This window comes from Grosmannia clavigera, assembly GCF_000143105.1.
Source record: "Grosmannia clavigera kw1407 unplaced genomic scaffold GCSC_173, whole genome shotgun sequence".
NCBI lineage: Eukaryota > Fungi > Ascomycota > Sordariomycetes > Ophiostomatales > Ophiostomataceae > Leptographium > Leptographium clavigerum.
In genome coordinates this window covers 1,115,304-2,183,657 of record NW_014040765.1, presented here as the reverse complement: position 1 = coordinate 2,183,657, position 1,068,354 = coordinate 1,115,304, and the positions used below count along the sequence as shown (strand labels likewise).

At 55.2% G+C, this 1,068,354-nt stretch overlaps 347 protein-coding genes across 347 annotated transcripts in view; 181 read left to right on the top strand and 166 right to left on the bottom strand.

Annotated features, from left to right (window-relative positions):
• The window catches only part of CMQ_7128 (50S ribosomal protein l14), a gene marked incomplete at both ends in the record, with an annotated part of 459 nt that extends 278 nt beyond the window's left edge, over positions 1-181 (bottom strand). The window contains 2 exons of the mRNA XM_014314133.1: positions 1-100; positions 167-181. The exon at positions 1-100 is cut by the window's left edge and continues 278 nt beyond it. Coding sequence (XP_014169608.1) covers positions 1-100; positions 167-181 — 115 coding nt within the window. The remainder of the gene's footprint in view (positions 101-166) is intronic.
• A 1,235-nt stretch (positions 182-1,416) lies between these two features.
• CMQ_7740 (set domain containing protein) lies at positions 1,417-3,750 on the top strand (the record flags this gene model as incomplete). The annotated part of the gene is made up of 2 exons (XM_014314745.1): positions 1,417-1,521; positions 1,603-3,750. 2 exons carry the CDS (start codon positions 1,417-1,419, stop codon positions 3,748-3,750), a joined length of 2,253 nt encoding a protein of 750 aa, XP_014170220.1.
• Positions 3,751-4,369: 619 nt separating this feature from the next.
• Positions 4,370-6,211, top strand: CMQ_7449 (aspartyl aminopeptidase; the record flags this gene model as incomplete). The annotated part of the gene is made up of 2 exons (XM_014314454.1): positions 4,370-5,180; positions 5,244-6,211. The coding sequence occupies 2 exons, from the start codon at positions 4,370-4,372 to the stop codon at positions 6,209-6,211; spliced, it is 1,779 nt and encodes a 592-aa protein (XP_014169929.1).
• Positions 6,212-6,791: 580 nt separating this feature from the next.
• Positions 6,792-7,821, bottom strand: CMQ_7665 (uncharacterized protein; the record flags this gene model as incomplete). The annotated part of the gene is made up of 2 exons (XM_014314670.1): positions 6,792-7,707; positions 7,778-7,821. The coding sequence occupies 2 exons, from the start codon at positions 7,819-7,821 to the stop codon at positions 6,792-6,794; spliced, it is 960 nt and encodes a 319-aa protein (XP_014170145.1).
• A 1,370-nt stretch (positions 7,822-9,191) lies between these two features.
• CMQ_7558 (carboxylesterase, type b) lies at positions 9,192-10,833 on the top strand (the record flags this gene model as incomplete). Its single annotated transcript, XM_014314563.1, has 3 exons — positions 9,192-9,533; positions 9,593-9,640; positions 9,763-10,833. 3 exons carry the CDS (start codon positions 9,192-9,194, stop codon positions 10,831-10,833), a joined length of 1,461 nt encoding a protein of 486 aa, XP_014170038.1.
• A 364-nt stretch (positions 10,834-11,197) lies between these two features.
• CMQ_7580 (uncharacterized protein) lies at positions 11,198-17,993 on the bottom strand (the record flags this gene model as incomplete). Its single annotated transcript, XM_014314585.1, has 2 exons — positions 11,198-17,103; positions 17,765-17,993. The coding sequence occupies 2 exons, from the start codon at positions 17,991-17,993 to the stop codon at positions 11,198-11,200; spliced, it is 6,135 nt and encodes a 2,044-aa protein (XP_014170060.1).
• Positions 17,994-19,165: 1,172 nt separating this feature from the next.
• Positions 19,166-21,187, bottom strand: CMQ_7680 (bzip transcription factor; the record flags this gene model as incomplete). Its single annotated transcript, XM_014314685.1, has 2 exons — positions 19,166-19,515; positions 19,585-21,187. The coding sequence occupies 2 exons, from the start codon at positions 21,185-21,187 to the stop codon at positions 19,166-19,168; spliced, it is 1,953 nt and encodes a 650-aa protein (XP_014170160.1).
• Positions 21,188-23,567: 2,380 nt separating this feature from the next.
• CMQ_7324 (uncharacterized protein) lies at positions 23,568-24,548 on the top strand (the record flags this gene model as incomplete). Its single annotated transcript, XM_014314329.1, has 1 exon — positions 23,568-24,548. The coding sequence occupies one exon, from the start codon at positions 23,568-23,570 to the stop codon at positions 24,546-24,548; it is 981 nt and encodes a 326-aa protein (XP_014169804.1).
• Positions 24,549-24,770: 222 nt separating this feature from the next.
• CMQ_7601 (mitochondrial large ribosomal subunit) lies at positions 24,771-25,734 on the bottom strand (the record flags this gene model as incomplete). Its single annotated transcript, XM_014314606.1, has 2 exons — positions 24,771-25,460; positions 25,687-25,734. 2 exons carry the CDS (start codon positions 25,732-25,734, stop codon positions 24,771-24,773), a joined length of 738 nt encoding a protein of 245 aa, XP_014170081.1.
• Positions 25,735-25,968: 234 nt separating this feature from the next.
• On the top strand, positions 25,969-28,251 carry CMQ_7301 (glutamyl-tRNA synthetase; the record flags this gene model as incomplete). The annotated part of the gene is made up of 7 exons (XM_014314306.1): positions 25,969-26,357; positions 26,420-26,872; positions 26,929-27,051; positions 27,105-27,210; positions 27,279-27,349; positions 27,421-27,482; positions 27,539-28,251. 7 exons carry the CDS (start codon positions 25,969-25,971, stop codon positions 28,249-28,251), a joined length of 1,917 nt encoding a protein of 638 aa, XP_014169781.1.
• Positions 28,252-29,060: 809 nt separating this feature from the next.
• Positions 29,061-32,229, top strand: CMQ_7264 (duf1665 domain containing protein; the record flags this gene model as incomplete). Its single annotated transcript, XM_014314269.1, has 3 exons — positions 29,061-29,363; positions 29,437-30,867; positions 31,318-32,229. The coding sequence occupies 3 exons, from the start codon at positions 29,061-29,063 to the stop codon at positions 32,227-32,229; spliced, it is 2,646 nt and encodes an 881-aa protein (XP_014169744.1).
• A 317-nt stretch (positions 32,230-32,546) lies between these two features.
• On the bottom strand, positions 32,547-33,227 carry CMQ_7462 (2Fe-2S iron-sulfur cluster-binding domain containing protein; the record flags this gene model as incomplete). The annotated part of the gene is made up of 1 exon (XM_014314467.1): positions 32,547-33,227. The coding sequence occupies one exon, from the start codon at positions 33,225-33,227 to the stop codon at positions 32,547-32,549; it is 681 nt and encodes a 226-aa protein (XP_014169942.1).
• Positions 33,228-33,813: 586 nt separating this feature from the next.
• Positions 33,814-35,314, top strand: CMQ_7329 (mitochondrial fusion protein; the record flags this gene model as incomplete). Its single annotated transcript, XM_014314334.1, has 3 exons — positions 33,814-34,062; positions 34,128-34,594; positions 34,681-35,314. 3 exons carry the CDS (start codon positions 33,814-33,816, stop codon positions 35,312-35,314), a joined length of 1,350 nt encoding a protein of 449 aa, XP_014169809.1.
• A 592-nt stretch (positions 35,315-35,906) lies between these two features.
• CMQ_7559 (60S ribosomal protein) lies at positions 35,907-36,518 on the bottom strand (the record flags this gene model as incomplete). The annotated part of the gene is made up of 3 exons (XM_014314564.1): positions 35,907-36,125; positions 36,223-36,339; positions 36,405-36,518. 3 exons carry the CDS (start codon positions 36,516-36,518, stop codon positions 35,907-35,909), a joined length of 450 nt encoding a protein of 149 aa, XP_014170039.1.
• Positions 36,519-38,100: 1,582 nt separating this feature from the next.
• CMQ_7566 (short chain dehydrogenase reductase) lies at positions 38,101-42,062 on the top strand (the record flags this gene model as incomplete). The annotated part of the gene is made up of 3 exons (XM_014314571.1): positions 38,101-39,133; positions 39,215-40,169; positions 41,291-42,062. The coding sequence occupies 3 exons, from the start codon at positions 38,101-38,103 to the stop codon at positions 42,060-42,062; spliced, it is 2,760 nt and encodes a 919-aa protein (XP_014170046.1).
• Positions 42,063-44,617: 2,555 nt separating this feature from the next.
• CMQ_7326 (uncharacterized protein) lies at positions 44,618-45,464 on the bottom strand (the record flags this gene model as incomplete). Its single annotated transcript, XM_014314331.1, has 2 exons — positions 44,618-45,246; positions 45,326-45,464. The coding sequence occupies 2 exons, from the start codon at positions 45,462-45,464 to the stop codon at positions 44,618-44,620; spliced, it is 768 nt and encodes a 255-aa protein (XP_014169806.1).
• A 2,271-nt stretch (positions 45,465-47,735) lies between these two features.
• On the top strand, positions 47,736-48,713 carry CMQ_7623 (nucleoside-diphosphate-sugar epimerase; the record flags this gene model as incomplete). Its single annotated transcript, XM_014314628.1, has 1 exon — positions 47,736-48,713. One exon carries the CDS (start codon positions 47,736-47,738, stop codon positions 48,711-48,713), a length of 978 nt encoding a protein of 325 aa, XP_014170103.1.
• A 241-nt stretch (positions 48,714-48,954) lies between these two features.
• On the top strand, positions 48,955-50,652 carry CMQ_7354 (signal recognition particle protein srp54; the record flags this gene model as incomplete). Its single annotated transcript, XM_014314359.1, has 2 exons — positions 48,955-49,032; positions 49,138-50,652. The coding sequence occupies 2 exons, from the start codon at positions 48,955-48,957 to the stop codon at positions 50,650-50,652; spliced, it is 1,593 nt and encodes a 530-aa protein (XP_014169834.1).
• A 2,593-nt stretch (positions 50,653-53,245) lies between these two features.
• Positions 53,246-54,010, bottom strand: CMQ_7248 (glycosyl transferase family protein; the record flags this gene model as incomplete). The annotated part of the gene is made up of 1 exon (XM_014314253.1): positions 53,246-54,010. One exon carries the CDS (start codon positions 54,008-54,010, stop codon positions 53,246-53,248), a length of 765 nt encoding a protein of 254 aa, XP_014169728.1.
• A 1,094-nt stretch (positions 54,011-55,104) lies between these two features.
• Positions 55,105-56,848, top strand: CMQ_7524 (set domain containing protein; the record flags this gene model as incomplete). The annotated part of the gene is made up of 4 exons (XM_014314529.1): positions 55,105-55,126; positions 55,189-55,922; positions 56,005-56,238; positions 56,312-56,848. 4 exons carry the CDS (start codon positions 55,105-55,107, stop codon positions 56,846-56,848), a joined length of 1,527 nt encoding a protein of 508 aa, XP_014170004.1.
• A 2,278-nt stretch (positions 56,849-59,126) lies between these two features.
• Positions 59,127-62,463, top strand: CMQ_7184 (vacuolar carboxypeptidase; the record flags this gene model as incomplete). The annotated part of the gene is made up of 8 exons (XM_014314189.1): positions 59,127-59,340; positions 59,414-59,529; positions 59,708-59,847; positions 60,037-60,085; positions 60,663-60,916; positions 60,984-61,761; positions 61,824-62,223; positions 62,309-62,463. The coding sequence occupies 8 exons, from the start codon at positions 59,127-59,129 to the stop codon at positions 62,461-62,463; spliced, it is 2,106 nt and encodes a 701-aa protein (XP_014169664.1).
• Positions 62,464-62,845: 382 nt separating this feature from the next.
• CMQ_7512 (ccg-8-like clock controled protein) lies at positions 62,846-64,701 on the bottom strand (the record flags this gene model as incomplete). Its single annotated transcript, XM_014314517.1, has 2 exons — positions 62,846-64,053; positions 64,251-64,701. The coding sequence occupies 2 exons, from the start codon at positions 64,699-64,701 to the stop codon at positions 62,846-62,848; spliced, it is 1,659 nt and encodes a 552-aa protein (XP_014169992.1).
• Positions 64,702-66,190: 1,489 nt separating this feature from the next.
• Positions 66,191-67,772, top strand: CMQ_7498 (ap-1 adaptor complex subunit; the record flags this gene model as incomplete). The annotated part of the gene is made up of 4 exons (XM_014314503.1): positions 66,191-66,229; positions 66,302-66,430; positions 66,496-67,593; positions 67,692-67,772. The coding sequence occupies 4 exons, from the start codon at positions 66,191-66,193 to the stop codon at positions 67,770-67,772; spliced, it is 1,347 nt and encodes a 448-aa protein (XP_014169978.1).
• Positions 67,773-69,362: 1,590 nt separating this feature from the next.
• CMQ_7439 (s-adenosylmethionine decarboxylase proenzyme) lies at positions 69,363-71,040 on the bottom strand (the record flags this gene model as incomplete). Its single annotated transcript, XM_014314444.1, has 3 exons — positions 69,363-70,479; positions 70,653-70,842; positions 70,926-71,040. 3 exons carry the CDS (start codon positions 71,038-71,040, stop codon positions 69,363-69,365), a joined length of 1,422 nt encoding a protein of 473 aa, XP_014169919.1.
• A 946-nt stretch (positions 71,041-71,986) lies between these two features.
• Positions 71,987-73,021, bottom strand: CMQ_7748 (nucleotide-binding protein; the record flags this gene model as incomplete). The annotated part of the gene is made up of 3 exons (XM_014314753.1): positions 71,987-72,054; positions 72,117-72,912; positions 72,989-73,021. 3 exons carry the CDS (start codon positions 73,019-73,021, stop codon positions 71,987-71,989), a joined length of 897 nt encoding a protein of 298 aa, XP_014170228.1.
• A 1,619-nt stretch (positions 73,022-74,640) lies between these two features.
• CMQ_7331 (uncharacterized protein) lies at positions 74,641-75,525 on the top strand (the record flags this gene model as incomplete). Its single annotated transcript, XM_014314336.1, has 1 exon — positions 74,641-75,525. One exon carries the CDS (start codon positions 74,641-74,643, stop codon positions 75,523-75,525), a length of 885 nt encoding a protein of 294 aa, XP_014169811.1.
• A 469-nt stretch (positions 75,526-75,994) lies between these two features.
• CMQ_7648 (nitrate assimilation regulatory protein) lies at positions 75,995-78,071 on the bottom strand (the record flags this gene model as incomplete). Its single annotated transcript, XM_014314653.1, has 3 exons — positions 75,995-76,039; positions 76,645-76,743; positions 76,836-78,071. 3 exons carry the CDS (start codon positions 78,069-78,071, stop codon positions 75,995-75,997), a joined length of 1,380 nt encoding a protein of 459 aa, XP_014170128.1.
• Positions 78,072-80,791: 2,720 nt separating this feature from the next.
• On the top strand, positions 80,792-82,180 carry CMQ_7639 (f-box domain containing protein; the record flags this gene model as incomplete). The annotated part of the gene is made up of 1 exon (XM_014314644.1): positions 80,792-82,180. The coding sequence occupies one exon, from the start codon at positions 80,792-80,794 to the stop codon at positions 82,178-82,180; it is 1,389 nt and encodes a 462-aa protein (XP_014170119.1).
• An 892-nt stretch (positions 82,181-83,072) lies between these two features.
• CMQ_7543 (50S ribosomal protein) lies at positions 83,073-84,290 on the top strand (the record flags this gene model as incomplete). Its single annotated transcript, XM_014314548.1, has 2 exons — positions 83,073-83,349; positions 83,500-84,290. The coding sequence occupies 2 exons, from the start codon at positions 83,073-83,075 to the stop codon at positions 84,288-84,290; spliced, it is 1,068 nt and encodes a 355-aa protein (XP_014170023.1).
• A 2,866-nt stretch (positions 84,291-87,156) lies between these two features.
• CMQ_7103 (thymidylate kinase) lies at positions 87,157-89,328 on the top strand (the record flags this gene model as incomplete). Its single annotated transcript, XM_014314108.1, has 2 exons — positions 87,157-88,063; positions 88,988-89,328. The coding sequence occupies 2 exons, from the start codon at positions 87,157-87,159 to the stop codon at positions 89,326-89,328; spliced, it is 1,248 nt and encodes a 415-aa protein (XP_014169583.1).
• A 396-nt stretch (positions 89,329-89,724) lies between these two features.
• CMQ_7043 (2-hydroxyacid dehydrogenase) lies at positions 89,725-92,705 on the top strand (the record flags this gene model as incomplete). The annotated part of the gene is made up of 4 exons (XM_014314048.1): positions 89,725-90,276; positions 90,347-90,582; positions 91,331-91,836; positions 91,918-92,705. The coding sequence occupies 4 exons, from the start codon at positions 89,725-89,727 to the stop codon at positions 92,703-92,705; spliced, it is 2,082 nt and encodes a 693-aa protein (XP_014169523.1).
• Positions 92,706-93,057: 352 nt separating this feature from the next.
• CMQ_7138 (poly adp-ribose polymerase) lies at positions 93,058-94,455 on the bottom strand (the record flags this gene model as incomplete). The annotated part of the gene is made up of 2 exons (XM_014314143.1): positions 93,058-93,180; positions 93,256-94,455. 2 exons carry the CDS (start codon positions 94,453-94,455, stop codon positions 93,058-93,060), a joined length of 1,323 nt encoding a protein of 440 aa, XP_014169618.1.
• A 1,095-nt stretch (positions 94,456-95,550) lies between these two features.
• On the bottom strand, positions 95,551-96,379 carry CMQ_7040 (glc8-like protein; the record flags this gene model as incomplete). The annotated part of the gene is made up of 2 exons (XM_014314045.1): positions 95,551-96,248; positions 96,313-96,379. The coding sequence occupies 2 exons, from the start codon at positions 96,377-96,379 to the stop codon at positions 95,551-95,553; spliced, it is 765 nt and encodes a 254-aa protein (XP_014169520.1).
• A 466-nt stretch (positions 96,380-96,845) lies between these two features.
• CMQ_7615 (ankyrin repeat protein) lies at positions 96,846-97,466 on the top strand (the record flags this gene model as incomplete). Its single annotated transcript, XM_014314620.1, has 1 exon — positions 96,846-97,466. One exon carries the CDS (start codon positions 96,846-96,848, stop codon positions 97,464-97,466), a length of 621 nt encoding a protein of 206 aa, XP_014170095.1.
• A 74-nt stretch (positions 97,467-97,540) lies between these two features.
• Positions 97,541-98,867, bottom strand: CMQ_7361 (ribonuclease p protein subunit; the record flags this gene model as incomplete). The annotated part of the gene is made up of 4 exons (XM_014314366.1): positions 97,541-98,061; positions 98,132-98,257; positions 98,312-98,476; positions 98,540-98,867. 4 exons carry the CDS (start codon positions 98,865-98,867, stop codon positions 97,541-97,543), a joined length of 1,140 nt encoding a protein of 379 aa, XP_014169841.1.
• A 284-nt stretch (positions 98,868-99,151) lies between these two features.
• CMQ_7060 (RNA methylase family upf0020 protein) lies at positions 99,152-100,794 on the top strand (the record flags this gene model as incomplete). The annotated part of the gene is made up of 5 exons (XM_014314065.1): positions 99,152-99,268; positions 99,330-100,234; positions 100,299-100,483; positions 100,604-100,714; positions 100,775-100,794. The coding sequence occupies 5 exons, from the start codon at positions 99,152-99,154 to the stop codon at positions 100,792-100,794; spliced, it is 1,338 nt and encodes a 445-aa protein (XP_014169540.1).
• A 514-nt stretch (positions 100,795-101,308) lies between these two features.
• Positions 101,309-102,768, bottom strand: CMQ_7304 (vesicle-mediated transport protein; the record flags this gene model as incomplete). Its single annotated transcript, XM_014314309.1, has 4 exons — positions 101,309-101,375; positions 101,434-101,791; positions 101,910-102,060; positions 102,118-102,768. 4 exons carry the CDS (start codon positions 102,766-102,768, stop codon positions 101,309-101,311), a joined length of 1,227 nt encoding a protein of 408 aa, XP_014169784.1.
• A 2,957-nt stretch (positions 102,769-105,725) lies between these two features.
• CMQ_7403 (coatamer subunit protein) lies at positions 105,726-108,771 on the top strand (the record flags this gene model as incomplete). Its single annotated transcript, XM_014314408.1, has 4 exons — positions 105,726-106,027; positions 106,083-106,503; positions 106,553-108,557; positions 108,623-108,771. 4 exons carry the CDS (start codon positions 105,726-105,728, stop codon positions 108,769-108,771), a joined length of 2,877 nt encoding a protein of 958 aa, XP_014169883.1.
• Positions 108,772-108,850: 79 nt separating this feature from the next.
• On the bottom strand, positions 108,851-111,826 carry CMQ_7122 (histone-lysine n-methyltransferase clr4; the record flags this gene model as incomplete). The annotated part of the gene is made up of 4 exons (XM_014314127.1): positions 108,851-108,910; positions 109,261-109,356; positions 109,426-110,369; positions 111,112-111,826. 4 exons carry the CDS (start codon positions 111,824-111,826, stop codon positions 108,851-108,853), a joined length of 1,815 nt encoding a protein of 604 aa, XP_014169602.1.
• A 1,912-nt stretch (positions 111,827-113,738) lies between these two features.
• CMQ_7205 (duf567 domain containing protein) lies at positions 113,739-114,402 on the bottom strand (the record flags this gene model as incomplete). Its single annotated transcript, XM_014314210.1, has 2 exons — positions 113,739-114,013; positions 114,084-114,402. 2 exons carry the CDS (start codon positions 114,400-114,402, stop codon positions 113,739-113,741), a joined length of 594 nt encoding a protein of 197 aa, XP_014169685.1.
• A 1,661-nt stretch (positions 114,403-116,063) lies between these two features.
• CMQ_7377 (and nb-arc domain containing protein) lies at positions 116,064-118,091 on the top strand (the record flags this gene model as incomplete). Its single annotated transcript, XM_014314382.1, has 1 exon — positions 116,064-118,091. One exon carries the CDS (start codon positions 116,064-116,066, stop codon positions 118,089-118,091), a length of 2,028 nt encoding a protein of 675 aa, XP_014169857.1.
• Positions 118,092-119,731: 1,640 nt separating this feature from the next.
• CMQ_7591 (sulfur metabolite repression control protein) lies at positions 119,732-121,928 on the top strand (the record flags this gene model as incomplete). Its single annotated transcript, XM_014314596.1, has 5 exons — positions 119,732-119,938; positions 120,002-120,178; positions 120,265-120,358; positions 120,432-121,273; positions 121,323-121,928. The coding sequence occupies 5 exons, from the start codon at positions 119,732-119,734 to the stop codon at positions 121,926-121,928; spliced, it is 1,926 nt and encodes a 641-aa protein (XP_014170071.1).
• Positions 121,929-123,609: 1,681 nt separating this feature from the next.
• CMQ_7562 (succinate:fumarate antiporter) lies at positions 123,610-124,690 on the top strand (the record flags this gene model as incomplete). The annotated part of the gene is made up of 3 exons (XM_014314567.1): positions 123,610-123,664; positions 123,727-123,774; positions 123,828-124,690. 3 exons carry the CDS (start codon positions 123,610-123,612, stop codon positions 124,688-124,690), a joined length of 966 nt encoding a protein of 321 aa, XP_014170042.1.
• Positions 124,691-124,866: 176 nt separating this feature from the next.
• Positions 124,867-127,653, bottom strand: CMQ_7657 (40S ribosomal protein; the record flags this gene model as incomplete). Its single annotated transcript, XM_014314662.1, has 7 exons — positions 124,867-125,265; positions 125,347-125,933; positions 126,103-126,146; positions 126,676-126,706; positions 126,781-127,478; positions 127,549-127,589; positions 127,645-127,653. 7 exons carry the CDS (start codon positions 127,651-127,653, stop codon positions 124,867-124,869), a joined length of 1,809 nt encoding a protein of 602 aa, XP_014170137.1.
• Positions 127,654-127,926: 273 nt separating this feature from the next.
• Positions 127,927-135,860, bottom strand: CMQ_7711 (acetyl-carboxylase; the record flags this gene model as incomplete). The annotated part of the gene is made up of 6 exons (XM_014314716.1): positions 127,927-128,214; positions 128,248-129,503; positions 129,556-134,432; positions 134,499-134,764; positions 134,823-135,193; positions 135,689-135,860. 6 exons carry the CDS (start codon positions 135,858-135,860, stop codon positions 127,927-127,929), a joined length of 7,230 nt encoding a protein of 2,409 aa, XP_014170191.1.
• A 1,041-nt stretch (positions 135,861-136,901) lies between these two features.
• Positions 136,902-138,924, bottom strand: CMQ_7084 (nuclear distribution protein; the record flags this gene model as incomplete). The annotated part of the gene is made up of 2 exons (XM_014314089.1): positions 136,902-138,626; positions 138,697-138,924. 2 exons carry the CDS (start codon positions 138,922-138,924, stop codon positions 136,902-136,904), a joined length of 1,953 nt encoding a protein of 650 aa, XP_014169564.1.
• Positions 138,925-141,247: 2,323 nt separating this feature from the next.
• On the top strand, positions 141,248-141,863 carry CMQ_7261 (O-methyltransferase; the record flags this gene model as incomplete). The annotated part of the gene is made up of 2 exons (XM_014314266.1): positions 141,248-141,511; positions 141,558-141,863. 2 exons carry the CDS (start codon positions 141,248-141,250, stop codon positions 141,861-141,863), a joined length of 570 nt encoding a protein of 189 aa, XP_014169741.1.
• Positions 141,864-141,923: 60 nt separating this feature from the next.
• Positions 141,924-142,650, top strand: CMQ_7313 (O-methyltransferase; the record flags this gene model as incomplete). The annotated part of the gene is made up of 2 exons (XM_014314318.1): positions 141,924-142,070; positions 142,183-142,650. The coding sequence occupies 2 exons, from the start codon at positions 141,924-141,926 to the stop codon at positions 142,648-142,650; spliced, it is 615 nt and encodes a 204-aa protein (XP_014169793.1).
• A 476-nt stretch (positions 142,651-143,126) lies between these two features.
• On the bottom strand, positions 143,127-144,026 carry CMQ_7209 (glyoxalase family protein; the record flags this gene model as incomplete). Its single annotated transcript, XM_014314214.1, has 1 exon — positions 143,127-144,026. The coding sequence occupies one exon, from the start codon at positions 144,024-144,026 to the stop codon at positions 143,127-143,129; it is 900 nt and encodes a 299-aa protein (XP_014169689.1).
• Positions 144,027-146,600: 2,574 nt separating this feature from the next.
• CMQ_7231 (uncharacterized protein) lies at positions 146,601-148,784 on the bottom strand (the record flags this gene model as incomplete). The annotated part of the gene is made up of 2 exons (XM_014314236.1): positions 146,601-147,275; positions 148,389-148,784. The coding sequence occupies 2 exons, from the start codon at positions 148,782-148,784 to the stop codon at positions 146,601-146,603; spliced, it is 1,071 nt and encodes a 356-aa protein (XP_014169711.1).
• Positions 148,785-151,554: 2,770 nt separating this feature from the next.
• CMQ_7697 (uncharacterized protein) lies at positions 151,555-153,120 on the top strand (the record flags this gene model as incomplete). Its single annotated transcript, XM_014314702.1, has 1 exon — positions 151,555-153,120. The coding sequence occupies one exon, from the start codon at positions 151,555-151,557 to the stop codon at positions 153,118-153,120; it is 1,566 nt and encodes a 521-aa protein (XP_014170177.1).
• Positions 153,121-153,412: 292 nt separating this feature from the next.
• Positions 153,413-154,963, top strand: CMQ_7038 (ATP-dependent exoDNAse beta subunit; the record flags this gene model as incomplete). The annotated part of the gene is made up of 1 exon (XM_014314043.1): positions 153,413-154,963. The coding sequence occupies one exon, from the start codon at positions 153,413-153,415 to the stop codon at positions 154,961-154,963; it is 1,551 nt and encodes a 516-aa protein (XP_014169518.1).
• A 1,676-nt stretch (positions 154,964-156,639) lies between these two features.
• On the bottom strand, positions 156,640-157,973 carry CMQ_7382 (uncharacterized protein; the record flags this gene model as incomplete). Its single annotated transcript, XM_014314387.1, has 7 exons — positions 156,640-156,934; positions 156,993-157,109; positions 157,174-157,214; positions 157,326-157,395; positions 157,531-157,628; positions 157,679-157,780; positions 157,836-157,973. 7 exons carry the CDS (start codon positions 157,971-157,973, stop codon positions 156,640-156,642), a joined length of 861 nt encoding a protein of 286 aa, XP_014169862.1.
• A 1,050-nt stretch (positions 157,974-159,023) lies between these two features.
• Positions 159,024-160,145, top strand: CMQ_7571 (duf227 domain containing protein; the record flags this gene model as incomplete). The annotated part of the gene is made up of 1 exon (XM_014314576.1): positions 159,024-160,145. One exon carries the CDS (start codon positions 159,024-159,026, stop codon positions 160,143-160,145), a length of 1,122 nt encoding a protein of 373 aa, XP_014170051.1.
• Positions 160,146-162,917: 2,772 nt separating this feature from the next.
• Positions 162,918-165,167, top strand: CMQ_7650 (high affinity methionine permease; the record flags this gene model as incomplete). Its single annotated transcript, XM_014314655.1, has 6 exons — positions 162,918-163,170; positions 163,262-163,597; positions 163,662-163,918; positions 163,980-164,073; positions 164,149-164,323; positions 164,903-165,167. 6 exons carry the CDS (start codon positions 162,918-162,920, stop codon positions 165,165-165,167), a joined length of 1,380 nt encoding a protein of 459 aa, XP_014170130.1.
• Positions 165,168-165,414: 247 nt separating this feature from the next.
• On the bottom strand, positions 165,415-166,977 carry CMQ_7481 (benzoate 4-monooxygenase cytochrome p450; the record flags this gene model as incomplete). Its single annotated transcript, XM_014314486.1, has 2 exons — positions 165,415-166,691; positions 166,785-166,977. 2 exons carry the CDS (start codon positions 166,975-166,977, stop codon positions 165,415-165,417), a joined length of 1,470 nt encoding a protein of 489 aa, XP_014169961.1.
• A 1,997-nt stretch (positions 166,978-168,974) lies between these two features.
• CMQ_7616 (methyltransferase domain containing protein) lies at positions 168,975-171,782 on the top strand (the record flags this gene model as incomplete). The annotated part of the gene is made up of 12 exons (XM_014314621.1): positions 168,975-169,070; positions 169,513-169,554; positions 169,852-169,942; positions 170,059-170,081; positions 170,149-170,167; positions 170,288-170,410; positions 170,480-170,502; positions 170,561-170,598; positions 170,698-170,722; positions 170,776-170,888; positions 170,957-171,376; positions 171,473-171,782. 12 exons carry the CDS (start codon positions 168,975-168,977, stop codon positions 171,780-171,782), a joined length of 1,323 nt encoding a protein of 440 aa, XP_014170096.1.
• Positions 170,305-171,380, top strand: CMQ_7212 (uncharacterized protein; the record flags this gene model as incomplete). Its single annotated transcript, XM_014314217.1, has 3 exons — positions 170,305-170,410; positions 170,698-170,722; positions 170,957-171,380. The coding sequence occupies 3 exons, from the start codon at positions 170,305-170,307 to the stop codon at positions 171,378-171,380; spliced, it is 555 nt and encodes a 184-aa protein (XP_014169692.1).
• Positions 171,783-172,087: 305 nt separating the features above from the next.
• On the bottom strand, positions 172,088-173,029 carry CMQ_7086 (putative thymidylate synthase; the record flags this gene model as incomplete). The annotated part of the gene is made up of 2 exons (XM_014314091.1): positions 172,088-172,806; positions 172,915-173,029. The coding sequence occupies 2 exons, from the start codon at positions 173,027-173,029 to the stop codon at positions 172,088-172,090; spliced, it is 834 nt and encodes a 277-aa protein (XP_014169566.1).
• Positions 173,030-174,350: 1,321 nt separating this feature from the next.
• Positions 174,351-175,071, top strand: CMQ_7586 (guanine-specific ribonuclease n1/t1; the record flags this gene model as incomplete). The annotated part of the gene is made up of 4 exons (XM_014314591.1): positions 174,351-174,372; positions 174,444-174,584; positions 174,652-174,758; positions 174,835-175,071. The coding sequence occupies 4 exons, from the start codon at positions 174,351-174,353 to the stop codon at positions 175,069-175,071; spliced, it is 507 nt and encodes a 168-aa protein (XP_014170066.1).
• A 380-nt stretch (positions 175,072-175,451) lies between these two features.
• On the bottom strand, positions 175,452-176,615 carry CMQ_7575 (rossmann fold protein; the record flags this gene model as incomplete). The annotated part of the gene is made up of 2 exons (XM_014314580.1): positions 175,452-176,195; positions 176,253-176,615. 2 exons carry the CDS (start codon positions 176,613-176,615, stop codon positions 175,452-175,454), a joined length of 1,107 nt encoding a protein of 368 aa, XP_014170055.1.
• An 812-nt stretch (positions 176,616-177,427) lies between these two features.
• CMQ_7744 (ARCA-like protein) lies at positions 177,428-179,687 on the bottom strand (the record flags this gene model as incomplete). The annotated part of the gene is made up of 5 exons (XM_014314749.1): positions 177,428-178,275; positions 178,344-179,230; positions 179,288-179,338; positions 179,536-179,549; positions 179,613-179,687. The coding sequence occupies 5 exons, from the start codon at positions 179,685-179,687 to the stop codon at positions 177,428-177,430; spliced, it is 1,875 nt and encodes a 624-aa protein (XP_014170224.1).
• Positions 179,688-180,271: 584 nt separating this feature from the next.
• On the bottom strand, positions 180,272-182,601 carry CMQ_7655 (uncharacterized protein; the record flags this gene model as incomplete). The annotated part of the gene is made up of 4 exons (XM_014314660.1): positions 180,272-180,426; positions 180,479-181,034; positions 181,084-181,335; positions 181,762-182,601. 4 exons carry the CDS (start codon positions 182,599-182,601, stop codon positions 180,272-180,274), a joined length of 1,803 nt encoding a protein of 600 aa, XP_014170135.1.
• Positions 182,602-182,927: 326 nt separating this feature from the next.
• CMQ_7692 (uncharacterized protein) lies at positions 182,928-184,724 on the top strand (the record flags this gene model as incomplete). The annotated part of the gene is made up of 1 exon (XM_014314697.1): positions 182,928-184,724. One exon carries the CDS (start codon positions 182,928-182,930, stop codon positions 184,722-184,724), a length of 1,797 nt encoding a protein of 598 aa, XP_014170172.1.
• A 462-nt stretch (positions 184,725-185,186) lies between these two features.
• Positions 185,187-186,811, top strand: CMQ_7435 (taurine catabolism dioxygenase family protein; the record flags this gene model as incomplete). The annotated part of the gene is made up of 5 exons (XM_014314440.1): positions 185,187-185,520; positions 185,582-185,800; positions 185,873-185,928; positions 185,991-186,160; positions 186,238-186,811. 5 exons carry the CDS (start codon positions 185,187-185,189, stop codon positions 186,809-186,811), a joined length of 1,353 nt encoding a protein of 450 aa, XP_014169915.1.
• A 2,029-nt stretch (positions 186,812-188,840) lies between these two features.
• CMQ_7557 (uncharacterized protein) lies at positions 188,841-189,634 on the bottom strand (the record flags this gene model as incomplete). Its single annotated transcript, XM_014314562.1, has 2 exons — positions 188,841-188,966; positions 189,182-189,634. 2 exons carry the CDS (start codon positions 189,632-189,634, stop codon positions 188,841-188,843), a joined length of 579 nt encoding a protein of 192 aa, XP_014170037.1.
• Positions 189,635-190,543: 909 nt separating this feature from the next.
• Positions 190,544-190,762, bottom strand: CMQ_7271 (uncharacterized protein; the record flags this gene model as incomplete). Its single annotated transcript, XM_014314276.1, has 1 exon — positions 190,544-190,762. The coding sequence occupies one exon, from the start codon at positions 190,760-190,762 to the stop codon at positions 190,544-190,546; it is 219 nt and encodes a 72-aa protein (XP_014169751.1).
• A 3,721-nt stretch (positions 190,763-194,483) lies between these two features.
• Positions 194,484-198,187, top strand: CMQ_7604 (conserved leucine-rich repeat protein; the record flags this gene model as incomplete). The annotated part of the gene is made up of 2 exons (XM_014314609.1): positions 194,484-196,361; positions 196,433-198,187. 2 exons carry the CDS (start codon positions 194,484-194,486, stop codon positions 198,185-198,187), a joined length of 3,633 nt encoding a protein of 1,210 aa, XP_014170084.1.
• Positions 198,188-198,990: 803 nt separating this feature from the next.
• CMQ_7547 (uncharacterized protein) lies at positions 198,991-199,671 on the top strand (the record flags this gene model as incomplete). Its single annotated transcript, XM_014314552.1, has 1 exon — positions 198,991-199,671. One exon carries the CDS (start codon positions 198,991-198,993, stop codon positions 199,669-199,671), a length of 681 nt encoding a protein of 226 aa, XP_014170027.1.
• A 262-nt stretch (positions 199,672-199,933) lies between these two features.
• CMQ_7074 (3-ketoacyl-thiolase) lies at positions 199,934-201,253 on the bottom strand (the record flags this gene model as incomplete). Its single annotated transcript, XM_014314079.1, has 1 exon — positions 199,934-201,253. The coding sequence occupies one exon, from the start codon at positions 201,251-201,253 to the stop codon at positions 199,934-199,936; it is 1,320 nt and encodes a 439-aa protein (XP_014169554.1).
• Positions 201,254-202,024: 771 nt separating this feature from the next.
• CMQ_7497 (flavin-binding monooxygenase-like protein) lies at positions 202,025-204,722 on the top strand (the record flags this gene model as incomplete). Its single annotated transcript, XM_014314502.1, has 7 exons — positions 202,025-202,273; positions 202,324-202,661; positions 202,721-203,314; positions 203,389-203,754; positions 203,885-203,991; positions 204,042-204,314; positions 204,373-204,722. 7 exons carry the CDS (start codon positions 202,025-202,027, stop codon positions 204,720-204,722), a joined length of 2,277 nt encoding a protein of 758 aa, XP_014169977.1.
• Positions 204,723-205,122: 400 nt separating this feature from the next.
• Positions 205,123-207,195, bottom strand: CMQ_7528 (FAD-dependent oxidoreductase-like enzyme; the record flags this gene model as incomplete). Its single annotated transcript, XM_014314533.1, has 1 exon — positions 205,123-207,195. One exon carries the CDS (start codon positions 207,193-207,195, stop codon positions 205,123-205,125), a length of 2,073 nt encoding a protein of 690 aa, XP_014170008.1.
• A 527-nt stretch (positions 207,196-207,722) lies between these two features.
• On the bottom strand, positions 207,723-208,415 carry CMQ_7063 (uncharacterized protein; the record flags this gene model as incomplete). Its single annotated transcript, XM_014314068.1, has 2 exons — positions 207,723-208,325; positions 208,392-208,415. 2 exons carry the CDS (start codon positions 208,413-208,415, stop codon positions 207,723-207,725), a joined length of 627 nt encoding a protein of 208 aa, XP_014169543.1.
• Positions 208,416-209,659: 1,244 nt separating this feature from the next.
• On the bottom strand, positions 209,660-213,176 carry CMQ_7232 (uncharacterized protein; the record flags this gene model as incomplete). The annotated part of the gene is made up of 6 exons (XM_014314237.1): positions 209,660-210,237; positions 210,300-210,637; positions 210,703-210,962; positions 211,021-211,559; positions 211,623-212,519; positions 212,876-213,176. 6 exons carry the CDS (start codon positions 213,174-213,176, stop codon positions 209,660-209,662), a joined length of 2,913 nt encoding a protein of 970 aa, XP_014169712.1.
• Positions 213,177-214,517: 1,341 nt separating this feature from the next.
• Positions 214,518-215,664, bottom strand: CMQ_7124 (uncharacterized protein; the record flags this gene model as incomplete). Its single annotated transcript, XM_014314129.1, has 4 exons — positions 214,518-214,909; positions 214,984-215,092; positions 215,186-215,480; positions 215,582-215,664. The coding sequence occupies 4 exons, from the start codon at positions 215,662-215,664 to the stop codon at positions 214,518-214,520; spliced, it is 879 nt and encodes a 292-aa protein (XP_014169604.1).
• Positions 215,665-216,417: 753 nt separating this feature from the next.
• CMQ_7317 (FAD-binding domain containing protein) lies at positions 216,418-218,163 on the top strand (the record flags this gene model as incomplete). Its single annotated transcript, XM_014314322.1, has 2 exons — positions 216,418-216,662; positions 216,726-218,163. The coding sequence occupies 2 exons, from the start codon at positions 216,418-216,420 to the stop codon at positions 218,161-218,163; spliced, it is 1,683 nt and encodes a 560-aa protein (XP_014169797.1).
• A 2,672-nt stretch (positions 218,164-220,835) lies between these two features.
• Positions 220,836-222,828, bottom strand: CMQ_7213 (major facilitator superfamily transporter multidrug resistance; the record flags this gene model as incomplete). Its single annotated transcript, XM_014314218.1, has 3 exons — positions 220,836-221,390; positions 221,452-222,082; positions 222,140-222,828. 3 exons carry the CDS (start codon positions 222,826-222,828, stop codon positions 220,836-220,838), a joined length of 1,875 nt encoding a protein of 624 aa, XP_014169693.1.
• A 3,117-nt stretch (positions 222,829-225,945) lies between these two features.
• On the top strand, positions 225,946-226,344 carry CMQ_7250 (dolichyl-phosphate mannosyltransferase polypeptide 3; the record flags this gene model as incomplete). The annotated part of the gene is made up of 3 exons (XM_014314255.1): positions 225,946-225,993; positions 226,055-226,123; positions 226,183-226,344. 3 exons carry the CDS (start codon positions 225,946-225,948, stop codon positions 226,342-226,344), a joined length of 279 nt encoding a protein of 92 aa, XP_014169730.1.
• Positions 226,345-226,780: 436 nt separating this feature from the next.
• Positions 226,781-228,997, bottom strand: CMQ_7659 (uncharacterized protein; the record flags this gene model as incomplete). The annotated part of the gene is made up of 2 exons (XM_014314664.1): positions 226,781-226,917; positions 226,978-228,997. 2 exons carry the CDS (start codon positions 228,995-228,997, stop codon positions 226,781-226,783), a joined length of 2,157 nt encoding a protein of 718 aa, XP_014170139.1.
• A 357-nt stretch (positions 228,998-229,354) lies between these two features.
• On the top strand, positions 229,355-230,197 carry CMQ_7467 (uncharacterized protein; the record flags this gene model as incomplete). The annotated part of the gene is made up of 1 exon (XM_014314472.1): positions 229,355-230,197. One exon carries the CDS (start codon positions 229,355-229,357, stop codon positions 230,195-230,197), a length of 843 nt encoding a protein of 280 aa, XP_014169947.1.
• A 314-nt stretch (positions 230,198-230,511) lies between these two features.
• CMQ_7628 (xanthine-guanine phosphoribosyl transferase) lies at positions 230,512-231,453 on the bottom strand (the record flags this gene model as incomplete). Its single annotated transcript, XM_014314633.1, has 3 exons — positions 230,512-230,682; positions 230,755-231,177; positions 231,421-231,453. 3 exons carry the CDS (start codon positions 231,451-231,453, stop codon positions 230,512-230,514), a joined length of 627 nt encoding a protein of 208 aa, XP_014170108.1.
• Positions 231,454-232,812: 1,359 nt separating this feature from the next.
• CMQ_7517 (short chain dehydrogenase reductase) lies at positions 232,813-233,802 on the top strand (the record flags this gene model as incomplete). Its single annotated transcript, XM_014314522.1, has 1 exon — positions 232,813-233,802. One exon carries the CDS (start codon positions 232,813-232,815, stop codon positions 233,800-233,802), a length of 990 nt encoding a protein of 329 aa, XP_014169997.1.
• Positions 233,803-234,557: 755 nt separating this feature from the next.
• On the bottom strand, positions 234,558-235,035 carry CMQ_7739 (glycoprotein; the record flags this gene model as incomplete). The annotated part of the gene is made up of 2 exons (XM_014314744.1): positions 234,558-234,864; positions 234,926-235,035. The coding sequence occupies 2 exons, from the start codon at positions 235,033-235,035 to the stop codon at positions 234,558-234,560; spliced, it is 417 nt and encodes a 138-aa protein (XP_014170219.1).
• A 2,583-nt stretch (positions 235,036-237,618) lies between these two features.
• On the top strand, positions 237,619-238,742 carry CMQ_7541 (uncharacterized protein; the record flags this gene model as incomplete). Its single annotated transcript, XM_014314546.1, has 3 exons — positions 237,619-237,655; positions 237,712-238,139; positions 238,206-238,742. The coding sequence occupies 3 exons, from the start codon at positions 237,619-237,621 to the stop codon at positions 238,740-238,742; spliced, it is 1,002 nt and encodes a 333-aa protein (XP_014170021.1).
• Positions 238,743-243,486: 4,744 nt separating this feature from the next.
• Positions 243,487-245,009, top strand: CMQ_7451 (hydroxyindole O-methyltransferase; the record flags this gene model as incomplete). Its single annotated transcript, XM_014314456.1, has 5 exons — positions 243,487-243,711; positions 243,768-243,894; positions 243,969-244,092; positions 244,169-244,626; positions 244,687-245,009. 5 exons carry the CDS (start codon positions 243,487-243,489, stop codon positions 245,007-245,009), a joined length of 1,257 nt encoding a protein of 418 aa, XP_014169931.1.
• A 762-nt stretch (positions 245,010-245,771) lies between these two features.
• CMQ_7607 (fungal specific transcription factor domain containing protein) lies at positions 245,772-248,548 on the top strand (the record flags this gene model as incomplete). The annotated part of the gene is made up of 3 exons (XM_014314612.1): positions 245,772-247,759; positions 247,847-248,211; positions 248,277-248,548. The coding sequence occupies 3 exons, from the start codon at positions 245,772-245,774 to the stop codon at positions 248,546-248,548; spliced, it is 2,625 nt and encodes an 874-aa protein (XP_014170087.1).
• A 140-nt stretch (positions 248,549-248,688) lies between these two features.
• Positions 248,689-250,179, bottom strand: CMQ_7140 (metallopeptidase; the record flags this gene model as incomplete). Its single annotated transcript, XM_014314145.1, has 3 exons — positions 248,689-249,610; positions 249,672-249,986; positions 250,040-250,179. The coding sequence occupies 3 exons, from the start codon at positions 250,177-250,179 to the stop codon at positions 248,689-248,691; spliced, it is 1,377 nt and encodes a 458-aa protein (XP_014169620.1).
• A 1,290-nt stretch (positions 250,180-251,469) lies between these two features.
• CMQ_7159 (pentachlorophenol 4-monooxygenase) lies at positions 251,470-253,352 on the top strand (the record flags this gene model as incomplete). The annotated part of the gene is made up of 3 exons (XM_014314164.1): positions 251,470-251,765; positions 251,824-252,213; positions 252,284-253,352. The coding sequence occupies 3 exons, from the start codon at positions 251,470-251,472 to the stop codon at positions 253,350-253,352; spliced, it is 1,755 nt and encodes a 584-aa protein (XP_014169639.1).
• A 1,319-nt stretch (positions 253,353-254,671) lies between these two features.
• On the bottom strand, positions 254,672-254,976 carry CMQ_7375 (uncharacterized protein; the record flags this gene model as incomplete). Its single annotated transcript, XM_014314380.1, has 2 exons — positions 254,672-254,712; positions 254,784-254,976. 2 exons carry the CDS (start codon positions 254,974-254,976, stop codon positions 254,672-254,674), a joined length of 234 nt encoding a protein of 77 aa, XP_014169855.1.
• A 506-nt stretch (positions 254,977-255,482) lies between these two features.
• CMQ_7356 (uncharacterized protein) lies at positions 255,483-256,082 on the bottom strand (the record flags this gene model as incomplete). The annotated part of the gene is made up of 1 exon (XM_014314361.1): positions 255,483-256,082. One exon carries the CDS (start codon positions 256,080-256,082, stop codon positions 255,483-255,485), a length of 600 nt encoding a protein of 199 aa, XP_014169836.1.
• A 1,538-nt stretch (positions 256,083-257,620) lies between these two features.
• CMQ_7286 (fibronectin, type 3) lies at positions 257,621-261,223 on the bottom strand (the record flags this gene model as incomplete). The annotated part of the gene is made up of 1 exon (XM_014314291.1): positions 257,621-261,223. The coding sequence occupies one exon, from the start codon at positions 261,221-261,223 to the stop codon at positions 257,621-257,623; it is 3,603 nt and encodes a 1,200-aa protein (XP_014169766.1).
• Positions 261,224-261,911: 688 nt separating this feature from the next.
• On the bottom strand, positions 261,912-263,010 carry CMQ_7176 (uncharacterized protein; the record flags this gene model as incomplete). The annotated part of the gene is made up of 3 exons (XM_014314181.1): positions 261,912-262,113; positions 262,726-262,823; positions 262,897-263,010. 3 exons carry the CDS (start codon positions 263,008-263,010, stop codon positions 261,912-261,914), a joined length of 414 nt encoding a protein of 137 aa, XP_014169656.1.
• A 1,492-nt stretch (positions 263,011-264,502) lies between these two features.
• CMQ_7162 (udp-glucosyl transferase family protein) lies at positions 264,503-266,450 on the top strand (the record flags this gene model as incomplete). The annotated part of the gene is made up of 4 exons (XM_014314167.1): positions 264,503-264,614; positions 264,937-265,046; positions 265,693-266,257; positions 266,392-266,450. 4 exons carry the CDS (start codon positions 264,503-264,505, stop codon positions 266,448-266,450), a joined length of 846 nt encoding a protein of 281 aa, XP_014169642.1.
• Positions 266,451-269,756: 3,306 nt separating this feature from the next.
• Positions 269,757-271,701, top strand: CMQ_7066 (mitochondrial fmn-dependent dehydrogenase; the record flags this gene model as incomplete). Its single annotated transcript, XM_014314071.1, has 8 exons — positions 269,757-269,858; positions 269,929-270,014; positions 270,080-270,339; positions 270,423-270,634; positions 270,694-271,038; positions 271,096-271,188; positions 271,253-271,493; positions 271,547-271,701. The coding sequence occupies 8 exons, from the start codon at positions 269,757-269,759 to the stop codon at positions 271,699-271,701; spliced, it is 1,494 nt and encodes a 497-aa protein (XP_014169546.1).
• A 118-nt stretch (positions 271,702-271,819) lies between these two features.
• Positions 271,820-273,615, bottom strand: CMQ_7110 (uncharacterized protein; the record flags this gene model as incomplete). The annotated part of the gene is made up of 6 exons (XM_014314115.1): positions 271,820-272,044; positions 272,137-272,895; positions 272,950-273,009; positions 273,070-273,082; positions 273,134-273,479; positions 273,543-273,615. 6 exons carry the CDS (start codon positions 273,613-273,615, stop codon positions 271,820-271,822), a joined length of 1,476 nt encoding a protein of 491 aa, XP_014169590.1.
• A 586-nt stretch (positions 273,616-274,201) lies between these two features.
• On the bottom strand, positions 274,202-276,055 carry CMQ_7605 (flavin-binding monooxygenase; the record flags this gene model as incomplete). Its single annotated transcript, XM_014314610.1, has 2 exons — positions 274,202-275,788; positions 275,849-276,055. 2 exons carry the CDS (start codon positions 276,053-276,055, stop codon positions 274,202-274,204), a joined length of 1,794 nt encoding a protein of 597 aa, XP_014170085.1.
• Positions 276,056-278,055: 2,000 nt separating this feature from the next.
• CMQ_7494 (uncharacterized protein) lies at positions 278,056-278,738 on the bottom strand (the record flags this gene model as incomplete). The annotated part of the gene is made up of 3 exons (XM_014314499.1): positions 278,056-278,228; positions 278,290-278,544; positions 278,597-278,738. 3 exons carry the CDS (start codon positions 278,736-278,738, stop codon positions 278,056-278,058), a joined length of 570 nt encoding a protein of 189 aa, XP_014169974.1.
• A 5,433-nt stretch (positions 278,739-284,171) lies between these two features.
• CMQ_7334 (uncharacterized protein) lies at positions 284,172-285,127 on the top strand (the record flags this gene model as incomplete). The annotated part of the gene is made up of 2 exons (XM_014314339.1): positions 284,172-284,601; positions 284,784-285,127. 2 exons carry the CDS (start codon positions 284,172-284,174, stop codon positions 285,125-285,127), a joined length of 774 nt encoding a protein of 257 aa, XP_014169814.1.
• Positions 285,128-286,663: 1,536 nt separating this feature from the next.
• Positions 286,664-288,295, bottom strand: CMQ_7408 (major facilitator superfamily transporter; the record flags this gene model as incomplete). Its single annotated transcript, XM_014314413.1, has 1 exon — positions 286,664-288,295. One exon carries the CDS (start codon positions 288,293-288,295, stop codon positions 286,664-286,666), a length of 1,632 nt encoding a protein of 543 aa, XP_014169888.1.
• Positions 288,296-289,102: 807 nt separating this feature from the next.
• On the bottom strand, positions 289,103-290,622 carry CMQ_7376 (uncharacterized protein; the record flags this gene model as incomplete). The annotated part of the gene is made up of 8 exons (XM_014314381.1): positions 289,103-289,339; positions 289,393-289,741; positions 289,803-289,892; positions 289,947-289,987; positions 290,051-290,117; positions 290,172-290,213; positions 290,282-290,409; positions 290,476-290,622. 8 exons carry the CDS (start codon positions 290,620-290,622, stop codon positions 289,103-289,105), a joined length of 1,101 nt encoding a protein of 366 aa, XP_014169856.1.
• Positions 290,623-293,863: 3,241 nt separating this feature from the next.
• On the top strand, positions 293,864-295,732 carry CMQ_7493 (flavin-binding monooxygenase; the record flags this gene model as incomplete). Its single annotated transcript, XM_014314498.1, has 4 exons — positions 293,864-294,084; positions 294,150-295,111; positions 295,175-295,411; positions 295,464-295,732. The coding sequence occupies 4 exons, from the start codon at positions 293,864-293,866 to the stop codon at positions 295,730-295,732; spliced, it is 1,689 nt and encodes a 562-aa protein (XP_014169973.1).
• Positions 295,733-296,035: 303 nt separating this feature from the next.
• Positions 296,036-297,923, top strand: CMQ_7679 (heavy metal translocating p-type ATPase; the record flags this gene model as incomplete). The annotated part of the gene is made up of 2 exons (XM_014314684.1): positions 296,036-297,046; positions 297,150-297,923. The coding sequence occupies 2 exons, from the start codon at positions 296,036-296,038 to the stop codon at positions 297,921-297,923; spliced, it is 1,785 nt and encodes a 594-aa protein (XP_014170159.1).
• A 634-nt stretch (positions 297,924-298,557) lies between these two features.
• CMQ_7415 (haloacid dehalogenase-like hydrolase) lies at positions 298,558-301,123 on the top strand (the record flags this gene model as incomplete). The annotated part of the gene is made up of 2 exons (XM_014314420.1): positions 298,558-299,986; positions 300,039-301,123. The coding sequence occupies 2 exons, from the start codon at positions 298,558-298,560 to the stop codon at positions 301,121-301,123; spliced, it is 2,514 nt and encodes an 837-aa protein (XP_014169895.1).
• Positions 301,124-301,324: 201 nt separating this feature from the next.
• On the bottom strand, positions 301,325-302,474 carry CMQ_7669 (short chain dehydrogenase reductase; the record flags this gene model as incomplete). Its single annotated transcript, XM_014314674.1, has 4 exons — positions 301,325-301,820; positions 301,875-301,964; positions 302,022-302,097; positions 302,156-302,474. 4 exons carry the CDS (start codon positions 302,472-302,474, stop codon positions 301,325-301,327), a joined length of 981 nt encoding a protein of 326 aa, XP_014170149.1.
• A 212-nt stretch (positions 302,475-302,686) lies between these two features.
• Positions 302,687-304,195, top strand: CMQ_7186 (aldehyde dehydrogenase; the record flags this gene model as incomplete). Its single annotated transcript, XM_014314191.1, has 3 exons — positions 302,687-303,707; positions 303,761-303,904; positions 303,957-304,195. The coding sequence occupies 3 exons, from the start codon at positions 302,687-302,689 to the stop codon at positions 304,193-304,195; spliced, it is 1,404 nt and encodes a 467-aa protein (XP_014169666.1).
• Positions 304,196-305,140: 945 nt separating this feature from the next.
• On the top strand, positions 305,141-306,826 carry CMQ_7342 (uncharacterized protein; the record flags this gene model as incomplete). The annotated part of the gene is made up of 1 exon (XM_014314347.1): positions 305,141-306,826. One exon carries the CDS (start codon positions 305,141-305,143, stop codon positions 306,824-306,826), a length of 1,686 nt encoding a protein of 561 aa, XP_014169822.1.
• Positions 306,827-306,882: 56 nt separating this feature from the next.
• CMQ_7419 (caib baif family enzyme) lies at positions 306,883-308,103 on the bottom strand (the record flags this gene model as incomplete). Its single annotated transcript, XM_014314424.1, has 1 exon — positions 306,883-308,103. One exon carries the CDS (start codon positions 308,101-308,103, stop codon positions 306,883-306,885), a length of 1,221 nt encoding a protein of 406 aa, XP_014169899.1.
• A 734-nt stretch (positions 308,104-308,837) lies between these two features.
• Positions 308,838-310,936, top strand: CMQ_7548 (duf1446 domain containing protein; the record flags this gene model as incomplete). Its single annotated transcript, XM_014314553.1, has 6 exons — positions 308,838-308,976; positions 309,029-309,523; positions 309,574-309,767; positions 309,835-309,908; positions 309,976-310,820; positions 310,884-310,936. The coding sequence occupies 6 exons, from the start codon at positions 308,838-308,840 to the stop codon at positions 310,934-310,936; spliced, it is 1,800 nt and encodes a 599-aa protein (XP_014170028.1).
• Positions 310,937-311,660: 724 nt separating this feature from the next.
• On the bottom strand, positions 311,661-313,232 carry CMQ_7114 (aldehyde dehydrogenase; the record flags this gene model as incomplete). Its single annotated transcript, XM_014314119.1, has 4 exons — positions 311,661-311,759; positions 311,823-312,763; positions 312,825-313,122; positions 313,173-313,232. The coding sequence occupies 4 exons, from the start codon at positions 313,230-313,232 to the stop codon at positions 311,661-311,663; spliced, it is 1,398 nt and encodes a 465-aa protein (XP_014169594.1).
• A 372-nt stretch (positions 313,233-313,604) lies between these two features.
• Positions 313,605-314,754, top strand: CMQ_7624 (alcohol dehydrogenase; the record flags this gene model as incomplete). The annotated part of the gene is made up of 3 exons (XM_014314629.1): positions 313,605-313,619; positions 313,716-314,493; positions 314,552-314,754. The coding sequence occupies 3 exons, from the start codon at positions 313,605-313,607 to the stop codon at positions 314,752-314,754; spliced, it is 996 nt and encodes a 331-aa protein (XP_014170104.1).
• Positions 314,755-314,933: 179 nt separating this feature from the next.
• Positions 314,934-316,159, bottom strand: CMQ_7099 (alpha beta hydrolase fold protein; the record flags this gene model as incomplete). Its single annotated transcript, XM_014314104.1, has 2 exons — positions 314,934-315,909; positions 315,972-316,159. 2 exons carry the CDS (start codon positions 316,157-316,159, stop codon positions 314,934-314,936), a joined length of 1,164 nt encoding a protein of 387 aa, XP_014169579.1.
• A 627-nt stretch (positions 316,160-316,786) lies between these two features.
• Positions 316,787-318,632, top strand: CMQ_7506 (trichothecene efflux pump; the record flags this gene model as incomplete). Its single annotated transcript, XM_014314511.1, has 2 exons — positions 316,787-317,390; positions 317,467-318,632. The coding sequence occupies 2 exons, from the start codon at positions 316,787-316,789 to the stop codon at positions 318,630-318,632; spliced, it is 1,770 nt and encodes a 589-aa protein (XP_014169986.1).
• A 480-nt stretch (positions 318,633-319,112) lies between these two features.
• Positions 319,113-319,439, bottom strand: CMQ_7073 (uncharacterized protein; the record flags this gene model as incomplete). Its single annotated transcript, XM_014314078.1, has 1 exon — positions 319,113-319,439. The coding sequence occupies one exon, from the start codon at positions 319,437-319,439 to the stop codon at positions 319,113-319,115; it is 327 nt and encodes a 108-aa protein (XP_014169553.1).
• A 1,549-nt stretch (positions 319,440-320,988) lies between these two features.
• On the bottom strand, positions 320,989-323,055 carry CMQ_7196 (uncharacterized protein; the record flags this gene model as incomplete). The annotated part of the gene is made up of 2 exons (XM_014314201.1): positions 320,989-322,737; positions 322,807-323,055. 2 exons carry the CDS (start codon positions 323,053-323,055, stop codon positions 320,989-320,991), a joined length of 1,998 nt encoding a protein of 665 aa, XP_014169676.1.
• Positions 323,056-326,548: 3,493 nt separating this feature from the next.
• Positions 326,549-327,020, top strand: CMQ_7407 (glycoprotein; the record flags this gene model as incomplete). The annotated part of the gene is made up of 2 exons (XM_014314412.1): positions 326,549-326,658; positions 326,720-327,020. The coding sequence occupies 2 exons, from the start codon at positions 326,549-326,551 to the stop codon at positions 327,018-327,020; spliced, it is 411 nt and encodes a 136-aa protein (XP_014169887.1).
• Positions 327,021-327,705: 685 nt separating this feature from the next.
• On the bottom strand, positions 327,706-329,511 carry CMQ_7156 (thioredoxin protein; the record flags this gene model as incomplete). Its single annotated transcript, XM_014314161.1, has 2 exons — positions 327,706-329,172; positions 329,239-329,511. 2 exons carry the CDS (start codon positions 329,509-329,511, stop codon positions 327,706-327,708), a joined length of 1,740 nt encoding a protein of 579 aa, XP_014169636.1.
• An 851-nt stretch (positions 329,512-330,362) lies between these two features.
• On the top strand, positions 330,363-332,187 carry CMQ_7466 (uncharacterized protein; the record flags this gene model as incomplete). Its single annotated transcript, XM_014314471.1, has 7 exons — positions 330,363-330,452; positions 330,513-330,584; positions 330,653-330,714; positions 330,780-330,955; positions 331,017-331,624; positions 331,687-331,876; positions 331,931-332,187. The coding sequence occupies 7 exons, from the start codon at positions 330,363-330,365 to the stop codon at positions 332,185-332,187; spliced, it is 1,455 nt and encodes a 484-aa protein (XP_014169946.1).
• A 2,904-nt stretch (positions 332,188-335,091) lies between these two features.
• CMQ_7339 (ABC transporter) lies at positions 335,092-337,031 on the top strand (the record flags this gene model as incomplete). Its single annotated transcript, XM_014314344.1, has 3 exons — positions 335,092-335,435; positions 335,505-335,763; positions 335,817-337,031. 3 exons carry the CDS (start codon positions 335,092-335,094, stop codon positions 337,029-337,031), a joined length of 1,818 nt encoding a protein of 605 aa, XP_014169819.1.
• A 582-nt stretch (positions 337,032-337,613) lies between these two features.
• Positions 337,614-339,278, bottom strand: CMQ_7387 (uncharacterized protein; the record flags this gene model as incomplete). Its single annotated transcript, XM_014314392.1, has 1 exon — positions 337,614-339,278. One exon carries the CDS (start codon positions 339,276-339,278, stop codon positions 337,614-337,616), a length of 1,665 nt encoding a protein of 554 aa, XP_014169867.1.
• A 644-nt stretch (positions 339,279-339,922) lies between these two features.
• CMQ_7258 (beta-ig-h3 fasciclin) lies at positions 339,923-341,103 on the top strand (the record flags this gene model as incomplete). The annotated part of the gene is made up of 2 exons (XM_014314263.1): positions 339,923-340,930; positions 340,990-341,103. The coding sequence occupies 2 exons, from the start codon at positions 339,923-339,925 to the stop codon at positions 341,101-341,103; spliced, it is 1,122 nt and encodes a 373-aa protein (XP_014169738.1).
• A 2,603-nt stretch (positions 341,104-343,706) lies between these two features.
• On the top strand, positions 343,707-345,288 carry CMQ_7626 (uncharacterized protein; the record flags this gene model as incomplete). The annotated part of the gene is made up of 7 exons (XM_014314631.1): positions 343,707-343,904; positions 343,963-344,090; positions 344,152-344,193; positions 344,248-344,314; positions 344,366-344,406; positions 344,647-344,923; positions 345,052-345,288. 7 exons carry the CDS (start codon positions 343,707-343,709, stop codon positions 345,286-345,288), a joined length of 990 nt encoding a protein of 329 aa, XP_014170106.1.
• Positions 345,289-345,534: 246 nt separating this feature from the next.
• On the top strand, positions 345,535-349,151 carry CMQ_7067 (kinase activator protein; the record flags this gene model as incomplete). The annotated part of the gene is made up of 3 exons (XM_014314072.1): positions 345,535-347,289; positions 347,661-347,759; positions 348,054-349,151. The coding sequence occupies 3 exons, from the start codon at positions 345,535-345,537 to the stop codon at positions 349,149-349,151; spliced, it is 2,952 nt and encodes a 983-aa protein (XP_014169547.1).
• A 639-nt stretch (positions 349,152-349,790) lies between these two features.
• Positions 349,791-352,371, bottom strand: CMQ_7298 (protein phosphatase regulatory subunit; the record flags this gene model as incomplete). Its single annotated transcript, XM_014314303.1, has 2 exons — positions 349,791-350,204; positions 350,347-352,371. 2 exons carry the CDS (start codon positions 352,369-352,371, stop codon positions 349,791-349,793), a joined length of 2,439 nt encoding a protein of 812 aa, XP_014169778.1.
• An 8,241-nt stretch (positions 352,372-360,612) lies between these two features.
• On the bottom strand, positions 360,613-361,329 carry CMQ_7551 (prenyl cysteine carboxyl methyltransferase ste14; the record flags this gene model as incomplete). Its single annotated transcript, XM_014314556.1, has 1 exon — positions 360,613-361,329. The coding sequence occupies one exon, from the start codon at positions 361,327-361,329 to the stop codon at positions 360,613-360,615; it is 717 nt and encodes a 238-aa protein (XP_014170031.1).
• Positions 361,330-366,280: 4,951 nt separating this feature from the next.
• CMQ_7319 (gas1-like protein) lies at positions 366,281-367,170 on the bottom strand (the record flags this gene model as incomplete). The annotated part of the gene is made up of 3 exons (XM_014314324.1): positions 366,281-366,439; positions 366,497-366,999; positions 367,056-367,170. The coding sequence occupies 3 exons, from the start codon at positions 367,168-367,170 to the stop codon at positions 366,281-366,283; spliced, it is 777 nt and encodes a 258-aa protein (XP_014169799.1).
• A 2,176-nt stretch (positions 367,171-369,346) lies between these two features.
• CMQ_7058 (ribosomal large subunit biogenesis protein) lies at positions 369,347-370,874 on the bottom strand (the record flags this gene model as incomplete). Its single annotated transcript, XM_014314063.1, has 6 exons — positions 369,347-369,679; positions 369,791-370,257; positions 370,331-370,408; positions 370,480-370,517; positions 370,591-370,691; positions 370,857-370,874. 6 exons carry the CDS (start codon positions 370,872-370,874, stop codon positions 369,347-369,349), a joined length of 1,035 nt encoding a protein of 344 aa, XP_014169538.1.
• Positions 370,875-371,765: 891 nt separating this feature from the next.
• CMQ_7433 (serine/threonine-protein kinase rio1) lies at positions 371,766-373,283 on the top strand (the record flags this gene model as incomplete). The annotated part of the gene is made up of 1 exon (XM_014314438.1): positions 371,766-373,283. One exon carries the CDS (start codon positions 371,766-371,768, stop codon positions 373,281-373,283), a length of 1,518 nt encoding a protein of 505 aa, XP_014169913.1.
• An 816-nt stretch (positions 373,284-374,099) lies between these two features.
• Positions 374,100-376,182, top strand: CMQ_7314 (metacaspase; the record flags this gene model as incomplete). Its single annotated transcript, XM_014314319.1, has 7 exons — positions 374,100-374,379; positions 374,453-374,550; positions 374,623-375,198; positions 375,389-375,444; positions 375,522-375,580; positions 375,657-375,799; positions 375,862-376,182. The coding sequence occupies 7 exons, from the start codon at positions 374,100-374,102 to the stop codon at positions 376,180-376,182; spliced, it is 1,533 nt and encodes a 510-aa protein (XP_014169794.1).
• Positions 376,183-376,299: 117 nt separating this feature from the next.
• On the bottom strand, positions 376,300-379,700 carry CMQ_7502 (tRNA pseudouridine synthase; the record flags this gene model as incomplete). The annotated part of the gene is made up of 5 exons (XM_014314507.1): positions 376,300-376,480; positions 376,546-378,072; positions 378,151-378,453; positions 378,939-379,452; positions 379,526-379,700. The coding sequence occupies 5 exons, from the start codon at positions 379,698-379,700 to the stop codon at positions 376,300-376,302; spliced, it is 2,700 nt and encodes an 899-aa protein (XP_014169982.1).
• Positions 379,701-380,930: 1,230 nt separating this feature from the next.
• CMQ_7233 (uncharacterized protein) lies at positions 380,931-381,622 on the bottom strand (the record flags this gene model as incomplete). Its single annotated transcript, XM_014314238.1, has 2 exons — positions 380,931-381,495; positions 381,537-381,622. 2 exons carry the CDS (start codon positions 381,620-381,622, stop codon positions 380,931-380,933), a joined length of 651 nt encoding a protein of 216 aa, XP_014169713.1.
• A 1,791-nt stretch (positions 381,623-383,413) lies between these two features.
• CMQ_7719 (ubiquitin c-terminal hydrolase) lies at positions 383,414-391,814 on the top strand (the record flags this gene model as incomplete). Its single annotated transcript, XM_014314724.1, has 7 exons — positions 383,414-384,206; positions 384,267-388,120; positions 388,216-388,325; positions 388,378-389,190; positions 389,356-391,523; positions 391,583-391,639; positions 391,717-391,814. 7 exons carry the CDS (start codon positions 383,414-383,416, stop codon positions 391,812-391,814), a joined length of 7,893 nt encoding a protein of 2,630 aa, XP_014170199.1.
• Positions 391,815-393,199: 1,385 nt separating this feature from the next.
• Positions 393,200-395,391, top strand: CMQ_7733 (uncharacterized protein; the record flags this gene model as incomplete). Its single annotated transcript, XM_014314738.1, has 2 exons — positions 393,200-393,954; positions 394,029-395,391. 2 exons carry the CDS (start codon positions 393,200-393,202, stop codon positions 395,389-395,391), a joined length of 2,118 nt encoding a protein of 705 aa, XP_014170213.1.
• Positions 395,392-395,593: 202 nt separating this feature from the next.
• On the top strand, positions 395,594-400,306 carry CMQ_7646 (stress activated map kinase interacting; the record flags this gene model as incomplete). The annotated part of the gene is made up of 3 exons (XM_014314651.1): positions 395,594-396,774; positions 397,209-397,301; positions 397,363-400,306. The coding sequence occupies 3 exons, from the start codon at positions 395,594-395,596 to the stop codon at positions 400,304-400,306; spliced, it is 4,218 nt and encodes a 1,405-aa protein (XP_014170126.1).
• A 137-nt stretch (positions 400,307-400,443) lies between these two features.
• CMQ_7221 (uncharacterized protein) lies at positions 400,444-401,637 on the bottom strand (the record flags this gene model as incomplete). Its single annotated transcript, XM_014314226.1, has 1 exon — positions 400,444-401,637. The coding sequence occupies one exon, from the start codon at positions 401,635-401,637 to the stop codon at positions 400,444-400,446; it is 1,194 nt and encodes a 397-aa protein (XP_014169701.1).
• A 584-nt stretch (positions 401,638-402,221) lies between these two features.
• On the bottom strand, positions 402,222-405,010 carry CMQ_7087 (heat shock protein hsp98 hsp104; the record flags this gene model as incomplete). Its single annotated transcript, XM_014314092.1, has 2 exons — positions 402,222-404,336; positions 404,393-405,010. The coding sequence occupies 2 exons, from the start codon at positions 405,008-405,010 to the stop codon at positions 402,222-402,224; spliced, it is 2,733 nt and encodes a 910-aa protein (XP_014169567.1).
• Positions 405,011-405,587: 577 nt separating this feature from the next.
• Positions 405,588-406,374, top strand: CMQ_7150 (uncharacterized protein; the record flags this gene model as incomplete). Its single annotated transcript, XM_014314155.1, has 2 exons — positions 405,588-405,824; positions 405,886-406,374. The coding sequence occupies 2 exons, from the start codon at positions 405,588-405,590 to the stop codon at positions 406,372-406,374; spliced, it is 726 nt and encodes a 241-aa protein (XP_014169630.1).
• Positions 406,375-406,556: 182 nt separating this feature from the next.
• CMQ_7693 (uncharacterized protein) lies at positions 406,557-407,615 on the bottom strand (the record flags this gene model as incomplete). Its single annotated transcript, XM_014314698.1, has 3 exons — positions 406,557-406,694; positions 406,762-407,493; positions 407,553-407,615. The coding sequence occupies 3 exons, from the start codon at positions 407,613-407,615 to the stop codon at positions 406,557-406,559; spliced, it is 933 nt and encodes a 310-aa protein (XP_014170173.1).
• A 392-nt stretch (positions 407,616-408,007) lies between these two features.
• CMQ_7632 (sam domain containing protein) lies at positions 408,008-414,227 on the bottom strand (the record flags this gene model as incomplete). The annotated part of the gene is made up of 5 exons (XM_014314637.1): positions 408,008-409,059; positions 409,127-411,690; positions 412,278-412,305; positions 412,365-413,669; positions 413,729-414,227. 5 exons carry the CDS (start codon positions 414,225-414,227, stop codon positions 408,008-408,010), a joined length of 5,448 nt encoding a protein of 1,815 aa, XP_014170112.1.
• Positions 414,228-416,642: 2,415 nt separating this feature from the next.
• Positions 416,643-418,762, bottom strand: CMQ_7348 (peroxisomal carrier; the record flags this gene model as incomplete). The annotated part of the gene is made up of 7 exons (XM_014314353.1): positions 416,643-416,678; positions 416,766-416,868; positions 416,985-417,036; positions 417,098-417,126; positions 417,715-417,952; positions 418,020-418,591; positions 418,659-418,762. 7 exons carry the CDS (start codon positions 418,760-418,762, stop codon positions 416,643-416,645), a joined length of 1,134 nt encoding a protein of 377 aa, XP_014169828.1.
• Positions 418,763-419,166: 404 nt separating this feature from the next.
• CMQ_7053 (calpain-like protease) lies at positions 419,167-422,607 on the top strand (the record flags this gene model as incomplete). The annotated part of the gene is made up of 4 exons (XM_014314058.1): positions 419,167-419,197; positions 419,661-420,063; positions 420,145-421,450; positions 421,525-422,607. 4 exons carry the CDS (start codon positions 419,167-419,169, stop codon positions 422,605-422,607), a joined length of 2,823 nt encoding a protein of 940 aa, XP_014169533.1.
• A 522-nt stretch (positions 422,608-423,129) lies between these two features.
• On the bottom strand, positions 423,130-425,297 carry CMQ_7531 (c2h2 type zinc finger domain containing protein; the record flags this gene model as incomplete). The annotated part of the gene is made up of 2 exons (XM_014314536.1): positions 423,130-423,241; positions 423,295-425,297. 2 exons carry the CDS (start codon positions 425,295-425,297, stop codon positions 423,130-423,132), a joined length of 2,115 nt encoding a protein of 704 aa, XP_014170011.1.
• A 3,847-nt stretch (positions 425,298-429,144) lies between these two features.
• On the top strand, positions 429,145-430,669 carry CMQ_7303 (alcohol dehydrogenase; the record flags this gene model as incomplete). The annotated part of the gene is made up of 7 exons (XM_014314308.1): positions 429,145-429,223; positions 429,311-429,365; positions 429,449-429,595; positions 429,662-430,244; positions 430,298-430,326; positions 430,413-430,505; positions 430,573-430,669. The coding sequence occupies 7 exons, from the start codon at positions 429,145-429,147 to the stop codon at positions 430,667-430,669; spliced, it is 1,083 nt and encodes a 360-aa protein (XP_014169783.1).
• Positions 430,670-430,805: 136 nt separating this feature from the next.
• On the bottom strand, positions 430,806-431,372 carry CMQ_7450 (tRNA-intron endonuclease; the record flags this gene model as incomplete). Its single annotated transcript, XM_014314455.1, has 1 exon — positions 430,806-431,372. One exon carries the CDS (start codon positions 431,370-431,372, stop codon positions 430,806-430,808), a length of 567 nt encoding a protein of 188 aa, XP_014169930.1.
• A 705-nt stretch (positions 431,373-432,077) lies between these two features.
• On the top strand, positions 432,078-433,544 carry CMQ_7596 (uncharacterized protein; the record flags this gene model as incomplete). Its single annotated transcript, XM_014314601.1, has 1 exon — positions 432,078-433,544. One exon carries the CDS (start codon positions 432,078-432,080, stop codon positions 433,542-433,544), a length of 1,467 nt encoding a protein of 488 aa, XP_014170076.1.
• A 1,147-nt stretch (positions 433,545-434,691) lies between these two features.
• On the top strand, positions 434,692-436,037 carry CMQ_7694 (uncharacterized protein; the record flags this gene model as incomplete). Its single annotated transcript, XM_014314699.1, has 2 exons — positions 434,692-434,775; positions 434,859-436,037. The coding sequence occupies 2 exons, from the start codon at positions 434,692-434,694 to the stop codon at positions 436,035-436,037; spliced, it is 1,263 nt and encodes a 420-aa protein (XP_014170174.1).
• Positions 436,038-437,942: 1,905 nt separating this feature from the next.
• CMQ_7687 (wsc domain containing protein) lies at positions 437,943-439,715 on the top strand (the record flags this gene model as incomplete). The annotated part of the gene is made up of 1 exon (XM_014314692.1): positions 437,943-439,715. One exon carries the CDS (start codon positions 437,943-437,945, stop codon positions 439,713-439,715), a length of 1,773 nt encoding a protein of 590 aa, XP_014170167.1.
• A 345-nt stretch (positions 439,716-440,060) lies between these two features.
• CMQ_7370 (nol1 nop2 sun domain containing protein) lies at positions 440,061-441,848 on the bottom strand (the record flags this gene model as incomplete). Its single annotated transcript, XM_014314375.1, has 1 exon — positions 440,061-441,848. One exon carries the CDS (start codon positions 441,846-441,848, stop codon positions 440,061-440,063), a length of 1,788 nt encoding a protein of 595 aa, XP_014169850.1.
• A 574-nt stretch (positions 441,849-442,422) lies between these two features.
• On the bottom strand, positions 442,423-444,336 carry CMQ_7412 (major facilitator superfamily transporter multidrug resistance; the record flags this gene model as incomplete). The annotated part of the gene is made up of 3 exons (XM_014314417.1): positions 442,423-442,760; positions 442,813-443,560; positions 443,614-444,336. 3 exons carry the CDS (start codon positions 444,334-444,336, stop codon positions 442,423-442,425), a joined length of 1,809 nt encoding a protein of 602 aa, XP_014169892.1.
• A 2,580-nt stretch (positions 444,337-446,916) lies between these two features.
• Positions 446,917-448,433, bottom strand: CMQ_7328 (uncharacterized protein; the record flags this gene model as incomplete). The annotated part of the gene is made up of 2 exons (XM_014314333.1): positions 446,917-447,043; positions 448,015-448,433. The coding sequence occupies 2 exons, from the start codon at positions 448,431-448,433 to the stop codon at positions 446,917-446,919; spliced, it is 546 nt and encodes a 181-aa protein (XP_014169808.1).
• On the top strand, positions 447,377-448,460 carry CMQ_7520 (uncharacterized protein; the record flags this gene model as incomplete). The annotated part of the gene is made up of 2 exons (XM_014314525.1): positions 447,377-447,972; positions 448,022-448,460. 2 exons carry the CDS (start codon positions 447,377-447,379, stop codon positions 448,458-448,460), a joined length of 1,035 nt encoding a protein of 344 aa, XP_014170000.1.
• A 293-nt stretch (positions 448,461-448,753) lies between these two features.
• On the bottom strand, positions 448,754-451,346 carry CMQ_7364 (phosphoenolpyruvate carboxykinase; the record flags this gene model as incomplete). The annotated part of the gene is made up of 9 exons (XM_014314369.1): positions 448,754-449,390; positions 449,461-449,612; positions 449,675-450,229; positions 450,605-450,638; positions 450,696-450,862; positions 450,928-450,977; positions 451,044-451,069; positions 451,134-451,179; positions 451,241-451,346. 9 exons carry the CDS (start codon positions 451,344-451,346, stop codon positions 448,754-448,756), a joined length of 1,773 nt encoding a protein of 590 aa, XP_014169844.1.
• Positions 451,347-454,129: 2,783 nt separating this feature from the next.
• Positions 454,130-454,804, bottom strand: CMQ_7157 (cell division control protein; the record flags this gene model as incomplete). The annotated part of the gene is made up of 3 exons (XM_014314162.1): positions 454,130-454,184; positions 454,240-454,631; positions 454,700-454,804. 3 exons carry the CDS (start codon positions 454,802-454,804, stop codon positions 454,130-454,132), a joined length of 552 nt encoding a protein of 183 aa, XP_014169637.1.
• Positions 454,805-455,270: 466 nt separating this feature from the next.
• CMQ_7563 (cellular morphogenesis protein) lies at positions 455,271-456,995 on the top strand (the record flags this gene model as incomplete). Its single annotated transcript, XM_014314568.1, has 1 exon — positions 455,271-456,995. The coding sequence occupies one exon, from the start codon at positions 455,271-455,273 to the stop codon at positions 456,993-456,995; it is 1,725 nt and encodes a 574-aa protein (XP_014170043.1).
• Positions 456,996-457,237: 242 nt separating this feature from the next.
• CMQ_7686 (actin cytoskeleton protein) lies at positions 457,238-458,166 on the bottom strand (the record flags this gene model as incomplete). The annotated part of the gene is made up of 2 exons (XM_014314691.1): positions 457,238-458,024; positions 458,084-458,166. 2 exons carry the CDS (start codon positions 458,164-458,166, stop codon positions 457,238-457,240), a joined length of 870 nt encoding a protein of 289 aa, XP_014170166.1.
• A 483-nt stretch (positions 458,167-458,649) lies between these two features.
• CMQ_7636 (uncharacterized protein) lies at positions 458,650-458,934 on the bottom strand (the record flags this gene model as incomplete). The annotated part of the gene is made up of 2 exons (XM_014314641.1): positions 458,650-458,724; positions 458,800-458,934. The coding sequence occupies 2 exons, from the start codon at positions 458,932-458,934 to the stop codon at positions 458,650-458,652; spliced, it is 210 nt and encodes a 69-aa protein (XP_014170116.1).
• A 595-nt stretch (positions 458,935-459,529) lies between these two features.
• On the top strand, positions 459,530-461,065 carry CMQ_7677 (uncharacterized protein; the record flags this gene model as incomplete). The annotated part of the gene is made up of 1 exon (XM_014314682.1): positions 459,530-461,065. The coding sequence occupies one exon, from the start codon at positions 459,530-459,532 to the stop codon at positions 461,063-461,065; it is 1,536 nt and encodes a 511-aa protein (XP_014170157.1).
• A 498-nt stretch (positions 461,066-461,563) lies between these two features.
• Positions 461,564-461,865, bottom strand: CMQ_7499 (copper resistance protein; the record flags this gene model as incomplete). The annotated part of the gene is made up of 2 exons (XM_014314504.1): positions 461,564-461,748; positions 461,817-461,865. The coding sequence occupies 2 exons, from the start codon at positions 461,863-461,865 to the stop codon at positions 461,564-461,566; spliced, it is 234 nt and encodes a 77-aa protein (XP_014169979.1).
• Positions 461,866-462,829: 964 nt separating this feature from the next.
• On the bottom strand, positions 462,830-463,309 carry CMQ_7444 (oligopeptidase family protein; the record flags this gene model as incomplete). The annotated part of the gene is made up of 1 exon (XM_014314449.1): positions 462,830-463,309. One exon carries the CDS (start codon positions 463,307-463,309, stop codon positions 462,830-462,832), a length of 480 nt encoding a protein of 159 aa, XP_014169924.1.
• A 4,482-nt stretch (positions 463,310-467,791) lies between these two features.
• Positions 467,792-469,328, top strand: CMQ_7613 (methyltransferase type 12; the record flags this gene model as incomplete). Its single annotated transcript, XM_014314618.1, has 8 exons — positions 467,792-467,863; positions 467,927-467,958; positions 468,148-468,154; positions 468,209-468,253; positions 468,315-468,472; positions 468,548-468,604; positions 468,670-469,024; positions 469,098-469,328. 8 exons carry the CDS (start codon positions 467,792-467,794, stop codon positions 469,326-469,328), a joined length of 957 nt encoding a protein of 318 aa, XP_014170093.1.
• A 1,318-nt stretch (positions 469,329-470,646) lies between these two features.
• CMQ_7153 (nacht domain containing protein) lies at positions 470,647-473,700 on the top strand (the record flags this gene model as incomplete). The annotated part of the gene is made up of 1 exon (XM_014314158.1): positions 470,647-473,700. The coding sequence occupies one exon, from the start codon at positions 470,647-470,649 to the stop codon at positions 473,698-473,700; it is 3,054 nt and encodes a 1,017-aa protein (XP_014169633.1).
• Positions 473,701-475,271: 1,571 nt separating this feature from the next.
• On the top strand, positions 475,272-476,230 carry CMQ_7112 (uncharacterized protein; the record flags this gene model as incomplete). Its single annotated transcript, XM_014314117.1, has 5 exons — positions 475,272-475,457; positions 475,515-475,596; positions 475,659-475,749; positions 475,967-476,046; positions 476,100-476,230. 5 exons carry the CDS (start codon positions 475,272-475,274, stop codon positions 476,228-476,230), a joined length of 570 nt encoding a protein of 189 aa, XP_014169592.1.
• Positions 476,231-476,645: 415 nt separating this feature from the next.
• Positions 476,646-476,867, bottom strand: CMQ_7663 (uncharacterized protein; the record flags this gene model as incomplete). Its single annotated transcript, XM_014314668.1, has 1 exon — positions 476,646-476,867. The coding sequence occupies one exon, from the start codon at positions 476,865-476,867 to the stop codon at positions 476,646-476,648; it is 222 nt and encodes a 73-aa protein (XP_014170143.1).
• A 564-nt stretch (positions 476,868-477,431) lies between these two features.
• Positions 477,432-485,967, top strand: CMQ_7358 (beta-glucosidase; the record flags this gene model as incomplete). The annotated part of the gene is made up of 14 exons (XM_014314363.1): positions 477,432-477,471; positions 477,551-477,590; positions 478,072-478,414; positions 478,675-480,167; positions 480,345-480,833; positions 480,908-481,141; positions 481,381-481,444; positions 482,105-482,197; positions 482,523-482,835; positions 482,996-483,042; positions 483,294-483,979; positions 484,070-484,385; positions 484,442-485,608; positions 485,692-485,967. 14 exons carry the CDS (start codon positions 477,432-477,434, stop codon positions 485,965-485,967), a joined length of 5,601 nt encoding a protein of 1,866 aa, XP_014169838.1.
• Positions 485,968-486,008: 41 nt separating this feature from the next.
• Positions 486,009-487,385, bottom strand: CMQ_7714 (uncharacterized protein; the record flags this gene model as incomplete). The annotated part of the gene is made up of 1 exon (XM_014314719.1): positions 486,009-487,385. The coding sequence occupies one exon, from the start codon at positions 487,383-487,385 to the stop codon at positions 486,009-486,011; it is 1,377 nt and encodes a 458-aa protein (XP_014170194.1).
• Positions 487,386-487,724: 339 nt separating this feature from the next.
• On the top strand, positions 487,725-488,378 carry CMQ_7316 (cytidine deoxycytidylate deaminase family protein; the record flags this gene model as incomplete). The annotated part of the gene is made up of 1 exon (XM_014314321.1): positions 487,725-488,378. One exon carries the CDS (start codon positions 487,725-487,727, stop codon positions 488,376-488,378), a length of 654 nt encoding a protein of 217 aa, XP_014169796.1.
• Positions 488,379-489,483: 1,105 nt separating this feature from the next.
• CMQ_7570 (uncharacterized protein) lies at positions 489,484-492,211 on the top strand (the record flags this gene model as incomplete). The annotated part of the gene is made up of 5 exons (XM_014314575.1): positions 489,484-489,525; positions 489,591-490,016; positions 490,092-490,166; positions 491,356-491,798; positions 491,977-492,211. 5 exons carry the CDS (start codon positions 489,484-489,486, stop codon positions 492,209-492,211), a joined length of 1,221 nt encoding a protein of 406 aa, XP_014170050.1.
• Positions 492,212-494,256: 2,045 nt separating this feature from the next.
• CMQ_7422 (uncharacterized protein) lies at positions 494,257-495,582 on the bottom strand (the record flags this gene model as incomplete). Its single annotated transcript, XM_014314427.1, has 1 exon — positions 494,257-495,582. One exon carries the CDS (start codon positions 495,580-495,582, stop codon positions 494,257-494,259), a length of 1,326 nt encoding a protein of 441 aa, XP_014169902.1.
• Positions 495,583-499,442: 3,860 nt separating this feature from the next.
• On the top strand, positions 499,443-499,835 carry CMQ_7537 (uncharacterized protein; the record flags this gene model as incomplete). Its single annotated transcript, XM_014314542.1, has 1 exon — positions 499,443-499,835. One exon carries the CDS (start codon positions 499,443-499,445, stop codon positions 499,833-499,835), a length of 393 nt encoding a protein of 130 aa, XP_014170017.1.
• A 6,731-nt stretch (positions 499,836-506,566) lies between these two features.
• On the top strand, positions 506,567-509,255 carry CMQ_7691 (FAD dependent oxidoreductase superfamily; the record flags this gene model as incomplete). The annotated part of the gene is made up of 4 exons (XM_014314696.1): positions 506,567-508,053; positions 508,277-508,557; positions 508,729-508,933; positions 509,207-509,255. 4 exons carry the CDS (start codon positions 506,567-506,569, stop codon positions 509,253-509,255), a joined length of 2,022 nt encoding a protein of 673 aa, XP_014170171.1.
• A 2,539-nt stretch (positions 509,256-511,794) lies between these two features.
• CMQ_7235 (tam domain protein) lies at positions 511,795-513,433 on the top strand (the record flags this gene model as incomplete). Its single annotated transcript, XM_014314240.1, has 3 exons — positions 511,795-512,443; positions 512,504-512,533; positions 512,676-513,433. The coding sequence occupies 3 exons, from the start codon at positions 511,795-511,797 to the stop codon at positions 513,431-513,433; spliced, it is 1,437 nt and encodes a 478-aa protein (XP_014169715.1).
• Positions 513,434-513,581: 148 nt separating this feature from the next.
• On the bottom strand, positions 513,582-514,646 carry CMQ_7523 (2og-Fe oxygenase family protein; the record flags this gene model as incomplete). The annotated part of the gene is made up of 1 exon (XM_014314528.1): positions 513,582-514,646. The coding sequence occupies one exon, from the start codon at positions 514,644-514,646 to the stop codon at positions 513,582-513,584; it is 1,065 nt and encodes a 354-aa protein (XP_014170003.1).
• Positions 514,647-514,913: 267 nt separating this feature from the next.
• Positions 514,914-516,135, top strand: CMQ_7380 (2og-Fe oxygenase family protein; the record flags this gene model as incomplete). The annotated part of the gene is made up of 2 exons (XM_014314385.1): positions 514,914-515,676; positions 515,729-516,135. 2 exons carry the CDS (start codon positions 514,914-514,916, stop codon positions 516,133-516,135), a joined length of 1,170 nt encoding a protein of 389 aa, XP_014169860.1.
• Positions 516,136-516,584: 449 nt separating this feature from the next.
• CMQ_7079 (hva22 domain protein membrane protein) lies at positions 516,585-517,640 on the top strand (the record flags this gene model as incomplete). The annotated part of the gene is made up of 2 exons (XM_014314084.1): positions 516,585-516,613; positions 516,704-517,640. The coding sequence occupies 2 exons, from the start codon at positions 516,585-516,587 to the stop codon at positions 517,638-517,640; spliced, it is 966 nt and encodes a 321-aa protein (XP_014169559.1).
• A 286-nt stretch (positions 517,641-517,926) lies between these two features.
• Positions 517,927-519,569, bottom strand: CMQ_7070 (mitochondrial genome maintenance protein mgm101; the record flags this gene model as incomplete). Its single annotated transcript, XM_014314075.1, has 4 exons — positions 517,927-518,502; positions 519,267-519,331; positions 519,380-519,411; positions 519,502-519,569. The coding sequence occupies 4 exons, from the start codon at positions 519,567-519,569 to the stop codon at positions 517,927-517,929; spliced, it is 741 nt and encodes a 246-aa protein (XP_014169550.1).
• A 210-nt stretch (positions 519,570-519,779) lies between these two features.
• CMQ_7083 (biotin apo-protein) lies at positions 519,780-522,338 on the top strand (the record flags this gene model as incomplete). Its single annotated transcript, XM_014314088.1, has 3 exons — positions 519,780-519,816; positions 519,882-520,524; positions 520,577-522,338. 3 exons carry the CDS (start codon positions 519,780-519,782, stop codon positions 522,336-522,338), a joined length of 2,442 nt encoding a protein of 813 aa, XP_014169563.1.
• Positions 522,339-523,657: 1,319 nt separating this feature from the next.
• Positions 523,658-525,172, bottom strand: CMQ_7160 (FAD-binding domain containing protein; the record flags this gene model as incomplete). Its single annotated transcript, XM_014314165.1, has 1 exon — positions 523,658-525,172. The coding sequence occupies one exon, from the start codon at positions 525,170-525,172 to the stop codon at positions 523,658-523,660; it is 1,515 nt and encodes a 504-aa protein (XP_014169640.1).
• A 1,986-nt stretch (positions 525,173-527,158) lies between these two features.
• On the top strand, positions 527,159-528,606 carry CMQ_7409 (uncharacterized protein; the record flags this gene model as incomplete). Its single annotated transcript, XM_014314414.1, has 4 exons — positions 527,159-527,484; positions 527,546-527,787; positions 527,844-528,052; positions 528,178-528,606. The coding sequence occupies 4 exons, from the start codon at positions 527,159-527,161 to the stop codon at positions 528,604-528,606; spliced, it is 1,206 nt and encodes a 401-aa protein (XP_014169889.1).
• Positions 528,607-529,070: 464 nt separating this feature from the next.
• Positions 529,071-529,591, bottom strand: CMQ_7585 (cochaperone pam16; the record flags this gene model as incomplete). Its single annotated transcript, XM_014314590.1, has 2 exons — positions 529,071-529,517; positions 529,589-529,591. 2 exons carry the CDS (start codon positions 529,589-529,591, stop codon positions 529,071-529,073), a joined length of 450 nt encoding a protein of 149 aa, XP_014170065.1.
• Positions 529,592-530,221: 630 nt separating this feature from the next.
• On the top strand, positions 530,222-531,408 carry CMQ_7683 (golgi membrane protein; the record flags this gene model as incomplete). Its single annotated transcript, XM_014314688.1, has 2 exons — positions 530,222-530,563; positions 530,659-531,408. The coding sequence occupies 2 exons, from the start codon at positions 530,222-530,224 to the stop codon at positions 531,406-531,408; spliced, it is 1,092 nt and encodes a 363-aa protein (XP_014170163.1).
• A 386-nt stretch (positions 531,409-531,794) lies between these two features.
• CMQ_7745 (ran exchange factor prp20) lies at positions 531,795-533,896 on the bottom strand (the record flags this gene model as incomplete). Its single annotated transcript, XM_014314750.1, has 2 exons — positions 531,795-532,021; positions 532,165-533,896. 2 exons carry the CDS (start codon positions 533,894-533,896, stop codon positions 531,795-531,797), a joined length of 1,959 nt encoding a protein of 652 aa, XP_014170225.1.
• A 998-nt stretch (positions 533,897-534,894) lies between these two features.
• Positions 534,895-537,591, top strand: CMQ_7305 (aaa family ATPase; the record flags this gene model as incomplete). Its single annotated transcript, XM_014314310.1, has 5 exons — positions 534,895-536,035; positions 536,104-536,295; positions 536,359-536,514; positions 536,581-537,310; positions 537,528-537,591. The coding sequence occupies 5 exons, from the start codon at positions 534,895-534,897 to the stop codon at positions 537,589-537,591; spliced, it is 2,283 nt and encodes a 760-aa protein (XP_014169785.1).
• An 892-nt stretch (positions 537,592-538,483) lies between these two features.
• CMQ_7578 (uncharacterized protein) lies at positions 538,484-538,940 on the top strand (the record flags this gene model as incomplete). The annotated part of the gene is made up of 2 exons (XM_014314583.1): positions 538,484-538,723; positions 538,893-538,940. 2 exons carry the CDS (start codon positions 538,484-538,486, stop codon positions 538,938-538,940), a joined length of 288 nt encoding a protein of 95 aa, XP_014170058.1.
• A 543-nt stretch (positions 538,941-539,483) lies between these two features.
• On the top strand, positions 539,484-540,203 carry CMQ_7137 (uncharacterized protein; the record flags this gene model as incomplete). The annotated part of the gene is made up of 4 exons (XM_014314142.1): positions 539,484-539,628; positions 539,696-539,747; positions 539,805-539,988; positions 540,051-540,203. The coding sequence occupies 4 exons, from the start codon at positions 539,484-539,486 to the stop codon at positions 540,201-540,203; spliced, it is 534 nt and encodes a 177-aa protein (XP_014169617.1).
• A 629-nt stretch (positions 540,204-540,832) lies between these two features.
• CMQ_7717 (homogentisate-dioxygenase) lies at positions 540,833-542,365 on the top strand (the record flags this gene model as incomplete). Its single annotated transcript, XM_014314722.1, has 2 exons — positions 540,833-540,900; positions 540,961-542,365. The coding sequence occupies 2 exons, from the start codon at positions 540,833-540,835 to the stop codon at positions 542,363-542,365; spliced, it is 1,473 nt and encodes a 490-aa protein (XP_014170197.1).
• A 272-nt stretch (positions 542,366-542,637) lies between these two features.
• On the top strand, positions 542,638-542,919 carry CMQ_7353 (uncharacterized protein; the record flags this gene model as incomplete). Its single annotated transcript, XM_014314358.1, has 1 exon — positions 542,638-542,919. The coding sequence occupies one exon, from the start codon at positions 542,638-542,640 to the stop codon at positions 542,917-542,919; it is 282 nt and encodes a 93-aa protein (XP_014169833.1).
• A 99-nt stretch (positions 542,920-543,018) lies between these two features.
• On the top strand, positions 543,019-544,152 carry CMQ_7234 (duf833 domain containing protein; the record flags this gene model as incomplete). Its single annotated transcript, XM_014314239.1, has 1 exon — positions 543,019-544,152. The coding sequence occupies one exon, from the start codon at positions 543,019-543,021 to the stop codon at positions 544,150-544,152; it is 1,134 nt and encodes a 377-aa protein (XP_014169714.1).
• A 288-nt stretch (positions 544,153-544,440) lies between these two features.
• Positions 544,441-545,466, bottom strand: CMQ_7721 (uncharacterized protein; the record flags this gene model as incomplete). Its single annotated transcript, XM_014314726.1, has 2 exons — positions 544,441-544,574; positions 544,728-545,466. The coding sequence occupies 2 exons, from the start codon at positions 545,464-545,466 to the stop codon at positions 544,441-544,443; spliced, it is 873 nt and encodes a 290-aa protein (XP_014170201.1).
• A 574-nt stretch (positions 545,467-546,040) lies between these two features.
• CMQ_7437 (tfiih and nucleotide excision repair factor 3 complexes subunit) lies at positions 546,041-547,597 on the bottom strand (the record flags this gene model as incomplete). Its single annotated transcript, XM_014314442.1, has 1 exon — positions 546,041-547,597. The coding sequence occupies one exon, from the start codon at positions 547,595-547,597 to the stop codon at positions 546,041-546,043; it is 1,557 nt and encodes a 518-aa protein (XP_014169917.1).
• A 1,137-nt stretch (positions 547,598-548,734) lies between these two features.
• On the top strand, positions 548,735-553,951 carry CMQ_7598 (fungal specific transcription factor domain containing protein; the record flags this gene model as incomplete). The annotated part of the gene is made up of 11 exons (XM_014314603.1): positions 548,735-548,791; positions 548,958-548,998; positions 549,066-549,081; positions 549,146-549,211; positions 549,294-549,389; positions 549,559-549,665; positions 549,751-549,837; positions 550,601-551,033; positions 551,253-551,269; positions 551,377-552,703; positions 552,770-553,951. 11 exons carry the CDS (start codon positions 548,735-548,737, stop codon positions 553,949-553,951), a joined length of 3,429 nt encoding a protein of 1,142 aa, XP_014170078.1.
• Positions 553,952-555,482: 1,531 nt separating this feature from the next.
• On the top strand, positions 555,483-557,439 carry CMQ_7478 (5-carboxymethyl-2-hydroxymuconate delta-isomerase; the record flags this gene model as incomplete). Its single annotated transcript, XM_014314483.1, has 3 exons — positions 555,483-556,073; positions 556,131-556,310; positions 556,369-557,439. The coding sequence occupies 3 exons, from the start codon at positions 555,483-555,485 to the stop codon at positions 557,437-557,439; spliced, it is 1,842 nt and encodes a 613-aa protein (XP_014169958.1).
• A 128-nt stretch (positions 557,440-557,567) lies between these two features.
• CMQ_7082 (taurine catabolism dioxygenase family protein) lies at positions 557,568-559,180 on the bottom strand (the record flags this gene model as incomplete). The annotated part of the gene is made up of 7 exons (XM_014314087.1): positions 557,568-557,856; positions 557,927-558,051; positions 558,106-558,202; positions 558,260-558,498; positions 558,553-558,801; positions 558,865-558,926; positions 558,997-559,180. The coding sequence occupies 7 exons, from the start codon at positions 559,178-559,180 to the stop codon at positions 557,568-557,570; spliced, it is 1,245 nt and encodes a 414-aa protein (XP_014169562.1).
• Positions 559,181-559,813: 633 nt separating this feature from the next.
• CMQ_7072 (major facilitator superfamily transporter) lies at positions 559,814-561,645 on the top strand (the record flags this gene model as incomplete). The annotated part of the gene is made up of 7 exons (XM_014314077.1): positions 559,814-559,980; positions 560,034-560,115; positions 560,176-560,452; positions 560,519-560,873; positions 560,958-561,014; positions 561,132-561,279; positions 561,337-561,645. The coding sequence occupies 7 exons, from the start codon at positions 559,814-559,816 to the stop codon at positions 561,643-561,645; spliced, it is 1,395 nt and encodes a 464-aa protein (XP_014169552.1).
• Positions 561,646-563,430: 1,785 nt separating this feature from the next.
• On the bottom strand, positions 563,431-565,844 carry CMQ_7216 (uncharacterized protein; the record flags this gene model as incomplete). Its single annotated transcript, XM_014314221.1, has 2 exons — positions 563,431-565,319; positions 565,394-565,844. 2 exons carry the CDS (start codon positions 565,842-565,844, stop codon positions 563,431-563,433), a joined length of 2,340 nt encoding a protein of 779 aa, XP_014169696.1.
• A 1,126-nt stretch (positions 565,845-566,970) lies between these two features.
• Positions 566,971-567,618, top strand: CMQ_7133 (uncharacterized protein; the record flags this gene model as incomplete). Its single annotated transcript, XM_014314138.1, has 1 exon — positions 566,971-567,618. The coding sequence occupies one exon, from the start codon at positions 566,971-566,973 to the stop codon at positions 567,616-567,618; it is 648 nt and encodes a 215-aa protein (XP_014169613.1).
• Positions 567,619-569,431: 1,813 nt separating this feature from the next.
• On the bottom strand, positions 569,432-570,692 carry CMQ_7222 (uncharacterized protein; the record flags this gene model as incomplete). The annotated part of the gene is made up of 2 exons (XM_014314227.1): positions 569,432-569,625; positions 569,690-570,692. The coding sequence occupies 2 exons, from the start codon at positions 570,690-570,692 to the stop codon at positions 569,432-569,434; spliced, it is 1,197 nt and encodes a 398-aa protein (XP_014169702.1).
• A 4,452-nt stretch (positions 570,693-575,144) lies between these two features.
• Positions 575,145-577,334, top strand: CMQ_7273 (uncharacterized protein; the record flags this gene model as incomplete). Its single annotated transcript, XM_014314278.1, has 3 exons — positions 575,145-575,303; positions 575,559-575,577; positions 575,962-577,334. The coding sequence occupies 3 exons, from the start codon at positions 575,145-575,147 to the stop codon at positions 577,332-577,334; spliced, it is 1,551 nt and encodes a 516-aa protein (XP_014169753.1).
• Positions 577,335-578,119: 785 nt separating this feature from the next.
• On the bottom strand, positions 578,120-579,569 carry CMQ_7300 (methyltransferase type 12; the record flags this gene model as incomplete). Its single annotated transcript, XM_014314305.1, has 4 exons — positions 578,120-578,699; positions 578,764-578,853; positions 578,909-578,949; positions 579,444-579,569. The coding sequence occupies 4 exons, from the start codon at positions 579,567-579,569 to the stop codon at positions 578,120-578,122; spliced, it is 837 nt and encodes a 278-aa protein (XP_014169780.1).
• Positions 579,570-581,500: 1,931 nt separating this feature from the next.
• CMQ_7394 (ankyrin repeat protein) lies at positions 581,501-581,914 on the bottom strand (the record flags this gene model as incomplete). Its single annotated transcript, XM_014314399.1, has 1 exon — positions 581,501-581,914. One exon carries the CDS (start codon positions 581,912-581,914, stop codon positions 581,501-581,503), a length of 414 nt encoding a protein of 137 aa, XP_014169874.1.
• A 1,325-nt stretch (positions 581,915-583,239) lies between these two features.
• CMQ_7484 (uncharacterized protein) lies at positions 583,240-584,133 on the bottom strand (the record flags this gene model as incomplete). The annotated part of the gene is made up of 3 exons (XM_014314489.1): positions 583,240-583,269; positions 583,482-583,881; positions 584,078-584,133. 3 exons carry the CDS (start codon positions 584,131-584,133, stop codon positions 583,240-583,242), a joined length of 486 nt encoding a protein of 161 aa, XP_014169964.1.
• Positions 584,134-585,931: 1,798 nt separating this feature from the next.
• On the top strand, positions 585,932-587,758 carry CMQ_7207 (RNA interference and gene silencing protein; the record flags this gene model as incomplete). Its single annotated transcript, XM_014314212.1, has 1 exon — positions 585,932-587,758. One exon carries the CDS (start codon positions 585,932-585,934, stop codon positions 587,756-587,758), a length of 1,827 nt encoding a protein of 608 aa, XP_014169687.1.
• Positions 587,759-587,917: 159 nt separating this feature from the next.
• On the top strand, positions 587,918-590,171 carry CMQ_7527 (metalloprotease m41; the record flags this gene model as incomplete). The annotated part of the gene is made up of 2 exons (XM_014314532.1): positions 587,918-588,659; positions 588,724-590,171. 2 exons carry the CDS (start codon positions 587,918-587,920, stop codon positions 590,169-590,171), a joined length of 2,190 nt encoding a protein of 729 aa, XP_014170007.1.
• Positions 590,172-593,115: 2,944 nt separating this feature from the next.
• Positions 593,116-594,491, bottom strand: CMQ_7539 (uncharacterized protein; the record flags this gene model as incomplete). Its single annotated transcript, XM_014314544.1, has 4 exons — positions 593,116-593,614; positions 593,677-594,167; positions 594,221-594,351; positions 594,422-594,491. The coding sequence occupies 4 exons, from the start codon at positions 594,489-594,491 to the stop codon at positions 593,116-593,118; spliced, it is 1,191 nt and encodes a 396-aa protein (XP_014170019.1).
• Positions 594,492-596,395: 1,904 nt separating this feature from the next.
• On the top strand, positions 596,396-597,491 carry CMQ_7256 (uncharacterized protein; the record flags this gene model as incomplete). The annotated part of the gene is made up of 2 exons (XM_014314261.1): positions 596,396-597,365; positions 597,418-597,491. 2 exons carry the CDS (start codon positions 596,396-596,398, stop codon positions 597,489-597,491), a joined length of 1,044 nt encoding a protein of 347 aa, XP_014169736.1.
• A 1,804-nt stretch (positions 597,492-599,295) lies between these two features.
• Positions 599,296-600,294, bottom strand: CMQ_7627 (extradiol ring-cleavage class 3 subunit b; the record flags this gene model as incomplete). The annotated part of the gene is made up of 1 exon (XM_014314632.1): positions 599,296-600,294. One exon carries the CDS (start codon positions 600,292-600,294, stop codon positions 599,296-599,298), a length of 999 nt encoding a protein of 332 aa, XP_014170107.1.
• Positions 600,295-601,693: 1,399 nt separating this feature from the next.
• On the top strand, positions 601,694-602,779 carry CMQ_7734 (uncharacterized protein; the record flags this gene model as incomplete). The annotated part of the gene is made up of 2 exons (XM_014314739.1): positions 601,694-602,052; positions 602,128-602,779. The coding sequence occupies 2 exons, from the start codon at positions 601,694-601,696 to the stop codon at positions 602,777-602,779; spliced, it is 1,011 nt and encodes a 336-aa protein (XP_014170214.1).
• Positions 602,780-606,452: 3,673 nt separating this feature from the next.
• Positions 606,453-607,056, bottom strand: CMQ_7689 (uncharacterized protein; the record flags this gene model as incomplete). The annotated part of the gene is made up of 2 exons (XM_014314694.1): positions 606,453-606,995; positions 607,051-607,056. The coding sequence occupies 2 exons, from the start codon at positions 607,054-607,056 to the stop codon at positions 606,453-606,455; spliced, it is 549 nt and encodes a 182-aa protein (XP_014170169.1).
• Positions 607,057-610,520: 3,464 nt separating this feature from the next.
• CMQ_7062 (polyketide synthase) lies at positions 610,521-617,493 on the bottom strand (the record flags this gene model as incomplete). The annotated part of the gene is made up of 4 exons (XM_014314067.1): positions 610,521-611,363; positions 611,432-616,419; positions 616,469-617,032; positions 617,196-617,493. The coding sequence occupies 4 exons, from the start codon at positions 617,491-617,493 to the stop codon at positions 610,521-610,523; spliced, it is 6,693 nt and encodes a 2,230-aa protein (XP_014169542.1).
• Positions 617,494-618,311: 818 nt separating this feature from the next.
• On the top strand, positions 618,312-619,333 carry CMQ_7522 (duf341 domain containing protein; the record flags this gene model as incomplete). The annotated part of the gene is made up of 4 exons (XM_014314527.1): positions 618,312-618,353; positions 618,408-618,734; positions 618,793-618,891; positions 618,950-619,333. 4 exons carry the CDS (start codon positions 618,312-618,314, stop codon positions 619,331-619,333), a joined length of 852 nt encoding a protein of 283 aa, XP_014170002.1.
• Positions 619,334-621,236: 1,903 nt separating this feature from the next.
• CMQ_7226 (uncharacterized protein) lies at positions 621,237-622,474 on the top strand (the record flags this gene model as incomplete). Its single annotated transcript, XM_014314231.1, has 2 exons — positions 621,237-621,607; positions 621,661-622,474. The coding sequence occupies 2 exons, from the start codon at positions 621,237-621,239 to the stop codon at positions 622,472-622,474; spliced, it is 1,185 nt and encodes a 394-aa protein (XP_014169706.1).
• A 388-nt stretch (positions 622,475-622,862) lies between these two features.
• CMQ_7491 (umta methyltransferase family protein) lies at positions 622,863-624,427 on the bottom strand (the record flags this gene model as incomplete). The annotated part of the gene is made up of 6 exons (XM_014314496.1): positions 622,863-623,499; positions 623,560-623,616; positions 623,688-623,808; positions 624,017-624,042; positions 624,215-624,252; positions 624,317-624,427. The coding sequence occupies 6 exons, from the start codon at positions 624,425-624,427 to the stop codon at positions 622,863-622,865; spliced, it is 990 nt and encodes a 329-aa protein (XP_014169971.1).
• A 1,480-nt stretch (positions 624,428-625,907) lies between these two features.
• Positions 625,908-626,519, bottom strand: CMQ_7459 (uncharacterized protein; the record flags this gene model as incomplete). Its single annotated transcript, XM_014314464.1, has 1 exon — positions 625,908-626,519. The coding sequence occupies one exon, from the start codon at positions 626,517-626,519 to the stop codon at positions 625,908-625,910; it is 612 nt and encodes a 203-aa protein (XP_014169939.1).
• A 144-nt stretch (positions 626,520-626,663) lies between these two features.
• Positions 626,664-627,038, bottom strand: CMQ_7685 (uncharacterized protein; the record flags this gene model as incomplete). The annotated part of the gene is made up of 1 exon (XM_014314690.1): positions 626,664-627,038. The coding sequence occupies one exon, from the start codon at positions 627,036-627,038 to the stop codon at positions 626,664-626,666; it is 375 nt and encodes a 124-aa protein (XP_014170165.1).
• Positions 627,039-627,681: 643 nt separating this feature from the next.
• On the bottom strand, positions 627,682-629,478 carry CMQ_7588 (uncharacterized protein; the record flags this gene model as incomplete). The annotated part of the gene is made up of 1 exon (XM_014314593.1): positions 627,682-629,478. One exon carries the CDS (start codon positions 629,476-629,478, stop codon positions 627,682-627,684), a length of 1,797 nt encoding a protein of 598 aa, XP_014170068.1.
• A 2,559-nt stretch (positions 629,479-632,037) lies between these two features.
• CMQ_7097 (acetolactate synthase) lies at positions 632,038-638,902 on the bottom strand (the record flags this gene model as incomplete). Its single annotated transcript, XM_014314102.1, has 9 exons — positions 632,038-632,319; positions 632,577-632,654; positions 632,988-633,584; positions 633,646-634,241; positions 634,362-635,694; positions 636,270-636,302; positions 637,052-637,293; positions 637,354-638,671; positions 638,738-638,902. 9 exons carry the CDS (start codon positions 638,900-638,902, stop codon positions 632,038-632,040), a joined length of 4,644 nt encoding a protein of 1,547 aa, XP_014169577.1.
• Positions 638,903-640,722: 1,820 nt separating this feature from the next.
• Positions 640,723-641,273, bottom strand: CMQ_7751 (L-psp endoribonuclease family protein; the record flags this gene model as incomplete). The annotated part of the gene is made up of 3 exons (XM_014314756.1): positions 640,723-640,815; positions 640,879-641,034; positions 641,118-641,273. The coding sequence occupies 3 exons, from the start codon at positions 641,271-641,273 to the stop codon at positions 640,723-640,725; spliced, it is 405 nt and encodes a 134-aa protein (XP_014170231.1).
• A 458-nt stretch (positions 641,274-641,731) lies between these two features.
• CMQ_7681 (major facilitator superfamily transporter) lies at positions 641,732-643,409 on the top strand (the record flags this gene model as incomplete). Its single annotated transcript, XM_014314686.1, has 3 exons — positions 641,732-642,286; positions 642,361-643,326; positions 643,383-643,409. The coding sequence occupies 3 exons, from the start codon at positions 641,732-641,734 to the stop codon at positions 643,407-643,409; spliced, it is 1,548 nt and encodes a 515-aa protein (XP_014170161.1).
• Positions 643,410-645,431: 2,022 nt separating this feature from the next.
• CMQ_7472 (cyclin-dependent protein kinase complex component) lies at positions 645,432-646,460 on the top strand (the record flags this gene model as incomplete). Its single annotated transcript, XM_014314477.1, has 1 exon — positions 645,432-646,460. One exon carries the CDS (start codon positions 645,432-645,434, stop codon positions 646,458-646,460), a length of 1,029 nt encoding a protein of 342 aa, XP_014169952.1.
• A 542-nt stretch (positions 646,461-647,002) lies between these two features.
• Positions 647,003-648,519, top strand: CMQ_7438 (prolidase; the record flags this gene model as incomplete). Its single annotated transcript, XM_014314443.1, has 3 exons — positions 647,003-648,187; positions 648,247-648,353; positions 648,417-648,519. The coding sequence occupies 3 exons, from the start codon at positions 647,003-647,005 to the stop codon at positions 648,517-648,519; spliced, it is 1,395 nt and encodes a 464-aa protein (XP_014169918.1).
• A 1,147-nt stretch (positions 648,520-649,666) lies between these two features.
• Positions 649,667-650,002, top strand: CMQ_7707 (uncharacterized protein; the record flags this gene model as incomplete). The annotated part of the gene is made up of 1 exon (XM_014314712.1): positions 649,667-650,002. The coding sequence occupies one exon, from the start codon at positions 649,667-649,669 to the stop codon at positions 650,000-650,002; it is 336 nt and encodes a 111-aa protein (XP_014170187.1).
• Positions 650,003-650,799: 797 nt separating this feature from the next.
• On the bottom strand, positions 650,800-651,780 carry CMQ_7362 (microtubule associated protein; the record flags this gene model as incomplete). Its single annotated transcript, XM_014314367.1, has 4 exons — positions 650,800-651,335; positions 651,415-651,527; positions 651,635-651,706; positions 651,767-651,780. The coding sequence occupies 4 exons, from the start codon at positions 651,778-651,780 to the stop codon at positions 650,800-650,802; spliced, it is 735 nt and encodes a 244-aa protein (XP_014169842.1).
• A 1,120-nt stretch (positions 651,781-652,900) lies between these two features.
• On the bottom strand, positions 652,901-654,145 carry CMQ_7179 (snare complex subunit; the record flags this gene model as incomplete). Its single annotated transcript, XM_014314184.1, has 2 exons — positions 652,901-653,214; positions 653,413-654,145. 2 exons carry the CDS (start codon positions 654,143-654,145, stop codon positions 652,901-652,903), a joined length of 1,047 nt encoding a protein of 348 aa, XP_014169659.1.
• Positions 654,146-657,787: 3,642 nt separating this feature from the next.
• CMQ_7622 (uncharacterized protein) lies at positions 657,788-658,743 on the top strand (the record flags this gene model as incomplete). Its single annotated transcript, XM_014314627.1, has 2 exons — positions 657,788-658,250; positions 658,736-658,743. The coding sequence occupies 2 exons, from the start codon at positions 657,788-657,790 to the stop codon at positions 658,741-658,743; spliced, it is 471 nt and encodes a 156-aa protein (XP_014170102.1).
• Positions 658,744-661,684: 2,941 nt separating this feature from the next.
• On the top strand, positions 661,685-666,933 carry CMQ_7651 (ATP-dependent RNA helicase; the record flags this gene model as incomplete). Its single annotated transcript, XM_014314656.1, has 2 exons — positions 661,685-664,141; positions 664,537-666,933. 2 exons carry the CDS (start codon positions 661,685-661,687, stop codon positions 666,931-666,933), a joined length of 4,854 nt encoding a protein of 1,617 aa, XP_014170131.1.
• A 273-nt stretch (positions 666,934-667,206) lies between these two features.
• On the bottom strand, positions 667,207-673,047 carry CMQ_7146 (AMP-binding domain protein; the record flags this gene model as incomplete). The annotated part of the gene is made up of 4 exons (XM_014314151.1): positions 667,207-668,062; positions 668,119-672,804; positions 672,888-672,910; positions 672,982-673,047. 4 exons carry the CDS (start codon positions 673,045-673,047, stop codon positions 667,207-667,209), a joined length of 5,631 nt encoding a protein of 1,876 aa, XP_014169626.1.
• Positions 673,048-674,442: 1,395 nt separating this feature from the next.
• Positions 674,443-675,984, top strand: CMQ_7173 (uncharacterized protein; the record flags this gene model as incomplete). The annotated part of the gene is made up of 1 exon (XM_014314178.1): positions 674,443-675,984. One exon carries the CDS (start codon positions 674,443-674,445, stop codon positions 675,982-675,984), a length of 1,542 nt encoding a protein of 513 aa, XP_014169653.1.
• A 1,491-nt stretch (positions 675,985-677,475) lies between these two features.
• Positions 677,476-679,395, top strand: CMQ_7336 (cyclic-AMP phosphodiesterase; the record flags this gene model as incomplete). The annotated part of the gene is made up of 2 exons (XM_014314341.1): positions 677,476-677,544; positions 677,620-679,395. The coding sequence occupies 2 exons, from the start codon at positions 677,476-677,478 to the stop codon at positions 679,393-679,395; spliced, it is 1,845 nt and encodes a 614-aa protein (XP_014169816.1).
• Positions 679,396-679,796: 401 nt separating this feature from the next.
• On the top strand, positions 679,797-682,772 carry CMQ_7155 (tRNA processing endoribonuclease; the record flags this gene model as incomplete). Its single annotated transcript, XM_014314160.1, has 1 exon — positions 679,797-682,772. One exon carries the CDS (start codon positions 679,797-679,799, stop codon positions 682,770-682,772), a length of 2,976 nt encoding a protein of 991 aa, XP_014169635.1.
• Positions 682,773-682,951: 179 nt separating this feature from the next.
• CMQ_7046 (uncharacterized protein) lies at positions 682,952-685,132 on the bottom strand (the record flags this gene model as incomplete). The annotated part of the gene is made up of 2 exons (XM_014314051.1): positions 682,952-684,262; positions 684,431-685,132. 2 exons carry the CDS (start codon positions 685,130-685,132, stop codon positions 682,952-682,954), a joined length of 2,013 nt encoding a protein of 670 aa, XP_014169526.1.
• Positions 685,133-686,159: 1,027 nt separating this feature from the next.
• Positions 686,160-688,755, bottom strand: CMQ_7295 (protein kinase; the record flags this gene model as incomplete). Its single annotated transcript, XM_014314300.1, has 7 exons — positions 686,160-686,354; positions 686,416-686,503; positions 686,559-687,018; positions 687,085-687,432; positions 687,499-687,580; positions 687,697-688,116; positions 688,342-688,755. The coding sequence occupies 7 exons, from the start codon at positions 688,753-688,755 to the stop codon at positions 686,160-686,162; spliced, it is 2,007 nt and encodes a 668-aa protein (XP_014169775.1).
• Positions 688,756-691,402: 2,647 nt separating this feature from the next.
• CMQ_7345 (mitochondrial cation transporter) lies at positions 691,403-692,573 on the bottom strand (the record flags this gene model as incomplete). Its single annotated transcript, XM_014314350.1, has 3 exons — positions 691,403-692,062; positions 692,191-692,285; positions 692,336-692,573. 3 exons carry the CDS (start codon positions 692,571-692,573, stop codon positions 691,403-691,405), a joined length of 993 nt encoding a protein of 330 aa, XP_014169825.1.
• Positions 692,574-693,242: 669 nt separating this feature from the next.
• CMQ_7197 (major facilitator superfamily transporter) lies at positions 693,243-695,152 on the top strand (the record flags this gene model as incomplete). The annotated part of the gene is made up of 2 exons (XM_014314202.1): positions 693,243-693,628; positions 693,688-695,152. 2 exons carry the CDS (start codon positions 693,243-693,245, stop codon positions 695,150-695,152), a joined length of 1,851 nt encoding a protein of 616 aa, XP_014169677.1.
• Positions 695,153-695,906: 754 nt separating this feature from the next.
• Positions 695,907-697,484, bottom strand: CMQ_7149 (telomere and ribosome associated protein; the record flags this gene model as incomplete). The annotated part of the gene is made up of 5 exons (XM_014314154.1): positions 695,907-696,600; positions 696,651-696,819; positions 696,873-696,980; positions 697,217-697,235; positions 697,281-697,484. 5 exons carry the CDS (start codon positions 697,482-697,484, stop codon positions 695,907-695,909), a joined length of 1,194 nt encoding a protein of 397 aa, XP_014169629.1.
• Positions 697,485-698,725: 1,241 nt separating this feature from the next.
• Positions 698,726-699,640, bottom strand: CMQ_7057 (uncharacterized protein; the record flags this gene model as incomplete). Its single annotated transcript, XM_014314062.1, has 2 exons — positions 698,726-698,885; positions 699,081-699,640. The coding sequence occupies 2 exons, from the start codon at positions 699,638-699,640 to the stop codon at positions 698,726-698,728; spliced, it is 720 nt and encodes a 239-aa protein (XP_014169537.1).
• Positions 699,641-702,331: 2,691 nt separating this feature from the next.
• Positions 702,332-703,963, bottom strand: CMQ_7725 (bzip transcription factor; the record flags this gene model as incomplete). Its single annotated transcript, XM_014314730.1, has 4 exons — positions 702,332-702,619; positions 703,050-703,447; positions 703,510-703,726; positions 703,799-703,963. The coding sequence occupies 4 exons, from the start codon at positions 703,961-703,963 to the stop codon at positions 702,332-702,334; spliced, it is 1,068 nt and encodes a 355-aa protein (XP_014170205.1).
• Positions 703,964-707,553: 3,590 nt separating this feature from the next.
• On the top strand, positions 707,554-710,028 carry CMQ_7456 (uncharacterized protein; the record flags this gene model as incomplete). Its single annotated transcript, XM_014314461.1, has 2 exons — positions 707,554-707,604; positions 707,665-710,028. 2 exons carry the CDS (start codon positions 707,554-707,556, stop codon positions 710,026-710,028), a joined length of 2,415 nt encoding a protein of 804 aa, XP_014169936.1.
• Positions 710,029-710,634: 606 nt separating this feature from the next.
• CMQ_7743 (RNA polymerase 2 mediator complex protein) lies at positions 710,635-711,611 on the top strand (the record flags this gene model as incomplete). Its single annotated transcript, XM_014314748.1, has 2 exons — positions 710,635-710,674; positions 710,749-711,611. 2 exons carry the CDS (start codon positions 710,635-710,637, stop codon positions 711,609-711,611), a joined length of 903 nt encoding a protein of 300 aa, XP_014170223.1.
• A 579-nt stretch (positions 711,612-712,190) lies between these two features.
• On the bottom strand, positions 712,191-717,016 carry CMQ_7664 (gelsolin domain containing protein; the record flags this gene model as incomplete). Its single annotated transcript, XM_014314669.1, has 4 exons — positions 712,191-712,571; positions 712,629-713,117; positions 713,201-716,604; positions 716,878-717,016. 4 exons carry the CDS (start codon positions 717,014-717,016, stop codon positions 712,191-712,193), a joined length of 4,413 nt encoding a protein of 1,470 aa, XP_014170144.1.
• A 2,552-nt stretch (positions 717,017-719,568) lies between these two features.
• Positions 719,569-721,449, top strand: CMQ_7388 (uncharacterized protein; the record flags this gene model as incomplete). Its single annotated transcript, XM_014314393.1, has 1 exon — positions 719,569-721,449. One exon carries the CDS (start codon positions 719,569-719,571, stop codon positions 721,447-721,449), a length of 1,881 nt encoding a protein of 626 aa, XP_014169868.1.
• A 2,050-nt stretch (positions 721,450-723,499) lies between these two features.
• CMQ_7402 (uncharacterized protein) lies at positions 723,500-723,924 on the top strand (the record flags this gene model as incomplete). The annotated part of the gene is made up of 2 exons (XM_014314407.1): positions 723,500-723,571; positions 723,634-723,924. The coding sequence occupies 2 exons, from the start codon at positions 723,500-723,502 to the stop codon at positions 723,922-723,924; spliced, it is 363 nt and encodes a 120-aa protein (XP_014169882.1).
• A 520-nt stretch (positions 723,925-724,444) lies between these two features.
• On the top strand, positions 724,445-725,484 carry CMQ_7198 (esterase d; the record flags this gene model as incomplete). The annotated part of the gene is made up of 3 exons (XM_014314203.1): positions 724,445-725,170; positions 725,233-725,337; positions 725,404-725,484. 3 exons carry the CDS (start codon positions 724,445-724,447, stop codon positions 725,482-725,484), a joined length of 912 nt encoding a protein of 303 aa, XP_014169678.1.
• A 384-nt stretch (positions 725,485-725,868) lies between these two features.
• On the bottom strand, positions 725,869-728,832 carry CMQ_7255 (protein MesA; the record flags this gene model as incomplete). Its single annotated transcript, XM_014314260.1, has 3 exons — positions 725,869-726,372; positions 726,425-727,768; positions 727,822-728,832. 3 exons carry the CDS (start codon positions 728,830-728,832, stop codon positions 725,869-725,871), a joined length of 2,859 nt encoding a protein of 952 aa, XP_014169735.1.
• An 871-nt stretch (positions 728,833-729,703) lies between these two features.
• On the top strand, positions 729,704-730,905 carry CMQ_7069 (calcium-binding ef-hand protein; the record flags this gene model as incomplete). Its single annotated transcript, XM_014314074.1, has 3 exons — positions 729,704-729,904; positions 729,971-730,388; positions 730,484-730,905. 3 exons carry the CDS (start codon positions 729,704-729,706, stop codon positions 730,903-730,905), a joined length of 1,041 nt encoding a protein of 346 aa, XP_014169549.1.
• A 145-nt stretch (positions 730,906-731,050) lies between these two features.
• On the bottom strand, positions 731,051-732,254 carry CMQ_7448 (uncharacterized protein; the record flags this gene model as incomplete). The annotated part of the gene is made up of 3 exons (XM_014314453.1): positions 731,051-731,219; positions 731,539-731,911; positions 732,089-732,254. 3 exons carry the CDS (start codon positions 732,252-732,254, stop codon positions 731,051-731,053), a joined length of 708 nt encoding a protein of 235 aa, XP_014169928.1.
• Positions 732,255-732,435: 181 nt separating this feature from the next.
• Positions 732,436-734,899, top strand: CMQ_7479 (and tpr domain containing protein; the record flags this gene model as incomplete). The annotated part of the gene is made up of 3 exons (XM_014314484.1): positions 732,436-733,357; positions 733,427-734,588; positions 734,641-734,899. 3 exons carry the CDS (start codon positions 732,436-732,438, stop codon positions 734,897-734,899), a joined length of 2,343 nt encoding a protein of 780 aa, XP_014169959.1.
• Positions 734,900-735,129: 230 nt separating this feature from the next.
• CMQ_7041 (uncharacterized protein) lies at positions 735,130-735,366 on the bottom strand (the record flags this gene model as incomplete). The annotated part of the gene is made up of 1 exon (XM_014314046.1): positions 735,130-735,366. The coding sequence occupies one exon, from the start codon at positions 735,364-735,366 to the stop codon at positions 735,130-735,132; it is 237 nt and encodes a 78-aa protein (XP_014169521.1).
• A 725-nt stretch (positions 735,367-736,091) lies between these two features.
• Positions 736,092-738,486, top strand: CMQ_7371 (protein translocation complex component; the record flags this gene model as incomplete). Its single annotated transcript, XM_014314376.1, has 3 exons — positions 736,092-736,436; positions 736,494-738,162; positions 738,329-738,486. 3 exons carry the CDS (start codon positions 736,092-736,094, stop codon positions 738,484-738,486), a joined length of 2,172 nt encoding a protein of 723 aa, XP_014169851.1.
• Positions 738,487-738,798: 312 nt separating this feature from the next.
• Positions 738,799-739,425, bottom strand: CMQ_7383 (DNA-directed RNA polymerase and 3 subunit rpb6; the record flags this gene model as incomplete). The annotated part of the gene is made up of 3 exons (XM_014314388.1): positions 738,799-738,955; positions 739,024-739,323; positions 739,388-739,425. The coding sequence occupies 3 exons, from the start codon at positions 739,423-739,425 to the stop codon at positions 738,799-738,801; spliced, it is 495 nt and encodes a 164-aa protein (XP_014169863.1).
• A 338-nt stretch (positions 739,426-739,763) lies between these two features.
• Positions 739,764-741,478, top strand: CMQ_7729 (c2h2 transcription factor; the record flags this gene model as incomplete). Its single annotated transcript, XM_014314734.1, has 2 exons — positions 739,764-739,848; positions 739,920-741,478. 2 exons carry the CDS (start codon positions 739,764-739,766, stop codon positions 741,476-741,478), a joined length of 1,644 nt encoding a protein of 547 aa, XP_014170209.1.
• A 314-nt stretch (positions 741,479-741,792) lies between these two features.
• CMQ_7246 (zip metal ion transporter) lies at positions 741,793-743,483 on the bottom strand (the record flags this gene model as incomplete). Its single annotated transcript, XM_014314251.1, has 3 exons — positions 741,793-743,166; positions 743,230-743,360; positions 743,414-743,483. 3 exons carry the CDS (start codon positions 743,481-743,483, stop codon positions 741,793-741,795), a joined length of 1,575 nt encoding a protein of 524 aa, XP_014169726.1.
• A 971-nt stretch (positions 743,484-744,454) lies between these two features.
• Positions 744,455-746,463, top strand: CMQ_7661 (cytochrome p450 monooxygenase; the record flags this gene model as incomplete). Its single annotated transcript, XM_014314666.1, has 6 exons — positions 744,455-744,929; positions 745,012-745,529; positions 745,583-745,707; positions 745,769-746,064; positions 746,122-746,223; positions 746,276-746,463. 6 exons carry the CDS (start codon positions 744,455-744,457, stop codon positions 746,461-746,463), a joined length of 1,704 nt encoding a protein of 567 aa, XP_014170141.1.
• A 2,843-nt stretch (positions 746,464-749,306) lies between these two features.
• On the top strand, positions 749,307-750,347 carry CMQ_7166 (mitochondrial nuclease; the record flags this gene model as incomplete). The annotated part of the gene is made up of 1 exon (XM_014314171.1): positions 749,307-750,347. The coding sequence occupies one exon, from the start codon at positions 749,307-749,309 to the stop codon at positions 750,345-750,347; it is 1,041 nt and encodes a 346-aa protein (XP_014169646.1).
• Positions 750,348-750,596: 249 nt separating this feature from the next.
• CMQ_7129 (WD repeat protein) lies at positions 750,597-752,724 on the bottom strand (the record flags this gene model as incomplete). Its single annotated transcript, XM_014314134.1, has 4 exons — positions 750,597-750,997; positions 751,259-752,354; positions 752,407-752,522; positions 752,592-752,724. The coding sequence occupies 4 exons, from the start codon at positions 752,722-752,724 to the stop codon at positions 750,597-750,599; spliced, it is 1,746 nt and encodes a 581-aa protein (XP_014169609.1).
• Positions 752,725-754,312: 1,588 nt separating this feature from the next.
• Positions 754,313-756,220, top strand: CMQ_7708 (membrane bound O-acyltransferase; the record flags this gene model as incomplete). The annotated part of the gene is made up of 3 exons (XM_014314713.1): positions 754,313-754,745; positions 754,822-754,862; positions 754,964-756,220. 3 exons carry the CDS (start codon positions 754,313-754,315, stop codon positions 756,218-756,220), a joined length of 1,731 nt encoding a protein of 576 aa, XP_014170188.1.
• A 202-nt stretch (positions 756,221-756,422) lies between these two features.
• On the bottom strand, positions 756,423-757,456 carry CMQ_7081 (prenyl cysteine carboxyl methyltransferase ste14; the record flags this gene model as incomplete). The annotated part of the gene is made up of 2 exons (XM_014314086.1): positions 756,423-757,278; positions 757,398-757,456. The coding sequence occupies 2 exons, from the start codon at positions 757,454-757,456 to the stop codon at positions 756,423-756,425; spliced, it is 915 nt and encodes a 304-aa protein (XP_014169561.1).
• Positions 757,457-757,894: 438 nt separating this feature from the next.
• On the top strand, positions 757,895-761,715 carry CMQ_7349 (peroxisomal membrane protein; the record flags this gene model as incomplete). Its single annotated transcript, XM_014314354.1, has 5 exons — positions 757,895-758,079; positions 758,147-758,602; positions 758,651-759,056; positions 759,124-759,340; positions 759,440-761,715. The coding sequence occupies 5 exons, from the start codon at positions 757,895-757,897 to the stop codon at positions 761,713-761,715; spliced, it is 3,540 nt and encodes a 1,179-aa protein (XP_014169829.1).
• On the bottom strand, positions 758,631-759,299 carry CMQ_7724 (uncharacterized protein; the record flags this gene model as incomplete). Its single annotated transcript, XM_014314729.1, has 2 exons — positions 758,631-759,066; positions 759,139-759,299. 2 exons carry the CDS (start codon positions 759,297-759,299, stop codon positions 758,631-758,633), a joined length of 597 nt encoding a protein of 198 aa, XP_014170204.1.
• Positions 761,716-761,988: 273 nt separating the features above from the next.
• CMQ_7177 (uncharacterized protein) lies at positions 761,989-762,285 on the top strand (the record flags this gene model as incomplete). Its single annotated transcript, XM_014314182.1, has 1 exon — positions 761,989-762,285. One exon carries the CDS (start codon positions 761,989-761,991, stop codon positions 762,283-762,285), a length of 297 nt encoding a protein of 98 aa, XP_014169657.1.
• A 1,866-nt stretch (positions 762,286-764,151) lies between these two features.
• On the bottom strand, positions 764,152-766,571 carry CMQ_7504 (uncharacterized protein; the record flags this gene model as incomplete). Its single annotated transcript, XM_014314509.1, has 4 exons — positions 764,152-765,169; positions 765,217-765,640; positions 765,692-766,053; positions 766,114-766,571. 4 exons carry the CDS (start codon positions 766,569-766,571, stop codon positions 764,152-764,154), a joined length of 2,262 nt encoding a protein of 753 aa, XP_014169984.1.
• Positions 766,572-767,770: 1,199 nt separating this feature from the next.
• CMQ_7372 (1-acylglycerol-3-phosphate acyltransferase) lies at positions 767,771-768,844 on the top strand (the record flags this gene model as incomplete). The annotated part of the gene is made up of 2 exons (XM_014314377.1): positions 767,771-768,509; positions 768,645-768,844. The coding sequence occupies 2 exons, from the start codon at positions 767,771-767,773 to the stop codon at positions 768,842-768,844; spliced, it is 939 nt and encodes a 312-aa protein (XP_014169852.1).
• A 692-nt stretch (positions 768,845-769,536) lies between these two features.
• CMQ_7259 (uncharacterized protein) lies at positions 769,537-771,027 on the bottom strand (the record flags this gene model as incomplete). The annotated part of the gene is made up of 5 exons (XM_014314264.1): positions 769,537-769,833; positions 769,891-770,014; positions 770,072-770,524; positions 770,575-770,745; positions 770,804-771,027. 5 exons carry the CDS (start codon positions 771,025-771,027, stop codon positions 769,537-769,539), a joined length of 1,269 nt encoding a protein of 422 aa, XP_014169739.1.
• Positions 771,028-775,422: 4,395 nt separating this feature from the next.
• CMQ_7468 (phospholipase c) lies at positions 775,423-777,856 on the top strand (the record flags this gene model as incomplete). The annotated part of the gene is made up of 3 exons (XM_014314473.1): positions 775,423-777,037; positions 777,092-777,133; positions 777,189-777,856. The coding sequence occupies 3 exons, from the start codon at positions 775,423-775,425 to the stop codon at positions 777,854-777,856; spliced, it is 2,325 nt and encodes a 774-aa protein (XP_014169948.1).
• A 189-nt stretch (positions 777,857-778,045) lies between these two features.
• On the bottom strand, positions 778,046-780,613 carry CMQ_7119 (chromatin remodeling complex subunit; the record flags this gene model as incomplete). The annotated part of the gene is made up of 4 exons (XM_014314124.1): positions 778,046-780,240; positions 780,291-780,349; positions 780,425-780,503; positions 780,574-780,613. The coding sequence occupies 4 exons, from the start codon at positions 780,611-780,613 to the stop codon at positions 778,046-778,048; spliced, it is 2,373 nt and encodes a 790-aa protein (XP_014169599.1).
• An 810-nt stretch (positions 780,614-781,423) lies between these two features.
• Positions 781,424-782,200, top strand: CMQ_7327 (uncharacterized protein; the record flags this gene model as incomplete). Its single annotated transcript, XM_014314332.1, has 1 exon — positions 781,424-782,200. One exon carries the CDS (start codon positions 781,424-781,426, stop codon positions 782,198-782,200), a length of 777 nt encoding a protein of 258 aa, XP_014169807.1.
• Positions 782,201-787,180: 4,980 nt separating this feature from the next.
• Positions 787,181-789,922, top strand: CMQ_7068 (uncharacterized protein; the record flags this gene model as incomplete). Its single annotated transcript, XM_014314073.1, has 4 exons — positions 787,181-787,203; positions 787,279-787,655; positions 787,717-789,239; positions 789,422-789,922. The coding sequence occupies 4 exons, from the start codon at positions 787,181-787,183 to the stop codon at positions 789,920-789,922; spliced, it is 2,424 nt and encodes an 807-aa protein (XP_014169548.1).
• A 1,035-nt stretch (positions 789,923-790,957) lies between these two features.
• CMQ_7217 (uncharacterized protein) lies at positions 790,958-791,221 on the bottom strand (the record flags this gene model as incomplete). The annotated part of the gene is made up of 1 exon (XM_014314222.1): positions 790,958-791,221. The coding sequence occupies one exon, from the start codon at positions 791,219-791,221 to the stop codon at positions 790,958-790,960; it is 264 nt and encodes an 87-aa protein (XP_014169697.1).
• A 3,910-nt stretch (positions 791,222-795,131) lies between these two features.
• CMQ_7118 (3-isopropylmalate dehydrogenase leu2a) lies at positions 795,132-800,205 on the top strand (the record flags this gene model as incomplete). Its single annotated transcript, XM_014314123.1, has 11 exons — positions 795,132-795,181; positions 795,413-796,360; positions 796,604-797,170; positions 797,453-798,121; positions 798,175-798,348; positions 798,613-798,707; positions 798,804-798,904; positions 798,971-798,991; positions 799,056-799,127; positions 799,182-799,914; positions 799,970-800,205. 11 exons carry the CDS (start codon positions 795,132-795,134, stop codon positions 800,203-800,205), a joined length of 3,666 nt encoding a protein of 1,221 aa, XP_014169598.1.
• Positions 800,206-800,468: 263 nt separating this feature from the next.
• Positions 800,469-802,177, bottom strand: CMQ_7645 (uncharacterized protein; the record flags this gene model as incomplete). The annotated part of the gene is made up of 5 exons (XM_014314650.1): positions 800,469-800,909; positions 800,971-801,787; positions 801,845-801,906; positions 801,962-802,030; positions 802,091-802,177. 5 exons carry the CDS (start codon positions 802,175-802,177, stop codon positions 800,469-800,471), a joined length of 1,476 nt encoding a protein of 491 aa, XP_014170125.1.
• Positions 802,178-803,399: 1,222 nt separating this feature from the next.
• Positions 803,400-804,811, bottom strand: CMQ_7676 (cyclic-AMP-dependent protein kinase catalytic subunit; the record flags this gene model as incomplete). The annotated part of the gene is made up of 3 exons (XM_014314681.1): positions 803,400-803,778; positions 803,835-804,088; positions 804,155-804,811. 3 exons carry the CDS (start codon positions 804,809-804,811, stop codon positions 803,400-803,402), a joined length of 1,290 nt encoding a protein of 429 aa, XP_014170156.1.
• A 2,558-nt stretch (positions 804,812-807,369) lies between these two features.
• CMQ_7477 (lectin family integral membrane) lies at positions 807,370-808,527 on the bottom strand (the record flags this gene model as incomplete). The annotated part of the gene is made up of 4 exons (XM_014314482.1): positions 807,370-808,144; positions 808,215-808,285; positions 808,358-808,381; positions 808,444-808,527. 4 exons carry the CDS (start codon positions 808,525-808,527, stop codon positions 807,370-807,372), a joined length of 954 nt encoding a protein of 317 aa, XP_014169957.1.
• Positions 808,528-809,163: 636 nt separating this feature from the next.
• Positions 809,164-809,583, top strand: CMQ_7175 (mitochondrial intermembrane space translocase subunit; the record flags this gene model as incomplete). The annotated part of the gene is made up of 2 exons (XM_014314180.1): positions 809,164-809,343; positions 809,410-809,583. 2 exons carry the CDS (start codon positions 809,164-809,166, stop codon positions 809,581-809,583), a joined length of 354 nt encoding a protein of 117 aa, XP_014169655.1.
• A 323-nt stretch (positions 809,584-809,906) lies between these two features.
• Positions 809,907-811,277, bottom strand: CMQ_7397 (coiled-coil domain containing protein; the record flags this gene model as incomplete). The annotated part of the gene is made up of 1 exon (XM_014314402.1): positions 809,907-811,277. One exon carries the CDS (start codon positions 811,275-811,277, stop codon positions 809,907-809,909), a length of 1,371 nt encoding a protein of 456 aa, XP_014169877.1.
• A 262-nt stretch (positions 811,278-811,539) lies between these two features.
• CMQ_7307 (uncharacterized protein) lies at positions 811,540-813,036 on the bottom strand (the record flags this gene model as incomplete). The annotated part of the gene is made up of 2 exons (XM_014314312.1): positions 811,540-812,683; positions 812,822-813,036. The coding sequence occupies 2 exons, from the start codon at positions 813,034-813,036 to the stop codon at positions 811,540-811,542; spliced, it is 1,359 nt and encodes a 452-aa protein (XP_014169787.1).
• A 978-nt stretch (positions 813,037-814,014) lies between these two features.
• Positions 814,015-815,874, top strand: CMQ_7609 (ATP-dependent RNA helicase; the record flags this gene model as incomplete). The annotated part of the gene is made up of 1 exon (XM_014314614.1): positions 814,015-815,874. One exon carries the CDS (start codon positions 814,015-814,017, stop codon positions 815,872-815,874), a length of 1,860 nt encoding a protein of 619 aa, XP_014170089.1.
• Positions 815,875-816,270: 396 nt separating this feature from the next.
• Positions 816,271-817,149, top strand: CMQ_7700 (dienelactone hydrolase family protein; the record flags this gene model as incomplete). The annotated part of the gene is made up of 3 exons (XM_014314705.1): positions 816,271-816,361; positions 816,425-816,836; positions 816,894-817,149. 3 exons carry the CDS (start codon positions 816,271-816,273, stop codon positions 817,147-817,149), a joined length of 759 nt encoding a protein of 252 aa, XP_014170180.1.
• Positions 817,150-817,692: 543 nt separating this feature from the next.
• On the top strand, positions 817,693-819,359 carry CMQ_7553 (uncharacterized protein; the record flags this gene model as incomplete). Its single annotated transcript, XM_014314558.1, has 3 exons — positions 817,693-817,765; positions 817,815-819,080; positions 819,151-819,359. The coding sequence occupies 3 exons, from the start codon at positions 817,693-817,695 to the stop codon at positions 819,357-819,359; spliced, it is 1,548 nt and encodes a 515-aa protein (XP_014170033.1).
• Positions 819,360-819,647: 288 nt separating this feature from the next.
• On the top strand, positions 819,648-821,158 carry CMQ_7335 (phosphoglycerate mutase family protein; the record flags this gene model as incomplete). The annotated part of the gene is made up of 3 exons (XM_014314340.1): positions 819,648-819,683; positions 819,744-820,699; positions 821,092-821,158. The coding sequence occupies 3 exons, from the start codon at positions 819,648-819,650 to the stop codon at positions 821,156-821,158; spliced, it is 1,059 nt and encodes a 352-aa protein (XP_014169815.1).
• A 2,978-nt stretch (positions 821,159-824,136) lies between these two features.
• CMQ_7218 (uncharacterized protein) lies at positions 824,137-824,781 on the bottom strand (the record flags this gene model as incomplete). The annotated part of the gene is made up of 1 exon (XM_014314223.1): positions 824,137-824,781. The coding sequence occupies one exon, from the start codon at positions 824,779-824,781 to the stop codon at positions 824,137-824,139; it is 645 nt and encodes a 214-aa protein (XP_014169698.1).
• Positions 824,782-827,665: 2,884 nt separating this feature from the next.
• On the top strand, positions 827,666-830,050 carry CMQ_7275 (uncharacterized protein; the record flags this gene model as incomplete). The annotated part of the gene is made up of 3 exons (XM_014314280.1): positions 827,666-828,155; positions 828,216-829,883; positions 829,950-830,050. The coding sequence occupies 3 exons, from the start codon at positions 827,666-827,668 to the stop codon at positions 830,048-830,050; spliced, it is 2,259 nt and encodes a 752-aa protein (XP_014169755.1).
• Positions 830,051-831,033: 983 nt separating this feature from the next.
• Positions 831,034-835,320, bottom strand: CMQ_7125 (serine/threonine-protein kinase ppk6; the record flags this gene model as incomplete). Its single annotated transcript, XM_014314130.1, has 3 exons — positions 831,034-831,299; positions 831,353-835,231; positions 835,287-835,320. 3 exons carry the CDS (start codon positions 835,318-835,320, stop codon positions 831,034-831,036), a joined length of 4,179 nt encoding a protein of 1,392 aa, XP_014169605.1.
• Positions 835,321-837,603: 2,283 nt separating this feature from the next.
• Positions 837,604-839,808, top strand: CMQ_7171 (f-box domain containing protein; the record flags this gene model as incomplete). The annotated part of the gene is made up of 1 exon (XM_014314176.1): positions 837,604-839,808. The coding sequence occupies one exon, from the start codon at positions 837,604-837,606 to the stop codon at positions 839,806-839,808; it is 2,205 nt and encodes a 734-aa protein (XP_014169651.1).
• Positions 839,809-840,178: 370 nt separating this feature from the next.
• CMQ_7753 (tbc domain protein) lies at positions 840,179-842,943 on the bottom strand (the record flags this gene model as incomplete). Its single annotated transcript, XM_014314758.1, has 5 exons — positions 840,179-840,604; positions 840,815-841,680; positions 841,737-841,879; positions 841,935-842,746; positions 842,794-842,943. 5 exons carry the CDS (start codon positions 842,941-842,943, stop codon positions 840,179-840,181), a joined length of 2,397 nt encoding a protein of 798 aa, XP_014170233.1.
• Positions 842,944-843,537: 594 nt separating this feature from the next.
• Positions 843,538-845,472, top strand: CMQ_7429 (serine/threonine-protein kinase ppk6; the record flags this gene model as incomplete). The annotated part of the gene is made up of 1 exon (XM_014314434.1): positions 843,538-845,472. The coding sequence occupies one exon, from the start codon at positions 843,538-843,540 to the stop codon at positions 845,470-845,472; it is 1,935 nt and encodes a 644-aa protein (XP_014169909.1).
• A 964-nt stretch (positions 845,473-846,436) lies between these two features.
• On the top strand, positions 846,437-847,702 carry CMQ_7545 (kh domain protein RNA-binding protein; the record flags this gene model as incomplete). The annotated part of the gene is made up of 3 exons (XM_014314550.1): positions 846,437-846,836; positions 846,915-847,504; positions 847,565-847,702. The coding sequence occupies 3 exons, from the start codon at positions 846,437-846,439 to the stop codon at positions 847,700-847,702; spliced, it is 1,128 nt and encodes a 375-aa protein (XP_014170025.1).
• A 1,645-nt stretch (positions 847,703-849,347) lies between these two features.
• CMQ_7634 (udp-glc gal endoplasmic reticulum nucleotide sugar transporter) lies at positions 849,348-850,752 on the top strand (the record flags this gene model as incomplete). The annotated part of the gene is made up of 3 exons (XM_014314639.1): positions 849,348-849,553; positions 849,628-850,475; positions 850,532-850,752. The coding sequence occupies 3 exons, from the start codon at positions 849,348-849,350 to the stop codon at positions 850,750-850,752; spliced, it is 1,275 nt and encodes a 424-aa protein (XP_014170114.1).
• Positions 850,753-851,904: 1,152 nt separating this feature from the next.
• On the bottom strand, positions 851,905-854,793 carry CMQ_7594 (protein-tyrosine phosphatase; the record flags this gene model as incomplete). The annotated part of the gene is made up of 1 exon (XM_014314599.1): positions 851,905-854,793. One exon carries the CDS (start codon positions 854,791-854,793, stop codon positions 851,905-851,907), a length of 2,889 nt encoding a protein of 962 aa, XP_014170074.1.
• Positions 854,794-860,994: 6,201 nt separating this feature from the next.
• Positions 860,995-865,289, top strand: CMQ_7752 (lpxtg-motif cell wall anchor domain containing protein; the record flags this gene model as incomplete). Its single annotated transcript, XM_014314757.1, has 3 exons — positions 860,995-861,785; positions 861,969-862,902; positions 863,163-865,289. 3 exons carry the CDS (start codon positions 860,995-860,997, stop codon positions 865,287-865,289), a joined length of 3,852 nt encoding a protein of 1,283 aa, XP_014170232.1.
• Positions 865,290-865,855: 566 nt separating this feature from the next.
• CMQ_7144 (tRNA splicing 2 phosphotransferase 1) lies at positions 865,856-866,923 on the top strand (the record flags this gene model as incomplete). Its single annotated transcript, XM_014314149.1, has 1 exon — positions 865,856-866,923. The coding sequence occupies one exon, from the start codon at positions 865,856-865,858 to the stop codon at positions 866,921-866,923; it is 1,068 nt and encodes a 355-aa protein (XP_014169624.1).
• A 203-nt stretch (positions 866,924-867,126) lies between these two features.
• On the bottom strand, positions 867,127-870,666 carry CMQ_7151 (uncharacterized protein; the record flags this gene model as incomplete). The annotated part of the gene is made up of 3 exons (XM_014314156.1): positions 867,127-868,625; positions 868,687-869,382; positions 869,454-870,666. 3 exons carry the CDS (start codon positions 870,664-870,666, stop codon positions 867,127-867,129), a joined length of 3,408 nt encoding a protein of 1,135 aa, XP_014169631.1.
• Positions 870,667-871,052: 386 nt separating this feature from the next.
• Positions 871,053-873,479, top strand: CMQ_7045 (rRNA-processing protein efg1; the record flags this gene model as incomplete). The annotated part of the gene is made up of 3 exons (XM_014314050.1): positions 871,053-871,362; positions 871,416-871,986; positions 872,369-873,479. 3 exons carry the CDS (start codon positions 871,053-871,055, stop codon positions 873,477-873,479), a joined length of 1,992 nt encoding a protein of 663 aa, XP_014169525.1.
• A 135-nt stretch (positions 873,480-873,614) lies between these two features.
• Positions 873,615-879,387, bottom strand: CMQ_7049 (uncharacterized protein; the record flags this gene model as incomplete). The annotated part of the gene is made up of 5 exons (XM_014314054.1): positions 873,615-874,105; positions 874,301-874,664; positions 874,738-875,547; positions 875,996-876,077; positions 876,350-879,387. 5 exons carry the CDS (start codon positions 879,385-879,387, stop codon positions 873,615-873,617), a joined length of 4,785 nt encoding a protein of 1,594 aa, XP_014169529.1.
• A 2,377-nt stretch (positions 879,388-881,764) lies between these two features.
• On the bottom strand, positions 881,765-882,625 carry CMQ_7311 (6-phosphogluconolactonase; the record flags this gene model as incomplete). The annotated part of the gene is made up of 1 exon (XM_014314316.1): positions 881,765-882,625. The coding sequence occupies one exon, from the start codon at positions 882,623-882,625 to the stop codon at positions 881,765-881,767; it is 861 nt and encodes a 286-aa protein (XP_014169791.1).
• A 1,303-nt stretch (positions 882,626-883,928) lies between these two features.
• Positions 883,929-885,079, top strand: CMQ_7670 (4-nitrophenylphosphatase; the record flags this gene model as incomplete). Its single annotated transcript, XM_014314675.1, has 4 exons — positions 883,929-883,994; positions 884,053-884,074; positions 884,142-884,210; positions 884,277-885,079. The coding sequence occupies 4 exons, from the start codon at positions 883,929-883,931 to the stop codon at positions 885,077-885,079; spliced, it is 960 nt and encodes a 319-aa protein (XP_014170150.1).
• Positions 885,080-885,419: 340 nt separating this feature from the next.
• Positions 885,420-887,144, top strand: CMQ_7237 (mynd domain containing protein; the record flags this gene model as incomplete). Its single annotated transcript, XM_014314242.1, has 1 exon — positions 885,420-887,144. One exon carries the CDS (start codon positions 885,420-885,422, stop codon positions 887,142-887,144), a length of 1,725 nt encoding a protein of 574 aa, XP_014169717.1.
• A 287-nt stretch (positions 887,145-887,431) lies between these two features.
• On the bottom strand, positions 887,432-889,408 carry CMQ_7385 (zinc finger protein pac1; the record flags this gene model as incomplete). The annotated part of the gene is made up of 3 exons (XM_014314390.1): positions 887,432-888,774; positions 888,837-889,125; positions 889,193-889,408. The coding sequence occupies 3 exons, from the start codon at positions 889,406-889,408 to the stop codon at positions 887,432-887,434; spliced, it is 1,848 nt and encodes a 615-aa protein (XP_014169865.1).
• Positions 889,409-891,566: 2,158 nt separating this feature from the next.
• Positions 891,567-892,847, bottom strand: CMQ_7702 (uncharacterized protein; the record flags this gene model as incomplete). Its single annotated transcript, XM_014314707.1, has 1 exon — positions 891,567-892,847. The coding sequence occupies one exon, from the start codon at positions 892,845-892,847 to the stop codon at positions 891,567-891,569; it is 1,281 nt and encodes a 426-aa protein (XP_014170182.1).
• Positions 892,848-895,154: 2,307 nt separating this feature from the next.
• On the bottom strand, positions 895,155-897,451 carry CMQ_7431 (DNA topoisomerase; the record flags this gene model as incomplete). The annotated part of the gene is made up of 6 exons (XM_014314436.1): positions 895,155-895,202; positions 895,271-896,520; positions 896,664-896,833; positions 896,890-897,068; positions 897,120-897,299; positions 897,368-897,451. The coding sequence occupies 6 exons, from the start codon at positions 897,449-897,451 to the stop codon at positions 895,155-895,157; spliced, it is 1,911 nt and encodes a 636-aa protein (XP_014169911.1).
• A 440-nt stretch (positions 897,452-897,891) lies between these two features.
• On the top strand, positions 897,892-899,132 carry CMQ_7505 (duf1295 domain containing protein; the record flags this gene model as incomplete). The annotated part of the gene is made up of 3 exons (XM_014314510.1): positions 897,892-898,269; positions 898,331-898,395; positions 898,451-899,132. The coding sequence occupies 3 exons, from the start codon at positions 897,892-897,894 to the stop codon at positions 899,130-899,132; spliced, it is 1,125 nt and encodes a 374-aa protein (XP_014169985.1).
• A 770-nt stretch (positions 899,133-899,902) lies between these two features.
• On the top strand, positions 899,903-900,337 carry CMQ_7384 (uncharacterized protein; the record flags this gene model as incomplete). The annotated part of the gene is made up of 1 exon (XM_014314389.1): positions 899,903-900,337. One exon carries the CDS (start codon positions 899,903-899,905, stop codon positions 900,335-900,337), a length of 435 nt encoding a protein of 144 aa, XP_014169864.1.
• Positions 900,338-901,934: 1,597 nt separating this feature from the next.
• On the top strand, positions 901,935-904,471 carry CMQ_7482 (ku family DNA-binding protein; the record flags this gene model as incomplete). The annotated part of the gene is made up of 6 exons (XM_014314487.1): positions 901,935-902,425; positions 902,496-902,556; positions 902,627-903,151; positions 903,206-903,597; positions 903,664-904,366; positions 904,439-904,471. The coding sequence occupies 6 exons, from the start codon at positions 901,935-901,937 to the stop codon at positions 904,469-904,471; spliced, it is 2,205 nt and encodes a 734-aa protein (XP_014169962.1).
• A 1,096-nt stretch (positions 904,472-905,567) lies between these two features.
• Positions 905,568-907,517, top strand: CMQ_7436 (qde-2-interacting protein; the record flags this gene model as incomplete). Its single annotated transcript, XM_014314441.1, has 3 exons — positions 905,568-906,291; positions 906,841-906,995; positions 907,224-907,517. 3 exons carry the CDS (start codon positions 905,568-905,570, stop codon positions 907,515-907,517), a joined length of 1,173 nt encoding a protein of 390 aa, XP_014169916.1.
• Positions 907,518-907,863: 346 nt separating this feature from the next.
• On the bottom strand, positions 907,864-908,313 carry CMQ_7486 (mitochondrial chaperone; the record flags this gene model as incomplete). Its single annotated transcript, XM_014314491.1, has 3 exons — positions 907,864-908,005; positions 908,068-908,195; positions 908,263-908,313. The coding sequence occupies 3 exons, from the start codon at positions 908,311-908,313 to the stop codon at positions 907,864-907,866; spliced, it is 321 nt and encodes a 106-aa protein (XP_014169966.1).
• Positions 908,314-908,649: 336 nt separating this feature from the next.
• CMQ_7741 (ribosome biogenesis protein rlp24) lies at positions 908,650-909,585 on the top strand (the record flags this gene model as incomplete). Its single annotated transcript, XM_014314746.1, has 4 exons — positions 908,650-908,654; positions 908,730-908,756; positions 908,828-908,912; positions 909,040-909,585. 4 exons carry the CDS (start codon positions 908,650-908,652, stop codon positions 909,583-909,585), a joined length of 663 nt encoding a protein of 220 aa, XP_014170221.1.
• Positions 909,586-910,059: 474 nt separating this feature from the next.
• On the bottom strand, positions 910,060-910,638 carry CMQ_7742 (uncharacterized protein; the record flags this gene model as incomplete). The annotated part of the gene is made up of 2 exons (XM_014314747.1): positions 910,060-910,479; positions 910,552-910,638. 2 exons carry the CDS (start codon positions 910,636-910,638, stop codon positions 910,060-910,062), a joined length of 507 nt encoding a protein of 168 aa, XP_014170222.1.
• Positions 910,639-914,056: 3,418 nt separating this feature from the next.
• Positions 914,057-916,121, top strand: CMQ_7461 (c2h2 finger domain containing protein; the record flags this gene model as incomplete). The annotated part of the gene is made up of 4 exons (XM_014314466.1): positions 914,057-914,071; positions 914,297-914,979; positions 915,060-915,183; positions 915,288-916,121. The coding sequence occupies 4 exons, from the start codon at positions 914,057-914,059 to the stop codon at positions 916,119-916,121; spliced, it is 1,656 nt and encodes a 551-aa protein (XP_014169941.1).
• A 1,080-nt stretch (positions 916,122-917,201) lies between these two features.
• On the top strand, positions 917,202-918,712 carry CMQ_7055 (uncharacterized protein; the record flags this gene model as incomplete). The annotated part of the gene is made up of 3 exons (XM_014314060.1): positions 917,202-917,794; positions 917,882-917,954; positions 918,032-918,712. 3 exons carry the CDS (start codon positions 917,202-917,204, stop codon positions 918,710-918,712), a joined length of 1,347 nt encoding a protein of 448 aa, XP_014169535.1.
• A 1,809-nt stretch (positions 918,713-920,521) lies between these two features.
• On the top strand, positions 920,522-921,413 carry CMQ_7629 (uncharacterized protein; the record flags this gene model as incomplete). Its single annotated transcript, XM_014314634.1, has 4 exons — positions 920,522-920,892; positions 920,969-921,022; positions 921,076-921,174; positions 921,248-921,413. The coding sequence occupies 4 exons, from the start codon at positions 920,522-920,524 to the stop codon at positions 921,411-921,413; spliced, it is 690 nt and encodes a 229-aa protein (XP_014170109.1).
• An 803-nt stretch (positions 921,414-922,216) lies between these two features.
• CMQ_7688 (phd finger domain protein) lies at positions 922,217-925,408 on the top strand (the record flags this gene model as incomplete). The annotated part of the gene is made up of 4 exons (XM_014314693.1): positions 922,217-924,173; positions 924,238-924,474; positions 924,635-925,206; positions 925,274-925,408. The coding sequence occupies 4 exons, from the start codon at positions 922,217-922,219 to the stop codon at positions 925,406-925,408; spliced, it is 2,901 nt and encodes a 966-aa protein (XP_014170168.1).
• A 1,193-nt stretch (positions 925,409-926,601) lies between these two features.
• On the top strand, positions 926,602-930,416 carry CMQ_7720 (uncharacterized protein; the record flags this gene model as incomplete). Its single annotated transcript, XM_014314725.1, has 3 exons — positions 926,602-926,608; positions 926,675-926,756; positions 926,828-930,416. 3 exons carry the CDS (start codon positions 926,602-926,604, stop codon positions 930,414-930,416), a joined length of 3,678 nt encoding a protein of 1,225 aa, XP_014170200.1.
• Positions 930,417-930,731: 315 nt separating this feature from the next.
• CMQ_7141 (dolichol phosphate-mannose biosynthesis regulatory protein) lies at positions 930,732-931,146 on the bottom strand (the record flags this gene model as incomplete). The annotated part of the gene is made up of 3 exons (XM_014314146.1): positions 930,732-930,920; positions 930,991-931,071; positions 931,144-931,146. The coding sequence occupies 3 exons, from the start codon at positions 931,144-931,146 to the stop codon at positions 930,732-930,734; spliced, it is 273 nt and encodes a 90-aa protein (XP_014169621.1).
• Positions 931,147-931,555: 409 nt separating this feature from the next.
• On the top strand, positions 931,556-933,979 carry CMQ_7302 (cell cycle control protein; the record flags this gene model as incomplete). The annotated part of the gene is made up of 1 exon (XM_014314307.1): positions 931,556-933,979. One exon carries the CDS (start codon positions 931,556-931,558, stop codon positions 933,977-933,979), a length of 2,424 nt encoding a protein of 807 aa, XP_014169782.1.
• Positions 933,980-934,155: 176 nt separating this feature from the next.
• On the bottom strand, positions 934,156-935,883 carry CMQ_7051 (dihydrouridine synthase family; the record flags this gene model as incomplete). Its single annotated transcript, XM_014314056.1, has 2 exons — positions 934,156-935,700; positions 935,758-935,883. The coding sequence occupies 2 exons, from the start codon at positions 935,881-935,883 to the stop codon at positions 934,156-934,158; spliced, it is 1,671 nt and encodes a 556-aa protein (XP_014169531.1).
• A 1,534-nt stretch (positions 935,884-937,417) lies between these two features.
• On the bottom strand, positions 937,418-940,201 carry CMQ_7054 (uncharacterized protein; the record flags this gene model as incomplete). The annotated part of the gene is made up of 4 exons (XM_014314059.1): positions 937,418-937,465; positions 937,536-937,930; positions 937,998-938,943; positions 939,206-940,201. The coding sequence occupies 4 exons, from the start codon at positions 940,199-940,201 to the stop codon at positions 937,418-937,420; spliced, it is 2,385 nt and encodes a 794-aa protein (XP_014169534.1).
• A 7,171-nt stretch (positions 940,202-947,372) lies between these two features.
• On the top strand, positions 947,373-948,278 carry CMQ_7075 (ww domain containing protein; the record flags this gene model as incomplete). Its single annotated transcript, XM_014314080.1, has 1 exon — positions 947,373-948,278. One exon carries the CDS (start codon positions 947,373-947,375, stop codon positions 948,276-948,278), a length of 906 nt encoding a protein of 301 aa, XP_014169555.1.
• A 330-nt stretch (positions 948,279-948,608) lies between these two features.
• On the bottom strand, positions 948,609-950,989 carry CMQ_7341 (uncharacterized protein; the record flags this gene model as incomplete). Its single annotated transcript, XM_014314346.1, has 2 exons — positions 948,609-950,588; positions 950,654-950,989. The coding sequence occupies 2 exons, from the start codon at positions 950,987-950,989 to the stop codon at positions 948,609-948,611; spliced, it is 2,316 nt and encodes a 771-aa protein (XP_014169821.1).
• A 638-nt stretch (positions 950,990-951,627) lies between these two features.
• CMQ_7306 (filamentation protein) lies at positions 951,628-957,341 on the top strand (the record flags this gene model as incomplete). The annotated part of the gene is made up of 4 exons (XM_014314311.1): positions 951,628-951,814; positions 951,895-954,749; positions 954,837-955,443; positions 956,074-957,341. 4 exons carry the CDS (start codon positions 951,628-951,630, stop codon positions 957,339-957,341), a joined length of 4,917 nt encoding a protein of 1,638 aa, XP_014169786.1.
• Positions 957,342-960,647: 3,306 nt separating this feature from the next.
• On the top strand, positions 960,648-963,406 carry CMQ_7391 (uncharacterized protein; the record flags this gene model as incomplete). Its single annotated transcript, XM_014314396.1, has 6 exons — positions 960,648-960,708; positions 960,882-960,991; positions 961,153-961,507; positions 961,752-961,870; positions 961,941-962,308; positions 962,398-963,406. The coding sequence occupies 6 exons, from the start codon at positions 960,648-960,650 to the stop codon at positions 963,404-963,406; spliced, it is 2,022 nt and encodes a 673-aa protein (XP_014169871.1).
• Positions 963,407-964,021: 615 nt separating this feature from the next.
• Positions 964,022-966,688, bottom strand: CMQ_7270 (small oligopeptide transporter; the record flags this gene model as incomplete). Its single annotated transcript, XM_014314275.1, has 4 exons — positions 964,022-964,509; positions 964,568-965,015; positions 965,086-965,840; positions 965,893-966,688. 4 exons carry the CDS (start codon positions 966,686-966,688, stop codon positions 964,022-964,024), a joined length of 2,487 nt encoding a protein of 828 aa, XP_014169750.1.
• A 500-nt stretch (positions 966,689-967,188) lies between these two features.
• CMQ_7050 (beta-ketoacyl synthase) lies at positions 967,189-969,830 on the top strand (the record flags this gene model as incomplete). The annotated part of the gene is made up of 4 exons (XM_014314055.1): positions 967,189-968,468; positions 968,616-968,836; positions 968,895-969,116; positions 969,265-969,830. The coding sequence occupies 4 exons, from the start codon at positions 967,189-967,191 to the stop codon at positions 969,828-969,830; spliced, it is 2,289 nt and encodes a 762-aa protein (XP_014169530.1).
• Positions 969,831-969,890: 60 nt separating this feature from the next.
• On the bottom strand, positions 969,891-970,557 carry CMQ_7530 (dihydrofolate reductase; the record flags this gene model as incomplete). The annotated part of the gene is made up of 2 exons (XM_014314535.1): positions 969,891-970,367; positions 970,417-970,557. 2 exons carry the CDS (start codon positions 970,555-970,557, stop codon positions 969,891-969,893), a joined length of 618 nt encoding a protein of 205 aa, XP_014170010.1.
• Positions 970,558-971,056: 499 nt separating this feature from the next.
• On the top strand, positions 971,057-972,190 carry CMQ_7163 (uncharacterized protein; the record flags this gene model as incomplete). The annotated part of the gene is made up of 1 exon (XM_014314168.1): positions 971,057-972,190. One exon carries the CDS (start codon positions 971,057-971,059, stop codon positions 972,188-972,190), a length of 1,134 nt encoding a protein of 377 aa, XP_014169643.1.
• Positions 972,191-981,083: 8,893 nt separating this feature from the next.
• On the top strand, positions 981,084-983,960 carry CMQ_7606 (leucine rich repeat domain containing protein; the record flags this gene model as incomplete). The annotated part of the gene is made up of 2 exons (XM_014314611.1): positions 981,084-981,116; positions 981,204-983,960. The coding sequence occupies 2 exons, from the start codon at positions 981,084-981,086 to the stop codon at positions 983,958-983,960; spliced, it is 2,790 nt and encodes a 929-aa protein (XP_014170086.1).
• A 2,027-nt stretch (positions 983,961-985,987) lies between these two features.
• On the top strand, positions 985,988-989,824 carry CMQ_7672 (phd finger domain protein; the record flags this gene model as incomplete). Its single annotated transcript, XM_014314677.1, has 2 exons — positions 985,988-987,511; positions 987,587-989,824. 2 exons carry the CDS (start codon positions 985,988-985,990, stop codon positions 989,822-989,824), a joined length of 3,762 nt encoding a protein of 1,253 aa, XP_014170152.1.
• A 3,180-nt stretch (positions 989,825-993,004) lies between these two features.
• CMQ_7350 (serine/threonine-protein phosphatase) lies at positions 993,005-994,172 on the top strand (the record flags this gene model as incomplete). Its single annotated transcript, XM_014314355.1, has 4 exons — positions 993,005-993,187; positions 993,253-993,654; positions 993,711-994,010; positions 994,080-994,172. The coding sequence occupies 4 exons, from the start codon at positions 993,005-993,007 to the stop codon at positions 994,170-994,172; spliced, it is 978 nt and encodes a 325-aa protein (XP_014169830.1).
• Positions 994,173-995,057: 885 nt separating this feature from the next.
• Positions 995,058-995,717, bottom strand: CMQ_7550 (selenoprotein domain containing protein; the record flags this gene model as incomplete). The annotated part of the gene is made up of 3 exons (XM_014314555.1): positions 995,058-995,432; positions 995,508-995,534; positions 995,604-995,717. The coding sequence occupies 3 exons, from the start codon at positions 995,715-995,717 to the stop codon at positions 995,058-995,060; spliced, it is 516 nt and encodes a 171-aa protein (XP_014170030.1).
• A 1,154-nt stretch (positions 995,718-996,871) lies between these two features.
• On the bottom strand, positions 996,872-997,225 carry CMQ_7453 (g-protein gamma subunit; the record flags this gene model as incomplete). The annotated part of the gene is made up of 2 exons (XM_014314458.1): positions 996,872-996,992; positions 997,065-997,225. The coding sequence occupies 2 exons, from the start codon at positions 997,223-997,225 to the stop codon at positions 996,872-996,874; spliced, it is 282 nt and encodes a 93-aa protein (XP_014169933.1).
• Positions 997,226-999,546: 2,321 nt separating this feature from the next.
• CMQ_7417 (eukaryotic translation initiation factor 3 subunit) lies at positions 999,547-1,003,081 on the top strand (the record flags this gene model as incomplete). Its single annotated transcript, XM_014314422.1, has 2 exons — positions 999,547-999,549; positions 999,779-1,003,081. The coding sequence occupies 2 exons, from the start codon at positions 999,547-999,549 to the stop codon at positions 1,003,079-1,003,081; spliced, it is 3,306 nt and encodes a 1,101-aa protein (XP_014169897.1).
• Positions 1,003,082-1,003,825: 744 nt separating this feature from the next.
• On the bottom strand, positions 1,003,826-1,005,370 carry CMQ_7704 (aspartate/glutamate/uridylate kinase; the record flags this gene model as incomplete). Its single annotated transcript, XM_014314709.1, has 4 exons — positions 1,003,826-1,004,562; positions 1,004,651-1,004,921; positions 1,004,980-1,005,278; positions 1,005,331-1,005,370. The coding sequence occupies 4 exons, from the start codon at positions 1,005,368-1,005,370 to the stop codon at positions 1,003,826-1,003,828; spliced, it is 1,347 nt and encodes a 448-aa protein (XP_014170184.1).
• Positions 1,005,371-1,005,884: 514 nt separating this feature from the next.
• CMQ_7726 (mitochondrial inner membrane protease) lies at positions 1,005,885-1,006,821 on the top strand (the record flags this gene model as incomplete). The annotated part of the gene is made up of 2 exons (XM_014314731.1): positions 1,005,885-1,006,535; positions 1,006,594-1,006,821. 2 exons carry the CDS (start codon positions 1,005,885-1,005,887, stop codon positions 1,006,819-1,006,821), a joined length of 879 nt encoding a protein of 292 aa, XP_014170206.1.
• Positions 1,006,822-1,007,041: 220 nt separating this feature from the next.
• On the bottom strand, positions 1,007,042-1,008,418 carry CMQ_7168 (serine/threonine-protein kinase; the record flags this gene model as incomplete). Its single annotated transcript, XM_014314173.1, has 3 exons — positions 1,007,042-1,007,173; positions 1,007,237-1,008,268; positions 1,008,329-1,008,418. The coding sequence occupies 3 exons, from the start codon at positions 1,008,416-1,008,418 to the stop codon at positions 1,007,042-1,007,044; spliced, it is 1,254 nt and encodes a 417-aa protein (XP_014169648.1).
• A 481-nt stretch (positions 1,008,419-1,008,899) lies between these two features.
• On the top strand, positions 1,008,900-1,009,832 carry CMQ_7095 (tor signaling pathway protein; the record flags this gene model as incomplete). The annotated part of the gene is made up of 1 exon (XM_014314100.1): positions 1,008,900-1,009,832. The coding sequence occupies one exon, from the start codon at positions 1,008,900-1,008,902 to the stop codon at positions 1,009,830-1,009,832; it is 933 nt and encodes a 310-aa protein (XP_014169575.1).
• Positions 1,009,833-1,010,054: 222 nt separating this feature from the next.
• Positions 1,010,055-1,012,094, bottom strand: CMQ_7463 (uncharacterized protein; the record flags this gene model as incomplete). The annotated part of the gene is made up of 1 exon (XM_014314468.1): positions 1,010,055-1,012,094. The coding sequence occupies one exon, from the start codon at positions 1,012,092-1,012,094 to the stop codon at positions 1,010,055-1,010,057; it is 2,040 nt and encodes a 679-aa protein (XP_014169943.1).
• Positions 1,012,095-1,012,833: 739 nt separating this feature from the next.
• On the top strand, positions 1,012,834-1,013,482 carry CMQ_7496 (uncharacterized protein; the record flags this gene model as incomplete). The annotated part of the gene is made up of 2 exons (XM_014314501.1): positions 1,012,834-1,013,265; positions 1,013,327-1,013,482. 2 exons carry the CDS (start codon positions 1,012,834-1,012,836, stop codon positions 1,013,480-1,013,482), a joined length of 588 nt encoding a protein of 195 aa, XP_014169976.1.
• A 301-nt stretch (positions 1,013,483-1,013,783) lies between these two features.
• CMQ_7738 (xaa-pro aminopeptidase) lies at positions 1,013,784-1,016,114 on the bottom strand (the record flags this gene model as incomplete). Its single annotated transcript, XM_014314743.1, has 4 exons — positions 1,013,784-1,014,209; positions 1,014,282-1,014,543; positions 1,014,604-1,015,699; positions 1,015,760-1,016,114. 4 exons carry the CDS (start codon positions 1,016,112-1,016,114, stop codon positions 1,013,784-1,013,786), a joined length of 2,139 nt encoding a protein of 712 aa, XP_014170218.1.
• A 1,085-nt stretch (positions 1,016,115-1,017,199) lies between these two features.
• On the top strand, positions 1,017,200-1,020,717 carry CMQ_7421 (importin; the record flags this gene model as incomplete). Its single annotated transcript, XM_014314426.1, has 7 exons — positions 1,017,200-1,017,247; positions 1,017,460-1,017,602; positions 1,017,994-1,018,017; positions 1,018,091-1,018,223; positions 1,018,279-1,020,106; positions 1,020,175-1,020,359; positions 1,020,433-1,020,717. The coding sequence occupies 7 exons, from the start codon at positions 1,017,200-1,017,202 to the stop codon at positions 1,020,715-1,020,717; spliced, it is 2,646 nt and encodes an 881-aa protein (XP_014169901.1).
• A 450-nt stretch (positions 1,020,718-1,021,167) lies between these two features.
• CMQ_7614 (tryptophanyl-tRNA synthetase) lies at positions 1,021,168-1,025,325 on the bottom strand (the record flags this gene model as incomplete). The annotated part of the gene is made up of 9 exons (XM_014314619.1): positions 1,021,168-1,021,664; positions 1,021,764-1,021,965; positions 1,022,022-1,022,447; positions 1,023,037-1,023,218; positions 1,023,296-1,023,720; positions 1,023,798-1,023,833; positions 1,024,436-1,024,544; positions 1,024,655-1,025,014; positions 1,025,160-1,025,325. 9 exons carry the CDS (start codon positions 1,025,323-1,025,325, stop codon positions 1,021,168-1,021,170), a joined length of 2,403 nt encoding a protein of 800 aa, XP_014170094.1.
• Positions 1,025,326-1,026,042: 717 nt separating this feature from the next.
• On the bottom strand, positions 1,026,043-1,026,892 carry CMQ_7165 (nucleolus protein required for cell; the record flags this gene model as incomplete). Its single annotated transcript, XM_014314170.1, has 2 exons — positions 1,026,043-1,026,417; positions 1,026,650-1,026,892. The coding sequence occupies 2 exons, from the start codon at positions 1,026,890-1,026,892 to the stop codon at positions 1,026,043-1,026,045; spliced, it is 618 nt and encodes a 205-aa protein (XP_014169645.1).
• Positions 1,026,893-1,028,427: 1,535 nt separating this feature from the next.
• On the top strand, positions 1,028,428-1,029,522 carry CMQ_7396 (ccaat-binding factor complex subunit; the record flags this gene model as incomplete). The annotated part of the gene is made up of 4 exons (XM_014314401.1): positions 1,028,428-1,028,515; positions 1,028,592-1,028,605; positions 1,028,675-1,028,728; positions 1,028,806-1,029,522. 4 exons carry the CDS (start codon positions 1,028,428-1,028,430, stop codon positions 1,029,520-1,029,522), a joined length of 873 nt encoding a protein of 290 aa, XP_014169876.1.
• Positions 1,029,523-1,030,303: 781 nt separating this feature from the next.
• Positions 1,030,304-1,032,905, bottom strand: CMQ_7145 (exocyst complex component; the record flags this gene model as incomplete). The annotated part of the gene is made up of 5 exons (XM_014314150.1): positions 1,030,304-1,030,391; positions 1,030,459-1,030,869; positions 1,030,935-1,031,227; positions 1,031,281-1,032,774; positions 1,032,855-1,032,905. 5 exons carry the CDS (start codon positions 1,032,903-1,032,905, stop codon positions 1,030,304-1,030,306), a joined length of 2,337 nt encoding a protein of 778 aa, XP_014169625.1.
• Positions 1,032,906-1,034,615: 1,710 nt separating this feature from the next.
• Positions 1,034,616-1,037,378, top strand: CMQ_7573 (meiosis protein; the record flags this gene model as incomplete). The annotated part of the gene is made up of 11 exons (XM_014314578.1): positions 1,034,616-1,035,143; positions 1,035,424-1,035,681; positions 1,035,738-1,036,295; positions 1,036,360-1,036,481; positions 1,036,547-1,036,577; positions 1,036,644-1,036,661; positions 1,036,734-1,036,762; positions 1,036,830-1,036,858; positions 1,036,923-1,036,993; positions 1,037,055-1,037,169; positions 1,037,236-1,037,378. 11 exons carry the CDS (start codon positions 1,034,616-1,034,618, stop codon positions 1,037,376-1,037,378), a joined length of 1,902 nt encoding a protein of 633 aa, XP_014170053.1.
• Positions 1,037,379-1,038,152: 774 nt separating this feature from the next.
• CMQ_7440 (sad1 unc domain containing protein) lies at positions 1,038,153-1,041,395 on the bottom strand (the record flags this gene model as incomplete). The annotated part of the gene is made up of 2 exons (XM_014314445.1): positions 1,038,153-1,039,699; positions 1,040,612-1,041,395. The coding sequence occupies 2 exons, from the start codon at positions 1,041,393-1,041,395 to the stop codon at positions 1,038,153-1,038,155; spliced, it is 2,331 nt and encodes a 776-aa protein (XP_014169920.1).
• Positions 1,041,396-1,042,210: 815 nt separating this feature from the next.
• Positions 1,042,211-1,045,128, bottom strand: CMQ_7500 (voltage-gated chloride channel protein; the record flags this gene model as incomplete). The annotated part of the gene is made up of 5 exons (XM_014314505.1): positions 1,042,211-1,042,273; positions 1,042,332-1,042,442; positions 1,042,502-1,043,218; positions 1,043,285-1,044,451; positions 1,044,520-1,045,128. The coding sequence occupies 5 exons, from the start codon at positions 1,045,126-1,045,128 to the stop codon at positions 1,042,211-1,042,213; spliced, it is 2,667 nt and encodes an 888-aa protein (XP_014169980.1).
• An 845-nt stretch (positions 1,045,129-1,045,973) lies between these two features.
• CMQ_7621 (duf1740 domain containing protein) lies at positions 1,045,974-1,049,586 on the top strand (the record flags this gene model as incomplete). The annotated part of the gene is made up of 3 exons (XM_014314626.1): positions 1,045,974-1,048,822; positions 1,048,891-1,049,299; positions 1,049,362-1,049,586. 3 exons carry the CDS (start codon positions 1,045,974-1,045,976, stop codon positions 1,049,584-1,049,586), a joined length of 3,483 nt encoding a protein of 1,160 aa, XP_014170101.1.
• Positions 1,049,587-1,049,846: 260 nt separating this feature from the next.
• CMQ_7267 (uncharacterized protein) lies at positions 1,049,847-1,050,395 on the bottom strand (the record flags this gene model as incomplete). The annotated part of the gene is made up of 1 exon (XM_014314272.1): positions 1,049,847-1,050,395. One exon carries the CDS (start codon positions 1,050,393-1,050,395, stop codon positions 1,049,847-1,049,849), a length of 549 nt encoding a protein of 182 aa, XP_014169747.1.
• Positions 1,050,396-1,050,905: 510 nt separating this feature from the next.
• Positions 1,050,906-1,052,423, bottom strand: CMQ_7351 (aspartyl aminopeptidase; the record flags this gene model as incomplete). Its single annotated transcript, XM_014314356.1, has 2 exons — positions 1,050,906-1,052,314; positions 1,052,366-1,052,423. The coding sequence occupies 2 exons, from the start codon at positions 1,052,421-1,052,423 to the stop codon at positions 1,050,906-1,050,908; spliced, it is 1,467 nt and encodes a 488-aa protein (XP_014169831.1).
• Positions 1,052,424-1,057,294: 4,871 nt separating this feature from the next.
• CMQ_7100 (uncharacterized protein) lies at positions 1,057,295-1,057,567 on the bottom strand (the record flags this gene model as incomplete). Its single annotated transcript, XM_014314105.1, has 1 exon — positions 1,057,295-1,057,567. The coding sequence occupies one exon, from the start codon at positions 1,057,565-1,057,567 to the stop codon at positions 1,057,295-1,057,297; it is 273 nt and encodes a 90-aa protein (XP_014169580.1).
• A 1,624-nt stretch (positions 1,057,568-1,059,191) lies between these two features.
• CMQ_7715 (uncharacterized protein) lies at positions 1,059,192-1,064,536 on the top strand (the record flags this gene model as incomplete). The annotated part of the gene is made up of 6 exons (XM_014314720.1): positions 1,059,192-1,059,373; positions 1,059,547-1,059,649; positions 1,059,845-1,061,810; positions 1,062,360-1,062,581; positions 1,062,780-1,062,904; positions 1,062,974-1,064,536. The coding sequence occupies 6 exons, from the start codon at positions 1,059,192-1,059,194 to the stop codon at positions 1,064,534-1,064,536; spliced, it is 4,161 nt and encodes a 1,386-aa protein (XP_014170195.1).
• A 1,344-nt stretch (positions 1,064,537-1,065,880) lies between these two features.
• CMQ_7113 (Nrm2) lies at positions 1,065,881-1,067,124 on the top strand (the record flags this gene model as incomplete). Its single annotated transcript, XM_014314118.1, has 2 exons — positions 1,065,881-1,066,387; positions 1,066,468-1,067,124. The coding sequence occupies 2 exons, from the start codon at positions 1,065,881-1,065,883 to the stop codon at positions 1,067,122-1,067,124; spliced, it is 1,164 nt and encodes a 387-aa protein (XP_014169593.1).
• Between the last annotated feature and the right edge of the window lie 1,230 nt (positions 1,067,125-1,068,354).

Sequence of the window (1,068,354 nt, the reverse complement as noted above, 5' to 3'; positions counted from 1 at the left end):
CCACGATTCGGTCACCAATGGCTGCGTGACGTTTCTGTCCGACAATCTGAACACACTCTACCAGTGCCGCGCCAGAGTTGTCAATACAGTTGAGCATCGACTGCACTGTCGTTAGCATTCTTTTCTCTATGACGACCATATTTGTATCCCGATATCGGCCTCTCACCTTTAATTGGAGCATTTTTGCGGCCTTCCGACAAGCGGAATATACCACCACAGAAACGGACGTGCAAATGTCACGCTGAATTGACGAATGATGCGGATACCGCCGGCTGTCCTTTCTCCCGTCGGATATCGTGAAGTTCGTAGTAGATTTTTCATGCGAGGATCCCTGGATTAGTCATTTCGATCTATTTGCCAGCCAATCATATGCTGCGTGGCGTGCTGTCCACAATCACTAGCTGCATGGCAGCTATCTTGTTTAACTCCGTATGTACTTCGTACTTCGGACATATCTTACATACACTGGCCAGGTTCAGTCCTCCGGGTAATATTAATATTTCTCCGGCATATTTCGAAACGAGGAGCGCTGTTCTAAAGATGCTCGTGCCATTTTTATCGGTTATTGCCAATTTGCGGTGTCGTTTTCCTTTCTTGTCTATTTCTTTGTGCCTAGAAATCCCTCTTTTCTACAGTTACTTCCGTAGCGTGCGAACTAACGTAGCTTTGACGTATTGGCACGCGGAAAGTGCGACTGCTGGACTTCGTTAAAATACATGTTCACTTCTGAGTCAATATCTTCTCCCCCATGGCCTTGCGTTAATGACACTTTGCGCCTAGCTCTTTGGCTCCACAATCTTCGCTCTACAGTTCTCCCGGTCAACGCAGATAATCCACCATCTTCTATTTTCCAACGGCAGTTCGTCTCACCCCCTTCGACATAGCCAATGGAGTCGGAATAGTAATACCCCTGCGGTCGAACGACAGCTGGTCTTACAGACAATACCACCCACCCGTCCTCAGACGCATACGGTATCTATCCCCCATTATTTCTGGTGGCCCTGCTGCGCCGCTGTCCCTCTTGGAGCATCTCCTTTCTTTCTACTCCGTACTCTCAGCCTCTCTTTCAGCTCCAACTGCCCTCCCTCGTCACCGCTCGGCGTTTGTTTCTTACAACAGTACTCGCCGCCACATTTTGCACTGACATTCGTTTCCTGCTATACCCTAACAGGACTGACATGGGGGAAGAAGCGGGAGCACTTTCACTAATTTGCTGCCGTTGAACACTTCCCTTTTCGCTCATTTGGATCTGTATCCCTTTGTTTCCTCGTACTGGAGATCATCGTGAGACGACTGACCGCCTCTGCTATCTTTTCTATCTCTGCCTCATCACTCTTCCTTGCCGAGTTTTGTTCTCTCTTCTCTGCCTCGTCTTTCCCGGCTGTCCTTCCTCCACAACATTTTGCAAAAGGTGTAATGCCTCCTGCGAAATCGCGGTCGCTGCCGACCAAAAAACATGCATTGACACTTGCCCAACTGGCATCGTACGATGACATCTTAACCGACGCGCTCGTCGACCATGTAGGTTAATGGCGCAAGACCCGCGCAGGACTCTTCCTAACAACCGAATTCCCCTACTGGACATCTGACATGCCCTTCCAGGCTTACTACTGGACATCAATTCCAAAAAACCGTCCCTCCTATCTCCCTTCTCGCGGAGTGAAGGAGGATGAGATTACAAAGATCATACAGACACATCTTGCCGTTAACCCGGACATCCAAATTGCAGAAGAGAAGCTTCTGGCTACAACTGGACTGGCCAAGTTTTACCGGGCCTTGAAAACGGACAGAGAAAAACAGGACTTTCGATGCCATATGCGCAGGTATATGCAAATTTACTTGCCCGACTGCCCCTACGAAGTAGCATCAACAAACCGGTATACCATTTTCCAGCAGGAGGCCAGTATATCCGCCCGCCGGTTCATCAAATCGCACGAAACCATCAAATACCTATCGGGTATTCAGGTTGTTATCACGCCAGAGGAGGAGGCCCAGCTTTCCGAACGCAAGAAAGATTTCAGCATCGTCATTAGCTCCCGAAAGAAGGAGGTGAACCTATTCATGGGCCCAGCTCGTTTTGCGAATCACGATTGCGATGCGAATGCGCGGCTTGTAACAACTGGTCAGTCTGGCATCGAGATCATCGCGACCAAGCCAATTGGTGTCGGCGATGAGATAACGGTCACCTACGGAGAGAACTATTTTGGTGAGGACAACTGCGAATGCCTGTGCAAGACATGCGAGGGCAGGCTGGTCAACGGCTGGGCACCGGGCGAGGGCACTGCACCTGTCAAGCGAAGCATCGAAGTTGGTGCTTCCACACCAACTCGTGGCTACTCCTTCCGGAGGAGAGATGAAAACCCCGCTAACCGCGGCCGTTCCGAAACGCCTTCTCTTACCCCCATTGCGCGACCGAAAGTTCGCAGGACAAAGCTTCGGATTTCAGAGCGTGCAGCAGAGTCGACACCTGCATCCGACAGCGAGCATACCGGTAAAGAGGCTGCTGTCGCCAGCCGTCGCCGTGGACACAAGAGGGACGCAAACAGCTTGGCCACACCCCCTATCACCCCAGCCAAGCGGCAAAATATTGCTCGGACAGATGCCGGAATGGCCTGTCCAGCTGCACTCAGTACGAGTTCAAGGGAAGGATCGACTACCGACAACAACGACGATGGCTCCGGTGCTAAATATCTTCCGACACGTTCTGCTCCGACACGTTCTGCGGATTTCGGTTCTATTGCGCAGAGCATTGAAGTCGCCCAAGACGGTGTAAATAGCCTTTGTGCACATGACCGCATCCCAACGTCTGACCCACCAGCGCAGCTGCTGGGTTGTAGGTCCAAAGCATGTGTTCCAATATCAGCCAGGGTTTTGTCTCCCTCGGTTGCCGGAACCGATGAAGTTGCGATTGTCGAGGAGGATGACGCTATGCTTCAGACAATCGTGGTGGCATCGATAAACACCCTTTCCCTTCCCCCGCCAGAATCGACTGTGGACAGTAGCGAGGATGATCGCCTATCAGCCAGTGCTCCAGACGAGACAACTGCGGACAGCGTTTCAAGTCCTTCAACTGTTAACGAAGAAGAAAGTACGGGATACGACAAAGAAGCCGCCTCGGCCTCGGTGGATGCAGAGGACGAGGCCGGTGCACTAACCCAGCCAAGCCGCCGTGTACCTGGAGATTACACTTTGACTCCACTCCTATTATCGGAACCAGAGACTGCGTGGGTGTTCTGCACAGTCTGCTCAAAAGCCTTTGTACAACGGGATGCATATTACACACGTATGTCCTGCCCAAGATGTGAACGTCACTCTAAACTTTACGGATACTTGTGGCCAAAGACAGAGCCAGAGGGGAAGTGGGATAAAGAGGAACGCATCCTGGACCACCGATTGGTACACCGCTTTCTCGACGCGAACGATGAAGCCAAGGCTCGCGGGAGGAAACGGCCGATTTGGCAAGCGGAGCCTGCAGAAGACGCGGAACCCAGCCGCAGAAAGCGGTCATCTAGCACACAGGCAGAAGGCCTTGGATCGGGAATCTGGCGGAAGTTGAAGTACATGATGCCCAAGGAGGAAACTCCAAGCAGAGTGTCCAAACGAGGGACCGGGGCCGGATCGGCGAGAGGATTGAAGATGGTCCAGTCTGTCGGAGTGGCTACAAAGAAAGCAGACGCTAGTGATGCTGTTGATGGAATGCGCTGTAGTCGGCGTTTTCGCAAGGCCGGCAGTACAGTGTCAGACATGTGACGATGAGCAGGCCTCGAATTTGTCGACCTAAGATGCGGCTGCCCGATTTTGCTATTGTAATTATCATCTGTGAGGTGGTGTAGGTAAGCGGGAGTCTTGGATCATTTGTAGCTGGGGCGCCTGGGATGGTGATACTGTATCACGAATGAACTGTTGTATGGGTACTCCGTAATTAGGTATGTAAATAGCGTATCGATTTAGAGATGATCGTGGTCATCCGTATATCTGTTCTGTACACTGTAGACCTTGAACTGATGCCAGAGAGTGAGACAACGTTTGTGTGATGTAGGCCAAAGACGAGCTCGGCTCAGCGGCTTTTGATGGAGGGAAGTCGACGGGTGACATAAAGTGTCCTACTTCGTCTCCGCAGTGTCGGTAATAAGTGTAAGATGCAGCAGTTGTTAGCTAGTGCCTGAAGCTGTGGCTGCGATTCCCTCTTGCCTACATTGGGCTAAGCTCTGCCACAGTGGGGACTGTACTGTCCCATAAATATAGCAGAGGTGTCCGTTGCTATGGCCGCAAGATAAGCTTCGTCTTACGTCTTACCTTCTCCGTTGCCCATTACCGCTTGGCCTTTGCTTTGCTCTCCGTTTTGCTCCTTCGTGTCTGCGGTGTCATAATGGCCAAGATTACATCAACGAAGCTACCTATCCACTACGGCTTGCCGCCGTCGAAGCAAGCAAATGAACCGCCACAAGCCAGGTCGACGGCTTCGTCGGGCATCAGCTGCCACGATGAAGTAGCCTCGGAGCAGGGCAGCGATGCTTCTCAACCAAGTCAGGCCTTGCGATCGATCGAGTCGCAGTGCTTCGCTATCACGGACATGTCGCAGCGACCGGCGGCTAAGAACACAATATGTGCGGATTGTGCTTACCGTATGAGTCTGGACGAGGTGAAGCAGTGCCGTGTATTCTTCGGTGGTGAAAAGGCGGTGATGGACAGCCAAGAGTGCGTGATTTGCAGTTGGAAGACAGGGAATCCGGCGGCGTTCACATGGCCGTACCTGAACTTCATGACGGAGAATCCGACCATCTTCCATGCGGTGGACTACTTTAAGCAGATTCTCAGAGTGGCAGGCTTCGAGGAGCTGACCGCGCGGGAGGACTGGTCGGCCAGGCTGAGGCCCGGTGGAAAATACTATGTGACCCGCAACGGAAGCACGCTGGCGGCATTCACGATCGGTGGCGCCTACAGGCCGGGCAACGGAGTGGCGATCGTGGCCGGCCACATCGACGCGCTGACGGCCAAGCTGAAGCCTGTCAGCAACAAGCCAGACAGGGCGGGCTATGTACAGCTGGGTGTGGCGCCGTATGCAGGCGCGCTCAACGAGACCTGGTGGGATCGGGACCTGGGCATCGGCGGCCGGGTAGTTGTGCGCGATCCAGAGACAGGCTGGACAACCACGCGGCTTGTCAAGCTGGACTGGCCAAGTAAGTTCCAGCCGTGGGTGTGCTTGAGTGGGTGAGAGATGCAGGTGCTGACGGTCGGTGCAGTTGCCAAGATTCCTACACTGGCGCCACACTTTGGCGTGTCGATGACGGGCCAGGGCAACAAGGAGACGCAGCTAGTACCGGTGATCGGACTGGACAGCGGCAGCAAGACGGGGTCGATGGCGGAACAGGCCAGGACCGTCGAGCCGGCGCTGGGCCCGGCTGGCTCGTTTATCGCCTCACAGCCGCCCAAGCTGGTGAAGCTGATCGCGGCCGAGCTGGGTGTCAAGTCGTACGCGTCGATTGTCAACTGGGAGCTGGAGCTATTCGACACGCAGCCAGCGACGGTGTTCGGCCTGGACAAGGAGATGATCTCGGCTGGGCGGATTGACGACAAGATCTGTTCGTGGGCGGCCTTGGTGGCCCTGTTGCGTGCCCGGGACAACGACTCGTCGGGGGTGGTCCGGCTTGTCGCCCTCTTTGACGACGAGGAGATTGGCAGCCTGTTGCGACAGGGGGCCAAGAGCAACTTCCTGCCGCTAACGGTTGAGCGGATTGTGGAGGCCCTGTCGCCGCCGATAGTGGGCAGCTTCGGTCCGGGCGTGATTGGGCGCACATATGCATCCAGCTTCCTAATCTCGTCGGACGTGACGCACGCGATACATCCCAACTTTGTGGCCAACTACCTGGACGACCACGCACCCAAGCTCAACGTCGGCGTGGCCATCACGCACGACAGCAACGGCCACATGACGACGGACAGCGTCTCGACAGCGCAGCTGCAGCGCGTGGCCGAGCTCAGCGGCTCGACCCTGCAGCGGTTCATGATCCGCAACGACTCGCGCAGTGGTGGCACCATCGGCCCCAGCCTCAGCTCGGCCATGGGTGTCAAGAGTGCCGACGCAGGCATCCCGCAGCTGAGCATGCACAGCATCCGTGCCTCGACCGGAGCACTGGACCCAGGTCTAGGCGTCCGCTTTTTCCAGGGGTTTCTGGAGAACTGGGAAACTGTTGACGCAGAGTGGCAGTAGATGAGGATAGGAGATGCATGACGGACGAAAGATAAAGGATGAAAGAAGTTGGGCATACAAACAATTTGACTTGCACGAGCATCAGAGCAGAATATAGTACTTGAATCGGACCCGGATCACTCACGGTGCAAGTCCCTCATGGATGGCCTCCGTTTGCTCACCAAGCATCGCCGATGATGTAATCGGATCGGCCACTCGCACCGGATGGCATGAGTGGCAAGCGTAGGGCTGAGAGCAGAGAAATTCTTACATGGACAGTGCAACCAACAAGCCGTACGAATAATGGTCGGTCTGTAAGGTTTTAAAGCGATCCTTGGAAGCCTGTGCATGTCATTACTCGAGATGTGGAAGGAGGCTGGCCCGGCTGTCCCCGTTTTGTCGGTCAGAGTTTTTCCCCCAGGTTCGTTTGGTAATTTGCCTAGTTGTCACTGTATTGTGTGAAAGCTATAGACGTATATCGTAGTCGGTATAGCTTCTATGCGGCACTTGCAAAGTTTAAAGACAACACGTACACGCTTGCTTCATACACAATGTGCACAGCTGTCCACAATTCAGTCAGCAGACGCATGTACAAGATAGGTCACATCACATTCCCGGCCAAAAGAATCTCCAGGTATGCCCAGAAGCGAGTCTTCATTTCCTGATACATCTCTCTGGTGAATGCGGGAAGGGGATTTTGCGAGGTTCGCAGAACTGGCATGAAGTTTCTCTTGTCCAGGCGGAGAACCTGCTTGATCTCGTGCATGCCACTTTGAATAAACATAGGCCTCAGCCAGTGGGCGCAGTCACGGTAAATCTTGCTTGCAATCATGTCTGTAGGATGGTGGTATCTGGGTATCGGCTCCGTTTTCCGCGGCGGGAAGACGTTGACCCAGGCCCAGTCTTGGGGCACTCCGATCGAACAGCAAACGTGAAGTCTCCTCAAGTTCACCACGTCTTTCAACACTGAAAAGGCAGGAATTGGCCCACTTGTTATAGACCGTTTATCCTCCCAGCCCAAAATCTGAATGTCACCCAGGATTTCTCGTGCTGCTGGTCCCAGCAACATGACAAAGTTGTGTAGAGTGCCAGTATCGGCGAATGTGAATCTCTGTCTGTAGACAAAGTGTACCGCCTCGGCATATACGTCTTTACACATTGCCAAGATACTTAACCAGATCTTATATTGTATGCCCGGGCCTTGCTCGTTTTTCAGTATCATAAGCATTTTGCGCATTCCAGCGACGTTTTTGATTGGCCCTGTTTCGCTCTGAGCCGTGATGCCGAGCTTTTCTTGTATAACAAACTTGGACAAGCTTTCTAGTGTCGGTGGCCTGAATCTTGCATGTCTCTTTCGTGGTTGGACATTTGCTAGAGACCAATCTCGCTTGCACAGCGCCGGGTGGCACTGGAAAACACCGGTACGGTAAATGCCCGGAAGCTCCTTGATGTAAATTCCCTTTCGTACAACTAACAGGTTCTCATATATCATAATACGGATTTCTGTCGGTAGGGACCTGATGTTATTAGCTTGTCAGTAACACGATTGCGCATGTCGTGGAAACATTTTCTAACATGAAGGGAAACACGGCCGTCTCGCCGCTGTTGGGAGTATGAAGAGCATAAGGCATGGTAATGTATATTGTTTGAGCTTTGCTGTGAAGTTCGGGATGCTATGGGCTTGAAGAAGAGCAATTTCTGTGCATCCAGCGAACTCGTGGCATGCGAAATACGAAGAGAGGAAGCATTATACCCCAAGGCATGTACATAAACAGCGCGTAGTACCAAGTAGGAATTGTGGTGAGCGGCTGGGTAGCAAGGTGAGCCGCACGTCACAATATCACAGGCGGCGTTTGATGAACAAGAACTGAAGCTGATGGTGAGTCCGATGAGAGCGGGTTAATGGAAATGGAGCTGCTGAAAAAAAAACGCCCCGATATGCAGACGCTTTCTAGCACAACTGTAACTTGCACCAGATGGTGTGCTATATGCAACTAATAAAGATGTGAGCCCAACCTTGGGCTCCCGCCGCTTCACCATAGGCAGTGGTGGCGGTCATCGCCTGGGCATATTCTTTGCGTTTCTCGTGTCGACGCACAATGCACGATGCATACGATCTGCTCACCACGGACTCCCTATTCGGCAACTTTAGCGGCACATGGCTGCCCTACTGCTCCGCTCGCTGTTTTCACTCTCCAGAGAGTATATCTGTGATTTCGGCGGATCTGCGGTTCAGGAATTTATTTGCTTCCATTAGCCACAATATCAGGGTCTGTAAATACAACATATTATGTATCCGACAAGAGCTTCGGCGAAGGTGGGCCTAAGTACGTCTTGACGATTCAATGCTAGTATCACAGTATTTGATTAGGAAGTAAGCAAGTCTATTGGTGGCCGTTTGGAAAATACTGAAGGCTTTGACCTAACGCGCGCTCTTTCCTGTTTGGTGAAGTCAATTCGCTCTTCCTTCTTAGTAGACTTGTTTAGATTATGATTTGCCGCTGCAGTGCACTTTCTCTCTTTGACAAGCTGTTTTTGGAAGATACCTCTGTGTCGGCAATTCCACATTAATGTTGTCATAGTCTTCGTTGTTCCGTCACCTATTATCCTCCTTGTCTTTCTATCATCTCTAAAATTGCCTCTGTTTCTTCTCCTAAATTATCAATATTATTATCTTGAACCCCTTATTCCCCTCACTGCCCATCTCCTCCTCGCATATTGCTTCCACTTCCTAGCTATAGCCATTTACAAATACCGCATCGCCCTTCCTACAACTCCGTCATATGCCATGAAAGCAACCGTTCTCATTTCTGTCTTGGTAGCTCTAGCTGGCTCTGCTCTGGTGTACTTGAATCTTCGGTACCCGCTACAAATCTTGTTGGAAAGCTCAGCTTTGCCTCTTCGGGCTCAACAGCCCCGATCGACTCTGAATCTAGACAAAAACAAGACTGTGAACGTCGTTTATCCAGAAGGTGAAGCTACAGGCCTGTCAAAGTCTTTTATGGAGAGCTTCCGTGGCATACCTTTTGCTCAGCCACCCATCGGCAACCTGCGGCTGCGTCCGCCCCGTCGCCTTGTCCAAAATATCGGCAAGCTAGATGCAACGATTCTAGGATCCAGCTGTCCGCAGCTGATCCTGTCTTCTGGAAGCAACAGCATAGCCACGAAGTATCTTGGCAAACTCGCCAACAATCAAATGTTCCAGAAAGCTGCCAACGTCAAGGAGGATTGTCTGACCCTCAATATCCAGCGACCTGCTGGTACAAGTAGCAGCTCCAAATTACCGGTGATTTACTGGTTCTTTGGGGGTGCTTTTGAGGTGCCGCCCTCAGACTCTCTCAAGGTGACTGTCACTTATTTTGGAGTATAGCTAACATTACTTTGCAAACCCCCTTTCTTTAGTTCGGCACAAACAACGTCTACGACGCTACAGGCATCATCAATCTCAGTGTACGCTTAGGAGAGCCTGTCATGTATGTTAGTGCGAACTACCGTGTAGGTGGTTTTGGCTTCCTTGCCGGAAAGGAGGCGCTTGCCCCCAGGGCGTTACCAATCTTGGCCTTCTGGATCAGCGTCTCGGCCTGGAGTGGGTTGCCGACAACATCCAAGCCTTTGGTGGAGACCCGAGCCGTGTCACTCTTTGGGGCGAATCATCCGGGTCCGTGTCTGTCTTTGACCAGATGCTGCTCTACGAAGGAAACAACACATACAAGGGGAAACCGCTATTCCGCGGAGCAATTATGGACTCGGGCAGTCTTGTACCTGCGCAGCCCGTAGACTCGCCCAAAGCCCAGGCTATCTACGATTCTGTTGTTTCTGCTAGCGGCTGTGAGGATTCCGACAACACGCTGGACTGCCTGCGCAACTTGCCATACGACCAGTTTCTAAACGCCGCAAATGCTGTCACGGGCATCTTTACCTACAGCTCACTAGCACTATCGTATTTGCCACGACCAGATGGCATAACCTTGACACAGAGTCCCGAGGTCCTGGTACGCAACAACTCGTATGCAGCAATTCCTATGATTATTGGGGACCAGGAGGACGAGGGTACCGTCTTCTCTCTCATGCAGACAAATTTGACATCTACCGCAGCGGTTGCTCAATACCTCAAGGATTTCTATTTCGAAGAAGCTACTCTGGAGAAGTTGATACAGTTTGTTGACACCTATCCGGACGATCCGACCGTTGGCTCACCGTTCCGCACCGGCAATGCCAACGAGCTATACCCGGGCTTCAAGCGCCTGTCTGCCATTCTGGGTGATATTGTGTTTACACTGGCACGCCGCATGTTTCTGGCCAATGCAAAGACCACGAACCCAAATGTGCCTGCGTGGTCATATCTGAGCTCCTACAATCACGGCTTGCCATTTCTAGGCACTTTCCACTCGTCCGACATCGTCCAGGTTTTCTACGGTATCCCGTCAAACTTTGCTGGTCGCGCCATTCAAACTTACTACATCAATTTCATCAACAGCCAAAATCCCAATGTTGGCACCGATGTATACATGAACTGGCCAAAGTGGGGAGATGATCTTCAGCTTGTAAATTTCTTCTGTCGTCATGCGAGCTTATTGAAAGACGATTTTCGCCAAGAAAGCTACGAATTTATCGCCCGGAACGTCGCTTCTCTTCATTTTTAAAGGATCACTGAAATAATGTGTCAACATGGGGACTGCTCTCCGCCACGCCAGCATGGCCACAGCAGAATACTACGATCAGCCGGGGTTCATTTGCTTGAATGTACTTCTCCTTCACGGCTTTGGAACGCAAAGAGCTATGGAGGCAAATATTGTCAAAAAAAGTCCAGCTAGTTGATAGTTCTGTATTGCCATCCCCCAGCTCTATGTGGGACATGCGGGTATAGTAATGAGATGGTACATGACACTTCCAACGCAAAAGAAATTGCATAAACAAAACAAAAACCGTGCTGCAAGACGATGAGGGAAAAACGAATCCAGACCTTGTGGAATGTAGGTGAGGACGGACTGCTGTGCCATCCTACAATCAAGATGTTTTCATCATCTCGTTGCTTTGATTGAGGAATGTACGAGCGAGCTCATCGCCACCCTGCTCGGCGGCTTCCATCCAGTGGATGGCAACACACATTAGAGCAGGGTCGTTGCGCACGTCAGACACACCCGCAGCGATGCCGCTTGACCCACTTCCACCAGAGGCTCCATGATTGCCGCCACTGGCAGACGAAGACGTGCCTCGGGTCGAGATGCCGCTTGCCTGGTGTTGATGATACCGACTGCCTCCGCCCGAGCCGCCATATTTTTCCATCACAGCCTTCTTAAACACTTCATGTGGCTTGGACAGGGGCAGAGTCGTCCGCTCGACCAGCTCCGGGTTGGACAGATAGAAAATGGCTAGTTCCCGCTGCGACGTCGGGTCGCCCTCTTTTGCCGTGATCGTCCACATCCGGGCGGCATCTGCGAGGGAATAGATGGTGGGACTGCGCGCATGCGAGCTTGTCGAAGAGCCGTCCTTGGAAGAGTCGGCAGACCCTCCCGAGGCAGAAGCAGAACCCTTGCGCGTCTTCGTATAGACGCCAACAATCTCGTCGGCCACCTCGACCATGGTGCTGCATACTTCTTTCTTCAGCAGCAGGGCTGCCAGACCGGCATTCCAAAAGGCCTTTCCAGACTCTGTCTGATCCAACACGTCGGGAGGGACGAACGAGGCGATGAACTGGAGGTCCCGAAATAGCGTCTTCGGCCGCATGGACGCTTCTCGGAAAAGCGACACGAGAATCGTCAGAATGGCGTCTTTGTTGGCTGAACCGCTCGCAGCTATCCCCGGTCGCGACTCGACCGCACCTCCATATGGTCCTCCACGGCGGGGAGACATGGGCGAAGCCGAGAAGAGAGACGGGCTGAACGTACTGGAACGCCTCCCCTTCACGTTGTCTATCGTGTCCTCCAGCGGCTTTGCACGGGATATCGGAGGCGTCACGGCAGGATCCTCTCCCGGTTGCGTCCCTGCTGGCGAGCTGTTGCTGCTTATCACGGGTCGTAAGCCTGATCGCGTAAGAAGGGCCAGCCGTCGCCGGGTGCTGCGGGACGACAGAGAAGCCACAATAAGATTCTCGAGCTCCAGCAGGGCGCTCAGTTTGGCATAAGGGTTTGGATGTACGCAGAACAATCGCAAGAGACGATGGTAGGACTTTGTGTACGGAAAGTCCTTCATTTCTCTTCTGGTGCGAGAAGCCGAGTTGGCCAGGCTGTTTTTTGTCTGTAAGCTCTCTGTTTCTTGGCCTGTTCCCAGTGTCTCTGCTGGCCGTCCGCGCATATCATCGGTTGATGGACTGTAGCTGCTGTGGTTGCTGCTTGTGCTTCTGCTGCCGTCGCTTCCAGCCAGGGATCCCGAGTTAGTTAAGGGGGCAGCCATTCCAGATGTGTCAATTACGACTTGCTTTGGCGAGTATCGTGTCGACTTGGGCTTCTGTTCCGAGTCCTTTTCCTGGCGCTGTCTCTTTGCCATCGTTTCGCGTCGGTTGATGCATTCCTGTCCAAGGTTCTCGAACCAAGCGTCAGTCTCGGAGCCCCGAGAAAAGACCAAAGTTCCCAAGTCGGAGAGAAGGAGACTGGTCAGTGTCTGGCGAAGCTCATCCAAAAAGAGTGCCTTGTCATCCGAGATGCGTCGTTGCAAGACCGTATCGACCGAAGATACCGATGAGCCAGGACGGCCGGCAGAATGATGGGAAGAGCGGCTATGCAGGTTTCCCTGGTCAAAGTTGTATGGCCGCCTGTTCAGTTGAGAGAACGAAGATGAAAGATTGCTGACACTTGTGGTTGGAGACTGTGTGCGAGAGGTTGCCACGCTCGGCGAGATGGACGCTTGGAAAGGAGACCAATACGTCGTCGCGGTGTCAATAGCAGACACTGGCGACATGGAGCGTCCGGAGAACTGCACTTCGGTGTCCAGGATGTCTGATAGCGATGTGCTGGCCCTTGAAAAGCCGTACTGACCAGAGTCGTAAGACTGTAGACTGGGATTGCGTTGGCTCGGTCTGGCCCTCGGATCGCCTCGCACGGCCGAGCTGGATCGGCTAGATAGGCTGTGACGCCGGCTGTCAAGTTCGCCGAAGCTCATCACACTAGACCCATCGTCCCAGACAAGGCTACTGTTGCCGTCGCAGTCGCGTTGTGTCCGGTTGTTCCGCTCCAGATACTGTCGGTCTCGAGTGTAGAGGTCGCTCGCCCATAGCACAGGAGCATCCATGAGACTGCCACCAATCAGCTTGTCCACACAGCTCCCGATTTCGCAACAGAACCGATGGATACGCTCCTCGCCCCGACAAAAATTCTCAATGCCGAACTGGTCGAGCCACCGAATCGTCTTCTCTGCCTGGTCGTCCGAGAGCTTGTTCGGCCCCCCTTCCTCCTCCACAGCAGCCAGAAGCTCCACAATTTCGCTTTCGGTACGGTACAGGTATGAAGCAGCTGGACCCCGCGGCAGGCTCTGTCGCACCCGTCTGTATGCATCCCATTTTCGGCTCGTGCCCATCGTCTTCAAAGCCACGGCAATATTGCGGCTAAACTCGTAAGGCCCCGAATTGCGCACATCGGTGACATACCACATCTTGTCTCGCAGAGCCCGGAGACGTCTCATCATCGTCTCGATCAGCCCTTCAACCCGCTCCTGTGACTGTCTCAGCCATATGAGCCAGGCGTCGTACTCCTCCACGGCCGCATCGGATTTACGAATGGTGTCGCGTGGCCCTCGCGAGAAGATGTTCAATAGCGCAGCAAAGCCATTGCGCCGCAGGGATTCCACCGTCAAGGAATTCAGTTGCTGAATCGTTCTCCAATATAGATGCGCAGACAGGAAGTCAGACTGGGCCCGAGACTGTGACGACGCAGCAGTGAGCATTGCAATCAGAACAGACTGCCTCGTCTCCATGTCATCAGACGATGCTGATTTGGAGGGTTTGCCACTATTCTCATTATGCGCAGACTGCGGACCGTTGTGTAGAGGTTGCGGTGGTGCAGCTTGCCGCCAGTATGGGTTACGGCTTTGCAATCTTGGCGCACTTCCGGGGAAAATCACCTGGCTATTCTTCAAACGGTACTTTTTCCGGCGGTTGGCCCGGTTGCTGTATGTAGATCCATGGCTTCCTTCGAGCTCCAGTCCAGGCGGGATTTCGTAGTCCTCTACTAGCTTCAGTATGGAGTCGCGCAACTGATGGTAGTCCTTGTCAAGCTCAGCTATCTCCAGGTCGGACTCCGCATCATCTGTGTCCTCGTCTGTCTCTATTGAAGAAGAGGCAGCATCCTCCTCAGGGTCATCGTCACCGTCAAAAGTCGTCTGCAGTGACAGCCGGTTGCCATCGGCTGAGATGAATATGACCGCCCAGCGCTCAGCACAGGGGTGGCAAAAGCCGGCGACGACATCACGGCCAAGGGTGTGCACCATTTCATTCACAGCTAGATGTAACCGGTAGCCGTCATCTTCATAGCTATTCAAAGGCCGTCGATCTTGCCCAGAGAGTACAGACGACGGCGGTGACAGACGGGAGGCCGAGATGCCGGGGCGCTGGTCGTCGAGAAGCGGTTCCACGGACGTAGTAGCATCGCTGGTCGTGGACGAGACGCTGGCGCTAAGAGAAGTATAGTTGTCCGTACCCGTCCTCTGCAAGTTCGTGACAACAGGCTGAGACATGCACGAAAATCCGGAAACGGAGCCAGGTCCGGACCGGTTGCTGCTGGATTGGCCCGATCGGGGCCTGCGATCTGGGAAGAGGGCATTGACGAGAGTGACGAGATCGGCCGGGCTCAAAACGAGATACGGATGAACCTCGGCTGTCTCTCGCAGGGACGTAATGGACCGAGCGGGAAGAAGCCTGGTTGGAGGACTGCGCGTATTGAGACCATGGAACTTGTTCATGATATTCTCAATGTGAATTCTGATAGTCGGGTGTGTCGAGGCCAGGTTGACGGCTTTGGAGTTGCCAATGGACGTGGTCCTTTCGATAAGAAGACTCTGTGCGCGAAGCGCCACCTCCTTCAGAATCTTCTGCCGTCCATACTCGGTAATATGGTATTCATTCATGAGGCCATGTGTTTCTGGGTGAACGATGACGCCGAGAAGCCAGACACCAAACAGCCATTTGCAGACAAACCAGTTGCGAGTGCTGTCAGCAAGCTGAGGATCAAGTTTACCAAGGATTTGGTTTCCGAGCTCAATCAGCCCCTCAGGGACACCCGTGGCATCCTCGTCATCTATAACATCGAAGAGGTCATTTATAGCCCGGTCGTAAAACTCCTCCGCAGCAATGTGATCCTTCGACGTCCACTCGTACAGATTGAAGCGTGTTCCATTCTGGTCTTCTGCGCGGTCGAGAAGAAAGGCCCCGTCTTGTAGTATTTTCATCAGAAACCATTCCATATTAGACCGGCCGGCCCATCCACGCATTGAGGACCAGGCATTCATGACCGCTGTCAGAACTGGTTCTCCGGCCGCACCCTTTTCGGAGATCAGGCGTGCACAGGCAGATGCCCATGTGCTCGTCCGGCGCTTGTCCTCGGTGCTGTCAGGGCCAGCGGAATTTGCAAAGCAGGTGTGAAGGAGGGCAGATAGGGGATCGTGTCTCTGGAAGGAGAGCAGCTTCTGCACATAGTCGGGGTCCCGTGCACTTGTGTTAGTAGCAGCATATCTATGAGCCTGGGGCTTGCCAGATGCACCGCCGCGGAGAGAAGAATGTCGATGGTGAAATGGCAGAACAGAATCCACAGGCTCCGTTCCCTGATAAAATCTGGCCAATGCAGCCAGCTCGGATGCCGTCAAGGTGCACAGCCGAGTGGCCAAATAGTCCGGGTTATTCCTGATCGTGGTAAGAAAGCTAATAAACGTATCGCTGGCATCGGCTGGAATATCATTGAGAAAATGCGACATGGATGCAGAGCCGGGGCCAGAGCGGCCAGGACCGAAAGAGTCTCCAGTGGGACCTGCACCTCCGATTGATGCAGACGAGCGGAACGAGTCAATTTCTGGCTCTAAAAGAGCGTATTTGCGCAGCTCATCGCAGCTCTTGCGCACATTATGCAGAGCGTTATACAGGTTAGCAAACCCGCTCCTGTCATCAGCTTGAAAGCACTCAGCCAGGTTGCGTTGGGCCATCTCGCCACAGCGCACCAATCGGGCAGATAGAGCGGTTGATATCAGGGTCAGCTGGAGCCGCAGACGCGTCTGGGCACGTTTGCGCTCCTGGTACTTAGCCAGACGCACTAGATGGGCCAGTTCGTCTAGTGACGTGCCCTCCGATTCGGCTTCTCGATGCCCAGTGACATACAGCGAAGGATCCTGCAACAGCGGTGCTGAGGGAAACGAATAAGTCACAGAGGGTATTTCAGCAGAGCTAGCCAACAATCTTGCACCGCGAGTGGGTTCCGAGTATGTCTGCTCCATGGCCTCGCGAGACGAGGATGGCGGCTCCAGCGACTGAGGCTCGGAGACGGGCGGCTGCTCCGAGATTGGCAGATGTGGTCCGGAAGCAGATGGAGCGAAGGGCGGCAGATCATTACTTTCAGTGCCGAGAGGAGCACCTGGCGACAAGGAAGTGGTGCTCGCCGTGGCCGTGGTAGTAGTGGTTGTCGTCGTTGTCGTTGTGGCCGTAGCAGTGATAGGAGCAGTCGTGGGTACAGCGGCACTGGTCTTGGCATGAATTATAAACCCAGTCAGGGTTTGAGGCACGGCAAGCGGAGGGGCGGATGGCCGTCGAGCAGTACCGTCAATGTGACGGGCCTGCAGAGACGTGCCACGATCCATGCCGTCGGCGCTGCCGGCACTTGTGGTGCTTTCGATGCTATGTAGGACACGGTACAGTCGCGATTGTCCGTCATTGTTGGGTGGGAGCTGGAGCGGTGGTGTCGGCGGCCTGTAGACGTCAATCACGGCCGGCGGCGGAGCTGTGCAAAAGCATTGAAAGTCAGTACCGGTGCAGCTGCAGGTGATGGGCATAGTATAGGAAAAGGGAGCACGTGAAGACGGACCGGACGAGGAGTGCACACAAACAGGCGACGAAGAGGATCGTTCCATGAAGACCATAACGAGTCCCGAGGGCCCTCAAGGCGGGAAGAGTGAGGTGGTAAAGAAGGCGGCAGAGAATGGCGCATTCAGATCCGCATGTTTGACCGTCGTCTCTCTGTGTCTTTTGGCTCGGCGCTGCCCCTGATGATCTAGCGACTAGCTTCGAGAAGAGGGCCCGGGAGTGTCGGTCGTGAGGATAGTCCGCAGTCGTAGGCGTTGGCGTAGTCGTCTCCAGCGGCGGGTCGTCCCCATCGAGGGGGGAGGGGGATTGGGGGCCAGGAGAATGCGGCGGTGCGGCGAATTAGTAGTGGAGGAGCGAAGGGCCAAGGGCAAAAGTGAGGCAAACGATAGAATAGGGAGGGACCCCCGAAAACAGAGCGAAACAGGTGATCGTGAGGAATTCTAGGTTTTGCTGTAGTACTCGGAGCTGATGTGTTGGGCAGGCAAGTGCCATCCGCATTTTCGGCTGGCTAGGAAGGAGCGTTGTAACGTGCGCCAGCTGGGGCTGCTTTGCCACGCTACCATGTATGAGTATCTTACAGTCGTTGTGCACTAGTTTCGGCGCCGTTTTTAGGGCCTGGCGGCTACGGAGTAGGGGAAGCGGGCCCGTCGAGGCCTGCCAGGCCTGCCAGGTCTTTCCTGGCCCCCAGGCCTCCAGGCCTCTAGGCCTCCAGGCCGTCAGGCCTCCGGTCCCCCAGACCTGCCCAAGTTTGCCAGCAGGCAGGGCAGTGCTGCTCTGCTGGCACAAGCACGGCCCCACCAATCGCATCTAGCGTCTCTGTGGCACAGCAGGGCTCGTGGCTCGACTGGTCACAAAGCACCGATGCGCTGGTCACCGCCTTCCTCTGCCACGGTGTTCTGGTGTTCTACAGGGTACATAGTAGTCTTTTGGTGTCTGGTTCAGTCGCTCGGCTGTTCAGGTGGTCCTGCAGACACATCATCGCCACGATATGGATCTTGTTAGCTAACCATACAAATGCATCCTATCTTACCGCTCTGTCCAGCTGAACAGACAGGTCAAGGTCACTTTCTGTATATTTAGCCACCACTTGAGCCGCTCGTTGCGCCTTCTTGTAGCCAGCCCAGATACGAGGAAAAAGGAAAAAGATCGCCATCTTCGATTTCGTCCCCCCTTTCATCTCAGCTTGCATATCCTACATACATTATGCGCCGGTTCCCGTCTGTCGTCTTCTTGCTACCAACCCCTCCTTGCATGCCCCGCCTTGCATAGCCAGCCAATCCACGCGCTCCACGCGTGCCAGAGCCCGCATTTTGCCAACACACAGCGGAGCCCAATCAATACGTCGTACTCTGTACATAGCAGCTGCCTGTCTGTCTGCTCTTGCTTGCGAGCTGGCCAAGTCTAACCCCTTCGAACTTTAAATCATACCTCGCCTCCCTTTGCCGCTACTGAATCTGTCAGACTCGCCGACTGGCGGCTACAAGCTTGCACATTGCTTTTGCTTATGTTCCCTGTCTCGTATTATTTGGAAAGACTGTTGCTGTACGGAGTAATTTGCCTGTATGTCCCGTAACTAATGGAAACCCTTTCCGCACTTCATCTCTTCTGTGTTGCTCATATGACGGTCTATGCAACGTATGCTACAATCAGGCAGAATCGAATAAGAGAACGACATGAAATTAACCTTGGCCGTCATAGAGCCAGTAAACGTGTCAATCGTACGAGTACGAGTAAGAATATGGATAGCATATCGAACCCGGTAAAGTTTGACCACCCGCTTTTCATTTCGCAGTTCGCATCATGATATCAGAACTAAATATCGAAAACCCACCCACAAACTCCGATGCAAGATAATATAGAAACAGCCTTTCCAACCCTAACAGACATGGCAGTTGCCATATTATGACGCGCGAACGAAACGATAAAAAATTGGTACAGCATACACATACAATCGTGATCCGCCACTTTTTAGGGCTCATTCATTTTCCAAAACGTACGTCGAATCCCTTCAAGACGCTCATTATACTTGCCGCCTCGACCTCCATCGGATGGCGTTCGGCCGGCTGAGCCGAACTGTCGTTGCGCGGCACGGCTTTCAGCATAGGTAGCCACGTACCAATCTCATCTGTCGCCTCGTCAAAGTGACGATGGCTGGACAAGGTTTTGTATGCATCGGCGCACGACAGGCTGATGCGCGAGTTCGGCTTCTTCTCGTCCTGCACATCTCCACTAGCAACCCCGTCTGCGCCTTTGTTTTTGCAGCAGCCACCAGGACCGCCGCCACCACAGCATCCTCCAGCCTTTTCGCCACCGCTCCGCTCGAAACTTGCTGCGAGGGAGCGGCAGAAAAGACCAGATACGGGGTCGGACAGACATTGCGCACACGTGCCTGGCCCACGGGGGCCGCACGAAGACAAAGGCGGCAGCGGGCCCGCTTGAGAGGTCACGGCCTGCTTGTTCTGCCGGCGAAGCGAGCTCATACTCGATAACTTGATGGCCCCTGTGGCGGTCACTTCCATCGGTGACGGTGCGCCGTCGTTCTCAGAAGGAGGCGGCGTCTTTTGTTGTGCGATGACAGTACCGGTTGTCAGCGCAAGACTGCCCGTCATAGTGACCCCAGGCATGGTGTCAGCACAGACGCAGTATGTCCCATCCGAACAGAAGCCACACTTGTCCTTTAGCGGTATTTCCATGCGCATTACCTGATGCTGCGGCTGCTGTCGTACTAGCTGGCCGGGCATCGAGGGCAGTGGTGTGCGAGCCGTAATTTGCTTTGACTGAGAAAACATGTTTGTGAAATCAATCTCAGTGCTGCCTGCACTCTGGCTGTTGTGACGGAACTTTTTCTCGTCCGGTGCCAAAGCGGAGGGAGACGTGGGTGGATGTGGCCGCTTCAGGTCAGTTTCCGGGTTGTTGCAGTCCTCGCCACTAAGAGCCTGCAGGCTCTCCTCAAGGCAAGCACATTTGGTTCCGATGCTGCACTTTCCGCAGCCCATGGCGGAGGTAGCAGCAATGACTTCATCAGCACAGGCGCACGAGCCACTGCCGTTGTTGTTACAGGATCCACACGTGAGATCGTCCGCCTCTTCTGGCGGCGATGTAATTTGAGAGATTGAAAAGGGCTGCACCGAGGCGCGACGACCCGAGGCCGAAGAAGTTGAGCTGGACGAGCTTCCCCGTGGCTGGCTATGGAGACGCTTCTGTGGGATTGGGGAAAGGATGTGGATATGGGTTTGCTGCTGGTGATTCGAGCTGTGAGGTGTGGCGGATAGGCTCGGAGAACTACCCCTTCGATCCTCTGCAATCGCACTCGAACCTGCCCACGCCGGAACTGCCTTTTCCTTCTCCAGGAGGCTTTCTAGCATCTGGCAGCGGCTCCGAAGCACTTGCACTTCGGTTTCGAGACTCCGGATCTGATCTTGGTACTCCTGCTGAGCTCTATCGTGCTCGATCTTTTGCTCGTCAAGCTGATCCTCTAGTTCACCCACGCGAGCTGCCCGTCGTTCACGGAAAGCCCTCTGCGCAGCACGATTTTGTGCCTTGCGTTTTGTTGGCGGCGTGTCAGTAGCCGGCTTCCGGCCGGGCTTCGGCCGGGGCGGAATAACCCACTCCTTGCTGGTAATAGACATTGGCGGCTTTCCAGAAGATGTCGGGCTTTGAGCAGCAGGCGAGGACGGCATTGGTGACACGACTGAATTCATAGACATAACGTTTACTGCTAGCTTGCCAGCTGCAATAGCTTTTTGTTGGAGTGGCCGTACACCCAGGGCCGGTCCCGGCGACGATCCCGTCAGTTTGATGGCAAGCTGAGGTTTAGCAGACACGCCCGGTGACCATATTCTTGACTGCGGAGATTCCTGGGCGGACTGGGGTGATGCTGGTGACAACGGGGCGTTGTTTTTGTTGCCGTATGTCGACGTCCTAGATATCGGAGCAAAGGATGCATCCACTGGTGGCTTCACGGAATGTGACGCTGGTGTTGATGCCATGGCCGCGAGCATCCCTGGCGACAGCACTACAACACAACGTGTAGCAGAATGATGGGATAAAAAGCTATTTTGTCTGTACTCTGTGGCGAAAGAAGGTGCGGGACACGACGTTCTGCTGTGCTGAGTGTCGAAGAAGCGAGATAATATGCAGGAAGATCGCTTTGGCGGTTGTGGTCGGGTTAGCGTAATTATTAAGTATTTTTTTTGCCTGCTTCCTGGCCGGAATCGCCCTTAGCCTTTAGGGCGCAGTTACCGAGTTGGTGCGCGGATTTTTCGCAGACAGTTAGGAAACCTCGTTGGTGCCCCGCCAAGGCGAAGTGGGGGTGCTGAAGTCGAATTATTCGAGCTTCTCCAACATCCAACGGGATGTAGGAGGGAATTGGCAAGCCGAAGATAAGATTAGATTTTCCTCTTGTCAGGTGTGGGTGTCTAAACCCAGGTCAGCTACAAAAAGGAGGAGTCATGTGCAAAGGAAGCCTAAATGGAGATGGGAGCGAGAAGGGTGTTCGTGGCGACGGCAAGCTCGGCAAGAGCGCCCCACACAACGATCTGAGTATGTCCGTACAGATACTTCGTGAAAATTGTTCGATGGCTTGAATCGAAGGTTGTTTGGCAAAACGACTAGAAACACGGTGCCTAAATCGGGTAATTGAAGGCAGGCTTTAAGACACCTGCAACGAAGAGAGTTATTTTCCGAATAAAATTAAAGAAAACGAGTTCTTCACTTTCTCATCACACAATACTTCGAAATAGCGCGGTATCAAAGACCTTCCACTATCCACCGAGTACAGTAAGATACGTAAGAACGTACGGAGTACGGAGTATGTAACTGGTCTATAAAAACCTCCAGTGGGGCGATGACGACTATTCGATATAGCTAGCTCCTTTGATTCGCTCACAAAGGCGACAAAAAACGAGCACTTCTTACAATACCCCACTGATGCGATTGATAAGATAATTGTACGTGTTTGTCGCCTCCTCGCTAGGTTTTGGCTGGTTTTACGACATCGCGCCATTTCACTTGCTAAGAAAGCCACACCTCCTTGATCAAAAGATGCAGACCATGCCGATGATTGGCCGATGATATCCACAATACTGGTAGCCACAAGGGGCATGTTCGATTTCATCTGACCAGAAACAGTGTCAGCGCAATTAACAGCGTAATGTGGTAGTCATAAGTATTAGAGCATCCTGACCCCGCTAAGCAATTCGGTTCTGCATTTACGTATGGGCCCCACTCGAGTATTGCTTGCAGCTTGTGCTTTCGGAAGCATGCGCCGATATCGGATGCGCGATGAACCTAACTACGATGTACGTCGTATGTACGCAAGCCGTCTGCAAGGCTCATAGATCCCACATGACATTAGAGTTAATTGGAACACTTTCGACGTGGGAGTCAGGCGTCACGGTGAAAACCCCGCGATTCTATTCAATTCCTGAAGTACATTTTCGTACTCTTTTCAGGACAGGCGTTTGACCAATTCGTCGCAAGGGCTTAATTTCGGATTAGATACAGTTAGTACGCGGCCATAGCTCGGTATACGACAAATAGCAAAAGGGACCTTGCATTATCCATTGAAATGCATCTAGCGATATATGTACCGAGTAAGCAAACAACGTAACCCCTTCCCCTCCGACCCGAGTGCAGTAAAGGAAAGAGAGATTTGTTGGGCCATGGGAGCAGTACAGTATGCTTTTAAGAACAAGCGCATTCCATATTTTATTGCGTATCCGTACAGAACTATGAGCTTTGCAGACAATATAGCGGAGGGTTTGCTTTGGCAAATTGAGTCGCGGGTTAACATTTTTGACTGGCTATGCGGTAATATGTATTTTAGGAAGGTAAGATATATGCAAGATTATCAAACCTCCGGAAGTGTGCATGGGCTGGCCAGTCCGGTAATCAGACAGAATGTGACATCTCCTACAAAGTACATACTGCTTTTCCACCGAGGACCAGTTTTTTAGAGCACTGTAAATGTGTTTTGTCATTTGCCACACAAACAGCCGAGGATCTTTGAATTGTCCCCGCTGCCCGGTTATTTATCTGTGAACACAGCCTGGGGCACAGCTCTGATCTAAAACGGTATTAACATGAAACCAAAAAAAACCTTTGGACATAGTATATTGAGATGCGCATATTATAGCTATGGATGATTTGAGGGACTACACATTCATGATTAATTTTTCGAAAATATTAACTGCAAGAAAGCCGCTATGGCATAACGGTAGATAGATAGTACACGAGCATTGAGTATGTAAGATATCTTGAAAATATGAGTGTGGAGAAATGCCTTCAAATCCACGTGACCTGATGCCCCACGCTTAGAATGAAGGCCTCCAATTATTGCCCTTTGCTGTCAGTTTGCTCGGAACATCTTCAGTCGTCAATATGGCACCTCAACTACCTCCAATTTCAACTGGCCGGGCCTCGTCTCTTTACTCACCGTACTCTCCCTACTCGAACTTTCATCTACCCTCTTCGTCTGATAGCAGCGATAATGGCGATGACGGTACACTCCCGTTTCCGGCTGCACTCCTACGAAACGACTTCCTTACTCCGGACTTTGAGCCTACTGCATATCTCTCTTCCCTATTTCCATCTGAAGAGGGCACTACTTCCGAACAGCGCCACCAAACTTTAGAAGATTTGCGAACCGAACTTCGGGAGCGCAGCAGTGCTATCAGTGCTGAGCTCCTTGAGCTCGTAAACGCAAACTACACAAGTTTTCTGAGTCTGGGAGATGAGCTTCGCGGTGGTGATGAACGAGTAGAAGACGTGCGTGTTGCACTCTTCGGCTTTCGTCGATCTATGGAGGACGTTCAAGGTCGTGTTAAAGAACGCAGGAGAGCCGTCAGTGACGCCTCCCGTGATTTGGGCGAGATTCAGGCAACAATCAGTGCCGGCCGGAAGCTTCTGGAGATTGACGACCGCATCACTCTTCTTGAGGAACGCCTCGCTATAGCTGCCGATACGGGTACGACCACTGATGAGAAGCTGGCCGGTATGGACGTCGGCATCTGGGACACAGACGAAACGGATGACGAACATATCGACGAAGACGCCCTAAGCGGACGCGCCAAATTCTATGTGGGAAATAGTCCGTCGAAGTTAGCAATGCTCGCAAACAATCTGATTTTGTCATGTCGTGCTTTGAAGTATTTAGGGCCAAACCTGGTATTTGCAAAGTTGGCAGACGAGAGATTAGCAAAGTGTCGGGAGACATTATTGCTTGACCTCAACGCTGCTCTTAAAGAGGCCCGAAAGTCCAGCAGCGGCGGCACTGGACAGGCAAGGCTTCTGAAGATTCTTGCGGTATATCGCAAGATTGATGGCGAAGACGAGGCTGTTCGAGTACTAAAAGAAAGATAACGAGTTTCAGTGGGAAGACATGATAGAACGGGGCTGACTATTTGCATGTGTGCGATACGCAATGGATAAAATTGAAATCAACAATGCCGTGAACAGTGACCGGGTGATTCCTTTTGATTGATACTTCCGTAACTACAAGATACAGGAGACATGCATGCGCACAATATATTACAACAGCATAAGGCTGGTTTTCAAGCTGTCTGCTAGGTACAAGCTGCCCCCCTACATCGCTGTGGAAAGGTGAGCAGGTGTTAACTTTTCGTCTGTTGGGTTGAAACCCCCACTGAGGCTGATTCCAGGACCATTCGTAGTGCTTAGAACTACCTCGTCGACAGTCTTGGGTGTCGTGAGCTCAACCTTGCGCATATCCTCTTTGATCTTGGCCATGAACGCCTTGATGTTGTCTGCGATCATCTGTGGTGTGAATCCCAACTGGCCTATTGCCATGCGCACCACGCCGGCACGTTCTCGGTAATTTTCGGTGCCTGCCATCTCGCGCATCTGAGAGCGAACATCATTTGTGATCGTCTTGTTCTTGATGTTCGGCATGAGGCCGTGAGGCCCCAATATGGGGCCCAGACCGGCTTTCATAAGTACCGGCGCGGAGTCAATGTGGCAAATGAGACGGTTGAAATTGATTTCTCCAGCCTTAATCGTAGCAATGAGCGTCTCCTCGCCCACAGCTACTGCGCCATCTGCTCGCGCTTCCGCTGCGACCTTGCTTCCTTCTTTGCAAACAACGGCAATACGAAAGTCGGAGTTACAGGGGTGTGGTAGCCTGATGCGATCACGCAGGACGGCGCCGTCTTTGTTCGTTTGTAGTTTTAGTGCAACATCGTAAGTCACACTGGCAGGCGGGCGGCCAACTTCCACGGCGCGAAGATATCTGAAGCACCACCATACGATCAGCCTCTGTATTTGGTATCCCAGTTAGAGAAACGTATTGAGCCCACCTGATAGCATCACACAAGGAGTACTGGACGAGCTTTGTTTTTTCGTGGACTCGGAAAGCCTTGTGCTTTGTCTTCTTCTTCTCAGATTTTTTTGAGGCTTGGCGCGTTTGAAAGGCGTAGGAAATGAATAGCTTCGGGATGGAACTGCCATGGGGCCGTGTTGAAGTCAAGATTGTCGGGTTTACAAAAAAGGCGAGGCACCGACCATTTGACGCCATCTTGCCCGTTGACATTGTGGTAAACTTGGTGACTGTTCGACGTTGTCGAGGCTCTAAATTTCTTCCACTGTTATGCCTAAATTTCCAGGCTTTATTCCCGTTATCTTATCGAGGCAAAAGTTTTGTAAATAGGGCCTGTTAACCGTAAGATACCCCGCTCAAATGTCTTCAACAAACCCCTCTATTGCATGAGCTTTGACTGCACACCATACAATCTGCAATCCGCCGTTCATACTCAAATCGAGCAAAATGAAGGCTGAGGACGTATCTTCTCTTCCGGAGAAGCTTTCCGGCGATTTTCGGACCATTGAGCCCTACCTGGTAGCGTTGGACAAGCATCTCACACTTCGTACATACATCTCGGGTTATACCCTCAGCGATGTCGACGCAAAGATTTGGGTAGCTCTGGCCGACAACCGTGTCTCCATCTCCTTCATACGCCGTGGGACTCTTTCCAACCTGAAGCGCTGGTTTGTCTTTGTCGAGGAATGCCACCCTGAGATCCAGGCTGGCATAAAGGCGGCCAAAGCAGCCCAGCACGCCAAGGTGGCCGCTGCCAGCAAAGCTGGTGGTAGCTACAACCTTGCGTTGAAGGATGCTGACAAAGGTGTCGTCACACGCTTTCTCCCCGAACCATCGTAAGCAACAAGACCGCGTTACTTTTAGGTACAAAACATAATCTTACCGTGTTGCCTACAAGTGGCTACCTTCACATCGGGCATGCCAAAGCTGCCCTCCTGAGCGACTACTTTGCCCGTCAATACAACGGAACTCTTCGGCTGCGCCTCGATGATACCAACCCTTCAAAAGAAAAGGGGGAATACCAGGATTCCATTTGCGAGGACCTCGAATTGATGGGAATCAAGGCCGACAAGCTGTCATATACATCGGACTACTTTGACTACCTTTATGATATGGCTTTGAGAATCATCAAAGAAGGTGGTGCTTATGCAGACGATACAGACCAAGAGACTATGCGAGACGAGCGGTTCAAGGGAATCGCATCGAAGAGACGGGAGCGAAGTGTGGAGGAGACATTGCGCATATTTGAGGAGATGAAGAACGCGACCCCTGAAGGCGTTAAAAACTGCATCAGGGCAAAGATCTCATATGATGACAACAACAAAACCATGCGAGACCCAGTCATCTACAGGTCCGATATATAAATACCACCATGGCCCGCAGTTGAATTTGCTGACGACTTGATAGAGTGAACATTGAAACAGCTCATCATCGAACCGGCACGACATGGAAAATCTACCCGACATACGACTTCGCCTGTCCTGTTACCGACAGCCTTGAGGGAATCACCCATGCCATGCGCTCCACTGAGTAATAATTTACCAATGCCGTGTTTGTTTGCTGTGCCGACTGACATGACATAGATACACCGATCGCAACGCACAATATCAGTGGTTCTTGACAACCCTGAACCTGCGCCAAGTACACATGTTTGATTTTGCCCGCATGAATTTCATCAGGACATTTCTTGTATGTCTATTTTTTTACACAATATTGCAGGGATCATGATCATCTTACTAGAAGCTAATCGTACGCAGTCCAAGCGCAAGCTGGCGAAGCTGGTTGATACCGGCCGTGTCTGGGGCTGGGACGATCCTAGGATGCCGACGTAAGTTGCATATTTCGGACTAAATATTTTCAAACTGGAGTCAAGAATATGCTAAGAGAATCTCGCTACAGGATTCGTGGCGTTCGCAGGCGAGGCATGACCATCCCGGCGTTACGCGATTTCATCCTCAAACGTGAGTTCAGTGTGGCCATCACGTTATACTGGTACATCAGACTGACGCCTGTAAAGAGGGTCCGAGCCGCAGCGTGACCACGATGGAATGGGGCGCATTTTGGGCGACGAACAAGAAGGAAATTGATCCCATCGCACCACGGCATACTATTGTCGCGGCAAAAGATGCGGTCAAAGTTCGCCTTACTGGATCTGACGCCCCTGCTGAGTCCTTCACGGCCGAAAAGCCTTTACACCCAAAAAACAAGGATGTCGGAACGAAGGCGGTGGTGTTTTCTTCGGAGATCATCCTAGACCAGACGGATGTGAAGCTAATGAAGGTCGGCGAGGAAGTCACGTTGATGGCTTGGGGTAATGCGTTTGTTCGCTCGATTGAAGGAGGCGATGGCGACAGCCCCATCACAAGCGCCACGTTCGAGCTAAACCTCTCCGGGGATGTGAAGAAGACAGACAAGAAGGTGACGTGGCTTTCTTCAAAGGGCCAGAATTTCGTCAGCGGCGAAGCATGGGACTTTGACTACCTTCTCACCAAGAATACCCTGGAAGAGAATGACAATTTGGAGGACTGTCTGACTCCTGTTACTGCGACAGAGGAGGCCGTCCTCGGGGGAGAAAACATGTCAGAGCTTAAGAAAGACGATATTATCCAGCTCGAGCGTAGAGGGTTTTACCGCGTCGATAAAGGGCTCAATGACTGGAAAGAGGGCGAGGCCGGGTTGAAGGGTCCGAGAATTGTCTTGTTCGCCATCCCCAGCGGCAAGTCTAACTAGAATTGATGTGCGGGATGGCAAGTCATATGCATCTTGAATGTCTGCTATACATACATAGAAGCTCAAAAAACTTGAGTTTGGCAGTGTCTTTTTAGCGCCATGCGAGCCATTGTCAAAAGGTAAGATATATAAAGTGCATACAGGTCTAGGCAACATGGCGCAGCAGTTCATTTAAGATAAGCCATGATAATCTAAGCAAGTCAATTGATCATAGCAGACTCGTATTTTGGCAAAATTTCCACATTTAGTGTGGTTCGCGACCGGGTTTCTAGTCTTTGCGCCTCCGGGCGTGTATTGTCATTGGCCAGCATGATGCAGCTCACCGCCTCTGAAACCATGATCTGTAATGCGTACCAGACCGATTGTCAGGAGTTGGAGTTGGGACAGCATCAGTGATCGCTCAGAGTATATCTGAACGTATAGATCACCTCGACGTACAGTTGCTGCTGCTGCAAAAAAAAGGGAGTAGTAACATCAAACTCCCATTGCCTATATGACCACCAGGCTACTATTACATACGTATGGGACAGGTTTATGCATAGTATGATCCCAACAATACTTACTAGAGTACTACGTAGGTGTCGAAACTCCGTAGTCCGTACTCCATATGTGTATCTGTTAATACATTGCTGCATTGGGGGCAGAATTGCCCCATGGGAGTGCCTCGCAAAGTGGAGAGAAACCCCTGTTGCCTAATCGAAACTGTCTCAGATAGGGCGACCGTTGGGGGCAACCGAAGCTTATTTAACCTCCGGACTGGCCTCTTCAGCTACTCACAATGAGCAATAGACAAGCTTTCGTTCCTCAAAATGGCGGACCAGAAGCAAGAGTCGCCTGTGAAATTGCCGAGCTTTGGTCGGCCTCGGCGTTATGGCCTTAACAAGTGTTTTCCCCAAGTGGACCTTTTTGAATATGGGCGTGGAATGCTAAGCAAGGGCGTTACGCTGCGTGAGCGACGTATGCTTGACTTCATAGGCACCATCACTGACAAGCCCGATTGGCACCGCAAAGTGTTTGACGAGGCCATTGTGGAAAAATGGCGAAATGAAGCCAGGGATATGCCTCGGGTGGCTGATAACGACGTTTACATGTCTGAAATCATGTTCGACAATGTAAGGCACCTTCCTCCTTTCCAGCCCAGTTGCAATAGTGACAAAGTGAAACGAAACCTAATGTCTGCTGCAGTGTATTTCCGAAATTCGTGATAAAGCTACTCGGTTCGATGTCACGGGGCTCGTAGGTACGCTTGATGCTGAGCTTGCGGTGGTGAAGTCAGACGTGGCTGTGTCAGAACACCTGGCGGCGCAACTACGCCAGCTTGCCGAGGTTCTAGAGAATGCCCCGGACACCCAAAAAGACTGGCATCCTGGTTCGGACAATCAAGTTCTCGACCTTCTTCACCCATCCTTATTCCCTGTTGTCTTCGGTAGAACACGCGCGCTGCGAACGGGAAAGGTCGGCCTGGATGACGCTGCATCGTTTTCGGGAAAAGGAGAACTAACTTCCGACGTCGAAGAAGGGGAAAGGCTCAGGTGCGGTGAAGACTCATATCAATGGCTTCCCTCAGATGTTGTGCTCAGCGACTCTGGAGCGTCCATCACAAGCTACATAAACAACCTCCGTTATGAGCATCACAGAGAGCTTTACAAAGTTTTGGAACAATTCGTTGTCGCAGCTGTACCTCTCTGGGAAGAATGCCTCTCGTGGTGGAACGACCGCCGACGTTTTACAATCACGGATACCAGCGACGAGGATGACTTCTTTATCCCTGAGGGTATCGAATACACCATTCCGGACCAATTCAAAAACAGTGACGGTACCATAAATGACGAGTACAGGTTCGAACCAGAGTACGAAGACTGGGAGATTCGACATGGAGTACTCAAGTTTCGCGAGCCAGACTTGCCATACGAGCCATTTGAAAAGAAGGTGGACCTTGGCAGCCGTTGTAACTTGAAGGAGAACTTTCCCAAAGGGTTGCAGATAATTTTTAAACTGGCCAATATTCATCTCACCCCCGACAAGCCGTCGTATGCAGGTGGCACTTGGCATGTCGAGGGAACGGCATCAGAATGCATCTGTGCAACAGCCATCTACTATTATGACGAAGAAAACATCACCGAGAGTCGGCTATCTTTCCGCCAGGAAGTGGACGAGGAGAACATGAGTTACATTCCGGCACAAGGCGCCTATCGAAGCCTTGAGAAATATTTTGGTGTGGTCGCGGATGGCAATACGGTCCAAGAACTGGGTAGCGTGGTAACGCGAGAGGGGAGGCTGCTTGCTTTCCCGAATGTGCTGCAGCACAAGGTTGGCTCATTCAGGCTGAAGGACCCAGAGAAGCCTGGACATCGCAAGATTTTAGCCATGTTTCTTATCGATCCCCACCGAAGAATTTTGTCTACCGCCAATGTCCCACCACAACAAAAAGACTGGTGGGCAGATCACGTCAGGCAAACACCTGCGTTCCAGAAACTGCCTCCGGAGTTGTTCAGTGAAATTATTAACTCGGTGGATACGTGCCCTATCAGTCTGGACGAGGCCAAGGAGATCCGTAAGGACTTGATGTTTAGTCGGAGCGTCCTCCGTGAGGAGCAAGATGAGTTGCTGAACGAGGTACGTAAACCCCCCCACGACTCTTATTGGGTTACAATACCGACTATTTCAAAGACTACATATTCGTTTTGTGAGCATTAGCTTTAGTGCTTGTCACCGTTCTCACTCTCCATCTGTTGAAGAGTACCATGAAACATAAAAAAACAGTTCTCAGTAGTCGTTTCCTTGTTCTTTAAAGGAACGATTAAGGTAGTTGTAAATATAAGCACAAATACGGTGTAAATAAGCAGCATAAAGCAAACAGTACGGAGTACTCCATATTCCGTATCTTATCTTACTTTCGTTTTAGCTATCTCACCGCTTTTAAAGTATCTTATAAGAATTCTGCCGCATTTTCCACTAAAAAAACATTCTTCAGTTAGTAGACATCGGCAGAAAGCAATTAGAATACTAAAGACGACATCTTTAAGCAGCATACAAACACTCAGTATGGAAAACACTGCGACAAAGAGGCGACGCGGGGAAGAGCCCTCAAGGCAAAAGAGTGACCGTTTCACGAAGAAGGCCAAGAACCTGCCAAATGCACAATACATCGACTCGGAAGCAGATGCCGGAAGCAATAGCCAAGATTTTCAAGCTGTCAGCCTGCTTGACTCTGACGATGACTTGGACAATGCAGAGGTCGACGACGGCATGTCCACAGATGAAGGCGAAGACTCGGAAGATTCTCTAGATTCCTTGGCCCATGTTCCATTGCGGACATCCTCTCGAAAGCGTCGCCAGTCTCCCAACAAGGGCATGAAGGATGCTCCGTCTGACGACGACGACATGGGAGACATGTCCTCTATAGACGACAGCAGCGACGAGGGATCGAACCGGGCTGGCCCCAGATCCAAGCGCAACGACCCTAGCACATTCTCGACCTCTTTGCAGAAAATTCTCGGGACAAAGCTGTCTACATCCCGCCGATCGGATCCAGTCCTTGCCCGCAGCGCTGCCGCACGAGAGGCCAGTCGGCGAATTGTTGATGCGGCGCTTGAGGAGAAGGCAAAAAGGCAGCTGCGGCTAGAAAAGCGAGTGGCACTGGAGAAGGGCCGTGTGAAAGATGTATTGATTGCATCGAACGCGAGCGGTGCTGAGTTTGGTGATGCGACAAATGGGGACTCCGAAACAACGGCAACAATATTGGAAACAGAGCGCAAGCTACGCAAGGTGGCACAGAGAGGTGTTGTCAAACTCTTCAACGCGGTGCGCGCCGCGCAGGTCAAAGCTGCTGAGGCCGAGAGGACAGCCAAGAAAGAGGGCGTCTTGGGTATAGACAAGAGGGACGCAAAGATTACGGAAATGAGCCGCAAAGGATTTTTGGATTTGATTGCATCCGGCGGTGGTGGCTTGAAAAAGGGGGGGCTAGAGGAGGCTTAGATTTGATCAGTTCAATGTACTTTTGTCTGTCATCCGCTGTTCTACAAGCATCTGCACCTGCTATTGTTCCGTGTTCGCCGAACCTACTTCCTGAGTTGCGTGTTTGCTATAGCCACCCTGAACATTGGGGTATTCCATACCATACATGCTTCAGCCAGCCAAAAATGGCCGTGTCTCCATTAAACATAAAAAAATGGTTCAATGCCGTTATTTCTAGGACGCCATTGTTCCGCAATCCATGTGATAGCCGCTGTCCAGTTCCCATGCCATAACCGTTTATCGTCAACAGAATATGTCTGTACGCCCCCACCTAACCTCTATACACTACTACTGCCTGCGGTCGCTTTCGACTGGAAATCGCTGGCCTGCAAGTTTCTTGTCATCGATGGTAGCCGGACAACTAAACCATCTAGGTCCTTAGACATATGGACCTGGCACCCTAACCGACTCGTCTCGGTGAGCCCAAAAGCTAGGTCAAGCATGTCGTTCTCGTCATCGTCTGGCTCTGTCATCTTATCGTAATAATCCTCCCCCTCCACGACGACGTGACATGTGGAACAAGCACACGAACCGCCGCATGCACCCTCCATCTCGAGATCATTTGCCTGGGCAATATCTAGTAAATTATCACCCTCGGCGACGGCAATCTTGTGGCTGTCGCCATCTTTGTCAATGTAGGTAATCCACAGCCTAAGAAGCGTCAGTATGAAAGCTTCAGGGGTTTCACTAGCCGACCCAGCATACTCTTCCCCGGGTCTCGGCTTGTGTACGTGGCCATGCGATCTACTCGAAGTTGACGTAAAGGTGCGCGAATAGACAGATGGAATCACTGCGGCCCTCTGCGGTACTGCACATAATGGGTGGTCAGCTTGAGGACAAGAGCAGGATTGGCAAGTCTTCCTACAAATTAGTGCCGCACGCCGAAACGGTGCATGGAACAGACCGCATTGGCGAGTGGTGCGCAATAATCCTTCTGTGAGAAATTTCGCTGCAGTCATAGCTGTAGCGGAATACAATAATTTGGGGGGGATCTTGTATAAGAGGGCAACGGTTGCTGCAGGGAATGTTCGGGTTTCCCACAGCATATGTCGCAGCGATAGGGCCCAAAGTTTCCGCCAACTTGCCTTTTATTCCTGCAAGAACGGACTTCAATTCAAAACCCACGCTTTTTTTGCTTTCGCCTTTTTTTGCTTTCAACGGACACCTTCATCAGCCAATAAGACGTAAGATACAGCAGCCTCACGCAGCTGGCTTGCACGTTAATCCGTCCCCGAGTCTTATCTCCGAACCACCCCAGAGTGGGTTGGCCGTTGATATCAATGCCTTTTTTTTTTTTCGTTTTTGTAGCGGTGGCTGGATTAGCATGAAACAGCACGTCCCGAACATACGCCAGAATACTAGACAGAATCGTCGTCTACCATACGAGGAATGGCTCTACCAAAAGAAGGGGTAAACCCTCTCCGCCCTTACTATATACCTCCCTCTATCGGCGATACATCAGACCCGGCCACCCATAGCCGCCCTCTCCCAAATGGCCTTACACGAGGAAATACAGTGGGGGGTTACACGCATAAAGCGCGGGACATGTTTGCAGATATCGACTACAAGGAATATCTGGCAGATCCGTCGCCATCTGCTATGCAGTCGGTTCGGGATGTTGTTGATGACCTCATCTGGCGGTACACGTCGGTCCTGATGGCACAACCCTTCGAAGTGGCCAGGACCATACTTCAAGTTCGCAGCCATGACGACGTTCTCGCTGTTGCGGTCCCTGACTTGGAGCTCGCAAAACAAGAGATAACACCTTCTTATGAAAGCGTTATGCCAAACTCTGTTAGCATTGTCTCCAACCGTGCCGTGAAGGAGCGTTGTGCAGCTTTGCTAATGTTGTATGCTAGTTCGCCGGCTATGATTCCGATTTAGACGAGCCCAACTATTTTGCACCGAACGTGCCGAATCCCTCGTCCACCTTGTATCCGGCTCAAAGGCAAAGGAGTTCACCTTCATTGCCGCCGTCACAAGTTGCCAACCCAACGGTGCCGCTCCCCTCTTACAGACTCGAACTTCAAAAGGCGAATTCTATTGTCGAGGTCATATCGCAGTTGTGGCAGAAAGAGGCTGCTTGGGGTGTCTGGAAAGGGACCAATGCATCCTTCCTCTACACTGTTGTGCAGTCCCTCCTTGAAAATTGGTCAAGGAGTCTACTCAGCGCTTTGTTTAACGTCCCAGACCTAGGTCTGAAGGATGACGTCGACCGCTTGATCGATATTGCGTCTCCATACCCTTGGGCGTCTCTATTTGTTGCAGCGGCAGCAGCTGTAACCACAGGCCTGGTTTTGTCGCCTCTGGACCTTGTCCGAACAAGGTAGGTAACGACTTCTTTGCTATTTGCCAACGCATCGTACACGGGATTCTTGAGCATGGCGCTGTCGTACTAACAAGTGTGGAAAGGCTCATTTGCACACCAACATATCGCCAACCGCGACGAGCACTCTCTCTTCTCCGCAACTTGCCCTCCCTCGTGTGCTCGCCGGCACTGGCCATTCCCACTATTCTTCACTCTCTTATCCACCCCCTTCTGACACTTTCTACACCTCTCATACTGCGATCGCAGTTCTCGATTGATAGGGTTGCATATCCTTTTACGTTCTCAGTTGCAAAATTTTGCTCATCATCTTTTGCGCTGTTCGTCAAGCTGCCCCTGGAGACCGTGCTGCGGCGAGGACAGGCTGCCATTTTGAACTCGCCAGAGTATGTGCAGGCCCTTGAACCGGCACCGACAACTGCTGGCAGCGAAATGGCGCAGTCGACGGGCATGGAAACTATTGTGCCACTAGGCAAGTACATGGGCATTTTCGGAACCATGTACCACATTGTTTCTGAGGAGGGCCGCGTGCCTGTCTTGGACCCGCTTCAAAAGATTAAGCCCCATTCGAGGAAAGCGAAGACAAAAGTCGCCCAGGCTGTGTACCGACAGGGCCAAGGCATGGAGGGCTTATGGAGAGGCTGGAAAGTAAGCTGGTGGGGATTGGTCGGGCTGTGGACAGCGGCTACAATCGGCCATGGTGGCGACGGCGAGTTCTGATGACAATGTATGCATACCTGGCGTGGTATCTTCTACTCACCAAGACTCAGAAGATGGAGCTTGGGCTGACCAGCGGGAGTTCATTGCGGCCATCAGATTACGATACCATGACAAGGCAACGGAGTTACGAAATCTCACCTCTTGGAAGATTTTGAGTGGTTCGTAAACATTCTTGCTGCTTATATCAAAAAAGGGTTACGTTACCATACTTTCATCTTGTTTTTCGCCAATGCGAGAACAATTGTGCAATAGCGTTTATGTCAGCCAATTGACTTTGCAAGCTTGGATATTGAGGCCCTATAGTTCCTCCCCCCTTCTAGTGGTAGTGCAGCCACGCAACATAGACGGTGCAAGCTCGGAGTTTTGCAGTTTTTTTATTTATTGTTAATCGTGCTCTCACGTAACGCCAAATCAAATACCCAGTGATCCCCGAATGTGATGCGCCCGTAGGACAGGGGTTTTCTTTTGCAACCGAGTCGACTCCGGGGCACTCCTCAAAGAACACTATGTACCCCGACTTTACAGGATACCAGTGTAATCACTACGGCCCTTTTTTGACGGCTCGTAAAGTGGAATATGCCGTTCCTCTGCTCTATGCGACCAACTCAACAACAGCACCGGCCTCCTTCAGCTTGCGCTCGGCAAGCTTGCTGACGTAGCGAGCGCGAACAACCAGTGGTATCTCGGGGAGACGGCCCTTTCCGAGGAGCTTCGAGTAGCCGAAAGGGAGCAGGTCGATGACGGGGGCGGTGTCCTTCTTCTCGCCAGACAGGTACTTCTCACGGACCTCAGCAGGAACAAGCGTCCAGAGCTAGGTAAAGTGTCAGGAAAACCAGTCTCGATGGGGCAGTGGTGGTGCTAGAATATGATGGCTGTTGAATATTGCTCATGCATGCTGTCAAACGTACCTTGTCCAAGTTGATGACCGGGTTCCATTGGTGATTTCTCAGCAGGTGGAATCGGCGCATGCCCACCTTACCGAAGTAACCGGGATGGTATTTGTCGAGGTTCGTGCGGTGGTGGTGCTGGTGTAATGGACCGTGTCAGTTATGCCGGCCTTCGAGTTGATCGAATTGTGATTGATACATACCATACCACCGGCCATACCACGACCACCCGGATGCTTCCTGTGCTTTCCAACGCGACCCTTACCGGCACTGACGTGGCCGCGGTGCTTGCGTGTCTTCGTAAACCGGGTCGGCATCTTGGTGGTTGTCGAGATGTCGTGGTGATTTGGGGTGTGTATGTTTCGAAATTGACTATTAATTTTCGTTTTCTGTTTTTTTTTTCTGCTGATGGGAGGGGATGCTGCCAAAAAAGTATGGGTCAGGGCACAAGCACGTGATAGGGCAAAGCTAGAATTTACTGGGTTGCTGTGCATTCGTACGGAGTGCGGTAGTACAGCTTAAGTAATGCACATCCGATTTTTAAAAAAAATCACCCTATCGTCCGCGTTGGTTTATCCACAATTGCTCTGTACGGAGTAGGCGGCTAAAACAATTAAGGTGGCTCATCGCCCTGGCATACGGAGTACGGAAACAAACATTCATAATAGTTTCTTGACTCACCAACTACAACAGCCGTGTCAATGACAAGTGCGACACTGGACTGATGATCAAGAAATGCATTGCGATGTACCGGATATGCGACTGTTCTTACTTGCCAATGGAATTGTAAGTTATAATACTCCGTAAGGTATGCTCATCCAGGCTGGTAACGATCCTCGATCCAATTGTTGTTGCATTGCCATCAGTGTACGGAGTAAAAAGCGGTATCTCCACCTTGTCTCGCAATGCCAACCTGCTTACTCCGTACTATGGAGTATGCACCTTGCCTACTTACGTCGTATGTAGTACTCCCTAGCTCGAGTGAGTGCTACGTGTATGCCTATGGAGTACGGAGTAATTGAAGACGCAATCCACCCAAGCCCGACAACGATTGGGGTTGCAGCAATAACAAAAGAATCTCTGGCCAGGTCACCGTATTTTAAGCGCATATTATCCTCCTTCCAGGACTGGAAAGCGCTAAACGATTGTATGATGGCTCTCGTAAAGATATACACCCGTTGCACTGCCGACCTCCGGGGTAGTTAGCGCCTACTTTCAAACCCGGAATATTGCCTAGGCAGACCGGAACGGAGCCTGGATAATAGAGGTAGCTGGCGAGAATCTGGTTATTGACTGCATACGAGCTAGTGCCTTACAAGCTAGATGCTGCGTGTAGTTGTTTGCAAGCATATAGCCACAACGACAGGCATTTTTGCCGTTACTTTCAGACGCACTTCGGTGTCGTAAGGGTTGTGCTGGCGTAGTTCGATCTCCTGTCGTACTCTGTACTCTGTAGACGATTCTTGCTCCCAAGCTGGGCTAACTCAGTCAAGTGGGTCAGCAAGGCTGAGGATTTGCTTATTGGGCTCCGCCACGACACAGCAAACAATGCCCAACTGTGCCAGGCTATGTCGCTACTAAAATGAAAGGCGCAGGCGACTTGCACGTCCGTGGAAGCACAGTGGATCTAGAGTCGCCTACGTTGTAAGGTTGTACCCGTGTTATTCAGTGTGGCCGACATGCGGCTGAAGGGTAAAGGTATAGCCCCTGCCTCTGCTGCAGCCAATTGTTTACGAGTGGAGGCTGCAATAGGCGCCTACCCTCTATCTAAAAAGCTATCATTTGAGACTCTTTAAACCCCTGCTTTGCTTTTCTTCCGCTGCTGTCTCTAATCTGTTAATCTCAAACTCTTCATACTGCCTCAATATTCCGGATAGCTCCCAGAAGTCTTATCCTAAGATGGCGTCAAATTCCTCTTTTAGCCAGAGCTCCAGCCAGGGCTCCGGCTCAGGCTCGAACTCGGCGGACGACCGCATTAATCTCATCATAGCTGCTATTGCACTAGTCATTTCCGTTTTAGCCATGTTTATCACGACTTTCCAGGCCCTGCAGCAATACTTTTCCTCAGCCGCCGGCCAGTCCTCATGCAGCAAAAAGGTCATCGGCTTGTGGTCCGACTATACCAAGCTGCACTTCACGGCGTTTCGCCTTGAGGTCAGGTTCCGAGCGCCAGTTCTTTTTGTAGCACCACCGAAAAATGACAAAGGGCCGCTCGGAAAATCTGGCATCTTGCAATTAGACGGTTCCAATGAAAGCTACACTGCGACTCATACAATGCAGCCTGTTGAATATGCCGAATGGAAACCGCAAGAGAAGGAAAGCATCCGTACTGCCGACAACGAGCAGGCGACGTGGATATCTCTCATGATGGCCATCCAGAAGATGGAAAGCGACTCTCGCAAGTGGCAGCAAGATATTTACAAGAACTACAAAGTAAAATTCGAGCCCACTATGACTGTGGCAATGCAGGAGAAGACCCGCTCGTGGGATACCATGCCGGACGGCCTCTTGAAGCCATACGCCACCAGCACAATTGCGCACTTTGTCGAGATGATGGCCATGTTGGGTGTCCACTGGAAGGAGTTTGATCGCAACAATGACAAATACCGTGCACAGGGCAACGGTTTCAGTGTGTCCGGATCGCTGGTGCCCAATCTGGGCATTGGTTTCACTTTCCAGAAAGTGGGAACAGCTACGTACAAGGTGTCCCGCATCGTTCCGAATGACTCTGTCAAGGAGCTCTGCTTTGGTTTCTGCCCTACAATCTTCCGGGACCAAACAACATACGCTGATGAACCGGATAAGGGTGTGCTGCAGCTGGGCACAAGCGCCGAGGTAGCTGCAACTTTGAGCTCCTTCGGCTGCAATACAAATACAGTCAACTATTTCCGCGTTGGGAACGATCAAACACGTTACTCGCATCTGTTTCCTCGTATGTTATTTTTCCTCTGTTCCTGGCTATATGGCGATGACGCTTCATGCTAACAATACCAAGTCCCCTTTGAAATGGTAGGCATGGTGGGCCACGTTCTACAGATAAAGGACACGGCATTTACCATGCTACCCAATCCCACATTCCTCACGTGGGACAAGTCCTCGTTTTCTTTACCCAAACTCCTCGCGTGTTTCCGGGACGCTCTGGACAAGATATCAACAGCCAAGGGCTCGTCTAAGCAATTCATACTTGTCTTAGAAATGATTGAAGGCGTGCAGGAGGCTGAGAGGCGGGAGTCTGCTACTAGACGGAAGGCAAAATTACAGGCCACGAAGGACAAAAACAAAGCGGCCGGTCCCCCAGCTTTGGACGTGCAAAGATCAAATGGGGTAGATGGTCCATCTCTAGCGGCCCATAGGACAGTTCCAGTCTGGGCCCAGCTGAAAAAAAGGAGCACTCTGCGGCCAGATCGTGCAACGACTCGGAGACCAGAATCACCAGTGCCACAGGCGGAAAATGGCCCCTTGGATACGGCTTTGGCAAATTCAGACGATTTGGAGAACCCTCCCCGGAAGTTCCGGAACCTTGCTAACTTCGCCAAAGCCGCTTTAATTTTCAGGCAAACAGCGGCTGGAAATGGAAGACCAGCGCCGAAGGCACAACCAGTAGAGAACGACCCCGACGACGCTACGTTTCCATCATATATCAGATCCTTGCACTCTGCAATCGAGGTGTGCGACCAATTTTTGAAACGGCCCAAATTGTTTCCTGTGGTCTCACAGGTCTTCTGCTTGCATTTCCAGGAGGTTCTCAAGTACCTGAACTCTCAAGAGAACGCCAGAGAAGGCGCATCCAGCACTCATGCTGCAGACGACAAAAAGCTACAAGGCGCCCGTACTGACACCGTGACCGGTCCGAGAGCTTCCCAACCTGCTGATTCCGTATTCTCGACCAGCAGCCACGATGGCTACATTCCTCTGGAAGACCTCAACTCGGCACCATCGGCTGACCGGCACCGCTTGCTTGCAAATGTGTATGTGAATTACATACGCAATCGCATTATAAAGATCAAAATGCCACCAACGGAGTACAACCCACGAGAGAGCCAAGATGATGCAGACATGCGAGACAGACCTCCGACACCTGTCAGGCTTTCCAAATACCAGCCCACAAGTGATGACGTTGACGATATATGGTGTAGCCTCATGTTCCGCATGCTCTGTTGGCTCATGCTCCATGATTTCGATAAGAAGGACATTCAGATTAGCAAAAGCGACGTATTTGACTCGCGGTTGCCGGTTTATATATTATAACATTAGCTAGTGAGCGTGGCTTTTTGGACAACACGAAGTCTGCAGTAGTACATTTTGTCTTCGATCTCAGTCTGTTTTTTCAAAAACTCCTAGAACGCTATCTTATTTACGATCATCCGATTGTGCCTCAAGCTTTAATATTCCTTGTCACAGTAACAATATAGAAATTAGCAGGGTTATGTTCAAAGATGAAGAAGCGTACGGAAATTCTTTTGTTCCTTGGAGAAAGTACGTGTCTCACAGGCATGTTAATTGCACGGAATACTCCGTACTACTTGGTTATGTGGTCGTGCAAGATTAGCCGCGACGACGAATATGGCCACCGGAACGACCCATTTAGCCTTCATTTCTACGCCGGTCTACACCCTATGTGAGGAATGCGTTGCAGAACCTGTTTGGTATCTCTGATAGTACTCCGTAGTGTCGTAGTTTCAGTCCCGTCAAAAAATGTGGCTAGTACAGGTCCAGGTCGCTTTAGTTCTAAAACCCTTTTAGGACGTCGGGCACTCCCGATCGTACTGCGTATGAACGTTTTTGTCTGAACCGCACGTGACTTCAGGCACCGGCTGGGAGCGATGTCAGCCTTTTATGGCCAGCATCTTGGGTCTCTTGTTATTACTGAAAAGCACCAATAGCTGCGAATCGGAGATTATGTAAATGACAACTGAACATATCTTACAAATTTAACGCCGTTCATTTTCCCCAGCTGGAGACAAAGAACCAGCACTAGTCGTATCTCGGTGGCCGATAGCACAACTAAATGGTGGAATACTTATCCCTGATCAACTCATCCCACTTGACATCACCAGCCGAACCATTGTAACTAACGCCAATAGCATAGACGCAAACAAGGACACAAAATACAACACCACGTCGCCCCGAGAACGCCCTTCATGCCTACATATTGTATAATTGGAACAAACCGTGGCATGGGGCTCGAGTTTGTGCGGCAGCTCTCCTTGTCCCCCGAAAATACCATACTTGCCACCACACGCCCGGGTGCCGATCTCAGTGATGTCCGGGCCGTAGCCTCGGCCACCACTCGCTTCTTGGATTGTGATGTTTCCAGTGTCCCCTCAATCCACTTATTTGCGAACAAGGCTGCCCGAGTTCTTGATGGCAAGCAGATCGATTTTCTGGTGAATAACGCAGGCATCAACAACACACCGTCCAGCGAGACCAGTCTGTCGCTAGACCACACCAATTTTGCTCAGCAGATGAGCGCCAACGTTGTGGGTCCTGCAAAGGTAGTCGAGTTTTTGCTGGACCATAAACTACTCGCCCCAGCCGTCCGCATACTCAACATGTCTTCTGGTTGGGCAAGTCTGGACTCGAGCAGCAAGCTAAATCAACGCGCTTGTACCGGTTACAGCATCTCGAAGGCTGCCCTCAACATGCTCACAGTCCACCAGGGAGGGGATATTCGCAATCGCCTACCGGAAGCTGTCGTAATTGCCATGGATCCGGGCTGGGTGAAAACAAGGATGGGTGGCGATGGTGCCCCGTTGGAGGCGTCGTTTTCTGTTTCAGGCATGCTGAAAACCTTACAGTCGCTCAAGGACGAGGACAACTGTCTTTTTTTTGCATACGATGGAAAAAGGCGCCCGTGGTGATACTGTGCATGGGTGGTGTCAGGGGCAGACGCTGTCTGCCTGGGATTCATCAGTAATATGACGCTGGCAGAATCCATACAAGATTATAGGACCCGTCGTTCTCCCCGGAACGCTCGTAATTCTTTGTTAGATCAGGAGAGTCATGCTACTGCAATCCCAAAAGACCATGATAGTTTTGCCAGTACCGCAATGGCATTGAAACAAGTCTGGCCCATAGATGTCTGCGAAGTCCTGCGAGTTCGGGTCAGCCGTTGTACATTCCAAGAGCAGACGAAATGACTAAAGAATGGGGAAAGCATTAATAACCGGACAGACATCGTATGCAACTTTTCCATCCGGCTCGGCTGTGCCTTCCATTTCGGTTTCGTGGCAGTGTAGAAGTATCGTTATATTGGCCTATACAAGGAAGGTACGTAAGGCAAGGTTAATCTCTTACAGAAAGCATCTTACTTCGCCTGTCTAAAATTCTGCTGCATACTCTCGCAAGCTCCGGTTACCAAACATCACAATAGCTAAATCCTAGAGATCCCAACAGCACTTCCTTTTGAGCAGTTTTATCCCTTCCTATTAGAAGAATTACAACCATGAGTCACCGATACGAGCAGCCCGAAGTGAACAAGCTGTCATCTTCCAGATGTCCCGCTCAGGCAGTGAAGCCGGGCCTGTCAGCAATTTCTGGACTGGTATCGTTCGCTTGGCTTTAGTTCAGACACTCGACGGTTGATATCTTGACCATTTTAGCTACTACAACATTAGCTTTGATCGTGCGTAGCAATTTACCCTGTCCCTTCACTCCTACAGCATCTCAATATATTTCCCTCACGATGATCACAGGCTGCTTTAAATAAAAACTCTAACAAGACTACAGATTTATTTGGCCCCGCCTCTCCCATCTCGGTCCTTTGCAGTAACGACAACAAATGGGGCCATTGTGTACCCCGAGTTTGCCTATCCTCTTCGCAAAGAAATTCTTCCCGCTTGCCTATATATTATTTTAGGGCCTGTTCTCCCCGTTGCTACCCTTCTAGGGCTACAGCTGTGGGTTAGGTCGTTCTGGGATGCGAACAATGCTATATTCGGGGTTTTATACTCTCTCAGCTCTTCAATTCTCTTTCAAGTTATCATAAAATGGCTCATCGGTGGACTGCGCCCTCATTTTTTAGATGTCTGCAAACCCGATATCTCACGAGCCAACAAGTCGGCTTTAACGCCTTATAATGCAGCAGGCTTTCAGGCTATCTATTACACTCGCGAAGTATGCACTGGTGATCCCCGGAAGATAAACGACTCCCTCACCAGTTTCCCATCAGGCCACACTACAGCTGCTTTCGCCGGGTTTGTGTATATTTATCTATACATCAATGGAAAATTCAAAGTTTTCGCTAATCAACACACGCCTATGTGGAAATTGCTGCTGATCCATGCACCGATTCTCCTCGCTGTGCTTATTGGTGGGGCTTTGACCATTGATGAGTTTCACAATTGGTATGACATCGTTGCCGGTGGCATCATCGGAACCGTTATGGCTGTCAGCTCATATCGCATGACATATGCTTCTATTGCTGATTGGAGATGGAACCACATCCCGCTCAATCGATCGGTGCCATTTGAATATGATTTTCCCTCATCGGAAAAAGGACCCAATTATGCTCTTGCCGACGGAAATCCATCACGAGTATTGTGAGGGTGAGCCCGTATATCGGTGGAATTTTTTTCAGCAAGAACCAATCAATGGTCTGCTACATTGACTTGAGGCTGCCATGGACTAAAAGACTCTCGTTGCAGGATTCGAAATTCAGGGGTCTACCTTAGATACCTCCTCTTTCGAGTTGTTTAGATCGTGACCTATAAACTCATTGTTCTCCCTTCGCCCGCCCAAAACTGGTAACTGTAAACGGTACCATAAGAGTAAAACATTCCAGACTATTACGAGCGGAAATGCAGGACTATTGCCAACGGGACTAGGCTATGTTCTTGAGGCAGCTGACATAATTCTGTAGATGGCTAATGGGAAGAGTTTCTTGAGTTGAAGTTGAGTGTAGAGCTCTGACTTCCCGGCAGTTTTCAGCGACAGGTCTGCCCATTGTCAGATAGTCTTTGCAAAAATGTACAAGCAAAACACTGTTTTCCGCCTTCGTCAACACAGCAATAATTTTCAATCCAAGTCGTTAGCTAAATGCTTCCTCGGCCTTGAAAAGCCAACATGACCAATCGCGCCACATGTATACCCTTTATGAACAGACCTGAAAGGAACGCGGACAATCACTGTCCTAGTAAGTTATTGATGGCATCATCAAACAAAATTCAGTTAGTTGTTGCGCTGTGGGACATAAATGGCAAATACAAACAGCGCACTCCTATTTGCTGCATACGTGATGTTCTAAGGCGTTGTTGATATATTTTACCACTAGCATCTAATATTATCTTAGTACGGAGCACGAACGACATTGTTTTATTGGGGCTGAAACTTGGCATAGCTAGCCTTCCGGGAATATTAGACACAAACCGTGAATTTCGTGGCGGCTGTGGATGTAAGTCATCGACAATCGCTGTTCCTATGCCAGCATGGCACTTGCATCAAAACCTTTATTATTTACAAGAACGCCAGCTTTTCGAAGAACTTCAATGCATCCATCGACAGTTTTCAAGTTCACGCCGCGGGTTGCTGTTGGAAACCTGACCGTTTTTAACCATGCCCGAGCATCCTCCTCGGAGTAGTCGAGCGATGTGCTGATGTAATGCACAGCTTCCTCTGGATTTGTTATGAAGTAAGAAATGCCGGCATCGAGCTTCGAAAAGAAATCCTCTAGGCGGGAGTCAATAACACCGTTGGCGACAAGAGGAGTTGAAGCAACAATTTTCCAGCTGCTCCATGGGGTGTAGATCTCGCCAATCTTTCTAATTTCATTGCTGTCATAGTATTTCTTGGACGTGAAATGCTCCCACATGAAGAAGTCGGCACTTCCCGAGTTCACGGCATTTCTCAGGTTTTCAAACGTGTTGAGTACGACTGTGTCAGAAAATGGCTCGCTGTTGGAGCCATTCAGCCAACCCTGTTTATCGGCGAGCACGGTGCCCATGACGAAGCTTCCTGAGCCCATGCGAGAAACACCGATTTTTTTCCCATGTAGAGAGGTGACGGAAGTTATGTCGGCACGGTCATATCCCGTCGAAACAGCCCAGCCTAGTTATAAACCAATGCAGTCAGCAATAGATACAACCAGGTTGAAGTTGGACGCTCGTTAAAAAAAGGAGCCACGAACAAAGGGGTGTCTCCACATATGTCCCGACAATGCGGTAGCCGCCGTCGCCTTCGACATTGGGATTCCCTAGACCAGCAATCCAAGCTTCAGTGAGGCCTATTCCCACGTCAATATCCCCAGATCGGAGAGCAGCAATCATGTGTCCGGTGCCAGAGCGATACGGGACTGTCTCGGCGTCCAGACCGAAGTGTTTTTTTGCAAAATAGAGAGGGGTCGAAAAATGCTCTGGCACATAGCCCACACGGAGTGGTGCGGACGTCATGATGATTGTCCGAGCAGAATGCAAATGGCTGCTTACGCTCTTAAAAGTGCGACAGAAGAGACGTTTGAACTGATGCAAAGACGTTCTGTGCTTTTATTATTAGCGCCGCTTGTAAGCTTTTCGCGGGGTAAACGCCTGCTGGTGGAGCCGGCCTTTTTTCGCGCTGCCTCAATCTCGGATACAGAGTGCCTCCCTCAAGCTTCTGTCAAGTGCACCGTGATGCTGGCGTAGTAGGCATGAAAGTGCTTTCTGAGACATAGTGAGAAAAAAGAGAGAATTTCATAGGCTAAACTTACATAGTTGCTCTTTCCGCTAAGAACATTGACGAGCCATGTGCTACAGGAAAAGGTGCTGGAACTGGCGTGAGTGATAAGTGTAAGTCGCAACGTCTGCAAGTGGAAGGCGCGAGCAGGCGCGAGCGGTTTTTATCCTTACATACTCTCGTCTGTGTTTGTCTAGATTTCTACATCTGCATTCTCCTCTTCCCACAACAACTCTCCTTCAATGCGAACAATATTGATATCATAGCTATCACAATAGAACGGTATCATATCTCATACATCAAATTCCTGAGAGGCAGAGAAGTAAGAGATCCTCTCCGGCCCCTTGAGAAAACAGTAATAACTTACCAACTCCAAAAAAAACCACAGGAGATATTCCCAGGCACACAACATATCACCATCCGTGTTGCCTTCATCGAAGTTGCTTTCATCGACAATTAATTTCTCATCTCCCGATCTCCACGTGCTTTCCGATCTCCTTCCTTCACTGTGACCAAAATGCAGCCTTGGCCAGTTACAGATGTGGCCACTCTCGCTGGCCTTTATACAGTAACATTCTTTATGGTTTCTCTATGCTACATCATGTGTGATCCTATCGGCGGGACTTCACCCGAGAAGCGTCCAGGCGCATCCAGACCAGATGTGACCCCTCTAGCTGCTGGCTACAGGTCTTGAAGACGTACTATATGCAATCATCATTGGCCTGCAAAAACAACGGTGTCGGCCGCAAGTGGTTCACAGTGTACGCTTGTGTCAAGTACCGCAATACAGGTGGCGGTGGGCGTACGGGCAAGGCGAATAAATTTGCATGGTGCTTCCGTAACATTCAATAATTCTGTGGCTTGAGACAAGGAACTTGATAGTTTTACAGAAAGCAGACAGGGCATTGAGAGTGATCTTCGCATATAACACAGTGACTATGTAGAAAAAAAGACAATAAAAAAGAACCAGCATCTCTGCGTGAGAAATAAAAAGATATCGGACGTCCTTAAACATCCAAATTAAACCGATCGAGAGGGGATTCGAACCCCCAATCTCTAGAGCCGAAATCTAGCGCCTTACCATTAGGCCACCCGACCACTGAATTGTAAAGCTGACTATCACTATCAGCTATAGCCTTAGCCTCTGTGACAATTTTCGGCTGAAGAATTGAGAAGCCCGCTTGCTCCCTATACCTCTCCATTATTACCGTTCTGACATCCTCTATTTGCGGAGTATTGTTGCGTGTTATTCTAGGAAAGACAAGATAATTAAATGATTGGTCAGTCTGCACTCCATACTGACATACGGAGCAAGCTAAATTACTCTTAGATACAATTTGCGGTTACCGGGGCTTCGCTAGCATCGCCGAATAAGCACATCACTGTTTTGAAGGCTCTGTGTGTCACTGTGTGATTCGGCAAGACTCAGGTACGGTTTAATAGCCTAGCCGTTGGTGTTTCCCTTTTACATTGGCGGCACCGCCCGCCCTCTATATCGAAGTTGCTGATGTCCAACCAAGGCGGAATGTTGCGAAGGACGCATACATAATGTCTGTCTTATGTCTATGGCAGTAGTAAAATACAATTAGAGCGTTGTTAAGATACAGTAGACCAAACGTGTGCGTCAATGAGCTTTCATATCGACTTCGTACTCCGTATATCGAGTGTTCGGTGGGGAGATATGATGCGGGGAAATGAGAAATGACACGCTCAGGTAGTTGGAGAAGATGCATTGGTCAGCCCGACTTCGGCCTTGCCCGTTATTACCGGCCGGTGGCACGCAGAGCACCCGAGGCTTTAAGCAGCAAGAACGGCCCATGTGAGGGAACAGGCTGCACATAGTTGTATATTGCTCATCACACTCATAATCGACCCGCTTCACAATCATGTCCTTGTTGCAGAAGAAGTACCTGATCACGGGTGCCGCTGGCATGGTTGGGTCCAACCTTGCAGCCCGCCTGCTACAAGACCCTGAGAACATTGTCACCCTTACCGACATCATCGAGCCACCCATCCCAGTAAGGGCACGATATCCCGAAAACGCACGGGCTTTGGCGGCCGACCTTAGCGACGGCGATGCGTTGGTTAGAGTCGTGGCGATGTCCGTACCGCTGACAGCCGTCTTCGTTTTCCATGGCATCATGTCAGGCGCCTCAGAGGCCAATCCATCACTGGCATATCGGGTAAACTTCGACGCCACGCGGGCGCTGCTCCTGCACCTTGTCGATGTCCAGCGCGGCGTACGCATCATCTTTGCTTCCTCGAATGCCGTTTATGGCCCGCCACTGCCTGCGATCGTGAGCGAGGCTACTATGCCTACACCGACAGGTGTTTACGGCACATGCAAGTTTATGGTTGAGCTGCTTATTAATGATATGCACCGCAGGGGCTGTATCGACGCCTTCTCAGTACGCTTTCCAACAATATCTGTGCGCCCAGGAAAGCCGGCGCCCGCTGCCAGTGCGTTTCTCTCTAGCATCATTCGAGAACCTTTAAATGGTCAACTCTCTGCCTTGCCGCTACGAGACCGCAGCTTCAAAGCCACACTCTGCAGCCCCCATACGTGTATAGAGAATCTGATCCGCGTAGCATCGTGGAAGTCAGATGTCTTGCCCCGACATCAAAGAGCCATAAATTTTCCCGGTATCATCGCAAGTGTGCAGGATCTTCTGGACGCGCTCGCAAATGTGGCTGGGGAAGACAAGCTAGCTCTTGTTACCGACGAACCACACGAAGCATACGAGGCGCTGCTTCGAAGTTGGGCCTGGAACCTGGATTACTCATTGCCACTGTCACTGGGACTGAAGAAGGATGAAAGCGCGGAGGGCCTAGTGCGGGAGTATGTCGAGTCCATGGGAAGTTGAAATTATCAGTTTGGGGGACGCCTTTCACAATGTATCTCATTGTTCTGTGGTCGATTAGTAAATTATGAACGCGCTATAACAAAAGGCGGGGTATTGGAATGCATGGTTTTGCCCAGCTTCACCGCCCGATGCGCACGAAAAGGCGACATAGAGAAAACAGCTGGGACGACTAGCTATCATCAGCAATTAGCACTGTTAACCTTTCTAAGATTATCCTGTGTGTCCAACCCATAGCAAAGCCATGGTTTTGCAGGATCTTGGTCGCCGCATCAACGCGGCCGTGTCGGACCTGACACGGGCCCCGAACATCGACGAAAAGGCGAGTCCTTCCCCAAGAGATGATAGGAAAAGCCAACTACTTTGTAGGGTTGCAATATGTGGCGCGCGATGCAAAACAACTAACATGGTATCCGTGTGCCTATAGGCGTTTGACTCGATGCTCAAGGAGATAGGAAATGCGCTTGTCGAAGCTGACGTCAACGTCAAGCTGGTCGCCCAGCTGCGAAAGTCGATCAAGGGCACAGTCAACTTTAAAGACCTGCCTCCCGCCGTGAACAAGAAGCGTCTCATCCAAAAAGCCGTGTTCGATGAGCTGGTGCAATTGGTAGATCCACACTCTGAACCTTTCAAGCCGAAGAAGGGAAAGACAAACGTGATCATGTTTGTGGGCTTGCAGGGAGCCGGCAAGACCACATCGTGCACGAAGCTCGCCCGGCATTACCAAAGTCGCGGATTCCAGGCTTGCCTTGTGTGTGCAGATACGTTTCGAGCAGGTGCCTTTGACCAGCTGAAACAGAATGCGACAAAGGCCAAGATTCCCTACTACGGCTCGCTCACGGAGACGGACCCTGCCGTCGTGGCGCGTGACGGTGTCGAGAAATTCAAAAAGGAACGATTCGACATCATTATTGTTGACACGTCGGGTCGCCATCGCCAAGAATCCGCGTTGTTTCAAGAGATGATTGACATTCAGGAGGCCGTCAAGCCGGACGAGACTATTATGGTGCTTGACGCCACGATTGGCCAGCAAGCTGAAGCACAAGCAAAGGCGTTCAAGGAAGCCGCCGACTTCGGCGCTATCATCATCACTAAGACAGATGGCCATGCCAAAGGTGGCGGTGCTATATCTGCCGTAGCAGCAACTCGGACGCCCATTGTATTCCTGGGCACTGGCGAGCACATGCTAGACCTCGAGCGCTTTGCACCACAGCAATTCATTCAAAAGCTACTGGGCATGGGTGACATGACAGGCTTGATTGAGCACGTACAGTCGCTCAAGCTGGATCAGAAGGACACGATCAAGCATATAACGGAGGGTATCTTCACCGTACGAGATTTGCGCGATCAGCTGCAGAACATTATGAAGATGGGCCCCCTGTCCAAGATGGCGGGCATGATTCCAGGCATGAGCAATATGATGTCTGGTATGGACGACGAAGAAGGGAGCCTCAAGCTCAAGCGTATGATCTATATCTGCGATTCGATGACCGACAAAGAGCTTGACTCAGATGGTCGCCTCTTCCTGGACCAACCGAGCCGCATGACACGCGTGGCCAAGGGTTCTGGAACATTTGTCCGGGAAGTTGAGGATCTGCTTACCCAGCAACGGATGATGGCCGGTATGGCCAAAAAGATGGGTGGTAATATGAAGAATATGCAACGTGCCCAGTCGGCAATGACCGGACCAAACAAGCAACAGCAGATAGCCGCTATGCAAAAGCGACTACAGAGCATGGGCGGTGGTGCTGGGGGAGGCATGGGTGGACTTGGGGGTATGATGCCGGACATAGGAAACCTCATGAAAATGTTTGGCGGTGGTGGTGGTGGTGGCGGTATGCCAGATGCAAACGAGCTGCAAAACATGATGCAACAGATGGGAATGGGAAAGATGATGCCACCTGGCGGTGCTGGTGGTGGCCGAGGGGGGCGGAAGAAATGAGAGAGGATCACGGTCGCGTTCATGATGTGCTGCTACGAAGCATTGGGTTGGGTATGAAAATTATATTCTTTCGACGGAAAGTTCATCAGTCAAGGCGTTCGGGAACACTTAACAATCACTTCACGTCCATAATTAATCAGTCTGGAAATCTCGAGAGCGAGTGAGGACAATAAGCTAATAGAATTGAAAAAATAACAGCTCGACAGCTTCTGCTCGTAGAACGACAACTGTATTATAGTAGCCATTCTCCATGAAACCTGGCTTTTGTAGTATTCACATCTCTCCGAGTTATGTTTGATAGTGCACTTGAGATAGATAGCAAACTAACCATGGCTGTTGCTATCAACACTTTTGAAACCCTATTCCGTAACTCACTTAGCTAACAGCTGTAGCTCAGGGGCACAATCGCTTGCATCTCGCAACTTTGGTAACTGGAGTCAGACACACGTCTTTCAGGTTGCGTAAAAAACTCAAAGCATGTCATAATAATGAGAGAAATCATAAAAGTTTTTGCAAGTACAGTCAAATAGCGAGAGCTTGGTTCGTGGCACTTTGACATCTTGCCGTCCTTCGATAGCCCCTGAACTAGTACGGTGCTTTTGTCGCAGACCCGACGTTAGAAAAGCAAGCCAAGGCACCACTGTCCGTCACATAGACACCGCCATCTAGTAGGTTTAGAGTCAGTCTAGACAATTGTATCAGGAGTGGGGGAGGCTGTACATACTAAGATCAATGCTGCCACATGAGCAGTCGAGATATCGTGTTTCACGCCAGCGACTTTCACAGCCACGGCATGAGGCAAAGGCACTACCCCTATAGCAAATTCAAATATCAGAGCTTTAGCCATACTAACGAAGAGAAAGGAGAAAAATATACAAGGAGTGAAATAGTGCTTACATATTTGCCCATGCTAGAGTGTTGTCGTAGTTGGCGAGGCACTGATTGAGATCGAGAGTACTCTTGACTGCCGTGCTAGGATCGGCCGGATTCGGATTACACGTGGCCTGCAGATATCCGTAGGCCTCCCCGTGATTCGTCACCTCGTAGAGGATACAACTGTCAATGAAACCACCATACAAAGAAGCTCGGCGAGCAACTTCGGGCAAGGCACTGCACGTGGGAGTGAGAGTTAGGCACATGGCCAGTAATAGTGCGGGTTTGAGTGTAATGAACATTCTAAGTGGACGGGATATGCTTTCAAAGTGGAGTTGCGGTTGTGTTATTTGATAAAATGAGAGGTCGAAGTCGGTTTTGTTTAAGTGCCACGATTTGAAGACAAGGTTTGGGGAACTGTCATGGGATACCGGACTTTTATCTTTTGATTGTGAATGTGATATATTTGTGGCATCTTATATGAGACCGGAAGCTTCTCGGCCTTTTCTATCAAACGTGGCGTGGCAGAAGAGTAAAGAAAGCAAACTCGAGCGGAGTTGTCGACACTTCTGTATATATCTTTAAGACGACAAAGAGTAGAACCTCCAAATTGAAAGGGGAAAACGAATTTGTCCACGAGCTGTCTAACTGTTCTTTTTTTCGACTAACAAAGGAGAACCTTGCTTCTTTTTTTTGTGACAAAGACCCATATAAGACAAAGCTTTGAGTTGCAAGACATCCCACATTTATCGAAATAAAGACAGACAAATTCTATCATATGTTATTTGTGCCATATAAGTAGCAAAGACAATAAAACCCCAAAATTGGCTTCACAAAGGGTTCAATAAAGGCGAGCATCACGCATACATTGTTCGGCTCAAAGCACCTACTTCGTGGGCTACAAGCTGGTCGATTCAGGCCTGGAACTTTCCTGTCTTTCTTTTTTTAAGTTGGTCATGAAGATGCTTTAGTCTTCCACCTTGGACCAATCCCCACAATCCCAACCACGGCCGCTTCCCACAGAGGCAGGATTGAGAGGCCAAGAGACAACATCATAAGGACTTACTCGAAAGCCGTGGAAGCTCACACTGGTCCACTTTTTTCTCGGTGTCCTAACTCATGGCCAGGAAGAAGGCAGTTAGAGTGTTGAGTGACTTGTCGTTGTTGCAGACAGTACCAAGGGTCAGCACTGCATCCAATCTGGGTGTTTGATGGTTTATTTAGAAACTGGTAAGAGATCCACGGGTCAATACGGGTCAGTTCAAGCGAATGCAGTAAATGGCATCAAGCAGAGCTACTGCCAAGGCAAAGATCCACCGACATGGTATCATAGGTATGGTGGATACAGTTCTTCAGGAGTAGGCTGTGTAATCATATAAGAAACCCAAACCCTGGAAAGATATTATATACCGTACTAGCAGCATAAGTGGCAACCTCAAAAACTTTGTAGATCTCTCCTTGCAGTCCCTCTTTCAGTACGAAAGAAGCTAGGACTGCTCCGGGAACTATTCCTGCTTTCATGTGCACATACGCAAGTGCCATGCACTCGATCTGACAGCTTCGCATTATAGAAGTCTGCGACCTACACACTTTCACACGGGTAAGAAACAATAAAAAATCATACTGACATCTTTTTTAAGGGTGGTCTCTCTCGTACAATGGACAGACCCCTTGATTTTGCGCATATGAAGCATTGCTCTATTAGGCACGCACTATCTTGTCAGGCACTGCATGCTATCTCGTTGTTTATGATCTCTTCTATGTTCGTAAAACAGTCCATTTGTCGAAATGTTCGCTGCATAGATCTCGCCACTTTGGAAAACGCTTCCCCTGAAAGGACAGCATTGATGGCTATACCCAGTTGCTCTGCATTCGGATGTGCAGTAGCTAGATCAATGCCAAGGCCACTGTACTGAACCCTTTTGCCGTTTTCTGGTTTGTCCTGCCCGTCACCTGCTATCACCATGGGTACTCCGTGTGCTATGCCATGCATCGTAGCGCCATACCCACCATTATGAACCCACAGATCTGCAAGCGGCAGGACGGCGTCATACGGAAGATAGTTTGCTATACAGGCGTTGTGTGGCAGTTTGATTCCCTCTGGTAGACGTGCGCTTCGCGAGCCAAGGATGGCGACTGTCAACACATCTTGTCTGTTGGCGAGCAAACGCAGCGTCGGCAATATAAGTTGAGCCGGATCCATCTCCACGGTTCCCTGGGCAACCACCACCACTCGAGCCCTCTCCTCAAGGCGTCTCTGACTGTTTAGTATCAGTTTGTTCCACCATGGAAACTCGGGAACAGCCGTAGGTATTGAGGGTGGTACGATGCCGGCAAAACGGAAGCCGCGTGGAAAGTCGCTGCGCGGAAACTCAAACTCCGGGATCCCGATCTGGGCAATGGCATCATGACACGTATAGTTTGAGCCGCCCAGATAGATGGCATCATCCAATCCGCTGTCAATAGCTGCCCCAGCCTCATACATCTTCTGTCGTAAGAGCGCTGTCAAAGGTGAAGCCCACACCATCCACTTCTCCCACAACTTTGCATTTCGCTGTTGTCCAGCGGCAGAAGAGTCAAATGGTTCACGTACTCCAAATGGGGGTATATCAACGCTCCGGATATATGGCGCCGTTATGGATATACAAACAGTATTGGAAAGCAGTGCTGCAGACACAGAAGGAGGTAAAATAGCGCCAAATTTGAGTGGCATCGACCCGTAAAAGAACGCCTCGCTCACCAGCATTAATCGTTTTTCTGGGCATTGGTTGACTAAAGCGCTCATGGCCGCTTTTAAGCTTTCCCATTCTGCTGGTAGTGCGTCCAACGTTTGGTGTCGTAGATCGGTAATAGACTGTGGGAGATCCTCTACATCGATAGAGCCAAGTCCCCCTACCTGTTCCGAGCCTTCGTTTCGATCGAAAAGTTTGGTATCATCCAGGTCAGCAGCGCCTAGCAGTGGCAGAAACTGCAAGCCGGCGGCTTCAATTCGAGGTTTGAAGAACTCCGAGCTAAGAAATGCAACGTGCCAACCACGCTGGCGCAGGGCACCAGCAATACGCAGGACTGGAGTGATATGTCCCGTCAATGGGTGGCAAACAAACAGAAGGACGGGTTGCATATTAGCATTTGGCATCGGCTGTTTGTACTGAGCACAACACGCAAATCTCATCGATTTTCGGGCTTGACGTGATATGTAGCCCCACTGTATGCGATTGAAGGGGCACTTCCATGAGAGCCTCGTAAGTAATATGCATCTAGTAATTCATTATCCGTAAAAGCAGTACAGAGTTCTTCGCGCATTGTTAGGTTTTCTTAATACGGAGAACTTCGTACTCGACGTTTGAGCAAGGCGCTAGCAGCTGATAGTGCAGTAATGATTCAGGAACGAGAAAACTGCCACAATAAATTGACTACAACCCAGTTTGTGTTTAGCTGCGATAAGTTTGAACTTCAGCATACACATAATGGCGGACAACGCTTTTCTTAAACCTATGAGTGCATTTCTGCATTGGTTTAAAGAATGGCCAGGCACTACATTTCACCAAGACATTGAAATCGCTGATCTGCGTGGGCGAGATGCTGGCAGAGGAATTGGTGGGTAAATGGTCGCAAACCAGACATGGTGACAAATTTCGAACAGAGGCTTACTGTCTGTGATAGTTGCCAAGGCAGACATTGAGCCAGACACGGTTCTCTTTACGATTCCTCGCAGTGCCGTTCTCTGCTGGGCTACCTCGGAACTTTCTTCGTTGATCCCTGCCGTAGTGCAGAGCAACGGAGCTGATGATGAGCACGGCAGCGAGAGCGGTGAAGAGGGCGGCCGCACTTCCCAGGACCCATGGACCTCTCTCATTCTCATCATGATCTTCGAGTTCCTCCGCGGCGATAAATCACCATGGAAGTCGTACCTGGACGTGCTACCAGCTACGTTTGATACGCCCATGTTCTGGACGGAAAACGAGCTACGCGAACTGCAGGCCAGCCCAGTAGTTGAACGCATTGGGAAAGTCGAAGCAGATGAAATGATCACAAAAAAAGTACTACCGGTGATCAGGGCGCACAGCGGCGTATTTTTTCCTAAAGGGTCTCAAGAAATATCAGACGAAGACTTGTTTGGGCTTGCCCATCGTATGGGAAGCACAATATTGGCATACTCGTTCAGCTTGGAAAATGACGATAGCGATGACGAAGAGAAAGGCGATGGTTGCAAAGACGGGTCTGGATGTGCATGTCATGGAGGCGACAAGATGGTACTTGAAGACGAAAACGGGGATGCCGATGCCGATGCCATTGAAAGTGAAGATGATGATGGATGGGTCGAAGACAGAGAAGACCAGCTTCCTTTGGGAATGGTGCCCATGGCCGACATGCTGAATGCAGATGCCGAGTTCAACGTATGTTTACGCGATTGCTCAAAAAGACGAGGACACCAAGCTAACAAGCCACCGCTTCTTGACAATATATTTTATCAAACAGGCACACATTAATCATGGTACTGATGTTCTGACTGCTACATCTGTGCGGCATATCAAAGCCGGAGAAGAGATCCTCAACTTTTACGGACCTTTATCGAACGGCGAGCTTATGCGACGATATGGTTATACGACTGAAAAGCATGAGCATTTTGATGCCATCGATATTCCATGGAAGCTTGTCTTGGATGCCATCGTGTCAAAGATCGGAATGAGCCAAGCTGGCGTTGATAAAACGGTAAGTTGTCCGATTCTTGTTTAACAGTGCTGAACTCCCCATCTATAACTGCCGTTCTAACCCTTCCTCCTAGCTTGAGTCGTTCGACCCAGATGATTTGGAAGATCCCCTGATGATTGACCGGGAATTTGACGAGGACGAGGAGGCTGGACGTCTGGCTACACTGAAATCCGGCAAGATTCTTTCAAAGCTGCCGCCTGTCCTACGGAGGCAAGCACGCGCTTTCACTAAAAGAGCACTTCGAGAGCAGAAAAAGGAAAGACAGAAAAACAACCAGGTTCGCGATGCCCGCGAAGGACAAAATGATGAAAATGGAATTGCTATGGCTGCAGTCACAGATGCTATTACAGCCAGGCTATCGGCATATCCAACGACATTAGAGGCAGACTTGGCATTGTTGAGAAGTCTAGAAGAGAATGGGCCGACGCCAACATCCAGCCGGCTGCGCATGGCCTTGAGAGTCCGGATCGGCGAAAAGCGCCTGCTCAACGAAGCGGCAGTTTTAGCACACGAGGCGATCCAGGCCGGGAGTAATAAAGCAAAAAAGGGTCACGAAGGGTCTGGGCTTGATGAACAAAGAGGCGCAAAAAGGCAAAGAACACGATATTGAAAAGTCGCAGATTTGGGCAGTGGAAAGCCTTTAGCAGTAAAGATGACCCGATCTACCCACTGGATCTGCACTAAATTAACATTCTGCACAGAAAAGGTGCAACTGAAACCCTAGCCCTTCTCGACAAATGTCCCTGTTCAGAAGCAGAAGCCGCTATAAATCCTAACCAACATGCCTCAGGCTGTTTACAGAATCGTGGATTGCTTTCGTGTTAGACCGGTATCGAAATTTGTCACTGGGTTCGCACACAGCACGTTGTTACTGCTTTTTTTTCTTTCTCCGAACGAGGTCGCTTCCCAGTGCATTAACCTCTCTTGGAAAGTCCGCAGATGCCACATCGCTTGGCATCCTCTTTCTTTTCGGGATGTCACCGGGATCAATGACTCCAATAGCCTGTGATGGCTCGCCTTGTAAAAGGCTTGGATCAGCCTCCCTTTGGCCAATTACTTCAAGCCTCCAATCGGATCCCGTGCCCGCCTCCCTAATCCACCTCGAGGTGCTTATGATGGCTTTCTCCAGAGTTGAAAAATCTAGCTGTAAAAGAAGTTCTACGGTGCGCTTGTAATCGGTTTCTTCAACAATGCAGCTTCCTCGCCCCTCCGGAGGCCAGAAAAAGTATGCGGTTGATTGTGGTCGGTTACCAAGAAAACTGCGTTGCCCTGTCTTAATTCGTGGCAGGCGTGCAATGATGCGTCCCTCCAAGGCCTTCCTTTTCTTCTTGGCTTTCTTCTTTGTGTTCACAGGTTTCGGTTTCCCTTGTGAAAGTTGGTCTTCTGTCAGTGGCTCTGCAGACGTTGGGTCAAAAACTACCCAGATGAAGCCAGTCAACCGCCCGCTGGAGCACTCCTGACGGAAAGCCATCATCTCCCAGAACTGTTCCAGCGTTTTCACACTTTTCCATGCCCCACCCCCTTGATCTGATCTTTCCGCCTCTTCATCTAGCTCGTCTCGAAATCGCGATTTGGGATCGTCAGGATACTGGGGAATCAGACAGCGTGGTGGAACATCCCCCAACTCACGGACGTAGTGGGAAATTTCCTGCAGAGGATGGCCCACTGTCCACCTTGTAGCAGCAGGGGTCCGAGGAATGTAGGCTTGCGTCTCGTAGCGATCGAGACCTGGGACGATCAGATATCCTTTGACATCTCGCCACTCCTGTTCTAGCGCCCTGCTCTGCCCTAGTAGAGGATTGAGCACACGACACCACCATTTTACAAGGCCACGGTCGTCCAAAACATGCTTCCCGGGGTTCTCCACACTCCGGGGGAATAGGTATTGCGACTGTGCCCTTGCAAACAGTGTGACAACAGACTGTACATTATTGCGCCGCCGTTGCTCAACGAGGTAGGCAACAAAGGTTGAACAAATTTCGCGGATGGGCGAAGGTGTGCCTTTGGGAGGCCTTCGGAGATGAAGATAACCCGAAGAATCGGCCTTCGATACGAAGAAAGTGCTAGAGTAGGCCGTTGTATATATAAAGATCTCGAGGGCGAAAACGATAACCTGTCGGCTTCCTTCCGATAGCGTGTCTGGTTTAGAGCTGGCTTCAATAGTGATGGACAGAAATTGGCTTTCGCGATAAGTGCGGTCAAGTCGACCACCTATTGGGTTTTGAAAGAGAGCATCTGATTTTGTTGGCGGCGTTGATAGATGGTAGATGCCAAACTTGTGGCTTTTCGGCAAGACAGCCGCGAGCTGTTCTAACAACACAGTACTGCTCTGAAAGCGGCCGTGCTCGGCCTGTGGAGGAACAGGCATTGTGTCCCGATGTAGTCAGACTAGGTCCATCAGTTGATCACTTCATAACAGCCTGGATGGCGAAGGGTGCTGCATCGTCGCGATACAGGGAGAAATGTCCCTGTTCTTTGGAGAAGCCCAGCTGTTATCTTATCGCACGTGATCGCAACGCGAAGAAGCGGCGGAAAAAAAGTTTTGTATCATAATTGCGGCGGCTGTGCTGCACAAACTTTAGTGCCTGAGCATCGACCTAGACAACAACCGATCTCAGCTGTGTGCCGTTTTCGAACATTGCCGCAGTGCTTTCGGATACGTAAACAGATCCGCAATGCACATCCAAAGACAGATGCTACGAAGCAGTCGAGGCGGTCGTGCATGGCGGACATTTTTGGGCTGCAGGCCATTCGCATCGTCTTTCCCACGGAATATTGATAGTGCGACGAATGAGGTGCTGAGCACATCACAAGCCCAGGATACTTCGTCGTCGTTGGAGGATGGTGCGGCAGCCGGACGCCCGAGATGGTCCTATACACCCCACCGCATGAAGGCGCCTTTTTCCTTGCAACAACCAAAGGACCCGAGGCGGTCGATATGGCAGGTCAACGAGGATCCAGAAAAACTCGACCGCATGTACGAGAAGCTGGTCGGTCGCGACCTGACGCGGACTCTACCGGACGAACTCAAGTGGCTGGCGGTGACGCATAAGAGCTTCGACAACGGCCGGCGTGGATTTAACACGCGGCTGGCTTTCTATGGTAAATAGCACTGTGCTTCGCCTGGCCTTTTTTCTGTCGTCTAGGAGCCGCGGTTAACAGATGGGGAGTGAAGGGCGAATGATTGTGGCATTGGAGGCGACACGAGCAATCATGGGATCGCCGGCAGAAGGCATCGAAGCACCCGACCCATACGGCAGACAGCCGTTTGAGAATGCTGCCCTTAGCAACGTGGATAAGCTCAATGTCTTGCAGCCCCATCATTATGCCAGTCCAGACAAAGTAGCCCAGCTAGCCAAAGAAGTTGGCTTGCCAGGGGTTGTTCGGTGGAAACCGAGATTGGTACCGCTCTACCCCTGTTCCTTCTCTACTACCCTCGACTTCAATCGATATACTGACGTGCTACCAGCCGGAAAATCTCGAGAGCTCCGGTATCACAGTGGTCCTAACGTCCACCGTTTTCTCGATCATTGGCGCGGTATCGTTGCACCATGGCGCCGACGTCGCCAGCCGGGTAGTTGGTGAGAGGATCTTCAAACGCATAAGCGTGTAAGTAGCTAGATGTCTATGGAAGATGAGCAATCAGCGGGCCTGCTGTTCTGTATAAAATGAGGAGATAGAGTGGCAGAAACACACATGACGGAGGAAAATGAACTTGTACATTATGCATCGGCCGGCGTCATACGTTGCAACAAGACAAAATACAAAAACAGGGCCGTGACTTCGCTCACAATGCAGCTTTCACATGGAACTCGTCGGCACCGGCAACATATTTTTCGTCCTCGAGGTTATATGCTTTCGGACGCATACGATATTACCCACAACGAACAGGCACATACAGACATCTATCCATGGCGCTTGCTATAGTCAAGCCCGTCACCATGTCTGACGACGATACAGGCTAAGAGGATCCTCGCTGCCCATTCGCAGAAAATCTCACAGGAAGAGCGGCTGAAACGGCCTTTAAGCAGACGGACAAGGGCCACTGGGCAAGGACGTCGACGTAGTGGAAGTTGTGAGGCAGGAAGGTCATGTGCCAAATGTATAATCGCAGCTCTGGCGGCCCAGAACGGCAGAAAACTGAGCGCTCTGTGGACAGAGTGGAAATCGCAAAGGCTGTGATCTCAACCTGCTCAGCTCTGCCGATCGTTCCGCTCTCAGCTGGCAAACTGACGCTTATCTCCGGCATCTCGACTCATGCAAGTCGCCTTTAGTCTTTGGTCCCCTTGCACGTCTTCTTTCCATTGTTAATCTTCAGTTTTCCATTTGGTCATTATCCCGAAAGAATGAAGTCCCGAATTGCCCATCTTTTAGCTCTGGCCAGTTCTGGCTTTGCTGCCGCAATTGCTGCTACCAATGGCCAGCATGTTCTCACCAGCGGACAGGTTCCGTTCAGATGCGAGCTCCCGCCAGTGGTAGCACCAAACGGCGATGGCTTAGCATCTGCCGATGAGCTTTTCTCTGGGCCAGAGGCTCTGAAGCTTCAGGTCCAGAGGCATTCGGCCATCGTCCGCGTTCCGTCCGTCAGCTACGACGACTTGGGAGAGGTGGACGAGGATCCGCGCTGGTTGGTGTTCCATGAGCTTCACCGCCTCCTCGAAGAGCTATTTCCAGCAGTGTGCGTCCAGAGTGTTGCAGCTCCCTTTCCTTATGCTCTTTTAAGTTCCCTATTAATATATGTCTAGCCATGCAAAGATGTCACTGGTCAAAGTAAATCGGTTCGGGCTAGTCTACACACTGGAGGGCAGTGACCCGTCGCTGAAACGGCTTATGTTGGCAGCCCACCAGGACGTCGTGCCTGTTGCTGATGCCTCCACGTGGACGTATCCCCCCTTTTCCGGCCACTTTGACGGCAGGTGGCTCTGGGGTCGTGGCGCCTCTGACGACAAAAATAGCCTAACCGGTCTGATGTCTGTCATGGAGACGCTGCTGAGCAACGAGACCTGGGTGCCGCGCCGTGGAATTGTCCTTGCCTTTGGCTTCGACGAGGAATGCTCTGGTAGACGAGGAGCCGGGATCATTGCCTCCTACCTGGAAGAGCGCTTTGGCCGCAACTCGATGGCCCTTATTCTCGATGAAGGCGGCATGGGCATTTCTGCTGGCGGCAACAATACCCTCTATGCACTCCCAGCCGTCATGGAGAAGGGTCACGTCGACGTTATCTACGCGCTGCATGTTCAGGGCGGGCACTCGTCCATGCCGTTTCCACACACGGGAATCGGCATCATCGCAGAGATCGTCAGCACGCTGGAAGCGCATCCGTATAGTCCTAAGCTGATCTCCGGTTCGCCTGTCCACAACCACCTCATCTGTCGAGCACGGTACTCGCCTGCTGACGATCCGGAGCTTACGCATCTGATCGCTAAAGGCGACCTTGCCGCGATCGCCAAGCGGCTGGCAACCAGCGATCTGGCGACAAACTTTCGTCTGCAGACGTCACAGTCTGTCGACCTGATTGCCGGGGTACTTCTCCTGTTACCTGTGCGAACGTTCTGTCTCTGTCCTTGTCGTTAACAGGGTTGCAGGGTGTGAAAATCAACGCAATGCCCGAGCTGATCACCCTTGGTGTCAACTATCGAGTGTCGCCTCATAATTCGATTGACGAGATCAAGAAGACTACGGTCAAGCTGATCCAGCCAATCGCGAGCAAGTACGGCCTCAGTCTCAAGGCTTTTGAAGATACTGCCTCGAAACCGGCGGCAGGCTCGTCCGACAGCATGCTAGACCCAGGCTATACTAAGACAGTTCATCCTCTGTATGAGGTTGATTACAGCGGAACCCTCATCCTTACAACACAGCAAGCCACCCCCGTAGCGCCTGTTTCGCCCACAACTGGCCCTGTCTGGGATCTGTTTTCCGGCACTATACAGCACACATTTTCCTTTGAAAACGGCACAGTTGTTCCCGTGGGCGAGATCATGACCGGTAACACTGACACACGACACTATCTAGGTAGCCCCCCAACCATCATCTTTGTGCAAGCCATAAAAGCACTGCTAACGCCAGGAAGACCTCACGCCCAATATATATCGCTGGGTTCCGGTACGGGATGGTTACAGAAAAAACATGCATACCATTGACGAGCGTGTCGACATGTATGCCCATCTAGAAGTTGTCAAGTTTTACTACAACCTCATTCGCAATTTTGATGCATCTGTTGCCTGAGCTGAGGACATATTGCGTATATGATACGGATTGATATACAGGATTAAAACGGGTGTTTTGGTCCCCAGACCCCGTCTATACTTAATACAAATGTGTCCCCCCACGCTGGACCCTAATTTCGCCAAAAGAGAAAGTAGATGTGGCAGTTCGTCGACACATACGATTCTTGGTCACTTGCTGTTGTGAGAATTGATCATCAATAGCAAAAGATTGCCTATGAAGGCATCTGCTGGAAGACCTAAAGGTTTAGGATACACGAACATCACAATATAAACCTCATTTTCTTCAAGTCCCTGGATATTGATAAATGTCTCATGCTCATTCCATCCCAGCCGAACACATCTCCTCCCTCTCGAAATAAGAACTGAGGAGTACGGTTGCTCTACTTCATTACAACATCAACTGCGCCAACAGTTTTGCCACTCATAGGCCCCGAGATCGAATCCTTCGCTATCAAATGACCGCGCTCTTCTCGCTTCTTTTTCCCTAACCGTTCGCACCATTCCTTGGCGCTGACGATAGTCCCATCCAGCACGCCGCTGACTTGTGCCATCATATCCAATCCTTCTCTGGCCAGCACCAGAACTCGTTGGGCGTTCTCTTTGAGCTCATTGTCACTCGCTGCATCCTCTCCCTCGGATGCCATTGCATCTGTATGGTTGGCTAGACGGAAGCGTTGGGGGAGGCTCGTCAGATGGCGACGGACAAGATCTCTTGCGTTGTCTGGAAGTGCACCACCCGCGTACTTTGAGACGGTGTCGATGACCCCCCGGAGAGTTTGAAGAACGTCACCTCTCAGCGCAGTGATTCTTGCAGCCAGTTCGCTTCGCTCCGATTGTCCCGTACCAGCTTCAACTGGGCTCGGTGCATGTGTGTGGTCGTTCGACGCCCGGTCGCCACTCACCCTCTCCAGTCTGCTCGCTTCCTCTGATTCAAACTGCTCCAGCGTCGACTTTAATGTATTTATTGTGTTCCCAATGCGGTCGTTGGCCCATCGCAACCAATGGAGGCAGTATTTCAAACTGCGCAGACTTTCCTCGCTCATAGCGATGCTTAGACCAGACGTCGACATGATCAAACGAGACTGCCAGGCTGCAGGCGGAAATGTACGTTGCCGTTGGCCTGTTCCATCATGATCTGATTCCAACGGCCGTGGGCATTCTGCAAACTCGGTGTATGCTGGCGAAGTTTGCTCGTCGTAGGCTGGTGGTGTTTCAACGGTACTTAAAGAGGGCCTTCGCTCTTTGGTGAAGCCGAATCCATCCACGTCGGTCTTGCCTTCAAACTGAATTAACATGTCTGTGTGCGGGCCCCTCCACGGCGCAGGTATTGTTCTCTTTGCGTTTGAATCCAGGTCTAATCTCCGCCTCTTGTGATGGTTATTACTGCCAGTTTCAAGGTCTGACGGCCCAGAGCGCAGGTGCCGTCGACCACCCTTCAGAAACCACCGGACTCCATTCTCGACGCCAGTCACTCGGCTGACCGAGCCCAGGGTATTTCCAATCGGTGTCAAATAACCTTCGACATACTCAACACTCGATTTAAATCTGGGCGAGAAGTTTTTGGAGCTATTATATGCCGAAGTGGTACCTTCGATCGTTTTTGCCAGAAAGGGATGTGAAGTCGTTAGAAGGGAAAGTATAGGTTCCGAAGTTTGCGATAGCCGCGAGGAGGTCATTGCAGCATGTGGGGGAGAGGATACAAAGTCTAAATCAGTCAGGACCATCAGTCATAAAGACGAAAACTACGGTGAGCAGGGGGGAAAAAGGCAAGCAAAAGCCGTATACCTGCTCGAAGATCTCCCAATGCCTCAGCCGCGAGCCGAACATCCGGGTCGTCGAGGCTCACACTGCTAGCCCTCCCATCGATATGATATTCAGGAGACATTCCACCTGCCGTGCCCGTGCTGGTGCTGCTGGCATCGGCATCTGTCTTCAAGGGATATTCGACCGCCTGGACGTATCCAGGAGTGTAGTAGGCGGCTAGTGGATTGACGCTTGGCCAATGGCTGATTTGCTGATGAGGTGCAGAGTGCAGAGGCGCCTTATTGTCATGTGCTGGAGAAGGCGAAGAAACAGCCGCCGATGCCACCACTGTAGAAATGGGAGGGAAATGCACGTGTTCGACTTCTACCGGACTCGTAGAGCGAGGTAGTGCGTTGCTTGGTTGTTGGCCAGGGCGAAACAGGGCGTCCGACTCTCTTGAAGTCGAGTCGAATGAAGACCTATTCGAAGACATCGGCTTAATTGTCAGAGGGCCACTGGAGATATTGGGTTGCTCAACGGTGCAGTGAGTTCTCTTGGGCAACTTTTTGTCATCGAAAGTGTCGCCAATTTTATAACAGCAATATGTTTTTGCGGGAGCTTTTGGTCCGGGAGAGGATGCTGCCAATCGCACAACCGTGATGGCTACTTCGGGGGCATAGCCATCAAAGGTATGTCCAAGCGGCTGCGTCTGAGTCTGCTATTCAGTCTATGGCGAGGTTATAGAACATGACAGTGGAAAATCCGCCAGCAAACAGATAACGAAGAGGGGCGAAGGTAGCGCCTTCCCCCCTTTTAGGCATTTTTGGCTTTTGACTTTTGCACGTGAAACACGTGGCTGGCCAGGATGCCCAGCACGTTCTGATAATACTCCGTACTCTACTCTAGGCAAGACATAGCAGTTCATGCTCGTTATAAAAGCGCCTCTATTAAGGCCGGTCTGAGCAGGGCTCACCAGCAGTGGTCTTCATATGCAAGAAGTTGCCGAAACCTTATCAATACCGGACCAGAACGCATTTGCATCTGCATCACGACAACGTTCTTACATACAACCAGCCCATCCTCGGCAGGCAGACCCAAGTTGGTGGCAGCCCCGCCGCTAAGCAAACGCCAAAGCACATGCGATGACCGACGCGAAACCTGACTTCTTTCAGTAAAGCGCTTCTGCCTGTCACATGTCAGTATTCGTGCCGCCCGAACAGAGAATTTTATCCTCAGCAAAAATAAATATAAATGTAAAAAGGGAAAAGGAAAATAGAAAGAAGAAAAAAAAAACCCTACGAAGTACGCCTCTTGCCAAATGAAGTACGAGCCCACTTCCTTGTCAGAGGCAATCAGGTAATATACGCTCTAATTGTCTACACCACGGAGTACGTATAATAGTATTAAGATGTCTGGCTCCTCTGACGCCGCCTAAGCAATAGGAGCGATGCCACAAGGACGATCGCATAAAATGCAAGGGCAGCTCTTATGGAACCAGCAGAAATGTTTTCCTTCTTCTTCGCGCCAATGAATCGCAGACTCGTCCACGGCGATGCGGTTTGAATACCTGCAGAATGCTGGTTCCATTTGCTTCGCGAAAGGTCGGTCTGCACTGTCTAAGAAGGCGCGTGAGGAAGAAAGAGGGAAATAGTAAAGATAAAATAATTGTAGTTTCTTTTATGGTGCACAATCGCAGCACGTGCGCTCTGGCTCCGATACGTTATTCCATCCCCGTGCATGGTCCGTGCGAACCCCACTGTAAGCTTGGTTGAATCAACAGTGGACAACAACGTTCAATTCATGGGATGCAAGGACACTGCACGCGGATCTCCACGAGTCGCCGTCTTCCCCTTTCTAGCTCTGAAAGGCTCGCTTGCCCATTATATCGAGCTTCTCACTTCGTGGGAACTTTCTGGACCAATATCACCCACTTGTACTCAGTGCCCCTCCCTGCTACGACTACAGCAACGACGAGAGGCGCAATGGCTTCCGCCGTCTTCTTTCTCGACTTGAAGGGCAAGGTAGGCTCCCCTGCATATTGCTCATGGTTTCCATGCTCGTGTGCCTCTTCTAAGCTTACTTTTCATCTGCAGACCCTTCTTGCCCGAAACTATCGCGGGGACATCCCAATGTCAGCTGTCGAGAAGTTCCCCATCCTTCTTAGTGAGGCCGAAGAAGAGTCGTCCGCTGTGCCACCTTGCTTCTCCCACGAGGGTGTTAATGTTCGCAAGCCACTGCCTGCCGTCTAATCGGCGTCTAGACTGTTAACAGCCTTCTCACAATATAGTACCTCTACATACGACATAACAATCTCTATCTCCTCGCCCTCACAAAGCGGAACACAAACGCCGCTGAGATCCTACTTTTCCTTCATAAAATTGTCGACGTCTTCACCGAATACTTCAAGGCTCTAGAAGAAGAGTCCATTCGTGACAACTTCGTTATCATCTACGAGCTATTAGATGAGATGATGGATTTTGGATATCCGCAGACAACGGAATCCAAAATTCTCCAGGAGTACATCACGCAAGAGTCACACAAGCTTGAAATACAGGCCAGGCCACCCATTGCTGTGACAAATGCTGTTTCCTGGCGCTCTGAAGGCATCAGATATAGGAAAAACGAGGTTTTCCTAGATGTCATTGAGTCGCTTAATCTCCTAGTGTCAGCCAACGGAAATGTCTTGAGATCTGAGATCCTCGGGTCTATCAAGATGAAATGCTATTTGTCCGGCATGCCTGAATTGCGTCTTGGTCTGAATGACAAAGTCATGTTCGAGACTACGGGGAGGACAACTCGCGGCAAGGCCATTGAAATGGAAGACGTCAAGTTTCATCAATGTGTCCGCCTGTCGCGATTCGAAAACGATCGCACAATATCGTTTATACCACCCGATGGCGAATTCGAGCTCATGTCATACCGCCTTAACACACAGGTCAAGCCACTCATCTGGGTAGAGTGTGTTGTGGAATCCCACAGTGGCAGCCGCATAGAGTACATGTTAAAGGCAAAAGCCCAGTTCAAACGGCGAAGCACGGCGAATAACGTGGAAATCATTGTTCCCGTCCCAGACGATGCCGACTCGCCACGGTTCCGAACAAATATTGGCACGGTCCACTACGCTCCGGAACAGAGCGCAATAGTGTGGAAAATCAAACAGTTTGGCGGCAACAAGGAATTTTTGATGCGAGCCGAGCTGGGCTTGCCGAGTGTACGAGGTGACGACGAGCACGGTGGCGGTATGACTGGTGGCTTTGGTGGAAGTATGGGTGGCGTTGGTGCCCCTGGGAAGGGGGCAAAACGGCCTATACAAGTCAAGTTCGAGATACCGTATTTCACAACCAGCGGTATTCAAGTTCGTTATCTCAAAATAACAGAGCCAAAGGTATGTTCAATTCTAGTCCACCCCTTTGTCCCCTTTCATACGCGTTACATCGCTGGAGCATAATTAACTTGAACTCGCAATTTTTCCATCTTCTGTAGCTTCAATACCCGTCCTTGCCTTGGGTTAGATATATCACACAGTCTGGCGATATTGCCGTGCGGCTCCCGGATGTTGCGTGAGATGATTTTCGACAGCGACGGTTCTTTGCAGGGTGGGTGGGAAGAATGGTTTAGACACTGGAGCTTCGTAGTGCTTGAAACGCGTCCAATGCAACTCAGAGGCAGTTACTAATAAGTAAAAACACCATTTTTCACTCTCCGGGTTGGTGCAGCAGACAAGGGACTCCGTTAGATGCAGTATGGAGACCAAAGCAGATTCCTTGGCGGCTTGTATAATTTTTTAGATCGTGGTACTGTACGCAGACCTGCGGACTGAGTCACATCTTGATTCAGCCCTGAGAAGCAGCTGGACTGGTGGGTAAGGCAATAGTAATGAAATGGAGGACTTAGTTACCACTGTTCCTCCTACGCCCCAGTTTACTTCGTTGCTCGACTTTACCATCTCTCTTCCCATCTTTTTTTTTGTTTTGTTCACAGCAGTTCCGTACACACCTGCAGTAGCCATGCCGAGGACTTCCGGGACAAAGACGTGTACACAGGGAGCTGAAGACTTTTAAACCTGTGCAATCTACGACACAAAGTTACCGTCCAGGCTGTCTAATAAGTGAACAGAAATCCCGTCCTACATTTAGCGTATTAGGTCTTTGGCGCATGCTGATAATTACAAAGGATGGGCAACAACGACGCGGCGTATAAATGAAAGGTGCGGCGATTTGTCGTAAGCTTAACCATGACCTTCGGTTGTTTTGTATCTGCACTAACCTCTTTAGAACCTGCTGGGTAGAATAGGTAGATTTATCTCAATCCTGATGTTCTACCCTGTCGTTAAGAGGCGCAGCGAACAGTCACGTGTAAGTTTGTCTAGCTAGACTGTGTAAGTATGGCAAAGGCTGATTTTATATGCAAAACACAAGCGAGAGGGTGACTGTAGGTTCTTACAACAGCTTTTATAAAAGTGATTGACTAAAAAGTTACCAAAGTGGACTGAGCGAGATTTTCATCTCGCAAGAGCAACGGCCGCAGTAAATTTACAACCCCTTTATTTAAAATTTATATCATTTTTGCTAATATTCAACGTTGCATTAGCACCAGCAACTGCTACTCCGAGTACGTTAATTTCAGTATAAGACGACTGAGCCACAAGCTGACCAGCACTCTAAGCAGTACAGCGCGAGCGAGTCGTAACCTACGACTCGTAAGGCATGCTTATAAAAAAGTCTTATTATTACAGTCTGACGTATAAATGAGTTGCTCTTGCTACGAGGCAGGCGGCCTTTCATGCCGCAGAAGTTCAGTATGCAGCCTATTACAACGACGACGACGATGACAACGAGACGACAGCTGCCGCGTTGATTGCACTGAACAGCAGCCATTGATTAAACTTTTAAGCTAATCATGATATGAATGTCTATCGTGCAAATTGCAAATTGGGTGTGTGACAAGAGACACAGAAATATACGACTATGAGTGAAAGTATAGAAGAGAGTAAGACGTGATCTGTAGGTGTTGTACAGTATCGACAGGCAGGTCGGAAACCGACGCTACAGAATCCAGTGATGAAAATGAAGCAAACAGATGGTATGTAGAGACTGACAAAGTAGATAAAAGTTGAAGTGGCAGTCAACTATTCCGTTACCAGGAACAAGGCGTTTAGTTTTCGCCAACTCTCGCCTCACCATCGCCAACCCAATCTTCTCGCTCATAGAACCGGAAAATCAGATCATAGTCTTCAAAGTCGTGCACGATACGGTCAATACGGCGGTAGCCCGGGATGCGCTCCAAGCGAGGTTTGCCGACCGTTGTGCGACCCTGTCGGCTGCTGTCATCGGCCAGGAAGTACTGATCTTTGGCTATGTGTTTAGCTTCGAACAGCGTGACACTGAACCGGCCCGGACGGAAAATATCAACGACGTGCTTGACAATGTCGGCCGTCTGCCTTCCGTTCTGCCCCCCGGGAACATTTGTCTCAAATGAGGCAAAGGAGCAGTTGGGCTCCGGCGTCACATGCACCGTGAAATAATGGTTTGCCCGGCTCGGTGAATTGCCGCCGTTGTCGCTCGCCTGCTTGCTTTGCACTGGTGCAGGTATGACACCGTTCGCGGAAAAGCCGCAGGGTGCGAACATGTACGCATCAATGCGAGCATCTGGGTAGACAGACGAAGGATAGACACCAGACAGACCACAGCTATCGGATACCACAGTACCCAGCGCATGTCCTTCCGTAGTTTCGATATCGACATTCTCCTGCTCGCTCGTAGGCGTGAGCGTGCCACCAGTATCATGAAGATCCTCAACATCAAAAATATCGTCCATTCCAGATGCACTGATAGACCCGTCCGATAGTCTGCGAACACCATCCGCCGAAGACAACCGGGTTTGACAGGGTTTGAAAGAAAAGCTGTCTCGGGCAACAGCACCGGCATGCGAGAGATAAAACTGCTTTGCGTTTTCCGGGTCAAGATCGGTCATCAAAATTTCCAATGTTTCGTCGTCTACTTCGGTGTCTCCGTCGTCAGGATATTCGAAGATGCCGGTAGGAATCTTGTTGGACTGACTCGACCCATTCGCGATATTCTCCCCTTCAGGTGGCTGGGACGAAAGCTTATTCGTTTTCGGTGAGGTGATATAAAGATACCAATGGTCACCGTTCATCTTTCCCACCATGTAGGCACTGCCACCCACGAACATGTCGTCTAGATATTTGACTTCTTGCTTCCAGCTTCGATGAGGCCCCTGCTGCTTGTCGGGAAACAGGAAGTTCTTGCGGCTATAAAAAACACGGTAAGGAGTGGCTGCGGCTCGGATATCGTCGAGAGACGGCGCATTGTGAAATGCAAATCCAGCTTCGACGGCTGCGATGCGAAGCAAGCCCGGTGAAGGCCAAGCAGCAGCGTGGTTGTCCCACACGTTTTGAGAATGATTTTGTGTGGAAAAACGAACATGCTGGACTCGGATAGAAGATATGCATCGACCGTATCGGAATGGATCACAGACAAAATTTTGCAGTTCACCAGGTCCAGCATGCCAACCCAGTTGTCGGACAATATAGACTTGAGCCCATATTCCTTCACGCCATGTGGCAAGGCAGACGGGCTCGGAGCGAACCAGACTTCCAGTAGCTTCTCGGGGCCTGGTTAGAGGAAAACTCCGTGTTAGCATTTTGTCATACATGTTCGATAAACAGAAGGCTTATGACCAAGTATGAGTAAGTACCTTCAAAGGCGTTGCTGGAGTCCAAGTCGTCCACAACATTGTGATTGATAGTTAAATGTGGCGTTGCCAGTGACGGCGAAAACGTGTATTCATTGGGGATCCCGAGGTTCACCATCTCTTGACGGCAACTGAGAAATGCGCTGAATCGTACTCTGGAGGCGGACTGGAGAGTATGCTTCCGCGGAGCGCTAGCTGCCACTCAAACGAACGCTGCAGATGTTCGCTTGAGAGAGTAGGCCCACAGGACGGTGGGTTGGTGTAGCTGCTGGCGGAGCCAGCTACAGTGTTTCAAGGTAGGCAAAACGTCTTCCCAAGGGACGTTATGGAGGTCGAGCGGAGAGGGGAAGAGTGAACACCTGCGAGGAAGGAATGTTGACTGCTTTGAGAGGTACGGTATGATGAAGCGGCCGATACCCGGAGTCAAGTATCGCTTTGGGAGCCGGAGTGGGATGGAAGCTGGGAGTTGGGGATATGCGTCGGATAATCTTAATCAATGTTATCGAGGTCTGTTTGACAAAATACAACGGTTAGTTGCCCGACACAGAAGTTAAGCTGGAGACATCAGTAATAGCTTGCCTTGCGGGCTTGGAAAGAAAGCGTAGCAGATCCGAGAAGCTCATGGATTGATAGGGCGTAAGAATAGAACAACGACACTGTTATGTGGTGGCAAGCATCAAGGAGACCAGAGAAGAGAGGCACAATTCCTTGAAAGTTGTGCGCATATCGCGCGTCGAAGACAGTTTTGATATTGTCCCGTTTGCTGGCTAGCTTTTCGGTAGCCCCCCGTCAGCCCTAGTTTATCTCAATTCATGTGCAAAATTTTGTGGTTGGGGTGTAGTCTGCAGTCAGAACTGGGAGAGTAGATTTTGTCAAACAGTCGAGAGGGGGGGGGGATTATAAGTAAAAAATGCGAATCTTGGTATACACCCACATAGCACTAGGAAAAGGATATACTGTGCGCATAGAGATTTTTCAAGTGGGGGGGGGGGGGGGGGGTGCGGATATTTATTGCCCCTAGGCGGTGAACTTTGGGGGTGGCAGTAGAGCGGGGAAAGGTTCCACTATTGCGCGTTCATCGAGATTGCCTTCTTGCGCCTACTAACGCTGCCGCTACCACTTCTGTCGCGATCTGCTTGAAGATGGGCGACAGAGAACAGGATTGGTAGCTATACACCAATGCTCCGGACTCACTGGCTTGACCACCATTCTCGCTGACGTTTCCGGCCTCATGAGTTTCGCCGGATGAAAAGTCCGTTCCGAGCACTTCTGTCCCTGCTGGGTACTGTGGCACCCGTCCAGACTCTACGAGCATGAGAAACTGCGGATCAATGGGCACGTTTCCGAGAAACGGTACCCGAAAATCATCTGCCATCGTCTTTCCGCCTCCACTCATGAATATGTCGGTACATTCTGAGCAGTTGGGGCAGACAAATCCGCTCATGTTTTCTACCACGCCCAGGATATGCAGGCCCGTCTTTGCGCAAAAGTTCAGCTCCTTCCGCACATCTGCTGTCGCCACGGCCTGAGGCGTTGTGACGACTACAGCTCCGGCCACCTGTCCCGGTGTTGTACTGAGCAAAAGGGTCTCCGCGAGGGAGATATGCTCGTCGCTCGTTCCAGGGGGGGTATCAATCAACAGGTAGTCTGTTTCGCCCCAGAAGACATCACTCAAAAACTGCCGTACCATGGCTGTCTTCTTTGGGCCTCTCCAGACCACTGCATCGCCTCTTTTTGGAAGGAGGAAGCCCAGGCTGATAGCGCGCAATGAACCAACACCCTTGGAAGGATTTGCCTCGTGCACGAGAACCGGCAGCCAGCCTCCAGCAGTTTGGGTAACTTTGGCGCCTTCTATTCCAAACATGCGCGGCATGGAAGGTCCAGTGAGATCGACATCAAGAACGCCAACAGAATAACCAGCAAGAGAAAGAGACAGAGCCAGCTGCGTCGTGACTGACGATTTGCCCACGCCACCTTTGCCTGACAAAATCTATCATGTACGTGAAAGACACCGTCAGTGGGCAGTTCAGAGACATGTGGTCATAGTAGAAGGGCATGTGGCGAACCAAAACAATATGCTTGACTCTAGAGAGAGACATTGTGCATTGCGCCTGTGGCTGTAACTCGACGCCTGATAGCAGTAGGTTGGCTTTAATGTGTTAATATTCTAATTGCAGCGATATTTGGTGGGGGCAGCAATCTTTTTGTATATGCATAATACTCTTCTGCATTATGGCGTAATCGAAGATTCGCATTAATAATACGGATATGACTTGCCGGATTAACAAACCCCGAGCATTCCGGCTAACCGATTTATGACCACGACAATTCAGTTGTGCAGCATTTTCTTTAAGCGATTATGATGTGCAGCTAGCTTCTACTCGAAGTCGCAGCATTGTCGAATTGAAACTCTTTCACAACACTCTAATTTCAAGTATGCTCGCCGCCAATCGTGATGGATGATCCTTGGGGCTCGCCATGGACATCCACCGACCGAAGCACCGAGGGTTCTTTCCTATCGGCGAACGCTCTGTTGCCATTCAAGATTAATCTGCCTTTGAAAGCCGGAGATAGCATACTGTCGCTGCCGGCACAATCCCCCTGGGCCGACGAAGAGGACGGGTTTGGAGACTGGGCAGTTGCTGATGGCTCTGTAGCCACTCCCCTTTCCTCTCCAGTAAACCAAGAGCTTCCACCCGATAATTTGTCTGTTTCAAAGAGCTCTGCACCTGCTACCACAACGATATCTGTGCACTCGAACGCTGAGCTGCGTTCGACTTGTGATACATTCGTCTCAGACCCGGCAACTGATCATCAGGACGGGAACTTAAACTCGGCCAATGATGGGTTTCATCAGACAGTAGAACCTTTATCTGAGTCCGGAGATGCGAGGCTCCCTGAACGACCGGTCGCCAACGATGATGAGCATGTCATAATTGAAGTTCCAACGGATCACTTCACAACAGAAAAAATCCATGATGGGGGGCCTCCAAACGATGGCAACGAGCCTAGCTTGAACCTAGATAATACTGGGGCTGTTGGAGAAAACTCGCTCCCCAAGCATGAAGTCACGGCACGATGCGATACCGAAAGCGGAGAGCAAGGGCGATCAAGGTCTTCTATTGATAACCTTAAGATCGAAAATCAGAGAGGCACAGATGCGGATACAACCCCCTCAAATTTTGAGCAGGTTCTATTGCTGGAAACAAAGGCACTTCCGAATTTCGAAAAGCTCAGTCAGCTGCAGGACGTTTTCCCACCAGAAACAAACAAGCAATATCTTAAGGAAACGACCGATGAGAGGACTGGGGAGGCTGTGACAGCTTCAGGTCAACTGGCTTCAGTTGCACTTGACTCATGCTACAAAGAACGCTTGTTACCGGACGGTGATAGCATCTCTTCTACTGCCGAAAGTGTTCCCGAATGTTATATCTCGGCGACTGCGAATTGCATTACGAGCGCTGAAAGTCCTACAGGGCCTGGTGCTAGTACAGTAGACGATCACGGGTCAATATGCTTCGTTATAGATCAGGAAAAGGTTAATTGTCTGTTTGGTTCCGAACAAGCTAGTCCACGGGAAAGAGAAACTAGCATAAAAGAATCCGACACTTGGGACTGGCGTGTATTCGACCACGTTATCACGGATAGTTTTTCGACCATCGGAGAGCGGAAGACGTGGTATCGGATATCACGTAAGGGAAGTGCTAGAAAAGCTGGAATGGAGGATGAGGGCAATTACCGCACCGTATCGTGGCAGGGATCAGTTGTTCGTTCCGAGACGGTCAAAATTGTACGGAGATGGATGGAAGAGGATTCGTTTACAGGAAAGCCGGTTCTTGGGCTCAGTGGAACAAGAGGCAACTTGTTTGGATGGGACTCGACAACAGAGCCGGTTGCGCTGAACGACGTTTTCAAAAGAGTCTCGCCAACATCTCCGAGATCATCTGTCGCGTTCTCTTCGATCGGTGATCACCTCCATATGTCTCCTGTTGCCGAGTCTAGCAGCCACATGTGCCCCTCAGAAAAGCAAGGAGCAGCTACGGGCTTCCCCACAGTTCACGAGGCTGTTAATCGTGGCGAATCCCCCAAGAATTGCTCGTATATGGCTGACGCTTCGATTAGCGTCATAGCTGGAGCTCCGTCTCAGAACGCCGGGAACGATGTGTCTGAGACTGTGCCAAGCCAATGCAGTGGAAACCAGGATATCCCAAGCGCCAGAGAAGAAGACGAGTGGGGGGAAATGGTCTCCCCTGTTGAAGATACCGGTGAAGCCGTCCTTGAGGGTGCTTTGCCACCAGTTTCAAGCAGAATCGAATACTGGCAAGATGTCGGTGGAGAAAACAGCATGCTATCTACCAGAGGATCAGAAATCAAACGAATTGGATCACCCATCAACGACCCAGCTATTTCTCTCAGCAAGCGAGACAGCTATTTTTTTGGATTTGGCCGGGAGAATGTCTTCGCAAACGCGATTTCCACCGACAAGCCAGCCGGGGTGGCATGTTCGCCACAACTATCAAACGACGAAAGCTTCCGAAGCAACGAGGATCTGATACAACGGATTGTGTACGGCCTGCCCGACTTGTCGTATATGGAAAAATAAGCAACTGTTATTTTGGGCTGGCTGGGCTGTGGAGGACCTTTGACACCGCATAGATATTTGCAGAATAGATTCGAGGTTTCCGTACTATTTCACATGTGCTACTGCATACTTCATAAGCAATACTGGTTCCCATCGCATAATCACACCAACATCATCTAGGCACCTGCGATCTAGGCTTAGAGATGATACACAAAACAATACAGCTGCCAGCGGCGGCGGAGTCCAGCTGCGAAATGCATCTTGGTTCCAGTCAGCGTCACAGCCACAGCGGTATTTAACCATACAGTCGATGTCCCTTCGGTCGCTCCTTGTGTGCCAAACTTGCTCGCCTCGTCTTCGTTCGACTGATTGGCGAGTTATCCTTACAGCTACATTATGGTCTGCAGCTTTCGGGCCTGGGACACGTCCTTGAGTATGATGGTTTCACTGTGAGCAAAAGCCGAGATATGCGTATGAAGCTATACAGAACTTAGTCGCTGCTCAGGCTGACGTCAACGGTGGCGGCGACAGCGTACTAGTAAAGGAAAGAGCCGTGTTGCTTTCCTGACGACAACTTTCCGGAGCATGTATCGTACATATCAGGTAATCGTCTCGATTGTCTCCCGAGCTGACAGGGCTCGCAAGACCTGGAATCCGAATCCGGTTGCCTCGTCTTCCCCCTCCCCCCCTAAAAGGTGCATGCGATCGCTTCGCAGCAGCCATATATTCGACAGATCTCCTTTACCAAGAGCTTGAAAAATCTGCTGTCGGCCAGTCGCCAGAGAACCAATTAGCAAAATCGCATGGTCCAAAGCCATCAATATCTAGGTCGAATGCGTCAAGCGAACCACCTTGCGCGGCTAGAACGGTGTGCAGAGAACCTGTTGCGGGCGCAGTAACGGCAGGGGTCATAGGGCTAGCGGATGCACATGTGGCGGGACCTTCATATGTAGTTTTCGCTCCTATTGCTGGTATGTCATTTTCAACACGCAAAGAAACAGACGAATCTGTCGCAATGAGATCAGATTGTACCTGCGCCATTCGCAGGTACCCTCTTGACTGATTTTGGCAATGTCCTGCTGTTTCGGTTGTCTGAGTTACCACATCACTGGCTAAGGGAGGCTGGAATAGCCCAAGTACCATGCCATCCATTTCGGCATCCGTGATACCGGTGTGCTCCGGTACACTTGGCGCCAACTGCGCAAGTTCCCGGCCGATGAGACTGCCGAGGTTCTCACGCTTTCGAGCCCAATCGTCGTTAGCGGCACTCTTCTATGCTACTTTACAGTAAAAATGGCAATGAATAGCGGAACAGGCAACTTGAGACTTACGATGCGCAGCGTAGCAGGAGCTTTGATGCAGCGGTCAAGAACTCTGACGCATAATTGGATACTGTCGATAACTGGCTCCTGCTGGAGAGCAGTAGCTTCATAGAAGTCTGTCTGGCGGAAGTAATGCAGCATTCGTGCACATTGATGTAGACAGATTGGAAGGTCCAGATCTGTGACTGGAATACCGCTGTCAAGAGCCAACAGCAGCCGAAAAATTCCCACCATGGCCATGGCATGTTTATACGTCTGACGTCGGCAGTACTGAACAAAGTCCGGGCATTGAGCCTCAAGCTGGGCAGCGTAAGGTGCGGGCAAAGCTCCTTCCAAATTTGGAAGTGCAAAGCGATACAAATCAATGAAGCATTGCTCCCACCAAACATGTGTCATCAAAAATACACAAAGCCGCGGTGAATAAGTTCTAAGCCGAACATTCGCTTCCGACCACCGAAAGCTGGCTGGCAGTCTTGCTGCAAATGCTTCCAGCTCCCCAGCCAACACAGCACAGCGCGTCGGGATGGATGCGATATCGTCGACTTGGGGGTTTTGCACTGCATTTTTCGTATACTGCAGGATGCGACCTCGCAGAAAGTGGATGCGGACATGGAGGGCAAGAAATCCGGTGCTGTCGGGTAGCGGAGGTAGGGCTTGGCTCGCTGCTGTTTTTGGTGGCCGTAAGGGCTCCGATAATTCGGGAATATCAAACTCGAAATTTCTCTCATTGCAGGGCAGCTGGATACTGATGGCGTCGGATTTGTACATCCAGAGACTGGAGTCGATCTGCGAGCTGGCCATGCTGACATCAATCATATAGAGAGCCCACATCAGCCGTCTCCGTGACTCTCGGGCAAGAAAGCAGAGCCGGTTGTCTTCGTGCTCCAGTCTCAGAGCTGATGCCAATCTGGAGGCCACTCCATGCAGCATAAAGGCAGAAGAAAACCTGCCAGATAGGATGCGATGGTGCACGACAAACACAAGTGTCTGCAGGGCGAGCGTTGAAGGCCTTTCCAATCCACCCAGTGCCAACGCCTCCGCTTCGGTGATGCATCGCGTGCCAAGATCTCTTGTTCCGGGCCCAAGATCGGTCATAAGCGATGTTACCCCCACGAGAGCGAGGAGAAGAGATTTCTCGACGAGGCCGGCATGGAACCGCTGCATCAGTGAGGCACGGTGCAAAAATGCAAACGTGGGTATGTGATGGACGTAACCGAAGAAGTTATCGAACGTTTTCATAGCCATGGATTCCAAGATATCGACAGACAGAAGACGTGTCTCTTGCCCCGCGCCATCAATGCTTGTAACACCCGGCCGACAAGAGTCTGCCTCTGGTTGACCAGGCGGTCGACATTGGCCACAGTTGGATGCTGCAAGGTCATTTCCGCTCACATCACCACCGGTGGCTGATCCGGACACCGACCTAATCCTTGACCGTTTCCCCATACGATAAACGCAGTTGATTCCGAGAGCTTGGCACCTGTTACATACGGGCGTGCCGCCGCTGCAACGGGCTTTTCTCGAATGGCAGTTCTGGCAAGCCTGCCGTGCTCGCCGCCTCGGGACGACTTGGCCATCGTCGCCGAAATCACCTCCGGGACCGGTTATTGCGCTGGTCAGGTCCTGGGCCACGGCTGCGCCACCATCGTACGAACAGGAAAAGCCGAGCCTCTCGCAGTTGGAACACATCGACCGCCGGCCGTCACAGCGTACCTTCCGGGCGCGACACGTGGCACAGGTTTGGGACGCTTTTTTGATCGGTAGTGGCAGACCAGGCGCGGCATTCTGTGTATGCGCTGATATTGCTGAAGTATCCATTCATGTCAGTGGCTGATGGAGTGGTGAGTGAAGCGGACGGACTGTGGCGGCATCAGATGCTTTTCGGGTGGCTTTAAGAAGACGCCCGAGCAGTTGTGGTGGGTTTACCGACAGCTGGACCGTGTGAAGGGCATCTTGCCATCTTGGAGTGGAGAAGCGAGAATTGATGGGCTTAGTCCGCAAGCCAGCAGTCCACTAATACAGCATCTGGTTGGCCGGAATGTCGGGTTTCCGACTACATGTGCATGCGACAAAATAATATGGAGTCCTGGCCGAAGACTTTCCTTGACATGTTTGATGCGATACATGGCTGACTAGAACAGCAATTATCGCGCCCTCTTTGCAGACGGCTAAATGGGCTTGGGGTGAAGATATTCTTCATTCCAGATGCAGCCATGTGGCGTTGCCCTAGGCAGCGACCGCGGTGATCGGCTCTCTGGAATGTTGCCAATCTCGGTATTTGGTCTCGTACACTTATATATCAATGTAGCCATTGTGCAGCTGCGGACTGTATTTATATGGCGTGTGTATGTACCAAACGATACTACAGCACATCATTATCGTCATACGGCAGCCCGGATGGCAAAACCAGAAGTTACATCTGGCGATGGCCAATCGTCCAAGAAAGACGAGTTTTTGCTACGAGTACTCCCCCATGTGGTGATTGCGGCTTTCGGCTTCATTTTGCTTTTCGTCGTTATTGCAGTCGTGGTATCTGGTCTTGTTATTGGTGGCACAATCCAGGTGGCCGCAAAGGCAATCGGCCTGACACAGAGCCTCGTCCTCTTCTCGGCGAGTGAAAACTATGTGTTATCGCAGTACCATTCATATACTAACAACTGTGCTTCTTAGTCCATATTCGGTGTAATGTACGTGGGCTTGCACACCTACGCGGCAAGGAAGGCACAATTCGAAATAGATCGGCACCACCGAGAACAAATACCACCCTTACATACGACTGCCGTTATTCTGTCCCGAATTACAGTCGGGTTTTGGACAACAGCTTTGGTGGCAGTGGCCATAACGCTGGGAAGTAATTCTACGACAACCAATTACTCGTCAATAGGGGCACTTCGGGCAGACCTCGCGGCCTGTATAGTGAACTGGTAAGCAACTTCGAGCCAGGTCAACTAGATGATCTGCACCACGGTCTAACACCACTGTAGTCTGTGTATGGCCGTGGTAATCCTTGTCATCGAGCGAACAAAAAGGCCGTTTGTCCTACCCTGGATTACACCGCCCACACCCGAAGGTCAGACTTCCTCTGCGAAAGCTTTCATACGAGATATACTTGTTGATGGAGTATCTGGACAACCTTCCTCTGATACCATCGGCAGCATCGGAGAAAGCACAACCCTCGTTACCGAAGGCTCCACTCGCCGAGCCTCTTTAAATAGCCAAGACACTGCAAGAGAACACATTTCGAGCCCTGACGTCACGAACGGAGCAGAACCTGAGAAACCCCCTCGAAGCACACCGACAGAGCGACAGCACCTATGGAACCAGGTAAACGAGGGTGGGAAAAATAGCCCATCACCCATACCACCTATACATTCAGCGGCAAAGATCGGTCCACGGCCAGTGAAACACCAGTCGTACCACAAAGGACAAAGGCATTTCCATCCGCTACCCGTGAATTTTTCTGAAGGGTCATCCTCCCCAAGGGCAACACCCAGAATTAGGGTGAAACCTAAAGTACCTACGAATGGTCTTGCAGAATGTTCCCCGAGCTTTACAGACTCTGGAAAAGAGCGATTGGTTCCAGGCGAGAACGCAGAAGGAAAAAGGTTATTCAACAGAGCTGTCGAGGGACTGAGACTTTCTAGGGCCAAGGGACAATCCGTATACGACGACGGGTCGAACCTGAAAGTGCCGGGGTCGTTTGCTGAATGGTAACTGAAAGGGAGACCACTGAGAAAAGATGTACAATATAAATGTGGAAACGGACGTTTATTAGCGGTTAGCAGTTGGCAATACTAACAGCAATCACCGAATGGGAGCTGTCCCAGACTGCGAGTGCGGCTGTCTGGAATTGCTTTAGTACATATTTTAGGCAGCTAACACCCCTCCCACTTTCTTGTCCCGTCCGACTTGGGAATTATATTTGTCGAAAAAAGCTTCATGCTTTGCGCACGTAACAGGGGAAAATGGAGTCTACAACTTCTAACCCGATGGTTTGTCTGCCTATTGAGATACTGCTTCGGATTACATCCATGCTCAACACCACAGAACTTGGTGCCATGAGGTTGACCTGCAAACACATCGAGAGGTCGCTTTTCAACTCGTTCGGTTACGAATTTTTCCGCAAAAAACAGTTCATGCTCAGTGACGAAAGTCTGCAGACGCTCATAGATATTTCACGTCATGAAGCTTTATCGCCTCTACTAAAGCATCTCATCATCGGCCTTGACCGATTTGACCCCTCGATGTCAACGTTTGACAGTGCCGATGCAGCGTTGTTTTACCTGGTGTCAACAGGCCGACAGCTCAGCCTTGTCAGAACTGGAAGAGCTGTTCGGATGCTCAAAGAGGCCTTTGAAAATTTGAAAAACCTGGAAACGGTCAGCATCCGAGATTTTGATGGACAATACAGGACTCGAGACGGACCAAACGCCCGGTGGGGGAGCTATGGGGCCTCAGAAATTCGTCGAAGGATTGGTCGTTCTCTCCCCATCTCTAATACAATCGCCGACGACCATGCTACGGTGGTTTTTACAATCACTCTGGCGGCATTGGCCGAGGCTGGCTGTCGTCTGAAGAACCTAGAGGTTCTGCTGCGGTCAAGAAACTGGGGGTTGAGAGACTTCGGGTTTGACCTCAGTTCTCAAACCTGTGGGACGACAACAGCTGTTGTATCGAGACTTGAGAAGCTTCACCTTGATGTTTACCTCAACTTCGTACAAACACGGGTAGGAAGTTTGACAGGACACAACGTGGATCCAGCCATACCTGGACTGCTACTTCGCCGATTTCTTGCAGAGGCACATCAGCTGACCTGGCTTCGGCTTAACTTTCAAAACTCTTTGGTTTCGGTGTCTGACGCGTTTATTGAAAACCTCGGCCGAGGTGAGGCCTCAATGTCCTCTTCCCAGCTCCTAAACCTGAAACGGCTTGATCTGGGAAATGCCAAATTTTCTTCCTCGAAGTTGGTCCACGCTCTGGCAAACTTTGCTTATCTGACTGGAATCAGTATCTGGAAAGTGAATCTCCACGATACAACTGCCGATGATTGTTGTCCCAATCTGTGGTGTGACGTTTTGAAGCAGTTTGCAAAGATGCCTGCTCTGAATTTTTTGTCAGTAGGACTTGCCAGCCAACAAAAACCCAGAAGTATTCGCTGTCCTGTAACATTTGCCGGGAAGACAACTTTCAACTATACGGATAATGCAATTGGTCAATTTTTGGAGAGCCTTATAGATGTTACAGAAGTCCTGCGGCCACCAACGCTAGCTCACGTTAATGACGACGAATACGAGGAAGGTGACGGAGCTGATGACGACGAAGAGGGGCCCGAGTCTGACGCGGACGACAGCTGAATGTGGTCAAACAGATAGTTGCGAGCGCATTTGGCGATATGTCTTCCGATACAGCGCGTCAAATCTGATCATTGCATTCGTCTGTGAGTAGAGTGCATCTGGTCCACGTACAACAAAGCCGGTAGCCTTGGACGGCCGCCAGACCACGCAATGACTGTCAACTTCCCCTCCTCCGGATCGTACGAACCCATGCGGATCATTTGGAAGCTTCTAGTATATCGTATGCAAGCAACCTGGTTTCGCTCACGCATTGTTCGTCGGACATCATAGCAATCCCTTCCTGGCTAGCTCCACCTTTCTAGCAGCTTCGCCTTCCTTGAAACCTCCTCGAGAGACGCATATCATGCTGCCATCCGCTAGTTCGAACTTGTCTTCCAGGGCAGGGAATGGACATGGACAATGATGCGGGAAATGAACGCAAGCTATAAAGGTCGTTAGTTCACATTCATCAGTCTAGGGGAAAGTTGCTGCATCTTTGGGATATGGCTACCTAGTGTTCCTGGGCAGAGATATTTGTCGCAATGTGCTTTGTCGACATTACTTTGATACCACGAAGAGTCACTGGGCACGTTTCGTGGCTGCTCTGGCTGTTGCTGTTGCTGGCCGCCTCCAAACATTTGATCGAAGAAACCAAATTGCGCAAAGCCGGAGGAGAAAAGGGCAAAGGAAACCAGATATATGAAAAGCGACGCCCCCATTTTCGTGTTTGATCGGGCCTTACCAAGACACAGAATGGTATAATTGTTGACTCGTGAGATCCTTGGGATTACTTGAAAGAAATGTGGTCTTAATACGGAGCAGCTGTAACGGATTGTAAGGACAAATTGTCTTATCGGTATCGGCCACAATCACGTGCTCGAGCTCACAAAATCTACTCCCCGCGGAAACTTCAATGATCTTCCCTCTATCCCAGGCTTTTGCAACATACGAGCGGCCCAACCCGAAAGCATATGCAATGCGCCTCCCAAAGTTGCAAGTGTCAGCAATGGCATCCCTTTTAAGTTGTGCACTTACGAGGAGAGTTTCCCCGTCAATATGGTCTCGAAACCCGAGTGATGTGCTTTCAATTGTTGGGGGACACCGGTTCGCCGCTGTCAAAGCGCAAGGTGCTTACCGGCTGAAAAACAAAAAGACGCTCCCGAAGAAGTTGGGAGCAAAGAGGGTGGGAGGTATGTGCTTGTTCAATCTGCTTTGCCTGTTTGAAAGCATGTGTATGGCGCTGCCAAATATCAGATTCAGTTATATTGCGCGACGCCGTACAAAAGCAAGCTTGTACGCATGCAATGAATCACCATGACTCTACTAACAGTTGATCTTAGATCAATATGTTCTCCCAGGAACAATCATATACAAGCAGAGAGGCACGCTCTGGCATGCTGGGGAGAATTCAATACTGGGGAGAGATCACACTATACATTCGGCCATCGCAGGATTTGTGAAGTACTACCGCGACCCAGCAAAACACCCAGATCGTCAATACATCGGCGTCACATACGACCGAAACGATACACTACCATACTCCCCACAGGAAGCTCGGAAGAGAAGGTTGGGCATGACTGCTATACCACGCAAATCCAGTGCTGCTTTCGAAGTATTAAGCAAGAGCGGTATCCCGCGAAGGGTTATACGGAAGGAGGGTGTTCTGGAGATGGGTGGCGCAGTTACAGCCGAAGACCCGACAGCCGCAGCCGTTGAAGCGGCTGAGGCTGCTGCAGAAATGGCAGACCCTTCTGCCGACGGAAAGAAAAAGGCAACCTCAAAGGCTAGTCGTGCGGCGCGACGCTGGAACGCATATGTGCGGACCAAGAGGTCGAGCCGGATGCTTTACCTGGGGAAGAATTACAGCTACCAAGAGTCTAATTTCCAAATTGGTCGACTCATGGGTACGCACAAGGGGAAAACGCCAGGCACTCAACGATATGGCAGTCGCCGGAGCATTCTACGCCACAGAAGGAAAAAGAGAGATGAGCAGCTTCGTCAAGTCAGGGGGATGGAGAGGCAGGAAAGGGAATTGGCGCTTGAAAAGGGGCGACCCCGCAACAACACTGGAGCCACAAAGAAATTCGAAGGAGGGAAGAAGCCTAAAAAGGGAAAGAAAATGGCCAAGTGAAGTTTTGGGTCATGCACAACATATGTATAATTTTCTAAGACAGGTAAAATACAACCGTGTTGAAAGCCCAATGCAGTTTACACTATAGCAGCAGTACCGTATATCATCACATGGTACAGGTGGGAGTAGATTTGCCTTGTGCGCGTCAGCGACAGTGGCGAGGATCTGCAGCAGTCGTTTCATACTCCTACACTTAAATGCAACGTGCCTCGTTTTCCCTTGCACAAGCAATTTTCAATAGCAAGCATGTATCGGGAAGAACGAGTCGAGAAGCATAAGCCGCCTTGCATCTTTTGTATTTGTGATTGTACCGAGTGCTGAAAGTTTCTCCTCACAGACAAAACTGGGATCCACGACTTCCTATCGGGCTAGCAGTGAGATATCTGAACTATCTCCGCAGCCAAAGAAATGCATCGCTTTCAATGTTCGAGCATCTTCTCGCTAGCTTTCAGACAAGTTGTTGCTGCTGTGGCATGACCCGTCATGTGCGTAATTCACCGGTTTAATGTCTTTATATGCCTTACGCACCCACCTTCTCAACTATCACTATCTATTATTGAATCTCTGTCTTAAGGTTAGTTATGCAAACAAATCCTGCCGAATACAAATTGCCCAAGTAGGTTTCTGCCCTTGCAGATAGCTATCAAATCCTGCCCGATTCAACTCACTAGAAGCTTCTTGTAACAAAGCTTTCAATAACAGAACAAAACTCGAAAGCTTTCTAGCCTGGTAAAAGGAGGCCTTCATCATGGTTGACAAGTGTGACAATGGACGACTATCTTTATAGGTCTTTGTGCTGTAATTCACAATTTAAAAGGGGGAGGGGTCTAAGTCTTATACTGGTTTATATATCCGTATAATGAAGTAAATGAACGGAGGAAAGAAAAGCAAGGCAAACCTTATTAGACTGGCAACATAAAAAAATATGGGCTATGTATCCTAGGACACATATCGCGATCATCGGATACGAACGGTTCAAGATGAGGTGAAGATAGGCTTTAACGCTTAGTTGAAGCCCACAAGAGTCGGACTATGACTGAAATATCACATTGGCAGCCAACCAGCCGCATGAAGACACGAGACAGTCTTTATCACTAATGTTGCAGACGATGCATACAGCGCTATCGTACTCCGTATATGTAGCTAGTCAGATACAATTTGGCTGATAATAAAACACATGTGATGCTCGGAAACCGTACATGGTACAGAGTGCTCCGTTGAAAAAAAATAGAAAAACAGTCGAAACATCGTTCCTGGCTAGAGTACTCGTGCATAGTACGAAGTACGGAGTAAGTCACATATATCTGTCGATTTACACGGATACAAGTACACAGTACTCGTGCGTCGGGGGCAATAATTGGCAACCATATTAGCTATCGACGAGTTGGTGTGATCTGTTTACTGGCTTTTACGAATACTGTGCAGCTTTCTAGCAAAGACTTGTAGAATGCAAGATGTATGCTGCAACGACGCCATCGCTGAGCGCCTTCCAACTATATAATCGAGTCGGGTTCTATCGTTTATGTCGAGGGACGCGCGAACTCAAGCTGCTCGTAACACGCGCGTATAATGTAGTAGCTACTCCGTACATATGCCGAAGAGACGCGTTGATTGGCCCACTTATAAATATCTAGACCAATGCACTAATGCTTACCCCTTTACTAGAGCGAATAGAAACGCGTTCTGACCCCTCTCATGACACGACCATTCTGTAGACGCAGTGCGAGGATATTCAACGCGACCGACACCAATTATCTGAACCAATCCCACCCATTTCTTCCCGCCCTTGGCTTTGTTGTCTCGGTTCACCCCCCTCGCACGTCGTTGTGCTGCCATCCACCAAACCGCTACTGCAACCTCTTTCCGCGACCTGCGCATCCTCTCAATTCGTGTTTTTTCTCTTGACCCCCGGGTTTCCTGCAGCGTACTCCGTATCCGTATTACGGGTAGAAACAAGCTGCTTCATTGCGGACCGGAACCACTTAATATCTCACACTCGACTGGCTGTCTGTTTTTGGAAAGGGCTGCGTACTTATAACCGTGGCTGCAGGCTGAGATTATAGGTCCCATGCCACCAACCTGCTCATATCCTGGCAGACGCAACTGAGTCTGGAAGGGATAACTCCGTGTCTTAGATTGGACAGATACGACTCGGCTGAAAAGTACCCACTTACGGAGTAAGATACATCCTACGACAACGGGTGACGCCTGACCCAAAATCTAGACCCAGGGATTCTTAAAATCGGCGCGGTCTCCTCGCTAGAGGTCGCTTTCAATTTCGATTTCCCATCTTCCATTCCCATCTACCCCGTCTACTTCTCCTCCTTCTCAATCCCACGAACACAGCGCTTAGTTCTCATACAACGCATTGTCTTAACCACGCAGATAGAATGGCGTCTGTTGTTCGGAAACCATTTGCTCCTCTTGACGGAGGCCGCCTCCAGTGCTTAACGAGCGCAAAAAATAGGCAAAATAGTACGTTGCATATCCATGTGTGCGCAGCTTGCCCCCGACAGTCTGTCGTCAATGTGTAGTCTTTTTGGCTCTTCACCCTCTGTCTTTTTCGAATGATCATGAATTTGCGCTGTCGCGAGATTTGCTTCCATCATTGCTATGTTGCTTTGTCGCATTTCGTACCGATAGCAGCTAATTGGTAGCAGCGATTCTATCTTCTGCCGTAAAGAGAAAAGCTTCGGACTCTATTATCATCGAAGATTTGGAAAATGTCGACCCTTCTTACTCCTCCAAGCGGCCCAAGGGCAGTGATGGCTTCTTCTCCGCCAAGGGCAACTTGAAAAAACAAATATTCATGGCGCCCAAACTTCACCCTACGCAATACCGGCCTGCCTTAAACACATTGCCCACAATGCAATCTAGGACAGTGCTCAAGCCGAAGGCGCCATCTAGCAAGCTCAACCCAGATACAGCACGTCGTTCATTGCCAAGTTTCGCCAGCAGTGATTATTATGTCCGCGGTGTCGGTAGAGGTGGCATCTTACAAACAAAGCGTCGTACCACCACATCCTCTGCTCGGCGAGAACCCTCCTCCAAACTTGCACCCGCCATTCCATTTTCCATTGATGCGGCCCTGAAGGGCACCCTGTCGGCTTACGCATCTTCCTCGCCAGCATCTGCTCCAGCCTCGTCAGCCCTTATTTTGGACGAATCTGAGATGGAAGCATCGTGGTTCTTCAGCATCCATGAAGATACACCTGAACAAGAGATTACCAATCTGCTCCAACACAGTACATGCGTTCTGGATATCAGCAGCGATGAAGAATCAGAACAGAAGGCTCGGCATGCGAAAGCGGAGGGTAGGGATAAAGAGAACATCCCTCCAGCCAATGACGCCAGTCAAACAAGTCGGTCACGGTTGGAAGCAACAGACAGTATGCTTGTGGACAAGACACGCAACCCGCTATCGCAATTGAACGCTGCAGATTTCTACGAAGCGGGTTGCGATGAGACATCCATTGTGCTCGTCTCGTGCGACGACTTGGAAGAGGACGGATCTGGGGACAAGCTGTCGCGACCTGTCAAGTCATCCGCGGAAACTGTGACTACGGAACCTACTTCGATTCCTATAACCGATGAGCCCACGGCCGGATCAGTTGATGCATCGGTAGAAGAACTTATGGCTTGTCGGGGGGGACCAGAAGCAGTCGTCACCGTTGTTAAATCAATTGACGGAACATGCCAGAATTTCGATGTGTGGGAAAGCGGAAGCTCCAGGGAGGAGAATTTGTCGCCTGCACCACCGCTGTTAAGTGAAGGTGGGGTTTTAGAATCTAACTGAACAAGACGATGCCGGGTGGTCATGGTTTTTTTATGTTTAACGCTGTCTGATTACGCTATTTGATGTTTGTGGTTTGTTTGGCGTTGTTTTACAAAGGCGTTGCGGCATTGTGGTTCCGGCTTTGTGTAGGATGTTGGCTAGCTTCCTGAATATAAAAAGGACTGGTGGGACCAGAACAATGTGACACTTGAACCACGTGATTTTTTTTTTTTTTGGGGGGGGGGGTGTTATCTTCAACTTATCATGCCCAGGCAAGATTCTACTGAGTATAACGTATTCCGACTGTTACAAGTATTAGTGTCACTACTGTCAATCGCATAGGCTCGGCTACATTATCGTATCTCAATCATGGATTACCAAGACAAACAGACCGGTGAATTCTCAGCACCAGTGCGGGGAGCGCTGGTTGTTTTAGAAGGATTGGATCGCAGTGGGAAAACAACACAGGTGGAGCTGCTCAAGGAGCGCCTTGAGAAACTCGGGAGAAATGCCCAAGTTCTTCGGTTTCCAGGTAAATACAAAATCCCGACAAGATAAGCACGCTGATCGCTGCTTTTGCTCATAAAACTAGACCGAACAACTCCCATTGGACAGATGATAGACAGCTACTTGAAAAGTCAAAGCGAAATGGATGACCACGTTATACATCTTCTTTTTTCAGCAAACCGGTGGGAGGCTGTGTGCGTTACCACAATTATCTTACTACTAGTCACCTTCACATTCTCAACTGACAAAATTCTGCACGGGCTTAGAAAGACTATCAGTTCTCTGCTTGAAAGGGGGATTACCGTTCTCTGTGATCGGTATTATTACAGTGGCATGGTATATTCGGCAGCTAAGAGAAATCCCACTCTGTCTCTATCTTGGGCACGTGCTCCTGAGGTTGGTCTCCCGCGACCAGACCTCGTACTGTTTCTCGATCTGGACGAAGAGCAAGCCAAGAAGCGAGGTGGCTGGGGAGACGAGCTCTACGAGAAGGCGGAAATGCAGCGTAGGGTGAAAGACCTCTTCTGGGGACTGAGTTTTGGCCGCATAGATGTCAAGGGTGCGGTGAAGGCCGGCGAAGATCACGCAGATTTTGCAGTGGGATTGACATTCAGACAGGAAGAAGAAGATTTATCGGTTGTTGACGCATCGGCAAGTGCCCATGACGTCGCGGACGCGATTTGGAAAATTGTACACCCTCGTATTTCGGCCGTTGATAGAGGCGAAGCTGGTAAAGTCGTTAGACGGGTTTCATGAAACAGGAAGTGATGGCTGCCGTACCTTTAAATGGCTGCATTGCTTCACAGTCAACTATTAGGCCGGCTGATGCTCGATAATACGAAGCAACTACGGAGTGAATGCAGAAAGTTATATAGCTAATTCAGAAGTGCTCAGAAGTACTTTATTATGTCGTACTCCGTACTCCGTATATATCGTAAAAGGCTCCGGACTCCGTATTCCGTAGTCTGCTCACTAACAGCTGCGCTACGGAGTGCGGACTAAGTCACTTTTGGCATACCCTGTCATATGACTAAGCATTGCTTCTATGAACTTTCGTGTTTCCTCAACTCATTATCAGCCAGCTTACAACTTTCACACTCAACGATCCCGTTTCTCGATATAAGCACAGCCTTTTCTACTAGCACTTCTACTATGCCAAATCTGAAGCGCGCTGCTGGTGATGGACCGGCCACCCCAGCACTAAAGCGTCGCAAAGGGTCGATAATGTCCGTCGCATCTGCTACCACGACGCATCCTCTTCGGCAGACATCTTTCCCTCCCGAAGACAACGAAACCCTGTTTACTGCGCGATCACCATCAGCCGACATAGATAACGCGAGTTTTGTCAGTGGCAGTCTGAGCGCTACTGCAGCACCAATTAAGAAACGGCGTGGAAGAAAGCCAAAGGCAGAGAAGTTGCGGGAACAGACCCCGAGCCTTGCGGGTGGCAGAGCGACGACAGCGGTGAGCAGCACCGGCGGCGCCAAAGGCAGTAGTGTTGTACATGGGGATGCTGGTGTTGAAGAAGATGACGGTGATGGCGACGTTCCAGACTCTGGAGCAGCAGCGGCAAAGAGAACAGACGAAGAGCGCAAAGAAGAAAAGCGGTTACGAGCTGCACTTGTCGCATGCATGGATTTTGATCAATACGAGCGAATATCAGCATGGAGGGCGGCAAAATTGCCAGATGCAGTCATTCGAAGAGTATGGCAAATCCGGTCCTTTCCTCAGTGTGTAGCTAACTAACAGATTGCTTGCTGGATTGATCTTATAGCTTGTCAATGCCACCGTATCCCAGTCTGTACCCTCGTCGGTAGTCACCGCTGTTCGGTCGGTCACCAAGTATTTTCTTACAGATCTGATCACGAACGCACAAAGTATACAAAGTGAATGGATTTCAGCCGACAGGGAGGCACAAGCCGACGAGGAATGGCCTGGTATGGTTCTTTCAAGAGGAGAGCCAGGGATAAGGGACATCTACGACAAACAGTCACGGATGGCCATTCCAGAGTGGGAACCGGAGACTGCCGAACACATATTGAAAGAGCAACCGAAGGGCCCACTGCGGCCTGATCACCTTCGGGAGGCATGGCGCCGATATAAATTATCTGTGCAAAGCAGATCAGCAGGAATGATGGACCTTTGGCATTCGCAGCAGCATAACGGCGTTGAAAGGTTTCCAGCACGAACAGGTGGAAGAAGAATCTTCAAGTAGATGTGTAATAACTAGTGTCAGGCTGGCTCGCCACTTGTGTGATGACAGCGCCGTCTGTCAGCGTGACGGGAGCTGTTTGACGACGTGCGCGTGCTTTAATAATGAAATAATGAGCCGGAGGAGCTTGAGATGTAGCCTCGAGGATCACTTTAGCAGTACTCCGGCGTAGCAACAATTCAAAGAAGCGCGAGACAGTAGCCGCTCATTTATTTCTTCGCAGTAAATATCTCGGTAAGATGCTCGCATGTTGTGTATCAAGGTCTTGCTGGCTAGCTGCTTGTGGTATTGAAAATAAAAGTAGTTAGCCTGAATGTTTGCACACGTTCGCCTGCATAATCATACATGCGCCATACTCGTTCTGCTTCCGGTTCCAAGCTGAGCCGATTTTACTACGGAGTGGGCTTTTGTAGTCAGCAGAGGTGCAAGATTGTATCGCGAGTTAACTAATACCATTATTGTTCATTGTCGTTATCTCTGCGCATTTTCCAATCTGTATTTACCTGCCAAATTTCAGCCCACCCATAGCTGCCCAGTTTCTCACAGCCCCCTCTCAAACTTCAAAGTGCCGTCGACCCGTGGCGACTTAGGCATGGCGGAACCATTCAATACTCCCATGCCTTCCACCACACCTGTGCCTGGCGCAACACCACGATCCACATCTCCTTCTCTCCAGCCCCTTGCGATTGGAACTTTGGAAGCAGCCATCGCAGCCATGAAGGCCGGTGTGCCCAGCCCCAGGCCGAAGCCAAGGGTGCTTCACATTGGTGATCCTGTTTGCTACAATGTCGATACATACATTGCTTTTTCTGAACAGTTCGACGTTATCCGTCCCAGCGCACAAGAGCGCGAGCGTCCCGAATTCATGCGTGCCCTGCGTAGCGGCAGGTGGGGGGATTTTTGTGCCATATTTCGGCCCTTCTGGGGTAGTGGTGGTGAGATGGGGTGCTGGGACGCCGAACTTATCGCCCTGCTCCCCAACAGTTGCAGAATTTTTGCAAGTGCAGGCGCTGGGTTTGACTGGGCTGATACGAAAGCCTTGGGCCAGAGAGGTGAGATCTGCAAGCTGGGCAGTTGTCGGATGCGATGCAAGAACCTGGCGCCTAACTGGCTCTGACTGTTTCTGATGATAGGTATTATCTATTGCAATTCTGGGCTAGCGGCTGCCGAGGCAGTTGCCGACTTTGCCGTGGCTATGGTAATATCAACTTTCCGTCATCTATCATGGTGCATGAACGCCGCCACATCCCCGGCCTTGTCTCCTGAGGAAGCCAAACAGGGGTTTCAGCATTGCCATACATTTGCAACTGGAGTATCACACAATCTTCGGAACCATGTGCTCGGTCTTGTCGGGCTTGGGAATATTGGACAGAATATTGCGGCCAAGCTTGGCTGTTCTGCATTTGGTATGAAAATTCACTACTTTGACACCACGCGGAAACAGGCAGACATTGAAAAGGAGCTGGGAGCCACCTTTCACGACACATTGGAGGGCCTTTTGGCTGCTTCAGATTGCGTCGTGATATGTACGCCCGCATCGCCGGATGGCAAGCCTTTAATGACGAAGGAGCGCTTTTCACTGATGAAACCACATTCCCGATTTGTCAATGTTGCACGGGGCTCTCTTGTGGACGAGGAGGCTCTTGCCGATGCCATTGAAAGCGGAGGCCTTCATTCAGCCGCTATTGATGTACACTCAGCGGAGCCATGTATCCATCCTCGGCTCCTGCAGCTGGCCCGTCTCACAACAAGTGGCAGTATGGCCCCCCCTTCGATAATGCTGACTTGCCACAACGCTGGTGGAACGGTAGAAACACATATTGGGTTTGAGGAATTGAGTATGCGAAATATCATGGCAGTTATTAAGGGTGATGGGCCAGTCACTCCTGTGAATATGCACCACATTAGTAGCATCCTCTAAGATTTATGTTTTGCTCTAGAACATACGTCCCGAATACACTTGTTTCTTGCTGCAGTTACAAAACTTGCCAGGGCATTCACTATGAACTGATCTTGTTTGCAGAGTGTGAAAGACTTGAAAATGTTCAGCTTGCGGACCATTACAACACGGTATGTAGTATAACTTCAATACGTTGGTTCTGCGATCCCTTGCAGCCCGGCGTACTTCATTGTACACCTTCATTCGCAGTAAACGTACAAAATGATATGAACAACACAAACTGTAGAAATTATGATTTACATGATGACGCATTCCCCACCCATCGGGCTCTCTCTCAGGGAACAGCATACTGCCATGTATGCAACCCAGCCCTTCAAATGCGAACTCTAAAGAGATACCGCAGTCGTATTTGAGACACATCATATACAATGTACTCGTTGTATAGAAGGTGTGCGTTGGGGTGTCCTGTGGGCCCAGGCGAAATGGCGACGTCCGGCTATTCGAGAATTGGTAAAGTTAGTATTGAGTGTAGGCAAAGTTTGAAACAGCAAAGGAAAGAATGAAAGCGGACCATCTTAACACCAGTCAGATCTTCATGAATACAACCGGCATCCTTCCAGGCCAAAGGGCCTATCTGGCCCTGTCCTAGAGTGGAAAACAGGCCCTTGGCCTTGGCATCATCCCCAGCCGTGTACGAGGCGTTGATGAGCTCTTGTACCGGATTTCCCAAATCCGCCTCGCAAAGCAACAAAAGCGCTGTACCACCGAAAGCGCCCGAGCAGCAATAGTTTGCGGATTTGGATGACATGTCGGCTAAATATATGCCCTTTCCAAACATGTAACCAGAAACCGGAGCTTCTGGTGGTGCTATGCGCAGTCCCTGGTTTAGTATTCCTGCGAAGTTTGTCACTCGCGAACCATGCCATAACAAACGCTTGTTTTTGGTCGAACCAGAAACAACAGAAGCATCGAAGCGAAGCTTCTCGTCTTGTCTTTCGATACGGAATATTTCCTCAACTTCATACTCGATGCTGTGGGTTGATCCTCGTGATGAGAAGAGGTAGTTCGCCAACTCATGAAACTCGGTGCTGCCGTGGTCGAGTGTGGTCATCTCCTTCATGCCTAGTTCTTGGTATAGCTTATCTGTTGGGTGCACATTGGGTTTTTGTTTTGCTTTCTCTACTTTCATGAGTAGTTCTGCGTCTTTCATGTCGCTCAGACTCTCCAGAAGCTCGACTTCTTTCTTGAGGAGAGCGTAGCCGTTGATGATGGGTGGTCGAAATCGGCCGAATGCGTGAGGTATGACAGAATAGTAGAGGTTGGACAGATTCTGTATGGCGAGAGGCAATGCTTCATTGTACAAAGATCCCGCAAGATCTGGATCATCTAGAAGAGCAGATAGGTCCTTTAACGCCTGGAAGCCACGGCTGATAGTAGTCTTGCTAAGTTTCCCCAGCGGAAGCTTGTTTGCGTCGTAATTCAAGGCCGTCATCGTAGCAGCAAAAAATTGACGATTAAATATCAAGTCCATGAGACCCCTGACAGCCTCAGGAAGAGAACATGGAGGCGGTTCGTAATCGTCGACCACCTGGATGTCACGGCCATCGGGCTCCATGTCCTCGTCGGAATCTTCTTGGTAGTTTTTTTCAACAAAAGCATATTTTCCGGGTTTCGGATCCTCGCATCTGTCTTCCCATCGAAGTCCAGACTTGTCTTTGAACTTCTGCTGGAACTTTTTCAGAGCGTCGTCGAGGCTGCCATTGCCTAACATGCTATGCTGCCCGTTCTCTCCAACGCGGCCCCATCTGGTCCAAGTCTGAAATCTATTTCCGACGTCAAGTACCTGGGAAGGCTTAGTTTAAGATAAGAATTCGTATTGAAAACAATTGGGGAGTTACCTGGATACGGTAAAACTTGTTGTTGTTCTGAACGGAGTTTGTCTGGTTGAGGGACGCATCCCATATCACACTATTGTCATCCACGTACACAGCTGCGACCCCAGAAAGAGGGCATAAGTCATCCACTGGAATATCGAAGCTCTGAGCTTTTGCCTTACGGGCCGTAGATTCTTGCTTTGGCTTTTTCCGCGTAGGTTGTTTAGGCTTAGATTCAGAGTCTTTCACATCTAGCGACGAAGCTGGTCTTTTCGTTGGACCAGACGCTAATGCAGTCAATGTAGGGGAAGTAGAAACCGGGGCAGTTTGTGCAGAGGGAAAAATGTACGATGCTTCTGGTTTTCTCGCGTTGTCCGAGGCACAGTCGAGAAGCCACTGTACATTGACAATGTGGATCCCCTGTTGTAGCGCGGCCATAACTTTTACGGACGGTTTATTATAGCTGTCCAATGTAGCAATAAGGTGAGAAGTATCAGGTGTGATTTTGGCAAGTGAGTCTGCCCCGAGCTTTTCGATGTGTTGCTTCAATATGCTATGCGAAGCATTGGGAAAGGTGCCACACAAGACAATTTTGGCGCCGCTCAATGGAGGTGCCGGAGGCACACCCACCTTGGCATTCGCTATTTTTTTGCGAGGAGGCATGATGAAAGTTTTGTTTATGAGTCGACAAGTATTATAAGAACTGGAACATGTAGAAAAGGTGATTGGAAGCAATTAAGTACTTATTTAGACGCGACAGTGCGCTGAACAGCAGGCAGCAGTCCTCCTGTTACACGGAATAGGCAGCATATCACGTGATAAATGATACCCCATAAAGTGGGGCCATTTAGCTCCACCACGATGGAAAGGCTCGCAAAGCAAGCCGTATTGGGAAAACCTGAAGTAGATGGTGTACAATAATAGTACTAGGGTATGAAGAAGTAGTGTCCAGAGTGATACATGAAAAGGGTCCTTAAAATGGAGATCAGCGTTCAAGAACTGTCTGTCTTGGGCAGACGAGGAACAGGGGGGGGTTCGGTAGGGCTGGATGCATCACTGCCTTTGTCTTCGTCGTCTGCAAGCTCATCCAACTCCTCTGGGTGGCCTAGAAACTTCGCAACATTTCTCATCTCATAATGTCTCTTGCGCATCTGCTCAAAGCGAAGATGCTTCTCTCGCTCCTCAGCACTCATGCCAATCATATCATCATCGCCGTGCACACTTCCAGCGTCATCGACATGAACTTTGCTTGGCCGTTTCTCCACATCTTCAGGCACGGCTTCTTCAGGCTCGCCAAGTGACAGCCCTGGGATATCGTCCTCAACGCTTTCAACGACTTCGTCATCGGACGGATCTTCGGACGGATCATAGTGTTTGACATATGGTGTTTTTGGTTCGTCAATCTTCATCGTTGCGGTGCGCTCCTGCTCCGTAAGGTACAAGTTTACTTCATCCCACTTTAGCCGGGGAGAAGAATCGTCGTCGTCGTCGTATATAGAAGGAGTCCGGCTTGATATGCGCCGGGATCCACTGGGCCGTGTGGCCGAAGACGACAACCGGCGCAGTCCAGCATTGAGGTGAGTGTTATGGATGGTCTCTTCCTTTTCGGTCCGCTGCTGTCCGCCATCATCCGGTGTTGCGGTGGTTGGCAATGGTGGTGGCGAACTGCGAGTCGGGTGCTTGAGAATGCCTGACAAGTCAGTTTGGTGGTTAGATACAAACTACAAGGCTAATGAACTGAAATGAAGATATACCTTTTGGCTTTCCCGCATCGGGTTGCAATGGTGCCCGAAGAGCTGGGCTTGGATCAGCAGAAGCCATTTTCGAATAATTTGTTGTATCAACGGAAAGATCTGGAAGTAAAGCGGGGAAATCCTGACGTATATGATTTGGAGGTGGGTGGTGTTTACATAAGCAAAAAAAATACAACACTCGACGTTCAGAGCTTGCGGCCTTTGGTATTTAGTATCTTATATCATAACTTTTTCGATAATAAGCAAATAGTTTTCAATAACTTCTGGGAACAGGCATGTGCATGGGTTTTCTTATACGTGTCCAACTCAGCATCTTACGAGTGAGCGAAGTATGAAGTACAGAGTACTTTGCAGACCGCAAGAGCGCGTAGTAGAATTAAAGAACTAGACACATTAAAATATCGCTAAAACTATGAGCTATTATACTCCGTACATGGGTTTTATTTACCCAAACCCCCACAATTCTATCAAGAACCCTAAAAAAGCAGACATTCACCATTACCGACATATGCTCCAACAGTCAAGCACGAACTATGGCACCCAATCCGTATATCATGGCGGCTGAAAACAGTCCTGATTTACTTCCACTGCTTCGTGAGCGATCGGAGATTGCTTCTGGGCAGGATGAACATGGGTACTCTCTCATCCATGCTGCTGCCAGTTATAATCACCTACACCTTCTGCGAACTCTCGTGCATGAGCTTCACGTGCCTGTTGACTTGCGGGACGAAGATGCCGAGACAGCTTTGTTTGTGGTCGAAACAGTTGAAGCGGCCCGCTGCCTAGTGGAGGAGTTGGGCCTGGATGCCAGCATTCGTGGGGATGAGGGCATGACAGCATACGAAAAGATCGCCGCCGAGGGGGATTTTCCGTTGGTTGCCGAATATCTTCAAGGCCTGGCTGAAAATGTGATTGGGGATAGAGTGCTGGTGGCTGAGGACGTGTTGGCTCCTCCACAGGGCGTTTCGATTGCCGTGGAAAGTTTGACGGCTGCTGAGGTCAATGCTGGCACTATGGCAGGCGCCACCACGGAGCCAGACCCAGAATTTCGGCGGCGGATTGAAGAGCTTGCGTCACGAGAGGACTTTCACACGCAAGAGGGACAGGAGACGTTACGACAGCTCGTGGAAGACGCCCTATCCGGACAGAATTAGACGGAAGATAGCAGTGCGCGAGCCCGGCAAATTCAACCTTTGGTCGAATTTTGGCGGCCTCCCTATCCGCTCGATTATTCATGACCATGGATTGCCCAAAGCAGAAAGTCACCGGAGGCTTTCTGAGGCTTGAACAGTGTACACTCGGCTCCCTCATTTGCGATGTTTTTGGAGCTTGGAATACCTGATGCGGACATAGCAAACCACGACTTGGCTGAAGGAAAGGCGAGCATCGCATCAAGAAGGGTGTGGCAGACCCATGATGGTGAAAAAAAACCGCGCCAGCTGATCGTGCACACATCTCCAGCAGTAGCCTCATCTGCTATGGTGCCGGGTACCTCATAGCGGCTCAGGTACGGGTCAATACTGTCGTTGGCTCGGACACGGGGACTGCCGAGGCGCACAAGGGATATCCATTCATACAGCTCAAAAACAGCCTCTTCGGCCTCAATCGCCGAATTGTGGCTATTTTCGTTGGCGATAAGGCTGGCAGGGCGTTCGAGAGGTGGCAACTTGACATTGGTGTATGTTGCTATGGTGGGTATAACAGTGCACACCGTGGGACAATATGGGGTTAGGGGATCCGGACTCGGGGCTGGAAAGAGGCAGTATCAGCATGTGATTATTGGGAGTGACGAACGGAGAACGAGACGTAAAAAGCCTACAATCTAAAGAGCTGTGGAACAGCCATGTGAGCGGTTTGACGAACACGTGGTTGCAGGCATATATAAGTCGGTCAAATCCGTTCTTGCCGGGCCACATGGACGCGGCCTTGAGATCAAACTCTAGTACTACACGGTGTTAGAGATCAGCGTGTTAACATGCCATGACATGACGGAGCTCACCCCAACGAGACCGCAGTCCTCGGCCACCCTTGGCACCATGTGGCCGGCCCACTAAGCCTGTCCGCTCATAAGATTCTCTATCGAGGAACATGGTCAAGAGTCCATTTCTGAAAGCAAAGACATCGTCCTTGTTGACATAGCCTTGAGATAGAATATGAACGTTCCCTGAAAACAATGGCATTAGATACGTACCATGAAAGGGAAAAGGCTTTGGCAGCACATGCTCACCTGCTTTGATGTAATTCTTGAAAAAATCACCCTCGAGAATTTGGCCAACTGTCATGACCATGCGCATAAAACAATACGAAGGACGGGCGGCTACTAGCCTCTTTTGAGCTTCTTCTGCGCATTCTTTTGGTAGCACCAGATCTACTTCAAAGACGTAATCAAGATCCTGGAAATTTGACCATGGCTTCTTGACCTTGCTGCCAGAGCCTGCTGTGGCTGTGGTCTCGATAGTCGGAGGCCGGTCAAGGTCCAGATGCCCCGTAGTCCCGTAGGAGAACGAACATTTTTCCGTCTGAAAGACAGACGTTGGCTGCGCGAAAGGAAGCATTGCATAGATGGACAAACAAAACCCTACGCAATGCTATTATTGGTGGTGCTGTTTATTTCCAAGCCGCTTTTACTACGAACAAGCTGCCGCCTCTCACCGCCTAACCTTAAGGGCGATGACATTGGCCAGCGGAAAAAGGTCGAGGATGGACGACTGTCTTGGTTCTATTACTTTTTTTGCGCATGCAGTATTTTGAATCACTGTCTTCTTCTATGTTTACTTCTCTCTTCCTGTAAAGAGGTCGTTGAAACCAAGCCGTTCCCGCGCAACAATGCAGACAAACAATGGATCATTACCTAGTTCGCTTCAGCCATTCGCACGAGACCTTTCGGCTCCCCGAGCTGCAGGCGTTGGCAACCCTCGAGGGGCTTGATCTTGAGGTTGTTAAATACAACCCGGAGGTGCGTCCAGCCTCCATATATCTATATTGGACACCGGATCGAGTTGTTAACACTTGAACAGTCTCCATTCTGCGTCATACGCGTTGCTAACGATGCAGCGGCCGGGGCTGCTCTTGTCCGGCGCTCCCTGATCGTTCAGTCTGTGCATTCCCTCTGGGGGATGGCGGATACCCTACCAGACTTACATGCAGATGTGGCTCAGCGCGCTGCTTCTCTGTGGCCACCATTTATCGCCTCCTCCTTCAAGATGGAGATCGACTCGTTCCAGGGCAGACGCACAGCTGCTGCTCGTCTAAGTATCATCGATAGCTTTGGCAAAACGCTTCCTCTTGAAGGGCCTATCGACCTGCATGAACCCGACTGCCTGCTGACTGTTTTTGAGCGCTGGGTTCACGACGCCATGCAAAAGCAGTTGACCGAGCCTGAGGAGTACTATCTGGGCCGTTATATTGCTCGCTCCTCCCGCGATGCCATTCGTACATTCGATCTGAAAAAGCGTCGCTACATTGCAACTACTAGCATGGATGCCGAATTGTCGCTCCTGACTGCCAATCTGGCCTTGGCTGCACCGGGAAAGCTTTTCTACGATCCATTCGTCGGTACCGGTAGCTTTCCGCTGGCTGCCGCGTACTGGGGTGCCGTTACATGGGGCAGTGACATCGATGGCCGCGCTGTGCGCGGCTCGGCTGCAGGTATCAATGGGGCCGGCGGCCTGGGAGGCTCCCGTGAGGGCCGCAATGATGTTCGCGGCAACTTTGAGCAGTATGGTTTACTGTCTGGCTTTGGCGACTTGCTCATTGCCGACTTAACAAATACGCCTCTTCGTCGAAGTGGCGGCAGCAGTCGCTGGATTGATGGGATAGTGTGCGACCCGCCGTATGGCGTACGCGAGGGCCCACGCGTGCTTGGCTGCCGAAACCCGACCAAAACGCCTTGGGTAGTGGAAACTGGGCGTCTGCGATATAGGTAAGGAACTCATTGAACCAAAGTAGTCTGGGCTGTGACCGTCTCTGACGCAGTGTTCCGGCAGAGAGCCAACCTTTCTGGTACCGAAACAGCCATACGGCTTCATGGCGCTGCTCCATGACCTGTTGCAATTTTCTGCCGATACTCTTGTCGATAACGGCAGGCTGAGCTTCTGGATGCCAACGGCCAATGATGAAGTGCAGGAGCTACCTGTGCCTACGCATCCATGCCTGGCTGTAGTGTCTGTCTGTGTGCAAGTTTTTAATAAATGTGCGGAGTGAACACTCTTCTTCATATATCACTTCTGAGCTTTCGGTCATTAATCAGATGCAGGGTCTCGTCGGCTTATAACATATCGCCGAATTCCAGATGCGGAGTTGGGTACAGATGTGCTGGCCACAACGTCAGCATCAGTCGAATCGTCAAAGTCCATAGGACTGACGGCTAACCAACTCAATCCGTTCCGGCGGGGCTACTTCAGTAAGTTTGTCTCTGCAGTTGCAACGACATCGGTACCTTCAGAAGCTCCCTTTCCCTCAGATACGAAGCCGGAAGAGTAGCGCCATCAGCCATAGACATCGAAGGCCGTTGAGTACGGGTATATTCTAGTTGAAGATGTCAGTGTGGGTGACTTAGAGCAGCCGAGCACAAAAAAGCAGTGGGATCAACGTTCACTACAGTATTGTTGCCATACAGCTTTCTGCACTGTGTATTGCAGGTCCTTTTCAAATTATTTTCCCCCGAATAGTACCCTGAACTTGTAATTGTTTATAATTTCCAATCAGCTTTGGGCTAAACAAAAAAGATGAGCATCGATGAAGTGAAATAGCCACCGAAATAAACAAAAAAACACGCTCTGCCAGTTGCGCCACCTTGATACGGAGGCTCAGCAAATACGATAACGCCAATAAAGGATAAGCAAAGATAGAACACATATCCTTAATAACCTTCCCGCCATATGCAAGGTATCTGACCTCCGCGTTCGTAACATTCATTCTTGTACTCTTGATGTGTAGCCGCTGCAAGCTACGGAACTCTCGGTACCCCGGAGACTTCTGCTCAGTTGTAATGGCGTCACCGGAACTCCACGGCGCTCATGCAGCCCCGGTCTTCGACATGTTTGAGCTCTAGTTGCTGGAACCTGTGCAGCTTTGTTAGTGCTTGTTGACACGAGGAAAGATGTCTGACTGAAAACGTACTTTTCACTCTTGGAATGAAAATATATGCCATGCACAACTCCTTCGACTTGGTTGAAGCAAATGTAGTAGAAACCTTCAAAACTTGCACCGTGGATTGTTCGCACCCGATGGTCGGGGACAAGAAAGTGCTCTTTCCAACGCATAAATATGTTTTCCTTTTGCAGATATTCTTTAATGACTAGGTTGCCTTTCTTTGCCTGGCGCACAAACGGATGAAATGCGGCAAATTTGGCCCAGTGCGACATGTCAATGCGATCATTGGCACCCCAAGACTTGTGCTTTGTGGTGAAACCATATTTGGAGCCGATGATCTCGCCTTCAAAATACGTTGTGAGTGTGGGATGATCCTCGGTTAGGCCTGCAACGAAAGCAGGAACTTATTAGCACGAATTTTGATGTCAAGATTTTAAAACGCCTAGCTCCCATATACAAACAAGGTGCCATTGGCGCCTTTGGTAATTGGCAAAGCTCCGTACCTTGTATTCGTAAGTAGCCACACAAAAATGACTCGCGAAGGTCTACGTGCTTGATTTCCACTTGGACATCGTAGACCTGCCGTTCGGACTGCTGGGTACCAACAAATCGGCTGCCTGGACGAAGGTAAGTTGATGGCGGTATTGGTATAATCTGAAACCTTTGTCAGCTCCAGCCGTCACACAGCAATGTCAGAATGCAAATACATACTCTGGAGCTGGTTGGATCAAATCCCATGTAACCCTCCGATATGCTATCCAACGCGCAGTGCTCGCTGATCCCATGCTCCTCCAACTTCTCAATGTCCATGCTAGACGGGGCTAGTGCATCCGGTGCCCGAATGGTGCTTCTCTCACGTGGTCTGTTGATTCCCTGGGTTACGCCATATGGGTCCCAGACGTCTGAGCTCACGGTGCTTGACGGCGTCGTACTTGTGACAGTTCCAGCACGCCGGCTGCTCCTGTTAACAGTGCTATTGCTTTGGGCATACTGAGCACTGCTGCCAGCAGTAACATTGTCAGCCGCCATATCCAGATCCGTTTCAGCCGGTTTCACGTCGTCATCCTGCTCGCCCGTATTGAAGAAATCCGTATCATTTGTTTCGGTTTCGACCGTGAGTTCTCTGCCAGGTCGAGCGATGGGCGACATTGTTGGCAGAGACAGTGGCAAGGCCAGTCCTGCAGCAGCACTTGGCACCTGACCGCTACCGGCAAGCGTATCTTCTCGTCGTGGCCGGTCGATCTGTTCGAATGGTGTCGGAGGTTGGTTCCAGTTGGATTCCGCATGTGGCGCTTGGTCATCTGGACATAACGAAGTAAAAGAGAGCTCCCCGTCGTGCCGATGAGATGATGGCGTGGGCATTCTTCCAGGAAAAGGCCACGGTATGTAGTGTCGAAAATCGCTTGACAGGAAGGAGATGGGCCCAGGTATGATTAAACGGCAGTGACAGCGTGCGTATATCACGCAATGCCCTCGTTGTCTCGTCGTTTGGCAAGGTTCGAGGTGTGGTAGATCTATGACCCCCAATATACGCTCTTCATTGAGCTAAAGTCGCGATGATGGACTAGAAGTGGCGGTGACGTCGAAATCACTCGTTGTTGCATAAGAGGTCTTCAGGAATACAGAAGGACGAACGCGCAATTAAGTCGCGGTGCTAGCGAATGTACTTCGTACGAAGAGAGATAAACTTGATATACCGTGTGTGAGCCGTAAATGCCACAACAGTCGATTTGCGACAAAACGGCCGATGTCTAGATTATCGAGTGTCCTGGCTTTACCGTGCTTTGACGATGCTGTGCTGTATGTGGCAACCGAAGTCGCTGTTGGAATGTAGTGTTGGGTGGGATTCTGAATTATTTAAATAGAAAGGAGATAAGCTAACAGGCTCGGAGCGGATAATGCGCAACCGGCGCAGGGCTCGTTAGCGTCAATGGGTCTAGCTTAGGTGTTAACAGATGAATCAGCGGGGAAAGTGATAAACAGTGCCAGAAGCAAACAGAAAATCGAAGACTGACAATGTATGGCGCCTGATTTTGGCGTATGGCGTATGGGGTAATTAGAGTATTGCAACGGTAGTATTGTAACGATTATAAAAAAATGATCTTAAACTCTGCCTAGAAGGGATAGATGGAGAGCAGAGCAAAGGACGCCAACACCACCAACGAAGGTGATGTGAGGGAAACTGCCAAAATAATAGAACATTTATCGGTGAAAATGGAGCGAAAGCGAAAGGAACAAGAGAAATGAACACTATAGAATATAGACGAACTTGGAATGTGCGACCGATAAGAAGAAAGAAGGCCCGGCACATCGTCACATTAGGTCTTGACCCGTCTTAGTAGCATATCCCTTAGGAGAAGCGGTTGTGACATGCATTCAGAGCACGAGTAACCACTAACTTGTATCGAAAGGGGGTCTCGCATTGGTCCTACTTATCACTGTGAAATACATCTCATGGATTAATCTCACGAAACTGACCACAAACGGCTTCGAACTTGCAGTGAGTGTCAAATTCACTAGCCTGGCAACTGGTAGGTAATACTCAATGTCTTTCAAATTGGCAGGATCTCCGCCAGGAGAATATGCGACGAAACACCAGAGATGGTTCACTCTGTACCCCGTATGTTGCAGCCTTCTGGCGATCTGCAGTCACGGCCGCTTGTGATCTACCGAGCAAAATTGATGTCATCTTCACATCGCGTCACATATGAAACACACAGCATCAACCTGTTTCCAATAAATACCGGCATACTTTGTATCGTGGGATAATACTCTGTAGCGATTGACTCTTCTAGTGGAGCAACATTGGAAGACAGCGATGCGGCACATCTGAGCATAGGCATTGTGCAAGCTCTTGCGGATATTGGCCTAATATCAATTTGCTGTCATTTCAAGAGCAAAACATCACTGCGAGGCAGACGCAAGGAGAACATACCACCAGTCTCATATCCTCCAGTAGATCAGACGGGGTTCCACTCCCTTCATAGTCTCCAATTTTCTGCAAGACACAGATCGAACTTGCCAAATTACCCGTACAAAAAGCTTGTTTCATCAAACATTTTCTTCCATGCAGAGGACTTCTAAATCGGCTTGATTTTGAAGTGCAACGAAATCAGGCTGAAAACAAGGGCCTTCAGGTCCTGCACTAGATAATAGAAAACTCTAAGACCTTCAGGGTCAGCCGACTCTGTCACGTCGACAAGCGAGCCAATTTTAGCTGTCTGCAGGGGCCGTCAGCTTTGAAACCTTTGGAACATGTCCTTCTTCCATACGCATGGCTTTACCTCGAATGAAATGTGATCGTTGCCAATGCGTAGCTCCAGTTCTTGCCGTCCGTCTTTATTCTTCTGCGGCCACTTCGCATCGTCTTCTCTATTAACTTATGTCAGTATGCCCCGCCGATACCTAATTTCACTGATAATGTAGCAGACTAACTTTGCAATTTCGCTGAGTTTGACTATACGCTTGATCTCTTCAATAACCAACGAGCTCACGTACACTGCACGGTCCGTTAGATGATGTTTTATAACTGTGCGTTGGAGGCCAGTAGGGCCGGTAGGAACGAACTCTCTTTGCGGATGAGACTGTCGTTTCGGTAGTTCGAATTGTTGGCATACCGTGCAATTGCACTTCGACCGTCGCCGACCACACGAAAATCGAACTCTAATAAATGGTTGGTAACTGTGACCGACTACGACAGGGAGAACAATGAAGGACTTACCAAGAAACTCATGACCAAAGCGACCCGAATGGCCGGAGCTACATATGATATAGTATTAGTAGGACTGTATTTTCCCTAGCCTCTTCAAAGACATACTAGTATCGTAGATAGAACTGCTCGTTTGGCGCCGCCATGTTGATGGTTACCTATTTCTAATAATACTGTGAAGCTTCTAGGACGCGGATTATCTAGATTTAAACACGTGATACGTATTTGCATTCTGCCACGTAGCCCACCACTCACCGCCCTGCTAGCACAACTAGCAAAGGGGGGCTCATAGCGGGAGTATTTGGCACGCTGTTCTTATTGCAGCTACACAAACATATTCACAACACCAGCAGCAGCATCACCACAGCACTGCATCACCGCAATACTGCAATACCGCAATACCAGAAAGCCGCAAGCTTCTGCTCACCATAATATACGAAATCACTCATCGCGCCGCATCTTTGGTAACAGCTATCCAGGTTGCGGCTCTAGGGTCAAGCGTGTAGCTGAGGTCTCGGCCTACGCATGTTTGAAGCATTTTAGGACCACCTTACAATTCAAGTCTACCGCTACAAAGACACCTGAAGCCGTCTTGCAGCACTCTCTCACCATGTCGTCACTTGAAAATTCTTACAGCTTGGTTCACCAGGACAATGCGGCCGACGTGCCGTCGCTCACGGACCTCAAAAACCAGCTGGAAAAAGGGACGGACGAGTCGAAGCAAGAGACCATGAAGCGCGTCCTGACTATTATGCTCAATGGGGATCCCATGCCGGGACTTCTGATGCACATCATCCGCTTTGTGATGCCTTCTAAGTCGAAACCGTTGAAGAAACTGCTTTACTTCTATTACGAGATATGCCCGAAGCTCGACGCCGGCGGTAAATTGAAGCAGGAGATGATCCTTGTTTGGTGAGTGTGGCTGAAGTGTTTGCGTCGCACTTGGCTGGATCTAATAGAGGAAAAGCAACGGAATTCGAAACGACCTGCAACACCCGAACGAGTACATCCGAGGCAACACCCTCCGATTTCTCGCCAAGCTTCGCGAACCGGAACTAATTGAGCCTCTTCTTTCCTCTGCTCGATCCTGTCTTGAACATCGCCATGCATACGTCCGCAAAAATGCCGTCTTTGCAGTTGCGGCGATCTTCCAACACTCACCTAGCTTGATTCCGGATGCTGCAGATCTTATCGCGACTTTCATCGAGACCGAAAGCGATCCGACTAGCAAGCGGAACGGGTTTGCCTCTCTGGCCTCTATTAACCACGAGCGGGCTCTGGCGTATTTGACGACGGTATTCGATGGGATTCCGAACGCAGAGGAGCTATTGCAGTTATCCGAACTCGAATTCATTCGCAAAGATGCCGTGCAGAACTCACAGAACAAGGTGTGTGTAGGTACCCTCCAGAAGGAGGAAGGTAGACTAACGTATCCAGGCTCGGTACTTGAGGTTAATCTTCGATCTTCTGGAGGCGAATACCTCTACAGTGGTGTATGAAGCTGCTTCATCGCTCACGTCCTTGACAAGCAACCCAGTCGCCGCGAAAGCTGCAGCTGGGAAGTTCATAGAGCTGAGCATCAAAGAAGCGGACAACAATGTCAAGCTTATCGTTCTTGACCGTGTCGACCAGTTGCGGCGGAAGAACCCAGGAATTCTCGACGATCTAGTCATGGAGATTCTTCGCGTGCTCTCAAGCCCTGACATTGATGTGCGGCGCAAGGCTCTGGCGATTGCTCTCGATATGGTCTCGAGCAAGAATGTTGAAGAAGTCGTGCTTCTTTTAAAGAAGGAATTGTCGAAAACCGTCGACCAGGAATATGAGAAGAACACCGAGTATCGTCAACTCTTGATTCACTCCATACATCAGTGCGCCATCAAATTTTCCGAAGTCGCTGCCAGTGTCGTTGATTTGCTTATGGACTTTGTTGCCGACTTCAATAATGCATCCGCTGTGGATGTCATCAACTTCGTGAAAGAGGTTGTGGAGAAATTTCCGCAGTTGCGCCCAACAATCGTGCAAAAGCTTGTTGAGACTCTCGGCGAAGTCCGTGCCGGCAAGGTGTACCGTGGGATTTTGTGGATTGTTGGCGAATACTCGCTGAATGCAGCTGACATTCGCGAGGCCTGGAAACGGATCCGTGCCAGCCTCGGAGAGATTCCGATACTGGCCTCTGAGCAAAGATTGCTTGACCACGCCGATGACGGAGAAGTAAAGGAGCCAGAGCAGTTAAATGGCCACAAACAATCCGCACCCACAGGGTCTAGACGTGTGTTAGCCGATGGAACCTATGCTACAGAGACCGCACTCACAAGCCAAACATCTGCCTCCGCTGCAAAGCTGGAGGCTGTCAAGGCGGCCCAGAAGCCGCCTCTGAGACAGCTTATTCTCGATGGCGACTACTACCTGGCGACTGTTTTGTCTGCTACGTTGACTAAGTTGGTTATGCGCCACTCGGAAATTTCAGCAGATGTTTCCCGGACCAACGCCCTGCGAGCAGAAGCCATGTTGATCATGGTGTCGATCGTGCGTGTCGGCCAGTCGCAATTTGTAAAGGCACCAATCGACGAAGACTCCATTGACCGAATCATGACGTCGGTTCGCAGCCTGGCCGAATTTAGCGAGCACAAGGATCTCGAAACCGTTTTCCTTGACGATACACGGAAAGCGTTTCGCGCCATGGTGGTTGCAGAAGAGAAAAAGCGGGCTGCCAAAGAAGCGGACGAAAAAGCCAAGACAGCAGTGCAGGTTGATGATGTCGTGTCTATCCGCCAACTTAGTCGAAAGAATGCTACCGACGGTATTGATTTGGCCGAGGTGGATTTGGAGCGAGCGACTGGTGGTGATGCTGGCGCGTCCGAAGACCTCTCGAGTAAACTTTCTCGCGTCGTGCAGCTCACAGGATTCTCGGACCCAGTATATGCAGAGGCGTATGTCAAGGTACACCAATTCGATATTGTACTCGATGTTTTATTGGTGAACCAGACAACAGAGACACTGCAGAACCTGTCTGTAGAGTTTGCCACGCTGGGCGACCTCAAGGTGGTGGAGCGACCGACTACTCAGAATCTAGGTCCTCATGACTTCCATAATGTGCAATGCACAATCAAGGTGTCGAGCACGGATACGGGTGTGATCTTTGGCAATGTGGTTTACGACGGCGCCCACTCAACAGACACGAATGTGGTTATTCTCAATGACCTGCATGTGGACATCATGGATTACATTCAGCCAGCAATGTGTACAGAAACCCAGTTCCGGTCTATGTGGACAGAGTTTGAGTGGGAGAACAAAGTCAACATCAACAGCAAGGCGCCGTCCTTGCGCATTTTCCTAGAAGGACTAATGAAGGCGACCAACATGAACTGTCTGACACCCGAGGCAGCGATGAAGGGCGAATGCCAGTTCCTGAGCGCTAATCTCTACGCACGCAGCGTTTTCGGTAAGCACTTTCGCTATGCCTGGCATATTTTCTCTTGATCACTCGTTAATGGAATTCATTACTAGGCGAGGATGCCTTGGCCAACCTCAGCATTGAAAAGGAAGGTGAAGCTGGGCCGATTACGGGCTTTGTGCGGATACGCAGTCGGTCTCAAGGTCTGGCGCTTAGCTTAGGCTCTCTGAAGGGATTGAGCAAGATTGGTATAGCAGCATGAACCAACGATGATAATTATGGTTGTGCAACGATATTCACGGGGGACAATCATGTTCTCCACCTGTCTCTTTATATTACTACTAAATGCCGTTGATAGCGAAGCCAAAGTCTTCGAGGTCAGCAGCAAAATCGAAAACCCCCTATTTTGACATATGAGAATATACTGGCATTGTGTGTTGAGGAGAGATAGTGTTCGCGAGACGGCACAACTACTTCTTTTGCCTCTGGGACACATGGCACCTATTATGGCTTTGGCTATAGCTGGGTAAGCGACAAAGGTGATAGACGCAAGACATATCATTGAGAAGGAATCAAAGACATCAAGATGATAGGCGAAATGTCTTATGAGTCGAATGTTGTGCCAAAGCAGCAATACGAAAGTACAAGATGGGTATTATATAGCAGAAGGTGGCCGTAAAATGAATAAATGCACGAGGCTCCCAAAATAAACCGCTCAGCGTTATCATAGGTCAAAAACCAGAGCATTTACAACATGACCCTCTTGCCAGCCTTGTGCTAATAGTGGAGAGTTGTCCTTGAGGATTTTGCCTAGGTATGCAATCCGGATGCGGGTTTTACGTGGAAGCTGCAGATCAAAAGTGATTAGCGACGGCTCAGGCGGAAGTTCATGAATGATCATCCGGCATCGACATACCTTGGCCTCTTCAGAAATGTGATGCATCAGGCTGCGGACAGTCTCCTCACGTCCAAGGTGAACCACTACATCGCGTGCAGTTGCGCTCAAGCGTGCACGCACAGCAATACGATCAATGGACACGGCCACGGCCTTTCCCTTCTCCATGCGTGAGCGGCGTCGTAGGCTGGGCTGGTGGACATGCTGCTGTCGATTGCGCCTAACGTCACCGGTATCATCGTCGTCTTGGCCGACTTCAGAGGTATAGCTTTCGTCATCCACATTCTCGTCCTCTTCGTCCTCTTCACCCTCCTCGGACTCATCATCACGCAAGTCAATCTGTGAATCGTCCAATTCGTGTGGTAAATCGTTAACGAGGTTTGTCGGATCCGATACGATCCAAGCTGGCAGCGCATAAAAATTGCCCATGGCATCGTATGCGCCCTGTGCCAAGTCACTTGTTGGTAGGGTTATGGCCGCAGCATCTAACATGCTCTGCGCAGTGGCAAGCGCTTCTTCCTCCTCGGCAGTGACAGCAAACTTTGCGGCGGCACCAGATGTGACAGCGCCAGTAGCAGCATGCCCGGTGGCCTTTCTACCGCTCCGTTGTGCAACCTCCCCATCTGCACCTCCTCCCAAATAAGCGTCTTTTTGTCGCGCAATGGCTGCGGAGTCTGCCTCCCACAGTACCTCCAGTGCGGCTCGCAGCGTGTGCCATATCTCCGGGTGTCCAGTAACGCGAGTGTCAAAGAAGTCGATGCGCTCGCGATCGATGGAATGGCGTGTCCACTCGCGGCTGCGTGAAGTCCAACGCCGCCTCCGGAGTGGTTTGTTGATGTGCTGGGCAAGACCAGGCCGCGGCCGATCTTGTGCGCTTCTAGACTGGCTTTGTTGCGAAGCCGGGTGCCTTCTCCGGCCAAAGACGGAGGGCGACGAAGAGTTGGCATCGTTGATAGGAGGTGCCACTGCAGTGGGTTGGAGTGTAGGCGAAGCAATAGTGGCAGGTATAATGATAGCACGAGCCGAACCAGAAGGTCCCCCACCCGGATACGGAGAGTTTGGACCCTCGGAGCGAGAGAAGCAGCAGCCCTGGGACTATGTCAATTAAGGACGGGCAACAAAGAAAGTTAGGCTGACCATTGTATCGCGAGTCTGTTAGGTTAGCAGGTTAATCTGCGCAGCCCTCTTTCCCTAGAGTACCATAATTTTCTAGCAACATATGAGGTCACTGAGGGATTGTCAGAGCTTAGAGCGTTGAGGCCAGATACAGGAGAAAGACAGTCCGCTGAGGGCAAAAAAGCCTAGACAAAACAGCGCCGGTCAGACGAGCAGAAATGCGTCCTCCAAAGAGAAATGTAGTGCTGGACGTGCAGACATCTGAGCGGCGTGGTTGGGTAAATAGCGACAGAGCGTCGTACGCTTAAAGAATAACGGACAAGGGCACATGTGGTCCGAGCTTTTCGGCGAGGGGTGAATCCACGTTATCATGTATCTTAGCAAGAAGCCCCTCTTTTTTTAAGCTAGCACGTATTAAAGAAGGGAGCATCACCAGAACAACTCCACTCGCAAGACATCCGCATTGCGCACACACATGCCAAGATGATATTGAAGTGGACTGCCATTGGGATACTTTCTACCACAGGTATCTCCGGCACTTGTCACTCTTACAGAGACACGGTGTCATGTCGTCTCGCCTTGATTTGTCACGTGCATCTGTGTCCAGATCTTCTAAGCCATCAATGTAGTCAAACGTGATTTCAGCGCCCGCAGGGATATCTCGCACTGCAAACAGAGCCAGATCGTGGATATGCTTGTCCGCATGGTCGCCGACGCGTGCAAATATGCGCATATTAGGGTCGCAAGAGTGGTTGACGAAGCGTGTAGGGCCTGAGAAGAATTCTCCGTCGACTTCCAACGGAGGCCCCGCCAGCCGATGGTCAAGTGAGTCCGGGTCCGAGAACTTGTCCAGGGCGAACAGGTAAACGTCTTTACGACGAGCCATGGTGGCGTTGGCGCGACGCCTATTAGCCTCGGCGGCTGTTATGATCTCGCCCAAGTAGCGGTCGACGAACTGCCCCTTGTCAATGTCAACCAACGTTCGTACGCCCCAGCCACGGTCCTCTGTGCGGAAAATCTGTAGCGGGATACGGCGGCCACGTTCCACCACCCGGTTCGGACATGTCTCGCGCTCACAGCCACAGCCGTCGTGGCATTCGTAAATGGGTGCGCGACTGCCAAGGTAGCGACTACGCAGCAGCCCAGCCCGCGGGCCGTTGCTGTAGTAGGCCAGTTTGGGCTTGTTTTGGCTCTGACGGTCTTTCTTTGGGCGTTGAGAGCGTTGAAGTCGGCGGTCGACTTTGTGGCCACTCTTCGTCTCATGCTCGCCGTCGCTGTCCGATTCTGTCTCGCCCTCTGAACCCATGTCTGAAAGGCATTCACAGCCGCCATACTTGCAATTCTCCCCACTGGCACATGCACAGCCGCTGCGGAAGCTATCCTCAGCGGCCTCAACACCTGGCATCAGCTTGGATTGTGTAATAAACCGAAATTTGTTCGACAGCCCTGCCCCATCTCCTGTCTTGTTCACGATCGTGACAGGATACTGCTCATGCGTCGGAAACTCGCGAAGCTGACACCAATGGCACGAATCGATAATCCGGCGAAGAGGCGGTCCCTGTCACGTCATAAGTATTCGCAATGAGTTTTGGGGGCATCGATCTTACTATTTTCCAGTTGTGATTGAAAAAATGATCTTTCAACGCGTCAACTTGGGCCATGTCTTGGTATATATATTTGTGCGCCGAAGGTAAGTTGACGGCTTCGAATTGTATTAATGGCGGAAATGACGTTTATGTCTACGTCTTTAATATCCCTAAGCTACCATGAATACAGGTCGCAAGGTTGGCGGGACTTCGTCGTAATAAGACATAGAAAAGCTCACGGTACTAGCTCCCCCGCCTGAGTCGCCGTAATTTTAACGGCAGCTACGCCACAGCTTGACAACTATATCGCACGGGCCTTGCTATCACGTAAGCGGCCTTTGGCTTAGTAAAGACACATATAGCGCCTAGCTCCACTTACACAAATCGATGGAACTAAATTGTCCACAGAGTACGGCTACGGTGTACTCCGTAAGGACTTGTCAACCACACTTTCTCCACATTGTATCTTACGTCTATCCTGTTGAAGGTCAGACTTAGGTTTGTATAACCCTGCCTACTACCGAAGCCCAGTGGTCCGACTCTTCGAGGTTGAATTCGCCAAGTCTATTGGGTAGTCAAACCAGGTGGCTCCTACAGATCTCGTCCCTCGGAGTAATCTTCCCGTAGTCCGAGTCTCTCTCAAGCATCTAGCTTTCCGCTTCTACAAACGTAATAAGCGTCTACATCTGGATCTTGATGCGCTCGTTGGGGATGGAGCACACCCAGTCGATTTATCTTTTTTTTTCAAATTACCTGAACTGCTGACACGAAGAAAGCTCGACAGCCAATACCCTTTCTGTCGCGGAGATCGAGGAGCGCCTGGCTATCGCTAGAAGCTTACGACATCCTGTGACGGCTATACGAGCTGCGGTCTTCATGACCATCCCCATTGATCAGCTCCGGAACGCGAAAGAGGACAACTGGGTCTATTCTATCCATGCTGAATCTATCCGACAATTTGTTCGCCTTTTTGAACAAGCTCCCCTTCTCCTCTATTTCTTTTATGTTTTATGTGAAGATCTTGATTAGCAGGTGTCTGTCTTTAAAAACCTTTCCGCTGGGTCTCGGGGAAAAGACGAGCCTGATGACAATGCTTCTGACGTACTAGAGGTATCGCCAAAGAAAGGCAAGCCAAGGCCTTGGTAAGCGATGAGGTTTACACTTCAGGATCGGACGATGAAAAATCAGAGTACTCTCCAGGTCAAGAAATGGTGTCTGGAAAACAGAGAAGCTCTCGTAACGCTGCCGAAAGCAAAGTCGTGCGGTGTTTTTGGCGAAATGGGTTAACTTTTCTGTTGCAGGTTGCTGATATAGAACACCGCAGTGACTGGGCCGCGATGGCTCCAAGTGCGTCCTCCTCCAGACGGCAGATCCGGATGTTTGCCATATCGTTTCATTGAAAATTAACTCGACCAGTGCAACTTTGGAAGAGCTGGAGCGCTACGTGGATCATATTGCCGTTTTTTCTACACCAGCAATTGGACTCCCATTGAAGCGTATAGGCTGCTCCGATCACGCTTGGAATATTTCTCACTTGTATACATTAGCAAAAAAAAGAATCAATGAAGCCGCCGAACCCCGACCCCGCTAGCTGGTATCTTCCCGTTGGTCCCCTTGCCGATAACCTCCACTTCACTTCTGCTCGTTGTCCTTCTCATCTAGGCAGATGCACAGGGCCGCGATCACGGCCAGGTCGACGCCTGGCGCGACCAAGACAGCGTACGTCTGCTGGCCGAACAACAGCTGGCGGCCGTTGCACAGCTTCCGGTCGATGCGGGCGACGGTACAGCCGTTGCTGTCATCGAGAATACTGGCAGACGTGTCGAACCAGTTGCCGCTCATGGTGAGAGACTCAGCCTTGCCGGTGGCAGGGGAGGTAAACGTGGCGGTGGCCTTGGAGCCAAGGACTAGAATGGCGTTAGAGAGTTGGAAGATTGGGAAAGAGAGATGGAGAGAGAGGGAGACGGAAGGACGTACGCTGGAATCGACTGCGTAGCTCAAAGAATTTTTGGCCGCTGGGGTAGAGCAGCACGTAGGTCATGTGCAGATGCATCAGCTCGCGCGCGATGGTGAACAGGTGGCTGCCGGCCATGTCGTAGCCATTCTTGCGGCCGCTCAGCGAGAAGACAGTGCCCTGCACACGCAGCACTGGCTGCCCGCTGGCCAGTGTGATGTCGAAGCTGTCGCCCGAGAGCGACAAGACGTGCTCCTTGAGCACCAGCGTCTCTGTCTTCGTGGCTATGAACTGGTCGAACATGCCGATCGGCCGCGGCACGGGAGCGAGCTGTGCGGCCATGGTTTTCGGGGCTGATTGTGAAGCTCTTTCCTCTCTGGTTTCTTCGATCTCTGCTCGCCCTGACGGGTATCCGGCGTATTTAAGCATGCGGTATCCAATCTAGTAGCACGAGGCAACTGGGGTACATCGCAAGTGTTTCCCAAATCGAGCTTAGTGCTTGCCGTTGCACCGTGGCTATGCCGATCTGCCTGCCAAGCCCTCTATGTGGAGCTCTTTACGGCGTGGTGAAGGAGTCCGGGAAGGCCATTCTTAGAGCCAGCACGGAGTCCTCAAGGCAGACTACTATGTAAGATATAATCCAGCTAACCGTTCTTAGGAAATAAGCACACATGACAAATTGTTGGGCTAGCAAGACGTACTCCGTAGGGTATCTTACTTCCAATAGTGTCAACCTTCGTGTAATTCAGCGGCACGTACTATATATCCACATGTCAAAAAATAGTAGAGGGGGTGATCCTATGAGTGCACATGATCAGGCTTGCTATGAGTTGTAGAACTGTCTTGATTCAGGAGTCCGTTGATGGTTCTTGGTACCAAGTCTGGGCAGATGTGGTACTAGAAAAAATTAGCTGAAGTGGTAGAGTCTAATGTATTCTGGCAGACTTTCATAGTTGAAACACTGATTTAAAGAGCAAAACGTCTGCGAATCTACGGCTATGTCAAGAAATTTTGGGCTCCAACATTCTTACCACACTAGACACATCCACGAACGAGAAAAACAGGTTGTGCATAGCAGGGATGTTCCTTGCCGGAACCGGGCGAGCTTTGCAGTATTTTAGACGGGTGTTTAGCTACTCAATGGACGTCTAGATTCCAAGTTATTGTTCGGGCTGTGATGCCATCATTCTTTGTGATATAATTCGCACACCCAGTCAGTTTTAGGTTATGAAACCGTGGTAACTGATCCGGGGCGCCGACAAAACTGCAGGGACAAGGACAGTAAGGAAGCAAGGCGTTTCGATGAAAAAAAGTAGTCTAAGCAGAGCGGCGTGTACTAGCACCGGACAGAGAGATGCTCGGTGCCTATCTATCTTTCACCTTCCAAATCGCAGAGGAGACTATAGGATGTGAGGTTGAGCAAATGCGACTGGGAGGGTCGTTAATGGGCTTGTGGTCAGGCTGCACTGTTTTCGTTCGGAGGCGAATGTGTAAGTAGTTACGCTCTTAACCGTGCATTATGAGACACACAGTCATGAAATAGTGTATATAGGTGCTACTGCTCGCACTTTCTTTCACGTACGGCCATAGATACTGGAAAGCACGGGATCCCGTCCGCTCTCCCCTAGTTAAACCAGTAATCGGCGGATTAGTAGTTGGGTCGGTGACGACCAGCGAATACCCGCTGCTGTACGTTTTTTTTTCGCGTGTTTTTTTTTCTCTTTGCTCTCTTTCCCCGTGCTTCTGAGAATGGAGGACATGTACTCCGTACTCCGTAACAAGGTCAGACCTCTAAAAGAACGAGAAGAGAGATCAAGTGCACCGTGCGCATTAGAAGAGATTACACCACGTGACGGCCCCTATTGGAACTGCCGGCAACAACGTCATGCGTATTTCCCGGTCTCGACCAGGCCGTCGCATTCGATAGACAGGGGTAGCTCTGTCAACGCGACCTATGTATCTAGGATGAGAACTCGTTGGCAGTTTGAGGCCATCGATTCGTGATGGATTACCAATGGCCGCAGCAGGGCGGGCAAGCGATACAGCGCAAGGCGATATCGAGGCGACCAGTGGCTCAACGGAGCGCAGATGTGCCGGAGAAGTCGCTGTTGCGGACGCCGGATGCGACGAGCGATGCAGGGCCGCGCGTGGACGACAGTGAGCTGGCGGGCCCGAAGCCGTCGCAGTTTCTGACGCAGAGGCGACAGCAGACGACAACGATGACGATGGGTTCGTCTGCCTCCAGCACACCCACATGGGCGACGACAGCGTCGACGATTTCGACAGATTCGACGGCAGCCTCGAGTGTGATGACATCGGGGTCATTATCAGCGCCTGTCCTGGCGGAGCGACCACGAACGGCAACATATGTGGGACAGTACGGGCCAGGGTTTGGGCAGACGGCAGCGAGCAGCCACAGTGGCCATGTATCGGACGACGAGACAGGCAAGGGCAAGGGCAAAGACAAGGACAAGGGACCATCGTTCTGGAAGACGGCACTGGACGAGACACGGTTCTTTGCAGGTGGGCTGGTGCAGAAGCCGTTTGAGTCGACGAAGCACTACACGATCATGCGGCACTCGTCGTGGCTGATCCTGTACCGGGGGCCGGCGACAAGCGTAGCTGTGACAGTGTTCTCGACGGCAAAGCACGCGCTGCCGGCAGACCGGACGGTGTGGCTGCAGCAGCGAGGTTTCTCGGGGGACGCCGGGCTGCGGCTCAAGACGCTGGTGGGAGCGAGTGGCAGCTGGCTGGACGTGACGCCCGAGCGGGAGGCGACGGCGAGCGAATTGCCGGCAGTGGACGAGCGAGGATACGAGCGAGATATCAGCCGGCTGCTGAAGCGGGCAGAGAAGCACGGCGAGAAGGCTCTAGCAAAACGGCAAGTGCGTGAGACACTGGTGGTGCGGATTCCAGCGGCAGCACAGGATGGCTACTTCCGGCTGGTGGTGTGTTCAGGGGGCCCTACGACAGCAGTTGGTGGTGCGGTGACGAAGCGCAAGGTTCTGTGCGGATGTCCGGTGTTTCGAGTCGCGAGCACGTCGACGGATGCGAGCATCTTCCGGGGGGCCAGCCTGCGGACGCTGCCGCTGGAGGCAGGGGTCAAGCTGGTGTCGGTGATTGGCAGCAATGCGGTGGCGGCGTGGACGGAGCCGGTGGTGACGGTGGTGCAAGACAAGGTGCAAAAGTACCAACCGGGCACGGCGAGCACGCTGGCGGCCACGGAAGCATACGACCAGAGCGGGATGCAGCAGCGGTTGGAGCGGGCGGGCGAAATGTACAGCGAGTCACGTGAGACAGCATACAGCGTATGGGGTGCTGACAAAGCCAAAGAGGGTGAAAAAGGAGACGAGGACGAGATGCCGGACATGGTCGGGGCCGATGCAGGACCAGAGAAACCGTTTCCACAATCGATACAGGGTCGTGTGGTGCGCGGGACCGGACGCAGCAGTGGCGAGCTGGGCGTGCCGACGGCGAACCTGGACGGTGTGAGCGACGATGTGCGACTGCGCATGCGCGGGCTCTACTTTGGCTGGGCGACGGTGCGGCTGGGCGACAAGGCGGGCGACGAGGACCAGCGGGTGTCACACGACTGGATCGAGGCGCTGGTAGTCGTGGGCCCGTCACCATGGGCACCAGCCGCAGCGGTGGTACCGCGCAGCGAGGTGGCCGTGCATGTGCTGTATGATTTTGGGGGAGCGAGCCTGCTGGGGCGGCGGCTAGACGTGGTGGTGATGGGGTTTCTGAGGGGCCTGAGCAGTGGTGATGGTGGTGCTGCTGCTGCACTGGGCCATGATGCCCGGGTGGCCGTTACGAGCCTGAGCCGGCCGCGGTGGGGACAGCAGGCAGCGTTGGCACAGATGCAGTCAGAAAAGGCACGCGGTCTGACGGATCGGATGGCCGAGTCGCGTGGCCGATTCCAGAAGCAGGTCGACCGGATCCCAGCACACTGGGTGGGCGTGCGGACAGCCGGGGGCGAGATGCGCGACCAGCTGTACGGGAACGGAGGATTCTTTGTGAAGAGAGGCTGAGGCGAGAGACATGGGTCGACAGGAATAGCAGCGCCTCGTATCTGTAGTGTGGCCAATGCAACGGCCATCTGCCCCTGACAGAAGCAAGGATGGCAGCTCCCCTGCCAACCCACACACACACACCGATCCCCACGAACAGGAACAGATCTGCGACCAACCGCACTGTTGGATTGTTACTCCGTAGATTGAGAGCTGCTTGTTGCTGCGGTTTGTGACCTCAAACATCTGCCCAGCGCTGTTTGGTCCTTTCTTCCCGACCGGATGAGTCGAGCCCTGCGAGCACGAGCAGGCCGGCTGCAGACGTGCTCCATGCCATGGGTGTCGTGCTTGGCTTGGCCGAGACGCCGGCTCGTCTGTGAAGCTGCCAACGTCAGAAGAAGCAAGCGGGGCGCTAGCCAAGGGCACGTGCTTTGAGGTGATACTCCGTACAGGCCGATAGCGTCGATGGCGCCATTGGCCCTGCTGGCTCATTTGCCGCCCGATAACGCCATCGGCCAGCTGTAAGCAAGTTGCGTGTTTTTTTTTTCTCTGCAAGTGCGCTATAGTGCTGTCATGGTCGGCTTTCCGTCAGTAAAGTCCAGTCATTCGGCCTCGACATTCGACCACTTTTTCGCCTTCTGTCTCCATTCGCCGGCTGCCATTCCCCATCGTCAACCGCTTCTCTCGCCGGCCTCGTTCGACATTTTCCTTTGTCGTCTCTTGCGTCTTGCGTCTTGCTTTTTCGCCTTCCGCTATCGCGCCGGCGAGATCGTCTGTCCGGTCTCTCGTCCCCGTCTCAGGCCTCATTTAAAGGAAGACGGATCACCACAGCAGCTTGCTCCCCATCGATCACATCTTACGAGCACTCGCGACCGCCCCTCCCCGACTCTGCCGCCCTTCCCCCCCCCCCTGTCTTCCAGCACGCCATCCCGTGCTTTCTTGACCTCAGCTACCTGTGGCCACGACATCCCCAGCGCTTTTCAATGTCCCAAAGGGCCTGGCCGCGCATATCGTCTTGTTGATCCATTCCACCATTTCTGCGACAGTACTCGCTCGTGCCCTCTCGACATATTGACCGCCTCCCTGCCGTGACGTGCTGCCCTCCCTGCCTGGCTTGCCTGCAGCTACCGCCCGCCGTTGCCAAAACCGTGCTGTGGCCCTGTGTCAGCCTTCAGCTCCCAATGGATGACGCCAGGCCCAGCAGTGGGCTCGTTGCACTGCCTGGAACGGCTCGATATTCGTCTCCGTTGGGCAGTGACAGCAGCCATATTGTCTTGCCCCCTCCCCATACCTGTGTCGCCCCGAAGACGTCCTCTTCTTCTGTCTCTTCTCATGGCCACGGCACTTCTCACGACCATCACGATCACGATCACCACAACCACTCCCACAGCCATAGCCACGGCCCCGACCACACCTTCGACCACTCCCACTCACCACATTCCCACGCCCACTCCCACATCCACACCCCCGTCCACGGCCATTCCCACGCTCACGGCCACTCCCGCCCCCACGATCTGTCCGGACTACCGCACACACATCGCATACCGCCCCCCTCGTCTGACGACGATGAGCGGCCGCCTGTTGTGACAACGACGATCAGCGCTGACTTCGACTGCGACCGGCGCCGGCCCGAGGAAGAATCCACCCAGCGACGTCTCACCATGTCTTCCCAGCTCATGAGCAAGACCGTTACTCCCTTCCTCAAGGACCACATCCCCGGCGTGTACTCCCCCATGGCCAAGCGCAACACCATCGAGTCGCTCCAGCGCCAAAACGCCGACCCTAACAGCCGCTACTGCTACCGCCACCGCCCCGACTCCAAGTGCCATCGCGCCGCCGACGAGGTCAAGATGGCCAAGATTCAGAGTGTATGCTCTCTCTCCATCTACCGTGCGAGATTCTCCTGTGACGTCCGGCTAACCCCCTGCCAGGAGCTCGAGAACCTGAAGCCCGACGACCAGCAGGCTATCACGCACGTCTGGTCGCTCTTCTCGGCCGCCCCGGCCAAGCACCGCGACCTGATGCTGCAGGGCATCATGACCCAGTGCTGCTTTCCCCAGCTCTCCCGCGTGTCGCGCGAGGTCTCTGACCAGCTCAAGATTGACTTTGTCACTGCCCTCCCCCCTGAAGATAAGTCGTCTGGTCTGCATGGTCTTTTGTCTGCCTGCTGACCGTCTCTTTACTGGGCTACAAGATCCTGTGCTACCTCGACCCTGTCTCCCTCTGCAAGGCTGCCGTCGTCAGCAAACAGTGGCGCGAGCTCGCCGACGACGACCAGGTCTGGCTGCGTATGTGTGAGCAGCACAGTATGTTTTTTCTTCTCTGTCCCCTCTCCCCCTCAGTCCGCTAATGGTTGTCTAGTTGATCGCAAGTGCACCAAGTGCGGATTTGGCTTGCCATTGCTGGAGCGCAAGCGCCTGCGCGACTGGACCCGGAGACAGCAGCTCTCGCAGGGCACGCGCGACAAGAGCGCGCGGCCGCGGATTCCGGCACTGCCACCGACGCTGCCGCCGCCCAATTCGCTGCGAGACCTGGGCCTGCTCAAGCGGGAGGCGAGCAGCGAGGCATACGAGGCGCCGCAGATGAAGCGCGCCTGCACGAACCCGGTGTCTGAGAGCAGCGGCCAGGGCAGCGAGTCACCGCAGCGCGCCACCGAGCTGGAGCGTCGCAGCCGGCCATGGAAGGCCGTGTACCGCGACCGCTTTCGGGTGGGCTACAACTGGCGCAACGGCCGCTGCGCCATGAAGATCTTCCGCGGCCACACCAACGGGGTGACCTGCCTGCAGATCGACGACAACATGATGGCCACCGGCTCCTACGACGCCACCATTCGCATCTGGAACCTGGAGACGGGCGAGCAGACGCGCGTGCTGCGCGGCCACAGGCAGGGCATCCGTGCGCTCCAGTTCGACGACCACATCCTCGTCAGCGGCTCGCTCGACGGAACCATGAAGATCTGGAACTGGCGCACGGGCGAGCTGCTCAACACGCTGATGTGCCACAGCGGCGGCGTGTACAGCGTCAGTCTGGACGGCGAGTGGCTCGCGTCCGGCTCGGCCGACAAGACGATCAAGGTGTTCAACCTCATGACCAAGGAGTCCTTCTCGCTCAAGGGCCACGCCGACTGGGTCAACCAGGTGCGCATCGACGGCACGGCCGCACGGACGCTGTTCTCAGCATCAGACGACTGCACAGTCAAGCTGGTGAGTGACCGCGTCTATACTCGTACACCAACTCGGGCTAACCGATCAGTGGGACCTGGAAACGAAACAGTGCATCCGCACGTTTGAGGGCCACGTTGGCCACGTGCAACAGGTGCTGGCGCTGCCGGCCGACTTCGAGCCGGACGACAACCCGGCCGACACGCTCAAGGACCGGGCAGACTCAGGGTCGGTGACGAGCGGACGCGGCACGTCGCCGTTACGGGGCGGCCGAGTTCCATCTCCACAGCCGGTGGTGGACGAATACAACCGGGCAGCTTACGGGCTGGGGTTCCTCAACGATGCCGACCGGCCGCTGCCGCCGCGTTACATTTTGAGCGCGGCGCTGGACAGCACGATCAAGTGCTGGGACACGGCCACGGGTCGCTGTGTGCGGACGTTCTTTGGACACCTGGAGGGCGTGTGGGCGCTCGACGGCGACACGCTGCGGGTGGTGTCAGGAGCCAACGATACAATGGTCAAGGTGTGGGAACCGCGGTCGGGCAAGTGCGAACGCACGTGGACGGGCCATAGAGGGCCAGTAACGTGTGTTGGCCTGAGCGACTCGCGCATGGCCAGCGGCAGCGAGGATGGCGAGGTGCGTCTGTACTCGTTCCAGGACCGGTCTGGCTTGGAGGAATACGGCACGCCGAGCTGATGGTAACAGGTTGATTTGCTTGCTGGTGTTTTTTTTTTTTTTTTTTTTTTTTTTTCATACTCTTTCTCGTCAGCAGGAGCGGGCATTACTGGCGTCGTTGCGGCTCATGTAGACGCGGTGTCTGGGTTTACTGTTTAGATACAAAAGCCGGAAAGAAAACGGGACGAGGGCCTTCGGTGTACGGATGTTTACTACCGGAGAAAATCATAGCATGTGGACAATCACGTGTTGGGATAGAAATTTTTGCAGTGATGAGTCAGCACCTGGCCAGCCGGGTGTTTTCGCGGGCCAGCGCTGGACAACGCGCTTAAGCCGAGGCTGGAGAGAGAGGACAGGTACCGATGCGACGACCCCACAGTGGACGGAAGAGCGTGCAGGCTAAAAACACGGGGGCAGCAAGCAGGAGAATCACAAGCTCGGTTGGCCGTTCGGCTAAACGCGTTTCGGCCACGAGACGGAAAAAGCATAACGTCACTTTCACAAGCTTTTTTCCTGCTGACTGTTCGAGGAGAGGACAGCAGGCAGCCGAGCTTGCACGAGCAGTCGCGTGGTCTCTCTCCAGTGTCCTGTCCGTCCTGTCTTTGGGCCATTTTTTCCTGTCCTCTCTCCTACGAATACCCCATGACGCGGATCCGGTTTCTCTCGTAGACAGGCCCCGCTTTTTTGGGAGGCTCGGGAATCAAGTACCTCGCAGGCAAAAATGGCAGTGATGGTACATGGGTCGGCTGCTAGGCCTGGCTCCCCCCCCAGTTCGGCACCACCCCTGCAGCCCCAATAGAAGGGTAGAGAAGGTCGCCTGGGAGGAGCTCCGCTGCGCCGAGCAGTCGGCTGAGCAGCCGGAAATGGCCACGACAAAAGCAAGCGACACAGAGATCAGGAAGGAGAGAGAGAGAAGAAAGGGAAAAGGGAAAAGGCAAAGGTAGATATAGACTCGGAGAGAGAAATCTGCCGACAACTGCTTGCAGCTGCACTGTCGAAACGGCGAGGCTTTCGGTATAAGACCCTGGCAAGGCGTCGTCTAATTGGGGGGATCCGGCAACGAGGTAAGATACGGAGTACATAGGCACAAGCCGCTTTCCCCCCCTCTCTAGTCTACGGAGCACTGCCCTCCGGTCAGTTGTGTGCTCCCCTCTGCCGGGGCGAGGGATGATGGTGTTGCTGGCACGCTGTAGCCAACGTGCTTGAGTCAGCCGACATGCTCCGTGCAGCCGCGGATCGGCCACCGGGGAAGCCCTCGCTCGCAGCTCAGAAGCATATCGAGAGACCCCCTAGTGAGCTCTCTAATTTCTGGACTGGCCCCTTTCGCCCAAGAGGAACGGCAAATAGCGGAGCAGTCTGGATGCCCGGGAGAGGACAGCTCGAAAAAACGCCATTGCGCTTGTGACTCTTTCCGTGCTTCCCCTTCTGCGGTACCTTGAAATAGCAAGCTTGCCGTACTTTTCGTCTTGTGTCTTCATCTGTTTGGCTTCCTTACTTCCTGTTACCCCCACGCAGCTATCCCGGTGCCTTCATGATCTTCGTGTCGTCAAAACCTCCTAGGATACGGAAGGACGAGTTTCGGATAGCTACACCGCGGCTACGCTGAGAACTGCATCTCGGTCTACCTTGGTCTCCTGTCCTGTCTAGTGACCTCTGTCTATCCTCTCGTCTCTCGTCTCGTCTCTCCCCATCCCCGACAGTCATGGCGTCAAAGGAAGGCCAGAAGAAGCCCACCTCGGCAGCGATCAACCTGGTCGGTGAGTGTCGGACTCTGCCTTTTCACGTGACCGCTGCATGTCCATCCTTGCTAACCTGACAGCTGGCGGTGGTGCTGGCATGATGGAGGCGCTGGTGTGCCATCCTCTAGGTAAGACCCCGTGCCGTGACAGCCGGCCTCTGGCCACTGCTGACAGGTCATAGACACGATCAAGGTGCGGATGCAGCTGTCTCGCCGGGGCAAGGATGCACCACGACGCGGGTTCGTGCGCACGGGCATGGAGATTGTCAAGCGCGAGACGCCGCTGGGCCTGTACAAGGGTCTGGGGGCAGTGCTGACGGGCATCGTGCCCAAGATGGCCATCCGGTTCTCCTCCTTCGAATGGTACAAGACGCTTCTGGTGGGCGACAGCGGCAAGGCGGCGGACAGCAGCAAGATCTTTGTGGCCGGGCTGTCGGCAGGCGTGACGGAGGCCGTCGCCGTCGTCACCCCGATGGAGGTCATCAAGATCCGGCTGCAGGCACAGCACCACAGCATGGCCGATCCGCTGGATGTGCCCAAGTACCGCAACGCCGCACACGCGCTCTACACAGTCGTGCGCGAAGAGGGCTTCGGCGCGCTCTACCGCGGCGTCTCGCTCACGGCCCTGCGCCAGGGCAGCAACCAGGCCGTCAACTTCACGGCCTACTCGTACTTCAAGGACGCCCTGCGCCGCTGGCAGCCCGAGCTCGATGCCAGCCTGCCGCTGCCTGGCTACCAGACCACGCTCATCGGCCTCGTCAGCGGTGCTATGGGCCCTCTCAGCAACGCCCCCATCGACACCATCAAGACCCGTCTGCAGAAGACGCCTGCTCAGGAGGGCGTCAGTGCCTGGCGCCGCGTCTCCCTCATTGCTGCTGACATGTTCAAGCAGGAGGGCTTTCATGCCTTCTACAAGGGCATCACCCCGCGCATCATGCGTGTGGCTCCCGGCCAGGCTGTCACCTTTACCGTGTATGAGTTCCTTAAGAGCAAGCTCGAGAAGAGCGGGCCGCTGTCCGTCAAGGCCGACCATTATGAGGAGTAGGCTTTTGTTTGGCTTTGGACTTGGTATATAGAGCAAGAGGCATTGGGTGTGTGCAGTCATAGCATTGCTTAGTCATGATGTGTCTGCTATGTGCTTTTTCTGGTTTGTCTGTGTGGCCTGTTTTTGTGTGATCTGTTGATCTGGTCGACACAATACCCCAAATCCCGACCCTCCGTTTACCGGCCTGGCCGCTTGGGCCGGCTAAAACCCCGACGCACCTCCACCTGTGGGTGCAGCTCGGCCAGCACGCCAGCCTCGGTGATCTCGGCCGGCTCGTCAATCTCAAACTTCTTCTCAAGCGTGAGACCAGCCTGGCCCTCGGCCACGTCTAGCACGGCCCGCTTCATCAGCGGATACATCATGCGGAACTTGATGGCCCGCGAGCCGGGTGTGGCCGGGTTTGTGTAGAAGAACAACAGCGGGCTGCCCTTGTAGCCACCGTACTCATGGGCGAACCGGAAGAAGGTGAAGCGCGGCTCCGTGGCCGAGATGGCCTGGGCCAGCTGCTCGATCGTCGTCGGTGCGGGCGAAGGGGCTGGTGCGAGCTCGACCACCTCCGTCTCGGGGTTGATTTTCTGTTGGTCAGAAAGAAGAAGAGAGAAAAAAGAAAAAGAAAAAAAGAAAAAAAGAAAGAAAGACCGATAAAGGCCACCCACCAGCATCACCACCGTGGACCCCTCATCGAGGCTGCGCAGCGCCGCCACTGCATCCGGCTCGACCGTCAGCTTCAGGCCCCGGCTCAGATGCACGTCGCGCGATCCGGTGCCGTGGCCAGCTTCCTGCTCGGCCCGCTTGACGTCGCCCAGCGTGCGCTCCTCCTCGGTCAGCGGGGCCTCCATGGCGTTGTGCGCGTCATGGCGCTTGAAGCCCTGTCCGCTCAGCTCCTCCGCCGTTGTGGCAAAGATGGTCTCGCGGAAGTGCTCGCTGCCGAGTTCACGGACCAGCGTCAGCCGCGTCGAGGCAAACAGCATCTTCTGCCGCACCGGCGCCGCGTCCGGCACATATGTTGCTGCCACCAGCCGTGGTGCCGTGTCGTACCGCCGCAACAGGATGTACGCCGCCTCCTTCTCCTTCAGTCGTGGCACGAGGACGGTGTCGACGAGAGACGAAAAGGACGTCGACGACGACGGCGCCGACAGAAAATCGACCGGCGTCAACGACTCGCCCGTGATCGTCACCAGCAGCCCAAAGTGCTCACTCGACTCCAGCAGCGTGCCGAACTGCGCCAGGAGCTCCTTCGATGCTGCACCCCCAAGCCGCGTTAGCAACAGCCACAGCTGCAGAACAATTGGGCCGGCGAGAGCTTGCCTGAAATTCCGGACTGCATCGCGTCGACGTTGCACCGGCAGACTTGTGCAGACGCACGGCAGACAGGGCTGATTCAATAAAAGTATACCAGCTGAAACACAAACCGGTCCAGCCGCAGTCCGTCTTGTCGTTGTACCGGGATAGCTGCCTTTGGTCTTCCAAGGCGCGGTGTGAAGCTACAGAGTACAGAGAACGGAGTACAGAATCATGCGTCGCAACCCCGCTAATCACACAGTCTCCACCTGCAGCAGCTGTCCGAAACCGGCTGCCAGCTGGCATATGCACACTACCGTTTTAGGGAGTCGACCCACTATTACGCTGCCAGGTTGAATGAGCTTCAATGCTTTTTTCTATGTATCTGAACGTGTAATCCGAATTTGCCCTCGCTTGTACTCCGGTAACTAGAAATCGATATAAAGCAGCTGGTGATGCGCCCTTTGAATACAGCGTGCTGCCGGACCACGAGCACGCCAGACCGGCAGCCGCCTCCCAGCCTCCCGGTGGCGCACGCCGTGTTCGTCCAGCAGTCATGGTGGTAGGGGCGTGCGTAGCATCCTGATGATGAGGCGATGTCTGGGGTATTGTATACGCCCTGGCCCTGTGCTTCAGACGAGCAGGATTCTGTGGTCCTTGTTAGCAGTGGACCCGGAGGATCGGGAGGGGGAGCGTGCACGTACGCGTTGACACAGCCGTCGTTCTCGGGGTTGTCTGTGATGCTGTCAGTCAGTCTGTCTTTTGTCTTTTGGCCCGTTCGCCTGTCTTCTGCAGCGGCAACAACGTACTGGTGATCTGCGCCCAGCGGCCCCACACGACCTTGCCGCTCGTCGTCGTCATGCCCAGATCGCTCACGTTGACCTCGATGATGGTGCCCTTGGTCAGGACGCCCAGGCGGGTGTACATGGGATCCTGTGGGTTCTTCTTGACGCTGAGGATCGGCAGCTGCACCGTGACGGCCAGGCCGGGATGCGTCACGTTGGCCCGCTTCTGGCGCAGCGCCATCGGCCGGATGAACCGCTCTAGCTTGACGGGGCCGCGCACAAAGTCGGGACCGACAAACGTCGGCTTCGTGATCATCCGCTTCCACGCCTTCTTCTTCATCTTCTTGCCCGTCTTGACGACCGAGAAGATCTCGGCCTCGGATATGCCCCGCACCTTGGGCAGCGGCACCGCAAACCGCGCCGCCTTCTCGTTGCGCTTCTGCTTGATCGCCGTGCTCAGTGCCTTGGCGTTCCGCTCGCCCGCACGGTCCAGCAGATAGTGCGGCACCGCCTCCCGGTTCTCGTCGTCCTCCGGCGGCGCGTCCGACGACTTCACGTTGCGCGCCTCGTGCGCCCGGATCGTCTTGCGCATCTGGATCTTCTCCTTCCGCCGCACCTCTTGCTGCATCTTGGCCCGCAGGCCCCGCAGGTTCTGTGCATCGCGCGAGTGTCGGTGGCCCTCACGCGCCTGCTTCTTTCGCGCACGCTCCTCGTGGTCGAGGCTGTCGGAGAGAAAAAACAATATCAGCCGAGAGAGCAAACAGAGACACATGTCCATTTTCGTATACATACCGCCTGCCGTTAAGCTTCACGTGTCTCTCAATGTAATCGTTCTGTGTCTGTCAGAAGTCGCCCATCCAGCTCTGGACCGTGTATCGGACTACCCACCTGCGGCATCTTGACTGTCAATGTTGGCCGGTTCGATGCTGTTCTGCAGAACTTGCAAGCGGGCAGAAAATTTACTTGCTTCGAATTTTGCCAGTATCTTATCTGACGTATCTTATCTTATCGATAGCTGGTCACGTGATGTTGTTCTTTGTACTCCATATTGCACGACTTTATTCCGTACGGAGTACTTCGAACAGTACTTCGCACTCCGCCCTAAATCACGCTAATGCTTCCTGTCTATATCATCTTGTGTATTGAATACCAACATTGCTCTACAGTCCCCTAATCCGACAGGAACTTCAGCAGCTTTTCCTTCTCCTCGACCGGCATGACGCGCATCACCTCGCGCACGCCCTTCCAGGCCACCTCGTCCTTCTTGTTCGCGCGGATCAGCTCGCGGATATCGGCCGCAACCGTGTCGGCCTTGAGGGCCTCCAGCTTCTCTTGGATCGTTTTCTTGTGCTCCTCGTACCACAGGGCCACCTCGCGGTCGGCCTTGTCAAAGTCCGCCACGGCCGACCACGACGCCAGCAAGTGCAGGTGGCGTGCCCGCAGCTTCGCCGCCGGGCTGCTGCTGCTGCCGCTGCTGCCTGTCCGGCTGACCGAGAGAACACTGCCGCCGGCCACTGTGGCCATCTTGCGCAGGATGTACTCCTCGTTCAGCCGACGACGCGCCCGCCAGTAGAAGAAACGCCGTGCGTTCGACCACTGCAGCACGTCGCGCACGACACCCTTGGCCTTCATGCGGCCGGCGTGATCGTGCAGGTCGGCAAACTGCGTCGCAATCTGCTGGTAAATCGGCAGCAGCTCTTGCTCACGTGCCGTTAGCTGGTCCCGCAGGCCGTCCAGCACTTCGGTCGTGGCGCCGCTCTTCTGTGCTGCCGCAAGCTGCTTGCGCAGCTCGCCGTACCGGGCGTCCAGCCGTGCCATCGTTTCCAGCTGCTTATCCTTGCGATACTTGATGCCAATCATGCCGTCCGGTTCCAAAACGCCACCACGCGCTTCTTCGTCTGCGTACATCTCCATCGCGGTCGGGTTGATCGTCGGGTCGACCACGACCCACGAGCCGCCACGCAGCTCGCCAAACGGCGGAATGTACACAAAGATGGGCTGCTCGAACTTGACGAGCGCGTCCACGATGAAGCTGCCGTACTTGAGAACCTCGTTGTACATGTCGCGCTGGCCGCCCGAGAAGCCGCGCCAATTGGCCAGAATCATCAGCGGCAGCTGCTCGCCGTAGTTGAAGTCGTTGATCGCCTGCGCCGTCTTAAAGGCCGAGTTGGGGTACCACACTCCACCCGCCTCGTTCGTTACCTGCTCCATCGAGTCTGGGTTGGCTGGATCGGCTGGCGTGGTGTTCTCCACTGCTCGTGTCTCCACGCCGATCACGCCCATCGGAATGCCGCCCAGACGTGCCCGGCCAACCACCACGGTGCGCGCCCAGCCACCGAGCGTCTCGACAAACGAGTCTTTGTCGAACAGACCCGGCTGGTAGTCGTCTCCCTCCTGCCGGCCCGCAATCATCCACCGCACGTCGTACGGCTGTTTCTGTGGCGGCGTGTAGGTTACGTCGCGATTCCACGAATCGGTCGAGATGCTGATCGGGACCGGGTTGTTTCGCTTGTCCGGCACGTACGACATCCACTCGACGATCCGCGACACGCCCTCCATGTCGTCTCTGGCCGTCATGTGTGTCACGCCGTTGCGGTACATGATCTGCGTGCCGCCAAGCTGCAGGTTCGACGTGTACACCTCGCGACCCAGCAGGTTGTTGAGCGCCGGCGCACCCGTCAGGATGATCGGCTGGCCTTCTACCTGCACTGCCCGCTGTCCCAGACGGACGAGATAGGCACCGATACCTGGCTTGTCAGTTGACCGTGAAAAACAAATCGAAAGAAATCAAACACTCACCAACAGAACGGCACGTCACCAGCGTCACCGTAAAGATGTCGTTGTACGCTCGGCTCGTCGCGCCGGCAATCAAACCGGAGCCGCGCAGACATTCGACGCCCAGACCGTCTTCGGCCCCGATGATCGTCACAATCTTGTTGCGCTTCTCGCCATCTTCCGTCACCTCCTCCGTGATCACGTGCTCGCCAAACTGCTTCTTCGCCGCGTCGTCGAGATAGAGGTACTTGAAGCCCTGGTGCTGCCGAGTCGCGTCGTTCCACGCAACCTTGAAGTACGGCATCAGCTCGTTGGCCAGGCCCAGACGCGCACCCGAGTTCGCCGACAGGTAGATGCGCGGAATTCCCAGCTTGCGCGCCAGCTCCGTGCACTTGTTGAAGAAGTTGTCCTCCTTTGGCCCAAACGACCCGATGCTGTACGTGATGTCGTTGGCCACGATGATGAACTGCCGGCCCTTGGCGTACTCGGGCGTGCGCGCCGTGATGATCCAGCCCACCATGCCGCACGTGTTCAGGCCCGGATCGCGCGATACCTCCGTCAGGTTGTCGTGGTCGTCCAGCACCAGCTCCGACAGGTCGATGCACTCACCGGCTGCCGGCTGCCTCTCGCCCAGGGCTGGGTTGTGCTTGACCACTTTGACCCAGCTGTTCTGGAAGGCCTGGCGGAACACCTCCGGGAAGTCGTACACGTACTGCGTGCCCATCAGATGGGCCTTGTACCGCTTCGGTTGCAGCCAGTTCTTCGTCGGGTATGGGATCGACACCGGCAGCAGGTGCATCGAGCCCATCTTGGTCGTTCCGCCGATCGAGTAGAAGAGCCACTCGCCCTTCTCCGACTTGCGCTCCGCGTACATCTCCACCTGGATCACGTAGCCCGACGTGTTCGTGATCAGCACGCGCAGCGGATACGGCATCCCTGTCTCCGGGTCCGTGCAGATGATCCGGATCTCCACCTGTGCCACCCGAAGCCGCCAGCCACGCGGTCCAAATCGGTCCAGGAAGCCCTGCAGAGTCTGCTCCACCTGCTCCGGCAGCAGCGGGAACACGGGCGTGAAGTTGAGGAACATGTGGTTGAGATCGGAGTTGTTGTTGCCGATGATCTCGAGCGCATCAAAAATGTCGTTGACTGTCCGATCTGCCTCCGAGACCAGGTACTCGGCCGTCGGGATCTCGTCGCGAACTCGGCCGGGACGGATTACCACCCGCGTAAAGTACCGCTTGTCCGTCTCCACGCCCTTGCCGATGGCCTCATACACGTGGATGCTCTTGTTCTCCGTAAACACTGGCCGGATCTTGAACTTGGCCAGACGTGCGAGCTCGAGCTGGAATGCAAGCGCGGGCTCGCTGTGGCGAATGCTGTCGTCCTCCTCGTAGTCGGGCCCCCGGAACGTGTAGTAACCCGGGTTCGACCCGTCCTTGTGGCCGCCGATAAAGGTGATTCGCCGAACCCGACGGGAAAACAGCTCGTCCTTGAACTGCTCCACAATCGGCTTGATCACCTTGAGTGCCTCCTGGTCGTCCATGTTCTCCGAGTCTCGGATCGCCACGTTGACCACGGCCGAGAGCTCATCCACCCCCGTGTCTACACGAGCTGGAACTGGCCGCCGCTTGCCCACCAGTCCGGACGCCAGCGTGCTGGAGCTACCGGCGCCTGGGCTCCGCTTGCGAAGCCTCGAGCCGCCAAACGGCAGTGTATCCAGCGCTTTGGAGAGAAGCTCCTCCACGTCGTCCAAGTACCGACACGGCACGATGACACCCCTGCGTGTCGGCTCCTCCTGCGTCTGGCGCGAGAGGTACGACATGTCGCTGATCGAGCTGATGCGCTTGAACCCATAGTCGGTCGGAGTGGCTGGCGTCGCCGGCGACGACGGCACGGCCGAGTGCAGCGGCAGGCCAAACTCGGACTGGCCAATCTTCCGCAGCGCAAAGTCCCAGGTCATGAAGAGCGGTGCCTCCGACTCGTCGCTGTGATACTCGATCTTCTTGAGAATGTATGCGCGGTACGACCGCCGGATGTAGACCTCTAGCGCCGCAATCGACACCCACGTGTCCTCGTTGGCAAAGAACATTGGCAGCACGTCAAACACGTTGAACTTGGAGTCCACCAGGTCCTTGATCACGTCCTGGTTCGGCTCGCGATGCTCCCAGCCCGACTCGCCATACTGCGTCTCCACCACGGACGACCGCAGAATCAGCTCCATCTGCGACCGCCGCTCCTCCAGAGATGGGAGCGCACACTGGATCAGGATCTCGCGCGCCTTCAGCGACACCTTGGATGTCTGCCGCGACTCGAGCTCCGTCAGCTTGCGCAGCACCGGCCGGAGGTACTTGCCCACATTGCCCACGTTCGGCTTGTTCGGCCGGTACTCGTCGATGATGGCCAGCACAAGTCCGTTCTTGGAGCTGACCCGGCTGTGAGACAGCACCGTCTGCACCACCGTGAGTATGTCGTCCTTGTGCTGGTCCCGAAGCTTTAGAATCACCTCCTCGTCCTGCAGCCGCCGCCCGGAGAACAGACGCTCTGTATCTGCGTAGATCGACAACAGCGACGAGATCACCGTCAGCTCCCGCACCTTTTGCCCGTCCATGTACAGGTTCAGCACATCGGTCAGGGGGGCCAGCGTGTCGCGCAGCAGGGCTGCGTCTGCCCGCTCGACGTGGTCGTCCACAAACTTCTGGAACGCCCGGAGCAGACTCTTGGCCGGGAACTCGGCGTCGCGTGTCTTGGCACGCTCCACGATCTGCGTGAACTGTGCATCCAGCTTCGCAGGCATGCGCGCGTGCAGCGCAGAGAACTGCGCGTTCCACTCGCTAAAGGGCAGCGACGGGTCCCGCAGCACCTCGACAAGCTTGGTCAGCGTCTGCACCATGACCATCTGGTTGTCGTATCCGCGCAGGATGTTCTCGAGAATGCTGTACAACACCGCGAACCGCTGCGACGGCTTGGTGCCGACAACAACGGGCGGGCCCAAGTCGGGCAGCTTCTCGACAAAGCTCTGGGCTTGCTTCACACGACTCGGGTCGTCCAGGGCTAGGATGCCGAGGATGTCGCCGGCTTCCAGCGTCGAGCCAGGCTGCTTGATCAGCTGCACAAAGCCATCCTCCTGTGCGACCAGGGGCATGTACATCTTCATCACCTCGACCTCGGCAAACGTCTGGCCAGCCGACACATGGTCGCCGCTCTCCACCGTGTATTTGACCAGCTTGCCCGGGCTCGGCGTCCGCAGCTGTGTCGGGTCGTTCTCCTGCTCCAGCAGACAGGTCTTGCCGTCGACGGAGAGGCGCGTGGCCCCGACTTCCTCCTTCCAGTACACGTTGTGGCTGCGGCCGTCGACGAGAATGAGCAGGCCACCGTCGCTCAGGGCACGGACACCGACCAGACACCGAGAGCCGTTGATAAAGAGGGTATAGCTGTCCAGGCTGGACCGCGTCACGGTGAACTTGTACCGGAAGCCTTCGTAGATGAAGTCGACGGGGAAGACGGTCTTGAGAATGTCCTTGGACGGGACCTGGCCCCTCTCCAGACCGGTGCGGTACTCGGCAATGCAGGCTTCGCTGGCAATATGGGCCTTGGTAGTGGCACCGCACACCACGGCCAAGACGGGGTCAGGCCGCTCGGCCGTGAGCTTCTTAGAGATCAGCTCGTCGAGCCAGCCGGTTGTGATGGTGTTGTCCTCAAAGGCTTCTGTCTCGAGCAGCTTGATCAGGTACTCCACGGTCGTGCGGAAGTCACCGCGAATGCTCAGCTCCTTCAGGGCCACGACCATGTGTTTCCGCGAGGCCGACCGGTTCTCGCCGTACGCAAAGATGTGGCCGAACTGGCTGTCGGAGAAGCTGTGGATGCCGCCAGCCGTGCCGACAGAAAAGTAGCCCCAGACGTTGGAGCTACTGCGGAAGTTCAGGTCGTGCAGCACGCCGTTGGACGGCTTGAAACCCTCGCCCGGGTCCTCGGAAGTGATCCGGCAGGCGGTTGTATGTCCCTTGGGCGTTGGCCGGCGCTGGGTCTTGCCGCTCTCCTCGTTCTTGAATTCAAAGTCGATCTCGGTCGTGGTCTTGGGGTCCACGCCATACAGTAGCCGAATGTCGCTGATCCGGTGCAGTGGGATGCCCATGGCGATCTGGAGCTGGGCGGCAGGCAGGTTCACGCCACTGACCATCTCCGTGGTCGGATGCTCGACCTGCAGACGGGGGTTGAGCTCGAGGAAGTAAAACTTGTTGTCCGAGTGCGAGTATAGGTACTCGACCGTGCCGGCAGAGACGTAGCCGACAAGCTTGCCAAGCCGCACGGCCGCCTCTTCCATGGCACGGAAGGTGGTCTGGTTGGCAATGGTCACGGGTGCCTCCTCGATGATCTTCTGGTGGCGACGCTGGACGGAACAGTCGCGGCCAAAGAGCGAGATATTGTTGCCGTACTGGTCGGCGAGCAGCTGCACCTCCAAATGCCGGGCATTGCCGGCCAGCTTCATGATGAAGATGGGCGAGCCGGGAATCTCGCTGGCCGCGGCCTTGTACAGCTGCTCAAAGCCCTCTTCGCTCGAGGCTTTGCGGATGCCCTTGCCGCCGCCGCCCTCCGAGGCCTTGATCATGACGGGGAAGCCGATCTGGTGGGCCTTCTCCAGGCCCTCCTGCCACGAGTTCACACAGCCCTTCATGTAGACCTCGTCGACCACGGTGACCAGGCCGCCTTCGCCCACTGCGACCTGGTCGACACCAGTGCCGGACCATGGGATGCAGGGCACCTTTGCATGTTGTGCGACAATGGTGGAGGAGATCTTGTCGCCCAGCGAGCGCATGGCAGAGCCTGGTGGCCCAATAAACACGATCTTCTTCGGCGAGGCAGCCAAGGATTCTGGCAGCTTCGGGTTTTCGGAGGCGTGACCCCTGTAACGATGATGTCAGCGTCGCAACGATGGAAAAATCAGAAGATGGGTCACGATCAAGTCTTACCATCCGGCCCACACCGCGTGGACATCCATCCGCTCCGCCACATCGACGATCAGCTCGACATTGGCGTAGTTGTGGTTGTTGGTGCCACCGGGCACCTCGACATAGTGATCGGCCATGCGGATGTAGTCGGCGTTTGCCTGCAGATCCTCAGGAGTAGCCATGACGGTGAACTGGATGGCGCGCTCGTCGCCGAACGCATCGTAGGCCCATTTCCGGACAGAGCGGATCTCCTTGACGGCAGCAATACCGTTGTTGGCAATCAGGACCTGGACTGGGTTAGCTGGGCTGCCGACGGGCTGGAGGGGATGGAAGCGGGCGACGTACGTTTGTGATGACAGTGTGGCCGTCGTGCTTGGCGACAAAGTCCTTAACCTTGGAGTCGGGTGCGCTGTCCAGCTTGTTGCCGCCGATGAAATGGTCGGGCAACTTGCGCGTCGCGGTGTACGATGGCTTGCCGTTGGCATGTGGTGCTGACGAGCCGTTCACGGTGCCGCGCCGGGATTGCGAGGCGGCGCTGCTGCCGCTGATTTCTGTCATGGTGAAGGTGGGAGACTCGAGCAGGATCTGCTCATGGGAGGAGAGAAGGAGGGCCGAGGCCAGGACTTCTGGCAGAGACGACAGCCGGGGATGAGGCGACGGGGTGGTCCTGTCGGTGGGTATCGGAAGCGAGGCTTGACGGGAAGCGACCGGGTCGGCTGCAAGGTATATCGGTCGTCCAGAGATATACAAGCCGAGCTGGTCGAGAAGAGGGGGGGTATTACGAGGGGCAGAGGAAGAGAATGCGGGTTAGAGCTCCCGACAGGGCGGATAGACCCGTTTCGTCTAGTCGGATATGTGGAATAAGAGGAGCGGAAAGATTGGGAAGAACGGGGAGCGTCCAGACAGCAGGGAAGGGCAGTGAAGACGGACAGGTGTTTATGAAGGACGAGAGATGCATTTGGAGCAATTCTTACGGGTGTTATAATGAAAAATAGCACGGAGCAGGAAATGGAGCTTGGAGCAAGAACGAGTCGCAGGCTAGCGCGAATTGGGGGTACATTGGGGTACCTCGGATGCCGAGCCTGGCGTGGACAGGCCGGCGGGCGAGGCGCTGCCAGCTGGGGGAGGGCAGAGGTCCTATTGGCCAGGCTGGCCAGTAGCCCAGCGGACCGTTACGCGTTGAAGGTCAGCTGGAGGTCACGAGCAGGTACCTGTCGATTCCTGGTGGATCCCCCACCAGACCAGCCGACTGCCCGCACTGGCCCAACGAAGAGAGAAATATGGGAGCGTTGGGGAGGTCCCCAAGAAGGCCTGCGTCGTCTCGCTCTCGATCTGGCGAATGCTCACGGCGAGTTGGATTGTCCCAATCAGGGCAAATGCCATCCGGACTTTTGAAAAGCCCATATCCCAATTACAAATCGCATCCTGTCAGACACCCCTCCCCCACCTCGTGGATCTAGGCCGTTTGGCAGCGCCATGCCCTGTATGATTACGCTTCTCGTCGTCCGCAGGCAGAGGCTGACAGAAAAACTTCAGGGCTCGCTATCCGTGTCCACCGTGTGCAGCCTCCTCTACCGACATGCGCAGAACTGGCCGTATACTTTCTCCTTGCAGTACCGACTGTTATGTTTTACTTTCTGTATAATTTAAATTACAGAAGAATTCAATTTTATTCCGTTCTGTCTACTCCGTGGAATTTAGTTCTTTTTCCCCTTCTCTTACTGCTAGCCTAGGGCTTCCCCCAATTGTTGAGAAAAAAGGATCGCCGTTGCCCCGACATGAAAGCGCTAGCACAGTGGAAGTGCCACCTGCAATCTTACCCTTGTTGGTTAGGCTCTGCCTCGATCTTCAAACCTGCCGTCGGTCCAAAATCGTCGCACATCCCCAACAGCTTGTCCGCCGTTCTGCCTTTCCTGCAACAGAGCCGGCAGTGCGACGGCCAGGGCTTCCTTTCTTGCCGGACCTGCTGCGCCTGTATCTTACCCGTGGCGCTAGCGTTCGGATTTCCGCTCACTTGTCCTCTTCAGCGTCAGCTCCGAGCACACGAGCTCGTGAATCCGGCTGACGTGTACATCACTCGGCGCGCGCATCTATACTCGTGCTTCGTCAACACACCCTTGGCTCGCAAAGCATTGTATTGATCTATATACAGCGCGGCGTACTCCACAAGCCTGGATTATGTAATCATACAAACCGTGCACCTCATGACAAAGTAAAAGTAAAGGTTGAAAGCCAGAGTCCATCCCGGTCCCTCCAGTCCACCCGGTCAGCTCGGTCATTCTAGGCAGGGAGGGGCGGCGTAGGGCAATTCTGGCGGTAAATAAGGGGAGGGGGGAGCGCCAACACGATCAAACCAGACTCCGTGATGCGCAGGAACAGTGGTATCTTTGGAACGAAAGAAACGGGAGCGATGGGGTGCGGACATCACTTTGTGCTCATACTGGTCCGCCGGCCCGACGGCATTGGCAGTCCGCTGTTGGGTCCGCCGCTCTGCCGCCGGCTGCCTGGAAGTGGAATGCCGCTGGTGGGCGTGGACAGGTGGGCGTCGAGCCCATGGTCGAGGTCGTAGCGAGAGTAGGTGCCGCGGCGCACAGGCGTGCGATACTCGTTCGTGTCGACCTCGTCCTCGGGCAGGCCGATGCTCATCGAGTGGCCGTGCATGCTGATGCTGCCACCGAGCGACGTGCGTGGTCGCATGGGCGTGCGGGCGCTGGAGAGCGACGTGCGCGACATCGGTCGAGGGGGGGGCATTTCGCGGCCGTCATTACGGCTGGCCGGTCGGGCGTAAGACGAAAAGCTGGTGCGCGAGCTGGGTCGCGAGTCGGTGTCGCGACCGGGCAGCGGTCCAAACGACAGCCGGCCGACGCCCGTGGTCGACATGCGGGATCCCGAGACAGAGTTGCTGGCAGTAGTCCGCGTGGTGCCGGTGACGGAACCGGAGACTGACCCTGTGGGAGTGGAATAGTAAAGATGGTCATCGCCGACAGCACTGCCGGTGACAGACGAGGAGGCCGACCCGACGGTGCGCTTGCGCGACCGCACCGCGGCCGACGACGGGGCCAAGGCTGTGGGGAGGCCGCTGTCCAGCGCAGACGTTCGCGGCGATGCCCGTGGCGGTGTGGTCACGGGAGCCGGCAGCTTGGACCGCACCGAGTGCACGCGGGCCTCGAGGCGCTGCATCTGCGCCGTCAGCGACCGGATGTGCGAGAGCGAGTTGGACGACGGCAGCCGGTGCGCAGTGGCGCGCGTTGTCGTCGTCGAGGGCGGTGGCTTGGCCGCTCTGGTCGGCTTGTAGGGCACGGCAGCCGAGCTGCTGGATCGCGGGCCGGGTGTGCGTGTGGTGGTGTTGGTGGTAATGGTGGAGGGGGTGGTCTTGCCCATGGCTGCGGCAAAGGAGGACGAGGAGCCAGGCGTGAAGCGACTGCCGAACTGGCGCGACGCCGACGACGACGACGGTGACGAGTAGGCCATGGCCGTCTTGGGCCGCGGTGTCGTCAGGTGTAGATCGGCCGAGGGCAGCCGGGACCGACGGGTGACCAAGACGGGGGTCCGGGCCGTGCCCAGTGTCTGAGTGCGTTTGCGTCGCGGCGCTGATGCGTCCGACATGGGCGGAGACGGCGGCTCTTGTAGCTCGGCCAGCGTGGTACCGCCGTCGGCTATGGCCTCGAGCCCCTTGCTGTCGAGAGGTGTTGTGATCAGTGGCGAGCTCGCAGTCGAGTTGGGTGACTGGTCAAACGTCGGCGACGCCGACACCGACAGGTCCTCGGACGAGAGCGTCGATAGGTGGTGCTGGCGCGTCCCGTGCTGCTTCTTCAGCTTGTCCTGCAGGATGTCTGCCTCGATCTTGAGCTCCGACAGCTCTTCGCGCAGCCTCTGCGCATCCACCCGCAACATTTCGCGCTCCAGCTCGCCCATCTTGATCTCCTCCTCCAGTAGCACGCCGCGCTCAATCGCCACATTGTACTTGGACTCCAGGTCCTCCAGCGACGACGTCGTGTTGCGTGCCTGCCGCTCAAAGTCGTCGTTGGCCACCTCGATGTCGCGCAGTCGCAGCTGCAGCGTTCGGTTGGCGTCTCGCAGCGTCGTGATCTCCTTCTCTAGCTGGTTCTGTGCTGCGTTCGCCTCCGTCTTGGACTCCTTGTACTTCCTCTGTCATCGTCCGCCTGCTGTCAGCATCGTGGCCTGGTCTGCACGCTCGCACTCGCCCCCTCATACACACCTTCCACTCGTCCACTTCGTAGCCCAGCGCTTCCGCTTTCTCGCGCAACGTGCGCTCTCGCTTATCCGCCGCATCCAGGTCCTTTTCCAGCTCCGCTTCCAGCTCGCGGCTCGATTCGCGGAACTCGATCAGCTCGTGCTCCAGCTGCTCATACTGCACCTTGTACCACGACAGCGTCTCCTCTGCGCTCGCATCTCCACCCGGTGGGGAAGAAGGTGGTTCGGTCATCGCCGCTTGTGTCTGCGTGTCCCCCTCGTCCGATCAATCGTCTCTGAATGCGGTGCCGCCCCGGGACCCCTAGCGAAGCCCTGGCCGGAAAGAGCCTGTCGAAAATCGAACGGTTGATCGAAGGCGGGCGAAATGCGAAAGAGCGGTGTCGACAAAAAATAGACCGGGCGCACCAGCCCAACCGGAACACAGGCTTCTGCTATGCGAGACGGGGCTGCCTTTCCTTTTGTCCTTCGCCGCTTCTCACCATGTGCTCACGGCCGCACTCGCATCCGATGGATGATGTCCGGCTCAGGCGGAGAGGGGCATCCCCTATTCGACCAAACCGAGACGCGCGTTTGTCCGTGTCGGAAGCGGTGGCCACGTGCAGGCGGTGTCGCTGGAGCTGGAGCTGTCGTCGCTGTCGTCGTCGCTGGGGGACTGTCTCGTCAGTCGCCACACTTACCGCTTCGTGGGGCCGTCAGGACGCCGTTGCCGGGCGTGCGTTGTCGATGACCTGGAATGCCGCTGCTGACCTCTTTTTTGTTTTCGCTTTGATGATGGCTGACAGGCCGGCCACACAGGCCCAGTGAGAACCGAGCTAACCCACAATCGGAAATATTCGCTACCACGGGCAACCGTGCAGGCTAGCCGGCCTGCAGCCAATTACAGGCCCATGCACGGGCCTCTGCTCGAAAGCGTTAAAGAACTACCGGCCTCTTGCCAAAGCCCAGAGCAATGAGATACGAATACCATGGCCGTGCCCCCCGCTGCATAAAGGAGACCACGTCCATGTGCTGTTTCATGTCGCATTTGCTGCCTAATTCCACGGGCTAACATACCCGGTCGCATTAGACCTGCAGCCTGTTGCATCCTGCAGCTTCAGGCGATTGGGCACAGGTGGAGATCGTCACTTCCTGCCAAAGCGTCGTGCCTTTCACTTCCTCTTTAGACAGGCACTGCTCTCCAAACATGCGTCCATGTCCATTGAGCTACGGAAGAAGTGTCCATAAGTTAGAATGCGATATATTTGCCCTTTGTCACAGCGGTAGAAAACGGAACAGCACGAACACTACAATTTCCACAATATGCATAAAAACATATACTCTTTAACATTCAACCCAGATTATCCTTCGTCATACTCAGTCACGCACTCTCGTTTAACATAAGGTAGGTAAGTAATTCTTAACTCAGGCACTGACAACCTTTTCCTAGTCAGGCAACCCTCGATGTATTCCTCGTTGCGGCTCGTCGAGGGCGTGGATATGCTGTTGTGGAATGTTGTCTTGGCCAGTCTCAACGTGGTCGCCCTGCTTGCATTTTGCTTCCCTACCTTTGGCTATCTCTGCTGCCTGGCCGTACTCACACTGCTTATCATCAACGGCCTTTACGTCGTCGGCTTCCTCATGCTATATCACTTAACCGAGGTCTGCCTCAATCCTTTATTCCATATGATTGACGTGATGGTGTCGCATGCATAAGACGACCAAACCAAAGAAGTTTTGTACCCTGATTTCCATGCATTCGAAGCTGTCACGGGCTTCCGTCCAGAGTCAGAAAAATAACTTATTTGCCGTAAACGCCCTAAAATTTCACGCTCTTGGGACTAATTGATGGGTTTCTCGGTACTCCATAGTCCTCTTGCAAAAGCCTTTTTGCTACGTAAATCTTTCTAACAAAATATTTGCTATCCGCCAGACATTAGCCAGCTCATTGATTCTAGCTTACGGAGTAGCCCTGCGTTCTTTCATGACTGATGTTTTGTTTGACGACCCCTAGTAAGTCCAGGCAGGGGTAGAGAATACGAATATTAAAAAAATCAAGATGATGTGACAATGTAAAATTGAACACTGCTGGCCTACCATTTGTTCCGTATCAGAAAAAGATTGATAAACAGGCAAAATCAATATTCAATGGAGCAACTCGGGATCGAACCGAGGACCTCCAGCTCTTCAGGCTGGCGCTCTCCCATCTGAGCTATTACTCCGGATATAAGAATTTTGCGTGTAAGCTGTTTCATGAGACGCCATCTCTTGGGATAAACCGCGTGCTCTCATAGAATCCAGAAATACTAACAATCAATCTATCAAATATTTATAACAAGTTTGACGTGAACCCAGTTGAACCGTATCGTGACAGACTACGTCGCATTACTAAACGGAAGATACAACCCTGAAAATGCAGTTTCGGTAGCATGCGGTAACAGTGCACCAGTAATGGTAGACCATCTGATTTCCCCATATCTAGTCCGAACTCCGTAGTAGCATTTAATAACGAGTTCAACGCTCTACTTCCACTCATCCGGTCCCGTCTCAAGTCAGTATCCTAAAAAAGAATATCCAAGATGAATGCGTGTGCCCGTACACCCTCTTCGCCACTGGAGCTTCTCGTTGGCGATCTCAGCAGACAAGCAAAAACGCTTGCAGACTATTTCCAATCCAACGGGCTTCCCGAGCCCAGCTTTCAGCGCGATGCGCCAATCGATGTTTTATCCCCAGAGGCACCCAAGGAGATACAGGCTGTCCGGGACCAGCTCATGGACCATGCTCTACAGCTTTTCCAGCTCGTTGCTGGCCCCAGGGAGTGCTTGGAAAATGTCCAGACAAACGTGAGTATGTCTTGGTCTGAGGCCGGGATAAATTCTGACAATACAGTACCAATATATGGAAGCTCTCCGCTGGTTGAATTATTTCCATATCTTCGAGCTCGTTCCTCTGGAGGGCAATATCTCGTATGCCGAGCTGGCTGGAAAAGCTGCCGTCTCGGAGCTGCGACTAAAATCAATTGCTCGTATGGCAATGACCAACCATCTCTTTGTCGAGCCGGTACCAGGCTTCCTCGCCCACTCGGCCACCTCTGCGGCATTGACTGTAGACCAACAGCTTGTCGACCAGAGGGAGTGGCAGGGAAGAGTTTTGGCCCCTACGATAGCCTCCATGGTCACGGCGCACAAGAAATGACCCGATAGCACAGCACTCAACCGCACGGCATTTAGTGTCGCATTCGACACGGAACTGGCCATGTACGAGTACATTTCCAAGCAGCCCGACCTGCACACTCTCTTTGGTCGTCTTATGGAAGGCGTCGCCGCCAGCCCAAAGAGCAGCCTTAAGCACCTGGTTGACGGGTTTGCGTGGGGGGACCTTGGGAAGGCCACGGTCGTCGACGTAATGGCAACCATTCCTAGTAAAAGATCTGTTTGATTGAGTTTCTGATTACAACCAGATTGGTGGCAACATTGGACATAGCTGCGTGGCCCTGGCTAAAGCCTTCCCATAGCTGGAGTTCATCGTCCAAGACAGCGCGCATGTCGTCAAACAAGGCGAAGTTGTCATCCAGCAGAACAATGAGGCCGTTTCGAAGCGCATTCGCTTCCAAGAATACGATTTCTTCCAAGAGCAGCCCGTTACGAGCGCCGATGTGTACCTCTTCCGGCAAATCCTCCACAACTGGGACTTTTCGCACTCTGTCCAGATCTTAAAGAGCACCGTGAAGTCTATGAGCGAGGGCTCGCATATGCTTGTCATGGACTTTGATCTCCCTGAACCGGGCTCTGTGCCCTCGGTAAACGAGCGTGTGGGGCGCTCTCGGGACGTTGTCATGATGCAGTTGTTCAACTCATTTGAGCGTGATTTGTCTGACTGGAAACTCCTTTTCGCAGCCGTTGACCCACGGCTTAAAATCAACGCTGTGAATACGCCATTTGGCAGTTTCTGTTCGGTCATTGACTTGATTTTGGAGGGTTGATTCATGAACTGTGGTTACAGGACGATGTATGAAGCTACAGCTCGACCCAGCGGTGCATGCTGATTTATCGACTTCAGTGTCCACAGCAAACGGCTCGTACTGACAGGACTTGGGGTCGATTTTAGTGCTATGGTATACCAAAGCCAGTGTGTTTTCAACGAATGCACTAACGCAAGCTTTCGGTAGAAATGAGGGAAAAACCACTGTGTGGTACGGATCTTGGGAATGCTCTATTGTTTTTGTTCTTCGGGTACTGGATCTGATCGATATGCCGATTTCTTGTTTGTAAGCATATTCTGCTTTCAATCAGGTTGGAACAAAAGCAAGGAGCTTCTCCCTTGCTTTTGTACTTTTACAAAGACGACCATTTGAAGCTCTGAACGTGACTCGACCCGATCAGACTGCCTATCGTCAGCATTAGCTCCAGTGCAAGACGTAAGACACTTCAACACCTGCACTCCTGTCACCTCGGCATATCACGCAATTTCCCCGCCATATTGCGCCTTTTCCAGCCGAACCTCAATATACCACCCGTCCACGAACTGACCACCAACAGTCCGTGACTCGCTCGTCGTGAAGAGCGACAGCTCAATTCGCTGGCCGTATTCAAGATCCTTTTCTGAGACCGTTTCCTTGGCGAGCAGAACAAGCCTAAGCCGCGGCGAGAGCCTGTGCTGTGGCTTATCCGGGATGGCCAAGTCCCACTCGAACTCTGCCGTTTTGTGCAGAATGGCATCGTATACACGACGCAGCCGATCAAGCAGCACAGAATCAGCGACATAGATCGTAACTTCAGCCACACCGATGGCCGCTGAGGGATGCCGGGCCAGGCTGCCGCCGGCAGAGGCGTAGGGGACACGCAGCTTGCGCTCAGTCCGGTCGAGACACCAGAACGGGAGCAGACCGCCGCTCAGGTCAGATTCTGGCCCTTTGGACCCTCTTGAGATGGCCGCAGGCGAGGCAGTGGCCCACTCGAGGACCACGCCGTCGGGGGTGGTACGGCCGCCAGCCACAAGGTCTTGGTACACGAACCCGACATCGGCTGCGCGAACACAATCCTGGATCTGCTTGAACTCTTCGTCGGCTTCTTCAAACGACATAGCGAGGCTCAATGCCCAGTCTATGATGCGGCCCTCGGGCTGTGCGCCCCAGCGGTGCGATCGGCGACCAGAGTCGCCCTCGCCATTGCCTTTGCTGACAAACGCAATTAGCTCAAGGTATATGCCGTCCTGGAGCAGGATCAGCTTGTTCTCCGTCACACCACCGGCATGCTGACCGCCATCGATCACCGTAAAGGAGTCGGTCACCCAAGATGGCAGAGCATGCAGTTGTGGCCGGGGGACCAGTATCACGATGTGGTCGAGAGTGGGACTCATTGCGTATTTGGACAGTGCGGCACAAGTGCGTGGAAAGAAGAGGGGTTATGTACTCCGAAGAAATCAAAATACGGAGTATTCCCTATAAATTGATCTGTACTCCGTATCTGGCCTGCTTCGATTCATAAGATTTCGCCTCGAGACGCTGCGATTTGATGGAATCACGCCATTATCACTAACAGTAGCCCGATAACGGAGTATCTTTAAAATCATGTTGGCTTGATGGACTACGGAGTACTCTGTTAAAAGCTATTTTCATGTGATTTCAACCTTGTTACTTTCCATTGTACGACGTACGAGCACGGAAAGGAGACAGACCCTCGCTGTTTAGGATCATGTAGTAATAGCTGTTTCGCCTGACTCAACACACAGCCTGGGTGCGGACGAATATGCCCAGCGGCGCATGAACCTCCATCCCTTCGACCATCTTCGGCCCAATCTTCAGAACCAGGACTTGTATACGTCTCCAATCTCCATAGTGTCTCGCTACCAGCCGTGCCAGCGAGTGCTATCTGTGTACGTGCGAGTCCACGGAATTTCTGACGGCACTGGCGACTCTCTGGGCACTCTGAGTACAAACTGGAGGCAACTTGGCTGCGGCTCCGTACCTCAATAGCTTAGTTGCGCTTCACTTACCGCTTTTCTAGTTGCTTTTCTCGTTGCGTAACTCTTCTCTACTACTTTTTGCTTTTGTTGTTATTTGCTCTCGCTCTTTTCCAGAGAAAACTGATTCGCGGTGGTGCACGGACCATCTCGTAGACTTTTTAGCCTAGGCTCTCACTTTTAGCTTCCGAAAGCTCCTGAATACGGAGTACATAAGATACAACGATTTTCGCCCGTCATCCGTCCCTCCAACTGGAGGTGATCCCGGTCTGGGTGTGAGAGAGACTGAGAGAATTCATTCGTTGTTTCTGTCTTTGTTGAGGGGTCGGCGATGCTCCCCCTTTTGTTGATTGTGCCTGGTGCTGGGCCTGAAAGAGGGAGGTGTGAAGGAGGAAGATTGGTTATGGTGAGAGGAGAGGTATCCCCCTCTCCCTAACCTACTGAATGCAAGCACCCGTTATTGATCGTCGACATCACCCCCTTCTTTCAGCTTCTTCTTTGTGTGTGTGTGGAGAGGTCATTACAGTCCTGCGAGGGAGGCAAGAGAAGCTAGTAGCTGTCTTCCTAGAACAACGATCTTTGCCTTATTAAATGACACCGTTGAAGATGCGGGTAGAGAAGAGAAACTTCTTTCTCTTGAGAATAACTGAAATTGACAAGCTGTGATTCAGAACCATCGTTGGTGTTTGTTTAGCCTTTGGCTCTCCAATTGCTTTCATCACTGTTTATATTCACGAAAGACATACCACAAGGCGAGAATGACGGAGGCCTTTGCCGCAAGCACAGCCGTGAACAATGGGCACCTGTTGCCCTGGGAATACATTCTACAAATGGACAAGGCTACACAACAGATTCAGAAGCATTGGTGGGCCAGAGTGTTTCGCAATACAATATCAGCCAAAGAGTAGCGAGTCCTACCGATTTGTCACTGTGTCAATCTGTCAAGGCAGTTCTGGGTAGCCCGCCAAAAGCTCATCATTGTCCGTGCTGAATCGAGTGTTGCGCGGCGAGCCAGACAAGATAGTCTATGGAAAAGGCAGTTGCCTACATCTAGCCATGAGTGTGCAATCCATGCTGCATATGCAAAGGTGTTTCATGCGAAAATGGAAGAAGCCGCCATCGATTCCGCTGTAGCCGATAAAAGCAATCTTAGTTGGGGGTAGTAGCAATTATTTTTATAAAGGTACAAAAACTATTGTACATAGTGGTTCATCTCTACAGCTTTCAGATTCTTCTTAGGTTTTCTTTAGATTTGCCTCTTGATTATTCCTAAGACTCCTCTTACATATCTTTGCTATTAACCGCCAACCCTCAAACAAAGTCTTTGCTAATGTCACAACTGATGCTTATGGCAGGGGTAGCGGTGCACTGTATGGGGTCTGAACGGTGTGGCTGATGAAGTGCGTGATGTATCTAGCTAGAAAGGAGTACTCCGTACATGGCGCGCCTTCATTGGTGCAGAGGTTTCACTGGGGCTAGTCCCCAGTTTTATCTGTCTGACCAATGAGAGGCCGCTTTGCTGACATTAGTCAGAACGATCACAGTGCGCTCCATTCTAGAGCTTCACAGCTAACAGCGATAGCCTAGCCTAGCACTATGGTTCTAGATGCAGTTGTAGTCGTTGGGACTTGGCATGTCGGACCAGCGTAAGGACAATAACAGTTGGCGGTGACTTTCCAGAAATGGGTCCCAGCCATCCTGCCACACTGCCTGCACCAGCCCTCGGGATGGCCTACGTAAGGAAGACGTGATTGGATAAACAGCCTTCGCTAATAAACTAAACATAGTCTTTAATCTTATGCATGCCTCTGACTGCTTTACTGGACTCAATGTCTTGAACGAGCTATTAGGAAAGAGTAATTATCTATGTAAAGCAGGCATTCTCCACAAAGACACCCTGTACGTCGTACCAGTGTGCTTCCTCCCTCACCAGCGTGTAAAGAGGTAGTTTCGTTTCTTCCGATTGGCCCTCTAATCGCATGCGGCAACTGGAAGGCTCGGTAAAATCGCGCGACATATGAGCGCTGTCTCAGTGGACCCGTGAACTGGCACCGACATGTAATTGTCCTGGGTTGTTACTGCTATACTCACCAGGGCCGGTCCCTTGTCGCTATCAACACGGACAAATATGCGTCCCCCGGCCATGGCGGTTGTCACAAGCGGCGGCACATCGATAGAGAAACCTTTAGTATCTCTGCATTCGAATAACATTTCGAACGGTCCAGATTTCTCCAGATGCATGCGCGTCTCGTTGCGCATCAAGACGGCAATCAGAATCTGAGGATCGATTTTGGTCACCGACACCACCTCACTTATAGAGTGGCAGACGACTTGACCTTGCATAAAGTCACGCCAGGGCCAATTCTCCACGTGTCGCGACTTGAGATAGACCATGATAAAGCCGGCTGCCGTCCACAGCAGAACCGTCAAATTGGACGGGTCCACGCCTGTGATGCGCTGACCCAACGCCATGAGCCCAAGTCCACCCATAATCAACAAACCAACGAGGCCTAGGACGGCATACGAGTACCAGACGCTAGTGATGGTGTTGCAATTTCGATCAATGGTCCATTCGCCGACCTGCTCAAGTGCCTGCTCGTATTTTTGGTTTGTGTCATCGTAGTTTTGGCGGCGTTTCGTTTTTAGCTGGTCGTCAACTGTCAAGGCTTACGCTCTTTCCTGTGCAAGCATCGTTCCATAGACCCCTTCGATGCGAGATTGGAGACTTTTTCCTGTCTGACTTTCCTTAAGTTTTCTCGATGTGTATTTGCCTGTACAGATGCGCGATGTCGCCAGGAAGACAGATGGTAGGTAGAACGTAGTCGACTGTGTTAATGGTCTGGAACGCATAGAAAGGAAGCAGAAGTCCGAGAGACGAGAGACAAACTGGCCACAAAACATAGCGTGGGGAACCAGAGCGGTAATGACATGCTTCATATCGACCAACGTGCGACTCTGCGTCTGCACCTCCCCCTTTGCATTCTCCGTCCAGCTCCAATCTAGGACTGCGAGACCGGGTTTTGGTACGCTCGTATTTTTCAATTGTGTCCATACGTCCTTGCACACATCAAAGGCCACCCCTGCACATCGGACCGCATGACGGCTTCCTGTTGCCCCAATTCCACCCGTCAGTTTTCGGCAGAGATGGCCCCGGGCAGGACGGAATCCAGTGTGGTATATGATAGCGCTGGCCTCAAAGTCATCGCTGCTTTGATTTCTCTCTGCACCCCATGTAAGCTCGGACAAGATGTGCCAAAACAGCAAAGACGCATTTTGGGCAAAAAACATTTTTGTCATGTAGTAAAACCAGCCTGGCAGATGCCTTCTGTCATTCCAGGCTCGACCGTGAGGATTTTTGACGTCTTGTTGAGTATCATCGTTATGCTTGTGAAGGGTTAAACGTCTTTGCATGGATCTTCGAGTGTTCAAAACATCCGAGATTGCTCCAGGAATGTCATTTCCAACGACTTTTAGCTTTGCTGATAATCTAGCCAGACTACCCAGACAGTTTTCTACCCATGTCAGATTCTCGGCAACCCGGATGTAAGTCCTCGCGAGGATAGCTGTAATGTAATTGACAATTGCGTGGTAGGCTTCCTTGTTGTTCTTTACAAATTCTCCTATACTTTTGTCCCGAATGCTATCCGCATCGGAACCACCGAATATGGAGCTTTTCAGCTGAAGATCACGTATTCTTTCGACAGAAGCCAATGCTGGCCAGTGCTTTAGAAGGAGAATTTCCATGTCAAGTCCACAAACAATATTGGCAAGGTCTAGTGCCCATACTAGCGTATGTAATCGGTTGTATCCACCTTGGTCAGCATGCCCAAAGAGCTTTGGGTCGCCTTCCAAGGTCGGCGCATTGGCTTGCTCCGCTGCCTGAGCCAGCCGTTTCAATTCAATCTGCCACATAACCATTTCGGTGTCTTCATCGATTTCGTAAGGTCCCAAATCGTCAAACTTGGCTAGATCTTTGAGCTCGATGCCATCTTCAGTCCAGAAGCTTTTGTGGTCTCGAAGCTTTTTTAGGCCAGTGGCGATATCAATTTCCATTGGTTTGAAGGGCTTCTTATCAATGTCGTCGTGGTCGTCTTCAGCTTGCTCGACTTTGCTCACTCGTGGCTTTTTGGCTCTTACGTTGTGAAATCCAGTCATTATGGAGAACAAGAAATGACGATAATCTTGCAAGCTGTTGGCTGCTATTAATAACAGTATGGAAAATGTACAAAGGCGAAAGTAGTTACACAGGAGACAGGAGAAGCAAGAGAATACAAAAGCGTAAGCAAGCATTATATAGTAGGAGTTTGCAAGGGAGCCTACGCACAAATGGGGTTTTTTTTTTCATTTAGACTTAAGGCAATAACTCCTAGTTACCCACCAATAATAATACATAAATCCTGCACCATCGGCGCCTATATCTCATCCAAGGCAATGCCAAGGCAAAAAAACAAGGCGATTCCAATATAAGGCGGAAGCTACTAGCCTCCGGCCAATAATACCACATAGTAGCTTAGCCTTGTCTCCCACACTTGCGCCATCTTGTATTTAGTACATGTTAATGCATCTCTTAGGCAGAAATGAGAGGTATTCTATAAGCCTAATTAAGATATAAAGCGAGTCTATTCCTGGGAGTAAGTCCTCTTCTGTTTGCTTTCGTCTATCTTATTTTCGCGCTAAACAGGAACAGAAAATGGAAGAACCTCAAGGTTTTAGCCAATATGCCGAATACTTGTCGCGTCAAGGCCACAACGCAGACAATTTTAATGGCAAGTTCAAGGTTATCAGTCAAACTCATATTGACAACAAAATTATAATCGCTCCCTCCACAGAGAACCGTCCACAAGGGAAACGGCCAGGCAAGAGAAAGTATGGCGAGTTCTCTGTTCTACTCCGCCGAATTGTCATAGTTAGGAAGGACCAAGAACGTGTTCATTCACAGTTGGAGATTCAGTTCAATGTGCTCCGCTTAGAGTTTCGCAAGTTGGCGTCGCATCTAACAAGCATAAACTTGTCTGGCGGTACAATCTTCATAAGTGAGCCATACAAAGAGCTATACTACTGTCGAGATAAAGTGAGACATGCTTTGGAAAACTCTCATAATGAGGCGGTCCGTTGCGAGCTGCAGCTTCTGGAAGATTTTCAGACCAATCACATGCAGGAGACATATCAAATCATCAACATATTCAAGAAAAGTGGAACAATTGACTTTGCCTATCTATGGGCGCTCTTCTTACCCGGAGCTCAGCTTGTCTACGAGAGTCGCACAGTACCGGGCAGTCCAAATCCCGTAATAGAGGAATTGGTCTTTTTTGAAGTACACACCAGAAACGACAATGTATTCTGGTCCATAACAACAACGTTTACCGGATACAACGGTCGAAATTTCGGGAAGATTAAGAAAAACACAACGCATTCGGCATTTGCAGGAACAATAAAGATAATCGACCTTCCAATATATCCTCTAGAGTTCTGCGGACACAAAGACGAAGTCCTTCGGATAGCAGAGGAGCGTGGCCGAAAGTTTGAACAATATTGCATATCTAGTTCAGAGTCAGCTTCGTCTCCAGCTGGGACAATTATGACTTACGATGGCCCAATTTGGACCCCTCGTACTTGTACGTACGGCAACCTGAGTAAATGCACGGTCAATGACCTTCCATCAGACTCGGTAAGCTCGTATTTGCGTCTTTTTTCATTTTCATCCAACAAGCGGGGATTTGCTCTGGTCGATAAATTGGAGACTGTAACATGGAAGACTACCGTCATCGAGCATCTACAATTCGAAGAGAGCACTAAGGTCACACTTGGACAAATTGTCCGAAATCATTCTTCTGGAGTGACTTTGACGATTTCATAAGTGGAAAAGGCCGTGGGTTGGTCATTCTTCTTCACGGACCACCAGGATGTGGCAAGACAATGATGGCAGGTATGTACTTACAGCGTATTTTCATAATGAAGGGGTTTGGCTCCATCTAACATTTTCAAAGAGTGCATTGGAGAAATGAAAGCAGTATACAATGTAGCCGCAGGCGATCTCGGTTCGTCTTCCCAAGAGGTTCAAAAAACCCTCCAATCAGCATTTAGATGGGCAGAGCGTTGGGACGCAATTCTTCTGCTTGACGAAGCCGATGTCTTTATGGAAGAGAGACACTCGCAAACCCCGGAGCGTACTGCTGTGGTTTCTGGTGCGCGAAGGAGCCGTGCCCCTTTCCCTTGCGTCTCTTCAATATCTAACTAAATAAAACGCACAATAGTCCTTCTACGGTTGCTGGAATACCAAAAAGGCGTGGTTTTCCTAACAACTAATCGAATCGAGAATTTTGACAAGGCCATCCTCTCGCGTATTCACGCCACGGTCTCTCATCCAAAGTTATCGCAAGATCTTCGCAAGGTGATCTGGACCGAATTAGCAAAGACGCGAAATTGCGATTTGTCAGATGACGAAGTCCACGAGCTTTCTCAGTTGGAAGTAGATGGCCGGAAGATCAAGAACATACTAAGACTCGCCTCCTTGGTGGCTAAGGACAAAGATGTGCAGTTTGCAGATATCAGGAGTGTATTATCGCTAGCAATTGGTAAGGATTAAGAGATGGATAAAAGCACGGAGCGGGGTTTTATCTTTTTAAATACAACGCCCTCGTTTTTTTATTCGCAGTAAGCGTGCTAGACGTTTTATAGTACACAATGAAAAGGAAGCTGCTTCGAGTGACGACGGTGTCGGTAGGAACTTTGTACTAGAATAGTAACGAAGAATGGGTTGTGTTCAACCTCCCAGTTCGTGCTCCACCCGTCACCTGATTTGACGACCAATCCGAAACACGTGACCATTATCACCCACCCACTTGCCTAAACAGGAGTGCAAGTCTCCGCGATTTCGCACAAAATACCGCCTCTCTTTCGCAACCTCCGGCAATCGGGAAAGCAAATGTTCAAGATGTCACAGCGCCCGGTTATTGCGATTTGCGGTCTTGCCTGCGAGACGTCCATGTTCACGCCGTCCCGCACGGGGGCAGCTGCATTTCACGCCAAGACTGGCGAAGCGGCCGTGGGCCTCTACCGCTTCCTCGATGCAGGAACGCCACTAGCAGCGGCAGCTGATTGGCGGGGAGCTCTGATCGGACGGGCTCTGCCAGGCGGAATGGTGACGCGGGAGGCATACGAGGAGCTGGCGGGCGAGATGGTGTCGCGGCTGGCGGCGATAGTGAGGAGCGTGGCGCTGGACGGGCTCTGGTTCGACATCCACGGGGCGATGGTAGTGAAGGGCCTGGACGACGTGGAGGCCGATCTTCTGGAACGCGTACGTGCGGTGGTGGGTGCGGCGGTGGTGGTGTCTGCATCGATGGACCTGCACGGCAACGTGTCGCGGGCGCTGGCGCACATGGTCGACCTCATTACGTGCTACCGGCTAGCACCGCACGAGGACGAGCTGGAGACGAAGGAGCGGGCGTGCCGCAACCTGGTGAGCTGCCTGTCGAGCTCTGACAAGGGCCGTCCGATCAAGGCGTGGGTGCCGGTGCCGATTTTGCTGCCGGGCGAGCAGACGTCAACGCGAGACGAGCCGGCAAAGCACGTGTACGCGGCCGTGTCCGTGGTGGAGGGGTTGCCGGGGATTCTGGACGCGGCCATCTGGGTGGGCTACGCATGGGCAGACGAGCCGCGCAACCGGGCGGCCGTGGTGGTGACGGGCTGGGACACAGAGGCGGTGGCTGCGGGTGCCGAGCGGCTGGCCCGGTTGTTCTGGGCAGCACGCGCCGATTTCCACTTTGTGGCGCCGACCGGGTCACTGGACGAGTGCCTGGATGTGGCGCTGGCATCGGATGCGGCGCGGCCGTACTTTGTGTCGGACTCGGGCGACAACCCAACAGCCGGCGGATCGGGTGACGTCACCTGGGGCCTCCAGCAGCTGCTGGCACGTCCCGAGTTCAACCCGCAGAGCAGAGCTGATCCGCCGCTGGCACCCCATATCAAAACGGTCATTTACGCCAGCATTCCCGGGCCGGAGGCCGTGCTCGCAGCCGTGGCCGCCGGCGTCGGCAACACAGTCACGGTGACGGCCGGTGCAGCCGTCGACAACCTTCACGCCGGTCCCATCACGCTGACGGGACGCGTGCACGCAATCCGCCACGGCGACCGCTACGCGCAGATCGAGGTGGTCCTGCAGGTGGGCCGGGTGTTTGTCATCCTGACAGAGCTGCGCAAGCCGTACCACTATGAGCATGACTTTACCAACCTGCGGCTGCAGCCACGCGAGGCGGACATTGTGCTCGTGAAGATCGGCTATCTGGAGCCGCAGCTGTACGACATGGCGGCTGACTGGATGCTGGCACTGACGCCAGGCGGCGTCGACCAGGACCTGCGGCGGCTGGGTCATCGCCGGATCCGGCGGCCGTTGTGGCCCTTTGACGACGACACGGCCTTCGGGGTGCCGCCAAAGCTGTCGGCACGCATTATTCCACCGTCGACAGAACCGCTGACCGGACCGGACGAGTAACGGACTCTGGACGCGATGATGCGAAGGACACGTATATACTTACGAGTGACGTACGAAGTTACTGTCGGTTAAGCTGAAGTCAAAATATACTATGCATCGTGCAGGGGACGGATCCACAGTATCGGCCGACTAATGCGTTTATGCTGACACTTCCGGGTGAAAGGCAGAAAAGTTCTCGCGCTGACCCACAGTGGATCGACTATTAGCAGATCTAACCGTGCCAAGTGCCGAACCAAGAATCGAGGCACTGCCACACCCAACGTCAGCAGCAGCAGCGCCAACTAAGATCAAAATGCCTCCCAAAGGTGGTCGAGTGATGAAGCAGGTGCAGGCGGCAACGCGTCGGAGCAACCGCAACAAGAGCCTGGCTGTGCGGCTGCAAAAGCAGCAGGGCGACGATGTCGAAGGACAGCAGCGACAGAAGGAGGAAGGCGAGTTGGTGGACGAAGGTGAGGAGCCACAGGACACGATTCGCGACGAAAAGAATCGAGATGCCATTGCGAAGCTGTCGAACGTGCCCCTGTCTGAGGAGCAACAGAAGCTGCGGGATCACGTGCTGCAGTTCTGCCGCGACAGCCTGCGGTCGTACACAAAGACACAGCGACCGTCAGTGTTTGTGATCCAGGGCGATGCTGGGACGGGAAAGAGTGTGGTGCTCAACGCGCTCTTCAACGAGCTGCAGCGACAAGCTCGCGAGACGGGAGAAGGAGAGAAGGAGAAGGAGGAAAAAACGACAACGACCAAGGCGACCAAGGCCAAAGACGGCAGCACGCTGGTCGGGACGGAAAACTATCTGGTAGTCAACCACCCGGAAATGTTGAAGCTGTACCACCGCATCTCAGCGCAGTTCCCCTTCATCCGCAAGACCGACCTGGAGCGGCCGACATCGCTGATCAACCGGCTGCAGAAGGAACGGCCGCGTGGACGCAGTGCAGCCGATGCGGCAGCCGATGTGATTCTCGTGGACGAGGCGCATCTGCTGCTGTCGAAGAAGAACGCGTACAAGCGGTTCTTTGGCGACAACCAGCTGGAGGAGCTGCTGAAGCTGGGCAAGGTGCTGGTGATTGTGTTTGACGGCAAGCAGTCGCTGCGCTTCGACGCCTTCTGGGATGACGCCAAGCTGGAAGACTTTCTCGGGGGATTGGCTGGGGGAACTGCTCTGACGGTTGAGCGCCATCAGCTGGGTGAGCAGTTCCGTGTGGCTGCCGCGCCCGACATGCAGCGCTGGATCCAGGCGCTGTCAGTTGAGCGCACGGTGCTGCCGCGGCCACGCATCGACGCTGATCGACGAGCGGCCGGTGATCTCGATGCGTTCGACTTCCGCATCTACGACGATGCGGGCGAGCTGTACCGCGCCCTGATGCAGCGCAACGAAGAGCAGGGCGGTGGCTGTCGGCTGCTCTCGACGTACGACTGGCCCTATCGCCTGCCCAAGCCCGGACAGGGTGGTGCTGCCCAGAAGGTCTGGCATGTCGACTGTGGCAGCTTTCGCATTCCCTGGGACAAGTACCTGCCGCAGATCCGCGAGCCCTGGTCCGAGCAGCCCGACAGCTATCGCTACTGCGGCAGCGTCTACACCATCCAGGGCTTTGATCTGACCTATGCTGGTGTCATCCTCGGCCCCAGCGTCGGCTACGATGTTCAGACCGACCGAATCGTCATTCACACCGACCGCTACGAGGACCATGCCGCCTTTATGGGCCGCAAGAACGACGAGTCCGCCCTGGCTGACAAGGAGCGCATCGTCCTCAACTCCGTCAACGTCCTGCTCACCCGCGGCGTCCGCGGCTTGTACGTCTACGCTTTCGACCCCGCCCTGCGGAAGCGTCTGCTCGCCTGCTGAAAGCTAAAAGCCGGATGCGGGATGCGGGAGGCTGAAAGGCCGGTCCCAAGATCCGCTGCGTGTTCTGTTCCTTTACTCTTATCGTGCCCCACTTGCACGGCCAGTATATAATTATGTTACGTAGATAGATTCAGTGCCTAATAAATCAGACTGTTAGACAGGCATTCTTTGTTTCTTCTGCTAGCCTTGAAGAGGTAGCACACGCACTCGAGATTTTCCGAGGATTGAAGATCTGCAGGCGGTTCTATCGCCCCATTTACGCCTCGGCTGTCACATGGCTGCTGTCATGGCTCCGAGATGTTCGCGAATTGCGCATAGAGCAATGGCATCTATGCGACTTTCACAGTATGTTTCCAGCCGTATCTTGCCTGCTGCAGGTGAAGAAAAAGGCCTGTCTTTGGCCTCGACTAAGAATGCTCGCCCTCACGGACAGCTCTCTGGCGCACGATAAGCGTGGAGACGAGATCATTGCGACTGCAGGACGCATGGCCCTAGAGATGCCTAAGCTCGAAAGCTAGGAGTTGTGGTTTACAGAGAACGGGCATGCCTTCTTATTTCGCCATGAGACCAACCCGCCACAAATCACAATGGCGGGAACGTGGGATGTCCGGCCATTCTGGATAGATCCATGCCGCAAATTGTGGACGACAACGGCCCAACAAGACCCCAATCATCAGCTTCAAGTACAAATTGGCCGCTTGCCAATCCAAAGATGTATAAAGGCCTCGATGTATAGCGGCCTATTAAGATATCCAAAGTTGCGTGACAAGATTGTGGTCTAGTTTCCCGCTACCAGATGGAAGCAGAAGGAGGCCGTCAGCATAGAGCCACATGGTACAACACGCTTCCTCTCTCGAAGAGTATTGCTTGTAGTAGTAGACAATACTCTTTTTCTAGGTGCTTTGTGCATTGCTTAATGTTGTATAGGTGGATGATCTCACGGCAAGCTCCAATAGAGGACGATCTTCAATCCTATCGAGTTTAGAGGGGTTCTACATAAGACTCCCCGACTATCGCTATGTGGTTAGACACTACAAAAACGGCGGGTCTGACCCACCAGCCTACCAACAATGGTGTCTTCGGGACGGGAAGATTGTCAAGGTCGGCGACATGGAGATTGCGGGCGACTATATCCACTGTGTTTGTCTTATCTTACGTTCTTAGTATATTTTTGTTTTCGTTTTTTCTTCGTCTCTCCTAACACACGTTCTACAGAGAAGCCCTTACTTGTTTTCCAAGAGACCAACCATCAGCGATGACAAGGGCCCCCCAATCTCGTCCCCATCTAAGGACACGCGATCGTTCTTTCGAACCGTATATAATTCGGAAGTAGGGAAAGCGGTGACGTACTGCGAGAAAGTTGGCAAATTGCACTGCCTCAAGGTCCGTGTTAGATTGCCTCTGTTATTCATACGAAGGCGCATGTTCTATACAGCGCAAAAATACCAAAGAGGACTTGTATTTCATCTAATAAGCTACGATCCCTCACTGTTAATGAAGACACACTTAAAGAACAAGAAAACAGGCATAGGTATGCTTAGTGGAAGAATTATGAAATGAAACTAGTCTACCTATCCAATCAAGTGAGTTAAACGGCCCCGGAAATACCGGCGCGCTTTCCCGGGTTCTCTAATGTCTATAACTGTTACTGTGGAGCTCTCTCTAACGTGATGTAATCACAACTCTTCATGTACTCCGGCACTGGCTAACTTCCTGTCCTCAGTCTCCTGCCCTGGTGTCACAATCCCCCGCTGACTCTCACCGTCAAGACTGCCGTCGTCTAGTTTGATGGCCCCACCAGCGTTGCGGCTGCTTCCTTGGCCAAAAGTGCGGAGGTGGTAGGAGTCAGAGGTCTTGGAGTTTGACTTTCCACCCGTACTTAGGTCAGAAAAGAAGCGAATCTTGCGGAGAAGCGGCCGTAAAGCAGCCATCGCTGCTGCCAAGATGCTGAAGGCGATTTCGAGAATAGAGCTATAAGAGTCAGTGTGGGATGTGCCAGCCAGCCAGGCTCTGAAAAAATAGAACTTACTAAATGGTAGCCTCGAGGTCAGTATTGATAAGGTCAGCCGAAGAGAGGCTGTCGTTCCCCTGCATATGCTGTATGACGATAACGTACTTGAGACGAATGATAGTCGCCACAGAGGTCCTGGAAATAGATGCAGGTTAGATCAAAGGACATGTACTTTCCAGTCCCAGGCAGTGGCACGTACAAGGCTCCCAGTCCAAGAATGACGATGGTAGTGATCTTGACCTTTAAGGGAATGCTTGTCTTCCACAGCGTGTAGACAGGAAGAAATTATGGACGGTTAGCGGATCGAGGGCGGAGGATCGAGGCGAAATAGCAAGAGAAGACGAAACTCACGGCACTGAACCAGCTACTGACGACAGCCTGAGTGGACAACGCCAGTGCAGCCTTGCCGATGGTGGATGTACTGAGGCATGTGCCCGTGCCGACGTCCCAGGCTACGGAAAACGGCCGACACTGCAACGAAAAGACGATAGTGGCGCCGATGGTGAAAACGGCGACGACGACAATGACGACAATTAGGATGACGCGTGCCACGTACATGTCGGAGTGCTTCGTCAGGCGTAACAGCACGACGGCCACGGCCAGCTTGGTGATACCGGAGGACAGAATGTAGAGAATTTGCGCAATGGTAAAGTACTGATCTGTCAGTGACGCGAAACTGTGAGAAGTGACCGATTCGAACCCACCATGGCGGCTTTTAGCATGTCGGAGATCGGCTCCAAGGTGGTGGAGCCAATCCCAAAATGTATGGCCCTCATCTCCATGGCACCGAAGATGACGAAGCCGACCTTGACCATGTCAGAACGAATCTTAGCGACAGCACGACCGTGAACGGAGACATACCAGAGCTACCACGATTAAGGCATCGTCGATGCCGAGCGACTTGGTATCTCTGCGCGTGTACACGCGCAGAGCGACAACGATGGAGTCGAGAACTATGAAGGTGATAATGTGCGGATAGTAGACATCGCGCACAGCCATATCGGGGAATTCGGTGAGTTCGGGGTTTCGAAACTTTCGGGGAGCCGGGGATGGCTGTCGGGAATAAAGGTGCCGAGAAGATGTGCCGGATCAAGCGATAGTTGGTACGGAGTAGAAAGAGTGACTACTCCCAGGGAGACGGGCTGGTATTTCTGTCTGGCCTTCTCAGACTTTTACTACTATGTATGTGTGCTGCCAAGTCCTCCCCTTCTGATAAATGAGTGCTTCTTATTGCCTTCTCACGGTTACTTCCAGGGGCCAATAAGAGCCATTGCTAATCGTACTCTTACAGCCTGACACAACAGAGAAAAACGGCGAGAAGAGATATGCGCATCTCCAGACACAAATTGGGCGCTTCCTGCGCAGAGCGGACTGCATACGACGTACGTTCATATTCCGGTAAACCCTGGCAGACACTCGGTAAGAGACTCGGACTCGTATTTGTTCGTAGTCCATAGTATGGGGTATTGGGGGCAGATTGCCTCGTAGGGACATGGGTCAACCCCACGAGTCTGTCACCGGCTTCCCAATTGGGTCTGGTCGAAGCATCTTAAAACCCCCGAATATATATCAATGCGGCAGCGCAGTGCAGAGAAGGGTCCCTCTGTTGTGGACCAACAGCCCCCTGGGCGTTAATGCCTCCGTGCACAGTAAGGCCTGACTAGTCTGGCCACCGCTGGATACGTCGTACTCCATTGTTCGACGCAAGGACCTAGGCTTTATGGTGTGTTGTCCCCATTCTCCGTGGCCACACGGATGAGGAGCCGTCTGGCTCGACTTTTGTTTCACGGCCAGAAAAGGTGGATCCGGTGAGCATCACTACTACGATGCCGGCGAAGCCATGTAACCCCGGCTTTCTTGTCCGTAGCGAGAGGCCTTCTGCCCAAGAGTGGGGAACTGTGAAACTGACTGCTGCCTGTCCTTTACCTTCTCATATATTCTTGGACACCACACGCCGCAACTGCCGCTGTCTCATTTTCGCTTTCCTGTCCCTTGTCTAGCTTTCTCTACTTAGTCAGCCGGAAAACAGTACCAGGAACAGCTGCCAGCATGGCTTCCAACGACAATTTGGCTCTGGTGATGCCCAACACCCACGAGGAGGTTACGCTCAGCTGGCTGCAGGCCATCCTGGATGACAAGACCATCTCGGCCTTCAACATGACAGACAAGCGCATGTTCGAGACGACCAGCAAGCTCTACATCACGCTCTCGTACGACGGCCAGGATGCAGCCGCAGACGCGCCCGCGGGCAAGCCCAAGCACATCCTGCTCAAGGGCGGCTTCAGCCCGGCCATGTTTGCCACGCCGGGCTACAAGGCCCTCCTCCTGCGCGTCTTCACGCAGGAGGTCGACTTCTTCAACGGCTTTGTCAGCACGCTACCGGCCGACAGCCGTCTGCAGGTGCCCAAGGTCTGGTGGGCAGCCGCCTCACCAGACCAGGCCATCCTGGCCATGGAGGACCTAAGGCAAGCCGGTTTCGTGTTTGGCGACCCGACCCGGACGTACGGCCTGGCCTCGGCTCTGTCCGGTGTCGAGCAGCTCGCCGCACTGCACGCCGCCACCTGGGCCTGGACCGGCAGCGAGCACGCCTGGCTGGCATCGCCCATGTACGATGTCACTATGCGCAGTCTGTTCGCTATGTGGGAAGACCTCATCCTGGCCGACGGCCGGCCGGTGCTGCCTGGCATCATCCGCGACGACCGCGCTCGCACAAATCGTGCCATGGAGACGTACCTTGGCTCACGCAACCCGCGCTTTCGCTGCCTCGTCCACGGCGATCCGCACAGCGGCAACACATACCTGAACGCCCAAGACGAGTCCAAGGTGCGGTTCCTCGACTGGCAGATCGTCCACGTCGGCACCGCCTTCCACGACGTCGCCTACTTTGTCACCAGCATGCTGACCATCGAGGACCGGCGTGCCCACGAGTGGACCATCATCGAGCACTACCTTGCCGCCCTGGCATCCGCTGGCGGTCCTGCCCTCACCGTCGATGACCCCGAGGTGCGGCTCGAGTACCGCAAGGCCCAGTTCACCGGTCTCGGCTGGATGCTGACCCCCTACGCCATGCAGAGCAAGGAACGTGTCGTGGCCATCGTCGCTCGGTACGCCGCCGCAATTGTAGATCACAAAACCATTGAGTTACTGTCAGAAGAGCCGCAGGATGCTTGAGAAGTAGCATCCTATGTCGCGTTAGTGAACCGACTATTGCTCAGATACATTACTGCCTTGTTCGGTCTCCATTATCCATGTCCAATGCCTCCCTCTTACAAAGCGTGGACCTTTTACTGATGGGGAGAGAAGTGAAGATTGGCTGAAACTTCTGCGATAAGGTGGTCCGGGAACCATCGTACTATTTTCTTATTAAGAACCTATGTCAAAGTCCAATAGCATTAGGAGGCTAGATAGTTTGAAACAATTGATAAAACTTTACAAGGGCGCTATAATGTCATGGCCCATGGTATTATTTCGGATTATTCAGCTTACGTACTCCGTAGTGGTAAAGCCACTGCGGAGTTTTCGCGGCTCTGCTTCTTCGCTCGTTATTGGGCATCTGCATCCCTCGTTTACATCGTACTGCGTACAGCTACTACGATGCTTCCTCGGATTTTTTGCCGTAAACTTACCTCGATAGCGAATGAGCGAATGAATCTCCTTCGCAAAGTCTATGCGCCCTTTTGGGACATAGAGAATGGCACGCCTGAGTACATGGAGTTGGCCCGCTCTGGAAAGGTGTGGGAAGATTTTCATCGGCCTCAAGACAGCGATAAAATGGGGTACACGAAACTGAACCGGGTATGCTTTTGTTGGTTTGAGTATGAGCTGCATGTAAAACTAAGAGTGCTGGCTAATGCGTATACTAGGAATGCCAGGATACATTGCTGGAAATCGACAAAATTCGGAAGTCTATGAGACGACCGCCCAGTCTGATCGCCAAACAGCTTGTGGCAGAGTATGCACATCAATCGGTCCGTATTGAAAACAATCACCTTGGTCTAGGAGACAGTCACAAGATCTACGATTTTCTTGCGGCAACAACGTTTCGAGACATAGATATGGCATCTACCTCCTTGCGCAATCTTACGCAGGTCAACTTTCCTAGTCCTGCCCACCTCTTTCCCAAGGCCGACCAAAACGAAGTCCTCGAGTTGCGGAACCATATTGTGGTATCGCAGTGGATCGCAGAGACGGCGCTTCACTCTTCCGGTACCAGCGGACTTGACGAGGAGAATGTCCGTCTGCTTTCCACCCTAACGATGAAGGACTTAGGGCGAGATGGTCTTTACCCGTGGTCCTTTGGGCCGAGAGTTCCTCTAGGCAACTACAGAGAAACACCAATTGGTGTAAAGAGCAACCCACTTCGTATCTTCCCTTACCATATTGAAGTTCCTGCATGCATGCAACGCTTCTTCCAGTGGAAAGAGAATGAGCATGAGAAACAAGAGCTCCATCCTCTTATCCTTGCATGCCAAATCACCGCATATTTCTTGCATATACATCCCTTCCTGGATGGAAACGGCCGGGTTTCCCGGATGATAATGCACGACTACATGGTTCGGCAGGGCTACCTGCCCGTCATTTTTCAGCCGATGGAACGCGAGGACTATCTTTCTATGATCAGTGACGCGCAAGATGGGAAGCCTGAAGAGTTTGTCTGCAGAGTTGTTACAACGCAATTGGAAGCACTGTTCAGCTTATCACTTGATGGGTGTTAGATCTCTTTGTTTTGCCACGTCTCTGTTCTCTACTGTTGGCTTCTCTTCTTTTCTTCTGTCTTCAGATTGTTCTCGGCCCTTCCCACTCCTAATATTTATGGTGGCGATAATTCGTACTATTCCGTAGGGGCGGTGTTTCGAGTGAGTGGTGGAGCAAGAGGTAGTCGTATACTGCTTTTAATATGCATGCTTTCATCAAATGACAGTAACGAAGGCGGCGTTTGCACCCCGCCAAAAGCTCTGTCGTATCTAAAAACTGGCGCAGTAGTCGAGGATCCACAACGCGAAGAACAGATGTAGTTCTGCGGTAGCAGCTAGCTTTTACTCTGGACAATATAACATAATTATATTGACGTTGCCTTTCGGCCAACATAATTAGGACAAGAAGACGGAGCTCGCCGAAAGCAACAACTTCACACAACGTTACAGACGCGAGCACGCCGGTGAGCCAATATACGACGCCGTCAATAGCTCGGAGGAACATTTTCTTGTCACGAGGCCAGAGGGACCTTGCCTGCTCTCGGCCTTGCCGATGACCGCCAAGTTGCCGCCGCTGTGGCGATAGCGGCCGTTCTGAATTTGAACAAATGGAGAGACGCTCTCTCCATAAGACCTTTTTGACTATCTTTGGCAATTCTTAGCGTGCCAATCAAGCTTGGCGCGGCCGTCGATCAGCCGACATTTTGGTATGTAGACCAATAAAGAGCTGCTGTTTTCTCCAGGGACTTGTCTGCGCCTTCGTACGGCTGCATGATTGGCTAGCGGCATCACGTCTTGGCGCCTTTGGTTGACGGAAGGCTTGACTTATAAGCACGCCTCAACCTTGCCACTTTCTAATTCGCTAATCCTGTGACACGAACAGAAGTGGAAGGTACCTTTGTCTGCATAAATTCGCAGCAGTTTGGTGTGCAATTTCCTGCATATGCCATTCTAGTGTCTTTATCGTCATCGTTCCAGTCGCATTCGAAAGCTCGTCTCCTTATGACCTTCCCCTCCATTTGACACCTTACCGGACCCAATTTCTCCTACCATGATTGCAGCAGTAGCCTGTCAAGATATGTACTTAGCATTCTTCTGTGTGGCGGGCTTCATGCTTATAAATGAAAACCGGGGCTGCAGATCTCTTTCCTCGCCGGTTGCTTCAAGTACAAATGTTTCGCTGTCAGGCCTGCTCTGTATCGACGCACTTACAATCAGTATTGGCATTGATGAACCACCTTGTCGCATAATGTCTCTGTTCCGCAAACCTTTCAGCCGCAGGGCAGAGGAAACCAGTGTTGGAGACGAAGGTGCCCGCGTGATCTCAGATGGCGGCCTTCAATATGTCATAGAGAAAGCCGACAATGGCTCTCTTCCCGCCTACCAGGAGGCCACAGGGGCTCCGGTCGAGCACCACTCGCCTCTGGGCTACGGTGTTGGGCCCGTGACCATCATCTTTGTCAATATCAGCATGATGGTCGGGACAGGCGTCTATTCTACGCGTGAGTGCCATCGCGGAGAGTTTGCATGAAAACAAGGCATCGAAGTATAGACAGAAGAGGAGACAGGAAAACAGCTTTCTGACAGCTGCAGCTTCCACCATCTACAAGGGCGCTGGCTCTGTCGGTCTCAGCATGATATTCTGGGCATTGGGCTTCTTTATGTCGCTGGCGTCCATGAGCGTCTATCTCGAGTTTGCTTCGTACTTTCCCAACCGCTCTGGTTCCGAGGTCGTCTATCTCGAGCAGGCATTCCCGCGCCCGCGCTGGCTGTTCCCCACTACATTTGCCTTCCAGTCCGTGGCCTTGTCGTTCAGCAGCGGCAACTCCATCGTGTTGGCCCAGTATCTCTTCAAGACCAGCGGCCACACACCAACCAACTGGCAGCTCAAAGGCGTCGCCGTTGCCGGCTACACGGTCGCGACACTATGTGAGTATTTCATCAGAATGACCATTACGACAAGGCAGGTCACCGACTGACAAGTCGTGCTTAGTTGTCATCTTTCACACGCGAACCTCGTACATCATCTCCAATGTGATCGGTGCCGTGAAGGTCCTCACGCTCGTTTTTATCGCTATCACAGGCCTCGTCGTCCTGGGCGGTCACACTCGTGTTAAGGACCCCCATGCTAACTTCGTGGACTCGTTCACCGGGCACACCTCGGCGTACGGCGCCACCAACGCCATATACAAGATCATCTTCTCCTATGCTGGATACAACAACGCTTTTAACATGATCAACGAAATCAAAGTACGTGTGTCAACCACAGAATCTCTTGCTGTATCGAATTCTGATCGTTTTCGTCTCTTAGAACCCCATCAAGCAGATCCGCCGCAATGGCTTCATCTCTCTTGTAGTCGTGGCCATATTGTATATATTTGCCAACTTAGCCTACTTTGCCGCAGGTGAGTCTCCCACAAAGACTGGTCTCGATCCGCCTAAGCATTGAGCCTTGATTATTATTTACATTGCTCCTGTAGTGCCCAAGGCTGAGCTCGCCGCGGCCAAGCAGACAGCGGCCAGCCTCTTCTTTTCCCATGTTTTCGGCGATAAGCACTCCGTGCGTGGGCTCAACATCCTCATCGCCCTTAGCTCGTTTGGAAACCTCATTGCTGTGCTACTTGGCACTTCGCGACTTCTCCGCGAGTGTGGCAGGTTTGGAAGCCCTCCCTTCAACGTTTTGTTGTCAGTGTCTGACCCTCTTTAGACAAGGTATTCTGCCCTTTCCACGCTTCTGGACATCGACCCGTCCTTTTGGAACGCCCTTGGGCCCTTATATCGTCAAATGGGGCTTAACTATGATCATGATCCTTGCCCCTCCGGCTGGTGATGTTTTCAGCTTCAGTATTCCTGCTACATTGCTAATCGCGTTGATAATGCACACAGAATCTCTAATTTGAACCCTCTTTTTCACTCTAGTCACCGACCTGCAGGTGTATCCTTCGGCTGTCTTCAACCTCCTTCTGGCTTTTGGCCTGTATGCAGTGCGTTGGCGTCGCCGTCGTCTAAACTTGCCAAGACCGGTTTTCCGTGCCTGGGATGTCGTTGTAGGCTTCAGCATTCTCGTCAATGCCTATACCCTGGCAATGCCGTGGTACCCACCTCCAGGCGGTTCTCATGCCGGTGATGTTAGCTTTTGGTATGCTACGTATATTGTGACGGGAATTGGCATGTACGTAACCTATTTTCTCTCCATCATTCATTTCCTTGTCTTGTGCCTGCTGACAATTGCAGTCTTGTCGGCTGCGGTCTTTACTACGCGACCTGGGTATTCATACTTCCGCACTTTCTCGGATATCGCCTGCGTCAGGAGGTCCTGATTCTCGAGAATGGTGCCCAGTCGCATAAGCTTGTCAAAGTGCCTACAGAGGATGTGGCGACTTGGGACCGTGAGCACGACGCTGTTGGGCGACGTCTGAGTGACGGTGACGGGATCGCTGTTCAGCTTGCCGTGGAAGAGAAATTCGACGGAAAAGATGACATAGAGAAGCTCCATTGATCGAAGTTTTGTACTAGAGAAGTGTGCTCAACCAGAACCCAATCTTCTGTTTAATTTCCCGCATGTCTACCTTCCGGCGCACATTCTCTAGCTTAATTCTCGTCGGCAGTCTGTGTGCCTATCTTTCTCCGTGTGGTACAAACATTCATGTCGCTCTGGATGAAGAATGCAGCATTAAATGATTTCCAGGGGTGGGCTGGGTCAACCAGGAGAATATCAAAGCGGCGAAGGAGCTGCACGTTGTTAACTACGCTGGAAATAGCATCGCCTCGTACGCAATAGACAAAAAGAAGCTATGACCCACCTCTACGTAGACCTTGTTTAGCTCGATCAGAGCGACGTTCTTTCCCAAGCATTCGTAACGACTACCACCGGCAAAGTCCAGCATCAGGGTCTGGTCCATGAGTCGGTACTTTTCAGGGGAGATATTCAGCCAGCGTTCGGGACAAAAAATTTCTGCATCTTCACCGAAAATGGAGCGGTCGCGCATGACAGACCACACGGCCCAGGCGACACAAGTGCCGGAAGGAATGTGGTGGCCGCATATGATGTCGTCATGGTCAGAAACTTTGGGAAGCAATCCGGTTGCAGGCGGCCACATGCGTAGACCCTCACGGATAACGGCCTGAAGGTATGGGAAAGCCCGGGCCTCGGCATCGATGATGGGCGAAGAAATGCGACCGGCAATAACGCCTGCATCAATCTCGCGTTGTAAGCGTGTGTATGCATGGGGGCTGGATATCAGGAAGAGAAAAGTAGATCGGATAGCAGTGGCCGAGGTGTCAGAGCCAGCAATGATCTGCACAACAGCCTCGCCCTCAGCGTCAGCCTGAGAGAGCCCATGGGAAATAAATGAGCCGAGCATGTCTCGTTTGACCACAGGCGGGCTCGCGTAGCGTTCGCTGACGGCGTCGTGTGCCAGGTTCATAACAGTTCCAATACCAACCATCTTCCGGATATCAGGCATGATTCTTCGTAGCCATTGCGTCTGCATGAGGTCGACAAGCCCTGGAACCAGCGCAGTCGTCATCAGTATGGGCATAGTAGACTCGGTGGTGTGGATATACCCGAATGTGTCTGCATCAGCCTTAAGGTAGTCGAAGCTGCGTCCAAATGCCAACGACGAGATCACATCCAGAGTAAAGAACTGTATCTTGCGAGCAAGGTCAACTGTGACATAGCGAGACTTCTCCGTCCCACCCTTTTCGATGATAGTTTCGTCTCTCCTTCCATCCACTGACAGGTACTTGCTCTCAAGTAGGCGAACGAGGCCCAGAACCTGCTCATCATTAATATCATGGAGGTTGTCGACGTCTTTCCCGCCGTAGCCGGGCAAAAGCTTCGTACGCAGGTCGTCGTGTACGCATTCGTCCAAGGTAGAAAATGTGCTGTCTCGGTATGGATCCACGCGCAAGCCCCGGTACCAATATGCCCTCTTGTAGTCAGAATGAACGGACCAGATACGGCGAAGTTCGTTGGGGTCGCTACACACGACCCAATTTGGGCCAATACGGGCGAGAGGTCCTAAAGATAGACTTAGTAGGGAATGGAGGGGAGAATGGGCACAGTGGACAAGGGTCAAGAATCGGAATGACCGGAAAACATCAACAGACGTACCATATTTTTTATTAACGTCGTACAGTTCAAAGTTGAGTTCACCACCCAACTGCCGACGAATCAGCCACAAGTCTGTCCACCCTGTCCAGAATGGACCAGGTATGTGTCTGAGGCGAAAGTGGTTCTGAATACGCTTTGATACCAATATGTCAATCAACAACACGGCGCCTAGCGACACTAACGACCAGGTCATATCCCACAATCCCGCCGCGAAATCCTATCACAGCGACGATCTGCTGGTTACAAACTGAAGGGTAGTTCGGTTTGTCTAGACGATAACAGCTGGGTGCTAATACAACGATTAACTGGTTATGCAGAGTCCTTGGTATCGATTGAGGAGAGTTTTTGACGACAGAAGATCGCGAGAAACAGACCCGGCGAAGGTGGCGTAAAGGGGCAAGAAACCCGATCCAATTCGTTTGGCTGGTGCTAGTCTATATCAATAACATAAACTAAAGGATATTTTGCGTTATCAATGCATGTCGCGGATGTTGATGTGAATGTGCCCGAAAGCTATTAGGAACCGGTGAAGAAGAAGGATGGTTGGGTTGCGAAATGTGCGGCAGTATGGAATTACATGTCTTCTTTCAGGCCAATACGATATCTGACTGGGCCGTCGAAACACTATCTATTACACGCGCCACGAGGTAGACAGATGTGACAAGAACACATGCCAGCGAAGTCCCGGAAAGAAAGGTGTAGAAGAAATGCAATAAGACCAGTAATATCATCTTGTCGTTGAAACATGGAAAGCTGGGCCCCCGTCGAAGAGATCCTTTTCGTAGACCAAGGACAGAGAATAGATAAAAGGATGGGCCGAAGATATAGCGAAGGGTAGAACAGATATACGGAATGTGTACTCCGTACGAAGTAGGCCAGTAATGAAAAGGCAGCTGATATATGTTTGGTACCGAGACTGAAAATGGATAGTTTAGACGTACATGAAACTGGACTTTCTCACTCGTGTGACGGCCTGCAGTCATGGTAATCGCAGTGGGGTTTGCTGGACAATCCACAAGAAGTCTGAGCCCGAGATAGGACAAGAACGTGATACTGTGAAGGGGACGGTTTCAATATCGGACAGTTGGTCAGCTGGCCGTGGCAGACTGATGAAATAGCTATGATGTTCCGGCTTCTTCGGTCACGGGCCATGTAGATGTCATAAACGCCTTGATAGGTTGCCGCTCATATTGGCACCGCTTTAATGACGAGCTGGCCATGCGCAGCTGTCCATCTAGCGGGAACGATATGATAGCAGGAACAGAGAAACGCAAGCAAACGAGAACGGAAATAAAACGGGCGGATAGAGAAAAACGCGGCATAGAAGACGTACGATTAGACCGGATTGACGAAAATGAGCCGTGGCCAGTCATAAAAGGGGTGTGCCTGTGTGGTTCAGCTGCGCCAGGTTACGTCGAATACATTTGACGATGCAGAGACGGCGCAGAGCCGACTGGCCATGCAACGGAGGTGGTTGGGGGGCATGTCACGAGAGAGCTGGTAGGAAGCGCAAAAAGAAAACAGAAAGAAAACCGGTAGAAAACAGGTCTGAGAATCGGGCTGACTCAAACAAAAGGCGCCCGTTGGCCAATACGGTAGCTGCGTTGGGCCGTTTGCGAGGGCTGGTCCTGCCGTGGTTAATTGAAATTTGAGACCCTCCCCATTCGCCGACGGTGTGTTACCGCGGAAGCACAGGCTGCGATAATCCGACGCGTCACAAGAAACAGCCAGATGAGGAGAACAGGTAAACAGAGAGTGCTGAAGCGACGATTCACCCTCTACTAGTATGCAGCCCCATGCAGCATTCCGTTGGACGCGCCCTGAAAGCCAGCTGCCGCTTTTCGTGTCTTTCCATGTCTTCTCACCTCTCAGTTACCTCCCGCGCTCTCATATTCTAGCTCTTTTCGTACGCCACATAGCTTCTGAAATACGCGCTCTTGAATTTCACGTACTCACCGTCCTCCTTCCCCATATTTTCCTTTCTTTACGTTGCCATCCTCGTTTATCGTGGCCGAGCATCGTGTCCATCACTTATTCTTACATTTCCATACCTTGGCCAGACCTCGCTTAGATTTGGTGTTCCCACGCTCTTCAACTTCATTCCCAGGCGAATAATCCTCCGTACTCTGTCCCAGACGTTCACTTGCCGTTGCGAAAGTCAAAGCACACCGCTGCGCTTCGCCCTGTCAAATGGCCAGCCTTCCTGCCGAAGCGCATACACTACTACAACCGGTGGCCGGTGAAGAGCTCCTACCTGCTTCCGGTCTCGCTCAAGAAGAGCCAATTGTGAGCTTCCGCCTTCTACCTTTCTTTTAATCATTTCCACAACAGGCACGCCGATCCTGTAGCCTTACCGTCGGAACGAGCCGCGAGAGGGATTGGCAAGACTACAGGTCGACGGTAGATGGGCGTGCTACCTTTGCACGAACCAGATATGCTTACGGGGTTTAACGATGTATGCCGCACGCAATAAGCATGGCTTTAAACAATATGGGCGAAGAGCGCTAATGCAACGGCCCATACCGGAGTAAGGATGTGAAGCGGAGTGGGGGCCGGGAGAGGAAAGAGACAGGCAGTTCAAGAGACAAGCAGAAGATGCAGAGAGAAAGAGAGAGAGAGGGGTGACAGAAAAATGAAGCGAAGCCAGGAGAAAACAACTGGGTCTCACCTCTCCTTGTCTCCCCACCCACTCACAGGCTTGCTCCATTTTGCCGTTTCCATTTCTTAGGTTGCCGATAATGACGATGACGGCGATTCTGCAATCGATGCAGTAAGTGTTGCTGCTGATTCGATGATGATCAGCACCTGGGAGGTTCCTTCAATTCTGCCGTTAATTGCTGGCCGTCGCGCCTTTTCCGTGGGCCGGGGTGCGGGGCTGTAATTTTCCAGATGCCTGAGCTTGAGGGCTCGCCCCTGCTGGAACTCACTCATACACTGACTGGGTCGGACCGTCACGCTGCTCTACAGAATTAGACATAACAAAAACGCGAGACAGGAAACAAGAACGAGGGCAGAAAGTGGAAACAAATGCGGTCAGCATAGATTGCGGGAAAGCTGACATCTGCAGCCATTTCGAGAATCGTTGGCCTCACTGCGGTCCAGCATCTTGGCTTATCAAGAGGAGAATGGCCGCACCTATCACGCGTTGAGTGCAGGCAGTATGTCGCCCCGTCCTTGTCTTTTAAGACCTTTCTCCCGGTCTACCTCTCAGACCTTCGTCTGCCCTTTTCGTCTTGACCGACTGCTGACCGGTGTGAATTCCGTGCGACCGCAGAATACTTCTTGCCCAATGACGAGGTGATACTCTGTCCTTCTTGTTTGGTTTGCATGTGGTTGGCGCTGATTGTGTCTGTGTCTGTCTTAGGCTGAAATCGAGCGTCTTGGTGAGTCTCTCCTACCAAATCAACCTGGCCGTCACACCCCATCAACGACTTGGGCAAATTTTGGCTAATGCGACCTCCCTCAACCTTTTTTTGCCGCTGCTTGCATCGTTGCCCGAACAGACTTGCAACATCATGTCATGCGCCTTACAATCGAGGGCAACTACTGCCTCTGCCCCAAAAACGATGGCGCAAAGCGGGTCCTCGACATGGGCACCGGAACGGGCATATGGGCTATGGAGTACTGTGTGTCTTCCCTTGCCGCTTCGAAGCTGACTCTTTGCTGCCAACTACTTGCAACTAACTCTTCACCAGCCGATGCCCATCCTGATGCGGAGGTGTCTCTCCCTCCCCTTGTTTTTCGTCTCGGTCGCTAACGCAGACTTGTGCTACCAGGTCATTGGAGTCGACCTGAGTCCTTTGCAGCCAGAATTGTGTGATGCGCATTGTTTCTTGCTTTCTTCGCCCCCCCCCCCCCCCGGGGGAAAGTTTCGTCATCAATTTCTAGTGAATTGCTAACTGTTACATTTCAGTGTCCCACCCAACTGCTCCTTCGAAGTGAGCCCAACTTACTCAAATCCTCTGCCGTGTCACTTGATTGACTTTCACAGATCGACGACCTCGAGAAACAATGGACCTGGAACAGACCCTTCGATTTTATTTTTTGTCGAATGATGGCTGGCAGCTTTTCTGATAACAAGAGCATCGTGCAGAAGGCTTTCAAGTACGCCTGGTTACCACACATGTCCGATTTACCACAGAAACTGCAAAACTGACACTTGGTATTTCCAGTCACTTAGAACCCGGGGGATATTTTGAAGCTCAGGATATGAGGCTACCTCTCGAATGTGACGATGGAACCCTCAGAGAGGACTCAGATCTGTGGATCTGGATGAGTCTGGTCATGGAGGCCATGGAAAATCTCGGTCGACCGGTCGTTGCTGCGCAGCAGTGGAAGCCATTTATGGAAGAAGTCGGCTTTGAGGGTGTCGTCGAAGTAAACTACAAATGGCCCATCAACCGCTGGCCTCGCGATAGGAAATACAAGGAGCTTGGCACCTGGAGTCTCGCCAACATGGACCAGGCCCTGGAGTCATCTACTTTGGCTCCGCTGACTCGCGGTCTCGGTTGGTCCCGCGAGGAGGTTCTGGTACTCATCAGCAAGGCCCGTAAGGTCTTACGCGACACCAAAGTGCATGCCTACTGGCCAATGTGAGTGATCTCCCAACCTTGTCTTGTGATCTTCTCGAATTACCCTCTGCTCTCCCCTCCTTTCATGGCCCCATCTTCTGACTTGAATCACAATAGGTGCATTGTCTATGGCCGTAAGCCCATGACTGCTAGTATTGACGAGAACCTTGGCCAATTCGATGTGGTGAACTCACCTACATCTCTACCCCCGTCTCCACTACTCCCCACAAGTCAGGATTACGAACCGATAGTACTCCCGACGTCCTCTTCAACTCACCAAGCGGGGGTGTATCCGTCCACTGCTCGAGAGTTGTCTCCCATGACAGAAGTACCTCTGTCCCCGACAGATGCTATTTTGTCTCTTCCAACCTACTCTAGGCTCCGCTTTACGTCAGCTTTGACAGAGCCTTATGAATCACGTCCGTAAGGATCTACAGGAAGGAGAAAGGTTGTCCAGACTCTCAGAACACACAGGCCCTTTGAATATAATACATAAATATAAGCACTACTTCCAATACATGAGTGCAAATCCGTTAAATTACGACCCAATCTATAATAGCAAAGCTGTTACATGATAAACTGAATCCTAAACAACAAAGGTCCCGCAAATCCATCCCTGATATTTATTTACACGTTGTCGGCCGGGAAGTATGGAATCTAATCTCAAGCCAATTGATACGAATACCGAAAATGGCGTGTCCTGTAAGCTACTTTTGTGGTAGGACCTGGCGCTCATGTAGAATTCTCCTTTTTGCTGGAGGAGAGGCTGAGCCTGTCTCGAATAATTTGTACAATATCTCGCCAGTCGGCCATAGCTCCTTGCCCAACGTCTCCACATGCCAAAGCCTTGCTGTGGTTTTGTTTAGCCGTCGACAGATCGAAGAGGGGGGAGTGGTTGACGCACCTCTGTGGAAGGAGAACTTCGAACCAGCTGGTCACAGAAGCGCTGTTGATGGTGGCCCCGTCTCCAGCCGTAGCAGCAGCCGTAGCAGTGCCCCAAGCGTCTCGCAACGTGGTTAGCTGGCGTGCCGTCAGCGGATGTGTCCACATGAGCGTGTTCATAGACGGTGCCACGAGGATACGTTTTCCGGCGGCCGGATCTGTGTCCCATGCGCGGATGACACTCGTGAGAAGCGAATCACAGAAGCCGTTGGTGACCTTAGCCAGCAAATTGGCCGACATGGGCGCGATGACCAACAGGTCGGCCCAGCGGCGCAGCTCAATGTGCAGGATGTGCGCATCACGCACCCAGGGCGGACTCCACTCGTCAGCGTCCCGGTGCACTGAGGCGACGTGAGGCATGGCTGCTAGCTGTGCCACTGGAGGCTGCTCGGCCGACTGGCCGGCGAGAAAACGCGCCGCATTGTCTGTCAGCAGAATGCGGATGGAGAGATTAGGCACATTGCCGAGCGCCGCTGCAATGAGGGGAAGCTTGATGGTCGCTACCGAGCCTAGGACAGGCTGTCAGAACACGAAACAAAGAGCCATCAGGTGGAAGGCAAACTCAACGGCCGGCCGAAATAGAAATGCGGGCTTAGTCAGCCTGATAGCGCGCTTACCACTGGCTGCAAGCAGGAGGTGTGTCTTGCCGTCGTTGAGAGTGCTTGCAACTTCGGCAGCAGGCGAGAGCTTGGTTAGGGCGGCCGGAGCGTTGATCTGCGATGCAGCGGCCATGATGCAATGGAGTGTCTGTGACGGATGTAGTGGATGCAAAGTGCTGAGATTGCGTAGGGAAGCCTGTAGAAAATGTGAGCCACTAAAAGGCAAAGCATTTGTCAGGTCGTCCCGCCTTCGGCTGCGGTGGCGCTAGCAGCTTAGTTCGCCTGTCGCTCACATGGCGGCTGCCACCTGCATTGGCCGTAATCGCGGGGCTTTCACGGGTATCACGCATTAGTAAGAACGGACGCTGGTATCAAATGGAATGCAGGCACACGGGCAATAGGGAGACCGAAATAAGTCTATATTTCTGTCCAATAGCAGAGCCCTCAGGACAGCTGTCACCACTTGCTGATGCGGTCTTCTGTGAGAGGCGTCGTCATAGACTATTTTGGGGTGAACCAAAGTGCTCTTGCTTGCAAGCTACACTGACTGTTAGTCCAAGCATACGTCAGCCATTCTTTCGGCCTATGGCCACGTCTGTCGATGCAGAATCACACAGATGAGTTAATGATTGAAGGAACAACAAAAAGGAGCTTCCTACGGCTAGAAGCTCTTTCCGTTGTGTCCCTCGGAAGCCAGTCTGATGAGCAGAGGAACACAAGAGAATCACGAGAGATGACGCGTTGACAAGGACATAGGGTCGGGGAGGATGAGCTTCTGTGCGCCAGGGGACATTTTGGATGCGGTTGGATCATCACACCTGGTGTGACCGTACACACAGCTCGATCATGGCCTGTTACCGAGTGGGTGTCATTGGCGCACAAAGTGCTTGCCGGAGACGTGTTCATGTGGTCGCTTGTGCGCATCACAGTCATCCTACGTCTCTGGTTTCATGACATGCCGTACTCTCAATGCTTGCGTGGCATCTGATAGAGCCAAGATTCAGGATTGGGAGGATTTTCTAATTGAACAAAAAAGCACAACAAAGAGCAACAATTGCCTCAGCCTCTTCCCTCTTGGCGAGAGAAGAAAATGACAACGTCATTGTGAGACGGTCAGATGTAGCAGCTGTTAGAGAGCAACCTCTCGATTCAAGGAGAGTTGTTGCACGATGTCGAACGCCGGCTCCTCATTCCCTTCGTGTTCATATTCGCCGTGTCATCACAGCGCGTGTATGTGAGATGCTGTCCGGTAGAAGGAGTCAAGACAAGTAGGAACGCGTGATGTAGGTGGAAGAAAAAAGTATATAAAGCCGGCGTGTCCTCTGCTCTTTCGACAATTTCTTTCCGTCCATCTCAGACTCTTTCTTCTTCTTCCACACACGCGTCTCTAAACTTTCACTTTTCAACATCCACTACAACCATCATCATTTCAGGTCTTCGGAAACTCATTCAACATGTCTGAAGCGCACACTATCTGTAGGAGAATCGTCTACTGCCCAAGCTTTCTGGCTTAACATATGGCCCATTATTAACACAACGTACCGCAGACTATAGCCCGGCCCTTGCCCGCGGCTCCGACGGAACGACGTACGACCAGCAGTCGATCGAGCTGGCCATCTCCACGGCCCTGGAGCTGCTTAAGGCCGGAGCCCAGGTTGGGGAGGGCAAGTATCCGCATGCGTATAAGAGTACGAAACTTCGTGATTCTCCCTTTTCCCGCCTATATAATGAGGCTAACGCTCCTCTTCTGTACAGCGTACCCATACTTCCACGTTGAACATGCCGTGACACCCATTTTTGAGTTCCCCGTTCTCAAGGAGCAAGCCTACGACGGCAAGGCTAGTGCAGGGATTGACCGTGTGGTACGTTGAGACATGCCGCCTTGTTCAGTCTTTATTCTATCAAGCCAAGTATGCGTCTGACTCCAAATACCATCAGGTCTTCGGCTCTGTCTCCAAGGACTACCTTTCGGCCAACTACATTGGCATCGTTGGGTCCAAGGACGGCAGCGTTCGCTACCTCCACAACGACCTGTCGCTCAATGGCAAGACTGGTGTGGGTGAGCCGTTTACGGCGCAGGAACTGGCTGAGTTTGGTGGTAAGCAGGTCCTTTCGCCGCCGGCTGATGCCGATACTATTGGCAGCGGCGACGTGAAGGTCCATTATCATAACTAGGGCCGCAACGAGAATGCCGGCTTGTGCTCATAGAGAGAAAAAGAGCCGCAGGTGTGCATGTCATTGAACTGTCACCGGCCGGAAGATTGTTGGAAGGAATTCAGACAACTTGGTGATTTAGAAAATAAGAGGGAAGCCAGACACAAAAAGAAATACACGCGGCTCATCTTCCTCATACAAGGACCCTCGTGATTGCTTATCAATGTTTTGTTCCAGTAGCGTATTTGCAAAATGTCTATCTTGGCAACAGCCAAGAGAGAATACATGCATCCACATGTAGTCCTTTGCAACCTTCCATATTCTACATATTGGAGCGTGGCCTATCTCTAGTATGCTTTAGTTGGAGTTGCTCTCCTCAAACTATACACTAGGCAGGGTCTCTACAGCCTGACCTGGTCCGCCAGCCTGTGACCGGCCTCGTCAAAGTAGATCTTCTTGCCAGACCGCAGGCTTTCCTGCAGGAGGGAGCCAATTTCCAGCGCAGAGACGGCACACTGGAGCCTGGTGGGCAAAGGAGTGTTGTCGAGGCAGCAAGCGGTGAATTCGTTGGCCTCGGTGATAAAGGCTGGGCGGAAGCGGCCATAATAGTCTGGAGGGATCTCCCGGCGGATACCGCTGGCCTCCCAGAGGTCGACGAGTGTGTTGATGGGGTTCTGGTTAATGGTTATCTTGCCCTCAGTGCCGATGATCTCGGTCATGTCGTGCTGGCCCGAGGCCATCATGCGGCTGCTGTAGAAGTAGGCAATGCGGCCACCCCAAAACTCGACCACGCCGACGCCGTTGTCGACATCGCCGTGCTTCGCCAGCTCTGGCTGCACGGCTGTGATTCCCACGGCTGACACGCTCTTGATCACGGCGTCCTCGCCAAAGAACCAGAGGGCCAGGTCGATGTCGTGGATGTTGCAGTCGACAAAGATGCCACCCGAGAACTCGGCGTAAGCCACAAAGAAGCCCGATGGGTCCAGCTTGTCGCACGTCTGGGACCGTAATATGGCCGGCCTGCCCACGCCACCAGCATCAATCTTCGCTTTGGCATCGCGGTACGATGCATCAAATCGGCGCGAGAAGCCGCAGAGCACCTTCTGACTGGGGTGTTTCGTGGCGACGTCGACAACGTGCTTGGCCTGAGACGGAATGTCAGCATAGGTGAGCATACGGACTCAATTTCTTGCGCTTCTCACCGTATCTAGATCTGTGCTCAGAGGTTTCTCGCAGAGAACGTGCAGGCCAGCTTCAATGGCCTGAATGGTCTCCTCGGCGTGCACCGTGGTGGCGGTAGCAACGACGATAGCGTCAAGGCCACCGGCAACATCAAGGCTTGTCAGTGGCTTTGTCTCTGTCCCCAGAAGATCCTCGTAGTTGCTGTACAGCCGGACGCCAAACGGCTCGAGGTGTTCTTTGGCCCAGGCCAACTCAGAGGGGTCGGGCGAGAATGCGGCCACCAGATGAGCGCGCGGTGTGCTCTCGAGAAAGTGAAGAGCATGTCGCTTTCCCATTCGACCAAGGCCGGCGCAAGCTACACGGAGACGACGAGAGGTGGCCATGCTTGCAACTTGGTCGTGATGCGGTAGAGGCACAATGGCAAAAGGCTTGAAACAGATATGTCGGGGCACAATTTGGCAGCAGGTGGTAGCTTCCGTATTTGTGTTTATAAAGAGAGGAAGAGTAATTCCGAATAGCAAGTTTATGAAGCAATAGGAAATCTGTGTAATACAAGAGATTTGTATAGGGTATAAGAAAGAAAAGCAGTGGCCCGTCCAACGATCATGGGAACAATAGGTGGAGACGGATGCTCACATATGTAACCGGTCACGGATGAGCTATGGCTTTCCGACCAGACTATTGAAACAAGACTCCGAGGCTGTATCCAGGACGGCCGGGTGGTCATGCCTGCGCATGATACATCAGGGCATCAATTCCGCACCGTTTCCGCATTGAAGCATCCAGAAATGGTAACTTGTTCCTATTGGTCGCGGCGACTTGCGGCTTTCGGGGCCTTAGCGTGTCTCCGCAGTATATTTGTGGGTCAGCTCGAAGCTGTACGGAGTACTCTGTACGAGTACAGCACTACTAAAAGAGACGTCTGCAAAAATCATCTCTTCATTCAACATTCATTTCTAGAAAGCTGCGCAAAGTCAATATGTACTAAAGGACTGGGTACATGGGCTGGCACGCAAATTCTAATCACCGATCACTAGGATTAGTCCCTGAGAAGCTTTCTGGTAAAGAGGGCCAATACTCCGTATGGAAATAATTTCCTATTGGGGCAGAGCACAGCTGGTCAGGAACTCAAAATGTACTACTCGTATGTACCGTGTTTCCGATTTTGCACTGTCACTTTGCACTGTTACTTTGCCTAGTTCTTCTCCCCGTCCCTGTTGTCCCAACCCCATGCAGCCGACAGACGTTCTCTGGCCGTGTGTGTGCGCCAAGCACAAAGCGACTCTGTCTCTTCAAGGAATCCCATGATGGACTCCTGCTGCCAGCGTTCCTGGAAACGCTCACCGGCCATGGCAATTCCCATGCAGGCCGACACGAAGTTGGGTCGACAGTGTGGGTTACTTTTTGCAATGCCGACTAAATTGCGCACCTCGGAACGGATTCGGCCATCTTGCTCCCGGGCAAACTGTGCGCGTTCTGGTCCGATCCGCGGTGCTCGCGGATCGAAGGCAGCCAGCAAGATCCGTGAAAGGTGATAGTGCTGCAGCCCAGTGGCTACAGTGTCAGATGTGAGCCATATCTCGGGGAAGAGGATGCTTCCGACATCGTTTAATGTTGTCGAGAAGTCTGCCAGGAGATCTTTGTAATATAGCGGTAAAAAGCTAAGTGGCTTTTTCTCGTACCAACGATGGCTGTAGGCCACAAGCTGGTCATAACGGCAAAGACTGTCATCCAGCGGCACTGGCTGTTCTTTACCGTAACAGAAGCGCAGAACATCAGCTAAATGAAAGACAGCACGGTTGGCCCAGTCGCAATCATTGCCTTCAACATCCAGGGAGGGATCCACAACAAAGGGACTAAATGATGGACAAATCGACCGCTGCGACACGAAGGCGGTGTAAATTTCCTGACGGACGGCTACCAAAAACGCAGCACGTCTCAGACCGGAGAACAGAATCGGCGCAGACAGCCCAGCCGAGTCGTGCAAGGTAGCCGATGCCTTAACAAAGAGACTGTTGCCTAGGAGATGTGTGCTCGGGTGTGCTCCGGCGAGAGGGACTTAATTGTTAGAAGAGATACAACGAGGAAAATAAGCGAAGTGAACTATTCACCTTCTATTTCCTCAAAATTCCGCAAGATCACTGCAGCTGCAAACAAGTTCTCGTCCACGAGGGCGCCCTTATCATTTAGCATCGGCCGCAACGTCGCCAAACAGCGGTCATAGTAGCGGTCTGAGATGCTCCTGTTGAACGAGCTGATAAGGCTAAGGTGTCTGGCGCTGATTGCAAAGATGGCATTCATCAGCGGGGCATGAAGCACCGCCCGGCATGGCACCACGACGGCAAACGTGCGTTCTTGGTCACAGAGATCAAACCACTTGGCCGACAACTCAATAAAATAACGGAAAAGACAGGCTTCCATTTTATTCTCGAGCGGCCATGTGGGCAACTCTGGCGGTACCACTCTCGATGACATCTGATGATGCTGTTCCTGTTCCTGTTCTTCTGGAGGGTGTATGAGGGGGTTGATGCCGATGCCAGCATAGGCTGGTCTTGTAGCAGCATTAGCCGCAGCCGCCGCGGTGACAGAAGCGGTGGTGACGGCCGCAACGGCAGCCGCCGCGGCAATCGAGGCCGTTTCGTCATTATATCTAGCTATCAATGTAGACGATTGTGACGGTGACTGGGAGAGGGAGATGGGAGACAGCCAGTCCAAGTTCGACGGCTCTTTAGCAAGCACGGCCGTATAGCTTCCAGATGCAACATCATTATTTTCTGGGGGACTGAGCAGCCCCGATGGCTCTTCTGTTGTTGTGGTTGCTGCTTCTGCTGCACTTTCTGCTTCGTCGTCTGAGAGACCGTCTTCGTAAAGTGACAGCAACTCACGATTCTCGTTCACGAACGTCAGCGGCCGGCGTGTACGACACCATGGCTGGTCTGGTTTAAAGCTGTACGAGAGGGCATGTGTAGTCGCCTTCCCATTGTGGCCGCTCCGTATTCTGGACAACGGTCAGAGAGGCCAGTCGATGAACGCAATGCAGTTCCTGTCGACTTACGACGGATTCCATCTGTGCCGAAACTGCGTGCGCAGCTTCCGGTTGCATGTTCTGCCCTCAGTCATGCAGGGTTGGCATGAAGGCTTGCGGTCATCGCCTACAGTTCCGCCAAAGTCAGTCAAGAGTCTTTGCACGGAAGCACGAGAGAAACCAACATTTTAGATGCCTGCGCAGTGGACGGGGTAAACACAGAATCAGTTCCACCAGTCAGGATGAGTCCCAACGGTACCCGACATGCGCAATCTCACCTCAGCCGGCAGTTCTGTCGAATTGTTGATGTGTTCAGCGCAGGTTTGATTGAAAGGGTGTCAGGACCTAGACCCACCTCACAGCCATTTATAGCCCGACGTGAGCGTCGCTTCTGCCGCTCTTGCGTAGCCACCATAGGTTTCGCCGACATATGGTATTGAGGTGGCACAGGTGGACGCTTGTCACTCAGCAGGAGACTAGGGGATAGAGGATCGTCGGGCAAACAGCGGGAAGCCCTTCCTAAATGCTTGAAAGGGGATGTTTCGAGCTATCTGTTAAAGGCCAACACACTATTCGCTGCGGGGTAACGCTGAACCCCAGGTTTGCGGGGCAATAGTAGCCTTTGTAGGTGTTGTCGAATGAACCAGACCAGAATGGGAGAAGCGTGCACGATTATGCAGTGTGATGAAAGAATACATGTACTGTGTGGCGCAGGGGGCTATTTAGTACGTGTTTTGATGCACATCGGCATACCTCGGGAGTACCTAAGAATAACAATACATTTACGCTCACTCGGCACCCATAATTTGACTGGTGTGGGTCGGCCTAATTTCCTCCGAACGCTAACCATACTTGGCACCGCCACAGTGCTGTGCAGTGCAAAGTACAATTCTAAATAATTCATTGTGAAGTTACAAGCCATAGCAACCAGATGCACAAGCATTTTGCTTTGGTAATGCCTGAAGTTTCCAGTTAGGAATAGCTGGCAGAGTATATTCTCTGACCGTTCGCTTTTCACTCGGCAGGCCATGGGCCGTGCACAGGCAATGTCGCAGGAGGGGACTTCTCGATCGTGGTAGGTGGTGTCCAATTATCGATAAACATCTGTCCGGTGAACCAGTAATCTTCTTCGTATTTGTCTGTGTTTTCAAGTGCCCTAAACCTCGCACCTTTGGTGAGACTGTTAGGAACACTCCAATCGACTCCTTCAAGAATACTTACTTTGCTGTTTAACCAAGCTTGTGATGTTCTTAAGATGCAGTATCTCTTTCTCAGTCACTTCTCCGAGATATTTGTAGGTCATCGGATTCTGACTACTCCAATCCAAATCAAACGGCTTCTTTCTGCAGCACACTATATGGTAAAAACCTAGAAGTGTCTTGGCGCCCGTAAGAGCGTCTATGATCAACTCCATCATGCTGTAGCGTACTGGGGCCTTCTTCGAAGCCGCATAGGCCCTTTGTTGGCGGAAGAGCAAGCGGTACGTGTCGAGAAGAATATATGTGGCAACAAAGATGACAAGCCAGTTCTTTCTCGCCTTGTTGTGTGCTAATTTATGCAGCTCTTTAAGGATCTGCTCTCTGAGGGGCTGAAGGATAGATTCGGCCATGATGGCAGAAAATTGGTAGTCTATAAAAGGCGCCTTTGTAAATGGCACTCGGTCATACCTACCTGGATCTAGACCGAGAAATTCTTCTCCAGAGAAGTGCCAGTCACCCTCTAGAGTCCGGGCAGCCGTCCACAAGCGCAGGACGCTTGCGATAAACCCGTGGTGATTCTGCCATAGGTCAGCCATTGGTATCAATGTTGGAGACTTAGATGCTCACCCCTTTAGCCCGCACAATATCAGTGGCCAGATTGAAGAAGCTCATTGTAAGCTGGTCTTCTTGGTCGACTTTGAGCTGTATGTACGAGTGTCCATTTCCAATCACGAACTCCCACAGTGTTTTCTTCAATTCGCTGATATCCGCAAGAGCATAGGGGTGGGAAAAGAGCTTTCGCCCAGCCTCTGTCGATTGCTGAAGACTACCTGCGTCAAACCGCCTGGCCCTCAGATCCAAAACGGGGCCTTGTGTGCCCTGCCTGATCGAAAACAGTATAGTAGTACTTCCGGGATCGGAAATTTGGAGTTGTTGTGGATTGCAGATGCAGTTGTTGAGTGTCAGCTCGCCATATGGCTTGTCACTTAATTTGGGATCGGTCATGGTGCGAAATAACACGACTGTGTGAAGGGCGAATTTGAAGCAGGGTTTGTTATTGAGAGTGTCGCAGCCCTGACAATTTATACAGATGTTCGGAATGTCGCTTTGTTCACACTGAAGCGGTTATTTCGAGCAGGACGTATGACAACAATCAGACTTTCTCACCTTTTTATGTTTTATACTGCACCGAATGCAGGTTTTGACCGCCTCTTTCCCCAGTGTCTTTCTTCTTTTCTGGGTATGATGTCCTTGCGGGGGGTCTTTGCAGGGCCTCTTTGTCATCGTCATCGGGTGTAAACTAACGGCTTCCGTCTCTGGTTGCTGAACGTCGAGCGACGTCGCATCATCACAAAAGGGCCCAGACTTTGAACTATCAGGGATAGTTAAGAGATCGTTCAAAACAGGCCAGGTATAATCAAGTTGTGAAAACGAATCAGCTTGAGGGTGATAGGGAAGGTGTTCATGTGATTGGTCAAAGGACAATTGGGGAGCAGACGCAAGAGTCTGGCCTGGTGGTCGCACACCGCCCCATTCGAAATCAGTATCGTCAGCATGATATGTTGTGTCGTATGGGCTTAAAATTAGATCGCCGTTTTCATGAAAACCAATGCTATCTTCAAAGGGGACATGCAATCCCAGGTCACTGTTTGCCGTCCGCATTTCACTCTGGAGCTGTGGAACATGATCCCCAACAGGATTCTGAAGCATCTCGAGCGTCGAAACTTGCGTTGGAAGTTTACCCGTATCTAGCTGGCTAGATACATCTCTATCGGATCCGTTGTCGGCGGTGGATGGACTGTTACTATAGACATCGGTGGGTGGCCTCGGGAACGAGGACATCTGATAGCTCTCGCAAAAGTGCAGCAGGATGTAAAACTCGCAGCCGATGATCCTGGCCGCGTCTATAAGAAGACTAAATTCTTCTTTTGTCCACGTCTTGTTCGATTTTCCATGACAGAGACCGGTGCCCGACGTGTCATATGAGCGAAAATTAGTCCCGAACTCGAGAAACTTCGACGTGTTTATGCTAAACATTTGTGCGGCAGATTGCAGTTGAACGAGATCATCGGGCATCCAATCTCGGAGGGGCGGCAGCTGTGCGAACTGATCGCCAATGGGACCGCAGCTGCCATTGGTGTCCATCTTTCGTGTCTTCCCTGATACCGAAATTTTTCCGATCCTTCTTCCCAGATGACTGAGATGCAACGGTGTCACGGACAGTGTTGATGACACAAACGGTCGAGCTTCTCGGAATTTTGAGTGGGATTGTCTCCGAAATAGTGTGTCTTGCTATAAGAGTTGTCTTTCAGGTTTTCTAATCGAAAGATAGATTCCGCCCTTTACGCCAACCAATGAAAGCAAAGTCGGACTTGAGAGTGGGGCCTTTTCAAAATCCGATATCCTAAGTACTAATAGGCATCTAAGCTATAGTGCCGTTAAATTTCAGAGGTGTTATACCAATATTTAACATGGGCACCGCCGATGTACCAAAGGGGATTAACATCTCTGACAACTTTCGGGCATACTACGTCTTTCCCTCTGCCGCCTACATTTCGTTTCCTGATACAGGTGGGTATATCACGTATGTCAGCACGGACGACAGCACGGACGACGGCACGGCGGCCTCCAGGGAGAGAGGTTGGGTCATCCACTACGCTCGGCTTGGCACATCCTACGCTACCATACCCCACTATTTAGGACCAATCCCGCCTACTCGCCTCGATCTGAACATCCCAGATCAGCTAGACTGGCCGCCACAGCTATGGGACAAGCTTGGCGCCCGTGACAGTGTCCATGTTGTCGGCACACGCATCAACTCTCTGGGCATTTCCAGGCATCTTGTAGAAGGCCTCGAATGTTGGTCTAGCCGTACCAAGGACTTTGATCGAGTTTACCTGGAGCAGCCATTTGGATCGACGCTCTTCTTGCGTTCGCTGACCGTATCTCCCGCCGATATGGAGTTTGAGATCCGCCCAAATAAGACCTTCAGTCTCCCAGGAGTCCTGCTTTCGGCCCAGGAGCTGCAAGTCATGTGGGGCTTCGATGCTAAGACGATGCCACCGACAATATCGTACACGAAGCTGCGCTACGAGAGGCAACTGGCCAATCAGGCCATTCTTGTCTCCCTCCTGCCTGAAGGTGGCTGTGAAGGCGATCGGCAGCAACTGGTCTTCAAATCGTCTCGAGTCTCTCCATGTACCGTCTATCACGAGATCAAGGTACGGCTGTCGATGTGCCCGCTGAGAACCATCGTAGAATCTCCAAAGTTCTTGGTCACCACAGATGTGCCCGGAGCAGAGCCGCAGCAGCGCGTGTGTGGCTTTCTCACGAGATATTACGAAAATGGCACATTGGCCGACGCTCTCACCTCTCTGAGAGATACTGGTCGTCTGGCTCTGAAGCAGCAACTAGGGTGGGCGCGCGACTTGGTTTCGTCGCTCATCCATATCCAGAATTCTCCTGCCCGCTTTTACTCGGACCTACGTCTAGACCAGCTCGTCCTCGATGCGAATCTAGATGGCAGCACGACAGCCGTTCTTCTCGACCTTGAGCAGGGTCGCAATATCTACAACTGGGCTCCACCTGAGATCTACTATCTAGAATGGATAGCCGAGCTGGGTTATTGGGAATTTGCACGCACCGACCAGCTGCCTGGGGATGTCATGACAAAGTATCGCGCCATTCTTGAACACTACTTCGATGCTCGGGGCTATTCGACTCCGCTCCATCGCATGGGCTTGAAGTACGACAATCCTCCACACGGCTGGTACTGGCCTTGGCTACATAGCAGTCCGCAGGAACAAGAGGCCGGGATGGTCTACATGCTGGGAAAGGCGCTCTGGTGCATTTTCGAGGGTATAGGCGACGCCGACATTGTGCTGGGTCTTTCCAGTACCAGTGATGGTGGTCAGCGGTTTCCCGAATTCATCCGCACCCCTCCCGCTCTGCAGGTGCTCATCAGAGCCTGTACTCAGGGTGCCCGCGAGTGGATCGACGGTCCCATCAAAATCTACCGGAGAGGAGGAAGGATTTTTCCGTTGGGCAAAACTGGCCGCAACGGCGAGGAGGAAGGAACAGCGGAAGAAACCGTGGCTACCATAAAGGATTTTTGGCTTAACGAGATGCACAAGGCCGAAGCGTTTGTTGCGGCCCGAATTCGATACGTTAACAAAGAAGCTACCGAGGATGACCTGAAGCTGCTTCCTTATCTGCGACGCCCAACGCTCAAGGATGTCTGGACCACATTGGATGACTTTTTGGCCTAAGCGGGATCACGAATGGCTAATAGAGCGGCCCCGTGAAGTCAGGTGCGTCACTTCGTTCTTCGGTCCCTCAACACATGTTTTCATGTTGCCTGATTTTATTTATAAAGCTTTCTCAATCTTACTCTTGCCCAATCGCAGGTCGCTGATACCCAACCCACACTTCTCTCCAGGATGCAAGTATTGTGTTTCTCGCACAATGGGGGTGGGCCAGTGGCTGACAATTCGCGATAAGGTACCGCCTGTCCTAAAGGAACCAATCTGATACATTACGGGGATTTTGGGCTCGCAACAAGCCGTCTTGATTTCGACCACGGGGTCTCTTGGGGCTCTGGGCGGATCTTCGGTTTTTTGGGGGGGTCCTGCTAGAATAGGTATAAAAATACGGCATATGGACCGGCCATTTGTCTGGATGGTTTTGACAACGCTTCGCTTGTGAATCAACAATTGTGTATACGCAGCAGCATGGTAACCCCGTTTGATCCTAGTGTCGACTACTATCCGCCATCAATCCGTCAGAAGTACGGCCTTGGCGACTTTGACAATGTGAAGTCTCCGCCTGCCGAAGCCGTGCCGTCGGCTGATATAGAGTGGCTCCCGGACTATTTAAAGTTCGTGGAACGAATTGAAGCACATGTCAGGGACGTGGATTCCAATGGCGCCGGGTCCAAGTGCCGGGCCGTCGGTCTAGATTCCCCTTTGGCATGGAGTGGACGAGAGCTGCAGTTGCAAGACAACATAGTCCCGCTGGACGAGGCTGACGTGCAAGAAATTCAGTCTGCTATGGAATTCTTTAAGGGTATGTTTGGCGTCATGGGGAAACACTGCGGGACTAACCCAGCCAGCAAACGAAGATTCAGATCTTTCGTCTGTGAAAAGGGATACATTTCCGCTGCCTAATCTGGGCCCTCGACTTAAGAAGCTATGCTCCGGTGTGTACAACAAGAAGGGTTTCTGTATTCTCCGAGGGTTGTCTCCAAAGTCCTACTCCCGCGAAGACAATGTAATAATCTATCTCGGTATTTCCAGCTACTTTGGAGAGCAGCGTGCAAGGCAGTACCCGGATGGATCCAGCATCGGTACGTCTGTAGACAGAAGAGTTGGGCAAAAGGAGAGAAAATTCTGACAGGAATTTACAGCGCACATCACAGATGTCCGATTCGACGAGGTCGCAGACAATAAGCGCAGGCCTGCGTTCACCAATGCTGTCCAGGCAAGTGAACTTCGTAAGAATCGCAGTTCCTATGCCATCCTGACCGGTGCCTGCAGCCCTTCCACACGGACTTACTTTGTAGCTTGTTGGCCATGTACTTTCTCGATACTGCTGCCAGCGGTGGCGAGATCCGTCTGGCCTCTTCGTTTAGGGTTTACAAGGAGATTGCCGACAGGCTGCCAGATCTCATCAACGTTCTTGCCAGTGATGATTGGGTCCATGACACGTAAGAGAATGCTAAGAGTGCAGCACGTTTCTGTAGCTGATCTTCAGATTTGGACGCAATCCGCCCTTTCTCCGGAGGCCGCTGCTCCATCTTTGGCAGGACAAGCCCGTCCTCATCTTCTCGCGCCGGAACCTCACTGGCTCTAAAGCGACACCGCGCTCCTTGGAGATTCCGCCGATGACGGAAGCACAGGCCGAGGCCCTGGATGCAGTCCATTTTATAGCAGAAGAGCACTGCGTCACCATCACCCCTCAGCCTGGCGATATGGTGTTCATCAACAACTTTGCCGTCATGCACAGCCGCAATTCATTTCAAGACAGCCAAACGTCCAAGCGCTATATCCTGCGGCTTTGGCTGCACAACCCGGAAGTCGGCTGGGATGTACCCCCTGGGCTACGCTTGGCCTGGGACCGTTTATTTGAACGTGTCGACGAGATCGTCAACTACTGGGATATTGACCCGTACTCGGAGCGAGGGCGCTCCCTCTACCGCAAGAATCGGACTTTTGGTGCTACAGACGGCGGCGAAGGCACTGGTGGAGGCATTAGTGGAGGCGGTGGTGGTGGTGGTGGTAGTGGCAGTGGTGGAGGCGGTGGTGGAGGAGGTGGAGGTAAAGGTGGTGGCTACGGCTATTCCTCCTCGTGCGGATGACAATACGGACTACTCACCATAGTTTGTCATTACAATTGGGTTAGCGAATACATCTGTGACTTCCAACCTGTTAGTTGACTAGAGGGTGGTTGAAGAAAATAAGGGCTATCAGGTTGAAGGAGTAGAATTGCGTCATTTTATAAGATCGGGGTTTTTATCATAATATGGCTTTCTATGCGAAGTCAACTGGGCCCTGTAACTTATAGGCTCGAGATGGAAAAACTTAGGCAGCTACGGTCTTACGCTAAGAAGTGGTTGTGTCGAATGAACCAGACCAGAATGGGAGGCGTGCACGATTATGCAGTGTGATGAAAGAATAAATGTACTGTGTGGCGCATGGGGCTATTTAGTACGTGTTTTGAGGACCTAACAACAACAATACACACACGCTCACTGGGCACTGATAATTTGACAGGTTGGCATGTGACAGCATATGTCACCCGTCCTATCATCCGTCTGATTGTGCCCTAGAAGCAGGGGTAAGTGCGAATAAATCCAAGCTCGATGCCCATTTTGCACCTACATCCTTCGTTTAATAAAGGCGAAAGACAGTCCGATTAGTAAAGGATCGCGGGCCGCCGACGGCAACGCCATAAAAGCGGGCGTCATCTCCCCACTCCACATTCCGTTAATATTATGTTGTGAGCTAAAAAGTCGGGGGATGCTACATAATACGACTTTTAGCGAAGCTAGTTAAAGGGAGCCGTCCGAAATGTAAGATTCTATTACGGACGGACAAAGCACGTTTTGGCCAAATGATTCTCCAACGTCCTAGTCATTGCAGCTGCAACCTTCGCTAAATTTAAAAAGCGTATCCATCTAACAGGTGCAAATCTTGGATGCTTTGAGTTTTTTTTAGAATTAAAAGGGGGGAGGGGACATAAGTTAACCGGTCGTCACCGAACATCGTTAAGCTATGACCCGAAGCACGCCCGAATTGAAATCGGAAATCGGAGAGTACCCCCCTCTACGGTAGGTTTGATGCACTCGCTTTAAAATGGACAAACCAGAACCCAACACGCCACATTCTTTCTTGCTACACAATTTATTCTTTCCTTGCAAGAACTGGTAGTACGGGTAGACATGGTCCAGCCTACAAGCACACAATCGATGGGATACAGCACCAGAGAAGAAAATTTCCTCGGTATAGGCTCCCAATTTAAACAAGAAACTTACGACCGCGTTCCTCCACAAAGCGGCGGGGCATCGGCAAGACATGGAATACTGGGACTGCCTGGTGATGCCTTGTTTAAGGACTGCAAGTGACTACATGCCCGCACCCCCACAGAAGATAGCTAACACTTGTCCAGGTATACTTAGTAAAGTACCCGTGACTACTCCGCAGTCGACATCTTCGTCTATGAAGGTCAACGTCGGCAGTGTACAGAGCGGTTGAATTTCGTGATACGTATCTCACGGCTTCTGCTGGTCCGGTTTAGCCTTAAAGCCTGTTCACAAATAAATTATGGGGGCTCAGTATGCCATGAAAGAGTGTTAAGCTAGCATTATAGCTCTCCGTTCTTTGTATTTGGGCGCAAAACCCAGTAATATATTCACTATATTAAACAACGGGTCACGCATAGTTCGTAGACAAACCTTACGAGTCCTTACTAAAGCTGTTACCAAAACTTTAGGCTTACGGCTACTCTATACTAACGGCAGTATGTAGCAAGTATCTTAAAATATACAGATACAAAGAACGTTGTTAGCGTTTGTCTGCTAACATCCCTCAACTCCTTCACCGTCGATTCAAAGAATTTAAAGGCCTGCTACAAAGGGATGCACCCTTACCCAACCCCCCATCCCATTCGGTGGCTCCCTTTCAGTCTAGTCGCTTTCTGACTAGTTGCTATTGTTCACGCAATATCTACTCCGTAGAGCAGACGGCCATTGCGCAATTCCACACCACGTGATAGGCTGGGTTGTTGTGCAGGAGACCAATTGCCAAAAACTAACGATAAGGCATTAGTGTAGAGTGTATCTTACAACGAAGGCGGTGAACACTTTCTTCTGTTTTATTGGTTTCCTCCTACTCGTCGTCCCGTGTCAGCCAATGCTTCAGCACAATCCTATGGCAGCCGCCTTCTCCATCTCCGATCTGGCCGCCAGCGCCTCCTCGCCGACGTCGTCTGCCAATCCGGTCGGCACCCTGACGCTAGTCCCAGCACCACCACCTTAGAAGAATCCCTGAAACCATTGTCTGCATAGCCCAAGCCCAGCGGCGCTGGAGCTGATCAACAACCCAGAGGATGGCGTCAGATAGTCTCACAGAACTAAGCTCTTCGGGAAGTGCTGTACCGCGACATTTTCTGAGCGCTAGGCCAAACAAATCCGGTCCTCCTGCTAAGAGGATCTAGAATCTCTCCTCACTCTCTTGTTGTCCACCCAAAATTGGACATCGTCCCAAGACGTGTCCTCCTCGGACTCGTGCACAAACTCATCAAATTTGTTCAAATAATCGTCATAGTCATCGGCGTAGTCCTCGTCGGATGCCTCCCCCGCGCCAGACATAGCTGCGATGCGCAACAGATTCCACTGGAGTCCGAGGAGTTCTAAACTTGGCAGGTCTTCTTCCTTGTCTGCGGTGATGGTGAATGTCTGGCCTGTTTCGAGGGGCAGGCCACTCTCGCGGAAAGCCATAGGTGAGCCCCAGGCCGGATCACGCACAGCTTCGACGAAGCAGTCGGCATCAATTGGGTCCTTCGGTTTAAAGACTGGCCGCTTTAGCCAGTGAAATTGGACCACGACTTCCTTGTCAGTCTTTGACAGTGGCTTCAGGCCAAAAAGTGCTCGCCCCCACCAGGAGTGGAGTTGATGGTTCATGCATAGAAGATTTTTCGGTGACTCTGTTACCGCAATAGTCGTATACAGTCCTATCAAACGACTAGATTCGGACCTCCAGAAAAGCATCAGGATATGATCCAGCGAAACTGTGTTCGTCTTGCTAAGGGAATTCGGAAAGATGTGCGCAACAGCTGGATGGCTGGTACCCGTGATGATGCACTTTTTAAGATCCCTTTTTTGAGTCTGCGATATTGTTAGCAAAGCACAGGTGATAAGTCTGCCTATTTCAATGTAAAGCTAGCGTTGTATACTTACGCGGTAAACAGCGCTCTGGCTTCTTGTGTTCGATGACAACGATGAAGCAGGCGGCAGGGAAGGCTCAAAATCTGCAGCTTCACTCGCACCAGGCTGATATATTGGGGTATCTGAGATTGCCCGTTCATGTCTCGCAGCGGCCCGTCTTTTGGCTGGGCTAATCACTGCTGAGCTGGACGGGCTGCTTGAGGCTGGACGCTTTCTGATTGGAGTGGATGGCGGATTGCTCGATTCGGTTTCGGAGACCCGCTTATTCCCCCCCCCCTTGTGCTAGAACTGAACGGGGGAAGAGGTGTTAGCATGTATTGGTATCATTTGTGCCAGCAGGGCTAACTGCGGAACCCCCAAACCTCTTTTCTAACATCCTATTCAATGAAAATATGCTGTATACTCACACAACCGAATGGATGCAATGGCATGATCGCCTGCTGTGTACAGCAGGGTGGAATGCTCGCAGTCATTATTCCCGAGAAGTTCCATTTCTGTTTGCAAGACGCTTATGGGAGCGACCATGAAAATGGCCGCAATCGTGGCATTGGGCTTCCGGATTGAGTTCTCCGCACAATGCCGACAAAGAAACCGGAGTAGCTCAGCCCGCACGTCCATTTCGGTAACATAATCAAGCACCGGCTCTCACTGCTGTGGTATGTCGTTACTCATGGTAATAACGGCAGCTGGCTTGAATTCCGCGAGCTGAAGAGCTGCATCAAAAGCTTTGGCGTTCGCGGTTGCGACGCGCGCGGCTCGCCTCGCACGTTTGAGAATGTTTTCGTCCACAGCGGCCGCGTTGATGCCAAGTATTGCGGCAGCTTTGGCAGCATCGTTGTGCCCAGCTTCTTCCGAAGCAGACATGATGTACACGACAAGTCAGCAAACCCGGTGATTTAAGGCAGCTGTTGAGACGGAGAGAAAAATGAGAGAATCGTTCGCTGATGGCAGTGGCAGACCCAATGTGATGTTTGCGCCGAAGTTGGACAGTGTGAAATGTAATGAACGGTAAAATGGCTGACTACTATTTACTGAATTTATTTTAGGCAGACGTTTTAGTAATGCTAACCGCTAACCCACATGAATTGGCTTGTGTAACTGAACCTTCAGCATCTTGTCCACATTAGACAGCAAGACTTATACCACGCACAAATCGTAGAAATAGCAATGAATTCTTGTGTAGAGTATGTACATTATTGATGTGTTTCGTCAATTCTCAAACAATTGCGAAATGAGGTTTCCAAAACGTTCTTGATCAACTTTACGTCAGCAATGCACGTCCTCGTTATTGAAAAAAACTCTTTTAGAAACTAGAAGCTTTCGCCCGCAAACAAAACCAGGACTTGTGCTCATATTTGCAAGAGCGAGGACCTACGTATCGATAGCCGCGGACGCTAGGCCGATCAGGTTGATCTTAAAAGCATGGCGCTGCAAACACTTTTTCCTCTGGTGAGCCGCACGCGCTTCTAACTTGCAACAATTCCCATTGACAACCAACTGTAAAATCTCCGTCATAGACAATCTAAGGGGGGATCGTCCTCGGTCAAAGTTCCTCGAGCAGCACGACCGGGTACTTGGTCAGTTGTTCAAAGTCGTGCTTCTACATTCACACCAATTTCAGCTCGTCAGGCGGTGCATCAATAGCGTCTATATCATACGTGTCCTTTTCGTTCCAGAACATCTCGTTCCATGCAGGGGCTTTAGCAAACTAGACGGTCAAAGTTACCGGCGTGCTCGTACACTGTCGTCGGCAGGCTATATGCCTCTCCAGGTCACTTTGTTTCTGGTGTAGATATCCCACATCATTGCTACCAATCTATAGTTGGATCAGAAGCCCTAATAAGGTGTGTTGTTTCTGAAATTAAAATAAAAAAGCATTGAAGAGAGAAGATGTACACACCCGGGACCACCAGGAATCTTAGCACCACCTTCTTTAGAGCTAGTACATCTTAGGCCAGGGTTGCACGGAATTTTCAATGCTCTTCGCATCAGAAAGAAAGATCCCGGGCGGGCTATTTTATTACCCAAGTGTACTCCGTACGCCCCCTTCGAGGATGCAAAGAAAAAAGGTACCACTCCGAGGCAGCCATATAGTAGAAGCCCCTAGATAAATTTTCATCAGCAAACCAGGCAAGATGGCGGAGTGGTTAACGCGCTGGCCTGCTAAGCCAGTTCCTTCGGGAGCGAGAGTTCGAATCTCTCTCTTGTCGTTTTTTAGCGCTAAGGATTTTTTTTTCCCTCCGTATTTCCACCAATGCTAGACGTCCATAGCAAAAGAAAACACGTGGGTTGCTGCATTGGCACGAAACACACCTTGCTGTCCTTCTTGAACGTAGTGGCGTAATGATGCCCTGGTGTGCCATCGAGGTCCGCGTAGGCGTCTGGTCGAGCTTTTTAGCAATTATAGCGGAGCACCGTCGTAGGGTTCGACATTCCTTTCGAAGTTATTGGTGGAAATGAACGGCTATGGGCAAACTCTTACTTGACGCAACCTTATCTCTGATGCATTGTGACTTTTTGGGGGGAGGGGTCCTCGAGCCGGCAATGCACAGACTACTGAAAAACCAATCCCGGCTTCCATCTATTATTAACGCTAAAATTCCTCGGGATTTGCGCACCTGGCAACTAGATTGTGTTCACTGCTTGTCCTTAGGATAGGTCAAACCGATGGCGCCTGTCGATTCACTGACAAGGGGGTATCAGTCCATCGCATATGTAACACTTACTGTGTGTGGACTACTGACGGCAACAGGCAATATGAAGCGTTTCCGGTAGATTGAAAACGCCGACACAACCAAAAGCACCGGCATCAATCCATAGCCGGTCCTAAGAGCAACGGCCCAGCCAACGTCCATCTTTTTTTTGCGATTGCCCTCAATGAACCACCGAATCATCCCCAGTCCGTGCAAGGGACAACTCTTATGGCTGCATTGTCGAGTGGATACGAGAGGCAGCCAAGAATTTCGTCGGGCGTCTCTAGACTGCTCTGTCTACATACAGAGACCGAGCGACCTGTTGAATCCGGTCCGTCTGAGCTTCATCAATGTTTTGGCTCTGAAAAACGGAACACATTGGGTATTCCGATTGTGGACTTGTGCAGCGACGACATGGTGTCCCCGTTAAATCTTCATGGACCCGCACCTTCTACTTGTAGTCCTACGGAGAACAGGAGCCCTGGTGGCGACGCGCAACAGCCTCCATCCTACCAGTCTGCAGAGGACAATAATCCACCACCCATATCGATCTCCTCCCGATACCCCACCTGCGAGACAACATTCCCCAAAAAGTCGAGGCAGGGACCATTGACGAGGATGCCTTGTGCTACGATCTTCTGGGTAACAATGAGATGGATTGGACCCGGGCGCCCCTCACAGTCTAGGGAGATCGTGGGATGCGTGTGGAATTTTTGAAAATGAGAGGCACAGTTCCAAGACTGCCACGACGCCACCAAGTCAACAAAGCGCTGCAGGACAGCGGGGCAAATTGATCATCAGCTTCCTCGTGGACGAATAGCCGGCATCACTTCCCATCAAATGGAGTACAGCGCAGGTCAAGTCGAGATGAATATTTTTGTCGTGCCAGTAAAACCGAAAAGTCACGCCAACACTAGCTTAAAGTTGGGTCCGGATCCCTAATCGAAATTTGCTGAAGACTCCTGGGATTGCCTGCGGGTACGAGTACGAACAAAACATACCGGTCCCGAGACCCGGGACTGGCTTGTCCAAGACAAGGGCTTTCTATGATACGGTACTCCGTACTCCGTACAGTCCCACGGATACGCCTGACCATATCGTTCCACTTGGTGTCAAAGATGTGCAAATCTTATGATATTGCTACGTACGGAGTACGAAATACTGTAGCCAATTAGTATCTGGGATACAGTGCAGCGTCACGTGGTGTCACTCCAGCGCCCGCGGCAGATCTACAGGGCGCGGTACGCCACGAAGGCCGCTAAAACTAGATTTCAACAGCGCCGAAACAAGCTCTGACTGCGGCAGCCAGGTGCCCTGGCAGTTGGAGGCAGCCCTACTCCGTACTTGAAGGTTGTTGGAAGGTGGGGTAGGGTGACATCCACCATCGTCAGTCCCCTGTCTCGCGTCTGCGTATTTTCCCATTCGCGTCTGGCGTTGGTGCCACCGTCACTCTGTCTTATTTCGATGGTCTTCTGCATATTTCCCGTTTTCCCCATTGGCCCTTGCCCCTTTATTCTGGGGAGATCTGCCCGTTGTTTTTCTCGTTTTTCTTGTTTGTTTTTCTTCCTTTTTTTCTGGTACGTCGTCCGCTTCTCGTACATTCCTTTTTCTACACTGTTTCGGAAAGAAGATGCTCTTTTTGCCATACAGACCGTCTCACCGCCGACGAGTGCCAGGACCCGACAGAGCTGCTCGGTCGCCCCTCCGCTTCCCCTGATTGTGACACGCTCGCCGCGGGAACGCACGGATTCTTTTCCAATCTCGACGAGGGGGTCGTCTCCGTCCCAGAAAAACGAAACAGCGGGAATCTGTCTTGCTACCATCGGACGAACTACGAGAGCCGCCTTTGTTCCTGCTGCTTGACGTGCCACGCAACCGCTCGCACCAGCACGATGGACGATCGCCGCCAGAGCCTCAAACCGTCCGGCCTGCCACGGCCGTCTCGACTGCCCGTTGCCTCCACCCCATCATCCATTTCGACCTCCCACTCAGCGCCCTCGTTTTCCGCAACCACGAACAGAGCCTTGCCTCTGCGGCATACCCCATCCAGAGGATCTCTGTCAGGAGACGCCCTCGGTGGCCAGCTGCGCAACCCGAAGCTCCGAGCCGTTCCGTCGCGAGACCGCCTCAGCCCACAGCTATCCTCAGGCTCGCCTGCCAACTCGGGTCTCCAACACCCATCTCCCCGTACCCGTGCCGTGTCTGGACAGTATGTCAAGGGGGCGAGAACACCGCCGGGCCCCAGCGCGCCGAACTCGCGGCCGACCACGGGTGACACAGCCAAAAAGCTGTTACCAAGACCGCTTACTCGACGTGCCTCCTCACAGCAACTGGCGAACACCCCTTCACCACCGACATCACACTCCGTAAGCCCCGTGGACGACTTGTTTCTCGATACCGTCAGCGAACAGAGTGTAGGCGATGCAGGAGACTCGCTGCATCCTCGACGGCTGCGTCCACGTCCATCCCTGACCGAAAGAACGATGGAGACGCTGTCCCAGATCCCCAACTCGCCCGCCGTCAAGGGGAAGAGCTTTGGCTTTTACGACGATGCCGGACGTCTGGCACAACGCCGCCGCGGCAGCTCAGCCGGGAGTACCTCTCGGCCGGGCTCTAGCTTTCAGTCCGATGGGTCTTCTTCCCGCCCACAAAGCCGGCCAGGTTCGAGTTTGCGGCAGGATGACACCAGCACCCCGAATCCCTACACCGCGGTCAACGCGTTCCGATCTGCCACCTCGTCCTTTGTTCCTATTGATGAACTGTCGAACCCAAGTCGCATCGCCAGCCCACGCACCCTGAGAGCACCGCCTTCCCGAACCTCGCTGAACGCGGCCTTCCGGGCGGCGCCGAGAAAACAGACGGACCTCACGTCACCACCCAGTGACTTCCGCGCGATCAGCCCAGAAAAGTCGCCTGTTGCTTCGCCTGTGCCGGGGAGGTTTGGTTCTAAGACGATCGCAGCTCGACCTCTTATATCCCGCCCGTCCATCAGCCGTCTGTACAGGAAACCGTCCATGTCCAGCCTAGAGTCATCGGTGGCTTCGCCTGCCCCTGTGAAGAAGAGCGTAATTCCACCTCGCGCCTCGTCCACGTCCCGCGAAGGAGCCAAGCCGTCTAGGTCCCGCGACTCAGACTCAGCAGACTCAGCACAGGCTGCAGCCGACAACAGTCGGAAGTCATCTGCGGCTCTGCGGGAGCAGATTGCAAAAGCCAAGGCAGCGAGGCGGGCTGCGGCACAGCCGGTGATAGAGGAGAGCCCGGTATCGACTGCTGCGTCCGATCCAACAGCAACAACCGTATCTACATCGGCGACCAGCTTGAGCGAGGCCGGCGAGGCGCCGGTGATTCCGACAGACAGCACGTTCGACTTTGGCCTGAGCACAGATCCTTTCGGTCAGGGCCGGACCAAACAAGCACACACAAAGGTCATACAAGCCCGTGTTGATGCGGCCCGCACGAGCGGCCGGCTGAATATTGCGGCCATGGGTCTGCGAGAGATTCCGAAGGAGGTCATGGACATGTACAAGTCGAATTCGGGCGGCTCGTGGGCGGAGAACGTGGATTTGACACGGTTTGTGGCGGCGGACAATGAGATCGAAATGATCGAGGACTCGGTGTTCCCCGACGTCGATGTACAGGAGCTGGCCGACAACGAGGAGGGCTATTTCAATATCTTTGGTGGGCTCGAGACTCTGGATCTGCACGGCAACATGCTGATCTGTCTGCCCATGGGACTGCGGAGGCTGCAGATGTTGACGTCTTTAAACTTGGTAAGCAGCGAAGGAGCGTCGTTAACTTTAATGGGCGAAGACACGAAGCTAACATACGGTGACAACTTTAGTCCCAAAACCGGATCACAAACAATGCATTCGAAGTGATCTCGCAGATCACGTCACTACGCGACCTGAAACTTGGTGGAAACCTGTTCTACGGGCCGTTGGACCCCTGTTTTGCGAAACTGGAGAACCTGGAGAGTGCAGACCTGCACGGCAACAACATCTCTGTGCTTCCGGTGACTGTCGGCAACATGGCCAAGCTCCGGATCCTCAACATTAGCGAGAACAACTTCGAGAGCCTGGTGTTCGAGCCGCTGTCGAAGCTGCCGCTTACCGAGCTGATTGTGCGGAAGAACAAGCTGAGCGGGGTACTGATCGAAGACGCGGTCTCGAGCTTGCCACATCTCCAGGTGCTAGATGTGTCGTCTAATCAGATTACGCACATTGTGTCAGGGTCCCGGACAGACAGTCTGGAGATGCCAAAGCTGCACAATCTCTGCGTCTCGATGAACCGGCTGCAGGTATTACCAGATGTCAGCAAGTGGAGCAGCCTGGTGACTTTGGCGGCCGACGAGAACAACATCAGCAGCGTGCCGAGCGGCTTCGAGACGCTCCCCAGCCTGCGCCATGCCGACTTCTCCAGCAACGACATCCGGGTGATCCCGTCAGAGATTGGACGTATGGAGAGCCTGGCGCAGCTGCGTCTCGGCGGCAATCCGCTGCGGGACAAGAAGTTTTGCACAGCGACAACAGACGAGATCAAGAGCGTGCTGGCCGGCCGTCTCGAGCCGGAACCAGAAGCAGATGGAAAACAGATGGCCGGCAAGGGACTGGATCTGACCGCGGATGAGCTGCAGGACGAGCTTCGAGACGCGGTGACGGAGCTGTCCGTAAAGACGTCGTCCCAGAGCCGACGACGAAGCAGCAACGTGGGCCCAGGTATGGACGACAACATGAGCGAAGGACGGTCGGAGGACGTGTTTGCGACGCCGCCGACGTCGGCTCCCCACACGCCAGCGCGGTCACGGTCTCATACGATATCGAACCAGCTGTGGCCGGTCAAGGTGGGCGGCATACTGGACCGGTCGGAGACGGGGTCGGCAGCGCTGAATCCGCTGGTGGCATCACGGGTGGCGCAGGAGCACCAGGTGCGAGAAATGCACCTGCAGCGCAACATGTTCACAGCGCTTCCGGACTCGTTGTCGTTTTTTGCGGAGACGCTGGCGGTGCTGTCGCTGGCACGCAACGCGCTGTCGGGCGAGTCGTACCTGGGCGATGGGGGTGCGAGCGAGGGACTGGACCTACCGGTGCTGCGAGAGCTGAACCTGTCGTCGAACCACATTACGGGGCTGATGCCGCTGGTGCGACAGCTGCGGGCGCCGTCGCTGCGAAAACTGGATGTGAGCGTGAACCGGGTGGCGATGCTTCCGGCAGGCGGCCAATTGCGGGCAGCCTTTCCGGAGCTGTCGGTATTGCTGGCGAGCGACAACCGGCTGTCGGAGCTGGATCCGGAGAGCATTCGGGGCCTGCGCATCGTCGACGTGACCAACAATGACATTGAGCATCTCAATCCGCGGCTCGGTCTCCTGGGTGGTGTTGGCGGGCTGGAGCGGCTCGACGTGCTCGGTAACCGGTTTCGTGTGCCGCGTTTCAATGTGCTCGAGCGTGGCACCGAGGCAACTCTTCGCTGGCTGCGCGGCCGTGTTCCCGTGGCTGAGATGGGCATCTGGCGTGAGGCCAACCGGAGTAGTACGACCGGTGGTGGTGGCGGTGGCAGCAGCGGCAGCGTTGTCGAAGTCGTCGACGATGAAGTGGATTGAAGGGAGAAGGGGAATGGCACGTGGCGACGTGGCGACATATATTACGACTTGTCTTTTCTTCTGCTCTCTGGCCTTGCTCTATCCTCTTTAATACCATATACCACTTTTCCAACTTTTCCAACTTTCGAATTCTTGTTCATGAACCGGTGGTTTCTGCCTGTCTGCTCTCCCCTTTTCCATTTCTTTTCCTTCTCCGGTCTAGCCAGACTGTATTATTATCATCATCATCCAGCGGCAGCACTTAATATTGTAATTCATCCTCCAACAAAATACTGTGTGATAGCCTCGTCACGTGCGCTTGGCTTACACAACCAACTCTCTCGACATCTCTTGTTATCATCGCCCATTGCCCTCACTTCTCAGCATCGTGACTCCACGGCTTCTGCTTCATTCTTATTCTTTCGGGCGATTCTGCCATCCCGTGCCTCTCCTCTGCTCGCCGCCACCTGCTCTCCGCCTGCTCAGAAGCATAAATAGCTGCCCCCCCCCCCTTCTTCATTTCTGTTTTTCGTCCTTCTCCTCCATCACTTCAAAAAATATTTCTCTGGTTCCAACTATCCAGCTTCGGCACTTTTGGATTCTGCCACTCTGTTACTCAGTCCGATTCTTTGCCACTTATTCTCCGCCTGCTGAGAAGCATAAATATCTGGTACTTCCCAGCACATTTCTGGTTCTTCTTCTCTTCTCCATCACTCTTACCACACACTTTTCAGGCTCTGCTGCACAACTGCCGCTCAGTCATCAACAATTTCTGTGAATACCATCAAACTTTCACTTCTACAGCCTTTTTCAAACAACCAAAAATGGCCATCTCTACCAAGACAAAGACAGCCAGCAAAAAAAGCGGCATTCTCTACAAAATCACACAGCAGATGACCATCCGTCTGAAGGGGCATTGCTCCCAAGACAAGAAGTCAATCAAGCCGTCAGAGACAAAAAACATGTCCCAGCTGTACCAACTTCCCTGGATTCCTGAACCTGAGGAGGAGGTTGTGGACATGGCAGAACAGCGTGTCCTGCGCCGCAACGCGGTGCAGGCCGTGACATCATCGCTGCAGCAGTGTCAAGGCACTGAATCGTTTGCTCGTGAGGGCTCCAGTCTGGATCTCTACCCGGTGCAGCCTCACGTGCAGACACGGAGCAGTCGTCCATCTCAGGCGACGCTCCAGGGTCGCCGGCCTCGGTCTTCACACCAGGTCGTGCCTTCCCACAACACATCTTCCACGGCTACCCGCCGGTATTCTTGGTCACCGGCGTGGTCATTCGAGGTGCAGCCACTCTTTGCACCGCCTCAGTCTCATCACGCCCAGTTTTCCTCGCCATACGATGCAGCTGCACAAAGTCTAAGCAGCAGCGTGGCATATGAGGAGACGGCACCAGAGCCTGACAGCGATACTGAGTCAGACTTTGGAGATGACGATAAGGAGGAGGATGAGGATGAGGATGATGACGAGATCTATCTCGCCCATCCAGCTTGGAAATAAAGAGCTTCATGTACCACACTTCTTTTTGTACTGCCATATTTGCTCTTATTGGCCAGATTGCCTGTATCATATGATATCCTGTACTTAGATATACCCAATACAATTTGACACATAAACTCATTGATATCAATTTGAACGTGTAGACTATGTACATTTCATGATTTCTTATTCCCTTTGGTTTCCAGGGTGTTGGTAGTGCTCGTACTCGCATTGTGACCATTGTGTCTTACATAAGCATACACGTGATCGTGTTAGTTGCTGCTTATTCACGGACAAACAGGGCAGCCATGCCCATGCCGGTGCCGATGCACATGCTGGCGACGCCGATCTCGCCACCGTCACGGTGCAGGCCGTGCAGCAGAGTGGTGGCCATGCGAGTGCCGGTAGCACCGAGGGGATGGCCAAGAGCGATGGCACCGCCGTCGGGGTTGACGAGGGCGCGAGGACGGGCATGGGGGCTGGCCTCGTCGTACTCGGACTCGGCCCAGGCAGACTCAAGGCCAAGCTGGCGGAGGCAGTAGAGCGTCTGGCTAGCAAAGGCCTCATTGATCTCCCAGCGGTGGACATCGGCGGTGGAGAGGCCGAGACGATCGAGGAGGGCAGGGATGGCGAGAGCAGGGCCAATGCCCATTTCGTCGGGGCGGCAGCCGACGGTGGCGGAAGCGACGAAGCGACCGAGCACACGGGTGCCAGGCGGGAGGTGCTGGTCGACGGTGCTGCGGCGCATGAGCAGAAGGGCGGCGGCGCCGTCGCTGACCTGAGACGAGTTGCCGGCCGTGCTGGTGCCATCGGCAGCAAAGGCAGGCTTGAGGCGGGCGAGAACCTCGGGCGAGATGTCCGCACGGATGCCGTCGTCAGTGGTGACGGTGATCTGCTGTTCCGGCTCGAGCGGCGTGTCCTTGGGAGCGCCCTTGGGCAGCAGTGGCTGGAAGCGCGTGGCGACGGGGACGATCTCGTCGACGAAGCGGCCAGCAGCCACAGCAGCAGCTGCTCGGCGGTGGCTGTGCAGCGCCACATTGTCCTGGTCTGCACGGTTGATGCCGTAGCGGCTGGCAACGTTCTCGCTCGTCGTGCCCATGGGCATGACGCAATCACGGGCATCGGCCACGGGCGATTCGCGCAGAGCTGGCCAGAGGTCCGTCGGGATCGCACGGCTGCCGTAGTTTCGCGTCATGCTCTCCATGCCGGCCGCAATGCCAGCTTCGATGGCGCCCACGCGAATCTGTGCGGCCACAGCAGCCACAGCCTGCAGGCTGGACGCACAGGCTCGGTTGACGGTATAGAGCGACGTGGCGTGCGTGTCGAAGCCGACGTGGTTCAGCGCCGTGCGTGCCGCCTTGGAACCGCCCAGCTCTGACAGCACCACGCCGACAGCCACGTCCTGGATCCGGCTGCGGTCTAGCCCCATCGCCGTGCCGCGTTCCAGCGTGCGGCGCAGCACCGTCGCCAGCAGCTCTTCGGGGTAGGCGTCCTTGAGATTGCCACGGTTCGCCCGGCAGATGGGCGTCCGCACCGCCGACAGCACCACCGTGTCGGATGGCGCCTTCTTCAGCAGCGCCGACAGACCGCGTGGGTATGGCATCGTCGTCGTGTGGCTTCGGAGAGCTTCGGGAGAGCTTCTGTCAGCTGTGGGCTTCTCTTCTCCGGCTTTTGCTGCGAGCTTCGGGGCTTGAGCTGTTCGTCAAACTGTCAGACTGCAAAACTGTCGAGCTGTTTGGAACTGTGTTAAGATAGCAAACAACTCCCACAACCGCCGCTGCAGTCAAGCCTTTCGGCCGTCGTCTGCTGCAATAGCCGGCTTGCGGGGCCACTTTCGGTAGCTATTGGCGGTAACCACTCCAGCTGTGCTTTCGGGTATTGCAGAAATACCCACCCGTCGGGAAAAGAATCACCCAGTAGCGCCCGTCCTCGGAATTGATCTCATCACGTGATAGCTTAGTAAGCGGCTCTGTCTTTAGTCATGAAGCTGGGTCATTAGTCAGCCGACGGCCTCTTTCTTTGCCCCCAACTCAAAGTGCATCACTCACTGGTATTCCGTACCACAAGTAAATATTGCATCCTTTCCTACAACTTCATGTTGCGTATGGCCTGGCGCTGCACAGGACAGTATCTATCAGTTCTCTCATAAATGTCACAATATTTTGAACAACCTGTTTCAATTATGTTTATCTCAAGATCCACATGCATAAGCGTGTGCATCCATCTGGCTTTCATTTTGGCGAACTGACGTCACAAGCACGCTGACGTCACGTAAATATTGACAGCACTAACTCCAACAAATGTTTTCTTTGTCGTTGTCCCATGTCCTCAACTCTCACGCAGTACCAAGTGATCGAGCCAGGCATTGGCTAGTATGGATTCCAAACGCAGTAGATTGTCGGTGAATCCGATAACATTGGGGTTCCAAATCTGGCAGCGCGCACTCGACTGGACTCTGTCACCCAAAGCTCCTGACCCAAACACGAAGCTTCACCGGCCCAGAGTAGCCGTGATTGGAGCTGGCATCACTGGAATAACATCTGCAGCACACTGCATTGGACACGGATTCGATGTCGCCATTTTCGAAGCTGGGGGGGAGGAGAGCATTGGAGGCATCTGGAGTGTAAGCATCCCGAATCCATTTCATTGAAATCATGGCTGACAAGTGCGCAGAAAGTCAACGATACCTCCGGACTCCAAATCAATGCTGCCATGTATCGCTTCCACCCTTCCGTCAACTGGTCGCGTGGCTATCCGAACCGGCAAGAGATCGTCGAGCAAGTCAACATCCTTTGGAAACGCTATAAGCTGCCTGCACGCACACACTTCCACACGCCCGTCAGCAAGGTGTACCGGAACGAAGCAGGACAATGGATCATCAACGAGCCGGCCAACGGGACCTTTGACGGCGTCATTGCCGCCGTCGGAACATGTGGAGACAAAAAGATGCCACACATTGAGGGCATAGAGAGCTTCAAAGGCTCTGTCTTCCACTCGAGCATGCTGAACGGGTAAGTTCCGAACCCTGACCCAACCGCCCTTCTTGTTCTGAATCTGTACTGCCACACAGGGAGTCTGCAAAGGACAAGAAAGTGGCCATTATCGGCGGTGGTGCGAGTGCGGTAGAAGCCCTCGAATTTGCTAGCAAAACAGGCGCAGCAAAGACGTACATTTTGTCCAGGAGCGAGAAGTGGATCATCCCGCGCAACCTCTTTGCCGACATTCTGTTTTCACTCAACATCTGGGGCCAAGAGACGATTCTCTCCTGGATCCCGGAGACGCTGCTGCGCACGTTCTTCTACGGCGACCTCAAATCCATCGCGCCTCCAGCCGGCTCAGACTCGGGCATCTTCACCAACACGCCCATGGTCAACTCGGACATCATGGAAAAGCTGCGGGACGGCACGGCCGAATGGGTTCGTTGCGACATTGAGCGGATTGTAGAGAACGGCGTCGAGGTCAACCGCCGCGCCCAAGGCGTGCCCAAAGGCGGCCCCGGACGGCAGCAGGTGGTCGATGCCGACATGATCATCATGGCAACCGGCTTCAAGCGGCCACCGCTGTCGTTCTTGCCCGCAGACTGCTTCGAAGAGCCGTATGCGGCGCCCAACTGGTATCTCCAGACCTTTCCGCCGAGCCATCCGTCTGTGTCGGCTATTAATTGGTAAGCCGCCTGTGTGCATCGGCCCCGGGAGACAAGAGTGAGACCGCTGCTCTGTTTGCTGACCACGGTTGCAGCACCTATGTGGCCGCCATCGGGACGGTTGGCAATTGGCACATTGGCATCTACACGCGCATCCTACTCATGTTTCTGGTCGACCCGCTGACACGGCCGAGTCGTTTCTGGATGACGCGCTGGATCGATATGACCTGCTTCCTCAAGGGAAACTCGCCCACTAAGGCTTTCGACTTCTTCACGTACTTGGAGCTACTGTGGTGGTTCCTGTTCTGCGTCGTCATCAACCCCTTTCGCTGGAAGTGGGCAGTCTTTGTCTTTTTCGGCATTGGCCTGGGCCTCCCAAAGGCCATCAATCGAGCGGAAGCGCGCATTCTGGCACGTGCTGGATACAGCAAAGATGAGCGTCGCGACCAAGGGAAGAGCCTGTGAGGCCCGAGCGATGATGGCTGGAGGGGCAGTAAAAATAAAATGGTTATTTACGAGGCTATGATGTAATTAAAGTGTCGCGCATCTCTCGATCCAAGCGTTGTATCAGGCTAAAACCAATGACGTCAGCGTGTTTACTGCCTCTGTACTCCGTAACCTCGCGCCAGAACTGCAGCCGAGCCTTCTCAGACACGACACAACATACGCGCAAACAGAAGCCGAAATGAACAATCCTGGTACGAGACACGGCCGCGCCGTCATTGCGTAGTAGCTGACCATTGCGCAGTCAAGGAGATCCCTGCCGTCATTCTATCTCTTTGCACTCGGCCGCAGGCAGAGCAGGAGGCCACCATCGACCGATACTTTCTGAAAGACGCCTCGTTTGTGCACCCGTTCTGCTACGTCCCCCCGATTGCGACCCTCTACGACATCGTGCCCTGGCCTTTCTCACCAGTCGTCGGGATCACGGGCGATATCAACTCCCGTCGCATCGTTCGGGCCATCTTTCGCTGGTACAAGATTCTTAGCCCGGACATTGATATCGCTATTGACTCCATCGGTTCGTTCGCACACACACACCTGCACGGCCTTCTGCCTGGCTGACTGACCTCCTTTAGCCTGGGACGAGGCACAATGCATCCTGTACGTGAGCATTCACCAGCGCTTCGCTCTCTGGTTCGTCCCGTTCTACGCGGCCAAAGTCCATCTCATCACTGAGCTCCAGCTGGAGCCCGTAGGCGAGAGCGGCACCGAATCCCGGCCGGTCTACTACATCTCCCGCCAAGAGGACCACTATCAGCTCACCGAACTCCTCAAATTTGTCCTGCCCAAAGTCGGTCCTGCTTCTTGGACCATCTGGCAGCTTTTTTCTACCTGGCTCTGCTATGTCGGCGTTTTGTTTGTCGACGCAGTATTGGGTCTGTTCGGCAAAACGAAGCTTTTGCCTTGGCGGAAAAACCATGTATGATAGAGACGAGTTGTGGTCACTATTGGGGAACATCGCTTGAATTCCAAGATCTTTGTAAACTATGGCCTATTCATCGCATTCGTTAGTAATCCAGCGCCCAAAACGGGCCGCATTTTCAAGCCCAGCCCATAATGATCAGACAGAAAGAAAGAGGAAAATAAGGATACATGCTCCAGTTGGCTCCCAGGCCTCGGCCTTTACAAAGATTCATTTCCTGCCACTCTTTCCAGCCGGAAGAAAGAGAAAGAAAACAGATGAAGATAAAAAAGACAACGTTTCCGAACCCAAACTGAGACATAAGACAATCCGAATTGTAAACCAAACATAACCAGTGAACTGAGAGACCCGCTTGCCAAATCACCAAAATGAGCCGAGAACAGCCTTTGATCGCTCGTCATTCCTAGTTGTACTGAATGCCCAGGCCGACACGTGGCAGCTGTTGTTGTTGCTGCTCCTGTTGTCGCTGTTCCTGCTGGTAATGGTGGTGGCGCCGATGGCTGTCGTCGGTATCCCGTAGCGACGGAACCACGCGGACTTTCTTGGCCGGGCTCAACTGGTGACCGTCCAAGCTGCCTGCACCACCGGCACTGCCGACTCCGCCTTGACCGGAGCCGATGGCGCCGCTGAACTTGCGCTTGTCCACAGATGTGGCGCCGACCTTGTTTAGCCCGCCAAAGAGCCTCGCCTGCAGCTTGGCCGACTTCTCCGCGAGCCCCTGCGACGTCGCGGGTGTGCCGTCACGCAAGTCGTCTGCCGAGCTGGCCACCTCGAAGCTCTCGCGCGCGTCTCTCCGCAGCATCGCCAAGGCCGCCTGACTCGCCTGGCTCTCAAACACGTCGTCGTCCGGCCGGCTGTGGAAGAACGACAGAGACTGCGGCTGTGACTGTGTGTGCGCATGCGCATGGGCACGCGGCTGCGAGAGACGGGGAAAGCTGGATGCCGACGACTGCTGGTGGGCCTGAGTTCGCGCGGCCACTAGTTCGAATGCCTGTCTTGCGAGCTCTTCGTTGGCATGTCCACTCCCGGCCTCCTCGTCGGCCGAAATGGTGCTCTCACGGCTCGGGTCTCGCTCTTGCAAGTCCGGGAGCCGGTGACGATGGCGTGTCGGAGTTTCGGGCGGGTTGCGATCGCGGCCGGTGCTGGCTTTAGCACCAACACTGGCGCTCAGGCTGGGCACACCAAAGTGTCCGTTGAAGCGCAGTGTCGCCGGTTCCGTCTGGGGAACAAGGTCAGCCGATGGCAGCAGCCCCGAGTAGCCGGTGCGCGGCCGTCCTGACGGCCCCAACGGTGTAGTGGGAAGCGATGACATGGACTGCACATTGCGCTGGTGCCTTGCCACGTTGCGAGGCGTCGGACGATGGCCGGTGATGGGCGTGTTGGGCGCACTGTTGTTCTCCTGGCTCAGAGCCTGAAGCAGAGCCGCGATCGGCTCGGCGCCGTGGTCCCTGGCCAACCGGCCGCTGTTTGCATTGTTCGTCTTCGCTCGTGGGGTCTGGTTCGGCGTGCCGCGGGTGTGGACAGGCGACGTGTTGGTCTTGGGAGTCATGGCACCATGGAACATGCCGCCAGGGCTGCAGAGCAGGTGGAAGTGCTCGCGGTTCTCACGCAGACGATTGAGCAGCAGCTCCTTCTCGTCTCCCAGGTTGACTGTCTCCTCCTCCTTCTGCTGGATGAGGCGCTTGGCCAGCTTCACCCGCTTCTGTAGGCTCTCGTTCTCCTCGACCAGCTCGTCGTACGCCGCTTTCAGCTGCAGGTATTTGGCCTGCGACGACTCGATGGCGCCACCCAGGTCGCGACGGGCCTGCCGGGCGCTCTCGGCCTGGCGCAGCGCCTCCACCTCCCGCCGGGTCATCTCGTGCTCAACGGCAGCCCGCTTTGCATCCTCGTCAGCCTGCAGGTTCAGCAGGTTAAACTGCAGCTTGTGGTGGGCCGTCTCCATCTTCAGCCGCGTGTGCTCGCCCATGCTGGCCTGCAGCATGGCCCGGAGCTCGTCCGACGAGGCGGCAGCGATCTGAGAGGTTGAAGGGGGCACATACTCCATGGTGAAGGGGGATGCAGCAGATCCGCGTCGGTCTCTGCTTGCCGAGTTCAGGCCTGTGACGGGGGGAGATGGGATAGCCGAGCGCTGCGAAGAGCTGACGTAGCCGCTCGCTGATGTGGACTGGCCGTTCTGGCCTGTGTGGATCAATTGGGGCAGTCGTTGTTGATGGTGGTTTTGTATTTGGGAAGACGGAGGAGGAGTCTGGGAGATGACGGCTGGCAAGTCAACGACGTTGCTCTCGTCGATGAGCTCGGCGCGGAAGCAACGGTCCTCGTCCGTGGGCGAGCCCGGCCCCTCTGTTGACAGGATGGACTCCTGCGACGTAAGGATCACGTCGGCCGGAGGTGGTGTTGACGGCACTTCGACGGTGCTTTTGGCCAGGTCTCTTTCGTCCATTTCGGCCTGGAGAAAGCCGTTCACGCCACAAGACATGTTCACGTGCGGTGACGGTGTGTCGGATGGGGAATGTCGGGCGGTATGCTAGGGATGTTCGGGTCCGACGCCGGCTGGAATTCGCGCGTGGTGCCCAACTGAATACAGGCCTTGAAAAACAAGGGTGAGAAGAGGAAGAAAGACGGGGCAGCGCAGAGGAGAGCTGCACGCGCCAACGAGCACAGTCGTGCAGCGATCGGTGAGAGAGTGGAGGCGGGGGAGCACAAAGGATACGATGTATCGCAAGTATGATGCAGGAGGAAGCACCGTCGCACGTCGGATGGGGGCTGATGATGATGGTTGGCCTTTCTTGGCTTGGGGCGAGAGGGGAACCCTTTTCTGTCGTTGCTGCAGTGAGGAGAGGAAGCGGTCAGGGCACGGACGTGCCCAATAAAAGTGGCTGGCTACGCCTACGCTAGTGTGGATCCGGATTAGAGCTTCGCTGTTCTGCCGTGTCTCACCGCCAGACGATCAGGTACCAAAGTCTGTTTGCAGCTGCAGTTTTTTATCTACTTGCCATTGTTGTCTTATAGCAGAGCCAATCCCGCCACGCCAACGGCCGCCGCCATTCCCACCATTCCAGAGACTTCCATCGCCCTGACTGTATCGGCCGCACCCGTCACTGCCGCGCTAGCCTGCGTGGACTTGCTCGTGGCCGTTCCTGAGCTGCTGGTCACCGTCTTTCCCGGCAGGGTCGACACGTTCGTGGATGTGGTGAGGTCTTTTGTCATAGCAGATGTCTTCTCTTTGGTCGAGACGGTGGTTGATGATGCGGTAGACACTGGCAGCGTGGCCGGTGCAGTTGTCAGGGAGTCTGCCGAAGTCGTGGAGAACGAAGAGGTCTCTGTCAATAAGGACGACGACGACGACGAAACAGCTTCTGTAGCAGAAGGCTGCGACTCTGTCGATGTCACAGATACACTCCCCCCAGCCGTGGCTCCGGTCTCAGCCGCCGCACCGAATCCGGGCAGAAAGCTGGGCGTCACTGTGGCCGTTCCCGTGTAGCCATAGCAGCCAGGCCGTGTCGTGATGGGCGGCGCGCGGCCACCGCCGCAGTCGAGGATCGAGCAGATCTCACCCGTGTCGGGGACGTACCATATCAGACTGGCACCACCGTAAGCCACAGTGGCCTAGGAGATGCAGCCTTTGAAATCGGTGCGGGCCAGGACGGCAGGCAGCAGCAAGCCGGCAGCCACGTCGAGAGGACGGAAAAAGAACATGGTGAACGTTGCCAATAGGATGAGAGATCGTAGACCGAGTCAAACGAGCGTAGACGGAAAAAAGACCGAGAAAATGAAAGAGACCGAGAACTTAACCTCTGCTGAACGAATGCGGAACGGAATGGAGATGGAAACGGCCAGATACTTGTACAGGACAAGAGACAGGGTCCCCTGGCGAGCTCTTCGCCCAATACGGCTCTCTGTGCGGCTGGCCTCAGCTCGTATTCAGCCCCTGGTTGCTGACCCGAGAAACTGTTTTAGCTCCAACACCTTCACCTTAACTGTATTGCGTAATACTTTGTACGGCAGATGGGGCAACAAAAGGGGCCGGGGGCCTTAGGTATGGTGGTATCATTTTTGCCGCCGAACTTCCAAAACACGACCGTGCTGTCTCATTTCCTACAGCCGCACTGATTGGCTGGAGAAGATGAATTTCTCAGATGCTCATTTCTTCCCCGGCGCCCTACTATTGGGTGCCGCGTTAACATCTGATTCAGTCTTTGCGCACTGTCGTAAAAGGATAAGACCTGTCTGGCTGCCGTCGTGGCTAAACAGAGGTTGCAACGGTGTCCTCGATCTGGTAGCCAATTATATCTTGTAGGCTGGTTTTGCCATAGACAGGCGTTTGTCGTCGAAGGTCCTTCAACTTGGACAGTGGTTCGCGAGAGTCGAAGTGAGCACCTTGTAAATAGACGGTGTATAAGTCCTAGGCATGATGCGAGTCCAAGTCTACTGCTCCCGGTGTCGTATACGGGCTCACAAGCCGACATGTCGCTATCGGGTCACGTCTGGCTTTTCGACCATGACTTTCGTCATCGTGATCACAGCGACAGCAGGAGAGATAGCAACGACCACTTCCGGCTGTATTCTGGTAGCCTAACATCGATCCTTGATGCCTCATATCGGATCTTTGTGGAAAACTAGGGAAGCTCAAAATCAGAACGACAAGTTGGGGCAGTTGCAAACTCTCCACACGGATGTATCGACAGTGATGGGGCTCGGGACCCTAGAAACAGATCTGGCCGTAGATAGAAAGGGAGCAAGAGACGTTTTTCTCTCGTTATTACTTTCGTCACCCCAATCCAATGGATTATGGACGATATGAAGAAGTTCACCGAATGTGAGCTGGAAATATTGTAATGCTAATAAGTGACTCAAAAAAGTATCTGCCTCCCGCATGCATGACAGCATGTATCTCTCACCAATGTGTCCGACTATGCGATCTTTAAGCCTCATTCGGTTCTTCAATTGTTCCCCGTCTTCCTCTTTTTCGCCGGTGCCCTCTTCTTGGGTACCACCTTGACCTTTGTGTCCTCTCCTCCCTCGTCCCGAATTCTCTTCTTGTATACGCGCCGCTTCGGTGGCTTCGGCGGCTCCGGTTCATAGGCCCAGTCCTCCCCATCAGAGCTCAGGGGGTCGAAGGTCGCCCCTCTCGGTTCGTCGACGTATGTTTTGGGGATGGCCGCGTCTGCAAGTCCGGCCTGCATTCGACCAATCACGTCGGGAAGCTTCCAGTCCGTTTGCCACTTGATGACCAGTGGTGTTGCGGCCTTTCTAAGCTCTAGACCCGTCGATCTGCCTGTCTCGACGGCTGCATCACTGTCTTGCTCTGCCTGGGCGATCCTCTGGCAAATGGCATCGATCTGGTTATCGATCTTGGCCAGTCCATCATCCCAGATGGCATCCAGAGACTGCCGGAAGTGGTCCATGTTCGCCATGATTTGCTGATCCATCTTCATCATTGCCAATTTGACCAGGGGCGTCGTGTTTTTGTCCGCGAGCTTCTCGAAGTGGTTCTGGCGCAAGCCGAACGAGCCTTTTCCTGTAGCCAAAGTCAGTAACACTAAAGAAAGGCGCGGCACATCCATGCTACCTCTTGCTTACCGATAATCTTCCGTGCGTCAAAGAAGCCACGGCTCCAATTCTTAGATAGAATTTCTCCCACAAGCTTGTGGATTTCGGCAGCCTGCACAGCAATGCGAAACATTGCGTTTTCCACATTATGAGCCACTAACTGACGAAGCTCCATAATGGCAACCAGCTGTCCCGACAGGTACTCAAGCTGCGTCGGAAACAGTGCCGGCAGTGCCCATCGGACCTTGAACATCGACCTGTTCCAGATTTCCTCAATTCTGCCCTTGACCTTCTCTGCCTCCGCAGGAAGCTTGCTGTGAAAGGCTTCGTTCCACATTTCCACAATACCAAGCAGTACCACGTCGGCCCTGGCTCTGTGTCAGTGTGTGGGCATCACAACTACGAGGAGATTGGAAGGTCCAGAACAGCGTACATGTTGTCCATCCATGCGTAAGTAACTCTACCTGCACCGGTGCTGGTGTACCGCTTGCCGTTGCGACGAATGATAGCTAAATGAGTAGCCCAATGCATCTTTGGGCTACGTGGACGGCTGGGCCACAACAAGTTCCAGGTCTTTACTGCCTCTATGACATTTGATCGGCATTGTGGCTTAAACCTCTGTTTGGGAGGAATAGCGAGCGGATTGCACTGCTGAACGCGCGCCGTGAGCTCGTCGCCATACTCGCCGAGGTTCTGTTGTGTTGCCCGGTCTGTTAGCCCAAGTGCCTGCTATTCCAACCATGTAGCTCACCTGGCGAAGTGTGTTCTTGAACTTTGTGCAAAGCTCCTCTAGCCTTTCTTTTGGTGAGACCATGTCGCGGCTGTCGAGGCTTTCTTCCATCGACCACGTCCATAAGACATTCAATACTGCATTGAGACGATGCAGAATCGAGAGCGCGTGATTCTGTCGTGCCGGGATCGTGGCTCTGTTGATCCAGGCGCGCAAGGCTGGAATGCCAGTGTACTCCACCGCAGGAAACCCGGGGCTGGGAGTTGATTCCGAGTTCTGGAGGTTCCAAAACGAGCTAGAACTGACTGGAAGAACATTTATAGCCTCCTCGGTGAATGGCCCTGTCTTGTTCTTGCGAAATCGTGCCTTTTTCCGCCTCATGTCCATGAGGATCTTCTTTTCTACCCTAGCGTTTCTAGCTTTGATGCAGAGAAATGTCATGAGGCCTTTGTAGTAAGTCAGCCGTGCTTCGAGATTGCTGTTCCGCTGTGTCAGCTCGGCAAGCTTAGATCTGGCACTCGATACGCTTCCTTGGACTCGTGCCTGTTCGTGCCCGTCTTCTAAGCATCGGCTTATGTGTTAGTAGTCGGCCCGCGTAGCAAAACGTGTGAAAACATTCTCACCCGCGCATTTGAGTAGAACCTTCCTGTCAGCCCTTGCCTCTTCCAACTCTTTGTTGGCCGCGCCCATTTTGGACTTGATCTCTTTCAGCTGTTGGCAGATCTCCTTGTACGCCTTGTGTGCCGTGTGTATTTCCGTTCCGGCAGCAGGCCGTAGCGTCTTTTTCAGATATTGTTCCCAGGGAATGTCATCCATTTTAGATGGCACAACACAAAAATTGTGACGGGTAAACTTCCCATCGAGCTCCATTCGGAGAGCCTCGTTGTCGCTTATAAGCTGTGATGCCAGCTGCTCGTCGCCTGCCCGAGAGACGGGTGATACAATGATCGCGATTTCCAACGCCGTGAACCTCTCTCTGGCCACATTCGCCCGCATCGTCACTGCATCAGACAAGCCTGGAAGATCCTCGATCACAACTCCATTTTTCAAAATTGGCGACGGGACATAGAGATCGACACGCTGCACGAGTGGCCACACCTGCATTTCTCCTCCATTTATTGTCTCCACGCCTGGAAGTGGAGTGCAGTCGAGAAACGGCTTGATCTCGTCGGCAAAGGTCTCTAGATCTTGGCAGCTGATCGACTTTGTTGTCGAAAGAAACCCTGTTGCAGGATCTGCCTCCGTCAAAATGTCGGCCGTTGTCATACTTCTGAGATCCTCTTCTTCCAACTTCCATACAGCAAAAATTGGATCCGTAAATTCACTGAAATCATGCTCCAAACCTTGGCTCTCATCGTTTGCCTCATCATCCTCGTCTTGGCCAGCACTTCCACTGGCATCCTTGGCACTGCTTCCAGAAACCTGGGTCACCTCGCATATCAGGACGTCATCAATGTCACTATCAACGCCATCAATATCTCTTTCATTATCACATTCTTCCGCGTGCCCTTCGTTCTTGCCTGAGGTATTATGGAAGTCCCGGAAAAACGTGTCCAGCCACTTTTTTATCTCCGACTTATTTTTGAACCTAATCCGGGCGTGAAAACGTGGTCTCTCGTTCTTGTTTTTGTTCTCATGCACGACACAGACGGTTCCTGTAGATGCCCCTTCACTTCCCTGCGGAAGCAAGTCATTATGGCCAAGAAGAGCATTAATGATGGTTGTCTTACCGGCTCCTGTCATTCCGCAAATACCGACTGAGACATGAAACTGGTCATGTTCACCGCAGATATTCTCTGTTTTTATCGGCAAGCTTGGTTAGCTTTTCAATGGAATAAGACTAGACAACAGCATGATAGGTCCAGGATCGACCAACCAATTTCAGACACCACAGATGGGGGGAAGGTCGCTCTGCCCTCCACTTCAAACTCCTTCACCACATTCACTAATTGTTTTCCGCATGTGATGGCATCCATAACGGCGTCTTCGAGAACTCCAATGTGCTCTTCGATGGAAGTACTGCCTTGATTGGCCCAAGGGTATGGCGGAGCTGCTATCAGCGAATTTTCGACTTCACCAGCATCTTCTTGAGCAGCTTCTTGTGAGGATAGGACCTCTTCGTAAGGCTGGAGAAAACTGGCCAGACGGCCAGCGTCCTTCCAATTTGGTGAGTTCATTTTTGTCACGGGAGAGTATGAAAGCTGCAGTGGTATTTTCAGTGTCACCCCCGAACGTCAGATTTAGTTTCTCCTTTGAAATTCTGTATTTCTTATTTGAACGGATGAAGTGTGTAATGGGCAAGCCGATGAGGGAAATGAAGAAGCTGATGTATGTAGAGGGCAAGTAAATGTAGAAAGGCGTGGCTAGTTATGGGTCTAACAAGGCACCTGTTTTTGGTATGGAAGAAGAGGACCGACCCACACTTTAGCTAGTGATGAGAATTTGATCTAGCTATTATCCGACTCACATCAGATAGACATCAGATATTGACATCTGCTGCACTTCTTTAAGCCTCTCTTGTGACTCGGCTCCGTCTTAGCTTTACCTTCATGTCCGGCTCGCTTGTATTGAGTGATGAGGAAAAGTGCACCCCCAGGAACACCTATTCCGGCCGCACGGGATGACAAATCTGGACCCTCGCGGGATGCTATATCGTCACATGACCTGCTCCATTTTTCCTGACCAATCAGATGTGGAACAATTCATGCCTTCTGTCACCACTTACACACTCTATGTATATAAAAACCCTCTCCTCCTCCCTCTCCTTAAAGAGAGGGAGAAAAAAAGAGACACAGACACAGAATCAATCAGTTGCAGAGACATACAGTACACTCGTGAAGCACAGACTACGCCCAAGACTTCGCTGGGCGGGCTCGTCTTGTCATCTCTTTCGGGATCACAAGGTGAGCCCGCATGGCTTTCTTCCTCCTTCCCTTTCGGACCAGCCACATGCTGCCCCTACCTTCTGACGAAGGGAGGTGCTTCATGGCACCTCTCTTCGTGCACAATTACGTCCGTACGTTGGTAGGTGTGTGTGTTGTTGTTGGTTCGAGCTGAGGCCTCACCCTACCTCCGCTCTCAGTATATCAATTTACTCTCTGCGAGTTTTAGAACATGGCACTTCATAAGACCGGGATGTACGGAGTACGAAGCAGTGCTCCGTGCAGACCCGCAAATTGTGGCACATACTCCGCCCTCGTACGGAGTGATGCGCCTTATATTCCGTACCCTGTTCAGCAATCCTTGGGGCCCCATAAAGAGCCTCAATCTCATCTTTTCGAAGAGCCTCCACCGGTAATACTACACCCCGAACATGGATTAACCAAAACCCCGGCTCGAATCAACAAGTAGCGAACTCAGCCACTATTTCAAGTATAGTATGGAATACTAAAAGTATGACTTACACGAACAGTACATGCAAATGCGATCATGTTTCACAATGAAAAAAAAAAATGTCACAATCTGCACAATATTGCGATGGCAATGAAAAACATCAAGCAAGTTCTCACGCCAAGTATCTAGTGCAGCGTGCGGTGGCTATCTAGCTTGGTCGTGTTATCCTCCATAACCTTCTGGGCCTTCTTGAGAATATTGTTGAAGTAGCTCTTCTTTGGCTCTGCACCCTCTTCCGTAGGTACGGGGAGGCTTCCTGCCGCCTCGCCTTCTTCAGCCTCCTCGGCGTCCATAGCGGCAGCGGCATCTTCCTCGTCCTGTGACGGATTATCGATGAAGAGATCGGCGATGGTGCCCTCGCCGGTAGCTCGCTGGTAGATAGAAAAGCTGGACCCGAACTGGCGGTGCTTGCCGATCTGGACGGCGTCTAGCATAAGTAATGCAAAGTTTTGGCAGTTGTTGGTGATGAGGTTGTAGCCAGGGTGTTTCTGGCGCATGTTAAAGATGACCATCTCGCCTGGTAGACTGTTAGAGGACCGTGTCATACGATAAAAGCCAATACGACGGAGGTAATATAGCAAAAAGGCATACCTGCTTGTCGAATGGCTTCGTCGTTAAAGCGCGTCTTTCCGACCTCATATGTGTGCCACTCGTCGTGCTTAAGCTCCTCGTTGATGTAGATGACGTCGAGGCTCTCGTCCTATTGTCTATCAGATCAGCGCCTTTTTCTGGGGGAAAGAAAGTACGAAATCGAGTCAATAAGAAGTCCTCGATTCTACCCTCCTCCACTTACCATCCACAACTGGTGCACATAGCCACCAACAAGCACGGCCCAGTGCTGCGTCGGGTCGGGGTACTTGTTGATCTTCTCCGTGATCAAGCGGCCGAGGCCCGTCTTCTCGGCAAACCATTTGCCGGCAAGTCCGGCGACCGGGTGCCAGCCTATTTCAACCACGCGCTCTTCATTGGAGTGGATTTGCGCTTCGCCCGCCGGGATCACGTTCGGCTTTTGTCCCAAGCCCAACGAGTGCTCCAGCTTCAGCTTGCCTTTCAAGAGTCCATCGCCAGCTTGGTGCAACTCTTCCTTCCTGCACGCCCGCGAACCCCCTTGAAGTCAGCCTTGGACGAGTCGCAGTACAGAGAACAGAGATATTGAAAAGTGGGTGACGGTGCTTGCGGAGCTCCATACAGAAATGTTTTCATCCGCTCGCGCTTTGACAGCGATGACGCGTCCGAGATAACGGAGTCTTGATCGGCCGCTGTGCTTTCCATCGTGCTTTCTCTCTTGCAAGATACGGAGCCCAGACGACGAGAGAAGACGTTCACCATGGAGTCGTGTAGTGCGACAAAGATGACTATAAACAAGAGCAGTGCTACATACGACCTCCTTAGAGGCCTCCACAAGATAGATCTGGCTGCTACAATGCGCGATAATTTCCGAGTTTTCGCGAGACATGGCGCCGTTTTGCCTTTTTTTCAGCTGGCCTGACACGCACGTGACTGTAGTTTTTATACATTGCGATGTCCTGCCACCGGATTGCCTTCACCGTGCGATGATGACCACGTGACGAATGTTTTCACAGTGCCACTTCATAACGAACGAACGGAAGAGGCCTTGGAATCGATCAAGCAGGACGGACGGACGCGCTTGCTGCAGGACGCCATACGGCACAAGACTACGGAGCACTACAGTAGGTATGTCTGGTCTCGCTCTGTCCAACAGTCGTCTCGAGAGCAGTATCGCCGCCACGTCAATTGTATACATTTCTAGACCAAAATCCGTTCCAGTTACACGAGTTTGGAAACCAAAGGCCTTGCAAATATCGGCATTGCTTGATTATACTGGTGAGTTGGGTCGAAACGTGTTGCATGGTCAGGTGACCTAGAAATGCACACGGGATAATCACCGTGCACACAACCCGAAAATAATTGCCTTTTGAAAGACTGTGTCTGTCCTTGATACTTGCTAGTTAAGGCCAGTCCTCCTAAACTCTTTTGTTTAGTTCCGCACCATCCTGACACGCCATGCGTTTCCTGTATAGCTTCGGTCAGCTTGTGGTTGGCCTTGGAACAGCCACTGCCACTAACGATTGCAAATGCTTCCCAGGCGACGGCTGCTGGCCTTCGACAGCCCAATGGACACAGTTAAACAATACTGTCGGTGGTCGTCTGGTTTCCACCGTCCCATTGGGAAAGCCATGCCATGGCGACGACTTCAACAAGACGCAGTGTGACTTGCTGAAGGAGCAGTGGCTTTTACCGCCTATCCAGTGAGTAATCTGTCCTGCGAGCAGAAGCCAATAGCAGCACGAGCCCCTGCTAACGAGACGCAGCTACGAGTCGTCCTCCTCGATGATGGCGCCGCTGTTTGCCAATGCCAGCTGCGATCCGTGGCAGCCCGTCGAGCGGCCATGCATGCTGGGCAACTACGTAGACTATGCCGTCAACGTGACGTGTGCAGGCGACGTCCAGGCCGCTCTGGCATTTGCCCGGACGCACAATGTCCGTTTCGTGATCCGCAACACCGGCCACGACTACCTGGGCCGCTCCACGGGCGCGGGCGCTCTGGCCGTGTGGACGCACCACCTCAAGAGCACCGAGATGGTCGACTGGGCCGACGAGTTCTATACAGGCCCGGCTCTGCGCATGGGTGCCGGGGTCCAGGGCTTTGAGGCCCTCGCCGCAGCCCATGCCGCGGGCTATACTGTGATCACGGGCGAGTGTCCCACTGTCGGTGTCGCCGGAGGTTACGTGCAGGGTGGCGGCCACTCGGCCCTCAGCAGCAGCTTCGGTTTGGCCGCTGACAACGTGCTGGCATTTGAAGTTGTCCTTCCAACTGGCGCACATGTCGTCGCCACGCGCCACCAGAACGCTGACGTCTATTGGGCGCTAGCAGGCGGAGGCACCGGAACTTACGGTGTCGTCTTGGCCGTCGTCACCCGGGCGCTACCAGATGCTGTCATCAGTGGTGCCAAGCTTGCCATCACGACGCCCGCTGACCGTCCCGAGCTCGTTTACGTCGTCGTCGACGCATTCCACGCAGCACTACCCGGCATCGTCGAACACGACACCATGGTCATCTACTACTTTGGCACCGGCTTCCTCAGCATCCCCGCTCTCACAGCCTACAACAAGACGCGCGTCGAGGTCGAGTCTATGCTGCAGCCGCTTCTCGCGGCCTTTGTGGCGCTCAACCTCACCGTCGTGCCGACCTACACCGAGTTCGACAGCTACTACGACCACTACGGCCATTACTGGGGCCCGCTGCCTGCCGGCAACATCGAGGTCGGTGCTAGCCTCTATGGAGGTCGCCTCATCTCGGCCGCGCAGGTCGCCAGCTTCTCGCCCACTAGCCGCGCCTTGATCGACCTCGGCGTGACCCTTATTGGTGTCGGGCTCAACGTCAGCCGCTTCGCCGACGGCAGCACCAACGCCGTGCTGCCCGCCTGGCGTGACGCCCTCGTTTCTGCGTCGCTGACATACAGCTACAACTTTACCGCACCCTTCTCCGACATGCGGGCGCTGCAGGATCATATCACCGCCGTGGTGCAGCCTGTCATCGAGGCTGCCACGCCCGGCTCCGGCGCCTATTTGAATGAGGCTGACTTCCAGCAGCTCGACTTTCAGGACGTGTTCTACGGCAGAAACTACGACCGTCTGCTGGCTATCAAGAACGCGCTTGATCCCGACGGCCTGCTGTACGGACACACGGCCGTCGGTAGCGAGATGTGGGCCTTGGCAGAGGACGGCCACATGTGCAAAACAGTGTAAGAAGGGACGCCTTCATTTCTGGTACTGTCTGCTGGTACCGTAGCAGTTACAGCATTAAATTATTTATCTTTCATCCTAAGATACCAGGCTGTGTTATAGACTAGTCATGCTTTGGACTATAATCACACACCGACCTGCTCATTCAATGGGTTTTCGTCCTGCAACGTACCACTCCTCGACTCTTGAAGTATACTCAATGCCGAAACTGTGTTGGAAAACAATGTCTTTTTTCTTTACATTTTCTGTCCTATTCTGAGTTACTGAGTCGGTACCGTCCCCACCTCCTGCAGGTTGTGTAGTATGTTTGCGGGCTGCATACGGATTTTTATCGTGGTATCGAGTCACCCATACGGTGTGAGAACGGAATACAGAGTGCTTAGCATGATTCGAACGCACAAGCAACAGCTGCGAATATTTCGGTACAAGCTTATAGCCGACCAGCGTCTTGCTAATGAGGCTCGAAACACAATTTGTGAAGATCCTGAAGAGCCGTGCCTTGATAACGTCGGTATCAAGGGTTGTTTTAAATCAACATTGGAATTTGTCGTCGTGTAGCCAATGCCAGCCGGCTTATGGGCCGCGTCTTTAAAGAGAGCGGGTTCCATTCGATAAGCTGTGCAACGCCACCTGATTGGTCCTAAAAGCGCACCCCATTTTACTCTTACTACCAGAGAATTATTCCAATCCAGTTAGCGTCGGTGGTTTAGTGGTAAAATCTGTCGTTGCCATCGACAGGCCCCGGGTTCGATTCCCGGCCGACGCATCTTTTTATACTTCAAATATGTCATACAGGCTATACATCAGCGAGAAGTGGTTGCACTGTCAGGGTCTGGATGCTGTGGCTAAAGCGTGATGTACGGATAATCAAGCTAGAAAGAAGTACTCTGTACATGGCGCGCCTTCTAAGGTGCAAATGCACCGCTAAGGTCCTCTTTTTCAACCGGTGAAATTCAAGCAGACCTCCATCTTTCTGCTTCTACGAGCGTATCAGTAGGAATTTGCGGCTCTTATCGAGCGTCCCAGGAAGCGAGACCAAACAGAACGCCAAATCGCATGTAGAAACATCACGGTAACGACATGAGGTGTGAAAGATATGGAATCCACTTGCCAACAACAACGTCACATCTGCTACGCGCACTTCCGATTGACAGACGGGTGTATTCAGCGACTAAAGTAGCAAAAGGTTTTCGTGCGGGTTTGTTGTCGACTATCATAGACCCTTATTGCCGGTTGGGGGTGCAACAAGCATTTGCGGTCATAGGTTGCGCTGTATATGCGAGGACCGCTCTTAGTACGGAGTACGGAGTTCTCCGTTTTTAGCTTGTATCCAACTTTCCAAAGGAGCTGCATTGCTATTAGATAAGATGGTACGGAGTAGCTTCGAATAGACCCACTAGCTGCCCGACGTGGAACTACATAAACGCGGGAGTCGCGTGTATATGTGTCACACCTACTCGAAATCTCGCCACCTTTTACTCTTAGATACAAACCGAGTACGAGTACTGGCACCAGATCGTTAGGGGTATTAGCAGGTTGGGAAAACACAGAGAACGGGCAGGACGAGATACACGCCTTCCTTTTTTCAAAGTCCACAGCTGTTAAAATTGATCTCTCAACAATGGGTTATGTTTTTACTATGTTTATCATTAGTATCCGATGCACAGATTTTTTGAAAGGTCATATAAAAGGGGTTACCGTGAAATCGAATTTTAAGGTGTACACTTTCATCTATTTCCCTTTTTTCTTGTTCTATAGATTTGGTGCGGTAATTTGTTCTAGCATTTATTGTTTGTTCAAACCCCTACTACTCTTGATACAAAACGTAAACATAATATCTACTCCGTGGGCTGCTATGGAAATTTAAGCATGCGGGTAGCTTCCTCCTGGTACCGTTCCTAATATAGGCTGGTACCGGTCTGGTTAAACATGCGACGAGATCATTTAGTTTGAAGACGCTTTCCTCATTCGTTGTAAGTAGACCTCGATGCTTGGTCGACCAGCTTCAAAAATAGCGTGGCTTTATCATTCCAGACGGCATCCGCTCCTAAATGACAACAGCAGAAGTTCCGATCACAACAATCACCGCAATGCAGCTACTAGGGATTTGGTATCGCACGTCGAAGCTGCGCTTACGGCTTCGTTCGCCTTCTTCAAGTGCGTATTTATTCGCGTTTATTGCCACTTGACTGGCGATGGAACAATGCATGCCTCTTCTTTTTTGTTATACATTTGATTTTGTTTAATAAAATTCTATAATCTGAATCCTCAACCGGCTGTAAAACCCCCCCATTATAAATACGTACAATGAGCGACTATCCGAACTAGGTATAAGTTTAATGGTATTCGTTTTTTTCTTTGGAAATGTCCAGCCGGGGTGGATGCACCCGTCTATGAATGAAAACAACCCTATAATATGCATGATAAAATGGAAAACATTGACAGGTCACACCATGCGGATGGTGCTGATTGTCACAATTCTAGGCAACTCGTGATGTGGAGCGAAGAGGGAAATGATATTAGTGTAAATTCGTTGATGATTCGGATGCAGTCGATTGTGGTATTGGTATCGTCAAGGGAGAGAGAAAGTTTTGTGTTGTCGACTAGTTGGGGCGACTATTTGTCAATTGGTTTTGATGAACGCCATTGCAAATGGAGCCGATGCAATGAAACGCTTAGTGAGCAGGTTCAGCCTTTTCGGGGTCGGAGTCGCTGCCACCAGACTTGGTCGGCTCCTCATCGTCGTCACCGCTGTAGGCATACTTCGACCGCTGCCGAATGCGGGCACCGAAGAACCAGAAGCAGAAGGGGATGGCACAGCATGCAAGACTGATGAAGGCTAGAAGAGATCCGGCCCACTGGTCATTCAGGCGATGGTACATCTGCTCAGTAAACAAGACGACACTGGCACCCCAGAAGGACCGAATGCAGGTCTTGGCTGCTAGTGCAGAAGCAGCCTGGTGCTGGTAAGAGTCGACTAGGTAGTTGTTGGCGGCGTTGTACAGGAAAATGAAGCCGAAGCCGACAGGGAAGCCACCCATAGCGGGACCAGCCCAAGAGATGTCGGTGTACGAAGTCCACGCGAAGATGAAGAGACCGATGGGAATGAACCAGCAGCTCAACATCATGGGAATCAGCCGGATCTCGGCTGGCGGCTTGCCATTGTACTTATGCGACATCTTAATGTAGTGGTTGTTGACGAAAGGGGAGCATGCAGCAGACGCGATGACCTATAATGCTGTTAGCAGCTGAGATTTCACGAGTATAAACACCGCGCAGGAGGCAACTTACACCAACGGCAACCGGGATAAACATCAGGCCAGTCTTGCCAGAGTTGTAGCCCTTGCCCTCTTGGTAAATAATGGGGAAGGCAACGAAGAACATGTACAGAAGACCGTACAGGACAGACATATAGAGAGAGATCAGGAAGACGATCAGCTCCGTGAAGAGAAGCTGGAACGGACGGGCAATGAAGACCATGAGACGTTCCGACATAGGGCGCGTGTCCAGCTCCTGCTCGGTGACAAAGTCAAGCTCGCCAGTCTCCTTGCGCATCTTCTTGGCGCGATCCAGGAGAATCTTGGGCGCATATGTCTCAGGGACGGTGAAGGTAAGCAGACACCAGACAAAGCCAGCAAGGATAAGCTGCAGCCAGTACAGCCAGCGCCATCCCTTGGCGTCAGACAGATAGCCACCGACAAGAGGACCGATGGCAGGGCCAAGGAAGGGCGCGGCAGAGAATGCAGCCATGGGGACACCACGCTCCTCATTCCGCCACATGTCCGCAAGGGTGCCGCCGACGAGTGTCATGGGTGCGGAGAAAGCGATACCGTCGATGAAACGGCAGACAAGCAGTGTACCAATGTTCTTGGAAACTGCGCAGGGAATGATGAAGACGACTGCGACCAGCAAGGTGGAAACGCTTTCGAAGGTTAGCATATAATTGCGCTGATGCAAAGGAGCGATTGATGAGACTTACTAGATGATCTTGCGACCGTAGACCTCGGACAGGGGAGCAAAGGCCATGGGACCAACACCGAAGCCGATAACGAATAGGGTGATAGTCAACAGAACCACTTCCTCAGAAACGTCAAACGTGGCCATCACACCGCTGATGTCAGCAGTGACGACACTGGAAGCGAAAGCCACGACGAAACAGGTAACAGCAACGACCATGGTGATATACCACTTGAAAATCTTGCTCCAGTTCTTCGGGTTTCCCGGGTCATTTGGCTCGAAGGCGACAAGACGGAAACGGCGAGACTGATTGGTGGGCGCACGACCGGCGGCCAACGATGCACGTTCGGCCTCAGCAGCGAACTCTGGGGGCTCTTCGGGACCGACCATCTCACCACCAGGCACCTCGCGGCGGTATTCATCCATGTTTGCGGTGGTGCTCAGGGTGCGGTAGGGCAGGTTGATATCGAGATCGGGATCCCGCCGGGCCTTGGTGGCCTCGTAGCGGGAGCCGGTGCTGGCCTGGCTGCCACGGCGGGCGCGCGATGCATTGGCGAGAGCAGTCATTGGGCGGCTGATCGAGGCAGTCCGAGTCAGATCGCTGTCCCGGCGTGGCTGGGTGGTGGAGGCGTGCACAATGGAGGAGTATTGAGACTCGTCTGGCGCGAAACCGCCATCAGGGGCGGTTTCGGGTGGTAGTCGACTCGACATGTTGTAGAATGGTGTGTGAAAAGATATTAGGTTGAGCAGGAGAGATGAGCAAGTGTATATATTATGAGCTCAGGTAAAGTTGCTGTCCAATAGTGGAAAGGAGTGCGGAGAGGCACTTTGAAGAGGATGTACGGAGTACAGTAAAGTAGAACACAACAAGCAATTTACCATTCGATCACCCTGCAGCAGACACAGGTCCTTATATAGAATCGACCATCCTGCCGAAAACAGGTAAAACAAAGCACGAGCGCGAGGACGAGACGAAAGGGCTAGAAAGCGTCGTGCTGAGAGCTCGTTGTTTCGCTGGTAGTTTTCTAGAGGCGATCTAGAGCCCGTTCTTTTTTTCCCTGTCTAGAGCGGCGAGTAACCAATCAGGGAGTTGTGGATACCCCATGCGGATCCACCCTGTCCGGCCTTTTCCATACCAGGCCTAGGGTGGATACAGCATACTGTTGCTGGGTGGGTGGGCCGTTACAGGGGCGTCATGTCCTCTGCGGCCGAAAAATTGCAGGGATGCGCTGTAAACCGTGTGTGCACGCTGATTGCTCGGCCTACTGGTCGTGGTACGGAAGCCCATTAAAAAAAACGGGGCTCGCTCGCTCTTTCAAACAAACACGAAGACGCGAAGCTGGGCCTGAACACGATCGCGATTTCGATCTGGGTTTCTCTGGTTTTGCTCTTCATTTTCCCTTCTGGGCATTATTGATGCCCAAATGGGCTTTCTGTTTAAAACCTTTGTACTGCAGCAGTATGACGCGTTGCCAAGATAACCTTTTGGTTCTCGTGCTCTTAATCCCTCTTAAGCCAGGACGAGAGTCCCAGACACTTGGAATGTAGGATATCTTATCTCGCTCGTAGAAACAAGGATGCTGCATTGCGTGCTTTGGCTCCTGTTGAATCCTGCTCCTGTGCCGTGTCGCATTTTCAGCCAATCTCCCGCCGAACTCGGAAGAATGTGCCTTGACATGTAAGATACTGCGTGTTGCATACTACGACTTATGTGAATTCTGTCCCGACGTGTGGATAGGCGCTCCGCAGCCTCGACCGTCCTATCTTCGACCGCCAGCTTCCCTCGACGTTCCTGATTGTTTCCACTGTTTCCAGCCTGCCATTTACAAGTAACGCCAGGTCCCAACTGCCTCTTTTCCGAATACGAGAGAGGGACAGCTCTTTGGCCATTACCAGGGCTTAATGGTTGCAATGGGTGTATTGGTGCCCAATTCTATCACTTTGGTCAGTCATATCTCAAAACTTCTCACGAGTACAGCAGGCCCGTGACGAGTCCTACCGCCTTTTGGCTATTTTGATCCCCCCCTGCCGCTCAACCCCCACTGGCTCTGCATGTTTTTTTTTTTTGACTTCTTTCTCCCTCTCTTCTCCCGGTCGCAGTGGCGATATGCGCCCTGAACGGGTCTATCCATGTCCTTGGTTACCTGTCAATATGCCTCCACTCACTACTCTACAACGTAGGTCCATTCCGACTCTACACGTACGTCGTACGACGTATGTAAGGGGCTCACAAATTCAGGCCCCCCTCCCCCATTACCACCACCGCTTGTTGCCTATCTTCACGCCTCTTCTCTTTCTCGCATGGCCCATAAAAACTGGGCGAGGCACTTAGATTCTGTCGTATGCGCTAGTACGAGTACGGCGCGACCTTCGCCATAAACCTCGCCTTTAACTAAACCGTTCCTAGTTCACCCGCTGCCTGACAGTTAATACAAGACGGAACAAGATGGAAGCAAAGGGCCAGGCTGCATGCATTTTGCGCAGAGACAGGCAATTTGCGCTTCCTTGGGCGTGACGAATTGTTTTATGGGGTTGCAAGAAATCTTTTCCTTGCTCTCAGCCCCTCAAATCTCCCGGGTTTTTATCGTTTTACGGACACAAACTACGTGACTCGCATCTTTCCCCTTTCAACGGTCGATGGATCAGTAAGATACCATAGTGTACTAAAGCATGCAAGCTCCCAAAAACCGACCGGCCAGCTGCAGTTATCGCTTTCAAGACTAGGTTCGCGAGCCCGAAGGGCGTATGTAGCCGCCGACATATGAAATGCCAAGTCCGTGCGGGTAAGCGCTTGGAGGCCGAAAAGGTCCATCGAAGGCCCGCCGGCGCCTGTGAGCAATTGCTGTGAGCACTTACCGTGGAGTAAATCCGCAGAGGCCCGGAGGGTACTGCTACGGCCGGACCATGTGCCAAAGGGCTCCATTGCGATAGCTAAATCTATCTGACGTCAGATAGTCCACTCCCTTCCTCGACTTCCGCCCTCTCGCGCATCGTCATCTAGACACATTAAGCATCCGCTGGCATGCGATTGAAGAAGCGGACTAGTCGATGATGATGATTTTTAACCCGGACTAAGATACTGGTTCTGATCCACATCCCCTCAGTAATGACAGAGATGAGGCGATTAGCATGTCGCGTGCCTGATGGACCTGCGATGTTGAGGTATACGGAGCACATGCTCATCGATCCCTACTCCGTAAAAGGCTTTCCAAGGGTCTCGAGCTATGACCTCACCATGCAGTGCGTTGGGGCATTGAGACAAGCGGCTAGCTTCGGGCTCCTCGTGCTGCGAAAATCTGCCATCGATCTGGCCTAGCAGTTGCAGCAACATGACGATGATGCTGTGTGGCTTACTGAGAACAGCCTCTACCGCTCCATATGGCAGTGTAAATATCGTGGCATTTCTGGCATAGAGATAATGGTGGATTATGTTTCTGCAATACACCTTTTCAAGTCAGCAAATCTGCAGCTTACGCGGGTGGGCCGGCAATATGGCCCGTGCGCAACCTGGAAGTCCTTTGTATCTCTGCAAGCTAGTCCAGATCTGGAGATGGAGCTTTGCCCTGTTAGGTTTCTTGCAATCTGGCAAACTACAGTAATCCAAAGGGATCGCGACTTTTCTGGCCAGCCTCAGACCGCGTCGCAGCTAGTCCAAACGTATCTTACCACGCTACCTCCGCCTGTCTCCTGCCTGTCTCTTTCACCAGGCGCGCTTGCACACTCGCTTCTCTGCATTCTCCGTTCTTCCTTTCCCCAGTTGACCGCAGCCGAGCTGTTGCCAGAGACCTCATTGACGTGTCTGACCCCCATTCGAGCTACGCGACCAAAATGACCCGTGCCGTCCAGACCATCTCCGTGGCCTTACTGGCCACGTCTGTACGTGGGCCGATTGGATGGACGCTGCAGACCGTGGATGCCAATGCTGACTGTTGACCAGGTGTACCTTTCGCTGTATCTGCAGCTGATCCCTCTTCCTCTCATCGTCCAGGAGGAAATCGTGCCTGTGGTAGGTCTCCGGACATTTGCCCCTCCCCGGTGCCTCCGCCACCCCCGCTGACAGTTCAGATTCCCTTCTGGTTTATTGTTTCCCTCGGCGCTTTCCTCCTCGGCCGCCTTGGCTGGGGCATCGTCTCGTTCAACGACTGCCCCGACGCGTACCAGGAGATCCTGTCCGAGATCGACTTGGCAAAGGTCGACCTGCGCAAGGCAGGCGTTACCGTGGATTGATTAATATACGAATAGCACGCATTCGCTCCAAAATAGAGGGAGATGGGAATCTAGGACGGTGGCACAAAATCAAGAAAGACCTTATTACGCAGAAGTTGCATCAACCTGCAAAAGACCTGCCTGCAGACAACCGAGCTGGTGGTCTTCAATACAAGAAAAAACGTGAACAGGCCATGCCTACATGTGTCATTGAACAGGTATGTTGCGTTCAGAATGATGCTTGAATCTGACCATGGCTGGCGACGCTCGGGGCCTCCCAATTATGCACAACAGCATTCCACACCCATCGTCTCCTTCCTTGTTTGCTTTCTCCCATCAAATGAGAATTAATACGACCCGGTACTCTTGGAGATGCATCGAACGCCCCCCCATGCGCGCCTAAATAACCCAAACCAACGCCCAAACCTTGCCAATCGAACGGGGGTATCGTTACCGCTCATACACTATCATCATCGCCTGCTAGCAGAGCCACAATTGTCTTCACGGCCGTTTCCGGGTCCTCGCTTCCATGGACAAGCTGGTCGAACAGCTTCGGCAGGCCGGCCAGACGGCCTCTGTCGTCTGCTTTGTGCCCTGTGATTCGCGACATGTTAGTTTTGTGATTGTAGCAGATGATGCAGTGGCTATACGTACACTTCCCCGGCACGCCCAAGAGCAGGCCCAAGTCGCTTTGGGCTTCACCAGTCCAGTCAAAGTCAATGCGCCACTGTATGCGGACGGTGGGTGTAGCATCGTGTCCCTGGCCATTTTGGGGCAGTGGTATGTCTACATCCATAGCTGTTCGGCCCAGATGAGCGTGAAGCTCAGTAGCTGAAAATGTAGAGCTTTTCTGCGGCACATCGCCACCAAGCTCGTCGTCATCGTCAGTATCGCTGTCGTCCCGTCGCCTGTTGTTATACCTTCGCTTCTTGCGTGCGCGGAGGGCCTGAATTGCATTGTGGAGGGCCTCCTTGTCGCGAACCAGCTGGTCCAGAGCACACCATAGCTTAGCTCGGCGGACGGCTACCCGCACCCACTCGCCCATGGCCCACGTTAGCACAGTGACGTTGCGAACCAGTGCACTGCCGGCATCTTTCTGGTGGCAGAGAGCAATGCGGTCGATAAAGGGCCGCAGCTCAGGAGCTGCTGTCGGGTCGATTTTCGGCACGCGGAGCTCTGCTATGCGCAGAGACTTAGTGTTGACGATCATCTCTATACGAGCCAGGAAGACGTCGGGTGGAGATATGGACGTGGCAGTGATGCAGTGCTTTTGCAAGAGGGGTGCATCCGGTTCTGCAGGCGGCAGCACGATCACCTCGGAACGGAAGGAGAGGGAGCTAAACGCCTGTAGATATGGTAGCTCTTCGGCAGCCGTCATGGGTATGGGGTGGTGAGAGATGGGTGGGTTCTCCTCGGCAGTCCCTTCTGTCTGCGGCTGGCCAAATGTGAAGAGTTTGGTCAGTTGCGTCAAAGGCTGGCCAAAGGGCAGAAAGGCAATCGGGTTCGTGGCCGCCTGCAGCCAGTCCGCCGTCGGGTCTGGCGCTTCCTTCTCTGGCGGCAGCACATGGCGACGAAGAAAGCTGACAATGTCTCGGTGATTTTGGGGCGAAGAAGGCTCGAGTCCGAGCACCGTGGCGCTATGTATTCTCTCGTTCTCCGCCGCCACGAACGACAGGTCGGCCTCGAGCTGAGCGATCTCGGCCAGCAGCGAGGCCTTCTCGGCCAGCAGCTCCGCGTCCGGCTGCATAGGCTTTATGCCACGTGCGACATGACCGCTACGCAGTCGTCGTGGGCTGTGCCTGCCAGAGCTCTCCGTGTTGGCTGGCCGTTCCTTGGTCCGCTTGGCGGCGTCTTTCAGCCGTGCCCCTGCTTCTGCTTCTGCAAGCGCTGTTGCCTTGAGGGGCGTCTGCTTCAGCGGCGAGCCGCTGCTCGCCCTGCCCTTCTTGTCGCGGCCCTTTCTCCTTCCCGGGTGTTTGGTGGGCGTGCTGTTGTGGATGCCACTGGGTGGCGTAGCCATTTCGGGGTCTGGGCGTTCTGGCGTCGGCGGCAGCTCCGGCTCGGGCGGCTCATCACCGCCGCGAAACAAGTCCAGCCCCGATCGCCGCCTGTCGAGGGCTATGAGCGGCTGTAGAACATCCTCGCTGCGCTGTGGATCGGGGGGTGGAAGCGGGCGCGGAATTGGCTTCACGGGCGACCGTCGGGGCGGCTCCGACAACGTGCTGCCAAATCTCCGCGTCGGCGACCGTGCCGGCGACCGTATAGGCGAGCGAGCAAGTGGTCGTATGTTCTGTTCGCTCTGCGCCATGCGGATTTCACCGATGTCCCCAACGGCTCCGTTTTTCCTAGCTCCCCTTTGCGCGTCCGAGTCTGTTTCGGCGTGGCTGGATGGAGGAGGCGCTGCAGAAACGACGGTTGGGCCCCCCCTTCGGCCGTTAGCCTCGCTGCGTGCCATCGGTTGCCGCCGGTCGAAAGCGTCCTGGTTGTGTCTGGCGAGACTGGCCTTGGTGGGAGACGCGAACGATGGGGGCCGGGATGGCGACACAGACGGTCGTGGAGGATCGGGCGGGGTGGCGGAAGCAGCCGTGTTCACATCGTACATGAGACTGTCATTTCCAGAGGCACGGTCGGAGAGTCTCGGAGACGTCCTCCGCCGCTTTTTTGGCGGGGAGTCCATGGTGCTTGCTGCCGGTGGCCGTTGTTCACTGCTTGGCGATCGTGCAGAGTCGTTGGCGGATTTGGTCGGCCCAAAAAGGCAAGCCACAGCTGGCAAAAACACGTACCCCGTTGTGGTAACACGCGACGCGTGCTGAAACGTCATGTGATCGCTTCCAGTCCCATCGTCCGAAGTGTGGCGAAAAGTCGGACTGGGGCGCAGCAAGTTCTTGCATGATGACGTAATACACGTGGGTTTAAAATCGGCCGCATTACGGAGTCCAAAGGATCGCAACCGAGAGTAGCCGTAACCGAGTCAATGCAGTCGCTATAACGCATGGAGAAGAGGTGCATGGCGCGGTGTGCAGCGCAACTGAAAATGAGCAGGATTTTGCCAACATCGCGGGCTGCGGCTCGGCGGTTTCCATTACAGGCGTCCAACCGGTGGCAACCACCACCTTCAGTGGCCCTGCTCTCGACGTCACAACCATTGTGCGATAAGATCCGCCAGGCACACCCGCGGGGCGCCTACTACGACCTCCTCCTCACCAGTCCTCCGCCGTACGCTGCTGTCAAGAGTGAAGAGCCTCCTACCACGGCAAAGTCAGCTCCTGCAACTCCAAAGACGCCGGTGCCCGTCTCAGCGTCCTCCTCGTCTTCCACGCCAACGAAGCCCGAAACTGTTTCAGAGCGTGCTCGCATTGTGTTTGGCTCGCGACTCGCAGGCCCGGCCGAGCGTGCCGAACGGCTGGCCCGGATCCGCGACCGCAGCCAGATGATTGCGGGCGTGCTGGTACCGCCGCAACCTGAGGAGCCGGAAAACTGCTGCATGAGCGGCTGTGTCGACTGTGTCTGGGACCGGTACCGGGACGAGATAGAGGGCTGGGCACAAGCGAGTGCGGAGGCCAGCCGAAGACTGCAGGCGCAAGAGAGTGGAGTTGCGGCCAGTGTGGGCACAGGAACGTCGCCTGCAGGCGTTGCTACCACGCAGGGACGTACGCCCCAACCGGGCGCCGTGAGCATGGATGATGACGGTGGCGGATCCAACACCAACTGGGACCTCGGGCCGCCGACCGTATCAACACCGGTGTCAAGCAAGGGCGACAAGGACTTCTGGGACGACGAGCTGTACAAGGGCCTACCGGTGGGGATCCGGGAATTCATGAAGCAGGAGAAGCGCCTGAAGCTGAAACACATACGAGAGGGCACGCTCGGCGGTTGAATGGGTGGTAGACCGGATAGACCACGAGGACGGATCGGCATTCTGGATAAGCGGGATGATACCATGAGAAGCCGGTGGCTCTAGATATATTAGACACAGCATACATTTTCAAGGCAACGTGAACTGGCTCTGTGATCATATATGTGTGTACATGCGAAGAGGCGGTCTCGGTTCGGCTCCTCTGCGTCTATGAAAAGCTGCGTAACGTGGCAATAACAGAAAACAGGACGAAACAAACAATACTGAAAACCCACCCGACGCCTGTGAAAAGGGATGTATCGCTTCCTAGTCTTCTGTTCTCTCCTGGTGTCGCTCTAGTTCTGGCCGTTGGTCAGCTGCTTCCGGGCCGCCGCGTCGTGAGCCTCAATGTCTGTTGCCTCCCACGGGTAGCAGATCCAGACGTCACCAACGGTGCGGGCAGCAATGTAGTGGCCCGAGTCCATCATCTCCTTGGGGAGGGCACCCTTCTTTGCCTTATCCTTATTCTGAAAGGGAGAGGGGAGTGTCAGCCCAGATGATCTGAAAGGTGATACAATACAGGGAAAGAGGACACGCACATGGAGGACAAAGATGCTGAATTCGGTCTTGGCGGCGTTGGGACCAATTGCGAGCCGGGCTGTCTCGACGTCCTTCTCGAGCTCCTTGACGGCGTACTCGAGCGTGGTGCGGGTGTCGTCGACCTCGTCCACGATCAGGATGCGCTTGCCGACCAGATTGCTCATGGAGCCGAGGCTAGACAGGTCGAGCCACTGGGTGCGGGTGACCTTGGTGCCAGGCTCCTCGGCGACGTCGTCAGTCGGCAGGCTTTCGTAGAGCGACAGGCCGATGGCTTGGATCGGGATGTTGGGCGAGCCGGGCTTCTTGAGAAACGAGCGCAGGATTCGTGCCGGCACGTAGCCACCACCGCCAATGGCGATCATGAGCTGCGGCTGGAACCGCTCCAGGATCGGGCCTGCAGCCTCCTGGCAGAGCTGGTGCACCTGTATGCGGAGAAAGGAGGCCAAGGGTCAGCAACATCAGAAGGGTGGGCACTTCTTTGACGGCCAGACACAGCGCAGAAGAGAGAGAGAGGTGCCCTGCAAGCGCTAGCGGCTGCAGCAGCCCTGTGCTGTGTTCCGTGCACTGTGTGCCGTGCGAGACCAACAGCGGCAGGTGTCGTGGCACGCGCAATGCACGACACCTGTGGTGGTGCCATGGCCCGGGTTCGAGTTTTTGTATCTTACCTCATTGTAAGTGACGTAAATTTTCTCCACCATCTTGGCGGCTTTTCTGTGTGTGCGTGTAATAGGCGGGGCAAAGAAAGACGGGGAAGGGACAAGCGATTTGTGCTGTGCACGGCGGTCCTGGGCACAAGCAAGAGCTTATCGAGGGTGGTAAAGAGGCAAAGTTCAGCGAGTTTAGAACGAGTATCGCGACGCGGCCTTTTTAACCTTTTGGGGCCAGTCTTACTCGAGCAGGGCAAAAGAAAAACCTAGGCGGCAGAAAAAAAAAAGTTTCTGCGCCTTCCTCGTCCACTAACCCCCACCACGAAGATCAAAAACTTAAGTGGGCCCGGCGCGAACTAGCAGCACCTGCGAGTCGCTTTTCTTACCGCACAGCCCTTCTATAGCTTAGAGGCATGCTTTTCCTTAATTTGTCGAGGGCGGTCCATCTGGCCCGCACCGGAGTTGGCCGGACTTCATAATCCGAGGTCTCACTGTGACAGCAGACTGTGCCCATTACGACGACTCACTATGTACAGGGTGCAGCAGCCAGTCCAATTATGTGGCTTATACACTAAATGCAGATTACTCACGTGCGGGCGATCAGCAGAAGGGCATCCTCATCAGCGAACAAGGCCAACTTGTGCGGCTCGGCCAATGCCGAAATTTGCATTGCAAGCGCCGGCCTTCTAATATACACTATATGCACTATATACACTATTAGAGCAGGCTACTCGTACGTTACTGGCCCGCAAGCATATCTTGCAGTGGGGGTGCAATGCACGGAGCCTGTGGGGAATCAGGCTGAACAGAGCCAAGCCGGGCTCCAGCGAGTCGAAAGTTGCCGTCCGTTTCAGGAAGGCTCGTCATGCTCGTCATTCTTTGTGGGGGCTTCGAATGCCACCTCAATGCGTGGAATAGACAGGTCATTGGGTGGAAACCTTTTTGCGGCAAAGAAAGTCCCGTACTCGTCTATGAGGCTGCATGAATTAGTGAAGTGAATGTGCCAGTGCGCGCTGAACTACATGGTAAAAGCATTGGGCTGAGTCGTGTCTCAAATCACGCCCGAGGCGCCACTGTTCGTGCGTGGTTTGCTATGGGAGGGGTTAGGTGTTTTTTGCACAAGAAATTGCCTTGCTGATGATTGCCTTGAGGCGAAAGGAAAGTGCAAAGCGCTCCAGGCACCATTACGGAGTGGACTTCTTGTCTAAAAGTAGGATACGACTTTCCAGATTTCAATGAACTCAGCTTTATTCGTCACGTGTACTCCGTACCCGTAAGTCGAAGCTCCTTAAAATGGCATTTGAAACTTTCGTCATTCTTCCTCGCAATCAATGTTCTGCCCTCACGTAGACAACTTTGGCATCTTCAAACTCTCTCTGACTACGTGATCTCTCTACTACCTCGTCGACCATGGTCTCCGACAAAGTGATTCAGGCTTCCAACTCGCTCATCAGCGATACCTCAGTCCCACATGTCGCCGTCTTCATCGGCGGCTTGTCCGGCATCGGAAAGTCTACGGTCCGTGCCTTGATTGCCACGGGCACGAGCATGCGAATCTACCTCGTCGGACGCAACAGTGCTGCAAAGCGAGTGGCAACCTTCATTAAGGAACTGAATGCCATCAACCGAAAGGCAGAAGTTGTCTGGACTGACAGTGAGGTCGCACTCCTCGCGGAGACGAAAAGAATCTGCGAAGTCATCAAAGACAAGGAATCCAGCATCGGCCTGCTGTTCTTTGGCACGGGATATGATCTGCTCAGCTCATACCCGGAAAAGAGCGAGGTCTCGGAGGTCACCCAGAGTCTGGAGTACTTCCAACGGATGCTGTTCCTTCTCCATCTTCTGCCCCTCCTTCGCAAAGCAGAGAGCGCCAGGGTTATCAGCATTCTGGGCGGCAGACCAGGGGCGTCGAAGATCGGCGATGCACCGTTGATCATGTATAAGGGATTGGGCAACTTCAAAGCCATGTTTCGATACTCGGCCATCCACATGACAATGCTAGAGAAGATGGCCGTCGAAGATCCTGCTGTGACCTTCGTTCACTCTTGGCCCGGGTGGGTCCGTACAGAACATACCAGACGAAACATGGACTCGGAGCCATTCGTATATCGGATCCTCCGACTGATCTTCCACTTCATCGTGGGCCTGTTTTCGGTGTGTGCAAAGACGAGCGGGCAGCGACATCTGTTTATCAGCACGAGCGCTGCGTTCGGCGGCCACGGTGTGCCGTGGTTTGGTAAGCCGGGCGTGAACTCGCTGGGAAAGCAGGAGAATGGACTGTTTCTCGTCAATCACCAATGCAACTGCGCTCTGATTGCGAATGCTTTGGATCTGCTTCGAGAGAAGGCACAGAATGCAATTTGGGCTCATACCCAGGAAGTTCTTGAGCCATACATGTAAGCGAGAAAGTAGGTTTTCTTTTTTTTTGACGTTAGCATGGACATAACGTCTGCATGCGGCCGTATCTATTTATTATGGCTATGGCAAGCGACAGGTCATCCATAGATAATCCGATTTTACGATGTGGGACATTGCTCGGTTCGATGAAGCATGTTGCAGCTCACTTCGAAAACCGCTGGGAGGTGGTAGAAGACCGTACAGAGTATATATATATCTCCCTTACAAAGTGCATTTAACGAGAGGAATTCAGAAAAGCCTTGTTATATATGGACGCACCGAAAAAGAGAAAAACCCAAATGAGTAACACTTTCCGTATTCAAATGAACGTAGCGGCATGACAAGTAACTTGGCTTTAACTTCCATTACCACGCAGCAGAAAGAGCTCATACATTAGAGGTGAAGCGAGAACCTGAAGAGGGATTATTGACAATTGCCGGTTGTCATGCATCTCGCCCAGGACGCTCTAATTTAAGCTGTACGCTGATGGAACAAAGCTCTATTTCTGGGGGGACCCAGGTGTCTACAAAATGAATGGCATCCAGTACAGACCCGTTTACTTCACGCCTGTGCTAAGACAGCTTTTATATTTTTGCGATAATTTCAATTTTGCCTTCTAAACGAACATTATAAGGCGGATCGCAGTCTTTGAGGGACCCAAAATCACGAGAACCTTACCAAGTTAATCTATCTAAGAGTCAAGCCATGCCATTCGTCAAAAGGGGTCAAGATGACACCCTACATCTAAGAGGAGGCATTTAATCGCTGAGAGTGAAGCTGGTAGGGCCGTTGTAGCTCTCAACGTTGGCAACCTTGTCGTTCGTGGTAGTAATCTGGGACAGGGGAATAAGGTGCGTGGCCACCTGGTTGCTCGCGGGGGAAACCATCTGGGTCACGGCGAGGGTCAGGCCGGCGGTGTGGTCGCGGGTGACGGTGAAGGTGCGGTAAGAGTTGTTGCATTTGCCGTCCGTAATGGCGGGGAGGGTGTTGGAAGAGACAGCCGAGGCGGAGCAGATGTTCGCGACTGTCTCGCCGGCATTCATCTGCATCACATTGAAGGAGTACCTAAGGAAAGTTTGTAAGAATAAGGAACGGAAGAATGATGCGTGGTTATCGTGATACTTACTTGCATTCGACGCTGTGCGGGACGCAAGCGGCGGCAAAGTTTGTGACTTGGAACACGGCGTCAGCCGAAACGACGGCGGCAGCGAAGAGGGCGGTGGCGAAGAACTGCATCTTGAAGGTTGGTTGGGACTGGTAGAGTCGTTTGAAAGTGAAGAGTTGGAAGGTACTGGTGATTCTGGAGATTGTAGAGGTGATGGGCTGAAGTAAATCTTTTGGCAAGAGAAGACATCAAAGGACTTTATATACTCGAGCTCGAGAGAGAATGCTATGTCTGACTACCATTGCTAAGCTTTTTTTGCGGGTAGGTTAGCCCGTGTATTGTGTCGATCTTGATTTAGGTGGATCTCGTGTTGGGCAGGTGTTGTGGGGAAGACCAACCGCTCTTCTCGTATTGACCAAGTTCCGGACTAGATTGACTCCTCAGTATGTCGTGGTGATCTCACCGCTAGAGACTCCGTCTCTCTCCCACAAGAGTTGGGCGGTGAAAGACCAGATTGTTTCAGAACAATGGATTAAAGATGTCACGACTCAGGACGGCAAACATGCCACGTATTTCGTAGTTCAGACAAGCATACAAGGAAGTGCGCCGTACGAGAAAAAACTGCTTATGTCTATTACCTGATGTTTCTGATCGTAGACTCTGGCGACTGGTACGCCATGCGCACGACAATTGTCCTGTATCTACGATACTTGCCTGATTCTCAAGGTCCTGTACGAATGGGTAAGGGGTCAGAGCTGCATGATGTGGATCAGCCGAAGCAGAGGCCGGCTGTGAGGTGCCGGACCGGGGAGCGATGTTTTGAGACAAGCAAAGGCTACATACCCTTTCTTTGTTTCCAGCAACGATTGCCGACGTCCCGGCCTTACCGACAGGGCCCTATTTACCGACAACTCGTAGTGTGGGGACGAGGTTCTGTGGATAACTAGCCTTGGAAGGAAAAGTATACGGAGTACGGAGTACGGAGTACGAACTTGCCCAAACTATCATCAGTAGAGTGGAGCTGCCAGGTACATTTATGGACGATCGCCAGTAGATCCCTTTTTTGTCCCACAGGGACTACTACGTATGTTTGGCTCAACAAAAAACATACGGAGTGCGGTAAAGTACGAGCTATATCCCTGCTTGCACGGATTATATTCTGGGGATCTACTATGTAATTTCACACAAGGGATCCTACAGGGGAGGCACGAGGATCGAGTATGCGAAAGACTGGTCTTCTCTGAATACGGCCCTGTTTCGCATACGGAGTATACTCCTCTCCATGAAAATGAAAGGTCGTGACAAGAGCGTCCAGCTGCTCACACCGCTACTGCCCAGTGACATTCTTCCATCACAACAAACTTGCGGTGGAGACTGGCCAGCGAACGTACGTCGTAAAGGAGTTGGGCTTGAGTGCAGACTGTGGGAGGGTCGAGCGTACGCGTACAATTTAATGCTAACGCAGTGCTGCTTGATGACATTACTCTACTTGCCCGTGACGAATTGTTATACATGCTGTGGTACTCCGTAGGCTGTTGTCAAACTGAGGACGTCGTATCGGATAATTAAAAATTCCCAAGAACATACGGTTACGAGTAAGGTCTTTGGAAAGTCCCGCTCCAAAGACGATGCCAAAACCCATAACCGAGCTCTGGCCCAAAGACGTCGTACTATGAAAATCATGAGATATGACAGTGGGGGTTGGCGGGGTTGCAAAATTTCTCGACAGACATCCGGATGCCTCGATATCAATGGACAGAGTGACTTCGGCCTCGGTAATTCGAGATTAAGTTCCTCAACTTGCCACCTCATCATCATGCCTTTTGAAGCGAGCAGAGCTTATCGCCGTCGTGGGTACCACGGCCAATCTTGGAAATTTGCCACCGTCGATGCTGATGGACGTTGGGGCTTCTCAAGACGGACGGCCGATGTTCTCAAGGCATGATAGTTCTGCAGCGGCGCGACGGGCCGTGGCGCTGAGCATTGCGAGACAGACCAGTGTGAGACAACGTCAGCCAGACACATCCGACTTACCACTCCTTCGGACAAAAATGCGTTTGAGGAAAAACGCGCAATCCAGGAGGGTTCCCTGCCCCGAAATGCAGCTTGACAAGCCGTACGAACGCGGATGTTGCAGGACGTGGTGCAGTATGTCTGAGAGACCAAGGTAAAGTATGATTTCTGGGTGGGCGACGTGCACGACGTGAAGCTGGTGGCGCACGTGACGCGGACGATTCTGGCGGGCAGCGCACACGGTAGCGCAAAGGGCGGTAGCGTCACGGGACCACATCAGTGGCGGTGGACGTGGCGGTGCACTTGGCCACCGGAAATGTCAGCGAGCGTATGGCGCGCATCTTGATGGCTGGGCCGAGGCTCAGTGGCCAAGAAGGGTGTGAAATGGTGCATTGGCATTTTCGAGACGATGCCGCATTTCTCAGGACCACGTCTGCACCTGTGGCTGTGCGCGGAAGTTCCCCAGTGCCAGTTCCGGGAACACAGTTATACGCTGGTCTTGGCATCAGCAACTAGCTCAGTGATGATGCAGACAGGTCGTTGGGCCGCCTCTATCGCTGCTGTTTCTGTCCAGGAAAGCGTTGCCCGTCTCATTTGGGGTTCATCTTGATATTGCGAGCGTTGCAATCCTCCATCTACAATGTGGGATTCTGCTTCTATCGTTATATTTTCTGTACTCTCACGAAAAAGTACACTGAGAAATGGCGCAATTATCTGGGTTGTCGATGTTGGTCCGAGGTACGAAGACAACTGAACCCAACAGTATCGTGCGGAAGCTGACTTGTGTATTCCAGCCACGGCCATCGTCATCGGCGCCACGGCCGTCGCGGCAGCGGATGTTGACGGGTCCCCGGATACCCTAGCCAAGCGCTACTACGGCCCCTTTGGCAGTGGCAGCTATCCATCTAGTAGCGGAGGAGACAGTAGCGGTAACGGCGACAGTGACAGCTTCTTCGGGAGCAGCAACGGCTTCCCAGGCATTTCTGGCTCCACACTCGAAAAGGCCATACATTACCGCACAGTCCACGGCATCCTGGCATCTCTGGCTATCGTTGTGCTCATGCCCGTAGGCGCCATTCTGATGCGCATTATCCCGGGTCGCTTCGCCATCTGGATCCACGCTATCGCTCAGGTGCTCGCCTACCTGCTCTTTGTTGCTGGTGCCGCCCTCGGCCTCTATCTCGTCAATACTGTCCGGTTTCCCTTTTCGGGAGGCAGTCTGGTGCGTGGTCTCCCCCTTTGTCTCTGCTGTGTATCTCTGTTCCGGTTGCTGACAGTGTCGCTGCAGCTCAGCCTGTCGTCTACGAACGCGCACCCGATCATGGGTATCGTCACGCTCGTCTTACTCTTCTTTCAACCCATTTTGGGCTTTGTCCACCATGCGCGCTTTAAGAAACTTGGCCGCCGCACTGTCTGGTCGTATCTGCACCTCTGGAACGGCCGCATCGGCATCTCTCTTGGCATCGTCACCGGCGGGCTCGGCCTGCGCCTGGCCCATGCCTCGCGCTCCGCCAAGACCGCCTACATCATCGTTGCCGCCATCGTATGGTTTTTCTGGTTCGTCGTCGCCGTCCTCAGCGAGTTCCGTCGCGGCCGCCGGAGCCGACGTGGTGGTCCCACTGCTGGCGTCACTGTCTCGCCGCGACCGTCGTCCCGTCGCCGCGATAGACGTGTCAGTCGGGATGGATACTATGGCCACAGTTCCGACGGCAGTCCCGTGATGTCTGCGGTGGAGCCGTCCCACAGCAGCCGCATCCACCGTCACCACTCTCCCAAGGCCAGCGAGTCACGGAGCCGAGGGTCCAGTGCTCGTCGGTACGTCTGAGAAAGACCAAAGGCTGGAGGACGGCGTGACTGGCTAGTTCCGGCATCAAACTCGAAGCTCATCTGTCGCCTTATCAAGGGGTTCAATTGGACTACCTGCTGATGTTATCTGCTCAAGCAGCATAGCAAAGACCTCGACGTGACCGAGGAGAGCTGTGTAGTAGGACTCACCTATAGCTACTGTACGGAGTATCCTCGCTCAGGGACATACCACAAAGTTGACGCGCATCAAGTTGTGCCTGTATTGTACTTTGGGCTTCTTGTCACATTAAGGGTCGCGCCCAGAGTTCCGAGGCGTAAGAGAACAATCTTGAACCATGAACAGTGTATCTCGTCCTGTTTTGGCCAAGAATCTGCTCGTACGGAATGTTTCTCTGCCTGTTCTAGTATCGTAACGCCGAGTCCCGGAAGCGAAGCACGCCATTGCCTCTGCTCTCGATCATCCAACAGCGTCTGCACAACCTGTTCGGCATACTGCGAAATGAAACCATTTTTTCCGAATATTAGTCGTGTCATCGCCTCGTAGCAGGCTCGACAGACACTGTAGGGTCTGGCCGTATTACAGATTTGCTCTTCCTCAACTTTTTGTGAATGATATCCAGCAGCTGCAAGAATTGTGCGTGTACGAAGTACTACTTCGTTAGATACTATGTAAGATACTTCATAGAATGCCAAGGCAACGTTGAAGACAAGCTGGGTACTCCGTATGGAGCTGGACAATTCAACCATACGGAGTTCAATCCGCTGCCCCACCTGAACATTGCTGACCAGCCCTGGAAGCATCAAATAGCATTCGTCGTACGCGGGCTCTGCGCTGCTGTAGGTTAGAAGGCTGAAAAACTACTCCGTTTTCGTCGTAGTCAGTCACTATGTCCACTTATGACCCCTGTTGTGATCATGTCGAATGACCTACTCCGTACGACGTACGGAGTAGGCCGAAGTGGTTAGAGTGTGCACGATTGTGCCGTGTACTCGTTATGGAGATGTACATATACTGTGTGGCGCAAGGCGCTATTTAGTATGGGCTTCATGCAGGTCGGCATAATTCGGAAGTACCTAACCACAACAATACTTGCTCACTGGGCACCCATAATTTGACAAATCACAGGTTAGCGGGGTATACTCCGCGTTCTCCGTGGTTGAGTTACAACCCTGGCTTGTCACGATACGTCGTATGTGGCCCAGTACTCCGCAACTACCTTCGGGGATGTGTACAGAGTATCTCGTTTTGCAGTCTACCTCTGAGCTATACCAACGCGCATAAAATACTCTACGTGCCCTGCGACGTAGTGTGGCGCAATCTCTTTACTCGTAGGCCTACCTTGAACAAAACCCGGGCTTGCCAGATATGTACGGAGTAACTATACAGCTAATGCTTCATGTAATCCTGCCCGTCTGAAGGTGATAAGGAGCGCCTATATCTGCTACGAAACTCATAGGTAGAACTACTCCGTACGTACGGAGCAGGCTAGAGGAGACCCGCTCTTTACAAAGGATACCGGCTGTTTAGATTGAACTTTTGAAATAAGCATACAAGAAAACACCAGTCATTTCGTAGACAGACGTATCAAGACAGACAATTCGGTGCATTAAGGTGTTGGCTTTCCAATCGAACATTAAAAGACCATAAGAGGTGCGATCGCATACCCAAGGCCTATGCCTATTCTACAGTGTTTCTTTTGCACGTCGATGCCACTCGCAAATGTATCGTATAATAGATTTGTCTAGGAACACAGCTTCCTTATTCTCGCCGCACAGAAATGAAAAACATAGCTCGTGCTTTGTTACAAGAACAAAAAAATCGACGAGACATATGGAGTTTCCCAGTTTGTCTGGCAGGCAAGAAACCTCGAGGCTGGAGTTTTTGGGTATGTTTTTTTTTGTAAACCTCAATAGCAGCTGCAAACCCCACTCCTCGACCCAACCAGTAATAGGACAATACTCCATAAATGAGAGAGAGACTTGCAACTTCCAATTGGTATACTGTCTAGACTTCTCTGTGCCATGTTTTCAATCCGTATATGTCACCAGTGGTGCTTTCTGACTGTGAATAGGAAATCGTCACCACATCTGTACGTACAATGCTGTGGTCTGGCATCTCCGTATGGCCACCGGCGTTAGGCTTGTCCCGATTGCTCTGTTCTTGCGCTGAGCGCAAAATCGTCTCTTCGCTTCCGTCTTTGTCTAAAAAGGTGAGGCCCAGTGGATCCCGGGGCTTGTGGCGGGTACTTGCTAGCTCGATGTCGGAGGTGCCGACACGGCCGTTTGTACGTGATGTGCCATAGTTTTTGTATTGCTTGTGGTCGTCGGAGCTTCCAAAGAAGCTGGAGCCAAGGACACGGTCGGCTAAGGGTTGTAATATTGGAATGCAAGATGCAATGATAATGGTATTGCCTTCGATACTGGCTATGTGTCAGCGATTTGGATGCTTGAATGTTCTGGGACCGAGACATAATGTCCATACCACGTCCACATGAGAAGGTCAGACGTATCGAAGGAGAAGTCAGGGCTCGCGAGACTGGGAAGTCGGGTAGTTTTGTAGATAGAAACAACAGTGGCACTGGCATTGAAGGTTAGTAATTGTTGGTTTGTAAAGGGCAACATTGGCATTGGAAGGTTACTCACACAGATCCGATCCCTAGAGCTACTATGAGCATGATCTTCTTCTTCAGCTTCATTTGTAGCTTGTAGAGGACAACACCAGGATACACGGCCAGGTATAAATCAGTCGTCGCAGATAGAACTAATCCAGAACCATGTCAATCCATAGAAGACCACCAGCAGAGGCAGTACACAAGTATATACCATACCTCCAGCGAACATGGCGAAGCGAACGAGCACCCACTGGCTCCAGCACGTTTTGTTGGCGATTGAAAAGTCCCACTGTGCTCTGCTTGGCGTGCACTGGCCGAACAGAAGGCCGATGCAGATGAATAGGCTGGTCATAGTCAGGCCGGCCAGAAACCAGAGAAAGATGAGATGACGGCGGCTGGGGGCCAGAAGGCGTGTCAACAGCGATACGACTGCTAGCTTGGGTATGCCAAAAGACATGACGCCCGGGCAGAACCCAACCATTGTCCAGAAGATAGCACCGGATTTCTCGCCGGAGCTGAGGGTATCAAAATGTTGACCTTGACCTGAGTGTACGGCCAATATACCAAATGTGACAGAAAGCCATCCGAAGACCTGATAGGTGAGAGAAGGCCCATGTCGGCATATGTCAGACGTCTATGTCTTACCGGAAAAGTATATAGGACGGGGCAAAAGAACAAATGTCCCATACCGTAGATAGAAAAACCAACCAGTCATCCATCTGCAAGTGGCCCAGAATACGTCCACGTGTATACAGCCGGGCCAGACAGAGCAGCGTAGAGATGCTAGTGACTGTGCAGATCACTGCAATAATCGTAGGCCCCTTGTCTTCTGTCGACGACATTCTTGCCGACACGCAATCGAGCTGACTTCAGGAAGCAAGGCAAGGCAAGACAGAATATCGAGGACTTGCGAGACTTGGAACTACAATAATGGCATTGCAGAGTAGGAACCGAGAGAAGGAGAAGGTCACCGCCCCCGTCTCAAGGTAGCTTGAAATCCTCCTGCATCTAGACAGGGTATGGCATAATACGGACAACATTCTAAAGCGGTACTGTGCCGTGAACAGGGAAATGTTCACGAGTGGGCCATCAATGAGAGAAATTTACCTCGGAATGCTCCGGGAATTCAATGCGACAGGAAGCAACACGGTACCGTCTTCCGTAGTTTATGGTACAAAGATAAACAGTGATCATATGCAGTACAAAGGAGCAAGGCAACGAAGTATGCATGTGATAAGAACATGACATTTAGTATGTATGATCCTACTTACGTTTGATGGTTCGATCATACTACAGCGCCAGTGTGCAATGGTGCATTACAAAAGGGTACGAGCAAGAGCCATCTGTGCTTATACTCTCATTTCTTGGAGAGCTTGGTTCGGTCTCCGCTGAAGTATACGGTTGACAGGCCAAATACTGGCAGGCTACTTGGCCAAAAGAAGCACGCGTAGACTACGACGTGTTCCCAAATGAGGATGGCTCCATCCTGTTATGCTTGTATTGATATTAATCGACTATCGCCGGGACTCGTGTATGCAACCAAGACAGAAAGCGCTTAGGGCTCCACTAAGTTGGTAGTTCGTCCAGTCGGATGTTCCGCCATGCAAAAGAGGTCATTTCCCGATCCACACTACATACAACGTAACGGGCCATGAAACCGACTGCCCCCGGATCCGAGAGCTCCAATAAGGCACACTCATATCCCACAGGGAGGATACGAGTCCTGCTTATATGAGCGCCGGCGACTGAAGCAGACGGGCGTTGACTAAAACAGGAAAGTGGCCACGGGAATAAGAGCCCACATTAGCCTGGTATATGTCGTTTTCTTTCAGACACGGCCGAGAGGTTATCGGAGGCGCATATCGTTACATCTCCATTCTACTCCGTACCAGTAGCATGCACTGCGGCGGAGCACGTCGACGATGGGATATCTGTTGTAGCAAGAGTCGTACCACACCGCCAGAAAACAGGACGTGGTGTGGTCCTGTTCCTCTTGGCTTCAATGGCCTACGTACCAAAGTCTGTTTCTCCCAAAAGTACAAGAACTCCACCTGGCGGCCTTTTTGAAAGGACGCAAGCCTTTCTCTTCACAGCAGAGGCCACATAGATTTTGTAAAGTCTACCTACTACCTGATCAGCAAATAACACATCATGGGCTCTGTTCAGCCAGCAAAGGGGGGTGTCGATGTCTCGATCGCTCTGGCTCCCTGCAACATAGACGTCGTTCCGAAGCTGATAGAAGAAATTTCGCGGCGGACTGCCTCGGCAACTTCTGGGGATGAGGCCGCTCGCCTGGAGCTGGCTGAGAAGGCCCGATCGCTTGTCAGGGCCCTTGAGACACCGCGAGAGACGATGATCAAGCATTGCTGGGCTCAGGTGCGCATAATTCGGGGCTCACCTGAAAGGGTTCGCCATGCTGACAAGCCGGAAAGCCTACGGTCTTCACAGCTATAACGTTCGGGGTCGATATCGGCCTCTTCAAGTTGCTGGCAGAAAGTGACGACGTGCACAACGCCTACGACCTGGCAGAAACGCTCGGTGTCGATCCCCCTCTCCTCTGTATGCATTGGACTCCTATTGCTCCATATTGTGATACGCAAGCTGACCGGGGTCGGTCTTCCCCTTTTTCTAAGGCCGACTCCTACGCCATCTCGGCACGATGGGATACCTCACGGAAGTAGGTCCCGACCAGTATCTGGCTACCAATTTTGCAAAGTCTCTCAGCATCCCCATCATCAGCGACGGATACCCCTGCATGTAAGATTGCGCTCTTCCGACAATGATCTAGCCCTTCGTCCGACCCCTAAAGCAGCTGACAACCTGGTAATCTTAGTGGTGGCGGGCTGTCCCAGTGCATCTTCCGTTTCAACGAGTTCGCAAAGCACAACGGCTACAAGACGCCCACAGACGTGTCTAAAGGCGCGCTGCAGTACGCCTACGCCACAGAGAATAACTTTTTTGAGCATCTACATAGCCATCCGCCCTACGGCATACAGTTCAACAACCACATGGGTGGCTACCGTCAAGGCCGTCCTTCATGGATGGATGACGGCTTCTATCCGGTCAAGGAGCGTCTTGTAGACGGAGCTGACACCAGTCCCGAGGCCGCGTTTATCGTGGATATTGGTGGGAGCCTGGGCCACGACATTCGGGAACTACACCGCAAGAATGGCAGCCTTCCTGGACGTCTTATTCTCCAAGATCTGCCTGTTGTGATTGGTCAGATTACGGATTTGGATTCCCGGATTGAGAGGATGGAGCACGACTTTCACCTGGAGCAGCCCGTGAAAGGTAGGTTGTGTCGTATTTCACAGTAGTATTTGCAGACACTAACGATATGCTTCAATACAGGTGCCCGTGCTTATTACATGCACTCGGTCCTGCACGACTGGCCTGATGAGGTTTGCGGGAAGATCCTGGGTCGCATCAAGGAGGCGATGAAGCCGGGCTACAGCCGGCTCCTAGTCAATGAGAATGTGATACCGCCTGTGAAGGCGTCATGGGAGGCGACAGCACTTGATATCATGATGCTGACACTTTTGAGCTCGCGCGAGCGGACGGAGGCTGATTGGCACCACGTTCTCGAAGATATTGGTGGGCTGAAAATCACCAAGATTTGGACGGCAGCCAATGGAGTGGAGAGCATCATCGAATGCGAGCGGCCGAGTGCATAGAGTAGGGCGGATTTGTAGCCGATTATGCATTACCATTTGACCAAAGTTATGACCATGTGCTTACGAAGATGCGTTGAGCTACTGCAAATATGGACACCTGCAGGAGGTCCGTTGGGTTGGAGCGAGCCACGGTCCGAGCCTAAGAGGCGCCAAAGTGTCACTTCACAGGATTGGAGGGTGCATACGAACATCAAGGTACATAAATAAGTAGAGAGGAGGCGCCACGCAAAGTTGACCAGATTTCTGCCGAAGCGGTGAGCTTCGGGATTACTGTTGCTCTCAACTTTTCAGCCCTAGCTTCCACTTTAGTCTCAGATGTCAGCTGTCTTCGCTGAAACCCGATCTTCGGTCATCATGTCAAATCCCGATCCGGTTAGCGTGCGGTCGGCCGGTCCGCTGACTCACGTGGCGATAACGGAACGGCGGATGAAAGAACGGCCGGGACAAAAAAGGACGGCCGATATGGGCAATTTGCCAGTCCCCAGCTGTCATAGCTTCTGCTCAGCACTTACGCGCGCGACCAGGACGTTGCACGGCTTACCGAATGAGACCACTACACGCCTACAGCTTGTGACAGCCGTCCTCACTCTCGGACCCGATCTTTCCCCCCATCGTCTTCGGAAACAACGCCCGATCCGATCTATCCCCCCCCTCTTCTCCCTTCCCCTTTCATTTTTCCTAGACCCACCTGGTGGAAGAGTTTAGCAGACGTGGCCGACCGGAACGTGTGGGGTTGTGGTTTTCTGGGGTGGACGTGCATGCATGGCGTCTGAAGCACGGCCAGACGCGATCGCGTCAGCATCGGTGCCGGCGTCCTTGTCGGCGGCAGCGGCGGCCAGCGGGCGCAAATACCGATCCAAGAAGCAGCGGCCGTGTGACCTGTGTCGATCGCGCAAGATCCACTGCAAGGTGGGCATCAGCGACGCCGTGTGTGAGTGTTGCCGACGGCTGAAGCGCGTATGCACGTTTGAGATGGAGCCGCTGAAGCGACGTCACCGCCCAGAGCAGCCGCAGGGTATCATTCCACAAAACAGCCTCACGAGCGGTAGCCTTGCGGGGTTGCAGGGGCTGTCCAACCTGCCGGGGCTGCCGCCACCACTGCCGGTACACACGTCGATGGCAGCCGATGGCAACAGCAGTGGCGTGGTGATGCTGGACTCTGGGCAGATGGGCGGCGGTGCAGCCGACGCGGCCATGGCGCTGGACATGGGCACGCCTTTCTGGTTGAGCAGCACGGGCAGTGGTGGTGGTAGTAGTGTGGGCAGCGTTGTCGGAGGTGGAGGTGGTGGTCATGGACACGACGGGCCGACGGCATCGGAATTCTTCAGCCCACGTGGACTGTCTGAGATGGAGCAGCTGCTGCTGCAAAGTCCGCTGGCCGTGATGGCGGCAGCAGCAGCAGCAGCCGAGGAGCCGGGCACATCGCCGTGCAGCGGGACCGAGGGGACCAGTCCTCCGGCCCGGAGCAACAGCATCAGCATCAGCGGCAGCAGCAGCATCCGCAACGGTGTGGAGGCCGTGCTGGTGGGCTCCAGCGGAGAAGCGGCAGAGCACGAGACGCTCGGCAGCATCGAATTGCACGCCCTCGGCTCACATCAACGGCCGGCCGACAGCCCGGTGGCGCCGTGGGTGTTGCCGGACTGGCCACAGGAGTTTTCGCTCGAGGGCCGGCAAGGCTACTCGAACCACTACATCGGGCTCTCGGGCGAGGCCGACCCGTTCCTGCTGCGGTTTTACGAGTACAACGGCCACGACCTATACACCATGTTCCGGCTGGACTACCGCCGGATGCTGGACGACGCGACCGTACAGCGGTGGCCAGAGCTCGGCGAGACGCAGCAGCAGCAACAACAATCGCAGACACAGCAGCCACGACAGCCAAATCTCCCGCCAGCCGGCTACATGCCGGTGCAATTTGCCATGACGGACGAGGAGGTGCTGCAGGACGGGGTGCAGGAGGCAGAGCGGCTGTTTGGGCCAAGCGGCACAACCGAGGCCGATGATATTGCGCTGGTTCGACGGCTGGTGCCGGCGGATGTGGGCGAGCGGCTGGTCCGGCTGTACTGTCGCTGTGTACACCCGCGCTTCCCGGTGCTGGCCCTGGAGGATCTGGCGGCGATTCAGGCGGTGGGCCGGCCGGATGACCCCCGAGAGAGCCGTGTTTCCGGGCAGCACGTTCCGGTTGGCCTGCTTAGTGCCGTCTACGCGCTCGCGATGCCCTTCAGCTTCCTCGACGACGAGCTAAGCTTGCTCAAGGGCTACGTGCCCGTACCGACCGACGAGCTCTGGGCCGTGACCCAGCGCAGCCACGCGCGCACGGCCGCGCTGTCGCACCTGTCGCTGCTGCAGCTCAGCTTGCTGCTTCTGCAGCGTCCGCCCTACAACGACGCGGTGGCCTCGACGGCTGACATCTGGTCGCGCTCCTGCGCCGCCGTCGCCGTCGCCGAGACCCTCGGCGTCAACTGCGACCCCTCCGCCTGGCGTCTGCCCCGCCGTGAGGCGGCCCTGCGCCGTCGTCTCTGGTGGCTCACCTACGCTCAGCACGTCTGGCATGCCGTCGGTCTTGCCCGGCCCTGCCATCTACACGCCGACTGCTGGGATGTCGCCGCCCCCGCGGCCGACGACTTGGCCGACGACCTCGCTTTTGCCCCCGACGACACCGTCCGCCAAATTGTCACCGCCGAGATCCCTGTCCTTCTCGCCCACTGGCGTCTCAGCGTCATCGCAGCCGACGTGCTCAAAGAATTTTAGTAAGTCACGTGCATTTGAACGGTGTTAGGCTGTATTCGCACTGTCCTTACATCTCCCTTCTCTCCTCTTCCCTCGCTCACCATTAGCACCTTTCGCTCCGTCCGCGAGTCTGCCTCGCTCAGCGTCCTCCTCAGCCGCGCTCAGCCGCTTCGCTCGCGCATCGAGAGCTGGAGACAGACCCTGCCGCTGCTGTCGCAGCCGGCTCTCCACCTCAGCGAGGACGACCTCGTCGTCGGTGCGTCGCTGCGTCTCGCCCATTTGACCCTCGAGGTCCTCATCTTCCGCGCCCTGCTGCGTCCGCTGCTGCATGACGCCGTGCCTGTCGATGAGGCCGGCGCAGTGGCCGAGCCCATGTCTACCATCTACGACAACTGCTACACCTGCGCCAAAGTCGGCATGGAGATTGTCGCCTCCATGAAGGGCAAACACTTTGCCGTCTTCTGGCCGTGCTGTAGGTTCTCTCTCTCCCTCAGTTCTTTCGTCTCAACCAGCTATCTTCTTTTCTCACACGCACAGACGTCCGCTACCAGCTCTGCTACATCTCCAGCTTCATCTTGCTGAGCCTGGCCCAGTCGCCCACGAGAGACAATGCTGTGCGCAACCGCGATCTCCTCAACCGCTGGCGCGACACTCTGCGCATGCAGGCCCGTGCCTGGCCGCTCGCTCGACTGGCCACCATTCGCCTCGACGCCATCTACTGGAAGGGCTTGCCGGCTGCTGTCTTGGGTGTCGGCTCCGAGAGCCCAGCCGTGCAGCTACTACGCGAGAATGAAGCAAAGCATATGTGAGTAACAGAGTAGAGGAGAGGAGGAGACAAGAAAGGGGAGAGACGAGAGAAACTGATAGACAGAAGATAATCTCGCGCACTTTCATGTAGAATAGAACGTGGCAACTTCACTGATGACGTAATGGTTACACTTGTTTGTATCTACAAACGCCTGCTGGCATCAAACCGCAGAGCCGCCCCGAAGAGCACCTGCGCGCCCAAGATGCAGTCTTCGGGGCTGCAGTACTCGGTGGGCGTGTGGCTGAGGCCGTCGCGCGTGGGCGTAAAGACCATGCCGGTCGGACAGTGCTTGCTGGCATTGCAGCTGTCGTGGCCGGCGCCGCTCCAGATGGACGTCCAGAGCTTGCGATGACCCGAGATGGCGCTGTCGGGCCCGACCTCTTCGTCGGCAGCCTGCTCGATGGCGGCCACGCAGTCAGGGTGGAACACGACCGGCTCGTTCTCGGTCAGACAGGTCCAGCGGACATCGACACCTTGCTCGCAGTCCTCGGCGGCGATGCGCGCAAACTCGGCCTGACAGCGAGCCACCATGGCCGCCAGCGCGTCGGCATCGGGGTGGCGCACGTCGACGGTGAAGCGGGCCACCCGCGCGATCGTGTTGATCGTGGCCGGCTCGACACGCATCACACCCGTCGTCAGCACGCCGCCACCCGACTGCTTCGCCACCGTGTTGCCGGCCACGATCATGCGCGCGGCCGCCAGCAATGCGTCTCGTCGTGCCGCCAACGGCGTCGTGCCTGCGTGGCAGTCTCGTCCCGTCACCTCGACCTCATACCACGAATAGCCCTGTGCTCCGGCCACCACGCCGATCCGCAGACCTTCTCGCTCCAACACCGGCCCTTGCTCGATGTGCAGCTCAAAGTGTGCCGCCATCGGCGTCGCCCGGTGCGACGCCTCTCGCTCGCCCAGAAAGCCGATCCGCTCCAGCTCTGCTCGGAATGTCTGTGGCTCGCTGCCCGCCGGCGCCGTGATCTCCACACACTCCCATGCTGCCGACAGCGGCACCTTGCCTGCCCACACCCCCGACGACATCGTCACCATCGGGAACCGTGCACCCTCCTCGCTGCTGCCTGTCAGTATTGCGTCCAACTACAGCCACATCACTACCACACCTCACAACTCACTTGGTCCAGTTCACCAGTCCCATCGGCCCCTGTGTCTCGTATCCCGTCTCGTGCAGCGTCCGCAATGCTTCTAGCCCGGCCATCACTCCCAGAATTCCGTCGTACCGCCCGCCCGTCATCTGCGTGTCCAAGTGCGAGCCAATGTACACTGGTGCCACGTCCTTTGTCCGTCCTGGTCGCACGATAAACATGTTGCCCATCTGGTCTACCGTCACCGTGCAGTCGATCGCCTCGGCCTGCTCCTTCAGCCACAGCCGAACCGCCTTGTCGTCGTCGTTGAGCGACAGCCGCGCCATGCCCGTTTCTGTGTGGTGACTGTCCTGTTAGCTCAATTCAGCTGCATCGGCACAGGACCGTCTGCTACTCACTCGCCATAGCGATGTGCCTTTCCAAATTCGCATGTCGAATGGAGCGAGTCCATCAATCTTTGCCCGTTGATCCGTGGTGTAGGCCCACCTGCGCCCGAGCTAAACGCTTGCGACGACCCAGCCTGCATTTTTGCTGCCATTGCCAATGTTGCTGCTCTCTGAATGCTGGGCCGTGGGCGAATGAGGCCGAACGCGTTGGACTTTGGGAATGAGTAGAGATGTCGGCCAATTTGCCCGCGGACGACAGCTGCTATTTGATGCATCCTAGGAAGGCGCGACAGATAAGCAGGCGATTTTCAGCCCGGATTGGTAGGTGGATGATGTAAGCACTCGAAACGCCTGAATCGGTACGTCTTCCGGGACAGAACTCGAGGGGTGGGAGCACTTGACGGGAAATGGCCGGCCCTCTTCGACTGTCCCAGCCGGGCATCCCTGTGCGCCCAGCGTTTCTGCCGTCGGCCGCTACGGAGTCTTTACACATAGCCTCACTACGAAGCTATTTTGCATGCACGGCGGCTGATAAGACCTGCTTTCCAAATTAAAATTGTGGGCCGTCGATCTCGGGCAACTTCGCATCGCCCGACTTCGGTCGCTATCGTTGCCTCAGCCTTGTCGAATCCATTAATAAAAAAACTAGAAACTCGTTCGAAGACAATGGTTTTAAGACTTCTACAGCCGTGGGGTAGTAGCAGTTTCAATCAAGACCAGATGTCGTTGGGTATGCCGACATCTCATCTGTACCGGAAGATTGAAAAATGGCTAGAATCGTAGGTTCTGGCAGGAGTTGCTCGTTGGCACATCCGCCTCTTTCGTCTTCTTTCTCTGTAGCATAAGCATACTGGGCTGCCACCCCTCCCACTCTTATGTTAACAAGCACGACCCTGGGGAAATCGTATGACCATCTGCCGGCCGTTCGGGCCGCTACGACTGTGCGTACTGCCCCCGGAAACCTCTTGTGTGCCGCCTAGTACACCATTGGCCAGACATCACGTGCCCGGCTTCTGCCGTAATGCTTCACCAAAAGGCAGGCAAGGTGAAGCCACGAATGAAAATGGGCAAATTTTACACCCACAAAGCTGCCCTCCTTCCACATCCAGCCTAGACGCACTAATACGACTTGGCCGCAAAGCCATGGCCGCTCGTAGCCCACTTCGATACGCCCGTCTTATCGTCACTCTCTTTCCCCGGCTCGTCCACCAAGATGCGATAACACTGTGACCGACTTTTTGGCCCGGGCCAATAGCTAACTTGCAGCCGTCCCGGGCCAACTCTCCAACATCTACGGTCGTCTGGGTTCTTCGACCGAAAGACTGTGTTATAAAACGAAACAAGCAAAATTGGCGAACCAGTTTTGGAAGTTAAGATTGGTCTTGCTCCAAATTACCGGATTGATTACTAATTATCCCCTCCACCACCATACCATCACAACAATGACGCTGACCAACGGCGCCTCCAAGCCGGCAACCGCCATCCAGGCGGAGTACGACGTCGTGATTGTGGGTGGCGGCCCCGTCGGCCTGCTCATGGCCTACCAGCTGAAGCGGTTCGGCATCTCTGCCGCCGTGTTCGAGCAGCACGAGAAAGAGACCCAGGACGCCTATGGTCGAGCAATTGCCTTTTTCCCCCGCACATTGGAGCAGCTGGACCAGTTGGAGCTGGTGGACCCCATGCTGCAGCTCGGCTTTGCTTGCCGCAGTAGCGTGACATACAAGGACGGAAAGCAGATGTAAGTGGTCACGAGAAGCCTTGACGCCGCCCTCTACAAGAGCTAAGTGTCCGTCTAGCATTCCCGGTCGCGTCTGGACATTTATGGAGAACATGTCGGGCACGGCTTTTGACTTTACCCTGGTGCTGCGACAGATGTACAGCGAGGAGATCCTGCGGACGAAGCTGGAGGAGATCAGCGCTCCGTACTTTCAGGGCATTGAGTGCGCAGACTTTGTCATTGACGCCAGCGCGGCCGACAACGACTATGCCGTCACCACGTCGCTGCTCAACCGCAAGACCAAGGAGACGCTGACGGTGAGGAGCAAGTACATCATCGGCACAGACGGAGGCCGCAGCTTTGTGCGCCACCACGCCGGCATCCCCTTTGACGGCGACACGTCCGAGGACAAGTGGGTGCGCATCGACGGCATCATCGAGACGGACATGCCGATCACGCGGGCATACGGGTGAGTGCAGTCGCAGTCGGTGCAGTGTGTGTAGTGTAGTGCAGCAGTCCACCTTCGCTGACACAGCCAGTGCCATCGAGAGCAAGACACACGGCAACGTGCTATGGGCGCCGCTGGACCACGGGGCCACGCGCATTGGCTATGCATACAGTGCCGCCATCGCGGCCAAGTACCCGGGCGGCATCACGCAGGAGATTGCCGAGAAGGAGGCGGCCGAGAGCATGAAGCCGTTCCGGGTGACCTTCAAGGAGACGCACTGGTGGACGCTCTATGCGATCGGCCAGCGGATGGCCCGCGAGTTCTCGACCAAGGCCGACCGCGTCTTCCTCTGCGGCGACGCTGCCCACACCCACAGCAGCGGTGCCGCCCAGGGCCTTAACACGGGCACGCACGACGCTGTCAACCTGGCCTGGAAGCTAGCGCTACGTATCCGCGGCCTGTTGCAGCCGGCTGCCCTGCACACGTACTCGGACGAGCGCAAGACAGTAGTCCAGCAGCTGATCAGCTACGACCGCGACATCGCCACCCTCATGTCCCACAAGTGGCCCGAGTGGTATACTGGCGACCGCGATGCCGACCCTTACGTCATCCTCGGCGAGATCTTTGAGCGCGCCACCTCCTTCAACACCGGCCTCGGCATCTTCTACCCCCCCAACCTGCTGAACAAGAGCCACGACGGTGCCGCGCCCGCCGGCTTGACCGTCCAGCCCGGCCATCGGCCCGCCGACGTGGCTCTCGCCATGCCCGGCACCGGCCAGGTCGTTCGCCTCCAGCAGGCCACGCGCAATTGCGCCTGCTTCTGGGTCGTCGTGCTTGCCGGCCATGTCGCCTCCACCAAGCCCGCGCTCGAGGCCTTCGCCGCCTTTTTGGCTGCCAACCCGGCCTTGACTGCCAACCCGGCCGTGCGCTTCCTCACAATCACACCCCCTGGCGTTGGATCGCCGTTCGAGGTGCTCGGCGACATCAAGCCGTTTGGCACCACGTACTACGATCCCGAAGGTGCCGCACACCAGAAGCTCGGCGTTCCATTGGACACAGGCGCCATTCTCATCGTGCGGCCAGACGGTCTTCTCGGCTCGGGCGGCCCCGTCAAGGGCGAGTTTGTCAAGACATACTTTGCAGATGTTCTGACCAGCTAGAATGTGTATCATGTCATCTGTTTTATTCCTGCGTTGTATATATCGGCATATAGGACTAGTGTATCATACGTACATAACAAGTTAAAGTACAGCTGCCTGAACATATTAATGACTGACTATTGTGTCGCTCTTAATGTATAGTTCAACAACTTCAGAGTCCCCAGAGCAGAATAAACAGCCTAAAAGATTTACAAGAATCTTTTTATTTTGGCACCAATGCAGTTACCTATTCAATTTTGAGACAGTATCTGCCAGAATATGAGATGCAAGTCGGCGGTATTTACGCAGTACTACGGCTGATGGACCCACTTTAGTGTGGTCACGGGACTTTCCCACTGGATTCTACACTAAAAGCAGAAATACACAGCAAAATTTTCAACAATACTCCTGATGGTGTAGTTGGTTCATCACGTTCGGCTGTAATGGTTATCCAATGTTACCGAAAGGTCGCCGATTCGATTTCGGCTCGGGAGATTAAGTCAACCACTTAATTTTTTTTTCGTCCTGCCTGCAAATGCCTATAATCTGTTGTGTCGCTCTGCTGGCCGCAATAATATACTCTTCTGTTTTATGCTGTTGTAACCCTGCCTACTGGTATAACTATTCAATATTTGCCTTAGCTTGCATAAAAAACGGGTAGTTTGCAGAACATGAATCGCCGTGGGAGCTGCACACAATTGTTTTTTCTTGTGTCGCCAAGACATGCATACACGCCCACAGTACACACTGCGCATTCAGCCCTTTATTTTCACTTGTAGCTCACTCTTCTTTCACGTACGGCCATAGATACTGGAAAGCACGGGATCCCGTCCGCTCTCCCCTAGTTAAACCAGTAATCGGCGGATTAGTAGTTGGGTCGGTGACGACCAGCGAATACCCGCTGCTGTACGTTTTTTTTCTTGTGCTGGAATCCGAACAAGGTTCGGTCGACAGACGACTCCTACCACGAGCATTAATTTTCATAATTTCGATTGTTACCTAAATAATTGAAAGAGTAAAGTTTTAGTTCTTTATAGCCAAGGGTGTCCATTTCAGCCAGGCTGTTGAATTTTTTGCCAATTCTACTGGTATATTTCATTCCTTGATATTACCAAGTTCTGAAAATCCTTTTGACTTCTTTTCTGGCAACGACCGTATACGCGTGAGCAAAATAGAGATGGGAAAGATATACTGGAATCAACTCGAAAGTGACTTGTTTGCCCGTCTTATATTAATCTAACTAATTGGTAGCTGTTCGTCATATAGGGGGTGACATCCGTTGCGTCTTACACACGGAAAACAGAGTGCTTGGAGTCACAGCCCTTTGACTCCAGTATTATCTAGTAATGTTTGAAGTCCTCATCCTTGTATCCTTGACCCGCTAGAAGAAAAGCGTTAGTAGGACGTACAGTTTACACCTATACTTAGCCGCGACGACGGAGTGTAGCCTACTGTACGGAGCAAACTTTGCTAGCTCGTCCCATCGCTTGTTCTCTAGGTGGTCGTACGCGGCATGCATAGTGCCCTGGGGGAGGTAAATACTATGCTCGATGCCCTTGTCATCCGTATACCCTAAGCAGTTTGGCTGTGCGCCCCGAATAGGTTTCACGTTGGCCAGATCCTCGGTGATGGGCTGCTTTTCCATTACGCGCGAAGTCTCCGTGGTAGGCGGTGCAATTGCTTGTAATCTGTTCTCAGTGATGACGGTTGGTAATAAAAGCAGTACAGTGGAATTGTGGCGATAGAAACAAATCCAGCTTACATTCAGAGGGAGGAGCCCAATAAATACGTGTTTGACAACGGCTTTCACCCCACCTTTTGGACAATTTGTCACTTGTAGCTGTAACGTTCTACCTACCGGTTATAGTTAGCTGTTGTATTGTGACTAGGCTACATGGGTTTGAAGTTAGGTCCTGTGACGCAGGATAAAAAGATATATACACCCTGTGGCGTACCGCGCCCAGACCCACCTATCTAGTAAGAGTTTAATGCCAAGTACTATGTACAACAATTAACGCTCAAGAGGCACCTATAATTAAACAATAGTCTAACCGATGTCTCTTAGTATATGCACAGCTCTATAACAAACAGTACAACATGACAAGGTAGCCAAACTAGACTTTACTTCATAGTCTCATCCATTCAGAACGTTTACGACGTTGGCGTGCCATCAGTCGCCGGTCCAAGGTAGGCACCTGCCCATTTAACGGCAAACGCATCGCCGTCTGCCATGTTGATAACGTCGTTCATAATGGCTAGCCGGTCCGGGCCCGTAAGGTCGTAATCATGTCCGTTAACTGTGGCCAAAGTCAGCGGCACCGTGCCGTTGCAAGGCTCTTGAATGGCCTCTGAGGCCGGCAGCTTGAGCGAGGTCGCGTCGAGGTCGCGGCGGCGCGAGCGGCGGCACTGCGTGATCGACGCTACCAGAATGGTCTCAAAGGGGCTGTTGAAGTAGCAATTATTGATGGAGCCCGTGCTGTGGCAGAGACCACAGCCGCCGGTGTTGGTAACCTCGGTAAACACCACGATACCGACAGGGCCTGAGCTTGTGACACGTGCGTATGGGAAGCTTGAGGGCGATGGCGGCTGTTCGCAACACTCATACGAGTTGTACCCGAAGCATGCCAGCGAGCGGCCGCTGCAGCTGTAGCCACTAAACCAGGTTATGGTGAAGGGACCAGCCTGCACGAACGGGGCAGAAGCTGCTGCCGCAAGGGCGGCCAGAAGGGTGCGAGTGGTAGAGAATCTCATGATTAGGTAGAGGGAGGATAAAGAGTGGTTTATTCTTGTGAACAGTGGAATGCTGGGATGTAAGCATATAGAAAGAGGCAGGATGCATATTTCAATACTATGTTCTGGCATTGCAGTCTGCGGAGGCCTCTTTTATTATATATTTCATTACGGGCCTGTGTTCCGAGGCTCAGAATCTACCCACAAGGCGAATAAAAAAAATACGTAAATGCAAAGCGTCGACAACATGTACGGCTAGGCACGGGCTATAGGTCGTTAATAAAAGTTGACTTGTCATAAAAACCGGCAAGCCGTGTAGACGCCAAGACGGCATGATAGCCTTATGTAAAAGGTATATATATATTTTAATGCAGTTTTGAATATTGCACGATTCAATGCAGCAGAGAAAACTCTGCACGGTAACTTACGGACACTTGGAAGTGCTTCCCTGCGCCTTTCTGCTTGCACATATATATTTGGGTAACTGGTAGCTTTGTGTGGCTCGGTCAACGTACTGTCTTCCTTGTAAGCAGGGTAAAATAGAAAAAGAAACTGGAAAAGCCTCCCGTGCCTCTGTGCTGCTACCCGGGTTTTGGCATGTGAAAAGTGCGGGTCTCTTGTCCGTCCGCAAGAAAATTTGCAGTACTCGATGAGTTGTAATGGCTACTCGTTTGAATGTATCGTGCACTGCCCTTTGGAAGAGATTCAAGAATGGTGCTTCTGCCACGCGCTGCTGCCTTTCGGCCTGCGCCGAGGCCGTGCCTATATTTTGCGTGTTAGTCAAAGTGGGACGTGGCACGATTAAAGGGACTGTTGTTTGCTTATAGGTGGTCCGATTGTAGCAGATGTGCAATTTATTCTTAGAGAATCCTTCAACTTCAGCTGCATCCACGTTAGCACTTGCACATCTAGGCATTGTGGAGCGTCAGCAACTATACAGTAATATTCTAGGCTTCTGTTTTCCCACCAGTGTTATTGTCCGCCTGTGTTATTTTCTACCAGTCATTTCCTACAGAATTTGATTAGGCAAAACGGCACACCGAGAACTTCCTTTTCTGTCTTAGGTAGCCATGCTTCCTACAGTAGAAGGTCGTCAAATTGATAAACGGTGTATATATGAGCCTCGTCTGCTGGTCACCGACTCTAGAACTAAGTATAGCAAAGACAACTTCTACCAGTACCAGAATCTTTAAAGACCAAGCGCACTATCTTGCACTGTGACGGCCGCATTTGTCATGATTAGTGTCTTTGGTCACTAACAGGAAATTTAGAATGCGAGGCTCTTGGCGACAGCCTTACCTGCATCGCAACGTAAGGAGAGGAGAGAAGATGCAGCAACGGTAGTTTTGCTCAATGTCAAGCTTGAGAATGGTACATACTATGTGTTTTGCGGCCACTGTCTTACGGTCTCGTCCGATCTCAGCTGGCAGAATCTCACGTGGTCGAACGAACATGGGAGGCAACATGACGTCGACGTTCCTCAGTACGTAGATGATGTATTATTGATCAGAAACAAGAAAAACCACAATGCTATATACAGCCCAATGCATGCCCGTGTTCTACTCCTTGTCAAAATGCCGTGTATCTCTGTCTGCCGGATTGCGTATACTGCTATCCTTCAGCATCAAGCGAACCAATTTCCCGACGGCCCGCAGGTTTTCCAGATAAAGAGCGCCACTGGAGAGCAGCGTCTTGGGCTCGAGGGGGTGGGGAGCCTTTTCCTGCACGGCGGGCGGCAACCTGGCGTACAGGTCATTGTAGAGCGAGCATGGCTGTCCGTCCTCACGGCCACGGTCCTGAGACGGCAGGTCCATGCGGCGGGCCAAGTCGTCGCGTAGCATGGTGAGGGCATCGAGCAGGATGCGCGAAGAGGCGGCGGCCTCGCGGCCACGGTCCTTGACCTCGCGGGCGACGACGAGGGCATTGCGCGCAGCAGTCAGCTGCATGAGCTGCTCCGGTGGAGCGCCGCGCAGACGGGCAGCCTGGATGAGCGTCTCGATGTAGCTGATGAGCGCGCTGGGGTCGTGGAGGAGGGCGGTGCTGGAGAGCTCCTCGGTCAGGCTGGCGAGCACATGGATGTCGGTCGGGAGGTCCTGCTGGGTGCGGAGGTAGTCGTCGAGGGCGGCGAGCAGGGTTTGGCGGCCGTTGTCGCTGCTGCTGCCGCTGCTGCTGCCGCTGACAAACGTGTCGAGGCCGAAGAGGACACTCTGAGCAGCGCCGGCCGTCCGGATCAGCTTCTTCTCCACAAAGGCGCACTCGGCCTCGAAAGCGAGGCGGCTGACGGTCACGGACGCGCTCGCGGCCGTGAAGACAGGCGACATGCCCAGCAGCATGCGCATAAGGTCCTGCTGGCCACGCACGGACATGGGCCACCAGTCGCGGATCTTGTCGCGGTTGGCCGAGTCCAGTTCGAGGGCAAAGGCTGCGTTGTTCACCTCGGCCTCGCCGCTGGCCACCGGCCACGGTGGAAGCAGCTCCTGCAGGGCACGGCGGGCAGGCGGCGCACCGGCGTCGCTGAACGTGTAGACGGTCCGCAGACAGCGCTGCACGTTCTTGGCGAAGAGCGAGCCGACGTAGGTGGCGACGGGGCCGAGTACCGATGCGCGGTTCTCGCCGGCCCGCACCGTCAGCAGGACCGCATTGATGTGCTTGACCTCCTTGAAGAGCTCGTACATGGCCGCCGTGACAAAGGCGTCGCGTTCGACGCCACGCGCGTCGCCGTAGCCGGGCGTGTCGACCACCAGCAACGTCTTGCCCTCGAACAGTGGCGAGAGCGGACGAATTCGGTAGCACGTGACTATTTGCGTGACCCACTTTCCATTGTGACTGCTGCCGTTGCTGTTGTCGTCGATGACGAGCACGCGCGCCGCGTCGTCGGGCTCGCCACCCAGCAGATAGGACACAAACGCATTGATCTCGGTGCTCTTGCCGTGGCCGCGGCTGCCGACAAAGACGACCACGATCGTATTGTCAGGATCGTTGATGTCGGCCGCCGGAATCTGGGGCCGGAATTCGGGCGCCACGTCGACGACCGCCAGGGCCGTCTGGTTGCGATACCGCTTGTCAGTACAGGCCAGTCGCCGGGTGGGCGTCTTTCCGAGCACGAGCGTGCTGCGGCCGGTGGCCTCGCTGAGCGCCCAGGGTCCGGCCTCGTTGCGCGGCAGAGTCAGATCGGCCTGGTGTTCCTGGAAAAAGCGGATCATCTCGGGCACAACCGACGTCAGCTTGATCGTGCGACCGACCACGGGTGTACTCCAGGCCGACGGCCCAATGATGGTCTGGCAGCGCAGCTGAATGCTGTAGTCGCAGTCGGCCGCCAGGGGACCCAGGACTGCACTGGTGGCTTCTTTGCTGTCACACGAGATCTCGCAGTATTGCTCCTTCTCGGTCACGTGCACTAGCGGCCCGTCCTTGAGCGGATTGGCCTGCGATCGGTAGCGCACGGTGTAGCCGGTGGTGGGAATGGCGGCCTCGGCGTCTGGACGGCTGCGTGCGGCCCAGGACACGTTGATGGTCTGGCCGGCAATGGCCAGCACTGGAGGCTCGGGCGCGCGCGGGATCATGTCGGTGACGATCATCAGTTTGGCCTTGTAGTCCAGCACGATGGCCCCGACCTTTGTGCGCACGCGCTTCTTGCGGCCAGGCCGATAGGCCTTGTCGATGTCGGCGAGTCCAAAGACGGCCGGTGCTGTCTTCTCGAGCGCGCACTGCTGGCGCTGCTGGCGCAGAAGCTCGCAGGCGTTGCGTAGACTGGCGACCGTCTGCGGGCTGTCGAACCACTCGTCCGCCTCGCCGTCATCGTCGTCGTTGTCGTTGCTGTTGTCGCCATTAGCCGCGTCGTCTACATCGTCTGCGCTGTCGTCGTCCTCATCCGAGCTGTCGTCGGCCGCGCCGATCTTGGTTGACTCGATCTTGGCCTGCAGTGGGTGATGTGTCCGGTTGATCGAAGGGCCCCCGAGCGAAAGCAGCAGTCGCGGAACCTGCGTCTCGGTCAGCGACTGCTTCGACAGCCCGCTGAGATGGTCTTCAAAGCCTTCGGCCAGCAACGACGCGATAGTCGCTCGCAGCACCCCCACCTCGACGTTCTTGCGGTCGATAAACTGCTGTGCCAGTCGTGTTCGCTGCTCATATAGCGTCGCCGCCGTCTCCAGACTTTGGACTGCTGCACTCTCGTCCGTTGTGCCGTCGCGTAGTTGCGGCAGCAGTCGGCGGGCCGCCTGGATAAAGTCGGTGCGCACGCGCGCAAATGCCGTCCGCACGTTGGTGATCTGCTGCTTGATGATCGGGAACCGCTTCTCAAACAGGTCCTGGTTCACGAGGTCCTGCAGCCGCAGCTGCACCATGTCGCCGGCCTTGAGCGCTGCTGCCGTCTTCTCGACCAGGTTCGCGTCCAAGTCCCGGATCAGATGGCTCACCTTACTGTCCACAATCGACAGTGGCAGCAACTTGTACTGGATCGTGTTCAGCTGCCGCTTCAGCTTCTCCGGCATCTCGTGAGCCACCCGCAGTGCGTCGTCCAGCGTCGTCACGCTCTCGGCCATCGCCCCGCTGTATGAGATCTTGACGCCCTCCCATGTCGACGCGTTCTTGCTCTTGTGGTCGATCTGTGCCTCGCCACCGATCGGGATCCCCACGATCTCCGCCTTGAGCTTGCCCGTCACTTCCGTTGCCTCCTCCTTGGACGCGCAGTTGCGCACAAAGCTCAGTGTCGCTGCCCCGCCCTCCACCACCTCACCGACAAAGTGCGTAAACCGTGGGTCGTCCAGGTGCCGCGTGTGCTGCATCGACGACAGCGTCTCCTGTGGGATCCTCCGCGTTCTCCGTGCAATCGCGCATGACGCGTCAATCCGTGTCTCGTACGTGCTCGTCTGCTTCGTGTTCAGGTACTTGGCCGACCCAGACACCTTGACCACTTCGAGCTCCAGGCTCAGCGACGCCTCCACGTCCAGACCCGCGTTCCTGCGCGCCTCCTCGAGCGAGTACGAGTAGATGAACTCGGCGTTCTGCACCTGGTGCTCGTCCAGCGCCTGCTTCTCGTTCACAATCGCATTGTCCCACAGCGACACTCCCCCGTAAAAGTGCGACGTCCGCACATCGTACAGCATCCCCAGTTGGATGTCCTGGCCGAGTGCCGGCTGCGTCAGCACGTCCGAGAGACCCATGGCGGCCGAGCGAAGCTGCGCTGAAAGAGAGAAAAAAGGGCCAAAAAAATGTCCAGCAGTCGGAGAGTCTATCTCATTGGTCAATAAGCAGCTGCTTTATACCTGGTCGCCAATCGCCTGTCCGTCGACATAGTATTCCTCCATCAGGCAGCAAGAGCTCGTCTTTGGCACCCTCTGTCCGTGTGTTGAGAGAGCAGAGGACAGCAGGAATTGCCAATACCCATGAAAACAAATACTCTTCCCCGGTCTGGACTAGCGCTGGAGTCTTGTTGCGTTGCCGCCGACGACGAGTACTCGCCAACAGCCTCTGCTGAAGACAAGGAAAGCCAGGCCCGCATTGGGCGGCGCCGTAGCGCCAAAATATGTGCCCATTGGTGCCCAATGCCACTCGAAAATTCCACTTTGCCGTTGTGGATTCCTGCCAGCCAGGCAACTAGGCGGTCAGGACTCCGACCTGCACAAGTACAAATCACTCCTCCTAACCCATCTTTGGCTGCTGCCGGAAATGACCAGATGGCCGCCCGCTTTGTCTGCTGTGCCGCCAGAGCACTGCCACAAATCGTTGTAAGGCTCCATCCAGGTCGCCTGGGCATCACAGCCTACACCGTCTGGACAGACAGGACGGTGTAGAACTGGCTGCGTCTGCGTACGGAGTCCTCCTGAGGGGTACAGAGTGGGCACCCATGCCCTACTCTACAGGTGGGTCGGGTGGCCTGTGCCACACAACAATGTTTTGCTGCTTCTCGTCCTCTCGCACAAGTCCGGCGGTAACTTCTCTGACAATGGTGTCGCAGGCGGATTTCCTCCGTCTCATTTGCGCCAGCAGGCACAGCTCGTCCCATCCTGTGGCAAAATCACGGGCGATACGCAGACAGCAGCACCGGAACTGGCTAGAAGGACAACAACACGTCCGTGTACAACGCATCAGTCACAGCCGTCGCTCCGCTCTCAGTCTTGTTGCCCTCGGCTTTTAGCGCGCACGCGCCGTAAGTGATCCTTGCTGACAGCGCACATGTTGCCACGGTGAAAGCCAGGTGAACACCTTGTTGCAAACCATGAGTTGGAACTGCCTCCACATATGTCGTTGCAGCCAACTCGTTAGCGAAGCCATGCTCCACAGACTTTAATTTAGTCCTGTTGACCGGCTTATTTTGCCGGCTTCTCCTTACTAGTCCACCGGCATCGTGTCCGACATCCGGTCTGCTAGACCCAATCCAGAGCATTTCCGTCGATCTCCCGCGCGCCATGCGTGCCGCCATTCTTGGAGTGAACAGCTTGTCGCCGGCTCTGAGCAGCCGCCGAACGTGGTCCTGGGTGACGCGCATCTGCTTGGTCGCATGTAGCACGTTATCGGTTGTATGTGTCCGAGGCGAAGCCCTGCTCGGCCGGACACTGCTGAATGTCGAGCTTATGGACCTGCAGCGAGCGCGCCAGCTCGAAAAAGCTGGTTGCTAACGTCGTAGCTGCCGAGCTGGCTGTGCCCACTCTAATCTTCAGCACACGCAGTGTCGGGTGGGTCCTTGTGTGCCAGCTTGTCCATGTAGGCTGCATGTGCTCGTAGCACCGGGCGATATATGTCGTACAGCAAGTCGCTCTTACTCTATGGTGAAGCAGAGCATGATTGGTCGCGTCTGGTGATCTCCGTCGAATGGGGACGACTGATCCGTCAGTACCCTGGGCATCTCGACCGCCGTGCCGGCCGGCGCCAGGGCCAGTAAACTCGTCTGCAGCGCGCAGTCCAGGGTGGCCGGGTGGATCAAGTAAGGGTGCTCGAATCGGTACGGCATACGTCACGTGTGTGGGCAATTTTTAGACGACCAGCCTGGCCCATCGTCCATCTGCGATATGTTCCATCTGCGATATGTGCGGAACGTCTCGTCGTATGAGAGCCTGACGCAATCGTAGGCAATGCAGCCGCGCGAGTACTTGGCTCCGTCGCTGTCGGAAGGTACATCGATACCAGTTCGCGTCCCATGGCGAGCCACTGCGCTCCCAGTCTGCACCCCCCACCTTGCCGAGCTGGATGTAGGCCATCAGCTTTATGCATACCTTGCCCGGCGAATCGTCATTCTCGCTTGACAGAAACACCCGCCTCTGTCCTGTCCCGTTGGCCTGTCTGCAACTTGGTTGTGGTCGGTCTTTAAGATAATTGCATGCCTGGTTACGTCGTCAGTTCTATGAGGACCAGGAAGGAAGGAGGGTCCAGAGAGAGAAGAGCGTATACAGGAAAGAGCAGTGCAGCACTTACATTATCCAAGGTCATGTGGACATTCGTCCTACCTTAGCCAAACGAATTTCGCCGATGCTCGCCAAAGGCATGATTTGGGTCATGGCTGTAGCTGGGGGAGCTCTCACTTCAGCATTGCATTCGCTTCGTGGGTGGTCCTGCCCTCCTTGGGCAGGCTCGTAACGACAATACGTTGATAGTCGCGTGGCAGACCAGACCCGTCTCGTTGTCGTAGTCCCCTGAGACGTTGAGTCCCCTTCCTGCTTCCTTTCTAGAGGATCACAATCAAGGAGCAAATTCCCTACATGGTATGTGGTAAGCCTCCGTTCCTAGTCCGTTCTGCCGGAGGCGGCAACAAGTGGATCCCCTTTATATGCTCGTATGTAAAGAGTAAGGAGTAAGGAGTACTCCGTATTGTCTAGGGCTTGCAGATGCAGTGGGGTCGAAGGATCTAAAAATGTGCAGTCTACGAGTAACTACGGAGTACGGAACATTGTTACTCCGTACTTCTCACCTATTCTCCCCTCAAAATATGGGGTAATACTATGTAATACTATCAATATTAGTACGGTGACGCGCGCCAGAGCATTGTACAACTTCCTGTAATCTCTTCTTAAGCAGTAAAAATGGATGTATTGCTCCGCTAAGCGCCATCAGCTAGATATTGCTAAAGTCCATTTCTGTACTCCGTACGTAAAATGCTTAATACTGTGTACGGCCGATGTTGCATAGCATAGAGCTTTTGGTATTACTCCTCCTTACGCAATTGCTGTGAGTCCGAAAAGTACCATGCCTATGCCGTATCTCTTAACCTAGAGATGCAACTTGTCTAGGTCTAGGTGGCCTGGGCCTGCAAGAAATTCGCCGAGGAGGATGACCAGCAAATCATACGACTGCAGCCGCGAGAAGATCCCTCCGCTAACGCCTCCCGAAGAACTCCGGGAGAGCTTTCTCTTATAGCCGTAGTTCCAGGCCTCTCTTGCATATATTGCGTCGACGGCGCACTTCTCTTATGGACCGTCCTCTGATCTTTTCCATTGCTATAGCAGAAAATGACGCCATCCGACTCGGAACCGACAAATTCGGCCCTGCTGCCCGGACCGGACAGCCTGCCTGCCCGTCGCATCCTGGCCGTTGTCACGACCGGTGGCTTCACGCATGCAGGTAGCCGCTTCCTCGATCTCTTCCCCTGTTCTGTCTTGTACTGATCGGACAACCTCGCAGCCCTGTGCTTGAGGTGTGTCGACTGCTGGCCGCCCGCGGCCACACGGTCGAGTTTGCCACTCTGGGCGGCTAGGAGTCATGGGCTCGCGACTGTCCATTTCTGTCGGCCGTGCACGTCGTTGGCCACTGCCCGATGGACGAGCAGACCGAGGCACACTACAGCCGCATGCTTGGATGGGACCCTAGCCAAGGTCTTGGCCCTATTATGCAGTCCAAGTACCTTTGGGACTCGTTCTGGACGGCCGAGTACGCCGGCCTAAAGCGACTTGTCCGCCCCGATCTGCCAACCCGGCCCCCGACCTTATCCTGGCCGACTTCTTTGCCGAGGCTGCTGCCAAGGACATGATGGTCCAGTTCGGCATCCCGGTCGCCGTTATGTGGCCGCAGATGCCTTTTCTAATAGCCCTGGTGCCTTACATCCCCGGTCAGCCGGGCTTCTAGGTCGACATAACCCTTACGTCCGAACACGCTTCTGTCTGGTCGCGGCTGCGCAACGAGATGGTTGTTGTTGTAGCCTTGCCCGCTATCCTTAAAATGGATGGCCTAGACTAAGCGGATGCGCCGTGCTGCTGGCGTTACTTGGTCTTTGCCCGCCGATCCTAAACCTGCCTACCTTGTCTTGGTTAACCCTTTCTTTAGCCTTAAGGTGCCTAAGGATCTGCCGCCCTTAATCGCCCCTGTTAGCCTTATCCTCGACAATGTCTATCCACCGCTATCGGCTCTCTTTTCCGATTTTTTTCGCGCGCACGATCGCACCCTCTACCTTGCTCTTAGCACCTACATTTTGCTGCCTACTGCCGCCCTACACACTATCCTTTACAACCTTATTATTACCTTTAACGCTGGCTATATTAACGGCGTTATCTAGTCTATCGGCTAGTCCCTGCGCGAAGCCTTTAATCCTACTGCCTCGTTCGTCCGCTTTAGCAAGCATAAAACGTCCTAAATTCTCTGCGTTAAGAGCCTTCTCGATGGAAAGCACGCCGACGAGTTCCTCCTCCCGCTGTTTGCGCCCTAGCGCGCCATCCTTAACCACCCCCACTGCCGCCTCTATCTTACCCACGGCGGCGGGTCGTCGGCCAATGAGGCCTTCTTCCACGGAACGCCCGTCCTTACGCTCGGGTTTTTCTTCGACCAGCTTTGTTATAGCGCCCGTCTGGCAGCCGCCGGCGTTGGTCTCCAGCTAAACAAGACCGACTTTAGTTCCCAGGAGATCTGCGACAAAGTCGGCCTGATTTTTAACGACGTCGTAGACGTGGACGGCAACTCGCATAGTGCTATCACCCGCAATATGGAACGCATGAGGCTCATTGCCCGAGTCGCATCCCACAGGAAGCACCTCGCGGCCGACCTTATTGAAGAGGTGCTTTACGACACAGAACTACGTGTTGATGTCAATGGCCACCAGCTGCGGCCTATGCACCTGCAGATGGCCGACAGCCGCATGTCTGTCTGGCGGGCCAAAAATTGGGATCTCTGGTTACTAGGTGGCTGTGCCGTCGTTTTGCCTCTAGGCCTTGTCTTTGCTATCGATGGTGTCCGCGCCAGAAAAGGTGACGTGCATTCCGGCCTAATGGCTACTTGTAAGTAGGACTCTACATATTTTGTCCATCCTTTTTGTAGTGTAATGCAACCACTGGATTTGTGCCAGGATGCTCTCAAGCTGGTGACGAGCGAGCTGCAACCATATTAGTCACTTGAACAATGACGCCGTCAGGCTTGGGAAGGAGCGACTCTGTCGGCATGACCCTGTTTGCCAGGAAACCTACGGTGTAGCAAATTCCAGCGTGCCTCAATACACCCATTTGTTTTTAGTGTCGCACAAGGCAATACTTAACTCGGCAAAAAAAAAATCTCGTTTTCTCCATCTTTATTTACTTTTCACCTCCTATCCTTGCAATTTTTTGTTAGTCGAGCCGAACAATTTTATCTTCATCGTTCGGCTCCAGCTGCCTTCCTTCTAGATTTTGTCTGAACCTGTTCTGCTCTAACTATCCCTTTTTTCGCTCGCTTTGTTTTCAACAATGGCAAAGAAGGCCAAACACAGGAACCCTCAGGCGGAGGAGGCTGTTGTTGAAATTTGAATCAGTCATATATAACCCTGCTTACCACGATGGAAGGTATGGGATCCCTACTTTGGCACATGGTGCAGGTGGTATGACAATTCAACAACTGTCAAGAAAAAAAATTATTCTTTCCGATACACAGATAGGGAAACAGCCCGAGGAGCGGTAAGAGGAAGAACGAGATATGGAAAAGCACTCGTTTTCTTTCGTACTAATGACTTCCTAGGCCAAGAACCCCCGAGAGAAACCTCCCGCAAAACTTCTTTGCTCTCCTCCGGGATATCACCTCGTCTGAGAAAATCCTTGGATTCGGACGTGCTTGGCAGCTTACCAGCGATGGCGAATTTCACCCCTGCGAAAAACACCGTTTTTTTTTTTTTGAAAGTCGCTTAGGGAAATTGGTTGATGCATACAAATCAATCTGCACCGACTTGTCGCAACTCGAGGCAACGCTCGAGCATGTCACAAATAATATTGCATTTGCAGACGAAAAGTGGAAGAACGGTGCCGTCTCTCTCACCTCTGCTAAATATAAGATGGAACGCACAAGCATGCTACAACATCAACTGCAGTTGATGACACGCGTATCTATCTTACGAACTCAAGGGTCCGAGCTAGTTGGGCGTTGGGGAGACGACCTCGCCTGGGGCACTCGAGCAATTTTCGACGATTGGGCATACATTGATGCTGCTATCCGGTGCTGTCCTGGGATCTCAAGGGCAACAAAGTCTGTCAAGTCGAAGCGAACGCCTCAAAAGAACAACGCATTTCGTAAAGCGCTAATGAGGGCGTATGACCCGGAAGATAACACCACTTGCTTCCTGTGGTGTCCGATTTCCCAAAGCTTTGAGGCGGGCGTCGAATCTGCCCACATAATTAACGCTAATTTGGGAGAAAGGACAGCTCAGGCTTTGTTCGGTGATAACAAAGAACACATTTGGGACACTAAGAACGGAATGCTCTTGTCGAAAGCTGTCAAGCATGGGAATCCGCCACAGTGTAGACCTTCTGCCCCATTTGGCAGTACGGTCCTGTGGTTGGTCAGAAGTCACGAAAGCGGGGCTTGGCACTAGTATTAATACGGACCCCCAGAAGGGTCGCGATGTATCTATTTCTTCCTTAGTACGGAGTACACAACACACATCTGCTTACACTACACCCAATTCAGCCTCATGCTCCTCACAGTGCATATCACCTATATTACTCGTAATTCTGCGCAGAAGCTCTAAGCCTGCACAAAAGCCTACGAATCTCTCCTAGACTCGGCAAAGGCAGACATTCTGCCTATCAGCGACTCCCCGGATGAGACTGAGTTTGAGATTTATCTTTCAACAAAAGACATAGGCCGTCCAAGCGCTCGTGTATGGGGTGTGGAAAACTTACACCGGTGTAGGCTCAAGTTGCGAAACGATTTTCAGCCGTCGAAGAGGTACTTATACTTCAAGTTTGTTATGTCCATTCTTCGCCGACGTCGAGGAGAGGTACCCTGCTATAATGAGGACATCGAAACCCTTCCAATTCCAGGTAAAACATTTTGGGCCTCGCCTGGACCGTATATACGGCAATCGATTCTTTACAAGTTTTCCCGACAACTCGGCTGCTTGTCGGCAAAAGAGGCTAATAGATTTTGGGGCCTTGATGAAACACCTAAAGAGCTTCCGGAAGAGGACGAGGAACTAACAAAGACAATCGGCATATTTGCCAGTACGTCAGTCGCGGTACGCGGCCGGCAGTCCTTGCCGGTTGCCGGTGTTGACAGTGATGGGAACGACGACAGTGATTGTGATGACGATAGTGATGGGAACGACGACGGTGATGATGAAGACGATGCCTATGGGAATGCCGAAGTTGACGAGGATTTTGGCAGTGGTTAAATCGACGGTAATAATGTCGAGGGTGAAAGAGGACACGAAAATACTTACGACAGTATCCTTTAGTGTCCTGCAATTTTACGCTCTCAAGTCTGACCGGGTTGACATACTCTGATTGAGTGATAAGGCAACGTTTGGCCATTGTGGCATTAATACAGTATACTTATAAAATTGAGATTGTTATCAAAACCCTACCGTACAAATGTAAGATACTTCTTACGAGGAAAACAAGAAAAACAAAGAGACAAAGGAAATGGAAACGGAACAATGTCACCCTCCTGAGTAAAACCGCCAGAACGGTGGACCCAAGGTGATAAAAAGGTGGATCCTAGGTTTTGATGTAACGAGGGTTTGGACTGGCCATCTGCCAAAGCGAATCGCGAATATCAAGCGGCATTGATTCTGATTCGTAAATTGTCGCTGGGGTACGGAGTAGATTTGCGTTGCAATGAAAGGCTGTCAGCTTGCTTCCGATGCATTACAGCTGTCAGACGCCTCCGAAAAAAGCGAATTTTTCCGAAGCTTAACGAGTTTTCAGGCACCTCCAGGTCCAGTGGGATCGACCCCGCCAAGGGGCCCGTGCACTTTAAGTGGGTACGGTAGCGCTTGGATGCGAATCACGCACTGTAATTGGTGGTAAAACTCTCTGGACATACTTCCTTGGTTCGTCGCATTTGTGCATTTGCTTGCGAACGAGCTGAGCTTCGTTTTTGGGTCTACTATCCTTTTTCTTCGCTTCTCTTCCCCCCCTTTCTTCTCACTTACTTCGTGCGATACAACTGGATCGTCTCTTACTATGGGCGCTGGAGACTTTCTGTGCGGGCCCATGCCGAAAACCACACGATCTCAGAAGAGCCCCGTTTTCAGCGACCAGAAACATGGCCGTTTGGCTCTCGTCGGTCACATGCAGAGGTGCGGCCAGGCTTCTGCGCCATGAGCCTCCGCACACTATTCTATATACAGGTCTGGCACCATCGAGAGCAGTGAAAGCCACCCGACTCGGTCTGCTGTTAGCAAGACCGTATTCTACCGCACCGGCCTCTGTTTCTGCCTCAAGCAGGGAAGGGTCCGTGTTCGCAGCTTTCTGTACTGCATCGGCCGTGATGACACTCGCATATTATGCCTGTCAACGATCATATATTCGGATGGACAGTGACAGTGAAGCTCTGATTGAGCCTAATGGCTTGATCCCGTACGAAGAGGTCCAGAAGCACGTCACAGCAGATGACTGCTGGGTCATCATAGACGTCAGTGAGCTGCTGTTGCCGCTGCTGTCACAACCATAAAAACGTGCTGACACCTGATCCCACTCTCTAGGGTAATGTCTATGATGTGACATACTTCCTGAAGTCGCACCCGGGTGGCAAGCAGGCCATCCTCTTGCGTGCCGGCAAAGACGTTACGTGAGTCGGAAGGACTGCCTGCTTTCTCTAATAAATCTGCTGACTTGTAACGACAATCGGCACAGAAAGCTCTTTTCGCAGATCCATCCGACCAACGCTCTGGCATCACTCCGCCCAGAGGCCTGCCTCGGCACCGTTAATCCGGACACCCTTCCTGCGCTTGATGCAAAGGATGAAGAGGATGAGATTGAACGACAGGAAGCCCGCAACGAAATGCCACCCCCTGAGGATCTGTTGTTGATAAAGGACTTTGAGGAATGGGCGGAGCGTGTGCTCAGCAAGACGGCTTGGTACTACTACCGCAGTGCGGCAGATGAAGAGACGAGTAGGCAGTACTTCCACTTTGTCTTTCAGCCGTTCGGTTTCTCATGCCAGTCATCTTTCTGACCAAGTGTCCACTCGATACAGCCTTCCACGAGAATAGAGACGCGTTCCGGCGGTACTTCTTCCGTCCGCGCATGCTGCGTGACCTGACAAACGGAAGCGCCGAGACGACGTTTGTGGGTATTCCGACAGCTCTGCCCATTTTCATCTCTCCCGCCGCCATGGCTAAGCTGGGCCACCCGCTCGGGGAGGTGAACATGACCCGCGCTGCGGCAGAGTGTGGCATTGTCCAGAGTGTAAGAAGCACAACATCTAGACCAGTACAATAATATGCTGACTTGACCGACAATGGCAGATCTCGGCAAACGCAAGTTGCAGCCTGGAGGAAATGTTTGCCGCCCGGGAGGACAGCCAGCCGTTGATCTACCAGGTGTACCTCAACAAGGACCGGACACAGTCCGAGTCTATTCTCCGCAAGGTCGAACGCATGGGCGCCAAGGCAGTTATGTTCACAGTCGACACCGCCGGAGACTCGAAGCGCACTCTTGACGAACGGCTCAAAGTTGCGGCGGCCGCCAAGTTACGTGAGGACAACGGCAAGACTACCAAGTCTGAACCACTAGAACCATTAGCCATCGGCCACGCCATCTCAGGATACCAAGACCGCAATCTGACGTGGAAGGACATTGGCTTTATCAGAGTGAGTCGAGGGTGTATTTGTTGGGATGCAGCCGCAGCTGACTAATACACATTCTAGAAAAATACGAAACTGCCCATCATCGTGAAGGGTATCCAGTCAGTGGAAGACGTTCAGCTCTGTGTAGACCACGGTGTGGAAGGCGTTATCCTAGTAAGCTAGCACCAAGGCTGAAGAAGAAGGAAAGAATCAATCACCTGACCTACATCTCTCGTAGTCGAACCACGGCGGTCGCCAGGCAGATTATGCGCCGGCACCCATCGACGTTCTTTACGAGATACGGGTACTCCGGCCGGACCTGTTTGACAAGATCGACATTATGATTGATGGCGGTGTACGGACGGGTGCCGATGTGGTAAAGGCAGTTGCACTGGGTGCCAAGGCCGTCGGCTTGGGCCGGCCGTTCCTGTATGCCAACGGGACTCACGGCCAAGAAGGCGTGCGGCGCGTGATAGAAAGTGAGTGCCGATGGTGACAGGGGATGCAAGAGGAGTAGCCGCTGACATGACAGTTCTCCACGAGGAGATTGTAAACACGATGCGCAACATTGGTGCGGCGACAATTAAGGACCTGAAGCCCGATATGGTAGGCCCAGCAGGGCCTTGGGTTGGACACAACCGACCGATGTATGTCTCTTCTGGGGGCATCGATCAACGGAAGATATAGTGAGAGACGGACAAGTGATGTGCCAAAGAAACGAGGCAAGCTGCAAGATCCCAGACAAGACTTAGACAATGCATACAAAGACATATATTTTTATTGATCTATAACATCCGACTGGACTCTACTTGGGAATTTGGTGCTCGCTAGCAGGCACACCTGCACGCCACTGGAAAGAAGCAGCCACGTGCTCCTTGAGCGGGTGCGCCTGGCCCTTGGTCTCATAGAAGTTCTCACGATAGGTGCCGCCCGGAACAGCATAATCATCCCAAAAGAGGCCGCGACGGCGCAACTCTGGGAGGAGCAGATCGATGATGTCCTTGAAGGATTGGGGGAAGAGTGCGTAGGCCTGTTGGTGTTAGAATGGGATAAGAAGAGACAAATAGCGAAGGAAACGGAGGAACAGAGGTATAGAAAGAAAAAAAAAAAAAAAGCCCCTACAAAATTGAAGCCGTCCACGTCGGCCTCGGCAACCCAGGCCTCGAGGGCATCGGCAACCTGGGCAGCGGTGCCAACGAGGAGGGGCCCATTACCGCCGATGCTGACGTGTTCGGCAACGGTGTGCTTGGTCCAGCGGCCGTTTGTCTTGGCGCCATCAGGGCCGATGGTAGGGGCGAAGCGGGCGTAGCCCTCGACGGTAGAGCGGACGGCGTTGCTGTCGACCTCGCGAAGTTCCTGGTCGTCGCCGTAGCGGTCGAGATCGATGCCAGTCCAGCCGCCGAAGAGGGCGAGAGCGCCGTCGGCGTCGGCATAGCGGCGGTAGTCGGCGAGCTTGGCAGCAGCCTCAGCGGCGGTGTGACCGAGGATAGGAGTGACGAGGGCCAGGACCTTGATGCGGCTGGGATCACGGCCATAGTCGTCGCGGGCGGCACGGCGGACGTCGGCGATGCTGGCAGCCACGACGGCCGGCGCATGTGCCGACACAAAGATGGCCTCGGCGTGCTGGGCGGCAAACTTGCGGCCGGCCGGCGAAGTGCCGGCCTGCAGCAGCAACGGCGTCCGCTGCGGGCTCGGGTGCACAATGTGTGGGCCTGGGACGTTGAACCACTGGCCGGCGTGGTCGATCGGCCGGACAGCGGCCGGATCCGTGTAGATGCCAGCCTTGCGGTCCAGACGCACGGCGTCGTCACGCCACGACGACTGGAACAGCTTGTACATGATCCGGATGTACTCCTCCGCCTGGGAGTAGCGGTCGGCGTGCTGGGGAGAAAGGTCAGCGAGATAGGCCGACGGAAAGGGGGAAGAAGAACGCACAGCAGGCTGTTCGGCTCGGCCTAGATTGCGGGCAGCCGAGTCAAGGTAGCTGGTGACGATCTGCAAGAGTTAGCCGGCCGTTGTAGAGCTCAGACACACACACACACACGCATCACGCACATTCCAGCCGAGCCTGAACAATGTTAGCAACGCACAGCCAAGGCAGACTGGAGGCCATGCTCACCGGCCCTTGGTCAGGTGGTCGACAGTCGACAGGCGACGAGCCAAGTGGTAGGGCTGCTCGTACGTAGTCGAGACGGTCACGCCAAAGCCAATGTTCTTGGTGACGGCAGCCATGGCAGACACGATCGACAGCGGCTCGGTCACGGGCCATTGGGCACCAGACACGATGGCGGGCTCGAGCGAGTGCTTATAGACGTCGTAGCCGCCCAAGACGTCGGCAATGAAGATGCCGTGAAACTTGGCCTCCTCGAGCAGCTTGGCCAGCTCCACCCAGTGGCTGATCTCATCAAAGCGCGACGACTCGTCGTCTGGGTGTCTCCAGAGGCCGGGCGACTGGTGGCCGCTGCCTGTCGTTTGGCATAAAACGTCAGTACCACCTAAGACGAAGGAGGGGAAGAGACCCCACTAACACATCTCGACAAAGGCATTCACAATGAGCCGCTTCTTGGGGATAACGGCAGCGCCGCTCTGCTGTGACGCCATGATTGTGTGATGGGAGATAAGGGACGGAGAGACGGACAAACAGGCGAATAGGACGAATCGAGGGAAATCCGTTAGATGCGATGGCGTGCAAGTACGGTGCCTTTTTCTGGCATTCCGGCCCTTGCAGACATAATGTACTTGGTGCCAAGACCTCCCAATGGCCGGCAGTCGCCGCTCCGAGCGGGTACGTGCAAAAAAGTTGGCTTCGTTGACGTGACATGTCGCCATCGAAGTGCCGATGGCGTTCTCTCTTACACGCACATCGCGCTACATGGCAGGCGGTCTAGAACGGCAGTTTCAAGAGCGGACGAACGGAAAAAGCAAAAAGGCGAAAAAAATGGACTTGCAGGGAATCGAACCCTGGACCACTCCCATGCTAAGGGAGTATTATACCACTAAACCACAAGCCCGTTCATTGGTTGATGAGGTGTTAGGCAGCAGAAAGATATATATGCGCAGATCTGACAGAGCGCCAAATGACACTACTACGGAGTACTGCTTGCGATAACAGTACGCCCAAAATAGTCATTCCAGTCTTGTTATGCTTGAATTGTCTACTGCGTTGTATATTGTCATCAACTCGTCTCTAAGGCAGATCCCACCAGACCTCGTGCAAATCCTTAAGCGCCACCTCGCCTGGCAGCTTGAGGTACGAGACCAGGTCAGCCTCGGGGTTAGACTCGTCGCGCGTCCAGCCATTGCCAAAGTACCAGGCGAAGCGGTTTGCGTCCGCACCTCCGCCACCGAGATAGTCGTACTCCCAATCCTCCCACCGTGGGCTGCGCCGCACGACCGAGAGATGGCCAGCACTGCCAGGCCAAAGGCCGTGGACGAAGCTGCCGGGTCGCCCGCTGTTGTACCAGGAGCTGCAATTGTCCGTCAGGACAGTGCGGTCAAAGAACGAGCGCGCATACACGACAAAATCGTCAGCCGCCCGCGTGCTGGGCATCATGGCCTTGATGCCCTCGCGGCCGATCTTGCGCAGCACCTGGGCCACGTACGTGAGCTGGGTCTCGACTGCATGGGGAACCGTACCGCTGGGACCAGCCGCATGGGGTCCCTGGACAAAGAACAGGTTCGGGAATCCGGGCGTGGCCGCACCGAGGTACGTGTAAGGGAAGCCGTAGCTGCCGGGAGTCCCGTCAGCCCCCCAGACCGTCCGCAGATCCTGGCCGCGTGCTCGCACTGCAAAGGCCGGCACCATGTCGACGTTGGCCCCGGTGGCACAGAAGACGGCGTCGACGTCGCGCTGCACTCCATCAGTCGTCTCGATCCCGCTGGCCGTGAAACGCGCAATGGGCGTGCGCACGTAGTCGACGTTGTCGGCCGTGAGTGCCTCGAGGTAGCCAGGACCTGGCGTCAGGCGCCGGCAGTTGGGAGCAAAGTCGGGCACCAGGTCGGCCAGCAGCTCCGGCTTCCGGTCGCCGATACGTCGTCGCATCACCTCGGAAAACGCTGTACGCAGCGCCTCGTTGTCGCGCCGCCCGCTTTCCGACTCGTCGTCGCGCAGAAACGTGCCAAACCGCCGCCAGTACTTGGCCTCAAGTTCTTTGCGGTACCGCAGATACGTCGCAGCATCGCCGCCCAAAGCCGCCTTGGTGCTCTCTTCAATCGGCTGCGGCCCCGGCGTCCGCTCGTCGCCTGCCCACGACGTCGCAATCCATGTCCGGCTGCGCGCGTAGTGGTCCACCCGGACCGCAATCTTCTGCAGTGCCGGCACCACCTGGATCCCGCTCGCCCCATTCCCAATCACCGCCACCCGCTTGCCTGTCGGGTCAAACGATGGATCCCAGTCTGACGTGTGTCGCAGAAGCCCCTGGAACTCGCTGATGCCCGGGTAGTCTGGCAGCTTCCATGCGTTGAACCGGCCCACCGCCGTCACTACTGCGTCTGCCTGCACCGTCGCCGTCCGTGTGCCCGTCGCCACGTCCTCGATCGTCAGCGTCCACACCCCCGCCTCGTCGTCCCAGTCTGCCGCCTCCACCCGCTTGCCAAACTGCGCGTACTGGTACACGTCGTGCTGCCGCGCCACTCCCTGCCAGTACTCTCGGATCTCTGGCCCGTACGAGAACTGGTCCGTCCAGTCTGTCTTTGGCGCAAACGTCGACTGATAAACATGTGACGGAATGTCGCAACGCACTCCCGGATACTTGTTCTCCAGCCATGTGCCCCCCTGCTTCTGTTAGAGCTGCGTGTGAGCTGCGGGGTCGCAGAGAGATGGCCGACAACTCACAAAATCCTCGTTCTTCTCGTAGATCGTCAATTGGATCCCCGGCACCTTTGCCGGCAGCAGGATGCCCGCCGTGATGCCCGTCAGTCCGCCACCGATCACGGCTACCCGCAGAGGCCGCGGCTCGTCAATGAACCGATCCACCAGCTCAATGCGCCGGTCTAGCAGCGGTACGCTGTCCACCCGTTTTGTATCGCCGACAGAACCCATCTTACTTGTCACTGTCGCTGTTGTGATGTAGTAAGTGTTGACCGGTCAGGATGTTATCGTATTGTAAGTCCCTCCTGGCTTTAAGATGGGCATTCCATGAGCCCACCTCGAGCTCCTCTTCAATCGCCTCATGCCGCACTGATATCATGTAATTCTCCTTTTCCCATCCTCGTCCTATGAGATGCGCCGCCCAGTGTCCATTATCGCCGCCTAGCCTGTCTTAGGGTGTGGATCGTTGAGCACGTCAACGGCGTCCGAGCTGTCGTCAGCCAGCGCTAGTTGAGCTTATTGGCAATCTTGGCAACAATCTGGATCTGGATCGACCAGGTTATGTACGCACAATGGCAGAACGGCATTGTTATTCTTCCGAGGCACAAGATAAAGCGTCGTCTGAAAAGTCCGATTCCGGTTTCGGTAGCTCCAAAACCTTTCCGTCTGCACTCCACGGCATTCCGTCGTCCAGTATCAAAGCCTCGCCGCTTAGCACATCCGACACCTGTACTTTAATTGCGGGAGTGAAAGTCTCAGGATCCTCAGTATCTTGGGAGATAGCATCCTGTCTGCGAGAGCTTCTGCCTGCTCGCGCATGTCTGCCGTCAATTCGGGTAATCCTACGTCAGGAAGACCGCATCGGTTCGAGCGGGCCGCCGCCGTTATACCTAGTATATCCTCAAGTAAACTCAAGCTCACAACCACCTCACTCAATCGTAGATCGTCGGAGTATTGGGGTTTCAATAATCGGGGCAGATTCTGCGCATACGAATATGGAAGTGTTTCGAGAGTTCGAAGCAGGGCACTGAACTTGGGGCAGATGTGGCAGTTGTTCTCGTCCTCTCCCGATGCTATCTGGAAGCCGACAGGTAGTTCTAGAACCAGTGTGCTCATATTGTCGACGGAGAGCAATGTTTGCATTAGGTGCAGTGACAGATAATCGTGGAGACTGTCGAGGGGTTCCAGAGAGCGAGGATGGGAGGCATGTATTCGCATTTCACGCAACTTGCGAGATCGTTAGGCTATAACGCTAGGCTAAGATGTGTCGTGGTCTAATGAAGCTTTCCATGTGTCTAGCTGATTGAATATAGAAACCTCAGTCGGGGCGGGCGTGTTCGATGCATTTAGCTCTGAAGGATGGTCTTGGAGACGGAGTGTGGAGATCTTTGGGTGCAAATTTTCTGCTTTTTTCCTCTGATAATATCAGAATTCGTTGAGATTCTTGAGAAAGCGTAATACATCTGAAGCATATGGGATGAGCAAATTTCAACCACTGCTTGCAAACTGTCAGGCGCCCCAAGTCACCATGGAATATTGACGGGTCAAGATAGCCGAATATTTGAACTAGAGTCTCGAAGGTAATTGCAGAAGGGTCATCTTGTGCTTTTGGAGTCTTCACGATTGTTGTGAACATTGAGCAGGCAACGAAATCTCCACATTTGTCCACGAATCGCCCGCAATACGGAGTACGTTTCACCGCTATGGCAGAATGACCCCGGTTGGCGCACGGCTTTGACACACGCAAGTCAGAAATAAACGTCTTGTGCACCTGCAACTGTAGCGATTGCTAAAACTAAAGGACTATGACTGTTTCGATGAGTACTATAGCGCAGGACATATATCGCAAGTGTCTCCAGGTCATGGTTCTTCGACATGGATACGCATGGATACGGAGGCGCTCTCTGGCTACATTGCTACTTCTATCACATTGATTGAGCTCACAGTGGGCTTCATCAAACACAAGACAAAAAACAGCTCTGCAAACACATTGATCACAATACCAGCATCTTGGCAATCTTTTACCTCCAACGTACACTTTATTAAACTAGGTATGGTTACTACACGTTGTAGTGACTAAGAATTGTAAGTTGGGTTTGAATCTCCAGCCCAATTGCCTGCCGCAGAGATGCATCCTCGCGAAATAGATACAATCTCGCGGCGCAAGTCCAGGCTACGCCTTCCTTTGCTTGTCTTTTCCGTAGATGGTTTTAAAATTGCAATTAAGCAATTTACAGGACGGCAACGACACCGACAAGAACGTGACCGACGATCGGCAGGCAGACGGCCAGCTTCAGGACGGCGCCAAGAGCAACGACAAGGGGCGAAAGGGTGGCGGTGACGGTAGCAACAACCGAGGCGCCAGTGGCAAGAAGACCGGCAACGCTCAGATCTCCGGTGACGTCTGTGAAAGTGTGAGCGAGTGTTGAAGAGATATCACGGTTCAGTAAAGCAAAGGGACTTACCAGCCACAACGGTCAGAGAGTCAACGAGGTTGGTGACGTCAGTCAGGAGCTCAGCCAGCAGACCGACCACAGTCACGCCCACAGCAGAGACCAGAGCGTCGACCTCGGTGTCAACGGTGAGACCGAGGCCCTCGAGGACAGAGACAACCGTGGTGAGGGTGGAGTTCAGGACGACCAGGTCAGACGTGAGAACAGACAGGTTGGCGGCGACATCGACGTTGGCGCCAATGTTGAGAAGACCCTTGACATCGGCGTCTGTTCCGTGTTAGTATGTGAAGCAACGGCAGCTGGAATATGGGAAACTAACGGATGGTGGCAGTCTCGGTGATGGCCGTGTTGAGGGTGGTCTCAAGCTTGGCGATCACGGCAGCCGAGACATCGCGCTTAGCCGGAGCAGCAAAGACGTTGGCAGCAAAGCAAGCCACGGCAGTGAAAACGGAGAACTTCATCTTGAAGGTTGGGTTGGGTTGGGTTGGATTAAAAATTAAAAGAGAGTGGTCAGTTGGAAGTTGTAGAGAGTGACTTGGCAGCGAATGAATTGGAAGGTGAGCCGATGAGGGAAAAAGAAGTTGATTTTGAAGAGGGACAGAGTTCATGGTTATATACCTAGACAAGAGGCAGCATGGATCGTGTCAAGAACAAAAAGGGGTGAGAGATGGAGATGAAAGATGGGGTGCCTTGTGCGGTCAGTCCACACGGCGCAACGCTCCCAAGGATTCAGTGTACATTCGTACGGAGTAAGGAGCGGATTACCGCAACTTTCCCAAAGCAGCACAGCAGCACAAAGCCCAGATGCGGTAGTCAGAAGTGTAAATCGGCCGCTGCCTGCCTTCCGACGGGCCTTCTCTCTGTGGACGCCCGCCTTGTACGGAGTACATGTTAGCGGAGGGAACGTTAGGTTGTAAGATCGCCGTACTAAGCGGAACTGCCGGGCGATACCCACGGTGACATCTGTACATGCCACCATACGGAGTATAGGGGTACTCCTATACTACTCCGTACAGCAGCGGTGTGGCAAATGCACTGTAGCATTGTTTGTAGATCGCTGTAAGAATTACGAGGAATGTGTAAAGTAATAAGAGGCAGACCCTTCGGCAGTGCCTCTAGAACTTTGTAACCAAACTACGATCGGCATCTACTAGCCCACACTTGGTATAGTGTGTCCGGACTGTTGCTCTTCCCATTTATACTTCCCTGTACGTTGTATTCCGTACGGAGTGATCCGTAATACTCCGTACCAGTTCCAAGGTCTCTGCAATCTTACTGGTGGCCCCTCTGAGAAAGTTATTTTCCCGTGTGGCGCAGGCCAACTAGATCAGGGCACCCCTGGCATCCGATTGAGGTATCCCGGTATCCATTACCTCCACATCCGCAAAAAACATCCGCTACCTCCTATAATGCTCCTTTGTGTTGAAAGATCTGCGTAGACCCACAATGCAGCTATTATGTATGGAGTACGGAGCATACAGAGTACATGGTGTACACGGAGTATTATTTATTATTTATGTACGGAGCATACTCCGTATGCTAAGATACATAATACTGTTAGCACCACGCGGGAAAAAACAAGATCAATCAAAGAGCTCTGCTCGCTTACATGCCCTGCCACGACGTGTGAGAATGCGAGAGCGAGACAGCGATAATGAAAATGGTAAAGCATCTCGGAAGTTTACGCGTAAGTTGTATTGCGGTCGTCGTAGGAGGGCAACTGCGAGGCAACACCAAGACTTACACAGGGACTAGCATAAAGACGGGCGTAGACTGGCCGGAATGGCTAGGAGAACTGAAGCTGACTGAAATACCCGTAATCATCAAACGTAGCCAATCACAAGTCGCATTCTACTTCGAATAATCAAAAGCAAAAATTCAGCTGAGTGGATATCCTGCTAGCAAGAGTAGATTCCACCGCTATTTTCGCGTCTCCATCTTGTCCACACGCCAGCACTAATCCGCAAGCCTCGCTGTCCAAGTACGACGTATGTCGAACAATACTCCGTAGAGAACTTCTCCTACTTACGATGGACAGGTTGATTATTCTGTCCTTGTGTCGCGCCGCTTTATCACAATAATGCCGCTGTGGTGCGCAAAGGCAACCCAGAACGCATTCTAATATTGGTACCATAAGTTTTTGTTGAGATAAAAGTCGGACTTCTCCTGTTACGTACAAGATGAGTTGGCCATGCCATTCAGTCTTTCCATTTATTACGAATACGACACTTCCGCACATCCGTTATTTACACAAGTCTTACTCCGTACTTTACAGCCTTTACCGGCCGGTATCGTATAGTCATGTCTTGAAGAAATGGATGCATTTACAAAAACCTTGATAGTACTCTGTAGACATTTTTTTAATTTATTTCAAATCAATCTTGTAGTCTAAGCCAATCAAGCTACACAATAAAGTTGGGGAACTAAACGAGGAGTTGGAGGAACCTTGATCCACAATATCTACAACTTTTCACTGGCTGACTACAAGGCAGAATCAGATGCCTTGCAAATACGCGTACGAAAGTTCTTTTAAAGAAAGAGGTGAGTCTCAACCAACACCCGTAATCTACATTTCCAGAAAGGCGCCCACCGACGAGGCGTCACTGGCGGAGCGGACGGGGACATGTTTGCCGGGTCTGTACGGAGTGTACCGGAACCGCGTCGCCGAGAAAGTCTGGCTGTAGTCACAGACGTGTCCGCGATAAGGTGCAAGGTCATAGTCCATTCCTAATTAGAATCTTGCGGCGCTGTGTCTAGAATGGCACGACAAAAGACGTCGCGCATAGTAGCACTAAGCTGTCCGAGGAGCGTCACGACATCGTAGCCGTTGCGCAATTCCGTCTGGATATGGCAATGCTTGCAGAGGACTTCCTCCTACCCGTCGGCCTGCCGTTAGGTGAGCTGTACTCGCGCGCCAGCAAGCATATTTTCTTCACCAAATTCATGTCAGCTCTCTTTCCAAAGCCCAAGGAAGGTCCCGCTTCCAACACGATTCAAGGCGTATATGTCAGCGGACATCGCCAAGGCCCAGCTTCTTAACGATAGGATGGCTAATGACGTAAAGCGCGCCTCGCTTTACATTGAAGAGACGGCCGGGCTTTGTAGAACGGCGGAGTTGAACGACCTAATAGTGAAGCGTCGTGGGGTTGCTTGGTTTGGAACCTTGAGACAGTAGGCATATCGCAAGATTGACCGTCGTCTGTTAGCAAAGCGCGAGGACATAATCTTTAGTTCGGGGCGATGGGGTCTGGAGGCACTGAGGCGCAGATGGAACTTTCAAATGATCAATCTGGCTTGTCGAGTGTTTTTGTATCTTTAATTGTTATTTTACCAACTAATTATCATACGGTGATAAGGCAAATAACTTGCCATCGAATACAAACTACATAAAACGGCTTTTTCGCAAAGTATTAAGACATAGCACTTTGATTGTAGAAGTTGCTCAGTCCTTACCTACCAAATAATAAAAGCCTTGCTGCAGCTGCAAGAGAAAGCTGGGAACGAGAAGAGAGGTGATAACGATGCGATGAGAGCGTTTCCGTCAGAGCCTGGCGGGGTTGCAAATAGGCATTAGATATGCAGCTCCTACATAAGGCGATGCTTGTACGAACTACTACATAATAGTATGTAGGCAAAAATGGGCGGGTTTGAAGACTGGTGCGCGTGGTGGAGAACTACATGTAGTGTGGCGCAGGGCGCTATTTATGTTAAGTAATCACAAGTCATGTGACATATGGGTGAGCCCTGATTGGTCAATCAGGGCTCCACCCTATGCAGAGTTTTATCCCTCTAGAATAGCTGCATCTTCTCCTCTACTCTACTTTAGTAATACAACCAACTAAGTCCTGATAAGTAACCAACGACTTCATAATTTAGTAGGTGATTTAATGCGCGACGGCTTAGCTCGGAAGTACGGAGTACCCAACACAGCAGTACACGCTCTTTGGGCATAATTCGACAGGTATCTTTTTTACTGCATCTTACAAAGTACTCCGTATTACAGGGGCAATTCTTTCGCCTGTGACCGTCGTAAGGAGCCACTACTTGTACAGGCCTGTACAACCTAGCCTAGCCCTATCCTTGCATTTTAACCATCTGAATGAGGCAGTGGCACGGACTACCGACTCTGACTCTGCCTTATGACTTGCCGGCCTCTTCGCTTACTTAAGGTTTTTTAGATTAGTACTCCGTATTCCCGCGTTATAAACGGTGCACAGAGCCGTACAACTAGCGGTAGTCGTACTATACCAATTTTATACGCAGTACAAACAGCACAAATTATGCCCGATAAGTACTCCTCCGTACCCCGTGTGGCTTCTACTCCGTGCACCACTAGTCTGTCACGCACGTTCTGCGTGATCACCAGTGTAAGACCCGTACGGTAATCCTTGTGGGATATTCGTCCGGACCGGTTGCACGTATCGTAGTAAGCTCTAAGGCCTTCAGAAGATCTAGTGATGGTATTTCGTTCGGTGGTTGACTCATTGAAGACCAGACTGTGCGCAGTATGCGCGCAGATCAGGGCTTCGTCTTATCTAGTAATTTCGGCGGCCGAGGTCAAGTCAGGTGACCTCGGGGAAATCCACACCCTGATCTGAGCGCACACTGCGCACAGTCCGGAGCTCCAGTCAACCACCAAGCGAAATATCATCACTAGATCTTCTGAAGGCCTTAGAGCTTACTACGATACGTGCAACTGGTCCGGACGAATATCCCACAAGGATTAATGTACGGGTCTTACACTGGTATTCGCGCAGAGACTGCGCGTACAGACTAGTGGTGCACGGAGTAGAAGCCACACCCGTATGGAGTACACGGAGAAATTACAAGCTAAGCCGATAGGGCTGTGTTAGCGCCTCGTAACGGTTAATATCCATTTTCTCGTTGTAGGGAATTACACTAATGCTTGCGATTTTCGTCCGTCTTACCACAATCTTAAAAGTTGGAGAGCGGTATATGTTTATAAGCTCGAACAAACTAGAGCAGAGAGCAGAGAACACCATGGGGCTGTATTCGCGTATAGAAGAGCCCGAGGCACTCTAGGCTTTCTCTTTTACAATTGCACACGAAAAGGGTAGCAATGTTGGCACAATTATGTTCCGCCCCCTGGCTGAGTTAGAAATGCTCATTAAACACCTCCTGCCTCCTCCGTTGCATGCCCTTAGGGAGGCGTATTAGTTCTAGGGGCATAGCTCCTTGAATGGCGACGTTAAAACGAATAAATAGGTAAGTAAATATGTTAATAAATAGATAGCTAGAAATGCCCACAGCTGGGCTATGTTCATCCTTCGTGGGCTTCTCGACAAGACTGACAATAATGAGGAGTGCTCCTTCCACGTCAGATATGTTCGCAAAGACGAATTGATAGTACAGTCATCGTACTGTGACCCTGATTTTGAGGATAGATTACGCGACGAGAAGGGCATCAATCCTTCTCTATCTGATACTAGCCCAAGCAGGATATTTCCCCGAAAATTAAACGGCAGATTATCGTTCTATCCCTGTAACTCGCGGCCTTTTGCGGCGTCAGCCCTAGTCAGCCTGAGACACTCTGGATTAGCCTCAGCGGAAGCGATCATTTAGGGCAAGCTGAACTAGGGATAGGAATGCTGATAAGCACTTGATCCTTCAGGATCAAGGACCGGAAAGACGATTGCTGTAGCGCGTGGCGCAAGGCAAACATTATGATGACTTTGGCGAGACTCTTGTCTTATTCGGGAAGTGAGGATGCGAATGACCAAAAAGCTCATCAGGGCCCGTTGCATCGTATATAAATTGACCAGTTGCTTACCGTATTTTCTTTTACGAAGAATAGAGCTGAACTGTATCTGCCCACATCCATAACAAACAAAAAAATCGCCAACTATTATATAGTTGACGACGCAGGGCTCAATATGTCCACGACCAACGACGCGGCGGTGGACTACCCCAACTTCACTGGCTACGATCGGGACGAGCCTGTGGTTGTTTACGGTCACGTCCAAAAAGCGTTGCACGGGAAGGATAGTAACGGCATGCCGATCAGCTTGCTTGTGTTTCGCTGGCACCTGCAACAGCGCGCCCCCAACCGTCGCTTCATATCAGCCTCGATCCGGGTGGTATTCAAGGATACGTCTGGCGATCAGAGTGGGAAGACATCATCTGATGACAACCTTCACGTCAGAACAGTGGCACCAAATGGCACCTACGGAATGGGCCTGACACCCGACACCATCACGCGTACATTGGCCTTGAACGAAAGCCTTGTAGCGGGGGTTACCGAAGCCACTAACACCATGGGAGCCAACTTCACGCTGATTTCGCAGGTAACGGCAACGGAGCAAAGTTTGTGATCAACGGCAATGCGCGAAGCCTATATGGCGACGGACTTTTGAAGAGACTCGACAAAACAAACAGTGATGATAGCGCCTTGTGAAACTGCGGTAAAGACCGCTGCAATGCAGCCGAATGGAATTTGTTCGAGAATACAGCCGTCAAAGGCGGGCTTCCGTCTATGTTCCATACAGTCGTTCTGCTCGAGAGAGGCGAGCTCAAGAAAGGTTCCACAGACAGGACATTCCAGGCCACATTTACGATCCGCACCCGTACAAACGGATGGATGAATAAGTTAGCGGTGTGGAAGCGTTACGGCTTCGTCTCGCCCTGCAAGCCTGTCACCTTCAACACCGGAGTACAGTGGCAGGAGAAAGAGTCGACGGAGGACAAAGACTGGACTGAAAGGCTTGGAAATGCGGATTTATTTCAGCTGTGCAACTTTTATTTGTTCCACTTGGTTCCGGCGAACAAGAAAGACGCAACACCACCGAATCACCCAGTCCAGACCCCGGCAGAGGAAAGACATCCTGTATAGTTCAGAAGTGCGGGAGAAGAGCGTTTCTGCCTATAGGTCCTTATTTTGGAGCCTCGTGGTTTACGGGTAAATCATTGGCTGCATGTATCAAATTTGTATTCGTTGTTCGTCCTATTATATTACTAGCTCTTGATGTGTATTTCCCGTTCATGATTTGTTTCGCTTCCTAGATCATGGGTTCTGAGTCAGTAACCTCCTCTCAGAAAGTTCATATCTTCTCAGCCGCAGCAGATCCAATATCCAGAAGTGATGGTCCCCTCATCCATTCCTTTGTAGCCGCCGAGTGGTTTTCAAATCCATCTATCACTAACTCGGCCTGATTCAGATGCCGAATGGTGCTTCGCATTCGGAGTACTCTGTACGGAGTGCATACTGCAATTAAGAGGGATTCGCATTTACTCCGTAAGATGAGTTTGAACGACTGTGGGGTCCCACCCCTTTTGGGATAATTTAGCAGAAGCATCACGTGCAGATCATCGCGTCTTCGAGCTGCCAAACAACAGCAATTTTGCGACCTCCATCCATTCTTTTTCGCTTGACATCGCGCTCACATGGCGTTAACTCTTCGACGACATACCTGGCCTGGCCGGCAATAGAAGCCTCTGGCCATCTCTAACTCTAATTTTACACGAATCTTGTCGAACGGGAAATCTAAAAAGGGATGTTCCCCGATCACATCGCGTCGCGTTGCTACCTGGTACGCATCGGGTGAGTCCTCAGGGACAGCTGTCAGATTGTCGGCAAGCTGGGGCTTGGAGCCAGCTCAACTGTTTTGTTGGCGCGCGACCTGTAGCGATCGTCGGCACATGATGTTATCGGGCCAGGCGGTCGCTACTGTAGGAGAGCGCCTTGGCTTTCGCAACCTTATACGGAAAGTACCACCGGTAGTTCTCGCCGTAATTCTTCGTCGCCTCTTCCTTACTTTAGGCTTTCTGCGTACGGAATGTTAGAATATCCACACGGTGCGTATCTTGGGTCTTTTAGATCTGGGACCTTTCCGAGGGTGGCCAGCTGTTCACGGGACACATCTAGACCAGATGTGTCGCAGCCGGGTATACCTAGCCGAGATCATCGCGTTGTTTAGGCAGCCTCCGCAGTCGCTACTCCTTCGCGCAAGTCGGGCCACAAGATTTTCACTGACAAAGTTCTGCTTTACATGAATCTTTTGGCCTTTATTCTTTGTTCCGCGTTGCTGCTAAAGCTTGCTGTTATACAGGGGAAATTCGTTCAGAAACCTCGCTCCCAGACAGTGTCTCTCTCAAGGAGGAAGATACTACTTTAGAGGGGGAAGATGCTTCAGTGGGAACCCTCAAAGCGCTCCGCGGCGAAGAAACTGACCGAAGACGAGTAGATCATGGAACACTGGTATTTTAGTACCAGAACATGTCTTCTATGTAGAGTTAGGAGGTCTTCTGTTTCCATAAACTCAGCTCGGTGAGACTGTCTCCCGACGGAGGGACAATCCCCGAGATAAATGGTCTTCCCGACTCCAAAGCGCAGATAGAGGTTCTAACCTCACGGTTCCTTCATAAAGCTTCATTCAGCCATTTTCCAGTAGCGAGGAGCGGACCACCGACGTAACTCCTTGCCTTTCCATATCATCAACAGGAAAGTTAGGGTGCATCCCAGAGACAGGAATCCGGCCATAATGAAGCAGTTCTGGAGGCCCATATTGGTGTACCACGGCGTGATGGCGTAGGATATGCCGAAGCCGAGGGTGTTGCGGACGATGATGATGCCTGTGGTGGACTCGCCGCTGATGTCTTTGAAGCTGTCGACATTGTAAGAGAGCGCGATGCTGCCGCCGGTGACGACGGAAAAGGTTAAGATGCCGAGGGCAATGGCCAGGCCGGACCAATTGACCTGGTGGGCGGCACCAACGCCCCAGGTGATGAGGCCGACGCAGGAGAGGATGGAAGATAGGGCGAGTGGCCAGAGGCGCTGCTCAGGCTCGCGGATGCCGCCGTTGCGGCGGGCCAGCCAGAGAGTGATACGATCGGCGACGACACCGGCCCAAAGGCAACCGACAGCGGCGCCGACGATGGGGCCAATGTAGATGGAACCAACGAGGCCGCTGGACCAGTTGTAGGGAGCGGCGCTGAGGACGGGGCTGGCGGTGCCATTCATCACGTTATACCACGACAGATTGATGCCGTAGATGAAGCCGGCCCAAACGACGGAGGGGAAACGGAGGAGGATCAGCAGTGGCGTGTACATGGCGATGAACATGTCCTCGACGCTGGGACGGCCGGGCAGGTTGACAAACGGCGCCAGCTTCTGGAGGTAGTCCTTTTTGGCAGCGAAGGAGTGGGTGGTCTGGCGAGGCTGAAAGGGGACAGCAGCCAGTTCTGGGTCTTTGCTGGCGGCTACAGCTGCAGACGGGTTCTTCTCGTCGTCGACAAAGAGAGGGCCGTCGGAGAGCGGCTGGTCGTCGGGTTGCTCGAGGCCCTCGAGCGTGGTACGGACGTACATGGTCTCCTCGAGGAAGAAGAAGAGGATGACGAGGGTGAGGGCGACGACCATGGCGCCAAACTTCATGCACCAGCGCCAGCCGTAGGCGAGGCCGAACCAGCCGGCGACGAGGGGTCCGAGGAAGTTGGAGCCGAAGAGGATGAAGACGTAGAGGCCCATCCAGGCGCCGCGATTGTGGGCGAAGAAGACGTCGGGCACGGAGACCTCGGGCAGCGACTCGATGGGCGAGAGGAAGATGCCGATGAGGATGCGGGTGGCGTACCACTCGCCGAGGGAGTGAATGTAGGCAGACCAGACCATCATGGGGATCATAGCCAGGGTGGAGCCGAGATAGACGCCGCGACGGCCAAAGGTCAGGGCAACGGGCTGCCAGAGCAGACAGGCCCAGCCGAGGAAGAGAAAGGTGAGGCCGGAGCCCTGGACGAGCGAAGCGGTGGAGATGCCGGTGTCGATGGTGATGTCGGCCAGCAGGGAGTAGTGGAAGGTGCTGGCGAAGCCGGTGCCGAGTGTATAGACGACCATCATGGCGGCCGAGAGGCGTTTCCGGCGGTCGGACCAATTGAGCGGGTCCTCGGGGTCATCGCTGGGGCGCGGGATAAGCTCAATGTCACCCTTGGCGTGCGCCGACGAGAGCTGGCCGGCGACGTCGACCAGGTGGACAGTGCCAGGAACGACGGGCAAGGGGGTGTCAGCCATGGTGGACAATTCGTGGTTGAGGTCGAGAGGCAGGAGAGGAGGAGGATGTGTTCTAAAAAAGACGAGGAAAGACGGGATGCTTTAAGGAAGAGCGATCTGCAGTCAGTCATCGGCTGAGCTGATAAGGCGGACAGGGTGGCCTGTGATATGTAAAAAGTAACAAAGCTCGGCCGGAGATGTCTCTACATGCGACATGCAGACGACAGCTCAGCCACTTCACCGCAGGTTGTGCGGTCTGAGACCTGTGTCTTATCTGTGCGCTGGGGGATCGGCACAGCTTGTGCAGATGTCATTGGCCGGGCCAACGGGCAGCTGAGGATGTAACGTATTCGCTATCGTCCTGTTGGCAGCGCTTGATAAGGCGGAATTGGACGCAGCCTGACGATTGTTCCGACTATCGGGTGGCAACCGGGTATCTTGTTGTACTTTCTTGCATTTTGTCTCATTTCTGGCTACTCATCTCCACAACCTCAACACTCTACTCGCTGCTATTATGGTCTCTGCGCCCTTAACCATCATCGAGGCCGTGTCGGTGCCGACAAGACCGCTTACCAACCACCGTCAATCGATCAACTCGATTCCGGATGCACTCTACCCCTCGCTGGTCCCATGGCGGCATCGTTGCGCGACCTCGACTTCTTCGTGACGGTCGTTTTGGCCGAGAAGCCGAACTTGCTCGGCCCCAGGCTGATGTCTTCATCTGACTGGCTACCTAGCAACCTAGTTTGGGAACTGCCTCGCCGGCACCACACAGGTGGACACACAAAGTAAACACAGCATCTGGTAATTTCTGTAGACTTCCCACTTCTATGCATCTAACGGCTTCTGCGCGTAGGCCAGACCGCCGTAGATGTAGGCATGCACCTTCAGCCCTCGCATCTCCCGACGGACATGGGCTGCGTACACGCTAATCTGCTCGGGGGTCCATCCAAGCGAGGTGGCCATCATGCCTACAAAGCCCTCGGTATCATTGGCCAGGGTAACATACATGTACCGGCCAACTTCGTGCAGTAGCGGGTCATCTGACCATTCCGAAATGGGGAGCTACACCGGCTTATTAGCAAGATCTCTTTGGTGAGAAGACAATTCCGACGGACCTTGTACGCCTTCTCGGTAATATTGACAAAGCCCGCTTCAACAAGAGCCTTATGCTGCAAGCCTTCCTTTATAGGATTGAAAGAAACGTTCATGCCCAGCTTCCGGGCTCCTCCTTCAAAAATTTGACTCCATTGTGATATCGCCGTCTTTTCTGTTACGGTACCGTCATCCGACGTGATGTGGCCGTCAAAGTCAAAGGTTTCGATGTAGCCACCGGGTTTAAGCACCCTGTAGGCCTGTTTGAAAAGCTCTGTCCAGTTCTTTACGGAGCCGCATAACCAGCGTAAGTGTACGAAGTCGACTGAGCTGTCCTCAAACGTCCACGAATCCGTGAAGTCATCGATTTGGCTGGCATGTTATGAGTTAAATGTACAGAGGGGAGACACGACGCTAGAATGGGAGGAAATACAAGGACAAATTGGGCGGAACCCATTCTGGCTGGATTGGAGACAGATCGGTTCCGATGACGTTCGCCTCAGGGTGCTCGTCTGCAAAGTCGCTTTTCTTTCTTAGTTTATACTCGCGATGGAACAAAAAGAAAGGGGTGACAAACATTGCCCAAATGCCAGTTCCTGTACCAATATCCAGGACTTTCTGTAATAAACCACCGCGTTAGGTATGGCGAGTATTGGCGCTTGTGCTTTGGCAAATCCTTACGTCCATATGGTCTGGCAAAGGTGCGTGGTAGAGTTTGTCACCCATTATCATGGTGAGTGCATGATGTCTATTTCCATGTCAGCTTAGTATTAGGACTGATAGTCTAGACCAAAAATTTTACCCAACGTCAAGCGTATTGTTCTGGCGGTCGTCATTAGGACCCCTTGCGTTCTGCATTAGTGGGGTGCACGCATTGAGACACGATTCTTAGTCTTCCGAATACTAGCATACCAGTAAGTGCCTTCCGTGCGCTCGCGGTGGTATGTGCGCCCGTTAAGTTCGCGGTATTGCAAGATGCTCGATCTGACAGACTCCGTAGAGCTAGCTATGTCTCCGCCAAACGACGAGTCGTTCTCATCCTAAAAAAAAACATTAGGACCAATTTCTTTCTGAGATAATCTCCGCCCTTTAAGCCATTGCAATACCTCTGAAACCTCCAGACTCGCCCAGACCTCTGGGGGTTGCAATTGGCTAGAGAGATCTGCCGCGGGGACAGTAGCTTGTGTTGCTCCAGGGACCGAAGCTACTTCTGCGGTCGGCATCTGTTCTTCAGTATCCCGGGGCTTAGCCATGTCGATGGAAGTAGTGGTGTAGGGTCGACTTTAACAGAACGTGAATGGAAAAGGGTTTGTTTTTCTAAGGGGTTGAACGAAGAGCAAAGGAGAAGGTGGGCGAGCAGACGCGAAGTAAAGGCGGGCACAAGTACTGCATACAACCCCCCCTCTTAATGACTCCTCCGCCACAAGGTCGCATGCGTTATCGTATGCTCATCCATACAAGATGTTTTTGGTTAATAACCCGAGGCCTGTACGGAGTAAACCCCCTCTATAAAGTACTAAGGTGTATCTAGCTAGCTTGGACCCGCCAACGGCCCGTTAGCGTCTTCTTATAGGAAGGCGCTCGCCGGGATGCATTCCCCGTTAGTATCTAGGCGCCGGTGTGTGGGCTAGACTTAGCCTGTTTAGTAGGAAATATCATGCACGTCGGCACAGCGCGAAGGTATACTCATACACGCGCACAGAGAAATCCTTCAAGTACTCCGTACCAGGATGGCTTATATGACAGCGACCAAAGCAACCATGTTGTTATGGGTGTTAGGTTATCTAGACAAGTTATACACTTGGCCATAATGCCGATGCTTCTCGTATGTTCTTCGGTCGTATTATTTTGTATATAAGGCTTATTAGAAAAAGGCCATCAATCCCGTCGAAACTTGGAGTTTGTAATTATCTCGTAGCAAGACACCGGTCCCTAAGCTACGTTATCGTTATGCTTCAGAATGCACGACCTTCAAGCGAGTACGATATGGTATCAATATATCAAGGTTGCGTGTCAAAGCGATTCTTATCCTGATGATAAATTCTGCTCAGTTCTTTGTGGATCACATAGCCTGTATTCCGTAGTAACCATATTTATAGAAATGGTAGTCGCAAATACAGACGGTTTTTATGTTACACCCTACTCCGTACATCGGAAACATTTAGTACAATCAGAAGGAGACCGTAAAGACGAAATATTTAATATATTGTACTTGTTCCTCTTTCACTAATTAGTCCAGCAACTATACATACTCTGCACTTTGCCATGCATTATTCCGTACATACCGTCCTTTGGTCTGTTAGTAATCAATCACCTGCTCTGGTAATTAGTCGAGATCAGAAGCACGTGATGTCGCGTGAACCCCGCTTTGTTTGTCCCAAAACACGTCCCAGGACACTCGTATCCTTTTCAAAGACTGTTCACCTTCCTTGCAACCAATTCAGCGGATCTTCACGTCAGGATGAATGCAATTCGGGAGTCGTTAATGCCACCGTTATCAAGGCAAGAGAACAGACGATCTCAGTCCACTATTTCGCCTATCCTGGACTTTCGCCCCTACTCTCATTTCTAACCTCGGCCGATGGAGGTTTTGCCTACCAGACTGCTTTGGCTGCGTGCTGTATCGTCGCCAACTGTCCCGTGGACAAAAAAGGGGTTCCTATGTCATTGACGGCAATCAGCCAGTCAGAGAGCGTGAATACACACCTATTCGTTTTCTGAAGATGCATGTTACGCGGAAATTGTTATTTTTCCGTGGGAGATAACGGTATTTGTGATTCTATATCGTGCCTATTTTTGTCTTGCATGGGCTAACGGTTTCTCTTGTCGCTATAGACCAGGGATACAACTACCCTATTGTCCCGTCATTCGACCACTGGCGCTTTCCGCACGATAATTTACCAGCTTCGTGGTCTGCTGTCCACACAATCAGTGACCAGACACGAGAGCCAGCTCCTCGAGATGCTGTCGCCTCGCGCGATCGAAAATGCCGAGTTTCGGGCTACTATAACGGAAATGGCTATGCCCACATAGTTTTACGGGCTTCAGCAGCGTGGTTTGAGGCAGACGGAATGCGTTTCCTCTTAGTGCTGCAGCAATCAACGACAGCCGGAACGGCATGCTACTCCGGCGCGACATACATGGCCTAGTCGATAAACGGCGCCTTCTTATCGTATTAAAAAGAAGGCTTGCACTCCATGTTTTGGGAAGTGCCCCAGGAGGTGTTGGTGAGCTGTTTGAACTCTATCACGACAGATACACACAGCCGCTCGAGGGAGTGGCCTTTGAATGGTTTTTTTTTTTCTTCCACGCTTTGCTTGGGCTATACTTTGCAACGAATACCTGGCGTTCTTCCGAATGGGAGTACAGCAGTTCACAGTGCTGCTCTTCGGCCTAACCACAGGCTCGTGCCTCCAGCGCGATGGTGTCTCCGGCCACAAAATCGCTGGCATTGCTAACATTCCACCCTCTGGTTCCAGACTCCACAGTGTAAGCCCCAAGAAGCCTCAGCGCTCAGAAGACTCTCGTCGGCAACAGGATTGGAAAATGCTGTCGAAGTCTAAGCAGCAGACGTAGCGACAGCGATGGCATCAGTCGTGGGTGATGGCCTTGGTTGCGCAGATGACAAGAGGTAAGCCCGAGGACGATCCACTTGTAGGATATCCTCCACGAGGACGGCGCCCGAAACACCACTACAGCATGGACGACGAGTCTCAAACTTGTGGGTGCGACTCCCGCCCTTTCGTCATCGTTCACTTTGGTGGCGGCAGCAGAGGAATTTTCAAATGTTGTGGTCGCGCCAGAGCCTGGTGCTATTACCTTACCTCCACTAGGGAAGAAACCCTGCTTTGAAATGCCCCGTCCTGCCCCCTCTTCCTAAGTATACCCAAGACAAGGGACAGTTGCTTCTTTAGAGTAAGCGAGAGTATAACTGTGACGAGCAAACCCGATGATAAACCGTGCATTTAGTTTCTGAATGACTATTATAAGACAGATTAAGGAGTAAATATTTTCCGGCATAGTTGGACCGGATATACGGAGTACGAATAGGAGAGAAACCGGATATATCAGCGATGCTAAAACCCACACCATGTCGGGCTAATTGGGCTGTGATAATCACCCTCAACACGAACGGAAGTCTAAAGAGGTATGGCTAGTTATGTTGCCTAATATGCTGTCCCAGGCATTCTCATTCAGCCATCCGTAAGGGAAAGAGCGTAGAAGCAGGAAAGCATTTGTGGCAGAATGTAGTGGCTCCATTACTGACAGTCAGAAAAGTATGACGGCCTCGCGCCGATCAATTCGCATGTATCTTTATAGTAAGCTGCCTGCAGGCTAGTCTCATGCACCCAAGAAGCGTATTGATATATGCCGCAAAGTGGAAGATCTCGAATCGAAATATAGGCACGTATTCCATCCGTGTTGGAGGAAAACACCGTCACAGCAGAATCGCGCCATTCAAGGAGGTTGAATTAGAGGAAGCTTTCTCCAACAATGGGTTCCACCAATAAGACAGACCGGACGGACGTGGGCCACTCTCATCTGTCCCCTATCTTTGCCCCCAAGCGCACGCTTTCCGTTATTGTGATCGGGGCTGGTGCGTCGGGCTTGCTTCTCGCCTACAAGCTACAGCGCCACTTTGACGATCTGTCGCTAGAGGTGTATGAAAAGAACGCAGACGTCTCGGGAACGTGGTATGAGAACAGATACCCAGGGTGCGTACACAGATTCCAGTGCTCGGTGTTTTCTTCTTACGACGTACTAACAAGTACGTCATCAGATGCGCGTGTGATGTCCCAAGCCACAACTACACCTGGAGCTTTGAGCCAAAGACAGACTGGAGCGCAAACTATGCCGCATCCAAGGAGATTTTTGCGTATTTCAAGGACTTCAGCGCCAAGCACGGCCTGGAAAAGTATGTAAGATTGCGGCACCAAGTCGTCGGGGCGCGTTGGGACGACGATGAGGCGATGTGGCACGTGCAGATTGACGACCTGGCACACGGCACTCGGGTCGAGAGGACTGCGCAGATCTTGATCAACGCCGGCGGAATATTGAACGCGTGGCGCTTTCCCCCAATTCCGGGCATCCAAACCTTCAAAGGGCCGCTCGTGCATTCGGCAGCGTGGCCCGAGGAGGAGCTTGACCTAGAGGGCAAAACCGTTGGGCTGATCGGCAACGGATCGTCAGGAATCCAGATTTTGCCTGCCATCAAGGATAAGGTGGGCAGCCTGGTGACATTTGTACGCGAGGCAACCTGGGTGGCACCACCTCTAGGCGGGGAATTTCATGCCTACACGGACGAAGACCGACAGCGCTTTTCTACGGACAAGGACTCTCACCTGGCCATGCGTAAGGAGACCGAGAAGTCGGCCAACAGCATGTTTGCCATCTTCCACAGCGGATCACAGCACCAGGCCGGGTTGCGGATGTACATGGAGGATCTGATGCGCAAGAAGCTTGCCAACCCGGAGCTAGAAAACGTCCTGATCCCAGAGTGGTCGGTGGGTTGTCGCCGTCTAACGCCAGGCACAAACTACCTTGAGAGTCTGGGGGACCGAAATGTGCAGACGGTGTATGGTGAAATCACACAGATCACGCCGACCGGCGTAGTTTGTGACGATGGCAAGGGAGAGTATTCAATCGATGTGCTCGTCTGCGCAACCGGATTTGATACGACATTCAAGCCGCGCTTTTCTCTGGAAGGTACCCAGGGTGCGAAGCTAGAGGAAATGTGGAAGGGTAGGCTCTCTCGGCGGCGGCATGTAGTATCCTATCTGTACAGGAATGGACTAACGAGATCAGATGAGCCTCAGGCATATCTAGGCATGTCCGTCGACAGGTTTCCCAACTATCTCTTCACGTTGGGACCCAACTGTCCGATAGGAAATGGCCCCGTGCTCATTAGCATTGAAGCCGAGGTCGAGTACATTGTCAAGATGCTGTCCAAATTCCAAAAGGAAAATCTTCGCTCATTTGAGGTCAAGAGAGAGGCGGTACGCGACTTTAACGAATGGAAGGATGTATGGATGAAAGAATCTAGTACGTGTCCTGTTTTCCCTCCCTGGTTTCGTGCTAGTACTGATGATAGCAGTCTGGGCAGAGGCGTGCCGATCCTGGTACAAAGCTGGTTCGGCCTCAGGCAAGATTCTGGCCCTGTGGCCCGGCTCGACGCTGCACTATCTCGAGGCCATCCATGAGCCCCGTTGGGAGGATTGGGAGTTTAAACAGGCAGCTGGCGGGAATCGGTTCGGGTTTCTGGGAAATGGACACAGCACAGCCGAAGCATTTGGGGGTGACTTGAGCTACTACATCCGCGATCGCGATGATTCGCCGGTTGACCCTGTTTTGAAACGCCTGTAGTGGAACGTACGGCTTAGCCGTAGTAACTAGTGAATGGCTGTTGTCAGCCCTGAACAATTTTGCACTTATGAGATCAGGATTTGGGATAGTTGCAATGCCAGAGTGCAAACCCTTTGCGGGGAAGATGCGGGGAAGAAGGCTGAGTCCTCGGGGAATGTGAAGTGTCCGAGCAGTCCGGCACATGCGTCTTGTACTTCGAGTGGGCAGCCAGATGCCGAGAAAAGGCACTCCTGGAATCCCAAGGAAGCTAATCTGTACCTTAACGTATTGCCTTGTATTCCTGCCATTTCAACGCAGATAGCGATGCCACCAAAGAAGACGAAGAAGAGCAATGGACTCGACACAAAAGCTGTTAGTGGTGGTGGTGTCAAGAAGGCGGATGGTGCGAGGAAGCGGACGCAAAACCGCATCGCGCAGCAGTGTTTGCGGGAGAGACGTGCGGCCAGCAGCCGCCACATGGACACGGTTTTTGAGACGATGCGGTTCGTTGCCGAGACAGACCAGTCGCAGCGTTACGCCATGCTCTTGGACGCGCACATGAAGCTGGCTGCCGAGAATCAGGCGCTGGAAGAAGCCCTCTTTCGGTTGCGTAAAAAGCTGCTAAGCCTGAGCAATTCTGCCGCCATGGCTGCCGACGATGCCGTCTACGACATGATCCTAGGTCGCGAGGGTGGTGACAGCCGTAAGAGTCACCCAGAGGCCTCGCCGACCGTCGAACCAGTCGACTTGACAACGGATGCGCCAAGGACAGTCAGTAACGAGAGTGAGGCCGGGGTTGCCTTGTCTTCGCCAGCTTCTGACAGTAGGATGGCTGAGCACGTCCACACTGATAACATATCCTTGCACGGTGAGGAAGTCGCTCCCAAGCAGCTGCAGCAACAGCAGCAGAGTACAATTTTGTGGGACGATGTGGCATTCCAAGCATCGACCTGCGACCTGTTCTTTGCAGACACAGAAACCCTGGAAATCCCGGAAATGGACCCTGGGACGGACATGCGATTCGACCTGGCTGAGCTGATGAGCGTGGTCCTTCCAACGGAAGAGGTAATGCCGCCAACAGAGCAGCAGGAACAAGTACATGTCGCGTCGCCATGGGATCTCTGCTCGTTTGCGCCACCACAGACGTTGACCGTTCAGTCCGGCAGTGCGTTCAGCAGCAAGGTTCTCCAGGCAGCGACGCAGTGCATCTCGCGGGTCCAGCAGTCGGGCCTGGTGCGCCATCTTGTTACCGACCAGATCATCGAGCAGGTCGCCGTGGCTTCCGTTCACTTGATCTCCAAGGCATCTGGCATGCAGCAGTATCTCTATGGTATGGTGAGTAATGCCCGGGTTTGTCTGGTTTCTTCTTTTCCATTGAGCTCCCCTTCTAGCCTCCTTCTCCCCTTCTTCTACCCCCACCCATACTGACTCTTCACAGAACGGTGCGGCTTACATGGAACGCGTCATGTACTGGCGTCTTGCCACGGGTGCCCGTGACCTGGTGCCCAGTCCGTTTCGGCCCACACCGCTGCAATGCGGCGTCACCGTGCCCAATCTGGCCATTGACTTTGTCAACTGGCCCGAAATCCGCGACCAGCTTCTTCTTGCCGGCAGCACAGTCGATCTTGATGCCCTGTTACGTGACATTGTGCTGAACACCGTCATTGACATTCCCCATCGCGAGATGGCCGTCAATGTCTTTGGTCAATACCATAGCTACCTTCACAGCGACAGCGGTACAAGACACAGGTCCGACGACACAAACAGAAACAAGAAGGACACAACAAACGGCACGCCGATGTGTGCTATCGATCCCGGCTGGGTATTCTATCAGATTACCCGCAATGACAAGGATTTTCGGCCCTGGGCCCCCGATCCCGTTGAAGAGGCACTTGTGCGGGAGCTCTGGCGCTGGGTCCAGGGACTCAATAGTCACTACAGTCGGCGTGGGCTATCGCTTTGCTCTCTGGCGCAAAGCTTGGAAGAACCAGAAGACTGCGTGGTGGCAACAGCGACGACGGCGTCGCCAATCTCGCCACTCGGCCTGCTTAGTGCTAAGTACTGCAAGGAACGGTCGGTAGCCTGCCGTCCATTTGCAAACACAAAGGACTGGAAGTTAAGCAAGGAATTTGCTGCGAAGTATCCATTTTTTGACTGTTCGTCGGGTGCGTATCTTATGTCTCCCGACCCATTTATTTCGGACGTATACTGACTTGACAGCTATCGCTACCTACGAGACCAATAATGCATACCCCGGTGCGTGAGATTGATGGAAGAGTTCAAAGAACACAATCAAGGGTCAAGAGACGTTTTCAAAGTATGAAGGTGTGGGATAGACAAGGACTTGTGAAACTTGGAGAAGAGAAGGACGTAATAATTGGGTCACTGCGCGGAGTGTCAACTGCCGCGGTGCATCGTGCACTAGTTAGTGCATGAATATACGAGTACTCGTACTCGTACAAGCACATTTCAACATTGACAGAGTGTCCACCGCATGCTTTCAGTTCCAAAACAGGGTAGGAGAGCACTCCGTTATCCGAATTATGCCTATATGCATAAAACCATTTGGCGGTGACGTGGGGCTAGCGCGTATCTATACTGCTGCTTGGCTTGTTAAATTTACACAATACTATTCCGTAAATCTGCTGTCATCTTTTTCTGACCATGATCTGCTAGATGCGTCGCGCTTCTCGTAAAGGGGACATACAGCATGAGGACTACGTGAATCCCAAGATCTCCATTTCGGCTAGCAGGCGCCACGCGCGGCGAGCCCGTGTGATTGTTTGAACAACCAGCAACGTTCGTTCCAAGAAAAGTTTCACCGTCCGGGATTCCAGCCTGCAATCATGGCATGCTGTGCAGTGGCTGCGTACATTGTCTGGAGGTTGGTCAGCCTTCATGATCGGCTCTTTCAGATGTACACTAAATCAGAGGAGTATCTGTGCGAGAAGGAGAAGCAAGACAAGAGAAACGACGCTAAAAGGCCTTCACAACAGTACGGAAGATGCATTTTAACAGTCCGGGGCCTAAGCTGCAGTTCATGCGTTCGCCAGATCGAAGCAGCCCTTCAGACCCTCCCAGCTGTGAGATGCGCACAAGTGTCGCTGGTGCTCCTGAGGGCAAGTGTGGAATACGACCCACGACACGCTTCATCGGCGGATCTTGTTGCCGCCATACACAAGGCCGGCTATGAAGCTCAAGAGGACGAGCGAGCGACTGCAGAATATGGCCCCAATGGCCGTCACGGCTGTATCCGGGACATGGTCGATTCTTTCTCTGCGTCCGAGGCCACCTGGGAGCAGAATGTTGCACAACACCGCCACGACTTCAAGGTCAGTGTGACACTGGCTGCTGTGTCTTGGATCGGCAGCAGTGCCTTCGCGTATATGACGCAAGCTTTCCCGTCCTCAACATCGGCTTTGCCAGCCTTGCTTTTGGTCTTGCAAGCAGTGGTGGCTCTGGCGTGTCTGGCTGTGTCTAGACGTGTCCATATGCACGCCCTGCAATCTGTGACTGGTCGCAGACCGCGGACGGTGGAGACACTGGCCTCGGCCGGCATGCTTACGGCTATGGCAGATTATATTCTAGTATGGTGCCGTGAAGCCTGCGGAAACCGAGAACCGCATGTGTTCCCCCGTCTCGGAGGCATAACTATGTTGTGTACCTCCATACTGGGTGTCCAGCTCCTAAAGACGGTGGCATCGCGGCACTCTCTTGGCCAAGTCACCCGCCTGGCCAGCTTATTCCCTCATACAGCGGCCGTCCTTACTGCTTCCAAAATCACTGAATCGACCTATGTCTCTGTGGACCTAGACATGTTAGTGCCTGGGGACACGTGTCGGATTGGTACGGGAGACCGACTTCCAGCCGATGGCCACGTGCTGTCGGGGACGGCCTGGATAGACGAGACCTGGATGACAGGCGACCATCAGCCGAAATCTGTGGACGCGGCCAGCGGAGATGCCGTCTTTGCCGGTTGTACCATTATCCAGGGCGACATCGTGGTGTGCATCGACAGTTGTGGACCCAAGAGCAGACTAGGCCAGCTGCTCGAACGTGTCTTGGCCTCAGAACAGACCACCGGCTCGGTCGAGCACGGAACCGGACTGTTTGTCGATACCATCCTCCTGCTGGTGATCGTTGCAACAGCCACATCGCGACTCGTCCAGGACTTGTCGTGGACAGAGTGCCGCCAGAGCATGACCAGCATGCTGGTGTGTGCTTGTCCTTGCACACTGGAACTCGGCGAGTCCATCTCGCTTATATCCGCTGCCGGTTCGTTCCCGTCTCATTGTTGGCCATCCCTGCACATGATCTGACATGACAGCATCTGCGGCCAAGGCGAACATCCGGCTGCACACGAATCCCCGACGGATAGAAGATGCTGGTCGGGTCAAGACGGTGCTGTTGGACAAGACCGGAACTCTGACAACAGGGGTGCTGAGTGTCAGCTGGTGCGGCCTCGCACCTCACTGGATGGAAACAGAAAAGTCCAGGGCCGAGTGGTGGGCACTGGTCGGTGCCGTTGAGCAGCACGACGATATTGCTGCGAAGCATCCACTGGCTCGAGCCATTCTACGGGAAGCCCAAGTGCAAGCGGCATCAGCCTCGGCAGCCGACAGCCGTCCACGCGTATCGGTAGTACGTGCGGACTACGAACCAGGAAGAGGCGTGCATGGCTGGCTTGTCTTGGGTGATAACACTCCTGCCATTCCAGGCTCTTCCATTAACGCCCGCCATGTTGTCGTGGGCAGCCGCAGCTTCCTCGCAGCTTTGGGTATCGAGCACGACATGTCATCCGTTCCCGAGACAGCACGCGCAGATGTGGCCACGACCGTCTGTGTGGCCATCGACCGGAAGCACGCGGGCACTCTGGTCTGCCGCGACGTTGTGCGGCCTTCTGCGCTAGAGCTCGTGCGCAGGCTCTCACAACAGGGCGTGCGCGTTGGAATGATCACGGGAGATGCTTGGAGTGCCGCGCTGCGAGTCGCTGGTGCCGTCGGCATCTCTGTGGAGAACGTTCATGCAGAGCTGCTTCCGCTGGACAAGGCCGGCGTCGTTCTAGCGGCACGGCGGCGTGGCCCTGTCGTGGTTGTTGGTGACAACCTCAACGACACGGGGGCGTTTGCTGAGTCATCATTTAGTATCTACGTCGGTTCGGATACGGTCTGTGCTGGCGAAACCGATGCGATGCTGCTGTCCGGGCAGACACGAAACGACGCGGCCCATGTGCGTGTTGATCTAGAACAGATACAAGACGTCATTCTGCTGGCCAAGACAACGATGGACCGCATCCGACAAAACCGGTGGGCAAGCCTGGCCTACAATATTGTGGCTCTGGCTTTGGCGTCTGGCCTGCTGCAAAACATCCATCATCGCCTGTATTTCTCGCCGTACGTTGCCCTGCTTTGATTTGTGTTTATAAGACACTTGTTCTAACACTGCCCTCTAGCCCGATGGCCAGCCTGGGAATGGGCCTCAACAGCACACTGGTTTTATGGAATGGTTCGAGAGTGGAATTGGCTTCAGACAAGAGACAAACGAGCGTTTCCCGGGCGATCGGAAAACTTTGTAAGATTCAGTAGGTATCCAGCAAGAGAAACGACCCCCAGTTCACTGCCCCTTCATGGGATCGTGTGGATGCAGATCTGTGAAAACGCCGACACTAGCCGTCTGCATCGCCACCCGTATCCAATCTGGCAGAGCTCGCACGATGGACAAGACAGACGCGGAACGTGGCACGATAGTATGCTTGGACCTACCGCCGTGGAGTATGTCGGCAATCAGGGCGCCCAGGTCTTCCGGTCGCAGGGCTTTCATACCCAACCCCAGCTTGATGCCGCTGAACATCTTCGTGTCGACGGCGCTGGGCGAGACGCACGAGACGCGGACCGAGGGCGCCTTGTAGATATTCTTCACTTCGGCATGGAGACCCTCGTAGATGGCAATGGCGGCCGCCTTGGTGGCCGAATAATCGGTAAGGCCTGGTGTGGCCACATAGCCCGTCTGGGAGGCCACGATCAGCAGGTGGCCATGATTCTTACTGATCATATTGGGCAGAAAGGTCTTGGCCGTCCAGAGCATTGCCAGGTTGTTGACGGAAAAGGTGCTGGAAAGAAGAGTCAGCACCGATGGGAATGTCAGATTTGCGGACGGAACATACAGCTCAATGTCCCTCTGGGAGGCTGCCAAGATCGGCTTGCCGCGACAGATCCCCGCATTCGCTACAACCACAGTAGGATCACCAAGGTCTCTGGGTAGAGAGTATGTTAGCGGCAGCTAAAAGCAGCTGGGAGTAAATATGGCTTACTTTCGGATGCGTGTCGCCATTGCCTGCAACTCGTCGTAGTTGGTCAGGTCGCACTTGTAGTAGTATACGTTGGGGCCTGCATTTTGTCAGCGGTCTCGCTGCCTTGTATTCGTGTTTTGACGTTTCGCGCGCACTCTTCGGGTACGACAGCGGGAGCACGTCGAGGACGACCACTCTGGACCCCCGGGCTGCCAGTGTTTTGACTATTTCGGCACCAATGCCACCAGAACCTCCTGTGACGACGATGATTTCACGCATCCAATCAAACTCTGCCAGTGCATTGCCATTGTTCAGCGCCCTGTCAGTCAGCCAGCGGTTGAAGAGCCAGCCGAGACCCAGAGCCCCGGCCAAGAAGCTGCCTGGAGGGAGCGCATCGGTGAAGTTGCGAGCTGTGGTGCATGCTGCCCGGATAGCCTCGTTGTCCCAAGTGGAAGTGATGTTGAGAGATTCCATGTCGAACAGGCATTGCGGACTGTTGCATATACGGCTGTAGCAGTGAGGAGCTAAGAGAACGTGCCTTTATACTGCATGCATGGCTGCGTGTCAGATTAATCTGACAGACCCCCACTCGATCAAGGATCTGACCCGACATACGCTTGTATTAAAGGACAACCAGAATTCCCCGCTTGCTCTTCCGCTTGTATGAGCAAGAAAACACAAATACAATGGCGATCTCTGAGGAAGCAAAGTCACTGGCGGCATTTGAGCCGTCCGCCTTTGGCGCAATCCATGCAGAGTTGCAGGCGACTTTCAGCTCGGGCAAGACCAAGGCGATTGCCTGGCGGAAGTGGCAGCTCAAGCAGTTCTGGTGGATGGTCGAGGACAACGAGCAGGCCATACTGGATGCTCTGGCGGCCGACCTGGGACGCCACGAGATGGAAGGTCGGGCGGCCGACCTGTTGGGTCTCAAGAGCGACATCCTCGAGCACCTCGGGCATGTGGACGAGTGGGCGGCGACGACGCGTGTGGCCGACGCGGGCCTGCTCTTTGGCGGCCTCGGGCGTGCACGTCTGCGCAAAGAGCCGGTCGGTGTGGTCCTCGTGATCGGGGCATGGAACTTTCCCTTTTTGCTGACGCTGCAGCCGGTGATAGCAGCCATTGCAGCCGGCTGTTGCGTCGTGATGAAGCCGTCCGAGCTGGCGCCGGCATCAGAGCGCGTCATGGCCGACCTGGTGCACCGCTACCTCGACCGATCGGCTGTGCGGCTGGTCCGAGGAGGCCCTGAAGAGACTACTGCCGTCCTGCAGCGGCGGTTCGACCACATCTTCTTTACTGGCTCGTCCACGATCGCCCGCTTCGTCACCGCCGCTGCTGCTCGACACCTCACGCCCACGACGCTCGAGCTTGGCGGCCAGTGTCCGGCCATCGTTGCCCAGACGGCCGACGTCGATCTCGCTGCCCGGCGCATCGCCTACGCCAAGTTCCTCAACGCCGGCCAGATCTGCCTCTCGGTCAACCACGTGCTCGTGCACCCGGCCGTCCATCACGCCTTTCTCGCCCGCCTCGAGCACTGGACCCGCACGTTCGCCGCCTCTGGCCACATGTGCCGCATCATCTCAGACCGACACTACGACCGGCTCGCGCGCATCCTCGACAGCACGCAGGGAACGGTCATCCGCACGGCCGAAAGCTCGAGAGAAGAGCGAAGACTGGCGTCTGCCATCGTCTCCAACGTGACCATGTCTGGTGTGCACATTCGCCACCTCTGCCGGAACTCCTGCTTGCTAACACAATCACAGATCCGGTCATGAGCGAAGAACTGTTTGGCCCTATATGCCCCGTGTTGAAGACCGATACCGTAGATGCGATTGCCGCCGTCAATAGCCTTCCACGACCTCTGGGCCTGTATATTTTCAGCGCGGACAAGGCGGAAATCGAGACAAGTAAGGTGACCGGGAGATCACAGACGTCCACTTGCACTAACACCGAGAAAAGTCCAGAACCAGACGCTTTCCGGTGGTCGACCATCAACGATGCCACTATGCACGCCGGATGTCCAGGGGCTCCCTTTGGCGGTGTTGGGGAATCTGGAATGGGCTATTACCATGGCAAGTACGGCTTTCTGGCCTTTACACACCTACGTACCGTGGTTGAGCTGCCTACCTATCTGGACAGGGTCCTGTCGTTTCGTTATCCGCCCTACAACACACGCAACAAGAGCTATGTTGCCGTGAAAAATACGCTTGGCTTTCGGAGGGGTGAGACAATGCACGACCAGAAGTCCGGGACATCTTGGGACCTTGTCAGCCTTATCCGACGTGGCGTTGTAATGGCGGGCATGGTTGGTTGTGTCCTGTACTGGCTGGATGACATTCAGACCGCTAAGCTGGTCGTACGTAGGAAGGTGTTGGGCCTAGCTTAGTGCTCCCCTGAAGTGGAGCGTAGCACGGTAGAACGGGAATAGCACTCCACTTACGAAGTACATAAGCAAACAAAGGCCACATATGTACATCGCCTTTGTGCCATAGCTGACACTGTGTTTCTGGAGTGTACAAAGTGTCACCTTTTTCTGACAGTGTGTAGTTCCGCTTGGTTCTCCTTTTCCCCCCGGCCCACGGGAAACTTGCAAGTCACGTCAATAGTACCGTGACAGGTCAGAGTAGACATACGGAGAAAATACAACTTTGCTAAGATCTCTTTCTGTGGTTTTCTCATATGGCCTCGTTTTGGCAAATTGACAACGATGCAGAAACAAATTGACGTCTTGCCTAGCAGTTCGACTAAGAGTGTGAGGGGAAAAGAAGGCCTGTAGTAGTCCTAAATCCTTGCTGCAGCTGGCAAAGAGCTAACACTATCGAACCAGATGTCTTTCTGCTGGAACAGATACCGCCTCATGTGGGCATCGGCTCGCATCGCCATCTCGTCCAGGCCCGCACTCTGGTCGTCTGGCTCACACTTGCGGGCATCGGTGTGACGACCTTCTACCAAGGCCATGTGAACCTGGACGTCCGCATCCGAGCAGCCGGTCTGAGTCTGGCTTTCCCTGGGGCAGGCTACATCGCCAGTGCCAACCCGATGGGACTGGTCCTGTTCATCTTGACGTGGGCGCTGGTTCCTTTTACACTTCTTGCGGTATGACGGCATCTCGTTCACGTGGGCTCGTTCTGTTCGCTGACCAGATGCTCGCCCAGTGGTTTGGTGCCGGTGCTCTCTCCGTTCCCCTGCTCCTTTGGGCCGGGTCGATTCCAGGCGCTTATCTTGCGACAGGCGACCGCATCTGGCCGAAGGCTGGTGTGGTGGCAGCAGCCCTTCTCCTGGTCCTATTTCTATATGCCAACCGAACGGCGGCCGCATCCCGGCGCCACGGTATCGAGCAGAGGACCGCTCGCAACGCCATGATCGAGAGCAGCCTCGGCGATATTGATGCACGGTTCACAGCCGCGTCTTCGCGAGGAGGTGGCCGTGAGCTGGACCTCGCCACGCTCCGACATCTGCAGCACAGCTTCGACATGGCCCTGCAGCCGCCCTCAGACTGGTCCTGGTTCACGCGGATCGACCAGTTCCAAACGTCGGCGCTGCGTTACCAGGTCTACGAGATCATGTATGCCTTGGGCACGTACCAGGGCATCTACACGCCCAACGCCCATGCTTACGTCAGCGAGGCTTTTCGCCGCATCATCGCACGGTCGCTGACACCCGACGTGCTCGGGTTCTGGAAGTGGGAGTCGCTGCTCGGCCGCTTCAGCGCCGACTTCGACCCAGTCCTCCACGACAACATCATGGTGACCGGCTTCCTGCTGCAGGGCCTGATGCTGTACACCGCCAACACGGGGGACGAGCGATACTGCCGCAAGAACAGCGTGCGCTTTCAGGTGACGAGCGACAGGACCTATGCCTACGACCTGCACTCGATCCGCGACAGCGTCCTGCATCAGTGGCAGGCGAGCCCATTCTGCCTCTTTGCCTGCGAACCCAACTGGATCTACACGCCCTGCAACTTCCAGGGCCTCACAGGCTCCCGTCTGTACGATCGCTATTTTGGGAGCTCCGGCACAGATGTTCTCATGCCTGTCTTCGAGGAGTCGCTCTGCCGCAACTTTTCCGAGACCAACGGCAGTATCCTGCCGATCCGCTCCGAACTGACCGGCTTCACCATTCCCGGCCTCTGTGGTGCCCTGGGCGATCTCACCGTCGTCATGTTCGCCCGTGGCACCATCAACCACCTCTCCCGCCGGTTCTGGGCCATCTTTCTCGGCGAGAAAGTCGTCTTTGACCGCGAGACCGGCCAGCTGTCCCTTACCGGCCTCGTCGGCGCCGACAAGATGGATGCCGGCAACTATACGCCCTCTGACTACGCCATCTACCCGCATCTGGCGCAAGCCGCTGGCGAGTACGGCGACAAAGACTTGCGGGCAGCAGCCCTGAAGAAATGCTACGACGGCTTCGGCCAGATCACCACGCCCACCGGCGCTACCTGCTTGGATCCTGCCAAGGCATCGACCGCTACGAACCTCTCGGTCCTTCGTGCTGAGCTGATGCAGGGTGGTGACTGGAGAGACCTGATCACAAAGGGCCCGCCGCCGACTGCTCTGTCTGGCCCTATCCTCTCACATGCCCCCTATCCAGGAGTCCTGATTGCAAAGGCATACTCAAACGACTCGGTCGACCTGGACATGGTTCTGTATCCATCTGGAGACAGTGGGACCTTTTCCTTGACTGTCTCGCGTCTTCAACCCGGCAAGACATACAGCTTTCCAACCGAGACAACCGTTGCCGATGAGATGGGCGATGCAACCTTTTCTGTCCTTGTCAATGGCAGGACACACGTACACTTGGTCTTGACCGACGCAGAAGATACAGAATGACTAATTTGTAACAGCTACTAGCAGTATATATGGACTAAATGCATTGTACCACCTATTCAAGGCCACTCTGGCGCATACGCTCCAAGGAAGCAGCTTCCGACATCGTATCCAAGGCGAGTTGCATCGTAGGTGGCAGCGGACAATACATACGTCAGTGTCTCCGGTGTACCGTCGTCGCCACTGAGATTGCTGACTATGTGGCTAAAGTATTCCGGCTTGAACAGCTGCGGCACCGACCCGTACATGCTCCTCAGAACCTTGCCTGTCAGTCGCGTCATGTCGTCAAAGTGGCGCGGCCCGAACTGAGGATGCAGCGCTCGAAGATGCCTCTGCACTGCCGGAGTATGAGCCCCTAGCTGAAGCAGGAACTGATTGTACTGGTTCAGAGACACGTCGACCGTGTAGGAGCCGCCCTCGGTCGCACGCCTGTCGACTGCAGCCATGATGCCGATGAGGCCGGCGAGGCCGGTCTGGTAGTCGGAGTTGGGCAGCGGCGGCACGACGGGCTCATCGAGATCGAGAAACCGGCCCATGGCCCAGGCGACGCCCGTGACGCAGTCAGAGATCTGCTGCCAGCCAGCCCGGTGAGCCCAGGGACCGTGCCAGCCGTAGCAGTTCTCGCGCACGACCACGATGCCACGACCACGCCGTCGTGCCAGCGTGTGCAGATACGCGACGCCAAAGCCGAGCCGCTCCAGTGCTCCTGGCCGGTAGCCATCGAGAACGATGTCGGCGTCAGCGACCAGTCGACGAAGCGTCTCGCGACCGTCATCGCTCTTGAGGTCCAGGCTCACGTCGCGCTTCCCGAGGTTGCCATCCACCAACAGCGGGCCCATGTCGGGCTGAGAGGCGCACGAGACACGTATCACCGTGGCGCCAAAGAGGGCCGCCAGCTTGGCGATCGTCGGCGCCGCAATGACCCGCGAGATGTCCAGCAGCTTGAGGCCGTGTAGCGGTCTAGCCGTCCTGGCCTGCTCGTCCGTTTGAACGAGTGAATACGGCACCGGTGGCAGCGTATCCTTGTCGAACTGCTGCAGCAGGTACAGCCCGTCGTCGGCCGTGGCACGACCCTGCTCGCTGGCGCGGAACTCGGCCTCCGTGTAGCAGATGCTGCCGGCCTGGCGCCAGTACTCATTCGCCTCAGCGTCGAGCCAGTCCGAGTCCAGCTTACGCATTGTGGAGATGTATGCCTGCACGATGCTGTCTTCACCCTTGGCGGTCAGGTCGCTGTCCGTCTTCGGAAGGCCTACCATGGCCAAGGATTTGTCGGCATTCATGCTGCCATGCAGATGAAAGAAGCGTCCGTCTCGAGTGGGATAGATATTGGTACAGAGACGTCGATATGGGTCTGACATCCGGCCCAGATCATACCTTTGACAGCGTGACAGAATGCTCGGATCACTGATGGGCTTTCCGGAAACACGAGCCAGAGCGCAGGACGCGAGAAACAAGCTAGCTTTGTCAGTGTTGATATGTACGTTCTGCGTCATGCCTAGGCGGTCTTTGACAATGGCGCTACCAAACGTGGCCGCGAGAGCCCACAAGGCTGAGCTTGACTCAGTGATTTTGAATGGCACCGGCAAATACGGCGTATCCACGGTGCCCAACGCATCAAAGAATGTATGGTGTGCCAGTTCAGAGACCTTGGGAGGCAGTTGGAGCCGTGCATCCGTGAGAAGGATGTCGCGAAAGATTCGCTCAGATTCCCGTCGTAGGGAGTAGTTTTCTTCAGAAGCCATTTCATACATACGCAACTTGCACAGGCAGCCTGAAGACACCAAACTTCGTCACGAGAAAAACAATTGTGTACTCGTTTATACGTGTTTTCTCCAGCCGAAAGCAGCCCTTCAGCCACACCCCGCAAATGGGGGTAATGTCAGAAAAGCATGACAAGTTGGGGCTGGATTCGGCAGCACGTGTGGAACTGGAAGTCCTTTGGTGGGGAGATCATATATAGCTTGCATGAAGGAACAAAATCACGTTCACTCATCGCAAACACAACTCAGTCAACATGGCCACAGAACAGCGCCCTGTAACGATTGCTAACACTAGCGGAGCCACAGGAGATGGACCCCTTGCACTTCGCCGTGTCGTCCGAGAAGGACCGGTCGATGTCGTGACGGCCGATTACCTGGCCGAGGTCAATATTGGTCAGTAGGTTTTTTTATGCAGTGGCACGTGACTTTAATAACCGAGGAGCAGCCTGGCTTGCCCTAGAAAAAAAGCAGGACCCGAACAAGGGCTACGAGAAAAGTTTCCTCCGGCAGCTAGATCGAGACACAGCCCATATCGTTGCGGAGAAGGGCATCAAGATCATCCACAATGGCGGGGCACTCAACCCCAAAGGTCTCGCCCACGAGGTTGAGAAGCTTCTGCAGTCGTATGACATCACGACGCTGAAAATAGCCTACGTCGAGGGTGACAATGTTATCGGGAAGCTGGAGACCCTTCAAAAGCCGGGCTATGCTCCCCATCTGGACGTCCAAGGCCGCGATCTCTCTCATGTCGAAAAGCCGGTCCTCAGCGCGAACGCTTACGTGGGAATGGGCGGCATTGTTGCTGCCCTCAAGATGGGCGCAGATATCATCATCTCAGGCCGCTGTTGTGACGCCAGTCCCGTCATGGCTGCTGCAGCCTGGTGGCGTGGCTGGAAAGAGACGGACTATGATAGGCTGTCTGGGGCGCTGCTTGCAGGCCGTAAGTTACCCTTCCATCAGCAACTAGCATTTGTGTATGCTGACCTGCAGACTGCATCGAATGCGGTTGCTATGCTACCGGGGGCAACTTTTCCGGCTTCAAGTCCATCCCGCATAACTGGAACCAGGGCTTTCCCATTGCCGATATTGCCGCTGACGGCACGTTTGATATCTCTCTCCAAGAAGGTGCCCATGGTCTCGTCAGCAGAGACACTATCACAGCCCAGCTTGTGTATGAGATTCAGGTAGCCAATCTTGCAAAAAAAAATAAGGTTCAAATTCTGGAGAGCAATTTCTCACATCAATTGATAGGGCCCGTTTTACCTCAACCCGGATGTAGTCGCAGACATTCGTGATGTCCAAATTCACCCCAAGGGGAAAAATAGGTCCGACAATCCACTCTACACTCCCCGTCTTTTCTTTTTATATGCGTACTAACCGGTTACCCCAAAGAGTCTCCGTCTCGGGCATCCATGGCACGCCACCACCGCCCACCACCAAACTGGCCATCTGCACCAGTTCCGGCTTCCAGCTAGAGTACTACATGTTTGCCGCAGGCCTGGATATTGCGGAGAAGCTCTCTGACCTCCGATCGGTTCTTGACGAGGTCGTGCCCAATCGCAAAGACTACACCGTCCTCCGAGTCGACCAGTACGGCACGCCGCAGCCAAATGCGTCTAGCCAGGCCCTGGCGACCTGCATGTTCCGCATTTTTGCCCAGGCAGAGAAGGTAGAGACCCTCAGCACGCTCCGGCAGGCTATTGGAGGCTACGGTCTCGGCGGCTTCTGTGGCCAGCACGGCTGCATGGACTTCCGCATGCTGACACCGCGGCCTTTTGTGAGCTACGAGCCGTTCCGCGTTCCTTACTCTGATGCCGAGATACGGGTGACCATGGGCAGTCGCACAGAGTCGGTCACCGTGCCACACAAGACACAGATCTTTGGTGGACAGGTCAGCTACGACTCACAAGACAATTATGCTCGGGCTTCATTTGGCACCACTGTTCCCGCGCCCTTGGGCTCCAGAGTTCATGCACGATCCGGCGACAAGGGCTCTAATGCTAATGTGGGATTCTGGGTTCTGCAAGACGACGAGTACGCTTGGCTTCGATCGTTTCTCTCTATTGAGCGACTCAAGAATCTGCTTGGCGACGACTATCATGAAAGCTACACGATTGAACGCTTCGAGATCCCCCACCTCCGTTGTGTCCATTTTCTGGTAATCGGGGTGCTGGAAGGCGGTATCAGCTCTTCGTACAAGCTCGACGGGTTGGCTAAAAGCTTTGGCGAGTTCCTCCGTACGTAAACCTACATCCTCCTGCATGACATGGCAGAGTTTCACTGACTCAAGTTGAATATAGGGTTCAGAGAGGTGGACATGCCGAAGAGTTTTCTCAATAGGGGACGGCTCTAAAACACTGGACGGGTGGGAAACGTCCCTGTTGCCACTTTACTTCAAATAGTATCTGAATAAACTTATCAACCTGACTTCACATTGTGGATTTCCCCGAGGTCACCTGACTTGACCTCGGCCGCCGAAATTACTAGATAAGACGAAGCCCTGATCTGCGCGCATACTGCGCACAGTCTGGTCTTCAATGAGTCAACCACCGAACGAAATACCATCACTAGATCTTCTGAAGGCCTTAGAGCTTACTACGATACGTGCAACCGGTCCGGACGAATATCCCACAAGGATTACCGTACGGGTCTTACACTGGTGATCACGCAGAACGTGCGTGACAGACTAGTGGTGCACGGAGTAGAAGCCACAAGGGCTTCGTCTTATCTAGTGATTTCGGCGGCCGAGGTCACCTGACTTGACCTCGGCCGCCGAAATTACTAGATAAGACGAAGCCCTGATCTGCGCGCATACTGCGCACAGTCTGGTCTTCAATGAGTCAACCACCGAACGAAATACCATCACTAGATCTTCTGAAGGCCTTAGAGCTTACTACGATACGTGCAACCGGTCCGGACGAATATCCCACAAGGATTACCGTACGGGTCTTACACTGGTGATCACGCAGAACGTGCGTGACAGACTAGTGGTGCACGGAGTAGAAGCCACAACATCATACTGCGACACAAACTATTAGTGTTGTCACGTGATATACTACTAGACGCCGAATATTGACTTACTTGATCCATATCGACTTTGGCTCCGTGTAGTGTCGCAGTGCATACTCACCTAGCTCCCTGCCGATGCCACTGCTCCCGAAGCCGCCCATGGGGACCTGAGGGCCAACTACAGCGGCACAATTGACCCCGACTGTTCCAGCTCGCAGCCTGGCACTCACTCGGAGGGCACGTTTGGTCGTTTCCGTGTAGACGGACCCTGCAAGGCCGTACTCTGTATCGTTTCCCATCGTGATGGCTTCCTCTTCCGTCTTGAATGTCTTGACGCACAGGACGGGACCAAATACTTCTTCTCGGTAGATGGGATCATCATCCTTGGGGTTCAGGAAGATAGTTGGCGCGACGTAATAGCCCGCCGTGCTCTTCTCGTCCTCGATGCCTCCAGTGATCAGCTGCGATGTATTCTGTCCAGAGCGGATGTATCTCTGAACTTTCTCGTACTGGAGCTTGTCAACCAGCGGCCCATATGTGGTGGACTTGTCCTGCGGGTCAGCGCCCAGGGTTGTCGCGATGGCCTCAAACTGGGATTTGATGCGCTTCAGGAACTCTTCAGCGATGCTTTCCTGCAGCAGCAGCCGCGATGTGGCAGCGCACACCTGCCCTGAATTTGCCGTGATGCTTAAAACACACCAGAAGAGAGCGGTGTCGAGATTGGCGTCGTCAAAGACGATGCCGGGGCTCTTGCCACCAAGTTCCAGCGTAACCCGTTTGAGGTTGCTGCGTGTGGCAGCCTCTTGGATCTTGCGCCCGGTGACGCCGGATCCGGTGAAACTGATCTTCTGGATGTCCATGTGGCTACTCAGATGCGCTCCAATCTCGCCGCCTCCAGCAAGAATCTGGAAGACGCCGGGTGGAAAGCCTGCGGCTTGGATCAGATAGCTGGCAGCCATCGTGCCAAGCGGTGACTTTTCCGACGGCTTGATCAGCACCACATTTCCGCAGGCCAGTGCAGGGGCCGATTTCCACGACAGAAAGTGCAAAGAGCCGTTCCAAGCCGTGATTCCAGCACACACGCCGAGCGGTTCGTGCCGCACAATCTTGTAGAATCCGTCGTCAGCCACGTACGCGTCTCCCTTGATCTTGTCTGCCCATCCTGCATAATCTACATAAATTAGGTTTTAGCGTCGAGAGCATGAGAAAATGAACCGGAGGACCTTTCTCACATCTGTAGACGGCTGAAACCCTGGGTATCTCAGCGACGACCTGTCCAAGCGGTCTTCCGGAGCAGATGCTCTCAAAGTACCCAATGGCTTCTGCGTATTCATCCAGAAGATCTGCAAACTTATTCAGACAAAGAGCTCGCTGTGCTCCAGAGTATGTAGCCCAGTCTCCGTTCATAGCCTTTTGGGCTTCTCCGACGGCCTGGTCAACATCTTCTGTCGAGACTCCATTTAGAGAAACAATAGAGCTGCCGTCTTTGGGATTGGAAAGCGACAGAGTAGGCCCATGGCCTTCGAAGGACTGATAAACGTCAGCCGCGCATCCATGCAGACACGATAAAGTCCCTCTACCTTGTTGCCAACAATGTGACGCGTCGGGAAGTCTCTGATGTTGAGAATTGTTCCTGCCATTGGTATAAAGTAAGACGAAACGCAGTCCGCTTTTAGTTTTGGTTGGAAATGGAAGCTCGTGTGTTTGCTTCTCTTCAAGTTGTGGCTGCTTCATCAAGAAACTTTCATTTCTCGAATCTCTCAGTCTCCACCCGATTATGTTAGTCTCCTGGAATTAGCCAGAAATATGATATGGATGGCTGTCATGTTTTTCTTACTCGGAATATTCTACAAAACCCCTCATCACCAGAATCGACTAGGTGCCATATGTCCGAGGCAAAAATGTCACAGGAACAAGTACAGAGGTAAAATGATGTTTTAAAGTTGATTTTCATGTCGGGACATTCCGCTTTTCAGGTCCAGCTATTTCCATCGAGCATTCAAAAACCAAGCATGACGGACGAAGACGTCACACAGCGGCAGAAGCTGATGAAGGCTGCTATGATACTCGAGGCAAGACGGCTCCTGCACCCCTGATCATCTCCATATTGACGTCTGCTGCAGTACAACTCCCCGTACACAATCGTGGACAACATCCCGGTGCCTGATCCGGGCCCGAACCAGATTCTTGTCCGCATCACGGCCTCGTCGCTCTGCATGAGCGATGTCATGGGCATCCGAGGCTACACGAACAGCCCATTGCCTTACTGCGGAGGCCACGAGCCAGTGGGCCTGGTAGAGCAGGTCGGCCCTGGCGTCTGTGGCTTCAAGTCTGGCGACCGCGTCGGCTTCATGCCGGCATCCCGCACATGTCAGGACTGTGCAGCCTGCCTCTCGGGCAACCACCGGTACTGTGCCGAAAAGGTGTCGGTTGGTTTCAGCGGACGCTACGGCGGGTTCTCGCAGTACTGCCTCTCGGATCCTCTGTCCACGGTCAAGGTCCCAGACGGCCTCTCGGACCAGGACGCAGCACCCTTATTCTGCGCCGGCGTCACCGCGTACGGTGCCGTAAAGAAGGCTGCCCGCAGACAGGTCGGCGGGTCCCTGGTCAACATTGTCGGCTCCGGCGGCGTGGGCCATCTGGCTATTATGTATGCCAAAGCCATGGGCTTCCGTGTGCATGCCTTTGATGTAGCTGCGGACAAGCTCGACCTGGCGCTGCAGTCGGGAGCCGATGCGGCCTTCAACTCGGCTACTACAGACCTGGCAAACGTCGAGAAGGCTGCATCAACGATTGTCATCAGTGGTGCCATCAAGGCTTATAGCTTTGCCATGAAGATCACCAACACGTGTGGTGCCGTGATTGCCGTTGGTGCGCCTCACGAGCCGTTCCCTTGCAATGGTACGGGACACCTCTTCTTATCTTCGTCTTCATAAACACTAATCAGAACAACTTGCAGTCACCGAGATGGTCTTGAGCGAACTCTCTCTCATTGCGACAAACCAAGGTACAAAGCAGGAACTCTCGGAAGCTGTGGCACTCGCTGCAGAGAAGGGAATCAAACCCGTCACCCAGACATGGCATATCGACGACATCAACGCGGCCATGGATGATATGCTGGCTGGAAAGGTGGCCGGAAGGATTGTATTTCGGATGTGGTAGAAATCATTGTGTGAACTGCATATCGTTTCATCCTACAAAGGAGTTGATATTGGAGTAGTGTTGGGGGCGCAAGACTTTATTCAACGAAAAATCGATATTCAAAGAACTTGTTAAAAGTAAACCAAATTACAACGTGACGTAAAACAAAAGAAATTGCACCAAAGCAGCGGTTGTATCCTCTAAAAAGCCCCTGTGGCGACAATGGCCTTGGCAATTCCGTCAGCACCAGCCATCACCCCCGTCCCGAACTCTTGCGCCAGGAATTTCTTCTCAAGCTGCACCGATTCCATCAGCTGCCAATCATGCGCTTCGCCGTCCTTGACGTCAAAATCAACCTTCCGTCCTGCAGCTCTGGCGACGGACACGAATCTCGAGATATTTTCCAGAAACATTTCCCCTCCTCCTGCAGATACCCACGTATACGATGGAAGAATATCTGCCAGGTCTTCCCGTCCACCCGCAAAGTCAAGGTACGTATGTACCTCAGAAATATCCGCTCCTCCTATCTCCATTGATGCCCACTGACGCAGCTTCCCGATTTCAAGAGCATCTGTGGTCGCCTTTGCAGCATAGCCTCGTTCGCTAAGAAGGCTCACCCACGGACTCATAAGGTAAAGACCCCGCCCCGGGTGTGTACGGTCACTCACTGCTGGAACCCTGGCTAGCGGACTCGCCATATGCGCCAAAAAAGAGAGACAAAGAGATCCCCCGGCCGAATCTCCTAATAAGGCCAATTTTGAAGTCGAGATACCCATTTCACCCACCAAGTACTCCCAGCATGCCACCATCTGTCGTAGCTGGCTGGGAAATGGACTCTCTGGGGCAAGAGAGTAGTCCAGAGCAAAGACAGCAACGGTCTGGCCCTCTGCCACGATTCTCTCGGCCACATGGAGAAGAAGGGTGGCGTACAAGCCCGGTTGGCCGATGACGTAACCCCCGCCGTGAGCGAACAATATGACCACATCAGCCGACGACGGCGCATTTGCGCTGTCCACGCTCTCAAACCCGGGCTTACAGAGCCATACACCACTAAGGTCCGGCCTGTCCACTTTTTCCACCAGCCGGGCGACGCGCTGGCCGTAGCGTTTGGAGGCCAGAATATGGTTGATGTCTGTGGGGCGTCGAAGAATCGAATTGGGCAGCCAACCTAGCATCCTAAGAAGTAGAAGATGTCAGAGTTGTACACAGAATTGCATTGCACTGAGAAGGTAGCGTACTTTCGCAAAAGAAAGATCTTGAATTCTTTTAACCGTGGCGTCGGTCTTGAGCGACGAAAAAATTGACCGAGGAGGAAGAAGATAGCCTGAAGCGACACGGCGCCTAGGGCTCCAAGGGTCTTGACGACATCGAGAAGCGAAATTCGTCCGAAACCAGGGTTCGGGTCATGTAGTGAAACGTGGGCCATAGCTATGGTAGTTGCTAAGCGCGGAGTGTAAGGTGATGGACAGCTCAAAACGACTATCACATAGAAGCCCAAATCCCGAGGACGGATGACAGGCGTCTGCCCTCGATCGAAATCTGAAAGGACGGATCCTTTCTTCCCCCATTATTCATCGGCATGGTTCCGCAATTTGCGCAACATGACCGGCACCGTCTGCTGGTCATAAAAGTATGACTGGGAGTAGTATATACAATTAGCTCCACTGTATAAGGTAAGGGGCCCACAACTGTAATCCCCGTGGAGAAGTGGAGAATCACACGCTCTTCGGACTCCGCTCTTATGTACTGCGCCCAAAGAAGGCATATCTGTGCAGTAGCGTACATCGTTACCAGCCAATGCATTACTCTCCAAATGACCAAAAACGGAAGAAGAGGCCCCGGACCAAGGGCTCGTTTAGACGCCCCTCTCCATAGAAGCCTGCAACAGGGCCAAGCCGGTGGCTCATGTTGGGTCTATGATGCGCAGAACGAGCCGATTATAAAGTCGAGTGCCGGCAGCCGGTTGTATGGTAAGTTACTGGATGTTGTGATGTTGTGAGCAGACCGTTCTTCTCAAGTCATTGGTAGTGTCAACCCAATTAGTAATCGAACGATGTCAGGACATAAGGACGGTGTGAATCGGGATGCCATTGGCTCAGCAGACGACAACATGAAGGAACAAACCAGGCCCGAGGCTGAAGAGGTGGAAAAAGCTGGTGCTGTAGATGGCAGCAGCTCCGAGACAGAGGACTCCGAGAACGAAGACTTTCGGATGACCTGGGCCAAGGGACTAGCCATGGCCTCGTTCCAGCTCGGCTATCTGTCCGATGTCTTTGTCCTGACCATGGCTTCCACGTTGCTGCAACAGATCAACCAGGACATTGGCCCCAGCAACGACTATGCGTGGATGGCCACGGCCCAAGTTCTCGGTGCGGCCGTCATGTCGCCGTCAGTCGGTCGGCTGAGCGATATCTTTGGTCGTCGGAACTTTCTCCTCGCCGGCAGCGTGGTCGCTGCCGTTGGCTGTGCCGTTGCAGCCACAGCCAAGCAGGTCAACACGGTCATCGGTGCCGGCGCCATCATCGGCGTCGGCAGCGCTATGCACCAGCTGGCATGGTCCTGCCTTGCCGAGCTCGTGCCCAAGAAGACCCGATTTCTCGCCCTCGGCATCTTCCAGGCCACGTTGGCCCCATCTTCGGCTTTCGCGCCCGTCATCGGTAAGACACGTCTGACTTTCTGTGCATTCTTCCTTGTTGCGTCCTGCAAGATGGAACACTGACCATCTTCTGGCAGCATACAGCTTCGTGGTGCATACAAAAGCCACCTGGCGTGGTGCATACTGGCTGCCCTTTTCTCTTGACGTTGCTGCCCTCGTGCTCGTCTTCATCTTCTACCGGCCGCAGAATCAATACATTCGCGTCCAGGGAAAGACCCAGCTGCAGCAGCTTCTGGGCCTCGACTGGGTCGGAAACTTCCTCCTCGTCTCCGGACTCGTGCTTCTTCTCATGGGCATCTCACTCGGCGGCTCGCGGTTTCCTTGGAAGTCGGCCGGAACCATTGCGCCTATCGTCATCGGCTTCATCTTGCTCATCGCTCTCGGTCTGTGGGAGACTTACGCTTCGCTAGAGTCGCCCATCTTCCCTCGCGCCGTCTTTTCCAACGTCCGCGGTTTCACCGTCATCATCATCGGCGTCTTTCTCATCGGAATGCTATACTATTCCACCGCAGTGCTATGGCCCCAGCAGATCATCTTCCTGTACACGGAGAACCTAATCACCTCCGGCTGGTATGCCTCGGCCATGGGCCTGGCAGGCTGTGTTGTCGGGCCGCTTGCAGGCTGGGCCTTTGCTAGAATAGGACATTCCCGACTGGTTCTCACGGCCACGATTGCTGTTTTGGCCGTCTGCTCTGGCGCACAGGCTATTGTCAGTCCCACATCAAACGTAGCATCCACGGTTCTTGTCGCCCTCGTTGGTATAGCCGTAGCTTCTGCTACCATTGCAACAACTACAATGATCCAAGTGGGCGTCTCTCATGAGTACATTGGCATTGCCACGGGTCTCGCCATCACCGCACGTAGCGTTGGTGGCTCAGTCGCCACGACAATCTATTCAACCGTCCTCAAGTCCCGTTTCACCACCAATCTCATCGATGACGCAGCGACTCCCTTGATACAGGCGGGTGTTGCGCCTTTATCTGTTGGTGGTATTATTGAGGCTTTGCTAGGAGGCTCGCCGGAAGCGCTTGTGGGCCTCTCGCCTGACATTATCGCCGTTGCCGAGACGGGAATCAAAAAGGCATTTGCACATGCTCTGCGAACTGTATACCTTGTTAGCATTGCGTTTGGGGTGGTTGGCGTTATTTGCGTGGCCTTTAGCGAAGATGTGAGCCATCTCATGACCAACGAAGTGGATGTTCGGCTTACGACAGAGCAACATAAAACACACAGCAAGGTTTAAAGAGGGAAATATTTGTCCCAAACTTTGGTAAATGAAACTTTGTCCCTAGTCCCATTACAGATATGTAATATTTTGTATATTGTGGTAAAAACCCATGTTTATGTGCCCGGCAATTGCATGGATTTCCTATTTTGCTTCGCTTTGACAAAATTATACCTTGTGTCTTGATGAGGTTGCGCTGACCTTAATCTAAATGACAGAGCGTCATGTGCAGAACAACCAAACAGTAGCTTAAAACTTGCATTCTGATAAATACCTAGTAAGTAAACTCTCTCACATCATTCCTTCAGAAGCGATAGAGCATGGCTTTGCTATGGAAACTGATGACCTGCCAACTGGCACGTTGTCGAGAGGTAGATGTTTTCGGGGCCTCAATATCTACCCTGGATCCCAGAACCTCTAAGCACGTTAGAATATCGGAAGCTATAGATCTTGTTCCAGTACACCCGTCGCTAACCCATGAACAATCAGAAACGCCTGTCACTGGTAGCCTTGGGCCACATGGCTGGTGCCAGCGAACTGGGTCTGTCTGTCGTATCGGTAGTTTGCGGGCCTCGCCGTTGGTGGAAATCGCGGCATGGGCGCTGTGTTGAGGACAAAATTACCAGCGACCCTGACGTCTGCCGGCGTGAAGTGTCTAGTCCTTGTCTGCGATAGCACTCTCGCCCTAGCCGCTTCCGTGGCAGCTGCCGCAGTTGCCGCAGCTTCCGCTGCTTGGGTTGCCTCCAGTATCGCCTGCTCTCTTTGTGCTGTACGCCGCGCGTCTCTTCGATCACGTCTTCCTCTTCTTCCTCTTCCAGTGTTCATCGTTGGTACTATCTGCTCTAGCGATGCCTCCATGTCACTTTCGTGTGTTGCGTATCGGGCAGAGGTCGCGTAGTGTTGTCGATGGTCATGTCGCCGATAGTGTCGATAGCAGCGGTTGTTTGTGACGCAGAAACAAACGATCATGAATATGACCACAAAAGCAACGACTCCTCCCAGAATAGCCCCGATTTCGGCTTGCGACATGCTCGATCCGCTGCTTGCGACGTGGAAGGAACGATGGAGTGTGGGTGGGCGATGAAAGAAGGACGGCTTGCCTCGTCGCTTCTGTTTGCTGGATGGGATGCAGCATATAACAGCATACAAACAAAAGCCAACATTGGGGTGAGTTGTCAGCAAAAATAATCAAATAAACAGGCATGATTCTGCGCCTAAGGGCGCAAGGCGCAAGAAATGCTGGTCGCCCTTTTGGCAGTTTGTGACCACATGGTGTCAAGAAATTAGTGGAAGAAAAAACCAGGCAATGTAGACATAACTATTTCCGGGGACGATAGGCAGGCTTGTGCACAGCGGCAACTTGCAGAACTAGACAGCAGCGAGCAGAAAGCAGCGAGCAGTGTTGTAGAAAGGCCGGCAGACTTTAGTCACATGCGGCCCATTACGGCGCCTTTGCAGCACAAGACTTCGCGATACCCACTCACACCCCCAAGCATCGTCTCACATGCGTCAACCCTGCCATTCTGCAATCGTATGCCTCAATAAAACCTGGACGCCTTCAATGATTACAGCCTTCCATTTTCAGACTATTCCCGAGCGCATTCTGCATCAGTTTCGCAGGCCTGACTCCGTACACTTTCACCCGCATAATATCTGAACCGAGGACCTTGGGCGGTGAGTGTGGGCAGAAACCGTTGCCTTTAGCGACGCGACCAGTCTACCCCGCAATCGTGGAATTTGCAATGCAGACGCGAATCACAACTACTGTCGCTCATATTTGGTCTTCGAACGGCATTTCTTTTCGAATCACCGATCTCAGGCTGTGTTTTTTTCTACTAAATATAAGACTTACAGGTTCACTCAGGTCCAGGCTGATGGCAGACTGTGTCGATCAGCCAACGCTTTGAAATCTGCTTTGAAGTTCGATGTACACCGTACGCTCTCCATTGATCAAAACCAGTCACGATATCCTTTCGAATCTTACTCGTGCACCGGCATTTTTTGGCGTCCGTCTAGCCACCGACCTATATATACATAAGGGACGTACGGTAGTACTGCCCGAAATGATCAACTACGGCAAAGCTCGCCCCGATGTCAATCATTTTCTCTTTCCTTTACGAAAAATGTTTCACTCCTTAGCAAGGAATACTTCTAACAAAGTCTATTTGCTTCAGGATAGTTCAAGCCCATTCACTGCACTCATCTCCTTCCTCGCCCCACTATCACCGATCTGCTCGCGGCGCAATCGTTCAAGCCATCCATGCCGGCTATCAAGCTGCTCGTCTCACAAAGCCCCGTCGTACTAGGGACTCTTCCGACACGCTTCATCAAGACCCAAGCATTCTCATCATCACATCACGCTGCGAAAGCCCAACTAACGACGGCCATTTTGTCCACCCTTTCGCCTCTCCACATTTGACTCACTGGTGGCGGCGAGGTCGAGAACATGCCCCAGTCCAGACAGGCCACGCGGACGTGTTTGGGTTTCGAGACTGGGGCGGTGCTGACTGCTACTGCTTCCCGGGGAGTCGCTGTCAATGATTTCGCGCATTGACCACCGCTTCTTCTTCGGCGAGAGTGATCTCCGCACATTGCGGCCGACCGACTTTGCCCAATTCCGTCCACGCCTGCGCAAGTTCGGAGACTCTGCGAGAACCTTCGCGGCATACAACATGTTTGCCTTGTGGATGTATGCCCCGACTTGATCCGCCAGGACTTCACAGTCCTCCTTAGACTTATTTGTTGCCACAATGGCAGCCGCCAAATAGTAGGCTGGGCGCCTAAAGGGTGGACCTTGGTCCTCATTGCCTCGTGTGATAAAACCTCGACGCAGCAGAGACATAAACATTTCTCCATGTCGTTCCTGGAAATCCGTTCTGCCGGATTTCCACAGACTTTCAAGAAATTCGAAAGAACGCCACATCAGGCAGGGCTCCCCGCCTGGCATGGGAAGGCGCAGTTGCCGAACTATGTCATCGGTCATCAAGGCAAAATCCCAGCGAAATTGGATCCAGCATATAATTTCTGCTGCCGGTGGGACATTGTCATCGCCACAGATCAGTCCTCTCAACGTGCCAGTAAAAAGCGGACCGTAACCTTTGTCGTCATCACCCGGGCAGGTCTCAAGGAACGCAGCAGCCAAGTCTATTGCCCTTGAATGCAACATGGCGAGTGTCACCCGATCTGTGATGTCTGAGTATGCTCCACCGGTCCGAACAATAACGTCTTCTGTAGCACTGTCCTCTGAAAGCATGGGGTTGTGGGGGTCTTGGTCTAGACGACTCGGAGCTCCCGAATAAGGACAAGATACCAGTTTGTCCCACCGGTCAGAGAAAAAGGCTAGAGGAATACCTGTCCGTTTCATCCATGCAGACTCCCAATCATCATTCTGTGCACTGAATGTCAAATGATGTGCAAAGGAAAAGCGTGTCTTAGTCCTCAGCGTGTCAACAACTTCGTGACAGAATGCATTGTATGAAAGAGTCTGTTCTTCCGTAGGTGTCTCGGGCTGTAGTGAACCAGATGTGGATAGTGACAGACACTTCAAACTCAGATCATCGGGATTCTCTGTGGCGCTGCCAGTTTCGACTAGAGGGCTCGCAACGCTAGTCAGGGTGCCGATCAGACTGCTAGCAAACACAGAGCCACAGTAGCGACCAATGCTTCCTGAGGCATTCCAGGAAATAGACTCGCTTGTTGCATCAGCAGCCGCCATGCTGGTATTGTTCAGGTCTGGGTGGACCACCCACCCGCCTGAATAGCAGGCCGATGTGATCAGAGTAACTCTTGCGCTGGGATTTAAGACGTCTTTTAGATCCTGAACCTCAAGTCCACGATGTTTGCTGTGTAGCATCATCCGGCTTGAGCCGGCTGGCGATTTCATTCTGTCCGCTTCCATACCATGACAAAACAGCATGAGAAGAAGGGGTGCATTGGTTTGGACGGCAAGTTCAGATGCGCGCTTCGCTTCCTTGATGAATTTCTCTTGCAAGTTGTCTTTGACAATAGTGACAGCTGTCAATTCTTTATTGTCCAGCAATTCATTACTCAAGACAACCTTCCGGTCTTTGAAGGGATTGCCGTGCAGATAGTTGCCGAACTTTTTCACGAGTATTCTAGGATCCTGCAGCCTTTATTAGAAAAAAAAACAAAAAAACATTGCGACCTAATTCGGAAGTAGGCCTCTACATACCACCTTAGTCAACCACACCTGGTGCTGTCCTAGGTTCTTGAAAATGTAGTTAAAAGCATAGAAATCACTTATGAACCACCCGTCTTGCTTTTGGTCGGAATCATCCAGAACCGGGCTCGTGGCCGCCACGATGATGGAATTGCTGTAGATGAAAGGGGGGCATAATGTAGCAAATGTTTCTGGAACATTGCCCGAGCGGCGTAGGTGCCCACCGGGCACCAGCTGCTGCTTGTCCAAGGTCCCTGACATTCTTCTTCAATAGCTTCGTTTATGGCAAAATTTCCAGCGATGTGAAGAAAGGCTTAGGGCGATAGATGTAGGAAATTTAAAACAGCCAGAAGACAAGAACGCCCAAGTTTCTGTGAGTCGTAAAGATACAGAAAGGTGAGAATTGAGGAAATATGGCACAGAGACGGGTTTCTTGTGATTTCGAAAAGCGTGACGTACAACGCGAAGAGTGAAAAAAGGTGAAGAGTAAAAAAAGGAAAAGGGAAAAAAAGTATCGAGGGACAAGGGCGAAAAGGGTAAAGAGAATAAGAAGAGTGAATAAGGTGAAAATTTGCAGGGACAAAGGACTCAGAGCAAGGGTAGTAACTGCCTAATAAGGCAATTGAATCACAGGTCATGGTTATTAGTCACTGCCTACCTAGCATCTGACTACTTAGTATTTCGATTCTATTGAAGTATACACAAAATTTATCACCCTTGTTCAAAACCATGTATTACACTGCCTCGACTCCCTTTTTATGTCGTAACCCCAAGAAGGGGCTATGCGATCATGGCCCAGATGCTCGTTGCCTCGTGCCGGTGTGGCTTCTACTCGGTGCACCACTAGTCTGTAAAGATGATACCTTCGCGTGATACCAGTATGAGGCCCGCACAGTAATCTCTGTGAGATATACGTCCTAGTCGTCCGCACGTCTTGTGGTAAGCTCTACCCGTGCCACGCCCCACCTAAAATGGTCACGAAAACGTGCACCACCATAGGTGGTGCTGGACAGATTTTAAATCAGACAGATTCTTAATCACCCCCCTATTTACACCAAAAACAACAAGTTTTTAAAATTCTAGATCTAATTAAATAAAAATGTAGTAACTAAACGGTTTAATATTTTAAGTAAAGTATATTTTTAAGACTGTAACTAAAACTTATTTATAGGCTTACTTATATTATAATATATAAATATAAAAGTTTTACTACTTTTTATTACTTTTATTAATAGCTTTATAAAAATATACCTTTATAATGCTTAAATTATATATATATATACTTTAAATACGTCTATAAAAAAAAATATACTCTTAAAATCAAAGACCTTTTTTATACAGCTATTTTTGTTAATTAATTATAGAATTCTTAAAAATGGTTGTTTTCGGTGTAAATGGGGGGGTGATTTAGAATCTGTCTGATTTAAAATCTGTCCAGCACCACCTATGGTGGTGCACGTTTTCGTGACCATTTTAGGTGGGGCGTGGCACGGGTAAGCCTTCAGAAGATCTAGTGATGATATTTCGTACGTGGGCACTTATAAATCTATTGCTACTCCACCGAGCAGCAATGTTTATGCCAAAAAGAAAACCGCGGATTGCATCTTTGGAGCAACTCGGGATCGAACCGAGGACCTCCAGCTCTTCAGGCTGGCGCTCTCCCATCTGAGCTATTACTCCATTTTATGAAGAAATGGGTACAAGCTAGCACTTATCTGTCCGCCACTCCACTAAGGAGCCGACTGTCTTCGAGAAATCTCAACAAGGGACAGACCTACGATTCAATATAATCGTTCAGTAACCCGTACGCCCGTACGTCTTACCTTTTTCTGTACCATAATCCGTTCTTCTGAATCCGTTCATTTTAGTAATAATTTTAACGTCAGAAGGAGAGTGAGTGCATAACGAGCATTAGCAAGCTGCAACACAGCCAGGTACAAGCTTGTCGGCGTACTCAGCATATCATGGCGCTTTCTGATTCTTGTCGAGCTACCGTCGTCATTTACCTAAGAATAAATCAATTGAGTTTAAGACAAAAATGACTCTCGGCCGGAAATGTGTCAAGCATTGGAATCCGCCACACTATGGCCCTTCCGCCCCATTTGGCCGTACGGGCCTGTAATTGGTCAGAAGGCACAAAAGCGGGGCATAGCACTAGTATTAATACGGATCCCCAGAAGGGTCGCGATGTATCTATTCTTCCTTAGTACTCCGTACACAACACTCTTTCGCCCACACTAGACCCTATTCAGCCTCCTGCTCCTCACAGTGCATCACGTTATATGACCGCTACGTATAGCCTCCTTTAACCTTCACACAAAGTTGTAAGTTTTTCCCATTTCTAGCTAGTGGCCGTCCTCAAACATTCCCTTGCATACTCCGTACTCCGTACGACTTTACGGAGTACATAATAGAATCAATCACACTTCGGGAATATTTCCACGCTACGGCACTTTAGGCTGCTGAGAGCAGCTAGAGAAAGTAAGATATATTCCATCTTTAGCCTTTATACGTCGTATGTATCTTACGTACGTCGTAGGACCATACATAGGAGCTACTTGTCACGTGCCGTAAGGCTAGCCACCTTTTCGAGGGAAATCCTCCCTCTTCGGAAGTTCTTAGACTTCTAAATGTATCGTCGTACCTATTGAAAAGCCCGGCATAGCTCTCCAACTCCTCTAATTTGTTTGCCAAGGCTTTTCTTGAAAATGTCTGCTGGGGTTTGTGCCCTTAGGCTCGTAAAGCTTCAATTCGACTGGTAAGAATCGATCATTCCTAGCCAAAACATAGTCTACCAACCATAAACTCTGTCGTAACGTCAGACCGCTGCACTTGTTTGTATCATGCCTTCTCACGACGACAATGGAGATGGTGATACGAGGCCAGTTTTCACAAGATCCGCTATTATTTTCCCGATCAACAATCGCCGGCCATTTAGGACCAGGGGCTCACCGCCACCTACAGAGTAAAGTCGTATTCGAAACTGGCGGTAAGGCCGAAATGCCGGCAATTGGTCCCCAGTTTTTACTAAAAGTGTCTTAGCGTCTAACGGGGGCAATCTACGGAGTACTCCGTATATGGGAGTGTTTGCTTCTTGCAACAATCGGAGTGTAAGCATGTGCTGTCATGGTAAATAGCTGAGTAAACTTAGCAAGCCAATGTAATATTTTAAAAAAAGGCTGAGAAAGCGTACTGTGTTCACATCGTAGCACATCGTCATCTCTCTTAGTTCCCTGTCTCGCGGTTTACCCAACTGTTTACGTCGTATTCCTACCACTCTTAATTCAGCCTGGACTTCAAACAATACCATACGACGTACGGAGTATACGTCATACCACGTACGAGTACAGCTTGGTATGCCACATCCCTGCCAAATGGCACAGAATCGTGCAGTGGCAACTCTATACGTACTCCGTAATAAATGAACTTGTACGAGGTTGTTATGGAACCAATCTTAATTTAGCAGCCAAAACTTGGTCGATACGAGCGAATGATCCCCACTGCATACGTATCACGAGATCCACTACAATTAAGATCGACACCAGAGGACACGAGCTACTATGTCGTAATCTGTCTGCCCTAAATCTTAACCCGATTAGCCGGGAACGACAATTCGCCTCCACGTCGAGTATATAGATACCATTGATGTCTTCGGTTTTTAGACAAGAAAGCATCTGGCACCGCAACCCATCCTTACAACTACTTCATCTTCCACAATAACCATATCACCCAAAGTCTTCGACTTTCCGTCAAAATGAAGTTCATCGCCGCCGCCCTTTTCTCTGCTGCCGTTGTCTCGGCCGACGCAATCTACAGCGTCACGGACTTCAACGCCGGATGCATCCCCCACAGCGTTGAGTGCAGGTAAGCAGCCTTACAGGAAGGCTTGATTGATTCCTATTCTCTAAGCTAATCTCTTTCACAGCTACTCCTTCAGCGTGGTCCATGTCAACAACGGCGAGTTTGTGCCGGTCAACTGCACGGCCTCGGCCGTCTCCGACAACACTCTGCCGGCGGTCACGGGCACCTGTGAAGAGTCTTCCCGCACCTTTGTCATCGCCCGCAACAGCACCGGCTTGACCCTGACCGTGACGCAGCCGGTTTCCGTGGTCAGCTACGAGAGTGGCTCCCACTTCATCCCCAAGGATGAGATTACCACGAAGAGTGACCAGGTCGCCACGCTCGAGATTTACGATGGCCCGACTGCCTTCACCCTGTTCGACTAAGCGTTCAACTCAAATAAGGGCTGGGTGCTGGAATGAAATGGTTGGACGCGATTCGGTTCGCGAATTATTGAACAAATCTTTGTAATCAGACTCTTGCGGTACTGCAAGGCAGACTTGTATGACAAAAGCATTTCGCCCCATTTGGAAGGCTTTTACTTCGTACCGTATTGTGAAACTGGTTTCCTACCTATCTAGACACATGTGGAGGATGGATCGAGATACGACTAGCCCAGAGTTGTGAAATAAAATGCATGGGGTGTAATTGTCGAATGAGCCAGACCAAAATGGGAGGGGCGTGCACGATTATGCAGTGTGATGAAAGAATACATGTACTGTGTGGCGCAGGGGGCTATTTAGTACGTGTTTTGACGCACGTCGGCATACCTCGGAAGTACCTAACCATAACAATACATTCTCGCTCACTGGGCACACATAATTCGTCAGTAATCGTACATTCTATTGAGTGACTATGTAGTATCTTACAAAACATAATTATGTGAGGTCTTTGTTTGGTCCATCAGTTAGACATTTAGGTACTTAAGTATACGATGATGCCATTCACTGTATTCTGTAGGACCTCTATTCCAACTACAAAATGTTGATCGATCCTGATCCAAACAAAAATGAAATAACAAGACAAAGGCGGCCACCAAAAGCCCTTAAAGCAGAAAGGCAGTCGCCATATCTATTCTCGCCTGAGCCCCTTTCCAAGGAGCTCTGACCCAACCTCTGTAATTAGTTTCTCGTCAGAAAAAGTATTTTTCTTCTGTAGTATTGTGCCTTCCGCATCTAGTGCTCTTAGAAGATCTGCAAGGTCTCCGCCTAGGTCTGCACCATAAACAAGGTGCCCCAATGCCGACAACATCCCCTTTAGCGCATCGACCGATGTCTCTTCTTGACTGATGGCCTCTACAACAGATGCTGCCAACTCAACTTGGTCCTCTTCTGATAAAGATATCCCGGTGTCTTGTCTTCTAGCGAGCTGGTTGGCCAACGCCATATTGAATAAAAGAGATGCAGCAGCAACGCGGACACTGGTGTGACTGTCATCCAAGAAGCTGGATGAAACAAGTTGTACAATCATAGCGCGGAGCTTGGCATCTTTGAATATTTCCTCAGGGAATAAGGGCGTCGAGAAAAAGTTGCATGCCATTTGCAACGTCACGAGACGAAGGGCGTAGGGACAGGCCGCATTTCCATTCACGGTGCCAAGGACACTGCATACTGTCTTATGGTCGGTCTCAGCAAAAATTCCGCTAATTCTGGGATCAGAGAGGCTGCACCGAAACAGGTCAATGACGGTGAACAGCGTTGTTGAGGGCATAGACTGAACGGAACCCTGAACAAAGCTTGACAGATGGCCTAAGTCTGGTATAATAGCAGACTCGAGACCAGACTTTGTGCGCTCTTCCAGATAATCTTTAAGAACTTTTACCTCAGATCTCTTCGAAACATCATCGCCCATCTTGCTGATGAGTTTATCTAGCGGGGGAACCTTGGCATAGATGACCGGCTTGGTGTTTGGATTAACGAAGCTTGGCAGTCGAAGTTTCTCGTGAGGATGGAGGGGATGAGCCATCTCGACGAGTAAGCGCAAGTTTCCTCGCAGCTTAGCTGGATCAGCGCCAGCCCATTCGTTTTCCTTCTGACCCTTTACGAAAGTGATAAAGGTTGGCGTAGCATGAACGGAGTACTGGCTAGCGATAATGCTCGCTTGAGGTAAAGATATGTCGACCTTGATGAGGGTAGCCTTGCCACCAAATTCCTGCGCAAGCTCCTCAAAGACAGGATATAGAACTTTGCACGGTGGACATGTGGCGGACGTAAAGAAAATCACCGCACAGGACCGTCTCGCTGCATCCAGCAACACAGATAAGTCGGCAGGGGTGGCCACATTTTTCACTGCTTGCTTCGGAGCAGGTGTCAGGCTTATCGGGACCTGCGCGCTCTGTTGGAGACCAAGAATTGAGCCGTTCTGCTGCCGGCCAGCATTGACACACTGTGTGAGTTGCGAGACAAGCATCTGCCCCATTGGCGTCTCAAGAACAGCCCGGGGCATATTAGCGATGTGTTCCGGGATGCCTTTGCCAACGAGAAAGTTGGAAAGCGTGTCACTAAAGTTGTTGCAGTTGTGGTGGAAGAGATCGTAGGCCTGATAGCCAGTCAGAATTCAGCCAGAAGTTGCAGTAGAGAATTGCTGCATGGGAGACCTCCTAACCTCAACAGTAAAAATGGGACGTAATGAATCGAGATAATCCTCAATAATATTCATAGGCAGACTCGTTGATCCAAGCCGTATCATCTCCATGGGCTTGCCGAGATGGGAAGATTCCGGCGCGATTGCAATGATGCTGCCATCATACACATATTCCCTGCCGTTGACCTCAATGGATGTGTGGTAGACGGCGTCTAGCTGAAATCCCAGCAGGCCCATAGACATCTGCCGGGCCAAACCTCTGGACAGGTCGTAGACGAGCAGATGAACATCCATGTTTACTTGTCGCCGCACGTGAGACTTTGTCTAAGGTGGTAAGATATATGGTTATACAGACGAAGAGAGAAAGCGAAACTTTCAGTCGCGATTCTCCGTAATTCTGGATGGTTCTGACCAATTAGTAAGGTTAGGTGGACACAGCTGCTACGCGGCTACGTGTACCTTTGTACCGTATGAATACACGCGTGTGAGTAGACTATACGTACTGTATGTTGGAGACCACCGATTTCTTTAAAAGTGGGCCGTGAGCCCAACGTCTCTTTACTTCTTACTAAACCCAATGAAACATTTCCGCCCAATCTAGGGATCAGTCACGAAGTCAGTCGGCAGCCAAGCAATTACCAGGATGACTTCCACAGTTTCAACGAGGCCGTCCAAATCTGTAAGACGAGTATCCAATTGGGAAGTGGCCGGTATGGCTGTATCGCGGTGCTGAAAAGGTCTTCGTAGAAAATACCGAGATGTCATACGTACGATGTGAATGATGAAGCAGTTGTCAACCATTTAGGCCCCAATTGCCCAAATTGCCGATGCTGGCTCTTGACACCATCCTGATACCCCCACACTAATGCAGAAACATTGTTAAAGGTCGCGAACTTTTTTATGGGGCCATTTTCTATGGCTTTTACTTGCGGACCCCTCTTGCGGACCCTATTTTTGCGGCTCTTACTTGCGCACCGTGCTGCGTGAATTACTCAAACAAGGCACTATGCTGCCTGGCTTCCTAGGATGCCAAGAGACGGGAAATGAAATGGGGATGTGCTTATAAGACTGCCGCTCTCCCTCAATGGCATAATATGATGCAATCGACCATCAGCCGTCGTGTTCCAACTTCAAGATCTAAAATTATGGACATCATTTTGTTTTCAGAACTTCTAAAGAAATACGAGACTGTCGAAGAGAAGAAGACAACATGCATTGACATCTTCAACTACTCTGTGAGTTTAGTTCATCCTAAACATTGCGGTGCGGATGCTCATCCCCCCTTGCGATTCCAGGATCCGACCAAAAATCAGTATGACCAACAAAAACTGAGCAAAGATGACTTTCCAAACTACGTGAAGCGAGCGGTATGTTACCTTGGGAAGACCGTGCTGTTTGAGAGTATGGCTGATCATTGTGCTCATCACCGTCACAGGGTGTTTTTGCGCCGCCAGCTCTCAAAGGTGGCCTAGAGTTTAAAAATGGCATACGATTGGTGTATGCTCTTTTGTTCACTACTGCAACAAGAAAAATCCCAACAGAGTAGCTGACTACTTCCAAAGTGTTCAGGACAAGGCAGAATGTCCACACACCTTTGGTTCGGGGCATGTGCCTTTGCAGAAAGATCACTACGAATTGATGGTCCGTGAGATGCGGCTCCCATTCCTTTGGATCGAGACTACAGCAGCAGTGGGCCCGTTTTTCTGGTGGACATATAGCCAAAGCCTCGGAATCATGCGTACGTATTGCCAAGCACTCGACACGAAGTGAAGCCAAAAAATCTGACTATGTGACCTCAGAGCTTATATTTCGAAAATCCGATGTGATGCGCAAAGATAATGTCAGCAGGGGCTGGGAAATGGCGCTGTCTTATTCTTTCGATTCAAAAATCACCTCTGGCTTTGCAAAAGGGACAGAATCGGCGGAATTGGCTGCTGTCCTTGGCCAGATGTCTGCATGTGCATCTCCTACTGCGCACCCCCTTCTCCTTCCCGTTCTAATGCTATGCAATGAAATCTCAACTAGCAACGACTTAAGGCAACGCGACTTAAGGCACGAGCTTCGCGAAGTAGAGACTGGGATAAGCAACCGTTACCCGACAAAGGAGCAACCAGGCCCAGAACAAAAAGCAAACCAAATAAATCTAGACACTCTCCACAGCCGGCTAACGGAGTGCCATTGCAATATTTTGTGGAAAAACCCCAAAGCGTGGAAAGGCGTGGCCACTGAATTAAGGAAGGCAGCGAAGCTGTTTTGGAATACTATTCCTGTTGAACAGAAAGACTTGGGGTTTGCGGCCCTCCACAAAGAGCTTCTAAACAGACTAGATTTCGTGTCAACCAAGCTGGACGGGTTGGATTGCTACAAGGACGTCTCTATCCAGAGGCTTGATCTTCAGCGCGATGTTGTATGTCCTTGTGTACTCAATATCTATAACACTGGTTGTGATGCCATCCTGACTGGTTGCAGATGAGCAGTATCATAAGCCACCGAGAGTCGAGGATCAATCTGTTGATTGCCATCCAACAGCAGCAGCTAGCTAACTCTAGCACGCGGGACAGCCTTTCCATGAAGACGCTGTCGTTTCTGGGAATGTTTTTCCTTCCAAGCACATTCTTATCCTCTTTATTTAGCATGCCGTTTTTCAGCTTCGCTTCTGGTAAGAAACTCATGCTAGCATTTGTGATATCAGATACTAACATCCGTGGCACAGATATGCATGGTTCTGTCTCGGGTAGACTTTGGATTTACTTTGTCGTCGGAATTCCGCTAACTGCCGTTATCGTTGGACTTTGGTATTTCTTTGACAGGCGGTCTCAAGCAAAATTCCAGCATGATTTTGAGATGATTGAAACCGAAATGTACAAGCTAGAGGGACGTGTTGCGGAAGACATATTCAAAAAGCGGAAGGTGAGAGTTCTGACACTAGATTCAAGCTCTTCTACAATGGAAGCAAAGTCTCCTGTCTAGTAAATGGCCTTTTGAATTGAGTATTTATGCGCTTTTTTAAAGAGGAAAACGAGCTGATCCTGTCAGAGTATTGTATTTGTAGCCAAGCGTTCGTTACTGACAGAAACTAATGTCAAGAAGGGACCGGGTTTTTAAGACCGCAAATCTGCTAATTCTATTTTTCGAACAAACGGCATATGCACGTATGAGTGGACGAGTCTTGTTCACAGCTGCAGAATTGAATATGTGAAGATGGGCATCACACGCATACCGACCATGTTATAATTGAACGAGTCGATGCCCAAGCTGCTCGAGGCTCAGCCAGTCAGTGCACGAGATTCCCACCAGATGATGCGGAAGGTGCATAGGCTGCGTAATTTCAACTTTTTCTTCGTCACCTGTCCCGTCATATCGCACACGTCAGGCTATACAGTCCAATGTAGAGAGCAACGCCAGCTGTAATCTGCGGGGAAATAGTTGCAAATAAATCAAGCCACATTAATTCGCACCGTCAGATAGGATTGGGGTCTGCCTCTGCCAACGCGAAGATATGACATGTCATCTGTCTATAATTCGTTTGCAGTGTGGTTCGACCGCAGCCACTGAAAAGTGCTTGTTTGTATGACAGTATTCTGCAGTCTGTTGATGTGTTACTTTTCAAGCCCAGGAATCCCGACTTCAAAGTACGTTCCTTCTTAACAATGCAGGGCTTTTAAATATACAAGGTAGGCACGCGCTACCGCAATCAGAAAAAAACACATGCAAACGCACATTCTACTGGTTGCCTTTGCAGGAATGCCCGTGTGACATTTTTGGCACTATATATAGGTGTCGCTGAAATTGACCAGCTGCCCTTTTTCTGTCCCGTGTTTATTTAAACTCTTTTCTGCATCTCAAAACGCGAGCATTACACATTATCCGGCTTCTAATGTCTTACGGGCAGGAAACTCTTGGTTTCGGGCCTCCGCCTGCAGACGTCCAGAGCAATACCCAGAAGACTGAAAGCCAGCCACCCCTTGTCGACCAGAAGCTAGAACGTGCTAGCAGTCTGATCGTGCCTTATTTGCTAGATAGGGTCGCAGAATACCGAGACCTCAATGTTTTGCGGCAAGCAGTCAGTTCATCAAACCTCAATAGCAGTCATGACACTAATCATCTACTCGAAAGGGATGGAACAATCCACAAGGAGATGCGTTTTTTAAGAGACAGCGACAAACCGCCGACACCTGCGATGACAAAACTGCGCATTATTTTTACGTTTTGATGAAGAATATCGCCGAAGAGCTTCAGAATGACACAAATGCGTTTGGGCTGCACCAAGGTACTGACAACGAACCGCCTCGCGTACTGGACATGTGCATGGCCCCAGGCGGCTTTCTCGAAACGGTACTAAAATATAACCCAACATCGCGCGCCCTGGCATTTAGCTTGCCTGTATCAGCCGGAGGACATGCAGTTCTTTTACCGGCCTGTTTGGGTGTGCGGACACGATTCCTCGACATCACCATGCTTGCTGAAGATATGGGCGTGGGTGGCATACCCCAAGATCATCCGGATGCGGGAAATTTCATGCCCCGACAGTTTGAGTCTACTGATGTTTTCGATCTGGCTATTTGCGATGGCCAAGTCCTTCGGACACATATACGCGCCTCCTATCGGGACAAACGAGAGGCACAAAGATTGGCGTGCTCACAACTGGCTCTCAGCCTCGAGCATCTGAGATCCGGGGGGACGATGGTGGTTCTTCTTCACAAGCTCGAGGGGTGGCACACAGTGAACCTCCTGCGGACATTTCACCAATTTTCCTCCTTGAGGCTTATGAAGCCACAAGCCGGTCATGCCAAGAGGTCATCTTTTTACATGATCGCATCTGGGGTTCAAAGCGACCATCCCGAGGCTACGAGGGCCATTGCGCATTGGAAAACACTTTGGAGAACGGCGACATTTGGCTCCGATGAAGAGTGCTGGGAGGTATTTTCAGACCGTGAACTCAGTGTGGAGCAAGTGCTGGAGCAGTTCGGGGAAGAGCTCATTCGTTTGGGAAGAGGGGTGTGGAAGGTTCAGGCAGATGCGCTGTCTCGCGCACCTTTCATACGTGGAAGAGTAGGTGTTTCTACGCCGCAAAGTCAGTCCTAGAAGCTCTTTTCACCTAGAAAGGCCTAAATTCTCCTCGTTTTGTTTTGTTCACGAGATACAACAAACTGCAGTCCATTTTCCGCTATCAGACTGTCGATATTCTCGGAGATAGGCTGCCAGAGTGCTCGACCAGTAATGTAATCCCGGGTACCGAAACTTGAGGACATAGTGTGAATAAAATATGGATAGCGATCGAGTGGTAGGAAACCGTCAGTGTACAATGCAGACGGGTCAGACTTTCGGGAGCACTGTTTCATTGCGTCGTGGTCGCCGAAAGGCTAGTAAACGGGACGTGGGAACTAGAGCGAATACGGAGCACTAGTACGCTTTTGGGTATACAAATTGCTCGATTAGGACACGTCTGCTTCCTTTTTCTTCTGGTACGCCGACCTCCCTGCATGGAGTATATCAGCAAAGTCCCCGCTCCAGCTGACTCGGTGCACCGTCTTGCTGCTTGGTAATGCGGCCGTTGAGGAAAGCCGATCATTCTAATATCGGCGACGATGACTGACTTTCAATCTGACGCTGATGGCCGCCGAGAGTCGTGTATATAAATGTCTTCCTTCTCTGTTTTCCTCTCCTGTTCTCATACTTGCGGCAACCATCCTTAAATTCAGCTTCAGAGTATTGCATACGCACAATAGGGCCATTCAGTGATCTGTGTGGCAAGCTGTTGACTAAATCCTCTTTTTTGCAATGGAATTGCCATCTACCTCTGCCGAAGCCTCTGGCTCATCCCTTGACATCGAAATGGGCTGCATTGGAAGCAATAATCTTGCAAATACAACCATGGACACGTTCAGTTGGAACAAAATAAATGTCTCGGTCAAGGACCGCACGACCAAGACACCCCTCTCCCTCCTCTCTAATGTGGCTGGTCTGGTGCGCGCGGGAGAAATGCTGGCCATCATGGGGCCCAGCGGCTCCGGAAAGACGACCCTGCTAAACGCTCTGGCCCACCGAGTGGCTGCCGCTGGCGCTACTACCACGGGCGAGATATGCGCAAACGGACAGCAGGTGACGCGCAGCAGTATTCGCGCCTTGTCGTCGTATGTCGAGCAGGAGGATGCCTTGATTGGAAGCTTGACCGTTCGTGAGACGATGATGTTTGCCGCACAGCTCTCACTACCAAGGTAGGAAGATAGACAAACTACGACCAAACCCAAGGCATGATGGAAGGAGCCACTAATTCATTCGTCTAGAAATGTCAGCAGGAAGGAGGCCTTTCACCGGGTGGACGACCTGATCGCTAGTTTTGGTCTTCAGTTGCAGGCCAATACCATTGTAGGCACTCCTTGGAGCAAAGGTCTGAGCGGTGGCCAGAAGAAACGTCTCAGTGTGGCCAGCCGTCTTGTTACCAACCCAAAGATTATGTTTCTCGACGAGCCTACAAGCGGCCTCGACTCTGCCCTCAGCCGAGAGGTGTGCAGCTACATCAAGGCCATTGGAAAGGCCAATAACGTGAGTTAAGCGTGCGTTCACGCGAGCTTCTTCTGGTACTGACCCTTTTGCAGCTCATCATCATTGCCTCTATCCACCAGCCGTCCTCGACCACATACCATCAATTTGACAAACTCTGCTTGCTATCCGGTGGCCGAACGTGCTATTTTGGTGGGACTGCAGAAGCGCCTGCGTATTTCTCGCGCATCGGCTATCCAGTTCCGTTGGACTCTAGCTCTCCAGAGCACTTCCTCGACCTCGTGAACACTGACATCGACACAACCGGAGAGATTCGGCGCCGCACAGATGGCATCTCACGTGCCTGGAACACGTCCGATCTCGCTGCCGGTCTGCAGATGGACGTTGACCACAGGGACAACGACGGTCAGAGTAGCCCTGTTCTCGACAACTACAAGGCAGACGGACCAAGACCGTGGGTGGTGCCGGTTGTGTTGCTGCACCGCTCATGGATCAAATCGTATCGCGACGTCATGGCCTACGGAATTCGCTTGGCCATGTACCTGGGTCTGGCCATACTGATGGGTACCGTCTTCCTACGTCTCCAGCCAGAACAAAAGTACATTCAGCCTTACACCAATGCCATATTCTTTGGCGGGGCCTTTATGTCATTCATGGCGGTCGCTTACGTTCCGGCCTTTCTTGAGGACCTTGGCACTTTCAAGCAGGAGCGTGCCAACGGTCTTGTCACGCCCTTGTCCTTCTTGGTGCCCAATTTTCTAATTGGCTTGCCCTTCCTCTTCTTCTTCGCACTGGTCTTCTCAATCATCGTTTACTGGCTTTCCAACTTTACTCCGAGCGGCTCTGCCTTTTTCAGATGGGTTCTCTGGCTTTTCCTCGACCTGATTGCTGCCGAGTCGCTGGTGGTTCTCGTATCGTCTATTTTCAACGTTTTTGTTCTGGCACTAGCCGTCACGGCTTTTGCCAACGGTCTTTGGATGTGTGTGGACGGATTCCTGGTGCCCATGTCAATACTGAATGTGTTTTGGAAATACGTCTTCCACTATATCGACTACCAAGCCTACGTTTTCCAGGGCATGATGGTCAATGAGTTTGAACACCGCGAGTACTGGTGTGCAAAGACAGATGGCGGCCTGTATCAGTGCAGCTACTCTAGTGATCTCAATAACGTCGGAAAGATTCGAGGCACCGACGTCCTGAAAGAACTCAGCATCCACACGGGACAGGAGGGCACTTGGATTGGTATCATGATTGGAATCATTGCGGGCTATCGGCTGTTGGCCTATCTAGTCCTGGTGATGCGCAAGTAATTGAGCTAGACTTATGTTGTGATGAGGCGAAGAGCGTTGTATTCAAAAGGAAGACAGCTATCTGAGGCTAGAGAGGAAGTCTGGGCTGAAACTCTGCACTAGAGGTGGTCCGTGCACTATCGCGCAGCATGTTGTTCTTCGGATCATTCCATTTGGATGAATATTCGGTCAATCGCAGACAGACCTTGTTGTTGATGCAGTACCGTTGAGACTGCCAGGGTTATATCTTATGTGACTACTTTCTCACACAACTGCTTGTGGTTTGCTACTGGTGTGCTTACTGGAGTGAAATTTATCGCAAAAAATGATAGATGTCTCAAGAACATGAAAATATAAGTAAAGTCTCTCTGTACGGAACATGGTCTTCCTTCCTGGTGGCCTTTCTGCAAACCAACTTCTGATACGATAATAGCACTACAATAACCGCTCTTATTGTGTGCGTATTTCAAGGCGAGATCCTTTTGGCAGTTTCTGCCTTATGCCAGATCTACCTGTTTTGTCCCTTCGATACTCGATACTGGATTCCCTTCGACTTCGCTACTTGTCTGTGAGCTTTTGCCAGACATCGGAGGCCAAAGAAACTCACGGATGGTGCCATTTTGCTTTGTGCTTTTTAGAATCGAAAACGATCTCTGAATTCTGGTGTAATTTGACGAACTCGGAGAACAGTTCGGCCGCGCCGACCGCATTTGCTTTCGCCAATGGAGAGACCCAGAAGAGGATACCATTAGTCAAAAGGAGGACAGTCAACAAGACGGGTATGGTGATGACAACGACCAGATTCAAAGCGGTGATCTCTGGCGTCCAGACAACGAACTCAGCCACGCCGGGATCCACCTGGCCCGAGGTGTTCTGAACTCTGTTGACAACCTTCATGCTGGCACCGTACGGGTATAGAGTCGTAGTGGTCAGAACATTAGTGGTGGCGACATAGGCAGCGACAACGAGCCGTTCGATATCTTGCGCGAAGCTGTTGGCATTGGCATCGATGATGGCCCCGAGGGCTGCGTTGCCGGAGATCAGATTGGAGGATCCGAGGTCTATTCCCAGCGAAACAATCATTGGCCCGGTGAGGTAATGCTCCAGGACTTTTTTCATCCCGTCGGACAGGTGAATGCCTGGAAGGGTTTCGAGATGTTCAATGCTGGCTGATTTCCCCTTGTGCGACCAGACACTGTCTTCCCAACACGACAGCGCAGGCCTTCCCGTCACGACGGCATACGCGGTGCCCGTATCGTTGGTGGGCTGCAGCTCTGTGAGATACCAAGGGTCTGTTCCAGCTGTGTAGCTTGCTTTTCCCACAGACGAGATGATTGCCGCCCAGGTGCTGTTGCTTGTGGGAAAAGAGCCGGACTGGCCGATTAGCCCGGGTAGGAAAAAGGCCATTGGCGATCCGCCAGTTAAAGGGGACGAGAGAATAGTACGGCTAGAGTTGTCGAAGGGGTGGTATATGTCCTGGTAAAAACAATTTTCGTATGCACTGTAGCCTTGATACCAGTTGTACTCGGTGAAACAAGAACCTTTGACCGAAAGGACCAGTTTGGGGTACTTCTGCAGCCCCATGTCGGCACCTGTGACATTGTAGCTATACGCAATCTGATAGACGGGTTCCTGGGTTCCGTTGAAGGTTCCTATGAGGGTTTCTTTGCTCACGCTGACGTATTTGCTCAACGAAGCAATGGAGGCTGTGGCCGTACCAAGTGCACGCAAGGCCCAGGGCACATTCAGGACGTGCGTAGCGGCAATGAGGCTGTTATCTTTCTCAGGAGTTGGGACGTATATGGCTTCCGGATTGACGGGGGCAGCAGTGCCAAGGATGACTTTTGCTGAGACCAGGATGCTCATTGCCTTTTGTCCACAGTATAGTGCAAAGACGATCAACACGATGACCGAGATAATGACGGCGCGGTTTTCTATGCTTCCACCTAACAGCTCTATACTTCGGTTCAAGACAGCGGACATGAGGTCGGACTTTGAATTCCACAGATGTGGCATCAGGGTTTTGAAGACGTCGTTGTTCACCTGATTCTTCTTGCGGTGCAACATTGTGACAATGGCGATGCCGATAAGAAGGCACCAGAACTGTGCGGCCAGCATTTCAACCATCAAGCTGTAGGCAGAGTTGATCTGCTGTGCCGCTTTTGTGGGGACAGAGTAAGCCCATTTTGGGCCAGAGGGATCGGGATAGTAAAACGCCTTCCATGTGAGCCAAGTGCCGTTAAGCTGTGGACCGGTTGTTACAACCATTGTTTTTGCCTGAGAAGGTCTTGTGTTGGGAAAAAATAGTTCTGAAGAGAGAGGACAGCAGAGGAAAATTTGAGAAAGAGAGATGGGTTGAAAAGGAAAGTCAATCCGGTGGAAAAAGGGCGAGACGACAATGCATCACAAATCACTGAGGCTCTGTCCCGTGCTGATGGTCGCATCCCAAAGGAGCAATACGGCACGCGCTGAGCAAGCTGAACGAAACTCCATGGTGATGATCGGCGATGATACATTGCTCCGACGAATAGAGGGTAAAGCATCTCACCGTGATTCGACGACACGAAACTAATAAAACATGCAGAGCCAATCGGGGTTTCAGCTTTGCCATCCAGCGTTGCCTTGTTCGTGTGATTACTATTTGGTTTTAATAATATCACTTCATATGCATGAATATTGCCAATTTCTGCAGCAGCACAGCCTCCGAGGAGACTCCTCTCCAATGAAATGCAGACATATGGATTGAATCGCCGGCTTATGCCAGCTGCGATGAACGGCACAAACAAGACAAAGTACAAACATATCTTCCTGTTAAATACCACAGTCGCTGCATCGTATCTTCCACTCAGCACAACACCAAGAAGTCCTTCTGCCATGTGCTGTTTTCTGCTCCTACACACACTTTGTTCACCATGCGCTACCAGCCGTTCTTTTCTGCCGTTCTTGTGAGCGGCCTCACGTCAGCCACTACAACTTCTCTCCCGTCTCTGTACGATGCTCTCGTGGCAGCCGGTGCTTCCAACTTTGCCGCTCGCATCCAGGCAAGTCCCAATGCGTCAGAGCTGTATAGCTCTGGTGCTATCAAGACTGTGTTCGCTCCGTCCGACCAGGCCATTGGCTCCTCGAGCTTGGCCCGGCGGGCTGACGTTAGTGAAGGAACGCTGGTGTACCAGAGCTGTCTGGTAGAAACGTATCTACAGCAAAAGACCTTGGGCGCCCAGGGTGGTGAAGTGTTGGCCATGGGATACAAATCGTCTGGTTTGGTAGACACGTCGCAAAAAATAGTAGCAGATACGCGACCTGTTAATACCACCGTGTCCAAGCGGCAAGTCTTGGGAGTCCGAGGGCCGTACCGACGCTCTGCCAATGCCACATCGCTGCTGAGAATTGAGTCTGGTCTGGGGACTGTGTCCAATGTCATTCGGGGAGACATTGCCTTTGACGGCGGGCTTATACAAGTCACCGATAGGTACGATTCCATTGTTGAAAACAAGGAATTCAAAAAAGAATACAATGCCGAGGAAGCTCACTCACATTGTTTCAGCTATTTCACTCTCCCCGAGTCGCTTTCGTCCACGGCTGCTCAGACGGGCCAAACAACATTCAATAGCCTTTCCAACAAGACCAATATCACAAGAAGTCTCGAGCAGACGCAGTCCATCACTGTGTTTCTGCCCTCCAATGAGGCCTTTGCCTTGGCTGGAAACAGAACTACGAGCACGTCCACTCTGATCTCAAATCATGCTGTCAGCGGCTTTGTCGGCTACCTTCCAGACCTCACCGACGGGCTGGTTCTGACAACGAAGACTGGCGACACCCTGACCATCAGTATCCGCAACGGCATATGGTACATTAACAACGGAGCAATCACGCAGGCAAACCTCGTATTGCAAAATGGGGTGGCTCACGTCGTTGACCAGGTACATTCCCCAATCCCTCCCACTTACTTTACTGATGGCCTGTCTAACTGTTCCAATAGGTTCTCGTGCCGACCCCTGCCAAAGCTGTAACCTCATTTGGACATCCGTCCGTCAATCTCGGGCTGTCTGCCCTCCTGTGTGTTCCTCTGATTTTACTAAGCCTGCTGTTCTAGACTTCTCCTAGAACGGGTGACGTGTAAAAGGGTGGGTTCAGCCTTTGGGGTGACGGGAGCGAGTTGCGGGATATGATTGGTAGTCTAATAGTCGTGGGGAAATGAGGGATCGTTGTAACTGCTCTTGTTTGTGCATATACGAGTCTTATGACATTCAGGCCAGCTGAATTGTATTGGTGTAATATGACTCGTCACTTGCTTTCACGAAAATTAGAGGAGTGAGTGTGTGATCAGGCTTCCGGCACAATATGATGTCGGGCGTTATTATATTTCAGCCGCATTGCAACGACGGCCTGTGGCAGTGAGACATGGCAACTCTCCACACGGCTGCGGCGAATCAGGTCTTGTAGGCTCTAATTGTGTAAACAGCTCGGTACTGCGTCGCATATGCCAAGCAAACCTTTCTTCAAAGAGGGAAAGTCTGGTTATACACGTCTTGGCAGGCCGGTTTTACCTTCTATTCTTGCAAGACTCGGAGCTGCAGTGCATGGCCTAGAAATCGGGCGTAAAAATTAGTTGACGAGCATTTCCTATTTTGTCTAGCTGTGCCACGCTTTACTTCCCGGTGTATGCATCTGTTACAAGCCAGCTAAGGGGTTCTCTCTTACGACGTTGCTCCTCGAGATGACGTGTGCCGTTATGGTGGGCTTGACTTGTAGGGGGATCTTTGGAGCTTCTGCTTTGACGTAGTAATCTTCAAAAATAGATAAAATAGAAAAACAAAAACCCGACAGCTCTGTCCGCAGCGGAGTCTTGTATCTAGGTACAATCTATCGTATTAAGGGTGCCTAGAAGTGATGTGTATAGCTATTTTACTTCCGAACTACGACGTGCATGAAATCCCCTACTAAATAGCGCTATACGCCACACAGTACGGAGACAGACGCAAGGCAATCTTCACACCCCACCCGGTAAAGTCGGGGAAGGCTGCTGGAGGCTCAGGCCCTAAGCAAAAAGCACGGTGATTTGCACCGGGCAATTATGGGGCCAAATCATTGTTTTCGAGACCCACGAGGCTCCCTTCCAAAGACAGCATGGCAGGTCGACGAAAATCATTAGCTTGCAGCATATGTTTGTATTTTGTGTTTTAGGGTACGAATCATAGCATAAAACCGTTCATGCCCCATCTTGTGCAGTAGTGTACTCAGTTGCCGCCGAGTTTCAAGTGCTGGGGTTGCGTCTTTCTTCATACCCTCCTTTAGATTCGCCAGTAGCTGTCGTGCAATGGTCTCGCCAGTATTGGTCATGACTGCGATTATGTCGGTCATAACAGACGCTATGGCCATTTGATCACTTAGCCGAAAGGTTGGAGCCAAAAGCAGGCTAGGTAGGCTTTCCCATACTGGGCGGGTGACGCGGCCAAGAACCTTCTCGCGCTTCCAACACCTCTCAGTTTACCGTTTTTGCGCGCATGCAGTTTCCCTAATCAATTTGCACATAACGACACATTGTCGAGTTGATGATGTTCCGCCATCGTAATCTAAAGGGAAGGCTACGGTAAAAAACGAATCACTTGCATGGACAATAGGGCATTGTTCCCTCCTCTAGTTCCTGATTAAAATAATGTCCATGCTATCAAGAAGTGTATGTTATCAAAGGTTGTCTGTGTAGGCTTCCCAACAAGCGATGTGAAGTAGCCATCAAAGAAAGTAGCAGGTTGCCTAGACGGTGCGACATTAGTATCGTGGCAGTATCGTGGCGGGGTGTCACTGGCTTTAGGGTATTGACATCTATGCTGTAAACGGACATGTTTCTCCAGGGGGTTAGATAAGGCGGGCTGGTCAATTGCCATATTAGGCATCTGGATAAAACTTTGATCAGGCATACCCTCCACAATTATCTGCCATCCCCGCCTGTACCTTGCGGTCGTCTCGTGCTTACGAATGTTAGCTGCAAGAAGGCTCGCGATTAGGTCTATATAGACATGTTCATCAAAGCTCTTCTCTCGAAAGAAAGTGGCTTCAAACACGCACTCATCATCTTTAGCTACTGCGTACGGAGTACTCTACGAATTTCACATGGAAGCAAATATGCTATCCTTGTACTCGTACGTAAAAGTGTGGATTTCCTGCCAGCCAGATAAGACACAGCCTAGGCCCAGGGCACAAGACAGGGCTGGTAAATAGCCTACGGTTACATTTAGCTGGCCCTTGCCTCTGGTAAGATACTTTCGGGGTAGAGCCGGTATTCCTGTGAATATACGGAGTACCGCTGTGCTAATCTTCTTGAAGGCACTCGGGAATAGACGCCACAGATGGTTAGCTCTATCCCTCACTACTATGTAGCACTTACTCTGTAGCGCGGAAAACGGATGAAAGCCGCTGACTTTGCGCTAGCCAGATGCATCCTAGTGTTTGAATGGTTGTGCAAACTACTACGTCGTATTTACAAGAATGCTTCGGCTATTGTCCAGAGTCGTATGGATGGAGGAATGCATGCCGTATCTTCCGCGTACAAGTAACCGAGAGTTTCGTATCTGTCCCACTTCCCCTCCTCGTACGGAGTACGTTAGGTCGCTATTTCGTAGTAAAATCGCTCTTCGTCGTGGTGTTATATCTTTAATCTGGTCAGGCGATTACTCTTCGCCTTCCACCATTGCCAGTATGACCGAGATGGAGGAGAATGTTAATTCAGCTGCTGAGACATCGGCCGCATTTTCGGCAGCAGCCCTAGCGGCAGTAGAGCCGGCTGCCTCTTCGCCTGCTCCTCCGGCCGCATCTCCGGCTGCTATTTCGCTTACTCCAGATCCGCCGACCCAACTCCAACTCCCACACACCTGGACGGGTCTAGAAACTCTAGAGGTACTACTTTTCTAGATAGATTTAGAAATGAGATTGGATACGATTTGACGCTCTCTAGGACGATGGTGACTCCGCGCTAGGTGAAGATATCGCCAGCTCCACGGCATCCATCACGTCAAGCATCCTGAAGTTTCGCGTACTCAATGGGCGTACGTACCACCACGAGCTTGGCGAGAATCATTACTGGTATGCCGACTGCAAAAAGACTTGATGATCATTGCTAGCACTTGGCTAACGGAAGCTCAAGGGCCCCCAACGATGACCGCCAGAATAACACGCTCGATATTGGGTAAGGCTTGGTTACCTGCTAATCATAAGATTTGAGTTTCTAACTTACCACTAGGCATCACACCTACACGCTGCTTATGGGTGGCAAACTCTTTCTCGCGCCCTTACCAGAGCATATTGATGTAGGTAATTGCAGGTTTCTAATAGAGCATCACTAACAAAGTGTTGTACAGAAAGCCGTTGATATTGGTACAGGATCGGGAATTTGGGCTATGTATGTAACCTCCCCATTTAGCACCGCATTTTATCACGAGGTCTCTTTATCACAAACGACAAACGAAGGCTAAGTAGAGACAGCGATTTCGCAGATGAACGCCCTGACACAGAGGTCGTGGGTACTGATATTTCCCCTACGCAGTCGACTTGGGTGCCTCCAAATGCATATTTGTAATCAACTCTCTCTTTGTCCTGCTGCTTCTAAACTTTTTCTTCGTTCTTACTAATGACCGGTTAGCGAAATCGAAGACTTTAATGAGCCATGGACGTTCGGCGACAACTCGGTCGACTACGTACACCTTAGATGGCTGGTTGGCTGTGTACAGGACTGGACGCAACTGTTCAAGAATGCATACAGGATTCTTAAGCCTGGTGGCTATATTGAATCCCTTGAGGTGGACGGCAGCCTCGACTCAGACGACGGCACCGTGACAAAGAAGACGGCGTTGTCCCAGTGGGGACAAATCTTTCAAGAAGGGGCACGAAAGCTTGGCTCGCTCGCTTCATTCAACCCTGTTATGGAAGGTTTACAGCGCCAAGCTCTCAAAGATGCAGGGTTTATCAACATTACGGAAACGCCATACAAGGCACGCTAACAGCCTTTATCGCCTTGCTGCCACATCTCGCTAACATGGAAATCTAGGTCCCGTTTTCTGAATGGTCGGAAGACCCGGTCCTGCACGAAGTCGGTCAGTTCACTCGTGCCGCCATTTTCAATGACATTGAGGGACTCGTCAGCGTGATGGCTACCCAGCTCGGCTGGACTCCAGAGGAGATTACCGTCTATGCTGCCCATCTGCGCCGGGAAATGCGGGGCCTTAATGTGCATGCGTATATGCACGGCTGTGTAGCTTATGCGCAGAAACCACTGGATGCGTAGTTGGCATGTACTTTCATGGATGTTTGTGTGGGAGACGATGCAAGAATATGGAAGATATCTTTGAGATTGTGCCTGTACACACCTCGTAGAAGGCAGCAGCTCAATTCGATCCATACTGGATCGGCAACACTTCCACGTGACTGCAACTGTTGGCACGTGCGTTTCAAAAAGGCCATAGCTCGTCATTGCAGCTCTTCCGCGTCCATCTCGCGGCTCGACTGCAGCGTTTCCGTCCCATCCGCAGCAATGCCTCGATCTCGGAGCAGCACGGCCACGATGACGTCGTCGTCACATGCCACCTCGCGGCCCAGCTCTCTGTCGCAGGCAGAGGCCAGGTCGCGCAACAACGGCCACGATAGCGACGAAACCCATCCTGACGACAGCCACGACAGCCACGACAGCCTCGACAACGACGATGGCGACGACGGCAGTGCGATATCGGTACCGGTAGAGACGCTGGTGGAGCACCTGCTGGCGGCACGACGGGCGCTCGGGACGATCAGCCAGGTGCTGCGCGGCAACGAGCTGGCGACACAGGCACACCAGCTGCACGCAGAAACAGTAGTGCTAGCAGCACAGACGGCATTTCTGCGACAGGGAATCCGCGACCAGGTGGACGTGCTCGTGCGAATGCGCAGCGGCATGGGGCGGGCATACGAGGTTGGGCGGCGGGAGTTCCGGCGGCTGATCCGGACGCTGGACGCGGCCAACGGACAGCTCGAGCACACAATGGCCATCTTGCGGGCGACAACGGTAGCGGCCATCTTTCGGCCGGAAGGCGAGGATCCGCGGAACCTGCTCGACTTTGTGGACGAGTCGGGCGTGGCGGCGCTGCAGAACGCGATCAAGGAGAGCATCGCCGAGCTGCAGGCTGCCCAGACGTCGTTTGATGGCGACCTCCTCCGGTTCGACACGGATCTGCGAACGCTCAACAAGACCATGGCGGCCGCCCCTACGACGCCTCCACCACTGCCACTGCTGGTCACAGCCGAGGACACAGATGGGCAGCAGGGGTCAGGGCCGACGATGCCGCATCTGCTGGCGTCGCTGACGACACGGTCACACGCCATGGCCGAGAACCTGTCGTCGCTGACGCGGCATTTTGACATGTGTGTGAAGGCAGTGCAGACGACCGAGGGCAAGTCTGCCCTAGAACGATGGCAAGCAGCGCAGTCGCAGGAGGGGGCAGAGGAGACGGAGGAGGGGGATAGCGGCCACGGCAACCACGACAACCACCCGGTCTCGATCTCGGGGGTGATTGCCGAGCAGGAAGCAGCGTCAGGACAGGGCGGCCTGACAAACCTGGAGCCGATCTCAGCACAGGAGCGGGCCGATATTCTGCAGGTGGTGATGCAGGACGCAGGCGAGGTGGATTATGCGGTGGGCGACACGGCAAATGAGCTGCACGCGGCCGAGGCCGAGTTTGCGGCCGTGCGGGCACACCACGAGCAGACGGCAGCGGCCTTTGCGGCGACGGCAGCGACACTGCGTGTGCTGGACGACGTCGGCGGGCGGCTGCCCAGCTATGCGGCAGCCGAGACGGAGTTCTCGGAACGCTGGGCCCACGAGCAGGCGGCCGTGGCCGACCGGCTCGCCGACATGGACGAGCTGCGGGCCTTTTACGAGGGCTATGCCAATGCGTATGACACGCTCATCCTCGAGGCCGAACGACGACGCAACGTCGAGGCCAAGATCCAGGCTGTCTGGCGCAAGGCCCGCGATGCTGTCGACCGTCTCGTCGTCGCCGATGCCGCCGAGCGCGAATCGTTCCGCCATGACGTCGGCGAGTACCTGCCTACCGATCTCTGGGCCGACATGGACCGCCCGCCGCGCGGCCACGACCTGTTTTCCGCTGCGGCTGCTGCTGCAGCTGCTGCTGCTGCTGTTGCTGCCACGACAACCGCGGCTGTCGGTAGCAACAAGACAATGGACGGCACAGACGAGTCCGGTCCCGACCCGTCGACCAGCAGCAACGGCCCAGGCGGAAGCAGCACCAGGACAGTGCTCGGACGCTAGATGCCGTCGCCGTCCCCTCGGCTCTGCCCTCTTCTCCTCTTTCTTCTCTTGTACGGCGCGTGGGACGGATTCGGCATGGCATGGAAACAGGCGTTTGGCACAGGGTCTCGGATCGATTAAATACAGCATGGCCGAAGACGGCCAGACGACCACAGAGCGGCATGGCATACATAGGCAGTGCGCAGGACATACACGTGCACTATGTGGCTTCAACTAGAAGCAGAAGTCCTGGACGGATTTCAGTGTTTCTGGTGTGTAGCCGTTCAATGCCATCGGCGCTTCTGCCGCTTCTCATTTCAGCTCAGTGATTTCTATGCGATGGCTGCTATTGGCTGGGCCCTTGTCTGCGCCGGCAGGACCGACAAGTCGAAGACTGGCTCTCCGTCATGCTCGTCGTCTCGCAGAGCCAGCACGTGGACTCGAGGGCGGCCGCGATTGGGCTGGAGACTACTAGGGTCGGCAGCCAATGAGCGTATCGGCATTAGCTTCGCCACAGCGCTCTCTTGGCGCCTTTTTCAGTGGGGCTCGCCGCTATCGTCGCTCATCCTTCTTGCCCAAAGCGGCCTGGCTTTTCTGTCGGCATGGCCATCAACATCGAGGCAACGCGATAAAGGCCAAGCCTACACTGCACCTCGCCCAATCAGGCCTCTGGCCAGAGACACGCTCGTGCGCAGGCTGCCGGGGTCCTATCTTGTCCAATCTGACCTACGAAAGCTCGTCTGTCATGGCTGTTTTACGCGCGCGATCAGCTTCCCTTCAGAACTGCTCCATCTGCAGGAAAAGACCTGGACGACATCAGCCCGAACATGAACATGCTCCTGGACACGGTCGGCCTTGGCCATGCTGCCTCGGCCTCTTCCTCGTGCGCGCTTCCTCGCTATGTGCCCCTCGACAGCAAGCCGGCCGGTCGACGGCTCTCGATCGACGACGCCGAAAACAACGACGGCAGCTCGGCCTCGCACGCGGTGCGTCACCGTCACAGCTGCCGTCCTCGCCAGCGGGCTGCTTCTGCTGCTGCTGCTGCTGCCGCCGCTCTCCCATCGGCCAGTAAGGCTCGCCTCATCCCGTCCTCGCGCCGCTTTTGGGCCGACTTCACCCTGGGCTTTGCAGACGGCCTGACCGTTCCTTTTGCCCTGACGGCCGGCTTGTCGTCCCTCGGCCAGACGGACACCGTTCTGTCTGCCGGCCTGGCCGAAATCAGTGCCGGCTGCATCAGCATGGGCATTGGCGGCTATCTGTCCGCGAGACAGACGTCGTCCGAGCCGGAGCCTGTTTTCCCCGACGGTGAGGAGACGGATGAGAAGAGCCCAAGGCGCCGGGAAGACGAGCATCTGGCCACTACCGTGGCCCACCGCTACCTCGAGCCTCTCGGCTTGCCGCTCGAGCTGCAGCAGCTGGTCCTCAACCACATCGCCGACCAGCCGCACGTGACCGACAGGTTGGTCGCAACAGCGCTCGACCAGGACGACGATGAGGACGACGACAACGACAACGACGATGGCGATCTCGTCTGGCCAGTGTCTGCCGGTCTGTCCGTGGCTGGCGGCTATCTGGTCGGCGGCATGCTGCCCCTGGGGCCCTACTTTTTTGTCACCAGCGTCGGCGACGGTCTGCGCTGGAGCTTCGCCGTCTGCATCCTCGCCCTCTTTCTCTTTGGCTTCGTCCGCGACTTCTGCCTCTCGGGCACCGGCGAGACTGCCCGCCAGCCGGCCATCCCATGGCGACGGCTCTGGAAGAGCACCTGCGAGGGCCTGCAGATGGTCGTTCTCGGAGGCATCGCCGCCATTGCCGCCGTATTGTGTGTACGCCTGTTGGAAGACGCCAAGAGCGGCCAGGACAGCAGCTGAACGTGTGGTGGAATCCATCCGCAAGGAAGGCCTGTGATAGTAGCGAATCGACGTCAAATACATTTCCCGCGTGCCCTTCTCAATGGTGAGCAGGCCAAGCCCCAGTGACCCATATGCAATCCTACGTATTGATGCTTCCACTGGTGCCAGCTGTACATGTCATAAATTCTTTGCATGGAAACCAATCACATGAAGTGGCACGGCACGTAATTTAAAAGTTCGCATCATTTCTAAGAATACCATGAGATAATAAAACATTAAATGCCACTGAAACTGATCATTAAGTTTCTTTTTTTGCCTGACCTGCGCGCTCCAAAAACGAACAAATAAAAAAAGCGAAAGTCCCATGCTAAGCCTAACACCATCGCCCGAACCCACCAATAATAACCGAACGTGCCCGTGTCGTGTTTGCCTATCGTATACTGCTTTTGCCAAACTGCACTGGAATAAAAAGACTTGCTGATGCAAAACGCCAGACTTTGTTTCCCTCAAGCAGACGAGAAGAACAGTGAAAAATGCGGGAAATCGAATCCCCCGGGAAAAACCCATGGGGTTGAGAAAAGCCAGTCTACAGCAAGACAGTGTTGTTGGTAGGATGTTGTGGAGAAGTTGTGAATATCATGCAAAGACCGCCGCGCATCAACCCCTAATGGCCGTTGCTGAATGGGCATCCGCGCTGTTGAAGGGGAAGCGGTCCTGCATGTGCTGAAATGCGAGATCTGCCGACGGAGAGTCCAGTGGCGAGCATACGCCGATCATCGAGCCAGGAGAGCCTGCGCTGCTGCTGCTTCTCGAGTTGGGCGCAGAAGCCATCAGCCGTGGCTCCAACTGGTACTGCCTCAAATCGGCCGATGTCGGAGGTGGAGAAAACGGCGTCTGTTGTCCCCGAATCATAAGACCACCCCAGCTCCCAGACATACTATGCCTGAGGGCCGTCGCTGGGTGCCGCTGCAGGCCGCCACCCATCAGGATTGGGCTGCCTTCAGAAGATGACGGCGGCGTCGAGTTGGCCAGGCTGGCAACCTCACCGGCAGCGCCATTAATCTGCCCAACCTGTGAGGGTGCGTCCCTTGCTTGAGAGATTTGATTTGGTACATACTGTAACAAGTAAAATGCTTGGTCAGTTTCTTTTTCCTGTTTTTGTTGCATTGGAGAGTTGAGAACGGTGGTGAGATGTTCCGCTCGAGGTACGTACGAAACAATACTTGCTGACAATCTCGTCATACGACTTGGATGCGATGCTACCCTGACCATGCGCCGCAGCTGCAGCAGCGTTGGGCGCTTGTGTAGTCTTCACGTCGCGGACCGTTGGGCCCGCAGGCACCGGCGTCACAAATCGCTCCTTCGAAGCCACCACTGGCTTTGCAGGAAGCGATGGTGGAGCAGCAGCAGAAAAGTCAAAAGTAGTTTTAGGTACCGAGACTTTCAGCTTGCGATTTGGCTTCATCGTCAGCTCACTGGAGCTGGGCAGCGAGTCCTTGGCTGCCTGCATGACAGCGCTGAGCGAAGCGCTGAAGTCGTAGCGGTTGGCGAAGGCCAGCCCGCTGGGCACTGACAAGTTGCTGCCCAGGTTGTCGCTCGGCACGTCTGACGTCGGCGCTGACGACTTTGGCGACTTCAGTCGCAGAGCAGGGAACGGCTCGCCGAGGTAATCCTGAAGAGAGCGGTCGAACATCAGATTGGCGCCGTCATTGAAGTCGTCCAGACTGGCCGGCATGGAGATGGGACGAGGAGCCGCCACGGAGGAGCTCGCCCGCCGTCTGCTGCGGGGCAGCCCGTTGGATGTCTGGAGTCCGGCCTTGCCATTGACAGGGAGCATCTTCTTCTTGAAGTCGACTTGGAAGTTGCTGCCACCGTTGTTGTCCCAGTACTCCTTGCCGCCGACGGTGTACCTAATACAGAAGAACAGCGTCTTGGACTCGAGGTGTGCCATGTCAGACAGCCTGATCGTGAAGTTGAACCTGTCGTGGCCAATGGTGGACACTCGAGGAACAATCTCGGCCGAATACTCGGCTGCAACCTCGGACGTTGTCTTCCAGTAGTCAAGCGTAAATCGGCAAACAACCTGTTTGGAAAAGGCAAGGTTGGCCACAGCCACAGAGCCGTGAAGGCACTTCTGGTCCGCCGACAACCAAACACGCTCCAGTCGAGCAGGCAACTCCATGCGGACAGCCGTCTCGGCGGGGAACTTGGTCAGCGTCATCTCCCACTCATGCACCGGGCCATGGCGCTGGCCCTGTTGCTTCTGCATCCCGATGCTGCTGTTGAAGGGGTATTCCGACTCGCTGTCGTAGGTGTCGACTGGCGAAGAGCCTGCACTGACAGCAAGCGGCCGATCGACTTGGAGGAAGTGGCGAACATGTTCCAGGTGGGAGTCGAAATGAACAGCCTTGGAGAAAGTCGGAGTCCAAGGCACACTAGAAGGTCTGCGGCCAGTGCTAAAGCGAAGGGCCGGCCGTACCAGCTCGCCCGACTTCTTTCGTACCATTGGCGGCTTGTGCATGTCCAGATCGTTCTCATCATCAGAACCGATCACCGAGCCCCCGGCCGGTGTCACTACCACGTTCGGCTCCGTTGCAGAGCGGACATGAGACACACGCCGGCCGCTGCTGCTGCCGCTGCGCTGAATCAAAGCGCTTCTCCGTGCGAGCTGATCTAGTGAGCTGGTGCTGAAGCTGAATGGCGCCAGGTCCCGGCGAGAGACCTGAGCATCGACACTTGATGTATCGCTGGGTGAGCTCTCACGGCGCTGCTTGGGCAGTTGGCTGATAGCTTCATGCAGTTGCTTCAGCTCATAGGTGTTTTCGATCTGGCGGCCACGCACACCTTCCCTCCGGTCTTCGTCATCGCTGCTGCTGTGTGGTGACTCGGGCGGAGAAAGCACGGCACCGGATGGCATACCCTGGCGCTCCCCCGTCACTGGTGGCGGCGACTGGCAGACACTCCTGCCAATGTAGATGTCATCTTGGCCGTCAGGACGGCATACGGAAACCATGCCCTTCAGATCTTCAGAGGTGTCTCGTGGGGTCGGTTGGGCAGCAGCACCAATGGTAGGAGCCGAAAGTGCCCGTTTGTGCCGTGCTAGATAAGAAGAGGAGCGGGGGAGGCTCGGACGGTTTGTGTGAACGGGTCTGCTGTCATTGAAAGAAGATCGGCGGCTCACTGTCGGTGTCGAGGCAGCGGACGAAGCGGGAGAACGTTGAGGAGGCGTGTAAGGCATTCCCGTATAATGGTTACCAAAAGCACTATTGGCTGGTTTGTGGGGATGATGATGGGGGGGGAAAAAAATTGTGCGAGAAGAATACTGCTGAAAATCGGTGTCGGCAGTATTAGAGAAATGCGAAGGTGTGGTTGGGCGTAAAGAGAAAAAGTCTTTGACTGACGTGTCAGTTTATGATGATTCGAAGTGGGAAGGTGCGATGGAGACGCCGGACAGTCGAGTCGGAAACTCACGGATTGTAGGAATGTGGAGAGAGGGGAGACGACGAATGGTACAGGCAGTTGTTCAGGCAATATTCCAGCAACTGAAGCAATGGTTCTGTGGATCACAATGGGGAAGTCGTATGAGTAAGGGGGCCAGAAGCAGACAAACCCCAGTGCGGTTGTCTGTGACAAGACCGGGTATTTGTCGCCAGCGACTGGTCTTCAAAACCCGTCCCCAAAGGAACGAAGGAGGGCGAAACAGGTAGACCGAGAGGCAGTTGGCCTACAGAAGTTGAGGATTGTGAGAGGAAGAATCCAACGCGTGCGTCTCTTATCTCTGTGACAAGAGCAGGGAAGATGGCGAGTGTATAGGTATAGGAAAGAGAAGAAGATAAAGAAGTTCCGGAGTCCTGTGGCTTGGCTTGGCCCGTTTCGACAACTGCGATGTGGGAGGACGGCGGGATGATAGTATCAACAACAAGGTTATGCTGTGAAGAGATAAAAGAGAAAAGGAAGGGGAAGAAGAAGCGGAGGGGACGAGATGGTTTTCAATGTGCAGACAACTAGGCTGTCGGATGGGGGGACCAGGGAAGGTGGTGTAGTTTTTGGTGTAAAAGACGGAAATGGTGGGTAGGAGGTGTGGATTTAGCGTGACGGAAATCGTGCGCTTACCTCTTTGACTTTTTTTTTTACTTTTTTTTGTCATCGCCGATACCGAGTTGCAGGGGGGTGTAGCCATACGCCCTAGCCGCATTTGGCTCCGTTTCAGCGCAGACAGAAACGGTACGACTGCGAGCGGCCTGTGAAAGATGACTGGAATGTAGGCTCGGAAAGCGGTGAATTTTCTCGTTCCCAGTCGTACGGCATCTGCTGAGACATTGCTGGAAAAAAATTCTCGTTCGCAGAAAGACGCCACAAAAAGGAAATAACCACAAATGAGAAGAAGGGAGGGAGAAAATATAAATAAAGAAAAAAAAACTGCGGGGGACGTTGCTGTTGGGGCCAAAACAATAAAGCTCAAAGTGAGCTGACTTGTAATTGAGCGCTATTCGTACACCAAAAGAAAGGATCAGACGTGTAGAGGCCCTCGTAAGATACGAAAAACGGACCAGCAAAGATGAAAGAAGTTCGCCGCACTGGAAACACTTGGCTGATGGAAAGCACGGCAGGCCGTATGTCGTAGCGTACTGTCTGTTGGAACTACGAGAACTCCGTACTAGCACGCTTTGGCTTAAAGCCTAGTGTGGCCCTGTTTCGACATAGCCAAAACCGGGATAGGGCCCCGGAAGAGGCATCTCGACTAAGATACTTGACCGGGCTCGTAAATGGTCGCTGAAATCGGGCGGGCACAGCAGGAAAGGCGGTTCCTCGAGCACAACTGTGCGGGTGGCCGCATGGCAGAACCCTGGCATTTATGAGTGTTATGCACCATTGTGCCGTGTCTGACTATTCTTCTCTGGTTTCATTCTATTGCGTCCCACCAGGTGGCTCTGCTTTACAACAACGTCGCCAGAATATTCGCTCGACTCGCGCCAGCCAATGCGGGAGGTAGGGCTACCATCCACAATTCGCATCCTCTTTGACTGGATGCCCAATGCGGCCCATTGGCCAGGAGTAAACAGCGGTCGCGCCACCCTGGGCCTGCCCTTCCAATGGATCTGCTCAATTACAGAGCTGCATTATCGGACGCTGCGACGCACTTTCTCCGTGGCCAATGACACCCAACAAAATCACCGCCAAAAGGCTGTGCCCAGTGCATTGGTTCACGAAAAAAGCTCATTAACTCGTTATTATTCTCGATGGCTATTTTTGCCCCCGCCAACATGGCGATCCTCTAGGGCGAAATCCTGCTCGGTATTATTTTACTGGATTTGGCAGTTGCCACTATCGGTGTGAGATTTTTCTTGTTCGTCGTGCTGCAGAATACACTCAGAAATTGCCTTGGCGTGTGTACAGCATCCGGGTATACGGATAACCTGTTTACTTGATGACCATTGTGTCAAACCCGTGTGCGTGGACGAAACCTGTCTCGCCGGTGCCAGAAATGTTTTGGCAGCACTCGTATTACGTATTGCCAAAAGAAACCATCCCCATAGTTGAATACGGGCAGTGCAAGAGAAATTACAAGGCCTTCCTTGTGCTGTGACCTGCGCCCTGCGTGCTGTGACCTGCGCATGCAGCAACTAGGGGAAGTCAGCCGGGGGTGGAGAAGGAACGAACGCTTGCAATCCTCATTGTTGCAAGTAAGACAGGTAAATTGGTGGCTCGGCACCCAATGCATATTCGTAGTGCTCCGTACTCCGTACGTTTTGTACGTATTGAGTACGAATGCTCCGTGCCTTGCCAGTATTGCGTCGTACAAATTCTACCGGTCGTGTCTGATCATTTTAGGCGAATGCAACCCCATCTCGTCATCTCAAGAGGAAAATCATTATCTTACCCGTACGGAGTACATACGAGCCATTGCAGAACATGAAACGGAAAGATTCATTACATTGTCACAGCACTAAAGAGATAAGAGCTTTGGCAGAAAAAAAGTAGTGGGGCAGAATTTTCAGCGACTCGGCGGAGGGAGAAGTCGGGGTTGACCGACAGCCCGTCTAATTGGCTTGAACGAGACGCTGCAAAAGCAGTCCAGCGTACATCGTAGAACGGGGGACTTGATTGACAGACAATCTGTGCCACACTGCGCAGCCTTCTCGCGCGTGCGAATGGAAACGCACTACTGCGGACGGAGAAACTCACTTGAATTACGTGTTTGTAACATCAACGAGAACCTCTATGGCGACATCGTCGAGTTAGAACATGATCTTAGCCTCTTCTGTAATCCTCGTATGTCGTGTCGTCTCCAAGGCACCTATGTCCTTCCAGACCTAAGCCGGCCAGTGGAGCCGGGTCTCGCTCTAAAATCTACGAGTAAAATGGGTCAGGCCATGCACGACAGGCGTACGGCACCCACCATTCAGCCGCTATTCGCTCGAGGTCTATACTCCGTACTCCTCTAATGCCGATTGTAACTGCTAAGAGAAAGCATTTGCCCCCTGAGCTTAGAACGTATCCAGTTACCTCGCGCTACTCGTACGCGTACGGAAACAGAGTGCACGAGGCTTTATCGCAAACGAGTACTTTCTGATGCATGTATGGTATTTTACTTGATAGCTTCCTGGCTTCCAACGAGCTTCGTATTGCGTGGGGGGAAACATTGTAGCTCGGTGAGTACTGCCCCCAACATGTACGGAGTATGTTTTTTTTTTTTTTTCGGAATGGCTGGCCGAAGGCGACAGGCTTTATCTGGACCCTCCCAACTTGGAAGCCCAAATAAAAAGTTCGACCTTCCCTGCCAAAAGCTAGCGTGGGTCCAAAATCAAAGCTGATAGGGCACTAGTCGGTGCACAGAGCCCGGTATGAAAAATCCTTTGCGAGTCCGAGCTGTGCCACAGATCATCGCCCCCCTTGCCTTTCCGGCGCACGCTCCCTGTAAGCTAAACGGAAGCCTCCCAACAAGTTGTGACAAGCTCCGTTGCGTCTTATCGCCTCAACAGCGGGAAGGGGGTTCCATTACGACGTCCGAGTGGCGCGGTCTGCTATCCATGGCCGTTTTGTAGAAGCGGGCCTCGTTTTAAGCTATGTACGCCTACGAGCGCGCGTCCTTGGTATATACAGCCATACAGTAATAAAGGATGCGTGGACGCCGTGCCCCTGACTGTCTCCCAGCCTCTCTCGTGGCTACTGTCAGCAAAGGCAAAATGGGAGGGCAACACCATCCATTATGAAAGAAAGAACGCCACGCAGGCTGTGTGCAAAGAAAACAAACCAGGGTTGCTGGTTTTCGTGGCTGTGGCCATACTCGTACGAAGTACCCCGTACGCGAAAATGCAGCAGTGGAGCCATCCCTTACACACACACGAGTGGAGAGGACAGAAGCTGTGCCAGTCTTTCGTTTTCGGTCTCACCCTCTGCCCCCCAAGGGGTAGTGGGCGAACAGGAACCTCGATTTTTAATTCATTAATCACCAACTGGCGTTACCGGCCAGCTGCCATGGAAGCGGTGTGCATGGTACAGCCGTTTAAAATTTGAAGATGTTAAATTCATTTGATGAAAGTACTCGTTAGATCCAAGCCAGTCCGAAGGTCCAGGTTGTCCGAGACCGGACGAGTATCTGTCCACTACGTCTTATCACTAAATATAGCGGAAGATGGAACCGCCAATAAATATTTGGAGTAGCACGCATGGGGAGAAACGCGACGAAAAATCACCGTCGTGTAATCCGTAAAAATTGGAGGCTCGGCATTATTACATACTCCGTAGTAACAGTGGCCCCCAAAATTGACAGTAATCAGATAGCCGGTACGAAGTTCCCAAGGATGGATCTCAACTGTTCCGTTTAAGGTTAACGCCGTTTCGCTGGTGGGGTTTATGATATCATGAACTTTCAACCAACGGGTTTATCAACGAAGCAGATGAGGCCATCTTACTCATTCGTACACAGAGGGACGAGAAAGAAATAGAAGGGGGGCAGAAAGAGTAAGTACTTCGGCTGTCCGGTACGCTTTGGATCGGTGATTCCTAAGAGCCCGGATGGCAGTACGGCCATCCTCTCTCATGCCATCAATGTCCGTCAGCGTTCCGGCCTTTCCGAGCTCGCTCACGAAAAGCCATGGGCAAAAGCATAGGCCACTTCATCCATGGGATCTTTCGTGCACCATGCTGCCAGTTTTTTGTGTGTCCCTCCTGCTCATCGAAGATTGATTTTCGGCTGTGGACGGCCGGTCTCCGGTATGGAACAGGTCGCCATGGCCTGGACTGTATCTTACATAGTATTTAGGAAGGCTGTGCCGATGAGATTCCGAAAACCGGTTGCATTGAAGATCAGCCTAGCATTGCGTAACGTGCGGCGAATTAAACCGTCATCAGACAAGTAGTGTATGCGTTTCATCATACAATTCTCGCGTTATTGTAACCGGCAGCACGGAAGCAAGTGGGGGTGCTGTGAGCCATAGCTGCAGTGGTATGACATGCGTAGGCCTTACTGCATCTCGTTGGCTGCTCATTCGTCTTCCTTCTTCGACGCGGGGAAGTATCTGTTAAAAAGGAGATAAGGGTAGGCCAACAAGCCCCCGCAAAGCCCCGGGTTGCAAGTAGAGCTGAGACATTGAAGGGGGGTGGGGGGCGAAAAGGGAGGGAGGTGCAAGATACGAACAGGATAGTGTGATTCTTGCCCTGACCGAGTATATCCAGACACTCGTTGCACATCCCTTCGGTGCTGCACCACTCAAATATCGCTACTACTTTCCCAACAACTCTCATCCCCGCGCGAGCAGCTCCACTGTGTCCTATTGGATGGTGCGTAGACACCATCTACGAGGTACAGAAGATCCTGTTTAGTTATGAAACTTCTCGTTTATTCTTGCCGTTTCAATGTCGCCACATACGCCGTGCGAGCATCACTGTTTCTACTCGTAGATGATGGTAGAGTGCATATTGTGTATGATATTGATATCCGACAGATAAGCTGCCGAAGGCTGCTGAATCGGCTAATGACGAGAACGGATCCATTGAGCGTCTCCGTTAGCATGCCTTGGTTTCTAGCTAACCTTCCAGCCCACTTGGAAAAAACCGTGTAAGCTGGTAGGCATAAAAATTGCGGAAGATGCACCCCCCTTGCACCCTGCAAGCTGCAGTCAGGAGGCACACCGCAGACAATTGTGCACATTGCATGTATGATACTATGTACGGAGTAGGACGAAGTGCACCGCATAACGCATGTTCCAGCTGCAGACATATTTTAGCTCGGTCTGAGAATTCTGCGCGGCCTCTTCATATGTGCAGGATGAGAAAGTTCTGTAACGATATCTGGGCGGCACAAAATGAATTGCACGACTTCTGTTCATGTCGCCTACTCCGTGCCTCGATCGCCTACCTGCGAAAGCGGTATGCTTCCTTTTTATTGTCTTAGATGCATGCAAGCGATTCCTTCGACGCACACCGATGCTCCCGTAGCAGTTGCATTGTGCTCCGATCCGCATCTCAGGATCACCTCGTATTCTATTTTTTTTTTTGGTGGTGTGTGCGCCAGAGTTGCGTGTTATTGTCGGAACGTCAAGAACGTTGAAACCAGACGGGTGAGATAAACAATGGGGGCAAGATAAGAAACGGGCAAGCAGGGGCCTTGATAAGGTCCGTTCGTGGGATATCTAAAGAGATCGGACCAGGAGCAAAAAGTTTTCGAATTGGCCAATAGAATAGGATTGACAAGCAAGCGCTTCCAGTCAGCCTTGCTACTGTGGCTTACAAATGAGAGCGAGGCTGGAATTGGACGCATCTAGGGAAAGAGGCTTGAGGTCCCACACTTGATACAGCCTTGTGCTGATCTGTCACATTTCAAAGTCTAGGATCCACATGCCCTTCCGTCTTTGTCATGACGATAGGGTAGAAAAACAAGAGACAAAAATGTTTGAAAATGCCACAGCCGGATCAGCTGCGCCACACATTGACAAACGAGGCAATCCTGCGGCACGACCACATAAGCGGTAGTCTGATGTAGGCAAAGAAACCACGCTGCTGGCCTGATCAATGTTCCAGAACCATGTTTGGAAGACTTGCCTGCATTGTGGTGTGGATATCTTTTGAAAAGGCAGGTTTGCACCGCGGCGAGTTTGGAGGAAGGATTTAGTGCGTAAATGTCATGCATTTCGTAGTTTGCGTGCGCTTTGACAACGTACTATTTACATCTATCTGTACAGCATGTAACATATGTATCTGAAAATGATAAAAAATTGGTTGTAAGATCCTGATACAAAAAGCAAGACGTAAAATCGGTATACGTATACGTTCGAGCAAAGTTGGCAAACATTTGATACGAGGTAGAGCTCGTAAAGCCCCTGCTATCTGACGTAAGAATTTCTTTCACGACGTCATGGTTCAGTACGGAGTATCGGAATAGTCAAGAAACGCGATGAAAGGGCATGTGGCAAATCTTAAGCTGGGACAGCTTCCCCGGATCGAAGTGTAATTGGAAGCCAGCAGGAGTCGTCATATGGCCAAACCAAGCCATGATCAGAGCGCCAACGCACAGTGCAAGTGTTCGCCGAGGCGTCCGGGCGGTTAGAGTTCGCGTTCTCGGCTGCTAGTTGTGAGACAAGGCTGTGCAGCGTTTACCTGCAGAAGTGCCCAAAGGACGCGCGACGGTATCGAAATGGCGCGCGATCAAGTGCGGCCACTCGTAAGATGCGCGCATTCATCAGGGCAATGGGCAGGTTTTGGGGGGCGACCGATCGATGTTTTGGCATTCGCATCGGAGTTTCTGGCGACTGAGTCCCATAAATTCGCCCCTGTCAGCCCCGTAGCATTATTTTAGGGGCGCGTACTCGTAAGACAAGACCTACTGTGTACTTGCGTGCTAGGGAAAGGTGCCCGTATAATTTACAGGGGGGTTGCCCTAACGACAGTCTACCATCGGCGGATCGTCGCCCGGGACGAGAACGGCCTACTACTCGTATGTATGAGCATCCCCACTGCCATGGGAAATGCCTGTAACCTGCACATGGAGGAGAATCGCGGCAGCGCGACAGCAAAGAGCGCGAGCACACGGCCGGAAAAATGCCGTCGTTGCCAGCCAGGGGCGAAAGCGACGGTAACTGGAATGGCTCTCCACGCAAGCCCCTATTCAGAAGGGAATAGCACGAAGCCCGCGGAGACCGGCGATACGCAGGGAGGCCGGGGGACAAAGAAGAGGCAGGGGCTATCAAGAGCCCGTCGACTACGGCGCAAAATGGCGCAGTTCGGCGGCCGCGCCTGAAAACGGCCAAGGCGCTACTACGCGTATGTAATTGTGCGAGCACGCTATTACAGGAAGGCTCTTGCTGTTTATGGCTCCGTTTCGCCGCGATCCTTCGAGCAAGTCTGCAGAGTGGATTTGAGAGTCAAGAAACGGTGAGAATGAGGCCTCAGCCCCTGGCCGCCAGTCTGTTTTAAGCCGCCCACGGCTCGTAGGCTACCGAGTACGAGAAACTAAGTACGGAGCGTTTGACCTCCCCCACTAAATGAGGAATGGTATGAAGCGTGCCGTGGCAGCATGCCACTTTTCCCAGTCGGCGCTGAACTTGGCTCGCAGCATCTGCTCTTCCTGCCGGACCCGCAGGCGGCCGGCCCAGGCGAGGGCTGAGACGGCGACGGTGGCCAGGGTCCAGGCGAGCGTGGTGGCGGAGCGATGCCAGGCCGGGGGGATCCAGCAGGCGAGCACGCCGTCGGTACGGCAGAGAAGGGCGGCGTTGCCGACGAGGAGGACCTGGACGCCGACATAACTGGGATGCTGCAGGTAGCGGTAGAGGCCGGTGGTGATCAGACGGTCCGGCTGCGCGAGGACAAAAGTAAAGCTGGTGCCAAGCGAGGCATAGCTGCAGAGACGCAGCGGGATGCCCAGACAGAGGATGAGGGCCAGCGAGAGAGTCGTGGCAGGCGACCAGGTGATGCATCCGGATGCAACAGAAGCAAGCCGGCCGCCAGGATGCCGCAGCACGGCCGGGTAGCAAAGGGCCAAGCCGGCCGTGTGCAGGGAAAGCAGGCCCAGCGGGGCAACGACGGCGTTGGTGGTGTTCTGAGAGGCCAGATGCAGCCGCTGGAGAGCATCGCCAGTTGTTGTCGGCGGTGACGCCTTGCCGACGTGCGGGGGAGAGAGTGCGACGTAGGTCCCCACGGTGGAGGCGAGCACCGTGGCTGCCAGAGCGGCCTGGCTCAGAGACGTGGCAGCCGACATGGTCAGGTCGACTCTGCCAGTCGTTTGACCCGGACAAGACGGAAAAGGGAGGGGTATGGACCGTATGGTTGAGTCAGTAAAATACGTATGACTAATAACAAGTCACGGAACAGGCAGGATGCCCTATCTGACAAATCCGGGTCTCTGCCCTGATTGGCCCGTGCGGCTGCTCAGCATCTTTCTGTCAGTTCGTCCATCTCACCACCCGAGCCTGCGACCACTACGGACAAGACACGACGCAACGGCGTCTTGTCTGGAAAGGCCTCTCCTGTTCGAAGCACAGCCAACAAGCGGTGTGCGAAGCCGCTGTCTGCTGAGTGAAGGTGAAGATGGGGAAGTTGCTTCGTCGATCATACATACGGAGTAGGAGCAGGATTTCTGTGAGGCGGGGGGGGGGGGGGGGAGGGGGGGGTCGTCTTCGCCGCCAATCACCCCCCCTCCTTTCCGCATTGGCGTGCCTTCAGCTACCCTGAAGCCCTGTGTTGCATGCCGGGGAGTCTGAGGGATTATGGGTGTGGTAATTTGAGGGGAATCGTTGGGGAGAGATGCATGGCAGCAATACGAGCCACTACTTGTCCGCTAGCCTGATCGGCCTGTTCTTCTCCGACCTCTTGGTTGTCCGGACAGATATGGATATTTTCTGCCTTCCGTCAGGCGACGGCATGCATGCCTTGCTCGCCTACAGCAGCTCGTACGAGCATCCTCACACACCGCTCGACCCGGACACGCATCCGTTTCCACAGCACATCGCTTGGCCGTCCTGTCCAGTGACCACGCCATTCCTCCGGCGAGGTGCCCTACGAGCATTCCATTCTTCTTCCAGACGCCAGGTATTCTCCCACCTGCCGGGGCTCCCTTGGGATCTCCACAGCCCCGCATACGGTCTCTGAGAAAAGTCTGGGGATCCGCCAGCGAGGCCGCCTCGCTCCAGGAGCAGAATTGGAAGACAGAACGTTCTGCCCCGTCACGGAAGCCTTTCCAACAACGGTGGCAATTCGCCCAACATCTTCGGGGCTTTGGGCAGGAGCCTTGCCGCCCGTGGCGTCTTGGCTTTTTCTTTCTCGCCGGCCAAACGCCGGCCAGGCAGGGCCAACGCCGGCCGTTTCAACCTAGTCGGTGATTGTTTGGCGTTCTGATGGCTCGATTGCGTTGGGCCCAGCCTTTCTTTCATCCCCGCACTGCTGCTCTGTCTCCCTGTCCAACGACCACCACATCCCGCCCGTTCGAGTTTTCATGGCCACCGTGTCGAGGAGGGGGCGTACATATTTGCCCCTCCTTCAACAAACTAGAGCGATCGACATGTAACCTGGCTTGACACGAACAACAGGAGCGGCCGAGCGACGTGGTCCAGATCTGTGCTATCGTATGCCTTTTTCAGCAAAGGGGGCCACTAAGACGTCCCGTAAGAGACGGCGAAAACGGCCCAGCATCGGCATCTGCTGCCAACTTTTCCCGTCTCTTGCTGCTCCTCCTAGCAAATAGCAACATAGTAGGCAGATGACCGCCAGGCGTGCCACCCTGCTAAAACCGGTATCTCAAGCCGCTCGAGTCTAATTGCGCTTTGTTGTATGTTTCTGTGTATGCCCAACCCCGCCCGATAGCTCAACACGCGTACTCTCCAGAACGGCAACGAGGGCCACCCATGAAGCTGGGCCAATGGGCACGGCCTACGCCGCCTTGACGTTGCATCGGGAATCGATACCCAGCTTCTCCCTGTGGAGTGTGGAGGGGTTGGGGCCCAGGAGCTCCCAACCTCACGGCTGCATTCACTCGTCTGATGAGAAAACTCTTCCCTACGAGACTGTGCATGTATTGCAGCCGTTGGCTGCAAATGGAAAAAGTGACACTTCTCATTATCTACCATGTTCCGACTCCGCCGACTGGAAATACGCCGATACGTGGTCTTCGCTGCCATGCTAGCTATGTGTGCCTCACACCCCTCTCGAGAAGCTCTTCCGACCGTCTCCTACCGTAATACACATACCGTCCTGGGCAAATCCTCCGCCGGGGTCGCATCGGCGCAATGCGCCACAACCAGTCTGCTCTTCAGTCGTAGCAGGTCCACTCTTTTCTGGTGGATGCAAGCAAAAAACGGGACGGCCAGGTGTTTTGCAGCCGGAATGTATTCTATATGTAGCTACCTGCTGACGACAGATGCAACTGATGCTTGAGCCAGAATCATGTGGCTTCCTCGCAGCTCTAGCTGCCTGCATGGTAGTCTCCGTCCTGATGTGCGCTTTACGAGTAGGTTGCCCTACAGTGGAATCCCCCGGATTACGCAACCGTCTCCGGGACGGGTTCCGACCGACGATCGTGCTGATGGTGCTACAGGCACGCCATTGCCGGCAATCAGAGTACTCCAACTCGTACGAGCGACGTTGACACAGCCGTTACGCCAAAGTGGCAATAGCTCCAACGTCATGATCTTCACATCGACACCGCCATATCTTGCCGCGATAGTATTGTCAACCAGAGATGTGACTGGAGATCGGCGTGCTCAGATATTCGGAGCTATCCTGATAACACCTGTTCTAGTGGTGCTGTCTGCTCAGATTGTATGACATTGTGTGATGGAGGAGGCAGACGTTGCATAATGCGACGCGGGAAGCCGTATCTATACCTAAGTGGCCAGATTGCGCACGCAAGAAATGACAGCCAAGCAAGCGTCTGGCAGAGCCAATGCGAGCAGAGCATGGATGGGTCGTAGGTGCTACTGCATCAGGTAAGATAGTATACGGGCGTAGGCGTGGAAGCAAACGGTGTCACAGAGCGACGGTAGCTATGTGGCCATGGCTGGATAACTTCATGATGGGAGCAGCTCGGGCGCTAAACGCGAATCCGAATGCCGAAGCTGACATACAGGATGCGCTATTCTGCTTTCACCTTGTTCCGTCGTAAACTGCACTTGACCGTGCACTGTCCGTACCTTGTTCCAGCCTAGCTGTGCTTCGATAGGATTCCGTTAAGAGCCTGGAGCTTTCTCACGTTATGTGTAGAGCGTAGCGTCTATCGTATAGTCTGTGCTGGAGCTAGGGGCAACTTCATGATGTTAAACCCCCCCAAGGCTACATCCTGCCTATTCCAAAATAGTGGCCCAGGACTAGGCAACCTTCGTCTTGCCGGGCTCCCTCTTGAACCCGGCCACGGACACAGGCATTGAGTGCCTGAGAAGAACCGAGCGAGAGCCCGTCGGAGTTCTTTCTCATACGGGACAGCGGATATTATCTCGGTAACCACGTGCTCCAAGATTGACAGAACTGCATGCACACTCGTACGATCACGAGGGCTCGGGACTAAAAGAGGAAAACTGGATGAGGCTGTGCGAGTAGTCACGGTTGACCCACCCGGGCCTTTGGGACATGAAAGCAAACAAGCGCCCTTGATGGCCTCAGGCCAAGCGTCTTTCAAGCAAGCAGACCCAGAGCAAGCGCTTTTTGCTCAAACTGTCGCAATAGTGCATGCCGTTAGATTATAATTCAGTTTACCAGGCCCTGTCCAGCTCAGTCCTGCTTCTCTGCTCCATGGAACAATTTTGTTTTCATGATATGATATCCACCTTGATGATAGATCTAGCCAACAATAATATTACCAACTTCACAAGATGCTCGCCCCAATATATTATTTCCTAAATGTGCTTTCTAGACTACATAGCAACTACGTATAGCTACAGCATGTACGTTGGTTTTTAAAAAGGCAGAAAATTGGCATTCGAGATCAAATTATCATAGCCCGTTTGAACTAAGTATATAGAGATGCGTATAGATGCTAGCGTGGAAAATGCTCGAGAACATGTTTCAGAGAAGACGGCAGTGTGCTTTCCAGCTCCTGGCTGATCCGGTACAGTCTGGTTTTATTGCGAGTCGTGTGCATTTACGAGGTTGGAGCGGTACACCAGATAGACAAACTTGAGGATGGCGGTGTCCAACCTTATGCACGAGGCGCCTCTCTTGCAGTGCAAAGGATCCCATCTTTCTCTAGCCTTGACACTCTACGGACAACTTTGCCATGCTACTATAACTTTTCTGCGTAGGCACATTTACGACAAAGAGTTCGAGGTGCACCATGAAACGATACTTTTGGAATGATGGCTACTAATTCTACGCGTGTGATAGAGTATTTACCGCTGAATATACAAGCTTCCTTAGATTGCAAAGCATATATCGTGAGCAACATCGGAAGCTGTGATATAACGCCGCGACGTCAATCACCCTGCTATGTTCTAATAGTGAAAGTATTGCGTTCCGATATAAGTTTTCAATAAGATGATTGTAGACTATAAGATGAAGCCCAACACTACGACAAGCAATACGAACCAGATGCGAGTGCTACTTCCTCCTTGTCCACGTACAAATAGTGACCACCGAAGCCACCGCGGATATCAATTCAAGTGGCCTACAATCCAATCTCTCGCGTGCGCTGCCCGCAGTGATAACGCTGGTCATGCGGCAGCAATACGGCCAACAGGCGGTCGAGGTGCTGAACAAGGCCGGCGACCGATTTCGGCCAGAGACTCTGGAGCCGGGATGCTTAGTAGATAGCCTCAGCGTTGCCATCCGCTTTGTTTGTCAGCCACCCTATCGGAACAAACGTCTTGCAACGCGTATCCTCACATGTAACACTCGCCAACCTACCGAAACACGGGCTGAAACTGCTGTCAGACACTAACAATGCAAGTTCAAGACTCTTTTTCAATGTACCTTTACGTACAAAATAATATACAGTTGAGTGCAACATATCAATATATTTATAAAAAATCAGCAGCCCCAGCTTAGCTAGGGAGACCCAGTCAAGCAACCCAAGCTCCATCTATCTCCACTCTAATAGTAGTCTGCTGCCCATGCTCGCAAGAAAAACGTACATCCCTCCCAGTGCCACAGCCGGAGCAGGCAGGCCAGCACAGCCGTCAGCCCGCGTCCGACTGCGACCCGGTTCATTTTTATTAGCCGGCTGTTTAGGAGTCGTTCTCCAGAAGAGCACGCTTTGCCCAGCGCATGCTGTTGGACAGAAGGTCCCGTGCGTTGTTGTTCTTGCCCTTCTTGGTGCCCGTGCTGGTCGCCGAGGAGCCCTTTGTCTTGGAAGCCTTGGCAGAAGATGATGTCGTGGTGGCGGCCTTTGGTATGTTAGCAAATGTGTTTGCAGATCTCGGGTTGGGAAAGGGCTATCTTACAGCGGCAGTGGCATCGGTCTGCTGGACGGCGAAGCAGCCGCCAAAGGGACCGGCAGCAGCGTTGTTGCGGCAGCGAACAGTGCACACATTTCCGGTAGAGCCACCGCTGCAGTTCAGCGTCGAGGGCATGGTGACGGTGATGTTGAAATCCTGCTCCTTGGCCAGCGACAGACCGTTTGTGCCGGGGATGTTGTTTGCCACGGTCAGGTTGTGAGACATGACGCCAGAGTCGCTGGCCTCGTCGAGATCGCAGCTGTAGGGGCCAGCGCCGTCGGCGTTGACCTGGTGGATGGTGATGGTGAGCTGAGAGCCGGCAGCGACCGACGTGACAGCACCAGAGCTGATGGCGTCTTCGGTGCTGGTCTTGACGTCAATGTTGCCCGTCAGCTCAGTCCGGCCACACTCGGTGACGGTGCCGGCAGCAATCTCGGCATCGCGGATCAGCGTCGTGTCCTGCTGGCACGGCGAGATGGTCGTGCAGTTGCGCGGGAGGGCGTTGTTGACTGGAAGACCGCGTTAGCATCGATTCGGCCAATTTTATCTGGCATACATCACGTACCCTGGAAGCCAACACTGGCGGGCGAACCCGCATCACCCTGAGCAGCGAGGATAACACCGTGTGCGCTCACGCCAGCCAGGAAGGCGGCAACAGACATAAGAGTAGCGGAGTGCATTTTCGTTTTTGTTGGGGGGGAAATAAAAATAAAAAAGGACCGGCCTAGGATATAGAAAGAGCGAAAAGGGTTAAGAGCTGCTGAGAAGGGAAAAGAAAAGATCGTCAAGACCTGTGAAGAAACGAAAATGAAAGTGATGCAAAAACAAAGAATCAACTTCAAGTGATGATGTGCAATGATCTTTTCGAAATGGACGTAGATGAGACGGCCGGCAGACTATATACCTCCTCGCCCATCCTACTTGTGTCTGTGCACAATCCGACGAAGACCACGGGCATGGCACACGTAATGCCGGCATCCTTGAGACAGGAGCAGCGATGGTGGAGCAGGAGAAAATAGCATATTCTACAATGTACCCCCTCGAGGGATAGGGGAGCTGTTGGAAACATCCTAGCCGGCCGAACTGGCAGAATAGGCAAAATAGAGCTCCGTGTTGTTGCTGAGGCTGGACCCAGTTATGCATGACAGGGCCTTCTGAGTGGCCAGCCTCGATCCGCCGCCCGATACGATGCCAGATAGGAAGGTATCTGACTTAGCAGCGTCTGGCTGCAAACAGAGGGGGTCGGAGATTTTGCCTTTTTCCCCACCAGGGGTGGCCCAGCCTCAGAGGCCGGCCCCCTGTTCTTACTTGGCAGGCAAAACGACGCCAAGGGAGATTTGGCACAGCAATGGATCTGAGGGTACGGAGCACTCCGTACGGTTAAAACCGTAAATGGGAGGGAAGGATTCTGCAGAAACAATGGAGCGCGGCTACGGAGAGTGTCCGCAGCCCGAGAGAGTAAAAATATTGCCTGGCGATGTCACTGCCATGGCGAAGCGAAATTGGGGCGGATGAATGTAGTCAATTGGGAAAGACGACCGATCTGCTTCAGCTTTTCGTGTGCATGGCCAGCTCGGGAGAGAACTGACTGGTGATGCTGTTTTTAGCCCGAGATCTGGCATTTTCTTTTTCATTCATTCATTCTAGCATTCTTCTTTTCTCTTTTCACTCTTCTTTCTCTTACTGCACACTCCTGTCTTCACCTACTTGCACAATGTGAAAGGGTTTGTCCCCTTCATTGCATTCCCTTTTGAGATCGACGAAACCAAACCAGGTGTCAGAGAGCCAGGCTAGCAGGGGTTGTCTCCAGCACTTTGCTGCAATGCGGCAGCTGCAGCGCTATCTCTTTGCTATGTAAAAGACTTACCGGTTCCAGCGTCGCAGCCAGAGCCACTCGGCGTGGGCCGACTTCCTTTCGGCGACATTAGGGCCCGCAGGAGCCGTTGAGGACAAAAACGAGCCAATAATTTTCCACTTTGCGAAACGGCCGGCCAGCCGTTGCTGCTTCAGTCGGGCCTCCTCGCCTCCAGCGCTTCTTTTTGCGTTTCAGTCCGCCAGGCCTGTGCCATGGACGTCTGGGAAAGAAGAAACCCACGGCGTTTCATTCCCCGTCATCTGCCCCGTGCTTTGTAAAGAGATACGAGCGCGCATCGTCGCGAATTTCAGGCCACCGACCTTTTCCCCCTTTTTTCTACCCATCTCAGCGGGCCTTGCAGGCCTTCGACGATGGAGCTTGGATACATCGGACACCTCGCCCGACAGCTCTAATTTCGGCATACGGATTGCCTTCCTATGGCAGCTTTATTTGCTCTCCGCATGTACCGATCTACGGAATAGATGGCAATACGAGTACGGATTTAGCCTTCCCCTATTATGCTTCTCGACAGCGGGATCTACGGAGTAAAGCCAAATGAGATCGTCCAGGCCTGAGCTAAGCAATGATCCCTCGTTTCTGAAGCTATGAAACCCACCCACTTGGCAGCAGCTGAGATCGCGGTCTCGAATATCTTTACTAAGCCATGTATAGCATCTTGCAAATACAACATTTTCTCCAACGGCAAATTGGACTTGCACATAATATCTCCACATCAAACTACTCAACCAAGTCCTCGTTCAGCATGTCGTCTGCATATGTGTTCTGTCAACACATATGGAGTACGAAGAACTCCGTACAGAGTGCAGCCAAAACAAGCAGACGGAAACCACGTGACTACCACTAACAGACGAGCATCTCCAGTCTTATGCATGACAGGTTCAATTACTATGTGCATACCCAAACAACAGCGCCTTCACGCCAATATAACCCTAATCGCCTTTTTTGTATCCCAGCCTTTAGACTTGTCGTCCAGGATGTCCTCAGAAGTCTAGTGCCGCCGTCTTGCTCGGGTACTCAACCATCTGCTTCATCTTCTTCTGCGGCTGCTTGGCCACCTTGAGCGGCTGCCGGACAACGCGGCCACGCTTGCGCTTGTCGCCCGCCTTGGTCTTGCTCTTCTTCTTTGTGGCGCTGTCTTCCGAGTCGTCCTCATCCTCGTCCTCGTCCTCATCGTCCTCATCCTCATCATCGCTGCCGCTGTCGTCGCCGTAGCCGTCGCCGATCCAATCCTCGATATCGCCGAGGTCGTCCTCGCTCTCGTCCACGTCGCTGACGTACTCCACGTCGCCCAGCAGGTCATCTTCGTCTCCATTCTGCACAGCCAGCTTGTTCGTCGCCTTTGACTTTGCCTTGCCCTCCAGCTCGTAGTCAAGCTCCTCTTCCTCTTCGTCCTCGTACTCCTCGTCCTCCTCTTCCGAGTCGACGCCCTTGTCCATGTCCTTGTCCCGGACCGCACCACCTTCCCGCTCCATCGCCACGAGGACCTTCTTCCAGATGGTCTCGCTCACGTTGAGCGGCTGGTGGCCGTAGGTGCCAGACCGCAGCCGCTCCAGCAGCTCGCGCTCAATCGTCTTCTCTAGCTGCGCCGCTGCCTCCGCCTTGCGCTCACGCGCCTTCTCGCGGTGCCGGACCTTGGGCGCCAACTTCGGCACCAGCCGCTCACCCAACCGCTCTTCTTCCTTGGCAATACGGCGCATGCGGATTGCCACCTGTGTCAGCCGCGTCAGACGCTGCTTGCACTTGTGTGTCATGAACTTGGGCCAGTAGATGAGCCGGGTGTCGATCTGCGATAGCGCCTCGGCATAGTTCTGAGACAACCGTATCCGTTCCCACAGCTTCGAAGGCAGATGCGCCCGCTCCACCGTCTTCATGTAGAGGTATATCCGGCCGGCTAGCAAGAAAGAGCGGCTGTTAGATGCTTGATAAGATGGAAGACACCGGGGCTGGAGAGAAAAAAAACACACATTCAGGATCCGCTCGGACGGTGGCATATCGAGAGTTGGCAAGCGGGCAGGACTGCCGCGAGCAGATACCGGTAACATCTGGGAACGGCCTGTTAGTCGGGGAAAAAGCACAGCAGGATCGAAGTTTGATATGTGCAGCGTAGACGTACTGAATTCATTGTGGCAGAAACCCTGACCACTTGGAGCTCTAAAATGGGAAAGGAATATCAATTAGCATTCGGATTTCGTCCATCCGTTTTGCGGCGGAAAGCGAAACGCACTTGAGCTTGTACGAGCAGAACTGCTTGTCAATAATGCCCCAGATGATCTCGTCGGACGCCATGGCTGTGGAGTGCCCCCAATTGTCGGGTGTAGTGCTGTCCTGAAGGTAGAAGCAAAGCGAGATGGCAGATAGATGCCTTGCAAATTTCCACGCAAAAAAAATATGGGCCTGCAGAAAAAATGTTAACAAAAATTGGCGGTAACATATTTTGCCGGGCGGTGACACATGTTAGCGTGGGACATGAGGCCAATCGCGAACACTTACCTGGTAGCAGCTGGGCATTTCCAATATTCTGTTATGTGATTGGCAGGATGATAGAGACGCTCCAACAGACTGAAAGGACCGGGAGAAAAGTCATCATCACAAACCATGAGTATTCAAAGTTCAGCGAGTCTAAGCAAATGAAGACAATCCAATTTATCTACAAGTCCCCAAAATAGCTCAACTCAGTCGGGGTAGCCTGTACTGTTTTGAAAGATATGCATAAATACAATGCGCCTTCGTCTCTCAGAATCTTGGTTCTCGTCTGAACTGTATTGTATGAAGACATACTAATATACCTCACTCTGCACAACGCCTTGAAATGCGTGATTGGCCTTGCGTTGAAGACTCTGTCCCAACATGTTTGATTCTCATATTACTTGTGAACTATTGCAAGTCCTAACTCTCAGACTGTCAACATACTAGCAAGCAAATCCATGATTATCCAAGATTTTTAATGGCCTATAGCATAGGTCTGCAATTGCGTCATGGAACAAAACTAGTCCGAATGCTACTCACAATTCCAGTACGAAGCCAAAGCTCCGTATGATTGAGACAAAACAGGACTGTGCTTGATACTGTATTTGCTCTTGGACAGTTTGATTAAAACATAAAAACCAAAGTCAAGCAACGAAAGATTCAAGCAAAGGTGTACCTCTAAAATTGAGCATAAATGGAGGAGCTTTCCTGTTGTCAGAGAAGACTGAATGCTGTTAACACCGCCTGGGAGGGGCTTCCTTTGGCGCGTTTAGTGGACAGAAGGCGGTGAGTTCAAATGCCGTCAGCGGGGTGCACACTGTAATGGGGGATGGTGGGGTTCGCTTCAAGGCGGTTGCTAAAAAAATGAGTATTGATTTTTCTGCCACACATTTCAGCACAACAATTCACAATCCCCACCGACGACCACCGACGATGGCGACGACGGAGGACGGAATTGCGACGCTCGCATCGAACGTGGCGAACGTACACATACAGGATGGCGGCTCGGGTACGGGCACGAAGGAGGGTGGTCGAGGCCGAGGCAATGGCGGCGGTCGTGAGAAGGCGGACCGGGCGACGCGCGACCAGGTGCTGGACCAGCGGACGGAGATGATCCTGCTGCAGATGATCAATAAGGGACTTGTGAGCGAGCTGGAAGGCGTGATCAGCACGGGAAAGGAGGCCAACGTGTACGCAGCAGTGCTGCGGCCGCTGGGCGACAGCGCGGACGAGCCGGCACCAGCGACGATTTTCCGGGCAGCCAAGGTGTACAAGACGTCAATTCTCAGCTTTGTGGACCGCGAGCGGTACATTGCGGGCGAGCATCGGTTCCGCCACGGCGAGCACAAGGGCAACAACCGCAAGATGGTCAAGAAGTGGGCCGAAAAGGAGTTCCGGAATCTGCAGCGGCTGCACCGAGCTGGTATTCCCTGTCCGTTCCCGATCCAGCTCAAGGTCAACGTGCTGCTGATGAGCTTCCTGGGCAGCGCGCGGGGCGTGGCCTATCCACGGCTGCGCGACGTGGAGCTGCAGCCGGAGGGCGATCTGGGTGTTGCGGGCGGCGACGACGAGGCGGCCTCGGCCAGCGTGGCGCGACAGTGGCGTGCACTCTACCTGCAGCTGGTCAGCCTGATGCGGCGGCTGTACCAGGTCTGCCGGTTGGTGCACGCGGATCTGAGCGAGTACAACATTCTGTACAATGCCGGGACGCTGTACGTGATTGACGTGTCGCAGAGCGTCGGCCACGACCACCCGCAGACGTTTGACTTTCTGCGCATGGACATCCGCAACGTTGGCAGCTTCTTCCGGCGCAAGGGCGTGGACACGCTGCGTGACCGCAGCGTTTTTGACTTTGTCACGGCGGCGACCGGCCCGATCGAGGGTGCCGAGCTCGATGCCGCGCTGGAGCAGCTGATGGCGAGCGAGCCGCCGATCGATGGCTCGGCCGAGGGGCTGGCAGCGCTCGAGGTTGACAACGAGGTGTTCCGCAGCCAATTTATTCCGCAGTCGCTGCAGCAGGTGTATGATGCAGAGATGGAGGCCGGTGCGATTCGGCCGGGTGGTGCTGTCGACCGGCTGGCCGGTGCCGGCACGGACGAGGACGACAACGTGTACAAGAACCTGCTGGCGGACAGCGGTACCCGGCGGAAGGGAGGCCGAAAGACGCAGAAGGCAGATGACAAGGACGCGAACGAGGACGAGGACGAGGACGGGGGAGAGGACCGGGCGGACGATTCGTCGGACTCAGACTCAAGTGGCAGCGGCGTGTCGCTGCACAACTCAGACGAGGAGGAGTTTGGGCGGCCGCAGCCGCGGGGGAAGCGGTTTGAGGACAAGGACGTCAAGCGGGCGCACAAGGCGGCGATCAAGGAGGAGAAGCGACAAAAGCGACAGACCAAGATGCCGAAGAAGATGAAAAAGCGGCTGGTGTCGTCGACGAAGAAGGCATGAGAAGAATTATTCCCGGAATTGGGCTACCGGCAGGAGAAAAGGTTTAGAGAAAAAACGAGAACAAGGAAAGAGACAAGGCGAAGAGAGGCGAGGGAGAGGATGGTTGCCGCGATCGAATGATGAAGGCACAAGGGCCCAGAGACGCGCAAGACGGCCGACGTATCGGTTCTGGCACGACAGCTCTCGGGCGTGGCCAAAGCCTCTGGCGACCGGTTCTGCGCGCTCTCGCACGGGTCATCCGAGGGCAGTCTGTCCCGGTCCATCACGGACGCGGCGGCCTGTCGTGAGGAACAAAGAGAGCCCTGACGATCAGTGGCGGCAGTCCTCTCCTCTAGAGTCCCTTCTAGGGCACTGTACCTTGTATTTTAGTATGATGTGACAGCGCGCTACAGCGAGTCCGACGAATTACAGAAGGGGCTAGCCGAAATGCACAGCGGCTGGCGGGATCTAAATGTCTTGGCGTTCCCTGGACGGTCGCTCCTTTTGGCATTGGAACAGATGACGGAAGAAGTCAAAAGTAGAGACTGTAACAGTTTTTTAGTTTTCTATTCTCTTACGATATGACATGCAACTGTGACAACATCCAGATGCCGCTGGCAGCGACGGCTTGTGTTTCAAGCTGACACAACAGGACCCTGTCTGCGTGCATGGGCCGGCGCGCCCGTTTGGGTAAGCGGATGGGGTGCGAGATGGAGACGGGCAGTGAAAGAGTGTGGAGGATGGAGACGGAGAGCGAGAGAGACGAGAGAGGCCGACACTGAGCATTCTCACGACAAGACACACCACACATCACACACCACACACCACCCGGCAACGATGACGCGCAAAAAGGCCCTCATCATCGGCATCAACTACACGGGCAGTGCCCATCAGCTGAACGGCTGCATCAACGATGCACGCAACGTGCGGGATTTTCTCGTCAGCGACCGTGGCTTCTCGGACTCGCCCCAGGACATGGTGATGCTCACGGACGACGCCGACAACGAAGGCACGCCGTACTGGCCGAGCCACTCGAACGTGATGGCGGCCTTTGGCTGGCTGTCGAGCTGCAACGAACCGGGCGACGCGCTCTGGCTGTCGTACTCGGGACACGGCGGTGGGTTTGGGCTGGGACTCTGGTCTCATCTCTGAAGAGCTGTTTCTGTCTGGCTGACGATGTGGCCATGCAGGCCAGACGAGAAACGCGCAGGGCGAGCGGGCGTCGGGCTACGACGACACCATCTGTCCGGTAGACTTTGAAAAGGCCGGCCAGATCGACAGCACGACGGTGAGTCTTGGACTGGTTCCGCTTGCCGTTTTCTTTCTTCCTTCTCGCTCGTCCTCCCGGCTAACCTCCCAGCTCCATCGCGCCATCGTCTCGCCCATGCACCCCCAGGCCCGCCTGACGATCCTCTTTGACTGCTGCCACTCGGGCTCGGCCTGCGAGCTGCCCTACGTCTTCCGGCCTGACGCCGACGGCAACGTCAGCATTGCCGACACGGTCCAGCGCGGACTCTCGCTCTTTTCCGAGGCCCATGGCCTCATGCGCGGCGGCTTCTCGCTCGACAAGGTCTCGGCGGCCGAGCAGCTCTTCGCCAGCACCTCAGACTTCTTTCACAGCCTGCACGCGCTGCGCAACGGCGACAGCGCCGACGAGAACGACGGCCTGACCACGCAGGATGCCCAGTGGGCATCGGAGCAGAAGGACGTGTGGATGTTCTCGGGCTGCGCCGATGATCAGACGTCGGCCGACGCCACCATTGGCGGCGCCGCCACCGGGGCCATGTCCTGGGCCTTTATTGGGTCCATGCGCGAAAACCCGGACCTGAGCTACGTCGAGATCCTACAGACGACCCGTCACCACCTGGCGAACAATTACGCGCAGGTGCCGCAGCTCAGCTGCGGTGGCCTCTATGACCTCGACCAGCGGCTGGTGGTAAGTGCTTTTATTTATTTTTTTCCTTTTTTTTCTTTTTGCATTCCCCCCCGCTTACCGTGACCAGCTTTGATCGTGTAGTAGAGATGTAGAGATGTAGAGGCGAGAGTACAGTAGACCAAGCTGAGCGTTCTGTATTTGCCCATTTGCACTGATTTTGATCACGTGATGTGCCCGTTGTATCTTACAGTTTCTCGCCGAAGCTAAGCATCGCCGGCTGCAACGTCCAGGCCCGCAACACGATATGTGACGAGCCACTGTCCCGCGCATGCTCGCAAAACGACGTACACCACACGGCCCAGGGCAAAGCTTTTTGAATACAGCACAGCAGCCGTGATGGACACCGGCCCAGCCCTGAAGGGCGACGTGACAAACCTGCTCGGTACGATTTAGCTCGTTTGCTGGTGTGAGAGAGGGGTTCGTTGCTTTGGGCCGTTCTGCTGACACGACGACGGCAGACCACGAGGCCAAGTTGATTGCCAACATGCTGCAGCACTACCGCGAGATTGCGCGGAGCGCCACGGTGCGTGTGTCGAACCGGTCGACGGTCGGCGAGGCTGCAGCGAACCGTCTGCGGATGGAGACGGAGGCAGGCGGACTGGTGCGTTCTGTTCTCCTGTTTTTTTTTGTTTTTTTTCGTTTTCATCAGTCCTGACTCCCCAGATCCAAACGGCCGAGGACCTGCTCAGCCTGACGCGGCGCATCCGCGAGCTGTGGATCATCGGTCCGCTGCGCAAGGCCGGCGAGGGCGACGTCGAGGCCGAGACGCGCATCCGCAGCGAAGTCGTGCCGGTGGTAGATCAGATCGACGGCGAGCGGGCTGCTCGTCGTGCCCGGCTCATGGGCACGCATGGCACATACCAGGCGCGTCCGTGGCAGCCACCGGTACCGACATCGTCGTCTGCGGAAGCAGCAGCAGCAGCAGCAGCAGCAGCAGCAGCAGCACGACCATCTACACAGATATCGGCACAGCCAGCACCATGAGCAGACCCGAGGAATACAGCACGATAGATAGACGACTGAATGTACCTCATTCTGCTTCCTTTCTCCATTTTCTCCCTTTCTCTACCTACATATACACACAATATGCACCCGTTTTGTCTAGCCGTCACCCTCCTCTCCTTCGGCAACCTCGTCGCCTTCGTCCCCGGGAAGAGCAGCCGGCTGTGGTCCAGACAGGCCGTGGCCGAAGCGCTCAAAGGCCGCGTCGAAGCCGCCGGGTATGGCCCACATGTAGTAGCTGGTGTTGTAGTTGTCCAGCTGGTGGAAGAAAGCGTGGAAGCTGGATGGTCAGTGGCGAAAATGGAGACGAATACGCAGACAACAAACACGAAAAACAAAACGTACAGGTTCTGGCTCTCCTCGACATCCCAAATCCGCGCGTAGATCTGCTCGTCTTTGAAGGTGCGGAAAGCAGCGCCGTACGAGTCAAAATCGATGGGCTCCTTGCCAAAGTTGGCCTGGGCCCGCAGGTTGTAGCTGTCAAAGACGGGTCGCTCGAGCAGCAGGCCGAAGCCGGGCGCCCGCGGAATGCTGATGCGCCGCGGCCCATAGCTCAGCTTCATGGCCGGGCCTGGCGCCGTGCCGCAGCGTGTCAGCATCACCGCCATGGCTACCATCTTGCGGATCTGGTGCATCATGAAGCTCTGGCCGTGCACGCGCAGCGAGAGCCACTGCGTGTCGCGCATCTGGATCGGCTCCGGGTTGACCACAAACGACTTGATGTGCCGTTTGGCCGACGCGTCCTTGAACGACTTCTGCACCGTGTAGTTGTGGAAGTTGCTCGTGCCCTCGTACATCGACAGCGCCTCCTGCAGCCGTGCGAGCCGTGTCGGCGTGATCCGATACCGTCGCTTAGCCGCCACATAGGCCGTTTTGATCTCGCGCAGCACCTGGTCCACGGCCGCCTTGGTCGGCGTCTCGGGCGCCGTGGCTGTTAGTTCCGCCGCCGGTTTTGCCGCTTCTTCGACCGTCTTCTCAATGTCGTCTAGGCTGCGGTGTCCAAGCGTGCGGAAGTCGGTCGCGTGCAGCTGCTCGACCACCAGCCGCCGCACTTCGGCGTCTAGGCCGTCCAGGATGGGCGTCACCACATCGCGCTCGACGTCCGACCAGAAGTCGCGCACGTCCTCGAGACGGTGTACCATGTCGTCGTACATGCCGCCGACTGCGCCCTCGGCCGCGTCTGCCCGCCGTGCCGACGCCACCATCTCGCGGCCCAGGAAACTGTCCGGGTGTGGCGGCAGCAGCGCGTAGCTCGGCAGCAGGTACTCGTACCAGCGCGAGTCGCACGCCTGGTAGCAGCTGAAGCTGTTGATCGTCCGCTGGATGCCCCAGACTCGGATCTGCGGCGGCAGGTGGGCGTTGATCCGCTCCACCACGTCGGCATCCTCCACAATCAGCTTGAGCGAGATCACGTTGCCGGCCGCGTGAACCCCCTTGTCTGTGCGCGCACATCGCACCAGGCTCGACTTCTTCGGGTCGTCTGCGTTCGTCTTGGCAATCGCTCCCGCCGCCACAAACGCTGCAAACAGGTCGCCCTCAATCGTCTTCTCGTCGTGGTTGATCTGCATTCCCCGGTACCCTGTCCCGGCATATCCAATCATCACTGCCACCTTGCGCTTTGGACGCCGCTCCTCTGCCGCAATCTCTTCCGCGCTGAACGGAATTCTCATGTTCGAACGTCGCTGCTCGCCTTCACCTCCCTCGCCACCTTGACTGCCGTTGCCGCCGTTGCCCCCCCGGTCCTCCCACTCGAATCGTGGCCGCTTCTTCGGCCGCCCATCTCGGTCGCTCTTGTTCCATGTCCCGTTGCTGTCACGACCTCTCCTCGGCTTCTTGCCTACATTTCCTTGTCCCTGCTTTCTGTCACGTTGTCTGCATACCTCAGAGTCAGCCAACAAACCACAGAACACACAATCGTCCTTCTCCAAGGATTTTCTGCTGCCTACATACTGTCCGTCTCTCCCCCCACTGCTCTGCCGCTCGTTGCCTCCCCGCTGAGTCGAATCGCGCTGCTCGTCATTCTCTGCATTGCACTTGGCTGTTGTCGCTGCTGCTGCCGTGTCTGCAGTCTTGCTCGATGCAGGCACACCAGCGGTGCCTGTGGCACTGAGGCTAATGTTGTCGGCCTCCATGGTACAAGTTTGTGAACCAACCGCATCCCTGGCTTTTGCTGCCGTTGACTCTGTCGCTTTTGTAACCGTTTCGCCGATGTACCGATTCAACTTTTTTGCATTAGCGCTGAAACTGCCATTTCTGCTTAGTCATCCCATTCACATCGACAGCACCTGCTCTGCTTAAAGGGTGAAACTACCACATTATTAAAGATAATGTAAGAATAAACACTTTCAAAAATACGGTTATATATCGATTCTCTGCTAATATCTGTGCGTTTGTGCTAGCTGCCTGCAACTCGAAGTGTCATGTCGAGCCGATCATGTGATAGGAAGACTCCAGCCAATATAAATACAGGTTATCTCGATTATATCACCTGTCTGCTTTCCTCCTATGGTGAATCTCATCCCTTTCCCTTCAATTGGTGCAGAGGCCACTTCCAATAGTATCCGCTCCTCTCTGCTTCCCCAAAACTATGCCGCCGCTTACGAGCGCATTATAGTCTGGAACTGCCCCTACTTATTGTGACGCGAGCCTTGAAGGCCACGATTCCGTACAGGAGCTGGGCGACTATGTACGAATGTCAATGACCATTATACCAATACATTTCTTAGTTGACCACATACCTGTCAATCTCCATAGGCGTTGCCTGACTCCCGTTCGACACTTTGGGTGCGAGCCAAGGCCGGTCCCAACGCTGAACCATGAACTCATCAAAAGCAGGTGTAGGCTGAAGCTCCTCGCATTCTTCCCTTGTGACCTCTCGAACCTGTGGGGGCTCTTCCGACCAGTTCCAGGTTACAGCCTTACCGGCTTTGTTGATTTCGAGGGCTTCCCGCACACCTTCAAGAGCATTGGGAGGGACAAACATACCTCTCTCGTTTGTACTTTCACCTCCGGAGTTGGGAAGCATCGCCTCAAATCCCATCTTACTCCCTGACAGAGACACATCACCGAAGGCGTCAGACAGGAGATCCGCGTTGCCCGACATCGGATGGGCCGTGCCCCTATTGTATTTTTCTTGCACATGCGCCAAGGCAGATGGAGAAAAGTCAATCAAATCTTCCGCCAGCATCCTTGCAGTATCTCCGGGAGTCGTAGTCTGGGCCATGTTCTTGTCACGAGGCTGTAGGTTCTCATCTGAGTTATAAAACACGTCAGTCTCAAAACGGCCTATGTTGGGTGTCACCTCAAGTACGAGGCTCAATCTCACCCGGTTTGACCTGAGTACTATCTACGTTCAAATTGCTGCCACTGCGAGGCTGGGAACTAGCATGTGTATCTTTCGCTTGGGACTCATCGCCGTAATACGTGATCATAGGTTTCCAGGTATCGCTAGACCGCTCGCCAGCGGCCGTCTGTTTCTTCTTAACCGGTGCTGGGCCCATCGTTCCGGACTGCCTGCTTGCAGGTGAATCGATCTTTTGTTTTTTTTCCGGTGTATTGACTTGTGGCTCGTACCTGTGAGTCGTAGCAGTGTTGTTTTGCACACTCGAATTGACCTTGTTGTTCTTGGGAACAGATACACTGTTAGTAACAGCTGTCGGCTTGCTGGAAGCGTATGAAGACTTCGCAGTCTGCATTGGAACCGTTGCAGGAACTGTGCCTGTGGATGTCCCTGGCTTTGGTGCAGACCGAAGCTTAGATGGAGGATGAGGATGCAGGATGGGCCTTCTATCTGACGGAGACGGTGCTTGGTTACGGCTGGTTTGTCTGGCAGAAGAGAGACTCGCAACATGCGAAGCCGCTGCGAGAACGTCTTGGGAGACACCCAAACCTATGTGAAAAAGTTTATGTGAATTCAGTTACAATAAGAAGACTACAAGGGGTTGATGATGAGTTTTTTACTCTTAGAAGGCAGGGGTCGACAAAGTCCGTCTTGCGGACGCCTCACTGGAGTCGTAGGCTGCGTGTAAAGCGAGCCGCTTGAACGGTAACCTGCCTGCAGTTGTTTGGCAAGTTCCAGCTGCTCTTTAGTGAATCCTCCGCCGCTCATGTCGAGCTTCTGTGCTCATGCACGTTTTCGATTTTCGCTGTTGTAAGAGCTTGAGAGAGATACGATAGGTGATGCTTCGCGTTCAGCGGAAAGGTTGCAAGATTATATTGCAGTCTTAGAAACGGGAAAATAAAGGAGGGACGTAGTGCAGATATGGATGTAATAGATTTCAAGGGGAGTCGCCTTGTAAGGAAAGAGCGATGGCTTGCACCTGCAGTTTACACCTGTGTTGCTCGAGAAGCCGACCGACATTATCGTGGGTATAATAATCGGCCACAGGGCAAGTAAAGGACCGAAAGTGAGACAGGCCGATGATTTTTGTGGCCTCTATCAGGACTAAGGAGCATGCTTAGGGTATTTCGCTTTGCGTGTATAAACATGGAGCCCTTTTACATGAGAGTGAACATAGAGGAGTGCAGCTTCGGCATACTTTTGTGAAAACAGCATAGTCATAAGTTGCACTTCCGTCTCTGGGCCCTAACAGTATATTCTATACTATCAAGCGAAACTTATACTGGTACGTGAAACCTATTTATCCCAATATTAAGTGAATATAGCTCTATTATAATGTACCTGCATTACAATGCCTTCGGTCCGTGAAGAGGGATCCTCTCAAATCCCCTCAAACCTTCTTCTTCTTCGGACCAACAGTAACCTCAGCCATGTGAATATGCGTCTTACGGTAATCACCTGCCCGTGCCTCCTGCAACCATTGAATCTCGACTGGCGGCACGCGGCCACGAACAAAGTCAACCAGCCCCTGTGACTGCGTGGCCCCAGCCCGCAAGGCGATACTAGATACATGTGGAATCCCAAGACAGGCGCTTAGTCTGTCCTCACAACCATGCGAGAACCCAACAAGGCGAATCGGGTCCATTATAGAGGACGGCGATCCAACACAGGCATCAAGGGAGTCGGTGCTGGTTCTCTTACGGCTGTGTGAAGCGACGGCCACCATCTGGGGAAAGTGAGAGTAAAACACAGAGGGATGGCCCGACCGGGCAACAAAAATAATTGAATATGGCGACAATTCTGGGGGCTGCGTGCTCGCGCTCTGCGCTGCATGTCCCCCGTCCTTGTCTGTCTGTAAAGATGGACAGGCGTTCTCCGCTAGTACCCGAGTGATCTTGGTCAGTCCAATGTCGACGAATGCAGCCAGCTCTGGAAGTGGCGGCACATTTTCTGGCCTAGTTGGTTGCCCTGAGGGTGCTGCTGGCCTGGCTGTTACATCTGGAGTGTCTCCCGATTCGGCAGCTCCTTGTTGCTTCTGCCGTTGTCGCCGCCGGTTGCGTTTGCCCTTGGACGGCGGGACATGGTTTTGGCGGTGTTGCCCAAGAGGAGCCAACAAACTATATACCCATAAATGGCTATTAGAGCAGATCGGAAAGGCGTCCGATGATCTAAATACTCACGTGCACAGGAGCTCAAGAATAGTATCTTGATCTTCAAGCGATATCGCCGGCCTGTCTGTCAGTTCTCAATTCTTGACAAGACGACAGGACGAAAACATACCATTCTACACTGGAAAATGGCGTGTCGAGCTCGGCTACCCTTTTTTTGCTCATTTTTCTGCTGAACGGGTCTTGCTGTTGAGGCTTAGTTTGCAGAAATCTCTACTATGTACGGAGCTTGCTGCCTGAGGCCGAATATGTATGTGGTCGGTGCACCTCCACTTTACATATGATCTGTCGATTTGCATCTCCCGTTGAATTGACCCGTTCGTGTGAGTTTAATTGCGTTTTTGGATACATATCGAGATGGGTTGTACCCATACAAACTCCTTTCAAACATTTTATCTAGAATCGTCCGTCTTTGGCGGTGCTGACCAATATACAGTGCGCATACGGTGTGCACTGTCACTGACTGTGCTATGGACATTACCGTTTCGCATGGCTCAGACCGGTTTAATGTCTGAGATCTGAGTGGGAGCTATGTAATATACGGTGGAACGTTTAGTGGGCTTAAACGCCGCGCCCGGGACGGACGCGGATCTCTCGCAATTGTGGAAATTCAGGAATAATCACGACAAGGGACGAGTGAAAGTGGGCTGAAAAGAGCGAGCAGTTTATACAAAATATTTACAGAAAAAACTCTAAGATTAAATGAACATCGTGGGACGGATTAGCAAATGCACAGGCTAGAAACAGAGGGCGGGACAAAAGAGCAGTGAATAGCACGTGCTCCAATTTATCGAGAAACTTGAAAAAAGGATGAGATCAGGATTCACTGTCAGCGAAGACCATTTCTTGGCCTTAAAGAAGCCAACAGCCTTGCAGAGCTGGCTGCTGTTGCCTAATAATCGTCTCTTGCCTGTCTGCTGCCCACTCGATGAGGTACCTCTATTTGCTAGCGATGCTGCGCATATGAGAAGTCACTAGAGCCCACTAAACTGTTAAAACTTGCCCCGCATCAGACACACCTTTTTAATTATCCTCTCTTTCCCGCGTCATACCGCACTAAGCTGCTTCCAACACAACATCTGCGAACACCAGCTGTGCTTTCAGTACGTGCTTTGTGGAAAACAGACACCAAGCCAGCTGCGCTTCCATTCTTCCCCGTTCGCCCATTATCTCTGTATTTTCACTCAGACCTTTTATGCTTCTTGGCTTATTTTGTTTCGTCTACTTGCCGCTCCACCTTGTATTGTCTTCCTTGGCGGCCGCCTGCAGCTTTAGTCACCCACGTCTGCTTGACAGCCTTGCTGTACTGCCAATCTGCCCATTGCTTTTCTGACACTCTTGCATTCACCAACAGCCATTCCTATGAATCGCATATCTGCTGTATTCTATACCAGTTGAGAGAGTGGGAGCGCGATCGGGCTTGGGGCAACGACCACAAAAACGATAAGCTGGTGGCTACAGAGCTGCCTCAAACCCAGAGAGACCGAACAGGCCGAGTAGAGCCAGCGCACCAGCTCAACGCACCGTGCGTTGTTCTCGTGCGGAAGAGCGAATGAGTACATAAACAACTGTCCCCTTAACGATGACCACACATGGGTTTACCGAAGCTAACTGCCAACGAGTCTGTTCCAGGATCTGATATATATTGCCCCCAAATTCTTGGTGCTTTTCCGACAGCCCACAGCTTTCAGATCTCGGTATCCCGATGGACCGAGACTCGAGATCCCCCGAGATAGAGACGAGGGAACGAGCTGTCTCGTCTGAGCCTACTGGAACTAGGCCGAACCCGTTCGAGGACGGCGACGAGAGCTCAAGAAAGCGACGTCGAACTTCTACAATAGCAGGCTCTCGCAGTCGCTCAGTAGAAACGGTTCATTCATTAAAGGGCTGCGAAGCTGGCTTGAACACATCCCCTCCAACCACGGCAACCTCCAAGTCTCCACCCACTGCTACTGAGGACGGCACCATGACCATCGATACAAGCTTGGAGAACACCCCTGAGAGCGCTCCTCACACCCCGGACAACACTGCTCCACCAGCCCATGTTACGCTCAGCCTCCGCAACTCGGCACATCGGGTCCTGGACACCATCCCATCCTCTCCTTGCTCCACTCCACAGAGCCCCATACCTGCTCTTCCTGTCTGGCCGTTAGGTGGCGAAGCTACAACTCTTGAGGCCGGGCCGTACGACGCTGCCCCAATGCAGCACCCAGCCATTCTCGGGATATTCGGGGCCCTCGGATCAGATAGGGCTGCAGATTCAGACTCTCTGCGAGTTTCCCGTTCCGACACCACCAGCCCGCCAGTTGAAGTTATTGGTGGCCAGCTAGAGGATGATGCGGACTTTGGCATCGCACAGACGCAAGTGATGTTGCTTCCAGATGAGCAGGACGAACAGGGGGGCATTCCCGCCGATCCATCTAGCGACTTCCCTTACCAGAATGCGACTGAAACGCACGCGGAAATCATGGCAAAGCTGATCAATTACATGTCAACGGGTAGGTTGCAAATATCCTATGTTTCTAGCCAAAAGATATCTCTGACTGATCGGACTTCAGATGTGCACGTGGCTCAAAACATCAGAACATGGATAGACAGTTACCTCCTCTTCGCCAAGGGTGCGCCGTTTGACATGGTTCTTGCATCGTATCGCCAACACCGTGCGCTTTGGTTCGCTCTTCCGGACTTGGTCTGGGGTGTGCCTAATCTGCGCTCCCCCACCTTTGCGATTCTCGACGAAATCTTACGTGAACGGCTCCTCGACTTCTGTGAATCGTTTGCTAACATCACCGCGTATTTCGTCGAGTTTGATTTCGAAATCTTGCAGCAGAGCCGGTCCCCCGATGAGCTCCAGCCAAGGGATTTTATCTCCTCCCACTACCTCATTGCTCTTTCCAGCATCACCAGAAGGGAGGTGTCGCCAAGAGACGACGATAGGATCCGTGTGCCTGAGCGCGATGAAATCACCGACATCATGGACCGATTCCTTTCTTTCCATGATTTTCCCCCCTGTGGCACCCTTCTATTGCTAGATAGGCTCCTACAAGCGCAGATTGCAATGATGCCGACTACCCCGAGAATCATTGAAAACTTTGGCCAAATATGTGTCATGGCTTCTTTTGTCATCCGGGAGGCCGGCCGGAAACTGGTGTTTTCCAACCATCGGCTGCCTGGTGCCACTGTGCTGAACAGCCGCATAGCATTGGGCCACGACATCTTCAAGACAGCATCCGCTGCGCTGTCGACTATCATTGAAAACCACATCACGCATCTCACGTACGATAATGCAAGCCAACAGATCTCGGCTCTTGGAGACATAATTCTCCTGTGTCTTAAGGCAGACAACACGGAGGCTGCAGTGGTTATCGAAGAGTTTCAGTCAGCACATCCGGACATTCGGATTGAGTTCATACCCGATGTCTATGCTATGGAATGGCGCTTCGGCATGTTTTGTCGCCTCATCATGTGCAGCCAAATGCAGCTGCGTGTCATGGCCGTCACAAACCTTTGTCAGGAACTTGTTTTATGTTGGCGCCGGTACGGAGAGCATCTTCCCGAGTCTGCCCGCGGAGCCCCCGTGCTGAAGTTGGTCTCGAACTTTCTTGCTGCCACGGGTGTCGTTGCCTATCTTCTCGGGCCCACGTGTCATCCTGAGATCACTGCCGAGAGTGGTAATATCATTGGTTTCTTGGCCGTGACGCGAACATACACAAATGAACACACCGATCTGTTCTGGCAGACTGTCACCAACACCCAGGACCCGAGAATATCCGAAGCACTGCTGCGCATGACCTGTCGCATCACGCATCTTTTTTCCTACGATGCTGTCATCTACTTATGCCAAAAGATGCTTGAGCTCCCAATCTCGGCCTACAATCAGACGATGCGGGAGTTCTGCGATGCCATCCTTCGTCATGTATCCAGTAAGGCCCCATTGGAAGGCCCCCCACTGGACACGATACCGTTTGCAGTGTGTCTTCACATCCTTCGCGAGTCCTCAGTCCCTGGCCTAAAGACCCCAACGGCATATCCTGAATTGCAGAGCTTTGCTATTGAAAAACTAGGCGAGTTGCTCAAGAGCATTGGAATCGAGCCAGATCAGCGCCAAATTTTGTACCGGAGCTGTCTGTCAGACATCAGAGAAAAATCGCCGACAACCCTGGGCAGCCTCTGTGCCATCAACATCATCAATCGTCATTTTGGAAGCCGGGACCTGGCAGTGTTGACTACCGAAAACAATCTGACAGAGCTTCTTGTCAATGACATTGAACACGCCGTCATCGAAGGCCGACAACTCGGCTCTCCTGCTGTTATAAGTGGCAACACAAATTCTCCACGCCGAGACACAATATTTCAGATTGTTGTATCTCATGCAACAACATTGACGCCTGAACTCAGCGCCCGTCTTTGGAACTTGATGGTTGGACCAGGTGCCGCTTGCGCAGATGACAGGACTGCATCCTGGAAAGTTCTTATTGCTTGCATAAAGCGGAGCCGGCTTGAAAGCAACCCTTTTCTGTCTCTCTGTTTCAGCAAATTTCTTCCTGTTCTGCCGCCGAGCTGCTTCTGCGAGGGCTTGCTGGAATTCATACAGGATAACCTTATGCCATTGGTCAACGACGTTAGCAGCATTGTATTGGACGACGAAGATATGAACGCTGATCGCAGCATCCTGGAGCAACTATGGCGGATCGTCCTGACAGCTCCTCCTGGAACGATTGAACTGGAAGCTATTAGCTTACTGGTGAAGGATGTCTATATCGAAAGCCGATTGATCTTGTCGTTCCCCCATCACAGAGCTCGCAAGGTCCATCTAGCCTTAGTCAACCGCTGTTTAAGGCATCTTTCCTCTGCGGCCAAGAAATTGAAGCTATACAACAACGATGGTATATCAAGCGGAGACGACGATTCGTTGGTTGTGTTGCCCTCTGGTTCACAGATTCAGGAACAAGAGGCTTTGTTTGTGCGATCCCTTTGTGTTCTGAAGGAGTTTCATCGCCTTTACCGCACAAAATCCAATTTCTCCGCTCCTGATCTGGGCTCGTACCTGTCGGAAAGTCCTGAGAACATCAAAGGTGAGCCGGCCCAGCTGAAATACCAATCATTCGATGGTGTCAGCCAAACAGAAGTGAAGCCACTCAACATTGGACGGCGCAATACTGCCGGATCTCTCCTTGCCAGCCTCAGAGAGGCAACAGGTTTTGACAACTACCGTGTCTTCTATCGAGGCCAGGCTTTCATGCCTCGGGAGAGCGATATCTGCAGGCCATTAGAGGAGTTGCGAATTCACGATGGCCTCATTCTTGTGAAAAAGGAGTCCGATCCACAGACACCACCGCCTCAGGTACGGCCTGGCACATCCCCAGTCGACATTGAAATTCTCGGGCACTTCAAAGAGCTGTGGGAGTACCTAAGCATGGAGGAGAAACTGGCTCGAGAAATTCACCGATTTTTGTCTGTTCTTCCCGTTGAGGGCAGCTTTCTGCAGAAGTTTGGCAATCCCGACCTGTCATATAAGGATATTTTTCCGATTGGACAACCCTACAAATCGCTCTACGCAGTCTACGGATTACGGGAATATCTTCAGCTACATCGCCGGGCCGTTGGGCCTATCAAGGGCGTCACCGGAGTTGGCGGAGAGACTGGAAGCAGTGGGTCGCATGAGTTGGCGACGGACGATTCCCGGATAACAGGGACTGTCCCGGTCAGTCTAAATGCTCAGGCTCCAAGCGAAGAGCAAAGTTCCGTGAAGGCCTACAAGGAGGCACTTGCTACGGCAAAACGACTGTCGATTGCGGCGATCTGTGATCCGGACGTCACTCAGTTCTCTACTAGTGTCGATCTGCAGATATCACTTTCTTCAATGCTGATTGATATTTTTGGGTTCATTCTCAACGAAACTCTGAGTTGCCCTCCCCATGCCGACCTCGACGGGACGCTCTCAAATCGCCTGATGAGCATCCTCCGCGTCGCAATAGACGCGCCGTCCACCGAGTCGTCGGTCCGACTGGTGCAGCTTTCTATTGAGGCCATCATTGATTCCTGTGCTGTGAGCAGTTCGTTTTGGGAGGCTTTTAAGCAAAATGAGTCCGTCAGCCAAATCTTCGGCCAACTCCTTCTCGAGGACCAACGGCAGCACATCCGCCAGCTTGTGGCAAAACGGATTGGGGGCCAATTTACTGACCAGCGACACTCCAATGCTGTCAAATCCTCCGAGTTCCGCGACTTTTTCTGGCCAATCATTGAAGATCTCATTCCCAAGGCAATCCATCACCCTGAGAAGTGCGAGGACATCTTCGGATTGACATGCCGACTTTTTCATATGATGCGTGGCAGCAAATCCTCCGTGTTAAATATGCCATCGTTTTCGGCTCAGATCAGCAATCTGGTGCTGTCATATACGACCTTCGAGGTATGTTTCTTCCCTTGATGGTAGCAATCGGCCAAAGAATTGGGGTGGTCCCAGACATGCTGGACGGCATTTCTAATGCGATGCCATAACTACAGGATGTCACGCAGCCCGACATTACAGACAATGCTGCCTCTGGACTACTCCAGGTTCTTTCCGCCATCATTCGCACTTCCAAGAAAACGGATTTTAGGGATTGGTTCCCCGCGTAAGAAACATGCAGGTTATCCTAATCTCTTCTCCGGCTGACTTGTATACAGAAACTTTGTCAACAAACTATTCTGGAAACACCTATTTCCACCTTGGCAATATAAAGCCGAAAATGAAGAGGATGGCGTTTATTCGAGCCAGTCAACGTTTCCTCGCGTGCTGATAAGCCTAGTGTCGAGAACAGAATTGATAAGCATCATTTCTGAGCTCATGGATGCGGATAAGACCCAACTTCCGGCCCTTACTCAGAATCTAGATCAATTGGTCCCGTGTGAAAAGTCGGATGACGATGAACCGTACCACTACGATCTTCCTCAACAGTTCGATCGAACCAAGGCCCTCCGGGCACCATGCGGTTATGTTGGGCTGCGAAATCTGTCAAACACATGCTACCTGAACTCGTTGCTCACACAGCTCTTCATGAACGTCGAGTTTCGGCGGTTCATGATGAATGTTGAGATCCGCGACGAGACTAACTCCCAGAAACTCCTGTTCCAGACCCGTCTACTTTTCAGCTTCATGCAGGATAGTATCCGCCGTTACGCGGACACGCAACAGTGTGTCGCCAACATCAAAACTTATGACGACACGCCCGTAGACATTCACAGCCAAATGGACGTGGACGAATTCTACAACCTCCTGTTCGACCGATGGGAGGGCCAGATGGTTTCGGCTGAAACAAAACGGGCCTTGCGGAACTTTTACGGAGGACAGCTGGTGCAACAGGTGAAATCGAAGGAATGCGAGCATGTTTCTGAACGACTGGAGCCCTTTTCTGCCATTCAGTGTGATATCAAGGGAAAGGCTAGCCTACAGGAGAGTTTGCAGGCATATGTTGATGGAGAGATAATGGAAGGCGGTAGGTTCATCACAACTGTCCCGAATCTTTATCTAGGTTTTTTTTTCAATGGCCACAAGACAACAAGTACAAATGCTCCACATGCGACCGACATGTCGATGCTGTCAAAAGGTGGTCCTAATACATTCCAGTCCGTTTTTGGGCCATCAGAGTGCTAAGAATTAAACAGGGCGTGTCTGAAGGATATTCCGGACAATCTCATTCTTCATCTGAAACGATTCGACTTTAACCTCCGGACTCTGCAGCGCAGCAAGATCAACGACTACTTTTCGTTTCCGCATGAACTCGACATGCGGCCGTACACTATTGATCAGCTGAGCAGTCCATCGGAGAAAAAGTCGGCGGACATTTTTGAGCTGGTCGGCGTTCTCGTACACTCTGGGACAGCTGAGTCGGGACACTACTATTCTTATATCCGCGAGCGTCCGTCATCCGGCCCGGAAGCAGGCTGGGTCGAGTTCAACGATGATGTGGTCAGCGCGTGGGACCCGTCGCTCCTGGAGTTGTCTTGCTTTGGGGGCATCGACCGCAGGCCAAGCCATTTCGGCGGAGACAGCAGCGGAATAGCAATCGACAAGCCGTACAGCGCTTACATGCTCTTCTACCAGCGGGCGTCATCACTCGCCAAAGAACAGGAGGCTCTTGCAGCTTCGAAGCGGTCGAGCCCGGTCCGTATGGAGGTACCGGCTGCGATTGCAGACCACATCCGCTTCGAGAACACGTCTCTTGTGCGGAGACACTGTCTTTATGACCCGCAGCATATTCCGTTTGTGAACAACGTGCTCAACAGCGTCAGCAGGAAGTGCTCGGCCAATCACAGACTGGAAAGTCTATCGATGCAGATGGCTCTCAGCCACCTCGATCAAGTCGCATCGCGCAACCGAGACCTTCCCGACTTCCAGTCGCTGCTCAACAGCATATTGATGGTTTGCCAGAGATGCCAGAACTGCTATTTGGCCGTATTCGAATACTTTGATGAGCGGCACGATGTCCTGAGGCAATTGATCCAGCGCAGCCCGGAAGTGGTTGTACGGCAAGAAGTGAGCAACTTCTTGATACACACTATTCGGGCGATCAAGGAGACCTTCCCTGAACGGTATGGACTCGTGCTCGGAGCGGAGGATATCGCCTTGTCTTCGGAACAAATGGAGCTTGATCAAAACAATAGCATTCTGCGAAGCGCCGCATACATGATGCAGACGCTCTGGGAGCACATCCACGTGTCTCTACGGTCGTGGTATGAGACGTTTGGGTTTATGACTGCGTTTGTGCGAATGGGCCGTCCAGAGCTGGCGGTCTTCCTGGACATTGACGGCCTCCGCCGTGTCGTCATGGCAATTTCGGCAGACAGCAGCTTGTCGATGGAACCGCAGTACGTTCGCATGCTGCAGGCAGTACAACGCCGACTTCCGAACCGCCCTCCCTCGTACGAGAACATGATCGCCCTGGCCGACACCTTACTTGCAGGCATGTACCCTGACCGGGCGGGAACGCGTTCCCGAGAGGAGCTGTTCGTGGACGACAACGTCAGCCGGTTCATTCTGTCGCAGAAAAGTGCTGATGGAGACCTGCCGATGACACGGACGGAACTCATCCTTATGGGTCGAAACTGGACGAACGGATACGGCAATATCTTTGTGGAAAAGCTGATCAGCATCGACCAGAACACGATGGCGGCCGACTCGATCATCATCCGCCTGATGGCGTCGCATCCGCCAATGGAGGGCAAGGTCCTCACAACGCTCATGGCGAACATCTCGTCGGACGCGGCAGCGCATTACCAGGAACCGTTCCTACGTGTTGCCAAGATCTTTCTGCGCCATGCCAAGTCAGCCGATCTGGTGTTCCAGCTGTCAAAGTACATTTCGGAGCAGTGCCGCGGGCTCTCCAACACGGACGGCAGGGCCTTCTTCGAGGTTCTGGGCGAGCTGTTTTACGGTCGTGCAAACAGCACAGATGGGATGGACCAGGCAGCCCTCATACGCGGCCTGCACTTGCTTCCATTGTGGGCTCCCGGACTATTGGGCTACTATGACACGTCCGTTAGTAACGACGTGGAGATCTTCCTGCGAGAAAACCTGTTCCAGTTTGGCACGACGCCGCAGTTTGAGGACAGCCAGGGAGGTGCAGAACGTGCCCTGGCCTTGACGTCGGCAGCGAGGCAGCTTGGTCTGGAATGCCTGAAGTACATGAAAATGTTCTTTGTCGACCGTGGTGTGCAAGTCAGTGCCAACGTGGTGACCGCGTTTCAGCGGGTCGTTGCACAGTGCAGGCCGTACTACCTTGAAGACGATGGAGAAGACGGCGTGGCGGACGAATTCCACACGCTGGACTCCAGTACGTATTTTTCGTTCTGACGATCCGGCATTCTCAAGGGCGACAGCTAACAGATGCAGCCGTGCCCGAGCAGCTGAAACGGCTGGTGGTCGAGGACCTCGAAGAAGATGTTTCCGGTAGGTCGACTCGGCTCAGATGAGCATCAGAAGAAAGACGGACGAGCAGCTGACCGTGTGAGGGCTTGACGATCAAGATTGGAACAGCTCGCACTGCTCGTCGGAGCCGGTTGACAGCCTTGGCGATGTCAGCATGCAGACTGCGGCGGACCTGAACGACATGGACATGCCGTAGTCTGGATCCATACCATTCTCTCTTTTTATTGTTTTCTTTGTGAATTTTTGAACTCCAGTGAGGCTGGCAGCTACAGCTGGTTGGGAAAGCCTGAGGTTAACGACGCTTGTGAGGAATCGGAATAACGGCCGGAAGGGGGCATGAGGCAGGATGTGACCGTTTGGCCCATGTGTTTCTTTGTGTTTTTGTTTCATTTTGCAGTCTTTACGATAAGCGGCGGCGTCTTGGTTCATAGCTCAGCAAAAGAACGGAGGACTGGGAAATGGAGGGAGGCGCAAAAAGAAACCGGCCGGTGCGCTTATTTCTGCTGTGACGACAGGGAATTGTACTGAGATGAGACGTTGACTAAGCCAGAAGTGCCAGTGGCTATTTTTACAGGACTTGCGGTATTTTCCCGTGTTATTTTCAGCCTTGGCTTATGTTGACATGACTTACCGCAGATATATCTTTAGCGAAGTGGTCGTTGATTTTCGAACCCCGCTGATCAGTGCTTTGTTTAACCGCCGGTGTGTTGTTGTCACCCCGCATGACAGGCATCTGGCCAACCAATCAGGGCGAAGGAGCGGTCCCGCCTGTGCGGGTCATAGCTAAAAATAAGATCAGGGCAGAAGTGTTGTCGACCAGGTCAAACGGCGGCTGGGCGAATCAGGCGTGTGGTTGTAAGCGCTGGCCTGTGGCCTCGCAGACGTGTCTGTGCCGTGAGAGGACAGCCATCGATGCGGGATGAAGTTGCTGACTAGACGACCGGCCTCTGGGCGGGTGACCAATTGCAGGCCGGAAACGGGCGCAATCGGACTCCATTTCAGTTGGATGATTGCTGCCAGCAGACGAGATTTGGTCTCTCTCTGCTTTCCCTGTTTCTTTTTTGGGGAGCCCTTTTCGTGGCCGTTCTATTTTCTGCAGCAGTGACGGCGCCAGAAATGATTCGGCCTCGTGGGTTTCAGGACGGCGCGTTTCACGTTTCTTTCCTTCCTCGTGGCTTTTGGTCTTTGGAAACACCGCACGAGCGCCTTTCCCACAGTCGGCCATCACACCCCCGTTCCAGCTTCTATGCATGTATGCCTTGTCTGTGACGGTGTGAAAAGCGGAACGTGCTAGCAGCCTGCCTGACTGCCGGAGATTGTCGTCAGATTGAAAACGGGGGGACAGCCCACTTTCACTGTCGCTTTCACTCTCTCTCTCTCTCTCTCGCGTGTCGGCGTCATCGCTCTACTCCGTACCCAAACCGGAATTTCCCAGGCCAGGCGGAGAAGAAAGGAGAAGCAGACGGAAGAGCACACACACACCACACACTCTCTCTCTTCTCTATTTCGCTCTGCCGCAACGAACCGACGAACAGAAGGACAGACGGACAGACGGACAGAGCACTGGATCAAACATACGCCATGTCGCTCAAGAGTCTCATCTCGTCGCCTCTCGAGGCCGGGCCTTCTGTGCTCGATGCCCACCGGCTACCGTCGCACCTGGACGCGGCCCTGGAGTACGCATCTCGCCGGCTGGCGCGCCGCAATTTGTCCATCGACCTCGTCGTCGTCCGGCGACAGTACCAGCTGCCCCGGGCTTGCAGCACCAGCACCGACGACACGATCATCCGAGATTTGGCCGACGACGACAGCGGCAACGTGCAGGCCGCCCTTCCGTGCTTCCCGCCGCGACCGGCCCAGGCCAAGGCCCTCGGACTCAGACAGCTGCCACCACTGCAGCCACCAGCGGGACGATCCCGCTTCACTTCGGCCATCAAGAGCCTCGTGCGGTCCAGCACGCTGCCGAGCCTCAAGTCGGCACCCCATCCGGCCTATCTGTCGGTCCACACGGTCTCGCCCCATCGCTCTCCCTCGCTCGGCTCGGCCTTCTCGCCAACCAGCTCGGCGCTGCCGTCACCGTCCTCCTGCTCCGAGTCCCTGACGTCCGCCTCAGCATACCCTTCGACGCCGTCGACGCCGGGCACACCGGATACGCCGGCCCTCACGGTGGACTCGTCGTCTGGAACGAGCGCCATGACGTCGGCCGTCGGAGGCTGGCGGCCATCTGGCCACGCCGACACGTTCATCCGGCTCGTCCATGCCGACAACCTGATGCCCAAGGAGGAGAGACAGCTACACCAGGCCTTGGACAAGGCAGCACGCAAGTTCCACCTTTGGTAGGTTTGCGTCTTTTTGTTTTTGTTTTTCTGTCTTTTCGTTCTCCTTGGTTCGGGTCCTCTAACGCGGACAGCCCCCATCAGCTGACCTCTCCGGTGGCTGCCCATACGCTTGGCTTGCCAGATGGTTTCCTGCGCGCGTCGGTCGAGCAGAACGAGATGCTCCTAGCCGGGACAGGGGGACTGCGGCTGCGCTCGGCCGATCACCTGTACACGTTCAAGGCGGCCCTGTGCAGCTATGCCCAGACGGGCGACCGGTTCCGGCTCGAGGACGCCGTGGACGAGCTGCGGCGCTACGTGCTGGCGCGCGGTGGGCAGCGACTGGCCAAGCGCGCGCTGCTGCGCAACTACCCGACGCTGCGCTTTGCCGAGTCCGATCTGGCCGACGTTCGACATATGTACAGCCGCGCGTACGGAGGCGTCGAGCGTGACTGCGGCATTGAGGCTGACGGACTGAGCTCTTGTCCGCTAGACGATGGCAGACCGGTGGCCATGTTCTTGGGTGGATGGCCGGATGGCAGTACAGAGGAAGATGGTGATGGTGGTGGCATTGAAGCGAATGGAGAGAAAAAGGGCGAAAACGGAAATGACGAAAACGACGAAAACGACGAAAACGACGAGGAGCAGACAACACCAACAGCCATGACAGCAGATGGTGCAGCCTCAGCCTGCTCGCCCTCGACGTTGTCGTCGCTGTCGTCGCTGTTCTCGCTATCGCTGGCATCGTCATCCGTCGTCCTCGGCCTGGCAGCACAGCAGCGACGACGACAGCGCAAGCAACAGCTGCCCCTCGACGAGGAAGCGATGGAGGAGAGATGGCAAGCGGTGGCCGAGGAGCACACGTCCTGGTTGGAGATGAACGACGACGACGGATACGCAGAGAGGAGCGAGAGAGAAGACAAGCTGCTGGAGAGCGGCAGTGTCAAATCACGGCTCGTCCTATCGGCCCCGTTGCCTCCACAAAAGTCGCCCCTGCTGCCCGTCCTACGACTACAGACGACCTTTGACAACAAGGGACAGACCGGCCATGGAGCTGGCAGGCGCAGGGTTCCGGATCCTGCTTCGGCAAAGGCAGCGGCTGTCGTCCGAGACAGGACGAGAGACGGCGAAGAGGAGGACGAGGAGGAGCAGCTGACGGCACGGCCTGACAGCCACAGCCACAGGAGTCCTGGCGGCGGTAGCAATAGCGGGAATAACAGCAGCAACGTCTGGTGGGCCGTGGCGAGCATCGGCGAAATGCTGCAGGAGGAATGGAACAGCAGGAGAAGCGGCGGCAGTGGTGGCAGCTTTGGCAGCCCGGGAGGATGCACAGCAGAACTGGTTCCGCCAACGCCAAACCGCTACGACGACATCTCGCCCATCACGCGCAGCGAGTGGGGGTTTCTGATGGGCGGTCAGCAAGGACGTCAGGTCGCGGTGACGACGACGCTATTGTAGAGATTCGGATGGAGTACGGAGTATAATAGACTGGTTGCAGACAAATGAAAAGGGCGGATCGGTTCCACGCCTAGTCACGTGCACACTGGTTTTGATTCTGATTATATAATAATTAAATAAGCATAAGCCCCACTCAAAGTAGCCATTCGTTTCCATCAGATCGAACTGCCAACCATCGCGTTGACGACAAGCACGTACAATCATGGGCCTGGTAGACTACGACTCGGACTCTGGATCCTCAGAGGCCGAACAGACGGCTGCCGCACCCAAGGTGGCTGTGCCATCAACGACCGCGACAGCTGGTGCCAGCGGCAAGAAGCAGCCGTTCCAAAAGCTGGTCGACCGCGCGAATCCCGGAAAGATTGTCGTCAGCCTACCGTCGACGGTGGCTGGCGAAGATGCGGAAGCAGAGGACAACGAACGGCCAGCCAAGCGGGCGCGTGTGGGTGCCGTAGGAAGCAGCCGGTTCAGCAGTTTTGGGTCGTTTCTGCCGCCACCGAAGAAGACGGCAGCGACTACGAAGTCAACGGCAGGAGGAGGAGAGCTGCCCGGGACAGCGCGACAGAGCGTGAATCTCAAGACGAGCTCAGAGGCAGCCTTTAGCCGACAGCGAGCGCAGGCGACAGCGGACGGGTCGGACGGGTCGTCGTCGTGCTCTACGAAAATGACACTCCCACCAGCGAAAGCGCCGTCGATTCCGGAGGGCCAGAAGGCGGCCTCGGATGTGAAGCTGGTGGGCAACCCGCTGATGTTCATGCCGTTGTCGGTGTCGCGCAAGCCGGGTGGCAAGAAGAAGACAGGCGGCAAGGGAAAGGGGGCTGCGGCCGGCGAGGCGGCATCAAAGGCCGGCGCAGCAAGAACCGAAGAGGTGCCGGCGCCGCCCAAGAAAAAGGTCTCGCTCTTCTCGCTGGAAGCGAATGCAGAAGACGAGGCAGCGGCCGATGGAGAGGGCGAAGAGGTGCCAAGCGCAGACGGCACATACCAGCCGCTCTTTGAGACGTATGAGCGGGAGGGACAGGAGGAGCAGCCACTGCAGCTACAACAACAGCAACAACAACAACAACAGCTGAGCGGTTCGCTCGACGCTCTGGCTGACGACCTCCGGCTGACAGCACGCGAGCGGCGCGAGCTCTTTGGGCGGGCCGGAGCCGGAGCCGCGGTGGCGTCGGCGACATTCAACATGGATGAGGAGTACCGGCACAACGAAAAGGTGCGGCTAGCTAGCGAGGCAGACCAGAAACAGCAGGCCCACAACCCGGTGCGCGCGGTGCAGCCAGGCAAGCACAGCCTGCGGCAGCTTGTGACAGCGGTGCAGACGCAGCAGGACGCACTCGAGGAGACGTTTGCCAAGAACCGGGCAGCGCAGCGGGAGTCTGGCAGCCGGTACGGGTGGCGGTAGGGGAGAAGAGAGGGGTGAGGGGAAAGAGGGGGTAAGGCGAGCAGGGCTGAGGAGAGCAGGGACGTTTTGACGGGAGGAAAGCGTGATATCTGGCTGTACAAAATACGGAGTACCCTTCATGTCTGGCTGGAGTTTGGGTGGTTCTGTCCTATGGGAGGGACGAGAAGTAGTATGCAGTACATGATGATACATTAATAGAGTGCATGCAGTTGTACATAGTACGGAGTAGATGCACGGAGTATTCCGTATGCATCGAAGCTGAGACAGTGTCGGTACAGTGCTATCTATTTTCCCACGGTCTTATCGGACACGAGCTGACAGTGGAGCGGCCAGGCACGTCTTCGGCTCTCTTTCCAAGCTTCAGTCGACTCCATGCTTCATTCATCGAGCTGAGGAAGCTTGACGCGGCCCTTCCTAGGGCCCCACACAAGCAATCGACGACTACCTCATTCTCGACTGACGAGCCCCGGCTCGTCTGTGATTCGACCATGTCGGTGCTCCAGATTGAAGAGTACGTTTGAGTTTGGTTTCTGAGGGGCGCATATGCTAACAAGACGTCGGTGTCGGTGCAGTCTCGTGTCGTACCAGCTGCGGGCGTCGTACCTGAGCGAGTTTGCGGATGGCGTGGGCGAGCGGTTGATCACGCTCGACGAGAGCATTGTGCACTCTGCGCCCTTTAAGGCGGCAGGCTGGCGGCCCAACCCGGGGCTGATCAAGCGGACACACTCACCACCGATCCCAACAGCGGTGGCATCGGAATATTTCCGGGCGCCGCGGACGCTGGGGCTGACTCTGGAAGATGAGCCGGACAACAGCAGCGGGCTGCTCGGCGGCGGGCCAGGAGGAGGAGGATTTGGGGGGGGAATCGGGGGGATCGGCAGCGGCGGCGTGAGCGGACAGATTGGAGGGAGCAGCAGCCTGATGCTAGGCGGTGGTGGCGGCAGTGGTGGAGCGGGCGGATCGTCATCGGTGGCGGGCGGGTCGTCGATAACGGCGGCAACGAAGCGACGACGACGACGAGAGCAGATGGAGGAGGAGGAGGACAGCAGCGACCTGAGCGACGAGAGCGACGACGAGGGAACCGCCGAACAGCGGGCAGCACAGCAGATCAAATTTGCCAAGATGCCGACGCGATTTCGGTCGGGATCGTCGCCGTTGCAGTCGTCGAACCTGCGACAGCCGCCGATGGGACCGCCAGACTCGCCGACATCATCGACGACGACGACAGCAGGGGCAGGACCGGGAGCCGGGGCTCGACGCGGATCACAGTCAGCCCTGGAGGCGGTCAAGGAGCGAGCACGACGAGACACGGTGACGAGCAGCGAGATGTCGTCAGAGAACGAGTTTGACGCGTCCGGCTTCCAGCGGCTACGGGAGCAGGGGGACGTGGGAGGAGGCAGCAGCAGCAGTGGGCGATCGGGTCGGACAACGACGACGACGACGACAGCACAAGGCCGATCTCGAGGTGGTAACAACAGCAGCAGTCGAACGGCAGCAGCAGCAATGGTCAAGCGACAGGACAGCGATCTGCTGGAGGAGGAGCAAGAAGACGAAGAGGACGAAGAGGACGAAGAAGGCAGCGAGGACGAGTCAGAGGGCGAAGACGGACTGGACGGACTGGACGGCGACGATGGATCGGACATGTCGTCGACGTTTGCAGGCAGCATCGAGTCAGCGTCGGCATCCATGCTGCACGCCGGGACGACGAACCCGCTGAATGCGCCGCCGCTACGATTACCGATCATCGGGACGCCACCACGCGAGTTTACGCGAACAGCGACGGTGCGACGATCGCAGCGACCGGTGGCGCTGCTGCCGATGGGCGAGCTGCCACCGCCACGGCCATTGAGCACGCTACGGCCGGCGAGCTTGGCGGCACCACCACGGAGTCTGCTGTCGGCGGCACTGCAGGCGAAGAAATCCGGGGCAGCGATGCCGTTTGACCGGTTTGCGACGCTGTCGGGCAAAGGCGACCCAAACCCGATCATGGTGCGGATCTACGCGCCCTTCTCGGCACAGAGCACGCGGCCGTTTGAAGTGCCGATCCGGCGGCTGGTGCAAGAAGGAGGTGGAGGGGCCGAGCGAACGGTCACGGTGGCCGACCTGATCGGACTCAGTCTGTGGCGATACACGGAAGAAAAGCGGGAGCCAGCACTGCCGGCGAACCGGCTGCACGTCAACTGGTGGACGCTCCGGATGGTGGAAGAGGGCGGTGAGGTGGACGACGACTTTCCGCCGCTAGAACGGACACGACCGCTGGCATCGTTCACGACGGCCAACAACAGCAGCAGTGGCGGCGGCAACATGAGCAGTGGCGGCGGTGGTGGTGGTGGCGGACGATTCCGGGCGAACTCCAAGGTGTACGACGACTTTGCGCTGGTGGAGGCGAGCGCGAGCGAATTTAACGAGAATCAGCGGACGACGCCACAGTTTACGGCCGAGAAGGTGGGCGAGATGGGCGAGCAGATCGGAGGAAGACCGAACGAGATCAGTCCGAGAAAGGAGACGGACAAGGAAGCCGACAACGACGGAGACCGGACGCCACGCAACGCGACACCACAGCCGGGCGCCGGGCGCATGCTGATGGGCGGACGGTCTTCGTTCCAGCCGCTGGATCAGCCACGTGCCAACCCGATCATCACGACAATGTTCCGTTTCCACGGGCCACACGCCGACGACCCGGCAGTGCCAGCGGCGACGCCCAACACGGCACGCGGCCGCAAGAAGCTGCTGCGCGTGCACGTGCACGTGGCCAACATGCCGCCCGGCCAGATGGTCGCGCTCGAGGTCGCCACCGACACCTATCTCGAGCAAGTCCTCGACATGGTGTGCAAGAAGCGGCAACTGGACAAGGCGAGTCACGTGCTCAAATTACCCGACAGTGGGGCCGTCGTGCTGATGGACCGCACCGTGGCCTCGATCGGCGCCCTGACCGACCTGGACCTGTACCGCAAGCGGTTTGCCGACGGGAGCGCGACAGGGTCGCTGGCGAGCAGCAGTGCCGCCGCTGGGGCTGTGGGCTCCGTCATGGGCGTCGCGTCGGGAGCGGCAGCGGCTGCAGCGGCTGCAGCCTCGGCAGCGGTGGCAGCAGCAGGTGCCTCGCCCAAGCTGATCCATTCGGGCTATGGATACGGCAGCAGCAGCACGAATGGGCGACACCGCGGCGTCGTCCATCCGCTCGCGCGCGAGCTCATCGAGGCCAGCGACGCCAGCTACAAGAAATACACCGTCTGGCGGCGCCAAGGCCTCAAGCTGATGGGCTCCAGCGAACGCGTCGTCACCATCGACGGCGAGTACGTCCACATTGGCGGCGCCTCCACCGGCAAGGTCACTACCGTCCACTTTAGCAACGTCGTCGGCTGCAAGGTCTCGCATCGCCACCCGACCCACTTCAAGCTGATTGTCTACAAGGCTACCGAGAGCAAGCGGTACGACTTTCTGGCCAAAACGGCCGACGAGGCCGCCGAGATCGTGTTGGAGCTCAAAAAGGCCATGTCGCCGTACAGGGACGTATGATGGACAAGGGACAAGGGACAAAGGACATGGGACATGGGACATGGATGGACCTCTTGTTGCTTGTGCACTGCTTAGTCATGAAATTATGTATGGAACTGCTTACTCATCACACTGCTGAATCCTATCCTACATCGTGCTCACCGACGCGTCCGCGCCTCGGCCCAGAGCTTGTCGACGACCTGGAAGACGGCCGTGACGTCGCGCATGACGGCCGCGTCCACGCTGCCGCCGAGCCGCTGCTGGATCTTATCGGGGTGCCAGCGCACGCGCTCGTCGCGCAGTTGCCGGAGGGCCGCGTCGTCGTCGTCTTGGCTGCAGGAAAAGAAGGCGCCTGCCTCTTTGGCCAGCTCCTCGCCCGTCGGTCTGTTCGTTCCACCATCCAGAACGACCGGCCACGGAATGGTCGTCGCCGACGGGGCCGCCTCCCAGGCGGTCCAAGCCTCGACGTAGCGGCGCTGGCGGTCCTGTATAGCCCGTCGTTGCCGTCGTGCATCGCCACGCCGCAGGCTTTTCTCGACATCGGCCCAGCGACGGCGGTCGGCGTCGGCGTCGGCATCCTGGCGCTGTCGTTGTCGTTGTCGTTCTCGTTCGCGCTCGCGCTCACGGGTCTCGTCGGCCGCCTTCTGGCGCTTCTGGGCCTCGCGGGCCTCGCGACGGCCCTCGTGCGAACGCTCCCACATGCGGCGACGCACATAGTCGACGTACTCGTCGTCCGTCATGGCGGCTAGGCCATCGGTGTCTGGTCCGGCCGTCTTCTGCCTCGCCTCACGCGCATACTCGTGCACCGGCTGTCCGTAGACGGCCTCCCAGTAGGCCGCGCCCTCGTCGTCGGCCATGGCGTCAAAGAGCGACTGGCGAAAGGCCGCGTCCGGGTCCAGCGGCGGGTCCGCGTACGGATCCTCTTCCTCCGCCGCCGCCGTGCTCGGACGCCCGTCCTCGCCGTGTCGACGCTTCCGCCGCCGCGACGGCGACCGTGAACTGCGCCGCTTCGTCCGGTGGTGTCGATGCTCGTGTCGATGTTTGTGTCGATGTTTGTGTCGATGTTCGTGTCGGCTGCTGCGGCTGTCTGTGTCGTTGGGCTGCTGCTCCGCATCTCTGTCTGCTTCGTCCCCTACCCTGCTGCCTTCTCGGCTACCGTCCGCCCTTCCATCCGTCTCGAGTCTGCTTCGACGCTCTCGCTGGCCAGCATCCTCGTTTCTGCCTTCGCTCGGGCCCTGAGAATGTCGGCCGGCTTCGTCCTCCCGTCGTGGCCGGCGTGCACTCGTTTCGACAAACGGATTGATCGATGCCAGGATGTGAGCCCGCATGGGCTCCCGCCGTGTGTCCCCCATTTCGGTGGAAGAAATGGGGTTGGTGGAAGAGAACATGGGAGTTGTGAAAGAAGTGCTGTGGATATGTTCTTATCGTTTATTATCACGGTAACGCTAATCCGGAATAGGATCACCGCCTATTCTGCCAGTCACTTTGATTACTAATCACAATACTCAGTACAGAACCAAAAGCGCTTGACCTTCCAGGCTTTGCAGAAGTGTAGATGTACGCTTCGAGACATACTTTTAAAGCGTCAAGTTCTTGGTAGGATCAAATTCATGGGCATCCTTGTTCTTTCTGTCGGCCTCTCTTGCCATTGCCGCACTGCCAGGAAGAACATAGCCTCTCTGTTGGCTCCGCCGTCTGCTCGAGGTGCTACTACTTGTGATCACATATACTGTACGGATAGAGCATGCAATTTGTTCACCTGCCTCGAAGCTAATTGGTGCAAATTATGTAATCAAAGTCACCTTGAAGCTATTCAAGTACCCGACCATCTACTCGTACACACATCGTCTGCCTTCTTTATCGTTTCTATTGTCACCTCCGTCATGACTCGTTATACATCTCCCAATGCAAGGCGGTCTTAGTGCCACACACCCCCCTAATCAAACAGATCGTCGTCCTCGTCCATGTTCTCGCCCACCACCTCTTCGGCCGCTTCGTCGTCGTCCATCAACATCGAGTCCGCGTCCGACTCCAGCTCGCTGTCCCGGTGGTTGCCCACGACCACAATCTTGTTGTCCGACAGCTCCACGTGTGCCGTCTCGCCGTCGCGGATGCTGCCGCGCAAAATCAGAATGGCCAGCCGGTTGAGCACCTCCTTCTCGATCAGCCGGGCCAGCGGCCGCGCGCCGTACGCTGGCGAGTAGCCGGCGCTGCCGAGGTAATCCTTGGCCTCGTCCGACACCACAATCTCAACGTGCCGGTCGTTGTCGTGCAGCCGCTTCTGGATCTCGCTCACGCGCAGGTCGACAATCTTGCGGATCTCCCGCCGCGTCAGCCGGTTGAAGATCACGGTCGACGAGATCCGGTTGAGGAACTCGGGCAGGAAATAGTTGCGCAGCGCCGTCATGACCAGCTCGCGCGTCGTCGGATCAATCTTGCCATCCTTGCCCGCCGGCCGGGCCAGAAACTCAGCACCCAGGTTCGACGTCATCACCACGATGCAGTTCTTGGCGTCCACCATGCGGCCCTGACCGTCCGTGATGCGCCCGTCGTCCATCAGCTGCAGCAGCACCGTCAACACCTCCTTGGCCGCCTTCTCGACCTCGTCGAACAGCAGGATTGAAAAGGGTCGCCGCCGCAGCGCCTCCGTCAGCTGGCCGCCCGCATCGTGGCCCACGTAACCCGGAGGTGCGCCGATCATGCGGCTCAGCGAGTGTCGTTCCTGGTACTCGCTCATGTCGAACCGGATCATCGCCCGCGCGTCGTCAAACAGAAACTCGGCCAGCGCCTTGGTCAGCAGCGTCTTGCCCGTGCCCGACGGCCCGCAGAACAGGAAGCTCGGCGGCTGGTTCGGGTTTGACAGCCCCGATCGCTGCAGCCGGATCGCGTTCGAGACCGACTGCACTGCCTCACGCTGGCCCACCACGATCTTGCCTAGCGCCCGCTCCATGTGCAGCAGCTTCTCCTTCTCCGACGTCTTAAGTCGTGTGACTGGGATGCCTGTCCACCGAGCCACGATCTCGTTGATCTGGTCGGGTCCGACCACGTCTGTGACCATTGAGCCGCCCGCATCGGCTGACGTGCTGCTGAGTGCTGCGTCGGCAGCTGTCTTTTCCTGCTCCAGCTTCTTGATGATCGCCTCCTGCTCCGGGATGGCGTAGAACTTGAGGTCGGCCGCCCGTCCGGTGTCGCCTACCCGTGCCGCATCTTCCATCTTGACCTTGAGCTGATCCAGCTTCACCTTGGCCTCCTGGATGTCTTTGCCGCGCTTCCGCTCGCTGTCGTACTTTTCGCGCAGCGGCCGCAGCTCTTCCTCCACGTTGCTCGCGTCCTGTTTCGCCAGCACCAGCCGCGACTTGGATGCATCGTCCTTTTCGCGTGACAGCGCGTGAATCTCGATCTTGAGCTGTTGCAGCCGTCGTTCGAGCGAGTCGATAATCTCCGGCTGCGACTCCCGTGCCACCCGCACTGCTGCTGCCGCCTCGTCCACCAAGTCCACGGCCGAGTCGGGCAGCCGTCGCGATGTGAGGTAACGTGCGGCCAGATTCGCCGCCGACACCAGCGCGCTGTCCGTGATGCTGACACCGTGGTGCACCTCGTACTTCTCCTTGAGGCCGCGCAGGATCGATACCGTCTCCGGAATCGTCGGCTCCTTGACAATCACCTGCTGGAACCGTCGCTCGAACGCGGCATCCTTCTCAATGTACTTGCGGTACTCGGCCAGCGTCGTCGCACCGATGCAGTGCAGCTGTCCGCGTGCCAGCATCGGCTTCAGCAGGTTGGCTGCGTCCATGCCGCCCTCGCCCGACGAGCCAGCACCCATCAGCAGGTGAATCTCGTCGACGAACAGCACGATCATTTCCTTAGACTCGGTAATCTCCTTGAGCACGCCCTTCATCCGCTCCTCAAACTCACCGCGATACTTGCTGCCGGCCACCAGCGCGCCCACATCCAACGAGAGCAGCTTGCAGGCTGCCAGGTTGTCCGGCACGTCCGCGTTGACGATGCGCTGTGCCAGGCCCTCCACCACCGTCGTCTTGCCCACGCCTGGCTCGCCGATCAGCACCGGGTTGTTCTTGGGGTGCGCCGTGACAGGATCCGGATCACCCGCCGGATCTCCTCCTCTCGTCCGATCACCGGATCAATCTTGCCCTCGCGCGCCATCGCCGTCATGTCGATGGTGAACTTGGTCAGGTTCTCGTTCTCGGCCTCCGTGTCCGCCGTCTTGGAGTCCACCCGCCGCGTGCCACGGATCGCCTGCACGGCGTCCTGCACCAGCTTCGGCTTCGGGATGTTGGAGTCCTTCAGGCTGACCTGCACCGTCGGGTCTTCCGACAGCGCCGAGATCAGGTGGTCGACCGCCACGTATGTGTCTTTCTGGATCTTCTGCAGCTCCGCCGCCTTGCGCAAAACCGTGCTGAGCGACGGCGAGAACGACACCTGGTCCGGCGGCGGGTCTTGGCTCGGCAGCCGCACCAGATTCTTCTTGAGTGCCCGGTCAAACAGCTGTGGGTCTCCGTGTGCCCGTTCAATCACCTGCCGGAGAAATGTGGTCGTGCCCTTGGGGCCGTTCTGCTGGTCCTTGGACTCGTCTGGAGGTGGGTCCAGCAGCGAGACGGCCAGGTGGATAGGAACGACCTGCGAGTGGCCGTATTGTGTGGCCAGATTGATGGCGTCCTCGACAGCCTTTTGTGCCCGGTCTGTGAATTCCATCTTGGAGTTCATTGTGGGGAAAAGTGGTGGATGTGGATTTGTTTGGAATGCAAAGCAATATGTTCTTGTCGAATGCAATGAAAGAAGAAGCTTCACACGTTTGTCGTGAAGCTAAATGCGATGTGCTCGTCTTGATGTAAGCCCTCTCTGGTTCCGATTATGTTTCAATGGTGTATGATGCAGAATGGAGAGAGAAGAAAAGCGAAAGCGAAGAAGCCGGCAGGAAGTCTGGTTATATGTTTCTGATCGGGTGGAGAGCAAACTCGGTCGTCCACGCTGGCACATTCCTGATGCTCGGAGAAGGAGAAGTGGGATGATGGTTTCGAACCCAATGGGTGCCCGGAGCTCCTTCGCGGAGCTGCTCTACACTAACAGAACCATCGAGAAGACGCAGGAAGCCGTTACTGAAACTGGTTGGGCACCCAATTTTCTGGTGGGGCAAACGATGGTGCTGACTCAGGCCAAGTGGGGGGGGGGAAGTGAATTGAGTGTGGGTGATCACGTGGTGCATCTCAATTTTCCGTGACACCCGACAGAAGGACAACGGCTCCGGGACAACGATTCCGGGACAACGACGCCACACAGCACGATGAACGACCTCCCGATACGCTGCCTGCGCCGATTGGCCATGAGCGGCCGGCCGACGGTGACCATGGCAGCCTCTGCGACGTCGTTCCTGGGCGCCCGGGCGGCGTCCACGTTCAAGCGCTTCCACCGGCCCAACATGGAGCTGACCAAGTTTCCCGACGGCCACGGCGAGCAGATCTGGATCTTTGACAACATTGCGACAAACCAGGTGGTGTACTCGCACACGCCTATCTTGCGGGTGTGTTCTCTCTCTCTCTGCCTCGGACCGTGTACCTGGCCTGTTCGCCCTAACTCCTCAGAACAATCGGGCCCTTCGGCAGCTGCCCTTCAACGGCAAGCAGACCAAGCCGGTCAAGCTTCGCAAAGACTACTGGCGGCCGCTCGCGCTGATCCAGTTTGACGCCGGCGCCGGCGTTGTCGGCCGCTCCGTCTTCCAGAAGCTGCGCGAGTTCCGCCGCCTGCACGAGCTCTCGTGGGGCCACCAGGCCTCCGACCTCTACGCCATGGACCGCAAGGCCCGCGGCGCTGCCCTCTGTGACCAGCGCGCCAACAGCATCGCCGACATGGCTGCCGTCCTCGCCGGCGCTGGCCACGGTAACCGCATCCGGCTGTCGGCCGACAAGGACCAGGCTGCAGCCTCTACGGCGCCGGCCACCCTCACCGAGGCCACCGTTTTCTGGGCCAACGACGCCGACATCCAGACCGCAGAGTCCTGGTCCAAAAACGTCGTCCACGTCGCCGGCATCCCGACGCTGAAGGCGGCACCGGAAACGGTGGAAACAGCTTGAGCCGGGAACGAAGAAAATCCAAAAACAAGAAAAACGAAAGAACAAAGAGCAAAAGAAAGCAGGCATCCAGGAAGATAGCGAGCATGTACAACATTGTATCTAACAAACGTCTTTACGGATTTATTTGACTTGGTCACGGTTTCTATTGCTGGCCAGATACATCCCAATACACCTGTTCCAGGCTAAAACTTGAGTGAAAAGGACTTGAGGTACTCATAGTCTTCCGTATTGGCCGTGACGCACTTGCGGATGAGTTTCTGGCCCTTGTCGCCGTACTTTTGCTTCCACTGCTCGTCCTCCTCCTCCTCCGTAAGCTGTTTCTGCGCGTGGGGTACGGTTAGCTGTGGCAACGAGGACACGGGCGGAACGGGCTGTCGCCCGACATACCCGATGGCTGATCCGAGCCTTGAGCCCAGTGCTAGCGAGCGCGTCGTCGTGGAAGCCAGCCCACTTTTCGAACGCGGTCGCAGCGATCTGCTGGTTCTTGTCGTCCTCCCAGCGCATCATGTCGGGGGTGAAGTCGAGGCCGACGTGGCGACAGAAGGCGTCAATGGCCTCGGTAGGCCGGTCGAGCAGGTCGTCGGCGTCAATGACGACGATGGGGACGTCAGGGCCGCCGACGACGCGCTGGGCGCGCAGGTAATCGAACAGACGGCGCAGCTCGGCGTAGCCAGCCTCGCAGGTGAGAAAGTCGTGGAACTCGGTCGTCTGGACCAGCGGCGGGACGGTGCAGCGGTAGTAGGACGGGATGGAGTGACGGGGATGGCGGATGAGAAAGGCAAAGTGGAAGCGGCGAAGGATGGCCAGCGGGATGACGGACGGATTCTGGTCGTGGGAGCCAACAGAACTGGCAGCCAGTGACGGCACCACCGAGGCTGACTGGCTGTGAGGAGGCATCAGGTAGTAGGCCATGTCCTTGATGAAGACGCGCTTGTGGGCATTGTTGCTGTCGGCAAACCGGTCGAGGACGTCCTTGTAGGTGACGTCGGCAAAGCCGCTGCGGAGGCGCGACTCATCATCCTCGGCGAAGCGATGGCCCAGGCGCTCGGGCCCGTAGTAGAAGGCATCGCCAAAGGGCTCATGGGCACAGGCGATGTCGTCGGAACGGGTCAGAAATACCTGGTCTTGGTCAGCAGAGACAGAGTTCTCGGCAGGTTGGAAGCTGAAGCTGGGCGTACCCGCTCAAAGGCCGTGGAACAGGACCGCGGATGGGTGGCCACGAAGATGGGACGGCCAGACATGGTGGAGGTGATGAGAGAGATGAGACGAGTGGAAGCTGGAAACGAACGGTAGAACGGGCAGAGAAGAAGTAACAGTCGCTAAAGAGGACAGGTAATGGCAGCCGGCCTCGTTCTGGTCGGCCAATCGGGCAGGCACATTCTACTTATGAGACCTGTCTCATCCCCCACGCGAGGGATGGCTACATGGCCTGTTTCGGCAGGTACACCTAGGCAAAGCTCTGCACCAAGTTTTCGTTTTTCTCTTGCAGCAGTGGACCCGCCCATCCAATCCGCGCGCCGCTACGTCACCGGTGGCCGTGACAGAGCGCGACGAGGTGTCCGCTAAGGGACGCTAGCAGTCAGCGAGCAGTTTCTGCTGTTGGATTTCTTGTCCCGATCGCCCTTCATCCTCGCTACATCACCAGATATGTCCGTGCAATCGCCATGGCTGCCTTCTGGTTGCCTGCCAGCAGGTAGTACGTCCGCAGGTTGTAGGCCGCTTCCGTCCGGAGGTCTGGTCTCAGCTCCAGCTCGCCGTCTTTCCCCGTCACAGCCTCATCGTCGCCCGTTTCTGCCAGCACCTTGCCGTAGTACTCGGCCGCCAGGGCGTGCAGCCCCAGCAGGTGGTATGTGCGGGCGACATTGTAGCAGGCCTCGCGGCGGGCGTGGATGGCCGATCGGGGGTTGGACCCAGCCTCGCTGCACGTCCGCCGTCCGACATAGCGGAAGATGAAGCCGAGCCCCTGCATCAACAGGTACTGGCGGTTCTCGGCCTGTCGCTTGAGCGCCCAGTGCACGTACGAGAGCCCGATGCAGAGGCTGATGGCCGGACTGCCCGGGTCGACAGCCAGGGCACGCTGGTAGTAGTTGAGCGCAAAGTGGTAGCTGGCCGACGCGAACAGGATGTGGCCGTAGGTGACGAGAAGACAGACGTCTAGGCCAGCAGCCGCGTCTGCGCCGGTCGGGTCCAGTCCGGCCTCGCGGGCCTGGCGTGCCAGCGTCTCGTCACGCTGCCGGATCTGTCGCAAAATGTACTTTTGTGCCGGACTGGCGCTGAACCAGGCCAGAGACGAGGCCGATGACGAGGTGGAAGACGAGGCCGATGAGGCCGACGGCGTAGACGATCGACACAGCCGACACATGGCGGCAAACAGACGGTAGCAGTCGGTCGTAAACGGCCGGTCGCGCATAAAGTAACGGGCCACAGCCACGCACGTCTGCTCGTCACCAGCCCGTACGGCGCACGAGGCCCAGGTCAGGTGGATCAGAAAGGCGCTGTCGTGCTGTCGATACACCGTCGAGTCGTGGGCTGCCTGGCAGACCGCGTACGCCTCAGCCGCCCGTCCATTGTGTGCCAGGCCCAGGGCATACTCGAGGAAGAGCGCCAGCCAGTCGTCAAACGGAATGCCACGGAAGTCGCGTCGTGCTGCTGGCGTCTTGTCAATGGCGTCGGTTGGGGTGAGATCTGATTAGTCAGCATCATCGTTTTTTTCGGTCCCTTCATTCTTCCTTCACTTTCTCGATCCACTCACTCTGTTTCAGCCTCTCGGCCAAGGCTGTCAGATCACTGCCTGTGTCTGTCCCTGCTGGCATAATTCCTCCCCCCCCTCCTCCCCCTTCCCCTTCTCGGTCCTGCAGAAAGTTGTTGTACCCCAGAAACTGCACGTACTTGTCCCACGTGTAAAACTCGCGAAACGACCGGAAGTCGTCGATGAGCTCCTGTGCTGCCTCCATCCAACGTGCTGTCGCAGCCGCGTCGCCGCCGTCCGCCCGCGCCTTGACCTCGCGGCAGAGCTGGTAGCGTGCCCGCAGCCGTGCCGTCGTCTCGGCCTCAAACTCGGCCTGAGCTGCCGGACTGGCAAAGAAGCGTCGAGCATGACCTCGGACCACACGGCGATGCGCTATCGGGTTGCCGTCCGCGTCAACGCCGCCACCACCGCTGCCACCAGCCGCGTCGTCGCCGTCGCCATCGCCGCCGCGCCGTCGCCGTTTGTTTCCATCGCCTCGTCGGTACTTTCGTCGTCGTCGCACCACTTTGCCATCACCATCCAGAAAGACCCGATAGGCGGCCGTCTCCAGGCTCGCCGCATGGCCACGTGGCCGTCCGCCCGGCTTGCTCGTGTTGGTGTGCAGATGGGCGCTGGCCTGCACGTTCGTGTTGCCGTTGCCGTTGATGTTGATGTTGCTGCCACTCTTCTCTGGACCTCCTCTCTGGGCTTCTAACGACAACGCCTCGTTCACCAAAATAAACGCCTGTTCCTTCTCGTGCACCTTCTCGTACATCTTGGCCAGCTCAAACCGTGCATCCACATTCTCCACGTCCGCCTCGATCGCCGCCAGGAAACACTCCTCGGCTGCTGCCTGGTCGTGCAGCTCTAGGTTGCATTTGCCCTGCACCACCAACGCCTCGGCGTCTTCGTCAAATCCGTCGTCACCGCCAGTCCCCCCACCACTGCCCTCTATCACATCCCCGTACTGGTTGTACTCCACCGCCCCCGACGTCATTGCCGGCCGGTTCAGCATCCGGTACAGGTCCAGGTACTGCAGCGCTAGATCTGATCGTCGTGCTGCGTGTAGCTCCATGCCCAGGTCTTTGAGCAGGTGTGGTGTCGCCCGCATCGTCTCCGTCGTTCCGGCATCCTGAGGGTCCAGCCACAACAGGTGCTCGATCGCCTCCTCCTCGTGTCCCAGCTTGAGTCGATACACCGCCAGCTTCGTCCGCAGGTCCGTCGGCAAACCCTCGCCGTATGTCGACCCCGGATACCGTCCGCGCTGAAATCCGGACAGTCTGACCCGACGTGGCTCGTCCTCTCGGTCCCACTCGCAGTCGTCATCGAGCTGCTGCTGATGCTGTTGCCGCTCCCAAAACGCCGCCTCGTCCGCTGCTCCCCGGCCCAGCATCCAGCGTGCCAGCCCCTTGAGCGCCGTTATCGCCTCGTCGTACCGTCCCATCGCTGCAAACAGCTCCACGTAGATCGTCACGTCCATCCACGAGAACACCTCGCCGTCTTCACCTTGCAGCTCTGGCACCTCTACCAGCTGCCACTGGTACTGCCCCCCTCCTCCTCCTCCCACTCTCCCTTCCGCCCTTCCCTCTTCCGCTTCCGCTGCTGCTGCTGCAGCTGCTGCCGCTCGGCTTCGCCGCTGCAGGTTCCCAATCGCTCGTCGGTATGCCGCAACTGCCGCCCGGATCGTCTCTTCCCCCCGCACTGAGTCGTACGATGCCTCTGCCAGGTTGCGAATCACCTGCAGCGCATACGGCCGTCGCTTTAGCACCCGCACGTACTCCGTCGCCGCGTTTGTCGCCTGCCCAAATTCTAGGCATACGTTTGCCTTTCCCAGTCGCGCTGCAATGTTGTCCTTGTCTGCCCGGATCGCCCCTGAGTAGCAGAGCCGTGCGATCTGCAGGTTCTGCAGCCGCCGCTTCTTTCGCCCCCCTCCTCCTCTCCCACCTTCCCTCTCATCGTCCTCTTCCCCTAACCCTTCCTCTTCTTCTTCGTCTTCTTCCTCGTCTTCCTCGCCGCCCGCCTCTGCCAGCGCGTAGTCCGCTGTGCTCAGCCATCCCGCCACCCGCTTCGGCTCCAGATGTGCTGCAAACACCATCGCCATGATCGCCTCGTCTCGCCGCCCCAAATCCTCGTTGATCGATGCCAGCAGCGTCCACGCCGAGTGCGTCTCCGCATTCACCCGGATGATCTCGTGCAGCGCATCGAGCGCCTCTTCGTACCGGTGGTCCATGAACAATTGGTGCGCCTGCTGTAGCCGCAGCTTGACCTCCCCCGTCGGCTCCGCTGCCTTACGTGGTCCTCGTCGTCGTCGCACCGCGACGCCCCCGACGCCGCCCTTCTCCTCGTCTGACGGTCGGTACGAATGTCCCAGGTGCTCCGACAGAAACGCCTGTCGGCTCGCGTCCAGTCGCGCAATATCCGCCTGCAGCTCTAGGTAGTCCGAGTCCGCGTCCGACACGTCGTCGCCCACCTCTTCCCCCTCGTCGTCATGCATCGTCGAGTCTCCTGCTTCCATGTATGTGGAATCGTCCATCTCCATGTCGTTGTCGTCCATCGTCGCTGCTGTCTCCGTCAACGCTGCGTCTTCGCTAAAATTTGGTCACTGGATACCCAGAGTTTGTCGCTTCTGCCGCCCTTCACATCTTTTGCTTGCCGCAGCTTGTGGCCCCGTCTTGCACTGCCAAGACTGCTGTTAGGACCTGGGAAACAAAGTTGACGTTCAAATGCAAAAAGCGGGCCTTCTATTATGCGTACGGCTAGCTATAATTGCTAGCCTTGTCGCTTACTAACATCATCACTCCGCACTCTCTGCAGCAACTCACTACATTCACTATTGCACTTCTAACTTCTAACCCAGCACGTCAAGACGCCGTCTCTCGCGTTCAGTCTTCGAACTAGGCCTGCGGTGCCTTCTTCCTTCTATACACTGTTTTCATCCTCATCCCTTTCCCATATCCTCCAAGCATGCAAGCATCATCCTGCGACCTTTTCAGCCTAGCTCTCCCACCCTATCCTCTTTTAATATAATAAGTGCATTCGAATCACACGGAAGCGTCAGAGATTCTGAAGAAATTCAACTGAAATAAAATTCAAGCATCGCAGCATGACACCGGCTTTGGTTGGCGTTGCTCTGCAAACTGCCTACGGTCTTGCATTGCCAGGAGAGCTCGCCTACGACGAAATCTTGCCGTCCGCTTTCGCCTCTGCAACCAGTTAGCCAATGGTCAAGTCCAAGTCCACACAACCTGTGCCTACAACGTACCTTTCACCTGCTCAAACACCTTGAGCATCTTTCGCCGCGCCCCGAGCGCGTTCACGCCCCGCTCCTCCAGCTGTGCGTCATCCAGCTCGATCAGGTCCGTCCACTTCATGTCCTTAAGGTTGTCCGTGTACTTGTGCAGACGCAGGCTGCGGAGCCAGCTCGGGATATCCTGCAGCAGCGTCGGGTCTGTCGGATCCTCAGGTGGCTTCGAGCTTCCACGCCGTCCACGCGGCGACCGCCCACGCACCATGTCCGAGTGGTCCGAAAGGTATCCTTCATGGTGTCCTCCCAGTCCGAACTGCGACAGCCCCAGAGCCATCCCACCGGTCAGGAGCGGCGATCCATCGTACGCGCTGAGAAATCCATTGTTTTGTGGCGACGTGAACGGCATCCCACCAAAGCTGCCCTGCATCGCAATGCCCGGTGAACTGGGCCGCGACCGATGGGCACCAAACCCAAGCGGCGACTGCGCCTGGAGCCCAATCAGATTGTCGCCGCGCACAACCTGGCCGTGCTCGTTGACCATAACAAGCGTGTTGCCCGGCAGGTTGAGCATCGGCGCGCCCGGAGACAGCGGGTTCTGCGCCCCGGGCGAGTCGTTGGAGCGCGCACGGCGGTATTTGCGCACGTCGTCCAGTGCAAACCGGTTGTTCACCGTAGACAGCGCTGCAAGCTTCATGGCCGTCGCGTTCGCAACCATGTCGGCCTGGTTGCCGCTCTGCTGCGGTGTGTTGAAGTTGGCCACCATCGGCGTGTTCACCATCGACGCCCAGTTGCCGCCTCCCGTATACGGCGACAGCATCGGCAAGTCCGGCTGCTTGTCGGCCGAAATTGTCGTGCTCTGAATCTGTCCGCCCGACGTCACCGCAGGCCGAGGGGACCGCAGGCTGGCCGACGGCGGTGGCTGCACGAACTGGCCCATCGGCGGCTGGCCGGGCGATGGCGGCGGGATGCTGGGAGCAGCTCCCCACGGCGAAGGCGGCACCTGGCCGTTGGCAGCTCCACCAGCCGCAGCACTAGCAGCTGCCGTCTCGCCGGACGTCGTGATCGTCGGCGCCACGAGCGAGTTTCTCGGATCCACCGTGCTGTTCCGGTTGGACACAGGCGGGTTGCCCGTCTGCTGCGTGAACTTTGCCTTCTCCGTCGCGATCGCAGCAGCCGCATCGGGAAACATGGCATTGATGGTCGAAGGGTCTAGGCCGGACTGCCGTCTCGTCGAGAGGACTGAGTTGCGCGCCATCGAGTTCCTCGTCGAGTCCACACTAAGCCTGTTCATCGCGTCACTTAGCCGGTTCGACATGGGGTCTGTGGGCATCGGTTAGTCATAGATTGCCGGCGGAGGATAAAAAGGGGAAATAACCAACCCCTGTCAAAATTGGACGGCGAGAGAACCCCAGACATCGGGTGGTTCTTACCCATCTGCCGCAAGACTTGGATGAAGAACCGGATCTGCACCTGGGTCGTCTGCTGCAGCAGGGCATACAGCGCAGCCGTACGCTCGGCCTCGCTCAGGACACGAAACCACTGTTCGATGGCGCTCAGCTCGTCCTTGAAGTCCTGGTCGAGTGTGGCCGCAGCCATCTCCTCCAGCGTGGTCTCGTACTGATCGATATCGGCAATCCACTCCTGGGCAAGCTTCTCCTGAGGATCGAAATCCCCGGACTGGCTCTGGCTAGGCTGCGTCTGTCCATAAAAGTCAGACGATGGCCGAATCCGGCTGGTTGCGCTGGTTCCGGTCAGGGCAGCCACATCGGCAGAAGCCCGCAGGTGGGCGTTGCTGCCCACTGCACGTGAGGACGGCGGCCGCAGCGTCGTCTGGCTGGCCTCAGGTGTGCTCATCCGGTTGCTTGCAAGGTTCGACATATTGTTCATATTCGACAGTACCAGGGTCGCCTTTGGCAGGTAAGGGAGTGGAGCGACGGTAAGCTTAGCTTGGCTGCTCCAACAAGAAAGATGAGATGCCAAGGGTATAGGGGCAGAAGAAAGTTGAGATGACGGACGCTGGCAGCGTAGAAGAGATAAAGAACAAAACACGGTATGCAACTCGTAAAAAGAGGAGCCCAGAAAAGAGCTTTGGCCCTTTGGAAACCGACTAAGATAAAGGCCGATTCGCTCGCAGATGAAACAGGACCCAAGGGCTGTTCGCACAAAGAGGAGACGTTGGAGTGATCAGTGGCCTGCGAGAGGCAATGTGCGTTTCGAGATTTTCCAAGGATCAATGCTCAACAAATTACCGGGTGCGCGGACACGATCGCACGGTCTGCGGACACGGGGCTTGGAGATGAAAGAAGCGAAGTTGATGAAGCTCGGATTCCGATCAAGACCGGAAGAAAGGAGTTGATAAAGAGTGTTCGAGACTTAATCCAGCCGACGTTGCGGGAAACGAGGAGGGAATTGGGACGAATGTGTATATGGCAGCAGGCTGCTCTTTTTTTGGTTTGAGTTTTTTTTTCAATATTATGACGACGTCTTGTTTTACTTCGCTCTTCGGTCTTCAGTCTCGTTTTCGAAAGCGTTCTTGCAGCTCAGCTGCCCTGCGCACGAGAAGATGGTTTGGAGGTGTAGAAAGATTCTAGGAAGAAGAAAAGGAAGGCAGAAGGGTCCGAGTTAGCGAGTACGACTTCTCGCTAGGACTGTGGACACCAGATGGCGGCTGAAGCCAACCAAAGCCCAGGCACAGGAGGCCACCAGGGTGGGAAGGAGAAGCGGAGACCGTATTGGAAAGGAGGTAAGGGCTGGTCGGACTAGGGTGGAATCCCGTGGGTGCAGCCGCGCCGGCCAGTTCACAGGGCAAAACGAAAGAGCAACGGGTGATGCACGTTGCGAAGCAGACGACTTACAGGACGATGAGCCAGCAGCCAAGAATAGGCTGATTAGTATCTCGGAAGCTTCAGCGAAACGCAGGGGATGCACGAGACGGCGAGGTGGGGACAACTGCAAGCTGGTGAAAATGAAGATGCCAAAACGGAGAGATGAATCTCTAAAGCCCCGTCCAGGAGGAGGAATGCGGCATATAAGAATCGGGACAAAAAGATAAAGAGGGGGCGAGGGCGGGGAAGCCAATATCCAACAGGACTCGCCGCGTGAACAAGAAGCAGGAGAGGACAGCTGGAGGAGAGAACCCGGAAGATGGATGCAAAAGAGCACGTTGCCTAGTGGAGAGAAGGGGCAGTCGGAGAAAAAAAATAAAGACTCCAAACGGTGGGCTCAACGCCGGTAGACCGCCTATTAGAGCGCCTAGCGCACAGAAGAGGGCCCTGAATTGCTAGGGCGCTCAGCCCGATCGTGGACAGGAGGCAGACACCCCCCGATAACAGGCCATACAGCTCACCACACGAATACGGCGAACAACGTCATGTCTTGTATTGGAATCTTGGAAACAAGCGTGAACAGGGGTCAAGGAAGTGAGGTAGCTTTCTTCCTTCGAATCTGGAAGGTTTCAATACTTTGCCGAGTACTCTGGAATTATAGTTGGGGAGCTTCCGTCGAAGCGAAATATATCTCTACAAAACCCAGTTTGCACCGGGCTCCGAAGTCCTATTTAAAGAGAGGCTTCGTGATCGGCTGCAGGTCGAACCGGCCTGGCTTGAACTACATAGTTTTTGGACGTCGTGGAGCCGGTCTCTGGGCGGGATACTGCACGATAAATAGCCAGACCGCTCGTACACTGACGGCTTAGCCAAAAGCTTTGATTGTCCCCCGTCATTCATGCACCCATTTGCCGATGGGAAAATATAGCAAGGGTGTTTGGTAATAGTCGGGAAGAGTTTCCTCTTAATCTTGGCACGAAGAAAAATCCTTCAGCATTGAGCAAGGGAAATGAAGCTCGCTGCTGTACACACTAATGCCGTATGTTCTCTTCTCACATGAATGAGCTTTCTCCCCGAGCAGAATTGAAGGGTTCTGCGAGAAGAAATGCGTCGGTGAGGTAGATAAGGGACAAGGGAAAGGGGGCTTGGGATCGCCTCGCAACAGCCAGCCAGTCCTCTCAATCCGACACTCGCTTCGAGGGCAAAACGATGCCGCCGCTGAGAGACTGCTGGCCGTTGCTCATGGTCACGGTCTCGTCAACGCTGCTGCAAGGCACGCTGCGAGGAACGGGATGCCACAAAAGGAGGGAGGGCCGCCTTCTGTTGATAATTTGTTTGGATTCTCCCCCTGGGTTCTCATCGGTACCGTTCCCGCGCAAAAGAACTCCCAAAAAAGCAACGAACTTTGAAAAATTTTCCTTATTTTTTGTTATTCACTTCGGTATCCGTGCACAGTCGTCCATCTCGTTTATGCCGACTCCCGCTTGCCCTCCTTAAACTCCTTCTGTGAAAATGGTTAGCAAGACAGCTGTCTTTCCCGACTCGATAACGCTATTGCGGGACATTGTCGAATGAGAGGGTATTCTCGTACCAGAGCGCGGGCAGTGCCGTGCAGAGCATGTCTGTGGTTTCTCCGGAACTTGGGGTCGGTACCGTTCAGCGACGGGTAGCGAGACGTCTTCGGCTTCTTGATGCTGCGAGGTGAAGTCACCGGTCAGTCTTTCATTCTCGTCCCAATGTTCTCTCCATTTCTGTCCATCATATGCTTGTCTTTCGTCCTCCTCGCATCAAAAATCGGCTCCAAACATACCCGTTCCGGTGCGCCTTGCGCGACTGGTTGTGTTGCGACGAGTTCTTGGATTCTAGAGGAGAATGTCAGTAGACTGGCGTATGCAGAAATTCGAGCGTCTTTGATGCACGTACTGGCCATGGCGACTGTCTTTTTCTCGTTCCTTGATCGAGAAGTGTGAAGAGCGTTATGTTGAAAGGAAGTGAAAGACTAGGGCAGAATATGGAGGAGAATTTTGATTTGTGCGAGAAAAGGGCAAACCTCGAAATTCGTGTGGCTTGAAGCGGGACAGCCACATATGTCACGTGACTACACGGCTGGTCGGTTTTAGCCCTGTGTGGGGAACCGACTTTTTGTCATCGCCCTTGCTAATATCCCATCTTCAAGTTATAAGACATAGCTTGCTCGCGTTATTTCTCTACTATGTAAGACTACGGAGTACGGAGTAATGAAACTAACCCACTAACAGATGCCCAATGACCGTGACCGGACAAGCCACGATATTTATACCATCCCAATTCCACAATACGATTCAGCCCCCTCCATGCCGTCGAATCCGTCCTAATGTACATGCGTTTATTTGGTGATGCTAATGGGTGCAATCGTGTTCTTTAGAGCAGCGGCAGCACCAAGTCTAGCGAGCTGATCAGACCGAAGCTTGCGAAGATACCGGACAAACAGAATAAAGAGAAGTTCCACCCTGCAGCAATGTTAGCGACCACGACAATAAAAGCTGCGAAATACTCCATACCTCTCCTTGGCCATCATTAAGAAGCCCTGGACCAAGAGGCCTTTGAGAATTTGGGGGCCGATGCCCTTGAACAGGCCGAGTGGGCCCTCGTTGGCAATGATAAACTGCATCACCTCGACAAAGCTCTTGAACGGCTTGCCATTCCGAGCCGGTGGTGGCTTGGACTGCAGGCCAACCTTTGCCACAATAAGGGGTTGCGTAGCAATAGTGGCCAGGGCCTTGGACATGGCGCCCAGGACTGTGACTGGTCAGCAGGGCGAGGCGAATACGAGCCCGGACGAAGCTAGAAATGGGACCGGACGCACCAAAAGCCTCCCATGGCCGGAGGCTACTCCTGCCAGGAAACAAGACCTGTTTTAACCGCTCGTAGGCGCCGTAGGTAATGGCCGGGTTGACGACGAGGACGAGGCTGGCCTTGAGGCCGCGCCACAGGCCAGAGACGCCATCCTCGCTCTCGATGACCTCCTTGGCGGTGGCGAGCAGGCCCTTTCGCTCCTCCTTGGACTGCGTCTGCTGGCGCGTGGTGACGACGGCCACGGGGATGGTGAAGATCTGCGCAATGGCACCGGCAGTGGCGCCAAGTGACAGCTCGACGGCGGTGGACGGCGACGCGCCGGACTTGGCGGTACGCTCATGCAGCGCCCGCACGATGGAGTACCAGTAAAAGTAGGCAAAGTTGGTCGAGGCGACACCGATCAGGGCGCCGTTGATGCCGGCATACAGGCCGAGGACACCGTCCTGCTGGACGATCTTGGTCATGGCATCCCAGGTGGAGGCGTAATGTGGTGTCACACTGGAGCTGGTGGTGGTGACCTCTTTGCCTTTCTCGTCATCCTCGATGGTCTGCTTCACCTGCACCTGCAGCCGGGTCTTGACACTACACGCGGCGACCTGTCAGCAGAGAGCGGGCAGCAGCATGGCGGACTAGCTAGCTAAGCGCATACATGTCGAGGGGATACACCAAGGCGTTGGCAACAACAGCACCAGCAGCACCGGCCGTCGCCTTTCCCCATGGCCCTATGACCGCCGGCTTGGAGTGGGCAGGCATATGCTCGGATCGTGCTCGTGCGCGTTGGTCATGTAATGTCTTATCCAATGAGATGGCAGGTGAAAGGCCTTGCGTAGATGTGCCGGAAGGGCGGTCCGCAGAAGAATTGTCAACTGCCGGAGAACAGAAAAAGGGATTCTTGAGCAGGACCCCAGAAGGGAGACAACGTAAATAAAATAAATAAAATAAAATAGAAAAAGAAAAAGAAAAAGAAAAAGAAAAAGGAATAAAAGCAGAGGGATACGGGCGGGTAAATCAACCGAGGAGTATTATGGCAAATCGGCCACTAGGAGCATCTGGGAATGGGTGTCATCACTGCCGCGAGACCTCGGCCATATCTCACATGTGGTTGGGGTACATATGGATGGGCGCTGGAGCCCCGACCTCCACACCTACGCCATAGCATGGCACCATTCCGCTTCGAGTTCCAGTGCAGTACGGAATACGTGGGATGACTCAGCCGTGCACGGTTGTGCTTCCCCGCCACAAGCCCCACTGAAGCAGCGTCGCCGTGCCCGGAAACAACGCGTAAACGGCATTGTGCCTCAGTGTGGCTCCGACTTGGCTTGGGAAGGCGCAGTCGTTGATTCTGCCCGGTGGCCATAATCTGCACCCAAGGACACAAGGCTGGAACCTAGCAGTTTAAGACTTTAAATGATTGCAAGCTATACGCCTTTCCCTATCGACGCCAAGAGAACAGGAAGTCTGGTAATGCATCATCCTCTCGAACCTGCCGATGTCATGTCAACAATACCGGCAACTTGAGCTGGTGTCATTTCTCTTCCTCAATGCCACCGGACGTTAATCAACCTCAGAGACGATGTTAACGACACAAATAGAGGCACAAGCCAAAGTACGCCCCCGTTCCTCCGCGACACAGAGCTCTAGCTGACCGTAGAGCAGGAGCGGGAAGCGCTGGCGAGCCAATCTGTGGGACAGACGGCATTGGATCATGTCATTACTGCAGTGGAGCTTTACATGAAAGCCGTGCAAGAAGCCACGAGCCCGGTCGAACGAAGCCGTCTCCGGCGGAAATGCAAGGAGCTCATGGCACATGGAGAGCGCCTCAAGGCGGCGGCAGCTCCGGTAGAAGCGGCCATGTCGTCGTTGTCACTTAAAGGCGCTGCATCGAGCTCGGAGCCCAAAGACCCCAACCCAAGACTGTCTCGGGAGCTGTCAAAAAAAGAGCAAATCATCCTCCTCCGATCATCTCGCCTTCATGGATCTCTGTTTCCGCCTTGGGAGACAGAACCACCGAACGATATGTTCAGCCTCTCTAATTCGAGCAGCGCTCTTTACGAGTATGTTGGCATGAGCCTTGCAGGGCTTATATGGTAGTTGTCTTTCTCTTGGTTCTAACACTCTCTCGGCATTGTTGACAGGGACAATGTGGAATTCTCCATGTCAAAACAGCAATACAAGGTGTTTGCAGGCTGGAGACGGCCAGCTGAACTTTTCCCAGAGCACAGCCAAGCCGACGAACAGCTTGCGCAAGACGCGCAAAGCAACATGTTTATGCTGGCAAACCAAGAACCCGACTTGGTACAGGACATCACAACGGACTGTTCCGTCGTGGCGAGCATATGTGCAATCGTAAGGCATACAACGGGCCACAGCGACCGGCCATCGCTGCTGTCAAAGATTATGTACCCGTACGACCACTCGAATGACTGGCCTCTTCTTTCGGAGAACGGAAAGTACGTCTTCCGCATGTTTTTCAACGGAGCCCCCCGCCGAGTGGTTGTGGACGATAGGCTGCCGTCATCGACATCGCGAACGCTTTTTGTGGTTGACCGGCAAAACCCGACGCTGCTCTGGCCAGCACTACTGGAGAAGGCGTACCTGAAAGTGCATGGCGGTTACGATTTTCCCGGAAGCAACTCAGGAACGGATCTCTGGGTCCTCACGGGGTGGATTCCAGAACAGATCTTCATCCAGAGCAAAGAGGAACAGCCAGATCTTCTCTGGGAACGCATAAAAAAGGCTTACGACAGCGGAGACGTGATGCTGACCTTGGGAACGGGCCGTCTTTCGGCCGAGGAAGAGGGACTCGGCCTCGCCGGCGAGCACGACTATGCGGTCCTGGACATACAGGTGGACATGGCGGGCAACCGCCGGATGCTTGTGAAGAACCCGTGGTGCGACAATCTTGTGTGGCGCGGGATTGGCATCTCCCCAGATGCGGCACTGCCTGAAGCGACCTCCTCGAGCACCGTTCCGACGGCGGCACCGATGACGGGCACGTTCTGGATAGGATATGAAGACATCTTGCAGTACTACGAGACGCTGTATCTGAGCTGGAACCCAAGTCTCTTTTCCCATTGCCAGCACCACCACTTCAGCTGGACGCTTCCGTCCAAGGCGGCGGCACATTCGCTCGCACACAACCCACAGTACGCGTTTCAGCCTGCCGACGACGGGACGGTGTGGATTCTGCTGAACCGGCACTTTCAGGATGCCGATCTCGATTATGCGCGCCAGAAGCGATATTCAGAGCAAGCCGACAAGACGCCAGAGGATGCGGCAGCCGGCCAGCCGGGATACATTGCACTCTACGTGTTCGCAGTCGACGGACAGCGGGTGCAGTTACCGGACCGACCGCGGTGGACGCACCGGGTTCCGCTGGTGGACTCGCCGCAGACGCTGCTGCGGTTTGAGGGCCGCCGGGCCATGCGATACACAGCCGTGGTTTGGCACAGGCACAATTGCCGCTGCCGACGTACGCCTTCAGCCTGTCGTTCTTCTCGACAGTGCCGCTGCAGGTAGAGCCGGCCGTGGATGCGCTGGCCTACTACCAGGAGGTAGCGGACGAATGGTCGATGGAGACGGCCGGCGGCAGCGCAGCATCGCCCGACTTTGTGCGGAACCCGCAGTATGCCCTGACGGTGCCGACGGCGACGCCGCTGTCGCTGCTGCTATGTGCCGAGAGCGACGACGTGCCGCTGCGCGTCGACCTGGTGTGGGCCCGAGGTCGTCGCGTGGCCTCTCTGGCGGTGCGCGATCTGGTCGTCTCGTCGGGCGAGTACCATCGCGGCTCGGCGCTGGCGCTGGTGATGCCGCGAGGCGTGTCTGCCGGCAGCGTCCGTTCTGGTGTCGGCAGTAGCATTGGCAGCAGCGGCAGCGCCGGATTTGGGCCGGGGACCGTCGATGCCGGCACCTATACCGTGGTCGTGTCGACGTTTGAGCGCGGCCAGCAGACACGTCTTGTCCTGCGCGTGGGCTCGGCCGTTCCCGTGACCTTGCAGCCGATCCCAGCAGAAGACTCGGGCAAGCTCCGCACCTCTCTCGAGTCGCTGATGCTGATGCTGGACGGCAGTGATGACAATGGCGATGGTAACGGCAACGACGACGACAACACGCTGCGCTGGAAGGCCGTGATGACAGCGCCACGGCTCAGCACGCGTGTCAGCCTGATCGTGCAGGCCGTCGAGAGGGCAGCAGGTCGCACGTCGGGCACGGCCGCAGCCACGACCACAACAGCAGCTGCGGCGGCCGCGGCCAGCACGACACTCGTGCGAGTGTCGGTGGAGCGGGTGGCGACCAGCAGACGGGCCCGCGGCCACGAAGTGCTGGCATCCACCGGCAACGGACAGCTACTGGCCATTCCGGTGGCCGGACTGCGCATCGGCGAGATTAGCCTCGGAAGAGCCTCCTCGGCGGCATACGAGGAAAGGCTGGGCATCGGCGTGCCGACTGCGACGACCAAGGCAATGCCCGAGTTCCGCATCGTTGTCGAGGCCCGCAGCAGCTGCAGCGGACGGCGGCTGCAGCTACGGAACGTGGGCATCCGGGTAGACGTCCTGAGCACCGATCGGGTGCAGATTCAGCCCTGGACAGCTGCATAGCAGACGAGACAAGCAACAGGAGAGAGAGCGGGACAGAGTGAGACAGAAGTACGTAAGTTGAATCATTATTGTCATTCCTCATGGGTAACAGGATAAAGAGTCGGAGAAAGAAGGAGGGAGAACCTAAAAGAACTCCAAAACGCCGTAACCTACCCGTTCTCAGTGCCGTTTCCAAGGCATGATTGCCGCCTTTTATCTGCGCCATGGCTGTTGAATGGCCCAGACACCAATCCGCATCCCAGAAGAGAATAAAAAAGAAGAGAAAAAGTGAAGTGAAGTGACAGAAAAGAAGTAATAAGACACCAAAGATGTTTGTCACTATATACACCTGAAACATTTGCGATATGGCGAGTCTATATGGGAAAAGAAGAAAGAAGATGGCAACTGGTGAAAAAGCGAGGGTATAGAAGACGCGTATCAATGGCCGCCTGCCAGAGCGGTATAGGCGCATGACCTGAAATCAAAGAAGCATGGGGTGAATGTAAAAATGTACGAGTACAAGAAGGAAGAATGGCAGACGCATCAGGCAAGGCGCCGCCGTCGTCTCTGAGGCGCGCCATCTGGTCGCTGTGCCAGGACATCTCTCAGTTGCGGGTCATCCTTGGGCTTTTCTTGGTGGTGTGCTCGAACATGTCTGCCATTAAGTTAGCTGGGAATCCTCAGGAGGCCGACAGGACAAGAACACACCTCTGCAAGTTGTCCGGACGTGGGTATTTGTGCTCTCGATCCGGACAGAATGGGCAGATGTAGCCAGGTGAGTCGTGCACCAGTCCGTGGCGAATCATCTCATTTTTGCGCTTGAACCCATAGCCTGGTCGGTTGCGTGGGCACCCATTCACAGGGCAGTAATGCGGTCGCGCCGACGAGTGCACGTTTGCGTGGGAGTTGAGCAGGTACTGCGTCTGAAAGGGCGGCGCTAAGCAGCCCGGCTCCCTGCACCGAAAGTTTCCTTGTGCCACATGTGTTGTCGTTTGCACATCGATGGGCATCTTGTCGCCTTCCGAGGTGCCCGGGGCATCTTTGCCTTGTATAGCTACCTGCCTCGCTGCTTGTGCTGGTACTGATGATGATGCTGATGCTGGGACTGGTGCTAGCGTCAGCGCTGCCGTCACCCCTGATGGTGCTGCCATGGCCGGAGCCAAGACCGGATGTGCTTGGCTGGGTGCCGGCCTCACCGAGCCCGTCCTGTATATGGCCGAGTTTCGTCGGTCATAATCCGCTCCTGGTGGTCTGCCAGTGGTGTATGCAGGGGCATAAAACGAGCCGCCGCCGCTGCCCGTAGTGTTGTTTTTCGGCGAAGTCAGGTCACTGTTGCGACGGAATGTGGAGATGGGCGAGATCGGGGGAGAACGACTGTAAACCATTGACGACAGACTTGGTAGGCGCCCGAGAGAGTCGGACAGAGGAGTAGCACCGATCCGGTGGTCGTCGGAAGCCGAGTCCGGTCCGGGTAGGTGTAGGTCGCGAAAAGGCGGAAGGACCGTGGCATTGTCGCTAATGCTGTTGATGTTGGTAGGACTGAGCGGCTTTATGTTGTTCTTCGCGTCGGTGTATTTGTACTCGCACTGCTGTTGGATGGGAGGCAGATGGTTGGGCAGTCTGGGCGTTGTGAATCCGGGAGACGCATGTGGATATGCAGAAGGATGCTCGTTAGGGGAGCTGATGGAAGATGGCGTCGCCCACGGCAGCGGGCCCTTGTTGACCACCGGCCGATCACCCCGTACCGCTGCCATGCTGGTAGTATCTTGGGGCGTTCCTGTCGACGCTGGCGTCCGCAGCTGGGTGTTTGTCTCGGGATACTCGCGAGCATACGGGTGGTTGCCACCATCCAAAAAGTGGCAGCCGGGAGTGTCCGTGTCGCTGACGGGCGAACGTTCTTCAATGCTACCCGGTTTCTTGTTGTCTTCGAGACTCAGCGCACCCAGGGCCATATCTTTCAGTTCGGGCCGAGCTGTCGGGGCCGCAATGGCACAAGGCTCGTCTATGACCATCTCGTCCTCATTATTCATTGCGTCTGGGTCTGGCCTGGCTATCAACTGGCGTGCAGTCAGGGCTAGTGTAGCTGTAGCCACGGCCTGCATGCTGTAGCTTCCAGGAACGCCATTCCCCGTCAAGGCTTGTGGGGACGCCGTCAAAGCAGGCCCGTCCAGGTCGGGCCTGTCGTGCTTGAAACGGGGCTCTTTCTTGATATCCACCGGGCCCATCAACCGCTCGCGTATTAATGTCGGCTCTATCTTCCGGGTCTTCTGTGCTGCATCGTCGCCCTTGTCGGATTCGTCGCTCATGCGGGCATCTTCTTCCAGCTCTTGTTCTTCGTCTTCATCGCCGTCGCCAATCTCCTGTTCGGCACCACTATCCTCATTGTCCTCGTCCACCTCATCTTCCGAGCTATCCGACAAAGGCTGCTCACTAGCCGCGTTACCAATGTCATTGTTCCGGTAGTTGCCCATGTACTGTATCAGCACAGCATCGCCGCGGGACGGTTTGACCTTGCGCCGACGATTAGATGTGCTCTGCCCGGGGCTTGTATGTAAGGAGTCACTGACTTGTGTCGGGTCCGGCGATGGGCTTCTCGACACGAAAAGCTCTAGCTTCCGGGCCTTTAGCAATGGGCTGCGCGGTCCTGCTTCGTCCAGATCGAAGAGGGATCCGAGCGTAGCGGCGCCATTTGGGAAATCCAAAGAGCTCATTGCTTCGCGATTTGTGAGAGTTGTGTGGTGTAGTCTATCTGGCAAAGGCGAGCCGTCGGTGTAAGGTTGGCTCTAACCATCCATGGAGGGTTCAAGAGGGCGAGCGAGCGGGAGATTTGGGTTGGTCGTAGAGGGGGCAGTCTGAAGAGCGGCACGACGCAGCGCATGGGTAGGACGAGAGGCAGGGAGCGTAACAACGGCTGCAGCAGCAGCATCGGGATGCCGCCGGGAAGGTATGAAAGAGCAATAGCTGAGTCGAACAAGGACTAAACAGAGGGTGGGCCAGACGAGCCAGACGGCAAAATTACTGCTCGCGTACGCAGCCCTGTCCTGACCCTCGCCTGGACCGAGGCTGCTCGCAAGAGAATTCCAGTGTTGTTTCTGCACTTTGATCACCAGGGTGTATCCGTGTCTGCGTACGAGACTCGTATGCGGCTCACTTAAAGCGTGTAGTCGGGGCAGCGTGTGGTAGGTGGTGTGTAATGTGGTGTGCAAGGTGGTATGCGTTGTGCGTCGTATGCGCCGTTGCGATTCGTGCTTTGTCGTGTTATGGTCGTCGGCAGATGTTCAGGGTATGGCTGGCAGTACGGAGCGAGACCGCCAAAGAAGCAAACAAAGGTTGGTAATAGGCTGTCCTGTGGTTTCAGGTCACACCAAACGTACGCGGTACGCGAGAGACGGTGCAAGATGGAGCCAGACGGTGCAAGACGGTGCAAGACGGTGCAAAAAGAAACGATCCCTGTCTGGTTGATCCGGGGGTTGCTTTTTCGTATACTATCGCGGATCCGCCGTTAACACAGAGGGGCGGATGGGGGGGTTGTGCTTTACGATTTGCGATTGGGGATCGAAGTCCTTCGGTTGGACCCTTGTGGGATAGAGTAGTGGATGATCCTCAATCTCTGAAGCCGAGAATGGAGAAAAGCACAGGGTCCGTAGCGCCAGACTGTGGTGCAAGGTGGGGACGGATAGCTCTGCAGAGCCCCCAGATGGCAGGTGCGAGCAGTGTATTCGTATACTCGAAGTCGGTGCTGAGGTCGTGCCGGCCAGTATCCGAACAGGAAAGAGCGGAACGTTGGGCAGTGGAGGGGCAAGAGCGGTGGTCGTTGTGGATATTACGGTGAGATTGTCAGATTCTCGGGCTGTCCTGGAGAAGGAGCGTCGTGGACTCGTGGGAGGAGGGGAAGGTGCGGATGCGATACTGGTTACACGTGTTGAGAAAAAGAAAGAGCAGGCAGGAAGGCTTTGACAAAAAAAAGAAAGGAGAAGGAACGCAGAAGCAGGGGATGGGGAACCGCAGAAGAGCCTGTTGGAGGGATTGCGATGTCAAATGACAAGACGGCACAATGCGTAAGACGTAGTCTCGCAAGGGAGGTATACTATGGCAACGCATGATACGTACTCGTACATAGTATCCACGGGGCCCCAGTCTTACGTGGGCGTGCAACGTACTGTACTTGGCACGGCATGGTTAATATTCTTATAATCATTACTCCTACTATGTCTTGACTACGAGTAGACCAGTCGTGTCGTGCGCGGAGAGGCTTAATTACGGCGGTTGGGCATTGCTACTATGTATGCATGGTAGAGAAAGAGGATGATCATTTTCACGCTTGATTCCGTAACCAGGTACGAATCGTTGCTGCAGATGGCACCTATATGACATTGTGCAGCATCAGAGAGAGGCGGCCAGGCGGCAGAGACCAAGGGGTGTGTGTTATACTATGTAGTGTGGAGCTGATATCTACTTCCAGTGGGGCACTGAGCCGCTGTATTCGTACATACAGTAGTAAGATACATAGTACGTCGTAGGGGTTGGGCAGAGCGCAGCAAGAAAGATGGAGTCGTACGCAAGAAAGCACTAACAGTACGTCGTAGGCACTAGCGGCTCTTTCCCCGTTGCGTGTCGGCAGGCGGCCAACTGTCCATCTTGCCCAAAGTGAGTGGCCAAAAACAAGAAAGCCGGCGGCGGCCGCCCGTTTGGTAAGATAAGGGCGCAGGGCTTCGCAGGTACGTATGTATCTTACTCGTACAGCAAAGGATTGGACAGTCTGCCGAGGGAGTAAATTACATAGTAACGAGAGGGGGCGATGGGGGCAGCCAGGGGCCACCATTGGACTTGCTTGCAGGCCGCGAGTCAGCATGTCCTTACTACAAGGAGAGTAGCGGCCAGCTGACACCGAAGACCTCTACGATGTACATAGTAAATATGCAGATTGTAGCTTCAAAACGAGGAGATCGGCAGCACCGGGCGCAAAGCGAAAAAGACACGGCCCCGTGTCCGAAGAAGCTGCGAGCTGCGTTTTACCGACGAATCAACACAGACGTAAGACAATCTCTTGCGGAGTGTTTGTATACGAGCCGTCGTAAGATAACCTGTATGTCCAAAAGGGTCCACACTCAGTATAGAGTACTCCGTGTGTTGCGGCTCATTTGCTCGAATAAATACGGAGCCTGTGCCCTTCCTGCCCAAAGTAAAGCAGCGCGGACTCTTTACCTGTGCGCGTCTGCAACTCCACCGTGACGCTCGGAGCTGAAAACCTGGCATCTGGCAAGAGCAAGTTAATTGATTCTGCGGGAATAACAACGCCGAAACAAGAACGAAAACGAAATAGCATCAGATAAACAGCGCCGCCACAGAATCTTACTATGTACTGTCGCGCGCTGGGCAAACCCTAAAACACGATACTTGGGCCTGTGACCGCCTTTTCAGACGAGTCAGGACAGGGAAAAGAAGGCATCCTGGGATCGGCCTGGCCCCCAGTCTTTCCTCTGTCGATCGGGGCCTCGTGGTAGCGACTAAAGAAACGAGAAAATACGGTCAAGCGAAACAAGGTCGAGCTTTCTTGGTTCGCCATTTTCTTTTGTCCCCCTCCTGCAAAAGGCGATTTAGCTTGCCATGAACAAGAGGGCGTACGAGGCAAATGCACTTTACCTGAAACATCCTAGCGCTGCAATGAGGACATGCCAGTGTTGTGAGAAACAGCACAATGTGGGTGCACATGCAGGTCAACCTTTAAGCCGCAAGCACGACTGCGTATACGATGGCACGTCAATCGACCGACGACCGGAGGATGCCTTGTCTTTGAGGAAATTGCCCGGACGGCGGATTTTCTGCAATTTGAAACATTTTAAACCTTTCCTAGGTGGGGATGGAGACTCGTAAGAGACCAGCAAATACGAATTACGAACTTGGGCTGGGGTTGCTTACGACGCCGTCCCCATACGGAGTAGCAGCGACTTTGCTACGGACAGCGTCCGAGGAAAAGCCCTCAGCCGATAAGAATGAGAAGGAAGGAAGGCGGGCAGGGATGTGGCCGCACTTGTTTCGTTCTTGCACCACGCATACAGGTAGGTACGCCCGGCATCCAGCCACCGCCCGACAGCTGGTGTCCAAATGTGCTTAATACGGAGTTACTATTGCATGAGGTGGACATAAGCCGCACGCCTCGGATATTTCTTGCTGAACAGAACGCGGGCCGGATAGAGCCCCTGTCAGCTATCCGACTGCAGTGCAAAGTGCCCTGTCCGTCCCGAAAGGTTTCCCGTCTGTTCACCGGTCTGCCGGCTACCATGCTTTGTGCCAGTCTCGACCGTCGCAGGATTACAGGCCCAACCTCGGCAGCCAGCTTGGGCGAAAAACAGTTAGACAAATCCAGGGAGACATTTAGCCGCGACTAGTTCCGAAAGCGGAATGGCTACAGCTTCAATTAGAGATATTCCAAGGAGGGGTCATGGGGCAACAGTGATGACATAAGCATCAGGCAAGAGGCTTTTTTGAGCTCTATTTCGTAGATGAGGGAGAAAACAAGGCCAGGAAAACACACAATCCAACTGCCCGCTTCGCACGATGACAGCAAAGACCATGAAGGCAGTCGTCTTTGACGGCCCGCACAAGATTTCTGTGCAGGATCGACCGGTACCGCAGCGTAGGTCCTCCGTCCACGTGCCGCTGCATCGGACAGACAGATGCGCTTTCCAAGTACGGAGTACTAACCGCCTCCCTTCTGCTGCAGTGCAGGCCGACAACGACGTCATCGTCAAAGTCCAAGCCACCGCCCTGTGCGGATCGTATGTCTCACGCCGGAAGCGGCACTTCTGATTGGGACCTTGTAAGACACATTGTGCGGACCGACTGACTCAGCCGTGTCCAGCGAACTGCATGTCTTCCGCGGTCTCGAGAAGGCCACGCCCGGCTTCATCATGGGCCACGAGTTTGTCGGCACTGTCGTCGAGGCCGGCTCGGCCGTCAAGACGGTCCAGGTCGGCGACAAGGTCGTCTCGCCCTTTACGACGTCCTGGTAGGGTTGTGTCTTTCTTTGCACAGCGCCGGCATCACGATCCGAGCATTCTGACACGCCCTCCAGCTTGGAGTGCTTCTACTGCCAGCACGGCTTCTCGTCACGCTGTGAGCACTCCGTCCTGTTCGGCTGTCTGCGACTGGACGGCGGACAGGCCGAATATGTCCGCGTTCCCTGGGCCGATGGAACTTTGCTGCGGGCACCGGCCGAGGTGGACGACCGGACGCTCGTCCTGATGGCCGACATCTTCCCGACCGGCTTCTTCGGCGCCCGCAGCGTGTTCCAGCTGCTGGCGCCCAACGTCGCGCCAGCCGAGGCCGTCGTCGTCGTCGTTGGCTGTGGGCCCGTCGGCCTCTGCGCCGTCATTGCCGCCCTCGAGCACAAGCCTCGACACGTCTTCGCCGTCGACAGCGTTGACAGCCGTCTCGCGCTGGCCCACCAGCTTGGCGCTGAGCCCCTCAACTTTGCCACCGACCGTGACGGCATGGTTCGCCGCGTGCTCGAGGTGTCCGGTGGCCGTGGTGCCGACGCCGTCATCGAGGTCGTCGGCCTTAGTCCGGCTCTGCGCACGGCCTACGACCTGATCCGCCCCTTTGGCGCCATCAGCTCCATCGGCGTCCACAATGCAGAGGCAGGTCCCGTGACAGATGTACAGGTGTAGCTCGATCGGTCCGCTAACATGCCGTCCACCCTCTTGCTCAGGTCCCATGGTCGGCAACTGATGGATACGAGTGGGTTTCTTTCATTGCTTTCTTCTGGCTTCTCTTCTTTTGGTTACAGTCGACACTTTCGCATTCGTTGCTCACACTCTCTCTAGCAAGAACGTGCGTTTCCAGCAGGGACGCTGCCCGGTGCGCTCCATCTTCCCGGACGCGCTAGAGGTGCTGGCAAAAAACCAGGAGAAATTCGGGTATGTCTTCGCTGTCCGCTTGTCGGCCGGAAAATGTGTTGTGCTGACCTGATAACACTAACGCCAGGTTCATGTTCGACAAGATTATGCCGCTGACAAGCGCTGTGGAGGGATATGATCTGTTCGACAACATGAAGGTGCAGAAGGTCGTCTTCACGCCGTGAGCAGGCATCGACAGCAGGCCTCAAGCGGAAAAGACGTCCCTTGTAAAAGGAAAAGAGGGGTCGGAAAGGTGTACTCCGTAGTTGGCTGTAGGATAGGCTGTGTCATCTCTCTCGTGGACCCTCTATGCCCCTCAATTCAGTTCTGTCTCGGCTTCACGATGCCATCCTGCATGACATAATAGACCACCGTCGAGTCGTCCTGAACGATGGCCAGCAAAAGGCGCTTGCTCCGTTTGGCGTTCCGCCACTTCTTCCACTGGGCTGCCGTCTCCTCTTCCTGCCCCTCGTCGGGAGATGCCGCTTCGGCCTCGACTGCTGCGGGTGGAAGTGGGTCGATCGAGTCGAAGATGGCAGCAAACTGGCTGATCGTGGGCGTCTCGGCCAGATGCATGGGCAGCACCCACTCGTGCTCGGGTGGCTGGGCGATGCGGCGGCCGTTGCCAAGAGCTCGCTCCGCACGCATGAGCTCGATCTGCTCGTCTGGGTGGATGTACACTCGCCGTGGCGGCAGACCAGAAAGCAGGATCCGCTTGCCGCCCGTTCCGGTACCACTGCCACTGCCACCACCGTCGTCCTGCTCGTTGTCGGGTTCGTAGTCATCGCCATGGGTCTGCAACTGTGTCCAGTCCTGCTGGTTTTCCAGGTTGTTCCGCACCACGTTTGCCAGCTGCCGAAAATGGCTTCGAGAACGTCCGGCTGTCATTTTAAGAGACGGTGGCAGTGTTGCAATACAGCAAAAGACTGGCCGAACCGACTCAACGATAAGAACCAACTCGAACTTGGTCAGATCTTCTCGCGGGCTAACCGAGATTTCTTAGCAGCATCACGTGGCTGGCCTACTGTAAGAGTAGATACGTACCCGTTGACGTCAGGGCGCATGCGGCGGAGCTCACAGGGGTAAAGGGGCGCCGGCGTACGCCGTGCCCACGTCTGCGGTAGGTTATCTGTTGTTCACGCAGCAAGCAGCGAATCGTTACAGCGCTACGGAAGGTCCCAGCGCAGCATTGTCATGTGCTAAAATTTCTGCATTCCTCGCAAATGGAAAATCGCCTTTGTCCATTGAGGTCGGAAAAGAAACAGGCTGTGAACACAAATCCCGCGGCAACCTAACATCGTATCCGTTCTTTTCGGGGTGCATTTCTTTCGCATCCTGCTGCGTTCCATTTGTCTTCTCCTCTGTTGCTCTGCTCTGGACTCCCCGTTCGCATTGTTGCTCCGCACTCAGATCTCAGATTGCGCCCCTTATTCTTATTTCCTCTGTCAACCCACTTATTTCCCGCCGTATATTACTCGGAACCTTCCAGTGCCATCTCGTCCACAGGCTGCCTCTTTTTTTCCGCTGCACGCCACGCATACGAGTAGTGTCACGGAATTTGACGGCACAGACGAGAAAAGTCGCCACCGCGCCATGGCGACACCACCTGGCTCTGGCTCGGGCTCGGGCTCAGCCTCTCCGGGTCTCGACTCGTTTCCTCAGGTTGCCATTGAGATGACCTCGACGCCTAGTACGGCCAACCCTGTGCGCGAACGACGATTCTCAAACGCCTCTTCCATCCCTCGCCGGCTGTCCAAGAGCTTTCAGGAAGCCGAGCTGCCCACAGGCTTTCTCGGTGCCACAGCAGATATGACATCGTCCGTCTTTGTTGCCGGCCGCACACGATCGAGCAGCGGCCGCACGCGGTCGAGCACCGGCGGCCGCACTCGGTCGTCTGTCTCCAGTGCCAACGACGACAGGACGCGGCCTTTCACACAGCAGCGACTGGGCGCTATCCGGACCGAAGACACGACGTTGGCGATCCTCGAGGAGCCCCAGCGTATGTCCGTGTCGTTCGACCAGGCTCGCAGCCGAGGCGAGGGCGAGAAGTCGATTGCCAAGTCGGATGAGCCGACAATCGTCGCAACAAGCGAGTCGCACGATGCCTGCAGTGGACCGGACGACGGCACTGATGTCAGGCTGGGTGCCAAGATGCCCGCAGCCAACGCTGACGCCGCCGAGGGCAGAGAGTACGACAACGGCTACCACTTCCCGCCGCAGTACTCCAAGAGCGACAACTTTCGCCACGCCGCCATTGCCTTTGGCAAGTACATCCGCACGCCGGTCGGCTTTCTGGTCCTCATCTACGGCCTCAACGTCGTCGCCTGGGGCGCCATGCTGTTCTTTCTGCTGCTGGATGCTAGCCCGGCCATGTGTCATCCGAGCTGCGGCAACATCAACTCGCCGCGGCGCATCTGGGTCGAGATCGACTCGCAGATCCTCAACTCGCTCTTCTGCGTCACCGGCTTCGGCATGGCCCCCTGGCGCCTGCGCGACCTCTTCTTTCTGCTGCGCTTCCGTCTGGCCAAGAACCTGCTCAGTCTGCGCCGTCTCGCCGGCGTTCACCGCGGCTGGATCCGTCTGCCCGGCTCCGAGAACCTGCCGCTCGACGTCGGTCCTACCAACATCCCCGACGACACGCCGCGGAGCGTCCTTCCCTTCCCCGAGTCCAAGATCCCCGACGTGCCGCTGACGGGCGAGCGTGCTCCGCCGACGGCGCTCTGGCGCGTCGACTTTGTCCTCTGGATGAACGCCGGCAACACCTTTTTGCAGTGTGTGCTGTCCGGCTTCATGTGGGGCATGACTCGCCACAACCGGCCGTCCTGGGCGACGGGCCTGTTTGTGGCGCTCGGCTGCATCTCCGGTGCCGTCGGCGGTCTTGGCATGTTTTACGAGGGCAAGCGGGTCAAGGGCATTGAGGGTGTGCCGTTGACGCACGAGGATTACGAAAAGCTGGCACAGGATCGCGCGTTGGGGATCAGCCACTACAATAACCTCGACGGCAAGAAACCCAAGGAGAAGGTGATAGACCTGGAGGCGGTCAAGGAGCCGGTCAAGTAGTTGTTTTTAGTGGCATTTGTCAGAGCGAGGCGTTGGTATCTGCTTGCGGTGGCCTTCTACTTTTTTTTTTTTTTCGTTCGTTCGTATAAGTACAAGCTAGTTTATGAAAAGTTGTCATGTCAATGCTGCATTGAGCAAGGGCGAGTCATCCACAGACAAATGTAATGGCTCTTGGGCCATCATGTCTGTACCGAAATATACTTTAAAGGTGGAGATAGGGTAAACCGTCGCAAATATATGTAAAGGGCAGCTTTGTCAATTTTTCGTTGTTGCAATATGTTAACGCCATACTCGTATGTCTTTTTCATATGATTGCTTTTCTAGAGTGACGTGGTTTAACGTGTTTTTCAAGGGTCGTGATTGCAGGCAGCAGCTTTTGAGTCCAGTCAATATACGGAGTACTCTGGGTATAAATGGTATGGTCTCAAGCCGTGCGAAACATGCGATTCAAAAGTGTCCAAGGTATAAGCATGGCTGGATTTGAAAGTATCTCATTTAACAAGGATATTAATTTAAAAGGACTTCAATTCCTAAAATAACTGTTGCGACTCATAAACATAGAACATTCAGGGAATTTCACTATTCAAGGTGCTCATAAGACGACGGGTACTACCCTTGGATAGATTGGTAGTTCGAGTACTCTAACGAACACGGGACATCCTACGAAACAGAAAAGAAGAAGTCTTAACGATTGCTTGTGACAGCCTGGTGACAATCGATCAAGTCCATCCAGGTTCCCGCCTTATCGCTTAAAGTGGCTCGGTCCCACTTCAGCCACACTACGAGCGCCATGTGACCCGTTTCGGCCATCTTATGCTCCAGCCAGCACCTTTCCCCCAGCTCTCTCCGTCCTGCAACACAGGTCGCCATCAACCGGGGATCTGGTCGAATCTACAAGACAAACAACAACAAAAAACAGACACCGGAAGAAGATAGCGCGACAGTGCCAAGCAGGACTAGGCACTCGCTGCACAAAGAGAAACTGATTGCGGCCGCTCCTGGTCGCTTTGTCGCTTCCGCTCCCTTGACACCCTTATCGAGTCCTATAGAAGCTCGCTTTTGCTTCCACGCGTCATCACTACGTGAAGGAGGATATTTTCCTCCTACTGTCCGTTCATCGTTTCGGGCATCGAACAATCCCGTCATCATGGCGTCCAAGCCGTTTGTGCCCGTCCTCGTGGCGATGATGCTGCTCACGGGTGTGTGCAACACGCTCCTGACCAAGTACCAGGTTGGTAGTTTGGAGAGAGGGATATGTGTACAGCACAGCCATCGAGAAGACTGATTGCTGACAGCCGTGTGCTCGCTATACAGGACAACCAGTGCGTGCGCAACTGCGACGACCCCGACCCGAAGAAGCATGTTCTTTTTGAGCAGCCGGTGCTGCAGACGGCGCAGATGTTTGTGGGTGAGATGGGCTGCTGGCTCGTGATCGGGCTGATCTCGCTGTACCGGCGCTATGTGGACGGCGGGTTGGCGGCGACGGCGGAAGACGGGTACGAGCCAGTGCAGACGGCGGACGAAGGTGCTGCCGACGACAGCGCCAGCATCCACTCGACGACGGCGCTGAATGGCAGCAAGCCGGCAGTACGGACGGTAGGCGAGCTGCGCGGTTTCGCGCTCCTGCTGCTGTCGCTTCCATCGATCTGCGATATCCTAGGCACGACGCTGATGAACGCCGGACTGCTGCTGGTGGCGGCGTCGATCTACCAGATGACACGGGGCGCGCTGGTGCTATTTGTCGGCCTGTTCAGCGTGCTGTTCCTGCAGCGACACCTGCACCTGTACCAGTGGCTTTCGCTGGCGGGCGTGGTGACGGGCGTTGCCGTGGTCGGACTTGCAGGCGCCATCTCGGCCGACACGTCGACCGACGCTGAGAGCGGTTCAACGATGACAACCGCGGCGGTGGCCGACTCCGGCACAGAGGCACTGCGGGTGATCACCGGGGTGCTGCTCATTGCGGGTGCACAGATCTTCACGGCGACGCAGTTTGTGCTGGAGGAGTGGATCTTGGAGCGGTCCACGGTGGCGCCGCTCAGCATGGTCGGCTGGGAGGGCCTTTTTGGACTGTCGGCCACAGTGTTGGGCATGGTGGTCCTGCATCTGACGGTGGGCCGCACCGAGGCCGGCCGGCTGGGCTACTTTGACATGGTGGCGGGCTGGCAGCAGATGACGGCAGACCCGCGGATCCTGATGTCGAGCGTACTGATCATGGTGAGCATTGGCGGCTTCAACTTCTTCGGCCTGTCGGTGACGCAGTCGGTTAGCGCGACGTCGCGGTCGACCATCGACACGTGCCGGACACTGTTCATCTGGCTGGTGTCGCTCAGTCTTGGCTGGGAGACGTTCAAGGGCCTGCAGGTGATGGGCTTCGTGCTGCTAGTTTACTTTACCTTTACGTTCAACGGGATCGTAGAGATGCCGGGACGGATGCTCAAGCCGCCGCGGCCGATCGAGGAACTGCTGCCAGAGGAGCCGGTGGAGCACATGTAGGGGCTGGTGGTAGAGGCAGTACGCGGCGAGGCAGAAGCAGACGGGATCGAAGGAGAACAGATTGACCAATTGGCGGACCGACAGATGTTGGCTAATAGAGACAGACGGGCATTGGCAGAGAAGACGGGGCGGAAAGATGAACAGACATTGTATAGTAAGTAACACATGTGTGTCTAGTTGGGCGTGTTTGGATAGATAGGACTGGTTTACAGTTGGACCCAATCTAGATCTGCGTTAGTACAGCTGTATCTAACATTCGACACTCTTGTGTTTCACCCGGAAGGTGCGCAGGTGGTTATATAAATGCAACAGCTCGCTCCTTCCTCCACGTACGGCCATAGATACTGGAAAGCACGGGATCCCGTCCGCTCTCCCCTAGTTAAACCAGTAATCGGCGGATTAGTAGTTGGGTCGGTGACGACCAGCGAATACCCGCTGCTGTACGTTTTATTTTGCCAGTTGACCCTGCAAATCTTTCCCCAGGTTGTCTTTTTCCTCGCGTTCTCCATTCTTATCCCTCTCAGTCCTCCCTTGGCGTGCTGTCACATTAATTTCGATTATGCGTCTGGGTTTCCCATTTTTGCCCCTATTCTTTCACATTCCTCCTCGTTGGCAAAACTGATAAGAGTACTCTGTACGGAGTAGTCGTATGGTCTGGCCCATGCCTTGACTGTCTCCATAGGTCGGAAATACCAGTCTACCGGGACCGAACGCTCTGAGATGACCGGGCAGATTCCCTTTGCAGGACTAAGCTGGATGCGGGCTTTTAAGGTTAAGCTGTCTCTTCTCTGTCGCTCATTCGAAAAGCCAGGGATGTTTTGGCGCGTTTCACCAGGGGCAAACAGTCAGGGGATGCGCCCCTCTTTTCGGGAAGAAGCTGAAAAGCAAGCTGGACAAGACGGGAATCTTGCCGGACGCCAGGGTTTTCTGGACCGAAACCAAGTCATGCAGCACTTTCTTGGACCTCCCTTTCCAGCCTCAGCTGTCGGACAGGTGTCGATTTTCAGTGCAACCTACTATGTATCCGAGACAATTAGCAACCAGGACAGATATCGAGTGGAGTCATCTCGGGGGTTTATACGCACGATGATACCTCAATCCTGAATGCTGCAGAGCAGGACTACAGAGTACATGCATAGTATGCCGGACATCGGATTACTTGTAAGATACGAGAATACGTGAGGGACCTTTTGTTGCCGTCCGAAAGATTCCCCTGCATAAGAAACACGGCGTGCTTCTGTTGGCTTTCTTATTCTTTCTCGTTATTTTGGCGCCAGCGTCTAGAACGAGCCCCCCACATCGCAAACGACGGACCGTTGTCGATATCCACCCACATGACAAACATAATTTTGCCCTCATTGGCTGCCACGCCGTGTTACCAGCGGGCTGAGAAGGCAGGATGTCTTGTATCCTGCATGTCTGTAGGATGTGAGTAGTCAGGAACCCGCCGCTTCAGCTTAGCCTATCCATCTGCAGGCTGCCAAGTCTTGATGGCTTGCTTGGCCTCCCTTCTTATTAGTCCATTTTCCGTTCTCTCTCGGCGCCCTCGCTCTTCCTCTTCTCGTTCTTCTTCAGGTTTCAACTTCTCGTGGCTGGCCCTTTTCATTCTCTCGTCCCTCCTTTGACATTTGTTCTCTGCACGTCGTCTTCGTCTTCCACTGTGCTCACTCCTTGCCAGCTTGAAGCGAAACTTACTGCCTTTTTTGTTTGTATCTTGATATCTTGTTGGGCATCATCTCCTTTAGCTGAACTGCCAGGCTTGCTTGTCCAACCTTACCTTCTTTCTTTCCGTGGACTCTATATACCAGAGAATTATAAACACACCACCAACACTAGGAGCACTGTAACGATCTAGAGAATCTGACACCCCTTTCACTCGATCTTGATTCCTCCAACATTTTAACAATGCGACTTCCAACCACTCTGGCCCTGCTTATGGCCACATTGGCTCCCATTGTCTCTGCCAAGGACTCACGCACGTTTGCCGTCCTGCACTTCCACGGCGATGGACCACTGACGCAGGGCCGATCCGACCCCATCGTCAACCCGGGGGTGATGGCGTTACACGTGCACACGATCCATGGCGGTAATGCGTTTGGCAACTCGGCGACGGGCGAGTCAATGCTCGAGTCGACGTGCAGCACGGCCGATATTGCGGCGGACAAGAGTGCGTACTGGATGCCGTCGCTGTACTTCCACGACGCCAACAACGGCTCGTTCGAGCCGGTGCCGCTGTTCTACATGAACGTGTACTACTTCTTTGAGGCGACCAACGACAACATTACGGCCTTCCCGGTTGGCCTGCAGATGGTCAGCGGCGACCCAGACAAGAAGACGGCGCCGGTCACGGGCAGCAATGTGTTGGACCCGGCGGATGGCACGATCCAGCCAGCGCAGTTTACGTGTCCGCGGTCCAGCTTCGACCCGCCGTCATATCCGGTCGGCTCCAACGGCTCGATGGCCGGCATCCAGGACACGGGCAACAAGGGATCGGGCGCGGGGTTTCCGTTTGCCGAGTGCGACGGCTACGCCTCGCCGCTGCGAGCAGACCTGCACTTCCCGTCGTGCTACAACCCGGAGGCCGGGCTGACGAGCTTCCGGACGAACATGCAGTTTCCCACAGACACAGGCGATGGCAAGCAGGACTGCCCGACCGGCTGGGTGCACACGCCACATCTCTTCTTTGAGATGTACTGGAACACACCGCTGTTTGTTGGTCGTTGGACGCCCAACGATGGCACACAGCCGTTTGTGCTGTCCAATGGCGATGCGACCGGCTTCTCGCTGCACGGCGACTTTCTCGCTGCGTGGGACACGGACGTGCTGCAGCACATCATTGACACCTGCGATGCTGGCGACTCGGGCATGGACAAGTGCCCTGGAGTTGAGACCGTGCTGAAGGGCGACTGCAGCATCTCCAACCCGACGCCGGAGGAGATTGGCGGCTCGCTCGCTGCTCTGCCGGGAGACAACCCTGTTTTTGGATGGCAGTATGGCACGGGCTCGGATACCAAGGCGAATTCCACAACTGCCAAGTCCACGGCTGTTACGACGGTAGCTGCTATTGTTTCTTCTTCTTCTTCTTCTTCTTCTTCTTCTTCTTCTTCTTCTTCTTCTTCTTCTTCTTCTTCTTCTTCTGCTGCTGCTTCTGCTGCTTCCACTTCTGCTTCCACTTCTGCTGCTTTTGCTACTTTTACATCTTCTGCTTCTTCTTCTTCTGCTACTTTTTCTTCTCCTACATCTACTTCTTCTTCTTCTACCACTCCTACCTCTGCTGCTTCCGCCTCTTCTGCTTCCACCCCAACATCATCAGCTGCCACTTTCTCCGCAAGCCTCTCTTCGTCGATCACATTCTCAAACGCCAGCACCACGTCGACCATTTTCATCGTCGTCGGCCCGGAGACCTCCAGAACGCTGCCCACGTTTGCGACTCACCACCATTTCACCAATACGTCGTCACCTGCGGCTGCTACCAGTAACGAGAAGCACCACAGCCAGAAGAGCAGCGGCTGCCGGTCACAGCCCACAACCACGGTGACTTACACCTTCACGCCGACGACAACGCTGACGACGACGGTTCACCAGACGACAACAACGACCGGGACTCACACGCCGAGTGGCTCGTTGCTGAAGGCACGGCAGGAACACGTGCGCCGCCACAAGCACCTGCACTTCTGAGCAGTGGACCGATTCTCCTTCACTTCTGCTCTGTATTTGCTACTTCTATGTGGCGTTCATGATGTCATGATCTTGGTCGGTGTCTCGCCTTCCAGTAGGAAAGACAAAAATGCTGGTATAAGGGATCCGACGCCCCCCTTCTGGTTTTCTCTTCTCGCGCTCGTTTATACGCATGTTCCATCTAACCCCTTGAGGGGTGTTTCTTCTTCTTTTTCTTCTTCTTTGGCCCCGACTGGAGGCATTATGTTTGGATAGTTCCGTTTGTTGGATTACAATACAAAGCAACACGGCCTTGCCGGAGGTGACAACAGACGTAAATGGACCGTGATTGTTATTGAATGTGTTTCAGTCGTCGAAGCCGCTCCAGTCGCTGTCGCTGTCGTTTGTAGCAGCCACAGCAGCCGCTTCATCGTCCCGGACAAAGGCAGCGACAAAGAAGCCCATGATACCGCGTTCGATGTCGTCTGGGTATGACCGAATACAGGCGTCGGCCACGGCGACGGAATTGATTGTGCTGTCGTCAACGCCGTCAACGTTCTGGGCGGCAGCAGGGTCTCCACGCACCGGCCAGGCACGCATGCCAGCGACCTGCTCGTCCCGGCGCAGCAGACGCCAACCGAAACGGGCGGAGGCGGAAGTCAGGGCGCGCACGACAACCTGCTCGTTCTCCTGGGCGTGGACAGAGCAGGTGGAATAAGTGATGCGACGGGCGGCCGGGAAGCGGAAGGCGTGCAGCAGCAGTGTGAGCTGGAATGCGGCCAGGGCAGTGAGGCGGGCCGATTCTGTTTCGGACTCGGTGACCGCATTTTCAGCAGCAGCAACGATGGTGTCTGCAGTCTTGGCGAAGTCGTGCTTCGCCGTCTTGTCGTCTGGCTGTCGGCCGGCAGGCCGTTTCCGTTTCTTGTTTGTCTTTAGCTGTTGTCCGGCCGTCTTCTCGGTCCCGCCCTTGGGCAAGTGGAGGACAGGCATGGTATCGCGACCAACAATGCCACTGCCGGAGCAGCTGGGGTCGAGCAGCAGTGCGCGGACATTGCGGTAGAGAGCGGCGGCGGGATCGACCTGCAAGAAGTCCTGGGCGGCGCCGATGGTGGTCAGATCGAGGGCTCCGGCAGTCTGCAGCATCGACTGCAACGTCTTTGCGCGGCGAGGGTCTTTTTCAAAGGCAAAGATGCAGGGCCGCGGTCGTTCTAGCAGCAGCGGCCGTGTGAGGGCAGCCAGGTGGCTGGTCTTGTTGCCAGGCGCAGCACAGGCGTCGACGAGGTCGACATCCTGGTCGTCGTCAAAGACAGAAGCCGGGTCGAGTAGATAGGCCGGGAAGCAGGAGGCCTTGTCCTGGAAGATGATGGCGCCAGAGCGGTAGGCATCGGAGCGGGTGGGGTCGACGGTGGGCGAGGCAGCCGAGGACGTCGACACGGGCACGGCGACGAGATCGGGCACGTTGTCGTCGATAAAGATGCGGGCGTTGTTGTCCGACGTCGTGTTCGAGGTGCTGTCGTCATCTTCCCACAGCTCCGGCAGGCTGGCCACACGGCGGTAATCGGCAAACGTGGTGGCCAGCTGGACGGCGAGCGTGGTCTTGAGCGTGTTGATGCGGATCCAGCGCGTGGCCGGAGCGCCAGCGTGGGTGCGGGATGCGCGTGCAGCGACCTGCTCGACCTGGCGGCGCAGATCGTCGAGCGAGGCGGCGTGGCGACGCAGGCGGGCGCGTGTCAGCTCAGCGGTCAGCCGGGCCTTGTGGCGCGCCACGGCTGCGTGAAGGCCGTGCTCGGCCGGCAGCCGCACGCCAGACCGTGACAGCAGCAGATCGTGCACCAGCAAGAGGGCCATCACCGGTGACGGCAGCCGGCGACGCTCGAGGACCAGCAGGCCGGCTGCATCGACGATTTCGCTCAGCACGGCGCTCCACTTGGTCGTCTCAATCGCGAGCGCATAGACCTGTGCGGGCGGTGCTTTCGCGGCGGGCTTGGTCGCGCCGGAGGCAGAAGTGGCTGTTGAGGCCAAAGACGATCGCCCTTTCTCAGCTGCCTTCCGGGGGTCAGGACCGCTGCGGGGCCCGAAAATGCGCGTCTTCAGATTTCCGCCGTCGGCCGCCGGGGCCATCAGGGCAGCTGCCGCCTCATGGTAGAGCGACATTGTCTGTGTGGTGGTGCGGCCAGTTATAAGTGGTGGCAACGAAGACTTGATGGCCGTTTATCGCGAAGATGAACTTTTTTGATCGCAAGATAGCTACTTTCCAAAGACGGACTAGCTCGCAGAGTGAAGTCACGTGGCATAGAAGAAATGCAATAGCAAAGCCTATAATCACGTGTCTTACTAGTATAAGTGTATCAACTCCTGTGGCAGTCTATTATTCGGCTATAGCCCACTCTATGTCTGAATCTATTAAAAGTGTGTATCCACGTACATGAGCTGTCTGATCATCACGGCGCCCTTTCCCCTCCCGAGTCCATGTCGACGCAGGCCCGAGCAGGGTATTGTACTTCAGTTCTTCCATCCAAATAACGCCGGCTGTGCAATACAAGAAACGTCTATGCTGTCCCGTCGCGAATCTCGGCGGATGCTCCAAACCAACAAAGCAAGGATAACATAGCCACCCGACCGTTTCCCGCTGACAAATACAAGACAAAAGAGAGGAGTGAAACGAAAAGGCAGAGGCGGACTGAAAAGAGGAGTAGGGTATGGTTCGAATGAAAGGAGGGATGACCGCTTAGGCGTCCGACTTCTCGTTGCTGTTGATGGCCTGCGAGAGGCGGCGGCTGATGCGGCTGGCTCGGCTGGCGCGGCTGGCGTGGCTGGCACGAGTGAGGCGGCGCTCCAGCTCGTGAGCGTTAACCTCCTGGATGGCGGCATCCTCATCGGGCGGTGTGACAGGAGCGGCGCCCTGGCGCATGCGAGCCAAGATGGCAGCAGCCTCAGCAGCGAACTTGCAGCGCATGCGAATCTGCTCGCCATAGCGCATGAAGAGGAAAGGGAAGGGCAAGCAGGCCAGAGCGAGGAAAGCCGGAATAGACGCAGCCCAGTGAAGACCGAGGTTTTGGTACATGTCTAAAAGGTTAGAACGGGAAACAGATGGGAGATGGAACGGGCTGTAACTCACAAGTGGTAAACAGCGGGAAGGCAGCACCAAAGAGCGAACGCAGGACAGCATTGGCAGCCAGGCAGGAAGCAGCAAAGACGACGTAGGTGTCGACTAAGTAGTTCATCAAGCTGAGGAAGACGAGCACAAGGCCGGCAGCGAAGAAGCCGGAGCCGATGATGGGGACAACCCAGTGGACGGGCGGCCGATTGGTCCATGCGAACCAGAAGAGGCCGACAGGAATGAGGACAGCACCGATGGCACCGCTGAAAAGGCGAGCCTCAGGAGGAGCAGCGCCCTTGTGGGCAAGAGAGATCTTGGCGTAGCGGAAGTGGTTGTCGAGACCGGCATAGAAGACAGCAATGACCATACCGACAGCAATGCCGAGGAAAGCAAGGCCACCGATACCAGCCGACCAGCCACGGACCTCCTCAAAGACGATGGGGAAGGCATCAAACATCATGTACATGGTGCCGTAGATGATAGCCATGTAGAGCGAGATGACGAAGACGATGGGCTCGGTGAAGAGCAAGATCCAGGGCCGGCAGAGAGCAGTGCGGAGCTGGTGGCCGACGGTGGGCTTTGCCGGCGGCGGGCTGCCATCCTTGCCGGGGGTGTAGTAGTGGGCGTCCAAGCGGGAGACGTAAAACTTTCCGGTGCGGCGCGAGAGTTCCTGTGCACGCTTGCGCAGGAGGTAGGGGGCATAAGTCTCAGGCACGATGAGCGTGCCGACGATCCACATGACACCTGTGAAGGCAGCCATGAGGCCCTCGACCCAGCGCCAGCCGGCCGCTTCGCCGAGAAAGCCGGCGCAGATGGGACCGAGCGAAGGGACCCGAGAAAGGGGGCGGCAGCAAAGATAGCAGTGGCCATGCCACGCTCGCTGGCGGAGAACATGTCGGCGATGACGCCACCGGCGTTGGTCAGGGGCGACGAGCCGAAGGCACCGGCGAAGAAGCGCAGGATGATGAGGGTCTCGATGTTCTTGGCGCCAGCACAACCGGCGTTGAAGGCGGTGACGATGGCGTAGGTGCCGAAGAAGAGCATCTGGCGACCAAAGTACTCGCTCATAGGGGCCCAGATGAGTGGGCCGACGGCGAAGCCGAGCACGAAGAGCGACATGCCCAGGATGGCAACCTCGTCCGAGATGTGGAACTCCCGGATGATCTCGGAGATGCCACCGGAAAAGGCTGAGCTGACAAAGGCGATTGCCAGCGTGGCCGTGGCCATGGTGAGGGTGTAGAGCCACTTGCGCCACGACGGCAGCGTCTGCGGGTTGTGGGCGTCGACATCGAGGAAGAAGACAAGGTACGGCGACTCGGCCGTACCCTGGCCAGGGTACTCGTGCGCAAGCACCTCGGGCGTCACGCCTGCCGGTCGGAGCAGCGTCTGAAAGTGGCTGACGATCCGGTGCGCCGGCTTCGACCCGGCTTCCAGGTCCGGCTGCAGCGCCGGTCCGGTGCCCTTCTCTGGCAGTGCGGCCGCCGTGCCCGGCTCGGCCGCCGTCAGCGACGACGCGCTAGACGGCTGTACGGTCGTCGTCATGATGGGCGTGTGGACGTGAGATCGTGAGAGCGTGAGCGTGAGATCGTGAGAACCCGTCTGCTGTCACTGTCTTGTCGGGTGCTCGTGCTACAGGCCGATGATAAGGAACGGATCGTGCGGCGGACAGAAGGGAGGGAAAAAAAAAAGAGACAGACAGACCGGGGAACAGACAGGCAATGTGTGTTATATACACTCTCTCTTCTACCATGTATCTTACTAGTCCAGGCCGCCTAGTCGTGCTTGTGGAAAAGTGGGCCGCCTTCCGTCCCCATTGAATTTTTAATTTCTGCGGACATGGCAATTTCGTTTTGCCAGCCCATCGCCCTTTCCAGAAGGACCAGGGCTACGACACAGCGCGCTGTCCACTGGCGCATAGGCTCTTAGCGCTACCCCCAACAGCGGAGTTCAGGCCGATTCCGAATCCCTACCGCTCTTGCGCCATGAGCTACTCCGTACAGTCGATGCAGCCCACTTCTATCTCCGTGCTGCACGCACCCCTGACGTATAGCGCCACCCCTGGCAAAGTTGCGACGTCGCTCAAGCTTCAGGTCCTACGACATGCCAAGCAAAGCACGTCGCGCATCCCTCGTCCGCCGTGCTCAACCCCCACCGGTACCTATAGCACATGGAATCAATCTGTATCTGACTAGCCGGCCTATCTCGCACCGTTACCATGGCCCTGTCCTTGCTTACCGGCCCTGCTTACGACGTACTATCGTACACATAGTACTCTACACCTCCGATCTCGCCACCACGTTTCCTCTCCTCTGTCCCTTATTTCCATGGCTGCCCTCCTTCGCCCAAACCCGTGTTAACCGGGGTTGACAGAGAGTCAAGCCCCACTTGCGCACAAATCAGCCCCACCAGCATGTGTCGAGCCGAGGTCCAGGCACGACGGGATTCAGAATCGAACGTGTTGGCATCAATAATTCATACTCTGTACGACGTGTACGACGTAGATACGAGTGGTCGCAGACGTCATTGCCCGTGCTTTCTTCTTTCTTCTTCCGTCTCGACCGTGTCGATCGTGTCTCGATAGCGAGACAAGACAACAAAATCAAGAAACAGCCTGCCTGATCGAAGGAAAGCAAAGGAGCCAAGAGATAAGAGCAAGTGGGGCACATGTACGACGTATGCTTCTGCAAAACTCTGGTCCGAAATCCGCCTTCATCTACTCCCATTTCCCCATTCCCCAATGATCTATTCGCGTTTGCCATTGGCCGTGTCGGGCTAGACAAGCTGAACCCGCTGCACACACGGCTCTCGGACCTTCCGTACACTCGCACAGTACTGGATCCCTGCTTCAGATGCCATCCTGACGAACACAATTGTACACCGGATCTGGGACCTCCGAGTGCTGCCTGTCTGCCCTTTGACGGGACCGAGGCATGTACGTCGTAGATACATACGAGCATCAGCTCGAACCATCTCCGTGCCAGGGAGCAGACCCCTCTTGAGGCAGGAGAAAAAAAAAGAAGCACTGCCACTAATTTAATCCTCACCGGGACATCCACATCGTACCATCTCTCGCCCCACTCTTGGCCGGGCGGAGGCCTTCTCCAAAATAAAAGCAGACAAAAAACGTGTCGACCAGCATCAGCACTCGGACAGATTACAAATTCCCGGCTCTCAACCCAAACCCTTTCGGCGTACCAGCAAGAGCCTCCCGGCTTACATACGTACTCGTATTTCAACGGTTCCCTCTTCAATTGATCATACCATGACAACAGGGCGAACGCCTGATATCTCGACCACTTTGCACGCCCTAATCGACCTCTAGACGCCTCAAACGTTCGTCTTCGCCCATGCTCCCCGAAAGCCTGCGGCGACATCCATACGACTAATAACGGACGGATCGGTGGGCCTGTCAGACTTCCGCCTTTTGCCAAGACATATTAGCGCACGCGAACACGATCCTCCGGACGGTGTGCGAGTACGAGCACTCCGTAGTATTCGTAACGACGTGCGGTTGTGCAGAAGGCGCTGGAAGCTGCCGTTCCGTGGTGGGCTTGTGAATGCGTTGCAAGGCCAACCCGCTGTCAGCCCATGATGGCCACCCCTCCACACCCCCCTAATCCTGTTCCCTTGGCGTTCCTTACTCTTCTAGGCAACCGGCCCCGCCATCCTGGGAACGTGAAGCGGCCAGCCAGACAACAGTCATGCTTGATTCCGAAGCGATACGGAGCACGAGTCCTGCCGGTGGAGCAGGGTGGCTCTTGTTTTGTCTTAACGTCCGGCCCGTAGGATTAGTGCAAGTAAGACAGCCGTTCCTACTCAGTATTCAATGGGCTGAAATTCCAGGGGTGGATTCCAAAGGCGACCGAAAGGGACAAAGGAGAAAAACAAACGATAATTACAAAAGGGGGGCGACAAAACAGGAAAAGAGGACAAGAGGAAAAACTGACGTGCTCAAAGCTTAATGCGCGCGCTCTGTTTACTACAAGCATAACGTTGAACTGCTCGCAGATCTCAGTCGGTAAAGCGTCTGCATACATATGTATATACGAGAACTCTGCGTGGGCCCGCGCGTTGATGACTAATACACTTCAGCGCCTGCTCAGTGCTGTATTGCGTCGTCTGTCACAGATCAGATCTGTGGATCGGCAGAATGTTCATCCCACTGGAAGATTGAGATGGCCGCTCGGTGCCGCCCTCGGGCACGAGCAAACGGCTGCCCGTCGTCGGTCTGTGCTGCTCAGCCGCTCGTCTGTCCTGAGCGACTGCTGGCCGTCTTGGCAGCCCGCAAGGCCCGCCGCATTTTGAGGAGTACGGAGTACGGAGCACTCTTATCTTACGTCGTACATAACGTACTGCGCCGCAGTGGCGCATTGACCAAGCGTGCCTTCCATGCCCGGACTCATCTTAGTCAGCCACTGTGTTCAATACAACGGATACATCGACATAAAATCATCCTCATGAGATTCCGATCCCGCCACGCCCTGCAGGATTTCGGAAGTTCCCTTGGCAGAGCAACTCTACAGCATCTCGACATGGCCCCACTCATTCCTCGCATGCACGTCTTTGAGATTGACGACCAGACATGGTAAGCGAGCGAGTGGGAGCAAATGCAAGGGCCGAAACCGTGTCTGATTGCGCCCCAGTTTTCCATCCATGGCTGCGCGGCCGCGTCCAGGCCGCCCTGACTCGCGCCTGGACGACACGCGTACCGGTCCTGCAGTACGCATCCCCGGCCGAGGTGGCGGCTGGTGTTTTGCGGCAGGAGGTGTTGGAGGCTGTTTCGGAGGATGCTGCCATCCCATCGCGACCCTGGATCATCATCGACTTTTGTGCCGGCGGCGGCGGACCGACGCCGAGCATCGAGCGTATCCTCAACAGCAGCAGCAACAAGAGCAAAACCACATCGCCGACGCAGTTTGTCCTCACCGACCTGCACCCCCACATCGACGACTGGGCTGCAGCCGCGGCCCAGAGCCCCAACGTGCGGTATGCAGCCGAGCCAGTGGATGCCAGTGCGGCCGAGCCGGCGGCGATTCTGGCGGCTGCCGGTCTGGGCCCCGAGACGACGGCGGCTCATCCACGGGTCCTGCGGCTCTTCAACCTGGCCTTTCACCACTTTGATGACCCGCTGGCCCGAGCGATCCTGCGCAACACGGTCGAGACCAGCGACGGCTTTGGGTGAGCTGTCGTGCTGTTGTGTAGATGTGTTCCTCTGCTGACTTGCCAGCATCCTCGAGCTCCAGGACCGCTCCGTCTCCGCCTTCTTCACCACGCTCGCCTTCGGGCTCGGCATCCTGCTGACGGCACCCTACTACGCCTGGCGCTGGCGCTCGCCCATGACGCTCGTCTTCACCTACCTGCTGCCCATCCTGCCGTTTGTGCTCGTCTTCGACGGCTGGATGTCCATGCTGCGCACCCGCACGCCCGACGAGGTCGCCGCCCTGCTGCACTCCTGCGGCGCCACCCCGGCCGACGTCGCCCGCTGGGAACTGCACAGCGGCGAGATTCGCCATCTGTGGCCGTGCGGCTACCTCAAGTGGATCGTCTGCGTCAAGAGACAGGAGTGCGAGGCGGTGAAGGCCGTCGAGGCGGTGGGAGCCGTAGGAGCGGTCAAGACCACGGACCAGTCTGTCCGCCATCGAGCCACAATCGATGTAAAGGGGTAGACGAGGAGTATACGCAGTATTACGTACGGAGTACTGTAACTCTCAGTGTCCATTTCGTTTCATTCAGCCTATGACCCTTCGTGGGCTCTACTGCCTCACGATCTTGTAGCTTATCGCCCATATATATATATACCCTTTCCGTAACGGAACAGGAAGGCGACGCCTCCCGGCGAGGTCGTCGGCTTCGTCGCTATTATGATAGGAAGCACACACAAAACAGAAAAAACAAGACCTAAAACAAGACAAACAGACGGGCTCTGGATCCCGGGCGACAGCCGTTGGCGACTGCTGCTCTACAGGATGGGGCCGGCCTTGACGACGTCCTCGGTAGCCTCAGACGCGTACTTCTTGAAGTTGTCAAGGAAGAGGCCACCAAGCTTGCGAACCTCGGCATTGAAGCTGTCGTGGCCGGCGGTCCAGGCGCCCTTGGGGTTGAGCAGCTCGGACGGCACGCCGGGGCAGGTCTTGGGCACCTGCAGGTTGAAGATGTCGTAGGTCTCATACTCGACCTTGGCCAGCTCGCCCGAGTGCACGGCATCCAGGATGGCGCGCGTATACTTGAGCGGGCAGCGCTTGCCGCCCTGCGCGAACCCGGCGCCGACCCAGCCAGTGTTGGGCAGCCAGGCGCTGGCCTGGTGCTCGTCGATCTTGTCGGCCAGCATCTGCGCGTAGCGCATCGGGTGCAGTGCCAGGAACGGCTGCGCGAAGCAGGACGAGAACGTCGCCTCGGGCTCGGTCACGCCGACCTCCGTGCCCGCCATCTTGGACGTGTAGCCGGAGATGAAGTGGAACATGACCTGCGCCCGGTTCAGCTTCGAGATGGGCGGCAGCACACCGCGCGCATCGCACGTCAGCAAGATGATGTTGCTCGGGTGCGACGGCGAGAGGCACGGGATCTTGGCGTTCTGGATGTACTCGATCGGGTAGGCGCTGGAGCATGATGATTAGTAATTGGCCTCGTAGTTATCGTACCGACACAACCCGGCATGCGAGCACTCACCAGCGCGTGTTCTCCGTCAGCGTCACGTCGTCGTAGTCGACCACACGGGTCTCCGGGTCGAATACCACGTTCTCCAGCACCGAGCCGAAGCGGATGGCCCCAAAAATGTCCGGCTCCTTCTCGAGCGTCAGGCCGACACACTTGGCGTAGCACTGTCCTGCTGTCAGCGTCTGAAGATCTGAAAACAAAAATACCCCATCCAGGAAATACTCACGCCTCCCTCAATGTTGAACACGCCCCGGTCGCTCCAGCAGTGCTCGTCGTCGCCGATCAGCAGCCGGTTCGGGTCTGCCGACAGCGTGGTCTTGCCCGTGCCCGACAGGCCGAAGAAGAGGGTGACATCGCCGTCGCGGCCCTCGTTGGCCGATGAGTGCAGCGTCAGCACGTTGTGCTTGATGGGCATCTCGTAGAAAAGCACGGTGAAGACGCCCTTCTTCATCTCGCCGGCGTACTCGGTGCCGAGGATGACCATCTCCTTCTCGGCAAAGTTGATCGACACCGACGTGCCCGAGGTCATGCCCGAGGTGTAGCGGTTGGCCGGGAACGAGCCGGCGTTGTAGATGGTGTAGTCGGGGTGGAAGTGCTCCAGCTCTTCGCGCGGCGGCCGGATCAACATGTTGCGCATGAAGAGCGCGTGGTATGCGCGTGCGCACACCACCCGCACCCGGATACGGTACCGCTCGTCCCAGCCGGCATAACCGTCAATCACGTAGATCCGCTTGCGTGTGTTGAGGTAGTCAATGGCCCGCTCGCGGTTGATCTTCCAAACCTGGACATCCTCGTTAGTCATAGCTCTGAGGTCACGTGTGCAAATGGGGCTTGGTGGATCCGGCGGAGGCATGGAAGCACTAGCTCGGCTGTCGTCGGCGTGGGGTAGCTGCGATCTGCCTGTGGACAAGATGCGCTGCAATCCCGCGGCTCAAATGCGGGGAAAGGGAATTCTCGGAACCTGTCCAGGAACCCAATGACAACCGAGACAATTAAATGGAAACCCAGAGTTTGCCCTGACGTAAGCGCCATTCCGCGGGGATACGGAGAAACAATGCATGTCCCGAAATGTCGGCAATGGCCGAGGTAAAAGGCATGAAAAGAAGAGATGGAATGAAGAAAAGAAGCAAGTGCCGGAAGGACAAGCAATTCTTACCTCAGGCGTCATGGGCTTGTTGACAGGTCCCCACCTGGGAGAGTCAGCAATGAGATCGATGCCAAGAATAAACGAGAGTGAAGCTGCTTACCAGATGTTCTTCTCGGACTCGGGGTCCGTGACAATTCGCTTGTCAGAAGGCGACCGACCGGTCTTCTTGCCAGAGTAGGCAGTCAGAGCACCGGTGGACGAGATGCCAGAGCCCGGCTCGTACACCAGGGCATCCTCGTAGAGAGCGGGGACCGACGGGTTGGGGATCTGACGTCGCATGAGCAGTTGGCTTTACAAAGAGAGATAGAAACAAGGAACGAAACAAGACGTACAATGGCAACACGGTCATAGTCGATGTGGGCCTTCTCGTAGAGTTCCTCCTCTGAAGCAATTGTTAGTACGGATCGTGGCAATGGCTATAAGATGGCACGGTAATGGTCTGTCATACCGAGCTCGGTGTGGTCGTGATGAGGCCTAAATAAACCGGGTTAGCAACATGGACGGGACAGCGACAAGAATAAGATGCTGTTCAACTTACTCAACACCGCTGGGGTGAAGGCTGGTCTTGTTGACGGTGGAAGCCACTATGACGAAGCAATGGTAAGCGGAAAGGTCCAGTGGACAGTCTTTGACGAGATGGCTTACTTTTGTTGATGTTGGGGGGGTGTCCAGAGGTACGGATCTTGGATTGAGGTCCTTGAACGGTTGGGTCGATGTAAGGGGAATCAGTACGCTGAACAGGATCCTTCATGGCTGATATATATAGAGACCAATATCGAGGCAACCGGACTACGATGGAACAAGCGATAAAGAGTCGGCTGCTGGGTATCGTGTTTTGTTTTCGTTTGTCGGCAACGGGTCAACTACGGGACAGAGTACCGGGATGTGTTTTGTCCCCTACACGGTGCAAGGCAGCCGTGTGATCTGTCGCAAGAATGAGCAGCGTCGAACTGCACTTAGCGTATCCTAGTTTCGACGGGGACGCCAGGGATGGGAGAGCGGAGAGGAGCAGAGAAAAGGGGGATCTGGTCCACAATACCGATAGAAGAGCTGGCAGGCGGCTGGTGATTGGAGAGCGAGGCTTGTCCGGCTTCCATCAATCGACGAACGGCAGCTGGGACTTGCAGCAGCCCGCTTTTATAGCAAGGACCTCATCGAGAAAGGGTCATGTCCATGACTAAAGACACGCCCCAAATCGCCCTCTTTGCCCCTCCTCCGGCCGCTCTCTTAGTGAGCCAGAAGACCGCCTCTGGACCGAACCCGAGGATCATACTAATTCCCCAAAGCTGGGGTCTGTCCACAGGGCGATCCCGGGAGCAGACCCGGCTTGTTTTCGGAGACCAAGCAAATGCCATGGGCCAGACGTACGAATACGCCTCTTACATAATCTCCCCGCCTCGTCCACCAGAGTAACGGTTTATGCCGGGTTGGACGTAGCAATATTGCTTTGAGGCTGCGGCTCCTGTGGCCTGTACATTGTACTTTCTCGTGCCGATCAACTCGCTTCCACCGTATCGTATAAAACTTGCCTTTGGCCCGACCGATCAGCTGTTCCCGAGCCTTGCTCGTGTTCGTACTCAAACGCCCACATCGGCCGACGTCTGTACGTCGTATACAAGCCTGACACCTGGTGGAGTTGTCTAGGTTCCGCGCGCAGACTGTCTGAGAAATGCTGCCAATCCTCCGGCTCGTTGGCATCTGCAGGTTGACTTACACGCGATCACAGGCCGGTGCCAATGGACGACTGAAATGAATTGCCGGGCGGTGGGCCGAAGCTGCCCCCAGCGTCGAACAAAAGCACCTTTCCTTACACGGCGACAGACCCTCCATTCCTGCCACCCCCCCATGTCTCCGACCAATGCAGCTAAGGCTGAACGTCATAGCAGTCACCCCCCCTTCTCCCAAGGCGCAGTGCAATGTGCTGCCCAGCAGCACCTTTTTGTGCCAGGACGTCAGATAGGAACATATCGGGACCGATGACGGGAGCGCGTGCCCGTTCGCCGTATTGGGCCTGCATTGCCTGCCTTGCTCCATCACACCTGCAGGCGACAATGTCCTGCCTGCTCGATCGCCAACGGCTGTGAAAGATACTCGGGACGGCCTCCTGCAACTACTTTGAATGTACGGAGTACCGAAGGATGACGCCAAAAAGCACACAGCACGACACACTATTCTGTACCCGTACGCCCCCCCTCTCCGATGATGCCTGATGCACACGAGCTTTTTCCTGTCCAAAAAGGTGGACAAAGGTCCAGAACCAGTTCCCCAGGACGGCAGCGATCCCCACTGTTAATGCTAGCGAGCCCCACTTCTCGGAGCACTGCCCCGCCATTTCAGCTCTTCCGGTCTTTTCCGAGGTACTTCTGAAATGCCATGCTGCCCCGCAAACATCTGTGGTCGGGGAAAGTACCGGCTGCTCGCTTCCGGACAAGAGGCGTGGCTGACGTAATCATTTCCTTCGTGACCTACGCTCCTGCTAAAAGCTACCAAAGGAGCACATGTGATGCTCTTTCAAAGGGGGGAAATTTGCAGAGTTTGCACCCGGAGTGGATAGAGACGGCCAGCTGATCTCCGGCTTTTTGCGCAACAAATTCGGATGTGCCAGAACGAACCAAATGAGCATCTTCATCACCGGTGTCAGAGGTGGCCGTTCTTTCGAGAGCATGTATCTGTATCTGCGGATGCGAAGAACACGAAAACAATCCGGAACCGCGCCTTGTTCTCCCCACGCGGCAACAGTACTGTCCATTTTTCCCTTTTATTTTATTTTATTTTATTTAAATTTTACTTTATTTTCTATGCCGCTATCCCTTTTCCCTTCGGCCGCTAGCAAAACCTCCTAGGAGCAAATGAAAACGGCCACAAAGGTATTATCCGACTGCAGCTCCAAAACCGGTAAAACCTCTCTCCACTCCTCCCACACGCTGCCCACCCTGTCTCCGCCGCTGCATGGCTATGCTGTTTCATTCTGCGACCGCTTCTCCGACTTCAGCCGACAGCTGTGTGCCTTCCGACACCTCGGAACGGCTTCGGGCTGTGCTTCGGCAGATTGCCACACCATTTGCCAGCGTCGGTCTTGGCACGGCGGACATACGGCTGAAGGATGGAGTGATAACCGATAGCAGAATAATAGACGGAACCAAAGCCAGGAATCGCTGCATGAACAAAGATTGTTGCCACGAATATGCAGTAATGGTGCCAAACATGCGAGCCGACTCCTACTCGCGCACCAATAACCTCACGACACTGCAAAAAGGATCATGATTGGAATTGCGTCGCGATCGTCGCGCTCTTTCCCCGGACAGCCAAGGAGCAGACCGGAGCCCGAGCATTGCAGACCGGCACAGCGAAAAGGCAGAGAACCAAAAGTTGCATTTTAGACAAAAAAGGGATTAAAAACATGTTGCGTAGTAGCCTGGTATTGGAAATGAGCCGGGTCCTTCTCTTGGCAATGCAAAGCATCCGGCTGCTCGCGCTCTTGCAGCCGATGACGGCCTGCCTGCTCTCTCCGGTCAGCACAGAGCAGTGTCCCCGTCACAGCTGCCGCTTGGCCATCATGACCTTGACAAATTCCTCTTCGTTGATACCTCTAAAAGTGTGTCAGCATGATGTGACAGCAGAAGGAAGGCATCGCGGCAACTTACCCCTTGCCGTCTGCGTCAAATTCCCTAATCATTGCCGCGAGTTCGCTCTCCTCCATCGACTGCCCGATCTCCTTCATCACCCGCCGCAAGTCCTCCACCGTGATCACGCCTTTGCCCTCGGTGTCAAACAGATGGTAGGCTCGTCGGCACTCGGTATCCGGGTCGCGCTCTGCCATCAGCTTTCCGGCAATGCCCTGAAACACGGGTAGAGTGAATTCGCGCCAGATAGGCGCACATTCCTTTTCGCGCGGCCATGCGGTCGGCGGTATTGCGTACTTTGTCAGATACGAGAACGTCTCCTGCTTGGGTAGGTCGAAACCGAGCGCGCGGAGACTGAAGCGGAACTCGTGGTAGTCGATGCGGCCGTCCTTGTCGGCATCAAAGACAGTAAACTGAAGCAGATGAGTCAGAATTGGAACCGTCCGGTTTGCCGGAGCTTCTGAAGTTTCGAGAAACTCACCGCCTCGGTAATCTGGTTGCGCTGGTCTTCGGACAGGCGGTGGAACTCGTCCCGCGATGGCTGCTGGTGGACCAGCTCCTTGCCGGATACCCTTGATCCCATCATCTTGTCGGATTTGCCAGTGCTGTCGCAGAGCGGAAAGACGAGAGTCGGAGGTCGAAGTAGAGAAGATGAAGGCCAAATTGTATGTCAGCGGGAGCAGCTGACAGCTCTCTGATGGTCGAAACAGTGCGGCTGTGACGCAATGCAAATTTTTGTGCAGTAAAAGACGCCAAAGTATTGGGAGACGGTTGTGCGACTGCGAAGGTATCGCTTGTTGACTTTTGATACCCGTTAGCGATAGTCCTCTTTTGACGCGTTGTCACGCGTTTCTAGCTCTTTTGCGACGCTTGTAATATCTTTCAGTCCTCCCCGCAACGCGTATAGTGCCTGCAGTAGCTCTGACCGGATAATCGCATATGGAGCTCGCGATAAGAGATAACGCGATACTGCGACACCGCGATATAATTTTTTTTTTGAGAAGCTCATTGTTGAAGCAAGGCCATTGCTGTACCGACTACCAGCCGCAATTATGCCGAAAAGAAAACTGACCGTGGCGAAGCAACAGGAGAAGAAGCTGCGAAAGAGGCGAGAGAAGGTGCGAAAACTACCGGTACCACGACCAGAAATTGCCGTGAAGCGGTTCGAGCGAGGACTACAAGATGTCCTCCGAGCGCTGAAGAAGGCCAAGAGCTTCGAGCGGCAACGGCTGGCGAAGCGGATCATAACCGAAACGAAGGCGTCCGAGAAGTGGAAAAAGAAGCAAGCAAAGCGGAAGAGTGGCAGCACGGCAGCTGATGGGAAAGATGGCGACCGTCCCGACGGAGCCGCTCAAAAGATAGAGCGACTGCAGCGAGAGATGCAGGTGCTAAAGATTCTGGATCTCGAAGTGGCGGCCCGGGTCCATCTGGCCAACTGCATGCTGCGGACCAAGGACATTGTCGAGGCACCGGGACCGCTTGCGGCACATCTCCAGGCCATAGCCGAGTTGCCAACAGACAAGAAGCAGCGCGGCGATGCGGCCGATGTCCACAACGTCACAAGTGCGCTGTACAACCGGACGGATGTGCGCGAGAAAGTGTCAAAGGCTGTTACGGGGGTGTGCTTGCTGCTGTGTGTGCCGATTCCGGAGCGGTATCAGCGAGAGGAATGGACAAAGGAGGAGCGGAAGAACATCAAGTCTGGAAAGGCGGATGACGACGACGACGAGTTGGAGATTATTGACGGCACATCAGACGAGGATGAGAGCGATTCTGTTTCTGGCGAGGACGAGGCCGAAGCCGAAAAGGAAGAGAAGGAGGGTGGAGAAGAAGAGGGGGACGATGCCGAGCCAGATACCGATGCAGAAGAGCGGGCATTAGACAGATTTGAAGCACGACTGGGCGGTTTATCCGAGGACGACGACAGTGAGGATGAGGACCTGGAGACGCTGCGGGCCAAGTACAAAAAGGCACTGGCAGAGGGTCCTGTCGAGGCAGACGAGAGCGAAGAAGACGAAGAAGACGAGGAGGACCTTGAGATGAGCGAGGAAGACGAGGAGGGAATTGAAGAGGGAGTGGATTTCTACGTCGACGAGGGACCATCCCGGAAGATTGGGGTTGCCTCGTCCGAATCTGGGTCAGACGAGGACGACTTGGAGTCGGATTCGGATTCGGATTCGGATTCGGACGGCACAGACGACTCGGATGAGGACGCCGTCGAGCCGCCACGCAAGCGCCGCGCCACTGCTGTGCTGCCGGCCAAGGACAACCGGGCCGCGGCAGCCGACTCGCGTTTCCTGCCCACGCTCATGGGCGGCTACGTCTCAGATGGCGGCTCGAGCGACGGCGGCCGCCGGGACGACGATGACGCGGCCGCCACGCGGATGCTGGCGCAGCGCAAAAATCGGCGCGGCCAGCGTGCGCGACAGGCAATCTGGGAAAAGAAGTACAAAGAGCAGGCACGGCACGTCAAGGAGGCCGGGCAAGCTCAAGCTGGCAGCGCTAAGACGGGGTGGGACGCTAAACGCGGTGCTGTCGGCGCAGATGAAGGGCCTCGCTGGCTGCGGCGCAAGCTGGGCAGACAGACTGGAGGCGGCGGTGGTGCCAAAAAGACCGGCGACATGACTGCAGCTGCGGCTGCGACTGGATCCAGAAAAGAGACCAAGAGGAGCAAAGACGATGCCGGCCCACTGCATCCCAGCTGGGAGGCGGCCAAGGCGGCCAAGGAAAAGGCACAGACGGCAACATTTACGGGCAAGAAGATTACGTTTGACTAGAGGGACTTGGTCATGCATGTCGTCACCGACAAGAGCGTTGAAAACGGAAATCCCCATTGGTTCATTATACCACAATAATGCTAGCTATATAGAGCACAATTTCAAAGGCAAAGCAAGCCAAAGTCAATCGCACCAGCCGGTCTCGCTTTGGCCCATTTTCACACAGGAGTCCATCGCAAGCAATAACAATGTGCAGCCGCGGAACAAGAGAGAAGAGAGAACAGACAGACAGACGGACACGCTTACGAGGTCGGGGCCGTCGGCGGGGGGTCGAACTTGGGCGCACTGCTCGGTACGGGAGCGCCGGTGCTGGCAGTGGTGGCAGCCGGGACCGGAGCCTCTGAGGTGACCGGAGCAGCGGACGAGGTGCTGGTGGTTGGTGGAGCGGCAAACTTTTTCTCGTCGCCGAAGAGCTTTTCGAGGCCGGCAGCCTTGTAGGCGCTGCCGCCGTGCTCTTGCTTCTTGATCTCGGCGAGACGGCGGGCCTCCTCGTGGACATCCTTGGCCTGGCGCTGGGTGAGGGTATAAAAGTCGACGACACGCTTGCCGGTCGGCGAGTTGGAAGCCTTTTCAAAGTAGGAGCCGAGGCCGGTGAGCAGGGTGTTGGCCCGCTGGGTGAGGTTGTACGACTGGTCGGCCGTCTTGGCGCGCTCGGTGGCGTGGTACTTGCTGTTGAGGTCGTTCAACTTGCTGACAAAGCGCGAAGTCACGTTGTGGCGGTGGTCCAGATCGATGGCGCGCTCGAGGGCGGCGTCGCCGATGACGTAGCCATGGGCCAGGTACTCGGCAAAGATGCGCGCCCGCGGCTTCTCCTCCTGCGTGAGCTCGCCGCTGTGCTGCTCGACCGAGGCATCGCCCTGGGTTGCCGGCTCCTCGGGCTTGGCCGTGCCCGCCACACCGATGTGGTTGGGGCCCAGCTGCGTGTTGTTCAGGAGCAGCGCCGTCTTGGCGGCCGTGTCCTTCTCGAACTGCACCGTGGCCGACTTGGTCTCGCCCTCGGCCGAGACTTGGATGTCGACGATCTTGCCACTAGACAGGTCAGAAATGAAGCGGAAAGGGGAAAAGAGTTGGATCTCTTAAGCACGCACCAGAAGCTGAAAAAGTCCTGGACCTCCTTGTCGCCAGTCGCAGGAGCAATGTTCGTGACGGTGACGGTGGTGGGGCTCGACATGATGACGGTCGTTTGGCTGGATGGAAAGAAGAGAAAGGGGACAGAAAGACGGGGGAGACTGAGGGACAGAGGACAGAAAGACGACCAGACCACATAAGAGGACAGTTTTTAAAGCAACGGGGGCACGTAATATGTACGCGCCAAAACGGGCAAGCGGCCAGGCCCTTACACATGCAAGCTTGCGGCAAGAGCGATGGAGGGGCAGAGAACAACGTCATCCTCCCCGAGCGAAAGCGGGTCCTGAGACGTGTCGCCAGCAGTTAGTATCAGGCGGGCTGCAGTGGCTGTGCAGCCGGCGTCATGACGCGTGCAGCCCACAGGGCCGTCCACTAAGCGGCAGGGAGTTTCTCTACTTTGGAGCTCTGCATGGCGCCTCCTGTCGACAAGGTCGCACTTTCAACTGGCTACTTGGACCGTGGGCCCAGTTGAGCGTCACTGGGAGCTAATCTTGTTCATTTGCTCTTCCTGTACTCCGTATCTCGTCTACTCGCGCAGTTTCCCGTCAAACTTCTCCTTCACCACGTCCTCCAACGGACCCTTTGGGTTAGATGTCAGGTTCTACATGCGAGCCGAGTTAGCTCTCTTGCCTTGCTTTCTTTTTCGGCGCCTTTCTCCCGTTTGACTTGCCTCCACTCCGGTGCTGCTGCCAGACTGTTCCGAATGCTTGTTCGCGTCATGATCCGACGAAGTCTGGCCGGATCCCATCACGTCGTGCACCTGTGCGCCGGTTTGGCGCTCGGGCTCGGGCGAGTTGCGGCCTTCAGGCATCTTGTCTGCTCTGCTTGTATTATATTACTTTGCGTTTCGCGGACTTGTTTCAGTTGAAGCTATTGTTGGAGACTCAAACTCCAAACCAAGCTCTTATATATGACTACATGTACGACCAGCTTCCTTGAATGTTTCGTCATGGCCAACCATTGCATCATCTGTTCCATCTCTGCCATCCTTTGTCCAATCAAGATGGTACAGTGCGAACACAGTACACATCTGTTACTAACACTCACCACTGTGCCCCTGTAAATAGTGGGGCCTATCGATCTGGCGAAGCCATGTTCCAGGCTTCACACACAGTAGCACCGGTTTACCAACGAATCCATTCGTCCATTCTCTGGCTGCCCGCGGACACAGACAGCATCAACATTCACTCGACGCGCATCCGAGCACTGGTGTTTCATCCGTATGCAGCTCGGAGATGCAGTCTCGTTGCGGTCTGCACTCCCGTGGTCCCTCTCTCCTTTATTCTCCATCGTTGGCTGAAGAACGACATCAGGCCTCTGACAGGATCGCTCTCATCCTCGCCTCACACTCGTTTCACTCCTAATCTCTCGCTCCCACAGCACGTGACCCGCATCCATCGTCCGAGATGCCTGATCTCAACTCGGTTCCGCCGTCGCCTCGCGTGCTCGCCACCAGCCGACAGCCGACCTCTTCGACCATGATACCCTCCTCCTCGACGACAAACCAGGGACACATGCCTCCACCGCCGCTGCCGGCCTCGCCATCGTCCATGCACGTCTTCCCATCGAACCAGATGGCCGTCAGCCAGGGCACCGCCCAAACGGCCGCCCTGCCTTCGCCCTACTTTCCGCCGCCGGCAACATTCATCTTGGCCAGTCCTCCGGCTGATGGACCTGGAGTCGGCCCAGGTCCGGGCCCTCTTCGTCTCCCCCGGCCGCTGACGGCGGCAGAGCTGCACATGCAGCTCGAGAAGGAGCAGGAGGCTGTGGTTAACCGGCTGACGCGCGAGCTGACGCTGCTGCGCGCTCAAAACGCCTCAGTCGTGTCCAACGCCTCGTCCACGTCTAACGGCGCCGTCTCGGATGCATCGATCCCCTCGTCAGCTCCCGTCCAGGACGCTCACTCGCTGCTCTCTGGCACCACCGGCTTCTCCATCCCCTCTTCTGCCGGCCGCCATAGCCGCACCTACTCCAACACCAGCACCCGCAGTCAGACCGCTGCTGCTGGCAGCACGCCGTCTGTCGTGGCCATCACCTCGCCGGCTCCCATTCGTCCGGCCGCTCCGGTGCCCATCCGTCCGGCCGCTGCCCCTGGCCTGAGCCGCCAGAACAGCGCTGCCTCGCGCCGCAGTCACACCAACTCGCCCGGACCCCCGTCGCTGTCGCAGTCTTACAGCCACTCGTACCTCAACGACCCGCTCATGGCCGGAAACTTCCACCAGCACCAGCACCCGCACCAGCACCCCCATCAGCACATTCACACTCACTCGTACTCGCACCAGCAGGTGGCCCACGGCATCCGTGGGGCTACGCCGTCGTCCAATGACCTGTCACCGTCCATCGTGCCTGGGACTGCCCGCTACGAAGAAACGGCCTTTTACCGGGCCGAACTGGAGAACGTGAAGCGCGAGAACGAGGCCCTCAAGCGCCGCATCCGGGAGCTGGAGCGTACCGCAGCAGCTGCTGCAAGTGTGGCAGGAACACCAGCCTCGTCGGCCTCTGCTACGGTTGCTTCCTCTCAGCTGCAGCAGCCACAACAACAACAGCAACAGCCGCTACAGCCACCACAACCACAGCACCACCATCACCAGCCACGGGGACGACACGAGCGCCACTCCAGCGAGATCAGCCGCGGACGAAGCGAGAGCGTCAGCACCACGGGCAGCCTGAGCGCCATGCCGTCTGGGTCGGTGGTCGGCCAGCCCACTGGATCAGCATCCGTCCTGCCGGCAGGCTTTCCCGGACCGCTGGTGGGCGGCGCCGGTATCGCAGGCCGGCGCGAGAGCGTCCGGGAGCGGGTCACCAGCATGCTGAGCATGACCGGCAGCGTGGCTGGCAGCGTTGGCGTTGGTGTGCCTGAGGACGAGCTGCAGGTCGGCGAGAGCGCTGCCAGCGCTGGCCTGAGTGCTCAAGAGGCCGGCAGCAGCGGCCCGCCGGTATAGTGATGCCCTGTCGGTCACCCGGCTTTTATCTTTCTTTTGTCGGTTGTGCTGTGTGGTCGCATCTCTGCCACCAGATGGGGGAGCAAAAAGTATGGCATAGATTCGGATTGTGATTGTCACTCGTTTTATTCTACTTTAATAGCTTGGGAAATTTGATCCGTGGAACGGATATCAAAAAGACTGTTAGTACTTGCAGGATAATAAAAAACTATGGCACTGTGACAGCTACGACCGAATGGCACAACGCTGCAAGACGTATTCTGTTTTTGTGAACTGTTCCGTATTGATAAGAGGTGCATGAAGCTTCTCCCCTGTCAGATAATCTCTTCCCTGTTCCGATCCCGATGGTATTCCCCATTTGTTTTTTGCCCCAGACGATGCAATACTACTGCAGGCCCATTGACTCCCAAGATACAAAATGCATAAACCGGCGTTTGTCGATGAAGATGAAAAGTGCAAAAGTTACGGCTTGTCCTCCGGACATGAGCCGGAACCCCTTTACTTGCGCGTCGTGAAGTCGGTCTCGTTGGACGAAGCGCCGGCGCTGGTCTCGCACGTGCAGGCGCCAGCAGGCCGCTGGCCGCAGCTGCAGCGGTCGCCTGCCGTCGAGTTCTCTGATGCAGCCTTGCTGCAGTCGCACTGGAGCGCGGAGCGCTTGCCGCAAGAGCAGGTCGCCTTCTGGGCTATTGTACGGGTCAGCGGGAGAAGAGAGGGAGGAGAGGTGTTGTCAGAGGGAAGAGTGTAAACGTACCACAGATGCACTCAGAACCGCCCTTGCCGCAGCATGTAGAAGGAGCCATTGGGAAGAGTGGGTGTGGTTGTGGTGGGTGAAGCGAGGCTGAAGTCAAGCAGAATAATTTCCTAATTAGGAGAGTTTAATCGTGTGAGAAGAGGAAGTTAGATTGCAGTCTTGGCCAAAGATGCTGGTGCTGGATGTGAACTGAACGAAAAGTAGTCTCCAGAGAAAGGGACGAGAGCTCTATTTATGCTGTGACAAAATGCTGGGCAATCATGCTGGGTTTTTCTGGGACGTTCGACCACACGACCAGGTCCCAGTCCGGAACAGGCCATTATTCATCTTTGTCATGATTCTAGCCAGGCAAAGTGGTCATCGTCCGCCCTGGGATTGGCTGCAGATAGTTTTGCCGATAATCTCTGCCCAATAAGGTGCTGCATGATTACCACTGCCCACCAACCAGAGCGCTGCTATTGTCATTTTGGTCAGCGTCTGTAATTGCTTTTGTCCCAGTCGGGTTTCCGCCACTGAGCCTCGTTCTGCCAGCCGGCTGCCTGTTCCTGGGCTTACGTGTATCGCACTAATGACCTGGCCTGTTTCTTGATAAAAAAAAAGTGTTGCCTTTTAATTCGTTTCTACTACATCTATCGTCTAGATACATACGATCGCATCTGTATGTACACTTTAAGGCGATACCAATGAACATTTTTCTTTGGTGAATCGCATTATTCGATAGCCAGCGGCTCAGTCACCGGAGGCGCCAGTTTGCTGCCGTGAGTGTCTGTGAACTTATTAATCCATACAATGACTGTTCTGTACCAGTGGAGGGAGTTGGCCGGCTTGACCACGATATGGCCCTCATCAGGGAAATTTGAGAAATCTCGAAGGGATGCCCTTCAGCTGGCAGACGTTGTGGGCAGCAAGTCCATCAGGGATTGGACACCGGTAGTCACAGCTACTATGAATGATGAGTAAGGTGTTGACCAGTTCTGTGTAAAGCGTGTTGGATCATTGCGATCCCAAATCTCCTAGACCTCCCATGGCATGCAACGCATGGTCTTGGCAACATCGCAGCCAATATTGGATCCAAACATGCCATAGCCACTGATTACTCCGTCGTGACAAACGAGCGCGCGAAACTCCTTGGCAAGTGGTTGTCCTGCTATCCAATTGATCAGGTAGCCGCCATAGCTTGCACCGATGGCTGCGGCACGAGACAAGTCGGCATAAGGCATCGTCCTCTTTACATGCTCGAAGCAGTTCACAACATCGCCATACGGACGGCCGCCCCAGGCACCCTGTATGTCGTCTGTGAAGGCCTTGCCGAAACCGGTGGATCCCGTCGGATTCACCGCAACCACGACGTACTCTTGCTCTGCATAAAGCGGCAGATCAGACAGCTGAGAAGAACGCAGTCCGAGAGTCGCACCGCCCTTGGTGGCGCTGAAAAGGGGATGGAGCTGCTTTGTGCTTGGGTCCATAAGGACGAAGATGCTGCTATCCAGCATTGTGCTCTTGTTAATAAAAGATGCGTATCTGTCGCGGCTTTTCCCAGACAATAAATGCTTGAGACTGAACCATCTCGGCTCAAGAGGGTCGGAACAGCACGGATCGATTTCGTCGTTTCCGAAAGATTCAGTGGGATCGAATAGAGACGGATGCGTGCATCATGATCTGCCGTGAAATAGAGCGTACTCGAGTCGTTTGACCAAATGAAGGAACTCGGACAAACATCCCAGACTTCTGCTTGGCTCGCGTCTGCGAAGAGTGTGACTTTGATCGGCTCTTCCAGCTCACTGATCGATCTTATGATGAAGAAGGTATTCCAGACACCGTCTCGGCTGTCCTCTCGCTTGAAAAACGCGGCAGCATTGCCGTCCGGCGAGAAGTACACAGACGACGATGAACCCGCCCAACCAGGAACCCGGATGCGACGCCAGCGTGAAGCAGCTGGTTCGTTGAAGCTCGGGACCGAAAGACAGTACAAATCATCGGCCATATCTCGAATAGGCTCTCGTAGGTTTGGGGCTGTCAGGAGGATGCCTGTGGTAGAGATATCGTAGGAACCGCCAAGAATGAATGGATTCTGAAGAATGGAGGGGAACTCAATACCAGTCCCCTTCGGCGAGTTGATCGGCTGGCGTGCAGACAGTTTGTGTCTCTCAGCCAAAGCGTGCTGCGCTGTAGCATGTAGTACTTGTCGTAGTAGCAAACGAAGGGAGTATCGTACTCTCTGGCTGACGAGGATGGCTTAACGTCAGTTGCAGAATCAAACATAGTGCCGTCAGAGTTTGCAAGAGCAGTGAATGCCAGCGCAGCTGAGCCATCGGGGAGTATTTTGGTCTTTACATTTGCCACGGAGGCAGATGCAATCGACTCAGCGACATATGCCCTTGAAAGTCAGCGTTGGCACCAGCTTGCAAATATCAGTCGACACGAGGCACCCTTTTTGTCGTCCTCCCCGGCGGTGCCAATCCAAATATTGGTCTGATCCCGGCTGGCGACACGTTGCAACTAGAGGACCTTTCTAGCGACCAACCATTGCGGTGCCTCAACTTGGTCGCTGTCCGAAAATAGCGTGCTATGGCCGGTTCTCACGTCCAACACCTTGATTTAGTCAAGTCAGCTCCGGTTTCAATGGAATATGTTGAGACAGTATACAAGGCATACGTGCCCTCGTCATTTGGAGCAGCAGGTGAGTAGCGTGGTGTCGAGATCAACAGCCTGAAGCAAGACAAGGTTATCAGCCAACTCGAACCATAGCACTGCATATTCAACGGCGTAACGATTGACGTACTCGGGGGTGAGGCTGGGGTTAACAGGGACAAGCAGTTTGAGAATTCGCCCGTTTCGGTATATAGAGGTGGTTTAAAAAGTGTCCAGCAGAGTCCCTAATCAGACAAAATACATATACTACTGAGCTTGCAGGTACGAGATTGGTGTAGGATGGCTTTAGGCAGACAGTCCAAAATAGGAAAGGCTTCGGAAGATAGGAAGCTGTCAGAAAGCTTCCAAGAAGCTGCTCGGAAGATAGGAACCTGAAAATAGGGAGCTCCACCCAAAAACAAACTGGGCGACCCGGCCACATCCGTCACAGCTATGACTCGTATGTACGGGGCAGACGGCTGAGATCTGGAGCTATCTTCCGTGGATGAAGCCATATCCCTCTAGTCCACCTACAACTTGATGAATACTTAAGTGTAGGCTAACGCTACAACGAATCCGCATACAAGGCCTACCCTCCTGTATTTGAGTTCTGGGAACGATGGAAGGGCTGATAGCGGACGAAAGTGACATACACACTAAGATGATAGCTAAATATAAAGATATTTCGGCATGGTGGGTAGTGTCATCTCTTCTCCTTCTCCTCCGTTGTCGACAAATTTAGATAGACTCAAGTTCGCAGCACCTGGACGGCCCTGTTCAGGCTTTCCACCTCCCGCATCAGAACCCGGCGCCGGTTTCTCGAAATTGTGCCCTCCCCTGCAATCATGTTCAGCTTTTCAGCACTTAGTTCCAAGAGCCGGTCGGCACATGGCATTTTCAGTGGGCTCTTAGGACCTATAAGAAGATTGCAATAAATAACTTGTTAGCAAATCGTGTTGACAAAGCGCTTCTGAGCTATCTTAAAGTAGCTCTCGACAGTGTCTAGGATATATTCACACACTTGCTGCACATTGTCTATGTCGACAACATGCTTGCCGATCCGGCCTATAAAGAAATATTGTTCCTTCCACTACAACGTTTGCACGCGTAGTCTTGAAGGGACTCAACTATGCGACCACCGCGCTTTTTCTGCAAGTCCGGGCTGAAATAATGATTGAATGTGACGGGCAGGCCACAGCGTTCGATGTCAAGGATAAAGTGTGCACGTTCGATAGCACACTTGTACTTGTTACACAGCTCATCGCGGAGGATGCTGTCCCAGATCTGGTCCCTAACTGCTGAGTCTGAGCAGATTGCAATGAGTTTCCAGGAACATCGATCACAATAAGGTGGATTTGCTGCGAACAAGTTAGGAGACAAAATACAGTACGACCGAGTAGTGCTGCACTTACGTTAATTCCACTGATTTCTATCTTCACTATATCCTCACTAAAGGCTGAGAGGCCTTCAGTCTTGGAATCTATGTCCGTCCGAATCCCCATAGTCTTACTTGCCTGCCACATCGCATTAGTGCTACTCAGATTGGTACATGACACATTTCCTGAAAGATCTTGGCAAGGTTTTCATCTTGCATCTCCCCATCTATCTGCCTGCGGAACGCCAAAAGGCTCTCTTTGAGAGTATCGCCTGCATCTGGTCGCGAAATAATGGAGATGGAGATACGTTCTTGCGTCTCTCGGGCTAGGTGATCTGAGTAGCGTACTGCGTACATAGGCCGGCAGCGCGAGGAAACGAAAGCCCAGTCAAGCTTTCGAAGACGGAGCTATTTCCAGGCAATTGGTCACCTACCATATTATTCTACGGTTTCAGTATTAGTTGTGTATGGTGAGTGGATTCGTGTAGGTATAGTACTATACATGAGGCAGTGGGATAATTGCGCCGACATTCGTCTCTCGGATATTATCAATCTTGGTCAGGATGGCCTGGTTCTCTAGGTTGGCTCGGGCGTCTGCCATTTTGCTAGATGGATAGATGTCTTAGTTAAGGGAAGGCCGGGGAGTACCTTTAGCTTTATAGAGAATTGTTGTATATATATAATTGTTGATATACTGGGTAGAAGCGGTGATCGATTTATTCTGACTTCGGAATCGGTGAATAAGGCCACGGGATGATCAGCGGGGTGATCATCTCCGGCCTAGATCTTACATTTTTGTAAATCATTGCAGGCATGTGCTTCTCCTCCCAATGAGGCCGCTTGATAGAAAAATGTATATTATGCAAGGATAAAAGGTACACTTCTATCGAAGTCTTTCTATGATAAACGAGTCAACGTATGTTGGCATTATAGCTAGCTTCCAATAAAAAAGTAGTTAGATCGGGGGTTCCTGTTTTTCCAAGACGTTCTGTTCTATTCGCACTATATACGGTACAAGATGTCTGCATTCAGATTTGTTTTTCCCAGCTAGTCAAAGCCTTTCTTAGCCGTAACAGATCCCTCTCCCTTCTAATCTTACCGCCTTTTTGCATTATCTGCGCCTCTAAATATATTCTAGCAAAACCCCTTTTTCAAATCGCTGCTTGGTGATCTAAATCTCTACCAAAATTCAAGCAGAAGCTGAGACTGGGCCTGTCGAAAGTTACAACAAAGCACATTCTCTGTACAGGTTAGGGTCTTCCTATTCTGATACTTATCCAGCTATGTTTTTGGGGGGTTCAACGCCTCGCCGGCATGCTCGTTTGCTTGAGCAGAGGCCGTCTCCTGGGCGCAGGGTTTCTTAGCTGTACTCCGTACGGTGTATTAGCTGATCCCACGTATGTTGCTTGTTGAGATAACAGTGGAGTCTATCTGCATGATGACTTAGTCAGCTCGCACCGGAGCACAAAGCATCCCGAATAGTTGTGATCACCGAATAGTTCCAGCTCTGACTGGTATCAGATATCTTATTGATCATCAGAGGCCTTTACACCCAGATTAGCAAGTAGACCATTCTTCAGTTCATTTCAATACATTCAAGCCATATGACAGATGCTTCCTTTAACATCACCAGTCAGCACTCATGGGGCAATCCGTACGGAGTTCAACAGCTAGCACGACCTGCCGATCACCAAGACACGAATTAATCTGTCTCGTACTCCGCACTCCGTAGGCTGTTCATGAAATCCCGAGAGCACCACGGAAAAGAAGGGGACTGGTGATAGGGGCAAACTTCTGTCGTGATCTTGCTAGACCGAACTAAACAGGAAAGGTCTGCCAGCTAGTCAAATGTCGGCCGAAATGAAGTGGGGTTAGAGGGGCTTTAAACTCGGCAACAAACTGTCGCCGTTTTGTCGTTGTGCTTTCTTGTTTTTGGCCCCCGCTCATATTTGACAGAAAATAGGGAAATATGACGGAGCAATCAAGCGCGGTACCAGAGCCGCGTGCATTCCTGACAGAGAATCCTCTGCAGGCTGACGATGTAAGACCCCTCTCTGTGGATTTGATTCGATCCTGTGCACATGCTGACTGGCGGTGAGTCCAGGAGGGTTTTGACGACGGTGCCTCCCTAAATTCGTACGTTTTGGCCGGAGATGGCAGCGGTGCCGGGAAAGGCAGGCTACTGACAATTCTGCCACTTCTTGCTCGATTATAGTGCAAGCTATATAACCTCGCTGAGCTCTAGCATCTACAACTACAAGCAAGTCCGGCCATGCAACCAGTCCGTTCAGAGCGACAGCAACTAACCTGAGTCGTCCAATACAGATACGAGGTTTGATCCCTGTGACCGAGGTCTCTTCGTCGAGTGTTGCTGCTGACTGCCTAGAACGGCCGTCGCTATCATGCATTTCGCGAGGGCAGCTACTTTGTGGTATGTGTCTGGTGGCTGTCAGAGGAGTAGAGACCGAAGACCAAGACTGACATCGGCGTAGCCCAACGACGAGGAAGAGCAGGGCCGTATGGATCTAGTCCACCACATCTACCGGCTCATACTCGGAGGAAAGCTGTACTTGTCGCCTCTGAAGGACCAGGTCGGCCGCGTGCTCGACATGGGCACTGGAACTGGCATCTGGGCCATGGACTTTGCCGAGTGCGTGCAATGCTTTTTCTAATCATTTATTTGCTGTCCGAAGACTGACGCTAGCTTCTTTCATTCGCTCTGCAGTGAGCATCCAGAGGCCGAAGTGCTGGGCACGGATCTGAGTCCTATCCAGCCGAACTGGTAAGGAGTGGCCGATTGCATAAGTAATGCCCTAGCTGGCACACAAAGGCCTAACAGGGCGCTAGGGTCCCGCCTAATTGCATCTTTGAGATCGAAGACTTTGAGTCCGACTGGCTCTATGGCCGTCCGTTTGACTTTGTCTTTGGTCGCGAGCTGGAGGCCTGCATCGCCGACGACCGGGCCTTGTTCCGCCGCGTCTTTGAGAATCTCAAGCCTGGCGGCTACTTTGAGATGCAGGGCGTCAACCCGGAGTTTCTGTCCGACGACGACACGGCGAAGAAGGCCCTCAACGCGAACAAATGGATGCAGCTCATGGTCGACGGCGCCGCCAAGTTTGGCAAGCCCTTTGACACGCCCATCCACTGGAAGGAAAAGTTCATCGAGGCCGGTTTTGTTGATGTGAAGCAGGAGGTTCGCAAGGTAAGTAAAGCCGCATGGATTTACAAAGCAAAAAGGGCAGGCTGACCTTTCGTTAACCTGCCGCATTGTGTAGCTCCCTATAGGCGCCTGGCCGAAAGACCCCAAGCTCAAGGAAATCGGCAGGGCGCAGTCATACCAGGAGCTGCAGGTCATCGACTCGTACACACCGGGCCTGCTGTCACGTGGTCTCGGCTGGTCCGCCATTGAGATCAACGTCTTCATGCCAATGGTTCGCACAGATCTCAAAAATCCCGACATCCATCTCTACCTGCCCGTCTACTTTGTCTGGGGACGGAAGCCCTAAAGCGGAGCGAGAAGCATGTGTCTTTCTTCTACCAAATATTAGTCCATAGTCCAGTTTACAATCTCATCAAAGCCTTACCCAGATTGTTCCCAGAGTCCTGACAAGTTCGAGTGGATACGAAAAACAGTAGTTTTGGCTAGAGGCGTATAAAGTCGACACACTACTATCAAACTTAGGCGCCCCGCGTAGACTAGTTATAAGCTTCCCTCAGGGGCGTAGTTTGTAATAGGCCTCTAAGCCAACTAATTAAGGCCCGCCCCTACTATGTGTCACCCTGTACGGAGTATATATATGGCCTGTATCTATTCAACGACAAAACGCGGCATGGCTTGTTAAATAACGTATACCTAATGTCTAACTGTTGGTTGTATTAGGTACAAAAGGAACAGGGAGAAGGTGCGGCCTTTTCTGTCAAAAGGGGTGGGCCATGATAGGTGTGATGCTCATTGGGCTACTCCGTACTCAGTATAATATTCTGACAATTTCGACCGACAAGGAGAAAATTCTACATGGTGGGTTCCTGAACGGCCAATAAGGTCCAGACTCGTGCTTACTTTACACAGCCATAGGGCTACGCTACTACGCACAGCTTGGACCGAGTATATATCAAACGGCAGTCACCTACTAGCTCATTGAGCTAAAGTCTTAGTTATCGTACAAACAAGACATTGCCATCGATTTATGCATTGCACCATAACCTTTGCACTTACTTAGCATGAGCATAGCACTTAGAACTGCCGCCTTGCTACGGGCTGATATTCGCCTAGCGCAGGCGGTTTCGCTTTTTGAGGCTGAGCTCTCTGCCGAGCAGAAAGCTGCTTTCTGCACCTGCCGTTCGCAGTCGTGCAAAGCGCCCCCGGATGTTAGCGATGTTATGTGCATTACAGCCGAGGTTGATCGTCGCGTCTCTAGAAATGCAGGTGGATCGCGTTGCTTCGGCCCTCGCTTTACTTGCTTCCTTGAATCGGTTCAAAAGTTTGCCGCTCTTGGTGACATCATCGTTGGCGCATCGCAAAACATGATCGCCTGCGGTGTTTGGGCTCTTGTGCGGACAACGTTGCTTGTCAGTCTGTGCCTTCTATTATCTGTCGCCTTAGCTAACGTCCTTGAGCTCATGGTCGGCTACTCTTCTTGCCTTGATCGACTATCGTCTTTTTTTATGGTCGCTGGGCGGTCAGCACCTCGTTACGAGCAACTGGCCTCGCTTTATCCACAATCTAGGAAGCTACAGTCATTCCTCTCAGAGTATTTCATCGTGATTGTCCGTCTTTGCCACCGATTGTTGAGAGCGGCCAAACAGTCAATCCTTGGACGGCTCATGTCGACTCCTAGTGACTCCGAGTTAAAAGGCTACGAATCCGAACTAGCCGACTGGACATATCAAATTCGCGAGGAGGTAAAACTGTTAGAAAACCAAAGCATCAAGGACCAGAGCTCCCACTTGAAAGCTCTTTTTCGGACTTCAGACTCCGAGTCACGCCGTCAGAAGGAGAGGGCGCGCGATCGTGTGCTCAAATTTTGCTCTACATACAAGTACCAGTCAACGTGGCGAGAGATCCGAAAGGTGGGAAGCACAACGCTACTAGATAGCATGCCTAAATACCAGCAGTGGAAAAATCGGTCAGATTCTTGCACACTGCTGTGCACCGGAAAATTAGGATCTGGAAAGTCTGTTTTGCTAGCTAATATGGTCGACGATCTCAACTTGCACGCCAAAGAGGCTAAATGCCCGGTGGTGTATTTCTTTAGCCGCCACGACAATTCAGAGAGTTTAAAGGCGACTACGATAATTGGTTCAATAGCTCGACAATTTCTACACTCTATTGCCGACTTATCAGAGGTGGAAGGAACAATAGACACTTCAGTCTCAGTGCCAGACCTTGAAAGCATCTTTGCGTTGCTTAAACATGCTATCTCCCCCGACTTCAAAGCGTATGTTGTCCTGGATGGATTAGACGAGTGTGATGAATATCAAAGACGGACAACCATCGAACAGCTCCGGAATCTCCAGAAGCACTTTAAGCTCGTCATTTGTGCATCGTTCCGATTAGAGGCCGACAATATTCTAAGGCTAGGTCCGGAAACATTTCTTCATCTGCAAACTATTGCGATTCAAGACGATAACCCCGACATCAAGAGATTCATCAATGCCGAGCTGGTGCGATGTATAAAATCTGGAAGGCTCATAGTTGGCGATCCCACGCTGGTGATTGAAATTGAAGATGCGCTGCTCCAAGGCACGCGGGGCATGTTCCTCTGGGCCACTCTCCAGATCCAGTCTTTGTGCCAGGCGAAGACGGATGAAGCCATTCGCCAGGCTATCACAGACTTGCCCAAGACCTTGGCAGAAACGTTTTCCCGCATTTTATCCACCTCAGCCGCGCTTGGAAAGAACTATCAGATGCAGATCTTACATTTGGTTCTAGCAGCATCCCGGCCCTTGACGACAAAAGAACTTTGTGAAGCCTTGAGCGTGGTTCCCGGCGATGCGGTCTGGAATCCGGCGCGCCTACTGAACAATGTATATACGGCACTAGCCTGCTGTGGGAGTCTGATCACGGTGGAAGAAGAGGATCTCTCGGTGAGATTGGTACACCACAGCGTTAAGCAGTTCCTCTTTGGCGACTTTACCCACTCGTCCGCTTCTCTCTTTACCGTTGAAGACGCAGCGAGGACGATGGGCGATATTGTCGTCACGTACCTCAGCTATAATGTTTTCAACACAACGTTGTCCACGACTGTGACCCCCCAAATTCCTTCGAGGAGCACACCTGCCAGAATCGTCAGCTCAATAGAGTCGGGCTTTGTCCGCAGCATGGCCCTGATGCATTTACAGTCGCGACAACAGCCTAACTACGATATGGGCCAGGTGCTCGCCGAAGCTAGTCGGACAAAACGGCCGCCGTCTGTGAACGAGTTTCACTTTTACGAGTACGCCAAGCTGCACTGGCCGCACCACGTCGGATGCATTTCTGAGGACAACGAGTTGATCTACCGCCAGCTTTCGCTACTTTTGCAAGACAGACTTTCTCAAGACCTGAACGTTGTCAACGACAGGGGCCGGACACCGCTTAGCTGGGCGGCTGAGTACGGCCGAATTAAAGTGGCTAAGCTGCTCCTTTCTCACGGCTCCGACCCTGGGCTACCAGACAATGACGGCCGGACGCCTATGATATGGGCCGCTAAGAGAGGACATGCGAACTGTGTAGATGTGCTTCTGAGGAACGGTGCCGAAGTGGGCAAAGGGGACAAGGACAACCGCACGTCACTTTCGCATGCTGCTGAGCACGGTCACAAGGACACCATAGTACGGCTTCTTGAGGTGCAGAGCAATGTTGACATTGGCACGGCGGTGATTCACAGAGCGGATCCGGTAACATGCCGGGCGACGCTCCACCACGGCGATTCTGTCAGCATCGTGGTCTTCTCACATAACTCGAGACTGGTCGCATCAGGGTCGTATGACGGTACGGTCAAGATCTGGGACGTCCCGTCCCGTCGTACCGTCTGCACACTACGGAAACATGACGGAGCCATCCGAGGTGTGGCCTTTTCCCACGACTCGCTCCTGATGGCATCTGGGTCCTCCGATCAGACTATCAGGCTGTGGGATGCCGCAACGGGCCGATGCATCCAGTCGCTCGTTGGCCACAACCACGACGTCATGTCGGTGGCCTTTATGCGTGAATCAGCGTTTGTGGTGTCGGGGTCACGTGACTGTAGCGTCAGAATCTGGGACCTTGCTACCGGCCAGTGCCATCAAACGCTTGAGGGCCATACTCGGGACGTCCAGTCGGTCGCGGTGTCACATGACTCGCGCATAATCGCATCTGCGTCCCGCGACTACAGCGTCAGATTTTGGGATCCCGTTTCTGGACAGTGTACGCGGACGTTGAAAGCTCACGACGACTACGTCTGGTCGGTTGTTTTCTCCCACGACTCGGGGCGAGTCGCCACGGCATCACGCGACCACAGCATCAAAATTTGGCACGTGGCGACTGGCGAATGCCTGCACACCTTAGAAGGGCACAGCCACGAAGTCGGTCTCTTGGCCTTTTCTCATGACTCGAGGCTGTTGGCATCTCCGTCCAACGACCTTACGGTAAAACTCTGGGATACTGCTATTGGTTATTGTGTTGAAACGCTTCAGGGACACACGGCGATTGTCGAGTCAGTGACCTTCTCGCCCGACTCGAAGCTGTTAGTGTCGGGGTCGCACGATGGCACTATCAAGCTTTGGAAGGCCTCTGTGGGGCTTAATGGGGTGGACATTGACTGTACTGACAACCTTGGTTTGAGCCCATTGCAGTGGGCCATAACAAAGGGACATAAGGTTGTAGAGCAGCTGCTTCTTGAGAATGGCGCAATTTAAAGCGTAATTGAGTATTTCAGTACGCTTCTGAAGTACAGAACGGAGTGAAGGAGCGCTACGAGGGTACGGAGTACAATACACAAAACTATGTATAGCAGTGCTGTAGTTGTCACAATAGGCTAAATCACGAGTTACAGCGAAAGGTGGTGCACTGTATGGATCCGGAGGCTGTAGCGAACGAACCGTATAATGTGCGAATTACAGAGTACGGAGCACGGAGTAAAGAATTGCTAATCATAAGATGCTTTTCTTACTTATTATCCTACAGTATCCTAGGTGGGGACCTCCGTACTTCGTACAATACACCCAATTCAGCCTCCTGCTCCTTACAGTGCAATATTATCTTTATAAACCCTGCGCCTTAGCTATACGCTTGCAAACATACCTGTACTAATAATCGTACACTTTTAGATAAGTGTCAAGCATTGGAATCCGCCACACTGTGGCCCTTCCGCCCCACTTGGCCGTACGGGCCTGTGATTGGTTAGAATGCACAAAAGCGGGTCCTGGCACTAGTATCAATACGGATCCCCAGAAGGGTCGCGATGTATCTATTTCTTCCTTAGTACACAACACTCTTTCGCCCACACTAGACCCTATTCAGCCTCTTGCTCCTCACAGTGCATCACGTTATATGACCGCTACGTGTAGCCTCCTTTAACCCTCACAATAAGGCAGCGTAACATAAACGGCCGAAATACTCTATTTATAACTAGAGTGTTATGGCTTGGACTAGTGCTGACCTCATCTCCTTACCATAATATTAGCGTCGGTCTAAAATATTACAGAAATATTATGTGTGGTCGTGTTGGCAGACTTACGGAGACAATTGTCAAATTATGGGTGCCCAGTGAGCGTGTATTTATTGTTATTGCCAGGTACTTCCGAGGTATGCTAACATGCGTCAAAACACATACTAAATAGCCCCATGCGCCACACAGCATGTATACCACACAGCGTAATTGTGCACGTCCCTCCCATCTGGGCTTGGTCCATTCGACAACAAGGCCTCCGTAGAAGAGTAAGGAGAGCAGTGATGTGTATAAAGGTTGGCCTGTTTGCCCGAACAGCTTCGCAACTATAGCCAGTTTCCCTCATCTCACAAATTAAAAGGCTTTTTGAAAAATGGCCAACTACCAAGGCAAGTAAGAATATTAAAGAAGAGCTAAGGAAACCCCTAGATTACTTCTCTAACATGGCCTTAAACAGGAGCTACAAACTTCTCCATAGCAATCGATCAGCTTTCTAGCCGGTCATGCAAGAACGATAGTTACCCAAGGCCAGATCTCGTAAGCCTGAGCACATACCTAAACAAAGAAAAGCCCTATTCATCGCCAATCGGCTCCTACCACCCCGACCGCTTCCCGCCAGCAGGAATCGACAGAATCAACGCCATTTTTGTCGTCGCGCACGACATACTTACTAGGAGAAATGACGAGTATGAGGCATCACCAACCGGAATAAAAAGGTTTGTGGCGAGGAGTTGCGACTCACAAGCGTCACTCCTTTTCCTGCGCGGCTTCCCCTCGCCACAGTGGTTGACTGCCGTAGGGGACATGCACATCAGAAACATGCGCTTGTGTGTCCCAGCTGCATCCCTGGACATTGAGGGCTTCGCAGTTCATCGCCTGCAGTCAAAGATGCAATATGCCGACTTTTCAAACGAGTCTACAATCGAAACTATCTACTGCAGCGAGCTGGAGGACCACATAGTCAAAATGACGGGGGCTAAGAACGTCCGCGTGTTGGACTATCAGGTGGGCCAATCCATCTCATTCTCTCTCCTTATCTGACACGTCCTACTGCTGTTGCAGCTCAGACGAAAATCTCCTAGCTTCCCCTACTTTCAGGGAAAGCTTCCCCCCCGACCGCAGCCCAGCCTTGTAGCACACGTCGGTATGATGTTTCTTCCTGTGGCAGCTACTTCACCTCGTCATTCGTAACACTGCAATCTCCAGATCTCACGCCTGAGACGGCCGAAAATATTGTTCGAGAGTTGTACAAAGATACAGCCGAGCAGATCCTACGGTCAAGGTATCAAATTATCACGTAAGTCTCTGCCTAGTCTGTCGCCCAGATATCACACACCCGACATTGTTAAATCTATAGAAAGTATTTGGAAGCCATTTCGCTTCCCGGTCCACGACTGGCCTCTAGCACTTTGTGATGCCACCAGCATTGATAGAAACGACTTAATTCCTATGGATATAATGTACCCGAATTATTTGGCTGAGAACTTTATGGTCTGCCATAACCCAAACCAAAGATGGTACTGGTTGCCGGACCACCAGACCGACGAGATACTTGTCTTCAATGCATTTGACTCAGAAGCCCTAAGCTCTTCGCGTGAGTTTTCATATCCTCCAGAAATCGTGCCGATCTCGCACTAAGTCCTTTAGCTTGTGCCCATGGCGCATTTCCGCTTCCCGGGGAGCATGGAGACGCACCGGCCCGGGAGAGCATCGACGCGCGGTTGCTCGTCATGTATGCGGATATCAAATATCCTGCACCTCAGCCGCAGTCAATCTGAGCTTTCTCTCCATTTTCTGTATCTAGTTGAGGATTTCTGATGTAGGCAGCATCTTCCAGGGTGTTTCAGAGTATAAGCGTTCATGTAACAACTCGTCTGATTCATAGCTATATATCCAAAGAAGTGCAAAATAGGCCCCAGACTGATCCAGACAACGCTTTCGCTATATTCAATAATAATGTAAAAGAGCAAGCGAACGTGAACACTGCACACTTGAGACGTCACTATATACGCCAACGTGCAAAGGCAGAAGATAAAAATAGAAGGCACAAAGTATCTGACCATCTATCTAAGCTGCACAGTATTCAAATCCCAGTTTTCCATCAGACTGCCAGCTGCTTGATTCCATGTCGTATAACTGCCAGAGCCGTCCTAAGGGCAGCATGGAGAAGAGAAGCTCATGTTTTCCCCGTCTCTACTCTTCGGGACTTGTGAGATTTTCCGTTGCGCTGCCGTCCTCCTCTGTCTCGTGGGCGGTTTTGCGGTAAATAGGGCGGCTGACTGAGGAGCCAGAGTTGCCCGAAGTGTCATCACCGCTGCGGAATTTTTGCAATTTGTTCAAGTCTGGGTTGGAATCTTCACTGAGAGTCTTCAGCGCCTTCCAAGGCTGGATTTTGGGGACTTGGGCATCAGTCATGATGGTGAGTGTAGTTGTCGCCGTGTTAGGATTGAAAAGGGCAGTTGTTATTTGGGGGCTTAGTTGGATGATGACACTGGGACGAAAAGCTCACTGAGCCCATGCTGAGGGAAATCATGCCACATATATAGGGTCTTGAACACAACAGCCAGATGCCTGACGCCACGAAATTGTGCGGTTCAACAGCCAGCGTCATATTTTCATGCAGATATCTCTTAACCAATGAGGTAAACATTTCGTTCCGTAACCTCACACAAATACTTCGCCTTTCTAACATTTCTGGACCACGAAGTACACTATACAAGATCCATGTACACTACACACGCACCCTAGGGTGCGAATATGTGCACTGTCATTTCTTACTCGTACAGTGCGAACATTTTGGATGCTAAAGGAGGGGCGCCCCGGCTTGCCAATTGCTGGCACTGCACTGAGAATTTAGTACGCCACGCGGCCAAATCTTACTTCAAGCGCCACTTCCTCAACATCTCACAGCACTACATATGGCCCAACCCCCCCGGAAAATCACCGTAAAATTTCCTGGCCGAGGAAGACTTACAAACAATGAACTATCGTAATAGTGGTAATCGGCAGGGAACCCCGGGTACGGAGACTGGGGGAGGTGGAAGTACGGAGACGATTAGCTCCGCTGATCCGCACAAATCTAACCTGATGCTAAGCAGTGAACGTTCACGTCAATGAAAATTCAACTTTGGAGCTCAAGTAAGTCGATTGAAATCTTCTCGTGGTTTATTCTCCGAAATATTCTGAAAATGAGAACGTTTCTGAAAACGATTTCTTGCAGCATAGTTGCCATTCCAGGTTTTGGTACGCCGGACACGTCTACTTGGGGACTAAAGTCTGAGCTATGTGAAGCAGCCGCACAAATAACGTCTCTGTCTCGGATTCACATTTACACATATCCACTGTCGTATGTACCTGTAAAATATTTCTCCTGGAAAGAATTTCTCAAGACTGGGAGTGATCTTGCTGAAGAGCTCGCACGCCTCACAGACAAGGTGAGAAAACAGTGTGGCGGTTTGATTATACCAGTATGTTGGAAAGCTGACCGGGCCACATCCTAGTCTCCAAACCGGCCCATAATCTTTATCGCGCATTCCATTGGTGGTGTCCTTGTCAAGAAGGTACGATAAAACACCCACCTGCAGGGCCCAACAAATATGCCATTATAACCTACTGACAGGCAAACTTACAACCAGGCACTGCTTTTGGCCCGCCAAAATGTCCACGACCACAGGTTCAAGCTAGCCATCCGGCTCTTTTCAGGCATTATATTCATGGGAACGCCGCATTCCAGTGGGTCCGATAAGGACACACTCGTGCGGTACAATCAGGTCCTACATAGCTGCACCAAGACTGTAGCCCCAAAGCAGACCAAGAGGCCATCCGAATATGTGCGGCCGCTAGCAATTCTTGCCATGGAGTTTAAGAACATTGCCGATATTCCCATCCTTTCAGTGTACGAGGATACGGCAGACCAAGATCAGCAAGCCAGAAGGCCGAAATACTTTGGAAGGAAAGCCAAGGTAATTACCACCCGCCCGCATGATTCTAGACAGACCTCCCCAGCTAACACAATTCTTATCAGCCCCAGTCGCTAGTAGACCAGCAGCTTGCCAGGATAGAATCTAGTACGGAGCAGCTGCTGGGGGCAACTCTCCCTCATGCACAGCTGTGCAATCTACCTAAGCTCACGAATGATAAAGGCTCAGTACGAGACTTTATTCAATTATTGCTTAAAGAATTGGAAGGTATTACTGAAGCATGACAAGAACTATAAAAGCAGACAAAAAACCGCTCTTCTGACCCTCCAGAAAAACTGGGACACAAAAACAAAGAAACGACAGTTGAAGCCAGGCCTACTCATCGAAGCTCTACCAGTCATCCTCGCATCACGTCCACTTTGAGCACCTCGGGGACCAGAGTGGCACCATACTCTGGGCTTCCGTTGCATCAGCGTCTCACGTCCAACAATGGCCGCACGAGTCTGCTGGACACTCGGACAGCTAACTTGCCCTGCTTCAAAGTGTCCCAGTTGCCCAACCCCTACTTCGTCGGACAGAACGACATCTTGGAGCTGATGGACAAGCACCTTCTTCCGCCGGTGCAGCCAAGAGGGGGCTTTCAAGACGGTGACGACCGGGGGCACATGCGCCGATTCGCACTTTGTGGTATGGGCGGAATCGGTGAGACTGATCTCGCCATCAAATATGCCTACACTAGGCGGGAAAAGTTTGATGCCATATTCTGGCTTCAAGCCGGGGGGGACTTACAACTGGCGTCTGATTTTGGCAGTGTATCAACGCAACTCGGACTACAGATGCCAGAGGAGGCAGAAAACCTTCAGGCAAACATAGAGGTTGCAAGGGTGTGGCTAAATAGGCCGTGGAACCTCGACAGGCGAGAGAACGACAGCTGGCTGTTAATTTTTGACAATGTCGAAGAGCTTGAGACGATAGGGCCCTACCTTCCTTCCAATGGTAACGGAGCGGTTCTGGTGACGAGCCGTAACCCTGCTGCGAAGGACTTTCAGCCCCTGGACGGACTAGGCGTTGACCTGGAGCCCCTACCTGAGACAGATGCAGCAACCTTGCTATGCAGGCTAACACAGACACCAGACAGCTCGTCACAGAGTACATTGCCGCCGGACGAGCGTGCCGCGTCTGAGGAACTAGCAGCGTACCTGGGAAGCCTACCGCTGGCCATGACACAAATGGCCGGGTTCATCCGCCGTAGGCGCTTGTCGATCCGTGAGTTCATGGACCTATACGCCAAAGACACTCGCTACACTGAGATACACGACGCTGGCAGCCCACTACAGAAGCAATGCTATGGTAACACCCTGGCGACAGCCTACAACTTTAAGGACCTAAGCCGCCAAACTCTCGCCCTCCTCCGCGTCATGGCCTTTATGAATCCGGATAACATCCGGGAAGACATCTTTGCCGGGCCATCAGGGCCACAGCAGATGCAGGCCAATTCCAGAGAGAGTCTACGGTGGACCATCTCGGACTTTGAGAAAGCCCGCCACGAGGCCTCTACGTCGTCCATCATCAAGCGTGACATGACAAAGAGGACGTTGCAGATTCACCGCATCATTCAAGCCGAGATTCGCGCCACTATGAAGGACGAGGAGCAACGCTATTGGGCTTTCCGAGATGCTGTGACACTGCTGGCAGAGTTCTGGCCACCCGGCGACCATAGCAGCCAAAAGATTGTCCGCTGGGACCTTTGCGGAAGTCTGAATGGCCGCATCTGGAACGCTTTTATTATTTTTACGTCGAGTACGAAGAGACCTGGAAAACATTCAGGGTAGACTCAGCCTTTCCCAAACTCCTAAATGAGGCAGCCACGTAAGCGAATAGATACAGACAGCAACGAACGAGGCCAACAAGCCAAAACGTGACGGCGTCTGCAGCTCGTCATACTATGCCATTCTGTTAACTGTCTCAACAGATACTTGCACGAGCGAGGATTCTCGCACGAGGGCAAGCAGTATCTGGAGCTAGGCCTGTCCCTATGCAGTCGAGATGGCATTGTGCTTGAGCCACTCATCAGCGACATGCACCTTTGCATGGGTGCCTTGTGCAACGAGACGAACGACACCGAGGCCTGTCTCGAGCATAACATCAAGTGCCTCAATATTCGCAAGGAGGAAGCCGCCCGAGGTAAGCCACCAGACCTACGGCTCGCATTTGCCCATAGCCAGATGGGTATCGCCTACATGATGGTCCGCAAGTTCGCACTCGCCACAGCCTACTTTCAACAGAGCGTTGATATGCTGAAGTCCATTAACGTGGATCCCGACGAGTTCGGCTTTCCTGCATGTAATCTTGGACTGGCATATTGGGTCCAGGGCGAGATTGACACTACAGATGATATCCTTACAAGGCTCCTGGCTCAACGAGAACAGCTACACGGAAAGCTGGACCGGGTAATTTACAAGTGAGTAAGAAGCGCAAACTCTAACGGATTCGTAGCTGGCATTTGCTGACCATTCCATCAATCCTATGGTAAAGGACTGGACGGGTTCTTCAAGCCCTTGGGAACGTGCGCGCGAGCAAGGCAATGCGACTTGAGGGCGAGGGCAAGCATGAGGATGCAAGAAAATTTTGGGAAGAATCATTCTTAATCCACCAGAACTGTCTCACGCAGTACGAATCCACTCTAGGTGAATTTAGTCACCGCACGGCTGACGCTTTGCACAAGCTTGCGGAGCACCACATCCGACGAAAGGAACACGTAAAGGCTCAGTAAGCCCCCCCCCTCCTCCTCCCCCGCCTGAACAGGAATTCTTAGACAATAAGTATACTTACCTATATCTGTCCAGGAGTTCACTTGAGAGAGCTTTAAACATCTGGGGGGACCGGCAGTGGTACAGGAACGAATATGCTCGTTCCTCCTATCTAAGAGGCATCCATCTTTTGTCGATGGGCGGCGAAGCAAATATCTAAGAAGGAGAGCAGTGGGTAGGTCGGGCTAAGCTGATTAGGCGTGCGATTTTGCCCAACGAGGAGGAGCTGCAAGATCTTGACACTGTTGACTTTGACGATTTGGTTTGTTTCTGGTCTATATAAGAACTTTAGTATACTTATATAACCTTTAAAATTAGACGTTATTATAATTAGAAAGTGTTCAGCGTTTTCTATATAATTTACAAAACATTTATAAAAGCTAGTTATAAATTTTATAACCTTATACATAGTGACGCTAACCTAGGTGCATAGTGCATCTAGATGCGTAGAGCGCGGTGCAAAGTCATCGTAGCGGTGCCTATAGCAACGCATGTCCTAGGTAGCGCTAGATGTACAGGTTACAGGGTACGACAGTCGCTTATAGGGACTTCGATCAGGTTCCTTAGCAAAGAGTAGTTGGAAGAGGAAGGATTACGAAGTCTTGGTAGGTGCTTGATTGCCTCTACCTAAAGGATGCGCTGTGTTGGATTAGAGTTCTCTTATATAGAGTAATGCGCGATACGCCAAGCAGACTGCGGCGCGAGACGTAAAGGATGAAAACATAGAGATAGAAGCGGAGTGCGTAGGTACGATGATACTGTGTTCATAGTAAGTGTAAAGCTAAGGAATAAAGGCACTGTGGTTGGCGAACTTTCCACAGCGACAAGTACAGCGACTCGCAATACTTTATGCCTAATGATGACCGGCAGCAGGAGTGTATTTACATCAGGTGCGACTAACCGCATATTAGTCTTCCAGTAGCTTGCCGACGCCTTTGTGCATACTGGCAACCACTACCTGACGTTGCTGCTGGACGGCGCATTATTTCTAGCTCCCATCTCGGATACTGTTTATGTTAGTAGGGAGCGTGTGCTGCCAGTAAGAAGAACTAAGATACATGTTAGACGCACTGAATCGATTAGAAGGTGGTCGATATTGGCACTGGCACTGGCACCTGGCAATGTAAGGAATCCCCGCCATTACTACATTAAACCATGACTCTGATTGGGGCAGAGACTTTGCCGATCAGTTTCCGAATGCAGAGGTAATCGGCACGGACATCTCGCCCATTCAGCTGAAATGGGTGCCGGCCAACGCCAAATTTGAGGTTGACGAGGCGACAAAGCCGTGGACGTGGACAACAACACGTTTGACTTTGTCCATATGCGCTACATGACAGGCGCCATTATCGACTGGAAAGGGGTGTGCGGAGGCGTACCGCTGCTGCAAGTTGGGCGGCTGGTATGAGTCTGTTGAAGTAGATGTCGAATTCCAGAGCGATGACGATACAGCCAAGCTGGCCCCAGTGCTGCAGACCTTTTGGCAGCTGGTTGTCCAAGGCATCGGAAGGCTAGGCCGGTCGGGCCGTGTAGTTAACGACGGCCTACAGGTTAAGTCGATGGAAACGGCCGGCTTTGTCAATATCCAAGACAGGAGCTTTATGCGGACCATCGGCGGGTGGCCAGCCGACCCGAAGCTGTCCGAGTGGGCCGGTATGTCCTACTAGGGGTTGATAAACGACCTTGAGGGTGTGTCTTGATTCCTTTCTTCGAGTGCCCTGAGACGATGCTAAATACCGGTAGGATATACGTTCTTTTGTGGAGCGAAACCATGAAATGGGGCACGTTGAGTACCAGATGTTCCTGATGGAAGTGCGCAAAGCCCTGAAGGACAAGGGTGCACACGTACTACACGGTACGGTTTGTGTGGGGGCAGAAGTCGGTGGATGGGTAGGCAGCGAATACTTGGAAGAGCAGTTCACTAAGTGGACCACTACTGCAGCTCCGGGCAATGTGACCAAGTTTAAGCGGAGTTTAGCCGGGCGGTCGGGTAAACTTCGGGACAGACGGCGTACTTAAGCGTTGTTGAAGCACCCGGATCTGCCACAACTCCGGGAGCGAGCACGTATTATACACAGTCTGTAGACAAACGGCAGTCCATCCACTAACAGAGCGAGAAGATGGCCGACATTGACGTGGAGCACGTACTGGGGCGGCTGAGCGATGAGGAAAAGGTGTCGCTGCTGGCGGGGATTGATTTCTGGCATACCAAGGCGCTGCCAGCGCACGGAGTGCCATCGCTGCGGCTGTCGGACGGACCAAACGGTGTGCGCGGCACGCGGTTCTTCAACGGGGTGCCAGCGGCGTGTCTGCCGTGCGGGACGGCGCTGGGGGCGACGTTCGACACGGAGCTGCTGACGGCAGCCGGCACTCTGATGGCGGCCGAGGCCAAGGCCAAAGGTGCACACGTGCTGCTGGGCCCGACAATCAACATGCAGCGAAGCCCGCTAGGCGGCCGAGGGTTTGAGTCGTACAGCGAGGACCCGGTGTTGGCCGGACTGGCAGCGGCGGCGGTGGTGCGCGGGATTCAGGCGAGCGGCGTGGTGGCGACGATCAAGCACTTTGTGTGCAACGACCAGGAGCACGAGCGCAACCGGGTCGACGCGCTGGTGACGGAGCGGGCGCTGCGCGAGCTGTATCTGCTGCCGTTCCAGCTGGCGATCCGGGACGGCCGGCCCAAGGCGCTGATGACGGCCTACAACAAGGTCAATGGCGAGCACGTGTCGGAGAGCCGGCGGCTGCTGGCGGACGTGTTGCGCGGCGAGTGGGGATGGAAAGGGCTGGTGATGAGCGATTGGTGAGTGCTGGTGAGGTCAAAAAAAAAGTTTGCAATGCGCGATTCGACTGATGCGATGCGAGCATTCGTCCGTTAGCTAACCCAACCCAGGTTCGGCACGTACTCCACCACCGAGGCCATCAATGCCGGCCTGGACCTCGAGATGCCTGGTCCGTCTCGCTGGCGCGGCGATGCTGCTCTTCTGGCGTCGTCGACGTTCAAGCTGCAGCCCGACGCTCTAGATGAGCGGGCCCGCGCCATGTTGGAGCTGGTGCGCGACTGCCACGCTTCGGGCGTGCCCGAGAATGCGCCGGAGGGCACTAACGACACGCCCGAGACGACGGCGCTGCTGCGACGACTCGCGGCCGAGTCGGTGGTGTTGCTGAAGAACAAAGAGGCCGTGTTGCCGCTGAGCAAAGAGAAGAAGGTGAGTGTGTGGCTGTGCTGTGGCTTGTACTCCGCGCTAACCGGTCCCGACAACAGACGCTCGTGATTGGCCCCAACGCCAAGACGGCGACGTTTTGCGGCGGCGGCTCGGCCTCGCTGCTGCCCTACCGCGCCGTGTCGCCGCTGGAGGGCATCACGGCCAAGGTCGGCGCGGCCAATGTGGCCTACACGGTGGGCGCGTACGCGCACAAGGATCTGCCGGACCTGGGGCCGCAGCTGACGACGACAGCGGACGGATCGAAGCCAGGCTTCACGTTTGTCGTGAGCAACGATCCGTTTGTGGATGACGACCGGACGGAGCGAACGGTGATCGACTCGCTCGCGTTTGCATCGGCCAACATGATGTTTATGGACTACAACAACGCGCGGCTGGCGGCGACGTGGTACGCCGCCATCGACGGCTACCTGACGGCCGATCGGACCGGCGACTTCGTGCTGGGCCTCTGCGTCTACGGGACCGCACAGCTCTTCCTGGACGGCCGCCTGCTGATCGACGTGACCGAGCACCAGACACCCGGCTCGTCTTTTTTTGGCTGCGGCACGGCCGAGGAGACCGCCACGGCGCCGCTGGTTGCCGGTCAGACGTATCACGTGCACGTGCGCTTTGGCAGCGCCAGCACCAGCCGACTGCGCCGGTCCGGCGTCTCGTTTGGCGGCGGCGCCATCAAGCTGGGCGGTGCCTGGCTCATGGATGCCACAGCCGAGATCGTCCGGGCAGCCGGCCTGGCGGCCGAGTACGACCAGGTCGTCGTCTGCGTCGGCCTGAACCAGGATTGGGAAAGCGAGGGCTTCGATCGACCGGATATGCGTCTTCCAGGTCACGTGGACGCCCTCGTGACCGCCGTCACCGCCGCCAACCCGCGCGCCGTCGTTGTTGTGCAGTCGGGCACGCCGGTCGAGATGCCCTGGCGCGACCAGGCTGCCGGCCTGCTGCAGGCCTGGTACGGCGGCAACGAGACCGGCCACGGGCTCGCCGACGTGCTCTTCGGCGACGTCAATCCGGCCGCCAAGCTGCCGCTCTCCTTTCCCGACCGCGTCCAGCACAACCCAGCTTACCTGCACTATCGCTCTGAAGCCGGCCGCGTACTCTACGGCGAAGACATCTACATGGGCTACCGCTACTACGACTCCCTCGGCCTGCCCCTCGCCTTTCCCTTTGGCTTTGGCCTCAGCTACACCACCTTTGCCCTCGGCCCGCTGTCCGTCCAGCTGCAGAACGACTCCCTCCATGCTGCCCTCACTCTCACCAACACTGGCGCCCGTGAAATGGCGCCGAGGTCCTCCAGCTCTACGTCCGCCAGCACGACCCCGCCATCCGTCGTCCCACCAAGGAGCTCAAGGCCTTCCGTAAGGTCGCCGTCGCTGCCGGCCAGCTTGTCGATGTCGCCCTCGACGTGTCGCTCAAGTACGCCTGCAGCTACTTTGACGAGCGTCGCGCCCAGTGGATCTGTGAGGCTGGCCGGTACACTGTCTACGTGTCGACCAGCAGTCGTCTGGACGAGGGCCTCTTTGTCGAGACGTCTTTTGAGGTGCCAACCACGTTCTGGTGGAGTGGTTTGTAGGCCTGTAGATTCTTGTTCCATATACCATTGAATTGCAGACTTCACCTCCCATACAAGTACAGCTCCAGCTCTTCCTTCCCTCCTGGCAGCGCCATCGTGCTGCTCGCACTCAGCTGCCAGCCCTCGCCCGCCAGCAGGCCAAACAACGCCTCCTCGTCCGCGTGCCGCGGCTTTCGCGCCAGCAGCACGCGCACGCCTGTAGATGCCGCCGCTTGCAGTGCCGACAGCGTCTGCACCAGCGCCGGCAGCATGTCCACGTTGTACGTGCAGTCGCTCAGCACCACCAGGTCCCACGGCCGCCCGCCAGCCACCTTGGCGCCGAACCGGCCCTGGCAGCCCTCGTCCCAGTCGAGATTTTCGTAGTCCAGTCGAACCTGTGCCGGCACCGTTGCTCGTTGCATGTTGGCCGTCGCCCGCTCTTCTGCCTCGGGCAGGTCTGTCAGGAGAACGGAAATGCCGTCCTGTTCGTCCTGTTCGTCTGGTCCGCCCCGGCGCACATGTCCCAGAATCGTCGCCAGCCCGATGCCCAGAATGCCGACGCCACTCCCCAGCTCGAGAACATGTAGGCGGCCTGGCTTGGTCGCCAGCAGACGGCGCAGGTACCCGGCCAGACCGTCTTGTTCCTCCTCTGTCCGGCCCCGGCTGCTTCCCATGCACGTGTCGGCCACAAAGGCCACCGTGGCCAGGCCGGCATCCCAGATGTGCCGCGCAATGCTCTCGCCAACTTCCTCTTCCTCTTCGACCCAGATCGGCCTCTTCTCTGGCTGTCTGTCATCGTGTCCGATGCAGAGCCTCCGCACGGCCACATGGCGAAACGCCTCACTGTCCGTCGCCGGCACGTCCACCCACAGAGGCACGACCGAGTACGAGCCTGTCGTGATCACGTCCGTGGCCGACACGATGGACAATCGGCGGTCCAGCATGCTGAAGCAGATCCGCCTCCGCACCACCAGCGGATCCCGCAGCCGCGCCACGGCCTCCTGCGGCACCACCAGACCCATCTTCAGCACCCGCGTCCCGGAGCTCCAGGCCAGCGACTGCGTCTTGCCGCTGCTAGCTTGCTTTGCAGGACAGTCGATCTGAAAGAAATGCTCCTCGGTGCGTGCAGCCGTCGTCTCGACCGCCTCTCCGCTCCCGCTCAGCTCTTCGCTGCCGGCCCTCTTTCTCTTGCGGCTGGGAGGCATGACATCACTGTACTGGTTCGTAGCCGAGTCCGACGGACTACTTCCATCGCTGCTTGCTGCCACTGCCGGCTCGTTCAAGCGCGTCTCGGTCTCCAGCCTGACCGAAATGCCACGAGGTCCATCGGGACTGTAGAACGAGTCGCCCAAGTCGGTCGTGATGGTCAGCACGAAACTCAGCACCGTCTGCTTCCCTTCCACCAGAGATGGTGGCCGCAACAGACGGATGTAGTGCATTCTCTCGCACACTTCTCGATCGAGGCCGCACGTCCTGCTGGCGATAAATTGGCCAATGTCCGAATCGGAAGTCGCCGTAGGCGGAATTGCAAGCGAGCTAAGTCCCTTCAAGTTGCAAGCAAGCGGCTGTCTCCGACGCTGTCATTTCCAGAAGGAGATCGCACATCGATACATCTTAGGAGCAAATCCATTGCAGCCACCAGAGCTTGCAGACGGAACCATTCGATTTTACAGCAGGAAAGTACGATCGCCATCTGCACGTGACTGCCGAGAAGAGCGGATCAATTTACAGGCAGCACATCACATCACAGCACAGACACATACACACACTTCGACGGCATGGCAGCGACGGCAAACACGCCGGCCGACCTGGTGGCGCAGCTGCTCCGGGTCACCGAGGAGCGAATCGTGCCGCTCACGCGCGCCGGGGTCGCGGCCGGCAGCAAGGTCTTTGGTGCTGCCGTGCTGGCCAAGGACGGCCTGGCGCCGCATACGGTGGCTACCAGCGACGAGCGCGCATCACCGCTGCTGCACGGCGAGATCAACTGCATCCAGGCCTTCTTTGCGTCTCCCGCCGACAGCCGGCCGCGGCCGAGCGACTGCGTCTTCTTCTGCACCCACGAGCCCTGCTCGCTCTGCCTCAGCGGCATCACCTGGTCCGGCTTCGACGAGTTCTACTACCTCTTCACCTATCAGGACAGCCGTGACCTCTTTGCCATCCCCTACGACATTGACATTCTCGAGTCCGTCTTCCGCGTCGCCGCCCCTGCTGACACCCCCGACAGCTTGGCTGCCCGCCCACTCTACAACAAGACGAACAAGTTCTTCCGCTCCGCCAGCCTGGCCGACCTTGTCGGCCGCATCGCCGACCCCCAGGACCGCGCCCGCTGGGCTGCCGAGGTCGACCGCGTCAAGGCTCTGTACAATGCCCTCAGCCAGACGTACCAGGACGGCAAGAAGGCCGGCACCGAGACGTCCAGCGTGTGGAAGTAGCTGGACTGTAGGAACGTCGTGTCCGCAGACAGACACTCGACAAGACACGATGACGCTCGAGCCAGCGCTCTCTCATGTCTTTATTATGTCCAGATACTTGTCCAATGCATCTTCTCTTGTTCGTTCTCCAGTGATTCGTTTCGTGCCCTTTAATATGGGTCTTCGTCCCAGCTGCTGTATTGGATCCGCCTGAACAAATGGCTAGACCGGAGTCTGTCGGGAAGCCAATGCTGTAGAGGTGTGTGGTGCGAACATGTCGGCCGGTTTCGCAATGCGAGCGAGAAAAAGGTTCTGCTTGTGGCCAGAGCCCACCTAAAGCTGTCCCGGTCACATGACAGAAGCTAAATCAACAGACCCCGCCTCTTCTCAGTAGACTGTCAGCTCTGTTGACCAACCAAGGTCAGACCCAAAGACCACGTCTCTGAACTATGCAAGAGCCGTCTCTGTAAAGACGAATGCGAGGCACAAGGGCCTTGGAAACAGCCTCTCACTTTGTTCATTATGGCTTTTAAGCCAGATCATAGACTGGACCTCAGGCCGGAGCAGTACCCGCCTCTTTTTCGGCCGCTGCCAGTCCTTTCACAAGCCAACCAATTACTGACTGGCCTTGCTCAGCCTTATCACCACTGGGCCTATCCTCAACATGCAGAGCCGGTCTACTTCTCTCCAGATATACATCGCCAAGGGGTTTCTCCAGGGCTGCCGCTGTCAGGAAACATGGGTGCCTTCCCGCCGATTTATGGCCCAGAAAATGGTGCTCCTGTTTATGTTCACCCGGGACCTTGGAGTTTCGACGAAATGATCCCCCCTCGAGGCAACACATTTATTGATACCGGAAGGTCACTGGTTCCCCAGAATGCTGAATATGCACACTTTCCCAGAGGAGCCTACCCCCCAATCTATCTCCACCATATGGAACCAATGTATCCCCAAGCTTTCCCGAGTGGGAGCCACGCCCTTGAAAATCACAGCATAGATTCCCGAAACCTTTACAACCAACCCAGAGAGCTACGCCACTATCAGGACCAGAATAATAGCCATCATCAGGGACATCCCCACGGGGGCTATCAGTATAGCTTTTATGGCCAGAGTGGCCAGAGTCAATATGGTCGCTATAGTGGTGGCCACGACAGCTAGAGTCATGGTCGTGGCCCCAGTCGTGGAAGACCTTTGGACGGCTACAATGCTGACCAGCCATCAAGATACCTTCAGCATGGACATGTCCCTCTCGACAACCGCCAAAGATACCAAGCAGGCTTGCCGCTCATCGCGACAAACCGCTACCGTAGCAACCAGTGCCTAGGAAATTACCGAATTCGACCCAGGGGGCTGGACGAACCTGAGAGGTGGGCTGAGACAGAGAGATTGTCGAAAACCTATGTCCAGCTACCGCCCGAGCCAGCTGGGCAGACCGAGAAACCTGAGCAGCTCGAGCAGCCCACGCAGACTAGCCAGTTGGGGGAAGTCGAGGAATCCCAGTCTGCCAGTGACGCTGCCCCGGTTACAGCTTCCATTACGGAGGACCCATTCAAGAAGTATCTTGACAAGATCTTGAAGCGAGTGCACGGGAAGAGGCGCCGTGAACTCAGCCCCACCAGTGGAGGAGCAGGGTCGCGGCGGCCGGACGTGTTCTCAGCAGTATGAACCCCTGTTAATCACACCCGCGGAGAAGATATGGACACTTTGAAAGTGCTTGCTAAATTGTAGAAACAGACCATCTGCCAAGAGGACAGCTATATGCACAGCGACACCGATTCTGACTTGGACCACCGGTCGGTCGTCTCGACGGTATGTCTCTTGTTTCGGTCTCCCAAAGTAGAAAGAGAAGTTGACTGATACTGACATGTGTTTAGCCAGCCTCATGGAGCCATGCCGTCATATGATCAAACCGCCCAAGAGAAGGGAGTCGCTCCATCCGACTAACGACGCCTGCAGAGACGTTTGGAAGGCCGTAGTGGCGAACCTTTTTGGGAAACTTTGAAGAAACTCAGACCAAGATATTTGTCCTTCCTACTTCGCAAAGGAAGAAAGAGCGTCGGCGCGAATGGGCATATGAGGGGCTAGAGAGGTTAGTGGGCATAATTATGCGGAAGGGCCGGGCATTGTTCTTCTAGTCATATTCTGTGTTCTTTCTATTCTTGATGTAAATGAGGGATGCCGTCGTTGGTGAGATGCAATACCAGGCCAAAAGAATCAGATTGCACCAGGCTAGATGCAAGTACAGAGTAAGATACAGCCAATGGCTGTTGTGATCAGATACAGGTAGCACTACGCACTGCTGAAAGCCGTTGTGTTTTGCGCACTGGCCACGTTTCCAGCCACGGGGCCAGCACAAACTAGCCCAAAAATAGCCCATCGGAAGAGGAGTGAGAGCAAGGCGATGTGCATGTATGCGTGCCCGGTCCCTTTGTCAGACAGCCTCGACAGCTTAGTGTTTCTAGAAGGGGTACGATTTTTTACGAAGTGCTGTGTATCTTACGAGCAACGGCCGGTCTCCCGTATTCGTCAGCCGGATCAGTGCGACCGTTTAGAATATACATAGCAAGATACATTGCGTCTTAAAACCACGCCCCTCTTCCCCTCCTTCTGTTTGCGGACTCAACCTGCACTGATGGCATGTAGCTCTGATTGGACCGTCGAGGTGTGACGGCGTGGCTGCACGTCTTAAGCGCCGGGCAGGTTCTTCGCTCTTCGTTCTCGTCCGGATGCGCTGGGTCATACATAGTAGCTGTGCCCGATGTGACAGTGACGAGGACGGCGGGTGTGTGAGGCAGAGGATCAGATGGCCAGGCTGAGTCACCTGAAAGAGGCTAATCATCGCACGAGCAGTCGACCATGTAGCAGCCCGACGGATGAAAGCAAATTTGCTTGCAAAGGCCAAAGGCTTGAAGCAGAACGAGGACGGGACATTGCTGGCGATGCTTGGGGAGGGGGAGGGGGAGGGGGGAACCGTTTGTTTTCCTGCATTAGCCGTCAGATTTCTCCACCGTCAGACTGGGAAGATGACGGGCTGATCCAAGCGATTCTGCCTCCCATCCGGCCCGCGGCTCTCAGCTCAGAGGGGAACTGGAACCGATCAGATAGGGCCTCTCCGACCGGCACAGCAATCAGGCCGTTCGATTCGGCGGAAAGACAGCCGAGCGATGCAGGGCGACGAGCCAACGACGGCGGTGCGGCCGAAAGGAGGGATCATGAACATGTCGTGCTCTTTGTTCCCGGCGGAAAGAGACAGCGCTCGAGCACAAGACGAGTCCATGAACAGGCTGCAGCAGAGGACCCGGCTCGCTCAGAGACCGAGGGCCAGACCGAGAACAACTGGACAATGGCAAGAGGCCGCGAATGGTGGCCGCACAGACTGCCGACACTGCACCGGATTGCCTGCTTCGGGGGCGGGGAGGGGTGCTGCAGGTGGCCAGCCCTGTAAGCGAGAGCCCTATTGCGAAGATATGGGTACTGACGTCGCTGCGACCCCTCTCAACCGCTGCTCCACCCGCTGCACTAACACCTCTACTACCACTAACACCACTAACACCACTACAGCCATCACCACACCACCCGCTGTCCACTAACCACACCACACTGTTCCGCACACCCTCAGCTTGCCGGGCGGCTCGGCTGTCACAGCGGTCGGCCAGTGGTATCTTTATGTACGCGCGCAGGCAGCGATGATGCTTTGCGTTCTATACCGAGTCCGAGTTGTGCACATTCCCCAATGCCTCGCCAGAGACACGGAGCCGCATCGCAGCGCATGCGATCTCGACATGGGAGCGGATGGCAAGAGCCGACAGAGGCCTACCCTAGAGAGGCACCCCAGAGCGGCCATTTCGCTGTGATTTTTCCACAGCCATGCCATGTATCCCATGTAGCCGTCCTTGTAGCTCTCGGTGCTGCCCAATGCCTTCTCCTCTTCTCCCATCTGACACCACGGCCCAACTGCCCCTCAACGGCACAAAACCCGCCATTGAGCCGAGCAGTCGTACTCTGTACATTGCTGCATTTAAATTGAGATAGAAAAAAAGGGGGAAAAGAAGGGAAAAGGCCCGGCTTCCCTCATGCCGTCACCTGTTGTCGCGCCAATTCAACGTGACAAGAGGAGCAGCAGACAAATCATGCAGAGGGCGACCACATTGTTCTACCGATCACCATATCGTCTCCCGCTGGGTATTGCTTTTGTTCTTCGGCTGCAATGGCCGCAAGACGACGATCATACTCCGCAGACTCAACTTCGGCATAGCGCGGCATGCAACAAAAGCAAGACGAGGAATACAGGGAGAAAAATTAGCGCGCGCGCACAAGCGTCACATGCACCCGAAACGAGGATACTTACCTGCGCAAAGGCGTGCCTTTATGAACAGGAAGGGGGAAAATAACACGCCAAAGTGCACGAAATGCACTAAAGCAACCCGCCGAGAAAATCAACAGCTGCAGAGCGGTCCGTCTTCCGTCTTCCGCCCCGACGTTAGTGCATTGATACAGCGACGTCCACTGGCCGTGCTATGCAAAAACCACGCCATCACCTTGTCTGCTTTACCTTCAACAGGATAGTCAATGAAGCTGCTGCAGATGCGGCTGGGAGGGGGCCTTGTGCACAGGAGCACGCTTATTTGCCTACAGGCCCGTTGTTGCGACATTTTTCTTTTCTTTCTTTTTCCACGGCTGTGCGTAAACTATGCAGCTCTGCCGCGTTAGGGCTTTGTCTCACCATCCCTGGCAACACCGAGGCTTTTTCTTGGATTTTCTCGCTTCTTCATACTCGTCGTATATTCTTCACATTCTACCGAGCACACATTCCTCGCTCACAAAGTCATACTCCATGCCCATACTCCGTACACAGTAGTCTTCCACTAATAAAAAGATTAAAATCCAATTCCCTCCCGTCCTGTCTAATAAACTAGTATTGAGAACCCGACCTGACAGTGTAAAGGAATGGGGTATATCCGACATCCGACCTGCGACACAAACGAAATGAAAACCGTTCCGAACCAGGGTAGCTAGACTCTTATAGACGAAACGATGAGTGCGCCCTGTATGCCAACCCAAAAAGAGGCTTTTCCAGAACAGAATGAAGAAAGTGCGGAGACGCCCAGCGATGTCCAACATGAAAACATGAAAAAACCAACAATATCCAAAACCAGAACCGAAAAAAAAAAAAAAAAAAAAAAAACTTCAAACCCCGAAGAAAAAAAACTTTCTGTATCCCACACAAACCGGCCCCCGAGAGGGGACCGGCAAGCCTTGTTCGTAAAGACTTTTTCGTCCGCACCTGTATTAAATAACAGACATGAAATCTAACAAATTAAAATAAAACCCATATTCCTTCTACTCTGTGCACGCTCACAATTCAAAATCCAAACTTTTGGAGAATCCGTTATTTCTGCCGCCCGTCCATCCAATGCACAGTAGTCCCACCAATATTACAAAATCTTATCAGCCGTGCGTCGTCAGGCTTGGTCGTATTGCTTCTGGCTCGGCAATTCGGTCCAGTATGTGGAAGACGAGAGAGAAAGGAGAAAGTGGGGAGGCTGACGTGAAAATCCAAATTCGCTTGCCACGGAAACCGGAATGCAGGCATCTCGTTAAAAAGATATAAGCCCGGCAACGTTGCCGTTACCATCAGGCGACGTGGTGTTATACCATCCAGATCTAAGTTTTCCGGGGCATAAAGGGGGGGGAGGGTGGAAAAGAAAACAAGAACTCCTTGGAGTTTTGGTCATCCGTGGCGTGGAAATAATGCCTCTGGAAAATCCAAAATATAATACACTGTGGGTTGTAAATTTCAACCAATGTTGGTCGTAGTTTTCGTTTTTTTTGTTCGGTACCGTCGTTCGATGCCAAGTGGACCGGAGGAGTCCCGGAGAATCCAAATCCAATCCATGTCCTATTTGGTGGGCTGACGGATAATGTCCTCGCAATTTGCATCGAAGCGGAGATTCCAGAGCCGAACGGACTGCATGAAGCGCTCTGTCTTCTCCAGCTCTCGCTCCCGACCGAACAGAGTCTCAACAAATTCAATGCCGGCGTTCTTGCCCAGCTGCGTCTTCTCCCGCTTTCCCGTGCGCAGCATGGGCTGTTCACAGGTCTTGAGCAGCTTGCGGAGCTTGTCCGTTAGACGCTCACCAGAAAGGATGAAATCCTCGAGCATCTCGCGGTTCTCCTTGGTGCGGACACGGCACATGACCTCATCAGCACGCTTGATCTTGCCAGCGAGCTGAATCAGCAGCAGCCACATCTCGCCAGCCACCTCAGCGATTGGCGACGACGGGCCGTGGTGGTAAGTGGTCCAGTCGTAGATCCACTTACCCAGCGAGTTCGCATCGAACACACTCCCCAGCAGCATGATGGGTTCCTCCGAAGGGTCCCAGTTCTTGAGAGAATAGCCTGCTGGGATGTGGTGCTTCTTAGCGTCGGCCTCGGTTGCCTTCTGAGGTGCAGGCGATGCCGAGCCACCCGATTTCTTGGACGACGCCATCGTCGCCGGCGGAGGTGGCTGGTGAGAGCTCGAAGGCCGCGCGGTAGCGGAACGCTGAGGGATTGGCATGGTCGTGGAGGAGCGGCGCGAGTGCCCGGTGGGTGTGGTATGGCGGGTGTCGGAAGTCGGCTCATGATAGCGAGGCGACTCGAACCCGGCGCGAAGGTCCTTTTCCACGAAACCGTAACCGCCCTGTGGGTAGTATTGGTGGTTAGTCCGGTACGGGCCTGAGTAGTTGTAGTCGTCACCGAGATAGTGACTCTTCTGCTTCCTCGGTCTTGAACGCGCAGGCAACACGTAAGTGATGCCGTCGATCTCGATGAGTTCGTCCTCGTCGGATTCCCCAATGGAGTCTGAGGCCCGATAGTAGGAGAATGAAGAGCTGCGTCGCTCACGCCCGGGGGCGTTGGGACTCGACCACGACGTTTGTCTCCGTGTCGGGCGCGAAGAACTCACATTGGCTGTGGCGTAGTGGCCATCGCTTGTGTACCGCGGAGAGAAGGTTGGCGGCCGCGACGATGGACTGGTGTTGAACTCGTGAAAGCCAGTGCCACTGGAGCTCATGTGCCGGAAGTGTGCGCGGGTCGCCGGTCGCTGCTGCTGCTGCTGGGCGTAGTAGTAGGCCGGCCCGCGGGGCGAAGGCGTCGGCGATGGGCTGATATAGTCTTTCTTTTCGTAGTAATAGTCGGCAGTGGCGGCAGGCGTCGCCGCGTAAGGGGAGTAGGAGGCATTCATGATGGGATGTTTATTCGACGAGCGGCTTGCGTAGGCCGGATCGTCTCTGTAAATTGTTTGTTTTTGTGAAGATCTCTGTTTTGGTTTGGGAGACAAGAAAAGTAGAGGAATGATATTTGACAGAGTAGACGTGGAGCGATGCCGTCGTCGTCCAGTCGGAGTAGTCGTGGTGGCGGTTGTAGTCGTGGCCGTGGCCGTCGATGCGGTCACGGTCGCGATCGCAGAATGGGAAGGGCGGCGCCTGTGTCGTGACGCTGCAGGTGTTGGAGATGACGCCAGTCACCTTGGTATGTAGTCGGTAGAGGGGGAGAGAGAGAGCCGACTGCTGTTGGAGTACATGTCAAGGTTTGTGGCGATACAAGGAAGATGCTCCTCTTCGGCGCAAGAGACAAAAATTGGTCATCAAGGTTGACCAGGACGTCGTGCTCTAAGAAGTTCTGGAAGGGACTAGACAGTCCGACTGGTCCAGGACAGTGGAATTGGGTATATTATAAGCGAAGACGAGACGATCGAGCTTGGCCGATGAAGGGTCAGGAAGCGCAGAAAGGTTTTATGCGTTGTTGGCGAAAAGCCAAGTGGTATCAAAAGGGAAAGCCCAAGAAATGCAGAAGGTTGGGTGGGTTAGGCCCGTATGTATACTAATACTTCCAACGTCTGTACGTGTTTTTTTTTTTTTTTTTTCCTCTGTAAACCGACGACAGGGGGTTGAACAGGGGGGGGGGGTCAGAGAAAAACAGGGTGGCATAAGAGCAGGAAAGGTACGGGAAGCATGTATTTGGGCTCAGGCAAAAGTGTCAAAATGGAGGGGGGGGTGGCAATAACGTAGAAGTACCTTTTGGTCCCTCTTTTCTTATTAGTCACACCTTGCAGGCCGTGGGGCGCAATGTGCAGTCTTGGCGCAGCCACACTACTCGTAGTAATTCCTGTGGGAAGGATGGCACTGTCCTTCCGCACAAGTGGTCGGTATTATGGTATTTTATTATTTGGCACCGTATTCGTACTCCGTATTGGTTGCTTCTTCTGTGCAGGTTAAATCCAGTCGAGGCCTAACAGCCTGTCAGGTCGGCCGAGCCGGATGCTCAGCTCGTGTTGGTTGCGGCGTAGGACGATGGAATCGACGAGATTCGTTGGAGTCGATGGGATATGATAGGAGTCCTCACTCGGTCAGAGCGAATGGCCGGCTTAGATTGCGGTCGTCGCACGACAGGCGTACGAACAGGGCGAGCACCGCTGTCTCTTGTGGCTGCTCTTGTTTCTTAGCCTTCGTTCCGAGGGAGCCAACAAGACGTACGACGTAGTCTTCGCTCGTCTTGGTTGCGTCAAGGGAACTGTTCCGGTCTGGCCGAGGTGTCTTGAAAGCGGGTCTCTGTTAGGAATACGATGGCAACACGAATTTCCGCAAGCTGGATTGTGGGTGTTGGCCGAAATTTCGCGACTGGGATACGTGCTTGCGCAGAAGGGAGCACTGGTAGATCGATGGCCATGAGGTACGAATATTCCCTGGAACCAATTTACCAATATCCCTGTAAGCGAGATTGTGGATTTCTGCCGCTCATAGAAATTGGCAGTTGCTTCCGGTGAGAGCTTTCCAGTTCATGCTTCTTCTGCCGTTCTCCAGGACGTCCCGTCCGCTAAAGCCAAAGGTCGAGTGGGCCGCTGGCCTGAAGGAGTAACAGAAGATGCGAGACCACTTGCCGTCTGCAGAGGTCCGCCTCAATATGTAGCGTGCGATGCAATTTTGTGGAAAGATGCGCACGCAAACAAGGTACCGCCGCGGCTCTTCGGTCGGCCGTTGTCTGCTGTTCGGGAATGGTCGGTTCGTGTTTCGTCGTGCAAGCCCCTCGTCGTAAGTAGCTGCCTGGATAGCTGCCTGCGAATGTTGTATTCGCCGGCTGGCCCGTTGACTGCTGCCTGCTGCCTGTTATCTGCCGGTGTGGGAGTGCGACAGGAACCAATTGATGTTTGTAAGTGACAGAAATGATCATCAGGGGTCAGTACAAGCGCAAATATATGTACCTCGTGCTCAGGCGGCGAATGGATGACGAACACTGCGAGGGCAAGGCGTTTGGGTTCGTACGAGTACACATCATGATGGGGTAAGCCAACGACGCGCATTCTCGCGATACATAAAGAAGTCGGAACGATATGAGTCGTGCAGGCCGGGAATTGCAGTCACGAAGCCAATGGCAATAGCCCCGAGGCTGCGAAAGCCGACGTCACGTCTTTCTGCCTGCCTATTACTGCCAATTCGCCACTGCTATCATCTCGTGAAGAGCATGGGGGAGCATTGCTCCTTCCGGTTCTAGACCTTGGCCTACTACGGTACTCGTACTCCGTACAGGCTGCCGTTTACGCCCCCTGTGATTCGGCGAAATCATCTCTGTCCTTCTCTTCTACTCGTACAGCGTATCTCGGTTTGTGCTCAGGCCAGTCACTCCTTAAATTGCCGCTGAGCAAATTCGCGGAGCTCTCTGCTGCCCGTGCAATTGGATCATGCTGTGGCCACACGCCATACACAAGTGTCCCGAACGTGGATAGCGGGTGCAAACGTCTCCTCCCAGATTATCTGTCGTTACACTTTCTCCTTGGGCGGTTCTTATTACATAGTATGCCGACGCAGGTGCAGGGATCGCTGAAGGTCGTCATGCAGCCAGCCAGAGTCGAGGAAGTGATCGATCCGTTCGCAAGGTTCAGTGGAGGTGTTCGACCCACGCACTAAAAAGCGGGAGTGGCAGGCAGGACACTAAAGTAAAGCAATATGCAGCCACCACGAGGCATCAGAGCCCATCTGCTAAGATGCTTGTGACCGTCCCTTTCTGGGGTACTCGTATACGTAAGACGTATATTTTAATTTGGAGACAAGGAAAGAGGTTGACCGAACGAAACAGCCAGTCGCACGTGTGCTGACGAAAGATCGAATGGGATTGGTCAGCAAGTCTTCCAATCAGGTCGCCGAAATGTCTGGCCTCGTTTACAAGATGCCGTGCACGGCGACGGTGCGGCGATGGCATCGGACGGCGATCGTTGAACGCGCCCAGACGAGCACAAACATGAGCACATGAGTGCACAAACGCACGAGTAACGCACGAGTACACGAGCTGACACCATCCACAGCCAGACCAGGTGTTCGTCATCCATCAACCCGCAAAACAAAACAAAAGAATGCACCAAAGGCAGAGCAACAAAAGTACATTGGCAAGCAGGCTTACGGAGTAGGCGCATCCGCTTCCCAATGACAGGCAACAAATGGGAGGGGCTCCATGCTGCTTTGCACGGACTCTTGGGAAGCCCACTCCAAATCGATCTGGGCGCTCTGTCCATCTAAGGCGGTGTGTGATTCGCTGCTGCAAGCACTCACGGGCCGCTCGTTATTACTAGCGCACCATCATTCCGCTGCGGCTGTCCTTACTGGTGGCTTTGACACAGCCTCTGGCTGGCATGCTGGGGCATCAATGTCTTGCATCATGAAGTTCACGACGCATGTGTCCGTGTCCCGTGTATTACAGCCACGCAAATTCGCAAATGGGATTGCCACCAACACAGCAAACAGTAAGCGTTTCCATTGCACAGCAGGTACTCCGTACAGCTCCGGGACCTGAATGTGGCAGCAAGGCGAGCTGCGGCTGGACGCCGGGCCTTTTGGGCCCGGCCAACTTTTCTTGTGGCCGGCCAGCCTCTGTCTAGCATGGGGAGTGCCGTGTTGGCTGGCTGGGCCTGAACGCGCAGTCACGGAGAGACATGCATGACTGATGCGAGACAAAGACACTGCAAGCAAGACACAAGCCGGTGTGCTTTGATTCAGCTTGATCAACATTAGTGTGTTTCTCTTTTTCAGCCTCCCTACGGAGTGATCCCCACTGATGCAACCCGGTGATACTTGTATCTCGTACGATATGGGTCTCGGCTTGCAATATGTACTCATACTCCGTACGTCGTACTTTTCGGACGAGGTCGAGTTGGACGGCTTGCTAGCGCCAACACTGACAGAGTGGGAGAACGAGGAGCCCTTTTGCGCAAGCTACTGCGCGCCGTCTCTTCCTGCCCCGGATCCGTCTGCCGCCGTTCGGACGGGAAAAGGCGCTGTTGCAAGTTATTACGGGACTTTTCATTCATACCGGGTAGTCTCGCGGACCGCTTCTCCCATCGACGCTACAGAGTACGAGCAAGATACAGAATCGGTCTGCAGAGTGTCGGTGAGCGGCAGTGAGACACACGCCCGTCGAAGCCGCCGCAGTAGCACGATGAAGGCGTAGACGACAGTACGGAGTAGGAAATATGGAACAGAAAGCAACAGAGCAAGTATCTTAGCTACATTGTAGCATTTCCTTAATCATTTTTGTTGTTAGCGTGGCGTTGGCTACTCCGTATGTCCAAACCCCTTGGACCCCTAGCTTAGCGGTAATTATAGTGGGTCCCAATCGGTCCTGCGACAGAACCCAACGTTTTTCTAAATTGTTATGCCTTGCGAAATGGAAGGGGTGGGATCGGTAGCTCTGCGGTGGCTCTCGTGAATTGGACTTCTCGTCCTGTATTCCAGAAGCGTAGAAATACAGACACATGGACAGATCTGGCCAAGAAATAGCCGTGTCTTGTGCCATGTTGTCATCGTCTTTATAGGCACATCTCGGATCATTGCTTCTGTCCCGTATTCTTTGCTTTTTTATCCTTGGACAAAACCCTTGTTGGCAAGCATGCGTGCTCCTTTCATTTGGCTCACCGTGAAAATTTTTCTTGCCCTATCCCCCCCCTTTTTTTTTCTTGCAACATCACACACAGGCCGCATGGCACGTCCACACCTCCCCTTTTTCTGTCAAAAACAAAACAGATTGTCCGTTTACGACGTAGTCTTCATTTCCAACCCGTAACGCAAATAAGAGGGGCTGTACCGAGATGGGGGAGGGGTGTGAAGGAAGAAAAAAGAGCCCGTCGCAAAGTACCTATCAAAAGCGGGACCCTCCTTTTGCTCTGGGTATGTACGGAGTATCTTACATAGTATGACGCACGACAACGGTGGCCGGCAGAAGAAAAGACGTACCGTAGTACTCCGTACTCGTACAGTTTAATCGGAGAAAGAGATGGAAGGGGAAGGAAGAGAAAAAGGAAATGGAATGAGCAGAGAATGCGCAAGAGATGGATAGGAAATGGGCGTGGATGACGGGGGGAAAGGCGAATTGTTTTGTCTTCCGCCGGCGTCCCATCCTTCATCTAGGCCAGTGACCGGTCAGCTGATTGGCCGGCCCAGCACATGGAAAAGCAGCCTTGTTATGCTCTGATGCCCTACGGATGACTGCTGCCACTCTATTTTGCTGCGTTGCGGTCCAATGCAAAGGTGAAAAGTGGAGAGGCCGAGCGAAGCAGGGCTGCTCACCGCAACCAGAAGCAAGGGAGAAGCCAGGTCCTGGAAAAGCTAAAAGGTCTCTTACACGGCCTGCTGCTCTGATTGGGTGTCTTTCTGGCCATCGCCACTGCGCGTGGGAGACGAGGGCCGGACGATTTCTCTCCTCCGCTACTCTGCCGCTGTGCTTTGCTGGCATTGCAAGAGACTACGGAGTACTATGTGAGTATATCGTGTGTGTACGGAGCATCACCTCGTAAAGGGAAAAAGAGCAGGGAGCAGTTGCGGCTGCGTCGCATTGCGGGCCCTGCTTTGGCCTTCTCCACCTGGCCTCTGTTTCTTGCACCTCCCGGCGAATACGCAAGAAGCCGAGAGAGCCAAACGCAGAACACGGTTGCGCTCAAGGTGCATATTCCACCCATTCGGACGCATACATACTACTGCTGCATGGACCCATCATGTACACTCCCTGTTGGGGCCGATGCTCGTACGAGCAGGTCCGCGGACTCCTTGCTCACCTTGAACAGTACTCGTCATAGTAGTCTGAAGCCGTCTGGAGCCGATGACGTTGAGGGCGCAGCACACAAAAAAAATACTTCCTTCAAAACCAAAATAGCAACCATGGCCACGCTTCCAGGGCCTTCTTGGCAGCAGTTGCCTTCTTCACCGTCTGTTTGCTTTGATCTTTTTTTCCTCACCGACTCGTCCATGTTCCGACAACGGGGGAGGCAAGAAGCAGAGCTGTGTAGGTCTGATTTTGGGTACTCTGTCTGCCAGCTGGCAGCTCCATGCACGAGCCATGAAGCTTGTAGGCCATTTTGGACACGGCCGCTCGCCTTTATCTTCTTCCCGGGCACGAGAGAGCCCAATTGTGCCTTTGCCGTCTGAATGACCTTGCTTATATTCTCGTTCTGGCATGTCAGGCAGTGAAGAGGCGAGACGCCCGCCGTCTTGCCGGCTCCAATAGCAAGACAGGGCCGCTTCTGAAGCCAGCACTTGTTGATAACGACAGAGACGACAACACCCCCAATTTGCCCACTTCTGGTGGCTCATCCGGCAGGGCGGATGCCAACAGGAATGGTGCCTGGCCCCTGCGCCGAGTGAGAGTGAGAGAGAGAATATAAGAGAATGAGAGAAACGCTGGCCAGCCCATCCGAGCAGGCCGGGAGCTGCATCATGACAGCAGTCGTGCGGCCTCCCGGACCGGATGCGAGTGAGGCCATAGCCGGACGTGCATGCTGCATTGATACGTCGGACCCTCGCTCTCAGGGCCATGTAGCCACCTCTTTTTGTCTGTTCGCAGGAGGCGCGAATAGGGCTCTCGCGCGCGCCGCTGCTGCTGCTGCTGCTGCATACGCCTTACACGAGCCCCGGCCTAGCCGTATCTCCAAGCACACCCCTCTCTGGGCCTGCCTGCCGCCCCCGCCCCGGCTCTCCGTACATCGGAGCTATGCCCCATCTGTTCGACGAGCAGAAGGCGTCACGACCCAACCGGGAAAGGCGAGAGGATAGGCGATGCCCGGTCGCGTGCGCTCTCGACCGGGTGGGCCATTGATCGGCTGGCTCGCGGTGACTGCCCGGCAAAAGAAACAGACCAGGCAGACGGGCGCCTTGTTTCTCGTTTCAGAAATTGCCTCTGTGACTGATGGAAGTTGCGTCGAGAAGAGGACCAGGTTTTCTGCGAGACCTGGCTCCCCAACAAGTCGACTTACACGAAAAGCGAGCTATGCTTGGGCTGCTGTTGTGGCTGAGCTCTCCACGTGATCGTTGGGCTGTCATGCAGCAGCCTCCCCCATCGGATGGGCCCGCCAACCCAACGCAAGGCGTAGCCGCTGGCCGTTATCGCTAACAGCAGCGCTCCAGCTTCCACCGAATTCCAGCCAGCTTTCCACCGACATATTCTGACAAATTTTCGCTGTCGTGCACTCGACACTCTGCCTTTGCCTTCCCCCTGTACTTGTATCGTACATGCATAGCAGCAGAGTTGATGGGTAATTTGAAACCCGAGATGTAAGATACTTGCGGTCAGAGACGTGGGAAGGGTGTCAATCTAGTGACTAAATTTCTCATACTCTTACATACGGAGGATGTTTGTAATCTCTCCCTTCTGGTCGATACCGGCTGACCGACTGCACGTTTGAAGCGGTCGCAACATGCAGTCGGGGCACTACCTTTCAAAGGCAAATTCACCAGCCGCCTGTGGGATACGTCGCGCACGTACCCCTTGCTTATTCTGCCTTGCTTGCTTTTCACGGATGGTAGAGAAGCTTTCCGATCTCTCATCTCGGTACAAGGGGTGTACTTCCTGTCAACGGTGACTCACTCGGCGCACGTCGTCAAATCTGGCACGTCTTCTGTCTAATATTGGCTACGGCGTTAGACTGCAATTCTCTTTCGCTCCAGTCGCCCAATTCTGTCTGGGCTGTGATGTCAATTTTTGCCACGCATCCCCCCCTCTTTCGCTCTACCTAGTATTAGGGGAGACAGGCAGACCAGAGTGCTAACATACATTTCCAAAGAAACTCAATTTGCCCCCACCCCTTGTCGTCTGCGCCATGTACCTTATCTTTTCATTTCTTCTTTCATTGCAACTCGGACATCTTCCGCAGGCAGCAGCCAAAAAAGAGGCAATAAATGTAAAAACGAAGGCGAGTTAAAAGGGGGCGGGACAAGGACTGGTGACTAGTATTCATGGCTGCCGTTCAGGTAGGAATGTATTGGCTGTGAATATTTTATCTGCCCAGCCAGTAGGCGCCTCCATCAGGCGGCTTGATGACTCCTTCTGCACAGCTCCCAGCCACGCGCTGCTTATTGGCTTAAATCGATTCCTGCGCGTGGCGCATCCAGCCTTTGGCATCGCTGTTTCAACCTGAGCCGCGTTCCCTCATGCAATCTCTGACACACTCCTGTATCTACCAGGTGCGAGGCAGCAATCCGTTCTATGTCGTCGATCGGCAGCACGAACAGCGGCTTTGCTGTGACTCCGTCTGACGTGGTAGACTAATTTGCCCAGATTAGGCATTTTCATGTTACGGTCGGCTGACCACTCATCTTATACATGCGCATATCAGAGAAGATATTGTGGCTGTCGCTTCCTAGTGGAACAGAAAATGTGATTTGATGCTACAACCCCTTCTGAGCTACAAGAAAGCGCCGTCGAAAGCCCTTTTTTTTTTTTATTTTTTTTTGTTTTTAAATGGCTTAGCATCAGGTTGGGGTAGTTGGTGACCATGACTGGATAACGAAGATTCACCAACTTGATCCTAAATCTTAGTCCGATGTTCCGCTGGGACAGGGAATTGCTCTAGTTGCGAAGATGACTGAAATCATAGGACTGACACCCGTGAACAGCATGTGGTGGATTTAGAATTATGACGAGGTGTGCCACACTCGGAAAGGCGCAGGAAGTTGTGCTCACGGGATACATAGTAGTAGAAAATCAAAACCTAGCCTCGTAAGATAACACTAGCATTACGTGCAACCTGAAAATATGATATGTAAGATTTGAATTTTATTCAATCCCGAACACAGAAAATGACCGCGTCATTTGGAAGCCGGCTTTGCTTCCATGCTGTTGTTTTTAAGACGCAGGATTGAATAGCTGTTTCTTCTACACTGCCGAAGATCGTTGTGAAAAGAAGTTGGCACAAGTATAATACTTTTTCAAGTAGAAACATCTCCATTCTGAACGCCGAGACCGTACTGCTGATTTTTTGGTTGATTACGGCGGCATTTTCCCGTAACACATGCATCCTCTGTACAATACGGAGTATATCAAAGGCACAACTGCGAAGTAGACATATCATAGCGAGGCATTGGCTGGCTGGGCCGTTGTGGAAATTACTGAGGCAATGTGTAATCACTTAATGAGATCATGCTGCCTGTCTTGTAAAATATGCTTCCGAGCCAATTACTTTCTCATCAACGTGGGCAAGCAGGGAACACACGTACATAGGCTCATACACATTTCACCCCTGGCATGTATCTATAGGTGCGCCAGAAGTATGGGCGTCGATAGGGCCGAACAAAGCCATTGAAGAGTTTTTTGGCATTGGAAGATGTCGAGGTCATGACAACAGCGACAATACCGAATTGAATTTGTGAAATCTTACCTTTGGGAGACAGTCGATCCAAGACACCATAACCTTTCCAAAAACATACTTGCTTAACTTGGAAAGCATGACCGAAGAGTTGCACGGAGACTTTACAGACACAAGTTGGCAGCAGAATGTCTAAAACTTCTCTACCTTTGTTTCCATATAAGACGGATTAGGAAATCAGGACACAAATAGGCAGCAGAGAAGGACTGGAAAATAAGAACATAAACTGAAAGTCACGTCATTTTGCTGGCTTCTCCCCGCAGACATGCACCTAACACATTTTATACAGAACTCTCTCTTTAGTTGTTTTGGATTCTTTTAACCGAATGGTGTGCTTGAAGCGCCGAGGCGCCTTTTGAAAATATATGGGTAGTATTCACCAATTCACCACCGGTTTTGTGAGAAACTTGACCAGCTGCGGGTAACAAGGTAGATTATGACACAATATTGATTCAGTTAAAGCAGAAGCAAAGGGGGTGTGTCAAAGCCCTGTCCAGCGGTCTCTGATTCAATGCTAGATAAATAAAAAGCAGAGACAATTTTCGGGTGGGAAAGTGCACGGCACTGATGCAGAAAATTCCTCTCGGGCAATATTTCAACAAGACGTTACTTACTTCTCGCACACTGAGAGGTTTCAACGCACTGAAGATCTGACAGAAATAGTACTCCTTCAGCACATATCAAACCAGTTGAGGGATAGTTGCCAGAGCCGCTGGTAGTCTTGCTAACCGGCTTGGTTACCAAAAGACGCAGCAGGTACCTCGTTGGATACTGGATTTTAATCAAGCAACAAGAAAACTAGGACTGATGACGGAGGAGATATTCTAAGGGGCTTTAGAGACCAGTACAAGTCAGAACTGGAGGTGGAAGGTGCTTTGTGGGAGCTCTTTCCTTTTAGGGGACGAAATGAGGGGAAGATCTGGGGGTGGGGGGGTTATTCCATAGGACAGTACAGCAATTTGCAACTGGAGATTCCCATTCTCGCAGACGAAAGCTAAAATCACCGACACACAGAAGCACTGGTTTATTAGCCATATTCATAACGCTGAAACAATATACGTTCCTTACGATTGACGCCAACAAGTCTAATAGCATATGCAATTCCGATAACAATTTTCTAGCCTAAGCGAACCAGCGAGTTCGTACTGGCATCCCAAGTTTATTCTAGGAATTTATTACGATACGATTTGCAAATTGCCTGCATGAGAGAAGGCAAGATACCTGCTCGATGACTACGATGTGCAGACGCTATCAACAAACCTGAGTTGTATGTGGACCCTCTGTGAAACGCTTCAAACAGTGGCCTCTACGAAGCGGTCGACTGTTATTAGATACAATTATTGGGGACGCATCGTAGTACGGTCGGAACGATGTTTGCACAGGCGCCAATCAGTTGAGGTTGAGTGTGACACTATGTAGCTTGTGCTGCCGATGTTGCCGACCAGATAAGGGAAGACAAGCGATTGGTCTGACCAAGATAAGCAGGAAACAGAACGTTGGAGTAAGACGCAGAGACTCAACGAAGGGCACAAACGATAAAAGCCTAGCGATGGACGAGAGAGCTCGAATTCCAGTGACGCTGCCGCGTGACGGTCCAACGAAGCCATTCTGGCAGGACCCGCCGGACGCAGCCATTGCGGACCTGCAGTCGACGCCAGAGCTGCCGAAGTCGGTTGACATTGTGATCGTGGGTAGTGGCATCACAGGGACATCGATTGCATGGCACCTGATGGGAGAGAAAGAAGTTGGGACCGGGAAAGGATTCCCCTCGATCCTTATGTTAGAGGCACGACAGGCTTGCTCTGGGGCGACGGGCCGCAACGGCGGGCACACCAAGGCAGCATCGTACCGGTCATTTCTGGACCACGCAGAAAAGCACGGAATGGGGACAGCGGTGCAGATTGCGCAGCTGGAGCTGGACGGGATCAGGGCGGTGCATGCGATGGCAACGGGTGAGGGTGGTATGGCGCCCATTGCGTGCGACGCGTTGGCCTGCGAGACGGTCGACATCATCTATGACCCGGCACAGTGGACGACGGCACAGAAGGCGGTAGCAGCGATGCGGGCAGCGCTGCCAGAGGGCGACGCGGTGGCGGACTACACACTGTACAACCGCGAGGAGGCGCTGGCGGCATTTCCGTGCAGCGACGACGGCGTGGCAACGCCCATCTGCGGTGCTGTTCGCTATGCAGCCGGCAGTGTGTCGGCATACCGGCTGGTGGTGGGCGTGCTGAAGCGCTGTCTGGCCGGCGGGCTGAACCTGCAGACGCACACGCCGGCTCTGAAGCTGGAGCGGACAGAGACTGACCTCTGGAGCGTGCAGACGGCTCGGGGCACTGTCACGGCTCGCCATGTCGTGGTGGCCACCAACGGCTACTCGGCCTTTCTGATGCCGCGGCTGCAGGGCGTGGTGGTACCGCTGCGTGGACAGATCACGATGCATCGGCCAGGGGCTGCGATGCCGGGTGGCGGCAGCCTCGAGACAACGTACAGCTTCATCTACGCGGACGGCTACGAGTACATGATTACGCGACCGCCGGGATCGGTCCATGCGGGCGACATGGTCATCGGCGGCGGTCTCAAGTTTGCGGGAGGCCACAAGGACAAGAGCAGGCTCGGTCTCTGCGAATACGGCACGACCGACGACACGACGCTGAATCCGGCCGTGTCGGCGTACCTGCGCGAGACGCCCGTGCGGTATTTTGGCGGGCGTGACGGCTACTGGGGCGACGACCACGTGGACGGCCGCCTGCGCGCCGAATGGACCGGCATCATGGGCTACACGCCGGACGGGCTTCCGCTGGTGGGCGCCATGCCACCGTCGGAGCAGGGTGCCAGCGACGGGCTCTGGCTGTGCTGTGCATTCCAGGGCCACGGCATGGTGTTCTCGTGGCTGTGTGGCCGGGCGGCTGCGACCATGGTGCAGGGCCGCGACGATGCCGAGCTGCGTCGCTGGTTTCCCGACTGTTTTCGTGTGCGGGAGGAGCGACTGAAGCATGGCTTTGTCGGAAGGTTGCATGTGTCGGCGAAGACGGAGTAGGTGGCAGGACGAGAGGACGACGACGACGACGACGAAGACGAGGGAAGAGGACGGAGATGACTGAAGACAAACACACAAACACACGAGCACACGAACAAGAAGTAAAGATTAGACAAGACAAGAACAACAACGAGAACGACAACAAGACGTGAACAATTACTGAATAAAAATGCACACCGATCCGGAGACTTTCGACTCTGAAAGAGAATACTCTGACAGAGAATCGAAACAGCAAACCTTGGACAGCCGCACCAAATACCCACCAGCATGGGTAGACATAACAGGCGACCGCCGCCGGGGTGGACGATCTGCTGGGATTTTGCGGGACAGCGAGGCGGTGAGCTCTGCCGCCCCAGGCGCCCGGTCCACCCCGTCAGGCAGCCTGCAGGGCGGCGGTTGGTCGTGCTACTCCCTCGGTGAGCGGATGGCCAGGGCAGCAGGCCTCGATGTGAGATATCACCTCGTGTTCTCTGGTAGCGACGGCTGTGCACCTAACTATTGTAAATTAGCCGGCTGGGGCGTTGCACTTCTCTGTACGATTGCATGGCTGCTTTGTGTGATTGTGCAGAGTATGATGGCACGATATGACTGCACGACTGCACGACTGCACGACTGCACCTGCATGTCTGCACGACTTCTCTCTCCACGACTCCGTCCACGACTCCCCATAGACAATAGGCCGACTGCACGACACGATGGCAAAGACAAGTTGCCGGAGCTTCGCATCCGCTCGGCGATGAACCAAAGCAGCAGTGCTAATTTCACGACTTCTCCACAGTGGACCGACGCTATTTTCCAGGCTGCCAGCCCACCGGTAGCGCTCCAGACCCCCGGAACAATTGCCCTAAAACGGCAACCGGCATTGGCGGCTAGCACGTTATGCGCTCGGCCGGCCCCCCTAAAAATAGGTTGAAAGCAAACCTGGACGCGAAGGCTCCTTGGGAGAGGGGGGGGCTCACCCGCCTTTTCTATTGAATGCGAACAGACCCAGCAGACTGGTTTGGAAAGCTGGATGACTTGCAGCCATTGGTGCACGACAGCCAGCAAGCTCGTTGCTTAATCTTGTCCGGGGATTTTTTATATATATATTTTTGCGGTTGCCGCTGGCAAGGGCCAAAACATAACCCTTTCTCGATTTTGCAACGGAAGTCGCGTGTTCCTCTTTGGGAAGGCCGCTGGCGCTCTGAACCGCGGCTGACATTCCTGTAACTACTAAGGTAAACTCCGTACATTTGAGACATAATAGTATGTAGAGTACGGAGTACACTTTGCCCTTTCTCCTGAGCTCATCGGCCGAGCTCTTAACCGAAGGATGCAGGATATACGTATTTCCGGAGCGTTTCTTCCCAAGGGGAGGATCGACCCGCCCGATTTCATGCGAGCCAATGGCAGCAAGAGAGAAATGCATAATAGAAGCAATTAAGGGGGGCAAGAAGGAGACAGACGGGTTTTGCCATTGTGGGATGGGTACGTCCTGACGGCGAGAAGCGATGTGTGCCGCGAGAAGCGAGAGCAATAAACGAGACACAGCTGCACAAAGCAGACGTAACGGGCGTCCTGGCTTTGTGAGAGGGTTACATTCTGTTGGAAAATTTCGATCCCCCCACCCTTTTTCTCTTTTCTCTTTTCTCTTTCCTCCTTTCTCCCTGCTCTCTCTCGTTGTCTTTAGCCTCAGTAAGCCAGGCAGCTGCAGCTACGCCGGGACACTGCAGGCACGGGCAGACATAGTTTGAACGCGCTGCTGGGACACGAATCCGTGGCGCGACGACAGGACGACCCGCCAGCTGGCAGCCGCGGATTTGTTCTTTCCTCTGGCCAGGTTTCATTGGCCGTGCCGGTGAACTGGGTGCTACGGAGAAGTATGTACGCTACAATGTACTTTTGTACACACCTAGTACATGCGACATACAGTCGCAGTGGTGCTAGCATGCCCTGACGACATGTAGGGGAAAAAAGGGTGTTGATTAAGGCTCGGGAAGCCAAAAGGCCATAGCGTCGCATCGGGGCGGAGGGACGAGCGAGGACAAGGAGAGAGTGACAGGGGGGCAGCGCTAACTGTCGTGTTTCGTTTCCTTCTCTGCGCCGGATTCTCGGGTCATCCACCCTGCTGGGACGTGATGTGATATCTCGGTTTCGCTTCTTTCTTTCCTTGTCTCCCTTTTGCTGAGCCATGTATGACTCTGTCTGCTGGTCGCGTTGACTGGCCTTTTCTCATTTCGCCTCGTCTCGCCTCGTTTCCAAACACTCCCCGTTTCCCATCCCGTCGGCCATCTGCTGCTCACCTCCCTTAGCGACACTTCTTTCCCCAGATCCCGGCTGTCCACTGCCGGCTTGGCTCTATTGCCTTAATTTCCAGTCCCAGGTTCCTGGGCCCTTACCTAGGTGGCCTGCTCACGCCCATTGTTTCCCGTTTCGAGTGTCCTCCCCCTCGCTCTGTCTGGCTCTCTCTCGCCCTCGGCCCATTCACCATACGAGCATTACATACACCGCTTCTCCTTTCTTTATTCCTTCCTCGTTCTCTCTCGTCAGGAACCCCCAACCCGAAACGCCTGCTGTGGGGTTTCCCAGAGTACGACGTACGGCGAAACCGTGGAGCTCGCTGAAAGGCCCTCGATCCCGGGTTCACATCCCCCCCCCAAACCTCTCTGCTTTCTGCTCTAGCCTCCTGGCCACCTTTTTCTCTGATACCGTCCACGTCGGCCGTCAGCTGGCTCGGTCCTGCATGCGGCACTGCATAGGCCCCCCTCTGTCCTAGAAACCCCCACCCCCTAGTTATCGGTCTGTCGGACGTGTTGTAGGCTGGATTTTCAACTGAGTTCATCTCCGTGCCGCCTCTGCTGGGCGGCTTTATATTGTTGTCCGTGCGTATTCCTTTTCTTAATTTTCCTTTTTCCGGTGTTTTGTTCTTCTTTCGTTCTACGGCCCCCTTTCTTGCTGGCAATGCTTGCAAGCTCCTTGCACTAGTCCCCCCTTCCCACTACCCCCCCTGGTCTCATAGCGCACTACCCGAGACGGTCTCCGGACGGACACCAGGCGGGCCAGTAGTCGTCTTGGCACCAAGCTGTCGGGTCCCATCGGTCGGACCACCTCAGCACTGCCTTGCTAGAGACAGTCAAGGGCCAACTTTCGCGTCCAGTAATCAGAAGGGAAGGAGAGAGGGGATCGGCTGGTTACTGCTATGTACGGAGTAGAACCGCTCGCATGGGACCGCAATTTCTCGTCGGCTTCTATTACTTGTTTCTCCATTCTGACCACGTGCATACAGCCCACCCCCATCCGGCCTCTCTTCGAGCCTGTTACGTTACAGAGGGACAAGAACGTCAATCTGTCTTTTTAAATGTACCTCTGCCCCCCCTGTCACTTGTATTTCGTACAACGACCCTGTCTCGTCTAGGGCAAACCGGACGCTTACACACACACAGCTGCCAGCACGAGACTAGGACAGAGAAGGTCGGTAAACCGGCCTGGTACCCACCTGTTCTGGCGGGAGGACGTGTGTGTCTCCCAGAGGCGGAACCGAGTTTTGGGTTCGCAAGGGGGGCGGATGCCATGCTCGTTGTGGTAGTATTACCCGTACTTTTCTAGTTCCAGTATTCTTATCGTCTGCGGCCCTGCTATTTATACTGTCCTACTCGCCTCTGAGCAGCAACGATCCTGTCGATTCAGCAGCAGCATCTGAGCGGCATTTCATTCCTCCGCGGCAAAGCAGATTCGAATCTTGTATCCCGACCGACACCATGAGTTCTCCGGGTAGAAACCATCAGCATGAGCGCGGACGATCGTCTGGGTCTGAGCAGCCGGGCTCACCGTCACAGCCGTCGTCGGCAGCCCGACAGCCGCAACAACCACAGTCGATGGCCGAGTACTACGGCGACCTGGTGAACAACAAGTACTACTACAACTACTACCACGGTGCCAGCTTGGAGCAGCAAGAGGACGACCAGGACGAGGACGAGGACGAGCCAGAAGACGGCCACGAGCTGCTGGCGCGACTGGCACCACCGACAGTCGGTGGTGAAGAGGGCGAGGACTATGACGATGACAACAACCAGACGGACTCGGACTCGGACGAGCTGGACGAGGAGGGCGAATACCGGGCGTCGGTGACGAGCAGCGTGCGGGCACACGTATACGAGGGCGGGATGCGCTTTCACGCGTACGAGGGCACGGGCAGCAACGCGCTGGCCGACGGGGAGACAGCCGGCGACGGGACGACGACGAGGCCAACAACACACAGAGGCCGGCTCTACGTGCTGCCCAACGACGAGACGGAACAGAACCGGGACGACATGAAGCACGCGGTGTCGCTGCTGGTGATGCGGGGACAACCGTTTTATGCGCCAGTGCACGAGCGGCTGGTGGAGGGCGGTGATGTGTATGATTTGGGTGAGTGGTGGTGGTGATGGTGATAGAAAGTGGTGATGACGAAAGATGCTAACAAGACAGGAACGGGAACGGGAATCTGGGCGATAGAGCGTGAGTTTGGTTTTCCTCTGTTCCTCACACTCGTCCAATCTCTAGTCCTATATTTTCTTCCTCTCTCCTCTTTCCTCTCTCCTCTCTCCTCTCCTCTCTCCTCCCCTCTCCTATCCTCTCTCTCCACCTGCTAACTCTCTAGTCGCTGACAAATATCCCCGATCAATCGTGAACGGCGTCGACCTCTCGCCGATCCAGCCCAACTACGTGCCCAGCAACGTGTTCTTTGCCGTCGATGACTTTGAAGATGACTGGGCCTCGCCGCCAGATGCCTTTGACTTTGTGCACATGCGCCACAGCCTGTTCGCGGTCGAGGACCGGCCGGCGCTGCTGCGTCGCATCTTCCGGCATCTGCGCCCCGGTGGCTTCGTCGAGTTCCAGGAGCTGCTCACGGCCGCCCAGAGCGACGATGGCTCCCTGACCGAGACCACGCCCTATGCTCTCCGCGACTTTTTCCGCTTTGTCGCTGCTGGCATGCAGCGGTCGCCGCGGCTGGCCGGTGGCGATCTCATGGGGACGCCCTGGTCAGCTGCTGCCTCGGCTGCCTTTTCCGACCGGCTCTGCGCCCAGCTGCGCGCTGCCGGCTTCGTCAATGTCCACGCTGCCGTCCACAAGTGTCCTCTCGGCACGTGGCCGCGCGATCGTCGCCTCCGCGGCTGCGGCCTGCTCATGCGCACCGCCCTCATGGACGGCCTCCGCTCCTGGGCTTGCCGCCCGCTCGGCTCCTCCGCTGGTGGCCTCGGCTGGACCAACACCCAGATCGAGGTCTTTCTCGTCGACGTCCGCAAGGCCGTCATGGACCCCAACATCCACGCCTACTTTCCCCTGCACGTCGTCTATGCCCAGAAACCGGAGCTGGCCGCAGACGGCATGGACAGTACCGCCACAGGACCGCAGTAGATACCCTTACACGACGTCACGACCGGGATTAGACAGGCTTGGGATCGCATGGAGGGACTAGAACTGATGGAATAGCTTCAGATGAGGCAAGGACAGTGCGCGGACAAATACACACAGTATGAGATACAGTATGCCGTACATATGCCAGTCACGTGCTGCTCCCCATGTGCATCGCCCGCACGCGCCGGTCGACCCAGTCGGCACAGCGGATGTCGGGGTACTTTTTGGTCTCGCCAGGGCCGACGCAGGTATCGAGCACGCCGCAGACCTCGTTCCGGTTGAAGCCGAAGAAGAAGGGCATGCTGACGCGCTCGCGTCCGCTGTGGTTCTGGGCACGGTGGACTGTGCTTACGTAACGGTCGTTGGTGATGCGCTGGAAGAAATCACCGATGTTGACGACGAGGGTGTCGGCGAGGGGGGGTGCAGTGAGCCACTGGCCAGAGCGACTGAGGACCTGGAGGCCACCGCAGTCGTCCTGCCAGAGGATGGTGAAGAGCTGGAAGTCAGTATGGGAGCCGATGGAGACATCCGGCGTCGTGGCAGCGATGGGGGGATAATAGTTGAGCGCGAGGGCGGCGTCGGGGTGGGAGAAGCGAGCATCGAGGGCGGTCTCGGGCAGACCGAGCGAGAGGGCAAAGGAATGTAAGAGGGCGCGGGCGAGACCGAGACAGGCCTGCCAGTAGGCGACGATAGCAGTCCGGAAGTGTGGCAGGTTTGCGGTAGCGAGCCAGGGAAAAGCCTCGCCGCGCAGCCAGACGGCAATGGCGGGAGGGATGCTTGTTTCGGTGGTCTGAACGGCCGGATCGTAGGCCGGGTCGTAGACCCAGGAAAAGGTCTCGCGCACGTCGACCGACTCGGCCGCGTTGATGCGCTGTGTCTGCGGCGACTTGTAGCCGTTGAAGAAGCGCGATTTGGTCGCGTCAGCCAGCTGCTTGGTCGCGAGCGGCTGCCGAAAAAAGTCCAGACAGGCCGTCCGGGCTGCCTCGGTCACGGCGGCCGCGATGCCGTGGCCGCGCATGTAGAAGAAGCCTGTGCCGGTGGCGGCGGCGTGGATTTGTGTCGCCACAGCTGCCCGCTCGGCGGCTGAGCTGCTGAAGATGCCGGCGATGTCAATCACGGGAATTTCGGCGGCCGTGGCATCGCGTAGCGGCGTCTGAAGCACGGTGCGGTAGACTGGGCCGTCGCCGGAAGACAGTCGGATGTGTGTGGTCATGGGTAGAAGTGGTTGTCTTGTGTATAGGTTGTTTGCCTTTATAATGCTATCCGACTGCTGAGAGTGAAAGACAGACAAAATGGGTTGCAAGTTCCATCGTACACACCGTTTAGGATCTCTATTGCTCTATCGGGCAAGTGCAAGCGACCGCAATGTACTCTGTAACTTCGTAGATAAGCGTTTCCGAAAACGAGAGACTATCAGCTCCGAATATACAGTCGCCGATCCAGCTCATCAGCTCATCCAACACATCTCTCCAGCGACCCGATGGCTGCCGTTGGTGCAGCTGCCGTGAACAGAGAGGCGAGTGATCTGGAGACGGACCGCATCGCCGTCCCTCCGGCCCAGTATGTTTTTTTCCACGCCGGCACCGAGGCCGCTTTTCGCCGCATCGCCGACCGGCCGACGTCCTTCACGGCCATTCCAACCGTCGACCTAGCCGACCTAGATAGCCAGTCGACGGAGGCGCGCCGCGTCGTGGCCCGGAACGTCGCCGACGCCTGCCGCCGCTGTGGCTTCTTCTATGTGGAGAACCACGGGCTGTCGGCCGGGCTGATCGACGACACGTTCAGCCTACTCGCCCGCTTCTTCGCCCTCGACCCGGCCGTCAAGATGGATGCCCACGTGCACAAGAACCCGGCGATTCGCGGCTACGAGCCCGTGCGGGAGACCCGGCTGGACCCACGCACAGCCGGTGACGTCAAGGAGGCCTTTACCATGGGCGACTGCGCCCTGGAGCCGGAGCAGGCGTATACGGCCAAGACGGGCTGTCCACCGCCCGGCCATCTGTCCCGCCCGCAGAATCTCTGGCCGGCTGCCGCGCCTTGGTGGCGTGCCGGCCTGTATCGCTACTACGGCGCTGTGCTGCCGCTCGCACTCCGGCTGGCACGCGTCTTCACGCTCGCCCTGGGCCTGCCTGAGTCTGCGCTGGACGACCAGTTCCGCTTCCCGATCACGGGCTTGCGCGCGCTGTACTATCCGCCGACAGAAGATGCTGAGGTCGGGCTGGGGGCACATGCTGATTTTTCGTGTGGGTATTGCTCTTGCTTCCTCTTCACTCACCCTCTGCTCACACCGGACAGGGCTCACTCTTGTCCTCCAGGACGACGTCGCCGCCCTCGAGGTGCTCAGCCCCGACGGCGTCTGGGTCCAAGCCCCCCCTCGACCTGGCACGCTCGTCTGCAACGTCGGCCAGTACCTCGAGCGCCAAACCGGCGGCCTCTTCCCCGCTACGGTTCACCGTGTGCGCAACCGCACCGGCCGCGCTCGCTACTCGCTGCCGTTCTTCCTCACCATGGACCCTGACGCGGTGGTGGACGTGCTCGACTGCTGTCGTCGCGACGACGCACCTAAACCGGCAGCCGAGCCGATCAGCGCCGGTGACCTCTACATTGGCCGCGTCCTGCCAGCACGGCCAAAACACCCGACCAGCATCCGTTACGCCGACGTGCCGCAGGAGCAGTGGAGCTACAGCATGCTGCTGTCGTAGGAGAGATGACACGTTCCAATGGCGAATCCGTTTCTGCTTGGATCTTAGGCATCTGTGTTGCCTGTCTAGAATAATTAGGAACGTGTTCTTTGATCAGCCTTTCCTTCTTGCCGTTCCTTCCTCTTTGTCCTCGCCATCCTGCCACCTGGCGTATGACGTCGTTCGGCTCCCCACTCACTGCTGGACCGTTTATAGGCTCCCGCTATCGCTATAATATAGTGGGGCAGCTCGCCCCGGGGGGTCGACCTGCAGCACGATAAGAGCAAGCACTGCGGGGCTGCGACAACTGCTCCTTCCTGCCTCGACTCACTTTCCTCGGACCTCCCATTATTTTTGCAGACGGACTTGACTTTGGCTTCCAGCTGTTCCTCTCTGCTTCAGCTGCTTCTTCTGTCGCTCTGCTCCCCGAGGGCTACGATCTCTCCTCCATCCGTCCAGCATCGACGGCCATGTTTGACATCTTCCCCCGGGCTTTGGCGTAAGTGTTCTTTTTATTCGTTTCCTTCTTCCCATCCCCAAATCTTCACCTCCTCGCCCTCAGACCTCACATCCTCACATCTTCTCGCAGCTCCGTAGCCTCGGTCCTCTTCCCCATCTTCGCCTCCTACAAGGCCCTCCAGACCGCCGACCCCGCCCAGCTGACACCCTGGTTGATGTACTGGGTCGTGCTGGCCTGCATCACCCTGGTCGAGTCCTGGACCGGCTGGCTGCTCGTCTGGATCCCCTTTTACCACTACTTTCGCCTCATCGGCATGCTCTATCTCGTCCTGCCCCAGACTCAGGGTGCCCGCGTTCTGTATCAGACCCAGGTCCACCCCTGGCTGCAGCACCACGAGAGCCGCATCGACGACTTTATCGGCTCAGCCCACGACCGCCTCCGATCGGCCGGCATGGCCTATCTTCGCCAGGCCATCGCCTATGTCCGTGCTGCTCTCGGTCTGCCCGAGGCCGTCGTCCCGTCTGCCGCCTCGTCGTCTCCGTCACCGCCCACGACCTCGCCCTCCTCCTACACACAGGCCCTGCTGTCCCGCTTCAGCCTGCCGAGTGCTCGCTGGCCCGGCGGCGCCACCGTTCCCGACGAGGCCACCGCTGCTGCTGCTGCTGCTGCCAGTCCTGCCGGCCTCTACAGCCTCTTCTCTGGCGCCATCGACCGCGCCCTTCACGCTACAGTCGAGCCCGGTGCTGGCATTCCTGCCACAGACGGCCAGCGCGACGTGCTGCGCGACCGCCTTCGCTCGCTCCTCACCGCACTCGAACGCACCGAAACAGACGACGCCAGCGAGCTGCGCAAGAGCCGCAGCGAGCCCGACTTTGAACGCATCGACGCCGAGAGCGGGGCTGAGGACGAAGGCGGCCATGGTCGTGCCCCCGGCCTGCGCAAGCGGACAGTACCGGCTGCGGAACAGAATCCTACCAGTGGTGGCGGATCGTGGATGTCGTGGGGCTGGGGTGCTGGCGCCGGCGGTCCAGAGGAAACGGGCACCAGCTCCGCCACATACAAGTGATACGTCTGCCTGCGTCTGACCTTGGCTGCGTTTGTTCCTGTTTTGCCTTTTTCACTTCGGCCTGCTTATCATATCATGGTTTTTACAAGAGGGCCACACAATCTACGATAGACAAACGAGCGGAAACAAGGTCACTTCTATGTGTGTGCGTAAAAGACTATGTTGTGATTGGTATCGTGTTGTCGTACATGCTATATTACAGAAGGGCTCCTCTGCCGTGTCCCCCTGTGTTCCAGCTAGAAGACCCTGTTCGGCGTCTCCACCCCATTCAGCCCCATTCGGCCCCTCAGCGTGTGGGTGTCCGCGCCGGGGACGAGGACGGCAGGGCGTATGGATAGGTCGGGGGGCAATCCTTGCGCAGCCAGATCTGGCGGCGCTTCTTGGTGGCGACGTGCTCGACCCAGACCTCGCGGCAGTGTTTCTGCTTGAACTGGCGAATGAAGCGGGGGTCCCAGAGCTCGGAGGCGATGCCGATGTCCTTGCAGCAGCGCATGAGCGCGTTGGACTTGCAGCCCTCACCGGCGGTGGCGACGCCGTCGTCGCCAAAGTACGGGCACTCGCCCCGAGCCTGGCCGACGAACCGGCCCTGCACCACGAGCGCGTACTCACGCGAGACCACCTTCTCGCCCACCGTGAGCTCGCCGCGGGGCGCCAGGCCCCAGCCACCCGGCCCAAACGCCCCGTTGAGGATGCGCCGGTACTTGATCTCGGGCAGATACAGGATCCCGTCCGGCTTGACCTCGACGTCTTCGGGATCGAGCGGCGTCATCAGCTTGGCCGCCACCTCGGGCGCAAACGGCACCATCGAGAGCCCATGGAACGACGCCGACCAGTCAATAGCCGGGCCCGTCGGTGCACCGGTCTCAGGCACGCCGGGCAGAGGCGGCAAAAGTGGTTCTGCAGCAGCAGCAGCAGCAGAAGCAGCTACCGCTTCGGCCTCAGCCTCAGGCGTCCTACCGTTGGCTGCCGCTGCCGTCGGTCGTGTCGGCGCCGGAAAGGCAGCTCGTGCATGTGCGTGAAAGAGGCGGCCAGTCGGCGGCTTCGCTGCCCATGTCGTCGTCGACGGCTGGCGACTCGCCATCAGAGAGAGGCCGGCCAGCGGGAGCCGGCGAGACGAAGCCCGCACCGGCGACAGCACCCGGGTCACTTGCGTGGCGGCCATGGCAGAGTGAAGGGATCGTCGTGTGCGAGGAACAAGGTCGACTGTGAGGGCGGGCGTGCGTGTCTGTTCGTCGCCGTTTGTCTGGTGGGAGGTCGGAAAGAGGGAATGCCCAACGCTGTTTTCATTCGTGCTTGCGGAGTAGAGGAGGAAACCCGTGACGAGCCCCACTTTGGATAAGCTGTGCCAAGCAGGTTTCTGCCGCTGAGTGCAGACTGCTCTTGCCTTGTACTCCGTACAGAAGGAACGACGTGCAAGAACGTCAATTGAGTAAAATCCAATTGCCTGAAACTCCTAAATCTATTCCTACACTCTTGTCTCTCCAACTTCACTTTTCCGGCGCGACATCTTGTGTAAACGTCCTCTCGTCGTTTTTGTGCTGCTTCCAGCACTGTCGAAACCGCTCCATCTGCAACAAAGCTTCGTTAGCAGACGCTGCTTCTCCAGATCTCGTGCTGCGGCCCTACCTCATCTTTGCAGGCTCGCCAATCCTTCTTGTCAAAATAACAGTCGGTCATCTTTGCGTTCTCGTCTGCAACTGTCAGTATTGCAATACATGGCCGCTATGTCTGCCACACACCTGCACAGCCTGTACTGAAGATGCGCTTGTCCCTGTAAAAACGAAATCACGACGTTAGTCAGCAACATGTGCTCCGGATCGTCTCTTTGTTCATGTGTTTTGGTTTTCTTTTGGCTGCCCACCATTCATCCGGCTCGTCATCATCGTCTTCCCTCGCCTGCTCGGCGGCATCGCTCTCGTTTTTCGACATGAGCAGTACTTGTTCGGTCGGTCAGCACGTCGGTGGTTGCAGAGAGAGACAGCTGTTTCACGCCATAGTTGACCAACCGGCAGCTCAGCTCTTTAGCACACCAACCAAGGCGGTGAGGCTGCGGCTTACTGCCAATTGACGGCTGGGAGAAACAACGGCAACAAAGCATGCCGTCTTCCACATTCAAACGCAACGCGCCAGCTCTGCGCCATGGCCGCACGGAAGCTCAACGTGCTCGTCTATTCGGGTGAGTCAGTAACAAAAAGAAGGACTCTGCATAACTGCTGACTAATCAATTGTGTCCCTCTGCAGGTACCGGCACGACATCCGAGTCAGCCCGGCACTGCCTGCTGGCGCTCCGACGGCTGCTGTATCCGAACCACGCGGTGATACCGATCAACGAGGCCGGCTTGACCAAGGAGCCATGGCCGGCGACGTGTGCGCTGCTCGTGATGCCGGGCGGCGCAGATCTGGGCTACTGCCGGGTGCTCAACGGCGCGGCCAACCGCCGGATCAGTCAATATGTCCGCGGCGGCGGGCATTACCTGGGCTTCTGCGCTGGAGGCTACTATGGCAGTGGCGTGTGCGAGTTTGAGGTCGGCAACCCGGCGCTCGAAGTGGTTGGTCGGCGCGAATTGGTCTTCTTTCCGGGAATTTGTCGCGGCGGCGCCTATGAAGGCTTCTCGTACCGCGACGAGTCTGGCGCCCGGGCTGTGCAGCTGGCCATCCATACCGATTCTTTCGGCGCCGTGTCCGACACGTTGCCATCGACCTGCTGCAGCTACTACAACGGCGGCGGCGTCTTCGTGGACGCGGCCATAGCCGCCAACGTGCAGGTGCTGGCCAGCTATCCCGACGACATTGCCGTCGATGGCGGCAGCAACGGTGGCCGGGCAGCCGTGGTTTACTGTGCTGTCGGTGAAGGTGCGGCCCTGTTGACGGGGCCCCATCCAGAGTAAGCAGGCAAAAGGAGCAGTCTGCAAATTTCTCTCGCTCACTCTTGTCAGATTCGAACCCGCCAACCTGTCCGAGCAGCCCGACCTGCCTGGCTACAGTGCCATTCTCGCAGAGCTGCGGCACGATGACGAGCTCCAGGCGCGCTCCCGCTTCCTCCGCGCCTGTCTCGTCAAGCTGGGCCTCGACGTGGGCAGCGGCAATGTTGCGTTGCCGCGTTTGACCTCGCTGCACGTGACCTCGCTTTACCCAGACGAGGCTCAAGAGCTGGTGCAGGCGTGGGACGAGGTGCTGACGCGCGAGGGCAACGACATGTTCTTCCGCGGTGGTGACACGTTCCGCGTACTGCAGCCCGACGTCGGCACGTCGGCGTGGCCGGCAGCCCTGAATACGGCCGTTGGCCCGGGAAAGCACCAGCCGTTCTGCACGGCCATGCTGATGGACCTGGCCGACCGGGCGCTGCGATACCCGAAGCTGGCGGCGCTGATTAAGCGGGTGGCCGCCATCAACAACACATCTGCGCCGGACGAGGACCAGAACACGTTCCGAGCCGTCCTCGGTGCCGTGGCTGCGCACGAAGAAGAGGGAGGAAACCCGTCAGCAGAGCGAGGCGACAGCAGCCAGCGACGCGCGCTGTTTGACGACATGGTCGACGCAATCCGCCGAGCCGTAGCGCAGGTGCTGCCTCGCGATGGAGCCGGGGCCATGGTGACGATCCCGGAGCTGGACCTGGCCGTCCGACAGGAGATTTGGGCCGGTCCGCAGCACTCGGGCACAGCAGAAGATGACGATAACGAAACGGTCCGCCGGCTGATCGTGTACGAGGCTACATGGCCGACGCGCGTGGCCGCCTTCGACTACGGCACCTTCTACCGGGCGCTGGAGCACTACCGACAGACGCTGCCGACATCAGCCACGGACGGGCACGAGTTCCAATGGGGCAACCAGCTGATGTACGGCCGCGTGGTCGGCAGCACCAACACGCTGCTGGAGCGCAACGGGCGACTGACGGCGACGCTGCCGACGGGCTTCACGCTAACGGCGACGACACAGCTAGCAGGCCGTGGCCGCGGCGCCAACGTGTGGCTAGCACCCGACGGCCAGCTAATCCTCTCGACGGTGATCCACCACCCGCTGCGGTTCGCCGCGGGTGCCGACCGGCCGGTCGTCTTCCTGCAGTACCTGGCGGCCATTGCGATCGTGGAGGCGGTCGAGGCATATGGCCCCGGCTTTGACCGTCTGGGCGTGCGGCTCAAGTGGCCCAACGACGTGTACGCGCCCGATCCAGACGCGAAAGGGGGGTCAGACGCGCCGTATGTCAAGATCGGCGGGATCCTGGCTCACTGCTCCTATGCCGACGGTCATTACCAGGTCGTGCTGGGCATCGGGCTCAACGCGACGAACGGACGGCCGACGACGAGCCTAGCAGCACTTGCGGCTCGCCACGGACTCGGACTCGGACGCGAACAGCCCGCCAACGACGCGGTCGTGCTCGAGCGGCTGCTGGCCTGCCTCCTGACCCGGCTCGAGGCCGTGTACAGGCAGTTTTGCCGCGACGGCTTCAGCGGCGACCTCGAGACGCGCTACTACCGCCACTGGCTGCACGCAGACCAGGTAGTCACGCTCGAGGCCGTCGTGGGCCAGCCGCGTGCCCGCGTGCTCGGGATCACACCTGACTGGGGGCTGCTGCGCGTGGCCGAGGTGGTGTCGGACGGGCCGGGCACGACTGAGCGGTCGACCGGACGGGTGTGGAAGCTGCAGAGCGACGAGAACAGCTTCGACTACTGGAAGGGCCTGATCCGGACAAAGACGTAGGGGGGTAGGGGGGTGGAGGCCGGGAAGCCGGCCGCACCTGCATGTGGGACTTGGCGTGGCAGAAAGGCTGATCTGGCCCGAAAGAAGGCCTGATCGACAATTTTCCACCGCAGCAGTCGCCAGGACAGGGGCGAGGCAAGAGGACAGACAGCGGAGACGTGTGCCACCTGCCATGCCTTGAACCCTGCCATTTCCTTGTGTGCATCTGTTTAGTCTCTATGTGCATGGAGCCGTGGCCGTCCGGGTTGTGTCCCTGCTGCTGGTGGGCGTCTTTTGGTGGCCAAGGTTGGAGAAACTCTAAAGTGCTCTAAAGCAGGTACGAAAGTCGACGACGCTGATGAGACCTGCTCGTGGCAAAGACTGCACAATTCGGAAGGCAAAACAGATTCGAGCCTCAGAAATGCAGATCTTTTCGTGTTCCATGGTTCGCCCGAGTCTGGCATCGGGCATTTTGCACAGTCCGGATCTCCTGACTGTCTGGTTTGGCTCGATATCACATTATCCACTTTTGAGTGCGAAATTGGTCGGAATTTCGATAGACAGACAGCTGATCTACATAGTATTGACGGAACATCTGCCCACAATTGGAAGGCGCCAGGATTGTACGAGTTCAGCCTCGTGTCGGAATGTAATCACGAAGCGCGGCAAAGAACAAGGCCTTAAGCGCTCGGCCCCGAAGTAAGATCTACAAGCACGTTGCAGAATCCTGTTTTGGAGTCACGCCATCAAGGTACGAGTACGATGCCGTACGAGAGTGCATTGCGGATACGCCACCTGACTCGGAAGGCTGAGGAGATGCGGGAAAGGACGTGCGGAAAGGTTAGATACAGTACATGCACGACCGAGCGACTGTTGCTCTTGAGCGAAAAGTGGGATCGCCGGACAGGGTTTTTCTTCGCCTCCGCCATCCATCGGCAGCGATGGCCAAGGCAGGCCTACTGCTACATAGTAGGATTAGGCCTGCGCAAGTCAAGCCTCTGAGAAGCTTGTCAGGTTTTCGCCTCTCCGGACTTTGGCTACTTTAACTTTTTGGATTTATTCCACTGCCCGTTTAGTTTGCGTCCCCGAAAGGCGGATCCGCTCAAGTGTAGAAAGGGCGTACGAGTACGGAGTACGAAGTATACGACGCAATGACCGTCATTTTCAGAAAGTGGACCATTAGTCAGCAACGCTAGCAGGGCGGAAATCGGTCGAAGATGAACAAAATAATGGCGCAATGGAAATGAGCGAAGAGAGAAAGAGTCAATTAAGCGTGTAAATTGAGGAGTTACAACTATGTACGAATCACGCTATTGGAACTCTGCAGGTCAGCCACGGACCTAAGCAATGGGAGCATAGAAGCTGAAGCGGCCGTTGGGGTCGTAGGTCTTCTTGAGGGACTGCAACTTGTTCTGGCGCCAGGCGACATCGCCGTACCAGGAGTCGGCAGTCTCGTCACCGTAGGCATAGTTGACGTAGGTGTGGAGGGTGCCGGTCTCACCGACGACGCCGCCGTTGGCACCGGCCCAGAGAGCATCACGAATCTGGGTGCCGAGGTTGTAGGAGCGTTCCTCAATGGCGCTGCCGGTGTCGGCGTAGTTGATCATGGGAGCGCCGAGAATGTTGTCGCTGCGGTAAGCAAAGGCAGTGGCAGAGTCGCCAACACTCTTGACACCCTCCTGGGCGTAGCCCTCGAACATGAAGAGGGAGCCGGTGTAGGGCGAGTCAGCAGCGCTGGTGGCATTGCTGAAGAGGTCGTAGGCCTGGCGAACAGCAGTGGTGTTGAACTGGGTCAGGTAGATGGGGAAGCGCGGGTTGGCCTTGCCGGTCTTCTGGCAGGGGGTGGAGTCCAGGTCGATGCCGGTCCAAGAAGCCAGATCGAGGTAGGTACCATTGGAAGGCGTGGAGATGATGGGGCCAATAGCCTCAAAGGCGGCGACCACGGTAGCGTTGACGGCATCGACGCCCTCCTCGATGAGGTAGAGGGCGATGACAGCGGCGGAAGCATCGATCTCGGACTCGTAGAACCAGTAGGACCACTGGTGGAAGGTGGCCGGTTGGTTGCTTACACCACCAGGCAGCCAGAGCTTGTTGGCGAGGGCATAGACCTGCTCGACCTCGGCGCCGCTGAAGATGATGGTCTGGAGGGCGTAGTTGGGGTGGACGATATCATAGATGCGCGAGGTGACGGAGGTGACGATGCCAAAATTGTGGCCGGCGCCCTGAAGGGCCCAGAAGAGGTCCGGGTTGGAGGAGGCGGTGACGGTGATGAGGGTGCCGTTTGCGAGCACGAGGTTGACAGACAGGAACTGGTCAGAGACGAGGCCGTGATGGCCCTGCAGCCAGCCGTGGCCGCCACCGAGAGCTGGGCCGAGATAGCCGACACACTCGCAGGTGCCGGTGACGGTCTGCTTGTTGGCAGCCCAGAGAGCGTCGGTGACGTTTTTGGAACGCACGCCGCCGCCGACGGTGACGGAGCTGCCGTCGCTGGCGATCTTGATGCTAGCCAGCTTCTCCAGGTAGATCTCGATGCCGGTGGTCATGCGGCCGAGCGTGGTGAGGGCACCATGAGCACCGTTGGTGGCGAGAAAGGGCACGCTGTTGGCGTTGGCAAACAGAACCGTCTGGACCACGTCCTCCTCGACGGCCGGCACCACGATCACGTTGGGCGTGGGTGCGTCCAGCGTCGACCAGCGCAGCGCCGTCTCGTTGAACGAGCTGTCGCTGGGCGAGATGATCTCAGCATCGGCCGACAGCTTGGCCTTGAGGGCGGTCAGATCAAGGCCGCGCGGCCTGCAGGCGGCCAGCGAGCCAGCCACGAGGGTGACCAGCTGGAAGAGCTGGGCGGTGCGCATGGTGACGGGCGGTATGATGATCGAGGGGGAGACGGGATCCAAGGAAAAAGGAGGACAATGGATGGCAGCGTGTAGCTGTCGAAAGAATGTCCAAGGGGCACCGATGGCGTTATATAGGCGGAAGCGGAGGCGAGCGCGTCATTCGCACGTGGCCCGGAGGCCGAGCCGCCGTAGCGCGTGGGCAGAGCGCGTGGAAAGCAAGCGGGCGGGAGCAGGATCTTGTGGACAGTGGCGTGGACAGCAGGCCGGAAAGTGGACAGGTTCGTTGGATGGATCTAGGAGCAGACTATCGATCTGGACTCGCTATGAAGGAGCTTCCTGACAGGCTGGCGGCATGCTACTACGTACTCGAACTCCGCACATGCTCCGTACTCAGTACATGGTAGTACGCACTCCGTAGTCCAGAGTAGAGCGCACGACGACTCCATCGCACGCCATCTCCACCTGTCGCAACAATGCTGTGCAAGGATCCCGGTCTGTCGGAGACAAAACAGCGGCCACAGCTGCTCGATTCGGCTTAGCCCCGACTCTCGGCGCTTTGATCATTTCCGGTTTGGGCCCAGTGGGGGCTGTTTGGGCATGCACGGACGGCAAAGTGGGTCTGCCATTTGGCCCCCATTGCCACACGGCCTTGCGGCTTCTCCGCCCCCAATAATCGCTCAGAGGCCGAAATAAGCACAAGACGCATGCCAGATGCTACCGTCGCACCAGATGCCATTGCTCGCAGCAGGCGGCTCAAGCCAAGAAACAATAGAAAACAGGGGCGAAAAAAAGGCCGCTCGTCTTCGTCTTCCTCTTCGTCCGCCGTCTTCGTCCTGAGCTCCGTGGCGTCAAAGCGGATTTTAGACCGGACATCCCTGCTGGCTGGTCTGTCTGTCCTTTCCTTAATCTCCCATGAACAGCTCCACCGAGCTCTAAAACGGCGTCTCCTATCAGAAAAGCGTTCAGTTGGCCGGGGTTCTCTGGCCACGGTCCACCGACGAGAAGGCAATAGTCCTGCGCACTAAGGCGGCCTCCTCGTACGAGCTTCCACTAACGCTCCGTAGCCTCTCTCGGCAGAGAGCCGAAAGGGGTGCAGGATGGATGAGAGAGCTTGCCTGCAATTTCTACTATGTACCCAGGGCCCGAAGGCCAAGAACTGCCAGCACCGTCTGCGGATCATCATGGGGACTAGCACGTCGTACCGACAGAGCGGACGTACGGACAAGGAAAGTTGAAGAAATCGTGGTGGGAAAAATCCAAGAGGGATTTTAATTGGAATTAAAGATAAAAAGATAAAACGGGAAGAAGATTTTTTTTAAAAAAAAAAAAACCAAGACGGACCGCTCAGACGCCCTGACACCGGCAGATTGCCACGCCGGATGGTAGCGAGCACTCCTTCGTACTTTTCCTCTCCCGCTAAAATGCCAGCTCGTGTCAGACACCTGCATGACATGGACGACGTGCTGAGAAGCTAACAGATCCTGATGCGGTTGGCCGCAGCCCGTCCTCTTCGTTGGGGGCCATTTTTTTTCTATTTTGTCTTTTTCGTCTTTCCCATCACTCTGGCCCGTTACCATCCTCTCCTTCGTCCTGGCGCACTGTAACCTGCCTATCGAGTCCGACCAGGGGGGCCAGTTGCACATGTCAAGGAGCCTCGTTGCATCTCGGCCGCAGATTGGGCAGTCTTGTCCAGACCAGACAATAAAACAAAGTCAAAGCCACCGCGCCTCTCCTTTAGGCCCTCTTGTCGGGATATCGTCCATTCCTTGCATTTCCTTTTTCGTCTGCCAGTCCTTCCCTTTCTCCATATCTCCTTCTCCATTCTTCCCTCTCCATTCCCTCCATTCTTCCCTCTCCATTCCCTCCATTCTTCCCTCTCCATTCCCTCCATTCTTCCCTCTCCATTCCCTCCATTCTGTGCCGTTTTCCCCAACCGTACGATACCTTCGGTTCGGATCCGACCTCTCGTCCGTCTTGATCTCACCTCCAGCAGCCGCTGCTGCCATGTCTGACCCGTCGTCTTCGGCCGCGGCTGAAGCTGCGGCAAAGGCAGCTGCCCATGCCGTCGCCAAATTCAACAAGGAGCTCTGGACGCTTTACGGCTTCGGCATCACCTTCACTCTTCTGCGCACCTATGCCCGCGTCAAGGCCCGCGGCTTTGGCGGCCTCGCCATTGACGACTATACCATCTGGGGCGCCATCGTCTTCTACTCCGCCCAGTACACCCTCGCCTTCTTTGCCGTTAACCATGCTGGCGGCATGGCCAACAATTCCATGACCGATCCCCAGCGCGCTGCCCTGGACGTCAACTCGACCGAGTACAAGCACCGGTATGGTTTTCTGTCTCTGTCTCTGTTTCTCTCTCTCCCTCTCTCTCTCTGACAAGCCTAGTATTCTTGGCTCCAAGATCCAGGTCGCCGGCTGGACCATGTACATCTGCCTCATCTTCCTGCTCAGAATGTCCATGTTGGTGTTCTACACCCGCCTGACGGAAGGCCTGGGCCGCACGTACCGCATGCGCATCAACATTGGCTACCTCATCATGGTCTGCACCTTTATCGTCTCCATTGTCACCATGTACAGCTCCTGTCGTCCTCTGCGTGGCTACTGGCAGATTAGCCCGAACCCAGGCAGTAGGTTTTCTGACTCTCCTGTCTCTGGAGACAGTCATGCTGACAGGCTTGCCCAGAATCGTGCCAGGCTGCCATCTCGATGCCCATCGTCTGGTCCACGTTCTCCTCCAGCATCATTGACGATCTGTACCTGATCATGATTCCCCTGCCGATGCTCTGGAGCACCACCCTGAAGCCCATCAAGAAGATTGCCTCCTCTTTTGTTTTGGGTGCTGGTGTTTTCGTCCTGATCTGTTCTCTGCTCAAGACCGTCTTCGTCATGACTGTAAGTGTTGAGTGGAGAAAAAAAAGAAAGCAAAAGAAAGCAAAAAGAAAAGAAAAGAAGAAAAGAAACGAAGAAAAGAAACGAAACGAAACGAACAAAAAGTAAGCCAATCTAACTCTTCCTAGGACAGCGTGAACGGCGCGACTCTGGCCGGTTCTTGGGGCACCCGCGAGTCCTTTGCCTCGGTCATCATCACGAACCTGCCGATGGTGTTCCCGCTGATACGATCGCTGCTGTCGCCTGTGTTTGGTGGCCTGCTCTCCACCCAGAAACAGCAGTACAAGACCCCCGGCGGCTTCCGCACCATTGGCGGCGGCACGTCCAACATCAGCGGCCACACACGCAACGGTCGCACAATGGCCGCTAGCGCTGGCGGTACCAACCTATCGATGAACGAGAGCGAGGAGCACATTGTGCGCGGCATCCGCATGGACAACATGAACGTCTTCTCCGGGCAGAGCAGTGCCGACACGACCGTGCCGCACAAGGGCATCGTCATGACCAACGAGTTTGAGGTGACGACAGACCAAAGCAGCATCAAGCACGAAGTGTAACAGCCTTCTTTTTCCGATACGAAGAGTTATGTGTATATATGTCCGACTCGTACATGCTTATTGACAGATGGGATTGCAACCCGGTCCTCCAACCGATTGGGCGGCTGGTCAGGAAAAGGGACGCGAGCGTGTTTTGATTACCGAGAGAGAGAGAGAGTGTATGCAGCGGGGTGGCGATCTTGCGAGCGGTTTGTTTTGTTCTTGTATTCGAGAACTGGAAAGCGTATGTGTGTATGCTTTCGCGTTCGGGGCAATGTACATTTTCTATATCCCACGCCCCCTTTTTCATTCATACATGCGTAGCTAGAATAGACATTCAGCTAGATGGGAAGAAGAGAGAGAAAATCCGAAATCCGAAATCCGGAATCCAAAAGACAAACGCCCCAAGCTATGCTACGGCCAGTCGTGCAATAAAACAGTCGAGTGAAGATTCGTTTTCCTTGTTCCGGCGGGCGTCCTGCCGCTCACTGGTCCTTGTACATCTTGGGCTTGAAGCCGGCCTTGACCTCGGCCTCCTGGGCGGCCTGTTCAAGCAGTGGTCCGACCTCGGCCTCGATCCGCTCGCGTGCCCGCAGCACCTTGCTCTGCAGGTAGAAGCTGCCGCCCTTTTGCGGATCGTTGGCGTCAAAGAGCCGCCGAAACCGGCCCATGACCTCTTCCATGTTGTAGTCGCGCGCACCCGCGCTCGCCGGCGGTGGCCGCGGCACGTTGAGGATCTGCACAGCCTCGTCCAGCGTCATGCCCGTCGACAGGTTCGCCCGACCGGTGGCTCCGCCGCCGACAGCACCGCCGGCTTTGGCTTGCGCGCGGGCATACTGGCTCGATGCATTGGCCTGTCGGTAGGCTTCGGTGAAGGCGCGGCCTAGCACGCGCGAGCCGATGAGGACCACCTGCGTGATCAGGCGGTAGGCCTGCGCGAGACGGTCAGCTCCATGTCTCTGGTCTTCTGGTCTCACTGGTCATCCGGTGCGATGCGACAAACCATTTCTGTAGAGTCCTCTCCCGTAGACGGTGTTCGCTCGATCTGGCTGCTCTCTCGGACACTCGGACAGTCAGAGACACAATAGACCTGGACGACGGTCTGGACACCTGGCGGACGGCTGCACGGAGCGAATTGGTATCGTCGTTTTGCACATTCTCCCGTCCAGAAGCGCATCGAAAATTCTCCCGGCTCGTTCGCCCCACTGGCCGATGGCGCAGAACGGCAACATTGTTTTTCCGCTGCGCCACACAGCCACAGCTGCCAAGACAGGAGCGGCCAGCTGTACGGAGTGCACAGCTTGGGGAAGCTCTCGAGAGACACATATCATCGAGAAGGAGGGAGAGAAAGAAAGCAGCATACGCGTCATTCCGTGACCGACGCCCCCCCCTCCTGTCTTCTCTTTATTTTACTTCCGCTCTCTCTTTTGTCTGTCTGACCTGTACCGTCTTTTCTCTTCTCCTGCTCTGGCTCGCCTTTGCCTCTCTTTGCCTCTTCTCGACCACACATTTGCGCCTTCAGCTGCGGTTCGACACCATCTCACTCCAACGTTCCCTACTCCCGCTTCCGGATCTCTCCACGACCGACGGCCGGCTGTCTGATCTGCACTGACCCGCTGCCGATCCTTTCTTCAGAATGGCCCAGTACTATGGCGGTCCGCAGGGCGGCAACCCCGCGTACGGAGCATCTGCACAGAACCTGCAGTTCTACCCGTCAACCTACTCACCCGGCGTGCCGGGACAGGCGAGCTCTCAGCAGGGCGCCTATGGCTACGGTGCCCCCGGAGGCAGCGCGCCCGCCTACGGAGGCTTTGGCGGCAGCGGTGCCCCGGGCGGTGGAGCCGGCGTATCGGGTCGAATGGGCGAACAAGGCGGACTTCGCACCGGTTGGCTCGCAGCCTTCTCGACTGAGGGTTATGATGGCGAGCCGCCGCTGCTGGAAGAGCTTGGCGTGAACTTTTCCCATATTCGAGCCAAGGTATGTCATCTTTCGTCCTTGTCGTCCTCTTTCCTCTTTCCTCTTTCCTCCTCCTCTAACCCTTTTACTTCCCTCCTCTAATCTCAACCTCCCAGACTCTCGCCGTGCTCAACCCCTTCCAGCGCATCGACCAGCATCTCATGGACGACTCCGATCTTGCCGGTCCCATCATCTCCTTCCTCCTCTTCGGCACCTTTCTGCTCTTCTCTGGCAAGGTCCACTTTGGCTACATCTACGGCCTAGCTCTTCTGGGTTCCACGTCGCTGCACATCATCCTATCGCTCATGTCGCCCGACGGCCACGTCGGACCGGCTGCGGCTGCTTACGGCGTGCCCCCGGCGACGCCCTCGACGCCCGCCTATCCAGACACCGGCGGCACCGGCAGTGGCGGCCGCATCGGCAACAGCACGGGCGTCAGCGGCAACATCGGCAGCGGCAGTGGTGGTCGCGGCGGCAACAACAACGGTGGCAGTGGCGGCAACGGCGGCGTCGGCAAGCACGGACGCAGCGCCAGCCTCAGCCACCTGTCGAGCACCCTGACGTTTCCGCGGTCGGCCAGCGTGCTGGGCTACTGCCTGCTGCCGCTCGTGGCCACAAGCCTCGTCGGCATCGTCATGCCCATGGACACGCCGCTGGGCATCGTCATGACCACGGCCGCCATCTGCTGGTGCACCTACAGCGCCTCGAGCATGTTCTGCGCCGTCGGCCGTATGCGTGGTATGCGCGGCTTGGTCGCTTACCCGCTCGCGCTCTTCTACGTCGGCTTCGGCATCATGGGCGTCTTTAGCAGTCGTGGAAGCGGATCCATGGCCAAGGTTATCGGTGGCCGCGTGGGGGGCGCGTGAGAGATGGAGAGCGACCAAGAATGGGAATGGAAATGGAAATGGAAATGGAAACGAGAGCAAGAGCGAGAACGAGAACGAGAGCCCGAGTCACTGCGAGATTTCAGCAAAACGGGCACTGGTTTCTTCTCTGGCACGTCTTGTATGTCTAGCATAATCTATTGTACGAAATACACAAGTTCAGGAATTCAAGCAGCAGTACGGGGTACAGACAACAGACAGGAGACTACCAAACTCCAACAGCGGCCATTCAGCGTTCCCCCTTTCCTTCGCCTCGATCGCCAGCAAAGAAAACCTCCCAGAGCCCAGAAAGAGAGAAGCAGAGGTATACGACGCACACTCTAAAATTACAATTTCGATAGACAAAATAGTAAAACCACAAAATTCCTTCAGGCCTCGCTTGCGAGCAGAGAGAACTGGCCGCCGGCACTGGCATGCACAATCTTCTTCTCCCGCACGGCCGTGTTGTCGATCAGCGTCGGCGTCTCAATATCCTCCGTCGTGCCCTGACCAGTCTGGTATGTGCCCGAAAAGCCCCAGGAGTAGACCTTTCCATCCTCCGTCAGCGCGAAGCTGTTGTCCGTGCCAGCGTTGACGTGAACCACAGGAGGGATTTCTAAGTAGTTAGCGCTGTCTCTTTCTCTCTCTTTTCTTTCTCCCTCTCTCTCTCTCTCTTCCCTCTATCTCACTCACCAGGAACGATAGTCGGCTCCTTCAAAATCCGAGGCTTGCCGTGCTCATCAAAAATGGCATTCTCACTGTTGAACGCCCCGGCATCGAAACCAACCTGATGACCATCGATACGGCCCCAGGTCAGCAACTTGCCGTCGGCCGTGCAGGCCAGCGAGTGGTGTTCGCCACCGTCCACGTCGACAATCTTAAAGGCAGCCAGTCCCTCGACCAGCGTAGCGTCTAGCACGGTCGCGTCCGTGTCACCCGCGCCCTGCTCGACGTTGAGCTGGCCAAAGTTGTTCAGGCCCCAGGCATACACCCGGCCGCCATCGTCGACGGCAAAGCTGTGATACGAGCCGCACGCAATCTTCTCGATCTGCACGCCGCGCCGGAAACCCACACCGCCCGGCCGCAGCGCCGACTCTTTGATGTCCCGCTGCACACAGCGCCGGCCCAGCTGGTTCTGCTCCGGACAGCCCCACGTGTACAGCTTGCCCTTGGTGTCCAGCGCCAGAATGTGGTTCGAGCCCGTCGCCAGTGCCTTGACCTTCCTCGGCTCCGGCAGCAGCGTCGGCGTCCGCTGGATTGACACGTCCTTGGAAAAGCCCAGAACACCGTCGCTGGCCCGGAATGTGCCCCAGCCGTAGATCCGTCCGTCCTCCGTCAGGGCAAACGTCGCGCTGTCGCTAGCCACCACCTGCACAAACTTGGTCCCGTTGATCAAGCCGTCTGTATCGATCTCCGTCGGCGTGCTCTCGAGCGGGTTCAGCCCCGTGTCATCCTCATTGTCGCTTTCCTCCTCCGCGTCCGCATCGCGTAGACCACCCTCCCAGTTCGTCTTGCGGCCCAGTGCGCCCTGGTCGTTGACGCCCCACGTGAGGATCCGATTGTCCTTGGTCAGTGCCACCGCGTGCATCCCACCCGCCGCGATCTGCACCACATCCACTCGGCCGGCCGCCAGGTTGTGGTTCAGCCGTGGCCGCTTGACGTCTATCGGCTTCTTGCCCTCGAACCGGACGCTTCCCAGCCCAAGCTCGCCAGCACCACCCTCGCCAAACACAAACACGTCCAGCGGCTTCGTCGGCGCCTCGTTGATCTTGACTCCGACCTTGCCAGCTGGCTTCTTGACCACTGCAACAGCAGTCGCTGCCGTGGCAGCAGCTGCCTCTGCCTTTGCTGCTGCCTTTGCTGCCGCCTTTTCAGCTGCTGCCGCTGCCTTTGCCTCTGCCGCCTTTGCTTTTGCCTCTGCTACTGCTGCCTTGGCCTCTGCCGCTGCCGCCTTGCCTGTCGTGGCATCCTTTGTCTTGCGGGCTGCCTTGGTCGGCCGAGCTTCTGCCCGCTCTTCCTCTTCTTCCTCCTTCTCCTCCTCCACATCTGAAGCCTTGCGTTTGGTCGTCTTGGCCTTGGCAGGCACTGCAGCCGCCTTGGACACCGCAGGGGCGCGCTTCTTCTTGTTGTCGCCGTTGGCGAGAGACGTCGCGTTCTCTTTGTTGTCCACAACGTCCGCCTTGGCCTTCTTGGCTGCTGCGGCAGTCTTCTTTGCAGCCGCAGCAGGAGCGGCCTTCTTGGGCGCAGCCTTGACGCTTGTGCTCACACCGTTTTCCTTTGGCGCCGCCTCAGCATCGCCGCGCTTGCGCTTGGCCACTGCAGTCGTGCTCTTCTCTGTCTTGTCGGCCTTGTCGGCCTTGGCTGCCGTTGCTGCCGTCTTCTTGACTGCTGCTGTCGCGCCGGTCTTTTTCGCCGCCGCCGCCTTGACAGATGCCGCCGCTTTCGCGTCGGAAGCTGCCTTACTGGCAGCTGAAGCTTTCCTGGGAGGCATTTTGGTCTTTCGATAGGAAAATACACTGAAAAGGGAAAGGGGAAGGCGTCTCGTATGATGCTCGATGCGATGGGGCTGAAAAAGGATAGCTCACGCTCGCGTTACGTCGCGCGACAACAACACTGCCTTTCTTCCCTATCTCAAAAAGAAGTGAGTGAAGCACCTGAAGCACGGTCCGTGCCTTCGATGAATACTCGTGAAAGTGAATAGATTATGTGGGTAGAGAGACCTAAAGCTTTTGGGCTTGGGTTGCGGCAGGTTGGTTGTTTTTTTTCAGGTCAGGACTTTTAGTCTCTGCCGCGATGATTTGTTGTTGTCCAGGAACAAGGCGCTAATCTTGATGCGGTAGACAGTGGACCCTAGTGCCACTTCAATACCGTTGCTCTCAAAGGGGAGCTTCTGACCGCCTGCTTGGAGCTCGGAGCTTGAGCACTGCCGCAACTGCCTATCTTGTACTCCGTACTCCGTCGAACGCCCAACCACCTGCCTTAATATGGCAGTTGCAATTTGGCTTTCTTTTGCTCACATCAATAATTACTATTGTCATCGCATTTCATACAATATCCTAGTTCGGAGGGCGTCTCCTTCGTGAACTTTCTGCTGGCAAGAATTCTATTCGATTGAGTCCTGGACCCCCGTCGGAATGCACTCCACCATGCACAGGACTCACTGATGCGCTGGCCTATCGCAACTGCCTTTGTAGCGTCTAGGCTGAACGCACTCTAGTTGAGTTTCCAGTCAGGCTGAACGCAATCATAGTAGGCTCACAGCCGGGCTGTGTTCTGTGTTGTGTCAGATTCAGATATGGCGGTGGGTGGAATGGTTGGGCCGAGTCTTACTTCGTTCCGTACACAAGATTTGTATATAAGCAATCGTGCTTAGGACTTTTGAAGTCAATGTCCTCTCTCACACCACCATACTTGGATCTGAATACGTGCTTCTGTTTGTTTTTCTTGCTCTTTTTTTTTGGTCGCAATCAATTCCAGTGACTTTCCAAGATGACTTCCAGCTTCAAGAACAAAGCTTGGGGATGGAGATGCAAGGTGCTCGGCTCCAAGGACGAGAAGTCCCTCTCCGATTTCTCCAACAACAGCACCGATTCGGAGAAGAGACCTGCCGCGGTCAAACCCGTCAAAGAGACCAGTGGCGCGGCTCTTGTTGTCAAGACCATGTACGAAAGCGACATGCGGCATGGCATTTACAGCTGGTCGGATTACCCTCCCCGCCAACAGAGCAAGAGGGACCTCAAGAACCTCGACCGCGTCGCAATCAAGGTGTACAAGATCAAGGACATGGATAGGCCTGTTATCGACGGTATGCATTCCCTGAAGCACCACAAGATCAGCATCCACAACCTGGCGCTCGTGGCTGCTCTCGACCCCATCTTGCGTGCCGAGGACTGCCACCTCGACACAAACGAGCCTGCCGAGTTCGAAGCACCCTTCCAGCCTCTCTTCTTCTGCTACGATGCCATAGTGGCCGCAATGCGCAGCAGACCGGATGCCGACCCGCTGAAGCCATTTCTGCAGCTGCTGGTCTGCGTCATGGACGAGGTGTTTGTCCACACGTGGAAAAAGCGCCGCCAGCTGGCCGACAAAGGCCTCATCTCCTTTGAACATGCCTGGACATACTTCCAGCGAGGCACCGTTGTGCGCAGCCACGGCACCAACAGCGACGTCATCAGCCGTGTCGTTAGGACAGCCTATGTGGAGCAGATGTGCGAGCGTGTCCTTGCCGTGACCGTCCAGGCGCTGCGCTTCAATGGCGAGGCTTTTGAATGGGCTGAAAAGGATTTGCACATCGCCAGCTTTCCGGGCAACCGTCCGCTGTCCAAATTTGACCACTGTCCAATGTCACACGTCAAGGACGGCAAGTTAATCATGGAGCACATGGCTCGACGTGGCCGCCGGGTCCTCGACCTGCAGGGGTTGACGTACTGCAACTACGAAGGCGTGGGTATTTTCGATGTGCCCGAGGGCCATACAGAGAAGCATAACGTTGACGGCCGCATCCTTGTCGACGTCGCCGGCTTCAACAGATATAAGCTGGCACAAGGTTCGCGTGAAGGCAAGGACAGCGTGTCAGTGCAGAAAGTCGTCGAAGGCACGGGTCGTATCACAGGCGTGTCTCAATACAGAGGTGATCTCATATTTTCCCGTTCTATTCGTATCTGTTGGTTTTCCACTCGCTCACATAACACATCGCAGGCACAGTCGATCTTACTGAAGACAATCTGACCCCTAAAAAGGACACGCCCCTAAAGTCAGCAACTCTGATGACTGGCCGACTCAGCGAGGAAGAACAGGCCACGAACAAGGCGACGATGCTTACTAAGCCCGAGGACCTCATGTTCATCTCCCCCCTGATCGAAGCGTATTCGCTTAAGATCAAGCTCTGGTGTATGTCGAAACACGCCAGAAAATGAGATTGGGCAACAGCGGCTAACCGTGAGGCTGCCGCAGTGATGGTGTATGTTGAGGACATCCGACCGATCAGATGGAACGACCAGGCCTACGACCACCTCGTCTATGACGAGCAGCAAAAGGATCTCGTCATGTCCTTTGTCGAAAGCCACGGCCACACGAGAAGCAGAGTGGATGATGTCATTCTGGGCAAGGGTAGGTCTTGTCGACTAGGGTGACGTGGTGCTTGTGGGTTGATGTTCTGATGCTGACGAGCTGCAGGCGAGGGCCTCATCGTTCTGCTGAGCGGGCCTCCGGGAACAGGAAAGACGTTGATGGCGGAAGCCGTAGCCGACCGCACACACCGGCCGCTCTTGTACCTGCAGGCAGAGGACCTGGGCATCAGTGCGGCAGTACTCGGGGCCAACGTCAAGAAGTTCTTTGAGATGGCCACCGAGTGGAACGCCATCATCCTGTTGGATGAGGCCGACGTGTTTATGGCAGAGCGCCATCCGCAGGACATTGCGCGCAACGAGCTGGTGTCCATCTTTTTGCGCGAGCTCGAGTACTACCGCGGCATCATCTTCATGACCACCAACCTGTTCAGCTCCATCGACAAGGCCTTTCGCAGCCGCGTCAGCTTGCACCTGTTGTTCAAACCGCTGCTGCCCGAGGCTCGCTTGCTGGTGTGGCAGAAGTTTCTGGTGCGTGCGACGGCAGCCCGGAAGGAGATGCTCGAGATGTCGCGTGTTGTCGAGGTGGGCGCCGTCGAGCATACGGCTCAGGGAGATTGGCTTTCGCGTGGCGTATCGGGATCGTCCATCAGCAACGATGATCTCAAGGAGCTGTCGGCCTGGAGCCTCAACGGGCGTGAAATCAAAACGGCTGTCACCATGGTGACGGCGTGGTGCGAGCACAAGGGCCACGATCTGACGCTAGAGCGGCTGGAGCACGGCATCCAGGCGACGTCGCCTCACGCGTCAAAGGCGGCGATGGCAGAAAGCGACGAGTTGTATGATTGAGGGTATGCTTTTTGTTGGCTTTTGGTGTGAACTTTTTTCCAGCTTCTTGTCGGGCATAAGTCGGGACACGTTGAATCACATTAATGAGAAAAAGCCATGTGTTCGTACCCGTCGATCAGTTCTCGAAAGCTGACGGTGGCATTTCCAGTGCAAAGGCCACCCGCTTACGTGGCCGCCGTGCTCGTACAAACGACTGCAAAACGACAGAAACGGCCCCGATCAGGACGAGCAGGGCCTGGACGCCCAGAAGCACGATCCACACGCGGTTTAACAGGCGCTGCTCGTCTCCAAAGAGGGACGCAATCCGGAGCATGATCAGTCTGGGTATGGAGACGTGGCAAGTGGTTTCGAGGATTTCGGGGTTGCTTCGCAGACTCGAGCCGAGTTGGCAATTTCCCATCCCTTCTTTTAACGGTTCAAGTAATAATTTCCACCACCATAGAGTCGTCGAGGCTTTGTGCGATGGAAAAGGAGGACAATCGTAAGGGAAATTTGACGGATCCGGATCGCCGCTGTCCGTGTATGTCGTACGAGCTTTGATCGATCGTTTTCGTAACCCACCTTTGTTCCTCCGTGCTGTCTTCGTCTGCTGCTTTGAACTGGATTTGAGCCACGATGACTGTCAAGACTGGAAAATTACACTGCAACACCAGAAGAAAAGCAAAGACGACCCTGCACGTTTTCCCAACGGCAGGCCCGCCTTGACGCGTAAGGGCACATCGGCTCATGTCGATTGGACTCGTACACAATAGTCGCGTGATTTTCGTCTCGTTGCATCGCTCCGACACCGGACCTTGTTGCCAGGCATCGCCCGATGGCATCGGATGGCCTTCCGGGATTCTTCCAGGTCCAAGCCAGCGGCCTCAACGCCGACCTTGTGCCCATCCGGTTTAGCAGTCCTGTGTCTCGTCTTGACCAGCCTGCGAAGCGAGACCATGCACCTGCTAAGACTGTGCCAGAAGCTTCCGACCCGCTTTCCCCAGTTTTTCCCCAGAATTTGGCCTGTCCACTGTTCCCGTGACCCGGTGCACGCCAAGCCGTTTGAAGCAAAGCTCACGCCGTTAGGTGGTCTGCCTGGCTGCTGGGGCTGGGGGCCTTACTCGTACATATAGCATGTCACGCCCCGCGGACCGGCGACCGGGTCACGCGATTCCAGCCCAGGGATGGCCAGACAAAGCCAGCCGGACCTGACACGCTCGCGAGCGACACAGCTCCTTCTGTCGTCAGAGCAGGAGCAGACACTCCACCCCCCACTTTGCCGTTTGCCAAATCACCTGCTCGGCCTGCTGCCCGCACCTTCCGCAGCTTGCATGAATGCTGAGGCGACGTACTGCTACCGTATCACGACTCCTCTACACAAATACTCGCGCTGGAACAGCACCGCCTTTCTGGCACGTATACGAGTAAGATACCTCCCGCCCAGCGTCGCATTACGTACAAGTACGATGCAGCCGGGTCGTCGCTTCCACCGGTACGTCAGCGTACAAAGGGAAAGTGCGCTACCAGGTGACCTCGTGCACACCAGCGCGTACGATCGACCGAAAGGGTTCCCCGTTTCCCTCCATTCAGCAGTTAGCTGGTGACCTGCTTCTCTGCGAGCAGCAGCCGGCACTCGTGTGAACCCGGCTAACCGCTCGACTGGTGGTGTGTTGTATTGCCTGGAATACGTCAGAAGAGCTACCACCCTCGCTGCCGAGAGGGCCCCCTCACCTCTTTTCTCACAAGGTCTCGCCTTTCGTGTTCCTGCCTTCTCTGGCCACCCCATCATTCCCCCCTTTCCCGCTCGATCGCTCGCACCTTCCCCCTCTTTATTTGTTCCCTCCCGTCCCCGACCAAACCTCCTCTTCTCTTCCTTCTTTTCTTCTCACCCATCATCTACTTAAGCCCAGCTTTCCCATCATCATCACAACACTCTTGCATACAACCGCCTTAGGCAGGTCGTAGCTACTGCAACATATAACGTGAGTCTACCTTGGTAACCCTTTTATATATCTATCATCGCCTCTCTCCCTCCTACCGGCAATCTTCAGCTACTTATCCGTCCGGTGTCCCTGAGATCCTCACGCCATATCACCTGCTAACTAATATATCTGGTTAGCAACCAACACCAACCATCCATCGAGCTTTTCTCTTTCGAAGAACTCAAAACAATCCCATATCAACATGGCAGAACTCACAAAGGTCGACTCCGCCGTCCAAGGCCTGTCATCATCCCCGCCGAAGCTCTCCTCTTCCCCACCAAAGGAAAAGGGCCACCGGAGACTGAGCTCCCATGGCAACCCTGATGTCCGGAACATCAATGATCTAGGTGTGTTCATCATGACACTGTAGGTTGGAGACGACTAGAACCTCGAAACTAATGCCCTTTCTTATAGAGGCCGAAGGCATTGAGATCAAGCTAGCTCCGGAGACACAGAAGACGGGATGGTAAGTTCTACGTCAGACTACCTGCTTGTCGTTATGAAGCAAAGGCTGACGGTCCAGGAAAATAAACTCATCAACGGCCACCGTTGAGGACAAGGAGATCCTCAAGAAGTACCTGACGACCCCACCAGTAAAGAAGATTGACCTACACTTCCCATTGGGACTGGAGGTTACTGCACGGAACATGCGGGGTGTGACCATCAAGGATGCATTGGACGCGATTCACAAAGCATTCAAGAAGAGGGTGAGTCATCCTACAATAGACGGAAGTACGGGATAGATCGACAAGACTGACACTCGCTACAGGCCGACGATGAGCTGGACAACCCATACCTAAAGGGCTTCGAGTGGGATAAGGAGGAGAGCTGGACTCGGCTGGTTGTTCACCTGCAAAAGCAAAGCACCATCACCAGCGGCCCGTCAAAGAAGAAGAAGAAGAACCACGGCGACGACGAGTAATGAATGAGACTCCTACACGCCGTCGAAGGACGGTATGGCATGTATCTTATTACGCCTCGGCATTTTGGGGGCCTCTGGAAGGCCAGCATCTCCACATGTAACACAATACTACAGGCCGCGTCGGATCGGCTGATTTAGGCAGCGAGACTAATTTTACTCGCTACTAAATCGACGTGGCTATTCGTACCTCTCATATGCGTGTCTCCTATGTCTTGCTATGTGGTGATTGTATTAAGCACTGTACTCTGCAAGAACGTTAAGAGGATCCACAACAGCTTGACTTGGCTGCATCCGGGCTGTTATGCAGGCAGATCTTCGAAAGCTCCGAAGACTTACACCAACTAGCTACCCATGGGGAAGTCGGGGACAATGCGGGATACAGTGTGAAGCAGAGCGGAGCGAATATGCTTTCGGCTATTGTCGGCCACAACGACTGCATCCGCTCAGCCCCAACCCCGCTGTGAGACAGATATCCGCATCATTGCACCAAATGACATGCCTAAGCCGGATTGCCTCTATGAGAGCAGAAGTGAAAAAGAAAGCATGGCGCCCGCTGAGCACGACCTGAGACGGTTTCTTTACTGAAAAAGACAGATCAACAAAGACCAACCGCCACATGACCTTTCACGATGCCTGCGACCGAATTTGACTTTGGGGAGAAGTACTGCTACCAAAACGGCTTCAGCTCATACCTCGAGTGAGCCTCGGCAAACCACAGTGCTTTTGTTTAACTAGTGACTGACAAATTGACTTTCAGAACAGAAGCAATCACCGGGGCGCTTCCGGTGGGCCAGAACTCGCCACTGCAACCGGCGTACGGACTCTACACAGAGAAGCTCTCGGGCACATCTTTCACAGCACCTCGACACGAGAACAAGCAGTCATGGCTGTACCGAATAACACCGGCGAGCGCTTTGGGCCGCTTCAAGGCCGAGGGCGACAGGCCTAGAGGGAACGGTCAGTTTTCGTCGGCAGACCGCCTGCTCTACTTGCCAGATCAGTTCCGCTGGGATCCCTTTCCAGATCCCACGGACCCGACTGACTGTGTTGATGGGCTGCGTCAAGTTGCCGGGAGCGGTGATCCAGCCCAGAAGCAGGGACTGGGCATCTTTGTTTTTGCAGCCAACAAGTCGATGGACGGGCACACGGCCTTCTACTCGGCAGACGGGGATCTGCTCATCGTGCCGCAGTCTGGGGTGTTAGACATCCGCACGGAGCTGGGCTGGCTGCTGGTGCGCCCACTCGAGATCTGCGTGATTCCTCGGGGTATTCGATTCCAGGTGCATCTGCGAGGGAACAGCAGCAGCCCAGTCTTGGCCCGCGGTTATGCCTTGGAGCTGTACCAGGGTCACTTTAGCCTTCCGGAGCTGGGGCCAATTGGGTCGAACGGCCTGGCCAATGCACGTGACTTCCAGGCTCCAGTGGCCTGTTTTGATGACGATGACGATGGGGGTGGCGACATCAGTGGCAAGGCTGTGTCGATGTATACCATCCGCGCCAAGGTGAACCAGCGACTGTATCGCGCAGAGCAGGACCACACGCCCTTTGACGTGGTGGCGTGGCACGGCACATACTTTCCGGTCAAGTACGATCTCGGGCGGTTCAACGTGATTGGCAGCATCAGCTTCGACCACCCGGACCCATCCATTTTCACGGTGTTGACGGCGCCATCAGACCATCCGGGCACGGCAGTAGCCGACTTTGTCATCTTTCCGCCGCGCTGGCTCGTGGGCGAGAACACGTTCCGGCCGCCGTGGTACCACCGCAACACGATGAGCGAGTACATGGGTCTGCTGGCCGGCGCATACGACGCCAAGAAGGCCGGTGCGGGCGGGTTCGTGCCAGGTGGCGCTAGCTTGCACAACATCATGAGCGGACATGGACCTGACCAGGCCAGTCATGATGCAGCGCGGCGCGAGCCACAGCCACAGCAGCCCGCCAAGGTGGGCGTTGGCAGCTGCGCGTTCATGTTTGAGAGCGCGCTGATGCTCGGTGTGACCCCCTGGGCACTACATGCGGTAGCAGCCAGAGAAGGCGGAGGCAGCGACACAGACACGGTGCTGCAGCAGGACTATGTCTCGCACAGCTGGGGCAACCTGACGCGGTACTGGAAGCGGCCGGCTGGCATGGCCAAGGCTGACGGGCACCTTTTGAGAAAGTGATTGGGAGTGACAAGATGGGATGATGCCTATTTGGCTGATCGGAGAGGCTTTTGGGTGGGATAAAGACTGGATGTAGACAGTGAAAGCCAGTTCGCGTAGCTGAAGCATTGAATCCGACATGCACGATGCTGCACATCTGGCCTCCCAAGAGAACAGGGCCGTAGGCGATTGCGGTGTGAAGCTGACCAATGGCTGTGGAGAACCTGAGATGCGGCAGGCGGTGTTGGCAGGTGGAGTGACTGAGCAGGCGCAAAAGCGACACATAAGCGGACATGTGGTGGTGCATTTTGCGCTCGAGAGTCGGTGACACGTGGACGCGCTATGGGGCGTTGTTGTACCTGCAGTGCACGCATCCGAGGAAGGCGCTTCCGGCCAGCGGCAAACCCAAGTGGCAATATACGAGGAAAGAGCGAATCATGCTGGCTTCCACGTACCGCTACTTGGAAGTGAATGTGACCCTGTATCAGCAGAAGCGAGTTTCGCGTTCGCGGCGGCCAGAATCACAGCTGGAGACGAGGCGGCACTACGAGCAATACGAAGTACTCCGTACATAAAGAGCGCGACAGGGGCCACCTCGTCCGTCGCGTGCCGTCGTGAGAGGCGGTCTGCTTCCATCCGACATTTCTTCCACATTCCACCATACTGATTCAACCATGTGCATCGCCCTCTTGACGACAGCCCATCCGGACTATGCGCTCATCGTCATCGACAACCGCGATGAGTTTATCCTGCGGCCGACGTCACGGCCCCACTGGTGGTCACCGACCGGGGACGACCGTTCTGGCTCCCGGCTGATCCTCTCGTCCCGCGACCTGCAGCGCAACGAACACGGCACCTGGTTGGGCATCACGCGCGACGGCAACATGGCGGTGCTGACCAACTTCCGCGAGGAGAACTGCAGCGACCAGGCCCATCCGGTGCACGGCCAGCGCAGCCGAGGCGGCATGGTGACGGCCTGGCTGACGGCCGACGCAGCCTCGACGACGGAGCAGTTTGTGCAGCACATGCTTGAGGGTGAGGGCGTGCGGGGTGTCGGGGGCTTCTCGCTGATCTGTGGCAAGCTGCGGCGGCGGCGGGGAAAGGGAAACGAACACAGACAAGACGGCATCGAGCCGCTGGCCATCATCTCCAATCGGGCCGACGAGTTGGCTCAGGTGCCCTGGATTGCCGGCCGGCGCGGCGAGGTGTACGGGCTGTCCAACGTTTGCTACGATGACCCCGAGGTCTGGCCCAAGGTGCGGGACGGCAAGGAGGCGCTGCGCCGGCTGGTGGAGGCATCCCAGGACGGACACAAGGACAGACCAGAGTGTCAGTCGGCTGACGAGCTGCGCGCGGCCCTTTTTGGCATCCTCGACCGCGACACACTGCCCCAGCGGCCAGACCTCTCGTTCGAGGACCACATCCCGTTGTTGAAACAGTCCATCTTCGTGCCGGCCATCGGCGACGGGGCCCATCGCGCAGCCATGACGGCGGCCATGGCCGGAGGCCCACGTGAGGCGCTCTCGACGGCAGCTGCCATTGCCGGCGCTGACGCCCAGCTGGCACACACCGAGCGGCCAGACGAGCAGGGCGGCATGGGTTTCATGACCGGTCTCTATGGCACGCAGCGCCAGACCGTCCTGCTGGTCGACTGGCACGGTAACGTCTCGTTTACGGAGCGCGCGCTCTGGGATGCCAACGGTCATACGATCCCACGCGGCAAGGGCGATGTGCAGTTTGACTTTCAAATCCAGGGCTGGGACGAGGACGACAAGACAGAGACGACGGAAATTACAAACTTGGCATGACGAACACACGGCGGCTACAGCGAGCTGCAACAAGGAAAGGATATGCGTGAGGCTAGAGATCTGCCATGATCCAATGCCAGGGGATAGTCCTCAAGACAGGAATAGGCACATTTTGTGTATTAGTCATGCAACCGCTTGCTCTCCATACCAGCAGGTTCGGCAGCCGTACTGCGACATTACAACAGAGTGAATGAGAAGAGTGAACGGGAAAAGAAAAAGACAGAGATTGGGAAGAAACGAGAAGAAAACGAGCAGCAGCCGCTTGCTGGTGATTTGCCGCTGTGACCACTAAGTGCCGCTGAACGGTGGCGTGAGGAAACTGTGGTGCTGAGCAAAATGGCACTCGAACTCGTACAGGCTTTCGCGGGCCTCGACGGTGATGCAAAACGTCTCGAGCATGCGAAAGAGGCGGAGGCTGGTGGCTTGACGCCGCTCGAGCGATTTGGTCGAGGTCCCGTCACTGTCGCTGTCGCTGTTGCGGTCATCCACATCACTGGCGCCATCACGGTCCTCGTCGTAGTACTGGCAGCCGTCGTAGAGGCTGTCGTCGCTGTCATCGCTCATGGCGTCCCGACTGGCGTAGTAGTGGTAGTCTGAGGCGCCGTCGTTGCACTCGACTTCGGACTCGGCCTCAGACTCGGCATCGCTATTCTCCTCGTAGTCGCTGTCGGGTGGCGGCGCATACACATAGCAGTCGTAGAGTGCCAGGTAGCGGTTGGTCCAGTAGTGGATCGACTGGGCCGAGTCGACAACGCGATGGTGGCCAGCGATGAACGGCAGTTTTTCTTCCTGCGGGTCGTCGAGGAAGTTGAAGCTTTGAAAAGTCGCCGGCAGATACGCAAATGACTTTTCTTCGAGGTCTTCGTCCTCGTTCCCGTCTCCGTACAGGCGACCATGGTCATTCTCGCTCTCGGCTCCGACCTCATCTTCGTCCTCGTCCCCGGTCGCGCCTCGGCCCTGCTCTCGCACATGCTCCTCCGCGAGGGCTGTGGTCTCGTCGGGCGACGTCGTCGCCGCGGCGGCCTTGCCTAAACAGAGAGCAGCGGCGAGCCGGACCGCCTTGGCCCGCACTGTGGCCAGACGACTTATGCCAGACGGCTCGGCCGCCGGCTCGGCGTGGCGAAAGAGGCGCAGCGGGCTCTTCAATTTGGCGAGCAGGCGTGCGCGTCTGTGACCTGGCGGCGACGCCTTCTCGCCGCCATCGCGACCGCAGCCGAAACAGCTAAAGGCGCCGTCAGGTGTCGTTGTCGCGTTGGGAACATGGGCCGATAGCTGAGCGTATGGCTTGCCGGCCAGTGCGTCTGTGAGAGGCATTTCGACCTTGTAAGACTGGCTTTGTCGCCACTGTAGCTCCGGAGCAGAGAAAGCTGGAGTGCAGCCGGATGGCCTGGGTTTGTGTCTGTGTTTGCCGGGCACAGGCCAGGTCGGGAAGGCGTATCGATGGTGGGAGAACTGAGAGAGCGAAAAGGGAGAGAAGGACGGAGAGAGCACAGGATTGCGACAGGCACTTTGTAGAGAGCATTCTTTTTTTTTCGAGAGTCGATTACTGGGCGAACGCGGTAGAAGTGCGTGTCTTGGCGCCATCACTTAACGGCTCGGCGGGCAGTGCGAACCCTAATGCTGAGTGAGGCCGTGAAGTGATTTGGGTGGCAAAGCCTCGCATCGAAGGAGAGGTCGGTCAAGTCAGCGACCCCTGGGCAGAAGCACATGACTTTCAACGGACCAGCAGAAAAAGACGCACAGCGACACAGTGCCCAAAGCAGGCGTTCGGGAACATCCGAACCAGCAGCGAAACCTGGCGATTTCGCGGCAAAACGCCATGATGCACAATGCGACATGCCAGGATGAACACGGAAGCCGGACAGCACAGGGAAAAGAAAAGGGAATGCTAAGCCTGGTCGGCCTTCTTGCGGGCCTTTAGGTACGTCACCAGCTGCTCGTGCTTGGTGACGAAAAAGTGGCGCTTCTTGTCGTTGCGGTAGACGAGCACGCCGATCTCGTCGGCGTACTGGGCCAGCATGTCGTACTCCTTGGCCGAGTCAAAGTCCTTGAAGAGGAAGCCCTTGTGCGACTTCATCCGCTCGTTCTCAAGCTCCCACAACCGGATCTGGTCCACGACCGTCGGCGGCAGCACCGGCCGGTGGTTGGCTGCCGCGTACTTGTGCATCTGCTCGTGCGCGTTGGCCGCCAGGTAGCTGATGATCTGGTCCGACGTGATGCCGTACGAGATCGCCCGCCGCACGGAGTCACGTGTCAGCTTGCCGGCCACCATGCCGGGAAACCGCTGACTCAGCTTCGAAAACAATGCCAGCACGGCAATCTGCAGTGGCGACGCCGTGTACGCGTACAGCCGGAAATTCGTCTCGAGGATGACGCTGCCGCGGCCCTCGGTGGTGGCCGCGCTATTGGCCGTCGACGCCGCCCCGACATGGTTGTTGTTGGAGCCGGTGCCGGTGCCGGGCAGCCCAGCCGCAGCCGTGCTGTTGGCGCTGGCAGCCGCAAAGCCGGTACTGAGGCTGCGCAGAGCGGCGGCACCGCTGCTGGTCAGCGTGGTGGCTAGCCGGGTCGGAAAATACTGAGAGGCGCGGTCGTGTGGGGGGATGTAGATAAGGCCAAAGTCCATGAGCGACGGCAGCATGTTGCGACGGGCCTCCGTCAGCGCGTTGGTGTCGTAGGCGCGACCCAGTTCCAGCGTCGAGAGCATGAAGAGAAAGCTGAGCATGTCGACGCTGTCGACGGCACCGCCGGCCTGGCGCTGCTGGTCGACGGCCTCGAGCCACTGCAGCAGCAGCGTCCAGACCTGGGCGTTGGCCGCCTGCAGCAAGAACGTGAAGCCGGTCTGTGTGATGCCGACACCGCCTGGCCGTCCCGGCCGCGACTCGACGAGATGGCCGGCCAGCAGAAGCTCCTTGACCGTGTTCTTGGGCCCCTGTGAGTCGTGGCCCGGCCCCGACGGCAGCCCGACGCTGTTGACGACGTAGTGCAAGATGTCCTCCCACTTGCGGCGTGCGAACCGGTCGAGAAAGGCGGTGTCCGTCTCGGCCGACACCGGCTTCTCGCTCGGTACGCCAAAGCTGTTCTGGCTCCCGCCGCCCTCGAGCGCGAGCCGGAACGAGTTCTTGAAGTTGGCCGTCAGCATGATCTCCTGCGGCCGGTCGCGCATCGCCGTCGTGATCTGCACAATGTGCAGCGCCCGCAGGATCGATAGCGCCTGGTCGCGCTCGCGCTTGGCCTCTGGCACCACCATCGTGTCCAGCGTGTCCAGCAGCAGCGGCCCGTCCATGTAGAGCAGCATGCGTACAAAGCTCTTGGCCAGCGACGGCAGCATCCGGCGGAAGATCGCCAGCGTCGTCGACGGTTGCTGGTAGAGCCGCCGGAAGCTCGTGCCCGGCTGCTTCTCGAGGTAGTCTGACAGCGTCAGCGACGGTCCGGTCGGAGACGCCATGACGCGTGGTCGAGAGGACCGATCGTCAACGGCTGGGAATCGAGGTCGAAGAGGGAAGGGTAAGGCGTCGGGGCTGGCAGCTGGCCGTTGAAGCACACGTTCGTCCGCTATACCATGGCAGTGGAAGAAGAAAAACTCAAGACCGAGAGACTCTGCTCTGTCGGTGGTGATCGACGCCGGCTGCCCGTGTCTTTGTGTCGCGTATCCTGTCAAAAGGCTGAACGGAAGCTGATCCAAACCAGAAAAAAGTCAGCCCGCGAAGCTCCCTGATTGGCGCGTTGCTGGCTGCCTTATTTGGCCCAAACCGGTTAGACCGCGATTGGGCGAAAGCTAAACAGGACGAGAAGGAGCGGCTGGATTGGTGACGGAGACGCAGCTTGCTAAAGAGGTCTTTTCGCTCCGATTTGGGGGAGAACGGCTGTTGGGTTGAATTGTGGTTTGGTCTCCTTGGAAGGTCTGGTGCTGCTTGCTATTCTTCTCTTGCTAAACGCTTCAGCCACAGCTGCAGCTCTAATTTTACAGATATTCTGACTAATCATTCTGGAGGTCCTCCTGAAGGAACTAACTCCGACTTGTCCCCAAATTCTAACGTTGCAATACATTTTTTACATCTCAATCGACGTCGTCAAGGCGCTTCCAATGTCAATTCTGATATCCCCTTAGACCCGGCATTGATATTTCCTTATTATATTGCCTTGGCCTTCTTGACCTAGTGCGGAATCCTCTGTTATGCGTACATTGTTTTTGCCAGCTCCAGTTGCAGTGAAAACCCCTGTCTGTCTTCCCTCGTCCTTGTCGGCGATCCCACGTAGTCTGTGTACCTCATGCGTCGTAAAGCGTACAGCCCTATTTGATCTAGGCACGTATTGAAGTCGATGAATAGTATATTGACGGTACAGGCAGCCTTGTTCGTCTACAATATGGGTTTTCTTTCGATTACCAACTCCTTCTGTTTAAGAGCGCCTAGGCTCCACCATTGTAGTTTTGGCAATCTTCCCGCGGCCTTCCGTTGATCTTTTCAGCAACGTTATATCCAATCTTCAAATTTCGGCCATTAGTAATCTGTTCGTATCGGAGACTTGGGACGGAAAAAATGGACGTTCCGGGAGCTGAAGCACTTCGTTCCACTTTTCTTTAATGCCGAGGCAGCCGCCAGACATCGCCGAGGGCCGGAAAGCCGTCTGCAACGTCACCGTACGCATGCATCGCGGCTGTTCTCTTCCTTTTTATTTCCCCCTCCGCTCGGCAATTGATTTGAAATGGCGACAAGGAAGCTGACCCCGACCAGATTTGTGCGGGCAGTGAGTAGACACAGGTAGCACCGAAAATCAAAGTGTCTTTGTTAATCGCAGTCGCACAGGTGCTAAAAGACTTTATGAAGGAGTCTGGTCTGGAGCCTCAGTGCGTAGTCTCTTGAATGCGTTCTGCCCCATTGACCTGCATGCTAACGGCATTTCGGCGCGGCTAGGCTGTTTGGGTCCCATGTTAGTGGTCATGTACACCTCGTCCGAAGCCGGGCAGCCTCAATGACTGACATTGGCGGACCAGCTCCGGGTTTTGCATGCCTCACCGGGAAAGGTTGACTTTGAGCTGGACATCAAACAGCAGCACACGGTACGGCCAGCTCAGCTTGCTACTGACTGTAATCTTGCCTCTGCGAGCGTGCACAACTGACTGCTTTGTCCACAACCAAAAGAACCGGCTAAAGATCATCCACGGCGGCACCATCGCCAGCATGGTCGACCTAGCCGGATCGCTGGCCGTTGCATCCCACGGCCTATTTGCCACCGGCGTATCCACCGACCTGAACGGCAAGCACTCTGAACCTCTCTGATCTGTAGTCACGGCGCTCTGCATCGTTAACACAGAACAGTCACGTATCTCGCCGGTGGCGGCATAGTTGGCGACACGCTTAAAGGAAGCGCTATCTGTGATAGAAGTGAGGACTTCGTTGTTGCTAGTCCTGTGCTACGCTGACAGCAGCTGCAGTTGGAAAAACGCTCGCCTACACCTCCATAACCTTTCACAACCAAAAGGGAGAGCTCGCTGCTCGCGGCAGCCATACGAAGTAAGCCTGATTTTGACTCTTTATTGATGCTTGTCTGCCCCTACCGTAATGCCGTCTCTAATACAGGCTACCTAAACGCACATAGATTCATCGCCAAGGCCTGGGGCAAAAACGAGCCCTACACAACTGACCGTGCATTGGACGAGGACGACGAAGATGCTGCCAAAGGCGAGTGAAGATAGACAAGAGAATTCAAATCAGCTTGGGGCACATTATGCGGCAAAGTATGTGTGCTTTAGATGTAACTCCACGCATTTCATTCGAATAGACGGTAGGCTGCCTCGCGTCGAATTCATTCTTCTCACTGCACGTGCCACCGCTCAATGCATTATTGCTGTGTTTGATGGGTGAGTGGTACGACCTGGAGGTTTTCCTGTAAAAAAACAGGGCATTTTAATTTCACGATACATTAACAGTAGACCAGAGGCATTCTGTTGCGAATTAATAAGCATTGAATAGTTTTGCAAACGTAGGAACGTACTTACGTTGGGAATACACAAAGAAACAAGAGAGGAACCATAATTTCAGCGGAAATCACCGAAAGCAAGGGCGCTAAGAGAGGAGCCAACTTATTTAGAAGAGGAAATGACTAGCACAGAGAGGTACGGTGCGTTGTGTACGGAATACTGTAAAGTAATAGGTTTGAGAAGAAATAGGAATTAGTAAAGCTTAGCGGGAACGCCAAACTCTCTAGGCCGCTGTACGCAGTCTGATAGGGATGAGCCCTTCAAGGCTGTCGTGGCAGGTGCTATAAAATTTAATACACACCACGCCTCTATTTTCACAAGACTGGTTTCTGTCTTCGCCTGGTCTCAATTAACTGATGCGCCACCAAGTGAGTGGTATACTTGGACGATATGTCCGGTTCCCTTGGCACGGGCTGCCATCTTGCGAAGTAGATTATCACGCAGCAATCCACGTGACGAACGTCTTAGGCGCCTTCCCAATGCGGCGCTCATGGGCGGGTCAGCCGTCCCTGCCCCCATTGCCATCGCCGGCGTCCGCCCCAAAACACCCAAATCAACATTTGGCAAGCAGACGCTTCTCGATGGGCGCGTCGCCGCGATGGACCAGCTCGAATCCCAGGCGTCCGACCTGCGCTATCTGAGTGAGGCTCCGACTGCCTCCATGGCAGACGGACTGTCGACCCAGTCAGAATGGCCAAACGCCGACACGTCCCCACGTCAGCTAGATGCCGGTTTTGCCAGGCCAGCGGGTTCCGCACCAGCCGGAGGCAATTCCGCGTTCCCATCCACACGACTGTCCCCCTTCTCACCTGATGACCAGGATGGCAGCAGCAGCACGCCCAAGCGGAAGCCGGACCCAAACGATCTGGGCCCGAAGCAGCAGAGGAGCAAGCGCAATCGGGTGAGTTGGACCGGTCTCTCTCTGTCGTCCCACTCTTCTTTTGGCCGCGGAATTTGGTCGTATTTCCTTCTTCATTTCACGGCGTACCTTTTTTACTTTTTGCATTTGTACCTTCGTCCACTTCCCACCCACATTGCCATTAGCCCCATGTCCATCGGTTCCGCCCTGTTCCGCTCTGGGCAGATCCAATCGTGCTAACAGGTCTGATCCCCGGTCTAGTACATCTCTATTGCCTGGTAAGACAAGCCAAGCCCCTGTTCCTCTTCCAAGCCCTGAGACCCAGGGTGGGCCATGTCGGTTGATGCCGTCTTGGACCAAGACTGACGCTCCCACTCCTATACAGCAACGAGTGTAAGCGGCGGAAGATAAAATGTATGGACCCCCGTTCTGTCCCCTCCCTCTCCCCCTTCCGTGCCACCCTGCCTGTCCAGACTAATTCTGTAGGCAATGGCGAGGCCCCGTGTCAGCGATGCGGCAACCTTAGTCTGGCCTGTCTGTACTCGGCAAACTGCTGTTCCAACAACTTCAGGGAGTCGGACGAGTACAGACAGATGACCGACAAGGTTCGCTTTCTTGAAGGCCAAGTAGGAACGCTCTTTCAGAATGTCGATGTCCTTCGCCTGGAGACTCAGCGGTTGGCTCCGCTGCACGACCGCATCCTGCCCATGCCAACATCGACCGTGTCACCGTCGCCATCGACCTCTATCCTGTCTCTGACCAAGCCGGATCTTGCGCCCCTCCGGCCGCCGCCCATCTATCGAGGGCCGACCAGCAGTGCTTTCACCGTCGACGTTGCCAAAAACACGCTGCATAATATGGGTTACAGCGGTGAGACCTCCGAAGACCATGGCCATGCGGATGGGACGTCCCGCTCGTCGACGGCCGTACCCTCAGGTTCGCATTCGCATTTGCAGCACCAGCAGCAGCAGCAGCAACATCAACACCAACAGGCGTATCAACACCAACGCTATCATCCGCTGCTGCAGCAGCACCAACAGCATCAGCATGAACAAAGCCATCAACAGCAGCAACAACAGCAGGCACAGCTTCCGACGGACCCGCTCTGGGAGCTTGATAGAGACGAGATGGTGCGGCTGTGCCGAGTGCATGAGGACGAGGTCGGTGTCATGTACCCAGTGGTGAAGATTGAGACGGTCATTGCCCATGCGCACAGTCTGTGGTCGTGGATGGAGGCATCCCGCAAGAACGGATACATGCAGCAGCCGGAGAACTACGAGGACACGATGCAAAGCGTGCCGACACTGTTGCTCAAGATCATCATGTGCAGCGCACTGGCCGTCGAGGAGCACGGCCACAGCGAACGGGCCATCCGCCTGTACGACAGCATGCAGACCATCATCAACCGCAAGCTGATGAGCGACCCCAGCGAGATCGGCAACCTGCCGCTGCTGGCTCTGGTTGCCGGCTACCGCTTCCTGGCCAACGACGAGGTGCTGGCCTGGCGCATTATGGGCCAGGTTGCCCGCCACTGTCTGGAGCAGGGCCTGCACCGGCGCGACGGCCTTGCCAAGATTGTCGACGAGCAGGACCGCAAGAACGCCATCAACACGTTCTGGTCCGCCTACGTTCTAGACCGCCGCTGGAGCTTTGGCACGGGCCTGCCTTTCGTCGTGCACGACGACAAAATTGACCCCGAGCTTCCCTTTCCTGTATGCAATTTGTCCCTCTCTAGACCAGCCGTTCCCGTCTGCGTGTGCTAACAAGACGCTCTGTAGGACCAATATCCGTACCTGGTGGCCATGATCACCTACTCGCGACTCGGGGCCAAGATCTGGAAGCTCGTTGACTTCTTCGAGCCCGCCATTGTCCGTGACCTGCAGCGAAACGAGGTCGACGCGCTCGATGATGAGATTCTCCAGTGGTACGACAGCGTGCCGGCGGAGGTCAGGATCAGCGCCTTTGACCGAGACCTGCCACTGCCGTCGACGCCGTCATACAACCTGCAGCGGCTGCAGATTTGGACGCGGCTGCGGCTCAACCAGATCCGCATCTGGTTGCACACGCCGGTTCTGCATAGCGCCAGCAGCATCACCGCCAACATGGAGCTGGCCCAGAAGGCTGTCGACCTGGCCAAGGAGACCATCCGACACCTGTCGCGCCTTAATGACAGCAGCAACCTGTACCGCCGCCTTCAGGTGTTCTACCACCAGTTCTTGACCTCGGCCATTGCCGTGCTCTTCCTTGCGTCCACCCATCAGCCGGTCGTGTTCAGCGGCCAGTGTCGCGGGGAATTTTATATGGCCCTCAACCTCATCAAGGACATGTCGGCTAAAAGTTGGGTTTCCCAGCGCCTCTGGCGTACCGTCAGCTCACTCAAGGCTTATGCGCCGCGCGTCGGCCTTGGCCTCGAGCAGATGGACGAGGAGTCGCAGCTTTCGGGTCGTGGAAGCAGCAGCGACAACAACTATCCCTACCACCATTCTCAACACCACTATCATCCCCACCCCCATGCCCATCATGCCTTCTTGGCAAGCAGCGGCAGCGGTGGTGACGGCACTCCATCGTCGAGCTCGTCTCCATACGAACAGCAGAGCGTGCAGAGCAATCAGAACGTGCACGGCACTCACGGAAACGTCCGGATTGGCGCCTCTGGTGGCCAGTGGACACTCCCGCCACCACCGCCACAGCCACTGTTGTCCTCCTCCTCCCCGTCTTTGTACGGTCGCCCACAGCTGCTACCACCGCCGCCGCCAAGCAGTGCCGGATCGCCGGCGCAGAGCCAACCCCCCGGCCAGAATGGCAGCTCCAACGGCTTGCAGTTGCAGACCGAAATGTCGCGCATGTTTGAGGGCTACATGGGCATGAGCGGTATTCCCCACCCACCCGCAGGCCTGGTTGACAGTAGTCCCAGCCCGTCCGGTGAGGCCCTGTATGAACACATGAAAAACATGTTTTAGACCCTTAGACGGCGGCCGAGGCCGCTTGTCTGTATCTGGCCATGAGATGTTGAAGTAACCAGGAGTTCTCTGTATGATGCATTTAATTAGGACTCGCATGGAACAGGAAGGACAATTAGGTATCAGGGAAAGCAGTTTGAAAGCATGGTTGAAGGACATAATTGAGGTCAAAACACCAATCCTCTGGAAAAGTGAGCAAAAATAATTAAAAGGATAAAAAGTCGAAATTGACATAAAAAAAGGAATCTCCCGAGCCGAAATCGAATCGGCGACCTTTCGGTTACATTGATTACCATTACAGCCGAACGTGATAAACCAACTACACCATCAGGAGTTCGTTGGTGCGTCACCTGTTTATTTTGGACTAAGAGGGAGGAGGGCCAGCTGTCACAGGCAACTGATGTGGGTCTGCCACAAGGAAAGAAAGGACCCACGACTGCACACTTTCCTTTTCTTTCTCTTCCAATACGTGTCTGACTATTACTTCCCCCACTTGCGTTTGGCTGGGTTGAAGCTCTTTAAAGGGTTTTCTAGTAATAGATCAGTAACTCTGCGATTTTGATACTTTTTTTCGTAGTGTTTCCCTTACAAGCTGTATGGTGCTGATCAGAACGGTTGAAAGACTGTCTTGGGGATGCAGCCAGTGGTTTCGGGTCTATCGGATCGTCTGAGTTGATGCTTTCTGAGAAAGGAGGCCTTAGAAAAAAACATGGATAGAATCCAGTCTCACGCACTTATTCAGAATCGCCCTCCTCGGTCCTAGTTTTGTTTAGGACTCCGTACTCCGTAGAACATGGGCTTATGAGAAATTCGGCTTGACACGCTGACGGAGGGAAAATGTTCTGAGAGAAGGTGAACCCTCTCGCAGCTGCCTAATTGGGATAAAGCATACTCTTACCATATCTTGAGACTTGCTAAAATATCGCTCTGTTCATCTTCAAACAGACACAAGACCAAAATTGTGGTCTTTGCTATTGTCGAATGTTGTTGGATCGGGGTAGTTTCAACTACTGTGCATTATCGCGACAATGACATCTGAGAAGTGGCAACGCTTACTGCAACGGTCGAATCCAGACAATACACGCCACAGACACCACAGCAATCGATTCGGAGATTTTACAGAGTGCTCAAAGCATATAACGTCTATCCTTCGCCATGTCATAGAAAACGGACTGCTCAAGCTTGCAATAACTGGTCGCTAGCAAGCATCACCGGCCTTTGCCGTACTTGAGACCTTAACGGGCGGTGTTATCCGCGCGACTTATGGCCTGAGGTGTGTCCAAAAAATACTTTCCAGGCCATTGGAAGCTATATAGTAATACAGCCAGTTGACGCGACAAAGAAGACCAGTACACAGGTGGCGTACATCGAAATATTCTACCTACCGTGCAGCCGGTCTTCGGTAAGTGCAAACGGGGATCCACTGCAAAAATACCCGTTTCTTAATAATTCCGCCGCACCTCTTAGCACAAGGACCCAAGACCTTGCAGCCGCATCTGCACACTGCCTTCTCACATCATCCTCGCCAATAATGAGTCAGCTGGCACCGCGCCTCACCAACTATGCCGCCTACGTCGACCCTGACACAGGCCGGCCGCGCATCGGCCACCTCGACCTGGCCACACGGGCTGTTCAGCCACTGAGCTTTATCTCCGGCACTCCCGTTGGTGACCTGTACCAGGTTATCGCGACCAGTGCCGAGAGCATTGTGGCAGCCGGACGACCGCTTGCGTCTGCCACGATCCTGCCGCCCATCTCCGGGCGCGACGTCCTCGCCGTGGGTAAGAACTACATGGAGCACGCCAGGGAGTTCAACAGCTCGGGCTTCGACAGCTCCGACAAGGTCGATCGGCCCAGCCACCCGGTGATCTTTACCAAGCGGGCGACATCGATCGTGGCGGACGGCGCGGAGATTGAGCCGCATGGGAACTTCACGACCACGCTCGACTACGAGGGCGAGCTCGGTGTCATCGTCGGACGGGCAGGTCTGCACATCGCCCTTGAGGACGCCTGGGACTACGTTTGGGGCTACACCATCATCAACGATGTGACGGCGCGCGAGCGGCAGCGTGATCATAAGCAGTTCTTTCTCGGCAAGTCAGCCGACACGTTCTGTCCAATGGTATGTTCGAAATGAATAGGTAGATGGGAGACAAGAGGTTGCTAATTGGTCCAACAGGGTCCCATTGCCGTCCCTAAAGAGGATCTCGCTGCCACGCTACGCGTACAGACTCATGTCAACGGCGAGCTGCGCCAGAACGCGACTACCGACGATCTGATCTTTTCCATTCCAGAATTGATTAGCACGCTTTCGTCTGGTATGACCCTGCAGCCAGGCGACGTGCTGGCCACAGGAACGGTAAGCCAGTCCATTCTGTGGTCTCACTGCTCCGGTTGTACCCCTTCTAAACAGCCAGCCTGCTGGTGTCGGCCTCGGCCTCAAACCTCCCGTATACTTGCAACCCGGAGATGAGATCTCCGTGTCCATCGATGGTCTCGGGACGCTGCGCAATAAAGTCGCCCAGCCGCAGATCAATGGTGCCAAGACCACATCGCGTGTGCCCCCAGCCGACGCCTTTCCCCTGACCAACGCTAATCGGTCCCTTGGTGGTACCATCGGCCTCACCAGGATCAACGGAAAGCCTCTACACTACCAGCATCGTGGCAGCATAGGCACAGGTGTTGCTGATGGTGATCAGAAGCCCATTATCATCTTTGTACACGGCCTCGGTGGTACCCTCGATGTGTGGACACCTATCATCGACACGCTGGGGTTAGATGAGTCCTCACCGAGCAGAATTGGCCAGACATCAGCATCCTTGCACCTGTTTGACCTCGAGGGCCACGGCCTCAGTCCGACTCATCCCCTTCGGCCTGTCACCATCGCCTCATTGGCGGCCGACATTGCTGGTGTTTTTTCCGAGGCGGGTGTGTCGCCTACCCGCCCTGCCGTCATCGTTGCTCATTCGCTGGGCTGTCTCGCCGCCGTCCGCTTCGCCCTCGATCACCCGGACCACCAGGCTTCCATAAAGAAGCTGGTCCTGCTGGGCCCGCCGTCGTCACCTCTGCCCGCCTTCTCCGCTGCTGGCTTGCGCACGCGTGCTGCCCTGGTGCGCCGTCAAGGCATGGGCTCCATAGTCGATGCTGCCGTGTCAGCGACAATATCGACCCACACGCACACGAAAAATCCTTTGGCTGTCGCTGCAGTCCGTCTCAGCCTGCTCACCCAGGATCCAGAAGCGTACGCCAAGGTATGCCAGGCGCTTGCCGCTTCTGAAGCCGATGCGCTGCCTTTGGAAGACCTGCAGGTGCCGACACTTGTCGTAACTGGCCAAGAAGACGAGGTATCACCGCCGGACGTGGCCAAACAGTACGCCGAACGTCTCCCTCACGGCCGACATGTGGTTCTGCCGCAAACAGGCCACTGGTCCATGTACGAAAACATTGAAGGCGTGGCACAAGCCGTCAAGGCGTTCGTCCTGTACTAGGGAGATACCTCTTACGCCTGCAGTATTTAGCACATGTCACAAATCGACATTAAGGTATTTAAAATATCAGCGACCGCTTCGTGATGTTAGTCTGTGGTAAATCAATCTTTTGCTTGGTATACGGAAAACTATCGGTTTGCAATCATGATGCCCTTCTCCAGTCGCTCGGCAGCGGTGTCCTCATCGCAGGATGCTGTGAATACGCCTGTCTGCTTGCGGCGCTCGTCTTCCTCGATCTCGTCCAATGGATAGAAGTCAGGCGCGATGTTGAACATGGGGTCGAACTTGTTCTTGATGTCGGTCGGCAACACCGGCGAGAGCTCGTTATCACGAAGCCAGACGCGTAGCAAATGTCTTGGCTTCGAGACGTCCTCTGTGAATCCGCGACGGGCGTGCTGGTGATGCAGATTGTTGACCCTTCTTTGTTAGACCGACCCTCCCCAAAATTACACAAATTACACAATTGGGAAGAGGGAAACATGCTTACCATTCGATATCGCCAATCTGCAGCGCTGTTTCGAGCGAGTACTGCTCGGCAATCCATTGCCACCCTCCAAAGGCCTCGCGCTCTTCCAAGGTGAGTGCCGGATAGGACAGGTCGCGCTCCGGAAGCTGCAAAATCAGTACATACTCAGTATACTTAGGGACGAAGAATCGGGAACGAACCTCGCCATAGCCGATAAACGTTCTTGTCGAAAAGTTCAGATACAGCTGCTCGTTGAGCCAGTGCAGCAGGTTCACGCCCGTGTCAGGAATGCCCACGCTGTTCGCATCAGCAGATGTTCAGAGAAAACAAGAAGGAAACGCGAGAGTATCTTACGCCTTCCAGCGAAACTTGCGCTCGGCCAGGACGCGCAGGATGTCTGGTCTGTGCTGGGCCAGGTGGTTGTACACCTGCCAGCTGCTGGCCACGGTCGACTCGCCACCCGATTCCGGCAGGGACAAGGCCATCAGCGACACCACGTCCGAGCCGGCGTCGCTGTGGTACATCTGCGCATTTGTGTCCTGGGCCGAGACAAAGACCTTACCGCGGATGGATGGATCCAGGTGGGTGATGCTCTAAGCGAATGTGTCAGAGACCGGAGACAGACAGCAAAATGAGGCTGGACATACCTTGATGTGGCAGACACCACGGCCGATACCCTGGCTCAGCCGTTCATCTCCCACCCAAGAGTTTATGCCGAGAAAGATGCGGATTTGCTCCTCCTTGTCATAGTTCTGGATGGGGAAACCGCGCAGCAGATTGAGCCCGGTGCCCTTGTATATGTTGTGAGCGACGCCCCGGAGCAACTTGCTGACGGTAGGAAGAGGGAAGTTGGAACGATTGACGGCCGAGAGTGGAAGAGAGAGCTTTGCAAAGGACTGGCGACGGTTAGCAGGCGGTTGGGAACATCCCCCCATGCAACGCGCAAGTGTTGATCTCACCTTGGATGCGGCATCGATCTCGGCTATCTGGCCCGCCGTGAGAACAGTCACAAACTTCTCCGCTGTGAAAACAGCATCAGCTTGCGGAACTATCAACTGCCGAGTTCAGGCGCGTCTCTCTTGCGAACTTACGGTGCACCTGCAGGTCTTTTCCATCCCAGGCCAGCGGACCCTCAAGGCGTTTGGGCCAGCCAGCTGGTACGTCGCCAAAGTCATGGCCGGCCGGGTGCGCAGCATTGGCTTCCTCCCATTCGTGCTTGACAAACAGCGTACCCGGCGCGTCCGAGTACAGCTCATAAGGCAGGACTTCAGTCATTGTGAAGATAAGGACAAAGATGAAGCTCGGGTTGATTGATCAAAGCAGATTCCAATGAGGAAAATTGACACAGTTGAGTAGGGAGGGCGGGCACGCAATATCATCTGCCGTATTAATATGCCACATGCGGTGCCCGGTTGCCGGAACGTCATGTGGCTAACAACCGGCATCATGCACCATCGACACGTGGTGGGCCGGCTAAGTGCACGATAAGAGATGTCGTGATGCAAGCTTGAATCACGACAAGTCTTTGACAGGCCTAGGCGCATTTATTTCCCATACTACGCCCTAGGAAAGTCTAGGGAAGTGGAACTTCTAACCGCTATTGACAACCATATGAGCACGACGTCGCGATATGCCTTATTCCCTGCTGACGATGAATCTCCGGGAATGCCTTGGCGTCAAATTGCGTCGACAATTGTGGGACGGTTAGATATTTGTTGAGGTTGCCTACTCTGCACCGATTCTACCAATAGCCTGGTCAGGCCTGGCAGCACGTCATTCACAGAATTTTCGGCAGACCCCATTCATGGACATTCTACAAGTAGCTGCCCAGTCTCGCGGTCTGGCGGCCATGGAAAGTCGTACGATATCGCACGGAGAAGCGTCTTGCTTACATTTTTCATCACTGCCATGGCTGCTTCCGACCCCTACAACGTGTCCAAGGCACCAGATGCGACCGTCGTGTCCTCTGATGGCGAGCGGTCTGTAGAGAGTAGGTCGACCAGCTGGCTTTTCTTCTGGAAAGGGCCAAGGTCTGCCGAGCAGAAACTCCTTTTCAAGCTGGACATTTTTATCATGTAAGTCGAGTCGTGGCCTAGAACAGCAGGTCTTGGCACTACTAACATGTCAGGACATGGGCGTGTTACGGATACTTTATCCGTCTGCTGGATACGAGCAACATGACAAATGCATATGTTTCGGGCATGAAAGAGGTAGGAGCTATTTCGATGCGACCAATGGCAAAGAATGACGTGCTAATACGCACGTGGCAGGATCTAAATATCCACAAAGACGAGTACAACTACTTTAACACTTTCTGGACTATCGGCTACATTGTCGGCATGATCCCCTCGCAGATCATCATTACTAGGACCCGGCCGTCCTACTGGCTGCCGGCGGCTGAGGTGGTCTGGGCCATCATCACCTTTTGTTTTGCTGCCGTTAAGACGGTGAAGCAGGTCTATGCCATGCGCTTCCTGATCGGCCTTTTCGAGTCTCCTTTTTACGTCGGCGCCATGACGCTGCTGGGAAATTGGTACACGCCCAAAGGTGAGAACGAGGCTGCCCCATCAAGTCTCTAAGCAGCAATCCTTTGCTGATGGGTGTATCGAACAGAGCTGGCAACACGTGCTGGCATCTTCTACTCAGCCTCATTTGCCGCCAACATGTTCTCCGGCTACCTGCAGGCCGGCGTCTATCACGGTCTCAACGGCCACGGCGGCCTGGCCGGGTGGCGCTGGTTGTTTATTCTGTGTGGAGTCATTACGTGTCCCGGGGCGATATGGGGCTTCTTTGTAGTTCCCGACAGCCCGTACTCGACAAAGGTGTTTTATCTGTCCAAGGAGCAGGTGGCGCTGGCTAAAGAGCGCATGGTCAAACTGGACCGCACCGGGTTCGAGGGCATCAACTTGAAGACATTTAAAAGCATCCTGATGAAGCTGTTTGTCTGGGTCTTTGTGATCAACTACATGTAAGCTGCCGCTTCTTGCCTCGCGTCTTTCCGCTGCAGTATCTGACCGGACAGCTTTTTCTGCATGGATACCTATTCGCTCAGCTTCTTCGCCATCTACCTCAAGTCCCTAAAGCGGTTTAGTGTGGAGCAAATCAACACGTGAGTGTTTCTTCGTCCACGTCGGCTCTTTCCTCTTTCTGACAGCTCTAGCATCCCCACTGCGTCTTACGGCTTCGGCTTCTTGTCTACTATCTTTTTTGGCTACATCTCCGACAGGTTGCGAAACCGGACTGGCGTCGCCTTCGTCGTCACGCTTCTAAATGTTATCGCTTGCTCGGTCCTTGCCGCCCATCCTCACACAGCTGGCGCCTTTGTGGGATATATCCTTATGGCAGGCACATTTGTCTACGGCCCGCTTATGATTGTGAGTATTGCTGGAATTTTCTGGTTTCACGGTGGCCAGACTGCTAACCTGACGCAGTCCTATCTGGCCGAGACCTTTTCGAGCTTGGCCGACGAGCGTGCCTTGATCCTGGGTATCGCACAGACGCTGGGAGCAACCTTCACTGCCTGGCTGCCGCTTCAGATATTCAATACCGGAACACAGGGGCCGTTGTTCCACAAAGGATATCTCACCGTCAGCATTATGTCGGGCTGCCAGGCTATCGGTGTTCTGCTGATGTGGTACTTGGGGAGCAAAATTACAAGGGAGTCCAGGGAGGCCGCAGATCGACAGGCTGATCTGTCACCGGTAGAAGAGAAGGGAGAGGGAAGGGAAAGTTTTGCATAGAAGACGGCTTTTCAACTTATTCACGAATTGTACTTAACATCCGAAGCTTATTTGTACGCCCACAATGTTCAGAGTTTGCATCGACAAGAAGTGGTCATCTTGTACCTCAGGTTGAATTCTATAAGCTCGCTACAGTCAGCCTAAGGAAATGTTCTCGGCTGGCTCGCGACAGGACTTGGCGGTCGGATGTTGCATTCCACACGGCATCGACACGCGAGGCGACAAGGTGTGAGGCCATCTGCCACTCAGCCTGCCAGGTCTTTAGGTTTTCGCAGCAGACAACCGCCATCGCGAAGGCCTGGTCCGATTCGCGTGTTCCGTCGGGACTAGAAGAGTAGAAGGTCTTTTGCGTTTAGACTTAAGACACGTCTAATAGTGTCTAACAGTGCCTCTACGCGAATAAACTACGCTGACGTAGATCCGGGTAATGGGTCTTTATCGGACACGACTTGGGCCTCGACGACCTCTATCTCTCTTACGTCTATGTAAAGTCTACCGGCGTCCGGTGCTAGTCGTTTATTAAGATGCTTGCTAACAGTTAGACAGATATCGTCCTAGATGCTCTGAAGAGGCTAGAGTTAGCAATATTATAAACAACTGCATTAAAGAGATTGATTCTAAAATGATTGATTCGCGTACTGCAGTTAATACACTCCGTCCGTCGATTACTAGATTCGCCTTGTCTAGAGTTTATAAACAAACTTAAGTAAAATAGTTATATAATATTAAATTATATCTATATGTAAGTTTTTTATAGTAAAGTAATAAAGTGTTGGTAACTAAGTTTAATACTCTTTTAAGTATAAACTTATAGCTACTTAATATAAAAAAGATATACTAAGTATAAAAGATAGGTTTATTACTCTTTATATCTTAATATTTAGCGTTAGCTTCTTAGCTTATTTTATAATACTTTAAAGCTATTTTAACCTTTATCTAAAATAGTCCTTTAAAGTTATATTCCTACTTATAGCCTAAAGCTTAGTAACATTTTTAGCACCCTAGCTCTAGTACACACCCTATAAACTATCGGCATAGCTTGTGTAGACGTAATTAATTAAGTGCCTGCCGTGCCTAAGAAGTTTTTTCTACGCCTGCACAATGTTAGTTATAGTAACTCAGACCTTCTTATCGTTAGATGCGTTACTATACGCCGCCGTCAAAAGCCCCACGACGTAGTCGGTCTTGCCTGCCACTAGGCCGACTTAGGTTTTTCTATTGGTCACTGATTTCGGTTGCGTCAAGAACTCGATAAAGAGCCCATCCACGTCGGCTTTTGCGCTTACGTCCTTCTCCTAGATTTCAAAAAGCTCCATATAGACCTCAGCAGGGGGGTTTTGAAACAATCAGTCGAGTTGGAAGGCGCTAGAGTACCAGAGAAAAGGCGAGTCAACAGAGTCCCATTTTTGAGGCCATGCGTAAGCTACGTAGGTAGGTTTTTTACTTATCGCGAGGTTGCGGTTGGAGTGTCACAACGCTGGTGTTCGGCAGGAAAGTCATCACACACCTTCAATCGTATTAAGAGTATGCAAGAAGGCTCTCCTACCTTGCGTAGTTAATAGCTTTCTTGGCTAATTTATACCCGTGCCTTTATGCGGACCCTTTGGGATGTGTTTTGTGACATCTTATGCAATACTCTTTTTTCAATTCAACGTGCATTCAAAAGTGGTATAGCAATTTTCGGTGCCAATGGTCAAATTCCTTCGGCAATGTAGAAAACTTTACTTTATTCAATGCAGCCAGCTTGAGAGCAGTAACACGTAGCCATGCCACTCCTGGTTTTTCTTACTGGCCATCGGCTACATTGGGCACATCGAACACCGCATTGCGCCAGCCGTCCCGCTTGTACTCGTGCACTCGCTCGCCAGCATGCGCCGCCTCCTCCTCCCACACGCGCGCTAGGCTTCCTGGGGCGTACACGCCTGCAAAGGGGCCATCCGCCATCGGCTGCAGGCCCACGCGGACGCTCTGGTCGGGGTTGCCGTTCTGACCCTCGCCGTCGGCAAACCGAGCGGCGATGGCACGCAGGAACGCGCCAATGTCGTTTGGGCTAGCAATGCGGGCTGCTCGCAATCGCTCCCGCGCAAAGACCAGCTCGCGGTTCAGCACGCGCAAATTCTCGGCGATGGCTTCAGCCAGCTGCCGTTCAAGCGTCCGCCGCAGCAGAGGCCGGACGACGGGCGTCAAGAGCCAGGCAAGCCATGAGGCCCGGCTGCGGCGCACGCGAAAGCCGACGTGGTGAATGTGTACCTGCGTCTGCCGGAGTGCCAGAACGGTGTCGGCAGAATCGCGCACGACTTCCACGTCTAGATGCACGTCGACGCCGCGCTCGTCGAGGTGGAAGGAGACGAGACCCTCGTCGGTGTATCGCAGCAGCGGTCCCGCATGCAGGCGAAGCACGAAGCCCACGTCGTCTGCCGCCACCGACAGGCCGTCGATGGCCATGGATGCCGTCGTTGCGATGCCCGCGGCCGTGCCGAAGCGGGCCTTGCGCACGTCAAAGTCGTTGCGGATTTGCAAATGAAGACGGAAGGGCAGAAAGGACGAGTGGCGCACAGTCTGGCCCGGCTGCAGAACCAGGTTCTCCAGCAGCAGGTCGACATCCGGTGTGGCCACCTCTAGTCGCGGTATTGGGACGTACTGCACAGCCTGAATGATCTGCGGTAGGAAAATGCTAGCGGCATCTTCGAGGATCTCGGCGCTGCCGTACTGTCCACCGGGCCACAGAAGATCCGCGATGCTGTCAGAGGTGTCCATGAAGGTGGCAACATCGTGGTCCTGGAAAGCCGACTGGATGGTGACCTGCATCTGAGAGAGCAGAGCATCGAACTCATTTTGCACAGACGAGGATTCAGGTGTGCACGAGGACGCCGATGAGACCGCCCCATCCAGCTCCTGCACCATGTTTCGAAGCTCGTCCAGGCGGCTGCCAGCACGGGCAAAGTAGTCGGGATCGGTCAGCATCTCCTGCAAGGCCGTACCCAACTTATGAATGAAATCCTTGAGCTGCTTGTCGTTTTTGCCTCTTGCGCGGTCAAACAGACGCTGGAAGCGGGTGCTCAGCTCTTCCCAAGCCTCCGTATCGCCAAAAGAAGAGACAAACGTCCAGAAGTTGTGCAGCGCTGCATCTGTTTCGTCGTTGGTCTCAACTGCTTCCGCCACGTCCTCAACTGTGTCCACCAGAGTGCGTGTGTAGATGGTCAAGCATCGCTCCAAGAGCTGCGTCAGCATCGATACGGACTTGCTGTAGTCGGGCTGCTGTTGAAGCTGCTGCACCGCCTGCCGCAAGCGTGAAAGCAGGACATCGCGCGTGTTGTCTTCGTTGTCCACCAGCTTGCTCGATACGCTATTTTGTGCTGCTTCTGCCACCTTCATCGCGCCGCCCGTCACTTCATTCGCAATGTCGGCTACGTTGTCTTTGGCATCTTGTAGGCTGTCCTGAGCGTCGTGCTCGTCACCCTGTCCTTTGCTCCCTCCCGCTGTCTCGGATTCAATCTCAGTTTCTTTCAGCACTGCAGACTCGAGGTTCGATGCCGCAGTCTGCGATGCGTTTGAAAGCGCAAATGCTGTGTCGCGGAACACTTCCCGTCCAACTGCGATAACGTCGGACAAGAGGAGTCGTACGCTAGAATTGGACAACAATAGTGACCCAAACGTCTGAAGACTCTGCTGCACTGAGAATTGGTGGGATAGATTAACATACCATTTGAAGAGAAAGGTTTACCTCGGAAGCTTAGGAATTGCTTACTTGCTGTACCGTTTGCAGTTCCCAAATTCTTGTGCCGTACGTCCTTTAGATCCACCGATACAGAGGAGCGCGAGACGTACCACGCAAAGTCTTGAATCTGATCACCGCCGTTCTTGTTCCGCAACAGGTCCACCAGCTGCGTTGACCATTCTCGACTGAGCCGCAAAAGCTTCTTCCCCGAGGGGCTGAGTCGACGAGCAACGTCCATTTCTGGATCTTTAAGTAGTGTGTTGATGTAGTCTGTCAGCTGCTTTGTGGAGGGAAAATAACCCTGTGTCGTCGCTTGCAGCATTTGAAACGTTTGCAGCTTCTGCCGGACACGCTGCTGAAGAGCGGTATCATCGGTATCACCGGGTCCGTTTCCAGGAGACAGAAGCGGCTGACGTTCGTTATCCGGCGCATCCTCCACGTTGTCACCGCATAGTCCACACGAATTAAACAGCCACTTCATCTTTCAAGAGTTGCTGGAAAGATCGTGACGGAAAAATAACGCGACCATAACTGCAAGGTTAACGTGGTTGTGGAACCATGACGTCGACTGAAGGTTGCTTAGTGTCCCAAATACGACATCACAAAGCTCTACCCCGGAATTCTATTAGCGCAGGCCAAGCCATCAAATGAAGTAAACCGCCATATTTGTGCTAAAGAAAATAGGTTAGACTGAAGGCGATATATGCCATGTTGAGCGGAGCGTGAAAATCTTAATTGATGGTTCTATCTATATGTCTTCGTCTGTAGCTAGAAAGAGAGAAGCCGATTTGAGGCGGGGCAATCGTGCGTCTTCCTGGAAGTTTCATACCGCCACCAAACCCAAGTGTCACGTGTAAATGAACTCTGTATGAACGCAAGCTGAATATTTATTGTTAGCCTACAGATCAAGCCCTTCTTTCTGTTCAGTCAATTTTTTCTCGAAGTAAAACTGGCATCAATAAATCATAGACCACCCAAACTTCCCACCGATTCTGAGAGCTGATAATGGCCCTCACCCGCGCCATGCAATTCTTCATTTCTTGCGAACCGAATTAGAGGCTCACCATCGACTACTGTGAGTTTTCTCTACAATGCCTGGTTTTCTATGATAGCATACAGTAGGCTAATGCGACTACTCAAAGCACATGTTTCTATGCTACCCGATATCCCCTGATGTACGAGCCGCAAATCTCCCCTCCAGACTTTGACATCCCGGTGATGCTCAACGCCTTGGAATTTTGTAACAAGACAGTCCCTCTTTATGTGTTGCGCGATCTGAATTCGTCTTCGGAGCACGAAGAATTACTATTGTACTCTATTTACAACTACGTCTATGACAAATGGTTTGTGCCTTACCGGAGCGAGATTGAATGGGGTCAGCACATTTTCAAAACCATTGCACCACAGACAGGTGGCATTTCTTCTCACATCAGCTACAAAGATGCCGCAAATCTAATCCCATCTGTGAACTTGGAGGCATGCAAGAAAGTTGACGAGGATTTAAATTTGCACAAAGCTTAAATCAAGGGTCGTCAGTAGCACCAACGATGGAGCCCAGGACATGGAAATTCCTTTTCGGAGGGTGCCCCCTTTGCAATCCCAGCTGGATGCTCTCAAAGCTCGAGAATTTCGTTCTCAAGCCAACGTTTCGGGCTATTGCTGTTGTTCTCCTGGCCAGGGAGTTTGACTACAAATCTGAGGGCATTGGCCAACTGCCTGTCCTTATTGTCTACACCGGTATCACCGAGGGTCTGAGCCGCCCAATATCCTTCAAGTCTATTGCGCAGAAAGTGGACTGTTACTACGATGTCGGCGATAGCGAGGACGGACGAAATGGCGCAGCAAAAACAACAATGGAGACAGCGATTGGCTTTCTGATGGAGCTAGACCAGACAGAACCGGATGTGTTTGGCCTGACACCAGACCCGGATATCTCGCTTCAGAGTGCCCTAGGCTGTGATCGTGAATGTTTGATAGCCAGATCGGCACGTCTTCTCTACGATGCACGCGCTCTTGGATTGGATGACAAAGAGGACAAAGTGGAAGGACCCAGCTCCCAATGGGTCGACACTAACATACACACAACCTGGACTGGCCACGGTGCCCTATCCGCATCATCTTCCCTAGCGACAGAATCTACTTATCGAAAGCGGTATTACAATTCTATGGGGCTAGGGAGTCTAACAGTTCGGGACCCGACATTGGACGCCTGCCCAAAGAAGATCAGCCTTAGAAATGGCGTCCTAAAAGGATAGGAACCATGGACTGAGTCGACACCTTCACTACCAAGGCCAAGCACACCTGGAAGACATTTCGACAAGAGAAGCATGAAAGGCAAAGTGTGTTCGGAATCTTTGAGCAGGGCCAGAAGACTGTTCGAAAGAAACCAAGCGTACTCGAAATATTTCAGCAGGGTAAAAAGACACTTCGAAAAAGGCCGAGCATGTTCAGAATTCTCCAACAGGATGAAAATCCAACAGGATGAAAAATGAGTCAAGCGCCAATGTCTTTTCAATACATTCTAGCTAGGTGAATAAAAAGAGGTAGATCGGCCCCTACCAGTTAGGCTTAATAGGTGGTGCGGTAGAGGCGGTTCGGCTACAGACGATGCCTTTTTAGCTTCTACTGGGTACCGTCCATGGCATGGGCCCGGCAAGGATGTTGTTGTCTTCCCCAGAATGTTCGGCCGCAAAACGATTGTCGGGGCGCGTCTCCCTTTCAAGCCTGTCTACAGCTTTTGCTGGAAACTCGCACCGGTGGGAACGCGTAGCGGCCGGGCTCTTCGTCGCGAAAGGGGGGAGGCATGAGAAAAGGCGCAAGTCCTAATATCCACCCGATCCCCTGTAGTGGTGTCGGGCTTAGGTGATTAGAACTTGAGCTGCAATGTGCGAGGGATCCAGTGGGAGGTTGGCTGAGTCTTTGCACTTGGACGACGAAGAAAGTAGTGCGGTCTGACTGGGAGATATGCGGAGTCGCAAGGCTGGGCCACCTCCTCCGTTATTATTCCAGCCAGACCATAGCTCCCCTCTTCGGAGGGACACCTATACGCTTTCGCGCGTCTGTGCCCTGTGGGTAGGGCAGCCGCGATAGGTGACCAGTACCCTTAACTAGCATCGCCTCATCAATCATTTCGAGGTACCTATTGAAGAAAGCCTAAGAACCAAAAAGGCTTTGAATCAGAACATCACCAACAACAAAATCGGTTCCTGTAAAGGGGAAGTTAATTAACGAACTCACAACAAAAAACAACTGCGAAACAATATGAACGAACTCTCCAGTGCACCGGCATTCTCCAGCCAAAACAGCCGCAAGAACAATCGCCATATCAACACTCCTTTCGTGGGATATCCCGCTCATATTTAGGCACCTATTTGTCATGAAAACCACATCAAATTCATGTTCTACGCTCTCAAAATATATACAGAGCCACAGAAATCAAGATTAGGAACACTGGGTCCCACTGCCGCCGCAAGGACTTTGGATTCAACCCGGTTTGAAGTATTTTCAGTCATCGGACCAATAAAATGATCTTATGCAGATGTGAGTAAAAACGAACAACACGCAGCGTTTAGTTCCTTGTGCATTTCTAGATACTGGCAAAGAGCTGACAGTACCTGAACGAACCAGACATTTTGCAGGATGATGGTCATGTGTGAAGTCATCGAAGTCTTCTGGGAATTTTCCGACTTTTCTCGTACAGACCAGACGGATCGACAAAAGAAGTTACCCCATGTCTTGCGAGGGAGCGAAGCTAAACCTGCCACGTCTCCCGCTCTTCTCGCGCCATGCTCAAGACTGAGAATGAACAAGAAACAACGGCCGTGATCTTCACAAGTCGAATTTTCGGGGTACATTAGAGATCACTCCCAATATTCTTTGCAATCATTGCGAAGTACGCCCAACGGTATTTTGAAATGAGACAAACTTAGTAAGTCGTATCTCATATAGAAAGGAACCAGGGTGAAATCATAACTAACACGCATTCTTTACAGATAGATAATCCATTACAATACTCCGAACCCTCGAATATCATCGAAACATGCCCTGTCCCATATCAGCACTTCGACTTTAAGTCAGGCCCACCAACGACCGAATAATGTGGACCATAGGTGGAATTGAAGAAAAAACCACCGTCACAGTGCCAAATAGGCCCATTGCAAGACTGGAAATGGCAGCTGCACGGGGATCCGTCCTCAATAGTAGCGCAGTTCCCAGTGCAGAAGCATTTGCGCCGAATGTCACACCTCGTGTGATGTAGTCGTCTGTTGAGACGATGTCAGATTCCGCGACGGAATAGCGATAGTTCCACAAGCTTCGAGAACTTACCTTCGGGGATTCGCAACCATGACAACAGCTGTCGGCCGATGAGGACACCAAGAACGCCTGAAATAAGGGCGACGGCAGACACTGTGTTCAGATCACCTCCCAGGTTTTTTACAGCAGGCGTCGCCAAAGCAAGAGTCAGGCTGCGTGAAGTGAAGGCTAGACTGCGCTCGGGGCTGATCCCAATGGCGTGGCACACAACCGGGTATACAAACAAAGAGATAATCGACAAGACGATATTGGGCAGAACTATGGCAAAGAAGTGTCGCCGCAACTCATGCCTATACTGATACATAGGCAAGGCCAACGAGACGATGCTTGCATCCATAGCGCTGGAAAGGATGTCCCCGGCTCCAGGGCGAGGGAGAGTGTTTGCTTTCTCAGTTCCTGCCGCGGCCCACAGCTTCAGATACGTCGATCCTGTGCGGTAATCCCCCAACACAGACGATAGTGAGTTGTCGCCATGAACCCGTCCAAGCAACCAGACGATCAGAAGGGTGGAGAAAGCAGACACAATCACGGGGTGAAGCAACTGGCGCCAGCTGGGCGGCAGTGCCATGGCGGAAAAGAACATGAGGATATTCACAGAAAGGTGCAAAGGCATGGTATAACCTGGAGAGGAATAATACGAGGGCAGGCCAGCAAGCAGGAGGACACAGAAAAAGAGAAAAGTGTCCGCATGGCCGCCAACAAACTCAGCCCAGCGCTCGGCCCGCGGCCGTGGTGGACGGACAGGAATGCTGATGCGAAAGTGCGGCACGGGCACATCGCTAAACGAGCTCAGAGGGTCGTCGAGATTTTGACCACGGACCGTGATGTACGCGGCAGCATGTGATCGAGGCGGCATGGGGGGAAGAGAAGTATGCGGTGACTCTCCCGACAGACGAAGCGGCGTCAGCTCTTCGCGCTCTCTGCCGTCATCTCCAACTGCGTGATCTGGAGACTTGCGAGGCGAGCTGAGTAGCAACTGGATAGCCCTTGTCATATATGCGGCAAACATCATCATGGCGAGAAAGCCAAACACTGCCGACGCGTAGTGAGAAAAAAAGCAGACGAGAGGGCGAATAATAGGGGAGCAGCGCCCATACCAAAGACAGCGATTATCTTGCCAACCTCGGAAGCTGATATGGATGGACTCAATGGCAGCATGACAAAGGCCGGCGTGAAAAAGATGTTGAGCCACCGAAGGGACCATCCGCCCTGCAGAAATATAAGCAAGAGAAGTACCCATGGGTGGCGGCGATCTCATTTCACATACAGGCACATTGATGATGTGCACCAACTTCTTTGTTCGACGCTCGCCCAAGACGAAGTCGCATAGCAAGAGTGCCAAGAACAAAAGCACAAGGCACGCCACAGATGCTGGGAATGAGACACCACCGAGATCAAGAAGGCAGTGAACTCCATAGCAGGCGGCCAGCATGGCGAAAATGCCGAGTGGGACATAGAAAAAGCAGCGGAGTAAGCGTGCTCGGTCGGACCAGAGGACCTGTTGAGGCCAGTCACGTTAGGCAAGGACGGAAGTGGTGAAGAAAGGGGAGAAGAAGCATGCCAGCTTGACGGCGATTGCAGCGTCGCGGAGGACGGGAACAATGTCGGTTTCGGCAGCGGACGTGCCAAGGGAGGACTTGATGGCCATGGTTCAGCTCATGAGAGGCAGGTATCGTGTGTGCTGGTGGCAGTGGCATGTGCCGTGAGAAAGATGTGGTTTGGTCTGTAATATGAGAATCGTTTCGCTAACGTGTATCTAGAGCTCTTCTGCCAAAATGCTGTGGCAGCATGGACACGGTTGAAAGGGGAAAATCGACATCCGTGACTCTTGGCGATTAAACCGGCACGCCAAAAACAGTCGCATCGAATGGGAAATTTTCATTATCTCATCCTTATCAGTTGCGAGATCGGCCGGCTCAATTCACTTAGCTCCATAAACCGAACCGCGAATGCATCACATGCTGGTAAAATGAAGCACTTCACTGCCAATACTAGAGTGACGAGTACGAGTACTACTGATAAGGAACTATGTCAAAGTATACGAGAATTTTATCGAGCGCCTGATTGTCGCAAGGCACATATGGCACCGTGGGAGGCTACAACACCTAGCTGAGGCTGTTGTAAGGAGTAGCAGGTTCTTCGACCCAGATGCAAAAGATTAAAAACAAGTTTGTAACCCTTTTCAATGAAGGCTTCTGTTCTCTTTATTCGCATTATATTTCCATGCCGTGTTTTCACACTCTATGCATAAATGTTGCTCTATAGCAGGTTCTAGGTGCCCCGGAAAACATTCGAGATTTAGTGGGGTGAATTCGTGTACGGAGTGTTGCCACTGCTGCTGACCGCCTAAAGCCCTGGCATTTACGAATACGCTTTCTCTTGGCACGTGCCTACGTGAAGCAAGAGCACGTACTCCGTAATACTAGCACCTTGGCCACCTATTAACCAAAATCCTTCGGGCGCTAAGGCCCCTGCACAAGAAGAAATCACGAGCTCCTAATAAATGGTGGCGCAGGTGAGGACAACGCGTCATGGAATGTCGGCTTGGAGCTTCAGCCACGGAGGCAACGTATGGATAATAGTATTCCGTATGGCGACCCCCTTTTCGAGGGGCCAAGCTGCCTGGGTAGCCGCCTATCGGCCTAGACGTGGCGACTGGAATGTCCAACTAAATTGGCAAGGTTAGCCTCTCTGCTAGCCCGAAGCAGTATTAAGCTTGCGCGGTTAGGACTAGTAAGACATGGTACCAAGTAAGTAGCCAGGTAGAATAAATGGAGAACTGGACGAACTGGAGATGGGACGGGTGACGTAAGTTGAACGAGAAAAGATATAAGAGAGAGGAGAGAGGACAAGGACGCATGAAATAACGAATTGCTTTCCGAAGAAATCAAATAATCGGAAAACAAGATCAAGTTCTTTGGAAAGTACAGAGAAAATTAAACATATTGACAACCCTCCCTCACTACTACGACTGCATCCTTTCAACATGTGTTTCGGCTTCAGCAGTCGGGGAGGCCCGCAAAACTACGGTGGCGGCTACGGCCCACGTCCCGTATTATTAGGCGGATTCGGCGGTGGTGGTCACCATGGCGGACGACATGGCGGGCATCACGGGGGTTTTGGCGGACCAGGTGGAGGATTCGGCGGTCCTAGTGGTGGATTTGGATTTGGCGGCCCCGGCGGAGGGTTTGGTGGTCCCGGGGGTGGATTTGGGGGTCAGGGTGGTGGTCCTGGGGGTGGCTTTGGCGGCCCTGGTGGTGGCTTTGGCGGTCCTGGTGGTCCTGGTGGAAGATGGTGAGATCTGATTATGTACACATTTTGGATGTTTGAGTTGTCGGTGAAACGGCCAGTCTCGCCATGACCTGGCGCTCTTGTCGGGGGAGCAGCCTGACAGGTCAGTTAAATACCCGCATGATAATGGCGTCCCTGTGGCAACTGTGGTAATATTAGAAGTGCTGCCTTTCACCTCCTTCTAGCCAGGGATTATTTAACTTCATTGAGTCATCCCCCATTAGTATATATACGACTCATTGCTACATCCTCGCGATGTAGTGTCTCACTCTTACTCAAACACAATATATGCTGCTTATTATATCTATGGTAGATTTCATTATAGCTTGTCTATAAACCAAAATAGCTCAGACTCCAAACAATCGTCAGCGTTCAACAAGCTCCTTTTATGCTAGTTTCATTTTTCTTTTCTTACCCGTCCTATCCCATGTACGACTTCCATTTATTCCTATACGATGTCGCTGGACTTGCTCCCAGCCAAGCTTATAAAACTAATATTCTCTTATCTCGTCCCGAAGAATTAGAATATATATTGTCAACATGTAGAACTCTACCAGGCTCGGCTAGTTTGTCGTGTGTCAAAAATAGCATTTACTTTACATTCAAAAGCCGACTTTACTGACCAGAGGAGCATTTGACGCTCTTCTTTCCCGAGAGCTCCTCTAAAAATAAAGTAAGTCCGACCTCGTTAAAAATCATCGCCCAGACTATTGTGATACAGTCTTGTGGCTGTTTATGACAAAATACCCTTCAGGCAAAAATCACCGCAGTGACGCCCTGTATCAGGCTCATATCACACTGCTGTCTCTTTGTCTTTGGAAACACTGGCGTCTTAATAGCTATGATGCAAGGCAGTATGTCAAAGCTGTCTGCCACTCTATAATAACACACAAAGGGGTTAACTGGGCGATCGAGGAGATGAAAGAAGAAGCAGTGCTCCCGTACGGCATCCTGGACGATACAAGTTTAACAATTTCACACATGAGCAATGCGTTCCTCGTTGCTACTCTGAAGGAAGAGGTCTTCTTCATACGATGCGTTTTCGCGTGAAATATCTTATATCTCATTACTTTTAGACGTCTACTATGATCCTGTGTTCCTTAACGTACCGCCAGAAGTATATGGGACGGAAGGACGATATTTTGGCAGCCTTGCGGAGAAGAAGAGATATTTGGTTGTGAGGAAGTAGCACAATTCTCGAGGGAAGAAGGCCGCAGAGGCAGTCACTATGGTTCTAGGGCTAATGGGAACCTTATCTATCAGGGCACACAAGACTTCCCACTTATGGACACTTCCTCTGCGTTCTGCGACAACTGCGATGGTGATAGTATATTGAGCGACTTAGGCCTTTTCTCCCGTGAGTCTTCAGATTATGCCACCTACCATCAAATGCTTAAGCGGTTTGACGCAGCCGACCTGATTTTGATTACAGGGCTCCTTCGAACATCTAGCTCGCCAGGTTTCGATTTAAACACCGCAGAGATAGGCAGCACGATAGAAGATAGGATGGTGATGCAAAGCATTCCGTGAAAGTAAGTATTGCGAAATAGTCTTAACAAAAACCACCGAACTAGCAATATGACTGCCGTTCTCTGTCCCATCCTAACGTAGCTTAACCTCTTTAAATGGCTCTTCGTTTATGTGGTCCTGGAAGAAAGCTGTCGTATCAACCACAGCGATCCTCTCTCCCTCTACAGTCGTGCCATTAACAGGGTTCATCATCCCGCCGTTGGTGCATACACACACTGTTTTATTATTCGGCCTTGCCAAATGCTGGTGCCACATGCCCCACCAAGATCATCTTGTCTGGGAAGCCCACGACATACGTTGGTTATCTGTCTAGGACGATGACAAGCAGCCTGTTTTCTGAATTGAGCGCTGCCCAGATAGTCTTGTTGCCCTGGGGCAAAAAACAAAAGGTGTCCATATAGACAGGACGATTCTATTTGACCTCGCTCTTTACGTTGGCTAGCGCACTCCCAAGGCCTGTTATAGGGGATGCGCCAGATAGTTTCCGTGTAGCTAAGGGCCCAGTAGAGAAAGCTGGCCTGGAATCGCAGGCTACAGATGCCGAAATGGGTGCTGAACCATGGCAGCCATTCCTATGTGTTTGTCCTGGATGGCCAGTTCCTATGTGCGCGAGACCGTGCCCATTCTCCATACTACGCCCATCATCATGTCGGCCACGAGCAGGCTGGTCGGGCAATTTGGCAACATGTCAAAAGCTACCGATGAAGCCGGCCTCGGGCATGTGCACAATCTCTTGGATGGAGATGTCGCCAATGCAAGCACCTCGGCTGGGCCGCAAAATAAGCTCCAGCATGTCGAAAGTGCCGTCGATCCCCACGCCGAACGAGCTCTGGTTCTCACCCATGAATGCGAAAACATCCGGCTATGTTTCAAAATTCCAGTGACGGCATTGATCTGATCGAACGTGTGGACGAGGCAAACGTGGGGTTGTCGGGTACAACGTTAGTCAGCACGTATATGGACGCATTTTGGCCAGACTGTCGTCACCAAGAAGTCGCCACTAGACCGGACGTAGAGACGGGACTATTTCTTGTGCCTCGAACGTAAACTACAATGACAGGTGCTTGAACACTGTGCGGGTACGTTAACTAGGCTAAATGCCGGTTATAAACGTTGTCTGTTTCTTAGGCCTTCTTTTGTGGTCGACATGCGTCTTCTACCGGAAGCTCCTACCGGACTGCCTACTTTGAGGGTAATCAGAGTTGCTATCCCTTCAACTCCACCGGGATTGCCTGCCAAGCTGCATGAAACGGGTAAATGGGTAAATGACACAGAGCCATCGCGGAGAACATCAGACGTTTTCTGCACCCCGCACAACTCCGCAATTCATGGAGACATACGACGGGCCGTAAGGTTGGCTTAGTATATGATATGGCTATGGTGGACTGACAGACGTGAGTTATGGAAAGCCAGCCAAACAATAACTATCGTCATGCATTCCATTTTTTTGTTTCTTCTCCAAGGTACTGCAGCCGCCGTTCTTCCAGGGACGCTCGAGCGGCGGACGACAGTCTCGGGAACGGCCGTGGTAGATCTTGGCGTGTCGACTGGGGCACCACAGCAGCTGGCGTCGGGGGTTCTGTACGGGATCCCGGACGAGGCAAGCCAGATACCCGACCATTTCTACACCGACATTGGCTTCAAGTATTGCCGCGCTGGTGGCGCACAGCTACCAGGCCAAGGATGGAGCGAGTCCGAGGCGGCGTACGAGACGCGGTTCCAGTCGGCGCTCAGCAACTACCAGACGACGCGCAAGTACGGCGGCACGTTTATCCTGCTGCCGCACGATATCTGGGGCGCGGACGGGACGCAGGACTCGTCGTTTGTGTACCCCGGGGACGACGGAGACTGGAGCAGCTACGACCAGTTCCTGGCCCGTCTGATTAGTGACCTCCGGGCCAACGACATGCTGGATGGCCTCGTAATCGATATCTGGAATGAGCCAGACCTGACGGGCTTCTGGAACCGGTCGCAGGCGCAGTATCTAGACCTATGGGGGAGAGCGAGCACAGCCTTTCGGGCGGGGCTGCCGAGCTGCACGATCTCGGGCCCCTCGTTTGCAGGATCACCCAGCACGACCAACTCGTGGTGGACGGCCTGGACGGCCTTTGTGGCCAGCAACGGCAGCGCACCGGGACAGTACAGCTGGCACATGGAGGGCGGTGGGGGAGACATGCAGTCGTCCGTGGCGGCCTACAAAAGCCTGCTCGTCGGCCAGGGCCTGGCGACCGATCGGACGGTCAACATCAACGAGTACGCCGTCTGGGGTGAAGAAGTGGCAGCCGGCAGCGCCTGGTGGATCGCACAGCTGGAACGCGTCAATGCCTATGGGCTGCGCGGCAACTGGCTCTCGGCCTATGCGCTGCACGACCTCCTGGCCAGCCTCGTGTCCAAGCCGGGTGCCGGCACGTCTGGATACAGCTACACCCAGACAGGCTACTATCCCACCGCCCAGTGGCTCGTGTACCGTTACTATGCCCAGGACATGGGCCAAGGCTCGCGGCGCCAAACCACGCCGACCGATGACCTGCTGGGCGACGTCTTTGCCGTCGTCGGCGAGGACCACACCGTGCGCATCCTCATCGGTGCACGCGTGGCCTCGGGAACCTTCAACGTCGAGATCCGCAACCTCTCGGCCATCGGCCTGGCCACGGCCGGCTCGCTGCGCGTGCACGCAATCGGCTTCACCAGCTCGACCGACCACTATGCCGAGCTGGACGCGCCGGCTGATCTCGGCTATGTTAGCCATTCATACAGCGGCGACTCGCTAACCCTGCCGGTCTTCCAGACTGACGACAACACAGCGTACGCGTACGAGTTCAACACGACGGCCTGAATGCATACGGGTAGGACTTCTGGGATGCAGTTGACACATGGGTTGCAAAATGCGGATGAAATCACGAGAATGGTGCTTACAGAGAAACTTGTAAAGTTGTTTCTAGGTACAGCTACCTGCATAGTATAGGATCTTTCATCGTAGTACTGGGCTTAGAAAGAAAACAGTTCTGTCTTACAATCGAATCTTTGGAGACAGAGGTTGAAACATCCATTGTTGTCGCACAGCTCGTCTTCTAGGCTCGGGGTAAACTGGACCAGTTCCAACCTTGGTACGGAGTTCCAGCAGGCTCTATGCCTATGTCTTTATTTTAATGAGATCCTCGATTATAAAAGTCTCAGTCTAGAGGACTATAGAGGTATGCGTAACGATACTATACGCCTACAATTGTCAACTGGAATAGAGTACAGAGTATAAATAAGACTAGATTACTCAACTTTAGGGCCCTTCCCTCTTCTTAAATACTTTGACAGCACTAGCTTGTATATGATATAACGAAGAGACTACATATGTGAAAGAAAGGACAAAATACCACTACTCCTAACGTTTCCTGAGCCGACGCTTAGCGAAGAGAAACTGTGCCTCTCTTGTATCCCATCAGGTGGCTGTACCAGGGTTTGCAAGTCTAATATGCTCAACTAAGATGCTCAACGAATTACTTAAATGGGGTGCGTACAGGAATATTTTGCGAGAGAGAAACGAGACAGCAACCCCTCAAAATTTAAAACCCTGTAATTCCGCCAAGATGCCTCGACGCATGTGCAGAGAGGGGCCCGCTACTACCCTTACTTGCTATGTGGCTTCTGCGCCCAGACAACTTTGGCCAAAATGTAGCTATGGATACTAGGATTGCGAAGCTCCTTTCGCATATTGGCTGCGTAAACCATAATCTCTTCTTTCGACCAACCGAGTTCCGTAGCACAGAGGCCAACAAGACCTTCGACGTCCTGGTGAGCGACACGCGTGAAGGTTCCAATCTCCTTTAGCTTCGGATCATCGGACCATTCCGACGTGGGGACCTTGATTATTTTTTCGTGGATGTTGATGAATCCAGCCTCCTCGATCGCTTTTCTCTGAATATTTTCATCAACAATCATAGTACGAGCCTCGAAGCCCATCTTCTCAAAAGCCTCTATAAAAATATGCTTGTACTGGTAGAGGGCCATATTTTTAGTTAGACTACCGTCATCGGACTGGTAGCCACCATTGTTGTCGCAGGACTCAACCCAGCCGCCAGGTTTTAGACTGGCGTAAGCCTTGCTGAAAAGGCTTGTCCAATCAGTAACGCAGCCAACTAGGGTGCGTAGGTGCACGTAGTCGTTATCATCACCATATAGCCACTCAGCGTTAAAGTCGTCAACGAGACTTTCAAGTTAGCTACACCTTATGTATAAACGACGAAAGACGAAAGACGACAGAGGGTACAGACAACTTAACATTAGGCGGAACCCATATCGGCTGGATAGGCGATAGATCAAAGCCAATTACTACAGCCTCCGGGTACTCGTCGGCAAAGTCACTGCATGCATGTAAGTCTATGGCCATATGTCCTATCAGTAGAAGACAACTCTTACATGGCCCAAATGCCCGTTCCCGTACCGACATCGATGACTTTCTAAGCCGAGTGTCAGTGTAGATCACATATAAAAGATAAAGAAGAGGGTTTATATATGTACTCCTATATCATCTAGCAAAGGTGCTAGGTGGCTCTTACCATCAATGGCAAGGGTAAAAGCATGATGCCTTGTTTCATTTCAGTCCAAAGCCAACAAAACCAATGCCTGCATCAGAAACATAAGAAACTAACAGTATGTCAAGAAGCTCATTTTGCTTCTCATCGTTTGAAGCACTACTTGCATAAGCAAAGAAAAGAGAAGAGGGGCAAAGGGGGAGAGAGTTTCTGTTCATACTAATATTTTCCTGTTCCGCGCTCGCTGTGGTATGTCCTGCCGTTCACTGTACGGTACCGGAAAACGCTGCTCGAGAGCGACGCCGTCAAGTTCGACAAGTCGTCACCAAACGCGGAGTCACCATCGGCTTCCTATGCACAGATTCAGATGGACTAAGTGAATTGCAGCAATTAATGGGCGAGTCGTGTAGAACGCCTACCTCATGAAGTTCCTGGTTAGCCCAGGCCTGTAAGGGTGCAGTTTCTGGAGGTGATACCGGGCCGCTTGCGTCTACGAGTGGTGCTGTGGGTGGTAAAGGCGAAGACATCTTAGCTGAAGTAGGCATGAAAGGTGTTGCGTGACTTTAGCGGGGGGATGTTTTCTACCAGAAGGAGCCGTACGTTGCTTATTTTATATTTTTTTTACAGCGGGATATGCACCCTTCGCCATACGCTTTACGTCGTAAAACGACAAGTCGGAAAACGGTAATCAGATGTGTAGCACTTGAACTGGAGACGGTCCTCACACTAATGGTTATCGGGAATCATGGACAACACCCGACTGGACAAGATTTTATGAATCTTTCTTGCTGTCGGTCGTGGTTTGGAGGAAGGCAAGGGAGCCCCTAAAACACGGCGATGTGTACAAGATACTCACTATCGATCTAAATGAGTGCTAACTACCGAGCTACCAGTTTCTCTTTGACGGTTTGCTGCTCAAAGTCAATGACCGACATAAGCGCTGCGGGAAAATTGATTGTTATTTTTGGTGGTGGCCCATCGCCACCAGACGACGAAGTCGCAAAATGGGGCCCTCCTGTTCCAAACGAATAGGCTTGGATACTCGGACGCGCAAGATAGGACAGGTTTCTGGACGATGAGCAATGAAATCGCTGGGTCACGTACTTGTGCGCAATAATGTGTGCTTAAGAAGCAGATCGGGATGCGTGTGTCAATCCGGACCAAAAGCGTGCAAGGCATTGTCTTGAGCAAGAAAGACAAGAGGTCAGACGGCAGATGTACACAGCGTAAGATAATGTTAAGAAGATGACGCTGTTTATCACTTCATAATCTTGGGCAACCTAACCAAACACTCGTCTAACGCATATCCCTTTACGTGCTTATCAGTGCTTACCTAGGTTGAGACCTCCTGCTACATCTCCCCTTTCTCACCAAATTTCCGGCTTTGCCCTTGCTTTTCTTTAAATCGTCCCAGTCGCCTTTCTAAGTCGAGTGTCGTGTTTTCTCCATTTTCTTGCGAAATCGTCATACCATTCGCCTACCATAGAGAGCCCTGCAACAGCATTATGGGGCCTGTGTTATAGCGACGCAGACTTGGCGAAGCTCAGACGTGGCTTCATGCCTTGAGATATGGATGACAAATGGCCCATCAAGGCCATGACGGAAGAATAACTCGCGAATGAAGCATCGGCAAACGGAGAAACGATCGACGAACGGAATGATAACAAGCAGCCACACCAATACCAGATAGACGACGATATGACGACTGATGAACTTCTGGTAGATAATCCACGATAGATTTGGAGCAGACTGGCAAAGTCTCCATCCGTCGGAGCTAGACAAACAGGGAGATCTACAGGCTGATTGTCGAACCACGCAAGGGCGCCACAAGTGCGCAATTCGAAGCTATCACTTGGGAACGAAACCGGAGTAACGGTATATCGGAAGAGCGAGCCAAAACAGACGCCGCCAGACTCTAATCTCCTCCAATATGGTCTTGCTGCAGCTCCAGGCAATGAGAGCCTAGTTTTTTTTTAGGTGTTTTGTCCGTCTGTTGCTGTAGGTAGCAAACACGGCTGACCAAAGCGGCACGGACCAAGCGGCACGAACCAAGCGTCACGGGGGCGAGCTGTCAGCACATCTTGCCAGGCCGGATGAGCAGGAAACGAGGATGGCGCAGGTAGCCACAATTATCAGGCAGACAGTCCAGAGTAGTTCATTTCTCTGGGTAAACCAAATCTTCAGTCCACCATGGTTTATGCCAGCTTCCAGCTTGTAGCCTTGGTCATCGTTGAGAATGTGATCATCTTCTTCTTAGTTTTTTCCTTAGCTTTGCCGAGACTCCAAAACATGAAACAAATTGGTCGCTCCTTTATACAGCAATGTTTCGTGTTCTTATATGGCTGCCTCTTGTTTACGGCCTGGCACAATCGTGCGCCAACAAGCAACCTTAAAGGGAAACAAATTGGAGTAAAACCTTACTCCCAAGATAGATGCGCCAAAGTCGAAGCGCTTTCTGATTTCATTCTTTACTCTATCACGACTTCGCTCCTCTCGAGACCAGCAGTTCGACTATCTCAAGGCGATCGCTCCCATATCCTTGCGCAAACTTGAGCGGTGTACCTCTACCGCCAAGAGCGTTGATGTCAGCACCAACATTAAGGTACTTGGCAATTGCGTAGTGGTTCTCTTCAATGGCAAAGTGCAGTGGCGTCTCGTTGGTATCACGCCTTGCCTCCTTATTCGCACCGTGCCGCACAAGCAGCTTGACCAGTTCGAGATGGCCGAAGCGGGCAGCCAGGTGCAGGGGGGTTCGGTTCCAGCAATTGGTGGCTTCTATGTTGGCACCAGCCTCTAGCAATGCCAACGAAACGTCGACGTGGCCCTCGAGGGAAGCCCAATGGAGGGCTGTTCCGAAGCTGCGGTCGGTCCGGACATCGATCCTCTGCATCTTTGCCTCCAGGGATATGCCGGCGTTGATTAGTTCCCTTACTCGGTCTATGTCGCCCTGCCAGGCAGCACGGTGAAGTGGTGTCTCTCCGTCATCACGTTCGCGTTTGAAGCAAATGCATGACTCAAGCGACTTCAAGCTCTCGGGTTGAATCCCGTTCGGACGTCAGGAGGTACTCGAACCTTATGAAATTCGCGAAATTTTGACTTACATCTTAATGAGGAGCCCTAACAAAGCATGAGGAACTCAAAGTTTTTTTCGAAGCGAGGTAGATGCGAAGATACACTATACGATCCTGAAAGTGGCGGGTTTGCTTAATATAGACGGATGAGGCCGGTTTTCGGAAATTTGAGAACAAATGAGCTGTTCCTATGACAGACGTACACGTATGGTAATGAATACTCCACTGCGATTGCCGTTGGACAACAAACAAAAGAGAGACCCATTATGCACCTGTTTGGCTTGGAAGCTTCCCCAAACGGTAGATCACAAGGGAGCTGAACGGCGAAAAAGCGGGAACAGCGCTAAATTGTGGATTTGGGGACTTCTGCTAAGCCTAACTCCTTTGCCCAACCCTTTTCGACAGCTGAAACGGTGGAATTACAAGGCTTTATAATTCACTACAAATGATTGAGGACTCTAGGTAAGAAGTGTGAGATGTTAACCGCACAATGGAACTTTAGACAACTCTTACGCTAATACTCGCCACGTAAGCATGAAATCGCAACGGTAAAAAGTAAGTAGATATGTTGTAACCATCGCCATTGTGTGTATTGATAGTCGCTTTTCTACCCAAAGGCATATATGTTGTATACAGTAAGAGAAAAGATTGGGTGTGGCCTCAGCTCGCACCAACAACACATACCTACTAATATACGTACCTGTACACTTTATCACAAGCCAAGGTGGTGTAAGATTAGCCCAAAAGGTAAGGAGGAAGGCCTTGCGGGCTCGTCTTAGGATCCCGCAAGGGAAGACATAGCGAGCCTGCCCGGCGAAGGCGTAGGCGTAATGTGCTTGCTGCTTTAGGTGTTGCTTTTCTTTACAAGTGCATTGTGTATATGTGTAGGTGATTGCTTGATTCCTGCAAGCCTGTCCTTCTATTTAAAGAGAGGGAGAAGAGAGTGTTTTATATACATATAGGTGTGTAAGTGGTGACAGAAGGCATGAATTGTTCTACATTTAATTGATTAAGAAATGTAGGACTGATCATATAACGCGCTAGCATCCCGCGAGGGGTCTTGACAATTATCCCGTGCAGCCAACATAGGTGGTCTTAGGGGTGCACTTCTCTCATCTCTTAATAGTTACGAGGCTTTTTGGTTTTAGGCTGCAAGGACTACGTTGGGCATAATCTATAAATGAATGGTTACGGTGCTGCACTTAGTCTCTTTGTATAAGATTTTAGTAATAAAATTATAGGGCTAGGACAAATGTCCGGATAGTAAGGATTGGGTAAAATAATATAATGGATTTTGTTCGAATTAAGACAATGCTCTTACGGTTGTATACTTCTCTAGGCCGAGAATATTGCCTTACAGGACTACCACATATCAGTCCCTCCTACCAGTCCTGCTTTTCCTCCAAGCACAACCTGTAGATAACGCTTGCTAGAAAGATCGTTGCCGCAGTCGACAATATTCGGTGCCAGCACACTGCCATTCCCGTCGCCGGGTCCGCTGTCTGCCACCACCGACACCAACAATTGACACACGAATAATTTGCGGATCTGGCAGCACAGCTGAGTGCCGATGGCCGTACCGCCGTTGGCCGTGATTGCGTTGAGGCCTACCTTGATGCCTTTGAGGTCGGGCGAGAGGGACGTATCGGCCGTTGGCTTGTTGATAGAGTGCAGAACAATACCGTCTATATCGGCAGATTGCGTCATAGTCCGGGCTTTTCTCAAGGCCAGGTTTCGTTGATCCTCCCAGCAGACCTCGGCGGAACCCTTGTGGTTTGTTTTGGAGCTGCTGTCGTCTGGACAGCGTTAGCACGCGGTGGATATATAAGTTAAATGGGAGAGCCTCTAGACCTACTGCAGTAAGTCACCTGTTGGTGAATCGTCCCTTTAGTCCACTCTGGAAGCGATCCTGGTGTGGCTAGGTTTGTGGTCGGAACTAACAAGTTTGAGGAGAATTGAGGCTATCTTTTGTGTGAGCTTACTGTCGTCTTTTAGAAAATGTCTCGAGCACAGGTGTGTCCTTAACGTGAACTTCCATGCTTCAGTGGACTTCAAAGTCCGGAGTTTCTGCTTCTCAGTGCTGGGCGGGGGGGCGGGGAAAATCAAACAAACAAGGAAAGTTATGGACGCCGATGAAAGAAAATAAAACCCACACACTCTAGCTTACCTTTTTAGTGCTCTATAACTTCTGCCCTCAGAAGCTCGAGTCTTTTCTGCATAATGCCGGTAACCTGGTCGTCCACTCACGAGGTAATGTACCACGTAAAAGACAACAAGTTTAACGCGATACACGCAGCGCCGGCTGCTCCAGGTCGAGGTATAGCGTACTGACCAGCGTCCGTCAGCCTATGTTCGTTGCCACCTCGAGCGTGCCGAAGTACTTGTCGTTGCGCACGTCTATTGCTGATGCGTCTGCTCGCACAAGCAGCCGCACTAGAGTTAAGATCAAATATGAGCGGTGCGTTGTCACGCGCGCTATCGCACGTCTCGTCCACCGTCGGTGATCCACGCTTTATTCGCTTGATTTTGCATCACCAGGGGCCACTCCATGTGCGTCTGCCTCGATGCCAACAGCAGTGTCGCTTTTCCATCGCGGCAGCACTTGTCTGAACGAGCACGATTGCTGAACTACGTGCTAAAGTGGACGGACCTTGTAAAATAAGCGACAGAAGCGCAATAGTACCAGATCTTTAGTTGGATCTACGGAGGCCAATCTAAAAACAGTACTTCCGACCCCATGCACTAATCATGACATGGATGCGTCTTTGAATAATGCGACTGGCTCACAATATACCTCCTGAACTGTATACATACCAAGGCCACCAAGCCTCTCTTCAGAGTCGCTACCTACATGGTGTGATCGCCGGTATTGTCATATCGTTTTCTTGTCTCACACCGCAACTTAGCCGCTGGAACTACGCATATTTAAGTGGACATGTTGAAAGTTGCTCATATATGACAGCATTGATGGCTTTGGCATTCCGCATGTCTGTTTCTCGTAAGTTGCGGCATCCTGCCACGGTCTGATTTCTGAAGACGAATTATCGGCGATGCCGGAAAAATCCAGACAGACACTCTTGTTTCCATTTCTGCATAGCCCCAATTACACGACTGGGGGTCGTTCTCATAATCCGTAGACAGGTACCACGGAATTATCGACCGGTTTTCAGCTACTAACGGAAGAATTGTGACAGAAGTGCTCAGCCCATCAGATTGTGGACACTTGCAGTTCTATGAGACCGGAGGGTTTCTTGTACCACGAGCGCTTGCGCAAAGTATGCATTTCATAAAGTTATGATCAATAGGAATGACAGATAACCTCCCTTTCGGGGATTCTCACGCTGTACCAGGTTCCGAGATGCCGGAAAAGCCGCCGATCTGAAATGGCATCGTATGGGTATGAAGCTATCTGTGGAGCATCTGAACATCAGTCTTTGCCAGAGGAGTATCGATAAAAACAGATTCGGTTAGGAAGAGTACAAAAGGCCGATCTTGTCCCTCTTGTGTTGTATGTCTATTAGAAATTCCAATCTTCCATCAACACCTCTCCATTCCAGAAAGCAGGCTTTCATAATACATTTCTATACCACAGGAGAGCAGGCTTTCCAACATATTTATACTTTCCCGGCCTTTCTCTTCTTGCCTTTTTACTCCCTTACAGAATATATACATACAGACTATCCCGTTTGGAAAGCTGGCTTTCCATCACGTCCCTTTCCGACTTTGATTTCTTATCTACTTCTAATTGCAAAGACACTGGTTGTTCTCAAGCACGGAAATTACACTACATTTCCCCGTACAATTTTTAATCAACAAATCAATCAACAACATACAAGATGTCCGGAATTGACGCCCAGAGCACAACCCTCGAAGGACAGGAAACACATCCCGTTGTTCAATCACCGGGAAAAGCCATTCGAGTGCTAACCAACTACACGAACTCAGCATGGCAAGCAGCACATAGACTGGTGCCGGTAGAGGAGGCTGGCCTCCTCGAGAGCTTTGGCCTTCATGTGGACACTAGCCTTCTCGACATTGAAGCGAGGATTCTGGCACTGCCAGGCCTTCAGTACAAGAACTTAATTGTGCACCCTGACGGTATCGGAGCTAACTGGAGTCTGGCAGACGTGCAGTTTCAAAAGCCGGTGGAACTGAAGAGTGATTGGCAGTGCATTGTTCTGGCAGCCGAAGGGGAAAAGATTAGTACAAAAGTAGAGCGAAGAGTCCAGGGTCTGTGCAACCTCCTCAACAAATGCGGCGTGGAAAACAGCAACCCGGAAATTAGCCGCGCGCCGCTAACGGAACTCGAGGCACAACTAATAAAGGCCAAAGAGGCAGGAAGGCGACTGGTGCTTGTGGTACTGCAGACGCAGTTTCCAGAAGAGTATGCCCAGGTCAAGCAAATCAGTGATATCCGCGTGGGTGTGAGCACAATGTGCGTTTTTCGCGAAACTCTGAAGGGCAGGGAGGGAAAAAAGAAGATCTCGGCGGCTCAGCTCGATACAAAACTCCTCCACATTGCCTCCCAGATTAACATCAAACTGCAGGGGTGCAACATGACCCTGACCGAAGCTAGTTCTAGAGATGGTGACAGCGGCAACAACAGCCGGAGCAGTAGCAGACAGAGTCTCGACAGCGCATCCTCCAGCGTGTCTGATCTTTCTGCAGTCCGGTCACTGCCAGCCCTCGACCTGGTGTCGACCATGATTGTTGGAATTGACGTAACGCACCCATCAGAGATGTCGGTGGAATCAGCGCCCAGCATTGCGGCCGTTGTCGCCAGCATGGACGCCGATCTTTCCCAGTGGCCAGCAGAGCTTCGTGCACAGAAGGGGAACACGGAGATGGTGGCCGATCTTTGCGACATGATGGAAGCGCAGCTGCTCCGGTGGAGAACCAAGCACAGGGGTGGCCGACACCCGCTTCCCAAGACCGTGCTTATCTATCGCGATGGCGTGTCTGAAAGCCAATACGAAAAGGTTAAACAGCTCGAGGTGTCCCAGGTAAAAAAGGCCTTTGAGAAGGTGTACGGCGAGAGCGGGGACGATCTGCCGGAGCTCGCCGTAGTGGTCGTGGTCAAGCGCCACCACACGCGCTTCTATCCCGTCATGAGCGCAGCTGGTCGCTCCGATCGGGATCCTAGAAATGGAACCACTCTTCCTGGAACTGTTGTGAGCGACAACATCACCTCTGGGACGTACACAGAGTTCTTTTTGCAGCCGAACCGGCCGAGGAGAGTCCTAGTCCGGCCGGCGCGCTACGTCGTTCTCATCGACGACATCTTTCCCCACCGTTGCAGCGTTCGTGAGCCGGTGAAGTGCAAATCAAAGACCGGCGTAAATCTCTCGTCCCCTCGCCGCACCCACAGTCGGCCGACGACGCCGCTCTCGGCGACTGACGCCCTCCAGGCCATCACGCTAGCTCTCTGCTTCATCAACGGCCGTGGGTCGTCGGCGGTCCACATTGTGACGCCCGTACACTATGCCGATATGGCCTGCGGCCACGCCCGCCACTACTTAAGAGCAGAGTACGTCACCCAGAACAAGCGGGATGGCAAAAAGGGCAAACGGCCAGCGGCGGCAGACAGTAGGGAGGAAGCAGCAGAGCAACAAGAAAAAATCACGGTGCATGAAGATATAAAGACTACTATGTTTTATTTGTAAAGAGCTGCTATAATCGTCTTATTAACAGTGTAGAACGTGGAAAGTGAATGAAGGTTTGTGAAAACATGTGACACAATTTGAGTCACGTGAGTGAGATCACCTCGTTACATAGTATGCTTCGCCAGGCATCCCTTTTGGACGCATAATCGGTCATACGCCATGTCGCCAACACTTGAAGACCTGCTGCGCCGGATTGCGGAATTGGAGGGGCGTGCAGAGAAGGACAAGCAGCAAATGCAAACTCTCCAGCAGCGCACGGAACCATCACTCTTCCTCGACTACCTGCGCAGCACTGAGGAGAACCTTTTCGCGACATTCCGACCCCCAGTGCCATCTACGACCACGACCAAAACATCGAGCCAGACGACGTGCGTTAATGGAAAATTCTACCCGCGCCGACTGCGGCCGTGGACAGAATTTGAAGACGCCCACACCGCTCAGTTCAGGACGCTGACCGATGCTCTGGAAGACCACGCCGTCTTCCCGGCGCTGACCGACGTTTTGGGCGCCAGCCGCGACCTTAGTCCTACACCCAACGGCGAGATGGACCTGCGCCCGTTTGTCAGGGCGTCCATCGAAAAGCCAGCCGTGCGGATCATCAACGCGTACATGAGCCTTGCGGACAACCCGCCCTTTACAAGCATCAACTTCCAAAACAACTCGTACGGCCTCAACCTTGCCGACACGCCGGACGATGAGCTGCAAGAGGTCCAGGGACCTGCGGCAAAACGCCAGCGGTCGCCAGTAAAGCGCATCGGCATTCCGGACCGCTGGTGTGTGGGTGTACTGCAAGACGGGAGCTGTGCGCACGTGCTCGTGGGAGAGTACAAGGCCGCACACAAACTGCCTGCCAGGAAGCTGAAGGCTGTTCTGTCGACGGCGCCGGGCGAAGACTTTTTTCGTCCAGGCTGTGAAGAACAAACGCATCGAGCCATTGCTTACCGCAACGTCTGACATGAAGTCAGGGGCGAAATCAGACGCGACCGGCTCTCAGCGTAAGGCTGTGCCAGGGGATGCGTTCGTTGCCCGCGTCCTCTGTCAGGCTTACCACTATATGATCACCTCAGGCCTCGAGTTTGGATACGTGGCATCGGGCGATGGCCTGGTGTTTCTACGTGTCCTCAATGATGATCCCCAGACGCTATACTACTCGTGCTTTGTCTTTCCCATCCCGCTTCCCCCGAGCAACGGGCCCGAGTCCGACAGAGGACACCAGAACACTATCAACATTAACAGACGCGAGCCGCGAAAGACAGCAGCAGCCTATCTTGCTAGCTTGTGCATGCTTGCCCTCCAGTCAAGTCCGCGCCCAAAGAGCTGGATTGATGCACGCGATCACGACCTTGCGCGATGGCCTGATCCGTATGGTGGAATTGTACCCTTGTCAGAGATGTCCCTACCGCCACCACCACCACCACCAGATGCCGGCACAGACGGTGGGAGTGCTGGCGGCTCGGGCAATAGTTCCGGAAACGCCAGCAACAGCGGCCTCAACACGGCGAGTCTGCCCAAGCGGCGACGGTCTGATTCGAACCACACACAAAATACGTCTCAGCACGGATATACGGCGCGTACACACTTTGTTGTCGAACCTCCAACGCTGCCTTACTGCACCCAGGCCTGCCTCCGTGGTCTCTGCAACGGCGCGCCACTGGATGACCGCTGCCCCAACGTGGCTCTGCACCGCGCCGCCTGGCTGTCGTCGCCAAAACGCCGCTGTCGCCACCTGCTCACAGCCTCTGATCTGCGTTCCCGCGTTGTCGCCCAGCTGGCCGACAACATGGATAAGGATTGCGAGTGCCTCGATCGGTGGGGCTGCTTTGGTCGCTACGGCGTGCTTTTCAAGATCGTCGTCACCGGTTACGGCTACACGCTCGTCGCCAAGGGCGTCCAAGCTGTGCACCGTCACATCGTGCAGCACGAGGCCGCCGTGTATGCAGCGCTGGCAGAACGAACCGGCCCGCAGCTCCAAGGTCGCCTGATTCCCGTGTTCCTGGGCATCGTCGGCCTCGAGCGGCCCCTGCCGCTGCACAGCTGCGCCCGTGTTCCGTACTTGATGTTGATGTCCTACGCTGGACCGACGCTGGCGTCACACAAAACGCGGCAGGCGCTGCTGGATGCTGGCACAGACTGGGAGGCCGAACAAGATCGCACGCTGCTGGAACTCGAAGCAGCCGGCCTGTACGATGAGGACGCGCGTCCAGCCAACTTGGCCTGGAATGCCGAGGCAGGCCGGGTCATGCGACTCGACTTTGGCCAGGCCTATGTGGAGTCGCTGCCGGTGCAGACTTCATCACCAGTCCTCGCCAAGCGAGACTTGGATGCACACTGTGGCGCTGGCGACCACCACCAGCCAGCTCTCAAGCGGATGCGGACCGGCTCAGCAACTGTCGCCGACCCTATGCATGACTAGGCCGCCGAATACGGCTGTGCGTTGACGCCAGATGTTATGGCACGTCTTCCGAGCGGAGGTCCTACCTCAAGTGAATCTTGTACAAGCTGCGTATTCCTCAGCTTGGTCTTGTATCGCAACAGGAAGCGCTTTCGCATCGACATATTGGAGCCGGGCGCTGTGGTATTGGCCCTTAGTACCCCAGCCTCGCTAACGGCTGGGGTCGTAGACTGTCTCGTTAATCGTCCGAGCCTCTCCTTCTTCACCCATTCGTACGTAATGCATGGCACTATAACAGGTATCGGGTCTTAAGTGGGTACCCAGATGCCTAGCACCTGCTCCCGGTGATGTTTGCAAGAGATTCGTCGACATACTGCTGTTTTTGCGGTTCTGAACTCGATCATGGCAACGGAGGTTTGATGAAGAGGACATGGGTTGCTGTGTTTTCGGAAAGGACCGTGTCTGTGGAGCAATTCTATCGAGGTGATAGCGTGACACACTCATCGTAGGATGAAATTGCGTGTAAATGAAGGCGAACAACTAAACTGGCTTGGAAGTGACAAGCAGAACATTGCCGCACTCCATATAAATGCTCCATACGCCCACCTCGCTCGAGGATCCACGTTCAACTACGCAGCAAAGGCTTCTTACAGCACGAATACATAGCAAGACTGTCGAGCCACGATGAAATGCTTCTTATTGCCCGAGGTGGATAGAGCAGAGAACGAGTTGTTGAATGGTTTTCTACGTATGCGAATCGGCCAATTCTACGTTGAATTTCTACGAATAAACGCAAAACCGCATGTTGCTTTTAAGATTAATTTATCACAGCCTTTCACGTACGGTAGTACCTCATACTTCGGCTGCCGCTTAGAAATAGTCTATGTCGGTGACCCAGGGGACTTTGTAATCTCGCTGGTCAGTTACATCAGTCCAACCCGGACGGCTGCTGTTTCTTTTCAGTTTACCGTCACTCGGCCGTACAGTATAGGTGATATTCTAAACATCCTCCGAGGTCGTTATCGTTCCTGTCGAAGAAGCCACGGAGGCGACTTGACTATGTTCTCCTTCGAGGAAACCCATAACGGCGATATCGTTGGCTGTCGCGATTTTATGTAAGTCACTCCCTCCCTGGAAGTTGCTTCGCGTGACACTGACGGAAGCAGTACCCAATGTATGATTCGGCTGAATCATTTTCACGTGGTGGAGTGGGAGTTCCACGGGCTAGCAGTTCCCGGATTGCAGTTTCTCGAATTCGAGCATTTTGTACCTACGAGCGGATTTCATGACCTCATAGGCAACAATTTCTGTCCCGACCACAACCCCTGTCAGGATAGCCTAAGTCATCCCGGCCGTAATCCATGTGTCATATACCGGCGTCCCATGCGCAGAGGCCTCTTCCATGACCCACACTTCAAGCACTATGATGAGCACCTCGGGCACGTGCTCCCGTACCTACCTCTGTATTGATCTCACGCAGATCCTCCAATTTACATAGTACAAACATTTGCTACTGTAATTTATAAGGATGCACGGAGTAGAGCTACATGGTATTATCGTACACGGGTGGCTGGTGTGAAGCTTGTTGCGTGCGCCTTGTAGAGACTTTGGCACACGGCGATTTCAGCATGTCGGGAAGAGCTTGCAGGTACTCTGTACTGTCCCATATAATACACACACGCTTACTCCGTACTGGTTGCTTGTGCGGCAGTGGAAAGAAATACGACATAATTCCTCCCTTCTAGAAGAGCTAGACTGTAAAAATAGTTACGTTACATCTACTTTTGTTCGCCTCGAGCTCTGATCATTTGCTAAAGTCTGCCTTGCAGATAAGTTTTAGCACTGCAGTTGTTACCCGGAAGCCAGGAGCCTCCAAGCCCGATGTGACGATGTTTTTTTGTTTTTTTCGATATTTCCTAAACGACCTAACAGAAACCTCGTTACGTAAATACCTTCGTACATAAGCGGACTAGTGATCGAACAACTAGGTCTATTCAGCACAGATTTATTATGTTAGTACAACTCTCCAATTTTCTCTTAATAGTAGATCTCTTACCCCGACTTAGTCCTCGCTAACTAGTAGCTTAGGCGTTAATTCACAACGGACTTACTACAATAACCTTGACAAGAAGGCCAAGTCGGTATGTAGGACTGTAGGGATGCTAGAACAAGACTAGAGCGGGATTTGTGTTCGCTGTAGTGTGCTATCAAGATCGGCTATTGCATCTAGTCCTGCTTCGATGCGACAAACCTGCAGAACATTGTAAAGTGTGGCGTGCAGGTGGACTTGGTGTTAAGGAAAGAGACTCTTCAGTTTGGATGGATTGTACAAGCAGATGATCCGTCATAAGCTGATTATAAATTCTAAACCTTAAAAAAAACGAGGTGTTTGACTCTCCACGCGTGCTGTAGCAGCAACCTCTCCGCGCTAGACCGCAACTAGAAACTGCTTTAGCTGATACCGCAAGTACCATGGTTCAGTTCGCTATATCTCGTATTTCAGAATCATATGACGATCTTCTTTGATCCTGATACGATAACAACGAATATATCAGGTGGGCACAACTGTTGTATCCGTAGAGCTTCTCACGACCTACTAGATAAAAGGAGGCTTTGATTTTGTAAGATATGTACGGAAGTATGTAAGTAAACATACGCTTGCATAGAATTGATACTTGCCAAATATTGCTTTTTATTGTGAAAGTTTTTATCTATTACATCCTTCAAACAAATGTGTTCTTACGAAGGTTAGACTTATGGCTTTGAAAGGCATTGGCGCGGCCGTGGTCAAACATTTTTTGATTTGCAAACGTATACCTCTCACCCAACATATGCCATTCTATATACTGATTTCAAATGCAATGTGCTTCTTACAGTATAGGCCTGCTAATATGATAATTACGTTTATCTGTTTGCCAACAAAATCAATGAATTGCAACGCAAGCCATATGCACACTCTTACAGTCTAAGCAGACCACGAGGTGCGGCTTGGGCCTCTTTGCGTGGAGCTCCGGCTAGGGGTCGGCGGGCTAGCAATCTTGTTGTCGGTGCCGTAATCGACTATGAACTCCTCCCTGACGGTGATCTTTCCGTTGTGGCTAGGGCCAACGCCGCTGGCACTGAGAATGTCCTCCTGACTGCCGCTGCCATGCACGACGGCGCTCTTAAGGACATTACTGTGGGTAGCCTCGCGCAGCTTGTTGAAGCTGAAGCCGCCAGCAGTGGCGGTAGACTGGCTGAGGGGAGCAGAAAAGGGTGATAGTTCGTAGTGTGGCCGTGCCGTGGAGCTGTCGCCGAGGTAGGGTTTGAAGAGCGGACGCAGAAGCGGAACGGAGCCGGCAATGTCGACGAGCGTGCCCTCGACGACAATCCAGGCAAACATGGGGACGGTGTTGTAGGTGGCATCACCACGATGAGACAGGGCTCTCAGATAGACAATCTTCATGATAACGCCGACAAAAGCACTAGAACGCAGTCAGAAAATGGGGGGTGGGGGGGGGCGTGATGGCAGGGCCAGATCTCTTACAGGATACTCATGCTAAGGAGTACGGCGACGGAGATCTTTATGCGCAGCTTCATCTGCAAGTTCCAGATCATTTTTAGCGGCAGCACAGTCAGGATCAGGTCAGTCAGGGCATTAAAGCTAGTGTGGCCATAGCCAATGTAGGTCTGGACGTAATCTGGCCAGCAGTCGGCCACGACAGAGTGGTTGTAGAGGGCGCGGGCATCGGAGCACTGCGCATAGATGCAGATGATGGCAACACCGTTGGTGATGCACTGCAGCGCAAAGAGGACCCAGAGGCCACGAGCAAGGCTCTTCTTGAAGCCGAAGAGCTGAACCATGAAGACGATAAAGGAGAGGCGGCCCAGGGTCGAGCCCAGGATTCCAAAGGACTGGCTGGTGATGTTGAACTTGAAGAACTGGACAAGATCGGCATCGTCCACATAGGCCTGGTGGCGGCCCCAGCCGTAGTGGTATTGCACGGATATGAGGGACGCAAAGGCGGTGATGATGATCTGACTTGGTTGGCAGGCGTTTCTCGCGCGCGGCCTTGGGCTCTCGTACATACCACGGAGACAAGCATCAGGTAATCGCTGAGGCCGTACTGGCCAGTGATCCGTGCTTGCGTATAGAGCCGCAGGAGCACAATGAGCCAGGCCAGAACGACCATGGTCCAGATAATGCCGAGACCAGCGGGGCCTTCATTGTGTGTTAACGTTGTGGGCTTGCTCGTTCGTTCTCGGCCTTTTGTCTCTCTCTTTGCGCATACCATTATTCACAGAGGCCTCGTCGGTCTCTCGCGCTATCAGAACGGAGGCGAGGACCCGAAGCAAGTCCATCCCTGGTTTCGTATGCTGGTGACCAAGGCTGCTTGGTTGCTTTCAAGGATGCTTGCGTTACTGCATTGTCGTCCGAGCCATCAGACAGGTCTTGTATAAATGTATTTTCCGGGAAACCGGGATTTGTGGGCCACCGGCTGTCAAAAAGCAAGTTCTGCATTTGGTGGCGAGGTAGGACGGCCATGCGGATGATAGGTCAAGAGCAGCAGAATAGACCAGGGTGCCAGATTAGGGCGTAGGAGAACGAACATGCACGAGTGATTGTACCTGCAGGAGGGCGTCGTAATGCTGCCAGAAGGGGCGAGTGGAAAGGAACAGAGCGGCCTTGGTGGAAACTACGACGGCGACTACGATTAAGATACATCAGTCTCAGAAATCTGGTGGTGGCCCAAGCCAAAGCCACACCAAAGTTAGCAGCGTATAGAGTACAACAACATGCCACACGCGGTCCCATAAAGGAAGGACATGTGTCTTATTTCACCAGTCGACCAACACATTAGATCCATACTATGTACTTGTCCACGTCGTCTCCAAACGATGCATGCAAAAACGTGGGCGTGCCGACCACGAGACACGGCCTGTTACGGAGTTGAGCATGCACAAAAAAGAAACGCCACGGTGGGTCACTGCAACCCGCAATCCATCCTGGGCCATTGTCCTAATATTACAAGTACGAGTACACACTCCATAGTACGCGCCTGTCCTATAGCATGGCTTTAGAGGCCCAGAGCGATGCGCACTCCGGGGAAACGGCCTGTGAAGGCCCGGGGGTCCGAGATTGACAAATCCTCTCTCGTCCCTTTTTTTTGAATACGTTCCCTTCTCGCTTGGGGCCAGAAGCTCGGACAGGGCGGGAAACGGGCCCGTCTGATCGATGTAACGCTGCCGGATGCTGAGTCTGGAGCTGCCCAGAAGAGACAAGGGCTGTTACATGGAGGAGAACGACCTAGCCGGAAATCCCGCTCTGCTCGCCATACAATGTATATACGACGTCGTAGTCCGTCCATAATAGTATGCCAGGCACTTGTGGGGAATGCAGACACGGCCTGCACTGCAACCCTGCACGGCCGAACGACGGAATTCGGAGGATGCGACGCTGCGCGGCCGAGCCGAGGCCAATTGAAAGCTCGCTTGGACCGTCTTTCTGCAGATGCAGCTTCTCCTTGCAGACAAGGCTACCCAGTCCTGCAGGACATCAAACGCAACGTCAATCGGGAACAGGCCATATTCGCATGGCCGGCCAGGGTATTTAGCCCCCGCTCCCTCATTCTTTCTGCGTCTTTTTCTTCGTGCCAATAATACACATCTTGGACCCCATGCAGCAGTCGATTTGCCCAATCGTCATTGTGAGCAATCCGGTGTGGCCCACGTCTTCGGCGCCTGCCGGATTCTGTTCGTAATGTAGTGTGACTTACTTTGTACGGAATAGAGCATTACTCCATACAAAGTAAGCGTCTGGTCCGAGTTCGAACTCTTCAGCCATGTCAGGTTCAATTTCCGCGTCCTGTGAGACAGGTCAGGCTCCACAACAATAGGACTGTAGCGATTCAGAATGGGTTTTCAGTACTCGTACTCTGTACATACCCTGTACCGAGGACCATGTTATCAATGGCTTAAGAAGCGTGCTAATAATGGCAATATTGGAGCCGTGACAGTTATCGTAGTCGTCTACGCGAGCGTTCCGTTTATCTCTCACTTTTTCTACCGACGCATTCCGGGACTACTTCAGTCTCACACACCCTCTTTTCTGCCGACCTGCTGACTTGGATTGTGTGCTTTATTCTCCGTTTCCATTTTCATTCCTCGCTCTCCGCCCCTCCTCGTCACCCTCTCCCACACCCGCACCCACCCTCCTTCTCCCCCAGTCCTCCCTCACGCTCTTCCGTTGGCCCACCTCTCATACCATGCAACTCCTCTCCGGTCTTCTTGGCCTGGCCGCCGTCGCCTCGACCACGCTGGCCGCCGTGAGCAAGAGCAGCCCGCCGGCGGCAAACGTGTCCGTGCTGACGACATTTTCCTTTCCCAGCTGGGCCGAGAACCTGGCCGTGCGCGCCAGCGGCGAGATCCTTGTCTCGCGTCTGGAGGCGCCCGCCGTCTACCAGATCGACCCGGCCACGGGCGCTGCCACGCTGGTTTATGCCTGGGATGCAAGCGCGTACAAGGGCTGTCTGGGCATTGCCGAGATGACAACCGACGTATTTTACGTCATTACGTCTGCCTTTATCGACGACGACTTTGTTAAGCAGAGCGGGATCAACTCCATCTTCGAGGTGGACATGCGCGCCTTTGTCATCGGCAGCGACGGTGTCGTCACGACCAACGCGACCGTCCGCAAGCTCGTCGACGTCCCCGAGGCCGACTTCCTCAACGGCATGGCCGTGCTGGATGACAGCTACATCCTCGTATCGGACGTCTACGCTGGCGAGATCTACAAGATCGACACGGCCACGGCCAACTATAGCGTCGTGATCAGCGACCCCCTGATGAAGTTTGACTACGCTTCCCACCCGCCGACCAACCTGGGCTCCAACGGGATCAAGATCCATGACGGCTGTCTCTACTGGACCAATACGGCCGCTGGCTTCCTCGCACGCATCGCCATCGACGCCGGCGCCAACCCGATCGGCAGCTCTGCCATTGCCGTCACCGGTGTGCCCAAGGCTGACGACTTCTTCATCCGCAGCGACGGCGTCGCTTTCATCTGCCAGAACCAGATGGACACCCTCAGCGTCGCCTACCTCGACAACTCCGCCTCCACTCCCGCATACGCTATTGCTGGCAGCAACACCTCCACCATCCTTGCGGGCGTCACCGCTGCCAAGTTTGGCCGCCGGTCTGTCGACGAGTCCACCCTCTACCTGTCGACCAGCGGTGGTAAGTTTCCTCTTCTGAATTATTGTGTCGTCCACTTTGTGTTAACGAACAGCCCTTGCTTTGGCCATCAATGGAAGCGTTGTCGTCGCTGGTACCATCTCATCCATCGACACCACATTGTACTAAACGGCCTTGTAAGCCAGTTCAGGGTCTACAAATCGGATGCGTTGAAAATTGACTGACTAGCTAGGCAACTCTGTCTGGGCTAGACTAATATAAAGGCTTTGTATATAAAATGATGTATTTGGCCATTAATACCTTCCCGGACGAAAATAGTCGATAATCTGGCGAATTCTTAGCCTTATGGTTAGATGTTAGACAGACATTCGGACGTAGATTTTTTCTTTCGACAAGATAGGAGGCATCTTGACACGTAATAAGAGACAAAGCGGTAGCTGTCGTATCAAGCATAAAGTGTAGTTGTTTTATCTCGGTTGCATTGGATGAATCGAAAGGACGATTGCAAAAGTGATGGAGTAGCAAAAAGGTGTGGTGGAATAAAGCCCCGGTACTGTGATTCTGAGATAAAGAAGATGTAAGGGCAGACACGATCTCATCATACTAGACCTCGCAAGTATAGGCTAAACGTCAAACAGATAAAAATGGAACAAACGTTATTCTGTTTTTTGGACTGCAGAGGATACCATGACGCATTGGGTACTCGTCTGTGCGCCTTGCCTGTAGACTCTCGCACCCTAAGTTCTACAATTATTTTTAGTCCATGACTATTACCATTCAGTAGTTTTAGCAGAAGACAAAGCTCACAATATCAGACACCTGGCACGGGAACTCAATAATGTGTTCCTTCACCCTCTTTGGCACCTTCCATGATAACAAGTAGTTAAATATGCGCCCTGATATAGCAGCAACAAAGTGTGTACGAATAGAGGTTCGTCAAAGTTTCGTAATGTGTTAAATTCGAACGGAAGAACATTGAGGAGTTCAAAAGCATTACTAATTGGTGTGCTGCAAATAATCGCACTGAAGATACGTTCTCTCTCTGAAGCGCATCTATCGGATCGCAGTATTGTATCGACAGAAACATTACAGGGTCTCAAATAGAATTTGATCTCGTATACCGTAAGAGTATTAATGTATAAGGTGAGATGGTTTTGCTTTAAACAACTGCCGTAAGTCGGTATGGTGGCCTCTAAATCGGTCGCCAGCGCATAGGCGTCGCTAGTTAGCAGCAGGTTTCTAGGTTTTGCTCTATCTAATAGTCAAGCTAAGCGTTAGTACTCCGTAGTAGTGTAGGATATAGTGTTGTCCTTTATTAGGGCGTTAAGTTGAGCCTTTGTACTAATACTTCGTATTTTACATGCGTCAAGCATTTGCTGCCAAATTATACACCGCGTAAATTTGAAGGGCAATATAGTGGGAGTACTCCACCAGGAGTTTTTAGCATCCAATTTATTTTAACCTTAAATCAACCACAAATGTATCGGCCATGTTGCGTGCATCACACGATCTACGCAACCCCCAGTTCGTCTGTCCAGTCTGTCTCGTTTTGAATGACCCTCCTGCACAAAGGCGGCTGCCTTGCGATACTTTGTGTTAGTTTCTCTTATAACTGAGAATCGGCTTTTTAACGATGGCATGACCTTTCCCGCCCCCTGGATTTGCCAGACAACGATTTCACCATGGACATGGAGTTTCATACTTTGTTAGAATGAGTCTATAGTAAGGATCGAAGCCCGATCACAGCTTAGCGCTGAACCATCTATGGCATTCTTTGTCAGACATTTCCAAGAGCGTGAAACCGATGATTAAATGGTGAGTGAAGTATATGGCCTAGGCTATCTTGCCTCAAGGCTTACATCTTCTTTCTGAGCCACGTTTTAGATCAAACACATAAGCGCTAAACACAACTCCTGACTGCAGAAACATTTTAATTGCGTTGAAGTGGAGATAGTTCCCCTCTACTCTTATCTCAGTCCCAGTAGTACGAGTGGATGTTCAGGCCAAGATAGTCATCGGCGTAGGACTTTGCGGCGACGTCGCCAGCAGCGCCGGCGCAGACGATGAGCGGCAAGAAGTGCTCGGCGCCACCGTTGGGGTGGGCGATGTAGGAGTCGGGCCAAGTGCGCCACTGGCGAAAGCGGGCGTCACGCTCGCCGGCGTCGGGGACGGCGGCCGCAGCTGACACGGCGTCGTTCCACACAGATAGGCGAGCGTGGAGGGTAGGATCGTGGGTGAGGCCGCTGAACATGAGGCGGAGGTTGTGGAAGCTGGCAAAGCCGGACCCGACAATGGCAATGTTCTCGTCGCGGAGGGCAGCCAAGGCGCGACCCATGGCAAAGTGCTGGGCCGGGTCCTCGCTGCGCAGCACACTCAGCTGGACGACGGGGATGTCGGCCTGTGGGCGCACCAGCAGCAGCGGCACGAACACGCCATGGTCCCAGCCACGGGTCAGGTCAAGCTGCGGGTCGAAGCCAGCGCCACGCAGCAGCTCAGCCACGCGACCGGCCACCTCGGGCGACCCAGGCGCATCGTAGCGCAGACTGTACGCCTCTTCGGGGAAGCCGCCGTAGTCGTACAGCAGCTTGTGCATCGGTCCCGCCGAAATGGTCGGCTTCGTCGTTGACCAGTGCGCCGTTACCAGCACGATCGCTCGTGGCCGTCGAGCGGCGTCTTCCAGCCCCAGAATCGCCGGCACCCGCGTCCGCATACTCCCCGCCAGCGCCTGAGAGTCTGGGTCCCCCAGCACCGGCATCGGCCCGCCACCATGCGAGAGCGCCACCACGGCTGCCCGTGCCATGCTGAACTTGTCCGTTTCGTTGATTCTGTTCACGTTTGCCGTCCAGCTGCTCGTCGACAGAAACGCGCTCACGGTCGTCGTCGTCGGCACAAACCGCCGTGCCTTGTATGCTAGCAATGCTGCGCCCGCTGCCGTCACGAGAATGGCCGGTACTCGGAGAGATAGACGCATTGGCAGAAGAGAGAGAGAAGACGGACTGAGACGCTTTTAATACGGCTGTCCTCTTCTCTCTACACAGCCTCTTTGGTAAGCTACGATCTAGCGCTTTTGTACCGCCTGCCGTTTTGGTTTGTAAATCCGTACTTCCGCCATTCGGCCGGTCGTGTCCTTTTTGCGCCCTGATTGGCCCCACCACATTTGCTGACCCGCTGTTAGGTAATGCTGATGAAAAGTGTTCGGCCGACCTACGGACGGCGAACATCACGTGCGTAGATCGGGCACATTGGAGTCGACACGTAAAATTTGTGCACGTTTGGGGAGCCGGAAAATATATAGTGAGTTGCCTGTGTGTACGGAGTACAGTGTACACAGATCAGGCTTGGCGGTCGCTACGGAGTATACACACGCTGCGTGCGCCGAATATAGACGCGAATAAATACGAAGTTTTAATAAGCAGATTGTGCTTTTTTAGGCGGCGTTTGTTCGGCGCACGCAGCGTACATAGTAGCGGCCGCCATTAGGCTTGGCTTTTGGACAAGCATAAAAAGTCTGATCCACGGCCGCAACTAAGTGGGTTTCGTCAGCAAGGAGAAAAACTACTCCGTACCCAGCCGAGTCCATGCACGATGCTGTGGCGCAGGCCACCTTGCACCCCCGCCCCTGAAGTAAGAATAACTTCATCCAATCCTTCGGCACCACCCTACAGCACTAGCAGGTTGTGTGGGGTAGAAAAATTACAAACACCTACTGCCATAGGCTGGGGCGATATGGAATGGAAACAAGGTAACCGCCTTGGCAGCTCGTGCCTATCTAAATCTCACGTAAGCCCTTAACGGCTCCATGGAGCATGCTGTGAGTCGTATTATAGCGGTATGTGGCATGTAGAAAATCACGTTCTCTAGCTGCCGCCCGTGTTGCAATTCTAGCATGCAAAAGGTCCAGCTGCTTGTATCGCACCAGAAGTTACTGAGCTATCTTGATTAAGCTGGCGGTACGACGTAGTTTGTATGCTCATATCTATTTTGGGCAGGATCGCCCTGACACGCAGATAGCAAGTCTTTTCCCACAATCAGATCACGCTTCTCGGAAAGTTGAGACGGAAAGGTGGAACCTGAGTAAAAGTATCCTAATATACCCCCCACTCGTTGATACATAGGCTATGCGGCGTACGAGTACAGGGTCTGCAAGGGTGCCCGTCGCATCAGAATTGTATCTTACGACATATACTCCGTAGCCTGAACTAGTGTCCCATGCAGGCATAAGAATTACTTCACCAGATATTTGGCTTTCCCTTCGGCCGTCTGCCCTTTGCTAGTTTGCTCACGAGTCTTCTCCATATTCTTTCAGTTGCACGTCTAGTTAACCTGGAAAGCAGCTGTCCTGACAGCCGCCTCTGTCCTCGGCAGCCGTCATGACGACCGCGTCTCGCACAAATCTCGGGCCTCTCACGACGACCTTTCGCCCGCCGTCATCCTGCTCGCTCGTCGGTCGCGACTGTGCCACTTGCGACTATGGTTACCAGGCCCAGACGTGCAGCGATAATTCGGCCAACACGATCGGCATGCAGGACAATGCCAATTGCTGGCCGCCCCGGAGCAACCTCGACGTGGCCACGCCCGCCGCTCTGGTTGGCTGGGGCTTCTACTCGCCCGGCCTGATCTGTCCTACTGGCTACCAGACTGCCTGCAGAGCCACCGGCAGCGTCGACGGCGGCTTCGGCTTCATGTTCTCGCCTGCGCCGTCCGAGACTGCCATCGGCTGCTGTCCTACGTACGCTGATTCTCGAAATTCATCATTGTAGCTACGTACACACAGGCCGATTGACTGACCGATTTCCCTCTGTAGTGGCTACACGTGCCGTTTCGATCGTTCCTATGAGGTCGCCCAAACCTGCGTTAGCATTGCCACGGCAAGCTCCTTTCCCACACTTCAATGCTCCTCCGGCTTCATTGTCACCACTGGATCTGCCACCGTCCCCATAAGTGTCACGATCGTCGACAGCGGGTCGGCCTTAACGACCTCAATCACCGCCCTAACCCTCGAAGCTCCCCTGTTTCAGCTGATGGTGCAAGCCACCGACCGCATCACCACAAACACAGACTTCTCGTCTTCAGCAACCTCCATATTTCCGACTTCCTCGTCTAGCTTGTCTGCCACCTCTTCTCTCACCCATGCTCCTACGACAGGACTAAGCAAGGGCGCCGTAGCCGGCATTGCTATCGGGTCTGTCGTGGGCGGACTCGCACTGCTCGGCGGACTTGCCTATCTCTTCTACCGGAGATACAATAAACATAAGAAGCTAGGTCCTGGAGCTGTGCAATATACACAAGCGCCCATGGACCCACATACGGACAAGCCAGAGCTGATGGCCGACATGTCAGGGACAAAGTATCCTACACCGGCACCAATGTATGAGGCACCGGTGACACCAGCACCAACGGCAGAGCTGCCATCACCGCCAGACCAGCTATATACACTGCGGTCAGAGTTGCCATGATAGGCAGGGACGTTTGTATGATGTTTGTGAATTGTGAGACCATTTGTAGTTTTTTTCGAGTATTAGTAAATTAGATCGTGCAGATTTTGAAGACACCTACTACAATATCTATTTGGTGTTGTAACTGATCTAACAGACTGTCTTGATGTGTAGGCTACAGAGAGCCGCGAATCACGGCTCGGGAGATGACCTGACTTCATTTACCCAGTTCCTCAGATCAGTCAGTAAAGCTAGAAGGTCAGAGGCATAACGGGCAAGCTGGGCTCTTGCAGCAGGCGTGTCCTTTTAATGTCGTTTGCATGTTGATCCACATCCAATGCCGCCATGTTCATCAGCTGGTTAATACTACTATGTAGCATAAAGACCCTCTACCGTAGCGGGACCGATTGTAGTGTGCTTTGAGTTATCAAGCAAAATGACAAAGACCACTAAGGATAATGAAACTTTCCGAAGTCTGTGGAGTACGGAGTAAGAGGATTGATTTATCAAAGTAGAGAGCGGGTATTTCGCAGGGCTCACTATGAATCTCATGACAAAATATGCCTACCCTTCCCGGATTAGACAAGTGTAATAGACGAAGGCATGAACATACTCTGTATATCGTAGTACTAGGTCGTGCCTCTGTTCGGGCACAGATAATCTGAGACTGTCAAATGACAAGGAGATGAAGTGATCCGATATACAGACAGTTGCCCCGCTAGCAGTGGAATTGTCTGATGATATCAAGGAACTGGGTATAAAGCTTCACTATACACTGCGCCAGGCTTTCATACCGCGCACGATGTGTATGTGAAAGACTTGACTAGCTCGATGGCAGCACTTAGTATAACGACGATGGCGGTGTTTTCGTATGGCCTCGACATAAGAGAAGACTTATCAGGAAGCCCGGACTCTGGTATTCGTCTTCCCGGAGCACCTTCCGCAGCATCGAGTGTGCATCTCTACGATGACGCACACTCGATGGGACCCGGAATTCACTAACTGTACCGACCTGTATATCGTAGACGACACGGGACCAACAACACGTATTGATGACAAAGCTTTTCATGTTGGATTTGATAAACAGCATAGTCTGCCCTCCGGTCGCCTCCATGTCATAAGCTTATCTGACACCTCCCTTTTTCCCTCTTGTCTTGTCTGCAGATCTTATCCCGGACAGTCTGCATCCTGGCCGTTTGAGCTTTAGCCTACGCATGCCTGCCCATCCTGGCCTGTCTAATATCGATGCCGTCGGTACTCCTCCTAGGCGGCGTCCGTATAAGCAGTAAGCCTAGGCCACCGCCGCCGTAGTGCCGGTATTTGGTGCACTGAATTCGTCTTCCTGGCTAGCGGCCCCTAAACAAGGCAGTGACACGGGATGCCTTTGCGGACTTTTGTCTTTGCCTCCTACATATTTTGTGCCGCCTTTGCCGCCGGGGGGGGGGATTCCGCTTATATCACATACATCTTTATTCCCGTGATTCTCAACGGTGTGCGGTGTACAGCTACACCCGGCTATGAAGACCCAATTTTCAAATAATTCGTATACGACGTGAGACTTTTGATAGTGTTAATAGGAACTAGTTTTCATGTCTGAGAAAGGGGGCTGTTAACTGCGGGCCGTCTCTCAGCATGGCGTTTCGTCTCTAATTAGGAAGTGCAATCACTTTCGGTAGCTGAAGGTCTCGGTCAATTGCAACGATAAAAAGTCATACAGATGGTCGGTCTAGACATTGTACTATAAAAAGAACTGTGAGGACGCCCATATCTTAGCAACAAGAGTCCACCAATTCTACATATTCGGCTATATCACGCCGCCAAAAACATTGCGTAGCAGGTACACAGTAGTACTACATCATCGTATATTAGCTTCATTTTAAACGCCTACCCGTTCTGAGCGTATATTTGTATTTTGTGACAGGGGTCGGGTCATCAGGGCTGAGAGAGGGGAGGGGTGTGTGAGTAAAACGTAGCGTGTTACCCGTGTGATTGTCAGAGCAGCCGTTTCCGATCTTATAAGTAAGGTAATTCAGGCTCTTCAATCGATGTGTACGGTGTTTTCTTATACACCTGAATTGTCTCGAGGAAACAGACCTGGTCACAGTCTCTATTCATGAAGCAGCAGTAAATCGAACTCCGAAAACCATAGCATTGCAACCATACAATGGCGTTCACCCCTTATTCAACAGTGATCATAATAGGTGGCGGCTTCGGTGGACTGGCGATGGGTTGCCAGCTGAAGCGCAAATACAACTTGGACGACTACACTATCTACGACCGCCACGAAGGATTGGGAGGCAATAGCTTGGAAGTTGTATACTTACCATCGAAGTCCATATCGAATAACACCATCCGCATACGTTCCGCCTCCTGCCAGTCAGATGGGAAGTCTGTAAAGGTGTTGACTGTTCAGCCGTTGGATCCCGGATTTTACACCCGTATAACAAACTACTCAGATGCACGAATTGGCTTCGCAAAAGAGCTAGAAGCAACTGGAGAAGAGGCAGACGAATCAATTAGCGCTTTGTCGACATCGGACGCCTCTATTCTGTCTGAAATGCTGTCATGCAAGGCCATAAAAATGCCAGTCACGGAGAGATCAGACGAGAGATCTGGTAACTCTATTCAGAATTACGTGAACAAAAAGCGTGGTATTTGTATCATGGATGCATTCGTTCTCAACTCGGAGACGCAAGCCATGCAAAACACCTATTTCTCTTTAGTCGCAAGGGATTGGGTTGCGAATCGTTTCTTCTTCGGATACTTGGGTCTTTTGAACATGTGCCAAGTCCTGGCAGTCATTGGTGGGGGAGTGTTTTCTTTGATGGTGGCCGGGTCTTCTCATCGACAATATGTGCGGGTGTTTCAGAGGCAGTATTGTTTGGGGTTGTGTACTTTTTCATGGGGAGAATATCGAGGAGAGTCATATCATTATAAACCGTACCGGCGAAACTGGTGCAGCGGCCATTACCTTGGAAGTCTTGCGGATAGCCTTGAAGAAGAAAATATAGACAAGAATCAAGCAGTGGAGCTTCATGGCATATTGTCCTTGTCTTAAAGTGTCAACAGGTTTGCCAGGTAAAAGCAACTGCTAAAAGTACCTTACATTCTGGCTCAAGACACTGAGAATCGGCCCACCAATTTTCGAAATCAAAGCATAAAGACTCAGGCAGGCAAACACAACAGACTCACAGATACACGGCGCTCAGCACATCCGTCACCATGACGTTGCCTTATCGATTACCGGCCCGATCCGTAGAGCTTTGCGTGTCTAGAGTAGCCTTATAATGTGTTGGCTAACCGCTCAGCTCACAGCTTTAGAAGTACCTCGCATTTTTCCCCAAAAAGGACACTTTTAAGATAAAACAAATGCGTAATTGTATGACTTACTCCGCAGTGGCAGCTAGAGTTACGACTGAAAATTACGATATTTCTCAAAGAGACAGAACAGAAAAAGCACACAGTCAGTAATACAGACCCGATACATCTAGCTTCAGTCGTTTCTAAGCATCGTTTTTCATTTGTTTTCATTTGCTAGCGGGAGTATGAAAAGCGCAGCCCCAAACCTTTCCACAACTATCGTGACTGAAAATCCTCGGACTTTGATCCGGTCTTGTCAATGTGAAAGCCTAACTGCCTTTCTTCCACTCTGCCCCTATACCCAAAAATTGCAAAATTGTCACTGTGTATGCCGTTACCATGCACCAGTAGACCTATTTGTTCCAACCTTCACTATCTGACAATCAAGAGCGAGTGCATGAGTGCTTTTGTGGGCGATGACGTTACCCCCTGGTACAACCCTTAGCCCGCAAACAGTCCCGTCCTGGTCGTAAGCGTACAGTGCAGCCCTGTTGCCTGGAAGTTGCTCTGCCACAATACCATAGTTCGTATTGTCGTCGTACAAACAAAGCTTGGCCGGTTCCCAAGACAAGCTTATGTTTTTGACGATTTCGCCTCCCTCAGGAGTGACTTGAAGGCCTCGAAGATAGCCCTTGTCTCCGATTGGCCAGCCTTGATTCGACCTGTTGTCGCCGTCGAATCGTTGGTAGGCAAAGACCATTCCTTGTCCTGCGGGCACGACCTTGACCAGAGTTCTCCCATTCGGGGGCGGCTTCCCGCTAGGATAGTTCCCTTGGTAGATGTCGCCGAGGCCAAGCTCGCTTCCATCGGCAAGAGATATTTTATACCAGTAGCCCTTGTTGGACACAATTTGGTTGCCATCAATATTTTTGAGGTCCTATCGTACTCCATTTAGCCAATTTCTCGTTGAGCAAATCCAGTTTTCAACATACCACCATGGTGACAACGTAAGCGTATTTGACTGGGATGGTACAGATTGATGTATGTTGTGTCGGGATTGGAGAAGTTGGCTGCTTGATGTTTGGGGTTTTCGATTTTACATGGAAGTTGAAGGAATTAAATACTTACTTCAAGTGAATATCACACACCGCCACTTCTTTCGTTTTTGGCTTGGCTACATGGAAGCATCACAGGACTGTCTCGATTAGGTTTACAGCAACTCACTGTTGCGCTGAAATCGCATCGCATTGCATTGCATCGCAGTGCATCACAGCCCCATTCCTACCAGTGGCCAATTATTGTCAAGCCTAGATCAATATGTGAGACTGTTTGTAGGAGTTGCCACGTAGCTTGAAGCCCGTTGCCTAAACATTGATCATGCGCACATTTACCTGCTCCGAATGATGCCTTTCAGCCAGCAGTTGGCTTTCACACTAACCGCATTCGGACGGCTTTGTGAAGTCTAGATTCGTACTCCGTACCTGTGAGCTGCATATCATCACGGAGTACGGAGTACGGAGCTTCATACAGAGCACAACGCCGGCCAATTAGAAAAGCCTGGGCTGCATGTTTAACACGGGAACTCGCCACAATATAGATCTTCTAGCAAACAAGGGCCATTCTGCCCTGATTGGCGTGAGGGTGCGACGTAGAAGGTGCACCATGTATCCTAGCTTTTTCTTACCTAGTACGGAGTACTACATGCAAAATGCCGTCGATGTAAACTCGTCATTTTGGATTTCAATGCGAAGCAAGCAAGAGTCCTCTACAATCAATCCTAGATCTCCGATCAGTGGCTGTAAAAGACATTGGCTAAACTAAAACACTCCTTCTTTTCGTTTTTCCCTAAGGCTTTGTTATAGTCGGCTAATGTAATATCTAACAAACCCTCCCGCCATTGCTTGCGGGGAATCTAGCTGATTTCCTGCGTAAGATCGAGACTAGCCTAAAGCTCTGCCAGCTTTAGTAAGAGCAGATTTAGGCCATTTTCTTGGCCTTTCTTTAGCAGGTAATCGCGTTCTAAATCGGCGATAGTCTTAACCTACTTGGCTTTTAAGCCTGCCTTAATCTTTGGAAGCAGTTGAACAACCATTCCTCTCTGGCCGGCCCTTGAAGCCCGACACGGAAACAAACCTTTCGTGTCTGTTCTTTAATCACTTCACTCTGTCCCTCACACATCCTAACAACGTAATTGTCAATATCCTCCAGATATTCGTCAGGGTCCTCCCCTCTGCCTCCTGCAAATGTGCCCCGGAAGTCCGACATCTTCGTCTTCACTCGGTCTTCTGATTCACTCGTCACAGTATCCTCTGTTAGATTACTTCTCGATCTCTCTTTCTTACTTATCTCTTAAAAGCTTTCCTCCAGTCTAGCTAGCACGTCTGCCCAGTATTGCAGCTGCCCCAGACGCGTCCTCTCTTCCTCAATGTATTCCTGCAGTGCGTGTTCTCTTATATGCCGGTCAATCGCTGTCATTCGAAGGGGTTTTCATCGATCTTTTCGGGTCTCAAATGTAGGTTTTTTGGTCGAAAATAAAGTAACGGAAAGAAAGGGGTGCTTTAGCAGGAGAAATAGCCCTCGATCCCTGCCTGGATCGCCAGTGAACAACCAACTGATCAACCACCACGGAAAACTCTAGGAAAAACGGCCTCGACGGCTTTCGTAAAAGGGGGATTGATTCATCTAAGTTTTCTACTGGAGAGAGGCACCAGAGGAGGGGTAGTTGATATCCCTCCTTTGCCCTCCCTCGTACCTTCCTTTTTGGCACGCCCAACACAGTCGTCCGTGTATAAACGCCATGGCTGGTTTGAACAGCTAGAATACAGCAAGGAGAATTCCAGCATGTGAAAGAAAGTGACAGTGAAACGGTAGGTGAAAGGGACTGCTTCCTGCTTTTCTTTCTTTAGCTGGTTGTTATTTTGTGGAGGACTTGAATTGTTGTGTGGGATGAACGAATGGCGGTGCTTCGGATCAACTTATCATCAGATGGCAGTGCTTTCATTAACAGAAAGATCGAAGATTGTCACGACAGGCTATATAACAGCGAAAGGGTGGTATTATAGATCTTGACACAACTAGCTGTTAAGGCAGGGGAAGGGTGCACTGTATAGGGCGTCGGTCTTGTGGCTAGTGATCTGCGTGATGTATTTAGCTAGAAAGGAGTACATGGTGCGCCTTCCATGGAGCAGAGTTCACTGGGGCTATTCTCCACCTTTATTTTTCTGATTAATGGGAGTGCGCCCCGCTGACATTAGTCAGAATGGTCACAGTGCGCTCCATTCTAGAGCTTGACAGATCTAAAGCTGTGGTAGAAGTTTTGCGTGTCCGCAACCCTTACAATACTACGAAGACCATTAAGTGGACTAGACCTGATAATACTTAAGCTTGTGTCGGGCCTCGAATTTAAAAAGGTACAAGGGGGGGGGGGGGGCGGAGGAGGGGTACGTTGACCCCTCCTCTTATCTAGTTAAGAGACTCAGTCGAATACACACGTTTTCAACTTTGGCGTAAGTTAGAATGCTGGTGCCTATTTTATCTTGCCTTCTTCTCCTTTCGTCCTATGTCGCCGTCGTCACGACAATTGAAGAACGTAAAAAAATGTTCGTTTATTGGCATACATACGATGCCGCAGAGGTTTGCTGGATAACTGGAACAACTTGGGCTTAATAGAGAAAAACTAACAGTTTCTACGAAAGCATTTACCACGGCGTAAGTTTACGCCCAGGAACTATTAAAGATGTTCCTGCGATATTACGGCTCATGGACATCGCAACGACTTGGCTCGTGAAGAAAGGGCAAGCTGGACAATGGGGTACTAAAAGACAGTCGGACAATCCTGCCAGGATCAAGCAGGCAACAGAGAAAGAAGAATCAGGCGGGACGTGGATTGCGGTAGATACCAACTTGTTGACTGAAAGCCCATACAACTCCACAGACAACTCTGAAGAAGGCGCGGACCTTTCCATAATTGATGGCGTGGTTGGGGCCTTGACGGTTGGCCAAGCGAATTCATACGTCCATGCAGCGACCGAACCAGAGCTGTAAATTCAGTTCCTCGTGACAGATCGGGCTTCTAGCGGCAGAGGAATCGGCACTCTTCTATTGGACAAAGCGAGAGCACTGGCTCGCGAGGCTGGCGTAGCCCTACTTCGAGTCGACTGTTATGCGGGTGGAAGCGGGGGTTTAGTTCGATACTACGAGTCTCAAGGATTCAAGCGGATGGAGGCTTTCGAGGCCAACGGGTGGCCAGGGCAAATCCTCATACAGAGGCTCGACAAAGATGTTTTACCTTCTGCCCCTTGCAGTTGACTACAATAGTGCAGATAGGGCCAGTCAATTATAAGGACAAGATGCGCATATGCTGACATGGATACCAGAGTAGTACCGTACATAGTAGTAGAGGACGACAGCGATACAGGATTACTAAGCAAGATATAAGAGACATAGCAGGACATGCTCCAAGCTACGACTTTGTCTGGGTAGCCGTACGCTTCTTGATGATGGTTGAGGCCAAGTTGGTGAGCGAGCCGCTGGTCAACAGCTCGAGGACCTGCAGGTTGGTGGCCAGCTCCTTTGTGATCCAGTTGCGCAGCTCGATGGCGTTGAGGCTGTCGAGACCGTACTTTGTGATGGGGGTGTCGGGGTCGAAGTCCTCGGCGGGCACCATGAGGATACCGGCAAGCTTAGAGACCAGGCCGGCCGTGACGACGGCCACGGCCTCTTCTGGGCTGGGAGCACGACCGAGGGCGACGGCGAGGGAAACATGCGTGGCTGCTGAGTCAGCACCAGAGGCAGCCTGGGTAGCGAGCACGGCATCGCGCAGGTGGGTGAACCTGGCATCGGCGGCAAAGTAGGGCATCTGGTCGGCGGAGGAGCCAAGCTTGAGGCCGGTCATGCAGTGGCTGGCACAGGTGCGGTGCAGGTCGCCGGTGAGGGCGGCGCGGAAGAGGGCGAGGATCTCGGCCTCGTGGATGGTTTCGCCGCCAAGATTGCGCAGAACCTCGTGCTGACGGGCGGCATCGGCACCGTCGACGAGGTAGCCGACATCGGCCACGGCAGTCAGGTCGAGGGCAGTGGCCGGCAGACCCTGCTGGAAGCGGTGACGTGCAAAGGCGTCGAGGAAGGTGTTGGCAGCAGCATAAGCAGCCTGTCCTCGGTTGCCGACGATGCCGGCAGCCGACGAGAGCAGGACGAAAAAGTCGAGCGGTGTGTCTGACAGAATGTGGTGCAGGTTCCAGGCGCCGGCCACCTTGGAGCGGATGACGGCATCGTAGTCGTTCCAGGTCATTTTTTCAAAGAGAACATCCTATCTGGTCAGTGTTTGTTCTTTTCCCTTTTCTGCGTGTCTCTTTTACTCTTTGAGTGTGAACTTACCCGTAAGACCATGCTCGCGTGCACGACGCCGGCAATAGGCGGCAGCTCCTTGGCGCAAGACTGGACGACACTGGTGAGACCGGAGCGGTCAGCCACGTCGCAGGCGCGCACGACAATGTTGGCGCCTTGGGCGGCCATGTCGCGGACGAGATCGGCGACGGGCCCATCGACGAGGCCGCGACGCGAAAGGAGGACAATGTGGCGGGCACCCTGGGCGACCATCCAGCGAGAGAGAGAGCGGCCGAGGCCACCGGTGCCGCCGACGAGGAGGTAGGTGGCATCGGGACGGAGCAAGCGACGGCCATGGATGCGGTCATGGTGACGAGACGGGTGAACGGCGCGGACCTGTTCACCTGTCCGGGGCACGACGACGAGCTTGCCGGTAGTCTTGCCGCTCTGCAGCAGACGGAAGGCCGTCTCGATCTGGGCGACGCCATAGACGGAGATGGGTCCGATGGCCGAAACGGAGTTGGCGGCAAAGAGCTGCATGACGGCCGAGAAGGTCTGGGCCATCTGGCGGGGCCGCTCGGTCGCGAGGACGGTCAGGTCGACCGAGTGGAAGGAGGCGTTCCACTGGAAGCGGCGCATCTCGAGCCGGCTGTTGGCGGAGATGTCGCGCTTGCCGATCTCGATGAAGCGGCCAAAGTGCGCCAGACAGTCCCAGGATTCGCGCAGAAAGTCGCCAGCGAGCGAGTTGAGCACGACGTCGACGCCATGGCCATCGGTGGCCTCGCGCACAGCCGTGCCAAAGGCCGTGTCGCGGCTGCTGAAGATGTGGTCGGCCGGGATGGCATAGCGGTCCTGCAAGAAACGCTTCTTCTCCGGGCTGCCGACTGTGGCAAAGACCTCGGCTCCGAGCAGCCGGGCCAGCTGGATGGCCGCCTGACCAACACCGCCAGCTGCTGCGTGGATCAGCACGCGCTCGCCAGCTGTCAGCCGGGCCAGCTCGATCAGCCCATAGTGCGCCGTGCAGTAGACAACCGGGATCGAAGCTGCCACGTCAAAGGCCATTTCATCGGGAATCCGGGCTGCACTTGTCGCCAGACACCGCGCCACACTACCGTAGGCCCCCTCGGTCATCGCACACACCCGGTCACCTGGCACCAGGTGGCGCACAGCCGTGCCTGTCCGCACTACCACGCCGGCACACTCGATGCCCAAGTATCGACTCGGCAGCTGGCCCATGGCAATCACCACGTCCTTGAAGTTCATGCCCGTCGCCTCGACCCGCAGCTCAATCTCGTCCTTGCCCAGCTCGGTCGGCTCGTCCTCGGCAAAGTACAGCGTGTCCAGCGCTCCCTTGGTGCCAATGGCCAGCTTCAGCTGTCGTCCTGGCTGTGCAAAATCCTGCGTGTATGGTGCTGACCCGTACAGCTCTCGGTGCACCAGCAGGTTCGTCTCGACGTCGTCCACGATGCGCGGCACTGCCAGCCCGCCATCCTGCTCTGCGTACTCCATGTCGGCGTCCTCGCCCTCCGTCGTCGGCCGGAAGATGCGACCAAACGCCTGCAACACTAGGCTGACCTGTCGCTCCGTCTGGCCTGACGGCCGTGGATCCAGGTCGATCGTGGCCACGCGGGCGGCCATCTCTGACCGCAACGTGCGTGTCAGTCCCAACGCCATGCTGCCGGTCGGATTGGTCGCCTGCATATGGGCGCCTCGTGTCACCCACAATAGCCCGGCGGCCGTCGTGGCCAATGCCTGCAGTCGGCCAAAACGGTCGGCGTCGAGCTCGGCTAGCTGCGGCCGGTCGAGCTCACACAAAATCACGTGACTGTTCTGGTCTGATGTCGCCTCAGCCAGTTTCTGCACGACCGGCTTCTTATTTGTCTTTGTTGCGACAGCAGCGACGAGACAGGCAAGCACAGGATCCGTCAATGGCATGTCTGACACGATGGACACGGCCATGTCGGCCCAGACAGGCTCGCCGCTGTCGTCGTCGTCTAGCGGGGCCGGGACCGGCGACACGTAGCCGCTGTCGGTCGAGTCAATGGACGTGTCCGAGATCCGTCGACCAGCCAGCGGGACTGGCTCCCACTGCAGCTTGTAGCAGAGCTCGCGCGGCGTGTCTTCGAGCGTGGCCTCGCTCTTGACCGGCACCATCTGCAGGCCGGCCAGCTGGATGACGGCCGCATCGTTCTGGTCGACAGCCGTCATGTCAAACTCGGCCGGCGCTTCGTGTTCGAGGTCGAGATCCGGCTCAGTCTCAGCAGCCATCCGCAGACGCGATCCCGGCAACAACGGCGACGTCGTGCCGCTCAGGATACGAAGCTCGCGCATTGCTGCCGGCATGTACAGCGTGCGCATGCCACCGCTCCGACCGGCACCCAGCAGCGGGAACGACAGCTGCAGCACTTGGTCTAGCAGAGCCGGGTGCACGTGATATGCGGATTCGTGTTCCATTGGCATCGTGGCTGCCGTGTCGGCCACGTCGACGATGGCCGCTGAACAGACGTTGCTGGCCCGGACATTGCGCAGCCGCCGAAACGTCGGTCCATACGTTGCCCCAACATCGTCGAGCTCGCGGTAAAAGGCGTCGACGTCTACCTTCTCGTCTGCTGCTGTGTCAGCGCGCTGGAAGCTGCGCCAGCCCATGCCGTGATGTGCCGTGCTGACGGGGTTCGTCGAGCTGTCGCCACCGGCTCCGGCTGCCTTGCGTGTCGACACCAGACCACGGCAGTGCTCCGTCCATCCAGGCCCCGATCGCCACGATCGGATGCGGAACTCGTCCCACTCGTCCGAGTAGGCCCGCATCGACTCGGCGTACGGTTCCATCGACAGCATCACCTCGTAGGCCGTCTCGTCGTCCATGAGAAGCGGCCGGGTGACCTGCACCTCCCGCAGCACGAACTCGCAGCCCTCGTCGGCACCGGTCTTCCGCATGGATGCCCGCTGAGCCGCGGCCTCTACGGCCATCGCCACAAAGCCGGCAAAGGGAAAGGTCGTCAGCGACTGCATCGTGTGGTCGCGCAGCCACGGAAGATCCGCCGTCCGCAACACGTTGCGCCACGTCGGCGCCAGCTCGTTGTTGCTAAAGTCGGCCAGCAGTCCCAGCAGATCGTGTCGCGCAAACGGCTTTCGCCGGTGCTGCTCCGACATGCGTGACTCGCTCCAGTACCGCTGTCGCGACCAGCCATACGGCGTCAGATCCGACAGCAGCGTCGGCTTCCCGTCCGTCACCTGCAGCTGCTCCTCGCCGTTGATCGCGTCAAAGTCCACCGTCTGTCCGCGCATGCACAGCGTCGCAGCTACCTGCAACGCCGTCGTCGTTGCGTTTTGGCCACGTGACAACGCTGACACGTAACCAATCTTGTGTCCGTTTGATGGCTGACTAAGCGTCTTTAACGTCTGCTGGATCGGACCAGCGAGAGCGGCGTGCGGTCCGATCTCGACGAGCACGTCCGGCCGGCAGTCGGTGCAGAGTGCAGCCAGGGCAGTCGAGAAGCGCACCGGACAGGTCAGGTTGTCGACCCAATAGGCTGGCCCGAGGCTGTCGAGGCCGACCTCGTGGCCCTTCAGCGACGAGAAGAAGCGGACGTCCGACGAGGAGGACGAGGCCAGGTCGCCGATCATCTGAAGGTACTCATCGGCCACCAGCTTCATGTGAGGCGAGTGGTAGGCCACATCGACCTGCAGCTTGCGGTTGAACAGCTGCAGAGCCTCGACCGCCGCTGCGAGCTCGTCGATAGCTGCTTCGTCTCCCGAAGCCGTGACTGAGCTGGGAGAGTTCTCGCAGGCCACGACGACGACGCCGCTCTTCATGCGCTGTGCCAGCGGCAGTACCGTGTCGGGCCCTGCGCCGACGGCCATCATGGAGCCGCGCAAGTGGGGGAACCGCTCCCGCAGCCGCAACACCACCTGTCCGCGCTGATAGGCAATGGTCATGGCAGCCTCGAGCGAAAGTGCTCCTGCTGCATAAGCCGCACCAATCTCGCCGCTTGAGTGGCCTGTCACGGCCGTCGGCCGGATCCCCCACGACCGCAACAGGTCCGTCAGGCCCAGCTGCACGGCCGAGCAGATCGGCTGGCTGATGTGTGCCTGGCCTACGCGTGTCGTTTCTTTGTCGCGCTGCAGCTCCTCCATCAGAGAGAAGTCAGCACCCAGTCGCTGCAGGCACGCGTCAGCCGCCCGCACTGTATCGCGAAAGACCACGTGCGACTCCAGCAGCTCGCGGCCCATGGCGTGCCACTGTGCCCCCTGGCCTGTGTACACAAACGCCAGCTTCGGCGGTTGCTGGGGCCGGCGCACCGGCTTCGTCTCGGCTGCGCTCAGCACCTCGACCAGCTGTCGTCCTGACGATGCCACTAGGCCGACTCGCCATCCCAGCTGCGATCGTCGCTCGTTCAGCGTGTAGGCCAGGTTGCGCAGCAGCTCCTTCTGGAACACCTCCGGGTGTTGCTCTAGATACACCGTCAGCTGTGATACCGCCCTCCGTGCCGATGCCTCGTCGTTGGCCGACAGCACAAACAGCCGTGGCCGTTCCAGACCCGAGCCCAGGTTCTTCTGCGCCAGCTCAGGCCGGCCGCTACGTCGTGGCGCCGGCTCCAGCACGCAGTGCGCGTTGGACCCGCCAAAGCCAAAATTGTTGACGCTGATGTAGCGCTTCTTCGACGGCCATGGCCGCTGTCTTGTCGGCACCTTGGCGTGCCACTCGTCAAACGGAATGGCCTCGTTCAGCTTCTCAAAGTTGACGTTGGGCAGCAGAAACCGCTTGTCCAGCATCAGCGACGCCTTGATGATCGAGATCACCCCGCTGGCACTCTCCAGATGGCCCACGTTGCTCTTGACCGATCCCACATACAGCGGCTGCTGTCGCGTCCGTCCGTGGCTGAACACGTTGCGGATCGCCGTCGCCTCGATCGGGTCGCCCACCTTGGTACCGGTGCCGTGCGCCTCCACAAAGCCCACGTCCTCTGGCCGGATCCCTGCAGACGCGTACACCTCCCGCATCAGTCCCTCTTGCGCCTCGCCACTGGGTGATGTGATGCCTTTGTTGTCAGCACAGCTTGCAGTGAAAATGGTGGAAGAGATACATACCAACCGTCCGCCCATCCTGGTTGACACCCGTGTTCACAATCACAGACCAGATCCGGTCATTGTCGCGGATGGCCTGGTCGAGAGGCTTGAGAATCAGGGCCCCGGCACCTTCGCCGCGTGCGAAGCCCGACTTGGCCCGGTGATCAAACGCATACGTCTTTCCCTCGTCTGAGAAGAGCCTGGACAGCGACATGGACACCCAGTCGCCCGGCTGCAGGTTCAGATGGCAGGCCGCCACGATCGCTTGTTCTGATTCGCCATTGCGGATGCTCTGTACCGCTTGGTGCAGCGCGTACAGCGACGACGAGCAAGCCGTGTCGACTGTAAAGCTAGGTCCGCGGAGATCAAAATAATGCGAGATTCGGCCCGACTGGATCGACTGGTGGCTACCCGTCGCGTCAAACATCGGCGTCTGCTCCAGGTCTCGAAGCGTGCCAAGCCGGTAGTCCGACGCGGCGCCGCCCACAAACACGCCGACCTTTTGTCCGATCAGCCGCTCCTTGGGTATGCCTGCATTCTCCACTGCCTCGTATGCACACTCGAGCAGTAGCCTCTGTTGGGGATCTGTGCGTGTTAGCCGATGTTTGAGACACAAGACGAGCGGGCCGAATAATCGAGGACGGAATGAAAGATCAAGCAAGGAAGACATGAAACAAAGAGATAAGCTCGAACCAAGGAGGTGACAAAACAAAACAAAAGGCAGACGGAAAACAGACACGGAGCGTACCCATCGCTTCGGCCTCGGCCTGCGTGATATTGAAGAAGGGCGCATCAAACATCGCTGGGTCTTGATCAACAAAATACCCCCCAATCGTGTTGAATGCCCCCAGCTTGGCCGGGTTGGGATGGTGGTACGCCTTTTTGCTGAACCGCTCATCTGGCACCTCCGACCAGCCACATCGTGCGCGAGCCAGCATCTGCCAGAAGTCATCCAGCGACGACACATTGCCCGACAGACGGCAGGACATTCCCACCACCGCGATGCGCATCGGCGACGCCGGCAGCTTCTGCTTAGTCTCTTGCATCCTTATTGTCTGTATCAGAGCAGCGTCACACGATTGTTTGATGGTATAATGGTATAAACGAAGTAGAGTAAATTTGCTCGCTGTTGTGCTCTCCAGACTTGTCAACAAACAGGTTCTAAAGCAGCGAGGAACTCGTCTTTATATCCCCGTTCCTGGACAGCGACCTAACTCTCTAGGCATCACAAAAAGGCGCACATACCTTAACTCTTCCTTGCCGCTACTTGCTAACTCCTGTTTCAACCAATCTTCCATTTCTCCGGCTAATATTCCCATCCACATCCCTCATCTCATCCTCATCCTTATCTCCAACCGTTCCTCTTTCTTCATGCCGTCATTGGCTTTGCTTCTGCAGAACGAAATCTGCCGGCCTGCGCCAGACCCAAGTCTCGTCTCACTTTATTCAAAACAGCCCGATCGATGGTGATAAGGGGATCAGCCGATGTTCAGCCTAGGTACTGCCCATTCTGGTTCATCTGCTCCACCCTTGCTGCAATGGCTTCGTCATCCTCATCGTCCAACTTCCATCCGACATTCCAAACCATGGGCGGGATAAGCTCTGAGACAGTCGATCTTAGTACGATACAACGTAACAACTGCTACTACGGGCCAACCTCGGACATAATCAAGACAAAGGATCGCTCAGGTTGGCGCCGTGCACATCGTATCCTGCCTCGTAGTTGCAATATATAAGCCTTCATCCCTGGCCTTAACGCTAACTATTTATCTGTCCTTCCTGTATCCTTGTTCCCACAACTGAGTTCGTGACTGTTCATTCAGCCGGGGCATTCGAAACGCTTATCTCTCCTCCCCCTCTGAAGATGAAGTTCCTCTGTCTCCCAGGCGCCTTTGGCAGCGCAAAGGTTCGTCAAGGCTGGGTTGTGCTCTCAGAATTTGCGTACTAACTCAGTCCTCAGAATTTCAAAATCCAGCTGGACCCCTTTGTCACAGAGGCGGAGCGACAGGGCACTGCTCGCTTCACATGGACGCAGGGAACGACAGAGGCGATTCCGCCTGCCGGCTTCGAGGACTATTTCGGTGCCGGTCCTCTGTATCGCTTCATTGACTATGACGGCGTCAAGGCGTATGATATTATGGAAAGGATCCGATACTTTCCGGAAGCAGAGACTGCTGAAGACACCATCAGATTGCTGATGGATGACTTTACCGGGAATGCCATTGACAGTGTCAAAGATACAGTGCAACGATTGATTGATATAATCGATGCTGATCCTGAAATTGAGGTAAAGTACACACGCAACTCAATTCCACTTCCGACAAGACGGCTCACAAAGTGACTAGGGCATCCTTGGATACTCCGAAGGAGCAACTACAGCTGCCACTGTCGTCCTGGAGGAGCGACACCGGCTGCAGAACGAGGGCAGGCCCAGACGCATCAAGGTGATTTTCAAGAGAGACCTTTCCCCGTGGAGGGAACCCCGCTGACACCACCTTGCAGCGCGCCATTTTCTTTGCAGGATGGGCCCCACTGGCTATCGTGGACGGCAAGGTCAAGGTCTTACTGATGGATGAGAGCGAGGATGTGATAGACATTCCCACTTTGCATGTGGTCGGATGCAACGATCCATACATCCAAGGAGCCATAACCCTGTTCAACATGTGCGCCGAAGAGGAAGCAGAAATTTTTGATCATGGAAAGGGCCATACAGTCCCAAGAGATCAAAGAACAATCTGGGAGCTCTGCGATGCCATCGGCCGACTCGTGAAGAAGGAATGCACCTGGGGCGAAGACAACATCACCGCGACCGGAATTTCTCTAGACGCTCTCCAGGCTGATTTGGCCAAAGATGTCGCCGTGACGAGAGAAGGTGTTGTTGTTTAGTAATAGGCTGAAGTGGCATGCTCTGAGCTTAGTGTCCTCTGATTCTAGTTACCCCCGACTATAAGATCTTGCCTTTGTCTAGAAAATGTACTCGAATATTGGTAGCGAGCACATAGGACGTGAGCAAGATTGGCCTGCGACTCATGGTACGTTTTGTGTATCATCCATATGAATGACGCAATAAGTGCAGTGCCCCGATAGTAAGATACCACGGCGAAATAGTGGATAGTGACGTTTTCGGTGAGGATCTTCGGTTTCGATGATGATGGCATCTTGCTAGAGCATTAAGCTGTGTGTCTCATTATAATTTTGATCGCAATCTGTGTTTCCACCTCATCTCCTGTCTCACCATAAAACATAAGCACCTTGCTGGCTACATACTACTCAGCTCCTCCGAGCAAAGCAACTAGATATCGCCTACGATACCGCCTACAAAATCAATCTTCGCAGCTATAGACGTATAGACTTTTCAATCTACGCCACTCCTTGGTCCTCTCAATAACCTAAACAATAGTTTGAACTAGTAATAGTGGAGGTCGGGTAAGGCTTTTAGCTTTGACAAACTAAACTACGGAGTACACCTTACTAACTGCCGGTCTACCGGTCCACGTACTACCCGTATCAACCCCACTTTAATGGATACTCGAAAACGCGCTCCACTAGAACACGTAAGGAGAGTGCTCCCTTACATAGTTAGATAGTTAGGAAGGTTGGCGTTAGGTGGCTAGCCAAAAGAGAGAGAGAGACTATGCGGAATTTTAAGCGAGATCTGCTTACTTATTGAGATGCTGTTTTCGTACAAAGACATTGCGCAAGACTGTAGATGATTGCTTAGTTTCTATGTGAGATGCGCTTTTCTAAGCAAGAGGGACGGGAAATGCTCCCCTTGCATACATAAGTATTGAGTGGGGAAGGCATAAACTGTTCGGCTTTGATTGGTCAGAGAGTTAGGGCCGTTGTATGGGACTTGTCCTGATTTTATCACTTGCTGGCCGATTTAAGACTATGGAAAAGAAACTTTCTACCGGCTATTCTTGCCAATTGCTGGCTAACGAAGCGGCGTTACAAACGCCGGATGTCAAACGTCGGTGCGGTAACAATGTTGTCATAACAGTAGCCAGTTAACTCTACGTAGTGCACAAATTAACCCAGAGCGCAAATATACCAAATTATAGGTGCCTAGCAAGCGTGTGAGAGTACTCGTATTGTTGAAGTTAGGTACTTCCGAGTTTTGCCGACGTGCCCGAAAATCCCCTCTAAATAGCGCCCTGCGCCGCAGAGGATTATAGCCGTTATAAAGCTGTCTTTAGCGTTGTAAAAGTAGCTAATGCCTCTTTACTTAAGACGAACAGTTGCGTACCAGTTCATTCTAGCCTAGTTCGTCCGAGAAAAAGCACTTGTACCAGAAACTCCGTACATACTTCGCTTCACAAAGGATGCCAGCGCATTCCGTCTTAAGCACTGACAAGCGAATCAGAGCGGCAATGTCTTTTCATTCTCTCATCAGTTTAGAGGCATCACAACAGCTCGCTAAAATGTCAGGATCACTGCTATTAATTCGTATAACAGGTATCCATAGTACGTAACCTCTTGGCGCAAGCATCTCCTCATTTATTGGACAGCCACATAGTCGCATCGAACCAATTACAACCATGCAAAAAAGCACAGCCCAAAGTACCGAGTAAATGCGAAGTATTACGACATATGCGGCCCGAACACATCCGCAAAGTCCGTTTCTATCTCACAAACTACAAAAAGCGAGAAACTAAACGTCATCAACTTATCAATGCATGTTGGTAGATCATCCTCCATGCGTCTCTACATTCTGCTAGCCTGGTGTGATCTTTCAATTGTTCTTTCGCAGACTTAATCAGTTCAGCCTCAACACATCAATACCCACAACATGGCATCGCAATCCGCCTCTCGAGCACTTACAATTTCCGCCCTGCTGGCTTGTGCCGGTTGGGGTGGCTACAGCGTTGCCATCACGGGGATACGCAGTGGCATGTTCGCAGCCATCGAAGCCAGCATTGGCCGTGCTGACCCATACATCCCGGGCGGCCCGGCGCCATATCGCACACACTTCACCGGTATTGCCGGCCTCGATCGACACCTGCTGACGCTCGTCTCCTTCTTTACGTTCATCATCGATGGCCCTCAGACGTGGTCCACTACACTGGCCTTCTGGTACCTCTGGGCGCATCTCTGTGCGGGCTGGTGCCTCATTGCACTCGAAGGCCGTCGCCTGGGAAATAGCGGTTTGGCCGTCCGTTGGTTCGTCTTTGAACTGCCTTGGACTGTCTCCTCCTTCTTCTGACCATCGCTAGGACCACCGCTGTCGGCATCATCTTTCAGAACATCACGTACACCGTCACCGTACCTTTGTACCTTGTGCTGCACATCCTCACATCGCCCATCACAGCGGCCTCATCGCTTCCAGCAGATATCGTTGCGTCCAACATCGCCGTCGACCCGTTCGACTCCGCTGCCTTGCCGCTCTGCAACGTCTTGGCCTATGTTGTCCCGGGCATAATGATGCTTCTGCCTTCTCCAGGCCTCGTGCACCCCCTTGCCCACTACGCCTGGAATTCAGGGTGGCAGGTGTTTCCTGCCACTCAGAGTCTCTTCCACCGACTTCTGCGTCTCACCCTGCTGCCTTCTCGCAACACCAGCACGATTCTACGTCAGAAGACAACGCCCGACTCTACATACCTGTACGTGCTTTTTGTCAGCCTGCTCAGCCAGATGGCACTCATCGCCGTGGCCGTCACGCCTGCGCGCGCTGTGCCCAACGCGTTGGCACCCGTGTTTGCTGACGTAAGTCTGGCTTCGGCGTTCGTGCCCTCCTGGCCGAGCAACTCGCCTGTCATCGACACGACTGCGGCGACTATCGCACCCCACGGCTTGGCTGAGGCAGTCAAATTATTCCTTCAGTGGGATGTTTACTGCGGTGGTACGGCTGTCTTAGTGTGGGCAATATTTGTACGTGGCCAGACTCAGGCCAAATTGAGCATTGCGTCAGTCTTGCCAAAGGTCGCGTTCTGGACAGCCTGTGGTGGACCGCCGGCTGCTGCTGCAATCTTGCTTTGGGAGCGGGACAGGGAAGCTGCGGCGGGTGAGCCGAGGAAAAAGATCCTATGAAAGGGGGATGTGGCTGACTGCTACGGACAAAACAATTGTATATATGAAGGCCTAAGCTAAGGCTGAAATGCTCAAGCTGGGGCATTCCTATGACTTGGGTATCAAAAGTTTCCCCCAAGGCTTATGCAGACATACTCTAGGAGGACTCAACGTTCTTTGATTCTGATTGTCTCTCTTCGATTTGGCTTGACGAGCAATTATAGTAAGCAGTTGTTCGAAAGCCCTTTGATCTGGAGTAAATGACAGATCACCAAATAAGTCACGTCGTTCGGCCAGTTGCAAACATACCACTTCCGATATAGCCTAACCATCCACTTTGCTTTCAACCGCTCTTTTATGTTATGCACAAATAAGAAACACAAGAGTGTCTAATATAGCTAGTCATCGATCATGGCTTCTTGCCCCAAATGAAATAGACAGGGAGATACAGATGGTTTTCCGGGGTTTCGAGGTCCTTCTTCACCTTAGCAATAAGAACAGCAATCTCATCCTGCGTCCAGCCAAGAATGTTACAAAATATTCCCGGTGTGTATGAATCGATGACTTTCTTCTCCTGAACGATCTGGTATCTGCCGATCTCTTTTAGATGTGCGTCTTTAGGCCAAGCACCTATTGGAATCTTCAGGCGTATTAGTACTGTCGGGTCCGTAAAGAGGAATTTTTCACATACTATCCGAATATCCTGCTGGACATCAATAAAGCCCGCTGCTTTGATTTTCTCAAGCCACTCCGGTGTCGAATCAAGGGGCTTCCCAAACTTTCTTGCGCCAGCACAAATATTTTCCATCCAAAACTGCGCATCTTTCGCCTGTTTATCCGTGCCGTCATAAGAGAGAAATTTTGCGTAGACAGTCTGTATTTCAAAGTGTCCGCCTGAAGTTAGGTTTTCGAAAGCCCGGCGGAATAGCTGGTTGGCATCGCCTATACAACCTCCTAATTCACGGGCATGGATGTAATCAAACTTTCTACGGTATACCCATTCCTCTTCGAAGTCATCCACCTCGAAGGTGCAATTAGGAGGGGTCCTACAATGTCAGTATCACTATAATGATGAATATGCGTAAAAAGTAACCACTTAAACATACCACCGAGGCTGAATGGGGCTTAGATCTGTACCGATAACTTCTGCGGATGGGTACTGACTATAGATCACGACGTAGTCAGTAGCCTAAACAAACTTTAGACTTCAAGTCTTAGAACCTAAGTGACTAACTCAGCAAAGTCCATAGACCAAATGCCGGTGCCAGTGCCTAAATCAAGAACGCGCTGAGGGTGTTCGCCGATAGGTGCTAGGTGGAGTTCGCCGTTAAGAACTAGCCGGTAGATGTGGTGTCCTATATCCATTCTCTCTTGTTCATCATCATCGTTGGGCTAATAAGCCGCATGTTAGGCAATAACCTTATTTTTAAAAGAAAAGGGAAGCGCGGGGCAGAATATTACCACTAAATAAGAGCCCTCTCGAAAGGCATGATAGCGACGACCGTTCTAGACCGTAATGCTTCATGTTAACGTTACAAGCAACGTGTGCTGCGACGTTTGCACGTCGGTTCAGAGGACGGACCTGAAATCTTTGAAACGATTAGCCATTGATTATCTACAGACTGTAGTCATTTATAGCGCCCCAATGCGATATACTTGTAATTCATAATGCTCGAGTTCAAGGACGAGACAAAACTGCTAGATGCCTGACTAATGAAATGGTCAGAAATGTTTCACCAACCTATCGACACCAACACTTACGAAGAACCGTCATCGTAACCCGGGTCATCGTCACGTTCCTAGAGGGGTAGTGAGTGTCTGCGGCTAGGGCTCACATCAGCGGCTGTAGTAAAATCGACCCACGTCATCAACCTGAATTGCCTCCTCCTCTTCAGTGGTGCCTTGTGCAACGGCGACTGGAATCGGACTCAAGGCCATAGCCAAAGTCGCGCTCGTGGTAGGTACGTCGGTCATTGTTGTACAAATGAAAATGTGCCAGAGAGAAAGCAAAAGGCGGTGGAAACCCCGATATGATTAGGCTGACGCACCTCTACAACTATATGGGGTATATATGTTATTCCACCACGAGGTGAGGTAGGATGAGATGGGGATCAGGCGTTTAGTAAGGATACAAAGTCCGAGGTCGGGAATACGATGGCGTGGTGTATGAACAACAGGGACGCAATATTTCACTGGTTAGGCTTAGTTCAAGGACAAATTTATGATATGTTCCAAGTGGCTTGCTATACGGACGGGATTTCGGGGTGGATAGCTTGGCACTTGCTTTTTATGGTAAGCTACTCCGTTATCCTAGTCTTGTTCCGGGTCCGAGCTTATCCATTGCTACCTGCCAACGGTCAGTGGCGCAGTTGAGGTGCATGCGAGACACGATATACTGTTGACAGGTCAGCCGGACATGCTGACAAAAGAGGCTAGATGCAGCCACTGCACGGTCCTAAACCCGGCATGTGAATTTCATCCTCTATCCTTGTGACTAGGCCTGCCTGAGATGAGGGTGAGCCTGTCGAACGGACAACGCCAAAATGGGTGGGGTGTGCACGTTTGTGCCGTGTACTTGTACTTGTAATGGGTGAATATATGTAATGTGTGGCGCAGGGGACTATTCAGAAAGCGTTTTCATGCACGTCGGCATACCTCGGAATTACCTAACCATAACAATACACACACGTTCATTGGGCACCCATAATTTGACATATGCTACTGAAGATAACAACCTGTGGCACAAAGATACGAAGAAGGAGCCGTAATTGTAGAGTAGTTTGAGACCTCTCTAGAGACTGAAGGAGATGATATTGATAATACTGAAATTCCCCTTAACCACATCAAAGCGTAATAAACATTCCCTATTTTCTGAACAGAGATTAACAATAAGTAAGGTTTACAAAGTAACCCGTTCCAACACTGAACACAGCGAAGCGTCGCAGTAACACTCCTAAAAATCTCTGCATAAACCGGAGATTAAAAACATCGCCGACTTTACTCTTTGTTATACTCTTATAAGCTATCATCTTCAACCTCGTCGTCGTTGTCGTCGTCGTCGTCGTCGCCGTCCTCCTCCTCCTCCTCCTCCTCTTCCCGTTCTTCATCCTCAGTAATACCCGTGGCGGGAAGCCTGAGAGCTTGTTTTCTCTTGCTAATTGATTTAGCTCGGTTTTGGAGATGCGTCTCGACTCCCCCTTCTCCGTCCGTATTTAGAGCTAGACGGAGGCCCATCGATAGCGTCTCAGACACCTCGTCAGCCTCACTGTCAGCATTGTTGAATGCTGTTCCCCGGGGCATACCCCAGAACTCGGCTGCCTCTTCTGAAGTCAAGTTTCCCACTTGGCGTGCTAGTTTAAGTAGCACCGATCCTGTCAGATACGAGCCTGGGGTCAGCCAAAGTTCTTTGGCCTTTTCGGGGAGCTTGCTGCGGTCAAAGGCCGAGCCCGACACCTCAGCCCGTTGGCGGTGGAGGAGAGTGACGGCCATCTTGAAATAGAGATGCCGCTTCTGCGGCCGAAACGCCCCCCCGAAACTGAAGTCTGCGGCCGTCCAGTGCAGTCCCGACAGGAATGGAATAGTCGATCGCATCGTCAAAGGCCGACATGTCGAGGACAACAACCTTGAACTCGTTCTCGGCATCGTCGTCCGGCACGATGACGATCACGCCCGCATCCAGCCACATTTCGTAGCGTCGATTTATCAGGAGTCCATTAGATGGCTGCCAGATATGACCTTGGGAATCCGTTGTCTCGCCAAAGAGTGCTTGCGCTACATTCTCGCCCACATTCTTCTTAACGATATGGGCGGCGCGCATCATCAGTCCATCACAGAAAGCACCCACAATAGGACACCATAGAGACTCCATAGGCTTTTTTGCTGACTGGGCCGCCTCGTACTTGTGGGCCAGCGTCTTTCGAAAGCGAGCTTGAGTGTTACCGGGTCTGGTCGATTTTATGGTTTTGGTGGCGTTGTATGGATTGCGGAGGGCACGCAAAATGCCATCAATATAAGCCCAGTCATTTCCGACTTCAATGCGAAGCAAGCGAGAATCATCTACCATCATTCCTAGAATTTCCTGCCGGTGGCTGCGGATCGTACAGACATTGGATAGAAAAAAGTTAACCTTCTTCTCGTTGTCTTCCAAGGTTTTATTGTAGTCGGCCACTGTAATATCCAACAAACCCTCCCGTCATTGCTTGCGAAGAATCTAGCCGATTTCCTCTGTAAGATCGAGGCCAGCCTGAAACTCTGCCAGCTTCAGTGAGAGCATATTTGGGCCATCTATTGGCCGTTGACTGGACAGCCTTCCTGGCTGCGTAGAGTTGGGCACGAGTGGTGCAGACTTTTTCTGGCCTTTTTTCAGCAGGTATTTGCGCTCTAACTCGGCGATAGTTTCGATCTGCTTGACAGTCAAACCTGCCTTGATCTTTGGCAGCAGTTGACCAGGTGTAGACGTCATAGCTAGGCCTATTATAGGGGATTGGGCAAGGGGCAACTGGCTTTCAGGAGAAAGTGTCGGCGAAGCAGCAGGCGAGGGGGTAGATGGCTGTTTCTTGCCCTTTTGGCTCTTCCGCGGTGCCATGTGTTGTGTACTGGAATCGTCGGGCAAGTCTTGATTGTAGGGGGTAAGGGAAGGAGGGTGGTTTTTGTTAGATTTCGGTTTCTCAAACAACGAGAAAAAAATCGAAGTCTTACTTATTTAATGCAGTTGTAGTATCGTAGTGGCTAGAAACAGGCAGGTGGCAAGGTGTCAAGCATAGGAATCCGCCACACTGTAGACCTTCCGCCCCACGTGGCCGTACAGGCCTGTGATTAGTCAGAACGCACAACAGCGGGGCCTAGCACTAGTATTAATACGGACCCCTAGAAGGGTCGCGATGTACTCCGTATCTATTTCTTCCTTAGTACGGAGTAAACAACACAGATTTGCTCACACCCAATTCAGTCTCCTACTCCTCACAGTACAGGTAGCCATTGTAAAACTGTAACAATACGCAACATATTATACGCATACCCCCCTCCCTTCGAGTTAACAGAGATGCACATGAATTCTATTCCTATAAGAACTCCTGTAAGAACAGCATAAGCCAGCTGTTCTATCAAATACAACGAATACAATCCCAGAAGAGTGTCGTGGCTGTATTAGAAACTATGTATAGCACTCATATCAGAGTAGAACGTGCCATTGGCCAAGTCTCGTAGTCACGGAAAATGCATATGATTTCTCACAACGGCTCCCGTGTATACAGGATCGAGTCGACTCCTTCGATTCTATCGTCTGGAAGAACGACTTGACCGACATTGTTGAGCAGCTGCCGCAGAATCTGCTCAATGTCGTCCTCCACGTTGGCGCTGGCTGCAAAGCCCCCAGGTTTCGGCCCCTTCAGGACCGGGAAGACAGATAGAGCGAAGCCGGCGGTGACCACGATGGGCAGACGACCTGAGCGTGAAGGCAACCATTCGTGTGGCGATCCGTCCTTTCCCGGCTTACCGCGGAGCGAGATGTACATACCAAAGACCTTTGTCGTTTTCAAAAAGGGCAGCGCGTGTTCGGCCATTTCCATCGACCCCCGCGCATGGGCACACATTGTTTTCGTGAGCGTGCCGTTGGCCCGATTTTTGACTTGGACGAGCAGCGCACCCATGCGCTGTTCAGCACGCAGCCAGACGGGCACCAAGAGATCGGCCCCCGCCATACCTTGGGGCAAGATGAAACCTTGACCGAGGACAAAGGCGGAAATGAGGTGCTTTGCGGTTAGGGACTGATTGCCGCGTAGGCGAAGTCGGTTGAAATGGGTTAACAGTATTTCACCGTCGGCCCACTCGCTGTCGTCGCCATTGTTTATGTCACCCAAGAGCGTGGTCAGAAAGGCCGACAGGGACACCGTCTTCGGATGGCCAGGGTCAAGATGTGCGTCGGCAGCAAAGATGAGTAGGAGAGAGGCGACAACCTCGCCACAATCGCCAGCGTGGAGAACACCATGCAGGTGCATCTGAACAAAGTCGCGGAAGGCACGACAGCGGGTCTTGTGGTCTAGCAGCTTCTGGGCGGCAGCCAGAGCAAGCACGGGCTCGCTGGGCTGGCAGGTACAGACCCAGGTGCGATCCATGGCCACGTAGGAAAAATAGTGCATCCATCGCGCGACTAGGTTCTCCGCAAGCCTATGGTCCTGTACATGAAATTGAAGGCGATACAAAAGCAGGGCAATGGAGTTGTCCGGCGTCGTGCCAGTCAGTTTGTCGTATGCCAGACTGCGTATGTGGTCCAGTGCTCGCTGGAAGATCCGGTCCTTTTCGTCACCCATTTTTGCGTCTGTTGCCATGTCGGTGGCAGTCGTAACGACAGATGCCCACAATGGTCTTCCAAATCGAGCCATAAAGACCTGATGGTCGATCGAGCCATCCGGCCCATGTGCAAGAAAGTTGGAGTCGTCGTTGCCATCGTTGCGCTGGCATGCAATTTCCAGCCAGGAAGGCTTCTTCCCCTGGCTGGGAGGGTCGGACGCAAATACATCCCATGTTTCAAGGTAGTAGATCGGGCGCAGTAGTTTGTGGAAAGTTGGGTATTTCTGGCTCGCGTCCGTCGATGCTGGTGGCGCAAAGTCGGTGATGTGGGACGACGTGTCAAGAAGCAGTCCAAGCACCGGCATTGTTCCCACTTTGTTCTGGCTAAAGCTTCTGAGCGCACTGCGGAAGGCTCGAAAAGATATTGACGGCCTATACCGACCGGACGACTCGTCACGGTCGTCAGGAGAAAACAGGTCAGTGGCTTCATCGATGCAAATGACCGTCAGAGACTGCGTATCCCCTCTGATTGTCGCATCACCGAGCACGGGTGCTTTGTTCCAGCCATTTTCTACAAGGATGGGCATAGCATCCTTGACAATGGTCTGTAGTCGATTGGCTATTACTCTGGGACTGGATCTGGGTTTATCCAACCTTGCCTCGTCTGCCACCAAGTTTGCTAGCAGTTGCTGAGCACCATCGAACGCACTGTGGTATTGCAGGTAGAAATGCGCCATCGGTGTGATACCACATCGTCGCGAAGCCTCAATCAATTCCGTGCTTATCCGAAGGTATACCTCCCAGAATGCGTGATTCCGTTCCTCGTTTGATTTATTCTGCACAGTCCAGGCAAGAGTAGAACGTCCCGGCACGGCTTTCGATGAGGGTCCTGCTAGACTGGTGTAAGAAACGTACAACCCGTGGACGACTGCCAATTGCTTGACTGCAAAGCTTTTTCCCATCCCCGATGGACCCACAAGGGACGTATATGGGGAGAGAAAGCCTCCCGCTTGGTACGCCTTGCTGCACTCGAGCAACAACTTGTACAGGCCCGCGCTTGGTAGGTTTCCTTTAGGGCCCATTCGCTCACTAAGTTCGAATGCGCGTTCTGCCAGAGTTTTCCCATCCACTTCCGCCTGCGTCTGTTGGACTGGTGGTTGTATTGGCGATGCGAGCTAGTGCAACGAATTCAGAAAGAGAAGTCGGTCACTGCCAGAAGCAGACAGAAAATGCAGATCGGAAGTGCCTGTGTCCGTGAATATTAGGAGCCAGAGAGCGACGGCCTCCAGTGTGGTGATGGATAAATATTCGCTATCATCGTCACCTAGTGGAAACGGCCATGGGAGGTTCTGTTCTTTGGCGGTGATCTCCTTAACAGTTTTGCAGTATTGCGTAGCAGTCAGCCGGACCCAGTCCATATATGAGTCGTCTGTCGCGCCACGAGAAAACAAGGCCCCATATATGCTGCGTATGGCTAGATTGTGGTCTACCAGCTTTTGCCAGTCGTCATTATTGTCCAGAAGGTCTCGCAGGCCAGGCCAGGATACTGCTACTGCAATGGCTTCCCCCTTTCGGGAAAATTCACCGTGACTTCGTTTCATGGTCTCGAGGAGGCGTGGATGAGGATGCCGGCATTAAATGTTGTCTAAGGAACAGGGTTGATTTGTTAGATATTAGGTATATACTTCTTAAGCAGCTTGGATTATTAAAGGCTTACCTTTTTATTTAACAGAAAGAGCCGAAGCGAGAAGTGGTTGACTTTGTGGGAAACAACTTGCCAATTTGTAAGACGAGAACAATTTGTTGAATTGTTATACTACCTGCACTATGTGCAAGAGTAGGGATCCCATACCTTCCATCGTAGTAGGCAGGGTTTTATGTAACTAATTCGGATTTCAACAACTCCCCTAGGTTGCAGCGAGGCGGAAAGCTGATTGCTTCAGAGAGACTCGAAATCAGGCAGATTATTGCGAGGGATGCTGAGTTTACCCGATAGACTTGCCGAATTTAACCTGAAAGAGCAGGAGTCGGGCGACCTCCTCCATCCGCTGTGCGGCCGTCAGCTTTATCTCCGGCTCCCGCCGGTACTGATAGAGCACCCCGAGCCGCAGCGCCGCCCACTGGGCGGTCTGAATTTAACCTGGAAGAGTCGGATCAATATTGCGGGCTTCGGTAGTGTTACTATATATGCGGTAAACTTCTGATTTGGCGTGGGCTCGAACGCCGCGGCTTTGTGCGATGGGGGTGCGAGCAACTTGACTTTTGTGCAGGGAAAAGCGCAACCGGTCTTATGACTGTTGAAATGTCATACTACCTGTACCATGTGCAAGAGCATGGATCCTATACCGTCCATCGTAATAGGCAGGGTTATATATTACTGATTAGATTTTAACACAATTAAAGATTCGAGGGTGTAAAGAGATTGGCAGAAGAAACATCATGCGGGCACATAGTGTCCAATTCCATTACTTGTGTAAAAACCAAGGCGAAAATATTAGTCATAAGGGAAGGTCAGAGAACCTCGTGGAAGAATTCAGAAAATACAAGCAGGTTGTTCCGTGTCTGTGTAACGCATGACGTGTAACGCATGACAGATAATGGGCTGGAAGTGAGCTAGTCACAAAATCTGTACTGGCGAAAGGAGTTCCCTCTTTCACTCATTGTGTATTATAGCCATACGAATTGAAAGTATGCATCGTCCTGATACCGGACTTCACCCATGCCAAGTTCTCGGATTTTGGGGTGAGTAGGAGTGAGTAAAAAGGTGAGCGAGGACTGAGCAAGCTGAGCCGATGTGAGCCGAACCTGAGCCGAACCTGAGCCGAGCCTGAACAGCCCTGAATGTTTCCTGAACAAAAGCGGCATTGTGTTATGTAAAAGTATGGGTCTGATGGCGCCCAGATTGGTGTCATAGAACAGTGAAGCTAACTTGCCCGATTTAAAACACTATGAGTGCGTACCTCCTATGCACGAGAGCGATAGAGGGCACAAAAACACCTCCGCGGATCCTGTTTCGATACTTTGAAGCCGCAGAAGTACCGTTGACTAGATGAAGGAGGCTGGAAGACGGTGATAAACGACTTTTTTGGTCTATTGTGTGCCATGGACCTGGGAGGAGGCTAAGGAAACTGTATAGCCGGGTCATAGATTTGGCTAGGACGTTCCGCAGGGTTACAAAGTCATGATGTCCATACCAATCCCTCTCACACCGTGCATTCGATCTGGCGTCTATTCGTGTCTGAATGTGAACTAGCAGTACCTGTGTATAACTCTGCGCTACTTAACCAGTGAGCCTCTCAGTTTCTCTCGGCATTTTCATCAGCAGTATATTGGATCGTCCTGCGAGCCTTGTCCACTCCCCTACGACCACCTGTAGCGTTGTTGAAAGCTCCCGTAAACCACGGCCCGTCTTGATTCTGGCACTGCTCCCACAGCCCGTCATCATCGCCTTGATAATAAAACCGTATACAGCTTCCACCATCCCACTGGAAGGCCGCGGTACACCTCCCGATTTCTAGGGGCTCGAGGACTGTGCCGTCCGACGTCCACTCTCCATTCCACCTAAATTCCGTGATGCTCTTTCGGGAGTTGTGGCAGTAAACACGCAACCGTTCTCTCGAGTCATGCCATCCGACAGCCGCGATTGAAGAACGACGGGGCATTTTATCGGTGTGAAATTTACCTGTGGTTGACTTAGTAAAGTAGATAGTGACCCTTTAATAACGATAATAACCTGCTTACCTGACGACCAACCCCCATTACAACAGTGCTCTCTCATAGTCCTGTTGGGAGCCTGGTAGTACACCCGAATATGGGTTCCATCCTGCGAACATACGGCGGCCAGACTGGTCCCCGTGTGAGCGAGCGGGAGTACGGCACCCTTCACCCAAGATGCGGCGTTATAGCAGTACTCCTGAATTTTATCCGTATGCGGTTCTACACTTCTGTCAGATGTGCAATCTCAGGGGGTTCTCTGCCGCACCATACCTTGCGCATAGAGTCTGATATTCGGTCCCCCGTTGGACCAACACACTGCTGTAAGCTTTGTATTCGCCGCAACACGAATCTTTGATTTAGTAAGGTCTCCAGCTTCCCAGTCACGACCATTTGAGCAGCACCATTCCTGAAGATAGTCTTCGTCCGAGACGCAATAAACGTGAATCTGGTTTGTGAATTTTGCTTAGAAACATTCTCGTTTCGGGGAGAGAATTAACGAAGACGGGATTCTAAATAAAATATTGCTTACCTGCTTGCCCAAATCAAAGCTGACGACAGCCAGAGGACTGAACATTTTGGCGCTGAACGTCGGCGAAGTTGTGACCGACCAGCCGCTGTCGTTGACGTACTCGCAAATTACCCCTTGAGCATCTTGGTAGTAGACCTTGCATTTCATTGAGTCTGTCGCAGTGACGGCGATGTCAGTTCCACGCAGGGGCCCCGACGTACCGTCAATGGTGATGGGGTAGCTCCACCAGCCGCTGTTGGCGCACTCGAGAGCCGTTCCAGCACACGTCCAGCTTTCGGTAAACGACCAGGCCCCTCGCTTCCGTATTGCAGCGCGCCTCTTCCCATCGCGTATAAGCGGCGCCAGGGCTTGTTCTCCTTGTGCGGATTCCAGAGTTGGTGCGTGCGCCCATGCTCCGTAGCTGTATCTGCTGGGTTGTTTCTTTTTCTTCCAAGCCATGTAGACCTCGTTAGCGGACGTCTGCAGCGCCTTCACGCAGCGCCTTTTGTTCTCGTCGTTCTCTGGGTCGAGGCCGGATTTATCGCCATAAGCAGTCCATGTCTCACCGTTGGGGTTGGTGACGGAGAGACCGATGGCATTGTCTTCGTCGTACATGAGCTTTGAAACTGTCAGCTCTTCTGGTCGTATTCAGCTGTTCTGATCTAGGTTGAATTCTTACTTTGGCACAATAGTCCGGTATGGACACTTTGTCTGAATGCAACAAACGACGTGGAGTTCTGAGGTGACCTGCCGAAAACAAGTCTTCCAAGAAGTGATCGGCAAAGGCGTTCATAGCATATGCCTTCTCAAGGTCCCCAGCGATAGCCACCTCGAGAGCTTTCGAATGGCCGGCGTTATACGCTGTTCGAGCATCTTCGCCGAAATGGTCCCAGTTGCGCCAGGCTAGCCCAAGATAGCTCGGCTGTCCCCGACGAAACATCGTCAGCTTCTCATAGGCCCAGGTCTCGTCAGGAAGACTGCTGTACGCTTCGGATGGATTCTCGTGGTTAGCAATGGCATCGTTGACAGCGCTGATCTCCTTCTTCATGATCTTGAGGATCTCGATGGCTTCTGCTGGCTGGCCTGCATAGCGGGAAGCGAGCGTATTGTATGCTTTGACGAAGCGGTCGGCTTGGTCCTCGTCGCTAAAGCCATCGCTGATGGGCTCGTGGGTTCCGTAGAAGTCTCCCGCGAGACTGCTGATTTGGCCGTATGTGACAGTCAACTGGTTCTCGAGAATGAAAGCGTGATCCTTGGCCGTGACAGTACTCTTATCTTGAAGAGTCAGGGTAATAGTGTCTCCAAGGTAGCAGTGCTCCGCATATTCAAAGCCTTTTTAGTCTGTTAGCATCTACCGCCTCTATCTCAGGATGCCTTAGTAGTATGTTAGCTTACCGAGATTGTCCTTCGTCATCTTCCCAGGCGTCGCTGCAAAACTGGCACCACGTTTAAACGCAGGCCGTGTCGTTATGGTACGCGCGTTCGGTCTTCCGTAGGAGTCTCCCGGGGTTTCACAGTTGGCAAGCTGGTTGGTCTGGGTCAACTGTTCTATAGAGTCGAAAACTGAAACTATCAGTGCCTCCGAGAGCGGCGAATAGTTGGCGGTATTCGCGTTGTACGAGACAGAAGACACGACTCCCGCAATTCTTCGTTTGTAGTATGCAGCGGGCTGGTAACTGAAGAGGAGTTCGTAGCCGTCGTAATGAATGCGAACGGAAATGCTGTAGTTTGACCCAACAAAGGTGTCTCTCAACTGGAAAACCTCGTCGGGTCCCCAGTTTCCGTCGACATGCCGGCTATTGAGCACGACAGTATTCCTTGACTGGCGCAGTGATATGTGAAGCAAAAAATCGCCTGCATTGTTGTGAAGGTTGAGTGTTGTGTTGTCGCTAACACTGCGCGATGTATTCCATTCCCAGTAGGAAGACTGAAATGAGACCATACCTCCAGTCTCAACTGGCTTCAGCAACTTCACTGTCGTTCCCTTGATCAAGTAGTACGGAGTTCCAAACTGAGACCATTGTGGTAGTGACTTGCGAGGCGTCTCCCCAGCTGCCATCAGGAAGATAACCCTGACACCGCATTGCGCTTTCTTGGATCGCGTTGCCTCTGTGTCGTTTGACCCAAAGTTCACCAGCCACATCTGCGGTGAAACTTCAGAGGCAGGGATGCTTCTGCAGTTGTTTTTAGCAAAGCCCCCATTCTCAGCACGATGATCCACATCCATATAGGCCTTTGTAAGAATCATGGCATTAAAGCCATCTCGCGCTTTGATGAATCCGGCTAAGCGATTGTAAACGGCCTCGCATATTGTTTTCTGGTTTTCCAGCTTGTCGAATCCGTTTCTCTGCAGACATCTGTCGACCTGCTGCCAAGCCTCCATCCTTTCGGGGTAGCTCTGGTCGAGCTTCCTGCTGTAGCTTGCGAGGCATAGGAACAAATTTCTGTGGACTTCGCCGAACTCTGGTGGTCGAAGGTGTGGCGCTTCCTCTGTTACGGTGATCTTTTTTTCTTGCATCAGGGTCCAGATTAGTTGTGGAAGAAATTCGTAGATGATAGTAACGTCTTCAAGAGCGTCTTTCTGGATGCCCTTGGTGATGTACTCATTTCCTTGCTGCAGACTCTTGGCCCAGCAGATATCGTAACCAATCCAGAGAAACGATTTGATGGTTTCCCAGTCAAGAGCTGACCACGGCTCTACGTCCTCCTCCTTCCAATATCTGATCGCCTGTTGTACGTCAGTCTAATTCCCTTCCTACGCGATTAAATCACTTACACGGCTCATGGTCGCTACCGTTTTTGTTGCTTGTCTTGATGGTGTAGCTGCTGGTTTCGTCCACAAAATAGGCAGATTGCGGGTCCAGGCCCTATTTCATATTGCATAGAACGATTTGAGGTGATAATCCAACGTAAAGGTTACGAGGGAATAAATCGGTTCTGCTGCTTATGTTTTACTGGGATTGATTCCAGTGGATTGTCTCCCTCATATAGATCTTTGATAGGTGGAGTCCTCAGCGTAAAGGTGATTTTTTAATAAACTCTTAAAAAGCCCCATCAGGTGTTTAGCCCAACCCTGGCTCGTCCGTATTGTTGCGAAGTCCTTTGTTGATTGGCTTTCTTACAGACGACGGGTCTGAAGCTTTGCGTGAAACGTTTTGCATGCACGAAATCATCCGCAAGATCTAGTTGTAAATTTGCAATTCCGTATGAACCAAAGTGCAAATCGAGATCGCAAACTCCTGAAAGACATTTCCCAGAAGCGAGATACTTTCGATAAATATGCAGCCCAAATCTGCCACGTACCATCCCAGCCAGCAGTAACCCATCGCGATCAATCTAGAAAGCAGGTTGCCAGTACTCCGTAAAGGTGCTAGAACTTATCATTGCAGCAGCTAAAGGAATCCAAAACAAGGGCGGATACCAAATTGCTTCAGCTGACCAAACCAATGCCCCACGGTGGTATTGGGCGTGAATCTACTTGAGTAAGGCCATCTAAGAGCTAGCAGCTTATCATAAAAGACACACGAAGGACAACTGGCTCTAGTTGCCAGACTGCATGATATTTGTGTGCATCGGCACGGGCAGTTTATACGGTCACATTCGAACACGTCGTCCAGGTCAGCGTGGCTATGATTATAGCAACCACAATATGCGAAAAGCACACCACTGCGCAAGGTGATCTGTGTTCTCAACCATTCAGCGGTCGTCAGAGCTTATGTTAAGGCCGCATAATATGCGCTACTACTTGCTACCTGCAGGTTGAGAGGTCGTCACTGATCCACATATCTAAAAATCAGAAAGTATCTTGATTACTTCGAACGGTGCCGAGCTGGCAAATCGACAGGAGATAAAACGGAAGCTATGGAATATTTCAAACCCGTATGGAACAACTCACAAAATAGATGTCGCATATCCAGTGATGAATATTCAGTTTCTTTACGGCAGAGATCACGATATAAGCTTTTAGCGCTCTTTTTCTTCCATCTTTTCATCTTTTTAGAGCACGATGATCACGTGCTCGATGTATGTGTAGGTGATTTGTAGTGGCCTAGCTAGAGTACACGCAGCTAGCATCCAGGAGCTACCTTGATGTCGATAACTGCACTTTGGCCACTCAGTACAGAGTCCACAGCCTGCTTCAGGACGGCCTGGAGCTCGCTTGTCTGATCTACTCGTGCAGTGAACAAGTTGCCTCCAGCGGCAGCCTTGGCTATGCCAGAGTAGTCTGGCGATGGATCAAATGAAATATTAATCTCTTCGTTGCTCGCCCCGGCTCCCAGGCCATCTGGATGGACGAGCAAAAGAGACCGTCGCGGTGCATTCCAACCTGGAGCAAAACTGTTAGCGCATACTCAACAACCTGGATTAAAGATGGCTCTGATCTCACCCTTGTTGTTCAGCACAATCGTCAAAACGGGGATGTTGTAGCGCCGAGAAATCCAGTACACGCTTCCTGGCACCGAAAAGAGAAAGGTTCCGTCGCCAACAATCTGGCAAACAAACTTGCCCTTGCCCGGTCCGCCGTTCTCATAATCCGTGGCCAGCTTGATGCCCAAAGCACCGCCACCAGACCAGCCCAAACCACCTCCACCACAGTTGATCCACTGTCCTGGGAGGCTGGGCTGCAGATTATCGTGCACAAATCCAGTGCTGGTGACTGCTTCAATGGCCCAGATCGTATCGGTAGGGCATGTGTCTCGCAGGACGCGAGTCAAGTGCCCAACACCAAATCCACCGTCCGCAAGCGGCTTCGCCTTACTTTCATAAGACGCCAGGAGCGCCTTGTGGGCTTGGACCCGAGCTTCTTTCGCTTCCGCATCGACTTTCGGGCCCGACTTCTCCAGATAGGCGCTGATCTGCTCGATAGAAGCCAGTGAGTCGGCCAATATCCGCTGCTCGGCTGCAATGTAGAACACTGGCATCATCCTCTTCAGAGGATCACAGTCGATGTGGAAAACACGGGCATCCGTAGGTGGAGAGCACTGGGTTGGGATCCAGGGCACGTCACAATCAAGCACAAGTATGACGTCGGCTGTGCGAATAGCGTCGTGATTTCCGAATCGGAGGCCCAGCCACGCCGGATGATTCGCTGGGAAGCACATGTCACTGCCACCCGTGTCCAATACGCGTAGTTTCGGCACTGCGTCTGCCAACTTGACCAGAGCTGGTGCCGTAGCTTGATTGCGTCCAGAGTAGCCAGTGATGATAAGCGGCTCCTTGGCTTTGGACAGTGCCTCAGCAATGTCCTCCACAGATGATTCCGGCAATCCGCCAAGCTGAACTGGCTTCCAGTGGTCCTGGTTCAGTTCGTACGGCTGAATCTCCTCCTCCATGACTTCGCGTGCGCCGCAGAGATACACCGGTCCAGCCGGTGCGGAACGTGCAAAAGACAAGGCGCGGTTGACCATCTGCTTCACGTTGCGGCCAGTCTTCAGCTCGGCAGTATAGCGGCAGTACTGACCGATGATCTGCTTTTGGTCAGGCACATCTTGGATCCAGTGGATGTATTCTGTGCGCGTGCCACGCAGCTCGCCGTCCAGGGTGAACGGACTAAGCCCAGCAAACACCAGCACAGGTGCACGTCCAGTGCTGGAATTGTGCACGGCAGCACCGAGTCCCTGCGTCCCGACGTCCACGTGCACAATCACGCACTGTGGCTTGCCGGTCAGACGGGCATATCCATCTGCCATGGACATAGCGACCATCTAGACTGGTTAGTATCTCGTCGTAGAGGTCATGCATATTCCCAACACATGCACCGGTCGTCGTACCTCGTTAGGACAAGTGATGAAGCGGGGAAATTTTCCTTTCCGCTCCCTTTGGCCCTTGACCATTGCCTCGATGATGCTGGGATGGTCCGAGCCCAGATTGACAAAGCAGTGGGAGACGCCGGCATCCCACAGGGCCTCAAAAAAGGCAAATGATGTGGTGTACATGTTGGGGTCAGGGAAGGTGCTTGCGGATCCTGCAGAAGCTGTTTGTAGCTTTCTAGTGGTTTGCGCTTTCAATGTCGACAAGGACACGAAAGATCGCGCTTGAATTGCTCGATGTGCCAAAAAGGGCCGGGCAGCGTTCTTGAATCCGTACCGGTCCACAGACGTGGCATTGACGGCGATGCAGGTCGAGAAACTAGCTCGGTTCGACGGTGACGAAGAATAGGCTCGAACAGGGGAAATGTAAAGCCGTCGTGCCGACAGTCCGCGCTGCCTAGCCATGGCAGATAGGTGGGGAGATAGATGCGGGGCTAAAGGCATGTTGGTAGTATTTTGTTTTCTCGTCTGTCTTGTCGGTTATTCTGTTGGTCCCAGTGCAGGAAGGAGAATCGACTAGGTCCGTGGGCAACTCGGGCTATCGGCCGCAAAACAGGGCAACAGAGCTCGGACGATGTCGCGGCGTACCTCCAGGCGTCTTCCACGGTTCGTTGCAGTTTTACGGTCGAGTCTTGTGATTTCAAAGGAGGATGTATTTGGCCAGAATAATGTGACTACTAAAATAAGTGAAATGTGTTCTTCTCAAGAAAGCAGCTGCTCGGGACCGCTCTTTCCGCACCAACAAATATGGTGGGCCTCTTTGTCAAAAAAGAAGCGGGTGTCACTTCCTAAAGGGGCAGGCAGCTCGAGCCCAAACGGTCTCGGCAAGTAAAGCCGTTGCTGACATATTCTTCTGCCAAAACGTCCATTTCAACTTCTACGGCTTCTTCTCTCAATTCGTTCACGAGAAGTATATCTCATTGCTTCACATTTTGTATTGTTATTATCCCTTGACGTGAAATATTTCGACCATCGTCTTTTGGTACGAATTACGCCGTTTCAGAGCACCCGCCGCTTATTGACGGCATACTACTTGACACTTCCCCGCATACGATAAATAAAGTGGATCTGTACGAGACACGGTAAGGCACGTCACTTTTTTTCCATCTGGGGGATCTAGTTTCAGAGCAAGGCGATTTCAGCTTTGATACAAACTTGGAGCCCATGTAAAATGATTTGTGTATATCAAAAAGCAGATGTGTAAAATAATTTCAAAATTAAACGATTTCAGGCAGTGTACTAGTGCTTGCACGAAAAGCATTTGGTTGGAACCTGGCTAGTGGCTCCTTATGGTATCGAGTCGTCGTATCTTACTTTCAAGTCTTTTTGAAGTTCATCTTATCCAGTCATGAATCCGGCTTCGACAATTCCCCAGCTTTGGATCTGGTGATGTAGCTTCGATCGTACTAGTCTTGTTTTGATTGATTGCTAGTCATACACTGAGAGACAGATCTCCAAGGGCGCATCAAAGCTAGAGTTACTACATAAACGTATGACATCTTTATTTTACGGGTTCGACAACTATGTTGATTGATAACTGAACACCGGTCCGGGTACTGCAAATGTAAGCCTTTTAGTCCCCCTGATAAGCGATTTCGGTTACGTATATGTATCGGATAAGTATCTTTCCCGACTTCTTTTCCGACTATTTTCCGACACCTTTTCCGACATGTATTTCGACATCATGTGCAGCCCAGTAAAACATACAAAACTCAGTCTTTGCGTCTAGGTAAGCAATCACATGTTCTTCCCAGAAATGCTGTCTCTCAAGTTTCCTTAACATGACCAGACCTCTCTGTCCAGGTGCTTGCTTTATAACCACGTCTAAATAGAGTTATAACACACCAGCGGTTGGTGAGCGTGTGTGGGGACTATTGAGTTATTTCGTGCCCGACAAAACTGGGTTTCGGAAAGCATCATACGTAACGGATACTCTGTACGTCTGTTCATATCTTTGCCTGGGGCGGAAGGATGGCCGAACACTCTATCTCGACCTTGGCCCCCAGAGGAAGCTGGTAAACGGCAATCGCAGTTCGGCACTATGGATACGTATCAACATGACGCTCAGATCACCCTCGCGCAGTTATGCGGCGGCGACTTACCGGCTTAGGCACGGTGTTGCAAAACGCCTCGTCGTAGGCTTCATTCAAATGTTGGAAATCGTCCATTGTTGTGAGAAAGACGTTGACCTTGACAACGTCCGCCAAGCTAGCACCACCAGCTCGGAGCACTGCAGAGAGGTTGCCGAGTGCCATGCGCTTGTTGATTGGTCAGTCGCCCGGTTCGATGGCTTCGCATTTCAATGGAAGCAGAAAAGATTGGTAGCTTGGTGGGGGCTCACCGTTTCAGCCTTGATTCCTCCGTCGACAAGTTTATTCGTCGCCGGGTCGACACCGATGTTTCCCGAACAGTATATCATGCCATTACACTTGATAGCCTGCGAGAACTGTGGCAAGGGCGGGGGTGCATCCGTAGTTAGTACGGCCTTCCTCGACATGATGGTGTATATGCGCTGGGTTGTCGTAGCTGATGGGTGTCGTTTCATCTGATTTGTTATCGTACAAGGCAACGCAGAGAAGTCCCTATCTTTATATATCGGGTCCATGTTTAGACAGTATCAGCCCAGGCCCCACAACTTTCTTGGCCTGGGCGATGAACAGGTCCAGTTTAGATAGAGTCCTTGACATCTTCCACGGGCAATCAATACGTAGATACGACCCTGTCCAGCGGGTCTCGTCCTAGAACGTGCTGCTGATAACGGAGAATCGCGTAGCCGACAGGCCTTCCAAGCTAAAATACATGATTGTATAATAAATACGAGCATCTTTCTTCCCAGAACCAGGCTTTCTGTCCTTGTGATTTCCGTCCGACTGTTCCGCCCGGGATCATATCCCGTATACACAGACGAAACCCCGAGGGAGAATTTCCATCTCTTCCGTCCACACACCGGTCACAATGGCGACTCTCGTCGACGAGGAGAAGAAGGCGGAGCGCTTCAGCATCAGCGAGCCCAAGCTTGACCTGGAGATCGGCGATGTGCACGACCTCGACGAGGCCGAGATCTTCCTCCGCGACAACGGCTATGGCCCGGAACGGCTGCAGGAGCTGCTCAGCGACGAGGCCGGGGTCAAGAGGCTGATCCGCCGTGTTGATCTGCGGCTGCTCCCCCTGCTCGCGGGCACCTATGTGCTGCAATACATCGACAAGCAGGCGCTGTCGTACGCGGCCGTCTTCGACCTCTTCAGCGACACGGGCATCAACCAGAATCAGTACAGCTGGTTTCCCAGCATGTTCTACCTCGCCTACCTCGTGGCAGAGTATCCCTGGAGCGCGCTGGCCCAGCGGACGTACATGGCCAAGGTCGTCTCTGGCTGCGTCGTCGTCTGGGGCGCCATCCTGATGCTCACGGCGACCAGCAGCAACTTTGCCGGCATGGCCACCTGCCGCACCCTCCTCGGCGTCTTTGAGGCGCCTATCACGCCCTGCTTCATGATGATCGTGAGCATGTGGGTATGTGACTGCGATGCTGTCTGATTCCGTGCAGGACATGTCCTCGCATGCTGACGTGTGGTATCTCGGTCTAGTATATGCGGGACGAGCAGCCCTTTCGGGCCGGCGTATTCTACAGCTGCAACGGCGTGGGTGCCATGATCGGCGGCATCTTGTCGTACTGCATCGGCCAGATCGACACGTTCCCGGTGTGGAAGGCCATCTTCCTGCTCTGCGGTGGTCTCACGGTGATCTGGGGCGTGGTCATGTACTTCTTCCTGCCCGACGACATCATGTCGGCGCGCCAGTTCAGCGTAGAGGACAAGGCCACGCTGATCGCTCGAGGCAAGGTCGGACGCACCGGCATCCTCAGCCGGAAGATCAAGTGGAGCCAGATGCGCGAGGCTTTTCTCGATCCGCAGGTCTGGCTGTTGTTCCTCTTCACGCTGCTCAACGAGGTGATCAACGGCGGCATCGCCAACTTTGGCAAGCTCATCATCAAGGGCCTGGTGCACGACGCGCTCCGCACAACGGCGCTGGGCATTCCGCTGGGTGCCTTCCAGATCGTCTGGATCCTGTCGGGCACCTACATCGCCTCGCGCTTCCGCAACGTACGCACGTTTGTCATGATGGCCTACCTCGTACCCACGATCATCGGCGTGGCCCTGATGTGGAAGCTGGATCGTCACCACCAAAAGGTCGGCGTCCTGTTCGGCTACTACATCTCGGGTGCCTATGTTGCTTCCCTCGTCGTCACTCTCCAGATGCCGGCGGCCAACCTGGCCGGATACACGAAGCGAACCACGGGCACGGCCATCGTCTTTGCCGCCTATTGCATCGGCAACGTTATCGGCCCTCACGCCTTTCTCGACTCCGAGGCCCCCATCTACCAGACTGGCTGCAAGGTGTGCATGGCCTGTGCCATCTGTCAGGTGGTCGTGGCTGTTTGTCTGCGCGTGCTGCTAGTCTGGCGGAACAAGCAGAAGGATGTCGCACAAGGAGCGGTAGCTCTGGACGATCCGGTTGTTGATGAGCTGACCAATGACATCACCGACTTTGAGGTACGCGTATACACATGTTTTGCGTGTTGAATAAAACGCTAACTTGTTGTCACCAGAATCCGCGGTTCAGATATATGCTTTGATGATTGCATTTCGGCAGCCAGCCTTTCATTTCCTTTCGTCGTAGTCCTTGCAATGATATGTGACCGCCGGCAAGTGCTCGACAGCCCTGCTCTGCACCTGCATCTGCACATGCGCCTGCACATGCACGCATTCAAAGCACATAGTCCACTATGGAGACCCGATAAGCCGGGGTTTGCCGCGGCATAGTTGGTGGAATATTCAAAGTTGGGCACCGGGACTTTCCCCGCCATATTTTACTGATTCTCTTGCTCGCTTATGTTATTGGAGAGAGCATTTGCCGTCAGATCGTAAAAATGCAATGTTTACTTCTTGGTCACGCCATGTCTGGCTCTCCTTCCCCGGGTGGCAAGGTGTTGCCTCCAGACTTACTGTCGTGCTCGCAAATACGCGTACGTGCGTCGTATATAGGCAGGCTGGTACGACCCATGACACTTGAAGGGTCACACGACAGCACCAGGCCAATTGCACGGGAAGAACGGACGATGCACGAGCCAGGAAGTGGTCAGTGGCGGTCACAATGTATCCGAGGGTGATGTACTGTTACATTTGACAGACAAGATGTGCCAGGACTCCACCCGTTTGAACGGTGAAAGACGGCTGGAGAGGCAGAACCGCGACATTGCGTCCTCTGGCAACCTCGATCATCGTTGCCCTCAAAACCTGGGGTAGTGCTGGGGGGGTAGTGTCCGGGTAAGCGGGTGGGGGACGGGATAGCAGAGTTGAAAGGGGGGAGTGGCTCCCTCTGAAATGAACATCGACGGAGATTGTGCTGAGAGTGACCAGTGGAGCGCGCCGAAATGAGAAACGAGAAATTGAGCGGTCGCCGCCAGGCTGCCGAATATGACTAAGGCACGCGTAAGTGCTGCAGACCGCTGTTGGACGGATTGGGCGCCCAACAAATGCGGGTGCCTGCAACCATCGGATGCCCTAGTGGAAAACTGCGCTGGGGCCTTGCAGCAGGGCTAGAAGAGGGCTGGCCGGCTCCATCCATTCGCAATTCCGCCAGAGACGGGTCACGTTACCCAATAAAAATACGAGTACGAGTAGATACGAGAAGGCGCCCGGCAAGCCACAGTTCACGGTTGCTGCTTGCCTGCAAAGCTGTTCCAGTCCGCCGGACGGCCTTGCGACCTTGCCTTTCTTTGTCGCTGTCGCTGCAGATCGGCACATGCGAAGAGGTAAGCGGCACGCTAACCGGACAGCCAGCCCAGAGGCTGCGCGCCCTGTTCTTTAGGCCGCGGCCGAGACTCGTCGCACGCTAAGCTCCAAGCAAGAAGCCGCCCCGCCAGCACCACTCTTTCCCAATCCCACGCGCCTTTCACCTCGCTCTTTTTCGCCTGTCCGCCTGGCCTTGTCCCCTCTTTTCTTACAGGTCGGGCCTTGGTCACATTCTCTCTCTCTCACCTCTTCACCTGCTCTTGTCACCATACTTTGTTTAAAGATGCCGCCGGCCTTCCCCTCTCGGCCGGCTCCTCCAACCACGTCCTCCTGATTGTCCTCCTCCTTGCTTCTCCTGCTTTGTCTCCCGTCGCCTGGCCCATCGCCCTGGCCCTCACCTATTATTCGTATCCTGTTCTCTTTCGACAGTACGACTACGAGCCAGCATCGACAACGGCCCGACTCGACCGCGCTGCACCCTATAACCCCTGTCTACGGCACGCGCCTTTCATCGTAGTCGCCTCACTCGTCCGCCACAGGCCTAGGGGGGAAAAAAGATTTCTTCCTGGCCATTGTCACGAGAGACGATGCGCCCTGTCTGCCAGAGAGGCGGGAATCTCATCTCGGCACAGCGGCCTTAGCAGCGTCGCTCACAACGCCGCCCCGACCTGCAAACGTCGAACGAGCGAGGTGCAGCTCCCCCACGACCGCCTTCACTGTTCTAATCTCCGCCAGCAGCGCGCCTTTTTTCCTCTTTTTCTCTCCATTTGACTCTGGGTCCATCTCTTTCCCCGTCTTCTACCGATCTCCGTCTCTCTCCTCCCTATTTCATATCCTATAGCCTCACCATCCTTATCATCGCCATGGCCCAGACTGAATCCTGCGTCGTGTCTGGCGCGAACATCCACCTGGACGGCGTGTCGCCCCCACGACTGGACTTGGAAGCCGACAGCATCTTCGACATTAGCCCGCTGGTGGCACTGCAGCTGCTATGCGCCAGCGTCGAGGCGCTCGTGCGCATTACCGGCGACGTGCCCCCGTCCCCGCCGACATCAGGGATATCTACCGAGACCAACATGCGCGAAATGGACGCTGAGAAGGCGTCTATTGTGCGCACGCTCAGCGCCAACAGCCTCGCTCAACTGCGGGCGCAGGCCGAGAAGCTGGACAAGTCGGCCGGTGTGCAAGTCCACGAGAGAAGTCTCGACATGTCCACGCCGTCTGCTCGGTTGAGAATGCCACCGACACCACCGCCCGTGCGACCGATCGTCATGGAGATCGACGGCGTGCATCTGAAGCAGTCATCCCCCAGCGGGCCGCCAGAACGGGAGCCGACACCCCTGTCGCCTAAGAGCATGAGCACGTCCCCGTCCGCGGCAGCAGCAGCGGCTTTCACGCCCGTGCCCTATATTATCATTGGTGCCGACTCGCAGCCGTTAAATGTGCAGCACTCAGCCATCTCGCGCAAGTTTTACAGCAAGGCGGTGCCGCCATTTAGCATATCACAGTACCTGAAACGCCTACACCGCTACTGTCCCATGAGCACGGCCGTATACCTGGCCACGAGCCTGTACATATACCGGCTCGCGGTTATCGACAAGGTGATTGCCGTGACGCGGCGCAACTCGCACCGGCTGCTGCTGGCCGGCCTGCGCGTGGCCATGAAAGCGCTCGAGGACAGGAACCATTCGCACTCCAAGATGTCCAAGGTTGGCGGTGTCAGCGAAGCCGAGCTGGCACGGCTAGAGATACACTTCTGCTTCCTCGTTGGCTTCGACGTCATCGTGCAGGCCGACCAGATCCAGCAGCACTGGCTGCTGATGAAGAGGGGATCAGCTCTGGGCCCGCTCGACCTGGACGAGACAGTGACCATGACGGTCATGGCGTCATAGAGCCTGGATCGTGCATCGCGAAAAAGTACATATAATATCCTGAACACCATGTAAAAACAGACACAAAGAACAAAACCCAACACAACGGGCTAGAACGGAGGAGACACCGTTATAACTTAGTGGCTGTAAGATAAGATAAGACAAAAACGTTCTCATGTGCCTGCCTATTTGAGTGCCGTTTGGAAGAGTTTTGCTTATCCTTTATCGAGAATACCCCGCTGTCGCTAATAGCGGCAGGCCACTCTCGGCTTAACAAGCTTTTGGGCATTGGCTGTTTCTTTCCCTATTATCAGCAAACTGGCTTCAGGGACTTCGTATTCCTTTCTGTTGCCCACCATCATCTCATGTGCCTCGCTCGACAACCACAGCGAGCCAGACAATTCAGCGCATTGTTACTGATCTTGACAGGCAGCCGACCAACGCAGCCGCCCGGGAGCTTCAGCAGAGCTTTTTCTTCTTCTCTTCCTTCTCGACGACCGACGGCCTCGAGCTTCTGTTTGGCGAGCACCCGTCTCTTCTCGCACTCGGCCACGACGACCACGATGACTGACTACGACGAGGTTCTCAGGGGCAAGTACCCGGCCAAGGCGCACGCGCAGCGGGTCGCCGACTACATTCGGGCCAAGGTGCCAGCGGCGAGGGCGAAGCACGGGGTGATCTACCTAGAGAGCAAGGCGACACGGCTGCTGGAGGACAACGACGAGCCGGAGCCATTCCGGCAGCGGCGGCCGTTCTTTTACCTGACGGGCAGCACGCTGGCAGACGCGGCAGTGGCGTACGACATGGCCAGCGGGAAATCGACACTCTTCATCCCGCCTGTGGACGCAGACACCGTCATCTGGTCAGGGCTGCCGGTGACGGCCGAGGAGGCCAAGGCGCGCTGGGACGTGGACGCGGTGCGATATGTGGAGGAGGTAAACGGGTTCCTGGCCGGACTAGCCCAGCGGCCGGGTTCGGTGGTGTTTGCGATGGCCGGCCAGGTGGCCGACGGGACGACCTTTGTGGGCTTTGACGAGGCCGACATGGAGCTTCTGCGTGAGGCGGTCGAGGAGGAGCGAGTGGTCAAGGACGAGTACGAGCTGGCGCTGCTGGCCCGGGCCAACGCGGTGTCGAGCGACGCCCATCGCGCGGTGCTGCAGCGGGCACGCGGCGCCGCCAACGAGCGCGAGCTCGAGGCCGTCTTCCTCGCGCATTGCGTCGCCCACGGCGCGCGCGAGCAGTCGTACAGCAGCATCGTGGCCAGTGGTCGGGCCGCCGCTACGCTGCACTACGTGCGCAACGACCAGCCGCTTGCCGGCAAGCTCAACCTGCTGCTGGATGCCGGCGCCGAGTGGGACTGCTATGCGGCCGACATCACTCGCACCTTTCCCCTTGGCGGCCGCTTCTCGCCCGAGTCTCGGGCCATCTACGACATCGTCCTGCGCATGCAGCTCGAGTGCATCGACCTCCTGCGCGAGGGTGTACTCTGGGACGACGTCCACCTGCACGCCCACGCCGTCGCCATCGACGGCCTCCTCGACCTCGGCATTCTGCGCGGCGACAAGGCCGACATCCTGCGCGACCGCACCAGCGTCGCCTTCTTCCCCCATGGCCTCGGCCACTATCTCGGCATGGACACCCACGACGTCGGCGGTCACCCCAACTACGCCGACAAGGACCCCATGTTCCGCTACCTGCGCGTCCGCGGCACCCTCCCGGCCGGCAGCGTCGTCACCGTGGAGCCGGGCGTACGTCGATGCCTTCTGTTTGTCTGCTTCTTCTGCTGTCCACCTTCTAATGCCTGCAGATCTATTTTTGCGAGTTTATCATTCGCCCCTATCTCAAGGACCCTGTCCACGCCAAGTACATCGACACGGACGTGCTTGACAAGTACTGGGACGTCGGTGGTGTCCGGTACGTCTGTTCCTGCATGTTCTCTCCATCTTGTCTCTGCGCTGTCTCTTAACACTACATTAGAATCGAAGACAATATCGTCATTACCAAGACAGGATGCACAAATCTTACACCCGCCATCAAGGATCCAGAAGAGCTCGAGAAGATCGTCAGCGGGTCGGCATGAAGGAGGAAATAGCATTGGCCGGTTTAGCTACAAATTATACACATAATTCGGTGCGCCATGAAAGTGGGTGTCCTCGGCTGTGTTCCGATCGTACTTGTTCACTCCAGGTAGCCAATGTCACATGAACGGCCACTAACACAGGATAAGTGTGCCAAGTCGTTCTTTCCCAACATGTTGAAAATAGCTGCCAATCACATGAAAGAAGCAAGACAAAACAAAGCAGAGTTATTCTCCCATTCTTGGCTGCTCCCAAAGATATATGCGCATGGCCTATGTGAGCCACTGGATGGTCTGTTGCTTTGAGGTCCTAGTCATCAGGGCCATGGTAAGCCGAATGGGTGGTTTCAAGGTATGTCTATGATGTCACCGTGATCAAGGGGCGTCATCGTCGAAACAATATGGTCCATCGCCTGATGTTTCGGCAGGGGCTGCGGCCACACCTACTCTATTGTCGATGAGCCCACAGTAACTGCCGACCTCGGTCTTGTATTTTTAGACTGACAGGCCGCTCAGCTATGTATCCCGACAGCGTTCAAGACTGTTGTCCTCCTCCGTCTCGATTTTGTGGTGTCTTTGGCAATGCAGAGACTTGAGAGCTATCGCCTGCACCGCCACCAGCTCCTGGTTTGCTAAAGGCCATTGCATCTTCCGAGACCGACGGGGAGCACGAGATTGCCAGTTATCGTCGTCTTTGCCACACCCAATAAATTCGTCATAGGCCTCCACCGCGATCTGGCCTTGTTTGCCGATTTGCCGCCATATTATGCAGAGTAGCGGAAGCGTCTGTGGGCAGTTTCCTTCGGCTCCACCTCACCTGTTGCATCCGCAGCAGCACGCAACTGGCCTTTACCTGGAAGGCGCCGACTGCCCTCTTCCCACACCAACTGTGCTTCCGGTGTCTAACTCGGTGCAGCCGACCGTGGTGATAGATGATACGAGCAAACGCATAGCGGGTTGCGAGCTAAGCGACGATTGATCACTGTACAATGGGAGTGGCCGCGACGGTTATCGCTCCAGTGTATCAACCCCTGTGCTCTGCGAACCGGCTCGTCCCAGCCGAACAGCAGGCCAAGATGCGCCGCGCTTTTTTTGCCATTGTAGCGGGTCGCCTTTCAAAATACAGCCCGATGCCTCCACCTCTGATCCGATGCTGGTCCTGCAGCGGACCATGCTGTCTGTCGAAGACCACAGCTTTCTGACGGAATTCGTCCTGAATAGCTTTATGTCGTGGAGATCCGCCGACAGCGGCATGTCTGCTGATTATCTGGCGCAGCTCTTGGATATTTGGGATTATGCTGTTTTTCTGTTCTCGACCAGTCCCAGTCCCACTATCAACGGGACGGCACAGGACAACGTGGACACCTCTGTTGCCCCGTCGACCTCTACCGCTGTCTGTGACGCCCGGACTATATCGCTAGATCGTGTGTGGTCTGATGTCGGCCGTGGTGCTCTAGCAGCCTGTCTGGTGATCGGTCTTCTGTGACGTCTGGATGCGGAAAGAGGTTGTCTACCTTTTGCCTGGGGAGCCAGAGCTGCAGTTGGGCCTCTCGCCCTTACCAGTGCTAAGATGCTCGTGAGACCTACGAAGCTTACCCGTATTCACGTTTGAGACAAGTGTTTGCCAAAGAGGCATAAACCCTTAAGAACCGTAGATGTAGCCTCGTCCGCGAACTTTCCTTGGAGGAGTGCCATGTCCTCAGGCAGGGGAGCACAGAATGTCTTGAGCCAGTCGAATTTACCAACAAAAATCTTCTAGCTGGGCCATTCGCGCAACCGTTAAGGGCTGATGTTTTTTTTGGTAGGATAGTGCGACCAAGGTCAATTTCCTAATTCGGCACCTGGCCGTCAAAGCCTCGTCTAGAGACTTTGCCTAAGATGGCAGAGAGGATATAGCTCTAGCAGGCACTATATGCCAAAAACATAAGATAGCACGTGCAACACAGATGAGCCAGTGGTGTATTGGTGCCGACGAAACAGCCTCCATTCATTGTCCTTTCTACACTGGCAGTTAAATGCCATCCGTCCTTCATCCTATGCTGCCAGCGAATAGGCTAAGAACCGCTAGTGTCCAAGCCTCCTCCTTCCCAGCCAAACAAAAGGGCTTTGCATCTTTTAGTATCTATGCCCTATTCCCACAGTCCAGACCTGTTCTTCTTCTCGCCGCCTCAGCTCATGCTTCTCTTCCCCGACTATTAGCTCCCCCGCCCCTCTGACGTATTGTATGTGTGCACGCACGTATGGTGTGTGTGCGCGTCTGTACTGTCCCGGCTGTGTCGTTCTTTAAAACGTCTCCTGGTCGTCGACTGCGGCCTCCTCGGCCGGGATCTCGAAACCCTCCTCGGTGGAGTACAGGATGTTCTGGATGTGCTTGATCAAGCCGTCTTCCTGCTTCTCCAGCTCCGGGTCCTCCTCGACGGCCTGCTGGATCAGGAGCTCAATGTCGCGCAGCTTGCTAAAGTAAAAGTCGCGCTCGCGCTCCAGCCCGACAACGGTCTCCTTGAGCGTGGCGTTCTCCTGCTGCAGCGCCGCGCTGGCCACGCCGCCACCGATACCGCCGGTCTTGCCCAGCCGTGGACCGGTCGTTGGCGGCGTGCTGCCGGTCCTCCGCGCGCCCGCCGACACGGTCGCCCGAGACCCGCCGCCCGAGACGACAGGGGCGCCTTTTCGCCGTGCGACCGCGTCGTAGTCGCCGCCAGGGTAGTGCTGGTCCCAGTACCGCTTGGACCACTGCAGAAATTCGAGATTGTCCTGCATCTTGCACTTGACCAGAGCCTCGACCGGGATCGGCTTGTTCACCTGGTGCTTGGCAAACGAGTCTGCAGCGAGAACAAACAGGTTGCGGTTAGCCAGCCTTCCACGCATATATTTCCCCCTTCACTGCTCGGATCGACTGACTCTGTAGAACTTTGAAATTTGTTATATAGGCATATTCCGTGTTCACGTTGAACTTAACCCGGGACATGGGAATGTCGAGGAAGATGCTGTCAAAGACCTGGCAAAGGGCAGCTCTGCAGGCGACGTTGTTTGCGGTCAGCTTGAGTGGCTATACGTTCACGATACACATACGGGCATCAGAGGGGGAAACAGGAAGAGGCCCTGCCATGCCACCACGCACCCGGTTCCACACTGCTCGACTTTGGTGATGTTGAGCTGGAGCAGGCTGTTCAGCCATTGGATGAGTTCCTGTCTGGAGGTCGGGTCTCAGCAACGAAACTCCACGAAGCAATACCGGCTATGCAAGTCCTACCGTGATTCGCCCATGATTGCGGTTTGCGGTATCGTGCGCCTAGCGGACGCTTTGTAATGCTCGGACTGGTGACAGAGAGACGGGAGAGAGAGGATAGGGGCAGGTATTGAGGCGAGAACGAAGCGAGTTACAGATGCGGTAGGGTCTGATGGATGGTTCGTACAGGGGCGACCGTTTTTCTGATCGTTCCGTATCGATATGCGGGAAGGGAGCTGGTAATATGGAAGCAGACAAAGAGACACGCGCCGAAAGAAGCCGTTAGGTATTTTGCCAAAAGGATTTATTTCGTCAGTCGAAGTCTGCAAGGAGTCGGTCCAATCAACATAAACACGCTTCCTTGGTGGGGTAATTTTGTTCTATTCGCTTCCCGTTGCCTGTTGTTCAGGGGGGCAACGCCCAGTCGGCGGTTATTGGCCCGTGGGTCCTGCGGGACTTGCTTCCAGTCCCGTGACATGCTGACCTCGCCGAAGTCAGTCGCATAGTGAAGGCAGATTACAAGCAGATGAATGTCTAGGTTTTTCCAGCCAGCAGGCTAGATCGGATGTAGATCTGCCAGGCTGATGGCTCTGTATGATTGCATACAAATTTGCCCAAAGGGTGCCATCTGGGAGCTGCAGTTAACTCGTGCCCACTCCTGCGCAGAATACATTACACTGCCCAACCCGTGTGGGCTATCGCCACAATACTCCGTACTCGTATTCCCACTTCCCCTTTTCACGCTTTCACGCTTTCACATGCAGTACTAATTTCTCGCCAGCTGATTACTATGTCTGCGAAATGATCTTTGTATGATTGCTCGACTCTGGGAAATCCATAATATAAAGCTCCACCAGAGGCGCTGTCCATCCAAATGACTTATTAGATGCAAGTGTGTACGCAAAAATGTCTAAACTAAAACTAAAAAAAACAGAAGCCCGTCCGTGGTATAGGATAAGAGACAGAGAGAGAGAGAGATCAGGCGTCGGGTTCGCTTGCTATGTATGCCTTGGAAAGGTAATAATGTCGGAAAGCCAAAGGCAGAAAGCAGAGACGATGGTGAATGTGTTGTACAGGCGAGGTGTCGCATATGGGGAGTAACCGACCAGTCGTGGCTCTCATCGTCAGCACATGCGGGCCTAGTTGCCGTCTGGGACCTCAGCCTAGACGTCTGGTGCGCTCCTTGGCCACCCTGACCTTGTTGCTGACGCGCTCCGTGTCCTCATCCAGCTGTGTGAGCATGCCGATCTGCGTGTCGACCTCCTGCTTGATGGCGAGTCCGAGCTGGCGCTGTCTCTGCACGATCCGCGCCAGCGCCTCGACGTCCTGGTCCTGCTCGGCCATCATCTGTTTTTGCAGCTGTACGACGCCGTTGTTGTCGCGCTCGCGTGTCCGATCCGTCTCCGGCAGTGGAGCTCCGAGCACGCGGCCGCCAGCCCGGGCAGCCCCCCGGCCATTGCTGCTGGCAGCCCCTGAAAAGAGCGAAGCGCGGGCGCCAGTTTCCGGCGGTCCCATCCGCCCACTGCTGCTGCTGCTGCCAGCACCAACAGCGGCACCAGGACCACTGCCACCGTCGCCACCAGCAGCACCGCTACGCCCGCTGGCCAGGCTCGCGCTGAGCGTCTCGAGGCCGTCCTTGTCGACGCGTGCCGCCGCCACGAGGTCGCGACGCCGCCGCAGTTCGCCGTCGCCGAGTCGCTTGGCCTCCTGCAGCGTCTTGAGCCCAGTTGTCAGGGCGGCCAGCAGGCTGCCGGCCTTGACCAGCTCGCGCTTGGCGGCTGCACCGGCAGCGATGGCGGCGTAAGACGACGAGCCGGCCGCCGCCGACGAGCCAGACACGGCATCCGCTGCTGCATCGCGTCGCGCCAGCTGCAGTCGCGCGTCGTGCAGCGCCTTCTTCATCTCCTTGTGCAGGTCCAGCCAGGTGCCGGGATCGCCGGCAGCGGCGGCATTGGCAGCCGTCAGGCCAATGGCCGGCAGCCGAGACTCGAGCGAGCTGCCGTTGGTGTTTCCGCCGCTCGCCGTCGAGCCCGCGCTTCCGTTGACGACGCTCGGCAGGTTCAGAAAGGCCCGCCAGGCGCTCGTGTCGCGCCACCGGCGGTCCGGCGACTCTGCAATTGCGCGCAGGTACGCTTCCAGGCTCACCCGGCGCTCTTCCGTCAGCTCGGGCGAGTCTACGGTCCGGCGGAACCACGACTTGCCCGGCAGCGGCGCAGGCGCGGCCTCGCCGACCAGGTCCGTCAGCGCGCTGTGTAGCATGGCAAAATCGGTGTAGCGCTTCTGCACGACAAACGAGCGCAACGGCAGCCGCAGCGTGATGTTGTACAGCGTGTACGGCTTCGTGCCAGCCGACGCAGGGGCCGTTGACGTCGTCGGGATGGAGATCTCGACCGGTGGAGCCATGGCTCGTGGTGGGAGAGATGGTGGGAGCAACTCCCGCAAGAACTGTCGAAGGAGGAGATGGGAGACAGATGATGGTTTGGGATGCGCCGATTGAGGGCCGTCGACCGTAGGTGCCCGTGTCTTTTCGCCAAGACAATACCGAGTCGATGGCAGAGAAGGCCCAGATAGCGTGGCGAGTGAGACAGGTGATGCGACCGCTTCGTCGAGGGATTTGTCAAAGTATTAAGCTTGGTTGACGTAGGCAGCCGGGACAATTTAGAGATCCAGTCACCCGTTTAGCCCCTGGCTATGGAGCAACTATGGGCGTCAGACCGCTGAAAATGATTAGATATGGAGGCGGTGTCTCAGTTCACGTGACTCTTCTTGACCGCTGGATCTTATCTATTTTGCGCATACGGAGTATTACTCAGCATTATTCGCGGTTGCCTGTAATTTGGGGATGTATCTTACTCCGTTCGCGTAGGTATCTTGTCTTACGCGTAAATAACGGTAGAGGAGGCCGAATTCGTATGGAAAGTCCATGTTGGTTTGTCTGCCTCTTCGCTACTCTATACGAGTGCTCGCACGAGACATTCTTTTGATTGCCGATTGCAACCCTCACTACCCAGCTTCTTGTCGTAGGTAAGATACATACGGATTACACAGTAGTATCTGAAGAAACACGCCCAAGCTGTTCAGGCATCATGTCTCAATTCTTGTTTACGCGTCACACACGGAACAAATTACAACGTAGATATGGAGTACTCACGGAGTGTCAGGTGGCGCGTTCCCGTGGGATTACCTCCGCCTCGTCACATCCACTCCAGTTTCAAGGCCTATCATGAAGTCAGTCATAGACAAGCGCGTGCGGAACAATTGTGAACGAGATTGTACTCCATATGGTGTAAGGTTCATGCGCCATAGCGTACTTGTGCTACTACGGAGTACGTATGCGGTTGAGCATGCGGCTCTTCAAGACAAGGAGAAGGCGCCATAAAGACATACGGAGTACAGTTCATTTAACTTCTGGAAGCCTGGCCCGTTGTGCTTGCGCCCCACAAGTGCTCTTATTGCGAGGCTGGGCTGGGCCCGTTCGTCAAGGAGAGTATGCTGTACGTCGTACGCTCGTATGATGCATCGAATCGCCGATCGTTTTCTCCCTCTCCTTCCTCCTACCGTAAGACATCGTTCTTTAGAGCCAACGGCGGAGGGACGAGCCGGCTGTCTTGGCTCCTAGGTCCGTTGCTAGGCAACCTGTTTTATGGGGTCCACTACCCCTCCAAGACTTAGTGTGACACTGTACTATGTACGAGTACCGCTCTGTCCTCTTACTCGTAATAAATTGGCTACAGACCAGACTACTTCCGGGCGTTTCTGTGGACAAACACGAGGGATATTACCACCTATCGCAGCAATTGCAGCATGCGGAAAACGGACTTGAGTGCGAGCAAGGATGTCGATCTCGTTGCAGTAGCATGCACTGCCGTCACCATGCAAGCACTTTGCGACCCTCCTGTTCGCTTTGCGGATCCTAGCGGCTCATCACAGTCGTCAGATGGCACGGTGTTTTGACTGGACCAGGGTTCCAAAACTCGTCAAACTCGTCACAGCCAGTCGCCACACCATTGCTGCTCGGGGAGCCGGAAACTGGTCGCCGCTTCACGTTGACTGGAGAACAACAGTCGAAAAGGACAGGGAACCAAAAAAGAAGACAACAAAAAGCAAGAAGAACGAAGGCAAGCAAACAAGAAGTTGTTTCTGCCGCCGATGTAACTCACCGCTTCTTAATTTGTTTTAAGTAACCAGTCACCTCGCTTGTCTCGCGGAGTGGTGGGGACGCGAAGCAACAGAACCAGGTCGATGTCTTGGAGAGGAGACGCAAGACATTGGACAACACTGATATCCCGCACATGCGTGTAAGATACGATAATACGGTTACGAATTGTTACAGTCGGCTCGAGCAAAGCAACCAGGCAGGGGCGAGAAGGAGGGGAAATCCTGGATAGAGACGGACGAGGCAGGCAAATAAGAACAGTATGTCGTCAACAATGACACGGCGCAGCATTTCCACCGTCAAGCAAACAGGGTTGGACTGACAGCTGCCACTAGTAGTAGCACCCAACAGCCGCCAGTCTACCATCCACATTAACAGCACGCGGCTCTTCACGCTAGTAAAAGACGGCGCTCCCGGGGGAAAAATCTGCCTAGCAGTATTTTGCAAAACGAAGACTGTCATTTCCCAACAGAAGGTGTGTGGCAGCGCTTGCACAGACGTCGTACGAGAGATGAGCGACTTTCACCCGTACGCTGCCATTGCCCGCCAGACATTATTGCTCCGGACTTGGTATCTTGCACCCGTCCTGCACCTGCGGCCGGGCAGATGCATTGGCGACTACGTCGTACACGCATTTTCCGACGGCCTGGTCGAGTGATGACCCAGGCTGTTGAAGAGGCCATTTGTTTTCAGTGGGTCCTCTTTTCAGGGGGGCCAAGGGACGTGATTGCCCACTGCAGCGGCAGGTTTAGCACGCCCGTAGCCTGTCGCCCACAGGAAAAAGCTCCACGCGCTAGACCTAATCAGAGCGACTAGCTCCGCTTTTCAATTTCGTAATCCGAAGTAAACACAAATAACGAGGGAAAAACGTCTTTTGGTCAAGGCTTCGACCACTCTGTTGCCGTCAGGGCTGGCCGCCTCCTAACTGTGCCATTGTGAGAACTGACACTTTCCCGCATTCTTGTCGTTCCCGCTCCCCCCGGCCTTTCTCTTGCATTCCTCCCCATGTCCTATCGCCCCTGCGCATAATACTCTGTACTTCGTTTTTGCTGTTTTGCTGTGTTTCTGTCTCGCGCCTCTGTCGTCGTTAGATATAGGTTATGTTCAAAAAGGGGGCTGAGCATCTCTTCCGTTTCCAACTCGGTCAGTTTTGCCCACAGTTCTGCCCACAACCCGGCCATACCGGCGCGCACCATATATGGCTGACGACGAGGACCACCATAGCCGCCAGTAAGATACGATACGATACGATACGATACCTGTAGGTCCCACTCAACAGGGGATGTGGTCATTTACCATTCTGTGCTAGCCTGGCACATCGTCAATCGCCACCGTTCTCTTCTCGCTCCTACTCGTATGTAAGATATTTGTTGACATCCCGCCTAGAGTTTTTTATCGACGACACCTTGCACTTTTCCACAGCCAGACACTACAACATCTCGCCAACCCGCCTTGCATTTGTGCAACGAACGAGCTAGCCTTCCTGCTTCGCCCTCTTTTCCATTCTTACAATTGCATCAGCGCCTGGCGTTCCCTGCTCTGCGTTACCTCTGGTATATCTACTACCCTACTCTGCAAGCACGTCTTTCTGCATAATGTATGAACTGACATTCTTCTCCGATCTCAGGCACTGACGACCTTAACGACCTGCTTCTCGCGCCTCCTCTCCGCATGACTTGAACGAACCATAGACCTGTCTTCTTCTGCTCACCTCCGATTCCCAGATTCGACTCCACCGTTTGCCGACCTCCTGCTATAAGACACACTTCTTCCTCGCCCATTGCCCGACTGCTTCGGCGTATTGTCCTCACTTCGCTTCTGCCGCATACACCCACCTCAGAAACTGTCGAGGCATCTGTCGTTCTGGCTAGGCTCCATACTCCTAGAGGATGAGCGCTCCGCCCCCGCCTCCGCCCCATGGTGAGGCCCCGAAAACCACGGGCGGGAGCGGACTGCCACCGGGCAAATATGACATATTCGTCATCCCAGAGCACTCGGCCGGTGCGGGCTTCCTCTACCTGCCATCGCTGCGACCCAATATCAACAGCTTCGTTGCCGGTTTTGCTAGCGCCTTGGCCGTTGTTGCTGTTGGCCATACTTTGGCACCAGCATATAGGGTATGGTCGGCAAACTACCAGGGAATAGGAGACTTGGGGATGATGATGCTCGTGGTCGCTGTCGGGCTCGGCGCATGGGCACTTGGCCGCATACAAAACGACAAGTCGGGGTCCGGTGCTGGGACAGGCTTCAAACGAGGCTTTGATGGTTTTGGACAGGGCGGTGGGGCCGGCGCATATGCAGCGGGTGGTAACGCTGGTTACACCTCCGGCTCGACACCACAGCAAGGTCCCAGTGCGTCAAGTCAGCCACCGCCAAACAGCGGCGCACACCCTCGCTCTCCGCCTTCCGGACAAGGCCCACAGTCCGGTCCTGGGCAGTCGTGGTCCGACGATGCCAAAGCCTCTTGGCAGAAACATCAACAGGAACAGGAAGAGGAGGAGGAACGGGAACGGGAACGTGAGCGCCAGCAACAAGAACAGGAAGAGCAAGAGCGGAAGGTGAAAGAAGAACTCAAACGAAAGGAGAAGGAGGAGCAAGAGCGCAAGGACAGAGAGGAGCGACAACGAAAGCAAAAAGAAGAGCAGCGGCGCCAAGAGAGGGAAGAACGAAACCGGAAGGAGAGAGAAGACCAACAGCGAAAGGAAAAAGAGGAGCAAAAGCGCAAAGAGAGAGAGGAGCAAAAACGGAAGGATAGGGAAGCGCTACTAAGGAAGGAGAAGGAAGACCAACAGCGGAAAGAAAAGGAAGAGCAGCACCGCAAGGCAAAAGAAGAGCAGCACCGTAAGGATAAGGAAGAAAAGCATCGCCGGGACAAAGAAGAGCGGCAACGGCGGCTCAAAGAAGAGAAGCTGCGCAAGGAAAAGGAAGAACAGCAACGTCGGGAACTGGAGGAAAAGCTGCGGCGGGAGAGGGACGAGCAACAACGTCGGGAAGAGGCACGACTGCGGCGAGAGAAGGAGGAAGAGGAACGGCTGCGCCGTGAAAAGGAAGAAGAAGAACGACTGGAGAAGGAGAGACGGCAGCAACGGGAGAAGGAAGAGCAGGAGCAGCGGGAGAAGGAAGAGCGAGAGCAGCGAGAGAAGGAGCGCCTACAACGGGAAAGGGAACAACAACGACAGCAAGCAAAGGGGGCTTGGGAGAAGGCTCGCGAGGAAACGAGACGGCGGGAGGAAGAGCGAAAAGCACAAGAGGCGGAGAAGAAACGACGAGAGGAAATAGCGCAGAAACTAAAGGAGATGCGCGAGAGGGAAGCACGGGAGCGGGTGGAGCGAGAACGACGCGACAAAGCAGAGCGGGAACGACGGGAGAAGGAGGCGAAAGAGCGACAGGAACGAGAGTTGCGAGAGCGCTTGCAAAGGGAGCTTCTGGAAAAGGAGACGAAGGAACGGATAGAGAAGGAGCTGCGTCAGAAGATTGAGAAGGAGTTGCGGGAAAAAGAGCAAAAGGAAAGGGAGCAGCGGGCAAAGGAGCAGAAAGAAAGGGAACAGCGAGAAAAGGAGCGACGGGAAAAGGAGGATCGCGAACGGGATCAGCGAACCCGAGAGCTCAAGGAACGGATGGAACGAGAAGCGCGGGTGGCTCGCGAGCTGGCCGAGAAGGAGCGGATCAAGAAGGAAGAGGAAGAAGAGGAACGGAAGCGAGAACTGGAACGACTGTCGCGCAACCGGAGCACATATGCGTTTTCAGCAGTCGGCGAGCGGACGAACCCATGGCCCAACGGAAAGCCGGCAACAGCAACAGCTTCGAGCGTCAACGGCGCAAGACCAGCACCATCGCCGGCAGCTTCGAGTGTCAACGGCGCTCGACCGGCGCCGTCACCCAACAGATCGACAACGGCCAAGCCGGCGGCCCCTTCAACAGCAGCTCCTTCGTCGACAGGTGGCAGTGCCCGAGGTCCAGGACCGTCAACACCAAAACCGGCAGCCAAGCCGACAGCAGCAAAGCCATCCCCGGCCAAGGAGGAAGAAGAGGCGTACTCGTACCGGCCATACGACAAGCCGAAGCGACCAAATGCGGCACGCAAGAAGTCCGTCTCGGAGATGTCGGACACGTCATGGGCGCCATCACACTCGACAGCACGCACAACACCACCGCCATCGATGCGGTCGCCATACACGACCAACGACCCGGACAAGATCATGATCCGGGCCGTGTACGGGTTCTTGAACCAGTTTGCCAAGACGCCGTCGTCGCAGCTGCTCTCGGGCGTGGGCTCGGTGACGGACGGGCTCATTCTCCGGATCACGACCGAGGGCCTCTTCATCGACGACGACGTGCGCGGCGTGCCGCAGCGCGAATGGGATGTCAAGGCGTGGACGCTGAAGCTGGTAGAGGTATGGTGCCCCGCGCATGCTGTTGCTCTTGCGAATTCTGCGGCCAAGGAGAGTGAGGCGAAGCCGTCGGCGGCCAACGCGGCCAGCGGGACATACACGCATCGTTCAGCCTGGCGCAAGGCCACGGACGGCGTGCGTGGCGACCCGCGGCCGCTGACGGACGAGAGCGCTGATGCGTATCTGGCCGACCTGCTGCGGGAGTGCCAGTCGCTGTGCAGCCTGGGGCTGTGCGATACCGCGACCTGTTGTGCATTTGGTGATTCTGCGTCGTCTTCTGCGTCTGCTCATGAGAAAGCCTCGGGTTCGTCCACTAATTTGCGCAACCACGCACAGACGGGAGACTGGAAGGCCAAGGGCCTGCACGTGCTGCGTGCCACCGTGCGTGACCAGGAGGGCAAGCGTTTTATGTTTGTCGTCGGCCAGGAGGAGGCTTGGAAGGTCGGCGTCGGCCTTCAGCGTCTGCGTCGGGGGACTCAGGTGCGGTCGCTAGGCGTGGCCAGCATGAGTGCCCTGGAGGCGCGGACGACGCTTGAGCTGATGGGTTGGGGGTGAGGAAGGGGAGGGAAGAGGGAAGTGAAGGGTGAAGAGTGAGGGAGTGGACGGTGAAGAGGTGAGTGGAAAGATGAAGGAAAGAAGGAGGAAACGAAGTTATGTTCATGTCTTGTCTCCAGATACCCAATGTGCGTCCGCATGGCCCCAGTTGTTTGCCATCTGGAGTTTATATAGCCGCATAGCCAGCCAGTTTTTTTGTTTATGCGCAGGCCCCCGGCTGGAATGGTGGCGGGGGCATTGCTAAGAAGAAGGATAAACCAAAGAATAGACTGCCACGCATATTCAACTACCTCTGGAATGTGTCTGAAGTGGGTGGCCGGCTCGGTCGTAGAGATGGCTATGTTCATGCCAGTGTAGCGTCTAGTTCAGAGTCCAATACAGAGTACGGAGTATGCCAGACAATTATGCAGTACAAAAGCAATATGTGTGAAGACAGAAATATGGTGGCAATTATTCTGAAAGCAGATGAATTGTGTGCGTACTCTTTGCATTAGTAGCAGATACGCACAAGAGGTTGGTATCATCAATATCGCAAATAAGTCTAGCACCGACAATCCGGTCTCGTCTATCCTGATACCACCGGTCACGACCCTCCATTCGAGAGACAACTATCAAAGTCTTTCCGGACGTTTTTGAATGTTCTGGACGTTGCTATATCAATACGGGTCCGAAAGAGGTGGATACATATGACTAAGCAATATGGGCGGGACACCGCCCTTTTTTTTGTGGCAGAAAAAAAAAGCTCGATAGCAAGATGGATTTTTTCCTCGTCTTAGACGATATGCTGGGTCGGGGTGCCATACTTTTACGAGCCGAATAAATAACCGGCAATACAGCACAATGGCGTCCCAAAAACGCAAGGCGAGAAGCGATGATTTCTTCTACTACACACTCGAGGATGAGGAGGTTCTCGGCGACGCAGACAAGCCTGTGTCAAAGAAGGCCAAGAAGGCAGACGCTGTAGACGAAGAAGACGAGGGTGACGACGAGTTCGACCCGGGGTTTGAGTTTTTCGACGGCGGATCCGATATTGGATTTGAAGATGAAGAAGAAGCCCCTGCCAGTCACGGTCTGGAACTGAAGGGAGCAGAAAGAATTGTTGACCTGAACGAGCTCATCAAACAAAGACGAGAGCGGAAGGAAGAAGAGGCGAAGAAAGAAGCGGAAAAGAAGGAGAAGAAGGAGAAGAAGGCATCTGCCATTACCAGCAAGGACGATGAGGATGACGAAGAGGATGAGGATGAGGACGTTGACTTTGACGACGCCGACGATGAGGTGCTTGCAGCCGACGGATTCGGCATGGGTGCCGACTCAGACGAAGAGGAGGAGGAGGAGGAGGAAACAGAAGGCAAGAAAGGAAGTGACGAGGAGGAGGGGAGTGAGAAGGAGGATGAGGAGGATGAGGACGAGGACGATGCGGCATCGGACAACGACTCGGTGGCCACGCCGGTCGGTCATCCGGACGATAATAGTCGGGACGACGATGCATCGTCGGTGTCGTCGGATGAGGACATGGAGGAGCGAGCACGACAGGAGGAGTACTTTGCGGCAGGCGAGAAGGAGAAGAAGAAGAGCGGGTCGGGCAAAGGAGCGAACGGAGGAGCGAACGGATCGGACAAGACAGCGATGTCGTTCCAGGCGATGCGGCTGTTCTCACGACCGATTCTGCGGGGAATTGCGGCGGCCGGATTCGACACGCCGACGCAGATCCAGGCCAAGACGATTCCGTTTGGCATTGGGGGCCACGACGTGGTGGGCCAAGCAGTAACGGGATCAGGCAAGACGGCGGCATTCCTGCTGCCGATTTTGGAGCGGCTGCTGCACCGGCCGACGAACGTGCCGAAGACGCGGGTGGTGATCCTGACGCCGACGCGCGAGCTGGCGGTGCAATGCCACAAGGTGGCGGTGAAGCTGGCGGCGTTCACGCCGATCACGATGGCGCTGACGGTGGGCGGAACGTCGTTCAAGTCGTCGGAGGCAAGCCTCCGGTCGCGGCCGGACATTGTGATCGGCACGCCAGGACGGTTCATCGACCACATGCGCAACTCGCCGAGCTTTGCGGTGGACGGGGTAGAGATCCTGGTGCTGGACGAGGCGGACCGGATGTTGCAGGACGGGTTTGCGGACGAGCTGAACGAGATCGTGCAGACGCTGCCGCGAGGCCGACAGACGCTGCTCTTCTCGGCGACGATGGGGGCGTCGGTGGACCAGCTGATCCGGGTGGGGCTAAGCCGGCCGGTGCGGATTCAGGCGGACGACAAGTCGCGGACGGCGGGGACGTTGACGCAAGCGTTTGTGCGGCTGCGACAGGGACGCGAGGACCGGCGGCTGGGGTACCTGGTGGAGCTGTGCACAACGCTGTACCGAGACCACGCGATCATCTTTTTCCGGGAGAAGCGCAGCATCCACGAGGCGCGGATCGTGTTTGGGCTGCTAGGGCTGACGTGCGAGGAGCTGCACGGCAACATCAAGCAGGCGGAGCGGATTGCGAGTCTGGAGTCATTCCGGCGCGGCGAGGTGCAATTCCTGCTGGCGAGTGACCTGGCGTCGCGTGGACTGGACATCAAGGGCGTGGAGACGGTGATCAACTACGAGGTGCCGAAGAACCTGGACGATTACATCCACCGGATCGGGCGAACGGCGCGAGCAGGCCGGCGAGGTCTGGCGGTAACGATCGTGTCGGAGAAGGACCGCAAGTTTGTCAAGGAGGTGGTGAAGGCGATGCGGGCGGGAGGGGACAAGGAACAGAAAGAAAAGAAAGGCAAGACGGTGGGTGAGACAGGGTTGCCGATGCCGCAGCAGGTTCGGATCCGCAGCCAGCAGGTAGACCCAGCAGCAGCAGACCGGTGGCAGGCCAAGATCGATGCGATGGCTGAGGACGTGGCCGAGATCGTGGCGGAGGAGCGACAGGTGCGAGCGATGGCGCAGGCAGAGATGGAGGTGACGCGCGGAGAGAATTTGCTGAAGCACCGGGACGAGATCATGGCGCGACCGAAGCGGACCTGGTTCGAGAGCGGGCGCGACAAGGAGGCGAAGCGGCAGCTGCAGCGGCGCGAGGCGCAGGCGGAGCGGTCGGACGAGACCAAGAAATCGACGATGGAGCGGCTGCGTGACCAGCTCAAGGCAAAGCACGGTGGTAGTGGTTGGCTCAGCCGCAAGGACACCAAGAAGCTGGACGCCAAGAAGGACCGGCTCGAAGGCCTGGGCGGACGCAAGTTGAAGCAGGAGAAGAAGGAGCTGGGCGCCAGCGGCAACAACAAGGCGCGCGGCAAGGTCATCAAAGGCGGCAGCAAAAAGGTGAGCATGGGGCCCAAGGTGAAGGGGGGGAGACCGGGAGGGAAGCCGGGGGGAAGACCTGGAGGCAAACCAGAAGGCAGACCGGGCGGCCGATCTGAAGGGCGACCGGAGAGGTCAGGAGGAAAGCCAGGTGGGAGGCCGGGTGGGAAGCCGGGAGGGAAGCCAGCTGGAGGAAAAGGTCGAAGATAGAGGTTGTTAGTGGTAATGAGGTAGAAAAGAACCAAGATCAAGGATCACATGACAATACTCGTGACTACAGAATGTAACGCCTAGACTTGGGGGTAGTCCAACACTAATCTGACAGGCACGTACGGAGTACCCGTACTTGCGGAAGGAGCTTATGGTGGGCCTTAGGCAACAAGCTCATGACAGCTTCCCCTCTCTTTTCTCCACAGCAGCAAATACAAACGGATTGGTTAGAAAGCAAAGCACGCAGCGCCTCTGACAGCGGCTTTACGGACGACTGCAGCAGGTCCAGTGCACAGGCGCCCGCGATGGAGGAGCGCGGGTCTCGACGGCGGCGGCTGGCGGCAATGGCGGGCACGGTGTATCGAGCAGGCGTAGCGGCGGCCAGCGAGATCCGGGAGCAGTACAACAACAGCTCATGGGCACGAGAGGGCGAGGACGGAGGTGATGGCAGCAGCGGCGACACGGGCTTGGACGATGACCGGCCGCCGAGCATTCCGGGGGCATTTCCAGACGTGGCAATTGCGACGAGCGGCGACGCCCAGATGATCTTATTTCCCAACTACTCGATGCGGCACACGAGGCGATTCCGGGAAAGCGGAGTAGGTATTGTTGATCTGGACAGCAATGGAGGAAACGGGCTCGGGCTCGATGACGGAAGCATGGACTGGCACTACGAGTTTGCGCGGCGCGAGGACGAAAAGGCCGTGGTGGACGTGTATGTGCACGGCTGGATCTACCTGCCACAGCGAGGGCCGCTGAACCGGAAGAACCGGCTGCTGGTGGGCCTGGCACGACGGCTGAGCGGGATCACGGCAGCCCAGCAGCAGCAGCAAGTGCAGCAGCAGGCGGCCTTGGCGGCACAGCAGGCGGGCGAGCAGCAGCGGATTGCGCGCGAGGCGGCGGCAATTGAGCGGCGTGGCCAGGGCGAGAAGGAGGTGGCCACACGGGGAGGTTACAGCGAGACGGCCGAGAGGGCAGCACAGTACGACGACGACGAGATGACAGAGGCTTTTCGTCTGAGCAGCCAGACGGGCTTTCGTTCTCCTTCACCATCACCATCGCCGCCGACAACGACGACGACGACGACAAACTCACCGGCAACTGAGATGAGCGAGGCGGAGCTGGCCAGGGCCAACACGAACCTGATGGCGCGGCTCAGTCCGTTCCTGACGACGCCGGTAGTACAGCAGGCGGTGACGCTGTTCTTCTATAGCGCCACACAGTCACAGTCGCGCACGTTAGAGACCAGCGATGCCGGGCACTTTTCGGCCTGCACGCCGCTGGATTTTGTGCCGACGCACGTGCGGGTGTTGGTGCCGACGCTGGAGGGGGGTAATTGGGGTTCGGGAGGGGGGGCGAACGGGACCGGTTACGGCACCAGCAACGGGACCGGTTACGGAAGCCGGTCGCTGTCAGACCGTCCTCTCTCGGCCTCGCCCCTCTCAGCCGTGGCGCCCGTCAACCTGGTAGAGGACCGTGGCGTCAGCCTGATCAGCGACATTGACGACACGATCAAGACGTCCAACATTGCGCTGGGCACGCGCGAGATCTTCCGCAACACGTTTGTGCGCGAGCTGGACGGCATGGCCGTCGACGGGACGCAGACGTGGTACGGCCAGCTGCGACGGCTGGGCGTGCAGTTCCACTACTGCTCCAACAGCCCATGGCAGCTGTTCCCGATGCTGGCCACCTTTCTGGCCTGCAACGGCCTGCCGGCCGGGCCGCTGCATCTCAAGCAGTACAGCGGCATGCTGCAGGGCATCTTTGAGCCCGTGGCCGAGCGCAAGCGCGCCACCCTCGAGCGCATCCTGCGCGACTTTCCGCAGCGCCGCTTCCTGCTGGTCGGCGACTCGGGCGAGGCCGACCTGGAGGTCTACACCGAGCTCGTCCAGGCCCATCCAGGACGCGTGCTAGCCATCTTTATCCGCGACGTCACCACGCCAGAGCAGCCGGCCTCTCTGGAGGTACAGTCACAGTCACAGCCACAGCTAATACCACCACCACCACCACCACCACCACCACCACAACCAAGACCACCTCCCGGCCCTATCATGGGCACTCTCATCGACCTCGACGACGACCCTGGTGTTCGCACGGCTAGCCCGGCTTCGTCGTTGCGGCCACCCGGAAGCCGCAAGCCCGTACCGCCGCCGCGGCCCAAACCCGCGGCCCTGCGCGGCTCCATGACCGTGTCGTCTCCCTCGGTCGCAGTCGCCGTCTCGCCCGCCTCCCGTCCACTACCACCACCACCACCGCCGCCTCGACGCACCGCCACCGCCGGACCATCCGGCAGTCCCGTGCTGGGACCACAGTCGCAACGGCCGCCCCGACGTGTCCGCACCGGCGGTCTTGAACACCCGTCACCACCGCTCGGACAGGACGTGCCTCGGATACAGGCTCTCGCTCAAGAAGCGTTGCCAGCTCGGACACAGACCCCTCCGACCCAGACCCCCAATCGCAAAGTCGACCTGTGGCGCCGTCGGCTGGCCCGCGCAGAGGACGTGCTGATCCCCTTGGGCGTCGCGCTGTACACCTGGCGGCGCGGCCAGGACGTTGCCGCCGAAGCCGTAGGCATCGTCAGGACGGCACTGGACATGAGGTGAGAGTACGTAAGCAGACAGACTGGCTGCATCGACGAGGAAGGCGCGGGACGCGCACAATGGGAAGGCGCAACACATGTACATAGAAAAGGACACATTGACTCCATGGCCATCGTACGCATCCAATACAGTCGATCAAACACTCACATTACCGCTCCCATTCTCCCTTCAACAGTCCAACACCCCAACACCCATCACTGTCTTGTCATCCAACCCTAAATTACCTTTCTTTGTACTACGCAACCATGATACAGATCCAGATCGGACGCTCCCGCCTCACATCTTCCCGTTCAGGTCGTCTGCCAGATTCATCCCCATAATCGCCTCATGCGCCCAGTCCCCTTCGGCCTCACTCGACCGGCTACCCAAGGGACCGCCCATTCGCCATTCTTCACTCGTCGTCGGCCGTCCGTCCACGCCGGGCAGCATGATCTGCGGCGGCAGCTGCCACCCACCACCACCACTACCACCACCACTCGATCCAACCGTCGGCGGCCGCTCAAAGCTGCTGCCACCACCTAGCGAGTCCATGCGGGCTTGTGTCGGAGTCCGCCGGCTGCCATCGTTGCTGTCTTCATCGCCACCGTCGCCATACTGCGTGCCATACGCCACCTCGTCTGCCGGCATCTCAATCGCACCGCCCGCTGCATAACCTCCTCCATAGTAGCCGCTGCTGACGCGACGACCATTCTGGCCGCCACCATGCTCATGCTGCTGCTCTAGCTCGCGCTGTTCTAGGATCTGCGGTGGCGTCGGCGTCGATGGCGTCATGTCCAGGTTCCGCACGCTCGCAATCCCGCCGCCCGAGCTGCGCACGCTGTTGATACTCGTCCGGTGTGCTTCCAGCCCGCCGCCTGATGCGTCGTGTTCCGAAGCGTCTCCGTCCTTGATCGCAAACTGCGCCATCGTCCGCATCTTGCGCGACACCCAGTTGGCCAGGATCTTGCCGCGCTGCTTCTCGCCCAGTCTCGACCGCGGGAAGTCGCCGCGGTTGACAAACGCCACAATATCTGCCACCACCTGGTGCTCGTTGAGGATGGCGTTGACAATCACCGGCACCATCGATGCCAGGTACGACTTGCGTGCCACCTCGACGAGCACAACCAACAGTCCTCCAGCCTGGAACACAGCACTGTCTTGGTTAGCCTTGATTGAAACCGGAAAACAGAGCAGCAGACAGAAACTCACCATCCTCCGGGCACAATACTGCGGTGGCAACGCTCGACCGAGTTCTCAATATCCATGGGAAAGTGACTGAGCCCGTTGATCTCAAATGTCTCGCCAATGCTGCCCAGCACAAACAGCACCTGCATGTCGACCAATGCGCCGCTCGGCCCGATCGGCCGGCTGACGCTATGCAAGAAGCCCATGTCACCGGTGCGCACATACTGGATTGTCGGGTCACCATCGGCTGTCCGGCCATCGAACCGGTCCGCGTCAAAGGCGTCGCGCGAGCGGTAAAACGCCTTGACACATGCCTCCGAGTCCACCCAGATCTCACCATACTCACCGTCCAGACACAGCAACCGGCTCTCCGGGTTGACAATGGCAATCTGCGTCGACACCGGCACCATGCCCGAGTCCTGCACCAACAGCGCCCGTGGATTCGTATCTGGGTCTACCGGCAGCACCAAGCCGCGCCGCAGCGCCTTCGTGTCCAGCCACAGCTCGATCGGCTCGATGCACATGTACGACCGCGACGCGATCATCGGGTTCAGCACGTGCGAGTATACCGTGTTGATGGCCGTGCGGTCCAAACCGGCCGTGGCAAAGTGCAGCCGCACGCGCTGGAACACGTCCACGCGCGGCCGGCCCTCAGCCGCAATCATCATGTTCTTCATCTCGTGCATGGTGAAGCCCTTGCCCGGCATCACGGCCATGGCATGATCCAGCATCTGCGGCGTCGCATACGTGTCCTTGATCTTGTACCGCGACAGGATCAGGAATAGCGAGATCGGACTCTGGGCAAATTCCACCGGCGACAGCAGATACGTCGGCGTGCCAATATAGATGCCCATCAGACACGTGTGCACAAAACCGAGTCCGGTCGTGCTGCGCACGCAGCCCAGCACCGGCCGCGAGCTCGTCATCTGACACGTCTCCTTCTGCACCTTGCACATGCCCAGGATGGTGTCGTGGCTCAGCTGCACCGCCACGCGCCGCTGGTCCGGCGTCCAGTACGTCCAAATCAGCGCCGGGAAGCCCGGCTGTACCCAGGCCGGATCCATCTTCAGTCCCAGGTCGCGCATCCCGCTGCTCTGTTTCGACGGCCGCGACGTGTTGTACACGCCTGGCACCGCCACCTTGAGCACCTGCGCCGACTGTTTGATGTGCTGCGACACTGCCTTGATCTTCAGCAGGTGGTCGACGTCCTGGTTCACCAGCACCGCCTTGACCGTATAATCCGATACGAGGTGCAGGAACGCCGGCACATCCTCCGACAGCCGGTTCTGGTCCATCGGCGCCATTGGCACCACCACGATGCCCAGGTTGAAGCATGCGTGCACCGCAAACACAAAGTCCTCCGAGTGCGTGTACATCAGCACCGCATGGTCGCCCGCCCGCAGCTTCACCTTGTTCTTCAGATACACCGCTACGGCTGCCACCCGCGTGTCGAACTTCTTCCACGTGATGCCCTTGCCCTCTTTACCACGTCCGTCAATGGTACAGTACGCGAGCTCCTCGGCCTGGCGCGCCACCCGCCACTGGATCAGGTCCGTGATGCTGAGGAAGTTGTTGAGCGGCGTCGACGTCTTGTCGTCCATCACCACCTCGCGCCGATCGATGCCTGAGTACTGGTTGTCGGCGCCCTGCAGAATCTGCGCCCGCGAGTGCGACGCCAGTCCCGACCAGATCCCGCCGATCGGGTCCACGCCAAACGGCAGGTTGAGCACTGCGTGCTCTACCGCAAACTTGACGTGCACACACGCCAGGTTGCCCAGATCAAACTCGCGCCGGCACAGCATGTTGCCAATCTCGTGCCGGCCGTTCTTAAGCACGCGCGGCAGTGCATTGGGCGCCGTGATCATCACGCAGTACACCCGCAGGTTCTGTATCTGCATCAGCACGTCCATGCAGCGCTCGGCCAGCGAGTCGAGCAGGGCCGTGTCCAGCTGTCGCGGCGGGCCGCCCTGCGTCGCCGGTGCCGTCGAGGCCGCCGACGTCTCCAGCAGCACGATCGGCAGGTGCTCGTCGTTGACAAACACGTCAAAGGCCGAGCAGTCAAAGATCTTGGGCACCGACCGCATGATGGTGAAGACAATGTGCTGCACGAAAAAGTATCGGTACTCGACCACCTCGGCATCGCGCTCCACCCACTCGACCTTTTGCCGGATCCGGTCTTCGTACAGGCCCAGCACGAAGATCTTGCCCTCGATGATCGTGCCGAGAAGACCGGTGCGCAGAAATTCAGGCTCTACCGCCGTCGGAGTCGGGTGGCCGGGCTCGAACTTGTACGGCCGCGCGTGGAAGATCTGCTCCGTGTGTTTGGGCAGCGCCCAGAAGCCGCCCGAGAGCGAAGGTGAGTCCACCCAGATCTCGCCAACCGTGTGTGGCGATGACAGCAGGCAGTTCTCCGGGTCGACCACCGCCAACGTGGCGTCGGGGATGGGATAGCCGAAGGCTCCCACGCGCACCGTCCCGGTCTCGCTCTGCCGCTTGCGCGCCTCCTCGCCGACGGCCAGCACAACGACCTCGTTCGTCTTGAGCGCCTCGCTGTCGAGCAGCACCTCGCTCAGCTCGTTCTTGGCCCGCCGCTCCTTCTTGCTGGTCGTGCCGCCGCCGGCGAGCAGCGTGTCGAATCCGTTAGCCGGCTGGTCGGCACCGTCGGTCGAGGCGGCCCCGTCGCTTGTGTGGCTCGCATCGACCGTCCCCTCGCCCGTGTTCGCGCCATCGCCGACATCGAGCTTGAGCGGACAGCCCATGCGCTCCTCGCCGCCGAGCCAGTCGCGCACGCCGATCACCATGCCGCCGTGCTCAGGCAGGCACAGCATGGGCGCGACCACCTCGCGGGCGTGCAGATTCCGCAGTGGTCGCAGCCAGCGATCGGCCAGGACTTCGTGGAACTCGGGATCGACCGTCAGCGTATCGATGAGGCACAGCTTGACCGCCTGGAAGTTGGGCTCCATGCCCTTCTTGTAGTTGCGCGTCGTCATCGGGTCCTGCTGGTAGTTGTACACTGCCCGCTTCAGGCCGGGATAATCGGCCACCATGAGCGTCGCCCGATACTTGGAGATCAGGTGGGCATACAGACCGGCCACCTCGGTGGCCTTGTGCTCCATCCAGACGACGGTGTGGCCACCATACACGGCAAACAGCACGCCGAGGATCATGCCGATGCCCTGACGCGGATCCAGGTACGACAGCACGATCTCACTGCTGGCGCCGCCACCGATCAGCCGGCCATTCTTGTCGCGCAGCGAGCCGTTAAACGTGTCGGCCGGCTGGTTGCCCGGGACCGTGGACACGACAGCGCTCAGACAGGCCAGCTGGTGCATGATGGTGCGGTGGCTCAGCACGACGCCGCGCAGGTCGCCCGTGGGCGCCCGTGAGAACTCAATGTAAGCCAGGTCCGGCACCGACAGCGGCGCGGCATCGTCGTCTCTCTTCTTCGGGTGGTAGCTGCCAAATTCGTTGGTCTTCCACCACTCGACGCCCTTGGGCCAGGTCAACTTGTGCGTCGTGATGTCGCGCTGGAAGGCCTTGAGGTTGTTCTCCGTCGTCAGTGCCAGATGGGCCTGGGTCGAGGTCAGGATCAGGTTCAGTCGCTGGTAGTCGTTCAGCTCGTTGATCGGCACCGCCACCACACCCGCGATGAAGCAGCCGAGCAGGGCGATGGCGAACTCGATAATCTCCGAATCGCGGTAGACCAGAGCCACACGGTCGCCGCGGTACAGCGAGCTCTTGTCGCGGATCACCTGGGCCACCTTTTCGGCGCGCGACGCCAGCTTCTCCCACGTGATGGACGCGATTTCTTTGCCGCGGCTGTCGAGCACCCAGTACGCCGGCTTCTTGCCAATGATGTGGCCGCGGTGCCGCAGCACGGCCGCGATGTTGTCAAACCTAGACATGGGCGTATTGCTGTCGTGGGGGTCGTCGATGGCGAACGGTACCTCCCGCGGCTCCAGGGGCAACTGGTGTTCGAGGGCGTCGGCAGGGGGCAGGTCACGGGTCGTCAGCATGGGCGGTGCCATGGCCGCGGTTGGCGAGAAGGCGTCGCCGGTGGAATACCGCTGGCCAAAAAACGGCTCGCCGGCCCCGGAATAGCGCTGTGCACCGCCATACTCGGCTGGACCCTGGTCATAGGCCTGCTGGCCGGCAAAATCGGAAAAGTATGCCTGCGAATCCATCATCGTGTTGGAGCGACTGTCGTAGGGATTCTGCATGCTCTGCAGGCTCTGCAGGCGCGGATCGACAGCCCCTGAACCGGCATATCCACCATACTGCTGCTGGTCCGGGTTGAAGGCATAGTCTGTCGACAGCATGGTCGTCGTCCGGGAACGTTCGCTGCTAGCGGTGCCAGGCGGTGCCAGCGGCCGGCTATTCGGTGGTTGCGGCGTGGAAAAGAAGAGCGAATCATGGCCGCGGGAGTAGTCTGCCTGCTGGGCAGCAATGGGGCCTCCGGGGACGAGCAGAGCTGACGGATTCGGAGACGAGAGTCGGCCGGATTCGGACGCTGAGCTCAGCGACTGGGAATAGGGTCCGCCGGCGGAAGAGGTCGCATTGAGAGCGGCGTAGGAGGCAGCACGATGGCCAGCAGGAGAGACCTGGCCGGAACCGTCGGCGGAGGGAGTTTGTGATACTATGGAGGCGCGATGGTCGGAGAAGCCCAGAGGGCCAAATTGTGAGAGCAGCTGGGTTCGGCGCTTGTTGTACCTGGAGCGAGGCGAGATGTGAGCAGACGGATCGGCGGCAATGGACAGGCAGAGCAGAGCCAGACGGCGGCATCGCGTACGAACCCTTTTTGTGTGATGTCGCCCTCCTGTGCAGTTGCGGTCCGTTGTTAGCAAGAAGGACTAGTCGTCGGTGTTCTCGTTGGTTCTGCAAACGCACCTCTAGTTCCTTATCCAGCTCGTCGAGCTGTAGCTGCAGCTGCGGGTTGGAGCTCATTTCCGACATGGCTGTTGCCGTTGCCGTGGGCGGGGGCCAGGAGTGGCTGGCGGAAGCGAGATTGGATGCTGGCCGTCGCTGAGGTCGCAAAAGAAAGACGGGAGAGATGTTAGCGAATGACGAATGGACGGGGGTCGCTAGTAGAAAAGGCGCCCTGAAGGCAGATTGAGTCGAAATCCGTCTCACGTCTGGGCAGCGGGTGGGCCGGTGGTTAAGCGACAGTCAACGGGCACGGGTGGAGAAGAGGCGGAGAGAAGTATCTTACGGAATACAGGTATCGTTTCTTGGCAGACGAGACGCCGGCGAAGCCACGGAAACGAAGAAGCAAAAAGTGGCTCCTCGCCCGGTCCCGTGACGTAACACGGCGTTGGTCGTATTTATAGCGCGTCTGGGACTTTACGGTGAGGACGGTGGGGTAAAACGGGGAAGCCTGTGGCCTCTGCCCAATAGACGATTGGGGGCAGGGATGGGCGTTCGTTGTTTCCTCGTGTTTGCTGTTTGCGCCTTGCCTCCTTGTTGCAAAACCTGTTTGTTGGCAGGATTCTGCAAGAGGAATCGCGTAAAGTTTTGTGATGGGCCACGGTTGAGGTCTACGAGCGTTCATCCATCCCGTTGCTCGATCTGTTGTCTGATCTCTGCAACGTATTTAGCCTGGCCCCGATCGAGCCCGATTCGCTATGCGCACGTCATGGTTCCTGCATCGCCAGCGCGAGGAGGGGGGGAAACGGCCATTCTACGGGCAAATCGAACACGGCCAGGGACCGGCACCTCGAGGCGTCTGTAGGAAGGCTCCTTGGGGCACGGCAGCGGTCCGAGTCCGGCTTCCGCCGTGCCATTGACAAGATGGCCAGTGCTATTTCTGTCAGCCGAACGCAAAGGCCTGTCAGATGAAAGGGCGTTGTTCATCTCTTTCAGACCGAACATCTGGTTTGAATGAACAGCCCCTTCTTGAAAGGCTGTTGTTCACCTCTTTCAGACTTGGCATCTGGTCTGAACAGCCCCTTTCTCTGCATCTACAATGGCATTGGCAGCTTTGTCCGTCTTTGTTCTTTGTTCATCCAATTCAGCTCGTCCAGATGAACAAAAGATGTGTTCAACAATGAGGTTGACGATGGCGTTGACGGTGGTGTTGAACTTGATAAATATATCTGTTCTCCTGCCGTCAGTCTGCCAGATTGATCATCAAATCATTCAGAACCTCATCCAGCATACCTCTTCAGTCTACAGGCAATAGTTCAGCTGTGCTGCTATTACTTCCCTTTTCATTCGCATACCATTCCCAATCCCACTTTCCTTCATCCAGAGTTGTAAGTTGAAGACATCCTTGTTGCCTTTCCCTAACTCTCTGCCCTCATTCGGTTCAACGCCCCGACGAGTTCACTTCAACCCATTCCTATATATGCCATGTCTTTCAACAACAACATGACGAACAACGGCAGCCCCACGGAGGATATCTTTGGTGAGTTCTCCTTCAACGACATCAGCAGCAGCCCGTATGCCTTTGCTCTCCCGGAAGTGTCGCCTGCCACCCCAGTCTCTGCACAAAGATACGCGCTGCGTTCTGGAAAGGTAGCACAGGCCGCCCCGTCTGAGGAGCCGATCACCCGGACTGCTATTATCACGCAGTCCCAGGGGAAGAGCAACCCGCCGCCGAAAAATGCAAAGGTAAGTCATTCTCGCAACAAGTTTTCGGGCAGCCGGATTACCGACTACGAGTGGTACGACCGCTTTCCGGTGCGGAGCAACTGGAAGGCAGGCCACGTGCAGATCCGATACACCGGCCTAGGTGAGCTCCGGCCCACGCTGACATTTGAACGCGACACACTGCTGGCCTATGTGCACGGATGTCGGGAGCAGTCGATCCCGCTCCGGTTTTGGATCCAGAACCCGCCGACGATGCAGAAAGAGCGGTACATGACGCAAGCATCACACCTGTGCCGGTATATCGACTGTCCTGTCCCGTCCCGGACGATCATGCGCGGCATGCTCCAGGTGAGTATGGACGAGCATCCGACCGCGACGAGCAACGGCCAGCTCGACCCCTTCTTCACCGCCGGCTGCTTCCACCTGCACTGCTTGGAGGAGATGATCGCACTTCCCGAGCTGATGCAGGTGGCCGACGTCGAGGCGGACGTACGGGATCTGCCGCTCGAGGAGAAGAACCCGATGAGCCTGAACCGGGAAGAGAGACTGAGCACGGCTTACAGCGAGTGGAAGGCGGAACACTTTGACCAGTACGTGCGCAGAGGGCTGGCCATCCCGACAGAGCAGCGCCGAAAGCAGCGGCTGGTCTGGTACCTGATGCACAAAAAGGTGCAGTACCAGCCGAGCACGCGGCAGCGGAAGCGCCAAGAACGACGCGGCAACGATCTCACGAAGCACTGGGGCGATCTGCACAAGTTTGTGGCGCTCAACATGAAGGCTCGACAGCAGAAGAAGGACAGCACGGCAGCAACACTGCCTAAGCGCCGCCGTGCTCACGATTCCTACAACGGCCGATCCGGGAAGCGGGCTTGTTTCGACGAGCCATCACCCTCTCTCCTGGGCTGGCCGAGTCCGCTCTGGGCTGTGCCGCCGCCTCTTCCGACTTCAGGTATGTATGTCCCTTATGGCGTCCTGCCGCCTTACATGGCCAGCGCCCAGACATTCTACCCGTACCCATGTGACTCGTCGTATTCTGCTGCTCCGTATGATTTTCAGCACGTGGAGCCCTTTTTGGGTTCTGGGCAGCTGAACTTTACGTTCTTTGACGCAGAGGCAGAAAAGGGGGAGCTGGAGTGGAGTGAGGCCCAACTGGCCGGCAGCGACTTGATTATCGACCCATTACTGCTACAGCAGGACTTGGCTGCCGCGATGTCTTTAGAGGGAACGCCCCTGGCCCAATCGGCTATTAGCACGGACGACCTTGTCTCTGAATTTGGCGACCTGCTGGTCGATATGGAGTAGGCAGCCATGGGCGCGGCCGATGAAGAACGTGCAGGCGCGTTTTATCGTTCGGCTGGCAGTCAGCCTGTCGTCTGCTTCCAACTGCCCAAACGAGTGTTCTCGGACACGCCGCCAAGGTCGCGTGCGGAGGCGCCAGGCACTGCAGTAGTGCGAGGTGAGTAGACCCGGGGTGGTAAGATATCACTCTCCGCCAGGTTTGCGCGAGAGTTGCATTTGTCTGTTTTTGACGCCTTGGACTTGTCCACTCGACAGCGTCTCGTCCCATTTCTCGTAGAGCCGTTAGCAGTAGATACCCAATATAATGAATGTCTGGTCATACTTAGTGCACAGAATAATTCCCGTCTCTCCTGTGATTCGCGGCTACGGGCAAAGTTAAGCTCCATGATCCACCTTCGGAATAGCCGACAGAACTCCACTGACTAGCCATGCTGCCTGCAGATATTCCGGGGTCGGTCTCGTCAACTTGCTGCTGCTGTGAATCGCGCGGAGAAGCTGGTGTTTGTAGCTCGGCCCGTAGCTGGTATCTTACTTTGTATCTTACCTTGTGACGAGCTCATAGTTTGCAGCTTGTATCCCGCCTCTTATGGCAGTTGATGTTGCCTTTGGAGCATCAAAGGCTCCGGCTCTATTATTGTCAGATATAGCGCAGCCAGTGCTTTTCGGTCTGGGTGGCGCACTACAGCGGAGTCTTGTTCGGCCTCACCGGATTCGAGCCCTATCAGTCTTATTGAGCGCTTGGCGACATGTGTCCGGTCCCCAGCCAGACGTGCCAGCCAACCAGGGCCCCAAGCTGGCTCGTGCTCGTGGCCGCTTCTGGCCCAAGGTCAACTCGTGTTGTAGTTATCTTCCACGCTAACAGAATAGCCTTGCCGCCGGGCACTTTGTTCGTCGCACACACCACACACGCAGGCGAAGAGGTCCAGGACAGACCAGATAAGGCCGGAGGCGCAGGCAGCCCATAATGCATTGTAGTATATAAAGGATTACATGATTCTCACTCATTTCCCCAGGCGCTCGGTCGGCCTGTTCGTTCCTTCCTTCCGACCCCTCCTGTCCCTTCCTACGTCCACACGCCATGAACCGGCTGCGATGACCACGAGACGATCGAATCAGGCAGGCGCTCGCATCATCAGGCAGACGGCAGTCGCGGCCGCGGAGCAGAGCTTAGAAAGCGCAAATCGGCATCTCAGCCCCAGATCTCGAAAACGCACAGTCGCCGTCGCCCATCTCTAGCGATCATCGCGCCCCAATTAAACCTGCCCTCCTTCACCTTGCTTTTTGCGTCCGCCCTTGCGCAGCGGCGAGACACGACTGCACACAAATCGCGTATCCGCCGGGAACAGAGATCTGAGAAGAGGCAGCCATCCTTGGACGCCCGCGGCATCTCGACCGCAGGCTTGGAAGGTCACCGACATCAACAACACGCGTCGTGCCCGACACAGCACAGACCAGAGACAGGCACAGACCAGAAGCGCACACGCCCACTTCAAAATGAGCCACGGCAAAGGCGCCGATGTGCCAGAAGCCCTGCCCTCGCCGGCGCTGCAGGTGATTGTCTTGGTGAGCTGCATTGCTGCGCGAAAGCTGTCGGGAGTACGGAGTACAGACAGATGAGTTGTCATGCTGACCTCACAGGGGGCTGGCGGCGGCCCGCAGGAATCGAACACGACCGCATTCCTGGTGCGATCGACCGCAGAAGGATGGCGGCGTGGATCGATTGTAGCCCTGGACGCTGGCGTGTTGCTGAGCTCTGTTACCCGGATCCTCGAGCAGACCTCGCCAGCAGACCTGGGCAGCTCATCATCGTCGCTGTCTCTGCCGCATACACTGACCAGCGGTCCCTTTGCCGGTCTGCAGGTGCCCAACGCCACGGCGGCGGCGAATGCGGCGCACATTCAGAGCACGCTGATCAACACGTATCTGATCACGCACCCGCATCTTGACCATATTGCCGGCTTCGTGATCAACACGGCTGGGCTGCCGGGCTCGCGGCCGAAGCGGCTGGCCGGACTACCGTCGACCATCTCGGCCTTCAAGCAGCACATCTTCAACAACGTGATCTGGCCGAATCTGTCGGACGAGAACAACGGCGCCGGCCTGATCACGTACATGCGCCTCGTCGACGGCGGCTCGCCAGCGCTCGGCGTGGGCGATGGTCGCGGCTACGTCGAGATCAGCGACGGCCTGGCCGTCAAGGTCTGGAGCGTCAGCCACGGTCACTGCATCGAGCGCCACAGCCATCGCGGCAGCGGTGTCGGCACGCGCTTTGGGAGCGTCGATGCCGGCGGCAGTGGCGGTGGTGGTGGTCTGTCTTCCGGCCTCACGAGTCCGCGCCTGATGGCTCGCCAGACCTCGTTCGGGACAGGCCTCTATTCGTCACCGCTTGCACACCAGCTCCAACACCAGCACCAGCACCAGCTGGCACCGTCCCTGCCGCGACGCGACAGCCACGCTGTGCTGTCGGGCATCGGTGGTGGTGGTGCGGCAGCTGCTCGGCGGGCCAGCCAGTCGATCGGCCTTGCCGCACAGCTGACGGGCGAGACTGTGTGCGTTTACGACTCGAGCGCGTATTTTATCCGCGACGTGGCGACGGGCCGCGAAGTGCTCATGTTTGGCGACGTGGAGCCGGACTCGGTCTCGCTGTCGCCGCGCAACATCCACGTGTGGCAGGAGGCAGCGCCGAAGATTGCGGCCGGCCACCTGGCTGCCATCTTTATGGAGTGCAGCTACGAAGACACACATCCGGTTGATCGACTCTACGGCCACCTCACGCCACATTACGTGGTGGAGGAGCTGGCCAGCCTGGCTGCGGAGGTGGAGGAAGCCCGGGTGATGCTCAAGAAGCAGGCCGAGGAGCAGCAGCAGCAGCAGCGGGACCGGGAAGGCCGGAAACGGAAACGGCGTGCCGCAGACGATGACCGTCTGGTCGTCGACGTGGCGACTGGCTTGCGGACAGGCAGCCACAGCCGACGGAAGACAGAATCGGTCACGTTTGCGTCTGTGCCACGTGCACCAGACGACCCTGTGTCTCCGAGGACGGTGCATCCTTCCTATGCCGGCACGGGCGTTGCGGACGACTCAATGGTTTCGGCAGTTTCGACGCCGGCGACTGCAGGAACGACGGTCACTCCACATATCTCGACACCGACGGCCGATCTGTCGCTGAGCGACGCAGACCCGCTCGACAGCCTGGAGACGGGGGCGGCAAACGTGGGCAGGACACGAGAGCAGCACTGCCGACAACCGCCGCTCAAGGGTCTCAAGGTAGTCATCATACACGTCAAAGAGACGCTCAAGGACGGACCGACGGCCGGGGAGGTGATCCTGGAGCAGCTGCTCGACTACGAGGAGCAAAGCCAGCTCGGCTGCGAGTACATTATATCGTATGCCGGCCAAAGCCTGTATTTTTAAGGGAAGCGGGTCGGAGAGAAGACCGGCGTGTTTTGATAGGCGAGGAAGTAAGTGTATGAAGATTTGTTTAACATGTTTGTCACGTGTGCTGCTGTGGTGTGTTTGTGGCTGATCACCAGCCACAGGTGGCGGGCGATAAGGATAAAGGCAAAAAAAAGCAGGAACCGAAAAGGGCAATTTGCAGAGCAGCAGCAAACAAGGCCAGGGAAGAGATTGAAGCAGAAAGTGAATGGCCAGCCAGAGCGTGTGTGCCGAGCTTGATGAACCGACTATTAACCCAGTCATACACGCGGCTCCCATCACCAACACCATCCGTCCGTCTTGGGTCTACACTTCCTTGTTCAGGGTTTTCTTCCAGGGCGTCCGGAGCGTCCTCGTCCCCTTCTCGCTCCAAGCGAGCGATGAAGAGACAGCGAACGAGTCAGCAGCACGCCGACAGTTCTTTGGCAGTTCCAAGCCGTCCGGTTAGCCGACATTCGTTCCACGGAGCGGTGCTTCCGGCAGGACTCTTCTCCAGCCGGACGACGGTGTTGCGAGCATACCGCTACAACCGGTCGAAGAAGTGTGCGGCACGGTTTTTTCTCTTTGAGCAGTCGGCCGCAGCGGCAGACAGCAGCAAAAGCAGCCGAGCGCTCGAACGTCGCCGGCCGCCGCCACGCCCCATCGCATCAATGCTCAACTACGTGCAGATCCTGACGGCACCGTCAGCAGACACACCGGGAACATGTCTGGTAGTGCATCACGACAACCGACGGTACCTCTTTGGCAACGTGGCCGAGGGTACGCAGCGGGCGTTTGTGCAGCAAAAGGTGTCGCTCAGCCGGACGGAGGAGATCTTTCTGACCGGCTCCGTCAGCTGGCACACGGCAGGCGGACTGATCGGCATGATCCTGTCGGTGGCCGAGGTGCTCTCGTCGGCTCGGGCAGCAGCAGCGGCGGAGGAGGCACAAAAGGCACAGCGGGCACAGCGGGCACAGCAGGCACTGGCACAGAAGGCGGCCAAGAAGAAGGGCAACCCGGCTGTCGCACCGGAGAAATCGTCAGGAGGAGCAGCAGCAGAAGTAGCAACAGCAGCAACTCCAGAGCCGACGGAAGCACGGAGCCTGAGCATCCACGGCGGCATCAATCTAGCGCATCTCTTGGCGACAGCCCGACGTTTTGTCTTCCGAAAGGGAATGCCGATTCGGGCACACGAGGTGCGCGAAGACGGAAGCGACGTGGACGGGATGCGGGAGGCGGACTGGGCGGACGAAAACATGATGGTGTGGTACGTGCCAGTGATGGCAGAGGGAGGAGGTGAAACAGAGGCAGAAAGCGAGGCAACGACAGGAGGACGCAAGCGGAACCACGACGCGGTGGACAGTGACCAGGAACGAGACGAAGACCAAGACCTGGACAGAAACACCTCTCTGGCCGACCGAACGATGGTGGATGCAGTATTGAAGCAGATGTTCGACTCAGACTGGAAGCTGGACGCGCTGGTAGAGACGACACTGCACGCGGTCAAGATGCCGGCGAAGCTGTTTGTCAAGGACGCCAAGGGCCATCTTCAACCGTACGAGGGACCGCTGCCGGGCGAGGGAGCGGAGCGGGAGCCAGACAGGCCGGTGTTGGTGCGACAGCCGTGGCCGGCAGCACTGATCCAAGCATTGCCACGAACAAAGCCATCACGACAGTCGGTGAGTTACGTGGTGCGCAACCACGCGCGACGCGGCAAGGTGGACGCGGCAGCAGCAGCACGGCTGGGCGTGGCTAAGCGAGACATCCGGCGACTGGTGGCCGGCGAGAACGTCACGGCCGTGGCAGCCGACGGGACCAGCCAGACGGTGACGCCAGAGATGGTGGTTGGGCCGTCGGTAGAGGGTGCAGCCTTTGCCGTGGCCGATCTGCCGGACCGTTCGTTCATCGAGGCCTTTGTGGCGCGGCCAGAATGGCAGCAAGCCAGCGGCGGTCTCCTGGCGCCGGTCAACACGATGTTCTGGATCCTCGGACCTGGCGTGGCGTCTGACAGCCGGCTGCTCGCATTTATGCGCAGTCGGCCGGCCATCCGCCACGTCGTCGCGGCTCCCGACGCCTGTCCGAACCGGCTGGCACTCGGTTCGGCCGCCACGCTGCAGGCTAAGCACCACCGCATCGACCCCGATCGCTTTCCGCTACCGCAGTTCGACAACCGGGTGCCGGTGGTGGAGGCAGAAGCAGACGACAGCGACAGCGGCAGTCTGCCCTACGAGCCAGCACGCGCCGGCTGGGCCGTCCGTCTGGCCCCACAGGTGGTCGAGGAGGACGGCAAGGTGTTTGGCAACGTGGACTTTGGCGAGGCCTTGCGCGAGCTGGATCCGGCCGTGTTGGCACTGGCAGACGAAGCGCGAGGTGCTGCTGTTATTCCCGGGGTTCCTGGGATCCCCCATCCCGACACAGAGGTGATCTCGTTGGGGACCGGCTCAGCGATGCCATCCAAGTACCGCAACGTGTCGGCGACGCTGGTGCGGGTTCCCGGCGTCGGCAGCTATCTCTTTGACTGCGGCGAGAACACGCTCGGATCGATGCGGCGGATGCTGGGCGCGGCTGGTCTGGCCGACATGCTGCGCGACCTGCGCATGATCTGGATCAGCCACCTGCACGCGGACCACCATCTAGGCACTGCTAGCGTGATCCGAGCATGGCGGGACGCCACCCAAAGACGCGACGGCACGGCCGAGTCCCGGTTGCTGGTGGCCTCGCACGTCAACATGCTGCACTGGCTGCGCGAGTACGCCGAGGTGGAGGACTACGGCTTCGAGCGGCTGCGCCTGGCCGAGCTCGACAGCAGCGCCCGCTACGAGCGCGTCTGCCCACCCGTCGTCCTGTCGGCGGCCGAGACGGCCGAGTTTGGGCTGCAGCGCATCGACGCCTGTCGCGTGGAGCATTGTCACGGGGCGCTGGCCGTTGTGGTCACGTGGCCGGTCCGTTCGAATGCAAATACCCCGAATACCCCGAATACCCCGGCCGAACCCCTGCGCGTTGCCTACTCGGGCGACTGCCGTCCGTCGGCCGACTTTGCCCGCATCGGTCGCCACGCCACGCTGCTCATCCACGAGAGCACCTTTGACGACGAGCTCGCGGGCGAGGCCGCCGCCAAGAAACACAGCACCATGGGCGAGGCCCTTGCCGTCGGCCGCCGCATGGCCGCCCGCCGCGTCCTCCTCACCCACTTCTCCCAACGCTACCCCAAGATCCCCGTCTTTGGCGCTGACGGCGACGGTGACGGCGACCCAACTCCAGACATGCACGTCCTCGTCGCTTTTGACCATATGCGTGTTCGGCTGTGCGACTTCCAGGCCGCTGCCGCCTTCCTGCCCGCGCTGCAGAAGCTGTATGATGGCGAGGAGAGAGGGTGAGGGGGCATAATGATACGTGGAAATAGCATTGGATAGAATGAATAGAACTATACGTTGGACCTTTTCACATGGCACTTTACGGAGTACAGAAAGGCACGAACTACATAGTATGTCCTCATCCATGCATTGACTACCCAATACGGCTTACTCATACATTACGTAATCCACTCACATGGGACTCATCGTCCTCGTCCCGATGGCCACCTTGTCGTGGCCGTGTAGTCAGTCTCGGCCATTGTCGGCGCCTGTGACGTCGTCTTGGGGGCAGCGGCCGGCTGTCGGTGTCGTGGCAGATCGCGATGCGGTGGACGGCAGGAAGCCGCAGGAGGATGCTTGGAGCTGCCGTTCTTGCCAGCATTTGCCTTTCCGCTGTCCTTTGCGCTGGCTTTTCCGCTGCTCTTTCCACCACCCCCCTTGTCCCGCTGTCTCTGGCGCTCCTCGCGCTCCCGCCGCCGCTCTCGTCGTTCTGCCCACTCACGCTCCCGTTCCTGCTCGCGCACCTCCCGCTCTCGCCGCCGGTCCATCACGCAGCTGATGGAGTCGTCCGGCAGCACCGTCGAGGCGGTGTCGTCGTGATGCGTGCGTGCGCGGTGAGAGTACGCGGAAGGGGGTGGTGGTCTGCATGCCGGTGGTCTCGCTGCCGACACTCTCGTCGACGCCCTCGTCGACGTCTTGGTCGCCCCCTCCGCAAATGACGCTGTCACGTCCGCCTGCAGCGCCACGTACGACGCCGGCGTCACCGGCCGCCGCACGCCCGCTGGCGGCCGGTAAGTCGACGTCACGTGTTTTCGAGAAGTCACGTGCTCCTCGCCAGCCTTGTCGCCCTGGGAGTACACGCTGGACGGTGCTGGCACCACAGACACCGCCGCTGACGGCGATGGTGGCGGCGTCGGCAGCTCCATGATCGGTGGGACAACAGCAACCTGCCCTGAGGGTCCGGCCTCCGTGTGAACGGTCATGGTGACAAACGAGGCCTGGTCATCGGCGTCGCCGTCGCAGGGAGGCACCTCAGACCTGCTCTCGAGCACGTGACGTCGATAAGCTTCTTCCCATTCGGCCGGCTTCTCTAGCTGGTGGGCTGTGCTTTCTGCGAGGCTTCCGGCCAGATTGCGTCTCTGGTAGACGCGACTGGCCCGGAGAGGCCCCTCGGCCTCAGCCTCAGCCTCAGCCTCCTCTCGGCCCACAGTCGCCTGCAGATCAGTCAGCCCGCTCCAGGCGTCTTGGCTGCTTGGCAGCAGCGGCAGAGGCAGCCGGTGGCCATGCTTGGTGGCCATGCGTGCGGGATTCTTGCTGCTGCTGCTGCTGGCTGGCCCGCTGCCGCTCTGATATCGTGCGTGCAGGTACCGATAGTGATGACCAAGGCGGTTCTGGTCCAGACGGCGACGTCGTCGACACTCGCACAGCCGCACGACGTACAGCTCTTTGGCCAGGGTCTGGCTTCGTCGCCGGATCTCGGCCGCGTCGTCGTCGCCAAAGGCCGTGACCCACGACTGGACAATTTGCCAGAGATGAGGGTGTTTGGGTTTGAAATCCTTCTCGGCCTTTTCCTTCTCTTTTCCCTTCCCCTTTCCCTTCCTCTCTCGCTCCCTCTCTCTCTCTCGCCGCTGCCCGTACGCATCCAGGGCCATCCGGCTGAGCATCGACGCCTGCAGGTCCACCAGCGTCTGGCTCTGTGCCGCCATCGCCGCCAGCACGCACACTTCACACGGCAGCTGTAGGTGTGGCATTCGCTGGCCGGCCTCGATGTGTCGCCGTGTCGCCGTCGCTGCCGCTGCCGTCTCGGTCGCACTGCTCGTCCCCAACGTGCCTTGCTCGAGCCGACCAAAGGTGTGGCGATCAGACCAGAGCGCGCAGACGCCCAGCATCCGGTTGCCCCAGTCGCGCACCGTTACAGACCGACACATGACGTATTCGCAATCCCCTCGGCTGTGGCGTCTCACTGGATCTGCCCGGTCTGCCACCTCTCGCGTCACGTAGTAAAACACCTCCCGGATCAGCGCCGGGTGCATCTTCCGATGGGCCGGACAGAGGACAGTGGGCGCTGTCCGTGGCCGTAGCCTCGCCTCTAGCCGCACACCCTCGCTGGCGGCCCGGGCTGCCAGCGCGTCGCCGCCGCCTGACACCCCCATGGCTACGCGCTTGGCCATCTGCGACGCCTGCACTGCCCAGTTGAGCGGAGCCGGCGGTCGCAGTAGTCCGCTGGGAAGCTGCGCCGTCAGCGCCGCCTGGTCCGCCAGCCAGCTGCCCGACGGCCGCACCATGCCGCTATCGACGCGGTCGAGGTGGTCCGTCGGCAACGACAACATCGCTGCCAGCGCGTCTAGGTCGCTCTGCGGCATGTCGTGCAGTGAGATGCCCATTGTCGTGGTGTGTTTTTGCATGTATGTATGTGTGTGTAACTAGTGTCAAGCATTAAGTCAACGTGCAAGAGGACGTCCTGTTTGCTCACCTCGTCTGTCTGTTTGTAAGTTGCTGGTCGCAATGAACAAAGAATGACCGTGCCGTTACTGAAAGCGATATGTCGTTTGTGCGTAGATATCGTCGTAACCTCAGGGTACCGTGCAGCCTTGTAGTTTGGGAAATAATCTTGCCGCAGGATCGGGAGAGCACCCGCTGCCCAGAGTATTAAATAGCACATAGACAGCACAAGATGAGGACGACGACAAAGACCTCTGTCCAGTCTTGGGTCGTCCTTGTTCACAGTCATGGACAAAAGCCTTTCATCGTCACAAAGGGCAAAAATGGGGGCCGGCAAAGGACCGTTCTCGTCCTGTTCGCCTTTGTGTCACCCTATTGCGATCGATCCTCTTTTATTCGTCTCCATTGTCGCGGTGCTGTTGTCCCTGCTCCGTGCCCTGGTCAAATCGATCATCTGTCTTCGACCATCCAAAACGTTGGCAAGTAGAAAAAACCACCCGGTGACATCCATGAATTAGGACACATCGCATACTTGCTGTCCTCGGCTCAATAGCCGTGCTGGTATAAAGGCTGGCCGTCTCGGCCAAGTCAAAATCAAAATCAAAAAACAAATGGTGGCAAACAGTGACAACATGGCAAGCAACAAATAACGCCAGAGAAACAGTCCCCGGATTAGCCTCTTCGTTTCCCGCCCCGTTCAGGTCGATACGCCCCCTGCTAAAGCAGCCATGATCGTGTTCTCCGTAATCCCTGTAATCCTATGCCAGTACTTTTCCACATGTCCACATATACAACACCAGCTTGTCGTGCCCTTCGCCAAACGCCCAAATCGCAAGTTGCCAGCAGGTGCCAGGCCCAACATTCTCCGTCTATCCAACCGGGCGCTCGCCGATGCTCGTGCTCGTGCTCGTGCTCGTGCTTGAATGCTCGAATGCTCGAATGCTCAGATGCTCAAACGCTCGAAATGCTTCAGCTGGACGCTGCCGCCCGCTCTTGCCGGATCTTTGCCGCCACCGTCCCGTCGTCCTGAAGCGCCACCTCCCGGAACCAAGGGTGTAGCAGCGCCTCCTTTGCCGTGATCCGCTTGGCTGGGTCGTACACAAAAATGCGCTTGAGCAGGTCCAGGAACTGCTTCAAGAAATTATTGCTGCGTGGGATGATGTCCTGCACGAGCTGGTCAGCCGACACCGTCCGCCTCCTGTCGTCCGTCCAACCCGGCACTCACATTTAACCTCTTCATAGCCTTGACAAATCTCCGGGATGCCCGCGTCGTTTCTGTCGTCGGGTAGTTAAGCTTGGCCCTTTTGAAGTATCTGCAACTGTCAGTATACAAGAGCAGCCAGCCAGAAAGAGAAAGACAGCACTCACTTTGACGCCGGGTTGCCTCCGTGTCGAGGTGATTTGGTCACCTGCTGTACGAGGTGCGCATCGATGCGGCAGTCGCACACCGCTTCCATCATCGCTAGATGTTCGAGATTATCGTGGGTCTGGAAGAGTGCATCGCCCGTAAAGAACTCCACAAGAATGCAGCCTATGCTCCAGATGTCGCACGGGAACGACCAGCCGAGGCCGAGTATGATTTCTGGCGCCCGGTAGTGGCGCGTCGACACGACAGAAGAGTGATATTCGTCTTGGAATGTGGCAGACCCAAAGTCAATCAACCGTATCTCCGTGTCCAGAAGCACTCTTCGCTGTGAGGCTTGCCGCGCTACAATCGTAGAAGACGACGGGATTTTGCGGTTGTATGTAAATGTCTGGTAGTTTGCGTCGACGAGTAGGATGTTCTCAGGCTTCAGATCCGTGTGGATAAGTTGTAGATCATGCAAGACTGCAGGTTGTCGGCTTGTCAGCAGGGGAAAAAGGACATGGCGATTAAGCAAGGTGCACCACTCACATGCAACGCTGGTGAAGAGCTGCCGTGCAAAACTCTGTATCTGGCTGTTGGGGAATGGAACAAACGTGTTGCCCTTCAGAAAGTCAAAGATGCTCTGGCCCAAAAGGTCCATCACAATGCAAATGTGTCCGCGGAAGTCAAAGCATTCGAACAGGTGGATGCAGCGGTTCCGGTTCTCCCGGTCGTTGGCTTTGAGCGTCTCGAGAACACGTAGTTCTATGCGGGACGCATCACGGTATTTCTGCACAGATCGAATGATCTTAATAGCCACCAGCTTCTTGCTCCGACGATCACGGGCCTGCACGACCTTGCCGAAAGTGCCTTGGCCGAGCAGCTTGACCAATTGGTCTGCAAAGTATCAGTCAGTCGCGGCTGTGTGCTAATCGAAACGGGCGTATAGGGCAGGAGACATACAGCGTTCGGTCAGGTCGGCGTCTGGCACAACAATGTAATGGCCGTCCTCGTCGTCGACCTTGACGCTCTTGTCGTAACGTGCCTACATATGTCAGTAGGCTGCACAGATGGAGATGGACACGAAATGGAAACAAAACAACAAGAGCGACAACAGTAGATAGATGATGTCGAAAAGCGATGCGACAAAAAAAAACGTACGTCATGGATCACTTTGACCTCTACCTCCGGTGCCTTGACGGGCGGAAGAGGAGGTGGGCGATAGTGAGTAAAGGCAAGGCCCATCACAGTCATGTCCGGGTCTCTCTTCTTGGATTCGTTTGCCGCCTGCTGGCGGGTGGTCCTCCTCAGCTTCTGGCTGGCAGCCGTGGCCTCGTAGGCCGCCGGGTAGCCACGGGTTGACGCGAGCGACGACGTTGCGGTATTTGCGGCTGTCGCGGCAGCGTTGGCGTACGAGTTGGAATTGGTCCGCTCGCTGGACGCTGTCGACCCGCTGGGCTGAGGATAATTGTAGACGGGGTCGTAGCGGCCGCTCGCGACCAGCGTGCTGGTCGTCGACAGCGACTCGTCGAGCCGCCTCCGCTTTTTGGCCGAGTGCTGTTCTCCATCCACGTTGGCCGCCTGCGTTTCGCTGTGGTAGGAAGCAGCCGCGACAGGAGCAGCCGACACAGAGACAGCAGAGACAGCAGAGGCAGCAGAGGCAGCAGAGGCAGCAGAGGCAGCAGAGGCAGCAGAAACAGCAGAAACAGCAGAAACAGCCGCAGGAGCATTAGTGCGCACCGCAGCGCCACTGCTGCCGTATGCAGCCTGTTCGTCTCGCTCAGGCGTGTCTTCGATGACAATCACCTCCTGCGGCAGGCCGTTCTTGTAAAATGACTCCCAGTCCGGAGGGCCAGACCGACGTCGTTTTCGCGAGAACGTACCCTCGGGCGACCGTGAGGGTGCAGCCGTGGCTGTGGTGCTGGTCTGTGTCGGGTTTTCGGCCAAGGACGTGCCGTGTACTGGGCCTGGCCCTTCGATGTCTCTTACAGACGCGTAGTGCGACTGCGACGAGCTGCTGGAATAGAGCGGCGCCCGAGCATGGCTCGACACGGCCACCCCGTTCGTCATCGCTGCCGGTGGAGGAAGATGGATTCCCGTCGAGGTCGAGACCTGGGAATATGGAGCAGGTAGAGCCTGCAAGTAGGACGACTGGTGTGAAAACGGGTGGAAGCTGGAATATTGAGGCAGCGTCGCAGTGGCTGTCGTCGGTGTCGACATTGTGCTGAAGCTGCCGCGTGTTGTCGTGAATTGACTCGTCTAGCCGAGACGAGAGACGAGAGAGACGAAAGGTAGAGCGAGAAATGAGAAGGGCGACAGAGGGGGGGGCGTTGTGGGGTGTGCGTTGCCTGTATCGCCCCGGGGATACAGCGGCTTGTCGACGACAAAGGCGAGCGTTTAGCGGGCTAAGCCCCAAAAGGCGAAAAAAACAGGGCCTGATCGGACCTCTGGCTGCGGATGTCTGGATTTCCAGAATCTCTCTCGAGGCCAGTCGACTGTTTCGGGCCTCTGTCCACAAGCCAAAGGGCCTCTGGAGGTCAGGACGCGTGCAGAAGCAACGGCCGGCTCGTGGCAAGCAATAGGAGCAGAAACGGGAGCGAGTGGAATGACGGGGTGTCGGCCGGGTGTTGGCGTTTTCCCGACGTCCCTTGGGGGGCAGTAGAAAGGCAGGACAGCTAGACAGTAGGGACGAGCAGAGAGCGATGTGAGTCGGAAGAGCAAACGCCAGGTTTGAGAAGCAGGAGAGGGAGGGAGGGGAGAGGCAGACGAAGAGAGGACAGGAGAGGCCGAGAGTGGGAAGGGAAAATGCCCTAGAGGCCGGCCAGTAGTTTGCTGTCGTGGTGTTGCGTGCGTCTCGCCATACAATTTTGCAGGCGGAGAAGGGGGGCGCGGCTGGCTGGCTGGGGCGGGTGTTGGCTGGGAGGGGAAGGAGCGCTGCTCAGACGGTGCAGAGGCGGCCGTTCTTATCTCTCGTCACGCCGCATGGCACGCTGGCTGTCGGTCGGATGCCCTCTTGTCCTGCTTTTTTTTCCTCTGCTCTGGCACCGCCGGAATCACGGCCGACTCTGCCCTCACCCGGCCGTCTGAATTTCCCGTCTTCTTCTGCGTCCTACCAATGTCGTTTGGCTCTGTTTGGTCTTCCTTTGTCTCACTGTGCGAGTTTGTGGAAGCACTGTGTCCGGTAAATCTGGAAAGAGCCCTGTGTCAGGTGGAAAATAGCAGCAGCAGAGACAGCTTAAGATGATACGAGACCGTCGGTTCGAAACATCACAAAGGGAGAAGAAAAGCTTCTGCGAGTGGCAGAGGGCGAGAGCAATCTACGTGCAGCGCAGCCGGTGCCTTGCTGTCTCTCTTACTCACATCCATTCACTTTTTGTTGAACCGGGTGCCCACACTACTCGTCACTCGCTACGTAACGAACTGCATAGGTTGAGATCCCATTCTGAGTGCCTCCACTGAAAAGAAGGTTGTCGCAGCACGTTTCCTAGCGCCTACGCGCTGTCCACCCTGCATTTCTGACCCGACACAGAACGCCTGTTATTAAAAACCCCCCTGGCAGGGACTTTTGGAAAGTAGAGGGAGGCCCTTGTCGCACTGCCGGGTAATATAAGACGGCCCTGTCTCCAAAAAAGAAATAGACAAAAATAAAAGACAAAAACAAAAGACAAAAATAAGAGGAAAAAGTTGCCTCAGCAGTCGACCAATACGACACGTTGTCGTGCAACAGAACAACGAGTAACAGAACCGATACTATGTAGAAAGATCGCCACTGAGAGGCCCAACGGAACAGGGCAAAGAGTCGAGGGAAAACCTGAAAGGTCTGAAAGGGGATGCCGAGCACACTGCGGCCTCTGAGATCAGAGCAGGCCAAGCAGCCAGCCAGCAGGACGAGGAAAAGGAAAGGCAAAGCCGAGGGTGGCGGTCCACTCGCGCCATGCCTACATAGTCCTACTCCGTACGCTTGCTAGGCCAATGAGAGGCAGCAATCGGCAGCGGGTTGTCGTATCTCACCTCTGTAATACTGAAGCACTCCGGTGTTCAGGCTCTGCAGACCGGCTGGGCCAACTTTGGGTGTGCGTGTGCGTGTGTGCCCAGGGCGGAGGAGATTCTCCAGGCGGCGCCATGACTCCGCAAAAGTGGTTCTCAGACTGCCTTAGCTGCAGGCAGAAGCCCTCGCTCTGCCCTCTCCAACCCGGGCACTCGTGCGGATCCTGCGGCATCTGTTTAAGGGCTGATACGTAAGATACCGCCGTGGCGTGCAGCCCTCCTGCAGGCGGCGGGTTCGATCCCCTTTCATCTGTCCGTAACGTATCTACGACGTAAGTTCACGTCTGTGCCACAGAGTGCACGTTTTGTGTTTTGTGTTTTTATTTGGGAGACGGGAGATTGAGGATTTGCCTGCCAAGATCGGCCGTGCTTTCTGCCTATTCCTACCATTCTCGTGCAGAAGGAACGGACAGGCTAAACCGCCCGCGGTCGCTCCCAAACGGCGCTACTCCGTCCGGAGTTTTACGAGCAAGATCTGGCGCCGTCTCCTGCCGTTTACACCCGTTTTCGACGTAGTGTCTTAACGTCTGACCCGTTTTCAACCTCCTCCGTTCCGTCCTAACGGAGTATCTTACGTTCTGCCCGAGTTCGAAAGAAGATACCGTCTCGGATCGAGTCAGCCGGTCTTCCCTAGCCATTCACGTCTGTCTGACCAGCCATGTGACATGATGGAGCCTATCGTTTCCGCTTTGCCTTTGCTAGTCCATTTTTCGGACGACCAGGCTGTCGATCTTTCGCTGTGGTTGAGATGAGTAAGATACGGAGTACATAGTGTTTTACATGCTATGTATCCACCACCGGTTGCTACCACTCCTCCGTCCTAGATGCCCCGGTTGAACTCGACCAGGCCGCCGGCACCGCCGCGGCCGTGGAACTGCGGCTCCAGCGAGTCAGCCGCGATCTTCTGGCGCTGCGGAAACGCGGCCAAAGCCAGTGGCAGGACGGCGAAGCTGGTGGCCGTGATGAGGCCGAGGTTGACGGGCAGCGTCAGACGCGGCCGCTGCTGCAGCCAGGCGGCCCGCTGCAGCCGCACGAGCAGCAGCGCCGGAATCACCATGACGGGCGAGCTGTTGAGCACGCGCGAGAGGGCGGTCTCGCCGACGGCCAGGACGGCGGCCTTTTTGCTGCGACCGAGCGACTCGGCCGCTGCTGCGACCCCATCCTCGCCAACCGGATACACGTCGATGCCAGTGCGCATCTCCTCGCCGCGCATCAGAAAGACGTTGAGGGCGCCGGCGCTGGCAACAGCAGCAAAAGGCACCAGGCGGCCCAGCACCAGGCGGGTGGACGGGGCGAGGTGGCGCAGGCGCGGCACCAGGCTGTTGAGCCCGACGGCGACGGAGCACGAGGCGCCGACGGCCAGGCAGTACGACTGGGCCAGCTTGCCGTACGTCAGGGGCGACGATTTGTTGGCGTTGGAGCTGTTGACGGCCACGTTGACCGACTGGTTGGCAATCTGCCACAGCACCGTGCCCGTGGTCTGACCTGTCAGCGTGGGGAAACTGGTACGAGGAGAAGGTGGGATGAAGTCAGAGCGAAAGTGTGTTCGTTTATGGAAGAGGAAGAGGAACAAGGCACAAGGGAAACAACACAACACAAACCACTCACCCCGAGACCTGGCGTCAACATGCCAGCCGTCACCACCAGATTCGTCAGAACAAAGCAGGACATGCGGAACGGCAGTAGCACCGGCTCGCCCGTATCTGTAGCCTTGTCAGCTCGATACCCGGCCATCTCTCTCTCTCTCACTGACCTGGGTGCAGCGTCGAGTCGACAATCTTCTTGGCCTGCCACAGCTCTGGCGTCATCTCCTTGACCTCGCCCTGCTTGTAGGAAATGATGGCCCTCTTGGCCTGCTCCAGCCCTGCGCTGCCAACCAGTAGAGTCCTGGGATCGGTGATGCCTGCCGTGTGCTGGACTCGTCCCCAGTATGTGTTGAGGTCGTACTGCGAGGCGGGCAGCTCTCGGCTGCCGGGCAGAGAAGCCGACATGGCGGGGCGTCCTGGCTCGAAGACGAAAAGAGGTGCAAGCGTAGACCGGCCTCGAAATCGCTCTGTGGTGCGGCGCGCGTCCTACGAGAGAGGCGAGCGAGCCGACTGACCTCATCAGGATCAAACGAAAAGAATATTATCGCCAACCAGTGGGCGGTGAAAGGCCCAAAGCGGCTAGGACAGATAGCCTGTCGCTTCCGACCTCGGCCGCCGCCGCAGTGCAGCACCACAGCACTATAGCATGCCAGCTGCCCTGAAGAGCCCCGCGTCCAGGCCTGGTCTGGCACTCGTACCACTGTAGCAGGAACGACGCTAGCGCTCTGCTTTTTTCTCGTAAGTCCTTAAGTCCTTCGGAGCTCAGCGTGATTTGTATGGAGATGTAGAGAGAGCTCTTCGTCCGATACGTAAGATGGTACTCCGTATAATAGCGGCCATTCTTGAGACGACGCGACGATCCTCTCGCGTTACTCGCCAGCATTCTTCCCTCTTCCTTCTCCCTTTTTAGCAGACAGTCAGTCCACACTCAAGCAAGCTGGTCTGGTTTCAATCTGACCATTGCTCCGTCTCCTCGTCCGATCGTCTGGCCTTCTGCCTACCTGTACCTTTATTTACTTTCTCTCAGCATCAAGAGCTCTCCGAAGTTGGCACTCCCCCACCAACACCACCACCATGGCGCTGTCCATCATGCACAGACTGCCGTTTGCGCGGTCGACGACGCCGCTGCAGGCGGCCACGTACCTGTTGGGCATCTCGCTCTTCTCCATCTCCTTCCTCGTCTTCCTCAACAGCAGCATCTCGTTTGTCATCACAGACCGCATTGGCGTCAAGAATGGTGTGGGTGACATTGTCGGCACGCTGGGCTTCGTCGACGAGCTTGTCGCCCTGGTCGCCTGTCCCGTCTGGGGTCTCGTGTCCGATCGTCTGGGCGTGCGTCTGGTTGCCGTCATCGGCTATGCTGTCATCGCTCTCGCCCTCGTCCTGACCGTTACGGCTGTCAATGTGTATCCCCAGCTGCTGCTGGCTCGTATTTTGTTTGCCATTGGGGCCACGGCAGCGTAATTTTGATCTTCGCTTTCTCTTCTTTCCATCTCTGCACTCCTTACTAACTCCTCAGGGCCACAATGGTCACAGCTATTCTGCCGTCTCTGACGGCTGAGACGGCAGACACGTCCCAGAACGACGATGCCGCCAACAGCCCGCCCAAGACGAGACGCAACCCCCGCGACAGTGCGCTCTCGATGGAGTCCCAGCTGACCATCACGCCCGAGCGTTTTGCCGAGAGCCAGCAGCAGCAAAGCCGTGCCGATAGCGACGACGATTCGCAGGCTGCCAGCAAGCCTGGCAAGCTCGCCGGTTTTGTCGGCGTCTTCACCGGCTGCGGCGCCCTCGTGGCCCTCTCGCTGTTCCTGCCGCTGCCGGCGCAGTTTGGCCGCGTCGACGGCATCACCATGGCCGAGGCCGTTGCCCACAGCTTCTACGTCGTCGCCCTCGTCGCCCTCTTCATTGCCGTCTTTGTCTTTTTCGGTCTGCGAGGCCTACGTGGTGAGGAAGGCAAAGGCTGGCACATGCTGCTCGGCCATCCTTCTGCTGCAGCCCCTGCTGCTACGTCTTCTCCTTCTTCATCTCGCCGTCGTACCGACTTGCTCAGCATCGACGAAGTGCTCGCGGAAAGCCGAACGGAACAGCCCCCCTCTTCTTCACCCGTCCCATACTGGCGACTGCTCCGTGACTCTGTGCGGCTCGGCTTCACCGACGCCGACATTGCCCTCGGCTACCTGGGCGGCTTCGTGGCCCGTGCCTCGACCGTGGCCATCTCGCTGTTTGTGCCGCTCTTTGTCAACGCCTTCTTCATCCGCAACGGCTACTGTCAGGGCTCGCCCCACGACTCGTCGCCTGAGCTGAAGGAGGAGTGCCGTGCTGCCTACGTGCTGGCGTCTATCCTGACGGGTGTCGCCCAGCTGATGGGCCTGCTATGCGCCCCGCTCTTCGGCTACCTCTCGAGCCACCGGCCTGGTCGCGTAAATGTGCCCATCGTCGTGGCCAGCCTCTTTGGCGTCGCCGGCTACCTGCTCTTCGCCCTGCTGCCGAGCCCTGAGTTCAGCGACGAGGCTGGCCGTGGTGGCTCGCCCATCGTCTTCCTGGCCGCCACCCTGATCGGCATCAGCCAGATCGGGGCCATCGTATGCAGCCTTGGTGCCTTGGGCAAAGGCGTCCTCGCGTCTGGACACAACGACATCACCACCGACGGCCCTGAGACCGCTCCACTCCTCGGCGCTGGCCTTGACGGATCTGCCTCCTACGACGGCGTTGATGCCGAGGCCACCACCAGCCACCACCGGCGGCTATCCTCTGTCCCGGGGACGGCAGCCTCGCGCATCCGCCTCAAGGGATCCATCGCCGGCATGTATTCGTGGTGCGGTGGGGCTGCCATTCTGCTGCTCACCAAGCTGGGCGGTTATCTGTTCGACCACTGGACCACGGCCGCCCCTTTTTACCTCATGGCTGCCTTTAACGTGGTCCTTCTTGTGGCCAGCGTCAGCATCGATGTTGGGGGGGCCGTCCGACGGTTGTCGCGGTAAAAGGGCATGTATGTGTATATATGTATCATTTGTTTCTTCATTTGGGCAGTACTGCATTTTGTTAGCGGCATGTAGCGATGGGCAAGCATGACTTTTTGTCTACGGTTGTTTCTGTATTTTAGGCTTCTACTCTTATCTCATCGGATCTGTCTTTCTACTGCTCTTACTTTGTTTCTCACGTAAGCAGTCATGACGGCCGATGGCCACAGCTGATGCAGTAGCACAACGGCTGTCTGTGTCAAGTCGCCGTCCTCTTCGAGAAAACACAGCTCCAGAAAAGAAATAAAATAGAACGCAGCATCTACTAGAGAGCAATAGACAAACCAGAGAGAAACAGATCCCCATTCCTATATCAGGTACACCCCTATTTTTCTTTTGTGACCCGAGAGCCCTTCCAATGAACAAAACCCTTTTTTCGTTTTCCTCCACACATCCCATCGCAAATGCCACCGGCCTGAATCCCACCATCCGCTTCCCCTATTCCCCCGGAAGGTCGGAACGATCTTGCATGCCGCATCTCATTAATTGCCAGAAGAGAGACAAAAAAGGCATCTGTTTGTTTTTTATTTTTGGAGTATGCTTTTGAAGTATGAGTGCCCGTGATAGGACCGTTTGAAATCCCAAACCTGGCCGGAAATCCAGGCACCATTCACCATTCGACTCGCGCCTCTCGCCACGCACCCTCTGCCATCTCGTCCGCTCGCCCCGTCTGCTTAGGCAGAGGCGACCGACAGCAGCAAGCGGCACGTCAGACCTAGTTGCTGCCCAGGCTGGGGAAGGCGTTCTCGTCCTTGGGATTGAGGTCAGCGCCCCGGATCGCGCCCTGGGGAGCAGCGGCACCACGGAAGGCACCGCGCGGCTCACCACGGCCACGGCTGCCGCCACGAGGACCACCACGGGGACCTCCACGGCCACCGCGGAACTCACCGCGCTCAGCACGGTCGCCACGGTCAGCACGGTCGCCACGGTCGCCACGGTCGCCACGGTCGCCGCCACGATCGCCACCACGGGCGCCGCCACGGCCACCACGGCCGCCACGTGCACCGCCAAAGGCCGGCCGCTCGGGCTCGACGTAGCGCTGGTCAATCTCGATGACCTGCTTGACCTTCCGCTCGCGCTCGCGCTTGGCCTTGCCGCTCGAGCCCGCGATGAAGTCGTCGTCGTCCTCCTTGACCAGGGGCTTGGCCGACGACCACTTCTTGTCCAGCTTGGTGCCCTCGTTGGCCTGGCGCACCGCCAGCTGGGCGTCCAGGCTCAGCTTCTTCTCGGCCTGCTGGGCGAGGTAGTCATCCAGCGTCACCTGCTTCTCCTCGGGCTCCTCGTCGACCGCAGCGGCATCCTCGACCGCGGCAGCCTTCTCGTCGCTCTGAGCGATGGCCGCACCAGCATCCTCGTCCCGCTTCTCCGCATCGCCCTCAGTGTGGCCACCGGCGTGCTTCTCCGATGCACTACTTGGTCAGCAACACGATACCAAGCCACAGAACAGGCAAATACATACCCAGGGAGACCCTTCGAGTGCCGGTCATCGCGCTCGCGGGGGAAACGGCCGCCACGACCACCACGGACACGGGCTTCCCGGCCACCACGAGCACCGCCGCGCGGCGCCTCCTCTGTTGACTTCACCCGGTTGCGGTCGCTGCCGGCGTTGCGGTCACGGAAGGCTGGCACTACTTAGCGGTCGTCCAGCCAAATTGACAGCAGCTGTCCGGGGGGAACCTACCGGCATCGTTGCCAGCCGTGCGCCGAGGAGCAGCCTGGGGCTTGGCATCCTTGGTGATCCGACCAGCGGCCTGTGTGGGAGCTGCGTCCACGTCACCATCCTCGTTGCCTAAGGAAGACAAAATGCCATGTTAGTTGTCTGTTTGCAACAGCGAACATCGCGATGCGCTGCATCTAGCTGCATCTGTTCGCTTTTCCCTTTGATATGCGCTTCGTCCTCCCGGTCCTGTGCTGCCCCGACCAAACGCCACACAGCGCGCAGATGGCCGACTGGGGCTTGCGATCGGAGAGCGGAGGCATCGCGGGGTGAGGTGGAGAGGCGAGGTGGGGCTTGGCCTTGCTTACCGAGGAGGTCATACGGGTTCTGCAGGGACGAGTCGACAGTCAGCATAAGCGTCTGCAATTATACCATCCAGACAGGCATTGACTGCTGCTCCATCCGCAGGCACACCCCATCGCCCACCACTTGGAGAGCAGCAGGAGAAGCCGGCGAGATGTATACGCATGCCGACCGGCAGCCCGTGGCCAAGGGCACAATGTTGTCGGCCGGCTGCGCATACAAGCAAGACGAAGCAGATTGGTCGACGAGGGCGATCTTGCGATGGACGTGCATCGGCCACCGAATGCGATTCGCGGAGTAAAACGGAGAGCGAAAACAATTGCCTGCAGAGAAACGAGACAAAGTACGAACCTTGGACGCGACAGACATCGTGTCGCCTGGGCCTATTCGCCTTTCAAGAAGGCGAAGTTTCTATGGCGGCAATGTTGTGTGCGGGTTTGCAATATTGCAGATGCAGGATGTAAGAAAAGCGAAGGAGAGGAGATGAGGGGACTAAAACGAAGAAAATGGGCGGGAAGCACAGCGACGGCCAGAAAAAATTATTCGGAATATTGCTAGGCGCACATGTTCCACTCTAGTGTTGGCCACACGGCTTTTCCCACCACAGATACTTGGGGGCATATCTCGAGCCTCTGGCGGGGAGAATGGGCGGAGAAAATCGCTTCTGCTTTTATGGCATGCATGTGCCCCATTGGGCATATTCCCTGCTGTTGTATTTCACTGCAGTCCGGATTTGTGTGTTTCACGATCTTCTAAACACTGTCTGCAACAACCCAATCTTCCACAGCCCTTTGACGTCGACATTCGCTAACGCAGCCCTACACTCTTTTCTTTACGCTTTTCCTAGATGCGAGAGCACGTTTTTTCTGCCCAAATAGGAGCTCGGCAGCCTTAGTGAGCGCTGGCTGTTAAGCAAGCATGTATACAGTGTGTCGCGAAAGGAGCTGTCTACTTCTTTTCCCTTGGTTTTGGGACCGTCATCCTCTATGGAGCTACTCATAATATTACTTGCTCTCTCTGAGCCCCACAAATGTATGTGTGTGATTTATTTTTGCCTTTTTTTACATTAGGGCTTCACAGCTCTTCGTCTACTGTGCGTATACATTTCCGTACAGTGTGTGTGCACGGACGTTGCACGTGGAGCTGAACGGACTTCCACTTGGACCCACAGCCAACTTCGTCATAGACCTCGGCGGTCGGATTGTGGTAGACCGATCGGCGTTTTCTCCAGTACGGCGTACTTACTTACTGACCCTGGATCACAGATTCAGTAACGGCGAGGCGATTCGATGAATAAGTTCTTCACGACAAAGTGCACTCAAGTAAGCGCCTGCATCACGAAAATACATCGGGGTTGTCGCACATTCGTGAAACGGGATCAACTTCAGATCGTACTTATTACTTCCATGCATTATACCTAGCCCCTCTATCTAGATCCAGTCAATTGTAGAGTCTGAGCCTTTCATCTTGTTTTCTACAAATTGCTCCGTTCAGTACGCCACACAGACATGAGATCATGGCATCTGAGCAAGATCTTCCCATTCAGGTTGGAGTGGCTCGTCACTTGCCTTATGGGGCTCCATGCCATCATAATAGCCCAAAACATTCCACTCTTCACCCCGGATTTCGCTTTCGTGTTTGGCCGTGACTGATTTTTCAGAAAATCCGCCAAGTCTAGAAACCCAGTGGTATTCTATAAATTAGCATTTAGTATATTATGAAGACATGTGAGAAGCAATTGCGAGAAAGTACAAAAAACAAGGAAGTGTAGCAAAAGGCACACACCGTTGTCGGCCTTGTCAGCTAGGACGATTCTTGGCATTCTAGCTTTTTTTTTTTTCAGGGGCTGGGCACTGGCGTTTGATGCACTTTGTCACTGGCACAGAGCCGGACTTGTAGCAGTCGATAAAGTTTTCAATATTCACAAGAATGTCGTCAAATGAAGGGTTGAAGATATCAGGTGAAAGCTTTGTGGGTGGATATCGGTGCTTCCATGTCTTCTCTTTAATCTTTACCGCCTTTGCAGAGCCTCCCACGGCAAGGGTCACCGTTTCTCGGTCCCGAAGGCCCTCTTCATAGGCCCAAAGCTGTTTGCGAGAGTAGAGGAGCCTGCCCGTTTCGATGTTTTTGGTCAGGCCGTCATCAGAAAGGACGGAGAAGGAGTCTTCATCGTCGTCATCGTCTTCGTCTTCCACCTCGACTTCGACTACAGCTTCTTCAAAATCGAGGTCTGCCGATCCAAAGTTTTTATCGAAGCGTTCGAGATTGCCAGCAATTCGCACTTCGATATCAGCGGCGTTCCCTCCAAGGTTTGATGGTATCTCAGCGAAGCTGTCTTCGTCTAGCTTTCTCTGAGAAGGATGGTAATGGAAAGGGTCCCAGGCCGAACGGTCAGGTAAGGATGGGGCAGTCAATCTGACGAGGACCATGGTAGCGTAATTAGACGCTTTGAAAAATTTGTTGATCGAAGTGAAAGATGATTTTACTGTCCCCTTTGATGATGGATCTGAGTGGTAGATGAACGTTTGAGCAGGGGGAAATGGCTTGGGAGCCTCTGTATTTGATATTGGACAGAGTCTTGTGGAATTGCTTCAAATAAAAATAAAAGAGAAGGGTTGTAAAAAATATAGAGACAATGGCCATCCAGGCACAGAGACCAGCACCAGTATTATTTAGATCCCAAAATGGAAGGCACGCGAAAATTGCAGTTCTTGGCCGCACCTTCACATTTCGGGGGAGACATAGACTTATAAGTATGAAGAAGTTGACGTTTATAAGGGCGGGAACTACAAGAAAATGGCAATACTTCTGTTCCTGCGATGGCTATATATTCTCCATGCGAGTATCACAAAGCTCACGGTTATATACTACACATTCCACGGCATCACGGAGTGACTTGGTATACTAGGACAAACTGTAACTCAACAGATAATATGCCTTGTGGTCCACCAGTGGACCTGTAATGAACTCACTGAACAGCAATTTTCTATGTTCAGGAGAAAATTATCAATACTCCGTGCAACGTTTGGTCTGTCAGCCATCATCATAACTCGTGCCACTGATTTAAGTATATTTCAGGTCCTCGTAAAAATATAAAATATAGCGAGTTTTATTTGCCCGTACGTTCACAAGCTTATACAGAAGAAGAATTCTGTCCAGATGGATAGAAAGTGTCGAACGCGGACCAGCCATTGACCGGACATATTATGCCTTTTAGAAACCGAGGGGGGTTTCCATTGTTAACTGACATCAATCAAAGATCCACCATCGAAGCCGCATCATAGCTGCGCTGTTGTACAGAAGTCGTAGAAGTAGCACAGAAAAGATCTTGGATTGGGTTACTACAGTGTTAGAAAACCGGAGGGTTCGTACTGTGCCTTGATTAAGGGATAAAGGGGATACAATGCACCACTACAGATTGCAAAGACGAAGCCACCACAGCCTTTGCTAATTACATTGTATAACGATCCCTTTGGCAAAGGTCAGTGTGTTCTTCACAACCTCGTTTCTCCGACTCGCAGCCGGGTGTGCTTGCTTCCACAAAAGGCAAACGAGCGGACAGCTGTTTCAACCGTCTCCATCTGGCTCGCGCTCATCGGTCGGTTGGTCGCGTGCTTGCGTGCTTCTGGACAGTATCCACGAATAGCCGAGAGTACGGAACCGCCCCTATTACCCGACCTAGTATCTGCCCATTCCCTTGCCAAGGAGCACGCCAATGATGTCAGGTTTAGGCAGTCATCTGGCTTGCACATATGGCTGCTGGCATGCACGCAGACCAGTCCACACGGCCATGTGCTCCAAACTTTCCGTCATATGGCTACGCTCGGGATTGGTTGGCTTGTACGTAATAGCGTCACCATGGCCTCTTCACAACTCCCCATTTTAAGCTACAACGGTCACATTCGTCTTCAGAAAACACTATATTACTTGTGCACTAGGTTATAACGCATGCGAAAACAAAACAATAAACGAAACCCCTGACCTACCTGAAAACCTACCGTACTCGTACGTCGTATAGGGTTGCGCTGAACAGCCGTGCACATGTCCATGAGACTTGACCCTTGCATACACGCACTCACGCACACACATTCGCACACACCCGCGTGCATATGCACCATCCATACATAGGTACACGGTATACCCAAACCGGCGGCTCTCGCCCCCAAGCTGGGCTCCTAAGAGGAACAGTGACATCAACACCCGCAAAGAGAGAAAGGTAAGTGAGGAAGAAAAACGGAAGGCCTGTTAAAATGAACAGCAAAACAGAAAACAAACAGAGCTAGCCGTGACGCGGAGATGCTGGATCTGCCGCGCGCCGAGAAATGATCCTTGGCACGGCTCCGCCTGAAAATAAAAACCCAAGTCATGGCACTTATTGACTGACTTGCGATGACCGTTGGGTGCCCTCATTAATCATGCCTGAGGCTTTGCTTCTCCCTTAAGACTGTTCAACCGTTTGATTTTTCCAAAGCATGGCGAGAGAAGTTTCGCCGCCGCCCGCTTTCTGCTCCTTTCCCAAAGCATGCCACAGCACATGGAGACGTTTTGTCCAAACCGAATCTCTCTTTGGCTTCCTTTTATCGGCATTTTTCCGGCATGCAAACCCCAAAGAAAAAAATCATAACTCTTGCCGCCGGGGGGTCACATCCGAAAACCGAGACCCCTGTCCTTTTCCGAATTGGCCCATGATGATTGTACATAAAATGCAGAGTAAAATATGAATCGCCCCTAATTCCTTTTGAAAACACAATTCCCTTTGACAATGACACTGTCTGCAGTCCTGAATTGAGGAAGCAATGACAAAGACGGACGAGGCAAACAGGGAAAAAGGGGGGTATCAAGAAAATGCAGAAAAGCACTAGGTATATGATAGAAGGGGTGATATGTGTGTGCGTGTGCGCGCGCCAGGTGTGTGCGTATGATTGTGCGTGCGTATGCATTCGAATGTCCATAATCGTGCTAGGACAATGTGCCTGCTTGAGGCAGGAATCCTCTTCAATACGGAAGAGAGAGAAAAAAAAAACAGGGGTGGCGAGAAGCCTGTATGGCCACGCCATGTGGTCGTAAACCTGAGGCGAGATAATTGAAGGACGGTGATCAGACGAGCTTCATTGCCACGTTCACCTCGTGTTACTCGTATCGAATGAGAACTGAGTGGGGAACTGCATGCTCGCGCTGAGACCGAAAGGGTCCCAATCCAGAGCAGGGTCGAGAAGCTGCGTCATAGATGGATATCCGTTTTGGCCGCCGATAACGGAAGATGCTGTCGAAGGTGGGGCGCTCGCGGCCGGACTCGCGAGACTCAACGGCGGGGGACCAGTCGAATAGGCGTGGTTGGCGTACGGACCGGCGGGGGTATCGGGGTTCTCGTTCGGGTCTTCGATCATATCGTCGGCGGCGTCGTATTCCTGTTCTAAAAATACAGAATGAATCTAGGACGACAAAGCTCTGATTGGGGATGGGGCTGAAAGGGGGAGAGGTCAACTTGCCCAACTGCTCAATATGGTTCTGGAAAGATGGAGCTGGATAGAACGACGTCGAGCCAACGCCCCCAGACCGTGGTGTCACCGGCTGCGGCGAAGGCAGCGGTGCATGTTGTTGCTGCGGATGCGACGAGGGCTGCTGCTGGTGCTGTATGTGCTGCGGCACATGGTGCTGAGCAGTGTGGTGGTGCGGGTGCTGTTGATGCTGCTGATGCTGCTGGTGCTGCTGGTACTGGTGCTGCTGCTGCTGCTGTTGCTGCTGTCGTTGTTGCTGCTGCCGTTGCTGCTGAAGCGTGCGCGAAGCTCCTACCATTCCCGCCATGCCGGCCAGCTGGCTTGCCTTCATAGCTGCCACAGCTTGGTGAGCCTGATGCGCCTGGTGCGCTTGCATCATCTGTGGAGGTGGCGGAGGCACAGGGAGAACAGGTCGGATGGAAGACGAAGGGTCGTTGATAGAAGCAGCAGGCGATGCACCGTAAGCCGAAGTCGAGGCGGTAGGTGAGGCCGAGTGAGACGATGGTGTGGGCCGGCTCTTTGGTGATGCAACCACAGACGTAGGAGTGGGATGGCCGGGCAGGGAAGCTACGCCAGGTTCGAGCTTCGGTGCGATGCTAGAGTTGGATCTGCGCGCATGGTGACGGTTCAAGATGGACCGGGGAATTGGTGGTGGTTGCACCATGTTCTGTGGCATATGCGTGGGACCTAGACTGGGACTTCCTGTCTTGGCGCGAAGCTCTGCTTGCACATCGATGCCTACAGCAGAACGGGATGTCAGAGATGATCGAGGGTACACAAATGCCCAGGGGACGACTGACCCTTCTCGAGCAGGATGCGCTCCAATAGAGAGTTCTTGTACCGCAGCATAAGACACTCGTCGGCAGCATGCCGGTGGGCCGTCTGCAAGTTGTGCAAATTCTGCTCGTGCACCCGGATAGTTTCCTCGAGCTGCTTGATGTACTCAGTTCGTCTTTCGCGGAAGGCGGCCTGCGCCTGGCGGTTCCGCTGCTTGCGCTCCTCTGACGTGGCGTATATCTAGAGAGTCGTCAGCTCCATTCCCAGACCGTCTGCCAGGCGGCGCAGTAGTGCGCGTTTCTTTCGACTTACCGGCTTGCGGCCGCCCTTGCGCTTTACCGGCTGGCCATCCTGCGAGTTGGATGCAGCGTGGTTGCTACCGTTGGGAGCTTGCATGCCCTCGTCGCCCGAGTCGAGCGAGTCATCAGAGTCATGCTTGATGTTGTCGTTCTTATCCATGGACATTATGTCTGCCATGGCCTTGGTCTGCCGGTGGACGGCAAGCGCCTCGAGCGGGGGTGGATGGGGCGAAAGACAAGATGGCAAAATAAAGAAGAGATGCTGGAGGTAGCACGCGGACGAGACAGACGTATAGCAATAATCGGTTGTGACGTCCAGGTGTTCGGTGCCGGTAAAAGAGGTGGGTCTAGTCTATCGACGTGCAGCAAGCGATAGAGAAGTGCAGATACTGGAAGAGAGGCTAATAAGACCTCTACCAGTCCTCGAACAAACACAGACCTAAGATCTGTTTGGGCAGTTGCTTCCAACCGGGCTCTCCTCTACAGGGCTGGTGTGTGTGATCTGCACTGAAACGTCGTCTCTCCTTTCTGCTTCCAGCAAGTACTTCCCGTTCTCCAGGACCGCCAATCAGATCAAGACAGCCGCAAAGCTGGGTCTCTGGAAGAGCAGAGCTAGGCCGACCTGGCCGGCTGGAGGTGCAGCGAGGGGGGACAAAGTGACAGAAAGGTAACGAGTTGACCAGAGACAAGAGAGATAAAGTGGGTGGCGGCGGTACCAGGGGAAAACGATGTGTAATGAGAATGCAGTGGGAGCTGGGGAAAGAGCCGCGCAATGTCGAGTGCGATTGTGTGCTTGCTTTGACTTGTCGCGAAAGATAAGAGCGATGGCAATGACAGGCCGTAAGGGAGGAGAAAGGAAGAAATGAATTGGTTTTATGTAATGTGAATGAGTTTGAGGAGAATCCAACTGTCAAATAAATTGACCCGGGGGATAGAGGGGTTTTGGGGGCGGGCTGGTTCTAGAAAAAAAATAAAAGCAGCAAGTACGCGCCCTTTCATTTTTTCTGGTCTTTCCTTCCCACCTCCACCTTTTGTCCACCCTTTGCTGGCGATAGCCATACCACCCACCGCTACAAAGGTACGCCTCCAAGTATCTTACTCGTCACCGGCCGCTCTCCCCACCCCTTCTCTACAAGTGCAAGTGCCTTTCCTGCCCATTCAAGGTGTCTATGCTCCACCGACAGGCAACCCCGGGCAATCATTCTGCAACGGCTTTGAGCACGTAAGACCCTTACACTCTCGTCGGCGCCTGTATAATGGCCGGATTATGGTAAGGCCTTTCATAAGACGCTGTTGCCAGTCTCGCTGGCCTGGGCGTCCAGGCAGGCGACTTTGGATACGTGGTCGCCGCTCTGCTCTCCCGATCTGGGCGAGCAGGTTTTTTCCCCTTGGTGCCCGCAGCTAGAGACTGCTCGGTGGCTAAAAAGGTGCTCTTGCAGCGGGAGATGGTTTGCGAACATCGCGGGACAGCCCCACCTGTCTCCCCTTTCCACTTTTAGTGCGCTCTTGCTAGCCCCGTCGACTTTGCTCTCTTTTTGGCCATGCCGAAATCGGGCTTTGCTGAATGAGCGATGAAGAAAGGCGAGTCCAGACGGTCTCTTGGAAGCGAGCTAGCATTGTTATCCTTTTGGGAATTGCCTCCGGTATATGGGGCTCTCCAGAACCCACAGTGCTGCTATTCCGGCACGGAGGCCGTCCTGTCATCTGCATCCATCTCGAGCTGCCGTGCGTCCAGTCCTCTGCTTTTGAGTCCGTAGAGTCGGAAGTGCCGACGTTCGAATAGGGAAATTTTCTCCCTCCAAGTGAGAATAAAGAAAATAGGCCAGGGATTTTTCCAATCACCTGAGCCATTTGGTGGTGTGGGAGAAAGCCGTTCTTGGCGTCGAGCGAAATGGTCCAAGCTTTTCGGAGTCCACCGAAGCGCATTAGGCCGGCAAACTAGACGGCAAACTACGGAGTAGACGGCAAACTCTGCTTGTTGAGATACCCGCACCATATTACGAGTACTCCGTACAGGTATCTGACTCCGGCGCTGCCTACTATGTAAGATACGCCGTAGGTTCGCGCGCAAAATGCGGTATGCACATGTACCGTAGTGTGCGAGCGTGTCTCTTCTCCCCTTGCTTCCGCATGCAGGATGCCAGTACATAGTACGAGCACTTACGAGTACGATGCTCGTGCAAAAATACGCATTCGCGATGGATGAAGCGTCTCCGAGGAGCTGAACGCGGTCGAGTTTGCAAGTGCTCCGTTCGGCGGACAGTCTGTCTGCATAAAACTGCCACTGTGGCGCAAAACAAGGTGATGCACAAAGACAAGGTATCCATAAATTCCGCGAGACCCGCTTTGTCCGCGACGTACGGAGAATTGCCTGCAAGATACATACATAGTAGTACATAAGATACCCTGGTGCTGCATCCACAGCGATCTGCTGCGTTTCCGTCGTTGCTGAGCCAGACAGCAGTTCGGTCTAGACTCTGCGGCTCGATCTGGCGGCCGTCTCGCTGCTATAAGACGACATGACTGAGCCGAAGCAGGAAAGGGAAAGGCAATACGACCAGCTCGTACGGTCAGCTCTGCGAGTACTCGTACGAGTCGTGGAATACATAGGAAAGGTGTACAATACGCCTTTTAGGCCCACTGCGGGCACCTTCTGGAAAAATTCTAGCGCGCGATATGCCCGAACCGGCACACTATTTCCTCGCCTCCTTTTCCACATAAAATTAAGCCTGAGCGTCTTGGATGACGCGTTAACTCTTGACGCAGGAACGTCCTACATAGTACGTTGGCTTTCTTTGTTTCCACAGAGTACTGGATGGAACGGCCTCCATCGACATTGCTCGTATCGGTGCAGGACGGCGGCCAGGACCAGGGCAGCTGAAAGCTTGGCTCGGATCCATTACCATCTTGGGTGAACAATGGGTTTCAGCCAGGAAGCACGGATTCACTCCGTACGGAGTATTGTCCCATCCAATTCGTCCAGATTTGGCAAAGGACCTGGCGAGTCTGTGTGGTGACCAAGCAGCCACCGTTCGAGTCGGTCGGCAAGCCCTGCCGCATTCAGCTTCTTCGTACAAGTACAGATTGTCGTGTCGTCGTGCCGCTTATTTCCCTACGACTATGAGCCGACGACCAGGTATTGCTAGTGGCTTCCTGCTGCGCTTGCAGACTCCTATTGACGGCCCTCTCGCCTCTGCCCTTGGGCATATATTTCTGCGATGAAGCCACACGATGAGAAATTTGCTCATGTAGGAGCACTTGTGGTCTTTGACTGGAAGATGTTTGGCACGTCTGTCATACGAGTATAACGAGTATAAAGCATGTGTTGCTCGCGAAATATCACGAGTTGCTGTAGCATGATCATGTGATAGCAAAACGTGACTAGAGCCGTGCGAAATGTGCACACTGTATCTACTCACTGTGCTGCGCTGTTCAGGTGCTAGTGCAGGTGGAGCTTGGGCCACCAAAAGTAAACAAAGCCACCATCTCACGCGCCCTCACTTCCCGTGTTCTACTTCCTGTCTTGAGGAGAAAAGAAGCCTAGGAATGTCAACGACACCTCTTGTTGGCGCGTGCTCCGTGGTCAAAGATCTCCTGCCCTTGCTGCCGACATCACCCCGGAAGAATTGACATCATCGCTCTTTATCTGTCGATAAGACAACATCATTGTTTACCCCGATCCTTTTTTACCGCCCATTTTGCCCCAATCCCATACGAACAAGACGAACAGTGACGAAGACAAAACTACACAAAGGCATAGTCAGCACCATGGCGCCAATGACGCGGCGCCGTTCGGCTCGGATAGCTAGTGCTTCCAAGGTAGGCAGACCGAGCAGCAGACCGGTGCAGACCGAGATTGCTGACGCTTGCACTCTGCAGATGCCAGCCAGAGGCACACCCCACAAGAGTCTTGCTCCGGTCAGTGAACGGGACGAGCATGTGGCTATGACGAACTCACCGGCCGCCCCGCGTACGCCGGCCGGCTCCTCGCCCAGAGTGCCGTCCAATTCGGAGATGAACCCGAGCAAGTCCCACAACTCCCTGCTTCCACCGTCGTCCGCAGTGCGTCTGGGCTTCGTCGACATCCCGTCGGTGCGCCAGGATAGCGTCCGCAAGAGCGCACGGCCTGACCGATACGTGGCAGAATCGGCCGAAGAGACAGCGGCTATGTTGCAGCAGACGCCGTCCAAGTCGGCAACAGCGCCGCCGTCGTCGTCCTTCACGTTCCGCTTCACGCGCACGGGCGAGCCCAAGACGGCCGATATGGGCCTCAGCAAGGAAGCGCTCCACTTGATGGAGGAGCTGCGCGAGGAGACGCTCAAGATCCGTGCCGACATGGAGGTCGAGCGTGCCGAAGAAACGGCCAAGGAAGAGGCCGAGGGACATCAGTTCGATGCCAACGGACGCCGGATTGCCAAGCCCAAGAGCCGGGCTGGGCGTTTCAGTGACGTGCATTCAGCCGAGTTCCAGAAGATGGACTCGATCGAGAACCACCCGTCGGCGTTCCGTGCGGTACCCGGTCGCTTCACGCCCGTCAAGACGCCGACAGCACCGACAACAGCGCTCTCCAGCGCCAAGCGTGGCCTCAAGCGAACCCAGTCCAAGGCCAACCTGGACGAGACGCCCAAGCAGGCCGGCTCCTCTGTCATGGCCCCGTCGACGGGAAAGAAGGTCCAGACAGCACCTGCTGCTGCTTCTGCTGCCAATGAGGAGAGAAAGGTGACTGCGTCGGCACAGAAGGACAGGGCGTTCCATAGCAATATGCCCGTGCCTAGTGCCAAGCGTGTCAAGCAGAGCGTGCACGATGATGCGTCTAGCAGCCGGCCCATCTCTCGCGATGGAAGCGCGCTGCCACGCCCAACGACAACTGCGCCTCTGACTGCTTTTGCATCTGTTCCGACTCCTGCTCCTGCGACCAGCCTCCCTCGGCCTCAGATTCCGTCTGGTCTCATGACACCGACCAGATCACTGCTATCTCGGTCGACGAGTATCAAGACACCCGGCACAGCAAAGACGGCAAGCAAATTTTTGTTTGCATCGGGTATGAAGAAGTCGGCGACAACGAGCAGCTTGCAGGCACCTGGCGGCTTCGACTTGGCAAAGGTCAAGCCGGCATCCACCGTGCGTCTGGTGGAGGACGAGACAGGCAGCGAGAACAAACGACCTGTGGTGACTGCCAACACGGTAGCGAAGAGGCGTGCACTCCCTATGCCAGCAATGCCCACACTGCCGTTTTCCAAGACACCAGCGCCTCCCCGTGTGGCCAAGCCGGTGCTGAAGTACGCGGTCACGACGCCAAGCCGGAAGCTGACTAAGCATGTGGCTTTCACGCCGACAACGCAGCGGGCGGTAGTCGCAGAGAAATCGCCGTCTCTGTTCAGATCGTTCATGCCGCGAACGGGATTGAAGCCGAGCGAAGAAGGAGCAGCCGGGATGGACGATCAATCGACTGCATCGACGCCGGCGAAAGAGTCGCCCAGTGTACGCCGTTTTGGGGCTGTTTTGTACCCAGACCTGTCCAAGCATCCTCTCCTGTTGGGACTGGATGGAAATGCGGAAGCTCCGTCCACAGACGCAGCCACAGAGACAGACAAAGTGACAGCTGCAGCCACGGCCGGTCCGCCGGAAGCTCAGGCGTCGGTTCCTGGAACATTCACATTCCGCAGCGACAAGACGATTTGCTTTGGGGAGAAGCCGCCGGCTGGGTTTGGGGCCTCTCCAGGCCAGGCCAGCGTGCGTCAGGTCCGGTTGTCGACGGCCACTGGAACGACGCACCGGGTTCCGGGTAGCTTCCCTGGAGGCGGCGCCAGCAGCGCCTTTTCTGGGGTGGTGGCCACAGCCGGACCGAACAAGGAGAATTCGCGGCCGATGGCATTGAACAACATCCCGCATGGCATTGCCAACAAGAAGCGTCACCGTGTGAGCGAAGCGGAAGACACGGCGGAAGAGGAGGAAGCCGAGCGGACGGCCAAGCGGCGGAAGAATGAGCGTGTGCCTGAGGGCGAAGCCCTGATGGCGCCGCGACTGATGGGAAAAAGCGGTAGCGGCAGCGTGCGAGGCACACCGCAGAAGAAGGCGCAGCCGACGGGCAGCTTTGCGGCAGCGTTGGCCAAGACACCGATGTCGGCAGCGAAGACGCTCAGCATGGCGTCGGCCAAGACGCCCATGTCATCGACGAAGAAGCGCCCTGTACTGACCATGAGCCGGCTTAACAGTCTTGCGCGGCCGAAGCTTCGAAAGTAGGAGGCGGGAAGGCGGAAAGGCGACCAAAAAGCATAGAGCGCTGTTCAACCACAGCTGCTCGTTTACGATTATGCCTGGTGTTGTAAGATATGACTGGCAATGAGGCGTTTTTGGAATCTGGTCTTAGGGGAGTTGTCCATGTTTATCGAGCTATATTGGCCGGGGCCTCGGGATAAGAAGGTGGCAACAATGACGAAGCGGGCGATCTCGACAAGACAAGTCCATGGAGCAAAGGATGCATATAGCATAGGAACAAGAGATGGAGCGGAAACTAGGACAAGATCCGGTCCTGAAGCTCAGAGGACACGAAGTTTTTATCAGATAGGAGTTTGTCTGTTGTTCTGTTCCAAAGTGCAAAATGGTTGAAATTTCAGTGCAGGCAAGACTGATGTGCATACGTGAATGGCATAGCATTAGTCATCCATGTGAGGCAGCTGTGTATGTGGCGCTAATCCTGTTGTGGAAGCGACGTTGTGTTGTATCCGCATCCCAGAAATCCGCGGCATCGTTATCGAGACACCGACACGCTGTCGTTGTTGACCAGCAGCCAGTTTTGCGCCTCCACGTCTCTTCTTCCAAAGTGCTGTTCTGACGCGAGCGACAGCCATGGCGCCGATTGAGCCGTCCCCGACGGCGCCGGCCGAAGGTGTGTCTCGTGCTCGCCCTTGTGCCCATGTTCGAGGCGTTTCGTGGAGTTTCCAGTGCTGACGTTTCTGGCAGCGGCCATCCGCGACACGATCCAGTCGCTGTACAACGTGATGCTGCACACGAGCGCGTATGACGCGGCCGGTCCGCAGACGACGCTGGACGCGCTGGTAGCCGAGGTGCAGGTGCTGTCGCGAGCGCTGCAGTCGGCCGCAGCCGCGAGCAGCACCACGACCTCGACCACGACCACGACCACGACCGCCCTGCCGTCCGTTCCCCGCGACCTGGTGCAGTACGTCGAGGCTGGCCGGAACCCCGACATCTACACGCGCGAGTTTGTCGAGCTCGTCCGCCGGACGAACCAGCTGCGCGCCGGCAAGCGCGCCGCCTTTGCGCAGTTCCGCGACGTGCTGGCCGGCCAGATCCGATCGGCCCTGCCGGAGCTGCAGCCAGACGTCGACCGGGTCGTCGAGAGCACCGGCGGCGGCCGAGGGACAGCGAAGACATCGGAACACGAGCCGGGACAGGAGTCGGGACAGGAACCCGGACGAAATGCAGTCTCCGTGCCCACGACGACAACCAACACGTCAGCTTCGACTTCCACGCCCTCCACGGCTCCTGCTCTTGCTTCTTCTTTTGCTCCCTCCTCCCACTCGGCTCCCACATCGGCTCCCGCTCACACCGTCTCCCTGACCAACCGCTCCATGTCCGCCTCCGCTTCTGCCTCGGCTTCCGCTTCCGCCTCCGCCTCACCCCCTCTCGGCCTCACCGGCGGCACGCCCGGCTCCGATGCCGGCGGCAGCACCATCGACATGCTCGGAATGCTGCCCGGAACGCCGCAGACCAACACCGCTCTCCCGCCCACCTCCAACACCGCTGCTGCCCCAACGTCAGCCGCCGCCGGCAGGCCAGACGGCAACGCGATGCAGACCACCTGAGAACGACGATAGGGCCAAAAAAAAACAAAGAAACAAAGGAACTTTTTTCCTTTTCCTTCTTGAGAGACTCGCCTGTCGTGTCGCTTTCCTGCCACCGGGCCGTCTAGACTGACTAGAGACAGCTACACGCTCGCGGACATGGCTCATGTCAGGCAGGCTTCTACGTGACTAGATCTAGACGACTATCTACAATCACGGACAGGTCGTCTTGTCCCGACGGCAGGACGACATGTCACATGGGGGCACACCAAGTCAGCTAGACTCCACGACACGGTGCTCAGGGATCATATAATAGCAACGAGACAAGCTTAGTAAAACAGACAGTTTCGCTTAGTCACCATTCCATGACAGACGCCTTGTTCTTCCCTCCCGGTTTATGCATTGTATGGCAAACCGACGCCGTCTTCCATGCAGTGATTCCCTCTCCAGCAGCTGAACAAAGGCATTCTTTGCTTGTTTCTGTCTCTCTGATAGGCACTACCTACCAAAAGAGAAAGCGAGAGGCTGTCCCAAGAAAACCCCATTTGTAAATAATGCAAGCAATACCGCCCCCAGGAAATGCAATCACACACAAGACTTCTAGTCCGCCAAGGCCTGCAGAGCTACCGTCAGCGGCACCACGCGCAAACTGCGGCTGCGCTTGATCGCCACTTGTTGCACCGCTCCGACAGTCTCGGTCGTGCGCGTCGGGCTGGCATCGTCGCGCCATTTCCGGAACACGCTCTTGAGATCCCGCGGAATGCCCTCCAGCACCACCGTCGAAATCGGCACAAACGGCCGGTCCTCTACGCCCGCAGCCAGAATGGCGTACTCCTGCGCAAAGTCCAGTGCATTCCGGAAGCTCGCATACTGCCCCTGTGACTGGTACCCCACAATGATGTACATCTCGAAGAACGCATCCAGCACGTAGATCCCGCCTGCCGATAGGTCGCGCTGGTCAAACGAGTGGACTTCCACAACCTGCGAGCCTTGGTCAGAATCCCCGCAATGTTCAGACAGCTGGCCGGGTACACTCACCTGATCGCGGCTGCCAGCATCGGACCGGAACAGCCGTCCGCAGTAGCCGTCGTACTTGGGCTTCAGGCGCCAGTGGTCTGCAGAGCCGACCTTGCTGCCCGATCCGCCAAACAGCGTCCAGAACTCTTCCGCCTCTTGTCCGTCCTCCACCTCGATGAGCTCGCCCTTCAGCGCCAGGTCCATACCAATCAGCCGTGCACAGCTCAACTCATCCACGTGGCTGCCCTTGCCCTTCCACAGGTAACAGTCGCCCTGTTGCGTAATCAGGAACGGGAAACCCGAGCACAGGCTGGTCGTCGCGAAATCCACCTCGTCGAACACGATCTGCCCGAGGAATCGCCGTCCGCAGAGCATGCTTGGTGCCAACTGGTCATACTTGCTGCTCGTTTCACGCCGGAATGTCACCACACCGCCCAGTGCTTGCAGAAACTCCGCCGTCTCCTTGCCTTGCCGCAGCTCCACCAGCTTTCCGCCGAGCGCCCGTGCCTCCTGGCCCAGAAACAATTGTGTATCCTCCACCATCGACTGTGGCACCTCGTCGCCTGCCCAGAAGTACACCTCGCTCACTTTACAACGCCCCGCTCGTCGACAAACGTGTGTGGGCAGAGATACATCTCGCCCTCGAAGAGCACCCGCTCATACAGCGCAGGCACCGGCTGTTTCCTGCCATCGCTAGATACCCGGAAGAGCTGTGACGAAATGCTGTTGACCTTCGCTTCCCCTGCTGGCCGCCTTGACAGTAGCCCTCCCACGTCTGCACGGTATGTGCGCCGGGATCGATCCGGTCCAAAAAAATCTTTCAGCATCCCCGACACTTCTTGGGCCTGCTTCGCTGCCGATCTGTAAGGCGATAGCAGAGGTGGCGGCGTCGTCGAAGGTCGCGGCGACACGGACAAAGGCCGCATCGACAGTGGTGCAGGTATCGGCGACTCCGCCCGTTTTTCCGGCCCCGGACTCTCGAGCTTGTTCTGCTGTCGAGGTGAGAAGGCAGGGATGCTCGCTGGAGCAATCGAGTGCTGTGGTGCCGCAACCTCAGGAGACACTGGTGCTGGGGGCAACGGCCGAACATAGCCTCCCGTCTTTTGAGGGGAGAGTGCCCGCGGTTGAGGCAGAGGCCTTGGACCTCCTGTCTTCGATGGCGACAGCGGCCTTGGAACTTCAACTGCTGGCGCCGCGTTCGGGCTTGGCACTTCTTGCAAGAACTTGGACATCCTCTTCACGTCCAGCTTCCGCGGAGAAGAAACCGGCGAGGTCACCGTCTCTTCTGCCGGAATGGCCTGCGCACCTCTGGCGGCAATGGCAGCAATTTGCTCGTGGATTTTCGTCGGAGACCGCGGCCGCCCGCCAACTCTCGGTGACTCCAGCGGCGGAATCGCAGCCCCCATTGGCAAGGGCGTTGTCGACTCTGCTCGTTTCCTGAACGAGTCGACGAGCGGCAACACGCTGCTTCGGCCAGCGACAGTCGGTTCGGGACCCATTTTCTTCGTCAAATCGACCAGGGGAGAAGGCTTCGTGCCCGTTTCAATCTTCTTGGGCATAATGGGTGGTGGAGACAACCTTTGGGGGTTATCTTCCGTCTTGGCCGGTTCTTCGGCTGATTTGCTCTGCTGTAAGCTTGACGGGGCCTTTCTCTTCGGACCACGGGCACGACCCTTAGTCATGTGTGTCAGTTGAGGTCCTGGCCCCTGTGGTGCTTCAGCAGCGGAAGACGACGGCCCGGAAGACGCCGTGGATGCTCCAGGTGCCGCTCCAGGAGGGCCACGCGCCAACATTCCTGCCAAGGACGAGTTGAACCGATTTGCAAGAGCGCTCCCACCTCCCAGCTGAGGGCCACCGCGGAGAATCCCGCTGTCCCTGGTGGAAGGCGTAGTCGATTCTTGCTCTGCAGAAACTGAGGCGGTATTGCCAGTCTCTCTCTTCGAGACAGTCAAGGCTCGACTTGTGCGGCCGAAGACGCCAGCCTCTGCCCGACGAGCGTCTGCTCCTGGGTTTACTTCCGAAGTCGCTCGATTTCGTCGGGTCGGTGAGATTGATTTGGAGCCCGTACGGCTCATCTCCAGCCTCTTCGCCAGACCCTCAGGGAGAACAGGCTCGTCATCATGGTCAAGAGCATTGGCCATTATGCCACGACCCTCTGACTTTGCCTGCTGGAACTCGGCCTTTTTCTGAAGTATGGCATCCTTGAATTCATCCTTCTTCTCCCGCGGTTTTGGCCCGCCTGTGAAGTTGAGCGACTTCTTACCACGAAGAATGTTGTCCTTCAATATATCTGGTGCCTTAAAGTTTTGTGTCTTTGCACGCCGTAATGAGCCAAAAACACTCTGAAGCTCGTTCTCATTACCATCGTCTTTCTTCGTGTCCGTCGGCAGTGGCTGGCGAGGCTTCAAGTTGGTCCGGAAATCCAGGCTCGTTGGTGTAGTTGGCGCCAATGGCAGCTCGATCCCACTCTTGCCGGTTATACTGCTAACAGACGCCGAGTGCGTATGAAAGCCACCTCGTCCGCTTCGGCCAGGCACAGGTACGGAGATAGGGAGAGGCACAGAAGGCTTCAATGCGGCGGCTGCTGCAGTCGCACCCATTGGCGACGACCTCATCAGCCCACCAGTCTTTACTTCATGCTTGTGCGTTACAGGCGTTGGGGGTGTCGCAATTTCGGAGCCGGTAGTGCTCCCGGCCTTCTGCGCCTTTTGCTTGCTCAACTCAACCATCCATGCGGGCTGGTTGTTCAGCGAGGCTGCCATCTTAGGTTTCGGTAAGTCGGGCTTGTTGAGCGCGGCTTCGAGCCAGCTCGATGTTTTGTTCGGGCTCCATCTCCGCGGATCCATTGTCTTGGATGGGCTTACGGGTAGGGATGACGTCTTTTCTTCATCTTCGTGGCCCGCGTCAACATGCTCTTCTTCAGCTGGCGCCGGGGCTGATGCGCTTGCTGTGTTATTGCTAGCCTGAGCCTTGGTTGGAGAAGCCCGACCGTCCCTGGATGTTGGCCGGGACGTGGTGGCCGGCTGGGGGCCTGTTCGACGCCCGCCCTCAGGCCGAACAGATGCAACGTTGTCGACTCGCTGAAGGCTAGGGGGCGATGTGACGCTCCATCGCTTCACGCTGTCGCTCCTCTTCATCATGGCGCTCTGGACAAAGCCGCCAGCACCCTTTGTAGGTGACCGTGGCCGCGTGGGCGTTGACCAGCCGGAGGCAGGCGGCGACGAGAGCGAATCCACTGGAGGGTCCAGCTTTTGGGTGGGTGTCATGGGAGAGACAGTACCGGTCGGGATGGTGCCGGCTTGTAGGGCGGAGAAAGACGAAGTGGAGGGAGATTGTGGGGCAGGCTCGGGCTCCGTTGAAGGGGCACGAACCATCCCGGGCAGCTGAGTAGGGGCGGCAGTCATGTCCTGGCGGTCGTTGTCCTCAACCTGGGTGCGGCGATACGCAGCAGAGTTGAGGCCACGATCGGCTGTTTGGCGGAACCAGGACGGATCTTTGGAAGACAGTGCATGCGCAATCTGGTCACGCGAGACGTCAGGCTCAGCATCAGGCTCGGCCGATTCGCCGCCAACACTTGTGATTCCAGGGGAGCCAACAGAGACGACCGACGAACGAGCAGCAGCATTCTCGGCAGCAACCATGGAGAGAGGGCGTATCTTGGGCCGGTCAGAGGCCGACACGCTGAGCGACGTCGGCCGTCTCTGCCACGAGAGCGTCGGGGTCCGTCCCGCACCAAAAGTGGCGGATGCTTTTCCGTCGGCATCAAAGGGGGACTCGTTTTCTTTTGTCGACGAAGACGAAGGAGTGCCCATAGCATCAGAGCTCGATTCCAGGGCAGAACCACCGGGACGGTTGTTGGAACGAGATGAGGGACTGTTGTAGGGAGACGCCGGTTTCAGCACATCCGACTGCGAGCTGTTGTAGCGGTGATGAGACGAGGACGGTGGTGGCGTGTTGGCGGGAGACGATTTCTGAGGGGAAATTGATCTGGCACGTTCTGGAAGGCATTAGCAGAGAAAACAGGGAAAAGAGGTGGAAGGCCTTCCAGAAACCTGACGCGGCCCAAGTTCAGAAGCAAGAAGGGAAGGAGCTGCCGGCCGGTGAGGAGGCCAGCTCCTGCCCGAAAGGGATGTAAGGCATCATCGACGCAACGCAGTCAAGACCGCCCAATGACAGCCTGGAAAGCCAGCCTCTACGACCGAAAGACACAAGGAACAGCCAGGCCGACTGAACGGGCCATCCCACGATCACAGTACTGGACTTATCGTACCTTCTCGGCGCGCCTGGCGCTCCCGCTTCTCTTGCAGGATCTTCTCCTCGAGCTCGCGCGAGCGAGCCTCATCTTCCTCCAGCCGCCGATCCTTGAGCTGCTCGACCGAGCGCAGGAAGTTGGACACCTCGTCCGACATGGTTCGTTCTTCAGATCGTGAGACCAGCCAGGTTGCTATTCGTCGGCACACCGGAGAGTCGCAGACATGACACGTCCGGGCTGGAACTTTTCGGATACAGCTAAGGTGGCCGAGTGTGAGCAAGAGCCAGGAAGTCGTGCGGTCGTGCGGGTGTTGCAGTCGTGCCGTTCAGTTGACCTGTGTCGGGAGAAGCGCAAAAGGAGCGGCGGGATGATAGCCAAGGGGGGTAGCGGGCGATGGAAGAAGAAAATCATGGTTTTCAAATATTGGCCGCTCTTCCAGCGTGTTACGGGGTCAACAGTAGCGGCGTTGTGCTCTTGTTTACAGTCCGCCAATCACGGAGTTTTAGCGTCCGTTTTGTTCTGTGCGGGCGCGCTGCCATTCGCTGCTGAGACAGCCCCTAGCGCCCCATTTTACATATAGCGCATGAATGTGGTTACTGGTCTCACATTTTGCACGAGGCGGTTGAGTATGAGCATACGCATGCATCCTCACGTCAACAAACAGTCCGGACTTTCGTAAAACCTGAGCCGCCTAATCCGTAGTACCGGAGCTCTTTGCTGGTGCTCCATATTAATTACATAACCCCCTGAGATATGTGGTGCTATGACGTTTCCATCTTGTGAGCTCAGCTTCTGGCCCGCTCTATCTTACATAGCACCAAGTATACGGAGTAATACACACACGTATATCCGAGCCACAGTACTTCGTACAACGCGCTTCGTCTACTACGGAGTATGTACATGTAATTCGACAGAATGGGTTCTGTTTTCTTTTAATGATACCCTGCCACCCCCCACCACTGCCGATCGAACAGCCTTGTGTACCGCACAATGCAAAAGGCGGACAACCAACCATCATTTCGGCACCGCTTGACTTCGGTTACCGCCAGCAATCGGCACATGAGACGGTCAGTACAGAAACAGCCGAGCCTTTGCATCGTCCACCACCCACGCTAGTCCTTCCTTAAGGTTCTCCCCAGTCATCGCGCTGCACGGGAGAATCTTCCACCGATGGGTCCGAATGTCGTGAAGCTTCAAAGCCTAATACTATCGTCAGCAGTGCTCTCTTGAGAAAAGTACGTGAGGTAGCCACAGATACGCACGTTCGCAATTTCATCGCTCTCCATGCAGCCTCGGACGTCTGTCTTGTTGGCAAATACGAGCAAGCTCGCTCCTGAGAGTCTCTGTTTTCTTGGTGAGTCTTGACGCTTGCTTTTCTAGACTCTCCCAAAAATCAGTCACCTACCTCCTCCTGTAGCAATCCGTGCAGCTCGGTACAGCAGTCATCCATCCGTAGCCGATCCGTAGCGTCCACAACCCAGATCAGCGCATCCGTTTTCTCAAAATAGTTACGCCAGTATGATCGCAGCGTCTTCTGGCCGCCCACGTCCCCTTGATGAAGTGTTAGCTAGAATGGTATGGGCAGAATTGCCGAGCTCGGGCAAACCAACATATATTCAACTTGTAGCTTGTGCGTAGACAATTAGCTAAGGTATCTTTGAAGCAGAAAAACCTAGAAGAGCTTGACGTTACCCCTCATAGTCAATGGTTTTTATAATAAACCCTAGAGTCGGACTGACAGTATTGACATCTTCTCCCATGATCTTTTTGACAATGGTTGTTTTCCCAGCATTGTCCAACCCACTTCACGTGATAATCTACGTCAGAACAATCGTCCAACGCAACTCAACAGGAAGGCAGGTGTTGACAAACAGCATCAAAATGCGCAACTCCTTGTCCTTGAGTCGTGCCTTTCGTAATATAGACAACATTATGGTTCGCAGTGCTGCCTTCGGCTCAGTACTGCACGTATCGGTGGTTGATCTTGGACGAGTTTGGGCAGCATCCATATTAAACTCCGTTTCTTTAGCATAATGTTTGCTTATGTCAGCATGGTCGGCACCAACAAACGAACAAGCACGGCAAGTCGTGGTGAAAGCAGTGACTTCCTCGCAACTGTTCCTAGTGATCTAAGAACTTTCCTGTTCATGGCGCTTTGTGAGTACGCTACCAGACTTCATCTTTAGCAATCTGCAAATAAAACAAGTAAAATGTCTGATTGATTGCGGGAATCTTGAGGCATACAATGCCTCAATTAAAAGCGTACCAATAATAGCCCCCCCCAGAAGCCGGAAGTGATGCATACATTTCATTTCCATTTCTTGTGATACCCTGCAACACGCATACGCGAGAAGCTGCATCGCGCCTTCCGTCTCTACTTAACGCTCTTTCCCATTTTGTTGACGAGTGTTTACCTTTTGTTGAAACTGAAAATTCACCGACGTCCTTCATAATTCTGCTGTCTTGCCCAAATATCTTCGTTTGCCGTGGGTTTCGTCGCACCTACTTAGGTCAGACCTGTATGTTCGTGATCTGAATTCCGTCTCTATATAGGATCAGAGGGCCATCGCTCTTTACTTCTACCTCTATTTTGGCCACTGCTAGCTCCTCCTCGGCTGTCTGTCAGTTGCAACGTGAGTTCACCGGCCTCGTATGAATTGATATGGGCGCAATGCCCTGCTAACATGCATTAACGGGAGAGACGTCGCCATGGGACCACATACTGGTTCAGTGGCTGCTTCTAGCCACTCCACAGATTGGAAACCGGCAGATCGGCATGACTACTTGCGTATTAGAGCTGGCAACGATTACCACTTTTCGTACCCGCGTAACGGATCTAGGCAAGTGAGCGGCACTCATTATGGTGGTCAGCTCTGCGGGCCTGTAAACACCCAGGGCAATGGCACGACACAAAACCAGGAGAAAGGCCACAACCTATCGGCCGAAAGCCTCACTCCGTACCGACAAGCAGGCACTACTACACACATCGCTAAGAAAAGCAAAGAATCGCAAAGTCTCACGAAGGCATCTCCTATGGCGGTAACACAAGCATGGAATAAAAAAGGCACAAGCCCGGTTGAAGCGGAAAATTTTCGCAACTCGGATACCGTACTTCGACCTGAAGACAGTGTTTCCGCCGTTTGTGGTAACATTGTAGTGCCACCAGAAGATATTGACACGACCGCTGCAAGGCATGAGATGACGGAAACCTCTGGCGCCGACTGGAAGCGAAATCTATCAAAGCGGTTTGCAACAACGACAGGCTTCTCCAATTATGTCAGCTCATGGAACAGTAGAATTATCGAGAACAAATCGGTGCCGCATTTCGAAGATAACGGGAAATGGAAGCATTGGCAATGTGCAATCGATGCTGCGAATGGAAAGCTGCTGGATCCGGTGACATTTCCTCAAACGCTACGAGACGACAGCCTATTGGAAGACGATAAAGCCAGAATGCGACGCCGGACAGGAACTGCCATCTCGGCTTGTAAAGCATACATCATTCTTCATGGAGACCAAATTGAGGATGATCTGACATACCTTAAGCGTGAAAACACCGACACAGGACCCACGATGGAACAGACGGTGGCATCCAAGACGGATATTATATCTCCTGCTTCACCAGCGTCACCACAAAATCTGGCCATTGCTACACTCAAACCTGCATCGTCAACATGTTCGGCTTCGTGCCCATCTGGTCCCGTGTGTCCTCGGGCGGGTTGCTACTATATTCGCCCGGCCAAGAAGTCCGATATGAAAGGTGTGCGGGAGATTTATAATTTGGAAGTCTTAAAGGGAACACAGGCCACAGATGCGGAGCCACTTGATCTCGAGGACATCTCTTCTATCCTCACGATTTGCCGCAAATCTATGCTGCCGTTCATTGTCGCAATTGCCGGCCAAAACGATACCGAGACACCGGAAGAAGTTATGGGATTTGGCTTTCTTTCGATATATCAGCCCGGATTGGCAGGCGGCTTGAATGGAACCAGTAGGTATTCGGTCAAAGTCAACGTCTTTGTGCATGCAAACCACCGACAGAAAGGGGTGGGGAGTACGATTTTGAGCAAGCTGCTCCAGCTCTGCTCGCTTAATTACAGCCCAAAGAAGGATTACGGAGCGCAGTACTTCCATTCGGACGACACGGAGCTATACCGCTCATGTCACGAATCTCCCCGCCAGTACCACCAGGTGTTTGCCGAAGTACTTTGTGGAGGCGAGCGAGGTATAGCTGAGATGTGGTACGGGCGGGTGCTCACGAGCGACTTTGGATTCCAGCCTCTGGGAAAGAGCATAATGGGGGCCCATTGGTCCAATGTTGGGCAGTGCTGGTTGGGAAAGCTCGTCTTCCAGCATGACTGCTATGCGGAGAACGTGTTGGGAGACGATGATAACGATGACAACGACGCGGCAGTATCAGGGGATACAACGGCCGACCACGCAAGGTCACATGAAAAGGGTAACGAAGAGGAGGTAGACGGATCGCCCCCAAATCGGTCATTTGATACGAGCGAGCCTGTCAGCTCACAGGTGAACGGTGGTGTGATGCTATCAGGCAACGCAAAGGATACGCATACGGAGTATTGGTGAAGAATGAAATGGGACAGAACCGTTAGACGGTTCAGTGCAGGGGTTTTTGAAAACGTGGCTGGCGGACCTGAGAAGGCAGTTTATACGGAGTAGGCATCCCCAGCCACCAGAACCTAAGGAGCAGCGAATATAGAGCGAGGAGGAGACAAACATGAGCTTTTGCCGTTCTCGTCGAATTCTACGCCAGCCACACCTCGTGGCGGGATGTTTCGTCCCGCAGGGCGATGTGACCTAGTGGGGGCTTCTGGGAGCCCCTTCCGACCTCTTCCTTTTTCCGTACGACTTCCAGAATACTTCGGAGTAAGCCTGTCCGGCCAGGCCGAATTGGTTCAGTCGGGTTCGAGCGGCTTTCAGACACTCGACTCAGGCTGTTGTTGTTTTATCAAAGTTCTTCTTTGACCGAATCCGTCGGAGCCTATGTTGTGTATCTTGCATTCTTTGAGTTTTCAAGCGTCTTTTGTTCACCAAAACCTTCGAGCATGAGTACCTCGTATCTGGCTACTCACTTGTAAATACGAGTAGCTAAGCCAAGCCACGATTGGTTCGAGTGGCCGAAGAGTCGGTATAGATGGTGCCTATGGTCGATAGCCTACCAGAGGGCAGCACGGCCTTCTTGGCGTTCGCTTGGAGCGCATCTTATCTCAAGAAGGAGCAGCCGATGGAGGAGTTTTCAGAACATGCATATCGTTCTGCGGAGCAGACTGCAAGGCAGTGGAGCATTCGGAAAGGGACCAGCTGAGTCAAGTGTGTTCTTTGGTGCGTCTTACGTAGGCAAATACGAGGGTTCTGTCGATCGTCACGGATGATCTGCTGTTTACACATATGTAGGACTTTCTATGTCATTCTTTTTGCCTTGTTTTCTTGATAGTAGTCGAATTGACAAGAGCAAACGTGCAACGGAGTGTTTTGCACGCCGATCAGCTCCTACGTTAAAAGCGGTGGGAGGTAGTGCCAACAACAATGGATACATAGTAATGGCGCGTTTCAGGTCTGCCGAATATCACATAGTAGAGAGCATTCCAGTGGTGCCTGGGGTGTCTTAATTGGCAGGTGATGCGTGCCACGGAGCTCGTTCGCTTGGCGCAGCTTACATACGACGTAGATAGTAAATAGAAAATAGGGAAAAAGGCGATGGCTAGGCTTCCTGGGGTGCTGCAGCGAATAGCGGCCTGTGCTTTGCTTTTGCCGACCACTTTATTTTGGTGTCGGACGGAATACGAGCACAGGGTGCCTATTTTTGCTCTTGGCCTGCTGCCAGTCAAATGATTAGCGACCTTCAAGGGTCGTTGCATGGGGAACTGCTTCGTTTCGACCAGTTACAGGCAACCTATGACGTCGAGCCTCGGAAGTATATCAAGCTTTCACCTACAAACTAGCTCTCTTGGCCAATTTTGCTGTGTTTTCTTTTTCAGCTCCACAAGTCAGAGCTCGGAGGGGCTAAGTAATCGCCTGCCAGTGGTTCGTATCCCATGTGCCGTACGCCGCACTCCGTACATAGTATTGTGCAGGATGCGCCTTTTTCTGGTGGATGTTTTATGCGGGAGGCTGGTCTTTGTTACGGAGTAGCAGTACTCCGTACTTCGTACTCCGTACGGAATACGTATGTGCGACGTATTGTCGGGACGCTCGATCCCAGCATCTCGGCAGCACTTTGGATGCAGTGTACCCCGAGTGCGGCGCAGACCAATTAGCGGCATGTGTCTGACAACAGCCCAGATCTTGCCGCTAAGGAGGGCGAGAATGGATCCTCGTATGAGTGAAGTCGTTGCCGTTTTGGGGCAAAACTCGCTCGTGACATCCGCTCACTTCGTCCCACAAAAAGTAGGTAAAGACAATGGCTGGCAGCCAAGGCAGGGCTGGTGGCTATCGGTGTGCATATAAGAAGGAGTCTGCATAGCTGCAATGTTCCCGCATTCCCCCCTGATCTGATCGTTGCCCGAAGTGTCGAATATAAACAAAACACAAGCATACACGTTCACTCGTACCTGTTACAAATATCGCCTTCACTGCTCAACCACTCGACAAATCACGTCAACTCACAACCACCACAATGAAGTCGTTTGCTGTCCTCCTTGCTGCCACCCTGGCCATGGCTTCGCCCATAAAGAGAGAGCTCGGTGGAGTAAGTGATCGCTTCAATGTCAACGTCTGGTAGGACCAATCCGCTGACCAGTTTTGCTTCAGGTCCTTCTCTGCAGCGGTGTCAACGCTACCGGCTCCTGCGAGTATGCCGTCCACCCGCTCAAGACATGCATCAACACACCAGTGTCGCTCAACGGCACGACCAACACCTTCGCAGTGGACGGCGAAGCGTTTGAGTGCTACCCGTATGTCCAGAAATGCGGCGGCATCTGCACCTCGCCAGAAGGCTGCACACTAGGCGCCATCGACTTTGGCTACGCGCACAAGTACAACCTGAGCGCGGTGGGCTGGGGAACCCTGATGGGTTCGTATGAATGTCGCGCGAAGAAGTAGAGCGGCCGGGCGAGGGCGATGCGAGATGGAGTGGGACGCATGCTGCAAAGCTGAAAATGCGAATACGGCGCCCGGAAGGAAAACCACATTAATCAGGAACTGGGACCCCTTTGGTTTTGGGGGCGGAGTTTTGGCCTGGGACTCTTGCTGCTTTGGGAATGCTTCGAATAATGCCTGCGACGTCATTCTAACGTTCATGCATACCTACTAATATCCAAGTACTTACATTGTAATAGACTTAATATCATTCTTTGTCATCACAGTCGTTGCATAATGCTGAGGCCAGCAAATGCGGGGTTCGGCGATGGGTCGGCATTTCGCACTTGTCGTCAACGGCCCCTCCTCCCCAACCCGGTAAAAGTACACGGCCTGATAGAGCAGCGTAGGGAAGGTGCCAACCAGCCGTCCGTAGAGTTAAAACACGCCAATTCTTCTCGACTTTTCCACCTCACTTTTCTGGCTGTTCTTCCGTCTCTCTTCCACGCTGTTCTGCAAGGCAATTTCTATCCCATCGTCCACAATGTCGACCTTTACCGTCAAGGCGACCATCGCCACCTTTGGCGGCCGCCTTTACAAGCTCTCGCACACGTCGGCGACCACCGGCACGCCCATGAACGTCAACGTCTTCCTCCCGCCCCAGACGATCTCAGCCCTCAAGAAAGTCCCCGTGCTCTACTACTTGTCCGGGCTGACCTGCTCGCCCGAGAACTGCTCGGAGAAGGGCTTCCTGCAGGCGCAGGCGGCACGTCACGGCATCGCCATCGTCTACCCGGACACGTCCCCGCGCGGCCTCCAACTGGCGGCCGAGCACGAGAGCTGGGACTTTGGCGAGGCTGCATCGTTCTATCTGGATGCCACGACTGAGGGTTACTCATCACACTACCGCATGGAGTCGTACCTAACCAAGGAGCTGCCCGAGGCGCTCTTTGGCAGCGAGCAGTTCGCCGCCCACCTCGACCAGGACCGCCAGTCCATTACGGGCCACTCCATGGGCGGCCACGGTGCCCTGACCCTATACCTGCGTCATCCCGGCCGATACCGGTCGGTGTCGGCGTTTGCCCCCATCTCCAACCCGACGCGCTGTCCGTGGGGCCAGAAGGCCTTCCGCGGCTACCTGGGCCCGGCCGACGTTGAGATCACGCCCGAGTCGGCCACGGATGCGTCGATCCCAGCGGCCTGGAAGGAGCACGACGCCACAGAGCTGGTCAAGAAGTGGAAGGGCGACCTGAAGATGCTCATCGACGTGGTAAGTGGGGTGTGGTGTCGTGGCGTTGGTTTTGTGGCGGATGTGGTGCTAACACCTACCAGGGCACGGCAGATAACTTTTACAAGCAGAAGCAGCTGCTGCCAGAGAACCTGGAAAAGGCTGCTAAGGACGCTGGCCTGACAGGACTTACGGTGCGGTACCAGGATGTAAGTGCTTTTGTGGGAGGTGCTCTATGCAGTCTGATTAGAGGTATGGTCACTAACACGCACTAGGCTTACGATCACTCTTACTACTTTATCTCTTCCTTCGGCCAGGACCACGTCGACCATGCGGCCAAGTACCTTTTGGCCTGACCACAGGAACGACTGTGAGAAGGACTTGAAAGGGTTCTGCATGCTTAAACAATAAGGTTGATGGATATAGGCTGAAGGCAATAAAGCAGAAAACAAATAAAACGGGATATCGAACTACCAAACAAGACACAAAATATACATGAAGAGATTGTACAAGCACTGCGCACCAAAAAACCCATGCATTTTCTCTGCCGAGCGACAACTGATCACATTTGTCTCATACCCGCGTATACATACGATAATCAAATCAGGAGAAAACCCGTGAAAGCTCAGCACTACACGCCGCAACCTCTCCGTAAGAACGCCGGTTTGCAACAGAGATGACGGAGATGGAAAGATGAAGACGGATGAGAACGAAAATGGCTGACATGCTGGTGACCTGCTCTAGCTGGAGCGCGGATCGACGAGGACGGTGTTGGCAGCAGCAGAACTGCCACCATTGCCGCTGCCATTGCCAGCGGCGGCAAGTGCTGCTGCGGCGGCGGCAGCCTGGTTGACGAGGCCTTCCTTCTCGAGCTTGCCGCGCATCTCGGCGTCGTCGTCGCGGCGGATGCGCATGTAGGCCATCTTCTCGAAGCGGCTCAGGCCCTGCCACCAATGGCGGCCGGCCTCGTGCTCGCTGATGCGCTCGAGCAGCTCGGTCGTCTTGGTGCGGACGTCCTTGTCCCGGTGGAAGAGGCCGAGGGCAACGTAGAAGAGGCCGCCGTGCGACTCGGGGGCGACGGAGAGCAGCAGGCAGATCTCGTCGTACGAGTACACATGGCGGGACAGGGTCAGGTAGATTTCGCGGCTCTGTGCCGGCGTCAGGCGCTGGGTGCGCAGGCGGTCGTGCATGTGGTGTAGGTCGAGGCCTTTGAGGGGGCGAACGGTGATTTGCTGAGCGACGTCCTGGGGGTGTTAGTAGGAGCGGGGGGAGGAAAAAAGAAGAGGAGAAACCCACCTTGATGAAGCTCAGGTAGCTCCTGGTGTTGCGCCAGCCCTCGACGCGGGTGACGTTGCCGGCCAGCTCACGCTGCTTGGCGTTGTCGTCGGCCCAGACGTAGCCGTGACCGGTGGAGGTGGCGGTGAAGCTGTTGTTGGTGGGAATGGCGGCGGTGGGCGTGGTGGCAACGGGCGAGTTGGCAGTCAGGTCGGCGGCATAGTCAGCGCTGTCGGAGTTGAGGACGCTGGCACCATAGACGGACTCCTCAAAGGCGGCGGCGATGCGGGTAAACTTGACGACCCAATCGCGCCACTTGGCCCGGATGGCGCGCTCGCCGAGACGGGCGTGGATGCTCTTGAGAATGTCGGCCATGAAGGCGTTGTCACCAGTGAGGTCGGCGCTGGCAGTGGCAGCCACAGCTGAGGCCGAGGACGAGGCCGGAGTCAGAGAAGTATTGACGAGGGCAGCATAGGCCGGATGCTGCTGCTTGAAGGAGAGCAGGCCTTGGGTGATGGGGGCGTCTTCGATGCGGGAGCTGATCTTGATGCGGCCCGACGGCAGGTCGCACAGCAGGTCCCACCATTCGGGGTGCAGCTCAAAGGTCGGGTTGGTGACGCCGGCGATGAAGCCGGGGACCAGCAACAGATCCTCAATCTTGGTCAGGTCCGTGTAGGGAAAGGCGTGGCGAGTGAAGCCGCGGAGAACGCCGCCAGAGGCGAGGGCACAGGCTGCCAGCACGGCCTCGGCCACCTCGCCCGACGGCATGTTGTGGCCGAGGAAGATGATGCGCTTCTGGGTCAGCAGGGCGTTGACGAGGACGATGATTGGATGAGTCAGCGGGCCGCTAGTTGTGAGATGGGCGTGTGCTGCAAACGGCTGTGGCTGTTTCGCGTGCGGGTCGGCAAAGTTCTGGATCAGCTTCACGAGCGAGAAGTCGCCGACGTTTTCGGGCATCACGGCCACCGGCACCTTGATCGGGATCGGGATGCCCTTGTAGAGCACCTTGCTCTCAAACTCGTGCGTGTCGCGCGGCACCGCATAGGCTGTTGCGTGGCCCTCAAAGTGTGCCTTGGTGCCGGACCGCAGAATCGCGCCAGCCGGCTTGGGCGGGCTGCGGCTTGCGTCTAGCGGTTGGCCGGCCATGCCGTCGCCGCGTTCGGCCGCGATCCGCATCTGGATCATCTGCTCAAACTTGTCCACAAACAGGTCCTTGTTCTCGCTCGCCTGCAGCAGGTGGCGCTCCAGCCGGCTGAGCCGCGGCAGCAGCGACAGGTCCATCGCATTGACCGCCTCGTACAGCATCGACAGCGTCTCTGGCACCGGCGACTTGAAGTACTCCTCGAGTGCGAGCAGGAGCAGCGGCTGGTTCGTACTGTTAGTTGTGTGACAGTCACGTGATTTGATGGGAGGCTCACCTTGTATATGTGCAGGAAGGGATGGCGCGTGCAGATGGCCATGGACTTGACCACAGCGCCACGCTTCTGCGTCTTGTCCTGCTTCGTGTTGACAAGGTTCAGGACATAGATCAGCGGGGCGCCCTCGCCGCCCTCCGGCTCGCTGTCCGTCGACATGCTGTCCTCGTCTTCATCGTCATCGTCATCGTCGTCGTCGTAATCGTCGTTGTCGTTGTCGTCTGCGTCCTTGTCTTTCTCGGGCGCTTCTTCGTTGTCGGCATCCGACTCGGACAGCCCGTTCGTCTCAGTCCCGTCGGTTGTTTTGATGTTGTCGGTGGTGGCAACGTGGCCATGCTTGCGCCTGCGCTTCTCCCGACGCCGCGCCTTCTCGAGCCGCTCCTGATCTTCCTCCTCGGGCGTGGTGTCCTTGTGCAGGAAGAACATGGTCCAGTCCTGGTTGCGCAGATGGGTCTGGTCGGGCAGCATAAGCTCGGCCAGCATGTGCTCGTCACCCGTGATGGCCACGGGATACTGATGCTCCATGATGGGGCCCTTGTCGATGTCAAACGAGGCCACCAGGATGTACTCCACATGGTTTTCGGTTGCGCCTCTGGGGTACTGTGACCGCAGCTTGCGCGGCGGGTGTGCATCCGGGTTGGAGTGGCGGGCGGCCACGGCGATGGCAGCAGCGCCGGAGCCGGATAGTGACGAGTGCTGCGACGAGACGGCCGTGTCGGTCGAGGGTGCGTGCATGGACTTGGCGCTCTGGTTGGACGTGCGGTCGACGTCGGACGAGACCGGCGCCGATGCCAACGCTGACAACTGTTCCGGGATGGGCGGCGGCTGCTGGGATGGTGGCCGAAGCAGTGGCGTGCTGCTCGACATGTTGGGCTGGGCAGCCTGCACCGCGAGAGAGGCCCGGCCTGGCTTCCTCGAGAGAGAGTGCGGAGGACTGCCCTGCGTCGACACGGAACTGCCGCTGATACTGTGCTGGCGCGACTTGGTCGGCTGGGCGACCTGGATGGATGCCATTGGCCCTGCTCTTCTCCCTTTCCTTCCCTTCAATCGAGTGAGATGTCCGAGAGCCTAAGCCGAAAGCCGGAATCAGCTGGTGGGGGATGCGACAAGTGTGACGGGGAGCTCGCAACTCTCACCGCGATCCAACGCGTGTCAGAAGGGCGACCACGAGAGACATGACCCGCCAAGGGGGGATGGGCAAAAGGTGGATGATCTTCTCGACAGAGAGGTGGCCCGCTCCAATTCGTTGGGACTTGCTTTCTGGGGGCCCCCCTTTTTTGCCTACTTGCCTATCTGTTGTACTCCGTACTTTGTACACGGCCGAGCACAACAGAAAGCCGAAATCGTCGGGCGGTTGCCAATGCCTTCTTCTGCGAGTGCTCTCGTACTCGGATTGACCGTGATTTGCCAGAGCACTTGATTTGATGTGCTAGTGCCCCTTCCAGCCCCCTTTGCTCGTCTCTGCACGAATCGACGGTTTCTTTTGCTTGGCCCCCCCTCCTTTGTTCTATCTCGATGGAGACTCGCGCGGTTGTGGAGGCTAGCTTGGCAAATCCGAAACGAGCGCTGGTCGCAAGACTGGGAAGTGGTGCCGACCGATTCCTGGTCCGCCCTTTTTCGTCTTTCTCGGTACATACGTCGTAGCATGGGAGAGGGGAGAACGATGGAGGGGCAGCGGGCTTCAGCCTCAGGGCCTTTGCCACACCTCAGCACGTATTGTTCAGAGTAGCGCCCCCCACCCCCTGTAATAGCGGCCGTTGCCCAGGGCATGCTGTGTTTACTATGTGTGTTTACGTGGGCGAGCAGGTGCTGCCGGGCTGCTGTCGCTGTGTGGCTTCGCCGGGCGGTTGAGCCACATGGGCACCTGCCACAACGGGCGACAGCCATGCCTGCTGGGTTGGGTTGCATTGCCGACATCGACTTCTTGTCCGACTTTCTGCTGCCGTCAGCACATTGCCAGCGCGTCTACGCCGTACGTCGTCCCGCGCGCTCTTCGTCCGTATCGTGCACCGTACGCAGTACCGCGTATTTCTTCTCGTCTCGCCAGACCCGGTTCCCCGTCTCGAGTCCCGCACGCGAAACCATGGTCAGTTCTCCACAGCCAGGGCAGAAATCCAGCGCGCCGCCCGTCTTCTGACTCGTTTAAATGCAGGCCATGCCCGCGGGCTACAAGCCGTCGCCCCTGGGCTACGGCTCTCCACGCAGCTCCCCCTTTCGCAGGCCCGAGTCGCCCGTGTCGCCCACACCGCTCAAAGGCACACCTGGAGGCACAGCGACGTCGCCGACCGGAAGCTGGGCTTCGAGGAACCAGATACCCACGTCCACGTCCACGCCTACACCCACGCAGCCGGCCGTCTCAGCCCCGATCGGCGGCTCCTCCTCCCTCTTCTCGTCCACACCGCCGGCATCGTCGTGGCCAGCCCCAGCGTCGGCCATGTCCCAGAGCACGGCGCTGTCGCAGCTGCTGCCTGCACAGGTGCGCGCGCTGCGCGAGGTCTTCCAGATCCTTGACCGCGACAGCGACGGCATGGTCAACCGAGAGGACGTGGTCGACATGCTGAACCAGCTGGGTGCGTTTTTTCCTTTTTTTTTTTCTTCTTCGTTTCCTTTTTCTTTTTTTTCAACCCCGTAATTTGGCTTCGATCCCCTAACCCGAACAACCTAGGCCTTCCTTCCAAACCGGCCGATGTGTCCCCGTTCTTCCCACCGGCATCGCCCCAGACGATCGCCATGGGCTCGTTCCTCAACTCGCTGGCAGCGGCTCTGGCGGCCATGTCCCCGAGCGCCGAGCTGCTGTCGGCGCTGTCGGCCTTTGACGAGGACGACAGCGGCCAGGTCGACCTGGCCGAGCTGCGCGACGCCCTGCTGCACACGGTCCCGGAACCGGGCGAGCGGCAGCTGACCGAGGCTGAGATCAACCAGGTTGTGCAGGGCTTCACCGGCCGCCGGGCCTTTACGGCCAAGAGCAAACCGGGACCGAGCTTCGGCAAGCGCGGCGAGGTGTTCCGCTACCAGGACTTTGTCCAGTCGATCGCCGGCGGCGCACCGGGCAACACGGCCGAGACTGAGGCGACGAGAGAGGCATAGGACGGAGGTCGGGCAGGTTGCAGATTCCGATTGGCACGATGGGATGGGAATTGGGAGCGACAGGTCAGACAGCAGACTGTTGCTGCGGGAACGGCGTCTTTCAACTGTACTGTATTGATCATGGGATAGGCGGAACTACGAGTAATCAGTGGCTCGCAAGAGCCCGTTCTTTCTGCTTGGACGCGATTTGAGCACAGTCGTATCGAGCCGTGATGGCACCAGACTGACCAGTCACACGGCCAGGGAAAAAGGTGATGTGACGGGCTCTGCTGCAACACGGCGGCGGTGCAGCCTTGTCAGCCGCATAGGAATGCCTGTTCCGCGGGCAACGCAATTTCTGCCTGACCCACGAGCCTTTCCATGTCTGTCTCTGCCCCACCGAAGCTTCGAGAATCGGACAGTGCAGGAGCGCCCCTCACGTTCTGCCGTGGGAGGGCGTGCCAGGCCCCTGCAAGCAGCCTGCAAGGCCTGCGCTGATCTGGACAACATGCGGATGCGCTGTTTTTACAGAGCGGGAGCACTGGGCGGGAAGCCCCTTAGGGGCAGCCGACCCGCTGCCGGCGTCTAGCGGGCGCTGTAGGCTGTAGGGGTAGCGTTGGCACAGTTGCCCGCACTCCGTATTACAGGGCTTACGATGCCTGGGTTCGTACGGGGTACGTCGTATGCAAAGCCGGCAAAGCCGCTGGCAGGACCTCGGCCAGGGAGTCCTGGGCGGTCCTGCAATGAGCGGCTGGCTCGTGTGCGTGCGCGTGTGCGCTCGTAGGGCAAGCTTCAGGGCCGTGCTCGTATCGCGCTCGCACCCGTACGCGATGTCGTGAATATGAAGGCATCTCGCAGCGCCTATACGCTTTCACCCCTGCAGGGCCAATCGCAGGACACGTGTACTGGTGACCTTGGCGGCAGTGTGAGCGCCCGCTGTCCCACAGGTAGTCGCTACCGGCCTCGACAGTGGGGATACACGTAGCGAAAATTTCCACAGGCTGCTCTCTTGTCTGCTCGGTCTCTCCTATTATTCGATAGTATCCCATCCGGTAAACTGGAGCAGAGCGCAAGAGCAAAACACGGCAGGAAGAAGGAAAGCCAGAAAAAGGAGAGCGATGCCCTTTCCCTCCCCCCACGAATCAGAACCCTGCTCCGAGCCGATCTGCTTCTGATCCGACCGTCGTCCAGGCAGACATCTTACCGTTCGAAACACCTCTCTCGCCCTCGCCGTCCGTCGAGCTCTCTGCACGCTCGTCCTCTGCTCGCCTGCCACCTCTGCCATCCAGCATCCCCGTCCCCGTTCCGGTCTGCCAGCCGTCGGAAGGACAGAACGCCCCCTCTCTCTCCTCCCCCCCTCCCGGCTGCATGCAGCAGAGCCAGACAGCAGCTACGACGCTGTTTACTGCACCTTCCGGGCAGCCGCTACTGTGACAGGCAGATTATTCCTATCGCCGAAACACGCGCCATCGCCCCTAGGCCGCCGCAAGAGTTAGGAAGTAGGAAAAAAAAAAGACCCGGTCGAAAAGGGATTAAAAAAGGGCCGCCTCAATGAAGAAGTTTTTTGGAAAACCCAAAAACCACGCCGCCAACGTCTCTTCCTCGTCCGACGCCGCATCTGGCGCACACCACTGCGAAGACGACCCAGTCTACTTGCCTTCGCCCGTCCGGTCAGAACCAGCCTCGCCGCGAATTAGCAGGTCGCCCACGAAGCACTATTCTGCCTTGTCTTCGTCGCCTACCAAGACCACAGCCTCCTCGTCTCCGTCCGTCTCCGCCACCATCTCGTCGCGGCCGCGGCCCACGTCGCCTTCCCAGCCGCCCCAGCTGAAGAAGAGCAGCTCTGCGTCGTCCTCGTCGACCCGTCGTCATCCCTCTTCGCGCCACCACGTCTCGGCCACGGTCGATCTGAATCCTCTGAGTCCTCTGAGTCCTCTGAGTCCTCTGAGTCCTTCATCGTCTCGCCGCAAGAAGCCCGACCCCTCCGCCACCCACCCGCTCAACCTACCGCCAGAGGAACGCAGCAAGCGCCTGTCCCACCTGTCGTCGGTGCCTATCGCCCGCGCTTCGTCTCTGGACACGGACAGGGACCTCACGCCCGGCCTTGCCTCTGATACGGCCAGCCGTCCGTCCTCGCCTCCGCCGTCTTACGAGTCTGTGTCCCCCTCGCCGCCGAAGCGGTCGTTCAGGTCGAGACAGCAGCGATCACAGTCGCCCCCTCAGATGTCCTCGCCCCCAATGCAGTCGTCCCCGTTGCCGGACGCCGCCGCTGGCGCCGCTTCTGCGGCTGCTGCACCTGTGCCGGCTGCCAATGGCTCCGCAGCCAACGGTGCTGCTGAGAGCGTGCCCGTGCCCCCACCCCACAAGACCCCGGCCTCCTCGGCCATCGACGAGGCTGAGGCTTTTAAGAATGCCGGCAACTCATTCTTCAAGGAAAAGAACTTTCCGCGTGCCATTGCAGAGTACACAAAGGGTATGTACACGTGTTGATGCAATGTCGTGCCTCGTGTGTCTCGTGTCTGTCGTGCTAACTGTCGTGCAGCTGTCAACCTGCAGCCACTCTCGGCCACGTACCTGAGCAACCGTGCAGCGGCGTTCATGTCGGCCGGCAACTACTCGGCCGCCCTGGACGACTGCCAGCGGGCTGTCGAGCTGGACTCTCACAACGCCAAGATCCTGCTGCGGCTGGCGCGGATCTATGCCAGCCTCGGCCAGCCCGAGGATGCGGTGCTCACGTTTGGCCGCATCCAGCCACCGCCATCGGCCAAGGACACGGCGGCGGCCAAGGAGATGCTGCAGCACGTCAACGCGGCGCGCGACGCCCTGAAGAACGGCACGGCCGGCTCTATGGTGCTGCATGCCCTCGACATGGCCACGCGGCTGCTCGGTCCGGGCGCCCTGCAGCCGCGTAAGTGGCAGCTGATGCGCGGTGAGGCCTACCTCAAGATGGGCGGCGAGAACAACATTGGCGAGGCGGCCAACATTGCCATCTCGCTGCTGCGCTTCAACAACAAGGACCCCGAAGCCATCATCCTGCGCGGCCGCGCGCTGTACGCCCAGGGCGACAACGTGCAGGCCGAGCGGCACTTCCGTCGCGCCATCGAGATGGACCCGGACCTGAAGGAGGCCATCAAGTGGCTGCGCATCGTCCAGAAGCTCGACCGCATGAAGGAGGACGGCAACAGGGAGTACAAGGCTGGCCGGTGGCAGTCGGCCATTGAGAAGTACACGGCGGCACTGGCGGTCGATCCCAGCAACCGCAGCATCAACGCAAAGCTGCTGCAGAACCGCGCGCTCTGCAACCTCAAGCTGAAGCTGTACGACGCCGCCATCGCCGACTGCGACGCCGCCGTGACGCTGGACCCGCAGTACGCCAAGGCACGGCGGACCAAGGCCAACGCTTACGGCCAGGCCGAGCGCTGGGAGGATGCGGTGCGTGAGTGGAAGGCCCTGCAGGAGCGGGAGCCCGAGGACCGCACGCTGGCCAAGGAACTGCGGCGGGCCGAGCTGGAGCTGAAGAAGAGCCAGCGCAAGGACTACTACAAGATTCTCGGTGTCGCCAAGGACGCCGACGAGAAGGAGATCAAGAAGGCCTACCGGAAGCTGGCCGTCATCCACCACCCGGACAAGAACCCGGGCGACGAGCAGGCCGAGGCCCGCTTCAAGGACGTGGCCGAAGCCTACGAGACTCTGAGCGACCCACAGTATGTCACGTGATACTTTCTTTGGCATGTCCCATCAACTAACCATCGGCAGGAAGCGTGCGCGCTACGACAGCGGCGAGGACCTAGTCGATCCGTCCGAGATGTTTGGCGGTGGCGGCGGCATGCATGGCGGCATCGACCCGGAGATCCTGTTTAGCATGATGGGCGGCCAGGGCGGTGGTGGCGGCGGCTTTGGTGGTGGAGGCTTCGGCGGCGGCTTTCCCGGTGGTGGTGGCGGCGGCGGCTTCCACTTCAACCAGTCGGGTGGCTCCCGGCAGCGAGGCTTCCCGGGCGGCTTCCAGTTCCAGTGACAACCCGCCGGGGAGGGAAGCAGCAGCAGCGGTGGTGATGACGACAGTGACAGTGACAATGGTGGCGAATGGGATAGCGATGGCGATGTTGATGGTGATGATGACGGTATCGAGAGAGAGTGTGGCGAGAGCAGATCTGCTCAGCAGCAGCAGCATCAACAGCAGCAGCAGCATCGACATCGACATCAGGAGCGAGCACGGTCTCGAGATGCGGCGTCTGGGAGATGGCATCACTGCGACACGAGGCGGAGCTGTCTCGACTGCTGCGAGGCGGAAGACATCATGCATGTGGCCGCTGCGGCGGCAATGGAGCGACGGGAACAGCACATTGCGGCGGCGCGGCGCATCGGGCTCGTGGCCCTGGCCGTCGTCGTCTTCCTTCCCCCCGGCCTGGCTGTCGTGCTGGCGGGCGGTGCTGGGATGTTGTATTTGTTGTGCTGCATTTGTGCTGGTCGGATCATCCGCATAGGGCACTGGGGTGGCGTTGTGGCTCCGGGATAGACAACACTTTGTTTTTCCTCTTTTTCTCTTTACCTCTTTTCCTATTGTTCTGGTTGTGTTCTCTCCCATTTTGCCTTTGTCGTTTCCTGTCGTCCGTAGAGAAGGGGAGAGAGAGGGAGAGAGAGGGAAGAGGCAAGAAAGAAAAAGTAAAGCACCCGGGATCCTGTCCTTTTCGACCATGTTTTCTCGCGTCTCTGCTTTGTTAGACGGCTAATTAGGTATCTACTGCATTTACTCTCCTCCGTGCAGCTTTCAGCTGAGACCGTGCCGACAATATGCGCACTGTGCGAACCGACAATTGCATGTGCGTTTTAGCGCAAGGCACAGTCCAAGCACAGTAGCCCCTCCGCTCGGCAGCAGTCATGTTGTAAGCTTGGGGAAGGCCACGATTTCCTAAACCTAAAATAAAAAGAAATGCCACGACAGTCTCCTCCGTCTTCTCACCACATACCTCAACGACGACGCCAACTTACGCGCACGACTGTACCGGCTGCCGCATTCGTTTTTTGGGGCCGCTTCCGTCGGTCCGTTCTCGTTCACTCCATCAGCACGAGACACCACTGCATCTGTCTCTTTCCATTGCGCTTGCACTTTTGTACTTTTCTTCATCCCTGCTCGGCTCTGTCTTCAATTCTGTTCCTACCATTCTGCTCTGATTTCTGGGGGACTGGTCCTCTGGTGACTGCCCACCATGAGCTCTTCGTATGCGTACGATGAGACCGGCCAGTTGTGGCCGTTCTTCGCCTTCACGCTGTCGACCATTATCACGGTCCCGCTCAGCTACATCCTCGTCAGCCGCGTGGGCAACCCGGCGGCGGCGTTCCCTCGCATCCAGACGGACTACCGGCCGCCGCAGGCCAGCATCATCGATGCGGAGCGCGCAAAGTACCGTCGCAAGCAGCGGCGCATCGGGTTGATTTTGGCCGTCGTGGCCGGTTGGGCTGTGATGGCCTACACGATGTACCTGATCTCCATTGCCGAAGCGCCCGAGGAGCAGCGCGTCTGGAACCCTTACGACATTCTCGGCATCGCCGATGTAGGTGCAACGGGACCGACGAAGCACTGGCCGCTCTCTTGCTAACCCGTTGTCTAGTCTGCCACCGAGAAGACGATCAAGCGGACGTACAAGCTGCTGTCGCTCAAGTTTCACCCCGACAAGATCAAGCCGGACGCAGCCAAGAACGAGACGCTGGAGATGCTCAATGACCGGTACGTGGAGATCTCCAAGGCGTACCAGGCGCTCACGGACGCGGAGGTGCGCAACAACTACATCCAGTACGGCCACCCGGACGGCAAGCAGACAACGAGCATTGGGATTGCACTGCCGCGGCTCATGGTAACGGAGCCATACGGCAAGTACGTGGTACTGTTCTACTTTCTGCTCTTTGGTGTGCTGCTGCCGTACGTTGTCGGCTCGTGGTGGTACGGCACGCAGAGCCGGTCCAAGGAGGGCGTGCTGATGGAGAGTGCCAACCGGCTGTTCCACGAGTACGCCGACGACATTGACGAGGCGGCCTTGATTGCGGCGCTCAGCAACGGAAAGGAGTTTGAGAAGCTGCTGGCGGGCGACAAGGCCGAGTCGGGGCTGGCGACGATCGAGACGCGCATCACGGCGCCGGTGCCAGCCTCAGACGCGGAGAAGACGGAGGGCAGCAGCGACGAGGAGACGGCAAAGGCAGTGCAGACGATTGCTGGGCTGTCAGCAGCGGACCGGGAGAGGCTGGACAACCTGGACAGCGGCAGCCGGCGCAAGGTGCTGGCGCTACTGTGGGCCTACCTGGGGCGAGTCGATCTGGGCGACGGGGTGCTAGAGAAGAGCAAGTTCGAGGTAGCACCGGTGGCGAACGCGCTGACGCGGTCGTTCACGGCGATTGCGCTGGCGTACGGCAACACGACGCCGGTGCTGGCGTCGATGGCGGCAGGGCAGCTGATCATGCAGGCGCTGCCGCCGAAAGCATCGCCGCTGCTGCAGCTGCCTCACGTGACGGCAGCGGTGGCACGGGCGATTGAAGGCGGCGACGCGACGGTGCACATGTCGGTGCAGCAGCTGATGGACCTGCCGGAGTCGAAGCGGCGGCGGCTGGCGGTGGGAGCAGACCGGCTGAGCGCGACGCAGTTTGAGCAGGCGGTCGAGGTGGCGCGCCAGCTGCCGTATCTGCGGGTAGCCAAGGCTTTCTTCAAGGTGACGGGCGAGAAGCACATCATCCCGTCGTCGCTGGTCAGTCTGGTGGTCAAGGCCCGGTTTATCCCACCGGGCTTTGCGGCTTCGGCGCCGGCGGTCAGCGAGGCCGATCTGCTGGACGTGGACCCGGCCGAAGACGACCTGGACGCGTTGCTGGGGCGCAAGCGGCCGGTCGGCAAGAACCATGACGGCAGCCCGATCATGGCAGACCTGGGTCAGGACCAGCCGCTGCTGGCACCGCTGGCCTACGCGCCGTATTACGGCCGGGACCACTCGCCGCGCTGGCAGGTCTTCTTGACGGACTCGAAGCAGGGCAAGATGGTGGTACCACCCTTTACCTTTACGCAGTTCGACAAGCCGCTCTTTGAGGCCGACGGACGCACGCCGACGTTTGCGGTGCAGACGCTCAAGGCCCAGTTTGTGGCGCCGCAGGAGGCCGGCCAGTACACGTTTGCGCTGCACGTGGTGTGCGACTGCTACGTCGGCTTCGACACCAAGACGGAGGTGATGTTGGTGGTGGAGGACGCCAGCCGGGCGGCGGAGATGACGGCCGAGGACGACATTAGCGAGCCAGACGAGGGTGAGTGATTGTGTGGGACTTGGTCTTTTTTTTTCTTCCTTCTTCTTTCTTCCTTCTTCTTTCTTCCTTCTCCTTTCTTCCTTCTCCTTTCTTTCTTCCTTCTCCTTCTACCCTCTCCTTCTTGCTTTCTCCTTTTCTCTCCCCCCTTCCATCGCTAACTCTACAGACTCTCTGGCTGGAATCATGAGCGCGGCAAAAGGAATGCCACAGCCGGCCAAGAAACGCACGGCCGCAGACGAGGACGACGAGGACGACGAGAGCGGGACCGAGGAAGAGGCTGACGACACAAGCGACACAAACACAGACACGGAGCCGGAAGACTAAGGAAGTAGCAGTGGCAGCAGGCACGTGTCGGGGACAGACCGTGCCGGTGTATAATATAATTGATCGCCTTTCCTTGGATTCGCCGGTGAAGGACAGTGAAATTAAGCCAGGGAACATGCTCTCAGGCCGGCGTTTTGTATCATACCCTGTGTTCCGGCGTGCAGATCCACCAAAGCTAGATATTGATTCTTGATCTACCAGTAGCAAGACCAACCCAATCCCACGCACTTGTCCTCGTCCTTTTCGAAAACAAAACACAAACAGAACGCCGTTCGCTAATGCAGCCCGTCCCTGTCCTCGGATGCGCCCTGCCTACTGCAGCAGCTCCTCGCACGTCCAGTCCTCGTAGAAGCCGTCGGGCAGGTAGCGCCGCACGATCAGGGGCACCTTCTTCTCGCGCAGCTCTTTGATGGCGATCTGCAGCGGGTCGGTCTCGCCCTCGAGGTCGACCAGCACGGGAGCGTTCATGCTGGGGGGACGTTAGGACAGCCAATACGAAACGGGAGGACAGATGAAAAATGGGAGTCAATTACGCACCTGATCTGAAGAGCACGCGTCCCGAGGATGCGCGCCTTCTCGTACTTTGTCAGAAACGGCGTGGTCGACCGCTGGTCGTTCGGAATCTTCTTGTCCTTGTGCGACTTGACGTTGTTCCGTGGGCCGCTGGCCGCGTTCTTCTGACTCGCCATGGCCGAAGGGTCGTTTGCTGGCAGGATGTCCACATCGTCGTCGCCGCTGCGGCCGTTGGTCCCGTTGAAACCGCCTTCCTCGTCCTCGGCCGGCACCTCAGGCTCAAAGTAGTCCTGGCCCTCGTCCTCGTCGTACAGGGGCTCGTCGCTGGAGCACGGTTAGCCGGGAAGCGCTGTTACGCAAGGTCACGTCCAGAGTAAAATACACGTACTGTCCGTTGCCCCCATCGTCGTCGCCGTACTCGGACATGTTGAAGTTGAAAGCGGTGCAGAGAAGCGGTAGAAGCGGTATAGGAACGTTCGCACGGTTCTCTTCAGTAAGAAGTGGTCGCTGGCAATGTCTGGGAGCCTGAATGGATGCTTCTCTTGGAAACAGGCAGGAGGTCAGAAAAATTGCGAGGCTGCGAAGGGGAAAAAGTTTGGAGGGGCGGCCACTGATTGGCCCGTGCGCCGGAAGAAATGTGGCTGAAAATGTCTTATCGATAAGGGATTGGCTAGAAGTTATTTCATCGCACAGTTTCCGGAGGCAATCTGTCTTGGAGAGAACCAACAAGAGTGTGCCATGGTTGTTTGTCGACACCATATAGGATGAAGCGAAAGGCGGAAGAAGATCTGGTCTCACAGAGGACGGCGCCATTTGTCCGAACAGACGGAAGTACAGCACAATTCAAAGGTAGGCAGTCCCACAGACGATGTCGATGGACGTTATCGATGAGATGACGAGATGCTGACGTTTGGATGCAGGTCCTGCGGCACCAGAGCCAGAGGATGGTGTTCACGACGGGTCGACGGTCGGCTCGCTCGACGACGGGCAGACCGACCAGACGGACAGGGCGCCATCGACAACGCCGGTGACGACGGCCGTGTCAACAGCCTCACGGCGGTTTCCGTCGGACCTCAAGACAATCAAGTGCACGTGGCCGGACTGCACGAAGACGTTTAACCGGCCAGCGCGGCTGACGGCACACCTGCGGTCGCACAACAACGACCGGCCCTTTCGCTGCGCTGACTGTGCCAAGACGTATATGGAGGAGAAGCACCTGCGGCAGCACATCAAAGGCTCGCACAGCCAGGAGCGTCGCTATGTCTGTGAGGCGTGCAGCCGGGCCTTTCTGACGGCTACCCGGCTGCGTCGCCACGCTGCCGTGCACGAGGGCCAGGACCGTTTCCGCTGCCGCGGCCACGACGCCGCCTGCACCCGCACCTTCCGCAAGCACCAGACGCTGCAGCGGCACATCCGCGTCGACCATCTGGGACAGCCGGCCTTTGCCTGCAGTCGGGACATCGACGGGTCTGCGTCTGGCTGCGGCGCCCTGTTTGAGAGTGCTGGCGCCCTGCGGCGACACGTGGCCCGCGAGCACGGCACGGCCAAGTACTGGTGCGAGGAGTGTCTGGGCGAGGAGGATGCGGACAGCAGCACACTCCCCCCGAAAGCCGGATTCGCCACCAAGGTCCTGCTCGAGGCGCACATGCGCCAGGATCACGTCAGCTGTCTCTTCTGTGATGTTCGCTGCGCCGGCCCGGCCGCTCTGCACCGTCACATTGACATGTACCACTCGGGCAAGTCGCTGGCCGACCGCAAGACCACCGTCTGTCCGCACGACCGCTGCGGCAAGACCTTTACGCGGCGCGCCAACCTCAACGTGCACGTCCGCGCCGTCCACGAGGGCCTCCGGTTTGTGTGCGGCGACGTCGACGCGCTGAACAGCTTGACCGGCGAGGACGAGCAGCCCGGTCCGGAAGACCCCCAACTGGCCCTCTGGGACGCCCGGGCCAATGGCTGCGGCCGCGGCTTCGTGTCTAAGCGGAAACTCGAGGAACACGTCCGGTACGTGCATCTCCGACACGAGCGGCCGCCACCGATGGTCGTGACAACGCCCGGAAATCTGCTCGCTTCCGACGCCGGTCAGCCCGCCCCTGTCGCCCTCCTCGACGACCTCGCCGGCATCCGGCGCACGCTCGCCTGTCCGCTGGCTGGCTGTGCTGCCCGTTTTGTCCGCCATCACGACCTGCATGTGCACCAGCAGCAGAAACACGCAGATACTGGCCTCGACATCGACGGCGACCCGCTGCTCATGCTCTCTAGCGCTGGCAACGACCTCGGTCAAGACGGACTCTATCTCAACACGAACCCCGACCCAGACGACAGCTCCAACATGTTGGACATGTACCTCGACCTCGGCCTCACACCGCCGCTGGAAGATGGCGCTGTACCGGCCGATGAGGGCCCCAATGGCAGATGGACGAGGCTGAGATGCGTCGTCTCATCGGCGATAATTACAACAGCAACGACGGGTTTCTAGACCCGCAGCTGTTTGCTTGATTGTCTTGTCTTTTCGTTTGTTCTGCATACTGTCACGTGATACCCCAAAGGATGGCTTGGAATAAAGGTTTTATTCAATTTGCTTGTACTCCGTACCTTTTACTCTATTGCGAATACAGTTTCGACGACAGGACAAAGTTTGTGTGACGAATGCACAATGATGACGCAAGTCCCAAAGCATTGCTATCGGACATGCAGAATGGCTACGCAAATCCCAAGCATTGCTACCAAACCAGGTAATTTTAATGGACAAACACTGGCGCCGATAGAAAAAGCTTCCCGAAAATAGGCCCCTCACTTCACCAGCGCGTTGCTGAGCCCCAGCAGCAGCATCCCGACGAAGCCGAAGCCGATGCAGAGCTGCCGGTTGTGGTGCAGCATCAGGCCCTCGACAAAGAGCTGCAGCGCCACGGCCACCATGATGCCGGCTGTCACGCCAAAGAGCAGTCCGTAGGCGGTGCCCTGGCTGTTTTTGTCATTGTCGCTGTCGCCCCGACCGAGATACCACAGCCAGATGGCGGCCACGCCGGCACCCAGCGGCTGGCTCAAGCCGCCCAGTGCCGACGCCCACGCGATCGCCCGCAGACGGCTGCCCAGAGCCATGTACAGCGGCAGGGCCATGGCAAAGCCCTCGGCCACGTTGTGCACCAGCAGCGCCAGGAACACGTTCAGCCCCAGCGCCGGGTTCGCGTGGTTCGTCGCAAACATGATGAAGCCTTCGGGAAACTTATGCAGCCCGATCGCGAGCACTGTCTGCACGCCGATCGACAGGAACGCGTTGGTCGGCACGTGGTGGTGATGCGGCGGTGCAGCTGCAGCCTCGAGATCGGTGTCCGCATCGGGTGGCGCCTGCTGGCTGCTCGCATCCTGTCTGCTCTCGTCGGCTCCGTCTTTGGAGCCCGCAATGGACGCCGTGTCTGTGCCGGTCGACAGCTCTGCCGGCCCAGCCATCCCGGATGAGCTGCCGGCGTCCTCGATGCTGCTTCGCTCCTCGATCGACACTGGCAGCACCGTCACGTTCTCCGAAGAGAGGCTCCATGGCGTCCGATGCAGAGACGACGTCACCTCACGCAGCGGCGCAGGCACGCGCGTCGCTAGATGTGTCTTGCACTCCTGGCCGCACGGATCCGAATAGCCGTAGCACGGCCCAAACTCGTCGCAGTTGGTCTTCGTGTCCTTGACAAACGACACCAGTCGATCGCGCACCACCTCCTTCATCGATTGCCGTCGGATCGCCGCCGGCCGCGGCAGCGGCTGGCTGTGCTGTCGTGACAGACTGAGCGTCGCGGGAAACTCGTCTGAGGAAGATGTCACGTGACCGTTGCTGGCCGCCAACAGCAGCGGTGTGGACTCGGTCATGTCAGAGCCACCGTCGGCCCCGGTGTGGCCAGAGGATCGCCGAAGGGACGACGGGTGGCCGTTCTTGTGGCCTTTCTTGTGGCTGTGATCGTGCCCGTTCTCGTCTGCGCCGTCGTCCTCGTGCGAGTGGTCGCAGTCAACCACGTGCGAAGGCATGAACCGGTGGATGATCCGGGACACCACCTGGATGCCCACAAAGCCGACGACAAAGGCAGCCATCATCAAGAGGCCGGCCCGCTGCTTGGGGACGCCGTCGGCGATGAGGTAGCGCTTGGAGGATGGCAGCATGCTGAAGAGGGCCGAAAATATCTGCGGTGGTGTGAGCAACAGCTGGTCTGGCCGAGGATGAAGAGAAAATGATGAGATGCATACCATGACGCCAAAACTGAGGCTCAGAGAGCTGGCCAGAAACGCATTGCTGTCCTCGATGCGAAAGTCCTTCTGGCCAGGAAGGAGACGCACAAAGACGTCAACGCAGATGAAGCAGGCACCGAAGATACATGCTGCAAGAGTCAGTCAACGATCAGTGGGGATACTGTCGACCGTCACCACATACCTATCGCGCTGACAACACACAGGATCCAGCCGCGCCGATCGTCCGGCACGGCACGGACAACAAAAACCATGGCAGCCGTGTCTTTTAGCTGGCGGACAGACTTGAGGGCTCACTCACGCAGCCACAATCATGACAGACTTACGAAAATCAGCTCTTGCTCTACCACGCGGCAACTGGTGCAAAGTCGTCCCCAGAATAAATTACCAGCGCAGAGCCGAACGAGTCGAATACAAAAGACAAGCAGTCTGTGGATCAGGATCGAAGATGCGGCTCTAAGTCTTGGAAACATGACTGGACAAAGCGCCTTGGCAGAATTTCCAATGTGCCACGCCTCACCGCCCGAGACCGATAAGGTAAGCCTATTGAGGTTGTTAATTCCGACGACAATTGAAACCGGAAGACAAGGGCTTGTGGGGCCGAGCTCGGCGCGTTACTGGAATGGATTAGCGCAACGGGAATAATCCAGTCTACTCCGTATTTGTACCCCGTAATCTCTAAATAAATCTTCCCTTCACAGCCATTGTGCGATGTGTATACCCATCTGTACTATTTACGAGTACAAACCTTGTATTGATTGGCTCTGAGAAATCGACAGGCGAGGATATCGGCTCCAGAGACGCCGGCGAACCGGAAAGAAGGAGCTATGTTATGCCGGCTACCGTTGCAATTATGCTGGCAAGCATATCAGCAATTACATCAGCCCGTATGCCACCTCTGTTTCTCCTTCGACGGTCAACGTAGTAGCCAAGATGGACCACCACAAGACGGTAAGCGGTTTCTCCATCACTGTGCTGCGTCCTACGTCGTAGCCATGCAACGATGGTCCGTCTTTGATAGCAATGTCGTCCTGCCTATTGGTCCTGGAACGATTGCTCAGCTGCGCTCTGTATCGTTGTGGGCCGAACGTGACTCCTTTTGTCCTTGTGTCCGACAGCAGCGGATGCCGGTTATGGGACTATGGGGAAGCGTGTATAAAAAGATGTGAGGCGTTCCGCCCCCTCTCTCTACGAAAGAGTCCAAGACCATGAGACAATGCAAACGATGATGGAAAACGCTACCACCGTGCAGACGCTCCTGGAGGTCGCGTCCAAGGACGTCGATGGCTTCCCTGCCCTGACTGCAGCCTTTGCCATTGGCACGCTTCTGCATCTGTTTGCCTTCCGCCTGGGCGAATGGGACCTGGCCACGGCCAAGATCATCCCCGGCTTTGTCCTGGCCTTTGTCGCCACTGCGGCCAGCATCGCCTTTCTGCAGCAGGGCAGCGAGCTGAGCCTCGTCCTTGGCCATCTCGCTGCCGCGTCCAAGACGGCGCTACAGCTTCTCGCCGGCGTGATTGCCGGCACATATGCGAGCATCCTCGTGTACCGCGTCTTCTTTCACCGGCTCAACCACTTTCCGGGTCCGTTTCCGGCCCGCATCTCAAACCTTTGGATCTCCAGCAAGATCATGCCCCGAATGGAGCTGCACAAGGATGTTCAGATTCTGCATCAGAAATACGGTGACATCGTTCGTCTGGGTGAGTCGTTTCTGTCTGTTTACTTGATTGCTACGTGGTATTTTTTTTCTTTCTTCCTTCTAACTGCCATCGCTCCTCACAGGACCCACGGAGCTCTCGATCAACAATTCCAAGGCCATTGAGATCCTGCACGCCAAGCATTCCACCTGCACCAAGGGCCCCTTTTACGGGCTGCAGCAGCCGATGGAGTCGCTGCTGATGGTCCGCAACAAGAAGGACCACGCTCGCCGCAGAAAGGTGTGGGACCGCGGCTTCAACGCCAAGGCCCTGCACGACTACGAGCCACGTGTGGCCAGATACACGGACCAGCTGCTCGAGCAGATCGACGCTCACGTCGGTCAGACCTTCAACCTGGCCGACTGGTTCAACTTTTACAGCTTCGACGTCATGGGCGACCTCTCCTTCGGCAAGAGCTTCAACATGCTCCAGCATGGCGTGCGCCACTACTTTATGAAGTCGCTGCACTCGGACATGGACAACCTCGGCCTGTTCAGCCACTTGCTCTGGCTGTTCCCCATCTTCAAGGCCACGCCGATCCTCAACACCGAGCACCACCGCTTCTGGGCCTTTGTCAGGACCCAGGTGCACGAGCGAATGGAGGTGCGTCTGCATGCTGGCAAAACAGACAAATCAAGGCTAATCCCGTGCAACAGAACAAGCCAGACCATCCCGACGTCCTCTCGTGGCTGATTGACGAATATGAGTCTCTTGAGAAGCCGACGCGCCAAGACCTGCTCAACCTGTACGGGGATGCATATCTGATCATCGTGGCTGGAAGGTAAGGCGCGCGAGATGCACCATCATCGATCTTCCCTCTCCTTCTGCTGACACTGCCGCAGTGACACAACTGCTGTGGCTCTGACCAGCATGTTCTTCGAGCTGGCTTGCCACCCTGGAATCGTCGAGAAGCTGCGGGAAGAGGTTGACGGATATTACCGCCAGCACGACAAGCCGGACCCATTGTCCCTGGGCAAGCTCCCGTATCTGCAGGCCTGTGTGGACGAGTCGTTGCGCCTGCACCCAGCCGTGCCGTCTGGCCTCCAACGTATCACGCCTCCGGAAGGCGTGCAGATTGATGACATCTTCATCCCGGGCAACACCATCGTCCAGGTCCCGACGTATACTGCCTTCCGTGGTACTTTTGTCCCTTCCGAAGGACAATGAGAAGGGTCGGCTGCTGACCGATACCAAGACGAGAGAAACTTTGCCAGCCCCAATGACTTCATCCCCGAACGCTGGACAACGCAGCCCGAGCTGGTCCGCGATATGTCGGCCTGGGTGCCATTTTCAACAGGTTCGTGTAAACGTCTCATCTCCTGTGACACTGTTTTGCTGAACGTCTCCAGGTCGGACCTCCTGCGTAGGCAAGCAGCTCGGACTCATGGAGATCCGCTATGTGGCCAGCCAGATTGTCCGCAAGTACGACTTTTCTTTTGCACCTGGACAGACGAAGGAAGCCTTTATAAACGGCCAGAAGGATGCCTTCATTCTGTCTCTACCGGCCCTCAATGTGGTCCTTACTCGGAGGAAGTAGAGTAGACACTGATCGTGTACTTTCTCTGGCCGTTTATCCCTGATCTACCAGATACGCTGTTGTGCTGTACGTACGGACCTCGTAACTTGGGAAGCGGACAGGAAAGCCAACTAGGTATTCAGATCTATCTCCGCCATCTATGCGTATGTATTACCGCGATTTGAACCCAAATGTAAATCAAGAACCAGGTTAGAGGTACGAATATGTCTCGAAGGACAAATTATACTACTTGTTTGCTGAAGTGGTCCAAGTAGGAACAGCTCGATTTCTATGTATTCAAATAAAGCAACTAGTTGAATCATGCTTTCTCTATTTCCCTCTTTTGCCAACGCACAGGCGGCCACATAACGATGAAACAGACCTATCTTTTCGACAAAGCGAAGGAGAGGAAAGGAGATGAAGATGAATAAACCTAGACAATAGATATGGTCGTAGAGTTGATGGATGTGTCCGCTCCAAATACTCTATCCTCCAGAAAGGCGTGATCAGCCTAATCATCCAGAGAGAACTTCCAAAATCCTATGCGTTGATAGTTCTCAGTATGACTCTGTTTCTGTAGCACAATCACTTCCAAAACTAAGTAAAAATGGAAGTCATCACCACGAATATGCCATCGAACGAGTAGGAACTTCAGATCCATTCTCTCGGGCATCTCATTGGTATCAAGGAGAGTGTCAGCACGAAAATGATCGCCGAGAATATCGATACCGCTGTCAAATTTGTACTCGATATCGCGCGGCCTGATGAAGACAAGCCAGAACGGTCGGAGCTTTCCTCGAAGGATGAGACCCCACCGCTCACTTGGGCCGTGTCGTCTTTGCCAAGTGGCTTGGTGGTGGCATCTATAAAGTCAACCATATACTCCACCCGCTGTAGCCATTCTGTATTTGCAATGTCGTAGATTGTTTTCCCTAAGGAGTTGCAATTGATAGGCTCGTCAATAGATGCCCATGACCACGACAGCGCGCGATATACGGCCGGCCGCGCTCGACTCCCTTGGTTGTGGTCACCTCGTCTTTCCCAGTAGAGAAGCTTTAGCAGGTCAGATTGCCACATAGCTGTATCCCGTGGCTTCTAATAGTCGCGTCAGTATTGCCGTTGGCATCGCCAGCCAAAGTCCAAAAACACCCCAAGCTTAGGCCGCAGCTGAACATGCTATATTTTTCCCGCGATACAGAGGAGAAGGAGGAGGGGACTGAAAAGGATACCCCATACGGCCAACTCTCGCAAGCAAACAATGCGGAACACTGCCAGTACACCTGTAACCTGTTAAAATGGATGGTGCGAGGGGCCAGCAATCGCTCCTGAAAAGCCCAGCCTCTTTCGGTCAAAGGCGCCTCTTCGTAGTTACGTTCATATTCTTTTTTGTTCCAAATGAGGTAGCCCTCTTTAGGCCCGTCATCCCATTTGGCACAGGCAAAGGCTGACTCTAACATGTGTGCATCGCGAGCATGGGACAGGCTAGAATGCGGGCCGTCGGCATGTCCAGCTGCAATGTTGACGGCAGCTCCACTATAGATATGATGCATTCTCGGCGCCTCCTCGAGCCAATCGTCATGGCTGTCCGGATATGGGCACTCCCTCCGTAAGTTTTTCCTCTGTAGAACCGTTCAGCTGCAAGAACGGCAATGAGCTCCAGCGGTGGCTCAGCGTGACATAGCCGAACGATAGAGACTCTAGGCTTGCCGGATGCGTCGCCATTCGAACCCGGAACTCTTTGCTTTGTGCAGGCCCGACATCGATGAGCCTCGCCGGAAATTGTACACTGTTTTCTGCACTACCGGAATCAATGCTGCGTCGCGAGCACTCGTGGTCGTGCAAGCAAAGGTGGTACCATTGTTGTATGCATTGCATTGTGCTGTCAGAGCCTAGCCTGGGAGCGACCTTTGGACACAATAGCCTCGGGTCTATGTTCGGCACTGTCGATTTACAGAGTCAACGATATATGACGCCTATTAGAGATCGGAGTATTTACCTATTATTGCAGGAGCTACAACAAACGTAGGCCATTTGTCAATGAACCTATCGTTTTCATGACCTATCCACCACTCTACTCGATATTCAGTGCACCTGGGTACAAGGAATATTTGGGTTGCAATCTCGCGGTAAAGTGCGTCGTGTTTTGAGGAACACCAGGTCCTATTTCTAGACAGCAAATGATCCTAGCACAGACAATACATCCAGATTCGGCTCCATCCCGAAGCTGTTCCAAAGAGTCAATAATTGTATAAGATTCAGGAAAAAATGCAACATTCGGAAGATGCCGTCAGTGCAGGTGGTGCACAGGCGATAGCTCATTTTTCTTGTATAAGAGGGGAGAAGTAGAAGAAACGTCAACAAGTAATTGATTTCGTAGGATGCAATGTTGGGAGAAGCAAAGCGACTCTGCACGGAGTACTTCGTAGTCAATAATAGATATAGTCTTGTGAGGGGTTCTAATGCCCCGGCATCCTTTTCCATTCGTAAAAATTCGTTATAAGATATAATTATACTCGAAGGAATTGGGTTTCTGTTACGAGTATACCGACCTGTCTCCGATATTTGATTCAGGTTCGGACAGCTGTCATTGGTTTGTAGGCCCAAACTGTCCAATCAGGCTAGCCAAAGGTCCGCGCCTTCTGAGCCAACAGGCCAGGCTTTAGGTCTTTAGCGTGCTGTCAGCTGAAGCTCAGTCTAATCCAACCCGGGTCATCATCACGTGATACAGGTACACTACCGGCTGTGCCTGGATTTGGCAGAACTAAACTATCAAAAACGTCGATCCGGTCAACTTTTGCACTCCCATTCCGATCGACGTCTTCCTGTCGGCCCTCTTGCCGGGCTGCTCTCGCTTTGACACCAACATGTCCAAGACAACCATTGCAGTGATTGCGGCCGTCAGTGCCGGGTCGGGAGCGGCCATCACGGCGGCCATGTACTCCTTGCGATCGGGCAAGCCGGCGGACCTGCCGGCGACGGTCCCGAGCGTGGGCAGCGCGACGACAAAAGTTCCGGGGCCGATGGCCTCGCAGGTGCGGGCGCCACCGCTGCCGCCACCAGCGGCAGCCGGAGCTCGGAAAGCGGGCGCGGACGCGCCGGTCGATCCAGCCGGACTGTTCCAGTACGGGTTTCCGGGTCCGGTGTCGGATCTGGCAGTGCGCAGTGCGCTGGTGTCGGCGTACGACCGGCGGCTACGAAACCCGCACTGGGTGGCGGAACACATCACGGCGGCGTCGCTGGAGAGCCGCGAGGGCGACCGGCAGAACAGCACGTTTGTGGAGGACGAAGCAATGCCGGAGGCATTTCGGGCGCGGTTACGCGACTACTTCCGGTCGGGCTTTGATCGCGGACACCAGGTGCCGGCAGCCGACGCGCGCTGGAGCCAGACGGCCATGGACGAGACGTTTTTCCTGTCGAATATGTGCCCGCAGGTCGGCCAGGGCTTCAACCGCGACTACTGGGCGCACTTGGAAGATTTCGTGCGGCGGCTGACGGCACGCTATCCCAGCGTGCGCGTCGTGACCGGACCGCTGTACCTGCCGAAGCGCGACGAGACCGACGGGAAGTGGTACGTCAAGTACGAGATGATCGGCAGCCCGCCCAACGTGGCCGTGCCGACACATTTTTACAAGGTCATCTACGCCGAGACGGTCGCGGCTGGCTCGCCCGCTGCGGACGCCGCACCCGTCGCTCTCGGCGCCTTTGTGCTGCCCAACGCACCCATCCCCAACAGTCGACCGCTGATCGACTTCGAGGTCCCGCTCGAGATCGTCGAGCGCGCTGCCGGCCTCGAATTCGCCTCCAAGCTGCCAGCCTACCGCCGTCGCCGCCTCTGCGCCGACACGACCTGCTCCCTCGTCGTGCGCGAATTCTCGGACCGCCAGAAGCAGCAGAAGAAGAAATAGGTTGTGGGGTGGTGGGTGTTGGTAGACATGGGGTTCACGACTTGGAAGATGATCTCCTTGTTGCTCACGTAATCTGCACGTGCAATCCAAAACGCCCTATGTGCTTTTATCGTACATATGCAGCTGACCTGCGTCCACCTTTTGTCTGTCGTAAACGCCATCAGCTCATATGCCGGCCGACAGCCAAGCAGACCAACATGAACAGTATCTCTGAAAAGAGCAACCCGCAAACAAACAGTCCAATCTCGCTCATCGCCGTTGTGTGTAGTGGCCCCTCTTCTGCTCTTCGCGCAGGCTCTCCTCCTGGCTTGGCAGCGGCGCTCTCCGCTTGTCCAGCGACTGCTGGTGGTCCAGGCTGAGGCCCGGCAGAGCTCCCATCCCGGGTATCGACGCAGGGAAGCCCGGCGGCAGCCCAAACGGAGCGGCCGTCCCACTGCCACCGGATGGAGCAGCCTGAGACCCAGGTGGCGGTGGTGGTGGGATCAGGCCTGGAAGCATGCGCGAGCCGCCGGGCAGTGGTGGTGGCGGCAGCTTGATGCCGGCCTTCTGCATGATCTCGAGCATCCTGGCCGGGTCAGGCGGGTTCCTCGGGTCGACGCCAGGCAGCGCAAACGGTGGCGGGGGAAAGGCGCCACCGGCGGCCAAAGCAGCTGGCGGTGGCGGAATGTGACCATGACCATGACCGCTGGCGTTGAGGCCAATGCCAGGAAGCGACAGGCCAGGCAACAGGGGAGGAGGAACGCCGCCGTTGGCCGCGGTAGCAGCGGCAAAGGCAGCAGCAGCAGCGGCCGATGTGGCTGGCGCGTGCTGCTGGTGTTGATGCTGGCGAAGCGGCATCTTCTGGTCGACCAGGCCCTCCATCTCGTCCTCCATCTCCTGTTCCTCGTCCTCCTGGCGCTGGCGCCGGTTACCACGTCGGTCCCAGGTGCCCTGGGCCTCGGCTGCGGCCTCGCCGATGTGATAGCGGTCGCGCGAGATGTCCTCGCCCGGCCGGGCTCGAGTCCAGAAGCGGGTCAGCCGGTCGTTGGAGCCGGACACGAGGATGTGGCCGAGCGGGTGCCAGTCGAGCGACCAGATGGCAAAGTCGTGGGCGTAGGGCAGGCGATGGGCCGGGAAGATGCTCTGGGCCGGTGCTGTGGAGGGATCGGGACTGTCAAAAGGGGCCTGCGTCGTCGGCTGACCTGCCGGCGTGTTCGGCTCGTCCAGCAGGTAATGAAACAGGGCACCATCGCTGCCACCGGTGCTCAGCAGATTGGCATGCACGGGATGCCAGGCCAGCGTGGAGATGTCCTTGTCGTGTCCGCGCAAGAGGCAGATGTCGCGCATCGTGCGCAGGTCTAGCACGCGGGCTGTCTGGTCGCGGGCAGCCGTGGCCAGACACATGCCGCGCACACGCTCAAAGGCCGTCTTTGTGATCGTGTTCTTGTGGCCGTGCAGCGTGGTCAGACAGCGGCCGGAGCGCGGGTCCCAGAGCTTGACCAGGTGGTCCTTGGAGCCCGACACGACCAGGCCTTTGGTCGGATGCCAGTCGCACGTCTTGGCGTCCCAGCCGTGGCCGGCCAGCGTGGCCTCCGGTCGGGCGGCTGCAAAGTCAAAGATCTTGAGGGTCGAGTCGTCCGAGGCCGTGACAAACTTGGCGTCTGTCGGGGCAAAGGCCAGGTCGCGGATCGGCTCGTTGTGGGCTGCCAGGCTCTTGACGTTGTTGAAGTTGGGCTGCCAGTACTTGATCATGCCGTCGTGGTCGGCCGAGATGAGCCAGTCGTCGCTGTACGAGTAGGCCAACGCCCGGATCGCCGAGTCGTGTGCCTGCATGATCGTCTCAAAGTTGAAGCCCGTCCCGTTCCAGAGCGTGAACTCGCCGCTGCTCGACGCCGTCAGCAGCCGCCGGCCCTCGGGCGTCCACCGCACCACGTTGACCGGGTGCTTGATCTTGTTCTGCGACGAGTGCAGGTACCGTGTCGGCACGCTGTCGGCCGCGTTGGTCACCCGCGCCGCCGGTGGGAGCATCTAACACATCAGCCGCGAGAAGGGACGCCAGATCGACACACAGGACGCTCACATCGACAATGTAGCTCGCACTCGGCCGCTCCACCTCGCCCGTGTAGGCGTCTCGGTACTTGGGCTGCCGGTGCCGCATCCAGTGCACCAAGGTCGCCCCATAATCCGTCACAGGACCTGTTCAATGTCGACTTTTATCAGTGGCTGAAAGTAGCGGCAAAGATGTCGAGGTCGCCTAGCACTCACGTCGTCCCCGTGCCCGCACAAATCCTGCAGCACCGCCGTCCTGTCCGTAGTGGCCTCCTCCACCACCACCACCCCCTCCACCACCTCCACCTCCGCCTCCTCCTCCATAGTCCCCTCGCGGTTCGTACGCCATCGTTGCGCTCTGGCCGTCCGCCGCTGCAGCCACTCGAAATCAGCCGTCGCAGTCGGCACAGTCGGGGAGCTGGAACCGTAATCAATCCGATCTCATTTCCTCGGACATGCACGGCGCGTCGTCGCTATCGCTGTCGGCCAAAGTGTCGTGTCTTGGTGCTGAAGCTTGTCGGCTGCCGTTTGCTCGATCGTAGAAATCGCGTTTTACGGAAGAGCTAGCTCTTATGCAAAGCGCGCACGGACCATCTCTTCCGTCTCCACATCGAGTTGGCTTCAGCGATAAGTGCCAGTGGCTTGTGTCGTAGCCAGTTTACAATAAGCACATTGCTTGCCAGGTTATTATTCTCAGGCGTGTTGTTTTTTGTTTTGCTACTAGAAATTCGAAGTCTATTGGAGCGAGGAGCGATTTCTCTGCCTGGTCTTCGATGTGGGGGTTACTGGCCACTAAAATGGTCTGTGATTTTATAGGGTAAGCAACAACTAATTTCCAGCAGGCAAATGCGAGTGTGTCGATAGTACAGAGTACAGATATTAGAACACGAGGCTTCAGGCAAATATTTCCACAGCAGAGACGGCCATCTTGGCGCACACCTGTTCCTTTTCTTAGGCAGTCAGTATTAGATGGTGCATGAAGTTATCAAGAACGTCATACAGCCAGGGGTTGTACTCGGTAACCTCATAGTTTTGGAAGTACCTGTAACATGCACACTTCGAGGAGGGTCTAACTTTTGGTGAACTCCTTCCGGTGAGCACGCAGACAGGTTCAGAACCCATGACTACTGCATTACGAATAGAAGCACACGACCGAGTCAATGACGAGTATCACATCGAAGAGCACGTGACAGTGGCGCAAGGACAAATCAGCCATCCGCGCCGAAGGGGCCGATGGCTGTTGGTCCTGGCAGCTCTCCCCGTAATCCACAGACATGGCCAGAATAAAGAGAGAGATAGGACGAGAAACGAGGGGAAGCGGGAGATAAGAAGGGCGGTCTCGGGGAAATGCAACGCAGCCTACAGATGCCGTCTCCGCCGGTCTTGGCCTCGTATGATGTTGCGTTTGGCTCCTCCCTCTCCCTGCTCCTCGACTGTTTCCCTGTTGCGGTGCATCTATTGTGCTCTAGGGCATGCCTGCAGCCTGCATGCCACCCCGCAGCCAATCGTATCTTACGGGCAAAGGTTCTCTGCTGTGTGTGCTCCGTATGCATGGCGCTATCTCGAGAAGGCTGGCCAACAATCGCAGAGAGCTGTCCGGTCGGGGTCGCATAGTCCAATGCTAGAGCTGGCTTGCAGAATGCAGCAGCAACACTCCGTACTCCTTCGCACTCCGTAAATGCTCCGTGTTCCAACAGGCCCATGCCACCCTGCATCTGCTGTTCGACTCGCGTTGTCGCTGTGATCCCTGAACTATGTCTTGTCCACGTACGCGTATATATGGGCAGACTTGGCACTTCTTTCCGGCTGACTCGCTCCTTCTTTCCCCCAAGGCCCTTCCCACATATTGCCACCTTCCAGTCTGGGCGTCTTAGCTGCGGCCCGCTTGTTCTGACTAACACACGTATACCTCTTTTTGCGGAGCCTTTTCTCACGTCATGTTTCAAGACGTCCAATTCTCGGCCCCCTTCCTCCAGCTCTACAAATCCCGACGCAGCAGCCTACGACCTCCCTCTGCCCCTGTTCCGCCCGGCGATGGGCGAATCGCCATGGACGCGGCAACGGTGACCAGCTGCCAGGCGTCCGCCGACAGCGGCTCCAACAGCAACAACACATCATCGCTACGTCGATCCAAGACAGGAAAAGATGCAGCAGCAGCAGCAGCATCACGACCACGACTACCACCAGCTGAGGCGGGCACGCGGCCAGCGGGCGACTCCCCGGCCATCCAGCAGCTGCGCAAGGTGATTCGCTACAAGTACCGTCACGTCGCGGCCTACCACACGCAGTCACAACCGACGTGTCTCAGCACCGACAGTGCTACCTCACCCAGCTTCCTGGGCTTTCGAAACCTGATGGTCATCGTTCTAGGTGAGTGGTGGCGGTGGAGATGATGAGTGTGATGGATGTCTGTGCTACTCGTGCACGTGCTGACACGACGCCGCAGTGGTCGGAAACCTCCGTTTGATGCTGGAGAACATCCAAAAGGTGAGACATTCCCAGATATGCATCGGGCATTGGGCATCGAGCATCGAGCATTGGTTTTACTACCAGCGGGCCCCCGGATTTGGCTGACAGTCGATCTACAGTACGGCGTTCTGATCTGCATACGCTGCCATGACTTCCGCCCACACGACGTGCTGCTGGGCCTCGTGCTGTCCCTGGCCATCCCGCTCCACCTGCTGTTCGGCTACCTGATCGAGCTGGCGGCCGCACGCCAGGCACAGCTGTGGCGGCAGCGACAAGCCAACAGCAAGCGGGCCAGGCTCGGCGGCCGCAGCCCAGACACGGGCACGTCCAGCCCAACCGAGGACGAGAGCCGTCGGTTCCGGGCGATGTGGCACATGGTGGCATGGCTGCACGCAATCAACGTGACGCTCGCGCTGGCGGTAGCCTCGTACGTGGTGTACTTCCATATCCACCACCCGCTGATCGGCACGCTGGCTGAGGTGCACGCGCTGGTGGTGTGGCTCAAGACGGCGTCGTACGCCTTCACGAACCGCGACCTGCGACACGCATACCTACACCCGGCCCGCGGCGAGCGCGAACAGCTACCAGCGCTCTACGCGGCCTGTCCGTACCCACAGAACATCACGATGGGCAACCTGGTGTACTTTTGGTGCGCGCCGACGTTGGTGTACCAGCCGATATACCCGCGCACCCCAGAGATTCGGTGGGTGTTTGTGGCCAAGCGGCTGGCCGAGGTGTTTGGGCTGGCTGTGTTCATCTGGTTCTGCAGCGCGCAGTACGCGGCGCCGGTGCTGCAGAACTCGCTGGCCAAGATCGCGTCGCTGGACCTGGCGGCCATTGCCGAACGGCTGCTCAAGCTGTCGACCATCTCGCTGGTCATCTGGCTGGCCGGCTTCCTGGCCCTCTTCCAGTCGTTTCTCAACGCCCTGGCCGAGGTGACCCGCTTCGCCGACCGCGACTTTTACGAGGATTGGTGGAACAGCGCCAGCCTCGGGGCCTATTGGCGCACCTGGAACAAGCCGGTCACACATTTCTTCCGCCGTCACGTCTACTCGCCGCTCATCGGCCGCGGCTGGAGCCCCATGGCCGCGTCAGTCATGGTCTTTTTCGTCTCGGCCCTGCTGCACGAGCTGCTCGTCGGCGTGCCCACCCACAACATCATCGGCGTCGCCTTTCTTGGCATGTTCCTGCAGCTGCCGCTCATTGCCATCACCGCCCCGCTCGAGCACATGCACACGGCTGCTGGTCGCATGCTCGGCAACTGCCTCTTCTGGGTCTCCTTCACCGTCCTGGGTCAGCCCTTTGCTGCCCTGATGTACTTTTATGCCTGGCAGGCCAAGTATGGCAGCGTGAGCCGCAAGCTGGCGGCGCAGTGAGGCGAGGAAGGTGGAATGTAGCAGGATTTGGTTAGCCGATCTAGGTCTTTGCGCTCTGCTGTGGTCTGGGGTTTTGGGGGTTGATTTGCTGTTTATTGTTTTTGAATAGGAACGAATTTGCTGATCACACTTTGGCTATCATTTACATGTTTCATTGCACAATTTCAATTATATCAACATTCCCTGTGCATCCTCGTGTCCGTCAGATAAAGGGCATCTTGGTGCCGACGCGCTTCTGGTAGCTGACATAATCATCGCCAAAGAAGCGGATCAGCAGCTGTTCCTCGTGGCGGATACGGCGAGAGAAGAAGCGCCAGAGAACGGCAGCGTAAGCGGCGAAGCAGACGAAGTTGCCGAGGACGAGCTGGGTGCCAAGGGCCCACCAGAAGAAGCCAAAGTAGCTGGGATGGCGGAGATGGGCGTAGATGCCGGTAGTGACGAGGGCATGGCTGTGGGCGCGGCGCCGCTGGATCTGGTGGTTGAAGCTGCGGCCAGCCTGGGTCATGGCGGCGGAGCGGACGAGCTGGCCGATGGTGACAACGACGAGGCCGATGAGGAGGAGAGGCCGGGCGGGCCAGAGGGGCGCGAGGTGTGCGAGCCCGGGGAGGTGGCTGCCCCGAAAGACAGTCAGCCGCACGAAGCACTCAGCAAAGGCGGCCGTGTGGGCGATGGCGTAGGCGGGCCAGTTGGCCGTCAGCAGGAACGAGTCGACCGAGGCGGCCGGCGTGTTGTGGGCGGCCGTGACGTAGAACTCGAGGAAGTGGAAGGCGGCCAAGGCGGCGGCGAAGAAGGGCAGGCGCCAGAGCGGTGCCAGCAGGGCGACCGTGTCGGCCGAGAGCAGCACCGGTAGCAGAGCCAGCAGTGTTGTCAGCAGCATGCCGGCCGCCAGCACGGCGCCAAGCATAAAAGCCCGGGCAGCGATGCCGGCGAGCGAGCGGTCCTGGCCCGGGAACAGCGACCGGTCCGGCGGATACTGTGTGGTGGGCGAGCCCAGCAGATCCATGGCGGCGGCAGCATCGTGCGACGACACGGCAGCGGACGTCGTTATGGGGTTGGGGCTGGAGGTGGTCAGATCGGTTCGATCGAGAGAGGAAGCAGACGAGAGGCGAGAGGAGACGAGAGACGAGAGATGAGGAGCGATAAGAGACAAAAAACAAAAGCAAAAAGCATGCCTCACCTGGAACGACGCTGGCTCGCCACAGCGGCACTGATATCAACAGCCGTGGCACCGTTCATGGCTGAGGCCTGTCGAGCGAAGTTGGTGATGGATAGAGAGACGATGCAAAATCGACAGACGGGTTTCTTCCTCACGACTGCAAGCTGTGTTCGGTGCGCTTCGTGTCGAGGACACGGACGACAACGCACAGAGGACACATCCACAGACGACGACGACGCTCCGCCAGCGTTGGGCGGCGGCAAGGCAGGATCTTCCTTGGTATTGTTCGACCGTGCTCAAAGGCACAGGAGCCGCAACCGTGTTTTTACGTGCGATTAGCTCGCGCAGCTCTATAGCGGGCCCTTGCGCTCCTGCGGGGTTACAGAGTATATGGGGGGGAATAATATTAGTAATTATTAGTGCACCGCCTGTACGAATGCGGCTATCTGCATCATTACTCTGTACACAACCAGGTATCCATAGCCAAGGACGACTCTGTGCCCTCGCCCTCCGTCCGAATGGCTGCCCCCAACGACATTGACCAGGTCGAGAACCGGAGCCGGATGCAGCGTGGCGACCTGTACTATGCCTTCACGCCAGACCTGATCGAGGAGCGGCGACAATGTTCGGCAGCCGTGGCGGCGTTCAACCAGGCCTCGCAGCAGGACAGCACGCGGCGGCGTCTGGTCGAGCTCTGGATGAGGTGAGTCGCTCGCGGTGCTTGCTGCTTCTCGCTCTCGTTTCGGCTTCTCACGCGGGTGGCCCATCAGGATCACGCACGACGACGGCGCGCTGCCAGCGGCAGCAGCCTCGGCCTCGACGGACGAGGCGCTGCTGGAGGACTATCCCTGGGTGGAGGCGCCGGTGCGGATGGACTATGGGCACAACGTGCGGCTGGGGGCCAACGTGTACGTCAACGCCAACAGCACGTGGATCGACACATGTCCGATTTCGGTGGGCGCACGCACGCTCATCGGGCCCAACTGCTCCTTCTTTGCGGGCACGCATCCGCTGGATCCGGCGGTACGCAACGGCACGCGCGGGCCCGAGCTGGGCAAGCCCATCGTGATCGGCGAGGACTGTTGGCTGGGTGGCAACGTGATCGTGCTGGCGGGTGTGACGATCGGTGCCGGGTCGACGGTGGGTGCCGGCAGCGTGGTGACCAAAGACGTGCCACCGCGGGTGGTGGTGGTGGGCAACCCGGCGCGGCTGCTGCGCCCGATCAAGTAGGGGTAGACGATTTGTGTGTTGTGCTCATAGACCACCTTGGATAGAAAAGGACGAGATCAAGATGACGAGCACACAGGCCCAACCCCAGATAAAGGGGATCCATGTGGACATCCAGAACGGGCCGGAGATGTAGGCGGCGCCGATGATCAGGGCGACAAAGCTGCCGGCAAACACGGCCTGGATTCCGGCCACGACGGCATACGACACCGGGATCGTCCAGAGGTAGCGCCAGTAGGCTGGCCGACCGGAGAAGAGCAGCTGGACCGACAGCGCGACGGCCGCGACGCCAATGTGGAAGATGGCGTACAGGATCAGCGTCCACAGCAGGGTGAAGCGCCAGATGTCGAACAGGTAGTAGAGGCTACCGGCGCTGTGCGTGTCCTGTGGCGGCCAGTAGAGCGACGGGAACGGTGGCGTCGTGTAGTTGTCGGGCGGTCGACTGTATTTGAGGTACGATGTTCTAGCAGGAGACAGGGAGCCACGTTAGCCGGGAATGCGCAGCAGAAACGGTGGGAAGAGGGTCACCACGCACGATCGCGCCATCAGCACGGACGAGAACATGGTCGCCGGCGGCTCGCAGGAGGCCGGATACGTCCTGGTAATGATGCTGGGGTTGGCTGGAAAACACGATGCGCCAATGTCAGGAGCTCGAACGGTTGTGCGCTTATGGGGGTTCCATTCTGTTGACACCATGCGCTTATGTGCATGCTCAAGGGACCTCGGCAACACCAGGGGTACGCGCTAAACCAGTATTTCCGCAGCTGAGCACATGGCTGCACCTGCCGCCAGGAGACACCATTCTCTGTACTCTATACCGACATCTTTGTCAACAGCAACGAACGGATCCCTTGCCATCGCCCTGAGCAGCGCCGCGATGGCGACCGAACCGTTGCTCCGCGCGACTCTCGCGCTCTACCACGATGGCGGCAACCCGAACGCGGAGCGCGTCTTTGGCAGCACGGCCTCGCTGCTCTCGAGCCTGACGAATCCGCTCAACGTCAGCCTGCTGACGTCGCACTTTCTCGCAGCGCCAGCTGTGTGGGGGATGGCCGACGATAGCGACAGTCCGACGGCGGCACAAACGTGCTACCGCGTCATCAGCGTCTACAACACGGCCGCGATCCACGTGCGGCGCCACGAGCTGGAGGACGCAGCCGCCGTGAAGCACGGGCTGACTGCACGGCTGCGGCACTATGCCGGTTACGGGACGGCAGCAGCAGCAGAGAAACAGCCGCTCACGACGGACGCGTGGGCACAGGCCGTGGCCCAGGGCGCCGACGAACGATCGCCGCGCTGGCGTCACCTGCTCGTGCTCACGGGCGTGCTGCTGGGCCTCGAGAGCGGCGGACGACAGTCGCTCTCGCGCGGACGACGAGCCGCGCTGGAGCAGGGCGTCGTGGCGGCAGCCAACCTGGCTCTGGCAGCCTCGACGACCCCCGCAACGGCCACACCGCTCGACGCCTACGCCGTCGTGCTCGGGCTCACGTACGCGTTCCCGCTGCTGTCGACACACGCGCGCGCCGGCCTGCACTGCGACCAGCTGCTGCCGACCGCCGTGGCCCAGATGGCCGGCCCCTACGGCTTCCAGGGCGGCCACATCCTGGCGGTCATCGAGGCTGACCTGTCGTCCGTCTCGGCCGGCGGCAGCCATCTGCACTGGCCGCCCACGTCGGCCTCGTTCCGCCAGCTGCAGCAGCTCGATGGCCAGCAGCCGCTCGTCGCCAGCGCCGGCCCGGCAGCCACGCTGACCGCCTACACAGCCGGCCGAGCTGCTCCTGGAGCCGTGCTGCTCGCCCTGGACACGCTCGTCGCCTTTTCCGCCGAGCTGGCCCAGCGCTGGGTCGCTGCACGGCAGCTCGCCGCCGTCGACACGGCCACCGAGGCGGCTTGGCTTAGCCCTGAAACTATCCAGGTCACGTGGCCTCAACTGTGGCAGCACCTGCGCAAGGCACTCTATGCCGTCGTCGCCGTGCTGCAGGCCGTTGTCGGCCGCAGCCTGCTGGACCGCTCGCTCGCCGGCAGCAACGTGGCCGCACCGCGGCTCGCCGCCACCGTGCTGCAGGTCCTGCACGGCTTCTTCTTCGTGTCGTCGCGCCAGGGCGCCGACAGCTTCCAGGCCTACCAGTTCACCTATCTAGCGGCCATCGACCTGCTGGCACGCTATCCCGACGCCGCGGCCGGCTTCCTCGACCGCCTGCTGGCCACATCACCGCCCGTCGAGGGCACGCTGTCGCCGGCCGCCGCTAACCCGCTTCGCCTCACGGCCGACCTCTTCTACCTCAACGTGGCCGAGCACTTTGCTGCCGGGCTGTCGCCGGCCGCCTGCGACCGCCTGCTCATCCAGCCGGCGTTGCCGTACGTGTCGCCTGCCACAGCTACAGCGACAGCGACAGCAACAGCCGTCTTCTCGCCGGCTGCGCGCGCCGTCTTTGAGGCCGCCCACAGCGCCATGCTGTCGGCGCTGTCGTGTCCGCACAATGCGCCGATCGCGGCGTCGCTCAGCCCGTTTTACGCCGAGGCCCTGTTTGCCTCGTTTCCCGGCCGCATTTCGGCTCGCCAGTTTCGCCTCGCCCTCAAGACCCTCATTCAGATTCTCTCGCCGCCTTTTCCCGTCTATGCCACCCACCCGGACCTGGCTGAGACCCTGCTGGAGATGGTGCGTATCCGGGCGACATCCGGCAGCGCCAGCACGGTGCCGCTACGGTTGGCGCCCGAGAATACGGAGGCTGGTCGGGACGATGAAAACGAAAACACGGCACCCCTCGTCTCTGAGCAGAGTGCGTTCGTGCTGACGCTCATTGACGCGCTGCCGTTCCTGGCCCTGCCCGTGTTGCAGGACTGGATGACGACGACGGCGACGACGCTGTGGACCATTGGCGGCGATCCGGCCCTGCGCCAGGCTGCCCAGCACCGCTTCTGGGAGGTTCTCGGCAGCGGCGAGATGGACGTCGAGCGCGCTGCCCTCGGTGTCGCCTGGTGGGGGAACGGCGGCGGCTGCGCGCTCGTGCTGCAGGGGCCGGCCCTCGGCACACACAGAGTCGGAGGACCGTACGAGCAGCCCATGATGAGTGGCGCACTGCCCGACGGCCAGATCCTGTCGAGGCTGTAGACAGCTGTGTGATGGAGGTGCTGACTAAGCAAGAACGGATGTAAGATAAGAACGATACGATACGCAGTACACAGATAGGGTAATGACGATGCTAGCTGCAGCGAGGCCACGCGTTCCTGCACAGCCAGGGATAGGACGGAAACGGAGTGGGTGCCCTGTCCAGCTGAAGCTGTCGGGATGATGCTACATAGTACGTCGTGCATGATGGAGTGGGTTGCCGATGATTCCGGACCACAAAGAACCCCTCCTTTCTTCCAGCTGCTGGAGCCGAAAATGGCGTCATGGCCGGTCGCCTTCCTCAGCTTCTGGGCAGTCCTTCGTCCTGGGCCTCTGCCTTTGCCACGCCCCTTCCTCCTCTGGCTAGGCTCCACAGATTGGCTCCACCAAACCCTCCGCCACCCCACCTCTGCTAGATCGATGCGAACAGCAAGCCCCAGCCGATTAAGCTTGAAGCTGTGGGAGGAGCTCAAGACCGAGCCGGAGTGGCACCAATTCGGACAATATTGCGCCGCCTTTCAATGGCCCGGTCACAATCACATCGTCCATCTAGCGGTGCTCGTCATCCTCTAACGCCCTCTCGTCATTTCATGTCGAATGGGGACCAGCTCGTGCTTCTGTCGCCAGGTCAACTCGACGCTATTATGCTGTGCTTTCTTTTCCCTAGGAGAACATACGAGAAAGTCTGTTTCTCGTCGAAGCGGTGAGGACAACAGACAACTCCCATCCCTCTTCCGACGTCTGCCTGCAAGCTAGACGAAGTGAGGGGCGAAGCCATCCGGGCTCAGGAGCATAGCCGATCGGCAAGACATGGGAACTTCAATGGAAAAAGGCCCGGCCTTGCACACCCCTCTCGCCACCAGGACCAATCTGGCGAGGCAGAGTGGATACGATATCCAAAAGCAATATACGCAGAGTACATCGGGAGACCTCTGCTGTCCTTTAGGAAGTCGCTAGCTGGTACAGATACTTCTACCTTCGCATCTCTCATATATCTTGCGACGTACCGCTACATGCTGAGACCCTGGGAGGCCCCTCCTCCTCAGGCCAGACTGCAATTGGAATGTGGGGTCTGCTCTACAAGACGATTTGCCCAGGGCGAGCGATCAATGGCTTGGTCACAGGCTCGTGGGATACATAAAGCCTGATATATCCTCTGTTCATCTCCCTTTTTCTTTTGATCATCTCATCCAAATCGTCCTTTCACACATTTTCCGTTCACACATCTTCATCATGTCTTACAACGACGACAGCGTGAGTGCAGTCCTGTTTTCTCCTCGGGGCAGGACAACTTACTGACATATCCCTCACAGTACGGTTCTGGTGGCGGTGGCCGTGGCAACAATGACGATAGCTACGGCAGCTCCGGTGGCAACAGCGGCGGCTTTGGCGGCTCCAGCGGTGGTGGCCGTGGCGGAAAGAATGACGACAGCTATGGCAGCTCTGGCGGTTCCGGCAACGATAGCTTCGGTTCCAGCGGCGGCCGCGGTGGCGGTAGCGGCAACGACAGCTATGGCAGCTCCGGCGGCTCGTCCGGTGGCTTCGGTGGTTCCAGCGGCGGTGGCCGTGGCGGCAACGATGACAGCTACGGCAGCTCTGGCGGTTCCAGCGGCGGCTTTGGTGGCTCGTCCGGCAACGACAGCTTCGGTTCCAGCGGCGGCCGCGGTGGTGGCAGCGGAAACGACAGCTATGGCAGCTCCGGTGGCTCGTCCGGCGGCTTCGGTGGCTCGTCCGGCAACGACAGTTATGGCTCCAGCGGCGGCCGCGGTGGCGGCAGCGGTGGCGGCAGCGGCAATGACAGCTATGGCAGTTCCGGCGGCAGCGGCGGCTTCGGTGGAAGCAGCGGCAACGACGACAGCTTCGGCAGCTCAGGCGGCCGTGGCGGCAGCGGTGGTGGTCGTGGCGGCAATGACAACAGCTATGGCAGCTCCGGCGGTGGCGGCGACAACTACTAGGGTGACCCAGCTAGCTGTGAAGAGTAATGAAATCCATGCAAAGCACAAGACTGTTGTCTGCTTACGATCAAGTCTGGCTGAAGCTTCGTGATTTGGTTGTGCAGCACTTGTTGCGTCGTAATCGAGTGCTAAAGCCATACTCGCAGATGGAGATGGGAGTTTACAGTAACAGTCATGGAGGCATATGGTGAGGTGCCATCACGAGATTGAAAGCTCCTCCCTACTTCCGCAAAACTTCTTGTTGTGCTATTAATTTGTCCTGTCCTGCAGCCACGCTCCAAATCCCACGTGTAAATAAGTAATCGTACAGCTGCCACAGCTCGGCATCCAGCGGATACACTGTCTTTGAATCTCGACCTAGGTTGCCCGCGTGAAACAGAAAAAAAAAAGAGAGAATCTCTCATAGCCAGCCACTTTAGGCGTTCTTGGTAACCGCCACTGCCGTCGCTACAGCTACGGCCAGCAGCGAGAAACCGGCGGTTAGTCAGCAGATCTTGAGCCCACACACCTCGATGCCCTTGCCCTCGACCTGAACGCCGCGCCGGCCAAAGTACTGCAGCGCGACGTCGCGCACGAAGCCGACGTCGGCGGGACTCCAAACATCGAGGCCCATACGCACGCGCGCGTCGCTGCTGATGCGGATGCTGGTGGTGCCGTCGGCGGCGTGCAGATGATCACGTGACCGCATCGGATGGTGCTGGTGCTGCTGTTGTTGCAGCTGCCGTCTGTCTCGTTTCTGCACGCCTCCACGACGCCGCAGCGGCAGCGGTGCCAGCCCGCTGCGTCGGGTGCCGAGAAGACCGATGTCAGCACGGCTGCCGCTGCCGCTGCCGTCAACGCCGCCACCGCCACCTCCGTCGCCGTCACCGCCTCGTCGGCCACCCAATAGTCCGTCGCTGCTGCTGCTGTTCATCTCCTCGTCATCCTCGTCGTCCTCGTCGTCGTAGTAGTAGCGGCTACCGGCATCCCGGCCGTCGTCCTCGTCGTCCTCGGACCCGCTTTCGACAATATCGGCCATGACCGACAACATCTGCGTCGTCAGGCGGTGGAAGTAGGCGATGATAGCCAGCTCAATGCGCGCGCGGTCTTCGTCCTCGTCCTCGTCCTCGTCGTGCTCAGCCTCGACTCCGTCTTCGCCGGCCGCATCCGGCGGTGCTCGACGCGCCGTCAGCGAGGACACGGAGTCGTGCATGGCGCCGCTGCTCCGGCCCGCTCCCACAGACGCCTGCTGCTGGTGATGGCTGTGGAGATGGCTGTGCATCGGCGACGGTGCGTTGGGCTGCAGCGCCAAGTCCGCCAGCAGCGAGGCGTCCTGTATGGCCTCCTCGACGTCCTCGGCGCGGTGCTGCTCGCCGGCGCTGGCCCACCACATGAAGCCGTTGTAGGCCAGGGCGGCCCAGGTGACGGGCTCGACGATGGACTCGGCCGCGTCGACGAGCTGGGCGTCGGCCTCGTCGCCGACAGCGTCCGTCGTATCCTGGCCAGTAGCCGTTGTCGGCCGGCTGCCGCTGCTCTTGCTCTTGCTTGCTTGCTGCTGCTGCTCGCTAACCGCGACAGGCCGGTGGCCAGCGCACGGAAGCGGCGCAGATCACGCTGCGTGGCCTTGATGGGCACGCCATTCGCGCCTTCGACAGTTGGCCACACCATTTTCTCGGCCACGCCGGCAGCAGCGGTGACACCGGTCGCGCGAGCCGGAGGCATGGTGATCAGCACGTCCCACAGCTCGCCCTTCATGGCCAGAATGCTGTCGGTGGTGCAGGCAATCCAGCCAGGACCGCCATACGGCCCGACTGGGTCGCCCTGCACGGCAGCGAGGGCGGCTCGCTTGACGGCGGCGGCGTCGTCGACGAGAAAGGGAATATCGTTGACGCCAATGGTGAAGAGTGGCCGGATGCGCTGCTGTGGCATGGCAGCCGGCTCGAGAATATCGAAGACGGAGATGGGGATGTTGGCAAGAACGGAGATGTTGTACACTGCAATGTTAGCGGCCTGTAACGGCAGCCTGCATCAGCCACTTCACCTACCAAAGTTGTTGACCTCACGCACAGGGGCGTGGGTTGAGATGAGGATGCGCTTGCGCAGTAGGGCGGCGCGGTAGATGGGAAAGACCAGCGGGCCAAAGGTGTCGAGCAGCGCCGTGAGGCTCCAGGCAGGATGGTGCGGCGAGAGGCGGTGGCCAGGCGGCAGCATGAGCGCTGTGCCGTCCGAGGCAGACCGGTTGCGCGCGTGGCGGTTTCTGAAGCCACCGCTGCCACTGCGGCCGAAGCTGGTGGCCATGGGCGAGCTCAGCGGTGAGTCGCTGAACGGCAGCCCCAGCGATGGGCCGCTGTTGTCTCGCCAGTAAGCCTCCAGCAAGGGGGTCTCGTTGTGGTCGGCCGCCAGTTTTCTAACGGTCAGCCGAGGAACGAGAATGAAAACAAAAACCACAGGAACACGGTCTGCTTACCTCGCCATCGCCATCAGTGACTCGGCGTGACGCCATGCCCGGCCCAACCGACCGTAACTGCGCGGCACCAGCACACCAACAGCAATCATGCGGGCAAACCGGGCATCGGCCTCATCTGTCGGCAGGTTGACAAACGCGCTCAGTCCGGCATAGCCGCCCTCGGACGGCCCAGCTGTCAGGTCACCACCATGGCCACCGCTGCCCGTCTCGTCCTCGTGCACAAAGTAGATCAGGTCTTCAGCCACGGCATGCAGACCTGATGGTAGGCTCTTGTACTCGACAGCGCCGCCGAGTTCCAGGCCCGGCGCCGCCTGCTTCCACGCAATTGTGTAGCCGGCCTTGACGTCAAACTCAATCAGAAAGAGCGCCGCAATAGGCGGCCGGTCGGCCAGCAGCAGGTTGTTTGCTGCGCCGTCTGGCCGCGACGGCTGCTCAAGTCGGGGCGAAGTCGCTGCCATGGAGTGTGTTGCTGTTGTCTCGCTCGGATTCTCCTTGTCCTTTGCGTTGTCCTTCTCCCTTATGCCGCTCTCCCCTCTCCTTGTTCGACCTCGTTCGACCTCTCGTTCGTCTTGGGCTTCTCGCCCCTTTTCTTGCTTCGCTCGCGTCTTCCAGCAGCAGCGTTCGACAGGTCCCGGGATAATCTATCTCGTCTTCAGTTGCATCTTCGGGACCGATGCCAGATTCGCAGCGGCGGCGGGCAGACAGGCGGACGGACGTATCGAGAGCACGGTGTAGGAGTCTTGGGCTTGCCGTCGATGCTACTCCGTTCGTTTATCTATGATTGGAGCAGTGGCAGTGCTTAGTATATCATGTACTGTGTGCACACTGTGCTTGGCGATAGCGCGACTTCCTCATTCGCCAAGGCGGCCTAGACCACAGCTCTCTGTCGGCTCTGCTTTCACCCGAGCGCAAACCTGCACGCGTGGAAGCACGTCAGTCTGATGACGCAGACGTAGACAACCGACGGGAGAAGGGCCATTCTCTGTCCGTCTGACCGGCACTCGTATAAAGTACTCGGACTCGCCTCCGATACTCTTTGCAAGGCTGGCGAAGAAATATGCAGTAAACAACAGTCGGGTCGGTATGCATGTAAACGAGACTTTGGAGGGACCGCAGACGACGGATTCTGGCCAATGAACATGCGCTCTTCAGCATCCTAAATCCTCCCCCACATGCAGAATTTCCGATGCTAAAATGGATGACGAGCGTAAGCCGATCTCGACGATCTGACAACCTGTCTTTTCCGCATTCCAGGGCAGCCAGCGCAGTCGAGCCAGACCCAGGGTCAAACACACGGGACCGCATCGCACACAAGAACAGACAGCACATAGCCAGTCCTGCCGTGGCGCCGTCTGCCGTCGAAACAACCCAGACTTACAGACGTGATTGATTGCGCTCGGGTCCGTCTCAGTTGTCGAGCCCCACCGGGAGGAGAAGCCGAAGGCAACGGGATCAATACGTCTCGGAGAAGAGAAGGAAGGCGACAGGCCAGGACAAGACAAGACAGACCGAGCCAGGATAGACCAAGCCAAAGGAGACCAAAGAGAAGATCTTGGATCGGTCTTTTCACCGACCACTCACCGACGGCTCACAACCCGGACAGACACCTCTGTTCCCCTCTTTTTCGTCTGTCGTTAGTCGTCCATCGTCCGATACGATGGCCTCTGCCGTGCTCGGCTGGGCCGCCGCAGCCGTGGCCTGGTTCCTCGCGCGCTACGTGGGCGTGGTAGTGGTGCTGTACGCGCTGTCGACGGCGAGCGAGCTGGCCGGGTTTGCGGCGCGCGTGCTGGTCTCGTGGCTGGCGCTGATTCTGGTGGCGCTGTACGGGGTCGCGACGTCAGTGGTGCTGCGGCTGACCGGTGGCGACCGGTGGCAGTCGGCGCAGTGGGCGACGGCACGCGCGTTCAAGTACGTGATGGCAGCAGCGGCTGGCATCACGTTTGTGGTGGACGACCCGCGCGACGTGCTCCTGACGACGCGGCCGGCCGTATTTGTGGGCAACCACCAGTCGGCGCTGGACGTGCTCATGCTCGGCTGCATGTTCCCGCGCTTCTGCAGCGTCACGGCCAAGGCCCAGCTGCGGCTGTACCCCTTTCTCGGCTGGTTCATGCGCCTCAGCGGCACCGTCTTCATCGATCGCGCCAACAGCCAGGATGCCCGCCAGGCCATGAGCGGCGCTGCCGACGCCATCCGCTCCCGCCGCCAGAGCGTCTACATCTTCCCCGAAGGCACGCGCTCGCACAGCGTCGAGCCAACCCTGCTGCCCTTCAAGAAGGGCGCCTTCCACCTCGCCGTTCAGGCCGGCGTGCCCATCGTCCCCGTCGTCGTGGCCAACTACAGCCACATCTACTTGACCGCCAAGTTTCGCTTCCGCACCGGCCGAATTCCGGTCAAAGGTGGGTTTTTTTTCTTCCTTTCTTTCTTCCTGTCTTTCTTTCTTTTCTTTACTTTCTTTCTTTTCCTTCTTTTCCTTCTTCTTACTCCATCTCCTCTCTTTCACTTGTCCTCTATCCACCCACTAACACTCCTAGTTCTCGACCCTATCCCCACGGTTGGCCTCACTGCCGACGACGTCGCCGACCTCACCACCCGAGTCCGCGATCTGATGCTGCGCGAGCTCATTGCCCTCACCGCCGAGGCTCGCAGCCTATCTAGAAAGGATGCTTCGCTGGCAGCACCCGTCAAGGCCGAAAAGGCCGTCTCCAGCAGCATCAAGGTAGCCGCAGCATAGCAAGACTGTCCCTGCTATTTCATATGTATATATGACGGTTTCACCTCAGCTACCAGCCAGCTATGTAGGCATTGGAAGTGTAGACTCATGCGGCATTGCATTGGCAGAGGAACTTGTCCATCAAGCCAGGCTCTTCTTTATTCTACTATCTTCACAAATTTCCTGCCCAGGTGCTTAGAGATATACGAGTCTCAAATATAATGATAGTGTGTGAAAGCTTCGTCACTGTTCGGCTGACTAAGACAGAACAATAATTATCACGTGCTATGTCAACAGTCCTATTAGACTCAATAAGCAGCCTTAGATGAGACTTTTAAATGCTGTGAAAACCAAAAAGTAATTCTCACATATATGCTTCCAATATGGACGAATTCGTATTACAGGAGGATCCTGTCCGACCAAGCAACTCCCATTTCCATAATCTAATAATGACCCTTCCCATATTGCCCAGCCGATTATATACATCATCCCCAAAATAAATAGTGAGACATTAAACGACTCGTCGCAATAGGACGAACGCATATATCTTGAGAAGAAGAAAAAGTCAAATAAATAGGCAACCAACTTGACAGTTGGGCAATGCTAACCCAAGCGGTTGTACGAAGATCGCCAAAGAGTAAAAGTACACCTAGTCGGTACCGCGACTGTTACAACATGGGAACACATTGCAAACCACCAAGCTCCGGACCAGTTTAGAACAGGGCCAGAAGACCGACCATGCCGACAAGGGCGGCGACAGCCGGAACGTTCTGCTGAGCACCAGCAGTGACGACGATGCCAGTAGAGGAAGGGATCGTGGTGACGATGGTGCCGGGGGTGGTGGCCTTGGTGACCTTGGTGGCCGAGGTAGCAGCAGTGGTGCCAGGAACAACAACCGGGGCGGTGGTGGTGCCAGGAACGACAACCGGGACAACGCTCGTCACGCTGGCACCAGCAACCGGGGCGGTGGTGGCAGGGACAGCAGTGGTGCTGACAGCAACGACGGGGACCTATTATTATTAGAAAACATTCTACACTGTCGGTTCTCGTCTGTGGGTAAGACATACCGTGGTGGAGTAGGTCGTGGTGCACGGAACAGTCACGGTCGTGCTCGAGGACGACACGATAGTAACACCCTCAGACGTGGTGGTGTAAGTGACCACGGGGCAAGATGTCGTGACGTAGACGGAGCTGCACTCTGGTTAGCCACAGGACTCTCGAGGAAGGACTGCTCCATCACAAACTTACGTGGTCTGGTAGACGGTGGCCGGGACAACGGTGGTGACCGAGCTGGTTGTCGTGTAGGTCGAGTACGAGGTCGAGTTCTTGGACACGTAGGTCGACGTGACGGGGCACACGGTGGTGTAGTAGGTCGTCAGCTCGGTGGTGGTACCAGGGGCGACGTCAGTGGTGGTGCCAGGCACAACAGCCGGAGCCGTGGTCTTGGTGCAACCGCCCTTGCAGCTGGTGATGGTCAGGGTGGACGTGGTCAGGGTCGTGAGCACGACGGGCGTGCCAGAGACGCTGGTCGTGGTGGTGAGCGGGCAGACGGTCGTGGTGGTGTAGGTGACCTCCGTGTCGGTCTCAGTGACGGGGGCCACCGGAGCAGTGGTCTCGGGCACGGAGGTAATGGTGACCGGAGCAGTGGTCTTGGTGCAGCCACCCTTGCAGCTGGTGATGGTGAGGATCGACGTGGTCAGGCTGTCGATGTTAGCATAGAGCACAGATGTGGAGTGATTTCAAAAACATACGTCGTGATCACGGTCGGGATGCCAGAGACGCTGGTGGTGGAGGTCAGAGGGCACACCGTCGTGGTCGTGTAGGTGACCTCCGTGTCAGTCTCAGTCACGGGAGCGACCGGGGCCGTGGTCTTGGTGCAGCCACCGCTGCAGCTGGTGATGGTGAGGGTTGAGGTGACCTCGCTGTGGCAATGTTAGCAGGCCAGCCACAAGACGACAAAACGGAGCAGGCAAGACATACGTGGTGATCACCGTCGGGACGCCAGAGACGAGCGACGTCGTCGTCAGCGGGCACACGGTGGTGGTGGTGTAGGTGACGTCCGTCTCGGTGACGACAGCCGGGATGCTGCTGCCAGTCACGTTGCGGGCATAGTGGGCATTGTAGACGTTGCCACGGCGGACAGGGGGCATGTTGCTGGCCAGCGCAGAGGCGGCCAGAGCCAGGACGGAGAATGCAGCCTTCATAATTGCGAGTGTGATATTACTGTCGGTAGACGGAGTAAGGTTGGGGCTGGATGTTTGACTGTGCGTTAAGGACAAAAAACCACGAGGCGGAACGGCGGAACGAGCGAGTGAATGCCTGAGGAGAGAAACGAGTGATAAGGTCGAGTGGGAAGAAAGTTCGACTGAGAGAAAGATGGGAAGGACGGGTGGTGAGTTATATACATGTAAGTACGTCGCTTCAACAGGGTTAAAAGCTTAGGCTTAGCAAGAGACACAAGAGAGCGATGCCAAGACAACCCCCCCCCCCCCCTATTGCATACGAAGTAAGCAGTTGCATGTTGGAAATGACATTCTTGTCTTGACTGTCGACTCCACGCTTCGTATCCTGCCGGTTGGTAACGTTTACTCGCCCGAAAACTCTTCTGTCTAGTGTAGGTCTAGCTGACCTGGCCTCCACTCTGCTCGTAAAGATCCAGATATCGATCCTGATGGATAGACACTGTGCCTGTGGAGTACGGAGTGGCTATAGTAGGATACCTTCCGTCGTAACTTCCCGGTGGACAGCGGCGGAGAAAAGTGGAATACGATAATTACTCAAGTAAAATGGACACCGTTTTAGCCCTTCCAACGAGTACGAGCTGCAGGCTACGGGTACTCCGTGCTGAATCTCGGGCGAGTCTGGAGGACAGCCGCTTGTATCTCACTCGTAGAGCCAGCGTACTACGTCGTATCTTCTGCGTCTTACGGCCAGATCACCGGGGGTGGCTCTAAGCGTGCTGGCTGCTAGAGGAAGCCGATTCCGACGGGCACCAGCACCTGGCAGGCTTGATGCAGGCACCAAGACGAGACGGATCCCCCTTGCAGAAGTCGAAAAAAGCACAGGAACAGAAGGAAAAAGAAAGAAGAGCTGAGCCAAGCCTACAAAGACGCGAGATACGAGTAAGATGCACACTATCATCCACAATCGTGTCTGCAGTTGGGCAAACGTCCGGAAGAGGCAGCTGGCAATCATAAGATCCTGACACTTCCATCGCATGAAGGCGGTTCGTACGAAGCGAGACAGAATGGACGTGCTGCATCTATCAGGTCAGCGGCCGTGTGCGGTGTCGAGAAGCGGAGTGGGAACGGTGGGTCGACTACAAGAGCGGGCTATGCGTGAGATGTGGGTGTTAGCCCGTGGCCAAGGTGCTGCAGGGGTTGAGGAGAGATCGAGGCGAGCATTCCCCCATTTACCCCATGAAAACTTGACATGTTCTCTTTTGTCACGACAGCGGTGGGCAAAATCGGCCTTCTTTTGTACGAGGTACCTATTAATATATACGCACAGGGACCAACCACATGGAAGCGTGGGATCGAACCTGTGTTGCTTGGTTGACAAGACCAACCCTTGTGCAATGTCGTAGTAAGAACGTTGCCTGAGGGGAATATCACTTGTGCAGATCAATCACAAGCGCCTATTGGTGGGGACAACGTGCATATGAGATAGCAGAACGGGACGATGCCTTGTACTGTATGATTCACATACATACGAGTAGTACTCATACTCTGTACATTGCTGCCGCGTTTCCGAGCATTGATGGCCTGATAATTGGGTACCCATGAGAAGTGGATATCGCAGAGTCGGACGGCCTCTGGCTCTGCACACCGTACTCTTACTTTTAGGAAGAGAAGATGCTAGAACTGGAATGGCCCAAATGTGGAAATACTGGCGGGAAGAGGTGGGTCTGCCAGCAGTTCTATTCTCGGCGAGCCAATGGAATGTCGAGGAGATGACGACCAAACAATATTTTTGAGTCAGAAAACGTGATGTGCCTGGATTAGCCACCGCATCGACTGAACTTTCTCAGCTTGCAGTACGACGTACTCGTACACAGTACGGAGCGTATGGGCTCTTTGCTTTTGCCGGCGGTGATATCTCTGCCCCTGCATGCCCCTGCATGTGGTGTTCTATGTAGGATGGACAAGTCCAGCCCCGTCAGCAAGTTTGGGTTGGGCCTTCCAGTACCTGCATTAACCCTTGCTTGGGCCACGCTTGTAAGCAGGACTTGCACTTTTTTGCATGTTGTTGGCTACCGACAAGCCCGTACGAGTACGAGTACTGGCGTGTCACTGGGAAAAGGAGCGCTGAAAGCAAGAAATTATCCCCATTCGGCCATTCGGAAATTTGTCCTGTCCAGAAATGCTTCTGCGCCTTCCGCCGAAGACGAGGAACCCAAGATAAGCTCTACGCATACGCGCACTATTTCAGGACATGCGGAATGCATAACACAGGGTGCTTTTGGTGCGTAGCGTGGCCAGCTACCAGAGTAGATCGGCCGGAAGCCCGTCCGGCGACAATTGGAAATATCACCTTGTCATCCCTGCGTACCAGCTCGCTGGACTATTCCGCTGTGAGTACACAGCCGCTACCGGGTCTATTTTCTGCGCTAAACGGCCTTGCCGAGAGAGCCCCGCTCGCCAGTAAGGCACATGAAGCATCTTACGAGGACCGGGCTTTTTGCGAGTACTCCGTAGCCGGCAGTGCACTTGGTTCGTGGTCCAAGCAGCCGCTTCCTACGACGCTACTCTGCTGGCGGCTTCACCGGCCTTGCTCGACTGGATGGCTACGCCCAAAGAAGAATAGCTCGTCTGGCTGCTAGTTTCTCTGGTTTTGGCTGATCCGATTTTTGGCTGATCCGATTTCTGGGCTTTCGAGCCTGACGGAATACTTTGTACTATGTGTAAATGGCCGTGTTTACTTTGTATGGCTAACACACGTATCTTACTCCGTACAGTATCTCGATTCTGTCAGAAAACGTCAGCAGGTAATACGTGACACGTGCGGCCAATCAACCCGGTTGCAACAGCCCATATACTTCCTCGTACCCGAAGCGGATCCTCTTCTTTGTCCATCATCTATCGGATTGTTTACCTTCATGCCAACCGTTTCTATTTTTGATCGATCCCATTCTTGGCTCCCTCTTTGCTTATTTTGTTCTCCCTTCTTTTTGCCTTGGGCACAGCCAGCTCGTTTGCCTCTTCGCACAATCATCTGCTTTTGAAGAGATTTCGGTACTTCCATAGAATACATAATACACTAAGCAGGATACGAGCATGCCTGTAGTTTTGTGCCATGTCAGATACCACCACACCTCGACAGCAGTGATCAAGTCCAATAGCCCCCCCCCTACCTTGTCGCCCCTGCTCGTATCGTCCCGCACACGAGACACAACTTGGCCTGGTTGCCTCCCAACCCCGCTCTTGCTAGTCAGTGAATGGAGTAATGAGAACTGTGATGATGTCAGGCGCGGTGCTGAATACGGGAGAAGGATCCGGAAAAACTACTCCGTAGCGAGCAACCTGGCCGAGCTGGACTTTGTGTGCATTCCAAGGGATAGAAGAGTGTCCATGTAATTTCATCCTCAGCTTGCGAAGCAACATATTTGGACGAGGCAGCTGACGTATGCACTTTGATCATGATTGTCGAAACTAGGCTTGCATACGAAGTACTCTTGATTCTACATACCATCCCACGCTGTAACAAGTGTGATCATGCCAACACACGCACGACCAAACGTAATTCATAGATGCCTTGTTATGTGATGGTGCGGGCTAGAGCATGAGGCATATTGACTGTTGTTGGAGATACTATCTGCAATACGGAGTAAAGCAATTACTTTACTCCGTACTGTGGTAGCTTAGCCTTGCCAAGGACTTCGTCATACTCCAGCTACTTACTCCGTACAGTAGCAGATGCACAATGTTCTGCTGCAATCAGGCTATGGGATTCTGCGCTCATGCATGCAAGTCTTCGTAGTTCAGGTTAGCTCCCGGATCTCAAAGAAGAAACGAGAGACGCTCTCGCCATTGCGGGAGGCCTCGCTAGGACCCGGTGCGATTGACATCCTTTGTAAAATCCACGCCGATGATTCAAGATAATGTCAGTATCAGTGGTCGCTGGTCACAGCCTGGTGCGATGCAGCAGGCGAATGAAGCTGAACTTTGGCAGATGTTTCAGAGGAGTTATGCCGACCAGGTCAATGACACCCAATTAGACTGTAACAGCAGCTGAGATGGATTAAGAGAAATAAACCATTTTTTCCCGTCTCGACCGGGGCATCAGCCGCTCTGTCATGGAGTACGATGCACGTCTATTCACATATCCGATAGCTGCCTGCTTCCTGTTCTGGAGCGATCGGTGAAATTCAACTCCGCTTTTGTGACGCGACGGTGGATCTGAGTATCGAGCTTCGCTGTCCTCAAACGGAAAGAGGCCCAAGGCATCTGTCACGACCCACAGGAAGGAGCAAAGGAACAACGGAGCAAACAAAGCGGAAAGCACGACAGGCAGACATTATACAGCGTGCAGTCACGTTTGCGAGAATAGACGGCGAAGAAATTAGAATCGCATTTGTATCCAAGGCGTGCAGAGCAACGATGTCGCAGTCACCAGAGCAAGTTGGGGGGGCCGGGTCACAGACGCCGGCGCCGGCGCCCGATGCGTCCACGCCGGGCTTCGTGCTGGAGGCATCGATGTTGACACACGCAAGCCGCATTTTTAGTGCGCACGCCGACACAACGGACAACAAATGGTATCCAGAGCAGGTGGCGACGTTTCTGAGCCATGTCCAGGGCGATGAGACAGCCGCTGCAGGACAGCAGGGCATGGACCTCGCCGACTTCCTGCGCTACATGGCGTCGGCAGCTACAGATGCGCAGGGACCGCTGCCAGAAGCTCAAGATGTGGATGATTATCCGCTGTCGAGCTACTTTATCAGCTCGAGTCACAACACGTACTTGACGGGCAACCAGCTGTACAGCGCCGCCAGCACGGACGCTTACCGCATCGTGCTGGACCATGGCTGTCGGTGCATCGAAATCGATGTGTGGGATGGGGACGGGGATTCGTCGTCGGACGAGGATGAATCGTCAAACGACGAGGTGGAGGAAGGGGAGGAGGTAGAGAGCAAAGATGGTATAGAGGGCCAGCGCTGTCGACGCAAGAGCGATGCAAGCAACAGTAGCAGCACCAGCAGCACCAGTAGCACCAGCAGCAGTGATGCCGATCCAGTGGCACGCGAGAAGAAGATGGCAGAACGCCAACAGATGGTAAAGCGAGCCAAGGCGAAGCTGCCGTCATCACTGGCGTCGCGGCTGGCCCGATCGACGCTGGGACGGCGGCTGGAGCACTACGTGGAGAGGAAGACGACGATGACGGCGACGACGAGCGCAGATGAGACAACAGATACGACAGCTGGAGCTGCCAATGCTACTATCACCACTACCACAACCACCACTACCACCACTATCACTGCTCGCTCCCAGGCAGCAGAACCGCGTGTGCTCCACGGATACACGCTCACGAAGGAGGTGCCGTTCCGCGACGTATGTGCAACGATCCGCGAGTACGGATTTCGCACGACAGAGATGCCGCTGATCGTCAGCCTCGAGGTGCACTGCAGCGCGCAGCAGCAGGCTGTGATGGTGCAGATCATGGAGCAGGAATGGCAGGGTCTGCTGCTGGCGTTGCCACTGGAGCCGCCACGGGACGGTGAGGTAAAGGCACTGCCATCGCCAGGCTCGCTGCGCAACAAGATCCTCGTCAAGGTGAAGCATGTCCCGGCCCCGGTAGCGACGGCAACGTCGGACAGCAACAGCAGCAGCAGCACCATCGGCATCACGTCCCAGCTGGCCGACATGGCTGTCGAGACGGAGACTACCGTTGCCAACCCCCCCAAAGTGTCCAAGATCACCCAGGCACTCGCCCAGCTTGCCGTCTACACGCGTGGTGTCAGCTTCAAGAGCCTGGCCCAGCCCGAGGCCACGATGCCGACACACGTCTTCTCGCTCTCGGAAAAGGGCGTGCAGGAGGTGCACGCCAAGGACGGTCCGGCCCTGTTCCACCACAACCGACACTACCTGATGCGTGCATACCCGTCGGGCCTGCGAATTCGGTCGTCGAACCTGGACCCGGCCCTCTTCTGGCGCCGCGGCATCCAGATCGTGGCGCTGAATTGGCAGAACTGCGACGAGGGCATGATGCTGAATGAGGGTGAGAAGTCCCGCCAGTAGCCGTTGATGGAGCTCCGGTTTGCTAACTAGACAGCCATGTTTTCCGGCTCGGCTGGCTACGTCCTCAAGCCTGAAGGTGAGGCCTGACGTTTTGCTGTCCCAGATCTCTCCTACTGACTGCATCACTCTAGTCTACCGCGGTGAAAAGTTGGCAAAGCTGGCGGCCGTTGCTGCTACGTCTGCCGATGCCGTCGCCTTGCCCCCCCCGGCAACGGCATTCTGCATGCTCAACTTGGCCGTTACCTTTTACGCCGGCCAGGCGATTCCACTGCCGAATGCCGACGACGGTGATGCCGACGGTTCGTCCACGCCGACGTCCTCCAGACGGACGGTGCGACCATACGTCAAAGTTGAGCTGCACGTCGACGCCGACCTGACAAACATAGAGATCAGCGACGAAGCGGCAGCAGCCACCAGCCGTGAAGCTGAGGACAAGGAGGGCGAATACAAGGCGCGCACGCGAGTGGCCAAGGAAGGCACGGATCGAAATCCGGACTTTGACGGCGAGGTGGTGACGTTTGCCAACGTGCCGATAGTCGCGACGGTAGGGACGGAGGCCGCCACGTCGGCAGACACGGCAGCCAGGCTTTCATTTGTCCGCTTCCTGGTCAAGGACGCCACCGGCGCGATGCGCCGCGACGTGCTGTTGGCCTGGGCTGCCGTACGTCTGGACCGTCTGCAGCCGGGATACCGCCTAGTGCATCTGCGAGACGCCGTTCATGGACGGCCGACAGGCGGCGTGCTTCTGGTACGAATTGCTAAGAAGGTGGCGCAGGCCGGGACGGTGGATGCAAGGTAGAAAAGGACAGCTGCCGTTCATTGCATCCAGGACTATGTTCTACAGCGTTTCTTCATGTCCGTCTCCGTCCAAAAACACCGTTGCACCGTGAGAAAAGAGAAAGAGAAAAGAGAAAGAGAGATCAGAGAGAAAGATGCACAAACAAGCAAACCCAGTCGTAAACAGTCTTTGGCCTCCTCATCTTCGCACTCACCACTGCCACAGCACCTTGTGGTGCAGAATGCGTGGCCCCAGGAAGGAGTACTCGAACGGGGTGATCCAGCTATCGTTGGTAGTCAGCTTGGCGAACACGCTGGCGCCCTTCCAGACGACGACCTGCTCGTCCATGTCGCGGGCGCTGCGCGAGACCAGGATGCGATCGACCAGGTCCGCACGGCGGGCCTTGAGCCGCTCCTCGAGGTAGGTGGTAAAGTGCGGAGTCTTGGCGCCGCCACCCACCACCATGATGGAGCCGAGAAAGTCTTTGAGCTTGCGCTCGTCGCCTTTGGCCGCGTTCTGGATCGACGTCATGATGGCAATGTCGAGCGGCGCCACTGGCAGCACCGAGTCACGCTCGGCCGCGATCTCCTTGGCCGTCCGGTGGAAGAGCGGGTCCATGGGAAAGAGGCCGTTGAGGCCGTTGAGGCCGGGCGCCGGAGCCCCCACTGTGGCTGTGGCTGTGGCGGTGCCTGGTGCGCCACCTGTGGCTGGGGTGCTTGTGGCGGCAGCCGATCCACTGGGCGCCGGGCTGGCCGCGCCGTTGTTGACGGTGTCGCGACCAGCACCAAAAACATACGGTGCCGGCACGGGTGTGCTGGTGCCCTCAGGGGCGGGAGACGGGGCCTTGGACGTAGAGGGCGTGGCACCGCCGCCGCCGGCAAGATCGCGGGACAGAAAGCTGAACGGCTGCGTGCGATCTTTGCTCGGAGTCGAGATGGCGTCTGCACCGGTGCCACCAGGTCCGGGCGTGCCGAAACGGGGACCGTTGGTGGCCAGCGCAGGCGGCAGCACAGATGGATGATCGAGGGCCAGGATGGCGACCTGGGCGGACGAGACCGGATCGTCGGGAATATCGACATCATAGGCGTTGTAGGTGCGGTCGATCAGCTTGCGGCGGCCGCGCAGCTTGGTGCTGCTGTCGAAGATGGCCGGCTCATACAGGCCCAGCGGCGCCAGGAGGACCTCGTCGTACGTCTTGAACTGGTAGCGGTACGTCGGCTGGTGGGGAGCCCGCAGGTGGAACTGGTACAGCTGGACGGACACGTCGGCCTCGTTCATGGTGCAGTGCTTCAGCTTGAGCTCCTCAGCCAGGAGGAAGTCGTAGCGGCGGCGCAGGTTGATGTCCTGGTAGGGAAAGTGGTCGAAGAGCAGCATCTTGACAAAGGCCTCGGTCACGTCGCGGCCGCCGTACTTGACGTTTACGCGCGATTCCTCGACCACCAGTCCGTCTTCGACACAGGCCACCGACGTCTTCTGCGCGCCCACGTCGACGACGCAGCCCTGGCTGTAGCCGGCTCCGCACGTGGCCGCGTAGCTCTCCTGGATGAAGCACACCTTGCCAAACTCGAACCAGGTCATGCACAGCCGCAGCAGCATCTCCACGTACGCCTTGTCGTAGAGGTCCGGCACCACGAACACGCAGCTGTACTGCCGGCACGACGACACCCGCTGCAGCCCGAGCTCCTGCAGGATCGCGTGCGTCACGATCGCCTCAAAGTCGCTGTACAGGCTGCTGACGCTGCCGTAGTCGTCCTCGTTCAGCCAGCCGTGCTGCATCGGCCACCGCAGCCGGAACGTCGGGTTCGAGTCGTCGGGAATTCGCAGCGCTTCCTGTCCGTAGAACGCGGTAGGTGCCGATGGTGGTGACGAAGCCGGCGCCCCTGTTTTCGTCGCTGTTGTCTCCGTGTCTGTCGCCGTCACCGTCTCCGCCGCGCCGCCCTCAAGCAAGGCTGGCGTCCGTATCGCGTTCACGTCCGTCCACTCGACCTGCAGCGGGTCGTTGTGCGTGGCGATCACCTCGGCCTCCGTCCGCCGATTGTAGTTGATCACCAGCTCCTTGGAGTTGGGCAGCACCTTGCGCTTGTTCTGCCGCATGTCCTGCTTCAGGTCCTCACTCATCTTCTTGTACTTCTTTGACCACTCCTCGCCATACTGCTGCTCGGTCTTGGCTGCCTCCCGTTGTCGTCGTGGCAGCGCCTCCGCCTCGTCCGACTCAGTGTGGTCGAATTGCGTCGCCAGACACATCGGCACCGTCTTGGGCAGTACGTCCGTCGAGAAGCCGATCCGCAGGTACTGGCTGCCCGGGTGAATCACAATGATCTTGGAAATGTCGATGCCGTCCGTCGGCAGCGGAAAAAGTCGCCCGCCTGCTGTTCCGGGAGCAGAAGCGGCATCTCGCCGCGGTTCTGGTTCAGGGCCCGGTCGCGGTCCTTGGCATTCTGCACGAGCCTGTCACGCGTCGCATCGTTCTGCATCCGGAGCGCGAGGATCTGGTCATCCCGCTTCATGTACTCCCTGTTGGAGACCGGTCAGCAAAACGGGAAACGGGAAACAGGAAACAGATCCGTTCCCAGGGCAGCACAAATGTACGTGTAGTAGTTCTTCTGGTTGATTGGCGTGACTTCCGGCCAGCTCGTCTGCTTCATCCCATTGTCGGTACGTTCCAGCCCTGCACACAGATCGCCGTCAGCATGTCTCTGTCTGCTGTCCGTCTAGACAGGTGCAATACATAAACCAACCTTCCCTCAGGAGGACGCGCTCGCTGACTTTGCCAACCATGGTTTCTGTCGTGCTTCACCCGTGGGATCTGATCTGTCGTATGCGTCTGTGTCTAGTTCTGCTCCGACATGCGCATTGAAGAACCCCGGAGCGTCTCTGTCACGTCGCCGTGGCAAAAGGCGGCTTGCGACTGCTGTTCTTTTTGCATTCGCGATCCCCAGCTGCAATCGTGAGCATGTGCAGAGCTATTCCTTATTTGGTTAGCTCTCGGCCGTCGGTGGATCACTTTTCCGCGAGTGCATCCTACTCAGCAACGAGGTGCGGCATGCTTTGAGAACTGAGACCAATACGAGTTGAGGTTCCAAAGTAATAAATGGCAGTTTCGTATGGAAAGCACTTTTTGGGCTTAAGTTTTTTTTTACTTTCCGTATGTGTCTCCTTAATTGCGTTGGTCGTCAGTCTGCCCCTGCATGCATCTCAGCGTTGCATCTACAAGGAGTGTCCTGTTACAAAGAGGAGTCTGTTACAGACAGCTACAGAACAAATCACTGGCTTTGGTAGCGGTTGTAGGGGCAGTTTCGCCTAATCCGGCCGTCGTTGCCCGTTGTCTCACTTGTATTGCCGCTTCTGCCTAGGTAATAGTCACCTGACAGCAATGACGTCGCTACCTCATTTCTACAAACATCTTCCCAGGGGACACAGCAATCTGTCCTAATTCTTGGAAGCTCTGTTTCTCTTTTTTTATATCGGCTGTCAATTGATTGTTTCTTCTTATATTCGTGTCCGAGGCCATATCATAACAAATTTGCTTTGGCTCTGACCTCCATATCACTACCATCTTGATAAAGAGAAGGCACCAGACAACGCATCATGGCTCCTATCCATATATACTCGCAAAGCCCAATCAATGCGGCCAAGCCGGATGGAGTGACTCCGCAGACAGACGGACCGACCGACGAAAAAGCTCCCAATGCGCATCCTGCAACAACGAGCGCTGCCGTGTTTACCGGAGCTGCCAGTGGGGGCCCTCCTGCACGACCCGGTGCAGTTCCAAGCCTGCCACAGCCAACGGGAGCCCCTCGAATCAACCGCTATCAGCCTGTCCAGCCCACGCCTACCGCGAAAGCAGCCAATGCAGGCCCTCCGCCTCCGCAGCCTGGAGCCGTGCCTTTGCCACCCAGCAGAGGACCACCAACAGATGCACAAATTTTCCCAAATCCCGCACAGCAGACACCAGTCCCGTCTGCAGCTGATGCAAGTGCTGCTCTGCCGAACCAATATCCGCCACAGATGTCCATCCCCCCTTTGACATCAGCAGCCTACCCACCTCCCCGCGGCACCTATACCTCAGTACAGCCGCAAGCTCCGACCGGTACCTGGCCAAGCATACCACAGCCGACCGGGGTTTTTGCGGTGCCTCCACCTGTTGATGAGCGATATCTAGGCCACCCCCCTGGCTACACGCAGAACGCACATGCGGGTGACATGAACAGCTCCGAAAGGGCTGCAGCCCAGGCAGAAGTCTATGGCAGCGAGGACAAGGACGGCGTATGGGATGTAGCCAAGAAGCTTGCAAGAGCGGCTGGCGACCGAATCTCAGCAGCCGAGACAGAGGTCTGGAGGCGGATCAACAGCGAGAGCGGTTAAGGAAAGGATGGATGCTGGCCGTCGATCCCGGGGTGTAACACTGCTACTGGGAAACATAGTCTCTATTATTAGATGATCATCGCATAGATTGGTCGAATGGGAAAACCCTTCTGAGGGGTTGTTTGCTTTGTTTTACCATGCTGATAGAGTTTACATGTGACCACTTTTCGTACAGCTGCCTACGAGGTGAGACAGAACAAGTCGGGGAGCAAGGGCACCGTTTGCAAACCAATCTCCTGCCACTCGGTCACTTTCTACAGACATGTTTGCGGCATTTGATCCTCTTGCCGACAAGTACGAGTATGGCTGTGTGTATGGGTTGAGGTAAAATCTCTGGATACGATCATCAAAATTACCTAAAACAGTCGACTTTGTCATGCGTTAAGATGTGCAAAGCGTGTGGATAGGGGGGATAGCCTCGTGAGAATGGGACAGCCGTACGTGCTACTGCGCCTAGCTGGACTCCCGTTCATGCTTATAGCCTATTTCCTTTTGGATCGTACGTCTGGTTTATTTTTACTTGCGTCCCCTCTTAGCAGATCCCGATGCCTACTAAGCTAGGCTGGAGAAGGGGATACATCCCTGGAGTCAAGGAATAAAAAAAGAAAACACTGGCTAACGCCGACAAATGCCGGGGCGCATGAATGTGTTTGTTTCCTCTTCGGTGACGCCTTTTTTGATCTGGCCCTAGGCCTTACCTCGTAGTATTTTTTCCTGTCGACATATAGGGTGGATACGTCTGGGAGTTTAGCGACGACAATTTGTTTCTATCGGTCGTGTTTCTCTTTGGCTTCCTTGTGCTATAGCAGTGAAAGAAACAGATAACAGAGCCGGTTAACGAAAAAGAGGCTTGGAAGATGACCCCTGCGCAAGATCAAGGGAGCGTGGGGCACTCTAGATATATCGAGGCAATTAGTGAGATAAGGCAGGACCTGCAGTAAGCTTGATTCGGCCGCATCACGAGATCGTCTAGTTTCTTTTTTACAAGCAACAATGACCACGATCTGCCGTGACCGAAGCTGGAGCAGATGGAGCAGAACGAGCCGCTGCTAATGCACGTGCGCCGCGCAACGCACGTACGAAAGTAAGACGCACACGTCAGATACGCACTCGTCATGGACGGGAGCCAATATCAAGACTAGATCGAAAAGAGCAGCGCCGACATCCCACCTCGACCCCGGCCCCCGCCCGCGGATATTGTATCTTACTATGTACATTCATGCAAGCCCGAGCAGCCGGACAGCGTTCGGGGGCCCCAGATGTGGTGAGAATCTAAATGTGGCCCACGCGATCAGCAAGTTCAGCCTACAAGGGATCAGGCGAAGGCTTTGTCTTAGCGTCTGCGTGTCTGAGAGTACGAGCATCTACCAATGCACACATTCAGAGCTGATAAGGTCGCATCGCATTCCCGCTGCGACCCTGCACAGATGCAAAGTGGCGAGGGCGCATGGCAGCGGATGGCACGCGAAAACTCTTTATTCTCGTCTCTAAATAGAGTTTCGGTCTCGCCCTTGGCATTCTGGCGATGCGCTCTCGTGTCGGCGTGTCGAGGACGCTGATCGCCGACGAGAGTGACAGATAGACCCGCCGAGCCGCCGCAGCGCCGTCTGGAACGTGGCTGTGAGAATAGGGGCACATGCATCTTTGTGCGCGTCTGCACGTCGTCCTGACGGCGTGGCACGTTGGGGGGATGAGGGAAAGTGATGTGGGCTGCAAGGGTTTGCGGGATCCGTGGTCTGGTCGAAAACGGGAAGACGACGAGACCTTGGCCTCTCTACCATACTCTGTCCCGGTTTGGGTCGTGTTCCCCCCCCTTTTGTACACACGTCGTCGTAGCGTAGCCAAGCCATTCGTCCGTTCTCTCAGGGGAACGGTGGGAGTGATACGTTCAGTCACGCTCGGCCGCACTGGGCCAAGAAGAAGGCTGTCAGGCCAGCGGGGAGACACACTGAGAGAAGAGAGACGGGGAATGAGAGGAGACGAGAACAGACGATGGTGTGCCGGCTCTTTTGCTGGATCGCCGGCCTGTTGTATCATGTCTCCGACAGAGTCCACATACGGTTTTTGCGGAGACGCGAGTCGGCGATTGCGGTCAGACATCCCATGTTCGATGTGCATCTTGGCGGCTCACGAAAAAGACTGCTGACAAAGGCCCAGCAGAGGAGTCGATTCGCGATCGCATCCGCAGCATGGCCAAAACGTCGCGACGTACGGAGTAGCGCGCGACCAGACATTGGGCAAGAGAGGACAAGCGCGCATACATACTACATACGGAGTAGTAAGATATCTTACTACTCCGTATGTACTCCGTACTCCGTATCTTACATCGGCTCGTCGCATCGGCAGGGGAGCACTCTCGTACAATGAAGATACGACACCTCTCTGGGGCTAAGGCTCCTGTGACAGATCTGAGACGGCAGACCCTCCCGCTCCCCACTGTTTCTGCTCTTGTAGGGGGCACTTCCAGCGCAGGCCTCTTGGCGCAGACGCCTGCAGGCAGTCGAGGTAGCAGTACAAGCCCAGGGCGGCTGTCACCTGCTGCCCCACATCCTTCCGTCGTCGGCTGCTCCGTCCTGCGTGTTCAGCGGGTCGCGCTTTCCTGACAGCCCCTGCCGATGGCCAGGCTCGCGACCAATCAGGAAGCGGCTTGGTCAAGGCAGCCCCGATCTCAAACGCCAGAGAAAGTCTAATGACGCGCCGTTTTTTCCCTCTCTCTTCACGTTCTTTCTGACGAAACCGTGCCTCCACACCGTCCGCGCGCGATGACAGTGCAGCAGAACAGCTCATTATCGCCGGCATCTTGCTCTTCCGTCTGGTCGTGCACCCGAAAGAGGCAGTCCTGTCGCTGGGTACCATCGGGGAGGTGACAATTGGCGAAGCAAGTCTTCTTTTTCCGTCACCGGCCCGGCCTTGTTTTCGTTTCGATCAGTCCCCAGCCCGGCCTGCTGACGGCTCTTGCCAGAACTGCTGGTCGGTGCTCGGGTTATACGACGTACTCCGTAAGAACGAATACGAGTACTCGCAGACAGGACCTCGTGAGTTTGAACGTGAGCGTGGGCGTGTTTTGTGTGAGTATATTGCCGCGACGGCGAGCACGGACACGGACACCGTGTCGACAGCCCCGTTGTTAGATGTTCGTTGCAGGAAGCTCTGGTCGCGATGCTCACCCAGCCGGACCTTTACACAGCTGCGAGGCCGATTGCTCGGCTGGCAGGCGAATTGGCTCTGCCTCGTATTTGGCCGCTTTGGGCAGTGACAGCTCGGGCAGATCGGTTCTCCGGCTGCACGATCTCATTGATCGAGTTCGGGAACGGAGACTTGCAGCCAGATTGACGCCATCTGCAGAATACAAATGCAGAATGCAGAATGCAGAAAACACAATACAGAATACACAATACAGAATACACAATACACACAAATGCAATGCCGCAGATCCGTCTCTGATTTCCTGACAGCTGGAGATCGCTTCTCCTGATCGACAATAAGCTCTTACTTCTCCATTTTCAGCATCGTCCACCGTCGCTCTCGACCTTTTCTATCTTACTGTGTACCTCATTCTGTCCACTTCTGGTTATTCCAAATTGCTCGACACAGGGATCCTGCCACTTGAGACAAACCACTTCCTCAGAAAAAAACCCCTGTCTCTCCACCGTCTCCATCTTTTCACCTTCTCTCTCCCAAACGCCCCATTCACAAACTGATCCTCGCGCACCTACCGTCTAGTCCTATCCCCTCCGTTTCCGTTTTCCTTGCTGCCCCTCTTCAGCTATCCATTGCGGGCCGTCGTTTCTGTGCAGATTCACACAACTGTTCCGAAAACGGCCTCCGTCTGGATCCGCCGCCCTGCTCAAACCTTCCCTCCTTCTTCCTCCACATCCTCTTCTGTTGACGACTCTCGACATCATGCTCCGCCTTGCCGTCCCCTCCTCTTTCCCGGCCCCCTTGACGGCTCTACCCTTGCCACCCACACTCACAAACATCTACACTTAATCCCAAAGACAGCGGCGGCCCATTGACGTGGCAACCTCGCATCCTCGCCGAGAGGCCCCTGTTTCCCCGTCCCCATCTGAGCCACTGGGCGCATCTGTTGCTTGTAACAGGCAATCCGGCCTAGCTCCTACCGGCGTTCCGAACCACTGTGTATGGCCGTGCTGAACGTCCGTCCTCACGGACGAGCCAGACGGCCTGTCTAAATTATGTAGCCACTTTCACATCATGTCTAACGTGCTCCTGGTCCCTCCCACCCTGCCATAATTTTTTCTCAAATACATCAGGGCGCCTGCACTGCCTCTCCGGTTTCCTCTGCTGCTTGTTCTCTCGTCCCACATCTCTTGAACCCCCATTCTGCTTGCTTGCTGCTTGCTGTCGGACCCGAAGTCCACAGCTCTGTTTCTCTTTCACCCGTCGCTCCTTGCTTATAATTCCCGTCTTAATTCTTCAAGCCTGGGATCGGATTTACCCATATTTTTTCCTTTTTCTTTTTTTTATCTCCCGCCGCTCTCTGAACCCTGCTATATCACATCCTCTGGTCTATATCATACCAAGAGCTGGCTCGTTGATTTTTCCCTCGTTCTTTTTCTTCTTCCCCTCCCTCGTCCAGATTTGTTTATCTTCCGAGCGTGTCCTCGCTCTTCACTCCTTAGTTCGTTCTATATACGGCCCAGCGACCAGATACCACGTTCCTTGCCTTGCATACGCGTACCAACTACAACTTACACCCCACACCAGACACTCCCTCTGTTGATATACGCAGCAAGTCCCTTATATCTTCTTCGTTTCTGTGCTCTGTCACCCCTCTATTCTCGCCTGTCCTTTTTGCTCCATATTACCATCTATCTTCTCTACCGCCTGAGGCGCTTCGATCCTTTATACTGTACAAGACAGACAGCAGCAACACTAAAAGTGGAACACTACCTTCTTTGTATATCACCAACGATTTCGGAAAGATAACGCACAGGCGCGCCTGTGATCTAGCGTGTCATGGATACTGACAAGATGCACATGTGAGTGTCTGATGTGCGCGCTGGTTTGATTGTCCGACTTGGACCCGTCTTGCTTACATGTATGCTCCCTCCTAGGCAACAGCAAATGCAGCATCTGCAACCAACGCCGACGTTTGTGTTCAGCAGCAACGACACCGGAAATAGCGGTTTCGCGGCATGCCGATCGTCACCGCCGCCTGGACTCGCAATGGGTGGCAGTGCTATCAACGCACCGGCAGAGCCGGCAGCGACCATGTCGACACCCCCGGCGGGCACGTGGATGACGCCCACGTCGCAAGGTTTGCGCCCGCGACCGGCCACCATTCAGGAGGGCTTTTCGTACTCCATGGGCGAGACATATGGCAGTTTGACGTCGTGGGATTCGGCGACGCTGCCGATGCAGCTGACACCCAGCGACACGACGATGTCGAGGCCGATGTCGATGCACCAGGAGTTTTACCCGGGCAGCAATGGTAAGTCAAGATGGTGACACAGGAGTGAGGCACAAGGCCCAATGCTGACACAGGATGGCAGGCAACTGGATCCAGAAGCCGTGCGACGACAGCCTGGACTTCCATCTGGACGGCGAAATGGGCCTTGGACAGGCGTACACGACAGACGAGGCGATCCCAATCCTGGACCTGCGGTACGCTGGCGGAGCGGCAATGGACGGCGAAGGACTCACGTTTGACAGCGGGCTGCGCCCACGGCGGATGTCGGGCTCGTCATTCACCATGTCGACGTCGGGCGGGTTGTCGGACATGCCGTCATACGAAGACTTTTCGGCCGCGCTGTCGGATGCGCCATCGTACACGTCTGACTACCGACCGCCGTCGAACCGAAACTCGCTGATGTCGTCGACGCTGTCGCCAGTGGCCTCGCCGCGCATGACGCCGCAGAGCCGGTCGGAGCTGGTGCGTACGCAGAGCCGCGGTCGAGCATCGCCGTCGCCGCGGCCGACAGTGCGATCGGCGCCGTACAGCGTCGACGGCTCGCGGACGAACAAGCGCTGGTCGACGGGGTCGTACGCGACGATGCCCAGCCGTCGGTCGTCGCCGTATGCCTACTACGGTACGCCAACACAGGCGCCAACCAGCAGCTGCAGCAACCACGAGCCGTTTGGGCCGCGCTTGGCACCGCCGTCGTTGTCCTCGTCGCCGACGATTGGCGGCGGCCAGCTGCCGCTGAGTCTCGGCAACCTGCAGCAGGCCACCGTGGCCGCGGCTGCGGCGGCAGCAGCAGCAGGCTGCGGCGGCCAGCCGTTGTCGACATCCTTCTTCCTCCCGAACAGCGCGCAGACGACCGCAGTACCTGGATTCGCGCGGCACAGCATGCTACTGCCGACACAGCTGCCCTCGCAGGCCGGCGCCATGGCCTTCCACCACCACCCGCATATCCTAGACGGCAGCCACGGCAGCTTCTCAGGCGCCCACCACCTTTCAGCTGCCAGTCACGGGATGCACCACCACCAACATCAGATGGTCCCCAGCCAGCACCAGCTGCAGCACCAGCTTCAGCACCAGCACCAGCTCCAGCTCCAGCACCCATACCAGCACCCACACCAGCTACTGCCCCACGCCCACCCGCTGGGCCACCCGCACCATCTGGGCAGCAGCAGCAACACGAGCCCGTTCGACACGGTGATGATGCCGGGCAGCGCGCTCCCGCACGGGCTCTTCCGGATGCTGCAGAGCAACGGCGACCCGCACACGCTGCATGGACACTACACGGACCTGTCGGACCCGCCGGACCTGTACTCTTCGCTGCACGAGGAGCAGCTGCCGCCACCGCCCGAGGACATGAACCCGGAAGACCCCGACATGGTGCCGCACGAGCAGGAGCTGCGTTTCAGCGGCGACCTGTACACGCCGCGGTGGGTGCGTGGCCACGGCAACAAGCGTGAGGGCTGGTGCGGGATCTGCAAGCCGGGCCGCTGGCTCGTGCTGAAGAACTCGGCCTTTTGGTATGACAAGAGTTTCACGCACGGCGTCAGCGCAGCCACGGGCAACCCGTTTCAGGAGCCGCAAGAGACGCGGCGCATGGACGGGAACCCAGACGTGTGGGAGGGCCTCTGCGGCAGCTGCAACGAGTGGATTGCGCTGCTGAGCAGCAAGAAGAAGGGCACGACTTGGTTCCGACATGCTTACAAGGTGTGTTTTCTTTCTTTTTTCTTATGTTTTCCTTCTCTGTTTCTTTTCTATTCTCTTCTTTTCTTTGGCTCTCTCTCTAACACAACCAGTGCCACACACATCAGAAGATCAAGGACGCCCCAAAGAGACGACGCGAGAGCAACCATGCGAGAGCCACTGGCGGCCTGGCTGCCGGTATGGCCAAGCAGCCGTACGACAACCAGATGTCCGGACAGACGCAGGCCACGTCAGCTCCACAGCAGCAGCAGTCGCAGGCCCCGTTGACGCCACAGTTGACGCCGCAGATGACACCTGCAACCACCTCGGCGGCCACGTCGACTATGTCGCTGCCGTCAACAGGCGAGCAGCAAATGGCCACACGGCAGCAGCAGTCGCCGCAAAACTCTCCCCAACAGCAGAAACTGAGCCCACAACGGCAACATCTAATGCAGCAGCAGCAGCAACAAGACAACCACCACCAACAACAACAACAACAACAACAACAACGGCGTCTACAACAGTACACGCGGCCTCCACCGCCACCACCGCCACAGATGCGGCAAATGCCGATGCCCTTGACTCACATCGAAGGCCTGGGCAACATGATCTAGCCCTTGAGGGCTCGCTTTAGTTTCTTTTTCTTTTTTGTTTATTTTTGTATCTGGCTTTCACTTTTGCACATATGTACCTCCTCAGTCGGCAGGTTTCAACCTTTCCCCTTTCCTGTTTGTTACACGATTTTGTTTTCCAAGAATGGAACGGCCTAAAGAACCCAATATGAGATACCACCTTCTCTTCGTCTACAATTGTTTCTAGTTTTATCATTTTTCGACGACTCGGCGTCAGAGAGCAGCAATGGAATTAAAATACAGGGAAATGAAGCTGATGCCAGCAAGAAGTAGAATGAATAGACCCTTGAGCCCAAGAGGACACCTCTCCATATTTCCCATATTTCCACAATCCCACTATCCTGTCTCCTACAACATGTTCGAACAGGGAGACGTACAAAGAGCGTGATGGAATGAAAGGAGAGCCGAACTGCTCATGTCTTTCCCGAAGCCAATAGCAATAGCACTGTATTTGGTGCATGCTAGGGAAACAAGTCCCTACTCCCGATAGTTCTGCTAATGTTCAGACACGTCAATGGCCAAACCTGGCCTGGCTTCATTCCAAGCTTACGACTGACACTACTCGGTCAGCGCTTGTGCTCTCAGCATATGTCTTCTGCCGCCCTTGTGCAGATCGACGGCGATCATAGCCGGTGGCGGTAAAACAGAGTCTCGAGCCCGTCCGAAACATATAATCGGGATACCACCGGAATGCTCCAGCAACTGCAGGACGAGCAGCCCGATTTAGGCGATCGTGTCGATGGCCACCAGATCAGGCCTCGTGCTCAAGCAAGTAGAAAAAAAATATAGAGGCTGCGTGGCAAGCTGGCAAGGGAGGGATGGAGATCGGTAGACAAGAAGAAAAACAGCATTCGACGGGTCTGGCGTTGCCGGATATCTGCTGCTCGTGCATCTTGATAGTAATACAGAAAAGCCACCAGTCAGAGTAGTGAGACAAGACGGAGGTGAAAAAGAAACGAGCATCTGTTGATGCACATCAGACATCGCATCGTATTGGAGAGACTCCGCTTTTCTAGTTCATTGCCGGTTACCTGCTTTCCGGAGGTCCTTTCGGGAGATGCACTTTGGCACCGAGAAGACGATGTCGATTGGCCGGCCCTGTGCCGAAGCGGCTAAGCAGGCAGCATTTGTAATGGAGAAGAGATGGCCGGGCCCTTGTGCAGCTGGTGACAAGGAATGGGGCGGCATATTGGCCCTGGTCCGTGGCTCTTCTTTTCCTCCCTCTCGCTGGCCTCGGCCGAGGTGAGACAGGGCGAGAGACAGTGCGTCGAAAGCGATCATGTCCGTACTGCGAGCGAGAGCTCGTGCTCGAGCAGACGAGGAAAGCGAGCAGTAAAGCCGTGTAGAGAAGGCTCTGCTGCCCCCGGCGTTTTAGTTTGAGCCAGATGCATGCAAGGTCCTTTTGTTTTTATACAGACCGGCCGATTTGCATCTCGCGGCCGGTAACGTCATACAGACCGTTTGCTTCGACCGGAAGTGCCGACTGTCTCGTCCATTGCTGGTTGGAGGATGGAAGATGCCGGGGGCCTCTGGCTGCACACCTTCTCGGAGGCTCTGCATCTGACCAAGCGGTTCCCGGTCATCCCGCATTCCAAGGAGTCATGCTGTCAGACATGGTCAATTGGCCGACGAACCAAGGGCCTCTTTTCTTCTTTTAATTTATGTATGAAGGTCCCTACCAAAAGTTCGTTCTCACCGCTTCGGCAAAATGGAAAGGTAGGTATAGTGCTAGTAATTTATTACTACTGTATTTAATACAGCAGTGTTAGCGTAAGTACTATGTGCGAAGCATCCTGTAAAAATATTAGTAATCGGATTAGATTGGCGACAATATCCACTAAGTTCTAGCGTACCATCGCTAATAACTTTCTCCGTATGATTTACACTCTGCACTATGTATTGCCGCAGTTATAGAAAAGCGGTGAGAACGAACTTTTGGTAGGGACCTCCGTATGTATTGAGATTTTGCTGCTGGGTTTTGTCTGCCTGCCGGCCGTCCTCTATAAAAGCAGCGAGCGTACGGAGTACGGAGTAGATCGATGCGGCATCCCCACCAACGCATACAAGTAGTCCGTAGGCCAGTCCCTTAGTCCAAGTAAGGGGATCTTATTCTCGGCCTGGGCCCAACGGACTGGATCGACTCGCAAGTACTCCGACCAGAAGACGTCACCGGTCTCCAGAGGCAGAGGCACGGAAAAGGGGCGGTGCTGAGCGCACGCCAGCGGAGATGAGATGCAGCCAACGAGCCGAGACAGGCCAACAGCCAGATGAGCCCGGCCAATGGATCTGCCCAGACGAGGCTTTCCCTGGCGGCACAGTGTCCACTTTCCACCGAGATATCGCTGTATTCCTTCTTTCGCAAGCCGGGGTGCCAGCTGCCAGTGCATCGCTGCACCTGGAGCAGAAAGGCCGCAGAGACCGGCTGCTGGCCCGCTCTCTGTACTTCGGGACGCCGGCCAAGAGGGGCCCTGTGGCTGCTACTATGTACGTGGACGTCTGCCCGACTGGGCTCCGCTTTTGCCGGGAGGGAGGCTCGCGCAAGTCGCAAGCGAGACAGCGCCGACGGCGAGCACAACCGGCAGACGGTCCTTACGCGGCGACGAGCAGCGTGGTGGAAGAAGCAAGCTATTGTCGGATCCTGGCCAATGGTCTGGGCCGGACAAATCGACGACAGCTTCTTCGTCTCGGACAGACAGGGGTTTTGGCGCTATTTCCAGGGAATGTTGGGTGCCTCCAACCTGTTCAGCTGGCCTGGGGGCTGCTGCGATGCATTACGGCGTCCAATGCAGACATCTTAGCATTGTGTCGTAATCTGCCGCTGACCGGCCGACCACGGCCAATCGACGACGCCTTCTGCCTCCATTCTGCAGCGTGCCTGCAGCGTGCCTGCAGTAGGGCAGCGCCTCGGCGTCGTATCGTCGCACATGCCATGTATCCTACTCCGTACAGCTCGATCGTCTGTCTGCGAGCACTCGTTCTCGTATGATCGCAGAAGGGGGATTTCCCCGCTAACCAGACTGGCTGTGGGTACGTAGTACGCTCGTAACGGCCACTCCGTATGCTATGTCATACATAGTAGTAGAAATCCTACCGTGGCTCGCAGGTGTGAATACGTACAGAGTACGGAGAAACAGCATGGAGGTATCCACAAAGCGCTGTATTTCTCAAGTATTGCTCGCTACAGAATGTGCTAGAATATATTAATACAGGGTATCCCCGTCTGAACTTTCCCACCTCGGCGCGTGCTATGCTTACGTAAACATAGCCTTAGGGCCAACCTCGGTTGGTCCCAGCGCGCCTCCCAGGGGCAGTCTAGTGGCGCCCCAGTGGCTGGCTAGCGACGCTTCTTCGCTCTGGCACCGCCCAGGGGAAACCAACGCAGGACACGAATGGGCGCAACGCCTTCGAAACGGCTGCCAACCAAACTCCGCAATGGCCTTCGTTACAGAGGAGCGCACACGCTGGCTGTCTTACCGCATTGCGTGGAAGCCCCACTGAATAGGCCGTTGGAATAGCCAGACACATGTGCTCCGTACTACAAGGCGCCCGAAAAAGAAGGAAAACAAGAAAGAAAAAGGAAACACAGCAGGGAAAGGCGATGGAAAAAAAGCCATCGCCGCGATCACGTATGCAATAGATTGCATCATTCACAGGCCCTCCTACCCAATGCCTACACGTAATCCGCACATTCTCAAAGCGGCAAGAGCGACGTTCTGACTCGACCTGACCAGAAACCTGCTGTCTTCTCTCGTCCTGCCGACACGCTGGCGCTGTCCGGCTGTTGTCCATCGCACCTGCCGATCCCGCATGTGAGATACTTGCCGTATGCAGCCGTGACCTGCGTGTCGAGATGGCTGCTCCTTCCTGCTCACTGCGTGCCTCGTTGTCTCAGCCCATGTCTCTTGTTCGTAGGCCTTTATTTCCTTCTTCGCACTTTCGTCCTTCTCTGGCGCGCTGCCTCTTATTTGTCTTTGCCTCCTCTCTTCTATCGCTTCTCTGGCCTTCTTACCAACACTACACAGAATCTTACCAAAACCACACGATCCTTTTGTCTCCTTGCATGCTAGCTCTTCCCAACAAGTTACCTCCGTCCGCTAACAGCCGCCTGCCTATCGCAACTAACACCTAACACCTCCTCCTTCGGGCTTGTCTCCCATTCTCATCTCGTCCTGTCCAACCGGCCAATCAGACCCCTGGTCACGAACCCCAAGCATGCCTTCCGAACAATATCTCTCAGAAGTCCGGTCCCCCCAAGAGCTATAACAAACATATCCTATACGAGTACCGCCCGGGTGTGCAGAGTTTCACGCGCAACCGTATCCCGGCAGACCGACAATTTGCCAGGCTTCTACGGAGTATCTTCTCGCGATCCGCTGGCCTTGTGCCTGCTTTCCCGCTCAATCCTGCCGTTTGCCTTCGTCCTCCCTCTTCCATCCCTCTCTCCGACCACTCTCGTTTTTCTACTCGCCTTCCAAACTTGTACATCAATGTTCTGGCTTAGCTACCAGACTATTCCCGTTATCATCCCTTTCGCTATCTTGTTTTACTGCTCGTGCGTGCCAGTTTCCACTGACCGGCCCCAACTTATGATCACGGCTGCTTCGTCCACTTCCCGCCACGGCCATTCTTCTTCTTTTCTCAGACTACCATAGCTTTAGCCATTCTGATCTTCCCGCTCGTTATTTTCCTCGCCTCTTTCTGTTTCTTTCTTTTTTCGTCCCACGAATGACCCCGGACCACCTACGACTGTTATATATTCCACTGCACACGACTACGCTCGACGCATCTGCATTGCATTACTGTCACTGTAGCATCACTCTGGGATCTGTGGCATTGCTGTGTTATTGCCCTTACCCGGGTGAGAATTTGACTCCATTTCGAAAATCTGCTCGAAATAGCCCACCAGGCCCACGCCGCACAATACACCGCTTTGCAACGACACACAAACTTCTCCGGCTTTCTCTGTCTCTGAGCCGCCTGCCACAAGGGTTCCAACTCGTCCCGTCAGTCTTACGAGCGGCCACCTCTCTCAGACTCGGCCCTGCCGTCTCTGCTATGGTCTTCTACTGCCATTGCTTGCAATAGGGCCAACCTTGCAATCTGCTATGAGCGGGGATCAATCAACAACCAGGCAAGCTATCACCGGTTCTCTTCCTTTCTGCCTCCGCTGTGCTGTCCACTCGCAATCGCCATGCGCGCTGCTATTGATCCCCTCCTTCCCTCTTCCTCTTCAGTGCTCATGTCCGCCTGCCCCGCCTCATGTGCCTCGCCGTGCTCTGTATCTTAGGCTGTCGTTGAGCACCGTTTGCTCTTCGGGCATTACCCATATACCATCTTCCTGCTCTCGTACATCTGCTTTCTCGCGTGCTTATATACTCGTGACACTTTTTTTCAGGTTTTTAGCATCTTTTTCCAGGTGCTTGGTCCACATCAGTTTGACTAACATTATTCTTTTTTTCTCCGTGTCCACAGTTTTGGCGACCCGACCGCTCAGCCACCTACGCCCAAGCTTACTCCCTCAACCACCTCCTTCTTTCCGAGCACGCCCACGCCCGGGCTGGACTGGACTCCTCGTTTTGCCGAGGACTTCTGCGTCTTCGACCCTTCCCCAGGCAGCCTTCCGGGCTCGCAGGGTTCATTTGCCGACTTCGTCCCGCCCTTCTCTCCCAACGTTGGCCCGCCAGCATACCAGCCAACGGCCTCCTTCCCGACGACGCAAAAACAGCACAAGCGGCCGCTATCCGTGGGCAGCCTTGCGGCAGAGGTGGCAACCCATGTTAATTACGTCCCATCCAACCCCAATCTACCTCTGCCACCCGTCGAACCTTCTCGGCGGCTTCCCTCCTCCCCCAGCCCGCTTATCTTAGTGGCCACTACTACTGCAACGACTGCTGCCGGGACCGACGAGGAAAATAACGGGGAGAACTTGTCAAACAGGCAGTCACTGCCACCTCCGGGCGGCCCGGGGCTTCCCAGATCGTCCAAGAAGCTACGCCGGAACTCGGCCGTTGTCGCTGTGAAAGAGCTACAACCGACGGGCCAGACTGCCACACCGCCGCCTTCGGTGAAAAAGACGACTCGAATGCTCGCACCGAAACTGCACGCGGACAGTATGCAAAATGAGCAGGGCTACGGCCACCAACCTCAGATGCCACACCCCGACTATGTCGCCGCGTCACAGCAGCAACACATGTCCTTTGTGGCGAGCCCGACTGACATGTTCGGCTACCCGATATCAGCACCTGCCTCCGCGTCGGCCTATGACCATGCCAGGACGTTCTGGGGTAACAATGACACCGGTGTGGGCGCCATGGAAGTCGATTTCTCTGTTGCCGGTGCTCACGTCTTCCAGACGTCCGCGGCTGTCCAACAACAGCTCAACTCGTTTGACTGGACACAGGCGAATCAAGACAACCAGATGTACATGGTGGCAGCGGGATCAGCTTGCGCAGTACCTCAACAGCACCAACACCAGCACCCGCACCACCAACAACATCACCAGCAGCAACTGCAACAACTGCACCATCAGCACCAGCAACATCACCAGCAGCATCAGCATCAGCCCCAGCATCAGCCCCAGCATCAGCCCCAGCAGCACCGGCTTCAGCACCAACAGATGCACCAAGCGATGGGAGGGGATGCGAAGTGTATGATGCAGTCCAGTCTCGACACGACATCCATCGACCAGGCAGCATTGTATGCAGGCACTTATCCCACCCCAGTCGATGACCCATTTGGTGCTAGCAGTCCAAGTGGAGGGGTAGATCCCGGCCTGCTCTTTAGCCGGCCGCCGTCGTCTAGCATGGATGCAGTGGCTTCTGGGCCTCTCGGCGTTGCAGCAGCTTTAACGGGTACCACTGGATACGCCGCATTACCGCAGCTTTCTAGCTCGTCTGTTGCCCTGCATGCGATTCAGGCATCACAGAGCAGTCCTCGACGCGGATTGACGGCAACAGCCACCGCCGGGGTGCGGCAAGAACTCCGCCGTAGTTCAAGCGTCAAAGAGCTCGCGCCACGGAGGAAAGCCAGCGACCGGACATTGACAAGCTCTCCAGTCAAGTCTCTGAGCCGGCCTGGACTGTCGCGCAGCTTCAGCGACAGTCGCGGCCCGCGACTTCGGGGTCGTGCCTCCCTGCCGACGCTGGCACCAGCTCTGAAGCCAGCGCCGGCGACAGCCGCACAGCCAGCACCAGGGCTGGCTAGTCTGGGCACAAGCCTTGGCATCACCCGGTCGGCTACTGTGGGTGGCGGGCGGTCGACGGGGAGAAACTCTCCGGTCAAGATGCACTACCAGAGACAACAAGTCGAACAGTCGCAACAGCAGCAGCAACAGCAGCAACAGCAGCAACAGCAGCAACAGCAACAGCAACAGCAGCAACAGCAGCAACAGCAGCAACAGCAGCAACAGCAGCAACAGCAGCAACAGCAGCAACAGCAGCAACAGCAGCAACAGCAGCAACAGCATCAACAGCATCAACGACTTACCAATCTTACGTCTATCCCCGAAGTCAGTACCCCGAGGTCACGGAACTCGGTCAAGTTCAGAATCGACTCCAATGGCCGTGCTCGGGTCGAGCCAGCTTTCGAAGGGGACCAGGAGGCTTCGCCGTCAACCCTTCGGCGCAACCAGAGTGCGCGGTCTCTGCACAACAAGTCGCAGTGGGACTCGTCTTCCGAAGGCGACTCATCGTCAGCAGACGATGAGCCTATCATCATTCCGAGTCGGACGTCCTCTTTCGCTCTGCCGGACCCGGCCAAGCCAACAATCGGCCGCGGTCCGCTTCATTCCTCACAACGTAGCGGCAGCAGCGGCAGCAACATGTTTGCGTCGATGCGCGTAGACGACCCGGAAAGCGAAGCGGAGACGGTGGTAAACGACGTGCCGAAAGGTGCTGGTGATGCGGCGAGCGAGCTGGAAAAGCTCCGACAGCGGCGACAGAAGCGTCCTGGCTTGACGGGCAGTAGCAGCATGAACAACCTTCTCGGCAGCGCTCAGCGAGGCTTGCGATTCAACTCGATCAGCGGAGGCGCCGGGTATCACGGAGGCCTGGCCGCCTCGCCGACAGCACTCACAGACGTCAGCATGCTCACACCGACATCCATTTCACACAGCAACGGAGTCCGATGTATATGCGGACTGCCCGACGCTCCTGTCGGGGACGATGGCTTCGTTGTGCAGTGGTGAGTCTCGTTGCCTTCTGCCCCCTCGATCTGCAGGCACTGACTAGTAATAGCGAAAACTGTGAAATGTGGCTGCACGGCCGGTGCATCAACATCACCAAGCGCACGCTGCCTTCAGTGTACGTCTGTGCCTATTGTGCACAGACTCCAAGTGCTCGAGGCATGCGGATGCCTCCACCAGGCGCGGGCTCATCGCCGCTCGCCCACAAGTCGTTGAAGAAGTTCCGGTGAGCTAGACCTGGAAGGGTGTAAAATGGATACTGGATGGGCCAGAATCTGTAACTGCTTCGTTCATCCACATCCGCCTGCTTCAGTGCGGGCTTGCAAAAGGGAAGGACCTGTAAGAGGGACGATGATAAAACAATAGGGACAGGAGACACGGAAAGTCTCTTTCGGCGGCAATTGTGTGTATGTATGTACTCGTAAAATTCAAATCAAGCGGCAGCGAGCCCAATGTACTGGCATAACGAACAGTATGTGAGAGTATAAAGGCACGTCATAGTCGATCCGATCGAGATGTCGCCACAGCTCTTCGCAGCGACTTGCAACGGCCGACTTCGGCAGGCGGGGTCAGCTAGTTTCGCCTGTAATTGCTTCTTTAAGAGCTTTGCTGCAATTTTTGCGGGGTCTCTCCCCTTGAACTGTCGCTTCTTTCTCTGCTCACCTCAATTGACTCTTCCAGACACTTGTCTTTCTTTTGGCACCTATCTGACCGGTATTGATTCTTACACGATGTCGGCGTTCAACATTGTTGTGTTTGGTGGCGACCACTCCGGTCCGGAGGTATGCTTTCCGGACAGCGGTGATTTGCTGGATGTCCATGTTTCTGGCTGCTGACACGAGATGCAGGTTGTGGCTGAGGGCATCAAGGTACGAATGCGCCGGCATGCAGTTGGCTTGGAGCGACTGAATTGACACGATGGAACGGCTATAGGTTCTCAAGGCGATTGAGGCGTATAGCCCGTCGAAGCCCAAGTTCAACCTGCAGGACCACCTGCTGGGAGGTGTAAGTTTGCCGTTCCGGTTTTGGTGTGCTGAAGCTGACGCGGGCTGCTGGCAGGCGTCGATCGACAAGACAGGCTCAGCGCTGGCGGACGAAGCGCTGGAGGCGGCACGGGCGGCGGACGCGGTGCTGCTGGGAGCGATTGGCGGGCCAGAATGGGGGCCGGACGCAGCAGTGCGGCCGGAGCAGGGTCTTTTGCGGATCCGCAAGGAGCTGCAGACGTTTGGCAACCTGCGGCCGTGCTCGTTCGCGTCGGATCAGCTGGTCGAGTACTCGCCGCTCAAGGCGGAAGTCTGCCGCGGCACCGACATTATGATGGTGCGCGAGCTCACGGGCGGCATCTATTTCGGCGACCGGCGCGAGGACACGGGCGATGGCACGGCACTCGACACGGAGCCGTACTCGCGCGCCGAGATCGAGCGGATCGCCCGTCTTGGTGGCTACCTCGCCCTCGCTGACGACCCGGCCAACCCGAAGCCGGTCTGGAGCCTGGACAAGGCCAACGTCCTGGCAACGTCGCGGCTCTGGCGCAAGACCGTCTCGGACGTGTTCGCCCGCGAGTTTCCGCAGGTCAAGCTGGGCCACCAGCTGATCGACTCGGCCGCCATGTTGCTGGTCAAGAACCCGCGCGCTCTCAACGGCATCGTCATCACGAGCAACCTGTTTGGCGACATCATCAGCGACGAGGCCAGCGTCATCCCCGGCAGCATCGGCCTCCTGCCCAGCGCCAGCCTCGGTGGCATTCCCGACGGCAAGGGCAGGTGCAACGGCATCTATGAGCCCATTCACGGTATGTCGTCTCCTTGCCTCCCTTCTTGCTCTCTCTCCGTCGCTGACTGCTGCAGGCTCTGCTCCCGACATCTCTGGCAAGGGCATCGTCAATCCCATCGGCACCATCCTGTCCGTCGCCATGATGCTGCGCTACTCTCTGCTGCTGCCAAAAGACGCTGCTGCCGTCGAGGCTGCCGTCAAGGCCGCTCTGGACGGCGGTCTGCGCACAAAGGACCTCGGCGGAAACGCCAGCACGAAAGAGGTCGGCGATGCCGTCGTGGCTGAGCTCCAAAAGCTGTACAAGCAGTAGGGCCTGTAGTGTTAGAAGCAAAACAAATGTGCAGAGGAAACCGTCAATCAAAAAAGTCAATTCGTAGTTAACCAGCCATTGCTCCTATCATACGCAAACATGGGTGAAGCCAGCGCGAAGCCAAATCTCGAGAGCTTTATCAATCATACATTCGTTATCGCCATTCGTCGTTGTGTCTGTTGTTCGTCTGGTCTTTCCTGGGGCGTTTTGTTGCTCGTTTTTTATTCGTTGCAGCTCGTCTCTCGGCACTGTCGCCGCCTCTCTTAACAAGTGTCCCATCGTTTGGTGTCTATGCTGTTGACGCTGTTGATGCCGGTCAGACCGGTGCGCTTTTCCACCAGCGACAACACGAAGCTGTTCTCCATGTGCGGCACCGCCTTCCCGAGCGCCTCTTCTTCGTCGGCGAACTTCTTTTCCCGGGTCCTGTCCCACCAGAACCAGATGCCGAGCACGATCAGCGTCAGGGGGATGGTGATGGCAAAGTAGATCCACAGCGTAGGCGACACAGACGCGCCGTTCTGAAAGTTGAAAAACGTCATGGAGAAGAGCGAGGCCAGGTATGTGGCCGGCAGGAAGATGGCGCCGACGACCGACAGCGCCTTCATGCTCTGGCTGTCCCGCTTGGCCGCCAACGCCAGCACTCCTTGGTGGTGCGCCATCTCGAGGTTGAGCTTGGACTCTTTCTGTGCGATAATGTTGTAGAGCTGCGGCTGTTAGAGAAGAGAACGAGAGAGGGACAACAGAACAAAATGAAAAAAAACGAACCGCGCCTAGCTGCACCTCCAGCCGCGAGACGGTCGTGTAAGCGTAGTGCTGCACGCCCTTGAGCTTCTGGTTGAAGAATTCAAAGCGGCCCTGCATGCTGCGGTGCAGCTTGTGCAGAGAGTCCCGGACGGCCGGATCGGCAAGGTGTTCTGGCAGACAGCCGTCCCGCAGCAGTTTCTCGCGCGCGTCCCGGAAACGGTTCAGGGCCACGCCCACCTGGGTGAGCATGTCGAGGTAGGCCTGCGGGCGCTTCCACAGCACCTGGCCGTGGCACTCAACCAGTGACTGGTTCATCTGGTCAAGGTCGATGTCCTTGAACCGCTCGTTGGGGTCGATCTCGTTGCGGAACGTGATAGCGTGCTCCAGCTTGCGCAGCTGGTGGCGCGTGTTGCGCTGCCGCTCGTCCATGCTGCTGTCCAGCTCGTTCCCCAGGATGATAGACGGCAGAAGCAGCGGATGGCCCACCAGCCCGGCGCACGCCCGCAGGTGCGTGTCGATGATCACGTCCAGCCTGCTCGACTCCGTGCCTTTAGCATAGCCCGTCGTGATGCCCGACCGGAACTCGTGACTCAACATCAGCTCCCACCCACGCGTCAGACCCTTCTTGCGCACGTCCGACTTGCGAAACACCACATGCAGGTGCGGGTTGGCGTCGTCCAGGTCCAGCGAGCTCCAGAAGAACGGGCCCACCACGCTGCTGCCCTCGATCGCCCGGAACGGCAGATGCAGCTTGCGCACCATCTTGATGTATTCGCCGTGCGTAAACGAGATAAACTTGGACGTGAACGTGTCGGCCTGCTGTGCCTTGAGTTGGAGGCTGGCACGTTGTCAGTCAGGAGCACATAAACGCAGCCAAACAGCTAAGAATACTCACATGAGCCTCATGCCGCTGAGAATCTTCACATCTGCCGCCTTTTTTTCCGGCAAAAACACCCCCTACACCGCGAGTCAGATAGCGCCCCGTCGATTGAGGCAGGCACGCGACCATTACCTGCTGGTTAAGAAAGTTGTCGAATTCGCTTGAGGGCAGTGCGCCCTTGTCAAAATACGTCTCGCCATTCTTCGTGAGGCCGCTTGTTAGCTGAGTCCACCACGCCGACTTCCAGTCCGGGGGACGTACTGAATAGTTGAAGATCTCCAGAAAGCTCATCGGCTCCTCAACCGTGTTGCAGCTCAGGACGTGGCTCTCGAAAAGATAGTCGTCCATCTTCGGTTGTTGGCGGTGAGCACGATATACAGCCAACAAAGAAAGATTTTAAAGGGCGGAGCAACGTCGCCCAAAGCCGGCCGGTCACTGTCTCGTCTCAAGTGGAAAAGGCGGGATGGAGCACACCTTATTTGTCGGAGCAGGCGAGGCTGGACGGAACAGAGCGCTCGTGTGGTATTGCAAAAAGGAGAAGATAAAATGGCAAAAGGTGAGAGATAAAAGAAGCTGTCTGATTTGAAATAACGGCAGTCATCCACACTCAATCGATCCTTCCCTGCACGCTTCTCACATTCGACAGCTAACACAGTGTTACTCGTAAATGAGCGGACCCTCTCTTCCCAGCCATTCTCCCCACAACCACTCACACTCGACTTCCACTACGGGTCTTGCCATTGGTAGCGGTGGGGGTTATACCTGGTAAGGCGGGAACGCCACCTCTGCGGGGTGGATAGCTCGAAACGACCTGTCTGAAAAGAATAGGAAAAATTGCGGATGGACGGTGAGAAACCTGAGGCTGGGATCGTCCTCGGCCTGGCCCAATGTGCGCCTCGGTAAATGAGGCAGCAATTTTGCCCTTTCGCCCTTTTATCTTGCAGAATGGTTTGTACCTTTCTTCGCTAGCCTCTGTATGCATCGCGGGTAGCAGTATAAAAAGCCTGGGCCAAGGGTGGCTTAGCGGGTGTAGATGCATCTGCAAGCTGCAGGTTACGAGGCTTAGATAACGCCATGCAGTTAAGCACTCCCGACCAATGGTAAGCAGAAGTATCTCCAAATAGTGAAAGCGAGGCTCATAGAGCTGTTGTCGCATCAGGCTCGGCTGCTAACCGTTCCTGCTTGCACCAAAGTCCTATTTGTTTGCATTTGTACCCCCAAGTCGGAACCGAAACGTGTTTCCTAATATTTGCGTCCTCAGCCAAGGTCAAATATGTAAACCTATAGGCATGACGATTCCTCCCCTCGGCTGAAGAAGAGAAACCAAGAAAATCATAAACCAATGTGAGCGGTTGTTCAAAGCTATTGGAAAAAGGAGTATCCATCTCCAGAACCAAACCGTGCTGTATCTAGTGGAACGCCGGGTAGGATGGAGCAATCTCCATATTACTCCAGTGATAAGTCCCCTCAACTGGACATGAAAAGATAAGAAACCCTAAAATTCTTCGAAGAGGTGTCCGTATCTAAACTGTCAGCATAGGCTAGCTGTCGACTGGAATCTCGGCTTGACTCACTCATCAGCCCCAGTCTGTCCATATCTTTCTGCCTCCTCGGGATAGCGGTCAAACTGGCTGGCATCACCCGCACCGACCTTGACCGGCGGTGTGTATGGTGCGTCGATATCCTTTCGCGCTAGTCGATCCCACGTCACCTCCGCAAACCATGCGTGGTTCTTGACGTCCTCTGACCCGCCGTAGAGATTGCCCAAGCGCTTGGTCAAGTCCGGAGTTATCAGCCGCTCCAGAAGGTCTTGTGCATCGGGGTGCACGTAAGCCGGGTACTTGACTTTCCCCTTCAGGATGTTCTCGTATATCTTCATCGGGCTGCCGCTGTCCCAGAATGGCGTGAAGCCACAAAGCATTTCGAAGATCAAGATCCCAAGGGACCACCTGTTTGGTCAATTGATGATCTAAGCGGATCTCTGATCAATCAGATTCGCACGTACCAATCCACAGATTTATTGTAGCCCTTGTTGGACACCACCTCCGGGGCCAAATAGTCGGGTGTTCCACAAAGTGTCCATGTCTTGTCAGGAACTCGCTTGGCGAACCCAAAATCCGTGATCTTGAGATGGCCGTGGTGATCGAGAAGAAGATTCTCCGGCTTCAAGTCTCGGTAGATGACGTTGCGCGAGTGCAGATATTCCAGCGCCAGTGTGACTTCGGCCGCGTAGAACTTGGCCACAGGGTTTGGAAAGCGCTGGCAAAATGTCAAACTCATGTCAGTCCTAACTAAACCTCATCTCCTTTGAAGACAAGTACTTACCGCCGATTTACGCAGCAACGAGAAGAGCTCGCCTCCCTCTACAAAGTCCATAACCATGTAAAGATTTTTTGCATCCTGGAATGTCCCCCACAGCGTGACGAGAAACGGGTTCTTCACCTCAGCCAGCATCCGTCTTTCGTCGTTTGTATGTTCGACTTGCTTCATCCGAACAACCTGAGCCTTCTTCAAGACTTTGACAGCATAAAATCTTTGGTTGTGCCGTGACTGTACCAGATGGACACGCCCAAAACTACCGGTCCCAAGGGTTCGCTGGATCTCAAAATCAGCAAGGGAATACTTTCCCTTTGTCACTCTTGCCTGATCAGAAACCGGCTGTCTCTGCTGTGGTATTTGCTGCTGCTGCTGGAAGGTCGGCTGCGCTACGCCTGGCTGTGCTTGTGGTACCTGTTGCTGGCTCGGGACGTCTGCTGTATGTGTTGGGGTGGCCAAGGCAGCTTGAGGGACGGCGGCACCATTGGCTGGTGATGCTGCATACGCAAGCTGTGGTGCATTCGATTGGTAGCTCTGTGCCGCCCCTTCGACTTGGGGGGCATTGATCAGGTTGGAGATGGTCGGCAAGTGCTGCGTGTCTGTGCCTGAAGACAGCGTGGACATCGGCGACGCGGGTTGTGCCTGTGGCACGAGTGTCGATTCCATGGCCTGAGCTGGGACAGACAAGGCCGGACTTGTGGCTGATTCTGGCTGGACAGCTGGGCGGGGCGCAGCAGACTGGGGAACGGCTGAAGCTGTCGACGCTGTGGCTGTGGAGGCGGTTGTCGTGGACGCCGTAGTTGTAGAGGCTGAAGTTGCAGAGGCGGTGGAATTGGACGGACGGAACGCTTGTTCGAACGTTTTTGTGGCTGTTGGTGTAACAGGACTCGTTGGCTGACTGCTAGAAGGAGGATCTGGATGGGCCTCCCTTGTCCGCTTTTTTTTCAGGAATCCTAGACTAGGCATCAAGACGGATATATAGCGCTGATGCCAGGACCAAGGCTAAGCAAGAATTGAGTAGAAGGGACCAGACGATCGAAAAGTCGACAAAAAGACAGGAACGTGGCAGCAATGCGGCTGTGCGAATGAGAGCAGTCGGGTCGATCCTAAGCGGCGTGGTACGGAAGACTAGAAATGAAGGAAAGCTGCAATGAGAACAGTGGAGGTCTATGATCCCGTCCTCTTCGGTCAACTATGCGCGTATAGGTCCTCAAGAGAGGGGTGGTAATGATCGGCGTAGAAAGAAGGCTGTTTTCCTTTTTTTCTCCTTTTAAATCCCGGAATGCAATCCCGGAATGCACGTATGTGGCTGGTAGAATGTCCGGGAGGCTAGGCAAAGGAAAGACACTGTTTGCTGTGACGTATCGAGACGTGGGCCAAGGGAATAGAGACAAGTGACGTCTGGCTTCGTAACGTGGTTTCGTTATTCGTTAATTCTGCAAGACTCGACGTCCTCTCTATACCTAGCTTGAGCTGGAGAAATGCGCGGGATCCAGGGGAAAGATTGTACGTGGATGTCCGACTTGTTACGAGTCATGAAGACCGATTGGATTGCGCAGATAGCGAGAAGAATAGAGAGCGTGGAAACAGAACAAAGGCGCGGCGAGGATGGAATTTTGCTGGGTGAAGACGTAGTTGGCCCAAAAGATTTTGCACGGTTGTGAGGCAATTCCTTCCACGGCTTACTTCAAGGTGGGCTTTGGCAAGGCAGAGCAGGAGTGAAGGCTGTAACAATGAGAGATAAGTACGGAAGGGAGAGGGGGATCCAGATACAGCTGATAGAGGATGCGACCGGCCAGTAGGAGAGCTATGGCGTCGTTGCGAGAAGTGGTGTCGGGAGGGGGAAGGTTCCGGAAATGGAGGATTTTATGGCCGAAGCAGCTGCTAGGTCACAGACTGGGGCAATGGCAGGAAGAAAGCTGTGGCCGGGGTGTTTTAGTTGGACGAGGCAAGAATATGGCCTGCAGCTCATCGCCAGAGGTGGGATGCTTTCTTTTTGTGTGTGAGTTCGGCTTTTCCCTGGCGCCAGCTTTGCCTGCTGTTGGGAGGGGTTGGCCGGCAGAGCACAGCTCTGATCGATGTGGTATGGATGGAGTGCGCCAGCCTGGTATGGGAACATAAAAGTGGGCACCGGGGATAACAAGTGGCCTAGAACTGGGGGTCGAGGGGGACGATGGGAAGAGTTGTCGGTTTGAACGGGAATGGGAAAGCCAATTGACCCGTTGCGACGTTGCAGTCTGTTGAAAAGACCTGGGGCCAGACCGGAAGGACGGCTCCGAGCTGGAGATTGAGCAGAAAGGCGTCTGGGCTTCGTCGGCCGTACGGTATCTTGACTACTCTGGTTCGTGGTGGCGAAGAGAGTGAGAGAAAAAGACAGAGACAGAGCGGAGTGCTTCGGCTTCACCTGAAAAAGACACCAGGCCAGGCCGTACGATATCCGTAAGCATGGTAGAGCCTGCCTACCTGCATTGAACCAGCAGCAAGCAGGGACAAACAATGAGGGGTGATCGCTGCTGGAAAAGAGGGGCACACTAAGTAGGCGGACCAGGTCGCTCCTTCCGGCGGGTTATTCGTATCTTCACAATGGTACTTGTACCATCCACGATGAAGCTACTGCACAAGCCACATAGTACTGCAGGCCCTCTTGCGTATGTCTGCTGCTGTACGGAATAAGATATCCTAACAGTGCGTGCGGTCTTTAGGCGATGTGACCAATGCCTCTGGGCTCAGCTATCAGCAACGCCTGCGCTGCGGCGCAACGCCCGCGGCCTTTCCAAGCTTCGCATCAACCATCTGGGATAAAGGCCGACCGTAAGGCCTGAAAGGAAGCAAAGAAACTTTCACCTTGTCGCTTACTCCGTACACACATATCTGACACCACCTTGACGTAGCGCGATCATAGATAAGCTAGGCAAAGATCTACCGATATGCGCCCAGGGCAAATCAGAACTCCATGGGCCCTCGTTGACCAATAGTGAAGCTCTTGGAACAAAAAAAAATTGGAATTTCAAACATATATACGTATGGCAAGAACCTAACGCCCTTTCCTTGGTATGCAGACTGGCTTTTCTGGGTACATTCACTCTCAGTTTTCTCCCGTCTTCTCAGTCTCCCTGTCCTAATGCGTATTTGGCTTTTAAAGCCGCCCGTTCGTCAGACTGGACGCAACTCGACCCTAGATCTGCTTCCTATCTCTGCGTAGGGGCACCTTTTGCGAATCTCTCTCAGAAGCGGTGGGACCGCTTGTTGGTGCGATATGCCGTGTAGCCGATGTATGCGCCGCCCATGATCACAGCGACCATGATGATCTTGGTGAAGAACCAGAGCCAACTGCCTCCCTGGTTGTCCTGCGACTTGCCAGACGATGACCCGAGGCTGCCGCTGCTCGACTTTCCATGGTTGCCGGTGCTCTCGGTAGGCGGCCCGTACAAGCTGCTGACCGCGATGGAGATGATGTCGTGGTTGTCGCTGAGCTCGCCCGTCTCGGCGCTGAAGCCGAGGTAGGCCACGTGTGGCAGCGTCGGGGGCTGAAACGTCTCAAAGCACAGCGACCATTCGCCCTCGACCTTGTACTGCAGCTCGAGCTTCAACATCTTGTCCTGGAAGTAGGTGAGCCGGAACTTGGACGGGACCTTGGGGCTGCGGATGCCGCGCGCCGAGCAGCCGGCGAGCTCGTTGGCCTTGCCGTCTGTGTCCTTCTCGTACGACGTCTTGCCGTCGCCGACCATGGCCATGACATAGGGGAAGATGGTGCCGGGCCGGTTGTTCTTGTACGTGTCGAAAAAGACGCCGAGTCCCTCGAAATTGTCTGCGCCACCAAATACGGGGCCCTGCTGGCCGCGATCCTTGGTGAGCCACATGGCGAAGCCGTCACCGAATAGCGTGTTCTTGCCGTGAATCTTGAACTCCACCTCGATTTCCCAGTTGGTGGCTGTCAGAGGCACGCGCGAGTACAGCCAGCCCATCTGCGATGGACGGTCAGCCGTCAGGCGGATATATCTGCAGAGGCAATGTGTCAGATTCGAAAAGGAGTAGGAGAGAGAGAGGAGGGCAAAGGGATATTCCGTACTGGTCCGTCCGAATCACAGTGTTGCCTCCAAAGTCATACCACCGGCTCTGCATGTCCGAATCGAGGTAGGGCTGTATTGAAGGCAGATATCGTAGTTAGTTGATGTTCGCGGTTCAGCTGCCGTCATCTTTGGGCTTGCGTACCGTTGCCAGTGAATGTGTCCTCAACTGCGCAGACAAGGTGTCAGTAGCGTAACTCGCTTTCCAAGACGGAGAGGCCTTTGACATACCCCAATACTCTTGAACTCCTCGCTGTCGCCAGCCGCCTTGGCGCAGGCAGCCAGGCCCAGGGAGAGCAGATTTAAGAGCCGCATTATGTCGATGCTCGCAAACAGCACTTGGAGGGAGCGAAAAGAGAGAGCAGAGTATAGAAAAGGAGCGCGGGCGTTGACCCTGGAGAGTCGAGGCCAGCCGAGAAGACGCAGGGACGAAGAGAAAGAAGAGGCGCTAGATCGCAAAGGAAGGTATACCTGTCTTCCAGATCAATGGGAGAAGGAGTTCAGACAGCGTCGCGACGCGGTCGTGCAGGATGAAACAGTGGGAACAGAGAAAGGAGACAGAACGAAACCAGTCTCGAATACGGGAATGTGTATGTGGATTTCGATTCCAGAGGAAGGGACAGCCCACATAGGCCTGAGAGCGCGATTGTGTGTGGCGCGGCGAAGATTGTAAGCTGGCCTCTTCTCATTTGGCGATCCAGAATGGAGCTTTCGGGGCCTGTGCACCAATTGCTGTCTGGTGGCTTGTCCCCGGCGGGCAGCTCTTTTTGTGGAGAAACACCGCCACATGACGCCGATAAGATACCGATTTTTTTAAAGCCTATGCAATTGTGACGCTTTTCAATTTCTGTCGCCGGGTCCGCTTCGGATAGACGACGACATATCTTACCACCTTGCCTTTGTTGAGACGCACTGCTCAGGCCACCCCGTACGAGTACGAGTACCGTGAACATGTTCTTTTCCTCCAAGCCAAAGGAGCAGGCGGGCTCTCCCGACAGTCTTCCGGCCAGCGCCACCGCGCCTGTCGCTCCCGTCGCTCCCGGCAACATGGACTCCGATGCGGTCAAGAAGGCCATCATCCAGCAGGTTCTGGTGGAATCAAACACGAGCAACGCCCGGCAGCTGATTGATGTGAGTCTGAGGCTGGAAGCACGGGCCTGAGCGGTGCCGGAGGCACGATTGTCTGACAAGTCCCAGAACATGAACCAGCACTGTTTCGACAGCTGCATCCCGAAGCCGGGCCCATCCATCTCCGGCAGCGAGCAGACGTGTGTCAGCCAGTGCATGGAGAAATACATCACAGCCTGGAACCATGTCAACACGACGCTGATGCGCCGGATACAACAAGAGGTTGCCAACGGCAGCATATAGACCAGAGAGACGCTCGGTATCGTATGAGAACCCAGGGGGTGCTCCGTGATGGGGACGGCTGTTGGGCAGCTGCACATGGAATCAGGAGTTCATGGGAATGCTTATACGGAAGATGCTCCATGGCCTGGACGGGACACGTAGCAAAGACTCCTTACTCTGCAGTGTTTGAGCAAACGAAGAGAAACAATGAAATCACCACTTTTCACCTGGCAAAGCCAGACAGACAGCCAAAGTGTATCATCTCACGGCAAGCCTCGCAAGAAGCCGCCCTCTACAGCGTACACGGTCCCCCCGTCCCGAGCAGCCACTCGAACCGATATTCATTAGAGGTCCCCGGCCTGCTCCAGCTTCTTGGCTTCTGCCTCGGCCCGCTTTCGCGCCAGGTATCGTTCCTTGGCGCTCGAGATGTCGGCTGCTGTCTTGCGCGTCTTGGCTGCCTCCTCGACTGCCTTGACCTGCTCTTCCTCCTCGTCGCGCGTCCTCTTGAGCGCCTGCTCGTACTGCGCCTCCAGCATGCGTGACTGCCGATCGCGCATCGCCTGCTTGCTGCCGGCAAAAATGGCCTGGCCGCGGCCACCACCGCTTCCTTGGTTGCGGTCGCGGTCGTTGTCGTTTCGGCTGCTCCGCTCCCGCTCCCGCTGCATCTCAGCACGTTTGCGGCTGCTGACGTTCAGGCCCCCCCGCAGCAGCTGCCGCTTGTCGACGACCTCGCCCTCGTCGTTGACGGCAATGTCGCCGCCACGCGCATTGATCGCGCGCGCCTTGGCCATGCTGGCACTCTCCAGATCGTCTTCTCTGTCCGCCTCGGCCTGTTCTGCCTGTTCTGCCTGTTCTGCCTGTTCTGCCTGTTCTGCCTGCTTGGCCGGCCCCTGCTTGAGCGCCTCCTGTATCGCGGCCTGCTGCTGCTCGTCTCGGTCGAGCAGCTGCTTGTAGAAGCCCGTCATGCCGCCGCCGCGGGCGGCCGCCTTGCGCTCCTCCTCTTCCTCGCGTCGACGTTCCTCCTCTTCCAGTCGGCGGTTCTCCTCCTGTTGCTGCTTGTACGCCTCCGTGACAAACTTCTCCTTGTCGACAAATTCGTCGCCCTCAGCCTCGCGCTCCCGCTGCATCTTCTTGTCCTCGGCCATGCGCCGGTCTCGCTCGCGCAGCTCGGCCATCTTGCGCACGTTGCTCATGTACTGCGGCTTCCGGCCTCCGTCGCCATCGGCTCCATCGCCGCCCTCGCCAATCGCCTTTTTCTTCGAGACCGCCTTGAACGCGTCGTAGGAGGCGTCGTAGTCGTACACGGATGGATCGAGCGCTTCTGCTTCGTCGGCATACTTGCGTGCCGTCAGAGTGGTCGCCAGATCGCCGTCGAACCGGGCTGAGCTCGACTTTTGCTTGCTCGACAGCGGCTGTATTGGTGGTTGCAGCGGGTTGTTTTTCCTGCGTGGCCCTGTACCTCCTGCGGCTGACCGCTTCCTCTCTTCGCCCTTGTCGGACGAAGGTGCTGGAAAGGACAGAAAGTCGTCACCAAGCTCACTGATCTTCACCTCAACCGGTCCGTCTTGCCCTTTACCACCAGAAGTCGCGTCGTCGTCCGATCCATCGTCAGCACCGCCAAAAATGGCCTTCCGTTTTGGCAGGCCGTTTGGTTTTGCCTTTCCCGCATTCTTCGACAGTTTCAAGCCGTAGGAAAACTTTGTCGGGTTGCTCATATTTGTGTTGTGAAAAACAGGGAGACGGCAATCGATTTCGCAAGGTAAGATGCCTACAGTTTAAGCTTCTCCTTTGTTAAGCAAAGGCCCCACATCGGTCGAAAGAGCGTTGCACGTTCACATTCCTTGCCATATTCTAGTTTCTTTGTTTCCACTCCATCCAATCCAATTGTCTGCTAACAAACTTTCGACATTATCACTATTCTCTACATGTACATGAATATTTCGTTCCGCAACGAGAGCCTCGTGTTTCCCTTGTCCATCATGCCCGCCGCCAGTTGAATAGCCTGGCAAAAAACGCACCGATCCAGTCCACAAAAACCAGTCTAAAGAAAGACGCAAGCCAATTATCATTCCCAGTCACCTTGATGCCCGTAGAAACAGGACTCGAAAGCTGTGCTTCATCTGTAGCCTCTCCGTCTTCGACGCCCGGAACATCAGCGGGTACCACTGCGGCCTCGACTGCTTCCAAGGCTCTAGGAGTGGTCTCCCGCTGTTCGGAGTCCTGATCTTGTTCAGATCCAGCGAGCTCGGGTTCCTCGGCCACATCAATATCTGCCTCGCTTGGATCCGACGCCTCAATGCCCGCAGAAAGGTGTGTGTCCGGTTCGGGCACGGCTGCGTCATTCCCAGCACTCTGCGGACGGCTCGGAACCTGTTCGTCGTCGCCTGTCTGTTTCTCGACCGCATAAACATCGACTGCGGGTAACTCGACTGCAGATATCTCGACCGCAGAAATCTCGGCTGCAGATAACTCGACTGCAGGTAACTCAACTGCAGAGAGCTCGACTGCAGATATCTCCACTGCAGCTTCCTCGACTGTAGCTTCCTCGACTGCAAACTCCCCGACAGACTCCTCGACTGCAGATTCCTCGACGATGCAGTGCAGCGACGCACCAGAGATCGACGGTCGAAGGGAGTCTCTGCTACGCGAAACTGTGTGGGACTCCAGACGGACTTCTGACCGGTCTGCGCCCGAGTCGGTCGGCAGCATATCAACAACGGGCTCGTTGCTATGTCTCCGTCCGGGACCGACCACGGGCGACAGCGGGATGCCGTCGAACGAGGTCCGGTCTTCGTTCAGACCAGTCTCAATCGTCCGGACTTTCTCGAGAATCTCATCCCGGTTCGACGGGAATCTTTCCAGAGTTGGGTCATTCGGGTCAAAGGCCTCGTCGATGGCTTCCTCCGATGCGGACACATGTGAGAGTGCCTTCTCGCTCAGGACAGTGTCATTCTCGGCTGCGAGTTCATAGGCAAACATGGGGGCAGTGCTGCTACGACCATCGTCGGCGCTTGCGAGATTCTCGTGGCCTAAACTGGGGCCGATCTCGATCCTATCCCAGCCAAGAACGTGGGGCGGGGGAGAGTCGGGTGGCGGTGTGGGTGGTCTCTCGACGTGAGCGCTACGTAGACAGTTAGCAGAGGTGAAAGCAGGTAATCGGGCAGAGATGTCTTGCCTTTTCTGGTCGACCAGCGTGATTGTGTTGTTTTTGTTGCCCATGCTGTCGGTGGCAGTCGGAGCGGTTTCGTCCAGAATCCACCAATCACCGGTGCCAACTCTGAATTTGTACTCGACTATGGTGCCTGGGGATCCCTTGATGGTCTTGGTGAAAATCTGCTCCCCATTTTCCGTCTTTGAGTGTTCCATTTCCTGGGGCGTCCATGGCGGGCTCGAGTATGAGCCAGCTATGAAGAGCGGCGGATGGATCTCGGCCGACTTGTAGGAGATCTTGACCGACGAAGGTTCGGTATTCATTTTCGCTTCTGTGCTCGGGAAACTGTGTGCAGAGGGGATGAAGCACGGGGACGAGAAGCCCGTACGGTAGCAGATATAGATGAAAATATTTCGCTTCCCGCCGTAGGACGATGTCTCACTGCTGACTGGTCCTGCTTCGAGAACCAATGACGTAAGGGCGATTATGAGACAGTGCAGAGCGGAAGGGTGATGGAAGCAGCCGGGGAAGGCTAGAGGAAGGGCAGATGTGTAAGAACAGAGGAAGCAGGAGTCGAGAAGGACGGAAAATGAAATATAAGGTGAAGGACATGTAAATAGTCTGTTTGGTAAGGTAGGGGTTGATTTCCGGCAACGTCACCCAATACGGAATCTGATGATTGGGAGATGAAAACATGTCCTGGCCGCACCGCCTTTCCTGTCAGTTCCGAATGCGAACAAGCGCGGGAAAGGCCCTCAATGGTCGTATCGTATACGTGTATCCGAACAGCACATTGTGTCTTCCAACTGCTATGTAGGTAGCTCCCGTTTGTGCCAGTCGCAGCGACTGATCGGGCCACCCAAATGGCGCCACATATGCGGCACGCCACTAAGGATGGCTATGGTTTCGTTCCCATGTACGAGTACTCGTAATATTGCTGTGCGTTATTGCCTCGGCCCTATAACTGACCAAGTATATGTCTTCCTTCTATACTCCCTCCGCTGCTTCCTCCACTGCGATTTCGCTATTAGGGTTGGATCGCCGTGTTTCCCCTCTTTCCAGCGCTTGGGGAATATGGGCAGTTGACCTTGTGTACGAGTGACCTGGCGGAAAATCCGATACGTCACTTCGGACTATCCACCTTTGGTGAATGGGTCACGTGGAGATATGTCTTGTTCTGACCGACCTTCGCGTCTGGCTTTAAGTGGCTGCGGCAGATTAGATAAGAAAGAAGGCCAGAAAAATTCTCAATATGTACATATGTACATAGCATTTGCTGCATCCTCTCCACGGCTTTCACGATGTGGAAAGCAGCAGTGGGCTCGATCTGTCCGGTTTGCCGGTCAACGGTGGTGCTGGCAAGCCAAGTCCGTCCAGCACTGCCGCAAGTATGGCTCAGCGTGCAGACTCGTGGTCTTTCTGTTCGTCCGAGGCGCAAGACGCCGTCTCGCATGGTGCTGTCCGACACAGTCGCACAGCCACCACGACCGCCACAGGAACGGGGCAGCAGGCCACGACGCGGGTCCGACGGGCCCTTTGGCGGAATGAACCGCACGGTGGCCAATGTGCGGGCGCCTTTGCCGCAGACGGAAAGCAGCAGCAGCAAGGCCGACTCGTATCGGACCAAAGACCGGGGTGGCGACAAGGGGAAGCGATCGTTCAAGGCGCTGCGGATGCAGCAGTCGCTGGCCACGATCGGCTACGGGCAGCGGGCGCACATCAAGACGCGGATGCAGGAGGTGGAGGAGTTTGAGCAGTTCAACCTGCTGCCGTCTATCCAGACGGCCGTGACGTCGGACGCGCTGAAGGGCATGATCGACGTGAAGCCGACGCCGATCCAGCGGCTAGCGATCCCAGCCCTGCTGGGCCAGACGACAGACCGACGGCAGTCGCGCCAGCTGGCTGCGGGCGAGCGGCGTGACTTTCTTCTAGCGGCCGAGACGGGCTCGGGCAAGACACTCGCCTACCTGCTGCCGGTGATCGACGCGCTAAAGCGAGCAGAGGCTGCAGACGCCGACATTGCGGCGTACCAGCAACGAGTAGCCGAGGAGAAGGCGTGGCGCGACGATCCACAGCACCGCGGGGCGCCGTCCGAGCTGGAGCCACATCCGACGACGGCGCGGCCACGCGTGGTGATCCTGGTCCCGTCGGCCGAGCTGGTCAGCCAGGTCGGGGCCGTGGCCAAGGCGTTGTCGCATGCGGTCAAGTTCCGGACGGATCTGCTGTCGGCCAACGTGGCGCCCCGGATCATGGAACGCAACCTGTTCTCGCCAGCGGGCATCGACGTGGTCGTGGCCACGCCGCTGCTGCTCGCGACCATTGCTGAGTCGGATCCGAACGTGCTCTCGCGCGTGACGCATCTGGTCGTCGACGAGGCTGACTCGCTGCTGGACCGCAGCTTCTCGCCCGCCACCACGGCCATCATCGATCGCGCCCGGCCGTCGCTGCGACAGCTGATCCTCTGCTCGGCCACGATTCCTCGTCGCCTCGACAGCCTGCTGGCCGCTCAGTTTCCCCATATGCAGCGCATCACGACGCCCAACCTGCACGCGATCCCGCGCCGCGTCCAGCTGGGCGTCATCGACGTGTCTCGCGAGCCGTACCGGAACAACAAGAACCTGGCCTGTGCCGACGCCATCTGGTCCATCGGCAAGGAGGCCGAACGCCACGACGTCCACGGCCTCGCCGACAAGGACGAGACCGATGTTCGCCGCATCATGGTCTTTGTCAACGAGCGCGACAAGACCCAGGAGGTCGCCGACTATCTGCGGGCCAAGGGCATCGATGCCGTCGCCCTGCACCGAGACGCCGCCGAAAGCCGCCACTCCGACATGCTGGCCGCCTTCACGTCGACTGAGCCACGCAAACCCCGTGCTGCCACGGTCGAAGAGCCTGCTCGCGTCGTTGCTGGTCGCTCGCTGCCCAACACCAAGGTCATCGTCGCCACAGACCTCGCCTCGCGCGGCATCGATACCCTGGCCGTGCGCCACGTCGTCCTCTACGACGTCCCGCATACCACCATCGACTTTATTCACCGCCTCGGGCGCGCTGGCCGTATGGGCCGCCGTGGTCGTGGCATCGTGCTCGTCGGCAAGGAGGATCGCCGGGACATCGTGGCTGAGGTGCGCGAGAGCATGTACATGGGCCAGGCACTTGTATGATCTCTTTCGAGCTTTTTACTCTTCTCTGTCGTCAGTAGACGAAGCGAATAATAATAGCATCTCCAGGCGTTTATGACGTTCATCTTGTTGTGCTCCGCTTCTCGGTGATAACTGCTGTCTCCGTGCTAGTAACCATATCCATTGGTTCTGTTTACTTCTTTCCATCTGCCCTGACTAGCTGTAAAGCTTCTTACACTCCGGTGCCGAAGCGCATAACGGAATTAGTGGCAATTTAACCCCGTCGTATAAGCCAAAGTTTTCCGTTGACATTCAACTCAGCGTAGACTATAAGTTTGTGTCCCGCTTGCTAAGACGGTTGAGCCCAAGATAATTGAACATTGACATCTTCGGTTCTTCTTTCCTTGCAATCGACCATTCGCTTCTCCTATCTTCGCAATGGCAAGTCCAGCCTGCTGTCAACGCCCTCCTGTCACGGTCGAGTACAAGACCCAGGGCCGCTGGGATGAATTTGCAGGACTGAAGACATGTGCGGCCTTCCATAATATCCTGTCTGATCGTGTCCTTTTTTAGCCGCTGACGTGTCCGGCAGACATTGTTGGTCCCGAGAACGCCACCAAGGCCGTCATTGACATCTATGACGTCTTTGGCATGTGGCCCCAGACCCTGCAGGGCGCTGACCTCATCTCGGCCCTGACGGGCGCCCTGGTCATCGTGCCAGACTTCTTCGAGGGCTCGGCCGCTGGAATCGATTGGATCCCGGCCGACACTCCGGAGAAGCAGAAGCTGGTCGGCGAGTTCATCCAGACCAAGGCTAGCTTTGACAAGAACGTGCCCGCCCTGATGCGCGTCCGCAAGGCTCTTTCTGGCCGGTACCCTGCCGTGGACGACCACATCGGCGTCTTTGGCCTGTGCTGGGGTGGCAAGGTCGGCGTCCTGGCATCGGGTGCCGACAACGAGGGTCCAGGCCGGCGCTTCAACGTCTGCGGAACGGCACATCCTGGGTACGGCATTCTTTCTCTTCTTTCTCCTGAGATCGACCGCTAACCTGCATGATACAGACGTCTTGATATCAAGGATGGCGAGTCTCTCACCGCTCCATACATCTTGCTGGCGTCCAAGGACGAGCCGGCCGAGGTCGTCGAGGAGTACAGGACCCTGCTATCACAGCCTGGAAAGATCGGCGAGGTCGAGACGTATCCCGATATGCACCATGGCTGGATGGGTGCAAGGGCTGATTTGGCAAACGCCAGCAACGTGAAGGAGTACACGCGTGGTTATGAGCAGATTGCAGCCTTTTTTAAGAAGCATCTCTAAAAGAGGTGAAAGAGGAGGGTAATCGTTGAAGCTATCATGCCAAATACTGTGCGCGGACGGACTGATTTTGACACGCACGAGAACTGATGATGAGCACGATACTTTCTGAGAACTGTCACACCAGAGAGAAAAGAACTTTCAGGGGTTTAGAACCTCTAATATAAGCTGCAACAAATACAATGAATTGCAACGTGCTTGAATCCAGGTTACAGAATAGTATGAACACTTCTGAATCTTCGGCAATCTTACGAGAAGTCGCTCCTTTCAAGAGTTTGAACGAACTCGCCAATCTGGTCTGGAAGCTGTAGGGAGTTTTCGTATTTTAGTGGGGCATCTTGGCTGGTAGCTTTATCGATAAGAACCTTTGACAGAATTGTGATCTCCGTCACCCGTCAAAATTTAGGACTAACCTCCGTATGCGCTGTCTTTTAACGGGTTTAATTGTCTGCCACCCATACATTTCTGCTCATTCTACCCTTCATAGCAAATACCGATTATTTGCACTTGGTTCTTATTCAGGTTTCCTGTCCGCAATTTGTCGCCATGTCTCTGCCTCCACAGCTGATCCACGTTAAGAGAAAGCGGACCGAAGAGGGTCCTGTGCCCTCGTTTCTTCGTAAGTCTTTCCTCGTATTCTCCGTAGACAAAGCCTAACGCGCGGCCAGGAATCGAACAGACAACGAAGCGCCACCGTCGTGATGCCTTCCTGTACCGACGCCACGATCCGGTAGAAGCGGCCGCCCGGGCTGCCAGAGCCGCAGCAGCCGAATCCGAATCCGGCACTGCTGCAGGACGACCACCTGTGATTCAGACCAGCCCGAGTGCTGGAAAGAAGAGGAAGAAGGCGGACGAAGCCAGTATTGCCAGTATCATTGCCCCCCAGAAAGAGGAGAACGAGGCGGGCGACGTTCCGGTGGCCACCCTATCTGTAGAGCCGCGCCGGTTTCACCTGTCACGAGAGACGCTGCTAGGCTCCAAAGCTGGAGGAGGTTCAGCACCGCCTCTGGGCGTATCTGGAATTGCTGGGATCCGCAAGAGTACGCGCTACAGGGGCAGATCGTCATCGACAGTGGATTCGGTGGTGTTCATCGAGCGAAGCAAGCGACGACACAGGATAGGTGCTTCTCGTGGGAGCATCAGCAGCAGGACAGAGAATGTGGCAGGAAGTGGCCAGCCGGCCAGCGGCGGTATGTCGCCAGCTGTGATGGTGGAGGCGCCGTCTCCGGTCCGAGCGTCGACGTCTACATCTTCTGCACCGTTTGTTTCGCGTCTCCCCAAGCGGCCCAGCTGGCGGGGGCCGCTCCGGTCTGCCAGCGAAGCGTCTGCCGGGGCGTCAACGTCTCCGGCTGGGGAGGTTGCTGACGAGGTTGCTCCCGGTTCCAGCGACAAGGCCCCAGCGCTGCCACAGACGGTCTCGAACCGGCAGTGGGACACGGACATGGACCGGCTGACGCAGGAGATGAACAACTACACGCTGGAGATCATCGGGCGCAACCTGGCACGGATGGACCAGGAGGCCAAGACGGCAGAGACGCGACGGGAAGCAGCAAAGAAAAGGACGGAGACGTCGGAGATGGTGGCGGTGATCGCTGCGGAGAAGAGGAAGGCTGCGTACGCCAAGTACAAGCCCAAGCCGGTTCCGCGTTATGCTGAGCGTCAGGCGCTTGCCCAGGACGGCGCCGACAAGGCAGAGGGCGAGGACGAGGACGGGACAGCCTCAAACAGCGACAACGGCAGCGAAACCGACGACGACGATGACTACGTCACCGAGACATATGTGCGCGTTCCTGGCCACGAGGTGAAACAGACCGGCGACGCAGAGCCGGGCAGTGTCGGCCTGCTCGTCTTCGACAACGAGCCGGACATTGAAGTCTTTTACGGGGCGGAAGAAGAGAGCTCGGACGAGTTTGACGACGACGAAGATGAAAACGGTAGGCGTCTCCGATGCGCGGCCGCACGGCCAAAAAGAAAGCCGCATTGCTTACAGTCCTGTCTTGACAGCCGAGAACTACTACACGCACGACTACCCCGAAGACGAGGTGGCGTCGGACGACGAATTCGACCGGGATGCGTACCACTACCTGACGGGCAATGCCTCCGATCTGGAGGAGTTTGAGGAATCCGGCGACGAGGAGACGGACAAGGGCTTCAAAGGCAGCGTCGAGAAGCTCTTCCCAGGCGCTCGGTTCCCTGGTGTTGACGGCATCTGAGCTGTACGTCATCCGAGTATACTGCTACCTCGTCAGTTTGGCCAAGCCTGGGTATGCTACGGAAAGTAGATAATGGGCCTTTGTCTCTATTTGATATCTGCTACTCCAATTCGAACAGCTGTCTCCAGCCGTCACAGAAAATGTGCTGACATAAGTGAGACACATGTGCGATAAGATAAAAGCCGAGGCACATTCACCCCATAGTGTTATGATGAAGATCATGTTCCATCGAAGAGCGGTGAGCTCTATTCCTGCGCGACATATGCAACATCCTGCTCATTCCGAGACATGCCGCTGGAGGTCATCTACGTTGTGAGGCATGGGGTGAGTTTCAGAAGAAGGACACGGCTTGAAGCAGGGCCGCGGTATTGACTGGTCAAACAGTTCCGGTCCAATTGGCTGGTGGACCCTTCCACAGGCGACTACAAGGCATATGTGCGGTCGCCGACCGGCATTGCAGCAGATCCAGCGCTGACGTCGCACGGCGTCGACCAGGCGCGCGAGCTGGCAGCGCATCTGGCCGCCACGTCAACCGATGGAGCATTGCATGGAGCTGCCGGTGATGATGATGTTGCTGCTGGAATGGGGGGCCGTCCTGCTGCTCTGCCGGTGGAGCGCATCTATTGCAGTCCGTACTACCGGTGTCTGCAGACGATCCAGCCGTTTGTCCAGGCGATGGCCGCGCGAGAAAGGGAGACAGCCAAGACGACAGCCGAGCGTACGGCCGACAGCAGCAACACGCACAAGCCTCCCTGGTGGGCCGTCCGCTGCGAGCCCGGCCTGGTCGACTGGTTTGGCCCGGCACCGTTTGAGCACCCGCAGCCGGCCCCGGTGTCGGTGCTGCAGAGCCGGTTTTTTCCCTGGATCGACGTGTCGGCATCGGCGTCATCCAGCGTCGTGCCGCCACGCCACGGCGAGACCATGGCCCAGCTGCATGCCCGCGTGGCCGCCTGTCTGGACCACATCGTGCGGCAGTGCGACGCGGACGGCGTGCGGACCGTGCTGCTGTGCTCACATGCGGCGCCGATCATCGCGCTCGGCCGCGTGCTCACGGGCCGGCTGCCCGACGACGTGGCCGTCGAGGACTTTGGCGTCTTCACCTGCGGCCTCAGCCTCTTCCGGCGCCGGCACCAACGGCAGCAGCAGCTGCGATCAGACGACACAGACACGTGCAACACTGAACAGCACAGACAGGAGGCGAAGGGGCCTGTGCCCTGGGACGACCGCCAGCACACGCTGGCAGGCCAGGCCTGGACTCACGGACGCGGCATCGCTGGCGGCTGGGACTGTGAGGTCAACTGTGACTGCAGCTTCTTGAGCGGAGGCGAGGAACGAGGATGGTACGTAGGCTTCTCTAAACCCCCTGCCTTTTGGTTTCTTTTTTTTTCTTTTTTTTTGCTGCTGCTTTGACTTCGTCTTTGTCTGGTCCCATACTCCGTATTCTCACCTTCTTTCCCACTACCTGCACAATCGCTCGGCTACTCTTGTTGCGTTCTCTCCTGTCCTCTCAGGCGCTCGCCTATTCAGACAGCGGCTCCCTCAGCCCCTTTTTCCTGCGTGTCTCTGTTCGGTCGCCCCATCTCCCAATGCAAATACGTGCTCTGTTTCTCTCTCCCGTCACAGTGCTTCATACTCCGTATGCATTGCACGGATTACCCGGGGGGAGGCGGTACCTGCGTCCGATGTCAGACACGCAGGTGGCTGATGATGACGGATTTGCGGCTTACACCAGTACAGGCGATTCAGTGGTGATGATGAGGCTTATGACGGAGTGGGACGGCAGGGGACCCCCGTTCTAGATGCCGGACTTGAACTTGGTGCTGTGGTGCAGGGACGCCAATCGGACAGCACTGCTGATCCGCATTCAGCCCAGCCGGAGCCACGAGCAAGCAGGGTTGACCATGGCGATGGAAGCGGAGGGGAAGGACGAGGAGGAGGAGGGGGAGGAGAGCGCGGCCGGGGCAGTGCAAAACCCCGGCTATAATGTGCAGAGCTGAAGAGGCTGCATGACGGAGATGCACGATATGCATATGCGAACAGGGGAAATGCACACGACAGAGTGATGGCATTGCTTTCATTACGTGTTACAATCTCTGTTCGTCCGCTTAGCTCCCTCGTCCGTCTCCTTATTTGTGCTTTCTTTTCTCGTCTACTAGGAGGCATTATGCTGTCTGTGCATGCATTTGTGAGACAACGTGTATGCACGGGTCAGGGCGTCTCTGAGGACCACTCTCAATACGGAGTCTGTTGTGGCACTCATCCCGACAGGCCAATCAATCTTCAACATTACCACTGTCCTGCATGGTGTCCGGGCTCGTCTTCCTGTTTCGCCCCTGCTCTTACTATGTACGACTAGCAGAGAGAAGGGCAGGGTGTCCATAAGCAAGGGGAGATTGGGGACTGTCATGCTTTCGTCGCTGCCTCTCTTCCTGGTGGACGGAAGCCACAAAGGGAACTTTCACCTACGCTGTTAGCCGGGTCTGATGCAAGGGATCCTCGGTTGTGCTGTATCCCGCCATTCTATACACATCTTTCACGGCTATCGACATGCACGCTTTTGGTGAAGAACAGCCCTCCCTTGCTTTCCCTTTGTCGGAAACCCTTCACTGACAGGAGAAAACGGTGCGGTGTTTGCTTTTGCAGCGGGCGAGACGTGCTTCCTTGTCATGCTGAGTCTGAGAAGCTGCGACGATCGGAGCAGAGCTCTGTTGCGTCTCCCCGATCGGTAGGAAGATTGGCCGCCGACTAGATCGATGAGCACAAGCGCTACCACCCCATAGCACATCTTGCCTTGTTGACACTAGGCTCTCGGACCTGAAAGATTACCAGCGATTACGACAGACTTGGGGCGAGCGGACGAGCTGCAAGGTTGGCCCCAGGGTGCGATGGTGACAAAGGAGAGGAGCAGTGCATAGACCGCGTTACCGGACGGTTCCGCCTGCACCTCCTCCCTGCATTCTTCTCCCGGCTGTCAGTCAGCACGAGCGGTCTCAACGAAAAATGTCTGCACGCTAATCGTGTGGCGCCTTTCGCTTTCTTTTCATTCCCGTCTTCTACTTCTCCTCTGTCTGGGCGTACGGGGGTAGGAGGAGCGCTGGTGGAGGCAAAGTCACGGACTGTTGTTTCTCTGCGGGCGCAGAAATGCCCCACAGATCGAAGGTTCTCCATGCAAGCGACGTGCCATAGTACTGCCGGCTCGTTTCCTAGTATGCACGCCTTTTTTTTTCTCGCTTTCTTTTTTTCCAACCCTCACGCCTCCTGGGTGCCTATGGGAGCTGAACGCCCACAGCACGGGTGAGACGGCCTATACTCGGGCTGGGAAGGATCTGCGGACGGCCAGTCAACGGCGCCCCTCACCTGCGCCAGTATGCGCCGGTCCAGCGAGCCAGCGAGCCAGCCCCGTTGCTCGAAATAGACAAGCCTGGCGATCAGAACACTGGTGGCTCACCTGGAGGCGCGTACGGATGTGACTGATCAGATCAAATAGCATCCTATGCAATGGTCCACAGGCATGCTGTAGCTCTGACTGACTCGTCGTGAAAGCCATGAACAATGGGGCGGCTGAGATGCTCGCACGTCCGGTAGCTGACCGAGCGCTGACAGGGCGCACTTGCTCGGGCATCCAATCAACGGCAAGATGCTGCCTGTGAGGGAGCTGCAGCTGGCTCGGTACAGATACATAACACGCACAAGCGATGCTGCTGTGAACTTTATTTTGCGTAGAGATACACAGGGAGCACTAACACGTAGGCCACATAACCTGATTGGTGGACATTTCCCAGCGGTCTGGAAGTTGTGGATCCGCTATTGCGGGAGCTTCCCTATTGGCCAGCCACTGGAATGGCGCACTCTCACCATCAGCGTATCATCCCTCTGTCTCTGCATTCTCGCACACGGTCTGCGACACCGAAAAGTGATGCAAAGGTCGAGGACTTGCAGGAATACTTGCACATTGTGTGTCGGCCGCCCCAAGACCGCCTCTGCTAGTCTTGGCGTCTGTCACTTATCATCTCCTGTTTTGGCTTGTGTTTCGCGAGAGGCTTAGAGTCCGGCAGTACGGCTGAGGTGCAGTAGCATTTGGCCGTAGCGTGAAGCACGGAGAACGTAGCCGTACTCCGTAACCCGGATTCTTCATTGTTTTGGAACCACGGATTAACTACAACTAGCAGAGGCACCGAATGCAACATTACGACACGACCATGTTACCGACGAATTTCTGTGCATGGGCCAGCAGCCAATAGAGCATGCCTGTACGTAGTAGTGCGTAATGCCAGGGTAGGAGTGGTCGATAGCAGTGGTAAAAGAGAAAGCTGGTCTAAATTTCTCTTCAGCTCATTTCGTTAATGCTGGGGTTTGAGACGGGCAGCCTCTACTCCACCTCTACTCGGTTGATCCGGTGAGAGCGATAGCCGGGGGTATGTAAGCTAAGAGAAATGCGAGTACGTACCACGGAGTATGTAGTCCAAGGAAGGTAGGGGTAAGGAGGGGATCTAGTACTATGTACTATGTACGGAGTATTGCGGAGCACTCCGTATGTTCGTGCAGAGCCGGCCGTTGTGTTTATGCATGCTGCGAAGCACAAGTGCCCCAAGGACCTCAGCAAGTACTCGTACTCGTGCAGCAGTGAGGTATGTATCTTAGTACTCCGTACATGCATCGCACAGTGGCGGGACGAGGGAGAGATCCTAGCAAACAAGGTAAGCTTTGGTGATAGCAGAAGACGCTAGGAGGAATGCTAAGCCCAGAAAGATTAGCATATGTGGAGAAGGGTACTTGACTACGGACCGGTCCCGCCGTACTTGTAGCTGATGTTGTGGCACACGCTGACCTGAGTGGCCAGCTGCTCGGGCAGGCTAGCAGGTTCCCAATCTCCAGCAGCAAGGGAGAGAGGGGGTGTTGGGGGACCGGCCGTGTAAAAACCGGGTGAAGACGCCTCTGTGATGGAAGTTGGATGCCTCATCTTTCCCTTTGTCTCTCTTCCTGGCGGGACAATGCACTTATTGGGCAGGTCGTACATGGTGCTGCAGCCCGTCCCAAGCCACGATCTGCGGCATGCAAGTGAGATAACGGCCGGACATGCATCTTGTGGCACACATCCTATGGAAAGAGGCGCACGAGAGCAGGATGTGTTGGGGCCTGGACCCGAGGAAAGGTTGGTTCTGCCCCGGTCCCTGTAGAGCGCAAATCGGGTAGACGCTAGCAGGCTGGACCAGGTTCTGGCTCTATACATACTCCGTAGGACTCCGTAAGTAGGCTGACAAGCTAGCCGGAGTGGGCGATGGCGCGTTGCCCCGGAGGCAGGCCAGAGACTTCCGACGATGCTAAAACATTCAAAAACCTGCATGGAGCAGCTGGTGTGCGAGCTTGCGTGCGTCCGCGTACATACACCGTCACGACTGGTCCGCAGAACTTCCGCAGGCATGGCATTTCACGTACTGCGGTGTGCCGTGTCCCCTGGTTCTTCATAGACTGGCCAGCAGGCGGGATGCAACGACAGGACCGACGGAAGGTAGACGGGTAAAAAGGGACCAGACGGACAGGCGGCTGTAACAGGTGCTTGGGATGATATCGTACCATACGAGATACGAGACAGATTGACAGCGGCGAGCGAGAGCTGACATGTGACAAGTGACAAGAGGCCCGAGAGAGGAGCGGCGAGCTGCGCCGCCGTCTACCCGACGGCAGGTCAGATCTTGATAAGCCGGCAGGCCTGGAACACCATGGTGGCTGCAGCGTGCAAGTTTGCTCATGCGGGTGGGTGCGGGCACGGACTCTCTCGGCTTTGCTCCCCGGCTTGGAGGTCGGCGATCACACGCATCTGGCGATTTGGCGATTTGGAATTGGTGGCAGCTGGTTGTGGCAGCGGTCTGTCCATATGAGCATCCAGGTCAATCTGTCCATGTGGTCTGCTCTTGTCCGATCTTGAGGTCGGACTGTCGTCTGAATTGACTCGTCCGTTCCAGCAGACAAAGCCAGTAGACATATGTAGAATGATGCACGGCAGACAAACAGCAGACGGCAAGCGAGTATAGACACACTCGCACACATTCGCCTACTCTCCCCATGACGTACGCTGAAACAAACCCTGCCCTTGCATCACCGCCGAGCAAACATCCCCTCCAGCCACTATCCAGCAGCACTACCGCCAGCTAGGCCGTTAGGCTGTTCCTAGCCCGTTCCTACCCATCAGGCCAACAAGTCCAGGCACCAGATCCATCTTTGCAGCGGCCGACGCCGCAATCCCATTGGCCCGCCCGCTCCAGCTCGCTCCTTCCTTCTGCTCGTCCTCCACTTCTCCATCTGCACTCGACCTGTCTCTTTTGGCCTCTCTGCATTTTCCCGTCCTCTCTCGCCGCCTCGCTTTTCCGACCATCGGCTTCACCTTTCCTGCCAGGCTCGGCCGGTCTCCTTCGCTTCCCCCTTTCTCCTGCCCTCCCCCCATCACCTCAGACAGACCTATATCGTCTTGTCCGTTGCCCCCCACACACGAGCCGGCATCTCCACCTCCGACCGTGCAGCTGTGCCTAGCATCTTGCCAATGGCCACCTGCATTGGACTTTGCCTCTCCGGCAGCCTCTTCTCCACTCCGTGGCGTGCATGATGACTACTCGTATACTATGTACGAAGAGGCACACCCTCGGCTCTGACACGCGTTAGCATCCCACCTGCACGAGAGAGCAACTCCCACTCGACATTACCCAACAATGCGGCAAATTCCCATTCCCATTTCCCACCCTTAAATTCCCACCCCCTGGACCGTATGGCAGCCCTGGGGGACCCATCATATCTGCAAGATCGCTACAACTCAATATCCTGGTACCGGACTAATAGGGGGCCACTCCCAATGACGCGTGCGCAGCCAACGAGGATCACGCAAGACCTGTGTAATGTCCCCAAACCTGCGACAGCGTGGAGGCCTGTCGGGAGATGACAAGAAAGCACATCGGAAGAAGCAATCTGGGAGAGAGAACGACAAAAAAAGAAAAAGGATATTTAAAAAAGATGAGGGAAAAAAGGGAAAAAAGGGAAAAAAGACAAGATGCAAAAGAAAGAAAAAAACAGGGCACACTCGACTGTCCCACCGGACGCCGCTTTCTTTCTCTTCCCAAATCACAGCACAACTAGGCTGTCTGTCCACTGTGAGACAAGATAGAGACAAATCAGAGGACGAGCGGAGGGAGGGGCCCAGACAGACACTGAAGGTGGCAACAGCCATAAGGCTGGGCTCGCCAATGGCCCGTCCCTGGCTGGTTTGGCTCCTCTGTTCCGGCCGGACTGCAGGCCCTCGCAACCCCAGATAGAGGCCGTGGACTCAGACTCTGACGCTCAATCCGTCGTCAAGCTGCCCATGCCCATTGGCGTGCCGTTTTATTGCTTCGTGTTGCTGCTCCGTGGCGTCTTTTCATCTTCCGCATGCTTTTTTGTTCTTTTTTTTCCTTTCTCTCGAATTCTCGCGACCTCGTCCTTCGTCCGTTCTCCCTCTTACTTTGCTCTGTCCCCGTACCCACCCATTCTCATTCTGTCAACCGCCCCTGCAGATGCCTATACTTTACGCTCTTCTTTCCATTTGTCCTAACATCGGGCAATTATATCGCCAGACTTGCTCGCCGAAAAGAATGAAAAATACGGAGTACGCCCCTCTCTAATCCCCCCCCCCTTAGCTTCTCGCTTTTTTTAGTCTGCCTGTCGATCTCCATCCGATCCGCCCCTGCTTGCCTGACTCCCTCTACTTCGACCCCCGGCTCGTTTTGTGAGCTACGACCACAGGGACCCATTCCTTACGTGCACACCATGCTTTCGTGCTCTTGATGTACCGCTCTTCCTGGTGGCTACTCGTCTCGCCCGTCTCGTTCCTGGCGAGTCCACATCGTCTTGTCTGCAATTTATATTCTTCAGGTCCGCCTCTCCCTTTGCTCCCCCTCTTCTCTCCATCGCTTGTCTTCCTGTCTCTCATGGTTGTTTTGGTTTTGTTTTTCCCCCTTTGCTTTCCTCTCTGAATCATCATCTGTCTGCTCTTGTCTTTTGCACGCCATTGTTCTCCCTTGGGGTTTCTACACTCCACTTTCCACGTTGCTGAAAGAAAGATTAACGTGCTTTGACGTCAAACGTGCCTTCGCGGTGTTCTTTCCTTCCTCTCTCCGTGGACTTCGTTCCAGTCCGGTTACAGTCCTGTCCTAGTTCACCATACCTGTTACTCAGTTCCAGAGTTGGCTGGCCTCATCCCTTGATAACGGTCTTGCTATTGTTGTTATTTCTGCCGCTATCATTCCTTTCATACTGCCTCGCGCAATTCTCGCATTCCAGCAATGGCTATGAAGACCACCGTTGCTGATGGCGTCCGCCGCAGCCTCCGACGACGTCACAAGATGCAGATGCTCAGTACCCTGAAGATGCGCAAGCCCAAGTCAGCCACCATCCTGGCCGCAGCCAGGAAGGCAAAGAACGAGCGCCGCCAGGCCACTAAGAAGCAACAACAACAGCAGCACGAAGGTGCAGGTGCCTTTGGCTGCTTTGCTGCCTCACCCGGCTCAACCACGTCGACGTGTGAACATCCCAAGACGCCAATGGCCGATATACATGCGCAGACACTCTCCCTTCCGCAAGCTGGCAACACAGACGGTCAGCATTACATCTTCGGCCGCTACTTCGACGAGAACGATCGGTCAGCTGCCGATATCCTGGCCACCCTTTACTACAGCGGTGTCCTGGATGGCAAGTCGCCGGCATCATCATGTCCCGGCATTCGGGGCGTATCTGGCTCTCCTCCCTTGTCTCCTCGGTCTGCTCTCGCCATCAGTGAGTAGCCACACGCCTCTTTCTCTTACATACCTTCCTTCTTAGTCCTAACACAATCAGGCGGAGACAGCGTCAAGGTCTGCGATGTGGCTCTGCCTAGCATGCGGCAGACGAGCATCATGCTGAAGAACTGGCACGCGGAGTCCCAGAAGACCCGCGGCATCAGCACGGTGGATATCGTCCACGACGATAACACGGACGATATTGGTAGTATGGACGTCGATCCCGACATGGACGGCGAGGCCGACTCAACCTACCCATCGACGCCAGAGCTGTCGTCTGGTGGCAGCAGCGCGCGTTCCTCCTTCTCGACGGAGCCCGCCTCCGGCCACTGGAATTCCCTGTTCAAGGTCTCCGATGCCTCCAAGACCTGCAAGACCCCGTTTCCCATGTCTCCTTACTCGCTCGTCTCGCGCGGTATCTCTCCCGCGTCGCTGCCTCCTCCGGCATACACGGCTGCCGAGCTGAATACAGCCAGCGAGCAGAAGACAGCCCCGACTTCCTCAACTGTCACCACTGCTTCTCCCTACAGCGTCCTGCAAAAACAACCCTTCTCCACCTATGAGCCAAGCTACTTCTCCTCGGAGACCCGCTCTTCCACGGCTGATCGCGGCATGCCATCTCCGCCTCAGTCTCCCACCTACTCCGGCCGGAGAACCGAATACTGCTTCCGCACTGGCCATGTTGCCTCGCCGCCACCCACCTATGAGGCGGCCATGCAACAGCAGAAACAGCAACAGCAACAGCAAACCACCCCTTCTTTTCAGCAGACTTCTGTCCAGCAGCCCCCCTTCCAACAGTATCAATTTCAAAATTACCACCAGCAACAACAACAACACCTTCCATCGCCTCATGATGCTTTTGCTGCTTCCGCCTCGACTTCAACCCTCCGTCCGACCGACAACATTGCCACGACCGTTGTGACACTCCCCTCTGCCGGGTTTTCCCGAGGGCCTCCGACGCCTATATCGCCTTTGGCTGGCCCCCACAATCTCTACAACACGCACAGCCACCAAACCCTTCCGGCAGCGGCAACGTTGATGGCACCGACAATGGGCGCAACGCCTGGTGCCGACAGCAGCAAAAAGGAGCGGCAGCTCAGCCGTACAGGCGGGCTATCTGGAAGGAAGTCTGGCGACACATCGGTGCCGCGGCCACATTGCAACGTCAAGTACGAGACGGCTGAGCTAGACTTTATCATGTACCAGCGCTGCACCAAGAACAGGGCTTGGGATGATGTGACGGCCTCGTTCAACGCTGCTCTGCCGCGCCTGCGCCAGTATGCTGAAATGGACTACCTGCGGATGAGCGGGGCCAACGGTGTCATGGGCAACCCAGTTGGCACGCCCGATGCCAAAGCTGTCATGGACCGCTACCGGCCGCGCCCAGAACGCACGACGCCAGGCCTGCAGGCATCTTACTATCGCCAGAGACTGGCTCTGCCGCTGCTCGACGAGGCTGGCCGTCTTGTCTTTGACAAACAGACCGGTAAGCAGATCTTCACCGAGGTCATGGTGCGTGACGACAAAAGCCGCAAGAAGATGCGGCGTCTGAACAACGGCGTTGGAGTGGCTGGAAGCAATGCCGGCAGCAGCAGTGTTTCCGCTTCTCACACAGCTGGAAAGGACGATGCTCGCGTCCATTTGGTACTCTACTTCCCCGAGCGTGTGGCCCACTACGACTACTGGTTCGTCACGGCCGAGGACAAGGCCCTTGCCCGGCAGCGAGGTAAGCCTTTCATCTACACATCCATCTCTTGTCATCCTGAATTACCATACTGACCAATATCGCCAGCCTATGACCGCAATATGCAGCGTGCCCAGCGCGGCCTTGCTGCCTGGCACCCTGGCAGCGATGACCCGGAGACGGGCATCCTCATCCGCAACAAGGAGTAGCTGAAACCCAGCGAAGAGGCGAAATGACGAATACGAAAAGCTCCCCTGGGAGATGGAAAGGAAATGGAAAACTAACACACGAAACCAGCAACAAAAAAGCCGAAAATCCTCTTTAAAAACATATATACGCTGGCTTGATAAGCAGCGTTGAAATCAACATACTGTACCAAAATCGCGCCATTTTCCTTTACAGTATTATTCCCCATGTCGAACTGCTTTCTCAGCTGGCGGAAAAAGCTCTGCTGCCTCTCCTACGAGCCTCATTTCCTTGTCGTCTGGGCCAACAGGACAGACTACCAACAAAGCGGACTGCCTTTATTGACGTTTTTTTTTTGCTGTGTTTGCCGGGGTTTGATCGGTGTTTAAACAAACTGAATGTGTATTATGGGAGCGGGTAACTGTTTTTTATCGCTTTATTGGAAAGAGCGCACGAGAAGGAAAGATTTAATGTACGATATCTTCGCTGTTATGGAGGAAATGCTCAGTCACGCTATTGATTTTGATTTTGGGTATTTCATCAGCCTTGATAAGTCCTTTGTGTAGGTGGTCTCGCTGACTTTTGCAGTCTTTACAACATAGCACTCGTGATTTCGGCGTCCTGACCCCCTTGTCCTAGAGGCTTGCCTGTATGCATATGCACCCGGGGACCCTTGTTCGACAAGGCTGAATCCTTCCCCTTTCTTACCTATATATGTTACATACGCAAAGGCCTAAGACTCGATGCTACCACATGATAATAAAACCCATACCGGAAGAAAAACAAGCACGAGATAGTTTCTCCATCGGAGAGTCTTGGGGGTATCTGTCAGAAGAAAAACATAACTGAGATCAAAGAAAGGCCAAAAATGAAACGGAAATGCCTCCGCGAAAGATGCTAACCAACCATCTCTCTCTTTTTTTGGTGCCTCCCGGGCCTCCATTTTCCATGTGTGTCCGACCACTCGGCTCTCGGCCCTCATCCTTGATTCTTCGTCTCCGGTCCCTCAGTCCTTCTGGCACCACGGATGATCCAACACTTGGACAATGGAGTACCGCTGAGCCACATCGCGGTCTAGCATGTGGCGAATCAGGTCGATGCTGTCGTCGCTGATTGTGTACGGCACCCGCAGATCCCGGTCCATGATCTCGTCGATGCTGTAGAAAGGGTTCTCTTTGTAGATGATCGTGTACAGCAGGATCCCCAGCGCCCATACGTCCTGTTCCTTGCCACCGTACGGACGGCCAGCAAGCACTTCAGGAGCGGCATAGTCTGATCAGTCAGCAAAGGAATATGGATATATCAGTACTGATTGGCAAACTCACCGATTGTCCCCACAAAGACGTCAAACGGCCCGCTCTTGATATAGGCCGCGCTACCAAAGTCAATCAGCCGAATGTGGCCGTCTCCGTCCAAGACCACGTTCTCGTCCTTGATGTCCCGGTGCACCACCATCGCCTTTGTGTGCAGGTGGTGGATCGCCTGGGCCACCTGCACAAAGATGCACTGGCACTCTGATTCCTCCATGTTGCGCCGCAGCTCAATGTAGTCGAACAAGTCCATGCCTGGCAGCCCGTGGGGCACCATCTCGATGTAGTAGTTCACATCGTCCTCGAAAAAATCCTCCATCTCCACGATGTTGGGATGCTGCAGCCCGTCTCGTCGCAGGTAGTCGAGCACGTGGATCTCCAGCGGTACTGTGCCCAGCCGCCGGTCACGTGTCCAGGTATCCACCAGGATGCGCCGCTTTGTCACGTACTTGATAATCACCTTCTTGCCTGTCGACTTGTATCTGGCCAGCTTCACCTGACCATACGCGCCCTGCCCCATCTCCTCGACAATAGTAAAGTCGTCAATCGTCTTCTTGTGCTCTGACCCTGTCGATCCGGGGCCCGTGGTCGCGGTTGTCATTGTGGTCGCCATCGCAGAAGCGGATGCAGTGGGCACAATTGTTGCCGTGCTGGCGGATGACTGGCTGGTTGCCGTCTTTGTCTTCGCCGTCGCGCCTGGCAAAGGCAAAGCTGGCATCGACCCTGCTGCTGCCGCCACCACCGTAGCCTTCGGTGTCGCACCCTGCACCGACATCTGTGATAGGATCGACGGCATCGTGCCTGGCTGGTCGCCTTCCCGGGCCGTTTTCATCGCCACATCCTCCAGTTGGCGAGTCAGCGCCTGCGCCACTGATTTTTGCTCGCCAAAGCTCCGCGGTGACATCTGCAGGCGTCGGTCAATCGTCGTCTGGGGTGACATCATTTCGGTCGGTGAGTGGTTCGGCGTTTGTCCAGGCGATGGCTGATGCAACGGAGTGGCAAAGCCCGACAACAACGGCGAGGCGATGCCCAGGTTCTGCCGCGTCGCATGCAGGTGTCGCGAGTACGTGATCCATAGGGCGTACACCATCTCTGACTGAGACACTGTGAATGAGGTTTGGGCGGAATCGCCGGTAAGGGAGGACGACGCGGTTGTAGACTCGTCTTCCTCGTTTTCTTCATCTTCCTCCACCACCGTCTCCTCGTGAATTCGCGTCCGCTTTTCGCTCTTGACAACTCGCATCTGCACGTCAATCTTTAGTTCGGAGCCGTCCCGGTGGTGTGCCGGCAGGCCCTCGGGGCGCAAAAAGGCCGTGCTAGCATCGGGTCGTCCTTCGCGCAGGGCCAGGAATGCCGACGCCTTTCGAAAGCTGTGCTCCGGGACCACCATGCCATCAACCAAGTGGATGTTGTCTACATCGGTGAGGATCTGCAGAATCTTGTCGAAGTCTGGGATCAACTGGTTGATGGGGTAACCGTTGAGCATCTCGTAGCCAAACAGAGCGCCGGCAAAGACCGAATTTGAGCTCCTGATAGCCAACGTCTTGGTCGACACCACAATGATACCCGCAATGTGCGGGAAGCTGGAGATGCGCAGCGCCGACTGGCCGGACACGCGCTCGACTGTGGCTGGGATGTTGATGCGGTCGCAGTTGCGACAGGTATAGTATTTGCGCCGTTCAACCTCGGCAAAATCAACTGGGCCAGACCATGTGTCGAAGCCTAGCCGCGGGATACGAGGCACCAGCTTGCCAATGTCCACGCCGGGCTGCATTGTCTCGTCGCCCCAGATCGAGCCGAGGGACCCGTTGACGTCGACGACACTGCCGTCGTCGTCGACCACGACCGTGGCCACGTCCTCGTGGATCTCTTCAAGGACCCAGATCAGGCCGATGCGCTTCTCCTTCACCCAGAGACTGGCCGAGCCGGTTGCCCCGTTGCGCTTCTGGATGGGCACGACATCACCACAGAGGAGAACGCCACGCGAGTTGGTGTGGTGATGGTGGCTGCTACCGGCCGGTTTGGGCGGCTTCGGTTCACCGCCGTGTATAGTGTTTGCACGGCGGGCCTGCAGTAACCGTTGTTGCTCTTTGCCTTGTAGAGATAGGAGCCGGTGCTGGCTGCTGCCTTGTGGAGTTTGTGTCCGGGAGTTCGGCTTGCTCAAGAGCTTTGCTGTAATACCGCCTCCACGAGATCCAAGTATGCTAATCGAGGAGCTGGCTGATGACCGTTGTTCGGTCAACATACCATCGCCCTCATCCTTGATCCCGGCGATGTCTTCGCCGGGATCACCAAGATCGCCAGGATCGTCAGGATCGGCATGCAGCAGCTTTTTCTCCAGCCAGGCTCGCCGCTCTTCCTGGACGACCTCCAGAATGCCCATCTTACGGACCTCTGCCTTTGTCACTCCAAATACAAGACACGCAAGGTCGTTGGCCGCAATGATCGTCCATGGCGGCTTCGCCTCGGTAGTGAAGATGGCCTGTGCTGCGGGCACCCAGCGCGAGGTGTGTGAATGGACCGCCGACCCCAGATTTCCAGGCATGCTCAGTGGAGAAGCCAGCGGCTGGAGAGATGCATGGGGAGAGCTCGCCAAGTCATATGGATTCTCACCAGGGGTCGCTAGCACGCCGTAGTTTGCAGTCGTTTGTGCTTCCACCGAGCCAGGGACATATGACCTGGCCAGTGTGTCTATCAACCTCTGCTGCACGACAACAGGTGCAATGTCTGTCATGGACCGCCTGAGCAAAAGACTCGGGTGCCGAGAGGCAGGTGGGGACGTCTTCTGCGTAGTGCCGCTTTCATTTGTTGGCGTGCGCGAAGATTCGGCCGAGTCTGAGGCCGCAGAGGCAGTATATACGGAAGGGCCAGAGGTCTGATTCGCGGCCACTTGCAGGCCACCGCCGCTGCTGGGGCTGATGACGGGACTGGCGACGGGACTGCCTTGCAGCGGGGAAACAGAGTTGTCCGCAAAGGCCGTCGTCCTCAAGAGCACAGGGGACGGCAAGGCAGAGTTCGGTGCTGTTTCCGATCCAGAAAGCTGCTCTGGGCTGGCAGTCCGGGGAATAAAGCTCTTGTCGAAGACGTTTTCGTTTGTCAGCGAGGGCGGTCCACTCAAGGGCCCTATGATCATGTTTGGATCCGAATTGGGCAAGTTGCCGGCACCGACAAGCTGGGCACGCGCCAAGAGGTCGAGCATATTCTGGGTCTCGAGGTCGCCGGAGGCGCGGGCTTGGGCACTGGCCAGACCAGCATTGGAGCTGGCCGGCCAACCCATGCGGTCCTGCATAAACTCGACGGAGCGCTTGAGGACGCTTTGGCGGTTGTGCAATAGCTCCTCGGACTGGTGAGCGAAGCTGAAGGAGTGCAGGGACTCGGACGAGAAGCGGGACAGGTCTTCCGTGAAGGCCGTCGTGAAGGCCGGACAGGAAGGCTTCGGAGAGAGGGTGCGCGAACTTTGGAGCATCGTAGTCATGGAGGAGGAACGAGGCAGGCCAATGGACGACGCACGAGAAGACGCGCTGGACGGAAGGGTTGGGGCTCGCATAGGGACGTGTTGACGGATACGGCGAAGGCCAGAGCGGCCCAAGCCATGATCATGGTCGGTCATGATGGGAGAGCTGTTGATAGTGAAGGTTAGCAGAGAGGCGGGAGACAAAAAGACAGGGAGCAGCCAGTGGCTGTGGGCATACTGAGCCATGGCGTCGTAATCGGCAGCAGCTGCGCCAGCATCAAAGGAGAGTCGGAAGCGAGCCTTGGCCGGGGTATCGACAGGTAAGGCGAGATTGCCGGTGCTGCGGTTCTTGGGTAGGTGCAGAGAAAGGCTGAGCTGGCTGCTGCTGTCACGACCGAGCTGGCCATCCTGGCTTGTCCCATGGCGATAATCGTTGGCATCTAGCAGAGGGTGTGAACAAGAATGGATAAGCAAGGCGGGGGCGGGGGCTCATACCAGACTCCGGATCCTCCTCGTAAATATGGAGCATACTTGATAGGGCGAAGTCTATGAGGGAATGAAGAACACACTCTCTCTCTTCGCCGGGCTACGCCTGGATGCCAGTTGCGTGCGATGTTGAAGGGATCCCGGCAAGAATGGTGGAGAGGAGCCCTGTTCTATTTTGTATAGTCTATGGGGGAAAGAGGAGAGGGGGGTGGGATGTGCTTCAAGTCTCTGCCGAGCTGATCGAGAGGTGAGGGCAAATTAGCTGCGGAGGGAAAAAGCAGGGCGAGAGAACGAAGAAAAAGGCTAGATAGCAAAAGAACAAAGGCTGTGCGGCAAGAACAAAAGCAAGGACAAGGACAAGGAAAAGAGAAAGGACGGACAAGGCGTGGTTGTGCGGGAAGCGAGAGTTGTCGGCGGGATGGGCCAAGACGACACGAGGATGATTGGAAAAAGAGGCAGAAAAAAGCAGGCTCGGCGAAAGGAAAAAAGTGTCGCCTTGGGCTCTTTAGGGCGGGGGCTTTTGCGAGACGGACAGCGCTTTATAGAGGGTGTGGGAAAAGCGGGACAATGCAGGGAGAAAGGGAAGGACAGCGGGCATGACTACAGGAGAAACAGCAGCTTACGAGTCTGGCGGACAGTGCACGGTGGGCAGTCAGCAAGGATGAGCCATTAAACGGGCAGGGCGGGAAACAGGGAAGAAGAAGCGGGAGGCTGCATCAGCGAGACACGGAAGGCACGACCTTCAATCCGGCCGTGCAGATTTGACAAGTTCCATTTCAGGCACCGATGGATCTGGGCGAATAGGCCGCGATAGCGTCGCCCGTGGCGTGATGCAGAGGATGGGATGAGCAGGGAACGGCGAGCGCGAGAAGACGCCCACTAGCCATTCGCCAATCTTCCATGTGGCCAGAGCCCTTTTTGACTTGGCCTTCCCTGCTCGCACGCCCAGCAGAGCTCCGAGGTAGCTAGACCGGTGGGGGCTAGTTATTTTCGGTAACATCAACACAGACAGGTATAGGCCGTACGACGTATAGGCAGGAACGACCAGCAAGGTGTGAATGGCTGCTTAGCTCACCGCCTAGAGACCCCCCCACTCCAGACACAGACTCGTACTATGCACGACTTAGTGGTCACATGGCCCGGCAAATGGTGCGGTCAGCCGGCGCTGGTTGTGCGAGCAAAAGCAGAACCGGAGTCTGTTGGACGAGTCCTGTCCTCGCACGCGTGCGGAGCGCGTCGTCAGGTCCCGTCCTGGCGGCCGGCTGCACCTGGCGTCCTATCTGACAGATGGGCGACGTCTGTGGCGGCCAGAGGCGCATGTGTTCTGCAGACGGAGAGAGGCCCGTATGCAGGTCAAGCTTGATGAGGTCAGCTGCTGGCTACTCGTCCAATCAGCGTTCGTCTCGGTCCTTTTGCTTGTTTTGGGCAGCCAGCCTCGTCCGCAAGACAGGGCCGCCAGAGGACCAGGCTAAGATGCGCCGCTGATGATAACGAACAAAACGCGATGCTCGGCCAGCAGCCAGACGGCCACACCGCCTTCTGCTTCGGGCAGCTCGCCAGCAACTGCCGTGGCTCAAGGCGATAAGAGTGGGCCACGAGGATGATTCGTCGCTATCGCCCAACAGGAAAGCGGGGTATCAGTGCTGCTGCCGGCGCTATTTGGCAGCGGCAGTGCGCTATAACAACGCCGTGTGGCGTGCTATTGTTCAGTGTCCGGCCTTGATTGCCCTCTATTCCGTCACCTGTTTCGCTTTGGGCCATTGCTCCTTCCTTGCTTCTCGCTCGTATCTCACATAAGATACTATCTTGTATTGGCATCCTTTCCGTATTCTGGCATCTAGTCTCGTATTTTTATCCCATCGTGCCTCTTTCCCCTATTCTCCGGCTCTCCAGTCGTGCCTCTCTTCCCACTGTCCCATTTCTTTCTCTCACCACTCTTCTTCCTCTCCTCCACCCTCTCATCCCCCTCCTCGCACATCTCTTATCTCATTGTTCATCTCACCGACCAAGTCGACGAAGAGGATCAACCCCTCCTGTCATCCTTCAGCATCTTCGTATTCGCAACCATGTGCACAGTCTCCTGCTCCCGTCGTCTCTCGTTCGTCCACGCCATCTAGGTCGCCCCACCGATTTCCACCTCGGACAACGCCACCCAGCTAACGCTTCTCCTCCGACGGTGCTTTGTTAGGCCACACGCTGAAAGAAAGGGGGAGGCCAAAAAAGTACCGCTATCTCGATTCTGACCGCAACCGAGAGCGGTCTCAATCCCGTTCTTTTTTGTCTCGCTTATTCGTTTTGCGTTACCTCTCAAGACCTGCTCTCGGCCATGGCTGCGGCGTCCCTACGATTCGATGGTCCTGTGACTATGCCAGCTCGGCCGGCTGGCCGCTTTCAGCAATTGCCCGAAATCGTTATCACAGAGGAGCACACGCAGACACAACCATCACAGCACCTGCAGATAGACGATCGGGAGCACCCCGGCGGCATCGCAGACATGCGGCCCAAGCACAAGGGCCGCGAACGGTTTCTCCGGGGACTCTCTCGCATGGCATCCTCGCCCAGTCTCGCCCAATCAGGCCGGGCTCGTTCTGCCAGCACCCCTTACACCCGTTCTGGTGTCAGCCTCTCTTGTGTCAGCCTGGCACCGACTCAGTCGCCCTTTGGCCCGTCTTCTTCCAGTGCGAACGGCTCTGCCTTTGCTTTTTCTCTGCTCGGGTCGCCTGAAAACTCGCCGCTAGCATCATCACCAGCGCTTGGTGCCATCCGGAGGGTCGACCTGAGTGCGGATGGGGTTGGCACAAGCGGCGTGAACACGGTGTCGCTGCCGGCCGATCTGGCCCGGTTGGCGTTGCGCCCCAAGAAGAACTTCTTGGAGCTCTGGAAAGGCGTGCCGCACGAGATCCAGGTGTATATATTCAGCTTCCTGAAGCCCAAGGAGCTTGTGCGGCTGTCGGGCGTCAACCGTGAGTTTCGGCGGATCTGCTTCGACGGGCAGCTTTGGACCCGGTTCGACGCGTCGGAGTTCTACCAGGAAATCCCCATGCAGTCGCTCTGCAACATCATTGCCAAGGCCGGGCCGTTTGTCAAGGATCTCAATCTGCGCGGCTGCATCCAGGTTAAGGGCTATGACGAGGGCAAGGCGATGTCGCAGGCCTGTACAAACCTGGTGCAGGCCACGCTGGAGGGTTCAAACATCAACTGCGACAACCTGGAGACGCTGCTGCGCCAGAACAAGAAGCTCGCCCACGTCAACCTGATGGGCCTCTGCTGCGTGCACCTGCCAACGTGCATGACGATCGCGCAGAACTGCACGCAGCTGGAGGTGCTCAACCTGTCGTGGTGCAAGAATGTGGCGGCTGAGATGATCGTGCCGATTATCAACAGCTGTCCTGGGCTTCGCGATCTGCGCATCGGCGAAGTCCGCGGGCTCGACAACCTGCTGCTGGCCAAGGCGCTGTTCCGGACCAATCGGCTGGAGCGTCTCGTGTTGAGCGGCTGCCAGGACCTCACGGACGTGGCCCTGTGCACCATGCTGCACGGCACCGATCCGGAGATAGACCTGCTGACAGACCGACCCAATGTACCACCACGGCGGCTGCGCCATCTCGACCTGAGTCGCTGTCGGCGGTTGACAAACCGCGGTGTTGCCGCTCTGGGCTACAGCGTGCCCGATCTCGAGGGTCTTGTACTGGCTGGCTGCACGGCCCTGACCGACGGGGCGCTTGAGCCGATATTTGCTTCGACGCCACGGCTGGCGTACCTGGACCTGGAGGACCTGAGTGGACTGACAAACGGGCTGCTGTCGGGTCATCTGGCTCGTGCGGCCTGTGCCCGCAGCCTGACCCATCTGTCGATCGGCTACTGTGAGAACCTGGGCGACGCCGGCGTGCTGCCTATGATCCGGGCGTGTACGGGACTGCGCAGTGTCGACATGGACAACACGCGCATCTCGGATTTGGTGTTGACTGAGGCGGTCGCCCTGGTACGCACACGCAGCAGCAGCAACAGCAGTAACAGCAGTAACAGCAGAGTCTTTAGACCCCGGCCGGGCCTCAGCCTGACCGTCTACGACTGTCCCAGCATTACATGGACTGGGGTGCGGGAGGTGCTGTCCCGCAATGCTGAGATGCTAGTGCCACGACAGCAACAACAACAGCAGCAGCAGCAGAAGGTGCCTAGCTTTCCGTCCGAGATCATCATGCTCAAGTGCTTCTACGGCTGGCAGATGACGGTCGACGAACACACGAAGCGTGTTCTGCGTGGAAACTATGTGGCGGCAGCACGACTGGAACGCAAATGGGGCGACTACATGCAGGCCAACGAGGAAGCTGGGGCTGGCGGTGCCGGAGTGCGACGGCGACGGCGACGCGCACGTGAGGCGCAGCAGGTGCACGCGGACGAAGCAGAGGTTGGAGCTGGTGTGGCCGGTATTGGTGACGGCGCGGGTGCTCAAGTGGCGGCGGGTGTCGGCGGCACAGGCATCGGTGTCGGGCGACGACGGGCACGAACGACGGCCTGTGCCATCATGTGAAGGCGGGTCTTTTATGCGTCCTTTACACATTTCGCTCATTTACGAAACACTCACGAACATCTCGTCTTTAGCTTGGCTTTTCATTTTCACATCTCATTAGATTGGCGAACTGGCGCATATTCGGAGGGGGTTTTCTGGTTCCTGTTTGTGTTACTTTCCTGTCCTTTCCTGTTTCTCAATATCTGGTTCACCGGCGTTCAGCTCTAGGAGATGTACAAATGCACTTCTTACCTGTCTCGAACTCTTGCGTATGCTATTGCGATGTCTATATAGATTCTATCGCTTCAGGATGTAGATAAGCTGAATTATATGCAAACATATGCAGAACACATGATCCCATGCATCTTCCTTCTCCCCGACATGCCTCGTTTTACGGCACGACACGCCGCAGCGGTTCCAGCCCAAAGATCTCGTCTGCCGAGCCGGCCGACCGTTTCCGTGCGCCGGCTGCTGTGGTTGAGCTGTCATTGCCGTTGCCGTTGCCGTTGCCGCTGGCCGGGTCTGTGTCTCGGTCTCTGCCGACGTCTCCTCCTACCAGCGGCGATGCGCCAACGACGTCGCCAAACAGAAAGGCATGTCGGCCGCGGCCGACCGGACTGGCACGCGGTGCCCGCCTCTTGGATGTGCTGCCGTCGGGGCTGCTGGCCGAGGCGGAACCGTCGCTGCTGTTGCCGGTCGGCGTGTCCTCGGGCTCGAGCATCCAGGCAAAGGACGACTGGGCCAGCGTGGCACGACTGGGGATGGAGGACGGGATGGCGGCAGGCGGGAGCGTCTCTCGTGGCGGCTGCTGCTCCGTCTGTAGAGAGCCTGTCGGCTCTTCGGCTGGACTGTCGGTCTTGGGAGCCTTCTCTTCCTTCTCGACTGTCTCGACCGTCTCGACCTTGTCCTCTTCCTCTGCCTTCTCAACCTTGTCCTCCTTCTCGGCCGTCTCATCTCTGTCCTCCCTCTCGACCTCGACCGGCTCCTCGTCCAGCGGCAGGGCCAGGCTGCCGTCCTCGAGGTGTACCTTGACAAACTGCACCTTTGCCGCGGCCAGCTCGACGACGTCCAGCCACGGGCTTTGTCTCTGGCTCTCGGTCGTCTCGTCTGTATCGCCCGCCTCGCCTGCCTCGCCTGTCACCAGCGACCGCAGCGACTCGACCGTCTCGTCCAGCATCACGGCCAGCTGTCGGTTCCGCTGTTCCATCCGCTCCATCTCGGCCAGCACCTGCAGCACCTGACCGGTCGGGTCTGTCCCCTTGTCAATGACACCGCCACCACCGGCTCTTCCTCCGACCCCCTTGGTCACCTGTCGGGCCTCCTGTAGCCCCTGAATCATGTTCCGTCGGATCTCGCCGACAGCGTCGCGCACCGCCTGGTTAAGGCCCAGCTTCTCGCCGCGCTCCATCACGCCCTTGGCCCCCTTGGCCGCACCGTGCAGCAGCGCGCCCACGCTCTCACGACCGGGCGCCAGCGGCTGTCCTTGGCCCCCCTCTGGGCTCAGCGCCCGCAGAGGCGACCGCACCGCCATTCGCGTCCGCTGCCGCAGGCTGTCCAGGCCGGCCGCAAAGCCCGCGCCGGGCGTCGATGTCCGCGGCGTGCCGCTGCTCCCAGCCGCGACGCGCGTGCCGGGAGCCGAAGACGCCCTCGAGTGCCCGCTCATCGTCGTCGTCATCGTCGGCGTCGTCGGCGTCGTCGGCTGCGGCTGCGGCTGCTGCTGTCTCGCTGGCGCCCGTCCGGTGTACTTGAGCACCAGGCTGGCACCGCCCTCAACATCGCCGTGGTCCCGCAGAAAGAGCGCGTCGTCGACAAAGGTGTGCGGCCCGTAAGGCGGCCCCGGCGGCGGATACTTGAGCAGCAGCGGCAGAGCCACAGAATAGTCCGCCTCCAGCACTAGCTTTGTCAGTGCTTACTAATCAAAAAGAGAAAGTCGCCCACCCTGAACGTACGCTCCCAGCGGATGCGCAGCAGCATGGCCACGCAGATGAGCGGCACGAGGTCCAGATCGGGGTCAAAGGCAAAGATGCCGTCCCAGAGGACAAGGTGCTGATCAGAGGGGAACTCGCGCCCGAACAGCAGGCGGATCCAGCGACTGTTGGCGGCGTCAGAAGCGGGCCGGCCAGAAGAAAGAGCGAGCGGACACGTACATGAGGAAGATCTGCGGCAGGACCTCAATTTCCTTGAGGTGAACGGCTAGCTCGGGGTCGATCTTCATGAGCGTGCCCTCGTGGATGGCCCGGCTCATCTCGACGATGGCGCTCTGCTCGACGACGCCGGCAGATGGACTGAGAGAAACGGGTGAGGCATAGAGGGCGTCTCGGAGGGGGGCGATCTTGCCCTTGTTCTTATTGCTGCTGCTGCTGCTGCTCCTGTTGCTGTTGCTGTTGCTGTTGCTGCTGCTGCTACTACTGCGTCTGGCAGATCCACCGGAGCTGACTTCATAAAAGGCCTGGGCCTTGTCCATGATGGCCGAGAAGAGGGCGTAGGCGTCGTGGGCCAGATAACACACGTCCAGCATGGCCATCATAGAGGCGTCTTCGGGACACGTTTCGGCCTCGGCAGCGGCCACGTCGACGGCGTCCTGGCCGAGCACGTAGACGATGGGCGCCAGCAGCTCGTGCATGCCCTGGCGATAGCCGCCGGCGCGCGGGTGGTGGCAGCACCAGACGAACAGCACGTCGAGGATGAGGGTTTGGATGTGGTCCTGGTGGTAGAACGGCTCGTCCGGCAGGCGACGGACATCCTGGAGGATCTCGCCGCGGACCACATCGTCGCGCCGGAACGTGTCCCAGGGCGACTCGGGGTCATCGGCCAGCGGATCAACGGCGAGCTCGGCCAGCCGCTCGGGATGCTTGATGTACTGCAGGTACCGCTCGCCGAGGACGTCGTAGTCGGTCCTGGCCCGCCGCAGCATCGGCAGCCGGTCCGATGGCAGCGCGTCGCGGAAGAGGAGGAAGATCTGCGGCGGTCAGCAGTGGAAGTGGATGCGTAGAACCAAAAACATACCTTCCAGCACACAGACCGCAGGCCGGCCTCACACGGAGTGCCAGGTCCGCCCTGTCGCACCGCCCGCTGCAGGGCTGCAATGCTGGCACTGCTGCCGGCTGTCTCGATCCATCGCTGTCTGTCGAGGTGAGCTCTCTGTTCAATTCTCATCTTTCTCCTTGTCTTGTCTTCTTCTCTTTCTCTCTCCTCTCAATCTCCTCTCTCTTCTTCTCTCTCTTCTTCTCTCTCTCTCTCCACTCTCTCCTTCTCTCTCTCTCTCCTCTCCTCTCCCTTCATTGCTCACCTGCTCTCAGAGAGGGACCGCATCGCGCGCCCGTGTGTTCAGTGTTCCGGTGGTGCAGACAGCAGAATCCGGGGAGTGGCCCTGCCGTCGGATGCTGTCACGGGGAAACAGCTGCCCCGCCCTGCTGCAGCTAGCGGCCTTGGCGCGCTTTCGCGAGCCCCTCAGCCTCTCACAGGAGGACCTGCCTGTCCTGCAGCCAGAGGGCCACAGCTGTGCAGCCTAAAGGCCACGGCTGTCTGCACCCTGTTCGGCCTCGTCGTGACACCTGTCTCGTCCGTCCCGGACTTTCCAAAAGGCTGCCGCATCTCTGCATGGGCGCCGTACTACGACGTACGACGTGTCTTACCATCTAACCACGTGACAAGGAAACGACACATCACGTGGCAACGTGCATCTCTCCCGAACGGAATCCTTGTTCCTTCTTGCGCCCCGTCTTCCCAACACTCCCACACAGCAGCACCATGTCGGCGGACCTGTTTGCCCAGTTCGGTCCGTTCTCGCCCGGCAGCCAGGCGACGAGCTCGCCGTCGGCCCAGACGCCCGCCCACCGCAGCAGCAACAGCCGGCCAGCCGACGACCCGTTTGCCTTTCTCACCACAGCCCTGTCGCAGACGCCGGTCGCTGCCACAGCACCTGGACCAGCCTCAGCTCCAGCTCCAGCACCAGATACCGACGACGATGACGCCTGGGGCGACTTTGAAGACGCCTCGGCAGTGCCGGACGTGACGACAACCAGATCCATCTCGTATCAGGCCTTTCCACCCGCTCCTCAGCTGCAGCCACCACCACCACCACAACAGCCCAAGACGCGCGTGGTGCGGTCGTCGACCATCGATCTCATGACCAACACCCTCATTCATTTTGACAGCACGCCCGCCACACAGACACCTATACCTGAGCCCACCATTGGCCGGACTGCAGACCAGCTCCAGCCGGTCCCGACGCTTCCGAAGCCACAGCGGCCTGCCAACTCGAACGTGCTCTTTGACGCCGAGGACTACGACGGAACCGAAGGACTCGATCTCGATGACGACAAAGACGACGACGACGACGACTTTGGCGCCTTTGAGACGGCACAGCCGACTGCCACGGCTCTGACAGACCTCCTCTCTCTGTCGGACGCAACCCCAGCAGTTCCGGCTGCCCGTCAGAGGAAGCAGCCACCGGCGCAGCTGCTGTCTGTGGCGAGCTTTGGCGACACCGCCTCGCTGGCCAGCCCTCTGGCTGCCTCGGCCAGCTACCCACATCCGCTCAAGTCGCCCTCTTTCCGGGACCGTAACCCGTTTCCCGGTCTCGTGGTCACAACGCCCAGCGCGTCTGCCTTCCCGACCGAGCAGGTGGCCAACCGGACACCGTCGCCCATCACCGTGTGGCCGACCCTGGACAGCAACTCGGCCCTGATGGGAAAGGACAAAAAGGACAAAAAGGACAGAAAGGGACGGTTGGCCGGCCTGCCGGCAACAGTCGACGACTGGGAGGCATGGGAGCTTGCCGACACGCTGGGCTCGCCCAACACGGCCAGTGCCTTGCAGTCGGCCTCGCCAGCCTCGCGGTGGGACTGGGGTGATGTTGCACCGGCCACAAAACCGGCACCAGCACCAGCACCAGCACCAGCACCAGCACCAGCACCAGCACCAAAGCCCGTGCTTCCCATTCCGCCCGCGATAGCGAGCCCACCCGCGGCCAAGACGATCCCCGACAGCGCCCCCCCGCCCACCAACGTGCCACCGCCGTCGATCCTGCTGTCGGCGTTCCCGGCGCTGCTAGCGCTGCCGGACGAGATGCTGCTGCGGCCGCTGGCCGGACAGCCGGCAGCGATCCGCAGCCAGGTGCTGGGCGACGCGCGCACGATTGCCTTTTTGCGCAGCTGTCTGCAGCTAGCCATCGTGGCAGCGCGCATCGTGGCCGGCCGCAAGCAGCGCTGGCACCGCGACCGATTCCTGGCCCAGAGCATGACCATCTCGGCGGCCGGCAGCAGTCGTGGTGGCGGCATGAAGCTCACCGGCGTCGACCGGGCCCAGGGCCAGCGCGAAGACAGCGAGGCTGCCGATGTCATCGCCGTCTGGCGCCGACATGTCGGCAAGATCCGCAGCGCCGTCGCCGTCGCCAATGCCGCCATCGCTGCGGCCAATGCCGCCGGTCAGCTGCGCCACCAGCAGCCGCTGCGCATCCCCGACCTACCTGCCGAGACGCTGCTGCCCGTCACTGTCGCCAAGAATGTGCCGACCGCCCCCCGGCCCTGCGTCGTCTGCGGCCTGCGGCGCGACGAGCGCGTCCGCGGCGTCGACCCCGACGATGTCCCCGACAGCTTCGGCGAGTGGTGGGTCGACCACTGGGGCCACCGCGCCTGTCGCAATTTCTGGGCCGAACACGAGGCCGCACTGCGGTCACGGTGAGCCCAGGGGGGCGCTTGCTCCTAGGATCGTACGTTCATTGCATAGCGTCGGTACTGCAGCCTTGATACAACAAACTCCTTTGCTACCTTGGTGTCCATATGCATGGGAGCCGTCGTTCTATTCAGAGAAATTGATAGGTGCTTACTGTGACGCTCACACTGTGCTTGTGTAAGCCTGTCTACAGACAGGCTTACACGATGTATAGCAAAGCGCCTACACCTGTCCGTTATCGTGTGTGCAGTAGATCTTAGTGTTAACGCCAATTGGCCCGCTTCGTACGAACTACCACTAGAACACCAATTCTAGTCTCGTACGCGTAATGTATCCGGCGCATTCGACGATATACTGCTTGATCGCCACGCTTTATCCCTACCCCAGAGAGCCTTGTAGGCAACTTGTAGGCAAGGAAGAATAGAAGCCTGCCAATCGACACGACGACATGATGTGTAAAGACCAGAACGGAAAAACATCGGCCCGTAGACTTAGTCATCCTTGCGACAGGCCCCGTAAGTCCATCTGGCTCTGTAAGATCCGACTGCCGTGTATCTGGCCAATCAAAATGCTGTCTTGTCCGTTCACCCACGTTAGCTGTTTCCCAGAGCCACTCCCCACTAACCATCTGCCATCCCACACAAACTCTTCTCACGCGCCGCTGCCAAAAGGTCCCCTCCTTTTTTTCGCTTTTTTTCCTTTCACGTTTCCTTCCCAAAAACTACCACCCCTTCTTATTCTCCCATCTCAACCCTCGACAACCCCCCTCCCCTCTCTCGACCCTCACCCCTTCTTCCCGCTCTCCTTACCTTCCCCTTCCTCGCCCCCCCCCCCTCTTTCTCCTTCTACCATCTCGCTTCCGGTTCCGCCTTCTCCCTCTCTTCCCCCGCTTCTCTCACCCGTTTCGACACCCCTACCAACCTCAGATCGTCCGTCTTCCCACAAGCCACCGGCCGATCCCGATCCTTCAACTATGTCTGCTCAACAGGACATTTCGCCCAACGGCAACGATGCGGATCTTTCCGACCACATGAAGATGGATGACGAGCCGCGTCTCGGCCCCGACGGCGAGATCATCCCCAAAACCGACGAAGAGTATGCCCAGACCCAGCTGACCCTGCGCGCGATTGTGTCGTCCAAGGAGGCCGGCGTCATCATTGGCAAGGGAGGCAAGAACGTGGCAGACCTGCGTGACGAGACCGGAGTCAAGGCCGGCGTCAGCAAGGTCGTCCAGGGCGTGCACGATCGCGTCCTCACGATCACTGGTGGCTGCGACGCCATCTCAAAGGCCTATGCTGTTGTTGCTCGTGCCCTTTTGGAGGGCGTTCCGACCATGGGAATGGGCGGGATACTCCAGGGCAACGGCACCCACCGTAAGTTGCCACGTCGGATCGAGAAACACCAGCCGCACACTGTTGCCATCCCTTTGTTCGCTTGCTGACCGTCTGCAGCCATCAAGCTGCTCATCTCCCACAACCAGATGGGTACTGTCATCGGCCGCGGTGGCCTGAAGATCAAGCACATCCAGGATGTGTCTGGCGTACGCATGGTGGCCCAGAAGGACATACTCCCGCAGTCCACCGAGCGCATCGTCGAAGTCCAGGGCACGCCAGAGGGCATCCAGAAGGCCGTGTGGGAAATCTGCAAGTGCCTCGTCGATGACTGGCAGCGCGGCACCGGCACGGTCCTGTACAACCCCGTTGTACGCACACAGGGCACCTCGCCCACTCTCGGCAGCGGCAGCATCGCACCCACGTCCAACTACAACTCGGGCGGCCGCTCCGAGTATGGCAACTCCCGTGTGACCCGCACTGGAAACGGTGCCGATTTCAGCAACGGCGCCTCGTCACGTCCAAACAACCGGCGCTCCGACTCGGACGCGGCTGCCCGTGGCCCTCCCACACACGACGAACAGGGCAACGAGATTCAGACCCAGAACATTAGCATCCCGGCAGACATGGTCGGCTGCATCATCGGCCGGGCCGGCAGCAAGATTAGCGAGATACGCAAGACGTCGGGCGCTCGCATTTCCATTGCAAAGGTAAGGAAGGATGGCTCTCCGAGGAGCTACACAATTGTGCAGCAGTGCTAACACGCGCAGGCCCCGCACGATGAGACCGGCGAGAGAATGTTCACCATCATGGGCAGCGCCAAAGCGAACGAGACTGCACTTTTCCTTCTGTACGAGAACCTCGAGGCCGAGAAGATGCGTCGGAGCCAGGCTGGACCGGCCGAGTAGATTGTGACAACATACCCCTCCCCCCGGAAGATCCAGCTTTGTTGATCCTTCCTGTCACTCTATCCCGGCGTCTTCTCGATAATCGTTATTAAGCTCAGATTTGGCAAGCCTTCGAAACTGAGGAATATCCAGATCTAGCTTGCCGCAAGGCTGAAATTTGCACTTTTACTGGCGGACGCAACGGTTCAGAAATGACGACACGACGAGACCTTTCTTTCTTTGTTGTTGTTACATTTTTTAGTTATGCTTTTATTTGTCTTAAAGAGAAAAAGGTCGCCGCCACCCACTCGCCTTTCACGTCCTCGAAATCTCGAAATCTCGAAACTTTTCTTTACTATCTCCCTTCCAGTCACACGGTTTCACTCCTTTCGTCTTTTTCTGGGTTGGCGGCCGGTCTCCTGTACATCCGCATAGCGCTTTGCAAAGCCGAGTCTTTCGTTGTCCTCGACAAAGGCGGGCGGATATGGACGGGGAGACAAGGTCCTTTTGCGTGTTTATTTCCTCCCTCGGCGATGATTTATGACGGTATTGTTTTCTGATAAGGAATGGAAAAGGAAAACGGGTTCTACAAGGGGTGCACTTGAGTCATCGACATTCTCGCATCTCGCATTCTCTCTATCCGCCTCGCTTCATCTTCCGGACGCACGCCATCAGCTTCCATTTTTTCCTAGTCATGAAAACCTCCTTTTGAGAGATCCTAACCAAAGCTATCCGCAACCAAACGAGAATCGCCCCAATCTCGTTCGCTGTCATGTCGTTCTGATTACCTCGGCCACACCTTTCTCGACCACCACCGTCCTGGATCTCCTTCAGCACTAATTTCCTCCCTCGGCGTGTTCGGCCGAAGAAATCAGACGCCACTGTATCCCAAATTGACTATACATGCTGTCCCCCAGCTCTTTTCTGCCGCTCTATCTCAGTCTACCTTAGCTTCCTGCCAGGCCATTGACAGTCCATAGAAGCCAAAACACTAGCCGTAACATTTGCGCGTCTGCGAAAGATGGCGGTATATTCGTGTTCAGATGAGAAAATATATGAAATAAAGAGCGTTCTACCGAGTCGGTAGTTGCAGTTCGTACGAGTGCTCTTGGCGCTGTGCTGTAGTATTGAATGCTGCTGAAAGGAAGTTTGCGTGTGATTTCGCTAATAAACCCCGTAGTGTTCGTTGTAAGGTGGTTCTTTGCAACCATACTCTTTAGCAAGTACTTTTACATCCGCACTATACACAGCGCTTTCGTCTACCTAATGTTTCTTTAAATGGACCAAAGGAAACTGTTCTGCCCCTGCTTTAGGACTCCATTGCAACTACGACGTACGGAGTAGTTCCTCGTGTATACGCTACCCGTAAAAGATACATTATATAAGCAGGAAGCTTACACCGCCTGCCGGAGTTGGTTAAGGGGCCACCTTGCTTTATATCGTAGTAGCCAGATTGCCCGTTATTCTGGACCCAAACCGGCATAAATCGAGCTTGCGTCTCAATTTCACTGTCTATCGGCCATGTCTGCTTGCAAGTCGTTCTTTTAGGCCATTCTTTCGTCGCATTTGCACTTTGATTTCTTCTTGGTCGTCACCAGATTGCTACTGCACTGCATCCGTCTTTAGTGTCGGCAGACTATTCCCTCTCGCCCAGCCAAAGCACGACATGGCACGAACAAAGCAAGCGGCGCCCATTCAGCGCGAACCGACGTCCGAGTACGTGGGCAAGGAGGAGCGGGCGGCGGCGCTACGATCGAAAAGCGAGAAAGCCAGCGGCCATGGTCGAAAAACAAACGAAACGGGCGAGGTGTCTGTGGCGGCTGCAGGGATCCAGCAGGTGGTCATTGCCGTGGCCGGCATCTACGGGTCGTTGTAAGTGGTGCGAGAACAAGACAGGCGCGAGAATGGCAAGAGAGAGAGAGAGGGGCGAGACATGCTAATGCCAGGTTGCGGAACCACGACGACAGCCTGACGTGGGGCTATCTGCAGGAGAAGCTGACGACGACAGCCCACGCGGCGCCGATGACGACAGCCAGCAGCAGCCGCAGCAGCGAGGTCTTCCACTTCCCCGTCTTTCTCAACACGGTGCAGTCGGCCATGGCGGCCGTGACGGGGCTGCTGTACCTCTGGGCAGCGACGCCGCGTGGCTGCTTGGTGCCGCCGATCGTGCCGTCGCTGCGGCTGCTGGGACCGCTGTTGCTGGTCGCGCTGACGTCCTCGCTGGCGTCGCCCTTTGGCTATGCCGCGCTCGGCCACATCGACTACATCACGTACATCCTGGCCAAGTCGTGCAAGCTGCTGCCCGTTATGTTTCTGCACGTGACCATCTTCCGTCGACGCTACCCGCTCTACAAGTATCTCGTCGTCGCGGCCGTGACGGCCGGCGTAGCCGTCTTCACGCTGCACACCGGCAGCCGTCATGGCAAGTCGTCCTCGTCGGCCTCGGGCCAGCGCTCCTGGGGTCTTCTCCTGCTGGGTGTCAACTTGCTCTTTGACGGCCTCACCAACAGCACTCAGGACTACATCTTCGATGCTTTCCGGCCCTTCTCCGGCCCCCAGATGATGTGCGCCAACAGCTTGATGCAGACGGCCGTCACGGGCGCCTATCTGCTGGCTGTCAACCCGTGGCTGGTGCACTCGGGCGTCGGCGCCTGGCTCGGCGCCGTCGACGAGTCTGCCGCGGCCACCGGAGGCGAGCTGGCCGCCGCTCTCGCCTTCCTGCAGCGCCACCCGTCCGTCTGGCGTGACGTCCTCGGCTTTGCTGCCTGCGGTGCCGTCGGCCAGATCTTCATCTGTAGGCTTCTTCCCGATGCGCAAACGTTCTGTGACTACTTGCTAACCCGGCTGCAGTCTATGCCCTCTCCACCTTCTCCTCCGTCTTCCTTGTTACCGTCACCGTCACGCGCAAGATGTGCACAATGATCCTGTCCGTGGTGGCCTTTGGCCATCGGCTGTCGCACATGCAGTGGCTCGGCGTGGCGCTCGTCTTTGGCGGCATTGGCGTAGAGGCGCAGATTGCACGCTCAGAGAAGATGAAGAAGCAGGCCCAGAAAACAGCCAAAGCTCAGTAGGCAGATGTCTGTCTGGGAGACCTGTCTGGGGGACAGGAACACAGAACTGCGTTTTTCATATATGGGCTTAGAAGTTTACAAAGAGGGAATATAGATTTATAGCAGCATCTACTTCGTATGTCACTTGGCTTTCACTTCTCGCTGCACCCGTGGACTTGGAGCAGGTGTCACTTGTTAGATAGACATCTGAGGTACATGCGGCTGGAGAATACACAAAAGGAGAAATTATACATTTCGATTGAAGTAGATCGAGGCGGTCCCGACTCTGATTGTCACCCCTGAATATGGAAGCCTACCGTTCGAGTCCACGGAAAGCCTTGTCGGCCGCACCGTGCTCTCTCCAGAAAGAATAACACATCCAGGACGCATAGAGCAAGAAAACACGTGCGAAAAATGAACTGCGAAAAATGAAAACCCCAAGCTCGTTGCCACCCACCCCGGCTTCCAGGAAACAGGAGCCCTGATTGTCCCACACACCACCGTTGCAATGCCTTTAAGATGACAAAAAGGTGCAACAAATTTTCCATATATGCCTAACGTCGGAAGGAAGAAAGCAAAGGTCTCGTCACGCCTGCTTCCCGCGCCTATCTGGCCTCTTCTTTGGTCTTCTAGACGGGGAAGCGACATAAATGCCCGAGAACGAATCATATGAAGGGACAAATGAAAAAATGAAAACAGGAAAAAGTGAAAAGTGAAAAGTGAAAAAGAAAAAGGAAACAGGAAAACAGCGGGGACAGGAGAAACGGGGAAAAAGGGGGAAAGCAAAAAACATAGCAAAAGAAAACGAGAGCCAAACAACAAATAAAACAAAAACTCCAGGCGCGTTTGGATGCTTGCGGCAAGCGGGGAATTCGGAGATATGGAAATCGCTTAGTCGCAAAGAATGACAGTGCGTATCAGCGTTTTCTCTCTTGCTCGTCGTGGATGTAGAGAATATATTGGCATCGGTATGTCGGCTGACTAACCCTATCCAAAACTGTTGTACACGGGGAACCTGCTGCGCGTCTTTGCTGCGCGCCACGCACGTCCACCCCAAGGGAACTTGTAAATGATGGGAACGATGTGATTCAGAATAGAAAGGATATAAAGGGCAGGGTTCGTTGCACCAGGCACTCCCTCCCGCTTCCCCTCCTTCACCGATCGCCCATTCATTCATAGCAGGTCGTCAATCGACCTGACAATGGGCATTTCGCCCTTGGTTGGCGGACTGCGTGGATCGGCCACCTGAGCAGGCCGGCCGAATGGGATGAACGAGTTGCGCGAGAACATGGTCTCGCGCGGTGACAAGAGCTCGTCCTCGCCCGGAGTCGGCGGCACCTCGACAAACCGCAGGCCCGTCATCTCGGAGAACGGCTCGTGCAGCGGGTTGTTTGTCATCGTCTCGGCACGGGGGGACATCAGCGCGTCGTCTTCCGGCGGATAGTCTTCCGCTGGAATCTGCGGCAGCACCGGCAAGTCCTTTTCGCTGACCGGCTGCTCCAACGACACCGCTGGTCGTTCCAAAAACATGGCTGGCCTGTCAATTGACATGACTGGTAGCTCCTGTCCTGTGCTGTGGGGCGGAAACATCGGCGATGGCGGCGGCCGGAACATCATGTCCTCCATGCCGAGGCTCTCGCCGAATCCTGCTGGTGGAAGACCAGGGCTAAACAGCGAAAACTCGGGCAGCTCGGGCAGAACCAGAGCATTCGGTTTACTGAACATTATGTTTTCGTGCTCGCTGATACTGCTGATGCTGGGATTGTGATTGTGGCCGTGGCCGTGGTTGTGGCTGCGGCTGCTATTGTTGCTGCTGCTGCTACTGCTCCGGCTTCTGCTGGGGTCGATCCCAGGAAACTTCCCAAATCGGTGGGCGGCGAAGCCGGGAGACGGCGGCGGCTTGGACGTAGATCCCGGAGCAGCCATCAGTCCGAATCCCAGACTGGGAGGCGCCCGAGCCTTGCGCGTTGGCGGTCTCGTGAGGGTTGGAACGTCGGTTGGAGCCGGCGCCAAACTTGTCGAAGCATAACTTGGCGGGAAAGACGGCACGAAAGACGGAGCAAAGGGCGCCGCAAAGGTCGACCCGAACGACGGCTCCATCGTTGCGGCAATGGTCGGGGCATCGTTTGGAAACCGGCCAAACCTCTGTCGGTCATTCTCGTCCTCCTTCTCGGCCCAGTTGAAGCTCGATGGCGCAGATGCTGGACCGGGAGATATGGCCTCCCGGCTGCTGGGTGTCGAGTTCCCCCGTAGTCGCATGGGACTCCGTCCCGGATGCAAGAACGACGAGCCGGCGGTGCTGCTCTCTTCGGCCGGTAGTGGCGCCGAGAGCGGCTCCTTCGGGGCAATCTCAATCGCATCAACGGAGAGAGAGTTCCGGTGCCTTGTCGGACTCCGGCCAGACCGAGGCCGCAGAGTGGAGTTCGGCGTTATCCGCTTCTTGTAGATGTCCTTCTGGAAGTCCTGCAGGCAGTACATGAGCCGCATGTTGGGGCTGATCCACTTGCTCTTGGACTGGGCCGCATAGTAGGCGTCGTTGACGCTCAGCTCCGGGTTTTGGTAGATGCCGTACGCAATAATGAGACTGGCAGAACGGCTGGCGCCCTGTTGGCAGTGGATCAGCACCTTCTTTCCATCCTTGGTCTTGCTCTCAATCATTTCGCAGAGCCGCATCAAATCCGCTCCGATATCCGTGTTGTGGTCCCACGGGATGTGGATGTACTCGGGCTCTTCCAGCTGCTGAGACGCCTTTGGTGTTGCTGGCGTAATATTGACTTGGGCGTATGTAAACTGGGGTGGTTGTAATGGCAGTGGTTGTACTTCCGCCTCAGCCTCCGGCTCCAGGATGGGCTCTAGGACGGAGATGGAGCCCCTCTTGGGCGGCAGCTGCTGTTCCTGTTGGCTGGGCGGCTTGCCGGCCTTTTTCACCGCTCCGGCTTTGAACGGGTTGCGGACTTCGCGAGCCACGTTGATGACAACGTCAAACCGCGAGGCCTCTTCCGCCGTCGGCTCGAGGTACAGGAAAACATTGTCGCCGTAGATGGCAATGGGGCCATCTGGATAGCCAGGCGTCTTCTGGTCCTCGTTATTCTCCTGTTCGTGGTACGGCTCGAACTCGTAAGCAGCGCGGTTCGCGATCTGCGTTTTTATTGGCGAGTCCTGCTCCAGAATGGTGGAGTCATAACCAGTGGATGATGCGCCTGGCCGACTGGGTCGCAGGAACTCTGATAGGCCGGATTCGTTGCGCTCAAGCACGGTCGGGACGGTCATGCCGCCAGCCGGACCAAAGGTGGCCGACTTGATAAATGACAGCATGTGCGGCGACGACGTGGAGTGCTTCAATGCGCGTCGCTGAAGGATTGGTGGCATTGTCAATGAGGGCGACTGGGGCATTTCTAGTGTCGTAGACTTGACCAGGTCGTTGCTGCTCGTCTTCAAGCTCAGCTGGCTTGGCTTCCGCTTCATGGCAGGAATCTGCGGTTTTATGAATGAGGGCGACGAGGGCTCCGACAGCACCGGGGACGACAGGGAGGGAGACATGAATGGCGGCTGGATCGAGAGACCCTTCATGTTCCGGCGACGCGGCGACGGCGAAGTCACCGGACGTTCCTGGATGCGACTGCCGCCGCTCGAGGCCAGCACCGTCATGCCAGGCAGTCCGCCGAAAGTGGGACTCGAAAAGGAAGCCAGCGGAATCAGGTTTACGGGTGAGTCAGGAGAGGATGACGGCGACGGGTCGGAGAGCGACGAGGAGTCGGTGCAAGACATGGTAGTGGTCGGAGATGAATCGGCAGAGCCGGACATCTGGGTGGATGTGCTGTCGTGGTGGCGATGCGACGGGTCGCAGGAGATGGAAGGGGACTCCTGAAAGGAGGAAGACTGCTGCTGACCAGAGTGGCTGGTCAGCTTGCCATCAAAACTGGCACCAGCAAAGCCGATTATCTTGTCGTCGACAACGGTGACAGCGTTTTGGTCGTCAAGAGCGTCGCTGCCAAGATCGAAGACGGACATGAAGGACGGTATCTGGTCCTCGTACATTCGTCGTGCGGCGGCAGAAGGCATCGTGCGAGCAGGAAGAGGCCGAAGCGAGGCTGCAGTCCACACCGGTTGGCGTCGTGACTGGGTGGTTGTTTCGTCTGGTATTGCTGTCGCGTCCGTGAGAAAGAGACTCGGGCTGGAATGTGAAAATGCTGGAAAGAAAGAGAGGCGCGGAATTGCAAGCTTCTTTACGGCGCTGCCGAAGAAGGGAGGATGTCGCAGGTTTAGTAGAAATAGAACCAACGACAGACTCGTTCGGTTATTATGTACAAGTCGGCACGGTTGCAAAGGGCGACGACGCAAGAATGAAAGATAAAGCGAGACGCGAAGAAGAGAGAATTAATGAACGTTCTTGTCGACCAGTCAACACATCGTCGGGTATAGGGTTCGTAACCGCCAGACAGGCGCCGCAGAAATGATGGGGGTGACGAGTGTCGAGAGTGACAGAACGAACAGATTAGAGGAAGGGGGGATAGCAGTGCTGAGCGAGTCGGTGTTCTCCCTAAGCTCTCGGGGTCTCTCTGAGACTGAGCTGTAGCGGGATGTTAGAAAGGAGAAATGAAAAGAGAGGGCAAGGTGAGCAGGATGGTCTGAGAGGAAGGGAAGGAGGGAAAAGGAAGAAAAAAAAAACACTAGGATTCTGGCGATTGTGGAAGAAAAGACGGCTTGGGAAAAGACAAGGGAGGGGGGACTACGGAGCGACTGTGCGGCAAGCGGATCCTGACCGTCCAGCGACAAGAAAAGAACAAGACGGACAGGGGGGCTGCCTGGGAATTGGAAGGGAATATGGGTGATTGGAGGGTCTGGACATATGTGTGGGGAGTGCGCGATCTGACAGTAACACTTGGTGGTCGTTGAAGAAATGGGGCGGCAGATGAGAGAATGAAAGAGAGATGGGGGGAGTCAGAGCAGGTGAGGACGAGGTGGGACAAGAGAAGCAGCAGGTGTGCGAAAGTGCAGAAGAGACTGACCAGTAGCGGGTTTGACGATAGAGAGGCACAGAAACAGGTGAGGCTCTCGAGCTGGTTTGGGTGAAACGCAGAGCGACGATCAGGATGGCCGAAGATCAGGTCGAGGTCGGAGGAGGAGAGAGGAGGAGAAACAAGTCACATCCAGGGCGCTTCGCTGAGAGGACGTGTGCAAGAGACCCGCATTCGCGAACAAAGAGGGAGGATGGAAGAGAGGGCGAGAGAGAGGGAAGCTTGCCGTCTGCTCTGCGAAACAGGCGAAAGAGCAGAAAAGCGGGACGAACGTAGGAAGTGGAAGGCTTTCTTTTCTCTCTTTTCTGCTCCTTGCGGGAAGTCACAGCACCAAGACGGCCGGTTAGTGCAGGAGCCCCACTTGAGAGACTGGGTTGGCCAATGGGGCGGCAGACAGCATGCGTCTGGGACACAGCGACCCAGTGCTGGCCAATCAGCGGGCGGTGCCCTGATGGAGCAGCGTTTCGACTCGTTCTGGCGCCTAACTAAAAAATAGAATGCCCGGCCAATGGGAGCAGTTGGTCCTGCAAGTCGACGATTAGCATCTTTACATAGTCGTAGTACGGAGTACGGAGCAGGGGGGCGGACCAGCCAGGAGTTGTGGGTCTTCTCTCCGCCGCTTTGGAAGCGTTGAGGCCTTTTGCCCCTTGGGCCTCGACGGTGTCGTAAAGCGTGAACCGTAAAGCGTGAACCGTAAAGCGTAAACAGGCACTGCTGCGTATGTTTCTTGGGGTGGTGGTTTCTGGTACTCCGTACGGAGTACTGCTGGTCAATACGAGCAACGCGCGTGACTCAGCCGCATGACGTCCTGCCACAGCGAGACGGGTACCGGTACGGAGTACGAGCTTGCTTGCCTGCTCAGGCACTGCCCTTACTCGTACGTATCAGCTTCTTGCGCCTCTCTGGCTGCGGCATGCCTGGCGGAAGCGAGCAAGTGCTCGTGTGGGCACGTCACGACGAATAGCTTCGTAATGGGTTGTGCGTCATTAGTGTCTTTAATCTCTGACTGTGTACGACGTGCTCGTACTAACGAGTATCGTATTACGAGTACTCCGTGCCTCCTTGGACCCCCTCCTAGCTGGCCACTGCGTCTGGGATCATGTCGCAGGATCTCGTCCCATCCTGGCTGCCGCGTCTTGCTGACCTGGTGTGGGCTAACACTGGCCGTTATGCTTGTTTGGCTGGCCGGGCAGGGACCTTTCGGATTTCCATCCGGTCTTTTTCTCTGGGTCCTACGCGTGTTGGCGGCATGGCAGGAAGACTTCGCAGAGGTCCCGAGCCCTGACTCGCACACGAGCATGGACCGATGCACCGCACTTGCCAATCTCCATGGAAACCGGACGGGGCCAAGCGGCGAGAGCCCCGTCCCCTTCAGCTCTCGTCTCGTACTTTGGCGAGCGTCCGTAAGATACTATATACGGCCTCAGCAGGCACGATACCACGGCTGGTGGCAATAGCACTCCAAAATACAGCCGCAGAGACGAAGGATCCCGGGCTGCGCACGTAATCAACCGGGACTTAGCACTCTCTTTCTCCGTACTGTCATGCATCGTATGTAAGATGTGCATGCCTGTGTCTTGCGTAGTACGTGTGCAGTGCTGAACAGCAAAGGCGCCGGAACAGGGCACCGATCCTAAAACAGGAAACGGCTGTGCAGCGCGTTCAAACAAGCACAGATTCTCCCTTGAGCAAACCTGAAACGCCTCCAATTTGGCCACCCCCAAGAACTGCATCAGCCTACTGCACAATTCCATACTTGTACCCACAGAAATTGACTAGCGCTCCCGGCTCGAGAAAGTTGTGCGCATGTCTTATCCCCGGTTTGGTTTCTTGCATTTGGCACTATTCTCTGCGTTGCGCAACACAACCGCGTCGCGTCTGGCAACGAAGGGTGCCCTGTCCGTAATTACTCGTACGCATTATACCTCGTATTTTTAAATTGAGCTGCGATGCGAGCACGCGCACAAGGGAGCGCCCCCTTGCAAAGACCCATCTTACGCGCATGTTGTGTCTGTGTACGGAGTACTCGAGTCGTCGCTGTTGACGGTCTTTATAGGCTCCGTACGTACCGAGACTGCGAGGTATATGGAACACCAACATGCCGCTTACGGAGTATATATAGCGAGGCATGGGAAATGAGATGTGGAAATGTGGAAATGTGTGTATGTGTTAATAGTACTGGTAATGGATATGCGTCGCATAAAAATATCTGCCAGAATTTGCAAGAGGCAGAAGAACGAGAAGACCTGTCGTGAGGCACTCAGTTTCAAAATATGTTAATGCTGCCATCCACTCGCCGATCCCACGAGTGCGGATACAAAAGCACGTTACACGGGCATATCTTCTTCATACGTCGTACTCGCGCTGGCAACAAGAAGCATAATTTTCCCTTCCTCCTTAGAATTACGAAGTAGCATTGTAGGTCGCGTCGAATTTCTTCTTTCAGGACCTCCTATCTCTTTAATATCGAGACTCCTCTCTGGCGAGGCCTGAGCCGCTCTTCACACGCCGCTCTGCGTCCTGTGCAGAATATTGGTGGCAGAATCTTAATGTTTCTAAGAAAGGTTTCTGGGTCGTGCTCCATATACGAAGTACTCCGTACTTTCTCTGTATTATGTAGCTTCCAAGTGGAGACGGCGAAGTGTTAGGAAATCGTGCATGCCAGATACCTGTACGAGTTCCCTCAAGCACTCGTAAGTCGTCATCATCGCCGGTCCACCTGCTGTGTGACGATCATGCCTCGCGTGGGCTATATACCGTAGGCACGATGAAACATGCATCGACGAACCTCCCCGTTATTATGGCGGTCCGTTGCCACGACAAGTGCAGGCAGGATACAGAATACGCATGGACGTCTACGCTGGCAGTGGATGCTCCTCATGCACGTATCGTAATACTCGTATGGGCCCAGCTGCCCTGGACAGCATTCTCATTAGAATGAAACGTAAGATTATGTCATGTGCTTTGACTGTGTGCGCGTATAAGACATGAACAGATGTGCTGGGTGACGGTCTTCCGCGCATGAACAACTCGTACGTGTGCATAGCTTCTTCTGCGCGCAAAAGCCTCTCGGTCTAGCTTCCGCCATGGCATTTCACGCGTTTCTTCCTGCAAGGCGGATGCCACATCAATCGTCCGCACGGTAGCAACCCGTCGCCAGATAGGACGACGGCTCACTCGGTCGCGTATGGAAAGTAAGATAGCTGGCGCTCGTAATTCGGCCTGCATCCCATTCCCGCTCTGGGATCGGTCTCCACCACCAGAGCAACGGACCGGGGGACTAGCCAGATTGGCAAGCGGGCAGACGACTTATATGTCTGGAATTGAAAGGGCCACGCTGATTGGCCTGAACTCTGTAGCCCGGGCCTCGCGCGATGCAGCAGGGTAATCAAACCAATACAGTAGGGACGGAGGATTTTTCAGTGGTCCACGTCAGGGTCCAGAGTAAACATGGCCTGTGGAGGAGTGGATTGGAGCCCTGTCTGGACATCTTACGAGCGGTGCTTTCTGCAGCTTTAAGCCCTGTAACCCCCCTTTATTGTTTGAGGACGATGCCTATTTCAGGGCCCTTGCCTGCATATCCAAATCATTGTTGGTGGGGCAATACTATAAGCACCATGTCGCTGGCAGGGCTTGACGAACGGAGTGTTTTTTCTGTTTTTTTGTGGCTGCCCATTTTGCGATTCGTCACCGTCGAGCTTCCCATGTCGGCCTCGGCCGACGACTGGGAACGGCCTAGGGTGGCCGATGATTAAAGGACCCTAACACAGACGAAAAGACAAGGCAAAGCTGCAGCCCCTAATTCAGGGCCTGGACGTCAGCGGCACTTGTGTGCTACCTGTCAACGGCATTGTAAGGCGACGGCAGACGGGAATAAGAAAGTACAGTGTGCGGCGGTGAAGGATTTTCTTTTTCTTCCGCTGCTGAGCTGGCACGACAAAAAGACGGCGCACGACAGCTTACCAGAAATAAACCCAAAGAACCAACCTGCAGGGAAGGAGGGACGAGCGGGGAAATGAGAATGCTGAAGCTGTAACGCTGTACGGAGCAGACACGCTATCTTTTACCCTCATTCGCTCTCTCGCTTGGGCCAACGGCCAGGGTCGGGACAGGGCCTGGAAACAGAGCAAATAGAAATGGCAAATTGGGCCGACAGTCCCTTGATCGGGCTTGCTGAGGAAGAAACGAAACGGCCTGCACCTTGCATCGCTAGCTGCATCGAAGATCGTAGTGCGGACCAACCACAGGATATCGCGACGTGTCCATGCTTGCAGTCGCTTGACTCTGGCTTCCATGTGTTTCTTTCCCGGTACCGAAGCTCAAGCCACTCGAGCCACTCGAGCCACTCGAGCCACTCGAGCCGCCTCTCAAGCCTCTCAAGCCCTCACGATCCGCCCCCTTTCCGGTGTGTGGGACCCCTGTGATGAAAATGGGCGACTCGACCGACGTCCACCCCTCATATGCGACTTTGCGCCGAAGATTCCCTCATGCCGATTCGACGTTTTGCTCTGGCCGTCTGACTCCGGCTCTGCAGGCTGCCCTCACCGTAGATGATCGCCTGCTCCTGCGTCTTTTACCTCTTCTCTGGCCGTGGTTGTAAGATACGAGTACTCTCGGCCCCCCTCGTTCTTCGTACTCTCCCGGTACTTCTGCCCCGTGCGGCCTCTCCCAGATCGTCGTCCCTCCCCTCTCGAGCCCTGACCCGGACCTTGACCTAACATTGCCTGTTTTTGTTAGCGTGCCAGGCCTTCCTCAGAAGAGAAGGGCCGGGAACCCACACGGAGAACCCATAGAGCCCAACCCTGGACGCGGTGCCTTTCCTCTGCGGCCCAGTTGCTCCGTCGCAGCACTCCTCCTATTCCAACGGTCGCGATTTATTTTGGCAGTGGGCTGGCTTCAACCGGTCGAGCCAGGCGAGCTCTCTTCTCCCCCTCCCCTTTCTTGCATACCTTCTCCCTCGCCGATGGACCCTTTCCGCGTCCTACGAGCACAACCACAAACTGGTCATACCGAGCTGAGGCGAACCGGTGTCGCCTATCAAGCGTCTGCAAGGGGGCGGACGGATAAGACTTAGTGACAGACGTCTCGTGAAGACAGGCGAGAAGAGCCGAGACACGAGTCAGGAAGACAGATCGGGAAGTAGTCAGCCAAACGGCGCAACGTCCCTGCCGTGGCACCAAGAGAGAAGGTGCGGCCGGCCAGCAGGCAGGAGAGGACATTAACAGCAGGCGCGCGTGAGAGAACAATGGCTTCCGTCGCCATCGCCGGCCATTCTTTCGCTGCCAACACAGTGACCCCCCCACCACCAGCAACTCCGGCGACGAACAGGACGACGACGACAGCCGTGGCCGGAACAGCCTCTCCCGCCAGCAGGCGCTCTCCACCGAATTCCGCCCCTGTGGATAGTGATGTGTCGCCAGCGCCATCTACATCGCCAGCCTCTACACAGATACAGTATCCACAGTCGAGGACAGATCCGCATCCAGACCACCGGCTGCAGACGCCCAAGTCCCAGCAGACGCCAACCCATCATCCTCTGCACGCGCACCGACAGAACCACAACTCGTCCAAGCTGCCGGCCTTCCGGTTCGCCGATTTGAGGAAGGACTCGCTGGTGCTGCCATCACGACCACACCACAGTCCACCGTCGCCTGTCTCGCCTGAGCCGCCCTACGATTCGGGGCTGCAGCAGCAACAGCAGAAGGTGGATGCACTGCAGGGGGCCGACTCTCAGCAGAACCACTGCCAGTACGACCAGCAACAGCGCCACCAGCAGCCGACACCCCCTACTCCTCCCACTACAGCAGACGCTAATTTTACCGCCCCCACCACTACATCGCGCTGTAATAGCGCTGGGAACGTGCACAACAACACTGTTTCGGCTACCCGCAGTGACTTTCCCCTTTCGCCCACATCTTCCTCCTCGGCGTCTGGCAACACCCGTCCGAGTCAGCCTGCACGATCCCGCCCGTCGTCGTTTCAAAACCTGGCGCCGCCCCCGCCGCCGCACCAGCAGCAGTCTTTCTCGCCTTTCTCGTCTTCCTCGTCTTCCTCCACGGCTGCCGCCGCCTGCTCGCACAGCACTACCACTACCACCACCACCAACGCCAAATCCGACCACAACAGCACGCCCATTGCCACAATCGCCACCATCGCCACCACGACCAATAACATCACGACAACAACGCCGACGACTACGTCTGACGACCTCGCTGCCAGACGGCCTGCGTCATTTCCAAACTCTCCACCCACCGTCGTCGTCTCCGCTGTCAATACCACCCCTCTCGCGTTCTCGTCCAGCCCAGTAACGGCCAGACTCCAGCGCACGCTGACGGACCCCATCCCGTCGAAATCGACATCGCCATCGCCATCGGCAGGCGCATCGACATCCGCATCGGCGGCGACCACGTCATCGTCCTCGCAGCCGCAGCCGCTTGCCTCGCTGGGCAACGCAAAGACCCAGTCGCTGCACCGTCGCGCACCCGCCTCCTTCAGCTCCCACGGCCTCGAGACGTCACGCGGCCCACCCACCGCCTTCACCGCCAAGCGCATCCAGGCGGTGAACGTGCAGGCTGCTGCCGCCCACGCTGCTGCTACTGCCCAAGGCTCTCGCCCCAGCGGTTCTGCGCCTACGACTACGCCTGCGCCAGAGGCCGCCACGGAGCGGGTCAAGAGCCAGCGCGATTCCGCGCTGTCGCCGAGCGAACCGTCTTCGCCACAACAGTCGGCTGATGACAAGCGAAAGCCCGCCACCATCACCTCCCGGCCTCCCGTCTCGTTCCGTGCCCCCTGTTACGACAGCTCTTCGCCGCGCGGTGCCATCCCCCCCATCCGCTCCTTCCGCTCCTCGGGCTCGCGAAAGAGCCTGGGCCTGGACATGAATTCCCGCCCTTTCGGAGACTTTAGCGACGCCGATTCTACCGACGCCGGTGGTCTGAGTCCGACGCAGCACGGTCGCTCCCTGCGTGCGCTCGAAGGCTTGACCGACGACGAGTGGACCCAGCGCGCCTTTCACGACTCTACGTCTACGCGCTCAACACTGCCCGACACCGACACCGAAAACACGGCGGACATCTTCATGCGCATCGCACGGGAAGACACGAGGAACCGGTCCTCCGACGAGGATCGGCCCTCGGACAATCACAGCGTGGCAGTGAGTGAACCCTCCCCTCCCGTTGCCGTCCCCCTTGTCATATTGTGTTTCACGACGCCACTTGTGTGTCTCGGAGGCGTGTGGGCGTTGCATCGGGACAATGGGTTGAAACGGGAAAATTTTTCCTGCTTGTCCCTCTTTTCACAGCACTAGTTTCACATCCCATTTTTTGCGTATTAACATGGATTCTTGTGCAGGCACGCGCAACACAATCAACCTCGCAGCGGCGACCTTTTTCCGCCGCTGTTCCCTCCCACCAGCCGGCTTCTCCGACCCAAGTTGCCCGCCGCCTTTCCGATCAGCGCGAGACAGCACGGTCTCGACGTGCCGGCGAAGAGCTGGCGGTCCGGACCCACGCCTTTTCGCATGAGCTCAGCCAGCGTGCTCTGGCAAATGATCGGCTGACGTCCAGTCGGGCCAGCGGGACCCAGAAGCCCGATCCCGTCCGGACAGCACGAACGGTCATCTCGTCGGCACGGCCGTCTCCGAGCACGCCGCGAGCGTCGGCCTTTTTCGATACGGCATCGGAAGTAGGCACGAGCTACGCCCGGAGACGACCGTCGACCGACAACAACAATAACAACAACGGCAGCACAGCACCGCCAGCACGGACGTCTTCCATCAAGCCATCTCTCGCATTTGCGCGCACATACAGCTCTTCACCACTCGTGCCGAAACATACGAGCGAACCGCAGCAACAAACCGCACACGAGCCGAGCCATGGGGTGGTCGAGGGCACGGAGTCGTCGGGATCGACAGCGGCGCCGTCGACGGTCTGGGACGAGCTGGACGACCTGAAGTCACGCATGCGGCGTCTAGAGCTGTCGGGCAAGATTCCACCGACGTCAGGTGCTGCCATGTCACGGGTGTCGGACGACCGGCCACGCACGGCGACGACCAATGCAACGACAGTGTCGGCTTCACCCAAACGCGGAGCCAACAGCAGTGCTCAGGCAGATGCACGCAGCACGACGTCATCACAACTACACCACCAGCAGTCGCAACAGCAGCTTCTGTCGCTGTCGCTGCAACAGGGCGCGCAGCCATCCCATGCCAACCTCTTGACGGCTCTGCAGAAGGTCAAGGCACAGACGAGCGACGACGTGTACAAGGCCATGGAGGCCATGGCTGCGGAGGCACTGGCGCTGGCGCAGATGGTGGGCGTGTCCGGGCAGCCAGGGCCGATCTCGAGTGGTGCCAGCACGATTGGAGGCGGCGGCCCGGCGACGGTGACAGACCGACAGCTTCGGCGCAAGGCCGACAGCATATGCCGCAGCCTGACGGAGCTGTGTCTGACGCTGAACGAGGAGGCGGTGCACAAGAAGACGGCGGCGACCACATCGGCTTCGACAGCCCTGACGACCATGACATCGATGACAACCATGACAGGAGCGGCGTCCACAGCAGTGGCACCGGCGATATCGCAGACACACCTACAGGCAATTGGGTCTCGCGAGGAGGCCGAGGCGATGGCGAGCCCGGCCACGAGCAGCAAGCCATTTTCACCGATGCTGCGACGGCCTACATTTGATGCGTTTAGTCCGTCGATACAGACGAGCCCGAAGGCGGTGTACCGGTTTGAGGGCCGGCGGGACGAGCGGCAGGACGAGCGACGGGCGTCGTTGATGATGCCGTCCTCGCTTGCGGGATCGCGGCAGTCGCTGGGGCCACCGTCGACGGCAGACAACGTGGGGCGCAGGTCGTCGCTGTTGATCTCCCGGACACGGCGGGCGGTGACGGAAGAGCCGACGGACGACAGCCAAGGATCGGGACGCCGATCGTCGATCTTGCGAATGCGGCGAGCCGGCACGGAAGAGCCGGCGGAAGAGGGCGGACGCAAATCGTCGCTGCTGCTGCGATCACGACGGGCAGTGATGATGAGCGTGGAGGACGACGACGACCAGGACAGCGGGATCCGGTCGGCGCGGTCGCCAGCACGCATCATCACGGAGACGGCAGTATCAGCTTCGGGATCGCGACAGCCGAGGGAATATGCCGGGCGCGAATACCTGACGGCGCCGGGCGAGACCAGTCCGCTGGGCTCGTCGGCGCTGCCGCGACGACGACTGATTCCGTCGAGTCTCAGCTCACGGCTGGTGTCGCCACAGCTGATGGCCATGACGGCAACATCCACGTCGTCACCGTCGTCGTCGTCGCAGGCGCTGCTCTCCAGTCGGCGGTTCCTCGGACGGTCAGGCGGCGGCAATCGAGACGGCGGCAGCGGAACGCCAACCAAAACCAGCGAAGACCGGGCGCAGCAGCGACAGCTCTCACTCGGCCAAACAGCCATGATGAACCGCACAAGCGTGTCTTCGCGACGGATGACCCGCGACACGGGCATCTCGAACATGCCCTCGGCGGCATCGCAGGTGGGCGGCTACCGATGATGGGTGGCTGCTTTCTGCATCGAAAACACTCGACTACGTTCTGCTCCACGTCTTGGACAGCCTTTTCTTTTTTTAATTTCACTGTATTATACACCCCCTGCATCACGCTGCATCACGTTCCATACGCAGGCGTTCTTCCTTTCTTTTGTCATCCATGTATGTGTATTTTTAATATCGGTGCGGCGGATCCGCTGCATATCATGAAACTATATATCCAATGACCACTGCACGAATGCATCTTTTATCTTTAGTATGGTAGCTAGTCTTTTGAGAGGGTTGAATTGAAGTGTGTGATTAGTCCGTGTCGAGAATGTACATTGTTTAAAAAGTTAGACCAGTCCATCAGCACCCCGCAAAAGGGTAGCCGGACTCTAAAAACAAGCTTGCGAGGCTGAGCAGACGTTTTGCTCATGGGATCGTTCCTTCCGCATCCGGCGTCTCGTCTAATTCTTTTGCGTACGGGCACAATTTTGAGGTGTTTGACAGGAGCAGCATTTGTGCCAGCAGCACAGCAGCCAGACAGAGGCAGCACAGGACGGTTCATCAGACCTTGGCAGCGAGCAGACATGGACGAGATGGACAGCGCCGACGTGCTGGCGGCGCAGTTTGCGGACCGGCTGTCGGAGCAAGGGAAGCACAGTGCAGGTGGCCAGAGAGGAGGCAGCAGCAGGCGTCGAGGCGGTGGCAACGGACGAGGAAAGCGAGAAGGCGGCAGCAGCAGCAGCCGGGCGGTGGATGTGAGCCGGGCGCTGTCGAAGCTGCTGCGCCACCAGGCGACGAGTGCGGGGATCGTGCTAGACGGCGAGGGCTATGCAGCGCTGGACCAGGTGCTAGCCTGGGGGCCGCTGCGATCGATGGGCGTGACGGCGGCCGAGGTGCGCGACGTGGTGGCGAGCAACGAGAAGCAGCGATTCGGGATGAAGCGGGTGGATGGAGACGGGATCGATGAGGTGGAGGCCGACATCGCGAACCCGTCTGCCTGGCGCATCCGGGCGAACCAGGGCCACAGCCTTCCGCTGGCCAGCGACGGTGGCCTGCTGCAGGCGATCGTCGACGTGGCGTCGGCACCGGCGATCGTGTGTCATGGCACCTTTGTGGCCGCATGGCCGCAGATCGAGGCGTCGGGCGGCCTGCGGCCGATGGGCCGGAACCACGTGCATTGTGGGAGTTGTGAGGGCGGTGAGGGGGAGGCCGACATGGACGCAGACGCAGACGCGGACTTGGACACCGCCAGACTGGCCCGCACCATTCCTGGCCTGCGCAAAAACGCCGACCTGCTCGTCTTCCTCGATGTCCGTCGTGCCCTCTGCGAAGATCCCTCGATCCGCTGGTGGCGCTCCGACAACGGCGTCGTGCTGACCGAGGGCAATGCCGACGGCGTCGTGCCCGCTCGCTTCTTCCGCCGCGTCGTCACCACGGCCGCACCCACGCTCGTCCTCTGGCGCGACGGCCACCGGACGTCCGAGCTGCCGGCGGCACTGCTGGCACGCGCGCGGATGCCGGGCAACATGCGGGGGGCGGCCGTCCGAGCACGAGCCAAAGACGGCAGCAACAATACCGGACAGCAGACAGACAGAGGGCGGACAGAAGGGCAGAAGACTGATGGAGAACAGACAGACGGACAGACAGAATAAGACCTTCGAATAGTTACTATGACGTAATCCACTGTAGACAGCCTGGTACCTTCCTAAACTGCACCCCGGTGCCTTCCCAGATACGCACCTCCCAGATTGGGTGCTTGACATACTATCGCACCTTCCACATCACAACACGTCTTCGCATCTCTGCTCTTCTTCACGATTCTACCAAACTACTGTACACATCCAACCTCAGCCATCTACGCATAGTTCAGCTCAGGATTCGCCCGGAAATTGCACCGACAGCGACACTCCGGCACCGGACACTCGGCATGGCGAGCGAACCACTGGCGGGCGTGATCCAAGTGCAGGACGTGGTCGCACTGCAGACAAAAAGTCGGGAACTGGGCCGTCAACCGAGTGTCTGCATCGGCCGACGTCTCCGGACGATCTGACCGCGGCGTGCCGACGATCTCGAGGCAGACGACGCAGCGCGGCAGATGACGCTTGCAGTTGGGACAGCTGATGCCGGCCGTCACCAGCTTGGCCCGCAGCTGATTGTTGGCCTCGGGAGGTGCTGATGAGGCCACAGAACCGGTTGAAACGCCGCTGCCACTGCCACCTCCACCACCAGCCGGCATCACCACGACGGCAGCACCGGCAGGGGCCACACCACCTGGTCCACCGGCGCCGCCAGTCACGCCGCCAACACTGCCAGGACCACCGGCACCGGCCAGTCGCGTCTGGGCATCACAATAGACACATCGCAGCGCAATCTGGCGAGCTGGTGGCACCAGACGCGGCCGGCCGTCGGCCGTGCCTTTGCTGCGCTTGGTGCTCTCGACCTCGAACTTGGCCCGCTGGAAAAAGGCCCGGTGCCGCTGCAAATACGCCCCGTAAGCCCGTCGCCACGCTGCACACCGCACATCGTCAATGTATCGCGGAGCTGCTAGGGCTGTCACCAAGGCAGCCGTCTGCACGTCGTGGAACCGGTCGACATAGCGCGCCCAGATGTCCACGCCTGCGTCTGTCAGCCCCGTCAGCACCACACCCTCCACGTCGCCCGTCCGCACCGCTTCCACCCGCGTTTCTCGCAGCCAGGCCGTCAGCTGGCCGTCGTCAAACGTCCGCACCGCCACTGCCACCCGTTCTCGCAGCGGCAGCGATGTCTGGTGTGCAATCGTCATCCAGTCGCCGCCCGTTGCGATCAGTGACGAGATCGCCCGCAGGTATGGATCCGTCTTGGATGCCAGCGCTTCGTCAAAGTCTAGCAGCCGCCCTCCCGCGCCATCCGACTCGCCGCCCCGCTCCATCAGCTGCAGTGCTAGCGACACAAACAGCAGCTCCGGGTGCTCGCCGCTGGCCATCTTGAGAATCCGCACCGCCTGCTGGCTGTCGCCCCGGAACAGCGCCTGCGCTGCTGCCATCGTGTGGAAAGACGCCGCTCGCTCGCCCGTCTCGTCGCTTTTGTTGTTTGGTGGCCGACCCCAGCCGCAGATCTCCAGACAAAGCTGCCGGTGGTGTGGCCGTCGTGTTTCCACCCCGTCATACGGCGGCAATCCTCGGCGCCGGCAGATTGCCGCTATCGCCCGCTGCCAGTTTCCCGCTTCCGGAAACGACGCCGGCAGCGGCTCCGAACTGATGATCCGTGTCTCTTTCTTGACCCCCAGATCCTCCAGCCAGATGCTGCCCACGCCCATAAACGACAGGTCCAGCGAATGTGCCACCATCCCGCCGCTCTTGGCCGCAGCTTCTGCGTCTGGTTTCGTTAGCCTACCGTCAGATCGAGTCAAGTCAACTCTTCCGACTCCCTCACTCACCTCCAATCCACCTCCACACATCGCGCAGCCACGGGTCGTCGGCCACCACCACCTGATTCACCTCGCTGTCAAACAGATACCGCTCCTTGGCTCGCAGAAGCATTACGTGGTCTAGCACTACTTGTGCCTCCGATGGAAACCCTTGTCGCACCAACGTTGCGCTCAGCAGGCTCTCATGCAGCTCTTGGCTGGTCAGCGGCCGTCCTGACAGCGATGCTAGCGATGCCAGTGATGCTGTCGACTCTGTCAGGTCAGCTCGGCCCGAGAACGTCGTCACTGCTTCGGCTGCCGTCGTCGTCGCTGCTGCTGCTGCTGCTGCTGCTGTCGTTGTCGAGACCGCTGGCCCCCCTTTTTTGCTCTGCTGTGGTCGCAGATGGCGCTTCGAGTATGCTCGCAAGATCTTGAGCTTCTGTGCCACCGTCGTCGCCGCATAGAACTCATCCGGAAGCTTGGCCGGTGGCGTCCTCAATTCGCTGACCGTGTCGCCTGTCGTTGTTGTCGTTGTCGCCGTCGTCTCCAACCCGCTCAGCTGGGCGGCGCGTGCTTTTTGGGCCGTCTGCGTCGCTGCCTCGATCGCTGACGCATCCGCCGCAAAGATGGGAATGTCTGCAAGCGCCTCCTCTAGCGCTATCGGCCCGAGGATCTCGGCCGCCTGGTCCATCTCCAGCTGCATCATGCTGTGGTACGAGGAGCCTTCTGTTCGGGGGTCAGCTTGCTGCTGTATGCACATACACACACATACATATACACACACATACCTTCCAGACCACGATAGGGTGCCGTCCAGGGAATCAGCTTGAACGGGTACTCGGCCGTGAACGACGGCTTCTCGACAATGCCAAAGCTGCCGTTGGACCGCAGCACCAACACGCGTGGCCGCAGTGCCGGCGACCCGATGGTCACAAAGTCAAACGACACGATGCGTTCGCTCTTTCGCTTCGGATCCGAGTACTGGTTGTCCATCTCGTTGGTCCGCCGCACCTCCAGCAGCTCAGGGCTGCGGTCGGCCACCATGTCTAGCGAGCAGTATTCGTGTACCGTCTCGTACACCTTGAGCTGCCCGGTCCCCGAGAGCACACCCAGCATGCCGCGATGGTCCCGGCAGTACCGCAGCGACCGGATCACCGAGCTCTTGCTCTCGCTCATCGCCTGCTCCGACTCAGACGACACGGCCCTGTCTAGCCACAGGGCACCACCCCACGACAGCTCGTCCACGTCGACGGCGTCTAGATATTGCGGCGACGCCATCGCCCGGTTGCCCGCGCGCCGGTCCCAGATCATGATGCCCGGGTTGTCGAGCGCGGACGAGGCAAAGTAGTTGGGGTCCGCATAGTCAATGGCCAGGTTGTTGTTGCAGCGCGTCTGGAAACTGGGCATCTGCACGCTATGGTCGCGCAAGTCATGAATGCGCAGCCCTTGGCCCTTGATCCCGACCACGAGCGTGTTCGGGTTGTCTTCGAAGAAGCGCACGCTCGACACCGACACGCTCGGCTCGCGCACCTCGACCGGCTCGCCAAACGGCTCGACATCCCGGGCAAAGCCGACGCCGTCCTGTCCGCGCGAAGACGACTGCACCAGACGGTTGACGTCCCAGATGTGCAGACACCGGTCGCTGCGCACGCGGTCCAGCCCGACGGCCAGACGGTTGGCCGTGCTGAACGAGACCGCTTGACACGTGCGCGACATCTTGAGGCCCAGCTCCATGTACGCGTTGGAGTTGTCGTCGATCTTGAGCAGGTTGACCACACCGGTCGGCGTGCCCACGGCCACAAGCCCGGGGATGTTGGGCGCCCAGTCAAACGACGTCAGCGTCGGAAAGTCTTCGTGCTTCGATAAGTTGCGGTACTCGAACCGGCCGGTCTTGGCGTAGCCCGTCGGCACGTACAACTGCACAATCCGGTGCTGCAGGTTGATGTGCAGAAACGAGTCCACGCCCGCATTGGGCGACCAGCGGACGAGGCCGGTCTCCGGGCCGTCCATTGCTGAGCGTCTGTCTGATGCCGTCGCAAGGGACGTTCCAAGAAAGTCAGGTCTGTTATGAGGCCGTCTGGTCCTCCCGTGCGTGCCAGATAAAACGTGTGTCCCTTTCTCTCATGTGCAGCATCGTACGGATCTCGATCCCGCTATCATCTTGCGCATTCACACGGAAGCTAAGGCTTCACGGCTGCTGGAGCTTGAAGCTGCTTGTTGGTTGCGACCGAGGTGGCGAGCGAGTGCACGTGATAAGAGCGGGGCGCATGAGCGATAAGATAAGTCTAGTTGGCAGAAAAAAAAGAGAAATATTTACGGCTGCTAGTTGAGCCTATCCCCTACAGAGCATGTCTTCACTGAAACAGCTGTTTTCTTGCAACAGAACGAACATCACGATGGGCGAAAAACGCCAGCAGAACGAGTATGCCGAGGCGGAGCCGATGGCCAAGAGGCCCAGAAGCGGTGGTTTCAGTAAAGACCAGCATGCAAAGAAGCACACGGCCAAGCCGGACTCGTCGAGCTGGGCAAAGAAGCGGGCTCGTGCGATTGAGCGGCGCATGCAGCGCAACCCCGACACGCTGCCGGCGAACGTGCAGCAGGACCTGGAGCGCGAGCTGATTGCGCTTCGGCAGCAGCTGAACAGCCGGCAGGAGAAGAAGCAGCGGACGTACATGATCTCCAAGTACCACATGATTCGGTTTTTTGGTAAGCTTACCACGGGCTTGTCGAGCTGGCCGGGCATTTACTCACCTTTGCAGAACGGAAAAAGGCGATGCGTCTGGAGAAACAGCTGCGGCGACGGCTTGCCGAATCGGACGACCCGATGGAGGTGGCAGCCATCAAGGCAGACCTGCACATTGCCGAGGTGGACCGGATGTACGCGACGTACTTTCCGTTTATGGAGCCCTACGTGAGCCTGTATGCGGCGAAGGAGGAAAAGGAGAAGGAGGAGAAGGGTGGCAAGGGTGACGAGGACGACGAGGACGACGACAGTGAGGGCGGCGCAAAATCAAAGGCTGGCAAAACGGCTGGCAAAAAGGCCGGCAAGAAGGCCAAGGGCGAGGACAAGGTGGAGGCCAAGGCTGACAGCAGTGCGACAAGCAAAGCGGCGCAGTTGTTGCACGCGCCACGGCCACCGATCTGGGCCCTGGTTGAGACAGTGATGCAGTCCGGCGACATGAGGGAGCTGAAGCAGCTACAGGAGCGGCAGCCGAAGAAGACGGCCGAGAAGGCAGGCAGCAAAACAGCGACGGGAGCGAAGGAGGAGAAGAGGGAGGATAAGAAGGCCAAGGGCCAGGAGGATGATAGCGATGATGGTGGTTTCTTTGAGTAGGACTGATAGGCTAGAGTTTGAGACACGAACGAGTACTCTATACCCACACAAATATAGTAAGCCTTTTTGTTCTGTCTGCACGGACCTTTTGCGGCGTTAGGCTTGCAGTGTTCAGCGAGGCGGAGCAGATGCGGAGAAGGAGCTGGAAGCTGCGATCGCCTGAGAGGTGCCTGCCAATTGCGTCGGATTTAGGCCGGCTGCCTTGGAGTGGATTTTGCATCTCGAACTTTATATGTCGGCATTGTGCTCGACAGCAGTCGACAGAAGAACAGAGAACAGAACAGAGAACAGAACAGAGAACAGAACAAAGAACAGGAAAATAGAAGAAAAAGCGAAGAACAGACGGACAGAAAGACGAAAAAGGCCGACAACACGCAGCGCGATGTCATACAACCAGCTCCGGGCCTGGATCGAAGCCCAGGAGGCCTTTGAGCGGCAGAATGGCAGTCCGGCGCCGCTGACGGACGAGCAGCGCCGGGCCATGGCGGTGCTGGTGCCGGCGCCGATGGTTCTGCCGGCGGGCGACGGGGCGATGGAGGCGAGCACGGACTGGATCAGCCGTCTGATGCACTATGAGCAGTCCAGACCGTACGACGCAGCCGGCAGCCGTGCCGAGTTCATCGAAGAGCCCATCGCCTCACGCGGCGGCGGTCCACCATACTGGCGGTGCTGGTGTCGGCTGCCGCGCGAGGCGCCGTCGCAGCGATTCCCCGACGCAGACACCGTGGCAGCCGATCCGCATGCCGCCGTCTTCCTCCGCAAAAAGGACGCCAAGAAGTTTGCGGCCCAGTGTGCGGTCCGATGGCTGATGGCGCACCACTACATGCCGACAGCCGTCACGGGCAGCAGCCCACGGCCGCCGGTTTCGTCCACGTCCACAGCCGTCGCCAGACGACTGTCCTCGCTGCCCCTTCCCGTGCCATCCACCTCTCCGCCTTCTCGTCGTCTCGTCCATCAGGCGCAGCAGCCAGACACGACAACGACGACTGCTGCTGCACTGCCGTCTCCCAAACAGATCCTACCAGCTTCCACCTCCACCTCCTCTTCCCTCCCACAGCCACTGTCGTCCTCTCCCGACGAGGAGTCCACGCTCGCAGACTATCGCGCCCGTCTGTCTCAACCGGCTGACTCATCCGCCACCAACGCCAAGGTCTCGTCCATGGCCTCGTGGCAGTCGTCGTCGCCCTCCACCAAGCGCAGACGCGGCAGCGACGGCGACAGCACGTCCAACGTGCGCAGCCTCCAGGACTTGTGCCAGAAGCTGGGCATGGCCATGCCGGAACTCCGCGTGACCGCCTGCAGGGGCCCCAATACCGGCTTCTTCGACGGCGTCGCCGTCTTTCTGCCGCAGAAGAACAGACCCGCTCCTGTGGTCCTCCCGACTGGCGTCGGCTCTGTCTCCATGGTTTACACCCGAGAGGCCACGAAGGAGAAGCTGGCCCAGAGCGTGCTTGCCCATCTGGCTTCGGCTGCAGCCAAGGACCAGTAACATGCACCCACCCATTCGATAGGCTCAATCACGTTTCGCACCCGTTCACACAATCTCGCGTACATGTTGCTGGTCTTTGGTGTTCTACATTCGTCATGTCATAAAGCTCGTAACGCGGCACGCGCACAGTCTCCCCTACATCACCCGCCAGATGGCACCGGCTCGCGGTGCTGCCCAGCCGATGCTGTCAATGCTGCCAATGCTGCTGATGCTGTCGCTGAGCTGCCGCGATGTGCTTTCGCGGCCGTCCAGAGCCGAGTTCATGCGCCGGATCCATGCCAGCTCCTGTTCAGCTGCGTCCCGCTCAAGCTGCTGCATCACGTTCAGCTCTGCCAGCATGTCGTCCACGAGCCTGCGGCAGCCACCCAAAATCCTATCGAGACTGGACGTACCACCACCATCAAGACCATCACCATCCCCTTTACCTCCACCATTCATATTTCCATCGCCAAGTATATCGAGCTGTCGCTGCCATCCCTCCAGCTTGCGTGTCAGGTTGGCGCAGTCTGCATGCCACGCTGCATCCAGCACCAGCGCCGGGTCCTTATGGCTTTCGCCCGGAAGAAGGAGAAGAAGACTCGACCCGTCCTCGTCATCGTCCTCATCGTCCTCGCTCTCATCACCCTCTTCGAGGTTCTTGACCGCCTGTCGACGTGCTTCTACTAGTGCTGCTGTTCGCTCGGCCCATCGCTCAAACCGTCGCACCACCCGTCCATACCGGTTGCTGCTGCTGTTGCTGCTGCTACTGTTGCTGTTGTTGTTGTGGTAGTGGTGGTCACTGCTATCGACCATGCCGGCTCCTACTGCCAATGACCAAACACCAGCTAGCACCTCGTCCAGCGCTTGTACGTTCTCGTCGAGCGTGTGGATGCCGCCGCCTTTCCACCGCTGCAGCGCCGCCGCATTGGCCCGTTCCACCTGTACGGCAGCGGCGCGTGCGAGCTCTATGTCAGCGGCAGCCAGCATGGCGAATCGACGGCCCAGCAGCTCGCGGGCGGACGCGTGCCAGGCTGCAGTCGTGGCAGCCGAGTCGCGGTGCAACAGGTGCAGCTGCAACAGGACCGTCTGCAGCCGTGCCGTCTCGGCCGAGAGAGCCACGTTGGCCGGTCGTTTGGAGGGCGATGGCGGCGCCAAGATGGCGGCTGTGCGCGGCTTGGGTACCAGTGACTTGGCTGGCGAGTAGTGCTGCTGCAGGGTGGAAAAAGCCGGACGGGACGACGATGTCGAGCCAGAGCCAGAGCCGGAGGCCAAAACGGACGGGGCCAACGTGCTGCCGATCGTGGCAGACCGTTGTCGACGGTGCAACGAGGCAGGCGGCGTCGTCCGGCTCTTCTTGTTGGCACTGGTTGTCGTCGTGGCCGTCGTGGTCGAGCTGCTGGCCGAGGACGACTCGGCCGAGGGTGGCCGCAGGACTATGGCTGCTGTCAGGGCGGTGGCCGAAGAAGTCGTCTTGGCCGGTCTGCTCGTCCTGCTCGTCAGCGTTGCTGTCGTGGACACGGTCGACAGCGGCGACGGTCCCCGAGTGATCGTGGTCGATCGGGTGCGGCCTTGGTAGCCGCCGCTTGAGCCGGTACTGCCGGGACTTCGGGGTGCCGGCAGTGTGGCTGTCCGTAGTAGCCGGCCATGCGGAACGGCTGGACCGGACGAGGCTCTGGTGGGAGACGGCGGTTCGTCGGACGAGCTGGGACGCCGCAGCGCAGACGAAGACGAGGGCGGATAGTAGCGGGAGGAGGTCGACGAAGATGTCGAGGATGACGATGCTGCCGTCATCCTGGTCGACAGGGACCTTGCTGGTGCTGCTCGGGTCGGCGACGTGTTGGCCTTTGTCGTTGTCGAGGCCGAGACTGTCGCTGTCCGTCGTAGCCGCCCGGGCATCACGCCTGAGCCAATCCGTGTGCTCATCGTCGGCAACTGCTTGCTCGGCGACGGCAGCCTGCGTGCTGCCACGCCCGGCTGCGCCATCGATGAGCCGACGGCCGACACGCCGATTTGGGGCCTCCGCAGCGATCGCGTCCGGGCCAGACTCGTCGGCGCTGGTGACGCTGGCGGCGGCTTCGGCGAAGACATTCTGTGGCGCTGGTCTTGTGCTCGCTCGGCTGTCCTTTGTCTGCTTCTTTTTTTTGCTCGGCCTGGCCGTATTGTTGTGTCGTAACACGAAGATTACCACTTCGATCGATTATCTTACCAGACCAATCGGTCTATGGCCGAAAATAAGTACAACGAGAGCTCTGTCTTGTTCCAGGGCGGTGAGCTGGCCCCAGGGGCTTAGCGGAGCACTAAGCGACCCCAGCGCCCTAAGACGCCAGGCTCTCCACCGCGGCAGGTGCAGCCTTGCAACGCGCGACCGCGTGCCTGCCGGCTACGTCGTAGTTGCAGGAAGCTCCGTCACGCGCTCCTGCTCTTGGAGGAATGAGGATTCCTACTCCGTAGAATGACACAAAACGCAGACCGTTTCGCAATGCCCAATGCTGCCTGCGGAGTCCTGTCGTGTCCGCTTGGGCTGCTGCAGCACGCACCTTGGCCCATTTGCGACCACCTTCCGCCAATGATAGCAGCGCTCGTGTCCGCCTTGCTGGCGTGATGCTGTCCACGTCGTTTCTGTATAGCGTGTGTATTATACCAGATCGAAAGAAATCTCAGAAACAAACCATACTACAAACTACTATCCCAAGTACATATTGTGTTATTACCCCCTTGTATGTGTATATGACCGTTCGCAACTCCTTTTGTATCAGCCTCAAAAGACGCCGTCTCGTTAGAAAGCACATCCTCGAAATCGTAACCAAAGATGTGCAAAAACCACACCCCTCATCCCCCTGCAGTAGAAAGAAGCCAAGGAAGGCATCAAGATAAATCGTTCATCAAATCACGCCTCTTGGATCGCCGGCAGCTCGTAGGCCAGCGGGGATCCCTGCCCTATCGAGCCATACGGCTCCATTCCGCCACCGCTGCCCCTCTGTGCCAGCTGCGCCATCAGCCGCTCCAGATCGCCACTTATTGCCTCGCTCTGCAGTGCGGCCTGGCAACTTGTGCATACGCGCAGACAGCACCACTTGCACCGCCATCGCACCGAGCGGTCCGGCGTCTGGCACGCTTGACAGCTGAGTGGGTGATACGTGTTGCGGTCGCGGAACATTTCGCGGTGCCGATGCAGGCAGAGGAAGTGCACCGGGCCCGGTAGGGGGGCAGCGACCACTGTGCCGGGTGCCATCGGTGACATGTAGCCCACCGGGAACACGGGAAGCATGCCCGGCTTGGAAGGTGACGACGGCGGTTGCTGCATCGGCGGTGGCATCGCCTTGATGGTCAGCTGGCTGCTGGATTCGCTGACGGTGGAAGCGTCGTCGGGAGAGTGGAACTGGTCGCGAGGTGATGGCGTCGAAAACGACACCTTTCGCGATGAAGTCCGAGGTGCAAATTGCTGTGGCTGCGGCGATTGTGTCTGTCCAGGAGATGCCACCGTTGACACATTTACATTCTTGGCAGGCCGAATATCACGGCCGGGAAGAGCAGAGCGAAACTGTGGTTGTGCTGCGGGCCGAGGACTGCTCCTCGGTGAGATCTGTCCGCTGTCCATCCGCGCAAACGGTGCCGGTGGTGGCAGAATGCCGAGACCCAGCGTGGATGCCGGCGATGCGGTCGGCGACGTGGCCGGCGATGCGGGTGCGTACACAGGCGGCGTAGATGTCGCAGGAATGGCACTGCCATTGGAGGCGATGACCGCGCCATTTGTAGCCGTGCCGTTGAAAAGGGCGTGCTTGCTGCGATCCTCCTCGTCATCGTAGTCGGGGGTGGGCAGTCGCTGAAGGGGCGGCGCCGACGACAGCGACGGCTGACTGGCTGGTACTGGCAGCTGGGGCGAGGGCGATGACGAGACATCTTTCGCCGGCGAAGGCACTGTTGCGGCCTTAGTGCCGCTGACACTATTCTTGGGGTCTTTGCGCTTCAGCTTGTTCTCGACCTTGGCCTCAAATTTGGAGAATGAGTGGCCCATCTTGGAGAAGGAGCTGAACACAGGACTGGTGGCAGAACTGTTTGGGGTATTGAGAGCGGGGCTGCCGACGAGCTCTACCGGCGTTGCTGATGCTTCCGACGATGTTTCCGGAGATAACGGAGACTGTGCTGCCGAAGCCGAGTTTACAGACACCGGTGTCGGCGTCACAGCCGGGCTTGCTTGTCGGGAGGGCCTGATATCTCGCCCAGGCAATCCGGGCCGCGGCGACGACGCGGCGACAGCCGCAGGCGAGACGCTGAGGAAGGGAGAACGAGGCGGCGCGTGCAGCTGGTCTGTGTTTGTGCGGGCAGGCGGTGGTGGGAGCGGCGACAGCGGCGGCGGCAAGGCCGGCTGGTTGCGAAGGGTGCTGGGCCCCTGTGGGTGGCGGGAAGGCAGCTGTTTTTGTTGCTCGGCGTTGCTGTTGGCAAAAGTGGATCCGGACGCCGTCGTCACTGTGGACGCAAAGGTCAGGTCGAGCTCAGGCAGAGATGGGGCCCCGTCAGCATTTTCGATTCGGCGCTTCCAGAGCTCGGATGCAGGTGCTGTAGTTGCTGTAGCGGTGGGCGCATTAAACGACGGCTTCAAAGACGCTTCTCCGACCGGCAGAGGCGGTAAAGTCCTGTCGTCAGAGGATGGCACGGACTCGGGCGCAAAAGCTGGGTCGCGCAGAGACGTCGATCGGGGGGGCAGTGCCTGCTGCTGCTGCTGCGCCGTCTGGCCGTTCTTAGTGGGCAGTGGTGACGGTGGTGCGATGGTGGTGCTGACGTTGCTAGCATCTAGTGACGCGTGACTGTCCTCTTCAGGGTCGTACTGGCCGTAGTGGCGAAATAATTCTTCTTCTGTGACCTCGCTGCCGTCCTCGGCCTCGCCATAGTCTTCTTCCAGGAGGTACGAGAGCGGTGTCAGTCCGTCGTCCCCGTCCTTGGGGCCGGTTGTGCCAGTGCCCTTGAGACTGGGGGCCAGCCCAGCCAGATAGGACGAGTGATTGGTGTTCGCAGTGTCCTCGGATGCCGACGACTGCCCGGCATGAAGCGACGACTGCGAGTAGGCCGACAGGATGCTCGAGATGGAGGCGCCGCCAGGAGAGGCTGCTCGGGGCGGTGGCGACGGTGCGATGAGGTGCGATTTCAGCTGCGACGGCAGTGGCGGTGAGCGCTGACGAGGCAGCTGTCGTGATGGCTCGACGTCCGCCGACAGCGACGTGAATGCAGGCAGCTCGGGCAGGCCGAGCAGCGACACGGAGCTGGTGGGGAGGTCCGGCAGCTGTGGAGATGTTGACACAGCCACAGGGGAGCTAGACGCGAGCGGAGGCGACGCTGTCATGGCTGCCGTCTGCGAGGTGGAAGTGGTCTCCGAAGCAGCTCTGCCCACAGGCCGGCGACGGATGGCCCGGACAGGCGACAATGACGGCGACTGTGGCTGCTCTGCGGGCAATTGAGGCGGCTGGGGCGGCAGCTGCTTGGACGCCAGTCGGTTTGAAAAGGATGGCAGAGGCATCGTGGCAGACGAGACAGAAGTAGCCAATGATGCAGCCGAGGTTGAATTCATGTTGATGCCCGGCACCGGACGTCTGGTCGGAGCATAGGGTGGCTGTGGACCGCGAATGGCCGCTGTGTTGGCGCTGGACGGGTAGGCCGGATAGTTTGAGTAGTCCGATGCTGGCGGTGCGCCCGAAACCTGGGCAGATGGTACAAACGAGTATGTTGCTGAGTCCAGCAGGTTGGACGAGGGCGGCGGCAGTGGTGGCAGTGCCGGCTGCTCGGCGGCTGCGGCGGCCACAGACGACGACGATGACGAGAAGAGCCGGTTGAACGACGGCGTCGTAGGTAGGGCCTTGCCGAAGAGCGAGCGGCCAGGCGACTTTGGCGATTTCGGTGCCTTTGCCGTCCTGCTGGAGGACAAGAAAGGAGCCATGTTGAAGAGGAAACGTAGAGAAATAGGCAGACACGGGTCGACGTCTCTTTCTCGCACAATGCTCGTGTTTGCTCCTTCCCTCCGCGTCTGGTGATACTATGTAAGATATATGCGGTCTTGCTGGGAAGGAACCGCGTCTAGAGCTCTTGCCGCTTTGGCTCTGCCGTCTTCTGTGCGGTGAGAGAGCCGAGGCGTTCGCAGGAGATTTCGGTGTTATGTCGTGTTTATGAAAGCACAGTAAGTCGGCCTTCCTGTATGAGAGAATGGAAGATAGTTGGTTGGACCGGCCAAGTCGTGTCGCGCAAGTCTAAAGAGAAAATTACCGGCTGCTGCAAGGTACAAGACTGGGGAATGCGTGTTTTTCCACACTCTAGATCGATGACGGAGACCGACTTATCTTTTACTGGGTTCTCGCTGCCAATAACGACAGTCCATCTCAAGTCCCGCGCGGTAGCCCTCTTTTTCTTTTTTTTCTTTTTTACTGTTATTTTTTTTCTTTTCTTTACCTTTTTCCCTGTATGGAGAAAGATGAGACTAAATTAGATGGGATCGACCTGGGGGACACCCCTGTCTACTACATAGTAGGAGGGCGAGACTACGACGTAAGATACGTCCTCATTCCCCACCCCCTGTCTTGGTAGACAGCTGAAACAGCTGGTCGAAAAAGAGAAGGAATCCTGGTGGTGTATGGAGTACGGAGTACTCTTCGTATTTGAAGGTCGCCTAGAAGAGGCCACAGGGAGCATGTTCATAGTAAGATGACTCGCGGAGAAGCAGCTGCGCTGGAACCCACTGCTGTCTACGTCGTACAGAGTGAGATACGAGCCTAGGCCTCAGAGGTGGAGAACAGATGGAAACAGGAAAGTACGACGTATCTTACATAGTAAAGCATCTCACCTCGTCGGATCCACAGGCCCGTGAAAGAAAAGAGAGAAAAACAGGCAGTCACAGCCAACGGGCTAGCCAGGGAATGCCGCCTCTGCGTCAGCCACCCATAACCGGATAGCGTCCTCGCTCGGAAGAGGGCGCAGCCGGCTGGCGTCTGTTCCTGTGCCCGTCTACTACTCTGTATGTACAAAGTAAGGAATCTGGGATCTTGCTCGTAAGATTGGCAGCACTGGCGCTTCCACATGCAAGCAGGCGCGTGCTGGCGCGTCGAGACACCGAATTTGCTCGCATTCCTGCCTGCTTTGGGCAAATGGCCTCACCCAGGCGGGAACGCGTTTGAGCTTCTGCGTCGAGGATGCCGATCACGAGCCCGAGCAAGGATGGCGCCCTGCGTTCTATGATCAATGCATGTGGGCGCTGTGCCGATCAAGCGTGCGGCGTGCTCCGCATCGTGCCTGGCCGTTTCACATCGGGACAGGCCCCGAGATTGACAGGAGCTGCGTGCGCCCTCTCGTTCAGGCTGCCTTCCTGCGAGCCCTCTGTCGTCTCTGTCAAGGCTAGCATCGCAGATCCTGCCAGCAAAAGTCGTCTGTCTGTCGAGGATCCCGCACAATCACAAAGTACTCCATACGTCGTAGTGATTTCCCACCTGCAACTAGAGACGCGCCTGAGATTGCTTCGCGCCAGGACAGACGCCATTCCAGCAACCAATTGCTTCTCAATGCTCTGCTCCGTACCTCGCTTGCCTCCTTGCATGGTGCCGGGCACGGACAATAGGCCAGCTGTCTCCGATCCACTTCCTGTAGCCAGCCGCTCCGATATGCAGCTAATGTCGTCAATCGCCGGCCATGGTCCACAAGCACATGGGCACTGCTGTATATTACGCTGTATTGCTGTGCGTTCTATTCGCGTCTATAGATCCCATTCCGTCCACTAGGTGCTATCCTGCAACTACAATCGGAGTTTGCAATGTCTATGAAGCATCAAAGCCAGGAGGTATCTTTGATTGGGCGAGTGAACGACTTTCTATATAGCCCTTTGTGCTTCCAGTGATGGACAGCTTTGCGGATAACGATCAAGTTGCAAGGGACAGGAACAGCAGTAGGCATCGTGCAGAAACAAACAAAAACAGACAACTCCAGGGCGGTGCCATAAAGAGAGGTGCAGCAAGAGAAGATGTCGGGTTCAAGCCCTGGTGACAGGAGAGAAAGGAGACAGCGGGGGGGGGGGGAGATAACGGACGAGGAGGGAAACGTGAAGAAAAAGAAAGGGCAGAAGAAGTGAATGGATGCTGGCGCTGCCAGAAGAAGGAAAGAAGAAAAAGAAAACGACGACGACGACGACAACAATAAAATAACCGGCTCTCTGTCTCTTTCTCGCCCCTCCCCTCTCTCTCTCTTGCTCTACCTGCTTCTCACACGAGCACCCGCGCCTCCCCCCCTCAGAACCTCTTCTCCCGGTGCTCTCTCTCTTTCGTGCGCGCGCGCACCTACAGGTTGAACCCCCGCTTCGGAAAGCTGACGCCCTCGACGGCAGCGTTGTCGACGAACCAGCTGCAGCGGTCGCCGGCGCCGTCGTTGACCAGGGCGCACGGCAGGCCGCCCTCCTCGTCAAAGATCTGCTTCATGATGGCCTTCTTGGAGCCGCCGGTGGCGACAAAGGCCACGCGCACGCTGTGAGTGACGACGGGCAGCGTCAAGGTGACCCGGCGCGGCGGTGGCTTCGGGCTGTCCTCGATGGGGGCCACCCAGGCACTCGTCTCGCGCAGCAGCTCGTGTCCGGGGAACAGGCTGCATGTGTGGCCGTCGGGTCCGCAGCCGAGCAGCAGCAGGTCAAAGATGGGCAGCCGCACGCTGTCGCGGCTGGCAAACGACGCCACCAACACCTGTTCGTATTGGTCAGCCAGCTCCTGCGTGTCGGCGAGCAGGCTGGTGTCGATGGCGTGCACCACCGGCTGCCCGGCTCCCTCGGGGATCTTGTCCAGCAGTTCTGCCTTCAGCAGGCCGTAGTTGGAGTCGGCATGATCCAGCGGCACCGCGCGCTCGTCGGCAAAAAAGATCTCCCACTTGTCGAAGCGCACAACGTCGTCGCTGCTGCTGCCGGGTGTCGTGGCCCCGCTGGCCGACGTGCCGTTGCTCGTGCCGTTTGGTGTCGAGACCGGAGCCGAATTCGATGCCGGCAACAGCAGCGCCTTGGCCAGCGTTGCCGGCAGGCTGCCGCCCGACACGGCCACCTTGAAGGCGCCGTGGCGCGCAATGCCTGCGTTCTGGCACTGGATCACGTATGTCCGCAGGGCCGACGCCAGCACAGACACGTCGGGGAACGAGTACAAGTTCGTTTGCTTGCCCATCGCGTCGGTGGGAAGAGTGGTGAACGGGACAATGGGTTAAGGGATCGGTCGTGAAAAGGTGTATTTAGTTCTCTGCTGTCTCTGTGGTCTCGGCGGGTTCTGTTGTCTCTGTCTCTGCTTCGCTCACTCTCTTCTCGTCCTTCTGGGGCGTCCGGGCGTTTTCAGAGTGGATTTAGAAATAGGCCAAGTCGTAGACTGTCCGTGAGGCGAGCTCTCTGCAGACGGCGACCGGTCAGGCGAATACGATAACACAAGTGACAGCTTTCAATGGGCAGCACAGTTGATGGGCATGTGAAAACAAGACACAAGGTCGGCCAGGGTGGCAACGTATGTCGACAAAGGGGGGTGAGATAAAGTGTAAGGGCAGGTGAGCTGTGGTGGGGGTGTGGAACGTGGGAGACGAAGTGAAGGCAAAGAGAAGTCGGGCAAAAATTTGACGAGATTGGATAGAGACGCAAGAATGTTCCGATGTGTGGGTCGGCGGGTGGCCCAACGTGTCCCCAGGTCGAAAGCGGCGAAAGTGCCGAGGAGAAACGATATCGGGTCTAGGTGACGACGTGGGCGATGTTTGTTGTTTCGGCTTTCTCTTTTTTGGGCTGTCAGTCTGCCTTTCCTGACTTGCTCAGCGACTTTTGTTGCAGTGAGATAAGTAACGTGGCGGGGTTACCGTTTTTATCGATAGCGAGGCGAACCAGGCAGAACTAAGATAGAATGAGAAGAAAGAGGGACGAGGGCGAGGAACTTTAAGGCCGCGAAAGCCCTAAAAACCCGCAAGCTGCCTGATTGATTGCGCCTACTACCTAAACCAGAATGATAGATCGCTGACATATGGAGTATTGGGACAGCTACTCCGTAATTGATGCCGGGCAGACACAGGCGCTAAGGATGGTCCTTTGATAAACCGCAAGGTGCACAATGCCATGTACGGTTGTTGTTGGCCTCCCATGTGTCGTTTCAGCTTGTTCAAAGACCAGCTGGAGGCAAAAGAGGGTGTGCTGCATAGAAGTACGGTGAGAGACAAGGGCAAAAAGGTCGAAAAGGACAAAACGCGATTCTGCGTCATGCAGCGGCCATGCGGCTCTATCGGCCAGGGCTGGCTTCTGTTCTGTACTCCGTAATCAAGCGCGAATGCGCAAATTACGCTCGTAAGATACGTCAGCGAAATGGGCAAGCACATGGGGTCGCTAAATATCCGTTTGTGTAAAGTAGACAACGAGGGGTCCTTCCTTCTGACCCAAAATAATCAGCTCTCAGCATCTTTCTCTCTCCCGCCTCTCTTCGTGTCTGAAAGAGTGCATTTGTAATGGCCGGGCCCAAATACCTCAGCGGAGACGCCGCTGCCATTGACGAGTTTCTTGACAAGTTTGATGTGAGGCTTCGCACCCACCCGCCCTGGATGGTCTTCTTGTTCTGACGTGTGCCTACAGACATTCCTGCTGGACTGTGATGGTGCGAACTGGCCTGGTTGTTCTCTGGAAGCTCTACGAGCATGTTACTCATTGCTGTCGAATAACAGGCGTCCTGTGGTCCGGCGACCACGTATTCGAGGGCATCCCGGAGACGATTGAACTCCTCCGCAGCAAAGGTGGGCGATCTCTCTTTCCTTCTCCCTTCTTTTCTCTTTATCCCCTTCTCCCCTCTGACACTACAGGCAAACGAACGGTCTTTGTGACCAACAACTCGACCAAGTCGCGCGCAGAGTACCATGCCAAGCTCGCGGCCAAGGGCATCCCATCGGACACGGACGACATATTCGGCTCGGCATACTCGGCAGCCATCTATATTTCACGCATCCTCAAGCTGAAGGCGCCGCGCAACAAGGTGTTTGTGCTGGGTGAAGCCGGCATCGAGGCAGAGCTGCGCAGCGAGGGCATCCCGTACATCGGCGGGACGGACCCGGCGTTCCGGCGTCTGGGCATGGAGCCGGCTGACTTTGCAGCCGTGGCAGACGGCTCCGGACTCGACCCAGATGTCGGTGTGGTGCTGGCCGGACTCGACTTCCACGTGACCTATCTGAAGCTGGCCCACGCACACGCCTACCTGCTCGGCAACCACGACGTCGCCGGTGGACATGACGGCAAGGCACTGTTCCTAGCCACCAACACGGACAGCACGTTGCCGATGAGCGGCAGCTTCTTCCCCGGCGCCGGCTCGGCTACGGTCGTGGCACTGTCCAACATGACGGGCCAGCAGCCGCTGGCCCTGGGTAAGCCCAGCCAGGCAATGATGGACGCCGTCGAGGGCAAGTTCCATCTAGACCGCTCGCGCACCTGCATGATCGGCGACCGGCTCAACACGGACATCCAGTTCGGCGTGGAGGGCCGTCTGGGTGGCACACTGGCCGTGCTGACTGGCGTCAGCAAGAAGGAGGACTGGGACAAGGCTGACGCTCCGGCCGTGCCTGCATTCTACGTCGACGCTCTGAGCGATCTGCGCGGACCTGCGAAGCAGTAGGATACATGCATCAGATTGCATAGACAGCTCTAGACTACAGCGCAAAAGACGGCAACGTCCCGAAGACACCGGGTTTAGACAGGCAAGCATAGCGATTTGCAGACATCTCAAATGACGCACTTTCGAAGTTGTCCGCTTTGGTGTCAGCACTGTTTGGCGTCGGGTTTGGTGGCGTATCAAGATTTTTCCAGTTCCCCACAATCGGCCAAAAAAGAGAATCCTTCGCTCAACAGCCATCGATTCAAGACTTTTCTAAAACTGATTTTTTTCGAAAAAAAAAATATTACTTCCCCAGTTTTATTCGACTCTATCTAGAGCGGGAAAGTAGCCGTCAGCCTCGATGAGCATTTCCAGTGGTCCCGGCCAGCGGCCAGCCAATTCGAGGCGCGCTTCTCTTCTGGATCGCCGACAGCAACTGACGGAGAGCCTGGACGATGCGCCGTATGACATGATGCTGTACCTACGGCGGGCGGCGGTCTATGCTGATATGGGCTACCCGGATCTGGCGGCCGGTGATGCCTACCGCGCGCTGCTGTTGACCGACGAGGCCAACGACGAGAGCTTTGAGTACCATGAGCAGGCAGTCGAGGCCCTGGACGCATATGTGGGAGAGCAGCTGCCCGAAGTGCTAGAGAAGTATGCGATTGGGACTCAAACGACAAGACAGAACTGCTCGCGCGAGGAGCTGGTGGCAGCAGCGGCCGTGCGATGCTACCAGCTACTGTCACGCAGTCTGTTGCAGTGTGGCTGTCTGCGTAGCGCAAACAGCTTCTGCGAGCGCGGCCTGGCTGCGGCAGCAGGACCAGAAGACGAGAGGCTGCTACGAAAAACGCAGGTCAGCATCCAGACGGCGGCTCGGAAAAGGATGCCGCGTCGACGAGGCTCAGACGGCTCCAACGAGACTCAGACCATCAGCCCTGCAGATCTTCCGGACCGCGGAATCGTGCGGCGCGAGCTGTATCCCTGGAACACACACGAGCCAGACCGAACATCGGCCGAGGCGGTGGCCTTCTTGAATAAGCAGCTAGCAGCAGTAGCACCCAAGTGTACGGTACGGGCGACTGAGCTGCCGGTGCTGGCGGACAACGGCAACAAGCGGGCTAGCGATGCGGCGACGTGCTGGCAGCTGGGCGTGTTTGCCACAGAGCCGATTGCGGCCGGCGAGGCTGTGCTGCGCGAATACTCGCTGCTGACGGCCAACAACCGGCACAAGGAGTCGGTGTGCGATGCGTGCAGCAGTGAGCTGCCAGAGCTGGACGCCAGCAGCAACGGCGGACCGGTTGGCTGTCCGGAGTGCGACGACACGGTCTTCTGCGACGCCTTCTGCCTAGAGCAGGCGCAGGCGCGCTACCATCCGGCCGTCTGCGACAAGGACGTCGATGCGATCGCCAAGGACCCCGACGACGCGCGCGATGCCGACGATGCGCTGTACGTGCTGCTGCTGGCCCGCCTGCTGGCCATGGCGACTCACCAGGAGCGTCACCCGCTGGACATTGACGAGGTGATCTACATCTGGGGCGACTTTGCGGCGGTACAGGACGGCGACGCGGCCGATGACGAGGCCGACGACCACGACCACGACCACGACGATGATGTTGTCCCGCGCGGCACGCTGCCCTTTAGCTTCGACGTCAACATTGCCACACCGCTGCACATGCTCGAGAAGATGGACCTGGACGTGTTTGCCGAGCTGGCGCGCTACGACGTCTGGGTGCTCAACACACTGTACGCCAAATTCCGCGGCACGGCGTCGGCGCGCAAGAGTCGTCGCGACGGCCGTCCCGACGTAGCCGCCGTCCATCCGCTCTGGTGTCTGGCCAATCACGACTGCGACCCCAACGTGACCTGGGAGTGGGGTGGCCGCATGGTGCTGTCCGCCCGCCAGGAGCGCGTCCTGGGGCCTCGGCCGGGCGGCATTGCTGCCGGTGACGAGATCCTCAGCCACTACTGCGACGTGGACCTGCCGGTGCAGCAGCGGCGTGAGTGGGCTAGCGGCAGCCTCGGCGGATGGTGCATGTGCGGCCGGTGTCGAGCTGAGGCGGCCAGCAGCGGCGAGACTGTCTGAAGATGCAGGCATTGTCTTGAATCACGAACTTATGAATGGACGGATCGATCGAGAGTGGGTTACAGACGGAATGAGCATCCTTTCAAGTATACAATATATTCAAATAGATCCTGGGTATCATGCTGAATCCTGTAATACTCCCTACATTTTCAGCCATTCATCCAGGACATTGCCCGCGTCATAGTCCCTGTAAAACGCCTGACAGAGAGAAAGCAGAGCCGGACGAAAAAAACGGTAAAAATCAGACACTTCATAAGGACATCAAGAATGACGAGACGCAAGGCCCCTCAGGCGCTGGACAGCCGCAGCTCGGGGTACAGCGGCATGATGGGCGACTCCTGCTTCACAAACGTGCGTCCGGTTGTGGGTGGCTCCGGCATATTGCGGTTCCGGCTCTGCTCGTAGTCGTACTCCTGCCGTGCGAGTCGGTCCTTGACATAGCGCCGCAGGTCTTCGACGACCCGCACGTTATTCAGCCACTGGTCGTACAGCTCCGGCTCGCTGCCCGAGTCTGAGTCGGCTGACGGCGAGCTGACCGAGGCCTGTCTCTGCGACGGCACTTTGTCGTTGTTGTCGTGGCTGGCCTTGCGACTGGAGCTTTGCAGGATGCCGCCACGATGCGGCCGATCGTCCGACGTGAAGCTGGACCCGAGCTGCGCCGTCGCGGTCGACCCCGGATAGGCCACACCCGTCGACGTCGGCAGCTGCGGATACGCAATGTTTGGCAGCGACGACGGAACGCCTGTCATCGGCAGCTGCCGCATCGACGGCGACATGCCCGTGCTCGAATCGCCGGGCGAGTGGCCCGACGTGTAGGACGTGCCGCTCGAGGGCGGCGTCACCGCCGGCGAGCCACCGCTCTGGGAACGCTGCGAAGACATGGCCGTCAGCGGCGAGACACCCGTGGCTGCCGTGTTGCCGTAGTGGTCACCGATCAGCATCGGCCGGTTGAGCGACGTCGCATTGCCGCGCATGTCGAAGCCGTGGGCCGCACCAGGATTCGGCGACGCGCCCGAATTATCGTAGATCGTTGCCTGCATCTGCTCCAGCAGCACGTCCATCTCCTCCAGGTCGCTCTTCGTGCGCAGGCTCGGAATAGGTGGCAGAAAGTAGTGCTGCGCCATGGGATGTTGGGGGGCTGCCAGCATATGTGGAGGCTGTGCCGCGCCAATGAAGTCGGTCGCCAACCCGCCGCCACCACCATCGCCGCCACCGCCGCCACCGGCCATCAGTCCGGTCTGCAGAGGCCCGAGCGACCGGCCCACCTGCGTGTACGAGGACGGATTCACCTGTCCGCTCTTCAGGGCGCCAAACAAGTCGTTGATCACGTCCAGGTTGCGCCGTCGAGGATCGTAACCGTTGCCACCACCACCGCCACCACCGCCAACAGGACCGCTCGCCAGATGGTGCTGCGGTGGCTGGGCGTGGTGCTGATGGTGTGCCTGGTGGCTCTGATGGTTGCTTATGTAATCACCACGGGGATGAAGCGACTGCGGGAAGTAGATGTTATTGGGGTACGGCTGCTGCTGCTGCTGCGCCGGGTAGTAGCCCGGATGGCCGTTTTGGTGTGGCTGACCGAACGGGGGGGCGTTTGTGCGGATGTGGCCGTTGTGGTCATAGTAGCTGGACGCTGCTGGCCGACAGTGTTAGCAGTAGCAAACGGGTGAACTGAAACGAGGAGCGAGTCCCTACCTGGATGTGTGCGGTAGGCAGGGCCAAGCCCGGCCGTGGGGTCCTGGCCCGGCCGTTGTGCCAGCACGGAGTCGTCAGCGTGCGTCTTGACGTGCTTCTTGAGATCCTGTGGTCGCTTGAAGGTTTTGCCGCAGAAATCACACTTATGCGGCTTCAGTGGCACATGCACGCGGATGTGTGACGTGATGTGATCGCGCTTCACCGTCGTCGTGCGACACTGGTTCCACTGGCACGTCAAATTGAGGTTGTTGGTGCTCTTGCGGCCGACATGACGCTCGCAGATGTGATCCTGGGAGACAGAAGGTGAGGTTAGCTGGTCGTTTTTGCATTCGCCATTTTTCGTTTCCCACACTCACATAGAGAATCTCAGCACTGGTGAAGCGCTCGCTGCACTGGTTCCAGCGGCAGATGAGGCTGTCCTCGGGGCCGCTGCTACTGCTGCTGCTGATACTGCCACCGCTGCCACCCGACGCAGACGACTGCGGCGTGGCTGACGAGGCAGACGATCCGGGCACTGGTGTTCCGTTGTTGGACCCAGACGAATGGCTGCCGCCGTCCTGAATGGACGACATGGCCAACAAGGAGAAGTTGGCGGGATGTGGGGTCACGCGGGGACGCGCGCTGTTGCTAAACGCTTGCCTGTTTGGGAGAGCAAGATCCAGAAGGAGGCAGATCCAGAAGGAGCAGGACGCAACGGGAAGGAGCCGAGAGAGAAAGCCAAGAAGAAGAATATACAGAAAAGTCAGTCCAGAAGGCTGCGATGGCGTCACCTTGTCGACACGTTATTCTCGCCCGTTTGCCTGTAGACCGTTGGCAGTCGAGAGCGCGAGAGATCGTCACGGAAGGGCGGCGAGAGAAAATACAAGATCCTGGTAATGCGTGTCTGCTGCTCTATAGCCAACATGCGAAGAGAAGGAAGAAAACGGGAGATGGAGGAAGGGGCCACCATTCTTTTCTATTCCCCCCAGGGGAACGATATCATTCGTGTTACATGCCCTCTGGGTAATGCTTGCACGGCGTGTTCTTTTTTTGCTGTGCTTTGGTTGCGCCCCGCGGATCAAGTCTTGCTCTTTTTGTCCAAGACGGGTCTTGGCAAGTCGGGGCTCGGCTTCGACTCTGGCCTTCCCATTGGCTGCACCGTCTAGCTGCTACTCGCAGGAGTACCGATAATACTAAGTACTTGTCGCCGCGCCCTACATCACCCTGCCATTTAGGTAGCTTTTGGCCGAGTAACTTGTATGCCAAGAAATGCCAAGGCTTTGCCAAGGCTTGGCGTACTGATGAAAGGCTTGGCATTGGTCCACTTAAAGGGGACGTGACACTTTTGCGGCTTCTGGCACACTGCGTGTCGTGGAAAGTCGAATGCTCAACTAATTTGGAGCGCCTCTTCCCATCTCCTTTTTTTGGCCTCCACCGCTCCGTACAGATTGCGCTCCGTAAGAAACGGCTCCCTTGGTTACAACAGCACTTATGCCTGTATCTGGCCGGATCGGAAATTATGCAAGCAGAGCCTGCAGGCTCAAACTTTATCGGCTTTGCTGGGAAGAGACAATCACATGCACTAATGACAACACTAAACTACACAGCCTACCTACCGTCTGGCCCATAGACTCAACGCCTTCTTTGATAGATTATGCTTTTGGCGCTAACAGGAGCACCCTATTGAAATCCGGTTTGCAGCTTGGATGGGGCAACTAATGTATTGCCGTCTGGGGTACGGAGTATGCATTCCGTACTTCGTACTCCGTTTACCGACAGCAGCTCCAGCCTATCTACATAGTATGGAGTTTTAGGTAAGTTCTCAGAGTGGAATTTGATGATGCCTCGTGTACTCGTACTCCTTGCAAAAGCCGTTTCCTCGGTACATCCCCTTTCACTAGCCATGTCCAAGCCTTATCGCTTCAGAGCACGATACATTGGCCGAGATACCCGGAATCAGCGCCAAGATACGCTATCAATTGTGTTCCCATCACACCAACGCTTGGCTAGGTACTCCTATATCTAGCTCTCTTCTGTAGTTCGAAATGCTGGCTGAAGCATCAGCTTCGGCCCTCCCATAATGTTGAAGCGGGAGAACATCCCTGCAACACGGTCGTGTGTTGACACCGTTTTGGGTATATGTGTTATGCCGACCACGGTTTGTGAAAGTGAATAAACCGCCCACGAATCAATCCACCAGGGACACTAAGCGCATTTCTGACGGTATGGCGAAAATTCCTGCTCGAACCAGTCCAGTGCGCAGGGGTTACGGGCAGAAACATGATTTCGTCCCCTTGGCAGATTCTGACTGTCCTGTGTTGCCATCCCCGATTCACAGGAGGGAGAAGTGAAAAAATGTAGTGATTTAGCCGGATCGTATGTGTGATAGCTCAGAGTCTGTCCGCGGTCCGTATGCAGTCGTAAGTCTTTCTCCCAACCCGATGATGTTGTCCATAGCTGTCCCGGGGATATTGTAGCTGTGTATTCCCCTATCCGTCCCGATCCTCCCATCTACCATTTCCAACATGAATGCTGTTCTCTATTTCCGGTCCTCCCAACCTCTCTGCCAAGCCAGATGACGTGGCGCCCAGGTTAATACTTCCCCAAACCCCCTTCAAAAAAGCAAGACGAGGCTGCGCAAAATAAAAGGTGTAATAACGAAGAGTGTGGAACCGAAGAGAAAATAACGAACGCGCCGTGGTAGTAGCTGAACCGTGAACAAAAACGCCGCAATATGCAAGGGTGAAAGTATTATACAGAGCCGAGGCGAAGAAGGGCCTCGACCGCATCGCGTTCCTGTTCGTCTGACGCACTGCGAGCAGCCGCCTCTGCGTTTGCGTTGAAAGAGAACCGCTGCTGCTGCTGCTGCTGCTGCTTGCCGTCGTTATTCGCGGCGAAGCTAGTAAAAGAAGAGAACGGTTGCGAAGAAACAAAGCGGCTGCCGAATCGGCCTGCGGTGGCAGAGTTGGAATAGGATGCGGCACGCAAGGCGGCAGCGCCAACGGCGCCCCAGTCCTCGTCATCTGTGAGGTTGTCGGTGTCATCATTCATGGCAACGTCCTCATCCGGCGCCTCGGAGCAAGAGGCCGACGCAGGGCCGTCGTCGTACTCGTCGTCCATCGACATGTTGTCGACTTCCTCGTCCATCATGGTCACGGGAACATCGTCCCGCTCCTCGCTGAGACGGAAAGCTCTCGCGCCTTTGCTGTGCTGCCGCAGCCGGCTGGCAGCACCATTGACGGCCGGAGGGCCGCTCTTGTCTGCCGCATCTCTTCCAATGCCAGCAGCGCCACCGACAGTCCCGCTACTGCTTGCGATAGGGATGCCGAATAGCGGCTGGTGCGGTGGTGTAGGCCGTGCTTGCAGTGGCCGACTCCCTCCAATTCGCCGAGCGCCCCAGACGCCCCAGCTCACCTTCTCAAACTCCACATCACCCTCCAGTCCACCGACGCCACCTTCGCCTCCGCTGCCTCGACCCTCCAATGCGGCGACTACCAGTCTCCGGGACTTTGCTGGCGGTATGAAGGAAAAGCCGGGAACAGATGCTGTCAAGTGGCCGATGATGTAGCGGATGGCCAGCGGGCCATGGTTCAGCAGAATCTCGGGCAGGTGATACTTGGCGAGCATTGCCGGCGTTATCGCATCGGCCGACTCATATGGCGGCGACCTGTCACGGGTCAAGACGGCCGCAGAGGCCGCAGCCGCAACGAGAGCAGCCACACCGGAATGGCGAGCATCGTATCCGCCGTCTGTCGGGCCGCCGAGCGTGCCAGGTCTGCGTCGGCTGCCGGCAAAGCCGTGGTCTGCGTCGACGTCCTGCAGGTCTAGGTCCGAGTCGATGGGATCCAGCTTGCCAGCCTTGTGCAGCTGGGCGGTAAGCCCGTGCGGCGGCAGCGCTGGCGAGATCGAGTTGGGAGGCGTGGGAAGGGGGAGAGGGTGGCCTCGAGTCACAGGGACACTCCGGGCCGCTACACCAGTGAAGGTGTCTCGGGGGGAGGCCGCATGGATATCGCTTCCGGATGCAGCTGCCATGATTGCTGTTGTTCTTGCTGGTGCAGTGAGCGTGCTTCTTTCAAGTGTGGCTTCGCGACGTTTCAGCAAAGCTTTGTACGTCGTGGATGGTTCCTGAAGATGGTTCCTGGAAGACGGCGCGCCGGTATTAGTAGGATGCGGCAAGTGGGTATTATGGTATAAAATAATAGAATGGAGAGCGAAGAAAAGGCGGTGACACATGGTGAACAGCACACAAAAAACAACAACCGAGCGGCAGCACGATGGAGACGTCAGGAAAACAGCAACGGCGGTGAGTAGCCTAACAGGACACGGGGAACGGCCAGGCACCGGGTTGAGTCACTCACAGAAACGAGATCCAAAGTCGGGCGATGACGACGCGGACTAAGCTGCAGCGGGAAAGAAGACGGAAAGGAAAAATCGGCAATAGCGAGGCAGAGGAGCCGGAGGCGATGATCGTTCTGCGACAGGCGAAGGCTCTCGATGGGGTGGCGTTGCTGTCTCTTGGATTTGTTGATTGCTTTGAGCAAACGGAAAAGGAGGAGGGAAAAGCGAAAGGGGAGGATCACAGGTTATGAATGACATGAGTTGACGGGGGTTGGCCCGCGCTTTCCTTCAGTTGGTGTACATGCGCTACGTAGCCTGGCGCACTTTCTCCTTCCAGATGGTCGAGGGAAGAACACGGAAGTCGGGGCGTGCAAGTATGGACAGGGGTGTGGCGGAAGGAAGACGGTGCGCTAGGTCAGAGTACCTAACTCGAGCCACACAGGACGGCAAAAATTGGTGCCCGACAATTCTAGCCGTAGTCGCGCTACAAAGCATCTTACCATTTCTGGCTGGCAAGATAAGACACAGTGAATATGCCGCAATGCCATATCCGTCAACACGGCCACTGAACTGCTGGCAAAGCTGAACCGCTTGCTGCCCGGCTGCCCAGCTGCGCATAGCAAGACACATCTTACAGACTAATAGCTGTGGGCTGGCATTTTCAAAGATCTTTTAATATCAAAGGGAGGTCGCTAATGGATATCGGACCCTCTTCTAATATCGTGCATGCTACGGAGTCTATAGCGGATATGTAGTAGGCCATGCTATACACGGACCTCATCGAGATCTTTTGTCCAAGGCTATTCTGTGCGTGTGTGTGTGTGCGGAGAGCATGCCGTGTGCTTCTTTCCCTGCTTCAATGACTCGATTTGCCGACTTCGGGCATCTTGCTCGCCTCCAACCTCACCAAACTCGGCTGCTTATTCCCTATCCTCGCCCCCGCGCTCGTAAAGAGAGCCAGCAGACGGAAGGGGAAAGTGCACGTCATCCGACCGTCTTACACAACAAAGCCTGCCACTACTGCGCTAATTAGGGCATTGCCCCCTTGTGCCTTGTCAGACAAGTGCTGAACGATGGCGCCCCAGCACTGTTGTACATACGAAACTTAGCCCCAAAGGCTAATGGCTATCGTCATCGGACGCGAAAGAATACGGGCTCTTTCCCTTTACTTCCCCCCTTTGTCTGCCTGCCCTTCTTCCGTCGCGCATCACGTTGCACTCGCCTTCCTCATTGGCTCTGTGTGTGCTAGTGATTGCCCTAATGCCTTTTGACCAAGCACAAGGCCAGACGCTCAGCTCGTGTTCTCGTGCATCACATTCCCGAAGCCCCGGCGCAACAATAGCTTCACCCCCCAAATCGGACAGCGCGTGTCCCAGGCCATACATCTAATTGACTCCCCGTCCTTTTCCCCACATGTCTCCTTCTCATCCCTTTTCCCCTACAACCCGCCTCTTCGAGTCCGCGTCTCCCACGTTTCGCCATAGTGCGATGAGAAGTGCTGAGGTCAAAGAGACTCTTTTGGTCGTAAAATGTACGGACGTTTGCAGATCCGACCTGCAGGTAGGACGAAGCCGGGTAACGGCCAGTGTCCAAAAAGGATAAAACTGCCGGATATCGCCTGGGCCGCTGTCCCGACAAATAGAAACAGACAAACGGAGCTTGCCATTGATCCGTGCTTTCGTACGCCTCAGCCCGTTGCAGCCCGAACGCAAACCCCCCGATCGGCTACCCCTCTTCTGTCTTCTGTCCCTCAGCGTGTTGTTCTTCGACGGGTGTGTCAGTTGACCTGTGGCTACGCCTGGCCGAATGTAAGCCGGTGCAGTACGGAGTATTCGTATTCACTTCCAACTTCTCTCTTCTTATACAAGCAACCAAAGAATTTCGGTGCTGGTCGTGTTTGAAGGGGGCGTGTACACAGCCAAGGCTCGTAGACCTGAGTCGTATCGACCTTCCCAGCCTGTCCATCTTGCAGCTGTAAGCATACGCATGCAGACCCCGCTTTCACAAAGGCGCTGCCACTCCTCCATTGAATATGTACTGCCTGCAGGACTGTTCCCATGATTGATTCGGTCATTAGCAACTTTCCTGGCCACGGGAGAGAGAGGGGGCATGCATACTGCTTTCAGAACATCCAGCCGCTCTGACGACTGCTCAAACACACGGCGATACTGCCTCAGGTTTTCCTGCAACACGGCTGCCCTCGTCGTTCGGCCCTCACAGATGGCCTTCATCTGCAGCTCCATCTCCTTTCGGAGAAACGGCTTCCCCAGACTCGTCTCAAAGTTCATGCGGTCGAAACCTTCGATAAGCGCCACGCCAAGCTGCGTAGGCACAAACACGCGTTGGCCTCCACGGCCTCCCCCTCGGCTTCCGCCTCGACCACCGCGACTGCTGCCGCGCCCTCCACGCCCTCCTCGTCCCCCTCGTCCACCGCGGGCTTCCCCAGCACCACCGGCCCCCGCGCCATCGTCAGTGCCCCCATTTTGCTGGCCTGTTGACGACTGTACCGTCTGCACGTAGTTCCGGTCTTGGATCTTCTGAATGTGTTCCGCCATGGTCGCATCTGTGCCAATGCCGTTTGCGTCCATCAACGCGATCAGGTCTGCCTCTGTCAGATACCCGGGAGCTGCTGTTTTGCCCTCTGCCATGACCGCTTCAGTAGGCGTGAATATCTCACCGACCACAAATGGTGGGAGCTCTGCCGTGTCCGTCCAGTTCTCGTATGGGTACACGTCCAGATAGTTTCGTTCCAGCACGTGCACGCCGTGGGCCTTGAAGCGCTCGCTGCCGTAGGCGATCTCCACGTCCGAAGCCATGCCTTTCGCATCATCGGCGCAACATGCCAGGAACCGCCGCACCACAAGCTCGTACAGGCGGCCCTCGTCCGGGCCCAAAACAGAAGGTGCAGCGTACGTGATTGGGTGGATGGGTGGATGGGCTTTGTCGTCATGCTGTCCGCTCCGAGGCCATTGAAACTTGCCCTCGTCCAAAAGCCCACGTGCAAACGCTCCCCATCTCTGCGGGTCCTGTGTCTGTTTCTGGACGAGGGCACGTAGGTTCATACCTTTGTCGAACCGGTCTGTTTCTGTTCGTGGATAGCTGATGAAGCCCTTGTTGTACAGCGTTTCGGCCATCGTCATGGCCTGCTGACCCGTAACGTGGAGGAAGCGCGTGGCCATGCTTTGCAGCGTGACCGTGGTCAGCGGCAGCGGACGCATCCGCTTGATTGGCTTCTCCTGGACCTTGACCACCTCGGCTTTCTTGGCTTTCAGGCACCGCTCATATAGGACGATCACGGATGCGCGGTCAAAAAGGTGTCCGCGGGCCCATGTGAACGAGGCAGTGGCTTTGTCTTTGGTGTGCTTAACTGCGATATTCCAAAAAGGTTCGGGAACAAAGTTTCGGACCCGAAAGTAATTGTCGACGACAAATCCAAGCGTTGGAAATTGACAGGAACCTTCGAAATAGTTAGTTAGCCAGGCCAGGCAAATGTGTGAGCAAGCATCTTACCATAGCTTAGGACGAGCTCAGCAAGTGGCCCGCCCAAGGCCCGTAGATTGTTGGTTAGAAACCTTGTAAACGCAAAACCAATGCGCAAGTCGAGTTCGATGTGAGTAGATACAGCATCGACCTGTCTCTCATCCAGAGCAACAAGACTCCGCGCCGCGTTCAGGATGTGTCTGGATGGGGGGTCAGCGGGGCGTGGAAACAAAGTCGAGGGTCAACATTGTCGTACGCGCGCTCAATATTGCTGAAATGTGCCCGACGAACTTCAATCGTAGGCTTTCCTTTACGGGCAGCATCTCGTATTTCACTGCCAATGTGCTCGCCTTCGCGATCGCAATCCGTCCATATGAAGACAGCGCGCGAATAACGGGCCTGGCGCTCAATGTTTTCCGCAATGGTCTTTTTGTCCTGAGAAGAGTCAGCCGCATCTGTCAGAAGCTTGCAAGAGCTACCACATACATCTGGGACAATGGTCTGCACAGGCGCATCAAACAGACGCTCTGGTGGAGGATATTTCCAGTCCTTGAACTCAGAGCTTAATTCCATCGCTGTCATGTGGCCAGTCACGCAGGTCATTGTCACCTCGCAACTGCCATATGGCGGTCCAAAGTCAAAAGTGAACGCATAGTTTTTGATGTACTGTGAACGAGTGTTGTGCTGTGCAAGATTAGCCTAGCCCTTCTCAAGATGATTTGAGGAAGTCTCACCGTCTGGTACTGTCCTCCCGACAGATGGCCCGCGACAGCTTTTGATATGGACGGCTTCTCGGCAACACATAGAATCTTGGTCATTCTGGAGACGTGCTCAACCTACGATACCCTTCCCTCTGATGTGCGACCGACAACAGAGTTCAGAGCCTGCAGCTTTGGCCTTGACAGAAGGTTTTAACTCGGAGAGAACCCCGTACGGCACTCTCTGGCATAGGTATCTAAACTGCGCGTATCATACTGCAAGTTTGACGCGTGAATATGAGCTATGGCACGCTTTGCCAACTCTCTAGTACGGGCAATTGCTAAATGAGGTTGGAAAACGTAAATATCGAATCGAGGCGGCAAGCTCTTAGCCTTTTAAGTGGGGCGCCTCTTTTGCAGGAACCCCACATATTGCCATATATGACGACACGACAAGAACCGTGAATCACTTGCTCATCCTCTCGTCGTTTCCCATCTCACCTTTTCCCTCTCCGCTTCACCCAAGTCGGGAATTATTATTTATATATAAGGTATTCAAAATGGTGCTATACTCTCTGCCAACGGTCGAGGACTGTGCCAGCTTCTCTAATACTGTTGAGCCATATATCAACGAGTTCTGGGAGCTGCCTGTTTCAATTATCACCCGTGTCGGCGTCTTCATCCGTGGTCAAGATGGCCCGACTCTGCTTGACTCATACGTCAATACAAACCCGCTAGTTCTCGGGTTTGCGCTGTCTCTCTTAATGGGCTGCATATTCTTCGTCGTGTCAGAATTCAACGGCAACTATTCGCAGGTTGATCGCTGCTGGAGCCTGCTGCCAACACTTTACATTGCCCACTTCAATCTCTGGTCGCGGCTGTCGGGCAGGCTAAGTCGTCGCCTAGATGTTGTTCTTTTCTCTAGCATAGTTTGGAGTGTAAGTCCGGAACAGGCCTCCCGTCCGGACATGATCAGGATAAGTGTTGACTCGAAGACAGGCCCGGTTGACATATAATTATGCACGCAAAGGCGGCTATTCCGTGGGCTCTGAGGATTACAGATGGTAAGGCATCCGTTCAGTCACGAAGCAATGTCTGATCTCATGCTAACCCTAATAGGGCCATCGTCAAGAAAAACATACCAGCATGGTCATTTCGCTTGCTAAACTTGACATTCATTTCCTTTATCCAAAGTGTTCTGCTTCTCGCGCTGGCCGCTCCCGCCTACACCATTCTTTTGGCAAGCGACATTGAGCAGAGCATGACGGCGGCCGACTGGGCATTTGCTTCCGTGGAGATTGGCCTTGTCATCGTCCAGTGGTTCAGTGACGGACAACAATGGAACTACCAATCGGCCAAGCGGCAGTATCAGCAATCTGCAAAGGTGCCTGCTGGGTTCACCCGAGCTGCCATGGATCGCGGTTTCATCGCTGAGGGTCTTTGGGGCTACAGCCGGCACCCAAATTTTGCGGCCGAGCAGGCGATATGGCTTGTTCTATACCAATGGAGCTGCTATGCGACCAGCTCTCTCTACAACTGGGCTGGTGTAGGCTCAGCTGGCCTTGTCATGCTCTTCCAGTCCTCAACGTGGCTGACTGAGTCAATCACGTCTGGAAAGTACCCCGAATACAAAGAATACCAGAAAAAAGTCGGCACATTTGTGCCCACGAGCACAACGGCATATACGGCATCAGTCGGCCACCCACAGGTAATCCGGGCTAGCGAGCTCGCCAGGAGGCCACAGGAGAAGGCAGCAAAGTCCAGCGGTATTCAGACGAGGGGATCCGCCGAAAAGAGATGAAACCGGTGAAACCGGAAGGCCGCGCCGTTATTAGCAAGCCACGGCTGATGTTACCCCTTCCCGGATACGTTCGCAGGCCGGACTCTCAGCATGCTGACATATTATTATTGCGTCAACTGGGCAAATTTGCAAAGCGGCAGTGGCAAATATGCCAGCCTGATACACGTAGCCCAGAGCTTAAGGATTTAATTCAGATTCGTCAACGGGCTTTTTGGACTAGGCCAAGCCGGCCTCGCATCTTATACGGGACATCGCCGCAAAAAGTGCGTATCCTACCTCAAGATTCGGTCTTGTCGCTACTTCATTGTTAATGCCGACCGGCATCTATTAACAGATTCTCGAATCCACCCGGCTATTGGGGAACGCCCGGCCTTTGTAATGGCCCCTTTCGCCATGTCACTGTGCAAATTGGCCAATTTAGGGAGGCTGTACTCGCTTCAGTGACTGCCTGCCTGCCATTAGTCTGCTAGTCATAGCTTTGCTGGTTTTACTCCGTAGTAAAGATCTATCCCTGAGGCTAGGTGCCAATGGGCTATTTATGGCAATAATTGTTCTCCACAAAACATGTTGACTCAAACTCATATTATCTCATGAAATCCCTTCTTGCAGAGTTTGAGTATAAGTTTGCCTCTGGGATAATTCTTACTCAACAAAGCTCTCACTCTCTTTTCACAGAACTCTCACTTCTTCCTCACGGAATATCACTCTACTCTCACATCTCCAAACCACAGCCAAACACCATTTTTGCCATATATACGCAATCTGCCAATATGCACCGAGAGTACTTGCTCATAATGATCAACGACTGCGCCGACGATTATCCCTCGAACACCCCTGGAGAGGTTTTGTCTGCCACCATGACTTGCCCTACGTCTTCCAACGTGTCTTCGCGTCGCAGCTCCATTTCGACAAACAGCGTGCTAGCATCAGACATTTCTTCTGTCGTTGCTCCTCAGTCGCAACGACCAAAGCTGCAGCATTCCAACGACCCTCTCTCGCGCGCCTACCCGAAGCCAGAGAGGGAACTCGATGTGGCCGAGGCCTTGACGCGCACGCCCCCAAAATGGAGCCTAGGCTACTGGACGAAGAATGCTCGCGATATGCCGGCACCTCCTACATCTGTCTCGCGAAGAGGCCTGGAAAAGGCGAAGCAGGAGCTTCGCAAAGCACAGCTTGATATGTCGCAACAGAGATCTGCGCGATGAGCTTGCCAGGGGGGACCTCAGTAACAACATTATTATGAGGACGTGAAAGCTCGCCCTTTATGCCCTGAACTCGCGACAACGTGGCAATAGCAGATAATTCCGGTCTTCGCATGGGACTCCAGTCACCACGGTCGATAGCGGCCTTTTGACCTGGCCAGGCCGACAAGCAGCCGGCGCAGAGGTCGGAGGTCTGAGCGGTAACTGAGATTGGGGACGGGGGGAACTGGAGACTAATTGATTGGAACGTAATTTGTGTCGGTGCAGGCGTCGACTGTGGGAGCAAGCTCCAGTTGTGCGGTCTCAGGCAGCGACCGCACAGACAGCTGTGGAGATACACAACTTCGATTTAGCAAGCGCATTGCAATAAACTACACAAGAAAAACAACACATAAAAAAAAACCGACGAACCATCTCCCCATGTGAAACGCGTCGTGAGATGTACTCCGTACTCGCCAACCATTACTGTATCCGCGCCGACAGCGATACCCCGTAAATGAGAGTTGCGATGAAGCCCGCCAGGTTCAGCAACGTTGAAACCCCGTGGAGCTTGCCGAACTCCTTGTTAAGAGCCAACATCTCCTGCGAGTGTGGCGCAGGGTCATAGCTCTTTTTCCCATCTTTTTGTTCTGGGCAGCACATCAGCACAAGTTCTTTGCGGAAAGCTGGTGGTAATCTACGTGACGAGCAGTCGACTCACCTTGTGCCTTTCTCTCAGTCATGCACTTCTGCGTTGCCGGCAGCAAAATTATCAGGTTGGCCAATCCGCTCACACACATAACAGACAATGGCACCAAGAAACCAAGGCGATTGGTAGGGTTCAGGACACCAGCGAGGCCCGATTGGGTGTGGTTGGGGCCGCCTCCTGGATAGGTCAGTGCCATGAAAACGGGAATAGCCGATTGCATGGAGAAATATATCGGAAACAGTCTATTCTGCACAGCGGCGAACTGAGGCCGCGACAAGACCTTAAACTGGGTGAATCCATTGATAAACGACTTTTCTGTCAGCGAAACGGCGCAGGGCAGATCAAGCCTGGACTCATGCAGACTTACGTGAAAAAACGTAGTTCCTAGCAGTGTTCCATACCTAAGGTGTTGGATCACAATGTCAGCTTACGGCTGCAGAATTCCTGCAAGTGCCAGAGCAAGACGTACGAGATAATATGATAGGGGGCAGGTGATAGAAATATTGAGCCCGTCGCCATCTTTCTGTATAATCTGACGTAAGAAGGGAATATATGTGAATGGAATGAGATCTGGGCACAATTAGGAAACCTATGTTCTTATGACGAATTGAAATGTGACATCGAGACAACAGACAATTCGCACCCAAAGCGAAATAGGTTGCGTAGCCATTCCTCGGAGCTCGGACCAAAGTTATGACAGTCACGTGCTTTCGCGACGTCCCCCCCTCAGCTTGACCCGCATCGCTGCCTGCTGGTGTAGACCCACTTCCGACTACTCACCGGCACCTTCCACAAACGAGGTTCAGCTAATATCAAGTAGCAGCTTACCTGCTCGAGCAACCACCACATTGAATCCAGTAGCTGTGAGCACTCATTCTTCTTACATATCACGCATACAAGCACGCGGACGTCATGGCGGACAAGGAGGCCACCGTCTACATTGTCGATCTCGGCATCACTATGAGCGAGTGTTGTGGCGGCCGCACGGAATCCAACCTGGACTGGGCCATGCGCTATGTCTGGGACAAAATCAGCACTACGGTAGCTGCTTCGCGCAAGACATGGACTGTCGGCGTATTGGGCCTGCGCACCGACGAGACGCGCAATCCGCTGCAGGGAGAGGATGGTTATGAGAACATCGCCGTCCTGCAAGAAGTCGAACCCATGAGCCTGACGTCGCTGCGAGCTCTGGGCAGTCGCATTCAACCCAGTTCTACCAAAACCGGTGATGCAGTTTCTGCCATTATCGTGGCCACAGACATGATCAGCAAGGCGGCGCCCAAGCGACTCAAGTTCAATCGCAAGATAGTCTTAGTGACCGACGGACTAGGTCCGATTGACGGCGACGACTTTGACGATTTGGCCTTTCAGCTAAATGAATTGGACATACAGCTAATCGTTGTGTACGTTCACTACCCAATGACTATTGTATATTTTTCAGAGATTGTGAACAAAGCTGACAGGTCGCTTCAGGGGCGTTGATTTTGACGACGCTGAATTTGGATTCAAGGAAGAGAATAAGCCTCCGCTAAAGGTAAGTGCTATGCAGCGTGGCAAGGATCATACACCTGCTCGTATTACTTCGTTCGATCTAACATAAATAGATATACAATGAAAACCTTCTTCAGAGCTTGGTTGAAAAGTGTAGCAGGAGCGTGTTTGGCACCATGGCCGAGGCTATCAAAGAGATGGACAGACCGAATGTAAAGCCTTATCGGCCGTACAAAACCTACGATGGGCCCCTGACCCTTGGAAACCCAGAGAGCTACGAGAGTGCTCTATCGATTGAAGTAGAACGGTTCTTCTTAACCAAGGTGGCTCGTCCTCCTCCTGCAACTACCGTAGTGGTTAATACGGAAGCCGATGGAGCCACTCAATCAACACCGATAGATCCAATGGGCGGCATAGAGATTGGCGGCTCCGACTTCTCCAAGGTTCAAAACACACGCGTGTATTCAGTCATCGACCCCAGAGCCCCGGGTGGCAAGCTGGAAGTCGATTTTGACGAGCTCGAAAAGGGCTATGAATACGGCAGGACGGCGGTGCATATCAGCGAGACTGACCGCAACATCACTCAGCTGAAAACACTGAAAGGGCTTTCTATCGTTGGCTTCATCAGCCAGGACAATGTGCGAGCATCTTTCTTCGTTACTTTCTTTCGTGGTGCTCTAACATTCGCTTAGTACGAACCGTTTCTCAATATGGGAGAGAGCTGCATCATATTACCCCGGAAGTTCAGTGAGCAGGACGAAGTCGCATTCTCTGCGCTTATCCATGCAATGATCGAAACGAAGACATACGCCGTCGCCCGGTTTGTTGCCAAGGATATGAAGGAGCCGCAGCTGCTGCTCCTCTTCCCAACGGTTGCAGAAAACATAGTATGCTTCTACGACGTGCCGCTTCCTTTCGCTGAGGATGTTCGCACATATCCATTCCCGCCGCTGGACAAGGTTATAACGGCCACTGGCTCTGTATTGTCAAAACATCGACTTCTCCCCGACGACAAACTCAACCAAGCCATGAGTGATTATGTCGATGCTATGGATATCTCAATGTTTGGAACAGACGACGAAGGGTAATCAGGGCCAATGATCCGACGTGCTTTATATACACCTTTGAGATCTTTTCTGACACTGCCTAGGCAACCTGCTGAATACGTTGACCTTGCCGATAACTATTCGCCTATTATATATCGCGTCAATAAGGCACTCGCCTTCCGAGCCGTCCATCCCGACGAGCCCTTTGTCCAAGTGGACAACGAATTTGTGACGCGGTTCGATCATCCACCGCAAGAGCTCGTGCGTCAGGCGAAGTCGCAGATAGAGTCCCTGATCAAAGTAGCCGATGTGAAGAAAGTGCCACCCAAGGCGAAGGGCAGAGCCTCCCGCAATGCAGCGGCAAACAAGCCCTTGTCGGGTCTAGACGTCGACGCTCTCCTGGGAACACCTGCCGCCGCCAAAAGCGGGAAAGCCACCAAGATTTCAAAGGAAAATGCCATCCCTGAATTCAAGCAGGCGCTTGCTGGCACGGTTGACGTCAAGCAGATTAGTGATCTTACCGCGCAAATGGGTGAAGTTGTGCGATCGCTCATTACCAGCAGCACGGGCGACATCCATTACGCACGAGTGGCCGAAAACATGCGAGTTATGCGTGAAGAGCTCATCAGCCTGGAGGAGCCTGCCTTGTACAATCAGTTCACAACCGATCTCAAAGCTCAACTGGTAGCCGAAGAGCTGGGCGGTCCGCGATTGGAGATGTGGTGGACAATTCGGACGTCTGGCCTAGGCCTGATCACAAAAAGCGAATCTGACGAATCCGATGTCACTGATGAGGCAGCACGGGAGGTAAGATACAGGTGACGTCGCTTGCTTGTTGATGAGTTGGCTATTTGTGAAACTGACGCTCTGTTCCAATAGTTCGTGCGGCAGTTCAAGCCAAAGGAGGTGTAGGATACTGTCAATACAAATTTCGACGCTTGTATTATAATTTACTGTTCTATCGAAAACGAGGGGGCTGTTAGGAAATTATTGGAGCAAGTGGACGTTTTGCTGGCCAAGACGCTGGGTTTTCAAAGAAGCGGCAACGGAGATGCTGCTTGTCAACGATCTGTACTATGTTCGGTCACTCTTGATGCAAATACCTGTAGCGACTCACCTGTCATGTTTGCCAAATTGCCGTTACCTCTCGGTCTGTGCATAATTTCTGGCCAGCCGCCTGGCACGTCTGTGTGTACTAGACTGGCTGCCTGCTTTCCATTTCCCCAAGCGCGCTTTGCGCAACGACGATTCCGTAGGCGAACAGGACGCTTGTGCACGACTCTCATCCTATCCTAATCATATCTCGCAATTACAGGTTGCAGTAAGGTCTCACCGAGCTACGCGGCGAAACGAGACGCAAGATGTCCAAGGCTTCGCTGGCTGTACTCTCACTTCCGGACCACGGTTTCATCAAAGTCAACGCACCAGAGGCCTAGCATCTGTCGCAGCCCGCCATCGTCATATGAACTAATCTGTCGCTATTAGTCTCACGCGTATATATATGTGTGTGTATTTAATGACTTCATTTTCTCACTCCATTTGTCTTTAGTGGCATCGGTCGTTCCTTATTTACAATCTGGTCACTTTCTAGAGCGGGGCCCGGCTCAGTACAGCTTTAACCCTCAAAAGCAGTCAACAAACAGAAACCATCAACATCTGGCATCACCACACAAAAACAAATGATCCGGATAGAGCCCGAGACGCTACATCCGTGCTCATGCTTCACTCTGTCTAAGATTTAATCAAGCCTTCCAATTACTTTGAAGCCTGAGACATCAACGCGAACTCTTTTCAGGCTTAGCCAAGGTGACTCAAAACTGATGTTAGCTTTATGTGCATGTCCTCCATCTCGTAAATTTCGGTTCGGAAGGACGCAGGGCGCGGTCAGGAAGCCGAGCCATCCGACTTGGGTCATGTCTCTTTAAATTTACATTAAGAGGCTTCTCAACTCGCCATATCCGTCGATGTACTAACCTGCATATTAGATTGAACGACGCACACGTCCACCATGTCAGAGCGGACCCTATACGAACGTGTGGGGGCCCTCAATCTTTTGGACAACAGCGACACACAGGTTCCTGAGACCCCGGTAGTACTGCCTCTTTCTAATAAGCACAGCTGGCAAGCTCAGCCGAGGAACGATCTCAAATGTGGCGAGTCTTATAGAGGCAGAAAGATCTCGTTCTGTCCGTGGAACATTGTCACTCATTACCACGAATGGTTCGTTGGCAAAAAGAACGGCGAGCTCATCCGCCCGTATTTCGATGCAACCGCGCTCCTCCGGTGTAAGCTCTGGGACTTCTATTATGTTTGGCACCCAGCAAATGCCAAAAAGGACTGCTATGCCATTGTTGTCCCTACAGATCAGCTTGAGGATCTTATTTCCCGCATCAGCGAAACACTGGACATCCAGCTTTCCATCCCAGCTGGTGTGCATTCAGTGAAATTCCGGGTTATATTTGGCGACTTTGGCACGCCGCTGCCAAGGTTTCTAGGCCATGCATTGGACCCTGCCGCTTTCTCCAACATGGTCAGCAATATGCCCCCCAGCAATCCACGGGATTCTGTCTATGACATGTCACGCATTTCCCCGCAAGCTCAAACATCATATCTCAGGAAGGTCGATGGCCTGTTTGAAAACCACGACAAGGCCCAGCGAAAAAAGAACAAATCGGCAAAGAGTCTCCAGAGGACCCTTTACCAGCGGAGGAGCTGGGGGAGACAGACAAAACGTGTGCAGCGATATCTTGGGCTGCGTGATAAACGCGGCAAAGGCAAGCACCCTCGGACTTTCAAAACCTATCGAATGATACCCTAGGGAAACAACGGATGACTGACTACCTACTCCAGATGGTTCTGACGTGTTAAAAGCATTGAACCATGGAAAACCTACAACCTGTCTTGCCGAAGGAGGCGTGATATTTGTGGCAATGGACATTGAATCATATGAATTCAACAGTCGGATGGTGACAGAAATCGGGTTCGGAATCTTGGACGCGAACGATGTAGTAAGTGTGGCCCCCGGAGAACAGGGAAAAAAATGGCTTTCTCTTGTCCGTGGGCGGCACCTCCGCATCCGAGAACACGCACATGCCGTCAACCGAGTTCATGTGCAAGGCTACGAGAACAATTTCAATTTTGGGTGAGTCACGCTATGGACTAGGCTTCAGAAACGCATTAACTGACATCGGTGCATTCTGCATGCAGCGCGTCTGAGTTTGTCAAGCTGAACGATGTCCCCCAGTTGCTCGGAGAAATACTTCAACCGAGCACTCCTACAGGCGAGCCCAGACAGGTCGTACTGGTTGGCCATGGTATAAGCAGCGACCTCGAATTTGTGAAACATGTTGGCTTCGATATAGCCAGGGATGCCAAGTTTCTGGAGATTGTCGACACGCAGGACATGCATCGGCATCTCCGCATGTTGCCCCAGCAGGTAAGTCTGGCAAGGGTCTTAAGCGATCTCGATATAGAGAGCAGCTTTCTACATAACGGAGGTAATGATGCGGTCTACACACTGCAAGCCATGATCGCCCTCGCAGTAATGCAGCGGGATGCCAGCCTCCGAAGACATCACGAGCGACTACAGCCAAGGTAATAATTGCCAGCTCTGTCCAAGCCCGTGCCAGTAGCATGTTTCGACTGACAGCCTTTCAGTTTTCAGCCTGATCCTTCAGTTGGGGAGGGAGGTTGGGACACCAACGGGGAAATGAGCGACGGAGGGTATCCGGAAAATGAGCCAGAATGGAAGGACGAAGCTCCTGCTCCTGCTCCCGTGTACGAAGCTGTGTACGAAGCCAAAGTCAAGCAACCCAAGCCAATTGTCAAAATCTCAGACGAGGAAGCAGAAGCACGCTGGGGCGCCCAAGAGCCGGTCGACTGGCCCTCGAATTCGCCACAGCAAGCAGGCTCATCATTTGAAGGAGTAGAGGGCGAAGAGGACCTGATTTGGCTTTAGGCGGCCATCCGTGGATGTCTGGGCCGAAATGATTGACAATAGAGGAATGAAGCAAGGGAATGTGTAGCCAGATTATGGAGCAGAGAATAAGAGCACAAACTTGTGCTCCGTCATATGTGATGCTGTGTGAATACCGCGGCGTACTTAGTTGTGCTTCCAGCATGTTGTTCACCGCCGTCGTCCTTCCCACCCAAAGCAGAGCTACAAGCCCAGAACCCCCAAAAACGCCAGTGCTATGAAGTATTTTTTGCGTTCGTTGTTGTTACATCTGTATATGAAAGATTCCTTGGCAGCCAGAGGCTAGCTCATTGAGGAGAGCCAAACTGCCTTGTCGGCGGCACTAGTCTTATGAGGCCTGCTTCTCCAGCAGCTCCTTAGCTTCGTTGACCTTCGTTGCAAGGTATGGGCTGCCGCCACGATCGGGGTGGTTGAGCAGCATCAGGTTCCGATGAGCCTTGCGAACTTTGTCCTTTGTGACGGCCCGCTCACTGTAGATGACCGTCAGCACTGGAAGAGGTGTATAGGTGGGTGTTCGTTCTCTCGGGCTCACTTCAATGACAGGATGAGCGTAGCCTCCCGCTTAGACATCTTGGGCTCAAAGCCACCTTTGTAAAAAGCCTTGCCTAAAGCGCCGACACCGCCGCGCGACCGTCGCCATGCCACCAAACCTGCTCGACCCTGATAATGCGCGTTAGCGGAGAATAAACGGGATGCTGTCGCAAGATGCAGGGCGCCGTTGACATACGAGAAAAGCCGCAACGGCCACGCCTGTCCCTATAGCAATTGTGGAAGCCATCGTTGTACCGGGGGAGGGAGGTAGACAGTATGCTGGCAGAGGGGAATTCTTTCTACGGCTTCGGAGACGAGCGACAAAAAGTCGATTCGCAATAGGCGAAAGAAAAAACGTCGACTGCGCAAGCCGATTGGCCGGGCGGTCGTAGCCACACTTTCAGCCACACCTTTTTATTTGCGTGATAAGACCGATAAGGCCCCACCAAAAATTGGCGAGAACTTTTTTTTGTATCGGCAAAAAATCAGACCTGGCTCTCCGCCATTTTGTCCTCTCTTCTGCAACCACGACCGGAACAACCCAAAACAAGTGTAAGACGAGACCGTCTCCACAACCGGCAAGATGAGGTAAGAGATATTGGCATCTTCTGTTGAGAATAATAGGAAGGAAGGGTGCATGCTAACAGTGTTTCTGTGCAACAGAGTCGAGACTTGTTATTTCTGCTCCCGGTAAGGATATGCTGGAGATGAAGTTGGACAGCAGCTCGAGATGGCGAGGGAGAAGGCTAATACGAATACAGGCCCACGTACCCGGGCAAGGGCATAATGTTTGTGCGAAACGACAGCAAGACCTTTCGATTCTGCCGGAGCAAATGTCACAAGAACGTAAGTTGCTAGACGGTGGACGAGATGAGTTGGAGAGGGAGAGCGAGCAGAAAGAGGAGAAAAGAGCAAGGCGCTAGGTGGACGAACACGGGATGACTGCTGATATCGATTGATCCACGCTTTCTAGTTCAAGATGAAGCGCAACCCCCGCAAACTCAAGTGGACCAAGGCCTTCCGCAAGGCGGCCGGCAAGGAGATGTTGGTCGACTCGACGCTGCTCTTTGCGGCACGCCGCAATGTGCCGGTGCGGTACAACCGGGAGCTTGCGACCAAGACGCTTTCTGCCATGGACCGCATCGCGGAGATCCGGCGTCGCCGCGAGCGCGCATTCTACAAGCAGCGCATGTCGGGCAACCGCAAGCGCGAGCTGCTGGCGGCACGGAAGCTGGTTCTGGAGCATGGCCACCTGCTCAAGGAACTGCCGAAACGGCCGATCCACAACAAGGTGTCGCACAAGGAAAGCGAGAAGCAGTCGGAGCTGCTGGAGGAGGACGAACTGGAGGAGAGCTTGACCGCCGGCAAAATCAAGGCACGCAAGGTGGTGCGGCAACGCATCACGGCCGACGGCGACTTGGAGCTCGAGGAAGAGACCGTGGCCGACGTCTCTGGCCTGCTGGACGACGAGGACGAGGACGAGGACGAGGGCGAGGACGACGACATGGACATGGACTAGAGTGCAGGCTTGGAACTGCATCTCGCGCTGCATTATTCCTCTCCCATTGTGTTGTGTTTCATCCGCTTCTGCATTTATCTGCACAAAGTCGAGAAGAAAAAAAAAGAGGGAACAGGCTGGCGGCGTTTTGGGCGTACATTCATCCGTAAGGAACAGTTTGGGGCGATTCCCACGTCTTTATTTTTTTTTCGTTTTTTGCTCGTTTTCACCACCTTTTTGGCGCATAGAAGAGAGCAAGCACCAAGACAGAAATGTTTGTGTTACGACTGTCATGACCGCCAGTCTGATGGCATATTGCCCCTTCTGCAAAGCGTGACCGATGGGACATTGAGGAAAAGCGAGCGCAGGATGATCGAGTGCAGCAATTGGTATCATAGTAAATAGAAGGGAACAGCTTCGAACGGACAGAGCTTTTTGCACTCAACGCCCTTATGGCGCCCGACTCGTGAATTCCTCTTCTCCTCGTGTCTCTTTTCACAAGCCGCCTGCCGGTGTCTTCTGTCCGTCCCGTGCAGGTTTTGCATGGTAGGCTGGTGCCGGCATGGCCAGGCCAGCCTCGACGTCTTGGCGGATCTGCGCCTCCATCACGGCCTGTTGCTGCTGCTTCTGCCGCTCCTTGGCCTCCTGCTCCTGCTCGGCTGCCGCAATTGCTCCGGTCCAGTTGCCGGCGCCCCCGCGACCCGAGTACGCCGCCGGCTTGCGAGGATAGCCGCTGGGACTGGCGGCTGCCTGCAGGCGAACGGCCTCGTCTTGACGCTCGACAGCAACGGCGGCAACGGACTGGGAGTCAAAGAAGTTGCCGGCACCGCCACGGCCACCACGAGCATAGGGAGCCGGAGACGCTCGAATGGCCGCGGAAGAAGTGTCCTGCTCGGGGATCTCGATGCGATCCTCCTGGCCTCGCTGTTAGCTCCTCGCTAGACAGATTCGCCTCCGGGTTCCGTGCTCGGCCCTCTTTATACGCACCGGCTTCTCGGCTTCCTCCACGTCCTTCTTGCTGTACCAGTTGCCGGCTCCTCCACGGCCGACACGGCGGAAGACCTCGTCAGACATTGCCTCTTTTTTTCTGGTTCGCGCGGTCTTTCACAAGGCCCGCGCAATCTCTCGCAGTCGCTCACGGGGGGCTAGGGAGAAGTTCCCCTGAGACCGCAAGATGAGCGCTCCGTCTATGACTCCTCTCGAAAATTACGAGTAGTCGTCCTTTTGCTGTGGATTGTGGACAGGGATTCGCCGGTAGAGTTGGCAAGAAGACCCGCAGACGGTGGAGTCAATAGACCGCGGGATGTCTCCACCGGGGGGGTTTTCATGAAAAGTGGCACATATTCTGGCAAGAGTTATTTTTGTTTTTATTGTTAAGTTCAAGACCGGTAATGGGTCGTTCGATCACCTAACATTGCACGATCTCCCTGCGAGTACTATGTATTTAGCGGTGCATTGTACATGGCCTTACGCACTCTCTACCGAGTCCCTTGCATTCAGGCCCATTGAAAAAGAATATTCTTCTCGTTCTTCTCCCTTATTGCTCATGCCTGTTACGAGTAGAAGCCAATTCATAATGCCTGCTATGGTTTTCATGCCTAGAACTAATACTCTATAGACCTCGTCCTTTCACCGTCGCACATTTTTTTTTTGGCCTACGAGAATCCCGGAAAGATCGATAAGACTATTCCGCTCACAGGGGTAAAGCGCCCCATACCACTCCCCGCGTGGCTCCTTTAAGGGAGCTAGTGGGGTGTTGCGGCGTCGCTGCAGCCGCTAGTCTATAAGTATCACTTTCTCCGTTCTTGTATCTTGAGATATTAGCACGCGATATCGCGAAATCTTCTATATTGCTTGTAAAGATACGGAGCCTTTCTCTAATTACACTGATAGCACTCCGTTTCAGTCAGACAGCACACTGAATAGAGGAGAGGGCAAGTGTGGAACGGTGGACAAACAAGCGCCAGGAAGGAAAGAGCTACAGAGCCTTCCCTGGCGTCTTGCTCTAGGGTTGCCCGTTTCTAGCCGCTGCACTTCCTACTTTTTACTTTCGGCCTTAGCCAAGGCTTTATTGCCACAACACAGGCAAGACTGTCCTAAGTCTCGGCCAGTCTTTATTAATATCGTAGTATTCCGACACAAGATCCGCTATAATTGCAGGGCTGGGCCCTCTTCCCCTCCCTGCTTCTCTCATCATTGATGCCGCATATTTGTACATCTGTTTCGGGTTCTGGAATTGTACTCTGTAGGCTGTGGGCTGTGTGAGCACCGGCTGTGTCTTCCATGCGCTATTATGCTGCGGTGTTTTACGTAGTACTCGTACTTGAGACGATAGGACTGTGTCCCACAATGTATATAGACCGTGACTTTGTACTTGCATGTCCACCCCTATGCAGTTACACGAGTTTGGCCATCCGCACATCAAAACGCGTGTTCCCGCAAGCCACTGCGGTACGATGTTCTGGCACTGTCTTCTTGTACGCGTACGAGTTACTCGGCATTTTCTGTTGGGCTGCGTTCTTTTGCCAGGGTTTCGTGCTGGGTCATGCACATACGTCGTAGCAAGACCCTCCGCCTCTTACCGCAAATCAGGGTTGTAGCAATGGCGGTGGGCGACTCCGTGTTGCCCTGCTTGTGTTTAATTTGCCCTGCGTCCTGCACGGCCAACCGGCAATATCGATGAGGAATTGCAACTGGCGATCGCTGCTTCTGGATGTTTCGTAATACTCCATACACGTGTCGGTGTATGGCCGGCTGCTCGACTGAACCATGCCGGAAGCCTGCTCTTCGTCCATTGTCTATCGTAGCCGTCTCGTGAAAGGGGGTTGTGCCCGCTGATAGGCCCCCCTGTTCTTCTCGGGCCATTTCCGTACGACGTATAAATGAGCGTGGGATTTCACATCCTGGTATGCGCCTTCCCACTATTTCCACCCCCCTTTTCAGTCTACAAAGTATTCCGGAAACCAACATACGTCGTACTTCTGCCCTCAAAGCCTTTGTTGACTGTCTCAGCCAGGTCTCGCCTGCCAAATTCGGTTGCATCTGCTCTCGTACAGAATACGAGCACAACGTATTTTGGGCACCACAACCAGCATTTTGTGCTCGCGCCTTCTCCTGTAACGGAAGACAGTGCCAGAAACCGCACACTGTGTACATGCATTCTTGACCACGCTCGTTGCCGCCTGCCCTGCAGGTCATTTTAAGTGTGCGAAACAGAGAGAAGGGTTGGGAAGGAACAGTCGAATGTGGTGTGTGTAGTCGCTTACGTCGTCGGCAGAACGATAAGGTGTCGTGTCACTCTGAGCGAGAGGGGATTGAAAAGGCACAAGTCCTTTGCGGTATAATCCAGCAATCACGTTCCCATACAGACCGCTGAGCTGCTTTTGCCTACCCCTCTTCTCCACACCTCCTTTCCGCCTTCGGAATGGGCCTAACGCCCATACACAGCCCCTCACCACAGTGCGCCAATAATAAGTGCCAGCAGCGCTTTATGCCTCTCCTTCTTTTGGATTCTACGAACACCAAGGGGAGGAATGTATCTTACTCCGTAAACCAACAGGCCTTGCACTATTATGTACGAGTATTCACTTGTATTATCGTATCTGACTCTGTGCTCCGCCCAGGGCCTGTACTCGTATTGTATACTCGTACACCTCTCGTAATATGGCCTTTCTCCTTGCCATGATATCTGACCACCTGATGTGCTTGTCTACGCCGTAAACTGCTCTGTTCCTTCCTCCGTATGGAGTAGCGTGTTCCTTTTTACCTGTTGTTCTAGGCGCCAGCACTAGAAGGAGCGAACGGCTGACCGGGCGAAGCGTCTCCTCGTACGGAGTACGGAGTACTTACTTTTGTATCTTGCTACTTGATTAGGGGCTGGCCAAGTATTCGGTGTATAGGTCACAGAGACCCTGAAAGAAAACGGTAGAGTCCGTTCTTTTAGCACCTAGTATCCTATGAGTGCGCTCACCTAATACGTATCTTACTATCTCATACTAAGATACATCCCGTGAACACCGCAACCCGTGGTTTGCCTCCCCATTCCAGCTTTACTCACTCCGTTCTGGTCAGTGACTGCCTCCTTCGTCCCCCTCCACTGTATTGCACACACGCCACACTACCACCACACAAAACACGCCAGAATTTATGTTACTGCTTTTATTTTTGGCCGTGATCCTCCTTTCTTACGAGTACTCTCCGCTTTCCCAATACTTCTTTTCATTTTCTTTCTCCTTTTCTTGGTGCCTGCTTCCTTCTTCACACCCAAACGGACACGGACACGAAACAGCCAGCACACCAGCACATCCACTACGAGTTGCCTCACCCTTACTTTTTGGTCCCCCCTTTTGGAAGACTCAATCTGCCACGTCTCATTCCCCTTTCCCTCATTTCTCCCCCCAACTAAACGCCATCGGTAATTGGGAGGAGAGGTAGAAAGCATCGTCTGTTTGCTGCCGTTTTGTCGGGATTTTGCCACCACACACACGAGTCAATGGCATCGTCAAAGGTGAGTTGACTCATGCCTATTATATGCACGACATCCGCACCCCCTTGAACACCGAATGCGGGAAATCTGTGGGATCAAAGTCAAGGAAACCACAAGCGAGAGAGAGGGGGTTATCTAAGAGAGCGACCCTTGGGAGAGTCGAGCAAAGACGCTGAAGAACAACGGCACGGTCGCAAAAGAGATAGGGCTTCCATGCTGACAGTTTACACAATCGCCTCCTGCCAGGAAATGCAATCGACAGTCAGACCATTGACCCACCGTCCATCCATTCCCAGCGCGCCGAACGCGATCGGAGCCTTGAGTCCAGGCAGTTCCAATAGCCTCGCAACCCGACAGCCGCACTCACGAACAGGATCCCATTCGATTATTGGAGCTGCCCTAAACGCGAACCACCGAGTCAGTCGTCGGAAGAGCATGACGAGCCCCGGGGCCACAAACGTTGCTGCCATGGCAGCGCTGATACAAGAAGCGGATGCTTTGCCCGTTCCAAGTGCTGGAGCCGGTGGCCGTCGCAACACCGCGTCGAAAACCAGCGCCGGCACTATCAGCGGGTCGCCCGGCTTCTTTTCCCGCGCGCCATCGGCCATGGCGGCCGCTATGGCCATCGCAAACGGAACGATTGGCGGCCTGCCCCTGCCGTCTCCACCCGCGAGCCTACCCAGCCGGAAGTTTGTCACAGCCGATGGCAGTGCCATTGACGACGACTTCAACGATATGTCGGACGTGGAGGACGATTCGACCATGCGAAGCGACCTAGGAGCGAACATCTTCGACATGGCGCACATTCGCCGTGCCAGCGACGGTCAGCCGCTTGTCAAGGAGGGCCGGAGGAGCAGCACCCGTATGGACCTGCGCTGCGATAAGTGCGGGAAAGGATACAAGCATAGCAGCTGCTTGACAAAGCATTTGTGTGTGCCCACTCTCCTTACCCCGCCCTTTACCCGTCCTACCCATCGTGCGACTGCTTTGTATGCATGCCGATGCCAAGCGGCGCTGCCCGGGCCTCGATCTCGCAGACGGTCGGCGCTGCGCTGTGCACATTTCGGACGGTCATCGGCGGCGTCGGCACTCCCACCATCCGATCCTCTTGTCACCACCTCCTTATTCAGAATGTTTGTTTGTTGACTTCGTGTTTCTTCTTTTGTCGTTTCGCAGGTGGGAACATACTCCCGAATGGTCCTATACATCGAAGCTCCTCATATCGAAGCATCAACAGGTGCAGCTGCTCGAAGCCGCCTCCGTGCTGGTAGCAATGAACAACCAACACCCCAACGCCGACGTTACTGTGGTGAACACCCCGCCGGAGTCGGCTCGAGACTATACCAGTGAGCGTGACTCTGCATCACCGATTGCTTCGACGTATTTCGAACAGAACGACGGACACAGCTCTGTCGACACGACACCCCCTCCGCAACTGGAGGGTGCCATGAACATCGACGGGCCCAAGAGGGACCCGTCACTACCTCATTCGTCGCCACCGGCATCGCTGCTGGCAGAACGCCGCCACTTTTTGCAGCGATTTGGGCCAGGCAACGGCCATGGCGGCATTTCCCAGTCGTACCAATCCGGCCTCCCCGCTGGCCCTGTGGCTGGTAGAACGCTTTCTACTGGATCCGTCACGAGCGACGCATTCGCATTCGGACACCAGCCACACCGAGGCAGCCTTCGGCCATCGTCATCGGGTCGGAATACGACCGGCCAAGAAGACAATGAACTGGCAGCAGCGGTAGAGATGCTGAGCTGCAGCTTCAACAGCGCCGGCGGGGAAGTTCACGGCTTCGTGCAAAATATGCCCCCCGTGCCGCCCGTCCCGGCCATGTATCTAGGGCAGACTGCGCAACCCCTTGACGATACGAGCTTCATCAGCAGCTTTCCAAGCCGTGCTCCGGAAAGTTTCACGCGCGGCGATCGTTTCAGTGTTAGTGGCTGCGACGACGTCATGATGGAAGAGAGCAGCGAAAGCTTGACGGATGAAGACGACGATGATATTCGCTCTCGTGCTCGAAGTGACGACGACGACGATGGCGTGTTTGGACGCATGGAAGAATAGGCCGAACAAAGAAGGCAGTACCGGCTATGGCTGTCGGCCCGACATGTTCCTAAGCGATCGGAACAGGCGAATCCAAACGACCATAGCCTGGATGGTCACACCCCAACAACAGACCAGGATATTATGTTCAGGCCGGCACGGTTCGATATGTACATTTTCTCTCCTTATGTCGTTTTGGGGGATTAAAGACTCGAAGCTTTGTTTCACCGGTCCTCCGTCACCGTACAACTCAGCACCGAAGAGTGGGAGATGAACTTTGTCAGCATGTCAGATAGTACATGAAGAGTCTGTCCACGAGGTTAAAGTGAGTGTCGGCTGCACACGTTGAGCAACCCGATATACAACAGCAACAAAAAAAGTTGAAAAAATAATAATTAACCAGATAAGAAACATCACAACAAACAGCGTATTTATTTCATGTGCAACGGGTACATATAACCGTTTGGCGTCAACGCAAACAATACAAAATGTTGAAGCAGCCTCAGATGTTTCGTCCAATGTGTACGTAATGCTTCAATGACTGTCTGGTGACGTCTAGCGGCAAAGTTATAGCAGATGTAGAGAGAAACAAAGTAGTTCTTCGAGATAATCGGACGCATTAGACAGATAGTTTTTGAAAGGTAGGAAGACGAGTAAAGAAAATGGTACGATGTGATGAGCAGAAGAAAGGAAGGAGGGGCGCCCGTCTTAATGGGCGGCTCCTTCCCCTCTATATGGAGTCGTGGGAAGGAGGTGGGAAATATTGAGGAAGGAACGGCTGTCTACTGGCGCCGGTGGGACCATGCTTAAGCACGTTATAGACTTCTGCAGAAGCTGCTCATAGTGGGGCGTAAAGGGAGAGCCTACGTCACACATGGCTTTGAAGTGAGTGCTTCCGATCGCGTCTGTGTCAGCCAAAGCAATGATGATCAGGGATCCCTCTGCTATAGCTGCCCTGCCGTCTTTCCCCTCCTCTTTGGAATGGAATGCAAAAATAACCCGACTCGAACCCAACGCGCTTTCACCACCCAGTGTTCCGCCTCCTTTCAGTCAGAGAAACTCGTCTCGCCGTCTGGCTACACAAGCCTCATTGCCTTTCTAATGGCACGAATCAAAAATTCGGCCAAGTCGGCGTCGAAATCTGCGGCAAACAACGATGCGGCGCTCACGGCATCATCAACGCCGGCAACCCGCAGAACGGCACCAACTATAACGGTTAGAAGCGAGCCTAGGAAAACTAGGAAAACTAGGACTAAGGAAGAAACGGGTCAAACCAGTGGGAAAGGTCGACAGGACGTCAAAACCGACAGAACCTACAAAGTCGTCAAGCATAAACAGAAACCCAAAGAAAGCGATGACGAACAAGACGAACAGGACGAGGAGCAGGATGTAGGCGGGCAAGATAAGGAAACAGAGGAAGGACTAGAACATGCCAAGCACGAGTCTTCAGATAGAGACTTACACTCTTTGCTCCCTGGAGCTCTGTCGCCTTCTGTGGACACATCTCGTGCTTTGGGCGTCATTGCTGTCTGTGCCATCGTATCCTCAGCTCTCTCTCTCGCCAGCCATATGTTGGTTAACTGGATCACATCAACGTCGACACTGCCACCCCCATGGGCTGCCTGGACCTCGTATTTGGGCGCCATGGCCTTGCCGTCCGCCTTGACGCCAATATCGAGTCTTGCCATTCGCATGTGAGAATCTCCTCCTTCTCGCCCTCTGTCCACAGTATATTTTCTAGTAAAGTACCACAGTGAACAAGTGCTGACGGCTCTTTACAGGTGCAAAATCTCTCTTGCATGGGGCAGAATTACAAATGTCGTTGCCTTAGACGTGCTTGCCTATGGGCCAATGGTACGTGTGAAAGAGGCAGCACGTCAGACCTTGTGTGCACCAGCTGACAGTCATGTTTCATCGACTGCTCCTTTCAGGTCTACTTATTCGCGGTACTCCATTGCATTCCCCTGCCTGCTGCCTTAGTGGTGGCTGCGATCGACCTGATCGCAGATGTCTTACCTCTTCTCGCCTGGAAGCGGCTAGCTGACAGCACCACTTCGGATGATGATGATGATGACGGTGTCGACGAGGCCGGAACGATCAAAGCCGATCTCACCAGCGACTCTGGGGGTTTCGGAGACCCGGTAACCTATGCTTGCTCCGCCGCCTTCGCGAGTGCCCTCTACAGCTTCACGTTCGTGCAAGCTTGTCGCCTGTACTTGCCCAGGATCTTTGTCGTCCATTTTTGGAACATCGCCACCGTCAAGCCGGTGAGGACACTTCCGATATCAGCGACATTTCCGCCATCCGTGTCTGAGTTCGGCAAGGCTGTCTTTCTTGGCTGGCCTTCTGTTGTCCTCAGTCTTGTATGCGGCGTTGCCGCCTACAGTTTTATTTTTACTGGGACGAGCAGTCCGCCATCCGCCTCGCCATCCTACAAGAAATTTGTGGCGGTTCGTACTGCAGCGCTTTCTCTCGTTGTCAGCACAAACATCTTTCTGCAATGCTTCATGGGTGTCCGAGGCATCGATGTCGTTGGAGCTTTAACTTATGCCGCAGTCTGGGCAGCAGCTCCGCTGTTAGTGGGAGCTGCATTGGCGCTTGCTAGATCATAATCTGCGCAGAGGCAATGCCTAATTCTCTTTCTTGCATATTTACGTCCTTGTTGTCAGTCTTGCTCTTTCATTACTTTGAATTGTCTGTTTTACATCAATATTCCTAATTGTTGCATTTTAAATTAAACGAAGGTTGGGGCATCAGTGATAGTATATTCGGTTCTCTTCTGGCAAATCGCATAGGCCAAAATAGAGGTGAGCTTGGGTAATCTTCTCGTGCTCTAGCAAGGCATTGGCTCAGTAGAGACAAAGCAGATTGCGGGACACACCTAGGCACGCATATATGGACAGATATATTCATCCGACCCGTTCACTGCGCACTGTCCGTCTGGGAGGAATTTGTTTAGGCGAGATGTACTGGCAGACTGGCTGTATCCGCTCAGCCCCAGAGCAAGGCGTAACAGAGGTACGATAAGGATGTAGTACTCTGTATAGAAGGTGGGATCATTTTTCGGCATCTTATTAGCTAGCATGCTATAAGTTGGTACGCTGCATCTGCTCGTGGGTAAGTGCATGCATATGCTACTAAGGTATCTTCCAACTACAATTGTCGTGAGAGAGAAGCCTGGCTGACTCGACTCAGATTCGGGCGTGGGATGCCAAAAATCACTCTGAATGGCAAATAAAGTATGCATGACCGTGCCATCAAATTTGTTAAGGAGAGCGGCTTGGGAGTCACAAGACGTCAGCCGGCTCATTCATCTCGGTCAATATCGTTAAAACAGGTGAAAATAAGCTGCCAAGCAACTGATGCTAGTGATAGATTGCGAGGCTAAATGGGAGAAGCGGTACAAGGGCAAAAGTCAAGGCGCGCAAAAAGAAAAAAGATATCTGAGAGATGCAAAAAAGTGGTGGAAGGCTGGTGTCTTTCAAGGAGGCTGTTGCCTAAAGTGCACTGGTGAGTCTTACCCACCGTCTGCTAGGAATGCAGAGACTAGGCGCAAAGCGAAACTTTTGGCAAAACCCGTTACGAGAAAAAACACTGCCAAATTACATTCCGAGATCACCTTCCACCATTTCCGGGGCTTTCCCTTCTCCTTTGCTTTCTCGGTATCCATTATTGACGATGGCAGCCTAGGCTGAGGCCTTCCTGCCTTGAGCACGGCCCATCTCCCTGACATGGATCACAAGTCGGTCCACTCAGGGACGTCGCTGCTTGCTCCACATGACCTGGGCCAGCATCGCCCTAGGTTCCGTCGGGAAGACGAGCAAGGTCGGCTACAACATTTGCAGACGCAAATGGGACGAGTTCATCACGAGTCTGGCCTCCACTACAATGGGGGGGTGGATTGGGGCGGGAGAAAAGAGAGCAGAGAGAAGGCAGAAATGCTCTAGTCCTGGATATATTGCCTCATGCAGCTCGTGGAACCCAGTGGTTCCCCGAATATCTCATTCCGTGCCTCTGTTCTGCCTCACGTATATATACTCTCAATCCCCCCCTGGTACCGGCTTTGATTTATACTCGTCCTGTTCATGACCCCAGCTTGTTCTTCTACCCTTCTGCACATTTCCTTCCCAGTCAACTCATCACCTACCCTTTACTTACACGCCGTTCTAGGCATCTGACTACCTCATACTGTCTCTATTTACCTAGATGAAGGGATCGCTATCCCATCTTGCTAATAGAAATTAACGTTATCACACTTTCAAATTGGCTTGGAATTCAAAAGAAAGCTTCTATCTTATCAGCTCGAAATCCGTTGCTGTCGTGTTTCCGCCGAGGACCTTTTGCAAAGCCTCTCTCGGGTTTCCGCAAAGCTGCCCCCCACCTTAATACTACCAGCCCCCTACCCCTTCTTCTCTTCTATCATGCCAAGAGGAAGGTCCCATCGTCATGCCGGAACTGCAGCCACTTACACTGAGGGGGGGTCTGACAATCCATGTTTCTCGTACCAGCCTCCATCTGCTTCCAACGCCGAGTACGAGGATATGGTGCTCACCTTTGAGGAAGGCGAGATAGACTATAATTACCAGGACAGCTCTGAAAGCAGCGGCAAGCCTGGTGCTACAAAGAGGAAGAAAAGTGTCAAGTCGAACTCTTGCCTCGATTTGACAGGGCCAATGGAGGTGGACGGTTCTGTCAAGGCTATGGGCTCTGTCAGCTTTGTCGGAGAATTCTCTGTTCGGGACAGAGTTGAAGCATACGGGAACATTGCTGTCAGCGGAAATCTGACATGCAGGTATGTAGTTGGACTTCCAAGAAACCCTCTTTTGAGACCATGTGTATGCTAATGTAATATGTTGGCCCGGATTTAGCGGCAAGATCAAGTCGTTTGGAAATGTCGACGTAACTGGCTACGTTTACTGCGGGTATGGCTGTTTCACCCCTGTATGTTGAAAGGTATGACTGACATGGGGAACAGAAACAAAGTCCAGATATATGGGAAGCTCACCATAAACGGTCACTTTGAGGTCCAGGAGAGCATCGAAGTCTGGGGTGCCGTCACTATCCAGGGCTTCCTGTACGTATCCCATTAGTTTTTTTTTGTGAAATTTTCATCATATACATGGGCTAACATATACATTGCAACATAGGAAGTGCAATGCGCTCACTGCATATGCATCTGTTACTACTATCGGCGACGAGTCCTGCTATGAAGTTGTTGAGCCCGAGACCGTCTGGGGCGCCAAGATGGTAAGGCGGACATCAGCCGAGGCAGAAGGGATGCAGATCGAAGATACGTGGGGAGCCTACTCGTAGGTATGTATGTGCCTGTCTCGAGAGGACAGGTACGAACGCGATTTGGTGGGTGTATTGCACTTCTTGTTTGGTAAGCTCGGAGTATCGTCAGCAAGGCTGATTGTGTTGATTCTACTCCTATGTCACCATGTTGTTTCTACTACTGATTTTGGCGAATCTTTTGTACGGAGTATCATTTCTTCATTTCTTGTTTTCTCACCCCTTGGATCTTTTCTTTCATACCCCTTACATCGCACTTTCTTACATGGCTTGAATTTGTGTTAGGTGGCTTGGAAGAAGGTTTGAGTATAATGTGATATGACCTATTATATGTGCATTGGAATCCAGCCTGATGTCAGGATCTTTGTGTTGACGGCTTATGTTGTAACATTATGGGAGATACTTTTAAGTGGTATGAGCTGATGCTCTATAACAGAGTAGATACAGTACTCCGTATACCCGATAAATCCATGCCGATATGTAACAAAAAGAGTTGAGCGCCATACTATATCGCGCTAGGCAGATATGTGGCAAAGCTGAGACCCATGGTCGCAAACTGGCAAGGCGCATCTCAACGGCGGGAACGCGTGAGCCTCCACCTTACCGCGCCTGGCTGCCCTCATCTCCGCTCCAACCACGATGCGCACAGATAGGACAACGGCGCGTTCTGCATACTTTTGATTAACGTTACCGATTACTGTTCTTATTGCCAGTTCTACGACGCAGTCCAGTCACCATTTTGTTTCCATCTCTGCGATGGGAAAAGGGGACAGATAGAGGCACAAACAAAGCAAGTGCACCACCTGAAGGTTCAGTTTCCGTGCATGGCTGCTACGGAGTCCGTGCCCGTGATGGGCGACACCGAGACGGGCACCACGGCCGAGCCTCAGCGCAGCGAGGAGGCGGGCTCACCACGACAGAAAACGATGCGATCCTCCCTCCGTTCGATACATGCGTCCTCGCCAATGCAAACGATGAACGGTTTGGCAGTCGGGGCAGACGAGGCGGAACCCAGGGCGGCAGCGGCAGCGACAGTACTAGAGCCACACTACTCGTCGATAGACAGCGGACTGGAGTCACTGAACTTGCGTCCAGACCCAGACGCCCAAGCAACGGTGACGGACTTCCTCGACTTTACCGAATACCTGCCCTCAGACATTGTGCGGTCGCTCACGCTGATCGGCGATCTCGACCAGACGTACGTGGACGCATCGACAAAGGTGCACGAGCTCACAGCGCTCTGGGGGAGCTTGCCGACGATGGCAGCGGAAGAGCGACGGCAGCCGGTGAAGCTACGGGCCGATATATCAGCGAGCCTGCGCCGTGGTCTTAGCTCGCGGATCTACGCACACGACGAGGCCCAGCGGATGGCCAAGAATGTCAACCGCCACTACTACCGGGCCAAGACGATCCTGGAAAAGCTGCGGGCCATGCTGGAGAACTACGCAGAGGCAGAGGCGGAGCAACAGGAGCAACAAGAACAACATAAGCAACGAGAGCAACAACAGAAGCAGCAGCAGCAACAGCAGCAAGCAGTGAAAGGGGCAGCAGCGGCGGCTGCAGGGCGCGGACCAAAACAAGTGGGCGTGGCACGGGTGCATCGACAGAGAGTGCCACGCATTACAGTACCGGGCGAGGTGTTGGCGCCTTACGACATGGAATACGACGTGTTCAGCGACGACAGCGACGTCAGCTCTCCGTCGTCCTCGGACGAGTCTCTGGCCCTGGGTCACACGGCCGGATCGGCGGTGCAGCCGCGCATCAAAGTGTACAAGGCACCAGGCGGGGGTCTTTCGGCGGCTGGGGGGTTGTTGACTGGTTCGGGGGCACCCAAGCCGCCAAAGGTGCGGATGCCGCGGGCTCCACGGCAGCCGGGGCAGCCGTATTTGTCGACGAGCTCGGCGCTGGCGCAGCTGAAGCCACCACCGGAGAACGCGGTGATTGGCAGCGCGGACGCGCCGTGGTTGCAGCTGACGCCATATGAGCTGGCCAAGCTGCGGAAGAGAATGAAGAAGAATGCGCAGTGGACGCCGAGCGAGACGATGATTGCACGAGAGCTCAAGGCGCTGGGCCGGAATCTAGAGGCGTACAAGGTAGCCAAGAGGAAGGCAGAGGAGGACGGACGGCCATTTGACGGGTCGCTGCCGGAGGCGGTGATGGAGGCAGACGGCGTGGCTCGGGCGCCTCTGGGAGCGTTGAGCGTGGACGCGGCCCTGGCAGCAGAGCACAAGCAGCTGACGAATCGAGGGATGAAGCTGAATGAAGCAAAGAAGCTTAAGAACAACTTGGCGCAGCTGGCGGCCCAGGAAGCCGAGGAGTCTACGCGCAAGATGATTGAACAAGCACGGGCTCTGCTGTCGCCATATACGCAGCAGAATGCAGGGAGTGGTGGTGCCGGTAGCAGCGGCAATGGCACCGGCAGCGGAAGCGGTGGGAATGGTTCGACTGCGACGACGCCGGCGACATTGGTACCGGGGACGGCGGACCAGGGAAGCAGCCGACAGGGCAGTATCGCGGCGACGCGAGCAACGACACCGCTGTCACGGAAGCGGAAGCGAGAGGCCGGGACGGCCGCCGGGATGGCCGAGGGGACGGACGGAAGCGTGGAAAAGGTGGAGGGATCAATGGAGACGATATCGTCCATGTCGTCTCCAGCATTGACGGCCGTCGGTGGAGGATCAGGGTCGCAGTCGCAGTCACAGTCGCAGTCGCAGTCGCAGCGGCAGCTGTCGAAGCGAGTCAAGACGGAGACGCCAGTCCCGATTCCACAGCACGCGGCGAGTTTGGTCAGTGCGGTGCCTCCGTATCCGTCCGAGACGCCGGTGCATCCGCCAAGATGCGGCAGTACTCGACGACGCCGGTGCCGACGCCGGTGATGGGTCCGGAGCAGCCGACAGCGACAGCGGCAGCGATGTCGTCGTCTCTGAAGCAGACATCGTCTTCGACATCGCCGCTTTCGGTGGTGTCGAGCCTCTCGGTGGCGACGGTGACGACAACGGTGCCGCTGAAGCCGCCAGCCGAGACGCCAATCCCGCCGCCAGTGCACTCGCCTCGGAAGTCAACGACGCCGATCCACCCGCCGGTGAGAGAGTTGCGAGCACGAGAGATGACGCGGAGGGGGGAGAGGGGGGAGAGGGAGAAGGGGGAGAAGGGAGAGACGGGAGAGAAGGGAGAAAAGGGAGAGAAAGGAGAGAAAGGAGAGAAAGGGGAGAACAGCGGAGAAGAAGGGACAAGTCTACCAGGCCGGACGACATCCAAGCCACCGTCTCGAGCGGTGACGCCGGTTGTGCCGATCGTGATCTCAGCGGATACGAGCAGCAACATAGGAGCAGAAACGACGGCCATATCAGCGTCGATCACGGCCACGACGACAGCTACAACTACAATGACGACAAACATGACACGACGGCCGCAGTCTCGGGGCGCCAGCGTTGGCGGCAACAGCGGCGGCGGACTGGGCCAGGAGCTGGAGGCGACGCTGGCATCAGAGCGGCCGCGACGAACGAGTGCAGCACGCCTCACGCCCGGACCTGAAGCTGGGCGGACAGCGAACAAGCGGGTTAAGCGCCCGGCTCCAGGAGTGATCAGCCGGACGAACTCGGGCGGCAGCGCAGCAGTGGGACGACGCAAGGCGGCGCCACGAAAGAAACGAGGACCACAGGCGGCGGTATTGTTACAGCAGCAACAACAGGCAGAGACAGACGGCGACGTGGAGGTAGACGACGAGGGCAACGTGATTGACGCGGACGAGCCGCGATACTGCGTGTGCAACCGGGTCAGCTTTGGGACGATGATCCAGTGCGACAATGTTGAGGTGAGTGGGGATAAAGATGGATGACCGAGAGAGGATCCAAAGCTGACAAGAACAGAATTGCAGACAGGAATGGTTTCACCTCGAATGTGTGGGACTGACAGCTGTGCCGGCGCGCACGACCAAGTGGTACTGTCCAGACTGCCGGGTGCTGCTGAAGATTGGCGAGAAGGGCGAGGTCAGCGCCCGGGGCGTGAGGATGTGAAGAAGACGGTGTGGCCCGATGGGCAGCCTGTGGACTGAGCAGTGGGCAGTGAGGCTGAGTTCAAATTGAGGGAGTGAGCACTGTACTTTGGGAGCACTGCGAATTGTGAGCACTGTGTACTCGTAGACAACGAACGACGTCATCTAGGGGCACCACGAGACCAGTCAGCTGACGGGTCGCCTGCTCCAACCTGTGAGTCAACGGCAGCCGACAGGGTTCGTTGCTGGTTGTCAGCGCACGGTCCAGCATCTGGCAGGGGCTATTAGCGCCACGCCCAGGCTTCTGCTCGTACCCGTAAGAGCCAATATTGCGACTCCGCAACATGGGCCAGCCCCTCTGACGAGTCACGCCCCCCCACCAGAAAGCGCTATCTGCCTAGACACACGCCCCAGTCATTTAGGGGAGGAGGGGAGGAGCACACGTTCTTATCCTCTGGGCTTCCGCCGGCCCTCTGCTCGTGCTCTTTCCCGCCGGACTAATACCGGAAGAAGAGCAGAGGAGAAGTCGAGACATCAATACGACGACCAGAAAGAAGAAACGCGCCTGTCTGACGCACTGCCACGATCTGCATTCCGACCGCTGCCGCTTTGATTGATCCGTGCTATCTGCCCAAACCCCTTCTTGTCCCGTTGTGCCGGCCTGGATCCCTCTCTCCTGGATCCTCTCTCCTGGATCCTCCCTACACCCCTCTGAAGAAAGGACCCCTCTCTCCGACTTGTTGCGATACCGCCCTGCAGGCCCGTCCGCTGCTGTGCTGCACCTCGCTGGAGCGGCTGCATGCGCTGTCCAGTCACGGCTGTCTTGCCCCCCTTTCGCTGCTCTGATTGCTCCGTCTGTTCTGGTTCGCTTCCCCGCCTTCATCATTCTGCCGCCCCTTTGAGCCTTATTTGGTCGCCCTCGTTCGCTCTCTCTCTCCCCCTTTCCCATCTTGCCTCGTCTTTTCCCCCTGTCGAATCGCTGTCGAATCGCTGTCGGCTCTCTGTCGGCTCTCTCGCTCATCTGCCACGGCCTCGACGTCATCGCCCCTGCTCCGTCTGCTCCGTCTGCTCTCGCCGAACGCGGAGACAGCTTCATCCTCCTCGTGCCGTCTGACGGCCATCTCGGTGATCGGCTTGACGCGACCTCGCCCCTTCCGTCTCCCGGCCCTTTAGACGCTCTACCGCCATCCGGAAGGCGGTCGGCCTTGCTGCTTAATGCCCGGTAGGTTGATTCCTCCCTCTGATACGGCTCTGCTGCCCTGTCGTGCTGACCCGCTCTGTCGTGCAGGTCCGAAGAAGGCCAAGAAGGATGCAAGAGAGACTGGCGGCGTGGTCGCTGCGGTGACCAAACACGCCACCGGTAAATTCACGTATGTGCCACTCTTGCTTTCATCGCATTGCCTGTTGCTGACCCGTGTCCCGTGTTTCGCTCGGGCTACAGAAACGGAAACGGCCAAGGCTTCGCCTCGGACACGTCCAACTCTTCCGGCCCTTCGCCCGACCTGCAGGCTGTCGCCTCTTCTTCGTCCAATGGCAGCTCCTCGGTCTCGCCCATGCTGGAGGCCGTGTCGTCACCGGCCGTCGTGCCGACCTTCAACCCGGCGCCCAGAGCCATTCCCGCCAGGGTCGACTGGCAGACGCGTGCCAACGGCGGTTCCATTCAGCCTAGCATCGCTGGCTCGCCCGGAAACCTGATCAGTTTGATGGGAGACTCGCCACCGAGCCGCTGGTCCTCCCCTCGGCCCTACGGCACGAGTCACACGAGTCACACGAGCCAGACGAGCCACATGAGCCATATGAGCCATTTGAGCCATGCCAGCTATGTCAGCCAGGCTACCCATCCGACCAGCGTCTCGGTGTCGCCGCCAAGCGGCGGGATGGACATTGCGGGCAGGCCTGGCCGACGTCCCCTCAGCTACCACATGGATACCCGTCGCAGCTCGCTGCACTCGCATCTCGCCCAGTCCCGGGCTACGGCCACGTTGGCTGCAGCGTCGGCCGGGCTCTCATCCAACCCGCCCCTTCCTCACCAGCCACAGGCTCATTTCTACGGCGTCCCCGACATCGATCTGGACCTGCAGCCGCACCAGGCCGGCATCAAGCCTGGCCAGCGCGGTTACCATTTCTCGTTTGACAGCCTGCCGTCAGCGTACCCTGGACGGCAGGCCTCCCTCGGCACCGGCACCGTCGTCACAGCCGGCTTCGAGGGCGGGCTCAGAGTCAGCCTGGTATCCAAGCGAGGTCTGGAGCCGCTGGCCACACTTTCCGGCCTGCGCGGTGGTGTCTACGGCGCCAAGATTCTGCCTTGGATGGCTCCGGGCACGGCAGCCGAAGACCTGTTCCCGCTTGTTGCCGTCGTGGTGCATGGACCGGTGCTGCCGGAGGCTCTGTACCCCGAAGGCGAAGGCGACGGCGACAGCGGCGTCGGGGTCGGGCTGACGGATGGGGGGGCCGGAGCTGTTGCTGCTTCTGCTTCTGCTGCTGACGGCATCGAGACAGACGCGCGGGTCGACTCTGAGAAGCGACGGTGTATCGAGTACTACCAGACGTCGGTCGAGGTGTATTCGCTGAGGCACAGCCAGTGGATCTGCACGTTGCTCGAGGCACCCAAGATACCGCTGGCGATCCCGGTGACGAGTCCCGTGTTTCAGCCGCCGCCGCCGACGGGAGCCTTTCAGATCAAGGCCGACGGCGGGACAGTTGCGGTGTCGTCGGCGACGACGGGCGAGTGCTGGGTGTTCCGGCAGATGGCGGCAGGTAGCGAGGACGTGCTGCCGTTCTGCTGCGTGGCTAAGCTGTGGACAACGCTGCAGCAGTCGCCCAGAGGCTCCAAGGGTAGCAGCGAGGCTACTCCTGAGACCGAGCGCGTCCGAGCCGCATCCTCGGCTGCGTCTAGCCAGACGCCATCGCGACACAGTCCCAAGCAGGCAGTGCTGTCGCTAAGTGGCCGCTGGCTGGCCTACTGTCCGGCCAACCCGTCGTCACAGATTGCGTTGCGGGCGGTGGTGCCGGTGGCTCTACACGGACGAGCACCCGGGATCACGTCTCTCACTCCGCCGCAGCTGCCTCCGACGACGGCCGAGGTGGACCTGCCACAGTCAGAGAGCGTGATGAACAAGATCATGCGCGATGCCACGCAGGAGATCATCTCGGGGGCGAAATGGGTGGGCCAGCAGGGCTGGCAGGCCTTTAACAACTACTGGAAGGGCACGCCGGGACTCTCGACAGCGCAGTCCGCCCGGAGCGACGCGGCCCAGTTCCCGCCGACACACGGCGCGGTGACGCAGTCGGCCGTCTCGAAAGAGCCCGGGCTTGTGTCGGTGGTGGACGTGACGGCTCTCGGGGGCTCTGCCACGGTGCATCCGCTGGCGACGTTTTCGCCGCCGCTCGGCTGCAGTTTCCTATCGTTTTCACCGTCAGGCCTGTGGCTGTTCACGGCCAGCACCAAGGGCGACGTGCAGACGGTGTGGGACCTGATGCGCGTGCAGCACACCAAGGCATCGCCACTGCAGGTGTTGGGCGGTCCGGGAGGGCCGGGCACGCTGACGGGATCGCGGGTGCGACAGATTGCGCAGTTTTCGCGCATGACAGTGGCACGTATCGTCGACGTGGCCTGGACGAAGCCGAACGGCGAGCGGCTGGCCATGGTGACGGAGCGCGGTACTGTGCACATCCTGGACCTGCCGTCGAGCGCGTTTACGTGGCCGCCTCCACGGCGCCGGACCAACAGCACGGCGCCGGACACGAGCACGACGACGGGCAACAACAGCGGCATCAGCGGCATCGGCAGTATCGGCAGCATGGGTGGCGGCAACGCTGGCTCCGGGGGGGCCGACACGAGCACAGGAAGACCTGCGTCGATGGTGGCGGTATCATATGCATCCAGCGCGCTGAGCACGGCCTTTGACGCGGCACGACCACTGCTGGCACGACCCCGGCGAAGCAGCGCGAACGTGCCACAGTCGACGGGAGCGACGATTGTCGACCATGCCAGCCACGGCGGCAAGATGCTTGCGGCGGGCATAAGCCACTCGCTAGGAAAGACGGGCAACGCGATCAACCAGCTGCGACACAATGGCGAAAACCGGGTGTCGCTGCCGGCCGGTTCGTTTGCTCCGGGACCGGCATGCGTGGTGTGGCTGACGGGAAAGCGGTCGCACGCGCTGTTCGTGCTGGGCGACGGGCTGGTGCGCAGTTTTGCCAGCCGCAGTCGCCGCAAGACGTCAGGACAGCGGACGCTGCATCTCAGTCTGAACAAGGACTTCCGGCTGCCTTTCCTGCCGGACGACATGCTCGCGGCAGCCATCAAGCGTCTCCTGGAGCCGGACGAGTACCTGGACTTTGAGCACGGCGACGGCGAGGCCGGCAGCAACACGATGGTGCTGCTGGACAGCCGACAGCGCCTGACAATGCTGGAGTCGTCCATTCCACAGGCCGAGATCGAGTCGAGCGCCCCGTACCAGCCCTTCCACACGGACCGACGGGTGGCACTGTACGAGTTTGAGGACGGAGCCCACGTTCATGCAGCAGCAGCAGCAGCAGCAGCAGCAGCAGTAGTAGTGCCCGTGTCTCGATCGGCCACGCCGGTGAGCGTGACGGAACCGACCGAAGCGGGTGTTGTGGACGAGGACGGGTCTGTGTCGCAGTCGCAGCCGTCGACGAGGAAAAAGCCGAAGAAGACGGCCCGGATTGCCGCAGCCATAGAGGCCTTCCGAGCCCAAGAGGCAGCGGTGTCGCCGACTGTGCCGACGGCCTGGGCGTTTGGACAGCCGATTGCGTCGACGCTCGTGGACACGGGCTATGCCGGTCTGGCCGAGGAGAGCTTGTTTAGCATCGGGTTCGAGGAGACGCGGGCACTGCCGGCATCGGCCATGGAGCGGGTGCTGCAGCACGACGGCGAGAACGAGCAGATTGTGGTGACGACGCGGCGACGACGCGGTGGCGGTCGTCTGGCGGCCGACGACGGCGACGATGACGGCTTCTTCGAGGACGACTGCGAGGTGCTCGACTTTGCCGACCAGCGGGTGTGAAGGAGGTGGTGGTGACGATGTGCGACGATGTGCCACTGCGCTCTCTGCTCGCTCTTTTCCTTCGTCTCTTCCCATTTTGGCTAGCATTTTGTGTATATTTTTTAGTACAGTTGCAGCATGGCTCCTGGTTAGACAGGAGTCGGGGCAGACAACGCTCTTGGCCCAATACATCACTGTATAGAGCATTTGGATGTAGTTTGTTTGGCATTTGATTTGATGGCACTTTGATTTTCACTACACGGCTCTTCGTACATTCTCTTCCGGCTCGCCTTCACCTCGTCCTGCTCATCGGCAGCTTCTCTCCCTTTTCCCTGCTCAGGCCTTCTTCTTGGTGGCCGTGACCTTGGACTTGGCCGCCTTCTTGCGGTTGCTGCGGATCATGACGATGCTGAGGAAGGAGCCGACGACGGCGGTGCCCAGCAGGATGAGGATGACGGGGATGCGGATGGCCCAGACGCGCGGGGGAAAGCAGTTTTGCAGCGGATGGTCGACATCGACAAATGGCTGGGCCGCGGTTAGCACAGGAAGAACAGGAAGCACAAGAAGCCAAGGCCGAGACGGCGCAGCTGCTCACCATCAGCAGGGTCCAGACGGTGTAGTAGAGGAAGACGACGGTGGCTGCCACGAGCATGGCGAGGCCAACGAGCTTGTCGAGCTGGGGTGTATTAGCGGTGGGTGTGAGGAAAGAGGAAAGAGAAATTGATCAGGACCGAGAGACAGGACTCACCATTGTCGTTGAGTCTTGCTGATGGACGGCTTTGAAAAGGGCGAGGCCGACAGAACGTGCTGGCCTGGGAGAAGCACGACGAAAGCGGCACAGAGAGCAGTCACAGACACAGGCACAAGCGCAGGGCGAGAGGAGCGTCGAGAAGCGATGGCTGAACGGTTCAGATCTGGTCGTCTGGAGAGCAGGAAGCTGGGAATTCCGGCTCGGACGCGCAAAGTAGATCGTGTTCTTTCGTTCGCCCTGCGCGCCTATAGCGCAAGGACCCACATTTATGAAGCGTGGCGCGCCACAGGGGCAAGCCACAGTTGCTGGCAGCTGTCTCCTTGTCGTTTTTTTTTAGCGCGTCGGCGGATTCGCCTCTTTCTCTTCTTGTTGGCATCACGTTGACGTGATTTTGACGGAGTCACAGACGATGGGAGACTCCTACCGACCAGAGCGTGAAGGGCGTGAGCGTGGGCCACGATCGCCTCGGAAGCGGTCGCCTCGACCAGCACGACCAGACCGCTCTCCCGATCGTTCTCCCGATGGCAAAAGGATGAAGGGAGCAACAGAAGCAGGCGCGCCATCACCATCTGCACGACCGGCCGAAACGAGAGCGCTGGCTCGACGGGGTCGACGGACGCCGCCACCAGAGCCGACAGACGAGCAGAAGCAGGCAGCAGCCAAGGCAGAGTACAACCGGCTGCTGACGGCACGATCCGGAGGCGTGTACGTGCCACCAGCACGGCTGCGGGCGCTGCAGGCGTCCGTGCAGGACAAGACGTCGCGAGAGTACCAGCGGATGGCGTGGGAGGCGCTGAAGAAGTCGATCAACGGGCTGGTCAACAAGGCGACGGCAGGCAACATGCGGCAGATCATCAACGAGCTGTTTGGGGAGAATCTGGTGCGTGGACGCGGGCTGCTGGCACAAAGCCTGATCAAGGCGCAGTACGCGTCTCTGCCCTTTACGCCGGTGTACGCGTGCATTGCGGCGTGCGTCAACAGCAAGCTGCCGGCCGTGGGTGAGCTGCTGCTGCGGCGGCTGCTGCTGCGTTTCCGCAAAGGCTTCCGGCGCAACGACAAGGCGGTCTGCCGCAGCGCGGCCACCTTTCTGGCACACCTGGTCAACACGCAGGTGGCCGATGAGATGCTGGCGGCCCAGATGCTGCTGCTGCTGCTGCACAGCCCGACGGATGACAGTGTCGAGATCGCGGTCGGGCTGACGCGCGAGGTCGGCCACTACCTCGAGACGATGAACCCGACCGTGCTCGTGGTCGTGTTCGATCGCTTCCACCACATCCTGAACGAGGCCGACATCGACCGGCGGACCCAGTACGCGATCGAGGTGCTGTTTCAGAACCGCCGCGACGGCTTCAAGGACCAGCCGGCCGTGCGCGAGGACCTCGACCTGATCGAGGAGGAGGACCAGGTGAAACACCTGGTCGAGCTGGACGGCAAGCTCGAAGACGAGCCCACGCTCAACATCTTCCGCTACGACGACCAGTGGGAGGAGCACGAGCGCGAATACGGCCGGCTGCGGCGGGAGATCCTGAACGAGAGCGAGGACGGCAGCAGTGCTGGCTCGGGCTCGGACGCGAGCTCGGACGCGGGCTCGGATTCCGGCTCCAGCTCCGAGGACGAGCACGAGACCGAGCAGAAGGCGCTCGACATCAAGGACCGGACAAACGCAGATCTGGTGGCGCTGCGCCGGACCATTTACCTGACGATCCAGAGCTCGATGAACGCGGACGAGGCAGTGCACAAGCTGCTGGCCGTGGACCTGCCCGAGGGCCGCGAGGCTGAGCTGCCGTCGATGGTGGTGGAGTGCTGCTCGCAGGAGCGCACGTACACCAAGTTCTTTGGTCTCCTGGCCGAGCGTCTGGCCAAGCTGAACCGCCGGTGGGCCGGCCTGTTTGAGGAAGCCTTTGCGCGCTACTACGGCACCATTCACCGCTACGAGACGGCCAAGCTGCGCAACATGGCCTGTCTGTTCGGGCACCTGCTGGCGAGCGACGCGCTCGGCTGGTATGTCCTGTCGAGTGTTCGTCTGACCGAGGACGAGACGACGAGCGCGAGCCGCATCTTTGTCAAGATCCTCTTCCAGGAAATGGCCGAGGCCATGGGACTGCCACGGCTGCGTGCCCGCCTGGCCGAGCCCGAGCTGCGGCCCAGCCTCGATGGACTCTTTCCCGACGACGGCAATGCGCGTCACCTGCGCTTCAGCATCAACTATTTCACCAGCATCGGCATGGGCGCTCTGACCGAAGACATGCGCGAGCGCCTGGCGAATCTGCCGAAACCAGCACTGCCAGCACCGGCCGACCAGAACGCCAACGACAACGACAACCACCACTCGGCCTCGTCTTACTCCTCGTCTTCCTACACCGGCTCTTCCTACTCACGCTCACCGTCTCGCGAGCCGTCTCGTCGTGGCCGTCCGGCTCAGCGGAGGCCAGCTGGATCTTCGCGTTCGCGCTCGCCTTTGTCCAATTCTCGGTCTCGCTCTCGATCTCGCTCTCGTTCTCGCTCTCGTTTCGACTCCCGCTCTCGCTCCCGCTCTCGATCTCGATCCCCTGCCCGACGACGCAGCCGCTCCTACTCCTCGGTCGGCTCCTACTCTCGCTCGCCCTCACCGCCGGCCGAGTCGTCCCGTCGTGGCCGTCGTCCGTCTGGCAGCCGCAGCCCCTCGCGCTCACCACTACCGCCGCCAAGAACCGCTCCCGCTGGCCGGCCACGGAGACCATCGCTCTCGCCCTCGCCACCGCCAATCTCGGGCGCCCGTCGTCGTCGGCGCAGCGACAGCCTCTCTAGCCGCAGCAGCGAAGGACCGCCCAAGAAGCATCGGCGGGGAGGCTGAACAGGGCTTCGGCTACTGCGCCTCAATCCTGCTTTCCCCTTCTTCTCTTTCCTTCTCCGCCTCTTCACAAGTTTGTCATTTCAGGCGCGCTAATGTACTGTATCGTATTGAGCATTTCACGTATTATTTCATGGACGCCCCAACGGTTCTTGTCTATCTTGCTTTGTCATCTTATATCACGTGACCTTTTCTATGTCTCCTTTCCTGTCCTTTTTCTTGAGCTGGATGGCGCCCTTGGCGAGCGCCTCGGCCGGCATAGGTCGCAGCACCGGCTGTACGACCCACCAGGGCCGGCGACAGCGACGGAGGGCAGCAGCAGACGAGTCGGGGTCGTCGCGCGGGCATTTGTCGTCCTCGCCGTTGGCCTCGGCGAGCACGCGATCCTGTTCGGCCTGGCGGGCCTCATCGGAGGAGCCGGTGATGTCGGCGGCCTCGGCGGTCAGCGCGGCAGCCACGCGGTGTTCCAGCATGGCCAGGATGCGTTCGTAGGTGGCCATGTCGCCCTTGCGAGAGCGGGCCAGCGCATCGCGCACGTCGTGGTGACGGCCGACAGCATGGCGCAGCAGGTGGAACAGATGTGCCTGTGCGGCGACAAAGTTGGGCGACGAGAAGACCGCCGCCGCTGCCGACGACGAAGACGACGGCTGCATCTCGTCCCGCTTGCGCTTCTTGCGTCGCGGCTCGGCGGCATCGCCGGTCTCGTCCGTGGCCTCGCTCGTGCTCGGGTTCGCTTTCGTCTCCTCTTCCGCTGGTAGCGGCTCGTCGCCCGGCAAAAAGAGCGGCCGGCGTTGGGGCGGCACCGTCTCGTCCAGCGCATACACGTGAAGCAGGTCCAGATAGCGACGCATCACCGCGTCCACGCGCCAGCCACCGCGCTGGCCATCACGACTCGTCCAGTACTCGCGCTGAACATCGGGCGTAGGCCACCAAGCTGTGGCTGTGAATGTGGCTGTGTCTGTTTCTGCAGCATCGTCTGCATCGCCAGCCGGCTCACTCCCAAACAGTCCTGGGTCCGAGAGCAGCCCCTCGGCACTCATCACGCCGTCGAACCCGGTCGCATCCAGACACCGCTGCAGGTCGCGCGGCTGCAGCACGTTCCCGTTGGCAAACAGCACCGTCTCGGGCGGCAGGCTGTCGCGCAGGAACCGCAGCGTGGCCCAATCGGCAATGCCGGTCAGGTGACCTTTCTGATCGCGTCGCCGGCCGTGAACGGTCAGGATGCTGGCGCCGGCTGCCAACACCGCCTGCGCGTACTGCAGCGTGGCCTCGCGCGTGTCGAGGATGCGGATCTTGGCCGTCACCGGCACGTCGAGGCCCTCGTGCAGCGCCCGGATCAGCCGTACGATCAGCTCGCGGTCCTCCTGCAGAAAGGCTCCGTATCGGCCCTTGCGCGCGATTCCTTGCGGACAGCCTAGATTGAGGTCCACGGCGTCGCAGTGCGGCGCCACCAGCCGCGCCGCCGCCAGCAGCGCCGTCGGGTCGTTGGCACAGAACTGCACAAACAGCGGCCGGTCCACCGCCGGGTTGCCGTCCAGGTGCGGCGTCGCTGCCGCTGCTGCTATCCCTTCCGCTCCGTCCACGCCGCTCCGCATCGCCTCAAAGTGCGACTCCCGGTACCGCTGGCTGTCGACAAAGAGCCGCGCATGCAGCATCGGCGAGTACGCCAGCACCGATGACCGCTTCTCCGGCGCCAAGAACGACCGCACCAGCATGCGCCAGGCCTGCCAAACCGTCAGCTTCATCGCTCGTATCGCTCATCTCGCTCGCCAACCACGCACAAACTCGGACTGGTCCACCATCGGCGCTACAATGTACTTGGGGCTGCCAATGCTCTCGTAAAAGGCTCGGCCATGAAGCTTGGCTGCCCGCCCGTTGGCAATCGGCGCCGCCGTCGAGCTCGCCATCGTCCGCACAATCGATCCTCGACTCTCGAGCAGATGCAGCCGTCCACAGCCCAATCCGGCTCCAGACCAAACCGCTCGCGAAATTCCTCTCTCCAGCTTGTTCGTCGGCCAAACAGCAGACCGGCAGACGTCGTCGTATCGTGCTCTCTCCACCTGTTCGTTATGCAAGTCCTGGTTGGAACTCCTTTGGTAGACCGGAGAAAAAAATTCCACAAAAAAGGCAACCTCGCCTTATCGCGATAAGGCCGGCCTCTGACATACACAATAATAGCACGAGGCTGACCGCGGAAGCAGAACGTTAGCTTCAGAATGACGTAACCATAGCTAGAACATGTCCTTCCGGCAAGGTGCCACTTTCAAGTCGGTCGCACATTCCCGATAATCGCCGTACGGAAGGCTATCTCGTTCACTAGACATCGTCAGCTTCTTGTCAAAGCTCCGACAACGGCCGGCAAATACTACCATATTGAACTGTTCAAACACTCTTCCGTATCATTTCCAAGGGCAGTCCCGTACTCGTATGACGAGTGCTCCTGCGGCTTGCAGATTCGCCTTTGTATACTCTTCCGAACATAGTGTCTGCTTGCACAAATCACGACGTACCATCGCCGTCCGTAACAGCACAAGGCTGAAGTCAGTGACCAACTTCGCTAAGTAGCCTGATTCGCCGCTACAAAAACCGCTAACACCGGTCCACTAATACAATGCATAAATCCACATCTCCAGGCAAGAAGTCTGTGCGCTGCTGGAATAGCCTTTATACAGCATATGGGAGGTCTTCGTCTATTCCTTCCCCTAGACTGCCCTCCTGTTCCCCCACTGCAGCGAGAGGCCAGGCGATACAAACATAATATATAACAATTAAGCCGCCCGCAGCAGGGAAACAAAAGGCCAGTCAATATAAAATAACAAAAAGAATAGCTCGCTGCCAACGTCCTAAAAAGCAAAAGCCAGCAAACCAAATAGCAAGGCCGGGCAAAGAAAGAAAACAAATAGTCGCTGCCGTATGTATGTCTCAACTTTGCTCCTCCCCGTCGCAATGCCCTGTCTCTCTTTCAAGCCCATGCATTGCCACGCTTCTTCCCCTTATCTTGTTCGCCACAGGCACCCGCAAAATACAAACTGAATTGCTCCTGCCTGCCCGTGCCGTGCTGTCATTTGCTCTTCTGGTCCCTGGACCTCTCTGCCGTACTGCCTGGCTATCCTCTCCAAAAGCGTGTCGTACACCAAGAGCAACCTTTACCGAGCCCCATGTGAGCCGCTTTGCATCCGATAAATCTGTCGCCCTTGGCCTCTTGTTCACCTTTGTCTTGCCTCTTCCTGTGTCTTGCTTCCTGCAAAATAAGAATGGAAAATGCTGCTAAACGCCGTGACACCATACTATGCTGTCCGGGGAACGCCTCGGAAGAAAATAATTTGCAATCAATACAACTGGTGCGACTCAGATCCTCCACAGCACGCGCCGCCAACAAAAGCCACCTGCGATAAAATGGCCGGAACCCGACTCAATAGCAATTTGGCGCAGTCGTGCTCATCAGAAAAAATGTGTGTAGATCTTGGAGTTCTCGTGCACCTCCATTTCCTGTACAAGACATCATCGTAAGCATGTGCGGGAAAAGTACGCCCACGGACCACACAACAGAAGCACGTACCATCTTGAAGCTGTTCAGCTCCTCCTTGATTTGCTGTGCGAGCATCGGCGTCAGACGGTTGCACGTAGCAACCTCTCCGCGGCGATCGTATTCCTGGCTCGGCCACGTGTCGTAGAACACGATACGGGGGCTGAACGTCGCATTGCGCCGCATCGAGCCCTGTGGCGTGCTGTTACCGCTCCGGCTACCTTGGCGCAACCGAAGAGCAGACACAAAGTAGTCCTCGCCGCCAATCGCTACAGACCCCGTCCGCTTGTGCCCGAGCGACTCATCGTTCGGCGTGCTGGGCGCGCTGGACGCCGGCGAATCGTTGATGGGCAGTGGGCCCGGCAGTTCAAGGTCAAGGCTACGGTCCTCTGCCGGACCGCGGGAAGGGCTTCGGGAGCCGCTGGCGTCTATCAAATTCATGAGTTAGCGTCGCTTCTTCCATACTAGCCACAGCCCGCCACCACCTAGACTCACGCTTCAGGATGCCCTTCCTCACTGCAGCAAGAACCTCCGCCCGCTCCCTCTCGCCGCCTACAATGCTCTTGCGTCCCGAGTTGTCTGTTCCCGAGCTGCTGAGACGATCAGATGTCGCTGACCCCACCGAAGCGTCAACTGAGCTTCTCTGCAGCTTGGGGTATCCCGAGCCGCCGCTATTTGCAGTGCCACGCTCGCGGTCTGCCTCGGCCGTCACCATCGACACAGTGGCCTCTGCCGTGTTGGCCGTGCCGGACTTGCCTGACCCGGCCACACCAGACTCAGCAGCAGGCGCACCGATGATCGACTTGGGCCGGAAGAGCCCTACGAACGATCGTGTGCCCTTCTTCATGTTCCGACCCATCTTACGGATCATGATCGACGCCGAAGAGGCAGTCGACGATATCGACAGGTTATCCGTAGACCCAGTGAAAATCCTAGCGCCAGCGTAGATACTGCTTCCGATACCAGCCTCTTCCTGCCGTTGTGCGATCCGGTCCTGCTCAGCGTCGTAGATCTCGTCGCTGCCCGGAGCCGTGTGCAGCCTACTCGGTGCGAGAGGGGCAACAATATCTCTGCTATCTTCGTCTTCGGGCCCGGCAGTACGAAAATCTGCCGCGCTGCCAAAGGAAAACGCCCGACGAAGTCTCGACGTCTTGCTGCGCACCTTGCCGCCTTTCTGGTTGATAGCCGACAAGTGACGCATGGCCGGGCTTTCCAAAAGGTTTGGATTCCCCTTCGCAGCCTTCTGGTCCGCCGTAGAGCCGGCATCATCCTTGGCGCCTCTGTTGGAAGTCATGTTGGCAGCCACCTTCCTCTTGTCGCCATCTGCAGCCACATCCATCGCTTTCGGCCTAGACTGCGATACAGAAGCGGCGGCGCGATTGGCAGCATCTGAAGAAGAACCACGCTGAGGAATATGGACATGTTTTGAAGAGTCCTTGTTCTGTCCGGGTGTGTTGTTGTCAGATAGGGTCGTGGCTGAGGAAGCGGGGTTCACAGTGGGGGCTGCAGTAGCGCTAGAATTCCGGGTGGTAGACTAGAAAAAAAAGCAGACATTGCATTAGCGACAGACGAACATGCTGACGCTCGGGTGATTGGGTGTTGTAGATAGTGCATGCAGGGGGTCCGGAGAAGGGTAAAAAAAGGACTAGGCATGATAGGTGCAAAATAAACTCGTAACCACAGATAACAGGGGCAACACTTACAGCTGGGCGCGCTGAACTCCCACGGCTCGAAACACTCTCAGAGCTTCCATCCTTGTTTCGCATTATCGCGCTACCCGGAGATAGATTGCCGCCGGATGCTGCCCTCTGCTTGTCCTTGCCGTGACTTCGCGGAGACGGCTCAGGCTTCCTGAACTGCCCTTGCGATGGTGCGTGGTGGGTCAAGTCCAGCGAAGGCATGCTGCGGCGTCGAATTCGCTTCGCATCGTCCGATGGACGGTACAGCTGCATGTCATCGACAGTTGTCAACGCAGCATCGTGACAACTGTTTCGGCGATTCGAATTCAGCTGCTGTTGTGATAGCCCGCTGGAAACACTCGATCCGTAGAGGTGGCCAATGCTAGCCATCCCAGAACCAGATGGTGCGGCCGACGCCGGTTTCTGTTGCTGTCCCTGCACTGAGACAGCCGGACTTGTCACAGTCCGAGGCATTGCCCGTCGGTATCTTTCTGGCGACGCACGAGCAGACGCAGCCTGAGCAAAAGACTGTGTGCCCGGTGGATATGCCGCTGAAGTCTGAGAGGCAGCAACTCTTTTGGTGCCTTGACTTGTTGGCAGTGAAGAGTCATCACGGCTGCCAAAGGTGTATCGGCCACCGGACACGGTTGAGCTGGTCGACAGGTTGCTCATAGAGGCACTAGCAGGCTGCTGCACCGTTCTTCCAAGGTTGATCGAACTGTCAAAACTCTGCAGCTGAGGAAGGCATGGTGCGACTGAAGGCGTTCGCATTGTAGTAGGTTGAGGAATTTGTTGCTGTGGTTGCTGCCTCGGCATGTTTGTATGGAGACTAGGCGTCGATGTGAAGGCGTATGGCTGGATCGGAGCCGGTGTTGTGCGGTACACCATTTGAGTGCCCGATACGCCATTAGAACTTCCGTAAAAGCTTTGTCGCTGCGGCGACGCTGGGTATTGCTGTCCATGCTGTCCCTGGGGCATGGGGAGAATCCCACCCGCAGATGATGACTGTGCCTGCAGCATGGTAGCTGTTCCGCTTTGTTGGGGAAATGTCTGGACCAGCGAAGCCATCCGGGGCAATTGAAGAGAGGCGTTTGCACTGTCTACCAGTGCAGCGTGCCAAACCCCTTGTAATCAAAGCGACGATATATGGGTGTTGAATAATGAGTATGGAGAGAAATACAAAGGAGATCTGCAGTATAGAAGCTGGGTTAGCTTATGAATTGAAAACAGCAAGTGGACAGGGAGATGAAAAGGTGAGATCAGAGGTGGTGTGGACGTTTCAGTGAATAGGAGCTCGGAAGAAGCGCATGGCACCCACACCCGCACCCGAAACACATCGATTACAGTTCCGACCGCTCAACCAAGAGCAAGGGAGTGTTGGAAGTACGCCAAGTAACGAGTGTGGAACTTCCGGTGGGATCGAATGCTGTTGTGCGTAAATATCACAGATAGGGCTGGGTGCTAACGTATTCCTGACCCGTCTCGACACTGAGGACATGACACAAGAAAATTGACGGCGGACGTTTCGCATGGCAGTGTCCAGATGGAGGAGAGGAGTGTTTACGGCAATAGAGCTGTGGAAGGATTGGGTAGGGCCTACTAACAACCAAGAGTGAGGTGGTCGGAGTGTCCTAGTCGGACAACTTTCCAATGACCACGTTTGCGTGCAACGAGCCCAGCTTTCGGTAAAGGGGTTAAGAAGGAGCCGTGTGGTATGAGGGTGGCAGGGACGTTTGTTTGTGCTGTGTATTTCTGGATCGGAAGGGCTGTCGAGGCGGTACGTCGAAGGGTACACAAGGCAGGACAGAAATGTGCAGCCAAGAAAGAAACGTAGTGAAAACGAGAAAACCACGCTGACGAAACTGACACAAAAAGAAGAGCGACGAGACGAGACGAGACGAGACGAACGATGAAAACGAGAGACGAGCGGCGAGAAATCCGGTATGCTGAAGAGGACGAGCCTGGATGCGGAACGAGAGCTGGACAGGCCCAAAATCGAGAATCCGGAACAACCGTGTCGAAGAAAGGGGAAGTGGCCAGGAAAAGAGGCTGGGCTTCTCGAAGCTGTGGGTGACGAATAGAAGAAACAAAAGAAACAAAAAGACTAGACGTAAGAAATACGGTGAGGCTGCAGGATGCGGTCAGAGGGGAAGGAAGAGGGAGATCGAATGGCGTGCCAAAAAAAGAGCGAGAGAATAAGAAAGAGAAGTGAGTATACAGACAAGAAGAAGGAAAGAGGAGAGGAGATGGAAATTAACAGGGGGTCTGCCCAGTGCCACTGCTGCTAGTACGAGCACGGCAGGCTAAGGTTTTGGGGGTGATGGCGGTAGAATGGTGGTAAAATGGGGGGTGAGAGGTGGGAGACGGGGAAGCAACGGACAACCGGGGAATAAGGAGCAGAAGGTGCACGGCGCAAACGGTAAGAGACAGATGGAGGAATTCAATCAAGCGAGACGGAAATGAGCAGAGACAGAGCCGACATGGAGAATGCAGAGCAGTATTGAATGTAAAGAGCACCTGATTGGCCCTCCAATTACTCAATGGCCTGTGGGAGCCCGATGCTGCGTTCTGCAACAGGAATTTAGTGATTTAACATAAAGGTGCCGGGCCTAACTCCGTATCTTACGAGTGCATGAATACAGGTGCATCCCACCGTCTAGGGTCGCAACCTCGCGTCCCAAGCGCTACAGTGTCGGTGGGCCTCAGTACGAGTACTCCTTAAGATACCTGAGGTGCAGGACAACTTCCGAAAAGCAGGCCGGCAAGCGTCGCCATGGCGTGCACGCAAGGAAGTGAAAAAAGGGGGGATAGGCACAAGGAATACGAACAAGCACTATTACGGTTGTATGCCCTCGATCTTTCAACGCTAGTTGCCCAGCAGAAAAAAGCACGCCGGGCTGCGGAGAGGGAGGAAAGCTGATCAATCTTTTGCGGTGGTGATCAGCTCGCCAAAACACGGCCGTTTCGCTGTTTCGTACTGTTGCCCCTTTTGAAGAATAAAGCTAAAGTATCTTACATGACAGCCGAACGAGAAGAATGAGGACGTTAGATAAAGTAAGCATGTTTCATACATAGGAGGGCAGGCAAGGCGACGTCCTGGCAAGGATTGCAGAGTAGTTGGTGGGTCGGTGTGAGTGGACTGGCATGGGAGACAGAGGAAGTGCTGGGCAGCGCCAGACACGCGAAGTGACAGTGTTTCGTTTCAGATGTTTCTTTGTGCTGTTTATGCAGATTTCAGTCCTTGCTACGTCACATCACAACTCCCTCCAGCTTCGTTTACTCTCTCTTTGTCCTCTACTACACATGCATCGTCCGCCTTGTCCTTTCTGAGCACTTCATTCCCTTCCTTGATTCTTGTTCGCTTTGTGTGCTCAACCGTCCTAGAATGAATGCTCCGAGCCGGATGCGCTAATGCGCATGCACGAAACAGGGCTTTTGCACTAAACAAAAATTAAAACAAGGTCACTTATCGCATCTGTCCCTTCTGAAAAGCGGAACCCTTGCATCCGAGAAACAAAACCGAAGCAGAATAATACTTGTACAGGGTGCTCCATACAGAAATCAAAATAGATGTGCTCCGCAAGAGGCAATCAAGTCGCTGCACAGCAATATGTACGATGATATCCCGACAGGCATTCTGCAATCATCCTATCGACATGCATCTATACCGTACTCGTATTCAGTTCTAAACTCGGTGGCCGAGACGATGAAACGGCCGGCTTCTGGAAGTACGAAGAAGTAAAGAAAATTTTAGATAGTGGCCGTTGACGCAAAGCCTATCTTGTCGGATTACGTCGTAAGCGTGTCTTACCTGTGTTACAATATACTGATATCTGACTCCGTGCAAGGTCCACAGAATATTGGGGTTTTGCCCCAAGTCTTGCTATCTCCAGTCGAGAGGGTGTGCCGGTATCTGAGCTATCACCGCACATGGCGATACGGGAACACTCGCAGCAAAAGGAACTTGAACACACGCCAAAAGAAAGGGGGCAGCTGCTAAATTGGCAGGCGGGGATCCGTTTCTCGTAAACAGAACGTGAACAGGCTGGCGGAAATCACGTATCTTACGTCTATACGGAGTACGGAGTACGAGCGAGACAATAACAATAATAAAGTAAGATAGAATTGCCAAAACAACCCCCAGATGCATAGTAAACTTACGGAGGGATTTCGTACGGAGCAGCTAAAGAGCGATGCGTGGGGAGGCGAAGACAAAATCGGCAAGGGACGTTCGTGTTCTGCAGGGGGCAATCAATGCTCAGCGCTGAAGTGCACTAAAACAGAACAAGTTCAGTCAGCAAGCAGCTAGCTTTAGGCACAAACTCGGTTTGGATCGCCGTTCGCCGTGGGCAGAAGAATGGGGAGGTGGAACGTGCAAATGGAAACAATGGAAAGCGCGGAAGGGGCGCGTTGTCACTCAGTAGACACCGCTCTCGAGTGCCAGGTTCGAGGGTAGTGCGATGCTGCAGTGTGCTGCCTAGCGCATTCTGGCACAGGCTATAGAGCACTACTAACTACCTGTAATATGGGGCAGCTTTCGTATTTGCTTGCATGCGAAGGACGCGCCTCTGGGGCCCCCGCACACGGCAATCACCGGTGCTGATTGGCCTGAGATGTCTCCATTGCGCGTCGTAAAAAAGGGGCATCCCAAACATGACGTGGATGCTGATGGGCGGGCTGACGAATCTGTACAGAGTACTCCGTGCTTCGTAGACATGGAGTACTAAGATCACGTTACTCGTCCTCTCTCGAGCTCGAACCCGTTCTCTCGCTCCACCGCTGTGCCCTTATCGTGTCGCCGGACGATGTCGGCTGTGGTCTCGGACGGGCTACACGCAGGTGGACAGCGATAATCGCAAAGATCACAAGAACAAGGGAAGACATGCAGCGGACGTGACACTGCACAGCGTGGGCCGGCACACAGATGGTGTTGTCGGCAGTGCTGATGGGTTTGCTCGTAAATTTTTGGAGGGAGTCTGTCTTTTGGCACGACAGCATCACGCGGCCAGTGGGTGCTCAGAGTGCATACCAATAACAGCAGCGATGGCGTATAGGCCGCCACGACTGAGTGTATCTTATGAGCACGTGGGATGGCGAGGACGAACTGCTTTGCTGGTGAGGCACGGACTGAGGCAAGTGTTCGACTCCGTTTTGCCGGTAAAAAGCACTTGTCAGAAACACTAAAGTGGGAATCAGGGCAACACAAGACAAGACGGGGTTCGACACGTTATCTAAGGCTGCCGCCTCCGTCGCTGTCATGAGAGCGTCCGTTGTGGTCCTGAGCAGGACGTGCGAAAATCCCCTTTTCGGCGCCGTTCCAGGAAGCGAGCTGGACCCGTTGGCAGCTGCAGTAAATGCGGCTGTTTGTCTTCTTGATCCAGATAAGAGCGACTGATCCTGTTTTTCTACCCATTTCAAGTACTTTCTAGAACTCGAAGATTCTAGGAGTCGTATGCGAGTGATGGATGGGTTCCACTTTCCCGGCCCCAGTTGCCAAGAGCAGACGCGCCGATTCCGTCTCTCGGAAGTTAACCAATATTATCGAAGTTCGAGCCTGGTGAACCATAAATGGAGTGTGCCACTGTCCATCGGACAGCTGCTGCAGGAGTGCAAGATGTTCTAGGCAGCGCATCAGGCAGCTACGATGCAAGCTCTTTCCGGTTTGCATTAGTGGCTTGCATGGTTCACTTCCCTCCAGTCCTTGTTCGGGAAACAGGAACGTCAAGCCGATTTCCCAACACCACTCGTGAACGCTTTTTTTCATTGCCGACCCCTACCTCAACTATGCCTTATTTCTGTCTGGGTGTTCCCCACAGCCGCAGCTGGTCAGAAATTGCTGTTAGCTAGCTCCAAATTCTTGATATTCGGTGCCGAGTGCTCGGGCCTTGGCCAGCACAGGAGCGTGACAAGAAGAGCGGCAGAGACTTCGTTGCTGGCTGCAGTGCCGTGGAATGACCGGTTTTGAGGGAAACGGGAATGGTCGTCGCCATCACCGTTGTCTTGGTCGGCTGCCCGCAACCTCCGATGAGTGACGGTGCCGCCTCTACGATATTGACACGATGCCCACGATCCTTAACGTCACCGGCTGCTTGGCCGGATCGTCGTATGGGGTCGTTGATTCGGCCACGTGCCACGACGTCTCAGCACCTAGCCTTGTTGTGCTTTGCCCCTTGCCTCTCTCCCTTTACATGACTCACCTTCGCCCTCGATCGAGATTGACTCCAGCCAGGACTGCTTGTCTTGCGAGGTAAAGTGACAGCTCATCGTCGGCAATTCAGCCGGCTTCAGCGAGCGCCTTCATATATCTCTTGTCCTAGCAGGTATCATCTGCATCTTGTGCATGCTTAACATACTTTCGAGACAGCACATAAACGCGACAGCCACGTTGTCTTATCGAGCAACCTCCAATGTTGCTTAACGAGAGCAGCCACCATCTTTACTATCCCGGCTTACCTTTCGGAGTGTCGGCGGCATCGTAAGCCAGTGCCTCACCCCCAAGTCTGCTGACCTGCCAGCGCAGCTGTGGATACGCGCCCAGCTGCCCTGCCAAGAGTTATGTCTCTTCACGCCTAATATTAAGGTATCTTATCTTACATGTCCGATGGCAAAGCCTAACGAGTTATTTATTTTACAATAACGGGGAAACTGCTACTTCGTACTACGACGTATGCACAAGGACACGGATATACGGGGAAGATCAGGGCCAAGGCTCATTGATTTATAAAGCTCCACTGAAGTGGAATCAGAATACCGTCAAATACGGAGTACCGAGGAGACACTTCATAAGAGCAGCTTAGCTGGCAATAGACTGCAGCGCCCCGTTTTACTGACCGTGCCCCTGGTGGACCTGAGATGTTGTCGTTGGGGTGGTATGGGCCCTGCGTATGGCGATACGACCATCTGCGCCTGGAACAGCGGGTACTGGAACCTTACCGGAAGCGCAGTGAACTGTTGCCGCTGGCTATTTGGTAAGGTATCTTACTTGCACCGTCCAGCACCGCAATTTGTGGAAGGGAAGAAAGCGTGCCTCTCTGGTCGTGGTGTTACCGATATTGTATAGCATGCCAACTATCTGGTACGGATTGCTAAAAGCATGACAATGTGGCCGGAGGCGTTGACAGCCTAATAAGCGAAAATATTGGTATTTCACAAGATGACCTATACAACGACAACGGTTTTCTAAAAATATAGCACAGTAACATTGCTATAAAGGGCCGTCCTGGTAGCAATAATAGGTGGATTGATCCTATTGGTTCGCAGGGAGCCGCTGTCATGGTCCATGATGAGACGATATACGACGTAGACAATCGGTAAGATGAAAGCTCCGAGGGACGATAGATGTGACCTTACGATGATTTTTGAGGACGGACTGTAGAACACCTGACAAACGGAGTACGAATAGGGGAAGCATTGGCTATGTTGATGGAGTGAAGGGTAAAGAAAAGCTCCCTGCTCAAAGCTGAGTCCCTCTCTTTCATTTGGGCTAACAAAAGACAAGAGATTTAGACGACAGCAACAAGCGCATCTTACATGGCTATCTTGCTTTAAACATCCTTCATTCTATTTGTTTACTGCATCTAGCATAATCGGTGACTAGAGTCTAGAAATAATAGGAGGAAGTTCACAGAATGAAAGCAGGAGAGACAGGGCTGAGACTTGAATTGAAGTCGGCCCTGCAAGCAACCAGCTCGAGGGCATTAGCAATTAAGATGCCTGCATCGCAGACTGTTTGTGAGGCATGGTATGAACCAGCGAGGCAAGCTGATTGACGGGATTCCGCGTGACAAAACACGTGACACGGCTATTTCGTCTGTCTATTTTTCTCTCCAACAAAACAAACAGAGACCAAGCGGACAAGCAGACATCCCTACCGTTCGCCTATGTTGGACCACTTTCAGGATTCGTTCCATTTTAAAACTTACTGCTTGGAAGATTCCTTTCCATTTTTGCTTATACTCGTCCTCTCACATTCGCTTCACCTGTTTGTAAGTCGAGAGCTTAGCCAACGAGTCTCGAGAGAATGACGAAGTCTTTTTCACATGAATTGCTTTTTTGGACATCCCGGGCGCAAACCACGTCATTAACGGCAATATAGTTTACATAGCTTGCTGGTAACTTAAAAAGGCGCGGAAATCGAGATCATTCTAGGCAGGACAGTCCAGGAACCCGAGAACTACGACGCGCCTGAAGCATGGCACCATCTCTGGAGAATCGAGCCGTGGCAATGGACGAAGCACACGCAGACCAAAAGCCAGACGACACAAATGCGATCGAAGAGAGCCGCACCGAAACGAAAAGCCAGGCAGAGGAATCACAGCCATGCACATCGTCCTCCCCCCCGCACGAAGATGCTGCGGCCGAAAGCGAGCAGTCCGAGAACGGCACGGAACACAAGGAGAGGGGAGAGGTAAGCGAAGGCGAGGACGAGGATGAAAACGCGAAGTCAAAAGACGGCAGCGCAAAGGCCACGAGCGATACCGACGCAGAAGCCGCAGGCGAGGATGCGGCTGCGCCGCCACCTCTTCCGGACGAGCCCCTGCCAGAGGTGCAAGAGGACGATGGCTGGGATCCAATGTGGAGCGAAGAGCACAAGTCCTGGTTCTTCTTCAACCGCTTCACCAAGCAGACGCAGTGGGAGAACCCACGGGTGCCGACGGCCGACGAAGCAGCAGCAGCCGCCGCAGCGACAGTGGCAGCCAGCGGCGGCTACAACCCAGCCATCCACGGCGACTATGACCCGAACGCGTGGTACGCCAAGGGCTTGAGCGCGGAGGCTGACGCGAAGAGCGACGTTGTGGACGGAGCCGACGAAGACGCCGCCATTGCGGCAGCGGCAGCGGCGGCATCTGCGATCTTGAACGGCGGCAGCGTGGAGGATGCAGACGGCCGAGGCGAGTCACAGTTCAGTCACGACGCCAAGGCGCGACGACAGATGAACGCCTTCTTTGACATGGATGCGGCCGCAAGCTCACACGACGGGCGCAGCCTCAAAGCGGAGCGCAGCGGCAAGAAGCCGACGAGGGCTGAGCTCAAGGCCTTCAAGGAGAAGAGACGGGTGCGAAAAGAAGAGAAGAGACGGGCCTGGCTGCGGGACTGAAGCGAAGAAAGGGGGCAAGGCAGGAGGGAGGGGAAGCCGGTGCGGTATATTTCACAGTTAACACTTTACACTTCACATCAGGCAATGGCTGCTTTTATAATCAACATGGGACGGCGTTTTTCTTGTGGCGGGCAAGTCGGAGGAAATGGGAGGTTTTGGCTATCGGCACTATTGCTATTACAGGTTTCATTGTCAGACTGGCATATCTGAACAGAATCTTGATAAAACAGTCTGAGGACGAGTAAAGGCATGGCCGTCAATATAACACTTTGTTGTGCTCTACTTCTATATCTCTGCAAAATGTCCAAACTAGCGGCTCTTTTTCGGCGTCTACTCATTCCCGCTCTCCTCGTCATCTTCGCCGTCAAAAACCATGTCCAGCTGGACGCTGCCATCGCTGTCGTTGTCTTGGTCATCGTCACCAGCGTCGCTGCCGTCGTTGACGGCGTCCAGGGTCGTCTGCTTCGTGTCTGGTCTCTTTGGTGTGCTGGCTAGATTCTCGTCTTGTTCAATCTTCCGCTTGAGCGTCAGCGGCTCAAATACAGCTGTCGCCGGCTGGACAGCTGCCTCGTCGGCCGGCTTGCTCCGTTCTGCAAAGGCAGTCTGGAGGCCAAAGCCACCGGCGCCGTCTAAGGGCGCGGGCATCGGGCCGTCCTCACCGTTACCCATCAGCACGTCCTCTTCTCCGTTCATGATGGCTGCATCCAGGCCGGACAGCAGTCCTCTCTCGTCGTCGACTTCCTCGTCACTGTCGCCGTCCTCCTCGTCCTTGACAGTGCCCGGAGCTGCCATCGCAAAGATGTCGCCAAAGTAGTGGGGTGCCGTTCGCAGGTTGCTTCGCAGGACCTCCAAGTCCAAATCGTTTGGAAAAGCACGTGCAAGGAATGGGATGGTGTTGGCAAAGTACCGGCCGCTGCGGTCGACGTAGGGATGCAACACGCTAGACAGCATGGCCTCCTTGTTGGCACTGAGGATGGCGGTGCGGTCAAGGAGCGCCCGGTCCGCCTTTCTGACGTGCTGCTGGGGAAGATGGGCCAGGAGGGAAGACAGGAGGTCCTGGGCCGCGCGCAGGTGAGCCGCCTCCAACTCGGATGTGGAAGCGGCTGCGGTCGACGAGGTGGTGGCCTGGCTAGGGTTCAAGAAGAGGTCGGCGTTGGCGGTTGCCAGCTTATTCTTTGGTATGTTGACGGCGTTCTTAACCGGAGCGACGTCCTTCTTTTCCTGCCGCTGCGCGAATCCCGAGGCCTCCAAAATGTCCTGGCAGCAAGCGTGCACGACGACGCCCAGAGAGCCCACAGTAGCCCGGGACATGGAAGGGCCAACCGACGGCAGAAGACTCTGAACCAGTGAAAAAGTCACCTGCCGCATCAGCGGGACGTGGTGATCGGAAGAAAACATGCGCACGGCATCCTCCAGCATTTCTGGCGCCAGAGGCACGGCATGAGCACCCATCCTCCTGGCCACGCTCTGTAGCAGGCCCACGGCCGCAACGTGTATCTCTGGCAGGGCACTCCAGAGCTCGTCCCTCTCGTCCCTTCCGATGCTCGGATTGATCAGCGACGAATGGTCCCGCTCATTGCTGCCCGGAGCAGGAGGCAGGACCAGCGACATGCGGGAGACAAGGCTCGAGATTCTCCCCAGCGGCACGGCAACGGAAGCCTTGGTGGGGCAGCGAAAGACCTCTGTGATCGAGTCCAGGAGGCCGGCCAGCCGCTCGGCGCCGCTCTGCAGTCCCGTCCAGCTAGGAAAGTCGTCGGAGAGGTCGCTTCCACCCTCTGGCAGTCCTTCGTACGACACCTCGCCAGGCATGTATTCCGAGCCCGGATCTGTCGATTCCCGCACCGCCCGGAAAACCTGGTCGGCCGTGACATGAACGTCCTGGATGAGGCCGTTCAGCAGCTTGGACCACTCGTCCGCGTGGTTGTTCTTCGGAGCCGTATAGTGCAGGAGGACCAGCAGACGACGAGAACTCTGCCTGAGGGAGGGCGGGACGACCATGCTGTCCGAGGCAGTCGGTGCCACGTAGGCGCGGACGGCATTTCGGATCTGCACGCTGAACGGCCGCAGTGTCGTCGGATAGTGAGGAATCAGGGCGGCCAGCGCGCGGGTCACGGCCTCGATCACGCTCGCAGGAGCCTTGGGAGGCTTCCCGGGAGCTGCTGGCCGCAGCAGCTGCAGACAGGCCGTTGCGAACGACGGGACAGTGGGGGTGGCAATCTCGCGGACCAGCGTTGGGAACTCCTGAAGCAACGTGTAGATCCTTGCCAGGACTACCACACACAACTCTTTGGAGGCAAACGGATCAGGTCTCTTGGAGACCGTTAGCTTCAAGGGGACTCTGAGTGTGAGAGAGACGCGAATTGTCGCCGACATACCTGCAGAATGGACAATAGGCCGCGAACCCAGTTCTCGGATGTTCGTAAGCATTCCCAACCGCCAACGTCTATGATGGCCTTGGCCAGGACCATGCCAGCAAAGCGCCCATGAGCGTTCTTCCCATGAAGGAGGGCATTGACTTGGGTCTTCAGCTTGTGAACGAGCACAGAGGCCTCACTGGAACTGCTCTTGTTGTGCTGCTCGGCCGAGGCCGACAGCGGACTGCCACATCTGAGGATGTGGTTTACAAGAATAGGACATAAGGCCGGCAAGTCTCCAGGTGTTGTTGCTACCAGCTTTCGGCACAAGACCCGCAGGTCTGCAGGTACAGACATGACACGGTCTCTTTTGGTTCAGACGTATGACACCTCCAGGAATTCTGTTGAAATCAACAAAAAAAGGAATACCCCCCGCGATTCTTGAAGCCGGTTCGGAAGGAAAAAAAGCTACGATAACGATAGTAGATTTTTTCAGTATTTACGGAGTCCTCGTACTTTTTCTGGGGCTTCGGGGCCCACAATTCTGGGGGTGGTTACCAAGACGCTAAGATCCCACGTTGGAGGGCCCTTCTTCTTATTACATAGCATTTTATTACTGGGCCGCGCTGGAGTGCTCCGTAGACAGACGTGAAGCTCCACCGGTGTCAATCGCGTCGGCTGGCCGTCTCCAGGGGAAACTGCCAGGACACCGCCCACCAGATTCGCGCGCAAAGGGGATACCGCAACCCCAGCCCGCTTGCCCAGTCGCTCCTTCTTCTTGGCCGCCCACCGACACCGACCTCTGGATCCTTTGCCTCTATTTAGGAGTTGCTGTTTCGTCGAGCTGCTTCTGGCTGCGGCATTTTGAGACTTTCCTGAACGAAAAAGCACGAGAGGATGATCTCGACTGTCTCCTAGGATTTACGTCCTCTTTCTTGATTGCGTCACTCGGCCCTCTAGCTGCTGTCCTCCCCCCCTCCTTTTCGACAGACACGATGAGTGTGCGTCTCTTCTTCGACCCTGCAATCCTGCTCTGTTCTGCTGGTGCTGACAACCCGCAGCGTTCTCTCGCAAAGGCAGCAAACTATGCCTTGCAGCTCGACGAGGCCCGCTGCGAGGGCAACTGGGATGCGGTGCCTGAATTTGTCCGCAAGGTCAGAAAGCATGCGCCCGACCGCGTCTGTATGTGACTCCCTATTATTTCTCTCCTGCAGAGGCCACCCTGCTTGAGACCGGTTGCTGACTATCCTCGTGGGAAACAGGCCTCACGCTGACCGCCGAAACCGAATATGCCATTGACAAGGCGACACACAACCTCCCCCTTGCTAGTCGATCTGACACCGCCCCCGCCCCTATTGGGAATCTGGACGCTGCCGTCCAGCTGCCGAAGCTGATTTCCGTCATCGAGCAAGAGAATGGACGTCTCCAGGACCGGTATCAGGCAAAGGTCTGCGTCGGATGGCTGCACTGGGTCATGGGCGAGTACGACCTGGCCTTTAGTCGGCTGCCCAGAAGCCTCGAGCAGGAACTGGGCCAGTCGGATACTCCAACGGACTGGACGCGGGTCTGCGCCCTCAGGGCCGCATATCTGCGCGCAAGCTGCCTCGCCCGCAACGGCAACCGAAAGGAGGCCCTGGCCATCTTCGAGGAAGGTCTTGCCTGCCTCACGTCTGCGCACAGTGACCAGCAGGCTCGGAAGCAGCTGCGCCACTGGTCGGAGCTGTTCTTGACCGAGTTCTGTATGCTCTTCAGCCACACGCTGGAGCAGGGCGAGGTTAGCCTGCAGGACCCCAACTGCCTCGTCAGCCTCCGATCGTGGGCCCGGTACTGGGACAGCGCCAAGGGTGCTCCCTTGCCGGGAGGACATGGCTTCCGCGGCTCTGTCCCGCGCCGGAGGATATGGTTTGAGTACTATGCCGTTCTGTCTGCGCTAGTGGAGGACGACCTGCCGTACCCAGCCGTACTGGCTCCCGGCGTCTCGGGCGATGCCCCCACTCGCTCTGCCCGCGACCAGCTGCGTGTTGAGCTAAAGAAGATCGAGGCGACGTATGAGGCTCTTCTTCTGGACGAGACGCCCTTTCCGCGTGCCGATGAGGAGCGGGAAGAGGTGGAAGAGTTTGTCCGCCTCGTGATGCAGAACTGGTGCATCATGAAGAGCCGAGGCTGGCAGCCGCAGGACCTGGGACCGGGTGGAAAGGAGGCGCTGAGCCGCGGAATACTCGAGATTCTCTACCGTGCGGCGACCAAGACGTACCACTCAACGGCGATCTTGAGGCACTTGTCCAACGTCCATCTTTCCGTTGCCGAGTTTGACCTGGCCTTCAAGGCCTTTGACTCGTACCTGAGCCTCATCAAGAAGGGCAAGGCCCGCGTTGCCAAGACCGGCCACGACGAGCCGAGCCTGGACGACGACGCCACCGTTCTTGAGGCCGTCTCACACTGCATTATGGTCCTGTGTCGGTTTGGCGATCGGACTGCTGTTGAGAAGGCCCACGGCCTGAGCCTGGAGCTGGAGCAGTGCCTGCACGAGCTCAGTCACGTTCTGGCGGAGCAAGCCGACGAAGCCCACCCACAGCCGCAGACAAACCTAGTCGCCAGAACCAGCGGTAATGACATGCCCCCACGCGTCCTCGCGGCGTCCTGGCAGGCCGTTGGGCTTGCACACGCGCAGTGGGCACGCATGACATTCGACCCGCGGATCCGCCCCGACATCCAGGCAAAGGCGGTGCGGTGCCTGCGGAAATCCATGTCGCCAGAGTTTGGCAAGTCGGCTAACCTGCGGAGCGTGTTTTGCCTCGGCCTCTTGCTGGCCGAGCAGAGAGAGCTGAGCGCTGCCATTGACGTGGTCAAGGGGGCTCTGCTTGCCAGCAAGACGCCGGATGCCGACCAGGACCGGCTCAACGGGGTCTTCTGGCGAGAGCGCGCCATGATTCCGTTGTGGCACCTGCTATCGCTTCTGATGAGTGCTCGGCAGGACTACGTCATGGCGGCGCGGGCGTGCGAAGGTGCCTTTGAGCAGTTCAAGGACCCGACGATCCTCTTTGGCAGCGAGACGCTATACCGCAGCGAGCACCTGAACGAGGCGGAAGCCAACGGCGACGAGACGCGCACTGCTTCCACGCGGGGTGTTGTCGACGATATGGACGACTTTGAGAAAGAGAAGATCCTGGAGGTCAAGATGACGCAGCTGGCGCTTGTCGAGGTGCTGGAGAGCCCCAAGGTGGCGGTGAATGCCAGCTCGGAGCTGCTCAGTCTGTATACGCGGCTCTTTGGTCCGGTGCAGCTGACAGAGGCCAAGATGCAGCTCAAGACGGCGGACATGCCCAGGAGCTCGGCAGGCACGCTGCGCAGCATCCGAGGCAGCCTGTTTGGGCGTAATGGCGAGCGGAATGGACGCCCAACCACAAAGCACTCGGGTACGGCAGCTGGGCACCCGCAGACGACAAGCGACAGCAGAGACGGCGGCAGACAGTCTCATCGGTCGTCCAGCCGCAACGGGCAGCGACACCGAAGCCAGTCGGGGAAGCGGCACAGCATCCGCAAGGACCACAGCGGCAGCCGTCGGCGGGCGGCAAGCAGCGGCGCCGTGTCGCACCAGTCGGATCTTGCAGACGGCGACGCCCTCTTCACGCCTGTTGACGATGGCCGCGACGGCTCCGAGGTCTACCAGTTTTCGACCGGCAGACGGCGACTGTCGTCGTCGGGCGGCCCGCCCGTTTCGATGAGCCGGCAGGCTTCGCAGATCGAGTCGATGGCCTATGCTGCCCGAACGCGCAACCAGGATGGGCAGGAGACAGGCCTGGGCGACATTGAGCCGTCGTCGTCCCTGATGCCCCCGATCGAGTTCTCCAAGGACTTTGAAGGGCGGCGCCGAAACACGATTCTCATCGAGGTCTGGCTGATGATAGCCGGCTTCTATCGGCGCGCCGATATGATCGACGACGCCAAGGGCGCGGTGGCTGAGGCGCAGAAGCTGGTCGAGTCGCTTGGCCGGGACGGATCGAATGATGCGGTCGCTGGTAGCGGTACTGGTTCCTGCAGCAGCATCTCGTCCAGAGATGCAGGCTGGGCCGGGAAGAAGAGCATTGACGAACTCTGGGCAGACGTCTGGACCGAGGTACGTGACAGCCTTCTTTCCGTCTTATCTCCTTTCTATTGTTTGCTCTTATGATCACCATGTACAATGTACTGACTGTGCCTCAAGATGGGCCAGCTGTCTCTGATCGGGGACTCGGCTTACGCTGCCCGTCTCGACTTCGAGTCCGCCCTGACGCACTTCCCCGACCACCCGGGTGCCATCATCGGGCTCTCCAACATTCTCCTCGACGTCTATAGTGAGAAGCTGCTCCCATTGCCGGCCATCCCGAGACTGGAGCTCGCCGACGGCAGCATGTTCCCAAAGCGGATCTCCAACAGCAAACATGGAGAGGGCAAGGAGGAGAACGGTCCAGCCTCGCTCCCTTCGCAGCCGCTGGGTCTGGTGGTCCGGCCAAAGTTTGACACGGATACGTCTGGTGGTGCAAAGAAGTCCGCTTTCTGCGAGGGAGCCCACCAGGACGAAGAGCTCGCTCCGCCCTACCAGGTGACTTCTCTGCCTCTGGTTGACCGTCTGGCTGCACGCGACCGTGCCTACGCCCTCCTGTCTGGTCTGACGAAGCTGGGAAGCGCGTGGAACAACGCAGAGGCATGGTTCGTGCTAGCCCGTGCACACGAAGAGAGCGGGCAGCTGGACAAGGCCAAGGAAGCTTTGTGGTGGTGCGTGGAGCTGGAAGAGGCAGCAGCCGTGCGTCCGTGGAGCGGTGCTGCTACAGGTAATTACATTCTGTGAAGTTGGAAAGGAGAAGGGAGCGAGCGAGCGAGCGTGTGTGATAGAGCTGGCTTGAAGGGGAAGACATTTTGGAGGAAATATAATACTGGATATTGAATCAATAGTGGTGATAGTAGTGGTGGTGGGATACGATTAGTAATAATGAACGGCGTTCTACAGTCCATGGGTGGTCTGTGCACACCTATCGGAAAGGAAATTCGCATCCCCAACGGAGCTCTTATGCAGAGCTCCGGCGCAAGCTAGCTCTCGCTCCATCGTCTCCCGATTTCGCGCGATAATTCGACTATTTTTTCCCCTCGAGACCACCCAACCACGCCACCAGGACCGGAGCAGACAGTCGGCCATTGAGCATTTCCACTGTCTCCGTAGTTGAGAGCAGCTGTCGAGAAGTGGCCCGTTTGTGGATTTGGAAGAGAATCAATTCCGGATCTCCCCACTCCAAAGCACAAATGGCGAGTCTTGCGGCAGCAGGTCGTCTATCAGCCAGGCTGGCCGGACGGAGCTTGATGCGACCAGCGCGAGGTGAGGCAGGATGCGGACGGGAGGAGGGGATGTGAGAGAGAGAAGAGAGAGAGAGAGAGCAGGGACTGATCTGGCATACCTGCCTCAACAGGCTTCCGCACCAGTGCCCGCTATGCCGTGGCGCAAAACTTTACGATGCCGGCGCTTTCGCCGACGATGACGGAGGGCAACATTGCGACATGGCAGGTCAAGGAGGGTGACCGGTTTGCAGCCGGCGACGTGTTGCTGGAGATTGAGACCGACAAGGCATCGATGGACGTCGAGGCCCAGGAAGACGGCCAGGTCTTCAAGATCCTGCAGCCAAACGGCACCAAGGGCATCAAGGTGGGCACCCGCATCGGCGTGCTGGCCGAGGCCGAGGACGACCTGGCCAGCCTAGAGCTGCCGCCGGACGAGTCGGTATCGGCCTCGGCGAGCAAGAGCGGGTCTTCAGCGTCCGCCTCATCCGCCTCATCCGCCTCTTCCGCCTCTTCCGCCTCTTCCGCATCGTCTGCCACCACGACCTCCCGGTCCACGTCCAACCCCCCGCAGAAATACCCGCTTCTCCCGTCGGTCGAGCATCTGATCCGGGAGCACGGCCTCGACCAGGCCACCATCGTCAGCCAGGCTACGCCCACCGGTCCCGGTGGCCGTCTGCTCAAGGGTGACGTGCTCGCCTTTATGGGCCAGATCCCGGCCTCCGCGCCGGCCGACGTGGCTGCCCGCCAAAAGGCCCTGTCCCACCTCGATCTCAGCAACATCGTTCTGCGGCCGGCAGCGGTAGCGGCACCGAAGCCAGCAGTCCCAGTTTCTGCAGCAGCCCCAGCAGCAGCAGCAGCAGCAGCCATCACCACCCCTCCTCCCCCAGCCACCACGCTGGTCTCGCTTCCCGTGTCGCTGGCCGCCGTCGTCGAGGTCCAGGAGAAGATCCAGGCGTCGCTGGGCGTATTCATGCCCGTGTCGACGTTTGTGGCGCGGGCTACCGACGTGGCCAACGACGCGCTGCCCCGTGCTGGCCCGGCTCCGGCTCCGTCGGCCGCACAGCTCTTTGACGAGATTGTGGGCGTCGCCAGCAGCAGCAAGACGCCGAACCTCACCCGCGGCCACTACCGCCCTCAGGTCTCGGCGCTGCCGCCCGCCTCCGCCTCGACCAAGCCGAAGGCCAAGACGCCGGCTGTCGACGTGATCGACATCCTTACCGGCAGCAGCAAGGCAGCCCCGGCTCCCAGGAGCCGCCAGCTGCAGCCGCCGCCAGCCGTGTCGACCGGGGCCAACTTCTTCGTCCTCAGCGTGCCGACGGCCGAGGAGAAGCGGGCAAAGGTTTTTCTGGAACGGCTCAAGGTGGTGCTGGAAAACGAGCCCGGTCGGCTGGTGCTGTGAGGACCAGCCGGAAATGAACAGGATGAAAGGAGGGAGACGGGGCCAGCATTCATGTATACAAATCATGTCGTCGTTTTACGCTTGTAATGTTTTGTTTGATTTTCAGCTCGGCAAGAGGAAGACGAGCCTTTCAAGACTCATTTTTATTCTTTACAGGGACGAATCTGGCACATAACTCTGTCGTTCGAGCATCCAGACAAAGACTACGGAAGACTGGAAAGTGATTATGACGGGGTCTTCGTAAAAGAACACGACAAGGGCCAATAGACGACGGTTTGCCCATCAAGACTCTTTACTGCACGAGCTTCTACCAACGAGCGTTACGCCCTGCATGTCTATTTCCGGCATACATCTGGACTCTGGCCGCGTACGAAGTTACGTGGAAGAGGCAGACTGGGCCGGACAGCAGCAAGGTGGGTGAAAGTCGCCGGGGCGCCATAGACGCCCAAATTAGAGGATGAGGCTGTGGACGGGGTGTCAGCTGCAACAACACCCCTGTCTTCTTGACCGCTGACCGTTTCAAGGAAGCTATCAGCGTGCCACCCTGTACGTTGGATCACAATACTATCGCGAAAACGAAGGGAAATCTGTCAGCCTATATCAAGATTTCACCACCGGTAAAGAACATGTTGGGAGGTTCTACGCAAGGCATCCCGTCTTTTCAGGGAGCCGGATGTCAGACTCCGGGGGAGAAAAGATAGATGCTTCGACAAGATAGGTCCGACCTCGCAGACCGAGTCAGGCATGTCTGCATCTCTGATGAACAGCCCAATATGCCATTATATTACCTGCAGGAGCTCCTCTTGCCTTGAACAAAGAGATGCATGAGGCCAAGACGGCAAAGCAAAATGCCAGTATTATACAGAAGTACTTCCCCCATCCGCTCCTTCCTAGGCACACGAGGCAGCAATTTCCTTGCCTGACACGGAAGCAGCCCGTGTGTATATGTACATGCCCATAGACCTTACACCTTCTATAACGGTTCGGGCATGGTGTTGTCACACGAAGCTAATGTATGCATGCAAAAAATATTGTAGCATCGTTTCTCTCGCTTCCATCGCCTTCTCCTTTTTCTTGTTTGTTATAATTGTTAGATCAATTCAGCCCTTCCTATATCACAATACCACCCGTGATTGCCATGAGATACAGTTCCGATGCGTGTATGGAGTCCTACCCAATGCTCTCGCAGCCAACTCAGTCACACACATAAAACTGCGCTTGTGCTATTCCTCCACGAGGCCACACACGGAGAGACCAGCAGAAAGATGGTGTGAATACAAGCTAAATTTACCCACCGGTTTTCTTTAGCCTCCTCCGGTTGGCTGGCTCTGTTTTGCTTCTCGCTCATATAATCTCCCTCCCTGCAGCTTTTCCCCCACTTCCTGTTGGGTCAAGTAAAACGCGGCTGATCGAGGTGCAGGAAGATGGCACAGTGCTTGGTACACCGGTCGCGCTTCAATCTACTAAACGGCATTCTTGCCTTTTAGATGCTTGCCGGTCTCGTCATCGCTCGTGTTGGCTGAGTGGCTGTACCATGAAAGCACCGGATTGGATCGGATGGCGCGTGGAGTTGCCGTCCGGGAACGGCACGAAGAAGGGATCAACCTGTCATGACATGTTGTCTATCAACGGACATTCACCCAACCGAGGCTGTACGCAGCCCTCGTCACAGATGACATGCCCGGGGGTAGAATAATGCAACCTGGCACCAACAATTCTATGACTTGTTTCGACCACTGCCAAGTCCAACTACAACCAAACAGGCCTCTTGCAGAAGCAGCAAATGGAGTGCTTCCTTTCCTATCACCCTGCAGGCTGGCGTCTGCCCCCCATCCATTCCTATCTCACCTCCCACCACCACCAGAACGTTCGTCGTCAACATGTATCGGTCGTGGGGATTGAGCCGGAGGGCTTACGCTAGCTCTACCTACCACACCCCTTGGGATAGGAGTCTGTCAATATCAACCAGGCAGAACTCTCTGAATCGTAATTCTGCTGGTACTTATGTTCTCGCGCCTCTGTTCTGTCATAAAACCGGTGTGTGGTTTGGAAACCAAAATTGTTACCTGTTGCCTATCCTCCCCTTTACAGCAGTCGCTGTTTATAAACCCCAGGTCTGTACTTCGAAAACCTCTAGCCCTCATATTATTGTGTCAACTCTCTTTAGACTTCATACCTACTAACTGAGTTGGTCAATTCTAATACCAATAGGCGCAGTCTAGGTTGCTCGATGGAAAGTCGTGTATTACTTTCTCGGCCCAGTCTACCGGGAAATTGCCATATTAGCCAAGCGAAAAACGACTTGTCGTATTATCGAACACCAGTCTCTTCTGAACCAGATCAGCCTGTGGGTGAAGAGTAGCAGTGCCTGGTCTGGATAAGCTTTCTCCCCCACCTGGCCCAACTCTGGCACAATCCGACCTGCTGTAACAATCTGAGCAACGTTCCAGAACACTTCCCTGAGCTAGCTCGACCTGATCTACATCGCGGCACAATTTCATGACGGGCGTGACTCTCTATTGCCTTTACCCTCCCTGAGTTTCAACCCATACCGATTTTTACTTTGCCAGGCTTGCCCAAGCTTTACACTGTCAGAAGGCAAAAATAGCCAGAAATCTACTCGACAATTCTGTGTCCAGATACTTGCATTCTATCATCATTCCGTCCCATATACTTACCCAGAATAATCCAATTTATTTGTTAATGTGGGAAACAGCCCAATATGAGTCGCCCAAAGGTCCCTGAGCATCAGCGTCGACGAACTGCCAGAGCTTGCGATACCTGCAAAAGGCGTAAACAAAAGGTACGTGTTGTTCTGTTATCCGCTGCTAAGACTTGGTTTTCTTAATCTCTACGTGGACCACCCCATCGACTATTTTGGGTAATCAAGCAAACCATCCCCGACAGGAGTTTCCACCGTCTGCAGCTTTCTGACCCTGCAGGCATGCATTACGCCCAATCAAGAAAGAAGCCACCGTCCACCCACTACACTGTTGCTTTTACCAAATTCCCTATACCTGCTGTACGGTTGTCGGAGAGCTGACTTGTTTATCGAGCAGTGTAATGGTCAGAAGCCATGCCTATTATGCACAAAGAAAAAAACGGATTGTTTATACAGAGCTGCAAGGAAAGTCTGGACAGGCGACGAGAATCAGGAAATACTGCCGACACATGGACATACCATATTTCCATCCAATCCTCTGGGCGACAGGGGAGAGCTACCATGCCACCGGAGTGGTAGGGAACCCTTGGCTTTTGACGTGGACTCATCTATCTTGAGCCGTCGTCGGCCAGTCATCCCTCACAATGGCAGAGGCGGATACGAATTCGGCGACCGTAGACAGCACGTTACAAACGAGGGCGCTCAGTATGGGCCGTCTCCGAACAAAACCATCGGCACAGTAGAGGAGGAGACTGTTTTTGCTCCTACTGCAAGGATGCTGCAAGACGAAACTGGGCGTCTCTGTGAGAATCCTGCTGTTCAATACTCTTCGCTCTTTATCCGTTTCGAAGCGCGCTGAACATGTGTTCTTATGTTAGTGTACATTGGGGATTCGGCGACACTGTCCTACCTCAACTTGTTTCGCCGCATGGTTGAGAGCATCAACGGCGTGTCCGATTTCACAGGCGATACCTACAAGGAGAAAATCGTAGAGACGGTCATATCACTACCGCCAAATGCACAGCCTCCGTGCCAGCTAGCTGACCGAATGACAGCTGAGATACTGGTGAAATCGTATTTTGCAAATGTGATTGATACTAAGATCCATTTGTGACATGCTGTCTGGTCCGTATGCTAACCTGTCTCCAGACCATCGGCCTGGTCGACATCTTCGATAAGCAAAGATTTCGCGAAGACTTCGACACGTGTTATTCGAACCCGCTTTCTGCCAACAACCACTTCCTTTGCCTGCTTTTTCTCACCTTCGCCATTGGTCTGGTGATGGCAACGCCAGAGCCCGGGACGAGGGAAGAGGCCGTCATTCGCCACCTGCGCGGTGGGAATGCAGACGAGCAAGCCGAGCTGTTCTTTCGAAGCGCCAAACGTCTCGGCGACCCGTTAAACGGCTTTGAGGACGCAGATTTCTGGTCCATCCAAGCCCTCTCGCTGATGTCCGTCTACATGCTATCCGTATCTAAGCGGAATGCTGCATTTGCTTACCACGGTTGGTGTTTACTGCTTCGTCATAGGACTGCTTCTTCCACAGGCCGAGCCTTACTAATGGAAACAAGGCATGGCTGTGAGGTTGGCCATTGCTCTTGGTCTACATCGAAAGGAACCGATGGCGCCCTTTCAGAGCCGTGATATGAAAGTGCGTTGCAGCATGTGGAAAACACTGTATGTGCTTGACCGGTTTATATCCGCATCGCTGGGACGTCCGACGGCCATAAACAATGACGAGTGTACAGAAGCAGCCCTACAAGACGACATTGAACATTGCATGCCGTCGGCCGCTGGCTTCACTGCTGCTTCGTTTTCAGCAGAGTCTCCAGAAGAGCAGGTGCATTCCCACGGAATGAACGCATCTGTACGCAGCAGCCACATCGTTGGCACTATCCTTCAAAGAAGTGTATTCAAAACAACGAGTTTCCACCCAGGTCATCCGCGACATTCGACAGCAATGCGACTCGTGGACACAGAATCTGCCTGACTGCTTACGCTGGCAACGCCTTAAGCAGCCTGCCCTGCACAACAACATCAACAGCGGATATCCCTCACACGCCCACAAACACGGGTTGGCTGTACTGCATGTCAACCTGCTACATTATCACTCTATCATCCTGCTCACACGGCCCTTCTTTCTCTTCCTGATACAGAAAGACCATCGAGGGCCCGTTCCGTCGCAGCCACGTGCACGCACAGAGAAGTTCTCGGAGGTCTGTGTGGCAGCCTCCTACCAGACGATTTCGATGGTCCAAAGTGCCCGTGAGGCGATGTGCCTCCCTCAAAGAAACCCCTTCGTGATGTAAGTTTCTGGCTCGCCATCTTCTCCGATACGTCGTCCTGATTCTCCGAAAGGTATTTTTTGTTCACTGCGGCTCTGCTCATAATGAGCAACGAATTTGTGGTCCTATTCTACACGCCGAGCTACGGAGTGGCGATCAAGAAGGCGATCTCCATTATGGAATACTTCTCGACGAACGATCAGCAGGCTGCACGGCTCTTGTGGATCTTACGCGCCCTCCAAGATGTTGTCTTGAAGCAGGCGAATGACGGGGTTGCAGCCACGGGAAGCATCAACCCGTCTCGGTATTCGTATCATATGGGGGTTGGCAACGACAGCGCAGAACCGTTTTGTAGCATTCTTGCCAGAGCCTCAGTTTCTACCATGGACAACTCTGAAGCCGGTGGAAGCAGTCACTGGCAGGACAGGAGAGGCAGAAACAGCTCGGTTCCATGCCCTTGGTATAGTTTTCAGTCTCAAAGCCGGAGTCATCCGTTGCGGAACGAGTCTGTGGCGGCATATGGGGTGGGGACAGGTGCTCCACGTAATACACAAGTGCTGACACCTAGTCAAGAGTCACATAGTGGTCCGACGGGGCACTTTGGAGCGACAACTGTTCAGCCTCTATCTTCAGAAGGGCATCCGCCAATACCTCTAGCCCCAAAGCCGCCGACATATCGCCAGGGGCAGCAGCACCTGGATGGCAGCATATATGAACCGGTCGGCAGCGGTCCGACTGAGACGTTGGATACAGACACAGATGATCTCGACTTTGAGTGTCTCTACGACTGGTCTGGTGGCGAAGGGACGGAAGTTGAACGCGGGGGTAGTAGCACTGCGGACACGGTTGTTGCAGCTGTCTCATCATTCTCTCCAGGAACGCCACAGCGTCTTGTCCTTGGCGCCAACTGCGAGTTTCCAACTCCTCAGAGCACGGGAAGATTTGAGAGAGATGACGTGCCCAAGACCCCGCCGCATCCTCCACTTCAGCCCGTCTACTCCGACTACACCATGCACGCGAGTATCTGTGCCGGAGGGTGGAATACGACAGGGCCTAGTGCCAGCGGAACGACGATGCCGCACGATGTTTCATTGTACCGGACGACTGACACTGAATAGGGAGATGGAAGATTGTGTATCTCATGGTGAATGGAGGCTCTTTGATATTATCCACGCACGTGACACAACCAACGAGCTATCTGTCCCAGTAAATTGTTATATCTTCTCAGGCCCAGCTTCTGCCACACTCGTCTTGGGTGTCAGATAAACATTGTAGTGAGCACCCAGCGGGCCTGACGGTCGCCGTTCAGCTGCGAAAGGCTACCGCCAGGGAAGCCTTGACGGCGAAGACAGAGTCCTGCTGGAGGGTTTCGTCCAGTGCGACAAACAGCTGCGTCACAAGCGAGCCATATCCGAGAGCAGACACCCGACATTGAAAGAGGCAAGTACAACACAGTAACTCAGGAAGGAAAGGACCCAGACTCCCGGCTCTTTCCGCTTTCGTCGACGAACATGGCCCCTACATCACAATCCCGAAATGAGGTCGTCAGCCACGGAATGAGAAAGCAAGCTGAATTTGGAACATGGTAGATGCACTGGACGCTACGGGCTTCGCGTCTCTACATTGAACAAGGCCCCTTCTATGTTACACTACTCCAAAAAACCAAAGATCCAAGAACAGGCCAAGGGCCCGTAAATAAGCGATATGGCGTAAAAATCTAACAGGGGAAAGCTCTACCAGGCGGTCGGCCCAAAGAACTCACCGGGCGTCACGGTCTTCAGGACGGCGGTGTCCTTGTAGTCCATGGTGCTCGTGACGATGGAGTTTCCCCACCAGTCGGGCGCGTTGATGTCGTTGAGGGTGAAGGCGAAGAAGATGACCAGGGTGCTCAGGGCGAGGCCCAGGTCGAGGGCCGAGGAGGTCAAAAAGTTGAGACGACTCCACCAGGCAAAGTGGCGCTTGCGTATCCAATACTGGAAGATGAAGCCGACGATGCCCCAGCTGAGATAGTTGAGCGGCGTGGCCGGCGGGATCGACCCGGATCCGCCAAAGATGAGCGGCGCCATGAGAAACTTAGCGGGCGATCGCGGCCAGCGACGGGCGGCGTAGTAGATAGCGATGGGCACGATGGCGCCGAGGATGAAGAAGACGAACAGGCCGGCGTAGATCTGGCCGGGCGAGAAGATGCGGGCAGGGCCGAGCAGGCCCCAGATGACCGAGGCTGGAGAGATTAGTCAGCAGAAGGATGGTGATGAACAAAGCCGGCACGAAGAACTCACCGGAAAAGAAGACGCGGCCGCCCGGACAGGTAAAGTGGTCGGGCTGGTCGCGTTCGCACACGTGCTCAATGTTCTGCAGGGCAAAGTTGAGGACGGCGACCTGGATGAAGCAGGCAAAGGTGGTGGCGACAACTTGGGCCATGAACATGGTGCGGGGAGGGATCTTCATGTAGTGGCCAAACTTGAGGTCGCCGACAAAAGTGAGGGCCTGGGACATGGTGATGTAGCCGTAGGTTTTAAAGAGCATGAGGGCCAGCGGACGGCCAGGTTGGATGTAGCCGTAGATGAACTCGGTCAGGACATTAAGGCCGATCTGGTTGTTGGTGACGGCCTGAATGATGCCGATGGGCAGGGCGAAGGCGAAGGAGATGACGACGGCCAGGAGGAAAGCCCACCAGGTCAGGTTGGTAGGATAAGCGAGGATGGTGATGAAGCCGAGGACGAGCATCTGTAGTGTGAGAGGAAGAGAGAAGAAGGAAGAGAGAAAGAAAGGAAGGAAAGGAAAAAAAACAACTCACCAACACAAACAGAGAGAAATACCACCAGCTCGGGGCCTCTTTGTAGCGCTGCATCAGGCGCATGTGCACGTCGGGCTTCTCGTTGGTGCTGTTGCGGTACTGACGCCAGATGGTGCCGCTGTGGTGTAGGTACGTGTAGACGAGTAGCGAGGCGATAGCGGCAAAAGAGAGCCCGTAGGAGATGGCAAAGGTGGTGCTGAGGAAGAGGGGCGAGTAGGCGCGGTAGGCGGGTTCGTCGAGGGTGAATTGGGCGGTCAGGACGCGGCTGACGTTGTAGGCAGCGCCAGTGTTGTCGTAGGTGGCGGAATCGCTGATCGGAAGGAAGTGGCCGTACCAGACGTTGGAGTAGTGCAGCAGGATGGCGCCAAACATGTAGAAGACGACGACGCCGATGAGGGTGTTGGCGATGGCGTGCCAAGGCGGAATCAGGGGGGAGCCGACGAAGCCAGCGATCTGGGTCCAGTCGAGGGTCAGAGGCAGCAGCGAGAGGCCGGTCTGGCCGCCGAAGAGCTGGTTGACGATGATGCTGTCGGGGGCGAGAAAGGTGGGCACGGCCAGGACGCTGAGGAACTGGGCGAGGAAGCCGGGCACAAAGTAGTAGGCGGCAGCGGCCAGGGTAACGTAGGCGAACCAGCGATAGCGCGGTATAGAGCCACCGAGGATGGATGGGTCGGCCTTGGGCGACTGCTCGTACATGGCGTTCATGACCGAGACGGCGACGAGGTTTCCGGGCCAGATCATGGCGGCGGGATAGACTGGGGGTCAGCCAGGAGGAGGAGGCCGGAAACAGGCCGAGGGAGTGCTCACCTAAAAACTTGCGCATCAGACCGGCAATGCCGTAGCCCAAGGACTGCGACGAGACGACCATTAGCAGCTGAAAGATGAGGCCAAAGTCCTGCTTGTAGAAGACGATCTGGGCCAGGATGATGTCGGTGGCGTAGGCGACAGAGAAGGAGACGCCGGCCATGACGACGATGATGGCGTGTTCCTTGATGGTAAAGGGTCCCGGATTGAGCGACCAGACGAGACCACAGGTGCGGAAGCGACGACGTGGCATGACACGAGCCCAGCCGTGGCCCAGTGGCCAGGCGACGATCTGGGCCACCAGCGTCCCGATGCTGATCGACGGCTGTCGCAGCGAGAAGAGCGTGTTCATGGACGCACCAACGACGACGAGCGAGAGTCCGATGGTCCAGGCCCGTACCGTGTTGCACGGCACATCCTCGTCAAAGTTGCGAACGGCCGCACGAACTTCGGGATACGGCGAGTCGTCGGGAACCGAGGACGAAATGAGGTTCTGGTCGTCCTCGCCTTCCTCGCCATCCTCGCCCACCTTGGCCTCGGCGTCGTCGAAGCCTGGCCCATACTCCTCCGGCAGGTTTGGGTCCAGCAGCAGCTCGTACTCGGACCCATCGTCGTCGTCGTCACGTGCGTGATGCAATGCATCGTGGGCCATGCCGGCGGCAGACTCGCCCCAGGCCGAGAGACGGTGCGCGCGGCCAGCCTTGGACTGGACTTGCGTGTCGTCTGCGGCTGAGTCCGGGTCGTGACCACCGGCAGATGGCGACACCATACCATCACGGCTCCCCTTCTGGCCTGCCATAGAAGAGGAAGTCAAGGCGGCGAGCGAGACTGTAGGAACGAGGCAGTCCTGTGGGAGGGTCGATCCCTCTACCAGACGCCGACTAGAAAGTCAGATCGGACAACAGAACATGGATGCTACCGATAGGCGTAATCGTCGAATGAAAAGTGTGCGTATGAAATATCCAAAGAACTCAAGCTTCACAGGAACACAACGGACAAAAAAAGCAGAATGGACAGATCAGCCAGAGCTTTGCCCAACACAAGGCAGGTGCGAAGCTGTCCGTTCTCGGTGCTGAATAGAGCCAGTTGCGTCGTTTCCATCAGGGGTTAGTGTGTGTGTGTGTTAGACACTAGTATAGTATTGGTTAGCTCCATACGAATCAGATAAGATACACATAAGATATGTATGTATATATGTTCATACGATGTACAACACAAACAGCGCTAACAACGTCTGCAACCAGATGCAGCAGCAGCTTCTGCAGCATCCCTCAACGCAGCCGCCGGACCGGACTCAGCATGCTGCGACGGGTGGTAGTGACGGGAATGGGGGCAGTGACGCCACTGGGTGTGGGCGTGCGACCGACATGGCAGCGGCTGGTGGCGGGCGAGTCAGGGATCGGCGACGTGGGCGACCGGGAGCCGACGGCGCAGTGGGCGCAGCTGCCGAGCACGCTGGCGGGCGCAGTGCCGGAGGGGCCTGATGGTGTAGCGAAGAGTGTGTGGGCAGCATCAGACTGGCTGGCGGCGGCGGAGCAGCGACGAACATCACGGTTTGCGCAGTTTGCAGTGGCAGCGGCCGAGATGGCGCTGGTGCAGGGGCGCTGGACGGGCGTCGAGGCAGGACCGACAGGCGGCGAAACGACGGGTGTGTGTATCGGCAGCGGCATCGGCAACCTGTCAGACGTGTACGAGACGAGCGTGGCGCTGGCGGGCGAGGGAGGCTACCGCCGCGTGTCGCCGCTGTTTGTGCCGCGGATTCTCATCAATATGGCGGCCGGTCACGTGGCCATGCGACACGGCTTCCAGGGTCCCAACCATGCGGTCGCGACGGCCTGCACGACCGGTGCGCATGCCATCGGCGATGCTGCCCGCTTCATTGCCCTCGGCGATGCCGATGTCATGGTGGCCGGTGGCGCTGAAGCCTGCATCCATCCGCTGACCCTGGCCGGCTTCGGCCGTGCTCGCTCGCTCAGCACGTCCTGCTGTCGGCCTTTTGACCGCGACCGCGACGGCTTTGTCGTCGCCGAGGGCGCCGCCGTCCTGCTGCTCGAGGACCTCGATCATGCGCGCGCCCGCGGCGCTCCCATCTATGCCGAGCTGCGCGGCTACGGCTGCTCCGGCGACGCTCACCACATGACTGCCCCCCGACCTGACGGCGCTGGCGCCCTGCGCGCCATGCGTCGCGCCCTCCAGACCGCCGGCCTTCGTCCTCGCGATGTCGACTATGTCAATGCTCACGCCACCGGCACTCGCATCGGCGACGCCGCTGAGGCTGCCGCTATCGCCTCCCTCATGCGCCAGGACCACGTCCTCGACCTCGCTGCCGTCACCGTCAGCAGCACCAAGGCCGCTGTCGGCCATCTACTCGGTGCTGCCGGCGCTCTCGAGGCCCTCTTCGCCGTCCTCGCCATCACCGACCGCCTCGTCCCTCCGACCGTCAATCTGCAACATCCCGACGTCGGTCCCGCCTTCAACTTCGTCCCCGGCCAGGCCCAGGACAAACACGTTCGCGTCGCCCTCACCAACAGCTTTGGCTTCGGCGGCACCAATGCCTCCCTCGTCTTCTCGGCTGTCCCGTAGCCATGGTCGGTTCGCTGGTTGGACCAATTCCCTCTGAAAGAAGCAGTCACGTGACCACCTACGCATTTATCCGCTTCCCATTTTTCTTATCGCCAATCTCTTACCTTTTTTTGCGTGCAATTTTCCTTTCCATCACGACGTAGCCGTTTGAGCCAGCAGCAGCCAGCGACCACCACAGCAACCGCAACCTGTTCCTGCCGGTCACGCAATGTCCTGTCCAGGCTGTCGGTCATCTGCCGGCCTGCTCTCGCGCTGCGCTCGTCCGACCACGACGGCCGCAGCAGCAGCCGGCGCCAGACAGACACGCCTCCGGCCTCTCCATCAGACACCACAGCCGTCGGCAGCAGCATCCACACAGGCGCCGGTACGACCACGGCTACGACGGGCCAGTCAGGCTGTGGCCCACAATCTACACACGACAGCACCCAATGCGAGCATCACCGGCCGTCTGGGCGACATGGCGCGCCAGGCTATGCGGAGAACCGTCGAGCCGTACGGCGCCTTTGGTGTGACGCGGCAGATCTACCAAAAGTGCTCGCGGCAGGCCGCCTACGAGATCCCCGAGGAGCTCCGACGTGACGATGCCGTGCCAACGACGGAGGACGGCGAAGAGATTGGCGTGGGAGGGGGGATGTGGCACGATGGTGAGTGAGGGAGGTGTAATGGTGAGATGTGATGGTGGGGTGTGATAATAGAGGTGTGAGAGCGCAGAGGAACGTTTTAAGAGAGAGAGAGAGAGAGAGACGGAACAGAAGAGGAAAGAAAAAGAATTGAAATGCTGACTAATCACAGACTTTGGCCTCATGCCCTCCTTCAGCTCCTGGTCCCAGGTGACGATGCTGCACATGTACCTCGTCGTCACACGGCTGCGCTGCTTCGACAAGGAGACATACCAGCTTTGGCAGTCCATGATCACGGACCACTTTTTCCAGGAGGCCGAGGACCGCATGGACCGCGTTCACCACATCAGCTCGCGCGGCCTGCGCCAGCGTCACCTGCAGGACCTCTTTATGACCTGGCGCGGCATCATCGTCGCCTACGACGAGGGTCTCGTGCGCAGCGATGCCGTCCTGGCCTCGGCTCTGTGGCGCAACCTGTTCAAGGCCCGGCCCGACGCCGACCTGCGCGCCCTCGCCGCCGTTGTCGCCTGGATGCGCCGCTCCTTTGCTCTGCTCGACCGCATGCCCGACGAAACTCTGGTGCTACATGGCGGCAGCGGCATCTTCGCCTGGCCGCCGCCCACCGCACACCTGGCCGCCGTCGACGCGCCGGCCTCGCGCGAGCTGGCCGCCCTGCTGGCTCAGGTCCTGCCAGCAGAGCCGGCCGTCGCAGAAGAAGAGCAGGCAGCGACGGCATAGGAAGGCCGAGAGAACAAGAGAAGAACCAGGGAAAACTTGTACATATACCGGACGCTATGCCTAATCTACTCTCTCCCACATCTGAAACTCGTACTCTGTTCCGCTCTCCGTCTGCGGGCCTTCCGGCACCTCCTCGCCGATCCACCGGCTGTGCTCTTCGCGGCTTCGTCGCTGCCACCCCGTCTCTCTGCCCTCTGTCCCCCCCAGCACGACCGGGAAGTGTGTGTCGCAGTCAAAGTCTGTCGTCACGCGCGTCAGCAGCACACGCCGTGCTTCGGCTAGATTCAGCGCTGCCGCGTAGATCTGCGCTCCGCCAATCACAAACACCCGGCTGCTGCCTGGCTGTCCCCGCAGGTAGTCCAGCGCCGCCTCTAGCGACGATGCCTCGACTGGGCCCATCTCTGGCCCGCCCTCTGGCTCCTTGGCCACGCCCGCCGCAAACGACCGGCTGATCACCACGTTCAGCCGCCCTCGCAGCGGCCGGAACTTGACCGGAATGCTGTCCCACGTGCGGCGCCCCATGATCACCGCGTTCCCCTGCACGCACGGTCAGCCAAAGTCATCACGCACAGAGATGCGCACCCACCTCGCCCCTCTTGGTCACTCGCGCAAAATACGCCATCTCCTTGCGCAGGCCCGTCCACGGCAGCCCGCCAGCGGCTCCGATGCCCATGTCACGCGCCGTGGCCGCGACCACAAGGGTCAGCTCGAGCGGTGAGGGTCCCATAGTCAAATCAACCGGGAGTGCTTTGGGTCGTGACAAAATGAGGAATCTGCATCTACCAAGCACTAACTTGGCCGATTTGTGCTTGCAGTATGTGTCACGTGATTTGTTATCGGCTAGGCACGACCTGATCTCCTTCAGTACTCCGTACTGTAGGTAGTCTCTTCCTTGGTTGTCCAGAAGTTGCGCCTAGAAACTGAACAACGGCATTGGCCTCGTAACCACAGCAGGTGCAAGAGCCTTCGTCGCTTCCAGTTGTTTGTGGCAGGCGCGTTAAGTGGGTCCACTTGAACTCCAACGATCGCCAGACTTTTTGGGTAAAAAAGAGCAGACATTTAGCTTCATTTTTTCACGTTACCCGCTGCACACAGCTCTACTGCGGTTGTCCATTGCCTTTTGAGCAGCACCCCAGGGCAGACCAGCGGTTTTTCTTTGTTGTTGTTATTGTCTGCGTGTTTAACTCGTCCGACTGACGACTGCAGAAGCCGCCTCGCCGACCGGGATGGTGTCTTTCTCGAGGGGCCTCGCCGGTTTGGGTCATGGCATGGCCGCTCTGCGCTCGCCTTGCCAGCCCCGAGCTGGGTCTGCCGGCATGATTTATAAATCGGCTCACTCGTCCGCATCAGCCACTCGGCTGCTGCTACCGTCCTCTCCGGGCTGCCAGCTCTTCTCGTCCTTCTGCCCGCGAGCGGCACAGCGAGCAAGACCCAAGGTCAAGGCAGCACCGCCACCTCCGCCTCCATCTGGGACTGCACGCCGCTCACCGCTTCCGCCTCCGCCTGCTGCCAGCTCCACCTCTTCCTCCACCGCTGCCGCCATCCGCACGTTTGCCGACCAGCTCGGCCGCCGGGCCGCTCCCACGCTCCTGTACGAGGCACCATCGCACTTCTGGTTCCGGCTGTCGTGCACGAGCGCCGGTATGTTCTGCATCGGCTACACGATCGTCAACTACTGGTCCATCTACCTGCGCCCGCCGCCGGACTTGGTCTGGTGGGTACCGCACGCTTTTGGCGTCATCTGCGTCGTCATGGCCGGTCTGGGCGGCTACTTCATCCTCGGCGGCGCCCGCATCATCCGGTCGATTCACGCTGTGCCGGCCTCACGCATCGCTGCCCTAGCTGGGCCCAACTTCGCCGCCAAGGCGGCCAAGGCTGCCGGCAGCAGCACGCCCGCGCCCGTCTTCCTCGAGGTCGAGATCGGCCGCATGCTTCCGGTCTTGCCGGCTCGCAAGCTCTACGTCCAGCCGGTCGCGATGTCTATCCCGTTCCGCCTCGTCTCCTTTGGCCTCGAGGGCGAGCGCATTGGCGTCGAGGCCCCCGAGGCCGCTGCCACTTCCGGCGGTGCTGCTTCCCCTTCTACCGGCTACGAACGCGTTCTCGCCCGTCGCGCCGAAGAGGAGCGCCGCAAAAAATCCCACGAGTACGAGATGAACCACCTGATGACCGCGCCCTTCCGCCACGCCTGGCAGGGTGCCCGCGTCGCCTGGGTTGGCGTCCGTCGCGCCTTTTCTCGCGAGGGCTTCGTGCCCGTCGACGTCGACGGCCAGAAGTATAAGCTCGACGTCACCGGCGGCTGGGCGCTCGAGAATGGCCGCGCCCTCGACCGACTCGTTACCATCAAAGAGGGACAGCTGTAGCTGCGGCCTGCTAGCTCGCCACGTGTACGTTATGAATCCGGTTTGACAAAATGGGAAATGACCTCAATCGATATATCCATCTCTTCCGTCTTCACATGCTTGAGCACTTGGCGGTTAAAGACAGACCATCCTCTCCCAACTGTCGGTCACAGGTCACAGCTCCGGCCAGATCCGATGGCCGTATTGTGGCTCGGTCAGAGCTTACGAGCTTGTCTGGGTCTAGGTCGTAGAATGTGAAGTCGGGTTTTCCGGCTGCTGTTATACGGACACTTACGCCAAGTGAAGAATGCGGACCCGTGTAGTCGTCATCGCTGTGTCGGTCAGAGTCAGACGAGTGCATACTTGCGTGCGTACGTGTGCGCACGTGTGCGTAAGCAAACCAAGGACGTCGGACACAGAAACCGCCGCGTTCGGCATCTGTGTTCGCCCGTGTCATTTCTTAGTGGTCCTTTTAGCCCGTCAGCCTTGTCAGATTGTCGGGGAAGCCGTAAGATTCGGTCCTTCGTATATACCTGTATACCTACGTAGCTTATTGAATGCATGACTCTTGTCCTCTACTCTGGGAGGGTACACATTCTGATGAACTTCTTATAATAGTCTTGAAATAACAAAGGCATCATTTTGTAATTCCCACATCTCATCCAGGCGTCAGAGCATGCACACGGCAATATTTTCCTTAGCCCTGCTCTGTCAACGGGTTGTATTTAACACATGAACGGGGATTGCTAATCGCTCTTGTTTCCTCGCACCAAGGCACGGCGGTTTCGACTGAGCGAAACCACAGAAACAGCGAGGTAGGATGGAGTTTAGAAGGACAGCTTCTAAAATGTCTGAAATAATTAAAAGACCACCCGGAATGTTTCGGAACATGCTTCTGGCCTAGCCGCCTTCCTTAAAGCATACGTGTAGCCGTAGCACGGCCGTTCACATGCCGTGTAATATCAAGATGGAAGCCTTGCACAAAGGTAACAAAGTGTATCTGACGTCGTGCGCACATTTCACATGTCGTAGCTTTTTGTAGCTTTTGTAGCAATCATGCATGGCCGAGAAAGCCTCTTGTGTACTCGAACAATGCAAGAAGCCATAGAGCTACATGGCGAGCTAGAAAGAACACAGGGTGTGGCCATGCCTGCAGGGAAACACAAGCCGCGTGTTCTCTTCCAAAAAAATATGCGAGAAGATGGCATCGTTAGCAGCATGTTAGCAAGGACAGGTGAACAGTGCTCAAGAGCGTTACACGAAAAGACAAAACGGAGCCAAAATCAAGGCAACCATTGCATGTAACCGCCAGCCAAAACTTTCCATGGCAGTGCCCTCTGGTTCTCTGTCCCATGACACTGCCGAAGCGCTGTACGCTGCGCAACGCACACGCAAGCTGGTCGTTCCAAGCTGCAGTCCCAGCTGGCTGCACCACATCGATCAGGTCATCTTCGATATCAGACGGGCAGGTCGAGAATTGCACGGCCATGCAACGAGTGTTCTAGCCGAGATCGGCGCCCCCAAAAATGTCCGTAGACAGATTGACAGAGGTTAGACAGCATCAAAGCAAGTCTCAAGCATAGCCAGCCTTCAACGGTGACAGGTGCCCAGTGTGTCTGAACTAGAGAGACATGCAGATCCCGCCGAACTGCCACCATTCGTGATGGATGGCGGAGGAGGTGAGGTGGATACAGCACAAGCAGGATGCATGTGAGAAAACGAGGCGCATGTCTGTTCTCCCGTCTCAGAAGGCGAAGGTGTGTGATGCACTTTGGTGCCACGAAGGGCCGAGAATGCCAGCGAGTTCTGGGCAGAGGCCATACCTGGTTGGTTGGGTGGTATTGCAGCAGACCAGGAGCCCCAAAAAGTAAAAAGGTTCACTTTAATCTCTCTTCGCCCATTCATGCATGCAAACCAAGCCCAGCACACCGCACGGGTAGTACAGGGAAAGGCAAGGCCGTCTGCCTTTCTTGCCTAACAGGCCCTGATTCTTGGCGTCTTGTAGAGACCGCGCCCTACAGGAAGGAAGGGAAAAGTAAGACAAGGAAGCGGTGAGAAGATCCGAGAGGGAGGGGAGGGTCAAGCCATTGGCGTATCAGAAGTGAGAAACGAAAATGCACTTCGTCCCAATGCGTCCTGCTCAAAAAGGGCGGCTGGAGCGAAAGGCTAGGCCATGCAACACAGAACACGACATGAACGCTTGTCCAAGCACCAAGCATGGAGGCCGACGTGCTCGACGATGTTTGCAGGTCATCGAGGCCGTTCAAAGAGCGATACATCATCCTAAATGTGCCGCCGGAAGCGCGGGATTTGCCACGGCTAAGAGAGAGAGCGACAGATCGTTTGGCCACACCCTCTCCCTCTTTCGCTCTCTCGGATCGGAGCTATTCAAACAGCACTACACTACGCATGACAGGAAGCCAGACTACGCGGACTGGACTTGTTGCCCGTCGGGAAACCGGTTTGGGCCAAGTACGGGCACGTACACAGTTGGATGGGTGTTGAGCTTGTGGGACACGATATGCAGTATGGACCCGCTGCATTTCTTGATGGCTTGCCAGTAAGACGCAGGGATACTCCCTGTCTGCAAAGACGGTCGGGATAGTTAAACGATGGAGGGGGAGGGGTTGCGCGAGGGCCCTTTGAAACGAAGCAAAACTGACGAGAGGGACAGGAGAAAGAGAAGGCGAAAGTAAGGGGGAAAAAAAAAGAACAGAGGGAATACGACAGACAGACGAGATACGATAAGCAGCGTCGCCACGAGTGCAACGTTGTTGCATGATTCCTCAGCTTCGTGGCCGTCTCAATCCGTCAGAACATGGCAAAGCCAGAGGAAAAAGAAGAAAAAGAGAAATGCGGTAAGTAGCAGAAAGGTGGGGCACTTGGGGAGGCACACGGGACGAGAATCTGCTTTGTAGGACTGAAATCTACGCAGGCAACATGGGAGGGGAGAGGCTGTCCTCTTTTTCTGTCTGTGCAGTTTGGTTGGGTATGGCTCTGGTGGAACGCTGCAATGGAACCCAAAGGAGCGAACGGTGCCTGTGATTGGTCGAGATCATATCCAGTGGGGCTGCACATGGCTGTCACGACGAGAGGGTGATTTCCGCATCGTACAGGCTTCGACAGACCGACAGACACAAAGGCCGGAAGAGACAAGATACAGTATTTGGTGGCCATGGAGATGGAAGAGAGAGACTTGGCGACAGAAAAGCCCTATTAGCTGGCGTGGAAACCCACCCTTGCCTATTTAAGCAGGCGCGAAGCTTTGCGTGCCGTAAGATGCCGACACGAGAACTCGTCCTCAGGGTAAGCGCCTTACCATCGATGGTCTGACTGGGCGGCCGTACAGATTCGTCATCGGAAGGAGCGCGAACGAGATCTCTGCCATCGGCTGGAACGGGAGAGGGGGGTTCCCTTCCCCTCACGCAGTCGTGGCTGGCATGTCAGACATGGCCGACGCGCTTTGTAGCGTGGCCATCTGCTGTCTCAGCTGTCTTCCGAGGGAGAAGGAGGAGGGTGCATACTAGGCACGAGATGGTCGATGCTATTCGCAATCGCTGCCATGTCCCTCCATGAAACGAGCCTTAGCGCTTTGGCCACCGCTAGCCATGGTGGACCTATCCTAGACGAGCCCACTGCTGCGCCGAACAGACCAGGTCACGTTTGCTGGTCAGGATGGCGGGATGACGTCATTCACATCCCACGGACATACTCCATACTTCTGTTCTCTCCTACGGTGGAGCGGCTCCAACTGCTCGACAACGGCGCTTCTCGTCCAAGCAACGCGTACGCTGCTCCATCGGGGTTTGTGATCCGCACAGCCCACTTCTACCAAAATCTTCACCGATGTCTTCCACCTCCCTGTCTCGACTTCCCCAGACACAGGGATGTGATTGATCAGGACTGACACCCATTCCGCCTGGGACAATGCAACGGCTCGCCTTAATTCCTTGCTTCAGCACGCTTGCCGTCTCCGGCGCATACTCGTACTCGTACATACTTGAAATCTATGATAGGAAAACCCCAAAAGCCTAATTCAAAATCACCTACAAGATTGTTTAGTGCCTTTAAGCGCCATTCGAGCATAGTGTTGAACTCGTACGTCCCTTCAGAAACCGGCTCGAAGTGGGGGTAAGAGGAGACAGGGAGGGTGATACAGCCGAGAAATTCATACAACTGTGTCGGATAGAAGACGCTTATTGTTGCGTACCGAACCCATATGCCCACCCAACAAACAGCCCATGCGAATTACGACGGAGGGAAGGCTAAACGACAGGGGTGGACGGGAGGAGGGGTTTGTAAAGAGACACATCGGAAAATCATATCAAATTCGGTCATGAAGGGGGCCACGATTTGGTCCGTCCCCCGTCAAGGCATCGTTTGGCCTGTTCAAGTTCAAGGCAGGGTAAGGTAGAGCCGAGCCTGGAGCAGGCATACGACCCGTGTTGGAGATTTGGAGTCGTCGAAGCTGTGGGGTCCATAACCAACTTCTTCGAAAGAAAAAAAGGACAAATCAAGATTCGAAGCGCTTCAGCTGAAAGGCATCAGACCGAAACTAATACTTCTCGGAATTCACCGCTGCTGAAAGAAGGGGAGGGGCTGTCAGATTGGTCACGAGCTGTCGAATACGGGTTTTGGCGAGTTTTAGCGAGCCAAACCGACCAGTCGCAGTTCGCCGTCAGCCTTTCTTCAATATCGCCGTCTAATCGTCTGGCCCCGCCCCATGTCTCATTTAACGGTTGAAATCAAGCCAAGCTCCAGCGAGTGGTGGTGGCATCGTGATTGGACGTCTCTGCCGACCCCACCATTCAGCATATGCAGAAGTGGAATGTGATGGGCAACCTGTGCTGGACTGGCGATGCTACTGGGCACATTGTCGGATTCTTGCTTATTGTGGAGCCGTGCTATAATACCTGAGTGCGCCTTCGCTTTCTGGATGCTTTCCTGTTTCTTCAGAAGTGAGGCCTCGCTGCGTGCGTCTGCCGAGGGACTACAAGCAGGATTTTCTTGATACCTGGCTAACGTGGGACCACGAAGGAATCTTGTTGGAAGGCGGGTCGGTTTGGCATGTGCTTCTTTCGTGTTTCAATTCCCGCCCACATTCAAGGCCTGATGACATGCACTTTGCACCATCGTACATTCCTGGTGAGGCATATGTGAATGCACCATAATTATACAATCCACAAAAACTGGATTGGAATACTGAAAAAATGATAATGCAATGGCCGGCCACCGAGATCGTCTAAAGATGTGCGATCGCCGGTAGTATAAGCCACGGTGCATGCGCATCTTACGGAATACGGCCTCCGGGCAGCCGCAAAAGGCAGATGCATTGTGCCATACTCCGTACATGATACATCCCGCGGCTGGCAACCCCTCCCCCTCCATCAGGAAATGGCCAGGAATGGAAGATACGAGGGCAGGGCAGAAGTGTCCCGCCCTCGACCAGTAGCGAGACATACGAGAGCAGGCGCCGTTTGCTGCAAGTCAGATGAGCGCTTCCTTCACCGCTGATCGCCCACGGATAAAGCGGCGCAACCAAGCAACCAGCCGTGGGGATTAATTCCCATTGCCACGGCGTACCTTGGATCTGGTAAGGCTGGGGAGGGGGAGTCGCTTGCGAAATGAATTATTGTCAATATTAGCAGCCTTCCGTGTCTTTACTTCTCAGTATCGCATTGTTTTCCTTCTATTCTTTCCTTTCTAGCCTAGTCGCTGTTTAGTGCGAACAGGCCTCCAGTATAGCCGCGTGCAGGGCAAAATAGGGACTCGAAGCTGCCGGCCGGCTTTTCTTCAGCGAGAATGCGAGAATGCGAAACCACTCGAGTATGTGCTCGCACGCTAAAAATCCGGTCCAATTTGCCTAGCCGCACGCGATGTCTGTTGGGCGTGGTATTCCAAGGGATTCTTCCGTAGCGCATGTTGCGCCATGATCGCTTTTAGTGGACGTCGAGCGCGGGCTCGCTGCTATAGCTGAATGGTTCAGGATGGCGAGATATATGGACAAGACGAGCATGGCGCTAGCGTGCGGTATAACCCCACTAGCGACGACCGGACGCCTTCTCGTACAGGTACTATGTGTCGTACTCCGTACATTATACAGGTATGTACAAGAGTCTCTTGTGTGGCGCTGTCTTTCGCACCAGACGGTACGCGGATCGCGCCACGCAATCCAGCTATAGACCAGACGTCCATCCGTCGCAGTAGTGGTCGTAGTACCTGCACTCGCCTTTATGCCTTTTTGGCTAGCGGTGAGGCCGTCGCACGCTGCCACGGCACGGCCGACTGGCACGATACGAATACTTCCATGTATGTAGGGCTAAATGGCTTCTACGGCGTCTGGCTGTCGCTTGTCTGCGGCGGACGACGTTGGAGGGTGATATTGCATGGCAAGACTCGAATTCTGCCCTCTGGGATTTGTGGGAGACACGGGTGGAGTATCCAGGCGCCCCTAACTCCGTACTCCTCTCCCAAGCCTCCCCCTGTTCCCTGCCTATACGTGCATATGTAGCATTGTCCACAGCGTATGTACATGGCTACGTACAGTAGCGCGAGATACTCGTACTGCAGTGTACCCCGTGTCATTGCGTTGCTCTGAGACCGCATGCTGCCCCTTGCGAGCCATGGGGTTATATCAAAACCCACAACAAAAAAAAGACGTGGAAAAACGACCGGGGTCGCTTCCCAAATCCCATGCACCATCCTCATCCTTAGCCATTATTGGTTCTGAAGGCCATCCATCTCAAGCTGCGGCAGCACCGACGGGCGGCTCATCCTCTCCTATACGACGTGTGGCTTCCCCGAACTCCGGGCAATTTGCTCTGATCATGCACCGTCAAGTAGTTGTAGGCCTGCCGCTATGGGGCATCCTCCAAGTAACGCCGCGTTTTGAGATTGCTTCTTTTTCCATATTCCCAGCCTAATGCTGCTCGTTGCCTCTGACTGGCCTGCTTGCCAGTTCTTGTTTTCACTTTTCATGGGCTGTCCTCGTACTAGTACTCAGTAGGGCCAGTTTCCCGAGGATCCTTGGAATGAAGATCCCCACTGCTAAAACCCCCCCCACTGTCTGTCCCCTCGCCCCCTGTCAACGATTATTTACCCTATGGCTTTGGGCTTGTCTGTCTACCGCGCGCGCTACTTTTGACATATTAAAACTAAATCGGCCCCCCCCCTCTTTCGTCTCAATTTCCCCTTTTCCCTCTTTCTTCTGGTTTCGTAGACGTGATGCTCGCGTAGAGCGTCAACGACCAAGAGAGAGAAGAAGCAGAGGAAGGAGAAGCAGCAGCAGCAGCAACAGCAGCAGAAGCCGAAGGGAGACAGACACGACGAAAATCGTGAGAAAGGAACGATACGACATTCTGTGGTTGTCATTCTTGTACAAAGCTTGGTTGGCAGCTTTTCTGTGTTTCGACTGTTTGGATTCTACTACTACTATTTTCTCTATTCTCTTTTCCTCCCTCCTCATCCGTCTTTCGGCCTGGGCATTTTTGTGTCTTTCGCTCCTTCCGTGTGCTCGACAGTGTTTCCCCTCCGTTCTTCTCGACGCCCGATCTCGATGATTACAGGCTAGCTGCCCACGACCCAACCTCACGCATATAACGCTTCACGAACATATTGACGTTTAATTACGGCTCTACACCATATACAATTGTGAGTGGCTTTCACTTTTAATTCCACAGTTTCTGCCCTTTTGTCTGCTTTAGTGTGGGTGCTCTCTTTGTTTCCCGAACCCCCCGCGTCGTCTATTGTACTGGTTGCTCCTTTTAAACGATTGCGAATCTGCCCATTGCCCGCGGTCTCCGATGGTCAAATCAGCAACATCCCGATGAGGGTACAAATACCCTGCAAACGAGGAAATGGCATCAGAAAAGAAAACCAATGGATTCTTTGCTTGACAGCCTATTGCGTGTGTATTGTTTCGACCCAACACTTTGTACTGCGCCTTCCTCGCGTCGTTGCAGGCCGGTACCTCCGAACCTGCTTTAAAATTTCTGTCAGCTTCGTGGCTCGGAGAGCGGTCATCCTCCCCATGTGATCCATTGTCTGTACGGTGTCTGTTCTTTGTTTCCCCGCTGGAGTCTGCGCCACCTACACAGTTTGTTTTCTCTGGGTCCTTTTTGGTCCCACTGTGACATGGCCACCTCACATCTCGTGCTGAGGCCGTGGTGTTCATTCCTTGGGGTGAAATGCACTATTGCCAGGCAGGACATATACTTTCTTAGAAAGCAATGCTGCCTGCAGCCTTCTTGGCTGACTCACTTTCGCGGCTCGCATCCATGTGTCATTTCGTCCAGTGTCATGTTGTCACCAACTATATTGCTATGCCCGCCGCCTTACAGTGGCAAACTTGCAGAGATTCTTTGTTTGCACTCCCAAACCGAACTGTTATCAAAACGGTTGCCATTTTATATGGCCGGACACGGCTTTCTTTGAACTCCGTGTTTCATCTAATTGGGCTGTGGACAATAGCCGTTGACAGGCCTCGCTATCTTGCAACGGTTTCGGACAAGGAGCATTCTTGTTGAAGGCCTCTCTCTGACTTTTTTTTTTCCCTCGACAACCGGACCATTTATTTACTGTCTTGTGCTACCACCCCCTTTCGGGTTTCGTCGTCTGCGCATCCTCTTGTTCTCCACTGCACAATTTTGTTTATGTTCCTTTTCGTACTAGAAGAGCGCAACCGATGGGCTGACCTCCTTCCGTGCTACAGGCCCCCAACTGTCCCTCTACACGACAATACTTCGGTCGCGTGCTACGCTGTACCTGTCGAAAGTTGAAGCAAAGATATATATCGGTTGCTTGAGGCTCATCGATACACCCGGTTTCTTTCTCGGACAAACACTGTCCAACTTCCATATCCACAAAACCGACACACATTCTATTTCCCTTGCTGGATGCATTCATAACCGCAGAAATGGACTCGGAAGACGGCGAGCTGTTCGTCAAGGTATGTGATCCTCAAGCGGCAGACGCAAGATGGTGTCAGACAAGGGAAAAGGCAGGAAGACAATTAAAGGCTAATGGTATCCCATAGCAACTGGCCAGCTTTGTGCGGACTCACGAAAAGGCCCTGGCGAACGCCTTACAATTTCGGAGACAGAACTCACCTCGACATGGAGCGTCGCAGAGCGTGTCATCTATCCCGTCGAGTGCTATGTCTGCTTCGTCGCCGACATTCCCTGAGAGACCGGCAACCTCCTCTTCAACATCAAACACTCTTGCTGCTGCCCTCTCTCTTGGACCTTTGAACTTCACGTCCCATACTGCCAAGTCGGCAAAGCTTGCACTCACGGCACACCATCTATTTTACCTCCTATCACGATTTGAAGACCTGGGCATTCCTGTTGGACCTATGGGCATTCGCATCGAGAACCTTCATGATGCCGCTGCCTCGAGCAACTATGTCTCCTTTCTAAGCCAATCGCAACGATCCAAGACCCACGGATCGGATGTGGGATCCATCCGGTCTGTCTCAAGCATACGGAGTGTCATGTCCGGTATGTCAGCCTTGTGGGCCAGCTTTGGTATTGGGTCTAGCATCTCCGCTGCGCGGACCGAGCGGCAAAAGGCAGCAGTGCAGGCGGATCTCAAATATCTCTACTCGGCTTTCACAAAGATTCCGTGCCTTCGCCTGGCACCGGACTGGCGGGCCCGCCTGATCCAAGGCTACGAAGAGTTTCCATTTGATTCGGCTGTGCCGCTGTATGTGTTTAAAAATGTGCAGGCGTTGGAGGTCTGTGACATGGATTTTCGTCAGTTTTTTGGCTGGGACCGCCTTGCTGAACAACTGCGGTCGCTCACATTGAAGCGGGCTTCCATTGAAGATCCTGCAGAGATCCTGGTCGACATTGTGTTAGATGATATGGACAAACGACGACGACGCACATCGAAGTCTCAAGCATCGCCAACAAACGGGCCCCTAAGCAGCTCTAGCATGGGCTTGGGCACTAGTCCACGTCGCCGCAGCCCATCACTCCATCATGCCGAATTGCGTAAGAGTGCGTCTATGCCTGGATCTCCAGACCCTCGCGGCTCTGGTGTCGACATTCGTGTTGGGTCTGTCATCAGCGAGCCAATTCCGGATGGCGATGAGCACAGCGAGCAGATCAGTGACGGTGACCGCCCATCTCTTGGTCGTTCAAACAGCGATGATGCTGCCCCCGGAAAGCCAGCATCTCGTCCAAGAAGCCATTCTCCGCGGAGGTCATCGAGCTCGCGCAACGGCGGTACAACTTACGTGCGTGTTTCTCACAAGGTCAGCCGTTCGGGGTCCGGTAGCTCGCACTCAAGCCTGTCCGATTCATGGCACAATCGCCGGGGTAGTAGCTCAAACCTACTTTCTGTGGGCGTCATTCCTGCCTTCAAATGGCGGTTTTTGAAACACTTCAGTATCGCAGACAATTCTCTCACGACAATACCGGCACTCAGTCTCGCACCGCTCTCAAACACGCTCCATTCTCTGGACCTTTCCTCAAATCTATTCACGCAAATCCCTGACAGTCTGGCTACGTTGACTGCGCTTCGGGCCCTGAATCTTTCACATTGCATGATCGACTCACTGCACTCTCTGATACGCTATCCATTGCCGGCTATCACAGCCTTGAACCTGCGTGACAATCGGCTGCAGTCGATAGCAGGGATTGAGAAGCTATATTCGCTGGAGCGCCTGGATCTGCGGGACAACAATCTCACTGATCCCATGGAAGTTGCCCGACTCACTGGCATTCCCGAAATCCGGGAAGTCTGGGTCGGTGGCAATCCGTTTACTCGGACACATCGGGATTACCGCATCACGATTTTCAATCTGTTCCGAAAGACGCCAGGATATACAGAAGATATTTTGATCGATGCTTCCGGCCCCAGCTATACGGAGAAAAAGTACCTCGTTGATCGCGCACCCTTGGCTCCTGCCGTGCCCGTGATCAAGCCACCAGTCGCTCCTATGATGCCCGCTGTTGATGTCAGCAAGCCAGCGATCATATATGATGTACCACGGGAGCCTACTGTTCTTCGGAAAGAGAGGCCTGCAGCGCGGGCGGTGACCAGCGAAACCAACTCTAGTGCGTCTCGAAGGCGACGGGTGCCACGTCGCCGTATTGTTGATCTTGCAACCAACGACGGCACCGTACGTTCGGCAGTAGTATCGCAGCCGTCAGCGCCTGCAGCTTCCTTTGGGGTGGAGCTGCCAGCATCTGGGGTAGAAGCGCCATTGTCACCTGTGGCGGAAACGAACTATCGCGTGGTGCAGACAGCCGAACGCGGCATCGCTTCACCCACTTCACCTAATCCACCTGCCAGGGTTGTCTCTATGCAAGAGGCTCCAGAAACCCCACGAGCCCAGCTAGCTTTGCAAACGGAATCGCAGCCAAAATATTATTCGGTGGAGACGCAGACTCAGATTCAGTCTCATCCCGAGAGCGCTGCAATGGTGGCAAACATCCAAACACCACCTCAGTCCCCAATTATGTCTGTGGCTGCTCCTCAGACGCCGACTCTGCTGCCCATTCGGACACCGACAAGCCACGGCTCTGCAGTCACTGCAATCTGGAAAGAGCCACAAGACTGGGAAGTTGGTGCTGAGCTGTACAAGCGCAAAATCGAGGCGCTACGCGATCAGGTTGGAGAAGGCTACCTCAGCGTTCTCAGCGAGGAGACCTGGGATTCTGTCCGCCATCCACCCCAATACCACGACAATCCATTCAGTAATGCAACGGCTTCAATCTGTACAAGTCCAATTGCGCCCCGAACAGCGAATGTTCAGGCCATTCATTCCGGCCGAACGCTGGGATAACAGGCAGTTTCACGTTCACGTTGTCTCATTTTACAGATGTTCTTGCTCTGGCCGATTCCTCTTTTTCTCACTACCTATTCGGCCTGTTTAATTCGCGCACAGATGACTGGACTTTTCCAGGCCTGCTGATTCAGCCGACAAACACTTAAGCATAGCGTATTGGCGTCAACTTGGGCCGGCGTTAGACAACCATCTTCTCGGTTTTGGTGGTGGCTCCGATTCAGGGTAGGAGCCCCATATCATAATACCTCATCACACTGCCTATAACATCCGCTTTTTTAAGCAAGGGCTCATATTTCTTGCGGGGTGGGAGGTTTGACGCGGGATCTTATCTCCTGCCTGATCTATGTACCCACCCCATCTTGGCCGTTGTGGGCGATTAAAAAACACGCATTGTTACATTGCGAGCGTTGCAGCACTTTCTGACGTTTACTATCTCAATCGGAGGGAAATCCGAAGGGGTTTCGGGGGGGGGTGGGGGGTGGGGGTTTGCCCGCGATTACCGACTTTTGGTCGCATCTCATATTTGTCACTTTTTTCGACCATTTTGATACCTCAAATTTTGCGTTTGTACTGTTATCTCATTTTGCAGCCATGTTTGGACAAGGCGTTTTGGTATTTTGAAGGGAGCCATTGGGAAAGGACTATATCGTCTGCGGTAATATGGCCTTTTCAAGGCGACCAACATACCGCTGTTCTATCCTCTTCTCTGTTGGCATATCCACGCTTCGGTGGATTATCCCATCGCACATTTAGTGACAGGTATTACGAAAAAACGACTGTACTTGTGGTTTACACGATGTTTACGCGCAGTTGTGCTTCCAAGTCAGGGTTGATGATCTCCCAAGGCAGGCCCTGGTGGTCTACAAACTCTATGCTGCATCTGATCTGGATGTGATTTCATGATTTTGCCTGTGAAGCTTTGGATAGAAACGCCGGAAGTGGTGACAGTGCACGTCCCAGCCAGAGTATTGATCGGCGATGCAGGAACTCGTGATCTTTTGCCTGTGTACGTAGTCTGCAAATAAAAACTGATTGGACGACTGATTGGATGGAGTGGTCTAGAAAGACGGATAAGGGTACCCACAAACTAAACTGACAGCGGTCAGGCAAACTGGGGACAGAGAATGACTAGAAAGAGAAGGCATTCGCATACGACCCGGCAAGGCGGTACAGGGGCGGTATTAGCCGTTGGGCTTGGCTCTTTGGAGTGTCCACTCTCCGTGCTTTTCTCTCTTTGATTATGCGCTATACGTTCGGGAGCAGGCATCGTTTGCGATTGCATACAAGCACGGAGAAACAGGAGAAGCATAAGAACACGAGTCGTTTATTTGCTAGCGAGCTGCAGATGCGATGGGTTATGCGTCGATTAGTATCTGTTTTGCTATTGGAAGATTGATTGACTGAAGCGGGACGTATCTGGAAGAGCTGCATGCAGTCTCCTGTCGCTTGCCTATCCATTCTCACGCTGTAGCGAGCAACAACGAAAGTGAGCAGGTCCTGACATCAAGGACACACGGGGCATTAGTGAAGACGTACGGAGTACTTCTCTACATAGTCGACTTTTGCCTCCACAAAGAACAGGCAAAAAAAAAAAAACAGCACAAACCCCCGCTACCCCTTGTTTGGCGCTGACAAAAGTGGGCACACAAACATAAGCGCGCTATGCTGCATGTAGCTAGTGCGTACTGTAACCCATCGCGACGTGAACTTCAACCCACGAAGTCAGAGGCATTCTGACCCCCTCACAGCTCATCACCACACGCGCCATCCGCCAAGGCTCGTTGCTGTCGTCTCGTGCGCCACAGTCAATTTCTCCGACAGCCTTGTATATCATCTAGGGATCTTGTTTACTCTCCAGAGCGGCTCTCCGTCAGATGCTCGGCCTTCTCGCGCGGCTGCCGATACGCCACCCCCTCTCAACCTGACACGGATTTGCCTCGTCTGAAATTCCATCGAAAAGACAAACAACCGACGCTCGATCGCAGCGGACAGACAGTGCCGACGAACCAGGACCATACAGACACATGGCGCCGGCGCCTCTGACGCCTCGGCGGACGGCGACTGGCCGACGACGCGGCCGTCCGCCTGGATCGACCAACGCGGCACGCGCGGCGCGTTTGGCGGCGGCGTCGGCCGAGCCGCCTCCGAAGCGAAGGAAATACATACCCGGCGGTCCCGGCGGCGGCGGGCGGTTTGTTGACGAAGACGGGATCACGACCGAGGTGGTGACTCGCGGCAGTGGACGAAGCGCAAGAACGCCAACGGCGCGACGCGTGCCCCATGCGGCATCGTCTGGGATTCTGCCACGGCGCGAGAGGAGCACAAGAACGAGGACGGCTGTTAGCCGGTATGAACCGGATGACGAGGAGCAGTTCAGCTCGGCGGCGGCGGTGGCGGCAGCGGTAGTGCAGAGCGAAGGCTATAAGCCGCGCGAGGAACGCGGCTGGGAGGAGTTCCACCCGAATCTCGATATCGAGACGACGTTTATGGTGTTTTCGGCGGACGCCGTGGACGGGACGGCGATTGATCTTGCTGTGGGGACTGCCGTCGACATGTCCGCGTTTGCGCCGGTCTTGCACCTGCCCCAACGCTCTTCCTTCTCGGGGAACGGGATGGGCGGAACGGAAGACAGGCCGCCAACGATGGAGGGCTCAGAGCTGTGTGATTCTACGGTGGCCGTGGCTCTGGCGGGCTCTTCGGCGGGCGCATCGCAGGAGAAGGGGGAAATAAACGGGGTAGCAGCGACGGACGAAGCAACAGGGCTTCCGCTCACGCCACTTCGTCGTCGTCTTGGACGTCCGACTCGGGACTCTGTGTTGTTGGCTGCGCCGACGCCAAAGACGCCCAAAGTGCTGCCGATCCACAACCAGACGCCGAAGGAGAAGCTGGACCTGAAGCTGCCGTCGTACCGCAAGACGGACCGGATCCTGCTGTTCGAGGGCAAGACGTTTGGGCGGTACGTGGACAAGTCGATGATGAATGTTGGGTACCAGGAAAGCGATGTGTATCTGCGGCCGGAACAGTACCTGATCAAGGCGAGCGACGCCAACGCGGAGGAGGACACGGAGACGAGCCAGCACCCACATGTGCATGCGCATGCGCAGGCAGCAGGAAGCGGCGGAGGTGTGGGCCGGGTAGAGTACGACATGGACGAGCAGGACGACAAGTGGCTGGTCAAGTACAACGCGCAGCGGAAGGAGAATGCGGTGGAGCCGATCACGCGGGAGATGTTTGAGATCACGATCACGAAGATCGAAAAGGAATGGCACGCGCTGGAGAAGCGGATTCCAAAGCCGAACCCGAAGCCTCCGCAGACTCACCGGCCACGATCGAGCTCGGCGGCGGCAGTGAACGGGGAGACACAGGGTGGCGAGGAGCAGGACAGCAAGTGTGCGATTTGCGACGACGGCGACTGCGAAAACACCAACGCGATCGTGTTCTGCGACGGCTGCGATCTGGCGGTGCACCAGGACTGCTATGGGGTTCCGTTCATCCCAGAGGGCCAGTGGCTGTGCCGAAAGTGCCAGCTAATCGGCCGTGGGATCCCGGTACGTGTGTTTTGATTTTTTCCCCCAGTGGGGGTTGTATGTTCCCTTATCGGCAATCCACTGACGCGCATGCAGACGTGCATCTTTTGCCCCAACACGGATGGGGCGTTCAAGCAGACCAACTCGTCGAAATGGGCCCACATGCTGTGTGCGATGTGGATCCCGGAGACGTCGCTGGGAAACACGACGTTTATGGAGCCGGTGATGGACGTGGAGAAGGTGCCGAAGACGCGGTGGCGACTGACGTGCTACATCTGCCGGCAGAAGATGGGGGCATGCATCCAGTGTGGAAGCAAGGCGTGCTACCAGGCCTTCCACGTGACATGTGCACGACGGGCGCGGCTGTACCTGAAGATGAAGAACAGCCAGGGCGCTCTGGCGGTGCTGGACAACAGTATGATCCTAAAGGCGTTCTGCGACCGACACTGTCCGCCGGACTACGCAAAGGAGCACGCGGTGCACCAGGCGACACGCGAAGCGAAGCGGCACTACAAGCGGGCAATGCGCGGGCGCATCTGGGCAGACAGCCAGGCGTCAGCGTTGCAGCTGGCGGCCACACACCTGCAGACAGCACCGGCACAGGCGAGCGGCGAGCCGACGATGGCAGCGACAGCGGCCGGGTTCCATCAGGTGGGCGGAAATGCTGGGGAAGGCATAGGAAATGGGGAAGCAGCAAGTGCAGAAAGTGTCATTGCCATCCCGACAAGCAGCCCAGCAGCCAAGCCGATGTGGAAGCTGCCGTCAGGAGCACCGGTGATTCCACAGGCCGTGTTTGACATTGTCGAGACGGCACTGCAGCGGTTTATGCTGCGACGTCGGCGCGAGTTCGTGTCAGAAGCCTGTCGTTACTGGACGCTGAAGCGCGAGGCACGAAGGGGAGCAGCGCTATTGAAGCGGCTGCAGCTGCAGATGGAGACGTTCACGTCGATGGAGCTGACGCGGCGCAACTTTGCAGCCATGGGGCCGTCAGGCCGGTCGCGACTGCAGCGACGCATCGACTTTGCCGAGGTACTGATCCAAGACCTCTTCCAGCTGCGATCGCTGGCCGACGACGTGGTGCAGCGCGAGCGTGATAAGCTGTCGGAGGCCGAGCTGGAACTGGACTTTGTCAACACGTGCTACTTTCCCGTGTACCAGCTGCTGGTGCCGGTGATTGAAAAGGCGAGCAGCTACGACAAGAACGTGTTCCGGCCAGACCTTGTGGTCCTGCAGAGCCGACTGGACGAGCGGTACTACACCAATGCGCTCGTGTTTGTGCGCGACCTCTGTGCTGCCATGCACAAGAGGATCAACCAGGCAGACGAGCCCGAGTGTCAGCAGCCGACGCCGACGAACGGCACGGGTGAAGGCGTCAGCATCGATGCAGCAGCAGCGTCGTCGGAACCGCTGCAGTCTGTGCTTTCTGAAGCAGCAGCGACGACAACAGCGACGACGACAGCACGGGACCGGAAGAGGCTGGGCAAGCGGATTCTCAAGTCGATCCAGCCGCTGCTGGAGGCAGCCGTGCGGGCCGAGGCCGACATTACGCGCGTGCCATCCGAGACTCTGGTGAAGGAGATGGAGGCGCTGCTAGAGGCCAGCGTGGAGCTGCAGCAGACGTCGATCACGGTGTCACAGACCGAAGACGTCGTCATGGCCGACGGGGAGGCGGTTGACGATGAGATTGTGGTGGCCAAGGACGGCGTGGTGGCCGAGATGGTGACAGACGTGGTGGCAGACGTGGTGGCAGATGTGGTCAAGAGACCGGCGATGGTCGGCGCGTTTCTGACCTGCGGCGTTGGCACGAGCGCACCGCTGACACCGCCACAGTCACACAGCGGAAGCGTGCCGGGCGGCAGCATGGTGGCGGTGATTGGCAGCAGCAGCAGCGGAGACGGGACAGCGGAGAGCGGTGCTGGAGGGGATGGTGACGGTGATGGTGAGGGGGAAGGTGGAGACAAAGACAGCCCAACCAGGACGCTCGACAGCGGTGGCGTGCCCTGGTATCTGGACGGGTTCAGCCTGGACGGCACGACGGTGGCCGAAGAGCCGTGGTCGGGACGCGAGACGGCACGCACGCCCAGCGAAGAGCTGACCGAACTGGACGATGAGGCGATCAAGGCGATGGAGCTGGACATGGAAGACAGCACCATCACAGCTGGCGTGGAGGAGGTGGAGAGGGTGGAGGGGGCGGAGGAAGAAGCGACAGCGGCAGAACCGACAGAAACAGAGGCAACGGCAGATACCGTCATGGTGACGGCACCGACAGCACCAAGACGGAGGAACAACGGCCAGTTCCGCAAGGGCACTCGGTCTTCTGCGCGGCGACGGTGAGGTCGGCTGTGCTATCTCTTCTGGTCGTCGAGAGGATGGGTGTACGTGTACTATGTATGGACTGCGTGTATTGGACGTTTGTTCTTATTTTTCTCTTTCTCTTTTCTCTTTTTTCCTCTTTCTTTCTTCTTTCTTTTCGTCTTATCATTTCCTCTTCTTTCTCCCTTTCTTCTCCTTTCTTCTCCTTCCTCCTTCTCCTCTTCTCTTCTTCTATGTTCTTTTCTATCTCCAGCAGCAGCGCTCTGGCCGCGCTGGCTCGATATCTACTGTTTCTTCCACGTCGCGGCGTCTTTGTGTACTCGGATATAATATTACTAAGCCAATAATAGCGCCTTTTCCTGTTTTTGATTGCGGCCGGGATCTCGCGATTTGTCGGGAGACAATTATAGCCCGATATGCGCGGCCGCACACACGGCCTCTAACACGGATCCGCTTCTGCGCAGTGTGGGGTGGCCGTATATGCTCCGTGACGATGAAGAAAAGAGACTCGACCGTGTTGACTGCGCACAGTGCCGCTCGAGTCGGCAACACGGGCCTGCTATCTTGCGAGTGCAGCAGACGCGGGCTTTCATTCCCCTGACTGTGGCCTGATGCCGTAGCTGGAGCTGAAAAAGTGACTCGTTACTTTGGAGGGGAAGAGGGAAAAAATGGAGGGATTTTTAGAGGAAAAAAAGAAAAAAGAAACAATAAAATGTCTGATCAACAGGTGAGGTTGCGCGTCTGCGAGTGCTTGCACGCGCCGCAGACCGCACACACAGCGCCGCGTCCATGCAATGGCAACGGCCCTGCTGCCTCCTCTGCTGCTCTGCACTTCTGCTCGACGGTCCCCCCTGTTTCAGGCCCAGGCCTTCTTTTTGTTCCAAGAGCACCAGCCCACACGGGCGGCACTACAGCAGACAAAGGACGCGCTCTGATTGGCCGACCCGGCTGTCGTGGGCGACCAACGGCTCACTCAGCCAGGGACGACCAAGCGGGTCGCCCTACTCGGTGAGGCCAGGCCTGGCGCCGCTCCATTGGACGCAGCGATCGCCCGCAGAGCTACCAAGCTCGCAAAGCTCGTGTGCGCCCGCCAGCATACGGACAGGCTGCTGTGCTCGTACGAGTCGTGTCTCCCTGGCAGACGAGAAAACCGGTACTTGTAATGGGGATAGGCATAGGTGCTGTGGCGCAGGCAGCAGAACAGCAGAGCAAGAAGAATGGAAAAAGCAACGAAAATGAAAAAAGAAAGACCCTATTCACATAGTACTCTTACGAGCAGGCGCCATCCACCGAACGCGGCGTAGCGTGGCATGGTGGTGGCACCTGCAAGCTGCTCCCGTACAGCGTTTTGTGCCCTCGTATCAGCTCTTGGCAGCGCCTGGCCGGTCTTGCTTCTAGGCATCTAGGCCTAGATGCGCTGTCCTGTCGCCCTGCCAGATCCCTTCGTTCCTCCCCCCCTCTCTGTCGGCGCGCCCCTCTCTAATGCACCTCAAGAGTCTGCTGTACGAGTAGTCCCTTTTTTTTTTTTTTTTTTTTCACTTCCCCTTCCTAGTTCGTGTATCTATTTTGGGGGCCTTCTCCCCCCTTTCCCCTCCCTCCCTTTCCCATCCCGTTTCCTTCCCAATTCTCCCTCCTCCAACGACGACCGGAAAAAAATTACGAAAAGCGAAGCGCAGAGGACTCCTCTAGACAAAGACAAAAGACAAGAGAACCAGAATCAAGGCGAAAAAGAACACGCACACACCTACAGACGATCTCTAGTACCGTTTTTTTCCGGCTACTCCGTGCACAACTGTAAGATAGTCTTCTCTTTTCCGCAAAACACCCCTGTCATCTGTTTTTCTCGTTTTTGCCCTCTGCCTCTTCTGTGTTGCCCCTGGGCCAGATCGACAAACCTCGACCGACGCGACTGTCGACTTTGCGTCCCTTTTTTCTTGCTCGCTCGCTCGCTCTCCATCCCATCCTCCTCTTCCTTCTTCCCTTTGCTTCTGTCCTCATTACGTACGCCTCTCCAGCCGTGGTTGCTCTGCCGCATTGCCCCGACGCACTAAAACCCCGTTCTGACCGTCATCAGGATTGCGCGTCTCAACCCGCCCACCCATTTTCCTCATCCATCTCTCCCTCCCGCTTTATCTTCCATACCAAGGCGACAGACGATTATCGTCTCCAAAAAGAATCAATCCACCAGACGAATACTCCATCGACGACCTCGCTAAAGCGACCGCAACGAGCATCTCCAAACGAACCGCCTTTACGGCAGTACATTGAAGCCACAGAGCGTCAGCACCTTTCAGGCGACTGCTTTCCCTTCCCACCACGACGACACCAAAGACGGAACCGAGATTTGTCAGATAGCTCTCTGGGTCTACTGCAAATTCTCCACCTACCCTCTGCCGACTTCTCTCGACGCAACCCGGGCTCTCATTACCGCCCTACCTCCCCCAACCCAGCAAGCTATACGCATTGGGCTTGCAAGTCGCAGAGAAAGAGACGAGCCACACCGACTTGTCAAAATACAGCGATTATCTCCGGCATCTATCCAGCAGACTGCCTGGCTAGACAGACTGAAAGAAAACCTCATCTTTCAACCCGACGCTCGCTGCTTCCAGCTGCGAATTCCCTAGAAACGAGAGACCACTCTTTTCCTTGGTAAGTCGTCTTACCATCGTCCTACTCTTATGCATTCCACAACTGCACATCGGCACTTCCCAGAACGACGCCAGACTCGGGTTTCAAGCGGCAAAAAACACGTCGTGGCCTGTTCAAACGTCTGCCAGCGTCCCCTCTCATCATTGTTGTTCACTATCCTGTCTCCACATTCTCGTATGCAGCCTATGTGAGCACTCACATTCGGGATTACCGTTCCGGCCGTTCTATCACCCCCTCTTGTCGTTTTTCCTCCATCATTGTATTTTACGGGCTTTGGATTGCCACCCGATTTACTCGGCCCTGCGGCTCTTTGTCACGGTACCTGACCTAACATGCTATTCACTAGATACAGTGTCACATCACGCTTCCTGAGGAACATATAGTTGTGATCTCCGAGAGCGCACTTTTTCTTCCCCCCTCCCCCGACGCCCACAGATCCTTCTTGAGCCCTTTGACAGAGCTCAGGGGTTTGCGGAGATCCCAAGCTTCGCTACTTGACGTCATCCCTCGTTTATACGTAGACCGAAACAAAAATAACCACAGATAAACAAAATGGCCGATCAGCAACACGAGGTCGACCTCGACTCTATTATTGACCGACTGCTAGAGGTTCGCGGCAGCCGTCCGGGAAAGCAGGTTCAACTGCTGGAAGGCGAAATCCGCTTTCTCTGCACCAAGGCTCGGGAGATTTTCATCTCTCAGCCCATTCTACTTGAGCTGGAGGCGCCAATCAAGGTTCGTACATGTTCTTCCGCGCCGCAACGCTCCGTATCGCTTTATACTAATTCTGGAAACCCTAGATCTGTGGTGATATCCACGGTCAATATTACGACCTGCTGCGCCTCTTCGAATATGGTGGTTTCCCTCCCGAGGCCAACTACCTGTTCCTGGGCGACTACGTCGACCGTGGCAAGCAGTCGCTTGAAACTATCTGCCTGCTACTTGCGTACAAGATCAAGTACCCTGAAAACTTCTTCATCCTTCGCGGTAACCACGAGTGTGCTTCCATCAACCGCATCTACGGCTTCTATGATGAGTGCAAGCGCCGTTACAACATCAAGCTGTGGAAGACCTTTACCGATTGCTTCAACTGCCTGCCCATTGCTGCCATTATCGACGAGAAGATTTTCACCATGCACGGTGGCTTGAGTCCCGATCTCAACTCCATGGAGCAGATACGCCGCGTCATGCGCCCAACTGATGTAAGATCTGTTTGCTCAGGATCGCCTCTCGGGTTCTCAGAACTAACATGACGTAGATTCCCGATTGTGGCCTGCTCTGCGATCTTCTCTGGTCCGATCCTGACAAGGATATCACCGGATGGAGCGAAAATGACCGTGGTGTATCGTTTACATTTGGCCCGGATGTTGTGTCGAGGTTTTTGCAAAAGCACGACATGGACTTGATCTGCCGTGCTCACCAAGTCGTCGAGGATGGCTATGAGTTCTTCTCCAAGCGCCAGCTGGTTACCCTATTCAGCGCCCCCAACTACTGTGGCGAGTTCGACAACGCAGGCGCCATGATGAGCGTGGACGAAAGCTTGCTATGCTCATTCCAGGTACGCAAAAAGCACCCGTCCCGTATCATGTTCCTGCTTTTGGGCATTTGCTAACGTTAGCCTCTACAGATCCTCAAGCCAGCTGAGAAGAAACAGAAGTACGTTCCAGGCCTAGGAAGCAGAAGATCCTTTGCTCCACCCGGGAATAGCAAGAAACCTTGAAAAAAGTGAATTTATGCGAACGTCTCGTCTTTTAGGTTCGGCCGTCGATAATCGCCCTGCGCGTATACCTCCCGCTTCCGATCCAATCCGGTCCGGTCCTGTTCTTGAACTATCAACCTCTTTCAGGCAGCCATCTGAACTTTGACAGCTGCCTCGCTAGCTCTGGCTGAGTTAGCTCTTCGTCATGTCCCAACTCTCGAAGGTCCCATTCCCGAGTCCAGTCCGGATCGAACTCGGACGACCGAATCCGCAGACCTCTCTCCCGATGATAATGTGTGCAACCCGCCTCTGCACAATCAACCATAACTCGCTTTTGTCTATTTAGGTTTTTTTTACTTGTTTGTGTATGAGTGTGTCGGTGGGTAGGTGTAGGTGGAAAACGGGGAGTGGGTCGGGCCCCTTATACATGGCTTCCGTCTGTTTGCGTCTTTTACTTTGGAATGGTCTTTTAACTGGCCCTGGTGCCTGGTGCATTCGCCAGACTTGGACCCGTTTGCATCCCGTTAATTCAAGAGGCCATTGGGAATTATGAATGACCATTACCATGAACCGCCTTCTCATCTGTCTGACCTGAAACACATGTCACTTTGGCAGCAGTCCCTATTCGCATAACAAAACAGTGAAGCTATGCGTTCTCCTCTAGGCATCAGCAGACATCAAGTTGTATCATGTTTGGTAGTGCTGCCCGATGCTAGAACCAGCTGTCGTATGGGGCGTAAGGCTGGCCTATGAAACTCGAGGCGATACCCATAAAGGGACAATTTTCGTGTCTGGACGCCGTGTCTTGAGTCACGGCTCATGTCTGCAGCCATATACAGTGACTTGTCTATTCAGTATTTCACACCGCTTTCTAACGCAATAAAGAATAGCAGTGCTATATCCGTGCTACTGGCAGTCCTCACACACTTGTGCCGGCATATTGTTCTTCCTTGTCTCCGTCAAAGGCGATGTTGCGGCTGCTGTCGATTCTGATGCCGGAGCCGAAGCGGATATACTCTTTGCCTCTTTTGCTGCTGCCCGATCGACGTGCCCGAGATCTCTGCCGGGGGCAATGACGTCCCGCACGCGCCGCTTCAGCTCCTTTGTCTCCGGGAAGCCGCCGTCGACGGAGCGGTCCCAGAGCAGGGCCGGACTGGAGGCTGTATCTGTGCCGGTGGCAGTGCCTTGCTCAATGGTCACCCGAAAGACGCCGCCGGTGGCCGGCTGCAGGGCCACCTCGCCGAGTGCTGTGCCGAACGTGGACATCAGCTCCTGGGCATACTATCCAAGAAGCATGTCAGACAGGACAGGCGCTCTGTCAAAACGAAAACGGCAAAATAGGGAGGAGAGGCCTACGTAGGCAGCGCGCAGCATCCACTTGCACTGTCGGCATGTCAGCATGTCGGCATCTGGTCACGACTAACTCGTGCGTCTCGGTTGACAAAGGCTTACCTGCGTGCAGAACTGTATGGCGACACGGGGAAACTGAACCGGGATGGGGGCTGTCCCGGCAGAAGCCACAGGAGAGACAGGCGGCTTGACCGCAGGAAGGCCTGGCAGGTCCATATTGTGCAGACAACAGTGGCGAGAGAGCAGGACGTGCTATATGCAGGTTGCTTGGGGCAGAGGTTGGAATCGTTTTTAAAGGCTCTGTCTAGACGTTAGTCGATGTTCGGAACAAAAATGAAACAGTAAAGGGTCGGACGTTTAACAAAAAACTCACAGTTGCTGCGCTCGGGTTAGGTTTTCGTGTGTGGATGAGGGGCTTTGTAAGCACTCCGTAGCGGACTTATCTAGGCCGCGATGTTCGCTATACTAGAAACCTACTAGACCAAGACTTTCACACCACCTACCGAGAACTGTCTGACATCCTTACCGAAAGCTCCAAGGTATCATAGAACGAGGTGTGGATATGAATTTGTGGTACGATCAACGCAGTGTCTCTTAGGGAATTTAACACGTTTCTTTTCAGTACAGAACAGCTACAATAGACTCCCAAGAGCTATATATGAGAATATACGCTCCAAAATGACAGGACCAAAGACAAACAGTTTTAAGACAGGAATGGGACACATAGGAGAGCCGCCAGTCGACGCATAACATACAAAAAGGCTGACGGCAACAAGGCAACAGTGAGGCAGGGGGATCGGCCGTCTGTAAACAAGAAGGTATAAGGGTCAAGGATAAATTAGTACATTGCTGGTCCGGAGACAGGTTAAGAGAAGAGGGGGGTTGCCTTGGGGTCGTGTCCGGCGTGGAATCTCTGGAAGGGTCAACAGGTAAGATACAAAAACAGATGATAAAAAGTGATACCGCTCGTGGTCGAAGAAAAAAGAAAACCCTTCCCGTCCCCGGCGTGTGGTACCCTCCGAGAGCTTCCCGTTCATTGTTGGATTATTGTTCAGCATCCTTTCCCTCTTCTCTTCTGAGGCTGCAGCCTGCGCCAGTTGTAGGCGCTCGTCTCCTTGGGTGGTTGTTTGCTTGTTTCGTTTTTCTATATTTTATGATTGTCGAGGATCATCATCATCGCCGTCCCCGAGACCACATCCTCATTCGTATTCGTTTTGTCAGACTTGCAGAGGTATCGCATCACCTCTCTGCTGGTATCGGAAATATCTCGAGAAACAGATGTAAACGCTAGATGACCACCGTCATCGCATGGCTTATGCGTGAGTTTCACCTAGGCTGCATCCTCCACGCAGACGGCTAAATCATGTCGCTCACATCACTACACAGCATCCGCCGCTTTGTTGCGGTGCGTACGGGTCCTCGCTCTTCGGTACAAGTCCCCATACCGATGGAACCATGTAGTCCCGGGTGCTGTTACAATAGGCAATGATGCTGGGGCGGAGATGTCAGCACGAGTGAGTTCAGAAGCAGTCTGTACACAAAGTCGAACAGGAGAACACGAACCTCTTGGCTGCTTGACTGACGGGGATTCGTTCGCGCTCGAGGTCTTCCCGCAACCGGTTGTTGAGCTCTGTTAATCGCCGCAGCTTCAGGTCGGCCATGCTCTGTTTTGTCTTCTTGATCTGCGACGGGTCGCCACCATCGCGGGATGTGTACTGAGGCATGCTGAATAGAAAGCTGGAAAGCGAAAGAGAGACGGACGTCAACAATTTCGATTGCCGGTAGAGTATGGGGCAGGTGGTGTTCCGTGCACGATGGGAGAGTCGCACTCGAAATACGAAAACTGATGTGCTCAGAGAAGCAAGATGAAGACGAAAGTATCGCTAGGTGGTGCAGTCAATCGCGCGCGCGTTGGTGCTGTTCTCTGATGACGCCGGCTTCGCCAACTAAATGACGTCCGTCCTGCGCTTCTTCGAGATGTGTCAGTCGCGATGTAGCTTGAAGGTGATTAAGAATAAGAAGGGAAGATAAGCAGGCCCTGCTGCTGCCGTTCTCCTCTTGCCGCCAATGTCCGACAGCTTCGTCCAAGAAAAAAGAGAAAGGGATATAAGCGACAAAAAGAAAGTGTCAGATCGGGACTGCAATCGCGGCTGAACCCCTGTTTGTCTTTGGTGCTCCTTTTTCCGTGTTCTCGGAGCGCATCAATATAATACGGAGTAGTTGTTGAAGGTCACGTCCCGGTTCATTTCCTAGAACCGCGTTTCCAAAAGCCGAGTTTTCCCCTTTTATCTATTGACGTCTTTCCAGGCTTGGCGGGTTCGGCGGTGGTCGCGAGTCGTGATATGGTTGAAAGAGATCCCTCGAAAAGCGAATTTCGACCCCTTTTCCCGTTCTCCTCGGTCGAATGCGCAGGCTATCGGCAGACAACAGGAAAAAAAAAATAGCGAAGAAGCAACTTACGTATTAGAAATGCCGAGTGGCTGTGGGTGAATCCGTCGTTGGAAGAGAGAAGAGAAACGTCCCGATTGAATTGCTGATGGGCGAAATGAAGGAAAGGTGACGGGCGAAGAGGGAAAAAAAGAAACGAAAGAAGGTTGTCGTATGAGCTGCCAGGGAAGGAGAAACGGTACGAGTAGTGGTGGACTGAAAGAGCAAGGACTGGAAAAAGGGAAGACGGACGAGAGAAAGCGTCCAGCCAGGGGCCGTTGGAGGAGTGGGGTGCTGGTTGATTTGGCCGGTACGGAGTAGTGTGCTGTTAGGATGCTCGGAAAGGTGTCGAAATATAGGCCCCTCATCCCTGGCTCCCCGACGCCCCAGTAGGGAGGAACGCCTGCAGGAAGAGTGGAGACATCCCGGGATGTTTCGGCCGCTCATTGGCCTGATCCGTGCGTGCTGGAGCCTCTACGACGTCGTAAAATTGGCTGCTCCCCCCTTTCAAACCCGTTGCTGCGACCATTCCGTACTCGTGCAGAGCTGTCGCTTCCGACTTCTTCAGTGGCCTTTGCTGACTAGTCCGGAGCGAGATACAATACAACGTAAGATTTCGACGTCCCGAACACTCCAGGAGCCCCAGGAGCCCCCTCTCGCAAAAGATTGCGCCGCCCGACGCTGGCTGGTATCATGTCGTATTTGCACTACTCTGCACCACTCTCTGCACGACGGAGATTGACAGGGACAGACGTGCTCGCGACCATGCCAATGTGCCACGGACGCGGCGTCCAGTCACTGGTGCCGAGGCCTGCCAACGCCTTGTTTTGCATTTTACGCCCGTCGTGTCAATGCGGTGCAGGTTGCCTGTATCCCTCACGTACGGGTATCGTGCCCGTTGCTGCAACAGTTGCTTCTCCGCGCCCTCTGTCGCTCTCTTCGTCCCGTATACGATCCCCCAGAACGCGTCTCAGGTAGCGTCGATCATTTCTCAATCTCTGATCTGTCGGCTTCCTGAATTTCTGGACGCGTCCCAGAAAGGACGGGGCGTAGTCTGCTATACGGAGCAGGAGGCAGAGGACAAAGCGAGCACCGCCGACGATTTACAGGGCCAGAGCATCGTCCGATCCGATCTTGACGGCTAATTGTGCCGTAGCCTGTTGCTCTGGCATCCCTAAATTGCTTTGTGCCTCGTAAACATGTTCTGCCAAGTCTCGCCCTCCGTACAACCTGCTGTGCAGGATGAATGGATTGCAGCAAAGCCACCCTGGTCAAAAGTTTCTCTGGCCTGCCGTCTGAAATTAGATGATTTGACCCTACCCTTTTGTCGAGGGGCTTATGTATTATCTTCGCTATTACGATCTCCTTCGGACCCAATCAATTTTCACGGTGCGATGGTCCAATGACTAAGCCTGAATCGAGCTATGGTGCACGTGACCGAATTAGCCCCGCCCTCCACACAACGTCTCTGAACAACGAAAATTCTTTTCGCGACACCACTCAAAAATTGCAAACATCACACAAATCCTCAACCCACACCTCTCGTCACCTTCGACCCGTTTGCTCGAAGTGACGCTCTCCTCAGCGAATCTGTTTCCTGAAGAGTGGGTTGCCCATCATGGTATGTTTTTGAACAAGTCTTGGATTTCGACATGGTGACTTCTTCCCCCTCCATGGGTGCCTGGGCCTCTTCTTTGAAGTCTCCCTACCGTGTGCTAAAAATACCACATCTCAACTGTGATGCCTGAACTCGTTTGAAATCGGTGCATGACGACATTTCCATGTTTATCATTCAGTAGCAAGGAAACAAGGCTAACATCTAACCTCTTTTCTTTTTCCTTTCGTAACAGGCTCCGCCGCCGCACCAGAAACCCGAAAATGTGTTGAAGCGGGCAAATGAGCTCATCGGTGTCAACCAGGCACCGGCGGCTCTGACCCTGCTTCACGAGCACATCACTTCGAAGCGTTCTCGAAATGTGCCCATCGCCTCGCTCGAGCCGGTGATGGTCTTGCTCGTCGAGCTGTCGGTAGAGCAGAAGAAGGGCAAGATTGCCAAGGACGCCCTGTACCAGTACAAGAACATTGCCCAGAACACCAACGTCGGCACCATCGAGCTGGTCCTGAAGGAGTTTATTGAGCGCGCTGTCGCCAAGGTCACGGACGCCCAGAAGAAGGCCGACGATGTGCAGTCCACGCTCGAAGCGTCCCAGGCCCAGGCCGGCACCAGCAGCATCGACGATCTCGAGGCTTCCGAGACCCCGGAGTCCATCCTGCTCGCAACTGTGTCGGGCGAGGTGTCCCGCGACCGGACCGACCGTGCCATCGTCACGCCGTGGCTGAAGTTCCTGTGGGAGGCGTACCGTACCGTTCTGGACATCCTCCGCAACAATGCCCGTCTCGAGCTGCTGTACCAGAGCACGGCCATGCAAGCGTTTGACTTCTGTCTCAAATACGCCCGCAAGACCGAGTTTCGCCGTCTCTGCGAGCTGCTGCGCAACCACGTGCAGACGGCTGCCAAGTACTCGACGCAGATGCACGCCATCAATCTCAGCGAGCCCGACACGCTGCAGCGCCACCTCGAGACCCGTTTCCAGCAGCTCAACGTTGCCGTCGAGCTCGAGCTCTGGCAGGAGGCTTTCCGCAGCGTGGAAGACATCCACACGCTGCTGAGCCTGAGCAAGCGCCCGGCCAAGAACATCATGATGGCCAATTACTACGAGAAGCTCACTCGCATCTTCCTCGTGGGCGAGAACTACCTCTTCCACGCTGCGGCCTGGTCGCGCTACTACAATCTTCTCCGCCAGTCTGCCTCTCTGTTAGCTACCGGTCAGGGCAAGAAGTCCGACAACCCGTCGACCTCGGAAGCTGATCTCACCAAGGCTGCCTCCTTTGTGCTTCTCTCGGCCCTTTCCATTCCCGTCATCAGCACCTCGCGTTCGCGCGGTGCTATGGTCGACTTTGACGAGGCGAAGAAGAACAAGAACTCGCGTCTGACACACCTGATCGGCATGAACCAGGCCCCTACGCGTGCCGGCCTGTTCCGTGATGCCCTGTCCAAGGCACTGCTGCGTCGGGCCCGCCCAGAAATCCGGGACCTTTACAACATCCTCGAAGTGGACTTCCACCCGCTCTCGATTTGCAAGAAGATCTCGCCGATTCTGGCAAAGATTGGCGAGGACGAGGAGATGAAGCGGTACATCCTGCCGCTGCAGCAGGTCATTCTGACGCGCCTGTTCCAGCAGCTCTCGCAGGTGTACGAGACGGTGGACCTCGACTTTGTTGAGAGCCTGGCACAGTTCCCAGAGTCGTACCAGGTGACGCGTGCCACTGTCGAGAAGTTCATTATGAATGGCAACAAGAAGGGTGATCTCGCGATCCGCATGAACCACGCGACAGGCGTGCTGAGCTTCGACACAGACATATTCTCGTCTGCCAAGGCCATCCACGGCGGTTCTGCGGCAGGCTCGGCCGAGGCGGAGTCGAAGTCGGTGCAGCGGCTGCAGAGCACGCCATCGGAGATTGTGCGGTCACAGATCAGCCGGCTGGCCAAATCTCTGTACACGACGTGCTACTACATCGACTCGTCCTTCAATGAGTCGCGCATCGAGGCGCGGCAGGCTGTGCTGGCCCGCGCCAAGGCCGGGGCCGATCAGGAGCACGAGGATATTCTTGGACGGAAGGACATCATCCAGAAGCGCAAGGAGCAGGTGTCGGAGCTGCAGGCGAAGCGCGAGAAGGAAAATGCCAAGATCAAGAAGCTGCGCGAGCAGGCCCTTCTGGAGGCAGAGCAGCAGCGGCAGTTGCAGGAGCAGAAGGAGCGCGAGCTCAAGCGTCTGGAGCGCGAGCGCGAGCAGATCCGCCAGACCGAGGTGGAGAACATGATCAAGGAGCTAAAGATCGGAATCAAGTCCAAGGACATTGACACAGAGAATCTGGCCAGCCTGGACCCGCAGAAGCTACGTGCCATTAAGCTGGCACAGCTTGAGCGGGAGAAGAACGACATCAACGAGAAGCTGCGGATCACGGGCAAGCGGATCGACCACATCGAGCGGGCGTACCGCAAGGAGGAGGTGAAGAAGCTGGCGGAGGACTACGCTGAGCAGCAGAAGCGGGACCGGGCCGCGTACGATACGGTGAAGAAGGAGACGTTGATTGAGGCGAAGCGCAAGCACGAGGCGAACGTGGAGCTGAAGCACCGGCTCAGCCGGCTGGTGTCGCACTTTGAGGAGTTCCGGGCGGAGATTGTGGACCGGCGCAGCGACGAATTCGAGCGGCGCCACCGGGAGGCAGAGCGGGAGCTGGAGAAGCAGATCGCAGCACGCAAGAAGGAGTACCGCGATCGCAAGCTGCGCGAGAAGCGGCAACGGGAAGAGGAGGAGCGGCAGCTGCGCGAGGCCGAGGAGCGGGCAGCACGCGAGAAGGAAGAGCAGAAGAGACAGGAGGAGGCGCGGAAAGAGGAGATGGCACGACTCAAGGCGCAGCGCGAATCCGAGCGGCAGGAGATGGCCGAGAAGGCGGCACTGCAGGCGCGACGCGAAGAGGAGGCACTGGCAAGACGAAAGGCCGAGCGCGAGAAGCAGAGCGCAGCACCTTTTCGGCGCGAGACGGCACCGGTCGAGGCTGCCCCTTCGTCGGAGCGGCGGCCAGTGCTCAATCTTCCCGGAGGCAAGGGCTGGCGCGAGAGAGAAGCATCAAAGGCAACGACGGGCACTTCCGACGACAGTGCGACTCCTCCGGCATCCCGACTGCCTCCGCGCACGAGCACGCCGATGGAGCGGACGGATTCGAACGAGCGTCCGAGCGAGCGGTTCAGCGAACGCCCGAGCGAACGTTTCAGCGAGCGCCCGAGCGAGCGCCCGAGCGAGCGTTCGTCTGGGCCGCCGCGGATTCAGCTGGCTGGTGGCAGCAAGCCGTCGTGGCGTGACCGCGAAGCCGCGAAGACGGGCGGTGGTGGTGCGGATGGCGCCGGTAAGGACAGCCCACCGCCACGGTCTTTCTCCGGTCGTGGTCCTCCGTTGGCGCGGACAGGCTCGTCACGCGGCGATGTTGGTCGTGAGAACGGCCGCGACTCGCCGGCACTGCCCAAGGAGACACTCGCACCGTCTGGTGCACCGGGCAAATGGGTGCCGCGGTCTCGGCGTGGTGCTGAGTAAGCGAGAGGACGAGAAGATGAGCAGAAGACGACAGACCATGAGACGAGGCGATGAGGCGGAAGACGGACAGGGCAGTACGAAGAAAGAACAATCGGCATCTTTTCTGCGAGGGAAGAGGGAGGGTAGAAAAGCAGGCTGCATGCAGTTGTGTTTTCCTTGTTTTCTTCATTGATTTCGTGACCGGAGTTGGGCTTTTGTTTTTTTGTTTTAATTACTCGGTTCCATCTGAAACTGCCGCCTCGCCTCCTCACATCGTGTTATCTTGTCTATTTTCTGCACGCTCTCTCGTGGTGTCACTGGAAAGACGGACGAGCATCTTTCCAAGGTCAAGCCTTTGCATTCGAGCGGCATCAAACCAGCAGACGGAAGAGAGAAAAAGCACGTTTTACTTTAACCTCTAGGGACAGGACCTGGAGGTGTAGAGCGAGAACAGACTTCGTGGCATAGTGAATGAAATTGAATGGTTGTATGCGAAACAAGAATGTGTTGCTAGAGATGACGCGAAGCTGCCGAGCTTGAAGCATCGTACTTAGTCAGCGGATGGACATTGCTGTTTCATTTACTTGGGAAGGACCGAGCTAGCAGTGAAGCCTTCCGTATTGGTTTGATTGATACGAAAAAGCTGTCTTCACCGTATGATCAGATTTGCAGTATTTATTCCTCGCGAGCCACCATAAGCTAGGTTCTAAGTGTTCTCTTTTGTCTATCCGATTCACGCCTCAGGCCGCTCCACGCTCTACACGATCATGCGTCCGTTTTCTGGCCAGCAACGACGCCGAGAACCGGGCCCTCAGCCAGCGGGGACGCGGTGCCGAGAGTGCCCTTGTAGCGAGGTGACGAGTGCAGGGCCGGCGATGCCGGGCGGCTGTCCTTGGTGCGGAACATGCTGATGTGTTCGCGCTGGGCGATGTACTCGCTGGTGACGTAGCCGAGGATGCTGGCGATGTCGGCGCTGCGGTGGCCCTTGATCCGGGCGATCTCGGTGGACGAGTACTTGACGAGAGCGCGACCGACCTCGATGCCGGCAGCAAGGGAGGCAACAGGCGGCAACAGACGGCGGTCGACGACGACCAGCCGCACGGCGTCGTCCTCGGCAAACGGGCCTTCGACGTCGACGACGCCGACGGGCAGCAGGCCGGCGTGGTCCAGCAGTGCTTGGCTTGCGCCCTGGTCAATGTATACGGTGCCGTGGGGCTTGAGCCCGTGCAGGATCCAGAACGAGCGGTCACGGATCGGTTCGGGCCACGGCAGGAAGCGCGTGTGCAGGGGGACCTTGGCGGACGCCGGCGACGCCGACGACGACGACAACGATGGCGATGGCGATGAGGCACCGCCGGTGACGTGCGCCAGAATCTGCACCAGGTTGCCCGGCGTCGACGACCGCGTGATGATGGTGGTCACGCCAGCCGAAGTGGCTAGGCGCGCAGCTACAATCTTGGTCGACATGCCGCCTGTCCCCAGGGCAGAACCGGGTGTGGAGACTGTCTCGAGTCAGCAGGAAAAAGGGGCAACGGAAAACAAGGGCCCGGAAAAAGAAAGGGGAACAGGGAACGGGGAAGGTGAACGCACTATCCGCCTCCAGGGTGGAGATGTCGTGGACAATCTCAATGGGCTCCGCATCTGGGTGCTGGCGCGGGTTCTTGGTGTACAGACAGTCGACGTCAGTCATGAGAAAAAGCAGGTCGGCGTGGATCATGGCGGCCGTGATGGCCGACAGGGTGTCGTTGTCGCCAAACTTGATCTCCTCGACCGCGAGCGTGTCGTTTTCGTTGACGATGGGGATGACGCCCAGGTCGAACAGCTCGGCAAACGTGTTTTGCGCACGCAGGTATTGGGTTCGCTGGCACAGGTGTCAGCAACAACCGTCTTCCGTCTTCCGTCTCTGCAGGGGCACGCACGTCGGATATGTCGCTCCGGGTGAGGAGGATCTGGGCGATGGGCTGCTGCAGGTGGGCAAACAGCGAGTCCCAGAGGCTCATGAGGCGGCACTGGCCGATGGCAGCCAAGGCCTGCAGCTTGGCCAGGTGTTTCGGCCGGCTGTCAATGTCCATGCGGCGCAGGCCGACACCGATGGCACCAGAGGACACGATGACGACGCGGTGGCCATCCTTGCGCAGCCGGACGGCCGTCTCAACTATCAGCGAGAGCGTGGACAGGAGCGGCTCATGGCTGGTGGCATCGACAATGGAGCTTGTCCCTGCGAGGAGGTGTGAGCACGCTGTGCGCGGCGCCAGAACAGGATGACTCACCCAGCTTGATGACGATACCGAGGGGCCGCTGTCCCTTCATGGCTGGACCGGTTGTCAGAAAGAGGCAAGACGCAGCAGGGCAGAAGTGAGGCGCCCCGTCTCCAGAAACCAGGATACTGGTGTCTTCAGGCAAGCATCCGACAGGCCCACTTTCAAGGAGAGAAAAAATAGGATGACGCCCCAGAAAACTTACACGGATGGCCCTCTCGTGTTGTGACGTTGCCAAATATATCCATCTTCACCTCGCAAGGAAGCACACAACGCCCTAATCCACTGGCTGGGGTGGGGCGGATCGAGGGATCGAGCAAGTCATTACTTGGGCGCAGGCCAAAAAATGTCGAATTATGACTACAATCACAGGGCGTAGCGACTTGGTCAATGGGCCGAGTCAAAGGTCCCGACATCGGGACGGAGACTAGGAGGTCACGGGACATCGCCGACCGCCCTGACCGGGCTTATCGATAAGGAGTGATGCAGGAAAACATCGACGGTGCTTTTGCCGTGGGCAACGTCGCCGTTCTTGCAACGCCCGCCTACACGCGCACGCAGCGACCATGGCGACCGCACCAGCGCCACCGTCGGCACCAGTGACGGCAGAAGCACAGACGAGCGGCGGCACGATTGCGACAGCCCCGTCGGACAATGTGCAAAAGTACATTCAGAACGACCCGAAGCGGACCGGATTCGACCCGGCCACGGCGTGGTGGATGACGTATTTTCGGATCCTGACGGGCCAGGTGTCCTCGGAGGGCGTGCACCACTACCGCGAGTGGCGGTACCGGCAGAACGAGGAGCGGGACTGCCGGCGTTGCGAGGAGGCGCGAGACTACCTCCTGCGCTACAGTCCGATTATCCGCTTTCTATCGGAACGGACGACGCAACTGGGCGGCCACCAGATGGATGCGAGCAACATTGTGTGTGCGCGGTGTCCGGCGCGCGTGGCGGAGGTGGAGGTGGACGTCGAGACGGAGACGGAGACACCGGGACAGGAGACAACAGCGAAGACGGCACAGAAGCAGAAGCAGCTGCGTGTCGTGCGCCAAGGCGGCGGTTTTCACCCGGCATTTGGCATCCTGCTATGTGCCAATGAGATGCGTGACCGTAAGCACCTCGAGGACAACTTGGCACACGAGATGGTCCACGCCTACGACCACTTGCGGTGGAATGTCGACTGGGACAATTTGCGGCATGCCGCCTGTTCGGAGGTGTGTATTCATCTGCATTGGGCCTTTGTTTCGTCCTGTCTGTTTGCTGACTCTGCAGATCCGAGCATCGATGCTGAGCGGCGAGTGCCGCTACTCGCGCGAGGCCTTTACGCGCGGCAACTGGTCGCTGACGGAACAGTTTCAGCGCTGCGTACGGTCGCGAGCCATCCAGTCGCTGACGGCACGGCCACGATGTCGCGACGATGTGCACGCCACCAAGGTGGTCAACGAGGTGTGGGACTCGTGCTTCAGCGATACACGGCCGTTTGACGACATCTACAAGTAGCGGCAGAGGCCGTGCATGACAGAATATGCATTGAACGATGTAGAGTGTAAGACAAAGACAAGAAAATTCAGCTTCCCATATTCCCGGTCCCCTCTCATAATGAGTGGCAAGCCAGCCACGCTTTCCCATATGCCAGAACGCCTCAGTGCCGTAGGAAGGATGATGCACAAACGAAAGGAGAAAAACCCAGCAGAGCACAAGAACAACGTCTGTTGTCTGTCTAGTTCTTGGCGCTCTCCTTGGCACTCTCGCGGGCGGTAGCCCGCTCGCCCTTGACGCAGTGCTTCAGGATCCACGGGTGCTGCTGGACGTGGTCCAGCGACAGGCGCTTCTCGGGATCGAGGACGAGCAGCTATAATGAGTCAGCAAATCACGTGCTTTGTGTTCAAGGAGAGAGACAACAGAGAAAAGAGACCTTCTTGATGAGATCGCGAGCCTCGGGGCTGACAAAGGCGGGGATAGTCATGTCGGCACGGGCGATACGGCGATGGGTCATGACGGTGGTGTCCTCAAAAGGGGCCTCACCGACGAGGAACTCGTAGGTGAGGACGCCGAGGCTCCAGAGATCGACCTTTTCGTCGTACGAGTTATCGCGGCCGGCACCGGCACCACCGCTGCCGCTGCCGCTGCAGTACATGCGGACCATCTCGGGGGGGAGGTAGTCGAGGGTGCCGCAAAGGGTGGTGCGGCGGTGGTTGGGGGCATGGACGCTCCAGCCAAAGTCGGAGATCTTGAGCTCGCCGTGGATGCCGACGAGGATGTTCTCGGGCTTGATGTCGCGGTGGATGACGTGCTTGCGGTGGAGATAGCCGAGTGCGGCGGCCATCTGGGAGACGTACTGGGCCGCCTTCCACTCGGGGAAGCGGTTCTCGCGGCGGAGATGTTTGTAGAGCTCGCCGCGGCCGGCGAACTCGAGGATGAGGAAGATGCGCTTGCTGTCGTAAAAGTGGCCATACATCTTGAGAATGTTGGGGTGGCGCAGGTTGCTCTGGATCTCGATCTCACGGCGGACCTGCTTCTCCATTCCGGATCCGTGCTGCAGCTCCGACTTGTAGAGCACCTTGAGCGCACAGATGAAGCCGCTGCTGCGCTCGCGCGCGAGATACACCCGCCCAAACTTGCCCTTGCCGAGCGGCCGGCCGATCTCGAACATGCCAAGGTGGAACTGTCGCGGCTGCGCAAAGGCAGCCGCTGTGGCTGGTGGCCCGACCACTGACGGCGATGCAGCCGGGGCCTCGGACTCGGCCGTCGTGGTTTTGGTCGTCGACTCGTCCGCCGGCGGTGCTGCCCGGCTACGGCTCTTGGCCTTGGGTGGCGACGATGTCGTCGATGCCGTGGCTGTAGCGGCTGCCTTGCGCTGGTGGGCCGCCGCCGACGTGTTGGCGCTCTGCATCTGCAGGGCCACCTTGTACTGTGGCCTCGCCGTCTGGGACGAGGATGGGACGGCCTGCCAATCGTAGACAGTGTCAGCTGGATCTGGCCACACCACAGGACCGCTGCTACTCACCTTGGTCTTCTGATACGTCCGGCCGACGTCGTCGTTCTCGTCGTTCACCGTCATGTGCTCAAAGCGAGCTTCCAGCGTGCGGGCAGCCATTCTGGGGCCGGTGGAGGGCGCTTGTGGGAGCGGACAGCAGAACGGACACAGCTTGGGGGGCGAGGTCGATCGTCGCGAGGATGAGGGCACAAGGAGAACAAGGACCGGTTGCGAGTGTGGCGTCTGTTGCTGGGCTATTCGTTTTTCCAACATTTATTGGGCCGGCGAGCTCCACCGTATTTACGTCTGCTGGCCTTTTGTTGGCAGGACGACGGTGGTGTGGCGGTGTGGCAGTGTGGCAGTGTGGCAGTGTGGCGGCAGCTGTGCACCCCGCCTTAGTCAGCATGAAGCTGTAAAGCTCACTTTGGTCTCGATCCTACTAGATGTGCGCAGTAAGAGCTCTTGAGTTTCATTGATCTCTGCTTGTCTGTTTGGCGGTCTGTCCATTGGATCTGCCATCTCGTCGCTATCTGTTTTTCTGCACTCTCTGCACCTTGCACTCTCTGGCCCTTCTCCTTGGTTCATCTCGCCCACCGGCTTCATGCACGACGTGACGGACGTGGACGAGCCATTCCTCGTGGCCGGTTCGGCCGACGATGTGGCGCGCGCCACGCGCACACATGTGCAGGGCCACTGGCGCATCAGCGTGCGCAAGCTGCCGATCTCGCGGGCGGCAGCGATCGATGCACTGACGGCGCACATCGGCATTCCGATCCCGGAGATGATCTTTGGCGACAACGAGGTGGCGCTGTGCCACGTGCCAACGGGCTGGACGATACGGTTCTGCGCAGCCGACGCGCTCGATGCCGTCGACAAGACCGGCCGCGACCGCCTGCAGGTGGCCCACGCCGGCGACTGGGCGCGCAGCCGCGAGACGAGCGCAGCGGCCGGCATCGCCGACGTGCGGCCGTACGACTGGAGCTACTCGACCACGTATACCGGGACAGAGGGGTGGGAGGACAAAACAGACGGAACAGACGGACAGCCACAACCACCCAAACCGCACCTCTCGCCCTCTTCGGCTGCTCTCCCTCTCGACCTCCTCCGGCGCCGTGACCCGATCGTCTTCCACGACGACGTCATCCTCTACGAGAGCGAGCTCGACGACAATGGCATCTCCGTGCTGCGTGTCAAGATCCGCGTCATGCCACAACGGCTCCTCCTGCTGTGCCGCCTCTATATGCGGCTGGATCACGTGATCGTCCGTGTCCGCGATACCCGCGTCTACGTCGACTTTGCTTCGGATCGCGTCCTGCGCGAATACACCGCCCGCGAGGCCCCCTTTGCCGCCGTCCAGCAGAGCCTCGCCCTGCGTGGCCTGCGGCCCGATGCCGTCGTTGTCGCCATGCGCGATGCCGACCGCGTCGCCGACCTGCTGCCCGTCGTCCACCACAGCATGGAAGAGGTCGACCTCGGCCAGGCTGCTCTCAACGGAGACTCGTTCGGGCCACCCGAGCATTCTGGGACTGCATAAAACCTGTCTGCAAGCCTCGCACATACAGACAGCAACGGGCTTCTCTCCCCGAAATAAAAATCATGCATTGCTACCTCTGCCTCTGCTGAAGAGAAATCTCAATACAGTAAACAGTCGTGGGATCCGGTCAGGACTAAAAAGGATCCAAGAAAACAAGGCTGCCACCGCTCCACATCGTCTTCCAAACACAAACACCCTCTTCTGGTATCTTACCAGCTCTTGCTAGCGAGCTCCCACCGGCGACGACGACCGTGAGACGCTCTCAAACTCGAGCGTCCACCGGTCGACCTCCTTAAACTTCTTGGCTGCCTTTTCCAACTCCTCGCCAAAATGCCGGGGTGTCTGCTGCTGCTTCACGATCGTCTGAGCGTCCTCGTCCTCGTCCTCGTTCTCGTTCCCGTTCTCGTTCCCGTCTTCGCCCTCGTTCTCAAACGCGTTGTCGGGCAGCGGGCTCAACGTGCTGCCGTCTGCCTCTTGGTTCTCCTTGTCCGAGAAGCTGCGCGACCCGTACGTCCGCTTGACCGCCTTCTTCGCCGAGCTGGCTGCAGTCCGTCGGTTCGTCGATGTCGTCGCTGTCATGGCCTTTGCCCTTGTCGATGCTGCTGGCGTCTGCTGAGCAGCGCTCCGGCCCCGTCGAGGCCGGTGTCTGGCCGGGCCGTGGGCCAGCTCGTCGTCGTCCTCGCTCAGGAGGGCTGACCGGTCCAGCTCTCCAGCCTCGTCCTCGCCGTCGTCTGATGCTGACGCCTGCCACCGGCCTCCACGGACCCGACGCCGTCGCTGCGGCAGGAGAGCCGTCAGGGCCTCTGTCGTCAGTGGTTGCACCGTCTCTGCCTGCGCTGCCTTTCCTCTCGCCCGTGCCTGTCGGTAGTTGGGAGAGTGCGTCAGCGACGGCGGCGACGAGATGTCCGATCCGTCTTCGTGGCCGTCGTCGTCGTCGTCAACCACGAGTTCGGGCAGGTGGCGATGTGCTGATGCCGCTGCTGCCGACTTGATGTTGCCGCGGCGAGAACCGTTTGCCAGGCCGCGCAGCGATGGCCACAATGTCGGGCTCGCAGACGACGACCCACTGCTTGCTGGCGGCGCCATGATCTCCGGATCGACCTCTACGGGCGTCGAGTACCGCTCGCGCTCAGCTGCTGACCTGCTGATCTGTGATGGCGGTGTCGATGGCGGCAGCGACGATGCCATCTCGACAGACGGCAGAACGTCTGCTGTTGCTGATGCTGCCGTTGCTGCTGCCACTCGCTCGGAGACCCGTCTCTTGGGAAGCTCGTCTTCGCGATGGCCTTCCTGCGACTTGCGTTTTCTCGCCATCGACGTTGTTGCCGTTGCCGCTCCCTTCGTTCTGGTCGGTCTGTCTCGGATCCGCGTCATCAACACCGACGTTGTGTTGGCCGTGGCTGTGGCCAGCGACAGCGACGACGAGTCCTGCACCACATGGGCCACTGTCGCCCGCGCAGACGTGAACGGCCCGGCATCGTCGAGCTCGCTGGCCGACGTCTCGCCGCCCCTGTCCGTGTCACGGTCCCGACTGGCCTGCCGCGACGTGTCTCGTCGCCGCCGGCCCAGGATGCTGGGCTCGCGGGCCCGTCGTCGGAACGTGCCCAGGCTGAAGGCTGAGCTGATGCTGGGCGTGGCTGGCCCGCGGCTGCTGGGCCGAATCGGTGCATCGTCGCGGCTGTGCACGCTTGACTGCCGCGGCCGACCGCGACGGAAGAGGCCGACGTTGAATGACGACGCCGTGGTGTCGACCGCGGCTGCTGCGGCCGGTGAAGACGAGCCGAGGCTGTCCAGGTCGCCAAGGTCGTCGAGATCTCCTAAATCTCCCAGATCGCTGAGCCCGTGGTCAAAGACGTCGTCGTCGAGAATGTCGATGCCCGACTCGTCGGGCCCTCGCGTCCGCCGCGATGATGACACTGCTGCTGCTGCCGTCGCCGCTGTCGGACGCCGCTGTTTCTGCACCGATGCAGGTCTCCGGCTCTCCTCGGCTTCTGTGCTGGACATGCTGCCGCTGTTCGCCGTCACCGCCACCTGTCGCCGAGACGCCTGCCGCTTGACCTCGCGGTCGCTGACGCCGTAGAGGTCACTGCCGACACTGGGCTCCCGCACCGCCTCGCTCCGGCGGGTGCGCCGTCGGCTCTCTCCATCGTCCTGTGTCGCTTGTGTCGTCGTTGGCTTCTTCGACGCCGTTGTGGGCGCTGCTGCCGGTGCTGCTGTCGTCTGTGACGCGGCCGCGCGCGTCCTCCTCGCTGGCCGAGGCATTGCTGCTCGTGAGGAGTGTTTGTCCGTGTGGTGAGGGTGTACGTGTAAATAGGGTGCGCTTGTCGTGGCTGATGCTATCGCTTGTATGTATTGCGATGACTGAGAATAAACGTAGAATATATAAAATTACGCAACTTCGTTGCTGGGGGTCAGATCACGGCTACGGAGGAAAGAGCGTTGCGGGACATGACAAAAATCGGCGGGTTCTGGACGCGAGAAGCCCATTTCGCGCGTCGACGCGCCCGCCCCACATACAAGCCCACACAAACCTGCGCACAGGCCACAATGTGAATAATTGACGGTTTTCTGGAGATCACTCTGCTTTCTGCTTCGTCTTAAAGACCTCGTCTGCCGGGTACGAGGGCCCAGAAGCCTCCTCCTGCGGTTGTGCAGCGTCATTTCAGACCTCCACAAACCGTGTTCTTGCTATCTCGTAGCCCAAACCGCGTTCTTGGTATATACATTGATTCATGTACCAGCAAACCAACTCGCGCTTTTTCCCGTTGCCTGATGCACTATGCTGAGCGTAAACTCTCCCCATCATTGTATCGGGAAATGCAAGGAAGGACCCGCTACTCCGTAGGGCTTCGTGGAGACGCAGAGACAAAAGTCCACAGCGGTGTCGTTGACAAAGCAGACTTATGACGTCAGCATTTTAGTCTCAGAACATCCTCTTGGTCCTTGAGACAGCTGTGAGCCAGTTGCCCACTCCAGCAAACACGACTAGCAAACACATCCCATGGCTACCAACATCCTGTCTGCCTCCTGTCGCCAGAGCCTGCTCGGCCGGACAGCCCGACTCGGCCAGCAGACCCGACAGCTTCAACTCGTGCCCGGCACCGCTTATCGTCGAATGGCCTCGGAAGCAACCCCGGCTTTTCGTGCATCAAAATCGGCCTCGTCGTCGGCACGGAACCGGCACTTTTACGCCATGGCTGCCGCCTTCCCGCTGGCAATCTTCTCCCTGGATAGCCGTCCAGCCGGGCTCTCTCTCGTCCCCGAAGCATCCCAAGAAGCGCAGCGTCCCTCGCCCGGATACCATCTGCCGCTGAATGCGCAACTCGCCACCCAGATCTCCAAAGGCAGCCTCTCCGGCTTTCTGGCCGGCCTCCTGGTCAGCATCTTCTCTCGGAGTCTTGTGCTCCTCTTGGGTGTCGCCATCAGCTTGCAGGTATGTTTCTGCCATGCCAATAGCCAATGTCTGCTTGCATGTGCTGATAAATCGACGACAGAGCGTGGCTGCAAAGCTCGGCGTTGACCTTGTCCACACGCTGAAGCTCAAGGAGCGCGCAAACTCTTCCAAGATCCTGACTGCTCTCTCCAGAAACACGGCCTTTAAGCTCTCGTTTGGCATTGCCTTTACGTTGGCAGCTTTCGCACACTTCTAGGACGAATATTGTAGAGAATCGCTAATCGGACTGCTTTTCGGCCATGACAGAAAAGCTACATTGGGCAATCGCATTGAATGGCAGAGGTAGAGAAGGGCGCAGAATATACATGGAAACAGGGCTTGACTAAGCCAATGCGTGCTCCAGTGCGGTAAGCAGTGTAGACCTACTTCATCGCCGAACAGAAGTCTGGATAGCAACTCTCAGTGTCCATACCATACATTACGATGTGCACATGTTCTATTTCACGAATTCTATAAAATTCTACGCCCAACACCCAACTGGCCTTCTCGTTCTGTGCTCAAAGTGGCTGCGTCTCCTTCATCAACCATGCCAATGCCCGTTCGTCGTCCTGGAGGAGCCCTTGTGTCTTCTTCACGATCTCGGCATGGTGGTCGTTGAGCCATTTCTTCTCCTGCTCAGTGAGCAGCGTTGCGTCGATCAGGCTCCGGGCGTACGGCACCATTGTGACGTGCTCGAATCCAAGGTACGGCTTGTCCCCAAACGAGTGCGTCGTTTCCACCTCCTTGACAATGACCATGTTCTCGATACGAATGCCATATGATCCGTCCTCGTAGAAGCCCGGCTCTATCGACGTGACGTTGCCACTCGCCAATGCCACATCGGCATACTGCTTTCTGGTGCCAATGCCAATTGGTCCTTCATGCACATTCAGGTACGAGCCGACGCCATGACCGGTTCCGTGACGGTAGTCAAGGCCCTCTTTCTGTAAAAGTATAGCGTTCAATGTCAGACACTAAAACCAGTATCCTGTGAAATGATGTAACGGTGGACGTACCCAGAGAAACTGCCGTGCAAGTGCATCCAGCGCAAATCCAGTTGTGCCCTTGGGAAAGATAGCCACGTCGAGCGCAATGTTTCCCTTCAGCACAAGCGTGTACGCCTTCTTCTCGGCAGCAGTCGGTGTGCCAAAGTGAAGCGTGCGTGTGGTGTCCGTCGTCCCGTCCAGATACTGCGCACCCGAATCACACAGGTAGATCGCCTTTGGATCGATAATCGAACAGCTCCCCCGCTCAGGCTGATAGTGGATGACAGCAGCACTATACACGTTAGCAAAACTTCAACGGATCGGGAATTCCCAACTCGAGGTGAGCCCATACTTTGGTCCGGTAGACGAAATCGTCGTAAACGACAGGCCGACGAAGCGCTCTTGTTTTGACCGCAGTTCCTCCAGCTTGTCGGATGCTGTCACTTCGTCCAGCTCCACTCCACTCTGGAGCTGTTCTTCCAACCAGGCAAAGTATGCAATCAGCGCAGATCCATCGCGGATGTGGCACTGGCGCATACCCTCGAGCTCAGTATCGTTTTTGATCGCCTTGGCGTCGCCGATCGGACTCCGGACTTCCTCCACAGATTTTTCTCCTCCGAGCGCCAGATTCAAAGCCCATGACGCGGAGCTGGAAAGAAGGAACTTCTTCGGTCGTACCGATACGGTGCCGGCAGCCTCCGTCGCGGTCGCTGCTGCTGTTGCGAGCTCGGTGGCATCGGAAAAGATGGCGCTGTACGGCTTCACCGTCACCTTGTTTTCGGCGAGATAGCTTCGGCTCTCGGCCGTGAGCTTGGACTCGTCGACATACAGCAGCGCATTATCAGCCGTCACGATGGCATATGAGAAAAAGACCGGGTTGTAGGGAATATCGTTGCCACGCAGGTTGAACAGCCAGGCCACTTCGTCGAGCATGGACACCACAAATCCGGCAGCGCTGGTCTTTGCAAACTCTTTCCGCAAATCTGCCAGCTTGGCGCTGATGCTTCTGCCAGCATAGCTCCCCGCCAGCTGCACGATCGGCTCGGCCGGCCGTGGCGGCTGGTCGACGCCCCAGATGGCATCAACGAGGTTGGCAGAGATGGCTTTGAGGCCGCCGCCGCCGCTCTTCTTGATCTTGTCGGCGAGCTTCTTGGCCGCTGCGTTCGATATCAGCGTCGGGTCAACTCCCACGACCTTTCCACCCGCAGCCTCAGTCACAGTCCATTCCTGCCATGTGGGCACTTCCAGGATGCCTTGCTTCAGGAGCAGCCAGTTGCTGTCGAGCTGCTTGGAGGCCTGGTTGAAGTAGCGACCGTCTGTGGCCAGCGCAGCCTTGCTGAGCGTGACGATGGCACAGCCTGCCGAACCGCTGAAGCCGCTGATAAACTGCCGCCGACCGTCGCAAGGCGCAATGTACTCGGATGAGTGGGCATCTTCCGACGGGACGACTGCAAAAAGGCGGTGTCAGAACACTACATACAGGACAGATGGGTCAGGAATCTGCGAACTGTATATATCAATGTGGTGCTCGTTCATCAAGGTCCGCAACGCCTCGAGGCGTGCGCTCGTGTCGATCGTCTCAATCATGTCGTTTGCCGCGGTGTCACCGTGGGCTTGGTTGTAGCTCCGGCGGTGGTGTCTGACAATCCGACGATTGGAAGCCGCAGTCAGACCAGCAGCAAAGACTCGCGGGCGGCCTGATAAGTATGCAGCGCGTGACAGTGGCGACTGGACAGCACACGTGGAGAGGGCCTGGCTCTGAGAACCGGCCAGAAAGAGTCGAGCAGCTGCTGCAGGTTGGGCGCGAGAGGCGGCAAAGAAGCGCGGCAATAGTCCTGGGCCAGAGGAGGACGGGATGAACATGAGGTCGCTGGCTCAGAGGTATTGGCTGCTTGCGGAATTTATAGCACCTCGAGAAAATTGAAAGGGAAGGAGGAGACCTGTCGCCGTAACCCTCCTCCTAGCTAGGCTGATTTTGAGCTGCCCCACCGAGAGCTATAGCAGACACATCGCAAGAGCAGATACCTAATTCGGGAGGTGGGGTGGTTTCAGGCACGGCCAGCTTCGGCCTAAGAGCGACCTGCTTCCCAGTACGCCAGGCTTCTTTCGGCAGCTGTGAGGACTTGAGTAGGATGCGGCTTTTAGGCAATGACAAAATTGTCTGACAGGGACATTTCTGAAAACGGGTTCACCTGTCTTTCCACCTTGCTGTTGCACATGTCAATATGAGTCCCACAAAGCATGTTCAGTCTTCGTCCTGTACGGTGTGTACTCATTTCCGTGTAATACCGGTTTAAGTAATCAAATTGATGCTATGAGCGAGTCAGACATCCTCAAAGCTCCAACATCTGATGTAATCTACATTTGAATCGCCGAGCAAGAACAAGCTACGTGTCAGATCTCTAGAAACTATCGAACACAACTCCACAAACACTTGCATTTGCTCCTGCAATAGCACGATGTACGTACAGCCTTGCAACCCATCACGTGAAATTTATGCAGTAACGATGGTGGGGTTGAAGCAAAAGCGGTGAAAATTAAGCCGCCTAAACGCAAGCCGGCAACAAAAATATTGACGACTACCATTGCTAGCAAATACCCTCCACCACCACCTGTGCTACAGAGCGCAGCAAGCTCGTAGTACTGGACTAAAAGGGGGCTGGGATAACGGGGGACAACTGTTTACAGAGCGTCAAGAAGAGTTTCATTAATCTCACAAAACTGTGAACCAACCATTGTGTTCTGCTCGACCGGTCTAGTCGCCCAGTGTTCCATTCTTCTCTCATACGGTTCTCGCCCGACAGCACCGCCCCGAGGCGCATTACCATCTCACTGTCTTCTGATAAGACAAGCCTCTCTTGCAAATATCCTAGCCTGGCTCATAAAGTGGACAGAACAGCCGTACTGTTTATAGTGCCGGATCTCAGCGACATGCTCCAGCATCGGCCATGGATCAACAACCTCCATTGCCGACCTCGCTTGGCGAGGTAGAATCAGTAAGTAGGCCAAGCCTTCTCACTATGGACATCAAGCCCGAGTATAGGCTACCCCCGAGGCTTGAGGAAGACCTGAGAAGAAAGCTTGAGGGAATCGACTTTGCTCTGTTCTGACAACGGCTGCCGCCTTGCGCGCTTTGCTTCGTGTTATGTAGTTGATTTTGGCTCTTTACGATCCGCATACCCCACATACCACTATCTCAACGATTCAGGAAACCTTGCAACGCATCCAGAAATCCCCCGAGGGATGGCAGCTCGCCCAAGCCCTGCTGGACCGGCCAATCAAATCCACAACGGACGACCAGGTCAAGTTCTTTGGAGCTCTGACCATCATTATCAAACTCAACACAGAGAGGTGCGTTCTCAAACTGCTCGCTGTTATTTGTAGGAAATTTGGCCTAGAGCCCCCGTATCTGACCGTATGCCAGTTCCAATCTAGCTGACGATGATGCTCGCGAGTTGCTGCAAAACCTTATTCGATGGCTGATTGACTCTGCCGGTAATGGAGCAGGCATATTATCGACCCAAAAGCTTTGTCATGCCCTTGTGACTCTTTTTATTCACTTTGCATCTCTTTGGCCGAACGCTGTTCGGCATCTGGTCCTGTGCCTGCGAACTGGCTCCAACATACCGCCTAATGACCTTAGTCATGTACCAAATATTTCGGAATTTGCAAGCGGCCTAGACTGGCGCTTTCTGCGAGTGGCCCTATGGTTCATAAATACACTGGTGACTGATGTTGGTAGGACTGATATGCGGGTAGCTAAATTGTGAGTCTGGCCTTGATTGTGCACCTCGTAGAGGCCGAATCGCTCTGATGTCCTCAATTCTAACCGATCTCAGCTCAGCTGTTCACAGCCAGCTCCTACAAAATGCAGCCGACGTATCTGCGCTTTTGCACGCCGGTCTCACTTCGCAAATCTCAGAACCACACCGGACGTCTGACCTTCGACGAGAGAGTATAAAAAGTCTCCAGGTGAGTGAGTCGTGTGTATGTAAGGCCATCACTGTCGTGTTAACATCATATCCAGTCGTGGGTGCTGTATGCCCAGCGGTTGCCACAGGGTGGTGAAGTCCTCGTTGTACCTCTTCGTGCTTTGGTCGGTCCGGTGATCTCGTGTCTTGAGAATGAGGAGCTGTATGAGGCAGCTATCGAGCTTCTTATCGACATTCTTTCAAACTATTCTTCATTCTTTACCGGCGAGCACTATGAGGCCATTGTCTCTATCTTCGAGAGCCCGTGGGGCGAACAGCGTCTTCACCAGCTCGTCGGAGGCGATTTCGACTTTGAACCCCTTCAATATGGTTTACTTCTCCTTGCCTATGGCGACGCAAGAGTGCAGACTCTCTTGCAAAGTCCGGACGAGCGATCACAAAAAACATTGTCAGCGTTGTGCTTGCTGTTAACGGCAGCGGGACATCCTGTAGCTGAGGATCTGATATTCGTTCCGGCTCTTGAGTTCTGGTCGACCTTCATTGAGACGTTGATCGACACTATGTACTCTGACGAGGACGGGCACAAGCCCTGGCTCCAACCAGCTCTGTCATTTGTCATGCAGGTTGTGAGCCATTGCTGGGAGAAGATACAATACCCGCCGATCAAGGCATTTATGAGCTGGGATGCGTCTGACAGGGCCGGATTCAAGGATGCGAGAAAGGACGTTGCCGACTTGTTGCAAACAGTATTCGCTGTGGCTGGCCGCGACCTCTTGATGCATTTCTCAGATCTGCTCTTGAGGTCGATTTCAGAGAAGGCATGGTCGCACATAGAGGCAGCCGCTTTTTGCCTAGCAGCGATGTCAGACTGCATCTCAGACGACAGCGGCTATGATGAGCTTCTCAGCAGAATCTTTTCGTCGCCATTGTTTAATCTGCTAGAGCTTGGAGAATCTCAGCTGTCTGTTCGGCTACGCCAGACAGCCCTGACTCTAATCGAGCGCTACTCCGAGTACTTTGAGCGCCACTCGGACAATCTCCCGGCAGCATTGAATCTACTTTTTGAGGCAGTATCAACGGCGTCTCTCACGGCTCAAGCGTCAAAGTCCATATCGACACTCTGCTCGTCATGCCGTGCACTTCTTACCCCCGAGGCTGGCGCATTTCTCCAACAATATCAGCTGCTCCATGATAACCCGCAGCTGGATGCTCTCGCCGAAGAGAGAATTGTCAATGCAATAGCTGCTATCATTCAAGCAACGACCGACGAGGAGACCAGACTCGGATTGTTTGAACAGCTGCTGACTTTTGTCGTTCGTGACGTCGAGCAGTGCCTGCAGTTGAAGTCTGGTGATGGCAATTCTCTGGATGTTGAAAGCCCTCTTGTGGCTAAGGCGGCAAGGCAATTTCAGCAGCAACAATCACAGGAAAACCAGACTGTGCCGTCTGTTGATGATGTTCTACTGCAGGCCGTGCTGATTTCACTGCGGTGCCTAGCTGCTATGGCACGTGGCTTCCAGTCAACCACTGAGGCTGTGGATTTAGATGCCGATGATACAACAAACAGCCGAGAGGCATCTGCCTCAGGGAACTCTCGTCTGTTTAGCCTGCAGACAAACATCATGGCGATGATGGCTGCCGTACAGACCGCCTTTCCCAGAAGTGGCGAGGTAGTGGAAGTGGTTTGCAGCATCCTCAAAGCGGGCTTCTCTGAGACAGAGTCTGGCCCGTTTGTCTTCCCACCCGCGATGGTCACGGAGTTTCTTATACGGCAAAATTCGCAGACCCCATACATTGGTTCCATCGTCAATACGTCGTACTCGTTTGTCAGTTCTCTGCACAAGAGTTCCGACCATGAGGCTATGCTGAAAAGCCTGGGGTCTTTGATTCCTTGGGCAATTGGACTTTTGCAAATGCTTCCAGGTATTTTCAACTAAATCTTCCATTTTTGACCGGGCACTGTCGCTGGACTGGACTGACATAGCGACCAGAGCCCGATGTAGATACGGAGCTCACACAGAGGGGAATTGAGTTTATCGACCGTGTGCTTCGGAAGAGTCCGGCCATTGTGTTGCAATTGCAGCCAACATCACTGTTAGAGTTCTTCTTCATGTTCACCCTGAAGGTCCTCGATAGCCGTGAGCCCTTGCCAAAGGCGGCCTCCGCTGATTTCTGGGTAAGCAATAAAAATCTGTCGAGCAGAAATTTGATGTAAGTAGCTGACGAATGCTCTTTTTGTCCTTGCACAGACATCGTTTATTACTCTGAAACCAGAGGATACAAACCTACAGGCCGCTGTTGGAAATGCCCTAGAGCACCTGGGTCCATTGGTGGCACAGTCGTTGATGCAGAACATCGGCGGCAATGCATCTCGGAGCGAGCTGGATAAACTTAGCGAGCCGCTTAAGAAGCTTGTTGTTCAGCACCCTCGGGCGTCGACGTGGCTCGAACAGGCATTGATGAGCCCCTCATTTCCTAGTGACCGCGTCACGGCTGCGGAAAAGGCATTTTTCTTGAAAAAGATCATCAGGTGAGTCTGGGAAGAAGGCTCGGCAGTTCGAATGGGAGAGATCGGAGCTAACACATTTTTCGACATCAGTCTTCGAGGGTCTCGCCAAACAAACAACGTTGTAAGAGAGTTTTGGGTGGCAGCTAGAGGATCCAGTTTTGCCTATGTGTCCTGAGCTGTATTTCGCTCTGCTTCTGCCTGCGCTTTTCATTTCATGAGGATGTGTGTTGAACTATGCTCTTTCCGATCTATTTGTTGCTGTGGTGTCGTGATATCGAAATCATGTTCTGAGAATTGCATTGGAAAAAGAGAGCAAGTCGTTTTCATGGGCCGTGCAACAAGCCTGAAAAGGAAGTCCAGAGACTAGTTTTCCGGCACCTTTCCTTTTTCTGAAAATATAGTACATATAGATGAAATATATATAAATTGTAGACAGCTACAAACGTGGTGCCCGGAGGCTTCCACTGTAGTCAGATCACAAACCAACAGCCGCCCGCACAGCTTCCATGGTCTCTTGCGCATTTGCCTGGGCTTTCTTAGCACCATGGGCCGCCACGCGGTCCAAATAGGCCCCCGCGTCCCGCTCGAGGGCATCAACAAAGCGTTCCCGAATACCAGCGAGACGGCGCACCACGGCATTAGCTGTACGTTCTTTAAGGACCCGCAGCGGTTTACCATCGAGCTCGGATGCGATGGCTGCAGCCAGGGCCGAGACTTCCTGTTGAGAATCAGCGGATGCCCCGTCGCCCTCTCCCACTCCCACCAGCGCCAGAAGCTCCAGGAGATTGGCGACACCCGGCCGGCCGGCCGGATCATAGGATACGGCGTTTGTCGAGTCGGTCAGGGCGGCCATGATCTTGGCCTTTATGGTCTCGGCCGTATCAGTCAGAAGAATTCGGGAGCGGGGATCTGCGTGCGACTTGGACATCTTGAAGGTCGGCTGCTGGAGCGACATGACACGACGTGCAGGGGCTGGACACGGTCAGCGAAGATGCAGAAAGACGACACAAGCAGGAGAAAAACCGGTGGCATTGTTACATAGAAGGGTGGTCGGTGCCACGAGAAGAGGACCATGGGTGTGGTTGAAGTTGGTGGCACACTCGCGAGCAAACTCGAGATGCTGGGCCTGGTCCTCGCCGACAGGAACATGTGTGGCGCGGTGGACGAGCACATCGGCAGCCTGTAGGACTGGGTAGGAGAAGAGTCCGAGCTTGAGTCCGGCACGGGCTTTTTCATCGGCGAACGACACGTTGTCCTTTAGTTGGAGCTTGCTCTGTAACGGCGGGTTAGAAGCAACCTAAGACGGGAGGAAATGGTATGAGAGCTCACCTTCCACTGGGTCATCCGTGAGAGGTATCCGACAGACGCCGTGCAGCTAAGAAGCCACATGAGTTCCGAATGGGCCGCCACGGAGGACTGATAAAACAGTACGCATCGTTCCGGGTCGAGACCGATCGCCAACAAGGCCGCCAGCATCTCGCGACGACGTTGGCGAAGGGCGTCGCCGCCCCCGGTACTTGCGGTCGTCGTAAGCGCGTGTAGGTCTACCACAGAGTAGTAAAGCTTGGTAGCATTGTCGCCGACGCCAGCAGCATCCTGCAGCCGCACCCATTGCTGTAGAGCGCCGAGATAATTGCCGAGATGTGGCACACCGGTCGGCTGGATGCCGGAGAAGATTACGGCTCCGCCCTGAATCGGTGCCTCAGGAGGGGGCCGTGACTGTTCTAGTCTTCTGTTCTCCTCGGAAAAGCAGCGCTGACATGTCCAAGGAAGCAGTAATGGTGGTCGTGTAGGCGGCAATCTAAGACGGCCGGCTGGAACAGCTCCTAGCAGAGAGCGATTGTACCACATCGCATCTGTGGAGGTAAATGGCGAATAGGAGACGGTTGGACAGAAGTGTGTTATGATGACATGAGGAAAACGGATTGAACAAGATTGGTATAAATGGCAGCTGGGAGAAGAATTGGCATGAGTGAAATTGCCTGATGCCATCTACTCTAATTTTGGTGAACAATTTCGACTTTTTTGCTAGGTTGCGATTGCCGAATTGAGCCGCATGGCAATACCATCAAATGAGCGACGCTCTCTCCTACAATAGCCAAGCAGCCCGGCGAAACACATAGACCCCTATTGATGATGACAACAAACACAACATTTATGGTGTGCAATATTGGCAGCTTCCGTCTTCACTACATTGCACAAGCTAAAATAGCAAAGAAGTTGCTTGCAGTCATATACGTATGTATCGAACAGGATTCTCGTTAATATACACCTAAATATCCAGTCAATGTCGTCCTTCTTTGACTTCTTTGAAGCTCGTTTCTGATCACCGGCCACCAGTGACCTTTACGCGCTCCGAAGCCAGGAGCTCCTTGAGCTGCTGGACTGTTGCTGCATCGGGCTCCCCCGCACTGGCCAGGACCTCCTCCATCTTGGCTGTGATCCTGCTCTCACCCAATTGATCCCACCGCGACTCCATCAGGCCTTCCATATCCTCCGCCAGCTTGTCCATCTGCTTGCCCACGTCTGTGCCATCACTGTCAGCTTCTGGTGGCCGAGACGGCGTACGGAGATACGTCCCAAGAGGACTGGAAATAGTTTACCTAGCTTGCTGTACTCCCACACATTGGCCTTCATCCCCACACCAGAGTAGGCGTTCTTCTGGAGAAAGGCCAGCCACAGCTGCACTGTCTCCGGGTGGCCGTCGCGGATTTGAATCAGCCGGCGCACCGTGATACGCTCGAAATTCTCCTGTGACTTCTTGAAGATGAAGTGCGACTTGGGGACCGTCCACCGCTCTGTGATCCGCGGCAACGGTACAGGCCCAAACGCTGGCAGACCGAGGTAGTATGCAGCCCGCATAGCAAAGTCTGAGAAGAACTCTAGGCTGCGCTTGCTGTACGATCGCAGCTGCAGGTCGGCCGAGGGAACACCGTACTCGCATTCGCGGCGGAGCGGCCGGAGGTAGAGCGCCTGGACAGCACGCGGCATGCGGGGTTCGGCGCTGGCGTTATCGGTGGCATAGATACTAGAGAGACGGACGAAGTCAGCCGGTGGGCTTCTCTCTTGGGAATGGCGCAAAGATCCGGATGTGGGCTGACTTACCCGACCTTCTGTACCTGCTGCAAGCCCGTGGAGGCTCTATAAACAATAAGGTCTCATCAATTTCGAGCCCTTGAATATTCCTTTCGCTAGCATTGCATACGAGCCGGACAAGTCTTACAAGGAGCTATTCGACCGGCTGGATGCAGGTAGCATTGCTTGCTGCCACACACATCTCGTCGGCTGTAGAGCCTCTCGTCAGCAACCGCCCTCGTGACCAACTCCTTCCGGATATATCGGGATCTCACTTATAACATACATTGGCCGCCAAGCGGAGGGACCGTATTAATGAAGGAGCATTCATCTTTGTCGACTTGGAAGGCACGCTGTTCACTTCAATGCACATCCAGCACAGATTTGAAGATTTTTGGCGCGTTCACCGATAAGAACCTGCCGTTATCGGAAAGTTACCCACAGTGCATTACCACAGTGTTATAACGTAAAAAGTCTAGCTATTACTCCGTAGATGTACGGAGTACGGAGTAGGATACCAACGTTAAGTTGCTAGTGGTAGCGACGTTTTGCGGTAGTGACAGTTTGGACTTTCATGAATTATTGGTTTCGGAAAATTTCAAATCAATTTACTTTTCATACGCACAGCCATTCCAAGGCAAAACCACGCAACTATGTTGTCCTCTTACCTGGGCCTCCCATTGCTGTCAAGTTTTGTCAGGTAGCCACGCCTCTTTTTGAACTCGGACTCGTGCACGCGAACCGCAACAGCACCGCTTGCCGCCCGTAAATTTTGTGCTTCTGGTCATGGTTTAAAATTAACAAGAAACTCATTGACCGAATAAGTGTGGTCGTGGCGCCAAGCCAAGTGTGCACCTGTCTGTTCCTGACCACCTGGCAGCTCTTACAGCTGACACCGGCTTCCACGACGCCAGTGATCCGATCCAGCACATAAGATGCTACCGTAGCCATGTAATGAAGCACGCGATTTCCCAGTCCAAACGTGTTGCGGATAACATTCAGTAGGAGTAGTAGGCGGCGAAGACGGGCCGGCGACAGTATAGCAGCCTTGGCGAAGCACGAGAGCAGCGTAACACATAGGCAGGGGCATGACTGCACGCACGCGAAGCAGTAGCGCTGTGAGGTAGATAAATCCAGGTGGCTGCCGAACGCACCGCACCGGACACATTCATAAGCGCAGAGCGCCCCGTATAGCTTGTATAAGGCGATACAGGCCGCGATACCGGTGCGCAGCATGCCAACAGGGCCTGCAGGGCATGGGTTGTAATGCCGCGAAACGCAGGCAGACCCGCCACAACACCGTGGACTGTCCGATTGACCTGGCGAAACCGGAACGATGTTCCTAGATTCAAGTAGAGGCATAGACTGGCAAGATCTCCACAGGTAGGACACCGAGACAGGCCAGCGAGCTAAGAGCGGTGCCCGGTAGCTGAAAAGGCTGGGAAAGCAGCGATAAGAAGGCGCCCTGTTCGTGGGGCGCGGTCCGGATTACGGCTAGGTCGTAGTCGTCGCGGTGGTAGGCCGTAACGCGAAGAAAGCCTTGTCGTTCGTCCAGCATGTCGGTAGTATGTTGGTGGATGAGGCGCGAGGCGAGTTGGGTAATTATACTTGTCCTAACCGCCTGTAGTCCGTTCTCATCGGTAATTCTTTTGGGTGTCAAAGGAGAGACATCAGGGGCATAGCCCAGAAGGTCTGATATGGATCCATGCGATGCACTGTGAAAAGAATGAGGCCCCAAAAGCAGGAGAGACATTAGTTATTGCTGGGCTCTACTTTCTGATTAGCATAAGCTCCTAGGTTAAAAGTCTCCATGCTCCAAAGCGACGACTTTCTAGTCCTCCATAGCAGGCTTTCTTGGTTTGGGTGTAATCTCCGCATGAAGCTCTTCTTATTTATTATATGGTTGTTTCGAACTATACTATAAATCGGTATACTCCAACCAACAGATCCCTGACCTGTGACAGGGTGTACATCGCCGCAATCCAAGCTATTTCGGCCTTGGAGCGGGATGGCCTACTTCTGTGTCTGAAAGCATTGCTTCTGCTGCCGTAGGTGGCAGCTACTAGATGCAGAGGTGCCTGAAGCGGCTGGCTGGAGTCCTCTCCCTAGCATGAGCGTCGGCTAGACTGCAAAGCCAATGTGTTTGGGCTGGCATGCCACTAATGCAGATGTACTGCTGGCTTGGCCATTGTAGTTTTAGTTGCAACTGCGCATGTCCCTGGAAGATGTTCTTCATCCGTAGAACAAAGTCCAAGCTCGGCGCTCCTGACAACGTTCAAGGGCGGCGCCGACGCTGACCGACCAGCTTCTTGTAGAAAGCTTTCTTGCCACTTTGTTTCCGCTCCTGGATCTTGTCGTACCGTTTCCTGAAGCTGTCCTTGGACGTATGTGAAGCCAACACTTCTTGACTGATGGTTTGCTTCCTTTCTTTCCGTGTCAGACGAGCTCCCTTGCCTTCCATGGAGCCCTCGACAATGGTACCAAAGGCAGAGAATTTTGGGAACATATCTCTGCGCGTGTCTTTACGGAAATGGTGCTTCGTATCTATGACACCACGCATACGGAGAACCTGAAAGTCTCTCTTGGTTTCCGGAGTGAGTATAGTTTTGGGAAGACCAAACCAGTCTGGACCGGCGTCGTCCGCGGCATCCTATGGTTTGAACTGTCAGTTTCGATGCCACTCTGAATCAACATCAAGACAGGAAGAATGTGCCAGCCAGGAACAACAATCAGAGTAACTATGATATTATGAAATCATGCTTGTGCAGGTGAATCTCCCATGACGGGTTATCTCGCTGCCTCAATAAAAAAATGGGATAATTTTCATCACTTGTAGTTCTAGGGCAATAGGGCACAGGTAGGGGGTAGGGAGTTGTATGTACCTTCTCTTTCTTCTTCTTGGGCTCAGGCACACGAACGGCCACGTCGTCAGTCTTGGTTGGCTTGACGTCTTTGGTGGCCTCGGGAGTGATGCTGCCCGCGGGCGTTTTCGCCAGCAGTTGCGCAGTGATCTTCTGGCCTGGCCGTCGAGTTGAACCGGCAGATTTAGAAGCCAACCGCTCTTCCGCCTCTCGGAGGAGCGTGTCAATCTGCTCCTCGCTCAGATTGGACACTTCAGTAGCCATGGTTGGTGACCTGTCTGTGTGGAAAGAGAGGAAGATTTTCGGCGCCCAGTTTTTTTTTAAAGAAAATATCAAAGCTCTGAAAAATTGGTACTATACTAATCCCAAAGTGGGTCACCGCCTTTCACTCCACGTGTTTCAGGCACAAAGCGCATTGTTGCACAACGAACCCAAAAATGCGTGTATGCATGTATCCGTAATCCGCCAAGGCGCAGCGAAGGAGGCCACCACATGCCGAGTTGGGCGCGAGAGCCATACATAGGCATGCCGCTGATGCCCAACCAGCCATTCATATTTCACTGACCGCTCTCTTGCGAAAGGCAGGACTCAACAGAAATCCATCCTATTCCTCCCCACCCCATTGTGAATTCAGATGCTTCGATCGTGTTCTTGAATTATATTTTTGTCCTCTGGAAGCAAAGAGTATAGATAAGAACGAGAGACAGGTGAGCAAAGCAGCTGTCATCGTACTCGTGGAGACCGAGCCTCGTCTTCTGTTGCGGGATTTAAAGATATTAATAGAGGCAAGATAGAAAAGTCATAGAAGAAAGGACCAAAGCATTGCAGGTAAGTCGTCGGGCTTTTTTTTTGATCTACATCCTTGCGATATACATGTATCCCATATCCATCCTATCTCAGCATCCCGACTGGTTCGTCCAAGCAGCGATGCGACGGTCCGTTGAAAGGCCCCAATCGACTGGGCGACAGAGCCGAGCGGCTCCATTCATTTGTGGGCTGGGCCAGAGTTATCAGGCAATCAAATCTCAGAAAAGAGTTTCGGCAAGGGACGAGACGGAGGCGAGCGCCGGCATTTTCACTATTTTGGTGAAGATAGAGTTGGAAGGGTCTCCAACGATCTCATTCGCCCAATCCAGGCCCTGATTTATCCTGCTGGCCAATCATCCATTCCGCCAATCACGACGTTTACAGGACAATAAGGACAGAAGAGGAGGGGCGTGACTGAGCCTCGGACTCGGCTGTGGGTTACGCCAACAGACGAAACAGCTGCGGCGACTGCGGAAAGATGAGGCCAGCCACGCTTAATTAGGCATCGCGAAGTAAACAAACGACCACCGCGCTTGACCGCGGCTCTGCAGCTGCTGACGGACGCACCAGCCCCTCTGGAAGACGGCAGTGCTTGTCCTTTCGTATTCGTTTCTTCCCTTTTGTTCCTTTTTGGCTTGCACTTTCAGTTATTATTTCCTACTGTGTTGCTTTTGCTTTATCCGGCCTTACGTGTTGCTTACTCCGCTTTCGATCGCGACCAGGGACCACCCAAACGCGCAAACGTACCGAAACTGTACCCGATCTACTACTTTGCTCTTCTACAACCCTTTGTTCCGCGTCTCCTGTTGTCGCAAAAGAACTTGCTGAGTACTCCGTACTGTGAGTGGATATTCCTCGCTCTTTCGCCGAGACATCACCAGCCCACTCGTCCGCCCCACCAATTCGCATCCCCGCGACAAGCCGCTGTATACTAACCACCATGAACCTTCAACGTTAGACTTTTTCCGCCCATTCAAGCCTCAACCGCCATCATGGACCCCCACAATCCACCTGCGAACCAGGGACAGCAGCAGAATCGCCCACAGCCTGTTTATGACGTATCTCGCGGCGGCCATTATGGTGAGCTCCAGCTTCAAAGTCTCGCATTGTTCGGCATCACGCGACCGGACTGCTAACCTGCATTGCATCTACACAGGCGCCAGTGCGGCGGTTCGTCTTCCTCTTCTCGGACGACCCTGAACAGCTCTTTACGTGCTGGATTGCTAATACGCGAGACAGCTTTCGCAGCAGGGCTACGCCCCGTCAGAGCTCTACACGGGCCCTTGGGCAAATGTGCGTCCCCCACCCGACACTCGCTACCGCGAGACTGTTCGATGCGAGACATGCACTAACCAGCCTGGCTGCTTCAGGTACACCAAGGACTCACAGGATCGTACAAGGACATCCTGACGACGTACTGGCAGCAGACGATCACCCACCTCGAGAGCGACAACCATGACTACAAGCTGCACCAGCTTCCCCTCGCGCGTATAAAGAAGGTTATGAAGGCCGACCCAGAGGTTAAGATGATCTCGGCCGAGGCACCAATCTTGTTCGCCAAGGGCTGTGACATCTTCATCACTGAGCTCACGATGCGCGCATGGATACACGCTGAGGAGAACAAGCGCCGCACCCTGCAGCGGTCCGACATTGCGTCCGCCCTGGCCAAGTCCGACATGTTCGACTTCCTTATCGACATTGTTCCGCGCGAGGAAGCCGCCAGCCATGCGAAGCGCGGACCAGGCAATGCACCCGGCACCGTTGCTGGACCCGGTGGCGGTCCTGGTAGCGCAGATGCTGCCGCCGCAGCGGCAGCTGCAGCTGCAGCTGCAGCAGCACAGCAGGGAGTTCCGCCTGGAGCTTCGGCGGCCGGCCATCCTCTGGCTGACTACTCTATGGCGTCGCAGAACCTCGGCGGCGAAGCCGACTATCGACAGGCACCGAATATGTACCCGGTGCAGGGCCAGCCGGGTGCAGCTCCCGGATACGGTCAGCCACAGGGGCCGATATATGGCGAAATGGACCCAAGCATCTACAGTGGCTACACGATGCAGCCTCAACAGGTCGGTGATACAGTTATCCCGTGACAGGGTCCCGTGCGTGAAGGACCAGTCAGACTGACCCGTTTCGATTAAACAGAGCTCTTAAAAGTATGCAACAACATTGCGAGTACCCTTTTTTGCCAGTCGGCGTAGGCGGCTCGTCTGACTGAAAAACAAGCATCGGGATCACCATATTGAGGGATCGGCTACGATCCGGAAAGGGCTTATAAGCGGTATGGAATTTGCGGGCGTGACACGGGAGCAGACAGCTGGGAACCTGAAGGGATGGTGGCAACACCGTTGCTCTTTTGATCTGTTGTAAATGCTATATCCTTTTGCTTTTGTTGGTTTTGTATTGCAAACCGGAGAGTATGACGGGGTGGACGCCTACGCAATCGAAGTCACCGGCACCTTTTGCATTCTTTCCTACGTTAGGAGTATTCTATCACTTTATTTTATCGGTCCAATGATGCTATCACTCAACGAGGAATTCTGGTTGGGGCTATTTCCGTATCTGTGAGATATATAGCAACTAGTTGATAAAGCTTCCAGCTTTCTCTTTGCATTATCACTGGTGTTCCCTGTCACGGCACACAGAGGCCAAATTTCTAAACAAGATAAACTTGACTAAGGTGAGACTCTGCCTCGTACTGACACAGAAGACAGGTTATTCGGTAATCTGTTTATTATGTCGTTACATATGTGTGTATACAAAAGAGAAAGAAACCCTCAGACTGTTTAAAACGCTTGATCCCTCCCAAATAAACACGTCGTTTCGTTTCCAAGACATGGTAACAAAGGCGAATGCATACAAGTACACGTTCAGCTACCGCCGACCGAATCGGGACGAGAAGTTTGCCAGTCCCTGGGCTGCCTGGGCTGCCCGATTCGGGCCTTCTACCGTGTGTGTCAGCCTGTTTGGTTGGTTAGCAGGGACAAATATGGAAGTAGGACAAAAGCATATGTACAATGGCGACGCACTTTTCTAGTAAGATCGCCCCATTTTGGGCATTGACTCTCCCGTACTTCCGGTTTCGTGTTGTGATATCGTAAAACTCGTCTGTGTTGTCGGTCTGCATCAGGGCTACCGTCTGCTGCAGCTCGTCTAGGTTTTGTTCCAGCATAAAAGCATTCTCCAGGCTGCCGACAAATTCTGTCAGGGACTGGACATCGTTCGCCATAGCAGCTACACCGTTGGGGTTGATGTGTTTGACGTCGGGTGAGAGTGGGAGGTTCAAGATCTTGTCCGCGGCATGGCTGAGGGCATCGAAATAAATCAACTCCTTGATTTCCCGTGGCAGGCTGAGCAGCGTTGAGTTCATGATGTTCGAGAGGTAGCGCGTCAGGGTCTGGATATAACCGCTGGGCTCTGTCTGCGCCGTATGGGCCATCCTGCATTTTGTATTAGTCATACAGATACATTTAGTCATCGAGTGAGGGAGGTCTGCAGCACATACCAGTCGTACTCGGCTGTATCCACGAGATCGTCAATCTTGGAGTTCACCAACTCAAAGATACGTTTCTCGGCCGTCTTCTTATTGCTGCGGAACTGCTCTGTCGCTGTTAAGGTGGCAGGCCCGCCGGCTGAAGTGGATGACCGTGCTCGAATCAGCAACTGCTCGAGCTCCTGGCAAGCCGTCTCGAAGTGCTCCAAATTGATGAGAATTTGCACGATCTGGCCCAGGTATTGCGAGCTCAGACGCTCTACAAGAGACTGGCAGATTTTCTCATTTAAGAGTACATCCAGTGACTGTGAAGGTTAGCGAACAGCTGACATAATTGGAGGGGGCGAGTGGCTCTAACCTTGCGAAGCGTGTCGTCGATAATACTCGCATGCTGAAAGTGGTCATCAGAGAAAAAGTAGAATTGGTTGAGGAAATTCCGAATGTCGATGCAGCATAGAGGATACATCTGCGAGAAGGGCAAGACGCAGGGAAACGTCAACTCCGACAAGGGCTTGTCCTGCGTAAACCAGCTGACATTGACGACCTTCTCATACTCCTCCAAGGAGTTGATCGTCATGGGCATGTAATCATCCGTGGACACGATCTCCTGGAAGTCCTCGCTAAAACGCCGCTTCAGCAGCTCGGCATACTTGTCAAACAGCTTCAGCAAGAAGTTGTCCAGCATGGTGATGGAGTAATCCCAGCCTTCCATGGTCTGTATGAACAGGGCAATCATGCCCTTGACCTTGAGGAGCACCTCGGCATTGCCCACGTCCTTGAGAGCCTTCGCGATCAGGCTGATGGCCGTCTGGCACATGGAATCCCACAGCTCGTCCACATCGACAGACGACCGCAGCTGCGGAAGGCGCCGCATAGTTGCCTTTTCGATGATGGCAAAGCCCGAAATGCCCTCGAGCAGGCTGCTCAGCGAGGAGTCGGCGTCGTCGTTTTCCAGGTTCACCGATGACGGCATCAGGAGATCCTTCTGCTGGCGCCGAGTGGCTGCGTAGTCGGCACGGAACCGGTCGCTCTTGCCAAGGGCCTCATGGATGTGAAGAGCCTCGAACAAGGGCGTAAAGTCCACCCGTACCTCCTCGTTATCCAGCACATCAAACTCCTCGCTCTCGTCAAAGACCAGCTCGATTGCCGAGTTGAGCCTGAAGTGCTTCAGGAACTCGTTCTGCTCCACGCGCTCCCTCATGCGGGTTCTCCGGGTATCGGTGTGGTAAAAGGCAACCTCGCCCAGGAACTGCGACGTCTCACGGACACGGAACAGCCAGGTGTTCAGGTCGTTCATGACGGCCTCTGAGATGGTCTTTTGCGATGCCGGGATCGACTTCTGGATCAGGTCTGCCAGCTGATGTTGCGTGGCATACTTGTTCTGGATGATCGGCACCAGGTGCTCGTTCTGCAGGTCCTCCAACGACTTGAGCGCCCCATAGTATTTCTTCTTGCGAACCAGCTCGTGTGCATTGTTCACAGCGTGCAGGATCTTGAGTGATTCGTTTAGGGCGTCCGACACATCGGCAATATTCTGTCGCACCCCCCGCGTGTCGACTAAGTTCTGTTTCTGCTTGGCCAGCTTCTCCGTGCTCGCCTGGATGGACTGGTTTAGCTCCAGGATCTCGGCCGTCAGAGCCACCGTGCCCTCCCGCACTTTCTGCAGCTGGTTCACGGATCCGAGGAATTCTTCATGTTTGGTGAGCCCGATGTTCTCGATTTCGGATTCTCTGTCGTCCACGTATTGTGCAAGGCTCTGGTTCAGACCTGCTGTCCGGTTGTTGACAGTCGCATCTTTAAGAACGGGAATCAGTTGGTCGACAAAGTCGGAGTCTGACGTAGCCAGAATAATCTGCCCGAAGAGTCACATTAGCCTAGGTTACGCGGGAAGACGGGGGCTCATCCGTTCAGCGGTGTCCTCGTCAGCAGTACCTCACGCACGGCAGTGCCGTAGTCGTCGTATACCGGTGGCCGGCGCGGCATTTTGATGTAGATAACTGGATGAGAACGAAAGGAGAGTAAAAGCTCTCGATCCGGGCCGCGTCTAACAATTTCGGGAGGGTTCCATCCGCTGCAAGTACAGTTTCAGTTTCAGAGCTGGCAAAACGATAGGAAGCAGATGGAAGTCCCGCAAGTAGCAAGAGAGAGTAAAGTGGAGAAGAATCGCGAATCGTCAAGCCAACTTCTTAAACAGCTTCGAAGCTCCGCGATGCTCTGCGTCGCATCCCGGTTTAGTGGGGCTATATCACGTGACCAGAACCGTTCAACATCCCGCGAAGCATGACCGCTTCAATGAATTACGCTTCCTTCTTGTCTGTATTATTTAATTATTGCACATGAACTGGGAGCTCAAGGTCACTAAATAGTATGCTATAAATATTTAATGCGCTGGAAGTATTCAAGTGCTTTCATAGTATCTTTCTAGATAGGCTTACAAGTATCTATACTTTTGAGGTATAGACCACTGAATACCGGCATCTATGCTGAAGCCAGATTTTTTATCTTGGCGGTCCCATGTATAGCTGACTACATGGTTTAATGTGGTATGAAATCTAGGATGGAAATTGGCCTGTGTGAAGGCTGTGTATATTTTGCTATTACAATCTTTCATCTTGGTACGCTACACAAACAGTTCTTTCACTTCTGAACGACTTTAAAGGGTGAATGCATATGGCAGATAAAAATAAATCATATCGAAATGCGACTCTGTTATACAGCTTTATTCAAACAGACACAGGCCTAGGCAAACGTTCAAAAGACGCACTTCTCTCTCCCTAGTTGGCCGCAATCAGGCAACAGGAACGACCTTTGAAAACCACACAGCAGACTTGCCTTCCTTGCCTGATAAAACTGCCCTGAATCAAGGCCATAACACAGGGCTTTTGGCGTATTGAGCTTCTCGGTCCAGCTTCGGTGCAACCTGCATCGCGTGCTGCTGGGCTCTTTCCCAGTTTGTCCATATGCTCGGCCTTGCTGGTGGCTCCTTCCTCACTGGCCGCTGTCCCTCCTTCATTTTTTTTCTTGCTGCTGTCTCGTGCCTCGTCTTAGGTGATTTACATGTTTTCTTGTGAGCTCCCCTCCTCCTATCCCTCCGTTCCTCTTTCCCTCGCTCTCTTTCATTCTCCCACGCGGAAGATTCTCACCACTTATTCCATCCTCCTTCCTCTCTGCAAGAGAACATCGTGAGCGGCGTGAACCTTCCTTCCGTGGATATTTTGCCTTTTGTTTGCTCATTCAATCAAGTATCTTACAGAAGTGCTAGGTAAGACAGTCATGTTGCGCTCTATTTACTGTCTGTTTATTTATTTTTCATTCATTGAAAACTTATTTTCTTGCTTTATGCTTCTCCTCTAAAGCGCCCTTCTTTTCCAGCCTCCCTGCTGTACTGTTTATTTTTATGCTTCCATGCCGCTTTCTCCTATCCATGACACAGTTTTTCGATGCTCTCTTCGCGCGTCCCGATCACTTCCAATAACGCAGCGATACCCCTTCTTCCTACACTGCGTCCCAGCAGATCCTCATTTGCTTATATATTATTTCTTATATTCTCAAATACTCAACTCGCCGCTTGATCCTACACGCCTTCCTACCTCCATCTCGCTACGTTGTCGCTTGCGCATCATTCTCACGTTATCATCAGAATCCTAATGGAAAAGTAGGAAGAAATTCTCTGTTAGCATCGCTGCCTGAACTATGTCTCAGTTCCGGGACCAAGGCTTCCAGCAGACGTCACCATCTTCGTATACGGGAGTTGGCATCGACGTTGGCAACATCGGAAGCACACCAAACTCACGTACGATCGGGTACTCGCCAGGATCCAACTCGGTAAAGTCCGCTTCGAAGCCGAACCAGACCCCTGACCGTGACGGATCTGATGGCCAGCACTCCATCTTTTCCCCGACGGTTCAAGGAAGCGGTGGTGGCTTCCGCACAACGGGAATCCCCGTTGACAGAGACCCTTTTGTGACGCCATCTTCAAAAACGAAGACGCACGGCCAACGGCTGTCTGCCACAGCATCGTCATTTCGTCCATTTTATGACGAGCCGTCGGACGGGTCCGAAAGCAACCGATCTCGTGCCGGGGATGATTTTGACAACGAGCGTAATCAAGCCGCTGATAACATATCCCCGGCCCTCAGCACTGAACTGATGCTCTCCCGTTGCATTGAACTTTCGGCCTCGACGTCTGTGACAAGCGCTGATGCTGAGGCCTATTTGGCGGTATGTGGTTTATTTTCTCATCTTCGTCACAAGTCCGCTAAAACTCCCCAGAAACTGGCTTCACTTGGTTCCCCTTGCCAGGGACATAGGCAAATTTTCATCAAGAATTCTAAGGCCTACATTCGGTTCACTAACATCAGGGATGCTTGCGTCACCCACCGCAATATCCATCTGTGTGGTCCTGAATGGATTGCAAACTTCATGTCTCCTCCGAGTTTTGCACAGGTACACCCCGTTTTGTCCCTATCGCATGTTCTCCTAAGCTCACTGAACCTTGCAGATTATTGCACCGGGTGAAAACATAGCTGCAAATCACGAGGGACAGCTGGATCTACTTGCGGTTCTCCTCCACAATGCTCCTATGGGATTACCCCAGGTTGAGCCTGTTGTGTTCAAGCTACTTAGATCTGAGGGAGACCTCTTTGCATTCCGGAAGCATCACCGCTCTGAGGATGGGGCCTTGAAGGCCGTCATCGAGTACTCGGACATCAACGTTGCACTCAATGTAGCGGGAAAATTAAATGGAATCACAGTCGATGTATGTTTTCCTTTCGCTGTATACAACACTTTTGCGATAAAGTTAACCATTTGCAGGGACTTCATCTTCGTATCGATTTCTACCAGGCAGAAGGTCATGCTGGCCGGGCAGTCCCACTCAACGAAGGAATTACAACGCCCATGCCGACCCCCATGCGCTATCCTCCAGATGAGAATATGGGGTTTCAAACCCAAGCTATGGGATCGTTTCACAAACCGCAACAGCCAGGGAACAATGGACTTCTTCCTGTTCGGCATCAGGTAACCCCCCCTGCTTCTGGTATGGGCGGCCCTCCCCAAGTGGCACTGGTTCCCATGGTGCTTCGAAACCCATACACACCTGGTACGCCGCTTATTCTTGATCCATATGGTCCGCATGGACACAATATGACACCAATGCCCGGTGGAACTCCTTTGGTTTTTCCCCCTGGCGCTCCAGTCTCCACGATCATGGGACATCATGGATACGACAGGTCTTCGACTGTGGCTAGTCGCTATAACAATCGTCGTGGTGGGGCGCTGCGCATAGACAGGAACCTGCACTACAACCCAAATGGTCATCACAACCAAGTTGATATCAACCGCATCCGGGAGGGTGTTGATGTTCGCACCACTGTAGGCGGAGATCTATCCTTTCCGTTTAAAGCTCTGACATATTGAGATTCTGACATGTAGGAAGATCATGTTGCGCAACATTCCCAACAAGGTTGATCAACGGATGCTAAAGGCCATTGTTGACGAGTCCAGCTGGGGCAAGTACGATTTTATGTATTTGCGAATTGATTTTGCCAATGACTGCAAGTGAGTTTTACCTTGAGGCAGATCCAGTAAAACTTGCAATGATGTGTATGCTAATGTCACTGAAGTGTGGGATACGCTTTCATCAATTTTGCAGACGTGAGTTGCTAGAGCCTCTGGTCTTTCAGACTTGATGTACGACTTTGCTAACATCTTACAATGCAGCCTTTGGATATTATCGACGTATGTTGTCTATGGACTCGAGAACCTCCCTGCACAGTTTGTGATCTCAAGTTGCTAAAAAAACAACGATAGTTTGCCAAAGCGCGCGACAATCAAAGATGGTTTGTTCCCCGCTCACTTGCTTTCTTGGTGCAGGCTGCTCACATCTACTAGGAACTGTTTTCGCAGCGACAAGGTTGCCGAGATTTCTTATGCTAGTATGTGTTGCTCTACTTTTATGCGGTGTTACCATGATGCTGACGGCGCCATTAGCGATTCAAGGTAGAGACTGCCTGGTGCAGAAGTTTCGGAACAGCTCGGTCATGCTTGAGGCTCCTCACTACCGTCCTAAAGTATGCTGCCCACTTGTCGCTCCTTAGTACTATACCGAAGACTAATATCTGACTTGAAAAGCTGTACTACACAGTTAATGGGACGAACCCCGACATGGCCGGCCAAGAGGAAGAATTTCCTGGGCCAGACAATCCATCCAAGATGAAGCGAAGCTGTGAAAATGCAGAGCACGTTGGTGAGTTGCATAACAGGGGCTTGGTTTTTCCGGACATAAAGCACGCATACAATGCTGACTGCCCAGGCCTCTTTACGCCACATCTCAGTCAGTACTATCGCGACGAGCAACGCCGGCGGCGTTCTCAGTACGACCGGGGAACCAGAATGGCAGCTCTCGAGGAGTATGACTATGAGGCGACGCTTCAGCGGATGTATATGCCGCACTGATCGGCACACTTTTGCTCATTGGATTACGGCCATTTCAAGCGACCGTGAAGTGTTCGAAGATAGTTCTGTATCGCGTCTTGTTCCACCTGATCCACCTGCTTGCATGTTTGATTGTTTGATTGTTTGATTGTTTTGATTGTTTTGATTGTTTTGATTGTTTGATTGGTTTGATTGTTTGATTGTTTGATTGTTTGATTGTTTGACTGTTTGTATGTTCCGTTCGACCTCTGAGGGATATTTTCAGGGCACGACGACTGTAATTCTGGGGCGATGGTGTCTCAGCAGTCCGGCTTCAGTGTTGCGAGTTTGGAGACCGTGGACAGAGACATTGCCTTTGAAGACTCCTTGAACTGCGATGCAAGAGCGCGAGACGAACCCATCCCGGCTCTCATTATCCGTCTTTTTCATTGTTTCTCCTGTTTTGTTTTCCCATTTACGTTTCACATGTGTCTTTTCAGAGTGACAAGAAGAGGGGTTGGGCCAGGCCATGTATGCAACTGAAGGGCTTTGCGTCTTGTGTAGTAGTAACCAGGCGGACGGAGGGCAGTAATACTGGATGGAGACCCAAGGCCAAATCAAAGTGTATCTAGTTACGCTTAGCAGCATCTTTTTTCGTGGTATACTGGTCGGTGTGGGGTGAAGCTGCCAGTTTTCAGCAAGTCAGGCAAGAATACGTTTACCAGATTGTGTCCGGTGTCGTAGCAGGAGTAGTCATATACATCATTATCCATTAATTACATAAGCTGTCATATACTCTCACAAGCTGCACGTGCGCTAGCTTTCTAGCAAAGACGGCGATAGCCTTCGCCCAGCAGTCTGGCTGTCTGTTTCAGCGCTGCCTACCCGGACAGAGTCGTCGTTCTGCGAGGTCATTCGTGGAGGTGTGAGAAGACCAGCTTCTGTGTCTAGTCGGCCGGTGTTGCTGCCGGGTCGAGTCGGGGTAGCGACCGAGCGGCTGCCTTGCTGGCCGTCGTAGATTTGCGTGTGTGTTGTGGCAGTCTCCGCGGCGAGGTCAAGGAGTGAGACGGCAGAAGCAGCCGGGAGGTTGTCTGGCGGGTGGCAGTCGGGCTCAGGCTCAGGGGAGGGCATGGTCATGGAGACGGGCGAAGTAGGGGTGGTCGGGGTGAGCGGCAGGATCTTGTCGGTGTTTGCAGGCAGTCTGGACGCGGTGACGGGACCAACAGTGCGAGCGGCTCCGGGCGGTGGAGGCGGCGGGGAAGAGGCGGGGGAGTTGGCACCGGAGAGATAGGCGGAGCTGTAGGCGGAGTAGAGGCCGGGGCTGCGCAGGCTGTCGCGGAAATAGCGCAGGTTCCGGCGCAGGCCGACGGAGTAGGGTGGTGACGTCGGTGCGGACTCGGGCTGCGGTGGCGGACGAACGCCGGAAGAAGAGGTGGTGCGAGCAGGAAAGAGGTTCTGGTCGAAGAGCGGGTTGCTGCCGGCGATGGCCGGAATGCCGGCGACGGCGGCCAGGCCGCGCGAGAAGATGACCAGGGCCAGACAGCAGAGCAGCAGGACGGACTGCAGGATGGCCATGCGCTTCTGGAAGACGACCTCGTCGGCCAGCACGTTGAGGCGGTCGCTCAGCGCCACGGTCTCGCGTTGGTTCTGTTCGCGCTGGGTCTCGAGGGCCAGCACGGTCGACTGCCAGATCTGGTCGTACTGCTGACGCATCTGGCTCAGCTCCGAGAGGACGGTCCGGTTGAGCGTGTAGAGGAAGCCGTCCACCCGCGTGATCTGCTTGCGCTCCATCTTGCGCAGCGTCTCTTGCAGGAAGCGCGACTGGTCCTCAATGTACTGCAGTGACAACGATGTGTTGGACTCGAGCAGCTGCAGCCGCTTCGTGACTGACTTGAAGAAGCTCTCCTGCACCGTCGGCGAGCCTCCAGGCAGCGGTGCGCCTGCCCCAGAGCCAGATCCAAAGTTGGGCTTAGCATCGGCATGGATGCCGGTGGTAACGGCTGTCGTGACCGACCCACTCAACACCGACGGCTGATTGGTGGACGCGCCTGCCGAGATGGGTGTGTCGCCAGGTGTCGACAGCTGCGACGATATGGACCAGGACACGTGCTGGTTTGGGTTCGGGATGGAGGCTGCCCACGCCAGAGACTCGTTGGTGCCGCTGTCGTCGGACAGTGTCGATCGGGGCGCTCGCGCCAGCTGTGCCTCGGTGTGTGTGGGTGTGTGGGCGGAAGATGGCGAGTGGTAGGACGAGGACGGATTCTCGGCCGCGGCGCCGGCAGCCGTGGTGGAGGCTGAGGCTGTCTTGCCGCCGGAAACGGCTGCTGCTGCCGTCTCGGCCTGCGAGAGCGACCCGTTGTTGGCTCCGGGGGGAGACGGCTTGGGACACGTCGGGAAGGCGAACAGCTGCTCGTGCAAGGCGATGGGACGCCAGGACGTGCAGCCGGTCCCGTTGGGCTTGTTGCTGACAGCAAAGTCACATGACTTTTGTTGCTCGTGTTGCCTGTGTTGCTGCTTCTCCTGCTGTTTCTCGTGTTGCTTGTGCTGCTGTTCCTGCTGCTCTGCTGGTTGCTCTCTGTGCCCCCTCTGCTCCTTGGGACTGTCCTTGGCGAAGTCGTCCTCGTCCTCGTCCTCGTCGTGCCCGTTCTCAATCTCCTTCCACGAGTCCAACATGCGGGTGCCGTGCACGCGCAGCAGCGAGATGGGGCAGTAGTACTCGTTGCCGTAGTGAGAGAGGAAGTCGATGCGGATGTAGCGGGCCCAGATCTGCGGGTTCTCGATCAGGAACGGCTGGATGCCGCGCAGGTTGCGGGCCTCGTACTCGCCCAGCGTGCGCCAGCGGTCGGCCTTGGCTGGGTAGCGGTCGCTGACGCTGACGCGGAACCGCCGCACCATGCTGCTGAAAAACTCAAAGTTGGCCAGCACGACCGTGTCGACGAGGATGTCGTCGCTCAGCTCCACGATCACGCTCTTGTCCGCCGCATTGCACTCCAGCAGCATGTACGAGTCCTTGTTCTCCACCAGGATCGACTTGGCATTCTTGGCCCCCTTGCTCGTCTTCAGCACCGTCGCTCCGGCGTCAAACGACGCGAACGAGAACCGCTCTTTGCCTGTCTTGCCGGCATCCTTGCTGCGGTAGTTGTGTGCCGCCGCCGCTGCTGCCGCCTCGTCTGCCGATAGCCGCGATCCGTCGCTGCTACCACTGCTGCTGCTGCTGCTGCTGCTGCCCGACCCAGACGTCATCCCATGGCCGTCCGCCTGGTGCTGTCGTTCACGTCCGGGCGCCTCGGCCGCCGCAGAGTCTGCCATCTCCGTCACCTTCTCGTTGAGCACGTCAAAGTCTAGCGAGATCTCTCCGTCGTCCCCGATGCTGTCAATGTCCGCATGGCTGCTGCCACCACCGCCGCCCGACCCTCCTCGGCCGTGCTGCCGCCGCCGTGCCTGCAGATCGGCCGGGTCTTGGCCTGCCTTTTGCAGCTGCAGCACCCTCCACTGCTCAAACGACATGAACGTTCCGGTCGCCAGGTCTTGCCCGTCGTCATCGTCGTCGTCGTCGTCGTTGTGGCCGCCCATTCTTGTCTTCACTCCGCTCTCGCCTGCTGTCGTGCTCTCCTTTGCTTCCTGCTGTGCTGTTGCTATCGTTGCGGTCGCGGCTGACGTCGTGGTCTCTGTGGCCGGGACGGATGTCGTCACCACGACCGTCGGAACGGCACGGTCGCTCATGGCCGCTGCTGACGTGGCATTGGCACTCGACCACGCCGTCCGGAGACACTGCTGCGGCAGCGTGTGGGTGATGTAGTTGATCGTCTTGAACTGGCACGTCTCCGGACCCCCCATGGCAGCCGGGGACGGACTGCCGGTGGCGGCTGCCGACCAATATGCCGATGCCGGCTTCATCATCGTCATCGTCGCTGTCGCCGTCACCGCTGCCGCCTCCAGCACCACCGACGGCTGCATCACGGCCGGATCCGATGCCTTTGCCGGCCCAGGATGGCCGAGGCCCAGCAGCCCGACCACGGCGGCCGAGGCGTACAGCATCAAGCCACGGCTAGCCGTCATAGCGCTGTTTTGTCGCTTGGTTACCCCTCCTCTCTCTCTTTCTCTCTCTCGGTCGTATGCTTTCGTATTTCGGATCCGTGATCAACGATAGGCAAGCTGGAGCGTCTGTCGTGGTCGTAACCTGTCCATGACGTGGCAATCCCAGGACAAGTAGGGCAGCGTATCGCATATGGGACCAGAAGAATGCCGCTGCTTGAGCTGTCGTTCTTGGCTAATATGAGTGGATGTTTGTGTGTTCGTGTCGGTGTGGTTGCCCTCCTCCACCCATCCGTCTTTTTTCCTTGGTCGTTAGATAAGAATCGCCAAAAATATATTAGCGCCTGCCTTGTGGAGATTGAGGGGCCATCAGCTGACTACAGCACTGTGATTTCCCACCATTATGCCAAACCCGCATAATTTCCAATAGCAGGGAAAGACATTTCCGGGGTTCACAGCGCTTCTGAAACCGCATCTAGCGCTTGCTAGGGTGCTTGGCCCTCGTAAGAGATTCTCGGACGGAACGAGGCATTGTTTAATTTTGACCGCTCAGGCTAGCGAAGGTAGGTGGGCCAAGTGGTGCAATCCCACTGCAACCAACTGGGTCCCAGGAACATGTCATTATGTTATGCTATTCATTTTAGCGGATAAATTACTCAGTCACAATTATATGCTATAAACCATATGGCTATAGACCCCAATCCCATTCAAGGCTCTATGCCTGCTATGTATCTTACTTCCTCGTATGCAAAATAATATGCAAACTCCCTAGATGCCCATGAAATTCACAATTTATACAAAAAAGCATGCGACATGTCGCTGAGCTGTCCACTATGCATTCACATGTGCCCCTCGTGATTTTCCAGATCACGGACATATCGCACAAACGTCTTCTTATGGGCCTTGTTCATGTCAGCATGTACAAATAAAGACTAGCAGTTGGGCAGGCAGGACACTTACCATGCCGGCATATTGGCCGTCTCGGAGGACGCAGATGTACCGGAGCCCCAGCTTGGCAAAGCACTGGTAGACCAGGTCCATGGGTGACCTGATGTCCAACGCAACAGGGGCCTAGTAAACATCGGTTAGCCTGCGAGCAGTGTAAAGCGAAAAGCAGATGTCCTTCTTACCCGGTCGATGTAGGGCGTGAAGTCGGTCGGATCCACAACCGTCTCTCCATCGTCCGAGTCGTCGATGCTCGGCACATGAGCCATCAAGCACAGGCTAGTCGCCTCGTCCCGCAGGTTGTCCAGGGCAAACTCCAGGTCGGGTGCGGGAATCAGGCCGACGAGAATGCCGTGTCGCACAATGGGCAGTCCACCGTCCATCTCGCCGGCCCGGTGCACAATCTCGAGCTTCTGACGGAGCACGGTGGCCCGCACCAGCGGCGACGACGAGATATCAATAATACGCTCGCGGCGCACACGCGGCACAATGTCGGCCAGGTCCGACGTAAAGATGGGCTTGTGCTTGTTGTTGAGGAAGGGGTACGAGTTCATCTCGGTCAGCAGATCGTAGATCGACAGCGGCTCGATCGCGTCGGCCGTCCACTTGGCTACCAGAATGGCCAGCGAGAACGGCAGGACGTAATCCAGGCTACCCGTAATCTCAAATAGGATGACAGCCAGCGTCACCGATAGCCGGGTGACGCCACACATGGTCGCCCCGGCCGCGACCAGTCCGTACACGCCCGGCTGGATGCAGCCCGTCCCGCCTGCAGCCGCACAGCTGCTCCAGACCGCCCATGTTGGCGTCTGCAGCACAACCCATTGAACCACGTGACCGACCAGGCGGCCCATGAGGCCTCCCACAACCATGGACGGCACGTAAATGCCGGCGGGGACTTTCTACCGGCTGTTAGCAAATCAAGCACAGGTGACCGACAATCACAGGACGCAAGACGCATGACGTACAATTCCAAACGTGATGATCGTCAGGATTCCCTTAATCAAAAAGGCCCCAAAGAGCTTCATCAAGATGGGCGGGATGTCGTCCTTCTCCGACGGGCAGATGCTGAGGTCGTCCAGGTTGTTGTCGGTGACGTCGCACGGCGCTGCGAGGTTGTAGAGCAGCTTCGTCACGGACAGCTTCGTCAGCACGTTCCAGTAGCTGACGATGCCCGTCACCAGCGCCACCAAAACGACCTCGAGCAGCGGATGGGTCTTGATGAGCGGGATGCCGCGGAATAGCTTGGCCCACAGGCGTGACGCCTTGATGAAGACCGCGCCGGTGACGCCGCCCAGAATGCCGACAGCCACAAAGCTGACCAGCTCAAAGTACTCCCAGTCCATGTCGTAGTCGACCTGGAAGATGACAATCTTGTGCGTGCCGTAGGGGTTTAGGAACTTGAGCGTCAGGGCCGCCGTGATGCAGCAGAAGAAGGTGCGGAAGAGCGTCTTGGCCGGAAAGAAGTAGGCCACCTCCTCGAGACAGAACAGGACGCCGCCCAGCGGAGCGCCAAACGCTACGGCCACGCCCGAGGCAGCCGCTGCCGACAGGATCTCCCGGCGCTTGGCGTCGTTCTGGTCGTACTTGGAGAAGAGTCGACAGGCAATGTTGCCGACACAGGTGGCAATATGCACATAGGGTCCCTCCTTGCCCAGACTGAGGCCTGAGGCCACACTGAGCACGAGGCCGAGAGACTTGACCACAAGTGTCTGGAAGCCGAGGAAGCCATGGAGCACGAAGCCGCTGAGAATGACCCGCACCTCGGCCACACCGCTGCCAGCAGCCGTGTAGTACACCGTGGGGGGAGCCCGGGCAGGCTTGTTGACCGGAGCCGGAGCGTCGTCGATGCCGCCAGAGCTGCCAATCACGACAGTGGCCTCGCCATCTGCACTATGGTCGTCCTCGGTCATGGGAACAGGCTCGGCAGCCAGGTTCTCGTCCAGCGTGGACAGCCGGTACGAAGGTGACACAACCGTCTTGGTGGTGAGGGTTAGCAAGCACGAGGCCGAGGCCAGGATGATGGCGCCGCAGATGTACGCGCCGTACTCGGCCCATTTCTCGACGACGCCGCTGCTGCGCATGACCTCGCCCCATTCACGCCAATTTGTGCATGCGCCATGGGGACAGCATTGCTGCAGCCAAAGCAGTCAGCATATCAGCATACGCACAGACGCTCGCACAACAGGCATCAATGACGCACCTTTTCAGTGTAATACCACGCGGAAGTGCAGTATCCGTACTTGTAGTCAAAGATGACGGCCTCGGTCACGTCAATGGTGTAGGCCATGACGGCCACGAGAAAGCCGACCAGGGCCGAGAGCAGCCAGCCCTGCACGCCGTCGAACAGGACGTAGACGCGTCCCCAGAAATCCTTGCGGCTGCGCAGCGCCTTGACACGGTGCGCGTCGGCGATACTGTCGTGGACCCAGTCGGTCGACGTGAACTGGTCGTACCACACGCGCTCGTCAGACGCGAGCGACGCCTTGGACTCGACCATGGACGAGTCCTGCCGGTCTGTGAGCGCGTGTGCGAGACGCTGGCCCCACGAGCCAGTCCGACTGTGGTGACGCGAGTTGATGCTGCCGCCAAAGCTCTGAGATTGGACGATGAAGGGACGCCGGGCACTGCCATGCGTATATGGCCGAGATCGGACGCCCTGCAGAAGCGATGTGCGCTCATCCGGAGCATCTTCCACCCAGGAGCCGCGCCGGCTGGCCAGATAGCGTCGTGACAGGGTCGGCGACGGCGGCGTAGACGGCAGACGCAGACCGGAGCCGCCAGGCGTGGTGGAGTCACTCGTATTGGCCATGGCGGCTGGGTGTGCTGTTGTGGAATCCGGGCGGTGACAGAAGCACTTTGTACGGAGTACTCGAAATGAGCCGAGCGGCTGGAGGAGCAAGAAGGGGGGCAGCCACGTGAGAATGGTTCATGCAGACAGGCCCCTTGGCACATTCCAGTGACAGGTTCCCCCGTCTCGCGAGCTTATCTCCAGTCTGAAAGGATCTCAATCGTGTCCTTGATTTTCGGTTGTGCGGGTGGGTGACGGCTGAAATGTCTAGGATCGACAACGGGCGGAGAAAGAGCAAATAAGCAGCAGAGAGCAAGAAACACAGAACGGACAGCGCCCGGAAAAGAGAGCGACGGGAAGAGAAAGGCTCGTGGGGATGGTTTAGCAAGAAAAACAGACAAGATGCGCTGATGCTACGTACGAAGTCGGCAGGAACAAGGGTCAGCTCCTATGTACGGCAAGACATAAGACTCCTTTAATAATACAAAACTAACGCTCCTGCCTGCTTTCTGCTCGGAGTGGGGTCGCATCAGCAGACCCGCTGAAACGGACGGGCTAACACGTGTTTGGATAGATGGGAAGTCGTGCTTGAGCACCTGAACGGTCGCCGAACCAATGAAGAGCTGTTCTCGCAGGAACACTATGATGCCGCCCGAAGACGAGGCAGCCTTTGCGGTCGTGAAAAGTCAGCTTGGGAAACTGCATATGCGTTGGCGTGTCTGTGCCAAGGCGCCGCATCTGCGAGACATGAAACATGGATGGCACAGTGCGTATAACTATTACTTTGATACTGTGTCACGGGATACTGACTTTGGCGCCTTTCCTTTTCCATCCAGCTTCATCGGAGCTGTGACCGACCAAGCATCATGGCCTCATCCAGGCATGCGGAGAGGGGCGGCCGGACGGTGCCTTCGTTTGTGGCTTCGGCCGAAGCCCGCGATGATGAGAGGGAGCGGCGGCGGTCTCAGTCTAGACGCGAGGACCGGCACCACCATCACCATCACCGTCACCACCACAGATCGCGTGATGAGCGAGACTTTCCGGGACGGCGTCCCAGTCATCGGGAGGACCGCAAGGAGAAGAGCAGTAGTGGCCGACGAGAGAGAGGCCGCGAGACTCGGCATAGTCGCCCCGAGGGCCATGAAGGCCGAGCCAAAGGAGAGAGCAGCAGAGATGCAGACAGCACGCTCTTCACGGCCGATACGCGCGGCGACCCGCTGATCTGGCAATTTGGTGCCAACGACCGCAGACGAGTCCCCGTCTACTCTCGGTTCCGCGAGGGACGCTCTGTTCTCGGCGCAGAGAGCCGGTTCCGGTTCAGCCACGAAGGTGCACAGGAGTTCTTCTTTGTGGCGCCGCCAACGGATGGCGGCGTGCCCATTCTTCGCGACAAGAGCCACCCGCTGCTGGTCCGGGCTATGGCAGCCAGTGCGGCCAAGGCGCCACGGCCGCCAGCAGGAGGCAGCGCTGATGTCGGCAGCTTTGGATCCGACTTTGTTCCCCTGCGTGCTTCACGCAAGCGGAAGCGCAGCTCTGGCAGCACCGACAACGACAGCGATTCCGGCCAGTTGTCAGACTCGACGTCATCGTCATCCTCGGACATGGACGAAGAGGACGACGACGATGTCGACGATGGCGATGACGATTTTGTGGCGAGCGACGCGGCATCCGAGCAGCTGAAGCATCAGATGGTCGAGCTCTCGCGACGGGTCAAAGAGCAGCCCGGCGACGTGGACGCGTGGCTAGAGCTCGTCGATCTGCAGGACCAGCAGCGTCGTCTGCTGGGCAACTCGGATCTCGCGCTAGGAGGCAGTCGCAGGGCGCCGTCACAGGACGAGATAGCGGGCGTGGCCAAGGTTAAGCTGTCGATGCTGGAATCAGCCCTGAAAGGCACGACGGCGGTGGTAGACCGGGAGCGCCTGCAGCTGGCAGCGATGCGCGAGAGGGCCAAGATGGACACGCCGAAACAGCTGGCCCAGCGATGGCAGGACCTCGCGGCCGACAGTCCAGGTGGCGCCCTCGGATTTGCGCTGTGGAGGGCACGTCTCGACTTTGAGATGACCAGCCTGTCGAGCTTCACCGTGGATGGGCTACGGGCCTTTCTCGAGGCCCGTCTGCGGCATATGGAGGATGAAGCAAAGGCAGTAGCGGCAGCAGACGAAAAGAACAGCATGGATACGCAACTGGTCGAGATCTACGGACAGATGGTGTATGTGTTTTTGCGGGCGACACGCTTCCTCTACGACGCCGGCTTCAGCAATCTGGCCACAGCCGCGTGGCAGGCGCTGCTAGAGAGCACGTTTGCGCGGCCATCCGAGACAACTGCCGACACAGGTCTCGGGGCCTTTTGGGACAGCGAGGTGCGACGGATCGGCGAGGACGGTGCCCAGGGCTGGCGATGCTTTGCAGCCGACGTGACAGCCGGCAAGGACGTCGACAGTCTATTGCCAGACGGTGATGGACAGGTGCAGTTGCAGGTGCTGCCGACCATCGATCTGGACAGGATTGTCGACGGTGAAGACGCGGAAGAGCAGCTGTCAGTCTACAAGGCGTGGGTGACGGTCGAGAGGCAGCGGGCGGCGCTCTCAAGGCTGCCGGCGCGGCTGACCGACGACGTCGATGACGACGGCTACGACGACGTGTTCCGGACCATCGTGTTTGCGGACATGGAGAGCCTGCTATTTACCGTGCCGCTGAGGCTCACACAGTCCCTGCAGCCGCTGCTAGTCGACGCCTTCCTGGTCTTCTGCCAACTGCCGCCGGCCTTTGCGACGAGCAGCTGGATCGAGGCCGCGCGCAACGACCCGTTCCTGGCCATTGTGTATCTGGGATCGGACAGACCGGATGCCGATCTGCTGACAGACGTCGGCGGCCGCAGGCCACCAGATCTTGCCTGTGACGGCAGCCGTGTCGCCGTGTCGGCCGAGCTGCTCTTCGCACAGCCAGAATGGTTCTGCTACCTGCCCGACTGGCTGCGGCAGCCCGATGGCGACAACAGAGCCCCCGTGCCGCCACGATGGGTGGCCAACACGCTGCGACAGCTGGTGCGCTCGTTTGGCGTCGAGAACTTGGCCGCTTACAGCCTAGCGGTCGATGCAGCCGTGCAGCCAGATCACGTGAAAAAGGCCGCACGGGCGCTTCTCAAGCAGTACCGCACAAACACGGCGCTGTACAACGCGTACGCCCTGGCAGAACTGTCGCGCGGTCATGGCGATGTCGCCCGCTCCGTGCTGTCGCCGGCCGTGGCAGCCTCGGCCGCAGCAAGCCCTCCGGACGTGGAGGCTGAGATGACACTACGGCAGACGTGGGCCTGGATGGAGCTCGAAGCCGGACACAAGAATGCAGCCGTGCGCCGTCTTTTGCCAACAGACGCTGTCGAGGCTTCCGACGACAACGACATCCCCATTTCCCCGTCTCAGCTGCTCCGGGCTCGCCGTGCCATGCACACAGAAATGGACTACGGGCTCTCTATGGGTCACATCGACCGGGCTACACTGTTTGCCGAGTCGTCTGTGCTGCTCGAGTTTCTCTGCGCCACCGAAGACAGGCCTACGGCAGCCCGGTCGACGTCTCGCCAGGGAAACCTGGCTGCCGCGCTGACGGCCTCTGCCGCCTTTTCCGACGAGATGCTGGCCCGTGGCCACGGCCAGACGGCCGCTCACGAGCGCCTCTTGCAGTGGACGTCCCGCGTCCTGTATTTCCACGCGAGTCACGGGTACGAAAGACAAACCATTCCTTTTCCTTTCATTCCTTTCTATTTCCTGCCCTGCTGACCACGCTCAGACCATACCGGCCAGCCGAGCTGCAGGCGCCGCTGCGCCGCTTTGTCGAGCTGTTTCCGCGCAACGGCCTCTTCCTGCGGCTGTTTGCCTGGATCGATCCAGCCTCGGCCTCGGGGCTGTCACGGTTGCGGCCCGACGATCCGGTGCGACAGATCCTCGACACCGTCGTGCTGACGCGCGCGCACGACTGTCCCAGCAGCCGGGCGTTTGCCGTTCGCTTCGCAGGCGGCACGTCCGGCGGCCGTGGTGATGCCCACGCTGTGCAGACAGCCTTTGCGCAGGCGCTGGTCCCCCCTGACGGCACCCCGACGGCCTGCCAGGACAGCGCAGCCCTCTGGCAGGCATATGTGCACGTGACGGCTGTGGCAGCGCTCACGGCACGTCGCAGCCGCGGCCGGCTCGACCGCAAGGTGGTGGCCCGGGCCAAAGACGTCTTTTACCGCGCAGTCCGGGGCCCTGTCCCGGGGCCAAGGACGTGCTGCTGCAGGCGTTTGGACCCGCTACCGCACTCGTCGCCACGTCCGCAGCCACGGCCGGCGCGGCCATGACGCCCGCCGAGCTGCGGGCCGTCTTCCATACGATCGTCACAGAGGGATTGCGCGTGCACGTGGACCTGGGCCTCGTCCTGGAGCGGGCCGGTCAGATGGCAGAGCAGAGGAGGGCAGCCGCAGGCAGGGGCCGACAAAACGACACATAGGAGCGGACAGATGTTGGCGTTCTTGTTTTCTAGTTCATTGTTTGTTTACGAAACTACAAAATACATGCAGACATCAGCCTGGGTCGAAACACAGATTACTCATCTCGTCAGTTCCAGATGACTAATACCAAATCTTCAAACTGGACCTCCTTCTATGGTCGTTCTAGGTCGTTCTTCTATCTGTAGCCAACTTCAACTTCCATGCCTTTTTGTCATGTACGGCTGATGGCGTGGCGAGATTTCTCGCTAGGCTGATTGGTTCAAAACCGAAATGCTGCTGCATATAGGGGCTGCATCGGTCCCGTAATGTTCTGTATGCCTGTGTTGCCCGTCAACATTTGAGCGAGCTCGGCATCGAGCATCTCTGCATGTGTCTCGGCAAAGGCGGCGCCGAGCCCGGATTGCTCGAATTCGGAATTGTGCATCGCGCTGTTGTCATTCAAGGAAAGGTCATGGAGACCCTGGTTGCGAGAAAGGCCGGGTCCGGTGTTGTTGAAAAAGTCAATCAGCTGCTCATCGCTTCTTCCGCTGTTCTCCTTCTCCTTCTCACAATCGGGGCAGACTTCGTCGATGCTGCTCTCAAATCTCTTACAAGGCACCGGCGCTCCGGAGTTCTTTTTCCCTTTATGCGTGCTCCTTGGCCGCAAAGCCCGGACAGCCCGGCTGAAGGACAGGGTTGTGCCAGCCCGCGGGTCGAAGCCGGCACTGGCCCCTGGAGCAAGTTTTGTGATTTTCCTGCCTTGGCTGCACCGAAACAACGTGGTCACCTTGTGTCCACACTGGTACTTGTAGGTGACGGACTGACACATTGTCAATGCCTGTTCTAGTCTTTGTTCTTGGGTGTTTGTTTTCTTGAGGCAAGGTAGTGGAGCTTCAAATTTTCGCAGGTAGGAAATCAGGAAAGAAAGTGAAGAAAGTGCAGATGAATGGAAAGAGAACTGCGTTGGAAGGGAATGGAGAGGAGAAGGGGGATACTTATAGGCCACGGCAGTCCTGGAGCGGTGTTGTGTCTTCGTCAGTGCTGCACCCATGATCGTCCAGGTGCTGACAGCATGGCATACATGGAGATAGGTTCGGATTCCAACGACCAGAAATCTCTTTCTGTATTCGAACAGATGTCCTAAGCTTTTTGCTCATATGAAGGAATCTCTACGCGGTTGGCGCTACGAGAAGACGAAGACGTGGCGAAGCAGGTTGACGATCGACAAAGTCCAACATCGGAAAAGACAACACTTGTAATGACTAGCCGTGGCTTAATAAGCAAACATGTGTCATTTATGGATGACTAATACATAAACAACAACCAATACGTCGACCGGCTAGTCCACGAGGATCTTGGCCTCCAGACGGGAGTAGCTGCCGAAGAAGGCGGTGAAGAGCTTGATGCTGTGCTCGACATCGTAGGCCCCGCCGGTCTCGCGGATGCTGTGCATGCTGAGCTGCGGGTTGCCCAGGTCGAGCGTGCGCACGCCAAGCTTGGCCGAGAGCATGGGTCCGATGGTGCTGCCGCAGGACGAGTCGTTGCGGACGACAAAGAGCTGCAGCGGGACGCCGGCCAGCCGGGCGGTCTCCTGCAGCAGCACGATGCCGGGCGAGTTGGTGACATAGCGCTGGTTGGCGTTGATCTTGATCACGGTGCCCTTGTTGATGACCGGGTGGTGGCTGCTCTCGTACTTGGCCGCGTAGTTGGGATGCACCGAGTGCGCCATATCGGCCGACACGAGGAAGGACGTCGAGCAGGTCTGTTCAAAGGCCGTCGACGAGGCCGTCACGGCGCCGCTGTTGCTGCCATCCGCTGCCTCTGCGCTCGGCACCACCGACAGACGGCGCAGCACGGCCGGCAGCAGGTTCGAGTTGGCGCCCTGGGCCGACAGCGAGCCGATCTCTTCGTGGTCGAAGCAGCTGATCAGCCGGATGGCCGGCTCGTCCGCGAGGCTGTCGGGCGCAGCCACCGACCCGATCAGGCCCATCAGGCTGCAGTACGTCATGCCCAGGTTGTCGAGCCGGGCCGAGAAGACAAACTCGTCGTGCAGGCCGCCGAGGCAGGACTTTTGCGTGTCGTACAGCACGAGCTCAAAGTCGGCCACTTGGCCGGGCGCCACACCGGCCTCGCGTGCCACCACGTCGATCAGCACCGGGTGGTGGCGCTCCGTCATGGGCTGCAGCGGCTCGGGCGCCTCTGCGGCCTCATGACCGTCCTCGGAGCCCTCAGGCGTGGCCGTCTTGTTCAGCTCGGCCGAGACGAGCCCGGCAATCGGAAACAGCTCCGTCTCCTTGTTCGGGTTGAACTCAGACGACCGATCCAGGTGGATGGCCAGTGTCGGAATCCGCAGGATCGGCCGCTCGATCTTGACCAGCTTCGGCACGATCGTCCCGTCGCCCGTCCGGACCAGCACACGCCCGGCCACACTCAGGTCACGGTCAAACCAGCTGTGCCAGATGCCCCCGCCGTACGTCTCCACGCCCACCTGCAGGAAGCCGACGCTCGTCTTGCGGCTCACCGGCTTCAGCCGCAGACATGGCGAGTCCGTGTGCGCCCCGATCATCGCCACCGGGTTGCCCGGCTGCCACTTGGCCCCAATCGCAAACGCCACCACCGACGAGCTGTTGCGCGTCAGATAGTACTTGCCGCCCGGCTGCAGCTGGGTCGACCAGTCGTCCCGCTCCTTGATGTGCACAAATCCGGCCTTTTCGAGCCGCGCCACCGCTGACGCAACCGCATGGTAGGCTGCCCACCCGTTAGCCCTCACTCGCTCTGCACGGCCCGCATGCTACTTACGCGACGGCGACTCATTGACAAAGTCAATAAACTCTAGGGCAGACTTGGGCGGAGCCATGGTCGGACAGGACGCCGAGAAGAATCGGCGGTGGGGGAGAACGGTGACGGAAAAGTGTGGTGACGCCGGAATCAAAGCAGGGCGAGGCGCTGGTGGATGTGCAGACGAAGCAGACACAATCACAGATCGGAACAGACTGGCGGTTCTTCCCAGCATTTATGGTCCGTGGTTGCTGCGTCCAAAACAGCGTCGATTTTCCGATATACGTCTGTCTTTGAGACCAGCTGGCATCGTCATCACGTGAGCAGACAAAGTGGAGAAAAGTCAGTACGGAGTACACGCATATTAGTGCTCAAAAGCCTACTGGCCGTAATAATAAAATCAGTGAACCTAATGACACAAGACTTTGAGGCCGGTGGTCCCAGAGCTCGAATTGAGCTTAGCATCAGAAGCAGTCAGCATCCGCAGCTGTCGTCGTCGAGGGGATTCAGTTGAAAGATGATCTGCACGTGATCGGCGCTGGGTCCACCCGCACTTGTCGCTCACTTTCCTCTTACAACCTAATGCAAAGTTCTGTCAACAAGGTCATGCTAAATGGCTTCAAGGCTGTGGGTTCTACTTTACAGTTGGGTGGCATAACTTGTACCTTTGCTCTCTCATCTCGCAGGAATCTTGTCGAACTCATCTGCTACATACAGGTTTTGGGACGTCATCGGCTTGAGTCGGCTTATTAAGGTCGATCTGCTCCGAACTCCTCAGGCGCTTTAAAAGTCATCTGTGTCGGAGCTTTTTGCACAAGTAAGATACAGTTTCTCTATATTGCACTCATGCAGGAGATAGGAGGTTTTTCTAGCTGAAAGTGACAATATCGATCCCGCCAATTGCATAATGGGTTTCTGGCGCCGTGTAAATGACTCGCCTTCATGCGGTAACACGGACTGTAAGCTGGGAGAGTCCAACGAGCAATGCTCACACCGTCATTACATGTAAAGAGCGCAGTCCGTGCCTGGGTGTGTCCACGCCTTGTACGGGTGGTGAACCTTCAACGTTGTATGTATAGCATCCCGGACTGAGACGGAGAAACACAGCCAAGGTAGTATGCACACTGAAACCGATCGAGGCAGCAGGAAGGAAGCTGGGTAGATGTCTGCACACCACAATAAACTTGTACCTGCAATGCAGACTAGCATTTGGCGTTTCCAGGAAGAAGAAAGCAGAGAGGCAACCTGTGGCAGCGTCTGCGTAGTGTCTTGCTACATAATATCCCGTTTCGTCTAGAGCCTTCTGCAAGTCTGAAACAAACTGTCAAGGCGAAGGCGGAAAAAAGAAAGCACACTCCCCATCGGGCTGGGCCAGGAAACAGCAATCAATACGAGGCGCGTTACGCTTCACGGCGCAAAACACCCTGTCCTCTGTGCCGCGGGACGCTCGTTCTCCAGACACCCGCCCGTAGACAACAGAACGAAGCTCGCAACGGTCTGCCCGCCTGCACGAGGTGGGAGCCAAGCGGCTACCCATTATCACTTGTAGATACGGTGTGGAATGGGCTGCAATCAAGGCTAGACGCGTAGGGTGCCATCCACATGGACCAATCCAGGCAGAGGCGGCAAAGACGGCAGGCAATTCTCAATCCGAGGATTCGGCCAAGCTGTAAGATACATAAAGTCATAGATATGACTTACGCTTCAATTTAGATCCTCCAGTCTCTCTATGCACGGTACCACGGAAGTCAGTCTCTGGTTGCCGCTGTGTGAATCTTGATACAGTACTCCGTACAGAGTACTCCTTATGTCGTGTCTGACCAGCGGTGTACCTTACTTTGCCATTCCGAATGGGGAAAAGTACGAATGAGAAGAAGGGGGGATGAAATGCAATAACACGGCCAAAGAGACGAGATAGAGAGTGGCACGACAGAGTTCGTCGGGTGTTGCTGGCGTTGACGTGGTATTTCTCCTCTTTCCCTTGTTATTTTTTTCGGTCACGAGCTTTTCCATTTGTCTGCTGCCGCATTTTCCCGTCGGTCTTGCGGAGGGATTGGCGTCTACCAAGAGGCATTTATTATTGAAGAAAGTCCGACCAGGGGGTTCAGTCTGGTTGTGCACAGCACGGAGACCCTCTGTGCGCTGTATTACGCTGAATTGAAGTGGTCGATATTAATACATCTCCATCCCTGGCAGACGTGGAGACTGGGGGGACAGTTGCAGCCGGGCCGGGCAATCAATGGGCGGAATAGGCGGGGGCCGGAGGAGGCCATCATGAGAGCGCCACGACCTGCCATGTACCCATTTCTCTTGCCAGCCGTTGTGATTCAATGCAGCAGCTTTGTAGAGCAGCCACAACTACTTACAGTTCGTAAGATACTTGGCATAAGCTGCCGTGTCCAGTGTACGACGCAGAGCGAGGCAAATGGACGGGACCCAATGTCCAATTTAATTTGATTGCATAGTGATGGAACAGACAGACAGGGTATGTCAGATAGGGCGGGCACTCTATGGAATTCCTTGTGTGAAAGGATTCGCCTGGAGACGTGCTCCATACGCTCGCTGCACGCGGCATCAGTACGAGTACGAGTACTTGCAGTAGCTGCGTGTCTGTCATGTGTGTTGTTTGTTTTCCTTCTCGCCTGCTCCTTTCCTCTCGTTCTCTCTCTCCCTCTCTTACATGGCGTGAGCAGGGGTGCCACGGGTTCGAGCGAGGGGCTTTCTGCAGGGTCTGGCTGTTACTGTTTTGTTTTTGGAACAGTCATGGCGGCGGCCGGGAGCCAGAACTGTCCGTGGTACTCGTAGTGTCCAAACCGTGCGATGAGAGCAGGAATTTGCAGGCTCTACCGGTTCTTGTGCCTTCGCTGGTCTGCCATCTACAAAGAGGAGGATTTGACAATCTACGAACAAGGGCTGGATGGGGAAAAAGAGTGGGTATGCCAGTTGTTTTCGCCGTCCGCATGGCTTTGTTCTCATGATGGGTGTCAGAGTATCGAACAAGTACGAGTACTATGTACTCTTGCTCGTACTCGTGCAGGGGCGCCATTTTATCTGTTATTATGGACCGGGCGGCCGCTAAAAAAAAGAGGGGAGTGGGGGCTCACAATCTGGGAGAGCAGACCGAGGCCTCTCTCTGTGTCCTAAGCCGTACTATTAGAGCGCGAGGGATAGACAGGGAAAATGGTGTCTTACGACGTACGGGCCCTGCCTGCATCCCGCCGTCTTCTGGAAAGGGAACGAGAGCGCAGCGGTAAGGGCAGGAGTTGGGAGGGCAGCTTGTGCTTTCAGCTCGACAATAGAAAAAAAGGAGGCCATCTTGCAACGGCAATCGTACTCCGAAAGTGGGCTTGCGAGCAGAAAGTCCCCCTCGCTCCTTGCCAATCAGCCCTTCTAGGCCAAGACCAATATATTGACGTGTAAGCAACAGCGGGCACGACGAGAACGAGTGAGAGAACGCGAGAGAGGGAGAGAGGAAATGCCAGGTATGCTGAACCGGAGGAGTGAGCTAGATTTTGCCCAACCGAAAGCAAGGCTGACCAGTCGGCCGTGAGAGCTGGATGCTGGATCAAAGCACGCACAGCCCTCGCTTGCCTTGTTTCTTAAGATTGACTTTTTTTTTCAGTGGTCCAAATACGCAGCGCGACACATTTGTGATCAGGTGGGCGGTGCTAGATAGTCTGCAGAAAGCGCAAGCATGAGTACATTCGAGAGCAGGTGCATCATCTTACTCACGTCGACGGTACGGATACGATTGGTCCAAGGCCAGCCGGACAGGGGTCTGGCTAGCAGGAAGCGCTGGCAGCACGCACAACTGCTTGTGCCGTACGAGTATGTACATGATACATCCACACTGCCTGGAGGGGTAATGCTGAAAAAAAGAACGAGACGAAGAAACAAAATGGATAGAGCCTAATCGTGCCCCCCCGTCGCTGCCTGTTCCTGTCCGCTGCATGCTTCTCAGGCTGAAACGACGCTGCCAAAAAAATATGTCCCAGATTCGTGGCATGCTTGACGTACGTCGCATCTTACGAGTGCACATCCAGCCATGCCAGATACGGACGGCCGCCTCTGCTTCCCAATCACATGGGCTTCTTTTTATTTTCCCTTGCCATTCTTACGCCCATTTTCAGTTCCATCTTCCTTTTTGTTTCGCCTGCATCTGCTCGTCGCCAAATGCCATGCCAATGCTGTCGCAAATCCCTCATCTTCAGCGGTGTTGCGCTTCTGCTCCACTCAGCGCGAGTGTGAGGAGTGGCCGGTGTGAAGCTCTGCTCCCCAGAATGCATTCCTATGCTGCGATTAGCCAAGTCAACGGGCGACGGGGCGCGGCGTGGCAATCAAAAACCGGCGGGTGCATCAGCTAAGAAGAAAGGCTTCCCCGTCTCACTACTATGTATCTTACATAGTGTGAGGAGCTCCACCCAAGCCCAGCCCTCAACGATTTTCCTCTTTTCTGCGAGCAGACCGACAATAGTGCGAGCATTGGGCTGTTCCGTACTACTCGTACTATGTACTCCGTAAGATACTCCGTACGCCTTGTATGTTTCTGCTGCCCTGGTCTCTGAGCCTCCGATGGGGTCCAAACGGCCTTTTCTCTTCCAGCCTCGTCCCCCCACGACTCAGCCAGGCTCGGCCTCCCCGGTCAGGCAGCGGTCGAGAGTCGGCGCCAACGCCGTCTGGCCGCCGTCCCTTCCAGCACGGCTGCGCGGTTGTCCTGCCCTCAACTCACGCCCCGAGCCCTACTCTGCTCGGCCCTGGGAGGCCTTGGTTGTCGACACCTCTGCTTCTGCGCACGCCCCATCCACACACCCCTGTCACACTAGTGCCTGCACATTAACGCAAAAGAGGGAACAAGGGACCGAGAAACAAGGGAGGGGAGCCCAATCCAGTCATCGAGAGCCAATGTGTGTGGGGCCCGGCCAGGTACGGGTACATGCAAAGTACCGCCCCTCAGGCTTCGTCGCTCTGCTGGACCATGTTCTCTCCTGCACCGCAGCACCCGGACCAAGGCGAGCGGCCATCTCGTGCATCGTGCCGTTGCTCCTCCTGCCGACGTCTTGCCTCTGCGTGCAATCCGCACTCGTCTAGGGCCAATTCGCCAGCAGGTACGACGTAAGAGACGGAGCCACCCCGTCCAAGCGCCTTCTCCTGCCCATGTACTTGATAGGGCGGTGAATCTGCCATGTATGCCGCGTGTACTCCGTACTGTGAATCTCCGTGCATGGCTGAGCGCGTACCAGTAGTGCGAGTACGAGTACTACGCAAGACTACATAGTATGTACTTCGTACGAGTATTCGATAGCTCTGCGACGCCAAACTACACTCCCTAGCAATATGTACTAAAACCCTACTTTCCACTGTACGAAGCACTCGCTGTGCGAGTACTCCATATTACGAACACCTAAAAATACCACGCCAGTACAGTACCATTTCCACCCGTTGCCGTCGCCTTCCCAGCCCTTTTTCCCAAGAACTCGAGCTCGTCCCAGCACCACATAACTCTCTTCTAAGTTCTAACCCCCCCCTCTCACCCGCCCACCATCTCCCGCACCCACCCTCTCAAACCCCCCATCAAACCCAATCACCGCCTTCTTTTCTTTTGCCCCTTCTCTCCACTTTAATCCTCGACCGTCCTGGCTCAACTCATCCCAGTCTGGTACCCCCTCCCCCCGGTCTTTTTCCACCCTCTGGTCGCTACCGTTTTCGGTGGCTCCCACTCAGGCTCCGTTCTCTAAACTACACCTAACTTAACGATTTCGCTACTCGTACTCCGTAGACGCACCTTTTCTAACCTCCTCCTCAATCCTCCCCCTTCCCCTTCCCTATCACCACATTTTCCTTTGACACTCGGTGCTGTCTCTCACTTCCAGCCGGACCAGCCTTGGTAACTCTTCTTGCCCGTCCCTGTTGTTAAGCCACGCCAACTTGGCTTTCCGTCTCTCCTTCTCCACTCGCCTGCTCTGTGTCGTCGCTGGCCCGACCTCGTCGTTGTTGCGCCGTTCGTCCTCTCGCTTTCCTTCTCACCCGCACCTTGACCCACGACGATCCCGGATACCACGCTGCCTACTGCCTGAGTCCCGAATTAACGCCTTTTGTCCTGCAACGCGGAGTTTCGGACAACTACGTACCATCCGGCCGATATTCTATTGTCGCAACCCCGAGAAGCGCGTGTTCTTCTCACCATCAATTCTCAAAGTCCACCACGGCGGTGTACTCGCTTTCTGCCTTTTACTTCTCTCCTCCAACGAACTCGACCTTTGTTTTTTTGGGGCTGCCGTTCTGGACGTTATATCAAAACAAGACGCCCCAACGTGCACAGCTCCTTCCGCTTCGCCTCGTTGCCTAGCCTCTTTTCGTCCAACTCTCTCGCCCGCCAGCCCCGACTGCCTCTTACTGCTGCACGATTTCTCCTTCCCAAGCTCGTCTGGCCATGATCGACGTCCTCCTCTCGCCGCTTGACCGTCTGCACCGAGCCACCTGTTCCTCCTTCCAGCTCTCTTAGCATCGCCATCAACAAAGACACGCGCTTCGACGACCCGATCAGCCCACAGCTGCACCAGCCTTTCGAAATCTCGCAATCTCGCAACCTCGCAATCATTGTACAACCCGCCTCACCCGTATGTCGGCGTAACTTTTCCGTCCGCCTTCTCCCCTCCCATCTCGGCTGCCTGCAGACGATCAGTGGCTACGTGCTTCGTCCCCCAGTGCCGACTACAGCCAACAGCAGCAGTAGCCGACGGCACCGACACTGCACAGTTTGCGTGCTCCCCTGCCTCCTTTTCACCCGGCAGATTTCCGCTTCGCAGCAGCCAAGGCGCGCTTGTCCGTCCCTCCATCACCTGCGGCTATGGCCGCCAACCTAAACATTCCACAGCAGATGGGGATGCCACCACAGCAGCAGCGGAGGAATGGCATCCCCAGTCAGCTCACGGCTATCGTGTACCAACAACTTGTGGCCAACACCCCCGTTGTCAGCGGGTGGCGAGCCGGGGTACAGTTTCCTGAGCGTATGGGCAAGACTGTCAATTTGTGAGTTATCTGTATTCCTTTTTGTGGCCGCGCTTGTCTCCCTTTCTTCCTTTTTCTTAATCAAAATCCTTCTTGCTTTTTCTATTTTTCTTGTACTGGTCCCGTTTCCCAACCATTGCTTGTCCACCCTTCCTTAATTCAACCGGCGGCCCGTACTCTTCTAACAAACATAGAATCACAAACATCATACTCGCAAACCCCGGCATCGATTGGCAAAAGGCTGTGCAAGCGGGTCTCGATTTCGAGCGAAAGGCCTTTCTTGACATGCCGGACCGGGTACGTAGTCACTAATTGCTGTCCAACCTTGCAAAATAAATCCTCCCAACATTCCTTCCTCTCCTCACTTAGTTCTCATTTCCCTTTGACTGGCACAAACAGTCCTTCTTATACGGCGCTGCTTTGCGCTCTCTTCTTCTCTCAATCGCTTGCTCCCTTTCCCTGGTGTAGCCAAATTTAACAAACATGTCCCAGATTATGTACGATAAGCAAATGAACACCAAAATCAGCGAACAGTTTGTCAAACGACAGGTGAACGGACAAAATCTGCGAAATGACCTCAACAACCATCAAATTGCCCACGCCCAACAGCAAGCCCTTCAACAACAGGTAGCAGTTCAGCAGCAGCAGCAACAACAACAACAACAGATGCTCATGGCCGCCCAGAATCCGATGCTGCAGGCACAGCTGCGTGCCTTTGGACAGAATCAAGGCTTCCAGCACATGCAACATCCTATGCAGGGCACGCCCATATCTCAACCACAACAAATGGGTGTACCAATGGCTCCCAATACCGGCGGCATGCAGATGGCACCCAATCAGCAGCCTATGCAAATGAATATGAATGCCATGAGGCCCAATGGCAACATGCAGCATATCGACCTGTCGAAGTTGTCTGATGCCGACCGCATGAAAGTCAACGAATTCGCCCAACGCCTATACATGAACACAGACGAAAACACTAAAAGGTCAATGCTCGCATCTGTACAGAGCCGCATGAGTCCTCAGACCATTCATAGCCTACAGCGGCAGGGCAAAGACTTGGTCATGCACATGTTTCAGGTCCAGGCTCTGAACGTGCTGACAAACAAGGCACAGACCATGCGTGCGCAAATGCCTGGCCAGGACGTCAACCAAGCTCAGCAACGGATGCAGCTTCAGCAGAAAGCAATGGCATCGGGTGTGATGAATCCCGGTATGATGAACGTCAGTGGTTCCGGACAGCCTGGTGGTCTTGGCGGTGGTCCGACAGGTCCAGCTGCGGGGCAGAGCGGTCAGTACCCATTCTCCACCAACATGGAGACCATCATGAACGAGCAGAAGGCTGGTATGCTAGCTCAGGAAGCTGGTCAGGTGGTTGTTCCTGCCAGCAGCGGCCAGCCCGGCCGTAATGCCACCCCTCAGCCTCAGGGCTCTGCGCCCGGCGGTGCAGGTGGAGGAATGTCTGGCCAGAACCGACCCGGTGCACAGCAAGGCCAAAACCAAGGTCAGCATGGATCGCAAATGCCGCAACAGTTCAACATGCCGATGGGCATGGATGCTGTCCAGGCAAATGCACAAAACCAGCAACGAGGAGGCGTAGGGCCAAAGCAGATGCAGGCCCAGCAAGGTGCTGGCTTGGGCCATAGCCCTGGCATGGGCACAATGAGCACACCGATGGCACGCCAACCTACAGGCCAAGGTGACAGCTCGGCGCAACAGCACCAGCATCAGCAGCCACAGACACCCCAGCAACAGCAGCAACAACTGGCACAGGGCGGACCGTACAACGGACAGATGGATCCCCGATTCGGTCAGCGCCCTTCTATGTCTGTGCCTGCAAACCTCGGTCCTGCCTATCAGAACATGTTGAACAGTATGACCCCGGAACAAAGAGACAAACTCAGCTCCTTTCCACCGGATAAGTTGAACGAGCTGATGGCCAGATGGGTGCAAGGGCAACAGCAACAGCACAACCTTCGCACAGGGAAGCTTCCTACGGCGACAGGGCAAGCCCAGCTGCAGACGAGTCGCCAGGGTCAGATGGGCACTGCACAGCCCAATAACCAGGCGGGCGGCGCACCCGGCCAGTTTGGTGTTGGCCAGCAAATGCCTGGCGTTCCGTCAAATATGGCTCTTCTGCAGCAGCAGCGACAAATGATGCGACCCCAAGCTATAGACAATATGGATCTCCCAACCCAGGTCACAAGTCGGTTCGCTCTTCCGCCAGATGTCAAGAAGTGGTGCGACTTGAAGGCCTGGATAGCCCAAAATAACATCCCGGAAGGCGCCAAGAATCAGCTTCTCAATCTGCAGATGATGCAATTCAGGCAGATCATGGATAAGAAAAACGCACTACAACAGGCGCAGCTAGCTCAACAGCGCACTATACCTACCGGTATGCCCGCCGGTGCTCCTGGAGCCCCCGCCATGAAGGCCGGAGTTGCAAACGGTGCCACAGGTATGCAACCGGTAGCAGGGATGATGCCCAACATTCCTGCGCACCTGTTACAGCTCACGCCGGCAGAGATAGCACAAATGCGTGCCACCAACCCCAAACTGGCGAACGCGCCGGAAGAGGTGATCAAGAGATTTGGTTCTCGGATGAAACACGATAACTACATGAAGCAATATATGCAACAGCAGATGAAGAACAACATGCCGCTCAATATGAATGGCATGCAGCAGCAACAACCACCTACTACACAGCCGTTCATGCCACAGCAGCAGCAGCCCCAGCCATCTAACCAGCAGCAGCAGCAGCAACTCCAACAGCAACAGCTACAGCAGCAGTTACAGCAGCAGCTACAGCAGCAGCTTCAGATGCAACAGCAGCAGCAGCAACAACAGCAGCTACAGCTTCAGCTTCAAATGCAACATAATCTTCAGATGGACAATGCAAATGCTATTGCCGTAACGCAGTCCATGGGTAATACTCTCGCACAGCACAAGCCAATCAGTAGCCCTATGCCTGCTCCGACTGGGAAGAGCGGCTCTTTGCCTCTTTCAGGGCCTCAAAGTGGTGGTCTGGACCAATCAGGTGGCCCTTCCGGCGCTGTCGGTCCGAATGCAAAGAAGCTCCAAATGAACCGACAGGTCGTCAACAATCGAAAGCGCCCGAGCTCTGACGAGGTGACAGACTCTGAACCGTCAAACGCACCGACTCAACGGTCTGTAGTAGCGGCTCCAAGTGTGCAGCAACAGCAACAACAGCTTCAGCAACAGCGCCTGAGTATGTTGCAACATATGACGGCGGAGCAATTTGCCAAATTAACACCAGAGCAACAAGAGTTGGTTCGGTCTCGACAGCAAATGGTGGCTGCTTTCCAGCCCAATCAAGAAATCATGAACCACCTACTGGCAATCGGTGCAGAAGTTCGGCAGGACATACAACAGGAACAATTTCCAGATATTCCTTTGACTGCGACAGAAAAGGACGAAGTCTGGAAGAAGATCTTAGAGACGGCAGATCCATTGGTGAAGGTGGGCAAACAGCTCGGCCGTTTCTACATGGCAACACGGGACGAGGTCCGAACGCACAGATTCTTTAGAACTGTAAATATTTGGCCCCTTCTCCCATGTCTTTTTGTCCTCTTTTCGCTTATTTCATACTGACAAAAATAGCGGTACCGCATCTCTCAACAGTTCAGCAACCCCGAGACTCTGTCAGGACGCAGACCTAATTTTTCCATCACGGTGGACGAGATCGAATCGCATCGAAACCTGCTCATAGAGATGGGGAGAGAGGCTATGAACCATGTGCGAAAAGCCCAGGCTTCTCTGGAGGCCCTGAACCAACACATCGGCCAAAAGATGTCACAAATGCCACAGTCCCAATCGCAGATGCCGGGTATACCGCCGGCAGGACAGGCCGCAGATGTCAGCATTATCGGTGCATCATCGACTCAGACGGTTCCAGCTCCTCTGAACCAAGCGAACCTTGAGGAGAACAACCGGGTGCTCAATAAGATGCAGAACCGGACAAACAGCAAGAGCGGAATGCCTCCTGCTGCACCTACCACTGCTCAGCCTCCGTTCTCTCTCCATGCGACTTCTCCGCATGGACAGCCTGCTTACATTGGCAAGCCAGCTGTGACCCAGGAGAACTTGCACCTACCTGCGTCGAAGAGACGGAAAACTGGTGGCCAGGCCACAGCAGCATCTCCCGCGACAACGCACACGCCTGCTGCGACAACACCTTCGCAGAAGGTACCGTCTCCCGATGCTCGAAGACATGGAGCAGACGCGACCAAAGCACAGGCTCAGCCATCGATGACACCGCAACATCCCTCAAAGCCTCTCTTGTACTGCACGGAGGCTGACTGTGACACAAAGACAACTGGGTTTGCCACAGAAGAAGCGCGGCGTGTGCACATCGAAGAAGAGCATACGAAACCCAATGCCAATCCTATGAAGTTTGTCACAGAAGCCCTGACAGATGCTTTCGGACTTGATGCCGACGGCAAAGCTAAAGGCGCCAGTGCCTCTGCTGCTAATGGTGCTGCAGCTGCTTCCACCACCATGGCAGCGTTGGCACCCAGACAAGGCCCAGCTCCGGCGACACCAATGTCCAGGGTTGCGTCTATGAACCGTCAAGCGAGTGCAGCAAGCGGCGTCGGTAAAGGGGCCAGCGGGGGTCTCGCTGGGGGTATGTCGGGAAAGACCGGGTCAAGGGGAGATGCCTCTACTCTCAAGGTTTCAGATGGACAGCTTTCCACGGGCGCAGAAGGCGATGCCCAGTTACCTATCCAGGTCGAGGACCCGTGGGATCTGGCAATGATTGACCCACATGAGCTTTCCAACGCTTTCAGTTTCACTGCTGATACCGTGGCAAACGGTGCAATCGCTGACTTCAGCATTTACCTGAACTCACTCACACCGAACGACACCCCCGAATCAAAGGCTGATAGTGGCTGGTCGTCGGAGCCGACAAGTGATATTTCGGAGAGCATTCAGGTCGACAATGGGCTGGATCTCTTCACCGCCGGCGATGGGACAATAATGCCTTCTATGCTGGACAGCATGCCACGGTATTCGATGCAGCCGTCTGACGAGAACGATGCAGCAGACTTTGCGCAGATGTATCTGGGCGATGCGCCAGGCATATGTCCGCTCGATACGGACATGACCGAAATGTTCAGCAAGTCCAGCATCGAGCTGGATCCAGACCTGTACCAGTTCAGATGATGTGAAGGAATCAGCACAGAACCAACAGGGCTGTGCTATACTCTGTGCTTGTGCCAGAAGGGCTCAGGAGGGGACAATAAAGTCGGAGTCGGTTTCGTTATTTTCCGGTCTTATTGGATGGCTACGGGGTTTTCCACGACGACTGTTATGACAACACTACAAAATGGGCCGAGATAGAGCAGGCAGGGAAGAAAGGCAGCACGCGGCGTCTTCATTGTTTTTTTTGTTTTTTTTTTCGAATGTCGGTTTTATTCTGTCTTGTTTATCTTGCCCTAGCTGGCTTGTCTTTCTGATTTCTTATATCCTCCTTGCGTCTTTGCCACTTTCTTTGTCTTCAAAGACTTGTTACTCTTGAACCTTCTTGTCATTTCATGTGCGACGGTTATAGTTTGTAAATCTGGCAAATGCTTCCAGAGTAAGATACATTGTTTAGGGGTGGATGGACAGCTGCTACTCAGAGCGCGGTTGGTTGGCACAGGGGATGATACCCACAGTTGCGTGCTCGCTTGAGTGGGAATTATACTGTTATTTTATCTCTGATTGTTGCTTCGTCCGTGTTTGATTTCATCTCCAGCTATAAAATGCTAGCTACAGCCACTTGAAGCGCGCCATGTACAACATATCTTGTTTGCGTTCAATTGCGGATAGTACACGGCCCTGTTTGTAGTGAATGGGTATATACGACGTACAGCCGTTCGAGGTTAGATATGTTCAGTACATAGTTTACGGAGTACGCGTGCCATGACGTTGTACTCTGTACGGAGTAGTGGAAGCGTATTTGAAGAGAGCTTTGACCGCCTTCTTGATTCGTGCACGCGCTGAGAGCTATAAGAGACGAGCGCTAAATTAGCAGGACTACCCCGAGCGCGTGCAAGACCAGGGGCTGATAGGCATGTTTTAGTGGCTCCGTAGCGCGTGAGTGGCTGGCCTACCGCTGTCGCGTCAGCTAGCTGCCACACGCTTTCCCCCCTCGCAGGCCTGTGGGGGAAGGCATGTGCTAAAACACGCATCGCGACTCACTACGGCTTGTCAAGAGCCAGGATTTTAAATTTCTTTAACATTGCGTGGCAGCAGCTTTCTGACGTATCTTTTCTCGTCCCTCTGTCCCTCTCTCTTTCTCTTCTTCTTTTACCTATAAGGCGGTGCTTCCGTCTCCTCTCAAGTCCGGGCCTGTTGATTAATCCGCTAGTGAACGCGTTCCTTCTCGTGTTATACGCCAGGCGCATAGCCAATTTAAGCACGCGACGTTTCCCAGGTCACCATATACAGCTTCCGCTTCTCCTCCTTCTTTTATTCTCTTCCCTGCTCGCGTCACCTCTTTCTTCGCCTCTTCATTCCTCAGCTATGGCTTCTCCGGTCAAGAGACGCGCTCTGGCACCCCTCGACGCAAACACCACAGTTTCATCGCCACTTCCGGCCAAGAACGGCCTCGTTGGCAGCAAGCCCCTTCTACGGGGAGTTGAGGCCGCTCCTGGCTTGTCTATGCAGAGCGTATGTGAAGCGCCACGGACGCATACATCTGCACCTGCGCCTGAGCAGCCAAGCTCGACAGCACAGAAGCGTTCTCTCCCGCCAGACGACCCTGAAGACAAGGACCGACCCACCACTAGCACGCCGAAGAAGGTTTGCCTTGATGTGCATGTACCGGCTGGCGATGCTTGTTCTGTTGGGTCCGTGTCTGAACCAGCATCGGCAAACCGTCGTCACTGCTCTATGTCCCCCTGTCCATCCTCTGTCTTCGACAATTCCGGCATTATCGAAATTTCCCAAACCACCAACGTTACAGAACCAAACGTCCAAGCGACACGGGCGACGGAACCACACACGCCGACGCGGGAACAATCGAGACGGGTATGTCTTTTTGTGCTTCCCCACGGGCTGTGCCCCCTCTCATGCGTTGGCACATTTCTTTGTTAACAAGCTACCCTTAGAGAGCCGAGATACTGAAGCTCCGGCTTGGCCTGGCAAGCTACAAGCTTCGTACTGGCCAAGTCAGCGTGCCCTTAGACCAGCTGCGTATCATGCAGCCTACTTCTCAGTTGGCCAGAAGTCAGAGTTTCAATAGCCTTAATTCAAACAGCCGGGCTCAAAGCCGGCCTCGGATACTACTGCCGATGTCCCCGAAGCCAAAGCAGGCGACACGTCGGAGTAATGAGCAGCCACAATCGCAGCTGCCACGGCGACAGTGGACCGCATGGGACCGGAGCCGGGGTCTGGCAAGAGGTATGGGCGCGGTAGCCGCCTACAGCGACTCCAGCAGCGACGACGATGGGTTTTTCGACGACCACCACCGAGGAGCGAAACGTATGAACTTGGCAGCTGCCCCGCTTTTACGGAATCAGACGGGTAGCCATAACGAGTTTGACCGTATCGACAGGATCGAAGACAGTGATGGCCAGCGAGAGCGTGAAGACAAAGACAATAATCGCTATAATGACACTAATACCAGTAACAAGAGCAAAGTGGGAGTGGATGAAGACGTGCACAGAAAGATCAACGGCAGTCTGCCATCCCTGCCACAACCAATACAGCCTCGGGGTGTTCTTAGTGGAGGTGCATCTGGTGGACTGCTTAGCATATCAAGCTGAGGGCAACGACACCGGTTAGCTCGAGCACCATACAGATCGCGTGCGGAGCTTTGTATTTGACCAAAGGCGTTTTTTGCAAGGCTGGGCTGTTCGTTTTGGCATCGGGTTGCCCGTGGCATATGACTGGGTGGTTGTGTATTATATATCACCAGGCGTTATTGACACATTGTTTTATTCGGGATCTGGTTTTTGGCATACCTAAACGTATATATCGGCGCGAAGTACAGCGGCTTGTTACAATAGTATATATTTGGACTTTGTATTTAAATGTTCTATTTCCTTGGTTGTGATGCAGTACGAGTGATCATGAAGACCCCAATATTATATTAAAGATCAGCAATGGCTATCAGTACTCAGACTGTCAAAGGGGCATACTACCACATCAGAAAAAGGCAACAATGTCTGTACAGAAATCTCCGTACACGACCAAAGCATATCGTCTATTGTACACTCAGATAGACTTATGTACCCCCTTACCAATGTGCTGATGTTACAGCAGATTTAGGTGTGGCCTTTGGGGGTTGTGAATCCACCAACCTTTTCCGGTTTTGATCTGTAAATTTAGATGTTGCAGTTTGTTGTCGTTCCTTCCTCGGTAGGATTAACCCCCATTCCCAATCACGTTTTCTTGGTATTCATATCATTGTTCCAAATCGGGGTGGGGGTGGGTGACAATTGTATTTAGCCAGGCGCGAATATTGACTTGTCATAGCCTTTGGACAAGCTAGGACAACATTCCTACTCGTGAAATTACCAACTGTGATTGGTATAGCCTGCCGAGAATAGCAAAGAGCGAGCACAAGTTCTTCGATAATCCTCGCGTCCCTAGTAGAAAATTCCTCCGGCCTTGTTAGTGGATCTAGTCGGAACGGGCAGATTGTGGGTGAGTAGGAATCATAATATCGAGTAGTCCAGGTGTATAGAACAGCTCTTGCGATATATGTACTTCAGATTCGGTGAAATCTCCTAGGTTGATAAACTCAATATCCTCTGGTGTCTGCCGTCCAGACTCGCTCCTAGACGGGGGATATTCGGAGTATTCAGAGCATTCGCTATCAGGTGTGGGACAGAACGAGAGACTTGGCGTTGGCAGAGAACTACCACGCTTAGAAGAATCCCTGGTTCTGCATTTCACTGGAGACAGTCCATTTTCTCCTGGTGTGCTTCTTTGCACAGAAAACTCCCGTGTGGATATTGTATTCAGCGGGGTGACAGTGAGCTCGAAAGCGT